General features: G+C 38.2%; 35 protein-coding genes, 7 long non-coding RNA genes and 3 other non-coding genes across 53 annotated transcripts; 27 read left to right on the top strand and 18 right to left on the bottom strand.

Moving 5' to 3' along the window:
- The first annotated feature begins 17,628 nt into the window (after window positions 1–17,628).
- On the top strand, window positions 17,629–212,699 carry LOC126372516 (GTP-binding protein REM 1). Its single transcript, XM_050018318.1, has 5 exons — window positions 17,629–18,051; window positions 167,652–167,864; window positions 203,678–203,763; window positions 204,408–204,597; window positions 211,923–212,699. The coding sequence occupies exons 1-5, from the start codon at window positions 17,685–17,687 to the stop codon at window positions 212,198–212,200; spliced, it is 1,134 nt and encodes a 377-aa protein (XP_049874275.1). The 5' UTR covers window positions 17,629–17,684; the 3' UTR covers window positions 212,201–212,699.
- LOC126372575 (uncharacterized) lies at window positions 65,074–73,874 on the bottom strand. The gene is made up of 5 exons (XM_050018403.1): window positions 73,429–73,874; window positions 70,774–70,907; window positions 70,441–70,563; window positions 69,862–70,053; window positions 65,074–69,217 (listed from the first exon to the last, which is right to left on the bottom strand). The coding sequence occupies exons 2-5, from the start codon at window positions 70,838–70,840 to the stop codon at window positions 69,168–69,170; spliced, it is 432 nt and encodes a 143-aa protein (XP_049874360.1). The 5' UTR covers window positions 70,841–70,907; window positions 73,429–73,874; the 3' UTR covers window positions 65,074–69,167.
- On the top strand, window positions 70,991–73,424 carry LOC126372595 (uncharacterized). The gene is made up of 3 exons (XR_007567186.1): window positions 70,991–71,369; window positions 72,002–72,041; window positions 72,210–73,424. It is a non-coding gene; the product is annotated as an uncharacterized LOC126372595 (long non-coding RNA).
- On the bottom strand, window positions 88,073–92,181 carry LOC126372588 (uncharacterized). Of its 2 annotated transcripts, none has more exons than XR_007567177.1 (3): window positions 89,754–92,181; window positions 89,398–89,611; window positions 88,073–89,325 (listed from the first exon to the last, which is right to left on the bottom strand). It is a non-coding gene; the product is annotated as an uncharacterized LOC126372588 (long non-coding RNA). The 2 variants fall into 2 exon arrangements; XR_007567178.1 differs by having other exon boundaries at window positions 88,073–89,397; window positions 89,470–89,611.
- A 27,608-nt stretch (window positions 212,700–240,307) lies between the features above and the next one.
- LOC126372605 (uncharacterized) lies at window positions 240,308–241,179 on the top strand. Its single transcript, XR_007567198.1, has 2 exons — window positions 240,308–240,518; window positions 240,756–241,179. It is a non-coding gene; the product is annotated as an uncharacterized LOC126372605 (long non-coding RNA).
- A 9,402-nt stretch (window positions 241,180–250,581) lies between these two features.
- On the top strand, window positions 250,582–263,879 carry LOC126372537 (elongation of very long chain fatty acids protein 4-like). Its single transcript, XM_050018354.1, has 5 exons — window positions 250,582–250,758; window positions 259,058–259,248; window positions 260,388–260,462; window positions 260,965–261,261; window positions 262,789–263,879. Exons 1-5 carry the CDS (start codon window positions 250,704–250,706, stop codon window positions 263,059–263,061), a joined length of 891 nt encoding a protein of 296 aa, XP_049874311.1. The 5' UTR covers window positions 250,582–250,703; the 3' UTR covers window positions 263,062–263,879.
- Window positions 263,880–271,563: 7,684 nt separating this feature from the next.
- LOC126372578 (39S ribosomal protein L52, mitochondrial) lies at window positions 271,564–272,928 on the bottom strand. The gene is made up of 3 exons (XM_050018408.1): window positions 272,746–272,928; window positions 272,514–272,662; window positions 271,564–271,805 (listed from the first exon to the last, which is right to left on the bottom strand). The coding sequence occupies exons 1-3, from the start codon at window positions 272,780–272,782 to the stop codon at window positions 271,623–271,625; spliced, it is 369 nt and encodes a 122-aa protein (XP_049874365.1). The 5' UTR covers window positions 272,783–272,928; the 3' UTR covers window positions 271,564–271,622.
- Window positions 272,929–273,182: 254 nt separating this feature from the next.
- On the top strand, window positions 273,183–297,541 carry LOC126372530 (protein lifeguard 1-like). 3 transcript variants are annotated; one of them, XM_050018339.1, is made up of 9 exons: window positions 273,183–273,321; window positions 274,686–274,699; window positions 274,829–274,874; window positions 285,711–285,898; window positions 290,086–290,187; window positions 290,667–290,776; window positions 291,849–292,008; window positions 294,785–294,914; window positions 296,160–297,541. In XM_050018339.1, exons 3-9 carry the CDS (start codon window positions 274,844–274,846, stop codon window positions 296,390–296,392), a joined length of 954 nt encoding a protein of 317 aa, XP_049874296.1. In that variant the 5' UTR covers window positions 273,183–273,321; window positions 274,686–274,699; window positions 274,829–274,843; the 3' UTR covers window positions 296,393–297,541. The 3 variants fall into 3 exon arrangements, with proteins under 3 accessions (XP_049874296.1, XP_049874298.1, XP_049874297.1); XM_050018341.1 differs by lacking the exon at window positions 274,829–274,874 and having other exon boundaries at window positions 274,686–274,775; XM_050018340.1 differs by lacking the exons at window positions 273,183–273,321; window positions 274,686–274,699; window positions 274,829–274,874 and adding an exon at window positions 282,631–282,700.
- On the bottom strand, window positions 277,731–277,802 carry Trnav-gac (transfer RNA valine (anticodon GAC)). Its single transcript has one exon. It is a non-coding gene; the product is annotated as a tRNA-Val (tRNA).
- Window positions 297,542–300,436: 2,895 nt separating the features above from the next.
- Window positions 300,437–510,433, top strand: LOC126372600 (uncharacterized). Its single transcript, XR_007567190.1, has 3 exons — window positions 300,437–301,193; window positions 509,024–509,063; window positions 509,232–510,433. It is a non-coding gene; the product is annotated as an uncharacterized LOC126372600 (long non-coding RNA).
- LOC126372597 (uncharacterized) lies at window positions 314,217–316,872 on the top strand. The gene is made up of 2 exons (XR_007567188.1): window positions 314,217–314,972; window positions 316,047–316,872. It is a non-coding gene; the product is annotated as an uncharacterized LOC126372597 (long non-coding RNA).
- On the top strand, window positions 325,716–328,001 carry LOC126372587 (protein lifeguard 1-like). The gene is made up of 4 exons (XM_050018416.1): window positions 325,716–325,818; window positions 326,205–326,364; window positions 326,892–327,021; window positions 327,564–328,001. The coding sequence occupies exons 1-4, from the start codon at window positions 325,727–325,729 to the stop codon at window positions 327,791–327,793; spliced, it is 612 nt and encodes a 203-aa protein (XP_049874373.1). The 5' UTR covers window positions 325,716–325,726; the 3' UTR covers window positions 327,794–328,001.
- Window positions 331,911–341,716, top strand: LOC126372504 (uncharacterized). Its single transcript, XM_050018301.1, has 9 exons — window positions 331,911–332,112; window positions 333,417–333,530; window positions 334,818–334,937; window positions 335,411–335,559; window positions 336,126–336,287; window positions 337,523–337,629; window positions 338,172–338,283; window positions 338,751–338,901; window positions 340,641–341,716. Exons 1-9 carry the CDS (start codon window positions 331,954–331,956, stop codon window positions 340,839–340,841), a joined length of 1,275 nt encoding a protein of 424 aa, XP_049874258.1. The 5' UTR covers window positions 331,911–331,953; the 3' UTR covers window positions 340,842–341,716.
- LOC126372472 (beta-alanine transporter-like) lies at window positions 344,725–349,750 on the top strand. Its single transcript, XM_050018253.1, has 7 exons — window positions 344,725–344,927; window positions 345,266–345,461; window positions 346,019–346,277; window positions 346,570–346,819; window positions 347,448–347,833; window positions 348,966–349,144; window positions 349,424–349,750. The coding sequence occupies exons 1-7, from the start codon at window positions 344,725–344,727 to the stop codon at window positions 349,748–349,750; spliced, it is 1,800 nt and encodes a 599-aa protein (XP_049874210.1).
- On the top strand, window positions 350,019–352,632 carry LOC126372450 (uncharacterized). The gene is made up of 2 exons (XM_050018218.1): window positions 350,019–350,193; window positions 350,480–352,632. The coding sequence occupies exons 1-2, from the start codon at window positions 350,102–350,104 to the stop codon at window positions 352,554–352,556; spliced, it is 2,169 nt and encodes a 722-aa protein (XP_049874175.1). The 5' UTR covers window positions 350,019–350,101; the 3' UTR covers window positions 352,557–352,632.
- LOC126372583 (dynein axonemal assembly factor 4-like) lies at window positions 353,937–357,110 on the bottom strand. The gene is made up of 3 exons (XM_050018413.1): window positions 356,258–357,110; window positions 355,145–355,344; window positions 353,937–354,245 (listed from the first exon to the last, which is right to left on the bottom strand). Exons 1-3 carry the CDS (start codon window positions 357,108–357,110, stop codon window positions 354,012–354,014), a joined length of 1,287 nt encoding a protein of 428 aa, XP_049874370.1. The 3' UTR covers window positions 353,937–354,011.
- On the bottom strand, window positions 355,741–355,903 carry LOC126372901 (U1 spliceosomal RNA). Its single transcript, XR_007567241.1, has one exon. It is a non-coding gene; the product is annotated as a U1 spliceosomal RNA (small nuclear RNA).
- LOC126372523 (phosphotriesterase-related protein) lies at window positions 357,624–363,905 on the top strand. The gene is made up of 7 exons (XM_050018330.1): window positions 357,624–357,805; window positions 358,222–358,473; window positions 358,870–359,124; window positions 359,890–359,936; window positions 360,428–360,545; window positions 361,343–361,560; window positions 363,704–363,905. The coding sequence occupies exons 1-7, from the start codon at window positions 357,784–357,786 to the stop codon at window positions 363,839–363,841; spliced, it is 1,050 nt and encodes a 349-aa protein (XP_049874287.1). The 5' UTR covers window positions 357,624–357,783; the 3' UTR covers window positions 363,842–363,905.
- LOC126372514 (zinc finger CCCH domain-containing protein 15 homolog) lies at window positions 367,006–380,195 on the bottom strand. Its single transcript, XM_050018314.1, has 7 exons — window positions 379,919–380,195; window positions 377,582–377,783; window positions 376,510–376,610; window positions 375,786–375,917; window positions 369,102–369,368; window positions 368,038–368,265; window positions 367,006–367,522 (listed from the first exon to the last, which is right to left on the bottom strand). The coding sequence occupies exons 1-7, from the start codon at window positions 379,997–379,999 to the stop codon at window positions 367,358–367,360; spliced, it is 1,176 nt and encodes a 391-aa protein (XP_049874271.1). The 5' UTR covers window positions 380,000–380,195; the 3' UTR covers window positions 367,006–367,357.
- On the top strand, window positions 381,239–420,127 carry LOC126372544 (transmembrane protein 64). The gene is made up of 4 exons (XM_050018364.1): window positions 381,239–381,933; window positions 400,271–400,426; window positions 411,745–411,931; window positions 413,773–420,127. The coding sequence occupies exons 1-3, from the start codon at window positions 381,394–381,396 to the stop codon at window positions 411,871–411,873; spliced, it is 825 nt and encodes a 274-aa protein (XP_049874321.1). The 5' UTR covers window positions 381,239–381,393; the 3' UTR covers window positions 411,874–411,931; window positions 413,773–420,127.
- LOC126372486 (uncharacterized) lies at window positions 433,286–440,588 on the bottom strand. Its single transcript, XM_050018283.1, has 7 exons — window positions 440,402–440,588; window positions 439,522–440,325; window positions 436,954–437,071; window positions 436,294–436,450; window positions 435,860–435,922; window positions 435,104–435,210; window positions 433,286–433,876 (listed from the first exon to the last, which is right to left on the bottom strand). The coding sequence occupies exons 1-7, from the start codon at window positions 440,580–440,582 to the stop codon at window positions 433,816–433,818; spliced, it is 1,491 nt and encodes a 496-aa protein (XP_049874240.1). The 5' UTR covers window positions 440,583–440,588; the 3' UTR covers window positions 433,286–433,815.
- LOC126372582 (putative 1-phosphatidylinositol 3-phosphate 5-kinase) lies at window positions 441,415–472,104 on the bottom strand. The gene is made up of 31 exons (XM_050018412.1): window positions 471,672–472,104; window positions 469,638–469,806; window positions 469,172–469,305; window positions 467,932–468,092; window positions 464,813–464,896; window positions 464,267–464,505; window positions 463,536–463,592; window positions 462,687–462,848; window positions 461,643–461,763; window positions 460,588–460,696; window positions 460,028–460,280; window positions 458,932–459,610; window positions 458,241–458,445; window positions 457,663–457,780; window positions 457,184–457,376; window positions 456,269–456,400; window positions 455,549–455,639; window positions 454,949–455,151; window positions 454,466–454,584; window positions 453,955–454,083; window positions 452,747–452,872; window positions 451,949–452,002; window positions 451,641–451,697; window positions 450,781–450,872; window positions 449,266–449,433; window positions 447,700–447,862; window positions 446,955–447,062; window positions 445,809–445,928; window positions 444,251–444,430; window positions 442,948–443,103; window positions 441,415–442,532 (listed from the first exon to the last, which is right to left on the bottom strand). Exons 1-31 carry the CDS (start codon window positions 471,981–471,983, stop codon window positions 442,336–442,338), a joined length of 5,091 nt encoding a protein of 1,696 aa, XP_049874369.1. The 5' UTR covers window positions 471,984–472,104; the 3' UTR covers window positions 441,415–442,335.
- LOC126372557 (ER membrane protein complex subunit 8/9 homolog) lies at window positions 472,871–475,971 on the top strand. Its single transcript, XM_050018381.1, has 4 exons — window positions 472,871–473,168; window positions 473,437–473,586; window positions 473,817–473,922; window positions 475,182–475,971. Exons 1-4 carry the CDS (start codon window positions 472,956–472,958, stop codon window positions 475,352–475,354), a joined length of 642 nt encoding a protein of 213 aa, XP_049874338.1. The 5' UTR covers window positions 472,871–472,955; the 3' UTR covers window positions 475,355–475,971.
- LOC126372505 (alanyl-tRNA editing protein Aarsd1) lies at window positions 476,040–480,748 on the bottom strand. The gene is made up of 8 exons (XM_050018302.1): window positions 480,602–480,748; window positions 480,385–480,513; window positions 480,005–480,164; window positions 479,297–479,511; window positions 478,769–478,875; window positions 477,820–477,960; window positions 476,674–476,988; window positions 476,040–476,592 (listed from the first exon to the last, which is right to left on the bottom strand). Exons 1-8 carry the CDS (start codon window positions 480,638–480,640, stop codon window positions 476,463–476,465), a joined length of 1,236 nt encoding a protein of 411 aa, XP_049874259.1. The 5' UTR covers window positions 480,641–480,748; the 3' UTR covers window positions 476,040–476,462.
- LOC126372489 (alanine--glyoxylate aminotransferase 2, mitochondrial) lies at window positions 486,905–491,482 on the bottom strand. 2 transcript variants are annotated; one of them, XM_050018286.1, is made up of 11 exons: window positions 491,412–491,456; window positions 491,054–491,142; window positions 490,712–490,861; window positions 490,420–490,604; window positions 490,069–490,192; window positions 489,614–489,802; window positions 488,974–489,102; window positions 488,690–488,842; window positions 488,341–488,562; window positions 487,416–487,661; window positions 486,905–487,069 (listed from the first exon to the last, which is right to left on the bottom strand). In XM_050018286.1, exons 3-11 carry the CDS (start codon window positions 490,823–490,825, stop codon window positions 486,962–486,964), a joined length of 1,470 nt encoding a protein of 489 aa, XP_049874243.1. In that variant the 5' UTR covers window positions 490,826–490,861; window positions 491,054–491,142; window positions 491,412–491,456; the 3' UTR covers window positions 486,905–486,961. The 2 variants fall into 2 exon arrangements, with proteins under 2 accessions (XP_049874243.1, XP_049874244.1); XM_050018287.1 differs by lacking the exon at window positions 490,712–490,861 and having other exon boundaries at window positions 491,412–491,482.
- LOC126372542 (translocon-associated protein subunit alpha) lies at window positions 492,463–496,654 on the top strand. The gene is made up of 5 exons (XM_050018363.1): window positions 492,463–492,648; window positions 494,020–494,208; window positions 494,630–494,907; window positions 495,541–495,781; window positions 496,076–496,654. The coding sequence occupies exons 1-5, from the start codon at window positions 492,588–492,590 to the stop codon at window positions 496,144–496,146; spliced, it is 840 nt and encodes a 279-aa protein (XP_049874320.1). The 5' UTR covers window positions 492,463–492,587; the 3' UTR covers window positions 496,147–496,654.
- Window positions 497,196–498,160, top strand: LOC126372581 (40S ribosomal protein S28). Its single transcript, XM_050018411.1, has 2 exons — window positions 497,196–497,473; window positions 498,034–498,160. The coding sequence occupies exon 1, from the start codon at window positions 497,273–497,275 to the stop codon at window positions 497,468–497,470; it is 198 nt and encodes a 65-aa protein (XP_049874368.1). The 5' UTR covers window positions 497,196–497,272; the 3' UTR covers window positions 497,471–497,473; window positions 498,034–498,160.
- On the bottom strand, window positions 499,481–500,277 carry LOC126372580 (bladder cancer-associated protein). The gene has a single exon (XM_050018410.1). It carries the CDS (start codon window positions 500,095–500,097, stop codon window positions 499,858–499,860), a length of 240 nt encoding a protein of 79 aa, XP_049874367.1. The 5' UTR covers window positions 500,098–500,277; the 3' UTR covers window positions 499,481–499,857.
- Window positions 510,434–517,114: 6,681 nt separating the features above from the next.
- LOC126372603 (uncharacterized) lies at window positions 517,115–518,178 on the top strand. Its single transcript, XR_007567196.1, has 3 exons — window positions 517,115–517,632; window positions 517,768–517,836; window positions 517,965–518,178. It is a non-coding gene; the product is annotated as an uncharacterized LOC126372603 (long non-coding RNA).
- A 2,671-nt stretch (window positions 518,179–520,849) lies between these two features.
- Window positions 520,850–583,790, top strand: LOC126372451 (sodium-dependent neutral amino acid transporter B(0)AT3). Its single transcript, XM_050018219.1, has 6 exons — window positions 520,850–521,539; window positions 576,584–577,255; window positions 579,106–579,467; window positions 581,661–581,816; window positions 582,781–582,888; window positions 583,604–583,790. The coding sequence occupies exons 1-6, from the start codon at window positions 520,850–520,852 to the stop codon at window positions 583,788–583,790; spliced, it is 2,175 nt and encodes a 724-aa protein (XP_049874176.1).
- A 6,132-nt stretch (window positions 583,791–589,922) lies between these two features.
- Window positions 589,923–594,384, bottom strand: LOC126372552 (sperm-associated antigen 7). Its single transcript, XM_050018373.1, has 3 exons — window positions 594,106–594,384; window positions 593,923–594,033; window positions 589,923–593,330 (listed from the first exon to the last, which is right to left on the bottom strand). The coding sequence occupies exon 3, from the start codon at window positions 592,924–592,926 to the stop codon at window positions 592,219–592,221; it is 708 nt and encodes a 235-aa protein (XP_049874330.1). The 5' UTR covers window positions 592,927–593,330; window positions 593,923–594,033; window positions 594,106–594,384; the 3' UTR covers window positions 589,923–592,218.
- Window positions 594,385–595,349: 965 nt separating this feature from the next.
- LOC126372485 (lysophosphatidylcholine acyltransferase) lies at window positions 595,350–634,056 on the top strand. Of its 2 annotated transcripts, none has more exons than XM_050018281.1 (11): window positions 595,350–595,640; window positions 599,273–599,418; window positions 620,176–620,387; window positions 626,260–626,372; window positions 627,349–627,503; window positions 629,401–629,538; window positions 630,330–630,455; window positions 631,587–631,734; window positions 632,041–632,142; window positions 632,607–632,748; window positions 633,311–634,056. In XM_050018281.1, the coding sequence occupies exons 1-11, from the start codon at window positions 595,524–595,526 to the stop codon at window positions 633,397–633,399; spliced, it is 1,488 nt and encodes a 495-aa protein (XP_049874238.1). In that variant the 5' UTR covers window positions 595,350–595,523; the 3' UTR covers window positions 633,400–634,056. The 2 variants fall into 2 exon arrangements, with proteins under 2 accessions (XP_049874238.1, XP_049874237.1); XM_050018280.1 differs by lacking the exon at window positions 620,176–620,387 and adding an exon at window positions 616,489–616,715.
- LOC126372900 (U1 spliceosomal RNA) lies at window positions 610,633–610,795 on the top strand. Its single transcript, XR_007567240.1, has one exon. It is a non-coding gene; the product is annotated as a U1 spliceosomal RNA (small nuclear RNA).
- Window positions 623,455–1,021,093, bottom strand: LOC126372447 (N-acetylneuraminate 9-O-acetyltransferase). Of its 2 annotated transcripts, XR_007567165.1 has the most exons (11): window positions 1,020,725–1,021,093; window positions 1,020,074–1,020,170; window positions 1,019,242–1,019,345; window positions 1,018,376–1,018,532; window positions 1,013,491–1,013,746; window positions 1,012,773–1,013,002; window positions 1,011,771–1,012,049; window positions 1,011,056–1,011,365; window positions 1,009,381–1,009,622; window positions 1,006,093–1,008,394; window positions 623,455–623,548 (listed from the first exon to the last, which is right to left on the bottom strand). XR_007567165.1 is itself a non-coding variant. In XM_050018213.1 (10 exons), the coding sequence occupies exons 1-10, from the start codon at window positions 1,020,855–1,020,857 to the stop codon at window positions 1,007,827–1,007,829; spliced, it is 2,376 nt and encodes a 791-aa protein (XP_049874170.1). In that variant the 5' UTR covers window positions 1,020,858–1,021,093; the 3' UTR covers window positions 1,003,975–1,007,826. The 2 variants fall into 2 exon arrangements, 1 of the variants encoding a protein (XP_049874170.1); XM_050018213.1 differs by lacking the exon at window positions 623,455–623,548 and having other exon boundaries at window positions 1,003,975–1,008,394.
- LOC126372604 (uncharacterized) lies at window positions 627,672–628,411 on the top strand. The gene is made up of 2 exons (XR_007567197.1): window positions 627,672–627,904; window positions 628,371–628,411. It is a non-coding gene; the product is annotated as an uncharacterized LOC126372604 (long non-coding RNA).
- Window positions 680,207–683,274, top strand: LOC126372507 (uncharacterized). Its single transcript, XM_050018306.1, has 2 exons — window positions 680,207–681,123; window positions 681,811–683,274. The coding sequence occupies exons 1-2, from the start codon at window positions 680,308–680,310 to the stop codon at window positions 682,222–682,224; spliced, it is 1,230 nt and encodes a 409-aa protein (XP_049874263.1). The 5' UTR covers window positions 680,207–680,307; the 3' UTR covers window positions 682,225–683,274.
- Window positions 687,630–689,242, top strand: LOC126372495 (uncharacterized). The gene is made up of 2 exons (XM_050018292.1): window positions 687,630–688,508; window positions 688,787–689,242. Exons 1-2 carry the CDS (start codon window positions 687,696–687,698, stop codon window positions 689,195–689,197), a joined length of 1,224 nt encoding a protein of 407 aa, XP_049874249.1. The 5' UTR covers window positions 687,630–687,695; the 3' UTR covers window positions 689,198–689,242.
- LOC126372511 (uncharacterized) lies at window positions 693,141–695,106 on the bottom strand. Its single transcript, XM_050018312.1, has 2 exons — window positions 694,243–695,106; window positions 693,141–694,116 (listed from the first exon to the last, which is right to left on the bottom strand). Exons 1-2 carry the CDS (start codon window positions 695,032–695,034, stop codon window positions 693,706–693,708), a joined length of 1,203 nt encoding a protein of 400 aa, XP_049874269.1. The 5' UTR covers window positions 695,035–695,106; the 3' UTR covers window positions 693,141–693,705.
- LOC126372647 (uncharacterized) lies at window positions 697,253–999,641 on the top strand. Its single transcript, XM_050018495.1, has 31 exons — window positions 697,253–697,709; window positions 804,531–804,726; window positions 804,859–805,065; window positions 830,147–830,214; window positions 861,120–861,996; window positions 863,685–863,785; window positions 889,988–890,173; window positions 931,659–931,854; window positions 960,651–960,753; window positions 964,461–964,683; window positions 974,607–974,701; window positions 978,951–979,190; window positions 980,216–980,357; window positions 981,136–981,287; window positions 983,058–983,164; window positions 983,765–983,925; window positions 984,299–984,565; window positions 984,659–984,879; window positions 985,189–985,372; window positions 985,909–986,049; window positions 986,300–986,543; window positions 986,809–986,999; window positions 988,215–988,361; window positions 989,512–990,067; window positions 990,417–990,657; window positions 990,920–991,240; window positions 991,976–993,103; window positions 995,080–995,256; window positions 996,243–996,299; window positions 997,994–998,091; window positions 998,318–999,641. The coding sequence occupies exons 1-31, from the start codon at window positions 697,253–697,255 to the stop codon at window positions 998,580–998,582; spliced, it is 7,749 nt and encodes a 2,582-aa protein (XP_049874452.1). The 3' UTR covers window positions 998,583–999,641.
- On the bottom strand, window positions 759,307–763,536 carry LOC126372563 (uncharacterized). Its single transcript, XM_050018388.1, has 3 exons — window positions 762,214–763,536; window positions 761,805–761,870; window positions 759,307–761,391 (listed from the first exon to the last, which is right to left on the bottom strand). Exons 1-3 carry the CDS (start codon window positions 762,423–762,425, stop codon window positions 761,058–761,060), a joined length of 612 nt encoding a protein of 203 aa, XP_049874345.1. The 5' UTR covers window positions 762,426–763,536; the 3' UTR covers window positions 759,307–761,057.
- A 169-nt stretch (window positions 1,021,094–1,021,262) lies between the features above and the next one.
- Window positions 1,021,263–1,041,856, top strand: LOC126372568 (ubiquitin-conjugating enzyme E2 W). 2 transcript variants are annotated; one of them, XM_050018396.1, is made up of 6 exons: window positions 1,021,263–1,021,359; window positions 1,021,696–1,021,787; window positions 1,030,028–1,030,130; window positions 1,035,805–1,035,960; window positions 1,038,714–1,038,789; window positions 1,039,925–1,041,856. In XM_050018396.1, exons 1-6 carry the CDS (start codon window positions 1,021,336–1,021,338, stop codon window positions 1,039,936–1,039,938), a joined length of 465 nt encoding a protein of 154 aa, XP_049874353.1. In that variant the 5' UTR covers window positions 1,021,263–1,021,335; the 3' UTR covers window positions 1,039,939–1,041,856. The 2 variants fall into 2 exon arrangements, with proteins under 2 accessions (XP_049874353.1, XP_049874352.1); XM_050018395.1 differs by having other exon boundaries at window positions 1,021,331–1,021,467.
- Window positions 1,041,857–1,041,916: 60 nt separating this feature from the next.
- LOC126372525 (putative inositol monophosphatase 3) lies at window positions 1,041,917–1,050,185 on the bottom strand. Its single transcript, XM_050018333.1, has 5 exons — window positions 1,050,030–1,050,185; window positions 1,049,470–1,049,997; window positions 1,047,659–1,047,807; window positions 1,046,064–1,046,192; window positions 1,041,917–1,045,382 (listed from the first exon to the last, which is right to left on the bottom strand). Exons 2-5 carry the CDS (start codon window positions 1,049,969–1,049,971, stop codon window positions 1,045,137–1,045,139), a joined length of 1,026 nt encoding a protein of 341 aa, XP_049874290.1. The 5' UTR covers window positions 1,049,972–1,049,997; window positions 1,050,030–1,050,185; the 3' UTR covers window positions 1,041,917–1,045,136.
- Window positions 1,050,186–1,050,415: 230 nt separating this feature from the next.
- LOC126372496 (serine palmitoyltransferase 1) lies at window positions 1,050,416–1,061,202 on the top strand. The gene is made up of 6 exons (XM_050018294.1): window positions 1,050,416–1,050,596; window positions 1,050,677–1,051,140; window positions 1,051,441–1,051,708; window positions 1,053,415–1,053,574; window positions 1,053,828–1,053,951; window positions 1,060,078–1,061,202. The coding sequence occupies exons 1-6, from the start codon at window positions 1,050,570–1,050,572 to the stop codon at window positions 1,060,394–1,060,396; spliced, it is 1,362 nt and encodes a 453-aa protein (XP_049874251.1). The 5' UTR covers window positions 1,050,416–1,050,569; the 3' UTR covers window positions 1,060,397–1,061,202.
- A 3,046-nt stretch (window positions 1,061,203–1,064,248) lies between these two features.
- On the bottom strand, window positions 1,064,249–1,068,446 carry LOC126372547 (tektin-B1-like). The gene is made up of 6 exons (XM_050018368.1): window positions 1,068,334–1,068,446; window positions 1,067,446–1,067,644; window positions 1,066,486–1,066,708; window positions 1,066,044–1,066,181; window positions 1,065,760–1,065,845; window positions 1,064,249–1,065,062 (listed from the first exon to the last, which is right to left on the bottom strand). The coding sequence occupies exons 2-6, from the start codon at window positions 1,067,607–1,067,609 to the stop codon at window positions 1,064,876–1,064,878; spliced, it is 798 nt and encodes a 265-aa protein (XP_049874325.1). The 5' UTR covers window positions 1,067,610–1,067,644; window positions 1,068,334–1,068,446; the 3' UTR covers window positions 1,064,249–1,064,875.
- Window positions 1,068,447–1,069,421: 975 nt separating this feature from the next.
- On the top strand, window positions 1,069,422–1,079,723 carry LOC126372456 (uncharacterized). Of its 2 annotated transcripts, none has more exons than XM_050018224.1 (10): window positions 1,069,422–1,069,605; window positions 1,069,682–1,070,384; window positions 1,071,647–1,071,794; window positions 1,072,454–1,072,572; window positions 1,072,675–1,072,911; window positions 1,073,188–1,073,344; window positions 1,075,999–1,076,138; window positions 1,077,528–1,077,627; window positions 1,078,090–1,078,212; window positions 1,079,001–1,079,174. In XM_050018224.1, coding segments are annotated over exons 1-10 (1,761 nt in total). In that variant the 5' UTR covers window positions 1,069,422–1,069,603; the 3' UTR covers window positions 1,079,033–1,079,174. The 2 variants fall into 2 exon arrangements, with proteins under 2 accessions (XP_049874181.1, XP_049874180.1); XM_050018223.1 differs by having other exon boundaries at window positions 1,069,423–1,069,605; window positions 1,079,014–1,079,723.
- Window positions 1,079,724–1,079,932: the final 209 nt, after the last annotated feature.

Here is a 1,079,932-nt window from a genome sequence, read left to right as displayed (position 1 = left end):
ATAATGAGTAAGTAAGTATTTTTTTCAATACACAACATCGCACAAAAGTAGCTACGTAATGATAACATTATACATTATACAGTCATGAGCATTATTATGTACCCACTTTAGAACCCTGTCGCACTATAATATTAGACATTTAATGAGACTTACCGTTTCATTTCCCAAAAAAGTTAATGAGACATGGTTTCAAAGTGTATACATATTAATACTCGTGACCGTACATACATAGGTACATAATAGCGCCCACCTAGTCGCCTGGGCGTACATACCGCGATCAGATTCAGGTTGTTTTTAAAAAAAGACAAGGCAAGAGTGCTCTAAACCGGCCAGCTTGCAGGTAGTCTGATCTTCTCTTCTTATCGTGTGGGTTGTGAGGTGAAATACCAGCCTCATCAACCCGGGCGTAGTCTGATGACAGTGGAAGAAGGGAAAATTGTGTGTCAAGATCGTAGTAAGTGGAATTCCGAGGTCTCTGCCTACCCCAACGGGAAACAGGCGTGATCTTATGTAATAATAGTTTTATTATTATCTGTTCTGATTATCAAAACAGAAGTCGTTATGGTCGACAATGGTGCTGATCCAGTAGACACCATCGAATTTTATTTTAAATCGAATTTTATCGGAAATCGACAGGCATAAAATTTATGGAAGACACGTCAATTTTAGTCAGAAATTTAAAAAATCCCTCTCAAAATTTTATATCGCTCAATAATTAAGTTGACAGCACTCGTCAAAGAGGTTGAAAACTCGTTCCTGGGCCCAGTTTAAGACTGGGACGAGATGTCCCTTAAGTCGAAATATAATCAGGCTCAGCATGATGCCTATTTTATTTAACCGGGTTATTCAAGTTTTTTTATTAAGTATTTATTATTATTTGACACATTATATATTATGTTGTTTTTTAAGACGTAAATAAGTATTATATCGTTCATTTGAAATATTTTTTTATTATAAAATAATAATAAATTAATTAACACTTGTTAATCATCCGTCCCTTTCCTTTTCGGCGAATAAGAAAATGACGGGTATAATTTAAAATAAAATTAGGAGGTGTCTGCATGAGTCGAGTTCAATGTGAAGTTTTAACTGAGTTGTAGTTGTCAATGTCTAGTAATAGTCACCTCTATGGTCTGTAGTATGACCGCAGGTTTTACCGGTCTTCGTAATATTTATATTTCAACGATACACACTAAAGAAGGTATTTACTTATTTTTCTTTGATAATTTTCCTTATGCGCACCTTTGATTTTTGGATTTATGTTTGTCAAAACATACTATCTCCTAGTGTCATATCCTAATTTTACATTTATGTGCCATGGTAGGCCAGTTAGTAGGACGCTTGCCTCTCACTTTGAGGTCGCATTCGAATCCAGCACAGACCGAAACCCCTCATGTTTGGATCATAAATGATAATCACGTGCTCAGCGGTGAAGACAAACCTACATTCCCGAGAAATGCATTTTCGGAGTTATATGACCTAACCTGTATTGCGCTGGTTTTCCCTTCGCGAGGTGGAAGGTCAGACAGGCAGTCGCTTCGGTAAAAAACTGGACCTGTCAAATCTTCAGGTTAGGTTAGGGGACCCTGTGAAAAAACGGGATTGTGCTAGGAGAGGGACTTTCCAAACTAAGTTCCCCAAAAATATGCGATGGACAATTCCACTTGATATCAACTCAGAATCATGGCCTGAATTATCCCTCAAAGTTTTCGTTATGATGTCACTAACAGCCTGTATATATGGCGTTGTACAGCTCTAACGTAATAATTACCTATTTTCTCATTACTCGGATACATACATACATAACATAAGCTGCCTATATACGTCCCACTGCTGGGCACAGGCCTCCCCTCAATCAACCGGAGGATTATAAAATACAATGTAATGGCAGAAGCATATAATATTTAAAAAGAATTGGGTCGTGTACCAGGTTCAAGATAAATTATGAAATTCTGATTACTAAATAAACACAAATGTGAAACTAACGAAAAGCATTTTCTTTATTTTATTTAACTTAGTTATGAATTTTAATCAAGAAAAACGTAATAATAAGTTCGACATTTTATTACGTTTTTCTATGACGTCACAGTGTGCGTTTTCATACAAATTCCATAGTAATTTCGTGTTTTGACGTTTAGTAAAAAGTAACTGATTTGACTAGTTGGAAACTAGCCTATTATTGCTTGATATTTGGAACACATTATATATTATATAGAATAATGTCGCTACCTATATTGCTTCACCTTATTATGATCAGAATAATAATGTGTGAAAGATGTAATTGTGCCTGGGTGTAATAAAAAGGGTCGTCATTTATACTGAAAAACAAAGACATAAGATGCATATGTCTGTTATCCATGAAATTAGAAGGTTACACGAAGGAAAATGTGTACAGCGCCATCTACATTGTTTTTGAGGAACGTAGCCTTGAAAGTCCTTCATTAATATTATATCTCAATATATTCATTAATATTATATCTCAACAATATATCTTTGAAAACTTAATATATGTAAAAAAACATATAGGATTATTTACAAAAAATAGCGATCGGCACATTGTTAATACCAATTGTATACCAATATTTTATGTTTATTTTTTTTTATTTTTTTTTTAAAGAACGTCTAGGGCCCTGTGCCGAGGTTTTTCTTGCAGCTTCTTTTCCCCGGCTATACAGGTTGTGAGAAGCTGCAGTAGTTTTAGGCGGATGAGACGTTCGTTATGTAAAAATTGACGATTCAAAGTGTAACTATGTTACCTACTGAATAAAGATATTTTTGAATTTGAATATTGACAAAAGATGATGGTATAAAGACGACATATCAGTCAACATCTGATAAACGTATCTGGGTATTAGTTTGGCTATGAGCAAGCCAGTCCAATAGGCTAGTTTCCAACTAGTCAAATCAGTTACTTTTTACTAAACGTCACAACACGAAATTACTATAGGATTTGCATGGTATAAGAAGACCAGGTATGCTCAAAACTGACAGCTAGCATTTCAAGGTTAGCCCAGCTGACGTCATCCGACCCTGCGTTGCCATTTCATAAAAAAATTAATTACCCACGTCCAAAGTTTTTAATTTAATCGCTCCACCAACTCGCAATGGAGCAGCGTGGTGGAGTATGCTCCATACTCCCTCCAGTTGATTGAGGGGAGGCCTGTGCCCAGCAGTGGGACGTATATAGGCTGTTTATGTGTATGTATGTATGAAATTTGGTACTTTTAGTAAAGGATTTACGTACACTTTTAATGATTTTTATACATGTGACAACATAACATAACATAACAAATACTTTATTGCACAAACAGGAAAAAACAAAATACAAAACAAAAGAGAAATAGAATTAGTACAATAGGCGGCCTTATTGCTAAGTAGCAATCTCTTCCAGGCAACCTTTAAGTATAGCAAATAATAGTAATTAAACACATTACTCAGTAATTCACTTAATTTCAATAATATTTACGTCCTTAGAATTTTGGAGATACCAATTGAATCAATCAATCAACACTTACTTCATCAATGGGCTAGCAATGGTTAGCAATGGCGGCTTGTCATAGGATTGAGCATACCACGGGAATTTGTATGAAAAAGCACACTGTGACGCCGTACAAACACATGATAAAATGTCAGGCATATTTACGTTTTTGTTGATTAAAATTCATAAATAATTGAAACAGAAAAAAGAAAATGTTTTTCGCTAGTTTTAGATCTGTCTTTATTTCTCTCTCTTTATTTAAGAGCTGCGCTCTTGTCGGTGGAGTACGAGTAATCGCCTCCATTTTCATTACTCCATAGAAAGGGCGTATAGAACGGTGGTTGCCCCAATCGCCTTCCGTTCCGCAGTACACCGACCAATTTCTCAATCGGTGATGTTCTATCTGGAGCCCTACCAGAATCCATTTCCTCGGCCTCTAACCTGATACCGCTGCTGCCCGGCATCAGGGGTGCGCTATTGAAGTAGCGGCGCCTACGTCACAAGATCGTCATAGAACCTAAGTAGCATTTTATAGGTTAGCCCGTTAGCGTGTCTTTATTTAGTAACCAGAATTTCATAATTAATCTTGAACCTAGTACATGGTCCAATTTCCCGCCCAATCGCCACCGAACCGGATATCCGGTCCTAATCCAGCGATATTAATGGCGTCACATACGTTAATACGACCCGTGACATTATTAACTATCTTGTTTACTATTTTAACAGTGTTAACTGAAAAAATATTTATTGGTGATAAAATGTGACTGAAGGGATTCTCTTAAAATGCATAAATGTTTTTGTCATAATGTTAATTATCATAATCCTTTTTGCATAAGGTTTTTTAGCATAATAGTACTTTCCCATAATAACATCTTCTTCTTGGACTAATATTTGTTGGCATAAATTTGATTCGCATATAAATAGCTTTCCATAATTCTTTTTTAGAATAATAGTGTTTTGTCATAATTTTTACAAGGGATAATAATAGTAGGTTAGGGTGCGGCGGAGGTGGCCCTTGGGCCACCCCTACGCCGCCAGCATGTTTATCTTACAAATCAAAAGTATACTGAATGATGACCAACAGCATGAAATAGTCTCAAAAAATATAAAAGTTACAATCATAAACCAAATGCAGCCAAGGATAAGTAAGTTTCGAAAATGTTCAAAGTTGTGCCAAAACTTTTCTTATTCGGAGTATAGTTTTATGATTATAATAATTATGCTTATTTATCATTATTGTCATTAATTATTATGCTTACAGTAGTTATGAGTTTCAAAATTATGATTAAAAGGTTATGACAAATTAATACTATGCGTAACTAATAATAGGACAAGTAACAGTATGCCAAGTTAAATTATTACATAAAATTTTATGAGTAAAAATAGAGAACCGTGACTGAACTATGTTATGTTATGTTTTAATCATTAACTGAAATGCAGACTATTACAGTGAACATCGTATGCAAAGCTATGCAGTGGTTATTATTGAGATTATCTGGGATGTATTGAAGCCTTCTGTCAAAAAGTGTTTCCAAATCGTTTCAGTAGTTCCAACATAAGCTGACTATATCCCAATTGGGGTAGGCAGACGTACATCCATCGCATGATGAACTAAGTACCCACACTTCACGAGTTTTCTGTTAGACCAACGTGATATGTGCTGAGCCGTAACGCTGTCTGTATTGGTCGCGCCAACTTTGTGAGTGAAAACATATTAACTGTGTCATCAAATCAAATTCCAAAAATTAAAAAGTTGTTACTTAAGGTAGGTTTTTTTCTTCTGGTGTTCGCATTTATTTTGTGGAAAAAATTACAGCTGGTAAAGATTTTTAAAATTGTATTAATGACCTACGTCAATACTGTAAATGAAAATATTTTTTTTTTACTCATGTAAAAAAACGGAAGGAGATCTTAGATCGAAAGGAGTGGAAGAAAGGAGAGAAGCCTTTGCCCTGCAGTGGTATGGTGTGCAAATTTGCTATTTTTAACGAACAAAAAGCATTCAATACTTTTAAAAATTAATACATTAATAAGATCTTGACTATTTTAAAAAAAAAAGTCAATGTGGGGAAGACCGTCTGGACTAAAAGACCGTCTAGTGCCAATAACTTCTGATTTTGAATAACTAGCGCCTTACGTCTCTGTCGGCAAAACAGTTACTAAAGAGTTAGTGCGAGCTAAAAACCGTAGATGGCGCTAGTATGATTGAGTTTGGACAAAATCGGTCGTGCAATAAATCCATTCATATTTTAGAACAGTATGCCGGTCTTCCCCACATTGACAAACAAAGTATTGTAACAATACCCATTGTGATTGCTCAAGTAAGTTGTAAAATATTAAATTAGGTAATCAAAATAATGTTATCATTATTATTGTTGTTGTAAACTTGAATAGTAATCATCATCATCTTCCTAGCGTCATCCCGTTTTTCACAGGGTTTGCTTACCTAACCTGAAGATTTGACAGATCCGGTTTTTTACAGAAGCAACGTTCCAATCCGCTGAGGGAAAACCAGCCTAATATCAGGTTAGGTCACGTACCTCTGAAATGCATTTTTCGGGAATGTGGGTTTCCTCAAGATGTTTTACTTCACCGGTGAGCACGTGATAATAATTTATGATCCAAACATGAATTCGAAAATCATTGGTTTAGGTTAGGTTAGGTTAGGTTAGGTTAGCCGCAGATAGGTCGCAGGTTCCAACCTGCGACCTCAAATTGAGAGTCAAGCGTGAATAGCAATCGTTAATAAAAATTGTATACTGTGTATCATCCGTAACCGAAATTATCCGAAACTAACGGATAATGTTTACTATCCACTGGTTGCCTGGAAGAAATTGCTGCTTAGCAATAAGGCCGCCAGATTGTACTGTATCTATCATCATCTGTGTTAATTTGTTTTGTATATTGTGTGCAATAAAGTATATTTGATTTGATTTGATTTGATAATCCGAAATAATTTATTATCCGTATCCGTAACCGTATTCGGTTTATTAATCATTTTTAATATTCATTTTGAATAAAGATATTTTTGAATTTAATTTATTATATATCTATGGTGTTTGGTTATGGTTTTCTGTCATTTGAGATGTCAATGGAATTGTGTTCTTTGTTTCTCAAAAAAAATAAATGCAAATGCTGTTTAATTGAATATATTATATTAAAGTAGTATCTAACAATATGCAATTTCAACATTAAACCCGACCCCATTTTGACGCTAATCTTTAGGGTAGGTGAGCGAAATGGGATAAATGCTTGTTGATTATGGCGATTTACATAATATTAGTAGGTAAGTATATTTATATGGATGAGATGAAAATACAATTTCAAAATTCATTTTTCATTCGTCTCTATGACGTTTTAATGATAGAGTATTGTTTGCAAAATTCGAATTAATTTCGAGTGGAATTGTAAAAGTGATCTGCGGTACAATAGCCTTCCCTTTTTAGCGACGTATACAATTTTTGGGAGCCATTTCGTTTTATTCTTCGTTGAAGTGAAAAATAATGTTCGATGGGGATTAAGTACTCGTATTTAATATAAACCCAATTTTACAGGTGGATTAAGAACAGATTAAAAACAGTAAAAAAAAGTAAAATTTTAAGTAAAAAATGTTGATATTTTAAAAATTATTTTTACATATTCAAATGGTTGCCAATTAATTCTTATTTGGTTTATAACCTTTAATAAAGTTTGAATGGGTAATACTTTATTTTGTAATTGTTCGATGTCACAAATACATAAACAGCCTATACGTCCCACTGCTGGGCACAGGCCTCCCCTCAATAAACCGGAGGGGGTATGGAGCATAATCCACCACGCTGCTCCATTGCGGGTTGGTGGAGGTGTTTTTACGGCTAATAGCCGGGACTAACGGCTATTAAGTAAGATGATTCCGTGCCCTCCGAAGCACGGAATCAAAGCAGGAAGTAAAAAAAACTCTGTGAGGTGTGAGTCCTTAGTTCATCTTGCGATAGATGTTGCTCTGACTACCCCAATCGGGATATAGTCGTGAGCTTATATTATGTTATGTATTTGTACCAGCTTCCGTGGTCTAGTGGTTAGAGCGTTAGGCTCACGACCTGGAGGTCCGGGTTCGATTCCCGATGGGGACATTGTCAGGCTTGAATCACCTGATTGTCCGAAAGTAAGATGATCCGTGCTTCGGAAGGCACGTTAAGCCGTTAGTCCCGGTTACTATTTACTGATGTAAATGAGTAATCGTTACATGAGCCATGTCAGGGGCCTTTAGCGGCTCAATCATAACCCTGACAGCAGGGTTGATGAGGTTGGTATTCCACCTCACAACCCACATGATAAGAAGAAGAAGAAGCATTATTCCGTTTTTCATAGGATCCGCTTACCTAACCTGAAGATTTGACAGGTCCGTTTCTTTAGTAGGCTAGTATTTACCGATGTAAGTAAGTAATTGTTACATGAGCCATGTCAGGGGCTTTGGCGCCTCAATAATAACCCTGACACCAGGGATGATGAGGTTGGTAATTCATCTCACAACCCACACGATAGAAGAAGAAGAGTTACTTACAATGGAATTGATGATGGTATTATTTTTATTTCTTTTAAATATGTGAGTAATCTTTTCTTATTGTGAAGTATTAAAATAAAAGATATGATTTGTTTCATATATGTAATGGTGACGATGAGAAATCATCACAATGATCAATGATGATTGTGTAATCGTAGAGTTCTACGATTATAATTATTCCATCATCGCCAACGTCATCAACTGATGACCTTATAGCAGGTATCTTATTTGTAAAATAAAAAATATTTCTGTTCTATCTCAGAGCAATGCAAAACCATTACCACTGTATCACCCTAAGTGACGGCTTCCGTGGTCCAGTGGTTCAGGTGTCGGGTTTGAATCCCGGTGGGATCATATCACAAAAATCACTTTGTGATCCTTAGTTTGGTTAGGACATTACAGGCTGGGATGAAATCGGGATTTGAACCTGGGACCTTGGGATCGTGAGCCCTACGCTCAACCACTGGACCACGGAAGCCGATAACGGCCCCGATTCCTTCTGACACCACCTAATTTTATTTTAAATTATACCCGTCATTTTCTTATCCACCGAAATGGACAGTGACGGATGATTGACAACTGTCAATTTAAAAATGAATGAGAGAATGAATGAATAACCCTGGCGAATCAAATAGGCATGTCACTGCATCTCAATGCAACCCGTTTGACGAGTGCTGTCGACTTAATTCTGTCGGGTTGTTGGCCAATATACCTCTACAATATTGGGAGGATTTTTTTATTTCTGCCTAAAGTTTGTGTGTTCCATAAGTTTTATGCTTGTCGGGGATAAGAAAATGACAGGTATAATTTAAAATAATCTGACATGGTTTGAACTGGGGGTTAAAAAAGAGCAATCCATCTAAAGAAGCAATATTGCTATTTGACGTTTGTTTGCATTGTGCACTTACTTTTATATGTGCAAATGTCAAGTTGCAATATTGCTGTTTTAGATGAATTGCTTCGATGTGGCGTTTTTTTTAATCGCGCCCAGCTGGGCACCCTCAGGCCTGTTGTCTTAAGCGCTCCCCATTTCTTCGGCCAAGTAGTTAATGCCATCTGCGGCAAATCTACAATAAGTCAAGTCTAGAATCAGAACCGGCTTTCGATCAAAAATGGTTTCCAATGACGTCATGTTCCAATACTTCCTCAAATATCTTTATTGTTATTACATATTGAGGCTGGTATTGATTAGGTCGTTATCTGATGTCAAATATGATTCTGTATGATGATAACCTAAATAATACAAGTGATTGAATAAAACATATTCTTGTACGCAAATTCACTATTGTAACAAGAAACAAGAAACATTTATTGAGAAGCTGTGTAGGTACATACATGCAGGTGTCAAACATTATAAAATTGTCTCAACAGCATGTCCATGTCGGACGTACAATATTACAAATAATGTCAGTATTGAGCATCAAGGAAATAAGTAAGTACCTAATAATTAGTCACATTATAAACATTTGTCAATTTTAAATATCATTGTTATGTTTTTAGCTGGCGAGGAGGAGTGTATACAGTCATGAGCAATATCATGTACCCACTTTAGAACCCTGTCACATTACTATATTTGCCATTTAATGGGAATTACGGTTTAATTTGCCAAAAAAGTTAATGTGACATGGTTTCAAAGTGTATACATATTAGTACTCGTCACCGTACTGTACACCTCTGCCTATCCCTTCAGGGATATAGGCGTGATACTATGCTATATTGTTATGTTATGTTTTTTACGCTTAGGTTTCGTTGCTCAAAGCTGGAAAGGAATATCATTCATGTCAAAGCTTTTAAGTACACAATACATCTTCATAATCTTAGCACATTTTAGTTCAAAATGCGTACAGTCTTTCTGCATATATTTTATTAAGATATGTGATACTACATAAGCACCAATCCGCATTGGAACAGCGTGGTGGAGTATGCTCCGACCTACAATATTTTTCCTCTCAGACCACGCCCTGAGCCGAGGTTCGCGCCCAAATGGGCACCCTCAGGCCTGTTGGCTTAAACTTTGTACCGGGTGAGAGCCTTAAACGCTCCCCATTTGTCCGGCCAAGTAGTTAATGCCATCTGCGGAAAATCTATAATAAGTCACGTCAAAAAAAAGGAGTATGCTCCATGCCCTCTCCGGTTGGTTGAGGGGAGGCCTGTGCCCAGCAATGGGACGTGTATAGGTGTATATAGGATACTACATAGGCGTTCACATTTTCTAGAATCTTTTGCCTTTTTGCAAATATCCGTTAATATACATTTAATTATAATATACAGGTATCTCGTACAGTGAATCAAAGAAACGTAGCGATAGCTGGAGGCATGACCAACTACAAGACCTCAATAAAAAAAAGACCATAGTTTTCGAGATATTTGGACTTTTGTAAAAAAAATTACATGACAGTATTTTTAATACGGTTTCTACAAATCGGGCCTAATTTTTGTTATGTTTTCAGTTGAAATCTCTTGAATAATTGCTTTATCTAATGCGAGGATTGTCTGTCTTGCTATCACCTACGCGTAAGGCGGCCCACGGTAAGAATGTTATTTTTGTATGAAGTGTCCTGTGTACACCCAGCCCAGCGGCACAGAATAAGTACTACGTATAGAGCGGCAACTCTCCGCTCGCCACCAGCGTCTGAGCTAGGTTTACCTTACTCCCCCTCGAACATAGTTTAGTCTTGAATCGTATGGCGTCAGACGTCACACACACAGATGCGCGTCTACGATAACGTCAATGTGTGGTGTCTGTGTAAAACGAGGTTGTTTGTATGAAGTGTCCAGGGTGTGCCAGTGGACAAGTAATTCAGAACATATTCTCTCTTTATTTAAGAGCTGCGCTCTTGTCGGTGGAGTAATCGCCTTCATTACTCCATAGATTAGGTGTTTAGAACGGTGGTTGCCCCAATCGCCTTCCGTTCCGCAGTACACCGACCAATTTAGAAGAAAGAAGAAGAAGATATTACGACCGAAAAATGGCTGTAAATAAAGGATTTTCATTTCGAGGCGTGGTAGCCCAGTTGGTAGAAGGCTTGCCTCTCACTTTGAGGTCGCAGGTTCGAATCCAGCCTAAACCAATGATTGTCGAATTTGTTTTCGAATTCATGTTTGGATGGTGAAGGAAAACACCGTGAGAAAACCCGCATTCCCGATGAATACATTTTCGGAGGTATGTGACCTAACCCGTATTGGGCTGGTTTTCCCTTCGCGGGTTGGAAGGTCAGACAGGTAGTCGCTTCTATAAAGAAACGGACCTGTCAAATCTTCAGGTTAGGTAAGCGGACTCTATAAAAAACGGGATAATGCTTCTTCTTCTTCTTATCATGTGGGTTGTGAGGTGGAATACCAACCTCATCAACCCTGCTGTCAGGGTTATGATTGAGCCGCTAAAGGCGCCTGAGATGGCTCATGTAACGATCATTTACATCAGTAAATAGTAACCGGGACCAACGGCTTAACGTGCCTTCCGAAGCATGGATCATCTTACTTTCGGACAATCAGGTGATCAGCCTGTAATTTCCTAACCAAACCAGGGATCACAAGGTGATTTTTGTGATGTGTCCCCACCGGGATTTGAACCCGGGACCTCGGGATCGTGAGTCCTCCGCTCAACCACTGGACCACAGGGGCCGTTAAAAATGCTAGGGAGATGATTTCTCGCTCCCTTGCATTCACATTATCCGGATAACGTTTACAATACAATACAATGTTTTGTTGGTTTATCCAGAATCATCATATCAAACTATAGCCCGGGAACAAACAGTGTGTGTTTATGTCGTTCCAAATTGAATGCAAACGATCCGTGCTTCTATCTATCCACATTAATACTACAATACATCATACATCCATTTTTTTACACCGTCGTGTTTGCTTCATATATAAAAAAGCACACACAGCGAGGTATTTGCCGTTCCCGGCAATATTCCCAAAGTAGGGAATGTTCAATACAATACAAATACACTTTATTGAACCGGGACCAACGGTTTAACGTCCCCTCTAAAGCACGTAACCATCTTACTTTTTCGGACAATCAGGTGATTCAAGCCTGCAAAGTCCTTACCAAACAAAGGGCAGTGTCGCAAAGTGATTTCGATAACATTCCCATCGGGAATCGAACCCGCACCTCCAGATTGTGAGCCCAACGCTCTAACCACTAGACCAGTGGCTGATTATTTATTTTATCCATCCATGAATCCTTGAAAGCATTAGGGATAAGTAAAAAATAACTTTGTAAGTACATTTTCTTATTTTTCTGCTACAGTGCGGTGACATAGTCAACCGAATGTAAACCCACAGTTTAGGGGAAACGATCCCTGGCAAATATTGACTTACTCCGTCAGAAAAAAGGGTGTTTTATACACTGTTGCCTTATGGAGAAAATCACATAGGCGCCATTTTGAAAAATTACATTCGCATGTGATTGAAAGACAAGCTAGTTTTAGTCCATTAGGGCTATTTTTTTATTATTTTTTATTTATTGCATGTCACATGGTATTACAGTTCTTATAAGTAAATAATGTACAAACATGTGACACCCTGTAAGGGCACCGCAAAAGCAACTCAACAATAACTTAAAACTAAATTATTTTTATAAACTCTAAACATTTTATATTAATTATAATTATGCAATGATACTCTTTATTCTTATAAAACTGTACTTCATTTAGAAATTATATACCTATACTACCTACCTAATTAAATCCGACTTTAGACATATTCAGGATCATAGATAATGGGGTAGTTTCCTAGGTCAAAGATAAATTAGGTTAAAGAAATTCTGATTACTAATTTAAGACAGATCTAAACGTGTCAAATAACAGTTTATTTTTTTATTTTAATTTAAGAATAAGCATAAAATTAATTTATTGCCATAATTTAAATTTTCAATTTAAATTATTTTCAATTTAAATTATTTAATATAAATTTTCAATTTAAATTATTTACTATAAATTTTCAATTTAAATTATTAAATTAAAATTATTTATATTTTTTAATAAGGAAAAATAAATTGTACCCAAATAAATTGCCCAAATTGTACTGTATTCATGTGTTATGTCTGATTGTTGAAATTCTAGTTCTGTGCAATAAAGTATATTTGATTTGATTTGATTTGATTTGAAAAATGTAATAATAAGTGCGATTTTTTTACACGTTTTCCTATCACGTCATAGGTTGTTTTTTCATACAATATCAACAGTAATTTCGTGATTACACATTTAGTGAAAAGTAACTAATTTGACTAGTTGGAAACTACCCTGTTCTACCAAAGAGAGCGACAAAGTTCATGACTAACTAGGTTCCACGGTAGGCACTGAAGGGAGGCTACATCGAGCTTACAAGCTTTGTAACCTAAGTTAGACACAAAGCAAGGTATCCCCTGGTTCGTATGATAGGTTTAGTGGGAACTGTTGAATACGGCTTAGGTAGTGACTTCAGAGAACAATGATAATTTTAGGTATGACGGACTTCCCAGGTCACGTTCCTCAAAATCAATATAGAGGGCGCTGTACAGACATTGAAGACTAAAGTAATACTGAGAGGGGGTGCGGTAAACCTAGCTCAGCCGCTGGTGGGGAGCGGAGAGTTCCCGTTCTATAAGTAGTAGTAGAGACAAATACTGAGAATTATTGAGGACAGAAGAGGCAAGATGATTGGACACCTAATAACACACGACGAATTCATTAAAAACATCATAGAAGGAAAGCTAGAAGGAAAGAGAGGAAGGGGAAGACCAAGAAGAGCTTACATGGAACAGATTAAAGAAAAGGTTAACGTCGTGTCTTATAGGGAAGTCAAGGAATTGGCCTTTGATAGACTGGAATGGAAAATGCTACACCGACAAGAGCGTGGCTCTTAAATTGATGATGATGAAGTAGTATAATTCCTTATTCTATTCCGATCTATTCCAACACTGCAGTTTCATATAACATAGATAGAAATCCATTGTCTCACAATTGGGACGTGTATTAGGTTCAAGATAAATTATGAAATTCTGATTACTAAATAAAGACAGATGTAAAACTAATGAAAATCTTTTCCTTTTTTTTCTATTTCAAGTAACTTATTTATGATTTTTTATCAAGTTTTATCATGTTTTTGCATGACGTCACAACGACAACGTTTTCATACAAATTACACAGTATTTTCGTGTTTTTAGTAAAAAGAAACTGATTGAATAGTAGGTAACTAGCCTAATTATTCTTGTTAAAAAGTTTATAAGTGTGATTTAATCATTTTGAGAGTTATCATTTCTCGCTATCCAGAAGACATCCATACATGTCACAACCATAAATTCTCCAGCAAAGAATCCACATACCTAATCATAAGTAAGGTAATTATAGCTAATCTCAGCTTTGAGACTGCCCTCAAGATCATGTCAGAGTGACAGTTCTTATATAAAAACATGGACTTGAGCATGATCTTGAGGGCAGTCAATCAGGCAGTATCAACCTCATCAACCCTGGTGTCAGGGTTACTATTGAGCCGCCAAAGGCCCCTGACATGACTCATGTAACGATTACTTACTTACATCGGTAAGTAGTAACCGGGACGACGACCATTAACGTGCCTTCCGAAGCACAGATCATCTTACTTTCGGAAAATCAGGTGATCAGCCTGTAATGACCTAACCAAACTAGGGATCACAAAGTATTTTTTGTGATATTTCACCACTGGGATTCGAACCACTGGGAAGTCTCAACTCATGTTTTGTCGAGTACCTGTTTCCTTCTCCTCAGAACTAATTATGATGAAGGAAGGAATTTATGCTGGCACTAAATCACGGCGCGTCACAAGTGATTTACGATTGTCTATGCAGAAAAATGTATGAGGTAAGATGGTCTATTTGCGGTAGTTTTTGGAAAGGTGATTTGTTTATTAGGTGTAGCTGGAAATTAGTTTTAGGGTTCCCGAGAAAATGTGCGAGAAATTTTGTGTTGGTCATAATAGCGTCAACTGCTGATTCCCGATTTCAAATTTCATAAACATACATACAGTCATGAGCAATATATTGTACCCACTTTAGGACTCTGTCGTACTAACATATTTGACATTCAGTGAGACTTACAGTTCAATTTGTCAAAACAGTTAATGTGACATGGTACCAAAGTGTATACATATTAATGCTCGTGACCGTACATAAAAGATGCATATTATTTTTGTTATTTATGAAATTAGAAGGTTAAACGAAGACAAAATTGTAGAGCGCCATCTACAGTTTTTTGGGGAACGTAGCTTGGATGTTCCCTCATTGTACTAACAAATAAATGGATATCTATTGTCTTTAAGAAGTAAATATTGTTGCGAACTCCTCGCAGAACATTATACAGCCTTTTTACATGTTTTTTATACTTCCTTTTCTTTCGACAACGCTTTGAATTTCGGGTTTGTTCTTATATTATATATATGTCTTGTGATTCATGTTGTATATTGGTGAAAGTTTCAAATTCAAAAATATCTTTATTCAGTAGGCAACATAGTTACACTTTGAATCGTCATTTTTTACATAACGAACGGCTCAACCGCCTAAAACTACTGCAGCCTCTCACAACCTGTATAGCCGGGGAAAAGAAGCTGCAAGAAAATCCTCGGCACAGGGCTCTAGACGTTCTTTTAAAAAAATAAAAATAAACATAAAATATTGGTATACAATTGAGTAATTTAGCTGCCTAATATCATTGCGGAAGCTAAGTATTTATTTATCGAATCCCGGTGGGGATTAATCACTTTGTGATCCCTAGTTTGGTAAGGACATTGCGGGCTGATCACCTGATTATCTAGAAGTGAGATGATCCATGCTTCGGCACGTTAAGCCGTTGGTCTCGATTACTACTTACTGGTATAAGTCCGTAGTCGTTACTTGAGTCACGTCAGGGGCTTTTGGTGGCTCAATAATAACCCTGATACTAGGGTTGACGTGGTTGGTAATTCACCTCACAACCCACACGATAGAGGAAGTATTTATTTATCATTTATCGTAATGTTTAATTCGTTTATAATATTAATGTTTAATTAATTTATATTTGTACGCCGACTGGCAGATCACAGTGCTCTAACCTATATATATGTATAACAACCTACTCTACCTGTGTTTCACAAATAAATCAATTTGTATTTGTATTTGTACAGTTTATATCTGGGCTCTTGTCGGTGTAGCATTCTCCATTCTTGTGTATCAAAGACCAATTCCTTCACTTCCTTAGAAGACACGACATTCGCTTTCTCTTTAATCTGTTCTTCTGTTTAATCTGCTCTATTCTGTTCTGCTCTGTTATACAAATATTATTATTATAATATCGGTATCACCCGAGTCCATTTTTTAAACGGCAGAAAGCTAGACTTTAAATGGAAATACTCATAATACTCAAGGCTCCTCTTAATCTTTATTATTTTTATTTATTCTTGGTTTTCTATTTTCATTATAGAATTCTATAGTCTCTGCTTACCCCGGTGTATGTATGTATTTTCATTGTGTATGATTTTAATTGTTATTGTAGTGCCCATGCAGGGTTCCTGCTTGTACTTCCCTCTACTTTTAAGACCTCTGTAAAAACATCAGGAATGCAATAAATATCATATCTTATCCCCGAAGCTCAACCTCTTCTTTCAATTCTGTCTTGGCAGCCGACCCGCGTAATCTCTAAAGTACACTTTTTATTCTTAAGTCCTTCTGAGAAAAACATTTCTGAAGACACTTCAAAGAAATACGGGTTTTTAAAGGATCTATGGAAAAGATGCGTAATTCCGTCGAAATTCCACTAGATACCTACTAGGCCACTTCTTTCAGCCGGGTCTGCATGACAACCGCGCCGCGCGCGACGCGAATTATATTGAGCCAATAAACGATACGAATGCTATCTACGTAGATGGACGTGAAACCGCTATTGGTCGAAGGCCTCGATATAATTCGCGGCGCGGTTACCGTGCAGAGCCTACAAGTAGTTTTTTTTATCCATTATGCGTCCCTCTGCTGGGCACAGGCATCCCTGTAATCTACAGGAGTTGGGGTATGGACTTATGGAGCGTGCTCCGCCACGCTACTCCACTGAGGTTTCATAGAGGTGTCATATTCATATTAATTTGTTGCAAAGTGTATTTTACATCTAGAAGTCTGACCCAATGCCAACTGCTTGACGTGCCTTCCGAAGCACTGATTCAATCAGCACAACATTTATAAAAAACATTCACACAAGTTGATATATCCAACTTATCGCACTACATTTAGATATTATCTATGGTATATTAGTTTATAATCATTGCAATTAAAGACATTCTAACATTTCAAATTATATAACATTCTAATGTTCCTCGATCATAATTCATAGTCGAACTCACTCGACGCCAAGTCTGATAACAAAAACAAATAAATCCAACTGAAAGTGAAATCAAAAACATAAGATAAGTTTCAGGCCGCCCGCCCTACAATTTGCCCGCCCAAATCGCCGCCCAAGTTTGTGATAACAACTTTCAGATTAATGACGTCATCGTTACGGTTCGAATTAGACGTTTAAAAAGAGCACTAATCCCGAAAGCCGGGATGCAACAAGTGCGGGGCGAGGGGAGGCGGGGAGGGGAGCGAAACGGCGAAATCCAGTCAGTATCGCCGCGACGATGGCAACGGACGGACGTACGAAGCGCTCGCAGTCGATATGCGCGCCGGCTTCCGCGAGCATGGAGGCGCTGGCCGCTCCTATGGAGACGACGCCGGCGCCACGCCGCCGCCCCGCCACGCGCTCGCAGTCCGCGCGCATCACCGGCGGCAGGTCCGTGCGCTACCGCCGGCAGCAGCAGCAGCAACAGCTGGATAAGGAGACCCGTGCGCGGTACAGCTCTGAACCGAGACTGGCAGAAGTCGAGACTCCTCCTCAAGTGAGGCGTCAGGCGTCCGCTCGTCGTAGGCCTCCCGCCGGCGCCTCGACTGCTCCACGCCGCTCCAACGCTTTCCTCGACGTCCCTCGTCCCACAGCGCACCAGCCCGAAGAGGAACCAGACGAGGACTCGTACCGACTCCGCACCTTCAACATCACACAGAAAGGAGGTCAGTGCTACGACGTGCGTTCACCTCAACTATATATAACCGAAGTTTGAGTGCTTTTTTTTAATTCGATTTGGGAACGAAAAAGTTGGCAAACAGCCGATTCCGGATTGTAAGTGTTGTATGTCTTCCCTGATTGGGTTCATGGACTTGTGTGAAGTGAAAGCGTTTTTGATAGTAGGTAATTTGAGTTTATAGCCCTCGGAATTGTGGCCGATATAAGACAGGTGGTATTCAAAATTATCTGAAATTGTTTTACTGCACGAAAAAGTACCTGCACTTCATCAAAACTCGACGCTATCAATATTTCGGCCGTTGTTATCAAACTGAAATTGTTTTTTGGCCGAGTATTTTCGTCTAACAGGCGACTGATCTAAAAAAAACTACGTAAACAAACAGTTTACAAAGAAGCTTATACACTAGTTTACAATTTCCATTCGGAAAATTTAGCAAACGTTCAGATGGACGCCGATTTGCAAAACCCAATATCGTGGTTCAGCTGTCGCGTCGCTTTAGATGAAAAAAAAAAAAAGAATGCAGTTTAATCATTTTTGCTGCTTCTAAAAGACAAAAGATTGTGCTCTACTAGTTACTCTGTTATTAAATAAGGAAATCCGATGAATGAAATACATAAAAAAGCTCTATCAAAATATTCTCATTATTGTCTACCTACGTAAACTCGTAAATAATAATTAAATGGTCACAGTACACTATATCGTTGCCTTATAGGTAGTCTTCTATCGTGTGGGTTGTGAGGTGAATTACCAACCTCATCAACCCTGGTGTCAGAGTTATTATAGAGCCGCCAAAGGCCCCTGACGTGGCTCATGTAACGACTACTTACTTAAATCAGTAAGTAGTAACCGGTACCAACGGCTCGTGCCTTTCGAAGCACGGATCATCTTACTTTTGGACATCAGGTTAGGACCAAACTAGGGATCACAAAGTGATTTTTGTGATATGTCCTCACCGGGATTCGAACCCGAGCCCTCCGGATTGTGAACCCAACGCTCAACCACTGGACCACGGAGGCCGATGATATCATTTATCTATAATCCAAACACGTATTCAAACTTACCAGGTCGAATTCACTAGTTTAGAGCCTGTGTCGGGATTTGAACCCAACTACGATGTAAGGTACATTTTGAAATGTAAAGACGAATTAAAGGGGGATGAAATACCGCATTTCGCCAGGACATTGTAATCCCTATTCACACACTCGAATTAGTAGTAGTGTCGATACATCAAAACAACCTTTGGCTGCTGGCAAACGCGCGAAATGTGCTGGTTCCTCAAGTATCCATACTTCATCATCATCAATTTAAGAGCCACGCTCTTGTCGGTGTAGCATTTTCCATTCCAGTCTATCAAAGGCCAATTCCTTGACTTCCCTATAAGACACGACGTTAACCTTTTCTTTAATCTGTTACATGTAAGCTCTTTTTGGTCTTCCCATTCCTCTCTTTCCGTCTAGCTTTCCTTCTATGATGTTTTTAATAAATTAGTCGACCCCACCATACTTACCCCACCTAAAGTCACCCTAAAGCCTGTCACCCATATATCGATCATCATGCTAGAAAGAACACAATATCTATACGTCATACCCGGGTTGATAAACAGCTGAACGCGTTGTACTTTCCTCCCATGCTAGCATAAAATGACCTCAATCAATTCAGTCATACTTCCTGGGTATTCCCGAAAACGCGACGTTGCCAGACCTCCCTCTCCAAACCCATTCCAGTATCTGGCTCGAGAACTCGGTTTTTGATTGGTCGTTAAAAGCTTACCGTGAATCATGCTCAACGTTTACGAGATGCGAATAAATCCGCATACAGTTTACTTTCGGAGTAAAAATAATTTGGACGCAAACGTGAACCGAAATTTGCGCCGACGCAAGGTTGTGGTTTCTGCTTGTAATGATCTAAACACGTTCGGGAAGTGGTGAGAATGTTGCGAAGCGATAACAGTTTAAAGCGGACCTTAGTATTAAGCTGGCAACATACGACAGAAATGATTGTTATCTATTTAAAAAGCGTTTACCTAATATTAATCTTTTCGCAAAAGAAGTGTGCCAGGATCGAAGCAAATGGAATTGCATTCCATTCTCTGCTTACCCCGGCGGGAAATAGGCGTGAGTTTATGTATGTATGTATTATAATCTTTTAGAGTATGTGGCAAAAAAAGACAGAGGGATTGTTCTTTTTAACATCTGATCACCTGTTACCATTACTACTACCAGATAGTCAGCTCTACTTGCTGCAATTAAACACATGGATGGCCCATATGCGTCTTCCTGATTCCAGTTCTTCAGTTCCTTTTTATGACGTCGTATCAAAAGTGGCTTCATGTTGTCTTCTGGTTACTCGTGGCTCTGCCCTCCATATTACGGATTGCGAGCGTATGTATTGGGGTTTTCTTTTCGTCTCTAACCTGCATTGATTACTTTAACATAATCTAAGCGAGGACATTAGCTTCAAGCGATAAAGCCACCATTTGCCATGTACCTTAAGTTAAGAATATTTTGTAAATATTTCCTTTTATTTTGGTGCAATAAAGTATATTTGTATTGTATTGTATTGGAGATATTGCTGATGAGTCTCACATGGTACGGTCACGAGCATTAATATGTATACACTTTGGTACCATGTCACATTAACTTTTTTGACAAATTGAACTGTAAGTCCCACTAAATGTCAAATATGTTAGTGCGACAGAGTCCTAAAGTGGGTACATTATATTGCTCATGACTGTACATACATTGAAGAAAGAATGCAAACTTCCACCATAAATAAACTCGCTGAAGCATGAATTATGAAGGAAAAGTTTCAGAATGTTCCGTAATGAAGTTTATGAAGAATATGTGAATGCTTTCAAATGAACGTCTTTACGAGTTACCAAATCGCAAAATAGGTATTCTTAACTTTGTAATCATCAAATCAAATCAAATATACTTCTTTGCACACAAAACACAAACATTTAGCAACAGTTGCTTTGAAGCAATTGTCAGCTTTCGTGGCGCGAACTAAGCACTTACACCTTTTTTTTAACTGGCAGTATTCGTTTATGAAAGTCACTATGGTCCTGTGGTATATCGGCTTGCTTCTCAAACGGGGAGCGTCGATTCGAACCCTGGTATCGGACTCTCACCAATGAGTAAAGTATTCACTAACACAAGTAACACACTCGACCATTATAGACAGCGATACGGCTCGCCACCTATCACATTGGTCTGACGGATAGCACAATGAGCTTAGTTCATCTTGCGATGGATGTACCTCTGACTACCCCAATTGGGATATATAATCTTGAATAAGGCGGTAATAGTTCGGTATTTTACTCTAAGTACTCTCAATTTTGCAGCTAAGTGTATTGATGGAGGAGCTCGGTCGCGCAGCGGTTAACGCGCTCGGTCTGCGATTGTTGAAGTTAAGCAACTTTCGCAAAGGCCGGTCATAGGATGGGTGACCACAAAAAAAAAGTTTTCATCTCGAGTTCCTCCGTGCTTCGGAAGGCACGTTAAGCCGTTGGTCCCGGCTACATTAGCAGTCGTTAATAACTACCAATCCGCACTGGGCCCGCGTGGTGGTTTAAGGCCCGATCTCCCTATCCATCCATAGGGAAGGCCCGCCCGAAATAACAGTATATTAAAGACTCAAAATATATCAAATGTTTTAGTAAAAGGAAAACTCAAACTTATTGATACAGTGTCGATTGAGGTACCTAGGTGTATGTAAACTTAGGCCTACATAATACGGTTTCTAAAAGCAGAAATCAGAATCATTTATTCAAAGTAATTATCATGGATAAACTTGTTGAAGGTAAAATCATTTTTGAATCTACGTCATTTCGCAAGGTGTTACGGCTGAGGAGAAATGACAAGAAACTCCAACAGCAACACAGCTTTTTAATCAATGTATGTGTTGTAATGTATACCACATTACAAGTTCTTTAATAACTAGAGGAACACATTTAATACCAGGCATTTTAATCATTTACATCTTCTTCTATCGTGTGGGTTGTGAGGTGGATTACCAACCCCATCATTTAGGTAATCATTAATCATAAGCTTTTTTACATAAAGTAAGCTTCACATGAGCTTTAAATTTATTTTCGAACAAAATAAAAATGTTATCTGGTATTTAATTGTAAAAATGTATACATAACCCCAAAAAAGATGAATTTAATTTATTTTATATAGAATTTTGAATACCGATTTCATTTTTATTCTTTGTATTGTAAATATTGTCAAAGTTCTATGTTTTTTTGTTCTCTGAATAGCAAAGGGCCAATTGTCACCCTATAACACAATACACGAGAAAGTGACATTGTTTTAACGAGTTTGTGATACAAAACCATTGGAATAATTGGTTTGGGGCGAAGTTGAAACATTTGTAGTAAATTTTCGGCAGAAAGTAACAGTCGTAATTATATTCGTATTAACCGTACGAGAACGTTTAGTTGTTTTTTTTATATTAGCGTTCGATTCCCGGTGGGGACAATATACAAAAAATACTTTGTGGTCCCTAGTTTGGTTAGGACATTACGGGCTGATCACCTGATTGTCCGAAAGTAAGATGATCCGTGCTTCGGAAGGCACGTTAAGCCGTTGGTCCCTGTTACTATTTACTGATGTAAGTATGTAGTCGTTACATGAGCCATGTCAGGGGTCTTTGGCGGCTCAATAGTAACCCTGACACCAGGGTTGATGAGGTTGGTACTCCATCTCACAAGCCACACGATAGAAGTGATAAAAAAACTTATACCTTTTCATTGCACGCAACATGACGTAATAGGATGTTTGTAACTATAGTTATGAACCTGGTTCATGGTCCATCTTCAGTCTAGCAATTGTCCTTTATCTAAGTCATCATCATCAGCCCATTAACGTCCCCACTGCTGGGGCACGGGCCTTCCCTATGGATGGATAGGGAGATCGGGCCTTAAACCATCACGCGGGCCCAGTGCGGATTGATCGTTATTAACGACTGCTAATGCAGCCGTGACCAACGTGCCTTCCGAAGCACGGAGGAGCTCGAGATGAAAACTTTTTTTTGTGGTCACCCATCCTATGACCGGCCTTTGCGAAAGTTGCTTAACTTCAACAATCGCAGACCGAGCGCGTTTGTCTAAGTGAAAAGCTCTTTATCAAAACAGCAGACGCGGTTCACGATGATACACAACTCTGCATAATGCATATTGAATGGCACCAACCGGTCTGTCTAGAACAATACGAGCTAGCGAATAGAATAGAGCCAAAGCCAGGAAACTGATGTTTGCTAGTTATCTGATTTTAGTGGCCTCCGTGGTCCAGTGGTTTGAGCGTTGGGCTCATGATCATCCGGGACGACTTAGGTTCGAATCCCGGTAGGGACACTTCATAAAAATCACTTTGACATCCCTAGTTTGTGGTTACGACATTACAGGCTTATGACCTGATTGTCCATAGGTAAAATGATCCGTGCTTAACAAGGCATGTTAAGCAGTTGGTCCCGGTTAGTACTTATTGTAGCAAATTTGAAAGCACCCTTGCCTTGAACAATATGTGTCAATATTAATCTTATTATAACCTCTGCTCTTCTAACCTCAATACTCTTGATTGATTATCAAGAGTATTGAGGTTATCCGGATGTCCCACGTTCAAATCCCAGTGGGGACATATCACAAAAATCACTTCGTGATCCCTAGTTTGGTTAGGACATTACAGGCTGATCACCTGATCACCATCGGGCCAATCATAGATTTTTTTTGTATAGAGTGTCTGTTGTGTGACAAAACCAGCTAGCTAAGAGATTGTCAATGTCAATGTACTGATGTTAGCGGTTATCATATTTTCAGTGCAAGGGTAGATACTGTACTACTGTTGATAAGAGATAGCGACACTCCGGTTTTGAAGTGGCACCGCGAAATGGTTCCAGTGTTGTTTCGAAAATTAAATTGTTCTTTTCTTAAAATAAAATTCCGCAGAATTCGACTTTTCTGACTTTGAATTAATATTTGTGATAATTGAGAGCCGTGGTATCCCAGTTGGTAGAACGCTTGCCTCTCACTTTGAAGTCGCAGGTTCAAATCCAGCACCGCCCTAACAAAATGATTGTCGAATTTGTTTTCGAATTCATGTTTGGATCATAAATGATTATCACGTGCTCAGCTGTGAAAGAAAACATCGTGAGGAAACCCACATTCTCCAGAATTGCATTTTTTGAGGTATGTGACCTAACCTGTATTGGGCTGGTTTTCCCTTCTCGGGTTGAATAGTCAGACAGGCAGTCGCTTCTGTAAAAAACCGGATCTGTCAAATCGTCAGGTTAGGTAAGCGGACCGTGTGAAAAACGGGAAAATGCTAGGGCTGTTAGCGACACCGTACCGAATACTGAGCGGGATGATTTAGGTCATAAATCTGAGTTAAACAAATGGAATTTTTCATCGCAAAATGTATGATTCTATATGTTTATTTTTATAATTTCAGTTCTATTCTTTTCTTTTTATCTCAGAATCATGATCTGTATGATCCTTCAAAGTTTTCGTTACGGGGTCACTAACACTTAACCTTGTGCCATACCATTTTTAAAGCCTATCCACTATTCCTGTAAGTATGTAGTCGTTACATGAGCCTTTGGTGGCTCAGTAATAACCCTGACACCAGGGTTGATGAGGTTGGTATTCCACCTTACAACCCACAACACACCACACAGCACAACACACGATAGAAGAGAAGTTTCCTGAAAAAAATTCTCGTCTTCCGTCATGTGCAAATCTATTTCCAGTAAACGAATCCCGGAACTCAAATTTGTCCCAGGGGCGAAAAAAAATTACCGAAATTGAGCGTCACTAATTCTCAGCAATGATTGTGTCCATTATCCTTTTTAATTGGTCCCTTCTACCGAATTCCAGGGTCTGAGGAAATCCAATTTGGACTTGAATTCGAAGTGAAATGACCAACTAAATAATCTTAACGGCTTGATATAAATTCTTCTATAATCACAATGATCTAACAGAAAACTCGTTAAGCCGTTGGTCCCGGTTACTACTTACTGATGTAAGTAAGTAGTCGTTACATGAGCCATACCAGGGGCCTTTGGCGCCTCAATAGTAACCCTGACACCAGGGTTGATGAGGTTGGTACTCCATCTCACAAGCCACACGATAGAAGAAAGAATGTGGTGCGGGTACTTAATTCATCTCACCTCTGACTACCCCAATTGGGATATATACCAAATCCTAATGAGGGATTTTGCAGGGCACGTTCCTCAAAATTAATATAGATGGCGCTGTACAGTTTTCACTCATGAAATTAGAAAGTCTGTACTGAAATCAACACCATTGTGTGGTATTTTATTGTAAAACTAACGTCCGCCCGCGACTTCGTCCGCGTGGATTTCGGTTTCCGCGGTAACAATTTCCGATGTTTTAAATTGTTAAAACCTGTGTGTTATTCTGATGTTTAAGCTACATTATTGTAAAGTTTCATTAAAATCCATTAAGTAGTTTTTACGTGAAAGAGTAACTAACATCCAAACATCCATACTCACAAACTTTCACATTTATAATGTTAGTAAGATAAGATATTAGTAAGATGTGGTTGCGCCTTTAGTTCATAGTGAAATAGAGCCCTTAGAACTTCTGCAGTAAGTGGTACACCTGAAATTTGTTTTCTGATAATGGAATTTAATAAAACTTGTAAATATAAATATCAGAGCGGTGGAGAAAAGTATTATTTTCTTTTAGAGCTTCGTTACCTTTTTCTTTTTATGTTTTCAAAAGCTTCTAGTTTTAATTAAGCTTTCACAACCTTTCTCTTACTGAAATGTTGTACCTCGCGGCTATGTTAAGATTAAGAAGAAGTAAGTAAGTACTGTAAAGTATACTTATTACGAACGATTAGCTCAGTTTGTAGTGCATCTACTCAGTACGGTCACGAGCATTAATATGTACACTTTGGTACCATGTCACATTAACTTTTTTGACAAATTGAACCTGTAAGTCTCACTAAATGTCAAATATGTTAGTGCGACAGAATTCTAAAGTGGGTACATTGTATTGCTCATGACTGTGCACTGCGGGTTTTTATATTTATAGAATACAATACAAAAACGCTTTATTGTACACATATAAACACAACGTTAAAACAATCACAAAACAAGACAAGTGAAGCACAATCGGCGGCCTTATTGCTGTAAAGCAATTTCTTTCAGGCAACCGTAGGATGATAAATAATTTTTACGATAAGCCAGTTTGTAGATTTATCAAAACAAAATATAAATAGTATCAGATATAATTAGCACGGCTAAAAATGTATGAATATGAATAAGAAATACCAAATACAAAACAGCTCAGAAAATCCGTAACATTAGACATTTCCGTTCGACAAAGACCATTTCAACTTGTTCGTAAACATGTGCAAATCTATTCTGAACTGTAACATTTGCCTATAAAGTTTGTTTGTGTGGCGCCGGAATACGCGACCAAATTATGTCTGCGTTTGCGCATTCAGAAATGAATTTATTAATAGAACTACTCGTATAAGAATATACACTACAATATTATTTACATAGAAATAAATAGCGGCCTCTGTAGTCCAGTGGTAGAACGTTGGGCTCATGATCATCCGGGACGACTTAGGTTCGAATCCCGGTAGGGACACTTCATAAAAAACACTTTGACATCCCTAGTTTGTGGTTACGACATTACAGGCTTATGACCTGATTGTCCATAGGTAAAATAATCCGTGCTTAACAAGGCATGTTAAGCAGTTGGTCCCGGTTAGTACTTATTGTAGCAAATTTGAAAGTACCCTTGCCTTGAACAATATGTGTCAATATTAATTTTATTATAACCTCTTCTCTTCTAACCTCAAAACTCTTGATTGATTATCGGTAATTATGCCTGCCATCAATCTAATAATCAGCAAGGCTGTGTATTGGCATCATATTGACAAAAATTTTATAAGCAAGATCAATCATTGTATTTATATAATTATGTTACGGCTAATACCCGAAGTGCGGCTACACCTAGTTTTAGCCGGTTAGAACTAGGTTGCGGCACGCTGAGAGGTGAGGGTATGGTATCCCGACGTGCCGGCAGAGTAGGGGAATGATTGGTGAAAAGGTAGAAGCAACAGCAAGCAGCAATATATATATAGTTTATTAAAAACACTTCACAAAACTTAGTAACATAGTCACAAAAATAATAGTTCACAATATACACATTTCAAAAAGATTCCAGACTAAGGATTTAGAGGGCACGGCCCTAAACGGTATAATACACTTGTTGTTTTTATGAAGGTCGGGGATTCAGTGAGTCAAAAAGTGAGTAAAATGAAAGGAAATGCGAATGGAATGGAATGAGAATTTCGTAATTTAAAATGATGATGGTCCGAACAAAAGGCCAGTATGTGCAGAGTTTGTACTCTGCTACAAGGTTAAACCACTTACTCTTGGTTAAACCTAGTATTAGCCGATTGTTTTCGGGTAAAACTAGGTCTAGCCTTCTTCATGCCGGCTACAACTAGGTCCAGCCATTCCCTGAAGAAATAGATAATCGGTTTGGATATATTTGGTTGAATATAATGAATAATATAAGGAGCGGGAAAATAAAACAGCGTCGTTCTTGCTACTCCATTTTGTTTCTATTGTTTTATGATAAAATATGTGGCCAGCTAGCTAAATTGTTACATCCCGTTTTCGCTAGATGGCGCTTGTCTGTGACATTCCCTGTTGGATAAAACTAGGTCTATCCGATATTATTCCGGCTAGAACTAGGTCCAGACAATACCTGTTGGATAAAACTTAGATGCGTGTCCCGCCAAGCCTTCCGCCCCACGTCACACTCTTGATTCACAGCATCTGCAGCAGCGGCGCGGGGTGGAGGGCATAGCAAGGCACGCGCCTCTGCAGGTTGTGGGCGCCAGGTGCTGCTGATCTACTGCAGGTCTACTAGCGAATGTGGCCCACAGCGTCTTTTCATTTTTTTGACAGTTATAACTTAAAATAAAATTAGATGGTGTTTACAGGAATTAGCACCAATGTGCATAGCTGTAAGTGATCCATTAAATAAATAAATAGCAATCCGAGCCGAACTTGAATTACTGACAGTGAGTGAAGACATACCTACTCGTCGGTAATTATCGTTTGTCTAGAGGGGCATTGAACATTTTACCATTTTAAGTTTGAACAAAAATGAAACGAAGCTAAAAACGTATTTGCAAGGAAGAGTTAAGTATTCGACGAAGCCGCACATATTTCGAGTTTAAATCTGTTCTCGTGAGAACGCTTGAGCACGCAAGAAAGATTTCGAATGCGCGCGAATTTCGAGTATTTCCCCGCAATTCGCGTCGTTTCTTCATTTCGCATTTGAGTGTTTTAACTGTAGGTATATTTTATACTTTATATTTCTACTCACGGACAAAGAAATCGATTTTAGTTTCGTCCGACTGCGCGACGCAAAAATTAGGGTTATGTGTTTGACCGTTATGTATGAATGTGTGTACAGTCATGAGCAATATAATGTACCCACTTTAGGACTCTGTCGTACTTACATATTTGACATTTAGTGAGACTTTCAGTTCAATTTGTCAAAAAAGTTGCTGTGACATGGTACCGAAGTGTATACATATTAATGCTCGTGACCGTACGTAAATCTCCTTCTGTTCCCACCTAAGTTCTACACCAGTGACATTTAGAAGACAGCTGTAGCCGAATGCCAATCTGCCCTATGAGTTTACTTACACCACTGTACGTACAATATTGAACTGCATGGATAAAATAACTTATACAACGAAGATAAAAATTCAATATCATGTAAATTATTTTTCGTTCGCTTCGATCGTATCTCGCCATATGTATTCTAAGCAAAATATACATATTGGTTACGATGTTTTAGTACAGGTAAACACGACCTATTCATTGTTATACCGATTGTTGGTGACATCGCAAAAGTATGAAACTGAAAACATAAAAAATTAAAAAACAAACTAAAATTTTCATTAATTTTCTGACAGGAAATTTCACTTTATATCAACGCAGAGTTACACAAGTGCGTATATTCGTGTATATATTTGTTTGTACGTACTTATACGGGGTGTAAGTGACATCGTAACGAATACTGAGCGAGATAATTCAGCTTATTATTATTAGTTGGTATCAAGTGGAAATTTCCGTCGCAAAAGTATAGAATTGAAAATAATTAAAAAACAAAAACAAAAAGTAAGTAATTTTGCGACGGAAATTTCCACTTGATATTAACTCAGAACCATGGTCTGAATCATCCCCCGCAGTATTCGTTATGGTACCGTTAAGACCTTAATACCACGCCTATATCCACGAAGGGGTAGGTAGAGGTTTATATGTATACACCCTGTTGTCTTCTGATTACTTGCGGCTCTGCCACATTGATGTTGGACTAACGACGTGAGGTTGTGAGTGAGCTCGTCTATACATAGATAGTGAGTTCGTCTGTATATACATAGTGAGTTCGTCTGTATTTACATAGTGAGTTCTTCTATACATAGTGAGTTTGTCTTATCCATTTATTAGGCAATATGATAATTATTCAAACTCAGTTTAAATCTCTCTAAGTATCTACTAGTTACATAAACAACGCTAAGACAGAGAATCCCTTGAAATTAATATAGCATTATAACTATGTTTGAGCCCGTGCTCGCATAAGAAATTTCCATGACACCATGGACTTGAAATATTTTGGGACATACTCTTGTCTTGTTTAGATTCAAGAGTTCGAATCAGAAGTAACCTAATAAACTGACATAACATAGCATCATGCTTGTATCCCCGAAAGGGTAGGCAGAGATGTATAGTATTATACGCACTCCTCGCCAGCTTTGTTAGAGTCATAGGATGTGAGCCTATTGCCATAAACGGCGCACAAATCCTAGAAACTACGTGTTATCAATTATTTATGAACTAAACAACAAAACACAAAGTCAAATTCCGTGGTTTAGTGTCCGAGCCGGCAGCGGCACTCGAACCCTAATATGGGAGATAATGTTCTTTCTTTACCCCCAGACCACGGGAAAATAACTTTTATTTTGTTTTTAATAATAATTGTGTAGATCAATGGAGCGCCCTATTAAAAAATGAGAATGTAGCCGTGTGCTCATATTTACAATATAATGCAATAAAAAAAGCGCTTTATTGCGCATATAAACACTACATTAAAAATAATTACAAAAATGACAAGAGACATTCCGCGGCTTTATTGCAAAAATGGAAATTCTTCCAGGCAACTTTAGCCTATAACCTTAACCTCTTTTATTTCTATAGAGCACAGAAAATCTCTAACTATTTTATTTTTATGCTGTACCATTCAAAGATTTGTCCTAAAAAGATTTGAAAGCGTGGAACCCCTACTTTTCACACGAACAACTTCCACCCTGCCTACGGGCATGTAAACAAGTTAATTTCATAACGGAAGACATAAGAACTCATCTCTTTGTGATTGCTGTTTATTCCAAATCTAATCAATTTTAATTAACTTATGGAAATTTCTATCTCCATAAGCTTTAGTGAGTCCGGGATAAAAATGTTTTCCTACTGTGTTTGGAGTACGGAATGCAATCCCGATTCGAGATCGCAAATTCGAAGTCCCGCGGGATTAGAAATACCAATACCGCGAGATCCCGAAATTTTCGGGATCGGGGATTGCATTCCTTAGTTTGGAGATGTTTTGACGAATATTCATTTATTTTTATGGTTCCGAACGTAAAAAGGAAAACGGCACCGGATCAGTTTCTTGTATGTCTGTCCGTCCTATCACCTTGTCAAGACCCTTTTTATTTTAATTTTAATGTTCTTCAAATATCAGCCAGAAATATTCCACACATTAAAAACTCCCCATTTTCCCCAAAACTATCCCGATAAGTTATTTTTTCCGTAAAAAACCCTATCCAGCAACCTTGGCTAACCGACGGAATGAAATTTCCTAAGCTAAAATATAATATTGAGAGAGAAAAAAAATACCTCCTAAGCCCCCGAGAAATTCAGTTACAAGCCTGTCCGCTATTAATTATCTTCTTTTAATTTACTTATATTTTTCTTTGGGAATTGGAGACTTTGAGAGTCCTTCCATTGCTTGGCTTTTAAACAGGCGGCTGGAGGAAAATAATATGTTTCTTTTTTTGCATGGCATCTATTTACAGCTTGATTTTTTACAGCTTCCTCGTTTCCACTGACGCGGAGATTTTATTTATTTATTTTATTTTATTGATGGTTGATTTTTTTTGATGGTCGGAGATGTGCGGATTTGACCACTCACAGCGTTCGAGAACTCGTTTGCTTTTTAGCAATAAGTCATGGGCGGCCTTATGTTTTTATTCGTATGTTTATGTCCTTTGTGCTGTAAAGTTCTGTTGTGCAATAAAGTATTATTGATTGATTGATTGATTGAGAGAGCGAAAAACGAAGACGCTCTGTCACTCTCTCCCTCACGGTGATTGGTCGATTCCTGCACATCTCCGCTCCTCTTCGCAAAGCCCCAAATCAATGGAAACGCAGCCTTAACATCATACTTATGTGAGTGGTTCGATGTTAATTTCAACAAGATAATTCTACGCGTTCCTGAGAAAGAGGGTTTTCACAGACACGGAGAAACGGACAACAAAGTGATCCTATAAGGGTTCCGTTTTCCCTTTTGAGGTTTGGAACCCTAAAATAGGCAAGCATCTACACAGCAAACATGATTCGTCAAGACCAGTTCCGAAAGAGTACAAAAACTTAGAATTACTTGAGTAGTTTAATACTGTTCGCTAATTTTCGGGCTTCTGGATGCGAAATTAGGGTTGAGGAAAGTTTTCGAAGTTAGTCACTTGCAAAAGGGCTTTATTAAGGAAGCTCCCTTAGGCTTCAAGTTACTTTGGCTGTTCTTTAGTTTATCAACTTGGTAAGATACACTTATAAGATACACTAAACAAGTAAGTCTTCCTCTTACATGTAGGTTACAAGGTCAATGGCCAGTCTCACCAACCCTGGTATCTGTTGTATCTAGTTATTGCAATCCCGAATCGAGATCACAAATTCGAGATTCCGCGGGATTGGAAATATCAATCCCGCGAGACCTCGATATTGTCGGGATCTCGTCTAGTACATAAAAAAAATAAAGTTAGGATGACTGAAAACGATGAAAATTGCTTGTGCGTGATGGTGAGGTAAATTAAAACAAAATATTTATTGAAAGATAATAAAAACATTCGTTCATTCTTCAATGTTACAAACTAAATAATTAAGTTTTCTTTGGAAAACAGCATAATCAAATAAAAAAAAAACTCAATAAGATTCGCCCAATCCCGTCAATCTCGAATGGGATCTCGTCATATTAGGCTTCGAGATTGATCCGAACAATTTAACGAGATCTCGTGAGATCGGAATCCCGCGAGTTCGGGATTGCATTCCCTAGTTGTATGGCGACTTAATGAATTTTTTTTACCTGATATTTAATTGGCTCACATTAATAACAGTTTTTATAAAAGTACGTAGTCGTAGAAGCCACTGGAAATATCGATCATGGACCTTAAACCCGCACGAAAGAAGAGGAAAACCGTAAACATCATTATAACCATATTTTTAAAATTAATTGAGCAGTTTATCAGCTTCCGTCAGGATCAGGTAATAATGTAATATGAGTACTTTGACCTTATCATCTTATCCTACGTTATATTTGCCGTAGCAAAAATAAAACAGTAGGTTCACTTGACGCAGCTGAACATACTTCGTCTAGCCAGACATTGAATTTGTAGTCATCATCTACCTGGCGTTATCTCGTTTTTTACACGTTCCGCTTACCTAACCTGAATATTTGACAGGTCCGGTTGTTTACAGAAGCGACTACCTGTCTGACCTTCCAACCCGCGAAGAGAAAACCATCCCAATACGGGTTTAGGTCACATACCTTCGAAACTTCTCAGGGTATCACCGCTGAGTACGTGATAATCTTTATGATCCAAACATGAATTTGAAAAACGAATTCGAAAAAAAATTACATTGAACTTGTATAATTGTCATCAAAAAAAATCTAGTGATCTGCATACGATCTTGACATACCACTTTCTGTTCATCCACCCTCCGACACCTATCCACATCTCAGGAATAGAAGGAAGAACTAACAGGAAGGGTGCCTTTCCACCAGAGATGTGCTATGCTATATATGATGTGCTATGTCTGATATCCACCAATCATATTCATTGGTGAACGTAGCATAGCACCGGTGGAAACGGATTCAACTAAGATATGTTTTTATATGGAAGGATGCGTACTTTAGATGTGTGCTATGGATTCGTGCTGTGGATGCGTACTTTAGCCATGTTCCGAGCAGAGTACCTACAGTATGCCCGCGTTTTTCGCTGAAAGTAGACATGCCATCGTGGAAACAAAAAGTTATTTTATATCTCGCAATGTGCGCCGATGTGTAAGAGAGGAAGGGGAAGACCAAGAAGAGCTTACATGGAACAGATTAAAGAAAAGGTTAACGTCGTGTCTTATAGGGAAGTCAAGGAATTGGCCTTTGATAGACTGGAATGGAAAATGCTACACCGACAAGAGAGTGGCTCTTAAATTGATGATGATGAATGTGCGCTGGTGCCCCCGTGTCTTCGCAGCGCATCTTCCTCGCACAGCACACACATCTTAGTATTGCTGGAAAGGGCCACATAGTTTCATAGCGCAGCTTATACATCTTCGCAGCATAGCTGCATAGCACATCTCTGGTGTAAAGGCACCCTATGGCACGGAATTCATGGTGTGAACGTAACATAACATAAGCTCACGACTATATCCCAATGGGGTAGTCAAAGGTACATCCATCGTAAGATGAACTAAGTATCCACACCTCACCGAGCTTTCTATTAGATCAACATGATTGGTGGTGAACTGTATCGCCGTCTGTAACGGACAAGCGTGTATGAAGGTACTGTTATTTTTTTACTATACTTTTACCTCCAGAAGCATTAATTTCGAGTTTTACGACCGAAATGTGCTTGGGAGGTTAGGTTAATGTTCAGTACAGGTTGTTTGGTCTAACAATATTCATTTAGACAAATACTTTGGCGCAATTTGGACTTATTAGGCACTTGGCAGGGTTCCTTTTACACTCAGCAGTGTACATAAATGTTTATTTGTATATAAACATACATATTGCGCAATGGGGTAGATCGAATTATTATTCAGTAGTCATAAAAAAAACATAGATTTATAAGCACAAATGGCGTCGTAGCTAACGCCGCGATTTCCTTTTATGATCGGGCCGTCAGTGGGTTGTTTTCTACTATTTACTGTAGTTAGTGTTTTATTTTAATTATGATTTATTTGTTTTCTTGGCGTGAGTGTTAATATTAGATTTAATTTTTATTTTTCTTTGCTGTGTAAATGTACTTACCTACCTGTCCATGTCTATAACGTCTGAAAATAATAAATCTCCCTTTCTTTCTTCAAAAAGCCTATATACGTCCCACTGCTGGCACAGGACTCCGCTTAGTAGGCTAGTTTCCAACTAGTCAAATCAGTTACTTTTACTAAACGTCAAAAGACTAAATTATTATGGAATTTGTATGAAGAAGCACACTGTGACGTCATAGAAAAACTTGATAAAATATCGGACTTATTATTACGCTTTTCTTGATTAAACTTCATAAATAAGTTAAATAGGGAAAATAAAATGTTTTTTTTTAGTTAGTAATAAAAATTTCATAATTTATCTTGAACCTTGTATTAATAAGACCCTTAAGTCCTTAAAACCATTAAAAATCACGCTTATACCATAAAAAGATATGCAACAAGTGACCTTAATGCCACGGCGGTAATTTCTTCCAGGCATCCTCTAGCCTGACATCCTTTCGTAGTAGAACTACATGAAAAACGCCTGAAACTATTGCAATCTCCGGTGTTCAACATTCAAATATCGATTTTCCACAGACGTCGGCACAATGTTGTTTGAAGATAATTATATCGTAATTTTAACAGCGTCTGTAGTCCAGTGGGTAACTGTTGAACTCACGATGGAAGTACCGGGTTCGAATCCCGGTGGGGACATATCACAAAAATCACTTTGTGATCCCTAGTTTGGTTAGGACACTGCAGGTTGATTACCTGATTGTCCGAAAGTAGGATGATCAGTGCTTCGGAGGGCACGTTAAGCAGTCGATCCCGGGTACCATTGACATTAAGAACACGTCTAATTTTTGGGGATCAATCCCAATTATGTTCCTTCCCGAATACCAGATAACAGACAAGACAAGACTCCATGCAAGATTTACGGGATTGGGCGAATCTCTCGAGTTATACTTTTTGTTTTGATTATGCTGATTTCCAAAGAAAACTTAACTATTTGGTTAGTAACATTGAAGAATACAGGGTATTGTTTTCTTTCAAAAAATATTTTGTTTTAATTAACCTCACTATCATAAACAAGCAGTTTTCATTGTTTTCAGCCATCCTAACTTTATATTTTTTTATGAACTAGACGAGATCCCTAAAATTTCGGGATCTCGCGGGATTGATATTTCCAATCCCGCGGGATCTCGAATTTGCGATCTCGAGTCGGAATTGCATTCCCTACTCCAGTGTTGATGAACCCACACGAGAGAATATCATGTTTGTAATATGCTACTTTTGAAATGTCAAAACCAAATTTTCTATAGAATTTTGTATTGAATTACTGGCGTAGTGACGTTATCAACAAACGCAGTCAAACGTCGTACATCTAACATTGTTACTTAATTGATAATTAAAATTAAACAGGAAAATAAAATACATCGAAAATTATTTTTTTCTTTGAGAGTTTCCCCACGCACGAGTAAGTGCTATAAAAACAAAAACCCTTCGACAATAAAAAAAAAGTAAATAAATCGAAAAATAAAATATTTACACTGTTTTTTGGTCTTTTTAGACTGGCGTCTATTTATAGCATACATACATAACATACATAAACTCCCGCCTATTCCCCACCGGGGTAAGCAGAGACTATGGAATTCCATTTGCTTCGATCCTGACACACTTCTCTTGCTTCCTCCACATTCATCAATCTTTTCATACACGCACGCCGGTTCACAGTAGATCGTACTGAACCTTTTCTAAGGACATCTCCAATTTGGTCAATATACGTCCTTCTAGGTATTCAATCAATCAATAATACTTTATTGCACGAAGACATATACAAAAGGAAATAAACATACAAATAAAAACATAAGCACAATAGGCGGCCTTATTGCTAAACAGCAATTTCTGCCAGGCAACCTTAGGGTGAAAGAAGTCCATAACATTACATAAGCTCACGACTACATCCCAATGGAGTAGTCAGAGGTACATGTATCGCAAGATGGTATAAGTAGGTACCCACACCTCACCGAGCTTTCTGTTAGACTGAAGTGACAGGTGTTGAGCCGTATCGCCGTCTATAATGGTCTCTTTTTATAGATAAGCATTTTATAATTTATCTTTGACCCATTAATTATCTCCTTTCAGTCATTAAGTTAAAAAAATACGAAATTCACTTAAAAAAGAATCAGATAAAGCAAACCGGAAACAGCAACCCGCTTCCGCATCGCGTGGCGATAAGGAAAAAAAATATGCTGCTAAGGAAATGACGTCACCATTGTTTGGATTTGGAGTGCTTAAAACACAAATTGAAATAGCAGCTTAGGCACCTATTTTACGTACCTACTAAGCCCCCGGCCCTTTTTTCCACTAGGTGCTATGAGGAAGTGCTCAGGGGCCCCGCGGTCGATAGGGCCCCCAAGCTTTTGAGAGGCTCGTTAGCCGATATTTTAACCGACTTCAACAAAGAAGGAGGTTACTATTATTTAGGCAATTGTGCTAACAGGTAAATCAGAGCTTTGTTACAAGACTATTTACAAGTCAAAATGAAATCAAACACCATTGGCAATGTTCCATCTTTTTCATGACATTGTAAGTATTCATTTTTTTTTACTCTTTTACTTTTTTTTTTTAATTTTACTCATACGTCCAGTCAAAGAGAAACAGTACATATCAAGGCAATTACAGAATAAATATAGTGTTAAGACCACAGAATAAGTAATAGTACTTACGCAAACGCTTACATTTCACGAGTGGAAAAATAAAAAACCTTTGTGAAATATATTATAATATATACCATATTTTCTCATTTGCCAACTCTCTAAATATGCAAAAATGAACAGACTTTATAATAAATTCACTGACGTCCGTTACTTAATCCTGTGCAAACATTAAATTCATGGTTACCTTAGCGCGGGTGTCCAGGCGAGACCGTAAATTTGGACGACGTTATTTACTTTTCTATTTACAACATTTACCTTTCTTTTTACATAAATAATTTAATAATAATAATATAATAATCTTTATTGAACATAGACTTACAATTATTAATTAATTCATTGAATATATAACACAGTCACAACTTAATAACATTTTAATAAAAAAATAAATCAATCAATCAATATATAAATAATTCAATAGTTTATAACATTTTTACCGCTTGAGATTTTAACAAATACCGCGTGTCGATTATTATATCAGGGGGGTTAAAATGGCCACATCGAAGCAATTCATCTAAGAAAGCAATATTACTATTTCACATTTGTTTGCATTGCGCACTTACTTTTATATGCGCAAATGACAAATTGCAATCGATGCGGTAATTTTGACCTCCCAGTTGGTTTCCAGAATTTAGGTAGGATTTTCTACTAACAGAAACATAGCCTCAAACTATTAATTTTGAGCTACATGCCAATTAATTAGTCAATTAATTTTATTCTACCAGACACCATACACCTCTGTCTGCCCCTACGTCGGATACAAGAATGATGCTATGTTGTGATGAAACATTTTCCCAGCTGCATCTTTTTTTTTGACGTCACTTATTGCAGATTTGCCGCAGATGGCATTAAGCAATTGGCTGGACAAATGGGGAGCGCTGAAGGCTCTCACCTTGGCCGGACAAATGGGGAGGCAGTGGTATCAAATAGGCTACTATTAATACTAACATTCCTTTTTTGGAATAAAAGCCCAACAATATCGCTATAAGATTCAATTGACGATGCACAAACTCTAAGGCAAGTAACAGTTTTAACCCGTACGAATTTATACAGTCATGAGCAATATACGTATAATATACCCACTTTAGGACTCTGTCGCACTAACATATTTGATATTTAGTGAGACTTACAGTTTAATTTGTCAAAAAAGTTAATGTGACATGGTACCAAAGTGTATACATATTAATGTTCGTGATCGTACGAAACTGCGTACGGGCGCGTACGAACACTGGTCTAAAGGACGTAAAACCCGCACCCTGTATGCGCGACCGGTTCCAACCGGCATGTATACGTAATGTCAAAATAAGATGCAGTTTTCTCTTGAATTTGGCACTCATCCGTTATTGGTGAAATAAATAGACATAAACGAGCAGACTTGGCTTGTATCTCACATTAAGACTCTGCAATACCTCAAGATGGCCTCATTTCACACAATAGGGCATTTTCTGTCAACATAATACTATTCAGTTTTATTTTAATGATAAAATAAACATTTGAATCCGTGCTAGGACTATGTCAGGAACTACTACGCCTAAACCAGTGATAGCCGAATTTGTTTTCGAGTTAATGTTTAGATCATAAATGATTATCACGTGCTCAGCGGTGACGGAAAACATCGTGAGGAAACCCACATTCCCGAGAAATGCATTTTCGGAGGTATGTGACCTAACCGGTATTGCGCTGTTTTTCCCTTCGCGGATTAGAAGGTCAGACAGGCAGTCGTTTCTGTATCAAAATTAGAATCATTTATTCAACGTAATTATCATGGATAAACTTGTTGAAGGTCAATGTAACATCTTTGAAATGAAGTCATTTCGCAAGGTGTTATGGCTGAGGAGAAGAAATGACAAGAAACTGCAACAGCAACACATCTTTTAAATCAATGAGGGTATACATTACAAGTTATTTAATAACTAGAGGAACACATTCAATACTTACCAGAAATTATTTACCAGACATAATCATTGATCTTATAATAAGCTTTTTTACATAAAGTAAGCTTCACATGAGCTTTAAATTTATTTCCTGACAAATTTAAAATATTATCTGGTATTTTATTGTAAAAACGTATACATAACCCAAAAAAGATTAATTTAATTTACTTAATCTAGAATTTTGAATAGCAATTTTATTTTTCTTCCTTGTATTGTAAGTATGCCTTTCACAGTTTCTCGGAAGGAGAGATAAATTTTTACGTACTTACATACATAATGTTTTCATAAATATATTGACTTGCGACCTTCAATATATTTATTTCTTTAAACAGCTCCCTTAAAGTGTCCCGACGACGCAGATTATAAATAGCGCGAACTGCTCTTTTGAATGGAAAAAGCCGGACCTATTAAAATCTTCAGGTTAGGTTAGGTTAGTACCCTGTGAGAAACGGGATAATGATAAAGGGAACTGTGAAAAAATCGTACATTTCATCACGGAGACGGTTAACCGCAATAAAATTCTATTACGCGAATATAGCACAAAATATATCGGCTTATCCGGGGAGATATATTTACATTGAAATCGAGTGAAGCGAGGAAACGGCAAAGCTTTCAATATAGAAAACGAGATAAAAAGTTCGCTTACCAGAGCAAAATGTATTTTATTGTGCGTCATACAAACTAACTACATTGATACAAGTTGGATATCGAGAGAGTCCGTAGCCCAATTGGAAGAGCGCTTGACACTGTCTGTGAGGTCGCAGGTTCTCTTCCCAGCAGGGGCCTAAAGCGTTTTTTTTTTCGATTGTGTTGGATTTTGTATCTGTGGGTACAAAATTATTCCATGTCGCGTGCGGCGTGAATTATATCAAAGACTTATGACCAATATAAGTAGCCGCGAATCTACTCTACGTAGATAAACGACATACAGCTACTAGTCGAAGCCCTCGATATAAATCATGTCGCGCGGCGAACCATGCAGCGGGCACTGTACTCTATAATGGTTATTCCATAATGTTATTATGATCTATTAATGTTATTTTTCTCAGTCCGGTAGAGAGACTTAATCAGAAAGAGTCTTAACTACGTTATATTTCAACCAGAATCGGTCGTAATTTTAATATATATTTTTATATGTAAGTATACAGAGTGTAAGTGACACTACAGCGGATGATTCAAACTTTGATTCTGAGTTAATATCAAGTGGAATTTTTCGTCGCAAAAGTCATGATTTTTTTTTGTTTTTTTAATTTATTTTCAAATCTATACTTTTCTGGATAGTTGATATCAAGTTCCTGTCGGAAAATTCATATTTCTTTTTGTGTTATTTTATATTATTTTCTGTTCCATACTTTTGCGACGGAAAATTCCATTTGATGTCCACTCAGAATTATGGTCTGAACCATCCCTCAGTTTTCGTTACGATGTCACTAACATCCATATGATACTGTATATGTACTTGTACGGGATGTAAGTGACAACCTAACGAACACTGTGAGGGATGATTCAGCTCGGTAAGGTACTTAGGTATTTAGTAGAACTTAGGAGCAATTTTAATTGTTATTATAATTGCGTATCTCCTAAGTTCTAAGCACCTAAGTACTTTTAGAATAAAAAAAACATAATTTGTTTGAAACTACGCTCTATATACAGCTATAGCAACGAAAGCAAAGTTGTCCGAACAATAAAAGCGGTCGAGCAATCGGTACGTGACCACATCCATACAATGCGATGGAAAACTGAAGACTTAGCGACTATCCTCACGGCACGATTCGATATCGCATTGATCTGCGATATTAGGGTAACACTATAAAACAGACGCAAGGAACATACAAAAAGGTTTAAAGGTTACACCGACAAAAAAGTGCGATTTGACTAGTTTTTGTTAATATCTTTAAAATATCTTACATAAACTGCCTATATACGTCCCACTGCTGGGCACAGGCCTCCCCTCAATCAACCGGAGGGGGTATATATAAAATATCTTACTTACATAAAAATATAATGCTGTCGCCTTACATTAAAAACCTTATACGCACATTTTTGATAGAACAATCACATTATTACGTGAAAAAAAATTAGTAAAGAATTGAGTATACAATTTTTTATTTCACCAGAATTCAAAACTAGGATGCTTATTGCGAGGTTTTGTTAACAAAACCACTCTCGAATTTCACTTTGAAAAAATGTTAATCAAGTTATCATATATTTTATGTCATAGCTAATTTTATTTCATACAATCTGTAGACAAATTGTCGTATCAACCGTCATCAAATTCTTGTTTCTATGACGATATCGCACCAATCTCGTCGCACCGTGAGGACGGTCACTTTCACTCCAAATGGACTCGTAAAAGTTTCCAAGTTTTTATAAGTGCTGTTGTAAAAGCTTCTGTAGAAGACGAAGCACTTATAACATAGATGAGATGAGTTCTGAATGGAGGTAATTTGCAGCAGTTTTATTTTTCCGAAACGTACCTACGCGTATTCAGAACTTTCTTTAAGAATCTTTGTTTAATAATAATAATAATCATTTATTTTCAGATTTACAATCCATAGTTGTTAGTAAAAAATGCAGTCTTAACCTATTGTTAGTAGAAGACACAAAATAAATTAACGATATTGATACATTATTTTAACGATTGCTAGATGTGTGCAATCGCATCCACCGCGCGAACATAGGCGCGTCCCACCTGCCGACCAGCACACCCAGGATACTGTTCGAACTCGTACACATTCGATTTAGGGTCGAGGCGCCTCTCTTCCTCATTATTGTATACAGGGTGTAACGGAAGGGGGGTATCAAGCCGAAAGGGGACAAAACTATACCTTATGTAGATCTTATCTGCAAAATTTCAATTAAAAAAAAACACTTTTGATATTTTTTTCAATTTCAGTTAAAAAAATATTTTAATATTTCCAGCATGTAAAAAACACGGCACAGCACTATTGAGGTCACTGTTCTTAATCCACTCAAATATTGGCACTACACAAATCTCCTAGCGCGTCCTGGTCGCCTGGTACTCGCGGCGCTCGCACGGCCGCGATAGGTACGAAATTCGAGCGGGCGGCGGCTTTGGCGGCAACGTCAAAAGGAGTCGGCGGCCGATTGGAACAATCCGAGTCGGCGGCACGTCGGCGACTGTAACAAACAAGAATGACACTAAAGCTTCTAATAATTGGAGTCATTTTGCTTTGACAACTATTCTCACATTATTTTATGACGTGTAAAATAAGTTAAAATTACCTACTTGTTTAGGTAAGGTAGTTAAGCGTCCAGACTGCCTGGAGAATGCGCCACGTTGCACATTCACCAAGATAAGCTCATGAAGCGTCTAGACTGCCTAGAGAATGCGCTACGTTGCATAAGATAAGCCATGATGAGATCAGACGCTTGGTCCCTTCCCATTAGTTTTTAAGGTAGTCTTAAGCTGAACTTCTTTTAGAGAATACGTGTGTCTTATTCTAAATAAATAGTTTTAAATTCAATTAAATTGTCTTTTTAAAAACAGTCCTCTCACCCCGGGTGATTTATCTGGCGCAGCCGGTAGGATATTTGCATTAAGGCTGCACCTGAGGACTAGAAAATCGGTCGTCGGGTCAAAAAGTCGCAGATATCCACGAACCAAATAAATAAGTTAAACACAAGTGAGTGAGCGGACAGAGTGAAAATCGTTTTCACATAATACGAGAGACACATAATTCTACGAAGTTCAGTGCAGCTTTATCGTGGAGGATATGGCAGTGAGCAGATTGTGAGTGACTAATTCGCATTCCACTTCTTATGCTTATCTATTCCTGTTAGTTGCGGGCTCAATTATTAATAAGTGAACTCTATAGCTCTATATAGTTTGTTTCGGTTAACTTCACTGAGATAAAGAATATCTGATTTTCACATATCGCACTAAAATAGGTGATAAGTGAACTTTTAAGTATTTTTATTACTTTTGTTTGTTACATTTATTTTATTTTGTGTGTGTTTCGTTATAAAACTATAAATATGGCTCAAGTAACGTTAGTTCCCAAAGAAATGCTGTGTTTGATACCGAAGTTTAGTGGTCAACCTGAACAGCTTAATTTATTCTTATCTAAAGCTCAATATGTACTAGATAGTTACACGATACAGGGTAACCTTGCTCAGAGCACATACCTTTTCCATTGTATAAGTAGTAGGCTTGTAGATAGAGCAGCTACCCTTATCAGTGAGAGACAAGACATAACGTCCTGGGATGCATTGAAATCTGTGTTACTTCAGCATTTCGGTGACCCACGCTCAGAGGAGTGCATTAGTATTGAACTCGAGAGCATGAAAATAAAGTCGGGGGAGTCCTACAATGAGTTCTGTAACCGCATTCAACATGTTCGCAGCGCCTTATTTGCTAAAGTAAACCGGTTGACCGACGAAGGCGTAAAAGCAGCCAAAATGATCATTTACAATAACAGCGCGCTCAATGTTTTTCTATATAACCTTCCGGAAAACCTAATACGTATTGTTCGCCTAAAAGGTTGCTCCACTCTCGAAAATGCGTTAGGCATCGTAACTGAAGAGGTGAATTTCCAGCACCAATATAACTCTAAACACAAACAGTTAACTTCAACACATAATGTACAACCACAAAATTCTCAAAATGTTCAACCCCAGAATTTTAAATTTAATATTCCACAAAATACACCTGTCTTTCGACCAAGTGCTTTACAACAGTTCCGGATGCCATTACCTGGAAATCCTCAATTTAAATTTGGGATTCCACAGCAGATGGGCTATAAGCCAAACCTGACCCAAAACCAAAATAATTTTAAACCAAACCCTCAATTTAAATTCGGTATTCCCCAACCTCAAGGTTTTAGACCCAACTTCAATCAAAACACACAGGGTTTCAAATTCGGGATTCCCAATCAGTATCGGTTCGGGATTCCACCCCAGCCTCAGGGATACAGACCCCCTGTAAACAACTCCAAACCATTGGACACTGATGTCTCTATGCGAACAGCAACAAGACAGTACATGTTAGATGAACCTGAAGGTAATAATAACCTTTTCTATAACTACGAACTTGCGGAAACTTACTGTCATCCAAATGAAGGAGATTATGAAGCATATTACGATCTGTATGAAGAGCCGACCAGCTCGGAAACAACCGAAACTACCCCGGATTTTCACGAGCCGGCCGCACCCAACAACCCGATATAGTAAATCTTAATTGTGATAGCTTATTAAAATTACCACACATTAACTTACCTGAGATAAATGCTCGTTTTATGATAGACACGGGAAGCACTCGATCGTTTATCAGCCCAAGGAAAGTTGACGAGTTCTTCGCCAACTATAAGTTCTTCGAACCCTTCGAGGTTGTAAGCACTCACGCTCGTAGCAGACACGACGAAGTCATCGTCATACCCCTTCTGAAAACTTTTAAGAGCATGTTACAACATAAGTTTTATGTTTATGACGTCGATAATCGCTACGATGGCTTGATCGGTTCCGACCTTCTAAAACAACTAGGCGCCACAATCGATATGCAGAATCAAGTTCTCCGAACGAAAAATGTAGAAATACCAATAATATATAACCCACCATACGAAGTGCAGCTTCAACCACGTACTGAAACACGCGTGACGATTCCTGCGGACCTGAAAGATGGAGAGGCGATTATTAATTTCGTAGATTTCGGTAAAGACGTGCGTATGCCGAGCGCAATAGTGACATACAAGAATGGCAAGCAAAATATCAACGCGGACGCGTTATCCCATATAAGGCTAAATGCTTTAGGTAAAGACGATACTGAATCCATGCAGGTGAATGTAGACGAATCTGAAAGACGATTACATTCTTACTTGGATGATGTGGTTTCTGAAATTGAAAGGTTAAGTAACGCGCAACCAAATCGGAAAGACGAAGTAATATCAATAAGCAGTGGAGAGAAAGAAGAAACAACAAAGCATGAGTTAGAAACTGAGTACCCTATATTATCGCCTTCTGAAAGCACCATTACAATACCAGAAGGAACGATGAGTAACATGTCTCTATCACAAACTGTTCATTCGGCACCAGACATGGACACAAATGGCATACCTATTCTAAACGAAGCCATAGACTCTAAACCTAATCAGATGTTAATTTATACATGGAACAGAAACGAAACGGCTGTAAAGAATATCTCTAGTAACAATCAAAAGATATTAGAAGCACATTTACCAACAAATAGGCCAGATTTGGTCACTCAATTCCTAAAAGAATATGTAAAACCGAAAACTAAGCATTTCATATATTTTGAAAATGAAATTCACCGTAAACAGTTTACACAAGCGGCTATAAAACTTTTTAGAAAAGGGACAGTCAAACTATTTGAATGCACTAAAAGAGTTATACATGTAGAGGACGAAGAAGAGCAACGACAAATTGTTTTAAAATACCACGAGAGTAAGACATGTCATCGAGGAATCAACGAAACTCTCATGAAGCTGAAACGCGTATACTACTGGAACAATATGAACATAACAGTCAGTAGCGTGATAAACGCGTGTGAAATTTGTAAAGCAATGAAGTACGACCGCAAACCATACAAACCTGAATTGCAGTTGACACAGACGCAGACAAAACCTTTCCAAGAATTGTTTATGGATTTGTTCTCAATAGAAGGGAAATACTTCCTGACCATCATTGATGCGTTTAGTAAACTAGGACAGGCTTTCGAAATTCCTAATCGCTCTACACCGGAAGTAGTAAGAGCTCTGATAAAATACTTTTCATTCTACGGTGTCCCTGAGAAGATAAGCGCTGATCCCGGATCAGAGTTCAATAATACATTAATGAAAGAAACGTTAAAATTTTATAAAATAAACTTACACATAGGGACACCTCATAACCCGAATTCTATGGGCATGATCGAAAGATTTCACTCTACCATCCTAGAAATTTATCGCCTTGCGAAATATGAGCAGAAAATTACGGACGCAACTTCGATCATGACATACGCAATAATGGCGTACAATCACACCATACATTCGACAACAGGACTTACACCTTTTGAAGTCGTATTTGGACATACCGACTGTACTAATGCTTTTAACGTCGAGTTTGACAAATATTACACGCAAAAACTGGTAGCCGAACACGCGAGACGAACCAAATATCTGTATAAATATATGACGGAGGAAATGCTAAAAAAAAAGGAAAAGGTTAAAGAAAGACGGGGAGGAGAGACAGGGTTTAATCTAGCAGAAGGAGACACGATATTTATAAAAGGGGTAAACACAAGACGCGGTAAAGATAAGCCCCGGTTTCAAAAAGCAGAAGTGGTTGGAGAGATAAGTAGGAATGTAGTACCTGTCGATGTTAGGAACCGTAATACCAATGTACCTATTAAGGACATTCGTCGTCCTCCACAGGGTCGTGCTCCTGCTGGTGGTCCAGTTGAGCCAGAGCCAGGAGGAGGCCAAGCTACAACGGATTGAACACAATCCCGGGATACTTCCTGTAAAAGAGGGAACTGCTATTATAAGTTACGATAAGTGGATAATAATTAAGAATCTAGATTTAAGTTTAGTATACGATGATATAGAGTTTAATTTCAACCGCTATGCGAACCTCAACAAACACGTCCTAAACCATTTTGGCAAGAATGTTTTTAATTTCGAACTCGCGAATGTCAAAAGTCAAACTGATCACCTAAAACACATAACTTTCACTAAACTCAGACAATTAAATCCATCAAAAAGAATAAAACGTGGACTACTAAACCCTTTAGGGTCACTTATAAAAGTAATAACTGGCAACTTGGACAATGAGGATGCTGTGAAGTATGATAAAATGTTAAATGAACTCAAAACTCGACAAATTTCAGAATTAAAGAAAATTAGTCTGGTCACTGAAATGTTGGGGACCTTTACGAATAACAGCAATGTAACAAAAAATAATTTCATCCAATTGGATAGGGAAATTTGGGACATTAGAAAAATACTGAATGAGTCAATGACAAATTTTACAAACAATAGATTAATTCATATTTACAATTTATTTTTACATAACTTCCAAATGTTGTATATCAGATTGGATGAAATAGAAACAGCAATAGCATTTAGCAAAATGGGAACTCTCCACCAGTCAATATTAGACACTGACGAATTTGTAACTGTTTTAGGAAAAATTGAACGTAAAGAGAGCCTTGCATATCCCGTAAATTATGTAAATTTAATTAAAATAGAGCAGTGTGTAGAGATTAAGGCATATATCAAAGAAAATCAGATAGTCTTTATCATCGAAGTTCCCTTGGTCAAAAAGGGAATATACGATTATTATCACGTCTTTCCTCTACCTATTACAAACAACCTAAATCAATCTGTCCTAATTATCCCAAAACAACCTTACCTTATTGCGAATGGTTCGAACACATTCTCACTCACCAAACGCTGCAAAGAGTTGGAGAGAGGCTTCTTTATTTGCTACGAAGAACACATTCCCCCAAGATCCATGGAGGATACCTGTGTGGCGGACTTAATGAAGTTTACTATGAATATTACCACCTGTTATCCTGTCCTGGTGGAAGTGAAGACAATTAAAGTAGAGCCCATACAACCTAATCGATGGATTCTCTACTCTAAAGCCAACATCCTTTTGAAGACACGCTGTGGAAGTGAGATGAGCAGAATCTACATCAGAGGTACTTACCTGGCTGTGATCGATGATAACTGCGAACTAAAAATCGATGACGTCACACTGAGGCATCATAGTTCCGAAGCATCTCCAATACTATATCCCAAGTTACCTCTTATAAATTTTCCGGAAATCCCAACTTCAGCAGCAGCATCGCCCTGGAAGCCTATCAACTTGGATGAGGTCGACCTGCGACATCTCCAAGTGTTGTCGTACGCCCTAAAAAAAGCTGACAGTGTTGTGCTAAGTGAAAGTGATGAAAGTGTAAGTGCGGTAAATATAAATAGCATTAGTATAGGAACTCTATTTTTATATATAATCTTAGTTTTAACAATTTTTATCGGTATCTTCATAACTTTAAGAAGACGTCGAAATTCTCAGTCTCAAAAATCATCCCCTGAGAATTTCGAAGTTATGGAGGGAGGAGTTAAGCGTCCAGACTGCCTGGAGAATGCGCCACGTTGCACATTCACCAAGATAAGCTCATGAAGCGTCTAGACTGCCTAGAGAATGCGCTACGTTGCATAAGATAAGCCATGATGAGATCAGACGCTTGGTCCCTTCCCATTAGTTTTTAAGGTAGTCTTAAGCTGAACTTCTTTTAGAGAATACGTGTGTCTTATTCTAAATAAATAGTTTTAAATTCAATTAAATTGTCTTTTTAAAAACAGTCCTCTCACCCCGGGTGATTTATCTAGGTATTTAATTTAATAGTAAATAGGAAAAAAAGTGTGAAAGTGTGGGTAAGTAGGTAGGTAATTAATAATTAGACTTACGTTTTACAAGAAAGGTTCGAAATGTCGTCATCCCCGTTCGATGCACAGACCTGCCGCTTCATCTGTCCACAACACTTTCGAAGCAAAGTCTGGTGAGCTTTCCACTTGAACTCGGTACCATTCTCAGAATGCCACACGAGGTAAATAATCAGCAGGAATTAGCTCGGGCGTACGTTGCATGTGGTAAGGTTCGCGTGGTAGTCCTTGGGTTGGCTGCACGGCTAGTACGGCTTCTTCAAACTCCGGATCACGGGTCGCCGAGCGGCCAGTCTCGGATGACGCGTGGAAAGAGCCCGTTAAATGCAGTAGGCGATTGACCATTTTCCTGAAGCAATGCAGTGAAGGCAGTTGCCTGGCTTCATCAGCTGGTCTACCTTCTATGAATCGCTGATACAAGTTCCGTGCTTCACTTAAGTTGCCATCGCCGGCACCCACACACATCATCATTTCATAATAACCTACATTACTCAAAGACACCTCGAACTATCACTGATCACAGTTATCACAACAAATCCAAATTTCGAACTTCACTCCACAGATAGTAAACAAGCACTGACAAATAATTTGACAGTTTACTTTCGTGTGCATGTTTCTATCTCTTTTGGAATGCTAGTATCCTGGTACTTAAGGGTGTGTTATTTCTTTGTGCGCAATAAAATATTTTTATGGTATTGTTTGAATGAATGAACGAATGTATTGTATTTTATGAAAGTAGGTACGTATTTTACTTTGAACCTAGAAAAGTAAAAAAGTCGTTTATCTAATAAGGATCACCCGCGCTCACACTCTGGCACTAACACAGAATTGCCACGTTTCTTCGCAAATATCCCGCGCAATAGCAGAAGGCGAAATTAATCTGTCAATAATAAGACATACTATCACTCTGCCCGTATCCCTAATGGGGTGGGCAGAGTCACAAGAACATCCCATTAGCGGTACGAGCATGATAATTATTTATGTACCTATGTTATGATTACTTGTGGCTCTGTCTGCCCCATAAGAGATAAAGGCGTGATATTATGTATGTATGTTTGGTACGGGCATGTAGCGATACGAGCGTGTAGTGGTAAGTGAAATTCCGCAGTCTCTGCCTACTCCAATGGGAAAAAGGCGTGATGTTATTGTTCACTGTTGGATAATACACGACTACAATTTAGGAAGGAAAAAAAATACAAAAAAAAAAAAAATATTTTTTATCATGGTTAATGATAACTTCCCCTTAACAGCACCGCCATTTTGAATTTCGGGTGCACTAGGGCTTGCCGATCAAAAAATGTCTATCGATAATCTATCCCGACCGAGAGTCGATCGATAGCAAGACTATTGATAACTCGGAAAGTGGGAACATTTTCGATTTTATTACCTAAGTGCAATACAATCGATAGTATCGTTGCGGATTAATAACAAACTATCGATAATTTTGCCCTCAGTCAGTAGTATTGCTACACTCCGATAGTATGGTTATTTTGAGTGGGCTGATTGTCTAAACTGAATTTCAATAACTCAAAAGTCCATGGATTTAGATTTTTTGAAAAGCTATTTTTTTATTCCACCAATCAAAATCGTAGTTGAAAATGATTATGATCGATAATCGATACTGAACTATCGATAGTTTGAAACACTAGCGTGCCTTTTTCTATTCGCGAGCCCTGGCATCCTGGTACAGGGTATAAATCCCATTAACTGTCCCAATGCAATTTGCAATTCCGTGCTTCGGAAGGCACGGTTGGTCCCGGTGACTACTTACTCATGTAAGAAAGTAGTTATTACATGAGTCATGTCAGGGGCCTCTGGCGGCTCAATAGTTACCCTGACACCAGGGTTGATGAGGTTGGTAATCCACCTCACAACCCACACGATAGAAAGATTTAAAAAAATACTGTTATGTGTTTTTAATTCCTTGTACGCAATAAAGTATTATTGTATTGTACGAAAGTACTTATTTTAAGATTACTTTTACCATGTCATAGTAAAAGTAAAGTTATGTTAGGTAGGTACTTTACTTGAGAAATTGATTTTGTCTTTACTATGTTGTAAACGTAACATTAATGTCTCGTTAATAAGATACACAATCACTTGCAGCTGCTCGTATCCCTAATGGGGTGGGCAGAGCCATAAGTAATCAGAACATACTAACATAATATCACGCCCGTATCACTAAGGGGTAGGCAGTCACAACGGTACTTGAGAAATTTATTTTGCTTTTACTATGTTGTAAATCCCCAAGGAATTCTAAGAAGCCTCTGACGTTGCCGGTCGCCTCAGGGAGGCACCCCGTCTGGCCAAGGTGCCGGACCCGGTAGTTGGCGGCTCCTTCACACTCCAGTAGCACATGGGCCGCTGTCTCGTCCATGCAGGTTCTGCACAGGGGCTTGTCGGTGACACCTAGTGTAAACAGATGTTTGTTGATATCACCGTGACCACACAGCTACACCTGCTACCTGCAGCTGTTACCTGTATTAGTGGAGACCTCTTCACATTTAGAATTCTTTTGGAGAGACAACTATTGATGTTGGGTAGTGCCAACTTAGCCTGCCTGCATTTATTTACGGTGGTTCATAGTCTGGTGTGTTTGTTCATTCCCAAATACCCTAATACCGAACTAGCTTTATTTGCGGATGATACAGCCATCTATTCTTCGTGCCGTGGTCGAGTTATGATGACCGGAATTCTCCAACGCGCCAATGCCTTGGGCAAGTAGTTTCGCAAATGGAGAATCAAGGTAAACCCGGAGAAAAGTGCAGCGGTGTACTTTTCAAAGGGCTATTATAATACGTCACGGTCACGCTGTCAACTTAAGTCATCAAGATGTCTGGCAAGCCGATCCCTTGGGAGGAGCAAGTCAAATATCTCGGCGTAGTCTTAGATAGACGTCTTACTTTCAAGGCCCATATCAAACGTGTGCGCGATCGCGCCACGTTTGTAATGGGCCGTGTTCATTGTCTCCTTAACAAGCGTAGTAAATTATCCCTTTGGAATCTACACGACTTGCATCCGTCCGATCATGACCTATGCAGGGGTAGTTTTCGCTCACGCGAGTCTCTCTCAAATCCACCGTCTACAGGAAATACAAAATCGTTCGTGGTTCCATCGCAATGAAAATCTGCACATTGACCTAAGTCTGCCAACCATTGCCCAATGGCTCAAATTAGTTTTTTTGATTCTGCTCCGCACCAACCAAATCCCCTGGTAGTTGCGGCTTCCGAATACATCCCGCTTAGGAACGGTACTGAATAGCATCGGCGTCCGAAGTATGTAATACGATCCCGACGACCCGATTACTCTAGCCATAGAATCAGCCAATCAGCTCGCGACAACAAACATTTCAGGACCCCGATACCGACACCGCCGGCGTGGTCGACGACTTCCCTCAATCAGCGCTTATCGCTATCTACTTACTAGGGTCGTTTAATTCTTTCAAATATTTTTCCTCTCAGACGACGCCCTGAGCCGAGGTTCGCGCCCAACTGGGCACCCTCAGGCCTGTTGTCTTAAACGTTGTACCGGGTGAGAGCCTTCAGCGCTCCCCATTTGTCCGGCCAAGTAGTTAATGTCATTTGCGGCAAAACTTCGATAAGTCACGTCAAAAAAAGGTGTGTTTGTTGGCTGCTCTCGTTCGTAGCAGCGAGCGGACCTGTCCGAATGAGATCGGCAATATCGGTTCCGGACCGATGGCTGTTACCTCCCGTTCCCCTTCTGGCCAACTCGTCCGCCGCGTCGTTACCTCTTGAATCACTGTGTCCTTTGATCCATTGTAAAGTGAGGTGTTAGTATTTGCACACCTTAGTCAGTGATTGGTGGTAACTGTGTATGAGTAGTAGTAGTTGTTTAGGGCCTGCAAAACTCTGAAAGTATTCTAATGAAACTGTCCCGTACCTAGCTAGCCATGAACGCATTCGCCGCTAGTGTGATGCCCATTTGACCTGGATGACGGTGTTAAGGGAGCCTGATATTACGTAATCATAAAATAAAGCATACTACACAAGGAGACGAGATGCATTGTAAAGTACATTTCTTTATCAACTATTAATGTAGGTAATCGACTACATTTTTGGACAAAACTTGTACAACAAAGTGACTCTGCCCATCTCAGTAGCGCAGTAAGTGTGATATTAGATATGTGTAATTACTTGTAGCTCTGTCTGGTCCATTAGGGATAAAGCCGTGATTTATGTATGTTCACATCTTGTTCTATCCTATTGGTTGTGAGGTGGATAACCAACCTCGTCAATCCTGGTGCGAGGGTTATTATTGAGCCGCCAAATGCCCCTGACATGGCTCATGTAACGACTACTTATTACATCAGTAAGCAGTAACCGGGACCAATGCCCATTGTTTTTTTAACTATTGTGTCTGGAAATCTTGGCCTCACAAGGATGAAACAAAACAATTTAAAAAATATTGATTAATATGGCCATCACTGGCACGTTTACCCTTTACTAGGGCAGGCATAAATAAAAGAGGTGGTAGCTGTTCACTCAAAAGTTAAATACCTTGAACAGCTGATTGCTACGTAGTGTTGTGCAAATTTGAATTTATTACATGAAGACCTGGAATTCAATTGCTCATAACTAATGCAAATATGAATTTAGGCGGCCAATACTCTCGCATGTGATTTGTAGATAGTGACAGAGTAGGCACACTTCGGGTTGATACCCCCGTTCCGTTACACCCTGTAGAAGCAAGAACAAACAAGATGGGTTTTTGTTTTGTTTATTTTGGACAATTTGGCGCGTAATGACAAACACCGCATACTTGGTGATAACCGATCTATTTTAAATATTTTTTTTTTCTTAGAGTGTGCGGCAGTGAGTAGATGTGTCTTGTCGGTGTAGTATTCTCTATGTTACTTTTTTAGAGAAAAATCGGGCAGTACTTTCCCTCTTGCTTTCTGCCCTGCAGTACTCTATCTGACACGAGTGGGGTAGCGCCCAGAGTAGTCTAGTCTTCTACTTCAACAAACAAAAATTTTTAAACGTTGAATCACTAAGCATCTAAATAAAAGAGAACGAAAATTCCTACCCAGATATCAACATCGTATCACGCACGCGTAACGTAGCCGCGCGTAGGTTTAGCGACTGTTTCGAGTTGTTCGACTTACATTGCGGCGCAGTAAAAACTCAAAATCATAATTAAACATTTGCGACAAGAAGAAGAAATTGACGTTCCATTTTTTTTTTCGTTACGATGTCACTAACACCCGGTATAGAAGAAGACTCACTCACTTGTTTTGTTCCAGGTAAACGAATCCACATCGTAAAAACTAAGCTTTATCCTCAAGCTATTGTACGTGGGTGAGTTTCAAACCAATTTGCTACGTGGTCGAACATAATGAAAGCTGAGGGGTACTACTGAAAGATCTCATTCCACCAGAGTGAGAAAATGTATTAAGAATAACAAAGTTTACAACTTAAAAAGTAACTTTTTCTTTTGACGTGTCTTATTGTAGGTTTGCCGCAAATGGCATTAACTATTTGGTCGGATAAATGCCTCTCATTTGGTACAACGTTTAAGACAACAGGCCTGAGGGTGCCCAGTTGGGCGCGAACTTCTTCTCAGGGCGTCGTCTGAGAGGAAAAATATTAAAAAGAATTAATCGACTCTAGGGCGTTGATAGCGATAAGCGCTGATTGAGGGAAGTCGTCGACCACGCCGGCGGGGTCGGTATCGGGGTCCTGAAGTGAGTTACCATGTAGTCCAAACACAATAATATTGTTGTGTGCAAACACCGCTATAGGTACAGATAGTTTGGAGTCTTTTATCCCGAGCAGAATTATCCCGTACTTCAGGTTACCAATTGTAAAACTACTGCACAATACTTTAAGTTGAGGTTGGAAAAACCGCGGGGAAGAAAGGAATGAATTCTTACAAGTATTTTGGGGGTTGGTTTTACGTAGCCTAGATAACAATTATAAACTAACTACTTACATGAAATACTATAATTGGGTAGTTTCCTAGTTCAAATATAAATTATGAAATTCTGATTACTAAATAAAGACAGATCTAAAGGTGACAATAAACGTTTTTTTTTTTATATAAAGAAAAATGTAACAATAAAGAAGTGCGACATTGATACCATTTGTGGCAAATCTAAACTACTTAAGCCACGTCAAAAAAATGTCATAAAAACTTGATCGCAAAAGGACTACAATGCGCCTTGATAAAATAAGTGAGATATGGTTTGATCCGGGTGACCTCATTCACAGTATGGCGACTCTTTTAAGCCCCATTTATATAGGTGATGGTTTGACTTTCCATGGTTGGTCCTACACCGGTGAACGAGTGCCCTCTGCACCATTTCCCAGGTGGTATAGCCGAGTTGCATTGTGTGACGGATGCAGCAGAGACTTGGTTAAGGGAGCTCAAGCTGGATATTTGATCCACGCAGGATATTTTATTTTTGTCTGCCATACGCAATAATAATAATAATAATTTATTATGAATGTAGCGTTTATTTATACAACTGCATATATTTTGTTGTAGATGTTCTAGGGAGTTAGGGCCCTTATTAAAAGAAGATAGGTGGTGAGCCCTAGCGCCGTCTATAATGGTCGATCCAACTGTCTTAGTGAAAATAACTTGACATAAGGCTGGTAATGGGCATCGAACCGGCTGTCCCCGTTTGAGAAGCAAGCCGATGACAGGACCACTTGTGTGACTTCACAGTGTGGATACTTAAGTCATGTTCTGATGAAGGTACGTCTGACTAGCTCGATTGTTTTATTCTCGTCCCCCGTTTTCCGCCATTTTCATGCCCGCGTCAGGTTTAACTCAACTGCTTAGCTTCACTACAGAGTTTATAACTAAACAACTTCAGAATGAGCGCTCTAGCTTCAGCGGTAACTTTGTGTTGTATTGATGTTGCTTCTCTACTTTGTATCCCTCTTTGTTAAAGCAAGATGTTTGGAATTAGGATTTTCATTTTATGCTAGAATTGGAAACATTAAAAAATAATGTTTTGTTGATTCTTTTAAGATTGTGTGGTGTATTATTGTATTATAATGAGTATTATTTAAAAAGTATACGGCCTCCGTGGTCTAGTGGTTGAGCGATCGAGGTCCTGGGTTCGAATCCCGGTGGGGACATATCACAAAAATCACTTTGTGATCCCTAGTTTGGTTAGAACAGTACAGGCTGATCACCTGATTGTTCGAAAGTAAAAGGAACTGTGCTTCGGAAGGCACGTTAAGCCGTTGTTCCCGGTTACTACTTACTGATGTAAGTGCGTAGTCGTTACATGAGTCATGTCAGCGGCCTTTGGCGGCTCAATAGTAACCTTGACATCAAGGTTGATGAGGTTGATAATCCTCCTCACAACCCACACGATAGAAGGAGATTTAAAAAGTTTTTTCCAATTAGTACTTACTTATTAATTAAAACTTAATTTGTGATAATAATTTTATTATTTGCATTTAATTTAGGTATAGTAATTTAAAAATAAATTTATTGTTTAATGTTTTAAAATTGCGAAACGGCTCTGGCTGTTTTTTTTTTTAATTTATTTTTAGGTTTAAATAATTTCGCCCGGATGAAACATTGAGAAGACAAGAAACTTAACACCCCAACAAAAGACAGTCTTCTTCGATATAAAACTAGCGCTTAAGGGTTGAACCACCTCTGGCAGCACCTCATAGATCTAAATGTATAAAAAACGGGACTACTAAGACTCCGTCTGTCCGTCCGTCTGTCACCAGGGGCCTGTTTTATAAAACTTACAATTTTTTTTTAATATGTTTATTACTCTCACATCAACACGATAATTGGTAATTAACAATAAAACAAGATTATGATACAGTTGTTGGTGAGAGAGACTGGGGTCTGTGAGAAGCGTTAGCTTGTAGTACAGAACCCCAGGCTCCCCCCTCGGATGATTAGTGTCTATAGCTACTTATTTTATGTTTATATAACACAAATTAGCAGAGATGAGATTTGATGATACATAAGACAAAAATTTTAAAATTGTTTGTGAGCGTGTGCGTGTGTGTGTGTGTGTGTGTGTGTGAGAGTGTGTGTGTGTATGTGTGTGTGTGTGTCTGTGCGCGCGTGCGTGTGTGTAATTTTAAATTACAATGACAATTTGGTGTTCATTACGTAGCTAATATGAAACTGCAAAATATTCGTGATCACACACTCCGCAATGTACATCAAATTGTCATTGTAATTTACAATTGTAAGTTTTATTAAATAGGCCCCAGGCCGTATCTCAAGAACCGTGATAGTCAGATGGTTAAAATCTTCACAAATGATGTATTTCTATGTGGTTACCCGGATCAAACCTTATCTCACATAGTGAAAGCGTGCCCTCTACACCGGTTCCCAGGTGGCATAGCCGAGTTGCATTGTGTGACGGATGCGGCAGAGACTTGGCTAGGGGATCTTAAGCTGGATATGATCCACGCAGGATATTTTATTTTTGTCTGCCATACGCAATACTGATAATGTATTTCTTATCATCATCATCAATTTAAGAGCCACGCTCTTGTCGGTGCAGTATTTTCCATTCCAGTCTATCAAAGGCCAATTCCTTGACTTCCCTATAAGACACGACGTTTTTTCTTTAATCTGTTCTATGTACGCTCTTCTTGGTCTTCCCCTTCCTCTCTTTCCTTCTAGCTTTCCTTCTATAACGTTTTTAATAAATTCGTCGTGTCTTATTAGGTGTCCAATCATCTTGCCTCTTCTGTCCTCAATAATTCTCAGTATTTGTCTTTTTCCCTTACTACTAATAGCACTAGCTAACTAATGTATTTCTATTGCCGCTACAACAAATACTTAAAAATATATAAACTGAGCACCCTCAGGCCTGTTGTTTTAAATTTTATACCGGGTGAGAGCCCTCAGCGCTCCCCATTTGTCCGGCCAGGTAGTTAATGTCATCTGCGGCAAATCTATAAAAAAGTCACGTCAAAAAAAAAACATGCGGTTGCTTCCTCTCGCTTTAGTAAATGATGTTTCTGAATGACAGAATAGATGTGGTGCAACCCTAAAGGGCTCAAGAAGTTGTCTCCCTACGCTCGTTTCAAACCAGGCTCGTTATACATGAACACTTGAAGCAGTAAAGCGGAAAGTTTCAAGCCTTCACAGGCTTTTACTGTCTCCCGAAGGAGTTTTTAAGCTGGGAAGTAAAACATATAGGCCATAACTTGGCCAATTACTGCGGTTTGCCAATCTTGGATATGGATGGGCTACTGGTTGTTTAGTTTTTTTCAGCTTTGGGGTAAAATTGACACATACTCACGCCCGTAATCCCAAATGGGATGGGCGGAGCCACAACTAATAAAAAGAACTTGCAGACACTGTTATAAAGAGAGAAAGAATGGTCTGAATCATCCCCGTCAGTATTTGTTACGGTTTTACTAACACTGTATTTTTAAAAAAATACGAGTTTCTGTGCAGCTATAAGATCATCGTGGCTTCCTTCATTGCGTTCTCTTTACATTATTGCTTTTATTCAATGTTTAAAACAGACCACGTTTCGGCGGCAACCAATAACGAGCCGCGTTCCTTTCCCTACGTGCGAAGCATGGTGATGACGCGCTTTAAAACGCCCTTTAACGCGGAAGATAGATATGAAGATAGGCAGGAGACGGAAGATAAAAAGTGTATTTCGTGCATTAATATATAAGTGCCGTCGATAAACCGCGACGTACAAAATTACGCTAACTTTCAGAGCCACGCTCTTGTCGGTGTAGCTTTCGCATTTTTTTTCTATCAAAGACCAATTCCTTCACTACCTTATAAGACACGACGTTCACCTTCTCTTTAAGCTCTTCTAACTAGCTAGCTTGTATAGCTAACTATATTTAATTGTATAGTATAATTCAAGTTCTAGAACTAACCTAGGCCTACATAATCTGGTTTCTAGAATATTCTCGAAATTCCACGAATTGTTGTTTAAGAATGATGTGGACATCCACCACGATTCATTTATTTAATTCCAAAAGTAAAATGCTGAAACTTATCTCACAGCACTAATAATTTTATGTACCTATCTATTGCTAAGTTTTTTTTACAATAGTTTTAGTTTTCGTTTTTTTTTTCTTTTTTTTCATACCATTCAAATATTAAAGCACATAATAACGGGTTCTTACCAACACACAACAGTGTCGAAATATCTGGAGTCTCATATCCCCATTTATACGCGGTAAGAACCCGTTATTATGTGCTTTAATTATGATAATAACCGCGTAAACATTCAAATATTATTTAAAAAAAGTTTACACGATTAATGTTTTTAAAATTTATTTTCAATCATTGTTTTATTTAATTTGTTAACTTTAGTTTCTACTTTTTATGATTATTTTAGTCAGTGTTGTGTGCGTTTATAGGTAACTGACATGCATACCGGAACTTTTCCAATGTGTATATTATTTTGTGTGTATGTAATATACATTCATACGCCGGTATATACAGGATGTTAGGGACATCGTAACGAAGACTTTGAGGGACGATTCAGGCCATGATTCTGAGTTGATATCAAGTAGATTTTTCCGTTGCAATAGTATGGAACTGAAAATAATTTTAAAAAAATCATGAATTTTCCGATGTGAAATTCCACTTGATATTAACTCAGAATCATGGTCAGAATCATCCTCCTTAGTATTCGTTACGATGTCATTAACACCATGTATAGATGTCGGGGCCTTCGCTCATCTATATCGTATTCTTTAAAAAAAATACGATAGGCGTTATGTCACCGGCATTAATTTGTATTCTATACGCTTTAGTATCTACCTTGTCACATTATCCAATTTTCACAAAATTTCAAACATATAATGCGGGTTCTAAAGTGGATGAGGCTAGTATTCCACCTCACAACCCACACGATAAGAAGAGAGTGGATATATAATATTGTACTTGACTGTACGCTTGTGTGTGCGCCTGTACATGCTCTAAAAAGGTCGAAGGACCCAGAAGTCGGGGCCAAGATTTTTGTAACTATATATCGAAGGTCCGCAAAGGGTTTTTACCCAAAACTTTATGACCCATGACGCGAGATATTGAGGTCATTGTCGGGGTCACGGCACTTGATTTTTGGAGTGACCTATCAAATGAAAGTAAAAAGCATCCCTTTTTTTAGGGCTCTTCATCCTCTTCCCCTTCCGTGTAGGAACTACAGTCACTTATGTTGGATACGAATTTATAACATAAACAGCCTATATACGTCCCACTGCTGGGCACAGGCCTCCCCTCAATCAAGCGGAGGGGGTATGGAGCATTCTCAACCACGCTGCTCCACTGCAGGTTAGTGGAGGTGTTTTTACGGCTAATAGCCGGGACCAACGGCTAACAACCTCCGTGGTCTAGTAGTTAGAGCGTTATGCTCACGAATTTATAAATATATAATATATTATTTCCGCGTCAGTTGTCACAAAAAAATACAATACCAAATAATTAATCGCAGTAGTCACGAACACAGTTGGCTCGATCATTATAGTCGGCGAAACGGCTTACCACCAATCATGTTGGTCTAACGGAAAGCTCGGTGAGGTGTGGGTCCTGCCTGAGTTCATCTTTCGATAGATGCATTTCTGAACACTCCAATTGTGATATAGTCGTGAGCTTAATGTTTTGTGTTACAATACAATACATCAACTCTATCAAATGAGGAGCTCGGTGGCGCAGCGGTAAACGCGCTCGGTCTACGATTGTTGAAGTTAAGGTGGGTGACCACAAAAAAAAAAAACAGTTATCATCTCGAGCTCCTCCATGCTTTGGAAGGCACGTTGAGCCGTTGGTCCCGGCTGCATTAGCAGTCGTTAATAACCATCAATCCGCGCTGGGCCCGCGTGGTTTAAGGCCCGATCTCCCTATCCATCCATAGGGAAGGCCCGTGCCCCAGCAGTGGGGACGTTAATAAGCTGATGATGATGACAATACATCAATACGTGTTATAATGAGTGTTCTTTTGCTTAGATAGCAATCTCTTGCAGGCTAATCTAATCCAATCTAGCCTACTTCCTCTTTCCAATTTTCGCGGTCCTGTGTGTACTCCGGCCAGTCCGTCCGGCAAGCGTCCAAGTCGTCACGCCATCTCTTGAGGTCTACCACGACGCCTGTACCCGTCATGAGGCACCCAACGCGAGCAATCTCTTGCAGGCAACCTTCTACAAATAAAATATAAACGCGTTGTTGTTCCACGCGAAAGGGTATTTTACCAATATAATGAAAATGCCATGCGCTCGGGAGTAAACCTCGAAAACGTCGCATATTGCTTATTAGCTGCAACAAATTGGCTGCCTTTTCGGCTGAAATTGGCAATGATACACAGACATGCATCCAGGGCTTAGCTAAAATGAAAACTATTACGAAACACTACCTTAATAGTGATACGATATTGTAATGAGATTTAGACACTCACACTCAAGTCACCTTATGCCATTCATCTTCTTCTATCGTGTGGGTTGTGAGGTCTCCACCTCATCAACCCTGGTGTCAGGGTTACTATTCAGCCGCCAAAGGCCCCTGACATGGCTCATGTAACGATTACTTACTTACATCAGTAATTAGTAACCGGGACCAACGGCTTAACGTGCTTTCTGAAGCACGGATCATCTTATTTTCGGACAATCAAACCAAACTAGGGACCTTAAAGTAATTTTGCGATATGTCCCCACCGGGAATCGAACCCGGGACCCGGGGATTCATATAATACACACATTAAAATCACGCTTACTTTCCTTTTTTACCCGACTGCGAGGCAAAAAGGAGGGTTATGTGTTTGAGCGCTATGTATGTATGTATGCACGTATGTTCCCACCTAACTTACTAACCACTTGTCAGAATTTAATAAATGAGGTGTCACTAGAAGCGTCTTGATTGTCCGGTGGTTATAGGCTATGTGGCGTCACGCTAGATTTAATGTGCCGCCCTCTAAAGGACATAAAATAAGGACAAAAATAAAAAATCTTCCAATGATACTGTGTTGGGTATCAAATGAAAGGGCTTAATTTGCAAGTTGCAGTATATGCATGTATATATTACAGGCTTAATAAAAACACATAATAACGGGTTCTTACCGCGTTTAAATGGGGATATGAGACTCCCGATATTTCAACACTGTTGCAAGTGCCATGATTACAAGCTTTTACTTACGGGTTTGCTTGTGTTTAGTTTTAACATAATTCCGGGGGCTACATCTTCAAATCTTGCATAAATATATAATGAAAGCGTGTTATCTTAATAAACATGACCCCAACGTAATATAAATAAAAATATAAGTTTAAAAACTTATACCCGACTACGGAAAAATAGTCCTTTGCATCTTATCCCTACATCCGTCTCTGGTCCATCAAATTTTCAGCTCACGTTCAAAACCGACGCCGAGGCAATAATCAGTGGTGATAGTGACAAAGTGACTCCGTAATTTGGTTGCATAATGGTTTTGATGATTCGCCGTGTTTCATATTATAATAACAAGGGGGGTTGAAATGGCCACATCAAAGTAATTCATCTAAGAAAGCAATGTTGCAATTTGACATTTGCGCTTATAAACGTAAATGCAAACAAATGTCAAATAGCAATATTGCTTTCTTAGATGAATTGCTTCGATGTGGCCATTTTAACTCTGGTCGTAACACAATCCCTATCGGGATAGGTAGCCGTGTGAAACATAACATAAGCTCATGATTACATTCCAATTGGCTACTTAACACTTTCACGGACAGAGACCATGGCTCATTGATGGTTCATAATAGGTAGTATGACACCTTGGAATCGGAACGTCCGTGGACGTTCTGTCCTTGAAAGTGTTAACAGTTTTCGGATAAGTATTTAAAAAAATAAAATTGCAAATACAAATACAAATCTTTATTGGTAACGTAAGCTACATGTCATTGGTAAGTACATTAATTAAGTGTATACATTACTCACATTGCTCATTTTCTACCTCTTAAAATATTTTATTTTCTCGAAAAAGCTCTATATAAAAAAAAAAAACACATTTTTCTTCAATTATTTTAAATTTCGAAACGGTTGGTCACATGACATTTTGCCCAGTGACGTCAAATAAACTATCAAACAGTATCACTTGAAACCTGACAGATAGTTTTTGTTTATTTTGTCAAATGTGACGTTACACGAAGCTCAACCATGGCCGCTCGTGTTTCGGGTTTTGTAATACTTACACAGATAAAAAAACGCATTCTTATTATGTAAAAATAAAATATTTAAAAATGATCTTAATAAAAAAGGATTATTGGATAATTATCGTTAAATGATAAACTACCACATCCGACATAATTCATATTTTATTGTTACAACTGTCATGTAGCCAAATAGGTGTAGTCGAAGGTACATCCATCGCAAGATGAACTAAAGCAAACAGAGAAAAGAAATACTATGACTCGATCTTTAATGAGTACTCGTGTTTAATAGAATGTTATCCAATTCCCAAAATAAACTGTATTTAAGTGTAATTTATAGCAAATAGTATAACAATAGACACGACAATATGTGGAGATATGATTCAAGAGACGCACGTGGTGCGTGTCAGTGTGCGCTATTTTCGCTCGTGACGTGCGCGGGTATATATACGGGGATATATATACATAGTGCTGCAACTAAACACCTCATCAACTCCCTAGCATTGTCCTGTTTTTACAATATTCGCTTATCTAAATTCACAATTAATTATTTATTTGCTCATCAAACGTGGTCCAATAAAAATATTAAACCTTTTCACTGCCCATAGTATACCTATATAAGTATCTGAGTAAGTAAATAACCTTTAGGTAAATCAGAAGTGGACTGGTGTTTACAGAAGTGGTTACCAATCGGATCTTCCACCAACCCGAAGGGAATATCGACCCAATAATTAGGGACCGGTCTTCTTCTACCGTGTGGGATGTGAGGTGGAGTACCAACCTCATCAACCCTGGTGTCAGGGTTACTATTGAGCCGCCAGAGGCCCCTGACATGGCTCATGTAACAACTACTTACTTACATCAGTAAGTAGTAACCGGGACCAACGGCTTAACGTGCCTTCCGAAGCACGGATCATCTTACTTTTTGGACAATCAGGTGATCAGCCTGTAATGTCCTAACCAAACTAGGGATCACAAAGTGATTTTTGTGATATGTCCCCACCGGGATTCGAACCCGGGACCTCCGGATCGTGAGCCCAACGCTCAACCACTGGACCACGGAGGCCGTTAAGACCGGTTAAGACACATTATGTCCGAAAACACACTTCTCTGTGTGAAAACTTATAGTCAGTGTGGTCTTATGGTACACAGGCTTGCTTCTCAAGCAGGGAACGCCGGTTCGAACCCCGGTACCGGACTTTTCAGTAACACGGATACGGCTCACCAAGTCACCACCTATCACGTTGGTCTAACAAAAAGCTCGGTGACGTGTGGATACTTAGTTTATCTTGCGATGGATGTACCTCTGACTACCCTATTTGAGATACAGTCGTGAGCTTATGTTATGTACAACTAATCAGCTCGATAATTAACCAAATTAAAATTGCGTTTTACTTTTAAGTTACGGAACCCTAAAAAGTAAAGCTGCGTCATCTTTGATATATAATAAATAACAATACTATGTATAGAAAGGACATTCTCCGCCCCGCGCCGATATAAGCTTGATTTACCTCACCCCCTCGATGGGAGCTACTTTAGTATATTTTAAGATCTAAGCTATGAAGGAGTAAGAGAACGTATGCGGGCTGTCTGTCTCGTCGCACGCAAGGATAAAGCGCCACACAGCGTCCGGGCTGTATCTTCGCATTTACTAACCGCATTTGTAGATTATCTGTATACTGGTGCTAATTCCTGTAAACACCATCTAATTTTACTTTAAGTTATATCTGTAATTTTCTTATCCGCCGAAAGGGAAAGAGACGGGTAATCGATAAGCATAAAATTTATGGAACACACGTCAATTTTAAGCACAAATCTAAAACAACCGTCTAAAAATTTCACATTGGCCAATAAACAGACTGAATTATGTTGACAGCATACGTCAAACGTGGCATACCAGCGAGATACCTTTTTGATTCGCCCGGGTTATTCATTCATTTGCACATTCTTCCTAAAGTTAAGAGCTGTCAATCATCCGTCCCTTTCATTTTCCGTGGATAAGAAAATTACAGGTATAACTTAAAGTAAAATTAGGAGGAGTCTGCGGGAATCGGGGCCACTGTTTCTGTAGAGCTGTCATACCGCTTATATATCCAATCTGTTGTCGGTTAGCGGAACTCGGCACGTTTTTGGGTCACGCGATTTTGTTAGAATTTTAGCATCGTATGGTGAAATTCTACGTCTGTTCGCTTTTCTCATAGAGATTCCACTATCTTAATACCTATTACATAGCCCCCTTATTGTATAAGCCAAATCCTTAACGACATCATAGGCAAACATTCTGCGGCTGTCCATTTTTCTCATAGAGATTACATACATACATACATAAACAGCCTATATACGTCCTACTGCTGGGCACAGGCCTCCCTCAATCAATCGGAGGAGGTATGGAGCATACTCCACCACACACACATAGAGATTACACCATCTAAATACTTATTACATAGCCCCCTTATTGTTTTCAGCCAAGTGCTTAACGACTGTTAAAATGTGTGTGGACTGATTATTTCACCACTCGCAAACTGTATTAGAGGAAACGCTGATTGTTTTGCCACTTCGTATATAATTCGGTTTAAGTAGAAATTATAAAGGTTACAAACACGTCCGACAATAAGAGAAGTTCGATGAATACAATATTAATTTTAAAAATAGTAAAGAATGAATATTTTTTATAACCTTTTTTTTAAAAAGGTATTTTTATGTTGCAATTGTCAACATGCTGCGCCTCGAGAAGTAAAGTTATCAAAACTTAAACTTATACAATTTCTATACATCAACCTAAACTGGATGAAGGCACATGAACTTTAAACATATACAACAGACTCCCAATATGAAATATTGTACGAAAGCATGTCAACTTTAACAAAAATTACTGTAACAGTGTCAAAAATCTAAACATGAAAGTTAATGTATAAAATTTATCACAAAATGAAAGAAAGTGCATCAACTTTTAAACATTATACAATTCATAATACAACACTAATGAAAGCTTACAATTGAGAGTGCACATAAGAAACTTATCTCAAATAATTTTACTTATGAGTTTTTATAAATGAATTAAAAAAATGAATTTAAACATTAAGTTTACATACTCCACTTAAAAAAAGATAGGTATAACTTTAACCTTAGAAAAAAAGTAAAAATAAAATAATATTAATCGCTAATAGGCAATATACACACCTTATTAATAGCACGGGTATGTTTTTTCCCATTTGAGGTAGTTACTTCTACAGTTCTAATTTTATTGTCCTTTCCAGGAAAGACATTAGTAACTCTGGCCATAGGCCATGTGGCAGAGGGGGTATTGTCCTCTTTCAGTATGACTAGAGTACCGACTTTAATGTCAGACTGCTCAATGCGCCACTTAGGGCGGTTCTGGAGAACATTTAAATACTGTTTATGCCACAATTTCCAGAATGATTGTTTTATCTGTATACATTGTTGCCAAAACTTTAATCTATTAATTGGAATGTTATTAATGTCTTTTTCAGGATACATAGTAAGAGCATTTCCAATTAGAAAGTGACCAGGTGTCAAATAGGTGTAATCATTTACATCTGAAGTTGACAATGGCATTAGAGGCCTAGAATTAAGTATACATTCAATCTCAGTAAGAACAGTGTTAAGCTGTTCATAAGTTAATACATTATTTTGAAGTACCTTTTTTAAATGGTACTTGGTACTCTTCACCGCAGCCTCCCAAAGACCACCAAAGGTAGGCGAATACGCAGGAATGAAATGGAAATCTATGGCCCTTTGGGCAGCAAATTCATATACCTGAGCCTGGTGTCTTTGTGATGACTGCAGATTATAGAGCTCAACTAACTGGTTCCTCGCACACCTGAAAGTGGCAGCATTGTCAGAGTAGATTTCTTTGGGTAATCCTCTTCTAGAAACCAATCGTTTCAAGCACGCGAGATAGGTTTCTGTGGTTAGATCTGATGCTAACTCGAGGTGTATAGCCTTCGTAGTGAAGCATACAAAAACGCAGATATAACCTTTACCTATAACGGATCGTCTCACGCGTGAAAGTTTTATGTTTATTGGCCCAGCGTAATCTACTCCGACCCTCTCGAAGGCACGTGAGGTTGCTGTCACTCTCCCAGTAGGCAAGGACCCCATCAGCTGTTGCGACGCGGTAGCCTTCTGTCTAAAACAAATCATACATTTTTGTGTTATTTTCTTAACTTCTACAAGCCCATTCACAATCCAATATCTCTGATGGAGATTAGCTAACAATAGTTTAGGACCAGCATGTAAAAGCCTTTCATGCTCACTTCTTATAATCAAACTAGTGACTTGAGAGGATTTGGGTAAGATTATAGGATGTTTTTGCGAGTAAGATATGTCTGCATTGTGCAGCCTACCGCCTACTCGTAAGACCCCCTCGCTATCAATATAAGGATGCAAGCTCTGTAAAGAACCTTTTACCATACATTTTTTATGCAAACACTCTATTTCGTGTTTGAAATGAGTTTGTTGATCATTTTTTATAATCAACATTAAAGCGTTACTCAATTCAGCGCTTGATAAATATTTATATACAATGCTAGTTTTACTAGAATTAACATTATTGCAAAACCGTAAGACATATGCAAGTATTCGCGTCATTTTGTGGATGCTAGAATATTTTAGTAAATGCTCAAAAATACTACCTTGGGTAGATGATACCTGGTTGCTGGAAAATGCTGCGGGCGGTATGGAGTCGGGCAAGACTGCTGGTAAGTCTACATTGTAATGAAAATCGTACTTACTATCATGCAGACATTCAGGCCCATGCCACCACATTGCACAACAGCCGAGCTCTTCAGGACTTACTCCTCTGCTGATGTAATCAGCGGGGTTATCCTTAGTATTTATGTATAGCCATTTATGAGCAGCAGTATGCTGACGTATTACCTTTACTCTGTTCGCAACATATGCTTGGAGCTGTGTGAGCTCGGTATTAAGCCAAGCAAGGACAATCTGCGAGTCCGAGAATAAATACACTTGTTTTACTTTCAGCTTCAATGTAAGCGTGTCGTAGACTTTCCTTATTAATTTAGAAAGCAGCAAGGCAGCGTTAAGTTCCAAGCGCGGCACTGTCATGTTAGTATCACGAAGTGGATTTATTCTGGACTTTGAACAGAGTAAATGCAATCTCACATTACCTGAAGCGTTAGTGACTCGTAAGTACACGCAGCAACCATATGCTGTCAAGCTGGACGCGTCTGAGAAACCGATGAGCTCGATGGTATCTGACTCTGTTATATATAAGTTTCTATCTATCAATATTGGCTCCATGGCCGCCAGACTCGAAACAAACTCTAACCAATCCCTCTTAATGTCATCGGGGACTGTAGCATCCCAGTCAGTATTGACTGCCCATAGTCTTTGCATTATTACTTTAGCCTGTACGATGATGGGGCTGACGAAACCCATGGGATCGTAAAACTTTCCTATATAGCTTAGAATCTTCCTTTTTGTCACCTTGCTCTGATCGAACGGCTCGGGGCATGAAATTTTAAATTGATCGCTTTTCATGACTAAACAAAGACCTAAAGCCTTCAAACTACAATCGTCTTCCTGCAATTCTAAGTCGTCAAAGTGCTGATCAGAGGTGGGAATATCAGTTAATATCCGCGTATCGTTGGAAGACCATTTGTGAGTTTGAAAACTTCCATGGTTAAGAAGGTCGCGCAGTTGCGATTTTGCTTCGATAATATTTTCTAAGTCGTTATCAGAGTATAATACGTCATCGACATATGTACAATTTTTTAATATGAACGATGCCAATGGCAGATCGCGTTCATGAAGCCTCGCAAGCTCATCGAGACAGCGAGTAGCTAGATAGCTCGAGCTTTTTAAGCCATACGTAACTGTATCTAACCTAATGCACCTGACACTATCATTAGGATCGTCTCTCCATAAAATATTTTGAAGAGAAGTGTATTCAGGGCTCACCTTTATATTTCTAAACATGCGCTTTATATCAGTCGTAATAGTATAATTACCAAGACGAAATAATAATAAAATATCGAACAAGTCCCTCTGAACAATTGGTCCATTCATTAACAAGTCATTAAGCGAAACTTTCTTATTAGTTTTCATTGAACCATCGAAAACTGTTCGCAATTTTGTTGTTTTGTTACCTTCTTTAATTACTGCATGATGGGGTAAAAAGTACACCGCATCTTTATTCAAGTCATACTGCTCAATGTCTACATAATGGCCATGGTTTAGAGATATATATTCATCAATGAACTTTTTATACTCGGAGAAAAGATTGGGATTATTATGTAATTTTTTCTCCAAATTCAAAAATCGTTTTAAAGCAAAATGAAAGGATTCACCTAAAGTATCATTAATATCGCCGATAGGCAGCTTCAAAGGCAAGGCCACTTCAAATTGTTTATCCTTTAACTGCACAGTATTTTGAAAAATATGTTCAGTCAGTTCTTGTTCTGAATTTGTTTCATTAAATATTTGTGGGACACTTTCAGTCTTCCAAAATTGAGTTAATGTGTTATCAACATCAGCTTCACAAGTAATACATTTTAAAGATACCTTGTTACAGACTTTGTTGATACTCCTTTGTGGCAAACTCCCTGCAATAATATACCCGAACTTAGTGTTGATGAGACTGGGTTGCCTCGCGCTATGCGGCGTCGCTCGACTGCTGCTGGGTAACTCCGTCGGCAGCAGGATCTGAAAAAATATGTCAGCGCCCATTAGGAGGTGTATGTCACCGGGCACATTAAATTGGTCGTCTGCCAGTTTAATGTTCTCTGGAATTGTGAAACCTGTCATATCCCACTCAATCTGAGGCAGCTTGCAAGTAATTGCATCAACAACGTGGCATGTTGCAATAGTTTTAAAAGGTAAATTCATTGAATGTATATCTAAAGGCAGGCAGAATTTGAGATTGCTTTTAGCATTAGTAATGCCTATAACATTAGTATCGACTTGGGCTGGCTTAAATCCAAGCAGTTGTACAGCTTCACTGGTGATGAATGATAGCTGTGAGCCACTGTCCAACAGGGCTCTAAGATGGACCTCAGTACCATCTTGGGCAATGACTTTTACTTTTGCTGTGGGAAGAAGAACATCATTATTATAATTGCCTGTCATCAAAGTAACAGGAGATGCGGCGGATATAGGCTTCTCGTCACAGTGTAGCAGAGTATTATGTGACTTCTTGCACACTGAACAGCGAAAGTGATACCTACATTTTCCTGCATGCGCACCCAGACATAAGTTGCACAGCTTTTTGTCATTAATAAATTTCAGTCTTTCATTGACTGGAAGTAAATTGAATTTTTTGCAAGTAAATAACTTGTGGTTATACTCACAGTATACACAGGCTTGCTCCTCCTTGGTAACATGTGTTACCACCTTTGCATTCGGTGACCGGTACTGAGCATTCCCTGGCTCAGCATTTTCCAGCGCCAGAGCTCTTTGATCGAGGAAGCTCAGGAAGTCATTCAGCGTTGGCTCCTTCTCCATGTCTCTATCGAGCTGGTAAGCCCGAGCAGTATATGTATCTAATTTTCGAGACAGAATACACAATATTATAGCATCCCAGTATTTTACATTAGGATCAAGATTTGAAATGGCCGCTATGTGTTGTCTGACAACAGCCACAAACTCTCTCAAGCAGCTAGCTGTAGACTTAACCACTGATTTGATATCCAAGATGGTGTGGATGTGATCATTCAAAATTTTAAACTTATTGTTAAAACGCTTATCTAACAAATTTAAGGCTTTTTCATAACTGTCAGAGGTCAAAGGCAAGTTCTTAATCATTTCAAATGGCTCATTTTTTACATATGATCTTAAATAGTACAACTTTTGTACACAATCCAGAGATGGGTTATTGTGTATTAATGACATATACAAGTTTATGAAGGGCACATAATCAGTAAACTTACCACTGAAGGTGGGAAGCTCTATTGGTGGCAAATTAATTTTGCTCAGTGGAGTGGCTGGAGAAGTCATTGTAGTGGTCGGAGGCGGGTTTTCTATGCGGGGTTCACGACGCCTTATTTCACGATCTAGTGTGCATATACAGTAATAGAATTTATTATCCGTATCAGTATAATCCTCGTTGTCATCAGGATTAAGAGCCAGGATGCACTTATTGAGAGATTCATACTCTTTAAACGTGGAAGTTAAACGTTCACGTTTCGAAACGAGAATTTCAATGTCTGTATTAAGCACATCATCTTTTTTGATACAAAATTGATATAACCTAGTGAGCGTACCTTTTAAGTAACCTCGCGAGGCCACTGCCTCCTTTAAACCCTTGGTAGAATGAGATTTCTCCGCCATTTCACTGCACAATTACACTATTTGAACTTTTTACAAGTAAAGTTTACAAGATAACAAGTGATAACACCTCAGAACAATAACTAAAGCATAGAAGGAAGGCTAAAATAAGAATTCAGAAACTATAAACCGGCTCTCTTCTAGCTTACGACACAAACTATGAGTGAGAAAAGGACAAATGATTCGCTCTTTGCTTCATTTTTTCCGAGGTTGTCACAACATGAAATGTCATTTGGACCTATTGGACTCATTTTAACTCGGCCAAATACATAGTAACATACATAAGAAGATTTTACTTATATTTACCGAACTATTTGACACGGTCGCGTCAACTGTGTTTACGAGTGTCTTGTGTTCAGATTGTTTTAAGTGATAATTTAACAATATTTTTCCAAATAAATGGAAAGAAACTTTTATTTATATCAAATAATTGAGTGTCTCGACTGTGTGACATTATGTCTTGTATGGTATGGGGCTGCAGCTCACATTCAGGAAGAAAAGAAAATAGCCAACAACTTCTGTCGTTTCATCGGTAAGTTTTTTGTAATTTTCTAGTGAAATGTGAACTGCTGAACAATTTTAGGAAAGTAATATGTTTTGCTGAATAGATTTGTAGCATAAAATATTTGAGATATCCATTATATTATACGTTTCATCGATGAATACGGAATTGATTTGAGGTTATGTTGATTGTCCATAGTGATGTACTAAAATTATCGATACTTTTAATTTTTAGATTTCCTGTAGACGATAACAAAGAGAAAGAATGGATAATTCGCATTAATAGACGAAATTGGATTCCAAATAAGTACAGCCGTATTTGCTCGAAACATTTTACTGCGGATTCATTTATGTGTGTTCCTAATTCAAAGTGGAGGCGTCTTCGAGACGATGCTATTCCTACATTGAACATTATAGATCAGACAGATGAAATGGTGTTTAAATTTAAATTTCAGCCTAGCCTGCATCATCTCACTGCTGGATAGATAGATAAGATATTTGTATCATGTTATCACAACACGTTTATACTATCTATCATTCAACTACATATTATTATGTACTTAATAAACTTAGTATATACTAAGTCTGTAGTTGTTTTATGTCTAAACAATTATGAGTTGTACACGTTTTATATAAGTAAATTATTATTATCTTTGATTTCAGATATTAAATCCAAAAGTGTCGACTGGATTTACATGAAAAGGTATATCAAATAATTTTCTTTTTTTATATTTTTAATATGATATACATATATAGAGTGTATAATTCAACCAGCTGCACAATGCACTTAAATCAGATATATTTTACTTTTATTTTTATAGATTATTTTGTACATATACTATTTTAACATTATTATTAAACTTTATTTCAGTCAGTTCAAGAAGACGAGATGAAAAATTTAAAAGAAAAGCTGAACAAGTCCCGCCTCAAGATCAAACGACTTAATGAAAAAAAAAAAACAATGTGACAGGGTGTCACAAAGACAGTTTCTAAGCAAATTGACACTGTTTAGAAATTAATAAATTTGTATTTATTGTAAATATAATGTACATAATTAATAACGTGTGAAATAAATACTTGCTAATGAAAATGAACAGATTTACGATCTAATTTATATTTCATTTTACCTCCTGTTCTTATTTACTCCTACTCCAACACTCCAGGTTGATACGAACTGCGCCCAATAAAGAATGTAATGAATGTTATAGATTTGTGTAAGCGACTTAGATAAATCTTGACTAAACCTTCCTTTACAAATACAAATATACTTTATTGCACACAACATACAATACTTACAAGTTTTACACGAAAGATACAGTACACCACCTACCTACCTTTTACTTTCCCTTTCTGTTCTCTTATGAATACTTGTATGCCGTATTTTTTAAAGTATAATGCTATATCTAGTAGGTACGAGTATGGTAATCCTAGTATTGAAACAGCTTGTAGCCCTAGTAAAGACCGCCATTTTATGTTTACAGAGTGGCACGTTTTTTCTGTAGGTATTTCCAGTCCATACTCTTTTCTATGTCTATGGCGTGACCCCATCGGGCCTCTTACCGTCTGTGCGGCTTAGACCCGGCGGCGGCGGTTCCAATTTGCACGGCACGTCGATCGACACCAGTGCACGGCGGATGACATCATAAATAAATTCGAATATTACAAAATACTTACCGATGAAACGATAACAGTTGGCTATTTTCTTTCCTTCCTGAATGTGAGCTGCAGCTCCAAACTAATATAAACCAGACAATATAATCCAAAAATGGTTAGATACTTACCTATCAGAGACAGAGTCTCCTTTCATCAAGAAGAAGATAATTGCATCCTACAAAAAGAAATCTTGTAAAAAAAATTTATCGACATTAATTGTAAGTAAATTTAATTTTATCGACATATTACTAAAGTGAAACCCAACACTAGGCAATGAAAAACTTGTGACAACCTACGAAATTACGAAACAATTTTTGTATATGCGTCTTTGTCTAACATTACGCCGGTTCCGTAAGATAAAGTAGAGCAGAATTATAGAGTTCTGTTGCTATTTTAGCCTTCCTTCTATGCTTTAGTTATTGTTCTGAGGATAACACGCATCAACGTCCGTCAAACAAAACGCGCATGCGTCATGAATGAAACCACAGACAAATAAAAAAGTAAAAAATATAAAAAAAGGACGATCGCGCGCGAAGTCGTGCTTTTGGCGCGGTTTCTAGGTTCGTGAAGTATATTTGTCAAACCGTTTTGTTCCGTTCCGTGTGACGTATGCCGATCTTCGTTTGTTTCTTGAAGCGAAAACGGCGCGAAATCTTGAAAATATTTTTGCTGTCTTGAATGAAAATCTTGAATAAAATGATGCGACGATGTTCTTGACCGGAGTAATATAAATTGTTGACTCACGGTTATGTTGCAAAAACAATATGTAGCGTCGAAATATATTATAATGCTGAAATAAAATTGCTGAAATAAAAGTCTTGATTGTCTTGTATGAGAATCTTCTTGATACGTTGTTGACCGGCCCGATATACTGAACAGCACGGTAGGTATCGCAATCCTCTTGATGGTATACAAATAATGTCGTCGTCTCTCTTAGATCGTTGTCGGTGATCGTCGTGTGATGGTAAAATTCTTGAACACGAAGTGATCCGGCTCGAAGGACCATGTTAAAATGTGTGTGGACTGATTATTTCACCACTCGCAAACTGTATTAAAGGAAACGCTGATTGTTTTGCCACTTCGTATATAATTCGGTTTAAGTAGAAATTATAAAGGTTACAAACACGTCCGACAATAAGAGAAGTTCGATGAATACAATATTAATTTTAAAAATAGTAAAGAATGAATATTTTTTATAACCTTTTTTTTAAAAAGGTATTTTTATGTTGCAATTGTCAACAACGACATCATAGACAAACCTGTAATTAACTCACATAAAATATCAAACTAATATCGAAATTGTTTTCGAATTCATGTATGGATCACTAAATTTTATCACGTGCTCAGCGGTGAAGAAAGTCCTTCAGAAACCCCCCAGATTTATGACAAAAGTGAATGTGACCTAACCTGTATTGGGCTGGTTTTCCCTTCGGGGTTGGAAAGTCAGACACGTAGTTGCTTTTGTTAAAAACCGGACCTAATAAATCTTCAGGTTAGGTAAGCGGACCGTGAAAACAGGATAATGCTGATATGATTATACCGCTTTTATTGATGACGTCACAGGACGGTATTTTCATACAAACTCCAAAGAAAACTTTCGTTTTGACGATTGTACAAAGTATCTCATTTGACTAGGTTGCCAAGTAACCTATTGTAAATACGTAGTGAGTTTTTTATTAAGTCTTTATTCTTATGACACCGCCCCGAATACTGAGGGTCACCACCCTCAGTATTCTTGAATCACCATTCAGCTTTTTTTTATTTTATTTTTTTGACGTGACTTATTGTAGATTTGCCGCAGATGGCATTAACTACTTGGCCGGACAAATGGGGAGCGCTGAAGGCTCTCACCCGGTACAACGTTTAAGACAACAGGCCTGAGGTTGCCGAGTGATTGAGGGTGCACGGTGATTCAGCTCGTGGTTCTGAGTTAATATCAAGTGCAATCATAAATCGTCTGAAACAGACGTATAAGGCCAATGGTGATGATGATGATGTAGGTACTTACGCAAAAGTATAGACTTGAAAATAATTAAAAATCACAAAATAATAAACATGAATTTTGTGTCGGAAAATTTTACTTGATATGAACTCAGAATCATGGTCTGAATCGTCCCTGAAAGTTTTCGTTACAAGTATGTATTCTCTTCGATTCATTTAATCCGGCCAAGTACTGTTGAGGACAGGTCGACATGGCAATCGGGGCATGAGGTGAGCCGCGGAGGCGGGGTCGCCCCGCACACCCGCACAGTCTCCGCGGCGTCTTAGTCTTAGTGTCGCACGAGTCCGTATCGACCGCGTTTATCGATTATAATCTCGCTCACATAATTTATTGAATTAGAAATTAACATTAACACAAAAGAAAAACAATAGATTTAAAAGAAATCTAATCTAAATATTTATGGTCAATCAAAATTATAAATAGTTTATTGAAAACTAAGAATAATATTTTAGAAATAAAATTAACGTTAGATGATTCAGATGAATAAATATTAACTTAAATGAAAACGTGCTATTATTTTATTCACATTTTGTTACATACATAATAACAATATATCGATATTGAAAACGTCACGTCACTAGAAAATTGCCATGTCGACCTGTCGTACGCCATTTGCGGCAAATCTACAATAAGTTACGTCAAAAAAAAATCAGTCAGAATGGTCGGTTACTCGGCATATTTAAAGTTGAAATATGCTCGATCATTGCTTCCCTGTTAGTGCCGTTTTAATGTAAGTCGGATTCACTTGTTAATATTATGAAAAAGGGTAGGGAAGCGAAAATTACTTCACATTTTTCGCTCCAATTTTTGCAAATGGCACACACCGTTTTAATGAACTCACTTGACGAATGTTTTAAATGAACAAGGTTTTCCAGTATAAAATGAAATAATTAAAATAAAAACAGCAACGAAAAAATACAGCAAACGTGAACGTTTTATGAGCGTTCGTAAATAGGCATTTCCTTTTATTTTCTTAATAAAATTCCTACACCCAAGCCCCTAACAATAATAATAAAAATTAAATTTGAAACCAGAGTCCATATTTACATTAAAACCACCAAAAGAATGAATTTCGAATATAAGAAGTTACGAAATATTCACTTCTTGACCAAACAAATGGGGGTTCTTCGGGCTCTGGGGGTTCTCACCGCGTCAACCACGTCATTGGCGTAACAGCGTTCGTGATCCAGTGGTTGAGTGTTGGGCTCTCGATCCGGAAGTCCCGGGTACAAATCCCGGTAGGGACATATAACAAAAAGTCACTTTTAAACTAGGGATCTAGTTTAATTAGGACATTACGGGCTGATCACCTGATTGTCCGAAAGTAAGATGATTCGTGCTTCGGAAGGCACGTTAAGCTTTGGTCCCGGGTTACTACTTACTGATGTAAGTACGTAGCCTTAGGTCACAATAGATCTGTCAAGGCCGCAGTGATCTCACGGGCTGTATTCAGTCCAGCCCTCACAACTCTCAAATAATAAAGTACGTAGCCGTTACATGAGCCATATCAGGGGCCTAAAGCGGCTCAACAGTAACCCTGACACCAGAGTTGATAAGGTTGGTAACTTGGTAACCCATCTCTCGACCCACACGATAGAAGAAGAAAACCACTTGTTGATCACTCTAATTATTTTTTTCGTCTGACTTTATTAAAAGAGGTGCATTTTACATTTATGTAATATACAGAGTGTTAGTGATAACAGCCTCCGTGGTCTAGTGGTTAGAGCGTTAGGCTCAAGATCTGGAGGTCCGGGTTCGATTCCCGATGGGGACATTGTCGAAATCACTTTGTGAGACTGTCCTTTGTTTGGTAAGGACTTTTCAGGCTTGAATCACCTGATTGTCCGAAAAAGTAAGATGATTCCGTGCTTCGGAAGGCACGTTAAGACGTTGGTCCCGGCTATTAGCCGTAAAAACACCTCCACCAACCCGCAGTGGAGCAGCGTGGTGGAGTATGCTCCATACCCCCTCCGGTTGATTGAGGGGAGGCCTGTGCCCAGCAGTGGGACATATATAGGCAGTTTATGTAGTGACATCGTAACGAAAACTTTGAGGGTGATCCAGACCATGATTCCGAGTTGACATCAAGTGGTATATTCCGTCGGAAAAGTATGGAACTGAAAATGATTTTTCCGACAGGAATTTTCACTGGTCTGAATCATCCCCGTCAGTATTGGTTCCGATGCCACTTACAACCAGTATAGGTACGTTTATAAGTACACCATAGCAGTTTAAAATATTAACAAGAATGCATGAATCAAACTAAACTATTTAAATAACACTGTATTTATACAAATCGAAGTAAACTGCCATTCGCTTTTGAATATTTATTTTAACGAACGAACATATTCAACGTTACAAAACAAAATTTTAAAACCCGTTCGACAATGAAAACTTTGAATAAAATATTTTCTTTTTTGCACAGTAGTAATAATTAATTATGAATATTGTGGCATGAATATTGAATTACTTTTGTATATACCTACTGACGGATTTAAATTTATTCAGTGCCTTAGGCTGTTATTCCAACATGGAAGACTCGAACTCGTAACGACCTCCGTGGTCCAGTGGTTGAGCGTTGGGCTTACGATCCGAAGGTCCCGAGTTCGAGTCCCGGTGGGGACATACCACAAAAATCACTTTGTGATCCCTAGTTTGGTTAGGACATTACAGGCTGATCACCTGATTGTCCGAAAGTAAGATGATTCGTGCTTCGGAAGGCACGTTAAGTCGTTGGTCCCGGTTACTACTTACTGATGTAAGTAAGTAGTCGTTACATGAGCCATGTCAGGGGCCTTTGGCGGCTCAATAATAACCCTGACACCGGTTGATGAGGTTGGTAATTCACCTCACAACCCACACAATAGAAGAGAAGATGTAAGACTATACCTATGGGCATGTATCGCTGTAGTGATACCGAATGTGAATCCTCAGCGCTCCCCATTTGTCCGGCCAAGTAGTTAATGCTAATGTATAATAAGTCACGTCAAAATAACGGAATCTTTTCATAGTGATAAAATGAATCTTTTAAAACTTTCAAGAACGTGTATTTATAAAATAGACTTCTAATTTTTAATAGATTAAGAAAGCAGTATGTAAATCGAAGGTTGGTAGTAGGGCTGGCAGAGGAAGACCTAGAAGGACGTACATTGACCAAATTGGAGATGAACCGGCGTGGGTGTATGAAACGATTGATGAATGCGGAGGCATGAAGGAAGCCAGAGAAGTATGTCAGGATTAAAGCAAATGAACTCCATAGTCTCTGCTTACAACGGTGGGAAATAGGCGTGAGTTTATGTATGTATTGTATGTATTTTTAATAGTTTGGCAGCGAGGATGTGCTGCCGCCAAAGTACGTGTTTTGGGGTACTGAACAGAGCATAGTACCCGCTAGCCACAAGTTGGTAGTGTGACTAGGAATCGACGATCCAACGGTGTTATGTTGGAAGTTGTATATATGCGTCTCGCTGTGTAAACTTCGATATCGCGTTTCAGGACTGCATTATTGAATGTGGCGCCATCTGTTACACGTAGGCGGAACTAGCTAGCCAACTAGTTGGGTCCGCCACAATAGATTAGATGCTGTATATTATAGAAATGGAATTCCGGCAACCACTACACCTGCGGTCGATCATTTTTGTTTAATGGCTCCGATGAAACGTTATGGTTGGTGTCTGTTAGACAGACAGACAGATCGATAGATTAATAGACATTAGACAGGTTGAACGTGGAGTGTCTGGCGGACGTTGCTTTTTTCGTCAAGGCCGCCATTCTGACTTTTATGTTTAATGTTTTATGTGTGTTTTTATTTGATAAAAAGATCAACAGTATTCATCAAACAAAAAAAACATATTAAGTTCTAGTATGTCACGGGAAGCCGCTGTATGCGGGCAGCGCAGGACCGATCGTCGTGGAGATCCTTGGCCTATGCCCAGCAGTGGGCGTCGTACGGCTGATGATGATGATGATGATGTCAATGGGAAGAAGCGAAACTGATGTGTTAGGATCATAGTAACTGGGATTTCGTAGTCAATGCCGTGTGTTTTTCACACAAATTCCGCTAAGCTGTTTGTGTGGTTCCCTCATTCAGCGCTTATCGCTATCGACCCACTAGGGTCGATTAATTCTTTCAAATATTTTTCCTCTCAGACGACGCCCTGAGCCGAGGTTCGCGCCCAACTGGGCACCCTCAGGCCTGTTGTCTTAAACGTTGTACCGGGTGAGAGCCTTCAGCGCTCCCCATTTGTCCGGCCAAGTAGTTAATGCCATCTGCGGCAAATCTACAATAAGTCACGTCAAAAAAAAAAAAAAAAATGTTTGTGTGGTGTATAAATAAAATGAGGGACACACATTATATAGAAAAGTCACACAACATACACACAACATTTGCAGTGTAACATAACACAACGTAATCGTTTAGGTAGATAACTAAATTATACAAATACAATTATACAGATAATAAAAAAAATATTATAAAAAGAGTAAAATAAATTATGCTTTAGGAAATAAATATGTATTTTATCCATATATTGTTATCTTATTGAAATATATTCATTAATTGTACTGAACTGGTCATTCTGTTTAATAATACCTAGATGTTTTATGACTAACGTGTAGTTGGTTTTACAAATATCGCTGACAGCATTACCGAGATAGAAGATAAGACGGACACTTCGTGAATTTTTATTAAATCGTCGGGGATCCTTTTTAACTTACAAAAGGGCTAGAGAGGTGCCAACTACTGTTTTGGCCGACTGACTGACTGGCCGAATAGTCGGGATAAAAACTAAAAGCTCAAATGTATACGGCAGCACTGTTGAGTGTTCCTAAATTTTCACAGTTCTTCATACTGTCCAGCTGAAAATTACGAAAAAGAAAAGCAGCCAACTGAGAAATGGCAGTTTTGGGTAAATATATTTTTTTCGAAGTTTACTTGTTTCCGATCTTTAGGGAATAAATATAACACTATGATTTTGCAGTTAAACACTGTGCAAAGCGTTATAGTGTAAAATATAACCAAAACCTGTTTGTATGGGGAAACGTCAAAATTTGAAAATATTCAACAGTAGCGACACCTGATGGGAGAAATAGGCAGTTTTCGATATTATCCTCAATATTGTCTAGGTATCACTTTGAAGGAAAATACTTTTTCTGAAGTTTGAAATGTACACGACACTATGAAGAACGCACATAACAAGATTTTAGAATGATATTCGTAATACACCGCAATGTCTATTTGATGCGAAATGGATATATTTCTTATTCTTTCGTGTATATCTGGTTGTTGTAAATATTACTCAAATTGGCCTTGACTGAGTTTATTTCAAGTATTTTCTGCTTCCATACCGAATAGTCGGCAGTTTTGCCGCCGACTATTTGGCTTTCCCGACTAGGCGGAACATCACTAGACCAGATTAATATTTTGCAGCATCGCGGATTGTGGGTAAAATATCCCAATAACCCTCCATCAGCAGCCTTTTACCTTTCTTCCTTCAATAAGGTCTCAGAAAACCAAAGGGGTTGGAAAGAATGTTCTGTGAATGCATAAGTAATATTTCACCTTAACCCGTGTTCGGGGTAATCCCAAGAGGGTTCTTTCTACCTGAAATGGGTTTCTCGCCTTAGCAATAGTAAATGTTTTTTTTAATTACTTGGATAATTATTTGCTTCTATGGTGTTAGCATAGATTTACTACTACCGTAGATTGAACATCGTTTGAGGAGCTCGGTGGCGCAGCGGTAAACGCGCTTGGTCTGCGATTGTTGAAGTCAAGCAACTTTCGCAAAGGATGGGTGACCACAAAAAAAAAAGTTTTCATCTCGAGCTCCTCCGTGCTTCGGAAGGCACGTTAAGCCGTTGGTCCCGGCTGCATTAGCAGTCGTTAATGTTAGTCGATCTCCCTATCCATCCATAGGTAAGGCCCGTGCCCCAGCAGTGGGGACGTTAATGGGCTGGTGATGATGATGATGAGATTGAACATCAGCGCTCAAAAAGTGGAACGCAAAGTTTATTATTTTTTTTATTTATTTGGTCAACCAACGGCAAGTACACTGATACATGGTTACAGTTTGCAGTTAATACATATAAAAAAACTAAGCGCCTCGCCACTTACAGGTGGACACAACATGCATTAATACTTAATTACAAAATTAAATTAGAGCTAGAAAAAGTAACAACTTCAATGATTAAAAAGTATTTGTTATAGATAAAACAGTCTTTTTGATTCGAGGAACAGATGTGAAGAAGATATTTATTTTATCTGCATACAATTCGTTAGTAGTAAACAACCGAACCAACGAATAGTGTTTGAGATTGGTGCGTCATCTAGGAAGCGAGAACAACTTTTTTTTTTTAAGATACTGTTATATAGCGACGTTGCGCTAGTGTAGTCGTAGTCGTGTAGTAGTGTAGTCACTAACGCCCTCTATATTGAAAAACAGCGCCAATCATGGCCTCAGTACGAATACTGAGAGGGTTGAATCAGACCATGATTCTGAAACAAGTGTAATTTTCCGTTGCAAAAATCATGTTTCTATTGTTTTTTTTTAATTATTTTCCATTGCATACTTTTGCGACGGAATCATTGTCTGACTCATCCTTTAAAGTTTTCGTTACGATGTCAGTAACACCCTGTATTTTTACGATTCTATTGTTGCTAAAAGAAATCAATAAACCAAAAGAAATCCCTAACAAGTTAAGTAAGTGTTGATGAAAAAACTTGACACCCTATAATAGGCTTACTTATATATAACTTGCAACAAGTTGGAACGGGCGAACTTGTAATGAGATTACAACACCCCCATTAACCTACACACAATAAACCTTCACCACCTCGCAAGATTATGTTCCGTTTTCCCTCATTCAGCGCTTATCGCTATCGACCCACTAGGGTCCATTAATTCTTTCAAATATTTTTCCTCTCAGACGACGCCCTGAGCCGAGGTTCGCGCCCAACTGGGCACCATCAGGCCTGTTGTCTTAAACGTTGTACCGGGTGAGAGCCTTCAGCGCTCCCCATTTGTCCGGCCAAGTAGTTAATGCCATCTGCGGCAAATCTACAATAAGTCACGTCAAAAAAAAAATGGTTTCGTAAGGATTATCGAAAATTTAAACGAGTATTAGAATTAAAAAAAAAGACATTTTATAAAAGTCACATCATCATCATCATCTCCCTAGCATTATCCTGTTTTTCACAGGGTCCGCTTACCTAACGTGAAGATTTGACAGGTCCGGTTTTTACAGAAGCGACTGCCTGTCTGACCTTCCAACCGGCAAAGGGACAACCAGCCCAATACAGGTTAGGCCACATACCTGAATGTGGGTTTCCTCACGATGTTCATCACGAATTCGAAAACAAATTCGACAACCATTGTGCTGGAATCGAACATGCGACCGCAAAATGAGAAGCAAGCGTTCTACCAACTGGGGTATCACGGCTACAATTTTAGAAAAGTCACTGCGGTCCTGTATTTCATCTGCTTGCTTCTCAAACGGCTTTGTGATAAACGTTTATCACGTCGAGAAACCGATGTAGCCATTTTGTAAAAAAATAAATGTTTTTCTATTCGGCAACATGCATATTTTTCGAGTTGAATCTTTTGTAAAATTCACGTAAATCTGTAATTCAAGCAACTTTTTCTCATTAAAAGATATAAGTGACAGTACATATTACGTAGATGAGCCAAAAGTCTTTTTTGGTTTGCCATGTTAGCACCAATCGACAAAACGACATATATCGTCATAACCTACAAAATAATTTTATGATCCCTAGTTTGGTTAGGACATTACAGGCTGATCACCTGATTGTCCGAAAGAAAGACGATCCGTGTTTCGGAAGCCACGTTAAGCCGTTGGTCCCGGTTACTACTTACTGATGTAAGTTAGTAGTCGGTACATGAGCCATGTCAGGGGCCTGTGGCGGCTCAATAGTAACTCTGACACCAGGGTTGATGGGGTTGGTAATCAACTTCACAACCCACACGATAGAAGAACAAACTTTTATCACGTCGCGCATGTTTGCTGGTTGGCTGGATGATACATTTGCAGGTAAATACTTATAAATAACTTTACAATGTTTCGCTTGGTTGACACACTTGATACTCATAGTAACCAATGAATTATATTCTCTTTGATAGTAACTTACACTGACACAATAACAGGCAGCACCACAATACCATATTGTGCGACTCTCAACAATGTTGAATCGCTCTTAGGGTTGATACATCTGAGCCAGGGATGTTATTGGATACGGATATAAGAATGATTATTACACCGGATACGGTTACGGATACGGATAATAAATTATTTCGGATTATCCATTACTTTCGGATACTTACGGATATATTTTTTAATAGATTTAAAAAATACAAATAGTCCATCTAATAAAGTGGTTTTATTTAGAACGACAAAAGTTATAACGACATGTTTATGTTATTACGACAAAAGAAGAAAAAACAAACAATGCGCGCAGCTTGTGTGTCGGCACTGGCAGCGGCTAGCCGATCAAAACGTGTCTCAGTTCAAAAATTCAAAATACAAAAATATTTATTTTTCTAAATTGGCTTACAAAGTTAGCGCGTTTTGAACGTCAAATCATTGAACCTCAATTAGGCTCAGCCTCTATCCGATATTATCCGAAACTTTTATTTCAGATTCGGTTACGATTACGGATGATTTTTATATTGAATATTCGGAGCTACCTAACATCCCTGACTGGGCGCACCGCACCGCATCGTACTTTCCTATGTTTTATCATTTTCTGTCATTCACGGAATCAACGAGGCGCTCGGCAACACGAAAAAAATGCGATAGCAAATATCATCGCGCTCGCTCTAAGGGTGCCTTTCCACCAGAGATGTGCTATGCTACGATGCTACGGATGCGTCTGATATCCACCAATCATATTCATTGGTAGCATAGCACCGGTGGAAACGGGTTCAACTAAGATATGTTTTTTTTTTATAGAAGGATGCGTGCTATAGATGTGTGCTATGGATGCGTGCTATGGATGCGGACTTTAGCTATGTTCCGAGCAGAGTACCTACAGTATGGCCCACACAGCTACTTTGCGGAGGCGCGTCTTCACAGCGCGTCTTCCTCGCACAGCTACCTACATAGCTTAGTATTGGTGGAAAGGGTCACATAGTTTCGTAGCGCAGCTTATACATCTTCGCAGCATAGCTGCTTAACACATCTCTGGTGGAAAGGCAACCTAAGCGTGTTGTGTTGCGCGAAGCGAAGAGTGTCCCTTCTACGCGTAGTACTTATGCTTACCACGATAACCAAAGTCCATGCGGACGAAAAAATAGTACGTAAGTATAGAAGAAATAGTAAATATAGAAAGTAGTAGTACTTATACCTAGTTAATGGCCCTGATTCTTGCAGACCTTCTAATTTTTTTTTAAGTTACACCTGTCACTTTCTTATCTTTCGAAAAGGAAAGGGACGGTTGATTGACAACTGTTAATTAAAAATGAATGTAATCCGTTTGACGTGTGCTGTCAACTTAACTCTGTAGGGTTAAAATTTAGGGTTTTAAAAAAATATATTAACATGTGTTCCATAAATTTTATGCCTGTCGATTACGCGTCCCTTTCCTTTTTGACGGTTAAGAAAATGACAGATATAACTTAAAATAAAATTAGATGATGCGTACCGGAATCGACATAATTACCTAGATAATTCCGTCATAGACCGTGAACCGTCCCTATTTAGAATTCCGTTTCGGGCTGTAAACCACTGAATTCGACTTTATGAGTTTGAATTTATGTTTGGATCATAGATAAATTGAGATCAAGTGGTTTCCATGCTTTGTGTCCGGTGACTTAAGAATAGTTGGCGAGGAGAGGGTGTAATATACCTACTAATCCACCTCTGCCTACCCCTTTAGGGATACTGGCGTGATGCTATATCATCATGTTTTATAGAACACAGTTGATCATATTCAAATATAATAAACAGGTAATACTTTCTTAAATATTTCGTGCGTTACTATAAGTACTATATTCTATGTATTTCGTTTACTCCGAGTCTAATAGAGGAGTAAACTCCCAAGAAACAAGAAAAAACTCCCTTTCCATTAAAAATAACTTAGCAAAGTTAATGAAGGACCAAAGTTACTCCCAGGCGACAAGTTTTGACCTTAACGTGAAGACTCAATTACCGTAACGAGACCTGATAAGTTGGATTTCAAAGTTTTTATACAACTCTTGAAAATAATGGAGCCGAGGTCTGCACGAGTTATGCTATCGGGCGCGTCGCGGTAAAAAAGTTGGCTTCGAAAAATTCTACTTATGTGATTTTCTAAGAGCACCTTCCGCTCTTTTCAAAGATCGCCTATCTTATAAATTATGCCTATCCCCTAGCCTGTGATATATGTCAGCTCCATACAGTAGCCCCATGAACAATCAACGAAATCTTATCCACTTATGTAAAAATACTCAACTCTTAAGGCCTTTTAAAATCCAAACCCCATCGTTTATGTCTTGTGTCTGAAAACCAAGACCTTACGATGTTAAAAGAATGACACCCCGGTTGAAACCCGCGATATATGTCGCGTCTCGCACGATGCGCTACCCACGCCCCAAGGGCTACTTTGACTTTGAATGGTAATTGAAAAGTTTTTGTTGAATAATAAATTGCAATGTTTTGGTAGACATGAGAATCTTTGAAAAGCGCGTTGTTAATACTTGTTTGAAGGAATTGAATAAGTACGAATTATGTTTGGGTTTGATCTCATTATTGAGGGGAGAAGGTTGTTTGTTTTTAAATCAAAAACAGAATCCATTTTTTTACGACAAGTTTTATTTAAGTGACTTATTGTAGATTTGCCGTAAATGACATTAACTACTTGGCCGGACAAATGGGGAGCGCTGAGGGCTCTCACCCGATACAAAATTTAAGACAACAGGCCTGAGGGTGCCCAGTTGGACGCGAACCTCGGCTCAGGGCGTCGTCTGTGAGGAAAAATATTTGAATAAAAGGCGTGAGTTTATGTATGTATGTATAATTGTAAGCTTGTATTATGTTGTTGCTCCAATGTAGTGTTCCAGTTGCACAGAGAATCAAATGTAAATGTGAGACAAGAGACCAAATAACCCGCTTAATCGCTTTGTCCCTGAGAAACGTCTCCTTCTATTTTGGTCGTAATAAGCCCTTTAGGTAGGGTAGACTATTAGCTCAGTCGACTAAACCGGTGGGACCGGTGTTTTGTTTACGGATATTTTAGGGTCCATGTATTCGGAAATACAAAGGACGAAAATCTCACGAAATAACTCGAGTCGACTTGTTCAATTTTGTCGATTTTTTATTATTTTATGATTAAAATTAAAACACATAATAACGGGTTCTTACCACGTTTATCAGGGATATGAGACTCCCGATATAGGGATATGATGATATCCGCATAAACCTAAAACAATTTATACTACTATCCTGGTCTCAGGGTTACTATTGAGCCGCCAAAAGCCCCTGACAGGACTCATGTAACGACTACTTACTTACATCAGTAAGTAGTAACCGGGGCCAACGGCTTAACGTGCCTTCCGAAGCACGGATCATCTTACTTTCGGACAATCTGGTGATCAACCAGTAATGTCCTAACCAAACTAGAGACCACAAAGTAATTTTTGTGATATGTCCACACCGGGAATCGAACCCATGACGTGAGCCAAACGCTCAACCACTGGACCACGGAGGTCGTTACAATTTATGATTATTATTTATTTATTTATTTACATTTCACGATTTCACAGCGCAGAAGCGAATTATATATTATAAAGGTGGCTACAGTGGAGATGAATCAAACATTACGATATGCATGAATACTATATTAAAAGTTCCTCAAAGGATTTTCCTACCCCCCCTCGCACAACTATTGTACCTTGTACATGCACTAATTTTGAAATCGTGACATGCGGACAAGCCAAGCACGTCCTAATTATACAAACTATAAGTTCACAAACTCTACACGTTAAGCAAAATATGTGGCATGGCCGTTTCGCTACCATCATATTATGAACTTAAGGTGAAAAAACTATTTCGCTATCGCCACCATAGATAACTTTATTGACTGTTCTAACTTAATTTTAAAGCGTCGTTTAAGACGTCAGATGTCACTCACACACACACACACACACACACAGATGCGCCTATACGGTAACGTGAATGTGTAGTGTCCGTGTCAAACCAGGTGTTGTGAAAGAAATGTCCGGGGCGTGATAGAGTTATAGAACTCGGTGTTTCTTCTATTCATACAGGGTGTTAGTGATGCAGTAAAAAAAGAATAGGACATCTTCTTGGTTGCACTAAAAACGATGGTACGTGTTTTTCTTGTCGGATATGTTTAAATTAAGATGTTTTGTTGCACCGCAAAATGTCTTTTTATCATATTGTATTTTTTGAAAGTGTTCTATGCTGTTCAAAGTACAATATTGGTCGGAAAATAATAAAAAAAAACACTAAAATTTTCAGGTGAGATTGTGTTTTTTTTTTTTGACGTGACTTATTGTAGATTTGCCGCAGATGGCATTAACTACTTGGCCGGAGAGATTGTGGTCAAATACGAGTCTATATTATAAAAAAAAAGCGATTGGTTAATGTCAGAGACTTCATCATCGATAATATATCAAAAGTCACTGTGGACCTGTGGCTGACCGGCTTGCTTCTCAAACGGAGAGCACCGGTTCCAACCCCGGTACCGGATTTACACCAATAAGTTACTAATTTATCTTAAGTGCAGTTTTCATTAGCACAGTTGGCTTGGCCATTATAGACGGCGATACGGCTCACCACCTATCACGTTGGTCTAACTTATCACTTAGTTCATCTTGCGATGGATGGACTCTTGCTTACCCCGATTGGGATATGATATAGAGCTTATGTTCATTTATTTATTCATTTACTTACATCTAACAGTACAAACACATCACCATTACAGGCGAACCTAATTCGATGACGGAAAAACAAGGTTCCTTTGAGAAACCGAATAAACATTAATATGTCGTAGCAGTGGGTCGGTGTCGGTCGTAACATCATCATCATAATGGAGGGTGGGCGTTAGAAGACAATAATGGCCGTCATCAGTATCACAATCATTTTATTTACTTCCACATAGTTTTTGTATCACGATTAAATAAAGTCACAGCATAAGGTACACACTCACGGCAACGTCACGGTATTCGTAACGGTTACACAGTCTCTCGTTATCTAGCGCGCATAAGGACGTTAGCGCGAAGGGGCTACTCGCCCTCTACTTGCCCTCCACCACCCATGGTTCCTATATTCGGACCGAATCATCGGGACATGTGAACGTACTTGCTAGGTACTCTTTTCCGATCACACTTTCTTGACGTCCCTACAAGTTATAGGTGAGCGACTATAGCACTCCTCGTAATTATTCGACACGTCCGCTCATGACGATGGTTCGCGGTAGACTGCCCGACTAGAACGGCAGTGCACGTCCGCTCGACACGACGACTCTGTAGTGACTCCCTCGACTTCACCCCGCTCTGCTCGTACGCCACCTGACGTCAGAGCGTTGCAACTTCATGATGGAAGTGTTGCAACTTCATTGTATTTTCCGATTTGATCAATTTCTCTTCTTAATTCATAACTAACTCCGACACGGCCATCCTGCGTGACACACGTCCTCGTGTGTTAATCTGAAACAATATACCACAGCACAGTATCCAAGTTCGCTCGGTCATTCCTGACCAACATGAGACTCTACTTGTGACTCTACACGAGCTCTACTTGTGACTCTACAAGAGCTCTACTTGTGACTCTACACGAGCTCTACTTGTGACTCTACACGAGCTCTACTTGTGACTCTACACGAGCTCTACTTGTGACTCTACACGAGCTCTACTTGTGACTCTACACGAGCTCTACTTGTGACTCTACACGAGCTCTACTTGTGACTCTACACGAGCTCTACTTGTGACTCTACACGAGCTCTACTTGTGACTCTACACGAGCTCTACTTGTGACTCTACACGAGCTCTACTTGTGACTCTACACGAGCTCTACTTGTGACTCTACACGAGCTCTACTTGTGACTCTACACGAGCTCATATTACATCATGATAAATCATCAACTAACAATACACGGACCATTGACCAGTATTCACACACTATAAACAACCAAACTTGAAAATCCAATTACTCTTTACACATCGGTCGTTACTATCACCTAAACGAGCGATAGTAACTCATGCCACTCTACTGAGCGACGATATCTCAAAACCAGGCGTCACTACCACCTAAATCGAGCGGTAGCAACTCATGCCACTCTACTGAGTGACGATATCTCACAACCAGGCGTCACTACCACCTAAATCGAGCGGTAGCAACTCATGCCACTTACACCAAGTGACGATATCTCACAACCAGGCGTCACTACTACCTAAATCGAGCGGTAGCAACTCATGCCACTTACACCAAGTGACGATATCTCACAACCAGGCGTCACTACCACCTAAATCGAGCGGTAGCAACTCATGCCACTTACACCAAGTGACGATATCTCAACACAGTCGTTGCTGCCACCTAAACCGAGCGACAGCAACTCATGCCACTTACACCAAGTGACGATATCTCAACACAGTCGTTGCTGCCACCTAAATCGAGCGACAGCAACTCATGCCACTTACACCAAGTGACGATATCCCAACACAGTCGTTACTGCCACCTAAATCGAGCGACAGCAACTCATGCCACTTACACCAAGTGACGATATCTCAACACAGTCGTCACTGCCACCTAAATCGAGCGACAGCAACTCATGCCACTTGCACCAAGTGACGATATCTCAACACAGCTAGCACACAAACTTTACATTTTAGTTGGTAGAATAGTGGTCCATGGGTTACAAATTTCTTCTACATCACTAATTTCTAATTCGTGTAGTTTGACTAATTCTACCGGAAGTCAACTTGACTTAGATTCAGGTACAATGTCATGACCAAATACAAAGTCAACATGACATCCAGGCCTCGACCGCATACCTGTAGTTTCTAAGACGAGCAGCACAAAAGTGGCTGCAGCCCCGAACACTACAAGTGCGCAGCTTCCTATCAGAGTTGCTCCGAAACAGGTCAATCATAGCTGTCATTGCTCAATTAAATCAATTAACATTATTACACATCTACTGCAAAGCACAACAGACTGTAATATTCCTCCCCAAACTGTGGTTACGCTACAAAACAGTCATAAGTCACAACATCCCCTCCCGGGATGGCCACCATGGTCCACGACCACAAAACGACAGAGCACCCTGCTCTCACACACACAAGTCATAAAGTCACAGTGTAGCGACCAACACCTCGAGGAAACATTACCGCATTTAAACAATTACCAATTCGGTATTATCATTATTTAGAATGTTTTGCTCCAATTTTCTCACTAATGATTTACTGTTTCGGGCATTTTTTAAGCCTATTTCATTTAATCATAATCCAAATCATTTTACTTCGCAATGTTTACTTCACTTCATTACGATTTCCAATTTAATTAAAGTTAACAAAAGAGAACTTTCTGCACTATATTCGTTTGAAACCTAATAAAAATTCCATTATTCAAATCAGGTAAAACAGATACGACTCACCAGGACTTATAAGAATTTCCAATAAAAGATCAACCACTGGTCTTGTGACATGGTTTAGGTCTTCACCAGCGCAGCAAGTCCGGCTGGTATACAACGCGCTGCCATGATGTCGTCACTTTACATGGCTACAGCTCAGGCCGCACCACTTACATCGCCGCTAGCAATCCACCAGTTGCCGAACCACGTGGCAAGTTATGACATGAAACAAAAGAATTCACTGTATTATCGTATTCACATGACTTTCTTTCAATCGGTTTAAAAAGATTACAAATAAAGAATATTGAATATTGAAACATTTGATGAATGACGGTAGATTACAAAACACGTTATATAACGAGACTCAATTATCATGTCATGATTAATTTCTTTTTGCTTGGAGTGAGAAAATACAACTTTAACCACGCAGGTCAAGCGTGTCTACACCAATTCGAAATATTTTTAGACCAAAATACAAAGATTTGCCGATGATGAAAACAGATTGGAAAACGCGGTTATGATTGACACGGGTTGACACAATATATCTCGTCAATTTTCTTTTTAAACAAAGGGAAATAGTAATTTCCAAGTTAATTTTAAATCAATTTCCTCATTATTAGAAACGGAAATTCACATAGCAATAAAGTCAACAACAATAAGGTTCCAGTATGAAAACGACTCACCGTAATAACAGTTTTCAAGTTGAGGTACCATAATCTTCAAACACGACTGCACACAGTATGGAAATATTGTGATGTTCACGCCATCATATCTTATGGCGTGTAGTGATGCCGATCATTAACAAGGTCCAGGTCACTTCAAATTCAGATCCATCTCCAAATTCAGGCATGGCATTTTCATCACGTGGTCACACGAATGTGATAATCATCATAATCTTCTTCCGATTGTGATAATCGAAACTTGCATTGTCTTGTTGTGAACGTTGCATCACGTTGTCTTCATCCAAGTCCACTAATCCCGCTTCTGATGTCGTAACAGTGGGTGGGTGTCGGTCGTAACATCATCATCATAATGGAGGGTGGGCGTTAGAAGACAATAATGGCCGTCATCAGTATCACAATCATTTTATTTACTTCCACATAGTTTTTGTATCACGATTAAATAAAGTCACAGCATAAGGTACACACTCACGGCAACGTCACGGTATTCGTAACGGTTACACAGTCTCTCGTTATCTAGCGCGCATAAGGACGTTAGCGCGAAGGGGCTACTCGCCCTCTACTTGCCCTCCACCACCCATGGTTCCTATATTCGGACCGAATCATCGGGACATGTGAACGTACTTGCTAGGTACTCTTTTCCGATCACACTTTCTTGACGTCCCTACAAGTTATAGGTGAGCGACTATAGCACTCCTCGTAATTATTCGACACGTCCGCTCATGACGATGGTTCGCGGTAGACTGCCCGACTAGAACGGCAGTGCACGTCCGCTCGACACGACGACTCTGTAGTGACTCCCTCGACTTCACCCCGCTCTGCTCGTACGCCACCTGACGTCAGAGCGTTGCAACTTCATGATGGAAGTGTTGCAACTTCATTGTATTTTCCGATTTGATCAATTTCTCTTCTTAATTCATAACTAACTCCGACAAATATAAAATTTACAAAACATAAAAACATAAACATAAACTGCCTATATACGTCCCACTGCTGGGCACAGGCCTCCCCTCAATCAACCGGACCACGCTGCTCCACTGCGGGTTGGTGGAGGTGTTAACAAAAATGAATAAAAAATATATGACAGAAATTAACAGCTTTACAAACAATATTAATAAAAAAAACATACAATTAACGATTATTTAAAATATCTATGTTATTACAACATTTTCGCGCAAGATCGTAGAAAAAATACTGCCTTTCACATCTCTATCCTTAGATATACGATCTATCTTTATATATGGTAGGTAAATAGGGCATTGACGTAAAAAAATAAATAAAAAATAATGCAGGCCGTAGCTTTTACGGACAGATAACAGATCTCTCGCATTATTATTTGAACTTTTCAATCCAAATTACGTTTCGCGCTAAAAGCGTATCTTATTGAATACCGACCACGCTGGAGGCATAAAAATTTAATTCTCTTGTCTGTTAGAGCGGACAATGGAAGCTGTAAAAGAAGTCCGTATACTTTATAATTCCGCAGGAGATGAGAGATTACATTATGGTTAGGTATATTTTTAGTAAATATGTATTATATTATATTGAGTATTTATTAATAAAATGCACGTAAAGAGTATTTATAAAACTTTAATTTCACTTTTAGGTATTTATTTTTGGTTGCACCATGCCGCATCCAAGTTGTAAATGTTTGTTTCCTTTTGGTGGTGGCCTGGAAGAAATTGCTCTAGGACAATAAGGCCGCCCAAATTGTACTGTATTCATTCTGATTGTTGAAATTTAGTTCTGTGCAATCAATCAATCAAATATACTTTATTGCACACAACATACAGTCATGAGCAATATAATGTACCCACTTTAGGACTCTGTCGCGTTAACATATTTGACATTTAGTGAGACTTACAGTTCAATTTGACAAAAAAGTTAATGTGACACGGTACCAAAGTGTATACATAATTATTAATGCTCGTGACCGTACAAAACAACACAAATGATAGATACAGTAACAGTAGATGATAGATGCAATAAAGTATATTTGATTTGATTTGATTTGAGATGAGAGAGCTAATAATGAGGGACTGTACAGGCTACGTTCCTCAAAAACAAAATAGATGTCGCTGTTAAAATTTAACATGATAATTACCTATTTTCTCATTCTCCTTATCGTGTCGGTTGTGAGGTGGAATACCGGGCTCATCAACCCTGGTATCAGGGTTACTATTGAGCCGCCAAAGGCCCCTGACATGGCTCGTGTAACGATTACTCACTTACATAAGTAAATAGTAACCGGGACCAACGGCTTGACGTGTCTTCCGAAACACGGATCATTTACTTCCGGACAGTCAGGTGATCAGCTTGCAATGTCCTAACCAAACTAGGGACCACAAAGTAATTTTTGTGATATGTCCACACCGGGAATCGAACCCAGTACCTTCGGATCGTGAGCCAAACGCTCAACAGTTTCAGTGACAATTACAACCTCATCAACCCTGGTGTCAAGGTTATTATTGAGCCGCCAAAGGCCCCTGACATGGCCCATGTATCAACTACGTTGTACTTACATCAGTAAGTAGTAACCGGGACTAACAGCTTAACGTGCTTTCCGAGGCACCAATCATCTTACTTTTTGGACAATCAGGTGATCAGCCTGTAATGTCCTAACCAAACTAGGGATCACAAAGTGATTTTTGTGATATGTCCCCACCGGGATTCGAATTAATCATAAGATTAATGATTACCGAAATGATAAAAATGCCTGGTATTAAATGTGTTCCTCTAGTTATTAAAGAACTTGTAATGTATACAAACATTGAATTAAAAGATGTGTTGCTGTTGCAGTTTCTTGTCATTTCGCCTCAGCCTTGTGAAGTGACGTAGATTCTAAAATGTTAAATTGACCTTCAACAAGTTTATCTATGATATTACGTTGAATAAAAATGATTATGATTTCTGATTTCCTCATATACTTTTCTGCTGCCCTCAAATTCTTTTTCTGGAATATCAATTTTAATTTGCTCGCTTCTACCAGTTGCACTTGAGCAGAAAAATCTCTCGGATTTTTTTTATTTTCTATTCGTTTTTTTTTTTCGCCTTCTCTAATGGAGATTATGGCCTTAAGTTTAGGAATATATGTAGAGCAAAAAACGCTGACTGTAAAAGCAATTCGCATTTATCTGCGGTTACCAACAGGTGGCTGATTTATTCAGCTGTCAGCAGTCCGCACCAGTGATATTTTACATTCTTAATAATGTAAAGATAAGAGTCTCAATTTATGATGACAAAATGTTCCATTCTCGTGCATTGAGCTGACTGTTTCTTTAATAAATTAAATTCATCTTTTTGAGGATATTTCATTTTATTGCAGTACGAATGTTTGTGGTTGATTTCATTATAAATAATTGATTTTGATATTAGCTCAGAATAATGAGCTGAATCATCCCCCTTAGTATTCGTTACGATGTCAGTAACACCCTGTATAGTCCAAATCCGTAGGTACGCCTCGAGTTTGTGGTTTCCATTCAGGTACATTCTCCAGCGGTTATTGGTTATGCGACGGACGTTACCGGAGCATTCTAGTTAGGATCGATATATCCAATTACACTAACTAAGAACTCTGTGACAATAACAATAGGTACTTGGCTGAACAACCATTATAGATATAAACTTAAGCCCATACTCCATAATGGGATGAGCATAGCCACGAGTAATCAAAGACAATCGGGCCACTTGGGTCCAATGCTTTCAAATATAAAGCTCCCAGTCGACGCCCTGATCCGAGGTTCGTGCTCAAATTTTGTACCGGGTGAGAACCCTCAGCGCTCCCCATTTGTCACGTCAAAAAAATGGTGATACGAAATCCTAAGATGGATATGCTGAACCTTAGGGATAAACAAATATGTAGTGGGCTTATGCCGACGTGTGCGTGTAATGAGTAATGCAGCTCGTTTCATTTAAATACCTCAAAATGCACGAAGCATCCAAAGTCATTTTAAACCGACTTCAAAAAAAGGAGGTAACTTTTTTTTGGTCGTGGTAGCCCAGTTGGTAGAACGCTTCCCTCTCACTTTGATTCGCAGGTTCGAATCCAGCACAGGCCTAAACCAATAATTGTCGAATTTGTTTTCGAATTCATGTTTGGATCAAAGTTATTTACGCCCGGGTAATAGCAACAGGCTCGCCCCTTATTATATACATACATACATACATAAACTCACGCCCGTAATCCCAAATGGGGTGGGCAGAGCCACAAGTAATCAAAGACAACTTGCAGCCACTGTTGATACGAAGTCCCTTATTATATAGTATTTTAGATATAGTTCGCGACAAGTGACTATATTACTATAATACTTCTCTGTCTGCAGTGATACAGCCATGCTGTTGTATCATGTTATGGTACGTAACAAAACCGAAGCGGGGAAAGGATTGTTCCGTCCATCCCTTAGTTACCATTGGACACAAATGAACAGTGAACACTAGTAAACAGTGAATGAACAGTGTACAATTGTTCACTGAACACAATGCGAGTACGGGCGAATGGAAAACGGTTTTAAAGGCGAATGTAAACGCTGCGACGCGTGGGCCTCACACGACGCATGCCTTGCTTCAAGCGTTATTCGAGCCAATACATGACATGACTCATGTAACGACTACATACTTACATCAGTAAGTAGTAACCGGGACCAACGGCTTAACGTGCCTTCCGAAGCACGGATCATCTTACTTATATGATATGAGTCATGTCAGGGACCTTTGGCGGCTCAATAATAAACCTGACTCGGTATTCCACCTCAATCCACACGATAAGAAGAAGTAGAAGCCGATAAAAAAACGCTTTATTGCACATTTACGCAACATAGAGAAAAACAATTACAAAGAGACAATAGAAACACAATCAGCTCATTGCTGAATAGCAATTTCTTCTAAGCAACTTTAGGGTGGGGTGCGCGTGGAAGGCAAAAGGGAGCGGCCCAAAGTGACCTGGCTACGCTCGGTTGACCGGGAATTGAAAACTCTCGTCATGCTACAGGAACAAGCTACAGAGACTGCAAAAGATCCCGAGGACAGGAAATCGGTTATTCGAGCCCTAGATTCTAACAGGATTAGAAGAAAAGGAAGAAGAACCTTATGGTGAAAAGAACTTGGTAAATATTGGAGTCGGGGACGGTGTAATACAATAATTCTCTATTTTTACGCATATTTTTTTATGTAATAATTTACCATGGCATAATGTTACTTGTCCTATTATTAGTTACGCATAGTATTAATTTGTCATAACTTTTTAAGCATAATTTTGAAACTCATAACTACCATAAGCATAATAATTAATGACAATTAAAAAAATGACATATAAGCATAAAAACTATATTCCGAATAAGAAAAGTTTTGGCACAACTTTGAACATTTCCGAAACTTACTTTTTCCTTGGCTGAATTTGGTTCATGATTGTGACTTTTTATATTTTTTGACTCTATAACATGCTGTTGGTGATCATTCAGTATACTTTTCGTGTGTAAGATAAACGTGCTGGCGGCGTAGGGGTGGCCCAAGGGCCACCCCCGCCGCACCCTAACCCTACTGTTATGCCTTGTAAAAATTATGACAAAACACTATTATTCTAAAAAATAATTATGGATACCTATTTATATGCGAATCAAATTTATACCAACAAATATAAGTCCAAAAATAAGTTATACCTAACAAACCAGTATTCTTAGATGTTATTATGGGAAGGTACTATTATGCTTAAAAACGTTATGCGAAAAAGATTATGATAATTAAAATTATGACAAAACCATTTATGCATTTTAAAATAATCCCTAATACAATAGATAAGTAGGACGGATAAGTGAATAACGTATAGGATAAATTAACACAAATTTGTCTACAAATCAAATCAAAATCAAATCAAATCTGTATGAGTTAGTACGTAGCACAAGCCTCAAGCTGCGCAATGTTTGTGAACCTTAAAATACAGTCGGTATAAAGTCGGCAAAAATATCTTTATTCAGTAGTTAACGGAGGTATACTTTGAATCGTCATTTTTTACATAACGAACGTCTCATCCGCCTAAAACTACTGCAGCTTCTCACAACCTTTTGACCGACTAAGCCGATCACAATTTTGAATCATCATCATCATCATTGGCTTTATACGTCATTTTGCATTACCACTACGTTTTCCGATCTCATAATATAAAGTACTTACCTATACTATATGTTTATGTGTGTGTCTATATGTATGATTGATTATTGAAATGTCATCATCATCATCATCAGCCCATTAACGTCCCCACTGCTGGGGCACGGGCCTTCCCTTTGGATGGATAGGGAGATACGGCCTTAAACCATCACGCGGGCCCAGTGCGGATTGATGGTTATTAACGACTGCTAATGCAGCCGGCCTTTGCGAAAGTTGCTTAACTTCAACAATCGCAGACCGAGCGCGTTTTCCGCTGCGCCACCGAGCTCCTTTTATTAAAATGTATTAAAGGTTAATTCTGTTTTTGTACTTAGGAGTATAATACCTGAACATTTTTGGAATTTTCATACATTGTATTTTTAACCGAAACTATAATATTATGTGGTATACTAACAATATTTGTTTTTGTTTCAGGTACAGTTAAACAGTAAGCTATATTGGGCTGGTTTTCCTTTCGCGGGTTGGAAGGCCAGACAGGCAGTCGCTTCTGTAAAAAACCGGACCTGTCAAATCTTCAGTTAAGTAACCTGCCCCTTGAAAAACGATAACGCTAATAGAATGGACAATTGGACACTTTCCACTCTTAATCTGAGCTTCCCTCATCTCCTCACGGTTATTGTTTCGACTCGACTTTACCCATCTCACTCGCACGCACGAGGTAACCCATAAGTAGCGCGAACAAAACATAATAGTATGTGTAAGAATGATAATTTCGTATGGAGTAATGACGACTTCAGTAGTCCAGTGGTTGAGCGTTGGACTCACGATCCGGTGGTCCCGGGTACGAATCCCGGTGGGGACATGTCATAAAAAACACTTTGTGATCCCTAGTTTGGTTAGGACAGTACAGGCTGATCACCTGATTGTCCGAAAGTAAAAGGAACTGTGCTTCGGAAGGCACGTTAAGCTGTTGGTTCCGATTACTACTTACTGATGTAATTACGTAGTCGTTACATGAACCATGTCAGGGGCCTTTGGCGGCTCAATAATAACCCTGACTGGGTTGATGAGGTTGGTAATTGCTAATGAAACCGTTTTTATAGAACATAGCTTTGAGAACTAACACCATGGCAGATTCAAAGTTCATTTTCCCAGACCGTGTTTTAAATAAAACGATACAAAACTCTTTTGTCCATAACGCCTGCAGCAAGAGACTCTAAACCTTACCGTCCGATTTTTTCTGTCCATTGAAACGTGAGTTGGTCCTCGTTAATTTTTTATTGCTTTGTTCTGAAATACAGTGTCGGAAATTTTCAATAAGGTTTCAGTAATTTATTTGAAACAATTATTTACCAACATAATTTACACGCACAATTGGGTCGATCGTTATAGACGGCGATACGGCTTACCATGTTCTTCTATCGTGTGGGTTGTGAGGTGGAGTATCAACCTAATCCACCCTGGTTTACCTACTTATATTGCTAATGACTGTACTTGATTAAGATGACGAGTAGCGTGTTTGGCAAATATCATAACTTGTCGAAAATAGGACTTGACGAATTACCAATTTGACATAATATATGACAGACTTGACCATAGTCGTGAAATTCCGTATATCCATTCTTCAATGTTCGGGATGACTTTTTATCATATCTTTTTAGAGCCACAACAGACAAGACGCCAAGGTCGCGCCGCTAAACAATTTATATTGAAATGGCTTCATTGCCAAAGCATCGCCAAGTGAGTTACCTGCCATACATTTCAATCTGGACTATTTGGCCACCGCACACGTGGTCATGCTAGTCCCAATAAAGCAGAAACATCTATTCATATTTCAGTTCACATTGTTAAATTAATCAAGTTATAACATAAGCTCACGACTATCTCCCGATTGGGGTAGTCAGACAGAGGTACATCCATAGCAAGATGAACTAAATACCGCTTCACCGCGCTTTCTGTTAAAGCAACATGGTGAACCGTTAGTCCCGGTTACTACTTACTGATAAGTAGTCGTCACATGAACCTTGTCAGGGGCCTTTGGCAGCTCAATAATACCCCTAACACTAGGGTTGATGAGGTTGATAATCCATCTCATAACCCACACCATAAGAAGAATAAGATCGCACTAACAATGTGATATAAATGAACTACTTACCTAAGTTCTGAAACTAAGATAATTACTCCGAACCACAGAACCACTTCACAGAACTTCCGAATGATAGGCAGATGCTGAACAATTACAACAAACTCGAATAACAAGTAGTTTCTGTTAGATATTACGAGTAGTTTGGTGTTATCTGTGGTTTTACTGATAACTGATAAGTAGTTGCTAAAATATAAACTACCTAGATCTAGGCCGAGCACACTTTTAGACGCGTTTTCATACTAATTTGAATCGTAATTCTAAAAAAACATAACTTACATCCTTCACAATATGAACAAGTACCCACACTTACATACAAAAAAATTTCATACATATTTATTTATTTACTAGCTTTTTCCCGCGACTTCGTCCGCGTGGCGTGTTATAAAAGAGAGATCTTTGTGTGTGTGGGAGTGCATATCAAATATCATCTAACTTATGCAGTTTAGATTTTTTTTCCCGCTAACTCCCATTTTTCAAAATACAGCCATACCTAAACTTTATATTTATTAAGGTATGCATGCATGCTAGATTGAAAACATCTATCTTACACGGTTTCGATATATTATACAAATGTTTTTTCCCGCTAACCCTCGGTACACACGGTACCTGCATGCCAAATTTCAAGCGTCTAACTTAAGTGGTTTAGGTTTTTCATACAAAAGGATTTTCCCGCTAATTCCCGTTCCCGTGGGAAATCCGGGAATTCCTTTCTTAGTGCACCTCTACGGTACCTAAGCTACGTCCCTTCCAAATTTCAAGTGCCTACGTTAAGCCGTTTAGGCTGTGCGTTGATATGTCAGTCAGTCAGTTTCTCCTTTTATATATAATATTATTTAGATTAACATAAATAGCCACTCGGAAAATACTGGGCTGAAAAAATCTGAATGCCATAAAAACGACAAGAAGAAGAACATAAATAGCCTATCTGTATACGTCCGACTGCGGTGCACAGGCCACCTCTCAATCATCCAGAGGGGGTATGGAGCATACTCTACCACGCTGCTCCAATGCGGGTTAGTGGAGGTGTTTTTACGGCTAATCGCCGGGACCAAAAGCTTAACGTGCCCTCCGAAGACGGGTCATCTTACTTTCAAACTATCGAGTGATCAGCCTGCGATATCCTAACGAAGCAAGGAATCGTAGTGAATTCTGTGGTAAGTCTCCGCCGGGATTTGAACCCTGGACTTCCGGATCGTGAGCCCAGCACTCATTTTTATTCCTAGTTTATATTGTTTAAGGTATTACCTACATTGGTAGGTATTGTTGAAACAATAACACATTGTTTGTCCTGCATTCGACCGCAATGCTGGGGTACACTCAACCCGTAATTGGGACGTGGTATATTAAATAATTAGTTATCGGCATTGTACTCGTATGTTATTGCATTGGGTAGTTTCCTAGGCCTTCCCTTTAACCTGTTCCATGTAAGCTCTTCTTGGTCTTCCCCTTCCTCTTTTCTTGTAGCGTCGTGTCTTAAAAAAGTGAAGGAATTGGTCTTTGATAGACAAGAATGGAGAATGCTACACTGACAAGAGCATGGCTCTTAAATTAGTGATAAAGTTTCCTAGGTCAAAGATAAATTAATAAAGAAAAAATATAACAAAAAGTGCGACATTATGTCACGTTTTTCTATGACGTCAGAGGTTGCTTTTTCATGCAAATTCCATAGTAATTTCGTGTTTTGACGTTTAGTAAATTACTGGGTGAGAGCCCTCAGCGCTTCCCATTTGTCCGGCCAAGAAGTTAATGTCATCTGCGGCAACTCTACAATAAGTCACGTCAAAAATAAACGTTTAGTAAAAACTAACTGATTTGACTAGCTGGAAACTATTTATCGTAGGGCTGGACGGGTGCGTAACCGTTGGTACAATCATAGTATTATAGTATCATCTTGTAATTGACTATACTTCTTCAATACTAAGTAATAAGCAATAGTTAAAACTTATTATCTATTGAATTTATACATTTCATTACATTTCTTTATTTCTTGTATTAATTAATTATTGTAATAGTGTGACGTCTCCATTTATTAATAATTACATAAACTGCCTATATACGTCCCACTGCTGGGCACAGGCCTCCCCTCAATCAACCGGAGGGGGTATGGAGCATACTCCACCACGCTGCTCCACTGCGGGTTGGTGGAGGTGTTTTTACGGCTAATAGCCGGGACCGACGGCTTAACGTGCCCTCCGAAGACGGGTCATTATTAATTAATTATTATTATTAATTGTTGTGTGTTTGTAGCAAATGGAATTCTATAGTCTCTGCTTACCCCGGTGGGAAATAGGCGTGAGTTTATGTATGTATGTAATAGTGTGAGGTTCGATCTGCTTCCTCTTTACTTATTTAGTAAAATGCGGTCAACGCCCCTGGTGGTACAATTACCAAGACATATATTGAAATATTAATTAAATTAAACCATATCGTATCATTGTTGGTTGATCCAAATAAATTAAAAAAAAAAACTACCTTATTCTGTATAATGGAGATGTCATTAGAAAATATTAAGTACGATCTACTCTGAACCAGCGTGCGTGTATGAAACGATTGATGAATGTGGAGGAAGCAAGAGAAATAGGTAGGTGTATTAGGACCGACGCAAATGGAATTCCACAGTTTCTGCTTATCTCAATGGGAAATATGTGTGAGTTAATTTATGTATCTATGTATGAATACTGCATGAACGCAGTGTGGTAATCATTGATTTACAACCCATAAACTCAAATAAAAGAACTTATTTCTTATCTTATAGTCACTGTAGTCCTGCGGTACATCGGCTTGCTTCTCAAACAGGAAGCGCGGGTTCGAATCCCGGTACCAAACATGCACCAATGAGCTATTTATTTACCTTAAGTACAGTTTTCACTAAGAGCCATGGTAGCCCAGTTGGTAGAACGGTTGCCTATCACTTTGAGGTCGCAAGTTCGAATCCAACACAGGCCTAAACCAATGATTGACGACTATTTTTTTTGGAATCAATGTTTGGATCACAAATGATAATCACGTGCTCAGCGGTGAAGAAAAACATGATGATGAAACCACTGAGAAATTCATTTTCGGACGTATGTGACCTAACAGGCAGTCACTTCTGTAAAAAAACCAGACCTGTCAAATCTTCAGGTTAGGTTAGCGGAGCCTGTGAATAACATAATAATGGTAGGGTGATGATGACAGTTTTTACTAAAACAGTTGGCTCGCCCATTATAGACGGCGATACGGCTCACTACCCATCACGTTGGCCTAACAGAAAGCTCGGTGACCTGTGGGTACTTAGTTCATCTTGCGATGGAATTACTTCTGACTACCTCATTTTGGCAGATAAGCAGTCCCCGACCAAACAGCGACAGGATTAGCAGAACGTAGTGGATACCTCACTGGGACGTGCCAACCTATAAAATGCTACTTAGGTTCTATGACGATCTTGTGACGTAGCGAGTAGGCGCCGCTGCTTCAAAAGCGCACCCCTGATGCCGGGCAGCAGCGGTATCAGTACTGGTTGGAGGCTGAGGAAATGGGTTCTGGTAGGGCTCTAGCTAGAACATCACCGACTGAGAAATTGGTCGGTGTACTGCGGAACGGAAGGCGATTGGGGCAATCACCGTTCTACACGCCCTATCTATGGAGTAATGGGGATTACTCCACCGACAAGAGCGCAGCTGTTAAATAAAGAGAGAGACCTCATTTTGGGGCGTATTCATGAACGTGAGCAGTATTAGGTTCGAACCAGCTCTCCCCAATAAGAAGCAAGCAAGTACCACTAGGGCCACAGTGACTACAGTACTCCAATGACTTAGAAAAAATATATTTTTCTCTTATATTTAGGCATTTTTTCCCTATAACATTGTGAAACCGTTTATCCTTGTCAGAATTGTTTTTCCCTGTTTACCCGAATAATCACTAGCGTTATTTATTGTACAAACAGAAAGTCGATTAACTTTTACTCACCTTATATCAATATAACACTTATTGCCGATGCGTATTCATCTACTTATCGCTGTGTTATAGTGAAAACCACATAAGCGATTTTTGCTAACAAAACCTTACAATAGACAAGCATATATCAATCCGGTTAATAAAATGTTTTCTGAATTTTTACCCGGATTCTTCTTCTATCGTATGGGTTGTGAGGTGGATTACCAACCCCATCAACCCTGGTGTCAGCTGTGTTACTATAGTGTATTAACGGCCTCCGTGGTCCAGTGGTTGAGCGTTGTGCTCACGATCCGGAGGCCCCGGGTTCGAATCCCGGTGGGGACAAATCACAAAAATCACATTGTGATCCCTAGTTTGGTTAAGATATTACAGGCTGATCACCTGATTGTCCAAAAGTAAGATGATCCGTGCTTCGGAAGGCACGTTAAGCCGTTGGTCCCGGTTATTATTTACTGTTGTAAGTACGTAGTCTTTACATGAGCCATGTCAGGGGCCTTTGGCGGCTCAATAGTAACCCTAACACCAGGGTTGATAGGGTTGATAATCCATCTCATAACCCACACGATAGAAAAAGAAGAAGATAGTGTATTAGGTATAAATTTACCTCATTCAGCGCTTATCGCTATGGACCCACAAACATCGATTAATTCGTTTAAATATTATCCTCTCAGACGACGCCCTGAGCCGAGGTTCGCGCCCAATTAAGCACCCTTAGGCCTGTTGTCTTAAATTTTGTACTGGGTGAGAGACCTCAGCGGTCCCCATTTGTCCGAAGTAAGTCACAAAAAAGCTAGCTTATGTTTTCCTCAAGTAATATCACTTCAAAGTTGACACGGACCCTCGTATAAAGCGCCAGGGGACAGCATCATTTGTAAGATGACACGGAGTCACGAAGGACAGTTTTGTTGGGACCACCCCCAAATTACTTTGGCTTACGTGTCTTCTCAAACGTGACTGACCCGTCAGACACATATTATATATTATATATTATTAACATTGCAGTTTACGAACCGTTATAAGTATAAATAATAATTTTCATTGCCTAAACTTACAACGACAATAGTTACCTAGTCAATAAAAACAAGTGCAATTACAAAAATACAGATAATAACAATGGGTAATTAAACAGGGGTCCCCAAACTAGGCTAAGCCTGTGTCTTGGGGAACCAATTAAATAGGTATTACAATTTATCCTTAATTTAGGCAACCTTTTTAATAAGACTTTTATGTACTATATTCCAATTGGGCTAGACAGAGCTAGCTGGGGTACAAGATGAACTTAATACCCACATCCCATCGAGCCTTCTGTTAGACCAAAGTGATAGACCAAAGTGATAGATGGTGAGCCGTATCGCCGTTTATAATGGTCGAGCCAAGTGTGTTATTGAAAACTGCAATCGAACCGGCCCAGGACTTCAATTGTACTATTGAGATGAAGTTGGGTGGTGTGAAAAACTGTAGTAACATAACTGTAAAAACACATAATTACTTGACGCAATTTATAAATAACAGGTCCAATAGAAACATACATTAGTGCAGAAACAAGAAAGAAATGATACAGAAGCAAAGAGCAATACATATTGCATAAGAAACATCATAGAAGACAAGGTAGATTCCTTAGCTCTATATAGAATGCACCAAAAAGTTTAATTTTATCTTATAATGAACTTTAATTAAAGCACATAATAACGGGTTCTTACCGCGTTTAAATGGGGATATGAGACTCCCGATATTTCGACACTGTTGCAAGTGCCATGATCACGGGATGACTGATGAGTGTCGAAATATCGGGAGTCTCATATCCCCATTTAAACGCGGTAAGAACCCGTTATTATGTGCTTTAATTATGATAATGACCGCGTAAACTTAAAACAATGTATAATGAACTTTTACGCTTGTTCAACACGACAGACTAATCCAAAGCTCTACCTGTGAGTACATTTGCCCACGCAGCCTCTGAGCGAAAATAAATACAGGGTGTAATTGACACCGTAACGAATACTAAGAGTTTCCATCGCGAAAAAAAGTGTGGGATTGAAAATAATTTAAAAATCACATCACCATCATCATCATCAGCCGTACGACGCCCACTGCTGGGCATAGGCCTCCCCCAAGGATCTCCACGACGATCGGTCCTGCGCTGCCCGCATCCAGCGGCTTCCCGCGACCTTCACCAGATCGTCGGTCCACCTTGTAGCGGGCCTACCCACTGAGCGTCGTCCGACACGCGGCCACAAAACAACAAAAAAAATAAAAAAATCACTAACAACATGAAATTTGGGAAAGGAAATTCCAGGGTGTTAGTGACATCGTAAATAAAACTTTGAGGAATGATTCAGACCATGATTCTGAGTTGATATCAAGTGGAATTTTCCATGGCGATAGGATTAAAAAATAATTTAAAAACACTAAAAAATATATGAATTTTGCTACATGAAATTCCACTTGATATTAACTCAGAATTATGAGCGGAATCATCCCCCTCAGTATTCAGTACGGTGTTACGAATAACCTGTATACTTATTTCCGCGCGACTTAGTGAGAGAATGTCACTAATTAATGAGAATAAACTGAACCCTTGACCCGTGAGGGTAGCAGGTCAAGTGGAAATGTGATGAAGAATAAAAAGGGAAGTTACTACTCATAACAACATAACATAAATAGCCTATATACGTCCCACTGCTGGGCACAGGCCTCCTCTCAATCAACCGGAGAGGGTATGGAGCATACTCCACCACGCTGCTCCACTGCGGGTTGGTGGAGGTGTTTTTACGGCTAATAGCCGGGACCAACGGCTTAACGTGCCCTCCGAAGCACGAAATCAACTTACTTTTTCGGACAATCAGGTGATTCAAGCCTGAAAAGTCTTTACCAAACAAAGGACAGTCTCACAAAGTGATTTCGACAATGACTACTCATACGACATAATACTTATTTTCGTTTTGAAATCATTCTTTTATATAAAAAATAACAAAATGATTCGGTCACCTAAAGAAACAAGAAACAAGAAACAAGAAACATTTATTGAGAAGCTGTGTAGGTACATACATGCAGGTGTCAAACATTATAAAATTGTCTCAACAGCATGTCCATGTCGGACGTACAATATTACAAATAATGTCAGTATTGAGCATCAAGGAATTAAGTAAGTACCTAATAATTTGTCACATTATAAACATTTGTCAATTTTAAATATCATTGTTGTTGAAAATGCCGTTGCCGTTGCCGTTGGTCCCGGCTATTAGCCGTAAAAACACCTCCACCAACCCGCACTGGAGCAGCGTGGTGGAGTATGCTCCATACCCCCTCCGGTTGATTGAGGGGAGGCCTGTGCCCAGCAGTGGGACGTATATAGGCAGTTTATGTTATGTTATGTTGTTGAAAATATTCATTCAAGTCATAAAATTCCATATCAACTAGCCAATTTTTTAGACGTTTTTTAAATGTCTTACCCTCTAACAATTTTATTTCGGTGGGTAAGTGATTGAAAATTCGGACGGCTGATACAAATACACTTTTATATAATACTGAACCGTTTGATGATGGAAGATAAAAGTTATATAAATATACCACCTGAGACGTTTCATCTTTCAAAAAATAAGGGACCTTATTCAAATATAAATATTTCCTATCAACCAACAGTAGAAAGTGTTTAAAAGTTATTTATTTATTTAACAAGAATTTAGTTGTTCTTCTTCCATCTGGGTTGTGAGGTAGATTACCAACCCCATCAACCCTGGTGTCAGGGTTACTATTGAGCCGCCAAAGAACCCTGACATGGCTCATGTAACGACTACTAACTTACATCAGTAAGTAACCAACCACCGGGACCAACGGCTTAACGTGCCTTCCGAAGCACGGATCATCTTACTTTCGGACAATCAGGTGATCAGTTGGTCTCAGTTACTACTTACTGATGTAAGTATCTAGTCGTTACGTGAGTCATGTCAGGGGCCTTTGGCGGGTCAATAATAACACTGACACCTGAGTTGATAAGGCTGGCGTTCCACCTCACAATCCACACGATAAGAAAAGATCAAGCCTTCATGCATGCTAGCCGGTTTAGAGTACCCACAAATACATCTTTTAAATACTCAAAAATTAAATATTTATACCACATTTTATGACCGTAATGGCATTTAAAAACAGAAGGCAACCCACAAGGCAACCTGACCTTATTGGAATAAAAATACCCCACGTAGCCATGACGTAGCTACGTAACGAGCGTAGCATTAATCTACGACGTAACGCTACGTCATTGGTTGTGTTAAGGCTTGACGTTATACAAACAGTGACGTCATCGTTGTATTGTTCTAGGATGAAAGCTCTCTTGATTCACTTCTGGGTTTATTTTCATCCTTAGCATTATTGACCAGAAGTTTGTGCCCTTAAGTGTCTGGGCCGGGAATATTTTGGGAATAATAAGCTTTCCCAAAATAACTTCAATTGAGCTGTGGTAGCCCAGTTGGTAGAACGCTTGCCTCTCACTTTGAGGTCGCAGGATCGAATCCAGCACAGGCACAAACCAATGTATATCGTATTTGTTTTCGAATTCATGTTTGGATTATAAATGTTTATCACGTGTTCAGCGGTGAAGGAAAACATCGTGAGGAAACCGACATTCCCGAGAATTGCATTTTCGGAGGTGTGTGACCTAATCTGTATTGGGCTAGTTTTCCTTCGAGGGTTGGAAGGTCAGACAGGCAGTCGCTTTTGTAAACAAATCAGACCTGCCAAATTTTCAGGTTAGGTAATCTGACCCTGTGAAAAACGGGATAATGTTAGGGGGATGCTATGTTATGTTGTTAATATTTGAATTCATAGTTAACATATTGTTATTACGAATTTCCTTTACAAAAGTTTCTTCCATGTGACATTAATCTTTATTAAGAAAGTACGACTAAAATTAAGTTTATAGGCCTGTTGGGAATAGTGAAGACATTTTGAGCTTAAAATTAACTTTTGGTACACATTGGTGCCAATTCTTATACACATTATCTAATTTTGTTTTTTAATTGTCTTGGTTTCTTTTGTTATTTTTTTTTTCTTTTTTTGTGCTTCTTTTTTGTTTGTTTTAATTTTCTTATCTTCTGGAAAAGAAAGGCTTTTCGGATTGTGTTTTTATTACCATAGTGTGTCTATGTACGTTAAGGTGCAAAAGGCCAATCAGTTTTTTGCAAAATAAGGAATTAACTGGTTGCACTTAAGACCTCCTAGTTACATGTCGTTTCTGTAATAGACCAAAAACACCTATAAAAACAAAAAAATTATAATTACATAACATAACATAAACAGTCTAAATACGTCCCACTGCTGGGCACAGGCCTGCCCTCAAACAACCGGAGAGGGTATGGAGCATACTCCACCACGCTGCTCCACTGCGGGTTGGTGGAGGTATTTGGACTAATAGCCTGAGGTCAACGGCTTAGCGTGCCTAAGTACATTTTATAATTATGACAACTAATGGTTCATAATTTCACCACTGTTTGCAAATTATTCGCTGGGCTCAGTGACTGCACTTTCGTTCTTTGTTTGTACATAGATTCCAATGTGTTTATCGAAAAATAAAATTGCACGTGACGGGTCGATATCTAATTATCAGTTACACAATGAACGTGTTAAACACTTATTTTGACGTGTTTTGTATCAAAAATGATGGCGTGTCACATAGACTTCACCGTTCAAAGGAGTTACTATTATCGAACACGACGAAGAGACCGTTAACGTAAAAAATGTTCTAATATCAGAAATGGCGTGATCATTAATTTAAAAGCCACGCTCTTGTCGGTAGTGTTCACCATTCTTGTCTATAAAAGGCCAATTTTTTGACTTCCTCAAAGAATTTCTTCAACATTTCCTTTTCTCTTAGATTTTTTTCTTTATCAGAAATGAAAAAAAGGTAAAATGTGTTTTCACTCTTTTACAAAGTGAAGGAAAAAACTTATGTCGTAAATAAAAGTAATAAAGTTAGAGCGTGAGAGAAGTGAAGGCAGTGAACTGGGTAAGAGAGTGTCGGTTGTAATAAAACAGGTTCCGTATTATTTATTGTACACGAAATAAGAAACAATAAAAAAAAACATAAATAAAAATATGTAATACAAAAGCCGATATAAAATAAGAGACGATGAGAGAGAGATGATATATTTATCGTCATGAATAATGAAAAGTAATGTGAATGTAATGTGAGTTTATATATAGGTCTTTTCCTTCGTTTTTCTTTTTTTTATATCATCATCGTCATCATCAGCTCATTAACGTCCCCACTGCTGGGGCACGAGCCTTCCCTATGGATGGATAGGGAGATCGGGCCTTAAACCAGTGCGGATTGATGGTTATAAACGACTGCTAATGCAGCCGGGACCGACGGCTTAACGTGCCTTCCAAAGCACGGAGGAGCTCGCGATGAAAACTTTTTTTTTGTGGTCACCCATCCTATAACCGGCCTTTGCGAAAGTTGCTTAACTTCAACAATCGCAGACCGAGCGCGTTTACCGCTGCGCTACCGAGCTCTTCAACTTTTTTTATATAGATAAGTATTTTTGTAATACGTTTCAGTACTTTATGTAAGTAGTTATTATTGTATATCACAACATGACTAAATGTGCTGAGCGCTATAAGCTTCACTTCCATTGATATACTTACCACATTAATTTATGACAATTTTCATTTAATTTCATTTTATGTCTTTTGCAATATAAAGGACAATGTCATCTCTCTAGCGCTATCCCGTTTTCACAGAGTCCGCTTACCTAACCTGCCTAACCCTTTTTACCAAAGCGGCTGCCTGCCAAACCTCCCAACCAGCCAAAACCTCACATACCTCAGAAACGTGAGTTTTTGTTCACAGTTTTTTTTTCACTGCTGAGCACGTGATAATAATTTATGATCTAAATATAGATTTAGAATCGTTCTAGGATTCGACCCTGCGACCTCACAGTGAAACTCAAGTGTTCTTTCAACAGCCCGGCTTGCAACGCACGATGATAACTTTTTATACCATTATACCAAATTGCTGATTATATTCTTATGAGAGTGTGTTAACAGCCTCCGTGGTCTAGTGGTAAGAGCGTTAGGCTCACGATCTGGAGGTCCGGGTTCGATTCCCGATGGGGACATTGTCGAAATCACTTTGTGAGACTGTCCTTTGTTTGGTAAGGACTTTTCAGGCTTGAAGACTTGCTTCGTAGGGCACGTTAAACCGTTGGTCCCGGCTATTAGCCGTAAAAACACCTCCACCAACCCGCAGTGGAGCAGCGTAGTGGAGTATGCTCCATACCCTTTGCCCAGCAGTGGGACGTATATAGGCTATTTATGTTATGTTATGTTATGTATGAGAGTGTGTTATATATACAAACAAGTATGTATACGTGGATTCAAACTCTATGGAACCCTAAAAAAAGAAAAGTTGCTTCATTTACACGTTCGCAGAATTCACACCTTAAATATTAGCCGAGCACGCGTTACGAGATATGTAAAATAACTCCTCATTTCGTCTGCGTCTAGGTAGAATACTTTGCGTAATACAAAATTTGTAAGTAAGTAAATAATTTAATTTGCATTTGCATTAATAAAGGAGTCTGCTCTATTTTCTGTCTCCATCATATTCTCCATTATCCCGTTTTTCCCAGGGTCCGCTTACCTAACCTGAAGATTTAACAGGTCCGGTTTTTTACAGAAGCGACTGTCTGCCTGACCTTCCAAGCGAAGGGAAAACCAGCCCAATAAAAGTTAAGTCACTTACCTCCCAAAAAAAAATCTCGGGAATGTGGGTTTCCTTCACCGCTGAGCACGTGATCATTTATGCTCCAAATATGAATGATTTCTGTCACCATACGATTCAAAATGATAAACCGCGGGAAGTTATAAAATATACCTCTGGTATTCTTACGATAATAATGGTGTAAAAAAAAACATTTATTTTCAGACCGATTCCATCCGGTCCGCTGAGGTCCGTGATGATCTATGGACTCCATAGACATGTCATAAGGTGATATATGATAATTATGTAAAATGTCATAAGGTGACATGTCAAATCCATTATAATGAGGGGCTTTTTGGCGGGAAACCGGAACGGGACAGTTGCTTTCTTCATTGAATAATCTAAATAATTAATACGAAGTGGTGTTTTGTGGTTAATGATCGCATTAAGTTAGTCGGAAGATATAATTCGCGAGTGTTATTATATCGGAGTATTCAATAAACAAAGTGTATCTGCCTATTTTCGCTTCGTGCCAGGAAGCCGCTTCATAACTCGAAAGTTTATGCGGACTATTGAGTTAATTCGTTTGGGGTTCGGAGTAGGAGTCTACTCCGAGGGTGGGGGCTTAGGTTTCATCATCATCACCTTTCATCATTTCATTAATCATCAAGAAAAAAATACGTAAGACATGGCTGTATGGGCATAGTTCCCTTTGCCTTACCCTTCGGGGAAAACAAAAAAAAAAACAAGATTATTATGAGGGATTTTACAGGCTACGTTCTTCAAAATCAATATAGATGGCTCTGTATAGATTTCCCTTCGTTTAACTTTCTAACTTCATGGATAACAGACATATGCAAGTTATATCTTTCTTTTTAGGTATAAATGATGGACCTTTTAATTACACCCAGGCACAATTACATCTTCCACCCATTATTATTCTGATTAAAATAAAGAGAAGCAATATAGGTAGCAACATAATTCTATTCATAACATGATTCAAATATCAATCAACAATAATTTCTATATATGCTTCTGCTATTACATTGTATTTTTTAATAATTACATACATACATAAACTCACGCCCGTAATACCTAATGGGGTGGGCAGAGCCACAAGTAATCAAAGACAACTTGCAGCCACTGTTGATACGAAGTCCAAAGATGGATATGATGAACCTTATGGTGATAAGGGATCAGCCTATCGCCCATAACATTAGTCCATCATGTTAGAGGACACAATCCCTCTGACGGTTTCTACGACACCCATCAATCAGTTTACTCCCAAGTCAATCTCAAACTAAATCTATTCTAAACAATCACACGCAAAGCCTCCATTACCATACACTTTAGAATCAGAATAAATATTTTTTTAATTATAATAAACATTAATAAACAGAATAAATATTTTATGAATATTTTTTAATAATTATATATTCGAGTAATGAGAAAATAGGTTATTATCAAACAAATAAATAAAAATAAGATAAAATAAAACTACCTTTAGTCTTCGATTTCTATATCTATTTGATTGTAACGTGGATGACTTCAAGTGAGAACTATTCAAATTCAAAAATATCTTTATTCAGTTGGTAACATAGTTACACTTTGAATCGTCAATTTTTACATAACGAACGTCTCATCCGCCTAAAACTACTGCAGCTTCTCACAACCTGTATAGCCGGGTAAAAGAAGCTGCAAGAAAAACCTCGGCACAGGGCCCTAGACGTTCTTTAAAAAAAATAAAAATAAACATAAAAGATTAAGCTTTCGAAGTAATTTCAACTCTAATTCTGTTTCTAAAGTGTATGGTAATGGAGGCTTTGCGTGTGATTGTTTAGAATACATTTAGTTTGAGATTGACTTGGGAGTAAACTGATTGAGGGGTGCTAGTCCTTTTCACAGTGACGCGAGACCTTAAAAAAAAATACTATTCAATGAAGATGTAAACGACGCACGAACATTTTCATATAGATTTTACACTTTTTATAAATTATATACAATCTCCTTAGTTTATAATTTATGTTTTATTATTTTTTAAGGTATGATTGTTTTTTGTTTCTTTTCTTAAATTTTCGCTGTCACCAAGATCGTTGAGTTTTTAAGTTATTTTATTTTTGCTTTCCTTTCATGTATTTTCTTTTTCCTTGTATATATTTTGAGTAAAAGACTTTAGTTTTTTTTTCCGCGCACCCGCTGCCGAACATTTACAGAAGCTAGTGTTTTTTTTTGACGTGTATTGTTGTAATGGCAGTAACTACTAAACCGGACAAATGGGGAGCACTGAGGACTCTCATCAGGTACAAAATTTAAGACAACAGGCCTGAGGGTGCCCAGTTGGGCGCGAACGTTGGCTATGGGCATCGTCTGAGAGGAAAATATTTTAAATAATTAATCGACCCATATATTTAGCCATACCACAAAGTCTTTTTTTTAGGTTATCCACCTCACAACCCACACGATAGAAGGAGTAGAAGAGCGATTTTAGTGATTATTTCCACACCCGTATTCGAACTTCGAACTTCCGATAGTCCTATGGTCAACCGGTACATCACAGACGCTGTTACATAAGAATCAGGAAATAAAATCAAATGTAAATACCACCACACTTAGTTACACCTGCTGCCTAATGTAGTATTAAGGGATGAATTATGTATAGTTAGATTTAGGGGATGAATAATGTATAGTTGGGGTTTGATTAATTCATGTAATCGGTACATATCTATCAGGATTGCGGTGGTGTAAACCGATGATTTCCCGCTTTAATCCAAAAGGAGTTGGTTATTATGAATAACTATGACTCTAATTCTATTTAAATAATTTTGTATCGTATAATCTATGTATGTACACTATTTACGCATATTTATGGACCACGTTGTTCATGCCTCACCCAACAGGGTCCACATAATACCAGCATCGTGGTTCGCGCCGCGACTTGTGTTGAGTGAGGCCCTTTTTTTGCTTGTTTTTTTGTGTAATTGTTTTATCAAAATTTTAAATGATATTATTGTGTGTCGCGTCCTTTTATAATAAACTATTTCTATTCTATAATATATTCCCTATGCATTGCATTAGATGCCGACCCCACCGGCGTGGTCGACGATTTCCCTCATTCAGCGCTTATCGCTATTGGCACACCAGGGTCCGACACCTTGACTTGAGACTCGCGCCCGCGCTGATGGTGCCCAGTTGGGCGCGAAGGTCAGCTCAGGGCGTCGCGCGTCGTCTGAGCGGATCATATTTGAATGAACAAGTCGATCACGCCGGCGGGATCGGTATCGGGGTCCTGAAGTGTTTGTTGCCGCGAGCTGATTGGCCGCCTCTATAGCTAGAGTAATCTGGTCGTCAGGGTCGTAAATAACGTCCTTTGAAATAGTAGCCAACAGCTACGGACGACGGCTGTATACAGGGTGTTAGGGACACCGCAACGAGTAGTTTAGGAGATGATACTTAATTCAACATTTCCGACAAGAAAAACACCAACCATCGATTTTAACACAGTCAAGTACACGACCAAATTTTTTTTCCGTTACGGTGTAACTGAAACCCTGTATAAATGTAGGATAATAAATACTCAGAAGGGCGCAGAATGTATTATTAAAACGTGGGCCCTGATCAAAGGAATTCGTCAACAACAACCTTCGCCGTTTTGAAGCAAGGAAATGACGTTATTTTTGCAAAGATTTCAAATCCTCTAGGCACTTTGTTACTTTAACCTTGTTAGAATGATCCCTTTTGTAATGTTATTTCAAGAGAAATAAGCGATACAAAATGTTGGCATTAAAATAGCTTTTTATAAGCCGTGGTAGCCCAGTTGATGGAATGCTTGCCTCTCACTTTGAAGTCGCAGGTTCGATCCAGCACAGGCCTAAACCAATGACTGTCGAATTTGTTTTCGAATTCACGTGTGGATTATAAATGATTATCACGTGCTCAGCGGTGAAGGAAAACATCGTGAGGAAACCCACATTCCCGAGAAATGCATTTTCTTAAGTATGTGACCTAACCTGTATTGGGCTTCGCGGGTTGGAAGGTCAGACCGGCCAAAACCGGACCTGTCAAATCTTCAGGTTAGTTAAGCGGACGCTGTGAAAAACGGGATAGGGAGATGATGATAAATAGATTTATTTATTTATTTATTTATTTATTTATTTATTTATTTATTTATTTATTTATTTATTTATTTATTTATTTATTTATTTATTTATTTATTTATTTATTTATTTATTTATTTATTTATTTATTTATTTATTTATTTATTTATTTATTTATTTATTTATTTATTTATTTATTTAAGATACACCATCGGTATATACATAAAAATTACATGAATGAAATTCAACGGACAATGACCGTATGTTATACCATTACAGGCGTATACAACATTCAAGTTAGTTTTAAACAAATAATAAAACAACACGCACACGTGTTTGAGTTAACTTAAAGCTAGAAGATAGAGAAAAAAAAAATTGGATAAAAAGTATATAAAGTAAAATTATAGGAAATTGAGTGAATTTAAACAATATTTGTAATTTTATATTTAAAGTTGGTGAGGGTTTCGTGGAAGATGTGGACGAAGATGTTAAAACCTCTTTTGAAACGGGAGTAAGAACTTTATTACCTGTGTCCTGTTTATCAAAACTTACAAGCCCTGTATTACAAGAAATTTTCTTGTATTTTTTTTTATTATTACAAGAATATGTTTATCAAAACTACACATTTAAATTACATGCTACAAGTTTCAATATTTATTTCACAAGTATATTTTATAATCCCTCTACTTTTTTTGATAAACGTAAATTACACGTACTTGTAACTTGTAGCTTGTGAACGTGTAGACTTGTAAGTTTTGATAAACACGGCCCTGGTATTACAGTACTATCGTTCTTTTATCATATGGGTTGTGAGGTGTGGATTACCGGTAGGTAATCCTTCACCATCATCATCATCAACCCTGGTGTCAGTATTACTACTGAACCACCAAAGGCCCCTGACATGGCTGATGTAACGACTACTAACTTGCATCAGTAAGTAGTAACTGGGACCAACGGCTTAATGTGCCTTTCGAATCATGGACTGTCTTACTTTCGGACAATCAGGTGATCAGCCTGTAATGTCCTAACCAAACTAGGGATTACAAAGTGATTTTCGTGATATGCCATTTCAACCCGGGACCTCCGGATCGTGAGCCGTACGTTCAAACCACTGGACTACGGACGCCGTCTTAGTCTAAGTGCTTGATACTATAAATGCCCCCTTTACAAAGCAGACTCGTCAACAAATACCTTGACATTAAAGGCTTCTAAATCAAGTCGGCGTAGGTAACCCACACCTTACACTCGGTTCAATGAACCGTAACGTCTCAGTCACGGCCTACCTACGCCGAACGCGAATGAAATAAGGCAGAAAATTCGTCAGAACTTTGAATACACTGCAATAATTCAATCTTAAATTAGGTTGCGATGGATTTTCGTGAAGCACTTTGATCTGATGTAATTTGATCTTGTCGGCTCATTAGAGAAACTCGCGTAACCGTTTTAAACAATGGATTTTGGTATAATAGATACTTTCGCCTGAAGCCACATGTTTTTAGAAGATCTTTTGTTGATATTTAACTGTATCAACCGAGGAGGTATGGGGCATACTCTAATCCGTTGCTCCATGGGCTGGTATAGGGTCGATTAATTCTTTCAAATATTTTTCCTCTCAGACGTCGCCCTGAGCGCCCAACTGGGCACCCTCAGGCCTGTTGTCTTAAATTTTGTACCGGGTGAGAGCCTTCAGCGCTCCTCATTTGTCCGGCTAAGTAGTTAATGCCATCTGCGGCAAATATACAGTAAGTCACGTCAAAAAAAAATGTGCAAGTATTTTACAGAAAACAAAGGAAACACACGAGAAATACAAACAAGTAACGAAATGTAACAAGAATTTGTCTTGAACCGTTTTGCTTTATTCTCCGATTCTCAGTCTATTGTAGATAAGAAAATGCCGGCAGATGTTACATTTCTCACACGAATGCCGTGTCTGAGAGAATTCTAACCGAATGTTCATTTGTTATGGCGTTGAATCCTGAATTTCCTGTGTTATTACAAAACGTCTATTGTAATGAAACTTACTGACAGCCTGACAGGGGGGTTAAAGAGGCCACATCGAAGCAATTCATCTAAAAAGCAATATTGCAATTTGACATTCGCGCATGTAAAAGTGAGTGCGCAAATAGCAATATTGCTTTCTTAGATGAATTGCTTCGATGTGGCTATTTTAACCCAGGTCATAATAATTCTATGCAGCATCTGCAACTGCACCTCCGCGGCCGCGCGACTTCTTTCGTCACATGACCATAGAATAAGGCTCGTTTAGAACGGCAACTCCGCAATCCCAACCACCGCCTGAGGTAGGTTTACCTCGAACATCGAATCGAATAGATTTGAATCGTGAAGGCAGCGCGCGGACCGTTGTTTTTATTTTTTATCAGTTGAGTTTCGTTTCGTCGAATTTTGAAATTGGAAGCCGACGTTCTTTCGTCTGATTCAAATATTTGATCTCAAAGTAATTGCCCTCTAAGTTCATTACGCGTAAGCTTAGTTAGACTCTAAGGTCATTACGCGTGCAGTTATTGACTATGTAAGCCAATCTAACTCCTTCCAGAAGTTCCGAAGCCTCCTGGCGTTTCTACAGGCTTCACGGAGCGACTTCATTCCTTTGAGGATTGTATCTCTTTATAAGTACTTTTATAAAATCCCTTTTCCCTGCTCTAGCAATCGAAGTCAAGTTGTGATTTGAATCGGCAATCCCTTTCTATCAATATTTTCTTTTTGTATTTTTGTGTTCTCGCAAATAAATTGATTTGATTTTTTTTATAATGGATTGCTCCAATTAACTTGAGAATGTTCGCCTCGACTGAACCTTTGACGAATTCTATTTAAAAAAAATGGAAAGGCGTTTATTTGTAAACATAAAAGAAGCTTCCGGCTAAATTCCCAATTGGGGTAGTCAGAGGTACATTCTTCGCAAGATGAACTAAGTACGCACGCTTCACCAAGCTTTCTTACACGAACGTGATAGATGGTGAGCTGTATCGCCGTCTATATACAGGATGTTAGTGACATCGTAACGAATACAAAGGGGGATGATTCAGACCATGATTCTGAGTTAATATCAAGTAGAATTTTTCGTCGCAAAATTCATGAAAAATTTACTGTTTTTCAATAACTTATTTTCAATTCCATACTTTTGCGACGAAAAGTTTCACTTGATTCTTCACTCGACTCAGAATAATGGTCTGAGTCATTCCTCAAAGTTTTTGTTACGATGACACTTACAAGTACAAGTACCTACATACAAGTAGCCAGTACATACAAGTAGGTAGATAGGGTGTTATTGACATCGTAACAAATACTGAGGGGTGAATTCAGACCATGATTTTGAGTTGATATCAAGTGGATTTTCCTGTCGGAAAATTCATGAAAATTTTAGGGTTTTTTTTTAAATTATTATCAGTTCCATACGTTTGCGACGCGAAACAATAGAATTGGAAAAAAAAGTCGTGAATTATGCGACGGAAAATTCCATTTGATATTAACTCAGAATCATGGTCTGAATCATCCCCCTTAGTTTTCGTTACGATGTCACTAACACTTTGTATTGTCAAGTTATGACAGATAACAAAAAAAGTATTTATCAATGTGTCGCATAGTCAGTTTTATTAAACAGGGCTCAGATCGGTATCCCAACGGTCTAACCACTAGACTTTAGAGTTCAAATCATTGCCAGTCCACTGGTATTGAATCAGAATCTCGACCCAATCATGTTTGACAATTTAATTAGTAGCTGTAGATATTGCCAGTTTTACTACCGTTTAAATACAGATTGATTAGTCCTATATTTGTTTCATTGTCCATAAAACTGGAGGAAAATTTGGGTTTCTTTATTGATTCAGTGTGTTGGAATAGTTTGTTTTTAACAAAGATATATAGGCGTATAAAACGAATGATGAATGTAGACGAAGCAAGAGAAGTGTGTCAAGATCGAAGTAAATAGAATTCCGTAGTCTCTGCTTCATCATCAATTTTAGGGCCACGCTCTTGTCGGTGTAGCATTTTCCATTCCAATCTATCAAAGGCCAATTCCTTGACTTCCCTATAAGACACGACGTTAACCTTTTCTTTAATCTGTTCCATGTAAGCTCTTCTTGGTCTTCCCCTTCCTCTCTTTCCGTCTAGCTTTCCTTCTATGATGTTTTTAATAAATTCGTCGTGTCTTATAGGTGTCCAATCATCTTGCCTCTTCTGTCCTCAATAATTTTCAGTATTCTTTTCCCTTACTCTTACTAGCACTTCCTCATTTGTAACCCTTTCTGTCCAACTTATTCTTTCCATCCTCCTCCAACACCAAATTTCAAAGGCCTCGAGTTACTCTCTGTTCTTCTGGGTCAGTGAACAAGAAAACTAATCTTCTTTATTTGTTTCAGGTAATTAAATAACAAGCTTTAAAAATAGAATTCATTCAGACTGCAACATCTACAAAACCAAGTAAGTGCCTAGTAAAGGGGCAAATAGTTTTTAATCATTAGTTAAGCTATAGTTTTATTCTTAAGGAAATATAAAATTATATATTTAATGGTCGAGCCAACAATGTAAGTGGAAATAGCACTTAAGATAAATTCAATTTAAATATCTTTATTCAGTAGGTTACATAGTTACACTTTGAATCGTCAATTATTACATAGGTAACCTACACCTCATCCGCCTAAAACTACTGCAGCTTCTTACAACCTGATAGCCAAGGAAAAGAAGCTGCAAGAAAAACATTAGCACAGAACCCTAGACTTTCTTAAGATAAACATAAAATATAGTTACCTATTAATTTGGCTGCCTAATATTACAAAGTTTTGTGTTTAATTACCTACTGTCTTAAAACTGTACAAAGGTGAATTCTGAATGGCAATATTGTAAAAAATATAAATTTAAAAATTAAAACCCCATAACGCAAAACAAGTATGAAACAAAAAAATATTCCTCAGAAACTGTTTGATGTTTAGGAGATAGCCGTGGTCGTATGCCGTGATAAGCAAACTCTTAGGTCAGATTGGGATTCCACCACGGCTAAAATTGATATTTGAAAAGTGCAAATTAAATTCAAATAAATTAAAATTCATTCGATACCCAACACAATACATTTAAAAATAATATCGTCTTCAGTTTATGTCCTCTAGTGTCGCCCATATTGAATTTAGCATGACGCCACATAGCCTATAACTACCGGACAATCAAAACGCGTCTAGTGGCACCTCATTTATCTGTCATCCTCATTCATTAATCTGTCACGTTGTTTGTAAGTTACGTGGGAACAGACGTGCATTCGAGTACACACATACATAGCGGTCAAACACACAATCCTCTTGTTATTACATTAACTAGCGACCCGCCCCGGCTTCGCTCGGGTTCAATGCTGAGGAAAAAATGAAATTATTTACGACATCACATTAAAATCCTCAAAAATAACAGTATTTCTCCACTATTTAATGGATTTTATTATACATATATTATAAACCTTCCTCTTGAATCACTCTATCTATTTAAAAAACCGCATCAAAATCCGTTGCGTAGTTTCAAAGATTTAAGCGTACATAGGGATATAGGGATAGAAAAAGCGACTTTGTTTTATACTATGTAGTGATATAACTCATTGGTCCAAGCCACTGCAAGTTTCGTGCCGGCGGTCCTTTGCATAACAGCTACTAATACCAGTGAAAATACTAGCTCCATATTATTGTGGAACGTTTCTGGCCCAGTGGTTCGGGAACGCGCCTCTCGGCCAAATGGAGTGTGAACACGCCCGGGTTTGTATCGTTACACATTTTTGTCCCAAAGCAAAGTTCCATGACACACTTTGCAAAGTTATTGACCTTCCCCACACAGCATTTTGATTTCAATACCCCCTTTTCCCAGTAGTCTTGCCAGTTGAACAACTGGGAATTTCCTTCCCAATAGACTTACTGAATAGTCTTCTATCGTGTAGGTTGTGAGGTGAATTACCAACTTTATCAACCCTGGTGTCAAGGTAATTATTGAGCCGCCAAAGGCCTGACATGGCTCATGTAACGACTACTTACTTACATCAGTAAGTAGTAACCGGGACCAACGGCTTAACGTGTCTTCCAAAGCACGGATTATCACACTTTTTGGACAATCAGGTGATCAGCCTGTAATGTCCTAACCAAACTAAGGATCACAAAGTGATTTTTGTGATGTGTCCCCACCGGAATTGAATTCGGGACCTCCGGCTCAAACCACTGGTCCACGTAGGCCGTTAGGACGTCTTATAACATCTACATACATAATTAAAACACATAATAACGGGTTCTTACCGCGTTTAAATGGAGATATGAGACTCCCGATATTTCGACACTGTTGCAAGTGCCATGATCACGGGATGACTGATGAGAACCTGTAAGAACCCAAGAACCCGTTATTATGTGTTTTAATTATGATAATAACCGCGTAAACTTAAAACAATGTATCTACATATATGTCAAATAAATGTATGGACAATCGCGAATGTGTCCTAAATGAATTCGAGCGGTATGACAGTATCCCTAATCTGCTCGATGGCCGCTAACGTGGCCAAGATTAGGTACGTAACCTCACGACTATATCCCAATTGGGGTAGTCAAAGGTACATCCATCGCAAGATGAAGTAAGTATGCACACATAAACAGCCTATATACGTCCCACTGCTAGGCACAGGCTTCCCCTCAATCAACCGGAGGGGCATGAAGCATACTCCACCACGCTGCTCCACTGTGGGTTGGTGGAGGTGTTTCTTTTTACGGTTAATAGCCGGGACCAACGGCTTAACGTGCCCTCCGAAACACGGAATCATCTTACTTTTTCGGAAAATCAGGTGATTCAAGCCTGAAAAGTCCTTACCAAACAAAGGACAGTCTCACAAAGTGATTTCGACAATGTCCCCATCGGCAATCGAACGCGGACGTCCAGATCGTGAGCCTAACGCTCTAATCACTAGACCACGGAGGCGGATGCACACATCTCAGAGCTTTCTATTAGACCAACGTGATAGTTGGTGGAGGTGGTTGCAAATTTAACGAAAGTACTCATATCGCGTCGAGCTATGTGAACATTCACTTCTATTTCTTCAACATCGCACAAATCGCTCCGCATTGTGAGGAGAGTCGCTTACCTACGTGTCGAAAAGATATTAGAAATTTGATGGAAATTCGGGAATTATGTGTATTTAGTTTGACATAGCTAGTATAGCGAGTTTATTGTCATTCTGAAATGGCGTGATTAGTCCAAATTGCGAAGTATACAGGGTGTCCCACTTGATATCCACTCAGAATCATAAACTGAATTACCATGTCACTTACACTCCGTACAGTTATGAGTGATATCATATACCCACTTAAGAACCCTGTCGCACAATCATATTTGATATTTCATTAAGACTTACGGATTTATTTGTCAAAAAAGATAATGTGACATGGTATCAATGTGTACATATATTAGTACTGACCGTACAAGTAAGTACAGGTAGCTACATAAAAGTAGATATGGGTGTTAGTGACACCGTAACGAATGATGAAGGGGATGATTCAGACCATGATACTGAGTTGATATCAAGTGGAATTTCCTGTCGGAAAATTCATGATAATTTCTTTAATTATTTTCAGTTCCATACTTCTGCGAGGGAAAATTCCACTTGATATCAATGAGGAATCATAGTCCGAATTATACCTCAAAGTTTTCGTTACGATGTCACTAATACCCTGTACGGTCACGAGCATTAATATGTATATACTTTGGAACCATATCACATTACTTTTTCGACAATTTGAACTGTAAGTCTCACTAAATGTCAAATATGTTAGTGCGACAGAGTCCTAAAGTGGGTACATTATATTGCTCATGACTGTACCATAAGTGTCCCTTTTTGTCTTTATTATATTTTATCGTGAACGAAGAAATCTCTGTTTCGTATTTAATAATTTTATTAGTTTTTTTCCTCGTGGCTTTATAGGTACCTAACTAATTATATTTTTTTACAACAAAGTATTACCTGAAGCTTGAAGACTTATTAAATCGAATCTCTGGATAATTAATATTATAAGACACGCGTTTCCTGCTCGTCTCTACTTTCATTTTTAATTATAATCTCTACCTTACTAATTATTTCGCAGTATACGTACTTTAGATAAATGTAAAATATCTGAATATTTCCTATTTAAAATGTATTCTAACTAAAAACAAATTAAAATCTGCGTCTATTTTAATTACTTCCGTATTTTCTTCTCTTTTATTTACTTTATTATTATTATTTTTTTTAAACTATAGTTTATCTCCTCTTTCGGAGGGTATTTACCAGAGACACGGGTCACAGACCAAGTACCACTGGAAGGAGGGTATAATAATTAAGTATCCGTGCGTTCAGTCATGATGTCAATGTCGGAGGATAGGAATTTGCGTACTATCCGACAGGTGTTAAGGATGGTTGCTTTCATGATGACATACGTGTTGGCAGGGAGACCTAGCATTTTCAGACTGTCGTGGAGGTGCTTATTATTATTATTTTTATTTCTAGATTTTTAATTTTTATAAGAATATTATAATTATGCATTTTGATATAATAATGTAACCCGTAGAATATAGTATCTTATAAGGAAGTCAAACAATGTGTGATTTTTTTTTGGGATTTTCTTTTTCTATATTGTTTTTCCTCAAAAACAATATAGATGGCGCTGAAAAGACTTTTCTTCGTTTTACCTTCTAATTTCTTGGATAACAGACATATGTATCTGTAATCTTTGTTTTCGGGTATAAATGATGGTCATCATTGCTTGATATTTGAAGCACATTATATTGCTTATCCTTATTTTGATCAAAATAATTATGGATGGAAAATGTAATTATACCTTGGTGTAAGTGATAAAAAGGGTCACAATTCTGAACGGTTCATCTGTCACAAATCACTTTGTGATCCCTAGTTTGGTTAGGATATTACAGGCCGATCACCTGATTGTCCGAAAGTAAGACGATCCGTGCTTCGGAAGGCACGTTAAGCCGTTGGTCCCGGTTACTATTTACTGATGTGAGTGAGTAAACGTTACATGAGGCATGTCAGGGGCCTTTGGCGGCTCAATAATAACCCTGACACCAGGGTTGAAGAGGCAGGTATTTCACCTCACAACCCACACGATAAGAAGATCGATATCCTTTATAATATTTTTATATTCAGGCACAGTAATGTATTTCAACATTTCTTTTAGTACGGCCATAAAATATTTCTGAGTCGCGCTCGCGCTACATAAAGCATAAACAACATTTGTTTCACATCAAAGGCGTACGAAATCGCCTTCCAAATATAAAAGACGGGCGAAAATAACCGAACGCGTCCGAAACGCGTCGGAGACAGCCGAAAGCGCCCGAAACCGAGCGAAAATAGCCGAAAGCGCCCGAATGGCGCCGAAAATAGTGGTCGCACGCGCTGCCTACGTAATTCTTGACCCTATTTCAGAAATGTCTACGCGCTATAGTTAGGTCGTAACATTGCCACATTTAGAATACGCTCGGTTTTATAAAAATACTTTTGGCTCTTGTGAGAAATTCTATAGTCGATAGAGGTAATCGATATGTTTTTGAGAAGAAAGTCCATAAATATTGAGAAGTTTTAAGGAGTCCAATTATTTACCGAATATTTTGAAGAGGCTTCCACGCGCCCCAATTTACCCAGTCGAGTGCAACCGTCATTTGAGATAAGTCAAATAATATTATAGTAACCGATTTTTCTAATAATTTTCCAACCTTTTCTTTCTTTCCAGTCTAAATGGGTCATGGCGTGATAGTTTTATCGAAAATTCAAAAGATAACGCTTGATAGCGAAAGAAAATGCCAAAAGGCAACTAAAAAAATATGTACCCTCATTTCAATAACTGATATTGCAAGAAGCATTTATACTTTTAAAAACAAGACTATTCAAAGTCCATTCGATAAAGGAACTTAAAAAAATAAAAATATTGTGTTTATTTTGCTCCTTTTATACAGATTGCTGTTTCATATTCAGGTCAATTTACTCGTATACAGAGGCGAAAGTGCAACGATAGACGGAAGTGCAACGGGCTGGCAAGCGGAGATTTATATGAATCGACGCTGTTGAGTTTCTATGTGCATAGATTCCTATGGGAATTCCATAGTAAATTCCGTGGTCTCTGCCTAGGAGACTTTTTGGCAGGAACGGAAACGGGACGGTTGAATAATCTAAATAATTAATACGAAGTGGTGTTGTGTTTAATGATCGCATTAAGTTAGTCGGAAAACATTCGCGATAGTGTTATTATATCGGAATATTCAATAAACAAAGTGTACCTATCTATTTTCGCTTCGTGCCAACAAGCCGCTTCATAACACAAAAGTTTATGCGAACTTTTGTAAGTAAGTAGTAACTCGGGACCTCTGGCTTTACTACTTACTTATATACAGGTTTTTTGACAGAAATCGACTTTATCGTTCTGTAAGTGCAGTTGTTTCTTTCTATTGTTTTTACTGACACTTTGTGAACAGTACAGCTGAACGTTTATTGAAGGGCCGATGGGTATTTTGTCATTTTGTCACGATCAAACAGATGCGTTGAGTTATAAAGAAAAAAATATAGTCGACAAACTTGCTCAATGCTTGTAGAACATATTTTTGTATACTCTTCTTCTATCGTATGGGTTGCAAGGCGCATTATCAATCTCACTCAGGGTTATTATTGAACCGCCCAAGGCCCCTGACATGGCACATGTTACTACTTACTTACATAAGCCCGAGGTCCCGAGTTACTGCTTACTTACATAAGTAAGTTCCTTCTTTACTTACATAAGTAAGTAGTAATTCAGGACCTATAGCTTAGCATGCCTTCCGAAGTGATTTGAACCTGGGACCTCCGAATCATGAGCCCAACGGCTCTACCACCGGCCCATAGAGGCCGTTACTCATACCTAGGTTAGACACAATCATGAGAAGCCTTTATTTTAATAGGTGGCAGGCTTTATAGGATGTTGTATTATCATAATAATACTTTAAAATGTTGATCTCCTTTCCCTCTAAAAAGTTGGAAGATAATTATTATGAGATTAGATTTCAGTTCAAGTTTTAAAAGGGTTACTTTCCGGATGGCCGAGTTTTCTTTTATGAGATGAAGATTTGGGTTAAAATATATAATTTTAAATTTCGAACTTTAAAGGTTAACAAGGATGGTGAAAAACAAAAGGTAACGGTCTACTATAAAAAATAAATTAAAAATTTAAAAAAACCCCGTCCAAAAAGAAAGTACTCAATTATTATGACAAAAGGTTAAAAATGCTAAACCCTATAAAAAGCAATAAATAACTTATCCCACATATGCTTGCAAGCAAACTGAGCGTGTAACATTCCTATCACACTTAACAAACGACCTTGAAAACCTGAACCGATTTCCACCAAACATAGCTAAGAACACTCTCGACTGATACACCTTTCAAACAAAAAAAAACACATTAAAATCGGATCATCCGTTTGGGACCTACGATGCCACAGACACAGTCAGCTGCCCGCAGACTGTGACTTGTTTAGAACTACCTACCTATTAGCTTAGATTACATTATAATACTACATACTAGTGTTTTTAGTGTTGGTTATTGTGTTAGACAGAGTACCTATCTATAGGTATAGCTTGTAATTTCTATTAAATATAAGACAACCATTGTGACGTGGGTTGCAGGTTTACCGATGTCTGTATTCCAATGTTTGTAACATTGTTTTTATAAGAAAATAAATAAATAAAAAAAGACAGACACATACACATTTACATACACACACAGACACGCCAAACTTATAACAATTGGTGAACGTGTGTTGAAGTATTTGACTAGCAAAATTGATCCATGTATCAAATAATTCGATTGACCCAGAAAAAAAAGTAGAAACATTGGTTTAGGCCCGTGCTCGAACCTGCGACCTCAAAGTGAGAGTTAAGCGTTCTTGTAACTGGGCTACCACGACTACGTAAAATTATTATTAATTAATAATATACAGCATGTTAATGACATCGTAACGAAAACTTTGAGTAAGTTAATATCAAGTGGAATTTTCCGTCGCAAAAGTATGGAACTGAAAGTAATTGCAAAAAAGAACACAAATATTTACATGAACTTTCCGACAAGAAATTCCATTTGATGTCAACTCAGTATCATGGTCTGAGTCTCAACGTTTTCGTTACGATGTCACTAACACCCATACGTAGTCGTATGGCTATCTGTACGTCTATACTTACATGTAAGTAACAACGCAACGAATCGAAGATACCTCTACTTTGGCTCATTATTCTGAGTTAATATGAAGGGGTATTTTCCAACGCAAAACTAAAGAATTGAAAATAATATTTGATATTAACTCATAATCATTAGCTGTACGAGTATTATCCCCCTGAGAATTCGTTACTATGTCACTAACACTCTGTTTTATTAAAAAATAAAGTACTTATCTTTGAAAGAAGCTGAAAGAAAAACCTCGACACACGGACCTAGACTTTCTTTAAAAAAAACAATTAAATATTGCTATAACGTTTTAGTAATTTGGCCGCTTAATATCAGTTCCCAGACGGTTAATCCCATGCATGTGGGATTAGGCATGAAGGAAACGATTATATTTGTTACCTTTGTTCATTTAAAAAGTTTTATAATTTTGTACGTTTTCTCCTTTAAAAACAACCGTCCGCCATTTCCCATCATTCTGCATTCCTCTATTCTCTCTCGCTCACTCCTCGCTCTCTCTTTCACACACATTTACGTTACGTTTCATTCAGCCTACCATTCCTACGTGTATTCATATCTTTACAATAAACACTAGCCTTAATAATAACCTTTTTTACAAAGTTTCTGTTTATTTACTGACTTGACTGAAAACTATTCAATGGTAAACTCTGAATGTCAATATCGCGTCCGGTTTTCTGAAAAATACGTAGAGTCGCCTATTACACGACGATGAATCGACCGTAGCATCGTAGAAAATATTAATAATGTTCTCTGTCCATTTTTTTGACACATACTTAATTTAAAAATGAGTAGCTCGTAGCTAATACTGCGTAGGAGATCATAAATCATAACAATTTATAGCTAAGATGAAATATGTTACAAATGTTTTAAAATTACGAAATAAGTCAGACTGGGTCTCCAATTGTAATAAATTGTAAAGATTATTCAACAAGCCAGTTTTACAAATTAGCCGCCAGTCGTATCTCAGTCTGTGAAAAAATCGCGACACTTCAAATAAGCCAACTTGATTGGCTATTCAAATTCAAATTCAAAAATATATTATTCAGTAGGTAACATAGTTACACTTTGAATCGTATTTTTTTACATAACGAACGTTTCATCCGTCTAAAACTACTGCTGCTTCTCACAACCTGTATAATCGGGAAAAACAAGCTGCAAGAAAAACATCGGCAAAGAGTCTTAGTGGTTCTTTTTTTTTTTAAATACCTACTACTATACTTACTTATACAATTTAGTAATTTAGCTGGCTAATATAATTTCCAAGAAGCTAATCCCATGCTTTTATATCTTCTAGATAATCACTAATCTTATAATAACTTTTCTACAAAGTTTCTGTCTAATTACTGTCTTAAAACTGTTCAAAGGTAAATTCTGAATGTCAATGGGAATCTTTTGTAAAAACGTATACATTGCCTCAGTAACTAGTACTTAAGTAATAACCGGGACCAACGGCTTAATGTGCCATCCGAAACACGGATCATCTTAACATATATTATTTAAGTTAATTTTATATAAGTACACATACACATGCTATGACTACATAATGCTTGCTTCATATCTTTACTATAAAAATTCAACGTTCTGCGTTATAACTGACGTTTTATTTCGTCGAGATAAGACGATGTTCCTCGTTACGTAGACTTTCGACGTCTATAAACGTTGCTTACGTGAACGTGTTAAGCAGGCTTCCTCATGCCACGATCGGATATCGCATGTGCGATTTTAGGGTAAGGTTGCCAATGTTAGACCATATGGAACATAAAGTTTATTATTTCACACACACACTCACACACACACACACACACACACACAGTAGTAATTAGATAAGATAAAAATACACTTTGTAAATAAAATGTAAACTCAGATTATTAGATATAACTGGGAGTGAAGAGCGATGCCTCCTAACACAGACTTTGTAGTCTAAAAGGAGTCATCATCATGTAAAATAATATAGTAACTCTGTTTTAATTAATAAAGACATTTCATTTCATTTTTCATTTTTTTTTTCACAACTTATTGACGACTTAACATAGGCTCACGTCCTAACTGGGGTAGTCATGTAGTCATAGGTACATTCATCGCAAGATGAACTAAGTACAGTCATGAGCAATATAATGTACCCACTTTAGGACTCTGTCGCACTAACATATTTGACATTTAGTGAGACTTACAGTTCAATTTGTCAAAAAAGTTAATGTGACATGGTACCAAAGTGTATACATATTAATGCTCGTGACCATACCTACACCTCACCGAGCTTTACATAGCAGCGTGGTAGGTGGTGAGCCGTATCGCCGTATATAATGGTTGAGCCAACTGTGTTAGTGAAAACTGCATTTGAGATAAATTAATAACTCATTCGTGCAAGTCAGTACCGGGGTTAGAACCGGCGCTCCCCGTCAGTGACTACATATTGACGACCTCTTTACGACTACTCATTACACGTTTTGACAATTTGTAAAATGTGATCAATCAATGTTGACTGTCACTTGTTTCGATATCGCGCGAATCGGGTAAGTATGAAACTTCAAAAAAATAAATTGCGAAATTAATGTTAATTTCTAAATTCCTACAAGTCTAAAAGTAATAATTTCAATTTAGTTTATTTATTAATTTTAATTAAGGAAAAAGTGGTGCCTCCCGACATAGGTTTTTAAAAAACTTAAAGGGAGGCATCGAAAACCTGTCAAATGTAGAACCATATAAATGAAAATAAACATTTTTTTTTTAAAAAAACCAACAATAAATTCGATATTTTATCACAATTTTCTATGACGTCACAATGAACGTTTTATACAAAATCCATAGGAACTACGTGTTCTGACGTTTACTAAAAAGTACCTAACTGATTTAACTAAATGGAAACTAGGTACTCAATCAGGAATGATGGAATCTAGGCACCAGTTGGTAGAACGCTTGCCTCTCACTTTGAGGTCGCGGGTTAGAATCCAACTCAGGCCTAAACCAATGATTGTCGAATACATGTTTGGATCATATATGATTATCACGTTCTCAGCGGTAAAAGAAAACATCGTGAGGAAACCCACATTCCCGAGAAATGCATTTTCGAAGGTATGTGATCTAACCTATTTGTTTTCATTTACGGTGAATGCTGTGTACGCATGTGTAATTGGCAAGCATATATACCAAGTTTTTTTTTCTATTTATAATGCTGCCTGTAAAAGTTTAATATGTATTGCTGTATATGTACCTAAATAAATAAATAACCTGTTTTGGGCTGGTTTTCGGGTTGGAAAGTCAAACAGGCAGTCGCTACTGTAAAAAACCAGACCTGCCAAATCTTCAGGTTAGGTAAGCGGACCCTGTGAAAAATAGGTTAATGCTAGGGGGCTGAAATAAGGTACCCGTGAGGTGAGCTCGCAGAGGGGGGAGTTATTTGAGGGGGACGTTTATAAAGCAAGATCTTACGAAGGTGGTTCATTAAAATTTTACGAGCGCACGTGCGTAATATTTGGATGCGGTGTTTGCGGTATGACGTAATAAAATGTGAGATTTGATTTGATTTTCAGATGTCAAATACTGCCTTTGGTCTTTGTGTATTTACGGCGTCATTTAGACACATCGTTATAGAGACACGCGAGGCGCGGGTTGCCGGAAAAACAAACATATATGATAATGTACTGAGCGTTCACGGAGAAGCGTTTTTGCGAATTGTAGCACATATGTTAGAACACGAGTAAGGAACTCTAACTTCCAAGGCACGGTAACGGCCTCCGTGGTCCAGTGGTTTGAGCGTTGGGCTCACGATCAGGAGGTCCCGGGTTCCAATCCCGGTGGGTACACATCACAAAACTCACTTTGTGATCCCTAGTTTGGATAGGATATCACAGGCTGATCACCTGATTGTCCGAAAGCAAGATGATCCGTGCTTCGAAAGGCACGTTAAGCCGTTGATCCCGGTTACTACTTACTGATGTAAGTTAGTAGTCGTTACATAAGCCATGTCAGAGGCCTTTAGCGGCTCAATAGTAACCCTGACATCAGGGTTGATGGGGATGGTAACACACGACAGAAGAAGAAGATTCCAAGGTAACAGGGACCTATGTGGAGGACGCATAGCGCCAGACTGACCACCCCATTGTCCAAAAGTAAGAGGATCCGTGCTTCGGAGTGCATGCTAAACAGTCGCTCCTGGCTACTATTTACGCCTCAATAGTAACCATGACACTGGGGCTAATGAGTTCGGTCATAGATCTCACAACCCACAACCCAACCCAAAAGGCCACATTGAAGCAATTCATCTAAAAAAAGCAATATTGCTATTTGACATTTGCGCATATAAAGTGAGCATGCGCAATGCCAACAAATATCAAATAGCATTATTCCAGCGCATCGCTCTTTGTTTAAACGACCCTTATAAAACTGGGAATCGATTTACATGCACTCGTATTTACTAGCATTTTGGTTCTGTGCAGTGGAAATCTAGTATTTACTATGTGGAGTGTTTAGTACGTATTTACTTTAAATCCCTTTAGAGGGAGAGTGCTTCGGTCGGTGTTTGCGGAACGAGTTCATCCTCTATTTGCGAGTGAACCCTAATGTTTGCAATACTGCTGTTTTACGGCCAATGAGTACTTTATAAATTATTTGTTTTTTTTTATAGTCTATCTAGCTCTGTGGTTCACCAGCTTGCTTCCCAAACGAGGAACGCCGGTTCGAACCCCGGTACCAGACTTGCACCGATGAGTTATTAATTTATCTTATGTACAGTTTTCACTACGATGATGATGATGATGGGCTGGAGGCATCATTATTAAGGGATTATTGACTTTAACTGGCTACGATACAGTGACTAAAAGTGGTATTAATAAACTAATATCAGTTGAGACTGCCCTCAAGATCATGCTCAAGTCCCTATTTTTATATAAGAACTGTCACTTTGACATGATCTTCAGGGCAGTCTCGAAGCTGAGGTTAGTTTCTTAATACCACCCTAAGATTGAGAAGGGAATGTTAGGTTGGTTTGAACACGTAGAGCGGATGAAGGATAATAGAATTGCGAAAGCGGTATACGAGTATAAAGCGAAAGTTGACGTAGAGCCGGCAGAGGAAGACGTAGAAGGGCTTACATTAACCAAATTGGAGATGTCCTTAGAAAAGGTTTAGTACGATCTACTCTGAACCGGCGTGCGTGTATGAAGCGATTGATGAATGTGGAGGAAGCAAGAGAAGTGTGTCAGGATCTGCTTACCCCGGTGGGAAATAGGCGTGATGTATGTATGTACAGTTTTCACTAACACAGTTGGCTCGACCATTAGGTATAGACGGCGACACGAGTCACCACTTATCACGTTGGTGTAAAAGAAAGCTCGGTGAGGCGTGGGTACTTAGTTCATCTTGCGATGGATGTAGGTACCTCTGACTACTCCAATCGGAACGTAAGCTTTTTTATTTATTTATTAAATCTTAATACTAAATATACAACTTGTCAATGCCCTGAAGAACTGTTTAAACAGTTTGTCTGCAGGAAAGAGTCTCTACTAATAATATGAACTTATATCTAATAGTAATTTGTAAGTAGGAGCCAACGAATGTATCACATTATTTAAAAAAATAACATAAATTTGTTAGGACACTAGTCTAAAAGGGTATTGTTTAGGTTTTTTTTATATTTACTTTTATTTGGTTCTAGACGGATGTTCTCAGGCAAACTATTCCGTAAGTAGGAAAGTCTCTTTTTTAGAGTTCTATCGCCATAATAATTATTGACTCTAGGTACTTTATGTTGTTGTTAAATTTAGGTTTCGAGTTTGTGTTACACTTGTGTGTGTATTAAAACTCTATACAAAATGCATTACGTTACTCTAAGCCAGTTAAAGTCAATAATCCCTTAATAATGAAGCCTCCAACCCATGTTTCTGGTATACGGTGCGGTGGAGGCGCTAACTTCACCGGGTTACTTCTAAAAGTAAACGGACCCACGTCTAATTTTAAAACGAACGTGTTGACGTGACGAAGGTAATTTTACAAAGATACATACATAAACTTGAGGAGCTCGGTGGCGCAGCGGTAAACGCGCTCGGTCTGCGATTGTTGAAGTTAAGCAACTTTCGCAAAGGTCATTCATAGGATGGGAGACCACAAAAAAAAAGTTTTCATCTCGAGCTCCTCCGTGCTTCGGAAGGCACGTTAAGCCGTTGGTCCCGGCTGCATTAGCAGTCGTTTATAACCATCAATCCGCACTGGGCCCGCGTGATGGTTTAAGGCCCGATCTCCCTATCCGTCCATAGGGAAGGCCCGTGCCCCAACAGTGGGGACGTTAATGGGCTGATGATGATGATACATAAACTCACGCCTATTTCCCATCAGGGTAACCGGATACTATGGACTGACATACTTCTCTTGCTTCCTCCACGTTCATCAATCGTTTCATACACGCACGCCGGTTCAGAGTAGATCGTACTGAACCTTTTCTAAGGACATCTCCTTGTTGGTCAATGTACGTCCTTCTAGGTCTTCCTCAATAATAGCGGCTCAATAATAACTCTGACACCATCATAACCACACTTTTAAAAGAAGAATCAATACATAACATAACATAGGGATTAATAGCTCAAAAACAAATCGTTACAGCATCAAGAACAAAAATGTTAAAAAATATTTAAGAATTTAACACAAATGTATTACCAATAAAAATATTTATTTTTGACATCTCAAAAACAACACAGAAAACAGACTAACATTAAACACACTATCACATTTTACCCATCATCATCACAATTTTAAGAGCCACGCTCTTGTCGGTGTAGCATTCTCCATGCTACTTTATTAGGGAAAAACAGGGCAGTGGTTTCCCTCTTGCCTTCCGCGCCGCAGTGCTCTGTCTGACGCGAGTGTGATGGCGCCCAGATTAGTAGTACGAGTATATTTCAAAGCCATACTAGGACTCCTGTCCTCCGCCTCTGAATAGTACTGACAGTTAATGCTCTATCAGGTAGCAGGTCTTTCGTCCTGCATTACCGTACTGCTTCCATCTCCGCCTCTGCAACCATTGATTGAGGTCTTCACCCGTATCCCTGAGCAAGGATTCTAAGGTGCTTATTACAATTTAAATGAATACTACATTACCTATAATGAATACTGCTACGAATATTATCATTTAAATGAAATGATTCGATTTTTGAATAAGTACTACCTAAACATTTTAATCAAATAATTTATTTGCTAGCTTATCTACTCAAATGAATTCCTTTTTTACAATAATAGTAATGACATTTACTGCTGCCCTCTATCGACTTCCAGGTTACAGTCCTTGCGATATACCCCTTCCATCCAGCATTTTTTTTTAATTTTACGTTTATTAATTATAAAATCATGAATCTCAATCTCAAGACTTCCCACAGCAGATATAAACAAGCAATTTTGATCAATTTTTACCAGTGCATCATCTATTTTAAAGCATAAAAGATTTCAAAGTTCCTTTCCTTAGCTTCCTTCTTTTTTCTAGCCTTCATGACCTAGAATAAAACGGAAAGACAAGAAATAAAGTCAGAGAGCCAATAGAATAAAGATTAAATCCCCTGAGGAAATTGTAAAACGTTTCAAGAATGTCCTTTGATACGGATAATAGAAGTAACTTTAACTCTGAGACAGAGACTTGAAACTGTTATAGTATTATGTCTGGGGACATGAAGAAATCGCTTTTATTTTAAAATGAAACCATCTTTCTCGCAAAGGTGAAATATAAAATTTATCTAACTTACTTAGAATGACGGCGAGTTACGTAACAATGTTTTTTATCCGACTACAACGAAGCAAAAACGAGGTTTGTGTATGACCACTATGTATATGTCGTGGCCAGATCTTAGAATTGATCATTTCATGATGTGTTCGACCATTTCATGACATGGTCTTATTTCATGAAATAGAAAGAAAGAAACATTTATTACTCCCGGACATCACAGTACATTGCATTCAACATAGGAAAGAAACCACATGGAAATCACAAAAAAAAAACCAACCCAACCAACGACATATATGGATATATAACGATATATATGTACGGTCACGAGCATTAATATGTATACACTTTGGTACCATGTCACATTAACTTTTTTGACAAATTGAACTGTAAGTCTCACTAAATGTCAAATATGTTAGTGCGACAGAGTCCTAAAGTGGGTACATTATATTGCTCATGACTGTATGTTCCCTCCTAACTTCCATACTACTAAACAGAATTGTCTATGATCCAAACATGAATTCAAACTCATAAAGTCGAATTCAGTGGTTTATAGCCCGAGCCGGGATTCGAACCTGTGACACTACTATTGTAAGTCACGCGGTCTCCGAACAGGACTATCAGTGATTTTTCTTATCTTAGTAACTCTATTGTTTTTTTTATATTGTCAAGACAACGAGGTCCTATATAGACCTTATATTTACCTGAGAATATAAAAACAACACACGTAACGACTGCATATTTAAACCTCTCTTCATATACTATGTAAGAACACTAATATCTTTCGAATATTGATGGAGTTAAACTTTTATTTTTCATATTTATTTTGTAACTGAACAATTTTATCGCATACCTACGCAATTTTACACCTTCGCGTCAAGATAAAAGTGGAGTGCCATGCATTGGCTTAACTTGTTCATACTATTGATAAGAATAAATCATATTTACAGCGCATACAGTTTCTTTCCAAACGAAAACCATGAAAAGGTGGAGCGTTGCCAAAAAATGCAGTCAACGCAGAAATGGATAACTCAAGAAGCAGCAAACTTTGACAAGAGTCACAAGAAACTGTACCAAATGAGATACTACGAAAGCGCGACGTCTTTCAAACCCAACGGTCCCATTATTGTGTACATTGAAACTGAACACAGGACAGGAGCGTGTCTATACACGTTTATCCAGCAGTTAGTCAGAGAGACCAGCGGAATCCTTATTATGCCGGAGCACCGATATTACGGACAAAGCATGCCCACGCTTAATGATTACAAATTCTTGACGGCTCGCGAAACCATCACAGATATAGTAGCGGTGATCAAGATGTTGAAACTGAAGACACAGCTTTTGAGGTCGAAGGTGCTGGCGATAGGACACAACTTGGGAGGGAATCTGGTCGCATGGGCAAGAATGCTGCACCCCAAAGTAATCGACGCAGCCCTCGCAAGCAGCGCTCCTCTTGAATCCAGGGTCGAGTACACAGACTATCTAGAACTAGTCACTGAAAACTATAGAACTTATGGCTCTAGCCTTTGCGTCTATAACATCGAACATAAGTTCAAACGGTTCACTGAACTCTTCAAATCAAAAGAAGGTAGAGAACTATTAAGGGCCGAGGAAAATATATGTAAGAACGTCGATTTGTCGAAGAGATTGAATCAACAGCATTTTATTTGGGGCATGCTCTATACTAAGTACGCTTTGTATCCGACTTACGGGAGTCCAGACTCGATTAGAAGTTTTTGTAATGAAGTTAATCGGGAGACTACGCAGCCTAAAAATAATACCGAATGTCTTGACAGTGACTTCGAGAATCATATCAAAACTATAAAAATGTACCGTCACGCGATGGCCGACAGTTACAAATACTGCAACGAACACGGACATTTTTGGATCCCAACTGATAAGCAAATATTTGGGAAAATCCTCGATCTCCAATACTATATAGCAGTTTGCCAAGAGCTATTTGGTTCAGAATTCAATGAGAAAAGAATAAGGAATAGTATAGCTGAAACGAATAGATACTTTGGGGGTAAAAACCTAAAAGTAAGTAGAGTGGTTTTCACGAATGGTGCTATAGATCCATATCGAAATCTTGGAGTCCTGAGCAATATAACTCTTTTTAATGAAGTGTGTCCAGCTGTGATAATATCAGAGACCACGAACCACCAGGACCTCATGAACTATTTGGACCCTCCGCCAAGACATTTGGAGCGAGCAAGATCGTATTTAAAAACTTTGTTAAAGAAATGGATATCTTAATGGTGTGAAGAGGCATACGAGTTTTACAAATTATATATTTATACATTTCTGAATAAACTGCTACACAGACGGATGTTTTCCCCCGATACCGACCCCGTCGGCGTGGTCGACGATCAGTACTTATCGCTATCTTCCCTCTAGAATCGATTCATTCTTTTAAATATAATCCAGTCCAATCCCAAAGTTCAAGGTGGGGTTTTACAGAATTGTACAGCAGAACATTTTGTCTCTTAGCGGCTGCTCATCTTGAGTTATTCAATTGCCTTCCTGTTTGATGCCACTGACAACAAAGTGAATTGCTCAAGGAAACTTGCGTCAAGTAAGACGAAGTTAAAGCCACGGTTAGCCGAAGCATTACAGCACAATTTAAACTTTTACTAACTTGTAAAACCAGTTTAAAAGGCCATACGGTTCGTCATATCCATCTTTAGACTTCGTACCAAAATTGACTACAAGTTCTTCTTCTGATTACTTTGGAATGGAGAAAAAGAGAGAGATAATTAAACTAGATAACAATACAAAACATTTTATTAACTCAGAATCATGAGCTAAATCATCCCCCTCAGTAGTCATTGCGATGTCATTTACACCCCGTACAAGTTCATACTGTGGGGAATGATTCAGACCATGATTCTGAGTTGATATCACGTGGAATTTCGTGTCGGAAAATTAATGAATATTTTAGCGTTTTTCTTATTACAGTTACATACTTTTGCGACAGAAATTCCACCAGATATCAACTCAGAATCATGGTTGGAATCATCCCTCATAGTTTTCGTTACAATGTCACTAACACCCTGTATAAGAACTGACACATAGACATGATCTTGAGGACAGTCTCGAAGCTGGGATTAGTTTACTAAATACCACCCTTAGAGAGATAAGTAGAAAATATATGTCGGTTAGTTGAAATAAAATATTTAATAGTAGGAAGTAGTCTCCTTGAGAACTAAATAAACTCAGAACGAGTGCCTCGTTTGCACGGAATGTACGGCGTTTCAGGTTCCGCCCAAGTTTATTGAAATATTTCAGACGCTTATAAAAGTACGTACTAGGAAAAATACCTCTGCTTCTCGAACTAGGGACACAATATAAATAAATCATCTCCGTTATTGCGATTTCACAGGGTCCGCTTACCTAACCTGAAGATTTGACAGGTCCGGTTTTTTACAGAAGCGACTGCCTGTCTGACTTTCTAACCTGCGAAGGTAAAACCAGCCCAATACAGGTTAGGTCACGTACCTGGTCACTCCCGACACGAGCATAATAAATTACTTACTGGGAGGTCCACAATTTCGATATTGTAAAATACTGGAGAAAAATACAATTATTTTTATTTATTTTATTTTTTCTCTCTGAAACGCATTTCTCGGCTATGTGGGTTTCCTCAAAATGTTTTCCTTTACCGCTGAGCACGTAATAATCATTTATGATCCAAACATGAATTCGTATTCCCAAGTGTTACGAGTTGCTAAATGATTTATTTGACCATCAGTAGATGACCAGATAATTTCATCTGATTCCATCTTTCTTGGACATAAAACAGACAAAATCTCTCAAAAGGGCCCGCCATACAAGCTTATCTGTACACCCTCTTTCCTGATAAATAGGTTAGATAAGAATCCTTAACGGCAGTCAATTTGTCTGGTCTTGTGATGAATGCTCACAAGGGAGGAATACTTTCCTTTTACAGTACGATTTTATCTTATTTGATTATTTGTTTTATACATACATACATACATAAACTCACGCCTATTTCCCACCGGGGTAAGCAGAGACTATAGAATTCCATTTGCTTCGATCCTGACACACTTATGATTATTTGTTTTATACTTCCCAATTTTCGAACGAATTTGTTTTCGAATTAATGTTTGGGTCGTAAATGATTAATCACGTGCTCAGTAGTGAAGGAAAACATTGCGAGGAAACCCTCATGCCCGAGAAATACATTTTCGGAGGTATGTGACCTAACTTGTAAGGTTTTTTTCTCTTCGCGGGTTGGAAGGTCAGACAGGCAGAGATGATGATGATTAAAGAACGTTTAGAGCCGAGGTTTTTCTTGCAGCTTCTTTCCCACGACTATACAGATCGTGAGAAGCTGCAGTAGTTTTAAGCGGATGATACCTCTGGTATGTAAAAAATAATGTAACTATGTTACCCACTGAATAAAGATATTTTTAAATTTGGGCTTGTTTTCTTTTGGCGGGTTGGAAGAGCGCAACGGGGAGCGCTGAAGGCTCTCACCCGGTACAACGTTTAAGACAACAGCCCTGAGGGTGCCCAGGTGGTCGATAGCGATAAGCGCTGATTGAGGGAAATCGTCGCCCACGCCGGCGCGGTCGGTATCGGGGTCCTGAAGTGTTTGGTGTCGCGAGCTGATTGGCTGCCTCTATGGCTAGAGTGATCGGGTCGTCGGGATCGTATATTACGTCCTTCGAGTGTCTGTGTAAAACGAGGTTTTTTGTATGTCCGGGTGTGTTATTAGGTCGAGATAATTATAGAATAAATACATCAGTGGTACCATGAATCATGTGTTTACAGTAACGGATCTCTTACAGCAATAGGCAACATGGTAATTGTACAACAACGTCTATTACCAACGCTAAGTATTATTTTGGTACCACCGCGTGCGCAGTCATACATTTAGCGTAATTTACAGATTAAAAGCGATCATCATCACCCTATAGCGTCATCGCGTTTTTTCACAAAGTCCGCTTACCTAACCTGAACGACAGGTCCGCTTCTTTATAAATTATGAAATTCTGGAGGGTTAAAATGGCCACACCAAAGCAATTCATCTAAGAAAGAAATATTGCTATTTGATATTGTTTGCATTGCGCACTTACTTTTATATGCGCAAATGTCAAATTGCAATATTGCTTTCTTAGATGAATTGCTTCGATGTGACCATTTTAACCTCCTGATTACTAAATAAAGACAGATTTAAAGGTGACAAAAAACGTTTCTTTTTTCTATTATTTAATGTATGTTTGTTTTTTAATGTAGTTCTGTGCAATAAAGTATATTTGATTTGATTTGATTTTGATTTGATTATTTATGAATTTCAGTAAAGAAAAATTTAATAATAAGCACGACATTTTGTCACGTTTTCAATGACGTCACAGGTAGCTTTTTCATACAAATTCCATAGAAATGTCGTGTTTTGACATTTAAAAAAAGTAACTCATTTGACTATAGTGAGTGCATAGAATCCATCGATATCGCAAATAACAAAAAGCACAAACTAATACATGCTGAATCTAGAACTGAATTTATTGACAAGACTTGACAGTACGGAAAAAAAGTCATATCAAAAATAATAATATGCCAATGAACCCGTCAACACTGCGGACTGCCTGTCTGACCTTCCAACTCGCGTAATGGAAACCAGTCGAATACAGGTTTGGTCACAAACCACTGAAACACACTGCACTGACTACATTTACAGAATTAAAAGTGATGTGGCATATAAATGTTAATAATTATACCATTAAAGAAAGACAAACGAAAGTAAGACAATCCGTGCTTCGGAAGGCACATCAAGCCGTTGGTCTCTGTTACTACTTACTGATGTAAGTAAGTAGGTAGTCGTTACATGAGCCGTGTCAGGGGCCTTTGGCGGCTCATTAATAACCCTGACACCAGGGATGATGAGGTTGGTAAAATTCACCTCACAAACCCACACGATAGAAGAAGAAGATCATACCATTTATTATAGTCCATTGAATAAATACCTTAACCTAAGAGTACATGTCATATATTTTTAGGTATGACTTTTTATCCACTATCAAAATTAAATATTTTTTCGCGGTCGCGTGTAACTTGGATACTTAGAATATCTGCGGTGTGGCTGCCAACCAGCGATTTTTGCAAGGCCGCGGTTAATGTTCGCCTTGTTTATGCTAAGAGCTCTCCGATTGATTGGATTGAAAAACTAAAGGAAGTGGCGTACTTGCTTTAATACTGTAACTACCTTCATAATCATCATCATCATCGTCATCATCATATACAGGGAGATAGTGACATCGTAACAAATACCGAGAGTCATGATTCAGACCATGATTCTGAGTTTTCCGTCGCAATTTTTTTTTTTTTTTAAATTGTTTTCAATTCTATATTTTTGCGATAGAGAATTCCACTTGATAGTAACTCAGAATAATCAGCTGAATCATCCCACTCAGTATTCGTTACGATGTTACTTACGCACCATACAAGTACATACAGGTAGCCATACGAGTAGGTATGGGTGTTAGTGACACCGTAACGAATACTGAGCGGGATGATTCAGACCATGATTCTGAGTTGATATCAAGTGGAATTTACTGACGGAAAATTCATGAAAATTTTTGTGTTTTTTTGAAATATTATCTGTTCCTTACTTTTGCGACGGAAAATTCCCCTTGATATCATCATGGTCTAAATCATCCCTCGAAGTTTTCGTTACGATGTCACTAACATCCTGTATAAATATTATAAGGATTTATAATCCGCACTGGGCCCGCGTGATGGTTTAAGGCCCGATTTCCCTATCCATCCATAGGGAAGGCCCGTGCCCCAGCAGTGGGGAGGTTAATGGGCTGATGATGATGATAATATTTTTTATTATTTATAGGTTTTCGAGACCTTTAAGTAGTGGCAAAAAGGTGTAGAGCTCATTTAGTTTACTTTATCTATGGCAAAACACTTACTACACTTACGTCATCTATTGTTGCTGAGCGAGGGTCCCAACACCCTTAACGTTACCGATTGTCATAAAGGGCATTCCATAGCTACATAAAGGCCTCCGTGGTCCAGTGATTGAGCGTTGGGCTCACGATCCGGAGGTCCTGGGTTCAAATACCGGTGGGGACATATCACAAAAATCACTTTGTTATCCCTAGTTTGGTTAGGACATTACAGGCTGATCGCACATGATTGTCCGAAAGTGAGACGATTCGTGCTTCGGATGGCACGTTAAGCCGTTGGTCCCGGTTACTACTTACTGATGTATGACGGCCTTTGACGGCTCAATAGTAACCCTGACACCAGGGTTGATGAGGTTGGTAATCCACCTCACAACCCACAAGATAGAAGAAGATATCTACATAACATGGATATGAAGCCACGTCTATACAAATGGTCCATGGTCCCACATTCATCATGCTAATATCACCCTAATATTTCTTCATGTAACAGTACCTTTTCCGGTTACCGTGTTACTTGTTGCTTACGTACCGTATTTATGAGATTATATATCACACGAAAAAGTTTCACGGCTTTTTTTAATATAAGCATAGGTAAGTAGATGCTCTGTAAAGTCTGCAAGTTTGGGTTTCAGGAGAACACAATGAAACACTTCCGTTCGATACGACATATATATTCGAAGAGAACAAGTTGAAACTACCCTCATAACAATCATAATAATGAACAACAGAAAGATATCCACATACATAACAACCCGGTGCCACAAGGTGGCTACAGACGTCGCGGCTGACCCCGTAAAAGATGGTGTGACCTTTGTTAACTAACTCTATAATAAAACGCAAATATTAGTTCCATACCCAGTTATAATCAGTTAATATTACCATAAATGTCTCTCTTACTACAAATACCAATTATTATTACTACGAATTGTAATAAGTAATATTAATAAAATCCAATACAGAAACTAGTTTTTCAGTTACGCTTCTGACAACGACTCAATCTGTCACTTGTTTTTTTTCTTCGAAGTCCCAGACGGAAACCCGCCAAAACGCATCTTTTCTTAAAAAGTGACGTGACGTTCCTTTTTTAAAATTGCCAACACCTTAACGTTTATCGGAGAGATTGGATGGAGATTAAAGAGTCGAGAAGAATGGAGGAATCACCCCTTCGTCCACCTTGGTAACGAGAGTTACCTAACCAGCTACGAGAGAATTTTCTTTCACGGTTCTGTAATTATTGTGAATTATATTTCTATATTTGTAGTTTATATAGATCTACTATCTAAAATAATTATGCATCCCCAACTAGTTACAAAAAAGTGAAAGAAAAAACCTCTCGTAACTGGTTAGGTTATTCTAGTTACCAACGTGGACGAAGGGGATCGAGAAGGCTAGATAAATTAGATAAGAAGATAAATTATAGAATAATACTGCGTATAGAAAGGTCATGCTCCGCCCCGCACCAACTCGTATTGGGCGCCGAGCTTGGTTTACCTCACCCCCTCTGAGTCTGACTTTAGTCTAAATGGCCGTAAGCCACTGAGGAATAGGGGGGGAGGCAGACTTTCTGTCTCACTCGCATGTACACAATGTGTCGCATGGAACACGATTGGAATGTGATTTTTGTATGAAGTTCCAGGGTGTCGTAATGCTAGGGCATTATTAGATTTTTTTAAAGTGATTTATTGTAGATTTGCCGCAGATGGCACTAACTACTCGGCCGTACAAATGGCGAGCGCTGAAGGCCACCCTATACAAAATTTAAGACAATAAGCCTGCTGTTGCCCAGTTGGGCGCGAACCTCGGCTCAGGGTATCATCTGAGAGCATTATATTATGAGAAAGATTTCATCAACCATACTCCAAATTAAGAGAATTGGCCTGGCGGTCCATGATTCGAATCCTATTTCTAATATTAGAAACTTCAAATAATATACAGAAATAGCACAAACTTCAATACAAACTTGTGTAATTTCTCACAAAATTGTACGTTTTGGCTAACGTCCAGCTACATTGAATGCAGCGGCGGTTTCTAATGTCAATTATATTTCCCTAATGTTGATTTTAAATAACATACGTAAACAGAATTGGGTCTCTAGTTTTAGTAGTATTTGATGGGCATTATGTATACACTGTAAAAGCATCATACATAGGTAAATAAGTACAGTCATGAGCAATATCATAACGGCCTCCGTGGTCCAGTGGTTGTGCGTTGGGCTCACGATCCGGAGGTCGTGGGTTCGATTCCCGGTAGGGACATATCACAAAAATTACTTTATGGGCCCTAGTTTGGTAAGAACATTACAGGCTGATCACCTGACTGTCCGAAAGTAAAACGATCCGTGCATCGGAAGGCACGTTAAGCCGTTGGTCCCGGTTACTACTTACTGGTATAAGTACGTAGTCGTTATATGACATGTCATGTCATGTCAGGGGCCTTTGGTGGCTCAGTAGTAACCCTGACACCAAGGTTGATTAGGTTCGTAATTCACTTCAGAACCCACACGACAGAAGAAGACGAAGCAATATCATGTACTTACCCATTTTAGAACCCTTCTTCTTCTTCTTATCGTGTGCGTTGTGAGGTGGAATACCAGCCTCATCAACCTTGGTGTCAGGGTTATGATTGAGCCGCCAAAGGCCCCTGACATGGCTCATGTAACGATTACTCACTTACATCAGTAAATAGTAACCGGGACCAACTGCTTAACGTGCCTTCCGTCCGAAGCACGGATCATCTTACTTTCAGACAATCAGGTGATCACTCTGTAATGTCCTAACCAAACTAGGGATCACAAAGTGATTTTTGTGATATCTCCCCACCGGGATTCGAACCCGGGACCTCCGAATCGTGAGTCCAACGCTCAACCACTGGACCACAGAGGCCGTTAGAACCCTGTCGCAATATCATCTTTGACATTTAATGAGACTTAGTTTTGTATTTTAATCGAGAAAAACGTAATAATAAGTCCGATGTGTTATCACGTTCTATGGCGTTATAGGTTGCTTTTTCATACAAATTCCATAATAAGTTCGTGTTTTGACGTTTAGAAATAATTAACTGTTTTGACTAGTTGGAAACTAGCCTATTGGAACTGTTGAGTTTGAAGTCACGCGAGGAATTTGAATTCATGTACTTAAGTCATGTTACTTAAGTACATAACATAAACAGCCTATACCTCTACGTAAAACACCTCCACCAACCCGCATTGGAGCAGCGTGGTGGAGTATGCTCCATACCCTCTCCGGTTGATCGAGGGGAGGCCTGTGCCCAGCAGTGGGACGTATATAGGCTGTTTATGTATGTTTATGTTATGTACCTCTACGTACCACTAGACACATGCCTCCCGTCAATCAACTGGTGAGGGTATGAAGCATACTCTAGAGCTATTTGGGTTAGTAGCCCGGGACCAACGGCGTGCCTTCCGAAGCACGGAATCACTTACGGATTCAAGCCTGCAATGTCCTTACAACAATGACAATGACTTTCGACAATGTCTCCACCGGGAATCGAACCCGGGCCTCCAGATGGTGAGCCCAACGCTCTAACCACTAGACCACGTAGGCTGTTATTTGTAGAGACATGAAAATCAGCTGCAAACAAGTTTAGGTAATAAAGCCTTTTCCTTCTAACGAGGCTGCAATATTAACAATACCCTTCACGATAGCTATCTCTCTATCCACAGTAGAAAGGCGCAGACTACAAAGGCGCCGATACGTTTGATCCGCCGACAACTGATAACCGACAAGCACGGTTCATTACCCGCTCATCCATACCCGAGATGTATACCTTGATAACTTTATAACCATATTTTTTACCTAGTACAACATAAAAAAAATATATACATAATATAAGTTATACCCGTCATTTTCTTATCCGCCGAAATAGAAAGGGACGGCTAATCGACATGTATACAATTTGTGAAACACACGTCAATTTTAAGCAGGAATTTAAACAACCCTCTCAATAATACATTGGCCAATAATCCGAGAAAATAAAGTTGACAGTCAAACGGGTAGCATCCGCAAGATGCGTGATGGCTATTTGATTCGTCCAGGTTATTCATTCCTTTTAAAATTAACAGCTGTCAATCATCCGTCTCTTTCTCTTTCGGAAGATAAAAAAATGACAGGTATAACGTAAAATAAATTTGGGTGTCTGAGAGGAGCTCGGTAGCGCAGCGGTAAACGCGCTCGGTCTGCGATTGTTGAAGTTAATCAACTTTCGCAAAGGCCGGTCATAGGATGGGTGACCACAAGAAAAATGTTCATCTCGATCTCCTCCGTGCTTCGGAAGGCACGTTAAGCCGTTGGTCCCGTCTGCATTAGCAGTCGTTAATAACCATCAATCCGCACTGGGCGCGCGTGATGGTTTAAGGCCCGATCTCCCTATCCATCCATAGGGAAGGCCCGTGTCCCAGCAGTGGGGACTGTCTGCAGGAATCAGTGCCAGATTGACATTTATATCAAGTAACATAACGTTGCCAACATCAGAAACTGACACTCTATACTCTTGATCAAAACATCGCTAATGTAATTTGCTTTGCTAATTCGTGTTAAATATAATCAGAGTGTGAATAGACTCATCTGAGTGGCGTAATGCGGGCGGACATGGCGGCGCTCCAGGCAGTCACAACTATTTAGTGTTATACTATATAAACTGATACTGAAAGTAATTTTATTTCTAAGCCTTGGTAGCCCAGTTGGTAGAAAGCTTGCCTCTCACTTTGAGGTCGCAGATTCGAATCCAGCACAGACCTAAACCAATGATTGTCGAATTTGTTTTCGAATTCATGTTTGGATCATAAATGATTATCACGTGCTCAGCGGTGAAGGAAAACATCTTGAGGAAACCCACATAGCCAAGAAATACGTTTCAGAGGTATGTGACCTAACCTGTATTGGGCCGGTTTTCCCTTCGCGGGATGGATGGTCAGACAGGTAGTCGCTTCTGTAGAAAAACCATTCAGCTTCTGTCAAATCTTCAGGTTAGGTAAGCGGACCCTGTGAAAAATGGGATAATGCTAGGGAGATGTCTGACTTGTTATTACGTTTTTCTTGATTAAAATTCATAAATAAGTTAAATAGAAAAAAAGAAAATATTTTTCGTTAGGTTTACATCTGTCTTTATTTAGTAGTAATTAGAATTTTATAATTTATAATGAACATAGTACGAAAATAGATGCACGGCTTGTGTTTCTGTCTATAAGAAGTCAGAGTGAGGGTTCATCTTTGTGTAAATAGATAGATAGATAGAATCTTTATTTAGGTTACAATAAGGTGCAAAAGTCCAATCAGTTTCTTAACTGGTTGCACTTAATTCCTCCTGGTTACACGTCGTTTCTGTAATAGACCAAAAACACCTACAAAAACATACATTATTATAATAATGACAACTAATGGTTCATAACTTCACCACTGTTTACAAATAATTCGCTGGACACAGTTACTGCACTTTTGCTCTTTAATTGTACCTATGCATATCCAATTATTCATATAGTCACTTTTCCCAACGCTACATTCTCTGATTAAAATTCTTGTTTGAAATAAATTCGCAATTTTCATGCATAAAAACCTTTCATAACTTCGCATGCATGCAACGAGCATAACTTTAATCGAAAATTGTTGCGAAGCGTTTACAAGTATTTTAACAGGCGTTTCCCATCACGCTATTAAGCATGCGCAGAATTAGATTGCTTCCAGTATTAACGTTTCTATACTAACGAGGATCAAGCGATCGCAGACTCTTAAGACAAATAGGCTAGTTTCCTAAAAGTCAAATCAGTTACTTTTTACTAAACGTCAAAACACGAAATTACTATGGAATTTGTATGCAAAAGCACACTGTGACGTCACAGAAAAACGTGGTAAAATGTCGGACTTATCATTGCGTTTTGTCTTGATTAGAATCCATAAATAAGTTAAATAGAAAAAAAAGAAAATGTTTTTGTTAGTTTAAGATCTGACTTTATTTAGTAATCAGAATTTCATAATTTATCTTAAACCTAGTACATGACCCAATTGACATACGACCACGGCTATCTCCTAAACATTACTAGTGGGAAGATTTTCAGAGAAATATTTTTATGTTTTATACTTTTATATCGTGATTTTTCCGTAGTTGGGTATTCATATTTATATTATTATTTATTTATTATTTTGGATTCTTATTAATTAAAAAATAACGTGCTTTCATTGTATGTTCGATGCAAGATGTGGATATAACACCTATCCGGGAGATGTGAGCAGTAATGTTATTAATTCAACGTAATTATCGAGTAAATACAGGCCAACCCGCATGTAAATCCCCCCGTATGTAACGTTGTCTGTATTTCCGAATGCATAAAACCCGAGTGCTTTCAAGGCCAGAGTGAACAGGCACCTTCTGGGCGAGCTCGCTCCATCTTAGGCCTCGTCAATGCCTTCGGGCAAGTCTAGGGCCAAGAGCAAACCCATCAAAGGTAAAAAAGTAGTCAAAAAAAAGGATTCGAACCCGGGACCTCCCGATCCTGAGGCTAACGCTCAACAACTGGACCGCAGAGCCCGTTATACTTACTCAAAATGCGACCTAACAAAACTTTTTCACTCAACACAAAGTATCCGCCATAACATATAGATATTACGCCATTATTTTTGTCACGAGTTCCTATCTCATATAAAATGTTTAACAAGTCATAATTCGGCTAAAACTGCTGAAAGTTAGTCGACGAGGTTTCAGCAAAGTTTAAATTAAAATATTAAGCCGTGTTGTTGGTGGCTTATTGAAAAGCTTCATAATACATATAATACATATTCGTCGCTGGAAATTTCAATTGACGTAAGGGACAAATGACAGGTTTTCAGGAGGAACAAAAAACATTTCTTGATACTTAAAGTCTCATAACTTTTGTCATTCTAAACGTATTGAAAGATGTTAGATACCAAAATTCTTAGAATTTTCTTGTCTACCACTTAAAAATAGAATTACTTTAATAACTAGCAAAATAAGAAAGTTACTAACCCTTACGCCCTTGTGTTATTTAAAAAAACTTCCCTTACAACCATTAGGTAAACATTTTTTTTTGCATTTTTGGGTTATAAAGGTCAGATTTTTTAATATTTTGTGTATTTTTGGGTTGTAAAGGTCAGTTTTTTAAATATTTTGGTAAAATATTGAAGTAAAGGTCTGTAAAAATTCACAACAATTGGTTAAAATCACTTATATTTATTGAAATTATAGTTGAATTTTACTTTGAGACATCTAAACACCATGTGCTTGAATATATTTGCCGATTTTTAATAATAGGCAAATTAAAAAACACACACCTATTAAATATTTGTGTCATTTTAAACTTAATGTATCTAGTTTTGTTGAAATGTAGGTAAATTACCTATAGTCTTAGGTTATCAGATTGAGAACAACATACAACAGAATTGACAGAATCGCACTTCACAGACACATTTTTCTTTTTAGCTTTCGGCATCGTTAAAAAGTATCGCCCTTCGATTTGAATTCTAAAGAAAACGTGTCCTACTCTGATGGCGCTTGAATGCAACCACTGTGAACGCAACTGAGGAGCCGAGCCGTTACCGTGCGCCGCGAACCCGCGAGCGGGTACGGGTAGGGAGGGCCACAAGGCTCCGTCCTCTCCCCTTTACTATTTTCATGGTATACTAGTGACATTCCCAAATCCCCTAACACCGAACTAGCCTTATTTTCGGATGACACAGCCATCTATTCTTCGTGCCGTGGTCGAGTTATGATGACCGGAATTCTCCAACGCGCGGTCTTGGGCAAGTGGTTTCGCAAATGGAGAATCGAGGTAAACCCGGAGAAAAGTGCAGCGGTGTACTTTTCAAAGGGCTATTATAACACGCCACGGTCACGCCGTCAACTTAAAGTCATCAAGATGTTTGGCAAGCCGATCCCTTGGGAGGAGCAAGTCAAATATCTCGGCGTAGTCTTAGATAGACGTCTTACTTTCAAGGCACATATCAAACGTGTGCGCGATCGCGCCGCGTGTGTAATGGGCCGTCTTCATTGTCTCCTTAACAAGCGTAGTAAATTGTCCCTTAGGAATAAGGTGAAAATCTACACGACTTGCATCCGTCCGATCATGACCTATGCAGGGGTAGTTTTCGCTCACGCGAGTCCGTCTCAAATCCACCGTCTACAGGTAATACAAAATCGTTTCATGCGGAAACCCACGGGATCTCCGTGGTTCCTTCGAAATGAAACTCTGCACATTGACCTAGGTCTGCCAACCATTGCCGAATGGCTCAAATTAGCTTCAAAACTTTTTTCGATTCTGCTCCGCACCACCCAAATCCCTTGGTAGTTGCGGCTTCTGAATACATCCAGCTTAGGGACGGTACTGAAAAGTATCGGCGTCCGAAGGACGTAATATACGATCCCGACGACCCGATTACTCTAGCCATAGAGGCAGCCAATCAGCTCGCGACACCAAACACTTCAGGACCCCGATACCCACCCCACCGGCGTGGTCGACGACTTCCCTCAATCAGCGCTTAATCGCTATCGACCCACTAGAGTCGATTAATTCCTTCAAATATTTTTCCTCTCAGACGACGCCCTGAGCCGAGGTTCGCGCCCAACTGGGCACCCTCAGACCTGTTCTCTTAAACGTAGTACCGGGTGAGAGCCTTCAGCGCTCCCCATTTTTCCGGCCAAGTAGTTAATGCCATCTGCGGCAAATCAACATAAGTCACGTCAAAAAAAAGGGTGTGGAGGGGATTCGGTGCACGTACACGCGGGCGTAGGCATAAAATGTACGGCGAAAGAGTTGAGTAGTGTAATAAGGTCTTAAGCGAAGTTCTATCTAAAGAATACTAATTAGTATACCAGTTTAGGTTGTATGGTAAATATAAAACTACAAGATTTTTAAGACAGCGGACTCATTGCTAGTTACGTCGTGTTAATACGTGTAGACATAAATGACAAAATAAATAACCATAGTTACTTACGTCCCTATATCAATATTGTTTGTTATAATTTCATGTCAGCTTTAGTGTCGTAAAAGACATTGTCATATTTTAATTTTTTTTTTTATGAAACAAGACCCTTACATCACTTAAGTAAAACAAAAATGTGGTATACGTCATACTTTCAAAATCTTGGGTCCTTTACGCCATTTTATTCAAAAATATCAGAAAATTTAATCGTTAATAAAATAAAAAATATGAGGGCTATTGGTATTTCAAATGTATCAATCGATGGAGAAAATCAAGCTCTATCGAATGATGCAATAAAAAAAATGGCCAAATGTCCCTTACAGCAATTGAAATTTCCAGCGACGAATTATTATCTACTTACTTACAAAAAATAAGCGATAGTGTTTTTCACAGAAGAGCCTACTGCCTACCCCTACTTTATAAATTCAATTGAAATTTTAATACAATGAAAAATGATTGGATCTCTCTACCAATTTCAAATTTTTTAAGGAGTATTTTTGTGGCTTTATAGGGGCAAACCCACTGGGCACCCTCAGGCCTGTTGTCTTAAACTTGTACCGGGTGAGAGCCATCAGAACTCCCCACTCCCCAAACCAGAGTCACGACGTGTTCCCAAAATGACACGAATGTTCCCAAAATGGGAACATCCCAAAAAAAGAGCTTAGAAATTTTGTAAAAATTGATTACAAGAAAGAACAATTTGAAAAAAAAAAAACAACCAGTATCCTTATTATTAAAGAACTTTTACAACAAGAACATTCCTATTCGAGCACGTTCTCCGAAACGGCACACCACTGGTTTGAACTAACTAAACTAGAACTAAACCAGTCTAGTTCCTAACTGAACTGAAACAACTGGTTTATCGAAATTAAAATCAACTGGCCAAACGCAGATGTTTCGAATAACCCGCTAACTTTGTTGGTTTTATTAATACTTGCTACGCATAAAACCTTTTCTATGTGGCAAGTCTTCAATGAGTCACGTTGTCCAGCCAAGTAGTTAATGCCATCTGCGGCAAATCTACAATAAGTCACGTCAAAAAAAAATAAAAAAAAAAAATGAGTCACGCAAAAAAGAACACATTAAAAAGTATAAAAATAATCACCAGTTATTACTTGTAATTTTTCGCTAGTTCTCTTTATAAGCGTACCCACAAATCTTAATACGCTAGTTTCCAACTAGTCAAATCAGTTACTTTTTACTAAACGTCAAAACACGAAATTTTCAATCATTTTTTTTTTTCATTTTTCCTCACCTTATGGTTGTCTGGAAGAAATCGCTTTAAGCGATAAGGCCGCCATTTGCCATGCACTTAGTTAGGAGACTTTTTGTAATTATTTCTTTTCATTTTGGTGCAATAAAGTGTATTTGTATTGTATTGTATTGAAATGACTATGGAATTTGTATGAATAAGCACCCTGTGACGTCATACAAAAATGTGTCAAAATTTCGTACTTATCATTACGTTTTTTGATTAAAATTCAAAAATAAGTTAAAAAGAAAAAAAAAGGAAATGATTTTCGTTTATTTTAGATGTGTCTTTAGGGTTAAAAACTGAAGTCCGACAAACTGTTATCCGACAAGATTTTACTTCGGCAATATGAAAATCCGACACTTCTTTATTCCGACAATACATAATTACGACATTCTTAACTTCGATACTACTCGACTCCGACAAAACGTTTATTCGACATGACTTTACTAAGAAACGATGCGAATACGATGACATTCTACCTCGACAGTAATGCTACATTGTTTTTTTTTTCGACTTATTGTAGATTTGCCGCAAATAGCATTAACTACTTGGCCGGACAAATGGGGAGCGCTGAAGGCTGTCACCCGGTAGAACGTTTAAGACAACAGGCCTGAGGGTGCCCAGTTGGACGCGAACCTCGGCTCAGGGCGTCGTCTGAGAGAAAAAATATTTGAAAGAATTAATCGACCCTAGTGGGTCGATAGTCGATAGCGATAAGCGCTGAATGAGGTAACTACATTGTCGGATTTTCATATTGCCGAAGTAAAATCTTGTCGGATAACAGTTTGTCGGACTTCAGTTTTTAACCATAAAGACACATCTAATGTAAACGAAAATATTTTCCTTTTCTCTTTTTAACTCCTTTTGTCTTTATTTAGTAATCAGAATTTCATAATTTGTCTTGAACGTAGTACACGACTCAATTGACCCCGGGAAGAAATTGCTTTAGAGCAATTTTGGTGTATTTTTAAATTATTTTCGGGTCCATACTTTTGCGACTAAAAATTCCACTTGATATCAACTCATGAATCATGGTTAGAATCATCCCTCAAAGTTTTCGTTACGATGTCGCTAACACCCTGTACATTAGGTGTATATAAGTATACACATCTAAAAGGGAAATTTCGCCAGGAAAGTATATTTAAAATTGGATGGATATTAACACAGTCACCTGGCAGAAGATTGAAAAAATGTTGGCTGTCCCAATTGATAAAATATTTAATATTGAAAACGAAGGCTGGTGAAGTGGAAAATTTAATCCGTCAAATTGGTCACGTCGTCTCCGAATCAAAATTTGATATTTTGTATTAATATTCTTCAGGCTCTAAATTGCGAAATTAAAGCAAGGTTATTCTTTGGAGGTGATTTATCATTTATATTACAGGATTGATTGGAATTTCAATAGATTGGCGTCAAAGTCATTTACATTATAATTAAATAGAATACTCTTCTCACCGAAACACAAAAGTACTTACATAAACACATGTCTTATTTATTATTTATTCAGTACTACTACATCATATTACACACATTTACTAAAATTAAGACTCATATAGGTATATGACAATTACAGTGTACATAGAATCTACAAATTAATAATTAAGTTAACAAAACAGTCTCTATGTGTTTTCTCGGGAAGACCGGAGTCTCCTGATACAGGCGCTACGCTTAAAAGGAGGCTCCAATCACCTATAATAGTGTATTGGTTTTCTACAAATAAATTATTTTGTATTTTTTGAGTAAGTAATTGGGAATTACGAAACAAATTAAAGAGAGACTAGAATTCGACATAATTAATACATTGGAAATTAGTAGACTTACGAAAAAGATTTATGATGCGGGTGTTATTGGAATAGGAAAGCTTAGGCATACGTACCGCATAAAGAAATCCTAGATCAACATTCTAAACTGACGATGTATAAAGTCTTTGATGAGAGTGGAAGAAGCGAAAGTGGTTTGTCAGGTTTGTACCTCTAGTAAGAGGAATTTTGTGGTCTCTGCTTACCCAAACGGAAAATAGGCGTGATGATTTTGTATGTATGATACCAAATACTCTACTCATCAAAACAGCAACGCCCTGCGTGGTCCAGTGGTTGAGCGTTGGGCTCACGATCCGGACGTCCCGGGTTCGATTCCCGGTGGGGATATATCACAAAAATTACTTTGTGGTCCCTAGTTTGGTTAGGACACTACTGGATGATCACCAGATTGTCCGAAAGTAAGATGTTCCTTCGGAAGGCACGTTAAGCCGTTGGTCCCGGTTACTACTTACTGATGTAAATAAGTAGTCGTTACATGAGCCATGTCAGGGGCCTTTGGCGGCTCAATAGTAACCCTGACACCAGGGGTGATGGGGTTGGTACTCCACCTCACAACCCACACGATAGAAGAAGAAGACTCATCAAAAAATCGCAACACTTCGCAAGTTTTTTAAGGATTAGACGCCAGTAAAATGTTAAACGAGTAATTAGAAATAAAAAGTAAATGACATTTTACAGTGGGTATTATTAATTTAATGTTAATATTCCAAATTCAAATTTAAAATTCAATTCCAAATAATTGAAAAGTTATTAATTGAGTTCGATTTCAATCATATTCTGATTTTGAATTATATATTGATAAGTAAAACACAAATGTTGATAATAATTGGTTTTGTATTTATTAAAACTTTTTGGAGACTGTGACAACGTTCCGTGGATTATTTCGAACAAAATAAATAACATAGTAACACAGTTGTCTCGACCATTATAGACGGAGATACGGCTCACTTATCACGTTGGTGTAACAGAAAGCTCAGTGAAGTGTGGTTACTTAGATCATCTTGTGATGGATATACATCTGACTACCCCAAATTGGGAGTCAAGCCTGAGAAGTTGTATGAGTGAAAACTGCACTTAAAATTAATTAATTGTACAAGTCTATTGCCGGGGTTCGAACAGTTTTCATTAGAAAGAAAGAAAATCATTTATTTTAGAAATAAGTAGGTGGTACACAGAATAGAATAGTGAACAAAATAATTAATTAAACCTTATCTCTAAAAAGGGACGTCAGCTCAGCAAGATGTTGTGACACTCCGACATTGAGGGAGTGCCACAACGCTGATTTTCAGCTGATTAGACACAAAATAATACACATACGAATAGATATTAGATACATAAATGCAAAAGGCAATTATTCAGGGTCATTGAAACTCTCATAAAGTATATTATAGTTTTATAAAGGTCTTATTCGAGCAATCTCGACTCTATTCAGACGGAGTAAGTGGCAATAAACAAGATTTCTCCAATGTCCTCACGAGGTTTTATTCCCCTGGGTTTACAGCTGATTGCCTGAACAGATGTGCTTTTATGTCCCCAGTGTCTGTTCTGTTTTATATTCTATGATAAATGTTTGGACTCGTTATCTTACTCATAATAAGTACTGCACGTTTGTTTGAAAGGAACGTGCTAAGCGGTGAAGAAATACATTTTGAGGAGATCCATACATACCCGAGAAATGTGTTTGGGAGGTATATGACCTAACCTGTATTAGGCTGGTTTTCCCTTCGCGGGTCGGAAGGTCAGACAGGCAGTTGTTTCTGTAAAAATCCGGACTTGGTCAAATCTTCAGGTTAAGTAAGCGGAACCCGTGAAAACGGGATAACGCTGGGGAGATGATGTTTGAGGGGAACGGTAACTCCTTTTTTTACGGGACTTATTGTATTTGCCGCAGATGGCATTAACTACTTGGCCGGACAAATGGGGAGCGCTGAAGGCTCTCACCTCACCCGGTACGGTAACTCCGCCGCGCACTAATTTGTATCGACCTCACCCCCTCGGGCGCGTTCCCATTATGTCGTAACGATTAATTTATCGTTGGACGACTGTCGTCTTTAGCTGTTTCCATTATTGTGGGACATAGAAATAACACGGGATATTTTAAATATCTTTACTCCTTATATTTTAACAAAATCCTCTAACCCGACCGACATCGACTCGCCTTTCTTACTTTTTAATACTGCCTTACGTCCCATTCATTAACCATCCTCCTTTCATACCATAAACAATCAAATTCCCAATCATTATCCTTCCATAGTCTCATGATTGTGTATCGTATGTAGTTGTTCCCATTGGATAGATTTGATAGATTTGCGGTCACGAATTACTCGTAATTATTTTATCGTATTACGATATTACGACTGTCGTGCCGTTCCCACTGTCATGACAATTATCTTGCCACTGTAAAATATGTCGTAGACGACAGTAAATCGTGTCGTTCATAAGCCACGCCACTTAAAAATTATGAATTTTCCGACAGGAAATGCCACTTGATATTAACTCAGAATCATGGTCAGAATCATCCCCCTCAGTATTCGTTACGATGTCACTAACACCCTGTATACTATACACGACACAATACATTAACTCTTCGCCCACTATGTTTAAGTCCCATGTAATAAGGGGCGAGCCTATTGCCATGAACCGAACACAAATCTCGGATTGTAATAAAAGTATTATTTGTAGTTAAACAAGTATGACTACAGAATTATCCCGACGATCCGATTACTCTAGCCATACAACTTTTAAAAATAGTTCTTAATGTAATGTGTGGCTGGCGAAATATTTATACTAAATTCATTCTTGTAAGTATTGTTAGACTGTGTCTGTAATACTGTAATTTATTAATGTGTAATAAAGACTTTTGAAATCAATCAAATCACTCTAGCCAAAGCGGCGGCCAATCAGCTCGCGACAACATACACTTCAGGGCCCTGTTACCACCGCGCCGACGTGGTCGTGGACTATCGACATGCTAGGTCGATTAATTCTTTCAAATATGATCCCCTCAGGCGTCGGCCTGAGCCGAAATTCACGCCCAACTGGCCAGTTGTCTCAAATTTTGTACCGGGTGAGAGCCCTCAACGCTCCCCATTTTTACCGACTTCAAAAAAGGAGGAGGTTCTCAATTCGACCGTATATTTTTTTTTTTTTTTTTTTTTTTTTTTTTTTATGTTTGTTCGGGCATATCTTCGTCGTATATGAACCGATTTTGATAATTCTTTTTTTGTTTGAAAGAAGATGTACCCAAGGGGGTCCCATGTCAAGGAAGTCAGGATCTGATGATGGAAGACCAGAGAAATCGAGGGGAATTTTCAAAAATCGTAGGAGCGACTAGTGCGTTTGTAAAGTCATATTGATCGGATCGCTCTTTAGGCTTCGGGAAAACTTCCCGACCTTCGAAAACTGGTCAGCATCAGGGAGACACCCTATGGCCTGGCAAAACTATACAACCTGGAGCAATTTTTCTTTCACGAAACGTATTTAAATCTTGATCAAATCCAAACGCCGGTGCAAAAAAACAAAATGGCGGAAAAAAAAGATGGCCGCCATACAAAATTTTGTCGATTTTAGAAGAAGCCCCTTTGGGTAAAAATAATGTATGGGGCGCTTACTCAAAACGTCATGTAGAGTACGGAAATACTTTCTGGTCACCAAAAACTGCTCCGCATCAGAGAGATACTCTACGGCCTGGCAAAACTATCGCACGTGAACCAATATTTCTTTCAGAGCACTTATTTAAATCTTGGTCAAATTCTATAGCGCGTGAAAAAAAAACAAAATGGCGGAAAAACAAGATGGCCGCCATAGACAATTTAGTTTTTTCAGAAAATGTCTCGGGGTATAAAATATATATCGGGGTTGTGATCGGATCGTCATGTTAAGTATGGAAATACTTCCCGATTTTCGAAAACTGCTCCGCATCAGGGTGACACCCTACGGCCTGGCGAAACTATCGCACCTGAACCAATTTTTCTTTCACGAAACCTATTTAAATCTTGGTCGAATTTAATGGCCGGTGAAAAAAATACAAAATGGCGAAAAAACAAGATGGCCGCCATACAAAATTTTGTTTTTCCAGAAAATGTCTTGGGGTTAAAAATGATGTATAGGGGTGTGATCGGAACGTCATCTTTGAAAACTGCTCCCAATCAGGGAGACATCCTACGGCCTGGCAAACCTATTGCACCTGGATTTTGTTTGTTTCCACGACACCCATTTAAATCTTGGTCAAATTCTGTCGCCGGTGAAAAAAAACAAAATGGCGGAAAAACAAGATGGCCGCCATACGAAGAGGGACAGTTTCGAATAAACAGGACACGCGAGCTGCTTTAGCAGCGAGCGAACCACGCGAAATCTACTGTATCTATATGTGTGCGTGAGTGTGTATGATAGCAGCTTCCACTGACAACCACATGTGTGTATGTGTGTATGTGTGTGTGTGTGTGCGCGTGTGTGTGTGTGTGTGTGTCTGTTTGTGTGCGTGTGTCTGTGTGTGTGCGTGTGTCTGTGTGTGTGCGTGTGTCTGTGTGTGTGCGTGTGTCTGTGTGTGTGCGTGTGTACGTGCGCGTGTGCTCGTGTGCGTGTGCGCGTGTGTGAGTGTGTGTGTGTGTGTGTAAACATGTTCATCAATAATAATTGTGATCACTACTAATCATATATTATTATATATCAATATAAATCAGAAAATCTGTCTGTCTGCATCCTTGCTCAGTCTAACCATCACTTAAAATCGTAAAATAAAATAAAATTTTTAACAAAAAAAAAACCGACTTCAAACGCAAAACTAAAAAGCAATAAATAAATTTACTTCGCACAAAGTAATTAGTACGTATTTTCAATTAGTTAATTAATTTTATAAATCTGAAGTCGGTGCCAAGTAAATGCTACAACAACCCTACTACAATATCAAATTACTATGTACACACAATATTGTTTAATACCTATATCAAAGCAATTACAAAACAATGTCAAACAAAAAATTACAAAACAATCAGTATTGAAAAATATAAGAATCGGTACTTCGTTGTAGCATTTCCTTGGCACCGGCTTCAGATTTATAAAATTAATTAACTAATTGAAAATACGTACTAATTACTTTGTGCGAAGTAAATTTATTTATTGCTTTTTAGTTTTGCGTTTGAAGTCGGTTTTTTTTTTGTTATTATCCGGCCAAATAGTTAATGCCTTTTGCCTCAAAACGATAAGTCACGTCAACAAAAAAAACTAACATCACTCTATTGTAGATTTGCCTCGAATGGCGTTCACTACTTGTCCGAACATGTCTATCGTACGCCTGTCTAGTACTGTCAAAGTTAGTGGCACCCTCAGGCATTTTGCGAACTTGAGTTAGCCCGTTAGTTGTGTGTGAAGCAAACGTGGGTTAAGGCTTTGAATCAAACATCGTGTCGGAGTTTACGTTCGCTATTGCTGTAGAATTTGAACGCAATATTTTTCTTCTACTGCTTCCGTGTGGGTTTTGCGGCCAATGACCGACTTCATTTACACTGGTCAACCGCCAAAAGCCCCTAAGAATAGTCATTAAATGAGCCCGGCGAGAATCTGCCTTTAGCGGCTCAGTAATAACCCTGACACCAGAGTTGATGATCTTAACGACGGAAAATTCCACTTGACAGCAACTCAAAATCATGGCCTGAATCATCCCTCAAAAGTTTTCGTTACGAAATCACTAGCACCTTGTACACCCCTCCCTACCCCTTCGGGGATGCAGGCGTGATTCTATGTCATGTGTTGTTATGTTATAAAGTTGTAATAGAGTTGTACAATCATAGCATCTTAACACGTTGGAAGATATGACAAGATGTTTATAAATAACTGGCGTATGGACTAGATTTCATAGCTAACATCTGTACGCTTGTCTGTGGCCACGAGACATACATAAACTCATACCCGTAATCCCTAATGGGGTGGGCAGAGCCTCAAGTATTCAAAGACAACTTGCAGCCACTGTTGATACGATGACGTAAGCTGGATTTATAGTGATAAGGGATCCCTTGATAGGCTGATTAGCCTATCGGCCATCTTCTCTTCTATCGTGTGGGTTGTGAGGTGGTGTACCAACCTCATCAACCCTGGTTTCAGGGTTACTATTGAGCCGCCAAAGGCCCCTGACATGGCTCATGTAACGACTACTTACTTACATCAGTAAGTAGTAACCGGGATCAACGGCTTAACGTGCCTTCCGAAGCGTGGATCGTCTTACTTTTTGGACAATCAGGTGATCAGCCTGTAATGTCGTAACCAAACTAGGGATTTTAAAGTGATTTTTGTGATATGTGCCCGCCGGGATTCGAACCCGGGACTTCCAGATCGTGAGCCTAAAGCTGTATATTGTCTTGTCGTTGTTAAGTATTTATAATGAAGAAGAATGGAACAGTCGCCGCAACAGCGAAAGGGTATCACGACGTCTAGCAGTCTATTAACTCTATGGTAAACAGCCTCCTACGACTACGTACACGTACAAAGTGTACACGTACTAAGGTGTATACTACAATAGGCTCTCACAAAGGCTATCGCAAACAGTTTGATGTCAACAAACACCAGGTCGGTCTAAGGTAGCCTAAACATCTAACACTTGACATTTAGTCATATTATTATGTATATGTCGTGGCCAGATCTTAGAATTGATCATTTCATGATGTGCTCGATCATTTCATGAATTGGTCATATTTCATGAAATAGCCAACTTAAGTTGACCATATCGTTGAACGTCAACGTTTAATGTTAATTATTGTGAACCCTAGTTTGTTCAAGACTTTACAGACTGATCATCCGATTGTCCGAAAGTACGTCCCGTGGTTCGGAAGACACGTTAAGCCGTTGCGTTGGTCCCGGTTACTACTTATTGACATAAGTAAGTAGTCGTTACATCCGCATGAGCCATGTCAGGGGCTATAAAACAGCCTATATAAGTCCCACTGCTGACTGAGCACAGGAGGGGGTAAAGAGCATACTCCACCACGCTGCTCCATTGCGGGTTGGTGGAGGTGTCTTCTAATAGCCCGGACCAACGCATTAACGTGCCCTTCGAAGCATGGAATCATCTTACTTTTTCAGACAAACAGATGATTCAAGACTGTAAATTCCTTACCAAGCAAAGGACAGTCTCACAAAGTGATTTCGACGGATTCCCCATCGGGAATCGAACCCGGACCTCCAGATCGTGAGCCTGACGCTCTAACCGCTAGACCACGGAGGCTCTGGCCTATGGCGGCTCAATATTAACCCTGACAACATTGTTGATGATCATCCTCAAAACCAACACGATGTGATATGTCCCCACCGGGATTCGAACCCGGGACCTCCGGATCGTGAGCCCAACGCTCTAATACTGGCCCACTGCAGCGCTTTAGCAACGCGACTAATTTAAAGGCGCCCTTACATTAAGGCAACTTCCTAACGCGCAAGCGCACCGTGTGACGTCAATCGTGTGTGTTTACACAACAACCGGCCCTTAGCAGTTTATTACCCGCTAAATCTGTAGCGGCGGTGGTGTACTGAGATGTGTGAGGTTGTATGTATTTTCGTTTTTACGTTCGCTATTTTAAGCCGGAGGAGCTCGGTGGCGCAGCGGTATACGCGCTCGGTCTGCGATTGTTGAAGTCAAGCAACTATCGCAAAGGCCGGTCATAGGATGGGTGACCACAAAAAAAAGTTTTCATCTTGAGCTCCTCCGTGCTTCGGATGGCACGTTAAGCCGTTGGTCCCGGCTGCATTGGCAGTCGTTAATAACCATCAATCCGCACTGGGCCCACGTGATGGTTTAAGGCCCGATCGCCCTTTACATCCATAGGGAAGGCCGTGCAGTGGGGACGTTAATGGGATTTTTTTACAGCAGCGACTGCCTGTCTAACCTTCCAAACCGCGAAGGGAAAACCAGCCCAATACAGGTTATGTCACATACCTCCGAATATGCATTTCTCGGCAATGTGGGTTTCCTCACGATGTTTTCCTGCAGTGCTGAGTACGTGATAATTATGATCCAAATATGAATTCGAACACAATTTCGACAATCATTGGTTTAGGCCTGCTCTGGATTCGAACTTGCGACCTCAAAGTGAGAGGCAAGCGTTCTACCAACTGGGCTACCACGGTTCACGGCTAGTTATTAAATGAATGTGGATTATACTTATACGCGTGTGTGTTTGTAAGGTACACTATTAAAAGCTCCATTCCCGATGTTTACAACGTCCGTAGTATTAAATAGCCCTTCCGCTGTGTAGGTTATGCTTCGTTATTTCTATAGGAAAACCTTGTGGCGTCTATGTAGTCGTAATCTTGTTTGTATCATTAGAAACAATTTCAACGGAACATTAGTCGAACACGAAAACAAGGTGAAGGAAATGTTTGTGTTGCTCTACCTTGAAAGTAGAGTAACTTTTTCATCGATAGGAAACGGTGAAACTATTTTTAGATTGTTATTACGTACGCACTATTAAAACAGAACAACCAGTTCAGCACAATTAGTCATTATAGTTCAATAAAAACATCCATAAAAACGTTCATTAAAAACTAAAACCCGACTGCGGAAAATTCACGCTCTAAAAAGTATGACACAAGAAAATAGGTATATTTCTCTGAAATTCTTCCGAATTCGTTTGATATAAGACTTACTTATTATATTATTATTAATAATAATAGCCCTCAATGTCTCACTGCAGGGCAATGGCATCTCTTCCCTTCTTCCACTCCCCCCTATCCCCAGCTTGTTCATGCCACCGTTTCAATAAGCGGTCTAACTCGTCGCGCCATCTTTTTCGTGGCCTTCGCCGACGTCTGACAGCATTTGCAGGAACCTACTCTTTAGCTTTTTTGGTCCAGAGGTCATCGGGCGTTCGGGCAACATGTCCAGCCCAGTCTCATTTCAAGCAAGCAGCCTTTTTCGCTACATCTGCTATTTGAATAAGACCTCTTCGCGTCTGCGTTTGGTTTGAAGACTTACTCACCTATTTAAAATTATTTAAGACATTGGTATGAAAAGTACAGCAATTTATCAAGCCCAGGTGTTTCAGCGCGATATTACCAGTCGTTAATTTGGTTACGAATGAAAAAACGTTTTGTGAATGGCCCTTTCACAGTGAAATATTTAGAAATAGAAACGAATCTATAGGGTGTTAGTGTCATCGTAAAGAATACTGAGGGGGATGATTCAAACCTTGATTCTGAATTAATATCAAACTGAATTTTCCGAAAATTTTACTTGATATCAATTCAGAATCATGGTCTAAATCAACTCTCAAAGTTTCGTTACGATATCACTAACACCCTGTGTAACAAATTTTACCTCTAGTAATATGATACAAATGAGCTCACGCTTTTCAAACGACGTTTTTTAACACAATTGCGAGGAAAAATCCAATGCAATTTCCAAAACACAACTGCAAATGTTTGAAATATTTGTTATAAAAGACGATTTATTTATAATTAAAACACATAATAACGGGTTCTTACCGCGTTTAAAACGCGGTTATTATATGTTTTAATTTTGATAATAACCGCGTAAACTTAAAACAATGATTTATTTATTAAGGTACATACTGATAATGGCGGACAAATTTCTTATTTAAATAATATAAATAAAAACTGAATACAATTACATAACATAACAAAAGCTCACGACTATATCCCAAATGGGGCAGTCAGAGGTATAACCATTGCAAGATGAACTAAATAACCACGCTTCACCGAGGTTTCTGATAGACCAATGTGATAAGTGGTGAGCCCCATCGAAATCAGAATCATTGAAATCACATCATGAAATACGAAATCAGAATCATTTATTTAACGTAATTTTCATAGATAAACTTGTGAAGGTCAGTTTAATATTTTTAAATCTACAGCATGTGTTCTTCTTCTTTGCGAGTCGATGGCGATCGATACTAAATTTTTGCTGACCAATAATAATTGGCCACGCCTACGGCATTGTCAGTGGCTTCGTAAAGGTATTTAAAAGTGCAGGTGTTAGGGCACTTCGGACAGCACAAAAGGTGAGCTGTGTCGTATAATGTAAATTAATGTTAATGTGTCAACAAAACTACGTATTTTCAAGAATTTAAATGTTAAGAAAAAAACTGAATCGCCTAACTTGTCAAGCCAGGCAGTGACAATTACCTCATCGGACGCTTAGGTATCCTGTCTATATTTTCTAATTCTAATCCGACAGAGAAGTAAGATTTTGCCTTGTGGTGGCTTTTTGCCAGAGCCTTTTAAACTTTACACCCAGAAGCGTGCTTTGGCTCTCATTTTCTACGTACCTAAACTAATTTACGGGTTCGACACTAATCCATTTCAAAATTAACTCTTTGACGTCATAAACCCCGTTTGTTTAGTAAAGAAACTACCTAGATCTAGGCCGAGCACACTTTAGACGCGTTTTCATAATAATTTGAATCGTACTTCTAAAAAAAACATAAGTTACGCTCGCGAACATCCCAATTGGAATAGACAGATACATCCTTCGCAAGATGAAAAAGTACTTCGTAAGATAAATAGCCTATATACGTCCCACTGCTGGGCGCACGCGTCCCCTCAATCTACCGCGTGGGTATGGAGCATACTCCACCACGCTGCTTCACGGTAGATTGGTGGAGGTGTTTGGGCTAGAAGCCCGGAACCAAAAAATATACGAGTAAGTCAATTTAATATTAAAAAAGTCTTATCTGTACCGTCGCTTTTCACTTTTTTTCTTTTAAAAGAAAATCCTGCCAATAATTCGGGCTCAAACCGAAAGTTCAGTAAACATTTTGGCTAAATTTTTTACAGTTTTAATCCACCTCCGTGGCGCATTGCGGATTATTTACTCTTGTTGAAGATTTATACGTTTCAGCGGGCCAATTTTTCAGATTGAAGGGTGCTGTTATGTTTTTTTTTTCTCTTTTTGAAGTAACATACTTACGTAAATTATTATATATGAGTTTACGCGCCTTTTGATCCTTAATAAGCACCAAAAATCAGACGCTTACTTGCAGCTACTTTTGATATAAAGTCCTAAGATGATTGTTTGAAAGTAAGATGATCCGTGCTTCGGAGGGCACATGAGCAGTCAGTCCCGGCTACTATTTACTTTAAGTACCTAATTATGTGCAAGCTGAGTGTCACAATCGTAGTATGTGGAATTCAGTTGTCCTTGCCTACCCCAACGGGATATAGGCGTGGTGTTATGTATGTAGTAATTATATCACACCTCGGACACTTCATACAAACAATCTCGTTTTATACAGACACTACACATTGACATTATCGCGCATCTGTGACGTCTGACTCCATACAATTCAAGTTTAAACCTAGCTCAGACGCTGGTGGGGAGCGGAGAGTTGCCTTTCTATACGTATTATTCCTTATTCTATGGTTATATGAGCCATGTCAGGGGCCTGTAACTGCTCAATAGCAAAACTAACACCAAGGTTGATGAGGTCGTTTGATCTCACAACTCAGAGACCCCCACACTAGCGCCTCCTTCCCATGTTTCCTTTTTCGTTTACGTAATTTTTGGATCAGTAATATCAACAGCAGTGTTTCTTTGTCGGAATCCATTTTCACACTGATTGTACGCGACAGGAGCCGGGGTTACGCGACGCCAGGGTCGCATGCTCGGCATTCGGCAGCCGGCCAGCGCTGGAGTCGCGTCGCTGCCGCGTCGACGTCGCGTAGACTTTGCGCGGACGCTGCTGGCACAACGACGACGCTCGAAACACGCTAGTGTGCCCCCACACTAGTCTCTAACTCAAAATATCACGACCAACATCGTTTTTCGTTTTACACAGTTATTTTCACACAATATATTTCGACTGAGCAAAGTTCGTGTCATGAAATAATTATGTTAATTAATCTGGTAATCTGAGCTATGGTACTCACGTAGTCCCAGGGAAAGTTGATGATGGCTAATGTTCGTGTATCATGCTGATTATTTCGGTGCCACATAACACGTAAATAACTTATGGTGGGCTACTGCCCAATATAACGATGAATTATGATATAATTTTGAAGAGTTTATTTGAAGAACGCCTCACATACTGTGACGGTCATTTTATCGATTCTGACGATGTCATTGTGTCGATTTGTGCTAATGTATGAACCCACAAGTCATGTCGTTCTGTCAAAATAAGAACAGAATCACGTGTTACGCATGTTAGGGAAAAAACAAACTTATCGATTTCGACAAAATTTCTTGAATCGGTTGATAATTTTATCACTTTGCGCATGTTAGCCCTGCTGGTTAAGCTACTCTACTTCTAGGTTAAGCTTTAGGTTACTAACATAATCTGGACTAGTTTCCGAAATAAATATTTTGAATTGTAATTTTTGAATAACCATAGACCATAGAATAAGAATTAAACCAGGTTACAATATAATAAACATACGCGTCGAATCGATAACCTACTTTTTTAAGTTAGTTAAACAGTTACTTTACTTTATGTAGAAAAGCTTATTATAAGATTAATGACTACCTAAATGATAAAAATGTCTGGTATTTAATGTGTTCCCCTAGTTATTAAAGAACTTGTAATGTATACCTTCATTGATTTAAAAGATGTGTTGCTGTTGCAGTTTCTTGTCATTTCTTGGGAGGTTTTCTGGCCACGTCTTTCCCTCAGCGTTACAGATTCCGATGTGGTAGTAGTTTTACAGCTAGTTACATAATATGTCATTTAAATTTTTGACGTTCAAAAAGCGCTACCTTTGTAAGATAATTTTGAAAAATAAATATTTTTGAATTTTTGAATTCTTCTCCTCAGCCATAACACCTTGCGAAATGGGTTCTCTATTTTTACTCATAAAATTTTATGTAATAATGCACCATGGCATACTATTACTTGTCCTATTATAAGTTACGCATAGTATTAATTTGTCATAACTTTTTAAGCATTATTTTGAAACTCATAACTACTATAAGCATAATAATTAATGACAATAATGATATATAAGCTTAAATATTATAAGCATAAAGACTATACTCCGAATAAGAAAAGTTTTGGCACAACTTTGAACATTTTCGAAACTTACTTTTCCTTGGCTGCATTTGGCTCACGATTGTGACTTTTTAAATTTTTTGACACTATTTCATGCTGTTGGTCATCATTCAGTATACTTTTCGTACGTAAGATAAACATGCTGGCGACGTAGGGGTGGCCCAAGGGCCACCCCCGCCGCACCCTAACCTACTGTTATGCCTTGTAAAAAATATGACAAAATACTATCTATTATTCTAAAAAAGAATTATGGATACTTATTTATATGCGAATCCAATTTATACCAACAAATATTAGTCCAAAAATAAGTTATACCTAAGAAACCAGTATTCCTAGATGTTATTATGTGAAAGTACTATTATGCTAAAAAACGTTATGCAAAAAGGATTATGATAATTCAAATTATGACAAAAACATTTATGCATTTTAAGAGAATCCCTGCGAAATGACGTAAATTCAAAAATTTTACATTGATCTTCAACAAGTTTATCCATGATAATTACGTTGAATATATGATTCTGATTTCTGAGTCCAGTAACCTTCCATTTCTTTCGCAGGCATAGTAAACCGGGGTGACTCGTTCCGCCGCCGGCGCTCTCGCTCAGGCAGCCTGGCCCCCTCATCGCCAGCGTCGGCCCCTGAGACTCAGGAGCGGCGGCCGGTGGCCTGCCATCGGGTGGCCATGGTGGGCGCGCCCGGAGTCGGCAAGACCGCGCTCATCAGCCAGTTCCAGACAAGCGAGTGCATCAATGCTTATGACAGGCAGCGAGGTAAGTCTACATACTACTCGTAGCATGAGCGGAAACAGGGGGGGTATCATGGGGTCAATACCACATCATATACCATACCATACCATATCATATCTGTATAATCGTCCCCATTGACATTAAGAATTTACCTTTGAATAGTTTTAAGACAAGAAACTTTCTAAAAAAGGTTATTATAAGCGAGCGAAATCAGAGATGACCAACTCGAATCAGTATTAACGTATAATAAAGAGTAAACGATCACAAAATAATAATAATGTAAAAACATTACTTTGCACCCCCGTTGCTATGCGCCATATAATCAACAATACCTAGGCAACGGGGGCTGCCAGATCTGACGCCAACAGTTAGCGATTATTTAGATATGAATGCATGGGATTAACTGTCTGAGAACTGATATTAGGCAGCCAATTTACTAAATTGTACAACCATAGTTTATGTTTTTATTTAAAGAACGTCAAGGGCCCCGTGCCGAGGTTTTTCTTGCAGCTTCTTTTCTTCGGCTATACAGGTTGCGAGAAGCTGCAGTGGCGGATGAGACGTTCGTTATCTAAAATTATTATTATTTATGTGATAATACTACTGCTCTCAGGTGGGAAGGTGCTCGCCGTAATTAAACAATTCAGCAATTCTCTTGAATAATGTTATATTTTCATAAACAATGTTAACTCTCCAACTCTTCATAACAGATTACCGCACCCGAACAAAATTCCACGTCACCGCCTTTTAAAAAGGCGGGAAAACGTTCCCGTTCGAAAAAGAAGAAATCAAAATAAAAACAAATGAAATAATATGCCAGTTCCAAATTAAAAATAATAAAGTCGTGACACAGATTCACGACTTTATTCCGTCTGTTATTAAGTTATATAATCTAACAATAATTAAATAATAAAATAAATATTACGAACCCTAAAATTTATTCAAAGTAACAATAAACATTTTACAATCAAAACGGCGTCTCATAAACCTATCGACAGGTTTTTCTGTACACCGCAACTCATGACGACTCACAGTGTAACCTAAGATATTTTGAATTTGAATTCGAATCTGGAATAAAAATATGTTTAAGGACTGATGATGATTCTGATTCATTAAACTTTATTATACATAAAAGGAAATGACAGATATTTTAGGTTAGTTTTTCTGAGCTTTTCGACACATAAAAGATATTACACAAAATTACAGCGTGTCCTGATAATATTATGATTGGCGACTTAATGTGAGGGGGAAATAACGTGTTGACAAAAGACACGTGTGTTGCTTTTAATTGGACACGATACCACGAAAGTACAATGTTATTTTACTTGAACCATACCCAGAACTCTTCATACAGAACACCTCGTTTTACACAGACACTACACATTGACATTATCGTACCAGCGCAACTGTGTGTGTGACGTCTGATGCCGTACGATTGAAGACTAAATAAACCATGTCCTAGGGGGGTGAGGTAAACCTAATTCAGTCGCTGGTGGGGAGCGGATGGTTGCCTTTCTATACGTATTATTCGTTATTCTATTCTTGAACAAAATATGCGCGTTAAAAAAATGTATAATATGTTTCCAATTTTCTCTGGTATCAATAATCACACATCAAATCTGTTTAAGGTCTTGCGACTGATTAAAGATGTTTAATATAAAAAAAACTATCGTGTAGGTTATGAGGCGGATTACCAACCATTATCGAACCTCCAAAGGCCCTTGACATGGCTCTGTAACGGCTACTTACATCAGTAAGTAACCGGGACCAACGGTATAACGTGACTTCCGAAGCACGGATCATCTTACTTTCGGACAATCGGGTGATCAGTGTGTAATATCCTAAACTGAATTAGGGATCACAAAGTGATTTTCATGATATCTCTCCACCAGACTTCGAACCCGGGACCTTCCGATCGCAAGTCCAACGTCAACCACTGGACCATGGAGGCTTTTATAATGTATTTGTATAGTATAAGCGCATAATAGTCACGTAGGAGCTACTACACTTTAAATAATTATCCCCTTACAGTCCTTTCTAACCCCAAAAACTGTTCAACTGTTTAACTGTTCCCTCACCTAACTACCCCCAATGAAACATTTATCACTTCCTACGATCACTAACAGTTTGCGTTCAAACAAACAACATCAATTTAAATTAATTTGAACGTTCCCTTTCCAAGACAACTAGACGGTCATTCACCTTTTATGATACTAGCACTTAAGGCGCAAATTTAAAAAAAAATAAAAAAAAAATTGCAGAATTTTGTTATAAAAAGCTTACTTCTTATAACTTGAATACTTACTGATATATTACCAGAAATACATGATGATGAAGTTTTATTATGCCTAAGACACTGGTGAGATTAGATTACTTACCGAGTTTAGGCATCAGAAACTTCTAGTAAGTATACTTAAGTAGCTAATGGCCCCGATTCCCGCAGACACATGCTAATTTTATTTTAAGTTATACTTACCTGTCATTTTCACATCCACCGAAAAGGAAAGTGACGGATGATTGACAACTTCTTATTTTAAAATGAATGAGTGAATGACTGAATGAATACCCCGGGCGAATAAAATAATATCTTGCTGACGTGCAACCCGTTTCACGTGTGCTATCAACTTAATTCTGTCGGATTATTCGCCAATATAAAATCTTGGAATGTATTTTTAATTTTCTGTACAAAATTGACATGTTCCATAAATTGTTTGCCTGTCGATTACCCGTCTCTTTTCTTTTCAGCGGACAAGAAAACGACAGGTATAACTTAGATGGTGTGTATTGGCATCACCACCAATTTATTTATAAAAACTCATTGACTTTGGCGCTTGCGGCCTCTATGGCGTGTCTAGGTTCACCTTAAGAAAAACGTTTTATTAGTAAGAGTAAATAACATCCTCTATAAAAGATACAACATCTCTTTATACTGCACAAACATTGACCAAATTGGGGACGTGCTTAACACGTTAACTGTGTATGAACCACATATGAGGCAATAAATTTGAAACTCATACGGGCATGTCCCATATGTGGGGCACACTTTTCTTGTCACATTATGTCTATGTACATAAATTCCAATGTGTTTATCGAAAAATAACATTGCACGTCCTCGCGAAAATTTGATATCACCCGCTCGGTTGATATCAAATTTCCAGTCGCACAGTGAACGTGTTAAAACGTTTCGAACTGGCGCGTATGAAACCTTGTTATAGCATCCCTGTTGGAAGAATCGAGAAATCGGGATCGAATCAAAAGGAGATCGTATCTCTTTGAGAATTTATGTATAGATGATGACGGGACCACAATTTAAAGTATGTAGCTTTTGAATGAGAAAGGTACTTACTAGATATTAGTGTAGATACACCCCGGACACTTCAAACAAACAATTTCGTTTTACACAGACACTACACATTGACATTATCGTACACGCGCATCTTTGTGTGTGACGTCTGACACCGTACGATTCACGTCGACTATTTTCGAGGGGAGGTGAGGTAAACCTAGCTGAGACGCTGGTGGGGAGCGGAGAGTTGCCGTTCTTTACGTAGTATTATTCCCACAAATATCGATTACCATGCAAAATGATCTCTCCTTATCACAAGAAAGCTAAAAACCTGAATATGATCGGCCATTTACCAAAAAATACTTTTGTATGCAGTGTTTTATGAAATTTTTATTATTATTATTATTATTATTAGCCTATATGATCCCACTGCTGAGCAAAGGCCTCCCCCATATTCTTCCAAGTATCCCGGTTCTGTGCGAGCTCTATCCAGTCTTTTCGATAACCGTCGAGATCATCGCGCCATCGTTTCCGGGGTCTACCACGTCTACGGTGTCCGTCCTGTGGTACCCAGTGTGTGATGATCTTTGCCCATCGTTCTGGATGCATGCGGCACACGTGTCCAGCCCAGTCCCACTTTAGCCTGGCGGTCTTCCTGCCAACATCAGCTATACCGGTTTTTGAGCGCAGCACAGTGTTTTTAACTCGATCAATTCGTTTTACACCTAGTATGCTGCGCTCCATTGCTCTTTGACAAACCCCGACCTTGGCCTTTTGAGCCTCAGTAAGCGACCACGTTTGGGCACCGTAAGTAAGGATTGGCAGGATGCACACGTCGATAAGTTTGCGTTTCAGTGAAAGGGGAAGATCCCCTTTCAGGAGATGTTTCATCGACCAGAAGCTCTTCCAGGCATTATCTATACGGCGCTCGATTTCTCGTTCTTGCCTGCTCTGGAAGGAGACTATCTGGCCCAAGTAGATGTACTCATCAACGTATTCTATCTCCTGCCCATCGACCAATACCTTACGTTTTGTGCCGTTGGTCATTAGCTTGGTTTTGGCTCGGTTCATACTGAGTCCAATCTCAAGGCTTGCTGTGCTCAGGTCTTGGAGCATGCCCTCGAGCTTAGCTGCCGTGTCGGCAAAGAGGACTATGTCATCGGCAAAGCGGAGATTAGTTAATCTACCTTCGCCGATGACTACTCCTTCCGTCTGCCATGAGACGGCCAACTTTTTAAACACTTCCTCCAGGGCACATGTAAATAATTTAGGGGAGAGGGGATCACCCTGTTTCACGCCCTTTTCAATTTTAAACGTTGGTCCCTGGGAGTGGAGTTTAATAGAGGCCGTGCTGCTTCTGTAGACCAATTCTAAAAGCTTTACATATGTCTCTTCGGTATTCTGTCTCCGTAAGGCCGAGAATATCGATTCGTGTGTGAGACTGTCGAAAGCCTTTGAATAGTCCACAAACGCCAAATACAGCGGCTTATTGAACTCGTTGTGTTTTTCTATGGCCTGGTTTAGCGTGTGCAGGTGGTCGGTGGTTGAGAATGAGGGACGGAATCCAGCTTGCTCAGGCGGTTGGTGGGAATCTAATTTGCCTGCTATGCGGTTTTCAACCGTTTTGATGAAGGCTTTATAGAGGTGGGAGATCAGGCTTATGGGTCTGTATCTGTTATCTGTTTTATGAAATGTAATAATAAAATTGGTGCCTGTCACACAAAATACACATTGTCGGTAAAGTGACTATGGAATTTGAGAAGCAGTAGAGTTTTCGTAGTTATCTGTTTATAAATAGGAGTAGAAGTAAAAGAGAGCGGGGTTGAACCGGCGACAGCGGTTCTCATACAAAATGCGCGTTAGGGCCTTTCCAATCGAAGGAAGTAATATACGATCCCGACGACCCGATTACTCTAGCTATAGAGGCAGCCAATCAGCTCGCAACACCAAACACTTCAGGACCCCGATACCGACCCCGCCGGCGTGGTCGACGATTTCCCTCATTCAGCGCTTATCGCTATCGACCCCCTAGGGTCGATTAATTCTTTCAAATATTTTTCCTCTCAGAAGACGCCCTGAGCCGAGGTTCGCGCCCAACTGGGCACCCTTAGGCCTGTCTTAAACGTTGTACCGGGTGAGAGCCTTCAGCGCTCCCCATTTGTCCGGCCAAGTAGTTAATGCCATCTGCGGCAAATCTACAATAAGTCACGTCAAAAAAAAAGGCCTTTCCAACCTCTTTCTTTTATTCCGTGATTATTCCTTATTCTATGGTTTGGATACCAAATAGTTCTGAATGAGTGCTATCTCTCTCTCTCTCTCTCTCTCTCTCTGTCATTATTTAAGAGCTGCGCTCTTGTCGGTGGAGTAATCGCCGTTCCTCTCTTCTTCCCGCCAAATCCTTCACCTCCTGATATGATACGATCAATAATGAAGTCTATAGAGAACCGGAGAACCACCTGATATGACATGATTCATTTAAAACAAACATCATAGAAGGAAAAATTTAAGGGAAGAGAGGAAGGAGAAGGCCTAAAACATTTATAATAATAATAATAACGTTATTGCACAAAATAAAAGAAGTACAAATATGTTTACTTAATACTAAAAATGTGCTTATTTTCTAAATATTCTAAACAGGAGTTGTACAAGGGTCCCCAAACTAGGCAGTGCCTGAATCTTGGAAAACGAGTTAATTTTTTTAATTAAAAACTAGCCTTAATATTACTTACAATGTAAAGTTATAACATAAAAAGAAAAAAAAGAAAAAAGCATTACAAAATAAACTGTAGCACAGGTATAAATTGAGGAAGAGGTAAGTAGAAAAAATTTCCAAGGTCTTTAGTGGTGGAATAGTTCAGGGTGAGTAACCAGTCTGTTAACACGGACTTTACTACCGGAATAGAGCAGTCTATAATACAGCAGGACTCAGTTACTGCATTGCAAGAAAACACATCGAGGGTTAAAAGGCAAATAGGTTTAAGCGACATTTTGTGAACTTTACAGGAGAGCCATTTAAAGTTTTATTTTTTCGAAAAAAAATCATATAAAAAAAACTACTGAATCAAAAGTGTTCCAAATACTAAGAATGTTTTTAAATTAAACGTTGCACAATTCTGTATTTATATAGTCATAAAAGGTAAGATGTTATATCTAACAATATTGAATTTCAACATTAATCAATTGATCCAGCCACTTTGACGCTAAACACGATACGGCACGTGAAACACAAGAAAGTTGTCCATTAGTAAAAATAAAAAACATATCCAACACTGTGCCTGCCAAAGGCGATTCTGCTGTTCCCCCGCATAATTACAGGGCGTGGAGCAAGCTAATTACCCACAAACAAAGAATGAATAAGTCCTCTTTGCCTTGTATTTTTATTCGTACACAAGTAATACTGTATTCAGCGTTATTTCTACTAAAGTATTTCCTTCTACGTATATAACACCGTGGTCTAGCTCACGATCTGAAGGTCCAGGTTCGATTCCCGATGGGGACATTCTCGACATCACTTTGTGAGACTGTCCTTTGTTTGGTAATGACTTTTCAGGCTTGAATCCCCTGATTATCCGAAAATGTAAGATGATTCCGTGCTTCGGAGGGCACGTTAAGCCGTTGGTTCCGGCTATTAGCCGTAAAAACACTTCCACCAACCCGCATTAGAGCAGCGTGGTGGAGTATGCTCCATACCCCCTCCGGTTGATTGAGGGGAAGCCTGTGCCCAGCAGTGGGACGTATTTAGGCTGTTTAATTATTTTTTTAAAAAGGAGAGAAGGAAGTGGAGAGCCGTGGTAGATCAGTTGGTAGAACGCTTGCCTCACACTTTAAGATTGCATGTTCAAATCCAGCACATGCCTAAAATAAAGGGTGTCGAATTTGTTTTCAAATTCATGTTTGTGAACTAACTCTATAATAAAACGTAAATATTAGTAACATACCCATTTATAATTTGTTAATATTACCATAAATGTCACTCTCACTACGAATACCAATTATTATTACTTACTACGAATTATAATAAGTAATATTAATAAAATCCAATACAGAAACTAGTTTTTCAGTTTACGCTTCACACAACGACTCAATCTGTCTTCACTTGTTTTTTCTTCGAAGTCCCCGACGGAACACCCGCCAAAACGTTTCTTTTTTAAAAAGTGACGTGACGTTCCCTTTTTGAAATTGCCAACATGTTTGGATCGTAAATGATTATCACGTGCTCAGCGGTGAAGGAAAATGTCGTGAGGAAACCCACATTCCCGAGAAATGCTTTTTCGGGCGTATAACGTAACAAAAACTAACCTAACCTGTATTGGGCTGGATTTCCCTTCGCGGGTCGGAAGGTCAAGATAGGCAGTCGCTTCTGTAAAAACCGGATCTGCCAATCTGAAGGTTAGGTAAGAGGACTGTGTGAATAACGAGATAATGGCAAGGAGATGATGATGAAAACGCCTTATAAAAGGGACATTTAACAAAGTCCTTAACAAACCAACTTTAAGTACTCAAGATAGTGGTGTGAATCAGCCCCAACAGATTTCGTTACGGTGTCAGTAACACCCTGTATATACGAGTATATACCAAGTCCCCGAAATATTTTATGTTAGGGGGGAGAGGGGGTCACCAGGTCGCAAACAGCCTATCTCCGTAGAGAATTGGATGAAATTGCTGTGATGAGGACAATTGGGTGATCAGCTTGCAATGTGTTAACCATGCTAGGGATTACAAATAGATTTTCGTGACATGTCCCTACCGGGTTTCGAAGCTGGGATCTCCGGACATTAAGCCCGACGGTCAACCACTGGACCAAGGAGACCGATTGAAGCCATTCTACATAATTACAAGGAAGGAGCATCTTTTAAATCCCTCAGTAAAACGCTTTTCTACTGTTTTCGAACGAAATTAAATAAACTAATTAAGTAATTCTTAAGAAGTGGACTCTTAAATTGAGTTACCTTACAATGTCTCCTAATTAACATATTATTTAGCACATGGGCGGATCCGGGGGGATATGGGGGTCATGACGATACAATACAATCTAGCGGCCTTATTGCTAAGCAGCAATTTCTTCCAGGCAACCAGTGATAAAAAAGAAACATTTATTAAATTTATTAACAAAAAAAAATGTCTGGTATTGAATGTGTTCCTCTAATTATTAAATAACTGGTAATGTATATCCTCATTGGTTTTTAAAAGATATGTTGCTGTTGCAGTTTCTTGTCATTTCTTCTCCTCAGCCATAACACCATGCGAAATGACGTAAATTCAAAAATGTTACATTGACCTTCAACAAGTTTATCCATGATAATTACGTTGAATAAATGATTCTGATTTCTGATTTAGGTGAGGGACGGTGCAACATCTATTATAAAATAAATACTTTCAAAAAGTAAACAAATACCTACTAGCATAAAATATATAAATAAAAATAAAATAAAATTGATATACATAAACTCATACATACATACATGTATATTAATATGTACATATAGATATTCATATTAATATCCACACTGCGACTCGTAATGAGCGCGAAGCAGATTTTTAAAATTCTGAAGAGAATTAGCTCCTCTGATGGCGGGAGGTAAAGAGTTCCATAGTCGCACAGATTGCACCGTAAAATATTGCCCATAAAAATCCGTACGGTAATCAGGGCCTACTAACAGCATTCTGTTAAACCATAAAGGCAGTCGCACAAACTCACACCCCGATACATTACCGTGACGGTCTCTGTGGTCCACTGGTTGAGCGTTGGACTCACGATCCAGAGGCCCCGGGTTCGAATCTCTGTGGGGACATATTACAAAAATCACACTGTGTTCCCTAGTTTGGTTAGGAAATTACAGGCTGATCACCTGATTGTCCGAAAGTAAGATGATCCGTGCTTCGGAAAGCACGTTAAGCCGTTGGTCCCGGTTACTATTTACTGATATAAGTGAGTAATCGTTACATGAGCCGTGTCAGGGGCCTTTGGCGGCTAAATCATAACCCTGACACCAGGGTTGATGAGGCTGGTATTCCACCTCACAACCCACACGATAAGAATACATTTCCGTAAACAAAAAATGTAACTTAACTTCAGTACATAAATCCACTTCTTTCCAAGCACGTTCGCGCTTATCCCTTTTCCGTAGTTCCGTATTAACACCGGTGTCACAAAGTTTTTTCCGGGACCACGTTCCGTATTCCCGGGTAATGGCCGACACGAAAACTTGTTATCGGACATTTCGATTAAAACTATCCGGATCCAGATTTTTGTAGAATAACGTGGACTTTTTCAAAGGTCTTTTGGCTTTTAGGTTTTTTACGGCCTGAATTCAATTCAAGCTTTATTGTTTTAGTGGTTGGTACCCTAAATTGTCGGTTCTATCTACAGATATTTTGGACCGTTAATAGTCTATGTACGGTCCAAAAAATCTACTTTTACTTCCCAAGTGCTTGGTTAAATCCAGGAATCCAGTCCCCAAAAACCTTCTAAATGCAAAATAAGACCTTTAAAAATGTCCACGGATTTCTGCAAAAATCTTAAATTCGTATGTCTTAAAAAGACGACCTCCGTGTACATAATTGATATCACTATGAGCTCACCAACGAATGTCTCCGACAAAAACCTGCACAAAAGCAGTCGTGGCAAACCTAGGAGGACATACATACATACATACATAAACTCACGCCTATTTCCCACCGGGGTAAGCAGAGACTATAGAATTCCATTTGCTTCGATCCTGACACACTTCTCTTGCTTCCTCCACATTCATCAATCGCTTCATACACGCACGCCGGTTCAGAGTAGATCGTATTGAACCCTACCTACCTAGGAGGAGATGGTACATAATATACTTTCTGGCTGCGTAACTTCGGAACACAAAGAGACTCGAACAATGCTATCATACGCATGTGTCGGTTTTACAATAATGTCGCCTCCATGGATAAAAACTTGGATATTTTTAATAATTTTGGAACATTTAGAACACAAATTATCAAAAGTCTAAAATCAGTCAAAAACTGAAGTCGTTTTGTTTTTTTAATTGTAATCTTATTTTTTTTCTTTATCTCTTTTTAGTTGCTATATGATTTTGCATGCTGTCAACGCACCCTGTTTGGAATGTTGACTGACCATTTTTGTTTGTAACTGTATATTTTATCATGTATTGTCAATGTCCTGTTGTGTGTTGCAATAAATAAATAAATAAATATGTACACACCCACTCCTCGCCAGCTATGTTTAAGTCCCATATAATGGAGGGATACTCGTATAGTAGATACTTCCTTAAGTAACTCCATATAATATATACTTAAGTAACATGACTTAAGTACATAAATTTAAACTTCTTGCATGACTTCAAACTCAAAAGTTTCCATTCATGTTTAGATCATAGACAACTTATATCTCGTGGTTTCCAAGATTTGTGTCCGATTAATGGCAATCGAGCCTATTACCAAATGCATCAACTCTAGTATCAGAGTTTATTATTGAGCCGCCCTTTGCTAATGTAACGACTGCATACTTACTTGAGTAAATAGTAGCCTGAATGCTGAACTCTGACTGCTAAACGTACCCTCTGAAGCACACATCATTTTACTTTCGGACAATCGAATGATCAGCCTGCAACGTTCTCACCAATTCCCATTGCATTTTGGAGGTATGTGACCTAACATATAACGGGCTGGTTTTACCTTAGATGGTTGGGAGGTAAGACAGGCAGTCGCTTCTCAAAAAACCGAACCTGTCAAATCTTCAGGTTTGTATTTACTTCAGGTTAGTGTATATATCGTCATCCCGTGATCATGGCACTTGCAACAGTGTCGAAATATCGGGAGTCTCATATCCCCATTTAAACGCGGGAAGAACCCGTTATTATGTGTTTTAATTATACTTCAGGTTAGGTTTCTGTAAAACCCGGGACAACGCTAAGGAGATGATGATACCAGAGTTGTGTAAAATTCTATAACTACACATGAGTCGTTATGTACCTATTGGAGCGACATGTCAAACGATGTCAGAAGTGATTTTTCTACAGACGTTCCGTATCCAAGGTGTCTACTACCTATTATAAACCATCAATGACCCATGGTTTCTGTCCGTAAAAGGGTTAATAAAGTTAAAAAATTAAAGTTAAATACTAAACCAAATTATAAACAGATTCCAAAATGCCATATCACTGCTTTCTGTTGGCAGAGTAGATTGAGCAGAGGAAGGGCGCAGCACTTAATAGGGTGATGACAATAAAACTCAGCGGAATCTCAAGCCCAGCATCGCCATTGTATTTTCATAAAACACATGATGAAGATGAAATTGAAACATGTCACACAAAATTGTATGCCGAATAACATCCACGAAGGCAAACAGTCACACTTACAATGTCACGAATTAAATTAACGTTTGATTACTATAATACGTCCGGATTAAATTAAATATAATATTACAACGGTTACGTTATATCGATGTCGTCAAAAGGAGAACAAGAAGAGGCAAAGACAATACATAGAATCATATGAAGCATAGACAATAACTTTATGATAGATAAGAATGCATTCAATTTAAGACGCATAGGTCGTGTTCAATTTTTATCACTTCCCCTCATTCTTATCATCCATCAACATACCTATGTTTATCAACTATAACATATAGAATACAGGCATAAAAAAAATAGTTATTTCAAGTACTTATGCAATAATATAACATACACAATAAGCTAATTACACATCAAAATTTTTTAAATTCAATTCTTCAACAAAGTAATGATGCTTGTAATTACATAATGGTTTGGTAAGTACATCAGCTGTCATCTTATCAGTTGGTAAGTATTTAATAGTTACATTAAGGCGTGATACATACTCTTTCACAAAATGATAACGTATGTCTATGTGCTTGGTGCGCTTATGACTATATTCCTTAGCCAACAACAACTTATGTGCGCTCTGATTATCATTATAGATAACTGTGTCTATATGTTTATCAATAATTTCTAACAAGAAATTCTGAATAAAACATAACTCTTTCGCAACATCACTTATGGCTAAATATTCTGCCTCAGTGCTGGATAAGGCAACACACCGCTGCTTCCTAGCTTCCCAGCTAACTATACTGTTACCCAGTTTGATAACAAAGCCTGTATATGATTTCCTATCACTTTTATCATTTGCCCAGTCAGCATCTGCATATGAAATTAAGTTTATACAATTACTTTTATAAAAACAAAGCCCCAAATCAATGGTACCTGCCAAATATCGTAACACACGTTTAGCAGCCACCCAGTGACTTTTATTAAAATTGGTCAAATACTGACTCAGCTGACTACAACTAAAAGATATGTCAGGCCTTGTACAAACTGACAAATACATTAGACAGCCTATTAATTGCCTGAATTGATAAACATTGTCATCTAAAGATTCATTGTCTGCATCAGCTAAATTACAATTTGCTATCATAGGTGTGCTAATATGCTTACAGTCTAACATATGAAAACGTGTAAGTAATTTCTTTATATACTCTGATTGGTCTAGGATTAAAACATTATTCTTTCTAGTTACACGCATGCCTAAACAACTAGTAAGTGAACCAAGATGTTTAATACAAAATTGACTGTTCAATAAATCAAATAAATCTTTTGTATTACATGTCGAAAAAATATAAAAGTCGTCAACATAAAGAGCTATAATAGTGAGATCCCTTTCATTTCTCCTTGTATACACACATGGCTCACATTTACTTTGTATATAGCCATTTCTCAACAATAAATCATTTACCTTCTGGTTCCACATGCGACTAGCCTGTTTCAAACCATATAGACTTTTTAATAGCATACACACCTTACTTCCATCACAGACAAAACCTTGTGGTTGCTCCATATAAATTCTTTCATGAAGGTCACCATTCAGAAATGCAGTAGTCACATCTATGTGTTCAATAGACATATCTAACTGATTAGCTAATGAAAATAGAATACGCATTGTCGAATGACGTACCACAGGTGAGAATGTTTCAGAATAATCTATGCCTTCCTTCTGACTAAAGCCACGAGCAACCAAGCGAGCTTTAAACTTATCAAATTTACCCGAAGTGTCGTGTTTAACTTTGTATACCCATTTACACTTAATAATATTGGCATCTACAGGTCGATCTACAATCTCCCATACTTTATGATGAACAAGTGAATCATATTCCTCTTTCATCGCTTTTTGCCATTCTGATGAGCTCGACGATGCCATCGCCTCGTCGTATGTTTGAGGTTCATCAAATATAGAGCTGGCGTACATACCAATTTCGTAGTCGCCGTATCTTATAGGTCGTTTACTACGTGTGGAGCGCACAGGGCGGTCGCATACGGTCACAAGGTCCACTGGACGAGTAGCACCTTCCCCTGAAGCTACCGTTTCCTCGCAAGTTACCGGCTGCGCCTCCGGCTCCCTAGCTAAGGATTTGGGCTCAGCAGAGACTGGTGTAGTCCCGCTGCGCTCGACACACATGTCACCCGATTCTGCATCTGAAAATTCATATAAATTTTCTTCATTAATTGAGTTAAAATTATTACCAATTACATTAATATTTGATTCATTATTATTATATTCAGAAATAATAAAATTATAATTGTCATTGCAAATAAAATTTTTATTTATATCCTCCTTTAAATCTTTATAAAATCTATCTTCAATAAAATTTACATTCCGCGACAATATTACTCTCTTTGGATTAGATGGGTCAATAAGTCTATAGCCTTTTGTGGTTTCTGAATAACCAACAAATATGCACAACTTTGCCTTAGCGTTTAATTTACTTGTACGAGTCGGCTCAGGAATCAATGTATAGGCAATGCAACCAAAAACGCGTAGGTGTCCGAGACAAACAGAATGCCGGGACCAGACCTCCTCAGGTACTTGTCCTGTTAATGCAACAGTGGGGCTCCTATTCTTTAAATATATTGCCGTCATTACGGCCTCACCCCAGAAACGGTTACAAAGACCTGACTGAATTAACATGCATCTCGCCTTCTCCATAATAGTCCTATTCAGGCGTTCAGCCACGCCATTTTGTTGAGCACAATACGGTACAGTTAACTGGTGAGATATTCCTTCATTTTCAAGGAAATTTTTAAAACTGTCATTACAGTATTCACCCCCATTATCAGAACGCAGGCATTTTATATGCAAACCAGTCTGCTTTTCTACAAAATTCTTAAAGTGCTTAAAGCAAGTCAGAACATCTGACTTTTTCTTTAATAAATAACCAAAGCTCTTTCTAGAATAATCATCAGTAAGAGTTAATAAATACCTTGCATCACTCCAGCTGGTCTCCGTCATAGGGCCACAAACATCACTATGTATCAACTCCAAGGGCTGGCTGGCTCGATGAGAAGATCCCTTCGGAAAAACCTTGGCCACCGGCTTCCCCTCCAGGCAGGCGATACACTCACCTAAGTTATTCTCATCGTCCTGAAAAGATATATTACGTTCTGCACGTGCCCGAAGTGTACACATACCTGTGAGACTAAGATGCCCTAACCTTCTATGCCATAAATTAGCATCCCTACAATTAGATCCAGCAAACTTTGCGGTCTGTGCTTTCTGCACTTGATGTAGAACAGCCATCGAACGCTCCCTTGCAAAGGTACAGTTCATTCTATAAACACCCTTACATAGATCTGCAGACATAACAGGCTTTCCTTGTATATGACAACTCTCATAAATATGACACCCATCTTTATCAAAAATTACTATCATACCCCTCTCACATAATCTACTCACAGAAATTAAATTTTCAGACAAATGTGGAACATACATAACATCATTCAAAGTTTTATGAATACCATCAGAACTTACATGCATGTCTCCTATACTACAGCTCTCTAGTTTTGATCCTTTTTGAGCACAAGAAATAATTGTTTTATTTTTCTTAATATTATCCAGCAAATCTTGATTATTGCACATGTGAGAACTCGAACCGCTGTCCACAATAAAGTCTATATCAGCAGCTGTGTAATATGAAGAAGCAAATACAGTCTTTTCTTCATTCGCTTTTTCTTGTTTCTGCCGTTTCAACTTAAAACAACGAGACTTGATGTGTCCAGGTTTCTTGCAGTAGTTACATATAACCTTTTTCTTCACATATAATGCACTAGATGAATTATTCTGGCTCTTCTGATTATCAGTGTGCAGCTTGCGATATTCTTCTTGAATTAATCGAGCACGAACTACTTCTGAAGATAAATTGTTAGTAAGAGAAGCTGTCTCCAAGGCCGATACTAATGTGTCGAAGTCCTGAGGGAGCCCAGATAATAGAATCTCTGCTATTTCTTCATCTTCAATGATTTTTCCGATGTCCGCTAGCTGCTGCACCAGTGAGAATACTGTGTCAATATACTTGGTCATGCAATCATAGTTACTGTAGTCCACACGATGAAGTTGACGGAGTAAGTTAACTCGTCTAAACAAACCTTTGTCTTCATATTTGCCAGCTTTTCCCAAGCTTCTTTAGCTGTCTGAATTCCATGTAGTAGCTGATAAAGAGAGGGTTTTATGCTTAATGATATCCGTGCAAGTGCTTTTGCCACCTTCGATGCGTCCGTTTCAGTACCAAGGACTGCATTCCATAAGTTTTCCAATATTAAAGCGTGTTTAATGGCAAACTTCCATGCGACATAGTTAGAAACACCGTCTAATTTTTCAAAGCTGAAGCCTCCGCTGATCACATTGCAATTCTCCATGCGGTTTTGCGATTCGGCCATTGTTCAATAAATTCACCGCTTACCAATGTGTCTTTTTTTTTTTATTGTCGTCTTTTCTTCTTCCTGGGCAACTTAACCTGTTGGCAGAGTAGATTGAGCAGAGGAAGGGCGCAGCACTTAATAGGGTGATGACAATAAAACTCAGCGGAATCTCAAGCCCAGCATCGCCATTGTATTTTCATAAAACACATGATGAAGATGAAATTGAAACATATCACACAAAATTGTATGCCGAATAACATCCACGAAGGCAAACAGTCACACTTACAATGTCACGAATTAAATTAACGTTTGATTACTATAATACGTCCGGATTAAATTAAATATAATATTACAACGGTTACGTTATATCGATGTCGTCAAAAGGAGAACAAGAAGAGGCAAAGACAATACATAGAATCATATGAAGCATAGACAATAACTTTATGATAGATAAGAATGCATTCAATTTAAGACGCATAGGTCGTGTTCAATTTTTATCACTTTCCACATTCCATGTAGAATCCATTCAGTTGATTCTCATCAAATATGTAAGTCCAAATTATCGTGGCCCATTCAGCTTGATCGCTCGTCGTGTGGCCACTACTGCAGCGGAACGCGGGACGGGCGATAACAAATAGACCATTTCTTTTACCTTTTACATATTTCCTCACCTTACGGTTGTCTGGAAGAAATCGATTTAAGCCATTTGCTATGTACGCGCCCTTAAATAACAAAATAGTGTTCGTTCTAGTCCTAAAATAATCTCGTGTCGCTTTCTTGTATCGTCAAATATACATTTCACATAAACTCACGCCTATTTTCTCACCGGGGTAAACATACACGATGGAATTATTATTGTTTCGATCCTGGCATACCTGTCTTGCTTTCTGCATATTCGTCAATCGTTTTATACACACACGCCGGTTCAGAGTATATTATACTATAACTTTTTTAAGGACATCCCCATTTGGTCATTGTTCTTCAAAAATACGTTTCATCGCATGATTTCATCGCTCCGCTCTCGCCGCCGCTCCTGCTGCCCGCTGCTTTTAAGGCCTCGGTCTTATGGACTTTCATAACAGACAAGGGTTAGAAACATTTCAAATTCATACATACAGATTTGTGATATAGGTATACTTATTAGAAACATGAGCAAGAAACATCAAATTATATTTGTTAGTAGTGTGGTTGGATGAGCCGTGGTAGCCGAGTTCCAATCTCAGCACGGAACAATGATTTTCGAATTTGATTTCAATCACGATTACGATGTCGGCGGTGAAGGAAAACATCGTGAGGAAATCTACATTTCCGAAAAAAGCATTTCGGATATAATTGACCGTCTATTTGATCGAGACACGAAATAAAACCCAGCCCAATTAATACAGGTTAGAACCTGTAATTGAGCTGGGTTTTATTTCGTGGCTCGGTAGATCAAACAGACGGTCAATAGGCTAGTTTCCAACGAGTCAAATAAGTAACTTCTTACTAAACGGCAAAAACGATAGTAAGTACTGTGGAATTTGTATGAAAAAGCAATATGTGACGTCATAGAAAAATTGTGACAAAATTCCCCACTTATTATTACATTTTTCATTGTTAAAATTCACAAATAAGTTAAATAGAAAAAAGAAAACGTTTTTAGTCACCATTAGATCTCTCTTTATTTTATAATCAGAATTTCATAATTTATCTTTGACCTAGGAAACTACCCAATTCTATAAAAAACCCGGACCTCTCAAATATTCAGGTTAGAGGTAATAGGACCCCGCCAAAACAAGATAACACTATAAGCATAAGGAGATGAGTCGTGTGAATAATATTAGAAAACGTCAAGAATTATAATAACTTAGCGAGTAAGTAGTATTGAACAGAACTTCTTATTAAGTAAAAGTAGTGATTATGTTTCTACATAAGTACTTAGATAAAGTGTTAATGCGTGGTACGAGTTAGATCAGTCAAAAAACAAAAGCTAGTGTTGTGACGTTCATTGGCATAGTGATGCGGCCAATCGATCCTTGATTAACAGTAAGTAAGGTACATCCGGCAATCAATTGTAACGTAATCCCTGACTTAATCAGGGATGCGAAACCTTATCTCCGACATCTAGTTTTTAATTTCCTCCTGTCGACTAATTATATATTATATTTTTTTTTTGCGACGGAAAATGCTACTTTATATTAAATCAGAATCATGGTCTGAATCATCTCCCTCAGTATTCGTTACGATGTCACTAACACCCTGTATAGTCATGAGCTTATATTCTTCTTCTTCTATCGTGTGGATTGTGAGGTGAATTACCAACCCCATCAACCCTGGTGTCAGGGTTATTACTGTTATTATTTATTCAGTTTTTAAGAGGATTTGTCTCGCGTTCCAATGATTAAATGAAAATGCAAATTCGTTAAATGTGCTAATTTTACCCTACAGATTTGCCTTACCTTCCCCTTGTTGTTTTAATTAAGGCTGATGGATGTGTTGTTCAGTCATCTTCAAACGAAAATAAAGGTCGAATTACACTATTCGATACCGATGGATTGGCTAGCCTTACCTTGGACTGAACTTGCGACCTCACAGGGAGATGCACATTGACCTGGGTTGCACATTGACCTGGGTTGCACATTGACCTAAGTTGCACATTGACCTAGGTTGCACATTGCCCAATGGCTGAAATTAGCTACAAAACGTTTTTTCGATTCTGCATCGCGCCACTCAAATCCTCTGTTAGTTGCGGCTTCCAAATACGACGGTACAAAAGTATCGGCGTTCGAAGGACGTGATATACGATCCCTGCGACCCGATTACTCTAGCCATAGAGACAGCCAATCAGCTCGCAACACTAAACACTTCAGAACCTCAGCGATTTTCCTCATTCAGCGCTTATCGCTATCGACGCGCTAGGGTCGATTAATTATTTCAAATATTCTTCCTCTCAGACGACGCCCAGAGCCGAGTTTCGCACCCAACTGGCCTGTTGTCAGGTTTGTTGTCTTGAATTTTGTGCCGGATGAGAGCCCTCAGCGCTCCCCATTTGTACGTCCAAGTCCTTAATGCCATCTGCGGCAAATCTACAATAAGTCACGTTAAAAAATCTCATAGGGAGAGACGAGCGCTCTTCCATAGTCCAGTTGGAAATCCCCATAGTCCACGGATTATGGACTATTACTCGGTAAAAGAACAAATGAACACGATGAACAAATGATGTGACACGGTGGGTAGTTTTAAAAGGAACTTGAAGGATTATTATTTGAGTCTTGCTTGAGTTGCATTAGTCGTATTTGTATGCATTTATTTATTTATTTAGGTATATATATATATATATATATATTGTATATAGTGTGTATTTTTATAAACCAATATAGAAAGTATATAATATGTTTATATATTTATGAAATATATATTATATTATAATTTATTTAAATGTGGTTTGTAGGTTTAGGTTAATATTGTGTCTTATATTAGTATAAGTAATTTCTAAATAATTTGTACGCGTATGTATGTCTATCTATATAATATTATACGTTGAAAGTCTCTCTTGTCACGTAGGTCAGCTGGAAGAAATCTCTTTGTTTAGAGATAAGCTTGCCTGTACTATCTGTTTACTATCTGTTTTCTTTGTATGTTTCTTGTGTCTGTTTCATTGTGTACAAATAAATAAATAAATAAATAAATAAATAAATAAATGAATGAAATTGTATCTTAGTGATTGAGGCAGGGCTCATGCAGTTATGAGTAGCCAATGTATTTCACAGGTTACGAGAATTACTCTTATATTATTTCTTACCCTGGTGGGAAATAGGCGTGAGTTTATGTGTGCTATAGATACTATTTATCTTTTTCCTCTAAAATTAGAATCAATTTTGCATTGTATAGGTAATAATAGAAAGTAAAAAATTACAATGATTGAGTTACAGCATAGAATCGTTCCACAAATAGATCAGATATATTTAAGGGTCTTAATTATTATCATAATGTATTACACTCTAATAAGGCCGTGTTTCATCTTTTGAAGTATATAAAACACGTCCATTAAAGCGTAAAAGTGGAGGTTTCCGTAAATTAGACATGCCTCACATATTTCACAGAGTCCCGCCCCATGTTGTTCATTTAATTTAATTTATTGAATTTGACGAAAGGTTGTGCACATCTGGCGCGCGTTATTTACGCTTGTTTTACAAAAGTATATCGATCGCTGGCATATTAAACAGATATGGAAGCGGCGTAACCAATGTTCCTGTTGTAAAATCTCTTTGATAGTCAGGACATTGGCTTGCTTTTCTTTTTTAAATTACATTTTAAAGTACTTTGATCTTGTTTGCCTAAATGTTAGATAATAAAGCTCTTTTTTACATAACTTTTGCGCGTTTTAACCGCCGGGAACGTTTTTTTTTAATTTGGTTTGGCTCTTGACCGGCTTCTTCCACGAGGTAAAGAAGGGGTCGACGGTGGAGCGAGCTTACCCAGAAGATGCCTTAAAGAACCCCAGGTTACAAGACGCAGGAAACACCGACGCCGGCAGCTCATTCCATTCCTTGACTTTGCGCATTATGAAGGATGAAGCGAAGCGCTTGATGATGATGATCTCCGACCGATTTCGGCCATGGCGACCACTTCGACTCCTAGTCGGCATGACGCTGATGCGCGCGAAGATAGCTTATGTAGCCTATCTTTACAGTGAACTCCGGTGCACAGTGAGGGCACGTGAGCACACTGTTTTGGTGCGGATTAGTGGTATGTCAACCAAGTAGGGAACTATCCTTCCGTACGGATGTCCTCACACGGAATGGGCTTGGTGGAATGAGTTGATGGAGCAATCTGTAAAAAACTGACAAGGGTTGCGAAAGTTGGACCATTCTCGACACACTACTAAGAGTCTTTTAAAACACCTCGTGACAATGAGCTAGGTATACAGAATGTTAGTGACACCGTAACCAAAAAATAGAACGTCTGCTTGATAACTAAGAACTATGTTAGGTGTTTTCACATATATACATACATAAACTCACGTCTATTTCCCACCGGGGTAAGCAGAGACTACAGAATTCCATTTGCTTCGATCCTGACACACTTCTCTTGCTTCCTCCACATTCATCAATCGCTTCATACACGCACGCCGTACCGTGCCGTGCCATGTTAAGTGTTTTTCATGTCGGAAATGTTTAGTTAAGACATAGAACAAGGAATAATTTCAGCTCCCCCCCAGCGGTTGAGCTAGGTTTACCTCACCCCCTCTCGGACGTTTAGTCTTGAAATGTGAAGGCAGCACGCGGACCTTTTTTATTTTTTATCAGTTTAGTTTACATGTTCGAATTTTGAAATAGGACGCTCACCTTCTTTCGTCTGATTCGAATATTTGATCTCATCGTAATTGCCCGTGCCGACGCGCCTGGTTGGCGCCTATAAATATTTATTTTTTCATGGTGGTCGTTCATCAAAACATGCCAATAATTTACAATAAAATTGAACTTAGGCTTAAAGTAAAAATATTGTGAATGCAAATAAATAGTTCAGTGTTTTTTTTTTAAGACATGTGTAAATAAAGCCTATTCATTTACGTATATTGTTATCCATCATTGTTAATTTTTCTTTGTTTGTGATTTGTGTGGTAATAAAAAAAATATTAACTGATGATTATAAAACCTTCTTTCGTAAGTAGTACTACGTACCGAAATAAGTAACGACAGTGAAATTGGGTATTGTAATTGGCAATCCTCAAACGTGTAAATTTGTGCTGTGCTTGTGCTACGAATAAACTAAAATAATTTAAAAGATGTGAAATGAAGACTTGGCCCAAAGGACTTGATTCCAGGCCATAACCTTAATAAAAAATGTCATGACTTTGATTTTGATTTTTGAGAAGCATATATAAAACTAATCGTTGCTTGATATTTAGGTCACGTTATATATAGAATGATGTTGCTACCTAAATTGAAGAAAAAACTTAACATCTATCGAGTTTTTGGGCAACGCCGATGGGAAGGTGCCTTATTTGATTTTAGAGCAGCATCCAAGGCGGCGCGTAGTCATTCCATAAATAGATTTAATAGGTCAACGTCACATAGAGTGATAACGTATTATTTTTTGTATTATGTCGAAGATGGACTGTTAACGTTTTTTCCACTGATGTCGACAGGCAATATGCGGGCTCCCTCGGAGGTCGGGCTCTTAAACACGCGGGGAATTAATAGGTTTTGTGGCGTCATTTTTTTAATATTATATTTTTACTTTTTTGTTTGTTGTTCAACTATTTTGGCAAGCGAATTTAGTTCGAAAGGTTGTGCTGAGTGTAAGGTGTGTAACTTCAAAACCAAGCAATTAATTGTAATTAATTATAGAGTTCGTCTTATTCGAGTTCATCTTTAAACAGCTGGCGAGGAGTGGGTGCACACACTATACATCTCTGCCCACCCCTTTTGGGGATACAGGCGTGATGCTATGTTATGTTAAAATCTTTATTTCTGTTATAAGTCTGTAGGCGTGTGTGTCGCTGGCGTATTATTATTTGTTTGAATCATAAAATTGAAATCTTAAAAAAAATATTGAAAAAAACGAAAATATAATAAAATACACATATCGTTAGGCATGTTGTCTTAATCAAAACACATAATAACGGGTTCTTACCGCGTTTAAATGGGGAAGTCATCCCGTGATCATGGCACTTGCAACAGTGTCGAAATATCGGGAGTCTCATATCCCCATTTAAACGCGGTAAGAACCCGTTATTATGTGTTTTAATTATGATAATAACCGCGTAAACTTAAAACAATGTTGTCTTAAATTGTGAACCGGGTGAGAGTCCTCAGCGCTCCCTATTAGTCCGGCCATGTAGTTAATGTCATTTGCGGCAAACCTACAATAAGTTACGTCAAAAAAACTCACAACTCACGTTGAGTCGAATTTCAATTCAATATGAGATAAAAATCGTCTCCGCTGCTTGCGTGGCTCCACAACATTTTCGATGTGGGGGACAGCGTAAAATTCAATCAACGTCCCATCGCCGCGTCGATCACATCGTACAAGGAGATTAGTTTCCACTGTTCTCAGCAAAGCCGGAAGGTTGCTGGGAATCAGTTTTTTACATACTAAGAATGAACCCCTTCCATTTAAGTTACCTTCTAATTACTCTTATTACTCTGCCAACCCCTTTAGTGCGTGGCCTTTGAAAAAAAAACTGCCACCCTTTGAAATGCCAAATAATATCAAAAAAGAAAGAAAAACAAAACACAATTTGAAATTAAAAAGAAAACTATCGTAAATGAATTTGAGTTTGGAATACCACCGCTACCGAGCGTAGAAGACCAGTTACGCTTCGTAGCGCTACGGCTTCGCGTAGCACGTTTCGTAGCACAATAACTACAAAGCCTGCCCTTTACGGATGAAAAGCAATATTTAATAATAATGTCTAGAAAAATATTAGTAAAAAAGGTCAGAAGTCTATTGTTATTTTGGACGTTACTTTTAGCATAAAAATACGAGAAACATAACATAATGTAAATGTAAAAAGGTTCTTTGGTTCTCCTCTGTTGGACTGGAAGTGAAAAATTTCGTGCAAGCTCTGTTCAGAGAACTGACTTATAACGTAAGAGTTTTAGGATGGAAGAGGATCTATCTCCTAGTGGTCCACCCTGAGCAACGGCATCACCTGTCTCCCCAGTCAGTGATGACGGCTGAATGACCCCCCTGCAGAGTGGTAGGGCCCGTAAGGGACCGCCTGGCTTGCGACCACCCTCTCACTAAAGTCCGACGCCAGGTTTGCTGCGTTCCGTCGCGTGTGTAAGAGTGCAATGCCTTTCTGGGTAAGCTCGTTCCACCGTCGATCTCTTCTTCTCCTCGTGGAAGAATGAAGTCAAGAGCAAACCCATCTTAATTTAAAAAAAAAAGTAATGTCACGGGTTCGAATCCCGGCTCTGATGCTAAATCATTGAACTCTTCGTTTTGAGATTGAAATTGTGTTTGGATCATATTAGGCTTGATGTCACGTGACGCGTGGTTTCCAGAATTTGTGCTCGGCCTCCCGTTACATGGGACTTGAATATAGCTGGCATAGAGTGGGTGTCACTATACACCTTTGTCTAAATGTCAAATATCTTAGTGTGACACGGTTCTGAAGTAGATATCATCTCAGGCCTTTACATCTTTGTCAGATGATTCAAACAGCGTTTCTGTGGCAGCTTTTAAAATGGCTGTAAAGTCCGATGCGAGAGCGACAGTAGCGGCCGCACGACTGGCATTTTAGTTGAGGGTTATTAGATGGTACAGGTGGTAAATCGGCCCTCTCAATTCTGTGTCGCCTCTCGCGCTTGTCGGCTAGTATCTGGAACCAGGTTATATGACATAGGAAGTAGATATATGATATTGCTTATATATATGACTGTACATATCTGCAAGTTATCTGATGTCTATAAACTCTGCACGCGTTATGTTTATCGATTTTAATTCATACATTCGTACATTTCATTTCCCTACATTTTCATTCAAAGTAACTATAGTCTAACGAAACCTTTACCTTTTTCCACATTGCTTTGATGTTCTACGTTATTGGTAGATAAAATGATATTTCTTTCGAGACATAATAGGAATTAAACCTTAAAGGTCAAATTGTGTGGTATGCGGATAAAAATACAGACAAATAACTAGCGAACACGCAGCTTGATAAATGATCGGCATGACACAGGTATATGCGGTACTATTGGCTGATAAGTCACATAGTTCTCACTTCTAAGTCACATAGTTCTCACTTCTAAGTCACATAGTTCTCACTTCTAAGTCACATAGTTCTCACTTCTAAGTCATATAGTTCTCACTTCTAAGTCGCAACGACTCCACGCATAGGTTTGTATAAGCGCACTGTCATAACGCGTAACGCGATTCGTCCACTGTCGAAACAATTGACGATTAATTTTTTTTTACGTGACTTTTTGCAAATAAGCCTTAGCGTTACCTACTTGGCCGGAAATTTGTGTACAGATGAACTTAGACTTACCTTCTTTTTATGTAACTTCACAACGTCTAATGATCTTAGCCAATCACGCCTCTTCATTTTTCTGACAATTACTAATTTGTTCTCTCTCTATCTGCCATTGGAGTGCATATTTGTTAAAGTGTAACAGGTTAAGATAATAAGAAGTATTTTATTTTTATAGGGAATTTGTAGAGGACATAATTTATACAAACCAAGCGTGAACTCGAACAGAAAAAGAGTGAAATCAAGATGAATTTCCATGGTAGTGTTTCGTTACCAATCATGTTGCGATAACGTGAAAAAGTCATCATTGGTAATTACCCATAATGATGGCTGGTCCAACCGACCTAAAATGCTTTATCACGCTTTAACGATGGGAATTCGTGTAGCAGTTTCAGATAGGCGAATTCGCGTTGCTTCGCAAATTTTGGAAACTGACTTTATACGTCATTTCAGTGGCACTTTTTTATCCATAAATTGTGCAGATCTTGTGTAGAGTTTCTGTAGATAAGTGTGCGTAGGGAAGTGTATTCAATTCAAATAATTACCGACATTATTTATGCTATCAAAAATACACCCATGACTCTTAAATTTTGAACCAGATGAGAGCCCATCCCATCTCCATTTGTCCGGCCAAGTATTATATATGCCGCATATACAATAAATCACGTGAAAAATAACATTAATTAGTAAGCTCGGTGAGGTGTGGGGTACTTAGTTCATCTTGCACTATGCACTTATGACTACCCCAATTGGGATATAGTCGTGAGCTTATACATAACATAAACAGCCTATACACGTCCCACTGCTGGGCACAGGCCTCCCCTCAATCAACCGGAGGGGGTATGGAGCATATTCCACCACGCTGCTCCAATGCGGGTTGGTGGAGGTGTTTTTACGGCTAATAGCCGGGACCAACGGCTTAACGTGCCCTCCGAAGCACGGAATCATCTCGAGCTTATAAGTCATGTATAAAAAAACATATTGTGGGTTTCAGTAGTATCACGTTGTGAATCACGCGACGATCCCGTCAAAGGTAATGGCCAATTCGTCAGGTAAACGCCAGGTTGCGGTCCACTGCGGCTTTGTGGGTTTTCTGAAGCCCAGAAGGGAATTTTAGGGGAAATCCAATATTTTCTGTCGAACACTTAAATATCTCGCTGCCATTGTCAATACGTGGTCTGAATTCGGTATTGATGTGTTAATGTTTTTGGCAGACGTTTTGGTTTGCTCTTGAAAATAAATATATTTAAGTAATGCAGAAATGCTCAACTTGCGGCCCGGGGCCATAAAATTTATAAATAAAAAAAGAAATATTGTATGAATTTGGGTACATAATTTGGTCATAAAATTATTCTTATGGCTAAGTCCCACCAAACTCTATCTTTGCAGATGTAATTATACAAATCAATAACAATATTTAGCGTTAATCATTTAAAAAATCATTGAGATTATAATAACATTTATCTATTAACCAAATACAAATTATTTTTTAAATTCAATAATATTCATACCTTTTTTATCAGGCAATTTATAATATATTTTATCTAGCGACCTGCCCCGGCTTCGCTCGGGTGCAATGCTGAAAAAATCATCAAATTCAAAACCTCAAAAATAACATTATTTCTCCACTATTTAATAGATGTTATTATACATATAAACCTTCCTCTTGAATCACTCTGTCAAATAAAAAAGCCGTATCAAAATCCGTTGCGTAATTTTAAAGATTTAAGCGTACATAGGGATATAGGGACAGAAAAAGCGACTTTGTTTTATATTATGTAGTGATTTATTTATTTATTCAAGTAATAAGACTCATTGGGTAAGTATTTTATCAAAAGAGAAATAATTATAATAATAATATTAATATAATACAATTTGTCGCATAATCATAAACATACGTAACTTCGTCACGTCAACTAGGCGTTTTAACAGTTCTGAATCTGACCTGGTCCAAACGAACCCATTACACTAGCGGCATTGCCCCGTTGCACAGCTACTGACAGGCGTTGGACCAGGTAAGACTCTTGGTAAGTATATCTTACTCTATGTTAGGAAACAGTACAAAACAGAATTAGCAATATTGGGTACGTAACTCTCCCCTGCCCCACCCCATCGGATATGGCGCATCAAGCAGCGGCCCACATCGCTCATGGTACCGCCTCTGTGTGTCAAACTTCAAGTCAACGTACCCAAAGTATTCAAATTTCAACTCTCTTAACCCCTTCCGTGGAAAATCAAATTTGTCCAAGAGTTCATCCCTACTTGTAGATACTTGAAATAAGTTAGGACTGAAGGACGCGACAAACCCAACTATTTGAACTTAAAGACTTAAGAGATTAGGGTCAATAGCAACGCAAACTGAATTGTGCAACTTTTGATATGCATACATAAATTCACGCCCGTAATGGGGTGGACAGAACCACGAGTAAAGTACACACACAAGCATATTTTTTTATTATTTACGAGATTAGTCCGCACATATAATGCACGGTTCGGTGAGATTGATTTATTTACGGATAGTAAACATATTTTTTATGTAATATTAAATGTAAGTACAACAGTACAGTATGTGTGTGTAGTGTGTGCAGTGTAGTACTATGTTTAATTGAAGTGAATAATTGAATTAATTTTCTATTGAGTATCATATTGAATTTATCATTATAGTGATATGGACTGTTCTGTGGTATTGATGTACATAAATGTAGGAAAGTGAGAATACTATGGAAGGATGGGAATTTGATTATTTATGGTATGAAAGGAGGATGGTTAATGAATGGGACGTAAGGCAGTTTTTAAAAGTAAGAAAGGCGAGTCGATGGTGCGATGTCGGTCGGGTGAGAGGTTTTTGGTTTTAATATAAGGTGTGTGTAAAATTAAAGGAGTAAAATATATCCTGTGTTATTTCTTTATCCCACATAAACACACACACACCGTCTCTTCTTTTTTTTCCTTTGGCATACTCTTTATATTTGACTATGTAATATGTGGATAGCTGTAATTGGTCTTACATATTGTAAATGAAACCATACATTGTACAAATAGATACAAGACTGTTGTTGTCCCATATAAAATACAATAAAACAAGTTAAGTTCCTTATTTTCCCTAGTATGTCGTAAAATCTGGCAGGGAAATTGTGGGAATTATTCACTTAAGTACACATATTGTGTAATAATGGTGGAGCTCGGTGGCGCAGCGTTAAACGCGCTCGGTCTGCGATCGTTGAAGTTAAGCAACTTTCGCAAATGCCGGTCATAAGATGGGTGACCACAAAAAAACAGTTTTCAACTCGAGCTCCTCCGTGCTTCGGAAGGCACGTTAAGCCGTTGTTCCCGGCTGCATTAGCAGTCGTTAATAACCATCAATCCGCACTGGGCCCGCGTGATGGTTTAAGGCCCGATCTCCCTATCCATCCGTAGGGAAGGCCCATGCCCCAGTAGTGGGGACGTTAATGGGCTGATGATTATATTATAATAACTAACTGGTAGGTATGCGTAAATCGTAGTGATTGTATTCTCTTTGGGTATGCTGTTAAATATTCCACTCTATGAAGTCGACGCAGTGACATAGTTCTTCTGAAACTATGCAATATCGAACCCTGGTGCGCAAATTAACTGCTATTCACGCAACTGTTGGGCTAGAAGATACGTGGTTTTACTCAAAACAATTTTAAAGTGACTTATTGTTTTGCCGCAATTGACATTAACTACCTGGCCGGACAAATGGGGAGCGCTGAGAGCTCTTACCCGGTATAAAATTTAAGACAACAGGCCTGAGGGTGCCCAGTTTGCCGCGAAACTCTTCTCAGGGCGTCCTCTGGGATGATTGTAATTGAAAGAATTAATCGACCTAGTCAATTCGTCGACCACGCTGGCGGGTTTGTTATCGGGGTCCTGAAAAGTTTGATGTCTGATTGGCCGTCTGTATGGTCAACTGCATTATGCGCCTTCCGAATCGCAGATCATTTTAATTTTTCTATGTGTTCAGACTGCAATAATAAAATTAATCATAATATTTCTGAGCATTTGTCTATTTATTATTAAAAAATAAATTAGGAACGAAGTAGAAAGAACAGTACTCATACCAAAAATACAAACAGAACATGCATATACATAAACTCACGCCTATTTCCCACCGGGGTAAGCAGAGACTATGGAATTCCATTTGCTTCGATCCTGACACACAAAATAACATTAAACATAAAATCAATATATTCGTGCCCGATTATGGGACACTGGCTTATGAAGTACCAACCAGTGTCCAACAAACGGGCCAACTATACGATGCGATTCCACCAGTATCAGAATAATTTATTCAACGTAATTATCATGGATAAACTTGTGGAAGGTCAATTTAACATTTTTGAATCTACATAATTCCGCAAGGTGTTATAGCTGAGGAGAAGAAATGACAAGAAACTGCAACTTGTTTTATATCAATGTTGGTATACATTACAAGTTATTTAATAACTAGAAGAACACATTGAATACGAGGCATTTTTATCATTTAGGTACTCATTAATCTTATAATAAGCTTTTTTACTTATGTAGAAACTTAAATGTATGTATGTATGTTTATTTTACTTATGTAAAAAAGCTTATACTTTAAAATTATTAAAAGGTTTATACCAGGAGGCTTTTTTTACTTCCAAGGAGGCTTTGATTATTATTAGTTGTATATTATTTCTACAGGGTGTTAGTGGCATCGTAACGAATACTCGGCGGAATGATTCAAACCATGATTCTGAGTTAATATCAAGTTGAATTTTCAGTCGGAAAATTCATGCTTTTTTTGTTTTTTTTTTTTTTAATTATTTTCAGTTCCATACTTTTGCGACAAAAATTCCACTTGATATCAACTCAGAATCATGGTCTCAATCGTCTCTCAAAGTTTTCGTTACGATGTCACTAACACCCTGTATAAGTCCTGGACTTTTGGAAAGCGTGCGTGGGACCGAAGCCAACACGTAGAGGCCTTATGACAATTTAATCTAAATGTTTTGTTATTCTTATTTGACCAAGTACTTTCCAAAAATGTCTACAAGCTTCACAATCATTGCAAAACATCCTGCCTTAAACATCCAATTCGTATGAACCAATTATATCTTAATCGCATTTCCGTATTGGCCTCAAAAAGCCTACAAGCTTCCGGGAAATTCGAGTAAAATTGTTAATAAGCAATTGAACTTTCTGATCACGACCAAATCAGACTGTAGAGGCTCATTAAAATGGAGAAAGTTTCAGGAACAAGAAATAAATAAAAATAATAACTCAAATTTCTCAACTTCTATGCTGTCTTCTTTTTGTTCTTCTTCTATCGTGTGGGTGGTGAGGTGGAGTACCAACCTCATCAACCCTAGTGTCAGGGTTACTATTAAAGCTAACACCGCTCAAAAGTAGCACCGGGATTCGAACCCGGGACCTCCGGATCGTGAGCTCAATGCTCAACCACTGGACCACGGATGCCGTTCGTTCTATGCTATTTTGGGAGCGAATAAACACTTCACGATCAGCTTGTCGTAAAATAAAAGAGGGATCCCAATATGATCGAGGGAGGAAATGTACCCTTATTAATATGATAGACTAATGTTGTGGGCGACAGGCTGATCCCCTGTCAACATAAAGTCCATCAAGAACAAAGAATAATAATACTTCTTCTATCGTGTGGGTTTGTGAGGTGAATTATCAACCTCATCAACCCTGGTATCAGGATGACTATTGAGCCACCAAAGGCCCCTGACATGGCTCATGTAACGACTACTTACTTACATCAGAAAGTAGTAACCGGGACCAACGGCTTAACGTGCCTTCCGAAGCACGGATCATCTTACTTTTTGGACAGTCAGGTGATCGGCCAGTAATGTCCTAACCAAACTAGAGATCACAAAGTGATTTTTGTGATTTGTCCCCACCGGGGTTCGAATCTGGGACCTCCGGATCGTGAGCCCAACGCTCAAACCACTGGACCACGGAGGCCGTTAGAATAATAAGAATAATACTAAGACGCTACGAATACAGTCCTGCGGCCGCGACGCCAGATTCCAGGCTAAGTTATTACCCAAAAACAATAAAGAGGGCGCTGTGCAGATTTTCCTTAATTTAACCTTCTAATTTCATGAATAACAGATCTTTCAAATTTGTTTTCCGGTACTTATAAATATGACCCATTTTACTACACCCAGGCACAATTGCATAAGACATAATGTGACCCAAATATCAAGTAGGTACTTAACAATTAATTTTATACATGCTTCTGCCATTAGATTGTATTTTGGAATAATCGTGTACCCGAGTAATGTGAAAATAGGTAATTATTTATTTATTTATTTATTTAGATAGGTATACACATATTGTAAAGTTATAAAATGCAATTAAATAATTATCAATGCAATTAATTAATTATTAATAATTCAATAATTATTAATTATTATTAATAATTATTAAATTATTATTCAATTCAATAATTATTAATTATTATTAATAATGATTAAATTATTATTAATTATATATTATTATTATAATTAAGGTAATTATCAAGTTAAAGCTATACAACGCCATATACATTGTTTTGGTGAACGTAGCCTGGAAAGTCGCTCATTGTGAAAATCTGTTAAGCGGCACTAGTGTCGCAGATTTAAATAGAGTCTATAAAGCTTTGATGGGAGTCTAGGTAGACTCCCTGTATGTTGGGGTAGGTACCCCAACAGGAAATATATGCATGATCTTATGTGTATATTTCCGGCCTAATTACTCGACTGCGGTGAAGCAAACACGAGGGTTATGTATTTGACCACTATGTATGAATATTTTCTTGTTTCATATTTTTAGACAGTGATTGTCAAGGGGGGTTTCAATGGCCACATCGAAGCAATTCATCTAAGAAAACAATATTTCTATTTGACATTTGTTTGCATTGCGCACTTACTTTTATATGCGCAAATGTCAAATTGCAATATTGCTTTCTTAGATGAATTCATTCGGTGATGTTCTAACCACTACTGAGAAATTGGTCGGTGTACTGCGGAACGGAAGGCGATTGGGGCAACCACCGTTCTACACGCCTTATTTATGGAGTAATGAAGGCGATTACTCCACCGACAAGAGCGCAGCTCTTAAATAAAGAGAGAGAAAGAGAGAGATGAATTGTTTCGATGTGGCCATTTTAACCCCCCAAGTTTTAGTTATATTTTTTAGATAGATAGATAAATAGAATCTACAAAATCCAACAACCTACCAAAACCAATCCAATCTATCTATCTATTTAGATAGATTTTTTTCTTATCTTTTGTCTTCGTTTTGTAATAAATCGGCGAACAAATTTGGGGTGTGTCAAAGAAAAGCGAATCGCTTGTTGCAAAGCTCCATCGATGCAAAATGGGGCCATGTCAACCGTGTTGTGTCAGACATCTCGTTGTGTCAGGCCCCAATTGGTGGTAGCGAGGTGCCAGGCTGCTTGATATATTAGGTGATACTATATATTCTATATATAATCTATTGGCACCCTAATGTTCATCATATATATCTATCTTAGGAACTTGAATGTACGTTGTCTTTGATGAGTTTATATACGTGTATTGATGCGCAGTCTGTGATAGCCCAGCTGGAAGAACGCTTGCCTGTCACTTTGAGGTCGCATGTTCGAATCCAGCTCAGGCCTTGATTGACGAATTTGTTTCCGAATTCATGTTTGAATCATAAATGATTACTACGTGCTCAGCGGTGAAGGAAAACATCGTGAGGAAACCCACATTCCCGAGAAATGTATTTTTGGAGGTATGTTACCCAACCTGTATTGGGCTGGTGTTCCCTTCGCGGGTTGGAAGTTCCCAGTCAAATCTTCAGGTTAGGTTAGCGGACCCTGTGAAAATCAAGATAATGCTAAGGAGATGATGAACTTTATAGTGATAAGGGATCAGCCTAATGCCCGTAACAATTATCCATCAAAATTTTCATGAATTTTCCTATAGGAAATTCCACTTGATATCAACTCCGAATCATGGTCTGAATCATCCCCCCAGTATACGTTATGATGTCACTTACAAACCGTACAAGTACTTTCAGGTAGCCATACAAGTACGTTTTATATGACACAGTTCATAATTCTGAGATAATATCAAGTGGAACTTTCCATCGCAAAAGTATACAATTGAAAATAATTTTAAAAAATCTAAAAAAGCAAGAATTTTGCTACGGAAAATTACACTTGATATTAACTCTGAATCATGATCTGAACACTGAGGGGGCAGTCATTCCCCTCAGTATTCGTTACGGTGTAACGCCCTGTATAAAATGCTTCTACCATTACATTGTATTTTGGAATAATTATGTAATACCCGAGTAATGAGAAAATGGGTAATTATGACGTTAAAGCTGTAAATTCCATTGATATTGTTTTGGTGAACGTAGCCTGAAAAATGCCTAATTGCGAGAATCTGCAGAATACTTTAAAATATCGAGAATAGTTTGTCCGCGTATGTCGTTCCCTGCTGGATGGTGGACTTCTCGAGTGGTACCTACTTAATTTACTATTCCATCAACGGGGACCTCAGAAATAAATCCGCAATAAGCATTTGGCGTGTAATAATCCTTTCCTAACTCGGGCAAGCACTCAATTTGAATTCAACTCATTTGAATATCCAACTCTGCAGTTTCGTGAGCTCAAATCGAATTTAAAATTTTAAAGCGGAATATTTTGTTTCGTTTTGGCTTTTTATTTTTCCTTGAATAATAAACAGATTCGTTCAAGATTGACAAATATAATAAGCTGCATAATTTTATAACTGAGGTCGATTGTTGAAGAAATATTTTAAAGAAACGAAATCATAAAGACGTGTCTATGTTACAAAAGCTCTCCGCTCACAGAGATAATACATTATACAATGTCACACACGAACATAGCCGACCGGAGAAATTATAAGTAAGTAAATATATAAAAAGGCGCCATGCTGCGTCAAAATTTTGTATATTAATTCGAGCAAACAAACTAGAACATTCCAGAAGCGGCTCCGTGGTCCAGTGGTTTGAGTGTTGGGCTCACAATCCGGAGGTTCCGGGTTCAAATCCCGGTGGGGACGTATCACAAAAATCACTCCGTGATCCCTAGTTTGGTTAGTACATTACAGGCTGATCACCTGATTGTCCGAAAGTAAGATCCGTGCTTCGGAAGGCACGTTAAGCCGTTGGCCCCAGCTACTATTTACGTTACACGAGCCATGTCAGGGGCCTTTGGCGGGTCAATAATAACCCTGACACCAGGGTCGGTGGGGTTGGTAATCCACCTTACAACCCACACGATAGAAGAAGAATTCCAGAAGTTTTCCCGGGTTTGGAACCACAGACACTTCGTACAGAAGTGCTGTCTTAGGCTGCGTTTCTTTCCATTTAACTTCTTTAAGAATTTTAGTAATTCCTTAGTAATTTCGTGTTTTGACGTTTAGTAAAAAGTAACAGATTCGCCTACTTGGAAACTAGCCTATTGGCAGTACGGTTCCGCAGAAGTCTTCGATAACCGCATATATTGGTTGTGTTGGTATCACCCCTAAAGATAAGTTTTCACATAATAAATAAAAAAAAGTTCAGAGTTCTTCATCATCTTCTCAGCGTTATTTCTTTTTCAGAAGGTCTTCTTACCTAATCTGAACATTTGTCAGGTCCGGTTTTTTAGTAGTGACTGCCTGTCTGCCCTTCCAACCCGAAAATTAAACCAGCCCAATACAGATTAGATCACATACCTCCAGGGTTGCGGGTTAACCTGTCCAGGTAGGGTTTTCTCAACGGTTCGGACCTGAGCTGCGTGTGTGGTGTTACGCCACAGACTATGGCTCATCTTACATCTTGCCCCGCGTGCCCTGATACCTGTACGCGAGAGCAGCTGAAATCACACCATCACATATTTTGACACAAATAGTTGTTCTACATAATTCCCTATTGATTGATTAGTTTTTTAATTTTTATCCTTATTTCTTTTATTTTTGTAGTCGTTTGTTTCTTTCTAAGTTGTAATTATGGCTACCCATTAAGACTGCTGATCTGGAGGTGGAGGCCTGGAATCCTATAATATAGGGTATCCTAGTCTAGGTTCCAGCCTTTACACATGATCAACCGTTATGTATAACCCTATTGTCTAAGATTTATATGTACACTTTGTATCATGTTATGTTGTGGAGGAAATAAATATTTTTATTATTATTTATTATTATACCTCCGAGACGCATTTATCGGGAATGTGGGAAATTCAATCGGTCTATACAGTTACAAATTAATACTAAGCATGACGAAGACAAGTATGGCTATTTGCTCGTTTAACGTACTCATTCTTCTTCTTCTATCGTGTGGATTGTGAGGTGAATTACCAACCCCATCAACCCTGGTGTCGGGGTTATAACTGAGCCGCCCTAGGCCACTGACATGACTCATGTAACGACTACGTACCTACTTACATCAGTAAGTAATAACCGGGACTAACGGCTTAACGTGCCTGCATTTTTGTGATTTGTCCCCATCGGGTTTCGAACCCGGGACCTCCGGATCGTGAGCACAACGCTCAACCACTGGACCACGGAGGCTGTTGCTCATTAATTAATACGAAACTTGATGAAAGGTACAAACGTCAAAATCAGGGCGTAAATTCGACTTTATGTGTTTGAATTCGTATTTGGTGCGTAGATAGTTGATATCACGTGGTTTCCAGGTTTTATGTCCGGTTAATGGCAATAGGGTCGCCCCCTATTATATGCGACTTAAACATAGCTGATGAGGAATGGGTGTTAAAGGTGCTATGGGTACCTACCTACTAATTACACCTCTGCGTACCCCTTCGAGGATACAGGAGTGATGATATGTATTTTCTTGTTAGGTTATCTTACTAAACAGTCATTTCTCTTCTTTACAGACAGCGACAGTTCAGAACAGAAGGTGTCCATATTATTGAATGGGGAAGAGTCGGAACTATACTTCGTGAACTGCACAACCACAAAAGTAAGTAAGCAAATCCTAATACCCACACATACATACATACACACACGCACACACACACCCACACACACACACACACACGTGTTTGGTGTTTTACGCCGAACATAAGATAAGATAAGATATGATATTTATTGCATTCCTGATGTTTTCATATGCTATGTATGTTATAAACCCTGGAGTTATCCCTGGATGACAAAACTAAGGAACTGTTAACTAATTTTAAATAAATAAAAAAGAGGAATGTGTTAAGTTCGTATGTATATAAGATTACGTTAACTTCTTACAATATTCATATATATTAAAATTTAATTTATTCTTCATTATATTCTATATATCAATAGATCTTTATGTATATATATGTATGTAAGTATAAGTATATTTATATATGTATATATTTATTATATTTTATTTTAATATTATAACCCCAATAAGAATAAGAACGCTCATTATTTAGAGTTAGTTAAGTTTTTCTAGTAACTAAGAATTTACCTACTTTGTTCAAAATTTCATTGATACCATTTGGGAGAGGCCGCTGATTCTTAAGACACAGATTCGTCTAGTTTAAGAGTCAGAGACTTCAAAACATTTTTGTAAACTTTCTTTTTGAATAAAGATTATTATTATTATTATTAAACCATTGTTCACAGGAGGAAATAGAACGATCCGAGCCTCCGGACGCATTCGTGGTGATATACTCTGTGGTGGACAAGGCTTCGTTCCAGAAGGCTGAGCAGGAGCTCGCTCGGCTGCTGGACTGTGACATGCTGCGAGCGAGGCCCGCACTCCTGGTTGCCAATAAGATCGACCTGGCCCGAAGCAGAGCCGTTTCTACTCAAGGTACAAATACAATTATATTACTTCATTGCACCAAAATAAAAGAAAATAGCTACAAAAGAGACATGGCAAATGGCGGCCGTATCGCTTAAAGCGATTTCTTCTAGACTGTCACAGACAAGCGCCATCTAGCGCAAACCTATTACAATTTAGTTTAGCTAGCTGGCTACGTCCATATTTTATGATAGGAAAATTGTAAAGTAGTAACCAAAAGAACCAACAGATGGCGCTGGTAACCAACGCCAAATAAAAAGAGATACAAAAATAGAGTAACGACGAATGACGCATTTTATTTTCCCGCTCCCTAATAATTATTATATTCAACAAAGTCATACCAAATATACCAAATATACTATTTCTTCACAGACAACCATAAGTTAGTGCATTTCTTACTTCCCATACACCTCTGCCTACCCCTTCGGGGATTCAAGCGTGATGCTATGTCATTGTTGTATAATTGGAGGGAATGTGGGTTTCTTCACGATATTTTCTGTTCGCGAGCGTGAGAGCGTTACGGGATAATCATTTATAATCCAAACATGTATCTATCTACATAACATAAACAGCCTATATACGTCCCACTGCTGGGCACAGACCTCCCCTCAATCAACCGGAGGAGGTATGGAGCATACTCCACCACGCTGCTCCAATACCGGTTGGTGGAGGTGTTTTTACGGCTAATAGCCGGGACCAACGGCTTAACGTGCCCTCCGAAGCACGGAATCATCTTACTTTTTCGGACAATCAGGTGATTCAAGCCTGAAAAGTCCTTACCAAACAAAGGACAGTCTCACAAAATGATTTCGACAATGTCCCCATCGGGAATCGAACCCGGAGATCGTGAGCCTAACGCTCTAACCGCTAGACCATGGAGGCTGTTGATGTTGTTATCTTTCTATTGGCAATTCTGAGGTTTCTCGTCTCCTCTATTTATTTGTTTTGGGTTTTTCAACTGACGTTTTGCATTTTTTTATCTTCTAAATTCACTGACAAATGGTATCAAGCTTTAGGCCTGAAACGCGGATCATGCTGACCTGCTTAGCATAAGGTTTCGCTAGACTAAGGGAATATAAAATATATCTTCGAATCCATTTCTTTCGACTGTCTGAAAGCTTTTAACATATAGATCTCTGTGGATTTGAATAAGTTACATTATTACAATACTAGCAAGATGATCCGTGCTTCTGATGGCACGTTGAGCCGTTGGCTTTTTTTTTGACGTGACTTATTGTAAATTTGCCGCAGATGGCATTAACTACTTGGCCGGAAAAATGGGGAGCGCTGAAGGCTCTCTCCCGGTACAACGTTTAAGACAACAGGCCTGAGAGTGCCCAGTTGGACGCGAACCTCGGCTCGGGGCGACGTGTGAGAGCAAAAATATTTTAAAGAATTAATCACTCTAGTGGGTCGATAGCGATAAGCGCTGTTTGAAGTACCACTTATTCGCTAAAATATACCATTGTAATGTATAGGTACCTAAAAGTAATACTCCGGTTTTATACCTAAGTAACAATTTATTTTTCAAATGTCTTCAATTGATCTCTTAAAAAAAATACATAAGAAGGACTGCGAACGAATTTATTACTTATTATCTGCTATTATGGCCGTAAATTGATTTCCCTCGCGACCGGCTGGAATGAGTTCGACAATACCAGGGCTGGACTCTGGGGTGCATAAGCTTCCTGCTGAAGTCATTAGGTATTTAATGGAGGTACTTGGGGAGGAAATTACTTGTTTTTTTCGATTTTTTGTCGAAATCATTTTGTGAGACTGTCCTTTGTTTGGTAAGGACTTTTCAGGCTTGAATCACCTGATTGTCCAACTGGGCACCCTCAGGCATGTTGTCTTAAACGTTGTACCGGGTGAGAGCCTTCAGCGCTCCCCATTTGTCCGGCCAAGTAGTTAATGCCATCTGCGGCAAATCTACAATTATTCACGTCAAAAAAAATGTGAATAAAAATTACGAAATATGTCAAATACATATTCAAAAAATATCTTTATTCAGTAGGTGATAATTCCTTATTATATGCCAGTAGTGACTTAATCCACCTCTGTATTCGTAGCGCGAAATTCCTTGCCAGTTAGGCTAACTATTATATTCCCAATATATTTTTATTTCGTCACTAGCTTTTGCCCGCGACTTCGTCCGCGTGGCGTGTTATATAAGAGAGAGATCTTTGTGTGTGTGGGAGTGCATACTTATGCAGTTTAGATTTTTTCATAATTTTTTTTCCCAATAACTCCCATTTTTCAAAATACAGCCAAAAATAAACTTTATATTTACTAAGGTATGCATGCATGCTAGATTGAATCAATTGATTGAATTGATTTTTTTTTTAATTGATTGTTCATTGAGTTTTAATTTTAATACACATTTCCTCTCTTCCCTTCAACGTTGCTGTGCCCTACAGGGTCCATGTTTTAGTTCCTATGCCTATGTAACACCCCATTGTACTACATGGAATGCAATAAATAATTTAATTGAATTGAATTGAAAACATCTATCTTACGCGGTTTCGATTTTTTCATACAAATGTTTTTTTCCCGCTTACTCCCGTTTCCGTGGGAATTTTGCAATATCCTGTTGCAACTAAGCTTTAAGTTAACTAAGGTACCTGCATGCCAAATTTCAAGCGTCTAACTTAAGCGGTTTAGATTTTTCATACAAAAGGATTTTCCCGCAAATTTCCGTTTCCGTGGGAATTCCGGGAATTCCTTTCTTAGTGCACCTCTACGGTACCTAAGCTATGTCCCTTCCAAATTTCAAATGCCTACGTTTAGCCGTTCAGGCTATGCGTTGATATGTCAGTCACTGAGTCAGTCAGTTTCTCCTTTTATTTAGATTTGATTTTTTCATACAAATGTTTTTCCCGCTAACTACCGTTCCCGTGGGAATTTTGTAATATCCTGTTGCAACTAAGCTTTAAGTTTACTAAAGTACCTGCATGCCAAATTTCAAACGTCTAACTTGAGTGGTTTAGATTTTTCATACAAAAGGATTTTCCCGCTAATTCCCGTTCCCGTGGGAATTTCGGGAATTCCTTTCTTAGTGCACCTCTACGGTACTTATGGTACCTGCATGCCAAATTTCAAACGTCTAACTTGAGTGGTTTAGATTTTTCATACAAAAGGATTTTCCCGCTAATTCCCGTTTCCGTGGGAATTTGGGGAATTCCTTTCTTAGTACACCTCTACGGCATCTAAGGTACCTGCATGACAAATTTCAAACGTCTAACTTGAGTGGTTTAGATTTTTCATACAAAAGGATTTTCCCGCTTATTCCCGTTCTCTTGGGAATTTCGGGAATTCCTTTCTTAGTGCACCTCTACGGTACCTATGGTACCTGCATGCCAAATTTCAAACGTCTAACTTGAGTGGTTTAGATTTTTCATACAAAAGGATTTTCCCGCTAATTCCCGTTCCCGTGGGAATTTCGGAAATTCCTTTCTTAGTGTACCTCTACGGTATTTAAGGTACCTGCATGACAAATTTCAAACGTCTAACTTGAATGGTTTAGATTTTTCATACAAAAGGATTTTCCCGCTAATTCCCGTTCCCGTGGGAATTTCGGGAATTCCTTTCTTAGTGCACCTCTACGGTATCTAAGGTACCTGCGAGCCAAATTTCAAACATCTAACTTGAATGGTTTAGATTTTTCATACAAAAGGATTTTCCCGTTAATTCCCGTTCCCGTGAGAATTTTGGGAATTCCTTTCTTAGTGCACCTCTACGGTACCTATGGTACCTGCATGCCAAATTTCAAACGTCTAACTTGAGTGGTTTAGATTTTTCATACAAAAAGATTTTCCCGCTAATTGCCGTTCCCGTGGGAATTTCGGGAATTCCTTTCTTAGTACACCTCTACGGTATCTAAGGTACCTGCATGACAAATTTCAAACGTCTAACTTGAGTGGTTTAGATTTTTCATACAAAAGGATTTTCCCGCTAATTCCCGTTCTCGTGGGAATTTCGGGAATTCCTTTCTTAGTGCACCTCTACGGTATCTAAGGTATCTCCATGCCAAATTTCAAACGTCTAACTTGAGTGGTTTAGATTTTTCATACAAAAGGATTTTCTCGCTAATTCCCGTTCCCGTGGGAATTTCGGGAATTCCTTTCTTAGTGTACCTCTACGGTATCTAAGGTACCTGCATGCCAAATTTCAAACGTCTAACTTGAGTGGTTTAGATTTTTCATACAAAAGGATTTTCCCGCTAATTCCCGTTCCCGTAGGAATGTCGGGAATTCCTTTCTTAGTGCACCTCTACGGTATCTAAGGTACCTGCATGCCAAATTTCAAACGTCTAACTTGAGCGGTTTAGATTTTTCATACAAAAGGATTTCCCTTCACTACTCTGCTCCTATTGATTGTAGCGTGATGAAAAGTATACTATAACCTGTCCAGGAGTGTGAAGAATAATTGTACCAAGTTTCATTAAAATCCGTCCAGTAGTTTTTGTTTCTATAAGGAACATACAGACAGACAGACAGACAGACAGACAGACAAAAATTTTACTGATTGCATTTTTGGCATCAGTATCGACCACTTATCACCCCCTGATAGTTATTTTGAAAAAATATTTAATGTACAGAATTGACCTCTCTACAGATTTATTATAAGTATAGATAACCGTAATTTCTCAGGGACATCGAGGTCCGTACTATGGATAATAGCTACAGTTTGTAAGCAGGGACCACTTGGAAATAAGCTATAAGGGTTCTGTATGAAATAATGGAATATTTAAGGAAAATTATGGACTTTATTTTTCACTGAAATGCTGTTTTCTTTTCTCTAGCGTACGTTTCTTATAATGGTATCTTTTATTAGCTGAATTACTGCGTTATAGTGACATAACTCGCCAATCAAACAAGGAAAGAGAGAAAAGGGAAGACCAAAAATAGCTTACATGAAACAGATCAAACAGAAAGTGAACGTCATGTTTTATAAGGAAGTGCAGGAATTGGCCTTTGACGGGCAAGAATGGAGAATGCTACACCGACAGGAGCGTAGCTCTTATAATATTAATATAATAAAAAATAATATTAATTAGTGGTGATAAACTCACCATTGCCACGTCGCTTCGTTACCAAAGCGTCTCCAAGTTGCCAAAGCGTCGCCAATAAATGTTAGTTGTATGGCGACTGTTGCCGGCGACTTTAGCCGGGTATTTACAGAATAGTTACCTACCCATATTTATTCTTAAAGCCGCAGTTCTAATCTAATCTAGCCTACAAGATTCCACTGCTGGGCAAAGGCCTCCCTGTTGAGAGTGCATACATAAAATGTGAAATGATAATCGAGAAAGCAAAAACTATACGTGCTGATTTTTATATTGAACAAAACTGACAGACTTTTTTAAAAACAAGGGAACGTACTGCAGTAGTGGAGCAGCGTGGTGGAGTATGCTACATACCCTTTCCAGTTGATTGAGAGGAGGCCTGTGCCCAGCAGTGGGACGTATATATATATAGGCTATTTGTGTTATGTTATGTTATGGAACATACTGAAAATGAAAAGTATATAAAAAAAACTTAAGACAACCAAGAAGACCGTCGTTAACACTCGCCTTCCTCTTTCCATTTTCACGATCCTGTGTGTACTCCGGCCAGTCCCTTCGGCAAGCGTCCGTTCGTCACAATCTTTCACTCATTTCCACCTTTTTTCTTTCTTAAAGCCGCAGTTAAATGGCGAATAAAATAAATTGGTGCAGCGCCGCGTAGCCACTGTCGTATACCCGGGACCTTCGGATCGTGAGCACAACGCTCAACCACTGGACCACGGAGGCTCTTACTCCTTAACGCCTGACGGCCATTTAGACTAAAGAAAGACCCAGAGGGGGTGAAGTAACTTTTGCTTGGCGCCCGATACTAATCAGCGCGGGGCGGAGAATTACCGTTCTATACTTGTATTATTCTTTATTGCGGATCGGATCGGGAATTTGTATGAAAATGGTATGTTTGAGTGTACACAAACTTAAACACTAGGTACAAAGTATCCCAGTCCCGTGCCGCCTCTAAGTTTACCTAAGTCATGGCATACTCCGGACACTTAATACAAACAACCTCGTTTTACACAGACACCACACATCGACGTAATCGTACACGCGCATCTGTGTGTGTGACGTCTGACGCCATACGATTCAAGTCTAAACTATGTTCGAGGGAGGGTGAGGTAAACCTAGCTCAGACGCGGAGCGGAGAGTTGACGTTCTATCATCATCAGCCGTATGACGCCCACTGCTGGGCATAGGCCTCCCCCAAGGATCTCCACGACGATCGGTCCTGGAGTGGCGACCACATGTCGGACGACGCTCAGTGGGTAGGCCCGCTACAAGGTGGACCGACGATCTGGTGACGTTCTATACGAAGTATTATTCTTTATTGCGGATCGGATCGGTAAATTGTTTGAAAATGGTATGTTTGAGTGTACACAAACTTAAACACTAGGTACAAAGTATCTCAGTCCGGTGCCGCCTCTAAGTTTACCTAAGTCATGGCACACTCCGGACACTTCATACAAACAACCTCGTTTTACACAGACACCACACATGAACGTTATCGTACACGCGCATCTGTGTGTGTGACGTCTGACGCCATACGATTCAAGTCTAAACTATGTTCGAGGGGGGTGAGGTAAACCTAGCTCAGACGCGGAGCGGAGAGTTGACGTTCTATACGAAGTATTATTCTTTATTACGGATCGGATCGGGAATTTAACAGCCTCCGTGGTCTAGTGGTTAGAGCGTTAGGCTCATGATCTGGAGGTCCGGGTTCGATTCCCGATGGGGACATTGTCGAAATCACTTTGTGAGACTGTCCTTTGTTTGGTAAGGACTTTTCAGGCTTGAATCACCTGATTGTCCGAAAAAGTAAGATGATTCCGTGCTTCGGAGGGCACGTTAAGCCGTTGGTCCCGGCTATTAGCCGTAAAAACACCTCCATACACCCTCCGGTTGATTGAGAGGAGGCCAGTGCCCAGCAGTGGGACGTATGTAGGCTGTTTATGGATCGGGAATTTGTATAAAAATGGTATGTTTGAGTGTGTTACAAACTCAAATTTTAGGTACAAAGTATCTCAGTCCGGTGCCGCCTCTAAGTTTACCTAAGTCAAGGCACACCCCGGACACTTCATACAAATAGCTCAGACGCTGGTGGGGAGCGGAGAGTTGCCGTTCTATACGAAGTATTACTCCTTATTCTATGGTCATGGGTAAGAATAAAAAAAAACATTGATATTAGATCCCAACCGTAAGCACGTACTGAGAAGAGACTGTCCGCACCACATACAGAATATAAAAACACCAACTAATACTGTATTTTCCTCCACAGACGGCAAATGCCTCGCGTGCACGTACAAGGCGAAATTCATCGAAGTATCCGTCGGGATCAACCATAACGTCGACGAGCTCTTAGTCGGTATCCTTACCCAAATCCGGCTGAAGAAGCAGCAATACTCAGCTGAAGGGGGAAGGGAATCCTCCCCCGCGCATTGGTATAAGTCTAGAGGAGTGGTCAGAGCGAGCATGAAGGCGCGACAGATGCTGACTTGGATATTCGGCAAGGAAGATTCGAAATTCAAAAACTGTGAGAACTTAAATGTCCTGTGAAAGCAAAACGACGGGCCCGTGTTCGTGTAAGCGGAGCCGAAACCGAAAGACAATTGAAGTGTGTGTTCAGTGTTCGGGCGGTTTGTGGTAGTTGTAAGGAGAGTCAAGATGGCCGGTCACTAGGTGTATTCTCTTCTTATCGTGTAGGTTATGAGGTGGAATACCAGCCCCTTCAACCTTGGTGTCAGGGTTATGATTGAGCCGCCAAAGACCCCTGACATGGCTCATGTAACGATTACTCACTTACGAGTACATCAGTAAATAGTAACCGGGACCAACGGTTTAACGTGTCTTCCGAAGCACGGATCATCTTACTTTCGGACAATCAGGTGATCAGCCTGTAATGTCCTAACCAAACTAGGGTTCACAAAGTGATTTTTGTGATATATCCCTACCGGGTATCGAACTCGGGACCTCCGGATCGTGAGCCCAACGCTCAACCACTGGACCACGCAGGCCGTTACTAGGTGTATTTAAAGGTGATGAATCATTTATTTTTTAAATATTTTTTTATTTATATAATGTTCGGAGACACAACAGCTATAATTAACATAGTAGCATCTTATGGTAAATACAGAAAGCCTATAGTTCCTCGCGGATAGCAAATAAAAGTTTATTTTTCTCCCTTAGAACAGTTTACATTAACTTACATTATGTATGTATAGTCATGAGCAATATCATACCTACTTTAGAACCCTGTCGCACTATCATATTTGACATTTAATAAGACTTACGGCTTAATTTGTCAAAAAAGTTAATGTGACATGGTTTCTAAGTGTATACTAGTACTCGTGAACGTACATCATTGATTACATATTAGTGCCGCGTAGTGCCTATCACCAGATATTTGCGTCCAACGTATTTAAAAAATTAAATAACTTTTAAAGTCATCCTGTCCATGCGACTTTTTTTTCGATTTATATGACCATTATACCGCCATCTATCTGAAAAATCGATTACTAATGTTTCTTGGACACTAATATTTTGTCGATACCAATTTTTTTACCGGAACACTTATAGGCTGTGCGTGTTAAATAAGTTTGAGTGCAGTAACGGAGAAGAAATTTTGGCGCATAAATATTTCCGTTACTGCACATATCTTGGAATCAAAATTTAAATACATTGAGTGACCGGCCATTTCGACGCTTACGTTGTAAGTTGTGGAGTTGAGGCCGAAAGATGTCGCTTGCTGAAATGAGGGTATGATTTTAAGTACAATAATAGGCACCTCTGTATTATGTATTCCGACAAAGTTGTGTAAAGGTGTAACAAAGGCAGCAGTTTTTACGAAACAAAAATCATCGTTAAAATAAACGTCAAACCAACTTCTTTATGCTAAAAAAGCTTACAGTTTGATTCTAATTTACACCAACACCCTTACATTACGCGATCCTTGGGGCCGGATGCGTTGGATTTAGGCAGTGTAATGCGTCGGATGGTCGAAAGCACGATTTCGCCACACATTTTATAACTAGACTTACAACCGTCGCATGTTGCGACGTAAGTGTAGGTTTAAAATGTGTGGCGAAATCGAGGTAAGTAAATATTTACCAATCCAACCTGTCTGATGCGTCAAGGTCACGGGCTCGGCGAGCAGGATCTTATAGGCTAATAGCAAATTGGTAGGCGTAACCATGGTAACCACGATCTCAAGCGAGTCTAATAGCGTCGATACTCCCGATGCCAGTCTGAAGCCCGTGACGTAAACGCATCTTTCATGGCTTCTCTCCACACCTCTACACTGTAGTTATTGCCAAAAGAGTCTTGTATTTTAATCATTATGTGCCAATTTCGAGAGAATTTAATATGTAAGGTGTATTTTTAAATTATATAATAAGTAAATACAGTATTTTCCCCGTAACTTATCATTATGATAAGTATCAGCAATATTTATAATTAGTAACACTATAGGATACAATGGTACTGATTCCAGAACGCACCACCTAAATTTATTTTAAGCTATATCTGTCATTTTCTCATCCGCCGAAAAGGAAAGGGACGGGTAATCGAAAGTCATAAAAATGGAACACAGGCCAGTTTTAAACAGGAATTAAAAAGAAACTCTCCCAAAATTGTATATTGGACAATAACCCGAAAGAATAATGATGACAGGACTCGTCAAACGGGTTGCATATCAGCGAGATGCCTATTTTACTCGCCCGGGTTATTCGTGCATCACTCATTAATTTTATTTTAAAATTAACAGTTCTGTTGTCAATCGTCCGTCACTTTTGTTTTCGGCGGATAAGAAAGTGACGGGTATAACTTAAAATAAAATAAGAAGGTGTCTGCAGGAATCGGGACCAATATATCATGTACATATTTATTTATTTATAAATAAAAATAAATAAATAAATAAATAAATACATTTATTGTTCTTTGTACAGGGAATTGGCATTTTTTGGTAAATTGAAGCTATTGAGTGAACTAAATTGAGCATTGACAGTTCTTTTTATTTTATTACTTACGTACGTACATAAACTCAAGCCTATTTCCCAGTGGAGTAAGCACAGACTATGGAATTAAATTTGCTTCGATCCTGACACACTTCTCTTGCTTCCTCCACATTCATCGATCGTTTCATACACGCACGCCGGTTCAGAGTAGATTGTTCGATCGTTTATTTTATTATACATGAACATTATATTATAAAGAACGGAGACTTACATTCCTATCTGCTGCGTTAAGAATAAGTCATAATGTTCTAAGGACATAACTCTTAAACGGAAATAAACAGCATTGAAATATACATCCCACTATCACTGAGAGTAGGTACGGAGTCCACTGTGATGCTCCACCGTTTATTGGAGAAAGACTAAAATCCGAGTTAATTGAGAAGATAATTTTACAAAATTAACTCGATCGGGAATCGAACCTGGGTCCTCTCATATATTGATCAAGGTACTACAGAAATATGTCAAGTAATTACTTAAAAATATATTAGGTATGTAAGAAAAGTTCACTCATGTTAATTCGAGCCTGAATATCTACCAAATATTGCCAACAACCTTTATAAATATATACTATATAGTTATTGGACCACTCAATATTAAACGATAAAGTAGTAACATAATGACAACAAAACTTTAATATCGAAAATATAATTTACATATTTTACTATAAAACACAATATTCCGTAGCATTTTCAACTTTGTAAGCCTATAATAGTCCCAAAAGGTAAAGTTTTGGTGAATGGAAAAGTTAATATCGATTTATGAAAAAGATATATAAAGAAAAAAGATATTTTACTCAATATAGCTTGGTTTACATCTCTGAAACACCAGTAACCCTATGTCCAATGCCTAAATTATTACAAATTTTTGACTTGTATTGATTGATCGACGGTTCAATTCGCCGAAATTTTAGACGATAATTCTATGAATTTTCGAAGCTGATTTTTCACCGACCACTTCGGAGTTTTGATCGAAGTCCTTTGACAGCTTTATGTTCAGAATAATGTGATATATGCTTACGTTATTTGATTCATTGGTTCAAGCAATAAGTTATATGTCTAAATTGAATGTTGACCCATCAATACAACGCCAATGAAATGCTATATACATATTTACCTGCTTTTGTAATATATTATATATATCATATTAAATCAGGGTCCACTAAATTCCTTCCATCTATGCCAAATCACAATGTATGTGCACCTAAGTAGCAACAATATTAATATGCACTACATTAAATATTACACCTAAAGTAAATATCAGAACTTATTCCTGTTTTTAGAGTATACTTTTCCGCTGACACAAGTAATCACAATTTTCACAAAACTGCTATCTTTCTCTACATATTTGTCAAAGCCAAACATGAGCTGATCAGTTTACTTATTTCTGTAACCTGAAAAAAATCTATAAAATGCAATTAGTTTCAATTGAGCGAAATTTTGTTAAAATTGGCCTATTGTTTTTAATGGACTTCAATTTTGCAAGCATTATGCATTTTTTTTTAATATATTGTCTATGTTCTGAAATCAGAAATAAATTCAAGTCGTCGTGTTTGGCTTACACAATACATAATAAAATATAATGTTCTTTATTCATCACAATAGTATCAAATAATAATAAGAATTGACTGTACATATACATGCGAATGCACCAAGGGATTTGATGTCGTATTAAAATATATCATTATAGTAGGCAGTATACATAATATATAAGTATATAGAACTTGCTTAGTAATATAATATACAATAGTTTTAAAATATGTTACATTTACAATGGTGCCAATTCCAGTACTCACCATCTGAATTTATTTTAAGTTATACCTGTCATTCTTTTGTATTTTTGAGTAATCGACAGGTATAAAATTTATGAAACACACGTTAATTTTAGGCAGAATATTAAACAACCTTCTAAAAAATTTACATTGACCAATAACCCAACAGAATTAAGTTTACAGCACACCTCATACGGGTTGCATAACTTGCATATCAGTGATATGCCTATTTGATTCTCCCGAGTTATTCATTCATTTTAAAATTAACATTTGTCAAATATCTATCTCTTTCCTTTTCTGCGAATAAGAAAATGACGGGTATAACTTAAAATAAAATTAGAAGGTGTCTGCACGAATCAGGGCCATTACTTGTATAAAAATCTGTTAATAATGTTTATCTGATAAACTCTATAGTTTATTTAAATTATTTAAATAATATTTTCAAATTCAAACCAGAAGTCTAAGGTAAGCAAAGGATAATTATTACTTCAAAAATGTTTACCTACTATCTTTTTTTACTTTTACAACTGGTGGAAAAAATGCATAACCCAAAAAAGTAACAACTGAAAATCAGTACCTACTTACACAAAGTAACGTAGCATCGCGCCTGTATCCCCAAAGAGGTAGGAAAAGTATAGTACACCTCGCTAGCCTATGTTCGCCAGTTGAGTATGTTATATTGTTAGGTACTTATTTCGTTATCACGCAATAAAGTGATTAAAAGAAATTGTATCTAAATATTGTATTCGGTAATGGCCTTACATGATTAATACCTTTTATCATAGTTAACTGTTATCATATCCAGCTTACGACATCGTATCAACAGTGGCTGCAAGACGTCTTTGATTACTTGTGGCTCTGCCCACCCCATTAGGGATTACGGGCGTGAGTTTATGTATGTATGTATGTTTTATCATAGTTATGACTTTCGGAAAATTACCTTAGACTTCACAAAATAAATGTCTTTTATGTATATTGCGTAAAATATAATGAATTCATTATATAATTTATAAATTAATTTATATTGAATCCTGTCCTCCTTTAACCCTTTGAATTACGACACAGTGCCTTTTTATTGTTAAATCGTGTATCATAATACCTATTTGTATTTCGTTAGTTTATTGTCAATGTATAAGATTTATACTTATATCATAGTTATAATGATTTATATCCATTGTTGTAGAATATAACTTAAGTTTAAATCGGAACGATACGAAATAGAACGTGAATTCAAAACAGCCAATTAGGGCGCTTGATTGACCAATCAGAGTTTATCACTGATTGAGTATCACTGATTGGTTGAAATTTGTAGCGATTTACTTTTGTGTTTTTTTAAAGCTGTGACCATTTGCCTACTTACCAAATAATATATAAAATAAAAGAAAGTTGGTTAAAATATCTAAAAGTAAATATGATTTTGTATCCATATTTATGTACTTATCTATCGTTCGAAACGTCACAAAGTTCATATTTATTTTTAGATTTTTAAACTGATAAATGTATCCGAACTTCAAAGTTACCATGTTAATTATAAATAATTATTTTGTAGATAAAATATATTATCATTATAAAATATTTGTACTTAATTAGCGAAATATATGAGCTTGCTATGTATTATAGGATGCCTGTTCAGAGTACTAATCACATAATGAGAAAATATATTTTTTAAATGTACGAAATGTATATTCCAACTGAACAAAAAGAATAAAATACATTATCTGCTTTTTTTAAGGATATAAAACCGCCATGCGCTATATTTAATTCTACATAATGTATAAAAGTAAATTATCTATTTATCTCTAGCTTGTACGCTATTAAAAACAAAACACGTTCACCCTATTGTCTTCTCGCGTCGTGATATCTGACAGAAGAATTGTTTCCTTTCAAAATGATGGATAATTCTTATGGGCGATAGGCTGATCCCTTGCTAACATACGGTTCATCATATCCATCTTTGGACATCATATTACTATTGATTGACTGCTGTTGGCTAGATGTCTTTGAATACTTGTGGCTTTGCCTACCTGCCTACCCCATGAGGGATTACTGACGTGAGCTTTTGTATGTATTTACGTATGTTTAAATAATATCACATTTATAAGACTTTTCATTTCACAGAATACAATATCATTTCACAGAATATAATATACTACTAAAATGTTATAAGATGGTACAAAAATCTGAACAGGCAAATAATCATGTACAATATCGTAGGTAGTGTTTACTGTAAATAAACTAATTGACAATAAATTTGAATACTTTAAGTGGTTATAATATATTTCCTTTCCTATTCCCTTATAGACACCTCGATGCCCACCAGTGGGACTGACTAAAGCGGTTATAACATTACCCCGTCTACGGGGCTAGACGCGTCAAGGTCACATCGAGATTGAGAAAATCGACGCTATTACACTAGCTCGAGGTCGCGGTTACCATGGTTACGCCCCACCGATTTGCTATTAGACTATATGATCCTGACTGGCAAACCCGTGACTTTGAAGCATCTAGCCCGATGGACAGGGTAATAACCAATTGAGGTAAGCACAAGTGCTTCTTCACTCACTTCACATTTTTTGGATAAAAGTCATACAAACTTGCGGCTCTGCCTGGCCCGATAGGGATACGACAACAAAATGGACTAAGTACCTACACCTCACCGAGCTTTTTGTTAGACCAACAGAAATCAGAATCATTTATTCAAAATAATTAAAAAAAAAACTAAAAAAATCATGAATTTTGCGACGATAAATTCTTGATATTAACTAAGAATCATGGCCCCAATCATCCCCTTCAGTATTCGTTACGATGTCACTAACACCCTGTATACGTCCCGCTGCTGAGCACAGGCCTCTCAATCAACCGGAGTATACTCCACCTTGCTACTCCACTGCGTTTGTAAGTATTGTTTGTAAGTGTGTGTTTTGTTTGTTGTAAGGTATTTTTATGGCTAATAGCCGGGACCAACGGTTTAACGTACCCTCCGAAATACGAAAATCATCTTGCTTTTTCGGACAATCAAAAGATTTCGTCTGAAGACCGCATATGATAGATATAAGACAGTTCCAAATAAATTCTACCGTCAAATACTTAATTATTCAGGGGTGGTTTAGGGTCGTAATTCTCAGTCTTGAAACCCTACAAATGCTTTTTGCCTAAGGGCACCCGCCCACGTCAGACTTTTTGTAGGACAGATAATCGCGCCGATTTTTCCTCCGATTCATCTGCCAGACTTTGTGACCGACTCAATGCACCAACGTTCCGTTTTTCACCGATAATCTTTTTTTTGTGACTTATTGTAGATTTGCCGCAGATGGCATTAACTGCTTGGCCGGACAAATGAGGAGCGCTGAAGGCTCTCACCCGGTACAACGTTTAAGACAACAGGCCTGAGGGTGCCCATTTAGGCGCGAACCTCGACTCAGGGCGTCGTCTGAGAGGACAAATATTTGAAAGAATTAATCGACCCTGATTGAGGGAAATCGTCACCGGTCACCGATAATCGGATCGGTCGGGTTGCACCGATTTTATTTCTGATCGACTTTTTGTAGGACGTGGGCGTTGAACTATTACGAGCAGTACGTTCTATTTTTCTCCTACAAAAAGTCGGTCGCCGATTGTCTGACGTGTGTGGGCAGCCTTAAAGGGTACCTCAGGCATACTTAATGCCTGAAAAGGACCCCAAAATAATGTACTAAGTAAGAGAAATATGTTTTCTGGGAAATACTCTACTCAGCAGTAGATATAATACATAACATACATACACGTACATAAACTCGCGCCCGTAATCCCTAATGGGGTGGGCAGAGCCACAAGTAATCAAACACAACTTGCAGCCACTGTTGATACGATGTCGTAAGCTGGATATGGTGAACCTTAGGGTGATAAGGGATCAGCCTATCGCCCATAACATTAGTCCATCAATCAATACATAACATACAATAAAAAATATACGTGTTATTTTAGCTACATTTGTTTGACCAGTCTTAGTGTAGATCTACTTGGCCGGGCAAATGGGGAGCGCTAAGGGATCTCACTCGGTACAAGATTTAATATAACAGGGTGCCCTGTTGAGCGCAAACGTCGGCTCAGGGTGCTTTCTCAGAGAGAGGAAAATTTTAAAATAAGTTATCGACTCTAGTGGGTCGATAGCGATAAGCGCTGAATGATTTCACTTTCACATTCAGAAATAGTGAGATGATTTGAGGAAAATGCTGGGGGATTAAAAAGGCCACTTCGAAGCAATTTCATCATCATCATCAGGAGTTATCTGCGCGTGAGTGTATTATAGTGAACAAGTAGTTGCGCTGGTACAAGTCCACTCTCTCCTCCTCAACCTCCCGATGCCGATGGACCAATTTATGTGTGTGCGCAATGCAAACAAATGTCAAATTGCAATATTGCTTCTTTATATGAATTACTTCGATGTGGTCATGTTTCTTGTTTCTTGTTTCTTGTTTCTTGTTTATAATTGACCCCCCCACCCCCACCCCCTGTTATAATTTAGTGACGAACGTTGTGCTTTATTATTTTCCACCTCAAAGAGGTGAGATGACATCAGAGTGGACAGCCTTTGTAAATATTTGATTTTAATCTGTCCGGCTTTAATTTGCACTTGAGTGTACGGACGGACGAACGGAGGCGAGCTATATTTATTATAAAGTGAAATTAATTTGAGTACAGTTTCTACACTCGTGCGCTCTTAGTGTAAGAATAAAGAATACGCACTGGGTGTTAGTAACATCGTTACGAATACTTCTTCTCTTCTATCGTGTGGGTTGTGAGGTGACTTACCAACCCCATCAACCCTGGTGTCAGGGTTACTATTGAGCTGCCAAAGGCCCCTGACATGGCTCATGTAACGACTACTAACTAACGAACGAATACTGAAGGGGATGATTCTGACCATGATTCTGAGTTAATATCAAGTGGTATTTTCCGCCGCAAATTCATGACTTTTTGTGTTTTTTTTTATAATTTTTCAATTCTATACTTTTGCGATGAAAAATTCCACTTGATATTAACTTACACACACACATACAGGGTGTTAGTGCGTAACGAATACTCAGGGGGATGAAACAGACCATGATTCTGAGTTAATATCATGTGGAATGTTCCGTCGCAAAATGATGGTATTTTTTATTTTGTTTTTATTATTTTTAATTTTATACTTTTGCGGATGGAAAATTCCACTTGATATTTACTTAGAATTATGAGCTTAATCACCCCCTCAGTATTCGTTATGTTACTTAGTTCAGAATTTTACGCGGGAACAAACGTACATGCACACATATTACTATATAGTCAAACCATAACCCTCCTGTTTGCTTTACCGCAGTCGGGTAATGATAGGCACGTCAATTTGTGGCGGAGGTTGCACATCAATCAGACATTTGTGACATCGCTTCTGCATGAACGCTCTTATACATCGCCGTGTGTTTAAATTCACCGCACGACGCGAAACGTGTCGCGTCTCCAAAAATAATGCCTAAGATTTCCTATAACGTTTTTACGCAAAATAAACGCACGAGACGCTGTAATATTTTTCTGAATAGCCAATTTTACGACCCTCCACGCTACATTAGGAAAGGATTATTATGTATTTTATGACTTCTTTGAGTTTATATATTAGAATGTGGGCAACGAATGCCAGTTTTATGTATAATGAAGCGAGATAGAATTCTTACGTGCAAAATCGATATAATTACATTAGTAAACGTAAACAGCACACTTATAAACGTCTCGCGACGGGCACAGGCTTCCCCTTCATCAACCGGAAAGGGTATGGAGCATACGGCTTAACTTGCCCTCCGAAGCACGGAATCATCTTACTTTTTCGTACAATCACGCGCGTGATTCAATTATGCAATGTCCTAACCAAAGGACCATTACAAAGAGATTTCGACAGTCTCCATCAGGAATCGAACCCGGATACTGCAGATAATGAGCCCTACACTCTCGCGGAGGATTACTCGTCCCTTTCCTTTTCGGCGGATAAGAAAATGACCGGTATAACTAAAAATAAACTTTGATAGTGTCTACAGGAATCAACACCAGTGTGTAAGTAAATTGCCTTGCCATCACATTCGAGCTCCTTCATACTGCGATATAATCTATTGCCTATACACTAAGATGGCTGAAATTGGCAGCGAATCAATCTATAGCGACAGCAGGTGGTACTTATATGAAACAATGGCGCCCCATGTAGCTTATCGCTGATTGCTTTATGGACTATTGTTGGTAAAGTTCTATTAAAAATGAATTAAGATACCATTAGTACTGAGTACACCATTATATTACCACGAAATGCTATGTATGAGTACTTACAAGTGTATCGAATATTATTACCAAGATACATCTGTTAGATAAACAAATTAATCTAATGAATCTCGGATAGGAATCCTCAATTTCGGTCCTTTTTCGTTCCCTCCAAATTGTTACGCGGCATTCTGTTTTCTTTTCTTTTTTTAATAATGACTTTGACCTTAGCAAATTGAGCCAAAAATCTGTCAAATGAAAGGGGGCGACAACAATTTTGATGATCAATAATGTTTAGCTAAGTTCTATGTTTTTTTAACTACAAACCAAATGTGGATGCCTATGTCCAGGACGACACATAGAAGCGATTCATTTGAAAAAGCATTATTGCTATTTAACATTCGTTGTCATAGCGCATTTTGCTTTTATACGCGCAAATGTGAATTTGCGATATTGTTTATTTTGATGAATTTCGTTACATTCTTCATCATCTTCATTTCATTTCTTTCTTTTTTTGTGGCGTTTATGACATAGTCATAAGCTTATAATATGTTAAATAACATTCTTTTATAATACTTTACCGCAGCTTAACACTAGTTAAGTAAATATATTCTAAAGGCAACTCCAAAGTAAAGCCCTGAAGCCAAACTGAAAGTCTTAACACAAGTAGCCATCCTGAAGCGAAGCAGGTGTTCTAGACTAAACGAGATTATCAAGAAAATAGGGTTTGTTTTGTAAAAATATAAAGAGCTCAGCAACCTTCATTACCTGCAAATGCTCTACCATAGTTACTTTACGACAACGTGTGGAACACGCAGTTCGACTGTCTTTCTATTTGCGCCAACTTTAGAATTTATAAAAATATTTCTTACTTTTTATTAGACGCGTTTTGAAATTGGTTTACATTTTTATTTAGTTTTCTTTAAATAAGTATGTTAATAATGGTGCTGATTCCCGTAAACACCATCTAATTTAATTTTAAGTTATATCTGTCATTTTCTTATCCGCCGAAAAGGAGAGGGACGGGTAATCGACAAGCACAAAATTTATGGAACACACGTCAATTTCAAGCACAAATGTAAAACAACCCTATAAAAATTTGCATTGGCTAATAACCCGACAGAATTAAGTTGACAGCACACGTCAAACGGTTTGAATACCTTTTTGATTCGCCGGGTTATTCATTCATTTACTCAATCTTCCTAAAATTAACAGCTGTCAATCATCCATCCCTTTCCTTTTCGGCGAGTAGAAAATGACAGTTATAACTTAAAGTAAAATTAGGAGGTGTCTACAGGAATCGGGGCCATTGAATGCTTAAGTCAATTAAACAAGGTTGTACAATATAAAATGAAAAGCAAAATTCCCCCACGGTTTCTATTTTAACAATTCTTCGCGCGTGGAACTCAAGTCGACAAACCGACACAGACCGCTTTGTGGGAGATGTCGTTGTGAAGTCGCTATTCCGGTGTCTTGTAAACAAATGTCTACTCTGTGCAGCGCATAGAGCAGGGAGTTGTAGATGTACCATTAGTCATGATCACACGTATTTTAATAATAATGGTGCACTCCCATAGTGCATACAGGGATAATCGCCGGTTGGTGTCACACAACATTTAGATTAAATTGTCTTAAGGGGCCTCTACGTGTTGGCTTCAGCCCCACACACGCCTTCCAAAGTCCGGGACTCCATAGTCTCGAGATATGGAAATGACAAACATAATAACGATAATGTATATGTTTATTTTGGCAACTCAGGCCCAATTGTTTAGTAAATACCAAAAACACTTTACACTAAGGTTAGTAAATCTTAAACAAAAGTACATACATCTCATTTTAATGGGAAGCGATTAGCACCCTCATAAATTGCTTCCATATTGGCAGCTCCAATTTACAACGCCTTCAGAATGCCATTGGAACTGATCATAGCATAGAAATCATCGACTCTAAAAGAAGTTTAATTATCTGCAAGTAGATATCTCAATGTCTAACGTGAATATTAGTTAGATTAAAGTTAAAAGTTGCGAAACGATGGAATTTATATGGACTATTAGTTTACCTGCACTTTTATCATTTTAAAGTATTTTAATGATTTAAGATATTATTAAATAGAATTAATATAAATTGTTTATATTTGAAAATGTTAGACATCTCATTAATTAATTTAAAAAGTAAGTAAACAGAAAAGGCGGGAACGGAAGTGAGAATTACGCGGCGATCGAAACAAATGAAGACCGGGATTGGATTGGTTCCCAGACTTTTGCTAGGAGACGTTGGTTGTGAAAAGAATTACGATGGAAATTAATAAATAGTCGATAAAGTCACCCAATTACAGTGTTTTCTTGAAACATTATATTCAAGGAATGATTAATAGGTATTACAATTATTTTTTAATGCAAAAGTCCGAGATCACCCTGTTCAGAAAACGCAGGACTTACGGCGGTATCTCGGATCTTGGGTTATGTAATTGGGTCGTGTTCTAGGTTCAAGATAAATTATGAAATTCTAATTACAAAATAAAGAAAGATTAACATAAAACATTATCTTTTTTCTATTTCACTTATTTACGAATTTTAATCGTTTCCTTACTTTTAAGTCGTTTACTTACTTAATAATAAGTTCGTCATTTTATCACGTTTTCTATGACGTCACAGTGTGCTTTTTAGACAAATTTCATAGTAATTTCGTGTTTTAACGTTTAGTAAAAAGTAACTGATTTGACTAGTTGGAATCTAGCCTATCCCGGGTTGGGCTCTAAATAACTGAATTTGACTTTATGAATTTATACGCACGTTTGGATCACAATTATTGTTCCCAGCAATTGTACCCGATTAATTTCAATAGACTTGTCCTTTAATTATATGGGACGTATAGATAGCTGCTAACATATTTGGGACTTTGGGACCAACGGCCGAAGCACGGATCATCGGACTTTTGGACAAGGTGATCGGTTTTAATAAAAGTAACTAAGTAACTGTTCGGCTTCGATTCGGCTGCAATGTGCGCTTAGCTTTACTCGTAATAGTGTAACTGTTCGTCACTACTCTACGTCGCTCAGTCTCGCGGCCAACCATCCGAGCACATGTACTTTGAATTGAAAGCTCTCACATTGACAGGAGGCAAGTAAATACATCGAATATCCCGCCACTATATAAGGAACGAACGAGACATTGGAAATGTTGAAAACTTTCCGTAGATACCTATCCAGGGTTCGAAGTTTCTTTCAAAGGACTTAAGTCATCATCATCTCACTGAGCTTTCTAAAAAAATACCCACGATTGCCAGTAGTCTTACCAGTTGAACTACTGGAATTCAAATTTCGAATTGTGGCGTTGACAGCGACTCCCCGAATGGCGACTGCTTGACATCACGTCTGTCATTTATATGTACAGTTCAAAACACATTTTTAATCACGCTACATACAATATTTTTAAGAATATAGCAAAACAGTTTTTACCATAACTGTACTATAACGTCAAAACTCGCTCGACGCAGAGGGAAAATAAGGCCACTCGCCGTAAAGAGACTCGCCGTAGCGAGGGTCGCCGTTTGGAGAGTCGCTGTCACCGCTACAATTCGAAATTTGAAATATCCTTTCCAATAGACTTATTGAATAGTATATACATAAACAGCCTATATACTGCCGGGCACAAGCCTCCCCTCAATCAACCGGAGGGGGTATGGAGCATCCTCCACCACGCTGCTCCACTGCGGGTTGGTGGAGGTGTTTTTACGGCTAATAGCCGGAACCAACGGCTTAACATGCCCTCCGCAGCATGGAATCATCTTACTTTTTCGGACAATCGGGTGATTCAAGCCTGAAAAGTCCTTAATAAACACAGGACAGTCTCACAAAGTGATTTCGACAAAGTCCCCATCGGGAATCGAACCCGGACCTCCAGATCGTGAGCCTAACGCTCCAACCACTAGACCACGGAGACTGAATAGTAAGACTTACAAACAATTGAAATATTCAAAAATAACGAAGACGTGGTGTTACCATTCGCGGATTCGAGTGAGGCCATAATAGATACCACCCTCGTAATATACGTAATCAATTTGGTCCAATAAGAGTGAAGCCATAGCGGCGCGATTGGCGCCGAATTTCACACTTTCGACACATCGTGACCATGGTTTTTGGAAATATAGGACACATTAGCACGCAACTTACATACCCACATTCCAATACTTAGATGTAACCCATTCTTATTCAATTTTATATTTATATTTTAAGTTTCATGTGGTTATTATTATTGTTGGCAAATTTTGCGTCAATCTTACAAGACTTGTATCCCATTGTCCACGGATTCCCAAGATACAGGCTCTGCCTAGTTTGGGAAAACTTGTGCTCACGATCCGGTGGTCCCAAGGTCGAATCCCGGTGGGGATAAATCACAAAAATCACTTTGTGATCCCTAATTTGGTTAGGACATTACAGGCTGATCTCCTGATTGTCCAAAATGTAAGACGATCCGTGCTTCGGAAGCCACGTTAAGCCGTTGGTCCCGGTTATTACTTACTGATATAAGTTAGTAGTCGTTACATGAGTCATGTCAGAGGCCTATAACCCTGACACCAGGGTTGATGGGGTTGGTAATCCACGCCATAGAAGAAGATCAAGAAGTGCAAAAAAAACTGGGTTGCCTCGTCCTATCCCGGAGCGTCCCGCAGTCGGCCAAATAGAAAAAAAATTATCAGTAAACCGCCAATTTGACAACAATATTTCGGGATGACAAAATTTCGGGTTTACGGTACGTTACCCCATTTAAACCCTTTCGATACAAGATCAAATCCTTTTATCCGGAAAATAAATTAGTTTACTAGTTTTCCTTCCAAATATTCAATTTGTTCCGCATAAAGAGATTTGAATGAAGCTTTTGAAATATGGCAATATAATAATGTAAATATTAACATGACATACGAGTTAGTATCTAAATATATACGTAATTTTTTTTTGAAAATATCAGAAAGCAAATACTAAATTCCTCTGAATGTAGTAATTATGGAAAATATTAATTAAATAAATGAAATAGTGATTCCAAATGGACCCACATCTGTATTTTTTATTACTTTTTATTTATTTTTTATTTATTTGTTATTCAGGTATCCAACAGCTTAATGTGTATTCAATGATGTTGTTACAATCTTAATTCTAAACGCTAAGCAATTAACAGGTTACCCCATATTTTTTAAGTTACAAAGTGTTATCAAGTGTAACACTTTGTAACTAAGCGCATTATGCAATGATGTTCAAAGTAATACAATGCAAAACAAAACAGTCTAGAAAAAAGAAATTAAAAAAATAAAATAAAACAGTGACTTGTACATTACAACTAAGAAAATAATAATATTAATAAGAAGAAAGAAAGCTATGCATTTTATATTATACCTATTTAAATATAACATATAAGTACGTATATACACACATACATAAACATATACACAAATATGTTTATAACATACATAATATAAGTCAATTTCGCTCAGTGTCGCTTAATCCTTTTAAACCTCGATATAACACACAATATAATGTTGTAAATTATACACCATCATCTCCATAGCGTTATCCCGTTTTGCCTAGGTCCATTTACCTAACCAGATTTGACAGGTCCGGTTTTTTACAGAAGCGACGGCCTGTCTGAACTTCCAACCTGCGAAGGAAAAACCAGCCCAATACAGGTTGGTCACATACCTCCGAAGATGCATTTCTCGAGAATGTGGGTTTCCTCACGATGTTTTCCTACACTGAGCACGTAATAATCATTTATGTTCCAAACATGAATTCGAAAACAAATTCGACAATCATTGGTTTAGGCCTGTGCTGGATTCGAACCTGCGACATCAAAGGGAGAGGCAAGCTCTTATTCATCACTATAATTATGTTTGTAATGATGTCTGAGTTTGTTTGTACACAATATAGTAACTACTCTTTTTGTAGTTATATTTTGTACTGTATTCGTCATGGCCACCCTAAAACAATTTAATCAATATATCCACTAAAGAGAATTCGCGGGACTTCTCTGACGACGTCAGAGTAGCCTAAATAAATTAATTTAATTGTTCCTCCGGGCTGAGAAGACATTAATTTAATTTAATATTAAACATGAAATCATTTTGTTAAGTTTACCAGTGAACTGTAAATTAACCAATTAATATTTTTAGCTATAAGTCTTCTATCGTGTGGGTTGTGAGGTGGATGACCAACCTCACAACCCTGGTGTCAGGGTTATTATTGAGCCGCCAAAGGCCCCTGACGTGACTCATGTAACGACTACTAACTTACATCAGTACGTAATAACCGGGACCAACGACTTAACGTGCCTTCCGAACGGCTCAACTTCTGCAAAATCAGGTGATCAGCCTGCAATGTTCTAACCAAACCCCTAGTTTTGTCTCACAAAGAGATTTCTCCCCACCGGGATTCGAACCTGGGACCTCCGGATCGTGAGCAGAACGCTCAACCGCTGGACCACGGAGGCCGTTAGCTATAAGTAGGTACATAAAACATTTTTAAGCGAACTGTAAATTGTGCTTTTTATTTTTAGAACCTCACTTCAATTTTAATCTCCTAAGGCCTAGATTTCCAGGAACTAGGGTTTGGATTTTAAAAGGGACATTCGGTTTTCCGACTTTGAAAAAAGAACAACCGTGTCAATTAAACATAAAACAACAAGACGGACCCTAGGTCGCAATCGGTTAACCCATTTATGTAAGTACCCACTTTTTTCTAGAGTCAGAGGTTCAAGAGCACAGGGTATCATTTAAATGCTAATGAATGCATAAAACCCGTCTGTAAGCAATTTGCATTTAATTATTTCAGCTTCTTTTTAATTCAAATTAATAAGTGATTGTTATCTTTGCATAGGTACTTAAATACAGAATGTTAGTGACACCGTAACAAATACTGAGGGGGATAATTCAGCTCATTAGTTAATATCAAGTGGAATTTTCTGTTGCCTTAGGTAATGAGTGAAGGAAGTCAGATAGGCAGTCGCTTATGTAAAAAACCGTACCTGGTGTTAGTGACATCGTAACGAATACTGAGGGGGATGATTCAGACCATGATTCTGAGTTGATATCAAGTGAAAATTAAATTTCTTGTCGGAAAATTATTTTCAGTGCGATGTTTTTTTGGATTATTTTCAGTGCGACGGAAAATTTCATTTGATATCAACTCAGAATCATGCTTTGAATTATCCGTCAAGGTTTTCGTTACGATATCACTAACACCCTGTATTTTTCTATTTTTTGAGGATATATCGTTAAAGATGAGTATGCCAATGCTTAATCTTGTTTTCAGACATTATACGTTTCAAAATCTCGTTGCTTTGTTCCTTTAATAACGTCTACAATGTAATTAGCTACCGTTCAATAATAATCCAATATATGAATTCAATATGAAAGGCAAATTTTATCCCCTAAGGGGAAGGGTTAGATTACCACCCTCTGGGGTTGAACGCAAAGTTAAACAATTTGTAAATTTTTGGCATGAAGTTTCTTTATTAAAATCTTTATTAACTTTTACATTATTATTAATATTTTAACTTTTATTATTATTAGTCTTTCGTTTCCATATCTCGGGACTATTATTAGGTGTTTATTTATTTAAAAGATAACACAGATCCATAAAAGGAAAAGGCAAAGTAGTTTATTTATTTATTATTTATTTTATCGTTTATTGTAAACTTTACAGCATAAAACTACAGTATTAACAACTTAAGATTACATACTTATACAGCCAATTAAAAAGTTTGACAAATCAAAATACATATTATAAATGAATGAGAGCGGATATAATGTACATAATAACAATGACAAAATGAGGCAGACAAATTAGGTGGGTACTGTTGCACAAGGTGATGGGTGAGTAAGGGCCCCGATACCGACCCCGCCGGCGGGGTCGACGATTTCCCTCATTCAGCGCTTATCGCTATCGACCCACTAGGGTCGATTAATTCTTTCAAATATTTTTCCTCTCAGACGACGCCCTGAGCCGAGGTTCGCGCCCAACTGGGCACCCTCAGGCCTGTTGTCTTAAACGTTGTACCGGGTGAGAGCCTTCAGCGCTCCCCATAAAAGTAAGATTTGATGTGTTTGCGTTTGTCGGTAACTGAACTTTATACTTATTTCATAATTATGTTATATACATCTACTTGTCATATATAATTTATGAATCTCTCTCGTTATCTGTTTATCTGTGGCTTTTATTTTACACATCTGTTTATTTGTCGTATCTATTATGTATACTTTAACCCCTTGGCATACTATCTACCTTTGACTAATACTTTCATATTTTTCGTAACCCCTTAATTCATATATTTTCTTCATAATTAAATTTGCTTATTTTCTTATTTATTGTAATTAAATCCCGACACTTTTTGTTGGCACGATAGTTCAAAGTATTTATAAGCGTAACTTAGGTACTGGCAGAATATCAGTGTTGCTAAGAGTGGTATTTCTACTATCCTTCGCAACAACATGCTGAGTCAGTCCCTTTTCCCTGGCAGTGTATTTTTGATTTGTATACTTATCTTTATCTTCTCTACTATTGTACTGCACTGTTTTGGGAATAAAGTTATTCTATTCTATTCTATTCTATTCTAAAGTGGGTGCAGATTATGTATGGATTGTATAATATGGTGTGTGTTTGCATGTTGTCACAAATAAACAACAAAAACTATATAAGTAAACTATATTTATATTTGAAGAAACTTTTCACCAGCCACATTAATGTTCACACGCTCTTGTCAGTGGGTGAATATCAAAATGTGTCAAGTTTGGTGGCGAACTGTCATATAATTTTTTCGTGAAAATTGGGAATTGAAAAATTCCTTTTTCATGTCGGAACCGAGGATCCTTTTGGATCTTTTTCATGTCGGAACCCAATTTTTCACGAAAAAATAAGATGAAATTTCGCCACCAAACTTGAAATTTTGAGATTCACCCCAGTGTAGCATTCTCCATTCTTGTCTATCAAAGGCCAATTCTTTCACTTCTTTATAACCTCCCTCCTTCCCCCTACCCCTCACCCTCCCCTCCCCCTCCGCAGCCACCTCCGCCTCCCCCTCCCCCCCTTTTGCTTTCCCTTTTTTTCATTTTTTTTCCCTTTCCCTTCTTCCCTCTTCCTTTCCTTACACATAAACTGCCTATATACGTCCCACTGCTGGGCACAGGCCTCCCCTCAATCAACCGGAGGGGCTATGGAGCATACTCCACCACGCTGCTCCAATGCGGATTGGTGGAGGTGTTTTAACGGCTACTAGCCGGGACCAACGGCTTAACGTGCCCTCCGAAGCACGGAATCATCTTACTTTTTCGGACAATCAGGTGATTCAAGCCTGAAAAGTCCTTACCAAACAAAGGACAGTCTCACAAAGTGATTTCGACAATGTCCCCATCGGGAATCGAACCCGGACCTCCAGATCGTGAGCCTAACGCTCTAACCACTAGACCACGGAGGCTGTTGTTTCCTTACTTCTCTTTAATCTGCTCCATGTAAGCTCTTCTAGGTCTTCCCCATCCTCTCTTTCCATCTTCTTCTTGTTTTTTTCTTTCTTCCTTTCCTTCTTTGTTTATACAGTTGATGTTATTTGCGGTTAAATCTAACATAATAGGGTATTTTTGTCTGAGTCAAAGATAAATTATAAAATGGTAATCTAGAAATAGAATAGAATTGATTTGATTTGATTTAGAAGCCAGTCTAAGATTATCAAAAATCAATGTCTTTTTACTTTACGACTAATTTTCGAATTTTATTTATGAATTAAGTAACAATGAATACGACGTTTAACCGTTTTTATTGATTACGTCACATGACAGTATTTCAAAACAAACTCCGAAGAAAACTCCCGTTTTGACGTTTCGTTAAAAATACCTCATGTGACTAGATTGTCAAGTGGCCTATTGTCTCTGCCTACCCCGGTGGGAAATAGGCGTGTAATATGCCACTAGATAAAACACAATATTCATCGTGTATAGCACGATTGTATAGTAAATGGGTTAGAAGGACAAACAGTGAGAGGGTGCCATTTGATCCCATTTCGTATCCGAAGGGGGGAGAGTGGAGATATTAATCGACTGCAACATATTATGTACGTATATATGCAGGTATCTACCCTGCAAGAGTCAAGCGGTTTGCGTGTGACACACACACACACACGCACGCAAGCACGCACGCACGCACGCACGCACGCATCCACGCACGCACGCACGCACGCACGCACGCACACACACACACACACACACACACACACACACACACACTCGTTACATCACTGAAAATAAATAAACAGATAAATCATTTATTGGTCAATCATTTATACTCATTCCCCTCTGTCGAAGTACACGTATAGCACGTTGGGCTCACGATCTGGAGGTCCGGGTTCGATTCCCGAGGGGACATTGTCTAAATCACTTTGTGACACTGTACTTTGTTGTCCCAGGCTATTTAAACAACTCCACCAACCCGCAGTTCCATACTATCTGCTTACCCCAGTGGGAAATAGGCACGAGTTTATGTATGTATATTATGTTATTACCTGTACAAGCTGTTCATACAAATGTAAGTAAGTACTTATATACAGAGTGTTAGTGATATCATAACGAAAACTTTGAGGGATGATTCAGATTCTGAGTTGATATCAAGTGGAATTTTAAGTCGCAAAAGTATGGAACTGAAAATAATAAATAACAGTAACATTTTCAGGAATTTTCCGACAGGAAATTCTACTTGATATTAACTCAGAATCATGAGCTGAATCATCCCCCTTAGTATTCGTTAAGGTGTCACTAACACTCATACCTACTTGTATGGCTACCTGTACCTACTTTTACGGAATGTAAGTGACTAGTCTAGTTATTAAATAACTTGTAATGTACCCTCATTGATTTAAAGATGCGTTGCTGTTGCAGTTTCTTGTCATTTCTTCTCCTCAGCCATAACACCTTGCGAAATGACGTAAATTCAAAAATGTAACATTGACCTTCAACAAGTTTATCCATGATAATTACGTTGAATAAATGATTCTGATTTCTGATTTCATCGTAACGAATACTGAGGGGGATTATTCTGACCATGTTTCTGAGTTGACATCAAGTAGAATTTCCTTCCCGAAAATTCCACTTGATAATTAACATTATTAACTCAGAATCATGGCCAGAATCATCCCCTTTAGTATTCGTTACGATGTCACTAACATCCTGTATATATACGCCATTGTCTAGAGGTCCTTTGATCAAATCAAACGAAGCCCTCACAAACTGAGGGGTTCTGTATTGTCAACCTTCAAAAGCAAGACTCCATTGAAGCAACACCACTTGTTCAGGCCTATTTCGAAATCAAACGACCTGTCAAAATTACCCACCGGTTGGCCAATCATATTTGCCAATGTATACCTAAGTGTATTTTAACGTGCCTTCCGAAGCACGGAATCATCTTACTTTTTCGGATAGCCATGTGATTCAGCCTGCAGTCTCATTAACAAACAAAGGATCTATAGTCTTAAAGCGATTTCGACAGTGTCGGCATCGGGAATCGAACTTCCAGATCGTGAGCTCAATGCTCTAACCAACCAACCAAGAAGATCATGCGGACCCAAAACACCCGCACTGGAGCAGCGTGGAGTATTTTCCACACCCCCTCCGGTTGATTGCGGGGAGACCTGTGCTATTTATAATATTATGTAAGTAGCAGGACACAGGCCTCCCCTCAATAAACCAAAGGAGCTATGGAGCATACTCCACCACGCTGCCTGTGTGTCTAACGATGTTATAGTTCGTTTTGTTTTCCATTTCGTTTTTATTTCCTTTAACAAATGGAGTATAAACTGGAAACAAAGCGACAGTGTAATGGAACGTAATCGATTCGATGCCAGAGAGAGTAAAAAAGTGGACGATGTTGCAGTTTTGTTTACCTTAGTAACCCACTAGGTCCAATAGGGACCTGTAGGCTCTGCACGGTAACCGAATTATATCGAGACCTTCGACCAATAGCCGTTTGATGTCCATCTACGTAGATAGTATCGTTTATTGGTCGAAGCGCTCAATATAATTCGCGCCGCGCGCGACGCGGTTGTTATGCAGACCCGGCTGAGGTTTAAAAGGGAGTAGGTATCTACCTAAATAATGGGGACCTGCAAACTTAGCACGCTATGTAAGCGAGATAAAATTTCAAGTTTTCATATTAAATAACTTTTCGATCGACGTTCCCCAAACACACGATAGATGGCGGTATTGTTTTTGGTGAGCGTAGCCTGTTTGTTTGTTTTTTGACGTGACTTATTGTAGATTTGCCGCAGATGGCATTAACTACTTGGCCGGACAAATGGGGAGCGCTGAGGGCTCTCACCCGGTACAACGTTTAAGACAACAGGCCTGAGGGTGCCCAGTTAGGCGCGAACCTCGGCTCAGGGCGTCGTCTGAGAGGAAAAATATTTGAAAGAATTAATCGACCCTAGTGATAAAAGCGATAAGCGCTCATTGAGGGAAGTCGTCGACCACGCCGGCGGGGTCGGTATCGGGGTCCTGAAGTGTTTGGTGTCGCGAGCTGATTGGCTGCCTCTATGACTAGAGTAATCGGGTCGTCGGGATCGTATATTACTACGTCCTTCAAACGTAGCCTGGAAATTGCCTTATTATTTATTTTCATAATGACAATCGACACTCCCTAGAGTTATCCCATTTCTCAGGGGATCCGCGATACTGACAATTGCCATTTATTTTTGTTTTTTTTTTCACTTGACTTATTGTAGTTTTGCCGCAGATGGCATTAACTTGGCTGGACGAATGGGGAGCACTGAGGGCTCTCACCCGGTACAAGATGGGCCCAGTTGGGCGCGAATCTCGTCCCATGGCGTCATTTGAGAGGATTATGTTTGAAATAATAAATCCACCCTAGTGGGTCGATAGCGATAAGCGCTGAATGAGGGACACACAATCGACAGTATCTCCTTTGACTAGGTCGTCAAGTAACCTATTAAAAATGTCAAAAAATTACGTTGTGTCAATGTCTAATTTCATTTGTCCTTCCTTCGCTACTAACCCCTTCAATTTTGTCAACCAAATTTGTTTTCTCCTTATTGAAGATTCCGTATACTCTTATAGAAAAATGTAACTTCAGTGTACCAGCATAGAGTTTGAACTTGATGAGTAACACTCTTTCAGGCAGTCATGCAAGTGTCAGCGATTAGCGGAAATAATGGAGTTATTTTTGACGTGACTTATTGCGTGGTTAGCCTCAGATGGCATTTACTACTTGGCCGGGATAATGGGGATCTCTGAAGGGTCTCTTCCGGTGGCAATCTATCATCACAATACAACAACAACATCTATCAACAACATCATCACAACAACAATCAACAACAACACCATCACTACACAACAACAACATTAAACAACATCTATCAATCTGTCAACAACAACAACATCTGTCTGTTGTGGTGAACATCTATCTTATTTATTACCTGTAACATGTTAATTAATAATTTATAAATTAATAACTTCATAACTAGGTGTTTACTTTTACTTTTTTATCCTTCTCTGCTTTACCTTTGTTAACTGAGTACTAAAGAAGGACAGAACACTATTATTGGCTACAGTATTTTTTTTATCCGTTGGGAATAACCGCTGCATGCTGAGATACAGGTTTCCTAGTTTGGCTGCAGAGGCTTATGAAATTTAGTTAAAAATGCAATTTCGTCTCAGAAATTTTGTAATGCAAAGTACTAATTAATTGTGTAAATTAACGTTATTACTAATATTGTCTTATGCACCGAAAAGGAATGAATGAATGACGGCTCTCAGTTATAAAATGTGTGAGTGAATGAATGAATTACCCGGGCGAATCAAATAGGTATCTCGCTGGATGCAAACCCTTTGACGTGTGCTGTAAACTTCATTCTGTGCGGCTATTGGCGAATGCAAATTTTATGAGGTATGATTTATGTCTAAATTGGCGTGTGTTCCATAAGTTTTATGCCTGTCGATTATCAGTCCCTTTCCTTTTCGCCGGATTAGAAAAGATAGGTACTTACTTATAACTTAAAATAAAATTAAATGGCGCGTGTACCATCTTTAGTCACACATTCACTTGCTATCATGTGAGATTGCAGTCAAAAGCAAAACAATTTTAAATAAAAGCATACATACATACACATACATAAACTCACGCCTATTTCCCACCGGGGCAATTCCATTAAAATTTGCTTCGATCCTGACACACTTCTCTTGCTTCCTCCACATTCATCAATCACTTCATAAACGCACGCTGGTTCAGAGTAGATCGTACTAAACCTTTTCTAAGGACATCTCCAATTTGGTCAAAGTAAGTCCTTCTAGGTCTTCCTCTGCCAGCCCTATCATCAACTTTCGCTTTATAAACATCCAAACATGGCATAGCTTTATTTGTTTTTTTTTTAAATTAAATACATTACAAAACAGAAAAATGTAGTCTATCGCATTATCGCTCCCAGTCGCGCAGCCACCGCAACATCTTGGGGTAAATGGCACTAAGTCTGTCATCAATTTTGTGCGAAACGAAAACGTGCTCTAAAATGGTTAGGGTAAAGTAGAATTCCAATTGGCTGGTGGAAATTGCGTAAAATGGAAGTGAGGCTGTGGTGGGGTTAATATTGTGGCAATATTGTGTTTAGTGGATAGAAGCAATAATGGGGAATTAATTTGAGTAATCCAGCGTAATTTCAACAGCTTGTGGCCTTAACTGTTTATTGCTGTAAGTAAATGATAATATTTGGTGTATTAAGTGTGAGTTGTTATTGTAAATTATATTTTATTTGTTGAAATGACTCAATTAGTTATAATTAAAACACATAATAACGGGTTCTTACCGCGGTTTAAATCAGGGATATGAGACTCCCGATATTTCGACACGAGATGACTGATGAGATTGGAGTGGAGTAGGTAGATACATATTTTTTTACGGGCAGACATATCTGTCTACCCTCTTTCTTTCTTTCTACCTACTCCACTCCAATTTCATCAATCATCCCGTGATCATGGCACTTGCAACAGTGTCGAAATATCGGGAGTCTCATATCCCTGATTTAAACGCGGTAAGAACCCGTTATTATGTGTTTTAATTATGATAATAACCCCGTAAACTTAAACCAATGTAAAGAGTATGACAGGGTGTTAGTGACATCGTAACGAAAACTTTAAGGGATGATTCAGACCATGATTCTGAGTTGATATCAAGTGGAATTTTCCATCGCAAAAGTATTGAATTAAACATACTTAATTTAAATAAACCAAAAAAAAAATCATGGATATTAACTCAGAAACATGGTCTGAATCATCTCCCTCAGTATTCGTTACGATATCACGTACACCTTGTATAGGAATGGAGTGTGCTCCATACCCCCTCCAGTCGATTGAGGGGAGGCCTATGCTCAGCAGTGGGACGTATATAGGCTATTTATGTTATGTATAAAATTCTTCAACTGCAGGATGTCTTGACCTTTCCCAGCTACTTGATAAGCCAATTTTATAACCTTTCCCAGTTCTATTCTGATCAGAAACACTGCAATCACGCGACTGGTGGCTGATTAAATCCCGTCTGAAGAGCGGAGATAGTCTCGTTCAGTAGTGGATTGGCATAATGGTGTAGTTCATAAACGATATTCTTCTATCTAGGTGCATAACCTCAACCCTGGTGTCAGGGTTATTGCAATACAATATAATTGAGTATACAATATGTGGCGGACCCAACTAAGTTGGCCAGCTAGTTCCGCCCACATGCAACAGATGGCGCCACATTCAATAATGCAGTTTTCAAGCAGTCGTGAAACGCGATATCGAAGTTTACACTCGTGACTAGCGGGGTACTATGCTCTGTTCAGTATCCCGAAACCATCCTTTGGCGGCAGCACATCTTATTGCACACAACATCCAAAACAAGTTTTACACACATGAACGAAAGATACAGTACAATCTGGCGGCCTTATTGCTAAGCAGCAATTTCTTCCAGGCAACCAGTGGCAAGAAATCACAATTTGGTGTGGGACGGTGCAACATCTTGAATCGCCAAAGGCCAGGGGCCTTTGGCGAAGACTTAATAAAATAATGAACGGTGGTGACGATAAATGATGAAACCTAAGCCCTCACCCACCCTCGGAGCATACTTCTACTGCGAACCCCAAACGAATTAACTCAAAAGTCCGCATAAACTTGAATCGTATCACGACTACGTACTTACGTCAGGCATGTTAAGTCACCAACGGCTTAACGTGCCTTCCGAAGCACGGATCTTCCTACTTTCGGACAATCGGGTGATGAGCATGCAATGTGCTGAATTTGAATTTGAAACCAGGCCCATAAAGTAATTTTTGTGATATGTCCCAGCTGGCGAGTTGTGGTTGAGTTTACTGCCTACCCCTTATTCATTTATTAAGTAAGTACTACTATATCATATATGTAAAAACAACAACTAAGACAATTACTAAAATTAAGACTTATATATATGACAATTACAGTGTAAGTACATAGTACATCTTAGCTAAAATAAATTTAAGTTTGCCTGCCGGAATCGACACCAGTATCTACAAATTAGTAATTAAATTAACCCCTTCAAGGACACAGGCTTTTTACAACGTGACTTATTGTAGATTTTCCACAGATGGCATTAACTACTTGGCCGGTCAAATGGGGAGCGCTGAGGGCTCTCCCCGATACAATCTTTAAGACAACAGGTCTGAGGGTGCCCAGTAGCATAGAATAAGGAATAATACACATGTCCCGAAGCATTTGATGGTTGATAGGTAAGGCAGTTAAATACAACTTGGGATTTACGTCGGCACAGGTTCCTAATTGAATTGTCCGAATATGTAAATACATTGCAAACACACCGACAAGCTAAAACCCTTCCTGTGATTGCTACCAAACATGTACCAAAGTACATGTTACAGAATTTTGTACCGAGAGTGTAGGAATGGCCGAATGAAACGTACCTAACGTAAAAGTGTATGAAAGAAAGAGCGAGAAGCTTCTTCTATCGTGTGGATTGTGAGGTGGATTACCAACCCCATCAACCCTGATATCAGGGTCACTATTGAGCTGCCAAACGCCCCTGACATGGCTCATGTAACGATTACTTACTTACATCAGTAATTAGTAACCGGGACCAACAGCTTAACGTGCCTTCCGATGCACGGATCATCTTACTTTCGGACAATCAGGTGATCAGCCTGTAATGTCCTAACCAAACTAGGGATAACAAAGTGATTTTTGTGATATGTCCCCTCCGGGATTTGAACCCGGGACCTCCGGATCGTGCGCCCAACGCTCAAACCACTGGACCACGGAGGCCGTTAGCGAGGAGTGAGCGAGAAGGATTGCGGAATGACAGGGAAATGGCGGTCGATTGTTTTAAAATGGAAAATACCTACAGTAATAGTATAAAATCTTCAATTTAAGAGCCACGGTCTTGTCGGTGTAGGATTCTAAATTTTTGTCTATCAAAGGCCAATTCTTTGACTTTCGTTAAGAAACGACGTTCGCTTTCTGTTTAATTTGTTCCATTCCATGTAAGCTCTTCTTGGTCTTGGTAAATATGAAAAAAAAAATAGGAAGAAAAATAGTTATAAAATAAACATAAAAATCCCGTAACATAAACTTATAGGGGAAGGCTGGGCAAAGTGAATACCCCGGGCAAAGCGAATACTCCCCACTATTCCTAAAATATTAGATGTTAATTCAACACACCACTACTGTTACGTCGGGCCATCTTGGATTAATACGCGGCAAACATAGAAACGAGAGGCCGCGTCGTGTCCCTTCCGCGGAGTGGAGATTTGTGTTTTCGTAAATAAAAGATTGATTTTAAGCGGTAAGTACATTGATTAATTCTCCTATATTACTAGTTCTTGATTCTTAGGAATGTCTTAATTCAATAGCATACCAAAGTAGATTTTTATGGTATATTTAACAGAAAGTCAGAATCATTAGTTTTTGCATGAAATGTGTTAAGCTCAAAATTTACCTAGTGGGGCAAAGTGAGTAGGGCAAAGTGGATACCATATCCACTGATGACTTATTATCTAAAAAGGTGTTTTACTTGTTTCAGATGATGAATAAATATAAAAAAACTGTTTTCACCGATGATTAGGAAAATATATATAAAAGAAGACGGTAAACTAATTGAAAATTGGATTCGATGTAACATTTGTCAACAATGGTGTCACGAAGATTGTTAACTGCTTTTGATGGCACATAAGGGTATACCTGTGACAATTGTCAATCGTAATTTTATAATTTTATGGTCAATAAAAGTTATTTGTTTCAGTTAATCAAAGTTATTTCTATATTTTCAGAGTCTGATTATGGGTATTCACTTTGCCCAAGTGCTGTATCCGCTTTACCCGGGGTACCGGGCAAAGCGAATACAATCTTACTTTTTTTTATTTTAACTGCAGTTGATTATTGTTTAAATATTCTTGGTTACTGATGTTCGTATTTGTAAGAGCAATAAATAAAGATTGATTTGTGATAATTATTTTGTTTTTGTATTGTAAACCTTTTCTGCTATAACCTTAAATACCTTAAGGTATCCACTATGCCCGGCCTTCCCCTACACATTCCTCGGGAATGTCGGTTTCCGCTCGACGTTTTTCTTCCTCGCTGAGCACGTGGTAAACATTTTATGATCCAAACATGGTAGGTCAGCTGGAAGAAATCTCTTTCTTAGAGATAAGTTTACCTGTATTGTCGGTTTTCTTTGTATGTTTCTTTTGTTTGTTCTATTGTGAATAAATAAATGAGCAGGCTAATTTGTTACCTTATGGTAACAAAATAAATCCCTTGACGCCTCTCTCCTATAACTTGAAGCCAGCCTTATCCAGCCAGAGTCCTCGAGTGGACTTCCAACTGGTTGTATGATCAGAGAATAGCTTTGTTCACTTCCTCCCTACCTGTACATGTACTACATAATGGCCCCGATTCCTGCAGACAGCTCCTAATATTATTATAAGTTGTACCCGTCATTTTCTTATCCGCCGAAAAGAAAAGGGACGGGTTGACAACTGTTAATTTTAAAATGAATGTGCGAGTGAATGAATAACCCGGGCGAATTAAATAGACATAGTCTCGCTGATATGCAATCCGTTTCTTGGCCAATACATTTTTTTAGAAATTTCTGCCTAAAATTGACGTGTGTTCCTTATTTTATGTCTGTTTATTACCCGTCCCTTTCCTTTTTGGCGGATAAGAAAATGACAGGTATAACTTAGAATAAAAGTAGATGCTGTGTACTGGTACTTGGCCGTGTTGTTTCCAATCAACAACGACTTTATACGCATAAGCCATAAATCTAGCGATTAGAGCATTCGGCACAAGATCTGGAAATCCAGATTCACTTTCCGGTGGGGAGATTTTTCATTTTTGTGTAATCAAGTACTTAATGAGAATGTCCTGTTTGGTTAGGACTTACAGGCTGAAATATGTTTATGACCACTAAGAATAAATAGTTTTTTTTGTTCGTCAAAAAATTTCATGTGTTATTTTCTTGATGATGATTAATAAAATAATGAACGGTGGTGACGATAAATGATGAAACCTAAGCCCTCACCCACCCTCGGAGCATACTTCTACTGCGAACCCCAAACGAATTAACTCAAAAGTCCGCATAAACTTTCGATTCATGAAGCGGCTTCTTGGCACGAAGCGATAATAGATAGGTAAACTTTGTTCATCGAATATTCCGATATAATAATAACACGATCTCGAATGTTTTACGACTAACTTAATGCGATCACTAACCACAAAACAGCACGTCGTATTAATTATGTAGATTATTCAATGAAGAAAGCAACTGTCCCGTTCCCATTCCCGCCAAAAAGTCCCCATGTCATGTGAAAATGTATTGACATTTTCTACATCGTTCTGAAATCAAGATTGGCGTATAGATCCGCTTCCTTTCTGCCAAACGTTTGAGAATTTCAGAACGAAACCGACGAGCTAAGTGTACTAAATTCAAATTGCAGATAGGAACCCACGCTTTGAGGTAACTAACAAGTATGGAGTTCTATTTAGAACGATTGAGCGACAAGTACCAATGTAGATATAATTAAAACATATACTACCGTGTGATGAGTGATGTTAAAGTGATGAAGTGATGTTAAAGTCGAAATAACGTTGAAATAACATCCGGTATCATACCTACAGGGTGTTAGTGACATCATAACGAATACTGAGGATGATTCAACTCATGATTCTGAGTTACGAGTAATGTTAAGTGGAATTTTCCGTCGCATGTTATTTTATTGTGTTCAAGATTATAACCACGCGTACACACAGAAATTGGTAATAGCGAGCGGCACGTGCACGTACGGTCACGAGCATTAATATGTATACACTTTGGTACCATGTCACATTAACTTTTTTCACAAATTGAACTGTAAGTCTCACTAAATGTCAAACATGTTAGTGCGACAGAGTCTTAAAGTGGGTACATTATATTATGAGTGTATGAGTGTATGAGTATTTATTCGCATAACAATTACAAGAATTGTGTTCGAAATACTGAAATAGAATGGTACAAAATAAGTTTAACAAGCAATCAAAAAATAAATGAACTTAACATAATAAAAATTTAAAAGAATATAAGATAAAAATGCCACAGAATAAGTAGCCATAAGTAATTTTACAATTTTAGGTCACAATATTACCATCAAACGTGAAAGGAAAACAAAAGTAATAAAATAAAAAAAAATACCGTATAACATTGCAAGGGAGTCGTTAATCACGTTTTAGTCTACCACAATCTCTATCACCAATAAAATCATGAACTGAATAATAACATTTACTTAACAGGAAGGCTTTCAACCGTGACTTGAATATAGTGTTATTTGTTATCTCTTTAAAACAAACAGGCAGTTTGTTGTATAGGTAAACTTGTTGGTAAGCAACACTATGTATAACTACGTTTAGCCGGGGTACGATTTCGTGCACCACATCCTTCCGACGGGTACTCAATCGCGACGATCGCGCTTCTACTGTTTCCTCGAGACATAAATGTTTGTGAAAACTAGTCAAAATAACAAACATGTAAAGACACGGTGCAGTAAGTATACCTAAGTTCTTAAAGTGCTCTCTACAAGAATCTGTTTGCTTTATTCTCGTGATGTTCCGTATGGCTCTTTTCCGCAGAATAAACGCTCTTCTTATATTGTATAAGTAACCATTTTCCCAAAATTTGATGCTATATCTCAATTTAGATTCGATAAGGGCAAAGTATACACCCCTCAACTGATCAGTACTTAGTTCATCCCTAAGGGTACGGATGGCATAACAAGCAGAACTTAAACTGCATTCAATAGATTCAAGCTCCTGCTTCCAATTCAAAAGGCCGTCTATATGGACTCCTAAGAATTTAACAGTATCAACTACTGGTATCGCTTTATCATTGAGCTTTGCACTAATTAATCCACTATAACGACACGTGCTTTTAAATTGAATAATAGCTGTCTTACAAGGGTTTAGTAGGAGGCCGTTCCTTTTAAACCATGCATCAAAAGAGACTAATATATTGTTGACACTTTCCTGTAGTCCATCAATTGTATCAGCAGTTACAACTGCATTTGTGTCGTCAGCAAAGACTGTTAGTCCTACATCGGCATTCAGGGAACTCATGCTTCTAATTAGATCATTTGTAAATATTATACAAGATCTATCGAGTTACAAACAAATAATACAATAAAATAATAAAAAAAATAAAGAATAATAAAACAAAAATAACAAAATTGCTTTAAAAATTGTTCTTGTAATTTCATAAGATTTGTACGCGTATGTAGGTATGTCTATCTGTAGTATTATACACTGCATGTATCCTTATCGTAGTAGGTCAGCTGGAAGAAATCTCTTTTTTAGAGATAAGCTTACCTGTACTGTCTGATTTCTTTGTGTGTTTCTTTCTGTGTTCTATTGTGTACAAATAAATAAATAAAATAAAATATAAATATTCTAAAATAAAACAATCCTTAATAAATAAGTAAGATCCTTAGTTGCAGTTCCTTGATAAGAACATTATACATACGTATTTATAACAATCTGCAATAACATTTTGTGATAAAATTAAACTAAAAAACAATATTGCGCTTTTACTTTCATATGCGCAAATAATTTCAAATAGAAACTTTTCATTTTTGGACGACTCGTGTCAAACTGGTCTTTCTAGGCCCCTTGTGACTAAATGTAGGCCCCATTCGCCCGATGTGCGACTCAAACGTTCGTTTTAATTTTCCAACTGCACGAAATCGGCATTGAAATGGATTTGTATGCCAGTAGTCAATTACCCTTCAGTCGTCAGGTTGGCGCACCGCATCGCAGTGGTTTAGGTAGGTACTTATAAAAGTACTTTAAATCAGGACTAAGTACCGTTTTTCAGTAAGGACTCGATTGTACAGAAGTTCACTTTAAATACCTTTAATTTTTTTACTTATTTTTTGTGAGATGGTGGCCGAGTTCGAGTAGGGACTAGGGACCTCGGTTACGGGATATAACCATAGATGTACTACTACCGTAGATTGAACATCAGCGCTCTAAAAGAGGGACGCAAAGTTACTGTTAATATAGCGACGTTGAAAGTACTTTGTCTCATTGCACCTTACGGAACACCACGCGCTTATATACGTAATAAGATAATGCGTACTTTCTTAATTTGACACGATTTTATTGAATGTATATATCGATGTGTACGAATGCATAGCTAAACAAGCGCCAAGTTCTGTACCGTCAGTGAAAAGTAATACAACTCGAGTTGTATCACTTTTGAGTTATTAGCACACACTTAATGTTAAAAAATCTCTTTCTTTCTGTCTAATTCTCTTAAGTTTTTGCCGCATTATTGTATCAAACGCTGTATCTGCGGTAGTGGTAATTGTACCGGGTGAGAGCCTTCAGCGCTCCCCATTTGTCCGGCCAAGTAGTTAATGCCATCTGCGGTAAATCTACCATACCTAAGTCACGTCAAAAAAAAAGATAGTGGTAAATCAAATATTGCCCCTCTGAATTGCCAGACTTATTCTTTGACAAAAATAACTATCAGCCCTTATAAGCCCCAATAAGGCGCATTGAAAGATCCTTAACAAATGTGAATTGTGATTTTTGTTAACATAACCTCGTAATAGATAAACTAGTTTCAATCCAGGTAAAAACTAGTAATCTCTTTTATAACCCGGATTGAAATTATTTGGCCTAACAGATAGCTCGATGAGGTGTGAACACGATGTACGGTTACGAGCATTAATGTGTATACACTTTGGTACCATGTCACATTAACTTTTTTGACAAATTGAACTGTAAGTCTCACTAAATGTCAAATATGTTAGTGCGACAGAGTCCTAAAGTGGGTACATTATATTGCTCGTGACTGTACCTCTGATTACCCTAATTGGCTAGTTTTCAACTAGTCAAATCAGTTACTTTTTACTAAACGTCAAAACTCGAAATTACTATGGAATTTCTTATGAAAAAGCACACTGTGACGTCATAGAAAAACGTGATAAAATGTCGGACTTATTATTACGTTTTTCTTGATTGAAATTCATAAATAAGTTAAATAGAAAAAGAAAATATTTTTCGTTAGTTTTAGATCTGTCTTTATTTAGTAATCAGAGTTTCATAATTTATCTTGAACCCAATTGAGATATAGTCGTGACCTTATGTCATATGAAATTCATTGAAATAAGTTTTTTTTTTTAAATTCAGATCAGAATGTGAGTTTTCAAAAAGGCGGTAAGAGTAAGATATTATGTGGCGGACCCAACTAATTGGCCAGCTAGTTCCGCCCACATGCAACAGATGGCGCCACATTCAATAATGCAGTCTTAAAGCAGTCGTGAAACGCGATATTGAAGTTTACACAGCAAGACGCATATATACAACTTCCAACATGACACCGTTGGATCGTCGATCCCTAGTCACACTACCAACTTGTAGCTAGCGGAGTAGTATATAATGCTCTGTTCGGTACCCCGTAAACATCCTTTGGCGACAGCACATATCGGCCTCTGTGGTCCAGTGGTTTGAGCGTTGGGCTTCACGATCCAGAGGTCCCGAGTTCGAATCCCTGTCGGGACATATCACAAAAATCACTTTGTGATCCCTAATTTGGTTAGGACATTACAGGCGGATCACCTGATTGTGCAAATAGTAAGATGATCCGTGCTTCGGAAGACACGTTAAACCGTTGGTCCCGGTTACTACTTACTGATGTAAGTAGTAGTCGTTACATGAGCCATGTCAGGGGGCCTTTGGCGGCTCAGTAATAACCCTGACACCAGGGTTGATGAGGTTGGTAACCTCACAACCCACACGATATAGAAGAAGAAAGAAATACATCCTCGCGGCCAAAGATTATACACTTACGAGGTTTTCACTAGAAGGCGTCATGTCCATTCAATTATGGTAAATTGTCGTATTTCCAGAACGTTCATCGTGGGCGTTTACGTCGCTAGAGTTATGGCCCGCTATCAGTCCATCCGTTTTTTTATGGACTATTTCCTTGAGTAGACACAGGGAAATCACTTCCAGTTACTCTCGCCACATCCTTGTCGGCGCTATAGTCAATATCTACTTGGCCACGAGAGCTATTGATAGCGGGGATTGCTATACTCTATTTAAGTAATAATAAATACTTTCTTTCTTTCTTTCTTATTTATTTATTGCCATCTGTATAGTGCCTAACATATCATCATCATCATCATCATAAACAGCCTATATACGTCCCACTGCTGGGCACAGGCCTCCCCTCAATCAACCGGAGGGTGTATGGAGCATACTCCACCACGCTGCTCCACTGCGGGTTGGTGGAGGTGTTTTTACGGCTAATAGCCGGGACCAACGGCTTGCCCTCCGAAGCACGGAATCATCTTACTTTTTCGGACAATCAGGTGATTCAAGCCTGAAAAGTCCTTACCAAACAAAGGACAGTCTCACAAAGTGATTTCGACAATGTCCCCATCGGGAATCGAACCCGGACCTCCAGATCATGAGCCTAACGCTCTAACCACTAGACCACGGAGGCTGTTCATATATATATATATATATATTAACGCTGAACCACCATCTAATTTTAATTTTATTTATACCTGTCACTCTGTTATGCAGATATTCTTATACTACCTCTGGGTTGGCTGGAAGAGATCTCTCTTAGGTATAAGTCCTCCCTTGTAAGCGTCCATTTCATTTTTGTGATGTAACTAGTTGTTAAGTGCAATAAAGTATATTAATTTTCTTATCCGCCGAAATAGAAAGAGACGGCAGAAATTTAAACAACCCTCTCAAAACATTCCATTGGCGAATAACCCGACAGAATTAAACTGACAGCACACGTCAAATGGATTGCATATCACCAAAATGACTATTTGATTCACCCAGGTTCTTCATTATAAAAAAAAATCATATTTAAAAATGTCTTTTCGAATCGGCGTACCTAACCTGAAGATTTCACAGGTCCGATTTTCTACAGAAGCGACTGCCTGTCTGACCTTCCATCCCGCGAAGGGAAAATCAACCCAATACTGGTTAGGTCACATACGTCCGAAACGCATTTCTCGGCTATGTGGGTTTCCTCACGATGTTTTCCTTCACATTATATATGTCATTTATATTTATGATCCAAACATGAATTTGAATAAAAAATCGACAATCATTGGTTTATGCCTGTGCTGGATTCGAACCTGCGACCTCAAAGTGAGAGGCAAGCGTTCTACCAACTGAGCTACCACGCCTCTCCCAACCTAACTTCTAAACCACCTGTCAGAATTTAACAAATGAGGTGTCACTAGAAGCGTCTTGATTGTCCGGTGGTTATAGGCTATGTGTCGTTAAGTAATACAATTTGGCGCGCGAAAACATAACTATTCAGAAGAATTTCAGAGAAATAAACCTATTGTCTTGTTTCATACCTTTTAGTGCGTGATTTTTCAGCAGTCGGGTTTTACTTTTTAAACTTAAGTATATTTTTATTCCTTGCAGCGGAACCCTAAAAAGCACTGCAAAAATAAATGCCCATGGCCTTAAAATGACTATTTTAGCGGAATTTATATTAATACAGTTAGTTGTAGGTAAAGAAAGACCACGCTTGGATTTGTATTTGTCGTGGCCAGATCTTAGAATTGATCATTTCGTGATGTGCTCGAACATTTCATGAAATGTTCATATTTCATAATAAACATAAACAGCCTATATACGTCCCACTGCTGGGCACAGGCCTCCCCTCAATCAACCGGAGTTGGTATGGAGCATACTCCACCACGCTGCTCCACTGCGGGTAGGTGGAGGTGTTTTTACGGCTAATAGCCGGGACCAACGGCTTAACGTGCCCTCCGAAGCACGGAATCATCTAACCTTTTCGAACAATCAGGAGATTCAAGCCTGAAAAGTCCTTACCAAACAAAGGACAGTCTCACAAAGTGATTTTGACAATGTCCCCATCGGGAATCGAACCCGGACCTCCAGATCGTGAGCCTAACGCTCTAACCGCTAGACCACGGAGGCTGTTAATATAACATAATATAGAATATCATTCGTTGGCCACATCATGATGTAGTTTGGCCAGATCAATTAACACATAACGTTTAACGATATGAGCAACTAAATGCATGATTACTTCATGATATGGCCAAACGTTGGCAATCATATCGTAAAATTAGTAACATTATCCACCGGTAGTGGCGCTGGTAACGATTATATTTAAAACTTCATTGCTATTATAATCGATGTAATTGTACAATTTTCCATATCGATTAGGTAAATAATTTTGAACCTAAGGAATATTCGACTATTTGCATTTTTATTACACCACATAACATGGAAACCGCCTGCGTTAACGATATGGCCAAACGTGGATTGAAATATCATTAAACGTTGACGTTTGCTGTTTCATGAATGACCATTTCATGAAATGATCAATTCTAAGATCTGGCCACGACATATATATACTTTTTTTGTTTTTAGTCTGATTAAATAATATTCACATGCGTAAATTCCTCAATAATTTATACCGTTTAGTTTAATTCTGCGAGAAGAACATTGAACCTATGACTATGACTGTGTAATAATAATAATTAGACATAGGTCGAAAATTCAATATATATATTATTTATATATTGAATTTTCGACCTATGTCTAATAACCAAAACTTAAATGTAATCTGTCTTTTCTTCTATCGTGTGGGTTGTGAGGTGGATTACCAACCTCATTAATCCTGGTGTCAGGGTTACTATTGAACCGCCAAACGCCCCTGACATGACTCATGTAACGACTACGTACTTACGTCAGTAAGTAGTAACTGGGACCAACGGCTTAACGTGCCTTCCGAAGCACAGATCGTCTTACTTTCGGACAATCAGGTGATGAACCTGTAATGTCCTAACCAAACTAAGGATCACAAGGTGATTTTTGTAATTTGTCCCCACTGGGATTCGAGCCCGGGACCTCCGGATCGTGAGCACATCGCTCAACCACTGAACCACATAGGTCGTCGCTGCAAAGAAGCTGCAAGCTGCATTATATCTGTCATTTTCTTATCCACCGAAAAGGAAAGGGACGGGTAATTGACAAGCATAAAATTTATGGAACACACGTCAATTTTAAGCAGAAATCTAAAACAACCGCCTAAAATTTTACATCCACCAATAACCCGGCAGAGTTATATAGACATCACGTCAAACGGATTGCTCACTACTCATTATTCCTAAAATTAAGAGCTGTCAATCATCCGTCCTTTTCCTTTTCGGATAAGAAAATGACGGGTATAACTTAAAATAAAATTAGGAGGTATGTGCAGGAATCGGGCCAAATATTATAATAAAGTCCCGTCTGAAATAGTCGTGAAGCCATGTGCTACTTGCATTGCAAATAAACCTTTATTTATTCAAAATCAAAGTTCATTATCGACACTGCTGCCGTGATAGGCGGTGGTGTCCATTAAAAATAAATTCAAAATTACAAAAAATAAATTAAATTAATAAAAAAATTAAAATTCTTGAAAGTGATAAAAAATAAGTTGAAAATGGTAGCGGATTTGGATAAAATTGCGGCGAACCGTTCGTTTTGGGCGGGACAGGGTGAGTTAAAATAAATTCTTTTTTTTAAGTTTATTTTACACCTACGTTGGACTGGAAGCTGCTTTTTTCCGAAGATATTGTTAAAACCGGCTAAGGACCACCAGCCACATTGAAGCAATTTGATTAAAAAAGCAATATTGCAATTTGAGATTATTTGTTTAGGTACATTAACACTGACCTTTATATGTGCGCAAATGTCAAATAGAAATATTGCTTTTTAGATTAAGTGCTTCAATGTGGTCTTTTAGACTTCCTGCTGGAGCATTATAATAGATCTAATCATCTGTCATCATGTGGTTCATAATAATATTCATAATCCATCCTAGGGCTTCCTATCATTGATATACTACTCATCATCACTTATTTAAGAGCCACGCTCTTGTCGGTGTAGCATTCTCCATGCTACTTTTTAGGGAAAAGTAAGGCAGTGATTTCCGTCTTGCCTTCCGCCCCACAGTACTCTGTCTGACGCAAGTGGGATGGCACCCAGAGTAGTTTATTTCAAAGCCGTATTAGGACTCCTGTCCTCCGCTTCTGAAATACTACTACCTATCAATAAAATGTATTATTGTTTTTTAAGAAATCAGAATCATTTATTCAACGTAATTATCATGAATAAACTTGTTGAAGGTCAATGTAACATTTTTGAATTAACGTCATAAGTACGATTAACATAAATTACAATTATACACCCAATTGAGGTAGCCAGAGCCATATACATCGCAAGATGAAGGAAGTACTCACGATTCACCGAGCTTTTTTAGACCAATATACGAGTAGATGATGAGCTGTGTCGCCGCCTGTTAATGGTCGCGCCAACTGAACTGTTTATTTTATGAAATTGCAAATAATGCTTGTGCGATAAAGGTATTAAATAAAACATAACTGTGGCTTGTCTCTGCTTGCGTAGTTTTGCTCGGCCGTTTGCCTGTTTGAATACAAACATAGGTAACTACTAAGTTACCTATGTTTACAATTACAAGGCGTTTTATATTAGACTTTGTTCCCAAGAAACAATTGTAATAGTTAATAGCCCCGTAAGGCCCCCACCGTAAATTGTGGATACCCCCTGCCCCCATATATATATATACGGTCACGAGCATTAAAATGTATACACTTTGGTACCATGTCACATTAACTTTATTGACAAATTGAACTGTAAGTCTCACTAAATGTCAAATATGTTAGTGCGACAGAGTCCTAAAGTGGGTACATTATATTGCTCATGACTGTACATACATATTGGTCAAAATAAAGAGGAGCAATATAGGCAGCAAAACATAATTCTATACATAATCTGATACAAGTATCAAGTAATAATAATTTTTATGTACTTATATGTGCTTCTGCCATTACTTACATTATATTTTTGAATAATATGTGTAAGGTCGATTCCAATCGAGTAAAATCTCACGAGTAAAATGTTTACGTGAGATTGCAACACTGGCCGGAATTAGAAATACGGTTAAAAAGTAAAATGTTGGTAGACGGGGAATTGTTTTTGGGTTTGTCATGGATGTTTATAAAATTGGATAAGAAGCCTAAGAGTATTATGTTTAAAGAAGAGGAATGAATAAATATATGTTGATAAATATAGAAGGTGAGTTTTATTATATTTCAGAAGTGGGATAGGTAAGCTCACTAGCTATTAAAACCGCTTGATATACATTTTACTGGTGGAATTCTAACGAGTGCATGAACTGTTACAACGATTACTTATTGTTTTGTTTATAAATAAGAGAAAAGGCGCTACAAGAGCACATTTTTAAAGATATATGATATATAGTTTTAAGACGTGATACATACCTTTGTATTTCGAGTACCAGATCATGCCACACGATGTTGAGATGTTTGGGCCACGACGTTTGGTTACGCCAGAAAAAAGTGATCAGCGACGCAGCCATGACCTGGACCGGCGAAGCCGTAGTATTACCAGGCGGGAAGGCAAAGAAATTCGCAGTCGAAGCCGCTCGCGAGGTTCTATTCGTGAGCAAACTCATAGTTTACTGTTTCGTGATCGCGAAAGGGAGCTCGAACGTGTACGGGATAGGCTTCGAGTTTTAGAAGGACATTTTCGAACAGAACGCAGCGCACTGAGAACCAGTAGCTATCGCACTGTTGACGAGGTTCGGCAGAGTCGCAGTTCAAGTCGTCGCGAAAATAGAGGAATAATACGTAGTAGGAGCCGACTACGTAGTACTGATCGTGAACGTGCTCCTGAATTAGTTCTTTTGGACCAAGAATGGAAGCTTCATCGCGAGAAGGAAAGGGTGCGGATTCGTGAAGACGAGCTACGGAGGGAGTGCAGCCGATTGAGGACGAGCGACTTGTATTCTCCGCGGCAGCAGTCGTCACGGGAGGAAGGTGTGCATCAGCAAGGTGACAGGAGCAGTAGCAATGGACGCAACTACACATCTCGTAGGCGTAAAGACGAAATATTAACCAAGGATCTCAAGACAACGACCCCACTGGATAACAATAGGTCAGAAAGTCCAATGTTTACTTCTAGTGATGTAGCAAAACTTATTAACTCACTCAATTATATAAAACCTCAGCCGTCAACATCAGGCACTCTCGTTCACTCTACTCAAAATATAAATAATAAGAATATTTTGCCCGAGTTCGATCCCTCGACAAGAAATCAGAAGATAGATATATGGTTGAAGAAGGTGAATGAGTGTGCCACCGTTTACGGTTGGGACGATAAAACAACTGTATATTTTGCGACGCAAAAACTACAGGGGTTGGCCAAAACTTGGTTTGAGAATTTGAATACTATATTATTTACTTGGCCGGAATGGCAAGATAAATTGTTAAGCGCATTCCCTTATGAGCAAAATTATGGTCAATCCCTGGAGGAAATGCTGAATAGGAAAAGTAGGTACAACGAACCTCTCGAAAGATATTATTATGAGAAGTTGGCCCTGTTAAACCAATGTGACATTGACGGAAAACGTGCGGTCGATTGCATAATTCATGGACTAAGTGATAAAACTATGAGATCAAGCGCAAATGCGTTACGGTGTACACATCCGGACCAATTACTACAATTTCTAATGAGCGTTAAGGAGGCCTGCTGATGTCATGTTTGGGTTCACAGGTAGGATATTTTAATAATAGGGAACTTGCGAGAATGGATGGGTTCGCAAGTAATAATTCTAGTTGTAAGAATGGATTGGTTTATAACTAGAATCTATTGTACAATGGTCTATGAGAATGGATGGGTTCATAGCCATTAAAAAGGAGGATTTATTTTATTTTAAGGATATTTTAATAATAGGGAACTTGCGAGAATGGATGGGTTCGCAAGTAACAATTCTAGTTGTAAGAATGGATTGGTTTATAACTAGAATATGTTGTACAATGGGCTATGAGAATTGATGGGTTCATAGCCATTAAAAAGGAGGATTTATTTTATTTTAGAGGATTGTTATATTTAATAAGTATTTAATGTTGAGCATGTTTTCTTTTTCAATTTTATTGTAACTATTTAGTTGAATTTATCCACCGACCGAGTGTAAGGTCATTTAAATTTAGATATAGTGCATGAGGACATGCACTGTGTCAGGATGGACGAGTGTAAGGTCGATTCCAATCGAGTAAAATCTCACGAGTAAAATGTTTACGTGAGATTGCAACACTGGCCGGAATTAGAAATACGGTTAAAAAGTAAAATGTTGGTAGACGGGGAATTGTTTTTGGGTTTGTCATGGATGTTTATAAAATTGGATAAGAAGCCTAAGAGTATTATGTTTAAAGAAGAGGAATGAATAAATATATGTTGATAAATATAGAAGGTGAGTTTTATTATATTTCAGAAGTGGGATAGGTAAGCTCACTAGCTATTAAAACCGCTTGATATACATTTTACTGGTGGAATTCTAACGAGTGCATGAACTGTTACAACGATTACTTATTGTTTTGTTTATAAATAAGAGAAAAGGCGCTACAAGAGCACATTTTTAAAGATATATGATATATAGTTTTAAGACGTGATACATACCTTTGTATTTCGAGTACCAGATCATGCCACACGATGTTGAGATGTTTGGGCCACGACGTTTGGTTACGCCAGAAAAAAGTGATCAGCGACGCAGCCATGACCTGGACCGGCGAAGCCGTAGTATTACCAGGCGGGAAGGCAAAGAAATTCGCAGTCGAAGCCGCTCGCGAGGTTCTATTCGTGAGCAAACTCATAGTTTACTGTTTCGTGATCGCGAAAGGGAGCTCGAACGTGTACGGGATAGGCTTCGAGTTTTAGAAGGACATTTTCGAACAGAACGCAGCGCACTGAGAACCAGTAGCTATCGCACTGTTGACGAGGTTCGGCAGAGTCGCAGTTCAAGTCGTCGCGAAAATAGAGGAATAATACGTAGTAGGAGCCGACTACGTAGTACTGATCGTGAACGTGCTCCTGAATTAGTTCTTTTGGACCAAGAATGGAAGCTTCATCGCGAGAAGGAAAGGGTGCGGATTCGTGAAGACGAGCTACGGAGGGAGTGCAGCCGATTGAGGACGAGCGACTTGTATTCTCCGCGGCAGCAGTCGTCACGGGAGGAAGGTGTGCATCAGCAAGGTGACAGGAGCAGTAGCAATGGACGCAACTACACATCTCGTAGGCGTAAAGACGAAATATTAACCAAGGATCTCAAGACAACGACCCCACTGGATAACAATAGGTCAGAAAGTCCAATGTTTACTTCTAGTGATGTAGCAAAACTTATTAACTCACTCAATTATATAAAACCTCAGCCGTCAACATCAGGCACTCTCGTTCACTCTACTCAAAATATAAATAATAAGAATATTTTGCCCGAGTTCGATCCCTCGACAAGAAATCAGAAGATAGATATATGGTTGAAGAAGGTGAATGAGTGTGCCACCGTTTACGGTTGGGACGATAAAACAACTGTATATTTTGCGACGCAAAAACTACAGGGGTTGGCCAAAACTTGGTTTGAGAATTTGAATACTATATTATTTACTTGGCCGGAATGGCAAGATAAATTGTTAAGCGCATTCCCTTATGAGCAAAATTATGGTCAATCCCTGGAGGAAATGCTGAATAGGAAAAGTAGGTACAACGAACCTCTCGAAAGATATTATTATGAGAAGTTGGCCCTGTTAAACCAATGTGACATTGACGGAAAACGTGCGGTCGATTGCATAATTCATGGACTAAGTGATAAAACTATGAGATCAAGCGCAAATGCGTTACGGTGTACACATCCGGACCAATTACTACAATTTCTAATGAGCGTTAAGGAGGCCTGCTGATGTCATGTTTGGGTTCACAGGTAGGATATTTTAATAATAGGGAACTTGCGAGAATGGATGGGTTCGCAAGTAATAATTCTAGTTGTAAGAATGGATTGGTTTATAACTAGAATCTATTGTACAATGGTCTATGAGAATGGATGGGTTCATAGCCATTAAAAAGGAGGATTTATTTTATTTTAAGGATATTTTAATAATAGGGAACTTGCGAGAATGGATGGGTTCGCAAGTAACAATTCTAGTTGTAAGAATGGATTGGTTTATAACTAGAATATGTTGTACAATGGGCTATGAGAATTGATGGGTTCATAGCCATTAAAAAGGAGGATTTATTTTATTTTAGAGGATTGTTATATTTAATAAGTATTTAATGTTGAGCATGTTTTCTTTTTCAATTTTATTGTAACTATTTAGTTGAATTTATCCACCGACCGAGTGTAAGGTCATTTAAATTTAGATATAGTGCATGAGGACATGCACTGTGTCAGGATGGACGAGTGTAAGGTCGATTCCAATCGAGTAAAATCTCACGAGTAAAATGTTTACGTGAGATTGCAACACTGGCCGGAATTAGAAATACGGTTAAAAAGTAAAATGTTGGTAGACGGGGAATTGTTTTTGGGTTTGTCATGGATGTTTATAAAATTGGATAAGAAGCCTAAGAGTATTATGTTTAAAGAAGAGGAATGAATAAATATATGTTGATAAATATAGAAGGTGAGTTTTATTATATATGTAACCGAGTAATGAGAAATTAGGTAATTATCACGTTTAATCTGGACAAAGCCATATTATGTATTTTTCGTGAAACGTTGCCTGGGAAGTGGAGTCATTGACACTTAAAATAACAATAACCTCTACTGATCTCTACCATTTACAAACATGCGTCATCGTGGGCTTTGATATTTACAAAAAACATTACAAAATGTCAACCTAAGATAATCGTTGCTTAATATTTGGATCAGACACGTACAGAATTATGTTGCTACTATGGAATGCAATCCCGACTTGAGATCGCGAATTCGAGATCCCGCGGGATTGGAAATATCAATCCCGCGATATCCCGTACAATTCGGGATCTCGTCTAGTTCATAAATAATGTAAAGTGAGGATGGCTGAAAACGATGAAAACTGCTTGTTTGTGATAATGAAGTTAATTAAAACAAAATATTTTTGAAAGAAAACTAATTTCTTTATTCTTCAATATTATTACTAGCGTAGCGTAGCGGTCTGCGATTGTTGAAGTTAAGCAACTTTCGCAAAGGCCGGTCATAGGATGGGTGACCACAAAAAATAGTTTTCATCTTGAGCTCCTCCATGCTTCGGAAGGCACGTTAAGCCGTTGGTCCCGGCTGCGTTAGCGGTCGTTAATAACCATCAATCCGCACTGGGCCCGCGTGATGGTTTAAGGCCCGATCTCCCTATCCATCCATAGGGAAGGCCCGTGCCCCAGCAGTGGGGACGTTAATGGGCTAATGATGATGATGATGAATAATGGGCGGAAGATGTGTTGTACCTGGGTGATATTCATAACAAATAATAATAAGGATGATCATTCACACCCAAAAACAAAAATATTAGATGCATATGACAGTTATCCATGAAATTAGAAGGTTAAGGGAAGAACAAAACTGTACAGCGCAATTTACTGTTTTTTTGGAGAAAGTAGCTCGGAAAGTCCTATATTGAAATAAGGAATTCGTTATTTTGTAAAGTCACTGTTTGTTTGAAAAAATACTTAATCTGATTATACATTATAATGGCGACTCGAACGAATAAATCCAATTCTATTGTAACCAAATGAGCCGGCATTTAACGGTTTTGAAGAAGTCATGTTTACATAATACGCAGTCATATTATTGTAAAAAAGTAACTCTGTCTGCCCGTTACCTTGTATGTAGTCAAAGAAATATCCTAACATTGCTTAAAAAAATAACTGTCACCAAAAACTCACTGCAACTCACGCTGATCACCTAATTGTCCGAATTTTTTATCCCGAAAGTAATCCCCTAAAGGGATAAAAAAAGCCGCGCGCGATAACCGAAGTACATGCGGACGAAATCGCGGGCGTAAAGTTAGTATCACACATACTACACATACTACATGCATAAATACACTTCTATTTCTCCTAACCAAACTAGGGATCACAAAGTGATTTTTGGGATATGTATTCACCGGGATTCGAACCTGGAACCTGGGACCCGTCCGATCATGACCTATGCAGGGGTACTTTTCGTTCACGCGAGTCCCTCTCAAATTTACCGTCTACAGGTAATACTAAATCGTTTCATGCGGAAAGCCACGGGAGCTCCGTGGTTCCTTCGCAATGAAAATCTGCACATTAACCTAGGTCTGCCAAACATTGCCCAATGGCTCAATTTAGCTTTAAAACGTTTTTTAGATTCTGCTCCGCACCACCCAAATCGCCTGGTAGTTGCGGCTTCCGAATACATCCCGCTTAGGGACAGTACTGTAAAGTATCGGCGTCCGAAGGACGTAATATACGATCCCGACGACCTGATTACTCTAGCCATAGAGGCAGCCAATCAGCTCGCGACACCAAACACTTCAGGACCGCGATACCGACCCCGCCGGCGTGGTCGACGACTTCCCTCAATCAGCGCTTATCGCTATCGACCCACTAGGGTCGATTAAATTTTTCAAATATTTTTCCTCTCAGACGACGCCCTGAGCCGAGGTTCGCACCCAACTGGGCACCCTCAGGCCTGTTGTCTTAAACGTTGTACCGGGTGAAAGCGTTCAGAACTCCCCATTTGTCCGGCCAGGTAGTTAATGCCACCTGCGGCAAATCTACAATATGTCACGACAAAAAAAATAGGAACCCGGGACCTCCGGAATGCTTAACCACTGGCCCACGGAGACCGTTCATTTAACAGTTGTCAATCGAAATCATCCGAGCCTTTCCTTTTCAGCAGAAGAAAATGACGGGTATAACTTAAAATGAGGAGGTGTCTTGCAGGAATCGGGGCTTATGTTCATTTTATTCTGTTTATTTTTTCAGTGGATTACGTGGATGAATGGACGTTGATGCCAACACCGTATCCAATCGTCACCATCCTGGTAGCATATCTACTGTTCGTGTTGAAGCTGGGTCCTCAGTTCATGAAGAACCGGGAACCGTTCAAACTGAACAACATTCTCCTTTTCTATAACGCTTTCCAAGTCGCTTTCTCCTGCTATCTCTGCAGCATTGTAAGTAAATGACACACACCGGACACTTCATACAAAAATCTCGTTTTACACAGACACTACACTTTGACGATATCGTACACGCGCGCGCATCTGTGTGTGTAACGTCTGACGCCCATACAATTGAAGACTAAAGTAAGACCGAGGGGAAGTGAGAGAAACCTAGCTCGAGCGAAACGTTGCCGTTCTAAATATTACTAAAGAAATAAATATACTGACGGACGCAAGTCAATATATTTATGAAAACATTATGTATGTACGTAAAAATGTATCTCTCCTTCCGAGAAACTGTGAAAGGCATACTTACAATACAAGGAATAAAAATAAAATTGTTGTTCAAAATTCTAGATTAAGTAAATTAAATTCATCTTTTTTGGGGTTATGTATACGTTTTTACAATAAAATACCAGATAATATTTTAAATTTGTCAGAGAATAAATTTAAAGCTCACGTGAAGCTTACTTTATGTAAAAAGCTTATTGTAAGATTAATGATTACTTACCTAAATGATAAAAATGTCTGGTATTGAATGTGTCCCTCTAGTTATTAAATAACTTGTAATGTACCCTCATTTATTTAAAAGATGTGTTGCTGTTGCAGTTTCTTGTCATTTCTTCTCAGCCATAACACCTTCCGAAATGTCGTAAATTCAAAAATGACCTTCGACAAGTTTATCCATGATAATTACGTTGAATAAATGATTCTGATTTCTGATTTCTGACTTATTCTATGATATACGATCTATCTGGGTATACGATCCTGACGACCCGATTAGTCCAGCCATAAAAGCGGCCAATCCGCTCGCGACAACAAACACTTCAGGACCTTGATACCGACCGGCCTGCGTGGTCGACCATTTGCCCCATTCAGCGTTTATCGCTATCAATATATCAGTGGTTCGCCCGTTACGTTCCCGTACGTAAAAAAGCGCAATTCTTGTATAAAAAGAGTTTTAATACTTACTTAAAATTTCGGCAGAACATTATACAGGGTGTTAGAGACATCGAGTTGATATCAAGTAGAATTTTCCGTTGCAAAATTCATGTTTTTTTAGTTATAAAAATAAGCCTTGTTAGAAACAAAATAATTAAAATTAAAAATGAATAAAATTTTCTTTTATTATTTCATAACTTATTTTTCAGGGTATCTCGGCCATCCTCGAGAAAGGATTGGTAGAGTCGTCGTGTTTCATGAATGAACCCGAAACAAGGAATAGGGTAAGTTAAAAATATATGTAATAACACTTTCGTTGATTCCCATCGCGCGAACTAGATGAGAAACGGGACAAACTAAAGAATAAACCGCCTTGCAATATATTTTATAGCTATGTCAACGGTTCCGCGTGTGCGCATTGCTCGCGGACATTTACCGCCAAAATAGGGTAAGTATATTAGTGACGTCAGAGTTCACCATCGAAGCTCAACTACGTAATGTAGCAGCAGTCATTACGTCACACGTCACATTAGTATTTTTTTGTTTTCCCCGAAGGGTAAGGCAAAGAGAACTATGCCCATACAGCCAAGTCTTACGTGTTTTTTCTTGATAATTAATGAAATGATGAAAGGTGATGACGATGAATGATGAAACCTAAGCCCCCACTCTCGGAGCAGACTCTTATTCCGAACCCAAACGAATTACATAATGTACAATACACCTCTGCCTGAGGTAGGCACAATGGCGTGATGCAATATTGTTACAATATGACATTTCTTTTTCCAGATCGTAACAGGTCACTACTGGTACTTCGTTGCCAAACTGACTGAACTCTTGGACACTGTTTTCTTCGTGCTGAGGAAGAAGTGGAACCAACTATCCTTCCTCCACGTCTACCATCACACCATAATGTACTTTGCGGCGTGGACAGCATTAAAATACGAGCCTACGTTTAGTCTTGTGTTTCTCGGAACGTTGAATTCGTTTGTACACATCATCATGTATGGTTACTACGGACTTGCCGCGTTTCCTGGCTTGGAGAAGTATTTGTGGTGGAAGAAATACATTACTAAGATGCAGTTGGTAAGTTCTAGTTTCATAGTCTAAAATCAGTCAAAAACTGAAGTCGTTTTGTTTTTTGAATTGTAATCTTATTTTTTTTTCTTTACCTCTTTTTAGTTGCTATATGATTTTGCATGCTGTCAACGCACCCTGTTTGGGATGTTGACTGACCATTTTTGTTTGTAACTGTATATTTTGTCATGTATTGTCAATGTCCTGTTGTGTGTTGCAATAAATAAATAAATACAAACATGTCATCATTCCTGCAGTGATGGCCCTAGGGCGGTGCAAGCGGTGCGATCGCGTCGGGCGCCGTTTTTTTTTTTTTGAAGGAGGGGCAACAAAATCAGCCGACCCTGACAGGCAGCCCCAGATCTACAGGGGAACTGGATTGGGACTCTTAGCGGCCACATAAAACTTATACATTTAGGCCAGGCGCGCACTACGAGTTTTTCGCCGCGCGGCAGAAAAGAGCAGCGGCATAATGTCGCACTGTAATTCTGCGCCGCTGCGGTGGCTCTGCCGTCAAGTGCGCGCAATACAATTTAAAACTGTTTGGTACAGAATTACAGTGCGACATTATGCCGCTGTTTTTTTCTGCCGCGCGGCGAAAATCTCGTAGTGCGCGCCTGGCCTTAATGGGTAGCCGTAAATTATTTAATTAGGTATACCTATTTCGGTGGCCGTAAAATAATCGAACAAAAATGTATTTTGAGGGGCGCCCCTGTGAGGTCTTGCACTGCTTTAATTTGCTAGGGCTGCCACTATTCTCCTGCTCTTATCCCACTATAGATGGAATCGGCACAATATGTATTACTCCTCCATTCATTTGTGTCAGTCATCACAAATGAACGGCCTCCGTGGTTAGTAGTTTGAGCGTTAGGCTCACGATCCGGAGGTCCCGGGTTCAAATCCCGGTTGGGACATATCACAAAAATCACTTTGTGATCCCGTTTGGTTAGGATTTTACAGGCTGATTACCTGATTATCCGAAAGTAAGATGATCCGTGCGGTCGGCACGTTAAGCCGTTGGTCCCCGTTACTACTTAGTGATGTATGTAAGTAGTCGTTACATGAGCCATGTTAGGGGCATTTGGCGGCTCAATAATAACTCTGAGACCAGGGGTGATGGGGTTGGTAATCCGCGTCACAACCCACACGATAGAAGAAGATCCGTCACTGTCCGTGTCCGTCACATGCTCGTTTTTTTCGTTGGACTTATTGTAGATTTGCCGCAGATGGCATTAACTACTTGGCCGGAACACATGTTCAGTCATGAGCAATATGATGTACCCACTTTAGGACTCTGTCGCACTAACATATTTGACATTTAGTGAGACTTACAGTTCAATTTGTCAAAAAAGTTAATGTGACATGGTACCAAAGTGTACACATATTAATGCTCGTGACCGTTCGTCGGAAAACTTTGAGGGATGATTCAGACCGTGATTCTGAGTTGATATCAAGTAGAATTTTCCGTCAAAAACAAAATCAAAAGATGTTACAAAAATTGGGCTTACCTTGGGGTTTTAATTTCCCTTGTTCCAGATCCAATTCGCAGTCATCATGGTGCAGATCACGTGGAACTCCATAGTATCAGAGTGCCCGCTCTCCTATTTCCTGCTCACCCTGTGTTGGGCCCACGGATTCCTCTTCATCTACCTCTTCACAGACTTCTACGTCAAGAGTTATTTGCAGAAGAGAAGAGAAAGTAACGCCAAGATGAATTTACAGAACCATAAAGTAGAAGAGTTGAAGTCTAAACATGTTAGTGAAATAGATGAGGCAAACGGTAAAAAATCAGTTGATAAAGGTCGGTAGCAAGAGTTAATATTATCAACAACAATCATATTTAAAATTGACAAATGTTTATAATGTGACTAATTATTAGGTACTTACTTAATTCCTTGATGCTTAATACTGACATTATTTGTAATATTGTACGTCCGACATGGACATGCTGTTGAGACAATTTTATAATGTTTGACACCTGCGTGTATGTACCTACACAGCTTCTCAATAAATGTTCTTGTTTCTTGTTATGTGCATGTGTTAGTTCACTAGAATGTCATGCTTGTTATAATATTACTTATAATTTATTATAAATTTTGTTACTACATTAAACCGATTTTTATTAATTATGGAATGCTTCCCACTTTGAAAGAGGTATTAACATCTATCTCTCCCCTAATATTTCGTCAATCACGAGTTTTTATTCAAACAAAAATCGCCATTATTATTACTGTTATGTTTAAGTCCCATGTAATAAATAGCCTATTGTGTAACCGGACACAAAGGGAATGGACTTTGCCGTCTTCTGTATTTCCGAATGCATACCTATAACCCGGGTGCTTTCAAGGCCAGAGTGAACAGGCACCTTCTGGGTGAGCTCCATCTTAGGCCTCGTCAATGCTTTCGGACAAGTCTGGGGCCAAGAGCAAACCCATCAAAGGTAAAAAAACCCTGGAAATCATGCTATATCAGTGCGTATGCGTTCTACGTGCGTAGGAAGGTACCTATATCAAAAATAGGTAGGTACAGTAAGCTATAGTTTCTGTACTATGTGTCATCGAAATCACTTTATGCTGAATCGCTGAATGTAGAAGTGTGGCTGCCAATAAAATTGTCTTCTTACTTAATGGCTCTTTTTAATAATTATTATTATGATACGGCTCACAGGCACAGGTTTCCCCTGGAGCATGCTCCACCACGCTGCGCCACTTACAGCTCTTAATAACAAAATTGAAAACGTCAAAAGCAGTCAACATTTCGAATCGCCTCTTCAATGTCGCATATAACGAAACAACTCAACGAATTGGAACCTATCATTCCTCGTTCGATAGTTAATCCAATTCGATCAGCAGCATTCGATAGTCCATTGTGTCCGACTGCCTTTCATTGCGACGCCATTAAAATGAGATATTCATAAATTACAGGTCATTTTATTTCGGACTATAATAGGAGGCATAGGGCGGGTGCCATCCGGCGGGTGACACCCGGGGGGAGACACCCGGGAGGTGGCACCCGGGAGGAACCTAACCCATAAAAGAAGCTCACAACTAACTATATCCCTTTTCTGTATATACGTTGGTAATTGGGGTAGTCAGAGGTACATCTATCGTGTTCGTCACTCGCATTTTGTCGGAGTATTTTAAGTTGAAATGGTGCTCAATAATTGCTCCCCATTTAGTGCCGCCTAGTGCCTATCGTTAGACAATTACTTCCGTATTTTAGCAATAAAATAACATTGAAAGGTGACCGGCGGTGTAATTTAATATTGATACTGACTGATTCCTGTACAGTCATGAGCAATATAATGTACCCACTTTAGGACTCTGTCGCACTAACATATTTGACATTTAGTGAGACTTACAGTTCAATTTGTCAAAAAAATTAATGTGACATGGTACCAAAGTGTATACATATTAATGCTCGTGACTGTACACACCATCTAAGTAATTTTAAGTTATACCTGTCATTATCTTATCCGCTGACAAAGAAAGGGACGGGTAATCGACAGGCATAAAATTTATGGAACACACGCCAATTTTAGGCAGGAATTTTAAAAACCCTCCCAAATTCATATTGGCCAATAACCCGACAGAATTATGTTGTCAGCACACGCTCCTAGTTTATTCGCTCGGGTTATTCATTCAATTTAAAATTAAAAGTCAATCATCCGTCCCTTTCCCTTTCGGCGGATAAGAAAGTGACGGGTATAACTTAAAATAAATTTAGGAGGTGTCTGCAGGAATCAGGGCCATTGTCTCCCGCCCTAGATACTGCCCTGTGCCGCTCACGAGTAAGTTTTAAGTGCCATTATCGCTTGAAAACAGAGCATCGTTTTAATTGTCCCGTTGAGATGATAATCCAATTATTACAAATGCATGAATGCTTTCATAGCTCGATTATTGTCGTTGTTTTTCCCGATACATTTTACGCGAACCAAAATAATTAAACCACTACTTAGTTCTGCAAACAGAAAATCTGACAGACACATCATCATCACCAGCCCATTAACGTCCCCACTGCTGGGGCACGGGCCTTCCCTATGGATGGATAGGGAGATCGGGCCTTAAACCATCACGCGGGCCCAGTGCGGATTGATGGTTATTAACGACTGCTAATGCAGCCGGGACCAACGGCTTAACGTGCCTTCCGAAGCACGGAGGAGGTCGAGATGAAAACTTTTTTTTGTGGGCACCCATCCTATGACCGGCCTTTGCGAAAGTTGCTTAACTTCAACAATCGCAGACCGAGCGCGTTTACCGCTGCGCCACCGAGCTCCTCAACTATATATACTACTGGATACCCTAGTCAAATGAGTTACTTTTTACGTCAAAACTCAATAATTGGGTAGTTTCCTATATTACGAAATGCTGATTATTAAATAAAGACAGATGTAAAGGTGACAAAAACGTTTTATTTTTCCTATTTATAAACTTTTTTAAGAATTTTAATAAAGAAAAATGTAATGATAAGTGCGACAATTTGTCACTTTTTCTATGATGTCACAGGTTGCTTTTTCATACAAATTCCATAGTAATTTCGTGTTTTGACGTTTAGTAAAAAGTAACTGATTTGACTAGTCGGAAACTACCTTTTTTGTTCAAAATACAGGAAAAACAACATCTCAATCACAGCTATGCTGTAGTCGTTTCCGTCGAGCGGAAACGTTAATTTTCTCCAACTTTAATTAGAGCCGCCGACCTCCGAATTAGTTTCGACTAATGACTAGAAACAGAGAGAGAAACTCGAAGCAATTTTGGGACCTTAAACGTTAAAATGTAAGGGTTCTGTGAGATGGTAAATAGTCACGCGGTCGATGGTAGATCTTCGAAAACCCGTGGCATAAAATAAGGAATAATACTACGTACCTGTGGAGAACCTCATTACCTTTATTATATATTTTTTTGACGGTACTTATTGTAGATTTGCCGCAGATGGCATTAACTACTTGGCCGGACAAATGGGGAGCGCTGAAGGCTCTTACCCGGTACAACGTTTAAGACAACAGGCCTAAGGGTACCCAGTTAAGCGCGATGCCTGCTCGCCGGCGTCTTTTTATATTGACATTACGAAATAAAGTATATCTTACGACACAAGTTTTAATGCCTTAATTTGAATGACAAGTAAATTGCTGGGTTGGAGCCGTGCTGGAGCAGTGCCGTTATAGCGTAATATGGCCTTAAAACGTACCTAAAAGGCTACCGGTGCATTGAAAGTATATTAATTGGTTCCCCCGGCTTTGTCTGTCACTTAACCCTGTTCAGATTTAATTTAGTTCGCTCGCAGTTCGATTGAAGCTGAATGCCGTAGTAGAGTGCTTTTGAATACCGTTAAATTGTTTAAGCGGACTGTTTCTGAGAGTTTTTATAGAGCAGTCTACTGGAGTGTGTAATTTAATATTGGTGCTGATCCCTGTACACACCAACTATTTAAGTTATACCTGTCATTTTCTTATCTGCTGACAAAGAAATTGATTTGAAGACAAACAATTTGAAATTTGCGCATAAAAAGTAAGTGCGCAATGCAAAACTCTCAAATAGTAATATTGCTTTCTTAGATGAATTGCTTCACTGTGGCCATTTTAACCCCCCAGGTGGCAAATTAAGAGCGAATAGTATTTTATCTCTCGTCGGATCCAACTCGGATGGGCAGCGTTCGGGAAGCTGCGGAATATCTTCTCGTCCAGAATACCTCAGTGTCTCAAGACGAAAGTCTTTGACCAATACGTGTTGCCAGTGATGACCTACGGCAGTGAGACGTGGCCGCTTACTATGGGTCTCGTGAGGAGGCTCGGTGTCGCTCAGCGGGCAATGGAGAGAGCTATGCTCGGTATTTCCCTGCTGGATCGAATCAGAAATGAGGAGATCCGCAGGAGAACTAAAGTCACCGACATAGCTCGGAGAATTGCAAAGCTGAAGTGGCAGTGGGCAGGACACATAGCGAGGAGAACAGATGGCCGATGGGGCGGAAAGGTTCTGGAGTCGCGACCACGTGTCGGACGACGCTCAGTGGGTAGGCCCGCTACAAGGTGGACCGACGATCTGGTGAAGGTCGCGGGAAGCCGCTGGATGCGGGCAGCGCAGGACCGATCGTCGTGGAGATCCTTGGGGGAGGCCTATGCCCAGCAGTGGGCGTCATACGGCTGATGATGAGTATTTTATCGGCAATCGCATTTAGGATTCTGTTGGAGCTGCTGCGCACTCGTTCTAACAGTGAAGCAATTCGAGCTAATTCAAGTAATAAAGTTCTTCTTTATTCTTTAGAACTGTGACGTTATAGACCTTTCAAACAAACAGGTATCCCTTAAATTTTCGTCTTCATCGACCCTTGATCTTTCTCCAAGACGTTTGAAGATGTTCCACAAACTGACAATAATGCTTTGAGCCTGTAAAGTCCTTGTAGAAACTTAACCTGAATTCAGCCATTGTTAGACCTCCGATGTAAGCTTTTGAGACTTTTAACGTAAACTTGAAACGAAAGAAGGGAACATTGAATGGAAAGAATTTGCCCGAGCGGTGATATATTTTCCGCCATGTTTTCGGGAACGTCAATGACGTAGGGTAGGTACCTAATGACAAGAATACCTACAGGGTGTTAGTGACATCGTAACGAAAACTTTGAGGGATGATGAGACCATGATTTTGAGTTGATATAAAGTGGAATTTTTCGTCGCAAAAGTATGGAACTGAAAATAATTAAAAAAAGATATATATATTGTATATAGTGTGTATATTTATAAACCAATATAGGAAGTATCTAATATTATGTTTATATTATATTTATGAAATATATATTATATAATATATAATTTATTTAAATGTGGTTTGTAGGTTTAGGTTAATATTTTGTTTTATATTAGTATAAGTAATTAAGTAATTTCTAAATAATTTGTACGCGTATGTATGTCTATCAATATAATATTATACGTTGAAAGTCTCTCTTGTCACGTAAGTCAGCTGGAAGAAATCTCTTTGTTTAGAGATAAGCTTGCCTGTACTACGAGGGGAGGTCAAAAAGTTCGCGGAATGAAGGGGAAGGGGGTCGAAATTAAACACGAAACTATTTTTCCTTTTCAATATATTCTCCCTTAACCTTAACACATTTTCCGGATCTATCAAATAATTTGTTTATTCCATCATAAAAAAAAGATTTCTCTTTGCTGTCAAAATAGGCCGAAATTGCAGACTTGACTTCTTCATCATCGCCAAATTTTCGTCCACGCAGTTCCTTTTTCATTTTTGGGAACAAATAATAATCGCTGGGGGCCAAGTCTGGACTGTCAGGCGGGTGGTTTAATTTTTCGAACCCGCATCGGTGAATGGCAGCCGTCGCAACATGGCACGTGTGGACGGGTGCGTTGTCGTGCAAAAGGAGCACACCTCTTGACAGCTTTCCTCTTCTTTTTTCCTTGATAGCCTCTTTCAATCTATCCAGTAAAGAAGCGTAGTAATGTCCCGTTATAGTCACACCACGATCTTTATAATCAATCAGCAAAATACCTTCTGTATCCCAAAAAATAGTGGCCATGATCTTTCCGGCCGATTGTGACACCTTAAACTTCTTTGGAGGAGGTGTGCCTTTTTTATGCCACTGCATCGACTCTTGCTTCGACTCAGGTTCATAGTGGTGAATCCAGGTTTCATCTCCAGTAACAATCCGGGCCATAACTTCTTCCTTATTCTCTCCACAGAGCTCTAAAAACTGGCGAGAACACTCGACACGCTCGCTTTTTTGAAGTGGCGTGAGCATTCTTGGAACCCATCTTGCGCTGACCTTAGTCATACCAAGATGTTGATGTAGGATATTTAAAATACTTGTTTCGGATACACCGACCATTGCTGCAAGCTGCTTCTTCTTCAAGCGGGTATCTTCTAATACAAGTTTCTCTACTTTTTCGATGATTTCCGGTGTGGTGGCCTCAATGGGCCGTCCGGAGCGGGGGTCATCTTCAATCGACTCTCTTCCTTGCTTGAAAAGACTATGCCACTTGTAAACCATGGTTTTACCAGGGGCAGAGTCCGCGTAAACTGCTAACAGCTCTTGAAAAATCGTCTGAGCGGATTTTCCTTGCTTGGTGAGGAACTTAATGACGGCGCGGTGTTCAATTTTCTCCATATTCGCTGAGTTCTTCCCGATTCACTTGTTTGCTGGTCGATAGTTCAAACGTTAATGACCCGATTTGCTTCAAACTTGGTACATATACTGTTAATGAGGTGTGCAACTAGCGGCTACCTGTACGAGCAAACCAACCCCCTCCAACCCCTCCATTCCGCGAACTTTTTGACCTCCCCTCGTACCTATCTGTTTTCTTTGTATGTTTCTTGTGTCTGTTTTATTGTGTACAAATAAATAAATAAACCATTTTCATGTTTTTTCCGACTGAACCACTCCCTCAGTATTACTTACGGTGTCACTAACACCCACACCTACTTGTATGGCTACCTGTTTGTACTTGTACGGAGTACCTATTATTCCATCGCAAAAGTATAGAATTGAAAATAATAAAAAAAAAACTAAATAAAAATGTATGTGACGTAAAAGTGAATTTTGCGACGGAAAGCTCTACTTGATATCAACTCTGAGTCATGGTCTGAATCATCCCTCAAAGTTTTCGTTACGATGTCACTAACACCCTGTATTGTTTTTGGGGAAAATAGCCAGGAAAATCCTCATTACTTAATATTGATATAAGTATATAAGTTAATGTTTCATAACCCAAATAAAGAGAAAAAAAATAAAATAGTGTAAGTTTATGCCTCGTCATTCGAAATATGGAGCGTTTAAAGCATGGCCGTTAAATGACTTTAAAAGGTTTGTTCCACGCTAATGGACGCCAGGCACCGTGCGGCGGTTTACATTATTTTATTAATCGCTAATGAAGTGGATACACCGATATCGTCCGACATTTTGCGACCTTTTCAGGTCTATGCAAAATTTTAGTTAACAGCGGTCAGGTCAAAGTCACTCAACATAAGCTCACGACCATGTCACTTGATTGTCCGAAAGTATGATAAGCAGTCACTCCCCATTTGTCCGGGCAAGTAGTTAACGCCATTAGCGGCAAATCTACAATAAGTCACGTCATAAAAAATGAGTGTGTGTAAAAAAAGCTCCTCTACCTCAACCTAACCCTTCCGGGATATAGGCGTGATGGAATTATCTGTGCAATAAATGAGAATTGGATAAAAAAAATTCAATATAAGTCGGCACACAGCCAATGACAATGAATTATTGACTTTAGATAATTAATTGTACTTCTTCTATCGTGTGTTCCTCCCTGGATAATACGGTATTTTAGGGTCCAGAGGTTGAGCGTTGGACTCACGACTCGGAGGCCCCGGGGTCAAACCCCGGTGGTGAAATATCACAAAAATCACTTTGTGATCCCTAGTTTGGTTAGGACATTACAGGCTGATTACCTGATTGTCCGAAAGTAAGATGATCCGTGCTTCGGAAGACACGTTAAGCCGTTGGTCCCGGTTACTATTTACTGATGTGAGTAATCGTTTCATGAGCCATGTCAGGGGCCTTTGGCGGCTCAATAATTACCTTGACACCAGGGTTGATGAGGCTGGTACTCCACCTCACAACCCACACGATAAGAAGAGGAGGGTATGTTACTGGGTCAAAGATGAATTACAAAATGCTAATCTAGAAATAGAAGGTGGTCTAAGATGATCATAAATTAAATCCATATGACCTTTCGACTTATTTTCGAATTTTATTTATGAATTGAGTAACTATGAGTACGACGTTTGACCGCTTTTATTGATGACGTCACAGGACAGTATTGCCATACAAAATCCAAAAAAGCTTTCATTTTGACGTTTCGTAAAAAGTATCTTATTTGACTAGGTTGTCCCGATGTTAGCCCTGATTCCTGCAGACACCTAATTTTATTTTAAGCTATACCTATCATTTTCTTATCCGCCGAAAAGGAAAGGGACGGATATTTGACCGCTGTTCATTTATAAAAGAATGAGTAAATGAATAAATTACCCGGGTGAATCAAGTAGGTATCTCGCTGGTGTGCAAACCGTCAGTTGTATGCGCTAAACTGAATTCTATTGGCTAATATAAAGTTTTAGATTTGTGCATAGAACTGACGTATGTTCCATAAATTTTATGCGTACCGATTACCCGTCCCTTTCTTTTTCGGCGGATAAGAACATGACAGGTATAACTTAAAATAAAATTTGATGGTGTGTACTGGAATTTGCACCATTGTAGATATAAATATACCTGTAAGCAGATACCTAAATTGTTCTTAAATTAAGATGGGAAGCCACTGTCATAGCCAACTACAACAATAAATCAATATTTAAATAACATTTATTTACAACTAGAACCTACACAAACATTAATACAAAATTCTATTTATTATCAAAAGCATTTCCCTTGGCTTTGAGTCTGTTTCTGATGATGGAGGCTCTTTTCTCTTGTTCTTCTTTTATGATACCCTGGTGTCTTGTCTTCGCAAACTCTAGTTCGGAACATAGTTCTACTATTCTAGATGCATAGCCTTGCTGCTTCAACATCCTCTGTTTTTGTTTATGCTGAAATGAAAATTGAAATATGTAATATTAGTAAAAGTGAAGAAAGTCACAGAGACTGTAACCTAGAACTTGACAGAGGGCAGCAGTTACTGTCAGTACTATACAGGGGGAGGACAAGAGTCCATGTACAGCTTTGAAGTAAGACTACTCTGGTTGCTATCCCACTCGCGTCAGACAGACTATGCTACACCAACAAGAGCATGGGTCTTAAATTAGTGATGATGAATATAGTAAGATTTCTTACCAACAACAGGCATTTAACCTAAATTAATTTCCACATCTCCTCTTATGTAGTCTATTTAATCCCACCAAAACAAAACAAAACAGGTATCACTGATGTAGAGAAAAAGTCCGCCAAACTGAAGTGGGACGGAGCCAGATATGTTTCCCAGATGCATCCGGACCAATGGGCAGGAGTTGTCACTCACTAGACACCCCAAGGCGGCTATAGAAGTTGAGGCAGTGTAGAAAAATCAAGGTAGATCATAGAGTGGACGACGACATATCAGAAGTTGCTGGTCCAACAAGGTGTTAACAACAGCTCAAGATACAGAAGAAATGGAGATTGAATCGAAGTAAAAATAACTATCAGTGTCAAGTTTTGAATGAAAATAAGATAAAAATAACTTTGGATCAAGCCCAAGATTGATCGATTAATAAGACCAAACTGTCTCTTAATTGTATTTAATGAAATCTTATATATATTACCAATAAGGGCGTAGGACGTCCATCCAAAAAAGTATAGTCTGGACCATCAGTAAGAATGCCCTCAGCGTTCCTGTTGATCGGCAGACCTTTGGAGACTCGCCATTCCTTCGTACTTACTGCAGGAGAACAGCTAAATGCCCGAGTAGCCACTGAAATTAAAACAAGTTGAATGGGATCCATGTTAACAAAAATAACGTACAGAATACCATTTTTTACGTTTGGTTCTACATACATTTTAGTTGAAAACTGCCAAAACTAGGTTTCAACATGTTGTTAAGACTACAGTGATGTATTTTCGTAAAAAACAATGAACTTCACAAAAGCAAAAGTATTGTTTTCAGATTAATTTGAGGTTATATTTTTCTAGGGCAGCCATAAAGTTAACAGAAGTGACGTTTTCTTTTTTCACAGCTTTGGAAACTAGTAGCTGACTGAAATATTTTCCAGTGTTGCCAATTGAATATAAATGATGACAACATTTCATGGGCAGGCATATTTTTTCTTGTAACAGAAAACAAACTTCTAAAGCTATGTGATTGGTGAAAAATCCACTGTCAATATTTATCACCAATCATAATATTCAGTATGCTGATAGTTCACCAATAGTATTGTACCACTAATGTTAAATGGTAAATAAAATCGTGACATAGAAAACTGAGTAATTTATTTATGAAGAAAAACTCAAGTGAAGTCGGTCGACTATTGTAATTTTGCTGTGAAAAATTATTGGTATTTTCGTGCTATTTCGGGAACTGTTTATTTTGATTTGCGGTACACACTTCCCATTTGAAGCCAGTGCATAGAGAAGGTAAGTTACGCTTTAAATTTGAAATTTAAATGCGTATTTTGTAAACAGATCGATGAATTGTTGCGCCATTCGTCTAGTACTTTCTACAAGGTTCAATTTTATTCCATTTACGAATTTTGCAGACTGGTTTTGTAGGCCTATTTATCAATGTTTTATTGTATGTTGACCTACGTATTAATTTAAGGAATCCGGTTGTATTATTTTGAATCAATGAAATAAGCGTACTCCGAGCTCGGTCCAAAAACAAGTAGCTCTTAGGAAATTGCATCATAGTTATTATGAGTAAACGAGTACTAACATCTTTCGATCAATACTTACATGGTACATGTCTCGTATGTACATAGATTTTATTCTAAAATTTATTCGAATAAATTTTAAATATGAGGAAATAAATAATTCAAGTTAGTTCGTTATTTCCGCTGCTAACTCATATCCTATCAATGCGATTACACTGCCAAGTACCTATTTAGTTATCCTTAATACTCAGTTACATTATATTATTGTTGTCATGCTTACTTGAAAAAAAAAACCAATATGAAAAAGAAACTGGTTGCTTGCTTCCATTCTTTTTAAGACCTCTTAATGCTCTGCTCAGCATTGGGACTAATCATACTAAAGAAAAAGCAGTTGAATCACTCTAAAATATTTACAAATATACCTATTGCATAAGCCTCCTAACTCGAGATCGCAAATTAGAAATCTGGAATGAATGGGATCTCGTCATATTATTATTATTATGCTTATTAATCCTGAAAAATTACACGAGATCTCGGAATCAGGATTGCATTCCCTAGTCTTACCATAATAATGAGCTTCTGTTTTTAAGACCTTTTCCTGGACCAGATTAGAAAACCAACAATATGTTTTTCCCCCAGATTATTTAAACAATGCTTAAATTCCAGTTGCAATTGTTTTATTCCACAAACTGATAAAAACATTACGATACCAGCTTATTTTTATTAAAAAGTTTAGTTGCTATTTTACCTCTTGCTGTAAATGATGTGTTCAATTTAATAAGAAAATAATATTATTTTGTAGGTACGTATAATATTTATTACTCAAGTGCAGACTATAAAGCACTTTAAGACACTATAAGCTTTCTGAAGTATTTCACTTAAATGGAAAACAACTTCTGGTGCTGTCCAGTGGCAGCTCTGAGTACGCTTATTTCATTGATTCACTACACTACAGTTAGTGTAGTGAATAAGAAATTATTGAATAAGAAAATAAATTTCAGTATACAGTTTTACCTACACAGTAGCAGCTTGCCTATAGTTCTGATCTGAATCTTTCAGTCTATCAAGAATAAAATGACAATTACCTGAATGTCAGTGTCAATGTTTAAAACTTCTTTTTTGTTTCAGGCTAAAATCCCTTTGTAAGTCCAGAGAAATCATTAAAAACGGCTACCGAAAAGCTTAACCCCAAAGAGCAGCCGAATTACAACACAATGTGTATGTATACTTTTTTATCATAACTTTTTTAATAGTTATTCTTTTTCCTGCAGCCTATAACTGGAACCATGTGGCAGAACCCAGGAATTTATCCGGGAGGTCTCTATTTTGTTTTCTCAGTGTTGTTATACAAAAATTTGAATGATAAAAGACCTTATTTTGTAGTCTATGACAATCTCAATGCCAAGATTTCTTGCTCAATACACTACACATAAAAAAATATAACCCAGTTCATATGTACTGGGTGTTAGTGACATCGTAACGAATACTGAGGGGGTTGATTCAGACCATGATTCTGAGTTAAAATCAAGTGGAATTTCGTGTCAAAAATTCATGAAAATTTTTCTTTTCTTTTTAATTATTTTCCAATCCATACTTTTGCGACGGAAATTTCTACTTGATATCAACTCAGAATAATCAGATGAATCATCCCTTTCAGTATTCGTTACGATGACACTTACACCCCGTACAAGTACATACGGTAGCCATATAAGTAGGTATGGGTGTTAGTGACACCGTAACGAATACTGAGGGGGATGGTTCAGACCATGATTCTGAGTTGATATCAAGTGGAATTTCGTGTCAAAAAATTCATGAAAATTTTTCTTTTCTTTTTAATTATTTTCCAATCCATACTTTTGCGACGGAAATTTCTACTTGATATCAACTCAGAATCATGGCCTGAACCACCCCTCAAAGTTTTCGTTACGATGTCACTAACACCCTGTATATGGTCGTAAGGCCCAGATGCCTTTTAAAATCCAAATCCCATTGTTTAACTATTGTGTCTGGAAATCCGGGCGTTACTAGGATATGGTAAAACAATACCTAATAGCATAAATGAATAATATAATACTATTATTTCATGCTATGGCTCTGAAACTTATTTATATTTTAACTTTATAAAATGTTTAAAGAATTATTATTATTATTGTTATTTATTGTTCATTGTTTATTGTCTCTAGCTATTAGGTACAATAGTAATTAAAACCCTCAAGCCCTTGAACAACCTTCCATAGAAAAAGGAAGAGCTATATTTTTGTCTCTTTTTGTGAAGGTTGTCAAGGCAAGATTGACAATTACGGGTCTTTTATCATTCAAGCACTGCACCCAGCACTAATCTGTCTACTCACTGTCTAACCGCCTTAACAATAAAAAATAATCAAGTGGTAAACTTGTGTTGAAGTATTTGACAGCCAAGAAAAGTTCGGTTAAATTAGATTCGATTTATTTTTTATTCTCAAGGCGGTAAATGTCGTGTCCTGCTCCTGTATAAACTGCTTCTCTGTGTACAGTCAATATTTAAAATAACATAATACCTACAGCTAAAATCTCTAATTGATTTCCTATTAAAAACGAACAATACATAGCATTGTGTAAGTTTAAGCTATGCTATTTATGTTGTGGTATGTCAAAGTAATGTAAAACGTTGTTCACTTTCCCTTGTTTCTCTATTAATTTAAATAAATTAAAATTTAGTCTATGGTTTGAGGGAAATGCCGCTATGTACATTATCCTTAGTAACGCGAAAATGTGTAGAAATTACTTATCAATAACAACTACCTTTATTCCTAATCGAGCTAGTCAGAGGGACATCCATCGCAAGATGAACTAGGTACCCACGCCTCACCAAGTTTCCTGTAATTCTGTTAGACCAACCATTGACCTCATAAATAGACCAATCTCTGTAAAAAATATCCGCGGCACATCTTGTCACAAGAGACGGTAAGTAACGGCACTAAACAACCGAAATTGCACTTTATTTGAACAGCCATATAACGTGTTAATTTAGGGAACGAACTTTTTTTAGAAAGACTCCTTTGCGAAATCTATTTGTTTATGATAAGATTTTTTGGCGGGAACGGGAACGGGACAGTTGCTTTCTTCATTGAATAATCTAAATAATTAATACGAAGTGGTGTTTTGTGGTTAATGATCGTATTAAGTTAGTTGGAAAACATTCGCGACAGTGTTATTATATCGGAATATTCAATAAACAAAGTGTGTCTATCTATTTTCGCTTCGAGCCAACGAGCCTCTTCATAACTCGAAAGTTTATGTCGACCTTTGAGTTAATTCGTTTGGGGTTCGGAGTAGGAGTCTGCTCCGAGAGAAGGGGCTTAGGTTTCATCATTCATCGGCATCACCTTTCATTTCATTAATCATCAAGAAAAAAAAATACATAAGACATGGCTGTATGGGCACAGTTCCCTTGGCCTTGCCCTTCGGGAAAACCAAAGCAATAAAAATGTTTATGATAATGATGATATTTTGTTAAGATGATGATGACGATGGAGATTCTCCCAGACGTATCCGTCGACGGCGACACCCTTAGCTTGTGTTAGCCTGGGCTCTGGCATGGGCGCGAGCGTGACTAGCAAAACCAAATTTGGTTTTGAAAGTCCTGTTGCAAAAAGCACAGTAGAGAGTCCCGCTTGAGTAATAAGTGTAGTGGCTTGGGTCGACTTTTTCAGATCTGGCGTTTGGCGACAAGATCTTCAAGACGGGCTCGATTTGTTTATACGAGTACTACGTCAGTGACGCTAACAAACCAAATTGCTTTTTAATACTTTAACATATTAAATAGTTGGCCAGTTAAATAACTATTTACATTTTTCATTGCATTGTGTCAATCAATCAATAACTCGTTATTACACGTAGCACACAATAAGATGAAAGAATTACAGTCGATTGCAATATCGCTTCTTCTTCTATCGTGTGGGTTGTAAGGTGGATTATCAACCTCAGCAACCCTGGTATCAGAGTAATTATTGAGCCGCCAAAGGCCCCTGACATGGCTCATGTAACGATTACTCACTTCCATCAGTAAGTAGTAACCGAGACAAACGGCTTAACGTGCCTTCCGAAGCACGGATCATCTTACTTTCGGACAATCAGGTGATCAGCCTGTAATGTCCTAACCAAACTAGGGATCACAAAGTGATTTTTGTCATATGTCCCCACCGGGATTCGAACCCGGGACCTCCGGATCGTCAGCCCAACGCTCAACCACTGGACCACAGAGACCGCTATAAACAAACAGCGATTTCTTATGGTGACCTATATCGAAATTTACCCAATATTGCTTTAGATTTTTCGGTGTCACCCTGTATGTGACCCTGGAATAGTATCACGCCTATTTACCCAAAGAGGTAGGCAGAGCTGTATAGTATAAATACCCACTCCTCGCCAGCTGTGTTAATTCCCATGTAAAAGGAATAATGGTTCTAAATAAAACAGTCAAGGAAATAGTAATTGAGCGCATTACCCAAGTCACCTTACCTAGTTTACCTAGATGGGTTTATAAGCGGTTGTAATCTCATTAAATGCTGTTGTGGATACGAAACTCACGTATTCCTAGATCCAACATAACGTAATTTCACGACTATATTCCAAATGGGGTAGTCAGAAGCACAACCGTCGGTTTTCACGGAAAACACAGCACTGTTTTGCTAGAAAACGTAGACTTATGATATTAAAAAAAAATCAAATAAGAGCACCTTTAGGGTGGTATTATTAACCTAATCTCAGATGAGACTGTTCTCAAGATCATTCTCAAATCACTTCACTTCACTTCTTGTTGTTTATGGCTGCATCGTTACCGAACGATGATTCTGCCAATGTCAAACTTCCGAAGAAAACTGTTTATAAACGTAAATAAACGGTTTTGTGTAAGATAGATTCTTCGAAGAGAATGCTCGGTGGGTAGTCTCTGTTTTTATATAAGAACTGTCACATTGACAGTTTTCGTTACGATGTCATAGCTGTATAATATAATTTTATTTTAAGTTACAGCTGTCATCCGACGTGATAGCCCTATTTGCAAAACGCGTGACTTACATCGTAGTGACATGGATTCGAACCCCGGCTCGGGCTGTAAACCACTAAACCACTAAATTCAACTTTGAGTTTTAATTCATGTTTGGATCATAGATAGTTGATATCACGTGGTTTCCAGGATTTGTGCCCGGTTAATGGCGAACAGCCTCCGTGGTCTAGTGGTTAGAGCGTTAGGCTCACGATCTGGAGGTCCGGGTTCGATTCCCGATGGGGACATTGTCGAAATCACTTTGTGAGACTGTCCTTTGTTTGGTAAGGACTTTTCAGGCTTGAATCACCTGATTGTTCGAAAAAGTAAGATGATTCCGTGCTTCGGAGGGCACGTTAAATCGTTGGTCCCGGCTATTAGCCGTAAAAACACCTCCACCAACCCGCATTGGAGCAGCGTGGTGGAGTATGCTCCGTTCCCCCTCCGGTTGATTGAGGGGAGGCCTGTGCCCAGCAGTGGGACGTATATAGGCAGTTTATGTTATTTATGTAATGGCGATAGGCTGGCGCCCTACAAGGGACTTAAACTATAGAATAAGGAATACGTACGGATAGAGCAACTCTCCGCTCCCCACCAGCGTCTGAGCTAGGTTTACCTCCCCTTATCAATACGATGCAGATCTTTCACACTTGCACTTTTGGCTTTCCCACTACATTAAATTCGTAACTCTTAAACACTCACATCCTATAAACAAATAAACTCACTTTCGCTAAGGAGTTATTTTCCAAAAAAGCATTCGGACCGTATTGTAAATACCTATATGTTACAGGAAATGTATGAAATCAAGGAATTGTATACAAATCCTAGAAAATGTGTACAATTCCGATACTACATATTTAGGAAATGTATAAAGTAAATGCTTTCTGTAATAAAACACGTTGTTAATAATATATATTTTTTTTATTATAGCACTTATTGAGACAATCGGGTAACAGTCATACCGTAAAATAATAATAATATGTTTATATTATCTTACTAATTAAAACTTCTAAAATCAACTATCTATTAACTTTTAACGTATCACAAAATCAACTTATATTTATTCTTATAAAATCAATTTTTCATTTTGCAAGTAATCAGTCTGATAATTAAGTAATTATAAATTCGTCCCCGCGTACACACCAATATCTTAAATGTTTTTTTACATTTCCGATTGCTATTTAGGAAATGTATAGATTTCCTATGAAATGTGTAAGTATACCTATAATTTATTTCACACATTGCCGTGTGATTTTAGGTATTACATACATTTCCTAGGATTTGTATACAATGACGGATTATATACATTTCCGTTAACATATACATTAAGTTATGTAGATAGTATAAGTTCGTTTTCTCAAATTATCTATATAAAATATCGGTTGTACAGTGTCGTTAGTCGTTACACGCCGTCGCTAGTGACAAGATCCGCTGCGGACACTTTTATAGAGATTGATTGTCTATTTGTACTAGGTCTATGTTCCAAAAGCAAACAGTATACACGATTCAAACATTAAATTGAACAAAGTTGCTTCAATATTGGACTAGGAGTGAATGAAAGACAATTCAGTTGCTTGTCTCCCCGGGCATTTCGTAAAATCCGACTGAGGAATTGTGTCCTAACTTGATGAACAATTCTTATGGACGATAGGCCTTACGGAACTCGCGGTATATACTCCTAGGCCTTCCACCCCCAACTAGCTATATTGACATGGGAACAATGTTTAAAAAAAAGCTACGAAAACTTTGCCACTTTAGGAATCGCCGTGTTAATGACGTTACTATTGCCAGTTATTGATTTCCCTCAGCTGATGTAACACACAGACGCCGCGAGGTCTGGTACTCAGTCACCGATGAGTCACGCGGCTAGTAAATAAACAACTGTTATGAATAACTAGTAGATATATCATACTTGTGTAACAGCTACTGTTTACGGTGTGTGTGGTGATAGAATGGTACGTCATGTACGGTCACGAGCATTAATAATGTATACACTTTGGTACCACGTCACATTAGCTTTTTTGACAAATTGAACTGTAGCAATATAATGTACCCACTTTGTGCCATATGTTAGTGCGATAGAGCACTAACATATGAGGTGAGACTTACAGTTCAATTTGTCAAAAAAGTCAATGTGACATGGTCCTAAAGTGGGTACATTATATTGCTCATGACTGTACTACTAGCGTCTCAAACCCGGCTTGGAAGAGATACTAATAATGATAAGATACACTTTTGACTGTATAGTCTTCTTGGGCGGAAGGCAAGAGGGAAACCACTACTAGGGCATGCCGCGTCCCTTTGGCCCTTCCAACATCTTTCTTCTATTCCACGATTATCGCCGAACCCATGAAAATCTAGTGCTGTATTGTCGCGTTCATAAACATAATGAAATGGTCGGTTTATTAGTACATTTTTTTTGGCGTGACTTATTGTAGATTTGCCGCAGATGGCATTAACTACTTGGCCGGACAAAAATTATGTACCCGAGCAATGAGAAATTAGGTAATTATCACAACTAGCCTGGATGGTCGCTCATTGGATTCAATTTTGCTTGGCTGTCGAATGATAAAATTGCGTCACACATGCACTTCTTGTTTACTTTTTATTGTAATCTTTTTTACCGCAAAACATTCCAACTTTGTATTCTCATGAAAGCTATGACACACCAAACTACGTCATAGACTTGTGAAACTTGTTGACACATTCTGACGTCACATAATAGTATTCTCGTAAACTGTACTTACCTATTCTTTTTGACTGGGTGACTTTGACTGGAAGGTATTATAGACAACATATTTTGACGGCGCCCGCCAATGTGAGCACGCAAGATATTGTTACTGCTCTCAGACTTCGCTCTGCATATTTAACTCTTTCGCTGTCCTTATGAATGTGAAACTGAACTTGAAATAAAATAACAAAAACATAAGTAACGTGTAGCTTAATCTAAAACATAAATGTTTCATATTCCTAGCAGACGTTTCAAAAAGAATGAATTTTCATAATGGCGGTTGAGATGACTTCTGAAAAGATTGCAGCGCCAATGACATACGAATACCTTCACACGGCCAGTACTAATCTTAATTAGCATTCTTCGAGCATCTAGGTACTATATCATAACACAAATTCATCGATTTTGCACCTTATATCTGTGAAATAACAGCTGCGGGCGCTTAATACATCTTGATCGTGGGTTAGTCTGGTCTGATAAGCAAATTTATTTTAGCCTCGTAGGTTTTGACACCTGAGATTAATGACAAATGTATCCTCCGGAGAATGTTGACTAAACAAAACCTCATCATATCACTAATTAAAGAGCCACGTCGGTGTAGCATTCTCCGTGCTACTTTTTTAGGGAGAAATGAATAGTGTTCGATCAATAATTATGTCATGAAAATTTCAAAACAAAATCGTCATTTTGCTTGAAATAGGTATCAAGCAAAATGACGATTTAAGCACATACGTAGTTTGGCACTATATATATATATATATTTTTTTTCTGTAGCCTAATCAATGTCCCACTGCTGGGCAAAGGCCTCCCTCTTCTCTTTCCAACTCTCCCTGTCTTGCGCATAGTTCCGCCAGGTGTGCCGGAAGGCGTCCAGCTCGTCCCTCCATCGTCGTCGTGGTCTAAAATACATTAAGAAAAACGTTCGATCGAAATACTGTCAGTATAAATAGCACACAAGAGGATTCTTTAAAAAAAAATAAAGATTATCATGTCTAAAGAATAGTGTCCATTCTGATATACACAAACTTAACCTTTTTCTTCTATACCCACCTCCAACCTCTTCCCAGCTTGGATGTGGGGCTCGAATAACAGATCTTTTGCAGTCTCTGTAGTTCGCTCCCATGACATGCCGAGTTTTTAATTCTCGGCAAACTAAGTTCATCTAAATTTTGCACCAAACACTCGTACGCACGTCATCAGGCACCACCTTCCTTCTCTTTCCAACAAAGGTTACAAAGGTCGTACATCTCGTTCCCCACTGCGAAAATTAACATGCCTAATCATAAAACAACCGGCGTTCAGTTTTAAAATGAGTATTCCCTCCGTGCAAATCATTCGATGTCTGACTACCGCGCAGAGTGCAGGGCGCAATGTCTTCTGACAAAGGTGTGTGTGTTTTGTTATGCAGTGATTATAATTGTTTATCGTGTTTAAATGAGGTTATCGTGTGTTTATTTATGCTGGAATTTAAAAAAAATGTGTTAATTGTTTTATACGTATGGTAAAAAAAATACATAAACAGCCTATATACGTACCACTGCTGGGCACAGGCCTCCCGTCTGTCAACCGGAGGGGGTATGGAGCATACTCCACGACGCTGCTCCACTGCGGGTTGAAGTGCTTTTTTACGGGACCAACTCGCGAGTCCGCCTGCAATGTCGTAACCAAACTAGGGATTATAAAGTGATTTTTGTGTATATGTCCCCACCGGGATTCGAACCCGGGACTTGCATGACTTGAAGCACGATTTAAAAACTAGTAGTAGGTGTACAGTGATTCTAATTAATCTTATATCCAGTGTGGCATGCAAGTTATTTTCTTCAATTTGTGTCTCGTATCTAACCCGGTAGGAATCACGGGCGTGAGTTTAAACTCAGTATAGACATTCTTAAAAAGACAAAAAAATATTTTGGAGTCATCGTTTCATTTAAAATGTGATGTGATCACCTGCGGTCTATGGGCTGCCACGGGCTATTCGCAATAAGGTGTAAATTATTGTGTCCCAGATGATAATTAGGAGAAGTATTTTGTCCATGTATACAAATTATACAAAAAAATGCCTACCCATACTTCCATACTAATATTATAAATGGGAAAGTGTATGTGTGTCTGTCTGTTTGTTTGTCCGCCTTTCACGGCAAAATGAAACGACGAATGGACGTGATTTTTTAAGTGGAAGTAGTTGAAGGGATGTAGAGTGATATAGGCTACTTTTTGTCTCTTTCATGAATTTTCCGAGAGGAAATTCCACTTGATATCAACTCAGAATCATGGTCTAATCGTCCCCCTCAGAATTCGTTACGATGTCACTAACACTATGCCGAAAGTAAAGAAAGTTATAAAGGGGAAATCCCTTTTTTTAATACCAATCTACATTTTCATGCGTAAGTATTATGTACAGAACTCGCCTTTTAGTGTAATACTACACCCGTATGTGCCGTATGCCGTATATGACCGGCCTCCGTGGTCCAGTGGTTGAGCGTTGGGCTCGCGATCCGGAGGTCCCGGGTCCGAAACGCGGTGGGGACATACCACAAAAAATATTTTGTGATCCCTAGTTTGGTTAGGACATTACAGACTGATCACCTGATTGTCCGAAAGAAAGATGATCCGTGATGATATGATGATTCTGAGTTGATATCAAGTGGAATTTTCCGTCGCAAAAGTATGCAATTGAAAATGATTTTTAAAAAAATATATTTTTTATGACTTTTCTGACAAAAGATTACAATTGATATCAACTCAGACTCATGGTCTGAATCATCCCCCTCAGTATTCGTTACCATGTCACTAAACCGTGTATAGGTAACTTACCATGTCATATTCACTTTTGTGACAAATTGAACTGTCTCACTAAATGTCAATGTCAAATATGTTAGTACGACAGCGTTTTAAAGTTGGTACATGATATTGGTCATGACTGTACATAGTTGGACACACGCAACGAAGCACTTAATTATAAAATATTTTATTTATTTAAATGTACACCATAGGACAAACTAAAACACCCATCTTAGTTCACCTTTATTCACTAAAAAGTTTTAACAGTACAATAACACGGTCGATTCAACATATTTCACAAGCACCTGAACGCCACAGACTGCACAAAATTAGTACTTTTACCAATGCCCTCGATTCCTGCAGACACATCCTGATTTAATTTTAAGTTATACCTGTCATTTTCTTATCCGCCGAAAAGGAAAGGGACATAATTGACAGATGTTAATTTTAAAATGAATGAGTGAATCAATGAATAACCCGGGCGAATTAAAAAGGCATCTCGATATGCACCCTGTTTAAGGTCCCTTTCCTTTTCGGCGGATAAGAAAATGACAGGTATAACTTGAAATAGAATTAGACGGTGTGTACTGGAATCAGTACCACTGGGTATTTAAAAAGAAATCCGTGATAGTCCAGTTCGGATAACGCATGACTCACATTGTAGTGTCACGGGTTCAAACCTCGGCTCGGGCTCTAAACCACTGTTTTAATGTTTCTGCCTAAAATTCGCATGTGTTCCTTAAATGTTTACGCATCCCTTTCCTTTTCGAGGGATATGTAAAAGACAACATAACATAACATAAACAGCTTATATACGTCCCACTCCCATTAACCGGAGAGGGTATGGAGCATACTCCACCACGCTGCTCCAATGCGGGTTGGTGGAGGTGTTTTTACGGCTAATAGCCGGGACCAACGGCTTAACGTGCCCTGCTTGTAAAAGACAAATATAACTTAAAATCAGGAGATGTTTGCAGGCACCTGCACCATTATTTTTTTACAGTTTTTTATCTGCTAAGATCGTTGTAAATAATCCCACTTTTCTGGAATTATATTCGTCATTTTTATGTTGTTTGTGACCCGTTTCTGATGCTTTTGGTGTCCTTACTATTTTGCATGTAATTTAATGGTACTGGCGACAACTATAAAAAAATCATAACATAAAAACATATATAACATAAACAGCCTATATACGTCCCATTGCTGGGCTCAGGCCTCCCCTCAATCAACTGGAGGGGGTATGGAGCATACTCCACCACGCTGCTCCACTGCGGGTTGGTGGAGGTTTTGGCCTAGTAGCCCGGGACCAACGGCTTAGCGTGCCTAATAACATCAGAAAATATATTTATTAATAAATAAATAAAAAGAAAATTGTATATTTTTTCATTTATAATATGGGAGTTCCATTTAATAATTAAAAATAATCAGCGAAAAGAATGTGTGGCTAATTAATTGCTCATATTTGAAGTTTCCTTAACTTCATAGTTATAAGGTTTACTTTACTGGCTCCCGTTTATTACAAATCTTAATCTAAACTGGCCCTACTTTAGCAATTTATTTCGCTTATCTTCCCAAATCTATAATACACATTTTAAATACCAATTTTTAAACACAGATCAACAAGGCGGCTACCCACAGCAGGGTGGATACCCGCAAGGGGGGTACCCTGGTGGGTACCCTCAACAGGGGGGGTACCCACCACCACCGGGTGCTTACCCCCCAGGTGGGTACCCTCAAGGTGGTTACCCACCGCCTACGCAACCTGGGTTCCAACAACCAGCGTACGGCGCAGGATATGGCGAGGTAAGGGTGAGATACTAATTAGTTTTACCGCTAGCACTTTTATAAATGGTTAAGTCGCAGGCCTAAACCAATGATTGTCGAATTTGTTTTCGAATTCATGTTTGGATCATAAATGATTATCACGTGCTCTACGGTAAAGGAAAACATCGTGAGTAATCCCAAATTTCCGTGAAAAGAAATGCATTATCGGAGGTATGTGATCTAACCAGTATTGTAAGGTTAGACTGGCAGTCGCTTGTGGAAAAAACTGGGCCTGTCAAATCTTCAGGTTAGGTAACCGGACTCTGTGAAAAATAGGATAATGCTAGGGAAATGATGACTTTTATAAATAGCTAAGTGATAAAACTCAAATATATATCTACGGTTAATTAATATAACGGCCTCTGTGGTATGTTGTTGAGCGTTGGCCTCGAGATCCAGAGGCCCCGGGTTCGAATCCCGATGGGGACATATTACAATAAAAACTTTGTAATCCCTAATTTGGTTAGGTCGTTACAGGGTGATCATCCTGATTGTCCGAAAGTAAGACGATCATAAGTTAGTAGTCGTTACTTGAGCCATGTCAGGCGGCTCAATAGTAACCCTGACACCAGGGTTGATGAGGTTAGTAATCTACCTCACAACCCATACGATGGAAGAAGATAAATAATAATAGGTTTTACCGCAATTTGTCGACATAATTCGCCGTATGATGTCATTAGCGTAGGTTCGTATTGTATGGTACAAGGTCACAATTAATTGGATTTCATCGATTATTTATTTATGTCTTTAATATTTAAACTTATGTCTTTATTAAGTCTAGTATAAGATACGTTATTTTAGTTGTACATTTTTTCAAATAGATAACCTAGACAGCCTATACAGGGTGTTAGTGACATCGTAACGAAAACTTCTACATATTATGATTCAGACCATGATATCTAATAGAATTTCGCAAAAATATGAAACTGAAAATAATTTAAAAAGACACTAAAATTTCCATGAATTTTCCGACAGGAAATTCCTCTTGATGTTAACTCAGAATAATGAGCTGAATCATCCCCCTCCATATTCGTTACGATGTCACTAACACCTTGTATACAGCTGATTTCTGGGCACAGGTCTCCCCTCAATCAACCGGAGTGACTATGGAGCATACTCCTCCACGCTGGTCTACTGCGGGCTAGCGGAGTTCTTTTCCGAGCTCTTATGTGAAACTGTATACTGTAGGGACACACCTTACCTAGAATATTTCGCTTCCTTAATTGACCCCACATAACATAAATAGCCTATATACGTCCCACTGCTGGGCACAGGCCTCACCTCAATCAACCGGAGAGGAGGGTAATTGACCCTACCGGAAATCAAGTCCGGAACACCGGTTTAGTCGTAGGTGGCCATTACACCACAGGGGGCGACATTTCCAGACCGATAATGCTGCCAATTCTTCATCATCATCAGCCCATTAACGTCCCCACTGCTGGGGCACGAGCTTTCCCTGTGGATAGATAGGGAGATCGGGCCTTAAACCATCACGCGGGCCCAGTGCGGATTGATGGTTATTAACGACTGCTAATGCAGCCGGGACCAACGACTTAACGTGCCTTCCGAAGCACGGATGAGCTCGAGATGAAAACTTTTTTGGTGGTCACCCATCTTATGACCGGCCTTTGCGAAAGTTACTGAACTTCAACAATCGCAGACCGAGCGCGTTTACCGCTGCGCCATCGAGCTCCTCAATTCTTCACATACACTTAATTTTCAGTGTGTAAGGTCTAATGTTAGCTCTGTCCTTTTCTTTCACATGTCGTAAGTGAAGGACGGCACTAGTTTTGGAGCTGTCAAAATAAAATAGATTAAGGGTGTCGGGACCCTTGGTATTTAATTTTCGGCGACAATATATGGCGTAAGTGTAGCCACACCATTCGGTGATCGAAATATGTTTTTTAACAGAGGTAAACCAAGCTAAATTAGCTCTACACCTCTTTGCCACTACTTGAAAGTCTAGATAACCTACAAACAATAAAAAAATATTACAAACCCCTTCCTTCTTCCATTTTCTTCAGGTTTACTCTGGGTCTGAAGCTATTGATAACTTCCTATTTAAAATTAACTTTAGAAACTACATGTAAAAAAAGTTTTGTAAAAAATTATTTACGATTTACGTTAAGATAATTATTGCATTCCTGATGTTTTTACAGAGGTCTTAAAAGTAGAGGAAAGTACAAACAGGAACCCTGTAAGGGCACTACAACAACAACTAAAAGTATACACAATGATAACAGAAAACCAAGAATAAAAATAATAAAGATTAAGTAAAAGATTAAAAAATATAAAAAAAAATGCCTATCCTACTTTATTTACGTTTTACACTGAATCCGCTACACGTATGCCATCTAGGTAACGGATAGAAACTAGTTCCTAGTCTAGACTAGGGTACTAACCTACACCCTTAAGTTTGTTCCAAGTCAACGGTTAATCTAGTAAGCCACGATCTAAAGGGGAAAATGCGTGTCAATTTCTTGTTTGTAAACAACATAATTATTTATTTAATATTACTAGTAAGGTTTCGTACAAAAGTATGTTTGGATATATTGGCCAGATGTGGCGAGCGGTATGTTTAGTTCTCAACTTTATTTCAAACACTATGTGAATTGTTGAATAAACGTATGGGAACTTACAACAGTGGATGTATTGAGGCTAAGGAGCTCAAGCCAAGGACATATCTCAAATTACACTTGAAATTAGCAGAGCAGCATTATACCTGTCTTTTTCTTATGCATCGAACAAGAAAGAGACGGATAATCGACCAGAAAAAAATTAAGGAACATGCGACAAAAAAACTGCCTGCTTCTCCCATTAGGTGTCGCTACAGTTGAGTGTTCTTAAATGTTGACAGTTCCCCATACTATTTGAGTAAACAAAAATATTGTTTTGGTTACATTTGTATAGTATACTCTGCGCAGCGTTTAACTGCAACATCATAATTGTTATATTTATACCCTAAAGATGGTAGAGAAGAAAAACTTAGAAAAATGTATTTTTAAATGTAGTTTATTATGTATGATAGTGCTTGGTTATTCCCCAGCTCCCTTACAGAATTGCTGGATGGTTAATAAAGCTAAATGTTTCTCGAGAACTACATAAGGCGCAATGCACTTTGAAAGCGGAAGAGTAGGTTCACATTACTCCATAAATAGCCGGTGTTTGGTGTGGATCGCCTTTAAGGCGCTGCGCAATGTTTGCCGGACTATTTAAGAATAAGATTCATTTATTAAAACACCCACTGGAGCAGCGTGGTGGAGTATGCTCCATACCCCCTCGGATTGATTGATGGGAGGCCTGTACCCAGCAGCGGTATGTAAAGGCTGTTTATGTGCGTGTGTATTATTAAAAGACGCCACACACATAGCAATGGTAGTGGTTAGAGCGCCAGGCTCACGATCTGGAGGTCCGAGTTCGATTCCCGATGGGGACATTGTCGAAATCACTTTGTGAGACTCTCCTTTGTTCAGCTAGGACATTGCAAGCTGAATCACCTGATGGTTCCGTGCTTTGTAAGGCACTTTAAGCTGTTGATCCCGGCCGGTTGATTGGGGAGAGGCCTGTGCCCAGCAGTGGGACGTATACAGTCATGAGCAATATCATGTACGCTCAACCACTGGACCACAGAGGCCGTTAAGAATGCTTACCGTATTATATGTATAGTAGACGACAGGTCGACATGGCAATTCTCTAGTGACGTGACGTTTTCAATATCGATATATTTTTATTATGTATGTAACAAAATGTGAATAAAATAATACCACGTTTTCATTTAAGTTAATATTTATTCATCTGAATCATCTAACGTTAATTTTATTTCTAAAATATTATTCTTAGTTTTCAATAGTTTATAATTTATTTATTTATTTATAATTTTGATTGACCATAAATATTTAGATTAGATTTCTTTTAAATCTATTGTTTTTCTTTTGTGTTAATGTTAATTTCTAATTCAATAAATTATGTGAGCGAGGTTATAATCGATAAACGCGGTCGATACGGACTCGTGCGACACTAAGACTAAAACGCCGCGGGGACTGTGCGGGTGGGTGTGCGGGGCGACCCAGCCTCCGCGGCTCACCTCATGCCCCGATTGCCATGTCGACCTGTCGTCAACAGTAGATTAATAAGTAACAACGCATATTTTATGTATAATGTTTCAGCCGGGATATGCGGGCCCGGGGGTGGGCGATCTGGGCGAGGACGGGGAGGTGAAAGGCTTCGACTTCACGGAGCAATCCATCAGAAAGTCCTTCATCCGAAAGGTGAGTCGCAGCTTCAAAGCATAATTCATAATTTATCCGTCAGACAAACTAAAACCACTGAATTGGACTTTATGAATTTGAATGATGACGTTTCCTGTACTTGTGGATACAAGCATAATGGCAATAGGCCGCCCCCTGGCATTGGACTTAAACAAAGCTGGCGAAGAGTGTATTCAGGGTGTTAGTGACACCGTAACGAATACTGAACGGGGATGATTCAGACCATGATTCTGAGTTAATATCAAGTGGAATTTTCCGTCACAAAATTCATGTACTTTTTGTGTTTTTTAAATATTTTCAATTCTGTACTTTTATAACGGAAAATTCCACTTGATATCAACTCAGAATCATGGTCTAAATCATCCCTCAAAGTTTTCGTTACAATGTCATTAACACCTCTATACTATACACCTCTGCCTACCCCTCCAGAGATACAGGCGTGATGCGAGGTCTGATGTGTTTAATCGCAATTTTTCCAGGTATACTCCATCCTGATGCTCCAACTACTGGTAACGATGAGTTTCATAGCACTGTTTCTGTTCCACCAACCCACCAAAATGTGGGTGCGATCGCATGGGATGCCTATTTTGTAAGTAGTAATTTGCAATTTAAATGTATGCAAGCGTTACAAATTATATAAGGAATAAAAAGTATGAAACAAAAAATAATTAAAAAGAACACCAGAATTTTCCTGAATTTTCCGACAGGAAATTCCACTTGATATCAACTCTGAACCTCTGAGCCATCCCGCTCAGTATTCGTTACGGTGTCACTAACACCCATACCTACTTGTATCTACTTGGGGTGTAAGCGATATCGTAACGAATACTGAGAGGTATGATTGAGCTGATTATTCCGAGTTAATATCAAGTGGAGTTTTCCATCGCAAAAGTATAGAATTGAAAATAATTTAAATAAACCAAAAATATCATGAATTTTGCGACGGAAAATTTCACTTGATATTAACTCAGAATCATGGTCTGAATCATCCCCTCAGTATCCGTTACGATGTCACTAACACCCATGTATAGATAAGTAACTTTACAGTACTGATGTAAGTAAGTAGTCGTTACATGAGCCATGTCAGGGGCCTATGGCGCCTCAATAGTAACCCTGACACCAGGGTTGATGAGGTTGGTAATCCACCTCCACAATCCATACGATGGAAGGAGATAAATAATAATATGTATTTCGTATTGTACGGTACAAGGTCACAACATGAATCGGATTTCATCGTTTTGTTCGGGTTGATGAGGTTGGTAATCCACCTCTCAACCCACACGAGAGGAGTGTAATAGAAATCAGAATCATTTATTCAACGTAATTATCATGGATAAACTTGTTGAAGGTCAATGTAACATTTTTGAATTTACGTCATTTCGCAAGGTGTTATGGCTGAGGAGAAGAAATGTCAAGAAACTGCAACAGCAACACATCTTTTAAAAACCAATGAGGATATATATACATTACAAGTTATTTAATAACTAAAGGAACACATTTAATACCAGACATTTTTATCATTTAGGTAGTCATTAATCTTATAATAAGCTTTTTTACATAAAGTAAGCTTCACATGAGCTTTAAATTTATTTTCTACATTTTTTATTTTGATTTTTTTTTACATAACCCCAAAAAAGATGAAATATCTTTTTGTATTCCAGCTGGATAGCGTTCGCGATAGTCTTCGTGTGTCTGATATCGATGGCGTGTTGCGAGAACGTTCGCCGCACGTCGCCAACCAACTTCATATTCCTCGGGATATTTACAGTGGCTGAGAGCTTCCTGCTCGGGGTCACCACCAGCATGTATGATGTTAGCGCTGTGAGTATAATGTAATCCATCTATCGCACACAGATGTTGATGTGCTCTGCCTGGTGCGTAGAGTAGAGAATGGTAAAGAAATATGGATAATAAAAAAAAAATATATAAATATAATAAATATGAATATGGATTGAGAATATAAATATGAATTGAGAAAGACGCAAATCATCTCACGCCGTGCAATCCGCAGTATTTTTATAAACTTTAATGTTGGCAGCGATGGTGCAATGGTGCCAATTGTAACCTAATTTTAGTTAAAAACTTTTAACTAGTGTTGTCCATCACTTACAAGTAACTTCTCTAAGTGCAAGAAAGAGCTAGTTTCAGTCCTGTCAAATTAAGTTGGTGGTTGCACGAATCAGCACCATTGAAGTATAGAACGATGGAAAATCTATTCAAATGTCGAGCAGTATTTAAATGCTCTAAAAAAGAAACTGCTGATTTGATATTGTGTCCGTGGTCATCGATAAAATGTTACGGATCTGTTTCATCTCAGCGTAGACAAACAATAATAGCATGGTATAAGAAAACCAGCGGGCTTAGCAATGTAAGCATGCGACCCTTTCTCGCCGCGACAGAGATCGTCTGTCTCTTTCTGAGCAGTACTGTGTGTGAGTGACGGGTGACGTATGTCGAGGCGAGAAAGAGTCGCACGCTTACGGTGCTAAGCCCGCTGGTATACTCAAAACTGGCAGTTAGCATTTCAAGGTTAGCCCAGCTGACGTCATCCGACCCTGCAAGGCCATTTCGAGAAAAATAAATTACCCCCGTCCAATGTTTTTAATTTACTTGGCAAGGAAATTTTGTACTTTTAGTAAAAGATTTACGTACAGTTTTAATGATTTTTGTATATGTGACAAATAATAGTAATTAAATACATTAGTCAGTAATTCAGTTAATTTTCAATAATAAAACTTACGTGCTTGGAATGTTGGAGATACCAATTGAATGGTATCTGTTGTTAAAGAAGAGTGGAGTCTTAATACAGGCATTGGTGCTAATTCCTGCAGACGCCATCTAATTTTATTTTTAAGTTATAGCTGTCATTTTCTTATCCGTTGAAAAAGAAAGGGACGGGTAATCGACAGGCATAAAATTTATGGAATACACGTCAATTTTAAGCAGAAATCTAAAACAACCGTCTTAAAAAATTTACATCGGCCAATAATCCGACAGAATTAAGTAGATAGCACGTCAAACGCATTGTATACCAGCGAGATGCCTATTTTATTCGCACGGGTTATTCATTCATTTTAAAATTAACTTTTTGACAATCATCTGTCCCTTTCCTTTTTGGCGGATAAGAAAATGACGGGTATAACTTAAAATAAAATTAGATGGTGTTTACAGGAATTGGCACCATTGTACGTAGTCGATCCCAAAGTTCTGTCACAGGCACATTATTTTAAAATTTCGAACATGCTTTTAGAAAAATTTTATGGCGTTCCATTTTTGAATGTTTGACAATTATTTTAAAACAAAAAATGATCATTTGCCGTGATTTATTACGATGGAGTGGACCTTGAAAGAAAACCGAATCGCAATTTTAGCGTTGCATCGCTGTGGGCACTCGCCGAGTACCATTTTCAAGTTGCTCAAAAATTTGAAAATAACACTTAGGTTTGTGTATCGTACCATAAATAGGTATAATGAAGTCTCAAGTGTTGAGGACAAGAAAAGAACTGGCCGGCCTCGCTCCGCAAGAACACCAGCAGTGATCAAAGCGATAAAGGCGCGCATACGAAGAAATCTTGTCCGAAAACAGAAACTGATGGCTTTGCAGATGGGGGTCAGTAGAAAAACAGTCAAAAAGGTTTTAAACGAAGACCTTAAGTTGCGAGCATACAAGAAAAAGAGTGGACACTTACTTAATGCCCGCCTGAAAGCAATTAGACTCAAAAGATCCCGGTTGTTATTAAAACGGTACGCGAGAAACCGACACCGTGACATACTTTTTACAGACGAAAAAATTTTTTATATAGAAGAAAAGTACAATAAGCAAAACGATAGAGTGTACGCAGAGAACTCTGAAGAAGCAGGAAAAAAAGTTCCGCGGGTTCAACATGGGCATCATCCATCTTCAGTGATGGTCTGGTTAGGTGTCTCTTACTATGGGCCAACGGAGGTTCATTTCTGCGAAAAAGGTGTCAAAACCAGTGCAAAAGTGTACCAAGAGACGGTTTTGAATCGGCTTGTCAAAGATCTGCCCAACACGCTATTTTCAGGACATCATTTCGTGTTCCAGCAGGATTCTGCGCCTGCACACAAAGCCAAAACTACTCAAGCCTGGTTCGACCATCAAAAAATTGACTTTATTAGACACGAAGATTGGCCTTCCTCCAGTCCGGACCTTAATCCTCTGGATTATAAAATTTGGCAGGTCTTAGAGAACAAGGTCTGGGCTAAACCCCACAAAAATTTGGCGAGCCTGAAGTCAGCCATAATTAAAGCCGTCGCTGAAATAGACATGAATATGGTGCGTGCTGCGATAGATGACTGGCCGCGGCGTTTGAGGGAAGTTATTAAAAACAAGGGAGGTCATTTCGAATAATTTTAAGTTATTTTCATTTCTTAATAAATATACTTTAAATTGATATATAATTTTTTATAAACTTATTGGTACTTTTTATTTTATCACTATTTTCATATATGACAGAACTTTGGGACCGACTACGTATGCTTAAAATAGGGCCGCAATCACGAAAATGTAAAAATTGTGTGTTAAACAAATTAACATTTTTATTATTTATTTAATTTTTTATTATTATATTTGCAGGTGATGATGGCAGTGGGTATAACAGCGGCTGTGTGCCTCGCACTGACACTGTTCGCTCTACAGACCAAATGGGACTTCACAGTGATGGGCGGGGTACTACTTGTTTGCACCGTTGTACTCCTCTTATTTGGTAAGTACACTTGTGTTATTATTTCGCGGAATAGAAAGAGGTTGGAAAGGCTTTTTTTGACGTCACTTTTTGTAGATTTGCCACAGATGGCAAATCTACAATTAACTACTTGGCCAGACAAATGGGTGCGCTGAAGCTCTCTCCCGGTACAAAATTTAAGACAACAGGCCTGTTGGGCGCGAACCTCGGCTCAGGGCGTCGTCTGAGAGGAAGAATCTTTGAAAGAATTAATCGACCCTAGTGAGTCGATAGCGATAAGCTCTGATTGGGGGAAATCGTCGACCACGCCGCTGTCGCCGGTGCAACATTTGTAAACGAAATTAGGTCATTATAATATCATGATCATGATTATTATTGTTGGTTATTATTTTTTATTATTAGTCGATATAATTGTAGAATTTTCAACATGATACTATCGATAGGCATATCGATATTTAGATTATTTAAGGGCTTAGAAAATAATCGATATTCAGTCGATTATTGCGCGACACTATTACCAATCTAACGGCCTCCGTGGTCCAGTGGTTCGAGCGTTCGGCTCACGATCCGGAGGTCCCGGGATCAAATCCCGGTGGGGATATCACGAAAATCACTTTGTTATCCCTAGTTTAGATAGGACATTACAGGCTGATCACCTGATTGTCCGAAAGTAAGATGATCCGTGCTTCGGAAGGCACGTCAAGCCGTTGTTCCCGGTTACTACTTACTGATGCAAGTTAGTAGTAGTTACATGAGCCATGTCAGGAGCCTTTGGCGGTTCAACTCTGACACCAGGGTTGACGGGGTTGGTTACCAATCAATCAGCATCACGATAGCATAGCTGACAAAGGGCCTATCAATACGCCCCCAGATGCGAAGGCCAGAGATCTAACCTCACTGCTTTTAACCCCCTTACAACTTGAAAAATGTTTAAAGTTGTAAGACCGAATGTTCTTTTAAAATTCAAATCCCATTGTTTAACTATTGTGTCTGGAAATCTCGGCCTTAGGAGGTTGAAGTTTATAAAAATAATTTAGTTTTAAGTTACTGGTACTAATTCCTGCAGACGCCATCAAATTTTATTTTAAGTTATTCCTGTCATTTTCTTCATCACTAATTTAAGAGTCACGCTCTTATCGGTGTAGCATGATTCAGCATGATTCGTCATTTTCTTATCCGTTGAAAAATAAAATTAGATGGTGTTTACAGGAATTGGCACCAATAAAAATCTTCATCTTTTTTATTTTTAAACTCCTTTAATTTCAGGTATAATCGCGATCTTCATTCCGAAAAACAACGTGGTGACTCTGGTATACGCGTCACTCGGCGCACTCCTATTCTCCTTCTACCTGATCTACGACACGCAGCTGATGATGGGAGGCAAACACAAGTACAGCATTTCACCCGAAGAATACATCTTTGCTGCCCTGAACTTATACCTGGACATTATCAACATCTTCATCTACATTTTGACCATCATCGGGGCTTCGAGAGATTAGGATAGAAATTAGAGCGACGGTCGCGAAAGGAATGTCTGATGGTTTTTTTTTTCTACTTGCTAAATGCGTCCGTATTTTAAGGTTTGGTCGGGACCCCCGTGCGAGTTTGAGAATAACATAACATAAGCTCACGACTATATCCCAAAGGGGTAGTTAGAGGTACATACATTATATCGCAAGATGAACTAAGTACCCACGCCTCACCAAGCTTTCTCTTAGACCAACGTGATAGGTGGTGAGCCGTATCGCCGTCTATAATTAAAAGTAAAGGTTTGAGAATCACTGAGAATAATAGTAGACTGGGGTTACATTTGATGGCTGAAAACTTATTGTTTTTAAATATGGAATTGGAGGCTTCTAGAATCGCATATTTCTGAGCAAATAATCGATTCTATTCTTTCGATCAATTTTATAACTCCATTTAATCGATACCGGACGAATCGCGATATGTTAGCTTTTTTTTTTTAATTTCAGTTTATTTAGAATTTGTGCCCTATTGCAATAAGACTCGGCCCCTATTTCATGAGATTTAAACATAGCTGGGAGAAATGGATGTATTTACTATATACCTCTGCCTATCCCTTCGGGGATATTAGCGTGATGCTATATTATATTGTGTAGTTGTTATTCTGGGGCTTTTTAAGTGAGTGTTCTTTCTCGACTATTTATTTCTTAACGACTATTTTTTTCCTACTTTCATGCGGTGGTTTTAAGTTTGCCTTAACCTCCTAAAATAACTACTTTAAAGTCGTAAGACCGAATGTCCCTTTAAAATCCAAACCCCATTGTTTTACTATTGTGTCTGGAAATCTCGGCCTTACGAGGTTAATTTCATGGAACATTCCCGAAAATTTGCCGATTTACCGAAATATAGTATTAATTATAAAATGTATCTTATTCGACAGAAGAAACTAGTTTCTAAAACTTAGCTCGGGAGTACTCGAATAAAGGTGTATACAGATATCGCGAATGTACGGTGCGAAAGGTTTGCGCACACCCTAATTTTTTTAGCTTTAAAAAGTACATAAATTGTATGAATATGAATTGAAAAAGACGCACATCATCTCACGCCGTGCAATCCGAAGTATTTTTATAAACTTTAATGTTGGCAGCGATGGTGCAATGGTGCCAATTATAACCTCATTTTAGTTTAACAACTCTTAAACTAGTGCTGTTCTTCACTTACAAGTAACTTCTCTTAAAAGTGCAAGAAAGAGTTAGCAGTCCTGTCAAATTAAGTTGGTGGTTGCACGAATCAGCACCATTGCAGTATAGAACGATGGATAATCTATTCAAATGTCGAGCAGTATTTAAAAGTTCTATTTAAAAAAGAAACCACTGATTTGATATTGTGTCCGAGGTCGTCGATAAAATGTTACGGGGCTGTTTCACCACAGCGTAGTCAATAATACCATGGTATAAGAAAACCAGCGGGCTTAGCACCGTAAGCACGCGACTCTTTCTCGCCGCGACAGAGATCATCTGTCTCTTTCGGAGCAGTACTGTGTGTGAGTGACGGGTGATGTATGTCGAGGCGAGGAAGAGTCGCGAACTTACGGTGCTAAGCCCGCTGGTATGCTCAAAGTGACAGCCAGCATTTCAAGGTTAGCCCAGCTGACGTCATCCCGCCCTTCGTTGCCATTTTGTAAAAAATAAATTGCCCACGACTAATGTTTTTATATTTTGCAAGGAAATTTGAAATTTTAGTGAAAGAGTTTTAATGATTTTTATATATGTGACAAAGAATAGTGATTAAATACATTAGTCAGTAATTCGCTTAATTTTCAATAGGTAATAAAATTTACGTCGTTGGAATGTTGGAGTTACCAATTTAACGGTAACACAGTGGTATGACTTACGTCATCAAAAGGCTAGCAATGGCGGCTTGTCATAGGATTGAGCATACCTGGTCTTCTTATACCATGGTAAAGACTACAGCGGCTTTGAATTGACCACGTTATAATTTTGATTATATAAGAAGACCAGATATGCTCAATCCTATGACAAGCCGCCATTGCTAGCGTCAATGTATTTATACTTTAGTCAGTAATTCGCTTAATTTTCAATAGGTAATAAAATTTACGTTGTTGGAACGTTGGAGATACCAATTTAATGGTAACACAGTGGTACAACTTACGTCATCATAAGGCTAGCAATGGCGGCTTGTTATAGGATTGAGCATACCTGGTTTTCTTATTCCATGAATAAATACTACGTTAAGAAGTAAGAGAATCGCGCGGACTGTTTGTTACACCCTTATTGCTTAGCGGCTTACGGCCATTTTAGCTGATTCATATTTCATTTATTTGCAATAAAATTGGCACAGTTTGCAGTTGGTCAGAATTTAACATTTGGTCTTCATATTTAGTTATTTCAATTATAAAGTGCAAATAATAATAAAAATAAATTAAAATGTTTATTATTGATTTGTTTTGAAATAATAGCATTTGCAAGGAGGAAGGTTTAGTCGTTGCATTTATTGAAGATGGACTGACGACCGCTCGCTCGTAAAATTTAGGCTCGGGTCAGTATACCACTGTGTTGAATTAACATGACATAAGCAGCCTATATACGTCTCAACCGGACGGGGTATGGAGCATACTCCACCACGCTGCTCACTGCGGGTTGGTGGAGGTGTTTGGGCTAGTAGCCCGGGACCAACGGCTTGCGTGCCTTCCGAAGCACGGAATCATCTGACTTCTTCGGACAATCAGGTGATTCAAGTCTGCAATGTCCTTACCAAACAAAGGACAGTCTCAGAAAGTGATTTCGACAATGTCCCCATCGGGAATCGAACCCGGACCTCCAGATCGTGAGCCCAACGGTCTAACCACTAGACCGTGGAGGCTGTTTGGCTGTGTGTTAAATTATATAAACGTTTATAAATTTCGTACATAAGTATATACATTTGCTTTAAAAGCTATATTCTAATTGGCAATAGACTTTATTTGCTATATAAATGTTGTATATAGCCTTTTCGCTTCGGCATATACACAGTAGTAATAATTAAAAGTTACTAGATAGATAGTTCTAGATAGTCCCTCAATGGTGCTAATTCCTGTACGACACCACCTAATTTTATTTTAAATTATATCTGTCATTTTCTTATCCGCCGAAAACGAAAGGGACGGGTAATCGACAAGCATAAAATTTATGGAACACGTCAATTTTAGGCAGAAATCTAAAACAACCCTCTAAACATTTGACATCGGCCAATAACCCGATAGAATTTAGTTGATAACACAAACGGGTTGCATACCAGCGAGATACCTTTCTGATTCGCCCAGGTTATTCATTCATTTACTCATTCTTCCTAAAATTGAGAGCTGTCAATCATCCGTCCCTTTCCTTTTCGGCGGATAAGAAAATGACAGGTATAAATTAAAATTAGGAGATGTCTGCAGGAATCGGGGCCATTGTGTATTTAACCCAGTAGGTATACTGACCGTCCCAAAAATTCTCAATAACATTAAAAGTATTTACTGTTAACTTAATGTAACCACGAGTTAGTCCTACAATTTACCTCTTATCCAAATAATATAATTATTGCACTAAACGATTAAAATTACCTATAATAGTATTTTATGCAACAGTTGTATAAGAAGGGTCAAAAAATGCGAGTGGCGTGAGTTGCGATGTGAGCCTTGGCGAACATCGCAATAAGAGACGCCACGAGCATTTTTTGACCTAGTTATACAACGTTGCATACAATACTTTTTCTACGACGACGTAATTTTAAATGAAACAAAAATTTTCCAATTTATTTTCCAACGCGCGGGAAAATGGCGGCAAATGTATACTTTTTTTTTATAGTATATCTATGGCACCAAACAAAGTAAAGGTGCCAGTTTCCAGGTCAAAAAAAAAACAAAACAACAACAATGCTTTTTTGGCGACATTATAGTACAGTTACACTTTGTAAACAATGCTTTTATAGGCCATAGAGCGTACACTTTTTCAAAGAGTTTAATTATGTATGTACTTATATTAGACTTTTTGGTTATTTAAATGCCAGATTAAAGTAGAGGAGTAGAAAAAATATTATAATATACGAAAGTAGTGTTAGAACGTACGTTGCGTATTTTAGTGCATTTCAGTAACCGTTAGAGATGCGCCGAGTAACACTTTGGCCGAGTAACGAGTACCGAGTTTTACTCGGCTCAATTTTTATTCAACCGAGTACTCGGCCGAGTAACTCGGTTCAATCAAATTCGCATTTCGCGCGCGTAAACAAGTACAAACAGGTTTGCGCCGGTCAAGACGTCGGCTTGCGTTGATACACCCCTCACCCCGGACCCCGCCCACGCCTTTCAACTACTAGTCACTTGATTGTTTGCAACTCAGAACAATAACTAAAGCATAGAAGGAAGGCTAAAATAAGAATTCAGAAACTATAAACCGGCTCTCTTCTAGCTTACGACACAAACTATGAGTGAGAAAAGGACAAATGATTCGCTCTTTGCTTCATTTTTTCCGAGGTTGTCACAACATGAAATGTCATTTGGACCTATTGGACTCATTTTAACTCGGCCAAATACATAGTAACATACATAAGAAGATTTTACTTATATTTACCGAACTATTTGACACGGTCGCGTGAACTTTGTTTACGAGTGTCTTGTGTTCAGATTGTTTTAAGTGATAATTTAACAATATTTTTCCAAATAAATGGAAAGAAACTTTTATTTATATCAAATAATTGAGTGTCTCGACTCTGTGACATTATGTCTTGTGTGGTATGGGGCTGCAGCTCACATTCAGTAAGAAAAGAAAATAGCCAACAACTTCTGTCGTTTCATCGGTAAGTTTTTTGTAATTTTCTAGTGAAATGTGAACTGCTGAACAATTTTAGGAAAGTAATATGTTTTGCTGAATAGATTTGTAGCATAAAATATTTGAGATATCCATTATATTATACGTTCCATCGATGAATACGGAATTGATTTGAGGTTATGTTGATTGTCCATAGTGATGTACTAAAATTATCGATACTTTTAATTTTTAGATTTCCTGTAGACGATAACAAAGAGAAAGAATGGATAATTCACATTAATAGACGAAATTGGATTCCAAATAAGTACAGCCGTATTTGCTCGAAACATTTTACTGCGGATACATTTATGTGTGTTCCTAATTCGAAGTGGAGACGTCTTCGAGACGATGCTATTCCTACATTGAACATTATAGATCAGACAGATGAAATGGTAATACGGCCGAGCACCACACACCCGAAGTCTCGACGGCAAAAGGGACAAAATTGTGGGTCCGCGTTAAATTCCCATATTTCGCCAGTTTTTGGCTAGCGGCCCACTCGGCAGCCGGCCCTGCGGTTCGAGTAGTACGGGGCAGGTGCGTTGCTGCAAACCTGCAAGCGCAGGTCGCATCCCACAATAAAGCACGCTCCCTCTCCTAGGGTATGAGCGTGAGCCCATCGGGCCTCTTACCGTCTGTGCGGCCTAGACCCGGCGGTTCCAATTTGCACGGCACGTCGATCAACACCAGTGCACGGCGGATGACATCATAAATAAATTCGAATATTACAAAATACATACCGATGAAACGATAACAGTTAGCTATTTTCTTTCCTTCCTGAATGTGAGCTGCAGCTCCAAACTAATATAAACCAGACAACGGTGCTAATTCCTGTAAATACCATCTAATTTTATTTTAAGTTATATCTGTCATTTTCTTATCCGCCGAAAAGGAAAAGGACGGGTAATCGACAAGCATAAAATTTATGGAACACACGTCAATTTTAAGGACAAATCTAAAACAACCGTCTAAAAATTTTACAACAGTCAATAACCCGACACAGGTAAGTAGACAGCACGGCAAACGGATTGCATACCAGCGACATACCTTTTTGATTCGCCCGGGTTATTCATTCATTTACTCATTCTTCCTAAAATTAAGAGCTGTGAATCATCCGTCCCTTTCCTTTTCGACGGATATGAAAATGACGGATATAACTTAAAATAAAATTAGGCGGTGTCTGCAGGAATCGGGGCCAATATAATCCAAAAATGGTTAGATACTTACCTATCAGAGACTTTCATCAAGAAGAAGATAATTGCGTCCTACAAAAAGAAATCTTGTAAAAAAAAATTATCGACATTAATTGTAAGTAAATTTAATTTTATCGACATATTACTAAAGTGAAACCCAACACTAGGCATTGAAAAACTTGTGACAACCTACGAAATTACGAAACAATTTTTGTATATGCGTCTTTGTCTAACATTACGCCGGTTCCGTAAGATAAAGTAGAGCAGAATTATAGAGTTCTGTTGCTATTTTAGCCTTCCTTCTATGCTTTAGTTATTGTTCTGAGGTTTGCAAACAAACACGTCACGTGCGTCATAGTAGATAAATAATTGAAAAAGTTTGTTATTTACCAATGGCTGTATACTCGTTATCAAATAACCGAGTTATTCGGCCGAGTACGAGTATCAAAAAACCCGCCGAGTACGCAGAGTACCGAGTATCAAACGAGTACTCGGCCCATCTCTAGTAACCGTTAGTGTCGATTTAAATGTAGTTTTAGTACTGAACTAAATTTTAATTTAGTTCCGAAACTAGCGCTATCTCGTTCGGGCAGTAAGCGCGAGTGAAGGATAGCACTTGTTTTAGAGCTGAACTAAATTTTAATTTAGTTTTAGACGCTGGAATCGATAACGTTATAAATATTTATGAAGATGTTTTTGTGATAATTATTAGAACTGAAATGTTGGCCGCTGTATATAGCTTTATGAGGGTAAGCCCACTTTTAGTAAGTGGTGGCAAAGTATTTAGTTCTAGTACAAATTTGTACAATAATTATGTATTAAATATTAGTTTCATTTAAGCGCGATTTAGTGAGCTGAATCACGATATGACATGGCAATAATCCTTAAACAATTGGATATTCATTAGGTGTAATTAATTTGTCAACGAATTAAATAACTTTGCCTTCACTTTCTGTCGAGGCTTACCCTAAACGTCTTTTTTGTGTCAAGTTATGATATACGAAATTAATTATATGTGCTCCAAATATGGTCAACGTGTATTAAGACCACAAAATATTGCTTCGAATGTCCATTTACACCTCGAATAAAGTATTGTACACAAATTCCTCATACGTGATTCTCAAAATGTCTCATTAATTGATATTAAAACGAATGTTGGTGCAACTAGAAACTGCGAAACCGATAAATCTCCATTTTATTCCATTAACAGTGTCTCAGCCAATCACAAAGTTTATGACGTGATAAAGTTGACTCGTGGTTGGCTGAATTGTCGACATAGAATGGAGACTCATACGCTCCGAATTTTTTTTAAGCGGAGAAGTCATAAGGAATAAATAGCGGAGATTTTAAGGTATATATTATGTGGATTCGACTTTAAAGTAAATTAAATAAATGTCAAATTTACATAGCAAGAGGTGGCTGTGTTATAGACCGATAAGGATCTTTCGGTGCGTGGATGACATTGTCAGGAGGGCGCTGGACTGCACTGTCTTCCATTTACAATAACTGTCAAAAATGGCGTTTAGAGTACGCGCCACGAAATAAGTCCCGCGGATTTCAGTGGAATCATTGAATCCTAATAAGGCCGTCTACCCACTAGGCTCACAGTCAGTGACTGACACTGATTTACTCAGAGCTGCGGCGTCTCAATTAAGTGAGCATCGAACTGTATCGTATTAGAAGCCGACCGCGAGCATCGTTCACTGCGACTCAGCCGTTTCAGTCGCTCAGTCGCCAACCAAAACGCAGCAAACTGCGTACAGTACGCGCTTTATGGACACTCCACTTCAGAACTCCCATACCGACCCCGCCGGCGTGGTCGACGATTTCCCTCATTCAGCGCTTATCGCTATCGCCCACTAGGGTCGATTAATTATTTCAAATATTCTTCCTCTGAGACGACTGGGCACCCTCAGGCCTGTTATCTTAAATTTTGTACCAGGTAAGAGCCCCCATTTGTCCGGCCAAGTAGTTAATGCCATCTGCGGCAAATCTACAATAAGTCAAAAAAGGACACATTTAAAATATAATTATAGGAAGTCGGTAACTCTGTGAGCCTAATGTGGACACGGCCTAATTCGCATGGTTGATACTGCGACGCTAGCGCCGCGGCTACGAGAGTTCTTTCATATCGCGAACTCTAGTTCCCATTTTGACCACGCGCCAAAACATCATTGTCGTTCTAAGTATATTTGAATGTGTAAAATTTAGTTTTAAAATGTGTGCTTGGGACGAGCACGGTGTCTTATAAGTAGTTGTGTTAAGTTTATGTTCCGTTTATTAATTTTATTAAAACATCATAACAAATATATGCTTTTTATTTTTTCGCGTTGCGGTGGTTTATTTTACTGCACGACTGATTTTTTTTTTGATTTGCCGATTCTGACATAATTATTTAAGGCAAAAAAAAAATTACAAGAACTTTTTCATATTTAGTTATAAATTAGAATGCAAATAAATCTTTCTGCTAATTTATTTAAAGAATATAATAATTCGAATTCGGCTATTTTGACCGAACTTGTACCTCCACAAATAAAGTTAAGCTATACAAGTTAAATCGAATAATCAAAAAATAGTTAAAAACACAAATTGCCTTACATTACAATATATTTACATAATTTAAGTACCTATTTAGAAATATTTAATAGATTAGCAGTATAGAACCAGTATTGTATGAATACAATAAGGAGGATAAAAACTAGAAGTTCAAATGTAGGTGGCAGCACTGTTGAGTGTTCCTAAATTTTGACAGTTCTTCATACTGTCCAGTTAAAATTCTTGATATTGCCATAAAATGTGGACCAACGTAGATTGTATCCCGTCTGAAGGATGAATTTCAAAAAAGAAAAGTTGCCAGTTGGAGTTTGGACAAAGGCTGTTTTGATTGAAAATAAGTTTTCTTCTTTCCGATCTTTAGGAAATAAATATAACACTATGATTTTGCAGTTAAACGCTGTGCAAAGGGTTATAGTATAAAAATATAAGCAAACAATTATGTTTGTTTACTAAAATAGTATGGGGAACTGTCAAAATTTAAGAACACTCAACAGTAGCGACACCTGGTGGGAGAAAAAAGCAGCTTGTATCGTCATCATTCATTATTCTATGGTCGCAACGAGACAGTGTTACCGACTAGTCTAGTAATAAATATGTCATGCATTATTTATCAACATTTGTTCACTGCTAATGCCATTTGAACTGCATACGCCTTCCCCATTCATCATCTCTCTTGATAATATCCTGTATATGTTAGTGACATCGTAACGAATATTGAGAAGGATGATTCAGACCATGATTATGAGTTAATATCAAATGATTTTGTTTAGTTTTTTTTTAATTATTTTTAATTCTATACTTTTGCTATGGAAAATTCCACTTGATATTAACTCAGAATAATGAGATGAATCATCCTTCTCAGTATTCGTTACGATGTCACTTACACCCCATACAACTACATATGAGTGCTAGTGACACCGTAACGAATACTGAGGGGGATGAGTCGGACCATGATTCCGAGTTGATATCAAGTGCAATTGTCCGTCGCAAAATTCATGTTTTTTTTTAGATTTTTTAAATTATTTTCAATTCTATACTTTTATGACGGAAAATTCCACTTGATATCAACTCAGAATCATGGCCTGTATCATCCTTAAAAATTTTCGTTACGATGTCACTAACACCATGTATTTTTCCTCATTATCGATAAAGTAACATTAATAAAAATTAACGATATAATTACTAATGTATTGTTCAGATTAAGGCTTTGATACAATAACTATTTATATGTACTAACGTTATTTCAAATAGTCTGTAATAAATAACTAAAAATGCTTAGAGAAAATATAAAAAATCGGATATTTCATAAATGAAAAACAAATTCCATGTAACTTTGATGTAAATGCATAGCCGAAATGTACCGATTTCGGCAGACACAAACTTAATTTTATTTTAAAATTCAATTAGTGCCATCCCTTACTCACTATAAGTACAAGAAAGAGATAAAGCTAGTTTTAAAACAAAGTAAAATAAAATTATTTTTTGTCTGCTGAAGTCTCATCCATCCTACCCGTGGAAAAATTTATAAAAACCCTATAATACTATTTGTAATCTTATTAGGTTCATGTATAAGTATAGTCACGTGTGTAGATTATAAAAATATGGCAGGAAGGGAGCTATTAATATCTTACTTGTGAGGAAAGGTGGATTGGAAAGATGATTGTAAAAAGCTGGCTGGCATGTTTATGGCGAATGTTCTAAAAATAAACTAATCACATTCTTTTAATTAAAAAAAATAAAAGGATTTCGTAGCATGTTATGTAACAATAAAATATTATGATTTTGATTTATAGTGCATAACGAAACTAATCAATAGACAAGGTATTTTTCTTTCACCATTTTAATAAACATCTACTAAATGACACGATTTAACCCTGAAATTGAAGAAAAACTACTTTGCTTTTCTATAAAGACGATCAATGAATAGACAATTACTTTCGACGGAAAATTCCACTTGATATTAACTTAGAACCATGGTCTGAATCATCCCCCTCAGTATTCGTTACGATATGTCACTAACACCCTGTTTATAAGAGCGTGGAAGAGAATGGTCTAAGTTACTTTTACAACATTTACGATCTAGTTTCGTCCTAATCACATATAATAGGACGCGTCCTGTAATAAAGGATTAGGACAACTAGATAACGGCCTCCGTTGACCAGTGGTTTGAGCGTTGGGCTCACGAGCCGGAGGTCCCGGGTTCAAATCCCGGTGAGGACATATCACAAAAATCACTTTGTGATCCCTACAATTCCTAGTTTGTTTAGGACTTTACAGGCTGATCGCCTGATTGTCCGGAAAGTAAGATGATCCGTGCTTCTTAAAGCACGTTAAGCTGTCGGTACCGGTTACTTCTTACTGATGTAAGTAAGTAGTCGTTACATGAGCCATGTCATGGGCCTTTGGCGGCTCAATAGTAACCCTAACACTAGGGTTGATGGGGTTGGTAATCCAACTGACAACCCACACGATAGAAGAAGAAGGACCTCTGTATGAACATTCGCTCTTAACTTGTCAGCTTTGAATGGAAGTTGTGATGATTTGACTCGATAGGACTGAATAACAGAGTATGGAGTATTATCTATTTGTATTTATTGACATTTATTATGTAGATTTATTATACTTTAATATAGATTAGAATTGGAAATATTTTTTGAAATTATTTCCGATGTTATTTTGAGCCCATTTAATGCATTTGTCCCGTAATATTTGCATACTTCTGATCAGAAATGCTTGATTGGAAACTGTTTACGATATAATTGGACTTGATGCAATAAGGGACTTTCCAATCGACGTTCCCCAAACACACGATAGATGGCGGTGTTCACTTTTAATGTGATAATTACCTATTTTCTCGTCCCTGGGGTACATAATTATTCAAAAATGAAATGTAATGGCAGAAGCATAAAATATAAAAGTAATTGTTGCTTGATATTTGGATCACATTGTGTATAGAATGATGTGGCTACCTATATTGCTTCTCTTTATTTTGATCAGAATAATAATGGGTGGAAGTTGTAATTGCACTTTGGTGTAATAAAAAGGGTCATCATTTATACTTACCCAAAAACTGTAATCCATGAAATTAGAAGTTCAAACGAGGAAAAAATTTAACAACGCCATCTATCGTGTTTTTAGGGAACGCCAATTGGAAATTCCCTCATTAAATAACAATAAAATGCTTGCTCTCCGATCATAACTTTCCATTGTCTATAAGCTGACTATATGTATAATTGAGGAGCTCGGTGGCGCAGCGGTAAACGCGCTCGGTCTGCGATTGTTGAAGTTAAGCAACTTTCGCAAAGGCCGGTCATAGGATGGGTGACCACAAAAAAAAGTTTTCATCTTGAGCTCCTCCGTGCTTCGGAAGGCACGTTAAGCCGTTGGTCCCGGCTGCATTAGCAGTCGTTAATAACCATCAATCCGCACTGGGCCCGCGTGATGGTTTAAGGCTCGATCTCCCTATCCATCCATAAGGAAGGCCCGTGCTCCAGCAGTGGGGACGGTAATGGGCTGATGATGATGATGTATAATTTAACATAACATAAACAGCATAACATAAATAAGTATTTATAAAACAGATGCCCCTCATCCCTCCCCAATAAACCGTATGAAATATGAAGCGTATATATTCCATTGCCACCCGAAGGCTTAACGACTTATTTTCACGTGTCAAGATCCAGGACCGACGAATTTACGTCCCCTCCGAAGCACGATAAAAGTTTACCGGAAATAAATGAATGAATGAATGTGGTCACCCGGACCAAACCATATCTCACATAGTGAACGAGTGCCCTCTGCACCGGTTCCCAGGTGGTATAGCCGAGCTGCATTGTGTGACGGATGCAGCATAGACTTGGTTAAGGGAGCTTAAGCTGGATATTTGATCCAAGCAGGATATTTGTCTGCCATACGCAACAACAACAACCGGAAATAATTTCAGAAAAAAAAACATTGTAACAAGCTTATTGTGTGAAGTTAACTGAAAATAAAATTCTCACAGAAATATCCGTTTTTTCTCGTCGAATACCCTTTACTGATGTCGCGTTTACTAAATAAGTATTCCTCATTTCTTGTTGTGCCCTACGCCACAGAATAAGGAATTCTACGTAATTATAGAACGGTAACATCCCGCTCCGCACCAACTCGTGTCGGATGCCGACCTCTCGGCTCCCTATTTTATTGCAAAAAATTTTATGTCATAAATTTGCATGGCATAATTATATTTACTATACCTAATAATAGTTACGCATAAAAGGCATTAGGCATAACTATTTACACATAATATAATAAAGCATAAACACTTAAAACATAAATTCATACCTATTTAAATAAACATGTTGGCGGCCTAGGGGTGGCCCTTGGGCCGCCGCACCCTAACCTACTATTACACTATAGTATCCAAGTTAAATGTAATAAACCTACAAGAATAGGGCAAACATCATTAGGCTTAGCATTATGCAAAGTAAAACAGTATGACAGGTAACCATTATGCCAAAAGACTAAAAAAAAATATGCCCTCTGAGTTTTATTTTAGTCTTAAATGGCCGGAGGAAGAAGAAGAAGAATGGCCGGAGGATCTAAAGAGTAAGTGGGAACACTCGGCCTGTCGATCTCGCTCACACTAGGCGGCACAAACGGTAAGAATGAGACGGGTCGCATACGATCGAGATGCCTATTTTATTCGCACGGGTTATTCATTCATTTTAAAATCAACAGTTGTCAATGACCCGTCCCTTTCCTTTTCGCCGGATATGAAAATGACAGATATAACTTAAAATAAAATTAGGATGTGCTGTAGGAATTTTATATTAATTAGTCAATAACCTGACAGAATTAAGCGAGCGAGATGTCTATTTTATTCGCCCGGGTTATTCATTTTAAAATTAATCTCAATCATCCGTCCCTTTCCGAAAAAAAAAGTTAAAAAGTAAAAAAAAGTTTTCATCTCGAGCTCCTCCGTGCTTCAGAAGCCACATTAAGCCGTTGGTCCCGGCTGCATTAGCAGTCGTTAATAACCACCAATCCGCACTGGGCCCGCGTGGTGGTTTAAGGCCCGATCTCCCTATCCAATCAGGGAAGGCCCGTGCCCCAGCAGTGGGGACGTTAATGGGCTGGTGATGATGATCCGTCCCTTTCCTTTTCGGCGGATAAGAAAATGACGGCTATATCTTAAAATAAAATAAGGTGTCTCCACTAATCGGGGCCAGTGTGTTACACGTTACTAGATATCTATTATCTAAGTATACTTATGAACTATCTAATCTTGTTATCGTACGGTTCATGGAACCCATCGGACTTATCTTCCTATTTATAGAGATGTACCCACTTTTAGTCGTTATTTTTTATCTTTAAAGAAAGAAACAAAATTATTATTTTCGGACACCACGTACACAAACAGGTAGACATTACATTTAACACAGGACAGAAATTACACGGAGACAAAAACCTTAAAATAAAAAATTAATACTATTTTATAGAAGAAAAAGAAAACAAACCAAAATCATGTAAGCTAGTCTACAAGATCCCACTGCTGGGCAAAGGCCTCCCCTTTTCTCTTCCCATTTTTTGTGGTCCTGTGCGTACCCTGGCCAGTCTCTTCGGCAAGCGTCGCAAATCGTCACGCCATCTCTTTCGAGGTCTACCACGACGCCTGTACCCGTCATGAGGCACCCAATGATCAATCCAGACCCGTAATTCTCATAGGTTCTGTTTAGTCACAAATATTTTAAGGATGTTTGCTTCTTCTAATTGCTTCCATTGGATGCGGTTTTATGTAGCCAGGATGGAGTAACCAGCCCAATAATACCTCCGAAACTAATTTCTCGGGAATGTGGGTCTCCTCACGATGTTTTCGGTCACCTGATCACCGCACGTGATAATTATATAAGATCCAAACATGAATTCAAAAATCTTTTTTTTTAATATTATTATATTTAGGCTCGCGTTTGACCACAATCTCACATGACGGCATGAGCTCTCAGGTCTAGGCAAGGTCTTTAAACCTAGCACGGCCTAGGATTGCAATCGAACCAGCGACCTAACAGTGCGAGTCGAGCATTCTTCCAAATGGGCTTCTGTGTATACAGGCGTGTAAATGATATCGTAACGAATACTGAGGGGGATGATTCAGACCATGATTCTGAGTCGATATCAAGTGGAATTTCCTGACGAAAAATTCACGTAACTTTTTGTGTTTTTCTGAATTATTTTCAGTTCCGCTCAGCTTAGAATATTTTTTATATTCAAGTTGCAGTAAACATTAAACATTCGACGTGATTAACCATCAATTTACGACTGATTAGCTACACCATTTTCCAGCGTTAATGGCAAAAAATTGTAGGTTTGGTAGACTAGTCGCTCGCTTATTAGTCGACTGAGGTCGTGGTCGTACGTAGTGCAACTCTACCGCAAAGGAAACATCGCGTCGTCTTGCAGGGAAAACGGTAAGCGCCATTTTGTAAATTTACATTTTGATGTGACTGAGAGGAAAGTTGTGAGTAATGAATGTGGACCACAGATTTACTAGTAAGTACCGTAGATTTGGGACCCAAAGTTCCTGTTAATATAGCGACATTGATGGACAGTACTTTACCTCAGTACGCGATTAGGCGCCGAACTGGCAACACGGGGAAGTGCGTGGTAAAAACTTGCCAAAACAGAAGCTCAAAGCGAAAACCGAAGGATGGAACATCATATTTCTAATAAGTAAAGACATTGTGCATGTTATCATAGTATAAACATTTTGATTTTCGCAGTAAAACCTACCAAAATTATTATTTTAGTTTAAAATACACTAAAACAAATACTCCCGGTCAATCCTAGTCGCAGTATAACCCGACTGCGTTATGAAGTACCACGCGCTAACATATGTAATAAGACGATGCGTACTTTCTTAATTTGACACGATTTTATTGAATGTATATACCGTTGTGTACGAATGTATAGCTAAACAAGCGCTAAGTTTTCGCCGCAATCCGCATTTTTACTGAGCCGCTAAAGGCCCCCGTCATGGCTCATGTAATGACTATATACTTACATCAGTAGTAGTAACCGGGGCCAACGGCTTGACGTGCCTTCCGAAGCACGGATCATCTTACTTTCGGACAATCATGTGATCAGCCTGTAATGTCCTACCCAAACTAGGGATCACAAAGTGATTTTTGTGATATGTCCCCACCGGGATTCGAACCTGGAGCCTCCGGATCGTGAGCCCCACGCTCAACCACTGGACAGAGGCCCTTATATATGGCCTATAATGTTTGATTTAATTTCAGTAAGTTTCGTAAGAAGGTGGGTGGGTTAATTGTTCTTGCAGTTAATTAAGGTTCAATATTTTAGGTAATTACCTATCTATCATAAAGGCTATAGTTACAGTAGTCAAGATTATAACTTTTGAAGAACCTTTTTACAAGCTCTACACTAAGTCACCAAAATATTTTAATGAATAACTTGTAACGCCTAGGTCAACTTGTATATAGAAATCGTAGATATATGATTTGTTTTGTGATTCACACGTAAATTTCCTTGAACAACCAGACTCATTTAGACGTAACTACACCTACGTAGTGCGGGGCTTGTTTAGTAAGGAAAATAGAGTTACTGCATTATTTTACCTGGTTTGAGTACATGTCTGCCTACTATGAAGGTATGTATGATAGATAACTTCATTCACTCTTTAGAGAGTAATCGACCTGATTATTGTTGAAGAAAGGAAAACATGAAACAGTAGGCGTAGGGCCCTGTGATGGGATGTTTTCAGCGATACAGCTTCCGATGTGGTAGTAGTTTTACAGCTAGTTACATAATGGTGCTAATTCCTGTAAATACCATCTAATTTTATTTTAAGTTATATCTGTCACTTTCTTATCCGCCGAAAAGGAAAGGGACGGGTAATCGACAAGCATAAAATTTATGGAACACACGTCAATTTTAAGCACAAATCTAAACCAACCGTCTAAAAATTTTACATCAGTCAATAACCCGACACAGTTAAGTAGACAGCACGTCAAACGGATTGCATACCAGGGACGTACCTTTTGATTCGCCCGGGTTATTCATTAATTTACTCATTCTTCCTAAAATTAAGAGCTGTGAATCATCCGTCCCTTTCCTTTTCGACGGATATGAAAATGACGGATATAACTTAAAATAAAATTAGGCGGTGTCTGCAGGAATCGGGGCCATTATGTAATTTAATTTTTGACGTTCTAAAAGCGCTACCTATGTACGTAAGCCAATTTTTGAATTTTGTTTATTCTGGATTGATTACTGGTTATTTTGTCCCACTACTGGGCACAGGCATCCCCTCAACATCGGATCATTATCATCATCTGTCCCTTTCCTTTTTGTTCGATAAGAAAATGACGGATATACTTAACTTAGAATAAATTTAGATGGTGTGTACAGGAATTACCACATATCAATCAAAATCCAATTAAGTAACATACCATAAACATCCTATTTAAGTACCCATGTCCCACTGCTGGGCACAGGCCTCCCCGCAATCCACTGGAGAGGGTTTGGATATAGACGGATCATACTCAAAAAAAAAATAGAAATGATTTGATTTGTTTTTTTTTCACCGCGCTGTTTCACCTACTTATTTGTAGACCGTTATCAAGCATCTGTTACAAACCTTATTCCACTCGATTTTTATATAAATACCTAAGTACTAGGTACGGTCATGTCATGAGTACTAATATGTACACTTTGCAACACTTTGCAACCATGTCACATTAACTTTTTTGACAAATTAAACCGCAAGTCTCATTAAGTGTCAAATATGATAGTGCGACAGGGTTCTAAAGTGGGTACATGATATTGCTCATGACTGTAACTTTAGCCCAGTTGGAAAATCGCTTCACTCTCACTGTGGGGTCGCAGGTTAGAATCCTAAACAAATTATTTTCGAATTTGTTTTCGAATTCATGTTTAGATATAAACATGAATTCGAAAACAAATCACATGTTTATCACGTGTGTTCAGCGGTGAAGAAAAACATCGTGAGGAGACCAACATACCGACCTGACAATACCTACGTGTTTTCGGAAGTATGTAACCTATCCTAACCTGTAATTGGCCTGGTTCGCTCCCTTTGAGTTGGAAAGCAGTCGCTTCTGTAAAACCTAACCTAACAGCTGTCAATCATCCGTCCCATTCCTTTTCGGCGGATAAGAAAATGATAGGTACTTATAACTTAAAATTAGATGGAGTGTGCTGGTATCAGCACTATTACCTATATGAATATTGCACAAAATATAAAGGGCTATGAACCTTTCTGGCATATCTCAGTGGCGCCACCTAGCGGATTTTTTAAAACTGCGGCGCACGATGAAACCTGTGCAAATCGATAGGGGACACTTGTCTGAACAAAAAAGCTTTAATGGACCTATGCTCTAAAGTGTCACGTTTTCAAGATATCTAGCTTGAAAGTTACGAAAAGTGTCGTATGGATAAATCGATTTTACTATTTATCTATATACAATCGTAATATAGTGACAAAGTGATTGATTATACATGAAACATTATTTAATATACAACATATTTATCTTATTGAAAAAATGAAATTAATAAATACTTGCAACAACATTAATGGTTTTTGTCTTTGCTACATTATATAGGAAGTACATAGGTACTTAACTGTGCACACCTTATCTAAGGTTACTAATTGCAAACTGAGTTTATCAGTTTGTGTTATGTATGATATAGGCGTCATTTACTCCTTAACTTGATTTTACTTGACACAACGATAGGATCTAATGAAATATAAAATAAAGTTTACATTTTTATAAACGCAATGCGTTTAGTGCGGCATCATTAGTACTCGTTAAAAAGCAGAATTCTCGAAGTTTAAGAAATCTGTGTAAGAGAAACAAAATGGTGTACTTATTAACTGCCATTTTGCTTTCTCGTTTAATTCCAGGAACTACGAAAATGGAGGTCCTTTGTTTAAAGTTGCACGAATTTCTATTATTTCGGCGGAATCAACAAGGATAGCGAATAGCCATACAATAAGTGTGAGTGAGACAACATCATACAATAAATACAATAGGACGATTGGCAGCCGGGTGAACTTTCAGTCAGTTTGCCACTTTCATCTTCAACGTGCGCACGCGCTTTTCTCTGTTCTGAGACTCTATCCTGTTCATTCTGTTGTATTTGTTACCACTGTTGAGTTTGTTAATATTGCTCTTGAGTTTGTTAGTATTTTTGTTGACTTTGTTAGTGTTATTGTTGAATTTGTTGTTGTTGTCTTGGCAAGATGTCCAGTCATGTTGGTGCCAAGCAATGTTTTTTGTTGTGGTGTAAGCACTGTTCGTGGCCCGCGCCGAAGATCTTGGCGTCCTATATAGTCTTACTTGACAACTGAAGATTATATTGCTAGGCACCCCAACATCCTGAATTATGCTCGCCACTTATTTGACGATCGAGAGCTAAGTAATCTTATTTGAACATTGCAAAAATTAAAAATCTCAGTATGCAGTGTATCTGGTATCTATATTATAGTCCCTGGTCAGTATAATACATAAAATGACAATGTATAATTCGGCTCGTTTCTCAATCGTGCTTTTCATAATCGAAATGTCATATGAAAAAAAATTCGTGTATGAAAATAATATATATCCTACTTTATCGAAGCTCTCATTATGTAGCGTCTTAGACGGAGTGTAATCAACGCAAAACATTTTTAACAGAAAGTCGTCAACTTATCTCTATTATAATTAGCCAGAGATAGCTCTTACGCCAAGCGTATCACTTGTGTACCAGACTTACGCTTTCAATAGATTTTATAGCCAACTATTACCACTTAATTATGTATAATAAATGATATTTGCATTTTTTGTAACAGTAGAGAGTAATCAGTTCATATTAATGCAAGCACAACGGTAAGGTTGTTTTTTCATCTGACATGTGCTACGTTGCTAGGTTTAATATCCACCAATCAGATAATTGGGTCTGATTCTGATCGGCACAATGAACCCGATTGTAGGGTATGCAACGTAGCATCTAGCATGTTACTGGTGGAAACGCAGTCTAAATGTGACGTACTTACTTCATTATTGATGGAACAGTATTCTTATCGTTTCCAGCTAACTACGCAATACCGAATATGCCACATTTAAAAGAGGAAGTGAGGATTGCTTGCGCCCTAATAAATGCCTTCGGAAAACGGGTGACAGATCACCCACTCGTAAATGAAATAAGCAACGATATATACCTTAAGCACGACGCCCCAAACTATCTGTGCGAGTTTGTAATACAAAACAATTTAAATCAACGCAGAGCCGCTTTACAAGCTATGAACTCAAGTGAAGGCTTTCAACAGTTTCCCATCTTATCATATGAGGATCTGTTGATAATGTCTCTGGGGCCGTATCAAGTGACGCAGGCAAGAAGCTACTATGGCGAACACCTAAAAGAAAACGGAACGTTTTTCATTGAAGTGTATGAAGATTTTGAAGTTGACTATAATTTAAATCAATACAACTTAGTAGTTTGTGATCCTTGGCTGACAAGAGCTAAAATACTCTCGAGGCACCAGAGCAACAGAATTTATTTTGTATATATCTTGCTAAATAATAGTTTGAAAAACAGAAATAAACTTGTCGGTCACTATTGCAGCTGTATAGTTGGAAAACGGACACTCGGGTGCTATGCTCATGTCATGTGCATAGTTTGGTATATGGGATGGGCTCGGCACCAAGAAATTCAACCCCCTGCTGCCTTTTTAGATCAAGTTATTATTTCTGATGAAGAAGAAGATTGATTATTCAAGAAGACTGATATTCATTATCCTAATAGGTACGAATTTGTATAAAAAAAGCCTATTTGTTATAAGTATATACACTGTATGTATTCAATAACAATTAGTATTGATTTCATTTTAAGCAAAATATAAATAACTATATGACTACTTTTACGATGTTTTATTTCATACTTATAAAAACACAACTAAGAAAATCGATGAATAATTGAACAATGTGTTCATGTAATATGATTGTTATGAACTAAACAGCTTAAGGTCCCGTTGCATTGAAGGCACACACCCCGTTGGTGTGTCTATACGAACTAGGTATGTTCCATACACTGCTGTAAAGTAAAGTAGTCCTAAAAGCGAATTTTCACACCCCACCTGCTTTCACTGTGATTAGACATTTAAGCTGCCTTTCATTGAATAAACATAAAAACTCAAAAAGTGTGAAATTGTTAGACAATCATAGCAAATAACTTTGAGCGTGATTACCACGAGAATAAGTCATGAGCTGTACATCTCACGACGTGTTTCTGGATTTCTTTTATGTTACACATAAAAGTAAGTTATAGATATTTATTTTACCTATTTTCTATTTATTTATTTTTCAATAAAGTAAATATGTGGTATATTAAACACTAATATTCCATGCATAATCACTTAGTCACTATATTCCAATTGCATATAAAAGTAAAATCGATTTGTTCATACAACACTTTTCGGAACTTTCAAGCTAAATATCTTGAAAACGTGACGCTTTAGAGCATAGGTTCATTAAAGCTTTTTTGTTCAAAAAAGTGCCCCCTATCGATATGCACAGGTTTCATCGTGCGCCGCAGTTTTAAAAAATCCGCTAGGTGGCGCCACCAGGCTATGCCAGCCTCCATAGTGAAATGTTCAATGCCCTTTTCTTATAGATTCGTTTCTTTATTTTTCAGCATCACCGACACTTCTCGAAGGTGATTCAGTGTTCGTACATAAAAATTATCGATTCCATCCAAATTCGTTGGTATCAGTGCAAATAGCGATAAAGTCCGTTTTCACTGATTACAATAGTGAACAGTCATTCGGTGTATTATGGCCGCTCCAGCTGTAAGTATTTACCTGCGATTTTTTTAAATAATAAGTTGCTTTTTTGCCGTTCAGTGTCAGTGTACGATTATTTCGTGTTTTCGGTTTCCGGAGGTATGTTACCATACCTTTAACGAAGAACTTTCCAGGCTAATTTCCCCAAAAATAATTTTCTTATCATGTGGGTTGTGAGATGGAATACCAACCTCATCAACCCTAGTGTCAGGGTTATTACTGAGCCAGCAAAGGCCCCTGACATGGCTCATGTAACGACTACATACTTGTCATCAGTAAGTAGTAACCGAGACCAACGGCATAACGTGCTATCCGAAGCAGGAACATCTTAAAAAATATATTGTAGCTTGATATTTTATTAACGTTGTACCGGGTGAGAGCCTTCAGCGCTCCCCATTTGTCCGGCCAAGTAGTTAATGCTATCTGCGGCAAATCTACAATAAGTCACGTCAAAAAAAAATCATACAAACAACCTCGTTTTACACAGACACCACACATTGACATTATCGTACACGCGCATCTGTGTGTGTGACGTCTGACACCATACGAAGAAGTCTAAACTATGTCCGAGGGGGGGTGAGGCAAACCTAGCTCAGCCGCTGGTGCGGAGCGGAGAGTTGCCGTTTTATACTGACTATTATTCCTTATTCTATGACCCTGTGTAAAACCGGATAACGCTGAAGAAATGATTATGTGTGTGTATGTACGTGTGTGCACATATAACACACACAAATAATAATTTCTCTTGCGTGTGTGTGGGTGTGTGTTGTATCAACAGAGTTACCTTTAAGCTAGATGTACAAAGAGCCGGGAAAGCGTTTTATAATGTGGTTGCATAGGTACTGTCATGAACACTAATATGTACTTACATACTCACTTTAGAACCCTGTCGCATTTACATAAGTATTTGACAATTAGTAAAGACATTAACTGCCCTACGTCCCACTGCTGGGCACAGGCCTCCCCACAATCATGTATATCAATATACCTGTATTGGGCTGGTTTTCCCTTCGCGGGTTGGTTGGAAGGTCAGTCAGGCAGTCGCATTTGTAAAAAATCGGACCTATCAAATCGTCAGGTTAAGCATGGATAAATATCCGAAATAAAATATTTCATTTCAAACTCTTTCATTTCATTTCATAAGTAAACGAACCCTGTGAAAAACGGAATAATGCTAAGGTGGCGATGAGATACCAAATCAAATCAAATATATTTACTATATTGCATAGAACTAAATTTCAACAATCAAACAAATCACATGAATACAGTACAATTACCCAAGTGTATTGTTACATTGAATTCTCATACGCAGTCCCGCTTTCCACGCTCTGTGTGCAGCAAGCATTAGGTAGGTAAGACTGTAAGTGGCGGGTCATAATTACGTAGATAGGGAAACTCTCGATTTTCATTGCTTTGAATTTGTGCAGTATGTGTTTTGCGTTGCCTCTGAATGGAAGTGTAGTGCTGTATTTTATTGGAACTGTTTCAAGTGATACTGATTTAGAGAGAGTGAAATAATAAAGTGTTTTTACTTGTTTGTTGAAGTGTACTTGATTTTTGTGAGTAAATAATACAGAATGCATTTTTTGACTCGTGATTCGACGTCTCATCGTGACATTTACCGTATTAAATATCTGTCTATCTATCTCTGAGGAGCTCGGTGGCGCAGCGGTAAACACGCTCGGTCTGCGATTGTTGAAGTTAAGCAACTTTCGCAAAGGCCGGTCATAGGATGGGTGACCACAAAAAGAAAAGTTTTCATCTCGAACTCCTCCGTGCTTCGGAAGGCACGTTAAGCCGTTGGTCCCGGCTGCATTAGCAGTCGTTAATAACCACCAATGCGCACTGGGCCCGCGTGGTGGTTTAAAGCCCGATCTCCCTATCCATCCATAGGGAAGGCCCGTGCCCCAGTAGTGGGGACGTTAATGGGCTGGTGATGATCTATCTATCTACTCAGTCTGTGTCCACCCACTGCTGGGTATAGGCCTCCTCTCTTTCACGCCATCCTTCCCGGTCCTGTGCAAGTCTCATACACTGTTTTCCGGCGTACCTGACAATGTCATCAGACCACCGGGATAGTGGTCTGCCTCGATATCGCATACAATCCCTTGGTCACGATTCAGTTGTTACTGAATCGAATCGAAGGGATTGTATGCGATATCCATATGCGATGGACTAAGGCTGTTGCCTTAGTCCATCTGTTGTTTCCGTCTTTCCAAATATCCTGCCCATCTAAACTTAAGCCTAGCGATTCGTATACCTACATCTTCGACTTTAGTGCGTTGCCGAATTTCGACGTTTGGTATACGATAAACCAGGTGGATGCCTAACATGGCGCGCTCCATAGCCCGTTGTGTTGTGCCACTCTAATTTTATCAGTGTGTTCTTTCGTGAGTGGCCATGTTTCGGCGCTACTTATAAGTGAGTATGGGCAGCACACATTGGTTAAATACCTAGGGATAGGGATTTAGAAAGAGTTAAATAGTAAAGTGTTTTATTTGCTAAACTGAAACTTTATTTTGTGAGTAAATAAACAAACAGAAACAGATTGCTTGTTTGGACACTCATCGTCAGATTTACCGTATTAACCACTTGACCGGATCATTATCATCATCATTGGCCTTATACGTCCGTTTCAAACGATTTTATGACGTCTTTGCCTCTTTTTTTGACGTGACTTATTATAGATTTGCCGCAGATGGCATTATCTATTTGGCCGGACAAATGGGGAGCACTGAAGGCTCTCACCCGGTACAACGTTTAAGTCAACAGGCCTGGGGGTGCCCAGTTGGGCGCGAACCTCTGCTCAGAGCGTCGTCTAAGAGGAAAAATATTTGAAAATATTAATCGACCCTAGGGGGTCAATAGCGATAAACGCTGATTGAGGGAAATCGTCGACAACGCCGGCGGGGTCGGTATCGGGGTCCTGAATACGTCATTGCCTCGACGAAATGAACTTTATTTCATAGCTATGCAAGCCAATAATTGACCGGATAGAATGATATAAAAAATATAGAATGCGTTTGTTTCTTTACGGTTCTGCCTAGCCCGATAAGTTTTTCGAGCGTGAGCCGTATCGTGACAGGCGACTGTACCCACGTCTAAAATAAACATGATAAATTTGATAATAAATCTTGATTGTATGCTGATACAATGATAACATTTTGTACGAGAAGTGATCGACTTAACTTCGTAGTTAAAAAATAAATAAATATAAATAAAATATGTTTATTTTCTTTAAAAGGTTTCATAATATTTGACAGGACACCGATGTCTCCCATTAAACATATAATAGCTTGTGTTGGGAGGAACCGCTCTTCCTTGAAGACTAGTTTTAAATGTAATAAAAAGTAAACAGAAATTAAAACTCAGAATTAACAAAAACAGCGCAATAAAATACTGTAGTGCATTATTAGTTAAACTATATACTTAATATTATGAGTGAGTTTGGTACCACAGAATTGAATAGATTGTTTATTTTTTTGAAAATTACACACTTATCTCTTTTCTTTAAGTTCACAAAGACTGCCTATCTTCCTGTGCATGTCGTAAAAGGCAACAAAGGGACAGCGTCCTGTCGAACATGATGGATGATCTGTAAGACCGATAGGCTGATCCCCTATCATCATACGGTTTATCATTATCCACCTTAGGACTATGTATCAAAAGTGGCTGCAAATAGTTTCTTAATTATTTATAGTTCTGCCCACCCCTTCGGGGAATACGGGCGTGATTGTGTATATATATGTTAGTGTTTATGTATGTATGTATGTTCATAAAGAGAAAATTTGAAAAAAATTTTTCATAAGGACCAAATATTAAAATACTTAAATAAAACAACTTTATAATATCAAATACAAACTGTGTTTAATGAAAGTAACGAACCGGGTGAGAGACCTTAGCGCTTCCCATTTGTCCGGCCAAGTAGTTAATGCCATAAAAAAGTAACGAAAAAGGTTACTTACGTCGTTTTTCATGTTTGATTTATAATTATGTGATTCCCCAGCCTAGTTTTACACGACACTGTCATTATATAGTATTACTTTTCTCAATATATTTATTATTCTGAGAGTGCTATGAATCATATATGACGTATCCATTCCGATAAAACAGCTGCTCAAATTACAATAAGTATTTTATTAATTGTAAGATATTTGATTAGATAATAAAGGGGTAATAAGCACAGCTGAGCAGCTATAAGATAGAAAAAGAGCTGTTTCGGACATTTAATGATAAAACAGCTGCTCAAATTACAATAAGTATTTTATTAATTACAAGATATTTGATTAGATAATAAAGGGGTAATAACCACAGCTGAGCAGCTATAAGATAGAAAAAGAGCTGTTTCGGACATTTAATGATAAAACAGCTGCTCAAATTACAATAAGTATTTTATTAATTACAAGATATTTGATTAGATAATAAAGGGGTAATAACCACAGCTAAGCAGCTATAAGATAGAAAAAGAGCTGTTTCGGACATTTAATGATAAAACAGCTGCTCAAATTACAATAAGTATTTTATTAATTACAAGATATTTGATTAGATAATAAAGGGGTAATAACCACAGCTGAGCAGCTATAAGATAGAAAAAGAGCTGTTTCGGACATTTAATGATAAAACAGCTGCTCAAATTACAATAAGTATTTTATTAATTACAAGATATTTGATTAGATAATAAAGGGGTAATAACCACAGCTGAGCAGCTATAAGATAGAAAAAGAGCTGTTTCGGACATTTAATGATAAAACAGCTGCTCAAATTACAATAAGTATTTTATTAATTGTAAGATATTTGATTAGATAATAAAGGGGTAATAACCACAGCTGAGCAGCTATAAGATAGAAAAAGAGCTGTTTCGGACATTTAATGATAAAACAGCTGCTCAAATTACAATAAGTATTTTATTAATTACAAGATATTTGATTAGATAATAAAGGGGTAATAACCACAGCTGAGCAGCTATAAGATAGAAAAAGAGCTGTTTCGGACATTTAATGATAAAACAGCTGCTCAAATTACAATAAGTATTTTATTAATTACAAGATATTTGATTAGATAATAAAGGGGTAATAACCACAGCTGAGCAGCTATAAGATAGAAAAAGAGCTGTTTCGGACATTTAATGATAAAACAGCTGCTCAAATTACAATAAGTATTTATTAATTACAAGATATTTGATTAGATAATAAAGGGGTAATAACCACAGCAGCTACAAGATAGAAAAAAAGAACTGTTTCAGACATTTAATGTGATGTGTAATGTGTAGTTTTATGTTCTGTATTTGTACAATTTTAATCAAGAAAAACGCAACAATACGTCCGACATTTTATCACATATTTCTATGACATCACAGTGTACTTACACATAAAAATTCCATAGTCATTTCATGTTTTGACGTTTAGTAAAAAGTAACTGATTTGACTAGTTGGAAACTATCTATTCAATTTGAGTGTTTTTTAAACATACATACATATATAAACTCACGCCCGTAATCCCTAGTGGGGTGGGCAGAGCCACAAGTAATCAAAGACAACTTGTAGCCACTGTTGATACGATGTCGTAAGCTGGATATGATGAACCTTATGGTGATAAGGGATCAGCCTATCGCCCATAACATTAGTCCATCATATTAGAGGACACAATCCCTCTGTCGGTTTTTACGACATGCCCGGGAAGACAAGCAGCTAAACGTTTTCTATGTTTTTTATTTGCTCCCAGAACAGCATAGAAGCAAAGTGTTTTTGAAAAGTGAGCAGAAGAAGTGGTACGTAATGTAAGTCGAGATTCATACAAACACCAAATCTACAAGCATATAGTTACAGGGGGGTTAAAATGGCCACATCGAAGCAATTCATCTAAGAAAGCAATATTACAATTTGTTGCGCATATAAAAGTAAGTGCGCAATGCTTCGATGTGGCCATTTTAACCCCCCAGTAACAATTCAGTGTTCAGTAACATACGCATACCTAAGAAAGTTGTTGCGTATAGGAATCCCACATCAACCCACGTAGCACCTTTACCTCACTGTGAGTATTATGCCTGTGATACCAATACAGACAGAGGTGTGGATACTTAATTAATCTGATAAATGATCTAATACATACTCGTAGAATCAGATTTTAATGGTTATTTCTAGCCATAGAGGCAGCCAATCAGCTCGCGACACCAAACACTTCAGGACCACGATACCGACCCCGCCGTCGTTGTCGACGATTTCCCTCAATCAGTGCTTATCGCTATTGACCCACTAGGGTCGATTAATTCTTTCAAATATTTTTCCTCTCAGACCACGCCCTGAGCCGAGGTTCGCGCCCAACTGGGCACCCTCAGGCCTGTTGTCTTAAACGTTGTGCCGGGTGAGAGCCTTCAGCGCTCCCCATTTGTCCGACCAAGTAGTTAAAGCCATCTGCGGCAAATGTACAATAAGTCACGTCAAAAAAAATGGTTATTAAATGGCCCCGATTTCTGCAGACACCTCCTAAGCATCTCGCTGGTATACAATCCGTTTGACGTGCTGTCTGTTAACTCTGTCGGGTTATTGGCCGATGTAAAATTTTAAGACGGCTGTTTTATATTTCTGCTTAAATTTGACGTGTGTTCCATAAATTTTATGCCTGTCGATTACCCGTCCCTTTCTTTTTCAACTGATAAGAAAATGACAGCTATAACTTAAAAATAAAATTAGATGGCGTCTGTAGGAACTAGCACCAATATATATTCAAATTCAAATATGGTTACTCGGACAAAATAATATCAATATTCAATATTCTTTATTTGCATACTATGATGGTGTACAAGTTTGTACTTATGAGTTTCACATCATAGACCCTTTGGGGCACAACAAAATAGAAGTAAAAGAGAGAAGGAAGCTTTTCAAATCAGTATCATTAAAGTATTCACTAGTAGTAACATTTATTAATTAGAAGTTCTTTTATTTTAGATCCATAGGGTTAGTGACAAAAACTTAAATACTTACTAAGTTACTTATTATGTAATTCAGACGTACGCGCCACCACCAGAACAAATGAACAACTACGGGGACGCGGAAAATGGCAACACCACCGCCTTCGACTTTGACGATCAGTCCATCAGGCGGGGCTTCATCAGAAAGGTATGAATGCTCTATTGATTAAACTTGTATCGGGCAAGAGCCCTCGGCACTCCCCATTTGTCCGACTAAGTTTTCACGGTCAGTAGGTATGTAGAACGCGAGCTTGGCTTCGTAAAAACTGACTATAGAAGGCTTGTATCATTTCTATCATCCATGATGAAGAAGAATGAAGAACTTCTTCTATCGTGTGGGCTGTGAGGTGGATAACCAACCCCATTAACCCTGGTATCAGGGTTATTATTGAGCCGCCATAGGCCCCTGACATAACTCATCTAACGACTACGTACTTACATCAGTAAGTAGTAACCAGGACCAACGGCTTAACGGGCCACGAAGGCCGTTGACACATGATGGAATGATAAAAAAGAAAAGAATACGGGTCGTCATATCCATCTCAGGATTTCGTTTCAAAATTAGCTGTAAGTTGTCTTCTGATTACGGCGTCACGCTAACAGTTCACCCATCTTTGGTGCTTACGTAAACTTGAATTATCATCATCACCAACAGCCTACGCTCGTTTACTGCTGGAAATAGGCCTCTCCTGTGGCACGCCACTGAGTTAGGGCCTCGGATTTCCTCCTTCAGGTGCTGCCAGCCCCCGTACGATCTTCGTCAGTTCACCTAGCCTAAGGACGCCCTTCACTACGTTTTCCAAGACTCGGTCTTGACTCGTGAGCCCGACTTCCCAAAAGGTTGTCGGTTCTTCGGCAAATGTGACCAACCCATTGCCACTTCAGCTTGCTAATCCTCTCAGCTATGTTGGTAACTTGAATTACCCTGTTTATACCAAAAAACTCCACAGGTGTACGGTATCCTGATGTGCCAGCTGTTAATAACGATGGGTTTCATCTCTCTGTTCATCTTCCACGGGCCGACACAGCGATGGGCTCACGCTAATCCTTGGCTTTTGTAAGTGTTACCTAATTATATTATATAATATAATAACAATATACAGGGCGTTACTGACACCGTAAGGTGAATTTTGAGAATGATTATTCTGAGTTCAAATCATGTGGAATTTCCTGACGGAAAATAATGGAAACGTTAAGCTACATACAACCCAAATTTTAAATAAATGACCTATTACTAAAAATCATCAATGTACAACAATATTGCACGTAGGTAGGTACGTAGGTAGCGTGTTCGCGTTGTTTAATTCAATCCGGGACCTCCGGATCTTGAGCCCAAAGCTCTAACATTGGACCACAGAGGCCGTTAAGATAAATGAATAACTCATTGGTGCAAGTCCGGTACCAGGGTTCGAACCACCGCAACTTATATATTCTATTTTTCAGCTGGGTAGCGTTTGCAATGACGTTTGTGCTGCTGATCGCGATGGCGTGCTGCCCCAACGTGCGCCGGACCACGCCCATGAACTTCATCTTCCTCGCAATCTTCACCATCGCCGAGAGCTTCCTGCTTGGCGTCGTCTCCAGCATCTATAATGTTAATGAGGTCAGTGAGGAAGGACATTCTACACTTGTCACTTGCAAGATCAGTGACCGTCAGCAAACCCCTGGCATGGCTCATGTAACGACGTAAGTAGCATCCGAGACCAAGGGATTTACGAGTCTCATGAAGCCAGGAGCGTGTATTTATCACTCAAATGGAATCATCTTACTTTTCGCCCATAGCTCAACAAAGGATAATCTTACAAAGCGAAATAGACAGCGTCTAAATCTGGAATCGAACCCGGACCCCCAGGCTAGATACTAGACTCTAGTGGTTAAAGATTCCGGCTAAGTTTGCTGACTATGGAGTTTATTTTAAATAAGCGTATTACATGAATCAAACTTGTAATCAGTAAGTATTCTTTGATTTTATGACGCCAACATTTTTTGGGTGAAAATTTTAAAGTGGTTCCAAAGTGAGATTCTGCACTGCACTAAAAAGCTTACTATCTTGATAAGTTGGAAGCCTACGGCCGAATTTGTTTACATTTTGTACCTGCCTTAGAGCATACCAATTTATTTCATTTCCAGGTGATGATGGCAGTGGGTATAACAGCAGCCGTGTGTCTTGCACTGACACTGTTCGCGTTCCAGACCAAATGGGACTTTACTACTATGGGCGGCATATTAGTAGCTGCGTCTGTTGTGCTGCTTGTCTTCGGTCAGTATACCTACAATCATGTTGTTTATCAGCTAGGGCCGTCTTAGGATCTTAATCCCCACAAAAGCATCTGGGACCCCCAATCTCATATTAAACAAAATCTCATTTTCATCTTAAATATTGATAACTTTTGATGATTTAAAATATGTTGGAGGATCTAACATTGCTTTGGCAAACCCATTATCGAAAAAGGCCAAAGCACTTTATAAATTGGTCAATATAGGTGTAAACTTAAGATAAGTAATATACTTAATTTGTTTTTAGTACTCATTTTTGTTGCCTTATAGAGAGACATAGTTTCTGTTTGTGACTAAGCTCTTTAATAAAGATTAAAAAAAATGTTGAACAAAACGAAGGTCTGAATGAGATGGGTTGTTATGCTTGAAAATGGAACACACGTCGATTTTAGGCAGATTTTAACTATTTTGAAGACTTAGGGCCTGTTGTGCATAATCAGCAAGAGATGAAATAGGTCTTTACATTTTCCAATCAACAAACTATATAAGACACTGTGTAGACTTACCCAAATACTTCCATTGCAGGTCTCATCACAATCTTCATACCGCGGAATAACATTGTGACGCTAGTCTACGCTTCACTAGGAGCGCTCCTCTTCTCCTTCTACCTCGTCTATGACACACAGCTCATGATGGGAGGCAAACACAAGTACAGCCTCTCCCCTGAAGAATATATCTTCGCTGCACTCAACCTGTACCTCGATATAGTCAACATCTTCCTTTACATTCTCACTATCATCGGCGCAAGCAGATAAAGCGCCATCTCTTGATTTTTTGTTACTAAACCTGCCCAGTTTTGACAGTTGATTTTTTATCTCTTTCTACTTTAAGGTAGAAGGAAAGAGACAAAAAGTTTGATAAAGACTGTTTCTCTTAGTGTAAGTACTCTAAGTAGTATTTTACTTGTAAACACAACAAAAGTCGCTTCCTCAGCCTTCAATGACAATGGTTCCCAATTAGTGGTACGCGAGTTTGCTTGAAGGGGTACGCACCTACGTTTCAAATGCACGAAAAACCGCACTCTTTAATTTTATAAAATAAGTACGCATGTTCGAACTATCTTTGAATGGTACGCAGTAAAAACGAATTGAGAACCATTGACCTTTGAAAGTAAGCATTGGAAATAAAAAGGTTATAAGAATGAACAAAACTAAAAATAAAAGTTGTAGCAAGACGCTTTCATGTAAGAAATAATGAAATAGGATTAAATTTAATTTATTTGAACATCTATTTATAAACTTGCTAAATGATTTTTCTTTTCAGACTATGCTATTGCAAAATGAGTTATGAAAAGAGGAAATTGTATGAACAAAGTTCACCATTGTGCCTAATCATTTAATTTACTTAACTGCCTTCTACTTTAGGAGTACTACCACTGAATAATAACTACCAGTGAATAATTATAATAGAACATTACGATACATTCAGTACACAGTGAATTCATGATTTCCAGTGTTAACCAGTGGTCGCAAGTACCCCAGGGGTACGTGAGATTACTTTTAGGGGTACGTGGAAATTCAAATGCCCCAACCAGTAGGGCTAACATGCGCAACGTGATAAAATTTTGTCACGGTCATTTTATCGATTCTGACGATACAATTATGCCGTTTTGTCGATTGGTGCTTATATGTGAACCGAAATAAGTCATGTGGTTCTGTCTTTTTTTTTTGACGTGACTTATTGTAGATTTGCCGCAGATGGCATTAACTACTTGGTCAGACAAATGGGGAGCGCTGAAGGCTCTCACCCGGTACAACGTTTAAGACAACAGGGCTGAGGGTGCCCAGTTGGGCGCGAACCTAAGCTCAGGGCGTCGTCTGAGAGGAAAAATATTTGAAAGAATTAATCGACTCTAGTTGGTCGATAGCGATAAACGCTGATTGAGAGAAATCGTCGACCACGCCGGCGGGGTCGGTATCGGGGAGTGGTTCTGTCAAAATACGAACAAAATCACGTGTCACGCCATGTCAAATTCAAATTCAAATTCAAAAATATCTTTATTCAGTAGGTAACATAGTTACACTTTGAATCGTCAATTTTTACATAACGAACGTCTCATCCGCCTAAAACTACTGCAGCTTCTCACAACCTGTATAGCCGGGGAAAAGAAGCTGCAAGAAAAACCTCGGCACAGGGCCCTAGACGTTCTTTAAAAAAAATAAAAATAAACATAAAATATTGATATACAATTGAGTAATTTAGCTGCCTAATATCTGTTCTCAGACAGTTAATCCCATGCATTCATATCTTCTAAATAATTAAGAGGCATGTTAGAGGGAAAAACAAAATTATCGAATCGATCGATAATTTTATCACATTGCACATGTTAGCCCTGCTGAGGAAGCTACGGAAGTGGACGTCCCCACTCTTATTCTTATGTCTTAATCATTTTGGCTTTAAAAGGCTTTTTAGCCATAGAGGCAGCTAAGCTCGCGACACCAAACACTTCAGAACCCCGATACCGACCCCGCCGGGTTGGTCGACGACTTCCCTCAATCAGCGCTTATCGATATCGACCCACTAGGGTTGATTAATTCTTTCAAATATTTTTCCTGTCAGACGATGCCTTGAGCCGAGGTTCGCGCCCAACTGGGCACCCTCAGGCCTGTTGTCTTAAACGTTGTACCGGGTGAGAGCCTTCAGCGCTCCCCATTTGTCCGGCCAAGTAGTTAATGCCATCTGCGGCAAATCTACAATAAGTCACGTCAAAAAAAAAGGCTTTAAAAGGAACGCGAGTTTGAAATACTTCGTGCAAAAGATAAAAAAGGATTTATTGAGAACCACAGAATCAAAACAGTCGAAAGATACTCCTATGAATCATGGATATCACGGTGTAACTCTTAATAATATACGACTGGACAATAATGTCGACTGCAAAATTGTTGTAATAATGTAATTTATATTAGGTAAGTATATAAGAGGAACTGAGTAAGTAGTCAACTTTTTCTAATAAACTGTGTTGAAAGTAGACGAGTAGTTTCTTTAACAATACAAAACATACAAATAAATATTGGTGCTAATTGCTGTTAATACCATCTAATTTTCTTTTAAATTATATTTTTATATTTTTTATCCGCCGAAAAGGAAAGGGACGGGTAATCGACAAGCACAAAATTTATGGAACACACTTCAATTTTAAGCACAAATCTAAAAGAACCGTCTAAAAATTTTACATTGGCCAATAACCCGACAGAATTATGTTGACAGCACACGTCAAATGGTTTGCATACCAGCGAGATACCTTTTTGATTCGCCCGAGTTATTCATTCATTTACTCATTCTTCCTAAAATTAAGAGCTGTCAATCATCCGTCCCTTTCCTTTTCAGCGGATAAGAAAATGACAGGTATAACTTAAAGTAAATTTAGGAGGTGTCTGCAGGAATCGGGGCCATTAACTCACTCCCGTAAGGCTGTGCAGGAATCGACCAATCACCGTGAGGGAGAGAGTGACAGAGCGTCTTCGTTTTTCGCTCTCTCGAACGCTGTGATTGGTCAAATCCGCACATCTCTGCTCTTCTCCGCCCATCTCCGCGTCAGTGGAAGCCCGGCCTAAGTATGGGGCAAGCAGATCTACAAGTGCCTAATCTTCTATCGTGTGGGTTGTGAGGTGGATTACCAACCTCATCAACCCTGGTGTCAGGGTTATTACTGAGCCGCCAAAGGCCCCTGACATGGCTCGTGTAACGACTACATACTTACATCAGCAAGTAATAACCGGGACCAGCGGCTTAACGTGCCTTCCGAAGCACGGATCATCTTACTTCTGGACAATCAGGTGATCAGCCTTCAATATCCTAACCAAACTAGGGATCACAAAGTGATTTGTCCCCACCGGGATTCGAACCCGAGACCCCCGGGTCGTGAGCAGAAGGGTCAACCACTGGACCACGGAGGCCGTTACTGGTTCACCCTGTCCGCAAACTAAAACTTCATCGGGTTAGATTGCGGCCACATAAAACTCATACCGGGTGGCTGTAAACAACATTTTTAAATGATTTAAATAGGTAATTTTCGGTGGCCGAAATGAATCGAAAATTTAGTATTTTAACGGGCTGAGGGGTGCCACTTTGAGGACTCCCACCACCTAAATATTTTGCTAGGGCCGCCACTGTCTTATGTAATATAATTTGTCACCCTGGCTGACAACTAAGACTTCATCGGGATAGATTTCGGCCACAAAAAACTCATACCGGGTGGCCGTAAACAACATTTTTAAATGATTTAAATTGGTATATTTCGGTGGCCGTAAATGAATCGAAAAATTTTGTATTTTGAGGGGCTGAGGGGTGCCACTTTGAGGTCTTGCACCACCTAAATATTTTGCTAGGGTCTCCACTGTCTTATGTAATAAAATTTGCCCAGTCTCGAAAATGTCAAGATCGCTTATATAGATACCTTACTGATTTATTACATAACATAAACAGCCTATATACGTCCCACTGTTGGGCACAGGCCTCCGTTCAATCAACCGGAGGAGGTATGGAGCATACTCCACCACGCTGCTCCACTGCGGGTTGGTGCAGGTGTTTTTACGGCTAATAGCCGGGACCAACGGCTTAACGTGCCCTCCGAAGCACGGAGACATCTTACTTTTTTCGGACAATCAGGTGATTCAAAAAAAACCCTTACCAAACAAAGGACAGTCTCACAAAGTGATTTCGACTATGTCCCCATCGGGAATCGAACACGGACCTCCAGATCGTGAGCCTAACGCTCTTACTACTAGACCACGGAGACTGTTGTGTGTGTGTTATTGATTTATTAGTTATCTATATTTCACCGAAACCTTTAATTATTGACTAGACTCGGCAGCAATCAGCTTTATCACCAATATTCGTGTTTTTATCGTTCTAAATATCTATTTATACTTTTATATCGCTGATATATCAGTTGGCACTCAGATTCGTTGTCGCCATGTCCTGTGCAATCTACTTCATCGGGTTCGTCATCATCTTGGTGATATATGCGGTGAAGAAAAAAGACCCTGAGCCAATCTTTGGTATTTATTCAGTGCCCGGAAAATGGTACTATTTGAAGTATTGCCTGTTTGCCTGTCTGTATTACTTTAGAAAGGTAAGTTGTATATTTAGGGTGGTATTAATAAACTCCAGGTATTAATAGCCTCCGTGGTCTAGTGGTTAGAGCGTTAGGCTCACGATCTGGAGGTCCGGGTTCGATTCCCGATGGGGACATTGTCGAAATCACTTTGTGAGACTGTCCTTTTTTTGGTAAGGTTTTTTCAGGCTTGAATCACCTGATTGTCCGAAAAAGGAAGATGATTCCGTGCTTCGGAGGGCACGTTAAGCCGTTGGTCCCGGCTACTACCCGTAAAAACACCTCCACTAACCCGCATTGGAGCAGCGTGGTGGAGTATGCTCCATACCCTCTCCGGTTGATTGAGGGGAGGCCTGTGCCCAGCAGTGGGACGGATATAGGCAGTTTATGTTATTGACTAAAACTAATCTCAGCTGAGACTCCCCTCAAGATCATGCTCAAGTCCCTGTTTTATATAAGAACTGTCATATTGACATGATCTTGAGGGCAGTCTCGAAGCTGAGATTAGTTTATTAATACCACCCTTAGTCTTCTTCTTCTATAGTGTGGGTTGTGAGGTGGATTACCAACCCCATCAACCCTGGTGTCAGGGTTATTATTGACACGACAAAGACTCCTGACATGGCTTATGTAACGACTACTTACAGCAGTAAGTGTTAACCGGGAGCAACGCCTTAACGCGCCTGTCGAAGCGCCGATCATCTTACTTTCGGACATTCGGATGATCAGCCTGTAATGTCCTAACCAAACCAGGGATCACGGAGAGATTTTGTTTCATTTCACTGTTCTATTTTATGTACTTCCTCCTATATTTCCCGAACACTGACCTGTAATGTCCTAACCAAATTAGGGATCACAAAGTGATATGACATGTCCCCACCGGGGTTCGATCCTGGGACCTCCGGAGCAACGCTCAACCACTGGACCACAGAGGCCTTGCCTCTACGGCAATGACGTTATGCTTATATAAACTGCCTATATACGTCTGACTGCTGGGCACAGGCCTCCCCTCAATCAACCGGAGGGGGTATGGAGCATACTCCACCACGCTGCTCCAATGCGGGTTGGTGGAGGTGTTTTTACGGCTAATAGCCGGGACCAACGGCTTAACGTGCCCTCCGAAGCACGGAATCATCTTACTTTTTCGGACAATCAGGTGATTCAAGCCTGAAAAGTCCTTACCAAACAAAGGACAGTCTCAGAGTGATTTCGACAATGTCCCCATCGGGAATCGAACCCGGACCTCCAGATCGTGAGCCTAACGCTCTAACCACTAGACCACGGAGGCTGTTAAGCCACTAAAATAATGTCTTATTCTTCAGTATGGCAACAAGACGCGTGAAGCGGGTCTGGACGGAAGTGCGGGGCAGGGTGTGAAGGCCATCTCGCGACCTGCCGAAATGGAAAAAGCTCAGGTGTTGAGTGACCATGAAAAGGTGACAGAAAAGAACATCATTAGTTACTTCTTTCATACATAAAGCCACGCTCGTAATGGAGTGGACACCATCATCAGACGCAGAAGTAATCAGGGGGATAAAAAGTCCAAATCAAAGCAATTCACCTAAAATGCAATATTGCTATTTGAAGGTTCGAAGGTTGATGGTAAGGCTGGCAGGACCAAAAAGGACGTACATTGACCAAAAGGAGATGTCCGTAGAAAAGGTTTAGTACGATCTACTCTGAACCGGCGTGTATGAAACGATTGATGAATGTGGACGAAGCAAGAGAAGTGTGTCAGGATCGAAGCAAATGGAATTCCATAGTCTCTGCTTACTCAGGTTGGAAATAGGCGTGAGTTTATGTATGTATGCAATTTGTAATTTCTCAACTTACTTTTGCGCGCATGTCAAATTCCTATATTGCTTTTTACATGCATTTCTTATGTGTGGTCTTAACCCCTCAGAACTCAACTTGCAGCCGCTTTTGACACGAAGTCCTGATATGCAAGAATTTTGTACGTTTATTTGCCATATGTTACACTTTCAGCTGCTTATCTTCCAGGGTATGTCGTAAAAACCGACAGAAAGGTTGTGCCCTTAAGGGTAGTTTCCAACTAGTGAAATCAGTTACTTTTTATTAAACGTCAAAACACGATATTATTACAGAATTTGTACGAAAAAGCAACCCGTGACGTCATAAAAAAGTGTCAAAATGGCGCACTTATTATTGAATTTTTATTAAAATTAATAAATAAGTTAATAAATAAAAAAAAGAGAATGTTTTAGTAACCTTTAGATCTGTCTTTATTTAAGTAGTAATCAGAAATTCATAATTTATCCTGAACCTAGTACACCCAACCTAGTACAACAACACCCAATTAGTGCGTCTTGCCTTGAAAAACCCCAAATTATACATATCGGAAAACAATGACTCAGAAAAGAATTGCATTCTTAAGCGGTTCGCATAATGAAGGAGCAAGCGAATCTAGTGGTTCGAAGAGAAGGAATGTCGACCACATTCGATGAAATCCCTCTCCGCGCCGCGCCGTGTTAGTTTCCCCTATTCCCAGTAGTCTTACCAAGTATTCTTACCGACTAGCCTTACCGAGTAGTTTTACCGAGTAGTCTTACCGAGTAGTCTTACCGAGTAGTCTTACCGAGTAGTCTTACCGAGTAGTCTTACCGAGTAGTCTTACCGAGTAGTCTTACCAAGTAGTCTTACCAGTTGAACTACTCTGTACCTATTTATCAAATGAACTTGGTAAATAAATCGATCATTTTCAGGCATTTGACGCAGTATTCTTCATATCAGCGACGAAGAGTGAAGATGATAAGGGTATTTACGTGATAGCCGGCTGTGAGAGACGGCCTATGGGCATGTGCAATGGACTGTTTTATATTGGGGTGAGTACCTTCTCTGTGGTGAGTGACACCATAATACAGGTGAATTTAACTCCTAATCGAGTAAAGTTATGAAGGTTTGTTTTTCTAAATTCTTCTCCTCAGCCATAACACCTTGCGAAATAACGTAGATTCAAAAATGTTAAATTGGCCTTCAACAAGTTTATCCCTTTTGGACTTTCCAGTCTACATTAATATACAGGGTGTTAGTGACATCGTAACGAATACTAAGGGGGATGATTTAGACCATGATTCTGAGTTAATGTCAAGTGGAATTTTCCGTCACAAAATTCACTTTTTTTAGTTTTATTATTATTTTTTTCACTTGATATTAACTCAGATTAATGAGCTGAATCATCCCCCTTAGTTTTCGTTGACGATGTCACTTACCTGTAATTAGGTACTTCGAGAAAAATAAATCGCCTATTTTAATAGCTCTTCTGTACATTCGTGTTAACATCACCCTTTTCCTCCAGCTGCCTGGCAAAGGCCTCCTTTGCAGCAAGAAGCTGCCAGACACGGTACTTTTTGGGGCTGACGTGTTCTCGTTCGGAGCCGAGGGTCTGATCATCACGCCACGAGAACCCATGGAGCGGTGGACCGTGGCATACAAGGGGGAGATGTGGTAAGGAGGTTTTTTTTTTTTCATGACTACTTAAAAATTTCTTTCTTAGAAATAATAGAATAATAGGGTAGGATTATTTCAAGCACATAGACGAATTGGTATTAGGAAGCCCAATTACTAAACTGTATAACAATATTGTCCGTTTTTTTTAAGGACGTCTACGACCCCGTGCCGAGGTTTTTCTTGCAGCTTCTTTTCCCCGGCTATACAGGTTGTGAGAAGCTGCAGTAGTTTTACGCGGACGAGACGTTCGTTATGTAAAAAAATACGATTCAAAATGTAACTACTTATGTTACCTCTTAAATAAAACAATTATTAAATTTTTGAATAAAAATAAAATCAAAACTCATAATCAGAAACATACGTAACTTCGTCATGTCAACTAGGCGTTTAAGTGTTCTGAATCTGACCTGGTCCAAACGAACCCATTACACTAGCGACATTGCCCCGTCGCACAGCCACTGACAGGCGTTGGACAAGGTAAGGCGCAGATCTAGGGTCACCCCCTTGCAATTTTGGATTGGATTTTACTAATTCCTAATCCTGTAACCTGTTCTTCTCTATAGGTATCAGAATGATCCTGAGAAAGTAGTCCAGGTGGAGTTCAGTGGAGAATGGACCGCCACCACCGACTACTTCGACTACGACACGGATCTCCACCCGCCCACCGTCATCCGCTCCATCGCCCGGGAGAAGTGGAGCAGGAAGTATTTCCAGGACCTTAAGAAGTGAGCACTCAACACTTAAGTTTTCTTCAAAACATACTAAACAGCCTCTTTAGTGAGACGGCATATTCTGTGGTCCAGTGGTTGAGCGTTGGGCTCACGATCCGGAGGTCCCGGGTTCGAAACCCGGGGACATAATCACTTTGTGATGCCTAGTTTGGTTAGAACATTGCAGGCTGGTCACCTGATTGCCGAATGTAAGATGATCCGTGCTTCGAAAGGCACGGTTAACAGTTACTGCTGTAAATAATTGTCGTTACATGAGCCATGAGGAGTCTTTCGCGTCAATAATAACCCTGAGCCCCAGCTATTATTTACTTATGTAGGTATGTATATAGTCGTTACATGAGTAACATCAGGGGCCTTTAGCGGCTCAATAGTAACCCTGACACCAGGGCTGATGAGATCGGTCATTGATCTCACAACCAACACGAGAGAAGAAGGGTTGAGCTACAAATTGGGATAAGTGCAGAAGGATGTTTCTTTTTTGAAGACACTTACTGACCCCGATTCCTGCAGACACCTCCCAAATTTACTTTAAGTTATACCTGTCATTTTCTTATCCGCCGAAAAGGAAAGGGATGGATGGTTGACAGCTTTTAACTTTAGGAAGAATGAGTAAATTAATGAATAACCCGGGCGAATCAAAAAGGTATCTCGCTGGTATGCAAACCGTTTGACGTGTGCTGTCAACTGAATTCTGTCGGGTAAGCGGACCCCGTGAACATGGGATAACGCTAGGGAGATAATTATATCAAGTATTTATTATTTACTTTATTATTTATTTATAGGTACTTAAGTACCTATATAAATATATAAATAATAAATACATAAAAAGATCTTTTTATTTATTCTTCACAAAGTACAGTACAGTTGTGCATTATTTTATGTGGGTTACATAAAATAATGCACAATTAGAGGGTATGTACGAGGGGAGACTGGCGCCCGAGATAAGCCAGAGCCTGTGTTTCGGGATCACGGATGTCTTAACATTAATTATATGTAAGTATACGTGTTTAAGTTAAAGCTAAGAAATATAATTGGAGATGGAGGGTGTGTGTGCGTGCGTGCGTGCGTGCGTGCGTGTGTGTGTGTGTGTGTGTGTGCGTGCGTGCGTGCGTGTGTGCGTGCGTGCGTGTGTGTGTGTGTTTGTGCGAGGGTGAGTGTGCGAGAGAGAGTGGGTGTTTTTTGGAGAAATTGGGGAAGTAGTTAAATATAACTTTTGTTTAAATCCACAGTGCTCACCAGTCCCATTACGAACAATTCGGTGTGCTGAAGTGTGAGTTCAATATCGAAGGAGAGACATTTGAATACACGCTACCTTCGTTCCGGGATCATAGCTACGGTGAGTATATAGTAAAAAATACCCAAAGGCGGCCTGGAAGAAATTGCTCTTTAGCAATAAGGCCGGAACCAAATTGTCACTTCTATCCTCCTTGCACACCCCGGACATTCCATTGGATATGATTAATCTTAATGTGTGCCGGCCTCATCTCCTAAGTGCTTCTTCTTCTATCGTGTGGGTTGTGAGGTGAATTACCAACCTCATCAACCCTGGTGTCAGGGTTATTATTGAGCCGCCAAAGGCCCCTGACATGGCTCGACTACTTACATCAGTAAGTAGTAACCAGGACCAACGGCTTAGCGTGCTTTCCGAAGCACGGATCATCCTACTTTTTGGACAATCGGGTGATCAACCTGTAATGTCCTAACCAAACTAGGGATCACAAAGTGATTTTCGTGATATGTCCCCACCCGGATTCGAACCCAGATCGTGAGCACAACGCTCAATCACTAGACCACGGAGGCGGTTGGTCATCCACCTCACAACCCACACGATAGAAGAAGAGTTATGAATTAACCTAAGCAAGGTGTTGTCTCATGCAGGTGACAGACGCGACTGGAGCCTGATGCACCGGTACGCTTTCCACCACATCTTCCTGCAGAACGGCAGCAGCATGAGCGTTGGCGTCATCTGCCAACCTTGCACAGCCTCCGTGTAAGTCACTGCCAAATGACACATTTATACTATACTTAGAACGACCTCCGTGGTCCAGTGGTTGGGCGTTGGGCTCACGATCCGGAGGTCCCATCATCATGATCAGCCCATTAACGTCCCCACTGCTGGGGCACGGGCCTTCCCTATGGATGGATAGGGAGATCGGGCCTTAAACCATCACGCGGGCCCAGTGCGGATTGATGGTTATTAACGACTGCTAATGCAGCCGGGACCAACGGCTTAACGTGCCTTCCGAAGCACGGAGGAGCAACTTTTTTTTGTGGTCACCCATCCTATGACCGGCCTTTGCGAAAGTTGCTTAGCTTCAACAATCGCAGACCGTTACTTATTAATTAATATAGCAGAAATTAACATATACAAAGGCAAGCAAGCTTATAAGTAAGACTATAGTATAGACTTTCCATCGCTGTAGTCGAAATTTTACACATATACTAACATCTTCCCAGGTTCGAAGCGGGTGAGATAGCCCTGGCTAACGGCAAGATCTTGCCTATCAAATGGGTGGACTTGAAGCTGCATCAGCACGGAGAAGAGGGCACGGCACCAAGAGACTATGCCTTCAGTTTCCAGGCTGGGGACGAGGTTTATACCGTGCAGGTAAGACAGCGAGCTGGGAGTTTTGCATCTCATAACTTTTATCATGTCTAACAGAAAGTGCCGTGCCGAAAGATGGGGCACGTCGGTTGAAATCTCGATACCTTACTTGCACCAATGAGTTATTATTTTTTCTCTAACACAGTTGGCTCCCCTTTTTTTGACGTGACTTATTGTAGATTTGCCGCAGGTGGCATTAACTACTTGGCCGGACAAATGGGGAGCGCTGAAGGCTCTCACCCGGTACAACGTTTTAAGACAACAGGCCTGAGGGCGCGAACCTTGGCTCAGGGCGTCGTCTGAGAAGAAAAATATTTGAATGTTGGCTCACCACCTATCACGTTGGTGTAACAGAAAGCTCGGTGAAGCGTGCTTACTTAAGTTTCTCTAGCGACGAATGTTCCTCTTACTGCCGCAATTGTTGTTTTTTTTTGACGTGACTTATTGTAGATTTGCCGCAGATGGCATTGACTACTTGGCCGGAGAAATGGGGAGCGCTGAGGGGTCTATAAAAAGCTTAAAGCTTAGCTTTTTACATCGGTCAATTTGTGTTGCTAGCACAGAAAATAAATAATGAGGGATTTAGTAGGTTAGGTTATAATAGGGGTGTCAGTCATATAAAAAAGAGGTGCACGATATTTAAGTATAAAAACAACCGACGTTTTTAGAGGAGCTCGGTGGCGCAGCGGTTAACGCGCTCGGTCTGCGATTGTCGAAGTAAAGCAACTTTCGCAAAGGCCGGTCATTGGATGGGTGACCACAAAAAAAAAGTTTTCATCTCGAGCTCCTCCGTACTTCGGAAGGCACGTTAAGCCGTTGGTCCCGGCTGCATTAGCAGTCGTTAATAACCATAAATCCGCACTGGGCCCGCGTGATGGTTTAAGGCCCGATCTCCCGTCCCATCCATAGGGAAGGCCCGTGCCCCAGCAGTGGGGACGTTAATGGGCTGATGATGATGACGAAAACAACCGATTTAAAACGTTTTAAACAAAATGTCGCCTTTTTAAACCCCAAAAAAATCGTTTTAATCTGTTGAAAACTCCAACAATAAAAAAAATTGTGTTTTAAACTTCTTTATAAGCAATTTTTGGTCACCTGACTTCATACATACATACATAAACTCACGCCCGTAATCCCTAATGGGGTGGGCAGAGCCACAAGTAATCAAAGACAACTTGCAGCCACTGTTGATACGATGTCTTAAGCTGGATATGATGAACCTTATGGTGATAAGGGATCAGCCTATCGCCCATAACATTAGTCCATCATGTTAGAGGACACAATCCCTCTGTCGGTCACCTGACTTCATGTTTCGTTTTAATTAGTAGTATATCAATAGAAAGTACTCACGACGGACCAACTAGAATTAAACACGCTAAATTATTAGTATCAATAACAGTAAGTATAGGTATTACACATTCAAAAATTCTCTTTTAGGTAGGTACTCCGTTATATCCCTACCTCGATAAAATCAAGAAAATGTATTTATACTTAATCAAGAAAAACATAATCATCAACAGCGGCCATTTTAAACCGAAATAAATGGTTGATTTCGGTTTTAAACGGATTGGTTTAAATGGTTTTAAACCGGCCTTACATAATATACACGACAAACTAAAAAAAAGTCTTCATAAAAGCGACAGGTTGTGACTATGTTTCTTTCTTACGTTTTAAATCGGTTGTTTTATATATACTTAAATATCGTGCACCTCTTATTTTAAACAACTCAAATGCCCTCACAGGTTCTAGTGGAGTATGAAGCAGTCCACTACGTGTCGAAGGACTGGGAGGCTCGCATGGTGGAAAGGTTCTGCAAGTTCGTGGTGAACGGCGTGCCCGGACGAGGAGTATCAGAGTTCCACTACAACAACAAGGAGGGACGGTCAGAGAATTACGCCAAGAGTGACCCTACGTGGTACCGGAAGATTTGCCACGAGATTTAGATTTTAATACTCCAAGCTTAGATGGGTAGATCTACAAAAATGCGGCGAAAACTTGGCGTCACATAAATGAATACTTAATAAGTTATGTCATTCAAAAATTTTAATAACTGGTTTTTGAATGTATTATATTCTAGGATATTTTTGAGTCCACGGTAATGTAAAGATATAGAATTCCGATATTATTCGAAAAACTACCCATGTTCTTGTAGGTATGACAAAATTTGACAATTTGTGATAACATAGAGCAACACGGACCTCCACACGGAGCTCTATGTGTGATAATGACAAAACATTTTAATTTAAAACTTAAGAAAATCAAACAATAATAAGTGTGCATTGTTTTAAGTTTACGCGGTTATTATCATAATTAAAACACATAATAACGGGTATTTCGACACTGTTGCAAGTGCCGAAAGACGAGAGTGACGAGAGAAGAGTCATCCCGTGATCATGGCACTTGCAACAGTGTCGAAATATCGGGAGTCTCATATCCCCATTTAAACGCGGTAAGAACCCGTTATTATGTGTTTTAATTATAATAATAATTGTATTTTTTTTATCAGCTGATTTATTAAATGTTTATATCTCCTAACGATAAGCTATATAGATAATATATACCTAGGCGGACACCTGTGAGTTCTGTGCCTATTGATTTCCGATTATAATTCTAATTAATAAATGTTACTACAGCATTAGTGAATACCTAAATGATACTGATGTTACAATTTGAAAAACTTCCTTCTCTTTTTGGAACTTGTATTTTGTTGTGCCCGAAAGGGTCTATGATGTGAAACTCATATTTTATGTAACTTACCAACTTGTTCACCATCATAGTACGCTACCTATGCAAATAAAGAATATTGAAAACTTATTAATTTTAATGTTACTTGATTGTACTCTTTCCATTTCTTGGTTGTTTTGTATTTCTGTATTATCTGTGTGTTCCGTGCTTCGGAGGGCACGTTAAGCCGTTGGTCCCGGCTATTAGCCGTAAAAACACCTCCACCAACCCGCATTGGAGCAGCGTGGTGGAGTATGCTCCGTACCCCCTCCGGTTGATTGAGGGGAAGCCTGTGCCCAGCAGTGGGACGTATATAGGCAGTTTATGTATGTATGTATTATCTGTGTGTGCAATAAAATATTTTGCTATGTTATAAAAATGTCTTTGCTATGTATATTTCGCTTGCCGCAGGGACTGGCCGGAGTACGCACAGGACCGCGAAAAATGGTAAGAGGAAAGGCACAGGAAAAAAAGAGATTTCTGCTTTTCACGCAGTAGTCTTTTTTCTACGTCAAACGTCTTCACAGCCCTCTAAACCAATGTACTTATGTCGAATTTGTTTTCGAATTCATGTTTAGAACATAAATAATTATCACGTGCTCAGCGGTGAAGGAAAACATCGCGAGGAAACCCACATTTCCGAGAAATGTTCGGCGGTGTATTGGGCTGGGTTTCCCTTCGCGGGTTGGAAGGTCAGACAGGCAGCCGCTTCTGTAAAAAAACCGGACCTTGTGAAAAACGAGATAATGCTAGGGGGATGATTTAAAAAACGTCTTCGAAGTAGGCTGAATGACGTTTATGCCTTTGTTATGTAGAAAGAAGCAGTAGTGTACGGTCACGAGTACTAATATGTATACTTACACTTTGAAACCATGTCACATTAACTTTTTTGAAAAATTTAACCAGTAGGTATCATTAAATGTCAAATTTGATAGTGCGACAGGGTTCTAACGTGGGTACATGATATTTCTCACGACTGTACAGGCAGGAACCGCATGGGATTCCCAGCTGTGACCTTGTCTGTAGCACGGAGCGTCCTTTCGCCCGCCAATCACGCTAATCGAATTGATTGACTGCGCAACTGTAATGGAATAATTGCCCACGCGCATCCTATTTGCATACAGCAAGTTCAACTTTTTTATTTCGCTGTGAAGGTAATAGTTTTTGAAGGCATGCGTAAGATCATAAGGCACTTAATGTATGTTGTAATTTGTAGCATTCCAGTACTAATATAGTTTTTAAGTCGAAACTATTTGGATCCATTGTTGTCCGTAAATAAAGAAAATTATTAAGTAAGTAAGTATTATTATAAGATATTTCTGAGTATTTGTGGCTCTACCCACCCCGTTAGGGATTATAACAGCTGAACACGTCATGTAATTACGTAAAATGAACTTTCCTCAATTGGCCACAAATCACGTCGACGGAAAGTTCGGTGAGGTGTGGGTATTTTGTTCATCTTGCGATGCACTTCTCGCTACCCCAATTGGGGTATAGTCGTGAGCTTGTGTTTATGTAAATTGGCTTGAGTCAGGTGTTTCTCCACCAGTGATGTGCCTTTCCCGGGAATTTTCCCAAAGTGGGAATATTCCTGTTGTAAAAACTCTTTAATAGTAAGGATCATCATCATCGTCACCAGCCCATTAACGTCCCCACTGCTGGGGCACGGGCCTTCCCTATGGATGGATAGGGAGATCGGGCCTTAAACCGCCACGCGGGCCCAGTGCGGATTGGTGGCTATTAACGACTGCTAATGCAGCCGGGACCAACGACTTAACGTGCCTTCCGAAGCACGGAGGAGCTCGAGATGAAAACTTTTTTTTTCTGTGGTCACCCATCCTATGACCGGCCTTTGCGAAAGTCGCTTAACTTCAACAATCGCAGACCGAGCGCGTTAACCGCTGCGCCACCGAGCTCCTCATAATAGTAAGGATACTGGCCGCTTTTTCGTATATTTTTTTTTTCACCTTTTATCTGCCGTGAATGTTACCAAAGTGGGAATATCCCCGGAAACGGCACATCACTCTTCTCCACCAACCCGAAATAGAGCAACATGGTGGAGTATGCTTCATACTTTATACCCATACTAGCATCGCCTACGTTGTCGACGTTTTCCCTCATTCAATGCTTACCACAAATATAATCCTCTCAAAACGACGTCCTGAGCCGAGATTCGCACCCAACTGGGTACTGGGTGAGAGCCCTCAGCGCTCTCCATTTGTCCGGCCAAGAAGTTAAGACCATTTGTGGCAAATGTACAATGTCATGTCAAAACCAAAAGAAAAGTCCTTTCTCCACTTTTTTTTATTTTAGACCTCATCATGTATCCTGCCCATCGCCATTTGAGGAATAAGGAATAATACGAAATAGAACAGCAACTATCCGCTCCCCACCAGTGGCTAGATTTAGCCACACAGTTTGGTTTTAGTCTTCAACCGTATGAGCGCTTGTACGATAACGTCAATGTGTAATGTCTGTGTAAAGTACGACTCAAAGGGGGTAAAGTCGATACGCACTGGTGCCGGGCAGAGAGTTACCGTGGTATTCTTTATTCTTTACCCTAATCTGTAAAAAAATATCACCCTCTATACTCACCGGTAGCAGTAAGGGGTCCCGTGAAGAGCTTCGGGTCTCCGAGACAGTCGGCCAGTCTGCCCTGGACAGACGGGATATCCATTCATGTGCACAAGTGATTTAGAATTCATTGTGACTTAATAAGGTGAGGTCGTTTATTTATATAATTTTGTGGGTAGCTATCTAGGTCTTAGTATAGTTACAGCCGAAGGCATAGAATAATTAATAAGAGTGTACTTATATAGAACGGTAACTCTATACTGATTCGCACAGAATTTTCTTCCATTTTTTCGTTGCAAGAAATGCCGTTTATGGTGTAGATACTAGAAACCACTTCCACCAAACAAAAAGTTCCGGAGTTGATTCCCGGTCAGATCAGTTCAGAAAAACGTTTCGTTTTTCTTTCTCCGCAAACGTTATTCAGGTAAGTAGAGTATACCGTAGGTGCCTGTTCCTTTCAAAGATCTAGGCCAACTTTTAAATCAATATCTTCTCACTCCTTTGTCACCACAAGACCCCCAAAATACGATGGACTTCGACGCGATCCTGGAAGACGTGGGCACCTTCGGGCGCTACCAGAAGCTGGTGGTGTATTTCATCCTGCTACCAGCCGTGCTGCCGTGCGGGTTCCATGCGTACGCGCAGCTGTTCATGGCCGCAGACGCAAGGCACTGGTGCCGCGTGCCCGAGTTGGAACACCTCCAGGATATTGGACTCGTTAAGAATCTCAGGTAGGTTTTTAGGTTTTTTACCAGATAGACCTCAAGCTGCTTCCTAAAGTCATTGAATAAGGAATAATACTACGTGTGCACCCCACCAGCGGCTGTACTAGGTTTACCTCAACCCCCTCGGTCTTACTTTAGTCTTTAATCGTATGGCGTCAGACGTCACACACGCGGATGCGCTTGTTCGATAGTGTCAATGTGTAGTGTCTTTGTAAAAAACACCTGTGTGATGGAGTATGCTCCATACCCTCTCTGGTTGATTGAGAGGAAGCCTGTGCCCAGCAGTGGGACGTATATAGGCTGGTTATGTTATGCATGTTATACCTAATTCTTCCTTCTTCCAGCATACCCCTAGAGCTAAAGAACGAAGCGTTGGAATACTCTGAATGCAGCATGTACAACCTGAACTACAGTGACCTGGTGAAGAACTACCCCAACTTGGAAGACGCCCTGATGAGGGAAGCTCCAGCAGAGATCGTCCCTTGTGCCCATGGCTGGATATATGAGAAGACCATCCATCCTAATACTGTAGTTACTGAGGTGAGTAGAACAGACATACAGATTAAAATTAGTCCGTAGTTCGTTTCGCCGACGCGATGGTATAGTCAAAATGGCTGAGACCCAGGAAGATCTAATCACAATGGTAGCTGACGTTAGTAGTCTCCAAACAAATGAGCCTTAATATGAACATGGACAAGATGAACCGACTGCACTCGAAGTTGTCGACGACTATACCTAGAACAAATAGTCCGGTTAGGTAAGTCCAACTTCGATAAAGAGACCAATCGACAAATCCAACTCAGCTGGACAGAGTTCTGAAAGCTTAGGCATTCTTCTCGTCCCAAATACCGCAGTCTTAAGACGCAAGGTCTTTGACCAGTGTGTGTTGCCAGTGATGACTACGGTACAGAGACATAGTCCTTGACCATGGACCTCATAAGAATGTTCAAGATCACTCAACGGGCGATGGAAAGGGCTGCACATTCTCTGCGTGATGGACTCCGGAACGAGGAGATCCGTAGAAGAACTAAAGTTACCGACATAGTCCAAACAATTGTTAAACAGAAGTGAAGTGATATGCTATCTTCCTCTTTCAGTGGAACCTGGTGTGCGACAAAGACTTCTACCCGACCCTTGGACTGGTTCTGTTAGCAGCCGGAGGCATCGTGGGCAACTACATCTTCGGCTACCTCCAAGACACCCTCGGAAGAAAACCTTCCTTCTTCATCTACCTGCTCATCGAATGTGTCTTCGGAGTTGCGACGGCGTTTGCGCAGAACTATGTCGTTTGGGCTATCTATAGAATCGGAGTTGGGTTTACTGTGCCTGCTATTATGGCCACGCCTTATGTTTTGGGTAAGAGTTTTCTTTTTGGAATTAAATTATCCGACTATTATTAATATGAACAGTTTACAAAACACGACTAAAACATCCTTTTTAGTTAAATCTAGTTGTAATTGAACTTAGCATGAATTTACTTCCTCACATAAAATACATATCTCAAGTGTTACAGTATGTTTCTGGAACAAGTTACCTCGAAACTACCTCTACAAATAAAATCGAGTGAACTTACCTACAGCCAGATCAAAAGGTTCTTAACAGCGAACTATGTAGCAGCTGACCTTTGATTGTGCCTCTTCAATTTCAGCAATAGAGCTGGTCGGTCCTCGCTGTCGAACGCTCTGCACGATTCTCTCCAACATCGCTTATTCTCTGGGCCTCATCCTCCTCGCTGGAGTAGTCTACCTGGTGCGAGACTGGCGACAGTTGGCGCTGGCTACCACGCTGCCGTTCCTCTGCTTCTTCTTCTACCTGTGGCTCATGCCTGAAAGCCCCAGGTGGCTGCTTGCTAGAGGACAGTTCGAAAAAGCTGAAGTAATTTTGAAGAATATGGCCAGGTAAATGATTATTTGGCGACGTCGCGTCGTGTCTTTAGAAGTGAAAGAATTAGCTATGGAAAGACAGGATCTAAAATGCTACACTGACAATAGCGTGGTTTTTAAGTTAAAGTCAGAGATTCCTTTATTTAATAATACGATACAACTATAGAATATTCAGAGCGCGACTTTCAAATTTAATATTCGATGAATGTTATATTCTCGTAAGTACCAAAAACTTTTTAATTTACTGACTGAAATACCTAGCTGAGAAATAATTTTTAACCACTTGTGTAAAGTAAATGGATGGAAGGCTTTTTTATCTCGCAGCGTTCTTTGTCGAGATATTGAATCATATGAGTGCCTACCTAGATCCTACAATGGCTACATTTACTGCAACTTCAGATACTTACAACTAAAGGTATAATTAGAAAAACTTTATATACTTACCTACACCATAAACAAAACAGTTAAGTACAGAAAAAAAATCAAACAAAACAAAAATTAAATTAAATAAAACTAAAACAAAACTCAAAATAAAATAAATTAAGTACTTATGTACAATTTTTTGTGTACTAAAGTTATTATTAATATTATTTCCTAATGACTTTCCCTATTTTGCTACTATAAAATGTTATTTGCTCTGCAGGATAAACGGCAAATCGTTGCCAGCTAACTACATGGTCCATCTCCGTCGCAAATACGAATCGGACAAGCTAAAACAAGATCTTGAGAAGGAGAAGTCCAGAAAATATGGCATCATGGACCTTTTCAGGACGCCAAATTTGAGAAAGAAGACCATAATCATTACTTTCATATGGTTCACGAACACCAGTGTATATGTCGGTCTGTCGTACTATGCTCCAGTTCTCGGTGGGAATGAGTTTTTGAACTTCTTCCTGGCTGGTGTGGTGGAGCTGCCGACTTATTTGTTCCTCTGGCCTTCCATGGAGAGGCTTGGGAGACGGTGGACGCTCTGCATGAGCATGGTGGTCGGTGGAGTCGCTTGTTTGACCACCTTTCTGGTTCAGCACGGTAAGTAGAAGAAACTAGGATTATGACTTAAACGAGTAGGTAATAGTTTTTTTTTTACATAACACAAGCTCACTACTATATCCCAATTGTGGTTTTGTGGTAGTCAGAGGTCTCAGCGTGCTTTTCTGTTAGACCAATGTGACAGGTGGTGAGCCGTATTGCCGTCTATAATGGTCGAACCAACTATGTTAGTGAAAAGTGCACTTCAGATAAATTCGTTTTCCATGTTTCTATATAGAAAATATTTCGTGTGTGCGTTGACTTCTGATGTGATGTCATTATAATGTCATATATATATATATATATATATATATATATATATATATATATATATATATATATATATATATATATATATATATATATGTAATCCGTGTCTGTGGTGTCCTAAATAATAAATGTTTCTTTCTTTCTTTCTATAAGTAAATTAATAACTCATTGGTGCAAGTCCGGTACCGGAGTTCGAACCGGGGTTTATAATTTTATAAAGGTAAGTACAATATTTTGGGATACGCACCTTTATAAACATCGTGGACACAAACATAGGACTCGAACATAGCTGGCGAGAAATGAGTGTACTTATAGGTATACTAACCGACCGAGCTAGATTCGGGGTGCAGCGTGCGCGGTAGATAGGTATAACACAAACAGACTACACAATACACATTCATGGAATTCGTATTTGTTTATACTTATTACTACTTACATTTATTTACTAGTTATACCTACATTAATATCTTCCTTTGTGATAATATTTGTTTATGTACACTCTAATTCTATTCTAATTCTAAGAACACGATGTTCGTGCGTCACCCTTTTATCTCAGGACGTCCACCACCACCTTATGATCATTTCGACAAACATCCGTCTTGCTTTTTTGTAATTGTTTAAGTAGTGGAAATTTGATATGATGTTGTTGCCTTTTTTTGTTTATGGCGCCCTTTTATAATAAAATATTTATATTCTATTCTACTATACACCTCTGCCTACCCCCTTTGGCGTGATGATATGTTACGTTTTGTATAACAGCTTCGTTAAACGTCACGAATACGTGAAAATATTTACAGATAGTGTTGATTTATTTTTCGGTAGTAATTTTTAGAAAGTCTTAGAAATAAACATTTTTTTACAGAAACTTACGTCACCCTAGCATTATACTGTGTGGGCAAGATGGGCATATCGTCATCGTTCGTGGTACTGCCGCTGATGGCGTCAGAATTGTACCCCACAGTGGTGAGAGGCCTCGGGATGAGTCTCAGTTCAGTTCTCGGCATGCTCGGGCCGATATTCATACCGCTTGTCAATTATCTGGTAAGATCTTTGAAGATCTTTGGAGTTAATGAGAATTAAATTAAATCAATAGAAAGATCTAATAAAGGAAACCATAGTCTAAAGAGTTATCGATCCGGCTCGAAGGACGAACAAACACTATATACTACTCGTTTTACTACTAATTAATCGTTTGTGGAATAGTAATTTCATACCTTCACTGTACAAAAACTTTTACTAGAAGACAAATTATTATAATAATATCCATATAATAATAAAAAGCAATAATAATAAAAGTATTTTAACAATTTTCTTCTACAGGGTTCAGATATAATGGTATTACCTCTAATCATCATGGGAGCACTCTTAGTAGCTGGTGGGATAGCAAGCCTTCTCCTACCGGAAACTTTAAATCAACATCTACCACAAACTTTGGAAGACGGAGAGAAAATGGGCCTTGACACAGATTTCTGCTGCAATCCACCCGTTAAGGAAACAAGGGCAAAAAAAGACAATGATGTAAAATTAGAACACCAATCTTGTACCGCTCTCTGCACTTGTCAAATGGTAAATGTGAATTTAGAAAACGATGCCTCTGTTGCTGGGAAAGAACACGAAAAAGTTGACTTTATTGTTGCTATTAAATGACAATAAAATGTAATTGATCTGATATTATTCTTAAGTTTAGAGTTAAAATTATATTTATTTGTACATTAAATAAATGTATTAATGTTTTGAATTTCACTTTAAACAATGTATAAAATACTCAAAATCCAAGGAATATTACTTAACTTTTTTTATTTTGTCTTCATTCGTATGTATCCAAAGCTATTTTTTGACATCAATGTAACAAAAAAACAACATCTTGTCTGTGATTTGATTTTTTTATCTGTCAGTCAAATCAGTCAATCAATTGTCAAGATCATATGTGCGGTTTATATTTCGGATTATGAAATAAATTTATTACTATAAAATATACAAGTTTTATCCGAAATAAATATGGCTATATCGTTTTTTCGCACTAGTGTAATAACGCGACATGTGAAAAGACAGTTGTACCAGAGCAAACGTAATTCTGGATACGTAGTTTTGTAAGTATCATTGATTTTCCGATTCTTGTTCCTATCTTGATTAAAATATAAACTTTTCATTACTGTAACTTGTGTTGTAATCCCTATAATAATCACAGGTTATTTTATTAACGATTTGCTGATGAATCGCTCAATGTTTTGATGTACTTGCTTATATACAATTAATATAATCTACTAACCTATTCGTATTATATATCAATTTGCACACATTTGAGACGCAAAAAGTTATAAGAGAAAAGATTAACCATTACAATATAAAAGTATAATATATACTTTTCGTTTTCAGGATCCCAGAAATAGGCGAAGATGGAGACGCCAATTTACTCCTATCAGACAATGGTTTGCCAGAATTCAATGATCTTACAATTGAAAAATGCATTGCTGCTATTAGCAAACAAAGCTTGGAGTATGAAAATGGGGTGAGGCAAGTTGAACAGTCGGCTGCAAAATGCAAAAATGCATTTAATGAAGTCTTTCAGCCCTTAGAGAAACTTGACACCCAATTAGAATTAACATGGGGCATGGCAAAAACATTGTACCTTGGCAACAGCTCACTGATGCCAACCAAAAATTACATACAAATTCACGAAAGAGCTCACAAGGCCCGATCAGCTAAATTTAACAGCATCCCTATCTTCCAAGCTGCTGTAGATGAAAAGAATCGCCTGAAAAAACTCACCGATGAAGAGCAGAGGCTTTTAGACAAATATATTCTGGAAGGCAAGTTAAACGGCCTGGATGTTAAAGGAATTAAAAAAGAGAGACTGGGTCTCACTTTAGCCAAATTGCAAAAAGAAAGGCAAGTCTTCCGTGAAAAGGTAAATGTTGCAACTAAAGTTTTCAGCAGCACAATAGATAATAGCAGATTTATGGAAGAATTCCCAGAGAGCCTAGCAAAGGCCATGTCTGTAAACAATGATGCCACCAAGGGCCCCTGGAAGGTCACCTTACAGCCTCATATATATGAACCATTCTTAGAATATTGTCCAGATAGAAATCTACGCTGGAATGTCTGGCAAGCATACATGCAGAGATGTTCAGGATATGGCAACAAAGACTTTGAAACAAGCACACATTTGGAAAAGATTCGCACATTGAGACAGGACCAAGCTAAAGCTCTAGGTTTTGACACATTTGTTGATATGAGCATGGAGACAAAAATGGCAGGGTCGATGGAGAATGTAACTAACATCCTTGATAGCTTACTTGAAAGTGCCAGACCCATGCAAGATGTTGAAATAGATGTCCTACAAGAATTTGCTGCAGAAAGAGGCTTTGATACAAAACTAGAACACTGGGACGTCCCTTACTGGCAAAGGAAGCAAAAATGGTCATTGTACAATTTTGACGAAAACAAAATTCGTGAATACTTCCCCCTGCCCAAGGTAATAAACAGTCTTTTCAACTTGTGTAGTTCTCTATTTAAAGTACAAATAGTTGAAAGAAGTAATGTTCATACATGGCACAAAGATGTGAAGTTTTATGACGTATTTGACGACTCGAGTAACAGACCATTGGCTGGATTCTACCTGGACCCTTACGCGCGACAAGACGAGAAGATACGGGTGTATGATGATGCCGGCTGGCATATATCAATTAGAAACAAATGCACTTCAACAGCAGTTCAGCCCTTGTCTGCATTAATCTTCAACTTCCAACCTCCAGTTGATGGAGTCAACTCTTTGCTGACATTCACTGAAGTCAGAAACCTGTTCAATAGATTTGGACATTCACTCCGCCATTTGTTAACCAAAGCTAATTATTCTGAAGTGGCCGGTCTGTCCAATGTTGAGTGGGATGCGGCAGAAGTTTGTGGACATGTCATGGTACATTGGCTCCACGATCCTCATACAATACGGGCAATCAGTGGCCATTACAAGACAGATGAATCTCTGCCAGATGATATCATGAACAACTTGAAGAATGTCAGACAGCACATGGCTGGCTATAATTTATGCAAAGAACTGTATCTCTCTCGACTGGATTTCGAACTGCACTCGAAAAAGACCTTTTGGCGGGACATAGTGCGCGACATGTGGCCGAAATACCACACCCTGCCGTTTTACAAATTTGATTCACATCCATTGTCATTTACTAAAATCTTCTCTGAAGAGTGGGCGGCGGCATATTATTGTCACTTGTGGTCGAAAATGATTGCAGCTGACATCTACAGTGCGTTTGAGGAAGCAAGAGAGGGAGACCAAGACATTCTAGCTGTTGGCAAGAGGTACAAAGACACCTTTTTAGCTTATGGAGGAGCGTGCCACCCGAGTGAAGTCTTCAGAAGGTTCCGCGGACGAGATCCTTCACCCCAGGCCCTGTTGAACAATCTTGGCCTCTCCAAAAAACTTCTAGAAGAATAAAACAACATTGGTTTAATTATTAGAAATGTATTATAATTTTATTCCTATTACGATTATAAATGTTTCTGTTACACAATGTTTGAAATATCTTACTACAAAACAACCTAAATTAAAAACGAACTGTGCATGACTCAGGTTATCCCTTTGATAAATGTTTCTGAAATATTTTTAAAACCTATTAGAAATTAGCTTATGTCCGTATACACAACAGGACCCTTCGTCTGATTCGATCGACAACCAGAGTTTCACTTTCGTAATATTTAGTACCTTCCGAGTAGTGTAAGAAAAATAATAGTACCTTTACAGTTAAACAAAAAACTTGAATTAATTTCCAGCAGGACCCTCCGTGGTTTGAAGGTCTTCAGACCATTGGTGTATATCCCTGTATAGCGGTGCATTAGTACCTTCAGATTATCTTCGTTTTCTTTTAAAACAAATATTAGTTTATAAGAAATAAATCTACAAAATTTTTATACTGCCAGCAGGACCCTTTTTTGTTTTGGTGCTTTCAGTCCAGACATTCATATTTCCTAGCAGCAGTATATTAGTACTTTTCAAAAAAATATCGCTTAATTAAAAAAAAATGTATTAAAAAGTAATAAGACTGATTCTTTATCAGAGAAAATATTCTAACACTTTTATTTATGTGATGCAACCAATGATCTACTATGATCTTTATTAACCCACGCTGAACAACGTTTGATTGATAATTTCTATTGGTAATTGTAATTTTGATTGGTAATTGTAATTTTGATTGATAATTCCTAATGTAAATTTTTGTAAATATAATTTATTTTTTGTTATAATTTTCATTGTGTTTTCCTTTTTGACGATATTAAACTACGTACCTACCTAATATAACATGAAAACTGATTTTTATTTCATTGGTTGCATCACATAAATAAAAGTGTTAGAATATTTTCTCTGATAAAGAATCAGTCTTATTACTTTTTAATACATTTTTTTTTAATTAAGCGATATTTTTTTGAAAAGTACTAATATACTGCTGCTAGGAAATATGAATGTCTGGACTGAAAGCACCAAAACAAAAAAGGGTCCTGCTGGCAGTATAAAAATTTTGTAGATTTATTTCTTATAAACTAATATTTGTTTTAAAAGAAAACGAAGATAATCTGAAGGTACTAATGCACCGCTATACAGGGATATACACCAATGGTCTGAAGACGTTCAAACCACGGAGGGTCCTGCTGGAAATTAATTCAAGTTTTTTGTTTAACTGTAAAGGTACTATTATTTTTCTTACACTACTCGGAAGGTACTAAATATTACGAAAGTGAAACTCTGGTTGTCGATCCAATCAGACGAAGGGTCCTGTTGTGTATACGGACATCTTATACTGGTAATAATTACTGTGCCCAGAGCAGTGCGCCTTCTCCGAATTCGGTAGGTACTTTTATATTTTCAGCACTAATATTGTACTATACCACCTGTAGATCAATGATCATCCGGGTTTTGTTCCCAAGCCCTCTCCATGTCGTAGATATCCTTCTTGATAGACTCGTCGTCGGGTAGAAGTTTGGCTGCAGCCTTCATCTCATCAATGGCTTTGTAGAGGTACCCTAGACGGGCGAGGGCGGCTGCGCGTCTTGCGATGCACTTCGCTCGGCTTCGCCGGTTACCTTCGCACACCGGCTTCATCAGATCGATAGCAGAGGAGGTGTCTTGTACCTGATATTGAATTTGGAAGAAGCGTAAAGGGACGCCACTTTGCATTCTATGGGATGGCAGTAATTATCATACGTACATAATTTAGATGGTACTTAAAACCAATTCCTGCATTAAAACACATAACGGGTTCTTACCGCGTTTAAAGCAGGGATATGAGACTCCCGATATTTCGACACTGTTGCAAGTGCCATGACCACAATCCTAGCAGCTATGGCTGCATGTCATCCCGTGATCTTGGCACTTGCAACAGTGTCGAAATATCGGGAGTCTCATATGCCTGCTTTAAACGCGGTAAGAACACGTTATTATGTGTTTTAATTATGATAATAACCGCGGAAACTTAAAACAATTCCTGTATTACCCATACTTTATTGACTACTACTAAGATATCATAAGTATAAACTAATATACTTCTTCAAAGTCGTGTTGATACTTGATGATAGTCGCATCAGTCTTCTATCGTGTAGGTTGTGAGGTGGATGACCAACCCTGATGTCAGGGCCGCCAAAGGCCCCTGACATGGCTCATGTAATGAATGACTACGTGCTTACATCAGTAAGTAGGAACCGGGACCGCGCTTTACGTGCCTTCCGCATCCTCTTACTTAATGGTTCGCCTTACTTTCGGACAATCTGGTGATCAGCCTGTAATGGTCCTAACCAAACCAGGGATCACGAAGTGATTTTTGTGATATTCCCCACCGGGATTCGAACCCGGGACCTCCGGATCGTGAGCTCAACGCTCGACCACTGGATCACGGATACCGTCGCATCAGTTGCATTTATAGATAGCCTTTTAAATTTTATTAACCATTACCACGCAAATCTGCGTGTGTAGGATATTCTAAATAGATTTACACCTTAAAATTAAGTTCTAGGTAATACAAAACCCATACTTACACACTTATTAAAGTTACCAAGTGCAAAGTGCGTAGCGGCTCTGTTAGCATACAAACTTGGTAATTTATCTGACAACGAGATGCCATGAGAATAAGCACTGATAGCACCCAGGAAGTTACCGTTGCGAAAGAACTCGTCACCTTTGTTCTTGCACCATTCAGGGTCTTGCTCTTCTGGACGCAGGTCCTCGGAGACAAAGCCTGAAAAGACGATGTAATTTGCATTGTATTTTACAAAATTTATTATTTTTATAAATTTAAAATGTATTTTACATTAAAGTAGGCTACTACTACCGATCATAATACTACACACTATCTAATCGTATCTGTTACGTAAAGACGACGGTGAAATCCGGCAAATTGCTTATTTGATTCATTCTTTAATTCCTGAGTGGATCTTTTTTTTTATACTTCCTAATTTCCTACTCCTAGAAGATAATAATATACAACATAAGCTCACGATATTCCAAACGGGCAGTCATTTATAGGTACATCACAATACACATTCATTTCATCGCAAGATGAACTTGTACCTACCTATACCTCAACGAGCTATACCTAAAGCCTAGGATCCCAAGGAAAACAATACAATTAATGAAGGGGACGGCGCGTACGCAGTCCCCACTACCAAAAATAACGCACCCGAGTTATCCACATTAGGGATAATCGCAGGGGTCAACCCGTCCGCAGTGCAATGGACAGGCCTCGCCCTGGGGGAACCGCCTTCTTGATCACGGTGTCCCCTGTGCCAGGTAAGTATGCTTTTCGGAGCTCAACTCAAACTATTTATGCGTTAGCCGGCGAATCTTAACACCGCGATGTAGAAAATGTAGTGAACGGAACAGCGACATCCAGCGGATTCTTGAGGAACTAATAAACAATAATTTTGTAGATAGCTGTGATACAATTAAAAGAATTATTACCTATCATCTTTGTATTAATTGTGATTATTTTCTGTTTGATATATTTAACTTTCGTAAAACGCATTTATTATTTGTCTGCTGTTAAGAGTGACGCACTTGACGTAAGTTTTTGACTAGTTCTGATGTACCGCCTGGGTAATGCGTAGATTAGCTACTCGTTTCATAACATACCTACCTAGTTAAAATTTTACCTGTAGCTCTTCTGGCTAAAGTAATATTCTTTAGCCAAGCTTGTTCCTCATCAGCCACAGACTCCCGACTAGGAGTAGGGAAAGTCCTAGGAGTATGTTTAATTTCCAAAACCCCTTGCTGTCTTAGCCGCGGCAACACTCTTTTCGCGGCTTCTTCTTTCTTTTTCTCTACATAATCCGACCTCACTGGGGTTTTAACGGGTATCGACGGCTTTTTTGGAGTCGGAGGTCGTCTAATTGGTGGTTTTTTGTCGCTTTCGTCCTCCGATGAAGATAGCTCAGTTATAGTTACTCCTGAGCGTAGTCTCTCTTCAATCTGCGGTACCGCACTAGGTATTACAGCTAGTTTAACGCGTTCTTGTTTTTGTTTCCACTGTTCTAAATCTTCCATGGCTTTGTTTCTTTCAGCATCGCGTCTGGCATCCATTAACGCGTGTTGGTCAGCATCTATAGCCATCGCTCTTTGGACAGAGAACCTCTCCAAGTGTGATTTTTTTATCTTTTTATCCTCCGACTTCTGTTTTGCTTCCTCTTGGCACTTCTCAAGGATTTCCTGTTTGAGTTTCATCTTTTCCGGTTTAGTCAAATCTTTTTCCAAGGTCTCCCATTGACAAATCTCTCGTTTTACTAAATCCATTACGATAATATCTTCTTTCACTATGCATTTGCTTTTCTCACTATCTATGTCGTGTAAAGGATACAATTCAAATATAAAAGGACTGAAATGTACCTTAATGTAAGAGTCGGAAGTAAATATATCCGGTTTTTCATGATGGACAGGATTCAACGGAATTTTTATATTTAATATTTTATCGGTTTGTATCCACGTATAATCTTTCACTAAAATAGGCATTTTTGAAAGGTTTATCGATAAAAATATAGGCGAAAATGTTATTATAACTCTTACAAAGAAATACGCAATACCCCTGCAGCTTTTAGTATTTATTTGTCGCCATGGTAAAGTAGATTTTTTTAAACTTTGGCGCCAATAAGCTTTTATTTCACGCAAATGAGTAAAAAATAAATTGAAATGTTTTGGAAAACTCTAAACTAAAAGATGCAAATAGATACAAATAAGTAAAAGTGGCCCACAAAACTCTTTATTATGTTCATCTTGTGTTCATCACTGTACAAGTACTTACTTACCTAATCAATTTATTTTATTTTATGACAATTACGACGTGTGCGTGAAACGGAACAATGCGGTGTACTTTTTTCCCATTGTTCTGACGCTTTTCCAATCATAAACAAATACCAATAGGAATATTCTGGTTTGCTTCTTTGTCTTCATCTCTATTTATCACAAAATTAAGAAATAAAGTGCTTTAGAAAAAACTTTGATAAGTCTTATCATTTATTTCATGACCCAGTGTAGGTACAAGTTGTTTATTCGCGGCTTAGTAATTATTATTTGTATTTCCATTACATACTATAAGATAATTGAGATCAAGCATTTAGATACTGTGATCTAAGCAAAGTAGTGTTTTACGTGGTATTTTTATTACGAGACATTGATTATCCTGAAAATGATCGACAAAGTTCAGACAGGTAGGTAAATAAGTTTATTATTCAATTTATATATTTATTAATTTATTAATATACTCATGTAATATTTAGAATAAATTGGCTGTGGGTTTACTCAATGAAAATTATGTCCCACTTTAAAAAACACTTTTTGTCTCTTAAAATATTATATTGGTAATTAATAAAGAGGAAGTACCTAATGTTTAATTTAACAATGTGAAAGAGTACAAGAGGTGTGGTGCAGGTAGGGTAAAATTTGACAATGGAATTTTCCTTAATGCCTAAGGGCAGCACAAGCTCTGGCTTACTTGCTTATATATTTAATTATTTCTTTTATTGATTTATTTATGTTATTTTATACATATATACTTAGAATCATGCCTATTCCCCATTGGGGTAGTCAGAGACCACAGAAGTATATTTTATTGTTTTTTTTTCAGTATTGGGCCCGGTTAACCCATCAGAACTAGGCCGCACGTTGACCCACGAGCATCTAGCGATGGAATTCACCCACTTCTACAATACCCCACCAACAATCATCGCAGACAAGTTCCAAAGTGGATTCTCTTTAGACAAAGTGGGTTACCTAAGGCAGTACCCATATAGTTCTCAGTTCAACTTGCTACTCAATGATGACAGTGCCAAGACAGCTGTTTTGAATGATGTGAAAGAGTACAAGAGATGTGGTGGAGGTATGTCAACCAGACGATTCAAAATTTTAAAATGCGTAAGGGCAGCTCAAGCTCAATATTGGCTTGCTTGATTGTAATTGAATACATAAATAGTCTTTCTGCCTAAAGTAATTAAAGTATGTTATGTTCAATTTCTTTTTTAGTTATCAATATCATTTTTTATACTTCATAGTTTTGATATACTAACCCAATGAGTCTTGTTACTTGAATAAATAAATAAATTAATTATAGTATAAAAAAATATAATATCATTTTATTTTTTATTCTATGAAGTATAAGAAATGATATATTGTTCTGAGCTTCTATTTTTATATATTTTTTAATATATTGGTAATTAGTTTAAATTTGAATTAAATTCCATAATGCTAAACTTATTCCTATAATAAATCATTTTAGGTACAATAGTAGAAAATTCGACAGAAGGTCTGAAAAGGGATGTTAACTTCTACAGACAGGTATCTGAAGCTACAGGGGTCCATATAGTGGCTGGTACTGGCTACTATATTGAGGATGTTCAAGGGAATGCATCGAAAAGCTCAGGGGAGCAGATGTATAACCACATGCTGAAGGAATTGACCGAAGGATGTGTTGATAATAAGGAGATTAAAGCTGGCTTTATGGGCGAGATTGCCAGTGTCTGGCCGCTTAAAGGCAAGTATTTTTAACCGACTTCAAAAAAGAAGGAGGTTATCAATTTGATCCGTATGTATGTAAATGCGATGGGTATGTCAATGCATTTCTCAGAAACTACAAATTGTTTTGCAATTATTCTTTTTTTATTGCAAATCTTTTTTTGATATTTCTTCTAACGTAGGGTAGAGTGCAAATGTTAAAATTAAGGTCGTAAAACCTACGAATCGTAAAACAGTTAAAAATGAAGACGTAAATCTGATATTATTAGGTCTCCTTTTGGGTTGACTAGTTAGCAGGGATTGTTCTTAGGAGAGTTTTATGTCATAATACCTAGTTAGAGATTACGGGATTTCTTGAGTCGTGTTGCCTGTCCTGTAGAATAAAAAATAAAGCCCAGCAGTATTTTATTATTATAATATTGCTATTAGATTAAAGTATCGATCGATTCAATAATTTTTATCGAAATCGATAAGTTTGTTTTTTCCCTAACATGCCTGCTTGGCACACGATTGTGTTCGTATTTTGACAGAACGACGTGATTTATATTTGGGTTCACATATTAGCACTAACCGACAAAACGACATAATTATATCGTCAGAATCGATAAAATGACCGTGACGAAATTTTATCACGTAGCTAACATGAGCCCTACACAACTCACACTCCTAACTCCTATCGGGGTCGGCAGAGCGACGAGCGTATCACAAAATCGCGTCAGTTTTATTTGATCGTTCGTCAGCATAAAGTATTTTATTTAAAACAATTCAATGTATTATCCTGCAGAATTCGAACGTCGAGCAATCAAGGCGGTGGGCGAGCTTCAACCGCAAGTATTAAAATTTATTCTTTATTTTAGAAATGATTAGGAGTACTACATGGAATGCAATAAATATTTGAATTTTGAATTTGAATTGTTAGGGCATGCCGTGGCTTTATTTGGCAAACAAATTATTTTATATACTTAACAGACTTCTCATCAAAAACATTAAAAATTAAACATCTCGCAATTTATGTTTCGAAAGAATTATTTTATTAGTTATTATTTTTTTAGAAAAATACAATTTAAAGAATAAAAAAATAAACATAATTTTATAGTGGATATATTAAGTTTTTATTTCAAATTCAATTCAATTGTGTTTTGTTGAAAATTGGGAAGTGTTTAGATTGTTTTTTGATGAGAAGTATAATGTAGGTATATTTTTTAGGCACACCACACTGTTTGTTTCATGTGTTTCGTATTTGTTGACTTGTTTTATTATTTATTGCTTTTGTATATTTTTTTGTTGTTGTAATTTTATTCAGTATTTCTATGATCTTGCAGGTAGGGTGTGGTGTGAGCTTCCACCCGCACCGGGTGATGGAGGCTCCCTTCGAGATCATCCGGTTGTATCTGGAAGCTGGCGGGAAAGCTGACAAAGCTGTCATGTCGCATTTGGACCGTGAGTTACATAATTAATACAGTATTTACATAGAGTAATTACATAGAGTGCAGGAACGGAACGACATCAGCATGACGTATGAGCGTGAGCGAGACAGTAAGAGGATAAAAGCGTGAAGTATGAAAGGGACAGAAGATATAAGAGGATATAGATTTTAAGATGGCGCTAAGACGTTAACGATGTAAAGGTGTTTTCCTAGTGTTTTCCCATGAGGTTAGGCCTCCCCTCAATCAACGGGAGGGGGTATGGAACATACTCCACAAGATATCGAGCCGATTACGACCCCACATACAGCAAATCACGCCTATTTCCCTAGGCTTCTTCTAACGACCTCCGTGGTCCAGTGGATGAGCGTTGGGCTCACGATCCGGAGGTCCCGGGTTCGAATCCCGGTGGGGACATACCACAAAAATTACTTTGTGATCCCTGATTATCCGAAAGTAAGATGATCCGTGCTTCGGAAGGCACGTTAACCCGTTGGTCCCGGTTACTACTTAGTGATGTAAGTATGTAGTAGTCACATGGGCCATTTCAGGGGACTTTGACGGCTCAATAATAACCCTGACACAAGGGTTTATGGGGTTGGTAATCCACCTCACAACCCACACGATAGAAGATCCATTCTCTGCTTTATCAACAAAAATCCTGGGAGCGAATGAAAAACAGAACGCGTTTCACTTATCTTTCTGAATGTGTCGTCAAAACCGACAGACCTACATGCTGGGTGACGGGCAGAACGTTTGGCTCTGACCAACCCATTATATAACAACAAAAATTCTTATGTTTTTCGTTCCCAGGCACAATATTCGAGGACGACAAATTCCTAGAGTTCTCAGACCTAGGTACTTACTGCCAACTCGACCTGTTTGGAATAGAGGTGTCGTATTATCAGCTGCACGTAACTACCAACATGCCATCTGACGCTCAGAGGCTCGACAAGGTTGAACTGATGATCAGAGAAGGAAAGGCGGATCAATTATTGATGTCGCATGATATACACACTAAGCATAGACTGGTGAGTGTAGTCTGCATAGCATAAACGACCTCTGTGGTCCAGTGGTTGACCGCTGGGCTCAGGATCCCGGGTTCGATTCCCGGTGGGGACATATCACAAAAATTACTTCGTGGTCCCTAGTTTGGTTAGGACATTACTGGCTGATCACTAGATTGTCGGAAAATAAGATGATCCGTGCTTCGGAAGGCACGTTATACCCAAAAAGAAAGATAAAAGATGCATATGAGCGTTTTCAAAATTAAGTGTACTACGTCTGAATTTTAGCTATAATTAAAAATATGACATTGTTGGAGATATTTTGATTTAGATATTATTAAGTTACGCGATAGTTTATGAAATTATGTGAAGTTATTAACAGATTAATCTATTTTACGAAAAATTATTAAATTATAGGGCGACGGGCGAAAAAAATGTCAGTTTTGCGACTATCTTAAAAAATAATTGGTCTGTAACTATAAGAAAGATATAAATATGATTTTAGTTGTGTTATGAAGATTACCAAAGATATTTTATGAAAAAAATATATACATAGTCATAAAATCTATAAAACACGAAATATGCTAGTTTTTCGTTCGGTTTTGTCACAGCTGATACCAAGGCAACCATTATATTTACGATTTAATTTCGAATATTAGTTTAATAAACAAAGTAATTATTGTGATACCGAATATTAAAATCATTTTAATAAATAATATAAATTATTAGCAACTCTCCATATTGAAAATTAGAAAAATCTAAGAATTTCTTCGTCGCAAAATGAGGGACTGTCGCAAAACTGACATACGAATTTTTCTAAGGGTGGGCTCACACAGGAGAAAACCGAACCCAAAAATGTAAGTGAATAAAATAAAAGATATACTTACACAAATTTTAAGTTTTTAACCAAATAATTATCAATTCTGAATGGGAACAGTCTTTTTGAAAATCAAGATTACTTAGTTTAACAAATAACAAACTTGTCTTCTTTTTTCAGCTTCTTCTTCATTCATTTCAGATATTTTTTTCTTCTTCGATTTTATTCTTTGTAAATTTTTTAACCTTTGGGCGTTTAATTTCTCGGGATTTTCTTTTTTAAATTTTTCTCTATATCTCCGAGACCGTTCTGCACTAGTTAGTGGCATTGTTAAGCCTAAAAAATTTAAAACCTTTTCAGTATGTAGTCTCAGCTTTATAGTGTCGGTTTTGCGACTTTACTAGTCAGCCTGTAGGTCACAGGGAAAAATGTCGCAAAACTGACGTGACGCTCTGTTCCCATTTTGTATTCAAACCGATATTTAAAAGGAAAAAAAATACCTAGTCTTGTCACCAAATGTAAATAATTTTGCATTATAATATAGTTCATCTTCTGAATAAATTAATAAAATAAAACTCACCTGAATCTGATTTTATATCGTTTCAAACCCGACAGATAAAATTTTGACGGCCGTGGAATACCAGAAAACACGTCTCGCGTCACAAAATATATTTTGTCACTAGTCTTTTTTTAAATGGCGACCGGTAAATTAAGGATAATTTTGCCATTATAAAACGAAAATAGCTACCGTAAATAATTTCAATAGGCAGTTTTAGTCGTGACAAACCCGACATGTCCGGTCGGTACACTTTTTAAGACTTTTGAAAAAATTTAACTATATTTAAATAAGCACGAGATTTAAATTATAAACTACTGGAAATGAGAGAACCTTTAGAAAACTTCAACCAATACCAAACATCAAATGATACCCTAGTACAAAAAGTTTTAAGAATCTCTTCAAACATTTATCAGTTTGAGTGGGGGACACGGCAAAATCTAGTACTTAGTGATAAAAAATTACATTTTATTTAAATAATTCCTCATAACCATGAAAATTTTGTTAGAATTTAATTAGTTTAGAATATATTTAATGTATCTCAATAATTAAAATAATTAGCTAGAAGTAAATTTTACTAGTTATTAGACTTCAAACACAAGGGACAACGTGAAAATGGGAGGTACACTTATTTTTGAAAATGCTCATATGTCTGTTACCCATGAAATTAAAAAGGAGAAACCATAGAGCAACACAAACGTCCGCGACGAAAAGAAAGAAAATAAAACATAAAAATTAACATTAAAAAAAGTTGTATTTAATTAGAATTACATTTGTATTGTATTATTTTACAGATCGACTTCGGTGGCCATGGGTACTGCCATATTATAAACAATGTGCTACCTAGAATGAGGGCAAGAGGAATCTCTCAGGAAATTATTGACAAGATCACCATTGAAAACCCAGCTAAATGGCTCAGTGTTAAAGTTTGAATGTACTTTTTACCAAGTAAGGTATTTTATAGTACATATTTGGACAAGATTATAAAATATCGAAGGATGCATTTTAAAACACACTGATAAGTTATATTAAAAAAGAGGTATTTTTAATCAATATTCTTATACAAAATGTTGTATCTAAAATGGTTGTTAAATAAAAAAATATATAAAATAGTTTTTTTTTTATTTATTTACACGTACAGTTAGGAACATAAGTTATCCCAACAGATTAAACATTTTTGTTGATTCTAATAACTTGTGCTGATGGCTGTTTGTTGCAAAACTCAAGAAATTATTACAGTTAGAGAATGTGTAAAATTTATAACTACTTTAGAGAGTTATATGTAGTGGTCCTACTGAATTTTTATTATGAATATTTTACGCTGTGACTTTCAACATGCATACTTGATTCATGCAATGATATCAACCTAACTGCCTAAGGCCCTGCGCAGACGACAGACTATCCGTGACGCACTTTTTAGTCTGCAATTATATGCAGTAACGCGCCGGACTTTTTGCGCGTCGTGTACGTTACTGCATATAATTGCATAGGTTATATTTTCACAGACTAAAAAGTGCGTCACGGATAGTCTGTCGTCTGCGCAGGGCCTAAATATAATTTAGCCATTAGATTACAGAATAATATATTTTACTGAAGTCACAGTGAAAACTATTACTAAATAATGGACTAAGACTTGCGCAGTAAAAATATGTCGTACAATATTTAATATCTATTACCTTTTATTTTACGTACACATATCGTCTTTTGAATTTTACAAACTGTTTTTAATCTACATTTACTTTAGTGTCGATATAAAATTATTATACATTATAATGGACATGAAAACAACAATATTATAGACATTATTACACCGTTGATTTTAAGTGATTGATAAACTTTTTTTGACCACAGAATAAAGAAATAATAGTATCAGAATAAATTATGTATTTTAATTCTACTACCATTCTAGCGGATATTATTTCACTACTAGTTTTTAATAATACCATGCTTCAAAAGCAAACACTGAAACCCTTATAGGATTACTTTTCAAAAGTAGATAATTGAATACAATAATTGTACCATTAACATATTACCACACCCTGGACAGTCCTTACAAAAATCTCATTTGTACCGTGTACCGCCTAACTCGTAAGTGCGAGCGAGACAACAGTCTGCTCTCTCTCCCTTACTCCTTAGCGGCTTACGGCCATTTAAGACTAAAGTACCCAGGGGGGGTGAGGTCAGCGCCCGATTCGTAATGGTGCGGGGCGGAGTTACCTTTCTACACGTAGTATTATTCTTTATTCTATGACATTTAACCAAAAAGGAGTTGACAAACCTGAAATTCTCGTAAGAGCTTCTCAACCACTTCAAATCTTGGGGCACAATTCACAGTCACTTAGAGAAGTCCTTTCACTATCACTAATGTCATACACGCACTTAACACACACACGGTTAACTGGGGCTTTATGTAGTAAACTTGGCGGTTGCGTGGTATAAGACCAGGTATGCTCAATCCTGGGCCCGCGTGATGGTTTAAGGCCCGATCTCCCTATCCATCCATAGGGAAGGCCCGTGCCCCAGCAGTGGGGACGTTAATGGGCTGATGATGATGATGCTCAATCCTGGAGGAGCTCGGTGGCGCAGCGGTAAACGCGCTCGGTCTGCGATTGTTGAAGTTAAGCAACTTTCGCAAAGGCCGGTCATAGGATGGGTGACCACAAAAAAAAAAGTTTTCATCTCGAGCTCCTCCGTGCTTCGAAAGGCACGTTAAGCCGTTGGTCCCGGCTGCATTAGCAGTCGTTAATAACCACCAATCCGCACTGGGCCCGCGTGGTGGTTTAAGGCCCGATCTCCCTATCCATCCATAGGGGAGGCCCGTGCCACAGCAGTGGGGACGTTAATGGGCTGGTGATGATGATGCTCAATCCTATGACAAGCCGCCATCGCTAGCTCATTGATGACATAGGTGTTACCATTCAATTGGTATCTCCAACATTCCGAGAACGCGAATTTTATAATTGAAAATTAAGTGAATTACTGACTAATGTATTTAATTACTAATAGAGATCCTTGGGGGAGGCCTATGCCCAGCAGTGGGCGTCATACGGCTGATGATGATGATGACGTAAATCTTTTATTAAAAGTACAAAATTTCCTTGCAAAGTAAATTAAAAACATTGGACGTGGGTAATTTATTTTTTTGCGAAATGGCAACGCAGGGTTGGATGACGTCAGCTGGGCTAACCTTGGAACATTCTAGCTGTCAGTTTTGAGCATACCTGGTCTTCCTATACCGTGGGCGGTTGTTGCACTACTTAGTTACATGGTGCCTGTACGGTCACGAGCACTAATATGTATACATTTTGGTACCATGTTACATTAACTTTTTTGACAAATTGAATTAAAGTCTCACTAAATGTCATTGACATTCAGAATTTGCCTTTCAACTGTTTTAAGACAGTGTAGTTAAACAAAAACTTTACAAAAAAGGTTATTATAAAGTTAGTGATTATTTAGAAGATATGAATGCATGGGGTTAACTGTCTGAGAACTGATATTAGGCAGCTAAATTACTCAATTGTATACCAATATTTTTTGTTTTTTTTTTTTTAAAGAGCGTCTAGGGCCCTGTGCCGAGGTTTTTCTTGCAGCTTCTTTTCCCCGGCTATACAGGTTGTAAGAAGCTGCAGTAGTTTTAGGTGGATGAGACGTTCGTTATGTAAAAATTGACGATTCAAAATTTAACTATTTTACCTACTGAATAAAGATATTTTTGAATTTGAATTTGTCAAATATGTTAGTGCGACAGAGTTCTAAAGTGGGTACATTATATTGCTCACGACTGTACTACGGGCGCTCACAAACTTAAACAAATGCCGTCTTTCACTTACAATAAATGCATGAAAGAGATAGAGCTAGTTTTAACCCTGCCAAATTAAGTCGGTGTTTGCCCGAATCGGCACCATTATCCTGTCTACAAATACGACGCAAAGTAATAAGTTTATGGTACTGTTTTAACGACTATATCCCAATTGGGGTAGTCAGAAGTACAGCAAGATGTTAGACCCCTTAGGCTCTTCTAGTTCGTACCTTCCATGCATTTAAAGTTGAGGAGCTCGATGGCGCAGCGGTAAACGCGCTCGAAGTTAAGCAACTTTCGCAAAGGCCGGTCATAGGATGGGTGACCACAAAAAAAAGTTTTCATCTCGAGCTCCTCCGTGCTTCGGAAGGCACGTTAAGCCGTTGGTCCCGGCTGCATTAGCAGTCGTTAATAACCATCAATCCGCACTGGGCCCGCGTGATGGTTTAAGGCCCGATCTCCCAAGGCCCTAGTAGTGGGGACGTTAATGGGCTGATGATGATGATGATGAAAAGTCAGATATGCATCTATCATTCAGCTAGTTAAAAGCCCACGCAGTGCCCACGCTTAAGGAAACCCCCGCCCAAAACCAGAATGTTACGCTTATCGCCGTGTAACCGTCCGTGATCAGTTGCCACACAGTGTACTAGTCCTCGAGGTCCAGGTTCTGCAGCTCCTCGTCTAGGTCCTCGTCGAGGAAGAGGTTCTCGTTGATGGGCACCTCTGCCTCGGCCTCGGCCGCGCCGTTCTCGAGGCCCTTGTTGAGCTGGGACAGTCGGTCGTCTGTTGCCTTTGTGCCCGTGTCGTCCACCTGGAAACAGAAAGGTCACTTAAAATGTGTAATATGTGTGCGAGGGTGTGTATGTGTGAGGGTGTGTGAGTATGTGTAAGAGACAAGAGTAAGTGTGTGTTGTTGTGTGTTTGAGGGTGTGTGAGCGTGAGTATGTGTGTGTGCGTAGGTGCGTGTGAGTGGCTCAAAGTTACCGTTCTATACATACCTATTATTCTTTATTCTATCTACAAATTCCCTATATATTTTTGTTTCGATTTTCGAAAAAGTATCTAATTTGATTAGAGTTGTCAAGTAGCCTTTTTAAAGGCCAAAAGGGGAGCACCAACTACTTAAAAATTACAAAAGCAATTATTTATCGGAATATACGTGAAGCTATAAAATTTAAAACTAAGGACGTTACCTGAAGTGTGAAGACTGAAGACAACATTTTCTGGATGCTTCTCCAAAAAAGATTAAGATGACCAAAGACTAGGCTGTATGGGCTAAGTTCCCTTTGCCTGCCCGAATGGGCGAAAAAAAAGGGGAGCACTAACCTCTGACATCTCGGTGCCAATGAGGTCGAGCTCTATCTCGCGGTACTCGGTGGTGTCGACGTCGTCGTCCGCGTCGTAGGCGCTGTAGTCCACGGCCTCGTCGCCGTCTTCGCCGTCGTCGGCCGCCAGCGCGGGGTCGAACGAGAACATCTCGCGGCCCGACAGCCCGACGGCGCGGCCCGCCTTGAAGTCGCTGCGACGCTGCTCTTCCGCCTTCGCCATGTTGTCCTGAAAAGGGACAAGTTTATATCAGCCACGGAGAATTTTGAAAAAAAAAAGGGTTTCAAACAGGAGGTAGAAGGAGATTTCGACGGTACACAATAATTTAAGACAACAGGCATGAAGGCCTGGAATCATATTTTGAAAGAATCAATCTACCAATCCATCAGGTCCATGTTGATACTATACTTACTTCTGTATTTTTATAACACCACAATTTGTACGAACACATGGTCGCAATAAAACATTTCTATTTATATTACCTGTCTGACCTTCCAACCCGCGAAGGGAAAAAACCAGCCCAATACTGGTTAAGTCTTTTACCTCCGAAACGCATTTCTCGATAATGTGGATTTTCTCACGGTATTTTTCTTCACCGCTAAGCGCGTAATTTGTAATGCAAACATTTCAAAAACAAATTCGAAAATCATTGGTATGGGCCCTCGCTGGAATTTCGAACCTGCGACTTCGTGAGAATCAAGCGTTCTTCCATATCAGAGCCACAAATTCCACAAGACATCTTCCGGCAAATTGACAATATGGGACAGTTCTAAATTCAAAAACCAAAGTCTTTAAGCTGATGCATACCAATAGCGGTTCGATGTCTATCTACGTAGATAGCATTCGCTGCGTTTATTGGCCGACACCTTTGATATAATGCGGTTGCCTGCTTTAAAAAGGCCGCACTGACGCAATTTACATAAAAAGCCATATTGCTCACTTACTTTTATAAACGAAAATGTCAAATTACAATATTGCTTTTTAGATGAATTGCTTTCATCTGGTCTTTTCATCGACTGTCATCAAAAACACTAATCTCAGACTTCACTATACCAAAATCTTACCTGTTTCTCCTTGATTTTCTTCTTTTTCCACGCCAAAAATGTTTCTAGTGTAATCTTAGTCTGGTTGGGTCCTAGAGCCGCTCTTTCTCTCTCTATCAGGTCCACTAAGGAGATCTCATTCTTCTTTTCCTCCATCTTCTTCTTGTCCCGTTTGAGCACGAAGCCTGGGGGCAACGCGTGCCTGTATATGCATTTAGTTCCGCTAGGACACTCCCAGAACCAACCATATTTGGATTTTTCTACGGCTTCCAAGAAATGCTTGCATATCTGAAAAATGAGTGATGTTCAGTTTAGTATTGGCTAGTGGTGCAAAGATGTCGCTGACTAAAACAAAAGAGAGTTTTTTTTTTTTTTGACGTGACTTATTGTAGATTTGCCGCAGATGGCATTAACTACTTGGCCGGACAAATGGGGAAGGCCGGACAAATGGGGATGGCCGGACAAATGGGGATCAAAAGAGAGAGTTTATTTGTTTTTTGTACCAACTAGTGCAATAATCTAAACCGCGTAAGATACGAGTAGATGTTTTCAATCTAGCATGCATGCATACCTTAGTAAATATAAAGTTTAATTATGGCTGTATTTTGAAAAATGGGAGTTAGCGGGAAAAAAATGTATCAATAAAATCTAAAACTGCATAAGTTAGATGCTTGAAATTTGACATGCACTCCCACACACACAAAGATCTGTATTTTATAACACGCGACGCGGACGAAGTCGCGGGCAAAAGCTACTATGATATATTACTGTTATTTATAGTGAGATTTTAGCTGCTGAGAAGTTACTCTCCACAAACTAAGTAGATTTTGTTATTTACGATGAATGTTGTGTTTACTTAAGTAACTAAGTAAGTAAAATGTTTATTTTTCATAAAAATACAGACAATATTGGTACAATAAAACCCCACAAAACCAATTTCTCGGTTTGTCTGTGGTTTGTGTTAATGTGTCTATGGTCTCCCAACTAATAATTGTACTGTGAATGGAAGGCCTTATATTATTTAATGTTTTTTGACACTGGCAATGCCTTCGGGGACTAGAGACGAATTGTCTGCCCTCCACTTCTTCCCTCTCTCTGCTCGACCACCGTCCATGACGGTTCGCTTTATCGTTCTGTTTTTTCCTAATACTTTTGTGACCACTTTTTAATACTTAGTGACTGACATTATCGTGTGTGACAAGTGTAATAATTCTTGAGGAATTAAATATACATTTGGTGTGAATAAGCTGTTTTCAATTTACCGCATTGCTAATGGTGCTAATCACAGCCACTGCCGATCTACGTCCTCCATCAGGTTTTGGGCACAGCGTGGGAATAATCTTCTTGCATCCTGTGATTATAGCGCTATTGCATCAAGTAAGATATTGCTGAGTACGCATTGGCCATGTCGCAAGCGGACGGCGGTAATATTTCTGCAATGGAGACGGCCACGCCGACCACGTCGACTATGTTGCTCAGCGGCTCAAACGGCGGTATCGAAAAGCTGGAAGGAGCTGCCAATTATCACAGCTGGAAATTCGCACTAAAGATGGTTTTGAAACTCGAGGGCCTATGGGACCTGATTGAAGGAAATGAGGACATTGCTGTCACGGGCTTAGACGCCGTGCGCGACCAACGTGCGCTGGCTCGCTTGTGTTTGAGCGTAAAACCGGGACTATACCAATATGTACGTGAGGCTAAAACCGCAAGACAGGCTTGGAAGAAGCTGTCTGATGTCTTCGAGGACCGTGGCTTATATCGCCGTGTATTGCTCCTCAGACAATTACATCGCATCGATTTTTCACATTTCAACAACATGTCTGAATACATAGAAAAGGTTATGTCTATTGTACACCAACTAGCAGACATAAATAAAGTAATTGATGACGAAGAAATTGCGGAAATCCTCTTGAGCGGTTTACCACAGGAATATGATCCATTGGTGTCAAACCTTGAAACTTTATGTATTTCTTCGAGTCTTCAGAGTGAGTTGGTGCGTACCAGATTGCTGCAAGAATACCAAAGAAAAGGTGAAAATGGTAATGGTACTTCTACTTCTGCATTTGTATCAAGACGGCAAACACCACCAATCTGCAAACATTGTGGCAAAGTTGGTCATATTAAGCCGAAATGTTATAAGTTGAAGAAAGAAAAATTCATGAAGAAGAAGGAAATTCAGCAGCAGCCTACTGCATTCTTCGCTCAGAATAGTACTGAAGTTTACATTGATAGTGGATCATCTAATCACATGTGTAACAATAAGGACTTATTATTCAACACAAGAGAAACACATGTGCAACATATTTCTGTGGCTAATAGCCAGCAGATGATAAGTACGTGCATTGGTGACATGAACATTATTATAAACAAACAGGTAAAAACCTTTAAAGATGTTATGTTTGTCCCTAATTTGTCTGCAAATCTCTTATCAGTCTCTAAATTATGTCAGTATGGTTACAAAGTACAATTTAATAATGAAGGTTGTTTTTTATATGATAATGGTTGTAAAACTTTTGGCAATAATTATTTGGTTAAATTAGCTTGCACTAATGGCATTTATAAATTGGAAGGTTGTGTATGTGATGGTAACTTACTCAATAGGAAGCACTCTTTGCTCCTGCAAAATAGGCAAGACTCACAGAGTGCTGTAGTTGCTGCCAGTGCCTTATCCAATGCGGATATTTGGCATCAACGGCTTGGCCACTTAAACATGACAGGTATGTGTAGGTTAAGATTGCATGTGTGTGGTGTCGTATTTCAGGAAGAAGCACACCAGTGTGAAGCATGCCTGAAGGGGAAGCTCACGGCCGAACCTTTCCCTTTGGCAAGCTCAAGCAAGACTACAGGACCACTACAGCTCATACACAGTGACGTGTGTGGACCGATGCCGGAGGCTAGCTGGGGTGGAGCTAGATACCTAGTCACATTCACTGATGACTTCACGAGGAAAAGCTTCGGATACCTAATGAAGAATAAGAATCAGGTATTTGATTGTTTTGTTATTTTTAAAGCCTTAGTTGAAAAACAGCTTAATTTGCCTATTAAATGCCTGCGAACTGACAATGGTGGTGAATATTGTAATGAAAAATTCTCTCAATTTTTGCAACGAGAGGGTATTATTCACCAGACTACTGTTCCTTATTCACCTGCTCAAAATGGCATCTCTGAGCGTCTTAATAGAACACTCTTTGAGAAAGTCCGTTGCATGTTACAGCATTGTGGTCTCGGAAAGCGTTTTTGGGGAGAAGCTGTCATGACAGCTTTGTATTTAAAAAATAGGTCTCCCACAGCTGCTTTGTCCGGACAAATACCAGAGGAAATTTGGTCTGGATTGAAAATAGATCTCAGCCACCTCAGGGTTTTTGGCTGTACTGCTTTTTCGCTCGTACCTGAGCATAAACGTGACAAGCTAGACGCTAAGGGGAAGGAATATATATTTGTGGGATATAGCAATACTTCTAAAGGTTATCGTCTAGCTGATCCCTTATGTCCTACTAAAGTCATCATTTCGCGTAACGTGGCATTTATTGAAAATAAGTTTTATAAAACCAATTTGAAACCTTCTGAAACGAACGAACGAGAGGAAATTAATTTTTATAATTTTGACTGTGATATGAAACAGTACTGTGATACAAATATGAATGAATCTAATAATATAATAAATGGATTAAATAATAATGAATTGAAGATGAATAATAATGAAAATATAATTAATAGTGGTTCCATATCAATTTCAGACGGAGAATACTGTACGGGGAGTGAGGATGAGTCCTGTTCCACTGAATCGTCTGCAGGCGACATGGGCTTCGAGCCTTTGAGTCAGCCGCGCGAGACTTCTAATGTGGAGGTAGCCGCGACTAGTCCAGTGACCGTCGCTTCGCACTCTGGACGTCCTACTCGCTCTACTCGGAATGTACACCCTATTAGATACCATGACTATGATATGAGTCTTTTAGTTAGAGGGAATCCTCTTATCGACGAACCACTTTCATATGAAGAGGCTATAAGCTCTTCTTGCAGTGCAGAGTGGAAGAACGCCATGAAATGTGAGTACGACGCCCTTGTTAATAACAATGTATGGGAATTGGTAGATAGACCTATTAATAAAAATGTTGTTAAGTGCAAGTGGGTTTATAAAGTAAAATTCGATGCTTCAGGTAAATTTGATCGTTTTAAAGCACGTCTTGTTGCCAAGGGTTTTACACAACGTGAAGGAATAGATTATAATGAAACTTTTTCACCTGTTGTACGTCACTCCACTATGCGAATACTGTTTTCTATCGCTAATCAATATGATTTAAACATAGATCATTTGGATGTTGCTACAGCATTCTTAAATGGCGATCTAAATGAAGTAATTTACATGGAACAACCAGTAGGTTTTTGTGATAAATATCCTAACAAGGTTTGTTTACTAAAGAAAAGTATTTATGGCCTTAAACAGGCAAGCAGAATGTGGAATTGTAAAATACACAATCTACTTTGTAAACATGATTTTATTCAGTCAAAGTGTGAACCTTGTGTTTATTTTAAATGTACTGATAATGATCTGGTTATCATAGCTTTATATGTGGATGACTTTTATGTATTTTACAGTTCTAACAGCTCTAATAAAAATAAGTTGGTTTTTGTTCTTGAAAAAGAATTTAATGTAAAGAATTTAGGAACACTTCAGAGCTGTCTAGGTATGAATATCACTAGGGATAAAGTTAAGGGCATTTTAAAACTTGACCAAAGTGAATATATTCGTAAATTGCTTGCACGATTTGGTATGGTAAATTGTAAGGCCGTGTCTACACCCATGGAGGTTAACTGTAAGCTGTTAAAGTCTGAAAAAGATATCAGTTTACAGGATGACATTTATAACTATCGTCAGCTACTTGGCTGCCTGATGTATCTGTCCGTATGTACACGTCCAGATATATCATTTGCGTGTAGCCAGCTGAGCCAGTTTAATAACTGTTTCGATAGAACTCATTGGTTAGCAGCTAAGCGTATACTGCGTTACTTGGCAGGTACAATTCATTACTCTTTATGTTTCCATAAAAGTAGGGATTGGTTTTTAAATGCCTTTACTGATGCAGACTGGGCCAATGATGTAATCGACAGAAAGTCTTATACTGGTTTTGTCATTATGTTAGGCAATAATACGGTCAATTGGGAATCACGTAAACAGAAATGTGTAGCGTTGTCGTCTACTGAAGCCGAATATGTTGCCATAAGTGATGTATGTAAAGATATTTCTTTTATTCAAAATTTGCTTTCAGAAATTGTACCTAGTTACTGTAAAGAAATGAAATATACTGTTTACAATGATAACCAGAGTGCGCAAAAGTTATTACAAGTTAAAGAATATTGTCATAAGCGCACAAAACACATTGACTTGAGATACCATTATGTTAAGGACCTTATTAGTAAGAATTCTATTTGTGTAAAATACTTACCTACTGATAAAATGATTGCAGATGTTTTGACGAAACCATTAAGTAAAGTTAAACATGAATCTTTTGTAAATGCCATGAATGTGTGTAGCAGTATGTAATAATTTGACTTTGTATTGTGTAAATGATACTTTTAATTGTTAATTAATTGTTGCATATAAATGTAGAGTCACATTTTTTTTTTGTAAAATGTAGAGTCTCTTTAATCTAAATGTAGAGTCACGTTTTAGAAAATGTAGAGTCTCTTTGATTAAAATGTAGAGTCATGACATCCAATGTAGAGTTATTTTTTTTTGATGTTTCATATTGTTTGTTATGTTATATTTATGACATTGTGAGCCATAAGGGGAAGTGTTAATGTGTCTATGGTCTCCCAACTAATAATTGTACTGTGAATGGAAGGCCTTATATTATTTAATGTTTTTTGACACTGGCAATGCCTTCGGGGACTAGAGACGAATTGTCTGCCCTCCACTTCTTCCCTCTCTCTGCTCGACCACCGTCCATGACGGTTCGCTTTATCGTTCTGTTTTTTCCTAATACTTTTGTGACCACTTTTTAATACTTAGTGACTGACATTATCGTGTGTGACAAGTGTAATAATTCTTGAGGAATTAAATATACATTTGGTGTGAATAAGCTGTTTTCAATTTACCGCATTGCTAATGGTGCTAATCACAGCCACTGCCGATCTACGTCCTCCATCAGTTTGTAATTGGATTACACATTAGTATTGTTCAGAATTGCACTATATTTCGCCTGGCAACATTATAAACATAATTTTGAATAAAACTTTTTTGAGAATTTTAGTTTTGGAACGTCGCGTCGCTCTCTTGCTTTCGTGTCGTTATAGAGGTCAGACGTGTGACCCTCGAATATTTTTTGAGTCTTTCGAATCATTATGATATAATAGTCTTTCTCTTTTAAAGGCATGTTTTCGTCTATTGTCGTATTTTTGTATGTTGCACTCTCGTATCAATTTTATACCCAAACTTAGTATTCTCGCAATTTTCCTATACAGTCCACTTTTAATATTCAAGTATTGTTTTACTTTGTTTAATTATATTTTAACTAAATGTTATAATGAGCATAGCTGTAAGTAATTCATTAAATAACATACATAAACTCACGCCCGTAATCCCTAATGGAGTGGGCAGAGCCACAAGTAATCAAAGACAACTTGCAGCCACTGTTGATACGATGTCGTAAGCTGGATATAAAAAAAAATATATATATATATATGTATATAACGAGGTGCACTCACAATATCAGTAGTGGGTCGCAGTTTGTCGCCCTCCCCATGCTTCTTCTCCACCACCTCCTTGAGCTTATCCTCGTCCCAGTTATCCATCGTGTCGTCATCCCGCATGTCCACGTATAAGGACCTCTTCTCAGCCTAAAAAAAACGACATTGTTGTTAATCTTCACCCCAAAAATGCAGGCCGAACACATCACAACATTGTTATTTGAATAATTTTACCACCTTTTTGTATTCTATGTGTTCTCGCAAATAAATTGATTTGATTGTGATCTTCTTCTATCGTGTGGGTAATTCACCTAGTTCAGTTAATGGATGTCAGTGATAAATGAATTAATTGAATTTTAAGATAGTAGCCACTGCTGTTAGTTATCTTCCGACATTGATAGATGTTAGAGAAATTGGTTTAGTAGCAACATTTCACACTGACAAACATGAAATGCATTTGCACCAACCTCATCAACCCTTGTGTCAGGGTTATTATTGAGCCGCCAAAGGCGCCTGACATGGCTCATGTAACAACTACTTACTTCCATCAGTAAGTTGTCAATAATAAATCTTTTCTGTTACATAACATAAGCTCATAGAATATAATGTATAGTAATGAATATAAGTATAAACTTGCAATCAGTCCTTGGATTTTCAGCAGTTCTTTTGTACAGTAATAGATGTCGAGTGAGGCTTGTCCGTGCATTGTTGGACAGAGTGGTGGAATAACAAAAACTCTTACCTTTCTTTCAATGGTCAAATCGTGAGAGAACTTGCACTTGTCACCCTTCGTACACTGGCCTTGCTTGAAGAACGCACACACCACTGACTTGGGGTCCGTGCCTGGAAACACATTGCATTTACATATTAGTCCTATATACATTGGTGGACTAAAAATCAACTCAAGTTTGTTGCTGAAATACGAGTATTTAAAGGTTGAACAGAAAACAGTTGAACCACATTTGTCAGCACCACTTTTCTATGCTTCTATCTTTTTCTGTGGCTCAGAACCGTCATTTGCCAGAGTGAAAAAGCATGCATATAGCATGCTTGTGTGTTTGGTTCGCTCTATTTCACGTTAATTGAACCTTGGATCATTGGCACTCTGTATTGTTCTCTGACGAGTCTGTTCGAGTGACGTTTATGACTAATACATTGGCGTAGTCTTGGACTTGTGTTATGTTAGCTTGGTACTTTTAATATCAAGTGTTGGTACACTGATTGGCCGTCTCTATGGCTAGAGATCTGAATACTCTAAATGGCCAATCAGCTTGCGACAACAGACATTTCAGAACCCCGATACCGACGATTTCCCTCATTAAGCGCTCATCGCTATCGACCCACTAGGGTCGATTAATTCTTTCAAATATTATTCTCTCAGACGACGCCCTGAGCCGAGGTTCGCGTTCTACTGGACACTCTCAGGCCAGTTGTCTTAAATGTTGTACTGGATACTTAGCTCTCCCCATTTGTCCGAGTAGTTATTGCCATTTGTGGCAAATCTACAATAAGTCACATAAAAAATATATATTTCAACTGTGTGACTTCAGATATCTTTTCTTCTTTTAATACCTTTTATCCAGATTTTTACTCTTCTCCATTGATTGCAGCCTCTGTAGCTTGGTCCCAATAATAATTTATAATTATTATTATTATTTTTTTTTTCACTTTTGTGCCCAAGCATGCGATCGGTCGACTGACCATAAGCAGTTTTGATGGTTTGGTTTTATTAACATGCAGGACAGGCCCCCTCATTAGAAGGCTGCCTTCATTATGGTGCTACTGTATGTATAATTATTAATATTATTTATTACCTTTCTCAACCTTCTGTGTCTGTACCGGCTTGAAAAGCATAGCCAGTTCCTTCTGCTCTTTCAATTTGTTTTCCTTCTCCTTCTTCTTGTCATCCATAGGCTTGGCGGGGTGGATACCACCACTCTTCACTTGTTTCTCCACCTGCTGGATGAACTTCTGCTGCTTCGCCCCCTTCTTGTTCTTCAGACCGAAGGTTTTATCCTGAAAACAAGACGATTATTGTGATGAATAATACGTAAATTAATATGGAATAAGATTAGCTACTAACAACACTTAAGATCATCCCTGATCTGATGTTAGGGAGCTCCGTAATCGTACCAAAAGTATCGGATGTCCGATACAAAAAAACATCCGTAACCGTAACCAAATCCGAAATAAAAGTTTCGTATAATATTGGATAAGGCCTAATTGAGACTTTCTGCACATTGTTTGTGCTTTTTTTCTTTTGTCGATATAAATACCTATTTGTATTTTACTATGAAATTGCTTAATAAATAATATCCGTAACCAAAATTATCCGAAACGAATGGATAATCCAAAATAATTTATTATACGTATTTGTAACCGTATCTGGTTTGATAGATATTAATCATTCTAAATCTGTATCCAATCCATATTCCAAATTTTATATCCATAACATCCCTGCCTAAAATCTTGAATTGTCTATTTGACATAATTTATATTTTATATTTTGAAAGGTCACATTGGGATGTGATTTTTGTTAACAAAACCTCAGAATAGATAAGCTAGTTGAAACTACCTGGAAAGCAATAAAGTTTTTGATTTGACTAGTCAACCAGGTAAAAATCACACCAATCAATCAACCAACCCCAATTCCATTTTGGTCTCAATTTTTACCTGAATGGGGGACTTTCCAGGCTAGGGCCCCCAAAAATGACACAGATGGTGTTGTACTTTAATGTGAATATTATCTATTTTCTCATTACTCGGGTACATAATCATTCCAAAATGCAGTGTAAATTTATTTATTTATTAGGCACATCAACAGTACAAACACACAACAATTAATAAAACTTTCTTAAGGCTAGTACTAGTGTTTGCACCAATTACAGATGTGCACAACTTATGTAATTAACATGTATGTAGAATTTGTTTAAAAAAAAAAAAAAAAAAATTAACGGAATAACAAAAGGTATGAATAGTTACAGCCAGGCAACACTACAACAACAACAAAAAAAGAAGAATAGGTACAAGAAAAAAAAAAACTGTGAAACTAACAGTCATGACTAGATGATTGCACAATAAGTTTCTTGAATTTAGGCAAACTGTTATGAAATATGTCAAGATCATACTCCTTCCAACATTGGTTATACGTTCTGAGCAGTCTTGGGAGACTTCAACAATGGCTGAAGCGTATAAAAATAATTGTTGCTTGATATTTGGATCCATTATGTATAGAATTATGTTGCTACCTATATCGCTTCTCTTCATTTTGATCAGAATAATAATGCATGCCTTGGTGTAAAAACGTTTTTGAGGAACTTAGCCTGGAAAGTGTCTTATTAGGTGTCCAATCATCTTGCCTCTTCTGTCCTCAATAATTCTCAGTATTTGTCTCTTTTCCCTTACTCTTACTAGCACTTCCTCATTTGTAACCCTTTCTATCCAACTTATTTATTCCATCCTTCTCCAACACCACATTTCAAAGGCCTCGAGTCTCTCTCTGTCCTTCTGTGTCAGTGTCCAAGTTTCACATCCATAGAGGGCTATACTCCATACGAAGATTTGACACATATTAAAGCTAGAAGGAAAGAGGGGAAAGGGAAGACCAAGAAGAGCTTACATGGAACAGATTAAAGAACAGGTTAACGTTGTGTCTTATAGTCAAGTAATTGGCCTTTGATAGACTGGAAAATGCTACACCGACAAGAGCGTGGCTCTTAAATTGATGATGATGAGCCTGGACAGTCCCTCATTGAAATTAATTTAAAAAATCAAGGTTTTGATGAACAAAAGTCACATGACAATGTGAACGAGGTTTTCACTGTAGGGCAATGATATTGACTGCTAACAGTGTGTATACAGGTGGTTTTGAGCAGATTGCTCTATATATTTTCGACAACAATAAGACATGCAATAATGGTCACCCTACCAGCAATAGTCACCATAAATTATTGTTATCTATTAAAAACAGTTTATTATAGTATTTAATTTAGATTCTAGAACTCGAGTATTTAAATTAACATTTTAAATCAGCTGAAGAGGTAGTACTTACACATGGCATTATAATAATAGCTCATTGAAAAGACAATTGATATAGGTTACAATTTAAAGACTTTGTACTTATGGTATATGTAAGAAATTGAATTATTTACCTCAATTACTTTCTCCTTCTTCTTCTGTTCTGTCTTCTTACTGGCCCCGCCACCTCCTGAACTCTGTTTCTTTGGCGGCATGGTTATGTTATATCTCGAACCTTCCGAAACGAAGATTTACACCACAAGGGTTATCTCATCAAAAGAGTATTATGAGACTAGAATTATGTGAAGATTCCAAGCGAATATCTATCACAACAACATTTATTTTCATTAATAAAGAATTGTTCCATCCACCACATCAAATCGTCGTGGAATCGAAAAAAAGTTTGTCACTTTTGACATTTTGCTTTTTAAAATTGTAGGTTTGGCTTTGGCTTCTTGACTTTTAAGCTTGCTTGGCAATAACATTTTTAATTAGGTGTTGCTGCTGTAATAATTTTGAGTATCTTAATCGATATTCTTCTATGTTGTCTATGGGAAACTGTCAAGTGTGTCAAACAAATGTCAATTTTGCCACTTGTCAGGGCTTTCGGCGGGAAACGGGAACGGGACAGTTGCTTTCTTCATTGAGTAATCTAAATAATTAATACGAAGTGGTGTTTTGTGGTTAATGATCGCATTAAGTTAGTCGGAAGACATTCGCGAGTGTTATTATATTGGAGTATTCAATAAACAAAGTGTATCTGCCTATTTTCGCTTCGTGCCGGGAAGCCGCTTCATAACTCAAAAGTTTATGCGGACTTTTGAGTTAATTCGTTTGGGGTTCGGAGTAGGAGTCTACTCCGAGGGTGGGGGCTTAGGTTTCATCATCATCACCTTTCATCATTTCATTAATCATCAAGAAAAAAAAATACGTAAGACATGGCTGTATGGGCATAGTTCCCTTTGCCTTACCCTTCGGGGAAAAACAAAACAAAAAAAAAAAAAAATTGCCACTTGTCAAATTGAATTGATGACGGGGGCTTTTCGGCGGGAAACGGGAACGGGACAGTTGCTTTCTTCATTGAGTAATCTAAATAATTAATACGAAGTGGTGTTTTGTGGTTAATGATCGCATTAAGTTAGTCAGGAGACATTCGCGAGTGTTATTATATTGGAGTATTCAATGAACAAAGTGTATCTGCCTATTTTCGCTTCGTGCTGGGAAGCCGCTTCATAGCTCAAAAGTTTATGCGGACTTTTGAGTTAATTCGTTTGGGGTTCGGAGTAGGAGTCTACTCCGAGGGTGGGGGCTTAGGTTTCATCATCATCATTCATCACCTTTCATCATTTCATTAATCATCAAGAAAAAAAAAATACGTAAGACATGGCTGTATGGGCATAGTTCCCTTTGCCTTACCCTTCGGGGAAAACCAAAACAAACAAAACAAAGAATTGATGACGGGTGATCACGGTCAATTTCTTAAATTTTTGTCCCGTGCGCGAAATAAACAGTCGCTGAAAGTAGGCCATGGCGAGCGATATCCTGTCTAAATACACCCCGCGCGTTACAACATAGACATTGTTTAATTTTTCGTAACAGTTTCAAGACAATGGAAATTGTGGACATCGAAGAGTGCCAGCCTGACCCCGGGGCGGTCACAAGAAAGAAAAGTTTATGGGCTAAAATTAACAATAGAACGACGTACAGCTATTTATTCAACATCATAATTTCGATTTTATTGCTCACATGTTTGGTGTTGGTGTTGTACTTCTTCAAGGAGTATTTAAAGACGATTTTGTTTTGGGTGGACGCTCAGGACCCTAGAGTGATATTTTTGTTGTTTATGGGGTTGTTCTTGGTAGTGAGCTTTCCGGTCACCATTGGATACCTAGTGTTAATTATTACTAGTGGATATTTGTTCGGAATTGTGAAGGGTTTGGGTACTGTGGTAGTGAGTGCGAATTTTGGTGTGGCGGTGGCTCATTTCACGCTGAAAGCGTTACGGAACTATCTGCCGTTGGATCGGTTGTTGAAGAACGAGACGGCGCGTGCGCTGCTCAAAGTGATCTCGGGCCCTCAGGCCTTCAAAATAGTTTTTTTCGCAAGACTGACTCCAATACCCTTTGGGCTGCAGAACACGATATTTGCCGTAAGTTTTTATTTCTTATTTAATTCAAAAACAAGTTTAATTAATATATGATTATAAAAAAATATGGTCCTTAGTTCAAATCAATTATTTTCTGAGATATGAAGCTATTAGGTATTTACATTATTAAAATAATATCAGCAAGGAATCCCTGTTGATATCAGCCATAATATGTCTGTTGAATGGATAAGATAGCATATCTGTGACAATGCCGAAATAGTAATTGTATTAGAACTGATTCTAAATATTAATCAGTTATCAAACTGCGATATATTCATGTATTTTTAAATACTTCTTTTCCATAAATTTATTATCATACACAGTCAACCAGTCTGGCTATTAAGCTCAATACCATAGGTAATTAGAACTTGTTTAAAACTATCAAAATATAAATCATGGTTTATAAATGATATACCTAGATTCCAAAATGTAAATTGACCTTTAACAAGTTTTATTCATGATATTTACATTGAATAAATGATTTTGATTTTTGTTCGCATGAAATCAGTTTGAGAAAGAGTCAGCTCTTTCACCATAACAGGTTATTATTAACAGCAATAATGAATTGATTTGAATTATATTATTATGATAATACTAATTAGCTAGACTATTACAAATGCCTTATCTGTTAATGGTAATATAAAGGTCAATATACTATAAATAATAAAGGGACGATTAGTTTATTTTAGTAATTAGATTCACAAATGTATTTTATTTCTTAAAACAATTTACAACAGGAAAATCGAAAGTGTACACAGCATGTACAAATGGAAGATTTAAATAAAACAATATGTAGGTACCTATTTACAAATTTATTTTTTGTATGATGTATGTATTATTATGTTTTATCCCTAATAGGGTGGGCAGAGCCCCAAGTACTCCAAGGTAACTTGCAGCCACTGTTGACATGAAGAATTAGGATGGATATCATGCAGATGAACCTTTTGGTGATGGCCCTGTGACATTCTAGTTTTAAATGTAGACTTGGTGTGCCGGTATTTTAATTAAACAACCACATAAAGTAACATTTGAAATATTCATTGTTTCTCACACATTTTACACTCTTATTGTTATTATTTATGTTTTATAAATCACTGGGTTTTTTTTAAATTATTTATTTTAATATAAAAGGATATTAATTATGCGTCCATTTTGGATGCTAATAAGGAAGTCTCTCTCTTTGTCTATGACAATACCTTTTTTAAAGTGACCAAAACCATAGACATTTTTACATTTTTTTTGTGATCCAAACAGGTGCCACCCATCACCCATTACATTAGCCCATCATTTTAAAAACGACATAACATACCTACACACACACACTGACACTAAAATAACAGTTATTTTTTCTTAAACTTCTTAAGTTCTCCATATTCATTCACCACTTTTGTGACATTACCAAGCTACAGTAATCATCATATAAAAGGGTCATAATAAATAAATCCATCCAATTTCCAAACCCTCTAGACTGAACTTAAATGTCAAGGTCCAACCCACCCATTGCCCCTTTTAATAATTCTTACTTCTAGAACATTTCCCAAGTGGATTTCTGTTGACATAATCTTGAAGGGCAATTGAAATTTTTCGTGTGTAACCTTCTCTGTGGGAGTGGGACATGAACTATGGTATTATAATTATTATAATGATCATTTTGTTTAGCAGTTTCTTGCCTTTGCTTCGTCTCACCAATGTAACACATTTCCTAGCTTTAAGTATCGTAGAATAGAATTAGACAAGGAACAAACTGGTATATGCACTTTTTTTTTATTCTTATTTTTAACGAGGCTTTGAACACCCTGAGTGATCATGCCAGCCTCATAGGTGCTTTCATGTACCTATCCCTTAGGCAAGGGATTGGCCAACCAGATAGTATAAACTAAAAGCGTTACTTGATAGTGGCTGTGCCAACCAGCAATTGACTTCTCCGTTGCCAAGAGAAGTCACACCCTGAGAGCGAAAAACCTTTCTTCTCACGTCTATTTGCACTTGGCAATAGAACCGTCGACCTCCCACCATCTACTACACCTCCAGTTCACACAACATGAGCTGAACATGGTCCATCGAGTGAAGAACTTCTAGCTGCGCGTTTTCCGTTTCTGCGTCAAGTATTGTATCGAATTGCCGCGTATTATCAGGAAATACCTAATACCAACTTCAACATCCAGACATTTTTATTCATTTCTACGAATCACGCGTGGAGCGGGAACGATTGGATATCTGACAACGTATTCAAATGAGATACACATACATACATAAACTCACGCCTATTTCCCACCGGGGTAAGCAGAGACTATAGAAATGAGATACTCTTCACGAAACGTCAAAACGGAAGTTTTCTTTGGAGTTTGCGTGGAAATACCAACCTGGGACGTCATCAATAAAACCGCTCAAACGTCGTACTCATTGTTACTTAATTCGTTATCAAAATTCAAAAATAAGTCATAAAGTATAATTAGATTGATTTTTGAACATCATAGACTGGCTTCTATTTCTAGGTTGGCATTTTATAATTTATCTTTGACCCAGTCATATACCCAATTGAAGTCAAGAAGGCTCTGCACGGCAACCGCGCTAAGCGCGGCGCGATTACATCGAAGCTTTCGACCAATAGCCGTTTTACGTCCATCTACGACACGTAGATAGAATTTAATTCGCGCCACGCGCGGTGCGGTTATCATGCAGACCCGGCAGTAGTGCCAACAACTTCGTCAGATTTTTATGAGAGTGGAAGAAATGGTGTGTCAGGATCGTAATAAGTGGTATTCCGTGGTATCTGCCTACCCGAACGGGAGATAGAATTTGATCTTACATATTCGTACGTTCGTAAATAATTCCGTGCTTCGGAGGGCACGTTAAGCCGTTGGTCCCGGCTATTAGCCGTAAAAACACCTCAACCAACCCGCATTGGAGCATCGTGGTGGAGTATGCTCCATACCCCCTCCGGTTGATTGAGGGGACGCCTGTGCCCAAGCAGTGGGACGTATATAGGCTGTTTATGTTTTATATTCGTACAGAAAGCTTTGTGAAGCGTGGGTACTCAGTTCATCCACTGTCTAGCCCAATTGGGAATTCAGTTGTGAACTTACGTTACGTTATATTTGTCTTTTGTTAATTGTAGGACCGTAAAAAACAATAAGTATCAGTATTAGTAAATAACTATTTCAATCATATAATATAACATTAATCAACATTATCTAAACTCCTCCGTACTTTGTCTGACGCGAGTGCGATGGTGTCCAGAATAGTCTATTTCAATGCCGTATTAGGATTAGGACTCCTGTCCTCCGCCTCTGAGTAGTCAGAGTACTGCTCGGCGGCAGGCAAGAGAAAAACCACTGCCCTATTTGTCCCTAAAAATTAGCATAGAGAATGCTACACCGACAAGAGCGTGGCTCTTAAATTAGTAATGATGATCTAAACTCCTAAAATAACAACTCAATCGTCACACAATTTTCACATTACATCCAAAAAAAGAACTTAATCAATGTCATTATGGACATGAATGAACTCGTTGTAATCATGTAACCATGAAAAGTGTCATAATCAAGTGTAATTACGATGAATACCAGTTATTGTTAACGGGTACTGGCTCAGCGCAGTCATTTATCATTTGACCACAGATAAAAGAAATTAGGGTTTCACCCAACTGTGACGATACAATATTAGATAACTGTATTTACGTCCATTTGGATAAATGATATGTTTATTTTTTCATTTAGTTGGCTCTTAACATTATCCCGCAATTATTAATTTTAAATGCCTATACCAACCCTCAGTGGAGTAGCGTGGTGGAGTGGTGTGGTGGACTCGCGTGGTGGAGTATACTCCATTCCCCCTCCGGTCATAAAACACTGTTTCTGTGATAAAGTTACATAAACTCTTTATTTTTCACTTTCCTTCCACCGACTGTAATTGGAATACCATTGTATTTAAGTTTATAAATTTAATTACGTAATACATACTGGTTTTAAAAAGAAAGAAAGGAAAACATGAAACAGTAGGACTAGGGCCCTGTGCTGGGAGGTTTTCTGGTCACGTCTTTCCCTCAGCGGTGCAGATTCCGATGTGGTAGTAGTTTCACAGCTAGTTACATAACATGTAATTTAATTTTTGACGTTCAAAAAGCGGTAACTTTGTAAGCCAATTTTGAAAAATAATTATTTTTGAATTTTTGGTTGATTTTAGCGTGATTCTTATGATAACAACTTAATTTCGTCAAAGATCTAGAAACAGTGGCAACCCTAGCTCTAATTCCACTTACACTCATTAATTAATCATAATAGTTCATTTAATTCGTGTAATATTACAGTCCTGTATATACACACGGTTTGCCAACTTCATATTAAAGCCTTGGTAAACTGTTGTTTGATGCTGTTGTTCATTGATTTGTTGATTGAGTGATAAAACATTTCTGTACTTTTGATGTTTTTGTCAGTAACAACAACAAAAACTCTTTATTGCGCTTAAATTACATTTAGGTTTAACGCTTAAAATACATTAGGTATTATAATTACATTGGTAGTACAACATGCGGCCTTATTGCTAAAGTAGCAATCTCTTCCAGGCAACCTTTAGGTATAGGAAATGAATTTAATGAAAAGTGTAGCTGGATAGACAGTGCAAAATAAAAAGTAACTTATGATCATTCAGGTTTCAGTGTTATGACATTATTTTACTTACCACACTGCCTATTATATCTATTCGTGGCAAACGTGGTGTCAATTTCCCACATCATATGGGTGATTCAATATTACGACAAGTTTTGTATATTTTTATTCATATGGGTGGTTATATGAAAATGAAATGTATTATTTATTTTATTTTTGAATATGCTATTTATTGGCCCCGATTCCTGAGGACACCTAATTTTATTTTAAGTTATACCCGTCATTTTCTTAACCGCCGAAAAGGAAAGGGACGGATGATTGTCAACAAGTTAATTTTAAAATGAAAGAATAACCCGTGCGAATAAAATAGGCATCTCGCTGGTATGCAATCCGTTTGACGTGCTGTCTACTTAATTCTGTCGGGTTATTGGCCGATGTGAAATTTTTAGACGGTTGTTTTAGATGTCTGCTCTTCTTCTATCGTGTGGGTTGTGAGGTGGATTACCAACCCCATTAACCCTGGTGACAAGGTTACTATTGAGCCGCCAAAGGCCCCTGACATGGCTCATGTAACGACTACATACTTACATCAGTAAGTAGTAACCGGGACCAACAGCTTAACGTGCCATCCGAAGCACGTATCATCTTACTTTCGGACAATCAGGTGATCAGCCTGTAGTGTCCTAACCAACCTAGGGATCACAAAGTGATTTTTGTGATGTATCACCACAGGGATGTGAACCAGGGACCTCCGGATCGTGAGCTCAACACTCAAACCACTGGACCACGGAGGCCTTTTAAACATTGATTAATAATTCCAATCTGACACTGATTTTCAGTTAGCCAATGGGCAAAGAAAGCAAAATGATTTTCGTGGGCGACTTTATTGCAGAGTGACTAATACTATAATCTCGGCTATTATTAGAAAAAAATATGGCAAAAGTGAAATCATTTAGCGATAGAGGTTCCGCTTACGTATTTAATAAACCAGACACCTCTGGACTTGCAGAACTTGAGAAAAGAACAAACATGGTAATGCTAAATTATTTTTAACACGTCCATACATACATACATAAACTCACGCCCGTAATCCCTAATGGGGTGGGCAGAGCCACAAGTATTCAAAGACAACTTTGCAGCCACTGTTGATACGAAGTCCTAAGATGGATTATGATGAACCTTATGGTGATAAGGGATCAGCCTATCGCCCATAACATTAGCTCGTCATTTAGAGGACACAATCCCTCTGTCGGATTTTACGACATGCCCGGGAAGACAAGCAGCTGAACGTGTCCATGCGTGATTAAATATTAAATAAGGTGAAAAACAATACACAAAGCCACTACTAAATATTAATGTAATGTGTATATTTTAATGTTGTAAATATATATGTGTGTCGTAGATTTTACCAAATTAACTTTTTTATTATTTTTTTATTATTACCTACATTATAAATTTACTTTCTTCTCTTATTTCTAGCCGTTAAATATAGTTTCCTATGTAGAAAGTGCGTGAAACTTTAAAAGTTACCATGATAAAGCCATGTAAATACTATACGAAAGAAAGAAACGGTTACAGAGGTAAACTATATTTATCTAATACTTACAATGTAACTGACATTAAACTATCTATAATATACATAGTTTATATGAATCCCGGAAGCCTTAGGCATTTACCTCATGTCTTCTGCCACATATGCGTTGATGGACTATCTAATGGGCGATATGTTACTTCATATTGACTGATGTAGACTAAAATGGATTTTAACGGCCTCCGTGGTCCAGTGGTTGAGCGTTGGGCTCACGATCCGGAGGTCCTGGGTTCGATTCCCGGTGGGGACATATCACAAAAATTACTTTGTGGTCCCTAGTTTGGTTAGGATATTACAGGCTGATCACCTGATTGTCTGAAAGTAACACGATCCGTGCTTCGGAAGGCACGTTAAGCCGTTAGTCCCGGTTACTTACTGATGTAAGTACGTGGTCGTTATATGAGTCATGTCAGGGGCCTTTGGCGGCTCAATAGTAACTCTGTCACCAGGGTTGATGAGGTTGGTAAATCACCTCACAACCCACACGATAGAAAAGAAGATGGAGCATGCTTCCCAAGAAAACCTTATCTAAATCACTGGGGTCCTAGAATAGGCAGGAAAACGGAACCCTATTTTTTATGGCACGTGGTGTTCGTGCCAGTGCCATGCGCAACATTATAGACGCGTTAAAAAATAATGAGCCATAACAATCCGCCTCATTCTGAATCAATCGCACGATTTTATATCTAGCTACTGCGATTGCAATAGTTGATTGGGAATACCTGTGTGTTTTTAATTACTTCATTATCTGGCGAATGTCTGTCCTATTCACGTTTAAACTGCTGTACCGATTTCGATGAAATTTGGTATCCGCAGCGGAACTTTATATCCTCTCTGGTTGATTGAGAGGAGGCCTGTGCCCAGCACTGGGACTTTACTGGCTGTTTATGTTTGAAGATTATGACCTTAATTATATTAGCATCACACATAGGTAAGCACACGACTATATCCCAATTGGGGTAGACACAGATACATCGAACGCGAGGTGAACTAAGTACCAAAAACTTGTGAAGTACCAAAAGTGATAGGTGGTGGATGAAAGGATAGTTTTTATGCCGGAAATCACCCCTAAAGGGATAAAAGGGGATGGAGAAAATTTATTTATTTATTTTATCGTTTATTGCAAACTTTACAGCATAAAACTACAATATTAACAACTTAAGAATACATACTTATACAGCCAATTAAAAAGTTTGACAAATCAAAATATATATTATAAAATAATGAGAGCGGATATAATGTACAAAAAAATAATGAGAGCGGATATAATGTACATAATAACAATGACAAAATGAGGCAGACAAATTAGGTGGGTACTGTTGCACAAGGTGATGGGTGAGTAAGATTTGGTGTAAAATAAATAGAATATTTCGAAGACCATGTGGATAAAGTCGCGGGTAGAAAGCTAGTACCGACTAAAGCCACTAAGAGCCAATAAGATTCGATGAGAATATCAGAGTATCGAAATAGAAATCGATTTGCCCACGTTTGTTTGTGTTAAGTAAGAGCATGTGCCTCGTAGTGATGATGTTTTCCTCCTATGTTGACGTTTCACTCAGCGCCGAGTAATCGATTTCAACGACTTGATCACGAGTTTCAATCGGGGAAATACGTTACTATTTATGCGATTATAGGCGGGGTTTGGCTTGGAAAAAGAGGTAGAAATATGAGATTCAAGGATCTCCGTTGAAAATAATCGATTTTTAATTTTGTTTTTTTTTTTATTTGTTTATCCCCTTGAGAACAGGCAAAGACCAAGCCGTGCAGGCAGCCTTACGACTCTTAATAATTTTTCAGGCTTCGTTCCTCAAAAACAAAATAGATGGCTCTGTACAGATTTTTGTACAGACATATGCATCTTTTATCTTTCTTTTTGGGTATAAATGATGACCCTTTTTTACGAGTATTAAACACAGGCACAATTACATCTTCCACCCATTATTACTCTGATCAAAAGAAAGTGAAGCAATATAGGTAGCAACGTAATTGGGTAGTTTCCTAGGTCATAGATAAATTATAAAATTCTAATTACTAAATTAAGACAGATCTAAAGGTGACAAAAAGCTTTTTCATTTTTTTTTATTTAACTTATGAATTTTATTAAAAAAAAATGTAATAATAAGTGTGACATTTTGTTTTTCTATGACGTTGAGGTTGGAAAGGCCCTAATGCGCATTCTGTATGAGAACCGCTGTCGCTGGTGCCACCCCACTCTCTTTCACGATTACTCCTGCAAACAGAAAACAAATTCGGAAACCATTGGTTTCGGTCCGTGCTGGGATTTGAACCTGCAACCTCACAGTGAGAGTCACACGTTCTTCCAACTAGGTTACCATGGCTCTTGACGTTTTACGAGGGTATATTTACAAGTACAGTCATGAGCAATATGATGTACGCACTTTAGAACTCTGTCGCACTAACATATTTGACATTTTGTGAGACTTACAGTTCAATTTGTCAAAAAAGTTAATGTGACATGGTACCAAAGTGTATACATAATGCTCGTGACCGTACGTTTCTTCTCAGTATCATTATTCCTACAGTAATCTTTACAGGTCCATTGTTTCCATATCTACTAGTGCTAACTTTCACTGAGATAAAACTAGAAATTGTGTGTCTTGGGAACTAGACAGAGCTACTAACGTGTAGAAGTTTTTTTTTATAATTAACAAGACATTACTCATAACATAGCATCATCTGAGCGGAGATTCGCCCCAACCGGGCACCCTCAGGCCTGTTGTCTTAAATTTAGTACCGGGTGAGAGCTCTCAGCGCTCCCCATTTGGCCGGCCAAGTAGTTAAAGCCATCTGTGTCAAATCTACAATATGTCACATTAAATACAATAATGTAATCTTCTTCTTATCGTGTGGGTTATGAAGTGGAATACCAGCTTCATCAACCCTGGTGTCAGGGTTATGATTGAGCCTCCAAAGGCCCCTGACATGGCTCATGTAACGATTACTCACTTACATCAGTAAATAGTAACCGGGACCAACAGTCTAACATGCCTTCCCAAGTACGAATCATCTTACTTTCGGTCAATCAGTTGATCAGCCTGTAATATCCTAACCAAACTAGGGACCACAAAGTAATTTTCGTGATATGTCCCCACTGGGAATCGAACCCACCGGGAAGCAAGGAAGCAAGAAAAGTATGTCAGGATCGAAGCAAATGGAATTCCATAGTCTCTGCTTACCCCGGTGCGAAATAGGCATGAGTTTTTCTATGTATTCATTTACCTTTAAGGACACTTAGGTTGTACAACCTTGGTCGAGTTTCACGTTACTAATCCGAGGAAGTTTCTTTCAAAATTCATGTTTATCGCCAAGGTCTTTCCTTACATACACTGGCAACACTGATATTAATATGTATGACACAACTCCCCTCATGTGTTTATTCACTTTGCGGGGTTTCCCTTCAAATGTCTCGCTGAATTTACTGTTATGACTTATTCAATAGAGACTAGATCGAGTTGCGGACTCTACCTTTATTAAAGATGTGTATTAATGTATTGTATGGTATTAAAAACAGTTCTAAATTGACTACAGTTAGATTCAAATTTGTCTATTCGATTGGCTATGGGTTACAGGCCGGACACTCCATATAAAAATCTAGAAAGAAATAACGGGGGAGGGGGTTAAAAAGTCAACATTGAAGGAATTCATCTAAAAAGTAATAATGCTATTTGATATTAGTTGACACTGCGCACTTACTTTTATATGCGCAAATGTCAATAGATGAATTGATGTGGCTTTTTTAGACGTCTAAGTCATAGTTTTCTTTTTTGCAAAAATATTTCTCTGGTGTACGCGATACTGTGTAAACTTTATGCGATAAACAAGTTGGATATATTTAGACGCGTTTCATGTGCGTTGCGCGCGCGCAGAAAAGCAAACATTTTATTAGTAAACTATGAACGAAGTAACAGTTTGGCATGACTGAACGACATGACATGTTCTGTATAAACATTTACTTTTTTTTATAACACCTACTGCTAAATATATTTATTTTTAAACATTTATCGCCTTATTCTGGTAATTTCAATCCGCTGTCATAAGCTGAAATTATTATTTATCAGACATTGGACAATGAATTATAGACAGACGCTTAATTGGGAGCGAATAAAAAACAGAAGCATGTCGTAAAAACCGACATCACCAGACGGTTAATCACATCTTAGATACTCTGATAACTTTTGGCTCTGATCACCCCATTAAGGACTACAGGCGTCAATTTATATATGTGTCGTATTCTTCTTCTTTTCTCATGCGGGTTCTGAGGTCTATGACACACACATACACGAACGCATGCATGCACGAACGCACGCATGCACGAACGCACGCATGCACGAACGCACGCACACACACATACACATATTTACTTTGTATTATATCATTTTATTCTCACTTATTCGAGTCTGAGCCGAAGCTTACATTCGTCACATGGCCTTCATGAGTTAATCGACTAATTTGTTGAATCATAAACTGTATCGAATCAGACAGGGTAAACCCTACGCGGTAAATCCAACGGTTACAGGGAAAATGCAATACAATGTACAGTCAATGAGCAAAAGTTCAGTCACTGAGGCCAGCGAATTATTTTGATAAACATAATTATCTTGATAATTTCGAACCCTGGATACGTCATGTGTTGATGCTTGCTACGAGCGCCTTATTTCCCTGCACTGACAGCACGAACGCTCGCTGTGTAACACGCCTCGTAACATCAGTGAGTACCCACCTTTACACAAGTCTAACAACACACACTAAACACTTACTAATAGCATCTTCATACATCCAAAGTCGTTGTCAAGGATTATTGCACAACTATTACGATCGCTTCCAATTGACGAGCGCTACTAAATTAAACTATTGTACCCGTCCTATGACAGATATAAACCGACCCAATTCATCGACGTCTGCGCATCTCGCGGCGAATGTTATTCTGTTTAACTTTATTTTATGTTATGGTTGGCCTATGTGAGTACCGAGATGACGACTGACTGACCGACTGAATGACTGAACGAACGACTGAACGACTGACTGAAATGAATGGAAGAGGAATACATGTTGTGCCGACTCCACCTAGAGTGGGATAAGGACAGGCTGATCAACCGTTAGCATGTAAGATACAGGGTGTTAGTGACATCGTAACTAAATCTTTAAGGGATGATGCAGACCATGATTCTGAGTTGATATCAAGTGGAATTTTCCGTCGCAACGAAAAATAATTAAAAAAAAAACACAAAATTTCATGAATTTTCCTACAGGAAATTCCACTTGATATCAACTCAGAATCATGGTCTGATCCATCCCGCTCAGTATTCGTTACTGTGTCACTAATACCCATACCTACTTGTATGGGGTGTAAGTGACATCGTAACCAATACTAAGAGGGATGATTCAGCTCATTATTCTGATTTAATATCAAGTTGAATTTTTCATCGCAAAAATATGGAATTGAAAATAATTTAAAAAAACTGAAAAATTATCATGAATTTTGCGACGGAAAATTCCACTTGATATTAACTCAGAATCACGGTCTGAATCATCCCCTCAGTTATTCGTTATATGTTCTTTACTGTATCTTAAAATATCGACATACCGAATTTCATTTAAATCAGTTCAGCGGTTTAGGCGTGAAAAGGCAGCAGACAGACTTATTTTCGAATTTGTAACAAGTATTCAAATTAGTATGGATTTGTATACCGCATGCGTACATGACCTTTTAAAGTCGTTACACTTTTACTATGCTGCATTGTTAGTGTTTCGATTTCTTTCGCTTGTTAAAATACAAGGACGATGTCACAAAAGAGAGGAGTCTATGCCATAAAGTAGGCGAAATAAAGCTTCTATTGATAGTGTATATGTGCAATACATCGTGCATAACAAAAAAGAATGGAGTGAAATGGGGAAGGCATTTGCCCGAAGGCACACAGATTGGTTATTGTAGATTGGTTATTGAATGTTACTATAATTTGAAGGAATATTTTGAACATAAAAATAATTAAATTTTGTCTATTTTTAATAATAAGTATATTTTCAATAATTTTCTTTCAATGTACCATTTCTTTATTTTTTTTTATATTTTTATGTATATTTGTACGCCTGCATGCAGGCCGAACACATCACAACATTGTTATTTAAATTATTTTACCACCTTTTTTGTATTCTATGTGTTCTCGCAAATAAATTGATTGATTTGATTTGATTTTGATTTGATTTGATCGCAGATTAAGGAAAAACTTTAAAATGTATCTTCTATGTCTGATAAAAGTCTATAAATAAATAAATGTGCAATACATAAGCTAGCTATCTATAGTTGCAGCATACATACATAAACAGCCTATATACGTCCCACTGCTGGGCAAAGGCCTCCCCTCAATCAACCGGAGGGGGTAGAACAGAGAATAATACGTAGGTACAGAAAGGACACGGAGTGCGCGCGGATTGTCTGTCTCACTCGCACTTACGCGATAAGGCACCAAAGTGACATAGGTTAGAAGACAACTTGTAGCCACTTTTGATACGAATTCCTAGTCAGAGGCAACTCCCGTCTATAATTATACAGGGTGTTAGTGACATCGTAACGAATACTCGGGGGGATGATTCAGACTATGATTCTGAGTTAATATCAAGTGGAATTTTTCGTCGCAAAATTCATGATCTGTTTTTAATTTTTATGAATTTTTTTCCAATTCTATACTTTTGCGATGGAAAATTCCACTTGACATCAACTCAGAATCTTGGCCTCAATCGCCCCTCAAAGTTTTCGTTACGGTGTCACTAACACCCTGTATAATTTTGCTTCTAAAAGTAATATATTCAATGGGGGACTTTCCAATCGTCGTTCCCCAAAAACACGATAGATGGCGTTGTTCACTTTTAATATGATAATTATTAATTACCTATTTTCTCACTGCTAATTCTCCGTTTCTACAAAATAAAAGCCATTCAATTGTGTTCGCGATTTGTACCACCGTTCTTTTACAAAGTACCCGTGCGTGACTGCCGTTTAAAGGGCAAGTGGGTTCTTAAAAATAACTGCTCACAGGCTAACTGCGATCTTGACAAATGTTAATTAGCCTCCGTACCAGTTTCGTGTTTGAAAGCTTATTAAAGTGGAAATTCTGCTTAGGTAGGGTTTATGTTTTTATAAATATGGAATATAATGAAACCCTGTGGTTCTGTGGTCGACCGGCTTGCTTCTCAAACGGGGTGCGCCGGTTCGAACACCAGTACCGGATTTGCACCAATGATTTATTAATTTAAGTGCAGTTTTCACTAACACGGTCGGCTCGACCACTTTTATACATATTATTTATTTAAATCAGATTACAAGTGCCGCAAATTTGTTAGTAACAGACTTATCCTGTGTTGTTATGTAGACGGCGATACGGCTCACCACCTGTCCCGTTAGTCTAACAGAAAGCTCGTTGAGGTGTGGGTACCTACTGAGTTCATCTTGGATGCGAAGGATGTACTGACTACCCCAATTGGTATATAGTCGTGAGTTTATGTTATGTTATAAAACTATAAATGTGTTTTTATACGAGTGTGATACAAAACCACTGAAACTACCCTTGGCTGCGACCTTGACCTTCAACTTGTAGATTCCGAAATGTATTACGCTGGTCGGAAGTAAAATTTCCACCAAATAACAATTAAATGGTGTGATGGAGTATTACTACTTAAAGCATAGAATAAGGAACAGAACGGCAACTCTTCGCTCCACACCAGCGGCTGATCTAGGTTTACCTCCCCCCCCCCCCCTCGGTCTTACTTTAGTCATAGAATAAGGAATAATACTACGTTTAAAATACTACTGATAATAAATAGAAATAAAATAATAATACTATCAAACAAAATAGAATAATACTACTTATAGCATAGAATAAGGAACAGAACGGCAACTCTCCGCTCCCCACCATCGTCTGGGCTAGGTTCACCTCACCCCCCTCGAACGTAGTTTAGATTTGAATCGTATGGAGGCAGACGTCACACACACAGATGCGCGTGTACGAAACGTCAGTGTGTGTTGTCTGTAACGTGGTTGTTTGTATGAAGTGTCCGGGGTGGGCCTTAGTCTTCAAACGTATGGGCATCAGACGTCCCACACACAGATGCGCGTGTACGATAGCGTCAATGTGTAGTGTCTGTGTAAAACAAGATGTTTTGTACGAAATGTCCGGGGTGTGTTTTAGTGTAAATGTAAAGGTGGGTACTGACCGGTGTTACGAGGCGTATTGTACCATTCGCAGCGAGCATGATATGTTACGTCATGTGCTTAAAATAAGTGTTGATGCTGGCTACGAGCGCCTTATTTCCCTATACTGATAGCACGAACCCTCGCTGTATAACACTTTACATTACGCCTCCTAACACCAGTCAGTACCCACCTTCTGCCGTCACTTTCTGTCTCGCTCACACTTACGCGTTACGCGGCACACGGTAAGAAAAATATTTCGACAGCCTCCGTGGTCTAGTGGTTAGAGCGTTAGGCTCACGATCTGGAGGTCCGGTTTCGATTCCCGATGGGGACATTGTCGAAATCGCTTTGTGAGACTGTCCTTTGTTTGGTAAGGAGTTTTCAGGCTTGAATCACCTGATTGTCCGAAAAAGTAAGATGATTCCGTGCTTCGGAGGGCAAGTTAAGCCGTTGGTCCCGGCTATTAGCCGTAAAAACACCTCCACCAACCCGCAGTGGAGCAGCGAGGTGGAGTATGCTCCATACCCCCTCCGGTTGATTGAGGGGAGGCCTGTGCCCAGCAGTGGGACGTATATAGGCTGTTTATGTATGTATGTCCGGGATCACCACCTACGTTGATCTAACAGAAAGCTCGGTGAGGTGTGGGTAATTAGTTCATATTACGATAGATGTGTCTGACTACCCCGCTAGGGATATAGTCGCGAGTTTATTATGTTATGTCCGAATTGTGCCGTAGCCAAGATATTTGTTGATCGAACCCAGGATCAACCACCTCACGGCCGGTCATAAAATCGGTGTACGCTTATACTTGTTTGAAGGGCATGCAAATATACCGGTCTCTGGTAATGACACGACCTTGGGACTGGATTTGCAACTTGAATACTACGACTGGTGTGGGTTAGTCGCGCCAGCCAGCCAGGCGCCTTTACCAGACGTATAAAATATACTCTAGGTACTTTCTACTAGATAGATTAAATACTTTATTGAGCAGAATGTACACAAGATACAGAAATAACGACAACAGATACAGAAAGGCACAACAGGTGGCGTTATTGCTCATGCAGCGATTTCTTCCGGGAAACCTTTGGGTACAGGAAAATTTTGTAGAAACATATTAATAGTAGTAGCGTGTTAGTGCATTCTAATGTATAGTGTGGGTCTTTATAGTCTACGTCCCATAAAACAATATAGATGGCGCTGTTCAGATTTAACGTGATAATTACTTATTATCTCGTTACTCAAGGTACATAATTATTTAAAAAGTACCTAATCTAATGGCAGAGGCAAAAAAAAATAATTCTCGTTTGATATTTAGTGAGGGGGAGGAGCTCGGTGGCACAGCGGTAAACGCGCTCGATCTGCGATTGTTGAAGTTAAGCAACTTTCGCAAAGGCCGGTCATAGGATGGGTGACCACAAAAAAAATAAAAAGTTTTCATCTCGAGCTCCTCCGTGCTTCGGAAGGCACGTTAAGCCGTTGGTCCCGGCTGCATTAGCAGTCGTTAATAACCACCAATCAGCACTGGACCCGCGTGGTGGTTTAAAACCCGTTCTCCCTATCCATCCATAGGGAAGGCCCGTGCCCCAGCAGAATGGGCTGGTGATGATGATGATTTAGTGAGGGTGAGATAAACCTAGCTCAGCTGCTGGTGGGGAGAGGAGAGTGTCCGTTCTGTGCATAGTATTATTCCTTATTCTATGACTAAAGTGAGACCCAGCGAGGGGGTGAGGCAATCTATATCGGCGCCCGATACCTATTAATGCGGGGGCGGAGAGGAGAGTGTCCGTTCTATACGCGTAATATGGTACTACAAAACTAGAATATGACATGATTCAACATAGCATCACGCCTCTATCCCCGAAGTGGTAGGCAAAGGAGTATATTTAGTGTAATACAACCATCCCTTACATTTTCCTCCAAAAAAATTTACCTTTGGGAACAGTGGTTCCCAAAAAAACTTGGCAACCCTAAAGTTTTTTTTTTTAAATCTAATCAAATTAGTTTAGATCCACTGATTTAAATTAATCCTCAGAATAGTTAGGGTTGCGGAGTTTTTTTTTTCGTTTTTAATTTAAATACTAGCTACATTTCGCAACGGTTCGTACCTAATCATCTAACCGTATCTGAACCTGGCCTTCACACTTCACATCGCTTCCGTAACAACAGATAACAGATTTAGCTCCATCTTTACTTTGCGCAGGATTATATAAGTAATCTTTACCACATTTGTTTCTATGCAAAAAATGGTTGAAGGATATTTTTTTATAGAAAGTTTACAATACAATACAAATACACTTTATTGCACCAAAATAAAAATAAATAATTACAAAAAGACTCTTAACTAAGTAAATGGCTAATGGCGGTCTTATCGCTTAAAGCGATTTCTTCCAGACAACCATAAGGTGAGGAAATGAAAAAAAAAATGTAAAAGTTTTTGTACAGCTTAAGTATAGGTAGTGTAATAATAACTCTTGTTGGTAACGATTTAAGGCAAATAACTGTCCTGATTTCTGCAGACACCTAATTATATTTTAAGTTTTAGCTGTCATTTTCTAAAGCCGTGGTAGCCCTGGAAGAACGGTTGACTCGCACTGTGACGTCACAGTTCGAATCTCAGCATTTTAAATTATCTTAAATACAGTTTTCACACAGTTACAGTTTTGTACGGGGCTCCAAATGACACCTTTCGGAGCCCAAGCCAACCTCGCCTGCACGCGGTATATTCTGCTGTTCAACGAAAGAGGCTCTGGCGACCCACCAACACGCACTGGACCAGCGCGGTGGGCTTATGGTCCAAACCCCCCCTTTGGGGGAGGCCTATGCCCAGTAGTGGTCGCGCTTCGTACGGCTGATGATGACAGTTTTCACTAACTTAGTTGGCTCGACCACAATAGACGGCTTACCTATCACGTTGGTCTAACAGATAGGTCGGTAAAGCGTGGGTACTTATTCCAAAGAGAAAATTAAATCGGAAAAATATCTGACTCGGACGGGACTTGAACCCGTAGTTCTTGTCAAGCCGGGACGAGCGTGTTAACCACTACACCGGGTCCTCCTCCTGTCCATGCGGAATCCTTTCTGACTCATCATCATCATCAGCCCATTAACGTCCCCACTGCTGGGGCACGGGCCTTCCCTATGGATGGGTAGGGAGATCGGGCCTTAAACCATCACGCGGGCCCAGTGCGGATTGATGGTTATTAACGACTGCTAATGCAGCCGGGACCAACGGCTTAACGTGCCTTCCGAAGCACGGAGGAGCTCGAGATGAAAACTTTATTTTGAGGTCACCCATCCAATGACCGGCCTTTGCGAAAGTTGCTTTACTTCTACAATCGCAGACCGAGCGCGTTAACCGCTGCGCCACCGAGCTCTTTCGATCTATGTATCGTCATTAAGCTGACGCCGGGAAAGAATTTCGCACGAATGAGTGCTATAAAAACAAGAAACCTTTATTCCATTTTGCGATGGATGTACCTCAGGCTACCCATTTGGTAACCCAAGCTTATATTGTTATGTTTCATTACAAGTCAAGTTGCAAGTCTCATCCATCAGTGTAGTTTCAAAGTCAAAGTATTTATTGCACACCATATGGTAAACAGTTGTTATACATATTATAGTACCACGTATGGAACCGGTAGGGTATAGCAAAAACGAAAAATGAACAAAAAACTAAATTAAGCCAGAAATAAAAAAAAATAAGTACTTAACATTAAACAAAATTAATCAAAAAATAACTATGAAAATCTGAAAAAGTATTTATAACAAAACCTACAACACTTAGTATATTTATCGTATAAGAAAAACTCTTGCAGTGTGTGAAAACTTTTCTCAATTAGGAATTTTCTTAAAATAATTTTAAACTTTTTTTTGTTTATGTTTTATGTTTAAATCTTTCTCACATTATGCTTTATGTTTTCTTTTATTTCTCAGGTGAGCGACGTCCGCGGCTGCGGGTACCACCTGGCGACGCTGCTGGGGCTGCTGCCGGCGCAGCTCATCAACGTGTACCTTGGCTCCACGCTGCGGTCCATGCACGACGTGCTGCACGAGTCCCATGTCACAGGGTACATCGTATTCGCCTTTCAGGTAAGCGCCCGCATTGTGAGGTCACGCCCCGGACAAAAAACCTCGTTTTACACAGACACTACACAACGATATCGTACACGCGTATCTGTGTGTGTGACGTCTGACGCCCATACGATTAAAGACTAAAGTAAGACCCAGGGGGGGGGGGGGGGTGAGATAAACCTAGCTCAGCCTCTGGTGGGGAGCGGAGAGTTGCCGTTCTATACGTAGTATTATTCCTTATTCTGTGGTGACGCGACGTCTCTCCAGTTGTCATGGCTCGAATCGGCATCAAAAACTACAAGTCGATTTTACGTCCGGCATTGAAGGGAAGAGAGGAAGGGGTAGACCTAGGATAACATTTATGAAACAAATAAAAGAGAAGGTGCAGGTCGTGTCGTATCGGGAGGTGAAGGTTTTGGCGGGAAGAAGAGAGGAATGGCGGTTACTCCACCGACAAGAGCGCAGCTCTTAAATAGAGAGAGAGATTGTATGTAATATTTTATTGTACAAAAATGTTATTAGGTACATAATATCGCAGGACATAAGTTCTTTCAGAAACAAAATCAACGATTAAAAATAGGATGACATTTCGAACTTCGTTCCTTCGTTCGTAAGACGTCAGAACAGTTCACATAATAAACCAGTAGGTATGGGTAGGTAAGTAGGTGTAGGTGTAGGTAACCTAAACTTTTTATCCTTGTTCATTTACGTCATATTCTTACATAAATCGTGGCTGATTTTACAAACTGACGTATCTGCATTTTTTTGCTAAAATAACTTGTCTTATTGACAATAGCAAAAGGTGCAAAGCGGTTTCGCCAAAAATTTCAGATAACAACAATAACAATATCACCAAATATATATCGCGAATTCGAGCCAGCCCCAACAGTATCCAGAAGACGTTATGTGATAGGTGGGACTCCCCCTTCTAAAAAGGTGGATGGAGCTTCACACTTTATAAGTTTGTATTTATGATCGGCCGAATAATGTCTTACTAACACTAGTTTATAAGTCGTTTGTATACTAACATTCTATGGACTTTGTCCGAAATAAACTATGTTTATTTTATTTTTTAATATCAGCGACGAAATATCACAATAGGGTTAGGTACTTTGATGGGACAGACAGTGTGTTTTTTTCAGTTTGTTGTGTTTCTGTAGCAGGTTAGGTACCTTCTGGAATTCCAAAATTTCCAGGAATAAGACGCAATCTGCGATAGACATCAGCATGTACCGTGCAGACGGCGAGACGCCATTGTTACACAAGCACCGAATATAAACGTCAATACCTACAAACAGTTTGTCTGCTCTGCTCTCTGAAACAATTTAAAAAATATTTTAGATTTAAAATTTGAAAATAGAATGGCCCTGATTCCTGAAAATACCTCCTAATTTTATTTTAAGTTATACCCGTCATTTTCATATCCGCGCGAAAAGTAAAGGGACGGATGATTCCCTCCCCAATCCCCTCCCTCCAATATTGGGATGTCATTCCTGTCAAGAACTAAATTTAATTAAATTAACGTTGGCAGTAAAAAGTGAAATAGAAAACAGTGAAAATAAAAAGAAAATATTAAAAGAGTATGCGGATATTTTTGAAGGTGTAGGTTGTTTGCCAGGTGAATATAAGATTGGACTTGACGAAACAGTTCGTCCTGTAGTACATGCGCCACGAAAATTACCATTGGCTATTAAAGACAGCTTAAACAAAAAGTTACAAGATATGGAGAAGCAGGGGATTATTTCGAAAGTGGAAGGGCCGAGCGACTGGGTGAATAGCATGACGGTGGTACGAAAGCCAAATGGGGATCTAAGAATTTGTTTAGATCCGAAAGATCTAAACAAAGCTATAAAGCGAGAACATTTTCATTTGCCAACAATAGATGAAATTACTGCTAATCTGGCAGGATCCAAATATTTTAGTACATTGGATGCAAAAAATGGTTTCTGGCAACTAAAATTACACACCGACAGCACTAACTTGTGTACTTTCAACACTGCGTTTGGAAGGTATAAATTTTTACGTTTGCCATATGGTATAAAATCAGCCTCAGAAGTGTTTCATAAAAAAATGTATGAGCATTTCGATGATTTGGAAGGAGTATGTTTGTTTGTAGATGACTTGTTGGTGTATGGGAAAACAAAACAGGAACATGATTACAGACTAAAAAAAGTTTTGGACCGATGTAGAACAAAAAATTTGAAATTAAATAAAGAAAAATGCAAGTTTGCATTGAAAGAAATTAAGTACCTTGGTCATAAAATTACACAGAATGGGATTTATCCAGATGAGTCACACACATCAGCTATAAAAAATATGAAGGTTCCAGAATCCAACAAAGAATTAGAAAGATTCCTAGGTCTTGTTAATTATGTTGGTAGGTTTGTGCCTAATTTAGCAGAGAAAACGCACACATTAAGAGACTTAATAAAAAAGGACGTAGAATGGCATTGGACAGCAGACCATCAGAAATCATTCGAAAATTTACAAAAATGTCTTACAACAGTACCAGTATTACAATATTATGTTGTAGAAAAACCGGTAGTACTGTCGGTCGATGCCAGTAAAAATGGATTGGGTGCATGTTTACTGCAGGATAATTTACCCGTCAGCTACGCGTCAAGGTCACTGACAAATGCAGAACAAAACTACGCGCAAATAGAAAAGGAGTTATTGGCCTGTGTATTCGCATGCGAAAAGTTTTATTCTTACATTTATGGCAAATCAGATGTCATCATAGAAACAGATCATAAACCACTAATAAATATTATTAGTAAACCTATAGCCTGTGCACCAGCTAGATTACAAAGGATGCTATTACGATTACAGCTTTACTCATTTAAATTAGTATACAAGCCGGGCAAGTATTTGTTTATTGCGGACGCGCTATCAAGGGCCCCGGAACCGGTTTGTTATCGCGATCCCGAGACGCGTGATCACTTCGATGCGCTGGCGCAAGTGTGTGCTGTTACTACGTGCAATCCTCTCACTGATACACACTTTGTACATTTACAAAAGTGTACGCAGAATGATAATCAACTTCAGATGGTTATAACATACATAGATAAGGGATGGCCCGAACATAAAAATTTATTACCAGATGAGGTGACTGCCTATTGGTCATATAAAGATGAGCTAACTAAATCATATGGCTTAGTATGGAGAGGCAGTCGAGTTGTTATTCCAAAAGCAATGCGTTCTGAAATGCTGAAGAAAGTACATGTAGGACATTTGGGTTTAGAAAAGTGTAAGTTACGAGTGAGAGAATGCATGTTTTGGCCAAATATTAATAGTCAATTAGAAGATTACATAAGTAAGTGCCAAGCGTGCATAACTTTTAAAAATGCGAACGCAAAGGAGAAAATGATTCCACATGATATACCAAACAGAGCATGGTCGAAGGTTGGTACAGATACTTTTCATTACAAAGGCGAAAAGTATTTAATAGTAATAGACTACTACAGCAAATTTATCGAAGTTGTAAAACTGCATTCTTTACGTAGTGAAGACGTCATTGATCAGATGAAAGTCATATTTTCAAGACAAGGCATTCCAGACATAGTAATGTCAGATAACGGCCCGGAATATTGTTCTGAACATTTTAAACAATTCTCAAAACAGTGGAACTTTATGCATGTTACGTCATCACCGCGATACGCGCAATCAAACGGACAAGTTGAGAGGGCGATTCAAACTATTAAAAATATAATGAAAAAGACACAACATGATAATACTGACTTCAGACTAGCGTTGCTGTTATACGAAAATACACCTATCAGCAGGGATATACCTTCTCCTGCAGAGTTGTTGAATAATAGAAAAATGAGAACTATAATACCTTGTAATCCAAAAATGTTAAAACCTAAAATTCACAAAAATATAAGATTACATTTAGATAATCGCCAGCAAAAACAGAAGAAATATTATGATAAAGGAGCAATGGATATGCTGCCTCTAAGTATAGGTCAACAAGTGCGAGTCAGAGTAAATAAGCAGTGGGTAAGGGCGATAGTAAATGGACTGGTCGGAAAACGTTCATATTTGGTGAAGCTAGTGGACGGTGGAACACTAGTTCGAAATCGTAGACATCTTAATATTGATAGGGGACAATATATAAATAAACAAAATTGTACAGAAAGAGATAATGTATTGCCATACGATGATATCACTGTCCCGGATGAGGAACCAACATACAGTACCGGTGGTCGTTTACAATCTCCATCCGGTAGTAATAATAATAATATACCATTGTCAAGTGTATCTCAACCTCAATTTTCACGTTCTGGCAGGACACTGAGACAACCTGATCGGTGGGGCTATTCGGCGTTTTGAGTCTGCAAAAGAAAACAATGTTATTAGTAGAAACATGAAATAAATTAAGGTGTAAGTAACAAATAGTAAAAATATATATATATATTTACAAAATAAATGGAACAAATTAAAATGATATATATTATACATATAAAATAAGAATTACGTAGGTACTTACCTTTAAGATGTACACTAAAGTTGAAGTTGATTTGTTGTTTTTTTTAAATATAGGAAATTAATTTAAAATGTATTTTGTTCAAAGAGTAATTATTTATTAGCCATCTACAGAACAGATAAAAAATAAAACTATAATCACTTAATTAGCAGTGGATAAAAAAGTAGATTATGTATCCTACATGAAATTTACATATACTATGTAGATGTAGTATGTATTGTTTAAATATAACAAATATGAATCATAAAAAAAAACAACATACCGATAGTATCATTGAATGATTACTATTTGATTAACTAGATATAAGTTTAACACTTTAATTATAAAAGTATCTTAACAATACTTTTTCAGTATCAGTAAAGAATAAATTCATAACCAGATTCATGCAATATTATAAAATATAATACATGTACCTCCTTATAAAATGTATAAGGTTTCAGGTACCTATCGGTCTAATAATATATTGATTTTGTGATGATTTATTGAAATTAAACTTTAAAATTATATAAAGGAAAGTCAACAATAAAAAAAAAAGCATGTTATACATTAAGCTCTGTTAATTTAATTTTAATTTATAAAGGGGGTTGTGGGTATTTGTAAATAATATGATTGTCGGTAGTTACTTGTGTGGAATAAATCAGTCGTCATCCTAGCACTGGTGTTTTAATACATACCTACATACTCGACAGACTGCTGTTAATTTTAAAATGAACGAATAACCCGGGCGATTTAGGCAATCTTCTGATTTTCAATCTGTCTGTCGAGCGCTGTCAACTTAATTCTGTCGGGTTATTGGCGCGCGCGCGCGCGCGCGTGTGTGTGTGTGTGTGTGTGTGTGTGTTCTGTACCATGTAAGCTCTTCTTGGTCTTCCCCTTCCTCTCTTTCCTTGTAACTTCCATTCTATGATGTTTTTAATAAATTCTGTCCTCAATAACTCTCAGTATTTGCCTCTTTTTCCCTTAGTTTTAGTATACATAAAGGTCAGATTATAATTTATTTAATTCTAGTTTTCATATAGTAGAACCTGTAGAGAACAGTGTTTCTATTGGAATTAATTTTCCTTAAGTGCATATGTATACTTGGACTTGAAATACATATTCATAAATATAATGTACTCTTGACAATGCTATGACACAAGGCAATTACTTAATTCTACACGTGTTTCACTAGCATTTAATTTGAATGTATCGACCGTAAATTAATCACATTAGTACGTAAAGGACCACGTCATATGCAACGTCTCATAATTATTGCTTGCTTATTAGCGCTGGTAGACCAATTCCGCTTAGGGACGGTACTGAAAAGTATCGGCGTCCGAAGGACGTAATATACGATCCCGACGACCCGATTACTCTAGCCATAGAGGCAGCCAATCAGTTCGCGACACCAAACACTTCAGGACCCCGATACCGACCCCGCCGGCGTGGTCGACGATTTCCCTCATTCAGCGCTTATCGTTATCGATCCACTAGGGTCGATTAATAAATTCTTTCAAATATTTTTCCTCTCAGACGACGCCCTGAGCCGAGGTTCGCGCCCAACTGGGCACCCTCAGGCCTGTTGTCTTAAACGTTGTACCGGGTGAGAGCCTTCAGCGCTCCCCATTTGTCCGGCCAACTAGTTAATGCCATCTGCGGCAAATCTGCAATAAGTCACGTCAAAAAAAATAACCTGGTAGACCCGTTGGTAGAACGTTTGACTCTCATTCTATTTCACTTTTGTTTTGTTTTTTGTATTTCCCTGCTTGTGCAATAAAGTATTTAATACATTATGTTATCACCCCCTAAGGGGATGGAAAAAACACGAGTAATTACGGATTCACTAAAAATTCTAGTTTTATAACACAGTACAAAAAGTATACCTAAGAGTCATGGGCACATGTTTTCATCATCTATTCCAATACAAATTATTCTAATTGTTTCCATACTATCTTTAGGCAGTTATATTGTCTTGCTACAATACATGCTAAGAATAGTTATTTTGTTGTTGTCTATAAGTACCTCACGACCTACATGACATGAGCATTTTACAGATAAACAGATTATAATTGTGAAGCAACGGACGATAAACTCCAAGATAATGCGCAGTTCTAATAAGGCGCGTAGTAATTTCAAAATAAATATTCATACACAACATAAACAGCCTATATACGTCCCACTACTGGGCACAGGCCTCCCCTCAATCCACCAGAGGGCATGGAGCATACTCCACGCTGCTCCAGTGCGGTTCGGTAGGAGTGTTTTTATGAGCAATAGCCGGGACCAACAGCTTAAGATGTCCTTCGAAGCATGATTTTTTCTTTTTTTGGACAATCAGGTGCTTCAAACCTGCAACCTTACCAAACAAAGGACAGTCTTACAGAGTGATTTTCGATATTCCCATCCCATGTTATATAAAGTCACAAAAAAAGCCACGCTCTTCTCAGTGTAGCATTCTCAAACAAACCTCTGGCCACCCCTTCGGGGATACAAGCGCGATGCTATGTTGTCACCACCGGGAATTGCACCCGGGACCTCCGGTTCGTGATCGCTCGACGTAAAATGAGTTGGGTATTCTCAGTTTAAAGTTGTCACTCTGTATAAACGCAAAGGTACCGTAAACACCGGTTACAACCAGAGTTCGACAGTCGTTCCACTTACGAGTATGTTCCCAGCCAGCCAGACTTTATCGTGACGTAACTTGACGTGACGGATGTAACAATTGACAGTCGAGACCGAACTCGTTCTCATCTCGAAAACTCGTCATGGAAAACGCGAATGTCTCTTGTGTCATGAAATATGACCATTTCATGAAATGGTCGAACACATCATGAAATGATCAATTCTACGATCTGGCCACGACATAATATGCATTCATGTGTTACATACATGTGTTACTATAGTAACACAAGTGAGTCAGTGAGTGACCTTTCGCTTTCATATTAGATGTAAAGGGTTACCTTTTACAAATACAATACAAATCCCTATATCGTCGTTCACCCTACTTAAACCACTGTTCTTTGATAGAACAAATTGCATGCAATGTAGCATTCAATCACCAAATTGTCTTCATTTCCTATAAAATTAAAATTTTGAAGTTTCATAACCGCTACTTAACAACACCCTACGTTTGTAAGATATTGAACAAATAAGTATTTTTTCTTTGACGATTTGAAGCATTTAAAAGTGAGTAGCGCATTCAAAATTTATCAAATCAAATCTAAATATCGCACATCTAGTTCTTAAGTCATAAATGTCAAAAAATCTGAAATTGAGTTAACTTAGTAATTAACGTAGATATGGCAAAACAAAAATCGTTAAAGCGATCTACTGTAAAATTTAAAAAAATACATTTATGTCTTTAAAGAACTAGATGTGCGATATGTGTGTGTACACGAAACATTCAGACATGATCATCCTTCATCCTTTCTCAAACTTCTAAAGTAGAAATGCCACTTTAGAAAATTCCAAAAGAAAAAAAAGGAAGGAAAATATAGGATAAGAAAGGAAAGGACTCATATTTGGATATTGTTGCGAACCTCTTATGGAAGATTTTATAGCTTTGAATTTTTGGTTTTGTTTTTTATATACGTCTTATGATCCATGTTGTATTTAGGTGAAAGTAGAATAAAACTCTCTTGGAAGCTAAGTATCTGGGGGCACGGGAGTGCCCCGGCCAACACCAGCAAAGCGAACCTACCTTTCTCGAAACGTCGATTTTTTTAACGAGCATGCCTCATATGTATGTATATTGCGTAACATAGAGTTTATAAACTTAGGGTTTGTATAGTTAGAAGCTCTCTACATGAGATCTGACAACTTTCTGACGTTGCGATCGATTTGATCTCGTCTTGGTGACATTTTACATGAAAATGTTCTTGTTGGGTTTTTATTTATCGTTTATCGTAATACAGTTCATATATCAGCTATCACCATAGCTCGCAGATATCATCATCTCCCTAGCGTTACCCCGCTTTTCATAGGGTTCGCTTGCCTAACCTGAAGATTCGACAGGTCCGGTTTTTTACAGAAGCCCAATCCGGTCCCAAACAGGTCCGGTTTTTAGCAGCCCAACAAGTTAAGTCACCTACCTCTTACCTACTTTAAGGAAAAATCGATATTTTATTGTCATACTGGTGCTAATTCCTGTCAAACACAATCTAATTTTATTTTAAGTTATATCTGTCATTTTCTTATAGTATAAAAGGAAAGGGACGGGTAATCAACAAGCATAAAATTTATGGAACACACGTCAATTTTAAGCACAAATCTAAAACAACCGTCTAAAAAATTTGCAATAATAATAACCCGACAGAATTATGTTGCATACCAGCGAGATACCTTTTGATTCGCCCGGGTTATTCATTCATTTACTCATTCTACCTAAAATTAAGAGTTGCCAATCATCCGTCCCTTTCCTTGTCGGCGTATAAGAAAATGACAGGTATGACTTAAAGTAAAATTAGGTGTCTGCAGGAATCGGGGCCATTGTGTTGCTTGTAAAAAGGATAGAGCGAACGCTGTTCTTATGTAAGTAGGTATTACTCTTAACAGATACAATCTGAACTTGGACAAAGGTGAGCGAGTATTCAAGTCTGTGTACAAGATTACTGGAACCTTGAACGTTATCTAGCACAATACGTAATGCAATCTTTCGTACTGTCTTGATAAGTAACGCTCACCTACAATCATGGCCGAACTATAAGTATTAGAGGAATGTCAATTGCCATACTGCGACGCGTAACCCGGAAAAATACTAAACTCCATATTAACTCTAAACTGAAAATTATCTTTATTCAGTTGGTAACATAGTTACACTTTGATTCGTCAGTTTTAACATACATACATAACATAAACAGCCTATATACGTCCCACTTCTGGGCACAGGTACCCCTCAATCAACCAGAGATGTATGAAGCATACTCCACCTCGCTACTCCACTGCATCTAACTTTTTTTATAAAACTACTAACTAACAAAATCTTTCACAATTTCCAATGAATCACCAGCAGGCTTCTTTCATGGCAAGGACTATATTTAAACCTGGTATTATCTTTAGTCTCCGTTTTGTGATAAGGCGGAGTGCTACTTGAATCATCACTATTGTAACAGAGGTGTGTTATCTTGTATAAACATCGTATCTTGCAGGTTTAGCTATCATGCTTATAATATAGTACTAAATGAGTCGCCTAAGTTGTTATTCTAAATATTATTCCTAATATTAATCTCGCACATAAACCGATATAGAGTGGTAGCTCAGTTGCAGGTTCAAATCCAGCACAGGCGTAAACCAATGGTTGTCGAATTTGTTTTTGAATTCATGTTTGGATCATAAATGATTATTGAGTCACGTACTCAGAGGTGAAAAAAATCATCGTGGGGAACCCACATCCCGAGAAATGAATTTTCGGAGGTATGTGTTTTCCCTTCGCGGGTTGGACGGTCAGACAGGCAGTCGCTTATGAAAAAAAACCGGACCTATCAAATCTTCAAGTTAGGTTAGGTTAGGTTAGATTCTGTGTAAAACGGGATAGTGCTAGGGAGATGACATAAACCGATTAAGCAAAGGACGATAACACAGACACAGGGTTTACAGTGACATGCACTCGTTGCACGTGTTTCGCGCCGCGCGCGACTCGTCACTGGGCCCAGTTTAAGACTGGGACGAGATGTCCCCTAAGCCGACCAGAGTCGTACGATGGTTTCGACCAATAGACGTACGGCGTTTATCCACGTCGATAGTATTCGCAGTGTCTATTGACCAAAGCCCTCGCTATAATTCGCGGATCCCGTGCCGCCCGTGCATAAGTAATTGACTCAGCAACCTTGCCCGCAGACTAATTACGTTAACCTTAACGAGGTAACCAATTATTGTAGACAGACCATTATGCCAGTGAGACAGACATATAGACACAACACACGCCAGTAGTCCCTAACTACGGTGGGCAGAGGTAGAGCCTATAGTCACCAAAAAACCTGCAGTCAGTTTTGTTGATACGAAGCCTTAACAATCCATAAATGATAAACCATATCCTAGATTGACGAATAACCAGAATGCGCGTTAGCATCAGATAAGTCGCCATTGTACGACTACGAAGGTTACTTAAAGCAAAAACAAGAAAAAATAACAAGAAACTGAATTAAGCCAGAAATACAAAAAAAAGATATCACAACAAAACACAAACAAAATTAATCAATAAAATTAATGAAAATTTTAAAAACTATGTAACAAAAACAACACTTACAGTCTATTTATCATATAAGAAAAACTCTTGCAATGTGTAAAAACTTTTCCCAATTAAGAACTTTCTTGAGTTAATTATAAACTTTTTTATATTTAAATCTTCTTCGGAATCCTATGGAAGATTTTAACTGTCATGACAACAAGAATTTAATATACGTATGTATATTAGCTCAACTGGTAAGAATACTGGGAATGAGGGAATCATTCGCCTTCTCATTTGATATTCTACTTAGATAATATTTACGACCCTCCGGTTGATTTAGGGGAGGCCTGTGCCCAGCAGTGGGACGTATATAGGCTGTTTATGTAAGTACTTAACTAGAAATTCCCTTCGGTCGCCATGGAAACTGTTTTTTAAAAACCGTTAAAACTAATAAATTAAAAAAAAAAAAAACATTTATTTCGGGTGTTTTCCCATAGCAATTGTTAGTAACAAAGTCTTATATCTATCTATGTTAGTAAAAAATTACAATTAATCAGTTAAATAATTATATAATTTCGTGTCTTTGGCAAGTTGGATGCGGGTCCAGTGCTGCATAATAGCACCGTCCACGTCCAGCCTTGCCGCGACAGTCTGCAGGAAATAATAGACATGTCTGGAGGTAATATAGGCTCAATTCCTTTGCAGATCCTGATCGGCATAACACTCATGGTATGGGTGGTGCAGAAGGCTCGGAAGGAGCTGACGATCGCAATAATGGCGGCTGAGCTCGGCCGCGAGACGATATCCACCTCGAGCGGCTCCAGCATCAGCTAGCCGACGGCGCGCGCGTCCACCGACGTGGACAGTGTCTCCGACGACCGCTCCAGCTAGGGTACGTCATCATCATTAATTTAAGAGCCACGTTCTTGCCGGTATAACATTCTCCATACATACATACAGTCATGAGCATGAGCAATATCATGTACCCACTTTAGAACCCTGTCGCACTATGATATTAATTGACATTTAATGAGGCTTACGGTTTAAATTGTCAAAAAAGTTAATGTGATATGGTTGCAAAGTGTATACATATTAGTACTCGTGACCATACATACATAAACAGCCTATATACGTCCCACTGCTGGGCACAGGCCTCCCCTCAATCAACCGGAGGGGGTATGGAGGATATTCCACCACGCTGCTCCAATGCGGGTTGGTGGAGTGTTCCCTCTTGCCTTTCACCCACAGTACTCTGTCTTACGCGAGTGGGATGGCGCTCAGACTAGTCTATTTCAAAGCCGTTCTAGGACTCCTGTCCTCCGTCTCTGAATAGTACTGACAGTCACTGCTGCCCTCTGTCAGGCTCCAGGTTATAGTCCATGTGACTAGGGTACGTACTGCAATACAAATAGCTGATGATCTCAATAATTACGGCTGAGCTGGGCCGTGACACGGTATCCACCTCGTGCAGCTCCAACTGCACAGCATAACACCACACCTCGGACACTTCATACAAACAACCTCGTTTCACATGGACGACATTACAACAACACATGAACAGAACAGACATTACACATGGACGTTATCGTACACGCGCATCTGTGTGTACGTCTGCCGCCCATACGATTGAAGACTAAAGTAAGACCCAGGGGGTGAGGTAAACCTAGCTAAGCCGCTGGTGGGGAGCGGAGAGTTGCCGTAGTATTCCTTATCATTAGCCTGTATGATCCCACTGCTGAGCAAAGGCCTCCCCCACGTCTTTCCAAATATCCCGGTTCTGTGCGAGCTCTATCCAGTCTTTTCAGTTTCAGTTGTGGGTACCACAGGACGGACACCGTAGACATGGTAGACCCTGGAAACGATGGCGCGATGATCTCGACGGTTATCGAAAAGACTGGATAGAGCTCGTAGTATTCCTTATTCTATGTTAATACTTAAATATACAAACCACAGCGTTTTCAATTCAAATAGATAGCAATCGAAAACGCACATTTAATAGGAGTATCTAGTGATCGCAATCGCAAAGCGAACGTTCCCAATCAATCAATGATACAATACAAATATGCGAATTTTGTCTATTTTGATGATTTGCACGCATGGGGAGCATGGTAACTCGACGACGGTGCACGCCGTGTTTAAACATGCGACAACTGTATAAATATTGTCAATTAATTTCAATAGCATCACTGTAGTTAATATTCCTATTATTATAATTTTGAGTGTTATTTTTTCTTCTGTTCTTCTTTCGGGGTCTACACACGGTAATAAAGAGCTACTGGGGGGTTAATATTGGCACATCGAAGCGATTCATCTAAGAAAGCAATTTGACATGACATTTGCGCATATTAAAGTAAGTGCGCATTGCAAACAAATGTCAAAAAGCAATATTGCTTTCTTAGATGAATTTCTTCGATGTGGCCATTTTAACCCCGCTGCATTACTGTATTATTTCCACGACAGTTAGTAACACACCTAATATTTTGGAGCAGGAGTGGATCCAGGTTTTAAGTCGTTGGGTCATCAGGTACCAGACGACCTATCTCCGTAGAGAATTAGGTTATATTGCAGTGGCTACCCATGACCCAACCTGTCGCCCAGGGTCCACCCATGTTTTGGAATCTTTTATTCGATCCCATGTAAGGTGTATGCAAGGTTTTCTTCGGAACGTTGGCACTTATGTTGAATTTTGAATTCATATTTGTTGTTGTTAATTTTCTTTTTTTTCCCTTCCAGGTCTGGCCTTGGACGGGTGGTTGGGCCCGCCCGCCCAAGATGAAACCTACGTGTGAGGAACCCAGTGATATTAACTTATGCCGTCGTACCTCTTAGAGGCGCAGGCCGCGCGACAAGGCCCTTCGTGGCCCCTGATGTGACCCTTTGAGGCCACAGATGAGGACCTTTGTGGCCCCAAATGAGGCCCTTGGCGGCCCCAGATATGACCCTTTGAGGCCCCAAATGAGGATCTTTGTGGCCCCAAATGTGACCCTTTGAGGCCCCAGTTGAGGACCTTTGTTGCCCAAATGTGGCCCCATGCGGCCCGCTAGGTATAGTAACTTGTGATGGTAGCTTAGTCCGCTAGAGCGTGTTGCAAATGATTCACTGAAGGCGAGATAAAATAGTAATTGCATATAATTTATCATGTGTTATATGAACTTTATCAGATAATGTGAACTGTTTATCATGTCTATTGTGTTGGATCACGCGAGTTTGGTATTTTGTATGCCATTATTAAAAAAAATGAGTAAAATGTGAAATAGGCTATTGACAAAAATAAATATCTATTTAACGCAAATATAAAATTTGGCACGTGAAAACGCAGTTCCATTTCGAAAACAATCGTCTGAGTAATTATTGTTAAAATACAATACTATTGAAGCAGTATACATTTTTATTATTAAACATGTTTCTTTTTGGGAATATTTTGTTTAGACTAACCACGTTTAGATTAAATTGTCATAAGGAGCCTCAATTCTACGGGCTTTGGCCCTAGCCCCACGCAAGCCTTCCAAAAGTCCGATTCAGTCAGGATTGTAATTATTATGCAAATCTTTTACATATCCATACATAAACTCACGCCCGTAATCCCTAATGGGGTGGGCAGAGCCACAAGCAATCAAATCATTTCTTAGTCATTATGTATAAGACTGACAGTGATTATTTTATAATGCATTTTTAAATGTGTTCATCAATAGTGTAAAAATATATTTTCCCGTAGCAAAAAAATAGCCATAAGTATTTTTCAAAAGCAAAAAATATTTTACTATTTTTATCATAACATAAGCTCATGATTATATCCACAAGATGGATTAAGTACCCACGCCTCACCGAGCTTTCTGATAGACCAACGTGTTTTCCAATTTTTCTTGGCAAAAATCGTTGTCTTTTGGGAAAACCAAAGACGTGCGTGTACGGCGTCTATTTTGGGTTTGGATAACCCAAAAATGTTAAATCTAGATTAACCAAAACTATACGTTTGTTTACATTGGACTTTCCGTCTGCATCGGAATTTGCAAACGGTCTTTATTTACAAACATCACACGAGAAAACGGCGAAGAAATTCGAAAACACTCTTATTCTCATTCTGTCGCGTTACAAATCGCAAATGAAAGAATGCGACAATAGTATATTATATCTCTGACCTCTGTTTAAGAGTAATTCTACTGATTTATGCTCTTGGAGAGAATCCAACTTTTTTCGCCCAAGATATAAGGTTACTTTATGAAATGGAACGGCGGGTTTTTACTGCGACGTAATTGAAATAAATGACAGTCGCGCACGCATTTCACAGTAACTAACTATAGATACCTACATAAAAACATACGCTGTCTTATACGTCCCACTGCTGGGCACAGGCCTCCCTTCGCAGCTCCAACGCGAGTTAGGAGAGGCGTTTTGGGCGAGTAGCCTGATAATAAAGGCGTGCCTTCCCAAACACAAAATCGTCTTACTTTTTCAGACAATTAGTGACTATATTTTTTTTCCCCCTCCACAGCTCCGGTTGATTGAGGGGAGGCCTGTGCCCAGCAGTGGGACGTATATAGGCAGTTTATGATATATTTTATATCGATTTTTTTTTTAAATTAAGTATTCAAGATAATTTCCGGTTTGATCAAAATCTCATTTGATAGTACGGCCTAAGATGGCACAAGTTTTTCTAATTTTTGGTTTTAAGTGCTTATAATCACTCTATCTACTCCACAGAGGGAAGTAGGTAGAAAAGGTATTGGCTCAATATTCAAAAGTACTAACAGAACCTTCTAAAATATATTTTTATATATTTTTAAAACAGTTCATCTAGTATTACAGGATTATAATAATATATTTTTCCGAAATCCGATTGATAAATGATATGCAATTTCCCGGAATATAGCGCCAGATAAGCTATCTGATGGCAAAAATATACGGCGCCAAAGTCGAACACGTGTGAAATGTATGATTGAACCAAATAGTCTTACGACGGATTTGCACACAAACTGAATCTTATAGTCACTAACATAGAATCTAATTTTTAAGAAGTATGCAATGCTAATGGGATTAAAAGTGTGTCTGTTATGATTATGATCTTGTTTAATATGCTAAGAAAAAATTAAAAGTTAATAATTAAATAATTCCTTTCGCATTGCATATTTTTCCTTCCCACACACTCAAAAGTGTATTTATTACAACTTTATATAAGAATATTTTCGTAGTTATGACATATTATTGAATGTAAATAAAAAAGTAGTTTTTTCATGACACAGGTGTAGAAAAAATATTTTTCAAAGATTTTCCGCGTATAAAAATGTAGTACTTTTCGTATTCTTGTATGTAATAAGTACTAAAATGTTAGTATTAAATGTTGCCAAAATAATGCAGTTGGGTTCAAAAGAGTTTGTAAGTATATAAATGTAAAAAATATGTAGTTAGTGTTACAACTTTGTTACTTTTAAATATTAATTTATTTAAACAAATTATGATATTTGAATGGTCATATTTACAATAATATGTTATTGTAACAGTATCAAAACGCAGGCCGATAAAAAAATAAAATATGAAAGCACTTTTGGCCTCGACTGTCTGTACGCATTCTTTTGATGCCAGTGCATGTTTGTGTCGATCATAAAAATACAACAAAATATTTGGCATTTATTCTTATGATTAGTGAGACTAAAGCACCGAAATTACGATTATAAATTAAAAAGTATAATTAGAAACAAGCCCTCAAAACCTATTATGACGGAAATATTTTACAAAGATTGCTTGTTCACAATTCAAAACATAATATAAAATAACAGCTCTATTCAATGAATATTTTATTTAATTTCCGAAATAATAAGCAAAGGGCTAGAAATAAATATTTAATGGCTTTGTTTATTCTAGGCCGCAATAAAATTGTTGTTCTTTTGTTTGTTGATTATTTTTAATTTTAAAATACATTATTCGAAATTCAGATTCCTAAAACTATATAATTTATATGAATTACTGTATTTTTTCCTTTTTGGCATAAGTATTTTAATTTTAAAAAAATTAGAGAGAAACCACAGATAACATAACTTACTTATCGCTGCCATTGGCGCCAAAATTATATTTTATGAAACCCCAAGCGGTGAACTGTCATTGTGTTATTTTAAATTATTATTCTGAACAGACGAGAACTTAAATGTTATACTGCATTGTCTGAAGTCAATGAGAAAGTTGATTTGTCCTAGATATTTTTCTGCCTATTCCAATGGCAAATAAGCGTGTTCTTATGACTCTGCTTTTATCTGTGGGTTTTATGTCCTATTGTATTAGGAGAAAAGTGCGATTTCATTTGGTTTTGTAATTAAAATTGTAAAATTCTATTGCAAGACCATTTTCTATGTGAGTCGGGATAATATGGTAATTATTTATTATGAATTATGTTCAACTGTTAAATATTATGAGATTTTGATCTCTGTTTCTGTCAACATAATGAATGTACTGGTCTTAGCATTGGTTGTTATTTTATTATTTATTTTAAAATTTGATTTAAAATTGTTCTTCCTTTGTAATATCCTTAAGACTGATTTTCGTTTTGTTCGCGGGTCTAATTTCTTCCGAATTTAGAATGCTTTTTTGACCTTAATCTTTAGTCTCAAATATGTTGCGTAGATTAGTCCCCAAGTCCCGATAATGTCCTGATATCTTGAATAGTTTCGATCTTGCACATACTAATGGTGTTACTAATAATTATGACACAATGTGGCTAAAAACTTCACTTTTATCCCGTCAGGTGTCGCTACTTTGTTGAGTGTCAGTAAATAACCGTTGCGCATACTGTTTGATTGAACAAACATATAGTGTTGGATATGTTTTTATATTATGCTTCTGTGCGCAGGGTTAAACTGCAAAAATACATATTTTCTAAATATCGGGAAAAAAAACTTTGAAAAACGTCAAGTTATACAAGACTTTCTAGTCCGCCTAAAAAGGACGAATGATTGGTTGACAGCTGTTAATTTTAAATTCAACTCGGTTGAATTATCGAACGCCATTTAACGAGTACTTCAGTAAGTACCAAATTTTAAAGAACTTAACTAACACTATACACTGTGCAAGATTTACCAAAAGTTCCAAGATGCCTCTTTACTAATAATTTATAGAAATTATTATTTGGTTTTGACCAAAAAAAATGGGACTGAGTTATATTTGATATTGTTTGACGTCAATCACTGCCTTAAAATTATTATTTTAGTTAGAAATAGTTCGATGATTACGTTATAAATGTCAAATTAAGCATTTTCTGTTCCCATTTTACTCAGGTGCACGTAGTATCTTTGTTATTGTTACAAAGTATATTATTTAAAAAAACAGTAAAATAAAATCTTTTTTCATAGTACCCCCCTTGTAATTCGTTAACACGTTGAAGTTCTATCGTTATTAAAAAAGTTTTCGAGGCACTTAAAAAATTACAAAATGTGAAAATCAGTGAAAACGAGCAATGATCAAATAGCTGGGAATATTATTAAGAAAACCAAGTTATTAAATATTTTTAAAAGCATGTGTGTAGGTTTTGCAAGTGTGTTTTGTACAAATTAAACAATGTCTTCTAACAAATTTCTATTAAAAATACTATTCTATCTTACAACCCTATACCTACAGTTCTGTATTATTGTATAAATAAATACTTACTCAATTTTGAAATTACCTAATATAATCTTTGACATTATATTCTAGTTTATTTCTTTATAATAAATATAAAAAAAACATGACGTATATTTCGAAGAGATAAAAATAAAGTTCACCTCACTTAACAACCTCTGCCAACCCCATTAGGGATACAAGCGTGAAGCTATATATTAGAAAAGTAAATTACGAGAGGGCATTATATTTATTTTTTATAACATGTACTTTTTTCTGATCCCGCTGAAAAGTATTCGTATTTATAAATTGGCCTAAAATCTTTTATATATTATTATTTTAAATATTATTGTATAATATTTGTAGAAATCTGTATAAAGTTATATTGCAACCGATACCTATTCAATCTAAGTAATAGGTGATTGTAATAATTGTCCATACAAACAGCTTAATCAAAATTATTGAATGTGTTAAAAGGTAATTACTTATTGTAAAAGCTCAATATTGGTGCTAATTCCTGTAAATACCATCTAATTTTATTTTAAGTTATATCTGTCATTTTCTTATCCGTCGAAAAGGAAAGGGACGGGTAATCGAGAAGCATAAAATTTATGGTACACACGTCAAATTTAGGCAGAAATAAAAAAACCCAAAATTCTATATTGGCTAGTAACCCGACAGAATTAAGTTGACAGCACACATCAAACGGGTTGATATGAGCGAGATGTCTATTTTATTCGCCCGGGTTATTCGTTCATTTTAAAATTGTCAATCATCCCTTTCCTTTTCGGCGGATAAAAATGACAGGTATAACTTAAAATAGGATGTGTCTACAGGAATCGGGGCCAATTTAATATTATAATATCGCCGTGATATATATTTTTTAATATCTGTCTAAATACAAATCTTGGCAAATAATTAGCAAAAAATAAATAAAAACCGGCTATTTAAATAAAACATCTTTAGTATTACACATTGTTATGAGTTTTATTTTTTATTGGTTGCAATTAAAAATCAGTGCCAAATTATTTTTATAATCTATATAAAAAAAAGTTTTCAATCCTGTTCCATTTTATTGCTACAATGTAGTTAATCATTTACTTACAATTTGTATTGGGAATGTTTCTAATGAAATTAACTTCAATAATAACTTAGTATAGTTCACATCTATTTTAAGTGTACAGGGTGTAGGTTGCTTTGAATGAAAAACTTGGATCCAAAAATATAAAAGCCTTGTCATAGCGTAATATAAATCCTAAATCCCGATTTTGAGGATATACGGAATGTTAGTGCAAAAATATGGAACTGAAAATAATTAAATTTGAATTTTCCGACAGAAAATCAATTACACTTGATATCCAGTCAGAATCATGGTCTGAATCATACCTGTCAGGATTCGTTACGGTGTCACTAACACCTTGTTATTACTTTATTTAAAAAAAAAACGTATTTTCTTGAGCTATATGACACGGTTTCCTTATATTTTGATTCGAGTTCTTACGTCAAAAAGACTCACAACACCTACGGAAATTACTAAAATAATTGATAATTTAGACCCAAATGTTAGTGCTGGTTTGGATGGAATCACCACAAAATCACTAAAGTGTGTGAAAAACCTAATATCTGAAGAGTTTAGTCGGTGCGTAAATAATTGTTTAGAGCAAGGTGTATTTCCGGACAGCCTCAAAATTGCTAAGATAACGCCTATTTATAAATCTGGTAGTCGTTCAGATCCAGGTAACTACCGCCCCATCTCAGTGCTACCTGTTGTTTCTAAGATATATGAAAAGATTATTTACAGCCGTCTAGAAGAACACCTAGATAGAATCAATTTTCTCTATGAAAGGCAATATGGCTTTAGGAGTAAATCAAACACCTTATCTGCGACGGTAGACCTTGTAACCGAAATCAAGAACAGTATAGACCAAAGAAAAATTGCTTTGGGAATTTTTATTGACCTTAAGAAGGCCTTTGACACCGTGAGCCATGAGATTTTGTTAAATAAGCTAAATGACATTGCTATTACTGGTACTGCTCATAATATTCTTAAATCCTATCTTTACAATCGCCAACAAGTTGTTAAGATTGCAGAATCAAAAAGTAGCCCAAAACCAATTATATTCGGTGTCCCACAAGGGTCGATTTTGGGACCTTTACTGTTCTTGATTTACATAAATAACATCTGCAAACTTGACCTGAAAGGAAAATTGTCACTATATGCCGACGACACCAGTTTATTCTACTTTGGACACAAAATTGATTCTATAATTACAGATGCCCAAGGAGACTTGGATGTTCTTAATATCTGGTTCCAGTGTAATCTTCTCACTGTAAATGCAGCTAAAACACATTACGTAATTTTTCGAGCCAAAAATAAAAAAATACCTGACTTTCTACCTTTAAAACTTAACAATATAGTAATTGCTAGAACAGACAGTGAAAAGTACTTAGGTCTAACGCTAGATGATCGCTTAACATGGAAATCACATATTAAAAATGTAAAATCCAAATTAACATCACTCACTGGAGCACTTCGTGGCATTATTAGATGTCTACCATTAAATGTACGATACACGATCTACAACTCACTTGTTAAACCACACATAGATTACTTGATTGAATTATGGGGATCAGCTGCCAAAACAAACATTAGAGCTATACAAATTGCACAAAATAAATTGATAAAAGTGTTGTTCAACTACGACTATCTGACTTCCACTGACATTCTATACAAAAAAACAAAACTAATGAATATTGCACAGACATTTCGATACTATACCTGTATATTAATAAGAAAAATTTTAATGAAAGATATACATACTACAATAACTTTCACGAAAAAAAGTCAAATACAAACCAGGCATCAGTTAAGATCGGCAGACAACTTAATGTTGCCGCGCCCACGGACTAATTACGGAATAAATAACATAACCTATCAAAGTGTAGACCTATATAATAAATTGCCTAAAGATATTAAAGGAGCCAAAAGCATGCTTACATTTAAACGATTACTGAAATATCACCTGACTAACTTGGGTAGTTGTGTGGGTCACAGATAGACTATGAAATGCTGCTTTTTAAATAAAGATAGGTCTTAAACTATTAAACCATTTTCTTGTCCTAGGGAGCATCGGAGCATCGGCTTATTCTCCAAATGCAAAAACCAGCTTTAGTAAGGTATATACTATATTTTTCACATAGTTGTTAAGACGACATAGTTTTGTGATTCCATACAAATTCCATAGCAATTTTTAGTTTTGACGTTTTGTAAGACTAGCTAATTTGACTATAACTAACTTTGTGATCCCTGTTTTGGTTAGGACATTGCACACTCATCACCTGATTTTCCAAAAGTAAGATGATCCGTGCTTCGGAAGGCACGTAAAGTAAGTAAGTAGTCGTTGCATGAGGTTGGTAATCATACCTACTAATAAAGTAAATGGCAAATTAAAGTAAAGCTAAAATTATATACACACATATATACATATAAATTAACTAACCATACTTGTAACTAATAAAATATATTTTTATCTATCTATTCCATCTCCGACGCAACTACGCTCGGCACTTCCAGTTCGCACTAGATCCGTGTGCTTTGCTCGTTGAATGAGTAGTGCCTATAACGCTTCGCACAATAACACCTCATGCAACTTATTCGTCAACTACCTACCTCGTTTTATTTTTTATAGTAGAAAATAGAAATATTGTAATTCGTACGCTTGTCTCAAACATATATTACTTATATTAAAATATTTTTAAGTTTCTCATGTAAGTGAATTGTAAAATTCTTATGAGAATAAATTTTCTTAAACCTGAAATAAAATGAGATGAAATAAAATCAAATAAGATGATCGATCTAAAAAAAAAATTCTACATCCCTGTACCGATGACTTATTCAATTTGTATTCTACCAAAGGTGTGATGCTTCAAACAACACCTATGCTCAGAATATTTGAATTATTACACTATATTTTTATATTAAGTAGCAAAAAAATAAATAGTATAAAGAGATTGCATTTATTGTTAACGAATTTATTTTGTGTTATTTTGTATAACGCCACTGTTACGAGTATAAGTTTGGAATTGTTGTAATGAGGAGTTTTCCATTAGGTATTTGTAATTTTAGTTCTTTAAAGAAACAAGAGATGGCGCTGACATCACTTTTGGAAATTTATTCAAGCAAATAAACGAAAAAAAGAATTATCAAAATCGGTTCATACACGACGAAGTTATCCCCGAACAAACATAAAAAAATAACGGTCGAATTGAGAACCTCCTCCTTTTTTGAAGTTGGTAAAAACAAAATGAAACAGTCCATTTATTTGCATCATTCGGTATAATTGATGTTATTTTTTAATAAGAAAAAAATACTACTTATATATAATTTTGTAGGTAGTTTAAAATTGTTATTATGGCCTCTTGCGGTCCAGATTTCCAGACACAATTTATCGGATTACTTCCCTTGAATATGGGAACGTTAAGGGTGTTGGGACCCTCGCTCAGCAACAATAGATGGCGTAAGTGTAGCGGTGGTTAAAATTATTATTTTTGCCATAGATAAACTAAGATAAATGAGCTCTACGCCTTTTTGCCACTACTTGAAGGTCTAGAGAACCTACGAACAATAAAAAATATAATAAATCCTTTCTATTTTGTTCAGGTTTACTCTGGGTTTATCCATATCATCGAATGGCATGGCTACACTTACGCCATCTATTGTCTATCTATGCAAAGTTTTTTGAAGTGATATCAACGCCATCTCTGTATAATGATGGAACTAACTGGAAAACTCCCCATTTAGTCACTGTCTGGCGAAATTGTTCACAATAACGACACCTTAAAAGGAGCCTTATAAATAGACTAGATGTCGCGTGGTTCGCTCGCAGCAAGCTGCTCGCGTATTTTGTTTTCCCGCCATTTTTTTTACCGCGATAGAATTTGACCAAGACTTAAATAGGTCTCGTGAAATCAAAAAAGTTCTAGGTGCTATAGTTTTTCCAGGCCGTAGGGTGTCTCCCTGATGCGGAGCAGTTTTCCAAGATGACGTTCCGATAACACCCCTTTACATCGTTTTTACACCCGAGACATTTTCTGGACAAACAAAAATTTGTATGGCGGCCATCTTGTTTTTCGGCCATTTTGTTTTTTTTTTCACCGGCGATAAAATTTGACCAAGATTTTATTAGGTTTGGTGAAAAAAGAATCGTTCCAGGAGCGATAGTTTTCCCAGGCCGTAAGGTGCCGCCCTGATGCGGAGCAGTTTTTGAAGGTCGGGAAGTATTTCCATACTCAATATGACGTTTTGATCTCATCCCTCTTACATCATATTCACCCCGAGGCATTTTCGAGAAAAACGATAATTTTGTATGGCGGCCATCATGTTTATCCGCCATTTTGTTTTTTTTTCACCGGCAATAAAATTTGACCAGGATTTAAATAGGTATCGTGAAAACAAAAAAGTCCTAGGTGCGATAGTTTCGCCAGGCTGTAGGGTGTCTCCCTGATGCGGAGCAGCTTTCGAAGATCGAAAAGTATTTCCATACTCAACATGATGTTTCGATCACATTCATCATACATCATTTTTACCCCCGAGGCATTTTCGGGAAAAACCAAAATTTTGTATGGCGGCCATCTTGTTTTTCCGCCATTTTGGTTTTTTTTCACCGGGGATTGGATTTGACCAAGATTTAAATATGTTTCGCGAAAAAGAAATTGCTCTAGGTTTTATAGTTTTGCCAGGCCGTAGGGTGTCTCCCTGATGCGGAGCAGTTTTTCAAGATCGAGCAGTATTGAAATACTCAACATGACGATCCGATCACATCCCTATACATCATTTTTACCCTCGAGGCATTTTCAGGAAAAACTAAAATTTTGTATGGCGGCCATCTTGTTTTTCCGCCATTTTGGTTTTTTTTCACCGGTGATTGGATTTGACCAAGATTTAAATAGGTTTCGTGAAAACAGAAAAGTTCCAGATGCGATAGTTTTGCCAGGCCGTAGGGGGTCTCCCTGATGCGGAGCAGATTTTCAAGATCGAGAAAAATTTCCATACTCAACTGGACGTTCCAATTACAATTCCATACACAGATTTTACCCCCGAGACATTTTCTGGAAAAACGAAATTTTGTATGGCGGCCATCTTGTTTTTCCGCCATTTTGATTTTTTTTCACCGACAGTAGAATTTGACCAAGATTTAAATAGGTTTTGCGAAAAAAAATTTGATCCAGGTATAATAGTTGCGCCAGGCCGTAGGGTGTCTCCCTGATGCGGAGCAGTTTTCCAAGATCTGGAAGTTTTCCCATACTCACCGGGAGGTCCCGATCACACCCCCCATACATCATTTTCACCCCCCGACCCTCCTTCTGGGAGAACAATTATGTCAGTGAGTGAGTGAGTCAGTCAGTCAGTGGGTTTGTAGCTATATATAATATAACTAGATTTCGCGTGGTTCGCTCGCAGCAAGCTGCTCGCGTGTCTTTACCGCGATAGAATTTGACCAAGACTTAAATAGGTTTTGTGAAATCAAAAAAGTTCTAGGTGCTATAGTTTTGCCAGGCCGTAGGGTGTCTCCCTGATGCGGAGCAGTTTTCCAAGATGACGTTCCGATCACGCCCCTATACATCAATTTTAGCTCTGAGACATTTTCTGGAAAAACAAAAATTTGTATGGCGGCCATCTTGTTTTTCGGCCATTTTGTTTTTTTTTTTCACCGGCGATAAAATTTGATCAAGATTTAAATAGATTTCGTGAAAACAAAAAAGTTCCAGGTGCGATAGTTTTGCCAGGCCGTAGGGTGTCTCCCTGATGCGGAGCAGCTATCGAAAACCCAGACGTATTTTCATACTTGACATGACGTTCCGATCACATTCCTATACATCATTTTTACCCCCGAGGCATTTTCAGGAAAGACGAAAAATTTGTATGGCGGCCATCTTGATTTTCCGCCATTTTGATTTTTTTTCACCGACAACAGAATTTGACTAAGATTTTAATAGGTTTGGTGGAAAAAAAAATGTTCCAGGTGGCATAGTTTTGCCAGGCCGTAGGGTGTCTCCCTGATGCGGAGCAGATTTTCAAGATCGAGCAGTATTTCCATACTCAACTTGAGGTTTTGATCACACCTCCCATACATCATTTTTACCCCCGAGGCATTTTCTGGAAAAACGAAAATTTTGTATGGCGGCCATCTTGTTTTTCCGCCATTTTATTTTTTTTTCACCGGGGATTGGATTTGACCAAGATTTAAATATGTAATGCGAAAAAAAAATTGCTCCAGGTTTTATACTTTTGCCAGGCTGTAGGGTGCCGCCCTGATGCGGAGCACTTTTCAAAGATCGAGAAGTATTTTCATACTCATCAAGACGTTCCGATTACAACCCCATACACAGTTTTTACCCCCGAGACATTTTCTGGAAAAACAAAATTTTGTATGGTGGCCATCTTGTTTTTCCGCCATTTTGTTTTTTTTTCACCGACAATAGAATTTGACCAAGATTTAAATAGGTTTTGCGAAAAAAAATTGCACCAGGTATAATAGTTGCGCCAGACTGTAGGGTGTCTCCCTGATGCGGAGCAGTTTTCCAAGATCTGGGATTTTTCCCATACTCACCGGGAGGTCCCAATCACACCCCCCATACATCATTTTCACCCCCCGACGCTCCTTCTGGGAGAACAACCCTGTCAGTGAGTCAGTCAGTGAGTCAGTCAGTCAGTCAGTGGGTTTGTAGCTATATATAGTATAATAATAATAATTACATGTAATAAAGATTTTCTCTATTTAATGTGCTGTTTACTATACTTACCCTTAAAATAGGTTATTTGATTTGGTTATCGTGACTCTTATGTCATCTTACTCTTAATAATACTACTATATATCTGGGGAGTTTTATAAAGGCTACACTGAAGAAATGTATCTAAAAAGCAATAGGTACGGTCACGAGCATTAATATGTATACACTTTGGTACCATGTCACATTAACTTTTTTGACAAATTGTACTGTAAGTCTCACTAAATGTCAAATATGTTAGTGCGACAGAGTCCTAAAGTGGATACATTATATTGCTCATGACTGTACTGCAATTTGACATTTGTGCATATAAAAGTAACTGCGCGATGTCAAGAAATGTCATAACAAAATTGCTTTTTTAGATAATTGCTTCAATGTGGCCAGTTCTGTAACAGCAAGAAAACAAGAGTTTAAAATCAATCGTTTATTTTATCAGGCTCTCATAAGTTACATTTCGAGTTTCATTTTAGACTATAAACATAATATAGTAACTACCTTCTTTTGAAACAAACTTTAAATTTATGATCGTTTCCGGACGTCGCCTGAGTAGGGTGGGCAGGGGTTGATCGTACTTATAATTAATGAGTTGAGATTAGAAGGAGACAAAACATCAGTAAGACAATGGAAAGACAGAGATACTTCAGAATTAGTTAAATTGACGCATACCGAATTTGGAACGTGAATACTTATAATATATGGTTATGTCTGTCTGAGGGGGGGAGCGATTGTGGCGGACCCAACTAGTTGGCCAGCTAGTTCCGCCCACATGCAACAGATGGCGCCACCATTCAATAATATAGTCCTGAAACGCGCAAGCTAAGTTTACACAGCGCAACGCATATATACAACTAATTGTCGATCCCTAATCACACTACCAACTTATGGCTAGCGGGGTACTAACCTAAAAGTATAGTATGATATATACGAAAAGATTGACTGATTTGTGAGAATTGATACATAAATATAAACATGCAAACTTACAAACTTGAATATAAAAATATCGCCTCCTTCACTCCCCCACTTCAGGCATATTCACCATCAAATGGCTAGTCAATGATTCTTTGCAATACAATCTATACAATTCGCTCTGAAATACCGTAACGTAGACAAAAATAATATTATATGCGAAAATAACGTTATTTACAAACAAAATATTCCCTTGTTCTTGGTTTGTAAACCGAAAATTACATTTGGCAAAAAAAGAGTAGATTTTCTCTTAATTGGCAATACTGAACCTATCATGACAATACTCTTTGTTGACCAATAAAATGACTAAAGTTAATGTTAGTTTCTACTATGACCAGAAACAGCTTCTGTGGGCCAATGGTTAAGTGGTTGATTAGTTTTACACAATCCAGAAGTTCCGGGTTCGAATCCCGGTGGGGATATATCACAAAAAGGTTTGGGTTTGCTTAGGACATTACAGGTTGATCATCCGATTGTCTGGAAATAAGATAGCTTCGGAAGGTACGTCACGGTTTCTACTTACTGATGTAAGTACGTAGTCGTTACATGAACCATGTCAGGGGCCTTTGGTCGCTCAATAATAACCCTGACACCAGGATTGATGAAGTTGGTAATCCACCTCATAACCTACACGATAGAAGAAGACTATGATCACAGACTTCCCTTACCGGGTGAGAGCCCTCAGCGCTCCCCGTTTGTCCGGCCAAGTAGTTAATGCCATTTGAGGAAAATCTACAATAAGTCACGTTAAAAAAAAGTCTTCTCTTTTTTGCCAATGTATATGTATACATGTTATATCAATTGTCTATTTAAAATGGGTAGAGACGCAAAGAACACATGATTGGTTTGTCAAACTACATCTCGGCCGCACCCCGGACACTTCAAACAAAACACTTCGTTTTATGCAGACACTACAAATTGACGTTATCGTACACGCGCATATGTGTGTGACGACTGACGACCATACGACTCGAGACTATCGTAAGACCGAGGGGGGGGTGAGGTAAACCTAGCTCAGCCGCTGGAGAGCGGAGAGTTGCCGTTCTATACGTAGTATTATTCCTTATTCTATGCCTCGGATCTAGTAGCCTACACATTCATAACGAATATTATACTAATTATTATTTCCTTCTGCGACTGCGTATAATAATATAAATACTGAAACTGAACACAACTCCCATTTTACAATCATTTTTACAAAATTACATCATGTTGAACTCCGTGGCCTCTGCCAAAGGGAAATAGGCGTGATAATGGTGCTATTTCCTGTAAACACCATCTGATTTTATTTTAAGTTACATCTGTCATTTTCTTATCCGCCGAAAAGGAAAGGGACGGGTAATCGACAAGCATAAAATTTATGGAACACACGTCAATTTTAAGCACAAATCTAAAACAACCGTCTAAAAATTTTACACTGGCCAATAACCCGACAGAATTATGTTGACAGCACACGTCAAACGGTTTGCATACCGAGATACCTTTTTGATTCGCCCGGGTTATCCATTCATTTACTCATTCTTCTTAAAATTAAGAGCTGTCAATCATCCGTCCCTTTCCTTTTCGGTGGATAAGAAAATGACAGGTATAACTTAAAGTAAAATTAGGAGGTGTCTGTAGGAAACGGGGCCATTATGTACCTATGTATGTACATTATGTTCACAATTATTGCAATTTTTTCTGCTCGAAAATGCCTAATAATTTCGTGAAATGGACTGTTGTATTTAGGGTTCACATTTAAAAATAATCTGAGACAAACAGACTCAAGACCTTCAATTTTATAATACTTTCCCTCTTGGAGCAACTACACGTTAAAACCCCTCTCCAGTTTGTTTTTGTCATATATTACACGTCATATTTATTATAATGTAACTTACTTGTAGCTTCACAGCATTATCTTGATCGACACTTAAATTTATTTTAACCTTTTCAAGGTTATATAATATTTTCTCACAATTGGCGTCCATATCATTTATTGTTCTATAGAAAAGTCGCTCAAAAATATTTGCACATGTGCTGGCTTCACTATTATGCTTATTGTAATTAATAATTATAAAATAAATCAATATTGTTTTTTATCATTTTCAAACATTTAAAGATGGGAAGTCTGCCAGGTATTTTAGGAAAATTCCCAAATACAGCACACCACCACACCACCCTTACAGATAAAGCGAGTTGATAAAAATCATGCATCGTACGAGGCTACATATAGGTTATAATAGTAATTGTATGTAAATATTTTTGAGCGTACTCCTTGAAAAAGTGTTAAACTACACGTTCATTTCTACAGCTCATATTTTAAACATATTTTACGACGTTTACACTAGCAACACTGATAAGTGACGCTTTGTGATTCGATGTTGCCAGCTTAAATTCGTAAAAATATACCAATATAATAAATCTTAAGAAATAGGCTCCAAATAATTGGAAGGATTTTAAGTGCCAGGGTAAATACAAAACTAGTTTATATTAACTGGATTTTAAGAAAAATAGATTAAAAATGGAAGAGCAAGATTTTTCTTTCCTTTTAGCATATTTTCTGCTCATAGATATAGCATTTAACAATTATGTTTAAATAAATGAGACGGCAATTTAAAATTATAGTAAACAAAAACTATTTTCCTAAATCCAGTTGTTATATTTTTTAATAACAACACTCCTTGAAGAAAATTGGCAATATACACGCGTTTCAGACTTGTTATATTAGAGAAGAAACGGTCCCGTTATTCTGATTCCGGGACCATCATCCGGTATTTACGGGATCACTTAATATACAGGCTATATTACAAAATCCCGAAATGAGACCTTATTTGTGCAACTCTAGTTTCAAAAAACCTAAGAGTGGATTCGTTAAAAAGTAAACTCCTGACAATTTACTAGCGACCCGCCCCGGCTTCGCTCGGGAGCAATGCTGAGAAAAAAAATATTTACGACATCACATTAAAAACCTCAAAAATAACAGTATTTCTCCACTATTTAATAGCTGTTATTATACATATAAACCTTCCTCTTGAATCACTATCTATTAAAAAAGCCGCATCAAAATCCGTTGCGTAGTTTTAAAGATTTAAGCGTACATAGGAATATAGGGACAGAAAAAGCGACTTTGTTTTATACTATGTAGTGATTACTAGGGTTGAACTACGTCTAGCCGCACTGCATCGCACTTTCTCATGCTTCTATCCTTTTCTGTCACTCAGAACCGTTATTTGCTAAAGCGAGATAAAGAACGGGAGTGCGATCGCACTTCACCGCTTGGCATTATCTCGCTCTAGCAAATGACAATAAAAGCAAAGGAGAATTTTATTAATTCAATATTTATCGTCATAATTATATCCTTTGAATATGTATAACTAAATAAGATACGTTACTGTTTAACAATTTTTTTTTGTACTTTAGAACCCTGTCGCATTAACATATTTGACATTTAGTGAGACTTACAGTTGAAATTGTCAAAAAAGATAATGTGACAACAGGGAAGACGGGTTCAAATTATCGACCATGTGGAATCCAGTAGTAGGTGTTGTAAAAAGCTAGAAACGGCCTAATGTGGTGAAAAAACGTGAGGACACAGTGAGTGCGGTTTGTCGTAGTGAGTTTGGTGCGAGTTCAGATGGTTCCGAACATTCCGATATCAAAAACATAAACAAGCGGCAAAGAAAGAGGGTAGACAGATATGTCTGCCCGTAGAAAATTATGGATCTACCTACTCCACTCCAATCTCATCAGTCATCCCGTGATCATGGCACTTGCAACAGTGTCGAAATATCGGGAGTCTCATATCCCCATTTAAACGCGGTAAGAACCCGTTATTATGTGTTTTAATTAAGATAATGTGACACGGTGCTAAAGCGTATTATAATGCTCATGAAGGTACGTAGCAATGTACCGTACGATTTTATGTGCGGATTTATTTATGGGTATAAAAATGCCTGAACGTAGCCTAGAAAGTCCCTCATCGTAGTAATAAAACGAATATCCAATTAAAGAATAATTTCACAGCAATTTATTCCTTCTATAATGATACATTTAGTGTAAAGCCATATAGGCTTTACACTAAAAATAGCCACGGTATAAAAAGACCAGATATGCTCAATCCTACGACAAGCCGCCATTGCTAGCCCTTTGATGACGTAAGTGTTACCAGTGTTACCATTAAATTCTTCACTTTTATTATTGAAAATTAAGCGAATTAATGACTAATGTATTTAATTACTATTACTTGTCACTTATATAAAAATCATTAATACTGTAAGTAAATCTTTTACTAAAAGTTCAAAATTTCCTTGCAAAGTATACATAAAAACATTGGCCGTAGGTAATTTATTTTTTACGAAATGGCTACGCAGGGTGGGATGACGTCAGCTGGGCCTTGAAATGTTAGCTGTCACTTTTTAGCACACCTGGTTTTGTTATACCATGTACGGCCGCGAGCATTAATATATATACACTTTGGTACCATGTCACATTAACTTTTTTGACAAATTGAACTGTAAGTCTCACTAAATGTCAAATATGTTAGTGCGACAGAGTCCTAAAGTGGGTACACTATATTACTCATGACTGTACATAGCGATTGTCACATACGAAAATATGATAATTTCTTTCCCTAATTAACATTACATTTGGTGATATACAGTGACACAATTATAATTTAAAAATACTATATTAAGAAGATTTACGATTTTCGTGGAGGCGAATGTACAATCGCGAATATAAGTCACTTCGAGATCCTTCTAGAAATCTCATCTCTCGCTCTTACTTATAACAAAATGTTCAAGTGCGAGAGAGATAGAGCACGGAAGCAAACTTACGCTCAGACACTACTCGACTCGTCTTTATCACATTTGCCAAATCAGCATGACAGGGGGCGTGGCCTCGTAGTTGAGAACCATATCGCATTAACATATTAAAATTTCACATTTAGTGAGACTTGCAGTTCAATTTGTGAAATAAGTAAATGTGACAAGGTACCAAAACGTACACATACCTATTAATGCTCGTATGCGCAAGCGTGCACGCACGCTCTCGTACGTAATTTGTCACAATTTGTATACATATCTAGGTTGAGGTTTTGTGTACCTACTTTCCAAGTTATCCCTCTCAAACGTGTATTGCTTATCTATAATGATAATTTATTTACAAAGCAACATACCTAGTCAGCTATCGCCTCTAGCAGCCGAGCGTAATTTGATTCCATGCTCTGTAGAAAATGTATAAACTAGCTTCTATTAAGTCTCACTTCTATTTTACAACATCAAGAAAACATACAATTTTATATGAGTTTCAAACATTTATTAACAAAACCGTTAGCCAGGTTATTAAAATATAAGACACATCCAAGAAGAATATACACGATTAAGATTCACACATTGTTCTGTCTCTGTCTAACACATAAAGAAAGAGAGAGAATGATTAACATTGTCAGTTATGTACGGTCACGAGTACTAATATGTATACACTTTACAACCGTGTCACATTAACTTTACTGACAAATTAAACCATAAGCCTCATTAAATGTCAAATATGATAGTGCGACAGGGTTCTAAGGTGGGTACATGATATTGCTCATGACTGTACTCATGAGTATAGGTCGGAAGTTTGGTGGCATATTTACCTAAACTTGATGGTAGTACTTATACAGAGTTATATGGACTGGCGTCGAGTTTCGGCAAATATTCTACAGAATCCAACCTCATGAGTGAGTAGGACAGCGAACGTTAGAATATTTGCTTTTCATGTTAGAAGGTTTTGCAGTGTTGCCATTTGAACATTCCTAAAACCCGTCGTTATTTCGTAGAAACTTCTCAAACGCTTTTATTAAAAAAATATGATTTAAATTAATTTTTGACTCCTTTTTGACTCCCGAAACCAAAGTCGGGAGTCAAAAAGATAATATTAATAAATTATCTTTTTGACTCCCGACTTTGGTTTCGGGACTGGCAACACTTATGGTCGTTGTGACATAACACCACAGCCAGGACACTTAATACAAAAAACCTCGTTTTACAGACATTGACGTTATCGTACACGCGCATCTGTGCCTGACGTCTGACGCCCATATCAAGACTAAAGTAAGACTGAGAGGGTGAGGTAAACTTAGCTCAACCGCTGGTGGAGAGTTGCCGTTCTATACGTAGTATTATTCCTTATTCTATGGTGATGGACTGGAATTGTCCGAATGTCCGACCACGGAATAGAATAAAATACGTGAAGTATGCTCCATACCCCCTCCGGTTGATTATGGAGAGGCTTTGTACCCAGAAGGACGTATATGGGTGGTATATTATTAGTTAAGAGTCTGGTAAAAAAAAATATCTCTGACCATAGAAAAAACATAAAATGTTCTACATAGAATGAAACGACAAGGTATTTAGGTAGAGGGCAATGCCTTGTAGAGTTGTGTATAATATACTTGCTTGTATATAGTGCGGGGGTCTATCATGTGGGGTCTAGAGTGGAGCTGAGAGACCGCAGTCGCTCTAGGCCGGCCAAGAGGTCTCTGGAATGGAAAAAATGAGATAAATTATACATTGGTAACAATTTCATAATAAATAAACCAATTCATTTGATTCCCAAATGGGTCGTGTACTAGGTTCAAGATAAATTATGAAATTATGATTACTAGATCTAGAACTAACAAAAACATTTCCTTTTTTCTATTTAACTTATTTATGAATTTTAATTAAAAAAAAAACGTTATAATAAATACGACTTTTTGAAACTTTTTCTATGTCGTCAGAGTGTGCTTTTTCAAACAAATTCTATGGTAAATTTGTGGTTTGACGTTTAGCAAATAGTAACTGATTTGACTAGTTGGAAACTAGCCTAATAACCTCAGGACTTTTTTAAAATCAAATTCAAAAATATCTTCATTCAGTAGGTAACATAGTTACACTTTGAATTCGTCATATTTTACATAACGAACGTCTCATCCGCCTAAAACTACTGCAGCTTCTCACAACCCATATAGCTGGGGTGAAGAATACGAATACTCTAAACCACGGAGTCATCTTACTTTTTCGGAGAATCTAGTGATTCAAGCCTGCATAGTACTTACCAAACAAAGGACAGTCTCACAAAGTGATTTTGACAATGTCCCCGTCGGGAATCGAACCCGGACCTTCAGATCGTGAGCCTAACGCTCTAACCACTAGACCACGGAGGCTGTCATACCTTTGACTTAATCTAACAGAAAGCTCGGTGTGATGTGGGTACTTAGTTCATCTTGCGATGAATGTACTTCTGACTACCCCAATTGGAAAGGAGTCTTACGCTTCTGTTATGTTACTGTGGCAGAACTGAACCAAAGTAGAGAACTTTAAAGGTTAATCGAATGCAGCTGGTAACCGCTCTAACCACGAAAGTGAAGTGAAGTAGGGCCCTATTGCGGGCAGAATAGAGAATAGATGATAGACCCATAGGATATGTATGTAGCATTAATAAGCACCCTGCCTATCTTGTGTGGCACTAGAAAAAAAAAGCGCTCTAACCGCTAGACCACAGTCACAGTCAGTCACAGACCAGCGCCATCTAGCGAAAACGGGGTGTAACAATTTAGCTAGCTGGCTACATATTTTGTCATAAAACAATAGAAACAAAATGGAGTAGAAAGAACGACGCCGTTTTATTTTCCCGCTCCTTATATTCATTATATTCAGCCAAATATATCCAAAGCGAGTACCTATTTCTTCAACCACGGAGGCTGTTAATAATAATAAGGGCGTACCTGAGCGAGGTCTCGGCGACGGACGTGGCGTGCCTCAGGTCGGTGGCCGCGTTGGTCTGCAGCCCGCGCAGGGAACGGACCTCCGCCTGCGACGCCGCCAGCTCCTCCTGCCAATACATACAATTTGAAATAACATCATTAACTGAAATTAAAACACATAATGAGACTCCAAATATCGGGAGTCTCATATCCCTGCTTTAAACGCGGTAAGAACCCGTTATTATGTGTTTTAATTATGATAATAACCGCGTAAACTTAAAACATCATTAACTGTGTTTCATACATCATTTTCTGTTAATTATAATTTGTATACATTTATTTATTTTATTTGGGTAACTTACAGTGATATACTTAAATAACAGAATTATACATTGTTTTGTTTTTTTAGTTGTTTTTTTTTTTGTTTTTTGTTTGTTGTATGTGCTTTAATTATAATAACAGAATTACTTAAAAATAGAACAGCCTTTGCAAGTTACCACAGACTACTTATTTATATTTGTTAGGTTATACTCTGAAGCTAAAGCGCGTTACCTAATTATAAGCCATACTATGTCTGTAACCTGTTGTGTATACTGTATACTTAATAAAAAAAGAATAAATAAATCAAGTCATATTAGAGTGTTAGAGTCATAGACAAAATACATCTCCATAATGTTATCCCGTTTTCACAGGGTCCGCTTACCATGCTTGAAGATTTGAAAGGTCCGCATAATAAGGTTTTCTATAGAAATAAAAATATTAAAAAATATGACGCACCTTTAATTTTTTGATTTCTTTTTTAAGTTTTGCCACAGTCGAATCCGTGTCTGTCGCTGTGGCCTGAAAAGATACACCGAATTGTTAATATCAACATAATACATAAACAGCCTATATATGTTCCACTGCTGGACACAGGTCTGCCTTCAATCAACCGAAGGGGGTACGGAGCATATTTTTTATTGCAATATATTTTTCTCTGGCAATACGACTTACTTACACCATGGACTTTGCCGAGGAGGCAAAGATCTTTAACTCATGTAAATAATTTCCTAGTTTGTCCAATACAGTCCCCTTTAACACCATCTCGAAGGGGTTTTATTTATCGGAGCCAACATCGCCTCCAACGTGGGTCCTCCTAATGTCTCGCTCAATGCCCCGTGAGGGCCCTTATTACCCCAGCAAGAGTATGGTCCGATCTGTGTATTACTCACGCTATCGGGCGCCGCGTCGTCGTCCCGGCGCGGGCGGCGGCGGCCGGCCTCCAGGCGCGCGGCCGCCGCCGCCCGCAGCGAGGACTCCGCGCTGCGCAGCGTCGACACCTCGTCCTCCAGCCGCGAGCGCCGGCTGCGCTCCGAGAACAGCTCCGACCTGACACGAGAATGCACCTCAGATAATTGAACTACTACACTATGGTGAAACAAATAAAAAACATACATACACAAACAGCCTATATATACGTCCCACTGCTGGGCATAGGCCTCCCCTCAATCAACCGGAAGGGGTATGGAGCATACTCCACCACGCTGCTCCAATGCGGGTTGGTGGAGGTGTTTTTACGGCTAATAGCCGGGACCAACGGCTTAACATGCCCTCCGAATCATGTTACTTTTTCGGACAATCAGGTGATTCAAGCCTGAAAAGTCCTTAAAAAGAACGAAATTATCTGGGCATGTCATTTCATCATATTATATCCATCTTAGGGATCTCCTACAACGAGTGGCTGCAAGCTGTCTTCTATTACTGTGCCCACCTCATTTGCGACTATGGCCGTTTAGTTTAAGTATTTGGACCCCCCTTGTCACGCCTTTTACCTTTCATGGTATATTTTTATCGAGGCTTGAGCAGCTCTTAAAATACAGCCTATGAGTTACCTAGTCCGTTCAAGCTCAGCCATGATGAGATGTAACTGCTGGTCGGGGTGGTCGGGCTCCGGCGACGTGCGGCCCGGGTGCACCGGCAGGAAGTCAGGCAGCCGCATCGCCTCTGCACCTGCAACCATTACACTCATAACAATTGGGCTGTGTACTACATAACATACATATACGTCCCACTGCTGGGCACAGGCCTCCCCTCAATCAACCCGAGGGGGGTAAGGAGCATACTCCACCACGCTGCTCCAATGCGGGTTGGTGGAGGTGTTTTTACGGCTAATAGCCGGGACCAACGGCTTAACGTGCCCTCCGAAGCACGGAATCATCTTACTTTTTCGGACAATCAGGTAATTCAAGCCTGAAAAGTCCTTACCAAACAAAGGACTGTCTCACAAAGTGATTTCGACAATGTCCCCGTCGGGAATCGAACCCGGACCTCCAGATCGTGAGCCTAACGCTCTTACCACTAGACGACAGAGGCTGTCAAGTTCAAGAAAATTATGAAATTCTGATTACTTATAAAGACCGTATCTTTATTTATAAAGACAGATCTGGGTGGTAAAAATGGCCACATTGAAGCAATTCATCTAAGAAAGCAATATTGCTATTTGAAATTTGCGCATATAAAAGTAAGTGTGCAATGAAAACAAATGTCAAATAGCAATATTGCTTTCTTGCTGAATTGCTTCGATGTGGCCATTTTAACCCCCTGAAACTAACGAAAAACATTGATTTTTCTTCTATTCAATTTATTTATGATTTTTACTTAAGAAAAATAATCCTACATTTTCAATATAGTATAGATTCTATACTCTAAGTATTCTATACAATAGAATATTGTGGAGGCTGATATCCGGAAACGGAAATGGCGATGGATTAATCATGTCCTTAGAAGACCTATGAAACACCCGTCCCGACGAGCTCTGACCTGGTGAGCGCGTGAAAAAGGGCGCGGCTTAAAGAGACCTGGCGACGCTCGGTTGGCCGCGAATTTAAAACTCTCGGCATGTCATGGGAGCAAGCTACAGGCTACAAAAGATCGCAAAGATTGGCAATCCGGAGGGTTAAAATGGCCACATCGCAACAATTCATCTAAGCAATTTGACATTTGCGCATATAAAAGTAAGTGCGCAATGCAAACAAATGTCAAATAGCAATATTGCTTTCTTAGATGAATTGCTTCAATGTGGCCATTTCTGTTGTTCGAACCCTACATCCCAGCAGGGGATAATAGGATTAGAAGAAGACAGGCATAGAATAAAGAGTTATATTACGTCACACTCGCACATGCGCGTTAAGCGGCAAATAGTAAGGCCGGGTTTCCACTGACGCGGAGATGGGCGGAGAAGAGCGGAGATGTCCGCATTTGACCAATCACAGCGTTCGAGGGAGCGAAAAACGAAGACGCTCTTCCTGCACATCTCCGCACAGCTCCGCGTCAATGGAAACGCAACCTAAGAATGACATTTATGTATAGAGTGTGATATACATGGTTTGTGTTAGATAACTATGTTATCTGTTCATGGCATTGTGGGTCAAAGTTGGCTATTCTGTAGCAAATGCCTGTTGACTCAAAGCCTTAAAAAAGAGAAAATTACACTTTGCACATACAAAATCACGCCTTTTCGCCAGGAAGATATGGCACTAAATTCATCCCCTCATCAGTTATCCATCATACATGTATTATAGCATTGATTAATTGATTGAGCATGCAGCTTATCAATATGAATACAGGTAAGCATGGTATAGGCCATGGATGTTATGGATATCAAATTTCGATTTAAGAATGATTATTAAAAATTCAATGAGAATTTTAATACATAAGTGAAGAAACATTTCATTCACAAAAGAATTTAACACTTAGTATTTTTAGTTACCAATGAATGAATCAATTATGAGTTTAAACACCTTTTGACCCAGTTTAAGAAATGGTGCAGTAAATCCATTGTTTTTTTATTTTTAAACTGCCTACTCATCAGGGTCCTGGCCTGATGCATTATTAAAGTTTTAAAAAGTAAAAGAATGAGCACATCAGCTGAATACATTAGTTTATAAATGTACTCCAAAACTCTATTTATATAACAATGAGTGATTTGCATCTGCATATTGCATATCTTGCTTTTCAGCTGGACTGGGAGGAAATGGAAAATGATAGAATGCATACACAGAAGATAACACAGGGTGTTAGTGACTTGATAACAAAAACTGAGGGGGATAATTCACACTTGATTCTGAGTTATCAGGTGGAATTTTCCATCAAAACTCATGCTTTTTTTGTGTTTTTTTAAATTATTTAAATTTTATAATTTTGCGATGGAAAATTCCACTTGACATAACTCAGAATAATGAGCTGAATCATCCCCCTCAGTATTTATTACAATGTCACTAACACCAAGTATAATAAACAAGCACATACTGATGATGCTTGTAATCCTTGTCTTATGTTCCCTTGTCCATTATTTTTAATAGTATGTGCATTTCAGCATTCTTGGCTGTAAAAGGTAATGCTGAAAAATCAAAACTCAGTCTACCAATTAAAAAAATAATTACTATAGGATAAAATCTCACCTGCATTTGTAGGCAGATCCAACGGGAAGTTATTTCTGGGAGACATGTTCCTCCGGTCTGCGGGGTTCACAGACTCTGTGAGGTCGAGGCTGAGGTGTGCCGGAGGGTCCATGGATGGGCCCGCGGCCTCCGCGCCCGCCGGCAGGTCCAGCGGGATGTTCCGCTCCTCTCCCGCGAAACCACTCGACGATGACGCCGCACCCATGTACGCTTCATAGTCATATCCTCTATTGCCTCCATATCTATCACTATTATTACGCCTCCCCACCGAACACGATCCCACATTATAATTAGTATTAAAGGTAAAGTCCGGCAAATTGTCCAAATCAACTGATATAGGTCCATTAGAGTTCAAATATGCCTGCTCCACTAGAATATGGTCCTGAACGAAATCTGGGAGAGACGGCATGCCGAGCGGCTCCGATGCCAAGTTTGGCCTATGATAAAACGGCACATCAGAACTGTCCGCATACAGATTATGCTTAGACTCGCTATTGTCCACTACACTAAACGGTATCTCTACTGAACTACTCGAAGACGTGTTATCACTTATACGGTGGCTGCTGCCCTCGTTACTTTTTTCTTTGGCTTGAGACTCGCCCGAGACGCCGGCGCGGGCTCGCTCCCGCCTCGACTCCGTGTGAATGTCTAGTTTCGTGGGCGAATGTTGAACTGTGTTCGCGTAAACTTTGGGCCGAGCCCCCGTGTTTTCGTACGTTGAGTTGCCAGGTAACGACAGGTCCCGCTTCAAGAAATGCCGGAACGAAAACGGGTTCTCATCCTTCCGCGTGGCGCCAGTTGATTCTGAAACAAAAAGACGCCGGTCCCCAGGAATGTCTTTATATTTAGCGGACAAAAAACAACTTCGTAAAACACTCACTGGACGTTGAACATTTTGGCTCGCTAGGCGACGTGTCGCCGTTTTCGTTGCTATTATACTTTGCCTCTTCGATGCCTAGGTCTGGTTTCGTCGTATTCTGCTCATTGTCTTGCGAGGGACCTTCATTATTTGAATTTTGAGACGATTTTTTATTCGAAACACCATCTTCGTCCTCCGCCATGATAATGAAAAATGACAGTTCAGTGTCGCGTTCAGAAATCAGTGCGAATTCGTTTAGAAATTATTAATATTATAGCAAAACAAAATATAACAACAATCTTTGTTTAGAACATTAGGTTTAGAAGCAGCAGCGATGATAGTTATTGAAATCCATTGACGTATAATATGTTATTAGTTATTAGAATGAAAAATTAATCAGATTAAAAAAATCTTTCACCGTTAACCGTAAGGAGCCAGCCATATCTACGAAACGATATTACCGCCATCAAAGACCGCCATCTATTAACCTCGTTCACCAACCGATTACAATATAATTGAATTAAATGTTATCTAATTTTCTAATATTTCACAAATTTCACTTAATAGTTATGTTACGTACTATTTTTATAATTATTAGGTTATCACAACAAAGTAGGATGGTCGAACTCCCATCACAGTTCAAATCACCAGAAGAAGCTTTTCCTAGGTGGTGTAGGCGCACTTTCCTATATGGTCAATACTCTACTAAACTTATTACAGTGTAGGCGTGTCTAGTACGGTAAACTGCAATCTCGTTATTAGAGTTTTAACATAGTATCAAAATCCGAAATCCTCGAACAAGTAGGCAGATATAGGTGTATAGTATATTCACCAACTCCTACTCGTTATAGTTCATATCACGTGGTTTCCAAGATGTGCCCGTTTAATGAATGTATAGCTGAGGGGGAGCAGGTGTGCAGTTCTCAAATTAAGCTCAAATCAAAAACAACTATAAGATATTTAAGGATCTATTCCTAATTAATCTGGAAAAGGGGTATTAAAATAAAACAGTTTTGTAGATAACCACAGTTTATTGCAATAATTTACTTACGACTCTATTACAGTAAAAATAACGAGATAATAAACTTAAAAGTGAACAAATATAATTTGTTTACCTATGAAATAAGGAATGTATATCTATGTATAATAATACTATAAAAGTCAGATCCTAATATTTCGCGTTTGAATATCATCACTCGAAAGGCAACATTATGTGAGCGCCAATAGGCCACAAAAAGACGTACGAAGTAACTTTTTATCCCTTTATCGAATTTGATGATCATGATTGCAAAGCATGGAATTGAAAATTTGTCACATCCCCCGATATAATTCGCGTCGCGTTGTCGTGTAGCGAGGGCAGTGACGATATCTAATCGATCATACAATTTAAAAATTATAAATTGCCCTGTATTACTTTTTAAAATAATATAGTCTGGCGTTTGACCACAATCCCACCAGGGGCCTGTTTAATAAAACTTACAATTGTAAATTACAATTACAATTTGATGTACATTGCGGAGTGTGTGATTACGAATATTTTGCAGTTTCATATTAGCTACGTAATGAACACCAAATTGTAGTTGTAATTTACAATTGTAAGTTTTATTAAACAGGCCCCTGGTAAGTGACGACGTGTAGATAACATTTGATTTAAATATAGTTTATTGTAAGATAGTTCTTTGGATGTTCAGTACAACTCTTTTAGGGTTGAACTAAATCTGGTCGCACCGCATCGCACTTTGCTATGCTTCTTTCTATCCTTTTGTGTCAACCAAAATTGACATTTGCTAGAATCATTTTAAACACATACATAAACTCACGCCTATTTCCCACCGGGGTAAGCAGATACTATGGAATTCCATTTGCTTCGATTCTGATACACTTCTCCACATTCATCAATCGCTTTATACATGTGTATGACACGATTGTGCGCACGATCGCGATACGATGTCTCGTCACTCGTGGTCGGGCCCCGTGTCGTGTGAGTAGAGGTGGTCCCAGTGTGCGACGCACTGCAGGAAGTACTTGTGTGCGGCTGCGCTGAACCGGCGCTTGTACTCGGCCGGGGACACCACGGTGGGCTGCCCCGAGCCCAGGTTCTTCTTCACCAGGTGCTCCAGCTTCTTGTCCCATGTGAAGGTTCGGATATAATCTGGATTTGGGAGAGTTTAATTAATGCGACAGTTTTACTTTCTCACACCAACCCGCAGTAGAGTCGAGTGGAGTATTTTCATACCGATTTAAAAAAGAGGAGGTTCTAAATTTTTCAGGATCTTTCTTTATTGTAAATTCCACTTGATACTAACTCAGAGTCATGCGCTGAATCACCCCCCTCCGTATTCGTTAGGGTGTCACGAACCCCTCATAACGAAAACGGAGGGGGATGATTCAGACTATGATTGTGAGTTAATTTGTTTTCTTATCATACTTTTTAATCGACTTCAAAAAAAAAGATAAATTCTCAATTCTTCGGGATCTTTTTCTATTTTGTGACGGTAAATTTCACTTGATATTAACTCAATCATCCCTTCAGTATTCGTTACGATGTCACGAACCCCCTCACTCACCTATGACCCCCAGCACGAGCGTGTGCCCGTCTATGCCGAGCAGCAGGGAGTAGTCCATGACGCAGTGCGCGGCGAGGAAGTCGGTGTCCCGCTCGATGCAGCGCCACAGCACGCTGCCCGTGTGGGACTGCACGTACAGGGGGGTCTCCCACCGCACTGGGGGGACAAACGTGGATTACTACTGTAGCAGAGTACAAACTCTGCACATACTGGCCTTTTGTTCGGACCATCATCATTTTAAATTACGAAATTCTCATTCCATTCCATTCGCATTTCCTTTCATTTTACTCACTTTTGACTCACTGCATCCCCGACCTTCATTAAAACAACAAGTATATTATACTGTTTAGGGCCGTGCCCTCTAATTCCTAAGTCTTGATTCTTTTGTGAAGTGTGTAATATTGTGAACCATGTATATTCCTATCCTGTTTGTGAAGTGTTTTTAATAAACTATATTTTTTCGTTACGATGTCACTAACACCCTGTATATATTCCTGCTTGCTGTTGCTTCTAATTTATCATCGTCATCACCAATCATTCCCCTACTCTGCCGGCACGTCGGGATACCATATCCTCACCTCTCAGCGTGCCGCACTACCATCATCACTAATTACCCACCTCCGTGGTCCAGTGGTTGAGCGTTGGGCTCACGATCCCGAGGACCCGGGTTCGATTCCGTTTGTGGTCCCTACGTCAGCAATGGCGGCTTGTCATAGGATTGAGCATACCTGGTCTTCTTATACCACGTGCGGTATAAACCGACAGAATTGAGTTGATAGTACACGCCAAACAGGTGGCATACCAGCGAGATACCTATTTGTTTCATCCGGGTTATTGTTTCATTCAGTCAGTCACATTCATTCAGCGAACATGCAATGAAAGGCAGAATGTTACGATTCACGAATCTGCTAGCATCATTAAGAAGCCTCTTCTCTTCTTCTATCGTGTGGGTTGTGAGGTGGATTACCAACCCCATCAACCCTGGTGTCAGGGTTACTATTGAGCCGCAAAAGGCACCTGACATGGCTTATGTAACGATTACTCACTTACATCAGTAAGTAGTAACCGGGACCAATGGCTTAACGTGCCTTCCGAAGCACGGATCATCTTACTTTCGGACAATCAGGTGATCAGCCTGTAATGTTCTAACCAAGCTAAGGATCACAAAGTGATTTTTGTGATATGCCCCCACCGGGATTCGAACCCGGAACCCGCGGATCGTGAGCCCTACGCTCAACCACTGGACCACAGAGGCAGAAGGTTGGTCATCAACCTTATATCCCATTTAAGAGGTATTGCTCACATTGCAGCAGGTTTTCATCCATGAGCACAGCCAGCGGCTGCGTGTCGGCGGTGAGGCGGTGCCTGCTGGAGCCCTTGAGGTCGAACCGCTTCACCGAGCTGTCGCAGCCGTACCAGATGTTCTCCATCACCAGCACGCCGTTGCCCGCGCCGCCTACGCTGTACACGCCGAGGATCCGAGCTGCAACAGGCGAGAGGACATTGAGATCTTTTTTACGAAACGTATTTTATTTTTGACGTGACTGTAACGGACTTATTGCTCGGCGGCTCGTATATACGGCTTGAGTAAAACGAAATATTTAATAAGAGAAAAGCCAAAATATAATGTAAAATATAACAAACAGCAAGGGGGCACCGCTGATGAGTGTAGTTAAGTTTAGTAAGTTAAGACAAGTGTGTGTAGTATAAGTCAATTTATAGTATTTTAGTGGGTGGAGGGTAGTTGTTGTAAATGCTGGTCATCATCACCAGCCCATTAACGTCCCCACTGCAGGGGCACGGGCCTTCCCTATGGATGGATAGGGAGATCGGGCCTTAAACCACCACGCGGGCCCAGTGCGGATTGATGGTTATTAACGACTGCTAATGCAACCGGGACCAACGGCTTAACGTGCCTTCCGAAGCACGGAGGAGCTCGAGATGGAAACTTTTTTTTTTGTGGTCACCCATCCTATGACCGGCCTTTGCGAAAGTTGCTTAACTTCAACAATCGCAGACCGAGCGCATTTACCGCTGCGCCACCGAGCTCCTCAAAATGCTGGTACTTAAACAAAATTAAGGAATGAGCGCGACGCCAACAAACTACGGTTGTAGTTTGGCGATAGTATTAAAGTGTATGTATGTAGTCTTGTTTATAAATAAATTAAAAAAAAGGAAGTCAACAAGAACAAAAAACGTGCCAAAAAATAAAACAAAAATGTCAGTCCATAACAGGCCGGAGACCAGCCAGGCGCTGTCCAACTAAAGAGTTCGCGACAGTGACCTATTTTAGATTTGCTGCAAATAGCATTCATTTCTTGGCCGAACAAATGGGGAACGCTGAGGGCTTACCCGGGACAAAATTCAAGACAACAGGCCTGAGGGTGCCCAGTTGGCGCGAACCTCGGCTCAGGGCGTCGTCTCAGAGGATTTCCGTGGTAGCCCAGTTGGTAGAACGCTTGCCTCTCACTTTGGCAGGTTAGAATCCAGCACAGGCCTAAACCAATGATTGTCGAATTTGTTTTCGAATTCATATTTGGATCATAAATGATTATCACGTGCTCAGCGGTGAAGGAAGACATCGTGGGAAGCCCACGTTCCCGAGAAATGCATTTTCGGAGCTGTGTGACCAAACCTGTATTGGGCCGGTTTTCCGTTCGCGGGTTGGAAGATCAGACAGGCAGTCGCTTCTGTAAAAAACCGGACCTGTCAAATCTTCAGGTTAGGTATGCGGACCCTGTGAAAACCGGGATAATGCTAGGGGGATGATGATAACCGACCCTAGTGGGTTGATAGCGATAAGCGCTGAATGGGGGAAGTCGTTAGAAATTTTGAGGTTCGTAAGTGACGTTACCACTTACCCAGTAAACTAGGTTGTTTGTTCTGGTGACAAGTGGTGACGTAGTTGAAGTAATGCGGCGCGAACTCCAGGAACTGCTGCCACTCAGGCTTCGTCATCTCTTTCAGCACGTATCTATCATCTGTCATAAATCAAATCAAATCAATTTATTTGCGAGAACACATAAAATACAAAAAAAAAATTCAAATAACAATGTTGTGATGTGTTCGGCCTGCATGCATGCCGTACAAATACATAAATTAAAAAAAAATAAATAAAGAAATAATTGGAGAAACTTTATTTATTGTGACAAATAAAATACTTAAACCTAGATTTCACTGACATATTATAATCAAACCTATAAAGTAAAAACGTACGTCGCATTGGATTTGCTGCCGCCAAAGGATGTTTTTGGTTTTGATGGGCGGGGTTTGGGTTGCTCTTAACATAGTTTATGTATACTTATATTATTTATTTTATTTTGCACTGTCTATACCGCGGTTGCCTGGAAGAGATTGCTACCAGGCCGCCCTATTGTACTATCTAACTGATTACAATTACAAAATACTTTATTTTAGATATTTACAATTGTTTATTGTTAATATTTATTTTAAGTGCAATAAAGAGTTTTTGTATTGTATTGTATTGTACCGAACAGAGCATAGTACCCCGCTAGCCACAAGTTGATGGTGTGACTAGGGATCGACGATAGATAAAATCTTTATGTAGGTATAGGACGTTACATTAACTAAAAAGGGTACTAGCTCGGCTGATGTCGTATCGACCCACATGGAGGCAATACGACGCCGATTGTCAGCCAGACCCTTAAAAAAATAATCTCTCTCTCTCTTTATTTAAGAGCTGCGCTCTTGTCAGTGAAGTAATCGCAATTCCTCTCTTCTTCCCGCCAAAACCTTCACCTCCTGATACGACACGATCTTCTCTTTTATTTGTTTCATAAATGTTCTCCTAGGTCTACCCCTTTCTCTCTTCCCTTCAATTTTTCCTTCTATGATGTTTGTCATAAATGAATCGTGTCGTATCAGGTGGCCAATCATATTTCCTTTATTTTAAAAAAATAATACAAAAAACTTAAACTAATAAAAACTAAACATTTTCTTTATGTTTTATTGCCTTCTTTCTAGTCTAGCTGTGCCGTAATTGTTACCTTTAGTTTTACAAAAGGTGGAGCCGGACTTCCCTCCCTTGGCGGCCCACGGGACGCAATACGCCAGCGATCTGATGAAGCCTTCTTCCACGTCGCACAGAGTTTTACCTGGAAGAAACATAATATAGCATCACGCCTGTCCTTGAAGGGGTAGCCGTGTATAGTATACTATACAGGGTGTTAGTGACATCGTAGCGAATACTGATAAATATACAATATTCCAAGAGAATCTAAAAGTAATATTAGTACTCAATATTATAGATGGCGATAGAATTTCGCATGGACAGGAGGAGGACGCGGCGGTGTAAAGGTTAATACGCTCGTCCCTTGACAAAAGCTGCGGGTTCAAATCCCGTCCGAGTCAGATTTTTCCGATTTAAATTTTCTCTTTCCAAGAGAAAGCTGTCCATACATAAATAGCCTATATATGTCCCACTGCTGGGCACAGGCCTCCCCTCAATCAACCGCAGGGGGTATGGAGCATACTCCACCACGCTGGCCCAATGCGGGTTGGTGGAGTATGCTCGGGACCAACAGCTTAACGTGCCCTCCGAAGCACGGAATCATCTTTCTTTTTCGGACGATCAGGTGATACAAGCCTGAAAAGTCCTTACCAAACAAAGGACAGTCTCACAAAGTGATTTCGACAATGTCCCCATCGGGAATCGAACCCGGACCTCCAGATCGTGAGGCTAACGCTATAACCACTAGACTACGGAGGATGTTAAGAAAGCTGTCCACTCACCGTCTTTCTCTCGGTCGTCGCAGCAGCACTTGTCCCCGGCGCCGCCCGTAGCGCGACTCGCGAACTCGTCGGTGATATGCGGGTTGCCGTCCAGGGGCGCTATCAGCATGTGCCGCAGCTTCTGGAACTGCGCCGCGTAGTATACTCGGCAGACCAGGCCGTCCTGGAGAAGACAATCCATAAATTCTACTCGTTTATTTATTCCTTAGGTTACATTTACATATTCTCTAAACTAATTAAATCTTATTATACAGTGTTAGTAGCAGTGCTAGTAGCTTATTAGCATGTAGCCTCCACCAACCCGTATTAGAGCAGCGTGGTGGAGTATGCTCCATATCCCCTCCGGTTGATTGAGGCAGTGGGACGTATGTAGGTATAGGCTGTTTATGTATACAGTGTTAGTGACATCTTAACGAAAATTTTAAGCGCTGATTCAGACCATAATTCTGAGTGCATATCAATTCCATCGCAAGTATGGAACTGAAAATACAAAATTGAAAAAACACAAAAATTTTCATGAGTTTTCCGACAGGAAGTTCCATTTGATATCAGATATGATGCTGCATGGTCTGAATCTTCCCTCTCAGTATTCGTTACGATGTCAATTACACCCTGTACAAGTATGTACAGGTAGCTATACAAGTACGTACGGTCACGAACATTAATATGTATACACTTTGGTAGCATGTCACATTAACTTTCGTCTTTTTAACTTTATTAACGTCCTAAAGTGGGTACATTATACTTTTATATACATTATACTTTTGAAAACTTAATATATGTAAAAAAACATATAGGATTATTTGCAAAAAATAGCGATCGGCACATTGTTAATACCAGGAATAAAAATAAACTTGCTTTACAAGTCAGTCGTTTACATAAGATTACTAAATCTTTTAAGGGGCAATGTATACGTTTTTACAATAAGATTCCCATTGACATTCAGAATTTGCCTTTCAACTGTTTTAAGACAGTAGTTAAACAAAAACTTTACAAAAAAGGTTATTATAAAGTTAGTGATTATTTAGAAGATATGAATGCATGGGATTAACTGTCTGAGAACTGATATTAGGCAGCTAAATTACTCAATTGTATACCAATATTTTATGTTTACTTTTATTTTTTTAAAGAACGTCTAGGGCCCTGTGCCGAGGTTTTTCTTGCAGCTTCTTTTCCCCAGCTATACAGGTTGTGAGAAGCTGCAGTAGTTTTAGGCGGATGAGACGTTCGTTATGTAAAATTGACGATTCAAAGTGTAACTATGTTACCTACTGAATAAAGATATTTTTGAATTATATTGCTCATGACTGTACGTACGGATGTTAGTTAGACATACAGGATACCACAATATAGTTCTGATGTAAAAAAAAAACACAGGATAATTTATAATCATCTCCCTAGCATTATTCTGTTTTTCACAGGGTCCGCTTTTCTAACCTGAAGATTTGACAGGTCTGGTTTGTGACAGAAGCGACTACCTGTCCCTTCCAACCAGCAAGGTAAAGCCAGCCCAATACAGGTTAGATCCCATACCAGATTATCATTTTTGTATGTCCCCCCCCTCACCTTGAGCAGCAGCTCGATGTGCGTCTGCTTGTGCCTGTCGTCGTCGGCGTCGTGGCGGCGCTGCGCCCGCGTGTACGTGACGGAAGCCAGCGTGGCCGCGATCACCGACCCGATCTCGCCCGCCAGCACCAGCACCGGGAGTAGCCCCGACGAGATTATCATGCCGCTCTGGAACGAACATAAACTCACAACTATATCCCAATTTAGGTAGTCAGAGGTACAGTCATGAGCAATAACATGTACCCACCTTTAGACATTTATTTAGACTTACGCTTTAAGGGGCTCGGAGGAGGAGCTCGGTGGCGCAGCGGTAAACGCGCTCGGTCTGCGATTGTTGAAGTTAAGCAACTGTCACAAAGGCCGGTCATAGGATGGGTGACCACAAAAAAAAATAGTTTTCACCTCGAGCTCCTCCGTGCTTCGGAAGGCACGTTAAGCCGTTGGTCCCGGCTGCATTAGCAGTTAATAACCATCAATCCGCACTGGGCCCGCGTGATGGTTTAAGGCCCAATCTCCCTATCCATCCATAGGGAAGGCCCGTGCCCCAGCAGTGGGGACGTTACTGGGCTAATGATGACTCGTGACCGTACATCCAAGATGAACATTAAGTACCCACACCTCACCGAGCCCTATTAGACCAACGAAGGAAGGAAACAAGTATTTGCCTTGATCACATCATCACTAATTCCAGAACCACGGTATCGGTGTAGGATTCTCCATGCTACTTTTTAAGGAAAAATAGGGCAGTGGTTTCTCTCTTGCTTTTTCGATATAGTTCAGAAATTTCGCATGGATAGGATGAGGATCCGGTGGTTTAACGGTTAACAAGCTCGTCCCGGCTTAACAAGACCTGCGGGTTGAAGTCCCGTCCGACTCAGATGTTTTCTATGAAATTTTCTCTTTCTGAGTTTCCCTAAGCATGGGTGAATGCTATACAACAGAAATCATTAACAAGTATTTGGTTGAGATTGTAAAGTGTCTACAGATGTCAGATGACGCGATTTCTCACGCATTCCGAACAGCAGCGATGGCCATCATACTCATAAAGTCAAAACTTTCTTCTTCTTCTTCTTCTATCTTGTGACTTGTGAAGTACCAACCTTATCAACTCTGGTGTCAGGGTTACTATTGCGCCGCCAAAGGCCCCTGACATGGTTCATGTAACGACTACTTACATACATCACTAAGTAGTAACCGGGACCAACGGCGTAACTTGACTTCCGAAGCAAGGATCATCTTACTTTCGGACAATCAGGTGATCAGCCTGTAATGTTCTAACCAAACTAGGCATCACAAAGTAATTTTTGTGATATATCCCCACCGGGAATCGAACCCAGGACTTCCGGATCGTGAGCCCAACGCTCAACCACTGGACCACGGAGATTGTTAATAAAGTCAAATTCGTCGCTCATAAAGTCAAATTCTGTAGTTTAGATCCCGAACCGCGATTCGAAGCTGTTGCACTTCGATGTAAGTCATGCGCTCTCCAAACAGCGCTATCATAGACCTAGTTACCTGGTTAGAGTTGGCCGAGTTGTTGGACAGCAACTGTGACAATATTTGTCTGACTGTCTTCTTGTCTCCTTTTTCCTCATCTTCTTCTGTTCCTGTCGCATAAATTATATTAATTAAAATTACCTGATTCAAAGGGTTCAAAGAGGGAAACAGAAGAAGATTAAAAAAAAATACAGAACAGAAGAAACTGTAAGCTTCGAAGAAGAATATATAAGAAGAATAGAAGGGAATGTAGAACAGGAAACTGAAATTTTGGAATAACAGTATGATTTTTGTCATAGATTATAAAATATCATGAAAGTTTATCAAAAAATAAGCATCAATAAGTTGTGTTCTCATAATATCATAGAGCAGCATTGTGTGACGGATGCGGCAGACTTGGTTAGGGGAGCTTAATCTTTCGAACGCCGGAACGCGGATCTCGACCAGACACAATGTAAAATCTATTGTGTCTGGTATCTCGGCATATGAGAGGTTAAGCTGGATATATGATCCACCCAGGATATTTTATTTTTGTCTGCCATATTCAAAAATAATAATGTCATCGACGTAGTGATGTCCTCTCCAGAACTCTTCGAGATATTAATCAAGAGGAGTCAATCTCCTGTCCTTATCCCACTCTAAGTCGGCACTACATGTATTCCTCTTCCATCCATTTCTGTCACACACATAAAATATCATTCTTCACACAATCCAACCACACTTTCTTGGGTCACCCCCTACCTAAATCCGTCTACATTCATACCTTTTATCATATATACCTTTCATTACCATAACTTGTTGCTCCTCAACTTTTCAGTGATAGGCGCTACTTATTAACAAAAATAAGTGAATATACAATAAATATGATCTGCCCTTACCCCCATGGTCTTTGTCACATTCCTTAGAGGTGTTGTCTGCGAAAACATAAGTGGTGCCTGTAATGACATTGTGTGATTAGGGTGAAATCGCCCTACAGATTTGAATCCGTGAATGATGAATAGTAGAAATATTGTTAGAGGATGTAGTGCGCAAGCTGCCATACAGATAGTTCTACAACCACTTCGGATCCCTCATTCACGAACTCCGATCGGATTTGGATTAGATGTAGTACTAAACACCATTGGATTAGACGGCGAATGAATTAACTGATTTACAAACAATGAACACAAATTGTTTGATTTTTTACCTGATTCGTTGTTAGCAGCGTCGCCCGAATCTTCTATATCGGACTTCTCTTCAACTGTAAGAGAAAAAGGGGAATTATTGCTGTGAAGTTAATTTCTGATTCATGAGAAAACTCAAAATTCGCAGTCAAAGGAAATAAACAACCAAGGCGACATAAAATAGAAAATTATATACTCTGACAATATTTCATCATCTCCGCATTATCCCGTTTCTCAACTTGAAGATCTGACAGGGCCGGTTTTTTACAGAAGCGACTGCCTGTCTGACCTTCCAACCCGCGAAGGGAAAACCAGCCCATTACAGGTTAGGTCACATACCTCCGAAAATACATTTCTCGGGAATGTGGATTTCCTCACGATGACAATATTTACATAATATAAATTATTGCTGACTTCGATGTTATGACAAGAACTTTATCAATAGTCGTTCAGTCAAATCGAGGAGCCTTGATTGATATGTGTAATTTGGTTCACGGAGTGAATTGATGAAAAGAAAAAAGCAGTCAACTTTAACAAACCTTATTCTACGATTAATTACGTCAATAAAGTTATCAACGCTTTCCAATAAGATTAAGCTCAAAGAGATTTGATGAGGTACATACAGGGGGGGGGGGGATGTTAAAATGGCCACATCAAAGCAATTCATCTAAAAAAGCAATAATTGACATTTGTTTGCATTGCGCACTTGCTTTTATATGCGCCAATGTCAAATTACAATTTTGCTCTTGGCCCCAAGTTGGTTGGTTTGGCTTTGATTTGCCCTTTTTAATCCCCAGGTTTTCAAAACACGGCAATCTTACCGTTATTTTCTGGCTGTGTCTTTGCAGGTTTGGCAGGAGGGCTGGACCACTTGTCTTGAGCGTCTCTGAGCATCTTCTCTCCATTTATAATCTGATCTGACACGCTCCATAAACTACGTACCACAGCTGCAAACAGAGGACAATGATCATAATAAAAGTATATTATGATACACGTGAGCTATGTTGGTCATTATAGTCGAGGCTGGATTTCAACCCGAGTATAGAATAAGGGATAATCCTACGTATAGAACGGAAACTCTCCGCTCCCCACCAGCGCAGCGTCTGATGTAGGTTTACATCACCCCCCATCGAACATAGTTTAGACTTGAATCCTGAAGGCTGCGCGCGGACCGTAAGTCGTAAGTGTAAAGCCTATTTATTTATATTGTGAACGCTTATTGTTCAAAATGTATTGTTTGTGATTTGTGTGGTAAATAAATAAATAATTATTAACTGATTATTATAAAAACATCTTTCGTAAGTAGTACTACCTACCTAGATAAGTAACGACGGTTAAATTGTCCATGCGCACACACGCGTTCACGCGTTTCATACGGTGTTTTTCAACACACTCGTGAGAAAAAAAATTAAAACAAAACTGTAAATATTTGTGAAAAAAGGCGGCAATGGTGCGCGAATTTTGCGCCTGTATCTCTGTTGCGCGCGCAAGTAGAAAGAAGAAGAAGTGATGTTGGCACTGTCGCCAAGCGCTAAACAGCCTAACATTAAAAAATATACGAAACTGAATATAGTTATTTATTTATAATGTAAATTATATATGATGGTTTCTGTATCAAAAAGCGATGCCACTTTACGAGCACGTGTATTGAAAAGACCATCTACAATAAACCAGACTAATTGTTGTTAATTATTGTAAGTTTGTTATTTTTTGTTTTTTTTTGTGTTCTATTTAGTCATATATTTAAGCAAAAAAAAGCAGCATTAAATCCACCACAGGCTTCGTCAAAAAAAAACTAAAAACAAGAATAAACCATAAATCCCCAAAAGTTTCGTTATTTTTTTAAGTTAGTTAAGTAGATTTATATTAATCAATTAAGTAACTTTCCTCCTAAATGATCGCATGCTGATATCTAGCGGATCATGTGATACTTAGAACATAAACCATATCAACTGTTGACAAAACCATGAATCCTATGCGAATAAATGATTTGATTTGAAAAAATGTCTTTATGAATGAAGGAACTGACCAGCGAGTGAGGTCTGCTCCTGCAGATGCGAGGAGGTGAGCTGCAGGTGTATCTGGTCCATATGCTGCTTAAAGGCCTGGTACTCCTTGTCGGCATCCGCCTCAGTCACGCCGCCGAACGTCTCGTGACCTGCCACAAATAATAGGCCAGTTTCTACCTAGACAAATCTGTTAGTTTCTACTGAAGCCGTGTCCCTATTAGGCTCACAGTTAGCGGCCGAGTGTTTGCCTCTTGTTCGTCTACCTATATATTTTAAATGGAGTGTCCATACAGCGCGCAGGGCTGGCAGAGGAAGACCTAAAAGGACGTACATTGACCAAATTGGAGATGTCCTTAGAAAATGTTCACTCTTACTCTGTGCGTGTATGAAACGATAAGAGAAGTGTGTCAGGATCGAGGCACCGGCGTGAGTCAGCGGCTTTTGGTGGCATAATAACTCTAACACCAGGTTGGCGAGGTCGGTTATCGAACTTAGAAAACGACAACACACAATGGTGAAGAATATGCTTACCTTTATGCATGAGTTCGTTGAGTTGTGATATCAACGCGTCTCGCATTTGCTTCGTGTCATATTTGGTGTGGATCGTCTCAGGAGGAAGCTTGATGTCGAACGTCTGGATCTTACTGAACCTGCAAAAGCATTTTGAGATTATTCTACGACGTTCGGATGTTTCGCAAAATATTTATAACATAACATGAATAGCCTATATATATCCCACTGCTGGCCACAACCTTCCCTTACTCAACCGGAGGGGGTATAGATAATATTCCACCGCGCTGCTCCAGAAAAGAAATGGGCGAAAAATTATACAAACTTTTTTTAAAGAATAATTCTACGCAAAAAAGCTACAGAGTGGGTTCCTGAAAATACTCTCGTTAGGATCGATTATTTTTTATTTAGATTATACACAGATACTATGATTGAGCGTTGGATTCATAATCCGAAGATGCTTGCTCCGAATCGCGGAGAGGACATATCCCAATGCCACCCTACCTGAAGCAAGCAGTAGTAAGGCGACAAACGAACGCGTGTGCGTGCGCGTGCAGCGGGTGCGGGCACGTACGCGCCCGCACGTAGCGCGGCGCCAGGCAGCGCAGGCGGATGTACTGTGCGAGCGAGAGGCACAGCGCGGCGCGCGACAGCCGGGCCGCGCGGCCCACCGCGCCGCACGACTCGCAGCGGGACCAGAACATTACCTGCACGAGGGGGGGATGTTTATTTGTTGAGCTTTTATTGCTGTAAAACAGGATGTTAATGACACCGTACCGAATACTCAAGTACTACAGGTAGGTAGGAATATTAGGTTTAGTACGATCTTCTCTGAACCGGCGTGCGTGTATGACGAATATGAAACGATTGATGAAAGGACGGAAGCAAGTGGAATTACATAGTCTCTGCTTACCCCGGTGGGAAATAGACGTGAGTTTATGAATGTATGAACCGAATACTGACGGAGGAAGGAATTTAAATGTATATTTCATTATTTTTTTAAATAATTCTTGAAAAGGGATGAAATAGGGCGTGTAAGTTTGTATGGAAAATAGCTTTGCGAAACGGGACGGGTCGTTGCAGCTATAACATAGGTATAGGTACCTGTTTACTCTGCTCCTCTTTAATCTTATCGACGTTGCTGTGTCCCACTGTGTTGCAAGTGATCGTGATACACACATCGCCATGCACAAATCTGCAAACGATATATAATAGTTACTTAATTGATCGTGGATTTCTTTGCTGGATTCGGCGTCTGGGAGCAACGAAAGTATCGGCGCCCGAAGGACGTAATTTTCGATCCCGACGACCCGATTAATCCCGACCCGGCTAATCAGCTCGCGACAACAAACACTTTGGAACCCCGATACCGACTTTCGATCCGCTAGGGTCGATTAAATCTTTCAAGCACCCTCAGGTCTGTTGTCTTTAATTTTGCACCGGGAGAGCCCCCCATTTCTCCGGCCAAATAGTTAATGTCATTTGCGACAAATCTACAATAAGTCAAGTCAAAAAAGCAAAGAAAAAAGAATGCGTTCAGCTGATTGCAAAATTCGATTGAAGGATTATGTCCTCACCGATATATCATACCTCCGAAACGCATTTCTCGGGTATGTGGGTTTCCTCACGATGTTTTCCTTCACCGCTGAGCACGTGATAATCAATTATGATCCAAACATGAATTCACAAATGGTTTCGAAAATCGTAGGTTTAGGCTCGCGCTGGATTCGCAACCTTACAGTGAGAGTAAAGCGTTCTTCCATTCCGTTTGTTCATTATTATCTACTTATCCTTGGGGGGTAAAGGCGTGCGTTATATGTGTACCTTCTAACATGCTGGTTCATGGGCACCTGGCAAGTGCTGGAGGAGCACTTGAACTCTGCGTTGAAGCAGTACTTTTCAAGGAACGCGCCCAGAGATATGTCGCGCTGACCGTACATCTCCATTGTCACTATCCTGAAACGAAAGAGTGAAAAGGTTCAATACCTTAGGTATCTGAATGGAAAGGTATTGTTTATTTTGAGGAGATAATGTATTACATCACTCGAGCTTATCTGCTCCTTTGCAAAGATTGTATTCTACAGTACGATAAATACGGCTTGATTTTGACAACAGTGAGAAACGAAGTCTCAAATAAAGAAACTCTTCGATAACAACTTGATTTAATTCCCAAATAATAAAGCCCATACCGGTAGACGTGGATATACGTGGATCTTGAGCCACGGTTTACGAAGACATGTCGAGTGAAAACTGAACAATATGGATGCATTTGTATAGCTAGCAATATATTTATTGTTTTCTTTTTTTGATAGAATTGATTTGGCATGTCATCAAATACTCCAACCAACGCGGAGGTTAATAGGGGAGTGACGGGAAACACAAAATTCGAAGTGTGGGAATTTTAAACGCGTGTCTGGGGATGTTGTTAACAGGACAAACAGCCAAGACGAAGTCAGTGACCAGCAACGATGCCAATACACATACACGTGAACCATATCAGGGGCTTTTGGGACCCAATAATAAACCAGGGTTGATGACGTTGGTAATCTACCTCATTACCCACACCATAGAAGAGGAAGACCATTCCAGTCGAGACGTTGAAGAAGAAGTCGGTCACGTTGGCAGACTTATTGCTGAAGCTATACAGCAGCACGCTCAACCGCTGGTGTTTCTCCTTCTCTCTTTTCTTCTGACACAACTCCACTCTTAAGAAATTACTCATCGTGTGATATGACTCACCAAGGGTTGACGCAGAAGTCGGGCACGTTGGCGGACTTATTGCTGAAGCTGTACAGCAGCACGCTCAGACGCTGGTGGTTCTCCGGGGCGAGCGGCTCCAGCGGCTCCTTTTCAATCTCCTTCTGACTGGATTCTACTTCTGGTACTTTAGGGGTCTTCTTTATTACTGATGGTTTGTATTGAGGGCAGCCGGCTGGAAGAAGTTGGCAGATGATCGTTATGTGTATGTGTTGGAAATGTGGGTATTAAATCTATAAAAAAACCGCAAAGAGGGTTTTAGAAAGCTTTAACTTTGCCGTTGAAAAACAGTTGCCTCCATACCTCAACATAGATCGGGATTAGTTTACCAACTGAAAATAAGTTTGTAATTGCAAAAAAAGAATGTTTCGAGCGTAGAGTGATGGTTTTATACTATTCACAAAGGAAAACCTAACATTATTCTCTGTTGCTTTAGTTAGAAAACTTGTGGAATAACTTACGCATATGATTGTTGTTAACCAGTCGACAGCCGGTGGCGCGGTAGTGCGCGAGAGACGCTCGCAGCGCCGGGTCGTCCGCTGGCGCTGTTATTGGGTTGGCTATGAATGGGTGCACCTCCTGAAAACATTAGGCAATCCATCATGATAATCACGCGATCTTGCACCAGACATCCACCCTAATGTGGAAGTACCTGTCTGTTTGTGACCTTTCGATTTATATGAAATTGGGTGTGGAGATAGTTTGAGACCTAAGATAGTTTTTTATCTGAAAATCACCCCCAAAGGCAATGAAAAGGGAATGGAAAATTGTGTCGCGCGCAATAACAAAAGTTCACTATCATGGAGGGAAGAATTGAAGTACGGGACATTTGCATGGTATTGGCATAAAGAATAAAGCAATAAAGTATTCAATTCTTGATTAAGGTTTTTCGTGTGATCACAATTCTGCCAGTATTACGTAATGAAGAAAATGCACAATGGGGCAGGATGTAGCGAGACGAAAGACATTTGTCATGTCCTGTAGATTGAGCGAGACTCCTCAAGCAGCTGTCATCTGTGGGCATGGTAAGGCGGTGCACCTTGAGCAGCACGTGCGGCGGGTGCGGGCGGCTGCGGCGGCGCGGCGCGGCGCGCGGCGTGTGCGGGGCGCGGCGCGGGGCGCGCAGCGGCGGCCGCGGGCAGTAGCGCCGCAGCGGGCACTTGCGGCCCGCCTCCGTCTCCAGGTACGGCGCCGGGATCACCACGTTGGGGGACATCGACAGCACCGCGTCGTCTGTCGACCATCTTTTGGTGGAAACAACACGACATGGCATAAGCTCACGACTCCCAATTCCCTCCGATTCATTTAATTATTTGTCACATATATAAAAATTATTACAAGTATAAGTCAATCCATTCCTCATCATCATCAATTTAAGAGCCACGCTCTTTTCGGTGCAGCATTCTCCATGCTATTTTTTTAGGGAAAAATAGGACAGTAAAAAAATAGGGTTTTAAAAGTTCAAAATTGCCTTGCAAAGTAAATATAAAAACGTTGATCGTGGGTAATTTATTTTTTACGAAATGGCAACGCAGGGTGGGATAACGTCAGCTGGGCTAACCTTGAAATGTTAGCTGTCACTTTTGAGCATACCTGGTTTTCTTATAACCTGGTTTTGCTATCATTTTAATCTTCTTACTCACTGGCATTGTATTACGTATAGAGCGGACGCTCTCTGCCCCGCACCAATTCGTATTGGTGCCAGATTTATGTCTTATGTTTAAACTTACCTATCGCTATGAGTGTCATCAGCTTTCAGCATCCCTTCCTGCTTCGGTAGGAACACGTCATCATCGACCGACAACGTGGCGCGCAATGGATCACTAAAGTCTCTAATAGGCACACCACAACTCAAAGTCTTATCACTGTCCGTTTTGCGACTAAATGTCTTTGCTTTTTGCAAAGGATCATCTAACTCTTGGGATTTAGAATCCGTTATACTAGATTTTGATTCTTTAACAGATTTTTCATTGCCATTTGTAGCATCATTTAAATCACTTTTCATATCAGTTTTAACAGTATAATTAACATTATCACTAGATTTTTCAATTGGACTATTAGGATTTCTTTCCTTATCTTCTATATCAGCTTTGACTTCATTAAAATCATTGCTGTTTCCATCAAAATCATTGCTTTTAGCATCATCATTTCCTTTGGTCATTTCGGATTTGAATACGTCATTTTCGTCGTTGTTGTCATCATCGAATGTCATTCCCGCTTCTGGGAGTGAAGCTTCGATATCACCAAGGAATGCCTTTTCTAGCTTCCAGTTGTAACACGCTAGAAGCATGAATTTGACGACTTTCTTGACTCTAACCAACTCCTGTTGGGATGCTCCTCTTAGCAGTATGCAGCAACCAAACTGTGGTTCCGCACAGCCTTCTAGTACCATTAGGGTTTTGCTTGAATCTGAAAATTTAAAATTCAGTTCAAGTTAAACAAATTACAACACTCATTATACACAAAGTATTGAATCTAGTAAAGGTTTAGTACGGTTTACTCTGGTAAGGTGGAATACCCGCCTGATCCCTGGTGTAAGAGTTATTATTGAACCTCAAAGGCCGGCCCAACGCTCAACCACAGGACCACAGAGGCCGTTATGTTGTGATGTGTTTAATTAAGGATCTTGCTGAGGCTGGTATTCCACCTCACAACCTGGTGTCAGAGTTATTATTGAACCACCAAAGGCCTCTGACATGACTCATGTAACAATTACTCACTTACATCAGTAAGTAGTAACCGGGACCAACGGCTTAACGTGCCTTCCGAAGCACGGATCATCTTACTTTCGGACAATCAGGCCTAAACACACTAAACAGTACTCACAGTTCTTAACATAGAAATTTCGACATGTTCCAAGTTTCGGCGTCCCGATCCTGGCATCGATGGAGGTGACTATTTCAGCGCGAGTGCCCCGCGCGACCCTCTTGAGCGCACGTTCGCGCACCCCCGCCGCCAGGGCTACGCCCTCCGTGCGCAGGGCATCCTGCACTCCACGCGCCACGGACCCCTTCACCAGCACCACTTGCGGCCGCAGCGCTGTTATACGCGCTGCGCAGCGGACTAAGTATTCTTGCTCCTGTCGTTATAATAAAAAAATCATCTACGTACTAAAAACTATCGATCGTGTTCGTGTCGTCTAATAGCAAATTGGTATGCGTAACCATGGTAACCACGATCTCGAGCGAGTCTAATAGCGTCGATTTTCTCGATTTCAATGCGCGAGGTTTCTTCCAGGCAACGAAATACGCTGGAGATAGGCAACGCGTCATTTAAACCCTTCGCATCCTGTTGTTACCAGCCCCATTTTCCTGAGAATTCTCAACCCCCCCGTTAGTCACAAGAATCGTCTGACGAAAATGTGAAGGCTTTATATAATTTCTCACCTGCATCAAGACCGGCTCAAGCGATGTGAGCTTTCCTTCTACTCTCTGGTACGCGATAGAGCAGTCGAGTAGCAGTACTGTGGGGTTGGATATCTGTTGTGGCATTCCTCTGAAAATATATCAGTATCAGACGGTGATAAAAATGTATGGGATTGACATAAGGTGACATGTCAACGCGTCAAAATAGACCGTGACGATGATAAACATGTATGGGATTGACATGTCATCTTATGTCAGCCTCATACATTTTTATCTCTGACGATTGTCATGATCGTTTGCAACTTGGCTAGCCCCCCGTGTACTGTAAAGAATTTAAAATAGAGTCACTGGCAGTTAGGGTTGTAAAATTAAGCGACTCATTGCCATAACCTAAAAAACCGCCTCCGTAGCACAGTGGTTGAGCGTTGGGCTTACGATCCGGAGGCCCCGGGTTCGAATCCCGGTGGCGATATGCCACAAAAATTACTTTGTGATCCCTAGTTTGGTTAAGACATTACAGGCTGATCACCTGATTGTCCGAAAGTAAGATGATCCATGCTTAGGAAGGCACGTTAAGCCGTTAGTCCAGGTTACTACTTACTGATGTATGTAGTCGTTACATGAGCCATGTCAGGAGCTTTTGGCGGCTCAATAATAACTCTTCTTCTTCTATCGTGTGGGTTGTGAGGTTGGAGTACCAAGCTCACAAACCCTGGTGTCAGGGTTACTATTGAGCCGCCAAAGGCCCCTGACATGGCTCATGTAACGACTACTTACTTACATCAGTAAGTAGTAACCGGGACCAACGGCTTAACGTGCCTTCCGAAGCACGGACCATCTTACTTCTGGGCAATCTGGTGATCAGCCAGTAATGTCCTAACTAAACTAGGGACCACAAAGTAATTTTTGTGATATGTCCCCACCGGGAATCGAACCCGGGACCTCCAGATCGTGAACCCAATGCTCAACCACTGGACCACGGAGGTGTAGAATAATAACTCTGATACCAGGGTTGATGAGGTTGGTATTCCACCTCACAACCCACACGATAAGAAGACCTAAAAAGGTGAGCTGACCTGTGAGCAACATTCTTAGTCATGACGACTCCTTGCACCACGGTGCTGTCTCGCGGAGCACCACCGGGGACCTTCTTAACTTGCACGTAGTTACGGACGTCTATGTCGTTGCTGTATATGTCTGGAAGACCATAGAGAAACATTTAAAACATCCGGAGAAACGCATAATCGGAATCTTAGAAGTCCTTGAACTTGTTCATGAAATAGTACCTCTATTTTATAAAAAACAATCTTACGCAGTTTATATTAGTAAGCCGTTTCGTTTGTAAAAACACCTCCACCAACTCGCAGTGCGTGCTGGAGTGCGCTACTTACCTCATACAGTTGATTGAGGGAAGGCCTGTGCCCAGCAGTGGGATGTTTATATGCTGTTTGTTATGTTCCTATAAGTAGCTACGTGTTACTCGTATCCTTTGTTGCGGCGATCAATTATACATTTAAATGGTGTGCTCATATGCCCGCTATGTGCGAAGATCTTTTCCAATAAGATTGGCTACATAAGCCAGCCTCCGTGGTGTAGTGGTTTGAGAGCTAGTGTCACGGTCTGAAGGTCCGGGTTCGATTCCCGATGGGGACATTGTCGAAATCATTTTGTGAGACAGTCCTTTGTTTGGTAAGGACTTTTCAGGCTTGAATCATCTGATTGTCAGAAAAAGTAATATGATTCCGTGCTTCCGAGGGTACGTTAAGCCGTTGGTCCCGGCTATTTATTACCCGTAAAATCACCTCCACCAACCCGCAGTGGAGCAGCGTGGTGGAGTATGCTCCATACCCCCTCCGGTTGTTTGAGGGGAGCCCTGTGCCCAGCAGTGGGACGTATACAGGCTGTTTATGATTTATGATTATGACGCAGTATGTGTGAGGACGTACAACTTATTTTTTTAATTTTAATTATTTTTTTAATAGTAAAATGTTAGTGATTTAAGTAGTCGTTACATGAGCCATGTCAGGGGCCTTCGGCGTCTTAATAATAACCCTGACACCAGGGTTGATGAGGTTGGTAATTCACCTCACAACCCACACGATAGAAGAAGTATAGATTACCCGGCATGACAATGTCGGCGGCCTGGTGGCACAGTGGGTAGAGCACTTGTAGCCAGGAGGCGGCCAGCGCTTCCCGGGCCAGGCACTGTCGCATTAGCAGCAGAAGGTGGTCTTCCCCGGACTCCACTATCGCTTTGCAGATGTTCTTGTTTTCTGGGTGACCTACACAAATCATACAATCAAGGTCCAAATTAGCAAAGATGCAGATAACAGGGTAGTTTCCAACTAGCCAAATAAGTTACTTTTTACTAAACGTCAAAACATGAAATTACTATATTATGGAATTTGTATGCAAAAGCACACTGTGACGTCATAGAAAGGAAAAGGGACAAAATGTCGCGCTTATTATTACATTTTTCTTTATAAAAAATAATAAATTAGGTAAATAGAAAAAATAAAATCATTTTCGTCACCTTTAGATATGTGTTTATTTAGAACCCCGTGGGCCTGTGGCGCCCTGAGGCGAAATTATTTTTGAGTGACATTTCGGCGCGTCTCATTGAGGCAACTGGCGATCCGAGAGCTGGCAGTTATTTTGCGCAGAGAATAGGCCTGGCAGTTCAGAGGGGACATGCTGCCAGCGTTTTGGGCCTCTGCCTCAGTGCGGCGCGCTGGAGGGGGTTTTCTATTTATAATTAGCTCGTGTTGTAGTTTTCGTTATTTTTAGATTATTTTATTTGATAATTATGTTGAAAAAAACCCCCCCAAATTTTGTTTATTTAGTAATTTGAAAATTCATAATTTGTCTTTGACCTAGGAAACTACCCAATTACCTTGCATTAGATAGGACTCTTTTACCTCTTTTTTTCTTTGTGCATTATAGGTTTCTTTTTACAAAGGTAACATTACCTTCACTATGCTCTAAAACTGGGTTCTCTTCTTCGCTGGACGGCGTAGATTTTTGTTCTGAAACAAACAAAGTCTGGTTGGAGACGAGTAGGCACTTAACTATTTAATTCATCCTGCGATAAATGTACCTCTGACTACCTCAAAAACGACCTCCGTGGTCCAGTGGTTTAGCTTTGGGCACACGATCCGGAGGCCCTGGGTTCGAATCCCGGTGGGGACATATCACAAAAATCATCTTGTGATTCCCTAGTTTGATTAGGACATTACAATCTGATCACCTGATTGTCCAGAAGACGATCCGTGCTTCGGAAGGCACGTTAAGCCGTTGATCCCGGTCACTATTTACTGATGCATCTACGTGGTTACATGAGATGTCAGGGGCCTTTGACGGCTCAATAGTAACCCTGACCCTGGTTGATGAGGCTGGTATTCTACCTCACAACCCAGAAGAGAATGCACACATATATTATTTCGAATAGCAATATTGCTTTTTTAGATGGATTGCTTCGATGTGGCTTTTTAACCTCCCTGAAATAGACAGTGAAGACTAATGATGGTGATGTGCCGTGTTTGTAGAAGGTCTAGGGGTGGTATTAATAAACTAATCTCAGCTTCAAGACTGACCTCAAGATCATGTCATTGTGACAGTTCTCATATAAAAACAGAGACTTGAGCATGATCTTGAGGGCAGTCTCAGCTGAGATTCGTTTATTAATACCACCGTAGGTCACCTGTGCGCGTGGCCTTGACGAGGCGCGCGCAGCGGTGCGGCAGGTTGAGGTCGAGGCAGTACGACGACACGCTCTCCACGAGGCGCGGGCTCTCCGGCGGCGACGGCGACTGCTGCGCACGCGCCGCCACCGCGCCCGACGGCTTGTACAGGCCGTAGTCGCAGAACTGAGGGAGCTCTGTCATGGACTCCATGTAGCCGGAGGTCAGGAGGTTCTGGCATATGAGGGTCGCTTGGGCTCTGGAAGCGAGAAATAATACTACGTATAGAACGGCAACTCTTCGCTCCCAACAAGCGGCTGAGCTTGGTTTACTTCATCCCCCCCCCCCCCCCCTTTTAAGCTTTCTTTAGTCTTCAGTCGTATGGACATCAGACGTCACAGATGCACGTGTACGATAACGTCAATGTATAGTGTCTGTGTAAAACGATGCTCTATCTTTTTGTGCTCTGATATCACTCATTTACCCGGCTGCGACGAAGGAAAAAGGAGGCTTATAACTCAATATAAGATAAAGATGTAAAGAATTTGAATATCATGAACAGTTACCTTGTCTTGTTATTAGTGTTATCCATCACCCACTGCAATATATCGCATCCTCGCCACACTCCGTTGTACCGGACCAAGCGGTACCTGAAATAATAAGCATTTGGTTCTAATTCCTGTAAACACAATCTAATTTTATTTTATGTTATACCTGTCATTTTCTTACACGCCGAAATGGAAAGGGACGGGTAATCGACAGGCATAAAATTTATGGATCACACGTCAATTTTAGGCACGAATCTAAAACAACTGCCTAAACATTTTACATTGATCAATAACCCGAACTAATTAAGTTGACAGCACACATCAAAGGGTTTGCATACCAATAAGATATCTCTTTGATTCGTTCGGATTATTCATTCATTCATTTTCAAATTACCTGTTGTTAATCATTCGTCCCTTTTCTTTTCGGCGGATAAGAAAATGACGGGTATAACTTAAAATAAAATTAGGAGGTGTCTGCAGGAATCGGGGCCACTATAAAAGTTAGATATACTTACTTTAAATAACACAAATAAATAATACTATACGGTTAGGATGATCGAGCTATTTACAATTGTGTCTACCGAAATATTTATGAAATGACATTTAGCAATATACAGATTTAACAAAATACCATAATCTAAATGTAAGTTTTCCAGAATAATGAGCTGAATCATTCCCTTCAGTATTTAATACGATGTCACTAACACCCTGTATAAGCCAATGCGAGAGCGGCAAGGTCTACCACAAGTTTTGCAGATTATCATTATCACAATAAAAGTATGCTTACAAAAAAAATAACTCTTCTCTTTGTACGTTTCCCTAAGCACGAATCTCTCAAATACACTTACTCTAAATTAAAAACATTAATTTTACAACAAATAGAGTTCGTATTGGAGAAAAATCTTCATTTAAATTATAATTTGTATAATGGATGCGCATTGGAGCAGCGTGGTGGAATATGCTCCATACCCCCTCCGGTTGATTGAGGGGAGGCCTGTGCCCAGCAGTGGGACGTATATAGGCAGTTTATGTTAATGTATAATGGATGCGAGCTTAAATAAGCCATGTACATAACTTGCTGTGAGTATACTGAGACTTAAACATGCCGTGCGTTGTAATGATGGGCGAGGGAGACAGACAGTCCGCGCTCTCGCTTACTCCTAGCGGCTTACGATCATTTACTGTTTACAGACTAAAGTAACACCGACAGGGCTAACATAGATCGATTCAATAAATTTTGTCGAAATCGATAAGTTTGTTTTTCCCTCACACGCGTGGCACGTGATTTTCGTGACATAATCACATAATCGACATTATGTATAGAATTATGTTGCGACCTATATTGCTTCTCTTTATTTTGATCGGAATAATAATGGGTGGAAGGTCTAATTGTGCCTGGGTGTAACAAAACGGTCATCATTTATACCTAAAAACAAAGATAAAAGATGCATATGTCTGGTATCCATTAAATTTAGAAGGTTAAACTAAGAAAAAGGAGCTCGGTGGCGCAGCAGTAAACGCGCTCGGTCTGCGATTGTTGAAGTAAAGCAACTTTCGCAATGGCCGGTCATAGGATGGGTGACCACAAAAAAAGTTTTCATCTCGAGCTCCTCCGTGCTTCAGAAGGCACGTTAAGCCGTTGGTCCCGGCTGCATTAGCAGTCGTTAATAACCATCAATCCGCACTGGGCCCGCGTGATGGTTTAAGGCCCGATCTCCTTATCCATCCATAGGGAAGGCCCGTGCCCCAGCAGTGGGGTCGTTAATGGGCTGATGACGATGATGACTAAGAAAAAAATGTACCATCTATGTATATTGTTTTTTGAGAAACGTAGGCTAGAAAGTCCCTCATTGGGATATAATCGTGAGGTTATATTATGTTGGCAAGGTACTAAGGTGTATACATATATACATAATTAATTGTCGTGACCGTAAATACAGGGTGTTAGTGACATGGTACTCGTATGGTTATCTGTATGTACTTGTCCAGGGTGTAAGTGCCAGCGTAACGAATACTGAGAGGGATGATTCAGCCCATTATTCTGAGTTAATATCAAGTGTAATTTTCCATCGCAAAAAGAATTGAAACTAATTTAAATCATTAATTTTGCGACTGAAAAATCCACTTGATATTAAATCAGAATCACGGTCTGAATCATCCCCTTCGTTACGATGTCACTAACACCCTTTATTATATTGCAATATCCTAAAAGGATAAACAAAATGTAGGTACGGTCACGAGTACCAATATGTATACACTTTGAAACCATATCACATTAACTTTTTTGACAAATTAAACCGTAAGTCTCGTTAAATGCCCCGTTTCCGTCTACTCCTACTGGGCGCTCCTACTCCTATCGTGATGTTTTTTTTTTCTTTTGGAATAAGTACAATAAGCTTAACAATATAATTTACTGAAATCAAAATTTAACAAATTCATCGGAGCATTTCCAAAAAAGTACCAACATTAATATCGTCATGTAAAAGAGACATTTGTGTATTCATAATCAATGTATCGGTGACGAGATCCTCTCGACGCTGTGCTGTCGGAACATCTATATTAAATATGATAGTGCGAAAGGGTTCTAAAGTGGGTACATGATATTGCTCATGACTGTACATGAGACAACGATAGCTGACACCAAGACACTCACGACATTTTGGTCCAAATTTTCTTGAGTGATCTGCAATAGTCGGAAATAAAGAGTTAGGACCTGGGGGGTTAAAATGGCCACATCGAAGCAATTCATCTAAGAAAGCAATATTGCTATTTGACATTTGTGTGCATTGCGCAGTTGCTTTTATATGCGCAAATGTCGAATTGCTTCAAAGTGGCCATTTTAACCCCCCTGTTCGGAGAACGAGTGAGTGAAAGTAGTGTTATTGGTTCCAATCCCTGCTCTGGCTCTACACTATTGAATTAGACTTTATAAGTTCGAAGTCATGTGGGCTTTTCGGCGGGAAACGGGAACGGGACGGTTTGAAGGAGTAGTAGTAGGAGTGGGGTTGACCCGGCGACAGCGGTTCTCATACAAAATGCGCGTTAGGGCCTTTGCATCCTCTTTCTTCGTGCATTCAACTCGTCACGCCATCTTTTTCGCTGTTTAAGTAAATAAATAAAATAAATGAAGTTCCCACCTGTGTTGCTGCGTGGGCAGCGTGAAGGATAGTTGTCTGAAGATATCTTGCAGCGCTTCCTTGGGCGACGGGCGCGTCTCACAGCGCTCTTCCTGCTCGCGCGCAAACATGAAGTTGTCGCGGTTCTTCGCTTGTGAAGATTTGTGCTCGGGGAATTTAACCTGATAGGAAAAAGTATACTGTCACTGTGGTCCTGCGCTGCTAGGTTGGAATTCCATAGAATTGTATTGTTTTGACGTTTCGTAAAAAGATTCCGATAATTCATTGCGTTTAATCCAATTCCGGACACACGCAACTTAGGATCAAACCAAACTACATTTGTCAGCACCTCATCGCAATTTCCCAAACTTCTATCCTTTTCTGTTACTTCTTCTTTTTATCGTCGTCGTTCTTCTTTCCGGTGTCAGGGTTACTATTGAGCCGCCAAAGGCCCCTGACGTGGCTCATATAACGACTACATACTTACATCAGTAAGTAGTAACCAAGGCCAACGGCTTAAAGTGCCTTCCGAAGCACGGATTATCTTACTTTCGGACAATCAGGTGATCAGCCTGTAATGTCCTAACCAAACTAGGGATCACAAGTCATAAGGTGATTTTTGTGATATGTCCCCACCGGGATTCGAACCCGGGGTCTCCGGATCGTGAGTCCAACGCTCAACCACTGGACCACGGAGGTCGTAATTCTGTTACTCAGAACCGTCATTTGGTAGAGCGAGAGAGAATGACATGCGGCAGATACAACGGCGGCTGAAGCACGCTGTCTCGCATGATTTGACCCTTACGACAATTATGATCTTTTGCATTGGCGGTTAAGACCTATTTTAGAATCGATATATTTAGTAAATGCCCTAACACCTGCACTATTAAACACCTTCACGAAGCCACTGACAATGCCGTAAGCGTGGCCAATTACTGGTTAGCAAAAATTTAATATCGATCGCTATCGACTCACAAAGAAGATCAAACTACAATTATGTACGTCCTTAGAAGACCTGTGGAGCACCCGTCCCGACGAGCTCTGACCTGGTGTGCGCGTGGAAAACGCAAAAGGAGGCGGCTCAAAGAGACCTGGCGACGTTCGGTTGACCGAGAGTTAAAAACGCTCGACATATCATGGGAGCCAGCTACAGGGGCTGCAAAAGATCGCGAGGAGTGGAAATCTGTTATTCGAGCCCTACATCCCAACAGGGGATAAAAGGATTAGAAGAAGAAGAAGAAGAAGATAATTATGTAGTTACCTGCAGATTCTCTTGCAGAGTTCTAAGGTCAGTGGACATCTCTCCATTAGCATCATTCTCCTTCAAGTAACTGAGCACCACATTGCAGCAATAGTTACAAACGCGAAGACCTCCCGCGCATCCGAATATTTGACCTGTAACCATACATACATACATAAAAACTCACGCCTATTGAATATGCCCAACGCCTTAACGTGCATTCTGAAGCACGGATCATCTTACTTTGGGACAATCAGGTGATCAGCCTGTAATGTCCTAATTAAACTAGGGATCACAAAGTGATTTTCATGATATGTCCCTACCGGGGTTCGAACCCTGGACCTCCGGATCGTGAGCCCAACGCTCAAACCACTGGACCACGGAGGCTGTTTTTCATTTTTGTGTGTGATGTACCTCTGACTGCCCCATTTGGGATATAGTTGTGAGCTTATGTTATGTTAGAAAACAAAACTAGTCGAGTTCTGACCTGGTACACGCTGGCTACAGCACCGGGAACAGAATATCTGCCCGCAGACGCGGCAGTGGTGTCGCCGGCGCAGCGCGTTGAACCGCGTCGCACACTCGTAGCACTCTCGCGAGATGTCGTCGGGCATCCAATAGCGAGCTAGCTCGGTGTCCGCGTATCTTATGCCGCCCTGGAACGTTAATTAAATCTTATCATAATAATAAAATCGCTTTTATCTCCCCAGTACGAGAGGAGATGGATGGAAAGAATAAGTTGGACAGAAAGGGTTACAAATGAGGAAGTGCTAGTAAGAGTAAGGGAAAAGAGACAAACACTGAGAATTATTGAGGACAGAAGAGGCAAGATGATTGGACACCTAATAAGACATGACGAATTTATTAAAAACATCATAGAAGGAAAGCTAGAAGGAAAGAGAGGGAGGGGAAGACCAAGAACTTAGGTTAACGTCGTGTCTTATAGGGAAGTCAAGGAATTGTCCTTTGATAGACTGGAATGGAAAATGGTACACCGACAAGAGCGTGGCTCTTAAATTGATAATGATGACGAGAGGAGATAAAAGCGATGACCGCAACCTACAAAGACAGGATCGAACATCACCAAAACCAACTTGCTCAAGTCTTAAGTGAGCCACTACAAACAAGATGTCTGAAGAGATCCTACACTTGGGATAACTTGTAGCAATCTGCAATAATCTACATGCAGGCATCCCAACAATTGGCGCATGCCTTACACGCCAGTACTGCTTAGCAAAAAACTGCTAATGGTTGGAAGACCAATCGCAAGTTAGAGGGGAAAACAAAAAATAATAAAATAATATTTATTAGTTACAAGACTCATATCAAATCAAATATACTTTATTGCACAGAACTAGATTTCACCAATCAGACATAACACATGAATACAGTACAATTTGGGCGGCCTTATTGCTCCAGAGCAATTTCTTCCAGGCAACCACCAAAAGGAAACAAACATTTACAACCAACTTGGATGCAGGATGGTGCAACAAAAAACAAATACCTAAAAGTAAAACTAAAGTTAATATAATAAATATTCATTTCATATATTGTGCCTGGAATTTGACGTGAAAAGAAGTGTTTTTTGCTTAGTTCTCATGGTGTAATTTTCCTTGGCAATAGAGAAACCCATGTTTCAGGCTTCAGACAAACCGAGGAATTGGATTTGTGAGGTTTTTATTGTTATTTATTTATTATTATTAAAGCCTTAAATAACTTGGTCTAAATGCAATGTCCAACAAAATTTCATAAGCAATTTGACTGCAGGATCGGAGTCCCACTAAGACATGGTTAAATTACAAAAATTAAGAAATAGGTCCCTCCTAAATTAAATCTAATATATATTTTTTTAACTTATTTTCAAACATTTTTGGCTCATTTTTAATGTTCTCAGGCAAACTGTTGATGAGATAAGGTATCCGCTTACTTAGGGTCGTATTCCCATAATAATTGTACACTCTCAGAACAACCAGTTTGCCTGAGGCCATTGATCTAGTATTATACTTATTATTATCTATTTTATTTACTATTACAGATGCATTTGGTTTACTGTGGTTATATCAATATATGTTGTTGTATCAATATTTTTTGTATCCTTGTGAAAAATAAATATTTCACTTACTTATTTTCTTAGTTTATATTATCTAGTAGACTAATCCTTTGCCTAAGGGACAAACACCTATGAGGCAAACATCTGGCATGATCACTCAGGGTCACACGGTCTTCAATGCCTCATCAAAAATTTAAAAAGAGACATTTCTGTCAGTAACAATGGTACTAATTCCTGTAGATACCATCTAATTTTATTTTAAGTTATACCTGTCATTTTCTTATCCACCGAAAAGGAAAGCCTAATTGGGATATAGTCATGAACTTACGTTATGTTATAACAAAATCTATTATATTTTAAAGATATCTTTTATAAGTAACATATATATATTTTTAATTACTTAAGTACTCTTTTCAAAAACAATTATATTCTGACTTTAATAAGCGATTAGTCATGTTATTCTAAACTTACCCCTGACCCCAAAGCAACAAGGCTGCTTATCCTCTTCAACACATTAGGCAAACTACGCCCCTCAAACTCTACCGCATAAGCTCCAGGATCCGGCTTGATATCCTCGTAATCCTGTTTATTCGGCTCCTCGGGAGTGGGAGCATTCTGTTTCTCATCCCCTGAAGCTTTGGTCTGCAAATTCTCCGAGGTCTCACTTGGTGAAAATATAGGAAACTTCCACAATTTGTTGAAGAAGGTCGACACGCCACTTTGCGTAGATTCCGGCTCGAAACGAGGGAACTCCGTCAGTTGAGACGTGTCATACTTATCCATCTTGTTATTTAATGAATATTATTGGAATACATCAAAGAAATCCCTAGGAATTTTGCTTTTCAGAACAATATTTACTGTTTCCTATCAGCTGTCAACAGAAATATAATGACTGACTGCATTATCATTTGATTATCTTGTCAAAATGACGGCTTTTTGGCGGGAGGCGGGAACGGGACAGTTGCTTTCTTCATTGAATAATCTAAATAATTAATACGAAGTGGTGTTTTGTGGTTAATGATCGCATTAAGTTAGTCGGAAGACATTCGCGAGTGTTATTATATTGGAGTATTCAATAAACAAAGTGTATCTGCCTATTTTCGCTTCGTGTCAGGAAGCCGCTTCATAACTCAAAAGTTTATGCGGACTTTTGAGTTAATTCGTTTGGGGTTCGGAGTAGGAGTCTACTCCGAGGGTGGGGGCTTAGGTTTCATCATCATCACCTTTCATCATTTCATTAATCATCAAGAAAAAAAATACGTCAGACATGGCTGTATGGGCATAGTTCCCTTTGCCTTACCCTTCGGGGAAAACCAAACCAAAAAAAAAAAAAATTGTCAAAATGACATAATGCGGATCTTCGTCTTATTGTCAATTAATTCACGGATATAACAAAGAAAAACAGATGAAGTGAAACATTAAATAGGATTTCAATCGAAATAAATATAACAAGTTTTTATCCAATTACAAAATTAAGGAATTACAAATCGATAAGTTAACATTATAAATAAAACGAATAGACACAAACGTGTTCCACGAGTTATAATCAAATCTATTTTATTTTTATCTATGTATCTCTTTTTCCCTAGAGTAAAAAGTAACGTACTGTCTCTTTCTTTTATTTATCTCCGAAAATCATAAAAAAGCCAAATAAACACAATTTTCTCATGTCAAGTTAGCTGATGTCTGCTGATGGTATAGATTCCAATTAATTTCGATTTCTCACGGCAATTTATTGAAACATACGCAAGAAATATGGGAGAAGTGTCGTTAGAAACATCGGCTTACGCTAAAATAATATTACATGCCGCTAAGTATCCTCACTGTGCTGTTAACGGGGTTTTGTTGGCTGATGGATCGAAGATCAGAGATGGAGCGAAAAACCAAGACTTGGATATTGTAGACACTATCCCGCTGTTCCACCATAGCCACAATCTGTCTCCCATGGCGGAAGTAGCGCTTACTCAAGTAATTTTATTTCATTTATCACATGTTAGGTTAGGAATCGTAAAAATCTTATTCGTATACTTGAGGTGGTTAATTTAGAACAGAATGTGAGTAGCTGTTTATTGAGAATAATGGAAAGCACTTTGGATCCTCTGAATATTTTGTTTCTTTCATAAAATCGACATTTGCTTAGTCATGTTCATTATAGGTGTGTTATATGCAAATTCAAACTACTGGATTTAAATGTAAGTTCTGCAACTAATCTTCCAATAATTTCCCTAAATTCCAGATAGAAGCAGTAGCGCAGGCAGACAACCGTGTCATAGCGGGCTACTATGCAGCATGTGAGAACTTTAAGGACAACACGGTAGAGAAGTGCCCCAGTCAGAAGATAGCTGAGAAGATTGTTGAGCAGTTCCCTTCCGCTGTGTTCATTGTGGTACGATCTATTGACATAAGCTCACAACTGTATCCTAATTGGGGTAGTCAGAGGTACATCCATCTCAAGGTGAACTAAGTACCCACATCTCACTGAGCTTTCTGTTAGATCATTGTGATAGATAGGTGGTGAGCCATATCAACATTTATAATGGTCGAGCCAACTATGTTAGTGAAAACTGCAAAATAAGATAAATTAATAAATCTTTATAACGCAGTCTATGGTTGTAGGTGGACAACAAACGGATGGTGCAACACCTGGGCACTCCAGCAATCAAGATCCATAAGTACAGCGAAGGCAAATGGAAGCCCAAGGATGCTAATAAGGTTTTGTTCCGTGAGTATACATTCATCAAATCAATAACTCAGTATCAGGACTTCACAAATCTTATCTTATTTAGCCTATTCAATCCCACTGCTGGGCAAAGGCCTCAAGGCACAAATATTAATCATTAATTCCATGTAATCATCCTGGACTAACATGTTGAATGTCAATTTTACATTCTTTGAATCTACGTCATTTCGCAAGCTGTTATGGCTGAGGAGAAGAAATTATAAGAAACGGCAAAAACAACATACATAACCATAAGCAGCCTATATATGTACCAATGCTGGGCACAGCTCCCATCTATCAACCTGGTCCCCCGATCTCTGGTTGATTAATTTTATGTTGTTTGGTTCATACAATAGGCATATCCATAGATTAGTAGTTTTCATTTTACATAAAAATAATCCTACAATTGGGATAACAATGTTACGATTAACCTATTAAGGAACATTAGCAAGACAAAGCTTTTATAAATTGGAACAAAAAAGAATTACAGGAAATACCTAATATAATTGCCCAACTACCAGAGAATGTCCATCAAAATGTCACTTAGGGTTGAACTATATCTGTCAGCACGCTACAGCATGCTTGCGCGCGCTATCGCCGCTATATACAATATAAGGTTCAGCCGCGTGCAGTCGCTCACTCTCTCGCTTTAGCAAATGACAGTTGAAAAGTAACAGAAAAGGATGGCACCGTATGAAAGCGTGATGAGTTGCTTACCGATGTGGTTGAAACATAGACGATAGACTCTGTAAAAAAGTGACCGTGGCGCATCTTGTCACAAGCATCGGCGTGTAACGAAACTGTCCAACCGATATTGCATTTTATTTGTACAGCCATTACATCTTAATTTACCATGTTTGAATCTCTGTAAATTTGGGCGGGACACGTCTGCCGTATGCATCCGGAAAAGTGGGCCAAAATTACATCAGAATGGTCCCCACAAAGTCGTCGACGTCAAGGCACACCACGACGATGATGACGACGAGCTTGACGCCGTCTGAAACACCTGGCAGAACGATGCCCAAGACAGAGAGTTGGAAAGAGAAGGGGGAGGCCTTTGCGCAGCAGTGGGACATCGATTAAGCTACAGAAAAAGAACATTTTAATTTGAGGGAACGAACTTCGTTACTATCTACGTAACTTAATGTATACGTATTAACAACTCGCTTTGGACGCTGTAGTAAAACTCCTTAGCAAATGTGAGTCTATTTCGTTATAGTATGTCAGTAGGTTCGACCCTCAAAATTGTCCTGTCCTTCCAGAAACGCCGTACGTCCTCGAAACAGTATCCCATTTGCTCCAACGTGGAGTCCAGAAAGACCTTGTCGACTTTGACAATTATTTGGACGACCTCACCCAGGACTGGACCAACTTGGGCATAGAGAAGCTGATAGCAAGCATCAACGCATCAAATAATATTGACTGTAAAGCATAAATAGTTGTAATATGGCGTGCTTGCGTGTGGTGACGGTATGTCGAATATGACACGATATTTTGGACGTAATTGTAATTTTTTCAGGAAACTTTTTGGCTATGATTAGAGAATGCAACCCCAACTCGAGATACCGCGGGTTTGGAAATATCAGTCCCGCGAGATCCTGATATTTACGGATTCGTCTAGTTCATAAAAAAATGTAACGTTAGGATGGCTGAAAACTGCTTGTTTGTGATAAGTAGTGAGGTTAATTAAAAAAAAAACAAAAACCTTTATTCTTTAATATTACTTACGAAATAATTCGCCTAATCCCGTCAATCTCAAATGAGATCTCGTCATGTTATTCTTCTGGATTGATCCCGAAAAATAAGACTAGATTTCGCGATACCGGATTATGTAAGATATTATAATTACGCCTAGATTACGTGTCATATTGAACAATTATGTGTACTACCATTTTAGAAAAATATTAGTTAAGTATCCATAGCTTTTGTAAGATAAACATGAATTGATTGAATGTGAATATTACTTGGAAATTTAATTTACACGATAAGTAATTAAATAACAGTGCAATATATGGGGGTCTTAATCGGTGGGAAATAAAGACCATTTTGCTATTGCTGTTTTACTTCATTTTCATTCCTTTGAAATTCGAATTGATGCACTTCCAAACGGCATTTACGTATTTTTTTTTAATATAACTCTGCTTTATTGTAGAAATGCCTTATAAACTTTGGGTAAATTGTAGAAGTGAAATTCTCACTAGTTCGACGATCGAACTAATGAATCGAACTAGTGAGAACAAAGGAAGAATGTAACCCATTTTTTTTATTTCGAAATACGGAGGTTTCTGTCTACCTTTCCCTATAGAGTACTTTGTATGGTATTTAAAAATATTATGTATAATCCGCGGCGTTTAAGTTGAAAAATATGCAATGCCAAATAGGGTCTCAATTGCAGTACGAAATGGGGGGGGGGGGGGGTGTTAGCCTACAGCGCGTAACCATGGCAACGAAACGCGACCTGCGCGGACGACCACCATTATTGTTCAACTCATACGCCGCGAATTATAATCAATAGAAAGCGTTTATTTACTGCAACTGTTTATTTATGTGTTAATGTTATTAAAATAATCTTCGATTAACTTCTTGCATTTATTTACACCGCCGAGATCGCCCGCCTTCCCTTGGAATTTTCCGTTTTTGAAAGCGCCTTTGCCTTTTAGAAGGTCTGTTATTCTGTGAACGAAAGAAAATTAATCATTTGAATATGCTATAATAGTGGTCGCGAGTGAGCGCAATAGTTTATATAATACTTACTGTTGCCCTAAAGCAGTACAATGTTCTTCGGGTCCTTGTATAATAATCTGTCCTTCTTTCGGCTTATCAGGCTCTTCGGAGGCCAAGAATACGAACAACCCTTCTCCCTCCAACCCCTTACATATAGCGCGGTTAAATTCGGGAGTCGCCTCCTTTTTGAACATAAACACGAACTTCGGTTTGATCGGACTACTTTTTATTTTATCCACCTCGCACTGTGCTAGTTCTAAGAGGACATTTTGCAAGTTTTTGTTAATGACCTTAAAGTTCTTTTGCAGTTTTTGGACGAGTTCCTCGTGTTTGTTGGGTTCATTTCTGAAAAAATTATAAAACTACATACATCAATTATAACATAACAAGCTCACGACTAGAAGGAGCCATGGTAGCTCGGATGGTAGAACGCCTGCCTCTCACTTGAGGTCGCGGGTTCGAATCCAACACAGGCCTAAACCAATGATTGTCGAATTTGTTTTCGAATTCCTGTTTGGATCATAAATGACTATTACGTGCTCAGCAGTAAAGGAAAACAGCCAAGGTTTATCTTGCAGCTTCTTTTCCCCGGCTGTACAAGTTCTGAAAAACTGCAGTAGTTTTAGATGGATGAGACGTTCCTTATGTAAAAAATGACGATTCGAAGTGTAACTAAGTATGATACTTATTGAAAGGGAATATTTGGAAAGTTATATATGAATCTTATGGATTGGCTACATTGATTTACCACTACCGTAGATACAGCGCTTGATACAAAAATGCGGCGAAAACTTGGCGCTTGTTTAGCTATACATTTTTACACAACGGTATATACATTCAATAAAATTGTGTCAAATTAAGAAAGTGTTTGTTTTAGTGCATTTTAAACAGTGAATTGGGTTTTACTGCGAAAATTAAAATGTTCATACTATGATAACATGCACAATGTCATTACTTATAAGAAATATGATGTTCCATCCTTCTTTTTTCGCTTTGAATTTTTACCACACACTTTCCCGTGTTGCCAGTTCGGCGCCTAATCGCGCACTGAGGTAAAGTACTGTCAACGTCGCTGTATTAACTGTAACTTTGCGTCCCACTTTTTGAGCGCTGATGTTCAATCTACGGTAGTAGTAAATCTACGATGGGCTAGTATAATGACCGCTTATAACTTACTTGAGTAATCCAGTCAATGCCTTTTCTCTATCCAGCATGCGTTGAAATGTTTTGGTAACGCGATTCCCGACTAGAAACTTCAGGTTTGTCTTGCCCTTCTTTCCTGGTTCTACGCCAGTTAGCTTAATCATCTGAAGTTGGCTGCAAAAGAATATTTAACTTATAACGGAACATTCTCTCTAAACTTGTCTATTACTTCTTTAACAACTTTAGAGAGAATGTTCCGTTACTTGACAACCTAGTCAAATGAGATACTTAAGAAATGTCAAAACGAAAGTTTTCTTAGGTGTTTGTATCGAAATACTGTCCTGTGACGTCATCAATAAAAGCGGTCAAACGTCGTGCTCATTGTTACTTAATTAATAAATAAAATTCGAAAATAATTCGAAAAGTAAAATTAGTTTGATTATTGATCATCTTACACAGGTTTCTATTTCTAGATTGGCATTTTTTAATTTTCCTTTGATCCAGTCAAGTACCCTATTTAGTTTACATGTGCTTTGTGCATTTACATGGTGAAATAAAAGGTTTATTGCCACAGTATGGATCTTTTTATCGTTACGTATAGCTGTAAATTATGAGCCTGGCATAACTACCAAAAGTGGCACAAGCCTCTATAGAATCAGATAAAAAAAACACTAATATACATTCATACAAGTGTAAGTAAAGACTATGGAATTCCATTTGCTTCGATCCTGACACACTTCCCACTGATTTCACCTTTCACTTTTTTGTTTCTTCTAAGACTATTATAAATGCGAAAATAACTGTCGATCTGTCTGTTACCTTTTCACGCTTAAACCGCTTAGTATATAGTTTGAGACCTAGGGAAGAACATAGGATAGTTTTTATCCCGAAAATCACCTCCTAAGGGGGTGGAAAAAATGTGAGTATTTACGGAATTTTCACGAAAAATTCTAGTTTTATAACACGGTACAAAAAAGTATACCTAAGGTTAGCGACATGGGTACCACAGCACATGTTTTCATCAACTTTTCCAATACAAATTATTCTAATTGTTTCCATACAATCTTTAGGCAGTCCTCTTGTGTGTGCCTGAAACAAAATACCCCTTGATAATTAAGATAAGTCAATTTTAACATACAGATTACATAAAACAGGTTTCTGAGAAAAAAATCATAACATTCTACAAAGACATTCTATGCTAATTTGTCACTTTGTCATCAATTTAAGAGCCAACTTAATAATGTATATTTTATTAATGTAATTTATTAATAATGTAATTATTAATATTATTATTAATGTAATTATCTTCATGCTACTTTTTTTAGGGAAAAATAAGTGCATTTGTCACTTAAAATAGCATAAAAATATTTTAAAATTATTATTTTTGTTTTTTTAGATACAGAGTACAGTACGTACTTTGCTTTATTATATTACTTTTATTAGTACTGAAAGGGGTGGAAGAGCAGGACGGAAGCCTTTGCCTAGTAGTGGGGCACAGGAAAAAAATTACCTCATCCAAATCTGGGTCATCAATCTTACAGAACTTGACAACCACAGGGATAGCTTCACGAATTAGCTGGTTGCACCTCTCCTCGACCGTCGAGACCACATCATCAGGTACCTTAGTGGAATCCAACTCCACATAGCTCTCATCGGCACCTAACCACCAAGAGGTTGTTGGTAGATTATGCTCCTTCTCTAGGATTGCTGACAGAAGATGCTGACCTGAAGGGGAATATTTTTATTTTTTTATATAACATACTTATAATATTATACAAGTAACTATAAAAATTAAAATAACCAAAACACTCATAAAATAAAAAAAAATAAGTAGGAAATAAATTTCACCACAAAATTCATCACATCCATCTTCTTTGGAATGAGGACTTGATGAGGACTTACTATCAACAGTGGCTGCAAGTTATATTTGATTACCTGTGGCTCTGCATACTGCCATAAAATAAGGAATAATACTACGTATAAAATGGCAACTCTCCTCTCCCCACTAGCGTCTGAGCTAGGTTTACCTCACCCCCTCTTGAACATAGATTAGACTTGAATCTTATGGTGTCAGACTTCATACACACAAATACGCATGTACAATAATGTCAATGTGTAGTGTCTGTGTAAAACGAGGTTGTTTGTATGAAGTGTCTAGGGTGTGCTACCGCATTAGGAGTTAAAGGCGTGAGTTCATGTATGTACATAATAATCCCACCTGAATGCTGCTGCATATGGTCAAACCTCCTCTCCCAGTTGATCTTCTGAGCCACAACGGTGCCTACTTCTAGAGGCTCTTTGGTAAAGTGTAATGCTTCATCTCCTTTACGAAGAACTTGAAGGACTTCCACATTATTCAGCCAGCCTAAGTCATGTGGCTGTTTGGAGTAATAACGGGCTATTAAAAAATATATATATTTACATTGTACTTTTTTTATGAAGATTTGACATCATAATTGTCGTAACATTATTATTTTTCTTTACCTACCTATAACAATTTATTTTAATGCCAAATATGTGTCATAAGTATATACAATAAATCAATAATACTTTCAAGGAATGTTATTTATTTGTTTATTTTATTATTATTAATATTACCTGACCGCCCCCGGCAGGGAATAGGATAGTGTTTTCAAGAGAAACTTGATATCCTTCGAATTTTGATGTTTTTCCATATTCAATTATTGGCTCCTTTGTCGGCTCGCATTTTAGAACTTTTGATGAAAACTAAAAATGTTATAAAACATATAAATTAATTGTTATCTTGTTTTCTCAAATTAGAAATATATTTTATTGAATTATTTTATGTACTTACCTCTTTCAGAAAACTATCTTCTTGGCATTTAAAAACCATTATAGAATTAATATAAAATAACCAATTCTCTGTAGACTTATGCTGATTTTACTCCTATTTTCTTAATACTAAATTCAATTATTTGTTTAATAAAAGACTAGGTAGTAGTAGGAAATAAAGGTTATTTTCAAATATCTATTATTATATTTACGCAAATTGCAATATCCACGAAATAAAATGAAACAAACATATGCAAGAAAAGAAGAAAATTATCTTATGACTCAGTTTTGCGTAGTAATAAATCCAGCTTTGCGTGAAATAAACGGAACTGTCATTGTGATTTTTCATTCATTCCCATTTCCGGTACAATTTTTATTCAATGTAGTAGAATTTTAAAGCTAATTTTAATTCAATGAGGGACTTTCCAGAATAGGTTTTCCGAAAAATATAAAAATTTTACCTTCCAATAAAATTTGTATTATGTTTCCTCCGACGTCCGAAGTCCATTTATGAGAGAGTGCCTCGTCCTCATACCGCATCGCGCCGCTAGATGTCGCTTCCCGTCTAGGAAAACCCTTGCCAAGCGCCCCCTGGTGGCTAAACGGGGTACTATCCCCCCCGCCCGAGCCATACAAGCCGCCATATTCTTACCTCATTGTTCGGCTCATAATGATGTTGAGGTCCACCAGGAAGACCTAACATGGACTTCGGACGTCGGAGGAAACATAATACAAATTTTATTGGAAGGTAAAATTTTTATATTATGTGTTCCGTTAGACGTCCGAAGTCCATTTATGAGAGACGTGTTTGTTATCTCCTGGTGGCTTGTGTGGAAAATAATAAAATGAAATACGCAACAATGTGATTACATGAAGTGTATATTGTATGTATACAAACAATAGGAAAACATTTCTGATAAGTGAATCAGCTTAATTTGATTAATTCAATTAATTAACACATCTACGAGGGCATAGAAAAATATTGGGATAAAGATTTCTCAGACACGCTATTATCTGTTTTAGATATAGGTTTCTTATAGAACTTCCTAAAGGTATATTCATGCCGCCAGTTGGCTTTCGCTAGAATTTCATTAACAGGGTAATTTTCTATCCAGTTTAACGACGATACTGCTGCTCTACAACTACCAGGGGACGCATGTATGCCAGCATCCTTCAGCAGGGTCCTAACCCAACCTCCTATGATGGCCGGTGAAGCTGGCTGATGAGGAGCTCTAGTTGTTAAAAATAAATTTGTGAAAGGACCTCTAATATTTTTTGTTATTTCTACTAACGCTTTCAGCCAGTAAACTGGGCTGATGTTTTTATCAGGAGCGTGTAATAACGTCCACTTTGATTGTTGGTACGACGTTGAATCGGTTTTTGAGCCAAATGAGGGACACAGAGTAATAGAATCAGCATCGACTATAAAATGGTCTTGATCGCAATGTAACAATGACAGGTCATGTACTCTGCGTCCGGATGCTAGCAATAAGATCGTAGCTGTTCGTCTTGAAATATCAAACAGACTGTTATGTGGGTTTGTAGATCTTAAATGTCTAATAACTAGTCTTGCATCCCAAATGGGAACCTTGGGAGGTACAGGTCTGGCTAGAGAAATTGCTTTCAGAATATGCTTTACAATATTGCTACTAGAAATCTGTACATTGGAAACAGTCTCGCAGACAGATGCTATAGCTGACTTGTGAACAAGGATTGTACGGTATGCTAGATTTCCAGACAGAAATAGATGTGCCAAATATCTAGCCACTTGTGGTGGTTTTGGTAAGTGTGGAGTAACATTATTCTCACGACACCAGCTTGACCACCTAGCCCAAATTGGCGCATACGTTTTAAATGTCGAAGGTCTCCAACACGATAAAAGAAGGTTCTTTTCTTCCTGAGACCAGTTCTCGGTTAACGTATCCCACCCGAAATGAGCCAGGCTTCTAGTTCCAGGCTGTTGACTTGAGCTGGAGGATGGCCCGTTTTCGTATCTATCAGCGTGTCTTGAAGATTCTGTATTTTCATCGGCCGTGTCAACGCTCGGAGCTTCAGGTCGGGTCGCCAAAACGGTTTCGTCCATTTCGGGGTTATCATTATGAAGTGTCCCGACGCCGCGTTGAGATGTTGAAGAACACGTGGGATTAGCCCCGGTGGAGGGAACAGCCAAGCAAGACTGTAATGCCAGGATTTGCTGAACGCGTTGTGATAGCAGGCGTTCGAGTCTGACAAGTCGCGCGTAACATAATTCGGAACGACGTGTGCTGTTCTTGAGGCAAATAAGTCGACGTCTGGAGTGCCCCAGCGATGGAATATTTTTGATGTCGCCTCCACTTGTAGGTGCCATTCGGAGCCTGCGCGATTGCGCGAGAGGTGGTCGGCTTCCGTGTTGTACAGCCCCGGAAGGTGGTGAGGGACCAGTACAACATTGAGGCTGTCCGCCAGAGCCAGTAGTTCCTTGGTCAATCTCAGCAACAGAGGGGACTTGGTTCCTCCCTCGTTCTTGATGTACGAGATCACCGTCCGGTTGTCGCTTTGTAGAATCACAGTCGAGTCTTCGAGAACTGCTGCTTTTTTCGAGAGGGCTGCGATCACTGCGTACATCTCTTTGGCGTTGCAGTGCCAAGTCTTTTGATGATTGTTCCAGGAGCCCTGAATCTCTTCGTTGTTGACTACAGCTCCCCATTTTATGTCTGAAGCATCTGTGGTCACGTAGTTTGTTGGAAATGCGTTTTGGTGTATCACTGTACTTTGACTGACATTCTCTAGCCACCACTCGAGTTCGTCTCGCACTTCGTCTAGATATGGAACTGCCTTCCGCGGTGTCTGGCGAAGTAGTCTGCTGTGGCGTTGCAGCGTACGGCAATGCAACCTTCCCCGGAGGGTGATGAAGGTCGCAAAGTTGAGAAGCCCTAAGAGGCGTTGCGCCTGCTTGAGGGTCCAACTGCCGGCTGCGAGTCGAGTCATCAGGCTCTGGCGGATCTTGGTGATCTTGTCTGGGGGCAGGGACTTCGCATTTGTTCGTGTGTCCCAGTTGATGCCAAGGTACTCCATCTTTTGTACTGGATTCAGTATGGATTTGTCCAGATTGACGCACCAACCCAGCCTGGTGAGAAAATTCACTGCGAAATGTGCTTGTGATCGCAGTACGTTCTGGTCTTGATGAGCAATGCAGTAGTCGTCCAGATATACTACCACCCGGATGCCTTTGCCACGTAGTATTTCGGCTGTCCAATTCGTTACCGATGCAAACATTTTCGGTGCCGTCGCCAAGCCAAACGGTAAGCACGTCATCTGTAGCAGGCGGCCGTTGTAACTGACACGCAGAAACCGCCGGTGTTGTGGTCTTATTGGTATGTGATAGTAGGCCTGACTGATGTCTAATTTCACCATCCAATCGCCTGGTTGGAGGAAATTCGGCATTTGACGATGATGGAAAAGATAAAAGTGTTTGGTGTTCATGTATTGATTTAAACTTTTTAAGTTGAAGATCACACGGTTTTTTCCGTTGCTCTTTGATATTAGAAACAGTGGAGATATGAAGGATGGGGTTAATGGTGCGGGTTCTAAAACGCAATCCTGAATCATAATTTGAATCTCGGTTGACATCTCTTGAGAAACTGGGGTCTGAAATTGTGATATCACGTCTAAAGTTGGAAAAATTAAAGGCGGTGTCTGGTTGAATGGGATTCGAGCCCCGGTTATAATTTTGAGGATGGCTTTGGGTGGATTGTAGAGGACCCAGGCTTTCCGATAATGTTGTAGACAACCGCCTGAAAAGGTCACCGAGTCATTTTTGCTTTTTACCCGTTCTACGGGATCCCTTTGAATTCCGCCCCCCCTTTTTCTTTTCCTCGTCATGATATTTTCTGTTGTGGGAATTGCTTTTGTTATCAATTTGCTTTCGTTTAGCTGGTCGACCGTGAAATGTCTTTTCTTGATTAGATGTTGTAGGTACAGGAGATTTTGCGCGGGTAGGTTGAGATTTCGGCTTCTCTTTTTGTATTTTTTCTATACCTCCAATTTTTTGTATATAAGTCGTTAAGGACTGCGGATTAAACATATACTCAGAAGACGGCGGTATTTTTTCAATATCTTCACGCAAATATTTGTCCTTTAATGGTTTTAACAATGACCGACGGCGCAGTTCTAATATCTCAGCACGTTTTCCACAAATCATTTGAAGAATATCACGAGACCTGGTTTTATAACTAGAATCGTTGCCAAACAATTCGGTCAATTTGTCATAAAGGACAGCGGGAGTCAATATTAAATCAGGAGTGGCAGACCAATCAATAAGCGCTTGTAAGTTTGAGCTTACGGACTCATTTTGTCCCAAAAAGGCGTTAGACAGCGCAGCGAAGCTGCGTTCCATCTGATGCCAGCGAATAGGGGCAAAAGGGTCTTCTAATCGACGTAATTCTTCATTTACTTTTAATTCAGTAAAAGCAGGGTAAGCCACGTATTTCTTTTGAATATCAGTATAACGGACAGCATTCCAGTCGGGAGAATCGAATCTTTGCAAAACAGATATTTTTTGTACGCGCTCCGGTATAGCCTTAGCCACGACTGGGTCTTTGATAGAAACGCTTAGATCGGTAATGGCATCTACCTTGAAAGACGGTACAGGCGGAGCGGGGGGTCGTAAGAAAGGCTCATGTACTATGTCGTGCGGTATCGTAGTCGAAACGGATGTCGCAGGTAAATTTGGTAAAGGTACGTGCGGTACCGTAGTCGAAACGGATGTCGCAGGTAAATTTGGTAAAGGTACCGTGCTATTAGAGGCTTGTATAAAAGTAGCGTGTGCATGAATCATATTATCGAATTGACTCACCAACCGTTGTGACAATTTGTCAAACCTTCGTTCCAAATCCCGCGAAGAAAATCGCTTCCGCTTTGCTGGTGGCGCCGACGCGTCGCGACACGTGGTCAGCGTCGACGGTGCGATCGGTGGATCAGGGGCCTGCCCGGCCCCATCGGATTTTGGCACCGAATCCGATTCCGATGTCCCGTCCGACGAGCTTTCACTATCACTGCTGCTACTACTACGCGGAGAGTCAGAAGATCCGGATCTTTTTCTTGGTGGCAATGAGGGTAGCATTTTCGTAAAAACACAAATTTTTTACGACTTCTAGACGGAAAACTAATAATTTCACTAGAATTTAACACTAGGATTTAAATTTTCTACTTTAATCTTGAAAATTTTGTAAAAAGTTACACTAATTTGCACAAAGAAAATTTTGATCGAAAATTTTGTATCTATTGGCGTGCGGTCGGTATGAAAAACGACGCAACAATGAGGTAAGAATATGGCGGCTTGTATGGCTCGGGCGGGGGGGATAGTACCCCGTTTAGCCACCAGGGGGCGCTTGGCAAGGGTTTTCCTAGACGGGAAGCGACATCTAGCGGCGCGATGCGGTATGAGGACGAGGCACTCTCTCATAAATGGACTTCGGACGTCTAACGGAACACATAATATATTATAGATGGCGCTGTCAAGATTTAACGTGATAATTACCATTTTCTTATTACTCGGGTACATAATTATTCCAAAATACAATGAAATGGCAGAAGCATATGTAAAAAAAATAATTGTTACAACTGATATTTGGATCACATTATGTATAGAATTATGTTGCTCCCAATATTGCTTCTTTTTATTTGGATGAGAATAACTAGGAGCTCGGTGGCGTAGCGGTTAATGCGCTCGGTCTGCGATTGTTGAAGATAAGCAATTTCGGTAAAGGCCGGTCATAGGATGGGTGACGCCAAAAAAAAAAAAAGTTTTCATCTCGAGCTCTTCCGTGCTTCGGAAGGCACGTTAAGCCGTTGCTCCCGGCTGCATTAGTAGTCGTTAATAACCACCAATCCGCACTGGGCCCGCGTGATGGTTTAAGGCCCGATCTCCCTATCCATCCATAGGGAAGGCCCGTGCCCCAGCAGTGGGGACGTTAATAGGCTGATGATGATGATGATGAGAATAACTAAAGGTGGAAGATGTAATTGTACCTGGTCATTTGTATACTAAAAAGGATCATCTTTTATGCCCAAAAACAATTATTCACTAATTATTTATTTTAAATAGTTCAGTTTAGTGATTATTATAATCATTATTAACTGACGAATTTTGTAAATTTATAATGCATGCACGTTCAGCTGCTTGTCGTCCAAGTAAATTCGGACTTAAGTCCTTTCTAAAATGATGGTCCGATTCTTTGTCACCAAGGTCATCATAACTCAACCTGGAGTTAATATAAACGTTACCTTATTACTTGTGACTTTGCCACTACATAATTAATTGTTCATAGGAATTTTACGAAAGATAAAGCTTATCAAAGTATTTTATAACATTTTCTTAAATATCTAGTAACTATCGTAATATCTAATATTGACAAATATTTTCAAATTGTTTGAATGATTGATCTAAAGCGGAAATAGTAAAATCAACATCTTCTTTATTGATGCACATTGGCGGTTTTATTCTCAAAACCTGTAAGCAGAAAATTGTAATGTAGTTTCATTACATTATAAAAATCACGTTAATAATCACCAGGGGGTTAGGTTAGGCTAAGGTAAAGGCCACATCGAAGCAATTCATCTAAAACTGCTATATCGCTATTTGACATTTGTTTGCATTGAACACTTGTTTTCATATTGCTTTTTTAGATGCATTGCTTCAATGTAGCCTTTTTAATAATTATTATTAACCCCCAGTACAAAAAATTCGATGAACGTTTATATATATGTAATACATTCCACGAAATAGGCTACGCTATTTGGCTTATATTGTATTGTACTTTTTATTTTTTATTTACTACATACTTAAAAATACTTACATTGCCCCATCGTCCTCCACGTCCGATTAAAATTCCCAAGTCTTTAATAATCTCCATTATTTCGGCTGTTTCAGTAATTTCTAAAGGATCCTTAGTGCCTGGTTTCACTAATTCTAAACCTAGCATGAGTCCTTTGCCGCGCACATCGCCGATCATCGCATGTTCTTTTTGTAACTGCATTAATTGTTCAATGAAATACTTTCCAGTGACCTTACAGTTCTCTTGGAGATTCTCCTCCTCTAGCACCTACAAAGAACAACATAGTAAATTAACATGGATATAAGCAACGATGCCACGCGATCGTATAATCTACGCTGTGTGAACAGACATATTGTTATAGAATAATAGGTAATTAATTATGTAACTTAATTAGGCATGTTCATAGTTGTGAATGGAAAATAAAGAATGTTAGAATTTGTTAATATTCGTTATAAAAATATCACAAACAGAAACATACATCCTGAGACACCCTTTGACACTTTTTCATTGACGTGATTTGTGGTATAGTTTTGTACTTTTGTCTTAGAATGGCACGAACTACTCAGCCGAAGAAACGTGGAGCGCTGAGAGCTATTTTCAGGTAATAATAAAAAAAAGTGCTTATTTATTGCCATTAAGGCGGAACAAAGTTCGCCGGGTCAGCTAGTTCGTTATAAAAAAATCACAAACAAAAACATACATCCTGAGCACCCTTTGACATTTTTTCATTGACGTGATTTGTGGTATAGTTTTGTACTTTTGTCTCAGAATGGCACGAACTACTCAGCCGAACAAAAGTGGAGCGCTGAGAGCTATTTTCAGGTACATAATAGAAGAAGGCTGCTAATCTGGAGGCAAAAAGCCGAATGCCATGAGAGGTACACGCCATTTTTAATAGACGAAAATTATATTATGCGATAAAGGCATAAGCAAGATCTATATTTACCTCTAACACAGCTTTTCCAACTGCAGCAGCGAGTGGATTACCTCCAAAAGTATTGAAATACGTAGCTCTAGTGTGAGCTTCAGCTATTGCCTTAGTGGTGACGACAGCCGCTAACGGGAACCCGTTACCTATGCCTTTAGCCATGGTTACTATATCTGGCACCACTCCATGAGTCTCGAAGCCCCAGAAGAAGTCCCCAGTACGACCAAAGCCTGTTTGTACCTAAATAAAAATTGCACAATGATAAGTTAGTCAAGGGAGACCTTAATACTTCTTAAAACATAATATTGCCGTTTTATATTTTTATAAGTCAAACATCAGAACACATATTTCAAAATAGAACCCATACCTCATCCGAAACAAGCAGACCACCATGTTTTTTCACAGCTTCGTGAGCTTTTCTGAGATACCCTTTAGGAAATTGCACAGTTCCATTAACACCTTGTATTGACTCGGCAAATAAAGCTGCTATTCTGCCAGCCGGTACCGAATTACCTAAAAGCTGTAAGTGCAAATGATGTTAAATTTACTGTTTGAGTTCGAAGAGAAGAAGAAAAAACAAAATTAAATTAACTGTTACGCGATGGATGGTTACTTAGTGGTTACGTATAAGTTATAACCATAAAATCATACCTCTTCCAACTGATGGACGTATTTATCGGAAGTAACACAGTCGCCTGGACAGTGACAAGATCCAGGGACTTGTGATAAAGAATCTCTGCAGCCACCCCAAATACCACGATAAGGGTCCGGTAGCATTGCCTGTAAAAAAATTATTAATTATTTAATTACAAGTGCTATTTTATAATGGAATCTAGACATACATTGTTTTAAATTTACGCGGTTATTATCATAATTAAAGCACAATCTCATCAGTCATCCCGTGATCATGGCACTTGCAACAGTGTCGAAATATCGGGAGTCTCATATCCCCATTTAAACGCGGTAAGAACCCGTTATTATGTGCTGGAATCTAGACATTACTTATTCAAAGACTTTATTTGGATCTATTGAGTATTGAGCTCACGTGAAGCTTGGGTTACCAGTTGCTGTAGATGTATCTTTGACTTAACCAATTGGAAATAATAATATAGTCGTGAGTCATGAGCTTATGTTATTTTATTTATTTATTTTATTTTATTCGGGTAACTTACAGCCTCTTTTACAAAGTAGATATTTATATGTGTAAACAAACGCCAATTACAAAGCTATTACAGGTGAAGTTATGTCATGTTATTCACTAGGTCACGTCAAAAAAAAACTAGGTACTTACGTGGTGGAAGCCGGCCGGCACTGGCATGGGCATGCGATACGACTGTGATGCTGTCAAACCCATGATCGCACTCGAATAGCCGTGGTAACTGCTCTGTAGTGATATGATGTCCTGATTACCTGTATAAGCCCGCGCCAGAAGAGTAGCTAGATCATTTGCTTCCGTACCACTGTTTACAAGGTACACTACCTAAAAGGTAAAGCAATGTTTAAATTATCTTCTTCTATCGCGTGGATTGTGAGTATGATTACCAACCCCATCAACCCTGGTGTCAGGGTTATTACTGACATGACTTATGTAACGACTACGTACTTATATCAGTAAGTAAGAACCGGGACCGACGGCTTAACGTGCATTTCGAAGCAGGGATCATCTCACTTAAATTAAATTAAGTGTTTAAATTATGCTCAGATCACAGGTTTGCTTGACATTTTCTTATATTTAGTTTAACTTACCTTTAAGTCTCCAGGCATTTTAGACGCCAAGTGCTCAACATATTCGTAAATTCTTGGTTGACGGTAGATTGTAGTGGTATGCCAAAGGTTGTGAATTTGATCTTGTAGTGCTGAGACAACTTTTCTGAAAATTCCATTATCAGTTTATTCTTTTTTTAATTTAAGAACGGTGGAGTAACAACAACAACATTTAATGAGAATAGGCTCACCCGCTATTACATGGAACTTAAACATAGCTGGCGAGTAGGTACCTCTGTCTACAACTTAAGGGATACAAGCTTGATGCTATGTTGTTGTTGTTGTGAATAATAACAAACCAGAAAATAACTGTATTACATACTACACACTTACGGATGACAATGGCCAACTGAGACTGTGACAATTCCACCAAATAAATCCAAGAATCTTCTGCCCTCATGATCAAAGAGGTATTGCATATGACCTTGGTGGAGCAGAAGCGGCTTTTTGTAAATATTGTACAGAGCTGGCGGTATATTCTCCGATTTTATCTTATCAGTTTGCTGAAGACTTGGCCCCTAAAGTAAATAGAATATTATGTAAATAAAAGAAACTGATGTTTTTTTGCACGGTTCTTTTCATAACATAAGATAAGCTATTGATAGTATGCGCATATCAAAAAGACCTTGATGGCTTGATGGGTCATCTCATCACTGTCGTCAGTTATCTTGGTATAGTAATCACTTTGTTTGTATGCAAGATTTTCTTTAGTACCAACTATATTGAAATGATTAAGCATGGTAGCTAGTATTTATCCAAATAGCCCCAATGATACCTGCGATGTGATATAAAAATTAGGGATAATTTTGTAACAAATACACTTTAGGAATTGAACTACCGACCGCCGCTTAACACTGTTTAATCACAATAAATAATGAACATGGTGAATAAGTAAATAATTATCACAAATATAACTTTACGACACGCACTTTTACACTGACGATTAATTTTTTTTAAGTTAACTTACTTTATACTGCCTAGGTGTGAAGTCTGTTTGCTTTAATTTCGGCACACTAGAATGCCGCCTGATATTTGTACTGCTAAAACGTCTAAAAACTGCAAAAAAGGTAAATAAGATATACTAGTTAAACTTCTACTTATTAAAATTAATTTTAGGTATATCAACATTAGATATTTTAATTCATTAATTATTCGCCACATGCTTCGTCAAATAAAAGAAATATATAAATAATGTATCTACGAAACTCATATGACTTATTTATTTAGTTGTTCAGTGCTGTATCAATCAAAAATAATGTGAATACCATGCAAAAATATGAATTAAACAATTTATAAAATTTATCTTTTCTATGATTGTACGTTACCCTTATCCATAATGGTACGTTAAAAAAACAATATTCCACTTCGACGACCGAAATAAAACTGAATCGAATTATGCGCCGAACTATAATTTAAATTTTAAAGCAGAAGGTTACTGATCATGGAATAGATTTACAATTATAAGAAGCTTATAATGCTTGCTTAATGAATATTGCAGTATTTTATGCGATCGTTCAAAGGTGAATAGACTTGTGTTTGGATTTCCATACCATTGTTACAGTTTTCGTAACAAAACAACAGCTTGCTATGTTATTCAATGTAGGATTGGAAGGAAGCATTCCCGGGTCTGTCGTGAATTGTATTTCTAACACAAGGGACCATTATAATGGGCCGTGGGCTGGTCATTTTTATCTGTTGTGTACTGGTTAGGTAAATATTTATGGCTCTGCCAACCCTATTACGGATATGACGCGTAAGTGTTTTGTATTACACGTTGTTATATCGACTATGCCTCGCAGATACAATGCTTGCACAGTTGAAATAAGTGTATATGCGAGTTGTACTCGGCTCGGAAAGCCTTAAATTTCTTAGGGCCAATTATCCTTCAACCGTTTTTGTGTTAGTTCTTTATACGCCCCAGTAGTACTACTGGAGAATTCTACCAGGCGAAAACAAATTTGTTATTAGACGATATTTTGTTCTTATTTAAAATTATAAGCAGGTCGTCAAAATATATTACTCTAAACCTAAACCTTTTCGTACTTTGAATATTTAATTTTATTTCACTAATGCTAACTTTTAAAAACTACTATTCTTTCATTCATTCGACTCATTCATTTGTTAAACGGTGGCAATACCGGAAATCCATAGGGCAGCACCTGATCACTATTTTTTACCTTTTTTTTGTAGATTATAATTTAATTAATACAAAATTATTCTTTATTTATTTATAATAGGTTTCAGAAAAATTCAAATACAGTACATAACGTCTTACTCTCTTATTATTTGCTCTTGCTTTACAAAAATTTGCTTTTGTTTGTATATTACCGTTTTTTTTATTGGACTACACTAGTGACAAAACGTTCCACGTCAATCGAGTTGGACAAAATTGGCGTTTTGCCTGGAGTTTTTCGTGCGGCGTTGGGCAGTGTAGTAGAAGTGAATGGCCCCCTGTTCTCTTTAGATAGCTGACGTAAAGTGTAGTGATAATATTATTCAAAATGAAACTAATATATTTGACTTTGTTGGTCCTCCCAGCGGCACTCCTTTGCTTCCAAAGCGGTGAGTATTTTTGTGAAAAAGAACTTCGGCTAATTTCGGCAAATTCTCCAGTTTTAGTACGTGGCACCGTAAATCTAAGAATTTTGAGTGAAAGTTGTCCTATTTTTTTAATTTCATCTTCCTTTTACTTCAGTTTCATCCTATTTATCCAGCCTAATTCTATCTGCTTAGTGCATTATGTAAAAACTAGATTTTCTTGATGTAACCTCAATTTCATTTACATTCCAATGTTATAACTTGCATAGCGGGTACTTCTTTTAAGTAACAGTTAAGTAATTTCAACTCTTGAGGAATTAGTATAATAGTAGTTATAATGGTATGGGAATCTTTAGAAACAGAGTTAGAAATTCCTTAAATGATTTAGCTATTCTTTACTGGTGAGACATTGCCAACACATAACTTCTATATTTGTATATTGTGAGCTACAGAAATAACCTTATGCCCTTTGCACTGCACATTAACATCTTAAATTGATGCACTCCTTATGAATTACGTACAATTTAAGAGATTTCATTTAATTACCAGATAAATAAGTTATGTACCTAGTTACCATATTGTACCTACTTACCTATCTAAATATCAATTGCACCTGCATCTTCTATTATATACTTTCTATTAGTATGGATTATAATTCAATAGGTAAACGCTCCACCTATAATTTATCAAGCTTTAATAAATGTATAGGAATTAGGTACGTTTTTCTCAGAATTGCTATCATAATTAACTTCTTAACTTGATCAACTATGTCACATATATGTCACATAGATGTGACATATACACATACAAACAAGTCAAATATACATTCATATACATATGTATTCTTTGAAATAATTTTCGAGGATGCAATGGCTTTGTTGACTATGTGCAATTGTCAACAGTAAACATTTTTTTTCTCTCTTTTTCAATTTTGTGTCCAAACATACTATTGGACAAACCATAAGCAGTTAATATGAAATGTAAAATCTTATCTTTATGAAAGGATTCACCTGTTTAAGTGAGATGTTTTCACTTATTGTCCTACATTTACAATTTATCTGCTATAAAAACACACTAAAGTGTATAAAAACACACTAAAGTGTATAAAAACACACTAAAATGTACAAAGACACACTAAAAATTTATAGCTTAGACATGAGTGCTGATTCCTGCACACTAACTTAATTTGAGTATAGTTTTACAGTGCTAAAACTAGCTTTGTCTCTGTCTTGCATTTGTCGTAAGTGAAGGGCAGCACTTACAGCAAATTTACTTTTGTCTGCCAAAGGCTCCATTTATTAGTAAATTTGAATAATGCCACTTTTAATTTCTTCCTTAATTATGATCTTTATTTATGTAAAGTGATGATTGATTTTCTTTAATTTGAATTTTCAGCAAACACAGTATTTGCAGCTGCAGAAGAAGACGAGTTAGATGACGTTGTAGACATCGAGGGAGAGGACAACCAGGTTGTTGGGGAGGATGTTGGAGAGGAAGATGACGCCGTAGTGAAGTCTGCACAAGATGTTGATACCACCATACTGTTCACGAAGCCTATACCTAACTACGGAGACAATGCTTTTGGTGAGATATTTGTCATTTAAAACACAAAGAACAAATGTTGATTGTAAAAATGTGCAATGAGATCTAAGCACCAACATCTCATCACTTTATGTTTATGCTCACCACTGACACTTCATATAAAACACCTTGTTTTACACAGACACTACACATTGACGTTATCTATCGTACAGCATCTGTATTTGTGATGTCTGATGTTGCCATTCTTTACATAGTATTATTTCTTACACTATAATTTATGTTGTAACTAAATTACTAGTTAACAATGTTTAAAAAATCTATGTTATAAGTAAAAAATAAAAATTCACTTTGCTTATGGTTTGTAATGCCCTATGTCCTTTTTAAATTGAATTTCTATTTAATTTTATTCTTTTATGAAAAAGCTGTCGGACTTACGTTTGACCTCAATTTGAAATATTTGCAGACCTTCAAGCTGGTTATCCTGTTGAATTCCTCGTTGGTTTCGTCAACAAGGGAGTTGAGGACTACGTTGTTGAATCCATGGAGGCGTCGTTCCGTTACCCGATGGACTACACCTACTTCATCCAGAACTTTACCGCTTTGCCTTACAACAAGGAGGTGAAACCCAAGCAAGAGGCTACTTTCGCGTACTCGTTCATCCCTAGCGAAGCGTATGCTGGAAGACCATTCGGCCTCAACATCCAGCTTAACTACAGAGATGCCAGCGGAAACTACTACCAGGTAAAATAGCTTTAATATTACGGTACTTATTGTTTAAATGTTTTTAAAGCCATTTTCTATAAACATAATCACGAAATTCATTTTTTTTATATACAGGGGCATTTTTATATACATTTATTGGGGATAATAATAATAGTATAATTTAAAAGACATTTCCAAACTGAGATAATAATAGGCTACTTGATAACCTACTCAAATGAGATACTTTTTATGAAACGTCAAAACGAAAGTTTTCTTTTGAGTTTGTATGGCAATACTGTCCTGTGATGTCATCAATAAAAGTGAGCAAATGTCGTACTTATTGTTATTTAATTCATAAATAAAATTCGAAAATAAGTCGAAAAGTAAAATGATAATAGAATATTGATTGTAATTTCTAGACTAGCATATTATAATTTATATTTCACCCAGTCAAATAGCCTATTTAATTACGATAGGTACTCATTTTGAAGAACACAACTTTGAATTATTGGCTTAGATTACTTAAATTCTAATTTGTTACATATCATAATGTCCAATTTGCATTAACAGTTTACTGATGTAGAATAACAAATAGTAAAACAATACATATTATACTTATGTATTGATTGATAATCTTTACAGTATTCTAAAGCCACCTTTATTTACAAACAGGAAGCCGTCTACAACCAGACAGTGAATGTTGTGGAGGTCTCGGAAGGTCTTGATGGAGAGACATTCTTCCTCTACGTGTTCCTCGGAGCAGCGTGCGTGTTAGCTCTCGTGCTGGGCCAGCAAGCTCTGTCGTCTCTCGCGAGGCGCCGCTCCCCGCGCTCGGCCCCTAAGCCCCTCGAAACTGGCACTGCCAACGATGTTGACTACGACTGGCTGCCTAAGGAAGTTGTTAACCAGCTGAGTGAGTACAGTTCTGTATATAGGATTCCAATTTTAAAAGTTAAGAATAAAAGGCCTGTTAATTATGTTGATTATTTGGGAACAATTCAACAAACTTTATTTGAATTTGTTTATATTTTTTTTATATTATATTTTATATTATTTCTGAATATTTAGTTTTTTACCTTTTATTTTTTTTTGTAAAAAACTGGTAATCTATTTAAATTTTCAATATCAGATTCTTTTCAATTTTGATCACCTGACCACGATTTTTTTTTATAATGCCAAATTCTAATACTTTTTCCTTTTATTACAGAGAAATCTCCTAAGACGCCCAAACAGTCACCACGCCTGAGGAAGGCGAAGAGATCTGCCGGCGATGACTAATCGCCCTGTTGGCCGGCGCTTGCCGTTCGTAGACGACTAAAATAAGAATGGGTCTACATTTCCACCAGTGGCCCAACATTGGGCCAACATTTACTATTGGCCCCACATTGGGGCAATATTTACAATTGACCCCAGAAGAATAATTGCAAGTGGACCCTTATAAACCAGTGCCTCAAAATGACGAAACGTATGGACTTCATCGCGAAAAAAGCGCTCCCAAACCAAATTTTGAGATTGGTTCCATGTATTCAAATGTCGCTTCGTGCATTCGATCCAGGGGATATCTCAGTTTGGTTGGAAGAGAAAAAACAGAATTAAGAAGATCCCATCACAAGGAATATGAAGTCTTCCCGACATGTTCTTATTTTAGTCGTGGACATGGTGTACTGACTGAGTGGTAGTTGCTAAGTGTGTTGTGAGAGTAAATAAATTATGGAACAAACAGTGCGAGCTTCGTAACAACGTGAGCGATAATAAGACATTATTTAATAAAATGTTACATTTTTAATCTGCTGGTTTTAATTTGTAATTTGGTATGAAATATTAATTTGTGTCGCTGTGACCTGAAATAAACACTTTGTATTTATTTTTTATCATATTTCGTATGGATATCCTTTCAAACTAAATTCAGGTAACGTTAAAGTATCCTCGTTACAATGTAGCAAATATATACGTTTGATGTAAAAAATAACGGTTCATTCCACACGTTAAAAAGGATATAAATGACAATATTATTTGTAGGTGAAATAAGGTCATGAATTTGTAATTTGTAGTAAAGTAAATTCTACCAGATTTCAAAAATATTTTTGTGTAGCAACATTTATTCTTCATAGGTCAACTTTCATTTGAACGTTTATTATTTTAAATTACCGGTTTTTGAAAAATGCAAGAAATAACTATTATCTAAAAAGAAATACTCATAATGGTCAAATGTAAAATTAAAATTAATCATAAGCTTTGTCTAACAGAAACTTTACAGAGCAGACTACTCAACAATCAACTTTTTATTATCCATTTACCGATTCGCGCCGATAAGCCCAACCCTACTATCTGTCAAATTCTTTTTCACACACGCCAGCTTTGGTGCACGTGTATTTCTATCGTTTAGCTCGATAAATCCGCTAAAATGGATAAGCCCAACGTTCTCGCTCGCGTGGTGAAGGTCCTGGGCCGCACTGGATCGCAGGGGCAGTGTACCCAGGTGAAGGTAGAGTTCATCGGAGAGACTAGCCGTCAGATCATCAGGAACGTGAAGGGACCCGTTCGCGACGGAGACATCCTCACCCTTCTCGAGTCTGAGCGTGAAGCCAGGAGACTAAGATAAACAGTAAGTAGTGATTTTTCTAGAAATATTTGGTAATAATCGGATAAAATAACATTAGAATTTCGAAGAAAACTTTTGAGGTTATGCCAGCGTCAACTGGAGATATTCGGCTCGCATATAAGTGGTAGATCTACAAACTATTTCTTATTAGTAATGTAATTAGTCTCTTAATAGGATTTTCATTAGTTTTCTAGTGAATTCTCTCAGGTTAATGTCCTGCAGATGCAAATGACTTCTAGAAAATGTTCTTTGAGTAGAACATTCTAACTACAATTTACTGACTGGACTGATGTATTATTGATAGTGTTCACTTCGCTTCAGTTGAGATTTCCACTTGGGAAAAGCCAAAGATCAATTAGTATTGCATTGTAAATAACTTTGTGTTACAATTGGCAACATTATAATTTAATAGACTTTCCCGTTATGGTCAGTGTAAATGTATATTATCTAAATTATTTTCTTCAAGCAAACAGGGCCATGTAACTTAGCTTTATCACAATCCAATAAAAAATTAAAACTCTTCTTATTAATACTTTTTGCTAATGTTTTTTTTTTTGTTCCAGGCTCGTGGTGTAATTTCATTAGGTTAAGGCGCAATATGTAACATCTATCCAAATATGTAACATCAAGAAACCGTCAAAGATGACCATCTAACTGTAACCAGCTCGTAATAAACTATTGTAACTTTAACTTCCTCTTGTTTTATTTGTACTCACCTTTTACCTATATTATTTTTTCTACTTTTTTCTTTTGCCCATTTAAGGGACAGGCTAAGATTGTAAGACCATGCTGCCTCATTTTTATTCTACTTTTGTTTTTCTTTTATTTTACTTTTCTGTTTTTAGATGTGGACATAATCTCTTCAGGCTTATTTTTTGTAAACAACTTGAATGGTGTATAAATGTTTTATACCATTTAGGTTTAATTAAAAAATGGAAAAAGATCTTACCATATTTTTTTTTAATTTTTGCTATTTATTATCTGCAATTAGTAGGTATCTTCTTTGCTATGAGCACATTTGTAGAAATAATAATACAATAAAGTAAATCATTTACCTACACCATTATACTTTTTACAAATGTATAAAATACATTACAAAACTCTTGTAAGAGAACACAGAAAGCATCTAACCTATAGTTGTACAGCCCAATGCCCTTTAGATGTTGTACTATAGGTATATGGCTACACCACATTGCACTTCTGTACTTTTATGTCAGACTCAATGGTGCACAAACCCAAAGATGTGACGTCCGTATTTCTTATTGGAAAAGGTGACTGCCTAAGAAGTCATTACAAGTTGAACTGTTTTATACATTGCATATTAGATAGAAGCAAAACTTGAATTAGTACACAAGTTACTTTTCTCTTTTATGACCAGACTTACTGATTTTCAGCCTAAGGCAAAAAATATATTATTTATCATGAGTTAATTGAATTGTTATTGTTCTTATGAAGAGAAGGCGAATGTCGTGTCTTATAAGGAAGTTAAATTTACCCTTGATAGACAAGAATGGAGAATACTACACCAACAAGAGTGTGGCTCTTGAATTGATGATGATGAAGTGAATTGTACTAACAGATAAATGGATTTGTGTTGTTTTTAATAAATAAATATTATTCTTGGCCAGACAAAACAACTGCCAGAAGTATGTGTCTATTCTATACCTAATAGGAACAGCTAATAAGCTTATCAGTACTAATAATAAATACAGGTTGAATGTATCCTACACATGTAGATGATAAGCATTATCACTATGATATGTTAATTGCTCGCTGTAGGATTAAATAGGTGCTTAGCGAATTGAATATAATACTTTACAGTTCATTGTCTGTCTTTTGACAATGGAATTTACAAGACAATAAGTTCATTACTATTAGCCCTTTGTTCTTGAAATATGGTGGGTGTCCTTTATATAAGTACCTACTTACTACAAAAAAAAAACAAACATAATTTACTAGTACTTTCACATTTGCCAATAAGAATTATCAATAAGAGAAATAAAACAGAACTCTATTCCCAAATTATATTTCACATGATTATTTCAATCAATAATTGCTAACAATAACTGTACATACAATACAATATCATCACATTTTCATAAATAAACATAACAATCGAGATACATAAGTACAGATCGGCACATTACTTCCCTTTGGACACTGTTTTAATATATCACACAACAGTAAGACATGTAAATTAAAAAATATTAAGATTTATTTACAAAACTATACAAAAACTTTCACAGATATATTTTTCGTTAGATTGCGTGGTGAAAGGCAACGGTCATTCAGCCTATAGCGCGCGGCGATATCCGCATCCACGGGTGCAGGAACACTTTGTTGCACTTGAGCACTTGGGTAGGTAACTCTGGAAGATGAGCGGGCGACTACGTATCGTACTTTTCTCCTTCGCACTGGCTCGCCCAAAAGAGGCAGTTACCGATGCCGCTATAACAGATGAGGATGACAGCGGCGAGGAAGACGACACTGCACACTGTACACGGTTTCCGTTCGAGGAAGAATCCTATGAGGTAAAGCACCATGAACATTACGTGTGTGTTCACCAGGGCCGGGTTCACTGGCTTTGGAATCAACAACACGGGGATCAGCCATTGCAAACAATACATTTCGCCGGCACGCGCGCAGAGAAGACTATCGTATGACAACTGCAACAATCACTTCAGGTGTCGCAATCGACATGTTTTGGACGATATCTTCATTATCTTATTATACAAATAATAACGAATAAAAACTCGATGTGATTGCGATTTGCGATTTAACTTTGACAGGTACTGGGTTGCTATGTGAACATTCCAACTTCCCAACTTCCAATAAAAAGTAAGAAATCTTTTGCGTCAGATATTAAAAAAAAACCATTTTATATAGAAAGTGTTGGAAGTAAGATTTACACGACACCCAACATTTTATATGATTTACTCTATTGAAATTAAGTAGTTTAATATTTTACATAACACAAGGTTTGCATACTTTTAAGATTCAAATATGGGCATGTACTTTTCCAACAGATGTGGGAAAGCGTCTTTTGATGGCAATCCTTGTATAATATTTTTTAAGGGTGCGTTCTGAATATACATTATACAGTCGTTGTTTCGTTTCAACAATCGGCTAGAAAGAATTAGCTAATTGATTTATCCCTTAGAGTGAGAAGAACACTATACTGATGACGTTTATAATATCGTGTACAATATTCTACGCAGCATTAATACACACATACATAAACTTAACGCCCATAATGGGGTGGGCAGAGCCACGAGTAGTCAAATACAACTGTGTGTATGACGTCTGACGCCATATTATGATTGAAGACTAAAGTAAGACCGAGGGGGGTGAGGTAAATAAACCTACCTTGACCTAGCAGAGCCGCTGGCGGGGAATGGAGAGTTGTTGTACCTACTCCACTCCAAATTTCATCAGTCGTTCCGTGATCATGGATCAACACTTGCAACAGTGTTGAAATATCGGGAGTTTCATATCCCTGACAACCACGCGGTAAGAACCCGGTATTATGTATGTTGTATTATGAATTATGATAATAACCGCGTAAACCTCAAACGTATGTATAGTATATGTTGCTACCTATACTTCTCTTTATTTTGATCAGAATAATAATGGATGGAAGATATAATTGTGCCTGATAAATAAGTTCAATAGAAAACGTTTCTTGTCACCATTAGTTCTGCATTTATTTAGTAGTAATCAGAATTTCATAATTTATCTTTGAAGAAACTACCTAATTGTATTAATTTGCCCTCTAAGCTCAAACTTGTTTGTTAACAAGCATTTCCTTTAAGGGAGGGTCCGGGAGGGACAATACCTCCCTCTGGTGGCAAAGTTAGGTGAAACTACTCCCTGTTCTGCAATATAAAAAAGTGTGTAAGTATTGCTGTAGGTATATTGTATTGAGGAGCTCGGTGGCGCAGCGGTAAACGCGCTCGGTCTGCGATTGTTGAAGTTAAGCAACTTTCGCAAAGGCCGGTCATAGGATGGGTGACCACAAAAAAAAGTTATCATCTCGAGCTCCTCCGTGCTTCGGAAGGCACGTTAAGTCGTTAATAACCATCAATCTGCACTGGGCCCGCGTGGTGGTTTAAGGCCCGATCTCCCTATCCATCCCCAAGGCCCGTGCCCCAGCAATGGGGACTTTAATGGGCTAGTAGACGTATATGTGTAGGTGTACCTAGGTAGGTTAAGCAAGTCTGCTCATATCAGAAGGAATTAATTGAAAGTCAATAATCACTGCCATAACTTGTATTTACCAATCGCGTTACATTAATTATTATAATTAGTTACATGGCCACTCAGGACGGATCTGATGGAGGACGTAGATCGGCAGTGGCTGTGATTAGCACCATTAGCAATGCGGTAGATAATTGGAAACAGCTGATTCACACCAAATGTATATTTTATTCCTCAAGAATATCAGTACACTTGTCACTATAATGTCAGTATTTAAGACAATTAATTTAGTCACAAAATATAAAGTATAAAGAAACAGAACGATGTAGCTAACCGTCATGGACGGTGGTCGAGCAGAGAGAGGAAGGACATACTTGGTCTTTGGGAAGGACAGACAACTCAGAACAATAACTAAAGCATAGAAGGAAGGCTAAAATAGCAACAGAACTCTATAATTCTGCTCTACTTTATCTTACGGAACCGGCGTAATGTTAGACAAAGACGCATATACAAAAATTGTTTCGTAATTTCGTAGGTTGTCACAAGTTTTTCATTGCCTAGTGTTGGGTTTCACTTTAGTAATATGTCGATAAAATTAAATTTACTTACAATTAATGTCGATAATTTTTTTTTACAAGATTTCTTTTTGTAGGATGCAATTATCTTCTTCTTGATGAAAGGAGACTCTGTCTCTGATAGGTAAGTATCTAACCATTTTTGGATTATATTGTCTGGTTTATATTAGTTTAGAGCTGCAGCTCACATTCAGGAAGGAAAGAAAATAGCCAACTGTTATCGTTTCATCGGTAAGTATTTTGTAATATTCGAATTTATTTATGATGTCATCCGCCGTGCACTGGTGTCGATCGACGTGCCGTGCAAATTGGAACCGCCGCCGCCGGGTCTAAGCCGCACAGACGGTAAGAGGCCCGATGGGGTCACGCCATAGACATAGAAAAGAGTATGGACTGGAAATACCTACAGAAAAAACGTGCCACTCTGTAAACATAAAATGGCGGTCTTTACTAGGGCTACAAGCTGTTTCAATACTAGGATTACCATACTCGTACCTACTAGATATAGCATTATACTTAAAAAAATACGGCATACAAGTATTCATAAGAGAACAGAAAGGGAAAGTAAAAGGTAGGTAGGTGGTGTACTGTATCTTTCGTGCAAAACTTGTAAGTATTGTATGTTGTGTGCAATAAAGTATATTTGTAAAGGAAGGTTTAGTCAAGATTTATCTAAGTCGCTTACACAAATCTATAACATTCATTACATTCTTTATTGGGCGCAGTTCGTATCAACCTGGAGTGTTGGAGTAGGAGTAAATAAGAAAAGGAGGTAAAATGAAATATAAATTAGATCGTAAATCTGTTCATTAGCAAGTATTTATTTCACACGTTATTAATTATGTACATTATATTTACAATAAATACAAATTTATTAATTTCTAAACAGTGTCAATTTGCTTAGAAACTGTCTTTTTTTTTTTTATGGCACTAGTGTTGCTTTGTGCCAATGTCAAGTATTAAAAGATTGGGAAACGAAAAGGAAGGAAATAACATTCGGGAACGGAAATTTACACAAAAATAGGATCAGGTAAATGGGATAAAAAATAAATATGAGAGTCTAATAAAGTATAAATGAATTAAATAGAAACTGTCTTTGTGACACCCTGTCACATTGTTTTTTTTTTTTTTTTCATTAAGTCGTTTGATCTTGAGGCGGGACTTGTTCAGCTTTTCTTTTAAATTTTTCATCTCGTCTTCTTGAACTGACTGAAATAAAGTTTAATAATAACGTTAAAATAGTATATGTACAAAATAATCTATAAAAATAAAAGTAAAATATATCTGATTTAAGTGCATTGTGCAGCTGGTTGAATTATACACTCTATATATGTATATCATGTTAAAAATATAAAAAAAGAAAATTATTTGATATACCTTTTCATGTAAATCCAGTCGACACTTTTGGATTTAATATCTGAAATCAAAGATAATAATAATTTACTTATATAAAACGTGTACAACTCATAATTGTTTAGACATAAAACAACTACAGACTTAGTATATATACTAAGTTTATTAAGTACATAATAATATGTAGTTGAATGATAGATAGTATAAACGTGTTGTGATAACATGATACAAATATCTTATCTATCTATCCAGCAGTGAGATGATGCAGGCTAGGCTGAAATTTAAATTTAAACACCATTTCATCTGTCTGATCTATAATGTTCAATGTAGGAATAGCATCGTCTCGAAGACGCCTCCACTTTGAATTAGGAACACACATAAATGAATCCGCAGTAAAATGTTTCGAGCAAATACGGCTGTACTTATTTGGAATCCAATTTCGTCTATTAATGCGAATTATCCATTCTTTCTCTTTGTTATCGTCTACAGGAAATCTAAAAATTAAAAGTATCGATAATTTTAGTACATCACTATGGACAATCAACATAACCTCAAATCAATTCCGTATTCATCGATGAAACGTATAATATAATGGATATCTCAAATATTTTATGCTACAAATCTATTCAGCAAAACATATTACTTTCCTAAAATTGTTCAGCAGTTCACATTTCACTAGAAAATTACAAAAAACTTACCGATGAAACGACAGAAGTTGTTGGCTATTTTCTTTTCTTCCTGAATGTGAGCTGCAGCCCCATACCACACAAGACATAATGTCACACAGTCGAGACACTCAATTATTTGATATAAATAAAAGTTTCTTTCCATTTATTTGGAAAAATATTGTTAAATTATCACTTAAAACAATCTGAACACAAGACACTCGTAAACACAGTTGACGCGACCGTGTCAAATAGTTCGGTAAATATAAGTAAAATCTTCTTATGTATGTTACTATGTATTTGGCCGAGTTAAAATGAGTCCAATAGGTCCAAATGACATTTCATGTTGTGACAACCTCGGAAAAAATGAAGCAAAGAGCGAATCATTTGTCCTTTTCTCACTCATAGTTTGTGTCGTAAGCTAGAAGAGAGCCGGTTTATAGTTTCTGAATTCTTATTTTAGCCTTCCTTCTATGCTTTAGTTATTGTTCTGAGACAGACAATTCGTTTCGTCTCTGGTCCCCAAAGGCATTGCCAGTGTCAAAAAATCATTATTAAATAATATAAAGCCTTCCATACACAGTACAACTATCATAGTGAGACCATAGACACATTAACAGGATCACGGGGAACAACTGCCGGCGTTGATGCGTTAGACACTTTGGTTAGACAGCTTACATCGGCAGGAACGCAAGTAATAAGTAAGGGGCCGTCCATTAATCATGTGATGTTTTTTTTGGCATTTTTAACCCCCCTCTTCCCCTTGGTGATACATGGTGAGGTTCAACACTACCCCCCATCCTATATCACATGTATTTTTAGTACCTACCAAAATAATTGCACGGAACGCCGCTTTTCGGTTCAGTATCGCGCGTTTGCCGAAAAAAAATACAAAAAAAAAATACTCGTGATATTTTACTACACCCCCCACCCTCCTTATGATATTTCGTGATTTTTTCATGGGCCCCTGCCCCCCTCTCGAGCCTCGCATGATTAATGGACAGCCCCTAAGCTGTAATAAGTAAGCATCATAGTAAGCAACATTGTAATAAGTGTCCCTACAAAAGTTTATGGACTAAAGCGTTTGTTTACCACCCGAATAGTATTAAACAAGACACGAAATTGCAAAGCGATTTCATGACTAGGGTGTGAAGCTGCAAAATAAACTTCATCAACGTGTCATATCTTTTGGAGTTTGGTCATAGAATAAATAATCATCATCATCATCAGCCCATTAACGTCCCCACTGCTGGGGCACGTGCCTTCCCTATGGATGGATAGGGAGATCGGGCCTTAAACCACCACGCGGGCCCAGTGCGGATTGATGGTTATTAACGACTGCTAATGCAGCCGGGACCAACGGCTTAACGTGCCTTCCGAAGCACGGAGGAGCTCGAGATGAAAACTTTTTTTTGTGGTCACCCATCCTATGACCGGCCTTTGCGAAAGTTGCTTAACTTGAACAATCGCAGACCGAGCGCGTTAACCGCTGCGCCACAGAGCTCCTCTAAAAACATAAAGAATAAATAATACTACCTACGTATAGAAGACACACTTCACGCATCTCTTATGCGATAGGTATATAGGTGTTTGTGACACCCTACAGACTACTGAGGGGGATGATTCAGCTCATGATTCCGAGTTAATATCAAGTGGATTTTCCGTCGCTATGGAACTGAAAATAATTTTAAAAAATACTAACATTTTATTGAGTATTACAAGAAACAAGAAACAAGAAACAAGAAACATTTATTGAGAAGCTGTGTAGGTACATACATGCAGGTGTCAAACATTATAAAATTGTCTCAACAGCATGTCCATGTCGGACGTACAATATTACAAATAATGTCAGTATTGAGCATCAAGGAATTAAGTAAGTACCTAATAATTAGTCACATTATAAACATTTGTCAATTTTAAATATCATTGTTGTTGAAAATATTCATTCAAGTCATAAAATTCCATATCAACTAGCCAATTTTTTAGACGTTTTTTAAATGTCTTACCCTCTAACAATTTTATTTCGGTGGGTAAGTGATTGAAAATTCGAACGGCTGATACAAATATACTTTTATATAATACTGAACCGTTTGATGATGGAAGATAAAAGTTATATAAATATTTGGAACGTAAGTTTTCCCTAACTGAACATTTCTCTATAAAATATTCCTTATGATTTTTTACAAATGTACAAATTTCCAAAATGCAAATACATGTCAAGGTTAGTAAGTTGTTAGTTTTAAATACATTTCTGAGTGATTCAATTTGGTACTTTCTATAAATTATCCGTATACATCGCTTCTGCAAAATAAATATTGATTTGACGTTTACAGAATTGCCCCAAAAAATTATTCCGTATGACAGTATGGGATAAACAGTGCCATAGTAAGCACTTATTGTGACCGCAGTTGAAGCCACATTTGCTAAAATGGACAGTGCATAACATTGGCTAGATAGTCGCTTGTTAATTGTGCTAATATGGGCTTTCCAGTTTAGGTTCGTATCTATAGTTATGCCTAGAAACTTTGTGTCAGATACTTCTTCAATTTTTTGTCCTTCATTTATAATGGTTATTTTTTTTGTATGTTTATTATAATTTTTAAATGCTACAATTTTAGTCTTTTCAATATTTACTTTTAGGTTTATGCTTCTTAACCATATTTTTACTTTATCAAGAGTATTGTTAATTTCGTTATTTGGTACGGTGTCACCTAACGTACTCGTATACAAGATTTAGGGGTGATCGAGACGTCAGTGCGCTGCATTTATTAATAATGTTATTAAAAAAATAATATAAATCTTTATTTTCCCTTCACAAAGGTAACACAAATTGAATATTATTATTTATGTTTTATTATAATTTTGGTTTGCTTTTTCTTTTTCTGATAATTTTTAATCTTAGTGTTCTTTTTCCCAAAAAAAATATTTACTTATTAAATATTTTAAGTGTGGTTTCTGTCCTGTGTTAAATGTAATGTACTTACCTATCAGTCTGTGTATGTGGTGTCCGAAAATAATAAATGTTTCTTTCCTTCTTAAAATTCCATTTGATATTAGTAACTCAGAATGATGCATCGAATCATTCCCCTCAGTATTCCGTACGGTGTCACTAAAACCTTGTATGCTCCAGGTATGCCCGATGAAGAAATATTACTTAAGTACGTAGAAAAAACGTTTAGTTTTGTTATTTTTTTGGAATCTTTATTTATTTTAGGGGTTTTTATCTATGTAGACATGCCAACCCCATTGTAACTAAAATTATTAAAATAGCAAATTTTAATACAACTAGACCTTATTGCTAGGTAATTATTATACACTCACTCTGAAAGGGGTCTTTGTTATTTTAAGATTGTATTAAAATGTTAAATGTAGATTTAATTCATATCATATCAAAATTATCTCGATAACGGTTAATAATCCCATTGATATCACGATTTTGCTGTAAATATCAGAAAGACATGCTAAAAATAGTAGGTTTTACGTTTTATTATCGCAAAATACAAAAACAGAACATAATTCGATCCACGTAACTAAAAATACGTCCACTCAAAACTCGTTACAAAAGAAAGTTTTTAAAAGAACAAAAATGTTTTCCGACCGCCGGAGGCTGGCAGCGGGGTTTATAATTCTAGACACGTCGTTGGAAAACGAAACTTCAGATAGCCTCTCAGAACAATAACTAAAGCATAGAAGGAAGGCTAAAATAAGAATTCAGAAACTATAAACCGGCTCTCTTCTAGCTTACGACACAAACTATGAGTGAGAAAAGGACAAATGATTCGCTCTTTGCTTCATTTTTTCCGAGGTTGTCACAACATGAAATGTCATTTGGACCTATTGGACTCATTTTAACTCGGCCAAATACATAGTAACATACATAAGAAGATTTTACTTATATTTACCGAACTATTTGACACGGTCGCGTCAACTGTGTTTACGAGTGTCTTGTGTTCCTGATTGTTTTAAGTGATAATTTAACAATATTTTTCCAAATAAATGGAAAGAAACTTTTATTTATATCAAATAATTGAGTGTCTCGACTGTATGACATTATGTCTTGTGTGGTATGGGGCTGCAGCTCACATTCAGGAAGAAAAGAAAATAGCCAACAACTTCTGTCGTTTCATCGGTAAGTTTTTTGTAATTTTCTAGTGAAATGTGAACTGCTGAACAATTTTAGGAAAGTAATATGTTTTGCTGAATAGATTTGTAGCATAAAATATTTGAGATATCCATTATATTATACGTTTCATCGATGAATACGGAATTGATTTGAGGTTATGTTGATTGTCCATAGTGATGTACTAAAATTATCGATACTTTTAATTTTTAGATTTCCTGTAGACGATAACAAAGAGAAAGAATGGATAATTCGCATTAATAGACGAAATTGGATTCCAAATAAGTACAGCCGTATTTGCTCGAAACATTTTACTGCGGATTCATTTATGTGTGTTCCTAATTCAAAGTGGAGGCGTCTTCGAGACGATGCTATTCCTACATTGAACATTATAGATCAGACAGATGAAATGGTGTTTAAATTTAAATTTCAGCCTAGCCTGCATCATCTCACTGCTGGATAGATAGATAAGATATTTGTATCATGTTATCACAACACGTTTATACTATCTATCATTCAACTACATATTATTATGTACTTAATAAACTTAGTATATATACTAAGTCTGTAGTTGTTTTATGTCTAAACAATTATGAGTTGTACACGTTTTATATAAGTAAATTATTATTATCTTTGATTTCAGATATTAAATCCAAAAGTGTCGACTGGATTTACATGAAAAGGTATATCAAATAATTTTCTTTTTTTATATTTTTAACATGATATACATATATAGAGTGTATAATTCAACCAGCTGCACAATGCACTTAAATCAGATATATTTTACTTTTATTTTTATAGATTATTTTGTACATATACTATTTTAACATTATTATTAAACTTTATTTCAGTCAGTTCAAGAAGACGAGATGAAAAATTTAAAAGAAAAGCTGAACAAGTCCCGCCTCAAGATCAAACGACTTAATGAAAAAAAAAAAAAACAATGTGACAGGGTGTCACAAAGACAGTTTCTAAGCAAATTGACACTGTTTAGAAATTAATAAATTTGTATTTATTGTAAATATAATGTACATAATTAATAACGTGTGAAATAAATACTTGCTAATGAACAGATTTACGATCTAATTTATATTTCATTTTACCTCCTTTTCTTATTTACTTCTACTCCAACACTCCAGGTTGATACGAACTGCGCCCAATAAAGAATGTAATGAATGTTATAGATTTGTGTAAGCGACTTAGATAAATCTTGACTAAACCTTCCTTTACAAATACAAATATACTTTATTGCACACAACATACAATACTTACAAGTTTTGCACGAAAGATACAGTACACCACCTACCTACCTTTTACTTTCCCTTTCTGTTCTCTTATGAATACTTGTATGCCGTATTTTTTTAAGTATAATGCTATATCTAGTAGGTACGAGTATGGTAATCCTAGTATTGAAACAGCTTGTAGCCCTAGTAAAGACCGCCATTTTATGTTTACAGAGTGGCACGTTTTTTCTGTAGGTATTTCCAGTCCATACTCTTTTCTATGTCTATGGCGTGACCCCATCGGGTCTCTTACCGTCTGTGCGGCTTAGACCCGGCGGCGGCGGTTCCAATTTGCACGGCACGTCGATCGACACCAGTGCACGGCGGATGACATCATAAATAAATTCGAATATTACAAAATACTTACCGATGAAACGATAACAGTTGGCTATTTTCTTTCCTTCCTGAATGTGAGCTGCAGCTCCAAACTAATATAAACCAGACAATATAATCCAAAAATGGTTAGATACTTACCTATCAGAGACAGAGTCTCCTTTCATCAAGAAGAAGATAATTGCATCCTACAAAAAGAAATCTTGTAAAAAAATTTTATCGACATTAATTGTAAGTAAATTTAATTTTATCGACATATTACTAAAGTGAAACCCAACACTAGGCAATGAAAAACTTGTGACAACCTACGAAATTACGAAACAATTTTTGTATATGCGTCTTTGTCTAACATTACGCCGGTTCCGTAAGATAAAGTAGAGCAGAATTATAGAGTTCTGTTGCTATTTTAGCCTTCCTTCTATGCTTTAGTTATTGTTCTGAGGATAGCCTATACTGGGTTTGGTTTGGTCTAGTGGTTAGAGCGTTAGGCACACGATCTGGAGGTCCGGTTTCGATTTACTTTGAGAGTGTCCTTTGTTTGGTAAGGACTTTGGAGGGCAAATTTCCATCAAAAGTATAGAATTGAAAACAATTTAAAAGAAAATCACGAATTTTGCGATGGGAAATTCCACTTTATATTAACTCAAAAAAATGGTCTGAATCATCTCCCTGAGTATTCGTTACGATGTCACTAACACCGTAGCTAACACCTGTATATTTGACTTTGACTTCAGCTATGTTTAAGTTTAAATCCCGTATATTAGGAGGCGTAGAAAGACAGGATGTCTATACAATACTGAGCAGTGGGTGGAAACAAAAAAAAATACTTCGGCCAATAACCCGATAGAATTAAGTAGGCAACACGTCAAACGGATTGTATACCAGCGAGATGCATATTTTAGTCGCCTGGGTTATTCATTCGTTTTAAAATTTACACTTGTTGACTATCATCCGTCCCTTTCCTTTTATATAAGGCGAATAAGAAAATGACAGGTATAACTTAAAATAAAATTAGGAGGTGCCTGCAGGAATCGGGGCTTGCATCTACGGAAGGAATTCATAAAATTCATAAGCTAGCCGAAGTTATACTTATGTATACATGTATGTATTTGTATACGTGTATATATACATGTATGTATACATGTATGTATACATGTATGTGGTCGGCATAATAAAGAGCTACCACCAAAAGGGTGATAAAAAGAAACAGATCAGAGTGCACTGACTGCACTATTAACACGGCTAGTAGGGAGTCCTCTAATAAAATTATAAATGAGACAAGATTCATTGTTTTAAGTTTACGCGGTTATTATCATAATTAAAGCACATAATAACGTGTTCTTACCGCGTTTAAATGGGGATATGAGACTCCCTAACGCGGTAAGAACCCTTTATTATGTGCTTTAATTGAGACAAGATACATTCATAATTGTTAGATACATAATAATAAGTAATAAGTAATATCTTGTAAATGTTTTAAAAATTTGTGTGCAATAAAGTGTTTTTATTATTACTATTAATACCTCATCGCCCCCTGGTGAATGTTTGATCGCTTTTATTGATGACGTCACAAGACAGCATTCCCATACACACTTCAATGAAAACTTTCGTTTTGGCGTTTCGTAAAAGTATCTATACTCATTTGGCTAGGTTGTCAAGTAGCCTAATGTGTCATATATTATTGAGTTATTCACAATCACAAATAGTTTAATAGATAAACCAAATTATCCTATATACTTACTAATATGTATGTGTGTCTGTCTGTTTGTTTGTCCATCTTTAACGGAGGAGGCTGTGTGTTGGTGCCGTTCTATACGTAGTATTTTTCCTTATTCTATGCCGTGGGTCAAAGCTAGTTGTACGGTCTCGAACCGCACAGAGTTTACCTACGTCACGCACAACCTACTTTCAGGCTGCGTGACTATTTCACTTAAGTACTTAGTAATAATCTTTAATGTAATAACTAATCTTCACGTAAGCGATACTCTACCTTAATTCTATCTTGTAAACTGCGAACTCCGATACCGACCCCGCCGGCGTGATCGACGATTTCCCTCATTCAGCGCTTATCGCTATCGACCCACTAGGGTCGGTTAATCTTTTCAAATATTCTTCCTCTCAGACGACGCCCTGAGCTGAGGTTCGCGCCCAACTGGGCACCCTCAGGCCTGTTATCTTAAACGTTGTACCGGGTGAGAGCCTTCAGCGCTCCCCATTTGTCCGGCCAAGTAGTTAATGCCATCTGCGGCAAACCTACAATAAGACACGTCAAAAAAAGAGTTGTAAACTAAATAACTGAATAATTATCGTCTTATATTGCACTCGCATCTTTTCAACTATATTAAGAGAAGTGGGTGTTCAGACTTAAACTAAAAACGGGCTCTTACACTAGTCATTCATCATCACCAGCCCATAAACGTCCCCACTGCTGGGGCACGGGCCTTCTCTATGGATGGATAGGGAGATCGGGCCTTAAACCACCACGCGGGCCCAGTGCGGATTGATGGTTATTAACGACTGCTAATGCAGCCGGGACCAACGGCTTAATGTGCCTTCCGAAGCACGGAGGAGCTCGAGATGAGCGTATTTTATTTTTTTGTGGTCACCTATCCTATGACCGGCCTTTGCGAAAGTTGCTTAACTTCAACAATCGCAGACCGAGCGCGTTAACCGCTGCGCCACCGAGCTCCTCATAAACTGAAACTGGTCATTCATAAACCACAAATATACCGCCTACATGGTCACTGTTGCATAAAAGGGGGACTTGGGATGTCTGACTCCCCCTTGTGGGGGTTAGGGGGAGTGAGGGGTCTTAGGGGCGTCGGGGGATGTTCTGGAAATAGCCGCTATCTGGCTTCGGGCCAACTGCAACAACTTTCATTGTCAAGGTTTGAATGGAGCAGCGATTAAACTTTTATGTTTTTACACCTGATATAACTTTTATTTCGGAATTGGAAACCCTATATCTTATTTGAATAAGGGACTTTCCAGGCTACGTTTAAAACAATATAGATGGCGTAGTATGATAATTATCTATTTTCTCATTACTCGGGTACATAATATATATATACCAAAATACAATGTAATGACAGAATTTTTTTTATGAAAATGATAAAATATCGGCGCGGCGGAAGCAAGAACGAAACCACTGCCCTATTTTTTCCTAAAAAGTAACATGGAGAGGAATGCTACGCTGACAAGAGAATATCAGCGTCGTGGTTCACGTCGCGACTTGTGCTGAATGAGGCCCTTTTATCTCAGGACGTCCACCGCCACCTTATGATCATTTCGACAAACATCCGTCTTGCTTTTTTGTAATTGTTTTAGTGGAAATTTGATATGATGTTGTTGTCTTTTTTTGTGTGTGGCGTCCTTTTGTAATAACCTATTTCTATTCTATTCTAATTTTACGATAATAATACAGGTTATGATTTTACGTTATACGCCGTAGGTCTGGGTCCCTATCCGAACTCAGTCACCATCTCAATCCGGCCTACTGAAGTAAGAAGCACCCACCCCCGCGGCAAGGACGCGCCGAACAGGAATTGCCTCAGTGGAGGGCAGAAGATGACTCTGTCCCCCCTCGGCTACCTCGGCCATTTCTATTCTATTCTACAAGAGCGTGGCTCTACTGATGATGGGTCAGTTAGTTAGTTTTGCACTTAGAGCGTTTTATATAGCGGTCAAGACACCAAGAACGCTTAGCCCCGTAACCTTCTGCTCAAAAAAGCTTACTTATAGTTACCCATACCAGCTACTATAATCACATTATTCTAGTTACGTAATCTAACGGGATTTCGTTGGATTTTGTACGTTATGAAGAAAAAAGCGTATGTAACGTAAACGTGTGCGTTTACGTGCGAGAGTTGTAGTTAGTTTCAGTAACCGACCCCTGTCAGTAGTAGTCAAATCAAAGTTGGGGTGGCTTGAAAACTTTGACGGCTAAGTTATCTGCTACCTCAAGTTTCTAGCTATTCGCAATAAGCGAGTGGATTAGAGAATTAGATGTCATATTTCGCAATTCCGTCTTTAAGGGCTCTTGTCTTGCTTATAATACTCAGTTTGGTATCATCATCATCAGCCCATTAACGTCCCCACTGCTGGGGCACGGGCCTTCCCTATGGATGAATAGGGAGATCGGGCCTTAAACCATCACGCGGGCCCAGTGCGGATTGATGGTTATTAACGACTGCTAATGCACCCGGGACCAACGGCTTAACGTGCCTTCCGAAGCACGGAGGAGCTCGAAATGAAAACTTTTTTTTTGTGGTCACCCATCCTATGACCGGCCTTTGCGAAAGTTGCTTAACTTCAACAATCGCGGACCGAGCGGGGTAACCGCTGCGCCACCGAGATCCTCAGTTTGGTATATATTTATTTATTTATAAAGCCGTGGTAACCCAGCTAGAAGAACGCTTTACTCTCACTGTCTTCTTCTATCGTGTGGGTTGTGAGGTGGATGACCAACCCCATCAACCCTGGTGTCAGGTTTATTATTGAGCCGCCAAAGGCCCCTGACGTGACTCAAGTAACGACTACGTATACATCAGTAAGTAGTAACCGGGACCAACGGCTTAACGTGCCTTCCGGATCATCTTACTTCTCACTGTAAGGTCGCTGGTTCGAGTCCAGCACGGGCCCAAACCTATTTTCGAAATCACTTTTCGAATTCGTGTTTGGATCATAAATGATTATCACGTGCTCAGCGGTGAAGAAAAACATCGTGAGGTAACCCATACACCCGAGATGCGTTTCGGAGGTATGTGACCTAACCTGTAATGGGCTGGTTTTCCCTTCGCGGGTTGGAAGGTCAGACAGGCAGTCGCTTCTGGCGAAAAAAACCGGCCCTGTCTAATATTCAGGTTAGGTAAGCGGACTCTGTTGAAAATTGGATAACGCTAGGGACATGATGGTTCATCATTATCCATTTTCTATCAGGGTTATTATTGAGCCGCCAAAGGCCCCGACATGACTCATTTAACGACGACGTACTTAAATTGGTATGTAGCAACCGGGACTTACGGTTTTCGTGGGTGTATTTTATTCTTTTATTTTTTTGATGGATGATCAGCCTGTAATGTCCTAACCAAACCAGGGCACACATGGTGATTTTTATGATGTGTCCCCACCGGGATTCGAACCCGGGATCTCCGGATCGTGATCACCCAGCAATAGTCCACCCTTTTTTAATGGGGTTGATTTATGAACACAGACAGACATACTATAGTGTTGTATAGAAACAATTGGTGTCGGGGAATAGCGACCAGGGGGGTTAAAATGGCCACATCACAAGTTTTTTTTATTTTTTTTTATTAAAATGGGTTTGCTCTTGACTTCGTTCTTCCACGAGGAGAAGAAGAGATCGACGTTGGAACGAGCTTACCCAGAAAATGCCAATTCACCCGTGATTTAAAGGACCCCATTTAAAAATCAATATTGCAATTTGACATTTGCGCATATAAAAGTAAGTGCGCAATGCAATCAAATGTCAAATAGCAATATTGCTTTCTGAGATGAATTGCTTCGATGTGGCATTATTAACCCCCCAGCTCCCCGAAAACTTACTGTTTCTACACAGATCACCCGATAGTTCACCATCATAAGCAAAGTCATATTCGTAAATGGAAAAGTTCGAAACAACGCGTGTGTGCCCGAGTAGCCCGTTTGACATTGATTTATGGACCCAAAGGTCCGAAGCTAAGTCCCCCGAGGTCACATTAAATTCAAACAACGCGATTTAAGTCTCGTTTTATACCACAGAGTAAGTTTATTCGGCTATGGAATCCTACACGCTTGAAGAAGGGCATCCGAGTTCGTATTATATTTAAGCCTTCTGTGGTATGAGGTTCTACGGAATCGCGTTATTTGAACACAGCCTAAGGGTTTTAGACTTAAGCCCGTCTTTCGCACAGTCGTAAGTTATTGATCGTTTGTTCTCGATACTGACCCCGCAGGCGTGGTCGACGATTTCCCTCATTCAGCGCTTATCGCTATCGACCCACTAGAGTTGAATAATTCTTTCAAATATTCTTCCTCTCACATGACGCCCTGAGCCGAGGTTCGCGGCCAACTAGACACCCTCAGGCCTGTTGTCTTAAAGTTTCTACCGGGTGAGAGCCATACGGTAGCCACACAATACCGATAGGTGTAGGTGTTAGTGACACCGTAACGAATACTGAGGGGGATGATTCAGACCATCATTCTGAGTTGATATTAAGGGGAATTTCCTGTCGGAAAAATCATTAAAAAAATATGTTTTTTTTTATTCTTTTCCGTTCCATATTTTTGCGACGGAAAATTCCACTTGATATCAACTCAGAATCATGGTCTGAATCATCCCTCAAAGTTTTCGTTACGATTTCACTAACACCCTGTATATACGTAATCTCGAGCCTTGGTAGCTCAGTACTGTTGTATCTTGGGTTGGTATTTGGTATGCATCATTACATTCAGAGGGTAAGTAAACCTGTCAGACTCAAATGCCAGTTATTGAAGGACGGTAGAAGTTTGTTTAGTTCATTTTGTGTTATTTACTACACTTCTCACAAAAAATTCGAAACACCTCGAAAGTTTATTATTACTTAAACAAAATATTATTAGTAAGGATTAAGTATCAGAAAAATATTAAAGTATTAGCCACTTCATACAAATTATTTAGTCAAGTTGCGTATTAAGCATGAAAAATATTTTGTAGCAACTATGCTGTTAAAAATATTCTTAGTTGGCAACTGGTTGCGTATTAAGAGAAAACATTCTTCATTCACAACTAGTTGCCAACAAAGGAGTAAAATTCTTCCTTCGCAACTGATTGCGAAACGTGGTTGCGATGGCGGCCGAAGGGAAAATACCTTTTTACACAGACACTATACATTGACGTTATCGTAGACGCGCATCTGTGTGTGGGACGTCTGACGTCCAACTGACGCCCAAACGATTGAAGACTAAAGTAAGACCCGGGGGGGGGGGGGGGTGATTGGGGGGGTAAAGCTATACGGGGGTACGGTCACGAGCATTAATATGTATACACTTCGGTACCATGTCACATTAACTTTTTTGACAAATTGAACTGTAAGTCTCACTAAATGTCAAATATGTTAGTGTGACAGAGTCCTAGGCCCGTATTAATAGATCGATCTCAAACGTCATCTTAAGTGCGTCTCAGCTGAGATTGACTTGAGACGTGAGCAACGTCTTAAGTCTGTCACTAATTAATAAACATGACTTAAGCTCAACTCAGCTGAGATTGATCTCAAGTAGCAGTTGGAGACAAACTCATGTTTCTTTTTTATTTCTTGGCTTAGTTACCAAACTTTCAAGTCCATTTCAATGAGTTGCGCGTGAATAGATGGCTTTTTTGTTATTATTTTTAACCAACAAAACGCAGATGTAAGTTACCTACTGACACTAAACGCAACTGTCAGTATTTGACAGGCCAGACCGATTTGTTTGAATATTTGAATTTTGCAAAATGGATAAAGAAATTTACTTTTTCCTGTGCCGAAAAACAATTACTTATTAAAAAACAGCCATATTATAGAAAATAAGCCGACGGACGGGGCCACACTTCGCATAACAAAATGAGTCGTAGAACTCAGTAACCCGGGAATTCAATGCGAGCCCGCTTACTACGCAAAACGTAAGTTCCCAATTTATTTTGGTCATGAACACAGCTATATATAATCTAGTAAATGATTGCAATCGAAAGCTTTATCAATTTTAAATATACAAGGAATTTTCAATATATATGTTAATTTTTAATTAATACTTTTAGGTGAAGAATCAGCACCTCCGCAAGCTGTGGCAAAACCTCAAGCAGCGTCAAAGGGATGACCAAAGAAAGGTATAATAATAAATAAACTTGTCCCTTTTTGCAATATTTATATTATATACTGTAATATTGATTCCATTCTTTTGAAAAAGTAGTGATATAATTAATATTTAAATAAATATAAACTTTATTATTTACAGAGTATACAACACCGCTTGATTCTACGGATTCCGACCCAGACAAGACCCAGACCCAGACGACTATAATCCGACCACCGATCCAGCCTTGATTTAAAAAATGTGTTGCTGTTGCAGTTTCTTGTCATTTCTTCTCCTCAACCGTAACAACACCTTGCGAAATGACGTAGATTTAAAAAATTCGTAATTGTAAATAAGAATTAAAGTATACATTTCTCAATAACTATCTTTTATTTATAAGTCTACCATTATAACATTTACTAATAGTGGACACTATCTTTATATGGGTGCAATCGAGAGCGCCATCTATTCCCGGTAGACCACGCCAGCGCCCATGTCTCCCCATTTCTTGAGATAGTTCCCTGTTTGCCATAGCTTCAGCTCCTTGCGGAAACTTGACATATTGCCGGATGAGTTTGGCCAGGAGTTCAAATACAATAATTACAATAAATAACGATTCTTGTTGAAACCTGTATTTTTTATTAAAATCACGGTCTTCGTATGGATCACTAGCATCTCTGATATACCGCTTAGGCAAACGATTCCCCTCGGCCAAAATATATCGTCACAATATTGGATATCAACAATAACTTCGTATATCGACATGCTTACTTTCGCTCGACGCACTGTTTGTTGCGTTGAAACTGCTACTCAAGTCGTGCTCGAGCCGCACTTGACTTTGACAGCTCAAAATACGTACTTGAGCTTCGTCTTGAGTGCCGAGTTTGGTTTATTAATATGAACGTTTTTGACAACTCTCAGCTGAGAGCGAGTGTGACATTAGTGAGTCAAGTCCAATTTATTAATAAGAACAGACACTTGAGATCAATCTTGAGTTGACACTCGGAACTTGAGATTGGTTTATTAATACGGGCCCTAAAGTGGGTACATTATATTGCTCATGACTGTACAACAAAACAAGGTATGCTCAATCCTACGAAAAGCCGCCACTGCTAGCCGTTTGATGATCTAAGTGTTACATGAGTTGGTACCATTAATTTGGTATCTTCAACATTCCAAGGGCTGAAATAATATTAAAAATTAAGCGAATTACTGTTTCACGTATTTAATTACTATAAGTTCAAAATTGCCTTGCTAAGTAAATTAAAAACATATACATACAAATTTTAAGGGTATGGTAAGGGTAATTTATTTTCGTCAGCGGGGCTAACTTTGAAATGTTAGCTGTCACTTTTGAGCACACCTTGTTTTGTTGTACCATGGGTAAGCCTAGCTCAGCCGCTGGGAGTGAAGAGCTGCTATTCTGTACGTAGTATTATGTCATTTTAGTGGGTATCTACTATAAGGTTTTTAATATTTAATATATAATTTAATGAAACTCGTGTTTTGTTGAACAAAAATTGGGCAGTGCTACGATTTTTTTGATGAAAAGTATATACTTATTAGCTTGGTGCTGTTTGTAAGTGTCGCAGTGTTCATTATCATCATGAAGCTATTTTTATTATAGTAGATTTGCCGCAGACGGCTTCAACTACTTGGCCGGACAAATGTGGAGAGCTGAGGCCCCTCATCCGCTTAAGTAAGCTAAAGTGAATATGAATTTACTAGACTAGCATGTTCCATATTAAGCCATAGTTTTCTTTAGCGTATCGTAGAGATTGTAGAGTATTATTTGTAAAAAGAAAAATAATAATGTTTCTCGGTCATTATTCTCAATACGTCACGACTACGTCCCAATTTGGGTAGCGTGAAGTACATCCCTTTATTTAAGAGCTGCGCTCTTGTCGATGGAGTAATCGCCAAGAAAAAAAAAACAAAAAAAGAGAAAAAAAGTAAAGAGAGAGAGAGAGACAAGTACATCCATCGCAAGATGAACTAAGTACCTACGCCTCACCGAGCCGCATCGCCGAAAATAGAAATTAAATAGGTACAATTTCATTTTCATTACAAGGGGTATACGTATACTTAATATAACAGGTATGCCTACGGTATGCCAAGGAATAAGCAAATCGAAAACGCTTGTGAACCAAATGGCACCCAGCCAATTCTGCCCATAGAGTAACACGGGTCTCTGTCATATATTAGTATTAAATAACATAAAATATTAAAATTCTCATTAAACCATTAGTTTTTACCTTCTTCTCTATGTATGTATTATAAGTACATATTGTGATATTTTGTATGATTTATGTGGGATGGAAATAAAACATAGCGAATTGAAACTAGTTTGTCTAATGGCAGGTTTTGTTTAGCGCCAGATATGCGCAGTTAGCGTAAAGAATCACATAACATGCTCTATTGTTTGGAGATTCCATTCAAAACACTCTGTGCCATTTTAATAAGAGGAAATAGGTCACAGCGACTTTGAAGGGTTCGTTTATTGAATTAAAAACGTTTATTAAGACAAGGTCTCGTGAAATTCTTGAGAGAAATAGAACCCTTTCGTGGTAGGTACGCATTTCCCATTCTTACAAGAGGTCTATTTGTGCTGATAAGCTCACGTTAGAAATCTACAGGGGACGTAAGCGCGCATGTGCGTACAAGATGGCGTCCCCTCCCCCATTTCCCAGTTTCCCGCCAGTGACGTCCGGCGGCGGGTCGCTCGCCATTCGTCCCCACCCGCGCTTAAAATTTCAAAAGAAGAACAAAAATATGTTACCTAACCAGTGACAAAACATCGATTCACCCATTGAAGTGCTTTTCGATTTAGTGATTATTATAAAAATGTTCAAATTTAAATCGATAGAAATGCCATTAACCCTAATGCTCAACGTTAAAAAGGTCTTAAATATCACATGGTATTTATTGCTTTTCATTATGTGTCACGATAGCGAGCACGAATCGTTTTAGTTACTAGTCTAGTTACGATGACAATAAAATAACGACAATAAATTTAGATTACTACTAGACAATAATTGTTGAGAAAGATGGCGAACACGGCACATTTGATGCGGCGACAGAGCTCGAAGGATTTGTACGCTCATCGGTCGCTGGATCGGATGGAAATGAAGGAGTTGAGAGGGAGGCTGGTTACTATGGAGAATGGGCACCCGTCCCATCGCGCCCATGTGATGTACGGCGCTACAAACGAGGCTTTTGAGGATACCAGTCCAAACAGACGTTCATCTGAAACGCCTACGAGCAAAGCGAGCTCCGTAGAAGAGCGGGGTGGCGTAAAGCCCCAAGGGGGCGAGGGCGAAAGGGAGTCTTGGGACAGCAAGCTGACATTCCTGTTAGCAACAGTCGGTTACGCCGTAGGCCTGGGCAACGTCTGGAGATTCCCATACTTAGCGCAGAAGAACGGTGGAGGCGCGTTTCTGATACCGTACTTTGTGATGTTGGCTATCGAGGGCATTCCGATATTCTACCTGGAGTTGGCGATCGGGCAGCGTTTGCGGAAGGGTGCGATTGGTGTGTGGCACCAGGTGTCGCCTTATCTCGGTGGGATAGGGATCAGTTCTGCAGTGGTGTCGTTCAATGTGGCGTTGTACTATAACTCTATCATCGCGTGGTGCCTGTTCTACTTCGCCCAGAGCTTCCAGGCCGAGCTTCCCTGGTCTGAATGCCCGAAGAAATACTTCCCCAACGGATCCTACACCACTGAGCCGGAATGCGCTGTGAGTTTAACTTTGTTATTTTTTATTTTTTACTTACCAGCACTGGAGCAGCGTGGTGGAGTATGCTCCTAAAGCCTCTGGTTGATTGAGGGGAGGCCTGTGCCCAGCAGCAGGATACATATAGGCTGTTTAGGTTATGTATGTATGAAACTGTTATGTTCACGTTTGCCACAATCTGAATCTAGAACATTATATACTTAATGATTTCATTTAGTATTGGAAATTCCAAGATCATAACGTCCTTCCACTTATAAAAATCAGAATACTCTTAGCTTATTTGAATGCAATGAAGTACTTACCTATATTTGTATTTACAAGCTCACGATTTCCAACATATTAAATATACCTACTTAACTTTTTAATTTAATCATCGTATTTTTTATCTCATTTTTCTAGTTTCATTATGTCCTTATTAAATTTTAAGTAAACCTACTTGTGTTGACTGTTGTAGTGCCCTTACAGTGCTCTTGTTTGTATTTTCCTCTACTTTTAAGACCTCCGTAAAAATATCAGAATGCAATAAATATCTTAACACGACTATATCCCAATTGGGGTAGTTAGAGACGCATCTAACTAACTAGTTATATTTGTATTTGTAGAGCCATATCAACAGTGGCTGCAAGTTGTCTTTGATTACTTGTGGCTCTGCCCACCCCATTAGGGATTACGGGCGTGAGTTTATGTATGTATGTTGTAGAGCCAATTCTCTCTCTCTTTATTTAAGAGCTGCGCTCTTGTCGGTGGTGTAATCGCCATTACTCTATAGATAGGGCGTGTAGAACGGTGGTTGCCCCAATCGCCTTCCGTTCCGCAGTACACCGACCAATTTCTCAATCGGTGATGTTCTAGCTAGAGCCCTACCAGAATCTATTTCCTCGGCCTCCAACCAGTACTGATACCGCTGCTGCCCGGCATCAGGGGTGCGCTTTAGAAAGAGCGGCGCCTACTCGCTACGTCACAAGATCGTCACGTTCTGCTAATCCTGTCGCTGTTTGGTCGGGAACTGCTTATTTTATATTCGCAGCCAACCATCATATCTGATGGCTGTTCCACTATCCGCCACCCTTGGACCCCGTAGATGCCCTATAGCTCAGCCTACTACATAATATATAGAGCCAATTATAGAGGCCATTTATTTGTGTTTCAATAAAGCCTTATTATACGAGTCTTAGGTATTTTTATAAAAATAAGATTATATTACTGTTTAATTGTAATCGTGGAAAAGTAAAACATGAAAAAACATTAGGGCGAATTTTGAGAGTTAACCGGACAATTGATAAATAAAGTCTTTAGAAAGAAGATAAAACACGAATCTTTCAATAAAATTTTCGTGCTTATTTGAGACATAAAAGTAACATTTAGGTATTTTACGTATTTAGGGATGACATGGGTTCGGCGTATGTACACAAATGCTTTCTTTGTTGTATTATTTCACTTAAAAAGGATCTTTATGTTCAATACAGGGTATCATAAATAGTTTATGCTTCATCTATACTTATAATAAATCTGTAGAGAGGTCAATTCTATACATTAAATATTTTTTCAAAATAACTATCAGGGGGTGATAAGTGATCGATACTGATGCCAAAAATGCAATCAGTAAAATTTTTGTCTATCTGTCTGTCTGTCTGTCTATCTGTCTATCTGTCTGTCTGTCTGTCTGTCTGTATGTTCCTTATAGAAACAAAAACTACTGGACGGATTTTAATGAAACTTGGTACAATTATTCTTCACACTCCTGGACAGGTCATAGTATACTTTTCATCACGCTACAATCAATAGGAGCAGAGTAGTGAAGGGAAATCCTTTTGTATGAAAAACCTAAACCACTCAAGTTAGACGTTTGAAATTTGGCATGAAGGTACCTTAGATACCGTAGAGGTGCACTAAGAAAGGAATTCCCAAAATTCTCACGGGAACGGGAATTAGCGGGAAATACCTTTTGTATGAAAAATCTAAACCACTCAAGTTAGACATTTGAAATTTAGCATGCAGATACCTTAGGTACCGTGGAGGTGCACTAAGAAAGGAATTCCCGAAATTCTCACGAGAACGGGAATTAGCGGGAAAATCCTTTTGTATGAAAAATCTAAACCATTCAAGTTAGACGTTTGAAATTTGTCATGCAAGTACCTTAGGTACCGTGGAGGTGCACTAAGAAAGGAATTCCCGAAATTCCCACGGGAACGGGAATTAACGGGAAAATCCTTTTGTATGAAAAATCTAAACCATTCAAGTAAGATGTTTAAAATTTGGCACGCAGGTACCTTAGACACCGTAGAGGTGTACTAAGAAAGGAATTCCCGAAATTCCCACGGGAACGGGAATTAGCGGGAAAATCCTTTTGTATGAAAAATCTAAACCACTCAAGTTAGACGTTTGAAATTTGGCATGCAGGTACTTTAGTAAACTTAAAGCTTAGTTGCAACAGGATATTACAAAATTCCCACGGGAACGGTAGTTAGCGGGAAAAAACATTTGTATGAAAAAATCAAATCTAAATAAAAGGAGAAACTGACTGACTCAGTGACTGACATATCAACGCATAGCCTGAACGGCTAAATGTAGGCATTTGAAATTTGGAAGGGACATAGCTTAGGTACCGTAGAGGTGCACTAAGAAAGGAATTCCCGGAATTCCCACGGGAACGGAAATTAGCGGGAAAATCCTTTTGTATGAAAAATCTAAACCGCTTAAGTTAGACGCTTGAAATTTGGCATGCAGGTACCTTAGTTAACTTAAACCTTAGTTGCAACAGGATATTGCAAAATTCCCACGGAAACGGGAGTTAGCGGGAAAAAAACATTTGTATGAAAAAATCGAAACCGCGTAAGATAGATGTTTTCAATTCAATTCAATTAAATTATTTATTGCATTCCATGTAGTACAATGGGGTGTTACATAGGCATAGGAACTAAAACATGGACCCTGTAGGGCACAGCAACGTTGAAGGGAAGAGAGGAAGTGTGTATTAAAATTAAAACTCAATGAACAATCAATTAAAAAAAAAATCAATTCAATCAATTGATTCAATCTAGCATGCATGCATACCTTAGTAAATATAAAGTTTATTTTTGGCTGTATTTTGAAAAATGGGAGTTATTGGGAAAAAAATTGTATGAAAAAATCTAAACTGCATAAGTTAGATGCTTGAAATTTGATATGCACTCCCACACACACAAAGATCTCTCTCTTATATAACACGCCACGCGGACGAAGTCGCGGGCAAAAGCTAGTCCTTTATAAATTGCTTTGCCCTAAGGCGGTTATCACACGATGCGGTCGACCGCGCGGCCGTCCGCGTGGTGAGGCCGTGCTCGTGTCTTTAGAATCGATTCAATCAAGTCCATTGTTGTTGTTGTTTAAATTCGCCTTATATAAGGCAGGCAAAGATCTGAGGACCATACAGCCTTGACTTTAGTAATTTAAAATTCGAAAATCACGATCAAAATAGGCCTAAGCCTTGTCTTCAGTTTTCAACATACAAGTCGATACAGTGAACGCGTTAAGGAGATTTTTATTTTTTAAATTATTTAGTTCTTTTTGGCAAGCAAAGACTCACGAGCAATACAGCCGTGGCTGAAGTCTATATTTTTTTTGGACGTGACATATTGCATATTTGCTAGAAATGGCATTAACTCCTTGGCCGGATAAATGGGGAGCACTGAGGGTTCTCACCCGGTACAATATTGAAGACAACAGGCCTGAGGGTGTCCTTGTTGGACGCGAACCTCGGCTTAAGGCGGCGTCTGAGAGGGTCATAGTGGGTTGATAGCAATAAGCGCTGGAGGAGTGAAATCGTCGACCACGCCAGTTCGGTATCAGGGTCGTGTGATAATCGCCTAAATATATACAGCGATCACAATGTTAGCATAAAATACAGTCTTATTCGTACTTTAATGAAAATATAAAATGAAACCATTTTCAATACGAAGTCCTCGCATGAATATGGGGTTAAATTAAAAAGGCCACATCAAAGCAATTCATCTAAAAAGTAACATTGCAATTTGACATTTGCGCTTATTAGAACGTTAGAAACTGCAGCCCTTTTAGGCGGACGAGGCTGTCATTATGAAAAATTTTTTGATTTTTTTTTGAATTTTGAATTTTTGAATTTGAATAGTAAGTGCATAATGTCGACAAATGTCAAATAGCAATATTGCTTTTTAGATGAATTGGATAGTGTACTAGGTTCAAGATAAATTATGAAATTCTGATTAGGTATGTACTAAATAAAGACAGATCTAAAACTAAACCAAAGAAAACAACATTTTCTTTTTTTCTATTTAACTTATTTATGAATTTTAATCAAGAAAAGTCCGACTTTTTATCACGTTTTGTTATAACGTCACAGTGTGTTTTCATACAAATTCCATAAAAATTTCGTATTTTGGCGATTAGTAAAAGTAACTGATTTCACTAGTTGGAAACTAGTCTTGGCTTCTTATATTGGAGTGAACACAACATAATATTACGCCAGTATCACCGATGGGGTGAGCAGAAGAGTATGTACACCCACCTCTCGCCAGCTGAGTTTAAGTCCCATGTAAAAGGGGGCTAGCTTATTGCCACTTACCGGGTACAAATACTGGAAACCGCGTGATATCAAAGATCCAAACATGAATTATAAAAAAAAATAAAAGAAAAAAAATGTTTATTTATAAAATGAATTCAAACCAATAAATCCGTATTCAGTAGTTTACTGTTCGAGCCGGGATTCGAACCCATGACATTATGATGCAAGTTACGCGTACTCCGAACAGGGCCAACACCATACCGTAATATCAAAAATAATTAATTCAAATCCATAAATCTTTAATAACGATTTCGACGTACTTAGTTTTTCTTTCATCTTTAACTCTCTCTTTTCTTTCTTTTTAGGGTTCCGTACCAAAATGGTAAAAACGGGACCCTATTACTGAGACTTCGCTGTCTGTCTAACCGTCTGTTTGTCACCTGGTTGTATCTCAGGAATCGCATAGCCAGACAGTTGAAATTGACAAAAATATGTATTTTTGTTGCCGCTCTAATAACAAATACTAAAAATAAAATAAAATTTATATTTAACCCCCCCACCCTCCGATTGATTGAAAGGAGGCTTGTGTCCAGCAGTGGGACGTATATAGGCTATTTATGTATGTTATATTTAATAGGCTCCTAAACGACAAAGGCTATTTATTTGCCGTTTTTTGCTCGATATTTTGATACGCGATTGTTTGACCTTCTATTGTTTACCTAGTCAATTGCACAGAACCCTTCGCGCGAGTCCGACTCACACTTAGCCGGTTTTTTCTTTTGCTCGACCACTTGCGTTTCTTTGAAAGAATTTCTTTCGAGACGAAAATTACAGTAATTATTTCCAACTGTACCAGGGACGGATTAAGGGGGTGGGCTAAGGGATTCGGTGATGGAAAGGGTCGTATTCGTAATCTATTAAACTACAGCCATGAAGGGTTGACCCACAAAAACGTTTAGTCGTAATGGGCAGGTGGGATTACCAAAAATAGTCGTGTAGTGGTAATATTATATTACTGTAGAATAGAATGGAAAAAAAGCTTTTTTTTTGACGTGATTTATTGTAGATTTGTCGCAGATGGCATTAACTACTAGGATGGGCAAATGGGGAGCGTTGAGGGCTCTCACTCGGTACAAAATTTAAGACACCCAGTGCCCAGTTGGACACGAACCTCGGGTCAGGGCGTCTGAGAGGAAGAATATTTGAAAGAATTAATCGACCTTCAATCAATCAATCTTTTCCTGACCGTATTTGGCCACAGCGACTCGACAACTAATGAGAGCGTCGTTCGTGTGTTCTCAAGTGACTGACATATCCGATCTTAGCATTAAATGTACGATCGAATTCAATGCACGTCTAAATAATTATAATTTATGGCAGCAGGTGGTGGCGCCCTGAGCTCGTCTCGTTTTGTATCGAGCTTCTGAAGTCTCTCCTTCTCGAAGTCAAACACCTTGGTGTTCACTGCACGCCTTTATAACGACCGTTCAGCTGCCTTCGCCTCCCATTGCAACGGGTCTACGTCACATTGTTTCATCGACCCTAGTGGGTCGATAGCGATAAGCTCTGAATGAGGGAAATCGTCGTCCACGCTGCCCCGGCGGGGTCGGTATCGGGGTACTAGAAAAAAAGCATTTCAACACACTTGCTCGTAAAGTAGCTCATATTGCACCGCTTTAAGGTACATGTGTAATCTGTAATGTAACAGTACCGCACTAATAACGGGCTCTGTGGTCCAGTGGTTGAGCGTTGGGCTCGCGATCCGGAGGTCCCGGGTTCGAATCCCGGTGAGGACATATCACAAAAATCACTTTGTGATCCCTATTTTGGTTAGGACATTACAGGCTCATCACCTGATTGTCCAAAAAGTAAGATGATCGGTGCTTCGGAAGGCACGTTAAGCCGTTGGTCCCGGTTACTACTTACTGATGTAAGTAAGTGTATTACTCGTGGCTCTGCCTACCCCTATAGGTAATAAGGGCGAGTCTGTCTTTTCGACTTGTTCTCATGATAAATTGACATTATACAAATCTAATTGAGATTTTGAGAGCGTAAGCATTTCTTTTATGAATAAAAGAAGGCCAAATTACACTTTTTTTCTTTCAGAGAAAGGGTGACGTACAATATTGACTGTGTAATACATCTTCGTCAGACATTACGTCCATTATTCGTCGCAAAATAAACGATATTGCTCCGTCATCTAATAATACAGTAACGACATCGGTTTTTCCGTTTCTGTCATCGTCAAATTGTTCGTGACGTTAAATTATTGACGTCATTCTCATCATGAGTTTGATTTTGTGATAGTGCTTCGATTTGGTAGACGCAATGTTGTTCTATTTTTAAATTTTGTAAGCGTCATTAAAAGGTAATATGTAAAGAACCTAACATGGATTTATTTTCATAGTTATCTCAGTTAGTTGAGGTTTAAATTAGACTAAACCTTACAACACTTTAGAACTTTTTCGGAATAGGTACTTGGAGTACTACATCAAAATTGACTCGAGGAAGATATTTTCTTTTTTTTTGCATGGAACTATGCATGTACCAATATATATGATCGAAAGAAGTAAGCGACCTTCCTCAAGGGCGATCAGATATCGCTTGGATGCGCAATTGTAGGGTAAGCCTTCCAGTATTATACCACATGTAACTGGCGGACCCAACTAGCACCAGCACCACCGCCAGCTAGTTACCATCCAGCTAGTTCCGCCCACATGCAACAGATGGCGCCACCATTCAATAATGCAGTCCTGAAACGCGCTATCAAAGTTTATACAGCGTGACGCATATATACAACTTTCAACATAACGCCGTTGGATTGTCGATCCTTGGTTACACTATCAACTTGTGGCTAGCGGGGTACTATGCTCTGTTCGGTATCCCGAAAACATTCTTCAGCGGCAGCACACCGCCGCACACTTTATGAGACATAAAATAATATATTAAGTAGGTATATATAGTTTTATGACATGTTTAACGTTAATCATAACTAGCCATACAAAAACTTAAGATTCCATAACGACTATGAGCTCTGCCTAACCCAATGAGTATTGTAAGCAGTGTTTATTATGCTGTTATAACTGCGTAAAACCCAGATTTCCAATAACTAAACAATATACATTGTTTTTTAATTTATATTGAGCCTTATGATCTTGAACATAGAGTTTATTTTCATACAAGCATGTACATAGCAACAACCAACCTAGTCGCCTAATTAATTCATTAGCTTTGTTTGATGTTACTTCGCGTACAAACTGATTGCTACGCCGTAGCAGCGTCGGCGGATCGTAGCGATTGACTACGCGGCGTAGGCTCAATTCTTGATAGTTACGGATAATTTGCATGCTATACGTACGTACCTATTATAATATACTTACACCTGCTTTAACTTTACAAGTATGTAAGTACTTACCTCAAACAAAGAAACTTGGTAAGTTTTAAAAGCCTCGACGTATCTCGAGGCGATGTTTGAAAAGTCTACACGATGTGAAAATACTTATAAACTTTTATGATTATAGCAACTGAAGGTTTGCCGACTAGTATAATAGAGATATTACCATATGTACCATATTTATTAAAAATAAATAAATGAATTAAGACATATCACCAGATCATCATCTCGCTAGCATTATCCCGTTTTTCACAGGGTCCGCTTACCAAACCTGAAGATTTGACAGGTCCGGTTATGTACAGAAGCGACTGCCTGTCTGACCTTCTAACCTGCGAAGGGAAAACCAGCCCAATAAAAGTTATGTCATATACCTCTGAAAATGCATTTCTCGAGAATGTGGGTTTCTTCACGAAGTTTTCCTTCCGCGCTAAGCACGTGATAATCATTTAACATTTACTATTTATGGCGAGTGGGGAGGGAAATCTAAGTATGTTTTACTAAGCAGAGAGCCTCAAAGTGTATTGATTTTATTCGTATTCCGTTTATTAATTACTCCGTCGCTAATGGATCACTTAAGCTCTGCAATCCAAACAAACCATCATGGTTCTCATTAATGTTCGGGCATGTGATAAAGGGCATATGCAATAAAGGGCATGTTCGCTGGCGCGCGAGTGCCTGACTTCTACTCCATTCTAAGAGCTAGAACTGCCTCCTTCTGGGACCGGCTCCGTAACAGCCAGAACGGTATCCTGATGACTATCAGTGAAGACTTCGCAAACCCTTTTGCGAAACATTGGACGTCCCTACATCGGCCTGGGAAAACATAAGAATAATAACATAATATTGTATTACCTATTTTATTTCATATTTTATATCATTTTATTGTATAATTTTATTTTATTTTAATTTTATTTTATTGTATCTTTTATTTTTGTATATGGGTTTTTTATGCCTGAAATAAATGACTTATTATTATTATTATTAATCAGATTCCGAATGGAGGCTACAATAATAGCTATAATTAATTACATCGTTTCTTAAACTAAGCTCATTCTTAGATTAAGTTCATCATCACTAATTTCATGGTATAACAAGACCAGGTATGCTCAATCCCATGACGTGGTATCCCGTTTTTCACAGGGTCCGCTTACCTAACCTGAAGATTTGACAGGTCCGGTTTTTTACAGAAGCGACAGCCTGTCTGACCTTCCAACCCGCGAAGGGATAACCAGCCCAATACAGGTTAGGTCACATACCTCCGAAAATGGATTTCTCGGGAATGCGGGCTACCTCACGATGTTTTCCTTGACCGCTGAGCACGTGATAATCATTTATGATCCAAAAATGAATTCGGAAACAAATTCGACAATCATTGGTTTAGGCCTGTGCTGGATTCGAACCTGCGACCTCAAAGTGAGAGGCAAGCGTTCTAAATACAAGTTGGTAAACAAAAATAAACCAACTCCCAAAACCTCCAGTAAGCCTCCACAAAACAAACAGAAAGTGAAACGCTTTCGCAGCCTGTTTCAGTGCTGAAAACCTAAAAAGTTATTAACGATACAACTTTGTGCAATTTAAGTGAATCCGACCGAACTTTTTGTTGCGGAGTTTTGAAAGATAAATCAATTTTATCGCAATTTCATGCTTTATTATTTCTTTAGGGGAGTCAGGAATAAGGCGGTTATCACGCGACACGATGCACCGATGCGGTTTACTGTTTTCACAAACACAGTATAGTCGGCGATACGGCTCACCACCTATCATGTTGGTCTAACAGAAAGCTCGATGAGGTGCGGGTACTTAGTACATCTTGCGATCACTGACTATCCCAATTGGGTAGTTTCCTAGGTTAAAGATAAATTATGAAATGCTGATTACTAAATAAAGACTAAAGGTGACAAAAAGTTTTCCTTTTCTTTTCAACTTAAGTATTTACGAATTTAAATAAAGAAAAACGTAACAAAATGCGGGCAGCGCAGGACCGATCGTCGTGGAGATCCTTGGGGGAGGCCTATGCCCACCACTCGGTACAAAATTTAAGACAACAGATATGAGGGTGCCCAGTTTTTACTGTTACCTAAGCCAGTCTTCTGCCTCGCGTCCGCCTACTGCGCCTGCGTCGAATGAGAATCGCCTAAGACTACGTATACTTTGTCGGACGCATGAAATACCAACAAAATCTCCAAGCCAAAACTAAGACGGCAACAGCAAACTTGTTACAACCGCAAGCACAACTTAAGTTGTCAGAAGTTTGTACTTAATAATAAATCAGTTATCGACGCGTGCTTACAAAGTTCAAATTATCACGTTAACATGTGCGATAGATGCATCGCTCACTACCACAATCAGGATTAGCTTTTTTTTTAGTTTGACGTGACTTATTTTAGATTTGCCGCAGATGGCATTAACTACTTGGCCGGACAAATGGGGAGCGCTGAAGGCTCTCATCCGGTACAACGTTTAAGGCAACACGCCTGAGGGTGCCCAGTTGGGCGCGAACCTCGGCTCAGGGCGTCGTCTTAGAGGAAAAATATTTGAAAGAATTAATAGACACCAGTGGGTCGATAGCGATAAGCGCTGATTGAGGGAAATCGTTGAGCACGCCGGCGGGGTTGGTATCGGGTTCCTGAAGTGATTGGTGTCGCGAGCTGATTGGCTGCCTCTCATCATCTCAGGCCTTTACATCTTTATCAGATGATTCAAACAATGGCTAGAGTAATCGGGTCGTCGGGATCGTATACTACGTCCTTCGGACGCCGACACTTTTGTATCATCCCCAAGCGGGATGCTATTTGCATTAGCTTATGTGATAAGTTAAAATAAATTAGGAGCGGTCTGCAGAAATCAGGACTATTAATGGTGTAGGGACCCTAGTTTAGTTCCTGTACAAAATACAAAATACTTTATTTGTAGAAAACCAATACACTATTAAAGGTGATTGGGGCCTCCTTTTAAGCGTAGCGCCTGTATCAGGAGACTCCGCTCTTCCCGAGAAAACACTTTGTACTACAAACTACAAATAAGTAAAATGATCCTATCCGTTACCTAGATGGCGTACGGTCACGAGTATTAATATGTATACACTTTGAAACCATGTCACATTAACTTTTTTGACAAATTAAACTGTAAGTATCATTAAATGTCAAATATGATAGTGCGACAGGGTCCTAAAGTGGGTACATGATATTGCTCATGACTGTACGTATAGCGGATTTAGTGTAAAACGTAAATAAATTAGTATTTTTCTTTTTTATCATTATTTCTCATTTTATTCTTCTGGCTTCATTTTATTTGTGCCACAAGAGGTAAAATAATATAGTATTTAAAGCTACATTTACAGCATCTATTGACACCGAAAATTATATAAAGAGGTTCTTATTTTTGCAGAGATTTAAAGCCGGAACTCCGAATATAGATGTGTAATCCGTGTCTGTGGTGTCCTAAATAATAAATGTTTCTTTCTTTCTTTCTAATATGGATAGACAATGATATTTTTTACTCTAAGAAGATATGAAACAATAGAATGATGGACTGAGGCATCTTATGGTATTGAGCATAATTATACGTTCCGGGTGGCAAAATGTAGCAAAAAGCCGCCATTAGGCCGCCTCTCATTAACGCTCCGTTTTGTTCCATACTGCGGTTACGTAACTAATTGTGTCTACTTTTAGCCGCGAAAATTCTCTTAACAGTGTCTTGAATTTCAGTATTTTTTGACGTAACTTATTGTAGATTCACCGCTATAGCTATAATTACTTGGCCGGACCAATGTGGAGCGCAGAGGGAAATTTTAGAATATTTTTTGTCACCTACTTACATACTTAATACTTCTAAAATTAAACATAACATGATTCAAATTCAAATTCATAAATATCTTTATTCATTAGGTAACATAGTTACACTTTGAATCGTCAATTTTTACATAACGAACGTCTCATCCGCCTAAAACTACTGCAGCTTCTCACAACCTGTATAGCCGCTCTCAATGAGCTCTCAATTATATCCATTGGTCTAGTCAGCGGTAAGTACATCCATCGTAAGATAAACAATACAATACAATACAGAAACGCTTTATTGCACATATAAACACAACACTAAAAACAATTTCAATCATAAACAAAACCACCTAACCAAACCAAATAAACTAAAACCAAACTGTGAAAACAAAAATACAAACTATGATAAACTATGTACCTACGCTTTACCGAGCTTCACTTTAACACAGTTTAAAAAAGTACCTTCGAGTCTGCTGTTCTATTGAAAATATCTTACTGTTTCCGATAGGAAGGTATCTTACGGGAAATATTGAAGAAATTAAGTATATGAAGCTTTCCAAGCAAAAATAAAAGAAACTTCTTTTGTTTTTTAATATTGTGTAAGTTTTACATTGTATATATTTTTATGTTGGCAGTAACTGTCAGTACTATTCAGAGGCGGAGGACAGGAGTCCTAGTACGGCTTTGAAGTAGACTACTCTGGGCGTCATCCCACTCGCGTCAGACAGAGTACCGCGGGGCGGAAGGCAAGAGGGAACCCCCTGCCATATTTTTTTTATAAAAAGTAGCATGGAGAGGAATGCTACAACGACAAGAACGTGGCTCTTAAATTAGTGATGAAGAAGTTATTATAATGTAGCTGTGGCGTCCTCTATTAAACGACTAAATTATTTGTCAACAAACATATTGTGAATTTCTAGTGAACTATCGTATTCCACCTCACAACCCACACGATAACAAGAATAGTGAACTATTGTATTGGAGACTCCCAATACGTCCTGTAAAGACAGTTCTAGAACATTGACAAATAAATAAATAAGACCAAAATCTTTGTATCGAAATTGGGTCACGCTCTGGCTCGTTCCTGGTCCAAAGGCTGGACATTGCCATTTAGCGCGGTAATGCGGCTAGTGTTGTGGGCACCTTTGCTCCGGGAACAGTGAGGGGCGGGTTATTTAATAATTAGTTTTTATGTTTATTTTCCAAGAATAAATAAGTAAATAAAATGTTCAAGAATGGAATGAGCAAAAATTAAAAACAGATCCTCTTGTGTGCGTCAAGCTAGCGGCCTCAAAAAAAAAATGGGCACGAAAAAATAATTTGACCATACCAAAAAATAGTACTCTTATTGAAAAAAATAGTACCTGTTGTAAAAAAAATAGTACCATCACGGTTCTGGATTTATAGCCATGCTTTATTGCACTTGCTAGCTTGACGGTGAGCGAAATTTGGCGAGAGTTAACGACAAGGTCTTTCGCTTTGATTTAAACGCCAAAAAATAGTACCGAAATAGTACTCACCCCCTGCAAAATACCGAAAGTAGTACTTCAACGGTTCCAAAGTTATAAAGGCAGTTCTTTGATCCCGCTAGCTTGACGTTTTGAAAATACCTATTATCTGGGGAACGCTTGCATACTTCAGTATGTAACTAATGTCAATAAACTCGTATGAAATAGTACTCCCTACCATCATAATTTTGATCCGATTCTCTTTGTAGAAATGTTAAAAAATCATCATAACCTATGCCATACATTTGTTGTTGATACAGTCACGTAGACAATTACATAACCTCACAATTTATTCGTAAGTATTGCCATTTTGGAGGTCTACCCTACCATTTCTTTGCACTTCAGAGTGCTGCTATTACAAAAAATTCCTATTGCATACACCCATATGCACTAATTTTAATAGAAAATGGCTGCATGGATCTAGTTCTTATTGAAAACAATCTGTGATTTTAATACATCATAATACATTTTTAATCTGCTGTTTTATTTTATAATTTATACCTTCATGTTCAATTTGTTACGGATCGAAGTGTTTGTTAATAAACAATTTGCAGTATTTGTAGAATAACTCAAAGAGTTTCAACAATGATATTACTTTCATCTGACAACCCTGGCACTTCACCAATTTTTACCCAAAAATGGGGAAAAATACTAAAATCGGGGAACATTCTTGACCATGTGTAATAATTTTGTTCGCGACTGTACTTGTCTTGATAAATGTATGACATAGGTTATAATGACTTTTTGACATATTTCTACAAAGAGAATCAGGTCCAAATTATGATGGTAGGGAGTACTATTTCATACGAGTTTATTGACATTAGTTACAAACTGAAGTATGCAAGCATTCCCCAGATAATAGGTATTTTCAAAACGTCAAGCTAGCGGGATCAAAGAACTGCCTTTATAACTTTGAAACCGTTGAAGTACTACTTTCGGTATTTTGCAGGGGGTGAGTACTATTTCGGTACTATTTTTTGGCGTTTAAATCAAAGCGAAAGACCTTGTCGTTAACTCTCGCCAAATTTCGCTCACCGTCAAGCTAGCAAGTGCAATAAAGCATGGCTATAAATCCAGAACCGTGATGGTACTAATTTTTTTACAACAGGTACTATTTTTTTCAATAAGAGTACTATTTTTTGGTATGGTCAAATTATTTTTTCGTGCCCATTTTTTTTTTGAGGCCGCTAGCTTGACGCACACATCCTCTTTGCCATATTGACAGAGATTATTTCAAATACCTAACAGAAGACCTTTGTCATTGTTGAGAGAAGAAAATCAAACGAAAATTGTAAAAGCGAGCGCAGAGGAAAAACAAAGGATATTTTTTATTTTTTCCGTTAAACAAATACATTTTTCCATTGCTCCTTTCAAGCGCTTTGGCGCGCTGCCTCCCCAATAGGTATTCGTCTAAATGTTAGCGAGTATCGAGGGGAGTAACGACTTTCTAGTTTTTAGTTACTTAATGACTTCTGCTGGCAATACCTAAATAAAAATACTGAATACGTCCGTCCCGTATGTACACGGTCACGAGTACTAATACGATTTGAAACCATGTCACATTAACTTCTTTTGACAATTTAAGTCGTAAGTTTCATTAAATGTCAAATATCTTACTGCGACAAAGTTCTAAAGTCTTTTTCTATCGTGTGGGTTGTGAGGTGGATTAGCAACTCCATCAACCCTGGTGTCAGGGTCATTATTGAGGCGCCATAGGCCCCTGACATGACTCATGTACCGACTACGTACTTACATCAGTAAGTAGTAACCGGGACCAACGGCTTAACGTGCCTTCCGAAGCACGGATCATCTTACTTTTGGACAACCAGGTGATCAGCCTGTAATGTCCTAATCAAACTGGGGATCACAAGGTGATTTTTGTGATTTGTCCCCACCGGGATTCGAACCCGGGGCCACCAGATCGTGAGCAAAACGCTTAACCACTGAACCACGAAGGCCGTGATCCACCCTAGACATCGTCACTTACGCGAGCTTATATTACAAAAAAAAGTATATTTGTAGATGGGACTAAAACATAGCTGGTGACCAGTGGGTGTACGGTCACGAGTATTAATATGTATACACTTAGAAACTATGTCACATTAACTTTCTTGACAAATTAAACCGTAAGTCTCGTTAAATGTCAAATATGATAGTGCGACAGGGTTCTAAAGGGTACATGATAATGCTCATGACTGTACTATACTTCTTTGCCTACTCCTGTTGTTGTTATAAAACTGAGAATTCTGACAGTGGCCCCGATTCCGACAGACACCGCCTAATTTTATTTTAAGTTATATCCGTCATTTTTATATCCGTCGAAAAGGAAAGGGACGAATAATTCACAGCTCTTAATTTTAGGAAGAATGAGTAAATGAATGAATAACCCGGGCGAATCAAAAAGGTACGTCGCTGGTATGCAATCCGTTTGACGTGCTGTCTACTTAACTGTGTCGGGTTATTGACTGATGTAAAATTTTTAGACGGTTGGTTTAGATTTGTGCTTAAAATTGACGTGTTCCATAAATTTTATGCTTGTCGATTACCCGTCCCTTTCCTTTTCGGCGGACAAGAAAATGACAGATATAACTTAAAATAAAATAAGATGGTAATTACAGGAATTAGCACCAGTGTGTAGATACGACGCGGAAGAATGTTTGTTGAACTGGAATTGAGTTTTTAATGGAATTTGCTGCTTACGGCTTTAACATCAACTGTGTCGTTACAACGTCTCGGTACGCAATTCATTGTATGAGAAAATCAATTTTCCGCGTCTCGCGTTAGCGCGATTATTGGTACATACCTCTACGTAGGAGGGAATGTGTTCGATGCCACATAAAATAAGAGAAAACGAAAGTAACAAGGCAAGGAGGGTTAAAATGCCATATTGTTTTTTGACGTGACTTATTACAGACTAGCGACCCGCCCCGGCTTCGCTCGGGTGCAATGCTGAGGAAAAAATGAAATTATTTACGACATCACATTAAAAACCTCATAAGTAACAGTATTTCTCCATTATTTAATGGATGTTATTATACATATAAACCTTCCTCTTTAATTACTCTATCTAATAAGAAAACCGCATCAAAATCCGTTGCATAGTTTTAAAGATTTAAGCGTACATAAGGATATAGGGACAGAAAAAGCGACTTTGTTTTATACTATGTAGTCTAAGGTATGCATGCATGTTAGATTGAAAACATCTATCTTACGCGGTTTAGATGTTTTCATACAAATGTTTTTTCCCGCTAACTCCCGTTCCCGTGGGAATTTTGCAATATCCTGTTGCAACTAAGCTTTAAGTTTACTAAGGTATCCAAATTTCAAGCGTCTAACTTGAACGGTTTAGATTTTTCATACAAAAGGATTTTCCCGCTAATTCCCGTTCCCGCGGGAATTTCGGGAATTCCTTTCTTAGCGCACCTCTACGGTACCTAAGCTACGTCCCTTCCAAATTTCAAGTGCCTATGTTTCGCCGTTTAGGCTGTGCGTTGATATGTCAGTCATTCAGTCAGTCAGTTTCTCCTTTTATATATTTAGATAGATTTGCCGCAGATGGCATTAACTACTTGGCCGGAAAATGCCACATCGAATCAATGTGGGATATAGAATTAAAAGGGATATTTTATTTTTCTTCACTTCTTTTATTACCAATTCATGATTTTTTTTTAGTTTTTTTAAATTATTTTCAATTCTATACTTTTGCGATGGAAAATTCCACTTGATATTAACTCAGAATAATCCGACGAATCATCCCTCTCAGTATTCGTTACGATGACACTTACACCCCGTACAAGTACATACGGTAGCCATATAAGTAGATATGGGTGTTAGTGACACCGTAACGAATACTGAGGGGGATGGTTCAGACCATGATTCTGAGTTGATATCAAGTGAAATTTCGTGTCAAAAAATTCATGAAAATTTTTCTTTTCTTTTTAATTATTTTCCAATCCATACTTTTGCGACGGAAATTTCTACTTGATATCAACTCAGAATCATGGCCTGAACCACCCCTCAAAGTTTTCGTTACGATGTCACTAACACCCTGTATAAATATATGCTTACACCCACACAAACAGTAGATCTTCAATATAAAATGTATGTGGTAGATAAGATGACCGATACACACTCGAAGTTATTTTTATAGAGGGGAAAATGAGGTTACATTTTGGTAGGATATTTTCATCTTCGCAATCAGTGTTATTCAGGTTGTGTCTGGGCTGAAAGTTAGTACTTTATTTTAAGTTACTAATTAAACTAGCGCCTATGTTGGGCTGGTTTTCCCTTCGGATTGGAAGGTCAGACAGCCAGTCGCTTCTGTGTGCTTTATAAAGCGAGGCATAGCTAGGGAGATGATTCTAAAAATAAAAATATTTTTAGGGTTCCGTAGCCAAATGGCAAAAACAGACCCCTTATGGATTCGTCATGTCTGTCTGTCCGTCCGTATGTCACAGCCACGTTTTTCCTTAACTATAAGAGCTATACTGTTGAAACATGGTAAGTAGATGTACTCTGTGAACCGCATTAATATTTTCACATAAAAATAGAAAAAAAAGCAATAAATTTTGGGGGTTGCCCATACTTAGAACTAAAACTCAAAAAACATTTTTTCATCATACCCATACGTGTGGGTTATCTATGAATAAGTCTTCAAAAAAGATGTTGAGGTTTCTAATATCTTTTTTTTTAACTGAATAGTTTGCGCGAGAGATTCTTCCAAAGTGGAAAAATGTGCCCCCCCACCCTGTAACTTATAAAATAAGAGAATTATAAAACTAAAAAAACTATATGATATACATTACCATGCAAACTTCCACCCAAAATTGGTTTGAACGAGACGTGGTCATGAATCTTAAACCGCAATTTACATTAAAACATCGATCAAAGCTACAACGAACTACAAGAACTATTATATTATGTTACTTGCTGCTACAGAACCCTTCATGGGCGAGGCCGACTCGCACTTGGCCGCTTTTATTATACAAACTTAGCTTAATTATACTTTCTTATACATTTCACATTACTTAGGTACAAAATAATACTGTAACTAATTTATATTTAAAAATAATTAACTGAAAAGTCATAATAATAAAAAAAAGAAAGAAATAAGAAAGAAAGAAGTGAAAGTGGTGTGTCAGGATAGTAGTAAGTAAAAGTCCGTGGTCTCTGCCTACTATCATCTCCCTAGCATTGTTCCGTTTTCGCAGAGTCCGCTTATCTAACCTGAAGATTTGACAGGTCCGGTTTATTACATTACCCCGCCGCCGCCTATTTCCCCGTGCTCTCTACCTACCCCAACGGGGAAATAGGCGTGATTATGTGGCAGTTGGTGCCACCTCTCATATTTATATTCCCTTGCAGAGCGTCACATTTGCAATAAATGAATATGAATATCCACCCTAATACGTAGGCGGCTACGAAACTACTACAACCTACGTAGCATGTAGCAGCGTAGGCGGACCGCTACGGATCATTAAGTTTTGTTAGAGGATCTTTCGATTATTCTGTAATGTGCTGTGATTACATTACTAAACGTACGTAATTAGGTAGATTAATCATTAAGCGGAACTCTGCGCGGTGGAGCGGTAATGGGCAAACGACGAACCGCCTTACTGCGCGGATTACTGTGATGTGAACTACCAAAATCCCGCTTCACCGCGTCACGGGTCGCGTGAGAATCGCTTTGTGTCGCTTTAGATAAATTATAGACGGGAGTTGCAAAGCGCACGCGTTCGTTTCGGTTCGTGGTTTGTTAATTCTAGTCTAATCTAGCCTACACGATCCCACTGGGCAAAGGCCTCTTTCTATTTTTCACGGTTCTGTGCGTACTCCGGCCAGTCCCTCCGGCAAGCGTCCAAGTCGTCACGCCATCTCTTTCGAGGTCTACCACGACGCCTGTACTCGTCATGAGGCACACAATGCCGATCCGTGCCCACCGTTCAGGGTGCATACGGCGAGGTGGGTGATTTTCTTACTTATGTGACGATTTTAATGATGCGTTTAAGAGATTGATTTTTTTCTTATGAGTGTACGGTATTGAGGAGATGTGTGCTGTACGGCTGTACTCATCGTACTCACCCAAAAAGTGGCAGAAAAAGAGTAGTGTGAAGCCAGCTCAAATACAACTCCCGTGTTGCGAAATCCGCGCGGAACATTTTATAGCTTTTTTACATGTTTTTATGTTTCCTTTTTTTGCCAACGCTTTGAATTTTGGTTTTGTATTTTATATAGGTAAGTACTTCTTGTTATCTATGTTGGTGAAAGTAAAATAAAACTCTCGGAAGCTAAGTATTTATTTATCATTTGTACACACACTTTTATACACAGTTGCTCTTTTATTATACAGTTTATATTTCAGCTATCACCGTAGCTCAGGTGATCAGCCTGTAATGTCCTAACCAAACTAGGGACCACAAAGTATTTTTTTGTGATATCTCCCCACCGGGAATCGAACCCAGGACCTCCGGATCGTGAGCCCAACGCTCAACCACTGGACCACGGAGGCCATTGTCCGAAAGTAAGACGATCCGTGCTTCGGAAGGCACGTTAGGCCGTTGGTCCCGGTTATTACTTACTGATGTAAGTACGTAGTCGTTATATGAGTCATGTCAGGGGCCTTTGGCGGCTCAATAGTAACCCTGTCACCAGGGTTGATGAGGTTGGTAATTCACCTCACAACCCACACGATAGAAGAAGGCCGTAGCTCACATCCCATCCGTAATGATTCTGAGCACACAGACTTTTGCTTGCCTACTAGGGAAATCGCCACACAGAGTTAGCTTCACTAACACAGTTGGCTCAACCATTATAGACGGCGATACGGCTCATCATCTATCACGTAGGTCTAACAGAAAGCTCGGTGAGGTGTGGTCACTTAGTTCTTCTTGCGATGGTACCTCTGACTACCCCGATTGGGATATAGTCTTGAGCTTTTGTTATGTTACTTTTTTATTGAACCAGGCACTTCATTAACCGAATCAGGTCCATTTCATGTTTGTGATGTAACTAGTTGTTAAGTGAAATAAAAGTATATTTTACTTCAATAACTTACTTCCAGTAAAATTATAAATATATTAAAGAAAAGACAAAGAAATGCTCTTGTATTGGCTACGGTTTCAAGTACCGTCAGAGTCAGAATGTTTTGATCTTAATTTTCTATTTTTCTAAAAAATAATCCAATAAAATAAAAATAAGTACTGTTTTCTTTTTTGTTTTTGCCTCTCAGCTACTGAAAACGGGAATAAAAACTTCACGCAGAAGAAACACCCCACTCCTAGGCAATGAACTCCTTTTAACGAACAGTTTGATGTGGGTAGCGTTCCTTGGGAAAAAGGAAAAGAACTTGGATTTATTTTTTAATAAAATATTGTACACAGAATAACACAGAAGGAAGTCTCCAAATGTAAACAACAAGAATATTGGATTTTGATTTGAAATGTCTCTATGTATAACTGATTAAATCCCAACCAACAACATATTTGCATTTGAACAATGAAAAAAAAAAACAAACATACTTGTATCCCTGAAGGGGTTGGCAGAGATGTAAAGTATTCTAAGACGCAGAAGTGGGTAAACATAAAAAAAGAATAACCGACACAACAATTTAATAAATCGGTACGTACACTCATGTCTGTAATTCCTAATGGGGTGAGCAGAGCCAGAAGTAATAAGAAGATAACTTGTAGACACCCTTGATACGAAGTCTGATGCTATGATCAGTTCCTTGGCTAGTTAATCCATCAACCCCGGGTGAGAGCCTTCAGCCAGGTGAGAGCTTTTAGCGCTCACCATTTGTCCGGCCAAGTAGTTAATCCCATCTGCGGCAAATCTACAATAAGTCACGTCAAAAAAAAAAAAAACAATAAAAAATCCATCTACCAACATGCCCAGGAAAAGGCAGCTAACCGCGTTATATAAACAGATAGAAGGAACAAAGAATCCCACAAGTATCGCAAACTATTTCTCCCTGGAAATCGTACCCAGGACTTTCAAATCAAGAGCCGAACGCTCTAACCACTACACCACGGAAGCTAATTAAAAACACACGAATCATTGGAAGCTTTTTTGTAAGTCTCAGATTACGGGACTCTGTAACAAATAGCTATAGAAACGCGGCGTTGCCAGCTGAACATCCAACTGTAACAAACAGTCGAGCTGGCAACATCTGCCATTCATTATGAAGTCGTATTATTTAAACTCGGCACCATTTCACAGCTGTTATACTCACAGGATTATTGTTCATTTATATGCCCTCTTTATTGTTTTTGTTATGACTCAAAGGTTATTTTTTGCTTTAAGTAAGTATTTATTTTTAGAAAATAGCTACTCATTTACCTATACAGGGTGTTAGTGACATCGTAACGAAAACTTTGAGGGATGATTTTGACCATGATTCTGAGTTGATATCAAGTGGAATTTTTCGTCGCAAAAGTATAGAACTGACAATCATTTTAAAAAATATTAATCATGACTTTTCCGATAGGAAATTCTACTTCATATCGACTCAGAATCATGGTCTGAATCATCCCCTTGAGTACTATTCGTTACGGTGTCACTAACACCCATACGTACTTGTAACCTGTATGTACTTGTGTATGGGGTGTAACTTGTAAGTGACATTGTAACAAATACGGAGAGGTGTGATTCAGCTGATTATTCTGAGTTAATTGAAAATAATTTTAAAAATATAAAAAAAAATCGTGAATTTTGCGACGGAAAATTAGACTAGATATTAACTCAGAATCATGGTCTTTTTTTTAACGTCACATTGTAGATTTGCCGCAGATTACGCTATTATTATGTTGGACGTAATCCTTACATAAACGATGAGAGCTTTCGGCTCATAGCAGTTAAACTCACTTGGCGACTTGGGGACGCTTTGACGATAAATCCAAATTATTTGCAACGTCGACAGCGACGTGGGTTTGGCGTCTCGGTGGGATGTGAAGTGACCCTTACAAAAAATATAACAAGTTCCCTAATTGACTTCGAAACGGTTGATTAAATTAAGTGGGTACCGGGTGTTAGTGACCCCGTGCCGAAAACTAAGAGGGAATTCAGCTAATGATTCTGAGTCAATATCAAGTGGAATTTTCCGTATTTTGCTTAAAAGCTTTTTTGTTTTTTTTTTATTTTCCGCCGCAAAAATATGGAATTGTAAATAATTTTGTGATAAAACATTCCACTTGATATTAACTCAGAGTCATGAGGTGAATCATCCCCCTCAGTATTCGGTAGGGCGTCTTACCGTTTAACTAGATTATACCCTATATAATCCAGTTAAGCGGTTAACACACGTTGCGGTCGCGGTCGCAGTCGGCGTTGAAGTGGTCGTCAAGGTAGTATCGACTTGTATGTAAATCGATTCTAAGATACGAGCACCGCCTCACCACGCGGACGACCGCGCGGTCGACTGCATACACACACACATACACATACACGTTATTTTAGATTTCTTTTTAACATTGACGTGTGTTCCATAAATTTTATGCCTGTCGATTATTTGTCCCTTTCTTTTTCAGCGGATAAGAAAATGACAGATATAACTCATAATAAAATTGGTATCTACAGGAATTAGCACCAATGAGTACTTTTCAGACTCTCTCTCTCTATTTAAGAGCTGCGCTCATGTCGGTGGAGTAACCGCCATTCCTCTCTTCTTCCCGCCAAAACCTTCACCTCCCGATACGACACGACCTGCACCTTCTCTTTTATTTGTTTCATAAATGTTATCCTAGGTCTACCCCTTCCTCTCTTCCCTTCAATTTTTCCTTTTATAATGTTTGTTATAAATGAATCGTGTCGTATCAGGTGGCCAATCATATTTCCTCTCCGGTTCTCTATAGTCTTCAATATGGTTCTCTTTTCTTCAACTCTTTCCAGCACTTCATTTGACACCATTTCAGTCCAGCTTATATCCTCCATCCTTCGCCAACACCACATCTCAAACGCTTCCAACCTCTCTCTGTCTCTCTGTATCATAGTCCACGTTTCACTTCCATAGAGTGCAATGCTCCAAATATATGATTTAATAAACCGTTTCCTTATTTTTAATGATATGTTTTTGGTTTTCAAAATGTATTTTTTCCTGTTAAATGCTTGTTTGGCTATTGCAATTCTGGCTATTATGTCTTGTGTGCATCTAGAGTCACTATTTATTATACTTCCAAGATATTTGAAACTATCAACTCTTTCTAATATGTTGTCATTCAGTTTAATAGGTCTGTACTTTTCAGACTATGGTCTGTACTTTTCAGACAGGTCTGTACAGACAGAGAAAAATAATATAGATGGCGCTATCAAGATTTAATTGCGACTTGTTCGCAGGGTATACTTTGTTGTTTGTGAGATGAATGTAAGAAGACATTTGAAGGTATGTATCCTGCGAGTACGATCCATGTGAATATGCCTATTGCTTTTAATTCTTCTGTTTGTTTTATTACTTTATAACCAAATTTAAGGTATATTTAATGAAAACAGAAATAAGAATCATTTATTCAACGTAATTTTCATATCGCACCCTTCGTGGAAAAACGCAGTAAGTTGATTTTATCAACTTTTCAGGAGCTACAAAAAACTGTCCTACTAATTAGTTATAAGTCCTGGAAATAACCTTCAAAGAGAAAATAATAGCAAAAAGTAGCCCGGATTGACCCACATTTATTAATTTTTAATTAATTGTGTATATTTGAAAAAAAATTAAAAAAACACGGTTGCGTAGATATTCCACGAAACTATAATCAAACGTTCCGTTGTAAGTACAGATACTGCTTTATTATTACGTAGTGCAAACAACATTGACAGTTGTAACTTTACCTACAACGTTGTTCACCTTCCGATTTCATCTTACTCGGATGTTGTAAGTATTAGTTACTTCGTTCTTACACGAAAAATTTTAACAACATGTTTTGCGTAAGTTGAGAAACCTATTTGTTCCACGTGAAAGTAAATGATCTTTGATAGTGTAACTATAGAAATTGCTTTTTTAATAAGGAAATATCTCAAAATAATTGTATGTATCTTTAAATACTTGTTTGTTGCAGGGGTTAGTCTAGAATGTAGAAGTATGTATGCTCATACATTATACAGGGTAGCCCAGAACTTCAAGTTCAAAATGAAAAATTAGATAGAGTGGCTCATTAGCTACTAGAAACACCCCCATGTATGTTCAGCCATTATTTATAGTTTAGGAGATATGACCTATTTTGTACCTTTTTCTAGATTTTCTACCTTACTTCAGAAATAATCATTTTGTCGCTATCCCGTTCTTAATAATTATTTTATTTTACTTCACAACTATGTCTAAAGATATATACCGCTAGGTAAAAAAATAAAAACAGTCAAATCAAAGACAAAAAAAAAGTTATTGGAAGTCAAAGTGAGAATTGGACCAAAATTGTCACAGTTGTGTTAGGGTTCGTAATGTTTATTTAATTAATTAATTATTATTAGATTATATAACTTAATAACAGACGGAATAAAGTCGTGAATCTGTGTCACGACTTTATTATTTTTAATTTGGAACTGGCATATTATTTCATTTGTTTTTATTTTGATTTCTTCTTTTTCGAACGGGAACGCTTTCCCGCTTTTTTGAAAAGGCGGTGACGTGGAATTTTGTTCGGTTGCGGTAATCTGTTATGAAGAGTTGAAGAGTTAACATTGTTTATGAAAATATAACATTATTCAAGAGAATTGCTGAATTGTTTGATTACGACGAGCACCTCCCCACCTGAGAGCAGTAGTGTTATCACAGTTGTTAAAACTTCGCCGAAGAATAATTAACACATGAGATTGGCATGGACGCTGAAAGTAGGTATCTCTAAAAAACTGCTCCATTTAATAGCCTTTTAGACACATCAAAAAAAGTACCTTTAATAGAAGCAATAAACTAAATAATTAGACCTCAAAGATTGCAAGATAGACAGATTTGAAGGAAAAATTTACATTCTCATACACTGTAGGTAGCTGCTTCTTTCTAACGTTGTTCTTTAACAACCTTTAACTACCTTTGTGGTCAAAGACACATTTTTAATAAAAAAAATCACGCTCATAATCGCTAACAGGGTAGACATAGCAACAGTCTGAAGACAAAACTTGCAGTCACTTTTGGTATTCATATTGTAATGAAGGAAAAAGTTATCCCCAAACACTGTTGGTGATTCATACTATAAGATGCTAAAATAAAATCTGTCTGTCTTGCAATCTTTGAGGGCTAATTACTTAGTTTTATGCCCCTATTAAGGGTACTTTTTTGGATGTGTCTAAAAGCCTATTAAACGGAGCAGTTTTTAAAAACACTTTCAGGGTTCATGAAAATCTCATGTGTTTATTATTCTTCGGCGAAGACTTACAACTGTAACAATTTTAGACGACTTTGACTTCCAATGACTTTTTTATCTTTCATTCGATTGTTTTTATTTTTTCAACTAGCGATACACATACTTAGGCATAGTTATGAAGCAAAATAATTAGAAATTAGAAAGAAAAAATTAGAATTATTAAGAAAGGGATAGCGACAAAATGATGATTTCTGAAGTAAGATAGAAAATCAAGAAAAAGGTGTAAAATGGGTCATATCTCCTAAACCGTAAATAATCGCTGAACATACACGGGGGTATTTCTGGTAGCTAATGAGCCCCTCCATCAAATTTTTCATTTTGAACGTGAACTTTTGGGCCACCCTGTATATTGAAACAAATAAAATCAGTGTTAAATTAAGTGTTTATTCTAATTTGTATTAAAAAAAATATATTTATTTACTAGCTGTGCCGAAAGCCGTTTGACCCGCATGGGTTTTTAGTTTTCAGGGAGTTATTTCTATTTGTAATTAAAATCCAACTTTTAATTTTAAAACGTTTATTAATTAATACATGCATAATCACAAAATATATTAATACGGTATGGCACTTGCCTTTATTAGAAAAACCTTCATTTTCAGTTATTACAGTTAGTCATTAAGTGTTTTCTTGAACATTTTGCTCCTTTCCGATCCCTCTTTGCTTTTCGGGAGAACCTGCAAATGACAAAATATAAAAAACTATTAAGTATGATAATAAATTACTAAAAAGAAAAACAACCATTAATACCTATTATAGTAAGCTTAGAGATGAGCCAATTTTCCAACGTATCCGAAAAGCGACAGTGTCAGTGATAAAAATGTATGTGATTGACATAAGGTCTGTCACTGTCGTTTTACGTACTTAATCGTTTGCAACTTGGCTAAAACCCCATAAAAGCCAGTTGGTTTGCATAGGAGATAACTCTAGAAAAAACTACATTAAGCAAATCAAAAATATATCTGTGGTTGTTATGATAAGAGGAAAATGACAGAATAATTATACCATAAATACACAGGCAGTCAGGCACTGACTATTTCAGAGAAACTTTACCACGCGCCGCTTCCAGGTTAATAGGTAAATACCTATATCAATCTAGAATACAAATACTGAAAGGATATTTCGGCATACAAAACATGGAACGTTTTCAGCTGCTTAGCTTCCCGGCCAAGTCGTAAATCAGAAATGGTACTAATATTATTTTTTTTGCCCAAAAGTAAGATGACCTGTGCGTCGGAGGGCACGTTAGGCAGTCGGTTGCGGCTTAATTAAGTATGCAGGTATGTCGTCGTTACATGAGGCATGTCATGGACCTATAGCGGCTCAGTAGTAACCCTGATACCAGGGTTGATGAGTTCAGTCAATTATTGTCTCAACCCACACGAGAGAAGAACTTTAGTAGGATACGGATAGGTACATACGAACCTTCAAGAGAATGTGTCTCATGTCGACTACGACGAGAAGATATCCCATAGTTTCTTGAAATATTTTTGCATTTCTGGTCATTAATCCACTGGGTTGTACTGGATTGGGTTGCAGTATTAGTGGAATCTGTTAATTGTAACATAATGGTTTAAATACATTGTTTGTAGGTAGGTACACAATAGACGTTAAGCAATAAAAAGGACCCATTACCAAATCACCCTAAAAATTAGACACAAACCTAGATATTTTATCGTTATTTAGGTATTAAATAGAAGGTTAGTACCAATGCGTTAATAATAAAATGTATATCAAACTCAAGCGCACAAATAACAACAAAATCAAGGGTGTTTTTGCAAAAGTTAACTTATATACCTAGGTAGATAATTCACAACCAAGCCGAAATACTACAGTTGATCACGTAACAGTTTTTTGTTCAAATATCTTTATTTTATTCATATACCAGGTGCTATGCCAGGTGATAGCGAATGTACAAAAACGGCACACCCCAATTTAAATAGGTAGTTAGTTTATAGATTAAAAGCACCGAATAGGCACATAGGCATGCTTAGTTTACTTTAATAATTAGTACAGAGCAGTGCAATCATCATCACGCATTAACCAAACCAACTTACGTCCAGTAGGTCGTCAGGTAGGTAGGTAGGTAGGGTAGGTAGGTATGTAGGATCTGCTTCTGTGTAAACCTTACAAAACAAAATATTTATAATATTAATAGTCTAATAAATAGTAATATACTAAGTAGGTAAGGTAATAGGTACCTAAAATCTAGCTAGTCTATTTATAAGTAAATAACTCACCATCTTCGATTTTGTCCAAGTTGAGCATACGTATAATCCTTGGGTTTTTTACTTCCACACAAAGATATGCACGCTTCGAGTAGCCACCATGAACAAATTAAATAGAGAGATAATTATTACATCTATCCAACATTCGTCAATAATGACTTTTTATTCTAACAAAAATCGACCTTATTATTACTACAATGCGATCGTTATTTGTAGGGCCGTATGCTGACTGACGGAATACCGTGGTAAAACTACGATCACAAATAGACAATCAGCTTTCACTCTACAAATAACGATCACAGAGCAATAATAATAAGGTCGTTTTTTATAAACTTCGTCGGCAATAATTTTGTCTATAGGTGATCTTGGTTTTACCGTGGTAAAACCACAATCAGCATACGACCCTACAAATAACGATCACAGTACAGTAATAATAGGGTCGATTTTTGGTTGAATAAAAAGTCGAGATTGACGAAAAATTGGTGGATAGATGTAATACCTCTCTAATATCTTTCTAATACCTCTCTTTGAGTGTGCAGCCCGCCGCCGCTGGCACGGCGTAAGTACAGTAACCAAATAAAACATAGGGATTTACGCTAGTGATAAGTAAGTATATTTACTTAGGACATTAATAAGTAGTCTATATTTGCAGGTAATTAGAATAACACGACAAATGATTCAAATTATTGTCTTTAAAAGAGTTGTATTCATATTTACGAAGAGTATAGTGTAAAATATATCATCGAAAAATGAAGATAAATGAAATAACGTAATAGTAATATCAAACCTTGCTTGGAAAAAACTACGTGATTATATTTACACCAAACCGTTACACTAAAAGATTCGCAGAATAGGCAAGTAGCTGGAGTTACAACAAATAGTAACGCTAAAACATTCGTGGAATAACGAAGTAACTAGACGTACAACCACTGTCGTGTCGTATAATGTCGTGAAACATGTCAGTACGTTTACTTACGACTCGACCATCCTAAAAAACTTTCGTGTAAAATCGAAGTAAGTGTTATTATGACTTTACTATATGGGAAAATACCAAAAAAAAATCACGTATTTATACTTACTTTCTTATTATGGGGGAAAAATATTTTTATCAATGTTGCACAATTTCATTGTTTTTGTAATAATTTCTTCATTTTTACTGATATCTTAATGAAAACTTGTGAGAAGGTGTATTCGTGTACGCTGAATTGAATGGTGCAATAAAAAAAAAATGTCGCTAGTCCACTTACTGCGTTTTTCCACGGGGGGTGCGATATATAAACTTGTTGAAAGTCAATTTAACATTTTTGAATCTACGTCGCAAGGTGTTATGGCTGAGTGGAAGAAATGACAAGAAACTGCAACAGTAACACATCTTGTAAGTAAATCAATGTAGGAATACATTAAATACCAAGCATTTTTATTTTATATAAGTAAGGTGAACATTAATCTTATAATAAGCTTTTATAATTTATACAATTTGTCGCTTAAAATTACGAATAATTAAAACATTTAAAATTATAACACAAACTATGACTAGTGAGTCAGTCTAAAATACCGCCCCCTCTCGTACCCGGTTCAAAGGTGCCCATTATACTGGCCGCGTTACCGCGCACTATTGCCAAGGAAACCTGTTGAACCAGGAACGAGCTGGCGCGGGGGTCACTACCGCGGTCCCTCAAGCGCCTCCCCAAAACACGAATAAAATCCTTGGCCGCCGAGCACCACACACCCGAAGTCTCGACGGCAAAAGGGACAAAATCGTGGGTCCGCGTTAAGTCCCCGTATTTCGCCAGCTTTTGGCTAGCAGCCCACTCGGCAGCTGCCCCTGCGGTTCGAGTAGTACGAGGCAGGTGCGTTGCTGCAAACGTGCAAGCACAGGTGGCGTCCCACAATAAAGCGCGCCCCCTCTCCCAGGGTATGAGCGTGAGCCCATCAGGCCTCTTACCGTCTGTACGGCTTAGACCCGGCGGTTCCAACTTGCACGGCACGTCGATCGACGCCAGTGCACGGCGGATGACATCATTCAGCGCATGATGCCGGGGGTGTCTTCCCGCGCACTTTAGGCAAGCGAGGCCGTGCCGCCCATCAGAGCCAACCGGCTTACCACAGCGGCATGTATGTGGCTCACACATTCTACACCCCAGCCGAAGGGCAACTCCTATCCTCAGGGTGTTATCGTCCAAGAGCGTGCCCACGTGCGGCGAAGGCAGGGCGTGAAGCCAAGCTCCGGACTCGGGACAGAGGGCCGCACGCAATCTGGCCAAGTCCGCCCCTGACGACAACTCCATAAGGTCCGCAACAGCTGATTTGGCCCAAAGGTCGTCCCAGTTCCTCTGATACTGAGGCTTTTCGGGGGACGTGGTATTAGGGCAAAGCGCATTCCATGCTGATTGGGCTTCGTCCGCAAACGGGATCCTGAAACTGTCACCCTCGAAAAAGATAATATTAGTGACAAGTTCCAGTGAGCCGTTTGCTGAAGCTAAGAAAGCAGACACCCCGATATCCTGCACTCGCCTCACCCCTAAACCTCCATGACGAACCGGAAGACCAGCCTGCCTCCACTCCCGTTCCCCCAGGCTAATGTTAATAATATCTTCCAGAGAGCACCTGAGAACTTCGTCTATGTCGGCAACCTCTTGAGGAAATAACCAAGTAGGACTGGTTCTTATTAAGTAGGTGAGCTTTGGAAGAGAGAGGCTACCCCTGAGAAGAACCAGGGCAACGTGAGCTGACAGGCGCTTTAGCTCCGCGTGTCCCCTGAGCAGCAATTCTTTTTTTTCTCGGAGCGCGGCGGAAACCGCGTCGGGGAAGATTGGCGCTCCTAAAAGCATAAAATTGTCTTTAGTGACGACCCTTAGGCCAGGAATCAGGTCTTTAAAAGTTGCCAAACCAGCCATCGCCTCGGGCCCGCACGGGAAAATCTCGCATTTTGCGGTATTAACCTTGAGACCCATCTCCCCAAGAGCCGGAAACAGGCGATGAATGTCCCGCGCGACTACATCTTGCGGGCCGCCGATAGTACCATCGTCCAAATACCAAATGTTTAAAGGCGACTTCAGGGATTCAACAGCCTTATGAATCGCTAGGCTAAAAATAAGAGGTCCCAACGGGTCACCCTGCTGGGCACCAACCTGCGATTCGATGGAAGAGTCGTCGAAAAAAAGTTTGGACGCCTTTGCATAGCACTGGTACACAAACGGGTACACCGACGGGATCAGGTCTTTCACCTGTGCGAGAACGGTATCCCTCTCAACGCTGTTAAAGGCATTGCAAACATCTAACTTAACAATGACCTTTCCGGAGTTACCCACGTTCATCGCAAAGGCCCGAGTGGCGTGAATAGCCGCCTCACACCCCAGTGCTGTCCCGAAGCCCAATTGATGGGGCCGGAGGAGAGCAGCCATCCGGTCCTTCACTGCACGACAACCGAGTTTGGCTACTAAACGTCTAAAAGTGTTTCCCACAGCTATAGGTCGGATCCCACCATCCTTCTTAGCGAGTGCAAAGAGCGAAGCCCCATAAATATACGGGCACACCTCCGGGTTCACCGCGCCCCGCAACATAAAATTACAAAGGCATGTGATCGACTCCAGGAGACGAAACCCATTGTCGCCGGCTGACGGCGAGATCAACTCCTTTAAGTGCTGCGGCCGCAACCCATCCAAACCGGAAGCGGAACTATTATAAAAAGATCCGATGGCATCCGCAACATCCTCAACAGACACTGTAAGAGCATTGTCCCCCCCGTCCGGCCCATCCGGTATCGACAATGGTCTAGATGGAGAGGGATGCTTTTCCTGGAGCGCCCTTAACGTGTCCTCCCCAAAAGGAGCGAGGCCGCCGTCGGAAACAAGAAGGCGCATCGCACCTCTCAAATCCCCATCGTGAACCTTGGCCTCAATGCGTCTGTAATGCGAAATCGGCCGCAAGACATCCTCGACTGGGAGGCAGGGAGACAGGTTTTCCACGTTTTCTTTCACCTTAGCCGTCAATGACCTACCGCTCACCCGCTCCGGAACCTTTAATCCAAAGAAAGAAAAAGACAAGAGCGAGAACCAAGACGATTTGCTATTGGACCGTAGGCAATTGTCGATGAGACCCCTTAATCTCTCAGCAGCGGCATATCTTGCTCCCTTAGGTATATGTTTAAGAACCCTCACCTTGGCTCTCAAACGGGAAAGAGTTTCCAGGTCCGAACATCCGTTCCCTGGCAAAGGAGACACGGGGTTAGGCTGACCGTTGGTGAGGGGGGCGCTCGCAGCCTCCAGTGCAACCTGCACATCCTTGTGTTTAGCCCGGATGTGTCGCTTAAGGCCACCACTTGTAAATAAATAAGGATTTGTCGTTGTCGGGCAGTGGGGGCATGGCACTCTTGGGCGGCCGCTCATTATTTCAAATAAATCGATTAAGTACAATAAATAATTACTTATAGAAAAAAAAAACCCCCTACTTAATATAAAATAAAACAAAAGAAAAAAAAAACATAAGAGGTATAAAGCCAAATAGTCACCTTCTAGATTAATAAAAAAAAAACTCAATGTAAAAATAAATAAATAATAAGAACAATTAAAAATAAGATTAATAAAACCTACAATTGATTGATAAATTAATTAATTAATAAAACGGCGATAAACAATAAAAAAAAAATCTATAAATATGAAAATGAGCTACCTAAATATTACTAGTGCTAATTAACAACACAGTAGAAAATGAATTAATTGAGATCCAGTCAGAGTTTGCTTCAGAATTCTATCACGCCGGGCGTCGTCGTCCACGCAGGTAGGTATACGCAGTCGTCGCCGCTGTGATAGATTTGAGCGGTCCTCCACATAATGGCCAATATCTGCGAGCCGACGACACGAAAAGGAACGAGTTGTTGTTCCGACCGGGCCCGATGAGACGTAAACGACGACGTTTGCCGGTGAAGCCGCCGAACTATATCCGTCTTTCTCGAAAATCCCCCGAGAGGAGCACCTTGCGGTCCCAAGTCGTAAGTGCAAGCAGAAAGGCGCGACCCCCAGGCACAAAAAGTGGCAGGCACACATAAAAACCAGTCGTGCGAGACACGGGCGCCTGTGGTGAATGCCGTAAGACGGAGGTCAACTACACTGGTCACTTAATTTAGCACCGACCAAAGCACAAGACACTGTTCAACCGTGTATTAGACACTCGCGCGAAGGTCAAAGTAATTTGGTACTGCGCCGGAGTTCGGCGTCGACACGTCTGTTTAGTTCAACGGCCAGCCGCCGTTTTTTTTCTATATATTATAAGCTTTTTTACATAAAGTAAGCTTCACGTGAACGTTAAATTTATTTTCTGACAAATTCAAAATACTGTCCAAAAAATATTTATTTAGTTTACTTAGTCTTGAAATTGGGATAGAAATTTTATTCGTATTCCTTTTGTGATTAATTGTATATTTATAACGTCATTGGAAACTGTCAATAAAAAAATGACGATAAACATAATTAATAGATACGATACGATATCTTTCTTATTTGTATATACGAAAACGTTATCCTTTTAACCCTTAAACGGACAAAAGCTTCATAACAAAACTCCTACAAAAAGCCATTAGATTTTTTTTATAGTTCATTCAATAAGCTATGAAAGTTGTGATAACTTTACCCGGTTCCACATCGATTTATGCCTCCGTTGACCGGGTTTGAGTGAGACGTCCCATTTCCCTGTGTCTTTTATTGCCCATCCGGGTATGACGTCATCAATCTACCCGGGAAATGGTTTACCATGCCTTTTTTATTCATAAATCAAAGAGCTTGTTCTTTATTTGAACGAAATTTAAATATATTTTTAATTACGAGACGTATTTTTTTAATAATAATGATAAATGATACTTCTATCGTGTGGGTTGTGAGGTGAATTACCAACCTCATCAACCCTAGTGTCAGGGTTATCATTGAGCCGCCAAAGGCCCCTGATATGGCCCATGTAACAACTATTTACTTAACCGGGTACCCGGTAACCGGGACCAACGGCTTAACAACAACAACAACGAAAACGGCTTATGATAAATGATAGATAATATTTATTTGCGAAGAAAATGGTGGTCAAACAGGTGTTAATGTATTTTTATGTTGCCCAAATGCCCGAAGACCTCTGGACCAAAAAAAAGCTACAGAGTGGGTCCCTGCAAATTCTGCCAGACGTCGGGGAAGGCCACGAAAAAGATGGCGCGACGAGTTAGACCGCTTTTTGAAAGGGTGGTACGACCAAGCTGGGGACAGGGAAGAGTGGAAGAAGGGAAGAGAGGCCTTTGCCCTGGAGTGGGACCTTAATGTAAAGAACTATTAATAATAATAATAACTTACAGCATTTTCAGTCACTCATTGTAACAGATTTTACAGAAGCGACTGCCTGTCTGTCTTTCCAACCCGCAAAGGGAAACCCAGTCAAATATAGGTTAAGTCACATACCTCCGAAATGCATTTCTCGGGAATGTGGGTTTCCTCTGGGCTGAGCACGTGATTTATGATTCAAATAGGAATTCGAAAACAAATTCAAAAATCATTGGTTTAAACCTATGTTAGGTTTCGAACCTGCGACCTCAAAGTGAGAGTCAAGCTTTCTACGAACTGGGCTACCACGGCTCTTAGGTTAGTTGTTTATCTAGATCTAAACTAATAATCTAATTATAAAGTATGCATCATATTTAAATAGAGGCTTTAGGGAACAACTGGGTAAGCGCAAATATACTCCCGATTGGTCAAAGTGTGTTTACATAGTGAATCCGGAAATAATTTCAAAAATCATTAATTAGGAATCGAACCTGCGATCTCAAAGTGAGAGTCAAGCGTCGGTTCATCCAACTAGGCTACCACTTCTCCTGATTCTCGTAACACAATCGAAAATAAGCTTCTTACCGATTTGACTTAAATAGGCTAATGATAAAGTCCCTTTTAATCTCCAATCCATTATGCGTAATGAGACAACGAGTTGGATTAGCCGATAATATCGCGGGCTTTGAGTTCTAATTCTACCTACTAATAACTACATAAATAGAAGAAGTAAGGCGGTTATAAAATCTTTATTTCGTTTACAAAAATACTTCGTAATACCTGATATTTGTAGAGGTTGAAGCCTAAACTAGGATACCCTGTGTTTTAGGACTCCAGGCATGGTCAAGAGAAAATAACAAAATAGAAAAAAGTTAAAAGAAATAGTTGAATTAAATATAGTATTATCCAGGGTTTCCCAAACTATGGGTCCTGCCTGTAGAACGACACACCGACCGACCGAGCCAACGGACTGTAACAAAATTTTCTATTTGAAAAGTTGATTTAGGCGCATTAGGGCTAATTCTCATTATGGCAACCGACTCGCAAATGGACTACTTCTCATTTTGGCTACTTCTGATTAGTGCTACTTCTCACTTGGGCTTCTTCTCACTAGGGCTACTCCTCATTAGGACTCTTCTTTATTCATATTGGTAACGGTAAAATTTCCTAAAAGTGGGTCCCCAGTTTATACACTTGTATTAGATGGGTCGTAGTCCATATCTGAGAACTGATATTAGGCAGCTAAATTACTCAATTGTATAACAATATTTTATGTTTTTTTCTAAAGAACGTCTATGGCCCTGTGCCGAGGTTTTTCTTGCAGCTTCTTTTCCCCGGCTATACTGGTTGTGAGAAGCTGCAGTAGTTTTAGGCGGATGAGACGTTCTTTATGTAAACATTGACGGTTCAACTATGCTACCTACTGAATAAAGATATTTTTGAATTTGAATTGAATTTATAACTTTGGAAACCACTTGTCTAATCATAAAAACATTTCTTAAAAACAAATATGAAATCTATTAATGCATGTATGTATGTGTGTGTGTGTGTGTGTGTGTGTGTGTGTGTGTGTGTGTGTGTGTGTGTGTGTGTGTAATAACCGTCTAAAAATGTTACCTCGGTCAATAACCCGACAGAGTTAAGCAGACAGCACACGTCAAACGGTTTGCATATGAGCGTGATATCTTTTTGATTCGCCCGGGTTATTCATTCATTTACTCATTCTTCCTAAAATTAGGAGGTGTCTGCAGGAATCGGGGCCATACCGGGTGATAGTGACAGTGTAACGAAAACTTTGAGGGATGATTCAGACCATGATTCTGAGATGATATCAAGTGGAATTGTTAAACGAACAACACAACACATTTACGATGTTACTAACACCTTATTTTATTTTTTAAAGGAATTTTTGTTCGTTCTTTCAAAAAAAATGGTTCTAAGTAATGGTGATTTTTTTATATCAATATTTCCTTGTATTACACACATCTGATTATCATAATTATGTAGGTATATCTAACCAAATAAACCTTTAAAATACCAAAGCAAAATTATTTTTGTCATTTCACTGAACTAATTTAGGGATTTGTTCAATTCACTAGATTTGTTTAGGAAAAAGATAAAATCGTGTTGTTAACATCCTCCGTGATTTGATCAAATCCCTTAGGGAATTGATCAATTGATTGATCCCCGTTTTTATCATATCCCTGCGACATATACACTAACAAACATACAATAATGCCTTTATCATCGTCAATTTGAGAGCCACGCTCTTGTCGGTGTAGCATTTTCCATTCCAGTCTATCAAAGGCCAATTCCTTGACTTCACAATGCCTAAAAATTCAAAAATTAAATTCTGAGTGCCTTTATATCCATTCTAAAATTATGATTGATAAAGTAAAGTGCTGTTTGTTACACCGAAGTCGAAGTTATTTGATAATATTGGTTCGCGTTTCCCAATTTTGTTCCATGACATTGCCTTTTAAATTCCGGAATTCGGTTAACAAAGGAAGAAAAAGAGCTGTCGTTTGGATACATCCGGTTTATATTCCGGTCTTGCTTACGGGTGCATGGGAAACTTATGTGGGAAATGATTTAAGGGAAATGGCGAATCAACCATTTCCTTTGTCGATTCTAATCAAAACTAGTGTCCACTCCGAACCATTCTCTAATTTTTCTTTGAAGAAGTATGGACTTCTTCATTCGTGTGGGTTGTGAGGTGGATTACCAAGCTTATCAACCGTGGTGTCAGGGTTACTATTGAGCCGCCAAAGGCCCCTGACACGACTACGTACTTACATTAGTAAGTAGTAACCGGAACTAACGGCTTAACGTGCCTTCCGAATCACGGATCGTCTTACTTTCGAACAATCAGCTGATTAGCCTGTAATGTCCTTACCAAACTAGGGATCACAAAGTGATTTTTCCCTCCGGGATTCGAACCCGGAACCTCCGGATCGTGAGCCCAACCCAACAACCCTGGGGTTGATGAGGTTGGTAATCCATTTCACAACCCACACGATAACCTGAAGATTTGACAGGTCCGGTTTTTTTACAGAAGCGACTGTCTGTCTGACATTCTAACACGCGAAGGGAAAACCAGTCAGATACACGTCATGTCAAATACTTCCGAAATGCCAGTGCTTTCAAGGCCAGAGTGAACAAGCACCTTCCGGGCTCTATCTTAGGCCTCGTCAACGCCTTTAGGTAAGTCTGGGGCCAAGGCAAACCCATCAAAGTTAAAAAAACGCATTTCTCGGGAATGTGGTCATGATGTTTTTCTTGAACCGAAACGAGATCCAGATCATTACAGCGAATTCATTACGTGAGCGATCTCATTATGTCGGGGCTTTTTGTCGGCTCTATTGTGATGTAAATTATTGTTTCAGCATCAATCTACTTAGTTTACGCAACTTGTATATTGTGGATTTCATTGATTGCTTATGCTTTGATTTCTGACGATGTTTTTAACCTGATTTTTATAGTCCTTTTGAATTAGCAGATAATAAACATCTTGTTAGACTTTTAGGTTTATATTTGATTTTCTTTCTTTAATTTATAACACTGGTTTTAAAATTAGAATTATATTCGATTATTATTATAAGATTTGTCACAAATGGCGGTAAAATTTTGAATGCTTTAATTAGAGTATCAATTTTTAAATAAAATAACAATGAGTTATTAATTGAGTTGAGTTGAGACTTGCGCTAATGAGTTTCTAATTTATCTTAAATGCAGTTTTCACTAACACAAGTTGTCTCGACCATTATAGACGGCGATACGGCTCATCACTTATCACGTTGGTCTAACAGAAAGCTCGGTGAGGTGCGGGTACTTAGTTCATCTTGCGATGGATGTACCTCCTACTATCCCAATTGTGATACAGTCGCGAGCTTATGTGCATAAGTATAATTATGTACTTAACCATATTTATAGTAACTACATTAGTTATTTAAACTGCATGTTTGTGCTCACTGTGAGGCGAGGGAATTGATCAGGGAGATCGGCCGGAGACTCAAAGTCAGAGGGGGTGACCCTAGATCTGCGTCTTACCTTGTCCAACGCCTGTCAGTGGCTGTGCAACGGGGCAATGCCGCTAGTGTAATGGGTTCGTTTGGACCAGGTCAGATTCAAAGCACTTAAACGCCTAGTTGACGTGACGAAGTTACGTATGTTTCTGATTATGAGTTTTTGATATTTTAATAGGTTATTGTGAAAAGAAAAACAACCAAATCTACCTACAACTCGTCTGATTTTCAAACCGTACGCTATCTCAGGTGATGCGGATAATGTGGTTTGTACATATTATGTACTTATGTGAAAATATCCTACACCTATTGTTAACATGTCATGTTTGCATAATTGTTTATTATCTCATGAAAATAAATAAATAAATAAAAGATGCGGGCAAAGAATAATCTGATACGGCCTCCGGAACCGGAAACGGGAGCCGGACGGAATAAATCTACCTCGTTAGAAGAGCCACGGATATAATTTATAGCAACACCGACGTCTGTTTGCCATTCAGTCTGAGAGCTTTTATAGCAAATCTGCTTTCACTTTGCGATGCGGTAATTTATTGAATACCTACTACTAAACTACGCAATCAATTAGTAGGTACACCATTCTGATATAAGTAGTCATTACATGAGCCATGTCAGGGGCCTTTGGCGGTTCAATAGTAATCCTGACAGCAGGGTTGATGAGGTTGGTACTCCACCTCGCATCCTACACGATAGAAGAAGAGAAGAATAAGTAGGTAATTTTTTATTGCTCACTGCTGTTATGCCAAATAATGAATGCTGACTTAGTACTTCTTGTAGATCCAAAATCTATTCTAGAAGTAGGTACTAAGTTGCAATATTGCTATTTGACATTTATTTGCATTGCAACATTGCTTTCTTAGATGAATTGTTTTGATGTGGCCATTTAACTCCCCCTGTTACTAAAGCCACACGCACTCAGAAACTGAAAATTCTGACTTGGTCCCTCAATGGTGAACACTTATGGATTCGATGGGATCATGGGGAAAGTTAAGGGCTTTCTCGGTAAGGACCCTTTTTAATTCTAAATCAAAAAGGCTGTTCTTATCGTCAATCTTAATTAAAAGATGTTTGTATTGTTAGATAGAATATAATCGATCGACCTAATATCGACTGATACGTCACTTTGCTAATGAACGTCACAACACCAGCTTTTTATTATTATTACGTACTTCGACTGATCTACCGCGCATTAAGGCTTATCTTATTGAAATATAACCGCTAATTGCCTCTTTATTATTAAAATGTATAGAATATTTTAAGATTTAAGATTTTAACAGGTATTTCTTACGTCCTGTAATGTAATGAGGAGGGAAGAATGAAAGGTATATTACGATTAAAGTGAAGAATCCATCCACATTCATTCTACCCTCATGGCATAGAATAACGTACACGCCCACAAAAAAATACTACGCAACCCCCCCCCCCCCCCCAAAGGATATGACGAAATCTAATATTTTTATTTATACTTCGAATGTTCTTCTTTGCGAGTCGATGGCGATCGAAACTAAATTTTTGCTGACCAATAATGGCCACGCTTACGGCATTGTCAGTGGCTTCGTAAAGGTCTTTAATAGTGCAGGTGTTAGGGCACTTAGGACAGCACAAAAGGTGAGCCATAGTTTGTGGTGATACTCCACACTCGCAATCATCGCAACCGTCAACCAACTTCGAATGTTAAACAATTTGTTTGTATGGTTGTATACGTGAGTGACCTCGGAAGTAGTCGTGACATAAATACGGTAAGAACTGGGCCATGTAATAGGTTCAAGATAAATTATAAAACTCTGATTACTAAATAAAGACAGATCTAAAACTAACGAAAAACATATTTTTTTTCCTATTTTATTTATGAATGTTAATCAAACAAAACGTAATAATAACTCCGGCATTTTATCACGTTTTTCTATGACGTCACAGTGGGCTTTTTCACACAAATTCCATAGTGATTTCGTGTTTTGACGTTTAGTAAAAAGTAACTGATATGACTAGTTGGAGACCAGCGTACTCCTCAGTATATTCCTCCTTTGCAAAAGAAATCAATACTTTGAAAGACGATCGGCAGAAAGTCTCGCCAGCAGTAAACCTTTATTCCAGTAATCACAACTTATTGCTTGCCTTTACAATTTAACGGATTGAAATGTATTTATCCCTTACAAATAAGAATATGAAAGAAATTTATTAAAGCTTTTTTTATTACTAGGCTCTCAAACGGGGAGCGCCAGTTCAAACCCCGGTGCCGGACTTTGCACCAATGAGTTATTCTTCTTCTTCTTATCGTGTGGGTTGTGAGGTGGAATGCCAACCCCACTAACCCTGGTGTCAGGGTTATTATTGAGCCGCCAAAGGCCCCTGACATGGCTCATGTAACGATTACTCACTTACATCAGTAAGTTGTAACCGGGACCGGTGCCTGCCGAAGCACGGATCATCTTACTTTTTTAGTTATTTATTTATCTTAAGTGCAGTGTTCACTAACACAGTTGGCTAGACCAATATAGATGGCGATACAGCTACCTATCACGGTGGTCCAACAGATCAGAAAGCTCGGTGAGGTGTGGGTACTTAGTTCTTCTTGCGATGGGTGTACCTCTGACTAATCCAATTGGAATGTACCTAGTAGTATTTTGTGTCCATTGTGCTCAATAAAGTATTTTATCTATCTATCTATCTAGTAGTTGTGAGGTTATGTTATTTTATGTTTTTTGTTCAGTATAGGTATAGGCTTTATTAAGAAAGAAAGAAAGAAACGTTTATTATAAAGGGACACCACAGTAACAAATACAAAACAAATATATAATACACTACGTGATGCATCGGGGGTAGGTATAAAATGTACGGCGAAATCGTAACTCCGCGCATCCGACGAGCTGTTACACTGCCCGATCCCGCCTCGAGCCCGAATGCCCGATAGATTGGCTAGTATAATAAGGCCTTGAGTTATTTATTGTTGGCAGTTGCCACAAAGTAGGTATATTATGTAATAGCTTAGAATTAGGTACTTTAGAACGGCAAATCTCCGCCCTGACACAAGTTGATGGGGTTGGTAATCCACATCACAATCCACACGATAGAAGTAGGTACTTTAGTCCGCCTAAAAACGACTTGTCAAATCTTCATGTTAGGAAAACTGTCCCAGTGAAAAATGGGGTAACGATGATTTTTGATGACTTTTCATTAACTATTTGGCCGGACAAGTGGGGAGCGCTAAGGGCTCGCACGCGGTCAGAGAGAAGATGATTCATTAATACCTCAACAAGGTTCACTCTAGAGTGAATAGGCACATGCTAGGTAAGCGGGATCCACCCTAGACTACATTGTGGTCTAACGCGAGCCTATACAGGGTTTAGTGACATCGTACCGAATACTGAGAGGGATGATTCAGACCATGATTCCGAGATGATATCAAGTGGAATTTTCCGTCGCAAAATTCATAAAAGTTTTTGTTTTTTTTTTGTAATAATTTTCAGTTCCATACTTTTGCGACGGAAAATTCCACTTGATATCATTTCAAAATCATGGTCTAAATCATCCCTCAAGGTTTCCGTTACGATGTCACTAACAGCGTGTACTGTTTTAAAAAAGAAACGAACAAATATAAATATTTGAACAGTAATAAATTGCAAGAACAGTTCCGTGCCCACCCTCTAGGTATTGTTGGTTGTAAAGCCAAACAAAACTATTGGGTTTCTGCAAGCCAAGTTTTCTTGTTTGGAACTTAATCAACGCCGGCGCGGTCCCAGAGGGTAACGCTAGCTAAAAGGTACCTATTATACTCCTGTTAGCTGTTAAGTTAGTAAATCAACGGAGCTGATTCCAGTCCACACCATCTAATTTTATTTTAAGTTATCATCATCATCATCATCAGTCCATTAACGTCCCCACTGCTGGGGCACGGGCCTTCCCTATGGATAAATAGGGAGATCGGGCCTTAAACCATCACGCGGGCCCAGTGCGGATTGATGGTTATTAACGACTGCTAATGCAGCCGGAACCAACGGCTTAACGTGCCTTCCGAAGCACGGAGGAGCTTGAGATGAAAACTTTTTTTGTGGTCACCCATCCTATGACCGGCCTTTGCGAAAGTTGCTTAACTTCAACAATCGCAGACCGAGCGCGTTTACCGCTGCGCCACCGAGCTCCTCAATTTTAAGTTATATTAACTTTTATTTTCTAATCCCCCGAAAAGGAAAAGGACGGGTAATCGATAGGCATGAAAATGGAACACAAATAAATGTGAGAATCTCATGTTTTGCCGCAATTTGGCATGAAAAAATTATATACCAAGCGTAAGATGAAATAAAAAAAGCGGCCAAGTGCGAGTCGGACTTGCCCATGAAGGGTTCCGTAACATCAAGTAACATTTACGATTTATGATGTATTAAAAAATAAACTACTTACTAAATCTGGTTCAAACCAATTTTGTTGGTAGTTTGCATGCTAATCTACATCATATATTTTTTTTAGTTTTTGAGTTTCAGTTCTATTTATGGGGACCCCCAAAATTTATTGTTTTTTTTCTATCATTGCGTAAAAATCTTAATGCGGTTCACAGAATACACATATTTATCAAGTTTCAACAGTATAGCTATTATAGTTTCGGAGAAAAGTGGCTGTGACATACGGACGGACGGACGGACAGACATGAAGAATCTATAAGGGTTCCGTTTTTTGCCATTAGGCTACGGAACCCTAAAAATGATTTCATGCCGTCATATTGCCGCGTTGCCATTCCGTTAAATAAGTACCTAGTTCTTGTAGTAACGAAACGGACAAGCCTCATACATCACCTAACATGTAGAGTTTGTAAACTTAGAGTTTGTATAGTTAGGATATGTAGAGTTAGAAGCTTGGCTCTACATCATCCTAACCTTATATATAATTTTATCAAAACTAATATTACAGATTGTTATAAAAAAGCAGAATATTCATGTACAGTCGGGTGCTCTAAGCGTAGTGTGGAACCTTGGGTCAATAAAGAGGTAATAAAATCTTGCAAAAATAGAGATAAGTTGTTTTTAAAATGGAAAAAAGACTTGAATAATATGGTATTACAATCAGAATATAAGAAGCAAAGAAATAAAACTTATAAATTAGTAAATAAAAATAGAAATGAGTATTATAAAAATGAAATTAATAATTGTAAATCTGATCCAAAGAAACTATGGAAACTGTTAAATAAAATCTCGGGTAAAATTGCGAATTCCATCGATAGCGTTATTTTGAAGGCCTTTCAAAATTGTGGCAATGAGAAACATATAGCCGATAACTTTGCGACTGAATTTCAAAATAATGTTAAAAATATTATTCCCAACTGCGACAGCAAACTGTTAGATGAATCGTTGTATAGAAAGCCAGCAGACAAATCTATGCTTTGTAAAAGGGCTACGCATCATCAAGTGCAAAAAATCATTCAGTCAATGAATTGCAATAAAGCTCCAGGGATAGATGGTATTCGACCCAGAGACATAAAAATGATAGCAGATAAAATAACAACCGCTATAACGGACTTGATAAATACAAGCTTGATGACTGGACAATATCCAAATGATCTAAAAGTGGGAATGGTTAGACCTATCTTTAAAGCAGGTGATCACAAAGATTACTCTAAATATCGCCCAATAACCATGCTTCCAGCCATAGATAAAATCGTAGAAAAGTATTTTTGTAATCAAATACACCAATATTACAGATCACACGAAATCCTGTCAGCGAAGCAATATGGATTCCAACCCAAAAAGAGTACCACGTTGTTATTATCTCGCTTCTCTGATGAAATTAATAACCACCTTAATAACAAAAGACACATATTACTTATATTTATAGATTACAGTAAAGCGTTCGATACATTGAGACACGATACACTTCTAGATAAATTAGAGGACAGTGGAGTTAGAGGCCAACTATTGGAGTGGTGCAAAAGTTATCTTGCAAACAGATCTTATAAGGTTAAGATAGGTGACTCGATCAGCGATGCCGTCAATGTTACAGAGGGTACAGCCCAGGGCTCGGTGCTAGGACCGTTGCACTATCTGGCATATGTCAATGACATAAATAATATTGTACATAGCTGCGGAGTTTACCAATATGCAGACGATACATGTATGGTATCAGCTGATTCAAATCTCAATGTTGCAATGCATAAATTACAAGAAGACTTCCCAAGTAGCAAACAAGAATTGTGATTAAGTCATATATGTCTAAACTTTAGCTAAAGTGAGATTTATCCAAATCAAATAGGACTTATTAGGACTTCATAAATTCTTTTCCTTCTTTAATACTATATAGTTTTCAACAAATCCTACTTTAGATAATTTAGAATACACAAAACCAAGTTAAGTATTCTCAAAACTATTTAGTCTTATCTCAGCCTACTGTTAAGTCTAAAAGTATATTTTTACTTTACTCAGATTATTTGAAGGCTCACTTAATACTAAATTGATTTACTGAAGTATCAGTTTAGTCTTGTAAAGTAAAAAATGAATTGCCTAGATATACTTAAGGCAATTTTAATACTAAGCTTTGAGATTAGATTAGTTAAGATTATTTGTTGCTCTTATACAAGACTGTTTTATTCGTTTTTGACTACAATAAGTAAAACATAAGAAAAGTCTATTCACTGGACGATAAAATCGAAATAGAAGCAAGCAGAAAGATGGACGAAGTTCAAAAAATAAAAAGATCTGGTGGTTTTCGAATGCAGAAAATTAAATACAGAAAATTAACCTGTGATAATGCACATCCGACTGTTTTTGTTAGCGATGCGATATCTTCTTCATTGCTATCAATTTTTTCTATCGATTAGTATAACACAATCATTCAATTTTGTCAAAAAAATCGTAAGTTCCTGTTTTTCAATTCCGAACCAGCGTGTGGCGGCCCAGGTACCTACGTCTCGCACAAATCTTCTCAAAAATGATTAAACTAGTCTAACCTAGTCTAAGCGCACGGCAACACTACACCATGAAAAATCGAGTTTTATATTAAAAACCTGCTAAGTTCAAATTTAAAAGTAGGTACCTATTAGTCTAATAATAAATAAATACTTTTCTTTCTTCTTTCATTCTTTCTTTTAATAATTTTAAAAATGTACCTATTTTTAACAAAGTTTCATTGACAATCATAAACATATCTATTTTAAGTTTTGTATATGGTAAAATGCATTTAAAGTGGGCATTAGATTCGCTTCCAATATTTTTTTAGCTTGATAAAGTCATCGGGAACTTGGTCGCCATTTTTAACAATAATGTTTTTGGTGGAATTAGAAACTACCGTGCACACGCACGTCGTTAATCAAATTGCAAGGGTTCTTCGTGTATACAATATTCAACGGATACTCGTTAATTTTTACAAAAATCACATTGTATCCGTTGGCAATTAGAAGCGCGGTGATCGTACCAACTTTGCGTCAGCGAACCATGTACCTATGAGAATGTATGCGCGGTGACTCGTTAGCAAATTGAGTTTGTTTGTAACTAAAAAAACTTTGCTAACGATAATATTGAACTTGGCTCTCATTTCACATTTATGTTTTTGATTGGATATCATTACTTTTTGTAGGTAAGTACATATCCTCGTAACGCGTGGGTCCTTTTAAAAGGACAAATTCAAAACTAAAAGTCGACTTTATAAAAATAAAACATTTGAATACCTATTAAACTTGTTTAAGATTCACGTTAAGTTAAAAAAAATATATGCCAGTAAAATGGATGAGAGTTGTGTTGTATCATGGGCGAAAAGCTGACAACCTATCACCACTAAACACATGTTTACTTTTTGACTTTACTTTTCTAAACTGATTCTTACGAAATCAATTGTTTCTAAAGTCTTACTTCATTTAGAAAAATATTACTTAACGCCATTTTGCACTTACGGGACGAAAACAAGTAATTTTTTTTGACAATATTATCGTCAAAAACTGAAGTAAATTAATATAATATTTCTGTTGTAGTAACAATTACTGCGTTCAGCTGTCACATATTAATAGAAAATGAACTTATCTGTACCATATGTCACCATTTTTTTTATTTGCTGAATAATCAATACAAATTTTATTATTATTTTTCTGGTATATTCAAGGCCCTTCTGTTTTTTAACACTTTCTATCGATTTTACACGAGAAACAATCATGCGTTTATAATTTCCTGTATGTGAAACGGCGGAATAACCTTTTGTTAAAATAACAACTAGTATTTTAGTCGCCATTTTCTTACAGACTTCATTTCTTGTGTTAATGTAAATGTTCGCCATTATATTCTAAAATAAAGACGCGTGAAGTAAAAATCGTTTTAAGTATGACCTGAAGTTTTACTTCGTTAAGTTACAATTGACTCAGTGCAATTCAATCCTATAGTCTTAACTAAGTATTGTAGATATCTTCAAGTATACATTCTTGGTATTAAGTGATACTACAAGAATTCTAAGTTTAGAATACGCAAGAACATTGTCTAAAGTAGGGTTTAAGTCTGACTTAGCGTTGTCTTAAGTCTGTCTTGTATAAGAGTTAAAGTATGTGCCCACTTTTACTAAACTGTGTCTTCAAGATATCTTGAGGGATATCTTGGAGACATATAAGACTTATCCAAGACAAGGGCTTGATTTAGTCTACTTGCCTTCAAGATATCTACAATTCTCTTTTAAGACAATCGGTTGCTACTTGGGAATAATCCCCCTTAGTATTCGTTACGGTGTCACTATCACCCATACCGTACGGGGTGTAAGATGATATCAAGTGGAATGTGCTGTCGGAAAATTCATGAAAATTTTAGTGAATTATTTTAATTATTTTAATTTATGCTTTTGCGACGGAAAAATCCATTTCTAATACATCCCTCAAAGTTTTCATTACGATGTCACTAACCTTCCTGTCCTTTATATACCACGTTAGACCTACACTACGTAGTAAGGCGGTGTTAGTAGGCTAGTTAATGTTATTAATATGTAAATTATTATTATTGTTAATTTAGTCGTGTCATTTTGTACCTTTTACTATTCGCGTAAGTTAATGATACTAACATAGAATAAGTCATATTACTAACAACTATGGAATTTATATTTTCTGAAATAAATTTGAATTACTTATATTATCTGTGCCTACTCTGCCAGATGTATCATCTAATTAGGTTAGATGTCAGCTCCCAAAAGAGGCTGTCACAGTGGGCACAGAAGGTAATTCTGTGGCAGGCCTTACATTAATCATTGTCCACCGTTTAGGCAGCTGGAGGATGGTGGAATAAACAATTAACTATATCTAGTAAGTAGAGGAACCCGACAAAAACATTTTCAAGTAAAATATTGCCTAGACGAGTTCATATCGATCGTAATGTCAAAAATATATCAGGGGGGTTAAAATGGCCATATCGAAGCAATTCATCTAAGAAAGCAATATTGCAATTTGACATTTCCGCATATATAAAGTTAAGTCCGCAATCAAATGCCAAACAAATGTCAAATAGCAATATTGCTTCCTTAGATAAATTGGTTTATAGCAGGGGTGGTCAACTTGATTGGACCCAAGATCTCTTGTTCAATAACGAGACCCTGCGCGATCTACCAATTACATACCTACTTCTAGAATCTTAAATGAAACAGCATAGTTGAGTACACAATCATGTAGCATTTTTTATTTTATTAAGAGAAAAAACATAAGTAAGTGTGAAAATTACAATTATGAGGCGTGCCTAATAGAAAGTCTAATCGTGATTTACATCGACAATCGTTGAAACGTCGTAACCCCGGTAGTCTCTGTCGTCAACTGCCAGTCAACTGACTGACTGAAGCCCTCCCGTCCCTCCCCCGCGTCCCACACGCTTCCTGCTTATTGGTCATCGCGAGCCGAAAACAAAAGACTATGCTGCGTAAAATAGAGGATAAATACCGTGACGGTTGAAAAATTATACAAGATGATGCGTCCAGCAGTAGGTGATTACGTGGGACAGTCTGGTTTACGTATTTATATTTTTTGTCTTGCCACAATCGACTGGTCTAACAGTCGCGATCGACCGGTCGATCGCGATCGACCTGTTGGCCACCCCTGGTTTATAGCAGATACAATTTGTCACTTAAAATTACGAATAATTAAAACATTTCAAATTATTACACAAATACTGGTCAGTCTAAAATACCGCCCCCTCTCGTACTCGGTTCAAAGGTGCCCATTATACTGGCCGCGTTACCGCGCACTATTGCCAAGGAAACCTGTTGAACCAGGAACGAGCTGGCGCGGGGGTCACTACCGCGGTCCCTCAAGCGCCTCCCCAAAACACATGTAAAATCCTTGGCCGCCGAGCACCACACACCCGAAGTCTCGATGGCAAAAGGGACAAAATCGTGGGTCCGCGTCATAAGTAATGTAGTGCAACTTTATTTGTAAAATTAGTTTTTTTTTATTATTATTTTCTAATTTTTTAGGTTGTTCTAGTGATTAGGCTTCCACTGTAAGATGCGTGTGTATTTCTTTTTTCTTGGTTTTATATATATTTTTTTTTTATATTTTTGTCTCACCTATTACTTCTATGCTATCAACTATTTGTGGGGATCTATAATTGGCTTTGTGTTACTAATTTAAGGATTAGACTGTAAGTGAATGCTGTTGATCTCCCTAATAATAAATAAAATAAATAAATAAAAATTAATTGCTTCGATGTGGCCTTTTAACCCCCCAGATCTCATGTTTTTTTTTTTTTATTTATTTTATTTATTTCAAAAATTAAGTACAGACAGTGATTAAACTAACTAGCATCGTTAAACCATGGTTTGTGTCGATGCTAGGTATCTACGATGTCCGTCTTACATTATACATAGATAAGTAGGTAACAAAAACTTGTGGGTAAGCAAAAGGTAAACAAACATTTTGTGCAGTTCGTGTCTCGGCTACGCATCGCAGAGCGCAAGCAAGTGATATGATAACTACAGTTACGAGGGGAGGTCAAAAAGTTCGCGGAATGGAGGGGTTGGAGGGGGTTGGTTTGCTCGTACAGGTAGCCGCTAGTTGCACACCTCATTAACAGTATATGTACCAAGTTTGAAGCAAATCGGGTCATTAACGTTTGAACTATCGACCAGCAAACAAGTGAATCGGGAAGAACTCAGCGAATATGGAGAAAATTGAACACCGCGCCGTCATTAAGTTCCTCACCAAGCAAGGAAAATCCGCTCAGACGATTTTTCAAGAGCTGTTAGCAGTTTACGCGGACTCTGCCCCTGGTAAAACCATGGTTTACAAGTGGCATAGTCTTTTCAAGCAAGGAAGAGAGTCGATTGAAGATGACCCCCGCTCCGGACGGCCCATTGAGGCCACCACACCGGAAATCATCGAAAAAGTAGAGAAACTTGTATTAGAAGATACCCGCTTGAAGAAGAAGCAGCTTGCAGCAATGGTCGGTGTATCCGAAACAAGTATTTTAAATATCCTACATCAACATCTTGGGATGACTAAGGTCAGCGCAAGATGGGTTCCAAGAATGCTCACGCCACTTCAAAAAAGCGAGCGTGTCGAGTGTTCTCGCCAGTTTTTAGAGCTCTGTGGAGAGAATAAGGAAGAAGTTATGGCCCGGATTGTTACTGGAGATGAAACCTGGGTTCACCACTATGAACCTGAGTCGAAGCAAGAGTCGATGCAGTGGCATAAAAAAGGCACACCTCCTCCAAAGAAGTTTAAGGTGTCACAATCGGCCGGAAAGATCATGGCCACTATTTTTTGGGATACAGAAGGTATTTTGCTGATTGATTATAAAGATCGTGGTGTGACTATAACGGGACATTACTACGCTTCTTTACTGGATAGATTGAAAGAGGCTATCAAGGAAAAAAGAAGAGGAAAGCTGTCAAGAGGTGTGCTCCTTTTGCACGACAACGCACCCGTCCACACGTGCCATGTTGCGACGGCTGCCATTCACCGATGCGGGTTCGAAAAATTAAACCACCCGCCTTACAGTCCAGACTTGGCCCCCAGCGATTATTATTTGTTCCCAAAAATGAAAAAGGAACTGCGTGGACGAAAATTTGGCGATGATGAAGAAGTCAAGTCTGCAATTTCGGCCTATTTTGACAGCAAAGAGAAATCTTTTTTTTATGATGGAATAAACAAATTATTTGATAGATCCGGAAAATGTGTTAAGGTTAAGGGAGAATATATTGAAAAGGAAAAATAGTTTCGTGTTTAATTTAGACCCCCTTCCCCCTCATTCCGCGAACTTTTTGACCTCCCCTCGTATAATTTTACCTATAAAACTTATGCCTACTGGCCGATGTGCATAGCAACACGGCAGTGGTGATGGTTGCGCTCACTGCTAAGCCGGACCCTCCCGCCTTCACCTTCGCCGCGTACTCAGAACCGATATACAGGGAGGCACAGATAATGTTAACTAGATATGTACCTACTTATTTTAAATTATGTGGATATTTTAATTTTATTATTAATTATTTATTATTATTTAAACTGAAAAAACTATATTTTTATTTATTCTAGTAATATTGTTTACATTTTGTAGCAATTATGTAATTTATTTATTTATCTTTTTGTATTTTGTTGGTATAATATGTATTATTTATATAAGTTATTGTTTTGATACTCTAGTTGTTTTAACAGTTCATTTTTTAATGTATTAGATAAGTTGTTTTTGTTTATTTTTAATTTAGCATGATTAGGTAGTTTATTTATTAGGTCTGGTAAGATATATTCGGATGTTCTTCTGCCATAATAATTGTTATAACGGGGCTTAGTTAGTATTTTATTTGTGACTTGTCTTGTTATCCAGACCATGATTCTGAGTTAATATCAAGTAGAATTTTCCATCGATTTTTTTTCAGATTATTCAGACCATGAGTTGATATAAAATGGAATTTTCCGTTTACTATTGTGAACTTTCATTGTTCAATTTCTTGGTTGTGATTTTTGTGATAAATAAAAAAAAACTGATTATTATATTATCACCTTTCGTAAGTGGTATTACATACCTAGGTAAGTAATAATTGTTAAATTAAGGTCACACACACACTTACGCGTGTTGATAATGTCAATGTGTAGTGTCTGTGTAAAACGAGGTTGTTTGTATGAATTGTCTGGGGTGTCTTCTTTCGTGTGGCTTGTGAGGTAGATGACCAACTCATCAACCCTGGTGTCAGGGTTATTGAGCCGCCAAAGGCCCCTGACGTGACTCAAGTAACGACTACATGCAATCAGTAAGTAATAACTGGGACCAACGGCTTAACGTGCCTTCCGAAGACGTATCAAGTGACCCACTAGGGTCGATTAATTCTTTCAAATATTTTTCCTCTCAGACGACGCCCTAAGCTAAGGATTGCGCCCAACTGGGCACCCTCAGGCCTGTTGTTTCAAACGTTGTACTGGGTGAGAGCCTTCAGCGCTCCCCATTTGTCCGGCCAAGTAGTTAAAACCATCTGCGGCAAATCGACAATAAGTCACGTCAAAAAAAAACTGGACCACGGAGGCCGTCACTCTTGAATGTGATAACTTCACAAGGCTGTTCTACTGAGCATTGGGGGAGGTGATTAACGACTCCGGAATCCGGGAATCCGGCAACGGCTTCACGTGTCTTGCGAAACACAGAATACTACCTAATGAATACCTCCTACTTAATTAATTACTTCTTTTGCTTTAAAAAATTATCCTGTAGTCACAAAAACAAATAATCACAAAAAAAATCGTGTTTAAAAAACCCTTTCTTTTAGAAAACGTCGGCATCTCCGAAAAACCCGGGGAGAGTTATAAAAATGACGTGAATTACGAAGGTTGAGTTGCCCTTTTTCCTTGACCCTCGCATAAGGTAAATTCTACGGCCTTACAAATAAAAATTCCATCCTTATTTTAAGATTATACTAGGAATAGTTAAACCTGGTGTAAGCCGATAATAGGGAGATAATTTAAAAAATCCGAGAAGATACCAACAAATTCGGGCAGCAGCGGTACGACGTGCAAAAAGTCCGGCGCGTTACTGCATATAATTGCATAGGTTATATTTTCACAGACTAAAAAGTGCGTCACGGATAGTCTGTCGTCTGCGCAGGGCCTTATTGTTGCAAGTACCAGGGTTCGTACCGGCAATCCCCGTTTGGGAAGCAAGCTAGTGAACCACAGGACCACATAGGCACTTATCGTAATAATGTAAGAACACATTATTGCGTGATCACTATGACTCTGTTAATTATATTTCCCTAAGTAAAAAATACCATCTGTTGCCGCTAAGCACTGCAACTTCTATTGGCTATTAATATGCGGTTTCCAACGCCTATTTCTCTTCCATCTGCTTCTAGTAATTATCGTCAAAATTCTTTCTTGTGGCGAGCGGGTAGCAGATTAAATAAGTTATCAAAAGAGTTGGATGTTGATTTATTCAACACTACTCCACTGTCACTAAGACGTCAGCTGAGTAACAACTTTTTTATTTAAAATCTGTATTTGTCTACCGTCATAATTATTTTATGTTCTTGTCATTTTGTGTCTACTGTGTTTGGAAACGTGATGCGTGACGATTTGAGCGAGCGTAATGATGACAAATCTTTTGTCAGCCACCAGCGGCTGACTTTACCTATTACTTATGTTTTTTTTGGTGAAAACCTGTAATTGGCTATTTGTTTGTATTTTTGAATCTAAATTGTATTGTCTTGTAAGCTGTTGGTTTTCCAAGAAATAAATAAATAAATAAACACAAGTCGGGGAGACATGTAGAAAATGTTTATTTCATAACGTTGTTTAATCTGTTTGGTATGAAGACGAGAATTTAAATTTTGTAGATATCTTAAACATTTACACTTATTTGTGTGCTTATCGCAATATCTTTCGCTCGTGCGCTCAAATCCTAAGCGCCTTTTTGAATAATTACATTCGGATGTGATATGTGTGATAAAGCCGTGGTAGAACAGTTAGTAGATTGCTTGCCTCTCATTTTGAAGTCGCATGTTCGAATCCAGCACAGGCCTAAACCAATGATTGTCGAATTTGTTTTCGAATTCATGATTGGATCATGGCGGTATCAGTACTGGTTGGAGGCCGAGGAAATGGATTCTGGCAGGGCTCTAGCTAGAACATCACCGATTGAGAAATTGGTCGGTGTACTGCGGAACGGAAGGCGATTGGGGCAACCACCGTTCTACACGCCCTATCTATGGAGTAATGGCGATTACTCCACCGACAAGAGCGCAGCTCTTAAATGAAGAGAGAGAGAGATTGGATCATAAATGATTATCACGCGTTCAGCGCCGGTGAAGGAAAAATGCATTCCGAGAAATGCATTTTCGGAGGTATATGACTAAACCTGTATTGGGCTGGTTTTCCTTTCGCGGGTTGGAAGGTCAAAGAAGTGGCTTCTGTAAAAATCCGGACCTGTCAAATCTTCAGGTTAGGTAAGCGGACTCTGTGAAAAACCGTATAACGCTTGGGTTTGATTTATTTAAATGAATTTTAACTTATTTCATCGTTTCGTTACCATCCTTATATTACAGCCTTTCAGTTCACAGTTGAATAGGGCCTTTTAATGATTTTAGCATTAATAACGGTCGTAATTAAAATCTCAGCGTATCTTTGAATTCATAATTCATTTTGATGGCAAAATTGTGTTAAAACATTATTGGTAATGTAGGTTACTTAATTAATATTTCATATTTTACGGCAGGAGAGCAAAAGTAATTTCGTGTTATTTTGTATTTAATATTTTTATTTTCTGTATTAACATTACTACATAGTTAAAACAAAGTTGGTTTTTCTGTCCCTATATCCCTATGTACTTACGCTTAAATCTTTGAAACTACGCGACGGATTTTGATGCGGTATGTTTTAATAGATAATAACATCCATTAAATAGTGGAGAAATACTGTTATTTTTGAGATTTTTAATGTGATGTCGTAAATAATTTCATTTTTTCCTCAGCATTGCACCCGAGCGAAGCCGGGGCGGGTCGCTAGTTATAAATAAGTTTTGCATCAATGTTGTCGTAATAAATATTATTATTTCTAATGTTTTTGGGACTTTAATTATAATCCTCAACCGTCAACTTTATGATAGGTAGTTATCTTGTATGCTTATGAACATTTTGACAGTAGCAATTCTATCTTCCGACGCACTAACACAGTTGGCTCGACCATTGTAGACGGCGATACGGCTTACCACCTGCCACGTTGGTCTAACAGAAAGCTCGGTGAGGTGTGGGTACTTAATTCATCTTGCGATTGATATAACTCTGCCTACCCCAGTAAGCTTATTCGCCCCAATAAGTCTATCCTAAGGATGATACAAACAGGACGTCAGCGTTTCAGGCCAACTTATAAGTAGTACTTATAGAGTACACAGAAAATAAATTTAAAGTTCATGTGAAGCTTGCTTTATAGAAAAAAAACTTATTATGAGGTTAATGATTACCTAAATGATAAAATGTATTAAATGTGTTTTTCTAGTTATTTAGTAACTTTTAATGTGTGTTGCTGTTGCAGTTTCTTGTCATTTCTTCCCCTCGGCCATAACACCTTGCGAAATGACGTATATTCCAAAATTAACCTTGAACAAGTTTATCTATGATAATTACGTTGAGTAAATGATTCTATTTGTTTCTCCAGACAACACAGCCTCCGTGGTCTAGTGGTTAGAGCGTTAGGCTTACGATCTTGAGGTCCGGGTTCGATTCCCGATGGGGACATTGTCGAAATCACTTTGTGAGACTGTCCTTTGTTTGGTAAGGACTTTTCAGGCTTGAATCACCTGATTGTCCGAAAAAGTAAGATGATTCCGTGCTTCGGAGGGCACGTTAAGCCGTTGGTCCCGGCTATTAGCCGTAAAAACAGCTCCACCAACCCGCAGTGGAGCAGCGTGGTGGAGTATGCTCCATACCCCCTCCGGTTGATTGAGGGGAGGCCTGTGCCCAGCAGTGGGACGTATATAGGCTGTTTATGTATGTTTCTCCATGCTAAAATGCTCCTTTCTCTTTGTCGCAGGCCAGCAGTCCCACACAGTACTTCTGGTACCGAACAACGCTGCAAATATCCGAAGACATCAACTACCCAGAGTCGTTCAACTACAAGATCGCTTTAGCTCTAGTCATTGCCTGGATCCTTGTCTACATGTGCATGATCAAAGGCATTGCCTCCTCGGGCAAAGTTGTCTACGTCACAGCAACTTTCCCGTACATAGTCCTAGTGATATTCTTCTTTAGAGGCATAACTCTGAAAGGAATGGGCGACGGGCTGATACATTTATTCACACCAAAATGGCACACGATTCTGGACCCAGTTGTCTGGCTTGAAGCAGGCACACAGATCTTCTTTTCTCTTGGCCTTGCCTTCGGTGGTCTCATAGCATTTTCTTCTTACAACCCTGTGGATAACAACTGCTATAGAGACGCAATAATGGTCTCTATGACCAACTGTCTGACTTCAATGTTTGCTGGAATCGTAGTGTTTTCAATCATCGGATTTAAAGCCACGATGGTGTATGAGAAGTGTTTGGAAGTGAGGAATGAGACTCTGCTGGATTTTTTTGGACCAGTGTACAAGTCCATGGTGCTACCAGATGCTGGGGAAACTGTCACGGTGGATTTGAATGGGAATCTGACTAAACTGGTGATGCCTCATCTACCGGAATGCGATCTGCAGAAGGAACTTGATAATGTAAGTTTTATTTTATTTTCTATATATCTATACCTCAAGCGTGCAATGTCCTTACCAACAAAGGAAAGTTAGTCGTAAAACACCTTCACCAGCAGCAGTGGTGGAGTATGCTCCATACTCCACGAAAGGTCATTTATTCAAATATATTTAAAAAAATGCTAAGAAAGAGGAGAAAAGTAAGGGTCACGCTTGTCCCAAACGCTTTACTTATAAAGTAAACTGAAAGAAAGTTGTTTATGTAGGCGATGGAAACTGAAATGTTTTTCGTCCTTATGGACCTTTCTCAGAGTGCGATATCTCATAGACGTACGATTTTAGGGTAAGGTTAGGTTAGGTTATACTAGTTGCCAGTATTACGAGTAAGCCACATGTAAGAAAAAGTTCAACGTCATGACCATTTTATTGACGTTATAAAATGTCAGAGTGGTCCTGTGGTCACTGGCTGGTATGGCACACCCCGATACCGACCCCGCCGGCGTGGTCGACGATTTCCCTCATTCAGCGCTTATCGCTGTCGATCCACTAGGGTCGATTAAATCTTTCAAATATTTTCCTCTCAGGCGACGCTTTGAGCCGAGGTTCACGCCCAACTGGGCACCCTCAGGCCTGTTGTCTTAAATTTTGTACTGGGTGTTTTTGTAAGGAGTATCTGGGATGTGTAAAAAAAGTCTTCAAGTTTATCGATTCTTTGTTGACGTTGACACTAAAATAAAAATAATGAAGTCAAAAGGGCGAATACAATGATTATTAATGAACCGAGTGAATTCAAGTCTATTATCAGGAAACCATTAATCATTTTCAGCCAGTAACTTCCGTCGTTAATATCGACAGTCGAAGGATGATAGTTTCGAGATGCTTGTGATAGAAGACGAATGGCTTTGGTAATATAACATAAGTATCACATACTCGTCGTCTATAGTGAAAACCGCGTAACCGCCATTTTGAAAAATTACATTCTAATGGAATTTTCTTCAACAAACCCTCAAATTCTTTAAAATAAACATTTAGGCCACATTTTTTTACCTGGATTATAATTACCTTGTCTATTGTGAGGTTTTGATAGCAAAAATCACACCCAACGTGACTGTTCAAATACGCTCTTATGTGGTTATCACAATAACGTGATGGATGATATACAAAAGCGAAAGGTCACTGACTGACTCACTCATCACGAAATCTCTGAAACTACAAGTGACACAAAGGCCCCGATTTCAGACACCTCCTAATTTTAAGTTATATTCGGCATTTTCTTATCCGACGAAAAGGAAACGGACGAATGATTGACAACTGTTAATTTTAAAATGAATGAGTAACCCCGGCGAAAAAAAAAGGCATCTCGCTCATTATGTAATCCGTTTGACGCGTAATGTCAACTTAATTCTGTCGAGTTATTGGCCAATATAAAATATTGGAAGGGATTTTTAATTTCTTGCCTAAAATTGACATATTTTCCATAAATTTTATGCTTGTCGATTACCGGTCTCTTTCCTTTTCGGCGGATGAGAAATTGACGGGTATAACTTAAAATAAACTTTATAGGAATCAGCATCATTCTTAATCTAAGTTTAGTTTGACAGCGTTTGCCGTCCTTTACTTACCATACGTGCAAGAAAGAGATAGCTTGTTTTAGTTCTGTCAAATTAAGTTTTAAACTAAGGGTGGTATTAATAAACTAATCTCAGCTGAGACTGCCCTCAAGATCATTCTCAAGTCCCTGTTTTTATATGAGTACTGTCACATTGACATGATCTTGAGGACAGTCTCGAAGCTGAGATTAGTTTATTAATACCACCCTAAGATTGGTTGGCCGAATCGACACCATTACCTCACATGTTTTTTTTTCTTTCCAGACGGCGTCCGGCACAGGTCTAGCATTCATAATCTTCACGGAAGCAATCAACCAATTCCCAGGCGCACAATTCTGGTCCGTCCTGTTCTTCCTGATGCTCTTCACCTTGGGAATCGATTCTCAATTCGGCACATTAGAAGGAGTTGTAACATCTATAGTCGACATGAAGCTCTTCCCGAATCTTCGAAAGGAGTATCTGACCGGAGGATTGTGCTTGATATGCTGTCTTCTGTCCATGGGGTTTGCCCATGGTGCTGGCAGCTATATATTCCTGCTGTTTGACATGTACAGTGGGAACTTCCCGTTGCTGATAATTGCGTTTTGCGAGTGCGTCGGTATTTCCTACGTCTATGGAGTGAAGAGGTGAGTTTTTTTTATTATTACCTTTATCCATAGACTATACAAAAATATAGTTGGCGCTATAGATTTAACGTGATAATTACCTAAATAATTAATCAAAATATAATGTAATGGCAGAAGCATAATATTTACTGTTTACTGCTTTACTGCGCCGCAATGTAAATCGAACAACGCGAAACAGTCGCTAAACCTACCTACCTACGCGCGGCTACATTACGCGTGCGTGATACGATGTTGATACCTAGGTAGGAGTTTTTTTCGTTTTCTTTTATTTACATGCTTACTTGCTTAGTGGTTCAACGTTTAAAAATTGTTGAGTTTGTTGTAGTACCTAACCTAACCTAACCTAACCTAACCTAACCTAACTTATTAAAAATCCTACTCTTACCTTAATTGTTATTCCTTCGGATGAAGTGCCTAGGTAAGTATATTAATGATTTGCGTCAGAAGGTATTCACTACATGGCCGAGCACAGTTAATCCACATATATTATGGAACTCTTATTAAGCCAAATAGTGATGTGACCAGCAAATTAATTGGATATCTTCAGAAATGGGTCAAACACTGATTATACCTTAGAACCAGGTCTTTACATAAGTTTCGATTGCACATTGCGTAGTACATTGAGATAGCTTTCGTAAGAAAAAGATAATTATTTATTCGTTATTTGCATTGATATAATATACATAATCTGGACAAGTTGTATGAGACGTAATTAAATGTATTTAATTAATCCACCCTGCACGGTGTTAGTGACATCGTAACGAATACTGAGGGGGATGATTAAGACCATGATTCTGAGTTAATATCAAGTGGAATTTTCCGTCGCAAAATACATGTAAGTATTGTTTGGTTTTTAAATTATTTTAAATTCAATACTTTTGCAATGGAAAATTCCACTTGATATTAACTCAGAATAATGAGCTGAATCATCCCCCTCAGTATTTGTACGATGTCACTAACACCCTATCTACTTGTATGTACTTATACAGGGTGTAAGTGACATCGTAACAAATACTGAGGGGGATGATTCAGACCATGATTCTGTGCTGATATCAAGTGGATTTTCCTGTCGGAAAATTCATGAAAATTTGTTTTTTTAATATTTTCCTTTCCATACTTTTGCGACGGAAAATTATACTTGATCTTGAAATTCTATTGAATCATGGCCTGAAACAGTCCTCAAAGTTTTCGTTACGATGTCACTAACACCTGAGCATAGAAATAGGTTTCCAAGGTACCCGAATGTGTTTATTGAATAGGCTTTTTGTGCAATCAGCCGTATAGAGGTGTTAAGGCAAAGGTATACTTCAAAGAGGGTTGTTTTTTTAGGGTTTTGTGCCGAAAGGGTCGCAACTTAATCTAAATCAAGCAATTTAATGATATTTCGGGTATAATTGACATCGACCTATTCTGTACAAGCACATCAACTGTAAGAAAACATATGACACAGCATTACTTTGTTGACTAGTTGGTTCCTAACTATTGCAACTATACCGGTTTAAACCACCGAATAAGTGCATCCGTTTTATTATTATTTAAGTTTGTGGCATAAGCAAAAACTGTTTAATTTACATACAATTAATATTAATTAACTGTGGAGATTTTTTGTTAGCACATAGTTAAGCAATCATTTTTATTCACTAATGTTATTTGTCTGTAAATCTTCCTAAAAATAAATAAATAAATAAATAAACTTTGTCGCACGATAAATTGCATTTTTGGGTTCTCCGGTTTGATGGTTAAGGTAGTGCTTATTATTTATTCTATGTGTAGTGTGTGTACCCGTTACACTACACTACACACACTGGATACAGAGCATAACATTACAGGGGGGTTAAAACGGCCACATTAAAACAATTAGCGCACTTACTTTTATAATATGTGCAAATGTCAAATTGCAATATTGCTTTCATAGATTAATAATAATTAAGGGGTGATTAAGGGGTGTGACCAGAGCGTGAAAAATATCTTTATTTAATAAGTAACATAGTTACACTTTGAATCGTCATTTTTTACACCCTCAGGCCTCTTGTCTTAAATTTTGTATTGGGTGAGAGCCCTCAGCGCTGCCCATTTGTCCGGCCAAGTAGTTAATGCCATCTGCGGCAAATCTAATGATAAAGTCACATCAAAAAAGACAAGCCTAAAACTACTACCTAACCACTTTTTACGCGTCGTTCTACCACGTTCCAGGTTCGCGGACGACATAGAGCTGATGACGGGCACTCGTCCCGGCATCTACTGGCTGATCTGCTGGAAGTACCTCTCTCCGCTGGCCATGCTGCTTATTTTGATATCTTCCTTCGTGGAGCTCGCCACTGAGGGCTCAGGATACGATGCTTGGATCAGGTATGGTCTTTTAGTTGTCAAAACGATCCTAAAATGAAGCAGAGCTTAGGGCTCTCTTTGCTAGGAAGGTCACTTTGTCCCTAGTTTCGCCAGGACATTGCTGGCGGAAATCACCTGATTGTCCGATAAATGACAAGATTCCGTGCATTCTATGATGATCTGCACTAAAAGTGTTTACTGATGATGATAATAATGATAAACTCACCACTTGAAATGAAACTTGGTGATGACAATCTATTGATACTACTCGATTGATCTGCACTACAAGTGTTAATTGATGATGATGATAATGATAAACCATTTGAATTGTAAGTGATCAGCAATTGAGACTATTCGATGTCGTAAACCTTATATAACTGCAACCACCATCGCCCCATTGATAGTACCATAGAGAAAAGAAATGTGTAGAAAGTAGAAAAGGACCGAAAATGTGACCCTTGCGACACACGTATTTGTATTGCCTTCTGAACTATCAAGCAGTTTCGGGCTCTCCTTGCTAGGAGAGTCAGTTTGTCCCTAGTTTGGCCAGGACATTGCAGGCACCACCTGATTGTCCGATAAATCATCAGCCGTATGACGCCCACTGCTGGGCATAGGCCTCCCCTAAGGATCTCCTCGACGATTGGTCCTGCGCTGCCCGCATCCAGCGGCTTCCCGCGACCTTCACCAAATAACAAGTCACTTTCATATCCTGTAAGTAATGACCTCAGTTCAGTGGTTGAGCTTTGGGCGATCTGGAGGGCACAAAAAACTGTTCGGCTAGGACATTACAGGCTGATCACGTTAAGGACCTTCGGAAGGCACGTTAAGCTGTTGGTCCCGATTAAGCACGTAGTCTTTACATTAGCCATGTAACGGGCGTATGGCGGCTCAATAATAACCCTGAAACCAGGGTTGCTAAAGTTGGTCGACCACCTAGCAACCCACACGATAGAAGAAATATCTACCTATTATAACGTTTCAGGTCTGAAGGAGACACGGTGAGAAAGCCGTGGCCGATGTGGGCGTTGCTGCTAGTTCTGGTGTTGGTGCTGGCTTCTGTGCTCTGGATACCGGCACTCGCCATTCTCAGGTGAGCTACAGAAGGTTAAGTCCTTCCTTGAAAGAGCTTTTGCCACTTAAATGGTTCTGCCTAAGCAGCTATAATATCCAGGTCAAAATTTCGGCCGGTTCGAACACCGGTACCGGACTTCCACCAATGAGTTTTAATGTATCTGAAGTGCAGTTTTCACTAAGACAGTTGGCTCGATCATTAGTGGTGGCGCTACGGCTCACCACCTACCACGCACTTATTGGCACGCATTGGGTCTATGGAGGACTATGTCGCCTGCTCGACTACTTAGTTACCTATTATTAATGATACTATTCAAGTTATGTACCTTTAATAATATAATCAATCAACAGCCTCCGTGATCTAGTAGAGAGCGAGAGCGTTAGGCTCACGATCTGGAGGTCCGGGTTCGATTCCCGATGGAGGCATCGTCGAAATCACTTTGTGAGACTGTCCTTTGTTTGGTAAGGACGTTACAGGCTTGAATCACCTGATTGTCTGAAAAAAAAAATAAGTTGATTCCGTGCTTCGGAGGGCACGTTAAGTCGTGGGTCCCGGCTATTAGCCGCAAAACTACATCTACCAACCCGCAGTGAAGCAGCGTGGTGGAGTACGCTCCATAGCCCCCCCCCCCCCACCGGTTGATTGAGGGGAGGCCTGTGTCCAGCAGTGGGACGTATATAGGCTATTTATGTATATGTTATGTAATAATATAATATATATTACCCCATTCCAGATACTTTGGCATCCCCGTGATAGACGACGATGAACGCGCATGGTTCCCCGCCGAAGACCTGAGGGACTTCCACGGCATCGAACCACGAGCCGTCTCCGCGGTGGAAACCCTACTGTTCTGCACCAGACCTGATGGAAGCGAGGGGTTGTGCTGGCCTGGGTGCTGCGAAACTGATGATGATGAGTAGACGGATTAGATGGATGGGTAAAAACTGATGAAATTGTGCGGAAAGTCTAAAATGGGTATGGGTTTTTAGTTTAGTTTTAGTATGGTTAAAAGGTCCTAGGTTGCCTTGCCTATCTTTATTCGACCGTGCAAAATGTCTCACCAGAACCTTAAAATATATCGCCATTTGTAGCTAAAGTAAAAAAAATCGGGACAGATTAAATATGCAAACAGGGGGGTTAAAATGGCCACATCGAAGCAATTCATCTAAGAAAGCAATATTGCAATTTGACATTTGCGCATATAAAAGTAAGTGCGCAATGGAAACAAATGTCAATATTGCTTTCTTAGATGAATTGCTTCGATGTGGCCATTTTAACCCCCCAGCTCCTTTACTGTTTTTTTATATTTTACTGATGGTAGTGGGGTTGTTGGCCTAGGTGCTGCGAAATGATGAGTGGAAATTGTAGATGAAATGAGTTTTTCAGCTTAATATTAGCTTGGTAAAAAGGACTAAGGTTACCTATGTTACCGATTCTGCTAGACAAAGTTAAGATAAAGAGTAACGCGGGGATATAATTAAGTATTTATGGAAAGATTTTCTCCTGCCATCATAAATCATTCGCATTCATTTTTCTAGTTTCAAAGGATTTTTGTATTTAATATCTATGAACTTGTGAATATTTTTTTAAGTTATAAAAATGAAAATTGGTTTTATGATTTATCTAGACAAAACTCTTTTAGACATATTTGGCTATTTTTGGTCCTATTTAATGTGGATATCGTTCTTAGTTTGAGATTTTTTTCAAATACTTATCTTAATTTCGAAGGTTTATACCTAACCTAAGGCACCCCTAACCTGCCTCTGTAACTTCCGAGCAAACGCGTGTAAGAAAATAACCTAAAATGTGTAATAAAACTTAAAACGAAGAAATTATCGAGATATAACGATTTGATGGAGAGACCGTCCGGCGCAAATACGAATACTTAGTTCGTTGTATGTCTTAAAGTAAGTATAAAAAATGTAACCTCTTATGAAGTCGGATAAAAAAAGGAATGAATGGATACGTGAAGAAGGTACGTCTTAAATATATAGAAAATAAATAATTGTTATTCAACTGCAACATTTTAATACCAATGATATTAACTTTTGATTTTTTTTTTCACATTTTCAACGAAGTTATCCCAGTAGTTTCTGAGAGATAAATTTATTTATGTCTCATATCAATTTAGTTATAATAACATATCCTAATACCATATCTCTATAACGAGGAAAAAGAACAAAGTGTTCAAAAACGACTCAAATGTCTGGCTTTTATGGAATTTTTAATAAGTACAATTAGAAACTAGCAAATGAAATGTAATAATATTTATTTTAACGCTTAAAAATAGTTCAAAACATATCCCAGTCCCGAATCAGTAAATGTTCTTAAGGATTTTAAATCGTTTCTCGTAGTCCATTTAAAAATAATAATGTTGAGGTATTATTATATCCTGCCGATCATTATTACTATTATATTCATATTGCATATCCATTTTAATATAATAATGTAAGATGTAATATAGTTTAAAAGATTTATAAGTGTATAAAATTATTATACACACTCCAAATAACGTATAAATGATAATATTGTCATAATACGAAATTACGTATACAATATTATTTACTTATCTATTTTTAACTTGTGCACAAGTGTATTATATTATTTATGTAATTTATTTTCCAATCTGTGATAGTTATTTCATTAATAAATCATGTTTTCCAATTTACAACTAGGCTATTTGACAACCTAGTCAAATCAGATACTTTTTACGAAACGGCAAAACGAAAGTTTTCTTTGGACGTTGTGTGGAAATACTGTCCTGTGACGTCATCAATAAACGCGATCAAACGTCGTACTCATTGTTACTTAATTCACAAATAAAATCTGAAAATAAGCCAAAAAGTAAAATGAGATTGATTTTTGTTCATCGTTTTAAGGTTTCTATTTCTAGATTAGCATTTTACAATTTATCTTTGACCCAGTCAAATATCCTATTGTTAAAATAATAATTTAATTATTGGGTATGTCAGAACAATAAAAATAATGACAATAAACTTTCGGCAGCTATCTGCTTTACTTTTTAGTGAATATATTTTTGAGCTGTTGTTATTTATAATAGTATATTTTAAATCATAGGTTCGGAGACGTAGTTACTTAAAAATAAAAATAGAATTCGAAAGCTCCAAATTCTGATACAGCATTATACAATTGTTAATCATTTTTGGAAAAATATATTTAATAACTTTTAGGTGCGACAACTTATAGGTAGATTTTTAAATGGAAATGAAATAACCCGTGACAATAAAGTAAAGCTAAATAAAGCCAAAGTAAAGGCAATAACAATAAAAAAGATAATAAAAAAATATTAATTGTTTCAGTATTTCATTTGTTTAAAATGGTTGTAGGTGCTTCAATATTTTTTACTTCTTGTCTTTAAAATATTTAAAGTGTAGTTTATAGACTCATTTAATAATTTTAAATATAAATAGCTTGTATAATATTAAATGACTGCGACAATATTCGAATAAGCTTCGATGTGATAACATTGTATTTATATCGTTGTCTCTCTTTTAGCAAGTACAACAAAACATACATGCTTTTATTTAAATACTAGTTATGTAAAGATGCCTAAAGTAGAGCGAAAACTGTTATTATTTTGAAAAGTATTTTAGCAGAGCTCTTCTATAAAACTACTCGGAAAATTATATTTATATTTACCAAAGTTATTCTCCTTGACAATAATAAAATAAAAAATATTATTAATAATAATTTTATAATAATTCTTATGTTATTATGAAAGAGCATTTGAAACGGTAATTATTTTATTAAAATAATTATTCAGAATAATGAGAATACTTATGACTACATATAGTTAAATATGGACGTCCAAAAGATAATGTATTGTAAGGAAAGCTGAAAAAACAACAATAAATGTTTGATGTTTAGGCATTGGATATGTGCAACGGAAGTAGGAACAAAGTTGTAGGATGATTGTAAAATCTGACGTCAATTAAATTTTATAAAATTCAAATATTAAAGAGTTGAGCAAAAAAGAGTAGAAACAATTAAATATCATAACAGACATTTTTGCGCTATACTTAAATATTTTATTTTTTAAACAAACATCTTTTTATTTTTCTTCTATTGGACCGGCAAAAGTCTGTGTCCATCCATGACAAATTGACAATAGGGTAGTTTCCAACTAGTCAAATCAGTTACTTTGTACGCAAAGGCAAAACACGAAATTACTATGAAGTTTGTATGAAAATGAAAAAGCAACCTGTGACGTCATAAGAAACGTGACATAAAAATACATTTATTTTTAATTTTTTTAAGTACATTTTTCTTTATTAAAATTCATAATTTAAATAGGAAAAAAGAAAACTTTTTGTATTATTTATTTAGTAATCAGAATTTCATAATTCATCTTTGACCTAGGAAACAAAAACTTTAGTGAAATACTTTTGATATCAAATCAAATACTTTTTTATCAATTTTAAATGAAATGCACTTTATTGCACACAAAAAGAACATACAAACATTTTTTTTATTTCGAGTAGGTTTTTGTGTTTTTGGGACAAGTTTTAAATTAAAAACTGGGTCGTCAGACACGATTTGAGTTCCACCTACTCTTTTTTGCAAAACCGTATTTAAACTATTTACTACTTACTGCAATATTGAATTGTGAAAATTTTGTGAAAACTGTCTTGTTGTACCGTTGATTAGCGTAGGTATAGGAATTATTATAAGTAATATTTATAATAATAAAACTTAGCATTAATATGAAAATTTCTTATGTGTCTCGCACAAAAAAATGTAGAACCATCAATTGTTGGTATATTGTCTAATATAATAAACATTGTAATCACATATCTGTTTGCACGTAAGTCTACATATCTTATAAATTAGATAACTTTTTTCTGAATTTAATTTTCCATCTGGATCAGCCGTGACGTATTACAAAATTTTCCAAGACAAAACACTGCTACACTGATATTTTCGTATGACGATGAAGAATCATCGTCTCCTTAGCGTTATCCCGTTTTTCACAGAGTCCGCTTACCTAACTTGAACATTTGACAGGTCCGGTTTTTTACAGAAGCGACTGCCTGTCGGACCTGTAGGGCTAACTTGCGCAACGTGAAAAATTTTGTCACGGTCATTTTATATATTCTGACGATATTATAATTACGCGGTTTTGGCGATTGATGTGAACCCAAATGAGTCATGTCGTTCTGTCAAAATACGAACAAAATCACATGTTAGGGTAAAAACAAACTTATCGATTTCGACAAATAATATCGAATCGATCTATAATTTTATCACGCTGCACGTGTTAACCCCGCTGAAGGAAACTAACCTAGGTTACCAATATAGGTTAGCTCTAATACCTTTGAATACACATATCTTTAACCCTTCAACAACCCTTTGGACTTTAATATAGCTGTGATGAAACCAGCAGAATTTGCACGATGTTTTCTTTCGCCTCTGAGCACATGATAATCCAAACCTACATACATAAATAGCCTATAAACGTACCACTGCTGGGCACAGGCCTCCCTTGAATCAATCGGAGAGTATAGTGCTTACTCCACCACGCTGCTCCAGAGCAAAGGTTAGTAGCCCACACGCTTTGCAATGGGTTTACTCGCGTAGCACACACCTTTACGTATTTCCTGCTGTTACTGTCACAGGATTATTTTTACATTTTAACAACACGTCTGTATCCCCGAAGGGGTAGGCAGACGTGTATAGTATCGTCAGCTACAGGATATTTTTTGGTCGATTTTACATAATATCTCAAGAGGTACATTGCGGCTGTATTGTTCTATATAATATATATAATGTTAACATGTTGACAGTCCTTGTACAAAATGTTTTGACTCCCTTGTAAGTCCCGCATATCTGATGTAATTTCAGTTTATTGAAAAAGTAAAGCTGAATAAACAGATATTTTTGATTAGAATATTTTTACTAAAGCTTCAATCACTTCAGCCTTCAAAAAGGTGGCAAACCTTTGCTAAGTTACCTGGGATCCGAGTGGAGCACCCGCCCTTAGTTGCGTACCTGGTCGTTTTTTAATGACCCATGGGTCACGGACGTATGGAGCTAGTCCGTTATGACCCGCAAATGGTTCACTGGACTGTCAACGTGTTAAAATTTTAATTCGATTTTGGAACACCAATAGCTTTTAACTTCGTTTTAAAATAAAAATCAGCTTAATTTTTAATAAGTTTTGCCGTTTTTCTAGTGCTACACTTATAATAATAATATAGTATACATATTAAGCGCAATACTGTTTATAAATGTAGGTACTTTTAGCAATCGATGCGTTCCTTAAATTCGCATCGACGTTGTTTCTGTATATTATATACCTAAATGTTAAAAGTGTTGATGGTATAATAAAAGTTCTGAAAACTAAATGTGTTTTTACTAAGTACATCTTGTGTTGCCGGCTGAGAGCCCTCAGCGCTCCCCATTTGTCCAGCCAAAAAAAAAATAAGCACATCAAAAAAAAAATAAACACATCAAAAAAAAAAATAAGCACATCTTGGGGGTTTTTAAAAGGCCACATCGAAGCAATTCATCTAAAAAAGCAATATTGCTATTTGACATTTGCGCATATAAAAGTAAGTGCGCAATGCACACAAATTTTAATGTCAAATAGCAATATCGCTTTTTAGATGAATTGCTTCGATGTGGCATTTTTAACCCCCCTTGTATGTACTTATTTGTTAGATTGGAAGCAAAGACAAAATATTATAAATTATATAGATACGTTTACCTGATTATTGGTGCCACTTCCTGTAGACACCTAATTTTATTTTAAGTATATCTGTCATTGCCAAATCGGAGATGTCCTTAGAAAAGGTTCAGTACGATCTACTCCGAACCAGCGTGCGTGTATGAAACGACTGATGAATGTGGAGGAAGCAAGAGAAGTGAAGAGATCGAAGCAAATGGAATTCCATAATTTCTGCCTACCCCAACGGGAAATAGGCGTGATCTAATGTATGTATATTAATTAAATTAAGTACGTTTGATGGATCATAGCTACTATTGCGAAGTGAGTAATAAATAGATAGGTATAAGGAAGGAAAGTCAATAAATAGGTATTTATAAAGTTTATTTTTTGTACCAAACAATACGTATTGACAATCAAACATTTTGATATAGGTACTAGCGATCTGTTCAATAGGAATTACATTTAATATTGAAATAATTATTTCTACATTCGTTGTTTTTGGAGACTCCCAAATTAAAACGGGTTTTATCATTTGGGAAAAGGGCTGCATTTTGGCATCACATTGGCCAAGAAAGCGGGCGCGAGGTGCCTATTCCAATAGTTTAGAAACAGTTTTCGTGGTGGCGTACAGTCATGAGCAATAACATGTACCCACTTTAGAACCCTGTCGCACTATGATATTTAACATTTAATGAGACTTATGGTTTAATTTGTCAAAAAAGTTAATGTGACATGGTATCGAAGTGTATACATATTAGTACTCGTGACCGTACAATATAAAGAATAATACGTTAGAGCGGTCACACTCCGCCCCGTACCAACTCGGGAGCCGACTTCACCCCCTCTGGGTTTTACTTTAGTATGAATGGCCGTTAAACGTTAAGGAAAATTGGAGCCCGAGCGGCCTGTCGGTTTCGGAATGAGATTTTTGTATCGGGATATGGTTATGGGTTATTTTGCCATAAAAAAGAATACATGTTGTGTGTGCCTACTCCACGAGATAAGGGCAGGAAGGATAATGGATAACTATGTAATAAGTCATCCCGTTTTTCACAGCGTCTCCTTACCCAACCTGAAGATTTGACAGGTCCAGATTTTTACGGAACACGACTGCCTGTCTGACCTTCCAACACGATGGGAATTCCAGCCCAATACAGGTTAGGTTACATACTGCGGAGTTTGCTCACGATGTTTTCCTTCACCGCTGCGCACGTAATCATTTAAGATCCAAACATGAATTCGAAAATAACTTCGAAATTCGAATTGCAACGCCCGCGCCCTGAACAGGACAAATGATTCCCATTTGTTTCTTATTTTAGATTTGTCATATTTGATAATCGCCTTCAACAAAATGCCTATTAACATTGTTAACATGAAATAAACAGAAACTTCATTATAAGATAAACATAATTTTCTTAGGTTTATAAAGAACCAGTCTTACTTATAGGGAACACAATATTTAATAACTAAATTAAGTAAATGATAAACTTATTTATACTTAAAATTGGTTAAATGGGCTTCACTCTTGTATTTTCACTTATTCGGTACATAAATAATTTCACACCATAAAATAGAATAAATAAGGTACTACATACAGCTCGGAGCTTGAGGAGCTCGGTGGCGCAGCGGTAAACGCGCTCGGTCTGCGATTGTCGAAGTTAAGCAACTTTCGCAAAGGCCGGTCATAGGATGGGTGACCACAAAAAAGTTTTCATCTCGAGCTCCTCCGTGCTTCGGAAGGCACGTTAAGCCGTTGGTCCCGGCTGCATTAGCAGTCGTTAATAACCATCAATCCGCACTGGGCCCGCGTGATGGTTTAAGGCCCGATCTCCCTATCCATCCATAGGGAAGGCCCGTGCCCCAGCAGTGGGGACGTTAATGGGCTAATGATGATGATGACTACATACAGAACGGTAACTTTCCCCCCGCACTAATTCGTATTGGGCCCCAACCTCACCCCCTCTGGGTTTTACTAGTCTTAAATAGCCGTAAACCATTAAGAAGTAAGGAAGTAGAACGCGCGTTAACTCACTCGCACTGTAGGCGGCATATAGTAATCAGATTTTTGTATGCAGAGCTAGGGATAAGATCGGGTTTCCACTGACGCGGAGATGGGCGGAGAAGAGCGGAGATAGAGAGCGAAAAACGAAGACGCTCTGTCACTCTCACCCTAACGGTGATTGGTCGATTCCTGCACATCTCCGCTTATCTCTGCATAGCTCCGCGTTAATGGAAATGCAACCTAAGATACTATCAACTTCCAATTGGCGTGGTGGCTTAAAAACAATGGCAAATGGACTAGATAGTCCACAGCTCAAACAACTCCACCAATCTGCAGTAGAGTAGCGTGGCAATCAGCTGGACGAGGGCTTCGACCAATAAACACAGCAAATGCTATCGACGTAGATAGACGTCGACCGGCTATTGGTCGAAGTCCTCGATATAATTCGCCATTCACTCACTTCGGAGGTTGTAATAGTGTGAAAACATTATGTAGATAAATACAGTGTAATACCAGAATCAAACTCACTCACCACTCTACCTATGTAAGGTAGTCAACATCTTCAACTCGTAATTAATCAAACTCCGGTGCTAACCGGCACAAAGTCCTTTAATTACACTACATAAGCTGAATATTAATTAGCTATCTACACTAAACACTAGGTCTGGACGTCCTCAGGGTTCCCTTTGTCAGTCTCCGCTTTTTTCATTTTCTTCGCTTTGATGTCTGCCATTGTCTGTTCTATGGAACGCTGGTCCTTTTTATTTGCGCTTGGTACCTCTCCATAGCTCTTGTTCATATTGGTTTTCTGTGCCGCATCTATTGCTGCCTCTTGACCTATCAAATGTGCATATTTTTGTTTGTAGAATGTACCACTAAGCTCTTCTTTACCACGCTTCCTTTTCCTGTTTTTGTCTTCTTCACTTTCTAAAGCAGCTTGCTTTGCCTTTTCAACTTTATTTTCAGCCATTTCGGCTGCTTTCGCGTCGTTCCAAGCGCATCCAGCTCTGCGCACTGTTAACTCATCTTCTGAAGGCCCTTTATCTTTAAGATAAACTATTGAATATCGGTCAATACCATCTTGACCGAATGAAAACACTTGAACACCAGCAGTTTCCGCTACATCCCTTATTATGGAACGGTACATTTGGTCCATAGGTTCAAATTGCAAGTAAGGTGTATTGCCATCTTTGATAAAATTGCTAATTTTCTCTTCAACGCGCTTTCTGAACTTGTTTATCATGTCCCTTTCTTGTTTCTGTTTACGTTCTAGAGCCTCCTTTTGTTTTTTCATGGCATTTTTCTGGGCCTCGCTGGCTGAAGGCGGTCCTTGCATTGAGTTAAGGATTGAATCTAGGAAATCCATTGTGTTTTGAGTATTTAGACTACAAGAAGGAAGAGTGTGACAGAAGCGTAACAAAATAAAGTTTATGTATTCACTATATTTGATTCTCCGCACAGAAAGATGTGTATGCAAGAATTTCAGGTATTTTTCTCTGCCAAGATTGTGAAACTCTGAAATTATCGAACTGTGAGTCTGCTTCCAAACCTTTGAAGCTTAAAACATTAAGTGATGTATCTATTTGGGCATAAACCTCACATCCAAACGTGACAGTGTCATCTACGAATTCTAAAAGTTGTTTTAAAGGAGGCTGAAGAGGAGTGCCCTTTACAAGCGGAGTTTGAACCTCAAAATCAATCTCCCGGCAGCTTTCTTGCAATGTTCTACTCTTGATGCAGAGTTTATTGAACAGTTCTTCTAGTTTAGATCTGCAAAGTTGAAGGAAAACAATTTTAGTTTCAGCAATCAATATTTTTTTATTTTTTTTGTTTACTTTTTTTTAATGCAATCTATCATCAAGGACATTCAGCAATATTTTTGATTCTCCATACTATCAGGCTTCCAAGGCATGGAACCATTGTCCCATCCTAAATGGTTACTTGATTAAATCTTGTGGTAAGCAGTTTTTAACCAAACCAAAGTTTATTAAATTAAGAAATCACCATGCCTGTCATTTCATAAAATAATTGAGTAAGTTACAAGACTTGGTTAGTCAATTATAATAAAACTATGTTTGATTTTGAATGGATGCCAACATTGATTAAGTGTCCATTAAATAATTTATTTAATACACTGTATACTAAAAAGAATCAATTTACAAAACACTATACTAAGGTGTTGAGTCTTAAAAACATGAAGGCATACTGGAAGTTATGGCTCTCTGACATAGATAAGTTTTATGACATTTTGCAAGCAATAAAACACCATTTTTCTCTGACTTATGGCATACAATAGAATGACTACTCTTACAAATGTCTAATCAAATAACAGGTGACAAAATTTTACAAGTAAAATACTTACAATTCGTTTTTAATTTCAATGATTTCTTGAGATATAAGGTTATGTAGAGATGTCGTTAATTTACTCTGTATTCCGTTGAATTCTTCTAAAGGCGTGCCCGTTAATTCAGCTCTGGAACATTTACGACCATTTTAGGAACATTCAAAACAAAAAAAAAACAGCATTCAAATGTTTTCTACTCACTCCTTTATCTTCCTACAACGTACAATCAGCTTATTAATAGCTACTGCGCAGTTTTGGCAATTTTTCAAACACGTTTTCGATGAGTTATGGAATTCTTCAAAGAATGAAAAGTAGTCAATGATTTGCTTCTGTATTTTGGCCTCCATTATACACGTTTAAACCCATCACGGAAAAATAATTTTGAAATAATTATAAGACAAAATTATCATACCGCCGATCACGAGAAGCTTGCAATTTGACATTATAATTTGTGTTTACGAAGAAAGTTATTCAAAGTTATGGTACATATTATCAAAGTACAAGAATCTTTTGGCTTTTCGGCGGGAGACGGGAACGGGACAGTTGCTTTCTTCATTGAGTAATCTAAATAATTAATACGAAGTGGTGTTTTGTGGTTAATGATCGCATTAAGTTAGTCGGAAGACATTCGCGAGTGTTATTATATTGGAGTATTCAATAAACAAAGTGTATCTGCCTATTTTCGCTTCGTGCCGGGAAGCCGCTTCATAACTCAAAAGTTTATGCGGACTTTTGAGTTAATTCGTTTGGGGTTCGGAGTAGGAGTCTACTCCGAGGGTGGGGGCTTAGGTTTCATCATCATCACCTTTCATCATTTCATTAATCATCAAGAAAAAAAATACGTCAGACATGGCTGTATGGGCATAGTTCCCTTTGCCTTACCCTTCGGGGAAAACCAAAACAAAAAAAAAAAAAAACAAGAATCTTTTTTTTTTCTGAATTATTTACAAAGTTTAACTTTTTTATATAAAATTTATAAAAGATTTGTAAATAATTTATATTATGTATGTGTATAACTATGCTTATGAAGGGTAATCTTTTATAAAGGACAAAAGTTGTAAGTTGTAAATATGTTGTAGCTATCTTTATGAATACAAATCCAAAGAAAATTAACAGTTTATAGAGTACGCCGTAACGTACAAAAACCGGTATTATGTGTAAAGCTTTTCATGTATTGTTTTTAATAAATAACAAGCATATTTATTAACTTATAAATAAAACGAAATGGTTATATTTTAAGTATGAAGTGATATCAGATTATTTTTATTCTGTTCAAACTATAGTTTAAACTCTAGACGCAAAACAAATTCTTCGTAATTTTTCGTGAGAGTTCGGTGAGATTCGGGCGCCGGTCGATCGCAATCGGGAACCTGTCACCTGCTGCACCAATGGGTAGCCACGCTGAGTGCCCTCAAAAACAGCCAGTCTCCATTTGATGTCCGCAATGGGTGTATGTTAAAATTCGCCGCGAAATATTTCGATCAAAATACGCTGCAAACTGAATATATTAAAGCTCTTCTAGGGAATAATTTTGTTTGTCTCGAGTGACGAAAGATGAGTGAAATAAGTGTTATTTAATTTAATAGTATTGTGGAAATTGTGTCAATCTTTTGGTGAAAATGAATGGCAAAATGCACAGTGAAACCGGCGCTTTCTCATCTGACGGCATGCGCGCCGAAATATTGAACCCTTTCGTCCACAAATTGGAATTAGATAATACATACGACAAAATAAAGGTATGAACATGTAACAAGCGTGGTAACAAGAAAAGAAAGCTTTCCGTCTATTTGAGTGAAAATGCTAGTGGCATTATGACATTATGAGCTGTACTTTGCGCAGACTCGAGCTAATATAGACTTCCACGGATTATTTAATTTTAACCGTAGAAGAATTTTGCTTAAAGCATTTTTCATAGGTTCTTCACCACAATATAAACATAATTAATTACATGCTAAAAAAAAATCCATGAAATAAAGAAATTCAAACAGCTAAATTACTTAAAATGTCAAGCAACAACAGCAAACTAACAAGAATGTCATGATTAAAATGTTATCACCATAATTGATAGGAAAATAGCTTAGAGAATAGTATAGATAAATACTTACAGTTAAACGTTGCACCTACCTATAATTTTTTAGCTATGTAGTCACAGTAAGAAAAGAGGTAAATGTCACACAAAGAAAATAAGAATAGAAAATAAACAAAAAGTTTGATCAATAAATGACAGGTTCAGTTGTAAAGTCAATATTTGAACGAAGAAGGGGACATAACTGATAAAGATAAACAAGTAAAATAGTTTAAAGCAGCTTGTTGTCCAAGACTGGTTTTTCTTATGCTGTTTTATAGAACAATATTCTTTTAGTAAAAATAGAGTGTTGAGTGTAGTCTCACATGTCGGCACATTCGTTATTAAAGTAGGTTGACCACATAAATTGCAGGAAACTAGGTGTAGTATAAACTTCCAATAGGTACGTACTTACTTGTAATGAAAGGCCTGTTCTAAACAAGAGCCACTTAATACCATGAAGTTCAATTCAGTTTACTTACTTCAATAATTTTCGATGTTTTACAATTCGATTCAATATTAAGAAAATCCATGTGATGACGTTTATTCGTATTGAAATATAGGTAAAGTGGTCAAGCACTAATAACAGAAGCAATTTTGAAAAAAATATTAATGACAGTAACTAGATGGTTCTATTGCAGATATGCGATTGATATTAAATAAACAATACAAATCAACTACAAGTAGGTTAGATGTGGCCAATATGATTCTAAACATCGAATAATGCTCATGTTAGACATAATTTTCTTACGCATTCATAAAAACCCTACGATGTCAGGAGAAGGCCCAATAAGAAAAATAAAAAGAAATAAAAAAATACTCAAAACTAAAATTAGTTCGGATTTTCGGATAAGGGCAAATTGTACAATGTACTAGAGATGTAACAATAATTCAAGTAATCATAGCTATTTAAATTCTCACAAGAAAGTTAAGTACCTACCTACGCGAGGGAAAGTAAAAGGCTTGGTACACATACATTTTGATTTACCATGGCGCACACGCACTGTTACATAAAATGTTTCGTCTTGACTCTTATCGAAAGTTTAAGAAATTCGCTAAGTAATTAGGAAGGTACTCAAGCATTAGCAATGCTAAGAATACATTTTGAATTTCGAAAAAAGGAAATCAATATACGCTAAACTATAGCGAAACAGTTTTGTGTTCTAAAAAGAAACGTGTTAGATAAAACACAACACGATGGTCGCACTAATTCCGGCAAGAAAAATCTGTTTGTTTAGAAATATGTCAACATAAACGAGATATCTGAATAAAGAGGCAAGTGTTCCATCGGCTTCTGTGAAAGACGAAGAAAGGCGATGACGTAACAATGAGGTTATAGCCTCTTGTCTCCACGCTCAGGTAGAGCTGTTTGCTTCTCATTTGTTCCTTCCATAAACATTTTTCCTGTCGTGACTTATTGTAGATTTTCCTTTTGCATTTACTACTTGGCTGAATATATGGGGAGCAATGCAGTCACCGGTTACAAAATTTAAGACAACATTGAAATGCTTAGATGGGCGCGACCTCGTGTTAGGGCGTCGTCTAAAAGTCTGTCTTGATAAAATACATGAAGCATTACTGTTAACAACAATATAATGCAATTTATATTTATCAGCATTATTAGCATCACACCATCCCACTAGATGTCTTTTACAGCCAAGTATTTGATGGCAATGACCTTGCCTATTATCTAAACCGATGTATTTTTAGTATTTTGTCAGTCAAGTGCTAATACATGTCACATTGAAAAAAGTACATCGTAAGATTTGATTCATAAGATAATAAACTATGTCACTAATATAATTGACTACAAAAGCCTGACAATATGCTAGACAACAAAGTAATTATTTTTTTGACGTATAAAGCATCTGCCGACGACATTACTTGACTGGAAACAAAAAATAATTCAAACATTGTGATTTTCATGTCATTAAAAATCATAATGTAGCTAAAAAAACTCGAAGTATCGTACAACAATAGAGCAACACGGACCTCCGCCGTAAAACATGTATATTAATAAAGAATCATGAAGTCTCAATAAAGATGAAAACGGGTGATTATCAACGTCTTCAGATTCCTTCGAGGAACATAAAAGAGAAAATTCTATAAAGTTAGAAAGGTTTAATTAACGCCAATATAAAACGATTAAGTCAGATAAAATACGTAGGTACCTACTTTTAGAGACATTGTGTTTATAAGACACCCTACTATTTACTATTTTCTTTGAAAAGTTTCAAGAATAACGCATATTTAATCTTTGTAGGTAAGAGTGTGAAAAAATGCAGATAAAAGTAAACGTCTAATTGTTTATAATACCAGGTTTTCAGTTCAAAGTCCAGAATAAAAAAGGTGGATTCTGGAACCTTAAATAAAGATCTTGGATATTGGGTACTTCCTTAGTTAGAACAGTATTTTTCTTAAAGTATAAGAATGCGACAGAGTAAGTTCGAAGTTGTCCGAACCATTCTTGGTCAGTGGAACAGATCAAACAATTTAAAAACCGGTAATTTGTTTGAACCTCACGTAGATGTGAAAAAGTTTGTAACGTACATTTTATTAGTTTTCCAATAAAGAAAATAAACTTTTTACAACAAGAAACATTTTTACCTTTTAATTTTAATAGACCTTTAACTTAAATATTTATACTAAAATGAGTATAACATTCATCACATCAGTTATAAAGAACGTCTAAGGCCCTGTTCCGAGATTTTTCTTGCAGCTACTTGTACTCGGCTATACAAGTATACAGGTTAAGAAGTTGCAATAGTTTTAGGCAAAAAATTTTTATATAAAAAAATACAATTCTAAGTGTTATGTACATTGTTACAGGTAATAACCTGTTAAATAAAGATATTTTGAATTTAAAGATATTTTTTTTTACTCTGATATTCGTTAGGTCTAAATAAAGTGGGTGATAGATAAGTAGATTTATTTTATCTTTGATCCAAAATGTTTTTGGATTTCTGTGTAACTCAGTATCTAGATATTATGCGGGACAGTATATGGCTAAAAAGATATTTTATTTTCATTAAATAATCACCAATGAATTACGAAATAGCCATTAGATGTAACCAGTAATTAGAAACAAGTATAATGTAATCAATATGTTACGCTAGTTAATCGCTGTGCAAACACTACTATTTAAACCTGTATGTGAAAGTTCTATATTATTAAAGGTTTAAATTTATTAAAACAATTATACTTATTTGATATATAGTTCAAAACAAATAAATGATTGATTAAGTACCTTAGTGGCAAGAATCCCTACCTAGCTTTCCCTTAAAAAGAAAAATTTTGTTTCAGACGGCGATATTCACAGTTATACTGCTGCCGTTTCGAGTGATTGTCATTTGTTACTTAATAGTGACAGCATGGCTAATAGCGTGTATTGGCCTATATGGGCTGAGTGAAGAGGATCTACGGCGGAAACCTATGACTGGTTGGAGAAGGTTTGTATTCTGTGAAAAAATATGTCTAAAATATTATTTTAGGTTACTGAGTACTGTTAGGTTAAACAGCTGTTTTGCTATGATGCCAATGAAAGGCAGTACTCGTAAACTAAAACCTGATTGTTCTTTTGCTTTGAATGAAATTTTATTGCTTTGCTGTTCAAATTGAACGGCATCTCTTTGCTGATTTGACGGTCTAAAAAGACCACATTAAAGCAATTTATCTAAAAAGACAATAATGTAACATGACAGTTGCGCATAGAAGCAGCTTGTAATTTTGCAAAAGGCGTGCACAAAATGGTGCTGAAACTTTATTTTATTTAGCTTTGACAGTTTTAAAACTACTAGCTCTTTTATCTCACTTATCGTAAGTGAAAGACACTATTTTTAAATCCGTCACACTAAAATAAAGTGTAGTGCGTGGGATTCGGCACAATTATGTACCGGAGCTTAAAATATAGCCTTTAAAAAGAAGGTCTACTCCTTAAACGAGGTAATTTGTCGTGACATTAAGGACACTTCTCTAATACTTAACACAAATATAGATCATGGAAAACAGGATATCAACATTATCAAGCATGAGCCTTTCAATAACTAAAAAATGTACACGTTTATTTACTGTAAAGGAACCGACATAAATATTGTACGAATGAATGTAAACTTGTCATAACCGTCGTATTCAGAAAAAAAAAAAAACAATTTCTCGTGAGATATTTTCGGGTAACCTTTACATAATTTTGGTGGCCTTTATTGGTGTAACTTAAGGTCGTGTTTTGAAACTTGAAAAGTAGTCAACGTGTATTATATAAAACATAAATAAATCAGCTAAAGCGTTAAATGTTATATACCTGCACGAGTTATCATTGACATAGAAAAATCCTTAACTTATGCTAATGACAACAATCGCAGTCGGAAGTGTACAAGTTTTCTTCCTGTTTGACAGAAATATTTCCCTTGGTCTATGGGCTTGTTTTTTTCGGAAGTAAAGGTCGTCTTTACATACTTCCTACATTAAGAATCTTTAAAAATCTTATTGCTTCGGTAAGCAAATTTGCATCTAGCCTTTGAAAGCGATCTCATATTGATCTTATCTGTTTTGTTCTTTGATTTAGGTGAGCAGTGAATATAATTTAACGGTAATTTGGATTTCACTTTTATTGTTTAATTTTCTCTTGTTTCGTTAGACGGTGATGTTTTCGAAATGTTTAAGAGTAGACACGTTTATCATGAATATGAATTAAGTTTTGTTAAATCAAATCAACATTGAATTTAAACACTAAAAAATGTGTGATTTGAATTCACGTCTGTTGAAGTTTAACAACAAAAAGCGAACTATACAAATAAATAATTGAATGACGCTATAAAGTATAAAAAAACCTCACTGAGTCGTTTTTGCATGAGATTGGTATTTCCATTTACTGGAAGCAATTGGCTCATAGATCTCTTATACTTATTAACATTTTCGTAATTGAAAAAAAAAATGTTTAATTGAAAGAAAAACGCCGGAGAAAGACTTCACGAGTAAAATATAATTAATTGTCTTATGTTTAGGATTGAATTTTAGGACAGGCAAAGTCTGAATTGTGATGATTACTTTGCATTTACCTTATATTATTATAATGCATGTTCCGCTATAAACTATGTCTAAGTAAAACTCTTGAATTTTTGATTTTGGGGTTAAAAGGCCACTATGAAGCAACATAATTAAAAAAGCAATATTACTTGCTATTTGACATTTCTATCTTATTGTGCATTTACTTTTACATGCGCAGATGTCAAATTGCAATATATTTTTTAGATGAATTGCTTTGATTTGGCATTTTTAAACACCCTGATGCTCTACTTTACGCTCTGATGCACTGTACAAAAAGCCCATTCGGAGAATTTGCAAAGCGAATTCAGTCAACTTCTTTCAAATGTATTTATAATTCAGCGCTTTCAATTTTAAGGAGTTCAAGGTACATCTTGAACAATAGTCAGGCACGAAATTTGCAATACCTCTTTTCATTATGCTGTGGAAAATTAATTTTACCGTATTTCCACATTTTTAGTAAGGAATTATTTTAAAAAGTAATTCGAAGACCTCGACGGACGGTTTTTTTGTTATTCCTCGTAACTGGAATTCTTGCTAGACTAGTAATTAAGTGCATATTGAAATATACCGCCAGATAAAACGAGTGTAGATAATATCAGTCTCCTAATCCTAGTCCTAGAACTCCTAAAAGGACGTACATTGACTAAATTGGAGACGTCCTTAGAAAAGGTTCAGTACTATCTAGTCTGAACCGGCGCGGCGTGCGTATATGAAACGATAAATGAATGTGGAGGAAGCAAGAGAAGTATGTCAGGATGGAAGCAAAAGGAATTCCAAAGTCTCTGCTTATCCCGGTGGGAAGTAGGCGTGAATTTATGTATGTATGTAAGTAGTTGAAACATGACTGTGTTAAAGCAGACAAGTTTTGGTGCATTACAATACATGTAACTACGCGTTTGAAGGTTCTCCCCGTCACAATGTACTGTTTACTTATCCGTAGGTATTTGAAAACTTTTACAAGTATTGTGAGTAAAAATTAATCAAATTATAAAGTTAAGTCCCATTGGCCATGCATTACAACTCCAGACATTATTCGTAGCAACGGTAAAACGGTTTTATAGCGGTTATTTTTGGGTTGCGGTGAACATGACCTCAAACAGCTTATTACACTGATATAAGGCTACGCAAGTACGTCAATATTCAAATTAGATTTACTAATATGACAACCGATTCTTTGGCTAACATTGACATTGCAGTCGAAATACTTATTTGTCAATCAATAAGGATGTTGAATTTTATTTGTCTATGCTTATAACATACTAAGTAGTATATAGTGTAATCAATCATCTTTTTAAAATGATAGATGATGATAGATTTTTTCTTTTTACTTCGCAGTGGATGAGGAATAGCGTTTTTTATTTTTGTTATATGTTTTGATATTATCTTTATTTAGCAAGTACAGTTGCGAAAAACGATGTAGATATGTAGAAAATTTGCATAATAATACTAACATAAATTCGTCAAAACTTAAACACCCCTCAATACAAAATAAATGCTCTTAATTGCACACAAAATAGGACAGAAGTATCATTGGCGTCCTTATTGCAAAATAGCAATATCTGCCAGGCAACCCTAGGGAGAAAGAAGAATAAGTATAACAAACCCGTGCAAATAATACTTGGTAAGAAGCCTCAGTCACATTTCAAATATGGATTAACGTGGAATCCATAACCTACTTACACTTAAATCGGTCAACAGTCCCATTGTCCGGCGGCGCCTAGAAAGGCGTTTCTTGCGCACATCTCATGGCCTTGATGACATAAAAACAGCGATATCAAGGCCACGTGGTGAAGCCTCATCTTGAACGTTGATTGGTATTTGTTTATTCGAAGAAGCCGCAAGAAATTAAACGTTTACTGATGGACTGGTTCGTTTTAAATACAGTAAACAATTCACGCATACTGGGTCAAAATCACAACTTGTAGCGAGTATTGTATTTATGAGGAATATGATACACTCTTCAGCGATATTTAAGAACGTCTAGTGCCCTGTTTTTATTGCAACTTCTTTTCCTCGGCTATACAGGTTGTGAGAAGCTGCGGCAGTTTTAGGCGAATTAAACCTTCGATATAAAATATATTTAAGTAAAATTTGACGATTCAGTGTGTAACTATGTTATGTAATGAAAATTAAAGACGATATTTTTGAGTTTGAATATTTACTAGGGTAGCCAGTACTACAGGAATTCGCGGTAATATTTATTTAATAGTTTACCGTACATGGAATTACACATAAAAGAGATGATATTACCATTACAAAAAAAAAAAAAAACAGAAAATGGGAACGTCCCATAGGTTCTTCCGACAGATGTAAGACTGGGTAATATGTCTGTCATACTAACGAGATGACCCCTTATTCTTACTGACCTTTACGTTGATGATACGAAGTTTTCTCATTTCTTTCCTTAAGGGCTTATTACACTGCCTAATCTATTGGACCCGATGCTCATCTGTGGGCGGGACCACGATACCATACATACATAAATTTTGTACCTATAACTACACCCGATGGCCGATGAAAAATTGGATAGTGTAATGAACCTTTTAGATATATCTGACATAAATCTTAATTTTATGGTACTCTAGCAATTTCGCTCGCGTGGACTACCTATATTAAAATCACCCGGTAGTTATCAGTCCAATATTTCATAAGTCAATTCTATATATTGGTATAAAGTTTCTTACCTAATGAGTACCTAGTTGAGGGAGTTTATAGATTATAGCTCACAAATACCTCTTTATAATATTATCGTAAATACGACTCAGTTGAGATTACTTGCCGAAGGCAGTGACGTATTACGAATGGCGAGAGTGTAACCGACACCTTCCACAATCGATCCGTCCTAGATTGCTAGAGTGCGAACAATATTCAGAGCAAATGCAGATGCACGTAGGTGAACTTTGTTTAACATAATGATAGGTAACAGCTAATAATATTGCAATATTTATTGAATACTAGATACTAACTCCGACGTAAATAATATGCGATAACCATATCAAACCATAGTTTACAGTATAGGCAAGTAATGTAAACAACGAAATATTTCTGTTACATCTTGTTAAACAGAGAAATGTTAGTACAACTTAATATAGTTAGTGTAAAGATTAACCTTTAAGCGTAATAATACATTCTAAATGTTTAAGAGTAAATTTAAGTATCTATTGCTTTTCCATCCAGTTTATGTGTTAATATACATTTAGAGTAAATTGTCTTAAGGGGCCTCTACGTGTTGGCTTCGGCCCCACACACGCCATCCAAAAGTCCGGGACTCCATAGGCCCGAGATACGGAAACGAAATAATAATAAGAATAAAAATGTATTATCACAAAAAGCCATTTTACATCAATTTTGAAGTTACAAAATCAGTGAGGTGTAGTTTTCATGCAATACATCAAATCAAATCAAATATACTTTATTGCACAGAACTAAATTTCAACAATCAGACATAACCCCCACAATACAGTACGGTCACGAGCATTAATATGTATACACTTTGGTACCATGTCACATTAACTTTTTTGACAAATTGAACTGTAAGTCTCACTAAATGTCAAATATGTTAGTGCGACACAGTCCTAAAGTGGGTACATTATATTGCTCATGACTGTACATGTATGATTGGGTTCAAAAAAGAAAGTAGGTACCTACTTATGGTTAAAATCTTAAACGTATCACATAGTACTTTACGTAACAGTAGGTTTTGTACATAAGCCTCACATCGTCTGAGTAGAGGCAACAGTGGCACTGGGTTTCTTTTATTTGCACGTGATATTGTTTGCTTTATATGGCATTTACTCAACCGGACTCTTACCTTTTCGTTCCACTGAAAGTTGGTTGCAAAAACCAGACGTAAGACTACTTGGAAAGGTCACTTTATGATTGGATCCCGGACATTGTTTAACAGATCTACTCAGGGTGTTATTTCATAACCTTATAACAGCCTACATACTCATATACTTTTGAAATTATATGACTACAACTGCTATATATTTATGCGTTACTAAGCCCAGGCTAAGAAGTATATTTTTTGCCTGCTCATAGTATCGACAATTATATTACCTTCAACGTGAGAAGCGTTTATAGGCACTTACGTGTTAAATTATAACTGCGAACTGAGCGTGAATAGTCTTAAAATGGACATCTATTGTATAACGAATGCGTGTATCGGAGACATATACGTACGAAATATAGCAAACAAACATAAATAGAAAATATAGCATACTTATAAAAAAAACAAACTAATTCAAATTCAAAAATATCTTTATTCAGTAGGTAACATAGTTACACTTTGAATCGTCAATTTTTACATAACGAACGTCTCATCCGCCTAAAGCTACTGCAGCTTTAAACAAGGTATATAATTATCCAAACTTTACTTTGACGAAGCATGTGGTTAATAGGCATTATGCACATTTGACACTTGGGTAGGTATTAAATGGGGAATTTCTTTTTCCAAAAATATTGTCATACATTTTTATAAACAAAGCTGGTGTTAGGTGGGTGCATTTTATATACTATACACCTCTGCCTACCCCTTCGGAGATACAGGTGTGATGCTATGTTACATGTTATTAATTTAAAACATTTGGAAAAGCTTTTTTTTTCAATTCAGATATACTATACCAAAACTATAAAATATGCCTGTAATTTACGATTAGCAAAACACATTATATTTTTTATTTTAAATTATAACTATTTGTTATAGAAATTATTGTGAATTTGTTAGTTAAAATATGTACCAATACTTTGTCTGAAGATGATTGTTTGAAAATAATTATAAGTACTTAATGTTTTTTCTGAATAAATTATTATTATTATTATTATTTATTATTATTGTGAACGAATTGCATAATTATAAAGTTGACCTTGATTAAAACAGAAACTTTTATAAATAGCTCTTTGCGCTCGTGTATATTATTGTCACGCGACTGCAGTGTGTTTGCGCGCCAATTATTTGTCGGTAAACATCGGTTTTTTGATAATTAAACTAGCACTTCTTTGTATTGATCTCTTTTGTGCAATAATTGCGGAATTGTAGGGTTCCGTTATTCTGTAAGCTCCCGACAACGACCTTGTATAATAATATATAGTTACCTACTTCTATGCTTAAATATAGATACCTATTTTGGGAACGTTGTTTTTAATAATTAATTAATTACCTATTCTTATTTTTTGTAAACTTACTGTTTTTTATTATTTTTCTACCTACTTACCTAACAAAATTATTCATAAATAGATGATTATTCGAAACAAATGTTATTATTTTGGCACGAGCTTTATAATAATATCCAGAGTATGTTTTATTCATAGGTGTATTTATTTTTTGATGTAACAATAGAAATATAAATAATGTAATTATAAGAAATCATTATTTTGTATTATGCTAAATAAGTGTAGACTCGTAACAACAACTCATAACAAATATAAGTAGGTATAAGTGCCCTTTAAAATGACAATACTAATTCTATTTACTGGGTAATTGCTATTAAAATCTAGCAGGCGTTACGCAATCAGTTCATACTATGAACTATGTATGAACATAGGGAATTTACTGCCTTTCAGAAACCCACATGGTATACATTAAGTATTTGCTTATCTTAAAATTATAAAGGGTCTGATGTAGATCACAGTAACGGCGTACATAGCTCTATCAATAAGTTTAAGTGTTAAACTTTGTAACAATCAAGAATATGAAAAATGCATATTTATAATTCAAACATAAATGTTCCAACATCTTTTTCTTAAAATTAACATAATTAAAGCGAAATCAATCTAAATCTAATATATTATTTGAAAGAGAGTTGTATTCCGAACAAATCCCAATCAAAGGAGTTTATTCAAATCTATTTCGAAATTCAAACTCGCTCGCTGACTTTCAGACACAGCCGAGAGGGCAATCTAGTCAAATGAGATACTTTTTACGATATGTCAAAACGATACATTTCTACGGAATTTGTGAAGAAACACACACGTATGTCGTCAATAAACGTGGTCATACTTAGTTATATTTTATGTATTATTCTCAATAATAGGCTACTTGACAATTTAGTCAAATAAGATAGTTTTTATGAAACGTCAAAACGAAAGTTTTCTTTGGAGTTTGTATAGAAATACTGTCCTGTGACGTCATCAATAAAAGCGGTCAAACGTCGTACTCATTGTTACTTAATTCATAAATAAAATTCGAAAATAAGTCGAAAAGTAAAATGAGATTGATTTTTGATCATCTTAAACTGGCTTCTATTTCTAGAACAGCATGTTATAATTTATCTTTGACCCAGTCAAATAACCTATTCGTAAAGTCAAAAAGAAAATGACATGGATTTAAATCAAGATTGGCTTCTATTTCTAGATTAGCATTTCATAATTCATCTTTGACCCAGTAGCTACATATCATTCAAAGCACAATAATATAATATACGTACATACAGTCATGAGCAATATAATGTACTCACTTTAGGACTCTGTCGCACTAACATATTTGACATTTAGTGAGACTTACAGTTCAATTAGTCAAAAAAGTTAATGTGACATAGTACCAAAGTGTATATAATATATTAATGCTCGTGACCGTAAATAAATGTCGCCTATTTCCCATTGGGGTAGGTATCCCAGAGATTTTGATGAAAGTTAAAAAAGCGAAACAGGTGTGTCAATTCAACTTTCATCAAAATCTTCGTGCCTACATGTTCACCGGTTTGGAGGACCATTTAAAACATCCTCAGTTTGATCGCGGTACGTTTGCTAATGGTTGCTAGCTAAAGTTAACTTTCCCGCGAACTTTCGCGTTCGTAATCAAGCCGATGACGAGTGATGACGTCAAATCGCAGTGTTTTTTTTAATTCTCAATAGGCAGCCAGACAGTAGCACGTGTTTGGCAGAACATTAGCGCAGATAATTTCAAGGCTCTAGAGCGGCAATACACGTCAGATTTGTTCATACGTTTCCGTGATCAGCCTGATAATAGCCTCTCTAGTCAAGTGGTTAGAGCGGTAGGCTAACGATCTGCATGTCCAAGTTCGATTCCCGATGGGGATATTGTCGAAATCTCTTTATGAGGCTGTCCTTTGTTTGGCAAAGACATTGCAGGCATGAATCATCTGATTGTCCGAAAAAGTAAGATGATTCCGTGCTTCGGAGGGCATGTTAAGCCGTCGGTCTAAGTATTAGCTGTAAAAAAGCACTTTCAGCACACCGCAGTGAAATACCACCTGCATTTGAATAGTGGGACAATGATTATTACCTTAATTTTGAACAATCCTGAGCTCTGAAATAAAAACATTTAAATTTAATAACTGGTTATGTTTTCTAGCTGATCTGAAAGTAGAATTGTGCATATTTAAGCGAGGTTTCGATTTTACTTCGGTCTAGAATTCTAGATTATGATCCTTTCACTTGTTGTCTGGTTCTGTCATTGCTTTCACGGGTATGTGACAAAATATACATATTTGCCGGCCGGTTAAGAAACATTTAGTACAGCGCAGTACACCTAAGTTAATTATTATTTTATTTTATTTTATTCATTTAGTTCATTTAGTTAATTCATTTAGTTATTATAAAAATAACTAAATGAATTAATGGTGCTAATTCCTGTAAATACCATCTAATTTTATTTTAAGTTATATCTGTCATTTTCTTATCCGCCGAAAAGGAAAGGGACGGGTAATCGACAAGCATAAAATTTATGGAACACACGTCAATTTTAAGCACAAATCTAAACCAACCGTCTAAACATTTTACATCAGTCAATAACCCGACACAGTTAAGTAGACAGCACGTCAAACGGATTGCATACCAGCGACGTACCTTTTGATTCGCCCGGGTTATTCATTCATTTACTCATTCTTCCTAAAATTAAGAGCTGTGAATCATCCGTCCCTTTCCTTTTCGACGGATACGAAAATGACGGATATAGGTAACCTAAAATAAAATTAGGCGGTGTCTGCAGGAATCGGGGCCAATAAATATATTAGTTAATTAAATAAAATAAATAATAATTATTAATATGTATGCCGGCTCAGGAGCCGTGGTAGCCCAATTGGTAGAACGCTTGCATCTCACTTCGAATCCAGCACATGCTGGATTCATGCGATTGTCGAGTTTGTTTTCGGATTATTCGGATTATGAATGATTATCACGTGCTCAGCGGTGAAGGAAAACATCGTGAGTAAAACCCACATTCCCGAGAAATGCATTTTAGGAGGTATGTGACCTAACTTGTATTGGGCTGGTTTTCCCTTCGCGGGTTGGAAGGTCAGACAGACAGTCGTTTCCGTAAAAAACCGGACCTGTCAAATCTTCAGGTTAGGTAAGCGGACCTTGTGAAAAACGGGATAATGGTAGGGAGACGATGAAGTTCTTTCACCCTGAGGTTGCCTGGCAGATATTGCTGTTTAGCAATAAGGCTGCCTATTTTATTCTTAAATTTCTCAGTTGTTTCTGTAAAAAACCAGACCTGTCAAATCTTCAGGTTAGGTAAGCGGACCCTGTGAGAAACGGGACCATGCTGGAGATGATGATGAAGAGGGTCAAAACTAAGTAAGCATACTTAGTAACCCGACTTGCGTACTCAAGACAGTTTTATAAATAAACCGGTTTTTATTTTATGACCGCTGCAATGCTTCCGAATCACTCTCGAATATGTGTGTCATCTCGACCCGTCCGTCTTTTTTTTCCTCTTGTTGTATGTACAGTCATGAGCAATATAATGTACCCACTTTAGGACTCTGTCGCACTAACATATTTGTCATTTATTGAGACTTACAGTTCAATTTGTCAAAAAAGTTAATGTGACATGGTACCAAAGTGTATACATATTAATGCTCGTGACCGTAGTAATAATAATAATATGTTTTTTTGGTTCTGTCTATTCAATGATGGACTTACCACGCCAGGTACCAAAAAAAAAAAAAATTGATGGCGCTGTCGAGATTTAACGTGATAATTACCTATTTTCTCATTACTCGGGTACATAACTATTCAAAAATATAATGTAAGAAGCTTATATAAAAATAATTGTTGCTTGATATTTGGATCACATTATATGTATATAGAATTATGTTGCTACATATATATTGCTTCTCTTTATATTGATCAGAATAATAATGGGTGGAAGATGTCATTGTGCCTGGGTGTAATAAAAAGGGTCATCATTTATACCTAAAAACAAAGATAAAAGATGCACTATGTCTGTTATTATAAATTAGAAAATTAAACGAAGGAAAATGTTTACAGCGCCATCTATATTGTTAACGTAGTAACGTAGCCTGGAAAGTTCCTCATAAGAGATTTTTTTAATCATTTACATTTAAAGTAGGTATCATTAAAACTAGAAACACACATTCTCACGATCGCGTAAAAATGTTTTCCTTATTGAGGTGGATAAGTTCCTAAAACTAAAGAAAATACTCTTTTACAAATACAGGGTAATAATATTATATTTATTAAATATTTTTTATGTGTAAAAACCATCAAAATAGAAAAAAAACTTTACCAATAATTGCAAAATTAGTTCCTCAAGAATCCGCTGGATGTCGCTGTTCCGTTCACTACATTTCTACATCGCGGTGTTAAGATTCGCCGGCTAACGCGTAAATAGTTTGAGTTGAGCTCCGAAAAGCATACTTACCTGGCACAGGGGACACCGTGATCAAGAAGGCGGTTCCCCCAGGGCGAGGCCTGTCCATTGCACTGCGGACGGGTTGACCCCTGCGATTATCCCTAATGTGGATAACTCGGGTGCGTTATTTTTGGTAGTGGGGACTGCGTACGCGCCGTCCCCTCCATTAAACTGTCTATCAAAAGAAAAAAAGCAATTACTGCAGGAAGTCATTGCTTTTACTTTCTAAAATAACAAAAATATAAATTGTTGTTATGCCTAAAGTATTACTTATTTTGCAAAAAAATAAATATTATAAGGCTGATTTTATTCTTAAAATGTAGGTATTTAATATTAAATAATTATTATCATGAAAATCTACATCAATTTAGATAAAAAAGCATTTGAATGAAAAAATACTTTTTTATCCCACATTTAATTTAATTAATTTGTCAAATCGTGGAAAATTTATGATCCCGTTGATGTCTATTGCATGTTTTTCCCAGTTCAATAAGTGTCGTGAATATATGCAGTGCGCGTACATTTTTTTACCATATTTGATAAAGGAATGTTGCCTGCCAGTAATAATAACTTTTTATTTTTTTTCTTCACACTCCCCGGCCATCCCATACAAAAATCTCATTCCTAACGTGTGTGTGAGCGACAGATAGTCTGCGCACGCTTCTATTAAGGAGAGCGGCTAAGGAGCCGCTTACGGCCATTTGCTACTAAAGCATAGGATAAGGAATAATACTAGGTATAGAATGCAACTTTCCGCTCCCCACCGTCTGAGTTAGGTTTACCTCACCCCCCCTCAAACATAGTTGAGACTTGAATCGTATGACGTCCGACGTCACACACACAGATGCGATACGATAATGTCAATGTGTAGTGTCTGTGTACAACGAGGTTGTTTGTATGTAACCAGTGTCCGGGGTGTGACTAAAGTAAAACACAGAGAAGGTGAGGTCACGTCCGGGGCAAATTCGCGCGGGGCGGAGAGTTACCGTTATACGTAGTATTATTCTTTATTCTATGTTCTTGGTAACAGCCTCTGTGGTCTAATGGTTAGAGCGTTAGGCTCACACTCTGGAGGTCCGGGTTCGATTTCCGATAGGGACATTGTCGAAATCACTTTGTGAGACTGTCCTTTGTTTGGTAAGGAATTTTCAGGCTTGAATCACCTGATTGTCCGAAAAAGTAAGATTTCTTTTCTCGTCATACAGCGCATTGGATTACACTGTAATGTTGTATGTACCTTTATAAATAAATAAATAAATGATTCCGTGCTTCGGAGGGCACGTTAAGCCGTTGGTCCCGGGTATTAGCCGTAAAAATCACCTCCACTAACCCGCAGTGGAGCAGCGTGGTGGAGTATGCTCCATACCCCCTCCGGTTGATTGAGGGGAGACCTGTGCCCAGCAGTGGGACGTAGGCTGTTTATGTATGTACAGTCATGAGCAATATAATGTACGCACTTTAGGACTCTGTCGCACTAACATATTTGACATTTAGTGAGACTTACAGATCAATTTGTCAAAAAAGTTAATGTGACATGGTACCAAAGTGTATACATATTAATGCTCGTGACCGTATGTCTATGTTATGTTCTTGGTAAATGTTCGCTTGTCGCTACACAGCCAGCAACATTACTTTACCAAGTAAAAGTAAAAGTAGAAATTACTCGGGTTGTTAAACCATCAAGTAGTGACGTGTGGACATACGAACGGTACTCATTCTCTCAATCGGAAGTGCGATAGTGATAGAGGTGCGATAAAACGCGGTAGATAAAATTATAACCCGTGATATACAGGCTTGTTAGACGTAACGAATACTGAAGGGGATGATTCAGACCATGATTCTGAGTTAATATCAAGTGGAGTTTTCCGTCGCAAAATTCATGACTGTTTTTGTGTTTATTTAAATTATTTTCAATTGTATAAAATGACCTCTGTGGTTCACTGATTGAGCGTTGGGCTTACGATCCGGAGGTCCCCGGTTCGAATCCCGGTGGGGACATATCACAATAATCACTTTGTGATCCCTAGTTTGGTTAGGACATTACAGGCTGATCACCTGATTGTCTGAAAGTAAGAAGATTCGTGCTTCGGAAGGCACGTTAAGCCGTTGGTCCCGGTTACTACTTACTAATGGTAAGTAAATGGTCGTTATATGAGCCATTGGCTGCTCAGTAATAACCCTGACACCAGGGTTGATGAGGTTGGTAATTCACCTCACAACCCACACGATAGAAGATAAATTGTATACTCTTGTGATGGAAAATTCCACTTGTATTCAGTACGTACAAGTAGCCATACAAGTACGGTCACGAGTACTAATATGTATACACTTTGAAACTATGTCACATTAACTTTTTTGACAAATGAAACCGTAAATCTCATTAAATGTCAAATATGATAGTGCGACAGGGTTGTAAAGTGGGTACATGATAATGCTCATGATTACGTATGCGAATGGGTGTTAGTGTTACGAATACTGAGCGGGATGATTCAGACCATGATTCTGACTTGATATCAAGTGGAATTTCGAATCTGTTTAGAGTGTTTAATTTAACATTCAATGTTCACATGGCCCATTTTATTATGGACTTATTAAAGAAAGCAGTGAAGCCAGCGCTAAACCTACCTAAATTCGGATAAAGTTAACCATTTGTATAGGTATGAATAATACTGGTTCTCTATTTTTACTCATATTTTTTTTGTAATAATTTACCATGGCATACTGTTACTTATCCTATTATTAGTTACGCATAGTATTAATTTATCATAACTTTTCAAGCATAATTTTGAAACTCTTAACTACTTTAAGCATAATAATTAATGAGAATAATGATATATAAGCATAATTATTATAAGCATAAAAACTATACTCCGAATAAGAAAAGTTTTGGCACAACTTTGAACATTTTCGAAACTTACTTTTTCCTTGGCTGCAACGCTGCATTTGGTTCATGATTGTGACTTTTTATATTTTTTGACACTATTTCATGCTATTGGTCATCATTCAGTATACTTTTCGTGTGTAAGCTAAACATGCTGGCGGCGTAGGGGTGGCCCAAGGGCCACCCCCGCCGCACCCTAACCTACTGTTATGCCTTGTAAAAATTACGACAAAACACTATTAATCTAAAAAAGAATTATGGATACTTACCTATTTATATGCGAATCAAATTTATACCAACAAATATTATTCCAAAAATAAGTTACACCTAACAAACCAGTATTCCTAGATGTTATTATGGGAAAGTACTATTATGATAAAAAACGTTATGCAAAAAGGATTATGATAGTTTAAATTATGACAAAAACATTTATGCGTTTTAAGAGAATCCCATGAATACTTGGTAGAGAGTGTCCCTTCCGGGTTTGGATAATATAGATAACATATTCGTAGGCACAAAGATTTACGTGATATCGCATTGATAAAGCAATTTATTATTAGGAAATACTAGTGACAGTAAAGCCGTGTAGAACGCTTGCCTCTCACTTTGAGGTCGCAAGTTCGAATCCAGCACAGGCCTAAATCAATGATTGTCGGATTTGTTTTCGAATTCATGTTTGGATCATAAATGATCATCACATGCTCAGAGGTGAAGAAAAACATCATGAGGAAACCCACATTCCCGAGAAATGCATTTTCGGAGGTATGTGACCTAACCTGTATTGGGCTGGTTTTTCTTTCGCGGGTTGGAAGGTGAGACAGGTTCAATCAATTTTGGTTTGCGAAGGTAATTATTTAGTGGAGTGCTTTCTATTAGGATAGTTTACCGCTCGAGGTAGTATCGAGATAAATCGCTTCTGGGCCCCGAGAAGTGTTTACGGCGATTAGCGTTAAGTCTAGTACCCCATTCAGAATCAGAATCGTTTATTCATCGTAATGAGGTACTTTCCAATCCACGTTCCCCAAACACACGATAGATGGCGTTGTTCACTTCTAACGTGATAATTACTTATTTTCTCATTGCTGGGGTACATAATTATTCAAAAATGTAATGTAATGGCAGACGCATACATAAAACTAATTGGATCACATTATGAATTATGTTGCTACCTATATTGCTTCTCTTTTTTGATCAGAATAATAATGGGTGGAAGTTGTAATTGTACCTTGGTGTAATAAAAAGGGTCATCATTTATACTGAAAAACAAATATAAAGGATGAATATGTCTGTTATCCATGAAATTAGAAGGTTAAACGAAAAAACTTAAAAACGCCATCTATCGTGTTTTTGGCGAACGCCGATTGGAAACTCCCTCATTATCATAGATAAACTTGTTAAAGGTCAATTTGTCATTTTTGAATCTACGACATTTCGCAAGATGTTCTCGAGAAGAAATGCCAAGAAACTGCAACAGCAACACATGTTTTAAATCTATATATTAGGTATAAATTACACGTTTTTTATCATTTAGGTAATCATTAATCTTACAATAAGCTTGTTTACTAATGAGGATAGAAGAGACAAGAGGATTTGACACTTAATAAGACACGACGAATTTATTAAAAACATCATAGAAGGGAAGCTACAAGGACAGAGAGGAAGGGGAAGGAAGAGCAAGAAGGGCTTACATAGAACAGATTATAGAGAAGGCGAACGTTGTGTCTTGTAAGGAAGTGAAGGAATTGGTCTTCGATAGACAGGAATGGAGAATGCTACACCGACAAGAGAGTGGCTCTTAAATTAGTGATATGATGAAGCTTTTTTATATAGAATATGCTCATGTAAATGAGCTATTTATTTTTTCTGTCAATTCTTTCGTACATAACCCCAAAAAAGTTGTATGATAATTATTTTATTATTAAAATGTGTTTTATTCTAATTTGAGGCTCTGTTCGCTAATTTCCTAGCTACAGCTTAAGAGTAAATGATTTATTAGTAACTAAGTCTGGGAAAATAATAACTTAGCAGTAAATAACTTGACTGTGAGTGACCTTAGCAATAAACTATATGTTTTACTAAGACTTATGTAATATGAAAGAAAATTATTTGAGAAAATCAAATTCAGATATGGGTATAGGTTCTTGGGTGTTTTGTTTCGCGTTTTAAGATACTTTTCTGTTCCGCGTGTATTAAGAGGCTACTGAATACCATAGATCTGTTACGGTAGAATATACAGTACTTTATAAGTAAATTTTATCATTGAGGCGCTATAGGTAGGCATCTACATACATACTGCCAAAAGCTTCACGTGCCTTCTGAAGTGCGGAATCATCTATTTTTCAGGAAATCAGGTGATTACTCGTAAAACTGCTGTTGGATATCTATGAGTAAAATAAAGTAAAATGATAATCTCTTAACCGAACTAGAGGTAGTGACGTGAATTATTTAAAGGTGGAATCAAACCCGCAGTACCTACGCGTATGATGTGTCAGAGCCAGCCTTTATTGCGTTTATTTTGACTAGTTAGAAACTAGCTGGCTTTCGTGTGTCTGTGGTTTCTTTAATTTCTATGAAGCATTCAGGTATAATATGTTACTACAGAGATATTAGTCGATTGACCTCGATAGAGTATCTCATTACTGTATTAATGTGTGTAATCCACTGACATAGTATAAACAAATAGACTGACAGTCGCTAAAGATTTTCTAAAAACAACGACCGAACTGTGTTTTAAATACGTATATATTAAGTTATATAGATAGTACAAATTCGTTCGCTTAAATTAAGATGTTATGGCTGTTAAAATTAAGAGCAATATCGGTTGTACAGTGTCGTCATTACGACCATAGCGACTAAATTCAACCTTGACACGTCGTTGTTTAGTGACAAGATGCGCCGCGCACGTTTTTTTACAAAGTATTGTAGTCTATTTGTTTATATACGAGGTCAATGGTAATCATAATTCCTTTATTGTAGCAAACTCCGGTTCTCGATCCTGTCCCTGATGCGGCTGGTGGTGGTGGCGGCGGGTTTCCACCGAGTCAGGATCCTGGGCCACCATCACAAGCCAGCGCACCCGCGAGACGCGCCGGTCGTGGTGATGGCGCCACACTCCTCATTCTTCGATGCTATTGCCATCGTGGTGCTCGGGGCTCCAAGTGTGGTGGCGAAGGCTGATACAGCGCGACTCCCCTTCATTGGACGTAGGTGTAGTGATTGTTGGTTAAGAGTCAGTGGTTGTCAAAACTAAGGTGGAAAAAAAAAACAAAATATAATATCTTCAATCTGGTTGCTAATTCAAAATTCTTTCTTCGCAATTAATTGAGTTTTAAATTGATTATAAAGTCGCATTTAGCCTATTTGGCTTGAAATCTATAGCATGCAAAAAAGAACAATTGTAATTCTAAATAAATATTACATTGGCCCTGATTCCTGCATAGACTACTACTTTTATTTATCCTGTCGTTTTCTTATTCGCAAATTATATCGAGGGTCTCGACCGTACGATGTTTATCCACGTAGATAGCTTTAGCGGCATGGTTGAAGCCTTCGATATAATTCGCGTCGCGCGCGTCACGGTTGCTGTGCCGCGGGTGACCATGCATATCATTTCGGGCACGTCCACCCCATGAATTAAGAAATCATATTTAGATATCGCTGACTCTTAACCGGATGAACTTAGTCTATTTTCTGTCGTTCAAGTGTTTGTTAGAATATAACAGCTTAATTACAAAACGAAGACTAAAAGATAAACTAGGTTTTAAATATAGTCCGTGTCACAAAAGAAGTCCCGTGGCCGCGGCGGCGCTACTGTCGCAGTTTTGCATAGAATTATTATGATTTGTCAATTAGTTCCATTAAAATCCGTCGACTTCTTTCGTGGCACGCGTTATTATTTGAAACCTAGTGTATCTTTCACCTTCGTTTTGTAATAACATATTTTTTGTCTCAGCTACGATTTTGGTTGATTTTTCTTTTGCATTTAGTCGTTTTGCAGTTTAGCTTTCTTTTCGTTTGTCTTTTGGCGTTTCGTCAGCTGTTTTTGGATGCTTTCTTTTATTTTTGTGGACTGTTTTGTGCTTTTGTATGAATGCTATGTGTTTAATGTGTTTGTAGTTAGATTTTTTTTTAGAGGAAGCTCGGCGGGGTTTGTTTATTTAGTTTATCATGCGATGGTACCTCTGACTACCCCAATTAGGAACACAGTTATGTCTTATGTTTTTTTTTCATAGGTAGTTAATAAAATGTGTTCAGGTAATATCGATAGAGGTGATGAAGAATATTTGTTTACATTCTGGATAAATTGAGATAGAAATATTTTTACAATGAATTTATCCTTTTTTGACATGACTTATCTAACTAAAATTAATTTATCTACTTACCTACTTTATTCATAACGCGAGTATCAATAGACATCTTATAAACCAGCCATTGCCTACCAAACAAGAAAATAAAATGCTACTTTTTTACAGAATATTGCTGAATGAAATCTCAAAGAATAGGGTCGAAACGTTTGAATCCTCAGAATGTTTTGATATTTCTTCTCTTTGAAAGAAGACGTTATGAATACCGCGATGGATGTTTTTATCACAAAGCGTTCACTGGTTTGAAAATACATCATCACAATGTCATTGTATTGCATACGCGGACATTGTGAGGTATGAAAGGCATTCAATATTTATTATACTTATCTGTAACTCAAGAGAAATGTATAATTTTTAAAACATTATATTAAAATTCCGGAGAATGTTATTTGAGTAGAATTAAATAATATTGTCTCAACATTTCTCCCTCATTTACAATAAATACGGGGTTTAATGTAAAGCTTAGAAATATTTTTTCTTATTGTCTTGTGACTGCAATTAAAAAGTTTGGGAACAGCTGATCTAAGTTCAACAGTAGCAAACCACCGCATTGCCGTATTTGTAATAATGTATGTTATAAGGAATAACATGCTTTGCTGTATAAAAGAAAAGAAAAGTAAATATATTTTTTAACATAATAAATAATATTTTTTTCTAATCGTTTTTTTCATTATTTTAATTAAAAAACTATTTTTTATTATTTATTTATTTTAAATAACTGTCACAAAAGAAATATACAATAGAAGAGGTAGTAATGGAGATAAAAAAAAAACCGATTCTCTGACCCCAAAAGTAGGAAGAACTCGTATCTTAAGGATCAGTGAGTCTGGCAAAGACTTAGAATTATTATACAGAGTTACAGACCTTTATATTTTTCTCACAGATGACATTAACTATTTGGCCGGACAAATAGTGAGCGCTGAATACAAAATTTAAAACAACAGGTCTAAGCCGCCTGAGGGTTCCCAGTTGGGCGCGAACCTCGGCGCAGGGCATCAATGTTACCTTGCTACATTCGTTAACAACAACAAACAGCTAATTTCGTTAAAACGTTCGAAGTTGGAAAGTTCGATCGAACGTACTTACATTTATTTTCTTAATTTCCCTCGACAATCATAGTTTTTCCGAATACAAATGAATGCAAATTTACATGTTCTTCAATTATTAGATTTACCGTGTATCAGTATTTGAATTCAGAATGAATTACTTTATTGTTGTCTCCACGAGGGAAAAACAAAACAACAATAAAGTACTTAATTCAAATTCTGTCAAAATAATAGATTAATTCTAAAAGTAACGACCCTCCTTTACATGTATTATTTTATTGACTACTTTCAATAATAAAACACCCAATCCAATGCCACAAAAGACACCATAAAAGACTTTAGAAGCCGTATATTTATTCAGTGCAATCACATTATATAAATTACGATAAAATATAATTATTATCTGATTCAAAACATTTACAAAAAAACAACTACAAAATAAGCATAAAATTATTTTTTATCATCCAACCTTGGATTTCACGTTCCAGTTTTTTTAAACTAAAATTTCAGGTCATGGTCCTTAGAGTTTGGATTTAATTTTTTAATTAATTATTTTTTAAAAGGGTATGAAGGTTGAAGGCATCAGTAGTTTTAGCGATTTCATGGTTAATACTTGGTAAAAATAAATACTTAATAATTAAAATAAGTATTCAACTACTTATTTTCCTTGACTCGATAGAAGGTTTACGTCCTTTTAACATGACAATAAAATTAGCTGAAAACATTCCAAAGCGGTGATCCGGCTCGGTTTCTATTTTGAGAGATGTTACCACAACATTTGAAGTGTCAATATTTATTTCACAAGTATATTTACAATCGCTCTACTGTTTCTGATAAATGTAATTTACACGTACTTGAGAGTAACTTGTAACTTGAGAACGTCTACCTAGGCTTGTTAGTTTTGATAAACACGGCAGAGGGGGATTAAAAAGGCCCCATCGTAACAAGTCACCTGAAAAAGAAATATTGTAATTTGACATTTGCGCATATAAAAGTAAGTGAGCAATGCAAACAAATGTAAAATTACAATATTGCGTTTTTAGATGAATTGCTTCGATGTGACCCGTTTCATCATCATCAGCCGTACGACGCGCACTGCTGGGCATAGGCCTTCCGATCTCCACGACGATTGGTACTGCGCTGCCCGCATCCAGCGGCCCGGTGAGCCGTTTATCCTCCCAAGATTCATAAGCGAATCCGTTCGGTTCATAATATGTATTTTTTCATTTTATTTTCATTTCGTTTTTCCTTAGGGCCCTGAAGCCGCTAATATGTTTCATCGGCAAGCTGTCATACCTAGCTGGAGGCATGGCGATAACGATCAGGGGGCGCCAAGCGAGCAGGCAGGAGGCGCCAATCTTGGTCGTAGCGCCCCACTCCTCGTTTCTGGATAGCTGTATAGTCTACGCCACCAAGATGTCTTCAGTCATCGTGAGGAAAGAAAGCATGGATAATTACGTTGGAAGTAGGTGATAGTCTTGGGTTTAAGGGATTTCCATGGTAGGTTTCGGTGGCGGGTTTGGTGGTGGCTTCTCGATGGTTGATTTTACAAAATTTTGGGTTTAATGTTACTTGGGGATAAAGTTTTCAATGCTGGAATACTAAGGTGGTATAATTCTAACGCTATCCGGTATTTTGTTTGAGTCATTGTTTAAGTTTTTAAACTGGTTTATGTTCTTCTTCTATCGTGGGGGTTGTGAGGTTAATTACCAACCCCATCAACCCTGGTGTCAGGGTTATTATTGAGCCGCCAAAGGCCCCTCACATGGCTCATGTAACGACTACTTACTTACATCAGTAAGTAGTAACCGGGACCAACGGCTTAACGTGCCTTCCGAAGCACGGATCATCTTAATTTTTGGACAATCAGATGATCAGCCTGTAATGTCCTAACCAAACTAGGGGTCACAAGGTGATTTTTGTGATATGTCCCCACCGGGATTCGAACCCTGGACCACGGAGGTCGTCGGTTTATGTTCATTTGTGGGTTTTATTTTAAGCAACAGCTTTGATAAGTGCAGCCTAACATGCCAATTGATCTATGGCTTATAATAAGACACCATTCATATTACTCACACGAGGTACACGTTTTTGACAACGATCACAACACAGTGCCATAGCTAAAATAATGTATTCACTTTGTTTCGAACCTGGGACCTCCGCGAGCCCAAAGCTCAACCACTGGCCTTCGGAGGCATCAATGTTTGCTAATGATAACTCAATTCCACTGTGGTTGTGGTTAGTTGAGAAATTCCATGTTAAGAGGTGCGTGGGTACTAAAGTGGTGTCTGTTGTAACTAACATTACCGTCTATGTAAAATAATTGCATTACCAATGTACTAATCAAATTATTTTTACACAAGTTTTATCATAATTTGAATGGCGATAGGGCTATGATAGTACTATAGGATATGATTTGCTAGCCAGAAAAAATGCAGTTTGGATGCAGCTTTTGTGCTATTGTTACTGTATAGAAACTGTTTTATTTTACGTGACTTATAGTAGATTTGCTCCAAATAGTATTATCTACTTGGCTGGACAAGGAGCGCTGAGTGTTCTGGCCTGGTACAACATTTAAGACAACAGGCCCAGGGTGTCCAGTTGGGCGCGAACCTCGGTTCAGGGCGTCGCCTGAGGGGATTATATTGGGAATGCCGGTAATATAAATCATAAATGACTTATGATTGCAGCGAATGTACCTACTCTTCTTCATCATTGGAAGAAGTAATATATCATTTACTATCATCAACTTGAACAGAATGATTGTATACTTTGTATAGTCAAGCATTGATTCACAAGATCATTACGAAACCTCCACACACGGGTACTTTCACTACGCATTTTCTTATACTACATTTTGACTCTACAATGAGGAACTTTCTATGATATATTTCTATTCTGATAATATAAGGGATAATTCGGATCATGGTTCTGATTTAATATCAAGTGGGATTTTCCGTGTTTTAGAAAATGTTTTCAATTCTATACTTTTGCAGAGAAAAAAGTAAGGAATTGAAAATAATTCAATAATACACAAAAAAACTCGTGAATTTTGCGACGGAAAGTACCATTTGATATTAACTCAGAATCAAGGTCTGAATTATGCCTTAAAGTTTTCGTTACAGTGTCACTAACACTCTGTATAATGTAATGTTTATGTAAATGCGTTTTTTTTTATAGTAAGTGAAATAGTAATGATCCATCGTATTGTATAGAACAAAATCAGTGCTGTTTTTTTTAAAGCTCAGAATCAGAATCATTTATTCAACGTAATTATCATAGATCAATTTAACACAACTGAGCACCCTCAGGCCCGTTGTCTTAAACGTTGTACCGGGTGAGAGCCTTCAGCGATCCCCATTTGTCCAGTTAAGTAGTTAATGCCATCTGCGGCAAATCAACAATGAGTCACGTCAAAAAAAAGGCAATTTAACATTTTTGAATCTACTTACGTCATTTCGCAAGGTATTATAGCTGAGGAGAAGTGACAAGAAACTGCAACAGTAAAACATGTTTTAAATCAATGTAGTACATTATGCATTACTAGTTATTTAATAACTCATCATCATCATCATCAGCCGTACGACGCCCACTGCTGGGCATAGGCCTCCCCCAAGGATCTCCACGTCGATCGGTCCTGCGCTTTAATAACTAGAGAAACACAATTAATACCAGGTTGGCTGAGCTTTATTCCAAGCTTCATTATCTCAAAGCACGTGTGGACAGGAATATAAATCCGTCTTTAAAAAGCCATTGCTTCATACAAAGAAGCACCGTAGACCATGACTTTACAACTTCAGAGAGGCTTATGCCGGTTACATACCTCGAGCTATAAGCTAAGATTAGCTCGCATAGTTGACTCAATTAAAAAGACAGATTTTTATTTTATTTTCGGACACCACAGACACCATGGGTCAAAACCTATGATTTTCGAATAAATGAAATGTATTCGGAATAGAAGAAATCTATTCCGTGGTATCCTCCTTGTGGCTAAAAAGGGTTAAAGTTTTATAACTCGATTGTTGCATCAGTAAAATAGAGCCGTGGTAGCCCAGTTGGTAGAACGCTTGCCTCTCACTTTGAGGTCGCAGGTTCGAATCCAGCACAGGCCTAAACCGATGATTGTCGAATTTGTTTTCGAATTCATATTTGGATCATAAATGATTATCACGTGCTCAGCTCCATATTCCCGAGAAATGCATTTTCGGAGGTATGTGTCCTAACCTGTATCGGGCTGGTTTTCCCTTCGCAGATTGGAAGGTCAGACTGGCAGTCGCTTCTGTAATAAACCGGACCTGTCATCTTCAGGTTAGGTAAGCGGGCCCTGTGAAAAACGGAATAATGCTAGGAAGGAGATGGTGTGTACATTAATCAGCACCAATAGTTTAGCTTGCGGTGCGCGACCGGCAGTAAACATCTGCATACCATTCAAAGTCGAAACGAATACATTTTTCACGGTTTACTATTGTGATTGTTACGTACGGTCACGAGTACTAATATGTATACATTTTGAAACCTTGTCACATTAACTTTTTTGACAAATTAAACTGTAAGTCTCATTAAATGTCAAATATGATAGTGCGACAGGGTTCTAAAGTGGGTACATGATATTGCTTATGACTGTACCTTTTGTTCTATTGTATGTGATCTGGAGCATTGCTTTTAAAGGTGTCAATAGCAACTAAAGTAGGACATTAGTGCTTGAATAACTGTTTGTTATTTATTTCTCTTTTTACACTTCGGATTATGAAAGGTTTTATGGACATTTTGAATGCAATAAGGGCCCTATCTCAGTAGGCCACCACGGTTGAGCCACCAACAAAACGTACATGCAATTGTATAGACGGCCTCCGTGGTCTAGTGGTTTGAGCGTTGGGCTCACGATCCGGAGGTCCCGGGTTCAAATCCCGGTGGGGACATATCAGGTTAGGACATTACAGGCTGATCACCTGATTGACCGAGAGTAAGATGATCCGAGCTTCGGAAGGTCCCAGTTACTACTGATGTAAGTAAGTAGTCGTTACATGAGCCATGTCAGGGGCCTTTGGCGGCTCAATAGTAACCCGGACACCAGGGTTGATGAGGTTGGTAATCCACCTCACAACCCACACGATAATATAGTGTCAATGAAACCTTTCATAATCCGAAAAAATGTTCTTATCATGTAAATCGTATTAAAGATTACAGGTTAAAAATAACAAGCAACCTAGGTTTAGACCTAACAGAATTTCCTAGGTTCACGTGAGACGTGCAATCGTAGGGTTTCAGTACCTGGGTTCTAGTGTTAAGCCGCGAGTCTAGATTCAAGGTCTGGCGCGACATTTTGACCTTTTCACTTTACCACTTGAGCATTCCTGACAAGGTCAAAAACTATTCTTGATTAATTACATTAAATCATTTTATTTTCTTTGCATAGTTAAGAACGCAAAGAAACGTGGTAGAACTGTAAGGGTACGTTCACACGGCACTATATTTCCCGTATGACTGTATGACGTAACTACTTATACGAGATATATTATTATCTAATTATTAAGTAAGTAGTAGGTTTTGGGATACTTACCATATTCGAATTTTACATACACGCACGTAATGACGAAAGAGTACTTTATTCACAAGATGTTTAGAATAGGCGTGAAGAAATATTTGTTTATGTTCTACTTTATTGCTTTCTAACCTTGGCCACTTTTACATATTACATTTACTTTTCTAGATATTATGTTCGTAAAAACCGGATAGAAATTTGGAGAAGAGTTTGAAGAGTTGGTGTACATTAAATATCTATTTTTAGCAAGGATTCGTAAGATTATGTGTAAATTAATTTGCAATAATATCTTCTAAAGCTATAAAAGATATTATTTTTAGAATATTGTGTAATTTAATTTACAAAACTTCCTATATATTTGTAAGCAAGTAGCTATAATTCTATTTTTAGAAAAGGTTCGCAAGTTTGAGTAAATTATTTTTGCAATAGAAACGAAATATTGGTTGCCAAATAAGTTATATTATCTGGTTCACAGGGTGCTTACTTCATTTCGTATAATGTGTTATTTAGTTTCCGTAATGGATGGTTCAGACATGCCCGAGATGATAAAGAGAAATAATATTATTTGTTAAATTGTATAAGTGACAAATTGTATTATTATACAAATAAAGAAATAATATTATATTTTTATCATAATGCCATCTTTATATGCACCCAAGTGTGTTTTATATTTATTTATTTTATACAGTAATGGTATTTGCGACTCATTACATACATGGTGGTTTAGTGTTAACAGTAGCTATTGCATGCTTTGGTAAGTCTCACAATGTTGTTGCATGAAATTAATATAACATGTTTACTGGCATGGCATGGTATTAATAAATGGTAATTCCAGTGCGTGATATTTCACTGTAAGAATTCGTCACGAAAGCTTATGTACGCGGAAACTTCTCAAAATTGCTTTTAGGTTAGGTCAGGTCACATTTCTTTAAAGAGATTTGCTTAACTAATGAAAATATCGTCAGAAGAAGGAGATACGTACCATATTTTATATGAATGTACCCAGAATGCCCCACAAAGGCAGTGTTTATATAAACAATTAAAAGTTAGGACTCGGAGTAGCGATATAGGTATCTTGGAGGTCCTTTCATCAGAGCCTATGAGCAGAGAATCATATTTGATTTATGCTTTCATTCACAACATCATCACATCGTAGGCTGTTGTGGGTGGGGGCATGAACTAAATAATGATTTTTTATCGGTTTTAGAAGCAGTAGTAAGTGCTAATAAGACTAAGGGAAAAGAGGCAAGTATTGAGAGTTACTGAGAATAGAAGAGGCAAGATGATTGGACACTTAATAAGACACGACGAATTTATTAAAAAACATCATGGAAGGAAAGATAGGAAGGGGAAGACCAAGAAGAGCTAACATGGAACAAATTAAAGAGAAGGCGAACGTCGTGTCTTATAAGAAAGTAAAGGAATTGGTCTTTGATAGACAAGAATAGAGAATGCTACACCGACAAGAGCGTGGCTCTTAAATTAGTGATGGTGATCGGTTTTAGACAGTTTAGATCGATAAGTCTGACTGTTATAACAAGCTATGTTAAAAGCCCCTAAATAAAAAAATAAAAAAGGTTTAGATGAAAGAATATGGAGTAGTTTCCGAAATAAATATTTTGAATTTGAATTTAGAATAAAGAATAATGGAAAGTATTTAAGGAAGGAAGGGATTTAATCGATGTTTCATATCATGTATGCATCGACGTATTACTGTCAACCCTTCTAATATTACAATAGGGTAGCTTCCAACTAGTCATATCAGTTACTTTTTACTAAACATTAATGATTCCAGAGCTGATCAACTACACTCAACCAGTATACGTGTGGAGAGATGACCCCAACTCTCGACAGAATACCATCAAGGAGATCATAGAGCGAGCCACGTCTAAGGAAGACTGGCCTCAGGTTCGTTGCTTCTATATTCAAATTCAAATTAGTCAAAACATACACAGCAATATAAGGGTTTACCACATTATTAAGTAAGTACCGTAGATAAGTAGGTAGAGGAGCTCGGTGACGCGGCGGTAAACGCGCTCGGTCTGCGATTGTTGAAGTTAAGCAACTTTCACAAAGGCCAGTCATAGGATGGGTGACCACAAAAAAAAAGTTTTCATCTCGAGCTCCTCCGTGCTTCGGAAGGCACGTTAAGCCGTTGGTCCCGGCTGCATTAGCAGTCGTTAATAACCGTCAATCCGCACTGGGCCCGCGTGGTGGTTTAAGGCCCGATCTCCCTATCCATCCATAGGGAAGGCCCGTGCCCCAGCAGTTAATGGGCTGATGATGACGATGATACCGTAGATAAAGATAAAGCGCGTTATGTAAAAATACGACGACAAGTGGACACTAACTTGGCTATAAGTACATTTATTCTCAATGGGAAGGCCAAGCTCTAAACCGTCCTGAGAAGAGACGTCTGGTTCAACAGAAAGTGGCTGATTTTGAAGAGGTGAGGAGGAAGCAAGAGAAGTGTGTCAGGATCGAAGCAAATGGACTTCCATAGTCTCTGTTTACCCCGACTCTCTCTCTCTTTGATGTCCCTAGCATGATGATGTGTGATGTCTGTTTCTGATGTCTGGTGTCCCTTTATAATAAACGTTTCTTTCTTTTTTTTTTTCTATGTATGTATGTGAGGAGGTCCGAAATTGATATAAGGCGCATTCATGTTCAATCTACGGTACTTATATATCAATGCTTTTCAGCAACTAAGTATCATCATCATCAGCCGTACGACGCCCACTGCTGGGCATAGGCCTCCCCCAAGGATCTCCACGACGATCGGTCCTGCGCTGCCCGCATCCAGCGGCTTCCCGCGACCTTTCTTGCAAATAAGTATCGACACTTATTATTATTGTAACTAGATCCACGTCCCTTATGATTCCAGGTCCTCATCTTCCCAGAAGGCACGTGCACCAACCGGTCATGCCTCATCACGTTCAAGCCCGGCGGCTTCTACCCTGGGGTGCCAGTGCAGCCGGTCACCATCCGCTACCCTAACGCCAGGGACACTGTCACTTGGACCTGGGAGGGACCTGGAGCGTAAGAACAGAGTTATTATTGTAGAAACATGCACAAAAGGAAATGTTTTACTGATGCAACATCATCTCCCTAGCATAACATAACATAACATAGTATTTTATGCAACAGTTGTATAAGAAGGGTCAAAAAATGCGAGTGGCGTGAGTTGCGATGTGAGCCTTGGCGAACATCGCAATAAGAGACGCCACGAGCATTTTTTGACCTAGTTATACAACGTTGCATACAATACTTTTTCTACGACGACGTCATTTTTCCTTTTTATTTTATACTTTTTAGTGTTTTGAAACGAAACACAAAAATTTTCCAATTTATTTTCCAACGCGCGGGAAAATGGCGGCAAATGTATACTTTTTTTATAGTATATCTATGGCACCAAACAAAGTAAAGGTGCCAGTTTCCAGGTCAAAAAAAAAAAAAAAAACAACAACAATGCTTTTTTGGCGACATTATAGTACAGTTACACTTTGTAAACAATGCTTTTATAGACCATAGAGCGTACACTTTTTCAAAGAGTTTAATTATGTATGTACTTATATTAGACTTTTTGGTTATTTAAATGCCAGATTAAAGTAGAGGAGTAGAAAATAGTATTTTATGCAACAGTTGTATAAGAAGGGTCAAAAAATGCGAGTGGCGTGAGTTGCGATGTGAGCCTTGGCGAACATCGCAATAAGAGACGCCACGAGCATTTTTTGACCTAGTTATACAACGTTGCATACAATACTTTTTCTACGACGACGTAATTTTAAACGAAACACAAAAATTTTCCAATTTATTTTCCAACGCGCGGGAAAATGGCGGCAAATGTATACTTTTTTTTTATAGTATATCTATGGCACCAAACAAAGTAAAGGTGCCAGTTTCCAGGTCAAAAAAAAAAAAACAACAACAATGCTTTTTTGGCGACATTATAGTACAGTTACACTTTGTAAACAATGCTTTTATAGGCCATAGAGCGTACACTTTTTCAAAGAGTTTAATTATGTATGTACTTATATTAGACTTTTTGGTTATTTAAATGCCAGATTAAAGTAGAGGAGTAGAAAAAATACTTTATTGCACAAACAGGAAAAAAAACAAAATACAAAACAAAAGAGAAATAGAATTAGTACAATAGGCGGCCTAGCATCTTCTTCTTCTTATCGTGTGGGTTGTGAGTTAGAATACCAACCTCGTCAACCCTGGTGTCAGGGTTATAATTGAGCCGCCAAAGGCCCCTGACATGGCTCATGTAACGATTACTCACTTACATCAGTAAATAGTAATCGGAACCAACGGCTTAACGTGCCTTCCGAAGCACGGATCATCTGACTTTCAGACAATCAGGTGATCAGCCTGTAACGTCCTAACCAAACTAGGGATCACAAAGTGATTTTTGTGATATGCCCCACCGGGATTCGAACCCGGGACCTCCGGATCGTGAGTCCAACGCTCAACCACTGGACCACAGAGGCCGTTCTCCCTAGCATTATCCCGGTTTTCACAGAGTCCGCTTACCTAACCTGAATATAAGTCCGGTTTTTTACAGAAACAACTGACCTGTCTGACCATCCAACCCGCAAAGGGAAAACCAAACCAACTACACTATAACTAGTTAGCACTATAATTGGTAAGATAAGTACTATAAGCAGCAAAAGTCCAATCAGTTTCTTGCAAAGTAATAAAGGTTGCACTTATGATCTCCTGGTTACATGTCCTTTCTGTAATAGATCAGAAACACCTACAAAAACGCAAATTTTATAATTGTGACAACTAATGTTTCATAATTTCACCGTTGAAGCAGTCGCCGTAGTCGAATTCGGCTGGATCATACTGTTTACAAATAATTCGCTGGGCTCCGTGACTGAACTTTTGCTCTATGATTTTACCTTTTATAACCAATGTATATCTCTTCCAGACTGAAGCTCCTGTGGTTGACTCTGACGCAGATCCACAGTTCGTGTGAGATAGAGTTCCTGCCTGTATACTACCCGAGTGAGGAGGAGAAACGTGACCCAAAACTGTACGCCAGGAATGTCAGGGATGTTATGGCTAAGTAAGTATATATTTAGCTGAAACCCTATATAGAGGCATTTGGTATATATTATAATGTATATTTTTGAATTGAATTTATATACATTTATATTTTATATACACCATTAACACATGTTTATGGAATACGATGTTCGTGCGTCACCCAACAGGGTCCACATAATATCAACGTCTTGGTTCACGCCGCGACTTGTGCTGAGTGAGGCCCTTTTATCTCAGGACGTCCACCACCACCTTATGGTCATTTCGACAAACATCCGTCTTGCTTTTTTTTATATTGTTTTAGTGGAAATTTGATATGATGTTGTTGTCTTTTTTTTGTGTGTGGCGTCCTTTTATAATAAACTTTTTCTATTCTATTCTATTCTAGAGTATTAGTGATATCGTAACGAAAACTGTGATGAGTGATTCAGACCATGATTCTGAGATGATATCAAGTGGAATTTTGACCGGTCGACCTCTGCAAGGGACACAAAGACCAGTATTAATATGTTACATTGAAGTATACTCAATCTGTGAGTAAGCCAATCGCGGAGAGCAAAGCTACAAAACATCAGAAGATTACCAAAGTTGCCAAACGTACCTCAGTATTCGGTACGATGTCACTAACTTTTTGTATAATGCGGGTCCGTCACATTTCTTTCTAAAATACGTTGGACAGCAATTATTGAGCACCATTTCAATTTAAAATACGCCGACAGAATACGAGTGACTGGCGATTCTAACGGAGACGTAGTTAAGGCTTTATTGTTTAAGAAAATTTTTCATTTTCATTATTTTTTTCATATTTTCCAGAGCCCTCGGCGTCCCAGTTCTGGACTACACGTATGATGACTGTCGTCTGATCGCGCGAGCCAAACAACTGGGCATCCCCGCCGCCCCCTCCGTCAGGGAAGTCAGCGAGCTGAGGACGCATCTTGGGTGAGGACTCTTTAACATACATGTAAGGATGGTAGACTGAATGAAACGTGACGTAAAAGTGTATGAAAGAGAGAGCGAGGAGTGAGCGAGAGAAGAGAGAGGATTGCGGAATGACAGGAAAATGGCGGTAGGTTGTTTGAAAAAGGGAAAACGTACAAAATTATAAAACGTTTTAAATAAAAAAAGGTAAACAAACATAATCGTTTCCTTCATGCCCCATTCCACATACATGCATATGCACGCACAACAGAACAGACGCAAACAGAAAACAACAAAAGCTCCCTCCTGCACTATTCCGCTGAAGTGAACCCACAACTTGCTGAGGTTTTCCTTGCAGCTTCTTTTCCCCTGCTGCAGTAGTTTTAGGCGGATGTACCGTTCGTTATGTAAAAAATGACGATTCAAAGTATAACTATGTTATCTACTGAATAAACATATTTTTGAATGGAATTTGAATTGAATTGATTTAACCTTATCATGTGCAGCAGGCCTGAAGATCGTGAGAGAAATAAAAAAACTTCATCTTGAGATATGAGACTCGTTTCATTAATGCATTAAAGTAGATAAATTCTGCATTAAAGTGGTTTTATTACTGTAGAAACTGTATAATTATGTAATCATGAACTGCGGGGTTAAAATGGCCACATCAAAGCAAGTCATCTAAGAAAGCAATATTGCCATTTGACATTTGTTTGCATTGCGCACTTACTTTTATATGCGTAAATGTCAAATTGTAATATTGCTTTCTTATATAAATTGTTCGATGTGGCCATTTTATCCCCCTGATATAGCTGGAGATGGTACCGGGTACCTAGCCGCATCGATAATAACATAAACAGCCTATGTTCGTGCACAGGCCTCGCTTCAATCAATCGGAGGGGATATTATCTCAGAGTCATGGTCTGAATCATTCCCCTCAGTATTCGTTACGATGTCACTAACACCCTACATAATTGTAATAAGGTGGTCTTTCCTTTCCGGGGATAAGGAAATGACAGGAATAACTTATAAAATAACATAATTATAAAATAATTACGTGGTGTCTACACGAATTAGCACCAATGTCAATAATTTAGCTGCCGAATATTGGTTCCTCTTGATCTTCTAAAACAAATCCACCTAACGTTACAGCCTGGAGCGTTCCCAGTTGGAGCTTCACGTGGCGGCGCAGGGTATGTCCGGTCGTCCACGGTGGGTGACCAGCGCAGAGTTCTTCGCGCGGCTGGGAATATCCGCTGCCGACCCTCACGCTCAGAGGCTGTTTGACATCTTCGTTCAGGTGATCTGATGCTACTTATCTTTAGAAAATACACAATGACTGACAATTGTTAATTTGAAAATGAATGAACAACCCGGGCGCATAAAATAGGCATCTCGCTGGTATGCAACCCGTTAGACGTGTGCTGTCAACTTATTTCTGTCAGGTTATTGGCCAATATATAAAATATTTAATCGCTCTTTTGGTACAATGTCGCGTTGGGTATACTGTACAAATTATACAATAATACACGAATTACACAAAATTAAACATATTAACATTGTTCTGTGTCATTGTTTCTAATATCTGTGGTGTCATCCCTTGCAGAGGTCGACCGGTCTGGCGTCTTTCCCGGACTACCTGCTGTGTGCCGCGTTTCTGTCGTTGCAACACGCGCCGCTGTCGCAATTGCTGTCTTATGCTTTCAAGGTAACTATCATTGATAACCTTGACACGAGGATTGACGAGGTTGGTAACCACCTCATAACCCCGACGATAGAAGAAGCAGAAGGTAACTAACCCAATCCTAATTCTCTAAACTATCAGTAATAAATATGCTTAGAGTCAAATATTGTGTATTTTTTTTTGCCCGACCACGGTAAAGAAAAAATAAGGGTTATGTAGTTTACCGCTATATAAGCACGTCTGTTAATTCAATTCTCAATTATTTATTGCATTCCATGTAGTACAATGGGGTGTTACATAGGCATAGGAACTATGACAGGGACATGAACCCTGTAGGGCACAGAAAAGTTGAAGGGAAGGGAGGAAGTGTGTATTAAAATTAAAACTTATCATTTAAAAAATCGTCTACAGTATATTAGCTCTTTTTAATTAGCACAAGAGAGACCTGGAATCGGGTTTTAGTTTTAAAAAATCTTTTCTTATTCCAGCTATACGACAGCACGGGCACAGGTCGTTTAACAGCGACTCACTTCGAGGAGGTGGCGACGCGGTGTCTCGGGCTGTGTCAGGAAGATGCGCAGAACACCTTCCGCCAGGCTGACCTCGATGAGAAGGGGTACTTGACTTATGGTAAGAATGTACCTACCAAATAGTTTAATGCCATATGCGGCAAATCTACAATAAGACACGTCAAATATAAAAAGCAAATAGGCCAGGATAGCCTCTGTGGTCCAGTAGTTTAGCCATGGGCTCATGATCCGATTACGGGTTCGAATTCCGGGATTCTTTTGCTAGGACCCTTGTTTGGTTAGGATATTACAGGTTGATTACCAGATTGTTCTATACTAACATGGTGCATGGAAGTCGTTGGTTTCGGTTACTACTTCCTGATGTAAGTACATAGTCATTACATGAGACATGTCCGGGGCCTTTGGCGGCTCAATAATAACCCTGACAACAGGGTTGCTGAGGTAGGTAGTCTACATCACAACTCACACGAAAAAAGAAGATTAGACCAGGGTTTCTCAACTCTTACCCTATGCGCCTCACTTAGGTGATTCTCACACGCCGCCGCTTTTTTGGGTTGCTGAAGTTGGTAACCTCCTCAAAAACCGCACGATAGAAGTTGTCCTTTGAAAATTTGATATGCAACATAGAACTCATCTTAAAATGTCCTTTCTTTATATTACAGATGAATTTATCTCGTACGCGCAAAAGAAGGCAGAGTTTTGTCACATTTTCGCGACTGATGCGGCTCATCAGAAGCCCAAAACTCAGTGAGGGTCGCAGGATCACATCCCAACTGTCTGCAGTCAGGTCGCTTGAGGTACGAAGTAAGCCGAACTTTGTTGGCAAAAAACAAGATTATGTTGGAAAAAATAAAAAAATTGTTGTCAAATATCATAATTTTGTTGAAGTTGAAAATTTTGGAAAAAAAAACTAACTGCATATGGGATTATAAATAGGCGAAAATGAACATGAATGAAGTTTGTTGGTCACATCGAAAAATTATTGGAACCAAGGAGAAAGTATAAAGACTTATGTGGATACAAGGAATAACGTATTTTGTACAAAACCGTGATGGAATTGTAATCTTGACATAATGTGTGACGTCATACCACTGGTAGGAACGTAAGAAATAATGTGATGTCGAAGTCAAATCATAACTCATAATTCGAATCATAATTTTCTAAATGAGGATAAAAAGTGAAGCTCTAAGAATGCAGGCGGCCGATCTGTTGAGTGTTCCTAAATTTTGACAGTTCTCCATACTGTCCAGGTAAAATACGTCATAATTTGCCATAAAAAATATATACTTACGGTTGAATTGAGAACCTCCTTTTTTGAAGTCGGTAAAAATGTCGAGCAACGTGGACCGTCTGAAGGATGAGTTACTTACGTATAAGAAAAGTAGGTAGTTGGAAAAAAGCAGTTTTCTTCTTTCCGATCTTTAGGGAATAAAATATAGCACTATGATTTTATAGTTAAACGCTGCACAAAGGGCTATAGTGTAAAAATATAACCAAAACAATAAGTTAGTTATTCAAATAATATGGGGAACTGTCAAAAGTTAAGAACACTCAACAGTAGCGACACCTGATGGGAGAAATAGGCAGTTTTTATAGTGATTTAAAAGTATTCAGCTTAATTTAAATCTGGGCTTGCATTAGAATCTACACTTATTGTCCATGTAATAGTGTAGTTAATTAATTATTCAATAATGTAAAATACTTCCGTGTAATTAATTAATTTCAGTAAGAGGGGTTAAAAAGGACACATCGAAGCAATTCATTGCAATTTGACATTGGCGCATATAAACGTAAATGCGTATATGCAAACTTATGTCAAATGCTTAGCGATATTGCTTTTTTGATGCATTGCTTTGATGTGGACTTTCAACTTTTTTTTGTTAACCCCTCAGGTCAATTTTTTTTAAACCACATAAAGACCTTAAAAATAGCTATTGGTGCTGATTTCAGTCAATTAAATTTATTTTAAGGTTACCTAACCTGTTATTTTTTTATCACACGTAAAGGGAAGGGACGGATGATTGACTGACTGCTGTCTGCTGCCGCTTTTAAAATTAATGAGTGAATCAATTCAAATACACAAAAAAATATTCATACATAAGTAATACTTTTTAGATGTCTTAATTGTGTAAATAGGCTTCTCGCTGGTAGGTATGTAACCCGTTTGAAATGTGCTGTCAACTTAATTCTATCGAGTTAAAATGTAGAAAAGGTTGTTTAAGATGTGTTTCCATACATTTTTAGCCTGTGGATTAACCGTCCCTTTCCTTTTCAGTGGATCAGAAAATAACACGAATAACTTTAAATAAAATTAGGGACGTCTGTTGAAATCAGCGCCACCATCTGACCTAATTCTGCCGTACAAAACGAAGAAGTTAATAAAAAAAACCTATACGTTCTATAGGTCATGTTAACTAAGGCTTTATAAAAGATATGAAATTAATTTAAACATCACTGTAAACATTTTGCTTCCAAAGCTAACGAAAAAAAATTTGACTGCGGATGTGGGAATGTGACAAAAGTATTTTATAGCACGTAATTTTATTAGTTAGTAGTATAAATTGGCGTCTTTAGTCTGATTTTGTATGACTGAGGTTGTTTTAAATGATTGATAGATACGTAGGGTTAGGCTAAAGATTCAAGGCAGAAAGGAATCGGTAACATTGGAAAGACAACACCAGTTTGTATCATTATAAATAAGGGCAGCAATATGTGACAGGTTTTTAAATCAGTTTCCATGACAAGGGTGAGAGGCATGCGCTAAAGTAAAATGAACGTTATTAATTGGATTCAATTTAGCTTGGCTGTCAAATGTTTCATAAGTTCAACGCTTGTTTATTTTTTATTGGTAAGGCGGTAAATATAATTCGAAAGTTTCCTTGGCCAAAAATAAATTATGTAGTTCTGTCTAAGTACTAAATAAAGACAGATCTAAAGGTTACAGAAACGTTTTATATTTTCTATTTAACTTATTTATGAATTGTAATAAAGAAAAATGTAATAATAAGTGCGACATTTTGTCGCGTTTTTCTATGACGTCACAAGTTGCTTTTTCATACAAATTCCATAGTAATTTCGTGTTTTTCCGGGTGAGAGCTTTCAGCGCTCCCCATTTGTCCGGCCAAGTAGTTAATGCCATCTACGGCAAATCTACAATAAGTCACGTCAAAAAAAAAAAAAAAATTCGTGTTTTGACCTTTAGTAAAAAGTAACTGATTTGACAGACATATATAGATGTTACCGTTGCCGAAACATAGTGTCACTTCAATGTGGTCGGACCTTTACTCTGCCAGTTTATTATCATGGTATAAGAAAACCAGGTATGCTCAGAAGTGACAGTTAACATTTCAAGGTTAGCCCAGCTGAAATCATCCCACCCTGCGTTGCCATTTCGAAAAAATAAATTACCCACAACCACGAAATTTTGAACTTTTAGTAAAAGATTTACTTAAGTACAGTTTTAATGATTTTTATATATATGACAAGTAATAGTAATTAAATACATTAGTCAGTAGTTTACATCATTTTCATAATAATATTTACGTCGTTGGAATGTTGGAGATACCAATTTAATGGTAACACTTACGTCATCATGGGCTAGCAATGGCGGCTTGTCATAGGATTGAGCATACCTGGTCTTCTTATATCATGTTTATGACGATAGTTGTAGGTATTTATTGTTGTGAAGTTGTGAATAGCTGACGTGTGTACGCCTTAATTTGTAACTTAGGTACTTACTGCTTAGATCGCCATTTTTAATTGTGATAATTTTAAGGGTTTTTAGAAAGTACTGGGTATTTTTATGAGGCTTTTGAATTAGGACATTTGCTTAAGGGCCCAGTCTCCGGTTGCAGAATCCAGAATATTTTCACCCCTCTCGGGGAGCACCCCCGTTGACGTCACAGTTGCTCTACTTTACTATTGCAAACATTCGGTAAAGAAAGAAGCAACGACTCAATTTTGCGGAGACTGCAGCCTTAATTGGTGAATTGATGATAAGTAATTTATTAGACATTTGAACCTCCACTAGGCGACATTTGTCGAGCTACATGTGTCTGTGACGTCTAAAGGTACGAGTTGGCAGCGGACGACATGAGGCAGCAGCGGACGACGTGTCGCAGCGACACAACTGGTTTCTATGTATTTCTATAGCGGCGACATGTCGTTGGCAATGAAAGATATTTCATAGAAATACATAGAAACGTGACGCATAGACGTGTCTCTGCGACACGTCGTCCGCTGCCAACTCGTACCTTAATTGTCATGGTTGCAGCGGGCGAAGTCGCCGTTGCTGTGTCGGTGTAAACGAGAGACTTTTCAGGCTGCGTTCGCCAAAAACAATAAAGATGGCGTTGTACAGCTTTAACGTGATAACTACCTGTTTTCTCACTGTTCCACTATTCTAAAATACAATGTAATGACAGAAGCGTACTTATATAAAAATAATTGCTCGATATTTGGACCACAGTATGTATAGTATGTTGCTACCTAAATTGCTTCTCTTTATTTTGATCAGAATAATAATCGGTGGAAGATGTAATTGTTCCTGGGTATAATAAAAAGAGTTATCATTTATACCTGAAAACAAAGATAAAAGATGCATATGACTGTTATCCATGAACTTAGAAGGTTAAACGAAGGAAAATATCTACAGCGCCATCTATCGTGTTTTAATAATTTTTATTTGTAAGGTCCTTCACTGGACTTAAACGTTCCGACATTTAGGTAATGTTACTATCACAAATATATTTAGTAATAACAACTTTTTTAAAAGAACAAATCAGTCATCACACATAATTCAGTCAAAATTATCAACTTGTGGTTTAATAAGTTTTCAGTTATAAGTTGAACGAATTTACAACATTTTGATAATCGAAGTAACTTACGCACCACATATGATAATGTCAAATTATTGAAATTAATTTTGTATTATTAGTTGTAATATTAATATTTTTTTTATTAATGTAATTTTTAAATATGTATAAAGAACCTTGTAATATTTAGCTCAAGTGAAAAAAAAAAAACTTAGGTATTCATAATATATCGAGTCTTTTCCATGCGAATACTTTTTAAGTGATGTAGTTATAATTACTTAAGTATTTTTCCATTTTATTCCCAATAAGGAATTAGGCAGATCTTCCATTTAGTTTATCAAAGTATTTTGTGTAGGATTTATTTTTTCTTTTTTTGACTCACTCAATTATATAGATTTTTTTTTATCTATTCGAGTATAGGCTGTTATGAAACCCTGTTTAGTGCAAAAAAGGTAAAATAAATAATAAGCTAAAATTCACTGTTACTAGAGGCAGAAATTTCCATTAAGTGTATTATATACACATATATATGTATACACATATGTTATGTGTGTATATTTACACATATATTTGTATATATACACAAATGTGTATATGTATACACAAAGCCCATATTCTCTGCTTATCCCGATGGAAAATAGCCGTGAGTTTATGTGTATACATACGTTAATACCAATGATGTGCCGTTCATGGGAATGTTTCCACTTTGGCAGCGATCCCGGCAGTAAAAAGGTGCAAAACGTAATTAAAGAGAGTTTTATTACCTAACAATACAATACAACAATACAACTTAATTGCACCAAACCTAACCTTACCTAACTTTTAGGCAGAAAAGACCAAAGTACAAGAAAGGTACAATTTGTAAAAGAAAAGGAGCAAGTGTCTTTACCATTAAAGAGTCTTTACAACGGGAACATACTTTGGAAACATTCCTGGTTCACAGAGACATTTTCATCAAGTTTGAAACATGTCCCGCAGAAATGTTTGTAACGCGCGGCGCTAATCCAGTCGCTCACAATCTCTCGCTTCCCTTTAGATGACATTAGTTGACAGTTCCAATACCTGTTACCCCGCTCACGGACAGAGACCATGGATCATTGATGGTTCATAATAGGTAGTATGACACTTTGGAATCGGAACGTTCGTAGACGTTCTGTACTTGAAAGTGTTAAGTATATAATTTAGCCTGTGTTATATACGCGGTTTGTGTAGATATAGACGCATACTTAGATTTTTACGACAAATATTATTTTATTCGTCTAAGTATATTTTTCTTCCATCGCCGAAAAAGAAGCTGATATTAATTGCCTTGTAACCTAAGTATTAAGTGTATTTTTATTGATTTTCTATTTGTACAAAATAAATCTGTTAACTTTATTATAAGTAATTAAATAGAAACTGCATTTGGCAACAAAGAAGTTTAAAACGTGATTCACACAGAGGTGAAACCGCGGCGGTGCGGCGTTCCAGGCCGACAACGGCCCTGATTCCTGCAGACACCCTCTAATTTGATTTTAAATCATACCACTGGGCTTAGCGCTGTAAGCGCGCGTCACTCTCTCACAGTACTGCACAGAAAGAGACAGATGATCTCTGTCGCGGCGAGAAAGAGTCGCGTGCTTACGCTGTTATATTCTTATCCACTGAAAAGGAAAGGGACGGATGATTGACATTAATTTTAAAATAATAAAGAAACTGAATGAATCAAATAGGCGTCTCGCTGGTATACAACCCGTTTGACATTTGCCTTCACCACCTTAATTCTGTCGGAATATTGGCCAACGTTAAATTGTTAACAGGGTTGTTTATATTTCTGTCTAAAATTTACGTTTGTCTAATAAATTTTAATGCCTGTCGATAACCCGTACCCTTTAAGCTTAAATGGAATTAGCACTAATATTTAGTAAAGCCTTCATACAAAAATTTACGGGGCTTTTAACGCGTTTCCGCCTCTGTGTATAGATAGCTGTGTAAACAAAGTCTGCCCATCAATGTTTCTCTGTAAAGATTTTATTTCATTAATTAAGCATTTGAAATGTACAATAAAATAAAGCTCTATCACCAATCTTTGGCTTAACTGTTGCTATTTTATTTCGTCAAAATCTTTTATGCCAGAATTTGAATAAAAATAAAATAAATATTTTTCACAAGCTCATTTAGTAGGTATGTGATAAAGTCGAATTAAAATAAAACCATTTAAATATTATATTAGGTACATGTTTTATTTACTAACGTGATTTTTAATTTGTTATTATTGTTGTAGTTTATTAATTTGTTTTGTTTATTTATTCTATTAAAACCACTTATTAAATTATAAAAACATAATATGTTATTTTAAGCATGATAATAAATTATTTTATGGTTTTATTAAACTTTGTTTTTCTTTACTGGGTCCGTTTATTTTATTTTTTATTTTTAGAGACAGAATAATAATTTTATATTTTTTTAATGCTGGTCCGAAAAAAAATTCATGTTTGAATGACAGATAATTCATATCACGTGGTTTCCAGTAGGTACTGTTAGTTAGTGGCAGTAGGCTTGTCCCCTATTACATGGAACTTAAACATAGCTGGTGTAAGGTGCAAGGTGTAAGAGGTGCCTGACAGGACCGCAGTGACATTTTTTTTGGAAAGGATTTTTTTGCAGATTACCCCCCGGGTGTGGTAGACTGCTGCTTTTGCATTTCAGGATCAGTCAAAAGGAAGTGCATCATATGAGCTTCGAAGTACTTATGTATCACGAATATCTCCTTGACGTAGAACGTCATATCTGTGTGCATAGCCAACATTTTCTCGTACACAATTAGATACCATAGAAATTTGTTCCTATAAAATTGCGCCCTTGGATGATTTGGAATGTACTTATGGAATCTATTGCAAGTTGTGTGAAGCTCTCGCATCTTTTTTAAAGTTTCCACCACAGACCCGTACAGGACGGCAATTTGGAAGCTGTGGTTGATTCTATACCTGTGCCTGAACACTTTAGTCCGTAGCAAGTTGAACCTGGTCTGGTAGATCGACTGCAGCATCAGCACCCTCAGATATTCTTTATAGTTCCTGTCATTGTACCAGTAAAGAATCTCGATGTATTCTCCCATACGTCTAGATCGCGTGATTGTTTTTTTTAAATTCTCCTTTACTTCTTTAGTGTCTAAGTCCTTTCCTGTTAACTCCTTTCCCGTTATCAATAGGAGTTCTTTTGCATATGTGTGTACGTTTAAGCTGCTGGGATCCATTTCTGTGGCTTTTTTATCTTTTACTTTGGCAAGTTTGACCATTTTCTTTATGGTATTCGGATCTAGAACGGTAATGTTAGCGAGACGTTTGTCTAGGACAGGATTTCCTCCCCGAAGGAAGTTTACAACGGAGGATCCGTCTATGACGTCTGGTCTATTGAAGAGGTATTTGGTGAGCAGTCTGTGGATCTGTTGCGAGCGTGGAACTGGTTTGCCTGGTTTCAGTTCGATATTATCCTCATAAAGTGGTAAATTGACGGACAATCTTGTAGATTGGCTTCGGCCACTATTGACTAGTTGTCTGGGCCCTTTAGCAGCATTAATACGCACATCTGAAATCCACATATTTGTGTCAATATTCACGTAATATAACACAGTATCACGCCTGTATCCCCAAAGGGGTAGGCAGAGGTGACACCCACTCGGCGGTCGCAGCTATGATTGAATCCCATATAATGGAATCATACGAGTAGCTGGCGAGAAGGGGACGAGCGTATTTCCATTTACCGGGCACAAATCCTGGAAACCACATTATATCAATTATTTATAATCCAAATAGGGAAGAGAGGAAGGGGTAGACCTAGGAGAACATTCATGAAACAAAAAAAAATAAAAGAGAAGGTGCAGGTGTCGTATCAGGAGGTGGAGGATTTGGCGGGAAAAGAGAGGAATGGCGATTACTCCACCGACAAGAGCGCAGCTCTTAAATAAAGAGAGAGAGACCCAAAGGGTAAAAAACCGAACCTTATTACTAAGACTGCTGTTGTTGGTGTGTGTTGTTTGTCGGTCCGTTTGTGACCAGGCTATATATCATAAGCCATGATAGTCAGATAGTTGAAATTTTCACAGATGCTATATTTCTGTTGTAGCTTTAACAACAAACTAGATTTTGCGTGGTATTTGTTCGAAACTGACGCTGAGGTCTAACGGTTGAGCAAATACAGGGTTAAAATACATACTTAGTATACATAAACAAGCGGCAAAGAAAGAGGGTAGACAGATCACAATCTCATCAGTCATCCCGTGATCATGGCACTTGCAACAGTGTCGAAATATCGGGAGTCTCATATCCCCACTTTAAACGCTGTAAGAACCCGTTATTATGTGATTTTAATTATGAAAATAACCGCGTAAGTACCTAAACTTAAAACAATGTATAATAATAATAATACATATAATAAATACTCTTTATATGGCGGCCATTTTCTTTTTCCGTCATTTAAATTTTTCCGCACAACGCATTTGGCCGGTTTATCGATTCAATACACAAGAAAATATACAGCTCAAGCGGCATAATAAGTTAATGAGTGTATTTTTACTTACAAAAAGTAACGAAAATCGTCACTAACACAAACTTATAGTTCATTGTACTATATCCCAGAATGTTTTATAACTGAGTAAGTAATAAATTGAATTCTTCATTTCCTCCACAAATTGCAAAAATTATTTTTATGAAAATTATAAGGACTGGTAATAATGGTGTACATGCTGGAATGATGTGAAAAGCGATAAAATTAGGTAGGTACTCAATTTTAATTATAATTGCTTAATAGGTACTTATTTTCACAGGCTCAGGTGCGATTTGTTGGTGTCATAACGATTGTACCAGGACAGTCTGTAGTCAACCTGGGAGTAATGGTTGACTACAGACTGTCCTGGTATCCTCGCCTTGAACACCTGATTACTAGAGTAAGAAAACTATCTTGGTTATTTAAATCCTTACGACACGTTGTGCCCAGAAGATCATGCTTAAAAAATACCAATACCTCCTATAACCTTCTAAACTATATTTATATATCTCTTGTACAGTCTGTAATAGTCTATTGCATTCCAGTATGGGGAGGTGCAGTCAAGTCTCGTCTTCTTGACCTAGAGAGAGCACAGAGGTCGCTAATTAAAGTCATGTATTTTAAGCAAAAGAGATTTTCTACAGAATCTTTATATAAGGAATGTAACCTTCTTACTATTCGGCAGTTGTACATTTTGCATTGCATTTTGAAAAAACATAATAGTGTAACTTACAACCCTTTAATACAAAATAAACGTAGAAAAGACGTTATCGTTAATGTTCCAAGAGTTAAAACTTGTTTTGCGCGGAGACAATTTTATGTCAGATCGGCATACCTGTATAATAAAATTAATAAAGAAGTGTATATATATGATAAAATATATTATGAATGTAAAATCATTATTTCTAAATGGCTTAAATCTAAAAATTACGAACAGATAGAGGCTTTCTTAAAAATAATAGAATAAAAGGGTAGGATTATTTCAAGCATACACACACACAAACACACACACACACACACAATCACCTATAATTTTTTCACGCATTTGTTACCTATAGTATGTAAGTTACATTTGGTTGTTTATTTTACTTATTTGTAGTACCTACAATGTGTTTTCTCGGGAAGAGCGGTGTCTCCTGATACAGGCGCTACGCTTAAAAGGAGGCTCCAATCACCTATAATAGTGTATTGGTTTTCTACAAATAAAGTATTTTGTATTTTTTGTATTTGTACCTAATTAGATTTAGCAATATGTAGCATGCGCAGTTCAAAACTCACGGGTAAGCCGTGGTAGTCCAGTTCGTAGAATGCTTGCCTCACACTTTCAGGTCGCCGCGCGCCGGTTCGAATCCAGCACAGGCCTAAACCAATGTTTGTCGAATTTGTTTTCGAATTCATGTTTGGATCATAAATGATTATCACGTACTCTGCACTGAAGGAAAACATCGTGAGAAAATCGACTTTTTAAGTTTTTTATTATTGTTATTAAAATAAGCTTGCGGCGTTGGCCAAGTTATAACGAGTTTAGTTAATAAATTAATTTAATTAATAATACCGACTTCTTTATATTATGATGATGATGAAATACTTATTACGAATAAACGAATATGAATATGATAATATACGTACACACTTATTTTCTGTCCTATTTTTCCCTAAAAAAGTAGCATGGAAAATGCTGCACCGACAAGAGTGTGGCTCTTAAATTGATGATGATGACTTATTTTCTTGACAGTGGTTTTCAATGAGTTTGTTTTTTATGGCACTCACCCGTGGTTAGGGAGACCCCAATTCAAATTCAAATGTATTTATTGCATTGCTACAGAGAGAATATTAAACTTTTCTTTTTTTTTAACTCGGTCGGAACTTGATACCGCAGCTCTTGTCAACTTGGTACCATATTCGTCTTTGAATAATATACACTACACTGGTATACTGGTGTAGTGTGCCCCCGTGGTCCAGTGGTTGAGCGTTGGGCTCACGATCCGGAGGTCCCGGGTTCGAATCCCGGTGGGGACATATCACAAAAGTCACTTCGTGATCCCTAGTTTGGTTAGGACATTACATGCTGATCACCTGATTGTCCAAAATGTAAGATGATCCGTGATTCGGAAGGCATGTTAAGCCGTTGGTCCCCGTTACTACTTACTGATGTAAGTAAGTAGTCGTTACATGAGCCATGTCAGCGGCCTTTGGCGGCTCAATAATAACATTGATACTAGGGTTGATGAGGTTGGTAACTCACCTCACAACCCACACGATAGAAAAAGAAGAACTATAGGAACATAATATTCTTCAATGCTACACCCCAACACCCTCTTCTTTGAACCAGTTGTGTAGGTCATCATCTGTTCTTGAAGTCAGGAGCGTTCTTACGGCAATTCTGTCATTCTCTTCTAACAAATCAATGAGTAAGTCGATCTCCATCATGTGATTGAGTACTCTCTCTTCAGCCTCTATTGCATCATTTAGATCTCTTCTGACATGTCTTCCTGATTGTCTGAGCTTACTGCAGTATTTAGCTGCCTTGTACGCTACTGAAGCCAGCAGTTTACATTGATGATCGATTTTGGCGAATAGGAATCCCATTTTGTATAGCGAATCGCCTTTCATCCGTTCTCGTAGCAATTGCATGATAACCATTTTGTCTCTCGATTGGTAAACGACTTGCTTCATCAGCTCGTATAGTCTTGGTTTGTTCTCGTAAATGTCTCGCGCCCGGTTCGGCTGGCCTATCTTCCCTTTCGGCTGCCATTCTCTTCTGGAGTTCTTCAGCAGCAACACAGGATTAGCTATAGGCACTTCATCAATGTTCAAACTGATCAGTTCATCTGTCGGGTCTATTTCGTTTACGAACCGTCGCAGTTCTTGTAGACCGATATTTTTGCGATTCTTTTTTTGAAATTTATTCTCCCAAACTGCTACGCCGGTGTATTTTTTTATATAGTCTTTGAACATCGTTTGCTTCTGGTGTGTGTCAAAAAGTTGGGGAGTTATGTTTTGTTGACCGTTAAGGGGGTAGACCATGATGCAGGATATTAGAAGAGGAAATTCTGAAATTGAAAATAAATAAAGAACCTTTATGTTTCGACATTGTCGGAATCACTTTGTGAGACTGTCCTTTGTTTGTTTGGTAAGGACTTTTCAGGCTTGAATCACCTGATTGTCCGAAAAAGTAAGATGATTCCGTGCTTTGGAGGGTACGTTAAGCCGTTGGTCCCGGCTATTAGCTGTAAAAACACCTCCACCAACCCGCATTGGAGCAGCGTGGTGGAGTATGCTGCATATCCCCTCCGGTTGATTGAGGGGAGGCCTGTGCCCAGCAGTGGGACGTATATAGGCTGTATATGTTATGTTATGTTCGACTAGGGGGAATCAAAAACATATAACACGTTCAGCTGTTTGACTTCCGGGATGGGACATGACGGACTGGACCGATAGAGGGAATATTTATAACATTCAAGACTTTTTTTGCAGATAAACTAAATACTTAAATGCTTCGATATTTCTATTTTAATAAGTTTTTTTTTAGATTTTTATTAAGTTTTTAGGTTTTTTAATTTTGTTATTAAATTTTACACGTGTGGTATTCTAAACAGCTGTATTTCATAATTTTATACCTAATCTTCTTCTTATCGTGTGGGTTGTGAGGTAGAATACCAACCTCATCAACCCTGGTGCCAGGGTTATAATTGAGCCGTCAAAGGCCCCCGACATGGCTCATGTAACGACTACTTACATACATCAGTAAGTAGTAACCGGAACCAACTGCTTAACGTGCTTTCCGAAGCACGGATCATCTTACTTTCGGACAATCAGGTGGTCAGGCTGTAATGTCTTAACCAAACTAGTGACCACGAAGTAATTTTTGTGATATGTCCCCATCGGGAATCGAACCCGGGACCTCCGGATCGTGAGCCCAACTATTAACCACTGGACCACGGAGGTCGTTATGCCGTCTATAATGCTCGAGTCAACTGTGGTGGTGAAATGAATTACTCATTGGTCCTTTCTATCATTATGGGCTGATCATTAATCACTATAATTTATCACATCTATCAATATAAGATTCATCATAATCCATCCTAGGGTTGCGTATCAACAAATCTATGGCGGCAGAAGTGTTCTCCCAACCCTTTTATCGCCCCATCGGAAAGCCTGGACGCCGCCTGGAAGCAACCTAGCGTGGTCGACACGGAAGTCCTTGAACAGGCTCCGGACACAGGTTGGCCGCTGCAAGGATAATCTCTGCAGGTGGAGATACCTGGTTGATGGTTGCGATGAGTGCGAGTGTGGAGTATCACCACAAACTATGGCTCACCTTTTATGCTGTCCTAAAGTTTCAAGTTTCAAGTTCCTAAATGCCCTAACACCTGCACTATTAAAGACCTTCACGAAGCCACTGACAATGCCGTAAGCGTGGCCAATTACTGGTCAGCAAAAATTTAATATCGATCGCCATCGACTCGCAAAGAAGAAGTATCAACAGTGGGTTTCAAGTTGTCTTGGATTCTATGTGGCTTTGCCTACCCCGTTATGGATTACGGGCGTGTAAAAAGGAACATAGTCAAACTGAATAGAAGTTCTTCAAACACTTACCAATTTTTATGTACATTGCCTTTTTTGTACTTTGATTGTTACAGAGAAGTAGAGCCGCGATTTGTTAAATATTCAATGTTAATTTTCTTTTTTAAAGGAAAGAAACAAGATAGAAAAAAAGATAGAAAAATGTTTTGTTTCTATTAAGGGCGCCACGACACATTAAACAAAAAATACATTCAACAATACGCTTATAAAAATAATTACAATTCAATTATTTATAATATTTTTACGATTTTGAATTTATTGTTATTGAAATTGCTGTTACGATTAATAAATTATTAATGTTCATTTATAATATGTCTGCACTAAATACGTAATTGTGAAAATACTTATGAAATATGACGTCGGGAAATTCAATTTTATTTTATTTCATTAGTTTTATGCAATAGCCATTATGTTTTTATGCAGGTAATTAAAACTCGTGTTTTCGTATTTGATTGTGGTAGGTGTATGACATAGCTCGGAGAATTGCAAAGCTGAAGTGGCAGTGGGCAGGACACATAGCGAGGAGAACCGATGGCCGCTGGGGCGGAAGGGTTCTGGAATGGCGACCACGTGTCGGACGACGCTCAGTGGGTAGGCCCGCTACAAGGTGGACCGACGATCTGGTGAAGGTCGCGGGAAGCCGCTGGATGCGGGAAGCCGCTGGATGCGGGCAGCGCAGGACCGATCGTCGTGGAGATCCTTGGGGGAGGCCTATGCCCAGCAGTGGGCGTCATACGGCTGATGATGATGATGAGGTGTATGAGGATAAAAACTGCGTCATTCTCCTATCAGGGGCCTGTTTAATAAAACTTACAATTGTAAATTACAATGACAATTTGATGTCCATTATGGAGTGTGTGATCACGAATATTTTGCAGTTTCATATTAGCTACGTAATGAACACCAAATTGTCGTTGTAATTTACAATTGTAAGTTTTATGAAACAGGCCCCAGGTGTCGCTACTGCTTAGTGTTCTTAACTTTTGACATTTTTTACACTTAAAGTTCTTAATTTTTTACACTATAACCCTTTGCGCAGCGTTTAACTGCAAAATAATAGTGTTATATTTATTCCCTAAAGATCCGAAAGAAGATAGGTAACTTAGAAATACTTATTTTCAATCAAAACTACCTTTTGCAACTCCACGTCTAGTTTCCTACTAGTCAAATCAGTTACATTTTACTAAACGTCAAAACGCGAAATTACTATGGAATTTGTATGAGAAAAGCACCCTGGGACGTCATAGAAAAACGTGATAAACTGTTGGACTTATTACGTTTTTCTTGATGAAAATTCATAAAAAAATACATATATAGAAAAAATATTTAATTTTCGTCAAGTCTTAAATCTGTCATTATTTAGTAATCAGAACTTTATTATTTATCTTTGACCTACGAAACTACCCAATTTACAGTATGGATAAACTGACACAATTTAGGAACACTCGACAGTGCTGCTTCCTACATTTAAACTCAGTCCAAAAAGCCCTTAATATGTGTTCACCACAGAGTTTTTATATCAGAGAAATGCCACGGGAGCATAGCCGGTGGGATTTAAATATGCACAAAACGAAATGTTTTACTGAAGCAACGATCTACGTATTTAAAACATTCCACGTCATTCATTGCTTCTTTGGTATCGCGCAAACACAACTATCGCTTGTGTTACTACGCAATGAACGGCGGGTAAATCGATATGGTCAAGCGACAAACGTCTTGGTGTTGCCGCTTCACACGCCGACGTGAGTTAACAGGCGACATGCGGACTCGGGAATTAACAGCCTCCGAGGATCTAACAACTTCGTTAATTCATTATGTAAGTTTCTTTTTCCATAATAAAAAAATATAAGTTTATTTTTTATTTGTTTAAGCAGCTGAACGTGTTCAACAGCGTTGCTTTATTGTGAAAACCACGAAAGTGCTTTAAAAATCTCTTTCGCACATGATTTTTGATAACAAAACCTCGAAATAGACTTACTAGTTCAATCCGATTAATTGTGTTAAATTTTTACCCGAATTTAAATAGAGAGAACATTAAATCGAAATTTGATTCTTTTGAGTTTCCTTAAGAACTTTTTTTTTTTTTTTGACGTGACTTATTTAAGATCTGCCGCAGATGGCATTAACTACTTGGCCGGACAAATGGGGAGCGCTGAAGGCTCTCACCCGGTACAACGTTTAAGACAACAGGCCTGAGGGTGCCCAGTTGGGCGCGAACCTCGGCTCAGGGCGTCGTCTAAGAGGAAAAATATTTGAAAGAATTAATCAACCCTAGTGGGTCGATAGCGATAAGCGCTGAATGAGGGAAATCGTCGACCACGCCGGCGGGGTCGGTATCGGGGACCTGAAGTGTTTGGTGTCGCGAGCTAATTGGCTGCCTCTATGGCTAGAGTAATCGGGTCGTCGGGATCGTATATTACGTCCTTCGGACGCCGATACTTTTCAGTACCGTCCCGAAGCGGTCCTTAAGCACTGTTAATTGAAGAAAATCGAAGTTTACTTCAAGAAAACCACATCAGGATGTGATTTTTCAAAAAATTGTTTAATGATCTTTCATATAAGGTGACGTTATGGTTTTTACTCTTTTCCCAGTCCAGAATAGAATATACCACGTTGGGGTTGGTGGAATTCCACTTACTACGACCCTGACACACCTCTTTCGCATCTTCCACAATTATAAAAATTCGTAGAAGACTTACTGTTGTCGAATTGGTGCCCTCGATTAGGTAGGTAGATATTAAAAAGTTTTTTAATAAGTAAGGTAAGAAACTTGAAGACACGACCTCGTCAAAAGTTGATAAGAAAACTCTTTCCTGGTCGATAGGTAGATACGTAATTGTTGAATAATTCGCCGTCCGCCCAGACTAAGCTAGGGACCTCATATTTTATTTGAACAGAAAGAAAAGTTGGCTCGACTGCCCGCGTTCGTCGATACATGCCGTCCTTTCTAACAAAGCACATTTCATAATCTGCTATCTCTCTCTTACACTCCCTGAAAAGTGCCAAAGAGTATACTGGTTTGTGACGGCAGGGATTATACCTGCATGCTGCATAAAGTAACTTTATTTGCTTAAAAATATAAGCGATTATACATAAATAACATTAAATACTTTAAAACTGAGGCGCGTTATGAAAAGTATATAATATATATTATGATCGTGACAAAACTTACTGCCAATTTATTTTAACCTACTTCAAAACAGCAGGTTATTATGTTTATTATGTATAATCACATGTTGATATTGTAATTGTAAGATCATTTATTTAGAGTTTGTTGGTCTCCCAAACATTCAATAACATCTAGTAACTAAGCGTAAAAATACAAAAATATTTAAACCTAGGTACGTATTAAAATTTATGTTTTTAAACTGAATATTTTGTGTTTGTTTATATTATTGAAAATAATATTATGTTAATAAAGATTTTCATAGTGACAGGTTACGAAGTAATAGATAATAGGTAAGTTTTTATTTACTTTTTAAACCCTTTGAAAACATAAATAAAAAGGAAAATTATAAATTGTTTAGGATGGTAAGTACCATGTTACAGAAACTTATTAGTATCAGGATAGGACTGTCGCGTCTACGTTAGTCTACTCTATGAGCCATAGTATCGAGGCGTAGGGGTTTCCTACCCCTTAGAGGCAGTAAAGCAAGGTGCGTTGCCACGTCGAACCGCGTCGCGTCCTCCGCATCAAAAAAAATAAACACGAAAAAAATGTAGTCGAAAATTTTACGTAAAGTAATCACGCAACGGTTATGAACGCACGCGATAATTCCAAAATCGAAATTTGAAAGTGCTTATGTGGGCTAACGTCTATTTCTGCAATTTCTTTGAAAGTTTCGGTTTTTAGTGCTGTGGTGTGTGCTGTGGATATTTTACTGTTTTGTGTGAATTGTGTAATTAGCTACAGGTGAGTGAGTCGGACTAGAATTGCGGTCGGGTGGTAATAATCGCTCTATGTAGATATGCTTACTTAATGATAGTTTTTATAAAACATTTTTTGTCTCGGGAAAGTTTTAAAATTGGAACAATTAGGGGTTTTTCTTCTTTTATTCTCTAATGTTCTATTGGCTGGAAAGGGATTTAAAAAAATAATTAAGTTCTTTTTTCAAATCGCTTTGTTTTATTTCATTCCATTTCAAATTATATGCCACAATATGTTGTATTATGGCTTATTATTATTTTTGGTAACACCGTACTCGTATGGGTACTTTCATTATTTTAGAATTAAACTTAGATAGAACATACAATAACAGCTTCCGTGGTCTAGTGCCTAGAGCGTTAGGCTCACGATCTGGAGGTCCAGGTTCGATTCCCGATGGGGACATTGTCGAAATCATTTTGTAAGACTGTTCTTTGTTTGATAAGGACTTTTCAGGCTTGAATCACCTGATTGTCCGAAAAAGTAAGTCGCACTATCATATTTGACATTTAATGAGAGTTACGGTTTAATTTGTCAAAAAAGTTAATGTGACATGGTTTCAAAGTGTATACATATTGGTACTCGTAACCGTTCACGACCCAATGGTTTGATTATTTCGTTTCATTTGCACACAGAAGAAAGAGTGTGAGAACTGCCACCGCTTACCGCTTTCAACCCCTCCGCAAGACCCCGATACCGACCGCGTGGTCGGTATCGTGTCGACCACGTAGTCGGCGTGGTCGACGACTTACCTCATCCAGCACTTATCGCTATCGAGCCACTAGGGTCGATTAATTCTTTCAAATATAATCCTTTCAGACGATACCCTGATCCGAGTTATTTCTCTCCTTCGTTCGCGCCTTCGGCCCTCTCCATCTGTCCGGCCAAGTAGTTTTTTTTTTATAACACTTCATAAATTACAATCGCTAAACCTAAACTAGTTTCTCCCGATGCCTTCTTCTTCGGCATTCGCCACGCTTTCTCATTATTACATTTAAAGTACTTACATAAAACAAATCTTTACCATTCCCCTAATAATATAGTTAATACTATCTGTGGCAAATCTACAATAATAAGTCATGGAAAAAATTAAGCAAATTTAAAAATTTTGGAAAAACCCACGACGGTAAAAATATCATCGAAAAAGAATAAAATAACTCAAAACCCCCGACTTAACCTTATTATGTACCGAAATATTATAATAGACTTAAAAATACTTTCTAAAAAAGTTGATATCTCAAGAAATCGGTAATAGATATACTTAAGTACTTACCTAAACAATGAATATGGATGTTTACAATTTTTTTCTAACGTGTCTGTTTCTCAAAGATATACTTAAATGTAGCGATAATAATTTTACCATAATACATAACCGAGGAATATCCGTCGGGGGCTGAACTCATCAAACACAAACCCGTTATTGAAAACCGCATCAAAATCAGATCATTAGTTTAGAAGATAGGTGGGAACTTTACTTTGCACAAACGCACACACAAACATCACTCACCTTAAACGCATATACCTGCTCCGTTCCGTCGTGGGTAAAAAGGAAAGGTTCAACTTCACTCTCTTTTACTATTATTCCTGCAAATGGATAACTACGACGTATGGCTTTCCATCCTAGAGCTATCAGAAACAAATGCACGATTAGTATGTTAAAAAAATTAGAGATCTCATAGACTCGCTGGAATCCCAGCGTCCTACGATCTCCGCGAAGAAGATACAGCTGGATCTCCCCTCTCGAGCCTGGATGGGGCGGATGAATTTGGGGTCGAAGCCGCGGTTTCGCAGCTGGTTCAACCCCACTCTCTTCTCTCTCTCTATTTAAGAGCTGCGCTCTTGTCGGTGGAGTAACCGCCATTCCTCTCTTCTTCCCGCCAAAATCTTCACCTCCCGATACGAACCGACGTGCACCTTCTCTTTTATTTGTTTCATAAATGTTATCCTAGGTCTACCCCTTCCTCTCTTCCCTTCAATTTTTCCTTCTATAATGTTTGTTATAAATGAATCGTGCCGTATCAGGTGGCCAATCATATTTCCTCTCCGGTTCTCTATAGTCTTCAATATGGTTCTCTTTTCTTCAACTCTTTTCAGCACTTTTTCATTTGACACTCACTTACTACTACTCCTGCAATCAGATTACTACGATAGCTGTGCTTCTCAAATTCCACAGCCACTTTACCGGCATTGCGACATTAGGTTCCTTACACTCGAGGGTTGCGAACAGATGCCCTCGTGAGAAACTGCTGTAAGATTGATTGATGAGGGCCAGCCTGCACTCAAAGGAATTTATATCACATCAAAGGTGCCATTAAAGACGTGTAGACACGCACCAAGCTCGATGCCCGATCACGTCCATCAATGATGGAAACGATAGCAATGGAAGAGAAAATAAAGCTGATAGGTAATAAAAAATAAAATAAAAATAATTATTATATTTAGGTATTTATACAGGACGTTACTTACAATACAAGGAATAAAAATAAAATTGTTGTTCAAAATTCTAGATTAAGTAAATTAAATTCATCTTTTTTGGGGTTATGTACACGTTTTTATAATAAAAAACCAGATAATATTTTAAATTTGTCAGATAATAAATTTAAAGATCACGTGAAGCTTACTTTATGTAAAAAAGTTTGTTATAAGATTAATGATTACCTAAATGATAAAAATGTCTGGTATTGAATGTGTTCCTCTAGTTATTAAATAACTTGTAATGTACCCTCATTGATTTAAAAGATGTGTTGCTGTTACAGTGTCTTGTCATTTCTTCTCCTCAGCCATAACACCTTGCGAAATGACGTAAATTCAAAAATGTTACATTGACCTTCAACAAGTTTATCCATGATAATTACGTTGAATAAATGATTCTGATTCTGAGTGACATTATAAGACTATAAAAACATTAAAAAATACAATTATAAAATAAATAACCCTGGCACAAGGGTTGATGAAGTTGGTAATTCACCTCTTAACCCACACGATAGAAGAAGGAACGTAGTAAACACCCTGCCTACCCAAAGACGGATTAACGGATGATGGACGTGAGTTTACGCACGTACACACAACACAAGTCAGTATATTGGGTAGATATTTACCCTAACTGAACAAATAAAGGCAAATGTCAAATGTCATGCGGACCCGTGCCGATTCATGGTGTGCCCATGCCGTAGTGAAAGGCGTCCATTACATTTTGCGTCGGCCATTATGCCGTCGGATGTATTCCGGACACCCTGTATTTTAATGTCTATGATGATGGCTAATCTCTTTGGTTGAGCGTTGTGCTCACGATCCGGAGATCCCGGGTTCGAATCGCGGTGGGGACAAATCACAAAAATCACTTTGTGATCCCTAGTTTGTTAAGGACATTACAGGTCGATCACCTGATTGTCCAAACAGTGAGATGATCCGCGCTTTGGATGGTACGTCAAGCCGTTGAACCCGGGCTACTAACCCAAACTCCTCCACCAACAAATTTCCGCCCCCCATTTTAGGTAAGTGGGGGTGTTAGAAAGAGACAAAAGATAGCCTATGTCACTTTCCATTCCTTTGACCTATCTTCACTTAAAAAATCACGTCAATTCTGTACCGTCGGTGAAAAGTAATACAACTCGAGTTGTATCACTTTTGAGTTATTAGCACACACTTCATGTTCGAAAAATTCTCTTTCTTTCTGTCTAATTCTCGTAACTGTAGCTATTATAAATACGGAGATAATTTTTGTGTAAAGTGATATAAGTACTGTTTGTGAAGGATTCATGCTGTTATAACACGTGTAACATAATTCATCTTAACTTGCATCAAAGTGAAATGAAGATTTTCATTAAATATTTTGGTGTAAGTAAATGCAACTCAAGATATATTAAAATACACGCCATGCTTGAATTCTCACGGTCCGTGTTTAATGATATAATTTTAGTTGTAACATCAAACACCAAATTTATTTTTTCGTGAAAAGTAATATAAATTAATATATATCAAAATATTTCAGAAAATACGATCTTGGATATCAATAACATATCGTGTATAATGATACATACAAGTTCGATTCTATGCGCCACCAGTGTGTATCTTAGGGTAACCTCCGCATAAACCTGTCTATGGGAAGCCATTTTGTCTAGAGCCACAGCAAACCATATCTGATCCGCATTGCGAATGGGTATAGGTTACGTTAGTACTTCAGACCAAACCGTGTTTTTTCTCTTTCTGTTATAACCGCCTTGTAGTACTTAATAATAGTACCTCAATAAGTTGTGAGTCCTGATCATGGCGTCGATATCACCATGGCAGGGTTAGTCAAGAGGTATTTGAGATTTGTCATAACTGTCATTAGTCTCCTTCCCTTAGCTCGAAGCATAGCTGTTTTACATAGTTTTCTTGATAACATGCAGGTTAAGCGGTGGCAGATTGAACGCTGCTTTCATTGCTAAGGAGGTTGTAGACGTGAAATAATAGCTCCAAATATTATCAAGCGCCAATTAATATGCAAGCCATTCAATACACGCTGGTTAGATCTTTGATGCAAGCGCCGGTAGTGGTATTTTTGAACCTACACAGCTGTAGATGATCGTACATACTTTTGGGTTTAAGGTCCCACTGGGATCCAGCTTGGCATCGGCAGCATCGGGATCTGCCACATCTTCTCAAGAGAAGATTATCAGTTTCTCAAACGCGTTGAATGGTGTAAATAATTGGTCGAGCTTTCTCGTCTTTATAAAGGGAACAACTACTCTGAACTCTGTGCACCACCGTTAAATTGTTTTTTCTGTATTTTGATTATATAAGAGAGAATTACGCACAGGACCGTGAAAAATGGAAAGAGGAAGGCCTTTGCCCAGCAGTGGGATCTTGTAGGATAAATTAGATTAGAATAAATAATTGGCAACACCACGGGCACAACCCCTTAATTAAACCAGGTCACAAAGTTTGTAGAAATCCCAGGAGGTATTTGAGCTTCTGAAAGGAGCTGGTTGGCTTACATAGTCAACAAAAGCACGCATAATGGACCACTTGCGTTTATGCGGAAAACTGAGCCCATTAAAGTAAAGTAACATTAGATATGGGACATTTGTCCATACATGTTGTGCCGACCCCAACTAGAGTGGGATAAAGGCAGGAGGATGATGATGATATAGTGGGAAGTTGCCCACTTCACAATAGTGGTCCATACGCGAGGATACGCGGAACGTGTGCTTACGTCTAAAGTTTTGTGGAAACGAACTCATTTAGCTTAACCATAACAGACCATGGTAAAGGTGATAAGACCTACCCTGAGGATAGCCCTGTGTAACCTATAGGTTTGAAGGTGAATCAATGATCTTCATTTTCTCTACCTATTCTTATCGTCAACATTGATTCGACTCCGTTTATGGTTCTGTCAATGTTGCGGTTGCCATTAGACCGGGAATTTTGATAATTCGAAGTATTGAATTATCAAAACCTCTGTGGAAATGCGCCCTTCGATCGCCGGGCAAGCTTTGCTCATTTTCTTCGTGATACATGTATACTTTAGGGGATTTTGATTGTGGAATGAGTTGTAATCTTTTAAATAGTTTCAGCAGGAATGAAGTAACACTAACCAGTTTGTGTGATTTTGGTTTAAAAGTACGTAGGTACATCACTTTTATCTCCAGGCCGTGCTGCCAGGCTAGCCCAAAACATTCCTTATGACCAGTCTTAATATGATTCCTCTTACCTTTATTTGTTAGGGGTGGAAATATTATCATAATTGAATTTGTAAGATGAACCAACAATGGTTTTGATTAGGGGCGTAGTGTGGTGGACAAAATGTGTTTGTAGCGGGCAGCAGTGGTGGTTTTGACCGGTTATTTATGAGTTTTGAGAGTAAAATCATAACAAAATATTTTATTATCGCCACCTTACACTATATATACGTGTACCATCTTTATATGTATTTATTACTAGAAATTCGTAAAAACATGTATCATTTTACACAATAAAACCGAAAAAATAAATCAAGTTATACCACTTGACACAAATTCGTTATAGTTTATCGTTTGTGTCAATTGATATAAGTTACGTTTCTTTACTTTTTAAAGAAAATAAATAGAATTTTGCCTTTCTACAACTTCATAAAATAAACTTTCTTCCAAGACATTTTGTTTTATGTACAATAAGACTGTAAAATTATTAATTGAAAATATGATATATCAACGATGACTTTTGTATAGTTATGTGTGTAAAAAGGTATATGTAGACTTGTATCAATTTACACAGTATAAAAGTTGGTGTCAACTGATACATGTAATTTATTTTGATCCTCTACCATTTCTGTTTAGGTTCTAAATATAACTAAATATTAGAAAAGAAACCTTCTATCATCACCTATCGACACATGTAACTTCTGTTCCATTATTCCTTATAAGTCACGAGCTAGAATATTTTTAACTTTAAACTCGATTTTCTCAAAACTTCAATTTTGGACTTGTATTACTTTTCACCGACGGTACAGAATTAGTTGCTCCGTTTTGCCGGGAAAGAACGACAAACAAACATACACACATACACAGTTTCCCATTTATAATATAGGTATGAATTTATGTTAATGTTATGTCACGATTTCATATTATACCTCTAGTTTGTGTGTACAACTTAAATGAGACAAGTGTCAGATATGGGGTGAGAACACGGAAATCCATTAAGGAGAAGCTCTCCGCCTGATTATCTGTAGTACCCTCACGTCTGCCTTTTATATATCCATTTAAAGGGATCACGCGTTTCATTATGGAACTCTCAACTGCTTGAAAAGTTCGCCTGCAGTTACTATCACAGTTGTTTTTTTTTGACGTGACTTATTTTTTTTTATTGATTTTCCGCAAATTACATTAACTATCGGATATGATCACGTAACAATTTAAAAGTAAATTACTAACAATTCACGCAAAAAATCAAATTATGAATTTGATAGATTAAAAGTAAATACCTAACAGTATTAAGTACAATAGGATAGTTTCCAACTAGTCAAATCAGTTACTTTTTACTAAATGTCAAAACAGGAATTTGTATTATTGTATACCAATATTTTATGTTTTATGTTTATTTTTATTTTTTTAAAGAACGTCTAGGGCCCTGTGCCGAGGTTTTTCTTGCAGCTTCTTTTCCCCGGCTATACAGGTTGTGAGAAGCTGCAGTAGTTTTAGGCGGATGAGACGTTCGTTATGTAAAATTGACGATTCAAAGTGTAACTATGTTACCTACTGAATAAAGATATTTTTGAATTTGAATTTGTATGAAATAGCACACTGTGACGTCATAGGAAAACGTAATAAAAAGTCGGACTTATTATTACGTTTTTCTCGTCTTCGTACGTAAGTACATACATAAACCACATTTGCTTCGATCCTGATACACTTCTCTTGCTTCCTCCACATTCATCAGTCGTTTCATACACGCACGCCGGTTCAGAGAAAATTAAATAATTTTGGCTGTGGCTGCAAGTTGTCTTCGATTATTTGTGGCTCTGTCTATCCCATTGTATGTAACCTGCAATATAAGTATAGTACACAAACTTACGCCTGTTATCCCTAATGGGCTGAGCACATAATATACAAACCTATATAACACAATAACTCATAGGAAAATCAAAGTAACCTCAATTTATTAATACTAAACGTTATTTATTATTTATTATTATTCCATTGCCAAACAAAAGCCTGCATAACACACCTACCGTGAGACGTAATCCCATATCTGTCACTTTGACAGCCGCTGTCATTTGAGTTGACGTATTCTGACGCGAGATGTTAAGGCGGCGTTGGAGAGGCTTTATCTTCACGCCTCCTGTTATATAATTGTGTTCTCCTATTTCAAACAACATAATAGTTAGCCCCGGAATTACTTTGGATACACTTATCAGACATTCTCTGTGGACACGTGTCTTTTCTGTACTTATTTTTTTGTTTGTTTTTGTTTTCCCCGAAACGCAAGGCAAAGGGAACTATGCCCATACAGCCATTTGTTATGTATTACTTCTTGATGATGATTAATGAAATGATGAAAGGTGATAACGATGAATGATGAAACCGAAGGCCCCTACAACAGACTCCAACTCCGAACCCCAAACGAATTAACTCATAAGTCCGCATAAACTTTCGAGTTATGAAGCGGCTTCTTGGCACGAAGCGAAAATAGATACATACACTTTGTTTATTAAATATTTCGATATAACAACAGTATCGGGAAAATTTTCCGACTAACTTAATGCGATCATTAACCACAAAACACCACTTCGTATTAATTAGATTATTCAATAAAGAAAGCAACTGTCCCGTTCCCGTTCCCGTAAAAAAGCCGGTTGCCATAAACCATAAAGTTAAAGTTGGAAGTTACCATATCGCTGCCTTATATTGAAAACAGTTATATTCTGAGTAAAAATTGAGACCACAATTTTTACGTCAGCCTATACCCTATACTTCATCCATATTAGTACTTGCAGTAGCCAGTAGCCTTGTACCAGCCAATATTGGGAGATAACCAAAATACAATATATCGATTACGCCGATATTAGCTGCGAGTTTCACAGGAGCGGATCTAGGCTGAAATGAAAACATGCTACTTTTAGATAGAGATTCGGTTGATCTAATCTCGACTGATAAGTATTAATGTAAATCACAAAACTGGCTTCTGTATTATGTCAGATCTAACTTTTACCGCGCATTGCAGTTATTGTTTTTTTTTTATATTATTATGCAGTTATTCCGCACTGGGCTCGCGTGGTGGTTTAAGGCCCGATCTCTCTATCAATCCATAGGGAAGGCCCGTGCCCCAGCAGTGGGGACGTTAAGGGGCTGATGATGATGATGCAGTTATTGTAAAATGTCATATACGTATATGTACAGGGTGTTAGTGACATCGTAACGATAACTTTGAGGGATGATTCAGACCATGATTCTGATTTGATATCAAGTGCAATTTTCCGTCGCAAATGTATGGAATTGTAAATAATTTAAAAAAAATACACTAAAAGGTTAATGAATTATCCGACAAGAAATTCCAGTTTGAATCATCCCCCTCAGTATTTGTTATGGTGTCACTAACACCTATGTACTCGTATGGCTAACTATGTATGTACGGGGTGTAAGTGATAGGGTCCTTACAGTCACTCTTTATACGAAGTCCTAAATATGGACTTACGGTTTGAAGGGATAAACTTAGACCGCCTGACCCCAACACGGACATAGTGATTTTCGAGTTTGTTTTCGAATTCATGTTTGGATCATAAATGATTATCCTACATTCCCGAGAAATGCGTTTTGGACGTGTGACTTAATCTGTATTGATCTGGTCTTTTCTTCGTGAGTTGGAAAATGAGACAGGCTGTCACGTCTGTAAAAAATCGGACTTGTCAAATTGTCAGTGAAGGCCAGCGGACCCTGTGAAGACGGGATACTAGGAAGACGATGATGAGTCAGACCGCCAGAATCCGCAGTCATTAATACTGGATTTATGATCTAAACTATAGTAAATTACAAGTCCGATCCTAGATAAAGGCGTGACATATTTGCGAGGTCGTAACACTATCGATTGCTATTATTTTAGGATGCTAACCGCATTCGAGGGTGAAACCTGGTCTATTTAAAGGTGGTCTGATCTGTACAGTCATGAGCAATATAATGTACCCACTTTAGGACTCTGTCGCACTAACATATTTGACATTTAGTGAGACTTACAGTTGAATTTGTCAAAAAAGTTAATGTGACATGGTACCAAAGTGTATACATATTAATGCTCGTGACCGTACGTGGGATTATAGAATTAAAGGGGATATTTTATTTAACTTCACTCCTTTTATTTTAAGTATATCCTTTTTTAAAAAAAAACAAATGCACCTCTACAGTCGGAACCAAAAAATCATAGACAACAAGTCCCATTCCAACCATTCTATATTCATACCATAAACATTTTTTTTTGTTAAATTTGCCCCGAGAAGGAGCAGGCAAAGGGACATAGCCATACAGCCTGGTCAGATGAAGTTTTTCTTCGTGTATTATTTCTTGAATTTGTTTTCTTTGTCTTCAATAAATTGTTTCCGAAGGCCGGAGCCATTTCTTTTGTTTAATTATTTGTCTTCGTCCAATTATCATTTTGTCAAATATCATCATACCATAAACAACCAAACCCCATTAATTATCCTTCTATAGTCTTTTACTTTCTTATCAATCTTAAGTTGCTGCAGTTGTTAAGAAACCGGGCGTGACTTTTGTCTGTCTGCATTTTATTCAGTGACACCAGGGGGTTAAAAAGGCCACATTAAAGCAATTCATCTAAAAAAAGCAATATTGCTATTTGACATGTGTTTGCGTTTATATGCGCAAATGTCAAATTGCGATACTGCTTTTTTAGATGAATTGCTTCAAAGTTGCCTTTTTAACCCTCCAGTTTAGCATATAATCCGTTGAAACAGATTGCTTTTTGATTCGTTTATTATTCAAGCGCAAATGCATGGATTTAAACGCAATTTTCGCCTTTGCATAAAATATATCAGAATTGGGCTATTATCATAATATTTGATATGCGAATGATATCGTTGGCTTATCGTTAGCTTTGTGTGTATATCATTGTGTTAGAATAGTCAAATCAGTTACAGTTACTTTTACTAAACGTCGAAACACAAAATTACGGAATTTGTATGAAAAAGCAACCTGTGACGTCATAGAAAAACGTGAAAAAATGTCGCACTTACTCGTATTATTAAATTTTTCTGTATTAATAGTTTAAATAGAAAAAGGGAAACGTTTTTTGACACCTTTAGGTCTGTCTTTATTTGTCTGTTTTTTTTTTTGTCTTTTTTTGATCGGGCCGTCAGTGCGTTGCATTTAGGATAAGTACTTACTTACTTTTATTATTATTTTTATGATTTGATTTGATTTTCTTTTTTTAATTAAAGATTTTTAATCTTGTTTTTCTTTTTGTTATGTTTTTTTTCTTTTTTCTGTGTATTGATTTCCGTGTGGTTTCTGTCCTGTGTTGAATGTTGTACCTGTCTGTCTGTGTCTGTGGTGTCCGGGATTAATAAATGTTTCTTTCTTTCTTTCTTTATTTAGTAATCAGAATTTCATAATTTATCTTTGACCTAGGACACTAAGTACCTTTCTCTCGCTAAAGCACCACATTTCATGCCGCATCGATCGCACACAAAATGTGAATCTGAAGATGGTGATTATGTTCTTCAGCCAGCCATCGTCAGCTTTGATGTCTCATTTTTAATATCGTGTCGCAATTCAGGTGTAATTTTGGTGCGGTTTTCCCTTTTTTTTTGTTTCTCCCTACTGTCGATCTGAATACTGAACTTTTCATTTCCCGCCGTTCATATCCCACCGTTGATGTTTCGTTGCTTCTTTATAATAATTCTTCTTTATTAATAGTCATTAAAGTAGGTAGGCATCAAACAGCCTCCGTGGTCTAGTGGTTAGAGCGTTAGGCTCACGATCTGGAGGTCCGGGTTCGATTCCCGATGGGGACATTGTCGAAATCACTTTGTGAGACTGTCCTTTGTTTGGTAAGGACTTTTCAGGCTTGAATCACCTGATTGTCCGAAAAAGTAAGATGATTCCGTGCTTCGGAGGGCACGTTAAGCCGTTGGTCCCGGCTATTAGCCGTAAAAACACCTCCACCAACCCGCAGTGGAGCAGCGTGGTGGAGTATGCTCCATACCCCCTCCGGTTGATTGAGGGGAGGCCTGTGCCCAGCAGTGGGACGTATATAGGCAGTTTATGTAAAGTAGGTGTGCCGCGGTAGCCCAGTTGGTAGAACGCTTGCCTCTCACTTTGAGGACGCAAGTTCGAATCCAGCACAGGCCTAAAATGATTGTCAAATTTGTTATCGAATTCATGTTTGGATCATAACTGAATATTACGTGCTCGATGGTAAGGAAAACATCGTGAGGAAACCCACATTCCCGAGTAATGCATTTTCGGAGGTATGTGACCTAATCTGTATTGGGCTGGTTTTCCCTTCGCGGGTTGGAAGGTCAGACAGGCAGTCGCTTCTGTGAAAAAACCGGACCTGTCAAATTTTCAGGTTAGTTAAGCGGACCCTGTGAAAAACGGGATAATGCTAGGGGTGTGATGAGTCATTAAAGTAGGAATAAACTCGTGATAATCTAAATATATAAAAGGAGAAACTGACTGACTGACTTATCAACGCACAGCCTAAGCGGCTAAACGTAGGCACTTGAAATTTGGAAGGGACGTAGCTTAGTTACAGTAGAGGTGCACTAAGAAAGGAATTCCCGAAATTCCCACGGGAACGGGAATTAGCGGGAACATCCTTTTGTATGAAAAATCTAAACCGCTTAAGTTAGACGCTTGAAATTTGGCATGCAGGTACCTAAGTAAACTTAAAGTTTAGTTGCAACAGGATATTGCCAAATTCTTACGGGAACGGGAGTTAGCGGGAAAAAACATTTGTATGAAAAAATCTAAACCGCGTAAGATTTTGCACGCGGACGAAGTCGCGGGCAAAAGCTAGTTGGATATAATAAAACGCGCTCGGTCTGCAATTGTTGAAGTTAAGCAACTTTCGCAAAGGCCCTTCATAGGATGGGTGACCACAAAAAAAAAGTTTTAATCTCGAGCTCCTCCGTGCTTCGGAAGGCACGTTAAGCCGTTGATCCCGGCTGCATTAGCAGTCGTTAATACCCATCAATCCGCACTGGGCCCGCGTGATGGTTTAAGGCCCGATCTCCCTATCCATCCATAGGGAAGGCCCGTGCTCCAGCAGTGGGGACAATGGGCTGATGATGATGATGACGTCGATGTAGTGGTCCAGCCAGAAATTAATGACTTGGTGCCGCTTCGCAAGGGGATTTGCGGTCTTGTGTAATGAGGGAGTTTTGTTTTTATTTTTTTCCTAGCTGCTGGATAGATGGCGCTGACCTTGATAGGTTAGTAAGGAAAGGTTAATTATTTCTTCTGTCTTCGATTAAAAATTTGAAAACAAAATACATACATATATACATACATGAACTCACGCTTATCTCCCACCGGGGTAAGCAGAGACTATAGAATTCCATTTGCTTCGATCCTGACACACTTCTCTTGCTTCCTCCACATTCATCAATCGCTTCATACACGCACGCCGGTTCAGAGTAGATCGTATTAAACCTTTTCTAAGGACAGCAAAACAAAACGCACATGTCACAATAATTATGCCCCTACCCTAACGTTTGCCTGGAAGAAATTTCTATTTAGCAATAAGGTCGCCGATTGTGCTTCTCTTGTCACTTATGTAATTGTTTTTAGTGTAGTGTTTATACGTGCAATAAAGCGTTTTTGTATTTATTTATTACATTTCGCGACTTGACAGTGCAGAAGCGCCAATGCGCCGTGAAACTTTAAATATAAACAGTATAATAAAAAACATATGAAACTTAAGTTTAAACAATATAAAAACATATTTAATTTTCACACATCATTCATCATCTCGCAGAACCTCAGACAGTCGCGTCACACATACGTCCACTCACTCACAAACAGATCACAATCTGGTGCTGATGCAAGGAGTGCATTAAGCATGTGCACGGCACGGAGGAGTGGCGAGTGTGTATTGTATTGTTATTATGTTCTGAAAATAATGGAACAAGAAATCAATCTTTTATTAGTTCGTGGCATCTTGGCAATGGCCCAGTAACATAGTTGGTCCATCTAACGAGTTACTAAAAACTTATTATTATTTTTAATTCTAAAAAAGATAATTTACTATTCAGTGAAGGAATATCTCCCTTGTTTCTATGATCTGTGGGTACGCCAAAGTTTTCTCCATTTGGAACATATCGCAGACAGACAGTCAATAATAAGCGTGAGGATATAATGAAACTTTTTTGGGGTCAGCCTTCATCTAGTCTGTAGTCTAGAGTTATTGGGGCATCTTATTTTCTCCTATAGGGACCAGAAGTTTCCTCGGCAGATTGTGGTTGGACCTAACTTTTCCAATCTCATGGAAATATGTAGATCATAGCGGACTTGTAATCTTAGGTATTCTAATTAAAGAATCCTAGAAGAAAATAAATCTTATCTAACGTTAATGTTGTATTATTTTTTGTGTCGAATTCATGTTTGGATCATAAATGATTATCACGTGCTCAGCGGTGAAGGAAAAAAATCGTGAAGAAACCCACATTCCCGAGAAATGCATTTTCGGAGCAATGTAACCTAACCTATTGGGCTGGTTTTCCCTTCGCGGGCTGGAATGTCAGAAAGGCAGTCGCTTCTGTTAAAAACCGGACCTGTCAAATATTCAGGTGAGGTCAAGCGGACCCTGTGAAAAACGGGATAATGCGGGGGATGATCGAAGAACGTTGTTAATACTCTACTAACCCACAAATGTATTTAAGCCATAAGCCGAGGTCGGCGCCTAACTGGGCTCAGGCTTGTTGTCTTATATTTTGTGCCCCTCAGCGCTCCCGGCAAATGCCCGGCCAAGTATTTAATGCAATTTCCAGCAAATCTACAATAAGTCACGTCACTGTCTGGTGACAAAATAGTAACAAGTTAAACGAGTCCTGTTTTTTTTTAATTCAAACTCAACAGGAAAAGTTTAAAGAAAATATACTTTACAACCAAGATATAAAAGATTCTTTTACCAAACTTTGTAAGGCGTCATTTCCAGATCAATAAGTCTCCAATCAAATAATCATAAATATTAAAAACGAAATTTTTAGCAAATTCTTACAAAGTACCACAAAATTGTTAACCTTTCTTCTTTTATTATTATTATAGAAATACTTCGGGAAGTTACGACATGCTTCAGACAGGGATGCACTTAGGTAATCAGAAGTCCAAGCGCGGTCAAGGATCCCTGTGACCATATCTAACTTTACTTAAATTCAAAAATATATTTATTCAGTAGACAACATAGTTACAGTTTGAATCGACAATGTTTACATAACGAGCATCTCATGCGCCTAAAACTACTGCAGCTGCAGCTGCACACAACCTGAATAGCAAGAAAAACCTCCGCATAGGACCCAAGACTGGTTAAAAAATAAAATTGAAGTCCTAAAAGAGAAATACGATCGATAAATCTGGATAAAACTACATATACAAATTCAAAAGTATCTTAACTTTATTCAGTACATAATATAGACAGTTTTATTTAACGCCTAAAACTACTGCAGCTGCATACGACCTGTATACCCGGGGAAAAAAAGCTGCAAGAAAAACCTCGGCAAAGTAATAACCTGAATTGGGCTAGTTTTCCCTTCGCGGGTTGGAAGGAAGGTGAAACTGGCGACTGGTGAAAAAACCGGACCTGTCAAATCTTCAGGTTAGGTAAGCGGACCCAACAGGACAGCAACAGGATAATGCTTGGGGGATGATTTTAGTATTTTTTTAATTTCTGGGAACCCTCTTCTATGCCTGGTTACCTCCCTGCCGCCAAGTTGTTTTGAAACGGTTGAGCTCATGTCAGGACGGGACAAGTTTGGAACTTTGACGATCATCTTTTGTTCTTGTGCAGTTATATTCTGCTTGATGTGGCGGTAATTTGACGATATTGACGTTTTTATTGAGCCGTGGTCGATTTGTGTGATATTATTATGTTGAGGGAAGCGACATGTATTCATCATGACTAATTTATTATAAAAATATCCGAAGGGAAGATAACAGGAAAGAGAGGAAGGGGAAGACCAAGAAGAGCTTACATGGAACAGATTAAAGAGAAGGCGAACGTCGTGTCTTATAAGGAAGTGAAGGAATTGGTCTTTGATAGACAAGAGTGGAGAATGCTACACCGCAGAGCGTGGCTCTTTAAGTTATTGATGAGGATTGGTGATTTCCAATTCGAAACTTAGGATTCCTTTGACGTTAATTTATAACGTTTATTTAAATAAGGTAATTGTTTTTACCTTATTATAAATAATGTGAATCTTTAAAAGTGAGTAGGGCTATCACTCGCTTTTTTGTTTTGGTTTTCCCCGAAGGGCAAGGCAAAGGGAACTATGCCCATACAGCCAAGTCTTATGTATTTTTTTTCTTGATAATGATTGAAGCGGTCAGGTACGCAGGATATATTAAGGTGCGCAGACGTTCGCGCTAAACGCAGGCGCACACACTCGTCTTACCCCTCCTTGCTTCAGTGGAACGGAAAACCGTTTTGCAGCCCAATGCAGATAATGATTAATGAAATGATGAAAGGTGATGAAGCGGAAAGATGAAACCTAAGCCCCACCTTCGGAGTGAACTTCTACTCCGAACCCCAAACGAAATAACTCAAAAGTCCGCATAAAGCTTCGAGTTATAAAGCGGCTTGTTGGTTCTAGTTATGAAGCGAAAATAGATAAGTACACCTAGTTTATTGAATATTCCGATATTACACAATCGCGAATGTTAACCACAAAACACCACTTCGTATTCATTATTTAGATTATTCAGTAAAGAAAACAGCCATGTCGTCCACGTTCCCGCCAAAAAGATTACTCTATTTATATTGCGACGGATTGACAGTGTCACATCATATAAACAAACTCCGCAACCAGAGACTTCTTGAATGTCATAGTAACATCTTCCTCTCTCTTGTTCTTTTAGCGGCATCCTTTTCTGGCGCATAGCAGCGTCCTTGTCTTTCTTTGCCGGAATAGTCAAAGAGGTTCCACCTGAGATTATTCGAGAACGGAGTAGACAATGAGGGACATTCCAATCGGCGTACCCCAAAAACACGATAGATGGCGTTGTTAAGTTTTTTCTTCGTTTAAACTGGTAATTTCATCGATAACAGATATATGCATCTTTTATCTATGTTTTAGGTATAAATAATGACCCTTTTTATTACACCAAGGTTTTACAACTTCCACCCATTATTATTCTGATCAAAATAAAGACAAGCAATATAGGTAGCAACATCATACTATACATAATGTGATCCAAATATCAAGCAAGAATGAGCTTTATATATCCATCTGCCATAACATTAAATTTTTGAATAATTAAGTAGGTACCTCAGCAATGAGAAAATAGGTAATTATCACGTTAAAAGTGAACAACGCCATCTATCGTGTGTTTGGGGAGCGTCGATTGGAAGGGTCCTCATTAGACTATAGGGTATGTAAGGAGTGGGAAAAGCAAGGGGATCCAGTTCATTTTTTAAAGTGATCGAATCAGGAAGAAGAAGTGGAAAAGTGAAATTGAAGAAATAGTGTTTATAGCAGTGTTTAGTGCAAGTGTTAGTGCGGTGTTTCGTGCAGTGTTCAAGTGACGCGTAAAGTGCGAAATTAAGTGAAGTGACGTTGACGTAGTATAGCTCTGTGCGAGTGCTGTACTACGTGCGTAGAGAATAAATTCGTTTTCCTTTGGACTTAGTGAGTTTTCTTCCAATCCCGAAACTCACTTCCGTAACAAAATTACACTAGTTTCCAACTAGTCAAATCAGTTACTTTTTACTTAACGTCAAAACACGAAATTACCATTGAATTTGCATGCACACTGTGACGTCATAGAAAAATGTGATAAAATGTCGGACTTATTATAGCGTTTTTCTTGATTAAAATTAATAATTTACTTAAATAGGAAAAAGAAAATGTTTTTCGTTAGTTTTAGATCTGTCTTTATTTAGTAATCAGAATTTCATAATTTATCTTGAACACGACCCATTTACCGCCCCAAAAGCGACGCTCCAATGAAACTCGTAAGATATCGTGCCTAGAAGTCATTTACATTGGTATCAGGTAGTTACGAAGCTGCCGCTTCCTTGGCTTCCTTCTGATTACATCCTAGTTAAATTATGTCTGTGATTGCTATAAGTACCTACCTAACTAAAGTGTAATCTTCCACCAGCTTGATTGGAGTTTAAACTATACTTAAGCTGATTTTGAAACTTCTTTGCTAGACTGGAAACGGATAACCACATACGAATCACTTCAGGACCCCGATATTGACCCCGCCGGCGTTGTCGATGATTTCTCCTCATTTAGCGCTTAACCCTATCGGCCTATTACGGGCGATTAATTCTTTCAAATATTATCCTCTCAGACGACGCCCTCAGCCGAGGTTCGCGCCTAACTGGGCACCTTCAGGCCTGTTGTGTACAAGGGCTCACAGCGCTCCCCATTTGTCCGACCAAGTGGTTAATACCATTTTCGACTAATTTTCATTATCAAAATAGCCCTTAGACGAGTTCACTCCTTTTAGACATAAACTTTTTGGTATAATATTGTTTCTCATACATTTGGTCAAAGTTTTGGCATAATACTATTTACGTATTACTCATTTGCCCCTATTCCCAGTAAGTAGACTTACCAGTTGAACTACTGGGAATTTCCTTCCCAATAGACTTATTGGTAAGACCACTGGGAATTTTGTACCCATCTAGACTTACCAGTAAAACAAAATTCTCAATAGTCCTACTCTTATGTAGACCTAGGTAATTGACAAAGTAAAACTAATGGGAAAAGCGAAGTCTTACTATTTAGTAAAGTATAGTTACGTCCGTTGGGAAGGAAATTCCCAGTAGTTCAACTGGTAAGACAACTCGGTAAGACTACTGGGAATAGGGGCTCATTTGGCATATCTTCGAGACTGAGTATGATGGACGATAGGTTGATCACCCGTCACCAAAAGAAAGAACGTCCACTTTTTTTAAAAACGATGGTAGGTATTTTTTGTTGGATATGTTTCATTGTGGCTCTGCCCACCTCAGTGGGAATGAGGGCGTGATTCTACGTTTGTAGGTAAATGGGAAACATTAAAACATCCTGTATTCGCTGCGTAAGACCGGTTTATTGACTGACGGCTGCAAGCGGCGGCGAATGCCTACTGCCAGTTGATGTGTGATTTCTGTTTGCTACCTGTTTCTATTATAACTAAGTGAGTACCAAAGTGGTAAAGATTTGTGTTGTGTGCTTTGAATGTGATAATGAGAAAGCATGCTATTAAAGTGACCTATGCCGAAGAAGAAGGCATCGAGACAAATCTGTTTAGGTTTAGCGATGTTAGTAAACCTATGTATGTGTAATTTATCTCTCTCTCTCTTTATTTAAGAGCTGCGCTCTTGTCGGTGGAGTAATCGCCTCCATTTTCATTACTCCTTAGATAGGGCGTGTAGAACGGTGGTTGCCCCAATCGCCTTCCATTATAAATAAATAAAATAAAATTTAATAAAAATCGAACAACGCGAGCAACTAGTTGATGGTTTTTGATAATTCATTTCTATATTTTAAATTTGGGTTCTGTGGAGCTTAATGCACAACTTTAGACTGAAAATATTAAAAAAAAACTATTTTTTTATGACTTTTCTGTTTACAACACAAAAATCCATGATAGTACACGATGGTCTAAATCATCCCCCAAAGTTTTCGTTACGGTGTCACTAACATTCTGTATAAAAGGCGTCACCAAATTGGCCTCTTCACCTATATTATATCATTGCGTCACACGCTCAGCGTAAATTAGATCTCGCGTGCCATATGACATTAGGAAACTGATGGATGCCCTTTAAAACAGCTGTTCCAATAACAGCGTAAAAGCGATAGTCCATACAAAAAGAAAGAAAAGAAGAAAGAAAGAAAGTATTATTAGAGGACACCACAGTAACAATACAAACACAGCAATTTGACAAAAGCAAAAGCAATTTGACATTGCGTATATAAAAGTGAGGAGCTCGGTGGCGCAGCGGTAAACGCGGTCGGTCTGCGATTGTTGAAGTTAAGCAACTTTCGCAAAGGCCGGTCATAGGATGGGTGACCACAAAAAAATGTTTTCATCTCGAGCTCCTCCGTGCCTCGGAAGACACGTTAAGCCGTTGGTTCCGGCTGCATTAGCAGTCGTTAATAACCATCAATCCGCATTGGGCCCGCGTGATGGTTTAAGGCCCGATCTCCCTATCCATTCATAGGGATGGCCCGTGCCCCAGCAATGGGGACGTTAATGGGCTGATGATGATGATATAAATGTAAGTGTGCAATGTCAGTAAATGCCATCATCGCTAATTTAAAGGTGGGTACTGACTGGTGTTACGAGGAGTCGTGTAACGCGTTACACAGCGAGGGTTCGTACAGTCAGTACGGGGAATCAAGGTGCTTGGACCGATCAACAAAACTGATTTTAACAGAAATCAGAATCATTTATTCAACGTAATTATCATGGATAAACTTATTGAAGGTCAATGTAACATTTTTGAATTTACTTCATTTCGCAAGGTGTTATGGCTGAGGAGAAGAAATGACAAGAAACTGCAACAGTAACACATCTTTTAAAAACCAATGAGGGTATACATTACAAGTTATTTAATAACTAGAGGAACACATTCAATACCAGACATTTTTATCATTTAGGTAGTCATTAATCTTATAATAAGATTTTTTACATAAAGTAAGCTTCACATGAGCTATCATGCTCGCTGCGAATGTTATATTACGCCACGTAACATCAGTCAGGACCCACCTTAAGAGCTACGCTCTTGTCGGTGTAGCATTCTCCATGCTATTTTTTAGGGAAAACATTAGCAGTGGATTCCTTCTTGCCTTGTGCCCTATTGCACATTAACCGGGCACAAATCCTGGAAACTACATGATGTCAAAAAGATGCGAACATATATGACAGTTGTGTTCAGAAGCTCCATCTAAAAGCGATCTTCCTAAAAATGAACCGACACTGGATTCAATATTTGTAGTACGAGGCACCACGTGTGAATCGCTTCAATCTAATTAAATCGAAAATTGATTCGAGTGGCTTGGAGAGTTGGTTTCATACTTTTTACCCGAAAAATTATTAATTGAATGCTCTTTGGATAGAGGAAATTGGGAAAGGCTCTTCAACTTTCGAACTGAACTCGTATTTATGCTGTTTCAAGTTCTGAATTCAATGGAAAATAGTAAAATAACGGCCTCCGAGGTCCTGTGGTTGAGCGTTGGGCTCACGATCTGGAGGTCCCGGGTTCGAATCTCGGTGGGGACATATCACAAAAATCACTTTGTGATCCCTAGTTTGGTTAGGACATTACAGGCTGATCACCTGATTATCCGAAAGAAAGATGATCCGTGCTTCGGAAGGCACGTTAAGCCGTTGGTCACGGTTACTACTTACTGATGTACGTAAGTAGTCGTTAGATGAGCCATGTCAGCGGCCTTTGGCGGCTCAATAGTAACCCTGACACCAGGGTTGATGAGGTTGGTACTCCACCTCACAACCCTCACGATAGAAGAAGAGATAGTAAAATGGCTACCTGGAGTTTGCCTACGCTTATGTGAAAAAGGCCTTTCCTCACGGATTTTTTTGGAGCCTACCTATTGACAAGTCACCTAAATTAAGCGACTTAGAATTTAATTTCTAAGTACTTAGATGGAATATAGTCTAAGCGGACGAAATTGCGGACGGAAACATAGCATTAAAAGTGTAAACCAGTTTACGCAGTGACATAGAATAAATATTAATTCAGAGAATAAAGAATATACATATAGAATGGTGAAGGAAAACATCGTGAGGAAACCCACATTCCCGAGAAATGCCTGTATTGGGCTATCTGGTTACCAAAGGTCAGTTACGAACGTGGATTAAAGGTACAAAATAATTTTATGACTGAAGCCTAACAACTTTGATAGTTAACTGACTCAGTGGCTCCGATTCCTACCTCCTAATTTTATTTTAAATTATACCTGTCATTTTCTTTTCCACCGAAAAGGAAAGGGACGGATTACTGACAACTGTTAATTAAATGAACGAATAACCCGGGAGAATAAAATATGCATCTCGCTTGTATGCAACCCATTTGACATGTGCTGTCAACTTAATTCTGTCAAGTTATCGGCCAATATAAAATATTGCGAAGTTTTTTAAATTTCTGCCTAAAGCTGATGTGTGTTCTATAACTTTTATGCCTGTCGATTATCCGTCCAGTTCCCTTTCGGGAATTCTCGAGGAATGCGTTTTAGACGTGTGACCTAACCTGTATTAGGCTGGCTTTTCCTCCGCGGGTTGTTCTTATTTTGGTTCCATACAAAATGTTTTGACTTCCTTGTAAGTCCCGCGTATTACCTTATTTATTATACGTCCTGTTAATAAATAAATTAAAAAAAATATAATAATAAGTAAATGTATTCTAAACACTTCACAATACCTATTGAGTGCAATAGGAAGTAAACCATATCTCTTACTATCATGAAAAAATTAGAACTTTCAAAGGTCGCACTCAGGGCTCTGAACAAGTATTGGTCACGGACTTATGGAGCTAGTCCGTCATGAGTCATGACCCATATATGGATCACTGGACTGTCAACGTGTTAATTCTGTCGTACTGTGTACTTAAGAAAATGACGGGTATAAAAAAATTAGATGGTGTCGACAGGAATCAGCACAATAGATAGATAGATAGCTAAAATACTTTATTGAGCACAATGGACACAAAATACAGAGATAAGGACAACATAATATACAGAAAAGCACAACAGGCGGCCTTATTTTATTTTGCCTCGCGCCCGACCGCGCGATTAGTTTATTTTGCCTACTTCCACAGTCTAATGAATGTCGTACGGCATCTTGCTGTGGGGTCATACTGCAGATATGAACAGCATTTTTGTTCTGCAAAAGCGAGCCATTCGGGCGATTTACAAATTGGGACCCAAGATGTCACTTAGAAATAAATTTAAAGAAATTAATATTTTAACTTTGGCATCACAATATATCTTTGAAAACTTAATATATGTAAAAAAACATATAGGATTATTTGCAAAAAATAGCGATCGGCACATTGTTAATACCAGGAATAAAAATAAACTTGCTTTACAAGTCAGTCGATTACATAAGATTACTAAATCTTTTAAGGGGCAATGTATACGTTTTTACAATAAGATTCCCATTGACATTCAGAATTTGCCTTTCAACTGTTTTAAGACAGTAGTTAAACAAAAACTTTACAAAAAAGCTTATTATAAAGTTAGTGATTATTTAGAAGATATGAATGCATGGGATTAACTGTCTGAGAACTGATATTAGGCAGCTAAATTACTCAATTGTATACCAATATTTTATGTTTTATGTTTATTTTTATTTTTTTAAAGAACGTCTAGGGCCCTGTGCCGAGGTTTTTCTTGCAGCTTCTTTTCCCCGGCTATACAGGTTGTGAGAAGCTGCAGTAGTTTTAGGCGGATGAGACGTTCGTTATGTAAAATTGACGATTCAAAGTGTAACTATGTTACCTACTGAATAAAGATATTTTTGAATTTGAATTTGAATTGCTCATGCAGCAATTTCTTCCAGGTAACCTTTGGGTACAAGAAAATTTTGTACAAGTATAATAATAGCGGGTTAGTGCATTCTAACAAAATAAATAATTAAAAGAACAATCTACATAAAATTAATAAGTACATTTAACTACACACATCACCAGCCCATTAACGTCCCCACTGCTGGGGCACGGGCCTTCCCTATGGATGGATAGGGAGATCGGGCCTTAAACCACCACGCGGGCCCACTGCGCACATTTAACTACATATTAAAATATTATAATGTCGATATTATTATTATAATGCCGATAGCCTTGTATTTTTTTTTATTAATATTCCAGAACTGAAATTTTAAACTGCGCCCCGCCTCCAACGTTACATCACCTCCAATAAAAACGAGGCCTTCCAATTAATTAATTACGTAGGTAGCTTAATTAAACGATTCAATCGATAAAGGGGCCATTAAAAGTACAATAACTTGTACCCTTGCCCGAACTTTCGCCGAACACTCCATACAACAATTTTGTTCTTATCGTATTCAGCCTTACCGCATAAGTGCGAGCGAGTCAGACTTACTCCTCAGATAGTTACAGGCCATCTAGTCTAAAGTAAAACTCAAAGTAGGTAAGGTAATGTAACTCTTCGCCCGATAGAAATTGCTGCGGGGTAGACAGTCACCGTTCCATCATCCCCCTAGCATCATCCCGCTTTTCACAGGGTCCGCTTACCTAACCTGAAGATTTGACAGGTCCGGTTTTTTACAGAAGCGACTGCCTGTCTGACCTTACAACCCGCGAAAGGAAAACCAGCCCAATACAAGCATTTCTCGGGAATGTGGGTTTCCTCACGATGTTTTCCTTCACCGCTAAGCACGTGATAATTTATGATCCAAACATGAATTTTGAAAGCAAATTCGACAATCATTGGTTTAGTCCTGTGTTGGATTCGAACCTGCGACCTCAAAGTGAGAAGCAAGCGTTCTACTGACTGGGCTACCACGGCTCAATGTTTTAATGTGTAGTTGGAGTCCAAATAATGAGCGTAGGCAGGTAATATGGGGCGGGGTTGGGAACACGTGAGTTATGACCTTGGATCGAGCTGTACAAACATTATGGCTTTGCCCTATTGTCTGATGCGAAGGTTACCCTATTTAAAGAGGCCACATAATACTTGGCATGTGCTTGCCCATTCAGTTCTTCTATCGTGTGGGTTGTGAGGTGAACCCCATCAACCCTGGTATCAGGTTACTATTAAGCCGCCAAAGGCCCCTGATATTGCTCATGTAGCGATTACTTATTTACATCAGTTTTTTTTTTTTGACGTGACTTATTGTAGATTTGCCGCAGATGGCATTAACTACTTGGCCGGACAAATCTTACATCAGTAAGTAGCAACCGAGCCAATGGCTTAACGTGCTTTCCGAAGCACGGATCATCTTACTTTTTGGACAATCAGGTGATCAGCCTGTAATGTCCCAACCACTTAGGGATCACAAAGTGATTTTTGTGATATGTCCCCATCGGGATTCGAACCCGGGACCTCCGGATCGTGAGCCCAACGCTCAACCACTGGACCACGGAGGCCGTATTCAGTTCTGATATGATCCGTATAAGAGGTTTGATGTTCTGAGTGCATTAGGTGGCTAAGTAGTTATATTCTGACAACAAGCACCTTCCCCACTGCGTCACCGCGCGAACACAGACATATATGCGATATTAGGGTAAGGTTGCCAGTAATAGACTAGGGGTGGTATTAATAAACTAATCTCAACTGAGACTGCCCTCAAGATCATGCTCAAGTAACTGTTTTCTCTCGAGATTATTTTATTAATATCACCCTACAAGTACAAATAAATATACTTTATTGCACCAAAATAAAAGGAAATATTTACAACCTACTCCCCACACCTACCACCTATAATTATCATTTTATTATTAATAATATTAGTTGTTGTCACCTATAATTAGGGTAACAATTACTATGCCATGTTATGAAGATCTTTACTGTTAACTTTTTGTTAACTCTGTTGGTGACCTTTAATAAATAAATAATGAAAAGACTTTTAACTAAATACATGGTAAATGGCGGCCTTATCGTTTATTCCAGACAACCATAAGGCGAGGAAATATGTAAAATTAAAAGATTGCGGGTGCAAATTAACATGTAACAAAGAGTTCCTTGTATGACAATTATTTTGATTATAAACAAAATAAATGAGATTTTTATTAGAAAGGTCAGTTACAGTTCCATTTACCCCAATCGCGACATAAAACTTAATTATATGTGGGTATAATCTATCACTCTTTGCGCGAGAAAGGCGCATTTAAATTATGAGGCTCAGCGGATAAAACATTAAAACGATATAAGCTACCGAGCCTTTATGAAACACGTCACTTTTCATAAAAGATATTAGGGCACGGGAGTTTATCATGTCGCAGTAATCTTTCCATTGTTATTCTATTCTGCGTGCAATAAAGAATACTGTTCGGTATTGTATATTGTACTGTATTGTGCTTGGTATATTGTATTGTACTTATCTTTTATATTCCTATCGAAATACTTCAATTTGGGCTAGACTTTTAAGTAATTAAAGTGTTGGATTATTGCGCTAAAAATATTATTTGCCATTATTTAAAATTTACAAGCCTTTTATTACAAGAAATTTATTTGTAAAATTTTTCATTATGACAAGATTATGAGATTATTTGTGTTTATCAAAACTACACATGTTACATGTTACAAGCGTCAATATTTATTTCACAAGTATATTTTAAAATCCCTCTACATTTTTTGATAAACGTAATTTACACATACTTGTGAGTAACTTGTACCTTGTCAACGTGTAGACTTGTAAGTTTTGATAAACAGGGCACAGCAAGTTTGGGAATATATTATTATTAAAAAAAATCTTCCATCTTCTTCTATTGTGTGGGTTGTGAGGTGAATTACCAACTTCATCAACCCTGGTGTCAGGTTTACTATTGAGCTGCCAAAGGCCCCTGACATGACTCATATAACGACAACGTACAACATCAATCAGGTGATCAGCCTGTAATGTCCCAACCACTTAGGGATCACAAAGTAATTTTTGTGATATGTCCCCACCGGGAATCGAACCCAGGACCTCCGGATCGTGAGTCCAACGCTCAACCACTGGACCACAGAGGCCGTTCGTAATCTTCCTACTACGACTGTTCTATTTTAAATAAATAAATTCAATAATTCGACGAAAAATTCCACTTGATAGTAACTCGGAATCATTTTTTTTTTGACGTGACATATTGTAGATTTGCCGCAGATGGCATTAACTACTTGGCCGGACAAATGGGGAGCGCTGAAGGCTCTCACCCGGTACAACGTTTAAGACAACAGGCCTGAGGGTGCCCAGTTGGGCGCGAACCTCGGCTCAGGGCGTCGTCTGAGAGGAAAAATATTTGAAAGAATTAATCAACCCTAGTGGGTCGATAGCGATAAGCGCTGAATGAGGGAACTCACAATCACGAGCTGAATCATTCTCCTCAATATTCCGTACGGTGAACGGTGTCACTAACACCCTGAATAGTAATTACAGCTGTAAAACGATATAGTTCTCTACTGACTATAAAAGTCAAGGTAACTTCCGCGCTGGCACCATTATCTTTGATGTCACCTATGGGATAGCAGAAATAGAATTCATTTGAACAAAAGAACTGTTTCAGTTAATTAATTTGCTTATCGAACGTTTTATCTTTACTCGCTTTAAAGGAAAACTTAATATTATTTAAAAATAGATTAACACTGGCGACGATTCCTGCAGACCCCTCTTAATTTTATTTCAAGTTATACCCGTCATTTTCTTATCCGCTGACAGGGAATGGGACGGATGATTGACAAGTGTAATTATAAAATGAATTATTAACCCGGGCGAATAGAATAGGCATATCGCTGATATGCAACCCGTGTGCTGTCAACTTAATTCTGTCAAGTTATCGGTCAATATAAAATATTGCGAAGTTTTTTAAATTTCTGCCTAAAGCTGATGTGTGTTCTATAACTTTTATGCCTGTCCATTACCCGTCCATTTCCCTTTCGGGAATTCTCGAGGAATGTGTTTTAGACGTGTGACCTAACCTGTATTAGGCTGGCTTTTCCTCCGCGGGTTGGAAGGATCAAACAGGCAACTTCTGGAAAAAACCGGGCCTTACAAATCGTCAGGTTAGGTAAGCGGGCCATGTGAAGACGGGATAACGCTAGGAAGATGATTATGTAATTGTATAACATAAAATATGATAAAATATGATAAAATAAAATATTCTTATACAAACATTTAATAACGTCAAGGGCCATGTGCAGAGGTTTTTCTTGCAGCTTCTTTTCCCCCGTCTATACAGGTTGTGAGAAGTTGCAGTAGTTTTAGGCGGATGAGATGTTTGTTATATAAAAATGACGATTCAAAGTGTAACTATGTTACCTACTGAGAAAAGATATTTTTGAATTTGAATTTGATACCTCAGATCGCCTGAATCCGCAGCCATTAATAGTGAATTTATGATCTAAACTATAGTAAATTACAAATCCGATCCTAGATAAAGGCGTGACATATTTGCGAGGTCGTAACACTATCGATTGCTATTATTTTAGGATGCTAACCGCATTCGAGGGTGAAACCTGTTCTATTTAAAGGTGTTTTGATTTTTTTTTTGACGTGACTTGTTAGTTAATGCCATCTGCGGCAAATCTACAACTACTTGGCCGGACAAATGGGGAGCGCTGAAGGCCCTCACCATGTACAACGTTTAAGACAACAGACCTGAGGGTGCCCAGTTGGGCGCAAACCACGGCTCAGGACGTCGAAAACAACTTCGACAATCATTGGGTTAGACCTGTGCTGGATTCGAACTTTCGACTTCAAAGTGAGAAAGCATTCTACTAACTGAGCTACCACGGTTTGATAATAATGTGTATTTATCAATAGATAGCAATTATAATGAATTATGAATAAACAAACCTATGAAGACATGACAAGAAGAACTGTTTTTTGATCAAAACCCTATTGTTACAAATACAATAGGAAACTATGGCTTATCTGTTAAATAAATGATGCTTGTGCAATGACATGTTCCTTGGTGACATTGCATTTTGCAAATAACCTACTACACTGAGTAAAGAGTTATTCAGAATGAACATATGGCAAGTTCCTATTTAATAAAACTAATTGTACACTACTCTGAGCGCCATTAAACGTTGTACCGGGTGAGAGCCTTCAGCGCTCCCCATATGTCCGGCCAAGTAGTTAATGCCATCTGCGGCAAATCTGCAATAAGTCACGTAAAAAAAAAACTGGACGCCATCCCACTCGCGTCAGACAGAGTACTGCGGGGCGGAAGACAAGAGAGAAACCACTGTCTTATTTTCCCTAAAAAGTAGCATGGAGAATTCTATACCGACAAAAGTGTGGCTCATAAATTAGTGGTGGTGGCGAATAGTATAGGTATATTTCACGACACATCGTAGTCTAGTAGTTAGAGCGTTAGGCTCACGATCTGGAGGTCAGGGTTCTATTTCATCCTTATGCTATAGATATAAGTACCACCAATGCTGAAACTACCGATAGTTTTACATTTTTTTAAAACGGAATAGGAAAAATCACGATTATGCCTTCACAAATCTCTCTGAAGAAACTATGTCTGTCTTACCTTGTTGCGCTTAAACTGCTGAACCAATAGATGACATTTGGTATGGAGACAATTTAAGACCTAGGGAAAAACATAGGATAGATTTTATCCCAGAAATCACCCCCTTATGGGACGGAAAAAACGTGACATGCGCTATAACTGAAGTCCACGCGGACAAAATGAATAAATTAATAAATAAAAAACACATTCAGATTAAACTGTCTTAAGGGGCCTCTACGTGTTGGCTTCGGCCCCACGCACGCCTTCCAAAAGTCCGGGACTCCATAGTCCCGAGATACGGAAATGACGAACATAATAATAATAATTTAATAAAATTAAATTAAAATATTAATTATTTTTTTATTACTTTGAATAAATAATAAAAACAGTAATAAATAAATAAAGCAAATGCATCCGCATTTGTCCGCGTGGACTAAACCACTAAAGCTTTCGTCTCTTCCTTTTTGATGCGAACAGCGAAGGATCGGAACTGTCTGCCGTCGTTTGCTTATCCAACTCGTTATAATCTGGGAGTCTTCAAGGCTAGAGTGAATAGGCATTTGCTAGGTAAGGGAGATCCAACCTAGACCACATCGTCATTTACCATCAGGTGAGATAGTGGTCAAACGCGACCCTATGTTATTAAAAAAAAAACATACGTAGTGTATTTATTTCCCATTCAAATATAACTTAAAACCCAATGGTTTAGAACCCGCGCCGGGATTCGAATCCGTGAGATTACGATGTAAGTCACGTGTACTCCAAACAGAGCCCTCACGGGTTTCTGTGTGTATCACAGCGTAGGTTTATTAAGGCAATATTTGATTGAAGCATACACAAATATGAAACGATCTTTACATAAACACAAGTTGCATACAAATAGAACGAAGCAGTAATGATCGAAACAAGAACACATTAGTGTCTATGCAACGGCAAACGTGTCGTTGCATAAATTTCCCTAATAATATCCACGAAGAAAATTAAAATGCAGAAGAAAAATGATAATGAAGATAACTTTACTGAACAAAATGGTGTGAGCGTTCATAAAGACATGTTACCGCCCATACTAACAAAATCTATTGATAATATAATCAAGAAAGAAGGTTACATAACGTGTAACTTTAACAACAAAATTATATCAACCAATGGAGGCAGCTATTTGGGAACATTGTACGAAGTCAAGCTCAAGGGGAAGACAGCAAAAGGTAACAAGGAAACAAATATATTTATAAAACACATCATACCACAAAAACAAGAAGACATATTTTCAGTAACAGAAGCATATTTCAAAGAATCGTTTTTTTATAAAGAAATTACTAAAGTTTTCATGAAATTGCAAGATGAAGCTGAAGTGCCAAATGAAGACAGATTGAAAATGGTAAAAAGTTTTGACGATACCAATACTGAATTGATATGCCTTGAAAATATGGCCGTCGATGGTTATAAGACATTAAACAGAATGGATGTTCTTCCACTTAAATTTGCAGAGCTGTCAATCAAACAACTTGCTAGTTTCCACGGCTTATCTTTAGTTCTAAAAATCAAACAGCCAGAGTATTTTGATAAAAATTTGAAAGTTTTTAAGCAGTTCTTTTCTTGCAATGACGATTGGAGAGCATTTGTTAAGAATATGGTTGAGCAGTCCTGTCAAAATTTAAATGAAGAATGTAAGAAAAAGGTGATGGATTTTTTACCAAGTTATTGGGCCAAGTTTCCTCTCTATATGGAAGACTCTTCGATGCCTGGATGCACGATTTGTCATGGTGACTACAGACAGAATAACGTCCTCATGAGGGAAGTTGTGAGTACTTTAAATTGTAATTTATTTATTTTTGAGTTTAAATATTATCATCATCAATTTAAAGTGGCATTCTACATTCTTGTCTATCAAACGCCAATTCTTTGGCTTCTTTATAAGACACGACGTTCGCCTTCTATTTAATTACAATATCATACAACTATAATTCGATTCATATCTGAATTTGACTTCACCAACCCTCAGCAGAGCATGGTGGAGTATGTTTCGTATCCATTCTAAACAATGAAAAGGACCTGTATTCTACAGTGGGACGTAGATTGTCTGTCATCATCATCAATTTAAGAGCCACGCTCTTGTCGGTGCAGCATTTTCCATGCTACTTTTTAGGGAAAAATAGGGCAGTGGTTTCCCTCTTGTCTTCCGCCCCGCAGTACTCTGTCTGACGCAAGTGGGATGGCGCCCAAAGTAGTCTATTTCAAAGCCATACTAGGACTCCTGCCCTCCGCCTCTGAATAGTACTGACAGTTACTGCTGCCCTCTGTCAAAATGTCTGTACAGTATTTAAATTATTTCTTTTTTTTCTTCCAATCCACTTGTAAAATAACATAACCTCACGACTATATCCCAATTGAGGTAATCAGAGGTAGATCCAACACACGAGAGAAGAAGGCGGCGTTATCATTAAATGTGTATATTGGACATTATATTGAATGAACACTTTATTTCCAGAATGGTGAAATCACAGAAGTAGTACCAGTGGATTATCAACTCCTATACTACGGAAATCCTATCAACGATTTCCTCTACTTCATTTTCACAGCGTCTGACAGAGAATTCAGAAAAAACCATCTCGAAAACCTAAAGAATCTTTACTACATTTCTTTGGAGAAATTTTTGAAATATTTCAACTTGGATTTGCAAAGTTTTTACCCGAGGAACGAGTTTGAGAGGCAATATAAGGAGAGGTTTGATTATGGGCTGATGATGGCTTTATTTTCAGCGCCATTTTGTTTTACGGTGGAAGACCAGGTGCCTATGATAGGGGAACAAAAGATGAAGGCGGTGACATTTGTCTTAGACCGGCGGATTGATGAGAGGATTCAGGGTGTTGTTGATGATTATATACAATGGGGGTACTTATAACAACATTAACATATACACCCCACTGCTGGGCACGGGCCTCCTCTCCCTTCCGAGTGTCGAGGGGACGGGGGAGGGGATTAATTTAATATAAGAACTATCAAAATTGAGATACGACTTTTGTTGTATACTCTGGACACTTACACAATAAATACATAATAGCTCCTTCTTCTTCTTCTTCTTTTTATCGTGTCGATGGCAAACTAAATTGTATCGGCCCAAAACTTGGCAACAAGTATGGCGCTATCTGCAGCGCTCATCAGATCGATTCCTGCAGACACATCCTAAGCGAGATGCCTATTTTATTCGCCCAGGTTATTCATTCTAGTTAAAATTAACAGTTGTCAATCGTTCGTCCCTGTCCTTTTCGGCAGATAAAAAAATGACAGGTATAACTTAAAATAAGTAGACGGTGTGTACTGCAATCAGCACCAATATAAATTATATTTTACATTATAATTAAATAAATAATTATACAACGAACGACGATTACTACAACGACCAACCAACGATTAACCGACCAACTATTATTTTATTATTTTTTATTAATTATATTTTTTATTATTATTATTAAGTATTAATAATTTTAGATAGCGGAATTACTTAGAGTAACGAAATAAAATATCTTTAACATTACTGTAATCATAATTAAAACACATAATAACGGGTTCTTACCGCGTTTAAATGGGGATATGAGACTCCCGATATTTCGACACTGTTGCAAGTGCCATGATCACGGGATGACTGATGAGATTGGAGTGGAGTAGGTAGATCCATAATTTTCTACCTGTGTTTTAATTATGATAATAACCGCGTAAACTTAAAACAATGTATTACTGTAATCGTTTTAATAACAAACATACATACACTCACGCCTATTTCCTACCGGGAAAAGGAGTGTCTGTGGAATCCATTTGCTTCGATCCTGACACACTTCTCTTGCTTTCTCCATATTCATTTAAAGTTTTTTGTGATTGTATATATTTATTTATCAATGTTCTAGAACTATACAGTAATGTATACCTACGTTGATATAAAAGATGTGTTGCTGTAGCAGTTTCTTATCATTTCTTCCCCTCAGCCATAACACCTTGTGAAATGGTGTAGATTGAAAAATGTTAAATTGACCTTCAACAAGTTTATCTATGATAATTACGTTGAATAGATGATTTATGATTTCATACACTCACGCTGGTTTAGATTAGATCGTACTATAAACCTTTTTAAGGGCAATCCCAATTTGGTCACTGTACATCCTTCTAGGTAGGTTTAATAATATAAGGTCCACATCATAAGGTCTACATTGGCAATTGGGTCATCCTCCGGTCCTTAGCCCACTCTTAAATAGGGTCGGCACAAAATGTATTCCTTTTTCACACTTAATCTCTGTCAGTCGACGTCTCATTTTACACACATATCCCTATTTACACAGTCCATCCACACTTTCTTCGGTTGTCCCCAATGGTCTTATCCCTATATCCAAAAATGTATAATAAATCGAAAATCGTAATCATACCGTAATAGTACATATATTGTAATAGGTACATCTGTGTAATCCCTTACATTACTTACATATTGTGTTAGTGACATCATAACGAATACTGAGGGGGATGATTCAGACCATGATTCAGAGTTGATATCAAGTGGAATTTTCCGTCCCAAAATTCATGATTATTTTGTGTTTATTATAATTTTTTTAAAAATTCAAATTTTAATTTGATATTAACTCAGGATAATGAGCTGAATCATCTTCCTCAGTGAAATACTAAGGAAAAGTGTAAAATTCGTGAAAATTTTGGTGTATTTTTTAATTATTTTCATTTCCATACTTTTGTGACGGAGAATTCCATTTCATACCAGGGGGTTAAAATGTCCGTATCGAAGCAATTCATCTAAGAAAGCAATGTTGCAATTTGACATTTGCGCATATAAGCAAATGTTAAAAGTAAGTGCGCAATGCAAACAAATGTTAAATAGCAATATTGCTTTCTTAGATGAATTGCTTCGATGTGGCCATTTTAACCCTTCAGCTCAGAAACATGGAAAAGTTTTCGTTACGATGTCACTAACCCTCTAGTTGTGACTTCACAAAAAAGGTAAAGAAACATAAAGATGTATGTATACGCAACATATACTTATTAAAATGCAAATCGCCCCCGTCCCCATTTAGGCGTATACTTCAGCGCATTGATGTATAATATGTTTATATAGTAACATCAGCGCCTCCGTGTCGTTATTTGGCAGGTGAACTGACCTTGTAGAAGCGGTCGATCGCTGAACAGTGGTGGAAGCCTGTGCAAAGTCACGAAGACCATCTACGTCATCAAATTAGCCATGCCATTTTATAATTCAGTTTGTAATGTCTTCGGCAATCAACGGTCTCCGTGGTCCAGTGATTGAGCGTTAGCATTGCGTTCACAATCCGGAAGACCCGGGTTCAAATCCCGGCGGGGACAAATCACAAAAACCACTTTGTGATCCCTAGTTTGGTTAGAACATTACAGGCTATCATCTGATCGTTCAAAAAATAAAATGATCCGTGCTTCGGAACTCGAAAGGCACGTTAAGCCGTTGGTCCCGGTTTTTACTTACTGATGTAAGTACGTAGTCGTTATATGAGTCATGTCAGGGGCGTATGGCGGCTCAGCAATAACCCTGACACTAGGGTTGATGGGGTTGGTAATCCACCTCACAATCCACATGATAGAAGATGTCCTCGGAATAACACTACGTACAGAACGGCAATTCTCTGTTTCTCACCAGTGTTTGAGCTAAGTAATGACGGTTTATTTTATTTTATTTTTATTTTATTTTATTTATGAAAAAGGTACACCAACAGCTTATATAATAAAACATTAAATAAAATAAAAGTTACATCAGGAATTAGACTGTTACATAAGCCAATTATAGGTGCACACAACATTTGCAAAGTAGGACAACGTAATCGTTTAGTAGATAACTAAATAATAAAATTTAAAAAACAGATAATTAAAAAAATACATAAAAAAGTAAAGTAGTAAATAAAAAAAGACGGTTAAATTAGGTATTGTAATTGGCAGCCCTCGGACGTCACACACACAGTTGCACGTGTTGATAATGTCAAGGTAACGGCCTCCGTGGTCCAGTGATACACAAATCACTTTGACAAATCACAAAAATCACTTTGTGATTTCTAGTCTGGTTAGAACATTACTTTTACATTTACAACATTACATTAAAAAGTAAGATGATCCGTGCTTCGGAAGGCACGTTAAGCCGCCAACGGCTTAACCAACCAACCCCGACCAATCCCAACCACCAACCAATCCCGGTTATTACTTACTGATGTAAGTACGTAGTCGTTATATGAGTCAATAAATTGTGTCGAAATCGATAAGTTTGTCATTTTCCCTAACACCTTCGCCAAAATTACTGTCACGATAAACGTTTATGACGTCCAGAATCCGATGTAGCCATTATGTAAAAAAAGAAACTGGCAACATGCATACTTGTCGTGTAATCCTTTGTCAATTCCACGTGAATTTAAGCTGGAAAATTGTAATCCAAGTTGTTTTTTTTTTTCATAATAATATGAAAAAGTGACAGTTTGGACATATCCCGTATTTATGTAGATGTGGGAAAAGTCCACAGAGTCATTCACTAACGCGGCATTAATAATAAGGATTGCACCATTCTCAAATGCATAAAATACTCATGATTGCATATTACAACATATTTGTAATTGATGTGTATTTGTAAAAAAAATACTGATTAGATAAGAGGCAAGGGATCTCCTTACAACTGATTATACGTAGTAAGGAGATAACTTGTTATAGAACTTGTTATATTTTTTTATATTCATCTCGTAAAATATTAGCAGGCCTATCACGCTGCGTAAGCGCGACGCGAGACGACGCCTTTGTCATTGCTATTTCACATTTGTTTGCATTGCGCACTTACTTTTATATGCGCAAATGTCAAATTGCAATATTGCTTTTTTAGATGAATTGCTTCGATGTGGCCATTTTAACCCCCAAGTTCACGCGATTTCCGGGACATCCTAGATATTTTCAAGATGTCGCACTCAAAAAGGAAATATTTCATTTATTGCTTATAAATAAGGCCTATCACGCTAACTGCGCGAATATAGTGAGTAAATGTCAAAGCGCGACTTGTCAAATACGTTCACGCATCGACGTGCTCGCGGCTTGAACGTAAATGTAACGTAATTGGTCACACAAATGATGTATGACAGGCTTAAAAGGCTACTAGGCCAGAGCCGATTAACACTTTCAAAAAAAAAAATATCGATTTTCTCATTTCTTATGAAAATAGGCATCTGTTTTACTTTCTTGCCAATCAGTCAATCGTCGGCGGCCATTTTATAATAATAGTCATCATCATCATCATCATCAGCCCATTAACGTCCCCACTGCTGGGGGACGGGCCTTCCCTATGGATGGAAAGGGAGAGCGGGCCTTAAACCATCATGCGGGCCCAGTTATTAACGACTGCTAATGCAGCCGGGACCAACGGCTTAACGTGCCTTCCGAAGCACGGAGGAGCTCGAGATGAAAACTTTTTTTTTGTGGTCACCCGTCCTATGACCTGCCTCTGCGAAAGTTGCTTTACTTCAACAATCGCAGACCGAGCGCGTTAACCGCTGCGCCACCGAGCTCCTACTAGAATAATAGTTACGAGGCATAATTTTAATTGCAGTTATTTTGCTACGGTAATGTAATAGCGCATTATTATGTGACATTATGAAATTACGTTTAAGTTACAAACAAATACTATTTTGCTATGTCATTCAGCAAACTAGCGATATATTGTATCTGATAATCTCAGGAAAAACGTTTAAAAAACAATAAGAATCTTTACAGTATATGTTTAAGATTGCGCAATTATAACAGTAAGACACAGGTTACACTCACACTATTAATTCTTTCGTATTAATAATATTTGTTATTACTATTAGAATTGTGCATGTCTCTTTTTTTTTAGCGTGACCTATTGTAGATTTGCCGCAGATGGCATTAACTACTTAGCCGGATCAAGTCTCATCCATTGCTATATATAGAAATATAAATGTGGTAGCGGGTTTTACCGGGTGAGAGCCTTCAGCGCTCCCCATTTGTCCGGCCAAGTAGTTAGTGCCATCTGCGGCAATCTACAATAAGTCACGTCATAAAAATTGCGGGTTAGTGCATTCTAACATATAAGTACTTAAACGAACTACCTATATGGGATACGTACATTACACTATCTATAATGACATAACAATTATTTATTATAATAATTTCGCAATGTTTTCTTGATGAATGTTATCAAATAGCGTCGGTTTTATCTATAATGAACTGAGATGGCTTATCAAGTGTGAACAGTTCTTTATAGCGTCCTCAGAACGTTTAAATAGTGCCATCAGCTTTATTTACGTCTTACTTATCGTTCATCAGTGTAACAGTGCAAGGCAAAGTCTAGCCAAAATAATAGAGATGGAGATTGAAAATAGTTGCTGTAAAATTTATAATCAAAAAGATGTAAATTCACCTGAATCAGAACTCCCGAAATTCCTTCAAAGCTGTATAGACAGCATTATAATTAAAGAAGGTTTCCTAAATCCCAATATTAAAATTAATAAGATTCCTATAGACGGAGGGAATTATTTGGCTTGTCTGTACGCTGTAGATATTTGCGGAAAAACTAAGTGCGGTGAAAAAGAAATTAATATTTTTATTAAAAACTCGATACCTGTTGACGAGTCGTACGCAGATTTGTTTTTGTTGTCAGAATTGTACTGCAATGAGTGTTTCGTTTACAAGGACCTATCAAAAATCTTCAAAAAACTTGAAGACGAAGCAAACGTCCCGTTGGAAGAAAGATATAGAATCGCCAAATGCTATGATGAGTCGTCATCAGAGGCTATCATACTTGAAAACCTGGCAAAGAAAGGATTTAGAACATGCGACAGAAAAGAGATAGTCCCTTTGAAATACACTGAGTTGGCTGTTCAACAACTTGCAAAATTTAACAGCTTCGGTTTCATCATTCAAAAAATGATGCCTGGTTATTTTGAAAAAAAGATTTCTTGCCTCCCAGATTCCATGGACTTCGGTGACGGTTGGAGGAATATTATGAAGAAAACTGCAAAATTTTCAATTAAAAATATGAGCAGTGATGCTAAAAAGAAAGCTGAAGTGATAATTGAAAATGTTGATGTTTATACAGAATATATGATAGATAAATCTTCTGTACTAACTTTATGTCATGGAGATTATAGGGCTAATAACGTGATGATGAGGGAAAAAGTAAGTTTTATATTGATATTGTCAAGTTTGTGTGCGTTTTATACATATTATATTAAGTATTTGTTACAAAATAACATAGACTTGTATATTTTTTATTTCTTGCCTATCGAGCAGAAGTGCCTTCTCGATTATATCTTTTTAATCCCTGTAATACTTTGCTTGTTATAAACTAGTATATTTTCTTCTTATCTACATCTTCTTCCTTGTTTGTAAATCTCGTCTGGCGAGAAACGACATTTTGTTTATAATTATTTTTGTTAATTTTGCCTTTTTTTCAGGAAGGCGAAGTAGTAGATGTGATGCCAGTAGATTACCAAATAATAAGGTACGGTTGTCCTGCCAACGACTTGCTGTATTTCATATACGGGTGCACTGATCCTCAGTTCCGGAGACGACACATGAAACATCTTATAGACATGTATTATGAAACTATGACTAACTATTTGAAATATTTCAACATCGATATTACTGAAGTGTACCCGAGGAAGGAATTTGACTCTTCGTTGAGAAACAGACAACATTTTGGAGTTTTGGTTGCTTTATGTTTTTACGCCTTTTACTATGCCCCGAAAGATAATCCACCGGATTTAACAAAAGGCAGTGATTGCTTGGACATTGATGTAGACTTAGATATCGTGAAACGGATTGAAGATACGATAGAGGAAATAGATCACCAATGTTTTTTGTAAATAATAAATAAGACATTGGCCTCGATTCCTGCTGACACCTCCTAATTTTATTTTAAGTTATACCCGTCATTTTCTTACCCGCCGAAAAGGAAAGGGACGGATGATTGTCAACAAGTTAATTTTAAAGTGAATGAATAACCCGTGCAAATAAAATAGGTATCTCTCTGGTACGCAATCCGTTTGACGTGCTGTCTACTTAAGTCTGTAGGGTTATTGGTCGATGTAAAATTTTTAGACGGTTGTTTTAGATTTCTGCTTAAAATTGACGTGTATTTCATAAATTTTAAGCCTGTTGATTACCCCTTCCATTCTTTTTCAACGGATAAGAAAATGACAGGTATAACTTAAAATAAAATTAGATTGCGTCTGCAGGGATTAGCACCAATACCATCTTAGCGAGTAAGCTTGTAAACCCTGGAACCTCATCAACCTTGGTGTACCCTGACACCAGGGTTGATGAGGTTAGTAATTCGCCTCAAAACCCACACGATAGAAGAAGAAGAAGCTTGTAAAAACTATTGTTATATTAACTTATAAGAATATTTTTAATATAATTGTAAATGTAACTATGTATAAGATCTACGATCTATCTACCAAATGATATATGCACGTGTTCTAACGTTTATGTAAAAAGCAATGTAATTAGATGTAATGAATTTGTAATCATAAGAATAAATTAATGATTAATGATTATCATCCAAATGGTTGTTCATTATATTCAAATTCAAAAATATCTTTATTCAGTAGGTAACATAGTTACACTTTGAATCGTCAATTTTTACATAACGAACGTCTCATCCGCCTAAAACTACTGCAGCTTCTCACAACCTGTATAGCCGGGGAAAAGAAGCTGCAAGAAAAACTTCGGCACAGGGCCGTAGACGTTCTTTAAAAAAAATAAAAATAAACATAAAATATTGATATACAATTGAGTAATTTAGCTGCCTAATATCAGTTCTCAGACAGTTAATCCCATGCATTCATATCTTCTAAATAATCACTAACTTTATAATAACCTTTTTTGTAAAGTTTTTGTAAATAGTTATTTGTGATATAAATTATGAGTTTGAATTTTAGTTTGGATATTAGATAAAAGATATCACGTGGTTTCCAGAATTTGTGCCCGGTTAGTGGCAATAGGCTTGCCCCCTATTTCTTCTTTTTTATCGACAATGATCTGTCCTTCGCTCTGCTATGTTATATGTTTTAGAATTTTATTTAATCTTTCCACTGTCCAAAAATATAGTTCTCTTATTATTCTTAAAATACTAGCGAAATACTAATCGGTTCCTCGATTAGTGATTAACGTAGCTTGGTTGTTTTTCACAAAATTCTGTGACAGAGTGGTAAATCGAAATGCTGTCTCCGATGAAAAGGGCCACTCTGTCACAATATATTTTGCAATGCGCCTGCAAGGAACAGTATATTACCAAGATAAAGAGAGACACTAAATACTCCTCTACAGACACATCTCTATATGATGTTTTTTAAATATTTATTGCCGTTATAATGAAAGATGTTAAATCCGATATAACGAGAAAATGACTTCTTATTGTCGATAAAAAAGAAGAATGACCCATATACTATAACTGATACCTCCCGCATTGGAGCGTGGTGGAGTATGCTCCATACCCCCTCCGGTTGATTGAGGGGAGGCCTGTGCCCAGCAGTGGGACGTATATAGGCTGTTTATGTATAACCGATACGTGTTAAATACTAACTTTTGGCCGCGACTTCGCTCGCGTTAAATTGGTAACACGGTTCCTTTTTATTTACCAATTTTTAACTTCCTGCCTTAAAAAATGAGAAAAGTTCCATAATTAACAATTAGCTTAGTTAGTCTGTTAGTTTAGTCAGAAATAGTGTGTTCCATGCAAACTGCCACTCCCTATTTTAGGGAAAAATAGACCCATGTCACTCTCTTCAACTATCTCCCTTCAAAAACATCCAAGCCAAGCCTAAATTTAACATATAACATAGCATCACCCTTGTATCCCACTTAACGATAAAAAAAAATATCAATTTAAACAAAAAAACATATATAAACTGATGCCTTTTGCCCACCGGGGTAAGCAGATAATGAAATTCTATTTGCTTCGATCTTGACACACTTCTCTCGCTTCCTCCACATTCATCAATCGTATCACACACGCCGCAGCCGGTTCAGAGTAGATCGTACTAAACCTTTTCTAAGGACATCTCCAATTTGGACCATGTACGTCTTTCTAGATTTTCCTCTGCCAGCTCTACCACAAATCGCTTTTATTACATTGCTTTCGTAATTCTATTATCCTTCATTAAACAAAGAAAAAATAGTCTATTAAATTATTAGATAGTTACTTTTAACATTCAACCACCTGGGAGGGAGTTAATTAAATTAGAAGAACGGGAAACTTCACAGTTAATTCTATAAACGGTCACGAACAATCTACTCGTCTGGCCCTTGAGGGGATACTTCTGTGCTTTGAACAGAATTAAACACACCTTTAAATATTCATAACTAGAATATAATATAAAGTATTTATTCTCAGTAATTAAAATAATAGTTCACCGGCTTGATTCTGAATCGGGGAGCCGGTTCGAATCCCGGCTTCATTATAGACCTCTGACTGATTGGGATAATAAATAAATAAAATAAAATAAAAAATAGCTCGTAAATAAATAAAAAAAAAGCTCGGTAGCGCAGCGGTAAACGCGCTCGGTCTGCGATTGTTGAAGTTAAGCAACTTTCGCAAAGGCCGGTCATAGGATGGGTGACCACAAAAGAAAGTTTTCATCTCGAGCTCCTCCGTGCTTCGGAAGGCACGTCAAGCCGTTGGTCCCGGCTGCATTAGCAGTCGTTAATAACCATCAATCCGCACTGGGCCCGCGTGATGGTTTAAGGCCCGATCTCCCATCCATCTATAGGGAAGGCCCGTGCCCCAGCAGTGGGGACGTTAACGATGATGAAAATAAAAAAGTGTTTATTTCTTGTTTTAAACAACATATAGTTATGAGGCAAACCCAGCAAGCAAGGTTAATGCTTGGGTTGGGGATGTCTCGCTCTTACCCTAGTTGTTAACATTAAATAGTTGACATGCAAAGCAAAAGGGATATCGTCGTGAGTAGTTAGTTATGTATGTAGGGTGGTGGAGGTAAAATTGAAACAAAAACACTTTAAGGTTTCTTATATTTTTCACTTCCTTTCTAATCTTATACAGCGCACCCGCGCTTTGAAATCTACCCGTCGCCATCTTCCTTCCCCTTCCTCTCTCCCCTCTCACTCCCCCTCAGGACACGTTCATAAACTTCACCTCACACACATCACGTTCATAATAAACTTTCATTCCCACATGTATGTGAAGTATTCTCAGTCAAAATGGTCAAGATAGATAAAAGACGGTGTTGACCTTAACATATTAATTTTCGGTATTATTTTCTGGACCTTAGCTAAGTGCTGCTTATTAATATCTGCCCCCAAACGTACATTTGAGTTAAACCAGTTGTGGACAACCCAAACGTTGATCTGGGGGGTCAAAAAGGCCACATCAAAGCAATTCGACCTCTGTGGTCCAGTGGTTGAGCGATGTGCTCACGATCCAGAGGTCCCGGGTTCTATTCCGGGTGGGGACAAATCACAAAAATCACTTTGTGATCCCTAGTTTGGTTAGGACATTACGGGCTGATCACCTGGTTGTCGAAAAAGTAAGATGTTCCAGAAAGCACGTTAAGCCGTTGGTCCCGGTTACTACTTACTTACTGACGTAAGTACGTAGTCGTTACATGAGTCATGTCAGTGGCCTATGGCGGCTTAATAATAACCCTGACACCAGGGTTGATGGGGTTGGTAATCCACTTATTTTATTTAAATTGTCCAGCAATATATTAAATGATGAGTGAAATTGTGCAAGACGTACAACGTTAAAAATCATATCTGTTTCTTATACTTTATTCGGACGTCAAAATATAACAATAAAAATCATTAAACAGGAAATTCATAAAAATGTACAAAACATGTACTTAACAATAAAGTGACAGAACAATTATATACTCGTGATTGTATCGATAATTAATCAGATGTACAGGGTGTTAGTGACATCGTAATGAAAACTTTGAGGGATGATTCAGACCATGATTCTGAGTTGATATCAAGTAAAAAAGTTCCGTCGCAAAAGTATGAAACTCAAAATATGAAAAAAAAAAAAACCACTAAAATTTTCATTAATTTACCGATAGGAAATTTCACTCAGTATTCTTTACGATGTCAATAACACCCCATATAATTGGGCCACAGATTAAAATAGACAGATCTACAAATAATACGAAAGGATTGGCAGCTAGGTTCCTAATGGTATGTGACATTCTAACACGTGACGTAATAAAGTTGGTTTCACACGGTGTAACATTTGGATGTGGCCATAATACACTACCTCAATCACATACGCCGATACAATACGCAAGTCGTACTTATGTGGTTTCAGCTTTATAAGAAAAGGAACTCCATAGCCACAGTAATAGTAATAAATAAGTCACAATAGGCCCGCTTCTTCAAATTCTTCAATGATTTCTTCGACCTTCTTCATAATTTCACTATCTAACTTATAATGTTTAGTTGTAAAATCCTCTGTTATTTCTGGGACATCATCATCAGGGGCAAAGAAGAGGGGGTAGAAATAAAGAGCCATCATTAGACCAAACTCTGATCTCCTTTCAATCGCTGCATCAAATTCTTTCCTTGGGTAAACGTCTTTGACGTCGATTTCAAAATATTTTAGAAATCTTGACAAAGTGTCATAGTATAAGTTGATTAAGCGTTTATGATGTTGTTTTCGGAGATTAAGGTCTGTGCTTCCATACAATAAATACAGTACATCTGTTGCAGGGCATCCATAGTATATTATTTGGTAGTCAATTGGAATAACTTCTGTTACTTCACCATTCTGAAAAGAATAAAAAACGGTTTAGAATTTGAAGATTTTAGTAAGTAGATATTAACGAATGAAAATCTATCTTATAAATCATGCATAATATTTTATTAATATGAGCTAAAAATAAGGATAGCTTACAATTTCTTTCATCAGTAAGTTCATGACTCTGAAATCTCCGTGACAAAGAGTGCGTATCAAAGATTTCTCTTTATAGTACTCTTCTAATTTGCTTAAAATCTTTGGAACAAACCCTTCAGCTTTCTTCCTCGGCACTGGGTTTAGATTCTTTAACGTTATATTTATTGCAGATCTTGCTATCTTTTTCCATTCTTCATTAAATATCATAGGAAATTCTTTAATAGCTATATTGTCATTAAAATATTCTGGCATTTCTTCATGAATTACGAAACCTAAGCCGTGAATTTTCGCAAGTTGCTCCAATGCTAGTTCTATGAATTTCAAAGGGGCGACGACTTCCATTCTGTTGAGAGTTTTGTAACCTTTTTTTGTTGCATTATCCATAATGATAGCTTCTGTAGTAGATTCTTCATAGCCTTTAACCATATTAAGTTTATCTCCTTTAGGCACTTTACCTTCTTGTAACTGGCTGAAAATCTTCGAAAGCTCTTTATAAAAATAGCATTCTCGATTATATGCTTCTTTAATAGAAAAGAAACCACCAAACGTATCATTTGCAATGATATTCTTCACAAATAAGTTGACCTCCTTTTCTCCGTCGGCAGTTGCTCCTTTTATATCAATTTCGTAAGGAGTTGCTAGATATCCATCTCCTTTTTTTGTTATTTTAGCTACCGTTATATCATATTTAACAAATTTTTCACGTTTTGCAATACATTCTGCGTAGTTTTTTAAGATTTTATCGTTGTTTGGTTCCGTATCTTTAAGGCAAAGTCTCGTGTCATCTTTCATTTTGCACAAATTATGAATGTATTATTTTCGACAAATAAATAGACACCGACTTACTTGGTTGTACAATTGCGACTGAAATAAACTTCTTTACATTATACAATATTATTATTTAACAAGATTACAGTATTTATAAAGATTTGTTTTGTATTTGCTGTGGTGTTAAATTTCAACAAACATTATCCAGAAGTGGAGTAATTATAAATTTGTGTAAATTTGTAATTAAATATTTTTCATTATTTCACAAGTAACGTAACTTGTTATAATCACAGTCTTGACAAACTCATAATTACATATCCGTCAACGTACGATAAAGACAGTTTAAGTATTTAAAGCATAAAATAAAGAATAACTACGCAAGGGCATAGATTTTATTATATTTGTACCACTATCTATAATAATAAACACACAATGTTTGATGTGGCTGAGATCCAGAATGAATAAATAAGAAACAATATCAAAAAAGAAAACAAATGAAATCTTCAATGATGTCTTCCATTTTAAATTTTGTAGTTGTGAATTCTCAGTAATCTCTGGTGCGGTGGATCATCCTCACAAGCAAAGAAGTGACATTAGTCAAAAATATTATCGCTTTTTAGCTGCATCGATTTCTTGTCTTGCTTTTATACTATGTTTAAGATTTTAAAAATTTACATGGTAAGTATAAGCTGATTTTCCGTTTCAAAAGATGTTTCATCATGTTCTGGTGTCTGTGAAAATAGGTGTTGGTATAGTGTAACTCATTTTAAGAAACGATTCTTCAGTTTTAGTTTTTTACACGGGCACGGAGCAGATTTCATTTCTAAGAATATCGCAATAAATGGTAGTAACAATACCCTCAATCCCTGCAGACACCCACTAATTTTATTTTCAGTTATTATTGTATCCGCCGAAAAGGGACAGATGATTGACATTTGTTAAATGAATGAGTGAATAAATGAATAGCCCAGGCGAATAAAATAGGCATCTCGCTGATATGCAACCTGTTGACGCGTGCTGTCAACTGAATTCTGTCGGGTTATAGACCAATTTACAATTTTGGAAGGCTTTTTTGAATTTCTGCCTGCACGTGTTTCATAAAGTCTATGCCTGCCTATCACCCGTCCGAAAAGGAAAGCCTTTTTGGCGGATAAGAAAATGACAGATATAATTTGAAATAAAATTAGATGGTGTGTACTAAAATCAGCACCAATGTATGTCTATGTTAGATAAGATAAAATTATATTATGTATTACGTTTTCTATTTGCATTAGTTATGGAACGTTAATTGTGTAGTGTTAACAGTGTCACACACAAGATACGAATAATATTTACTTTAGTCCAATTGAATGATAATCATGACTTTGCAAAAGTTGAGACCTAAGAACTTAAATCTTTTTCTTATCTAAGTATATCATTCTTCACTCCGCAAAGGTTGTGTTAGATCTGCGGAAGCATACAGCGATCGACTAATCACAGCAAGCAAAAGAGCGACAGAGCGGCTTTTCTATCGCTTTCTGCAGTTGCCTTAATTCTGTTAATCTGCACTCTTCCCTGCATCGCTTCAACAGGAACGTACCCTAAACAGGCGTATTCACACACAGCCGTCCAAAGCAATCTATTAGTTCTGCCCGAAAATATTCTTTCCCGTCCCTTGAAAACATGTTTGCGAAAACAATCATGATTGATGCTGCTATTTGAAGATCAGATTAAAGTGGATCTGAGGGGGGCGGATAATTAGCTGATTCGTTCTGAACGTGTTTTCCTCTTCTTTAACACTATTTTTGTTGTAACTAATTGATGATGTCAACTTTGGGCCGTTTGCCAGTTCGTTTGTAGATATTTTTTACTGATAAATTATTTCTTTATTGAATGTGAAGTTAGTGGCAAAGGAAAATGTTTCTAGGTAGCAAGAAATGTGTCATATACAGTATAGTCAATTTTATACTTACAAAGTAACTAAGATCTACTTAATTAAAGATTTTTATCTATTTCATTTCGGAACTGTCAAATCTTCAGTTTTAGGTAAGCGGACCCTGTATTAAACGGGATATTGCTAGGGAGATGATGATCTATCTATCTCATTATTTGCATATCTGATACGTTCTGATTGAGCTATATCTATGTTGACGCCAAATCTAACCTCATGCTAACCATTTGCTCATTGTTCCAGATACGCAAATCGTGAAATCACCATGAACAGTATCAAATCAAAACCTACAATGACGTACATCATGTAAAGATGCCACCAACCACAATAATGCACCGCCGTTTGAAGCAGTGGCAGACAAAACGGCACAACCCGACCAAATTCAAGATGAAGCGACATTCGTTGAACCTGTTGACGATGCTGTTCATTCTTGCCTTATTGCCTTATAGCTCGACGTCGAGTTTACCGAGTGGTGACCCCGCCCCGGGCCGGTCTCCGGGGCCACCCGAAGAAGCGAATATTACGAAATCTGATGAAATAGAAGTAGAAGTGACCAGTGAACCAGAATCGTATGATGAAACGACGACTGAAGATACAGAGGTGACTACTGTTAGTGAAGTGGAACTTGGTGACGCGTGTGCCTTCGCTAGAACTCCGAGTGTTAGTGAAGATATCGTGACGGTTAGTGAGTTGGATAGTGATGTTAACCTGACGGTCAGTCACCCTGTGTTCGATACTGAAGAGCTGGTGAGAGGAGTTGTCTATGACGGTAAGTGGTAGCAGGTTTAAATATTTATAATTGTTTGTATTCAGGTTATTTTGCTACTTGGAGAAGAAGAGTCTAATTCTATACTAAACATTTTGACAATTTGCTTCTAAGTCCGCACGGAATTCGAGGTATTCGGATTTGTTTTGTTATTCGAGTTGATGTTTATAAATGGTTTGGAAACTTGAAACTCGATTTTATTGATTTCAGATTTGATTTCCCTGAAATCAGAATTCTGGGTATTTCTAATACTCAAGTCATCAATTTAATTGATGTTACTGAACACCTATTAAAATATCGTCATTTCAAAATAATCATACTCACTTCCGAAAACTAAAGTTAGTTGCGAGTTCGAGTACTTTTGGAAAAGGCAGCGAAAACCTTTGTTGATAGGGTATATTTTGATACTACGAACAAATTAATGTCTTGAAGAATAATTAATTTATAAATTTTCATATTTAATTTTCTACTTTGACTTACAATTTACCGGCGTTTGATAGGGTAATAGACGATAATAAGATGGACAGAGAAAAGGTATCTGCTTATCAGTAATTAATTGCGGTGCAGTGTTATGTATCATCATCCGAAAAAGAGATGATGCCTCATAAAACCAAACTATGTTCATTAGATCCATTATTGTACACACAAACATGGCAAAAATAGATATAACAAAAGGTGGGCATCTGTAAAGAAAGATTTCTTTGCCACGCATTTTAATGAAACCCCGTAGGACAAATCCGGCCAAGACAGATCAAACCATCCAAAGCAAACCTACAAGAAACCACATCAAAAAGGTAAGACAAAAATAGATTGCTTCCATAGACTCAATTTATGGATTTTTGGGATGCATTTCACAGCTTGTGCACTGGCGCAAGGCCTTAATAGCTGCATTCGATTAACCTTTCAAGTTCTCTACTTTGGTTCAGTTCTGCCACAGTAAGAATACAAGCTCACGACTACTTTCCAATTGGGATAGTCAGAGGTAGGTACATTCATTGCAAGATGAACTAAGTACCCACATCACACCGAGTTTTCTGTTAGATTAAGTCAAAGGTGGTGAGCCGAATCGTGGTCTATAATGGTTGGGCCAACTGTGGTAATGAAAACTGCACATTTCCGCTACCGTGGTTGAACACAAAAGCGATCTTATCTCATAATGTGATGCAATTTAAGACAACTCTCCGGTTCTTTGGCTTCCTGGCTACTCAAGCTAACTTAAGCCGCACAAGGGGATATCGTTTTACTTAACAAGTCGTGTTGACTGAAGTTACTATAAGTATCGTAAGGTAAAGCAGTTTCTCTACAATTAACTTCAAAGTAAGTCTGACAAAGACACCGTTACTATCAATTCTGATCTCGTCAATTTCACACTAGAAGTATTTTCGAGTCCTTTATTTGGGTTTGAACAGATTACACAAATAAAATGAACAATTTTTTTTACTACAATATGTTCCTCTACTATTTTTCTATTTCACTTGGGGTCTGGGAGATTTTCCAAACCACAGTTGGGTAGCGTAGTTGGGGATGAAATTTATAAAATTAATTATTCTTCGTATATGATCCTGACAACCCGACTACTTTAGTCATAGAGGCGGCCACTCAGCTCGCGACAACAAAAGTCGACGCTTTCCTTCTATCAGTAGTTATCGCTATCGGTTGACTAATTCTTTCAAACATAATATTCAGACGACGCCCTGACTAAGAGGTTTGCGCCCCACTGGGCACCTTCAGGACTGTTATGTATTTTTTTTGAAAATTCTCCGCGCTCCTTATTAGCCCGGCCATGCCTACATACAATAAGTTACGTCAAAAAAGAAAACAAAAACAGTACTTGGAGTATACTCCAAGCTATGCTCAAACAGCACACTTGTCTAGCATTGGGGACATGAATATGGCCATAGACTGTTGTGTTGTTTGTATAATAATATTAAACGTTCAAGTACCAAATGAGTTCCGTTAGTAACACCTCCAGGGAAAATTAAACACGCACCCACTTTGGCAGTAACTTGAGATATTGTTCTTAAAGTTACGTTAGTTTTCCGAGGTCATTAATTACCTAACAGGCTACTAAACTAGCTAGGCTACTAAACAAGATGAAACAGACTGAAACAGCTCCTGTCGCGTTCGAACAGGTCTCGACATGGACACATTGTTAATTAAATTTTGAAATTTTAATTAAAAAGTTTCGTTCTTGCGCTCTGTTTCGCGGGTACCACTGACAGTGACATACTTTGAAATGAGTAAGCTTGTTACATTGTTATACTTAAGTTTATCCGCAAATACTGAATTTCCATGTCTGTTTTTTTCCTCAACCATAACGCCTTGCGAAGTAGAAACAAAAACAAGACGATGCATAGATCGAAATAATTTCCCACGGATAGGAGGAGGACCCGGTGGTGTAATTGTTAACAAGCTCGTCCCGCCTTGACAAGAGCTGCAGGTTCAAGTCCCGTTCAGTTAGATTTTTTTTTCGATTTAATTTTCTCTTTGTGAGTTTCCTAAGCACGTCGAGGACTATTAAAAAAAAAAAGAAAAACTGTAACAAAAATAGGGTTCGTTATTTTTCATTATTGAACTTCGCATCTAAAAATGGCTGCAAGTTGCAATCTGACTGCTTGTGCCCACCCTATAAGGGATCACGAGCATAAGTTTATGTACAGTGGTTTTATTTTCTTAATATCTATCGGCAATAATCGCATTTCTGAATACGTATTAATACTGCTAATATTTGACCAAATTAGGGATGTCCTTAGAAAAGGTGTAGTACGTACGACCTAGTCTAAACCGGCGTGCGTATATGAAACGATTGATGAATGTGGAGGAAACAAGAGAAGTGTGTTAGGATCGAAGCAAATGGAATTCCATAGCCTCTGTTTACTCCGATGGGAAATACGCGTGAGGGACATTTTGTATCACTCCGGTCTCCGGTAACAGTTGAATCACCCCGGCCACCGGTAACAGTTGAATCACCCCGGCCACCGGTAATAGTTGTATCACTCCGGTCTCCGGTAACAGTTGAATCACCCCGGCCACCGGTAATAGTTGTATCACTCCGGTCTCCGGTAACAGTTGAATCACCCCGGTCTATGGGGGTGGGGGGAGTGCAATGGCCACTTATGTAAGAAAAAAACACCTCAAATGTACCTAGAGAAGGCTTATACGTTATAAGATAGCCCGAGAAATATCTCTATTAGAAAATAGAACCATGTTTTTTAGGCTCATATAAAAATATATTTCACGATATAATCTTCCTAAGTAAGTATACATTTGTAAGCCCACCTGTTTTCGTAGTAAACGAGCGTACAAAATTGTCATTCATTATGTATGAAGAAATATGCCCAAGTAAGTCAGTCATGATCAAATATTCATGAGTCAAATTGGCTGTGAAGTTGTAAACGTGGCGTTGGCGATTTTCTGGCCTCTGGCCTTTGTGAAATTAGTTAGGTATGTTTAAGTTATTTAAAAAAGAAAAACGAGAGGAAAATTAAATATAAAATGTTTATTTTTTTTTTACAATAAAGTCTTAACTACTGGTGGATTGGGGTCTCCACCGCCGTCATACCGTGTCGGTTTATATTATTTTTTTTCTATTTATTTTTAAGAAACTGTAAGCGGATTATAGTGCCAAGACAAACCCGTGAGGGGTTTAGCGGTGTTATTTTAATTGTTTTGTCAATTTTTCGTTGTATTCAATAATAATAAAAAAAAGCGGCACAGCCTGTGTTTGTAGGTCCCGCTCTCCCATTGAAACAAATAAATTGTCAGAAAACAAAACTGTCATCACCTCCCTAACGATATCCTTTTTTTTCCACGGCGTCCGCTTACCTAACCTGAAGATTTGACAGGTCCGGTTTTTTACATAAGCGACTACCTGTTTGACCTTGTAACCCGCGAAGGGAAAACCAGCCCAATGTAGGTTAGGACACATACCTTCGAAATGCATTTCTCGGGAGTGTGGATTTCCTCACGATGTTTTATGATCTAAATATGAATTCTTAAACAAATTCGAAAATCATTGGTTTAGGCCTGTGCTTGGATTCGAACCTGTCACTTCAAATTGAGAGTCAAGCGTTCTACCAACTGGGCTATCACGGCTCACGGGTCAGAAAACAAAACAGTAAGGTAGGTACATTATACAGAAAATGTAGATATCTCAGTCCTACCATGTAGATATCTTGGGATCAGTAATTATTTACTAGGAAATACCTGGGCTATACTACTGGGTGTGCGGAGTAAAACTGAGTAAGAGGTTTGTTTTGAAATCAAGGAAGTGGCCTTTGATAGACAAGGGTGGAGAATGCTACACCGACAAGAGCGTGGCTCTTAAATTAACGATGTTGAAGTTGTTTAAGAAGCCTTCAGTCTCCGTGGTCTAGTTCTTTAAACACTGTACTACGGAGGCTGTTAAAACAGCTAAAGTATCAAATATTGCCTTTTTTTGACGTGACTTATTGTAGTTTTTCCGCAGACGGCATTAACTACCCGGTACAACGTTTAAGACAACAGGCCTGAGGGTGCCCAGTTGGGCGCGAACCTCGGCTCAGGGCGTCGTCTGTGAGGAAAAATATTTGAAGAATTAATCGACCCTAAAGGTCGATAGCGATAAGCACTGATTGAGGGAAATCTTTGACGCCGGCGGGGTTGGTATCGGGGCCCTGAAGTGTTTGGTGTCGCCGATTTGATTAGCAGGAAACTAGCCTATTGGAATTATTAGAGTTTCAGTATGCACAATCATGAACAATATAATACCCACTTTAGGACTCTGTCGCATTAATATATTTGACATTTAGTGAAACTTACAGTTCAATTTGTTAAAAAAGTTAATGTGACATGGTACCAAAGTGTATACATATTAATGCTCGTGACCGTACTATGTAAATGGTGGTGACTTCAAAGATTACAGTCGCTTTAATGCGTACTAAATTACTGTTTTGCAATTCTAAACTGCTGAAATAGCTAATAATGACACCTGCTGACAAATAAAATAGAGTTGGAATTAACTGCTCATTGGTAGAGTCACCAATTTTATAGAGTGGTATTCTTACTATAATTGGCAATTAGGTAATGTGGAGTTAGTGGCTGAGAGCTCTTAGGGATCCCCATTACGTCGATTTATCGTGAAAACCACATTAAGCGCCTTTCTGAGAAAACGTTCGGATGTGATTTTTGTTCATAAAACATCGCATTAGACACGCTAGTTTCAATCCTGGGGGATTAAAATGGCCACATCGAAGCAATTCATCTAAGAAAGCAATATTGCAATTTGACATTTGCGCATATACCTAAAAGTAAGTGTGCAATGCAAAAAACTGTCTAAACTGTCTGACTGTCTGTGTAAAGGAAAGCCCTATTTATGTAGGTGGTTTTAACTATTTTCTCATTATTCAGGATTATAATTATTCAAAAATACAATGTTATGGCCGAAGCATAGCTACCTATATTGCTTATCTTTATTTTGATCAGAATAATAATGGGTTGAAGAAGTAATTGTGCTTGGGTGTATTTTTTTTTGACGTGACTTACTTATTGTAGATTTGCCGCAGATGGCATTAACTACTTGGCCGAACAAATGGGGAGCGCTGAAGGCTCTCACCCGGTACAACGTTTAAGACAACAGGCCTGAGGGTGCCCAGTTGGGCCTGGGTGTAATAAAAGGGGTCATAATTTATACCCAAAATCAAGGATAAAAGATGCATAATATGTCTTTTATCCATAAAATTAGAAAGTTAACGAAGGTAAATCTTTACAGCGCCATTTCTATTTATTGTAGGGAACGAGACTTGGAAAGTCCTCATTACGTAGCACTTACGGTCACGAGCATTAATATGTATACACTTTGGTACCATGTCACATAAACTTTTTTGACATATTGAACCGTAAGTCTCACTAAATGTCAAATATGTTAGTGCGACAGAGCCCTAAAGTGGGTACATAATATTGCTCATGACTGTACATAAAAGGAGAAAGAAATATATTTCCATTCCACTCTGCGTTTCAAGTATAGCACAGTGTTGCGTCCTGAATCGCCTCAAAGCATAATTCGGGCATTTGGCATTCCCGCTTACTCTTGTTTCATTTGCGGTCCTTAAAGACTTTTGTACCTACACACTTGTTGTAAATATACCTATGTAGGTTAGGTATTTCATCTGTGACGTCGCTTCTGAAGGTGAAGTGTTCTTTGAAAATAATGGCTGGAATTAGACGAATGATTTTTTGTTTCTTTTTATTTCAAATACGCATTTGACGATTTATTAGAATCTCAACTCAATCTTTTTTGTGATTTAAAGGTTTTGACGTTTAGTAAAAAAGTACCTGATTTGACTAGTTGGAAACCCCCCGCTGCCCCGCCGCCGTTGGCCTCTTTTGTAATTCTATTTCGCTTTTGTTATGTATTTTGTTTTTTCCTGTTTGTGCAATATTTAAAGTATTTGTTATGTTATGTTATGAAACTACCTTCTTGTAAGTACAACATCGATTCATCCTAATAAGTGCAAATTCGAATCCCATTCTCCAGTTTTTTCTTAAAATTACTCGGTACCGGTGGGGATTGATCTAATGAAAATGTTATCCCTTAAGGACAGGGACGATTGATTGATTAAAGTAGGGAAGAAATTAGGTAGTAGATTGATTGCGGTGTTTAACTGACCAATAGCTACTAAAGTTTATACAGGGTGTTAGTGACATCGTAATGAAAACTTTTTAGGGATGATTCAGACCATGATTCTGAGTTGATATCAAGTGGAATTTTCCGTTGCAAAAGTATTGAATTGAAAATAATGACTTAAAAACACACAAAAAAAACATGAATTTTCCGACGGGAAATTCCAGTTAGTCCTCGGTCAGTATTCGTTACGGTGTCACTAACACCCATATCTACTTGTACCTACCTTCATGGAGTGTGCATTGCTAATAAAAGCAGGGCGCTAAATATGTTTAAAATATGTTTGTCCTGTTAAAGATAGTACACATTTCCTATACTAGGAACTTCTACATAAAATGTCTTGAGCCAAATTTAATATTCCATATGATTTATGGCTTTGGGAGCCTGGTCAGCGAGTATGAGAGAGAACACGGCCATATGGAGCTTATAACATTCCCTTGAGAATGTAACATACTTGTTCATTAATTACTGCACACCGCGGCCTCCGTGGTCCAGTAGCTGGGCGTTGTGCTCACGATCCGGAGGTCCCGGGTTCGAATCCCGGTGGGGACAAACCACAAAAATCATTTTGTGATCCCTTTGATTAGGATATTACAGGCTAATCACCTGATTGTCTAAAAGTAAGATGATTCGTGCTTCGGAAGGCACATTAAGCCGTTGGTCCCGATTACTACTTACTGATGTAAGTAAGTAGTCGTTCCATGAGTCTTGTCAGGGGCCTATGGCGGCTCAATAATAACCCTGACACCAGGGTTGATGGGGTTGGTAATCCACCTGACGACCCACACGATAAAAGAAGATTAATTACTGCATACACGGCCGAAATAGAACGTACGAGACTCGTTCACGTGTATCAGAGCGTGGGTAAGAGCCCGCTCTCCCCATTTGTCCGGCCAAGTAGTTAATGCCATCTGCGACAAATCAACAATAAAAAAAGAGCACTAGATTTGTTATTATAGAGAGATCCCGCGAGAGCATAGCCAGTGGAATTGAAATATGCACAAAACAGACATATTATTATGAGGCCGTGGCAACAGCCGTGGTAGTCCAGCTGGAAGAACTCTTGACTTTCATTGTGAGGACGCAGGTTCAAATCCCAGCACATGCCTAAACCAATGACTTTCGAATTCATGTTTGGATCATAACACCAATTTTATGTACCTATGTTCAATGCAAATAAAGAATCTGAATCTGAATAAGTTACGCGCTCAGCGGTGAAGGAAAACGTCGTAAGGAAACCCACATTCCCGAAATGCTTTTCGGAGATATGAGATCTAACTTGTATTGGGCTGGTTTTCCCTTCCCTAACCTGTCAAATCTTCAGGTTAGGTACGCGGATCCCGTGAGAAACGGGATAGTGCTAGTGATATGATAATGATGAATAGGTAATATAGTTACACTTTGTATCGTATTTTTTTAAATAACGAACGTCTCATCCGCCTAAAACTACTGCAGCTTGTAACAACCTGTATAGCCGGGGAAAAGAAGCTGCCAGAAAAACCTCGGCACAGGGCCCTAGAAGTATTTTTTTTAATATACAATATTGTTTTTATGTAGTTGTGAACGACTGATGGGTGGGATTCCAGCCTACTTCTAGTTACCCGTTGCATGGTTTAAAGCCTAAAACTACTGCAGCTTCTCACAACCTGTATAGCCGGAGAAAAGAAGCTGCCAGAAAAACCTCGGCACAGGGCCCTAGAAGTTATTTTTTTTAAATATACAATATTGTTTTTAATGTAAGTAGTTGTGAACGACAGAGGGGTGGGATCCCAGCCCGCTTAGTTACCCGTTGCATGGTTTCAAGCATACGTGACTTTTACGGTATAAATACTCGTATTCATCACTTTCTAAAGCTAATTTCCTTCGTGGAGCACCAGGAAATCCGGCCAGCACTGGCCGCCGGCTGAACAAGCACAATGGAATCAATCGCCCCCACCCTGCTATTGTCTGAGCGTGATGAAGTGCTACGGCCACAACCTTGGCATTCTCGCGCGTTAGTTACGCAAAACTGGTACTAGAGTGATCGGGTCATCGGGATCGTATATCACCTCCTTCGGACGCCGATACTTTTCAGTAACGTCCGTGAGCGGGACGTATTTGGAATCTGCAACTATCAGGGGACTTGCATGGTACGGAGCAGAATCGAAAAAAAAAAAACGTTTTGAAGCTAATTTGAGCTAAAGGTTTAGTATCACTCGGGAGAAAGTACGATTCTCAACTCGTGTGTCTTCCGTGGTCCTGTGGTCGAGCGTTGGGCTTACGATACGGAGGTCCCGCGTTCGATTCCCGACGAGGACATATAACATCAAAATTACTTTGTGGACCCTAGTTTGGTTAGGTCATTACAGGCTGACCACCTGATTGTCCGAAAGTAAGATGATCCGTGATCCGGAAGGCACGTGAAGCCGTTGGTCCCGGTTATTACTTACTGATGTAAGTACGTAGTCGTTACATGAGCCATGTCAGGGGCCTTTGGCGGCTCAATAATAACCCTGACACCAGGGTTGATGAGGTTTGGTACTCCACCTCACAACCCACACGATAGAATAACTCGTGTGTATGAAGGCCCTCGGCTGTCCTCGTTGGTAATTGGTCACTTTCTCCCCTTGGTTTACAAATGTATTAAGCCAGGCGCGCACTACGAGTTTTTCGCCGCGCGGCAGAAAAGAGCAGCGGCATTATGTCGCACTGTAATAATACTGCGCCGCTGCGGTGGCTCTACCGTCAAGTCCGAGAAACACAATTTAAAACTGTTTGGTACAGTATTACAGTGCGACATTATGCCGCTGCTTTTTTCTGCCGCGCGGCGAAAAACTCGTACTGGCCTTATACGCTCACAGTCCGGCGTAGAAGCACCATAAAAGCAAAATAAAAGAGATATAAATTGAAATATAAATTAATTTATTAACAAGAAATTAACTTTCAAGTGCAGTGAGCTGTAGTGGCGGGGCGATTATAGTGAAGTGCTCAGTAAATTGATTCTTTTGTGAGAGGCTTGTGGCTAGTGGTGTGCATATGTCACTGTTTAATTAACAGTGAAATAAGCGGTCTTTATTTTTAAATACAGTAATATTTTTTAAGTTACGATTTAAAAAACGAATCTTCGCTGGTTCACTGAACATGCCAATACCGTATGTGGTTGAAAAATAAATACAAATAGTTGTTCAAGATCTGTGCAAACTATTTTTAATTTTGAAAATCTGTGTGTGTGCGATTGATGAATGTGGAGGAAGAAAGAAAAGTGCGTATACATTTCACACGTATATATTGCGTACTTTACGTATATACTTTGGATACGTTTATTATTAATAATTGTCAGCTCATTATATCTTTGTTATTAACATTGGTCGAGCAGGCGCCATAGTCCTCCATAGCTGTTAAAGTCCAGTGACTTGGGTTGACTATTGGGTAGGGGGTTAGTGGACCGGGATACTGTGGCAATGGACTAGTACAGATTATGGGAACAAACAGATTATAATCTTTACTAGTCCTATTCCACTTGATATCAACTCAGAATTATGGTCTAAATCATCCCTCAAGGTCAATGTAATATTTTTGAATTTACGTCATTTCGCAAGGTGTTACGGCTGAGGGGAAGAAATGACAAGAAACTGCAACAGCAACATAATATATATTTTGAATCAATGACGGTGTACGTTACAAGTTATTTAATATCTAGAGGAACACATTTAATACCAGACATTTTTATCATTTAGGTTAAGTATAGCATAAAGTAAGCTTCACATGAGCTTTAAATATATTTTCATCCTCCCTCAGAATTAGTTACGATGTTATTAATCCAGGTACAAGTACAGTCATGAGCAATATAATGTACCCACTTTAGGACTCTGTCGCACTAACATATTTGACATATAGTGAGACTTACAGTTCAATTTGCCAAAAACGTTAGTGTGACATGGTACCAAAGTGTATACATATTATTGCTCGTGACCGTACGTACTACGTATTATTGATACCCTAACGATTACTATGCAACAAAAGATAGCAACGTCTGGTTTATATACACCACAATATTCATGATCAAGGTAATAATATATTATCACAAAATAAATTACGTTTCTTTTCACCGTGTAAAAGGAAAGTGGCGTGAAAGCGAGCTGCCAAAACAATACTTCGGTGAGAATACTGGTGATTGATTGACACCCATCGATATTGAAGGGGATCGGAGACATTTGGGGAGTGAGACCGTGAAGATAATTGTATGAAGATTAGGCTTTAAGGGCAACTTTGGAAATCCAGAATATTACATTTAGAACGAAAAATACATTTTAAGCAATAAGGCTGAACAGTGCTTTTATGTACTTGTTCCATCTTGTGTTTTTTGTGCTCAATAAACCTTTTTTTTCATTTCATGTACAGGGTGCTAGTGACGTCGTAACGAAAACTTAAAGAATGATTCAGGCCATGATTCTGAGTTCACATCAAGTGAAATTTTGCGTCGCAAAGAATTAAAAAATAAGTACAGTAAAATTTTCATGAATTTTCCGACAGTAAAATCTATTTGATATCAACTCAGAATCATAGTCTCAAAGTTTTCGTTACGATGTCACTAACACCCTATATATAGCAAATTATTAAAAATAAGAACTATTAAAAGTAAGTAGTGTGACAGAATCAAAGCAAATGGAATTCCGTAGTCTCTGCTTACCCCGGTGGGAAATAGGCGTGAGTTTACGTATGTATGTATGTTTAATATTTAATTTTATTTTAAGTGTAATAAAGAGTTTTTGTATTGTATTGGAGTCATACGTTCGACTATCATTTACCGCTAACTTTTGAACTTAATTTAAGGCAATTTCGATGCGGTATTGGCAGGCGCGCTTGATAGCACTTTTTGTTCTTTAAGGTCGAAAAGTTTCCTCATCGATCCGTTCAAAGGTCACCTGGAAAATGGTAACTGCCGAATCTTCTTCAATCGTGTGGGTTGTGAGGTGAAGGGTTACTATTGAACCACCACTATTGAACCGTAATTCGTAGCCGTATCGTTAAGCCGTTAGTCCCGGTTATTACTTACTAATGTAAGTACGTAGTCGTTACATGAGTCATGTCAGGGGCCTATGGCGGCTCAGTAATAACCCTGACACCAGGGTTGATGGGGTTGGTAATCCACCTCACAATCCACACGATAGAAGAAGAAGCCAGTAATGTCCTAACCAAGCTAGGGATCACAAAGTGATTTTTGTGATATGTCCCCACCGGGATTCGAACTCGGGCCCTCCGGCTCGTGAGCCGAAACGCTCAAGCACCGATCGTGAGCCCATAGCTATTGTTAGCCCATGGGTACTGCAAATTCGAACCTGCGACCTGACAGTGAGAGTCAAACGTTCTTCCACCTAAGCTTTAATTTAATTTTTTGACGTTCAAAAAGCAATAACTTTGTAAGCCAATTTTGAAAAATGAATATTTCGAATTTTTTTTTTAGCTACCACGTCTGCCCAGGAATCGGCAGGATCAGGATCGTAAAAGAAGCTTAAATTATTATTCCGAGAATATTTATGAAAATGACCTAAATATCGCCTTAAACACTTCTAGAGACACGAATAATACGCCACGATAAAAGATTTATTGGCGAATAAACGCAAGAAATATAAATCCATTTGTTTGTAATGGATTAAGAAAAGCCCATTTGGTTTACTGAAAAATAGGCCAACAGTAAACAAAGCGATTTACATTAAGTATTATATTCCACTTTCCATTATTAATAAAATAGATTCCATAAAACGTTCGCTTTAAAGACACATTAAGCTAAACAAGTTTTACTTAATTCGATATTAAACTCAGACAAAAATCAACTCAAATACTTAGGTACTTACTATCATTATAGCTGCCAAGTATAATGAGATCGTTTCGTTGTAGACTAAAAGACTAGTTCAGTACAATTAGTGATTATCATATCATCACTACATAGTATAAAATAAAGCCGCTTTTTCTATCCCTATACCCATATGTACAGTCATGAGCAATATAATGTACCCCCTTTAGGACTCTGTCGCACTAACATATTTGACATTTAGTGAGACTTACAGTTCAATTTATCAAAAAAGGTAATTTGACATGGTACCAAAGTGTATACATATTAATGCTCGTAACCGTACGCCTAAATCTTTAAAACTACGTAACGGATTTTGATGCGGTTTTTTTAATAGATAGAGTAATTCAAGAGGAATGTTTATATATTATAATAACATCCATTAAACAGTGTAAAAATACTATTATTTTTGAGGATTTTAATGTGATGTAGTAAATAATTTCATTTTTTCCTCAGCATTGCACCCGAGCGAAGCCGGGGCGGGTCGCTAGTATTTCAATATAATATAGATAATATGTATTCCTGCGCAGATGACTGCTTCCGAAGATAGGCCTGCGAGTTTTAAATAGTGTGCTCACATGCCCGTTATGCGCGAGGATTTTTCCAATAAGATAATGTGGCTATAAAAGCCACATGCGAGCACATGAACGTCGGAGTTGAAGCAGTCGCCGTAGCCGAAATAGGCTGGAGCACATCATATTATAGATAATATTTTATAATAGCTTTAATGCGCGGTATGAACTAGATCTATCGAGGTACGGAAGCCAATGTACAAAAAAAAAGTTTTCATCTCGAGCTCCTCCGTGCTTTGGAAGGCACGTTAAGCCGTTGGTCCCGGCTGTATTAGCAGTCGTTAATAACCATCAATCCGCACTGGGCCCGCGTGATGGTTTAAGGCCCGATCTCCCTATCCATCCATGGGGAAGGCCCATGCCCCAGCAGTGGGGACGTTAATGGGCTAATGATGATGAAGTCGATCGATTCTTTTCTCTCTAACAGTAATTTTAAAGTTATAAGTCGATTTAGATAAAAATATAAGGCTGTTTGCCCCTCCAGATAATGTCTTGATGCCAAGCGACGAAATTCTTAAGAAACTGTTCTGGCGTGATTTTTGGGAATACTGTTATGGGAGAGAGGTCTGACCAGTTAGTGACTGATTGCCGAACCCACTATTGGGACGACTTCGTTGAACCTCGCTTTACTTTTTATAATGACGAAGTATGTTGGCTCGACTATGCCTAGTGGTAAGCATAGATAACTCTACTACTACAACTTCTTTCTCTACCTAATCAATCTTCCGAATACATTCCGCTTAGGGACGGTACTGGAAAGTATCGGCGTGCGAAGGACGTAAGTCGACGACCCGATTACTCTAGCCATAGAGGCGGCCAATCAGCTCGCGACACTAAACACTTCAGGACTCCGATACCGACCCCGCCGGCGTGGTCGGCGATTTCCCTCATTCAGCGCTTATCGCTATCGACCAACTAGGGTCGATTAATTCTTTCAAATATTTTTCCTCTCAGACGACGCCCTGAGCCGAGGTTCGCGCCCAACTGGGCACCCTCAGGCCTGTTGTCTTAAACGTTGTACCGGGTGAGAGCCTTCAGCGCTCCAAATTTGTCCGGCCAATTTAAGTAGTTAATGCGAACTGCGGCAAATCTACAATATCACGTCAAAAAAAATCTACCTAATCAATCTTCTTCAAAAGTGGATCACAAAGGCCATTAACTAAAAATCAATTCAGCACAATACAAGCACAAGCACTTCACTGTACTGCACAAGTGATCACTGTATTGCACTTACCTTTTTATTTCTCCATGATAACGTTTCATTTGTGCTTGGCTTCGTTTTCGATTTTTCCGTTGGCCAGAAGTGGTTTAAGTAGTCTTTGCGACTAGTTTTCGTATAAAACTATAAATAAAGCTTATGTTAAGCTCACGACGATATCCTAATGGGGTTGTCAGAGGTACATCCATCGCAAGGTGAACTAAGTACCTACACCCCACGGAGCTTTCTGTTAGACCAACGTGATTGGTGATCCGTATCGCCATCTATGATGGTCGAGCCAACTGTGATGTGTTAGTGAAAACTACACTTAAGACCAAAAATGGCTACTAGAACTTAATTGACTCTTTTCCAATGCCATAAGTTTTCAGACGATCTAAAGGCAATCGATCCAAACTTTTTATAAAAACCTTTTTACTTTCAACGTAACCTAACATTATCTAATAATGAATCGAAATTACTTTAAATTTTATTCAGAAGTGAATTCTTTCATCGACCTTGACCCTATCGCTTAATAACGCGGTGTTGGAAATTTTATATACTTGTTTAAGTGTGAAAGTTTTCTGAAGTAAATATGACGGAATTGTTCAATCCACACGCGATTTGGGGATCAATCTCTAAGGCTGCTTTTCCACCAGAGCTGTGCGAGTAAAATGCGTCGTGAGGATGTGTAGCTGTGCTGTGGAAATGTGTTAAATTAATTAACATCAAATATATAATAAATAGCATTAGGCTCACGATCTGGAGGTCCGGGTTCGATTCCTGTTGGGGACATATCGAAATCACTTTGTGAGACTGTCCTTTGTTTGGTAAGGACTTTCAGGCTTGAATCACCTGATTGTCCGAAAAAGTAAGATGATTCCGTGTTTCGGAGGGCACGTTAAGCCGTTGGTCCCGGCTATTAGCCGTAAAAACACCTCCACCAACCCGCAGTGGAGCAGCGTGGTGGAGTGTGCTCCATACCCCCTCCGGTTGATTGAGGGGAGGCCAACAGTAGGACGTATATAGGCTGTGTATAAATTATAATATATAATGTATAAAATTCATTTTATAAATAATAAGATTTAAATTCATTCATTTCATATAATCTGCATAATTATAAGTAAAAAAATAACAAAACGTTTTTATGTTAATGGTAACACTATAACCTAAGTTTTTGTATGTTGCCTGTATTTTTTTCTTCTTCTCCTCAACTTTCTGCATAATGGCGGTAATTTGTTTAACTTAACTTTAAAATACAGTCCATTTATAATTTACACCTTTTTATTTCTACAAAATGTGTAGGGGTTTCCACCAGAGCTGTGTGAGGTAAATGTCTCGTATGATGAAGTGTAGCGGAGCTGTCAAAATGCGCAAATTTGTGGTGCGAGGATGCGTTGCGCAGCTGTGAAATCGTCGCAAACCTCGCAACATATTCCTCGGAGCACAGTCCTCGCAACACATCCGTCGCATCACATCCTTCGCACACATTTCTCGCTTGTTTTGAATGTAGAATGACGTCGCTTCGCTAAACTGTTTTCCACTAGAGCTGAGCTAAGCGAGGCTTGGAAAATGAAGTGATTCTATTGGCGGTTTTTTTCCTCGCACACCGCTTAGCTACCTCGCACAGCTCTGGTGGAAAGTGGAAAGACGGATCGTCTTACATTTGAACAATCAGGTGATCAGCCTGTAATGTCCTAAACAAACTAGGGATGACAAAGTCATTTAATTTTGTCTTTACCGGAATATGTTCAATTCAAGTACATAAATGGAATATTAATTCACTGAACATTTCATTTTGTGCTTGCATTATAACATTCGCAAACATGTTATTAAATACGATTCCGAGTATACCTCTAAATTATATACATCTCGAAATAATGACGTTCAAAACACAAGATACTCGTAACATCGACTTTATGTCTTGTGAAGGAAAGTCTAATGTGGCTTGCATTTGAAAATGTGTTACAGGTCAACCGGCGTAAGTTGAGCTCTATTACATTTACAATAAGATATTATGTTGTTTGCAATTTCGGTGATCAAAAAAGGATGTTAATATATATCCTCGGAGGAATATAGCATGTACAGTCAATGTACCCACTTTAGGACTCCATCGCACTAACATATTTGACATTTAGTGAGAATTACAGTTCAATTTGTCGAAAAAGTTAATGTGACATGGTACCAAAGTGTATACATATTAATGCTCGTGACCGTACACTCCCTCCTCGCCAGCTGTGTTTCAGTCCCATGTAATAGGGGGCGAGCCTCAGCACATATCCTAGAGGCCATGTGATATCAAATTTAAATTCGAAATTCAAATTATTTATTTCATATTAAGTAATATCCATAATTATAAGTACTTACATTATATTAGATAAATTAAAATTAAATTAAATTATATAAAATCAAATAAAATTAAAATTATCAATGTCCTAATAAATAAAATAAAATTAATATCCATTGTTTATGATCCAAACATGAATTCAAAGTTATACCGCCTTTTTAGAAAACATAGACTAAAAATAAAATAGCAGGTTTAAAATACAGGGTGTTAGTGACATCAGAACGAATACTTAGGGGAATAATTCAGACCATGATTCTGAGTTAATATCAAGTGGAATTTTCCGTCGCGTGCGTTTTCCGTGCGATGGAAAATTCCAGTGATTTTTTGATATGTCCCCACCGGGATGCGAACCCGGGACCTCCGGATCGTGAGCCCAACTAGATCAATAGAATTATGTCTATAAATAGCTTCTCCGAAATCACAACAAAGTTGGAATACAAAGACGTTTCCCGTGACCGGCATCTCAGAGTTTATCGAAATAATTCCATTTCCCAACCCTTTGCCGATGCCGACCGGCTCAACTTAATCCCGTTTTTCTGTTTTCTTCAAAGCAAATGGTTGTCAAAGTGTTAGATAACTTATGGTATAAACTTCTTCTTCTTTGCGAGTCGATGGCGATCGAAGCAAAATTTTTGCTGACCAATAATTGGCCACGCTTACGGCATTGTCAGTGGCTTCGTACAGGTCTTTAATAGTGCAGGTGTTAGGGCACTTAGGACAGCACAAAAGGTGAGCCATAGTTTGTGGTGATACTCCACACTCGCAATCATCGCAACCATCAACCAAGTGTTCTCCCACCCCTTTTATCGCGCCATCGGAGGGTCTCCCGCCTGGAAGTAATCTAGCGTGGCCCACATGGAAGTCTTTAAATAGGCTCCGGACACAGGTTGCCCGCTGCAAGGATAATCTCTGCAGGTGGGGATACCTGGTTGATGGTATGAACTTATGCTGCAAACGCCATTGTTACGATTCTCATTCTGCATTCAAACTCATTCTCAAAAATATCTTCAAATTGAAATTCATTATTTTTATTCGCATAGTTCTTTATTAATTAATTAACATAATTAATTACACTTTGTATGCTCAATTTTAATCATTACTCGTCTTACTGTTACATAATACTTCCTTTTACAAATTTTAATTTATTGAATGAAGAGCTGAAAGAATTTAATTGCTCACAACTAATTTAGACGTGAATTAAGACGGCCAATACTCTCCATGTGATTCGTAGATAGTGTCAGAGTTGGCTCACTTCGGGTTGACACCCCCGTTCCATTTCACCCCGTGTACATACATACACATAAGTAGAGACTATGAAATTCCATTTACTTTGAACCTAACATACTTCTTATGCTCCACATTAATCAATGCTTTCTACCGGTTCAGAGTAGATCGTTTTAAACGATTTCTAAGGACATCCCCAATTTGGTCAATGCACGTTCTTCTAGGTCTTCCTCTACCTGCCAATAACCTTCGCTTATTACTTATATTTCCGTACTTTTATTTTTAATTATCTGTTACACGCGTGTGCCTACGATTAAAACTATAGAAGTTCCATACAAACTTTGCCACCCCTTTTTAGCCCCTTAGGGTTTGAATTTCGCAAAATCCCGTTTTAGTTTATTTATTAAGTACTCATAATCATCAGCCCATTAACGTCCCCACTGCTGGGGCACGGGCCTTCCCTATGGATGGATAGAGAGATCGGGCTTTAAACCATCACGCGGGCCCAGTGCGGATTGATGGTTATTAACGACTGCTAATGCAGCTGCGACCAATGACTTAACGTGCCTTCCGAAGCACGGAGGAGCTCGAGATGAAAACTTTTTTTTTTGTGGTCACCCATCTTATGACCGGCCTTTGCAAAAGTTGCTTTACTTCAACAATCGCAGACCGAGCGCGTTAACCGCTGCGCCACCGAGCTCCTTCTATTAAGTACTACTTAGATATTAAAATATAAACAACTAAGATAATATTACCAAGTTGTATGTACATAGTTGTGTGTAAGCCTGCTTTATGAACTAAATTACTAATTAATATACAAATTAATGTATATATATTAATTATACATACATACATATATATATACATACACATATAATATATATACATTAATTTGTAATTAGTAATTTAGTTCATAAAGCAGGCTTTATTTACCCTTAACTGGAAAATATGAAACAATATGGAATAAAATTTAAAATTATATATATTTTTTTATATAGTTATGAATTTGCTTATTACTACGTAATAGTTTAGGATTAGAACTTATGTATTTCATTATTTTTTTTTATTTATATTCTTTTTAAGACGACGATATTTGATAACAAAGATTTATTTTACGCAATTCTCCGTCAAATATTATTTTTATCTACGTGGATTTGTTCGCTTCGTTTACTGAAGTTTGAGCACCTACTTTGGGAGAGTTATACCCTCAGCTATCCATTCCGGAGTTATGTCACGTCCACGACCTTTCAGCATTAAAACGTTTCTCTCATTATTTTGTTACTTATCCTTGATTCGTCCAGCAGGTATTTCTTTGGAAACATTAATAGTGAAAATTTCTTTGGAAATCTTATAGTGAAAGAGCTGCAACATCTGGAACTCCGGGTTCGATTCCCAATAGGTACATTGTCGAAGCTTTGTGATACTGTCCTTTGTTTGTTTGGAAGCTTGAATTACATTATTGTCTGAAAAATAAGATGATTCTGTGCTTCAGAGGGCACGTTGACCTGTTGGTCCCGGCTATTAGCCATGGGCCTGTATATAGGCTGTTTATGTTGTGTATGTTTATATAGTGAATAAAAGATGGTAAGTATAAGCGTCTGATTTTCTTTGTTTACTTAGCCTAGTACAATAAGGAATAATATAATAATAGGATATAATAGATCAAATCCAGGATGTCTAAAAGAAAGGCCAGGTCAAAAGAACTCTATACCAGCGAATACACATTATGAGAAGTAGTCCATTTGCGAGTCGGTTGCCATAATGAGAATAAGCTCTAATGCGCCTAATTCATGAAACGAAAACTGATGGGAGTGTAAAACAGAAAATGGTGTATCAGAATCTTTGAAGTGGGAACTTACGAAGATTGTTACAGTCGCTTCGGTGGCAGAGACCACAAGATTCCTCAACTCCTCCTCCTCTCCTCCTCCGACTTAAGGGACATCTCGTCCCAGTCTTAAACTGGGCCCAGGGGCGAGTTTGCCCTTTTCTAATTTGATAATGGGTAACTGGGCCCACTATGATTCAGTTGCTGGGACGATTACACTATTGATTATTTTCTAGGAGTTTCTTTGGTCTTACGTGATGCTGCCTATAATAATGGGAAATAAGACACAAGTGTAGGTAGGTACATTCATTAATTAAATGAATTAATTCATATAAATAATCGCCACTTATCCCGTCATTCGTCTTCTGCCTACCCCAACGGGGAATAGGCGTGATATTATGTATGCATGTGTATGTGGGTATCGAAAACCACATGGTCATCAAGATATATAATCATATCCCTTACCATATTATTAGGAGTATAGACAAACCTACACTCTTTCACAGTAATTTAAAAAAGTTCCTTGTAGGCAAATGTTATTATAGCATTCAAGATTTTTCTGCAGATAAACTAAATACTTAAATGCTTTGATGTCTCTTTTTTCTTAAGTTGTTTTTTTTTCTTTTTCTAATCTTGTTATTAAGTTTTACACGTGTGGTGCGGTACACACACTAAACAACTGTATGATAATAATTGTACCTACCTAATTACTTAATAATAATATTTAGTTAGTTGTTATAATATTATTATAATAAGGCACCTAGTGTCGCCTCTTTTATATTGCCGTGCCCTTGCAGGGCGTCACATGTACCTTTTTACTATGTTCCACCTTAATTTATGTTTGTGACATGCAATAAATGAATATGAATATGAAACCTATGCCCCGGATGAGATTTGAACCGGCAGCAGATGTCAAGCCAGGTACAGCTTTTTATGCCATACACGGTTAAGACTTTGTCCTTGTCCTGTCCAAGCGAGTAATGCCCAAGCACAGGTTAAGGGCTACAAAAAAACTTGTAAGTTGGCGCTGAAAATTAAATAACGTAATACAGCATCACGCCTGTGTCATTTAAGGAGTAGGCAGAGGTAAGGAGATAAGGTGAGATTTTGCTAACAAAAAACACATCGAAATAATCCTGATGTGATTTTTCAATAACACGTTTTGCAGATTTCACTATAGCATCATCATCATCATCAGCCCATTAACGTCCCCACTGCTGGGGTACGGGCCTTCCCTATGGATGGATAGGGAGATCGGGCCTTAAACCATCACGCGGGCCCAGTGCAGATTGATGGTTATTAAAGACTGCTAATGCAGCCGGGACCAACGGCTTAACGTGCCTTCCGAAGCACGGAGGAGTTCGAGATGAAAACTTTTTTTCTCTCTCTAGCATTATGACATTTTTCACGGGTTCCGCTTACCTAACCTGAAGATTTGACAGGTCCAGTTTTTTACAGAAGCGACTGCCTGTCTGACCTTCCAACCCGCGAATGGAAAACCAGCCCAATACAGGTTACGTCACATACCTCCGAAAATGCATTTCTCAAGAATGTTTCCTCGCAATGTTTTTCTTCGCCGCTGAGCATGTGATAATCATTTATGATCCAAACGTGAATTCGAAAACAAATTCGACAATCATTGGTTTCACTACTTATAGGTAAAGCGACAATTTGAGCAGGTATTATGTTGAGTAACTAAGTATTTCTAATATGCAGAAACTGTCACCCTCTATCTGAACCGAACTTAGTCCGCAAATTAACTGTTCTGGCGTCCAGACCGGTTTTATGGTCCAGACATTTTAATTAGCGACTTTTTGTGAAAGGAAAAATAATTATATTCGTTACTCTTACAGATACACGTTTGTGGTGGAGAGAAAGGGACGGAATTATGTTTTTTTGACGTGTGTTATTGTAGGTTTGCTCAGATGGCATTATCTACTTGGTCGGATAAATGGCGAGCGCTGAGAGCTTTGATACGGCACAAAATTTAAGACAAAAGGCCGGAGGGTGCCGTTTGAGAGGAATTATACAGGGCTGTTAGTGAATGTTAGTGACATGATTCTGTGTTGATATAAAGTGGAATTTTCCGTCGCAAAAGTAATTTTAAAAGCACTAAAATTGATTTTTTCGACAGGAAATTCCACTTGATATCAATTCAGAAACATGCTTTGACCCATTCCCCTGAGTGCACCTTGTATTTGAACGAATTACTTAATCAACCTTAGTGGGCTGATAACGATAAGCATCGACTGAGGGAAATCGTCGACTACGCCGACGGGGTCGCTGTTGGGGTGCGCAAGACAAGTTCCATGTTTTATGTTTGCTGCCAGTCTTCCTAGAACAACATTTCAAATTTTTTATATTATTATATTGTACGTACGAGGGTCTAAAAAAGGCCACATTGAAGCAATTTATTAAAAAAAAACTTTAATGTTGTTTGACATTTGCGCACGTAATTTAAAAGTAAGTGCGCAATGCAATCGAAAATGACAAATAGCAATATTGCTTTTATCAAATTAATTACCTCAATGTGGCCGCTTCAAACCTGAATACTATTAAAATCGCATATCGATATTAAAACTTGGACCGTATACTAATTCCGTTTCGACCCGCTTTCTATTATTCCATGTCCCTTTATATGTTATATTCATTAGATTTCATTTAGATCATTAGCTAATTCAAGTGTAATTACCCCGAGGGGAGTTATCAAGGGCTGAAAGGCTCAGTAATGGTCCGATGAATTAGGGCATAGGGCTGATAACATACAAGAGCGGGTTGTAATGTTAACCTACTTTGTAGACAATCTGACAATCGTTAGATGACCACCAAAGGGTGAGGAAAAGAGACTACTACACTTCATCCGCCACATCAACCGCGTAGACTTTAGTTATAGCTGTAGTCTTCCAATTTTAAATATATCTACTATTCTCATCAAAAAAATCGATTTAGTTTTTAACAAAACACGGTTTTGAATTGGAATTTGGAACATTAATGTTGAGGTTATGGTTGTGAATATAGTTATAAAGTTGTTAATAAAACTTTGTTAAAAGTATTTTTCTATAATTATTTGTATTAGATTATAGTACCTAAAAATAAGCTTGTTTGTTTATTTCTATTTTTCTTTTGTCTGTCCATTTGCTTATAAATAAATCAATAAATAAAGTTTTATTCACAATCACAACCATCTTCTTCTATCGTGTGGGTTGTGAGATAGATTACCAACCCCATCAACCCCGGTGTCAGGGTTATTATTGAGCCGCCAAAGGCCCCTGACGTGGCTTATGTAACGACTACATACTTAAATCGGTAAATAGTAGCCGGGACCAACGGCTTAACGTGCCTTCCGAAGCACGAATCATGTTACTTTCGAACAATCGGGTGATCAGCCTGTAATGTCCTAACTAAACTAGGGATCACAAAGTGATTTTTGTGATATGTCCCCACCGGGATTTGAACCCGGGACCTCCGGATCGTGAGCCGAACGCTCAAGCCACAGGACTACGGAGGCTGTAATCACAACCACAACCTCAATGTTAATATTTAATATTTATATTAATTGTCATGTTTTGTTGAATAAAAACAATCCGTATTATTTGGATTTTTTGATGAAGTAGGTTCATTTACTATTATAGGATGCTATAGCGTCAATACAATGAGATGTATGGGCCTACTTATATTTTTCGTTCAACCTTTCACATTCTTTATCACTTACATATTCCACTAAACGTACACCAATTTTCACTAGCTCCACCGCAAGCCGACATGGATGGGGCATAAACAAACGATATTACAAGCAATTCCCAAGCAATACGATACAAAATACTCTGGTCTTGGGGAATATGTTCATTATACTTGTATAACACTATGAATTATACATGACGATCCTAACTTTATTTTATTATTAGACAGCGGAATGTATGAGGTCTGAGATTCTAATGTATGCTACGAGTTTTCTAGACTAATATAATACAGGGTGTTAGTGACATCGTAACAAATACTGAGGGGGATGATTCAGACCATGATTCTAAGTTAATATCAAGGTTTTTTTTTAATCCAGGTCATGTGCTCCCAGTTCTTACCAAGAATTAAATGAAAGAACCTAATCAACTTTGGTGTCGGGATTATTATTGACCCGCCCAAGGCTCATGTAACGACTACTATACTTACATCAGTAAATAGAAACCGGGACGGCTTAAAGTGCCTTCCAAAGCACAAATCATTATATTTTCGGACCATCATGTGATCAGTCTGTAATGTCCTAACCAAACTTGGTTCTGCGTGGCACCCGCGCCACGCGCGGCGCGATATAATCTAAGGTTTAGACCAATAGACGGAGCGATGCTATCTACGTAGATAGACGTCGTACGGCTATTGGTCGAAGACCTCGATATAATTTGCGGTTATATTTAGTTAGATATTTTTTGTGATTTATTTATTTATTTAAGGTACATTCAACATCACAGTCTAATCTAATGCGATGTTTGACGAGAAATAATATAAAACTAATATACAAAATAAACTATGAATGAGAAAAGAAACAAAAAGAAAAATAAGACAATAAATAACATGAAAAACAAAAGAAAGAATAGAAATAGTTTATTATAAAACACAAAAAATGCAATTATAAAATTAAAAGGTAAACTGTCACACAAAAAAAAAATAGGAAAGAACAGTAAATTATCAGTAAATCTTCTCGCCAAAAGCCAAGCACTCTCTCCATACTCCACTATCTGGTCTCTGCATACACTCCACCATTTATGATATATCTCCACCGGGATTTGAACCCGGGACCTCCGGATCGTGAGCCCAACTCCTAACTACTGGACCACGGAGGCACTAGTCTACTGACTAGTACAAGTTTGTTGATAACATAGCTCAAGTTCTCACTACCCACTCCAATATAATAAAAAGCAATTTTCTGTCTGTCTGTCTACATAAAAAAGAAAAACAAAAAATGTAATTTTAAACCGTGTCTCAATGTCTTAACAATGTCTCGTTGTCTTAACAAGTTGAAAGAACAATCCCTAGGCGGTTATATATACGTCGCGACAAACTGCTTGCAAGCTTGCTTATACAATTGTATTTCAAGATATATTTCTCTTGTTGTTATGGGTATGTCAGAGAAAACATGAAAGTAGGATTAATGCTGTAGAAATGAGGTTGTTGCGTAGCATCTGCGGTGTTAATTTGAGTGATAGAATGATAAAGGCAATATATTATAGTGACTAAGATTGAGAAGGGAATGTTAAATTGGCTAAAGCGAAGGTTGCTGGTAGAGCTGGCAGAGGAAGACCTAAAAGGACGTATATTGACCAAATTGGAGATGTAATTAGAAAAGCTTCAGTGTGATATACTCTGAACCGGAGTGCATGTATGAAACGATTGATGAATGTGAAGGACGCAAGAGAAGTGTAACAAATGGGATTCCATAGTCTCGGCATACCCCATTGGGAAATAGGCGTGAGTTTATGTGTGTATTTCTCTTGTTAAGGTATCTATATAAAATAATATTACGTATAGACAACAAAATAGCTGGTCTCCTCCTATTAGAAGGTTGTTTGCAGTGTATTAATGACACCGTTACATAAAAAAATAATACCAGCCATATAATAGGGTCCACATTATACCAGCGTCGTGGTTCATGTCGCGACTTGTGCTGAGTGAGGCCCTTTTATCTCAGGACGTCCACCACGACCCTATGATCATTCTAATGAACATCCTCTATGCTTTTTGTAATTGTTTTGTGTGTGGCGTCCTTTTATAATAAACAATTTGTATTCTATTCTTGATTGTATCAACAGGATGGTAGGTGTTTTTCTTATCGAAAAAGTTTAACTAATATTTTGCGTATTTGCTACATCGCAACGTAAAATGTAAATTGAACAACCCTAACGACTATTTATACCTATCGCACACCCAACCCTAAAATCTGAGAATAACTTTCTAAAGGCTGCTAATAGCCACTTGTACCTTCTCCACTCTATTCATTGGCTAAAGGTCGCTCCACCACAAAAATGTCTAATCTGATTTATTGATGTGACTTCAAGCAAGATATTTCCTTCTATTTACGACGCTCTAAAACCGACAATGTTTGAAAAACGAATGTGAATTTAAAACCGCTCGCGGCGTGAACGCCCTAATACTTTTCCATGTGCTTGAAACCATCGCGCGATTCGTAACGCATTAAGTTGTCACAAACGACGTCTGATAGTTTTATTCAGATTCTGTGGCTCTTGAGTTGCTTATTATTAGGTATTTTGTGTGTACTATTTATATAATTTATATAAGTAGGTATATATACATATAGGTATATATATGTATATCTGTATGTATGTTATAATTATATTTATTTCCATGTATTTATTGGTAAGTTGTACTTATAGTTTGAACCCGCAATTTTTACATTTTTCCTCACCTCATGGTTGTCTGGAAGAAATCGCTTTAAGCGATAAGGGCGCTATTTGCCATGTTCTTAGTTAAGAATCATTTTGTAATTATTTTTTCTATTTTGTTGCAATAAAGTATAGTAGTCAGTAATTCACTTATGTTCCAATAATAAAATTTACGCCCTTGGAATGTTGGAGGTAACCCTTACGTCATCAAGGGTTAGCAATGGCGGCTTATGATAGGATTGAGCACACCTGGTCTTCTTATACCATGGTTTTAACAGCCACAATTCCCGAGCATAGTGTGTGAGCCTCTCAACCTCAATGGTCATTAATCAATATGAGGGTTATCTGCTCCAAGTCCGCTTCACTCGCCCTTAGCCACCAGACGATCCATGAATTAAATAACTTACTCGATTACGTGGCAAAAGTCAATATGTGGGGTAAAAACGTATTGAAGTAAGAACAAGACCACTTAGAAGACAATACGCGACTTACTATACCAGGCTTTCTTGTCGTGCCTATATTTATATAAAAAAAAATGTTTATAACGTGTCATGATTTTTAACAATTTATCTGAAAATTTAAAGGAATTATAAAAAAGCAAAAACTCAAGTGCAGTGACGTACACGCATCAGCTTATGCCGCTAGTGTACTTAATAAATAATAATAATTAAACTGTCGTAGAGGCCCCCTAAGTGTTTGCTTCGGCCCCACGCACGCCTTCCAAAAGTCCGGGACTCCGTAGGCCCGAGATATGGAAACGATATACAAATAATAATAATAATAATTTAATATATGAGAATTAAAGCATGATTTAACTAAATGATAATTAAATTACATATGTATTTTTATAGTGTCAACGAATTCTCTAACTATAGGGATAAGTCTATTAATAATAATATAATTATATAAATGACAGCCTTCTTGACTTGACAGCCTCCGTGGTCTAGTGGTTAGAGCGTTAGGCTCACGATCTGGAGGTCCGGGTTCGATTCCCGATGGGGACATTGTCGAAATCACTTTGTGAGACTGTCCTTTGTTTGGTAAGGACTTTTCAGGCTTGAATCACCTGATTGTCCGAAAAAGTAAGATGATTCCATGCTTCGGAGGGCACGTTAAGCCGTTGGTCCCGGCTATTAGCCGTAAAAACACCTCCACCAACCCGCATTGGAGCAGCGTGGTGGAGGATGCTCCTTACCCCCTCCGGTTGATTGAGGGGAGGCCTGTGCCCAGCAGTGGCACGTATATAGGCTGTTTATGTATGTATGTATGTAATTATATAAATATTTGCACACCTGCTTGCAGGTTGAATACATGCACTGTTTTACTTAGAATAAGATCTTTATTTTTGTGTTCTTGGAAATAAATTATTGCTTATGAATAAAGTGTTAACGCTACGGTAGCTGTATCTATTCAGACATATATAAACAAACGCCTATTTCCCACAGGAGTAAGCAGAGACTATGGAAATCCATTTGCATCGATCCTGACAAACTTCTCTTGCTTCGTCCACATTCATTAACCGTTTCATACACGACGGTTCGTAGTAGATCGCACGAACCTTTTCTAAGGACATCCCCACTTTGGTTAATGTACGTCCTGTAGCTAATAATATCATCATCATCTCCCTAGCATTATCCCGTTTTTCACAGGGTCCGCTTATCTAACCTGAAGATTTGACAGGTCCGGTTTTTTACAGCGACTGCCTGTCTGACCTTCCAACCCGCGAAGGGAAAACTAGTCCAATAAAGGTTAGGTCACATACCTCCGAAAATGCATTTCTCGGAAAAGAAGGTTTTCTCACGGTGTTTTCCTTCACCGCTGAGCACGTGACAATCATTTATGATCCAAACATGAATTTGAAAATAAATTCGACAATCATTGGTTTAGGCCTGTGCTGGATTCGAACCTGCGACCTCAAAATGAGAGGCAAGCGAGCGACTGGGTTACCACGGGTAATTATTATATAATAATTTTAAATTACAAGCCATTGTGGTCCAGTGGTTAGACCGTTGGGTTTATGATCTGGATTTGGTTTTTCCGATGGGTGCATTGTCGAGATCACTTTGTGAGACTGCCCGTTGGTCCCTGCTACTATCCGCAAAACGGCTCCACCAACCCGTACTGAAGGAAAACATCGTGAGGAAAACCACATATCGAAAATTGTGTTTTTCAAAAGTACACAGACAGGCAGCCGCTTCTGTAAGGCCGGGTTTCCGCTGACGCGGAGATGGGCGGAGAAGAGCGGAGATGTGCGGATTTGACCAATCACAGCGGTCGGGAGAGCGAAAAACGAAGACGCTCTGTCACTCTCTCCCTTACAGTGATTGGTCGATTCCTGCCCATCTTCGCTCATCTCCGCGCAGCTCCGCGTCAATGGAAAATCCTGAAAAATCGGACCTGTTATACAGGTTTGGTACTAAACGGACCGCGTGAAAAACATGATATCACTAGGGCGATAGAATGTCCGAATCGATTGCGGTCATTTTTGTTTATGTATGGGTATGTAACCCGGAACTGTTCGATGTATCCCTTTATTAGAAAAACAAAGGCAAAGGGTCTAAGGGTACCTACGCAGGACCCCTTGTAAATGTGCCACGGAATTGATCATTTCTTATGCATGAGATGAGCTAATGTTGTGGTGGGCAAGTCGGAAACATTATACGCACCCTTGTTAATTACTAATACTACCTGCGGGCTTAGCACCGTAAGCGCGCGACTCTTTCTCGCCTCGACATACGCCACCCGTCACTCTCTCACAGTACTGTATAGAAAGAGACAGACGATCTCTGTCGCGGCGAGAAGAGTCGCGTGCTTACGGAGCTAGGCCCGCTGGATCCACTTTGTATGAAACAGTAATGACGTACGTTTTGTAGGTTTGTTTTTTACAAAACCACAATGAAGCCGGTTTTGGAAGACACTAACTTAATATTTGCTGACGGGTTAGAAAGGCCACATTAAAAACAAAACCGTAATCAAATGGTTATCCGTTCGAGAGCTACGATGGCGCGGATAGTCATAAAGACGAGGGGATGAAACTTATAACACCTCTCCGCGTAGCGTCAGGGTTTAAAAAGGCAATATTGCTATTTATACATTGTTTGAAGTTTACGCGGTTGTTATCATAATTTAAACAAACAATACCAGGTTCTTACCGCGTTAAAATCAAGGATATGAGGTGGTCTCAGGGATATGGGTCTCGGTAAGAACTCGGTATTATGTGTTTTCGACATTCAGCACTTACTTTTATATGCGCAAATGTCAAATTACAATAACGACCTCCATGGTCGAGTGGTTGATCGCTGGGCTCACGATCCAGAGGTCCTGGGATCGATTGCCAGTGGGGACATATCACAAAAATTACTTTGCGCTCCCTAGTTTGGTTAGGATATTACTGGCTGTTTTTTTTTCAAATGATATAGGCGAATTATAACGTTGACAGCGACTCCCCGAACGGCGATTCCCGCTACGGCGCGTCTCTTAAAAATTGTGTTTTAAACTGTAAGTACAAGCAAATGACAGACGCGAGGTCAAGCCACTCGCTGAAAAGAAACTCGCCGTAGCGAAGTGTGTCCTATTAAAAACCGATAGACAAGCTAACTTCTGCGTTCTAGAATTTGGAGTCGCGTCTTTACTAACGAGTCATTGTATTGCATTTCCGATAAATTGTTCTTGGAGGCAATCCATACAATGCGCGAACCTCGGCTCCGGGCGTCGTCTGAAAGGAAAAATATTTGAAAGAATTAATCGACCCTAGTGGGTCGATAGCGATAAGCTGATTGAGGGAAATCGTCGACCACGCCGGCGGGATCGGTATCGGGGTCCCAGTTCGAACACCGGCTCGGGCTCTAAACCACTGAATTCTTCTTCATGAGTTTGAATTTAAGAATAAGAATAAAATAAGTAGATTTATTGCCAGTAACAATTTACATTTGCTATATAAACTAAGTAATTATGAATATTGCGAATACGGGCAAAAGGAAATGGCCCAGCTTGTGCTGCCATGGAGCCATGTTATGGCGCCATCCAGCGCTGGTTTAATTTAGAATAGAATAGAAATAGTTTATTATGAAAGGACGCCACACACAAAAAGAAAGACAACAATATCATATCTTATTTCCACTAAAACAATTACAAAAAAGCAAGAAGGATGTTAGTCGAAATGATCATAAGGTGGTGGTGGACGTCCTGAGATAAAAGGGCCTCACTCAGCACAAGTCGCGGCGCGAACCACGACGCTGATATTATGTGGACCCTATTGGGTGACGCACGAACATCGCGTTCCATAAACATGTGTTATATGTTTGGATCATAGATAGTTAACGGCATTTCCTATCATTGAGACTTAAACATAGCTAGCTAGGAGTGGGTATACATTTTCTTCCAATAAAGCAGGAAAACATTTTATTATTTGGTAACTTATGTTTATTCCCTACTGGCGTCTGTTTTCCTTAACAAATAACAATCTTTTTCTCTGCAAGGTTTAAGTGAAATGGATATTTTTCAAACACGACCCTTGAAAGCATCGTCATTTCTCATCCGGCCAGACGGCCGAAACGGCAACGAACGGTAACGGCCTCTATGGTCCAGTGGTTGAGCGTTAGGCTCACGATCCGGAGGTCCCAGGTTCGAATCCCGGTGGGGACATATCACATAATTTAAACCCATAATACCAGGTTCTTACCGCGTTAAAATCAGGGATATGGGTCTTGGTAAGAACTCGGTATTATGTGATTTCGACATTCAGCACTTACTTTTATATGCGCAAATGTCAAATTACAATAACGACCTCCGTGGTCCAGTGGTTGAGCGCTGGCCTCACGATCCGGAGGTCCTGGGTTCGATTCCCGGTGGGTCCCTAGTTTGGTTAGGACATTACAGGCTGATCACCTGATTGTCCGAAAGTAAGACGACCCATGCTTCGGAAGGCACGTTAAGCCGTTGGTCCCGGTTACTGCTTACTGATGTAAGTGAGTAATCGTTACATGAGCCATGTCAGAGGCCGTTGGCGGCTCAATAATAAACCTGACACCAGGGTTGCTGAGGTTGGTAATCCACCTCACAACCCACACAATAGAACAAGATCCGGCCAGACTCTAGCTAGAGGTTGAATCTATTTGAGTAAATACAATATTGGTGCTGATTCCTGCAAACACCTTCAAATTTTATTTTATACTATGCCTGCCATTTTCATATCCACCGAAAAGGGAAAAGACGGGTAATAAACAGGCTAATAACCCTAATTTTGGCTTCGCCGCAGTTGGATATCAAATGGAACACACGTTAAAAAGCAAAAATGAGATGCCTTTTTGATTAGTCCGGGTTATTCATTCATGTACTCGTTCATTTTAAACTTAACAGCTGTCAATCATCCGTTCCTTTCCTTTTCGGCGGATAAGAAAATTACAGGTTAAGTTACTTAAATTAGTGTCTGCAGACAGCAGCAAACTACTGGGGGCCACATCGAAGCAATTCATCTAAAAAAGCAACATTACTATTTGACGTTTGTTTGCATTGCGCACTTAATTTTATGTGCGCAAATGTCAAATTGCAACATTGCTTTCTTAATTAAAACATATAATAACGGGTTTTTACCGCGTTTAAAGCAGGGATATGGGATATAAGGCAGGGATATGGGGGGGGGGGTCTCATATCCCTGCTTTAAATTTATTTATTTATTTATTTATTTATTTATTTATTTATTTATTTTTAGGAAGATTTACAGACAAATAACATTAGTGAATAAAAACGATTGCTTAACTATGTGCTAACAAAAAATCTCCACAGTTAATTAATATTAATTGTATGTAAATTAAACAGTTTTTGCTTATGCCACAAACTTAAATAATTATAAAACGAATGCACCTATTCGGTGGTTTAAACCGGTATAGGTGCAATAGTTAGGAACCAACTAGTCAACAAAGTAATGCTGTGTCATATGTTTTCTTACAGTTGATGTGCTTGTACAGAATAGGTCGATGTCAATTATACCCGAAATATCATTAAATTGCTTGATGGTGCGTAACAAGAAAGAGTTTCGCCTATAATTAGTTATAGCCATGGGTATACGTAGGATTGGCCGTTTCCTATATTTTAGTAGATCCGTACGAAGACTAAGCTTGGAGAGCAATTCAGGGCTATCAATTTTATTATTAGCAATGTTCATGAGATAGCAAATATCACTTACCTCTCGGCGTATATATAACGGTAAAAAGTGATAGCGCTTGCAGCGATGCTCATAGTTCAGGGATGTCTGATGGGTCCTAAAATCCAAGAATCGCAGAAACCTCTTTTGAATCTTCTCAATTCGGGAACTGTAAACTTGATACTGCGGATTCCATATTTGACTTGCATATTCCAGATGACTCCGGACAAAAGCGCAGTACAGTATCTTGAGACATTTAATATCGTTGAAATTGGCTGACGTCCTTATTATAAAACCTAGAGCTCTGAACGATTTACTCAAAATATTATCAATTTGCTTGTCAAATAGTAGCTTATCGTCATGTACGACACCTAAGTCCTTTATTTCCCTAACTTTAGCGATTTTATTGTTGAGAATCGTATACCCAGATCCAGTAATAGATAGTTTACGCGTAAAGGACATATAAAAGCACTTAGAAACATTAAGATCAAGTTTATTGTTAAAACAGTATGCCTCAAATCTATCCAGATCGGCTTGTAGACCCTCTACATCAGATGTGCTCTCAACTGTTTTTAGAATTTTCATATCATCAGCAAATAGAAGAATTTTAGAATTTAGAAAACATGTGTTAATATCCATAATAAATATAATAAATAATAGAGGTCCCAATATACTGCCCTGCGGAACGCCAGAGGGAATTAGCATCCACTCAGAGGTATAACCCTGAAGAACAACCGCTTGAGAACGGTTTTCAATATAAGATACAAACCAACGAAATAGATCGCCATGAATCCCTGCTAAAGCCAGTTTATCCAGGAGTATAGAGTGGTCTATCCGATCGAAGCATTTACTATAGTCGGTATACACAACGTCTACTTGTTCGCGACGGTCCATAGCTTCAGTAATAAAATCGTTAGCTAGAATCAGATTTGACACAGTAGAGCGATTCCTAAGAAACCCGTGTTGCTCATCACCAAATGAGGATTTTAGTGCCGCGTAGACTCCAGTATACACCATTCTTTCAAAGATTTTCGCAAATAGACACAGCTTTGATATTGGGCGATAATTTTCAATATTAGATTTATCTCCTTTTTTATGGACTGGGGTAATGAAGGCTGATTTCCACAACGCTGGAACAATACCTTCCGTAAGAGACCGCTCAAACAGTATACACAGGGGCATCACCAAACTTTCAGCACACTCGATAATAAATTTTGGTGGTATAGAATCAGGGCCACCTGACTTTGAGAGATCAAGAGACTTTAATAGTCTTAGTACTTCTTTGGGGCTAACCTCAATTCCACCTATACTGGAACAGTAGTTGCATTCCCCGACCTCACCCGACGTTATATAATCGGTTGAACTCGTACTAGTCTCAAGGAATGTGGAATGGAAGTAAGAAGCAAACAAGTTACTGATGCCTTCACCAGTATCCGCCGACACATCCTTGTACCGCATGATATTAGGAAATGTTCCCGCCATTTTCTTGCTCTTAACGTATGACCAGAATTTTTTTGGGTTTTTTACTATGGAGGATTGTATATCAGCCATGTATTTTTGGAAACAGCTCTTTTCTAGCTCTGATGCTCTCGATCGCAAAATAGAAAAAGACAAGTAATCGTAATTGTTTTTATATATTCTATACTTATTATGATACTTAAATTTCTCCTTTAGGATTTTAATTAGGGCCGAGTTGTACCATGGCGGGTATGTATTTTTTCTAATAGGTTTTAGTGGTATGTATTTGTCTCGACATTCGTACAGTTTATCATAGAATATACCGACCGCAGAATCTAAAGAATTAGAGCGCAAACAGTCGTTCCAAGTGATGTTATTAAGGGTAGTATTTATAGCCTCGTAGTCACCCTTACTATAAATAAACTTCCTCTTAGGGACATCATGTAGTGTGTATATTTGTACAAATTCAGCCATAAGGTACAATGACTTATGGTGTTTATCCTCGGGTACTAAGGGCCTATCACATGCTTTAGTAATAACAAGACTATTAGATAATACTAAATCTAAGATACGTTGGTTAACATTACTTTCACCATTGTATTGGGACAAGTTACATGCCGCCAAGGTATCCAAGAAGTCAACAACGTGATCATCCGCGATATCCGAGGGTACCATTTCTGCACCGTCACTAGACCTAGTCCAAGTTACACGATCGTGTAGGTTAAAATCACCCATTATGTGGTAAGAACCCGTTATTATGTGTTTTAATTATGATAATAACCGCGTAAACTTAAAGCAATGTATTGCTTTCTCAGATTAATTGCTTCGGTGTGGCCATTTTATTCCCCTGGTTAGAAATGATAATATTTTTGACATTATGGACATGATAGCCTGTTTCTTTTATGGACTTCTTGAGATGTTTATTAATACGAGCATCTAGTTCTTTTTTTTTTTGAAGTGACTCATTGTAGATTTGAATGGAGAGCGCTGAGGGCTCTCACCCGGTATTAAATTTAAGACAACGTATTGAAGGTGCCCAGTTCAGCAACTCATAATAATTCTCTAAGAAATAGCGTCAAGGCGCTATTCGTATTTACAGCTTTGCTAAGGTCCGTGTTCAGAAAATAATAAGATTTCTAATCAAACACAATTTGTCAAATACGTCAACGAGACAAGGGCCTAAATTATATGTTAGTTTGTATTGATTTAGTAGTGGTTGTCACATAGTACCGTAATTATACATCAATTTTCCGTTGGTACTGAGTTCACCTTGCGATGAACCTCTGTCTATACCAATTGGGTAGTTTCGTAGGTCAAAGATAAATCATGAAATTCATCACCTACCCAGCATTATCCCGTTTTTCCCAGAGTTCGGTTACCTAACCTGAAGATTTGACAGGTCCGGTTTTTTTACAGAAGTGACTGCTTGTTTGACTCCAACCCGCGCACCTGCGAACCCGCGAACCCGCGAAACCAGCGCAATACAGGTTAGGTCACATACCTCCGAAATACACTTCTCGGGAATGTGGGTTTCCTCACGATGATTTTCTACACCGCTGAGCACGTGATAATCATTTATGATCCAAACATGAAATCGAAAAAAAATTCGACAATCATTGGTCCTGGGTGGTATTATGCTGGATTCGAATCTGCGACCTCAAAATGAGAAGCAAGCGTTCTACCAACTGGGCTATCACGGCTCTTCCTAAATTACATACATAACATAATAATATCTAGGACTTAGGTCTCTGAGAACTGATATTAGGCAGCTAAATTACTCAATTGTACAACAATATTTTATGTTTATTTTTTTTAAAAGAACGTCTAGGGCCCTGTGCCGAGGTTTTTCTTGCAGCTTCTTTTCTCCGGCTGCGATACAGGTTGCCAGAAGCTGCAGTAGTTTTAGGCGGATGAGACGTTCGTTATGTAAAAATTGACGATTCAAAGTGTAACTCTGTTACCTACTGAATAAAAATATTTTTGAATTTGAATTTGAACTTTACTTGTCTGTGTGTTTGTTGTCACCAGGCAGCTAGTAAGATTTTGGGAACGCGGTAGAGCGTTTTTAAAAAAATACAAAATTGAAGTTTGAATTTTATATTATTAAAAATGGAGCTGTGCTCTACATTCGAGTTACTAGACAAGACTAAAAACTAAACTAAAACTATCATGCATATCTCGCTGGGCCGGATGCATCCCACACCTCGCTTCCAGTAATAATAATGGACGAAAGCTTACGCGGCAATTCGCGGTGGCCATGGCGCGACTCGAGTCAGCGGCGGCCACCCGTACTGATAACAATTCTAGGAGGTGTAGGCTGCATAACTAGCTTGCCTACTGCCACATTCTCGCCTTTAAGACCACTTTAACACAGTACATCTGAGTCACATAACGCCGACTCAGATAGTATCCCTTCGGATCACCAAACTGCTATCAACTCAGAATGCCTCTAACCTTGAGACTGCTGGCTCATATCCAACGGTATTGATTGCTTACATAAGAAGCCATCTTTTGGTTATGTAATGTCGGGTACCATTGTTAGGTTCCTCGTTGTAGCATTGAAACATTTAGAGCTTGTCCAGAAAGTGCGAATTCGCCGCGATTCTCTCGCGCGTTTTACGCGCGACTGTTGCGTCCACAAGGTACGTGCCAACGCGCGAGTATTTGGGGAGGAATTCAATTCCGTGTCAAAATTTTGGCGCTCCATTGCCCTCGATACTTGCACTCGCTCTAAAGTTCGCGCGTTAACTGGACGCAACAAGGCGTCCCTAGTATCTCAACTCGAGCGCAATACGCGCGAATCAAGCGCGAGTCGAGAGTCGAGCGTAGTGCACGCGATTTACGCGCGTATTTTGAATTCGCGCGATGCTTGTGGACGCGATGTATTGCTGTCTAGTATCTCACTAACGCGCGAATCATTTCGCGCGAATCGTTTCGCGGCGAATTCGCCCTTTGTGGACAAGCTCTTAGGTCTGGAGTTACTCTGCGGTCGAATTGCCATGACCTTGTATTGAGGTCATGTCAATATTTAGAGATCCCGTTACATACATCAAATTATGTTCTCAAATTGATGATTATCACGTGCTCAGCGGTATAAAAAATCATCGTGAGGAAACCCACATTCCAAAAATGCGTTTTTGAGGTGTGTGATCTAACATGTATTGGGCTGGTTTTCTCTTCCGCGGGTTGGAAGGTCAGACAGGCAGTTGCTTCTGTAAAAAACCGGACTTGCCAAATCTTCAGGTTAGGTAAGCGGGCCCTGTGAAACGGGATATTAGTAAGAGGATGATGATGATATTTGCATGCTAATAATAATTAGCAGGATAGAAATTCTGTAACACTGACTTAATACTATACTGTGACCTACCTATCGTAAGCGAATAAATGACTTATGATTTCTGATTAAATTCCTTATGTTTTGAATTTTATTTTTCCGTTTACCATTCTTTCCATAATATAAGTTATATTTTTCTGATCTTGCGGAAGATCTTATGATAATATTTTCTTCCCATTATTCTTTAATGGAATAAGTGTAATTTGGCTTCAGGGAAAAGATTTTCTCTCCGAAAATGCCGATTTGGCGGTCGTTTATTTTCATTTACCTTATCCGTAAGTGTATTAACATAGTATAATAAGTAGAAGGTTAATGTACGTGTTTATTTTACGGAATAGTCAGAAAGTAAGTCCTTATAATTACCAGTACCATTCATCATCATCAATTTAAGAGCCACGCACTTGTCGGTGCAGCAATTTCCATGCTACTTTTTACGGAAAAATAGGGCAGTGGTTTCTCTCTTGCCTTGGGTTAGCGCCCAGAGTAGTCTATTTCAAAGCCGTACTAGGACTCTTGTCCTCCGCCTCTGAATAGTACTGACGGTTACAGCTGCCCTCTGTCTGCAGCCCTATCGAACAAGACTGTCTAAAGCTGATAAAAAGTCATATGTAGGTAATTCAGGCTACCACCCGAACAACCTATGATGTTAAGCTGTCGTAACGTAATAGACTACTCAATCTCCTAATCAAATGAGATACTTTTTTACGACACGTGAAACAAAAGTTTTCTTTGGAGTTTGTATGGAAATACTCTCCTGTGACGTCATCAATAAAAGCGGTCAAACGTCGTACGGTCACGAGCATTAATATGTATACACTTTGGTACCATGTCACATTAACCTTTTTGTCAAATTGAACTGTAAGTCTCACTAAATGTCAAATGTGTTAGTGCGACAGAGTCCTAAAGTGGGTACATTATATTGCTCATGACTGTACTCATTGTTGCTTAATTCACAAATAAAATTTGAATATAAGTCGTAAGTAAAATGAGATTGATTTTTGATTATAATATACTGCTTCTATTTCTAAATTAGCATTTATAATTTACGTATATTTTATAATTTTTTTATTTGTTTATTTATTAAATCTTAATACTAAATATACAATTTGTTAATGCCCTGCAAAACTGTTTAAACAGTTTGTCTGCAGGAAAGAGTCTCTACTAATAATATGAACTTATATCTAATAGTCAATTGTAAGTAGGAGCACAGTGAATTTAACAATTAATAACATAAATTAGCTAAGAATGACGTCGTATTTTATAAGGAAGTGAAAGAATTGGCCTTTGATAGACAAGAATGGAGAATGCTACACCGACAAGAGCGTGGCTTTTAAATTAATGATGTTTACACTGGGTATTTGTTCTTTTTGTTATTACTTAATAAATAAATTTTATAAACAAAAAAACAAGCTATGAGGCGACGTTATAGTTTCAAGAAGCGGGGTAGTTTTTTTTCTATAAAATTAGATACATACTACTTACCGTGAAAATGGCAGGTTTTATAAATGCAGTTGTCGACATGACCGGGTCAGGAGAGGGTATTAACCTCTCCATCGATACGGGGGCGATGACCTCGGTGGAGCTAGATAGTTAAGGTTGGATTTTAGCGAAGAACTGGGTTAGACGCCCGCAGTCCTTGCTAATAGTAGGAACGTCTGTGATACTTATTAAACCCTGAGGGGTGTTCGTGTACGGTCACGAGCTTTAATATGTATGTATACACTTTGGTAGCATGTCACTTTAACTTTTTTGACTAATTGAACTGTAAGTCTCACTAAATGTCAAATATGTTAGTGCGACAGAGTCCTACAGTGGGTACATTATATTGCTCATGACTGTAGGTGCAGATGTCGTGGCCAGATCTTAGAATTGATCATTTCATGATGTGCTCGATCATTTTATGATGTAGTTTGGCCAGATCAATGAACACAAAACGTTTAACGATATGAGCAACCAAATGCATGATTACTTCATGATACATAACATAGAAAACATAAACAGCCTATATACGTCCCACTGCTGGGCACAGGCCTCCCTTCAATCAACCGGAGGGGGCATGGAGCATACTCCACCACGCTGCTCACTACTACATGATACTACTTACTGATATGATGATGTTACTTCATGATATGGCCAACAAAAATCAATAATATTAAAATTAGTAATATTAACCACCGGTACTAGCGCTGGAGTCAATTATATTTGAAACTTGATTGATATTATAATCGATGAATCAATGTAATTGTCCAATTTTCCATATGGAATTTTTGTGGAATTACGTTTGACCCGACTGCGGTGAAGCAAAAATATGGATTGACGTAACTTATTGTAGACTAGCGGCCGCCCGCGACTTCGCCAGCGATTTCGGTTTCCGCGGTAAGTATTTCCGATATTTTAAATGATAAAATTTTGGGTATAGACTTTAAATTTAATAAAAAAACATAATCAGCCTATATACATCCCACTGCTGGGCACAGGCCTCCCCTCAATCAACCGGAGGGGGTATGAAGCATACTTCAACACGCTGCTCAAAAATTAATAAATAAAAATAATTAATTAATTAATTAATTTAGAAAAAATCGTATATAAGTAGATCAATCACTACACAGCCTAATCATAGACCTGGCTTTTTTGTAGAACCATTTAAGATTAACATTCTTTCCATCATTGTAACGGTTTTGTCAGCGCACGGCAGAATTGCTCGCAGATGTTACATTTTTTCCTACATCTTGACACTTACCGACATATTTTTGAAAATTCACACAATATTTTTATAATTGTAGCCTATGTGTTCTTCTGATGTATAAGCTACATTATTGTAAAGTTTTATTAAAATCCATTCAGTAGTTTTTGCGTGAAAGAGTTACTAAGATCCATACTCACAAACTTTCACATTTATAATATTAGTAAGATAGTAAGATATGTCGTAAATGGTATTAACTATTAGACTGGAATAGAATAGAATAGAATATGTTTATTTATCAAAAAACTTAAACATACATTACTGGCGGCCCCGCACTAGAGAAACCCTGTATCGCGGAGGTCCTGAACATTTGTTATTACCAAACAATTTTGAATACACCGGCGAGCTCGCCTTTCATAGAAGAAAAATTATAATTATTACATAAGCTATGAGGAGCTCGGTGGCGCAGCGGTAAACGCGCTCGGTCTGCGATTGTTGATAATATAAACTAGAATAAAGCACAAACATTTTCCAAGTGACTCTGCAACAATCTGGACAACAATTGATGTGCCTTACAACATTGTTCGGGCCATTAGGACGAGTAAACGTTTAGTACATCTCTAGTGTGCCTCGAGACGAAACGAGCGGCTTAACAGTTGGCCTTATTACTGCTATTGTTAGACTTAGGCACATCCCGGACAAAAACCTAGTTTTACAAAGACACTACACTCTGACGTTATCGTACACGCGCAACTGTGTGTGTGATGTCTGACGCCCGTGCGATGGAAGACTAAAGTAAGACCGAGGGGGGTGAGGTAAACATAGCTCAGCCGCTGGCGGGGAGCGGAGAGTTGCCGTTCTATAACTAGTATTATTCTTATTCTACGCTACGACGTAAGTACGTAAGTCATGCGTTCTTCGAACAAGGCTTTCAGGGATATCGACGATATTACCTACATCACTGGTGTGATGTTTTAGGGTTGCCAACTACAATACTTATTTAAATCGACATTACTTAGATACACCACTACTTACGCAGGGATCTTGTAAAGTCATCAGCCAATATCACAAATCCATTTTTTTATTATAAATATAGAACTTAAGTAACTACTACGTACTGACACTACTACTAATAATTCTTATTTACGGATGTAAAAAGGTACTCCACCTCACAACCCACATGATAGGAGGGAGAGAGAGAGACAGGACAGAGTAACTAAATATTCGAATCAGACGAAAGTTTAAATCACGGGTAAATAGGCATTTTCTGGGTAAGCTCGTTCCACCGTCGATCTCTTCTTCTCCTCGTGGAAGAACGAAGTCAAGAGCAAACCCATCTTATTTAAAAAAAATTCTTTTTTTTTTTTTATAGCGTCCAATTTCAAAATTAGAACATTTATATGAAATAATACTACTGTTATGAATTAAAACAATGGTCCGTGCGTGTTATCACGATTGAATGTCTAGGCTGTAGTTTTAGTCTAGCCTAAAAATGTAAAAAAAATATACATTTCTGTAAGCCGTTAAAGAGAAAGAGAGCGCGCGGACTGAGTGTCTCACTCTCACTATGTGTAGTGTCTGGGGTGAGTTTTTGTGTAAGCATATTATATTGATTTATTTATTTAACGTCAATGTGTAGTGTCTGTATAAAACTAGGTTTTTGTCCGGGATGTGCCTAAGTCTAACAATAGCAGTAATAAGGCCAACTGTTAAGCCGCTCGTTTCGTCTCGATCACTTACAACTATGCACATTATAACATTTAGTTAAGACATAATTAAACAAAGTAAACGAACTCCATGGTCCAGTGGTTGAGCGTTGGGCTCACGATCCGGAGGTTCCGGATTGATTCTCGGTGGAGACATATCATGATCATCACCCCATTAACGTCCCCACTGCTGGGGCACGGGCCTTCCCTATGGATGGATAGGGAGATCGGGCCGTAAACCATCACGCGGGCCCAATGCGGATTGATGGTTATTAACGACTGTTAATGCAGCCGGGACCAACGGCTTAACGTGCCTTCCGAAGCGCGGAGGAGCTCGAGATGAAAACTTTTTTTTTGTGGTCACCCATCCTATGACCAGGCTTTGCGAAAGTTGCTTAACTTCAACAATCGCAGACCGAGCGCGTTAACCGCTGCGCCACCGAGCTCCTCAAACAATATTTTGTGGTCCCTAGTTTTGTTAAGACATTACTGGCTAATCACCTGATTGTCCGAAAGTTAGATGATCCGTGGTCCGTGGTTGTTCCCGATTAGTACTTACTGATGTAAGTAAGTAGTCGTTACATGAGCCATGTCAGGGTCCTTTGGCGAAATAGTAATCCTGACACCAGGGTTGATCAGGTTGGTACTCCACCTCACAACCCACACGATAGAAGAAGAACAAAGTAAAACAGTAAGTACTGAGTAAGCCAATTACAAGTGAACACAACATTCATCATAAAAAAACATCTAGTCTGTTGAGACTCAGAACTTCTCAGCATTATTGTTGTGTTTGTCTGTTGTTTCGCGAAGTATCTATGTTTAGTATTGTCTATGACAAAACCATTCTTTTATTCAAATAAACTAGTTTGGTCTTATCCATTGGATTCCACTTGATCTTGTCTTTTATCCGCAAATGGATTTATTCGGTCGCGGCGTTGAGTATAGATAGGTACGTGAGCGAGCACCCTTCGAGAATCTTCTAAATATTCAGACAGAAAATACGTTTTTATTTTTACCGACTTCAAAAAACGAGGAGGTTCTCAATTCGACCGTTTTTTTTTCTTTTCGTATCGGCAGTAACCACCTGACGTTAATGGAATGTAGAAAGTAAGGGGCTATTACATACGAAATGCGTTTGAACTGCAAGCTAGTTGCAAAATTTGGTAGTTTCCTAGGTCAAAAATAAATTATGCAACTCTCATTACTAAATAAAGACAGATCTAAAGGCGACAAAAACCGTTTTCTTTTTTCTATTTCATCATCATCAGCCGTACGACGCCCACTGATGGGCATAAGCGTCCCCCAAGGATCTCCACGACGATCGGTCCTGCGCTGCCCGCATCCAGCGGCTTCCCGCGACCTTCACCAGATCGTCGGTCCACCTTGTAGCTGGCCTACCCAATGCGCGTCGTCCGACACGTGGTCGCCATTCTAGAACCTTTCCGCCCCAGCGGCCATCGGTTCCCCTCGCTATGTTTCTATTTAAGTAACTTAGTTTTGAATTTTAATAAAGAAAAATGTACTTATAATAAATGCGATATTACGTCACGGTTTTCTATGACGTCACAAGTTACTTTTTCATACAAATTCCACAGTGATTTACTATCGTATTTTATCTCAATCGGTGTGAGAACTAGTAGATACAGAGCACTTAGCCCCGTGGCACGACTGTGATATATGGCGGAGGCAATTGAGATGGATGTTGCACTGAAACTGTACACTTACAATGACGAGAAACAATTTAAACTTAGTAAATGGAGATATTCAATTAGTTCACAGTTGGTATCTCTGTTTTTGTTCACTAAAGTAATTGTTGCTTGATATTTGCCTCTTCTACTATCGTGTGGGTTGGAGGATTACAAACCCCATCAACCCTGGTGTCAGGGTTATTATTGAGCCGCCAAAGGCCCCTGACAAAACTCAGTTTTTTTTTGGAGTGTGTTGTGTAAGGAAATGTCTGTCTTGTGACGTCATTAATAAAAGCGGTCAGACGTCGTACAAATTGTTACTAAATTCAAAAATAAAATTCGAAAAGAAAAATGAGATTGATTTTTGGTTAACCTAGATTGGGTTTTATTTCTAGATTAACATTTTATAATTTATCTTTGACCAAGACTCAGACATAAAAAGCCAACACAACCTAAAAATAGACACAGATTAGACACTCTCATTCTGCACGTAAAAACCCGCTTTTAAAGCTAAAAATAGTCTGTTTCAGTCCAGTTTTGGGGTCGCTAAAACCTTAAAGAGCTGCGCTAGACCGTCGGAAGCTATTCACTGCATAACGGGGTCTTGACGGGGTCTCTGGAGAGGTGAACGTCACAGTAATATCATGTGACGCCGGCGGAATGCATTCGTTGCACTGAAAATGTTTAGTACGCTTGCAGTTTTTTGTTTCGGGTTTTGTCCCATCAATGAGGGTAAAAACTGCTTATTTCTACCATCAGGTGTCGCTGTTCAGTGTTCTTAAATTTTAACAGTTCCCCATACTATTTCAGTAAACAAACGTATATTATTGTTTGGTTACATTTTTACACTATAACCCTTTGCGCAACGTTCTTCAGGCGTATTCATACCTCGATGGTCTGCCATCGAATTAAAAAATAAATAATAATGCTACGTATACATACAGGGTATTAGTGACATCGTAACGACAACTTTGAGGGATGATTCAGACCATGATCCTGAGTTGACATCAAGTGGAATTTTCCGTCGCAAAAGTATGGAACAGAAAATAATTTAAAAAAACAAATATTTTCGTGAATTTTCCGATAGGAAATTCCACTTGATGTCAATCAACTCAGAATCATGGTCTGAACCATCCCGCTCAGTATTCGTTACGGTCACTAACAGCCATACCTACTTGTTGTTGATATCAAGTGGAATTTTCCATCGCAAAAGTATAGAATTGAAAATAATTTAAAAAACCTAAAAATAAACATAAATTTTGCGACGGAAAATTCCACTTGATATCAACTCAGAATCATGGTCTGAATCATCCCTCAAAGTTTTCGTTACGATGTCACTAACACCCTGTATAGAATACGTAGATCATGAAAATGTTCAGCACGTGTAGTTATTGAGTATAGAACGGTAATTCGTTTCGGGTGCCGACCTCACTCCCTCTGGGTCTTACTCTTACTTTAGTCTGGCATAGCGGTATGGAGTAATTGGAGAATACGCAGACTCCACCAACCCGCATTGGAGCAGCGTGGTGGAGTATGCTCCATACCCCCTCCGGTTGATTGAGGGGAGGCCTGTGCCCAGCAGTGGGACGGATATAGGCTGTTTATGTACGCAGACTGTGTCTGTGTAAAAAAAGGTTATTATAAAGGTTAAAAAAATACTTTGTGGTCTAGTTTGGTCAGGACATTACTGGCTGATCACCAGATTGTCCGAAAGTAAGACGAGCTTCGGAAGGCACGTTAAGCCGTTTGTCCCGGTTACTACTTACTGATGTAAGTAAGTAGCCGTTGCGTGAGCCATGTCAGGGGCCTTTGGCGGCTCAATAGTAACCCCAGGGTTGATGAGGTTGGTAATCCACCTCACAACCCACGCGATAGAAGAGGAATAAAGTTAGTGATTATTTAGAAGATATTAATGCATGGGATTAACTGTCTGAGAACTGATATTAGGCAGCTAAATTACTCAATTGTATAACAATATTTTATGTATTTTTTTTTTAAAGAACGTCTAGGGCCTTGTGCCGAGGCTTTTCTTGTAGCTTCTTTTCCACGGCTATACAGGTTGTGAGAAGCTGTAGTAGTTTTAGGCGGATGAGACGTTACTTATGTAAAAATTGACGATTCAAAGTGTAACTATGTTACCTACTGAATACAGATGTTTTTGAATTTGAATTTGTGTCTTGCTCGCTCGAGTTTTGTATGTAGTGTCAGGGGCGGGATCTGCTAAGTGGATACTGGAAATGTACACTCTAAACAGACGGTTCACAATCTATCCTATTATCTTTCGCCTTTCTTATTCTGTCGCTGTCTCGTCTTCTTAGAAATTTTCCTCCTTATCCAAGTTGAACGCTTTATTTACGAGCGTACACGTAGAAGAACCCTAATACAATCTCTATAGAAACTGAATGCATGAAAAGGTCATGTCACAATGCAAGTTGCAGAGACCGGAGTCATGTGACGTTAGAATGTCATTCACCCCAGTGCGGTGTCATTCTCACAATACATACATAAACATAAATAGCCTATACACGTTACACTGCTGGGCAGAGGCGTCCCTTCAATCTACCGGCGGGGGTGTGGACGCTTCTCCAGTGCGAGTTGGTGGAGGCGTTTGGGCTATTGGCCCGGGATCGGGCTGAACGTGCCTTCCGAAGCACCAAATTACTGAATCATCTTACTTTTTCGGACAACCAGGGTTTGCGACAGTGTCCCCAGTATAATACTATACCTGGTAAGGTGTAAGGTTGCAGAGGCGGAGATGAAAGTCAAAGGAACTGTAACTTGGAACCTGACAGAGGGTAGCAGTAACTGTCGGTACTATTCAGAGGCGAAGGACAGGGGTCCTAGTACGGCCTTGAAATAGACTACTCTGGGCGCCATCCCACTCGCGTCAGACAGAGTACTGCGGGGCGGAAAGCAAGAGGGCAACCACTGTCCTATTTTTTCCTAAAAAGTAGCATGGAGAATGCTACATCGACAAGAGCGTGGGTCTTAAATTTGTGTTCGCCTGCATACCCCATTAAGTTATACGGCTTTGAGTTTATTTAAGGTTTTGTTTGAATTATTTTCTCATAGTGAACAGACACAACAAAAACAAGGATTTTGTGTAATCCTTGTTTTTGTTGTGTCACTTCACTACAAATGTGCAACATTACACAAACGCGATCCGATGACAAAGTTGTGGAGTATACACACACGCCAGCGCGTACGTAAATTGTTGTTTAAGCTCTCACAGAGGTGTTGGTGTGGTGAAGAATTTACACGACAATTCTGGGAAGCGGGGGCTATTTAAACTTGCTGGTTTTGGAATGAAAGACTTTTATAGATAATGTTACTGACATCGTAACGAAAACTTTGAAGGATGATTCAGACCATGATTCTGGGTTGATATCAAGTGGAATTTTCCATCGGAAAAGTATGGAACTGAAAAAAAAAATGTTTTATGAATTTTCCGACAGAAAATTCCATTCCATTCTTGATATCAACTCAGAATCATGGTCTGAATCATCCTTCAAAGTTTTCTTCACGAGCCTGTATATAAACCGAAAAAATATATTTCAAAATTTAAATTATTTCAGACTAAGATTGTCCATAAGATGTTAGTAGTTATACACACTTAGTATCTATGTTAGTTAGTAAATAAGCAATAAACAAGTTTACAAGTTTAGGCCCCTTTACCGATTTACTCGCTTATGAACGTGTAAGTCGGTAAAGCGCCGTAGAACAGCCGAGTCCATCCTCTCGGCAATCATCCTCAGGACTCCGTTATCGCTCCCCCACATTCGCAACAACACCGAGGCAGTCTTTTTTGCGCATAAACATATACAACATAATAATAATACGGTAAGTATTATCCCTCCGGTTGATTGAGGGGAGGCCTGTGCCCAGCAGTGGGACGTATATAGGCAGTTTATGTTAATAATAATACTTACCAACTTAAATAGTACAAATATTTTCACATTGATTGAATTTATGTTAACGTTTTGCTTCGTTTATTTATCTTGTGTCTCTCTCTCATTAACCTTGGTGTTAGAATTACGTTAGAGTACGATGTGGTAGCCAGCTGGATACCAAACCTGGTGTTAGTTTTCTTGTTGTTTTGGGACGTTATTTTAACTTTTTATATAAAAAAGTCTGTGAAATAGTTATTCATTATGAACCATGGCTTGCGTAGCCATTGGTTGTGGGAGTAGAATGGGTGTTACAATGAAGAGCGATCAAATAATATCCCTACGTAGGTAAGTTATCGACCATATTAGTTCATATTTGCATTAAGCGAGTTAAGCGGCTAAGAGCCACGGATATCATGACTGGAAACTTATATAAGCAAATAGTAGCCTGGAACGACTGATTAACATGCCCGCCAAAGCACGGACCATCTTACTTTCCGATAATCAGGTGATCAACATGCAGCCTGTCCTAATCAAACCAGGATCACAAAGTAATTTTGTGATATTTCCCCACCGCAATTCGAACCGCATAAACTGAAATCAGGTTTCATGAAAATACTGCACAGTGTAATATTTAAAGTTTTGGTTCAGATTTATCTGTAAAGAAATTCTTTTGTTACCTTTGTACGAAACGTTTCGCCTTGTTCGTTTTCTGTGGTTGGTTCAATTACCGACTAGTGCTGGCAGAATGTACTAGGTGTTATTTCCATTTAATGTTTATAAAAAGTTTTTATATGTCCCACTGCTGGGCACAGGCCTCCCCTCACTTAACCTTAAAACGTAACATAAGATAAGATCACGACTATATCCCAATAGGGGTTGTCAGAGATGACATTCATCACAAGAAACTAAGTATCCACACCTCACCGAGCTTTCTGTTAGACTTTACGTCACACCCCAGACACTTCATACAAACAACCTCGTTTTACACAGACACTACACATTGACATTATCGTACACGCGCATCTGTGTGTGTGACGTCTGACATCATACGATTCAACTTGATTCAAGTCTAAACTATGGTCTCGGGGGGTGAGGTAAACCTAGCTCAGACCCTGGTGGGGAGCGGAGAGTTGCCGTTCTATACGTAGTATTATTCCTTATTCTTTGCCTGCGTGTAAGTGAAAACGGCACTTATGATAAATTAACAACTCCCTGGTACAAGATCAGTATCTACCGGGGTTCGATCCGGCGATCTCCGTTTGAGAAGCAATCATATTTGCACAATAACAGCTACTGTCACCCCTATACCTACTCTCTAGTGATGAAACGGTACAATCCAATTCTTTGAATACGCAAAATTCCTATTGTAACTTTCCGTCACTTTTATTGTTATCGCTATTTTGTCATTTATAATTCTGTTTCATGTTTCTTTTTCTTTTTTCGGACCTGTGATAGTTTCAGTCGAGGCTGAACGTGACGGGAGATTTAGAAATAAATATCTGAACCGAGAATATTATATTCGTTGTAGTGTTGTCAAATAATCGATTATCGATTAATTGACTATTTACCTCTAAATAATCTTAACCTAGCTCAGCCGGTGGCCCTATCTAATCCCTTATTCTATGACTCCACTCCAAATCCAACAGGACTGTCGTATGAACTTGAGCATTATGTATGCATGTATGTTTACATAAAACTATTCGATCTCTGCAAACGGATATATAATACTTATTCTTCGGACATTTCTTCATCGTATGTCGCTTTCAATCAGGATTGATGACGGTCGGATGTGAATTTATTCTTAGACTTTTTGTTGTACATGTACTTATACAAAAATATAACAATTGTTGAGTTAAGCTCGCTTTTGTATCTACTTTTATATTTGTATTTTGTTTTGTTAGCGTACAATAAAAACTAAGTAAGTACTTACAGTAACAAAATGTCTAAAACATACTAAAGAAAAAAGATGAAAAATTGGTAGATTTTGAAATAAAAGCCGTGTTTTGTCGTTCACTCCCAACTCTTTATTGGCGTCATTTATTAGCGACATAATATATTTATTATGTTCGATTTTTACGAAGCAAACTAATTGGTTCCTAAAATATGCACTAGATGGCGCTTGTCCGTGACATGCTGCCATACTTATCTGCAACTTTTTAAAGGAAGACCCACTTGCGCTATGGCAAACTTGCCAAATGACTTGTTTTAATTACTAAAAACAATAATCTATTACCATTATACATATACCTATTAAGGAATCAAATTATAGGATAGTAACTACACTCGCCTGCACAACACGAGCACACTCCTCCTGTCTAGTGGCTTCAAAACCGACCCCAAGACTTTCGTCGTAGGGCTAGACAGGAGGAATCTACCCTCATTGCCCGAGCACGCGCACACTTACACACACGTACACACACGCACGCACACACACACGCACGCACACACACACAGACACACACACATTATACAAAAATTCTTTAACTGCTTATTTGTAAAACGTAAAGGTAACAAAATTTTCTTACCTATTTACTACTGTTATAGAAGAGCGGGGTCTCCTGGTACAGGCATATTTTGCTTAAAAGGAGGCTCCAGTAATTAGTTTAAGAAAAACATGTAAGAAAAGAAAATAAATACTTTTTGGTTTTTTTTTAAACCTGGTAATTTTCTTAGCGGTTCATCTAGGTATATTGGACATACAGGAGCTAAATTCATTAACACAAATGCCTCCAATTGGGATATAGTCGCGAGCTTATGTTATACAAAGTATCCAGGCCATGATTCCAAGTTGATATCAAGTGGAATTTTCCGTCGCAAAAGTATGGAACGGAAAATAATTTAAAAAAGTTTCATGAATTTTTCGACAGGAAATTCCACTTGATATCAACTCAGAATCACGGTCTGAACTGAATCATCCCCTTCATTATTCGTTACGGTGTCACTAACACCCATAGCTACATGCATTGTTACCTGTATTTACTGGTACGTGGTGTAAGTGACATCGTAACGAATACTGAGGGGGCTGATTTAGCTCATTATTCTGAGTTAATATCAAGTGGAATTTTCGATCGCAAAAGTATATAGAGTTGAAAATAATTAATTTTGCGACGGAAAATTCCACTTGATTGAGGAGCTCGGTGGCGCAGCGGTAAACGCGCTCGGTCTGCGATTGTTGAAGTTAAGCAACTTTCGCAAAGGCCGGTCGGGGGCCGGCCGGTGACCACAAAAAAGAAAAGTTTTCATATCGAGATCCTCCGTGCTTCGGAAGGCACGTTAAGCCGTTGGTCCCGGCTGCATTAGCAGTCGTTAATAACCATCAATCCGCATTGGGCCCGCGTGATGGTTTAAGGCCTGATCTCCCTATCCATCCATAGGGAAGGCCCGTGCCCCAGCAGTGGGGACGTTAATGGGCTGATGATGATGATGATTAACTCAGAATCATGGTCTGAATCACCCCCCTCAGTATTCGTTACGATGTCACTTCCACCCTACCCTGTGTAGAGCTAAATTGCGTGCCTGTCTAGTATGCCTGTATTTTTGTGATATTGCACTGATTATACCTATTTTCAGCGCAAGATATTTTCATCCACTCTGTAATTGATAGCGGAGCCAACAGCCAACCGAAAGCACCCATATCTTATTTCTACTCACTAATGGATACATTTTTCTACCAGGCGCACATAAACTTAGATAGTGTTTTAACGTATTGGACAAAAAATATCCCAGAGACCTATTTTTTAGACTGGTTCTCAGCCTAATGGGGTCTCCCGAAGGTCTCACAAATCTAAGATCTTGTGGAATAGAGACGTAAAACTAAGAGATAAGTATGTAATAAAAATTATGATATTGTTTGGACTACAAACCACAACAATACAACTTTCTATGACTTCTATTTTTATCATGAGACTTATAGGCCGGACAAATGGTAATATTTCACAGACCGCGTGTTTCGGCTCAGGCGTCGCCTGAGAGGTTTAAAGATTTGAGAGTCGTTTGCGATAAGCGCTGAAAGAGGGAAAATGCCGACTACGCCAGCGGGATCGGTATCCGAGCCACTTGTAATAAAACCTCCTCACATTACCATTCTGCAAAATAGAAGAATCCTTCGTACGGTCACGAGCATTAATATGTATACAGTTTGGTACCATGACACATTAACTTTTTTGAAAAATTTAACTGTAAGTCTCACTAAATGTCAAATATGTTAGTGCGACAGAGTCCTAAAGTGGGAACATTATATTGCTCATGACTGTACATAATTTGTCGAAAACCAAAATGCGAATCACGTAATATTCCTGGCAGGCGAGAACGAAGAAAATTAAATGTCTAAATGATTGTCTTTTGTCTCATAATTGGAAATTAAAATTCTTTTTATCGCGAGTCCGTTGGAGAGGGTCCAAGAGGACTGGAGAGTCGCGTCCTCACAACACGACGAGAGCAATTAGTCGCGCTCAATAAATCCAACATAACTAGTACGGTTGTTTGTCAAGTAGTAGTTATTTGTGTATAAAAGTTGTTATTAAATGTAATATCAGAATGTGTCAATCTGAGGACAGACTGAGAGCAGGAAGGCCGAGTGTAGGAATGGTAGGTTGAATGAAACGTAACGCAAAGTGTGTGAAAGAGAGCGACGAGTGAGCGAGAGAGAAGAGAGGATTGCAGAATGACAGAAATGGCGGACGATTGAATAACGGAAAAGTACAAACTTATACAACGTTATAAAATAAACAAAGTTAATTAGAAATAGTAATCGTTTTCTCATGCCCCATCCCACAATTTTAGAATATTACATATAACATTACACACATCACTTACTGAAATCACTGTGGACCTGTGGTTCACCAGGTTGTTTCTCAATCGGGGATTTGGCTCGAACCCCGGTACCCGGTACATTCTTAAGTGCAACTCGACCCTTATAGACGGCGATGCGGCTCACCTCCTATCCCGTTTTTAGGTTAATAATCAGTCTAAATACGTTCCACTGTTAGACTCAGGACTCTGTTCAACCAACCGGAGGGGGTATGGTGCATACTCTCTACCACGCTGCGATGGAAAATTCCATTTGATATTAACTCAGAATAATGAACCGACTCAGTATTCGTTAACATGTCACTTACACCCCGTACAAGTACATACAGGTAACCATAGGAGTTTGTGGGTGTTAGTGACACCAAAACGAATACTGAGGGCAATGATTCAGACCATGATTCTGAGTTGATATCAAGTGGAATTTCCTGTTGGAAAATTCATTAAAAATTAAATGTTTTTTTTTTATTATTTTCAGTTACATACCATACCTTTGTGACGGAAAATTCCACTTGATATCAAATCAGAATCATGGTCCGAATCATCCCTCAAATTTTTCGTTACTATGTCACTAACATCCTGTATATACTATACACCTCTGCGTACCCTTTTGGAGATACAGGCGTGATGCTATTATGTTGTAATTATAACCACCGTGGTTTATGTTAAATTCCTATATCTTATAAGGCGTGAACCTGCCATTCTGAAGGTATATATTTCCGCTATCTCTTAAGTGTTAAGAATCCATTCAGAAGCTTTGCGGGCTTTAAAACTAAATGACCGAATTGGAATCAGGTTTCATATCCATTTTAAGGATCGTTTTATTGCCAAAATGTAAAAGTTGGCAGTAGTTTTCAACTGAGCTAAGAGCACAGATAAAATATAGGACAGGCGGTCATCATCTCCTTAGCATTATCCCGTTTTTTCACAGGGTCCTCTTACCTAACCTGAAGTTTTGACAGGTCCGGTTTTACGACAGACGGTAAATAATGTAAATGTCCCGAGTTCGAATCCCGGTGGGAACATATGATAAAAATCACTTTGTGATCCCTGGTTTGATTCGGACATTACAGGTTGATCACCTGATTGTCCGAAAGTAAGATGATCCGTGCTTCGGAAGGCACGTTAAGCCGTTGGTCCCGGTTACTACTTACTGATGTAAGTATGTACTCGTTACATGAGTCATGTGAGAGGCCTTTGGCAGCTTAATAATGACCCTGACACCAGGGTTGTTGAGACTGGTATTCCACCTCGAAATCCACACGATAAGGAGAAGAGACTTCGGTAAGCCTGATTTGGTTAGTACATTGCAAGCTGATCACCCGATTGTCCGAAAGTAAGATTATGTGGTTCGGAAGGCACGTTAAATATCCGTGTGTCGTCTGAGAGGAAAAATATTTGAAAGAATTAATCGACCCTGGCGGGTCGATAGCGATAAGCGCAGATTAAGGGAAATCGTCGACCACGCCGGCGTTACCCAATTGCTGGCAGCTTAATCTTTGACGAGAAGACTATCCCTTTCATTAACATATCCACCCGAATGTGAAGCTCTGGTTCTATAGCGTAGCAACTGACGCGAGCTGTTAATGAGCCCGGCTCCCTTTGCGAGCCCCTGATTACGGACACGGCGTAATTACAACCGTGTGCGCACCCCGACGCCAGGAACCGGCTATATGTCAAAGGGGCCTTTTAATGTCGACCTGCGAAACTTAAGTTGTATCTCTGCTGGGCTAAGAGTGAAAAAAACCAGAATGCGGTCAGCTGTATAACTTTGCTTACGTCTATGTTCAAAGAGTAGATTAGACCAGAATTTAGAGCCAAGAAATGATAAATATGTTTTAAAGGTTTAATTCTTACTTTGAAATAACAATCAACAAAAAGAGAAAAAAAATGTGTGTAATTTATTTCGGAATGGAATTTAAATAGAAAACAATAACACAATCACAATTATTGTGCATTCGACTTACATGAGGTACCGTGAAATTTCATGATTACTTTTAATCTCACGAATTTGCTTCTCATTTCCTAACTAGCTACGCTATGGGTCGTATAAATTGCGTCGTCGTTATAGTTTTCAGTTTCTGTTGTAATAGTGAACTTAAAGTTATAAGGATAAATAATTTGAGTTTCCCATCAAATGGGGCGCCTGTTCATGTTCCATTTTCAAACACATCCGAAGATACAACGTCCGTTACAGATTCTGCTGTGATACAAAATAATGAGGTTGATTCCAAGGAGACAGTAACAGTAAGTAATGTGTCAGCAGCAGTTGAAAAGAATGAACACATCGACGTACGCGACGCATCACCAACAAGAAGACTCAGTGTCAAAGAAAACGATGAAGAAGAAAAGGAAGAAAAAATAGATTTGGTGAGTTACAGTTTTCCAGAGCCAGTAAAAGAGTCAAAAACAGTGAAAAAAGATAAAGCAGAAGAACTTTCGAAAGAAAAGGAGGATATCATTGCGGCAGAAATTAGCAAAATGAGTGAAGTAGATATCAAAAATGAAATCTTGAAAATTCGAGAACAGCAATTACATTTACAAGAAAACTCATTAAAAAAAGACGATTTTTTCAGCGCAGACTCAGAAAAAGATCTATTTTCAGTAAAAGGAATAGAAGATAGAGAGGAACCTAAACAACGTCTGTCTCCTAACAGTATCACTGATACAGAAAAGGTACCGTCAACATACAGAGTTCTTGCTAGTCTCGCTAATGAGGTTGAAGATTCATCTGATGATAAATTATTGTTGAGTATAGCGAAGAATTTGAAGAAAAGAATAAAGGATGTTTTAAGAACCTATGAAAGTCCAGGATTGTACGTACCTATTAATGAAGATATACAGAACCCACAACACTTGCCTCAAGAAAAGCCGTACAATTTACTGAGAGACGGCTTGCATCTTATTAATTTAGGAATTTAATCTTAGTCGTATATTCGTAGGCATTTAATTTATTACATGTACCTTTGTTCATTACGTGAATATATTGTTGGTTTCATTATGTTTGTTTCTGTGTTCCTCAAGGCAATTTGAGTGACAAGAGTAATTTAAGCTACGCTGAAAAAGATGGGTGAATAATTTATTAAGAATAAGACGATGCGTTCGATTGCACGACATTACACGGGGTGTGAGATTGAAGGCGAAAATAGGTAATCTTGTTTTCTTTTTTCTGAAGTTTAACATTTTGATACTTTTTTTTAGATTTCTATCATTCAGATCAATAATAAGGCTAAAAATACAAAGTAACTTGGTCATTGCAAAATAACTTTTGACTTTACCATTTTCAAACTCTTTATACATTAATCTTGGATCATGTATCTTGATTCGCCACATACTTTAGAAACCTGACACGCCAATATTTACCCGTCCATCGGCCATTACGTTACGCAAGTCCATATAAACCCAGAGCATGTTGGATGCATTCCAATTGCAACCTGAAATGACTGAATGTAGTCAGTCGTTTTGTTAAACGTGAGCCAAAACGGAGCGGTCGCAGTAAGAGCTGGGATTTGGCTGGAATTGTGATCGCTTCTTTTGGACGTCGACCAGAAATTTCTAGATTGACGTGTGCTATCTACAGTATGTAGGATGTTACAATAATTTGTTGTGTTTTTTTTTTTATTAGGTTTACCAACAGTTACAACATTATTACTACGCTTATTCAACAAACATAGGTGTTATTCTAAATGCGTAACCAATTAAAGGTAAATACAGCTAACAATTTGTATAAACTTATCAAGCTAAAAGTAACGTGTGTGTGTGTGTGTTTAAGTGTGTTTGCATGTATATGCGTGTTTACGTGTGCTACAATAAGTATATATATGTATATAGTATATGAACATAGATACATACGATATAATATACATAAATATCAGCCGCCTTAAAATCTGAACAATATTGATCCTGCATTAAATGATTGGAATACCTGCGACTTTAGCCCAAATTTACTTTGTTACGTCTATTCCATAGAACAAGAAGTATTACTACGTACAGAACGGCAACTCGCCGACTAGAATCGTGAAGGCAGCGCGCGGGCCGTTGTTTTTTTTTATTTCATCAGTTTAGTTTATACGTTCGAATTTTGAAACTGGCGCCGACGTTCTTCTGATTCAAATTTTTGTTCTCAAAGTAATTGCCCGCGCTGGCTCGCTTGCGCGGCGCCTATAAATATTTATTTTTCATGGTGCTTGTTCATCAAAACATGCTAATAATCCAGTGATTTTTTAAGTGAAGTGTAATGCTTATTGCTTATATTGAGAACCTTTATTGCTCAAAATAAATAAATATTAACTGATTATTACAAAAGCATCTTTTGTAAGTACCTACCGAAGTAAGTAATGACGGTTAAATTAGGTATTGCAATTGGCAGACCTCAGACGTCACATACACAGATGCGCGTATTGATAATGTTAATGTGTAGTGTCTGTGTATAACGAGGTTGTTTGTATGAAGTGTCCGGGGTGTGACTGCTGAGCGCATCGGTTAATCTGTTTCATCCAGGTTATGTCTTACATAGGAATGAGCAATTGTTCTAAAATATTTCAATAAGTAGGTATACCATTTATGGAATCATTCGAAGAGTTCGTTCCATCGAAAATTCGAATACCCGAATGACATTTAGAATTAATCATTCGTATTCGCTTTTAATAATTTCTTTTAAGGACGTAGGTAGGTATGTGTATTTCTGGGATTAATAAAAAGGACATTATGAAATGGTCTTCTGGTAATTTGGCGTTCTAAAATGCCTTTACATTATCATTAACCTCGATATAAACTACGTGTATGTCTGTGTTGAGAATTGAATCTCAAACCAGGCTATCAAATAACCAGATAAGTAAAGTAGTTCTTCTTATCGTGTGGGTTGTGAGGTGGAATACCAACCTCATCAACCCTGGTGTCAGGGTTATGATTGAGCTGCCAAAGGCTTACATGGCTCATGTAATGATTACTCACTTACATATGTAAATAGTAACCGGGACCAACGGCTTAACGTACCTTCCGAAGCACGGATCATCTTACTTTAGGACACTCAGGTGATCAGCCTGTTATGTCCTAACCAAACTAGGGATCTCAAAGTGATTTTTGTGATATGTCCCCACCGGGATTCGAACCCGGGGCGTCCGGATCGTGAGTCCAACGCTCAACCACTGGACCACAGAGGTTGTTTGGAGGCCGGTACGAGTAAAGTAGTAATAATAGTTAACAAGTTTTGCATCCACTAACAAAACCGATCTCGTGTTCCCAACTTTCGAGAGTCTTCTAGTTTAGTCAAGTTTAGTTTGAACGAAGCACCTAGTCGATATGCAGATTGTGGACGATGAGCCAAGTTGGAGAATAGACGCAGTAGTTAGTTTAGTTAGCCCAGGTTTAGACGGAGAAAAGTTTCTATTGGATAAGATGCACATAGTATCGTGCCTACTATTGCAGTATTTGAGCATGATGCACAGTAGCCGTGTAAAGGTGAAAGCAGACTAAAAATCATCCGAATCTTTTACGCTGTCAAACAGTTTTATACGGAATTCATCATCATCACCAGCCCATTAACGTCCCCACTGCTGAGGCACGGGCCTTCCCTACGGATGGATAGGGAGATCGGGCCTTAAACCACCACGCGGGCCCGGTGCGGATTGGTGGTTATTAACGACTGCTAATGCAGCCGGGACCAACGACTTAACGTGCCTTCCGAAGCACGGAGGAGCTCGAGATGAATACTTTTTTTTTCTGTGGTCACCCATCTTATGACCGGCCTTTGCGAAAGTCGCTTAACTTCAACAATCGCAGACCGAGCGCGTTAACCGCTGCGCCACCGAGCTCCTCACGAGCTATACGGAATTATTATAATTAAAATACAGAGTGTTAGTGACATACGTTATACGTTACGAATACTAAGGGGGATAATTCAGACCATGATTCTGAGTTGATATCAAGTGGAATTTTCCGTCGCAAAATTCATGTTTTTTTTTAGTTTTTCCAAATTATTTTCAATATTACATTTGCGATGGAAAATTTCTTTGCTCTTAACTCAGAATAATGAGCTAAAGAAATAAACAGATAGTAAAGTAGTTCTTCTATCGTGTGGGTTGTGTGGTGAATTACCAACCTCATCAACCCTGATGTCAGGGTTATTATTGCACCGCCAAAGGCTCAATAATAAGTCTGAGATGAAGGTTGATGTAACGGCTACATATTTACATCAGCAAGTAGTAACCGGGACCAACGTCTTAACGTGCCTTCCGAAGCACGGATCTTGTTACTTTCGGACAATCAGGAGTAGTATGTTATTGGGCATTCTAGACCATCGAAGTGAAGGGATTCGCGAAAATGTTCTTGGGCATTCTAGACCATCTTCGTTCAGTCGGATCGCTCGAGCGCCAACGCGCTATCGCGCGCGCTCTCGCGGATCCCTTCACTTCGATGGTCTAGAATGCCCAAGAACATTTTCGCGAATCCCTTCACTTCGATGGTCTAGAAATACCCAATAACATCGAGTGTGGTTCTTAATATTACGATCAATCGGTTAGCAACTACAACACTCACCAGTATAGCACGAGTCGATTTCATATCACATTTTTTTGAGTCTAGATTTTTGTCCTGGCTTTCTAGACCACTTTATCGTTAAAACACAAAACTTCACTTCGTTCGCTTGCGTTCACTCCGTTCCGTGTGGGATTTTTAACAACCGCGTTGCCCCGCACATATGCGCCTTCTGATGTTACCGCACGTGCACACTCAAGAATCCCTTCACTTCGATGGTCTAGAAATACCCAATAACATCGAGTGTGGTTCTTAATATTACGATCAATCGGTTAGCAACTACAACACTCACCAGTATAGCACGAGTCGATTTCATATCACAATTTTTTGAGTCTAGATTTTTGTCCTGGCTTTCTAGACCACTTTATCGTTAAAACACAAAACTTCACTTCGTTCGCTTGCGCTCACTCCGTTCCGTGTGGGGTTTTAACAACCGCGTTGCCCCGCACATATGCGCCTTCTGATGTTACCGCACGTGCACACTCAAAATCGCTTAGGTTTTCATTGTCGCGTTGTATTTCACGTTAACAAGTTTAAACATGAAAAATGGAGACTAGCGATTATAATTAAAGGAAGTATTTATCTAAGTACTTATTTCATCACACTAATGTTATAAATGCGAAACCCCTAAAGAGCTGAACGGATGAAATTTGGTAGTTAGATATATCACATAGCTACCGCATTAACGCATAGGCTACTTTTTATCCTATAAATTTTGAATCTAGGGTGATTAATTTCAATGATTGTGCAAGACAATATAGTATACTTAGGTATCCAACATGTCGGTACTCGTTGAAACAGTAAGACCTTCGCCACACTTGGCGGAAATTCCGACGCCGAACTTCCGTTGCGGTAAATAACCTGCCTGTGTGTGCCTGCTATTTGTAATTTTTATAAGTACAAATATTTGTATCGGCGTTCCGTTGCGGAAGATCCACGACTTAATTTCCATCAAGTGTGACGAAGGCCTAAGTTACCTGTCTGGTGGTTTGGTAGGTATGAATAAATGAAACTATTATGTATATCATATTCTTATTTATTTTCTCCACTGCTGCTAACTTTTTATATAACAATCGTCATTATCTTGTATTATATTTTTATCTTTATAGGTACCTACTTACAACATAAAGTACACTAACCTAAGTATTTACAAACAAAGAGTTTTACGGATGATTCTTTCAGGGGTAATTGTTACATAGGTATTTTTACTTTTCTCTCTTAAAAACGAGCTTGCAATCTTCGAATAGATTATGAATCTGCTACATAAACGACTGCAATTCCTCCCACTGCGAAGAACAATTGACCTTGAAAGAATCACCTTAAGCAGTACAGCCAAAAATTGATTTATGACCCCAAGCAAGGGTAGTCACTTTGTCAGATTCTAACAATCGCTTATCATCGTTGCTAGAAAGAGCTATTTTATTTACTTTTTGAGTGAAAATTTCATGTTTAATTGATTTAAATAGAACATTTTTTTTGTAAACAACATCACCATTGTATAACACATGTTTATAGTCTGATACGCTCAAACCATTAATTACATTTTTTTTGGTACCCTTCGCCTTTTTTATTGTTTTGTTTAAGGTTTTAATACAGTAAAGCTTTGACCTTAATCCTACAAACTCTCTAATTATTTGTCCACCCATTTCGTCCTTGAATAAACCAGGAATCTTTTTATTAACAATAGGTAAACCAAATTCATTTTTTGGGTTGTAATTGCTTGTGTCAAAATATTTTAAGAAGTTAGTCTTCAAATCTTGGTAAATGTCATCTGTATGCACATTATATACGAAGCTATCAGTATCGGTATAGCACAACTTAATGCGGTTTCCATAAAATGGTTTTATTTTTGAGTAATGGAAATCGTACATATGACTTTTTGAGAGTTCAAGTACAGCAAAACCAATATAAATTGGTTTGTCAAGCACAATCTGTGAATGTTTCATCTGTATAGCTACCAAATTCTCAGAGAAAATTGAAGCACTATGGAAATTGGGACTTGCTATTAAGGTCTCTGCGCCAGTATATTTTTTAGTTAAATTATTTTTGTCTGACCACTTATTAACCAATCGTACATCTACTCGTTGTTCTGTGTTCTCCAAAGTTTTTCCAAATATGCTGTTGTTTAATAATTTAAAAAAATCTTGTTCAAAAGTAGACTGTGCTTTCTGGCGAAGTTGGGTGTTGAGATCTATGTATTTTTTTAATAAGTTACTTTGATTAAATGTTATAGCTCTATGAATCTTTTTCAACACCAAGCCATGTTCTAAGCATTTTTTTAGATGTACGTAATGAATAACATAATTGTATTTATCATACAAATTAGGTATTAATTTTTTCGATTTTCCTCTGGGTGAAATAATTTTTTCAGGACAAAATGGAAAATCATTATGTTCATCATGTAAATGTGAAGGGTACGATAAGTCCACCTCAAGAATAAAACCATTTTCAGAGTCATCCATAATATTTAAAATATTCGACTCTAAAGTTTTTAATTCAGAATCGTTCACAAATCTGAAGTTTGAATGTGGTAATGTTTGGCACATACTGTATCCATATAAATTGTTACAGTCAAAGTAAACAATATATGAACTTGGGTGAGATGGATCAAATGTTTCCAGATATTTATGATTTGCTTTAACATGTCGTTTAGAACACATGCAAACGCCACCGCGTATACCTTGCTGTATCATACGGTAAATTTCTAAATCAGTTACAAGTTCTAAACGAACGCCTGTTTTAAGGAGCATTGCATCAAATGATAGACTCGGAGCCGTAAGATAGAATGCAGGATCGAGTTGGTAATATTGTTTACATGTAAGTCGAAAATTTTCATAGATATCTGTCAACAAAAGTACATCTGTTATCAAGTACAAATCAGTATATTCACCCATATTGGTTAATGAAAATTTTAACCACACTGATTGAGCGTGCTCATAATCCTCATCTGAGATCGGTTCATTGGTAAGAGAATTGTAAAAACAGTCTTTGGGAGGCAAACACTTTTCTTTATATCGTTCCCAGTTACACATATAATCGTAAGGGTATACGCCCTTTCGAGTAAGCAAATTAAAGTGTTTTTCATCGGGATAGTAAGATTTTAAGTATCTAAATTCATCGTTTTTTAAAGTCGGGGTTAGTTTTTCTAAGCTAGTTCCCAAAAACTTAAAGGAATCTACAAATCGTATCTGAAAGCTATCGGTATCGGATATAGACACAAATTTCGTGAAAGAAATATAATTTTCTTTGGTTTTAGGTATGACCTTGATGGGTCCAGGAACTTTAGCAAGCTCCTTAATAAAAAGATGACAGTCATAACCTGAAAGATTATGAAAGAAAACAGGTAAGAATTTGGGCACTTGAAAGTTCAAATTACATTGACTGTGAGCCGCACCGCGGTATTTACCAGTTATGTGACAATGGTCTCTAACTTTATCCATAACCAATAAACGCTCGCATATGTGACAAGTTTCGGCATTTTCAAAGTTTAACGCATCACTTTCTGTAAAAACTATAGGTACACTATTACTTAATACTGCGCTTATCCTTTTTGCATCGTTGCAAATTGAATCAACAAATTTGTCAACACAATCTTGTCCTCGGTACGATGTAATGTGATTATATCGTTCATCTACAGTACAAACAAGATGATAAGCAAAAGCTACGGGCACGTGCTGCTGATGAGTCACTGTGCTTGACTTGATAGGATCATTTTCACAAGTCTCGTAGGGTACGAGCATTGACTCAAAATCTGCATAAACAACAAAAGGAACATTTTGTTTTCTGTTATAATTTTTGAACTCTATAAATGACCCTTTTGGGGGTAATTTAGTAGCTACACCTCCACAACTATGAGAACTTAACTGATCGGTCGAGTTGAAAAATAACAAACAATGTTCGCAAAAATACAATTTACCATGATGTTTAGAAATTTGACTTCTAACTAGTCGCGGTAAATCCTTGATTAAACAGTAATGTGACATATTACCTTCCTGTAGGTACAGTAGATGAATTACTTTTTTATTTAATGGTTCAGATTTGTAAAGAGGGCCGATAACTGTATTATTATCTTTTAAACCGTAAACAAAAATACATATTTGAGGGTTGTTAATTTCAAATTTAGCTATGTCTGAAAAAGTAACTGGAAACGATATATCCTCTACATTTAAAACGTCTTTGAAATTAGGATATGACGATACTCTATCAGGATGAGATTTAACTGGGTATAAAGCAGCTGTAACTGACCACAAAAAGTAAAAACTGTCTTCGTTTTTTATGTTTACACACGCTTTTCTGGCTTTGATTGGTGCAGGCAAATCAATGTGACCTGACCCTCTTAATGGTTGATATTTATTAATATTCAATTCTAAATGGGAATTATGTAAGAAGGTCCAACCACTATCACGTTCTTGAAATTCTCATTTTTTTCTCATCAAACTAATTTTCACTTTGTTCATTAAACTATCAAAGTCATAATTTTTATAGAGAGTATAATTTTTAGTTCCAAAAGACTTTATTTCCTGAGAATCATTTTTTACTAAAAGAAAAACAGCAAAATGTTCAAAATTGAGTTTTATACAGTCATTTTCCTTGAGAGACAAATCAATTAATGTTTTGATTTTATTTTTTATATCATCAAGAAACCGATCTAAAGAATTATGACCATCCAAATCTGGTGATAATATTCTGTATGAAGCTATTCGGTTGCGAAATGCGGACTCAATTAATTCAATCCCGTCGCTAAAAGGAGAAATATTTTTATTTTTATGGTTAGTGCTTCGTAAATGCCCCACCCAATGAACACGATCTACAGAGACTTTACAAACTGTACAAAACACCATTTTTGATAAGTATACTTTAAATATACAAAGAAAATGCCTCGCCTTTCATACGCTAACGACATAAAATTGCAATATACACAATGAATGTATGATTTACAATTATAATTTCATAGGTATTTGGTTGAAAATGCAGTGGAAAGTATCTTAAAGTGAAGTTATATCAATGAACAGCAGCAGTAAGAGAAAAGGTTGTAATAAGTACCTGAGTAGTAGGTACTTATTACTATTCGCTTATGAAGACGGGCTCACAATCTTCAAATAAATTATGAATCCGCTGCATAAACGATTGCATTTTCTCCCACTGCGGAGTCCCCCGATCTAACTTTACTTTAAGAGTAACTTCAGCCTCTTTCCACCGCTGATCTGGTTTAGAGGCAACAGCTTTCTCGGTGTTATACACCCGGAACTCTATATAGTACTCGCCAGACTGGTTGACGAGCTCCCGGCGCACTCGACCGTTGGGGACGCGGCTGGTCAAATAAGTCTGCAGCACTGCAGACTTCGACGTCCCCGAAGTTGCTCCCGTCTCAAACCCGAAGAGTCCTCCTGGGCTAGTACTGGAAACCGAAAAATACGAATAAGTAATAATTTATATAGGTTTAAAGGAACAAAGGAATAGCTGCACAAACGTCTTCGTCACCTTATTTTGAACTATGTTCATCATAATAATATTGTTCGTAATGTGTATAATGAATTATGGAGTGTAATAAAGATATCTACACAATTATTGAACCAGCTGTCCGCCCCAGCGTCGCACGGGTGCTCGGGTGGACAAAATACATAGGTATACGAGTAGCCTATGTTCATCAGAAATAATGTAAGATTCTAATGGTGAAAGAATTTTTCAAATCGATCCAGTAAGTTTCGGAGTCTATTCGATCCAAATACACAATTTGACAATCAAATCTTTCCTATTTATAAAATTAATAATGTAGACAAAATATGTAGAAAATTAGGTTTTGTTACATACCTCGATGAATACGTTGCGGTCGCGCCTGCCTCGTCGTTGGCGCTCGACCGCGACTTCTTTTTAGAACTGTAACAATAATGTTTATATTGAAACGATGCAAGTGTTACCGCCGTGCGCTACGATTTCCAATTAGAACGCTCATTATACCCATTACATTATTTTATATTACTTTTGTTACTATTAATCAAGATACATAACATAACATATAATTCTGCATGTATCTCAAAAGGGTAGAGATAGGGGATATGTAAGTTGTATTTGCAAATAGCGTAAAATTATCTCGAATAAAATAAAAGTAAAGTGATAGATATTAAAGTACCTATTTAATGTTCCACTGATGGGCACGACTGTCTCACTATTAACTTCTCTCAAAAGCACACAAGATTAAAGATAATCATGTTAATCTTACCTAGTAGGCGTTGGGGTCGACTCCGCCGGCTTCCTCTTGCTCGCAGGCTTCTTTTTCAACACTTTCGGCGCAGGCGTAGGCGCCAGCGGCAGTTGGGAGTCCGAACCGGATGAATATTCGTAGTTAGACCTGAAAATTAAGAAATCGGTTAGGTATATGGTATTTAAAATGTTGTGTAAATTTATTATGTAAAAAACTCCAACACAATACATGAACTAAAAGTAAATGTAAATACTTACTAACATTTTAACAAACTTTCTTGAAGAAAAGCACTGAAGATGAAAATAACACGGATGAGGATACCACAATTGTGGACAATTGGGAATCGATCAAAGGAATGAGTAAAGTTTAATGATTTTTCCTATTTTATAGAAAAACAATACAAATCCGTGCAAAACTGAATTATGCAAAATAAAACCTTAAATGCAAGACAATAACGGATTATGCATTGCATATTTCAAATTTTAGCATTTTGGACGCGTAGTCATCGCTAAAATGCTTAGTTGCTATTCTCACGAACAAACGAGTTAGTCGCAACACTTTGTAAAATGATACACCGCATATTCATATTAATTAGGTATTTATTACACAGACGTAAACTTACACCTATTTCCGATGACACAGTACGACGATGGCTCAGTGGTTAAGAGTTTGATGTTCAATGTAGGTATATGTTACAAGTTCGATTCTCTACATACATTTTTTTTTCTGACTACATTATGTACATTGAATATAAACGATAATCTTACGAAGAGGAATATCATGAATATACCTGCATATTGGTTGTGATGATTATGTAATCACGATCTAGTTGTACATTAGGTAGGTACCTAAGTTGTACTGAACAAGGAGTGCAACGTTTCAATACTGATATTTTAAATAATATTAACCTTATTTCAACCTGCTTTGAATCGAACAGTAAGTCGAACGTTATAATCACCATCATCATTACAGTTGAACAAAAACATAACAATATTTGAGTAAACGCAAAGCATTGATTCTGCATGATGAATCAAAAGTGAAAACTTGTTCACCTTCTTCATAATGTACGTATTGTAGGTAAACCTGTACCCTGCAATAAAAATAATTTATCAAGCGAAGTCAGTAACTGAAACTAGTTGTTTATAAAAAAGTTTCCCACGAGTCAGAGGATACCTGATTGATATAATATATGGTATAGTATAGCCCACATTCCTCAATGCATACGAGGCACAATCTGCGCAATGTGTAATGTAATTCAGTATAGATTCTTGCCGTGACCGGGCATGACAAGTGAGCTAGAGAGTGATTTTGATTATTTTATAAATAGTTAAATTAATTGATCACACTATTAGGAAAAAGCTTCCGCTATGGGAATTATATCATGTAAGTCAAATTCATTATGTTATTACAATTTGCTGTCCTTGAATCTAATTACGACTCACGCCAATTTGGACAGAATTTCTGACACCCATGTGGTAATTTTTGGGTCACACATTGTATCATCACTTTTATGTCTAATTCTAGAGATCGTTGAGCCAATCTGGCATTGAATGACAGAATCGAAGCTGTTCTTGAATTTAATGACGACTCGCGCCAATCTGGATAGAATTTCTAACACCCATGTGGTAATTTTTGGGTCACACATTGTATCGTCATTTTTATATCTAATTCTAGAGATCGTTGAGCCAATATGGCATTGAATGACAGGACCGAAGCTGTTCTTGAATTCAATGACGACTCGCGCCAATCTGGATAGAATTTCTGACATCCTTGTGGTAATTTTTGGGTCGTACATTGTATCGTCACTTTATATCATAATTCTAGAGATCGTTGAGCCAATCTGGTATTGAATGACAGGACCGAAGCTGTTCTTGAATTCAATGACGACTCGCGCCAATCTGGATAGAATTTCTGATATTTTCGTATGGTACTTTGTGGGTCTCAAATTATATTATCACTTTATATCATAATTCTAGAGATCGTTGAGCCAATCTGGTATTGAATGACAGGACCGAAGCTGTTCCTGAATTCAATGACGACTCGCGCCAATCTGGATAGAATTTCTGATATTTTCGTATGGCACTTTGTGAGCCTCAATTATATTATCACTTTATGTCATAATTCTAGAGATCGTTGAGCCAATCTGGTATTAAATGATAGGACCGAAGCTGTTCTTGAATTCAATGACGACTCGCGCCAATCTGGATAGAATTTCTGATATTTTCGTATGGTACTTTGTGAGTCTCAAATTATATTATCACTTTATGTCATAATTCTGGAGATCGTTGAGCCAATCTGGTATTGGATGACAGGACAGCAAATTGTATAGAGACATGAAGCAATCTGCTAATGAATTTGACTTACAGGAAAAAACTTGATTCGAACACGGACAGACCAAAATAAGTGAGAAGTATATACGGCGCGTATGATAAAGAAGATCGAGTGCTGGCATCCGCGCTGTACTCGTGTTACCTGATGTCAAAGGAGCTGGGTGAACAAGTTGAAACTTGTAGCGTAAATAAGTATGAACAGGTAATATTCGTTTATTGTGTTATTGTGTGCATAAACTACCTATTACTTTATTTTATATGTGTTGAGGGGTATAGTCTAATCTGTCATTGTATTTTCAGTTACTCGTGGAGAAAGACGTAGACACCGTTGACGGTTAAAAATCATCATCATAATTTCGAAGGTGTAGCACTAAAAGCGATGCCTGCTAAGTACTTTGGTAAGTACTGTGGTTTATTTTATAAATAAAATCAAATGTTTGTATTTTTATTTTATACATAAATTAATGTGATACGTTTTATTGTTTCAGAACATGTCGAATAATTTAACAAACGTTAACGAAGATGATTTATTCTACCCTTACGCGCAAGATCCGCTTGCTGACTTCGATGAAAGGTATCCTGTTCAAGCGACTACCACAAAATCGACGGCGCCTCATGATAACAAGAGTCAAAAGCTGAAAAGTGATAAGAAGAGGAAGATAATTAAATCTAAAGTTAAATGCGGAAAATGGAAGCAGTCATCTTCATTTGTGCAAAATCGGAACGCGGAGAAAGCCACCAAGTTAATTAAAATCAGCATAGTGGATTTAGGTGCTTCAAATACAAGTGAAAATCAAGAAAAAAGTGATGTTTTAGTGAAAGCCCAATATGTGGTAAAAGATAGTTATGATGATATATTGGGACAGACTGAAAAATTAATTAACAATATTTCAAAGACATTGTGTAATTACAGTACTTGTATTTATATGTAACATGCGATTATTTCATAAATATGTTGGAATCGCATTTTCGTGTATTCACAACACAGTAAATTCCATCGCAAATAAAGTCTCTGACTAATGTCAGAGTACTACAAGCTATGGAAACATTTAATGTATATAGTAGAAATAGTTAATATGGTAACTGTTATTTCAAAATATTTTTTTTTTATCTATTGTACTTTAAACAGTTTTATGAACTTAATAAATAAAATGTGTTTTTCAAATTTCGTTGTTTTACTAGAAAACCGTTAAATGAAACAAAATCATAAATCAATAACGCTATCATACTTGAGATAGACAACATAATTTTCAGTTTAGTCAAAAACTATAAATGTATCAAACATCTTCCTGTACCCCCTTCATTTTTTCCACAATCTTTATTTATAACTACATAATTATAGTTGTTACTCCATACCTTTGAACACAATTCTCTAAATTGTGCCCACGACATGTCTGTGCCTACATGTTCATCGTATACATGTTTTAGATTGATATCGTCCTGTTTAAATAATACTATCAAATTTGAATTATCTCTAACAAGTTGTTTAGGAATCTTAGTATGTTAGTAGGTCTGATTTAAATAAAAGCTATCTATATTTCTATGTCTCCCCATAGCAAAATAATCCCGCATGTTGCTTTGATTTTCACAGGCCACGTCGTCGAATATAATTATAGAATTCGAACGAGCCTCCTGCGGGCTTAGAACTTCATCTTTTTCATGAAATTTATAAAATGATACACCCGGTACCATTTTAACACATTTTCTAAATATTCATACTTTGGTTGACAAAGAGACTTGGAATATACATATAAATTTCTATAACGAAGACCATTTTTATGCAATAAAAGTCCAATCATTAAATTAGTTTTGCCGCAATTAGATGGCCCACAAATAATGCACCTTATTGTATTCGGCAATAGTTTTCCATGACGTCGAGTGTCGGAGCTCGATATAGGACAGATTTCAGGTAGTTTCAAAGCATGTTTCTGTTTCACAAATTTCATTATAAGTATAAAAGGGATGACAATTTGTCTATTGCGTGTTATAGCTTTTACAGCAATGAAATGTATTTCTCGACGCAATGTTATTTAAACTTAAATATTGATGTGATATGCCGTCCCGTAGGTTATGAGCATTCTAATTCGAAATTGTGACAACCACAAACGGTGGTAATACAAGGATTAATAAATACTGTTTTGCGTTGTTGATTAGATAATTATTTTAAAACAGTTTATTGTTGTGTAAATATACCTGGTCTACTTTCAATTTGTAAATTGAACATTCTAGACGAGTTTATTGTTAAAACCCCACACGGAACGGAGTGAGCGCAAGCGAACGAAGTGAAGTTTTGTGTTTTAACGATAAAGTGGTCTAGAAAGCCAGGACAAAAATCTAGACTCAAAAAATTGTGATATGAAATCGACTCGTGCTATACTGGTGAGTGTTGTAGTTGCTAACCGATTGATCGTAATATTAAGAACCACACTCGATGTTATTGGGTATTTCTAGACCATCGAAGTGAAGGGATTCTTGAGTGTGCACGTGCGGTAACATCAGAAGGCGCATATGTGCGGGGCAACGCGGTTGTTAAAAATCCCACACGGAACGGAGTGAACGCAAGCGAACGAAGTGAAGTTTTGTGTTTTAACGATAAAGTGGTCTAGAAAGCCAGGACAAAAATCTAGACTCAAAAAAATGTGATATGAAATCGACTCGTGCTATACTGGTGAGTGTTGTAGTTGCTAACCGATTGATCGTAATATTAAGAACCACACTCGATGTTATTGGGTATTTCTAGACCATCGAAGTGAAGGGATTCGCGAAAATGTTCTTGGGCATTCTAGACCATCGAAGTGAGCGATGACAATTTGTCTATTGCGTGTTATAGCTTTTACAGCAATGAAATGTATTTCTTGACGCAATGTTATTTAAACTTAAATATTGATGTGATATGCTGTCCCGTAGGTTATGAGCATTCTAATTCGAAATTGTGACAACCACAAACGGTGGTAATACTGTTTTACGTTGTCGATTAGATAATTATTTTAAAACAGTTTATTGTTGTGTGAATATACCTACTTTCAATTTGTGAATTGAACATTCTAGACGAGTTTATTGTTAAAACCCCACACGGAACGGAGTGAACGCAAGCGAACGAAGTGAAGTTTTGTGTTTTAACGATAAAAACGACTAGAAAGCCAGGACAAAAATCTAGACTCAAAAAAATGTGATATGAAATCGACTCGTGCTATACTGGTGAGTGTTGTAGTTGCTAACCGATTGATCGTAATATTAAGAACCACACTCGATGTTATTGGGTATTTCTAGACCATCGAAGTGAAGGGATTCGCGAAAATGTTCTTGGGCATTCTAGACCATCGAAGTGAAGGGATCCGCGAGAGCGCGCGCGATAGCGCGTTGGCGCTCGAGCGATCCGACTGAACGAAGATGGTCTAGAATGCCCAAGAACATTTTCGCGAATCCCTTCACTTCGATGGTCTAGAATGCCCAATAACATACTACTATCAGGTGATCAGCCTGTAACGTCCCTAACCAAACTTAAACTGAAGGCAATGCAGGAAGGAAGAGGTAAGTTACAGGGACTGTAACCTGGAGCCTAACAGAGTGCAGTAGTAACTGTCAGTACTATTCAAAGGTACAGTCTTTGCTTTGGAATAGACTACTCTGAGCGCCATTATACTTACTCGCGTCAGACAGAGTATTGCGAGGCGGAAGGCACGAGGGAATCCACTGCCCTATTTTTCCCTCAAAAGAATCATGGAGAATGCTACACTGATAAGAGCGTGGCTCTTAAATTAATGATGACGATAAAACTGAAAGCGAAAGATAGTTCTCCCGCATCGTATGCGCTGGAAGTCTCTTCAGTTTTATATGAAACTGAAAAATCCTAGTCGTGATGTAACACTAATCTTTACAAATTAAGTATTTCAGAGGGGTTAAAATGCAAATGTCTTGTTTAGATAGACGTGGCTTTTCGTGGTAGATCGCTTGCTTTTTTGAGGTCGCAGGTTCAAATCCAACACAAGTCTAAACCAATGATTGTCGAAATTGTTTTCGAATTCTTGTTTGGATCATATATGATTATTACGTGCTCAGCAGTGAAGGAAAACATCGTGAGGAAACTCGAGTAATCCCGAGTAATGCATTTTCGGAGGTATGTGACCTAACATGTATTGTGCTGGTTTTCCCTTCGCGGGATGGAAGGTGAGACAGGCAGTCGCTTCTGTAAAAACCGGACCTGTCAAATCTACAGGTCAGGTAAGTGGACCCTGTGAAAAATAGGATAATGCTAGGGATATGATGAGTCCGGTAAATCCGTGATAACCCTGTTCGGAGGACACTTGTCTTACATCGCATGGTCTCGGGTTCGAATCTCGACTCGTGAATTCATGTTTGGGTCAGAGATAACTAATATCATAAAAGAATAATGCTAGGGAGATGATGATGCTTCGGTGTGTCTTTTTAATCCCCCCAGGCCTAACTCTTACGCTACTTTCAATAAAAATTATGTCCGCTCCATGAAAAACCGCCCAAACCTAAAATGTTGCGAAAGTACTCTGAACACTCCTTATTCGTACTTAATTAAGGGTAAACGCACTTAGCGCGTGAACTTCACTAATGGTGGGCGCAATTAGGATCTGTTACACCTCGCTTTTTATTTAGAGATGGCCGCATTATTCAGTCGAACTGTATCAGGGGAGCCACCACAAAATCGCTCACGATTTGAAGAGCTTAAAAGATAACATAACATAATTTACCTGTTGACTTGTTTGTGGCATTATACAGGGTGTTAGGGACATCGTAACGAAAAAAAAAATGGAACGCCTATTTGATTGTACTAAAAACGATGGTGGGTGTTTTTCTTGTCGCAAATGTTTAATTAAGATTTTGAATTTTTACTGTGCCGCAATGTAAGTCGAACAACGCGGCACACAGACGTTAAACCTACGCACGGCTACGTTACGCGTGCGTGCGTGATACGATGTTGTATCTAGGTAGGAGTTTTCATTCTCTTGTATTTAGATGCTTAGTGGTGCAACGTTTAAAAATGTTGAGTTTGTTGAAGTAGAACACCTACTGCCACGATTTTTCACGCACGGTACCTACCTACCAGTTATTAAAACGTTCCTAACTTATTAACAATAAAAACCCTACTCTTGCCTTACCTTAATTGTTATTCCTTCTGATGAAGTACCTAGGTAGGTACCCTAGAACATGTCACGTCACGTAGGTATGCAACATCGCGTTTCCTCCGCGGTAGGTAGGTATCACACGCACTCACAAACACAACACCTTGCTCTTTAATAAACATCAACAATCTTCCATACTTTTGTGCAGTAAATGGTCTATGATCTATCATCATAGTCGACACTACTCATTTACAGAATAAAACAAACACAAAACACTCACAAACACGAAAAAAATATCCTCGAAAAACATCACGCGATTCGGGTCAAGCTTAGTATTCGACTGAGCGGAAGCGCGCGGCGGCGTTAGCGCAAAGCATCAAAGGCGCGCCGACGACGCGCCGGCCGCGGCCGAGTCGAGCCGACGACTAGACAGAGAGAGAGAAGTATGTTTATGGTGCAAGTGACAGAGAAAGAAATAGTATCTGTTCGTATGCCTACTTTATTGGCGAGCGTTGCCCTTGACCCGTGCGCCGGCTATTCACCTGCGCATAGCTGAAGTTGTAGATACGTTATTATTATTATTGATGACATTGATAAAATTTAACAATTAGTAATTTTTATTATTTGTTTATTTTAAATGTGCGTTCTATGCAGCTTAAAACACAATATGGGACTGAAAAAAATCTAATTTTTTTATGAATTTTGCGACAGGAAACTTCACTTGATACCTATCAACTCAAAGAAATACCTAGTATCTGTTCGTAATGCCTACTTTATTGGCGCGCGTTGCCCTTGATCCGTGAGGCTATTCACGTCCGACTATCCATCAAGACATATCAAACAAGCCCTAACTCGGAGGTCTTGCGTCCCAGGATCCTTTAATTATGTCTTAGAACCTTCTTGGCCTATGTGGTCCAGTGGTTGAGCGATGGGATGCGGAGGGTCCGGGTTCGTATTCCGGTGGGGACATATCACAAAAATCTGTTTATAAGGCCTTTGGTTGGGACGTTACAGGCTGATCACCTGATTGTCCGAAAGTAAAATGATCCGTGCTTCGGAAGGTACGTTAAGTCGTTGCTCCCGTCTACTAGGTACTTATGTAAGCACGTAGCCGTTACATGAATATTGTACACACAGAACAGGATAGGTTTAATTAGTTCTTTACTGATGATTTAACAATGAGATTTAAAACACGAATAACTTAGTATGTACTTAGTACCTCGGTACCAACATGTAACAAGAAAAATAAGATCACTCCTCTCGGACAATTTTTTTCTTTGAACATGCCGACATTGCCTACGCGACGGAGTTGCCGAACTATCGATTGGTAGATTATCAATTGTTGAACTTGAAAATTGTCTAAACTATCGAAAGTAGTGATAGTACATTTAGATCGATACTTGCGATAGTACCGATAGGTCTTGCTTTGTAACAATAATGGGTATTGATCTAAAAGATCTATCGATAGGTACCTACTATTGGTTTTTTTTTAACTAGGTATCGATAGAATATCGATAGGCAACACTCTGGCGGAGTGTCCGCCCAATTCTAGACGCGATCTCGCTCGATTTTTGTGTAGCGAGGTTTTGCGTAGGTACTTACATACTAAGTTGGTGGATGGTTGACATAGTAGGTAACTAATTATCTAATCTGTGGTGGTTGTGTTAGTTGGTTATTAGTTATTCTAATGACAACAAAGAATACAATTATTTACTGTTTCAACTGTTTTAGGTAGATAATGGCCCCGATTCCTATGAGTAAATGAATGAATAACCCGGTCGAATCAAAAAGGTATCTCGCTGGTATGCAAACCGTTTGACGTGTGCTGTCAACTTAATTCTGTCGGTTGTTTTAGATTTCTGCTTAAAATTGACGTGTATTCCATAAATTTTATGCCTGTTGATTATCCGTCCATTTAAGAATAAGAATAAAATAAATTTATAATTTACGATAGACAGAGAAAGAAATAGGATCGGTTCGTAGTGCCTACTTTGTAGGCCGCGCCGCCGCCGCGCCGCCGCCGCCGCCGGCGTGCGGCGCGGGGCGCGCGGAGCGGAGCGTGCGGAGCGGGGCGCGCGGCGCGGTGCGTGTGGCCGTTGACCCGTTCGAGCAGCTGTTGTCTCCATTACATCGAAAATTTTCGATAATTTGTCATTATTGTTTTTTTTATTGAAATTTGAGTTCTATGCAGCTAAAAGCACAATATGGAATTGAAAATAATTAAAAACAAAACTCAAAATTTCATGAATTTTGCGACGGAAAATTCCACTAGATATTAACTCAGAATCATGGTCTGAATCATCCCTCTCAGTATTCGTTACGATGTCACTAACACCCAGTATAATGCCAATAATTGTATTACTTGCTATGATAACCGTCTGACATTTAATTTAATTATAATGTTCTTTTTACATTGGATTGGGGAGTCATATCATATAACGAAACATTTTTTTGCATGCTACGAAATGTGTGAAACTATAATATTTATTTATGTACCACATTTTTTTTGCAATAAACGAATTTGAATTTGAATTATTATTAAGCTCACGACTAAGACTTACTACTACTTACTTACTTACTTTAACTTTTGTGTAAGTATTTTTTTACCTACTGTGTTTGTATTGTTACTGTGGCGTCCTCTAATAATAAATACTTTCTTTCTTTCTTATTAATTCCCAATTGAGGTAGGCAGAGGTACAACCATCGCAAGATGAACTAGTACTCACACCGAGCTTTATGTTACCACCATGATAGTCTATAATGCTCGAAATGATATTCTAAAATGCTCGTTAGTGAAAACTGCACTTAAAATACATTACAACTAAAGGTTGTTATAAAAAATAAAACAACGATGCGCGCGCAGCCTTCACGATTCAAGTTTAAACTGTGTTCGAGGTAAACATAGCTCAGACGCTGGTGGAGAGTTGCCGTTCTACACGTAGTATTATTCTTTATTCTATGGTAACACATTTAAAATATTTGCGTTACTTTAAACAATTGCCTAAAAGACTAAAAGACCAGGGTAATAATATTAAAAAAAAAATATAAAAAAGATATATATAAAAATATATATATTTTTTATAAATAAATAAATAAATTTTTCATCTTAGGTCTTCGTATCAAAAGTGGATGCAAGTTGTCAACTATCACAAGTGTGAGTCGTATCGCCTAAAAAGATACTTACTTAAATAAAAAAATATGGCTCAGGTGAAGCGTGTCTCTATCGCTTTACCATAATAAGGTCAAAATTCGTGGACTACATTTTAAATCTTTCTTTCTTTAATTATCTTTTTTTCTTCTTTTATTAACTTTTTTATTTTTCCGTTGCTTTTCTTGTCTTTGTTTTTACCGACTTCAAAAAAGGAGGAGGTTCTCAATTCGACCGTATATATATTTTTTTTTAATAAGGAGAGTGAGTGTCATGTCATGAGTTTATGTTAAAAAAATAAAGGTGTATTTTTTATTTTTTAGCACACATTTCAAAGTGTTCGAGTCTCTCGCTGTCCTTGTAATCATAATCATACGTCTGTCAACCGACAAATGAGCGAATCAATCATTATGAGTCGACTCGCGATCTCCACTTTATTTGTTACAGCCACGCCGAAAGGGATGGTTTAATGTCATTCATTAACACAAAGTTGGCCTCAAAGCCTACTTTTTACACATTAATCATACTCATAATTAGAAAAGTTTTCATTGCACACCCAGCCGGGATTTGACGGGCGTGAAGATTAGGGGGTTTAAAAAGGCCATATCAAAGCAATTCATCTAAAAAAGGAATATTGCAATTTGACATTTGCGCATATAAAAGTAAGTGCACAATGAAAGCAAATGTCAAATAGCAATATAGCATTTTTAGATGAATTGTTTCGATGTGGCCTTTTAAACCCCCCAGAAAGTTGAAGATTTCCGTGTGTAAATTTATTTGGATGCGATGCAAACTTGCTGACGTGTGTTATTTTATAGGTGTAAAATAAATAAAAAGAAATAAAAATCAAACATACCTAATAAGAGCATATTTTCACAATATTTTCAGTACTAGGGGGTTAAAATCTTGATATCGACTCAGAATCATGGCCACATCGAAGCAATTTATCTAAGAAAGCAATATTGCTATTTGATATTTGTTTCCATTGCGTTTTATATGCGCAAATGTCAAATTGCAATATAGCTTTCTTAGACGGATTGCCTCGATATGGCCATGATTCTGAGTTGATATCAAGAGGATTTTTTTGTCGGAAAAGTCATATTCTTTTTTTGTATTTTTTAAATTATTATCAGTTCTATTCTTTTGCGACGGAAAATTCTACTTGATATCAACTCAGAAACATGGTCTGACTCATCCCTCAAAGTTTTCGTTACGATGTCACTAACTCCATATATAGTATACATAAGGTCACGCCTATTTCCCGTTGGGGTAGGCAGAGACCATCGAATTCCACTTACTGATCCTGACACACCACTTTCGCTTCTTCCACTCTCATCAAAGACTTCATGCATGGTCGCCAGTTAAAGTACTTCTAACCTGACCTTTCTTTAAAACATTCTGGATTTATCACGGAATGTACGCCTTTCTCTTCCAACCCTACCACTCTCTCTCTCTCTTTATTTAAGAGCTGCGCTCTTCGGTGGAGTAATCGCCATTCTTTTCTTCTTCCCGCCAAATCCTTCACCTCCCGATACGACACGACCTGCACCTTCTCTTTTATTTGTTTCATAAATGTTCTCGTAGATCTACCCTTCCTCTCTTCCCTTCAATTTTTCCTTCTATAATGTTTGTTATAAATGAATCGTGTCGTATCGGGTGGCCAATCATATTTACTCTCCGGTTCTCTATAGTTTTCATTATGGTTCTACCACACATGTATCTAAATCTACCTAATTTATTTTTTGTTTCGTAATAAGTACCTCATTTGACTAAGTTACCAACAACTCAATTATAAATGTAAATACAACTTTGGGAGCATCAAGAGGCTAACTTAAGTGCAACTTGGTCTAAGTTAAAAGCTAATTTGAGACACTATGACACGCTCTATCTAACGTTGTCGTCTAGCCAGCTGGAAACACGCCAAGCCATTCTAGCCCTAATGACCCTACTATTTAAGTTGGATATGGTAATTAAGTTGCGATAACATTCTTGTTAGGATTACTGTGCTGTTTTGTTATTAGGTTGGTACTCTTGGGGACGAAAATAGACTTTTATCTTATCTTATTTAGCTTATTCGATCCCACTGCTGGGCAAATGCCTCTTCTTGATATTTTAGTCCTGGTGTCAGGGTTATTATTGAGCCGCCAAAGGCCCCTGACATGACTCATGCGACGACTACATACTTCAGTCAGTAAGTATTAACCGGGACCAACGGCTTAACGTGTCTTCCGAAGCACGGATCATCTTACTTTAGGACACTCAGGTGATCAGCCCGTAATGTCCTAATCAAACTAGGGATCACAAAGTGATTTTTATGATATGCCCCCACCGGGATTCGGACCCGGGGCTTCCGGATCGCTCAACCACTGGACCACGGAGGCCATTATCTGGAAAAATTATAAAAATATTTACTTATAAAAAAAAGAAAAAGATATATTTACTTTTACGTACTTATTTATTTGTAATGTAAACTGAAATGGACTCTGTTATAATAGCACTCATAAATTCAACATAATAACCCGACTCTTAAATTCATAAAGCATAATATTCCGCCTTGCATTTCATAAAATGAGTAATAAAATAAATCGTTGGAAATGTTTCAGCAATTTATTCGAAATCTCCAATGAACACAAAGAATTTATTGTTTTTTTGATTTGTTCAATCACAGAGCGAAAGCCTGAAATATTTCAATATGGCCGGCAAATCCATTTCGATGCCTTCACGGCGATCGGTTTATAAATATGCGCGTCGGTTGAGCGGAATCAGAGCGTATGGAGCGGAAGAAAATCTTGCTTTGTATTGATTGCAATATAAAACAGCGTCCACTATCAGCAAATCGTTGTCGATCTCCGCTTTGCTGCGTACGCTCCGCTCCGCTTCGGACACCGCTCCGCTCAAATACAAATCCCAGTGGAGATACATAACGAAAATCACCTTGTGATCCCTAGTTTGGTTATAGGACATTAGAGGTGGATGACCAGGCTGGTGTCAGAATTATTATTGAGCCACCAAAGGCCCCTGACGTGACTCAAGTAACGACTACGTACTTACATCAGTAGGTAGTAACCGGGACCAACGGCTTAACGTACCTTCCGAAAAACGGAATCATATTACTTCTGGACAATCAGGTGATCAGCTTGTAATGTCCTAACTAAACTAGGGATCCCAAAGAGATTTTTGTGATTTGCCCCACCGGGACAACGCCCAACCACTGGACCACGGCGGCCAAATGAATAATAGGATATTGTCACGATTTTTTCTTTTGTTGATTAGGTAATTTTCACTTTTAAGCTGTACAACGCCATCTATATTGTTTTTGGTGAACGTAGCCTAGAAAGTCCTTCATTATAAACGTAGGTATATCATCCAGGCAAATAACAAAAGAGAAATGGCGAATAATAAGTGTACTGTAGTGTAACCAAACGCAACGTATAGGAAAACCGAAACGCAAATGGTACAGACGGCCATGTTGACAGTTGTCATTGAATAATAAAGATATACCTAAAAATGGTTTTCCTATACGTTGCGTTTGGTTACACTACAGTACAATAAGAGTATAGGTAACTCTTAGGAATGTCGTTACAAAATCCTAATGCCGTATCCTAACAGCCACACAAACAGCGCACAAAGCAAAAACAAGAAACAGAGGTTTATGTATATTTTCCCTTTACATTCAAGGGACTGGAAACGTTTTAATATAAATTCAAATAGCCAGAACATAACGACCTGTTTTCTTTAAAGGACCCTTATAATTACGATAATAAACATTATAAAGGTACGTTTTGAATTATGCAAATAAATGAAGCGACGGTTCTAAAAGGTTATCAATGTATTCCCCTACCATCTTAATTTATAAATTATTAGAGCTTGTCAGATACAAGATGACTAACTAACTAACTAGATTGACAATAAAATGTTAATAGTACTCAAAGTAGTCAAAGTAGTTCGGGTGTCGTGGTTTTCACATTCTCATTATCGTAATTTCGGAATGTTCCGGAAGAATATTTGGCCAAGAATATTTTTAGGAGTGTGTGAATTTTACAGTAAAGAAAAGAATAGTTATTGCGAGTGAATACTATTTTTAAATCATTAAAATACTTTTAAATTACATGCCCATTTGCTTGGACGATAAAAGTGCAGGTAAATTAATAGTCCATATAAATTCCATCGTTTCGCAACTTTTCATATGCCTACGCGTATAGGCTATTTACCTTGAGTCCGTGATAGCCCTGTCCTGTGTACGGTCACGAGCATTAATAATATGTATACACTTTGGTACCATGTCACATTAACTGTTTTGACAAATTGAACTGTAAGTCTCACTAAATGTCAAATATGTTAGTGCGACAGAGTCCTAAAGTGGGTGCATTATATTGCTCATGACTGTACATCGCAGAGTCATGGGTTCGAAACCATTGAATTCGAACCATTTTATTGAATTCGTTTTTTTTGTTTTCGCGGTAAAAACCCTTTATTATGTGTTTTAATTATCATTGAATTCGACTTTATGAATTCGTATCCATGTTTGGATCATCATAGATAATTGAAAACACGTGTTTTCCAGGATAATATAGGCAATTGGCTTACTATTAACGGGATAATTTCGTTTAGTAAAAAGTAACTAATTCGACTAGTTGGAAACTACACTATTCCAACTTCTTCCTATCCTGTGGATTGTGAGGTGGAATACCAGCCTCATCAACCGGGTTATTATTGAGCCGCTTAAGGCCCCTGACATGACTCATGTAACGACTACATACATCAGTAAGTAGTAACCGCGACCAACAGCTTCGAGTGCCTTCCGAAACACGGATCACCTTACTTTCGGACCATCAGGTGATCAGCCTGTAATGTCCTAACCAAACCAGGGTTCACAAAGCACTTTTTGTGATATGTCCCTACCGGGATTCGAACCCGGGGGGCCTCTGGATCATAAGCCGCTCAACTACTGGACCACGGCGGTCGACCTATTCCAACAATATTAAATAACATACGGGCCAAATTGGCAACATCCTTCTTTGAAGTCGATTAAAAAAAACTCGTGTATTTGTCCGTGCATGGCCAAAAAGTGACCGAAATAAAGATAAACGCAGGCTACTCGGAGCGCCATTTAATTTAATTCCACCATTAGCGGGCTGAATTATTCCGTCGTTTGTGTTATTAGTCCCATGAGCTTACGAAACAAGTCCCTTACCAAGGACTTTCATATTTGCTTGGCGGATATCTTTTATGGGAAGCTGTTTGGGATTATTATCCAACGTCCTCCCTTTCAGGTGAAAACCTTTTTTGGGTAAAAATGTATTTTACTTATCATCCTTTATTATTTTTTAATTAAAGTGTTTCTGTAGGCGACCGGCATGTATGAAGCGATTGATGAATGTGGAGAAAGCAAGAGAAGTAATTATGTCAGGATCGAAACAAATGGAATTCATAGTCTCTGCTTACTTCGGCCGGAAATAGATATTTCCATAGGGAAATAATGACTTTATGTAGGCATGTTTGTAACATCGCGAGGAAACCTACATTCCCGAGAAATGTATTTGGAAGGTATGTGACCTTAGCTGTTTTGGTCTAGTTTTCCCTTCGCGGGTTGGAAGGTCAGACAGGTAGTCGCTTCTGTTAAAAACCGGACGTCGCAGGTTCGAATCCAGCACAGGCCTAAACTAATGATTGTCGAATTTGTTTTCGAATTCATGTTTGGATCATAATTGATTATCACGTGCTCAGCGATGAAGGAAAACATCGTGAGGAAACCCACATTCCCGAAAAATGCTTTTTGGGAGGCATGTGATCTAACCTGTATTGGGCTGATTTTACCTTGGCGGGTTGGAAGGTCAGACAGGCAGTCGCTTCTGTTAAAAACCGGACCGGTGTAATGATTGTACTACGACAAATTTCACGACAAGTTTTACAAATAATAATAATATAAATATAGAATCCCCCTCTCAAAACTGCCCCCTGTACAAAGTGGAAGGACTCTCCAACATTCTCTCTTATCCTTTGCCCAATATCACGTCATCATCCCTAACATTATCCCGTTTTTCACAGGGTCCGCTTACCTAACCTGAAGATTTCACAGGTCCGGTTTTTTACAAAAGCGACTGCCTGTCTGACCTTCCAACCCGCTAAGGGAAAATCAGCCCAATACAGGTTAGATCACATGCCTCCGAAAATGCATTTTTCGGGAATGTGGGTTTCCTCACGATGTTTTCCTTCATCGCTGAGCATGTGATAATCAATTATGATCCAAACATGAATTCGAAAACAAATTCGACAATCATTGGTTTAGGCCTGTGCTGGGTTAGAAGCTGCGACCTCAAAGTGAGAGGCAAGCGTTCTACCAACTGGGCTACCACGGCTCTATCGCCCAATATCACGCGCGAAACTAAAATTACTGTCGTAGGTTTCCAGAAGAAGTTTTCATTAAACTGTCTGGGTCTATATTGCGTGCTATAGAAAATAAGCGTCAAGGTATTTCAGGCGTTGAAATAAAGTAGAAAAAGGACAATGGAGGCAGCCAGGCAGCTTCTCAATAGTTGTCGTGTTATGGATTCTTTGCTTTTAATACCAGTCAACTAGTCGATATCATAAATAGAGACTGTGATGTGTTTTACTGGCCGTGTGTAAATTTATGGTCGGCTTATTTGTTTTTTCTTGTTAATGCCCTTTTATTCTTGCAGCTTCTTTTCCCCGGCTATACAGGTTGTGAGAAGCTGCAGTAATTTTAGGCGGATGAGACGTTCGTTATGTAAAAATTGACGATTCAAAGTGTAACTATGTACCTACTGAATAAAGATATTTTTGAATTTATATTTGCCAAAATATCTTGTCGTATTTAAAGAGGTATCTAAAGTTTTAAAAGCTAACGTCAAATCACCTAAGATTAAAATACCTAAACTCTAAATACCCTTTATACATAATACAGCATCTACCCCCACGATAAGAAGAACTTTGTATAAGTTGGTTAGGTATATGTACATTTAAACAATCGGTAATAGATAAAATCTAAATTTTAGGTATTTTAAACGTAGGTAATTTAACGTTAAGTTTTTAATCATCTTCTTATCGTGTGGGTTGTGAGGTGCAATACCAGAGTCATCAACCCTGGTGCCAGGGTTATTATTGACGTGGCTCATGTAACGATTACTCACTTACATCAGTAAATAGCAACCGTGACCAACGGCTTAACGTGCCTTCCGAAGCATGGATCATCTTACTTTCGGACAATTAGATAATCAGCATGTAATGTCCTAACCAAACTAGGGATCTCAAAGTGATTTTTGTTATGTCCCCACCGGGATTCGAACCCGAGGCCTCCCGATCGTGAGTCCTAATTTCCGTGGTTTTTAATTTTAGACATTTAAATACGTAACCGTCCTGAGAGTTTGCTTACCACTTTTCAGAAGAAGAATTTCAGAGAAATATTTTCTTAATGATTTTTGTTTTTTATAGCACTAAAATAATTAAATTAATTTAATTAATTACCAATTCATTAGTAATCATTTATAAGTTTTTTAATTTTCTCATCGTAAATATTTTCTTGTTTCATACTTTTTGGAGAGTGATTTTTCCGTAAATAGTTGGGTTTTAGTTTTTAAACTTATATTTTTTTTTATACGAACCTTAATATAAAAAAAAAAAAAATCTTTATTACGGACATTAATCCATATATTGTTAGTACAGTGACTTACAAACTAGGTTAGTAAAATTAATTTAAGTAAGGATTGAACATAATGAATGAAAATTAATTCATATATGACCTACCCTTGTTCCCTGAACAGCACACATGCGTCTGGACCCAGTGTTTTGTAAACGGGCTGTCAGGCATCAGGTCGGGGGGGGGGGGGGGGGGGGGGTTAGGTGTCGGGGGTCAGGTATTTTGAGGCTTTTGGTGCTTACTGCCCCTGACCCGTTAAAAAAGTTTTGTTATTTAGGTAGGTAATTCCTGTTTGTCATTGTCACCTTGGTACTTGATTGACGGGCACTCCATCTAGCTGGTGTTGTTAAGGGGACACTCCACAACAGGTGGAAATGCCAAGGCCGAGCGTGGGCGGACGTTTGTTTAGGCCTAATAGAATACGAAGGCACACAAAATGGAGTCAGTAGCTATTGCTTGTAGTAAAACAGGTACGTTTTATTCAAAATAATTTTTTTTGACGTGACTTATTTTAGATTTTATGGAATTAACTACTTGGCCGGACAAATGGGGAGCGCTAAAGGCTCTCACCCGGTACAACGTTTAAGACAACAGGCCTGAGGGTGCCCAGTTGGGTATTCAAAATCAAACCGAACATTCTTTATTGTACACTTTAAAACATACACAAGGAAGATTAAAGCACAATTCAACGTGGTTTAGATGATTAGTTTCACATCTATGACGTATGTACTATACATATATAAACTCATGCTTGTAATTCCTAACAGGGTGGGCACACCCACAAGTGATCAAAGACAACTTGTAACCACTTTTGATGCGAAGTCTTAAGATGGATATTATGAACCTTATGGTGATAACAATTATTCACCATGTGTTAGAAAGGACACAATCCTTGAGTCGGATTTTACGACACGCCCGGGAAGACAATCAGCTGAATGCGTTCTATATTTAAATAAAAAACTCCATGAAAACTCCATTTTTAAGTTATAACTTAAAAAATAAGATTGTTCAATGTTTTGCGGTAGGAGTTTTTTTTTATTTAGATTCAAACGACCTCTGTCTTGCAAAAGGATAGATATTGATCGATATAGATTTACCGGGTTCGATTTTACATACAGCATAACAGGGATACGACCCACTCAATGATGTTAAATACAATGCTATTGAAGGTCTTCTTTTTCTGTTCGTGACGTGGCTTATTGTAGATCCATACCGGCCAAGTAAATAACACTATTTGTGGCAGTGCCCAACCCGAAACTTTCATACAAAACACCTCGTTGTACATAGACACTACAACGGTCTCTGGTCCAGTGGTTGAGCGTTGGACTCACGATCCGGAGGTCCCGGGTTCGAATCCCGGTGGGGGCATATCACAAGAATCACTTTGTGATCCCTAGTTTGGTTAGGACATTACAGGCTGATCACCTGATTGTCCGAAAGTAAGATGATTTGTGCTTCGGAAGGCACGTTAAGCCGTTGCGTTGGTCTCGGTTACTACTTACTGGTGTAAGTATGTAGTCGTTACCATGAGCCATGTCAAGGGCCTTTGGCGGCTCAGTAATAACACTGATACCAGGGTTGATGAGGTTGGAATTCCACCTCGCAACCCACACGATAAGAAAAGACACTACACATTGACGCGCACACACCCATCTGTGTGTGTGTGACGTCTAACTGTCCTTTAATAACATAATATTTTCTTCCTTTCCAGGTAAGCATCGATTTCAACATATCAGCAGTTATAGTAAACGCACGGAGTAGAAGAAAAAGGTTCGAAAGGCCAAGTGACCGCGAAACGCGCGCCATACAAATATGAGCAAACAGTTCCACTTTAGCTTTGCACTCACTCTAATGTCACTGAGTACTACAAATAAGATTCCCATAGAATATAAGAGAGAGGTTGAAAGAGGTTGAAAGGACCCAGTGAGCGCGAAACGATAACTTTTTTTTTGTGGCCACCCATCCTATGACCGGCCTTTGTAAAAGTTGCTTTACTTCAACAATCGCAGACCGAGCGCGTTAACCGCTGCGCCACCGAGCTCCTCAGCTAGGTCTATTCAAAAATAAATCACAAAGTCTAGTCTATGCTTGAATATTTTATCATTTTGAATAAGTTAGCGATACTATTTAAAACTCAAACCCTACGATCTTGCACAATATAGCTTCAATATAGTAAGTAAGTATATAAATATCGTAGCCAGATCTTAAAATTGATAATTTTAAATTGTGTTCGACCATTTCTTGAAATTAAATTCATTTGATGAAATTAATAATTCTGGGCTGGTCTTGTTTTCAACAATTTGTCAAATCGCGGTGCTATTTTTGGAACATTAATAATCAATTCATTTTCTAATTAATTTACAGCCTCCGTGGTCCAGTGGTTGAGCGTTAGGCTCACGATCCAGAGGTCCCGGCTTCTAATCCCGGTAGGGACATGTCACAAAAATCACCTTGTGATTAGGCTATAAAGTCCTAACCAAACTAGGGATAGTTTGGTTAGGACTTTATAGCGTTAAGCTGTTGGTCCCGGTTACTACTTAGTGATGTAAGTAACTAGTCGTTACATGAGCCATGTCAGGGGCCTTTGACGGCTCAATAGTAATCCTGACACCAGGGCTGATGGGGTTGGTAATCCACCTCACAAGTCAGAACTCAAGAAGAAGATTTTAGAATTGAAATCTATTTCTAAGAGGTAATTAAGTAAGTAAAGATTTATAACATGAAAATCATTAGGAATAAGAATAAAATTAAGTACGTTATTTGTAGAGGAAATCATCTCATAATCATAAACAGTCTATACATGTCTCACTGCTGGGCACAGGCCTCCCCTCAATCAACCGGAGGGGGTATGGAGCATACTCCACCACCCTGCTCCACTGCGATTTGGTAGAGGTGTTTGGGCTAGTAGCCCGGGACCAACAGCTTCGCGTGCCTTCCGAAGCACGGAATCAAGAACAGTCTCACAAAGTGATTTCGACGATGTCCCCATCGGAAATCGAACCCGGACCTCCAGATCGTGAGCAAAACGCTCTAACCACTAGACCACGGAGGCTGTTGTAGAGGAAATAAATTTAGGTAAATTAAGGTCGCTCCTAGATCGTATAGTCAATTTAGTCAAATTAAGCAGAAACTGTTAACAATATAAGTCGTAAAACAAATGCTATGGAACTATGGTAGGCAGTCGAAGCGGTTATGCGTTCGTGTTGAATCGATTTCACAGTCACACTGTATATCGATTTAGTACACAACGGTGAAGGCTGGGCAGTCATTGTAATATGGAATAGGGATGTACACGGAATAAAGTTGGAAAGACCCTAACGCGCATTTTGTAGAGAGCTGCTATCGCCAGTTCAACTCCATTCTCTTTTACTACTACTCCTGCAAACAGATATCTATGGCAGCTCAAATTCAATTCAAATTCAAATTCAAAAATATCTTTATTCAGTAGGTAACATAGTTACACTTTGAATCGTCAATTTTACATAACGAACGTCTCATCCGCCTAAAACTACTGCAGCTTCTCACAACCTGTATAGCCGGGGAAAAGAAGCTGCAAGAAAAACCTCGGCACAGGGCCCTAGACGTTCTTTAAAAAATAAAAATAAACATAAAATATTGATATACAATTGAGTAATTTAGCTGCCTAATATCAGTTCTCAGACAGTTAATCCCATGCATTCATATCTTCTAAATAATCACTAACTTTATAATAACCTTTTTTGGAAAGTTTTTGTTTAACTACTGTCTTAAAACAGTTGAAAGGCAAATTCTGAATGTCAATTGAAAAAAATTGGAATCTTATTGTAAAAAAAAGCTCTACTGCTTTTCAAATTCTATAGCCACTTTATGGGCAATGTATATTTTATGTGATACGCTGCAATTTTATCATTATTTTTCTTAAGATACTGCATATTTGAGTTTTTGCCCTGCAGGTTATAATGACCTTTTAATCAACTTACTTTTTCGGACAATCAGGTGATTCAAGCGTGAAAAGTCCTTACCAAACAAAGGACAGTCTCACAAAGTGATTTCGACAATGTCCCCATCGGGAATCGAACCCGGACCTCCAGATCGTGAGCCTAACGCTCTTACCACTAGACCACAGAGGCTGTTGGTAAGTTGATTCCGTGCTTCGGAGGGCACGTTAAGCCGTTGGTCCCGGCTATTAGCCGTAAAAACACCTCCACCAACACGCAGTGGAGCAGCGTGGTGGAGTATGCTCCATACCCTCTCCGGTTGATTGAGAGGAGGCCTGTGCCCAGCAGTGGGACGTATATAGGCTATTTATGTTATGTTTATGTTATGACCTTTTAATATACTATCGTGGAGGTCCATGCGTCGTTAAGTTTGCGGACGAGTGAAGTGCGAAGTGGAACTATGAACTTTTTGCTCATAAGTACTTGTATCTTTCTTCTATTCTATGGGTATCAGATTTGTGATACTTAGTGACATTATATTCAGAAATTTGCCGAGAGTTGTCATAATCGTTTGCAACTTGGCCAAGACATAGACACCCAACGGGTAAACAAACTTTTTTAACCTTTTATATTGAAACCGGCCTTGCTAGCCCGCTTGAAAGAATGCTCACTGTAAGATCGCAGGCTTAAATCCCAGCACAGACCTAAATCGATAATTTACGAATACATGTTTGGATCACAAATTATTATCACGTACTCAGTGGTAAAGGAAAACATCGTGAAGAAACCTACAATCCCGAGAAATGCGTTTCGAAGGTATGTGGCCTAACCTACATTGGGCTGGTTTTCCCTTCGCGGGTTGGAAGGTCAGACAGGGAGTCGTTTCTGTGAAAAACCGGACCTGTTAAATCTTCGGATTAGGTAAGCGGAAACTGTGAAAACAGAATAACGCTATGGAAATGCTGATATTGAAATACTAGTACCGTAAATCGATTTCCCGGAGTCAGCAGTGACGTCATTGATTCGGTACACAAGCCGCCATTGTTACCGGCTGTTGCTATGTTTACTTCAGCGGCCTACCTGACATGCCCATTTTGCACGTTTTTATTTTTGAACATCTATTCAGTCTTTTCATACCTGTTCTTTTTACACTATGTATCCAAGATATACCCGTAGAATAAGGAAACAGTAGTTCAAAAATACCCTGCGTGGATCATATATCCAGCTTAACCCTTTCACGGACAGAGATCATGGGTCATTGATGGTTCATAATAGGTAGTATGGGATCGGAACGTCCGCAGACGTTCTGTCCTTGAAAGTGTTAAGCTATCCTAACCAAGTCTCTGCCGCATCCGTCACACAATGCAGCTCGGCTATGCCACCTGGGAACCGGCGCAGAGGGCACTCGTTCACTATGTGAGATATGGTTTGATCCGGGTGACCACATTCACAGTATGGCGACTCTTTTAAGCCTCATTTATGTAGGTGATGGTTTGACTTTCCATGGTTGGTCCTACACCGGTTCAGTCGGGTTCAGATTTTTTGTTTGGAGTCAAAGCCAGGGACCCTCCGCGAGGACACTAAGACACTAAGACAGGGACACTAAAATATAAGTCACGCGTTCTCAGAACAGCTATTTGACATTTACTTGCATTGCGCACTTACTTTTATATGCGCAAATGTCAAATTGCAATATAGCTTTCTTAGATGAATTGCTTCGATGTGGCCATTTTAACCCCCCAGGGATATCACGGCTTTTTACAGACTCTCCAGATTGCAGTGTACTCATGTCTCCTTAACAAAATGGCCGTCTTAACCGGGTTAAGTGTCATCGAACGAATAACCCTCACATCTAAGAGCGTCCGATATAAGCCTAATACCGTTCAAAGATGAATAAAAACATAGAAAGTGCTTTTGAACATAAAACACGCAAACATAAAAACATAGAACACGCAAACATAAAAACATAGAACACGCAAACATAAAAACATAGAACATGTTTTTGAACATAGAACACGCAAACATAAAAACATAGAACATGCTTTTGAACATAGAACACGCAAACATAAAAACATAGAACATGCTTTTGAACATAGAACACGCAAACATAAAAACATAGAACATGTTTTTGAACGTAGAACTCACATGGGTGGCCCGAGCATTTTTCGACTGAAAATTCCACTTGATATCAACTCAGAATCATGGTCTGAATCATCCCCCTCAGTATTCATTATGATGTCACTATCACCCATACCTACTTGTGTATAACTACCGTATGTACTTGTGCGGGGTGTAAGTGACATCGTAAAGAATACTAAGGGGGATGATTCAGCTGATTATTCCGAGTCAATATCAAGTGATTTTTTTTTATCGCAAAATTATAGAATAGAAAATTATTTTAAAAGACTAAAAAAAAACATGAATTTTGCGACGGAAAATTCCATTTGATATTATGTAACTCTGAATCATGGTCTGAATCATGCCCCTGAGTATTCGTTACGATGTCACTAACAACCTGTATACATACATGGCGATCAAACACATAACCCGCCTTTTGCTTTGCCGCAGTTGGGTAAAAATAACTTTTAGCTTGTAACACGCTAGGTCATCCTAGGTTTATTGAATGGGGTAAGTATTAAGGCTGATAAATATTCAATATCCTGCTACGCTTAGTGCTGCTGTAATTTTAATTAATTTTTCAAGGAAATTACACGCGGAGAGTGCTGGTCGATAATAGGTCTGAATAGGTTAAAACACCAGTAAGTAGTAACCGGTACCAACAGCTTAACGTGCTTTCCAAACCCCGGACCATCTCACTTTCGGACAATCAGGTGATTAGCTTGTAATGTCCTAACCAAACTAGGGATCACAGAGTGATTTTTGTGATGTCACCACGGGGATTTGAACCCGGGCCTCCGGATCGTGAGCCCAACGCTCAAACCTGGACCACGGAGGCATTTGCGAAACCTAATAATCTCTAAGGAATATTTCTCCGTGGCCACGTGTGCGGTGTCAGACGTGGTCTGACTTTAGTTATGCTGCTCACGGTTGCAGTTCGACTTGTTCCAGACTAGAATCGTCTTGTAAGTATGGAGTTAAATAAGACATCAGGTTAGATAGTGCTGTTTGCTCTTTGGAGTGCATTTTTGACCCCTCACCTTTTCTGAAAAAAAAGAAAGGAAAAAAAACTGTGAATTAAAACTATCTAACAATAGATACATAAAATCGTGGGTGGAAAATAACGCTTTGAGGAATAAGCCTGTCTTTGGACCACTTTTAGGTCTTCCATGTACCTATTTTCTAAAAAAAAAAATATCTGGAATAAATAGTACCTAACAATACATAAAATCGTGTCCGAAAAAGATCGCTTATAGGAATGATCCTGTCTTTGGATCACTTTTAGGTTTCCCATGTACCTGTTTTCTAAAAAAAAAGAATACTGAGAATATTATAGTACCTTTCAATACTTAAAATCGTGTCCGAAAAAGATCGCTTTTAGGAATAATCCTGTCTTTGGGTCACTTTTAGGTTTCCCATGTATCTGTTTTCTAAAATAAAATAAAAAATCTGGGAATAAATAGTACCTAACAATACATAAAATCGTGTCTGAGAAAGATCGCTTTGAGGAATAAGCCTGTCTTTGGGTCACTTTTAGGTTTTCCAAATAAAAAAAGAATACCTCGTGTCTGGAAGAGATCTACACACAGGCTTATGTCTATCTTTGGATTACTTTTAGGCTTTCCAAATAAAAAAAGAATACCTCGTGTCTGGAAGAGATCTACACACAGGCTAATGCCTGTCTTTGGATTACTTTTAGGTTTTCCAAATAAAAAAAGAATACCTCGTGTCTGGAAGAGATCTACACACAGGCCGTCAGTGCGTTGCATTTAGAATACTTAGTTTTATTATTATTGTTTTTATGATTTTGGTTTGTTTTTCTTTTTGTTTTAGTATATTTTTTTTGTCTATGTACTTATTGATTTCCGTGTGGTTTCTGTCCTGTGTTAAATGTAATGTACCTGTCTGTCTGTGTCTGTGGTGTCCGGAAGTAATAAATGTTTCTTTCTTTCTTTCTTTCTTTCTTATGCCTGTCTTTGGACCACTTTTAGGTTTCCCATAAACCACTGGATCACGGAGGCCATTGGTCCTGTAGTATACCGTCTTGCTTCTCAATCGGTTTAAGCCCTGGTACCGGACTTGCGCCAATGAATTATTAATTTATCTTAAGTGCAGTTTTCACTAACACAGTTGGCTCGACCATTATAGATGACGATACGGCTCACCATCTATAACGTTGGTCTAATTCAAATTCAAAAATATCTTTATTCAGCAGGTAACGTAGTTACACTTTGAATCGTCATTTTTTTACATAACGAACGTCTGATCCGCCTAAAACTACTGCAGCTTCTCACAACCTGTATAGCCAGGGAAAAGAAGCTGCAAGGAAAACCTCGGCACTAAAGAAAGCTCGGTTAGGTGCGGGTACTTAGTTCATCTTGCGATGTCTGTATCTCTGACTACCCCAATTGGTACATAGTCGTCAGCTTATGTAAGTATGTAAGTAAATCACTTGAACTTGAGAAATATTATGATAATGATTTAATGTCGAAAGTTGAAATTTAACTTAAATTATTCTTCAATTTCCATTTAGAGTTGCAAAAGCAATAAATTGCAACTTTGTTGGACGCCATTTCAACTTTATTCCATTTCGAAAGTCGTCGACATGTGAAATATGTTTAATGCATCGCAGAGAGAGGACTTTATAATGAATTCATCAATACTCATACAAAAACTCACCGTCAATCCCTAATCGGGTGGGTAGAGCCAAAAGTAATCAATCAATCAATCAAATCATTTATTGCACAAATATGGTAGTTTAGGTGGTAACAATAAATAATATTTAAATCGTTAATAATCGTTAGATAATTATGAATGTGTAAAATGTGTATAAGTATGCATCTCTCTTTATTTAAGAGCTGCGTCCTTGTCGGTGGAGTAGTCGCCATTACTCTCTATCTATGGATAGGGCGTGTAGAACGGTGGTTGCCCCAATCGCCTTCCGTTCCGCAGTACACCGAGCATTTTCTCAATCGGTGATATTCTAGCTAGAGCCCTAACAGAATCCATTTCCTCGGCCTCCAACCAGTACTGATACCGCTGCTGCCAGCATCAGGGGTGTGTATATGCATGCAAAGGAAAAATTTAGTGAGACATAGTTTGCAACTATAACTGCAATTATTATTTATAACTGTACCTAACTTTATGCACAATAAAAATCTTTATATTTAAATGATTTTAAAGGTTTTTTGATTGTTGGTGTGGATCTGCCCACCTCATTAGTGATAAAGGGCGTGAGATTATGCAGGAAAAGGCGCAACCCCTATTAAATGGGTCTTAAAATTGGGTCGTGTAATAGGTTCAAGATAAATTATGTAATTCTGTTTACTAAATAAAGACAGATCTAGAACTAACGAAAAACAGTTTCTTTTTTTCTATTTAATTTATTTATGAAATTTAATCAAGAAAACCGTAATAATATGTGCGACATTTTATCACGTTTTTCTATGACGTCACAGTGTGCTTTTTCATACAAATTCCATAGTAATTTCGCGTTTTGACGTTTAGTAAAAAGTAACTGATTTGACTAGTTGGAAGCTAGCCTATTAGCTGGCGAGGAGTGGGTGTATCTATTATACATCTTTACCTACTCGTTTGAGGATACAGGCGTGGAGTTATTTTGTTATAATTATGTATATGTCGTGGCTAGGGGGGTTAAAATGGCCACATCGAAGCAATTCATCTAAAAAGCAATATTTAATGCTATTTGAAATTTGTTTGCATTGCGCACATAGTTTTATAATAATATGCGCAAATGTCAAATTGCAATATTGCTTATTTAAATAGATGTGGCCTTTTTAACCCCTAAGATCTTAGAATTTATCATTTCATGAAATACGTCATATTTCATGAAATAGAATATCACTCGTTGGCCACATCATGATAATTATAATATTGGCCAAATCAATGAACACAAAACATTTAACGAGATGAGCAACTAAATGCATGATTACATCATGTATGGCCATACCTTGGCAATCATTATAATGAAATTAGTAACATTATCCACCGGTAGTGGCGCTGGTGTCGATTACATTTAAAACTTGATTAATATTATAATCGATAAATCAATGTAATCGTACAATTTTCCATATCGATAGATAAATAATTTTGAACCTAAAAAAATAATAGACTATTCGCATTTTTATTAATAGACCACATAGCATGGACGCGCCCACATTAATGATATGGCCTAACGTTGATTGAAATACCATTAAACGTTGACGTTTCAACGAGTAGGTCAACTTAAGTGAGCTGTTTCATGAAATATGACCATTTCATAAAATTGACGAACACATCATTTATAAAAGAAGTAAAAAGTGAAGTATTGAAGTACTGAGTGAAGTTAAGTATTGAGTGAAGTATTTGTTATGTTATGTTATGTTATCATGAAATGATGAATTTTAAGATCTAGCTACGACGTACGGTCACGAGCATTAATATGTATACACTTTGGTACCATGTCACATTAACTTTTTTGACAAATTGAACTGTAAATCTCACTAAATGTCAAATATGTTAGTGCGACAGAGTCCTAAAGTGGGTAAGTACATTATATTGCTCATGACTGTATCTTAGGGCAAAAAAAGGTGTTGAAAAATCGTTGATATATCCCATGTGAAAAAAAAATATAAATACGCATTCGTCTTGTATTACGTTTGTAATAATATCATCAGTACTCCTATTCGTAATGGGATAATCCCGAAAACCAGCATAAAATTAAAGAGGCACTAGAAATGGTTTTAACAATGTTTAATTAAAAACGACATGGCATGAGAGAGATTCACAGTGCAGTGGTTCCGTAGGTACGCAACAAAGCATTTCAAACTCAAACACAAAAAATAACTTTTGTTCATTAGGCAACATAGGTACGCTTTGAATCGTCAAAAATATATTTTTACCTGACTGCGGCCAGGCAAAAAGCAGAGTTATGTGTTTGACAGCTATGTATTTGTGTATGTACGATAAGCTGCATGAGTCCAATCAGTTTCATGCAAAGTAATAAATTAACTGGTTGCACTTAAGACCTCCTGGGTTACATGTCGTTTCTGTAATAGACCAAATACACCAACAACGTACATACATAAACTAACGCCTATTTCCCACGGGGGTGAGCAGAGACTATAGAATTCCATTTGCTTCGATCCTGATACACTTCACTTGCTTCCTCCACATTCATCAATCGCACACGCACGCCGGTTCAGAGTAGATCGTATTAAACCTTTTCTAAGGACATTTCCAATTTGGTCATCGTAAGTCCTTCTTGGTCTTCCTCTGCCAGCCCTACCATCAACTTTCGCTTTATTACTTACCGCTTTTGCAATACACCAACAAAAAAAAATTGTTACTGGCAATAAATTTATTTTATTCTTCTTCTTCTTTAAAAACGTAAATTTTATAATTATGACAACTAATGGTTCATAATTTCTCCATTGTTTACAAATAATTCGCTGGGCTCAGTGACTGAACTTTGGCTCTTTGATTGTACGTGTATATGCAAGTCTGTTCCAACCTTCACCTTCACTTCTAAACCTTCTGTGAGAATTTAATAAATGCAGTTCTACCGTATGATGATGATGATGATGTGATCCAGCCAATTTCGGCTATAGCGACTGCTTCAACTCCGACGTTCATGTGCTCGCATGTAGCTTATATAGCCAATCTCTCTTCTGTCTTGTGCTTGCTTCATTCCCACACGAATCATATTACATTAACAAATTATAAAACAAATTAATATGTATATTTGCCTGAAGTTCTGCCGTATTGTGAGTGATGTCGTCCGTGGTAAGTTAAGGTAAACTCTTAGGGCAGATGGGCTATCTTTTAAACATCACTATACGGAAGAACTTTGGACAAATATACCTATGAATATTGTTTTAAGTTTACGCGGTTATTATCATAATTAAAACACTAATAACGGGTTCTTACCGCGTTTAAAAGTAGAACCCGTTATTATGTGTTTTTATTACCTATGAATATGTTTTATAATTTGTTCATGTGATTTTTGTTGATGTGATTCGTTTGTTTGATGTGAGAATCGTTCGTTTTGGCTACTCTTTAGTAGTCAGTACTAAACTTCCTTAAGGACCTTAATTTGGTCAGATGTTTTTACGTTTCTTAGTCTTCCTTTCTCAACGAAATAAAACCAACAAAAAACTAACTGAATATTTTACTGAGAGAACCCTATAAGCTCAAGTATCCAGTGTTGCCAGGGTTGGCGCGTTGCCAGCGTACGGCTCTGAATAAATGAACATGGATAAAAAACATTTGTTGCTGAGTCGTTGCTGTTTGTTTTTTCCGGTACTAGACCTTTGTTGTCGCGAATACAGGCGTTTTTGTCCTATAGCTGTTTGTACATTTTTTTTTATATTCATCAGGTTAATAGCTACCGCCTGTGCTTTGGAGATCGCGATAATTTTAATAACCTGTCTATTAAGTTGATAGTCCGGTAAATCCGTGGTAGCCTAGTTGGTAGAACGCTTGCCTCTCATTTTATGGTCGTAGGTTCGAATCCAGCACAGGCCTAAACCAATGATTGTCGAAATTGTTTTTGAATTCGTGTTTGGATCATAAATGATTATAACTGCTAAATATATATAATAACTTCTATTTCATTGTAACAGTTATTTTCTGGAAATAAATTTATTTATTTATTTAACATGCGGTGAAAGAAAACATCGTGAGATTCCCGAAACCGAAATCCACATTATATTGGCGCTTCTGTAAAACATCGGACCTGTCAAAGGTTAGGTAAGCGGACCCTGTGAAAAATGACCTGCCAACCCACTAAGGGAAAACCAGCTCATTACAGGTTAGGTCACATACCTCCGAAAATGTATTTTTCGAGAATGTGGATTTCCTCACTAGGTTTTCCTTCACCGCAAAGCACGTGATAATCATTTATGATCCAAACATGAATTCGAAAACAAATTCATAAATGGATAAAAATTAAGCCCAGAATCCATACCTACCTACCTAGATACCTAGACCTACCTACTTACCTACCTTCCCTAGTAAAATAAATTGAAATTAGCGTGTCTATTGCGATTTGCGAGGTATTATTAACAAAAATAATTCCAAATGTAGTTTTTCAAAATAGAGCCTTGTATTTTTCACTTTAAGCGACGATTTATTTCGTAGTTCAAACGTCGGCCGTAATTTAATAAAAATGTTACCAAAGCAGTACAAACAATAATTCATGCTCTAATTACTCTGGGGACCAGTATGTTATGTTTATACTCGTTGTGACTTCTTTGCCATTTTTTTTGTTAGACTTATTTCTAGTACAGTGCTTCTATCGTGTGGGTTGTGAGGTGAATTACCAACCTCATCAACCTTGGTGTCAGGGTTATTATTGAGCCGCCAAAGGCCCCTGACATCAGTACCCGATACCTGTCATGTATCGAATTCTTAAAAAAAATCAAAAAAGTTCAAAATTATTTATATATTTTTTATATAATTATTTTACTTACATTAGTAAGTAGTAACCGGAACAACGGCTTAACGTGCCTTCCGAAGCACGGATCATTTTACTTTTTGGACAATCCGGTGATCAGCCTGTAATGTCCTAACCAAACTAGGGATCACAAAGTGATTTTTGTGATATGTCCCCACCGGGATTCGAATCCGGGACCTACGGATCGTGAGCCCAACGCTCTACCACTGGACCACGGAGATCATCACGTACGTCACGTCTAGTACAGTGTTACCCACAGAGTCATCTTCTCTGCCCTCCACTGGGGTAATTCTGTTCGGCGCATCCAGGGGTGGGCCTCTTACTTTTGTAGGCCGGAGTGAGATGGTGGCTGAGTTCGGGTAGAGACCCAGATCTACGGGGTATAACGTAGAACCCTTGCCCAGGGATATGGTTGAAGACCTCAATGGTTGCAAAGGCGGAGATGGAAGCCATCGGTACGGCACTGCGGGACGGAAAGGGCAAGTCACAGGGACTGTAACCTGGAATCTAACAGAAGGCAGCAGTAACTTTCAGTACCATTCAGAGGCGGGGACAGCAGTCCTAGTACGACTTTGATATAGACTACACTGGGTGACATCCTACTCGCGTTAGACAGACCAATACAGGTTATGTCACATACCTCCGAAAATACATTTCTTGGGGATGTGGGTTTTCCTTCACCGCAATACGATTAATATAATTAATATCTGTAGTTCAACCATGACCAATCCTCTTCGTTCCCGATCGTCAACTGTTTTCTTCTTAAAAATGTCCGCCATTATGTTTCTGTTTAAAGGATTGGACCATAGAGTTTTGGCCAAAGGAGTCTTTACATCGTTCGGCGACGACAGAGCTGTTTTAAGCCCGTTTGCCCTTAATTGTTACGCATCATTATGTAAAGTTCCCCCGCCAATCAGTCAAATTGTTTCAAAAACAATTGAAAAGCAGACTTTCGAAATTTAAGACATCAATCATCAAGTCATTATAACTGAATCCCATTTACGAAATTGTTTTTGAATTTAATTTAAGAATTGACGTTCTCTTCTGTATTGTAATTATTTAGATGCAGCAGCTTCCATGGTCTAGTGGTTAGAGCGCTACGCTCACGATCGGGAGGTCTGGGTTCGATTCCTGATGGGAATATTGTCGAAATCACTTTGTGAAACTTTTCTTTGTTTAGTAAGGTCATTGCAGGTTTGAACCATCTGATTGTCCAAAAAATTAAGATGATTCCGTGCTTCGGAGGGCACGTTAAGCAGTCAGTCCCAGCTATTAGTCGTAAAAGCACCTCCACCAACCTGCAGTAGAGCAGCGTGGTGGAGTATGCTCCATACCCCTTTCGGCTGATTGAAGGGAGGCCTGTGCCCAGCACTGGGACGTATATATAAGCTGTTTATGTTATGTCATTTTAATAGAATCACTTATTTCACAGCTATTAGGTAATATTTCCTGCCGGCTTAGCACCGTAAGCGCGCTTTTTCTCGCCTCGACATACGTCACCCGTCACTCTCTCACAGTACTGCACAGAAGTGACAGACGATCTCTGTCGCAGCGAGAATGAGTCGCGTGCTTACGGTGCTAGGCCACCTGGTATATCTGTTTTAACGTATAACTTGTCTGTTAATCTGCTATGTTCACAAATTAATCATACATAAACATACATTAGATCATGATTATGATTTATATTAGAAATATTACTTTTTTCTTATCGTGTCGATGGCAAACTAAATAGTATTGGCCCAAAACTTGGCAACAAGTATGGCGCTATCTGCAGCGCTCATCAGATCCTTCTAGCCCAATACAAGTTAGGATAATATATACCCTTCCAGCCGTATTCGGCCATGGCGACAAGTCTCCAATCTAGGAACGCCTAAGATGTGCTCTCATATGGCTGACGTAACCGATCTTAGCAGTGAATGTACTTACGGCCACATTCACTGCACGTCAGCGCACCTTCGATATAGTTTAAGATATGGCTGCAGATGGTCGGGCCTTCAGCTCGTCGCGTTTTGAATCAAGCTCTTCCCGACGTTTCTGTTCAAAGCCATACACCTTGGTGTTCACAGTATGCCTCCATTGTGGCCGATCCTGGGCCAGTATCTCCCACCGCGATGGGGCCAAGTCACATCATTTCATGTGACGTTTAAGCACATCTTTGTCAAGTTAGGATACCTACATCCAAAACGCATTTCTCGGGAAGGTGGGGTTCCTCACGATATTTTCTTTCACCGCTGAGCTTTGATAATCATTTATAATGAAAATATGAATTCTAAAACAAATTCTCAAAGTCGTTAGTTAAGGCCCGTGTTGGGATTCGAACCTGCGACCTCATAATGAGAGTCAAGCGTTCTTCGAACTGGACTAACACAGCTCTTTATTCCTATCTCTCTATCTAAATATATACTTTGTAACTTTGACTTGTAAATGACGGAGTTAATTAGTTCATCTAGAAATAGAAGCCTGTCTAAGAAGATAATTTCTTTAAAACATTTTCTTCTAACCTTGATTTAATTAGGAATTACGTAATAATGAGTTACAGTGATTCTATTTTTAAAAGAATGCTAATTTGCATGTTCATCAATTAATAGATTTATCGTGCATCAGAATTTGAATTTAGAACCTTAAGTAGTTTATTGCGGTTTTTTTTATTCGTGCAAGAACAAAAACTCAGACTCAAAAATATATTTTACTCAGTACGTAACGTAGATACGCTTTGATTCGTCAACTTTTACATAAAAAAAATATTTCATAGTTTTTTTTTGACGTGACTTTTTGTAGATTTGCCGCAGATGGCATTAACTACTTGCGCTGAAGGCTCTCACCCGGTACAACGTTTAAGACAACAGGCCTGAGGGTGCCCAGTTGAGTGAGCGCGAACCTCGGCTCGGCGTCGTCTGAGAGGAAGAATATTTGAAAGGATTAATCGACCCTAGTGTGTCGGTAGCGATAAGTGCTGGATAAGGGAAATCGTAGAGCACGCCGGCGGGTCGGTATCGGGGTTCTGAAGTGTTTGGTGTCGCGAGCTGATTGGCCGCCTCTATGGCTAGAGTAATCGGGTCGTCGAGACAATTTTTCACAGTTGACTCGACCATTACAGACGGCGATATGGCAGAGAGTTATCTTTCTATACGTGAGGGGTGAGGTCGCGGCGCCTGATGCAATTTGGTGCGGGGAGAGCTACCATTCCATACGTAATTATTATTTATTCTGTGGCATAAGAAAAATATGTAATGACTGTCATTTATTTGAAAAACGAGGACAGAATTAAAATTAATAATGAGCGCCATGAAAATGTGACAAGGGTATTAAAGTGACAGAAATGCTGACGTGAAAGTACGAGCGTCATTTGTCATTGTGACATTGTTGCTTGGGCGGCGTGGAAATGTGGCATCTGGTTGGACTCTACTTGTCTAGAAGCAAAGAGAACACCATGTTATGTACACATTATGTATGCCGTCTTCACCATAAGGGCACACGGGGCCCGTGCCCAGGGCCCCCATTCTCGGGGGGCCACGAAGGATCCACAATTTCCCTTACACATTTATTCTCAAAACATTTTTGTCGGGCACATTACACTTTTTTCACAAACCAGGAATCTTATCAGAAGGTTAGATTTAAGGCATATCATATACTTACGACACCATTATATTATCGATGACTGCGACTTTTCCCAGACAAATACAGCATAGGTTTTTTTGTTTTTTGGAAAAGTCGCGGTCACTCGGGTACATTTTTACATTTAAAAATTAACATTTAAATAAACATAACATTAACATTGAATTTTTTTCTTTGTAAGTGTTTTTCTTTTTTACTTTCCAATTCGCTTTCTTTACTTTCAAAAAGGGCCCCAAATTCTTGTGTGCCCGAGGGCCCCAGCCTAGTTGAAGACGGCGGTGTGTACATATACATACACACATATCTAAACTCACGCCTGACTAAATTAAACGCATGCCTGCGTCCCAACGGGGTAAGCAGAGACTACATTTTCAAAGCTCGTACCATCCAAGCATGTTTTTTTGGTTATTTAAAAGCTAGTACGGTATAAAATTATTAAAATCAAATTACAAGCTTATAGAGGCATCATTTTGAGTAACTTTAGAGATTTTTGAAAAAAAAAAAAAAAGGAATGGTCTCTTTTACAAACAGTTCAGTTAAATGTCATGATAGCTATTTTTATTTTTTTTTATTAATATTATTTTTAATTCACCATGATCGACCTAAAACGTTAGAAGAAATCGAGGTTTTAGTCAAAATTAAATATAAAAACTTTAATTGCCTATAGGCGTGAATATTCCGACCAGTATTTTTTTTAACTTTTTTGTCGATTTTTCGTCTAATTCCACCTTTATTCAGATCTCCACTTTATCCTGCATAGCTACAACAATTATGGCTAGTCGCGCGCGAGTTCGTATTTTTTTTTTTCATTTATTGTTCTATTTTTTATTTCTTTTCAGTCACGCTACGTCGCCGCCACCCTCTAGTAACAACAATTTTTCTTTTGACATGGTTGTCAAAAAATTAAGAGCATCATAAGCGGGCATCATGGACTTTCATACACTTTTCTCTCTCGCTTACTGCCTGTACTAATTGCTGCCTTTTTCTTTTTTTCCGTTGATGGGTTTGCTCTTGGCCCCAGACTTCCCCGAAGGCATTGACGAGGCCTAAGATGAAGCGAGCTCGCCCAGAAGGTGCCTCTTCACTCTGGCTTTAAAAGCACAGGGTTACAAATTCACAAACGAGGAAGAAGCTCTGGGGAAAAGGCACTTTCCAATTAGCTGTTACATAGATAAATACTGCTTGTTGTAATAATAATGTCCTAATAACATTCTTCCTATAAACCAATTTCATCCTTTACGTAAAAACCAATCTCATAAATGCTACACAATTTCGACTTGAAATGTTAAGGTACAATTTGTCTGTTTGCACAGTAAACACGGGAACTCTAAGGTCGAAAATTGTAATCTTCAGCTTAAACCTTCTGCTTGGCAGGCGGAATATCCTGAGGTTTATTTTATAATGTAAATATAGCTTAAACCCTCAGAGTTTAAGCGATAAAACAAGTGATTAGTTACTTCGAGATGAAATTGATGATTATTCTTGTGGAAATTTCATCTTCTGTAATGATTATTTACACAAATTGAAGAAAACCACAATCAAAAGTATTTATTAACACGTGTTTTGCCTCACGATTCGAAAATGCTTCGTCGGAAGGTAAAACACGTGTAAATTAGATAGCTTATTTAATTTATAACAATTTATCGGTTGGAAATACAGACAATTGATAAGAGAATTCATGCTATCGTTACAAAAAGCTTTCTGTGTTGCACCCACCACGGGATAGAAGAAAGAGTTTGGTTTTGATACAAGTATGGAGCAAATAGTTCATTCTTCAACACACATCACTAATTTAACACTTTCAAGGGCAGAACGTCTAATGAAGTTCCGATTCCAAGGTGTCATATTACCTGTTATGAACCATCAATGGCCCATGATCTCTGTCCGTGAAAGGGTTAAGAGCCACGCTCTTGTCGGTGTAGCATTATCCATTCTTGTCTATCAAAGAACAATTCCTTCATCTCCTTAGAAGACACGACGTTCGCCTTCTCTTTAATCTGTTCCATGTAAGCTCTTCCTGTTCTTCCTCTTCCTCTCTTTCTTTGTAGCTTCCCTTCTATATTGTTCTATGATAGTATATTAACCCTTTCACGGGCAGAGACCATGGGTCGTTGATGGTTCATACATAATAGATAGTATGACACCTTAGAATCGAAACGTCATTAGACGTTCTGTCCTTGAAAGTGTTAAGGGTTCTTTCATTTCTGGTGGACAATACCGTCGCGTATTATCAGTCGCGTAACGCGAAAGCATTGCTGCTTTTGATTGCTCTAGAGCAATAAGGCCGCCCAAATTGTACTGTATTCATGTGTTATGTCTGATTGTTGAAATTTTAGTTCTGTGCAATAAAGTATATTTGATTTGAAAGCAGATAAATGAATAAAAAAGCACTCGACCGTTCACAGACAACCGATGATACGTTAGTGCAACGGATGATACCTTCGATGCATTTTCCGTTTGATAAGAACAGACCATAGGTTTTTTTGTGCATTATAACTTGCAGGGCAAAAATCGACTATCATGCAAGGATATTTCTCCTTATCGCAGAAAAGTTGAAAACCTAAGTATTTATTTACTAATTTTACTATGTTATATATTTTATTAACATTGTAACTATTATACCTCTAATGTTAATAAAGACAGATTTATTTATTTATTCAGATATCCAACAGTGTGTGTGTGTGTTTGCTTATACATGTACAAATTTATTCGCCAATGACAGGATGTCGTAGCATGCAAATTTAAATGAACCGTGTGTATGATCGGCTATTTATCAGTAAATACTTTTGTATGTAGTGTCTTACGAAAAGTAATTTTAAAATTGCAGCCAATCACATAAAATGTACATTTCCGGTAAAGTGGCTATAGAATTCGAATAGCAGTAGAGCTATCGCATAGGTGTAGTAGTGAAAGAGAGTGGGGTTGAACCGACGACAGCGGTTCTCATACAGAATGCGCGTTAGGGCCTTTCCAAACTCTTTCTTCTATTCTGCGGCAAGTACTATGCAAACTATCGATAGTTTAACATGTGACTATAAAAAAGATCGATACTTCCTTGCAATAGTCACACTAACGATAGTATTTCAATACTATTTTATTTATATTACTATTTCGATAGTATATTCGTATCGATAGCACATAAAACCCTTGTCCTTTATAAAACTGCATAATTTTTAGTGGTGGCGCAACCGTAGTGCCGTCACAATGGTGTCCCAGTGAGGTGTTCTACTTGTATAAATTGCTGAAGAGCTCTGCACCACATTAATTTATGAATAACAATTGTTTCAACATACATACATACATAAACTCAAGCAAATTTCGCACCGGGTTCAGCAAAGATTATGTAATTCCATTTGCTTCGATCCTGACACACTTCTCTTGCTTCCTCCACATTCATCAGTCGTTTCATACACATTGTTTACAATTGCATGGTTTTAAAGTGCTTAAATATTAAAATATATTTAACAACCATCAGTGACTTCAGTGGTTGAGCGTTGTGCTCCTCCGGATGGAGGTCCCGGGTTCGAATCCCGGTGAGAACAAATCACAAAAATCACTTTATGATCCCTAGTTTGGTTAGGACATTACAGGCTGATCACCTGATTGTCCAAAAAGTAAAAAGATCCGTGCTTCGGAAGGCACGTTAAGCCGTTGGTCCCGGTTATTACTTACTGATGTAAGTACGTAGTCGTTACATGAGTCATGTCAGGGGCCTATGACGGCTCAGTAATAACCCTGACACCAGGGTTGATGGGGTTGGTAAACATGAAATTTTCAGAATTTAATTATTTGAATTCGAATTTAGAATTAACAGAATCTCGTGTTTCACGTTAAAAAGACTGCTTTTATTAATTAATACCAATTTTTGGAATAAATGTTCCCATTGCGATAGCATAAACTTCCCTTTGTCCCTTCTGATTACGTTATTTGATAATTTAATGGTGTTGTATTCTGCCAGTGCTTAAATTAGAGAGCGTAATTACTTTTGAAGATTCACTCCCTTTATAGATAGTAAATTATTTTTAAAGGGAAAGCTAAAATATTTGTTTATTTACCTTATTAAACACGTGTCGACCTGTTAAAAATAGTTTTCCAGGTGTTATGAGGAACATCCCACCACCTTTGTCACCTTCTATGCTGTTCTGGGAGCAAATAAAAAACATAGAACACGTTCAGCTGCTTGTCTTCCCCGGCATGTCGTAAAAACCGACAGAGGGATTGTGTCCTCTAACGTTATGGTATGGGCTATCGTAATGTTATGGGCGATAGGCTGATCCCTTATCACCATAAGGTTCATCATATCCATCTTAGGACTTCGTATCAACAGTGGCTGCAAGTTGTCTTTGATTACTTGTGGCTCTGCCCACCCCATTTGGGATTACGGGCGTGAGTTTATGTATGTATGTATGTATGTATGAGGAACATTCCAGGCTACGTTGTCCAAAAAGAATATAGATGGTTCTGTCCAGATTATAACCTATTTTCTCATTACTCGGATACATAATAATTCAATCAATCAATAAACTTCATCATCATCAGCCGTATGACGCCCACTGCTGGGCATAGGCCTCCCGCAAGGATCTCCACGACGATCGGTCCTGCGCTGCCCGCATCCAGCGGCAATCAATAAACTTAATAGTACTTTATTGCACAACGACATATACAAGGGACATAAACATACGAATAAAAACATAAGCACAATAGGCGGCCTTATTGCTAAACAGAAATTTCTGCCAGGCAACCAGGCAAAAATAATAATTGTTCTTTATTCTTCTTTTCAGCATATTTAAGCCAGATTTTTAAAAATCTTTTATTTATTAAATTATTTGGTACACGAATATAGACCTTGCCGCCCTCGTAATAAGACAGTTCAGAGCAACCACATGCTCGTAAGGCATAACACATATCTATTCTATTTTACTTCCTGTATTATTATCATAAATCAGGACTAGAAATCGGGACAAATTGAACATTTGGGTCACGGGAACGACAGCTCATCACTAGTCATTTCTATTCTGAGGAAATCGGGACATGTTCCAACATCGGTTTGTCATCATTGTCACCCTCGCTGGCGTTGCGTTTTTAACGGGTGGTTTCAGTAGTCATGGTACGGGAAAAATTTGGACAAATAAGTATGTTGGGTTCTCTGTTGTACTCATAAAATTATATTTAATAATTTCACATGGCATACTGTTACTTGTTCTATTATTAGTTACGCATAGTATTTAATTTGTCATGACTTTTTAAGCATAATTTTGAAAACCACAACTACTATAAGCATGATAATTAATGATCATAATTATATATAAGTATAATTATTATAAATATAAAAACTATACTCCGAATAAGAAAAGTTTTGGCACAACTTTGAACATTTTGGATACTTTTTCCCTGGCTGCATTTGGTTCATGATTGTGATTTTTTATATTTTTTGCCACTATTTCATGCTGTTGGTCATCGTTCAGTATACTTTTCGTGTGTAAGATAAACATGCTGGCGGTCTAGGGGTGGCCCAAGGGCCACCCCCGCCGCACCCTGACTTACTGTTACATTATGCCTTCTGATCTTTATGCCTAATATCAATTAGACGATGCGCTTATTTATTTATTATATTATACATTTCACGACTTTACAGTGCAGAAGCGCCATTGCGCCGTCAATATAAACAATAATATAATGAGACATATGAAACTTAGGTGTAAACAATATAAAAATATATTTAATTTATTTATTAATTAATAGAATATCCGCCCAGTACCAGTACCGCCTAGTACTAGTATCAGTAGTCGGCCTCCGTGGTGCAGTGGTTTGAGCGTTGAGCGTTGGAGGTCCCGGGTTCAAATCTCGGTGGGGACACTTCACGAAAATCACTTTGTGATCCCTAGTTTGATTATATGCCATTACAGGCTTATCACCTGATTGTCCGAAAGAAAGATGATCCATGCTTCGTAAGGCACGTTAAGCCGTGGGTCCCGGCTGCTAATTACTGATGTAAGTTAGTAGTCGTTACATGAGCCATGTCATGGCTTTAGCGGCTCAATAGTAACCCTGACACCAGGGTTGATGGGGTTGGTAATCCATCTCACAACCCACAGGATAGAAGAAGATCTGGAGGGTTAAAATGGCCACGTCGAAGCAATTCATCTGAAAAAGCAATATTGCAATTTGACATTTGCGCATATAAAAGTAAGTGCGCAATGCAGACAAATGTCAAATAGCTAAATTGCTCTCTTAGATGAATTGCTTCGATGTGGCCATTTTAACTCCTCAGTACCTACTAACCTTCGATATTCGCCCCCCATTCCGCATACGGCCCTGCCCACAGCCTTCAACATCGACCCAGAAAACCTCATGACATTGACAAATCACGAGTCCTGTCCTTGAAGTTGCATTGTCACCGTACATCGAGGAAATTGGTCTTTTCGCTGGACATTTTTAGAGACACACTTTCCGGTACGGTTGTGTATAGAATAGCGAGGAATTGTGACATATTTGTGGTTAGAACCCATTTTGACGTATTGCTGGGTTGTTTGTTGATTGTGTACATTTTATTTGGGTTATCTCTTACTAACCGGATTGGGAGTAAAAGAGATACCTATACAGGGTGTTTGTGACATCGTAACGAAAACTTTGACGGATGATTCAGACCATGATTCTGAGTTGATATCAAGTGGAATTTCCCGTCGAAAAAATAATTCGAGAGATCGAGAAAATAATTAAAAAAAATAGAGAAAATTCCATAAATATCTACTTGAGCTCAGAAACATGGCCTGAATCATCCCCTTCAGTATTCGTTGCGATGTCCCTAACACTTGTAATATGGGAACTTAACGCGGACCCAAGGTGTTGTCTCTTTTGCCGTCGAGGCTTTGGGTGTGTGGTGCTCGGCGGCCAAGGATTTTGACCGCCGTAGTGACCAATACTAATCATTAATACTTAATAATTAAATATAATACTTTTACCTTATGAATACTAACATAACACTTTTTCTTCCTTTACAGTTCACCTGCAGTTCGACGATCCAACACTGAGGGACTACGTGCTATACTCAGTCATAGGAACGTTCATTCGCGGCAACTTCACACCAACCAGTTACGCCGAACGCCCCTGCAGAGACGAGCAAACTGTACCTTACTTCATACCAAAGCACAACGCAGAACGCTCGAAGCATTTAAAAAAACACAAACAAGAATCCAAATTCGAAACTGACAGCTACAACAGCCAATCAGAAGCGTTTGACAGCTACACAAACGAAGATTCGAATTTCGAAAGTGATTTTCGAACGTTAGTAAACGGTTACAGGACAAAGAGTGTAGATAGTTATGAGGGATTTTACTTTAGGCCGAAGTATCGTAGTTATAATAGGGGAGAGAGATCAGTGTATAGACGTATTGCGAAGAGTTTGAGGTATAGGCGACGGTTTTCGCCATCGCGGATCGTGAGTGGCCCCCTGGAGGGTAGACGGACAGTTGTGATGCAGTGGTCTATCACGGATGCAGTGCACTTAGAGAGTGAGGAAGCTAGTGTTGTTTTTAGGTAAGTTTTAGCGTTTTTTTTTTTAGACTTTTATTTACAAGGGCTTTTAAAAACTTTGTTATGCCAGCCCCATCGATCAAGACTGACTAAAACTGATAAAAATCATATTTAATTCGTGCTCCCACACACAACAGCCTAAGATGTGATGCTGTTGTGAATGAAAGCATAAATCAAGTATGATTCTCTGCTCGTAGGCAAGTTTTAGTGTTAATTAAAATAAATGCTCTAAGTTATATCGACAGTGGCATTCTTTGCCTTAATTTAAGTACCTAAGTAAACGCTGACTTAGGTTCTAAGTACACAACTATAGATGCAAGCGTTGCGCTAATATGACCATTTACGTCTGCCAACACCAGAAAGAAAAAAGAAAGAAAATCATTTATTTTCATATTGGACGCCACATTCAACACTAATTCAAGAGCCACGCTCTTGTCGGTGTAGCATTCTCCAAACTACTTACGACGCCACATTAACAAACTTAAGTTTACTTATAAAACAATAAGACAAACATAATTAAAAATATATCAATCACCTAAACATACACATTGTGGAGGGTGTCCAAAATAAAAAAAAAAGATCTCCCTCAGCATAATGCAGTGACACATGCTTAGCACGGGCCGCGGCGCTGGTGTTATGGGAGACCTATCGTGAGCCACATACCAAACTCAACTACGTACATACTTGCAATAATGAAAACATCCTTACTTAATATATCATACGTATATTATACATAAACAGCCTATATACGTCCCACTGGGCACAGGCCTCCCCTCAATCAACCGGAGGGGGTACGGTCACGATCATTAATATGTATACACTTTGGTCGCATGTCACATTAACTTTTTTGACAAATTGTACTGTAAGTCTCACTAAATATCAAATTTGTTAGTGCGACAGAGTCCTAAAGTGGGTACATTATATTGCTCATGACTGTACGTAGAATAAAATGATATTATAACTTACATATTATACATATATACAGGGTGTTAGTGACGAATACTGAGAGGGAAATTATTTTCAATTCTATACTTTTGCGATGGAAAAGTCCACTTGATATGTACTCAGAATTATGAGCTGAATCATCCCTGTCATCGTTATAACGTCACTTACACCCCGTCTAAGTACATACAGGTATCCATACAAGTTCCTGTCGGAAAAATTATCAAAATCAAATTATTTATTTAATATATGTATTATATGTTAGTGTCTTTTCTTAAATTATTTTCACTACCATACTTTTTCCACGGAAAATTCCACTTGATATCAACTCAGAATCATGGCCTGAATCATCCCTCAAAGTTTTCATTATTAACACCCTGTATACCTATCTACCAAACAAAACAGAATATTTTATAATAAATTAAGGAGACGTATAACTGTTTAGTGTGGGTGTGTTTTTCCAAACGTTACTGTGTATGTAGGTAAATCACATACTTCAGAGTATTTTAAGCAAGTTGCTTCCATATATTTTATATAAAATGATAATGGAATAGCAAGTAGCAATTTCTGTGTATTTTACACATTAGACTTATCTTTAATCTTCATTCTACACCCACACAACACACACAACCCACACGCAACATAATCTAAAATATCTTCTTTCCTTGCTTACCTTTTATCTGGATTATTTCGGAGTTCGCTCACCTCACCTGACGAATTGTCAAACACTACCTTATTACAAAAGGAAGACAAAATATAATAAGGAAATACCAGGTTTAAAATCCGTGCCGAATTAAATTTACGTATACTTATTTATTAATCATATTATTATTTATTATAAATTATTTATTAAATAAACAATAAATAATGATTAATTAATTAATCATAATTATAATTATTAATAAATTAGTATTTATTAATTAATTTATCATATTATTAATGAGGGACTTTCCAGGCTACGTTATCCAAAAAGAAATATAGATGGCATTGTTCAGATTTATTTATAAGTACCTCATTGCTTGGGGTACATCATTATTCAAAAATATAATCTAATAGCCGAGGCATAATTTATAAAAATAATTGTTGCTTGGTATTTGGATCAGATACGTATACGATTACGTTTCTACGTATATCCCTTCTCTTTATTTTGATCCGAATAATAAAATGGTTGGAAGATATGTTGTGCTTGGGTGTAATCTCATTAAAAGTCAATATTTATACCCGAAAACAAAGATCTCTGAACCGGCGTGAGTGTATGAAGCGATTGATGAATGTGGAGGAAGCAAGAGAAGTGTGTCCCGGTGGGAAATAGGCGTGAGTTTATGTATGTATGTATATAAAAACAAAAAGAAAGTGGAAAGAGAGGAAGGGGAAGACCAAGAAGAGCTTACATGGAACAGATTAAAGAAAAGGTTAACGTCGTGTCTTATAGGGAAGTCAAGGAATTGGCCTTTGATAGACTGGAATGGAAAATGCTACACCGACAAGAGCGTGGCTCTTAAATTGATGATGATGTATATAAAAACAAAGATAAAAGATACGTCTGTTATCCATGAAATTAAAACGTTAAACGATGGCAAATCAGACAGTGCCATCTGTTATTTTTTTCGAGAATGTTCCGCATTAAAATTCTAAAGTACAGGAAACAGCTACGATCGCGACTGAATCGATACTTACATATGTATCTTAAGGGGCCTTAATGAATTATAAGGGACATTTGGTGGCTCAATAGAAACCCTGACACCACGGTTGATGAGGTTGGTAATCCACCTCACAACCCACACGATAGAAGAAGAATATTTCTTAATAGCTGGTTTAGTAAAGCTGTTGCGCAGCTATCTAACGTGTGCCTGCCGTCGTTGCAAAAAGAAGCAGCATGTAAAAGCCATTTTTACACTGCCACCCAAACTAAAAGCTACACCTTTTAATGAAATCAAAAAAGCGGATTGGTAATATTTCACCTCGACTCTTAGCACCATTTGGGATCGGAAAATTCGGATACAAACGTAATATATCAAAGGAATTCGTTTAAAATCTAAATGCCCGGCTTTACAAACTTCGCGAGTTCGCAGCCGAGCAATATGTCATACTACGAAGTCGTTAGTGTTATCCAAAGTTGGATTTTGTGTGCCATTTGTCACTTGGATTGCCGCGAACTATGTCGCAGAATCTTAAACTGGTGATAGTTTACACTATCTATATCGTAAAAGATTTACGACTATATACTATATCTAGTCATAAAGACGTATCTGGTCATAAAGCCTTTGCTTTAGTTTACGGGGTATTTTTTTATCAGTCCACAAAAAAGATCCAGATTATGAGTAAAATACTTTGGAACTTTTTTGAAATATTTTTTCAAGTTCGAGTGTTCGTGCATGTCCGTAGTGAACATTTTTGAGACAACTTTGTAACACTGTTTCTAGATTTTTTGTTCTAAGTCACATGGAAAAAAAAACAACGTGGCTATAATTTTTGCCAAAGATTCACATGTTTCATTTTGTAAAGTGGCCAGAAATTCACCCGGTATAATTATATACTACTAAAGCTGAAAGCACATCAGGATTCTTCGGAATCGTACGCGCTGTCAGAGGTTCTCTATTTTTACTCATAAAATTGTATGTAATAATTTACCATGGCATACTGTTACTTGTCCTATTATTAGTTTCGCATAGTATTAATTTGTCATAACTTTTTAAGCATAATTTTGAAAGTCATAACTACTATAAGCATAATAACTAATGGCAATAATGATATATAAGCATAATTATTATAAGCATAAAAACTATACTCTGAATAAGAAAAGTTTTGACGCAACTTTGAACATTTTCGATACTTACTTTTTCCTTGGCTGCATTTGATTCATGATTGTGATTTTTTATATTTTTTGCCACTATTTCATGCTGTTGGTCATCATTCGGTATACTTTTCGTGTGTAAGATAAACATGCTGGCGGCTTAGGGGTGGCTCAAGGGCCACCCCCGCCGCACCCTAACCTAATGTTATGCCTTGTAAAAATTATGACAAAACACTATTTATTATTCTCAAAAAGAATTCATCATCATCAATTTAAGAGCCACGCTCTTGTCGGTGTAGCATTTTCCATTCCAGTCTATCAAAGGCCAATTCCTTGACTTCCCTATAAGACACGACGTTAACCTTTTCTTTAATCTGTTCCATGTAAGCTCTTCTTGGTCTTCCCCTTCCTCTCTTTCCTTCTAGCTTTCCTTCTATGATGTTTTTAATGAATTCGTCGTGTCTTATTAGGTGTCCAATCATCTTGCCTCTTCTGTCCTCAATAATTCTCAGTATTTGTCTCTTTTCCCTTACTCTTACTAGCACTTCCTCATTTGTAACCCTTTCTGTCCAACTTATTCTTTCCATCCTCCTCCAACACCACATTTCAAAGGCCTCGAGTCTCTCTCTGTCCTTCTGTGTCAGTGTCCAAGAAAAAAAAAAGAAAAAAGAATTATGGATACCTATTTATATGCGAATCAAATTTATACCAACAAATATTAGTCCAAAAATAAGTTATACCTAACAAAACAGTATTCCTAGATGTTATTATGGGAAAGTACAAAACGTTAAAAAACGTTATGCAAAAAGGATTATGATAATTAAAATTATGACAAAACCATTTATGCATTTTAAGAGAATCCCGCTGTCAGAATACGATTTTCAGTTTTGTATGAAGTTATAATCAGATTTATGTTATTTGTTGCAGAACAAATAAGGTTGATTTTCAATTCGTTTATTGTGAAGAAACACGGAATCTTCTTACCTATTCGGAGAATCAGGTGATTCAATCATATTCAATCTGTGATTTCTTACCCAAACAAAAGTGTCATAAAAAATGTCTATAGACGATGCCTCCATCGAGAATCGAACCCGGACCTCCAGATCGTGATTGCGGTGATCGTGGTAATTATGGTTAGCTGAAAACATATTCGGATAAATTTTAACAACCAATTATTATTATTAATATTAATTACAATTCAGCAAGAAATATCATAAATTGAGCCCATTTAATGTATATTAGAGTCAAATTTAATACCCAAAATATTATTATCTGTTATTTAAAATATAAAAACATATTCGGAACTTCGTAAAAATTGAACAATAGGATATTCTCGTGTGCACAAGTTCACACTTTGTAGCAAACTGCTACGCCGTAGCGGGAACTACGCCGTAGTGCTACGAGTGTTTTAGTACAAGTACTTTCAAAACTAGTACGCAATTACTGTACTCAAAGTACGTTGAAATACAATGCAAATGTTGCGTTTGTACAGTAAGCGTTGTTTTAGAGTATTAAGAGCAAAACTAACAATATTAAACAATTTTAGTTTGTTTGCCGAATAGTCGTGCATCCGGTGTTTTGTGAAATAGTTGAAGTGTTCAATTACAGACCTTTACAACTTTTTATTAATTTATTAGGTTTTTAAGTATAAAAAAAATAACACAAACAGCTATATATGTTACAGGCCTCCACTCAATCAACCGGAGGGGGTATGGAGCATACTCCACCACACACACATTCATTTTTTTTAAATATAAATTAAAAAAGCTCACAAAAATTGCAAATTATTAAATTCATTTATTAAATTCATGTAGAGTAGTTGAAAGATAAACTACAAAAAACGAGTACAAACCGTCATAGATAAATAATAGCCGAGACCGACTGTTTAACGTGCATTCCGAAGCTCGGATCATCTTACTTTTGGACATTCGGGTAATCAGCGGGTAATATACTAACCAAACTACGGATCACAAAGTATCTTTTTTGATTATATACTCACCGGGATTCAAACCACTGGACCACATTCACTGATTATGACAATCAACAGTGACAGTGATAAAAATGTGTGGAATTGTCATAAGGTGAAATGTCAGTGGCGAGAGCTCTCTGTACTCCCCATTTGTCCGGCCAAGTAGTTAATGCGGCTAATCTGCAATAAGTCACGTCAAAAATAAATATCGATTGTCATTCAAATTCAAAAATATCTTTATTCAGTAGGTATAATAGTTACACTTTGAATCCTCAATTTTTACATAACATCCGCCTAAAACTACTGCAGCTTCTCACAACCCGTATAGCCGGGGAAAAGAAGCTGCAAGAAAAACCTCGGCACAGGGCCCTAGACGTTCTTTAAAAAAAGGCATTTTCGTTTGCAACTTGATTCCCCCTCTCCCCGGTCACCCCACCCTGAGCGTATAACCCTGGTCCCATCGAAAAAGCCACAAAATACAGGAAATACGCCCCCGGGAACCAAAGACATGTAAATAATAAAACAAACTATAGATATCCACTTTTTCATCTGTTTCAATTCCCAAGCGGAAAATTAATACAGTTATCAACACAAATATGTACACTGAAGCACGTGATTCTATACAAAATTCAATTCTGCCGCAAAATTTTGAAGTGCTACTGTGTGGTGCGTTGTATCTGTTGTAGAGTGCGGTCTCGCCGAAAATTTATCGGACAACAACTCAAATGAAAATGGCCACAAACGCAGTGTAAATAGAGGTTTTTGGGCGAATGAAATGGTTAATCGTAATGGAATGGAATTGCAAAGGTGTCGCTATGTAAAAATACATGAATTCCGCGAAATGTATATTTTAATTTTAAACAAAGTTTGAGAGTAGTAGTGTAATTGTATGAAACAAAAATTATTCAATTTAAAAAAATATATATAGATGTTTAAGCTAATGTCAAAGAATAGAACAGAATAATAATTTATTTTACAGCCTCCGTGGCCTAGTGGTTAGAGCGTTAGGCTCACGATCTGGAGGTCCCAGTTCGGTTCCCGATGGAAACATTGTCGAAATCACTTTGTGAGACTGTCCTTTGTTTGGTTAGGACTTTTCAGGCTTGAATCGCTTGAATGCTTCGGAAGGCACGTTAAGCTGTTGGTCCTGGCTATTAGCCGTAAAAACACCTCCACCAACCCGCATTGGAGCAGCGTGGTGGAGTATGCTCCATACCTCCGGTTGATTGAGGGGAGGCCTGTGCCCAGCAGTGGGACGTATATAATCTGTTTATGTTATGTATGTTAATCATTTATTGCTTAAGATGTGGTTCTTACATAAATAATAGACAATATAATACATACATACCTATTTATAGTTTCACACTCACCTTAAATTATAAATGACTTTCAAAGCTAACTAGCACAATGTGTAAATGAATCAAATTTCAGAGGGTTATTATTTATTCAAAATGATCAAATCAAGTCAAATCGAATATTCTTTATTACACGCAAACAAAACATACAAACATTTAGTAACAGTAGAAATGGGCGGCCTCATCATCATTTATTTATTTTTATGTACCTATGTTCAATGCAAATAAAGAATCTGAATCTGAATATTTATTATCACATTATTCTATCATGCCAGTGTGATTTTTCATACAAATTCCATAGTAATTTCGTGTTTTGACGTTTAGTAAATAGTAACTGATTTGACTAGTACGAAACTGGTCCTAATTCCTGTAAATACCAACTAATTTTAGTTTAAGTTATATCTGTCATTTTCTTATCCGCCGAAAAGGAAAGGGACGGGTAATCGACAAGCATAAAATTTATGGAACACACGTCAATTTTAAGCACAAATCTAAACCAACCGTCTAAAAGTTTTACATCCGTCAATAACCCGACACAGTTAAGTAGACAGCACGTCAAACGGTTTGCATACCAGCGACGTACCTTTTGATTCGCCGGGGTTATCCATTAATTTACTCATTCTTCCTAAAATTAAGAGCTGTGAATCATCCGTCCCTTTCCTTTTCGACGGATATGAAAATGACGGATATAACTTAAAATAAAATTAGGCGGTGTCTGCAGGAGGCCACTAGCCTATTATAATAATATCATATATCTCCAACTCGGCTAGCAGTGACTACTACTACCCAAAAGAATAAAATAAACAAAAAACAATCAGTGACGTAGTATTGTTGAAGTCACAGACCGCACGGAAGCCAAATCGATCGATTGTTTTGGCTTCCATTCGTTCTATGTTCAAAATTGTTCGGCTCAAATTAAGCTCGCTTTATCTGCGGTTTGCTTGATACACACTGCTAGGGAGAATGGTGAACGAAGTAGTTTTATGTATTTTTATTACGATAAAATACGTTTTGGACATGACAGCCTCCGTGGTTAGAGCACTGGGCTCACGATCTGGAGGTCCGGGTTCGATCCCCGATGGGGAAATTGTGGAAATCACTTTTTAAGACTGTCCTTTGTTTGATGTCCGAAAAAATAAGATGATTCCGTGCTTCCGAGAGCACATCCTGGCTTTTCCCAGAACACACGTTCAAAAATTCCCGCACCCTTCGAATTTGGCGTTTCTTTAAAAATCTCCGAGTTCTTTGAAGTATGGACATGCCAAATTTCATAAATATAGTCAATTAAGTTCAATTCAAGCTTATATTGTTAGTCAGCGACTTTGCGTGGACCCCGATATCGACCTCACCGGCGGCGTGGTCGATGATTTCCCTCAATCAGCGCTTATCGCTATTGACCCACTAGGGCCGATTAAATTTTTCAAATGTTTTTGCTCTCAGACGAGTTTCGCGCCCAAATGGGCACCCTCAGGCCTGTTGTCTTAAACGTTGTACAGGGTGAGAGCCTTCAGCGCTCCCCATTTGTCCGGCTAAGTAGTTAATGCCATCTGCGGCAAATCTAAAATAAGCCACATCAAGAAAAAACGACTTTGCGTCGGCACCTCATAAAAGTATTATGATAAAATCTTTCCCTCTCTCTCACACACACCAACATTATCAAGTTGTTCAAACGTCAATCCCTGTGTGTATGCGACTGATTACGTGTCGATCATTTGTCTTCGTCAAAGAGTTAGCATTGAGCGAGTAAATGGCGCATTCAGTGATATTGTTGTACATTCCGATTCACCTATACGTTATAGGTAAGCCCTGGCTGTTTATTATACTGATCGAGTTTGCAATTAGTCAATGTGGTTCTGTGGTTCACCGGCTTGCTACTCAATCGGGGAGCGCCGGGGCGAATCCTGGTACCTTACTTGCCCGAGTTATTAATTTACCTTAACTGCACTTTTCTTTAATACAGTTGGCTGGACTATTGGGCGTGGGGTAGATATCAAGGGTGAACCGGCGAGTATGTAGTTTGTCAGGATCGTAACCTCCTCTGACAGTTTTTTTTTAATTTTTGAACGAGGCGTGAATTTATGAACTACATGGGGACATTCAACAATGTTCTCGATATGAAATATCCCAATCACATTTCGTCATTTGTTTATTTATTTTTCAAGTCACATGGTATTTATTACAGTTGTTATAATTTATTTATTTATATAGACATTTGCAACATTACAGTATAAACCATAATATAAGTACATAGCAAAGAACTTTGCACCATATTTAAATTAAAGACTTAAAAAATGGCTTATCGAGCAGGCATTCTATAATTTTGACGACCTGGGGGGCTAAAATGGCCACTTTAGCAATTCATCTAAAACCAAATCATTTCCTGAATTCCGAGCATTACTCAAAAAATTCTGGTATATTTGGTAAAATGGTCGCATTTTTTAGAGGATCTGCAACAATTCAATTCATAATTGATAATATATTTTAATGTAATTGAATTTTGTAATATCTGTGACGTGTAATTATTATTATCAATAAATGACTATGACTATTAATTACTACAAGCCTAATATGACACCCAGTAAGGGCACCGCAATAGAAGAAATGTAAAGGTGGGTACTGGCTAGTGTTACGACGCGTAATGTAAAATGTTACACAGCGAGCATTCGTGCTGTCAGTACAGGGAAATAAGGCGCTCATAGCGAGCACCAACACTGATTTTAAGCACATGACGTAACATATCATGCTCGCTGCGAATGGTACAATACGCCTCGTAACACCGGTCAGTACTCACCTTAAGGGAGCGCCATATAATATTAACTGAAAACTAAAGTGCTAATTTTTTATAAATTCATTTTATCCGCCCATGTGTGACCGTGTATTTATTATTTCGCTACTAATTTTAATGTTAAAATTATTGTAGGACCATTATTTCGTTGCTTCATCATAATTATTGGTGTACCATGATATGGTAATTATGTTTTTAATACTGGTACATAGATTCACTCGTTGTACGGCTGATGTTAAAATAACGCTTTTCAAAGCATTTTGTCAGAGTTTCTACACGAGTGGTTTATGGGCCAGTTTTACACAAAAATCGTACAACGCTCTGCGAATACAGTATAATAACATGTTTAGGGTTCTGTTGAGGCTTCCACGTTTTTGCAGCGCATCAGGTATGTTTGCCAACGCAAATGTCGATTGTTTTTATACAATTATGCGCAAAAAGACCACATCGGTGTTGCAGCGAATGCGGGGCAGCACCAATGGAATCCTAAATATGATAGAGGCGAGAATGGACTCTGATGTTTTTGGCCGGTTCCTGGATCTGCACGTTAAACGGGTAGACCGAGGGATGGGCTAATTATTATTATAAAATTCCCACGCTACATCATTGTTGTGTACTAACATAGTTTGTAAGTTACATTGTTACTAACAAAAAAATGGGCACTATTAGTCTGAAATAAAAGATTTTTATTTTTATTTTTATTTTTTATTTATTTTTTTAATGGATTTGGTTGCGGTTAACTATATCTGTTTAATATTGATGGCATTCCATATGAATCATGAACTACTTAATTAAAATAAATTAATGTTATCGATATGTAATCATGATCTCCCTATCCGCTATCCCTTTGTCACAGGATCTGGTTATTTACAGAAACGACTGCCTTAGAAGAATTCCATCATTCACACAATCAAATCATCATTATCTTTGACATACGTAGTTTTTTTTTTTTTCACCTGACTTATTGTACATTTGCCGTTACCCAATTAATAAGAGAAAATTTAAATCGGAAACTATCTGATTCGGGCAGGACTTAAATCCGCAGCTCTCCTCAAGCCAGGACGAGTGTGGTAACCATTACGCCACCGGGTCCTCCTCCTAGCCAAGAAGCAAGACAACAGCAGCGGATTCCAGTCCCGTCCAAGTCAGAATTTTCTCTTTGTGAGTCTCTCCAAGCACGGGTAATAGCTCTCTCTCTCTCATTATTGGAGAGCTGCGCTCTTGTCGGTGGAGTAATCGCCATTCCTCTCTTCTTCCCGCCAAATCATTCACCTCCTGATACGACACGACCTGCACCTTCTCTTCTATTTGTTTCATAAATGTTCCTCTTCCCTTCAATTTTTCCTTCTATGATTTTTGTCATAAATGAATCGTGTCGTAATTAAAGCACATAATAACGGGTTCTTACCGCGTTTAAATGGGGATATGAGACTCCCGATATTAAACGCGGTAAGAACCCGTTATTATGTGCTTTAATTATGATAATAACCGCGTAAACTTAAAACAACGAATCGTGTCGTATCAGGTGGCCAATCATATTTCCTCTCCGGTTCCTGTTGCTGTTGCTATATCGGTAAAAACATATTTCCGACATCAATATTGCCTGACTCCACTTTTCAACAATTCATCTAAGTACTTATAGAAGATACCTAACTGAAGTCAGCAAAGGCCTCTCGATATATCAAGTTATTGAAACCGTCAAGTGCCCGGTAAATATTTGATGTACTTATCGACGTACTCATATTGGGCGTATTGACGTATTTTGAAGACGTCACGGCGTCCTGTTCATCTTATTGTAACTTTTGTTAGACATTTTGGGAAAATTCCGCAGTTTGCAGTTATTGTAGGCGGAAACTTGGAACTGGAAGAAAGGATAGGATACATTTTGTAGGTTACTCTAAAGTAAATGTATGATGAAATATGGCCCTTAAACGCCTATTTACCCTCCCGAATTGTATATTTGTCGAGAGTATTGTATTTATTGTAGGGTTGCCTCCACTTTTAAACCTTCTTCACGTTCTTTGACATATAGGTAATACCGTTGTAAATACGTTAGACTCGTCCATTCTTCGCCTGCAGTAGTGTTGCCGAGTAATCGATTATCAATTAATCGATTATGAAGCTTAAAAATCGAAATATTGATACTGAAAATTTTTCAATTTTCGTTAATGGATTCTTAACACACACAACCCAACACAACACATACATAAACTCACGCTTATTTCCCATCGGGGTAAGCAGAGATTATGGAATTCCATTTGCTTCGATCTCTTGCTTTTCTTATTCTTAACCAATACGTCGATAAAATCGATTTAATTGATAATATTACAATTATGTTTACTATTAATAGTAGGTATCAATTATATCTAAAAAAAAATGTTTTTTTTATAATTACAACATACATTTTATAATTGACAAAAATTGATATAATACCACAATTATATCGATTTTAAATATCGATAGGCATGTCAAAATTTAGATTATTTATGGGGTTAGAATATAAGCAGCGGTACCAGTACTGGTTGGAGGCCGAGGAAATGGATTCGGATAGGGCTCTAGCTAGAACATCACCGATTGTGAAATTGGTCGGTGTACTTTGGAACGGAAGGCGATTGGGGCAACCACCGTTCTACACGCCCTATCTATAGAGTATTGAAGGCGATTACTCCACCGACAAGAGCGCAGCTCTTAAATAAAGAGAGAGAGAGAGAGAGAGAGAGAGAGAAATAATATAATCGACTATTAATCGATATACAGCCAGTTATAGAGCAACACTAGCCTGCAGTGTACAGTTTATTCTATCCACGTATCTGCCTCTCCCGTCGACTCTGTCTGAGCATGTGAGAAATTTCTCCCGTTACAAATTGCCAACCGAGATCTGTGAACTAATAACATAATACGACTTCTCCTGGTCTTTATTTTTGAATCGCTCGCTTTCAACTCGCATGCGAAATATATAATAAAAAACAAATTTGTTTCAAATATCAAAAGACACTCACATACCGAACAGAACCTCCATTATTTAAATACAGACATTTAAATAAAATAGCCCCAATATTTTATGCAAAGCATTATTTTCCTTATAAGACCCTTCAAGAACAAAAAGGGTCTTCTTTTATTTAACTGACTTTGCCCCCAGTGACACTGATAAGATAATTTAACCAAAGGTCACGAATTCACGAATAAACTTCAAAGAATTACCACAGAGCGGACACTCCATACAAAATTCATTCTTACCGTTTGCTACCTTACCCGTGCGTGCGAGGAAGACAAACGGTCCGCGCGTACTCCCTTACTCATATTAAAAAAAAAAACGTCTAGGGCCCTGTGCCGAGGCTTTTTTTTTGCAGCTTCTTTTCCACGGCTATACAGGTTGTGAGAAGCTGCAGTAGTTTTAGGCGGATGAGACATTCATTATTAAAAAACTGACGATTCAAACTGTAACTATGTTATCTACTGAATAAAGATATTTTAAAATTTGAATTACATCGTTACATGAGCCATGTCAAGGGCCTTTGGCGGCTCAATAATCACCCTGACACCAGGGTTGATGAGGTTGGTATTCCACCTCACAATCCACATGATAATAAGAAGAAGAATTTGAATTGGGTCGTGTACTAGGTTCAAGATAAATTATGAAATTCTGATTACGAAATAAATACAGGGGGGTTAAAATGGCCACATCGAAGCAATTCATCTAAGAAAGCAATATTGCTATTTGACATTTGTTTGCATTGCGCACTTACTTTTATATGCGCAAATGTCAAATTGCAATATTGCTTTCTTAGATGAATTGCTTCGATCTGGCCATTTTAACCCCCCTAATCTAAAAGTAACGAAAAACATTTTCTTTTTCTATTTAACTTATTTATGAATTTAAATCAAGAAAATCGTAATAATTAGTCCCACATTTTATCACGTTTCACACTTCACAATGTGGTCTTTCATACAAATTCCACAGTAATTTCGTGTTTTGAAGTTTAGTAAAAAGTAACTTATTTGACTAGTTGGAAACTAGCCCATTTGTGATCTCAATTTTTACTTGTAAGAAATCGAGATTTTGTTAAATAGAGTAACATTATAAAGGGGAATACGTGGTGTTTACTGTATGATGTCGCTATGTCCCCGCACCCAAATGAGCACCAATGTATTTTATTTCATGTACTTATTTTATCTTTTTTAATAATATTAATTTTATTTTATTTATTAAGAAATTGATAATTTTATTTTATTTGAATTTATATAATTTAATTTTAATTTTAAATATGGAATCTCATCTAATGTACTTATAATTATGGATATTAATCTGAAATCAATAATTTGAATTTTAATGAATTTTAATTTTAATACGTAGGTTATTTATGTATAATAAACAAAACCATAATAGCCATAGTAACCAAAGGACCTGCAATCAACGGGATTTCTTTTTTCTATATAGCCTAATTGATGTCTTACTGCTAGGCAAAGGCCTTTCTCTTTCCAACATCCCTATCTTGGGCATCCTTCTACCAGGTGTTCTGGAAGGCGTCTAGGTCGTCCTTCCACCGTCATCCCCAATCAGATGTATTTTACATATGGAAGACATGTCCCCCCATTCCCACTTCAGTATATCGGAAATGGGAAATATATAAAAAATACCTCATACATCAATATCCATCAAGCCGGAAGCCACAAAGAAATATACATACATAAACAGCTTATATACGTCCCACTGCCGGACACGCCTCCCCTCAATCAACCGGAAGGGGTATGGAGCATACTCCACCACGCTGCTCCAATGCGGGTGGTTGGAGGTGTTTTAACGGCTAATAGCCGGGACCAACGAAGCACGGAATCATCTTTCGTTTTCGTCATCATCAGGTGATTCAAGCCTGAAAAGTGCTTACTAAACAAAGGAAAGTCTCACAAAGTGATTTCGACAATGTCCTCATCGGGAATCGAACCCGGACATGCATACACATGAAAAACATTACCCTCCTTGATTGTCGGTCGGGTAAAAATCAAAGTAAAACCACTTTAGTCTGGCGGTGTCGTAATTACTCAACAAACTAAGCGGTGGGTTGGCGTGTGATTTATGATCTCAAGTTTCAGCTTAGAGGTTAAGTAAACTGTAGATTACCGGAGTCATCAACGCTCCCTACTTGTCTGGCCATGTAGGGTATTTTAGTAAAATAGATAAACAGCTCATCATCTGCCCTTATAGGGTACCACTCGCACCCGGTACAAAATTTAAGACAACAGGCCTGAGGGTGCCCAGTTGAGCGCGAGCCTCGGCTCAGGGCGTCGTCTGAGAGGAAAATCTACCACGCGGGCGGGATTGGTAGTTCCTAACGACTGCTAATGCAGCCAGGACCAATGGCTTAACGTGCCTTCCGAAGCACGGAGGAGCTCGAGGTCAAAACTTTTTTTGTGATAATCCATCCTATAACCGGCCTTTGCGAAAGTTGCTTAACTTCAAATCGCAGACCGTGCGCGTTTACCGCTGCGCCACCGAGCTCCTCAACCAAAATGCTATTAATAAGTGACAATTTATTGCACTGCCCACACTGAAACAGACCATGGACGTCACGTCAGAGACATACGTAGGTTAAACCCCCACGTTCTCTGCCCATCCCACAAGGGACATAGTAAGATAAGATAGATAGACTTAGTTTGTAACAAAGTTAGGTGTGTAACAGTGACTTTGTTACAAGTTGGTGCGACCAACAAGATAACAATGGCGGAATACCACAGAGCACGGAACATTTCCACTCCCACAGACAAACCGACGAATTAGTTTTGTGGGGTTTTTTATTGTACTTACCAATATTTTCTGTATTTTTTTATGAAAAACAAACATTTCACTTACTTACTTTTTACTCTAGAGGTTAACTTTATCAAAATCTCAAAAATCTAAATAAATATACTGGCTTAACAACAAACAGCGTCCATGGTCTAGTGGTTAGAGCGTTAGGCTCACGATCTGGAGGTCCGGGTTCGATTCCCGATAGGGACATTGTCGAAATCACTTAGTGAGACTGTCCTTTGTTTGGTAAGGACTTTTCAGGCTTGAATCACCTGACTGTCCGAAAAAAATTGGTGCTTCGGAGGGTTTATACTTTTTGTAAGTACTTAGCAAAAGTGCAGTCACTGAGCCCAGCGAATTATTTGTAAACAGTGGTGAAATTATTAACCATTAGTTGTCATAATTATAAAATTTATGTTTTTTTATGTGTTTTGGTCTATTACAGAAACGACATGTAACCAAAAGGTCTTAAGTGCAACCAGTTAATTTATTACTTTGCAAGAAACTGATTGGACTTTACCACCTTATCGTACATTTCTTTTGTGCATTTTTGATACATAACATATCATCACTAATTTAAGAGACACGCTCTTGCCGATGTGGCATTCTTCATGCTACTTTTCTAGGGAAAAATAGGGCAGTGGTTTCCCTCTTGCCTTTCGCCCATAACACTATCCCCGAAAATATTTTGACTTCATCATTGTATGTCCTTTAAAGAATGCCACGAGAGAGAGAACAATCGAGACTGTTCTAGTAACACTAATTTTACTAAATTTTGATATGTGGTTACTAAACCACCCAACATGACTAAGTGTAAAGTTAAGAACACTCACAAGAGCGGACTTAAAAACCCGCACGAACTCGCTGGAGTGGCGATTACTCAAACAAGGTCCAGCTTTTAGCTCGGCTGATTTATGCGCTGGCGTTTAAATGAGTTCGCGACGTGATTCTTTAGGTATCATTTTCTACATTGTTAACACGGTCAAAGACAGTGCGTTCAGATAACGACTATTCCCGTCATTCAGTGCATAACGCTATCGGCCCACTAGAGTAGATTTATTCTTTCAAATACAGGGTGTTAGTGACATCGTAACGAAAACTTTGTGGGATGATTCAGACCATAATTATTGTGATTTAATATCAAGTGGAATTTTTCGTCGCATACTAATTCATGATTGATTTTGTGTGTTTTTTTTTTAATTATTTTCAATTCTTTACTTTTGCGATGGAAATATAATCCTCTCAGATGACGCTAAGTCGAGGTCCGCGCCCAACTGGGCCTTGAAATCTTTACCGGGTTAGAGCCTTCAGCGCAGTCCATTTGTTCGGCAACGTAGTAAGTGTCAAAAATAAAAACAAAAGCGTCGAGAGAGGAGCATAAAATTCACATTTGATGTGACTTATGTCACGCCAGTATCCCTAAAGGGGTAGGCAGAGGTGTATAGTACAGCTTGCCAGCTATGTTTAAGTTCCATGCAATAGGGGGCGAGCATACATAAACAGCCTATATACGTCCCACTGCTGGACACAGGCCTCCCCTCAATCAACCGGAGGGGATATGGAGCATACTCCACCACGCTGCTCCAATGCGGGTTGGTGGAGATGTTTTTACGGCTAATAGCCGGGACCAACGGCTTAACGTGCCCTCCGAAACACGGAATCATCTTACTTTTTCGGACAATCAGGTGATTCAAGCCTGAAAAGTCCTTACCAAACAAAGGACAGTCTCACAAAGTGATTTCGACAATGTCCCCATCGGGAATCGAACCCGGACCTCCAGATCGTGAGCCTAACGCTCTTAACCACTAGACCACGGAGGCTGTTAGACCACGGAGGCGAGCATACTGGGTTCAAATCTTGGAAACCACGTGATATCAATTATCTATGATCTAAACGAATTCAAACTCATGAAATCGAATTCAGTGCAGTTTTAACTAACACAGTTGACTCGACCATTATAGACGAACACGGCTCACCACCTATCACGTTGGTCTAACAGAAACCTCGGTGAGGATGGATGTGCAATCAAAGAGCTAAAGTTCAGTCACTGAGCCCAGCGAATTATTTGTAAACAGTGGTGAAATTATGAACCATTAGTTGTCACAATTATAACCCAGAATCCTAGACCATTCAATCTGTGCGTGTATCGTAATAATACCTCCTTTTACAACCCTATCACCCGTATGTATCGTCAGTACAATGACCTTGTCGTTAATGACAAGGATATTGATATTTTTAATAATAATTTTCCGGCCTTCATTCGTTTTCTTATTAGAAACATAATGCTCACCTGAAGATTTGGCCGTTGATCCATGAATCGTAGTTCAAAAATAAATTCAAATTCAAAAATATCTTTATTCAGTAGGTAACATAGTTACACTTTGAATCGTCAATTTTTACATAACGAACGTCTCATCCGCCTAAAACTACTGCAGCTTCTCACAACCTGTATAGCCGGGGAAAAGAAGCTGCAAGAAAAACCTCGGCACAGGGCCCTAGACGTTCTTTAAAAAAAATAAAAATAAACATAAAATATTGATATACAATTGAGTAATTTAGCTGCCTAATATCAGTTCTCAGTATACAATATACTTAGTATATTTTATTGTAATATCTTTTAATTTGCGTCGTGTTTTCCCACCATAGTATTGTATAACGCATACGTTTAGTTGGGCTACAGTCTGAACCTCAAAAAGTGTATTATTTCATAAGATTTGTGTCTGTAACCTGTTACGTGTGTTTATTAAATAAATAAATAAATAAATAAAATTTATGTTTTTGTAGGTGTTTTTGGTCTATAACAGAAACGACATTTAAATGCAACCAGTTAATTTATTATTTTACAAGAAACTGATTGGACTTTTGCAGCTTATCGTACCTATGACTAACCCAATTGTGATATAGTATGTTATAGTATGTGTTGTTTGAAGTCACCTATATCCTTGTTTTGATATTAATGTCCTCACTATCATTAAGGAAACGAAAATCGCCCCCCATTGTGTTATGCTATATAATTTACGTGCTAATGCCACTACGCACGACTGCACGAATCAATAATAACAATTGACGTGCAGTCATTTGTGCTGTGTTTAGATGTTCAAGTGTCAAGTGGGGATTGATAGTCAAGTTACTTAACGTGAGTCGGCTTATAGTGAAAAGCTCAGGGCGTTGTCTGTGAGGAAAAATATTTGAAAGAATTAACCGAGTGGGTCGATAGCGATAAGCGTTGAATGAGAGAAATCGTCGTCCACGCCGGCGGGATCGGTATAGGGGTTCTGAAGTGTTTGGTGTCGTGAGCTGATTGACCAGAGTAATAGTATGGCTAGAGTAATCGGGTCGTCGGAATCATATAACCTTCGAACGATAAAAGATAAAAGCAGATTTCATTAATATCTTTCCAGCGTTCTTGTTCCGACGTGTACATTTTCCTTCGAATAGGTATTCTTACGGTTTCATAACAGATTTCCCATAAGACTTGGGGCAGTGCTTTATATTTTATGTTACAGAGCTATCCACAGCTCTGATTATAATGCATTTGTTTTTTTACCGACTTCAAAAGGAAGGTTTTCAGTTTATTTTGTTGACCCGTATTATAAGTAAGAACGTCTCTCTCTTTATTTAAGAGCTGCGCTTTTGTCGGTGGAGTAATCGCCATTCCTCTCTTCTTCCCGCCAAATTTTTCACCTCCTGATACGACACGAAATGCACCTTCTCTTTTATTTGTTTCATAAATGTTCTCCTAGGTCTACCCCTTCCTCTCTTCCCTTCAATTTTTCCTTCTATGATGTTTGTCATAAATGAATCGTGTCGTATCAGGTGGCTAATCATATTTCCTCTCCGATTCTCAATAGTCTTCATTATGGTTCTCTTTTCTGCTCCGCACCACCCAAATCCCCTGGTAGTTGCGGCTTCCGAGTACATTCCGCTTAGGGACGGTACTGCAAAGTATCGGCGTCCGAAGAACGTAATATACGATCCCGACGACGCGATTACTCTAGCCATAGAGACAGCCAATCAGCTCGCGACACCAAACACTTCAGGTCCCCGATACCGACCCCGCCGGCGTGGTCGACGATTTCCCTCATTCAGCGCTTATCGCTATCGACCCACTAGGGTCGATTAATTCTTTCAAATATTTTTCCTCTCAGATGACGCCCTGAGCCGAGGCTCGCGCCCAACTGGGCACCCTCAGGCCTGTTGTCTTATACGTTGTACCGGGTGAGAGCCTTCAGCGCTCCCCATTTGTCCGGCCAAGTAGTTAATGCCATCTGCGGCAAATCTACAATAAGTCACGTCAAAAAAAAAACAAAAAAAAAAATATCTTCAACTCTTTCCAGCACTTTTTCATTTGACACCATTTCAGTCCAGCTTATACCCTCCATCCTTCGCCAACACCACATCTCAAACGTTTCCAACCTCTCTCTGTCTCTCTGTGTCACAGTCCACGTTTCACTTCCATAGAGTGCAATGCTCCAAATGTATGATTTAAACCGTTTCCTTATTTTTAATGATATGTTTTTGGTTTTCAAAATGTATTTTTCCTGTTAAATGCTTGTTAAGTAAGTACGTAATATTGTTTAAAATTGCACAGTATTCCTAGATAAGTGTTAGTCTAAAAAGTTGTAAAAAACGAAAGGTTATAAATCAACGCAGTCCAAAGATACGGTCCTTTTTGGCTTTATTTTTCTACATTTTGGCTCCCTGCCAAAACCCATACCTATCAAAACCCATAGACCTGGAATCATCCCACCGGGATAAGCAGAGACTATGGAATTCCATTGGCTTCGATCCTGATACAATTCTCTTTCTTCCTCTACATTCATCCATCGTTTTATACTAGCACGGAAATAGGCGTGAGTTTATGTATGTATGAGTTATTAAAGATAAACAACTCAATTAATGTATAATACAGAATAAAAGTACATAAAATTATAATAATAGAAAAAAAAAAACTTCACACTCCCGTTGCTATGCGCCATAATATAATCAACAAACCTAGGCAACGGGGTTTGCCAGATCTGTCGCCAACAGTATGTATGTAGGTATGCATGTGTATATGTATATATATGTATATGTATATATATATATATATATATATATATATATATATATATATATATATATATATATATATATATATTGGCCAGGTATGTTGGCTCAACTATGCCTGATGGTAAACATAGAGAAGCCCTAATTGCAGTAGCAACTATAAAGCAACGCAATGAGTCAGTTTAGAATTATTTGCGACTACCATACTGGCCTACTAGGTGTTAGGTGGTGGTGTTGTATGCCTGGAATCATGATTAAATAAACTATATAGATAGAATTTTATTTAATTAGATCTGTATTTACGTCTCTGGATGAATAAATATATTACATTTTATTTCATTTCATGTGCTTAATCAACCGTAAGTATGTAAGGCAAGTCACTTGTCTAAACTAAGCCATAAAGGTCACGCCATCATACATTATTCCAGCTAATGACACGGTGAGAAACAACAGAAGTACACACTTAGGGCCCTATCACACTACGACACCAACAAATGTATACAGTTGTATACTTGATGCTTACAACGCATACAGATTTTTAAGAATCGCATGCGCTGTCTGTACTCTCAGTATAACATGGAATAGGCTAGCTTCCAACTAGTCGAATTAGTTACATTTTACTATAATAATAATAATAAAGGCATGGAGATGTGACGACCCTATCGTGTCAAACACTGCAGTCAGTCTCCGCAGGCCAGCTTGTGGCGAGCAGTTGGTGAGTGACGACACCACAGAGCTGAGATCCCCCGAGAGTCGGTCAGGCCCTCCGTCTCCGGCTTGCCTTCACTGGCCGGCCGGAGTGGACCCCAGCGCGGGCCGCAAGACTCTCACTTCTGGCTTTATTATTATTTTTTTTTATTTATTTGCCATTGGCTTGCCTTTATTGGCCGGCCAGAGTGGGGCGTTAGAGGTATACGCTCGCAGGGTGGAAGTGAAAGATGTGAAGTCGCGAGTTGGTGACGCGGGTCAACCGCCTCGCAGAAAGCGGTGTACATCTCTCGACACCCTGAGCTGCTCACGACCATGTTGCTGCCTTGCCGTCCAGTCGCGTCGGCTAGATAGGTGGCCCATCCAGTAAGTGGCGAGTCACCGCCTGCTCATTGTATCCATGTTACCAACATTGGTCGGACTTACTATTACGTTTTTCTTGATTAAAATTCTTAAATAAGTTAAAGAGAAAAAAGAAAATGCTTTTTGTTAGTTTTAGATATGTCTTTATAATTTATCTTGAACCTAGTTAGTACACGACCCAATTATAATCACTATCACAGTAGAAATAAAGTCGATCTTTTTGTATTGTTAATTTGGAAAAATCTGATGACGTCAGCAGAATAATTCGCCGCGTAATTTCACTAGATTGTTTCAACTTAACAATACAACTGTAATATAGTGACTATAATTCCACACAAAATTTAAGTAATAAAAATGGAATTAATATTAATTTAAAAAAATGAAAATGGAATTTCGTATTCTCTGCTTACCCCGGTGGAACAGCAGTCCGATGCGGAAGGATTTTAGTAAGCATTATCCTTATGATTAATCTTCTGCTTCTATCGTGTGGGTTGTGAGGTGGATGACCAACCTCAACCGTTTGAGCCGCCAAAGGCCCCTGACATGGCTCATGTAACGACTACGTACTTACATCAGTAAGTAACAACCGGAACCAACGGCTTAACGTGCCTTCCGAAGCACGGATCATCTTACTTCAGGATAATCAGGTAATCAGCATGCAACAAACTAACCAAACTATGGATTACAAAGTGATTTTTAAGATTTGTGCACCGGGATTCAAACTCGGGACCTCCGGATCGTGAGTACAACGCTAAACCACTGGACTACGGAGGCCGTTTAACAGTTTCAAGGACAGAACGTCTAATGACGTTCCGATTCCAAGGTGTCATATTACCTATTATGAACCACCAATGACCCATGATCTCTGTCCGTGAAAGGGTTAAGAATCATTTATTTGAAACTGTTTAAATTACAAGATTTGTAGAAGAATCCTCTTTGTGCATATCGGACGTATAAAATTTATTTGTGTGCTGGTCATGCCACCACTGTGTCCTGGTGAAATAGGGCCCTAAAGCTTAACCTATTTAAATTAATAGTTAGCCCTTGAAGCAATAATCTTTACTTACTTATTTCATTGTCATCGCTTCTTTGCGATAAATGAAGTTAAATATTAAATACTTACTGGCTACAATCTTCATGATGATAGGACCTTGGCATTGGTAATCGTGTTTAATTCATATTAAGTATAATGCTTACTTCGATTGTCTGGTCTAGACTTTCTTATTAGTCAGCGAAGAAAGTGACCTACTTAATAATAAAACATACATGTAGGAAAGTGCTACGTAAGTACAGTGTAGTAGTAGTAGTGTTTGGCAAGTGTAGTGTACTATTCAGCGGAGGACAGGAGTCCTAGTATGGCTTTGTAATAGACTACTCTGGGCGCCATCCCACTTGCGTCAGACAGAGTACTGCGCGACGGAAGACGGGAAACCACTGCCCTATTTATCCCTAAAAATAGCATGGAAAATGCTGCACCGACAAGAGCGTGGCTCTTAAATTGATGATGATGTAGGAAGGTGACTAGAACGGAACGTAAGATTGATAGAAAGTAAGAGAGAATGCTATGCAATGGCGATTGGATTGTATGAGTTATAATGGTTGATATATGGTCCCATACAAAGAATGAAAGGTATTTTTTTAAATAAGATAGACAGATAAAACACTTTATTGAGCACAATGGACACAAAATACAGAGAGAGAACGTCGACGTAGAGACATACGTAGACATTGTCTATATGTGGACATTCTCTTAACACGTTGACAGTCCTTGTACAAAATTTGACTCCCTTGTAAGTCCCGCATATCTGATGTAATTTCAGTTTTATTGGTAAAAGTAAAGCTGAATAAACAGATATTTTTGATTAGAAAATATTCTAAACCTTCAATCACTTGAGCCTTCAAAAAGGTGGCAAACCTTTGCTAAGTTACCTGGGACCCACTCTTAGTGCGAACCGGGTTGTTTCTTAGTGACCCATGTATGGGTCACGGACGTATGGAGCTAGTCCGTCATGAGCCACATATGGATCACTGGACTGCCTACGTGTTAAATAATAAATGTTTCTTTCTTTTTCCTTCTTTCTCTTTGGTAGGAACGGTGTCAAAAAAGTCGGATTGTATATTTATTTTTCTTCTCTCGTGTGGGTTGAGAGGTGGATTACCAACCTTATCAACCCTAGTGTCAAGGTTACTACTGAGCCGCTAAAGGATCTGACATGGCTCATGTAATGATTACTTACTTACATCAGTAAGTAGTAACCGGGACCAACGGCTTAATGTGCCTTCCGAAGCACGGATCATCTTACTATCGGACAATCAGGTGATCAGCCTGTAATGTCTGGGGAACACAAATTGATTTTTGCGGTATGTTACCACCGGTATTCGAACCTGGGGCCTCCGGATCGTGAGACCAACGCTCAACCACTGAACTACAGGGGCCGTTATCTTGTAACCTCCTTTAAGTCATGGGTGAGCTCGCTCTCCGTGGACCCCTTCTTTGCCTCGTGGAAGAATGGGGTGAGAGCAAAACCCATCTTAATTTAAAGAGAAAACGTTTACGAATTAAATAGACTTATGGTTATAAGGCCGCCATTTGCCTTGTACTTAGTTAAGAGTCATTTTGTAATTATTTCTTTTTATTTTGGTGCAATAAAGTGTATTTGTATTGTATTGTATTGTAGACTTAGATGTCGTACGGTTCATCATATCCATTTTGGGCGATATTATATTCGTACAGGGCAACACTAAACACAAACTACTGGCGCAAGTAGCTGACCCGGTGTGAACAACCAAGGTCGAGCCGTCATCTATCACTCGGCCAGTAATCACACTGCTAGGGGTTTGGTTTGGTAATCAACTTGGATTACTACATGTGAAGCTTCCTTATGTCTAAGGGCGATATCACAGGACACCACAGTCGCGTCATCAGAAAAATAACCTCGTTGGTTTAACAGATCAATTATATGACGATCAATGTCAAGTAAGTAGAAAAAAATCTACCATATGCGAGCAATTCTGGCGTGCGCTGAAAAAACCGTTACACATATTTATGATGATGGAAATGTTTATCTTAAATGGTCATAAATGAATAAGTAGTACAACTCAAATAGATATCTATATGCGGTTACTTATAATGGCTATCAGTTTATATTCAGTTACTGTTTAATAATATATCCGAAGAAAATAAAATAAATAATACTCAAAACACAACAGCCATCTCCGCAATTACACATTATTTCGTGTGTCTCGAACACAAAAGCTCATTGTTCCCGGCAGTATAAGTATTGTATTTGTGTTATATTGTTAATGTCTACATGTCTTCTTTCCTTTGTTTCAGGTTACGTTATAGGAAGACAACAAGTGCCACCATATACCAAGTGTTCTTTACTAAGATATTAAGATTAGGTAAGTAACTAAGTTACTACATTACACGTTGGAGGAGCTCGGTGGCGCAGCGGTTAACGCGCTCGGTCTGCGATTGTTGAAGTAAAGCAACTTTCGCAAAGGCTGGTCATTGGATGGGTGACCACAAAAAAAAAATGTTTTCATCTCGAGCTCCTCCGTGCTTCGGAAGGCACGTTAAGCCGTTGGTCCCGGCTGCATTAGCAGTCGTTAATAACTATCAATCTGCACTGGGCCCGCGTGATGGTTTACGGCCCGATCTCCCTACCCATCCATAGGGAAGGCCCGTGCCCCAGCAGTGGGGACGTTAATGGGCTGATGATGATGATTATAATGTATGTACATCATTAACACATGTTTATGGAACACGATGTTCGTGCGTCACCCAACAGGGTCCACATAATATCAGCGTCGTGGTTCACGCCGCGACTTGTGCTGAGTGAGGCCCTTTTATCTCAGGACGTCCACTACCACCTTATGATCATTTCGACAAACATCCGTCTTGCTTTTTTGTAATTGTTTTAGTGGAAATTTGATATGATGTTGTTGTCTTTTTTTTGTGTGACGCTCTTTTATAATAAACTTATTCTATTCTATTCTATTAAATCAATCAGTATTCGGTAAATAATATTATTTAATACGATACGATCATACTAAAGTTTCGCTTTCCTGTGATAAGGAGGGAGGGAGCATGATAGTCAATTCGATATTAGATTTTTTCACAAAACCTTTTACGTATAATATCACGGGGCACCGTAGGTCGTAAAAAAATGTACGGACGAGTAAAAAAAAGTAAAAAGTATTTATTTACCAAATAAAGTAAATTTAACACAAGTTAATAGCGGGCCCTGCACTAGGGTTTCCCCTGTATCGCAGTAGCCCTATGATAAAACTTTTTTTCGTAAAGATTAAAAATACGAAATCCGGTGGAGACTCAAAGTTGAAGTATGAACTTGCTCATATCTGTATGGCGCGCGTTTCCCGCTAAAATAGCCCTTCCAATCTTTTTCCTCTATTTAAAATGAAATTACGAATATTCGAAATTAGCGCCAGAGAGCCGTTAGCCCAAAGTACTTAAGATATGAAACTAAAACTAATTTATTTATAAAAAATCTAAAAACAATGCTAATTAAAAAGAGCTATTATACTGTAGACGAATTTTTAAATGATAAGTTTTAATTTTAATACACACTTCCTCTCTTCCCTTCAACGTTGCTGTCCCTACACCCTACAGGGTCCATGTTTTAGTTCCAATGCCTATGTAACACCCCATTGTACTACATGGAATGCAATAAATAATTGAGAATTGAATTGAGCCTTCGGAACGGTCGTTGGTTACATCGGTAAAGTTCACCATTTGCGATTTGCGATCGAACTGTCCGTGAAAGATATGCAGTCATTTAATTGATTGGGAATCGGTAATTGTGGCGGTCGGTTTTAGTGCAGTTGGAATGTCTACAGCGAATGGGCGAAACCACATCTGCCGGGTCTGCATGACAACCGCGCCGCGAATTATATTGAGCGCTTCGACCAATAAACGATACGAATGCTATCTACGTAGATGGACGTCAAACGGCTATTGGTTGAAAGCCTCGATATAATTCGCGCCGCGTGCGGCGCTGTTGCCATGCAGAGCCTACTGATGTCTGTGGTTCTCTCTCATTATTCACACACACACATTCTCATACCATACCCTTTATAAGTTATTTACCTTTTTATAATATCGGAAAGTATTTGAATATAATATTTTTTTAAATATATTTGTATTTATATAGTGGAACACACATCATACATTTTCACTTTTAGCCCATTTTCAATATCAAACGAATATTTTGTAACACGTAAAATAAAAAAACGTAGTCGAAAATTCACCAAAACAAAGGAAATTAATCTCAATGTGACATAAAATGAAATAGAACTTCGGTCCCTTGTCTCCAATAAATGTCGTTGCTGGTTTCGGATCAAAACTAGTGATAAATTTTACCCATATCGCAATGTTACCCATATCTTAGCGTTACCCATATCTCAACGTTACCCATATCTTAAAATCCATACCAATATTATAAATGGAAAAGTATGTTTCTGTCTGTTTGTTTGTCCGTCTTTCACGGCAAAACGGAGCGACGAATTGACGTGATTTTTTAAGTGGAGATAGTTGAAGTGATGGAGAGTGACATAGGCTACTTTTTGTCTTTTTCTAACCGCCCACTTCCCTAAAATGAGGGGTGGAAGTTTGTATGGAGCATCCCGTAATCAAGGTAGAAAGCTAAAAATTGGTATGCCGACTATTTGTGACTAACCAAAATATTGTGCATCATTTTTTTTTAATTCTGCCTCCAACCCCTTTAAAGAGGGAGTGAAATTTTATATGGAACTTCGCAATTTTCAAGATAGGAAGCTAAAATTGGTGCATTAGGAAAGGAGCACCGTGTTACCCCAATTTTTTATTTATTTATACTTTTATTGGTACAAACTAATGTTATGGGCGATAGGCTGATCCCTTATCACCATAAGGTTCATCATATCCAGCTTACGACATCGTATCAACAGTGGCTGCAAGTTGTCTTTGATTACTTGTGGCTCTGCCCACCCCATTAGGGATTACGGGCGTGAGTTTATGTATGTATTTGTGTTATTGGTACAAAACATTGTTACAAACATTATTCATATGACGTCGTTAAACCCCAAGAGGGTTTCCCCCGACAACATAACACCATAACGTGCCCACAACACGTATTAACATTGTATTTTGACATACAACGAAAGGACCCGATATATGGACCGTCTGGTTGTATAAGACGGTTCCAAGAAGTTAGAACAAAGCGCAAACGCGAGTGAAGCCGCGAGCAAAAGTTATTTACACATAATTTTACCCCAGGTTACCCTAGACCGCGTCGTTTTTCGAATGTTTCCAGTCCAAGTCATAAATCCCGATAAGAGATTGCCGTCCTAAGGGTTGGTTCAGACAGACCGCTGGCGTGCCAAACGATGCGCAATGTGACGTGACATTAGGGTCCTTTAGATACTTATTGGTTTTTGTTTTTATAGCGCGAACAACCTATGTGGTCTAGTGGTTAGAGTTCGATCTATCCAATCTGAATCCGAATCCAAGATGTCACTTAGAAATAAATTTAAAGAAATTAATATTTTAACTTTGCCATCACAATATATCAGGAATAAAAATAAACTTGCTTTACAAGTCAGTCGATTACATAAGATTACTAAATCTTTTAAGGGGCAATGTATACGTTTTTACAATAAGATTCCCATTGACATTCAGAATTTGCCTTTCAACTGTTTTAAGACAGTAGTTAAACAAAAACTTTACAAAAAAGGTTATTATAAAGTTAGTGATTATTTAGAAGATATGAATGCATGGAATTAACTGTTTGAGAACTGATATTAGGCAGCTATATTACTCAATTGTATACCAATATTTCATGTTTATTTTTATTTTTTAAAGAACGTCTAGGGCCCTGTGCCGAGGTTTTTCTTGCAGCTTCTTTTCCCCGGCTATACAGGTTGTGAGAAGCTGCAGTAGTTTTAGGCGGATGAGACGTTCATTATGTAAAAATTGACGATTCAAAGTGTAAGTGTAATAAAGATATTTTTGAATTTGAATTTGATCTATCTATTATATCTCTCGGACCCCACCATCAGCGGGCCTAGCACCGTAAGCACGCGACTCTTTCTCGCTGCGACAAAGATCGTCTGTCTCTTTCTGTGCAGTACTGTGAGAGAGTGATGGGTGACGTATGTCGAGGCGAGAAAGAGTCGCGCACTTACGATACTAATGGGAATAATAAATACCAAGGAGAGAAAGAGATGATCACAAAAAAACACTTTTGGTTTGGACATAAAACACTTTATTACACAGAAGGAACATAAAGTACAGTCATGAGCAATATTATATACCCACTTTAGAACCCTATCGCACTATCATATTTGACATTTAGTGAGACTTAGGGTTTTATTTGTCAAAAAAGTTAATGTGACATGGTTTCAAAGTGTATATAATACATATTAGTACTCGTGACCGTACATACAACACAAATAACATATTACGAAAACTTATTGCTCTTCTAATACAACTTTAGTAACAAATAAAGAACATGACTTTTTATACTAATGGATTATCACTTATTTATTTAACATATTTACACGAAATATAAGTCTTCTTTTCTATCGTGTGGGTTGTGAGGTGGATTACCAACCTCAATAACCCTGGTGTCAGGGTTACTATTGAGCCGCCAAAGGCCCCTGACATGACTCATGTAACGACTACGTACTTCCATCAGTAAGAAAGTAGTAACCGGGACCAACGGCACATTAAGATGTGATTTTCAGACAATCAGGTGATCAGGCTGTAATGTCCTAATCAAACTAGGAATCACAAAGTTATTTTTGTTATATTTCCCCACCGCAATTTGAACCCGGGACCTCCGGATCGTGAGCCGAACGCTCAAACCACTGGACCACTGAGGCCATTACGAAATAATTATACGTAATAAGGTTTTTACTGCTCTATAGCAAATCTTGAACAAGCCCTAAAACCTTACATTATGGCTTGTAATAAGCTCGGAAGTTCCCAACATAAACAGGAAAAATCGCTCCCTGCTATAAAATTTGGCAGTGACGTGCCGCAAACAACTCGTTGACAAAAAAGTTTGATAGAAAAAATCAAGAAAATATCACGTTATGTAAGATTCTTGTCTAACAAACATCTATAAAAAAAAACTAGGCTAATGTCTTTGGGGTCAGGCGTGGCAGTGGTAAATAATAATCAAATCAAATCAAATCAAATCAAATATACTTTATTGCACACAACATACAAAACAGATTCACACAGATGAAGATAGATACAGTAATAATAAGTTTTGAAAGTCATCATTGTCATCATAAACAGCCTATATACGCCCCACTGCTGGGCACAGGCCTTCCCATTCAAACGGAGGGGGTATGGAGCATACTCCACCACGCTGCTTTTTACGGCTAATAGCCGGCACCCGCGGCGCAACGTGCCCTGCGCAGCACGGAATCATCTTACTTTTACAAACTTGGACTCACGATCCGGAGGTCCCGGGTTCGAATCCTGGTGGGGACATATCCTAAAAATCACTTTGTGAGCCCTGGATTAGTTAGGAAATTGCGGGCTTGTCATCCGATTGCCCGAAAGTAAGATGATCCGTGCTTCTGCAGTCACGTTAAGCCGTTGGTTTCGGTCACTACTTACTGATGTAAGTACGTAGAAGTAATATGAGTCATGTCAGGGGCCTTTGGCGGCTCAATAATGACCCTGGCACCAGGATTGATGAGTTTGGTAATGCACCTCACGACCCAGACGATAGGAGAAGACTAATTACTAAGTTTAGACTATAACTGAACCACCAAGAAAGCTATTTATAGCGTCTTCACCAAGCTTTTTCTGTTTTATATACCGATTCTCTGACCCACTTTACAATTTTATTGCATCATTACGAAGATCCCCCAATAAAATATATTTAATGGAGATCGAACTCGTAAAAGAAATCCTCAACATGATGTTATACTTAATATTACCGCGAAATGTTTCAATGTATGTATTGTTTGAAAGGCCCTTAAGACTATTTAATCTAATGTTTAATGTAAATTTGACATTTGCAAAAAGTAAGTGCGCAATGCAAACAAATGTCAAACAGCAATTTTTTTTTTTTGTTTTGGTTTTCCCCGAAGGGTAACGCAAAGGGAACTATGCCCATACAGCCATGTCTTACGTATTTTTTTCTTGATGATTAATGAAATGATGAAAGGTGATGATGATAAAACCTAAGTCCCCACCCTCGGAGTAGACTCCTACTCCGAACCCCAAACGAATTAACTCAAAAGTCCGCATAAACTTTCGAGTTATGAAGCGGCTTCTTGGCACGAAGCGAAAATAGGCAGATACTCTTTGTTTATTGAATACTCCGATATAATAACACTCGCGAATGTCTTCCGACTAACTTAATGCGATCATTAACCACAAAACACCACTTCGTATTAATTATTTAGATTATTCAATGAAGAAAGCAACTGTCCCGTTCCCGTTTCCCGCCAAAAAGCCATATATTGCTTCAAATGAGATACTTTTTACGAAACGTCAAAATGAAAGTTTTCCTTGGAGTTTGTATGCAAATACTGTCGTGTGACGTCATCAATAAAAGCGGTCAAACGTCGTACTCATTGTTACTTAATTTGTAATTAAAATTCGAAAATAAGTCAAAAAGTAAAATGAGTTTGGTTTTTGAACAACATAGACTGGCTTCTATTTCTAGATTGGCATTTCATATTTTATCTTTGACCCAGTCAAATACCCAATTGCTTCGATGTGGCATTTTTAACCCCCCTGATGTGGACTTCTTAATTTGACAGTTTCAAAACTAGTTGTATCTCCGTGTTACACTTATTGTAAGTGAAGGACAGCACAATGTTTATTGTTTTTGTCTGCATTGTTAGGTTGCACCAACAAAAAATATTTTAATAGGCCACTTCACAACCTAGTCAACTGAGATACTTTTTACGAAACGTCAAAATGAAAGTTTTCTTTGGAGTTTGTATGCAAATACTGTCGTGTGACGTCATCAATAAAAGCGGTCAAACGTCGTACCCATTGTTACTTAATTCGTAATTAAAATTCGAAAATAAGTCGAGAAGAAAAATGAGATTCTTCTTTGCGAGTCGATGGCAATCGATATTAAATTTTTGCTGACCGTTTTCGTTCATCTTTGACTAGCTTCTATTTCTGTATTAGCATTTTATAATTTATCTTTGACCCAGTCAAATACCTAATTAACATTTGCTCTACAAACTAAATCAACATAGTGTTTACATTTTCTTGCAGAGTGGAGTAAATATTTGCACCTATTTACATCTCACTGGTAAAATATTTGTTTGTGTAATAAGTAATTGTACATTAATATACAGTGAATGCACGTGTAAAGGGATGGATTAAAGTTGTAAATAATAAAGACCTTTTTTTTGACGTGACTTATTGTAGATTTGCCGCAGATGGCATTATCTACTTGCCGGACAAATGGGGAGCGCTGAAGGCTCTCACCCGGTACAAAATTTAAGACAACAGGCCTGAGGGTGCCCAGTTGGGCGCGAACCTCGGCTCAAGGTGTCGTCTAAGAGAAAGAATATTTGAAAGAATTCATCCACCCTAGTGGGTCGATAGCGATGAGCACTGAATAAGGGTAAATCGTCCACCATGCCGGCGGGGTCGGTATCGGGGTTCTGAAGTGTTTGGTGTCGCGAGCTGATTGGCCGCCTCTATAGCTAGAGTAATCGGGTCGTCGGGATCGTATATTACGTCCACTGGACGCCGATACGATTCAGTGCCGTCCCTGAGCGGAATGTTTTCGGAAGAATCGAAAAAAAAAAAAACGTTTTGAGGCTAATTTGAGCCATTGGGCAGTTGGCAGACCTAGGTCAATGGGCAGATTTTCATTTCCTTCAGACCGAATGTCCTCTACACCGGATCCCAGGTGGCATAGCTGAGCTGCATTGTGTGACGGATGCGGAGACTTGGTTAGGGGAGTTTAAGCTGGATATAATATGATCCACGCAGGATATTTTATTTTTGTCTGCCATACCTACGCAATAATAATAATTGCCTTAAGTCCTTTTAAATCCAAATCCGATTGTTTGACTATTGTGTCTAGAAATCTCGGCCGCAATAGGTTATAAGCAGCGCGAATCGGTCGGCTGTGTGGCTTTATCATATTGTTATTCTTCACCTACATAAATGGGGGCTTAAAGGAGTCGCCATACTGTGAATGTGTTCACCCGGAAACTATATCTAACATAGTGAACGAGTGCCCTCTGCACCGGTTCCCAGGTGGCATAGCCGGGCTGCATTGTGTGACGGATGCGACAGAGACTTGGTTAGGAGAGCTTCAGCTGGATATTTTATTTTTGTCTGCCATACGCAATAATAATAATTCTTTATTGTTTTTGAGGATTTTTTCTAAGGAGAATATAAGTCACCCTATATACGTATGTATCACGCTCATAAAATACTGATAACGCGACCATTGTGCGGCTGCCGCGTGATTAATTTGAAAGACCTTATTCATGATAGCATCACCATTTCCTTGGCGTTATCTCGTTTCTCACGGGGTCCCTTATCCGAGATACTTAATGCCTTGAGACTTAATGTCGTATTACTTATTTCGCGACTTTGCGTACGTAAGTAATGATGATGATCTCCGATTGATATCGGCCATGGCGACCACTTCGACTACTAGTCGGCACGACGCTGATGCGCCCGAAGATGACTTATGTAGCTTTGACTTATGACTTAAGTATGTAACTTTCATAATAAACTATTTCTATTCTATTCTATTCTATTGTAGCCTATCTTCACAGTGAACTCCCGCGCACAGTGAGGGCACGTGAGTACACCTTTTCAGTAATTATAATGAATAGCGGCAGGGGGACGGGCCTTCAACTCGTCACGTTTAGCGTCGAGGTCTATCGTACGCTGTGCAGTCATGAGCAATATAATCTACCCACTTTAGGACTCTGTCGCACTAACATATTTGAGATTTAGTGAGACTTACAGTTCAATTTGTCAAAAAAGTTAATGTGACATGGTACCAAAGTGATATTAATGCTTGTGACCGTACACCGCAACTCATCGTCTGTTTTTGCATTTTCTAGGTAGATACAATAAAGATATACTAAATGGATGATATTTTTTTTTTTGTTTTGGTTTTCCCCAAAGGGTAAGGCAAAGGGAACTATGCCCATACAGCCATGTCTTACGTATTTTTTTTTCTTGATGATTGATGAAATGATGAAGGGTGATGATGATGAAACCTAAGCCCCCACCCTCGGAGACTCCTACTCCGAACCCCAAACGAATTAACTCAAAAGTCCGCATAAACTTTCGAGTTATGAAGCGGCTTCTTGACACGAAGCAAAAATAGGCAGATACACTTTGTTTATTGAATACTCCGATATAACAACACTCGCGAATGTCTTCCGACTAACTTAATGCGATCATTAACCACAAAACAGCACTTCGTATTAATTATTTAGATTATTCAATGAAGAAAGCAACTGTCCCGTTCCCGTTTCCCGCCAAAAAGCCCTAAATGGATGAGTACACACGGTAGTGAAGAAGTAGGTAATTCGCTCGTTACCGCTTGCTAAACAAGTTGAACCTCACACGACATAACTATAAATAAATACTTACGATTATACTCGCGCATTGAGTGACTGACAGTGGGTACCTGCCTTGGATTTCAACTGTTTCTGTTTTTGCACCTCATAAGTAGACCCTTTAGGTAAGTGTGAAGTTTCATAAAAATCTGTACAGTAGTTTTTGCGTGGACGAGCAACAAATATCCACATGCATCTTCACCAACCTACGCGTTTATAAATATTAGATAATCCAACCTTTTACCTCATCATCATCAATTTAAGAGCCACGCTCTTGTCGGTGTAGCATTTTCCATTCCAGTCTATCAAAGGCCAATTCCTTGACTTCCCTATAAGACACGACGTTAACCTTTTCTTTAATCTGTTCCATGTAAGCTCTTCTTGGTCTTCCCCTTCCTCTCTTTCCTTCTAGCTTTCCTTCTATGATGTTTTTAATGAATTCGTTGAACCTTTTACCTACACGACAGAAAAAGTGAATCACTTTACTCTTCTTGTAGCTAAGAAATTGAATGAAATTTCATTCTTATCGATCATAATATTAAGATGCTTCCACACTAAGCCGAAATAGAGCGTGGAATTGGGCCAAGGAGCGGATGATTTATCCTCTTCAAAGCACCCTATAAAGATAAGGGAGCGCGCCAACAGCATATACATCGCGGCATCGCTTCCGTCAGCGGTTAGGCAGGGAAGTACATTATTGTTTTCGGTCGGATTTTAACGCCGGAGATAGATTTACATATCGATAATATTACATACAGATTGAAATTGATTGAAAAGATCGAGGTTTTAATGAAGAGAAATTACTAAAAAAATAAATAATAATAAATTAAATAATAATTATTAATAATAATTATTATTAATTTACTAATTTAATTGAATTTAATTATTATTGGGCTTTTCTTTTCTTTTAATTTTTTTCTTAGCTTCTTAGCCAATCTATCCAGATTGGCGCTGAACTTGGTTATTAATTTGGACTTTCTCCGATATAATTTTGAATTCACGTAACAAAATGTACATGTCATAATGATTACATAACATAAACAGACTAAATACATCCGGGGATATGTTATATGCAAAATAAAAAACTCACTCACGGACAGGCTGACGAATAAATGAAATTACAAATGTAGAACATAAATGAATGAATGCGGGTCCAATATAATAACGCCTTTAGGATGCTGCTGGGGCTGCCGCGCTACTGCAGTGCCTCAGGCATGTTCGCGGATGAGCGTGTGGACGGTTTCCCGGCGATCCTGCGCAAGCGATGTGCGTCCTTGTTGAGGCGCGTGCGCGCCAGTGGCAGCAGCATCCTGCAGGTGGTCGCCCACAGTCCAGACTGTCCGCTTGTGTGGCATCTCGTGCGCGTGGCAATAGGCGCATTATGAATCCTATTTGTTTTGTGTTTAGTTTAATTTTACTAACCTACTTTAAGTGCTACTAACACCAATGGAACTCTTTGTTTTCCGAACTAAATAAATAAATATATATAAATATATATATATAAAGTAACACTCACTGATACACACATACTAAATACTCTTATATCTACTTTTGTACACACTACATCCCACTGCTGGATACAGGCCTCCCCTCAATTAACCAAAACAATGATTATGTTCTAAAAATAAACAAATAACAAGGAAAAAAATATATTAATCTCGTGTTAGTTTTTGGCAAGCAAAAGTTGATGGTAGGGCTGGCAGAGAAAGACCGAGAAGGACTTACGATGACCAAATTGAAGATGTCCTTAGAAAAGGTTTAATACGATCTACTCTGAACCGGCGTGCGTGTATGAAGCGATTGATGAATGTGGAGGAAGCAAGAGAAGTGTGTCAGGATCGAAGCAAATGAAATTCTATAGTCTCTGCTTACCCCGGTGGGAAATAGGCGAGAGTTTATGTATGTATGTAGTTTTTGGCATATTGGTAATGGCTCAGTAACGTAGATGTTTAAGCTCCATCTAAAGAGATCATGGGAACTACTTTTATGTTCTAATTCTAAATAAAATAAATGTCCCATTATAATCATAGTGTGTTTTTTAATATAAGGCGAGGATATACTAGACACCTCCACTACTATACTATACACCGACAAATTCTATTCAGAGAGTCTAAAACGCGGTATCCACTCTGCCCATTACACTCAAATGTCCCTATTGTTATGTTAGGTTAGGTTAGAAGATAATAGAAGAATAATACTCGAAAAGGACGGGTCTAAGTTATGTTGATATGAAATAAATGTAACTCTACAAACAACAGGATATTTCCTGTTCACATTTTGTTAAATTTCCCCTGTTGATTTAAAACATAACACAAAACTTAGATATTATTCTTATTATTAAACTTAGAATCACCCCGGAAGAGGTAAGCAGAGGTGTATAGTACGAGTATTGGTGGCACCATAACGAATACTGAGAGGTTTTATTCAGACCATGATTCTGAGTTGATATCAAGTGGATTTTCCGGAAAAATTCAAGAAATATTTAGAGATTTTTTCAAATTCTTTTCAGTTCCACACTTTTGCGACCGAAAATTCCACTTGATATTAACTCAGAATCATCCCCCTCAGTATTGGTTACTGTGCCACTAACACCCTGTATTTTTTTATTGATATCACATAAAATAGGGTTTTACAAGAGATGTTAACTATAAAGCCGCATTTAGCATGTTTAGCTTATAATCTATATAGCATGCAAAAATAATCTATCTAAAAAATCTTATAAACAATTTTAATACCAATACATTTGCATTAATTATACTTACAATTATTATTTATAAAGTTCTTTCCACATCCCGGGACTATAGAGTCCCGGAACTTAAGTATTATTAAATTAATCTCATGAACTCATTGAACTCTTAATACTCACTAGATTGATATTATATTCTTTATCTCAAAAGCTGTTCATTTCTCTTAACTGTACAGAAAAGAAATGAGGTAAACAAGAAAAAGTCGTTAATAGGGTAACAAAAGAAAAGTTAGGTGAAGATTTGTGAAGATAACTTGCTTTATCTCAAGTTGGAGACTTGTTGGAGGCTTTGTGGAAACTATACACATGTTTGTGGATGAGAATTGGATACAGAGACTGGAGTAGTGTTGCCTATTGATAGGCCACTATAGATAGTATATCGATAGTTTTAAAAACAACAATAGTATCGATACTATTAGTAGCGCTGTCGATAGTATACGTATAGGTAACTGATTTCCAACGCCAATTCAATCTTTTGAAGGTTCTACTATTAAAAAATGTAATTGAATCAGTATTTGCGTTGTCTACGACAGTACCAACTGTAGTTTATATTACTAGTTTAAGAGCCACGCTCTTGTCGGTGTAGCATTCTCCACGCTACTTTTTTAGGGAAAAATACGGCAGTGGCCCTCTTGCCTTCCGCCCCGCAGTATTCCGTCTGACGCGAGTGGGATGGCGCCCAGAGTAGTCTATTTTAAAGCCGTACTAGGACTTTTCTCCTCTAACTCTGAATAGTACTGACAGTTACTGCTGCCCTCTGTCAGGTTCCAGTCCCTGTGACTCGCCTCTTCCTTCCCGCATTGCCGTACAGACGGCTTCCATCTCCGCCTCTGCAACCGTTGACGTCTTCACCCGAATCCCTAGGCAAAGGTTCTACGTTACCCCGTAATTCTGGGTCCCTAACCAAACTCAGCCAAGAACCAACTCTATTTTTTTACATATAATTGCGTGATGTACATAGTATTCCCCTGACAGATTCAATGCATGCTTATGTAAAAGTTCAATGTGTGTGCAAGTCACACCGTAACGAAAACTTTGTTGGTGATGCAGAACATGATTCTGAGTTGACATCAAGTGGAATTTTCCATTGCAAAATCCATGTTTCTTTTGTTTGTTTTTTAAATTATTTCCAATTCCATGGGGTGTTCGTGACATCGTAACGAAAACTTTGAGGGATGAAGAACATGATTCTGAGTTAATATCAATTTTAATTTTCCATCGTAAAAGTATTGAAATTGAAAATAAATAAAAAAATATGATTCTATAAATATTAAAAAAAAAACATGAATTTTGCGACGGAAAATTCGACTTGATATTAACTCAGTATCATAGTCTGAAACACCATCCTCAGTATTCGTTAGGATGTCACAGTCTGTAAACTTTTTTTTTTTCATTACGGTGTCACCAACGCCTTATACGAGTACGTAGTTCATTGACGTACAAACAGCATGAAACTAAACATATATATTGCAGACGTTGCTTAACTAGTTCTAGGAACATTTCAACATGGGTGGGTTATAGGACTGTTTCTATGAATCGTTGGATTACTCATTGTATAACCATATTCTTGGGAATTAATTCAGGTCAATACTTTATTACGTACGTCAGTTTGATTTCCTATTCCCAGTCTAGTAATGAAGCATATAATGTACCTAGAATGCGTTCAGATGTTTATCTAAATCAGTCCTAAGTGAGATAAAAAAAATATGTTTATTAAGTACTCTCTCATCAATACGATAATTCGTAATAAACAATAAAATAAGATTAAAATATAGTTGTTGGTGAGACTGGGGTCTGTGAGAAGCGTTAGCTTGTAGTACAGAACTCCAGGCTCCCCCCAGGATAGTAGATAGTAAGACTATAGGCCGGAAATTCGGACATTTAATGACATTGCGCACTTATTTTTATATGCGCAAATGTCAAATTGCAATATTGCTTTTTTAGTTGAGTTGCTTCTATGTGGCTTTTTTAATCCCCCAGGTGTCTTGTTGGTTCAAAAGTTGTGGGATGGGAATAAAACTTGACTATTTTTTTTTTAACTACACCACTTACAATCCTTTCACCATTCCGGGAAAAAGGTAAAAGTCTTTTTTTGTTTTGGTTTTCCCCGAAGGGCAAGGCAAAGGGAACTATGCCCATACAGCCAATTCTTATGTATTTTTTTCTTGATGATGATTAATGAAATGATGAAAGGTGATGACGATGAATGATGAAACTTAAGCCCTCACCCTCGGAGCAGACTCCTAATTCGAATCCCGAGCGAATTAACTCAAAAGTCCGCATACACTTTCGAGTTATAAAGCGGCTTGTTGGCACGAAGCGAAAATAGATAGGTACACTTTGTTTATTGAATATTCCGATATAATAACACTATCGCGAATGTTTTCCGACTAACATAATGCGATCATTAACCACAAAAGACCACTTCGTTTTGATTATTTAGATTATTCAATGAAGAATGCAACCGTCCCGTTTCCGTTCCCGCCAAAAAAAGCCGTCATCGACAAAACAAAATTGATCATAGACTTCTTTGTTCAAGTACACATTCGTTTAATGGAATTTTATAACCTACAGCTCGGCGCATTCGCAATCTTGTCAGTTCCTATATTCAAATTATTTACATTATTTCTGTAGCTATTAAAATATTCAAAGAAAATTACTTGAGTGATAAATTACTGTGCAAACTTGCATATTAAATATATACGTAACGAGGAATAAAGTGCCGAGGTTGTTTATATAACACGCAATGGATCGGAATAGAGGTCGTTGGAAATTAGAGGTTTTTTTTGACGAGCCGATATGACCTTATAGCAATTATTATAATACCTATATGAACATACCTATTTTTTATAATAATATGTATACTGGGTGTTAGTGATATCATAACAAATAATAAGGGGGATGATTCAGACCATGATTCCGAGTTAAAAGTGGAAATTTCCGTCGCAAATTTAATGTTTTTTTTTGTGTTTTTTTTTAATTAGTATCAATTCATGGAAAATCCCACTTGATATTAACTCAGAATAATGAGCTGAATCATCCCTCGCAGTATTCGTCACGATGTCACATACACCCAGTACAAATTCTCGTACACGTAGCCATACAAGTTAGTGACACCGTAACGAATACTGAGGGCGATTTAGACCTTGATTCTGGGCTGATATCAAGTAGAATTTACTGTCGCAAATTCATAAAAAATTTAGTATTTTTTTGAAGAATTTTCCGTTCCATACTTTTTCGACGGAGTTCCACTTGATATCAACTCAGAATCATGACCTAAATCACCCCTAAAGTTTTCGTTACGATGTCACCAACACCCTGTATAAATAATATAGGGTTATGTATGTGTTCATGTATTTGTTGTACCGCTCTAATTATTATTATATTTATTACAGCTTCTTTCACCCTAAGGTTGCCTGGATGCAATTTCAATTAGCAAGTAGACCGCCTATTGTACTTCTTTAATCATCATCATCACCAGCCCATTAACCTCCCCACTGCTGGGGCACGGGCCTTCCCTATGGATAGATAGGGAGATCGGGTCTTAAACCATCACGCGGGTGACCACAAAAACTTTTTCTTTTTTGTGGTCACCCATCCTATGACCGGCCTTTGCGAAAGTTGCGTAACTTCAACAATCGCAGACCGAGCGCGTTTACCGCTGCGCCACCGAGCTCCTCTTTCTCTTCTTCAGTATTAACTTTAATTGTTATTTATCTTGTGTTTGTGCGATTTAGAAATTGTGTATTGTATTTTTTGAGTATTAAAGTCTCTTTTTCCTTTACAAGACTCCTCGGCGTGTTTTATGAGTATCGTCAAACTAAAGGAAGGAAGCTGAACAGCAATAAATCATTTTGAAAGTGGACCAGCTAACATTTACCAGTATATTTCAATGTCACTCCGCCGCGGAGTTTCGGGTATCGACTTAAATGTATATAAATTATGACTAAAGGCTTGCGCCCACTACACCGTATCATAATAGGACCGTGTTAGGACCGCGTTAGGACGGTGTTAGGCACGGACTGGCACGTGCTGGACGCTACTATGCCCACTGCAACGGGGCAACCCCGTTCTTAACGACCTCCGTACTCCAGTGGTTGAGCGTTGGGCTCACGATCCGGAGGTCCTAGGTTCGATTCCCGGTGGGACATATTACAAAAATTACTTTGTGTTCCCTAGTTTGGTTAGCACATTGCAGGCTGATCACCTGATTGTCCGAAAGATGATCCGTGCTTCGGATGGCACGTTAAGCCGTTGGTCCCGGTTACTACTTACTGATGTATGTAAGTGGTCGTTACGTGAGCCGTGTCAGGGGCCTTTGGTGGCTGAATAATAACCCTGACGCCAGGGTTGATGAGGTTGCTACTCCATCTCACAACTCACACGATAGAAGATCCCGTTCTATCCCCGTATGTATCGGGAATTCTGGGCGGTCCGTGCATGGCACGTTACGGTGTTGGTGCCTGAATGGTTTAGAGGGTGTTGCGCCATAGAAATTCCTACAAAGAATATTTTTTTGCCTGAACTGGGATACGGTCCTGGTATGATACGGTATAGTGAGCACGAACCTTTAAACTGAGCAACCATATTTCTTAGAAGACGGCCGAAGTAAGAAATTCTCAAGTTACATTCAAGCAATATATTTTTTTATAAGATGTAATTAAGTATTTTGATAAACTTTTGGTTCTCCTATAGTCAAACAGGGTACAAAGTAGCGATAGATAGATAGATATGTGGATAGATAAAATACTTGAGCACAATGGAAAGGCACAAAAGTCGGACTCTCATGTAGCAATTTCTTCCAGGCAACCTTTGGGTACAGGAAAATTTTGTACAAATAAGTATAATTTTAGTAGCGGGTTAGTGCATTCTAACATAAAAAAAATATAAATATTGGAATACCTATAATATATCACCATCTTCAGCCCATTGCAGTCCACTGCTGGACATAGGCCTCTCCTAAGGCGCGCCACAAAACCCTTTTATATAATGTAACATAAAAAAGAATATAATATATGTAATAATGTGTAATGTATGTATATATACTGTAACCTGGAACCTGACAGAGGGCAGCAGCAACTGTCAGTACTATTCAGAGGCGGAGGACAGGAGTCCTAGTATGGCTTTGTAATAGACTACTCTGGGGCGGAAGGCAAGAGGGAAACCACTGCCCTATTTTTCCCTAAAAAAGTAGCATGGAAAATGCTGCACCGACAAGAGCGTGGCTCTTAAATTGATGATGATGATGTAATATACATTAACATGTCGCTCATCCCTTTTCTTTTCGATAGGTATAACTCAAAATAAAATAAGCATGGAGTATGCTCCATACCCCCTCCGGTTGATTGCAGGGAAGCCTGTGCCCTGCAGAGAAATCTTAATAGGCTTTTCAAGTTGTGATATTAGTATTTTTAAGAAAACAAAGTAAAATTGGAACATGCCAGAAAATCTCTTACCAATTCCTTACACTACATTTAACTTCATTTTGTTTCTTCCTTAAGAAAATTCATTTTGCGCTTGAAAAACATAAAAACATTAAGACCGTTCATAAATTCAACAAATCATCAAAACAGTGGACCATTAAAGCACATAAAAGCCTGATGCAGAGCCTCTATCCATTTCCCATTGTGTACGAAAATAAGTAATTTTCGCGCTGAATTATTTTGAAAGCTTTGTGGTGTTTTTCGTCGGATTAAGAGAGGTGCTGACGTTGCTGCACAGTCAGGATGGAAAAATCGTTTATATCATAACACAGCATCGCACTCGTGTTCCCAAAGGGGTAGGCAGAGGTGTACAATAGACACACATACTCATCGCCAGACTTATACCACGCAGAGCACCATAGCTTAGATCACCAATTCTTGGATCACCAAAACTATTCCACGCAGAGCACCAACGGACAAGTAGCTACTAGTGTTGTAGCTAGGGGTGTATTTTATTAAATGAAAGATATCGATAAAATCATTAGAACGTTTATTATGATAATAGGATTTATGTTTTTAAATAATATTGCGAAGTCAACCTTAAATTATTTCAGTCACAGAACTTTTTTGTCTAGGCGACGTTTAAAAAAAAATTGGACATCAACTTGTCTGATTTGTGCTAGTATTAAAATGATGCTTATGATTAATTAATAAACTCTCTAGTGATTTTATCGATATATTTCATTTAATCAAGTACCCAACACTAGTAGCCACTGATCCGTTGGTGCTCTATGTGGAATAGGTTTGGAGATCTAAGAATTGGTGATCTAAACTTTGGTGCTCTGCGTGGAATACGTCCATCGCCAGTATGTGGGTTGTTAACACATGTTAACACGTCATAATTTATGATACCAAAATGAATTCGAATTTGAAAATCATTGGTTTAGACCCGTGCTGGGATTCGATCCTGCGAGCTCTCAGTGAGAGTCAAGCGTTCTTTCAACTGAGCTACCATTATTATCTCTCTACAAAAAATATAGGTATTGCGACATTTCTTACAAACATTTCACCATCACTAATTTAAGAGCCACGCTCTTGTCGATGTAGCATTCTCCATTCTTATACATTGTTTTAAGTTTACGCGGTTATTATCATAATAATGATCATGGCACTTGCAACAGTGTCGAAATATCGGGAGTCTCATATCCCTGCTTTAAACGCGTTAAGAACCCGTTATCATGTGTTTTAATTATTCTCCATTCTTGTCTATTAAAGGCCAATTCTTTCTATTCCTTATAAGACACGGCGGAGAGGGTTTCTCTTGAATCTGTTCCATGTACTTAAGCTCTTCTTGGTCTTTCTATTTCCTTGTAGCTATGATGTTTTTACTTGCCTCTTCCGTCCTCAATAACTCTCAATATTTGCCTCTTTACCAAACATTTGCTTTCCAATATTTGGCTGGACAATTTGTCAAGTGTTTAGGGTTCTCACTAAGTAACAATAGCATGTGAAATGGTCCATTATCCTTAGTTATTGTAACATATTACACGATTGTAGTAACAATAGACTACGATACGAATTTTTCATGAGTGTAGTTTGGACTACTTCCAAATAGTACTTTTGTCCAAAATGTAGGTTACAAGGTTATGTCAACTTTTACGAAAGTCTATCATCTCTCTATCATTATTCCGTTATTCACAGGGTCCGCTTACCTAACCTGAAGATTTACGGGTACGTTTTTTTGCAAAAGCGACTGCCTGTCTGATCTTTCAACCCGCGAAGGGAAAACCAGCCCAATACAGGTTACGTCACATACCTCCGAAGATCTATTTCTCGGGAATGTGGGTTTCCTCACGATGTTTCCCTTCACCGCTTCTACCGCGGCGCGAATTATATTAAAAGCGTCGACCAATAAACGACACGAATGCTATCTACGTAGATGAACGTCAAACGGCTATTGGTCGAAGGTCTCGATATAATTCGCGTCGCGCGCGGTTCGGTTTCCGTGCAGAGCCTACTGACCCCTCTACAATATGATGGATGATGAACAGAGCACTAATATCGGCGGAACCCCTACCATTCCTTATTGTTTGTAGCCATTCCCACTACCCCGTCAATATTGACAAATTATCGTGTATGTTGTATCATATTGGAGTATGCTATATGCTATGCTAGTATATATTTACTGGCCTTGTAACCTAATTTTTTTTTTGTTCAAAACACTTTACAAATTATTTATTTACACAGTATAAGACGCTTATCTAAAAGCCTGAATAAGGCTTATGCGAGAAGCGAATGAAAATTGCTCGCTCGTTACAATAATATCATAACATTACGTTACATCTTTAGAACCCAAGTATAAATTCTTTAAAGTACGTTTACATGTTTTTATGTTAGTAAGTATGTCCGTTTGTTTATTATTTCGTGCCAAAATTTGAGGAGTGTAGGTTCACTCTCGATACCAATATTTAGGTAACAGTTAGGGTAGGCAGAGATCATGGAATTCCACTTATTACTACAATCCAGTCACACCACTACTATTTAGTAGGGCTAACACACGCAACGTGATAAAATTTGTACACGGTCATTTTATCGATTCTGATGATATAATTATGTTTTTCTACTCCTCTACTTTAATCTGGCATTTAAATAACCAAAAAGTCTAATATAAGTACATACATAATTAAACTCTTTGAAAAAGTGTACGCTCTATGGCCTATAAAAGCATTGTTTACAAAGTGTAACTGTACTATAATGTCGCCAAAAAAGCATTGTTGTTGTTTTTTTTTTTTGACCTGGAAACTGGCACCTTTACTTTGTTTGGTGCCATAGATATACTATAAAAAAAAAGTATACATTTGCCGCCATTTTCCCGCGCGTTGGAAAATAAATTGGAAAATTTTTGTGTTTCGTTTAAAATTACGTCGTCGTAGAAAAAGTATTGTATGCAACGTTGTATAACTAGGTCAAAAAATGCTCGTGGCGTCTCTTATTGCGATGTTCGCCAAGGCTCACGTCGCAACTCACGCCACTCGCATTTTTTGACCCTTCTTATACAACTGTTGCATAAAATACTATTTTCTACTCCTCTACTTTAATCTGGCATTTAAATAACCAAAAAGTCTAATATAAGTACATACATAATTAAACTCTTTGAAAAACTGTACGCTCTATGGCCTATAAAAGCATTGTTTACAAAGTGTAACTGTACTATAATGTCGCCAAAAAAGCATTGTTGTTGTTTTTTTTTTTTTGACCTGGAAACTGGCACCTTTACTTTGTTTGGTGCCATAGATATACTATAAAAAAAAAGTATACATTTGCCGCCATTTTCCCGCGCGTTGGAAAATAAATTGGAAATTTTTTGTGTTTCGTTTGTTTCATTTAAAATTACGTCGTCGTAGAAAAAGTATTGTATGCAACGTTGTATAACTAGGTCAAAAAATGCTCGTGGCGTCTCTTATTGCGATGTTCGCCAAGGCTCACATCGCAACTCACGCCACTCGCATTTTTTGACCCTTCTTATACAACTGTTGCATAAAATACTATTATTATATTATTGTTTTGTCGATTGGTGCTAATAAAAAAAAAATATTTCAGACAGATGCCCATATTTGTTAGTAGTGACAAAACAAAACAAAACAAAATTTAATTTAAATATTTGCCAGGCCCGCCTGATGCACTAGGCACATGCATATGTGCATCAGGCGTATCATAAGCGGACAATCTGACTTATCGCTAATTAATATGTGAACCCCAATAAGTCATGTCGTTCTGTCAAAATGCGAACAAAATTACGTGACACGCATGAAAAAAAATATTGAATCGATCGATAATTTTATGGCGTTACGCATGCTAGCCCTGCGGGTAACCTAACACAATTTATTCAAATTAAAATGACATTAAAAACCTATACCTTCCACTGCTGAGGACAGGCTTTTCCTCAAACAACCGGACGGGTTATGAATCATACTCTACCGCGCTGCTCCAATGTTGATTGTCGCATTTAAATTAGCATTCCAACAAAATACGTTAGAAGTTACTCACAATTAGGTTAACAATATTACGTAGGAGTAACAAAAAGCATCGTATTATGAATTCCTTGTGTGTTATGAGCTTATGAGATGACTAAGATGAATTATTCATGTGAGCTATGGATAAAAGCGACAGAATTACTTCACTGAATAACAATATTTAATCTACAAAACCGTTTCACGTTAAATTTCGAAGGTGAGCATTCAGGGTGTTAGTGACATCGTAACGAAAACTTTGAGAGTTGATTCAGGCCGTGATTTTAAGTTGATATCAAGTGGAATTTTCTATCGCAAAAGTAGAGAATTTAAAATAATTTAAATAACATACTTACATACATAAACACACGCCTATTTCCCACCGGGATAAGCAGAGACTATGGAATTCCATTAATTTAAATAAACTAAAAAAAAACATGAATTTTCGACGGAAAATTCCACTTGATATTAACTCAGAATCATGGTCTGAATCGTCCCCCTCAGTATTCGTTACGATGTCACTAACACCTTGTGTATTTTAGTACTCCGTATAGTTATGTTTTGCTCAGCACATTACTGCTAATAACCCTACCTGCTTCTTTCCGCTGCTACAGCTTCTCACAAGCCGAGAAAAAGTAGCTGCAAGAAAAAGTCCGGCACAGGGCCCTAGACGTTCTTAAAAAAACATAATCAAAAAATCAGGGACACAAAGGAGATCATCGGATTTCGGCCCAGAAGTCAAAGTGCCGGCCAAAAAATAATTTTGCTATATTCCGTTAGATCTTATCCATCTCAGCATTTATTACTATGGCACCAAAGCTGTAGGGTCAATATCTTCGGTTTTATTCGAATTAGAAAAACTGTATTTTTCATATATTTTTGGTCAAAATGTAAAGTGCCGGCCAAGTAACAATAATGGTATATATCCTTAGAACTTATCCGTCTGAGCATTTATTACTATGGCACCAAAGCTGTAGGGTCAATATTTTCGGTTTTATTCGAATTAAAAAAACATGAATTTTCATACATTTTTGGTGAAAATATGAAGTGCCGGCCAAGAAACAATATTGGTATACTCCGTTATAACTTATCCGTTTGACCATTTATTATTAGGGCACCAAACGTCTATGACCATTATTTTGACTTTTGTTGGACTTTACGTTATAGTTTCTGTGTGAAAAGTGCCGGTCAGCAAAAAACACATGTCAAACCTATCGAGAAGATACATGTAAACATTATTCACTATGACAAAAACGTGTATGACCATTAGCTTGGCTTTTGTTGGATTTAAAAAAAATCTTGATTTTTAATTCATTTTGTAAAAAAATAAAACATAACAGGCGCGTTATTTAAATGGAATTAAACGTCTATGACCACTATTTTGAACTTAATTCGATTTTTCTAAAATCTGGTGTTTTCATAGATACCTACACTTTGGCGACAAAAACTTTTATCTGGTGATAATGGAACTATCTTGCTAAAGGCGTAATATAGTCGTCTTTTTGACACATTTTTACAAATTAAAAATAGGTTTGCGTTTACGCTTTAGAAGCTACTTTTTTTTTAAGAAAAGTGTGTATACAAGGAAAATACAGTGGGGTGATAGAGGTACTACGTTATTGGCCGAGTAGCACCAGGACATTGTGATCGGCATACATGAAAAATACAACTGCCCGACTCCTGTCTTCCCTAACAGCTACTTCAGACGTCATACCAAAATACGAGTTTCGTCACTAGATGGCAAGCTTATCTTTGGAGGGTGGTAACCATCTACGGTCATAATAATTCAATCTAAACTTAGGCCGTAACGTTGAATGGAATGCAAAAACTACAGCCAACGTCATATCTAAGATTAGATAGTATTAATATAGAAGTTCACCTAACAACACACAAAACAAAAACACAAAGTATTTATCTGACTAATAACTAGTCATTGGGAAAGCTTTGCTTGTTGCATTGTTAAAATGTATAAAAAAATAAAGATTTTTAAAAAGTCCAATAAAAGCCAAAGTCAAAATAATGGTCAAAAATGTTTTACGCCAGATTAATAAATGTTCAAAGTTGTATTAAAGGTCCTTTGTAATCCGCCGTATCGCAATTTTTGCCCAAAGCACTTTATTTTTAAACAAAATAAATAAGAAATCAAGATTTTTAAACTAAAATAAAAGCCAAACTAATGATCGTACACGTTTGGTGCTATAGAAAAAAATGTTAATAGGCATCTACTCGATACTCTCTATATGGTATTTTTGCTGGTCGGCACTTTTCACATTTGAACTAAAACGTAAATTCCAATAAAAGTCAAAATAATGGTCATAGATGTTTGGTGTCTTATTAAAAATATTGAGAAGCAACTATTAGACAGATTCGACGTATTCTTTTCGATTGTCGGCATTTTAACATATTAATCAAAACGGAAAGTCCAATAAACGTCAAAATAATGGTCATAGAAGTTTGGCGCCATACTAATAAATGTTCTAACGGTCCTTTGTAATACGCCTGTATTCCTTTTTTTCCAAACGGCCATAATATTTTTTTTTACAAAATGTATGAAAAATCGTGATTTTTAAAATCCAATTAAAGCCAAACTAATGGTCATACACGTTTGGTGTCATAGTAAAAAATGTTCAGAGCAATCTACTCGAAAGGTTCGACACATTTTTTTTCTCTGGCCGGCACTTTCAAATTTGGGCCGGCCAAAGTATGGAGAGCCGATGATCTCCTTTGTCGTCAGATGTACGGTCACGAGTACTAATATGTATACACTTTGAAACCATGTCACATTAACTTTTTTGACAAATTAAACCGTAAGTCTAATTAAATGTCAAATATGATAGTGCGACAGGGTCCTAAAGTGGGTACATGATTTTGCTCATGACTGTACTATGTCTTCAAAGCCAATGATTATGAACCCATGGTATTGAAGAAAAGGAAAATATTTGTGTTCAATTTCTATTTCATTTCGAAAAGACTTAGTTCATAAGTGCACAATACAAACCAATACTCTTTATTGTCTACAAAAGAAATCAGAATAAACACTAGAAAGTCTAGAAATGAGTACAATAGCTTTGTTGGCTGCAGTGTTTGTTGAGGGTTCATGTCACCTTTACAGACGAATAGGGGATTTTTTTTTATCAGTAGTGTTGATTGTAACGAATTGAACTTGTTTTTAGTTTGATTCTTCTTCTATCGTGTGGGTTGTAAGGTGGATGAAGGAAAAAGCCGTGGTAGCCCAGTTGGTAGAACGCTTGGCTCTCACTTTGAGGTCGCAAGTTCGAATCCAGCACAGGCCTAAACCAATGATTGTCGAATTTGTTTTCGAATTCATGTTTGGATCATAAATTTATCACGTGTTCAGCGATGAAGGAAAACATCTTAAGGAAACCCACATTTTCGGAGGTATGTGACGTGACCTGTATTGGGCTGGTTTTGCTTCGCGGGTTGGATGGTCAGACAGGCAGTCGCTTCTGTAAAAAAACCGGACCTGTCAAATCTTCATGATGATGATAAATGAAGGAGATTGACAGATAATGACAGACCTTTCTTCGTTATTTGCCTTTCATAACTCCTCATGTAACCCCATACTATGCCAACCTGTTACGTTATATACTTAAGTACTCATAATGTATCACAAACAAAAAAATGGAAAAATGTAATGGTCCCTTTGAATTTTGCTTCAACAAGAAGACTTCAACTTCAGCCTCAAGATAATTGCAATTAACCTATTAAGAAAGGTAATTTTCCCCTCCAGCGATTCTTAGCGGTTATGTCCCGTCGTTTGTACGAACTATTAGGTCACCATATAAGCCTGGCTCTGTTGGGTATTCTTTAATTTTTAAACTATTACTATTCCTCTTTCATTCGTGCTTCCGAAGGCATGTTTTTTAAGCCGCTGGTCCCAGTTACTATCAATCAATCATTTATTCGTAGAGGATTCACTGTTTCGTCAATCAGTTCATAAGTTTTATATTCTCAGAATCGCATGGTCCGGTAGAAACAAGCTTAAAAAATTTGCTTTTTATATTACCCACGACGGAACGGAGCAGGTATATGCGTTTAGGGTGAGAGATGTTTGTGTGTGCGTTTGTGCAAAGTAATGTTACCACTTATCTTCTAAACTAATGATCCGATTTTGATGCGGTTTTCAATGACGGGTTTGTGTTTGATGAGTTCATGTTATTAGACAGGTGTCATGTCTGTAACTCACTTGAGAAAAAGAACACTTCAGCTTGAGAAAATTTGCTTTTTACTTAATCACTACGTTAGTAACCCTACGTAATATAAATCTGAAAAAATAACAAATAACAAAGTTTTATAATTTAATAAATTCTTGCTGATGTAAGTACAGTCTTGAGCAATTTCATGTACCCACTTTAGAACCCTGTCGCACTATCATATTTGACATTTAATGAGACTTACGGTTTAATATGTGAGAAAAGTTAATATGACATGGTTTCAAAGTGAATACATATTAGTACTCGTGACCGCACGTAGTCGTTACATAAGTCAGATCAGAGAGTTACTACCTCCTTTTTTATTTTTGAACCCTCGAAATGTGAGTTCAAACTTCGGCTCGGGGTACCTATTGTCTGATAGAATAAGTTGAAGAGTAGTGCCGAGTGCTGAAAGCTAGGCACCCGCTGGGGAATTTTAATTTTCATGATGTCGAGAGTCCATACAGTGAAAAATATCAAGAAAGCCAAAACATTGTAAGCTGATCTATTAGAACCAAAAAAACTGACATTTAAAAACAAGAGAACTTGAGGAATATGACAATATATTTAAAAAAGAACAAAAGTTGGGACGACCAAGGAGGCCGTCGTTAACACAGGAATTGATTTACATAGTTTGGGTAAAAGATTCCTTAAAAGACGACCGGCACCGAACACGACACCCGGGAAGGCACAGCAGCATAACGGGTTCCGTTTTACTTATACTAATCCAATATAAATTCTTGTCTAATATCGCGTTGTAAGCCTCTCTTTATTCCCCACCATTGTCTGAGGGAAACCTCTAAAGCGCTACGACGGGGCATAAGCGCAACAAAGTGCAACTGAGCGCAGTGGAGCGCAAAATTGCCCGCTCACAGCACCTCCATTGCAATTATACATTTATGTCTTCATGTTACGTCGTTCTCAGGCATCCTGATAATGTAATGAAGTCGTGAACAAGCGATATTGATGACTTGTCTAGGTAGATAGAGTAGATATAGTGCTGGGGGTTAAAAGGGCCACATCGAAGCAATTCACCTATTTTAGTGGCTATTTGCATTTGTTAGCATTGCGCACTTACTTTTATATACGCAATGTCAAATTGCAATATTTTTAGATGAATTGTGACTTTTTTAACCCCCCAGGTATGCTCAAAAATGACAGCTAACATTTCAAGGCTAGCCCAGCTGTCGTCATTCCACACTGAGTTGCCATTTCGTAAAAAATAAATTACCCACGACCGATGTTTTTATATTGACTTTGCAAGGAAATTTTGAACTTTTAGAAAAAGATTTACTTACAGTTTTAATGATTTTTATATATGTGACCAGTAATAGTAATTAAATACATTATTCAGTATTTCACACGTCTTTGGAATGTTGGAGATACCAATTTAATGGTAACACTTACGTCATCAATGGGTTAGCAATGGCGGCTTGTCATAGGATTGAGCAACCTTTCTCAAGCCATGACTTATTGTAGATTTTTCGCAAATGTCAATGCCAGTAAAAGCGGTCAGCAACGTAGTATTGATTTCTACGTAAACTGTTGATTCCTAAGCCAACCGACCGACCACTAAATAAACTACGTAACCGCGACCGCGACCTCGTAATTTCATGGGTTCAAGTCCCAATTCGTGCTTGATCATAGACTTATGATACCACGTGGTGTCAAAGATTTCTGTCCGGTTAATGGGTCGTTTGCTGTTACATGGGACTTAAACATAGCTGGCGAAGAGTGGGTGTACATAAATGTACTATGCACCTCTGCCTACCCCTTCGGAGATATAGGCATGATGCTTTGTTATGTTAGTATGTTATTTGGGACTTAGTGTATGAAGTTGCTTTGTGTTTTCTTTTGTATACGTACTTGCAGCCCAGACCATTAGGGATTACGACCGTGAGTTTATGTAGATACGTACATTGATGTCAAAAGTATCTTTTAATTAGAGATTGCAATCCCGACCTCGTAAATTTTTTCGGGATCAATCCCGAAGAATAATATGACGAGATCCCGTTCGAGATTGACGGGATTGGGCGAATCTCCCTGAGTTATACTTTTTGTTTTGATTATGCTGATTTCCAAAGATAACTTAATTACTTAGTTAGTAATATTGGAGAATAAAGGCTTTTGATTTCTTTCAAAAAATATTTTGTTTTAACTAACCTCATTATCACAAACAAGCAGTTTTCATCAGTTTCAGGCATCCTAACTTTACATTTTTTATGAACTAAACGAGATCCCTAAAATTTTGGTATCTCGCGGGATTGATATTTCGAATCCCGCGGGATCTCGAATTTACGAATTTAGATTGCATTCCCTACTTTTGAATCAAAATACTACCTGTGAAATCCACCGAAAACGATAAGGACGGGGATATCAGAATATTTCCTTTCTGCAGATTCAATTCAATTCAAGAAATATTTAAATCCATACCGATATCAAAGCCCGGGTACTAAGCTAACTCAAATTCAAGCAAACCTGGAATTTCCACGTTTCTTTTACTAAGAAACGTTCATAATTCTTAGAACCAAGAAGGGCGAAGTATCGACTACTGTCGTCGACCTTTCAGCAAATATTTGTATGAATAATGTTCTCCACCCAACTAAAAAAAGCCCAAATAAAATAAGGAATAATATTAACGTATTGAACGACAACTCTCCGACCCCACCAGCGGCTGAGCTAGGTTTACCTCACCCCCCCCCCCCCCCCCCCCCCCGCAGTATTACTTTAGTCTTCAATCGTACGGGCGTCAGGCGTTACACACACAGATGCGCGTACGATAACGTCAATGTGTAGTGCCTGTGTAAAACGAGGATTTTTGTATGAAGTGTCTGGGGTGTGCTTTGGAATGGGTTTTTTTTTATTTTATTACCGTGACTTATTGTAGATTTGCTGCATATGGCATTCACTACATGACCGGACAAATCGGGAGCGCTAAGGGCTCTCATCCGGTGCAAAATATTCGGTGCAACAGGCCTGAGGGTGCCCAGTTGGACGCAAACCTCGGCTCAGGGCGTAGTCTTCTTCCTCTTATCATGTGGGTTATGAGGTGGATTAGGATAGGGTTATTATTGAGCCGCTAAAGGCCCCTGGCATGATTCATGTAACGTCTATATAGCCTTTGGCGGCTCAATAATAGCCTTGGCGGCGCAACCTCCGTTCATCCAACAATCTGTCTCTAAATATTCCTTCCCATTCCTCAACTTTCTACTCCAAGTCTTTCACGGTGCAAGCTGTCCGTTTGTGGAATTCTCTGCCTGAAAGCATTAGGAGAGCTTCGTCATTGGAGTCCTTTAAACGGCAAGTCAAGGCGCATTTCCTTACCTCTATTTCCTCTTCATCTTCATAATCTATCTACTCCTTTTCTTCCATAGTATATGTAGTAGTTTAAGTAGTGATATTTATTTATTATAACAATTATAATTATGTGTATTATTATTATGTAGTTTATGTAGTCGAAAGTGTATTTAATTTTATATGTGTCACCGTAAAATTGTAAATAACGTTAAATTATAATCTATCGCGAGATTGTGAACTGTCGAATAATTATGAATCGTATCATATTGCTTACAATTTAACGTATTATTTTTCGGTAGATTATAATTTATCGAAGTGAAACCGTCAAATTGTGATACGAAACGCACCTCGCGTGCTATACCATAGAGTTACAAAACTATTAGAGTGAGCATAATGTTAATTTGGGATTCTCTTAAAATGCATAAATGTTTTTGTCATAATTTTAATTATCATAATCCTTTTTGCATAACGCTTTTTAGCATAAAAGTTTTACTTTCCCATAATAACATCTAGGAATACTGGTTTGTTAGGTATAACTTATTTTTGGGATTAATAAATAGATATCCATAATTCTTTTTTAAAATAATAGTGTTTTGTCATAATTTTTATAAGGCATAACAGTAGGTTAGGGTGCGGCGGGGGTGGCCCTTGGGCCACCCCTATGCCGCCAGCATGTTTATCTTACACACGAAAAGTATACTGAATGATACGTTTCAGATTTTTTAATTTTGATACATTTTGTTCTTACCATGTGATGTCAGAATTATTGATTACTTACTAAATAATTCATAAATACGTACTTGATTTCACAATCTTGAGGAGCATTTATTTTATTTGACTGACACTTGTGTTTTATTCCTAACTCTATGGACACAGAACGGTCTACTGTAAGGCCGACCAATCAGGGACAGCCGTCGGACAGTTGACAATTTGACAATTGTAAGATTGTGATTTAACAGTTTTACTTCGATAGATTATAATCTGACGAATAATAATACGTTAAATTGTAAGCAGTATATTACGTTTCACAATTTTTCGACAGTTCACAATCTCGCGAGATAGATTATAATCTAACGTTATTTACAATTTTACGGTGACATGTGCACAAGTATTCCCATGCTGCACTATCCCGCTATATTCCTTAATATTCAATATCTCCTATACTTAAAGGTTGCCTGGAAGAGATTGCTACTTAGCAATAAGGCCGCCTATTGTACTAATTCTATTTCTCTTTTGTTTTGTATTTTGTTTTTTCCTGTTTGTGCAATAAAGTATTTGTTATGTTATGTTATGTTAATAATCCTATAAATTGTTGACGGGGTTGGTAATTCACCTCATTGATTGAAGACAAAAGTAAGATCGAGGGGGGTGAGGTAAACCTAGCTCAGCTGCTGGTGGGGAGCGGAGAATTGCTTTATTCTGCTGGAATCAACAAGTGTGACTTTTCGCTCAGCCAACCCCGTATGTATCTCAAGCGGGATTTTATATGGGATAAAGTAGCTAAAATAAGATAATTTTATGAATACAAATTGTACAGAAATTAATCAAGAACCTCAGTCAAAGCGACTGAATAATCAGACCCAACTATCAAATATACATAGAGAGTGAAACTCAAAGTAATACAGACCTCAAAGCACAGTGATTGAGGTTGAGGTTAGCTAATTACTTATACCACAGACGTTCAAGCTAAATATTAGTGATGCCATGGAGTAAGTAATAAAACAGATGCACAGATGGAGCGCATCTTCTAAAACAACGACAAAAGAGTGTTCTTACGGAAATAACTTCTTTTTTCAGAGTACGTGGGAAATAACCTTGAATCGTAGACGAAAATTAATGGTTGTTTGTTCAAAAATGTAAAATCGATAAAACAAATCCAGAGGAATTCCTTATTCGAAATACAGATTTCGAAAAATCGTGAGAAATAGTTCCATTTCGGTAGAAGCGGTCCCATATCGGAAGAAATACCAAAACAATAAATAGTTTCGACACCACTGATGGAGCGATTAAAATTCATTTATTTTTGTTGCAGAATGTGCAATAAAACTCCGAGCGGCGCGAGCGGGCCGCGTCCACTCGGGGCACGTCCCCCACCACGGGTGTCGCCTGCTGCTACCACCACTGTCACCCAAAAATGCCCTCCTCGTCGACCTTCACAAGCTAAACGTCCCCTGCGCGTCTGGCTTCATCAGGTTCGCCCCCAATACCCCCACCCTTTGCGGGAAGCTGGAACAAGTACCCTTACCAAATAGGAAGTTCCTTTATCAGTTTGGAATGAAGAATCCTACGATAGAACTCCATGGCCGGCCCACGTTCGCCGCGACTTACCGCCTAGTAGACCATTGCCACCATGTCTTACTGGCGGAGAGGAACGGCTCGTTCGAAGTCGGACCAACGGTCAAACTCACCTGCTCTTACGAAATCCACCTGCCTTATGGCAACCGCGTCGCGTTGCGCCTCCAGATGGGCACGGGACCAATGATAGCGAAGGAAAACGACATATCCAACGTATTGCTGGAAGACGACAACGTCTTATGCAAGGGAATGGAATTGACGCTGCAGGATGGAGATTCGAATTGGAGACACTGTTCCCAACCTGGTGATCCTTTGAGAAGTGTCCAGATAATTTCTGACAAAAATTCTGTGAGGTTGAATATAAGTTTAAACGCGAAGAAGAATGCTTCAGCTATGTGGTTGAAGGCGTGGTGGATGGATAAGCAAATTGACGATTTGGTAGGGCATTGTGACTATGGATGGGTGTCTTCGGGGGATTTTTGCATATCAGCGTTCAGGGAGGCTAAGAAACCGTGGAGGCAGGCGGAGGCTGAATGCGTCAGGCTTGGAGGACACCTTGCGAGTATCCTGAATGAGAGACAACAACAGACTGTGGATCAGCTACTTTTACACGCGTGAGTAATTTTTTTATCACTTTTAGTATCCATACCTATAAGTGGAGTCGGCGCCACAAAAGAAATCCCCTGGCCACCACGCGGCGCTAGCATCGCAGTATCTGCATAGAATTATTATGACTTGTCAAAGCCGCGGGTTTTCTTTCTTGATGTGCACTCTCCGAGTACTAATGTTATAACTGCGAAAGTTATTCTTGTCGGTCTGTTATTTTTCAAACTTAGATTAATTAGCTGATTTGCCTCCGTGGTCTAATGGTTATCGCGTTGGGCTTACGATCTGAAGGTCCGGGTTCAATTCCCGATGTGGACACTGTCGAAATTACTTTGTGATACTGTACGATGTTTTGACTAGGACATTGTAGGTTGAATTACCAGATTGTCTAGGGCTACTAGCCCAAAAACACTTTTCAAAACCAACTTTCAGGATCATTGAGGGGAGGCCTAGGCCCAGCAGTGGTAGGTTTATACAGGGTGTTAGTGACACCGTGACGAATACTCAGAAGGATGATTCAGACCATGATTCTCAGTTAATATCAAGTGAAACTTTCCGTCGCAAAATTCATGATATTTTTTGATTTTTTTTTTGCGATGGAAATTCTACTTGATATCAACTCAGAATCATGGTTTGAACCATCTCTCAAAATTTTCGTTACGATATCACTAACACCCTGCATAGACCAGGGGTATGAGGTATTATCTATCAAGATATTTTCAGAAATAATGAAGCATTGTTTTAATTAAAGTTAAACATAATGGCACAGGAAATACTTATATAGAGACGGTCTGCCTATTAAATATTAAAATTAATCAAATTCATATTAAACATTGTGGTGTTGTCCAAATATTAGCACTACAATATTATAATTTTAATTAAGTATCAGTCTGTTTTAATCTTTGACATTGTGAATACAACATCTTGAATTGAATGTACACAGAATTGCTAATATGGAATGTCTTAAGAATTAATTATCTTGGAATTTCCTTGATGGTAATAATTGCTTCGGAATTGTTTAAATTCCATTTCAATAACCTAATAATTAAATATTTACTGTAAAATTAAACATTCAAAACATTATAGTTACTTACATACTTCTTCTTCTTCTTTCGTGTGGGTTGTGAGGTGAAGTACCAACCTCATCAACCCTGGTGTCAGGGTTACTATTGAGCCGCCCCTGACATGGCTCATGTAACGACTACTTACTTACATCAGTAAGTAGTAACCGGGACCAACGGCTTAACGTGCCTTCCGAAGCACGGATCATCTTACATGCACTTACTTACTTCTTAGTAACATACTTAGGGTGGCTTGCGTTAGGGTCCTTTAAAGACATGTGAAGTGGGCTACTAAACATGTTTAAAGACCCTTACGCAAGCCACCCTTAATCTTTACTTTTAATTTTCTACCTTTTATTTTTCTGTTCTTCCGACGTTCAGCCAGATTGAATAGGCTAGTTTCCAACTAGTCAAATTAGTTACTTTTTATTTAACGTCAAAACACAGTTCCCGTGGGAATTTCGGGAATTCCTTTCTTAGTGCACCTCTACGGGATTTTAGCTACGTCCTTCCAAATTTCAAGTGCCTACGTTTAGCCGTTTAGGCTGTGCGTTGATATGTCAGTCAGTGAGTCAGTCAGTTTCTCCTTTTATATATTTAGATACTGAGCCCACTAACATAATGTTTTGTTGCAGTCCTGGTGCTGGTGTGGACGACGTGTACTGGATCGGAGCCACCGACGCGGTCCACGAGGGAGAGTTCCGGTGGTCTGATGGTCTACCCTTCTCCTATGCGCGTGAGTGTTTTAGTCCAGTCGACTACTTGCCTTTTTTTTCTTTTATTTAGGGGCTTTTAACGAAGATTGTTATGCCAGCCCGATCGAACAAGACTGTCTAGAGCTGATAAAAAAATATACAGGGTGTTAGTGACATCGTAACGAAAACTATGAGGGATGATTCAGACCATGATTCTGAGTTGATATCAAGTGGAATTTTCCATCCCAAAAGTATGGAATTAAAAACAATTTAAAAAAAATATCATGAATTTTGCGACGGAAAATTCCACTTGTTATTAACTCAGAATCATGGTCTGAATCATCCCCCTTAGTATTCGTTACGATGTCACTAACACCCTGTATTTAGGTAATTCACACTTCGGTTCCACTAGCAAAACAAAACGAATTCCGACTCACCTCGTGATCGTTTTATGAAGGACTGTTCAACTAAAAGAAAAAACATTATTTTAATACAAAAGCCATGACTCATCTCCCTAGCGTTATCCTGATTTTACAAGGCCCGCTTACCTAACCTGAAAATTTGATAAGAATTAAGAACGAAGAAAGAACTCTAAGATTAAAAATTATTAGAAAAAAAAAACAATATAAAAAATAATAATAACAAGTATTTAAAAATAAAGAGATCGACCGTCGTATCGACAACGCCTGGAAGAGCTACTGGTCACTAAAGCATCTAATGAAGGGGATCTCCCCCTTTCATTGAAACGTAAGCTCGTCGACATATGTATCCTGCCTATCCTAACCTACGGTGCCCAAATATGGTTACTGACAGCATCTCAAAAGTCCAAGCTCAAGGTCTGCCAAAGAGCAATGGAACGCAGTGTCCTAGGCGTCAAACGAATCGACCGTGTGCGAAACACTACACTGCGCCCCAAAACGGGTATCACTGATGTAGGGAAAAAGTCCGCCGAACTGAAGTGGGACTGGGCCAGACACGTTTGTCGGATGCATCCGGAGCGATGGGCACGGGTCGTTACTCACTGGATACCTCAGGGCGGGCATAGAAGTCGAGGAAGACCGCGTAAAAGATGGTGTGACGACCTCAATGCTTATCGGAAGAATTGGCCGGAGATCGCGCAAAGTCGAGAGGAGTGGAAAAATCAAGGAGAGGCCTTTGCCCAGCAGTGGGATCGAACAGGCTAAATAAGATAACATAAAATTTAAAAATGCAACTGATGACCCGATCGTCTGCGGAGCTGTCTATAAAAGTTGTCCAAAACTGGTAAAAGCGTCTCAATTCGAATAGAATCAGGCCAAGTTGCGAGCAAACCCATTGTGATTGATGGATACATCTGTCCAATATGTCCGCAGATAAAGATGTAACAAATTGGATTAGATTCCACAGATGTATCCGAGAAATACTGACTCAGATCATTCATTTCTTTCAGTGTTAATGACAGTTATTGTAAAACTTGTATTTTATTGTAACATGTGTTTGTGTGTATTGAGGAGCTCGGTGGCGCAGCGGTTAACGCGCTCGGTCTGCGATTGTTGAAGTTAAGCAACTTTCGCAAAGGCCGGTCGTAGGATGGGTGAGCACAAAAAAACGTTTTTATCTCGAGCTCCTCCGTGCTTCGGAAGGCACGTTAAGCCGTTGGTCCCGGCTGCATTAGCAGTCGTTAATAACCACCAATCCGCACTGGGCCCGCGTGGTGGTTTAAGGCCCGATCTCCCTATCCATCCATAGGGAAGGCCCGCGCCCCAGCAGTGGGGACGTTAATGGGCTGGTGATGTGGATGATGATTGTAAAACTATTCTAGGAGCAAGAAAGAAATATAGAATAAATTGTGTCGTGTACTAGGTGTACAAGAGAAATTACGAAATTCTAATTATTAAATAAAGACAAATCTAAAACTAACGAAAAACATCATCATATCCTTTTTTCTGTTTAACTTACTTACTTATGAATGTTAGTCAAGTAAAGCATACTTAATAAGAAGTCTAACATTTTAACACGTTTTTCTATGACGTCACAGTGTGCTTTTTAATTTCGTGTTTGGACGTTTTGTAAAAAGTAACTGATTTGGCTAGTTGGAAATTAGCCTATTGACGCGTGACGTAAAAACTCGATGCGGGATTATGTTGCGGTTTTTCAATGCGTCCGAAATGTTCGCAACGGCTCGTACAAACGATTTTTCGCAATTGTGAAAAATTCACTCTTAAAATAAGCTTTTTTATTTCTGAACTATTTACTTAATTGTTGTCAAAACAATTAACATAACATGACAAATACTTTATTTGTAGAAACAGGAAATACAAAATTCAAAACAAAAGAGAAATAGAAATAGGCAATACCTAATAGGTCTTATTGCTAAGTAGCAGTTTCTTCCAGGCAAACTATTAAAGTACTTAAGTATTTTCTAAATTCAAATTCCGCTACACGATAAACCTTATAATTGATGAACATGAAAATTAGCTAGCACTTATCGCTATCGACCCACTAGGGCCGATTAATTCTTTCAAATATTTTTCCTCTCAGACGACGCTCTGAGCCGGGGTTCGCGCCCAAGTGGGCACCCTCAGTCCTGTTGCCTTAAACGTTGTAACGGGTGAGAGCCTTAGAACGGCTTAGCGTTCCCCATTTGTCCGGCCGAGTAGTTAATGCCATCTGCGACAAATGTACAATAATTCACGCCAAAAAAAAAAGCTATTACATAATCTTACTTAAGTATATTTCAATTTGTATCTCCATCCAAATTACGCAGCTTAACTTAGACAATCTCAATTTCTCAAACAAATAAATCTTTATAAAACTCTTTGCATGCCTAACAATCCATCACGTTTATCCTAAGAATGTTTGCTTTTTTTTTAAAACCTTTCAATGTCAGATGAAGGCGCACTTACATACCCCTATTAGGTACCCGTGACATTGAAGGCGAATAGCGGAATGGATAAGTACAAGGTATAAGAAGACCAGGTATGCTCAATCCTATGACAAGCCGCCATTGCTAGCCCATTGATGACGTACAAAAAAATACAAAAATATTTATTCAAAAGACACGGTATAGCAATGCTTATTACACTGCGATTCTCACACTAGGCATGCCTGTGTCGTGGGTATCACTTCAGAAAAACTGTTTACTAGGACTATGGCCCCGATTCCTGCAGACACCGCCTAATTTTATTTTAGGTTATATCCGTCATTTTCGTATCCGTCGAAAAGGAAAGGGACGGATGATTCACAGCTCGTAATTTTAGGAAGAATGAGTAAATTAATGTGTCGGGTTATTGACTGACGTAAAATTTTTAGACGGTTGGTTTAGATTTGTGCTTAAAATTGACGTGTGTTCCATAAATTTTATGCTTGTCGATTACCCGTCCCTTTCCTTTTCGGCGGATAAGAAAAGGACAGATATAACATAAAATAAAATTAGATGGTATTTACAGGAATTAGCACCTATACCTGTCACAGAACTAAACGTAAGTGTTACCATTTATTTATTTATTAAGGTACATACAACATTACAGTATGGCCCAATGCGCTGTATGACGAGAAAACAATATACAAACTCATAATAAACTGCCTATATACGTCCCACTGCTGGGCACAGGCCTCCCCTCAATCAACCAGAGGGGGTATGGAGCATACTCCACCACGCTGCTCCACTGCGGGTTGGTGGAGGTGTTTTTACGGCTAATAACCGGGACCAACGGCTTAACGTGCCCTCCGAAACACGGAATCATCTTACTTTTTCGGACAATCAGGTGATTCAAGCCTGAAAAGTCCTTACCAAACAAAGGACAGTCCCACAAAGTGATTTCGAAAATGTCCCCATCGGGAATCGAACCCGGACCTCCAGATCGTGAGCCTAACGCTCTAACCACTTGACCACGGAGGCTGTTATATATACAAACTAATACAAGAAAAATAAACATTGAATGAAAAAAAAAAGAAACAAAAAGAAAAATAAAACTATAAATAATATGAAAAACACTGAAGGAAATTACAATTTCAAAATTAAAAAGTAAACTCACCTATACCATTAAACTGGTATCTCTAACAGTCCAAGAACGTATATCATTAAAAATTAAGCGAATTACTGACTAATGAATAAATGATTATAACAATCAACAGTGACAGTGATCTTCTTCTATCGTGTGGGTTGTGAGGTGGAGTACCAACCTCATCAACCCTGGTGTCAGGGTTACTATAGAGCCGCCAGAGGCCCCTAACATGGCTCATGTAACGACTACTTACTTACATCAGTAAGTAGTAACCGGGACCAACGGCTTAACGTGCCTTCCGAAGCACGGAAGTGACAGTGATAAAAATATATGGTATTGACATGTCACCTTATTTATGTCAGTTGAGTAGTTTCCTTTGTCAAAGATAAATTCATCATCATCGGCCCATTAACGTCCCCACTGCTGGGGCACGGGCCTTCCCTATGGATGGATAGGGAGATCGGGCCTTAAACCATCACGCGGGCCCAGTGCGGATTGATGGCTATTAACGACTGCTAATGCAGCCGGGACCAACGTCTTAACGTGCCTTCCGAAGCACGGAGGAGCTCGAGGTGAAAACTTTTTTTTGTGGTCACCCATCCGGCTGAAAGTTTCTTTACTTCAACAATCGCAGACCGAGCGCGTTTACCGCTGCGCCAGGAGTCATATATTTTGTTAGTGACGTGACTATGGTGGCTCCACCATGGTGTCGTGGTGCCCTAAACAAGAGAAATAGCTTGTTACCCCTCGCTAACACTGGCACCAGCGTCTAAGTGGCCACTGGCATTCGCACTCACGCCTCGCCACCCGTCTAGACTCCACGGCGTCCTGGTAATGGTTTGATTTATGTCACCCCTGGCTAACCAGGGGCTAACCCCATCAGCTTCATTGTTATTTAATTTAAAGCTTACACACAACCCGTTAGTGCATCTTGAAGCTCTATTGTGACTTTGTTTTTTTAGTGTCAAGCTTCAAAGTTCTTTTAAAATTTGAACTCCATTGTTTAAGTATTCGTATTGTCTCTGGAAATCTGAGCCTCGACCGGAAGGTTAGGTCAGATTATTATTATTATTGCGTATGGCAGACAAATATCCTGCTTGGATCAAATATCCAGCTTAAGCTCCCTTAACCAAGTCTCTGCTGCATCCGTCACACGTCATGCAGCTCGGCTTGCTAGGTCAGATGGAAACAAGATTGAAGATTTTCTTAAATACTTAAACTTCGTTTAAAACTACAATATCTTCTTCTTCTTCTTCCATCGTGTGGGTTGTGCGGTGGATTACCAACCTTATCAACCCTGGCGTCAGAGTTACTACTGAGCCGCCCAAGGCCCCTGACATGGCTCATGTAACGACTACGTACTTACATCAGTAAGTAGTAACCGGTGCCTTCCGAAGCACGCATCGTCTTACTTTCGGACAATCAGGTGATCAGCCTGTAATGTCCTAACCGAACTAGGGATCACAAAGTTATTTTTGTGATATGTTCCCACTGGGATTCGAAACCGGGACCTCCGGATCGTGAGCCCAACGTTCAATCACTGGACCACGGAGGCCGTTAGTGGTTGCCTGGAAGAAATTGCTTCAGAGCAATAAGGCCGTCCATTTGTGCTGTTTGTTTCTAAATGTTTGTATGTCTTGTTTGTGTGCAATAAAGTATGTTTGATTTGATTTGACTTTATTCATGACGCTACTATTATTATAGAATCTAAATGCACAACAGATATAGGTAGCAGATTGCAATCGCTCGGACGCCATTATTGTAAGAATTGAACTCGGCTTGTGTTACGCCACTAGTGCCGATGTATCTGCTGAGTAAGGGTGCTTCGTTTCGGCTCGGAAGAACGCTGCCAGCGGGTTGTTAAGCTTTATTTTTACGTGACTTATTGTAGATTTGCCGCAGATGACATTAACTACTTGGCCGGTTAAATGGGGAGCGCGGAAGGCTCTCACCCGGTACAATGTTTAAGACAACAGGCCTAAGGATGCCCAGTTGGGCGCGAACCTCGGCTCAGGGCGTCGTCTGAGGGGAAAAATATTTGAAAGAATTAATCGACCCTAGTGGGACGATAGCGATAAGCGTTGATTGAGGGAAATCGTCGATCACGCCGGCGGGGTCGGTATCGAGGTCCTGAAGTGTTTGGTGTCGCGAGCTGATTGGCCGCCTCTATGGCTACTGTAAATTGGTTCATCTGTATGAACACGTGTATGCATTTACATACAGGTTGTTAATGACATCGTAACGAAAACTTTGAGGGATGTTTCCATGATTCTGAGTTGATATCAAGTGGAATTTATCGTCGCAAAAATATGGAACTGAAAATAATTAAAAAAAAAAACACTTCAACACTTCTTTACTGAATCATCTCCATCACTAAAACTCTGTATTTCCCTCTGCTTCCCCAAGGAAGCGGAGAAGAGCGGAGAGCGGGGAGTAAAAAACAGTCACAGCCGACTGTTCTTTACTCCCCGCTCTCCGCTCTCTTCCCGGGCCGACACTTGGTCAATCCTAGGTTAATCTCAGTGGAGAACAAGAGCTATGTGGGGTGTCCGCGCGATTTATAGCGCCTCCGTTTATGGGACGTCTGGCAATGTTCTAATGGAGGCTTCGACTGTAATAGACTCGACAAGATATAGTTTTCGATTGACTATTTTTCTACGAGTTCTTTTTTGATAAGGCCTCCGTTCTATCTCTCTACATATTTTTTCAAAACACCTCAATAGCTACAATTAAAAGAAAAATATTGTTTTTTGTTTTGTAAACCAAACTAAAATTTTGCTATTTTTGTAATTTATTTATACAAAATGATATTACAAATGAATGCTCTATTATGGAAGTTGGTTTAACATAATATGTTCCGTAGATACGACCGATCACAATAGTTAATTTAAATTTTACAAATAGACGATTGATTTTATTTGGAAAGTGTCCAATTATGAAGAACGTTAGTCGTTGACTGGTATACTTACTTATATATACTGCTATGTAACTTATGAGATATCATAATATGTATCCAATTAAGAACCCTGTCGCATTAACTTCTTCTTCTTTGCGAGTCGATGGCGATCGAAGCTAAATTTTTGCTGACCAATAATTGGCCACGCTTACGGCATTGTCAGTGGCTTCGTACAGGTCTTCAATAGTGCATTAACTTATTTGATATTTTAGTGAGCCATCAGTTCAATTTTCTATAAAAGTTAATGTGACATGGTACCAAAGTGCTCGTGACTGTACCTACCTGCAAAATGTAAATGAACCCAACACCTGTTGAAAGATCTCGTAATGAAAACAGACGCGTATACTTACGGAACCACTTACAGAAAACTTTTTACCTTTTTGTTAAGTTATCCTTTCAAAGTTGGTGTCAACTGGATTCCGTGATATAATAGATAAAGACGCGAGTTTCAAACTTGGCCACGACTTGGCTAACAGTTGGCCAAGAGTTTGCCAAGTTTGACTTGGCAAGTTAAAAGTTATCTCGGACAGCAAACCTGGTTCGTGCAAACAAAATTATCTGTTAAAAGAAAATATCTTACTCTTAAATTGTAGAAGGCTCACCACCTATCGCGTTGGTCTAACAGAAAACTCAGTAAGGTGTGGGTACTTAGTTCATCTTGCGACGGATATAGCTCTGACTAACCCAATTGGGATGTAGTCGTTATGTTATGTTATCTTACTTTACTGAGAGAGAGAGAGAGAAGCCAATGGTTAAAGAGATAGCTTTTTGATAATCATATCATTTTACATTGTTATTGAATATCACACACACACACACATCTTATCTCATAAGTATTTATCTTTATTTAAACGTTGATTATTTTTGTTAAAAGAAATAAATAGATATATGTACTATCAAAGTTGTAATACCGATTAGGAAGAGCGGGGCTTCCTGACACAGGTCTTTAAATGAGGCTTACTAGGAAGTCCCAATAACGAGGTTATATATTGATGTACTTACTATTTAAAGCAAATAAACTATTTTGATTTTGATTGAAGAATATTATACTATTAATACAATTCCTAAGATGGAGATGATGTACCGTTCAGAGGTGATCAGCCATCGCCTTAATATGATTACAAGGGTATGTTGATTTTTACAATACATTTAATAAAAAATACAGAACTCATAATCAGAAAACTTCAGTTCGCAATTGTTTTAAGTTTACGCGGTTATTATCATAATTAAAGCACATAATAACGGGTTCTTACCGCGTTTAAATGGGGATATGAGACTCGGGATGATATCCCGTGATCATGGCACTTGCAACAGTGTCGAAATATCGGGAGTCTCATATCCCCATTTAAACGCGGTAAGAACCCGTTATTATGTGCTTTAATTTAGTTCGCAAGTTAATTAAAAAGAAAATTATTATTCATAAAATTATTTTGTATTTCAATGGGTAAGTAGGACAACGGTTGGATTCTATAGAATTGTAATGGAGTAAATTAATCGATAAAGTTTCATGAAAATGTGGTTGTAGGTTTTATTTTCTTATATTGTCTAGTGGTTGAACATTGAGGCTGCATTCCGGAGTTCCGGGTTCGCTTCCCTTAAAAAAAGAAAACTCCCAGAAAACTTGCTTTAAATACCTAGTTTGATTACGACATTGCAGGCTGACCACACAATTGTCGGAAAGTAAGATGAACGTGTCCAAAGAACGGATCATTTTACATTTTACTTTTTAATTCTCTCTGCCTCCGTCATCTGTCATTATATCGGCCTCTGTGGTCCGGTGGTTGAGCGTTGGGCTCACGATCCGGAGGTCTCAGGTTCGAAACCCAGTTGGGACATACCATAAAAATCACTTTATGAGCCCTGGTTTGGTTAGGACATTATAGGCTGATCACCTGATTGTCCGAAAGTCCGAAAGTAAGCGAGTGTGCGTAAGCGTGTGTGTAAATGAAGTATCCACACTTCACCGAGCTTTCTGTTAGACGGCTTCTGCTATAGTTTACGCTCATAAGATAAATACAATTCTTGTAAATTTAGACCGTCTACAACGTCTGACAATCGACCGGTTTAATTAGCACACTACCCTAGTTTCAGAGTGTAATTTAGGAAACATTAATCTTAGTAAGGTATTACGAAACGCTAATTTCTAATTAATCGTTACGGCAAACGACACCACGGCCTCCGTGGTCCAGTGGTTGAGCGTTGAGCTCACGATCCGCAGATCCTGGGTTCGAATCCCGGTGGGGACACATCACCAAAATTACTTTGTGATCCTTAGTTTGGTTACGACATTACAGGCTGATCACCTGATTGTCCGAAAGTAAGACGATCCGTGCTTCGGAAGGTTAAGCCGTTGGTCCCGGTTACTACTTACTGGGAGGTTGGTAATCCACCTCACAACCCACACGATATAAGAAGAAGAGCGACACTACCATATCGTCGGATTACAGGTAGGTAAAATAACGTCTTTTTGAAAAATCGCATTCTTATGTGACTTTCTGTGTGTGGGTTGTACCAATACACCTCGTACAAAACAAGCCACCTCAAATATATAAACAAGCGGCAAAGAAAGAGGGTAGACAGATATCACTGCCCGTAGAAAATTATGGATCTACCTACTCCACACTAATCTCATCAGTCATCCCGTGATCATGGCACTTGCAACAGTGTCGAAATATCGGGAGTCTCATATCCCTGCTTTGAACACGATAAGAACCCGTTATTACGTGTTTTAATTACATCTCCTCCTGTCCGTGCGATATTAAGTAAGTAAGTAAATAAAATCTTTATTTCCTCTACAAAAATACATGGTAATATTTGTGGAGCCTAAACTAGGATACCATGTGTTTTAGAAAAGAAAAAAAGAAAGACAAGAAAGAAAAGAAAGAAACGAAAGAAAAGTAAGAACCAGAAAGAGAGCCTAGAAAGTCATGAGTGAATGGTGATATTATTTCGTATAGCCCCATATAACTTATTTAACTACGCAAACACCATCAAACGTTTCATGAAACTCTACCGCATAGAGGTAACTTAATATTTCACTTTATTCGAGTAAACAACAAGGTGAACACGTATAACTCAAAATTCATTTAGTTACGCGCCAGTTGCTTAAGCTCATGTAAATAAGTTTGTCAAGTTGGAAAGTTACGCACGTGATTTAGGATAAATTTCATTTGCCAACATTGTTGTGTCGTTTGTGTTATGAAATTTAACAGCCTCCGTGGTCTAGTGGTAAGAGCATTAGGCTCACGATCTGGAGGCCCGGGTTCGATTCCCGATGGGGACATTGTCGAAATCACTTTGTGATACTGTCCTTTGTTTGGTAAGGACTTTTCAGGCTTGAATCACCTGATTGTCCGAAAGAATAAGATGATTCTGTGCTTCGGAGGGCACGTTAAGCCGTTGGTCCCGGCCATTAGCCGTAAAAACACCTCCACCAACCCGCATTGGAGCAGCGGGGTGAAGTATGCTCCATACCCCCTCCGGTTGATTGAGGGGAGGCCTGTGCCCAGCAGCGGGACGTATATAGGCTGTTTATGTATGTTATATGAAATTTAACACGAACACACGTTATTATTTTTATTTTTATTTTTTATTTTATTTTCTAAGGAAGATTAACAGTCAAATAATAACTATAGATCTAGACAATAGATGTAGACAATGCTAATGAGAAATCTCCACAAATAGATAAAGAGTTACGCGCTGATAAAGAGGCAGGTATAGGTATGTCACATTAATCTAACATTAAATGAGAAGAAGAATGAGTGAAAAAAAAGGGTTTGGCAAGCATTCGTTTGACAGTTGTAATGCTGGTACAGAACAAATCTAAATCACATTGCAATTCACTGAAATCACGACAGGCACGAATAAAAAATGAATTTCTGCGATAATTTACCCTAGCAAATGGTACTCGAAGAACAGAGCGCTGTCTGAGCCCAAGTAAATTAGTTCGCAGGTAGATCTTTGACAGTAGTTCCGGACAGTCAACACGCCCGTTGGCTAATTTGAACAGATAACAAATATCTGAAATAGTACGCCTGGATTGAAGAGGCAGAAAATGGTAACGTTTACATCTATGATAATAGCCTAATGATCTTTGTCTTGTTTTAAAATCCAAATACCGAAGAAATCTCCTCTGAACACTCTCAATACGAGACTTGTATGTCTCATATTGCGGGTTCCAGACTTGGGATGCATATTCTAAGTGGCTACGTACATAGGCTGTGTAAAGTATTTTTAAGGCTTTTACACTACGAAAGCCAGCCGATGTTCTCATAATAAAACCTAATGCTTTAGAGGCTTTAGTAACTATATTATCAATGTGCTTATCAAATAGTAGCTGGCTATCGAAAACAACCCCTAAATCCCTCATTGAATTTACCCTAGAAACTTCTTGAGAATGCAATACATAGGTATAATCAATAATGATTTTTTTCCGTGAAAATGTCATACAATAGCATTTGGATATATTGAGGTCGAGTTTATTAAATGAGCAATAATCTTGGAACCGAATCAGATCCTCTTGAAGATCCTTTGCATCAGAGAGATTGTTAATCAATTTTAAAATTTTTTTTTCATATCGTCTGCAAATAATAGTATTTTAGAATGATGAAAGCATTTAATAACATCATTAATAAATATAACAAATAACAGAGGTCCCAGCAAAGATCCCTGAGGTACCCCTTCGTTATACATAGAAGTCACTGAAGTATTTTGTGACACAGGCTTGCTTCTCAAACGGAGAGCACCAGTTCGATCCCCGATACCGAACTTGCACCAACGTGTTACTAATTTATATAGGTAAACTAAACATTGGCCCATTGTAATTTAGGAGGTGAAGGAATTAGTCTATAATCACGCAGCACGCAGCCACCAGCTGTTGGCTGTGCCGCGTGCGCGCACTGTGTCTCACGCGAATTCACCTCTCATGCGTGCTTTGCGTCTCCTCTCCGCAATGTTGGAATGGACACCACATTGTGATGTGTTCGCTGACAGATGGTGGAGTGTATGGAGAGAGTGTTTGGCTTTTTGCGAGAAGATTTGTTAATGATTTACTGTTTTGTTTTTTTTTTACATTATTATTTTAATATATTTTTTTGTGTGATAGTTTACCTTTTAATTTTGAAATTGTATTTTTTTATTTTTTATTGTTTTTCATGTTCATAGTTTTATTTCGGAAACTAGTCCATATTTAGTTAGTAACAAAAAGCTTAACCTAGTATTAGTAACAGATTCTAAAGACGAACAACATAAAAATAAAACACATGAGACGAGAGCGTGCAATCGCACCCAGCGGTTCAGCAGCGGCGAGTCGTACCGGTCCACCAAAGAAAAAAGTAAGAAAAGAAAAAAAAAGAAAGAAAAGTAGTAGTAGTAAGTAGTAGTAGTTTAAGTTATACCTGTCATTTTCTTATCCACCGAAAAGGAAAGGGACGGATGGATGTCAGCAAGTTAATTTTAAAACGAATGAATCGAATGAATCTCGCTAGTATGTAATCCGTTTGACGGGCTGTCTATTTAACTCTGTCGGGTTATTGGCTGATGTAAATTTTTTGCCTGTAATGTCCTAACGAAACTAGGGATCACAAAGTAATTTTTGCGATATGTCTTCACCGGGATTCGAACCCGGGACCTCCGGATCGTGAGCCCAACGCTCAACCACTGGACCACGGAGGCCGTCATCTATTCTTGTGTAACACGGTTTCCTTGGCGCGAATTATATCGAGAGCTTTGACTAATACACGCAATGAGTCTTATTTACGGTGGTGGTATCTGTTATTAAACATCATTCCAAAAATAGCAAGCCCATTCTGTCGCGTTATATAAAAAATGACAACGCAACAATTGAACCGTTTACGATTCTGAAATATTCCACCCCACATTACCTTCATGTTCGTGCACAGATAACCCCAATAGATACTATTTCAAGACTGGAGTTACTCGTATTTTTATATCCTTTTTGTGACATAACTTATTGTAGGTTTGAATGACATTCAATACTTTGCCGCAGATTTCACAATTGGGGTAGTCAGCGGTACCTCCGTCGCAAGATGAACTAAGTATCCACACCTCACCGAGTTTTCTGTTAGGCCAACGTGATAAAGGGTCAGCTTCTTCTACCGTGTGGTTTGTGAGGTGGATTACCACCCTCATCAACCCTGTTGTCAGGGTTGCTATTGAGCCGCCAAAGGCCCCTGACATAACTCATGTAACGACTACGTATTTACATCAATAAGTAGTAACCGCGAGCAACGGCTTACTTTCGGACAATCAAGTGATCAGCCTGTAATGTCCTAACCAAACTAGGGATCACAAAGTGATTTTTGTGATATGTCCCCACCGGGATTCGAACCCGGGACCTCCGGATCGTGAACCTAACGCTCAACCACTGGGGCCTGGAGGCCGTTAGGAGGAGTGGTCAGCTGTATCGCTGTCTATAATGGTCGAGTCAACTGTGTAAGTTAAGCTGTGTAAAATAAATTAATAACACATAGGTGCAAGTGCTGTATCACACAAATTCAGTTCAATTTCGTTACACAAATTTAATAATCGTGCTAGGTAAATTCTTCTTATAACATTTCATTCCTTGTGTTAAGGTTACTATTGAACCGCCAAGAGAACGTATGACTACGACTCAAGCAATAGCTTTTGTATTTACTCAAGTAAGTAGACAATGGTGCTAATTCCTGTAAATACCATCTAATTTTATTTTAAGTTATATCTGTCCTTTTCTTATCCGCCGAAAAGGAAAGGGACGGGTAATCGACAAGCATAAAATTTATGGAACACACGTCAATTTTAAGCACAAATCTAAACCAACCGTCTAAAAATTTTACGTCAGTCAATAACCCGACACATTAATTTACTCATTCTTTCTAAAATTAAGAGCTGTGAATCATCCGTCCCTTTCCTTTTCGACGGATACGAAAATGACGGATATAACCTAAAATAAAATTAGGCGGTGTCTGCAGGAATCGGGGCTATTTACTGGGTAAACGTGTACCAACTTAAGCCATTTGGTCACTTAATCCCCAGCCAAGTAATCAATGCCATTTACGGCAAATGTACAACAATTAATTAAAAATATTTGTATTAAATGTGTTCCTCGAGTTAAGCAATAACTTGTAATATACCTACATCGATTTAAAAGATGTGTTGCTGTTGCAGTTTCTTGTCATTTCTTCTCCGCAACCATAACACCTTGAGAAATGACGTAGATTCAAAAAATGATAAATTAACCTTTAACAAGCTTATCCACAATTTGTGTTAAGTCACCCCAAAAAAGACGTGTTAAGTTTAAAGCGAAATTTGATAGTAGGGCTGGCAGAGGAAGAATTGGAGATGGAGATGTCCTTAAAAAAGGTTTAGTACGATTACTCTGAACCGGCGTGCGTGTATGAAACGATTGATGAATGTGGAGGAAGCAAGAGAAGTGTGTCAGGATCGAAGCAAATGGAATTCCATAGTCTCTGCTTACCCCAGTGGGAAATAGGCGTGAGTTTATGTATGTATGTAAGTTTAACGGTGTCTGTTACACGTAATCTGTGCCTTCATGAATGGCATACGTTAAATATGTAAATAAATATAAGCGGGACATGTCATGCATGTAAATTGGGCTCATACATGGATGGAAATTCAAATATGGAGCTTATGCTTTAATCTGAACATTTGAATTTATTTTTTATGGGGATCACCTTTCGCCGAAAACACTTCTTTGAGACGCATTTTTATCATTATGATTCAATTTCCTGGAGGAAGTTTTTTTATAATTACATTACAAAGAGACTTTTGCAAGTGACAGAAACATTATATTTTTTCGTACGGATTTTAATGTGACTATTCTTCTTCAAGCCAATCAGCTCGCGACACCAAACACTTCAGGTCCCCGATACCGACCCCGCCGGCGTGGTCGACGATTTCCCTCATTCAGCGCTTATCGCTATCGATCCACTAGGGTCGATTAATTCTTTCAAATATTTTTCCTCTCAGACGACGCCCTGAGCCGAGGTTCGCGCCCAACTGGGCACCCTCAGGCCTGTTGTCTTAAACGTTGTACCGGGTGAGAGCCTTCAGCGCTCCCCATTTGTCCGGCCAAGTAGTTAATGCCATCTGCGGCAAATCTACAATAAGTCACGTCAAAAAAAAAAAAACTTCTTCATCTATCGTGTGGGTTGTAGGGTGGATAACCAACCTCAACAACCCTAATGTCAGGGTTATTATTGAACCGCCAAAGGTTCCTGACATATTTTTCGTGCGGATTTTAATGTAACTATTCTTCTTCATCTATCGTGTGTTACTATCTGGTGTTAGGGTTAATATTGAGCTGCCAAAGGCCTCAATTACATACATACTTACATCTGTAAATTAAAATGAAACTGCCTGCTCCAGTTAAATTCAAATTCAAAATTACCCTTTTTCAGTACGTAACATAGTAACAGTGGCTGCAAGTTGTCTTTGATTACTTGTGGCTCTGCCCACCCCATTAGGGATTACGGGCGTGAGTTTATGTATGTATGTATGTATGTAACATAGTTACACTTTGAATCGTCAATTTTTACACAATGAACGTCTCATCCGCCTAAAACTACTGCAGCTTCTCACAACCTGTATAGCCGGGGAAAAGAAGCTGCAAGAAAAACCTCAGCACAGGGCTCTAGACGTTCTTCAAAAATTCTCCAAAAAATTTTCGGCCCGGGTTATTCTTTCGTTTTAAAATTAAATTGTTGACAATCATCCGTCCCTTTCCTTTTCGGTGGATAAGAAAAAGACGGGTATAACTTAAAATAAAATTAAGAGGTGTCTGCAGGAATCGGGGCCTACGTTTACCTATATGTTTACCTATATGTTTACCTATATGTTTACCTATATGTTAAAAGAACAACCTACATAAAATAAGTACATTTAACTACATATTTATGAAAATGACGGGTATAACTTAAAATACAATTAAGAGGTGTCTGCAGGAATCGGGGCCTACGTTTACCTATATGTTTACCTACGTATATGTTTACCTACAAAAATAAAAAGGGACTGCGGTATCGGACAGAAGTATATTCACTCGGTAACATATTTCGAAGGGTGGTGAATGGATTACGTCCGAAGTCACGAGGGCAGTGATTAATTGATAAGAATGCCTTGACCCACTTAGGGGGGTTGCATAGATTATAATACAAACAAAGAATAACGCCAATAGCCTCCATGGTTTAGTGGTTAGAGGTTTCGAGGTCCGCATTCGATTCCCGGTGGGGACAATGTCGAAATCACTTTGTGAGACTGTCCTTTGTTTGGCTAAGAGATTGGTTGATTCAGGTAATTGTCCGAAAAATAAAGATGATTCCGTGCTAAGGCACATTAAGCCGTTGGCGCCGACCGGGACCGGGTGGATAATATACATACGTTATTGCACACTAACAGAACGTACACTTTATACAATGTATAACTTCAGTACAGACTGACTATAGTAAGATCCAGAAGCGAGGTCTTCGCCTGATACGAATTTGTACGGGGCGGAAAGTTTGTTCAGAGAGACCCTTCTACATGTAGTATTATTTTTATTCTATGCCAATGTTCCGAAAGAATGAAACAGAAAGTTCGGTGAGTTTTTGGTACATAATTAACCTTGCGATAGATGTACCTCAGACAACCCCAAATGTTCGTGCGTCACCCAAAAGAGTCCACATCGTCACTGGAAAGGCAAAATTACATAAGCGCCAAATATCCTAAAATAGCAGTACCTGTTATAATATGTATTGCTAAATATAGAGAATGAAAAACAATGTAAACTTACGTTGACGTCATATTAATTGGATAAACGGGTAAAAAGTTATGATAAAAAAACGCAAAAATACTTTAAACCGCTTTTTCTTGAAATTGCATTTTGGCGCTTACGTAATTTTGCCTTTTCAGTGACGACATAATATCAGCGTCGTGGTTCACGCCGCGACTTGTGCTGAGTGAGGCCCTTTTATCTCAGGACGTCCACTAACACCTTACGATCATTTCGACAAACATCCGCCTTGCTTTTTTTTGGAATTGTTTACTGGAAATTTTATATAACGTTATTGTCTTTTTTATGTGTGTGGCGCGCTTTTATAAAAAACTATTTCTCATCATCATCATCACCAGCCCATTAACGTCCCCACTGCTGGGGCACGGGCCTTCCCTATGAATGGATAGGGAGATCGGGCCTTAAACCACCACGCGGGCCCAGTGCGGATTAGTGGTTATTAACGACTGCTAATGCAGCCGGGACCAATGGCTAACGTGCCTTCCGAAGCACGGAGGAGCTCGAGATGATTTTTTTTTTGTGGTCACCCATCCTATGACCGGCCTTTGCGAAAGTTGCTTAACTTCAACAATCGCAGACCGAGCGCGTTTACTGCTGCGCCACTGAGCTCCTCAAACTATTTCTATTCTATTCTATTATATTCTATAATTGGGATATAGTCGTGGTCTGAATAGGTCGACGTTTCTCCTAAACCTATGGCGGTCGTTGAGTAAATATTGAATTGAAACGGACTTTATACTGTCGACTGTACCGTTTACGTTTAATTTGCTTCAGCCTGAGGCTTCGGGTGGTTGAAAAACACTGAAAACTCGTTAATACCTGAATGTTGGCTGTGAGTGAAAATTATTTATGTTGGTAGGTAACCTTTGTGTAAAATATAGGTACTTACGCATTTCGTTTCTCTATTTAAAAAGCGTATTATGTGCTCCAGAAGTAATCTCTTTTGTTAACCATTATAAAATATAATTAAAAAAGAGTAACGTATAAAACATATTTTTAAAATTTACGTACAATAATTTCAGCATGATTCTCTACTTTTTTAAGAACGTGAATATTAAAACAAACCAAAGAGTTTATACCGCCCGTAATAAGGCTTACTTATACATTTATTTTTGATGTGGTACGACTAATAGATGAGCCGTGGTAGCCTAGTTGAAAGAACGCCTGATTCTCACTGTAAGGTCGCAGGTTCGAATCCAGCATGGGCCTAAACCAATGATTTTCGAAATCGTGTTTTGAATTCATGTTTCGGTCATAAATGATTATCACGTGCTCAGCAGTGAAGGAAAACATCGTGAGGAGACCCACCCGTGAAATGCGAATTTGGAGATATCTGACCTAACCTGTATTGGGCTGGTTTTCCCTTCGTGAGTTGGAAGGTCAGGCAGTCGCTTCTGTAAAAAACCGGACCTGTCAAATCTTCAGGTTAAGTAAGCGATAATGCTAGCGAGATGATGATGTTTGACTGATAGATGGCTGGACAAATGTGAAGGTTCGCGCCCAACTGGGCACCTTCAGGACTGTTGTCTTAAATTTTGTACCGGGTGAGAGCCCTCGACGCTCCCCATTTGTCCAACCAAGTAATTTCTGCCATTTGTGGAAAATCTACAATAAGTTACATCTAAAAATCATACTTAAATAAAAATCTGTCTTGATAGGTGATCAGCTCACTCACTATATGAAAGTCCTTCTTGTTAGGTTTGCATGAATTCCTACAATATAAATAAAATGTTATTATTATTATCTTACATTCTTGACATATCTAATAATTTTGTTTGCCTTGTGTAATTGTCTTGTTATTCTATATTTTTGACATGTCCTATAATTTTTGTTTGTTTTGTGTAATTGTCCAAAATTGCATAATTTGTGTATTGCCGAAGAAATCTGTGACATACTCAGTTTATTTATGACCTAATGGCGAAAATTGTGACAAATATGTTGATATTTATTATTTAAGTTCCATGTAATGTGTATTTTAAAACTTGTGTATGCCTGCAAAGGTAGTATTTAGAGGACGATTTAATAATGTAAATAACAACTGCAAATGTAAATGACCTAAATATCTAGCACAATAAAGACATTGATTGATTGATTGATTGATTAGAAAGGACACCATCCCTCTGTCGGGTTTTACGACATGCCCGGGAAGATGAGCAACTGGAAAATAAACGTGGCGGTAAATAATGCATACGTAAGATGTGACACGTTTACACGTGTTACGAAACACAACGGCACGAACACGAAGTACTGCAGAGCTGTACTGTATTGTAACCTGTTTAAATTCGAACCACAGAGCAGGGAATCTTTCGCTTGGCAGCTACTAGACATGTCCGCTTAGAAATAGAGTATCAAGCGTTTTACCATGGCGCTTGCTATATTTTGGGTTAAAATATAATGTTATATTATTAATCTATTATGAATTTGAATTGATGTTCATTGAGGATCATAAGTAATTGATATCACGTGGTTTACAGGATTTGTGCCGAGTTAATGGCAATAGACTCGCTCCCTATTACATGGAACATAAACATAGCTGGCGCAGAGTGGTTGCGTATATTATACACCTCTGCCTACCCCTTTTGGGATACGTGAAACTCTGTTATATTATATTATATAATTAACCCTTTCACGGACTGATACTATGGGTCATTGGTGGTTCATAATAGGTAGTATGACACCTTGGAATCGGAACGTCCGTAGACGTTCTGTCCGTGAAAGTGTTAACATACCTTCACCTGGCAATAAATTTATTTTATTCTTATTCTATTCTTCTTCTTCACACAAATTAATTCATTTTAAGGCCATTGCCTATCAGCCAATCACAAAGACCTCCGCCTCTAGTAGCAACCGCCTGGAATTTGCTTCCGTAGTCTGTGGTCGCAACTCGTGTTGCATAATAATTAATATTTGTTTCTCAAGCGTATAATCTATCACTCTGCAACTTATTTCTGAAGCTTACAAAGTTTGAAACCCACTTATCTTGTTCTTTAGAAATTGCTGCTGTTACCTGTAATAGGAAATCGTTATTCAGTCGATATTACCGAGCTTTCTGGTAGACCAACGTAATTGATGGCCGTATTGCCGTCTATAATGGTCGCGCCAAGTGGGTTAGTGAAAACTGCACTTAAGATGAATTAATAACTCATTGGTGCACTTCCTACGCCGGGGTATAGAATAAGGGTTAATATACTGCGTATAGAACGGCAACTCTCCGCTCCCCACCGGCTTTTGAGCTAGGTTTACCTCACCCCCCTCGAACATAGTTTAGACTAGAATCGTAGAGAGTCAATCGTCACACACACAGATGCGCATGTACGATAATGTCAATGTGCAGTGTCTGTGTAAAACGAGGTTGTTTGTATGAAGTGTCCGGGACTAAAGTAGTATTCGCTGCGGGCTGTCCGGTTGTGGAACTCTCTGCCTGAGTCTGTCAGGAGGGCTCCTTCTCTGGACTGTTTCAGGGCAAGAGTGAAGGCGCTTTTCCTGCAGGCATAACTTGAAAGTGGTTTTCTTTTTCTCCTTATATGTATTATATTGTATAGGCTATTTGTATGTATGTTTATGTATGCGTGTATATATGTGTGTATGTTTATATATATATTGTATTTTTTATATTATTTCTTTAGATAAGTATATATTATTTATTATTCATATATTTTTTTTTTGTTATGTATCATTATATGTTTATTGCACCAGCCCGTGCTCCAATGAATAATCTTCTTTCACCCTAAGGTTGCCTGGCAGAAATTGCTGTTTAGCAATAAGGCCGCCTAGTGTGCTTATGTTTTATTCTTATGTTTATGTCCTTTGTATATGTTGTTGTGCAATAAAGTATTATTGATTGATTGATTATTATTTTTTTTATTCTTTGCCAATGTTCCGAAAGAATGGTCGAAGAGAAAGATCGGTGAGGTGTTGGTACTTAATTAACCTTGCGATAAATGTACCTCTGACAATCCCAATTGGGATATAGTAATAATTATTATTAATAGCCATGTTCCACTGCAGGGCAAAGGCCTCTCTTCCCTTCTTCCACTCCTCCCTGTCCCCTGCTTGTTCGTGCCACTGTTTCGAAAAGCGGTCTAACTCGTCGCGCCATCTTTTTCGTGGCCTTCCCCGACGTCTGACAGCATTTGCAGGAACCCACTCTGTAGCTTTTTTGACCCAGAGGTCATCGGGCATTCGGGCAACATGGTCTGAATCATCCCCCTCAGTATTCGTTACGATGTTACTAACACCCAGTATATATTTAAAATTCAAATATGTGTTAAACCACAGACCACAAAAAGTCACCAACACCAAAGTTCCGTCGTGTCCATAAGAAGCATAACAAAAGAACTATTTATTGTACTTTTCTCCATGTAGCGTATTATTATTATAAATTGTCCGAAAACTTTCGAGAACCCAAGTTCCAAGTATGCGCAGCGTATTTGGGACGTTACTCTGGGGACAAACAGGGGGAATGAAAGGGGGAGGATGTGGTAAAAGGGGACGGGGATGACCACAGACTTGTTGAGTGTAGTTACTGCGAAGTTCCCACTCTTGGTCAATTTGCTGAATATTGTGTGCATTATAATTGTTCAACAGTTGACTGCAACTGTACATGAGGGCAATTCTTTTTAGTTTACAAATCAAACCTGGTGTCAGGGATACTATTGAGCCGCCAAAGGCCCCTGACACATGTAACGACTACTTCAGCGTCAGTAAGTTGTAACCGGGACCAGTGGCTTAAGTGCTCCCCCAGGTTTTCTGAAGCACGGATTATCTTACTTTCGGACAATCAGGTGATCAGTCTGTAATTTTCTAATAAAATAAGGGATCACAATCTATTTTGATTACAGAGTTGATGAGGTTGGTAATCCACCCTCAGAACCCACACGATAGAAGAAGAGATTTAAAAATTAAAACGAATATGTAGTTTTCCACGAGTACGACCCTACAACATACATACATACATAAACTCACGCCTATTTCCCACCGGGGTAAGCAGAGACTATAGAATACCCGACCCACGACCCTAAATAAAAAACAAATAAATAAGTAAAACTCATCAAAGGTAAAAAAAAATGTTTTATTACTTTTTAGGGCGCGATTTTCAGTCAGGTTTTAGTTTTTTAAACAATTTTTCTTGCTTTTTCTTTTTTATATATATATAATTATGATTTTGTAGATCAACTCCTCACAGTAGTACCTTGCGCACGGCACGCGGCGCGAATTATATCAAGCTCTTCTGGCATCTATCCACATCGTTTGTCTTTCGAATTCTCAATTCGAATTTGAAACCGACGTTCGAAATACTGTGTTGCCATGCTCTGCGACAAATACAAATAAGTTTAAACATTCTAGCCAAGCATACAAAGTGTTGCTGACAGTATTCACATGTAAAAGACTAAACAACACAAGTTACCCTGTTTCTCACAACTTTACACATTCTTAACTGACTTTATGCTAACAAACTGCTGACTAAATCTTTTAAGTTGTCTCTAAAACTACGTTTATACTAAAATTTCCGTACAATTCGCTGGAATAGTTTCCACCATAATTTTACGAGATTTAGGTACTATTTACAATGCATTTGCGGAAGCGAGAGCGATTTTTGACAGCTTGTTGGATTAGCGATAAACAATCATAAAATATGTACGATATAATTAAAGCGTTCGTGAAAGCGATAAAAGGTTTTTTTTGACGTAACTTATTGTAGATTTGCCGCAGATGGCATTAACTACTTGGTCGGACAAATGGGGAGCGCTCAAGGCTCTTACCCGGTATAACGTTTAAAATAACAAGCCTGAGGGTGCCCAGTTGGGCGCGAACCTCGGCTCAGGGCGTCGTCTGGGAGGAAAAATATTTGAAAGAATTAGTCGACCCCAGCGGGTCGTTAGCGATAAACGCTGATTGAGGGAAATCGTCGACCACGCCGACGGGGTTGGTATCGGGGTATCGATAGAAGACATGTTTACGCAATTTCATACTAACCGTTTTTTTTCCGCTCCCGCGCAGCGCGTCTTATAATTAAGCTACATCTCGTAGCTACCCACTACGGCGTAGTCGAATCGTAGCGCGTAGCAGTGCTATAATAATGGAATGACGTCGTATTTCTTTATAATGGCGCAAATGCCTATTATTTCTACGTATCTTAAGATATTTAGGACAACTGTGAGCCGTAAACGCAAGGCATTGGTAACAAAATGAATTAAGCATTATAATTCCATAATTAATCAATTTTATTAACACTGCATCTTTCAAGGATTGTGTCAATGTTGCTACCGGTTACCCAAGAAGCCATGTTTTTCTTTCTTAGTAGATTTCTTAGGAGACGAACCTTGGTCTTAAACGTGTAAAACGAGGTTGCCCAGGGGGAACAGAGTCATCTTCTGCCCTCCACTGAGGCAACTCCTGTTCGGCGCGTCATTGCCTCGGGGGTGGGCGCCTCTTACTTCAGAAGGCCGGTGTGAGATGGTCGCTGAGTTCGGATAGGGACCCAAACATACGGAGTAAAACGTAAAATTATAACATATGTATATCGTAAAATTAAAATGACAAATAGAATAGAAATAATAAAAAAACTCTCATATTTGGAAATAGCGTTTAATAAAACTGCCAATTCAACAGACAATTTTGAAGTTTGAAAAATCTTTTTTTCTTTTTTTTTTATTTCAATAAAAAAAAATATTATTATTGGATTATTTGACGATTACACACGTAAGGTCTTGAATTGTTAATTTCTAATTGTATTAATGTTTAATTTGTAATTTTGTAGAGGTAGTCTTAGATTTTTTTTTTCAATAAAGTATTTGCTATATTAATAATATACTTACCCATTTACCGAGAAAAAGACAAAACAGTAAAAAAAGAATCGCCGCCGATTAAATAAAATAATTACTCAGCTCTGTCGGGTGATTTCTCTTCAATAGACGCTCTGATATTAATTTTATAACCGTAATTAATACCGGAGGCAAGAATTAAATAAAAGTGGAGATTTTCCTTAATGAAAACCGTCTCGAATGGAAACGGACAGACCGTAAAATCGTGCTTAGTAATTAAAACGCTGCAAAAAATATTGCATTTTCCTTCTCTACTTGACTAAGTTACCCCGGACTCTGCATACGATATTCTTACTCTTTGCCGGATAACGCTGTAAGTGTGAGCGAGACACAGTTTGCGTGCTTTCCTTCTTACTCCTTTAATTCTCAGGTTTGCTGAGGTTGACCATCTACCTCTGCATTGGAGACTTGAGCCCTATCACTTTAAAACGATCTAGATAGATCGATATGAATTTAGGCTGATATAGATATCTCTCTTTATTTAAGAGCTGCGCTCTTGTCGGTGGTGTAATCGCCTTCAATACTCCATAGATAGGGCGTGTAGAATGGTGGTTGCCCCAATCGCTTTCCGTTCCGCAGTACAATTACTCAATCTCCATAATCCATTTCCTCAACCTCTAACCAGTACTGATACCGCACGAGAGGGAGATATATCCTAAATTCATATCCAATTTTGGACGTAGGCCTCTTCCATGTTTTTCCACTTCCGACGATGTATACTACATCTTGATGTATACTACTGTTCGTATACTACATTTTACTGTTTCTAGCATGTGAATCTATTCTATAACAAACAAGTTACAGGGGCTTCTCTAAAAGTTTTTATTTATTTATAAGAAAATAATCAAAATATCTCAAAATGAAGAACTAATTATGGAAACGACATACAAATAATAATAAGCAGCCATCCTTAACACCTGTCGGATGGTACGCAAATTCCTGTCCTCCGACATTGACATGATTGAACGCACAGATACATAATTATTATACCCTCCTTCCAGTGGCACTTGGTCTGTGACCCGTGTCTCTGGTAAATGCCCTCCGAAAGAGGAGATAAACTGTAGTTTAAAAAAATAATAATAAAGAGGAGATAAACTATAGTTTAAAAAATAATAATAATAATCTTTATTGAACATAGTATTACAATTTTACATTAATAAAAATACAGACAACTATAATAATAATGACTAATTACTGTAGATATGCGGCGGTCCCTGCACTAAGCTCAGCTTGTATCGCAGGGGCCAGAGTACGATTTCCTATGTTAGGATTTACAAAATGGACACACGGACAGAATGCAGAGCACTATGAACACTTGTGATGGGAATGCCTCGCTCTTCCAACGCAATCAGTCAATTAGATTTACACTATACTGTCTAGGATTCTAACAGCCTCCGTGGTCTAGTGGTTAGAGCGTTAGGCTCATGATCTGGAGGTCCGGGTTCGATTCCCGATGGGGACATTGTCGAAATCACTTTGTGAGACTGTCCTTTGTTTGGTAAGGACTTTTCAGGCTTGAATCACCTGATTGTCCGAAAAAGTAAGATGATTCCGTGCTTCGGAGGGCACGTTAAGCCGTTGGTCCCGGCTATTAGCCGTAAAAACACCTCCACCAACCCGCAGTGGAGCAGCGTGGTGGAGTATGCTCCATACACCCTCCAGTTGATTGAGGGGAGGCCTGTGCCCAGCAGTGGGACGTATATAGGCTGTTTATGATGATGATGTCTAGGATTATCCAAAACTTAGGTAAATTAAACATATACGTGTGTGTGAGTCCGTGTGCGTGTGTGTGTAACCTTGAGTAACAAGTGTGTCCTTTGCTAATACATCATCAACTTCAGTGGCGGTCATACGTCAGTGCGAACGGTGCGACCGCACCGGGCCCCAAAACAGAGGGGGCGCCAAAATCAACCGAACTTGGTCCACCCTGGCCGCAAACTAACTTTATCCAGTTACATTGCAGCCATATAAACATTTTTAAAAGATTTAAGTAGATACATTTCTAGGAGTCTTCAAGGCTAGAATGAATAGGCATTTGCTTAATAAGCGTGATACACCCCAGACCACATCGTCACTTATCATCAGGGGCTTGTTTAATAAAACTTACAATTGTAAAATACAACGACAATTTGGTGTTCATTACGTAGCTAATATGAAACTGCAAAATATTCGTGATCACACACTCCGCAATGTACATCAAATTGTCATTGTAATTTACAATTGTATGTTTTATTAAACAGGCACCAGGTGAAATTGTGGTCAAAGGCGAGCCTATAAAAAAAGAAATCTTTATTTAACAAAATTTTAGTTACATAGTGGCCGAGACTTCCCATTGAGTAATCCTAGAATACTTGTGGCGGGAATGTCTCGCAATTCCCAAGGGGTAGGTACAGTTTGTGAGTATATTATTTAAAAAATAAATGTTTGCTGACAGATTGGGTCCTTGGTCTGCGTAAACACATCAAATCAAATCAATTTATTTGCGAGAACACATGAAATACTTGTGCGTGTACTTGTGTTTTGTGCTTATGTTTTATTCGTATGTTTATGTCCTTTGTATTATGTTGTTGTGCAATAAAGTATTATTGATTGATTGATTGATTGATTGATTAATTGATTGATTGATTGATTGATTGAAATACAAAAAGGTGGTAAAATAATCACATCACTGAAAAAAAAATGTTTGCCGACAGACTGGTTCCCTGGTTGGCGTAAACACAGCAGTCAACCCAACGACGATGGTACGTCAGGCCAGGACTGCGTGGAGGCGCGGCGTGAGTTCCCCCCGCGCCCGCCCCCCACCGACCCTACCTTCATGTGGAACGATAGAGGGTGCCGCGAGCATAACTACTTCGTGTGCGAACGGCCTTCTGTTGACGGTGAGTTTTCTTTTTTATTTTTTTAAAGTAGCAGATTATTATAAAGCACATTTTGTCAATAGACAATACAATACAAATACACTTTATTGCACCAAAATAAAAATAAATGAAGGAGGTGAGGAGGTTATTTTTTTAAGAAAAATTGTACCTTTTTTGGAATAAATAAATAAAAAAAAAGGTGAAGTGAGGATAGACCTCGGGGTCTAAAAAGGCCGTAATTTAGCCCGTGCGAATTTTAAATATTGTAACCAATATTGTACACAGATCGGATTATAAACACAATTAGACCACGCAAGACATGTTACATGTGCAATGAAGAATTATAAGACGCTAATCTAGAAATAGACGCCAGTCTAAGATGATCCAAAAACAATCTCATTTTATCGAAATACGTCGAAATTAGCACAACATCGTGGGTAAACCATACATATCGGTTTATAAACACAATAAGACCACGCAAGACATGTTACATGTGCAATGAAGAATTATAAGACGCTAATCTAGAAATAGAAGGCAGTCTAAGATGATCCAAAAACAATATAATTTTATGGAAATACGTCGAAATTAGCAAAACATCGTGGGTAAACCATATAAAGGTGGCAAGTTACGGTAAAATTAGCACAGGATCGTGGGTAGACCGACCATATACTATAGATTTGGCAAGGTTATGATGAAATTAGAACAGAATCGTTGTGGATAGCGTAATAAAGAAGAGGGAAAATAATACAAAGATGTTTTGATCAGTGCGCATCTTCACAAAAGACAACACAACCTCTGAGATTAAAAAGGAAATTACAACGGACCCATTTCAACGGTATTCATGTCTTTGTTTTGATTTGTCAGAAAGTAATGTTGTATTAATTTATTTATAAAGTACAGCCACATTAAAACATTTTTACATTTAGAAGGTTACGGTATTGTACGACTGATATATATGACAATTACGGCGTATAACTTATACAATTAAGGGTAAATATTTAAAAATAAAGTAGAATTAAAATTATATACATAAACGGCCTATATACGTCCCACTGCTGGGCACAGGCCTCTCCTCAATCAACCGGAGGGGGTACGGAGCATACTCCACCACGCTGCTCCAATGCGGGTTGGTGGAGGTGTTTTTACGGCTAATAGCCGGGACCAACGGCTTAACGTGCCCTCCGAAGCACGGAATCATCTTACTTTTTCGGACAATCAGGTGATTCAAGCCTGAAAAGTCCTTACCAAACAAAGGACAGTCTCACAAAGTGATTTCGACAATGTCCCCATCGGGAATCGAACCCATACTTTACCCATACTTTAATGAGCACAATGGACACAAGATACAGAAATAAAAGAAAGAAATAAAAAATCGACTCAACCTAGTTCCCCATAGGCTGGAAAAAGTCACGCGTAACATTCACGCTATGGGTCCTTACGTATATAATAGACTACCAAAGGACATCACAGATGCTAATAATATTAAACTTTTTACATTTTAATTAATATTAAAGCGTTGTAAAATATAGTGGAGTCAATAAAGCCGGTACTTCCTAACTAACTTCTTATTTGCCAGGGACAAGTCCGATTTTGAGGATTTTTCTTTTGTAGGAGTAGTTTTTTTTATATTATTTAAACTCAGAAACATCTTGAGCGGTAAATATTTCGGTCCTATAAAAAAAATGTTTGAATTTTTATTCCAACGAAAAACTGATTTTAAGTAATAAAACCCCTAAACCGTTTTTGCGTCTGTCCGTTTATCAAAGATCCTTAGAGGATCTCAAAGTGTGAAATGACATAAAAAACTACCCCGACAAAAGAAAAAAACATCCGTCCTTTTCCTTTTCGGCGGATAAGAAAATGACAGGTATAACTTTAAAAAAAATTGGATGGTGTCTGCAGGAATTAGCGCCACATACATACTTCAAGCATTAAACTGGTCTTGCTTTCATGACCAGTTTAATACCAAAGCTAAGGCGAGTAAAGTCTGCGAGTACGTTTTGATGTATGGTACATGTCCCTGCTTAGTGTAGAGCCGTCGTAAAACGTTATAATGTTAAAGTTATAGTCGTGGTTGAACTGAGTCTGGTTTTAGCGCGTGTGCAATGTGGAAGGTGTCAGAGTTCTCTAAGCTAACACACTGGTTGCGGCTTACATTAAATCGTGCGACAGACATATACATTATTCAATAATATTTTAATATATATATTCTCGTATACTATATACTTTACTTTATACTATATATAAGCTCACGACTATGCCATTTGACAAAATAGTTACTGCAACGTCGCTGTTATAGTGTAAATGAATAATAAATTTTAATTATTATCGGATTTTTATCAAAAAAAATACTTTTGTTTGCTAGTTTCTTACGAAAAGAAATGATAAAATTGCAGCATATCACATAAAATATATATTGCCGGTAAAGTGGCTATCGAATTTGGGAAGCAGTAGTTCTGTCGTAGTTATCTGTTAGCAGGAGTAGTAAAAGAGAGCGGGGTTGAAACGGCGACAGCGGTTCTCATGTAAAATGCGCGTTAGGGCCTTTCCATCCTTTTTCTTCTATATCCTATTCCATATCTTTCCTTGGGTACATTAATCACAAGATTAGCTAGCTTATGGGTCGTGAACTTATGTCATGTGTGTTATGCATTTCAACATTGTAGCGTCAAAGAACGTACTCTAATAAGTTTTTTTATCGTGACTTATTGTAGATTTGTCGCGCATTAACTACTTGGCCGGACAAATGGGGAGCGCTGAAGGCTCTTACCCGGTACAACATTTAAGACAACAGGCCTGAGAGTACCCAGTTGGGCGCGAACTTCGGCTCACGGCGTCGTTGAGAGGAAAAATATTTTAAAGAATTACGATTAATTCTTCCCTCAATCAGCGCTTATCAGCGCTTAGGGTCGATACCCTAGCGGATCGATAGCGATAAGCGCTGATTGAGGGAAATCGTCGACCACGCCGGCGGGGTCGATATCGGGGTCCTGAAGTGTTTGGTGTCGCGAGCTGATTGGCTGCCGCTTTGGCTAGACTAAGTAAGTTCTCTAATAAGTATGTCAGTAAAAGAGGCATACAAAACCCATATTGACGCGTCCCCGTATTCCGTACTTTACATTTTTCCGCATTATACCCATCTCACTCGTACATCACTAACGGTAATGTGAGAGTCATTTGGCCGATGACAACCCCCCTCTACACCCCTCATATACCTCGAGTGCCTTTCGTTTGTGATACATCTGGGTCAAAGTAGAGTTACAGGGTTACAGGGGGAAGGGGGTTTTGGTTACCTTTGTTATATTTATTCTACGCATAACAAGGAAACAAAAATAAAATAAAAACATATAACGTAAGCTGGGGTTATCTCTAAAAGAGATCTCTCCCTGCCAAACCTGCGTGATGGGAAATATCATGGGGTTTAGGTTAGGTTAGGCTTTGGCTCATGTAACGACTTACTTACATCGGTAAGTAGTAGCCGGGGCCAACGGCTTAACGTGCCGTGCGTGCTTAGTGTACCTTAAACAAGAAAGAAAAAAACTCAAAATGTAATAGTTATGTAAAGGAACATACTACCCATGAAAATGTTAGAGTTTTTTAAAATTTCAGTCCTATACGTTTGCAAGGGAAACCACTGCCCCATTTTTCCCTAAAACGTAGCATGGAGAATGCTACACCGACAAGAGCGTGGCTCTTATATCGAGAGATGATGATGATGACGTTTGCGACGGAAAATTCCACACGAGCTGAATCATCGCCCTCAGTATTCAGCACAGTGTCAATCATACCCTGAATATTATTTAAATAAAACACTGTCATAGAAAACCGACAATAACTTAATCATTTTATTACAAATTAAAGGTCAAAGGCGAATAAAACTTCTTTTCTGCCATCTTTTATTAATGTTGTTAACATAATTCTGTCTCTAATTATAGTTAAAGCAAAATTCTTAAAAGTTCTCTCATAAATCACGGTTCAAATCATCGTCTTCCGTTATAATAATTACCATAAAGTTGGGAATTTTATCATCGAAGTTGAATCTTTTTATGGAGTGAAGAACCTTTTTATTAGGCAGCCAAATTACTAAATTGTATAACAATGTTTTATGTTTTTTTTTTCTAAGAACATCTACGATCCTGTGTCGAGGTTTTTCTTGCAGCTTATTTTAGCTTGGCTTTACAGGTTGTGAGAAACTGCAGTAGTTTAAGCGGATGAGACGTTCGTTATTTAAAAAGTGACGATTCAAAATGTTACCTACTGAATAAAGATATTTTTGAATTTGAATATAAATTAGTGTCTCTCTCTCTCTCTATTTAAGAGCTGCGCTCTTGTCGGTGGAGTAACCGCCATTCCTCTCTTCTTCCCGCCAAAACCTTCACCTCCCGATACGACACGACCTGCACCTTCTCTTTTATTTGTTTCATAAATGTTATCCTAGGTCTACCCCTTCCTCAAAATTAAAAAAAAGCAAAATTAGTGTCATGCATAAAATATTCTAAATATGTAAGGGTGGTATTGGTAAACTAATCTCAGCTTCGAGACTGCTCTCAAGATCATGTCAATGTGACAGTTCTTATATAAAAACAGGGACTTGAGCATGATCTTGAGGGCAGTCTCAGCTGAGATTAGTTTATTAATACCACCCTTAGAGTGTTATGTTACGAACATAGCCGTGCTACATTGGGATGTTACTAAGTAGGCAAATCAATTACTTTTTACATAACAAAACCTCACGAGTAAATAGTTGGCGTAGTCAGAGATACATCCATCACAAGTTGAACTAAGTACCCACACTTCACCGCGCTTTCTGTGCCTCCTCTATACGTTAGCAGATGCATCTGTAGACGTCGGTCGGATCTGGCCAAGCAGTTAATGCCATCTACGGCAAATCTACAATAAGTCACGTCAAAAAAAAATTTAGACATAGAAGGGAAAACTTGCGCGTCTGCCGTAGGTATTAGGGTCTGCCGATGAGTCCGCCGCGAAAACGTATGTTTTTGGATTTTGAGGCACATATCAAAGGGGGTTTGATGCAAACGTCTACCGTCTGCCCACAGGACAGGCGACAACAATCGAGCTGATTCCAGTAGAAGTTTATTTTAAGTTATAAGTACCTGTCATTTTCCTCTGCGCCGAATAAGAAAGAGACGGTAAAAAGAGAAAGTAAAATTTATGGAACACACGTCAAATTTAGGCAGATATTCAAAAAATCTCCCAAAATTTTATATTGGCCAATAACCCGACAGAATTAAGTTGACAGCACGCTTCAAACGAGTTGCATAATATCAGCGAGATGCCTGTTTTTTTTAATAAATTAACAAGGGACGGATGATTGACAACTTCAACTTCTTTTCCGGCAGAAAAGAAAATGACGAATATAATTTAAAATAAAATTAACAGGTGTCTGCAGGAATCGGGGCCAATAACCTGTTAAAAAAAACAGTATCAGTCACTATATCTTCGCACAAGTCACAAAATCTTTTAAGAACCGTACACTTTTACCGATGTTCTTACGAACCCGTAAAATATATTTTATATCGTGTTAAAAATAAAAATAGCCATGTTTGTGCTTATAAATAGCATACGCAACAACTTTATAGTCCTGGGGGTAAAAGGGTGAATCTAACAGTCATTTTCCATATCTTTTTACGACGATGTTTCTTTTTATCATCTTACTTTTTTATTTATTCGGATAATAATTCGTAAAGTTTCAGTTCGTTTGCAAATTCCCAAACCTAATTTTGTTTATTACACATTTATTAAATAGTTTTTCTACTCCTCTACTTTAATCTGGCATTTAAATAACCAAAAAGTCTAATATAAGTACATACATAATTAAACTCTTTGAAAAAGTGTACGCTCTATGGCCTATAAAAGCATTGTTTACAAAGTGTAACTGTACTATAATGTCGCCAAAAAAGCATTGTTGTTGTTTTTTTTTTTTGACCTGGAAACTGGCACCTTTACTTTGTTTGGTGCCATAGATATACTATAAAAAAAAAGTATACATTTGCCGCCATTTTCCCGCGCGTTGGAAAATAATTTTTATAAATAAAATTTTTCTTTGTATAATTTTTGTTTCATTTAAAATTACGTCGTCGTAGAAAAAGTATTGTATGCAACGTTGTATAACTAGGTCAAAAAATGCTCGTGGCGTCTCTTATTGCGATGTTCGCCAAGGCTCACATCGCAACTCACGCCACTCGCATTTTTTGACCCTTCTTATACAACTGTTGCATAAAATACTATTATTGTACACAGGCCAGCGCATAAAAATAAATTCATTTTAAATGAGACAGAGAAAAATGCACTTAAAGATAATAACCACAGTGTTCTATAGAGAGATGCCGTGGGAGCATAGCCAGTGATACTGAAATATGCACACAAAACGATCATATCGAGACAACGATCGTATTATATATACTTTCTTAAACCGCGTTTAAACTTTGGTATCGCGCGACCACAACTACCGCTTGTGTTACTAACTTACAAAAGGCGGCCTAATTGCTAATTTAGCAATGTCTTCCAGGCAACCTTTGGTTGATATAATAATTATAATTAATTAAATAAGAATAATGGAGTGGACAGCGCAAAATAGGCAAATCAAAGTAATGTACTTCAACTACTTTATACTAAACAGATAAAGGAACATAAAGAATATCAAAAATAAATAATAAAAAAAATTATAAGTAACCACATAACCACAGAATACGAACATACTGTTAGACAGAAAAGAATCGATCAACCTAATCTCGACTGATACATCACTATGCTAATGAATCTCACAACACTAGCTTACATACATTGACAGATCTAATTCTTACCGCGCATTGGAGCTATTGTAAAATGTTATCTTTATTGAAATATAATCGGTAATTAATTGTTCCGAACTGAGTCATCAAAAGGCCACAAAGAAGCAATTCTAAAAAGCAATATTGCAATTTCACATTCGCTCATATAAAAGTAATAGCGTGATGACATTTATAAAATGTCAAATAGCAATTATTGCTTTTTTATTTGAATAGGCTAGTTTCCAACTAGTCAAATCAGTCAATTATGGTATGGAATTTGTATGAAAAAGCACACTGTGACGCCATAGAAAAACGTGATAAAATGTCGGACTTATTATTACTACTTACCTACGTTTTTCTTGATTAAAATTAATAAATAAGTTTAATAGAAAAAAGAAAATATTTTCCGTCAGTTTTAGATTTTTCTTTAGTAATCAGAATTTCATAATTTATCTTGAACTTAGTACATGATCCAATTGATTTGATGTGGCATTTTTAACCCTCTGGGTCGTTCTGTTTAGTAATACCTGTATTGTTGTGGAATCAGGGAGGAGAACAGTGTGACACTTATACGAAAAGTTATAAGGAAGAGGATAAAAAAATTATAAGAAGGGGAAAGTTAGTTAAGGAAGCGCTTCCTGAGTTTTACCACCCCCGGACTGGACACTGCATACAAAAAACCTCGTTTTACGCAGACACTACACAAAGACGTTATCGTCCACGCGCACCGGTGTATTTGACGTCTGCCGCCCATACGATTGAAGACTAAAGTAAGACCGAGGGGGTGAGGTAAACCTAGCTCAGCCGCTGGTGGGCAGCGGAGAGTTACCGTTCTATACGTAGTATGATTCTTTCAATGCTTTAGTCGACGTAGCATTCACCATGCTACTTTTTTAGGGAAAATGAGGGCAGTGGTTTCCCTCTTGCCTTCCGCCCTGCAGCACCCTATCTGAAACCATTCTGATGATTATTTCTTTATCTATAGCTTATTTTATGGTTGGTTGGTTTCCTTATTTTATGGTTTATATTGAGAAGGGAATGTTAGGTTGGGGGACACGTAGAGCGGATGAAGGATAATATGATTACGAAAGCGGTATATAACGCGAAGGTTGGGGGTAGGACTGGCAGAGGAAGACCTAGAAGGACGTACATTGACCAAATTGGAATTCCTTAGAAAAGGTTTAGTGCGATGTACTCTGAACCGGCGTGCGTGTATGAAATGATTGATGAATGTGAAGGAAGCAAGAGAAGTGTGTCAGGTTCGAAGCAGCTTACCCCGGTGGGAATTACGCGTGAGTTTCTGTATGTATGTATGTCTATGGTTTTACTTTAAATGAGTCTAATGATGGTACCCTTCTTACTGATTCAGGCAAAGAATTACCATCTCTCGGTAACAAAATCCCGATGCGGGTTAAGCCAATTGTCGACAAAAACCATTGAGCTGCCTAGAGTGCCGAGTCAAATCGCGTAAAGTCAGCTTAACACTACATTCCCGTACGTCGTAGAGACACGTATCTAAGGCTCAACGCAGACAAACATTACCGGGGCGGGAGTTTTTGTAATGCTCAAGTTGTTATGCTTTCGCTTTCAAATTCAAATTCAATATCTTTATTCAGTAGGTAACATAGTTACAATTTAAATCGTATTTTTTTACGTAACGAACGTCTCATCCGCCTAAAACTACTGCAGCTTCTCACAACCTGTATAGCCGGGAAAAAGAAGCTGCAAGAAAAACCTCGGCACAGGGCACTAGACGGTTTTTTAAAATATTGTTATATATTTTAGTAATTTGGCTGCTTATATCAGTTCCCACATAGTTAATCCCATGCATTCATGTCTTCTAGATAATCACCTTTTTTACAAAAAATCTGTTTAATTTAATTCATGTCTTAAAACTATTCAAAGGCAAATACTGAATGTCAGTGAGAATCCCATAACACTCCCTTAACACGTTGACAGTCCTTGTACAAAATGTTTTGACTCCCTTGTAAGTCCCGCATATCTGATGTAATTTCAGTTTTATTGGTAAAAGTAAAGCTGAATAAACAGATATTTTTGATTACAATATTTTTACTAAACCTTCAATTACTTGAGCCTTCCAAAAGGTGGCAAACCTTTGCTAAGTTACCTGGGATCCAAGTGGAGCGCCCACTCTTAGTGCGAACCGGGTTGTTTCTTAGTGACCCATGTATGGGTCACGGACGTATGGAGCTAGTCCGTCATGAGCCGCATATGGATCACTGGACTGCCAACGTGTTAACCACTTTAGCGCAGTCTGCATGACAACCGCACTGCGCGCGGCGCGATTTATATCGACGGCGGTTGCTGTGCAGATAAAGAGGTTACGGACCACGGGAGCTGTATGCATAGAACATAAAATTCTTCTAGATATAGTGACACAAAGAAAAGTTTTACTAGTCTAGTACCCATATGAGTATGTAGTAAACAGTAACATTAGGTACTGTTTACGCAAAAAGTAAATAACGAGCTGACGCTCAGTGGGTAGGCCCGTTACAAGGTGGACCGACGATCTGGTGAAGGTCGCGGGAAGCCGCTGGATGCGGGTAGTGCAGGACCGATCGTCGTGGAGATCCTTGGGGGAGGCCTATGCCCAGCAGTGGGCGTCGTACGGCTGATGATGATGAAATAACGAGCTGTATATTTACTTTTACATTTTTTTTTTTTTTTGTACTAAGTTACCAAAGAGTTTTGCCAGTTATAATATTTTATTGTCGATGTATGATTATTATATTGTGTTAAAATTTGCTTCCATTTCAAATAGCACTACTATTTCGTCAGAATTGTGGCGGGAATTTGTGTTATTCGAATTCATAGACACACCCTCAAACACACACATTCACATAGATTTCGTTGCACTTTCGCCTCCGGAACGCTCCCGGCACCGGCTCTGTGTGCATTGTAGCGACATGTCATATATCTAAACCCCTTTGTTCTTTTGTTTTGCTTTCTCATTCGTCCGGACATTTTTAGTGATTGTGCACTGTGGTTCGTAGATTTAGAAGTACAGCCTTTGTACGTAGATAATAGGTATATACACTGTTTTAAGTTTACGCGGTTATTATCATAATTAAAACACATAATAACGGGTTCCTACCGCGTGTAAATCAGGGAAATATGAGACTCCCGATATTTCGACACTATTTATTATTGATATTTCCCTGATTTAAACGCGGTAAGGACTCGGTATTATGTGTTTTAATAGGTATATAGGTCGCGTTTCGGTAATGGGTATGACTTGCATGATAAATGTTACAGACATGAAAATACTATTTTTAACGCGTCTATACGTGTGGATGAACTCACGCCAGCAAGATAACGAAAGAAAGAAGTCATCAAGTTGGTCTAACAGAAATCTCGGTGAAGCGTTTAGTTTGTTCACTGTCGAGTAAAAAAAAACAATTTACAGAAAGCAAATACGTCATTAAGTATCAAAAAACTGTAAACACACACACACACGTAAATCTTCTATCGTGTGGGTTGTGAGGTGAAGTACCAACCTCATTAACCCTGGTGTCAGGGTTTCTATTGAGCCGCCAAAGGCCCCTAACCTGGCTCATGTAACGACTACTTGCTTACATCAGTAAGTAGTACCGGGACCAACGGCTTAACGTGCCTTACGAAGCACGGATCATCTTACTTTCAGACAATCTGGTGATCGGCCAGTAATGTCCTACCCAAACTAGGGACCACAAAGTCATTTTTAGTGATATGTCCCCGTCGGGAATCGAACCCGGGTCCTCCGGATCGTGAGCCCAACGCTCAATCACTGGACCACGGAGGTCGTAAATCAAATCTGCAAAGTCTATTCTGTATTAATAAAGCATAAAATGTATGAAAACAAATCCGTCATAATACATTTTACATTAAATTTTGAAATTAAATCCTAACGCCTAAAAACACAGATCCATAACGTAATCGTATTAACTCATTGATCAAACTAACAAAACGAAAATTAATAAAACATGAAAAGTTAAATTCCATTTTCAAATCAAATATGTAAACGAATTTACTTCTCTTTAATTTGATTTGAAAATTTCACAGGTTAAAAAGAAATCGTAACCAATAAAGAAGTTATATTCTAAAATAATAAAAATAAATCGATCCAAAATCAATAAACAACACAATTCTAAAAAAAATAAACTTTTTAAATAACCGGCAATATTCAACCGGGCACAGGTAACAAAAAGTAATAAAGAAAGAAAATAAGTTCGAAATTTAAGCAGCAAGGATAAAAATAGAAATAGTTAATCCATGTGAAACGTAAAAGGGTGTATTAGGGGCGAGTCGGGTGTTGGCGCGACCTACTTCTCAGTGCATCGAACGAGCCGAGACCCGGCGCCCGGGCCGCTGCGGTTACTTCGGTTCTACTACCTACACAAAACAACTCATAAATACTCCTATCAAAGCTGGGGGAATAACATTTGAATAAAATCAGTATATTTTATGGGGGTGACATACTTAGAAACATCCCTCTAAAAAATAAAGATTAAAAAAAATACCGTCATGCTTCTGAATAAAAATTGGCACCAAAAATAATTGGAACCCATGGAGTATAATATTCTCTATATTACACTCCCCGATACCGACCCCGCCGGCTTGGTCAACGATTTCCCTCAATCAGCGCTCATCGATATCGACCCATTAGGGTCGATAATTTTTTGACGCCCTGAGGCGAGGTTCGCGCCCAACTGGGCACCCTCAGGCCTGTTGTCTCAAACGTTGTACCGGCTGAGAGCCTTCAGCGCTCCCCATTTATCCAGCCAAGTTGTTAATGCCATCTGCGGCAAATCTACAATAGGTCACGTCAAAGAAAAGGCTTATCATACTGACCACGATAATCACCGGGCACGCTTAGACTAGTATTTTGTACCAGGTGATAAATCCTGAAAAATTACCGCTTTAGCTTCTGTGATATTGGTATAGTTTTTAGTATAACAACGGGTCCGGTTCCTGCAGACACCTTCTGATTTTTATTTTAAGTTATACCCATCATTTCCTTATCGACAGGCATAAAATTTATGGAACACAAGTCAATTTTAGGCAGAAGTTCAACCAATGTTTAATGACTTTGCTGAATGTTTATTTCTGTAGACAAGAGGCAAACTTTACTACTGCAGATTTTACAAGACTTAAAGGTGCAGATTTTACAAAACTTAAATAAAAATAAACTTGCTTTACAAGTCAGTCGATTACATAAGATTACTAAATCTTTTAAGGGGCAATGTATACGTTTTTACAATAAGATTCCCATTGACATTCAGAATTTGCCTTTCAACTGTTTTAAGACAGTAGTTAAACAAAAACTTTACAAAAAAGCTTATTATAAAGTTAGTGATTATTTAGAAGATATGAATGCATGGGATTAACTGTCTGAGAACTGATATTAGGCAGCTAAATTACTCAATTGTATACCAATATTTAATGTTTTATGTTTATTTTTATTTTTTTAAAGAACGTCTAGGGCCCTGTGCCGAGGTTTTTCTTGCAGCTTCTTTTCCCCGGCTATACAGGTTGTGAGAAGCTGCAGTAGTTTTAGGCGGATGAGACGTTCGTTATGTAAAATTGACGATTCAAAGTGTAACTATGTTACCTACTGAATAAAGATATTTTTGAATTTGAATTTGAAAAGGTAAAATAAAAAAAATATAAGTTTATCTGCAAAGTGCCTTTTGGTGATTTGTGACATCCATCAATCCCATGAACTGTCTTTGTCAGTATTAATTGATCGATAGAAAATCGTTACGAACTGACTTTGTGGTAAATTAATTATGTACTTAATCATAAATTAATAAAATAATAATATCATAGGTAAATTAGTTATGTCAGTTTATAGTCTCTGCTTACCCCGGTGGGAAATAGGCGTGAGTTTATGTATGTATGTAATTATGTAAGTAATACAAACTGGATTTTTTTAAAATAAAGGAAAACATGAAACAATAGGACTAGGGCCCTGGGAGGTTTTCTGGCCACGATTTTCCCTCAGCGTTACAGATTCCGATGTGATAGTAGTTTTACAGCTAGTTACATAATATGTAATTAAATTTTTGACGTTCAACAAGCGCTAACTTTGTAAGCTGATTTTGAAAAATAAATATTTTTTGAATTTTGTTTTTTTTTTGGGTAGGATATTCAATCTTGTTTTAAAATATAAAACAATAAAAACTTTAGCTGAAACCTGAGCGTGCCGAAGTTATGACGAGTATACCCGTCGAAGTGCCAAATTCCGAGTGCGATGATCACGCGACCATTACGCCGGCTTACTGCTAGGTGGAAATTACACACTTTTTATAGGGTGAACGAGGAATAGAAAACAGAAGGCTGTCGTAATGCACTGTCGAATATATTAACGGTCTATGCGGTTGAACGTTGGGCTCATGATCCGGAGGTCCCCGATTCGAAACCTGGTAGGGACATATCACAAAAATCACTTTGTGAGCCCTGGATTAGTACATTGCAGACTAAAGTAAGACCGAGGAGGGGGGGGAGAGTTAAAACTAGCTCAGCCGCTGGTGGGCAGCGGAGAGTTACCGTTCTATACGTAGTATGATTCCTTCTATGCTCTAGTCGGCGTATTCTCCATGCTACTTTTTTAGAGAAAATTCCTCCGCGGCCTCTGTGGTCCAGTAGTTGAGCTTTAGGCTCACGAGCCGGAGGTCCCGGGTTCGAATCCCTGTGGGTAAATATCACAAAAAATACTATGTGATCCCTAGTTTGGTTAGAATATTACAGGCTGATCACCCGATTGTTCAAAAGTAAGATGATCCGAGCTTTGGAAGGGATGTTAAGCCGTTGGTCCTGGTTATTACTTAATGTACTGATGTAAGTACGTAGTCGTTACATGAGTCATGTTAGGGGCCTTTAGCGGCTCACTACCCGGACACCAGGGTTGATGAAGTAACTAAGTCCAAAAGAAGTCGCCGGAAACGTTTTAGAAATAGGTAATGTAGCAGAGTACAAACTCTGCACATACTGCTGGCCTTTTGTTCGGACCGTCATCATTTTAAATTACGAAATTCTCATTCCATTCCATTCGCATTTCCTTTCATTTTACTCACTTTTGACTGACTGCATTCCCGACCTTCGTTAGAACAACAAGTATATCTTACTGTTTAGGGCCGTGCCCTCTAAATCCTTAGTCCTGATTCTTTTGTGAAATGTGTATATTGTGAACTATTATTTTTGACCTATTTCCTAAGATGCATACAACTATGGTATGCCTAATAAAATAAGGTATGGTCAATTCTATGAAAAGCCGCCATTGCTAACCGTTTGATGACGTAAAAATGTTACATGAGTTTTAACCATTAAATCGCTATCTCCAATATTCCTATGACTTATTTTATTTATTTATTTATTTTATTTATTTATTTAGGTACACATACAGCAATACATATTAAACTTTTACAGACAACATTATAAATAGAAAGAAAGACTTGGTATATATGCTTGCCAATTACATGCGTACACAGCATTCACCGTAAATGAAAACAAACAAACTATATTAATACTAAACTATATAAATTATAAACTATATATATATTAACACATTTTTTAACAAAATATTAATGTAAGTACTGTTTAACGCTTATTGCGACAACCAAAGTGATTTAGCACTTTACTTTTGTAGCATCGAGGGGAATCATTAAAAATATCGATGTCTGGCAATTTGTCATTAACTTCGTTGAACGTCGCACACATCCTGGCAATTGGATAGTGTTAAATTTTATTATTGAAAATTAAGCGATGTACTTACTTAGACTTGACACATACAAGGTGTTAGTGGCATCGTAACGAACACCATGAAAGATAATTAAAGCACATAATAACGGGTTCTTACCGCGTTTAAATGGGGATTATTATGTGTTTTAATTATGATAATAACCGCGTAAACTTAAAACTATGAAAGATGATTCAGACCATGACTCTGAGTTGATATATCAAGTGGAATTTTTCGTCGCAAAAGTACAAAACTAAGAATAATTTAAAAAAAAAACACTAAATTCTTTATGAATTTTTACAATATTTTACTTAAAGTTCAAAATTGCCTTGCGGAGTAAATTAAAAACATTCGTTGTGCGTAATTTATTTTTTACAAAATGGCAACGGAGGGTGAGATGACGTCAGCGCGGGTAACCTTGAAATGTTAGCTGTCACTTTTAAGCTTACCTTGTTTTATTATAAGTACCATGCACACGATCCGTATAATGCCTGACTACCACAGTTAATCGCCTATAATCCAACACGTAAAATCCGAAGTGGTGCTAGATAATAGGATTTGAGATCTTAGGATTAAATTAAATAAGAATCGATTTTCAATAATGTTTTCTGATAATCGATTCTACATTTCTCTCGTGCGAGTTGTGAGGCCATCAACCCTAGGGTCAGGGTTGCTAAACCTGGCTCAAGTAGCTACTACATATAACATTCCACATACATTAATTCCACATTTAAAATAAAAGATTTTCATTTGTTTTAAATATAATTTTGGCTTTAATGCATTTTCGAAGGTATGTGACCTAACCTAAATTGGGCTGGTTTTCCCTTCGAGTTGGAAGGTCAGATAGGCAGTCGCTTCTGTGAAAAACCGGACCTGTCAAATCTTCAGATTAGGTAAGCGGACCCCGTGTAAAACGGGATAATGCAAGGGAGATGATGATGATGATGATAATTATGGCTTTCATCAGATTTTAGGTCAAACTGGGATGATAAGTCATATTTATTTATTTTTTCTACTCCTCTACTTTAATCTGGCATTTAAATAACCAAAAAGTCTAATATACGAGTAAGTACATACATAATTAAACTCTTTGAAAAAGTGTACGCTCTATGGCCTATAAAAGCATTGTTTACAAAGTGTAACTGTACTATAATGTCGCCAAAAAAGCATTGTTGTTGTTTTTTTTTTTTGACCTGGAAACTGGCACCTTTACTTTGTTTGGTGCCATAGATATACTATAAAAAAAAAGTATACATTTGCCGCCATTTTCCCGTGCGTTGGAAAATAATTTTTATAAATAAAATTTTTCTTTGTATAATTTTTGTTTCATTTAAAATTACGTCGTCGTAGAAAAAGTATTGTATGCAACGTTGTATAACTAGGTCAAAAATGCTCGTGGCGTCTCTTATTGCGATGTTCGCCAAGGCTCACATCGCAACTCACGCCACTCGCATTTTTTGACCCTTCTTATACAACTGTTGCATAAAATACTATAATAGATCACTTACAACTATTCATATTATAACATTTAGTTTAGACATAATTAAACAAAGTGAAACATTATTATTGTGTAACCCAATTACAAGCGAACACAACATTTATCATAACAAACAACATCTAGTCTAATGAGACTAATTTCTCAGCAGCTAAAATCTTACTATTAATCACAGTATTTTATATCATAATATATAATTATTATTGCACAAGTTAGTACAAAAAACAGTGAAACAATATAATATAACAATGTTTTAATGGAGATAGTGATAGTGTTTTGTAAGTTCGCTCTTGAGAGCCCGCTGCGAATCGAAAAATATATCTAGTTAAAGAGATTTCCTGTTGAAATCATTATAGGATGCATTCTTAATGTACCTATAATAATATGTATTATGAACCAAAAAAGTATATTATATTTGATTTGATTAAAGTTCTACTTCGTTGCTACGCGTGGAACATCTCCTTTAACAAATTTTGTCCATCGATTTAAATAAAATAGGCCAAAAGCCTAATAGGCCCGGTAAATGGGTCGTTTTGTTTCAAAAGTAAATCTGATATCGTGTTTGCTTGAAATAAAATGCAGGTAGTTCTTTTTTATATAAAACATCGCTCCATTTTGTGAAGCCCGTTCCGAAACGACCCCTGACCTGATTTGCCTCAGAACAAAGCATTCGAAATCCGAAACAATTTTAACAGTGGTTTGGTTTTAAACGGTTTTCAAAATGGCGAGGTTCTATTTGTAGACTGCCAGATGAAAAAGTCATCAATTCAGTTCATTACTGTCTGTTTAAGGTTCACCTACGATAAGTACTACAGGGGGGTTAAAATGACCACATCGAAGCAATTCATCTAAGAAAGCAATATTGCAATTTGACATTTGCGCATATAAAAGTAAGTGCGCAATGCAAACAAATGTCAAATAGCAATATTGCTTTCTTAAATGAATTGCTTCGATGTGGCCATTTTAAACCCCAAGTTTATTATTGATCTCGATTGACGTCTAGTTATATTTGAGTTTTATGTAAATTTTACTATTCATTATGACCCTTGAGCGAAAAATACATTGTAGCCGTAGCTTTATCGCCTGCAGGTCGACTCTTGTCTTTGAGTTAGGCATAAAGTTCCTCTTTACGGCTGGTTTACGTGCTCGGTTACCGCACAAAGTGTAGTCCAGACAATGTATGGCTACTTCCCGAGTTAAGAGAAGGTTTTTTGATAAATTGCCAGATATTTTACAACCACGTTCACATGGGCTCTTTAAGTAAACTTGTCAAAACAAAATTATTTAATTAAAACACATAATAACGGGTTCTTACCGCGTTAAAATCAGAGCAATATGACACTCCCCGGGAAAGAACCCGTTATTATGTGTTTTAATTATGATAATAACCGCGTAAACTTAAAACAATGTAAAAAAAATATTTAAGTGTTGTTGTATCGGCCTCTTTGGTCCAATGGTTGAGCGTTGGGCTCACGATCCGGAGGCCCCGGGTTCTCGGTAGGGACGCACCGTTTTTGGGTACTTATTGGGCAAAATACCCAAATATGGGAGCTTCTCCAAAACTCTGGCTCGCCTCCTAGTTGTCTCTGATGGGACTCTTAGTATGTTAACTCCTAAACGCTTTGAACGCAGGACCGATCGTCGTGGAGATCCTTGGCGGAGGCCTATGCCCAGCAGTGGGCGTCGTACGGCTGACAATGATGAAACACTTTGAACACATTTCTGAACGAATCGATTAGGTCCTGTACGGTCCCTTTTATTGACCGAACTATATACACACGTTTATCGCTTGATTTTTTTTGTATGGTAAATGTATAACTATACCCAGACGAAGCCGGATGAAGTCGGTAGTAAAGTTTAAGTAAAACCATTTCCCATCAACAATGTTGTACGAAGCAGAAAACATTATTTTGAAAATGCTGCGGGAAAAGCTAAATCGACCTAGCTCCATGGTTCCAGACATAATGGGTGGTTAAAATTTAAGTTCTTTTGTAAAGAAAGTTATGGGCTATGTAATACAGGCCGCGACCTCGGGAATTCATAACCTTTTAAAGGTTGCGCGGAATAATCTGCGTTGTTGAACAAACAGCTATATAAATTTTGATATTTTATTTGTGAGGAGCTCGGTGGCGCAGCGGTTAACACGCTCGGTCTGCGATTGTTGAAGTAAAGCAACTTTCGCAAAGGCCGGTCATAGGATGGGTAACCACAAAAAAAATAGTTTTCATCTCGAGCTCCTCCGTGCTTCGGAAGGCACGTTAAGCCGTTGATCCAGGCTGCATTAGCAGTCGTTAATAACCATCAATCCGCACTGGGCCCGCGTGATGGTTTAAGGCCCGATCTCCCTATCCATCCATAGGGAAGGCCCGTGCCCCAGCAGTGGGGACGTTAATGGGCTGGTGATGATGATGATGATTGTATTTGTTTAATAAAGAGTTTGTAAGTTAAAAACACGGAATAGAACGAAGTGGATGGAAAGGCCCTAACGCGTATTTTGTATGAGAACCGCTGTCACCGGTTCAACCCCACTTTCTTTTACTACTACTCCTGCAAACAGATAACTACGATAGCTCTGCTGCTTCTCAAATTCCACAGCCACTTTACTGGCAATGTATATTTTATTTGATAGGCTGGAATTTTAACATTACTTTTCGCAAGATCATCATCACCAGCCCATTAACGTCCCCACTGCTGGGGCACGGGCCTTTCCTATGGATGGATAGGGAGATCGGGCCTTAAACCACCACGCGGGCCCAGTGTCGATTGGTGGTTATTAACGACTGCTAATGCAGCCGGGACCAACGACTTAACGTGCCTTCCGAAGCACGGAGGAGCTCGAGATGAAAACTTTTTTTTTTCTGTGGTCACCCATCCTATGACCGGCCTTTGTGAAAGTAGCTTTACTTCAACAATCGCAGACCGAGCGCGTTAACCGCTGCGCCACCGAGCTCCTCGCAAGATACTGCATACAAACGTAATTTTTTGATAAATAACCGGTCATACTTAGTTTATTAGCTTTCCAGCGATGAGGAGGGATCTCCTTGCATGATAGTCGATATTTTTGATGCAAAAGCTTGAATGCAAAGATGACTTTTTTATATACAATCGCGGCACCTCGTGAGTCGTAAATATTGCGGACGAGTGGCGGCTCAATAGTAACCCTGACATAATAAAACTCACCTTCTATAATTTTATAACATTATTTTCCTCTACTTTTGACAATCAAATACTTTTAAGCATATAATACAATTTTATAACAATCCAAATTTGCATCTACGTCTCTCCATATTCCAACCCCAATAAACAATCTCCCGCCAACAAACAATTTTCTTTTTCCCTATTTTTAATTCCCGCCAGTGTTGCAATCTCTCGTAAACATTTTACTTGTGAGATTTTACTCGATTAGAATTGACCTTACACTCGTCCATCCTGACACAGTGCATGTCCTCATGCACTATAATCTAAATTTAAATGACCTTACACTCGGTCGGTGGATAAATTCAACTAAATAATTACAATAAAATTGAAAAAGACATGCTTAACATTAAATACTTATTAAATATAACAATCCTCTAAAATAAAATAAATCCTCCTTTTTAGTGGCTATGAACACATCCATTCTCGCAAGTTCCCTATTATTAAAATATCCTTCCTGTGGGCTGGTCGTCCATACCACATCCACACACGATGGAAGGCCATAAGGCGACGATATCATTAAGAGCACTGCACCATACTATACCTCTAAAATATACCATAGTAATTACTTTGTAAAAGTATACCATAAAATATACCATAGTAATTACTTTTTTCCTTTTACGGTTTCATTACTATATTGTTCAAACTTTTGTCAGCAAATTAAAGTTAAAAAACAATTTGTTTTGATTGTTTCAGTCATGTTTCAGCTTTCAAGTTTCAGTCTAGACTTTCGGCAGTTTTTACTTGTTCAGTAAAAGTTAACAGCCTAAGTATAATACATTATGATAAACTTTATTATTTATGATACTTACTGAAGTCTTTGATCTTGGGAGGTGAATGTACCTTTTAGAATAGAATAGAATAGAATAGAATAACTTTATTCCCAAAACAGTGCAGTACAATAGTAGAGAAGATAAAGATAAGTATACAAATCAAAAAGGTTCCTTAAAAAGGTACATGACTGGTAAATGACATGCAAAATGAAACAATGAAAAAAGAACCAATATCAGGCGGCCTAGTTACTGAAAATGTATTCAATATTTTTCATTTCATTTTTAAGAACGTCCCTATGCTGTGGTTTTCTTAGCAGCTACATCGCACACATCTCGCCTTCCATTCCCTATCGAAACTAAGATGAAAATGTCGTTTCCTTTCAGAATATAAATAAATTATACAAAGCCAAATCCTTCCCAGCACCAATAAACTGAACAGACTAAGCCTGATTAATTCGAGCTTGAAATTGAATTTACGAGACGCCCGTTATCTTACAAATATAGACACACAATTTGTATTGCTGCATTATTCATCATGTTACGATGAATGTAAAAATAAAAACGTGTTAGGTAAAAATGTCTCTTTACGTAGAAGTTTTTAGAGAAGTTTCTGTTTCATGCATAAGTATGTACTTACGCCGTTGTTGTGGTCTACATCAGCCCCTTTTATAATTTTAAGATTAAGATTTTTGCGTCGAGACAAACCCATGGCGGGTTTTTTAGTAAGTAAGTAAGTAAAATGTTTATTTTTCATAAAAAATACAAAAAAATTTTTTACAATAAAATGCTTAACAATGCTTCATAGCGTTTAAGGTATTATGTTCATGTTTTCTTCTTCAATATGAAAAAAGATAAGTAAATGCTTAATGTATACCATGTGGCAGTATTTTATTTAAATAAATAAATTCACAATAAATAAATAAAGAGTGAGAAGAAAAGATAAAAAAATTGTTTGAATAGATAAATCATAGCCGTATTGCTCAGCCATTTGCGGCAAATCTGCAATAAGTCACGTCAAAAAAATCCGAGAAATTATAAATAAAACACGTGTGGGGTTACTCCACTAAGGTTTTGGTAACTTGTATTAAGAGTTCCCGCTTTAACCGCTAGATTCGCTTTCTCCATTATGCGAACTGCTAAAGAATGAAATTCTCTTCCTGTGTCATTGTTCCCCGATACATAATATATAATTTGGGAATGTTCAAGGCAAGAAGGCACTATTTGAGTTTGTGTGTTCCACCTTAGACCACATCACTGATTAAGACCAGCCGGGTCTGCATGACAACCACGCCGCGCGGCGCCAATCATATTGAGCGCTTCGACCAATAAACTTTTAGTGATGGGCAGGGAAAGAAAAAATTGGGTGGGAAAGAAAAAATATCGGGAAAATATGGGAAAATAAAATAAACACCCGAAAAATTCCCGAATCATGGGAAAATATTATTTATTTAATTATTTTTAATCTTATTATTATTTGTATGTCGTTTCCATGTCTCGGGTCGGGTCTGTCATGGAGTCCCGGACTTTTGGAAGGCGTGCGTGGGGCCGAAGCCAACACGTAGAGGCCCCTTAAGACAATTTACTCTAAATGTGTTGTGACACCAACCGGCGATTATCCCTGTATGCACTATGGGAGTGCACCCAAAGACAATCCCTGGTTCGTGTAGGACTATTGCAGATTATGGGAACAAAAGGAACTGGGCTATTGGGTTGGGGGTTAGTGAACCTATATACTGGGGCTATGGGGGACTATGGCGCCTGCTCGACTAATGTTAATAACAGAGATACATTGGGCAGGCGGTGACTCGTCACTCACTGGTTGGGCCACCTATCTAGCCGACGCGACTGGACGGCAAGGCAGCAACATGGTTGTGAGCATCTCAGGGTGTCAAGAGGTGTACACCGCTTCCTGCGAGGCGGTTTACCCGCCTTACCAACTCGCGACTTATGCATCTTTCACTTCCACCCTGCGAGCGTATAGCTCTAACGCCCCACTCTGGCTGGCCAATGAAGGCAAGCCAGAGGTGAGAGTCCTGCGGCCCCCGCTAAGGTCCACTCCAGCCAGCCAGTACTGTCACCATCTTTGTTGCTCTTCTTTGGACTCTCTCTAGTAGTGCAATGTCCTTCCGATAGTAAAGTCTCCATATTTGAAACCCATGTTCTAACAGCGGTCTGACGTAAGTAAGTTTTTTAAAGCCTAAGAAACAATTCCGTATCTATATGATAAAAAGCTTTTCTAATTATGTATAAAAGGGAGTTATCCTTCTTAGTGATTCCAATAATGTGTTCGTCCCACTTTAGATTATGTGTTATCGTTATGCCAAGGTCCTTTTGTTTTTTAACACACTCGAGAGGTTTTGAGTCAATGGTGTAACTCAACGTGGGGTGGTTACTGCCAACATGCAACACAGTGCATTTGTCTACGTTTAATGTGATTAGCCAATCTCGGGTCCTAGCAATTACTCTATCAAGATCATCTTGGATTATATTATGGCTAATAAGTGGATTCCCCGTTATTTTCGTGTCATCTGCAAAGAGTGATATATCAGACATGATACCATGTTTAAGATATGTAAGGTAGATACTGAATAAAATAGGTCCTAACACCGATCCCTGCGGCACACCGCTGAGGACTTTTCTGGGAACAGAGTATGATTCTCCGATGCGCACAGAGAATGTGCGATTTGACAGGAAGTCTTCAATCCACTTCACGACATTGCCTCTGATTCCAAAGGGCTCTAATTTAGCAATCAATGGTGTGACAGGAACTCGATCAAAAGCTTTTTCATAGTCCAAGTAAATAATATCTGTAGGTATTCGTGCCTCCCAATTTCTTGCACAAAACCATGTTGCTCCTCGATGATGACATTCTCTCGTGCCAAAAGCATCCTATATATCCTATAATATGTAGATATCTTTGCATGGAATTATTAAAATCGAACATTCCATTCAAAATATATTACAAAGGAGATCATCGGCTTTCCATACTTTGGCCGGCCCAAATTTGAAAGTGCCGGTCAGAGAAAAAAAATGTGTCAAACCTTTCGAGTAGATTGTTCTGAACATTTTTTACTATGACACCAGACGTGTATGACCATTAGTTTGGCTTTAATTGGATTTTAAAAATCTCGACTTTTCATACATTTTGTAAAAAATAATATTATGTCCGTTGGGAAAAAAAGGTATACAGGCGTATTACAAAGGACCGTTAGAACATTTATTAGTATGGCGCCAAACTTCTATGACCATTATTTGGACTTTCAGTTTTGGTTAATGGCCATCGAAAAAAATACGTCGAATCTGTCTAATAGTTGCTTCTCAATATTTTTTAATAACACCAAACATCTATGACCATTATTTTGACATTATTTTTGGAATTTACGTTTTAGTTTAAATATGAAAAATGCCGACCAGCAAAAATATCATGTTGAGAGTATCGAGTAGATGTCTGTTAACATTTTTTTCTATAGTTTGGCTTTTAGTGTATTTTAAAAATTTTGTTTCTTATTTATTTTGTATGAAAATAAAGTGCTTTGGGTAAAAAATGCGGTACGGCGGATTACAAAGGACCTTTAGAACATTTAATAATCTGGCGCAAAACATTTTTGACCGTTATTTTGACTTTTTATTCGTCTCTCTTTCCGTTTTGGTTCAAATGGGAAAATGTCAGCCAGCGAAACAAAATAAGTCAAATCTTTTGGTAAACGACTTGAACGACGTATTTTTACTATACTACCAAATGTCGACTTTGGCTTTTATTGGACTTTTTAAAAACACTTTTTTTTATACATTTTAAACATGACAACAAGCAGAGCTTTCCCAATGGCTAGTTATTAGTCAGATAAATACTTTGTGTTTTTGTTTTGTGTGTTGTTAGGTGAACTTCTATATTAATACTATCTGATTTTAGATATGACGTTAGCTGTAGTTTTTGCATTCGACTCAACGTTACGGCCTAAGTTAAGGTTGAATTATGGTATTGATTCACCTTGACCGTAAATGGTTACCACCCTCCAAAGATAAGCTTGCCATCTAGTGACGAAACTCGTATATTGGCATGACGTCTGAAGTATCTGTTAGGGAAAACAGGAGTCGGGTAGTTGTACTTTGCAAGTATGCCTATCACAATATCCTGGTGCTACTCGGCCGATAACATAGTAGGTACCTCTATCACCCCACTGTTTATTCCTTGTATACACTTTTCTTTAAAAAAAGTAGTTTCTTAAGCGTGTATCACCATCAGGTAAGGTAGTGGTCAAACGCAAACCTATTTTTCAAAAGACGACCACCATATTACGCCTTTAGCAAGATAGTTCCATTATCACTAGATAAAACTTTTTTTGATTTTTGGAAAATCGAATTAAGTTCAAAATATTGGTCATAGTCGTTTAATGCCATAGTAATAAACATTCTGACGATCCTTTAAATAATGCGCCTATTATATTTTATTTTTATACAAAATGAATCAAAAATCAAGTTTTTTTAAAATCCAACAAAAGCCAAACTAATTAATGGTCATACACGTTTTTGTTATAGTGAATAATGTTTACAGGTATCTTCTCGATAGCTTTGACATGTGTTTTTTGCTGACCGGCACTTTTCACACAGAAACTATAACGTAAAGTCCAACAAAAGTCAAAATAATGGTCATAGACGTTTGGTGCCCTAATAATAAATGGTCAAATGGATAAGTTCTAACGGGATATACAAATATTGTTTCATGGCCGGCACTTTACATTTTCACCAAAAATGTATGAAAAATACAGTTTTTTAAAATCGAATAAAACCGAAGATATTGACCCTACAGCTTTGGTGCCATAGAAATAAATGCTCATATGGATAAGATCTAACGGAATATAGCAAAATTATTTTTTGGCCGGCACTTTGACTTCTGGGCCGAAATCCGATGATCTCTTTTAAGTTTTTTAAGAATTCATACGACACTACGACAGAAGATAAATTGGGCATAAGTAGGCATACATTATATTTAAATGGTCTTTGTTGGAAATCCTTACTTTTAATACAAATATATGCGATAAAAAATATTTTCCCTTGAAATGGGAATTTTTCGGGTTTTTTCCCTCAGAATTGGGAAAATTCCCAAATCGCGGGAATTTTCCGGGTAAGAACCCAACACTAGATACGAATGCTATCAACGTAGATGGACGTCGAACGGCTATTGGTCGAAGGCCTCGTTATAATTCGCGCTGCACGCGGCGCGGTTACCATGCAGAGCCTACAGGCGTCGTCAAACGCCAAACGTCCTTGTCTTTGTGTACCTACTGGAATGGTAATGAGGTTGGTAGTCCACCTTACAACCCACACGATAGAAGAGCCGAGGAAAAGTAGCTGCAAGAAATATAATTTCCTTCTCCAAACATCTTTTAATTCCGTTTAATATAATATTCCACCAAGTGATACTGTACCCAATAAACAATCGTCCGCCTATAATTACAAACTGTGAACAAATTAAATTAATAATTACTTGTATAATCGTAACATCTGTTCATTTGCAAATAGCTACGTCTCGCGTCTCCGTGATAAAAATGGAGCCACGAAAACAGCGTCAAACATAAGAAAATTTATAACATATTGGAGAAGTGAGAAATACACCAGTGCACAGTAAACTAATAAGTATGTACAAAAAGCAAAAGTTCAGTCACTGAGCCCAGCGAATTATTTGTAAACAGTGGTGAAATTATGAACCATTAGTTGTCCTATTAATTATAAAATTTATGTTTTTGTAAGTGTTTTTGGTCTATTACAGAAACGACGTGTAACCAGAAGGTCTTAAGTGGAAGCAGTTAATAATAAATAATCTCTTCTTCTTATCGTGTGGGTTGTGAGGTGGAATACCAAACTCATCAACCGTGGTGTCAGGGTTATTATTGAGCCGCCAAAGGCCCCTGATATGGCTCGTGTAACGACTACTCACTTACATCAGTAAGTAGTAACCGGGACCAACGGCTTAACGTGCCTTCCGAAGCACGGATCATCTTACTTTCGGACAATCTGGTGATCAGCCAGTAATGTCCTAACCAAACTAGGGATCACAAAGTAATTTTTGTGATATGTCCCCACCGGGAATCGAACCCGATAAAATAATAATAATAAAAAGTCAATTTAGGTAAAACCTACGACACACATATACATTTACAACATTAAAATATACACATAAACATAAAACATAAACTGCCTATATACGTCCCACTGCTGGGCACAGGCCTCCCCTCAATCAACCGGAGGGGGTATGGAGCATACTCCACCACGCTGCTCCACTGCGGGTTGGTGGAGGTGTTTTTACGGCTAATAGCCGGGACCAACGGCTTAACGTGCCCTCCGAAGCACGGAATCATCTTACTTTTTCGGACAATCAGGTGATTCAAGCCTGAAAAGTCCTTACCAAACAAAGGACAGTCTCACAAAGTGATTTCGACAATGTCCCCTTCGGGAATTGAACCCGGACCTCCAGATCGTGAGCCTAACGCTCTAACCACTAGACCACGGAGGCTGTCAAATATACACACATTAATATTTAATAATAATAATAAATAAGTTAATTACAGTTAATTTATTTTCTCGACCATTGTCCATATCGCTATCCAGGTTAATTAATTGTTTCAAATACTCGTATAATCGTCTCAACAAACGACACCCTGACCCGAGGTTCGCGCCATGGCCTGGGCACCCTCAGGCCTGTTCTGTTGTCTTAAATTTTGTCCCGGGTGAGAGTCTACAACGCTCCCCATTTATCCGGCCAAGTAGTTAATGCCAAATCGTTAGTCTCGTTAAAAAAAAAGAAATAAACACTCCGCTTTCCGTTTACTTTGAAGCCTCAGTTCAAAAAGCTTTAATCAAATTAAGTCCATGAACACCAAAAGTTGTTTCGTTTGGTGTTTTATAGTAACGAAAATCATTTTTTATTTTCTTTCATAAATTCATAATACTTTAAAAAATAAATTATTACTTGTAATTATAAATGCTTTGGTGTTTATCCTTTCTAGCCTATCGCCTAATTGAATTTTAAAAGTTAGACAATTTGCGGATCTGACAGACACCCAACTCAGTAAAGGTGACAGGTACCGCGCCGCGACAGATTTGTGAACATATGCATACTTAACACGTTCACTGTGTATGAACCACATATGAGTCACAAATTTAAAACTCAAACGCGCATGTCCCATATGTGGGCCACATTTTTATACGTGTCTATGTACATAAAATTCAATGTGTTTGTGTCATCTCTGTGTGTGTGTGTGTGTGTGCATGCATGCATGGTGCGTGCGTGTGTGCGTGCGTGCGTGCGTGCGTGCATGCGTGCGTGCGTGCGTGTGTGTGTGTGTGTGTGTGTGTGTGTGAAAACACCCCTAAACAAATACTACACTTTATAGACAAAGTAGTGCAAAGTAGTAGACAAAAAGTGAACTGTAGCATAAGGCGGCGATCACAATAGATCTTACATGTCAAAGTGATACCATAGAATAAGGTATAGTACTACGTACAGAACGGCAACTTACCTCACCCCCTCGTAATTTGGACTTGAATCATATGGCGTCAGACGTCACACACACAGATGCGCGTGTACGACAACGTCAATGTATGGTGTCTGTGTAAAACGAGGTTGTTTGTATGAAGTGTTCGGGGTGAGGAGATACATCATCATCAATTTAAGAGCCACGCTCTTGTCGGTGCAGCATTTTCCATGCTACTTTTTTAGGGAAAAATAGGGCAGTGGTTTTCCTCTTGCCTTCCGCCCCGCAATACTCTGACTGAGGAGATACAATGCATGAAATAAGTATAAATGACCTTAAAAAATAGTATACGTAATACCTAATCATAATTCTATTCCTGTAACTAGGGTAACGAAGAATTTATTTTATATCGTTAGATTTATATTTCCATAAATATGACACTGTCAGAACTAGTATGAACTTATGAATGTAAAGTATAATGTGCCATTTCAATGCGATAAAGCGTTTAAAAGTACGTACAATGCGGCAAGCTGAGGCGATCCAAAATTTATTCGGAAATATAATAGGTACCTATTAAAAAATACAGAATTTTGAAAATAACACAAAAATTAAAGTATATTCGTTTTTATCCCAAAATTAACGCGTAATAATGCATTTTAGTTTTTGCCAAATAGTATGATGTATCCCTTCTGCAAAATATTTGCGTAGGATCCTTGACTAGACTGAACGGGCTTCGTATTTTTGAATCGCTCATACCTAACTCACGTACGAAAATATATACGGGTCATTCTTCTTTTTTATCGACAATAAGAAGTCATTTTCTCGTTATATCGGATTTAACATCTTTCATTATAACGGCAATAAATATTTAAAAAACATCATATAGATGTGTCATAGAGATGTGTCTGTAGAGGAGTATTTAGTGTCTCTCTTTATCTTGGTAATATACTGTTCCTTGCAGGCGCATTGCAAAATATATTGTGACAGAGTGGCCCTTTTCATCGGAGACAGCATTTCGATTTACCACTCTGTCACAGAATTTTGTGAAAAACAACCAAGCTACGTTAATCACTAATCGAGGAACCGATTACTATTTCGCTAGTATTTTAAGTATAATAAGATAACTATATTTTTGGACAGTGGAGAGATTAAATAAAATTCTAAAACATATAACATAGCAGAGCGAAGGACGGATCATTGTCGATAAAAAAGAAGAACGACCCATATTCGTTTTTATCCCAAAATTAACGCGTAATAATGCATTTTAGTTTTTGCCAAATAGTATGATGTATCCCTTCTGCAAAATATTTGCGTAGGATCCTTGACTAGACTGAACGGGCTTCGTATTTTTGAATCGCTCATACCTAACTCACGTACGAAAATATATACCTGTTTCATCTTGCAAATGATAAGTTCTGACGTGCAACATGAAATGGGTAAGTATATACTTCCGCACGCGAAGCATTCCATTTGCTTCGATTTTGTACTTCCCGTGCATCCACTATAATTATTATTCATACAAGCGTTCAGAGTAGATCGTACTAAACTTTTTATAAGAACAACCCTAATTTGGTCAATGTATCTCCTTCTGCCTTCGCTTTATATAACGTTTTCCCAATCTTATTATTCTTTATTCGTTCTAAGTTACGTCAAAACTTCGTGAAATTACCAAAAAAACCCCAGGAGTTTTGGATAGGTATTTAATTTATTTACGATTCTTCAGCAAACACGCGATCGCTTGTCGCTTGCGTCGCGGTTTTCTGAATAAAAATCCGACAAAGTGAATATTTGGAACTTACAGCCATTTTGGAACAAGTTTTCTAAATGTTAAATATTCGAACACTGACCGCGTAATAGCACTTTATGCCATTTGAAATGCGGGACACTAAAATACATTACATAATGGTGGAATGAGGGACTTTCTAGGCTTCACCAAAAACAATACAGATGGAGTTGTACAGGTTTAACGTGACTGATAATTACCTATTTTCTCATAACTAGGGTTCATAGTATTTATTATAAATTATTCCAAAACCAATTTTACGTCTTGAGTTCACTGCTTTATAAAAAACTTAATAAAATTCTAAACATCAGTAACTGCTGTCGGTATGAGCTTAAGTTTAAAATTCAAAAGTGGCTATTGGAAATGGACTACGAAAAAACGGAAGACCTAATAAAGTTTATTGCCTGATGTTTCCATACACACTCACACCACACACCCCACAAACACACACACTCACACACACAAACACACACACACACATACACTCTAACAAATATGAACACTAATATTAAGTATGTATTTTAAATCCGAACAAGCTGTTATAACACTGGTACTGTACTGTTATCTCGCATGCACCGATCACTGCTCCTTAAGATATAGGCTAACCTAGTTTAAAGAGCAGGGTTCATGATTTGAAGCTTATGTTTTTAGTTTTTAATCTATTGTCCTAAGTTTGTTGTTCTTATGGTCAAATAAATATTTTTATTTATTTATTTATTTTACAATGTAAAAGCAGAAGCATATATATAAAACACACATTATGTATAGAATTTATGTTGCTACCTATATTGCTTCTCTTCATTTTGATCAGAATAATAATGGATGGAAGATGTAATTGTGACTGGGTGTAATAAAAAGGGTCATCATTTATACCCAAAAAACAAAGACAAAAGATGCATATGTCTGTTATCCATGAAATTAGAAGGTTAAAACGAAGGAAAATGTGTACAGCGCCACCTATATTGTTTTTAAGGAACGTAGCCTTGAAAGTCCCTCTCGTAATAGAGATATTTTATCATAAAAGTCTCATGATATTTAAGTTTCCATTTATCTTTTGTATTCAAGAGGTGAATAAGTAAAAGGATTCTACCCCACTTCTACTTGCGGACGTTAATATTAGGTATGTCGTTTTAAATGCTTGAGAATCATATTATGTAGATTTTATTTTAAGTTAAGTACAACAGCATGTTGCATGCAGCATGTTGGATGTGAAACATCGTGCAGCGTTCTAAGACTCAAATTGCGGACCTGGTCCACGCAAGCGCCAAGTTGAAGTGGGATTGGGCAGGTCACGTCTGTCGGATGCCTAACGACCTGTGGGCTAAGATCACCACAGAATGGTCTCCGAATAGAGACAGACGCAGACGCGGTAGAGCGAGGCGGAGATGGCGCGACGACTTGGATGCTTTCCTGGAAGGCTGGCCGGAGGAAGCACTGGAGAGAGAGTCCTGGAAGAAATGGAGGGAGGCCTTTGCCCAGCAGTGGGACACTTTAGGCTAGATAAGATAAGATAAGATAAAACAATAATAACCCTGACACCAGGGTTGATGAGGTTGGTAATCCACCTCACAAACCACACGATAGAAGTGACCATCATTATCTTTTATCTTCGTTTTCCCCATATTTTCCCTAACGTGTAGAGTTTGTGATCTTAGTGTTTTTATAGTTAGGGCATGTAGAGTTAGAAGCTTAGCTCTACATGAGATCAGCAGGGCTTACATGCGCAATGTGATAAAATTATCGATCGATTCAATAAATTATGACGAAATCGATAAGTTTATTCTTTTCCCTAACATGCGTGGCATGTGATTTTATTCGTATTACCGACATGACTTTTCTGGGTACAGATAATTATGTCGTCAGAATCGACAAAATAACCGTGACAAAATTTTATCACGTTGCACTAACATAGCCCGGTGTAGCAGTCTCCATTTTTGCATATCAAAGGCCAATCCTTACTAAGGTTAATTGTTCCTTTATTTTTTATTTATTTAAGAGTTCTTACAAATAAATATTTTTTTTTTACTATTTTTAAGCAATGATTACCTAAATGATAAAAATGTCTGGTATTAAATGTGTTCCTCTAGTCATTAAATAACTTGTAATGTATACCCTCGTTGATTTAAAAGATGTGTTGCTGTTGCAGTTTCTTGTCATTTCTTCTCCTCAGCCATAACACCTTGCGAAATGACGTAAATTCAAAAATGTTACATTGACTTTCAACAAGTTTATCCATGATGATTACTTTGAAAAAATGATTCTGATTTCTGATTTTCAAATATAGAATGCCGTGCAGTCTACAATACGTCACGTAAAAAAAGAAAAAAAAGTATAATATCATCGCCTCCATATTGTATTCGGAGCATGTCACCAATACAGTATACCGATGAGTGAGTTGTATTGAGCAGATTTGAGGCAGATCCGTCGATATGCGGTGAAACACACCGGATCTGAATGTTACCGGTGACATAGGGTTGCCATTTTACGGAAACTATATTCACTTTTTTCTCTAATTGTGGATTGTGACGAATTAGAATCAGAATCATTTATTCAATGTAATTATCATGGATAAACTTGTTGAATGACAATGTAACAAATTTTGAATTTACGTCATTTCGCATGGTGTTATGGCTGAGGAGAAGAAATGACAAGTAGACTAGACAACAACGCATCTTTTAAATCAATGAGGGTACATTACAAGTTATTTAATAACTAGAGGAACACATTCAATACCAGACATTTTTATCCATTAGTTAATCATTAATCTTATAATAAGCTTTTTACATAAAGTAAGCTTCACGTGAGCTTTAATTTTTTTTTCTGACAAATTTAATTTATTATTTGGTATTTTATTCTAAAAACGTATACGTAACCCCAAAAAAGACGAACCTCATCAACTGGTGTCAGGGTTACTATTGCGTCGCGAAATATCTCTGACATGGCACATATAACGCCTACGCACTTCTTCTTCTAATCCTTTTATCCCCTGTTGGGATATAGGGCTCGAATAACAGATTTCCATTCCCCGCGATCTTACTACCACTACCACCCCACCCACCTACCCTATCTACCCACCTACCCTGTCTACCCACCTACCCTGTCTACCCACCTACCCTGTCTACCTCCTACCCTGTCTACCGACCTACCCTGTCTACCCACCTACCCTGTCTACCCACCTACCCTGTCTACCTCCTACCCTGTCTACCGACCTACCCTGTCTACCCACCTACCCTGTCTAACTCCTACCCTGTCTACCGACCTACCCTGTCTACCCACCTACCCTGTCTACCTCCTACCATGTCTACCCACCTACCCTGTCTACCTCCTACCCTGTCTACCTCCTACCCTGTCTACCTCCTACCCTGTCTACCCACCTACCCTGTCTACCTCCTACCCTGTCTACCGACCTACCCTGTCTACCCACCTACCCTGTCTACCTCCTACCCTGTCTACCCACCCTACGCCGGGACCGACTTCTAGGCTTCTTCACCAGGTAACATACACAGTCAACTATGTATCTACGATTACAGATGTTTTTTTTTATAAGTTACTTATAGTAGATTTACCTCAGATAGCATTAACTACTTGACCGGGCAAATGAGGAACGCTGACGGCTGTCAAACGGTGCATATATTTAAAAGAACAGGGGTTTTAAAAAGGCCACATCGAAGCAATTCATCTAAAAAAGCAATATTGCTATTTGACATTTGTTTGTATTGCGCACTTACTTTTATATGAGCAAATGTCAAATAGCAATTTTTTCTTTTTAGATGAATTGCTTTGCTGTGGCTTTTTTAACCCTCCAGGACAAAGGGTGAGCACTCGGGCGCGAACCTCGGCCGCATAAATAAATCATTATCCATTAAATAACACACAAAATGTAATTTCGGTTATAATAGTTATTATATCCGTACTTAATAACTTTCATTAATACCCGGATATGTGCAAACATTTGCCTGCAATGTGCTTTACCACCGTCCAAATTGCAATTAACTTGTTAATCAAATGGAATTCCGAGCATGCATAGAACTCGATCAATTGTACAATATAATTAACAGCAAAGCGTTATTGATGTTACTATTTGAAGTGAAAACCTGTTTGAAAAATCACATTCGAATTCGGTTGAATAAACTTCTTTTTATTTATTTATTTTATAAGGCGACGATAGACATATTACTCAAACACGTACGTAACTATATTTATTCAGTGGGTTCTTTACATTTTGAATCGCATATATATTTTTATACAGGTGTTAGTGACATCGTAACGAATACTTTGAGAGATGATTCAGACTGATTCTGAGTTGATATCAAGTGGAATTTTCCGTCGTATACTGGTATATAATTGAAAATAATTTAAAAAAACCTAAAAAAGGTATTTTCGATATGATGTTTTATGATGATAAAATTTCGAATCATTCATTTCGAACTGTTAAGTATTTTTACACGAGCACGGCGTACGGTGGCCTCTGTGATCCTCCTCTGTGATGTATTTGAGCTCTGGACTCACAATCTGGAGGTACTAGGTTCGATTCCCAGAAGGGAGACGCGTGACAAAAATCGCTTTGTGGGACAGCCCTTTGTAAGGATATTAAAATCCGTCCGTCGCGCACCGGCTAGCGAGCACCGTGCACAGAAAGCGGAAATTCCAATAGGCTATTTTCCAACTAGTCAAATCAGTTACGTTTTACTAAACGCCAAAACACGAAACAGTGACGCAGAAAGAGAATTCCATTCTTTAGCTCGCATAATGAAGGAGGAAGCGAATTCAGCGGTGTGATTTACACATATTGTACAAGTACGATATGATGAATTGGCCATCAATGCCCATCATATTGGAAAGGTCACATTAGATTCCTATGTGAGAGTATACCTCACTCGCGTATTTCTCTCAAACACAAAGTTACAGAATACATTACAATATCTTCGCAATACAATATTATGATCCGCAACCCTACTCCAATATTGTATTTGGAACAAGTTGGAGCCCTGTCATAGAATAAAGTATATTAATGCTACGTATAGAACGGACACTCTCAGCCCCGCAGCAATTCGTATCGGGCGCCGAACTAGGTATACCTCACTCCCTCTGGATCTTACAATTTTACTAATATTATAAATGTAAAAGGCTGTGAGTATGGATGTTTGTTACTCTTTCACGCAAAAACTACTGAATGAATTTTAATGAAACTTTACAATAATACAGGGTGTTAGTGACATCGTAACGAAAACTTTGAGGGATGATTGAGACCATGATTCTGAGTTGATATAAAGTGGAATTTTCCGTCGCAAAAGTATGGAACAGAAAATAACTTAAAAAAAAAACAAAAATTTTCATGAATTTTCCGACTGAAAATTCCACTTGATTTCAACTCAGAATCATGGTCTGAATCATCCCCCTCAGTATTCGTTACGGTGTCACTAACACCCATACCTACTTGTATGGCTACAGTATGTACTTGCGCGGGGTGTAAGTGACATCGTAACGAATACTGAGGGGTATGATTCAGCTGATTATTCTGAGTTAATATCAAGTGGAATTTTTCATCGCAAAAGTATAGAATTGAAAATAATTTTAAAAAACTAAAAAAAAATCATGAATTTTGCGACGGAAAATTCCACTTGATATGAACTCAGAATCATGGTCTGAATTATCCCCCTCAGTATTCGTTACGAAATCACTAACACCCTGTATAGCTTATACACACATAGGTTACAATTTATAAAGATAATGTGTGAATTGACAAAAATGTGACGATATAAGTGTCAAGAAAGTAGGCAAAAATCTAACATCTGCGAGCAATTCTGGCGTGCGCTGACAAAACCGTACACATCATGTTATGTATAATATGATGGAACTGTTTATCATAAATGGTCCTACAAAAAAGCCCGGCCTATGATTAGGGTTGTGTTGTGATTGATTTATATACGTTTTTTTTAATTCTTAAATTTAGAGTCTATACCCTAAATTCAATCATTTAAAATATCGGAAATACTTACCGCGGAAACCGATTCCAAGCGGACGAAGTCGCGGGCGGCCGCTAGTTAAGCAATACATCAATGGTATTAAGTCCAAATGGCTGTAAGTAAGAGGGAGAGCGTACTGTCTATCTCGCTCACACTTGCGTATTAAGCGGCAGACGGTAAGAATGAGATTTTTGTACGGAGTCTTCGGTGCATGCCCCGGCTATTCCGGGATAAACCACAATTTTCCTAACGTTTTTTGTTTTAGAGGAAACATCCAATTTGTGTCTCGTAGTGCCGCTTTCCATGTTATGAATATCAAACGATATACTACGAAGTTTCGAGTAAACTATGTGCATTGCAAAGTTTTTTCCAGTAAAGGTATTGTTCTAGTTCGAGCGATATTGAGTGGTAGCTTGTTAACTTCGTTAACGATTCCCGGTTGGAAAAATCAAACCCAAGCGGCTGACAGGAAGAGAAAAATATCATCATCTCCCTAGCATTATTCCGTTTTTCACGTGGTCCGCTTACCTAACCTTAAGATTTGACAAGTCCGGTTTTTCACAGAAGCGACTGCCTGTCTGACCTTCCAACCCGCGAAGGGAAAACCAGCCCAATACAGGTTAGGTCACATACGTCCGTGTGTGTGTTCACGATGTTTTCCTTCACCGCTGAGCAAATCCAAATATGCATTCGAAAACAAATTTGACAATAATTGGTTTAGACCTGTTCTGGATTCGAGCCTTAAAGTGAGACGCACGCGTCTACCAACTGGGCTACCACGGCTCTCAAGAAGAGAAAAATATATTGATAACAAAATACGTCATCAAAACGTAACATAAATTTTGACAGCGCGGGCGATGTGGAAGAATTTGGTGTATTTTCAGATTTAAGACGTTGAAAGTCGTGGCAAATGGCAGCTCAATATATAATAATATAATATCCTTCCAGATGTATTCGACCATGGCGACACGTCTCCAAACTAGGTGCGCCTAACATTCGTTATTTCTTATATGGCTGACGTAACCGATCTTAGCAGTAAATGTACGACGGTATATAATTATAAGTTATGGCCGCAGATGGTCGGACCTTCAGCCTGTCGCGTTTTGAGTCGAGCTCTTCTCGACGCTTCTGTCCATAGTATGTTGGTGTTCACAGTATGCCTCCATTGCGGCCGATCCTGGTCCAGTACCTCCCATCGCGATATGGCCACGTGACATCTTTTCATATGACGTTTAAGCACATCTTTGTACTTACTGCAAAAGTTGGCCCAACACTCAGAGCAAGAGTCATCGACCTTGCAACGCATAAACAAAAGAACATCGCGACTCGCTCGCAATTGGACTTAACTTTTACATACATTATTTCATGTGTATCTTTGTCCTTTGTTTTAGCAAAGAAACCTGGCGTCATGCCATTTCTAGTTTTACTGCCAAAGTTGCGTTACAAATTGTGTTGCTATATTGTAATTTAGACTTTGTAGTTTTAAAACCTTGTTGCTATTTGCTTGTTTTACCTCAACATTTTCTACTTCTAAATATTAGATCCAAAAAATACTTGGACGGGACTTGAAACCCTAGTTCTTGTAACGCTGGGAAACCATTACATTGACAGGAAGAGGCCAATAGTGGCTTGACAAGTCCGAATCAGATTTGTTCGATCGAGATCCTTAAGCATGTACTAATGAGTACCATAAAAGCAAAAAAAACTTTATTTCATTCGTTCTATGGGTAGCTTTCGTATTTTGCAATGTCAATTTTCTTTGCGAATTAAAATCTCTAGGTTGTAGGCGAGCTTCCCCTTACGCCTCAGCAGCTAACAGCCACTTAGGACCAAAGTAAGACCCAGAGAGGGTGAGGTTGGCACTCGATACGAATTTGTGCGGGGCGGAGAATTACCGTTTTATACGTAGTATTCTTTAACCTGTTCCATGTAAACTCTTCTTGGTCTTCCCCTTCCTCTCTTTCCTTCTAGCTTTCCTAAAAGGTTAACGGCGTGTCTTATAGGGAAGTCAAGGAATTGGCCTTTGATAGACTGGAATGGAAAATGCTACACCGACAAGAACGTGGCTCTTAAATTGATGATGATGATGACGTAGTATTATTCAATTTATGACTACGAGTTGAAAAACACATAACTAAGTATTTTTTGACGTGACTTATTGAAGATTTGCTGCAAATGGTATTAACTACATGGCTGGACAAATGGTGAGCGGTGAGGACTCTCACCCGGTACAAACTTTAAGACAACAGGCCTAAGGGTGCCCAGTAGGGCGCTAACCTCACTTCAGGACGTCGTCTGAGAGAATAATATTTGAAAGCATTAGTCGACCCTAGTTGGTCGGCAGCGATAAGCATTGAAAGCGTATCGTGTTTCCGAAGTGTTTGTTGTCGCGAGCTGATTGGCTGCCTCTATTCTTCTATCGTGTGGACTGTCAGGTGGATTACTAACCCCATCAACCCTGGTGTCAGGATTATTACTGAGCCGCCATAGGCCCCTGACATGACTAATGTAACGACTACGCACTTACATCAGTAAGTAATAACCGGTACCAACGGCTTAACGTTCCTTTCTAAGCACGGATCATCTTACGTTTGGACAGTCAGGTAATCAGCCTGTAGTGTCCTAACCAAACTAGGGATCTGCCTGCCTCTATGGCTAGAGTAATCGGGTCGTAGGGAACATAACTAAGTAGATATACGACGCCTTCGGAGATTCATTGTGACAAGGCAACAAGGCAAAGTAATTATATTATTAAACAGTGTTCTGGCTTCGTTTGTAAATTGGTTTATCCCATTCCGTTCTAACATAGGGCTTATCTAAGTCAAACTAAATTCGCTCGTGCCCGTCGGTGTTTTAGGCTAAAATAGCAAGGAGCTTTCCACAGCTACTTTTGTTATTACTCTAAACATTGTAAATGCGGAATACTTAACAAGCATCCTATCTCACAGCCGATCCTATGTCGCGCCAGTAACAAAATGTATGCAGTTAAGACTCTCCGTGGTCAAGTGGTTAGGACGTAGAGCTTACCATCTAGAGGTCCGGGTTCGATACCCGGTAGGGGGGATTCTCTTAAAATGCATAAATGGTTTTGTCATAATTTTAATTATCATAATCCTTTTCGCATAACGTTTTTAAGCATAATAGTACTTTCCCATAATAACATCTAAGAATACTGGTTTGTTAGGTATAACTTATTTTTGGACTAATATTTGTTGGTATAAATTTGATTCGCATATAAATAGGTATCCATAATTCTTTTTTAGAATAATAGTGTTTTGTCATAATTTTTACAAGGCATAACAGTAGGTTAGGGTCCGGCGGGGGTGGCCCGTGGGCCACCTCTACGCCGCCAGCATGTTTATCTTACACACGAAAAGTATGCTGAATGATGACCAACAGCATTACGTATAATAATTATGCTTATATATCATTATTGTCATTAATTATTATGCTTATAGTAGTTATGAGTTTCAAAATTATGCTTAAAAAATTATGACAAATTAATACTATGCGTAACTAATAATAGGACAAGTAACATTATGCCATGGTAAATTATTACTTACATAAAAAATTATGCGTAAAAATAGAGAACCCCGGTAGGGACTTGGTTGAAATCATTTTGTAAGACTGTCCTTTGTTTGGTAAGGACATTGCGGGCTTGAATCACGATTGTCTGAAAAAAGTAACATGATTCCTAGCTTCGTTACGCCGTTGAAACACCTTCACCAACCCACAGTGGAGCAGCGTGGAGTATGCTCCGTACCCCTTTCGATTAATTGAGGGGAGGCCTGTGCTTAACAGTGGGACGTATATAGGCTATTTATGTATAAATAAAAAAAATCAAAAGTCACTTGTGGGTATCAAGAGTCGTATTTCGGTTCTATTCATATCAAAGTAGCAGTTACTATGTACGTAGTTGACATTGCACCGTAAATAATGCACAAAGCGTATGAGGGCAAAGCGAGATATACAGGGTGCTAGTAACACCGTAACGAAAACTTAGGGGGAAAATTCGGACCACGACTTCTAATAGGAAATTCCTCAGAACTCAGTATCATGGTCACATACCTCCGAAACTACATAATGAATACATTTTCGCAGTCGCGTGTAAAAACCGGACATGTCAAATCTTCAGGTTAGGTAAGCGGACCCTGTGAAAAACAGGATAATACTAGAGGGATGATGATTGTGCTTTGTAGCTACATAGAACCCATTAAGATAAAAAAAATAAACTGACCAATTATTAAAAACCATCATTATAAATCGAACAGATTTCCCAAGTGTTCCATGATCCTGAGTTTTTGCTGCGCAGCATTAGTAAACATTTCCGACAAGAAAAACACCTATCGTTTTTAGTACGATCAAGTAGACGTTCTATTTTTTTTTTTTCGGTACGGTGTCAATAACACCCTGTATACTACAGTCGACTCGTTCAAAACTTTGTATTTTTAAAACTGTTCTGACATTTACATACCTACAACTAGGTACGTAACTGTGTGCTGTTTGTAGCTGAAAGCACACGAGATTTCTTCCGCATCGTAGCCGCTGTTAGAATGTGGGTGAGAGTCCTCAGCGCTTCCCAAAAAAAAAGCTGTCCGAATTACAATACAAAACGCTAAGTTTATTTATCATCATTATCGGCTGATAATGATGATACGGCGTACGGCTGTACGACGGAAGGAAAAACATCATGAAGAAACCCACATTCCCAAGAAAAGCATTTTCGGAGGTAGGACCTAACCTGTGTTGTGCTGATTTTTCCTTCGCGGGTGGGAACGTCAGACAGGCAGTCGCTTCTGTAAACCGGATCTGTCAAATATTCATGTTAGGTAAGCGGACCCTGTGAAAAACGGGATAATGCTAGGGAGATAAGAATATTTTGATGTTATTGTGTGATGCTCTGTCACGGGGCCACCACCTCCAATTCTGTTGAAGATTTTATTATAGCGTCCTCGTCCCGCTCAGCGTCCTCTAATAATAAATATTTTCTTTCTTTCTTTTGGATTCCGTGGTCTACCTGCCCCAACGGTAAATAGGCATGATCTATGTATATTGGAGAGATGGATAAGACTGCATGCCAGCTCATCACCTTTCTTGCAATGAAAATGTTATCATTGGTGACAGTTCGAGCAACCACCGAACTAATTTTGACTTGGTTTGACAGGACTAAAATTAGCTCTATCCCTTTCTTGCACTTATTGTAAGTGCAGGACGGCACTCATTTGGGAGCTGTCGAACTGAATTTGGGTTGGGTTTGTGTGCACCCGAATGGGCACCAATGTATTTTATTTTATTTCGTGTAATTTCATTTTTATTAATAATATTAATTTTATTTGATTTTATATATAATTTAATTTTTAATTTATCTAATCTAATCTGATGTACTTATACTTATAATTATGGATATTCATCTGAAATAAATAATTTGAATTTGAATTGAATATCTTAGGCCGCTGTCAGGAACGCGCACTGGGACAAGCGTCGCGGCGCAAGGTGCCGGACAAATAAACGTATGAAAATGTACTGAGCATTCATGGAGAAGCGTTTTTGCAAGCGTTTGTTTGATTTGTACCATAAAGATATATTATTTACAAACAAAAACAAATAACAAACGATAAACAACACAAAGCGCTTAAACAATTACAAAGTGTCAAGGAAATCACAATTCGAATCCGAAGTTTTCGTTTTATACAGAACTTTCCAAGTTCAGAATGTAATTTGGAAAAATCCGATGCCATCCAGTATCGTATCGCGCCGAATTCTTCTGATGACGTCATCGGATCAGAACAAAAGTCGACCTTATCTGTTTGGTAATAGTGATAATAAGTATAGGTATGTTTTTTATATTTAGTAAGTACAGAGTATTTAAAATACATAATCTTTATTTCGTAATTTTGCACTATCCGCGCAGTTATTGTTATTTTATTAATTACTATTGTTATGTTTTTTGTTTAGTTATTTGTTATATTCTATCACCCACAGGTTGTCTGGAAGTAATTACTGTAAACCAAATTAAAAAACACCTCGTTAATAATGTTTATTATTATTATCTATGGATCACATTTCCCTCATTGCCTAGAAATGTATTTTCGGACGTATGTGACCTAACCTGTATTGGGCTCGTTTTCCCTTCGCCGGTCGGAAGGTCAGACAGGCAGTCGCTTCTGTAAACCGGACCTGTCAAATCTTCAGGTTAAGTAAGCGGAACCTGTGTAAAACGGGATAATGATGATTATCTATGGATCAAATTGTTAGAAATACGAACATATTAAAACAAAACTCGTTTGTTCCAGACCCATACACCGCAACGAAGATCCAGTGCAACGAGACGATAGTGCTATCCCACTCGCACCCGCACAGCGTAGTGTCTTCTCCCGGCTTCCCGCGCTCGTACCCCGACGACGCGCACTGCGTGAGCCAGGTGCGCGCGCCGCGTGGGCACACGCTGCGCCTGCACATAGAGGAGCTGCACACTGAACATGAGCCGCAGTGAGTACAAGGAGTTTTTTACCTGACTTACTGAACTGACTGTTTACCATATGGTGTGCAATAAATACTTTGACTTTGACTGAACACTTACACACACACACACACACACACTTACACGAACTTTTTTTTTAACTTACATACATAATAATAATAAAAGTTTATTTAGGTAAAATCTACGACACACATATACATTTAGATACATAAACTCACGCCCGTATTCCCCGAAGGGGTGGGCAGAACTACAAATAATCAAGAAACTATTGGCAGCCACTTTTGATACATAGTCCTAAGGTGCATAATGATAAACCGTATGATGATAGGGGATCAGCCTATTGCTCTTAAAGATGATCCATCATGTTCGACAGGACGCTGTCCCTTTGTCGGCTTTTACGACATGCCCGGGAAGATAGGCAGTCTAGCAGAGGAGTTTTTTTTTTTTTAACTTAATCTTTATTATTTTTATTCTTGGTTTTCTGTTATCATTGTGTATACTTTTAGTTGTTGTTGTAGTGCCTTTACAGGGTTCCTGTTTGTACTTTCCTCTTCTTTTAAGACCTCTGTAAAAACATCAGGAATGCAATAAATATCTTCATCATCATCATCAGCCCATTAACGTCCCCACTGCTGGGGCACGGGCCATCCCTATGGATGGATAGGGAGAACGGGCCTTAAACCATCACGCGGGCCCAGTGCGGATTGAAGGTTATTAACGACTGCTAATGTAGAAGGGACCAACGGCTTAACGTGCCTTCAGAAGCACGGAGGAGCTCGAGATGAAAACTTTTTTTTGTGGTCACCCATCCTATGACCGGCATTTGCGAAAGTTGCTTAACTTCAACAATCGCAGACCGAGCGCGTTTACCGCTGCGCCACCGAGCTCCTCGATAATATAATATAATGCAATAAATATCTTATCTTAACAGCATTGATTGCTGGCACACCCCGGATACTTCATACTAAGAAACCTCGTTTTACACAGACACTACACATTGACGTTATCGTACACGCGCAACTGTGTGTGTGACGTCTGACGCCATAGGACTGAAGACAAAAGTAAGACGCTGGAGCGGAGAGTCGCCGTTCTGTACGTTGTATTATTTCTTATTCTATGCTACTAGACTAGACAAATGGAGTGCGGTACTAAAGTAGTTCTTGCCAGTAAAAAGCGTTTCTCTTTACTTACATAGTGACCGGGTGAGAGCCCTCGCGCCGACCCTTTTTGTCCGACCAAGTAGTTAATGCCATCTGCGGCAAATCTACAATAAGACACGTCAAAAAAAAATTATACATAAGCCAAATACATACTATTTGGAGATCCCCACCAGCGGATGGAGGGTCCGGCACTTCAACAAGCTTCCCGTCAGCAATTGACGAATTAAGTATATCTGCAGAAATCAGGGCCATTATCCGTCCCTTTCATTTACGACGGATAATAAAATGACAGGTATAAATTAAAATTCGATGGTGTATACTGAAATCAGCGCCAATGCTGATGTTCATTGTGGCAACACCCACGTTAAACAGTCTTGTCAATTTTCAAACTTGATCTAAACTTGAACTAATAATCTTGCATAAACTCATTTAATTTGAGGTTTGTACCAACTCACTATAGGTACCGATTTAATAACTACTCCAGCAAACTTTAGTGAGTCAAGGTGAGTCGCTATAGAGCTTCTCTATGTTACTTTCTTAATGTCATTCGACAGTCATCGTTTTTCCAAATACTTACAAACGAACGCTAATTTCCATGTTCACCAATTATTAGATTTTTATCGTACATCAGAATTTGAATTCAGAACACAATAAAATTAAAGTATGTAAGTTCTTTATTCTGAATTTAAATTAATTAAATGAATAAAGTAATGGGTCGAGTAATGGGTGGGGATGGGAGTAAGTAAGTACTGGGTCGAAAATCACTACATAAAACAAAGTATAAAACAAAGTCGCTTGTACGCTTAAATCTTTGAAACTACGCAACGGGTTTTGATGCGGTTTTTTTAATAGATAGAGTGATTAAAGAGGAAGGTTTATATGTGTAATAACATCCATTAAATAGTGGAGAAATACTGTTATTTTTGAGGTTTTTAATGTGATGTCGTAAATAATTTAATTTTTTGCTCAGCATTGCACCCGAGCGAAACTGGGGCGGGTCGCTTAAATTATAAAATGAAAAAAAGCCAGTCTAAAATTATCAAAAATCAATCTCATTTTACTTTACGACTTATTTTCGAATTTTATTTATGAATTTAGTAAAAATGAGCACGACATTTGACCGCCTTCATTGATGACGTCACAGGACAGTATTTCCATACAAACTCCAAATATAACTTTAGTTTTGACATTTCGTAAAAAGTATCTCATTTGACTAAGTTGTCAAGTAGCCTATTTTATTTATTTTTTATTTTAATTTATTCAGGTTAACAATCATTTACAATACAATATTATTAATGTTATAAGCTAGTGAAGCTAATTACAGTTAACCACGTATTTAATTTTATGTTGTTATGTTGTTCACGCGGGAATCAAAACAAAACAACAATAAAGTACTAAGTTCTAAATTCAAATGTTGCACCACAGTCGCGCCACCAAGAAAAATACAGTTGTATAAACACTGCCTCTTGGTGTACCACCAAGGCACTGGTACGAGGTACACCACGTTTCAAAGGTGGTGCCACCATGGTGTCCTAGTGAGATATGGTCTGGAACACAAGTTAAGACAACTCCAAGCGAAATTTTGGGTTGTAAACAATATGGTACAATACAGAGTGGTACAGTTTCACTTCGTGTGTTTCACATATCTCTGTACGTGTGTGTTTCGCCTTTGAAACTAACATTAACGCCTACACATGACTCGAACTCCTACGCACCAAACTTGTCTATTAGCAAAATGCTATTATTGACTTTTGAACCCATAATGTTCAGATTTGTAATTGTTAATCTAACTTCGCAGTTGATTATGAAGCATAAGTTTATATAGATACTGAAAGGCGGTTATTGCGACCTTTTATATATGGTATTAGAGACGCGATATAGAACTACGCTGCGACGGATTTTGGTGCGAAAGCAGCCAAACTAATAACTTGCACCTCAGATTACTTATTAATTGATGCCGCGGGAGCATAGCAAGTGGGACTGAAATATGCACAAAACGAACATGTTATCTTCTTCTTCTATCGTGTGGGTTGTGTGGTGAATTACCAGCCCCATCATCCCTGGTGTCAGGGTTATTACTGAGCCGCCATAGGCCCCTGACATGACTCATATAACGACTACGTACTTACATCAGTAAGTAATAACCGGGACCAACGGCTTAACATGCCTTCCAGAGCATCGGATATGTTTTGATGTGACCGCTTTACTCGCCGACGCGAGTTAACACGCGAAATGCGGACTCTTGTAATTTAGTGCTCAGGGCATATCTCCCTTGTTTCTATGATCTGGGCAACATGCAAAGACGTCACAAATCTGCTTACTGGTAACAATATCCAAAACCGTGGAATATCCAACTGAATATCCACTTGGTATTGGATACATTCTTCGCGTTCGAATATCGTGTGGATTCGTGTGTAAATATCCAACGGGCATCTAAAGTCTGGAATAAAACCGAAATCGTATTTTGGCTAGTCGAATGAACAGTATGGCTGCGTCGGCTTATTTGACTATTTTGAGAAAACTGCATTATACCTACAATTGAACGCAGAAAAAAAACCGCATCAAAATCCGTTGCGTAATTTTAAAGATTTACGCATAGGTACGCATAGGGATATAGAGACAGAAAAAGCGACTTTGTTTTATACTATGTAGTGATAAAACAATTGAAATATATTTACACTTTGTTATTCTATATTTAATTCTATATTTTTGTAGCATTTAAGTATTACAGACCAACAGAATTTGAACAGCAGCTGCAAAATTGCAGTTTAGATGCAGATTGACGTAATAACTGCATAGAGACTACCTAATTTGAGTTTGTAAAACATGCAGAAGCATTATCAGGAATACAATTTCGTTCATACTAACGTTTCTTTGAAGTCCCGACGACCCAATTACTCTAGCCATAGAGGCAGCCAATCAGCTCGCGACACCAAACACTTCAGGACCCCCATACCGACCCCGCCAGGGTGGTCGACGACTTCCCTCAATCAGCGCTTATCGCTATTGACCCACTAGGGTCGATTAATTCTTTCAAATATTTTTCCTCTCAGACGACGCCCTGAGCCGAGATTCGCGCCCAACTGGGCACCCTCAGGCCTGTTGTCTTAAACGTTGTACCGGGTGAGTGCCTTCAGCGCTCCCCATTTGTCCGGCCAAGTAGTTAATGCCATCTGCGACAAATCTACAATAAGTCACGTCAAAAAAAAGTTTCTTTGAAGGGCTAAAACATAAGAAGAATATTAGCCTGTATCTTCAAAGGGGTAGGCAGCGGTGTATACTATGTAGTGGGGGTACAAATCCTGGAAACAACGTGATAGCAATTGTTATGAACTTGAACTCAAACTCAAGCCGATTTCAACGGTTTAAACCCCAAGTCGGGATTCGAAACCGTAACACTATGATGTCTGTCACGCAAGAATGGAATATTCTAGATTGTAAGTGTAGACATGTATTGTTCTATGTACCTTTTATAGTTAGGCGAAAATGACTGATTGCTGAACGCAATCGGAGCGCTACGGAGCGCTCTTTCTTTCATAATAATACGTCTTCCTTTATCATTGACCTAAATAATATAAATATTTATTGCTTTACCGTGTACAATCCACATTCTCAATTATTATCTGTACTATTAATGTATCAATTCATCGAATGTAGGAAAATAATACCAAGTTTTACCGTAAGTGGGCCTAATAATTAATTCAAGATGACTTATTGTAGATTTGCCGCAAATTATATTAACTACTTGGCCGAAATGACACGGCACGTGTAACTTGATTCCGTAAAATAGGTAGCCACAAAGACTGTAACCTAGAACTTGACAGATGGCAGCAGTAACTGTCAGTACTGGTATCATATTCAGAGGCGGAGGACAGGAGTCCTAGTACGACTTTGAAATAGACTCTGGGCGCCATCCCACTCGCGTCAGACAGAGTACTGCGGGGCGGAAGGCAAGAGGGAAACCACTGCCCTATTTTTGCCTAAAAAAGTAGCATGGAGAATGCTACACCGACAAGAGCATGAGCGCAAGATAGGTAATATAGAAAGAAAGAAAGAAACGTTTATTATAAAGGGACATAGGTAGGTAGAGACCACAGAATTCCACTTACCACGATCCTGACACTCCACTTTCACTTCTTCCACTCTCAGCAAAGACTAACACATCCCTTAACATCATGTTATCTTAACAACATTCGAAAATCGTATTTATAATATTTCTATTCTCATCAACAATCAAATATACTTTAATTATAAATTGTAATTATACGTTAAAAAAATACTTAATTGAAAAAGCATTCTATACGCTGCTGATTATTGTATTGTAAATGTATGTATTTTTTATTTTTTTTTTAAACTTAAAATCTTTATTATTTTTATTCTTGGTTTTCTATTTTCATTGTTTATAATTTTAAGTTGTTGTTGGGCTTTCAACAGTGTTCCTGTTTGTACTTTCCTCTACTTTTAAGACCTTTGTAAAAACATCAAGAATGCAATATCTTATCTTTATTGCACAAAACTTAACACATGAATACAGTACAATTGAAAGAAAGACAAAGAAAGTATTTATTATTAGGGGACGCCACAATAACAATATAAAAACAACTGGAGATAAAAACTTACACGAATTTACATATTAACGGAAACGTAAAAGAAACAGAATATTCATAACTACGAGTACTTACAAATTATATTTTATATAGTCTAATCGGTACTTAAAATATACCCGAGAAATACGTTTCGGAGGTATACGACATACCCTACGTATATATTGGGTTGGTTTTCCCTTCGGGTTGAAAGGTCAGACAGGCAGTCGCTTCCGTAAAAACCGGACCTATGAAATCCTCAGGTTAGCGAACCCTGTGAAAACGGAATAACGATAATATTGTAAACTCTTAACATTAACAAAACAGCTATACAAAAGAAAATAAATACAATGAACAACATAACATTACAGAACTCCTTTGACATTTCAAACTTGCAAGAATTGCAAGACATGCAAGTCTGTTCACTAACGATTTGTCATCCGACACACAGCAACGTCGCAACTTGGCAAGATAGATAGTGCAGACGGTAATAGGTCGACGATTTTACAGAACTAGTGACGTTCTGTTACTTGGTTTGTGAGGGACTTGAATTGCTTTTCTAGACATACAATATAAATTCACGCCTATAGAATAGAAATTCATCATTATCACTAATTTAAGAGCCACCCTCTTGTCGGTGTAGCAATCCTCTCCATGCTACTTTTTAGGGAAAAATAGGGCAGTGGTTTCCCTCTTGCCTCCGCCCCGCAGTACTCTGTCTGACGCTCTGTCTGTCTGTGTGTGTGAGATGGCGGCCTCTGAATAGTACTGTCAGAAAATAGAAAAAAAAATCTCTCAATAGAAAACTCTCCCCCTTTCCCTCCTTCCCTTTCTTTTTTATTTTTTCCTGTTTTTTCTTTCTTTCCTTTCTCTACTAAACTAAACCTTAATCCGTGTATTGTGTTTTGTTTTTCACTCTAATCTATTTAACCCGTAAGTCGTTGAAGCGGAAGGGAGCGCGCGCGAACTATCTATCTCGCTCGCAAGAACAAGATTTTAGTGTCCAGACTCTGCTCAAACGTAAACTATATTTTTTCTTATCTCTCAAAAAAAATAGAAACAGATTAAGGAAAAGATGGCAGAGGAAAAATGCGTTGTTCAGAATTTCTGATTTAATTTATTTATTATTGAGGAAAAGAAAAATGCAGCTTATTAATTACTTTGAATCTTTTCCTGTTTTTTATTATGTCCTCGAAATTTCTCTGCGACTTCCTCGACATTAAATAATTTATTGTGACATAAACCAACATTGTCGCTGTAATTTTTATTGAAGACAAGTTTAGGTAAATATGCGACAGAATTTCCGGTCTGCAGGGACCGCACGACAACCGCGCCGTTAATGCTATCTACGTAGATAGACGTCGTATGGCTATTGGTCGATGCCCTCGATATATTTCATGCCGCGCGCGGCGTGATTGCCATGCCGCGCGGGCTGTAGTTGTTCATTAATCAATCAATCAATAATTCTTTATTGCACAAAAACATAAAATCAGGAATAAAATAAAATAAGCACAATGAACGGTCTTATTGCTAAACAGCAATTAATCTTCTTTTCTTTTTTTAAATAACCATAGCAATCCTGACCATAGAGACGCATACATACATACGCAGACGCATACACTGGCCATGCTCAACAAGTTCTCTATGGTCTGGATTGCTATGGTTATTTAAAAAAAGAAAAGAAGATTAATTGCTGTTTAGCAATAAGGCCGCCCATTGTGCTTATTTCATTTTTTTCCTGATTTTAAGTTTTTCTGCAATAAAGAATTATTGATTGCAGTGTATGCGGACGATGTCGACGGGCAGGTACGTTGTACCAGGAGTTGCCAACTACTTCGGTGACAGAACACTCCGTAAGCGAGTACCGTATCTGTACAACGGTTCTCTATTTTTACGCATAATTTTTTATGTAATAATTTACCATGGCATAATGTTACTTGTCCTATTATTAGTTACGCATAGTATTAATTTGTCATAACTTTTTAAGCATAATTTTGAAACTCATAACTACTATAAGCATAATAATTAATGACAATAATGATAATATATAAGCATAATTATTATAAGCATAAAAACTATACTCCGAATAAGAAAAGTTTTGGCACAACTTTGAACATTTCCGAAACTTACTTTTTCCTTGGCTGCATTTGGTTCATGATTGTGACTTTTTTATATTTTTTGACTCTAATTCATGCTGTTGGTCATCATTCAGCATACTTTTCGTGTGTAAGATAAGATAAACATGTTGGCGGCGTAGGGGTGGCCTAAGGGCCACCCCTACGCCGTTATGCCTGCCTACGCTGCTATGCCTTGTAAAAATTATGACAAAACACTATTATTCTAAAAAAGAATTATGGATACCTATTTCTATGCGAATCAAATTTATACCAACAAATATTAGTCCAAAAATAAGTTATACCTAACAAACCAGTATTCTTAGATGTTATTATGGGAAAGTACTAATTATGCTTCAAAACGTTATGCGAAAAGGATTATGATAATTAAAATTATGACAAAACCATTTATGCATTTTAAGAGAATCCCCTGTACAACTTGCTGCCTGTCGACATACGTCAGGAGTGCAATATAAATAAATTCAGTAAATCTTTATTCAAACATCTTATGCAAAAGATCTCTTAGCTATAAGTTAACTGTAAGTATTTTAAAACATAATAACTTTAAGCGAACTCCACTCCCGCAGACAAATCGAGGAATTGGTTTTGTGGGGTTTTTAATGTACCAATATTTTTGGTATTTTTTAAGAAAAATAAGCATTTTGCTTAGTACTTACTTACTACAATGAAACAATCATTATCACTAATTTAAATTAAAATTAAACTTTCCCAGTATATATCTACATTGCATGCAGGCTAGTCACCTGATTGTCTAAAAAGTAAGGTGCCGGGTACGAATCCCGGTGGGGACATATCACAAAAATCACTTTGTGATCCCTAGTTTGGTTAGGACATTACAGGCTGATCACCTGATTGTCGGAGATGATCCGTGCTTCAGAAAGCACGTTAAGCCGTTGGTCCTGGTTTCTACTTACTGATGCAAGTAAGCAGTCGTTACATGAACCATGTGAGGGGCCTTTGGCGGCTCAATAATAACAATGACACCGGAGTTGATGAGGTTGGTAATTTACCTCACAACCCACACGATTAAAAGAAGTGGTTTAGCGCCTGAGTCGGAATTCAAACCTATGACACTACGAAGTACCTTACTAGATGTAAATTAAATTAGTTTCCGAAACACAAACTGTTAATGCCGAGAATAACAACAGCTGGAGCTAATGAGTTCTGCAAATCCCTTTCAAGAGGACCTGGCTAGACAGATTTACAATTAAAAACTTTTGACGCGAAACCATTAATCCAGAGAAGTTTTTAGTAATGTAAACTAAAATAACTGAGAAATGGATTTCCAGTAAACCGTATTGAAAACTGCGAGTAATTTTCTGAAACTTTTTATTTACTTACAACAACTTCAGGGTATTAGTAACATCGTAAAGAATACTGAGAGGGATGATGATTCACCTCATAATTTTGAGTTAATGTCAAGTGGAATAGTGTCAAGTGAATTAATTGCTGTATAGTTGGCTTTGAGATTGTTTTGAATTTAGATGAACAGTAAATAAAAGATTAAAAAAAATTAAAAGACATAATAACGGGTTCTTACCGCGTTTAAATGGGGATATGAGACTCCCGATATTTCGACACTGTTGCAAGTGCCATGATCACGGGATGACTGATGAGATTGGAGTGGAGTAGGTAGATCCATAATTTTCTACGGGCAGACATATCTGTCTACCCTCTTTCTTTGCCGCTTGTTTATGTTTTTGATATCGGAATGTTCGGAACCATTTGAACTCGCACCAAAACCGCTCGCCATCCCGTGATCATGGCACTTGCAACAGTGTCGAAATATCGGGAGTCTCATATCCCCATTTAAACGCGGTGAGAACCCGTTATTATGTATTTTAATTATGATAATAACCGCGTAAACTTAAAACAATGTAGATTAAAAATAGTAATAATAATGTAGTGTCTTACCATGATAATGGGTACCCTTGGCTATGGGACTATGGATCTTCTTCTTCTATCACACAATAGAAGGGTTATGAGGTGAATTACCAACCTCACCAACCCTGGTGTATTATTGAGCCGCCAAAGGCCCCTGACATGCCTCATGTGACGATTACTCACTTACATAGGTAAGTAGTAACCGGGACCAACCGCTTAACGTGCCCGAAGCACAGATCATCTATGACAATTAGGTGACCACGGACAATTGACAACATTTCAAATTTTTAAGCCGTGGTTTTTTTGTGCTATTTCGAAAGTACTTGTTTAAATAGAAGACACGTATTTTTTCTTTTCAAGATTTTTCCACTAGAAGTTACAAAAAAATTTTTTTGAAAATTGGATTCTGCCATTGATAGAATGAAGGCAGTATAATGTAATGTACCTTTGCATGCGTATTTAAAACAAGTCGCAAACAAAGTGTCATGTTATGTATGACATTTACTTTTTTTATAATTTTTATGTAAAGGTCTGAACTTATTATGCCTCCCTCTTCTGACCTCGTGGATTTTTCAATATATTTCTATTATTACTGAATTAAAAAATCTGAAAAAATGTGTTTTGTGTAAATCATAGAAATATCTCGAAATGGTTTTCGATTTAAGGCACCTTAGTAAAAATGAAATGTTGTCAATTAAGTGATCAGCCTGTAATGTCCTAACCAAACTAGGGACTACAAAGTCATTTTTATAATATGTTCCCACCGGGATTCGAACCCGGGACCACCGGATTCAAACACTGCACCACAGAGGCCGGTTGCTACTTACTGACGTTAGTACGCAGTCGTTGCACGAGTCATGTCAGGAGCCTTTGGCGACTCAATAATAACCCTGGCACCAGGGTTTATGAGGTTGGTACTCTACCTCATAGCTCACACGATAGAAGAAGAAGAAGTACCATAGTCATGGTAAGACACCATAATGTGTTCATCTAAATTCGAAAGCATCCCAAATCCAACCGTCCAGCAGTTAATTAAAACTCACTTCATCATGCACAATCAAACTGCAGACAATACGTACAAAGGCAGGACAAATCTCAAGATACCACTCCAAGTTATCTGCTGTGTCAATCGAGGCGGTAATCCCACGGTATTGAACCGTCAATTGGACCACAGAGTAAAGAAAACAGTACATGTAGAATACTAAAAGTAGTGGAATGAAAATGACTCCAAAGTCTAACAAGGACATCAGTCGTCATCATAACATTTAGAATAGAATAGAAATTATTTATTGTAAAAGGACGCCACACACGAAGACAAGACAATAACACCACTTAAAAATTTTCACAACACAATTACAAAAAGCATAGGAGGATGTTCATTACAATGATCTTAAGGTGGTGGTGGACGTCCTGAGATAAAAAGGCCTCACTCAGCACAAGTCGCGGCGTGAACCACGACGCTGGTATTATGTGGATCCGTTTACGTAATATTACGTACATACATAAACTCACGCCTATTTCCCACCGGGGTAAGCAGAGACTATAGAATTCCATTTGCTTCATCCTGACACTCTTCTCTTGCTTCCTCCACATTCATCAATCGCTTCATATACGCACGCCGGTTCAGAGTAGATTGTATTAAACCTTTTCTAAGCACATCTCCAATACGTAATATTCTACTGTGTTTATGCGGTATCATACCGGGTGAGAGCCTTCAGCGCTCCCCATTTGTCCGGCCAAGTAGTTAATGCCATCTACGGCAAATCTACATTAAGTCTGGGATATTATTCTACAAGGTAAACCTTCTATACCAAACGTAAGGAGGATAAGGGTAAAATCGCCCTTAAATTGGATTGTTAATTGTTAGGTTATGATGCCACGGGGTGAAATTTTAGGTGAAGTAAGTAAAAGTAACCGCCTCCGTGAAGAGTGTTTATTGCACTGGTCTAATATATATATATATATATATATATATATATATATATATATATATATATATATATATATATATATATATCCAATAGCGTAAACTTATAAATATATTGTTGATTATTTGTTATATCAGGTGTTAGGGGCTCTAACCGGGCGTCTTGTACAAATTCATACTCATGGTAATTGTACTACTGTACGGTCACCGCAACACAAGCTGTGCTTAGTGCGGCGACCACTGGTTTTCTACCCACATTAAATATGTTACAAAATGTATTTGCCTAGATTATTATCAACTTTAATGTTTTTGTTTTGCATGTTTGGTAAAATAAAGAATTTATAAAATGCATTTCTCGGGGATGTTGAGTTTCTTCACGATGTTTTCCTAAACTAATGTAAACTTTTTCCAATACGGTGGGATATATTTCCGTTGTTACGTTAAGATACTGATCTCCCTAGACTATGTCCGGGCGGCATCGGCCGGCACAGTCCTGTCCGAGAGTCGGATACGATTTATTACCGGAGCTCATCCGGTATTCATCAGATCGTCGACAAACCGGACCAAACGATCGTTTAAACAGAGCTTAGTCACTCCGATACGTTAGGAACTCCCACGGAACTGGGGACAGATGGGATTTTAATAGTGAGGCTGACATATTTATTGCTTTGTTATTCCGAGTTCGTTTTTTAGGTATTGATATTTTAAGTGCATAAAAGCCCTCGTGCGCGACGCGAATAAACTTTTTTTGACGTGACTTATAATATAGGGTGTTAGTGACATCGTAACGAAAACTTTGACGGATGATTCAGACCATGATTCTGAGTTGATATCAAGTGGAATTTTCCGGCGCAAAAGTATGGAACTGAAAATAATTAAAAAAAAAAAACAAAATTTTCCGACAGGAAATTCCACTTCATATCAACTCAGAATCATGGTCTGAACCATTTCCCTCAGTATACGTTACGGTGTCACTAACACCCATACCTACTTGTATGGCAACCTGTATGTACTCGTACTTGTACGTAGTGAAAGTGACATCGTAACGAATACTGTAAGGGATGATTCAGCTGATTATTCTGAGTTAACATCAAGTGGAATTTTCCAGTAGGGCAGTATAGGTCGGCATAGCTACTTCTTCTTCTATCGTGTGGGTTGTGAGGTGGATTACCAACCCCATCAACCCTGGTGTCAGGGTTACTACTGAGCCGCCAAAGGCATGACATGACTCATGTAACGTCTACGTACTTACATCAGAAAGACCATATCACATCTACTTAGATAAGTATGTACATAACCGTATTTAAACTCGGAACTCCGCTGTTGGCTGTCCCGTTCGAAAAACAGTTTAGAGTGGCAAAATTGTATTTAGGGGGCAGTTTAATTGAAACAAAGTTTACCTTTAATTAAGGCGAGGTACACTGATCGATAGGACAAACATACCGGGGGTTGTCCTTGATCACATCTGTTGGTTTGGTCCAAGATTTAAGAGGATTTTGAGTGAGACTACAGAAAATACGGGCAATTTTTTTTTAAAACGAAAACATTTTTTTTCCGTTGATATCTCAAATTGGCGTGTCGTAGGTACCTATATTTCGATGTACAAGAACACAATTTAAGGGTACCTATATCGGAGGCAGTGTATAACATCTTCTATCGTGTGGGTTGTGAGGTGGATTACCAGCCTCATCAATCCTGGTGTCAGGGTTACTATTGAACCGCCAAAGCCCCCTGACATGACTCATGTAACGACTACGTACTTGCATCAGTAAGTAGTAACCGGAACCAAGGGTGCATTCCGAAGCACGGTTCGTCTTACTTTCGGACAATCAGATGATCAGCCTGTAATATGCTAACCAAACTAGGGATCACAAAGTGATTTTTGTGATTTGTCCCCACCGGGATAGTACCGGGACAGTAAAGTAGTAAAAATAAAATAAATAATTAATAAATAAATAAATAACAGAGAGAGAGAGAGAGAGATGTTGTGTAAAAGACGATATAGTGACTAAGACTGAGAAGGGAATGTTAAGTTAGTTTGGACACAAATTGGAGATGTCCTTAGAAAAGATTCAGTACGATCTACTCTAAACCGGCGTGTATGAAACGATTGATGAATGTGGAGGAAGCAAGAGAAGTATATCAGGATCGAAGCAAATGATATTCCACAGTCTCTCCTTACCCCGTCTGTACGTTTCCGGGATCTCGGGATTGTGAGTATTTGTGAGCCCAACGCTCAACCACTGGACCACTGAGGCCGTTCTTTCCGTTGATATCTCAAATTGGCGTGTACCTATATCGAAGCCAGTGTCACATAACATAGCATCACGCCTCTATCCTGAAGGGGTAGGTAGTGGTGTATAGTATATCGATATGGAAAGAACATTGATTATAAGTAGTAATTATATTTTATTTTAGTTTTTTCGTGTTAAAGTGGTTGAAAGTTCTGATTACTTGTGGCTCTGTCTCCCCACTTGGAGTTGCAAGCGTGAGTTGTATTTGTATGTTCTATTCCACACACCACTAATTTAAGAGCAACGCTCTTATCGGTGTAGCATTCTCCATGCTACTTTTTAAGGGAAAATTAGGGCAGTGGTTTCCCTCTTACCTTCCGCCCCGCAGTACTCTGTCTGACGCGATTGGGATGGCGCCCAGAGTAGTCTGTAGTAGTGTGTAGTATTTCAAAGCTGTACTAGGACTCCTGTCCTCCACCTCTGAATAGTACAAACAGTTACTACTCTGTATGTTCTGTTCTCTCTCTCTCTATTTAAGAGCTGCGCTCTTGTCGGTGGAGTAACCGCCATTCCTCTCTTCTTCCCGCCAAAACCTTCACCTCCCGATACGACACGACCTGCACCTTCTCTTTTATTTGTTTCATAAATGTTATCCTAGGTCTACCCCTTCCTCTCTTCCCTTCAATATTTCCTTGTATAATGTTTGTTATAAATGAATCGTGTCGTATCAGGTGGCCAATCATATTTCCTCTCCGGTTCTCTATAGTCTTCAATATGGTTCTCTTTTCTTCAACTCTTTCCAGCACTTTTTCAATTGACACCATTTCAGTCCAGCTTATACCCTACATCCTTCGCCAACACCACATCTCAAACGCTTCCAACCTCTCTCTGTCTCTCGTATGTTCTGTTACTATTCACAAAATAGTAGTCGTAACAATGCTTTCGGGCAGTATAACCTACCGCAGTTATATATTACATGTAACCGCACCGTTATAGTGAACGAGCTTATCTCCGTTATTTATACGACACTAACGATGTCTGTTTTTATTTATTTTTTACATTTTAACAACTGGCAGATGTCGCCAACAAGAAAAAAAATAAAGTCACTGCTGTATTCTAATTGGATTAGTCAGAGGTACATCAATCACAAGGCGAACTATGTACGGTCAGGAGCATTAATATGTATACACTTTGGTACCATGTCACATTAACTTTTTTGACAAATTGAACTGTAAGTCTCACTAAATGTCAAATATGTTAGTGCGACAGAGTCCTAAAGTAGGTACATTATATTGCTCATGTCATGACTGTACGCCTCACCGAGCGTTTCTGTTAGACCAACGTGATAGGCGGTGAGCCACCGAGCCAACTATGATAGCGAAAAGTGCACTTAAGATAAAGCCAAATCTGGGCCTTAAGAGGCCGTCATTACGCCAAAGTGATACGTGGTATGTCGTATCGTGGTCTTTAATGGCCGAGCCAACTGTGTTAGTGAAAAGTTTACGTACTACTTTTTTTTTGGTCTTTTATTTACTTAAGGGCTTTTAACAAAATTTGTTATGCCAGCCCCATCAATGAAGACTGACTAAAACTGATAAAAAATCATATTTAATTCATGCCCCCACACACAACAGCCTAAGATGTGATGCTGTTGTGAATGAAAGCATAAATCAAACATGATTATCTGCTCGTAGGTTCTGATAAAAAGGCCTCCAAGATACCTATATCACTATTCCGACTCCTAATTTTTAGTTGTACTACTTATTTATTACAATATTATTATTATAAACTTAATGTATCCGGGACTACGCCCTTCGTCTATCTATAAATGTTATTAACTCTCACTTCCTATAGGCAACTTTGGAAACAAACCCTTCCTTAAAAAGTTCCCAAACCACAGTAATTTTATAAAGAATTTTTCTCAAAGTATTTCTGGACTTCGAAGCAAAACTTTTTCTTTTTAAACGTTCTTAATTTAAACTGTTGCTGTCTTAGTGTTTTTCCTTATTTTACTTTCATCCTGAAGAGAAAATGCGAAGCAGGTTTATTCACGTTTTATTTTAATCCTATTGCATAAGAATCCTTGTTACAGGATAAAATAGGAGTGTTTTATTTAAATACTCATTAACATTTTTATTATTAAAAGAATTGTTAGACTTTGACGATTAGTAAGTTAGAGCTTAGTAATGCTTGTTGATCAATGTTTGTTTCACATAGAGCTGGGAAACGGGACAAGTGGTGCTGTGCAAGATAGCATATCTTTTTATAGTTTTTTATTCTATTATTGTTTTTGATAACGATTTTGTCTTTTGTTCTTCTTGTAAAATATATTTCTTGCACGAGAACCGTTTTTATTATTGGTAGTTCGCCAATAGGTGCTTTATGCAATCACAAACAAATTAAATTAAATATACCAACGTCTCTTCTTCTACATTGTTTTAAGTTTACGCGGTTATTATCATAATTAAAGCACATAATAACGGGTTCTTACCGCGTTTCATTTTCGAACATTCCGATATGAAAAACATAAACAAGCGGCAAAGAGAGAGGGTTTATATATATATATATATATTCATATTCATTTATTCCTTATAACAACTTTACATTGTGTTGGAAATAAAAATAAAAACAAGCTCAAACACATTACAATTACAATCTAAAACAACAGTGGGACTATTACTTACTTACAATATACCTAACAAACTATTACAACAAACACATTCAATCGCTCGGGCTATAAACCACTGAATTCGACTGTATTGAGTTTAGTTCGTGTTTAGATCATAGATAATTAGAATCACGTGTTTTTCCACGTGGTTTCATACGTATTAAAATCACGGGTCGGACGTTTTTTTAGAAAAACCCCTTAGCGAGTGTGAGTCCACTTGTTTATAGGATGTCAGTGGAAAAATGTAAATTCACCTATGTTCTCATTTCGTACAATTTAATAAACTAACAAACCTAAATGTAATTAGTGTTCACACCGCGCACTAAAAAACTAAAAGCCTGAAATTCAATTTAACTTTTATTTGTTCTGGAACTAAGCGGAGACAAAGTTTTCTGTTTAATATTTAAAGATGTCTGCAAGCAGGTGACGCAGGTACATCTAGAGACAATAAATTTATAACTTGCTATAAGATTAATGTTTTTTTTTTTACCTTAGATGGGTTTGCTCTTGGCCCCAGACTTGCCCGAAGGCATTGACGAGGCCTAAGATGGAGTTCGCCCAGGTGCCTGTTCACTCTGGCCTTGAAAGCACCCGGGTTATATGCATACGGAAATACATAAGACGGCAAAGAATTCCACTCCCTAGCAGTGCGCATAATGAAGGACGATGCGAAGCGCTTTGTGCGAATTATATATACGTATTTGTGTTATATAAAATTATGAGGTGAGATTGTATGTTATGGATGACCTAGAAGGACGTACATTGACCGAATCGGACATGTCCTTAGAAAAGGTTTAGTTTCTACTCTGACCGGTGCGTGTATAAAACGATTGATGAATATGAAGGAAGCAAGAGAAGTGTGTCAGGATCGAAGCAAATGGAATTCTATAATCTCTGCTTACCTAGGTAGGATAGGCGTAACCTTATTTATAAATATTTATTAGACAGAACTTAAGATTACTTAATGGCATAGGTTGCATTTGTCTGTCTTCAACAAGCTGACGACTATATCCCAATTGGGGTAGTCGGAGGTACATCCATCGCAAGATGAACTAAGTACCCACACCTCACCGAACTTTCTGTTAGACCAACATGATGACGTTGTGAGCCGTATCACTGTCTATGCGTAATTGTCGAGTCAACTATGTTTAGAACGGCAACTCTCCGCTCCCCACCAGCGGCTGAGCTATGTTACCTCACCCTCCTCGGTCTTACTTTAGTCTTCAATCGTATTCAATCGTATCGGCGTCAGACGTCACTCACACAGATGTAAGTGTACGATAACGTCAATGTGTCACATATAATTTTAATATAACACACACATATGCAGAGATAAATACACAACCACACGCACAACCCTCAACATCCCTTACACACAGACATACACCTACATACCTACCACACCTTTACACATACATAAATACATACACACAATCACATACGAACAAGCACAGAAACAGACATTCAAGGTTAATAAGTTAGGGTTTTCAGACATTGGTTGGTAGTTTTGTTATTGGCTTTTAGACATGTTATCATTAATTTTAATTGATACCTTTTTTCTTTTTGATTTTTTTTTCTTTTATTTTTGCTTTGCATGTCAACTATTTAGTGTTAACAACTAGGGTAAGAGCGAGACATCGCGAGAAGCGAGAATCCAACTGAAGCATTAACCTTGCTTCCTGGGGTTGACTCATAACTTTATGCTGTTTAAAACAAGATATAAACACTTTTTTTCTTTTTTTGCTTGTCTTCCCGGGCATGTCGTAAAAACCGACAGAGGGATTGTGTCCTCTAACATGGTGGACTAATGTTATGGGCGATAGGCTGATCCCTTATCACCATAAGGTTCATCATACCCATCTTTGGACTTCGTATCAACAGTGGCTGCAAGTTGTCTTTGATTACTTGTGGCTCTGCCCACCCCATTAGGGATTACGGGCGTGAGTTTATGTATGTATGTATAAACACTTTTTTTACACTTTTTTATATCTGTATATAACAAGATGTTTTGTATGAAGTGTGTGCTACCAGTTTTTCCCTTTTCATTAAAATGATTTCGTCCGGTTCACCGCCTATGTAGTGAGGGTATAATTTGAATCCGACTCTGGTGTTGGCAGTTCCATTTGCAATATTGATACGACCCCACCTTTCATATTTGCAGTAGGTACCATGTGAATCGTGAAATGATATCTTTTGGAATATTTTGGACGGTTTCGTTTTAGGTTTTAGGTTAATAGCCTCCGGTTTAGTAGTTATTTGGAGGTCCAAGTTTGATCCCCGAGACAATGTAGAAATCACTTTGTGAGCCTCTCCTTTGTTTGATAAGGACATTGCAGGCTTCAATCACGCGATTTTCCGAAAAAGTGAGATCATTCCGTGCTTCGGAGGGCACACTATTAGCCGTTAAACACGTCCACCAACCTGCAGGGGAGCAGCGTGGTAGAGTATGCTCCATACCCCCTCCGGTTGATAGAGAGGAGGCCTGAGCCCAGCAGTGGGACGTATATAGGCTGTTTATGTTATATTTATACCGTTTAGGTATAGTACTAAGTAGTGCAGGGTTCTCCAGGTTATTTGTGATGGTAAAAGAAGTCCATACCTTTTTCCATAATTATGGTCATTAAGATACAAACTATTAGACATAACCACTATGGTATTTATATTGTAATAAAGATAAGGTTTTAATATAGCTACAATACACGGTACGATTTTTTCTGTTTTGGTTTTCCTCGAAGGGCAAGGCAAAAGAAACTAATCCCATACAGCCATGTCTTATGTATTTTTTTTCTTGATGATTAAATTAATGAAATGCTGAATGGTGATGACGATGAATGATGAAACCTAAACCCCCACCCTCGGAGCAGACTCCTACTCCGAACCCTCAAACTAATTCACTCAAAAGTCCGCATAAACTTTCGAGTTATGCAGCGGCTTGTTAGCACGAAGCGAGAATAGATACGGTACGTAGATACACTTTATTTATTGAATATTCCGATATAATAACATACACAGTATTGCAAATGTTTTCCGGCTAACTTAATGCGATCATTAACCACAAAACACTACTTCGTATTAATTATTTAGATTATTCAATGAAGAAAGCAACCATGTCCTTCACGTTCCCGCCAAAAAGCCTCACAGTAGCTACAATGCGCGGTACGGATTAGATCTGTCAAAATGCGGAAGCCAACCGTGTGACGTTTATTAGGCTTTTCGGCGGGAAACGGGAACGGGACAGTTGCTTTCTTCATTGAGTAATCTAAATAATTAATACGAAGTGGTGTTTTGTGGTTAATGATCGCATTAAGTTAGTCGGAAGACATTCGCGAGTGTTATTATATTGGAGTATTCAATAAACAAAGCCGGGAAGCCGCTTCATAACTCAAAAGTTTATGCGGACTTTTGAGTTAATTCGTTTGGGGTTCGGAGTAGGAGTCTACTCCGAGGGTGGGGGCTTAGGTTTCATCATCATCACCTTTCATCATTTCATTAATCATCAAGAAAAAAAAATACGTCAGACATGGCTGTATGGGCATAGTTAGTTCCCTTTGCCTTACCCTTCGGGGAAAACCAAAACAAAAAAAAAAGTGACGTTTATTAGCATAGTGATGGATCAGTCGAGATTAGGTCAGTCGATCCTTTTCTATCTGACATATACGTATGTTTGTCCAGCTAAGTAATTAATGGTGCTAATTCCTGTAGACACCATCTAATTTTATTTTAAGTTATATCTGTCATTTTCTTATCCGCCGAAAAGGAAAGAATACCAACCTCATCAACCCTGGGGTCAGGGTTTTAACTGACCCGCCAAAGGCCCCTGACATGGCTCATATAACGACTACATACTTACATCAGTAAGTAGTAACCGGGACCAATTCGGTTTTATGAGTTTGAATTCTAGAGGAGCTCGGTGGCGCAACGGTTAACGCGCTCGGTCAGCGATTGTTGAAGTAAAGCAACTTTCGCAAAGGCCACTCATAGGATGGGTGACCACAAAAAAAAAGTTTTCATCTAGAGCTCCTCCGTGCTTCGGAAGGCACGTTAAGCCGTTGGTCCCGGCTGCATTAGCAGTCGTTAATAACCACCAATCCGCACTGGGCCCGCGTGATGGTTTAAGGCCCGATCTCCTTATCCATCCATAGGGAAGGCCCGTTATATATTTCGCCGGCTTCATTTAAGTCCGATGTAATAGGGGGCAAGCCTATTGCCATTAACCGGGCACAAATCCTGAAAACCACGTGATATCAATTATCAGTAATCAATCAAGTGCTCGAGCCGGGGTTCGAAATTCGAACCCGTGTCACTGAAATGTAAGTCACACTTTCTCCGAACGTTAATTAGAATTCATCATCAACGATTTAAGAGCCACGCTCTTGTCGGTGTAGCATTTTCCATTCCAGTCTATCAAAGGCCAATTCCTTGACTTCCCTATAAGACACGACGTTAACCTTTTCTTTAATCTGTCCCATATAAGCTCTTCTTGGTCTTCCCCTTCGTCTCTTTCCTTCTAGCTTTCCTTCTATGATGTTTTAATAAATTCGTCGTTTCTTATTAGGTATCCAATCATCTTGCCTCTTCTGTTCTCAATAATTCTCAGTATTTGTCTTTTTTTCCCTTACTCTTACGAGCACTTCCTCATTTGTAACCCTTTAATTAGAATTAACCCGACAAAAATCAAAATCCCTGTTAGTAATACCTGCCTACCGTATAGAGTGGCTGAATACCCTAGAGTATCAGCCATGACTATTCGGCTGTGAAGAGGCGGTACTCGACGCATTTGCTAATGGAACTGCAGACTGTATTGGGATTTTAGCTCGTTTCCACATCTGCTAATATACTCATGATGTACTTGTTGGAACAAAGGATGATGTGATCCAGCCGATTTCGGCTACGGCGACTGCTTCAATTCCGACGTTAATGTGCTCGCATGTGGCTTATATATACGTACATAATACATAAACAGCCTATATACGTCCCACTGCTGGGCACAGGCCTCCCCTCAATCAACCGGAGGGGGTATGGAGCATACTCCACGACGCTGCTCCACTGCGGGTTGGTGGAGGTGTTTTACGGCTAATAGCCGGGACCAACGGCTTAACGTGCCCTCCGAAGCACGGAATCATCTTACTTTTTCGGACAATCAGGTGATTGAAGCCTGAAAAGTCCTTACCGAACAAAGGACAGTCTCACAAAGTGATTTCGACAATATCCCCGTCGGGAATCGAACTCGGACCTCCAGATCGTGAGCCTAACGCTCTAACCACTAGACCATGGAGGCTGGCTTATATGTATAGCCAATCTTATTGGAAAAGATCCTCGCACATAGCGGGCATGTGAGTACACCATTTAAATATGTATAATTGATCGCCGCAATAAAGTATGAGTAACACGTAGCTACTTATAGAAACATAACATAAACAGCCTATATACATCCCACTGCTGGGCACAGACCTTCCCTCAATCAACTGTATAAGGTAAATAGCGTACTCCAGCATGCAGTGCGAGTTGGTAGAGGTGTTTTTACAATCGAAACGGCTAATAAAATTACCTACTAATAGGAAACGTACAGACGGGGTAAGGAGAGACTGTGGAATATCATTTGCTTCGATCCTGACATACTTCTCTTGCTTCCTCCACATTCATCAATCGTTTCATACACGCACGCCGGTTCAGAGTAGATCGTACTGAATCTTTTCTAAGGACATCTCCAATTTGGTCAATGTACGTCCTTCTTCGCTTTACATATCGCTTTCGTAATCCTATTATCCTTCATCCGTTCTACGTTACCAAACCAACTTAATATTCTTCTCAGTCTTAGTCACTACATCGTCTTTTACACCACATCTCTCTCTCTCTCTCTCTCTCTCTCTCTCTCTCTCTCTGTGTGTGTGTGTGTGTTATTTATTTATTTATTAATTATTTATTTTATTTTTACTACTTTACTGACTTAACACTCACTACTCAACGTCTCTTACGTCTTTTTTACTTCACATCGCTAATTTAAGAGCCACACTCTTGTCAGTGTAGCATTCTCATTCCTTTTTTACTTACTTATAGGAAATGGGAATGAATATAATTAACAACAACATAAGCTCACGTCTAATATATACCCATTGGGCCAATCAGAGGCGCCTACATCCATCGCAAGATTTTAAAACAGTTTAAAAGTCCAGTCTTCAGTATCTCCGCGCCTTCCATTGTTAAACATTTGCAATCCAATTTCAACTATAAACCTCCCTAAAACCTTGTGATCAAAAACGTTATTGCACTTCATTTGATATAACCAGATATAACACAGGACTAAATACCTATAAATGCTGAAAAGCCGTATAATCGGATTTATTGCTAACCAGAAATGTCGAATTTAGAGTATTTTCTCTAACAATGTAATGTAGTGTGTATGTGTATGTTTGTGTATTATTGAATGAATTTCGATTTGGAATGAACCTTTGGGGGGCGCGCCAGCCTCTGTCGATAATTGTGATAATTACCACGGTTTCTGCCTGATATTGATAAGGTGGATTTTGTAACGTCAATGAAACGCGGAAGCCAGCGATAGACTGATTTATTAAAATAATAACAACCCAACCTCCTGCTCCTCCTCTCTATCTGGGATTTGACTTACCTCGCATATTTAGGATAGCATTTGAAATAGAGGGCTGCGTGAGTTCCTCATTCAAGATACCTTAATACAATCATACACATACGGCCTCTGTGGTCTAGTGGTTGAGCGTTGGGCTCACGATCCGGAGGTCCCGGTGGGGACAAACCACAAAAATCACTTTGTGATCCCCAGATTGGTTAGGACATTACAGGCTGATCACTTGATTGTCCAAAAAGTAAAAAGATCCGTGCTTCGGAAGGCACGTTAAGCCGTTGGTCCCGGTTATTACTTACTGATGTAAGTAGTCGTTACATGAGTCATGTCAGGGGCCTATGGCGGCTCAGTAATAACCCTGACACCAGAGTTGATGGGGTTGATAATTCACCTCACAATCCACACGATAGAAAAAGAGAAGAAGATAGAATAGAATATGTTTATTTATCAAAAAACTTAAACATGTATACATTACTGGCGGACCCCGCACTAGGGAAACCCTGTATCGCGGAGGTCCTGAACATTTGTTATTACCAACACTTTTAAATAAACCGGCGAGTTAGCCTTTCATAACAATACTATTATAACATATTAATGTACAATTTAGAATAAACAAAAGTAAGTAATAGAAAACATTAATAAAGTTACATTTTATATGGCACATTTGACGACAAAGAAGAAGATACATACTACAGTAGTGGAGTGACGTAGTTTAAATGCTCCAGTAGATAAACATACAAACGAGCGGAAAACGTAATTAGCAAATTATGATAAGCACTGGCCACTTATCTAGGCATTTCGAAAGCCCTCGGACATATAATGCACTTAAATCAGGATTACCTATGCAGTCACGACGATTCCCAGTTAATCTGCTAATCTGATTGAACATGGTTTGAATTCGAACCTTTGAAAAAGTCATCGACGGTACTACCAAGTAGACACCTAATATTAGAATTTACCTTCACGTCGTCGCCGTACTCTTAAAGCTCGAAGTGAATATAACCAAAGGAAAAGAAAAATACCCGTCTTGTATTTTTTTATTTGTAGAGAATGTTTATCATATATTTATAATTCAATAAAGTCGTAATTGTGTTCACAAGCAATTAATTCTCGAGTTTCTTTTTCGAAGTCATAGATAGCACTTCGAGTAATTATTTTCTTTTTTTAATAAAGCATTTATTTCAGGCGATGACCATAAAAAGTAAAGCACACACTCTTTGTTTGTTTGTTTTTAACTCCCTGTTGAATTTATTCTACAGCTCCCAGGGATTTGAAACCATACTAAATAGCATATAAAAAAATGTTTTTTTATTTGCGAGGTTTTGTAAGTACGCCGATTATTCCTTACTTAAATTAAATTACTTACTAACTTAGTTTTCACTGTACTAAAAATATATGGTTTAATGTCCGAAATAACTTTTTTTTTAAGTAGAATTTTTTAATTCTATCCACTAGCTGAGGTAATGGGTGATGTGGGAAGCGAGACGTTATATTCTTGGGTGGTTAAAAAGGCCAAATTGAAGCAATTCATCTGAAAAAGCAATTAGAAATAAAAATTTGACATTTGTTGACACACTTAACTTTAAATTGCAATATTGTTTTTTGAATTTTTAGACAAATTTTTGGACCCCCTGATTGGCTCACTCAAGATCCTCAACCAGTTGGAAGGTCACGGAAGAATTGGGAGGACGTAGAACGCGGGATCTTAATATCAGATATATTAGTCAGACGTGTTCACAGACAGTTCGACCGTTATTAAGAGTCTAGAGGTTGTAATGCCGATGATTCCCAGTTAATCTGCTTATCGAATTGAACATGGATCGAATTCGAACCTTTAAAATAGTGAATGAACGCGCGAAAGTTAGATGAGGTGGAAGTAATCTCCAGATTCCATTGAGATAAGTAGGATCGAAGTGTGAGAAACAGTCGTCGATATTTTTAATCGTTGTTCGAAATTCGAATGTTCATGGAATCACTTAGAAACTTTTTGGCTTTTAGCCAAACTAAGCAGAAGACGAAGAAAAACGTTTACCTTTTTAATACCAGCGGGTAATTCTTTCAAACGTAATCCCCTCAGACGCCCTTAGCCTCTTCTTCTATCGTGTGGGTTGTGAGGTGGACTACCAACCTCATCAACCCTGGTGTCAGGGCTATTATTGAGCCACCAAAGGCCCCTGACATGGCTCATGTAACGACTACGTACTTACATCAGTAAGTAGTAACCGGGACCAACGGCTTAACGTGCCTTCCGAAGCACGGATCATCTTACTTTTAAGTGTTTTTTGTGATATGTCCCCACCGGGATTCGAACCCGGGACCTCTGGATCGTGAGCCCAACACTCCCAAACAAAGGAAAGACAATCTCACAAAGTGATTTCGAGAATGTCCCGGATGAACTCGGACCTCCGGCTCGTGAACTTAACGCTCTAACCACTAGACCACAGAGGCAGTCCTACACTATAGTAAAATATTATACATCAATTTTCCTACAGTCCTTCTGTCTTTTGTTTGGTAAGGACTTTTCAGTCTTGAATCACCTGATTGTCCGAAAAAGTAAGATGATTCCGTGCTTCGGAGGGCACGTTAAGCCGTTGGTCCCGGTTATTAGCCGTAAAACACCTCCACCAACCCGCATTGGAGCAGCGTGGTGGAGTATGCTCCATACCCCCTCCGGTTGATTGAATGGAGGCCTGTGCCCAGCAGTGGGACGTATATGTATAGGCTGTTTATGTTATGTATGTATGTTTCTACTAGTAATGTTCCGAATATCCGTATCCGAGATAAAAGAAAAATCCGTATCCGTATCCGTGTCCGTTACTTTTCACGCGGATCTTTTACGGATCTTTTTCAGGTGATTAAGTAGAATTATTAAATAAAAAACTATAAAATTCCACAGTGTCACACTAAACCATAACCAAAACAAAAGTACTACCCGCGCAATGCAAGTTAAAACGTGTCCTGCCTGACGTTGCGGCGAGCGAAGACGTCAACAGACTATCGTTTCAAGGTCGCGGGCGCCGACACCAATCGAATAATATCGAATAAGAAAATAAAGATCCGTATCCGCGGATCTTTACACTAAATATCCTTATTCAGATCCGTATACGCGGATATAAATTTTGAACGATCCGGCACATCACTAGTTCCTACATATAGACACGTATCGACACGGAACATGTGACGGGTGAATGACATTACCAGGAGGGTATTACACGCTAGTGTGCATAGAGAATAGATAAAGATATATTCTCCATTTATAACAACTGTCAAAAATGGCGTTTTGATACGATGCGTTATTGTTTGTTGACGAGTTTGGCCACGCGCCAAACTTCCTTGTCGGGGTAGGTCTGTAGTACCAGACGGATTAATCCGTCGTTGGCGGTTTTTTTTTTCACGTGATTTATTGTAGATTTTCCGCGTATGGCATTAATTTGGCCGGACAAATGGGGAGCGCTGAGGGCTCTCACCCAGTACAAGATTTAAGACAACAAGCCTGAGGGTGCCCAGTTGAGCGCGAACCTCGACTCAGGGCCTCCGTGGTTTAGTGGTTGAGCGTTGGGCTCACGTTCCGGAGGTCCCGGGTTCGAATCCCAGTGGGGACGTATCACGAAAAATGCTTTGTGAACCCTAGTTTGGTTAGGTTAGGTTAGGTTAGGTTGATCACCTGATTGTCCGACAGTAAGATGATCCGTGCTTCGGAAGGCACATTAAGCTGTTGGTCCCGGTTACTACTAACGTATGTAGTCGTTACATGAGCTATGTCAGGGGCCTTTGGCGGCTCAATAATAACCCTGACGCCAGGGTTGATGGGGTTGGTAGTCCATCTCATAACCCATACGATAAGATCTCCAAAATCTGTCAAACTCAATATTATATACGTATAACACAATTTCCCACTCAAATTCAATACCAAAACTTAACTCCATTCCTAACTCAAAAGCAATACACTTAACTCAATTCCCTCGGTATCCTAAATCTGTGCAGTTTACTAATTTCGTTAATCACATTATGAACCAATCAATACTTCAAACAGCACATTCAAACTAAGTTAAACTGTATTCACATCCACACTTGAATATGCTCTGATTAACATCAACATAAAGGTCTTTTCATACTATAAAGAGGCAAGCAACGAGTAGCAACTGCTAGCAACGCGCACTGAATACCAACTTTTTTTATCTCGGGCCTGGTTGCCTTAACGATGCTTTCAAGTAGGCTCGCTTGGTGTTTGATTTGAATGAGTAAAGTATTACTGGATTTTTTTTTAAAAAGAAAGGAAAACATTAAACTGTAGGACTAGGGCCTTGTGCTGGGAGGTTTTCTGGCCACGTGTTTCCTTAGTGTTACAGATTCCGATGTGGTACTAGTTTTACAGCTAGTTACATAATATGTAATTTAATTTTTGACGTTCAAAAAGCGCTAACTTTGTAAGGCAATTTTGAAAAATAAATATTTTTGAATTTGAAAATTAGTCTAGATGGAAAAATGAAATTATTTTCTGTGGTACTTAATTGTCGTTGGCAGCCTGGGTCCCCGATACCGACCCCGTCGGCGTGGTCGACGATTTACCTCATTCAGCGCTTATCGCTATCGACCCACTAGGGTCGATTAATTCTTTCAAATATTTTTCCTCTCAGACGACGCCCTGAGCCGAGGTTCGCGCCCAACTGGGCACCCTCAGGCCTGTTGTCTTAAACGTTGTACCGGGTGAGAGCCTTCAGCGCTCCCCATTTGTCCGGCCAAGTAGTTAATGTCATCTGCGGCAAATCTACAATAAGACACGTCAAAAAAAAAAAGTTGGCAGCCTACAGGCTATCTTTGTTGCCAATGAACGAATTTTACCACATATATGCATATTAAAGAGCCAAATTATTTACAAAGAGAAAATAAAATCGAAAAGGAGTGCTATAAAAACAAAAATCCTAAAAATTATTTATTTGTCTTAATATTTTGTATATACAGGTTGTTAGTGACTTTGAAAGAGGAGTAAGTAGTTGAAAGAGGAATTTTCCGTCGCCTCATCATTTATGTTCCTTTATTTTTTATGTCTCCAATCATACGTACCCATAACACTACAATGTGAACAGGCCTTAACTACTGTCAGCAAGTAATCACTAATGTAAGGACACTAATCACTCACCAAGTCAATCCAAGTCAACGCTGAATTGCCAGAGAACACACGTTGCCTAGAAAATTTACCAATTTTAGTTAATCATACGGCCTCCGTGGTCTAGTGGTTAGAACGCTGGGCTCACGATCTGGAGGTCCGGGTTCGATTCCCGATGGTGACATCGAAATCACTTTGTGAGACTGTCCTGAGTCCTGTGTTTGTAAAGACATTGCAGGTTTGAATCATCTGATTGTCCGAAAAAGTAAGATGATTCCGTGCTTCGGAAGGAACGCTAAGCCGTTGGTCCCGGGCTACTAGCCCAAACGCCTCCACCAACCCACAGTGGAGCAACGTGGTGGAGGTCTGTGCCCAGCAGTGGGACGTGTATAGGGGTACATTAATATTCAAAATTATCTCATACTTTCTTATTAATCTTACGTTCCGTTTTACTGGTTCTACGCACTTTCCTTCATAAAAAGCGCTAACGACTACTTATTGTCTACAGTTGCAGCTACGACTACCTGGAGATCACAGAGCTGGGTTTGGAGAACATCACAGACGATGACTGGTTACAGGAACACCACGACACATACGCCTCCGAGAACGAGGTAAATTCAAATTCAAAAGTAACTTTATTCAGTACGTAACACATTTAGAAACAAATAAAGAAACATTTATTACTTCCGGACACCACAGACACAGACAGACAGGTACATTACATTTAACACAGGACAGAAACCACACGGAAAACAATACACAGAAAAAAAAATCAGAAACAAAAATTTACACTTTCAATCGTCGTTTTTTACATAACGAACGTCTCATCCACCTAAAACTACTGCAGCTTCTCACTTGTATATCCGGGGAAAAGAAGCTGCAAGAATAATCTCAGCACAGAGCCCTAGACGTTCTTTTAAAATAATCATACAATATTGTTATACAATTTAGTAAGTTTGTTGCCTAACATCTCCTATGCATTCATATCTTCTAGTAAGGAGCAACCTTCGTTGGAACGGTCTAGTAGTTAGAGCGTTGTGCTCTCAATTCTAAGGTCCTGGACCCGATTTTCTGTAGGTGCATGGCTAACATAAAAATAACACTCAGACTATCTCTAACTGTGGGTCTAGTAGATTGGTCGTTTAGTTGGTTTTATTTCGCGTTATTATTGTCTCTCGCGGTAAACGCGCTCGGTCTGCGATTGTTTAAGTTAAGCAACTTTCGCAAAGGCCGGTCATAGGATGGGTGATCACAAAAAAAAGTTTTCATCTCGAGCTCTTCCGTGCTTCGGAAGGCACGTTAAGCCATTGGTCCCGGCTGCATTAGCAGTCGTTAATAACCATCAATCCGCACTGGGCCCGCGTGATGGTTTAAGGCCCGATCTCCCTATCCATCCATAGGGAAGGCCCGTGCCCCAGCAGTGGGCTGATGATGATGATGATGATTGTCTCGACAGCTACCAAATGAATCAAGCCATTTTAATGGACTAATTAATCATTGCCGTAACTACCTAAGAAGACAACAAAAGAGAAATCAAATTATGCACAGTAATATTGAATCCAAAATGGCAATGGCTGATGACACAAAGCAATGGATTTGTTGTTTTACAATACCCGATACCAAAAATACAATAACAATTCGATATCAAAACATATCTTATTCAATTTTCTTTTTATCGGTAAATGTTTGAAACCCGTATGAAAAACAAGGGGATATTTAACGTCAGTCATAACCAGTAATTGATTTTGGAGGTTCAATATCGCTGATATTCTGACGCCCGCAACATGCGTTCGCCTCACTTCTAGCGGAGAGCGATAAGCGATGACTCAGTCATTGGTACAGTTCTCTATTTCAAACAGGGACCCATCAAAAAAAAAAAACAAAAATGTAGAAGGCATATGATTGAGGTGGGGTATAATATAAGTTTTACAAAGTGAACAGAGGTTCCTAAACTAGGTGGAGCCTGTATCTTGGGAAGCCGTGGACAATGGGATACAAGTCTTGTAAGATTGACGCAAAATTTTCCAACCCAAAATATACACTTAAAATATAAATAAAAAAATTAATAAGAATAGGTTATATCTAAGAACTGGGGTGTGGGTATGTTAGTTGATATTATTATACAAGTAACGATTTGAGTACACGGTGGAAACATCAAAAATGGAGATACGTCTAACTTTTTGTTACAAACTTGTGGTCTAATGTAGAGGAAGCTTGGTTGACATACCACTAATCCACACCAAGCGCTTCGCTTTATCCTTCATAACGCGCACAGCCAAGGAATGGAATGGGCTGCCGGCGTCGGTGTTTCCTGAATCTTATAACCTGGGGTCCTTTAAATCACGGGTAAATAGGCATTTTCTGGGTAAGCTCGTTCCAACGTCGATCTCTTCGTCTCCTCGTAGAAGAACGAAGTCAAGAGCAAACCCATTTTAATTAAAAAAAAGCAAGAGAAGTACAGGATCGAAGCAAATGGAATTCCATAATGTGTGCTTACCCTCGTGAGAAACAAGCGTTAGTTTGTGTATGCAAGCATGTATATCTGTAAAAAAGGAAAAAAAAGTAATTACAAAAGAAAACTATCAAAGGACACCATCGACCAGAAGATTTAGATTTGCGCCGCACGGCACGAAGGCCTCTGTAATCTTTTTTTTTTTTTTTTTGACGTGACTTATTGTAGATTTGCCGCAGATGGCATTAACTACTTGGCCGGACAAATGGGGAGCGCTGAAGGCTCTCACCCGGTACAACGTTTAAGACAACAGGCCTGAGGGTGCCCAGTTGGGCGCGAACCTCGGCTCAGGGCGTCGTCTGAGAGGAAAAATATTTGAAAGAATTAATCGACCCTAGTAGGTCGATAGCGATAAGCGCTGAATGAGGGAAATCGTCGACCACGCCGGCGGGGTCGGTATCGGGGTCCTGAAGTGTTTGGTGTCGCGAGCTGATTGGCTGCCTCTATGGCTAGAGTAATCGGGTCGTCGGGATCGTATATTACGTCCTTCCCTCTGTAATCGACACGCTGACAAAGGCGTTAGTTCAGTATTTTTACATTTCCAATAGACATCTACGTCTAAAATTCGGTACTTTTATATTTGGATAGACATCCATGTCTAAAGTTAAATAGTTTTACATTTACATAAGACATCCTCTTATAAAGTTTAATACTTTTACAGTTTCATAGACATCCACGGTTAAAGTTCAGTAGTTACTTTTACATTTGCATGAGACATCCACGTGTAAAATTCAGTACTTTTACATTTGGATAGACGCCCAGGTCTAAAGTTCAGTATTTTTACATTTACATAGACATCCTCTTCTAAAGTTTAGTACTGTTACTGTTTCATAGACATCCACGTTTAAAGTTCAATAGTTAATAATACATTTACAAAGACATCCTCTTCTAAAGTTCAGTACTTAGTACTTTTACTGTAGCATAGACATCCGTTTTTGAAATTTCGCTTCACGCCTGCAATGGGGCCACACTATCAGCTGTCACTCCAATGACGACGAACAATTTCATGGGCCATCGATGAACTTAAACAATAAGTCTTTTGTACGTCATAGGGACAATTTATAATGTTCACGGCCGTATGGGCACCCTCAGGTCTGCTGTCTTCAATTTTTCACCGGGTGAGCCTTCAGCGCTCCCCATTTGTCCAAGTTACTACTTACTGATGTAAGTAAGTAGTCGTTACCTGAGCCATGTCAGGGGCCTTTGGCGGCTCAATAGTAACCCTGACACCAGGGTTGATGAGGTTGGTACTCCATCTCACAACCCACAGAATAGAAGACCCCGTTCTATCCCCGTATGTACCGGGAATTCTGGCCGGTTCGTGCATGGCACGCTACGGTGTTGATGACGGGCGGTATAGTGGGTGTTGCGCCATAGAAATTCATACAAAGAAGTTTTTTTTTGCCTGTACCCAAATACGGTCCTGGTATCCTACGGTGTAGTAGACACGGACCTTAATTGTACTGAACTAGACGTTATATTTAACACTAGTAACCTAAAACGAAAATAGAAAATAAATTTAAAGCTCATGTGAAGCTTACTGTATGTAAAAGGCTGATTATAAGATTAATGATTACCTAAACGATAAAATGTCTGGTATTAAATGTGTTCTCTTGTTATTAAATAGCTTGAAATGTATACCCTAATTGATTTTAAAGATGTGTTGCTGTTGCAGTTTCTTGTCATTTCTTCTCCTCGACCATAACACCTTGCGAAATGACGTAGATTCAAAAATGTTACATTGACCTTCAACAAGTTTATCCATGATAATTACGTTGAATATATGATTCTAATTCTTGTCACCAGGTCTGGGAGGAAACAGAAACCCTGCTCCCGGAATCAGACGCAGTCAGTTCTGGCTGGATCCGCGAGGGTCACTCCACGCACACGCGGCGGCTCTGCGGCGACTGGACTGGCAAGCTGAAGCTACTGCGCTACCAGTCCAGGAGTAACTGGCTGCGGCTGCGGTTCCGGTCTGACCACTCGAAGCACTTCCAGGGGTACCGCGCTAAAGTCACTGTTGCTGATGGTGAGTACTTCAGAAGAATACAATACAAATATAACATAACATAGCAGCACGCCTCATGCACCCACTTCTCGCTATGTTCAAGTCCCATGTTATAGTGGGCGAGCCCAAATCCTGAAACATAACATAACATGACGACTATACCCCAATTCGGGTAGTCAGAGGTACACCCATCGCAAGATGAACTAAGTACGCAAACCTCATCGAGCACCTTTTCATTCTTTTCAAGATTATTATAGGTTCGCCCCTATTCATCATCATCAATTTAAGAGCCACGCTCTTATCGGTGTAGCATTTAAAATACTCTACATGCTACTTTTTTAGGGAAAAATAGGGCCCCTATTACTTGGAACTTAAACGTAGCTGGCGAGGTGTGTATATATGTTACTGTAACAACATTACATTTACCAACTCATGTCGGTAAGTCCTAAGACTTACACTTAAATATTAAGATTTACCGTAGTTCGAGCTTTTACAGTAACATAATATACTAATAAAAACACATAATAACGGGTTCTTACCGCGTTTAAAGCAGGGATATGAGACTCCCGATATTTCGACACTGTTGCAAGTGCCATAATCACGGGATGACTAGTCTCATATCCCTGTTTTAAACGCGGTAAGAACCTATTATTATGTGTTTTAATTATGATAAAAACCGCGTAAACTTAAAACAACATATTACTATAAACTTCTGTCTACAGATACAGGATATTATTCTTATCAGGTTCCAGGCTAATCTCCACCGCTATCTACCATCGTTCAATCACCATCATCTCTCTAGCGTTATCCCGTTTTCACGGGTCCCGCTTGCCTAACCTGAAAATTTGACAGGTCAGGTTTATATACACAGAAGCGATTGCCTGTCTGACCTTCAAATTCAAATATATCTTTATTCAGCAGGTAACATAGTTAGTTACACATTGGATCCTCTTTTTTTACATAACAAACTTCTCATCCGCCTAAAACTACTGCAGCTCCTCACAACCTGTATAGCCGGGGAAAAGAAGCTGCAAGAAAAACCTCGGCACAGGGCCCTAAACGTTGTTTTAAAAATTAACATAAAATATTGTTAAACCATTTAGTAGTAATTTGGCTGCCTTATGAACTTCCAACCCGTGAAGGAAAAACAGCCCAAAACGCATTTCTCGGGAATGTGGGTTTCCTCACAAGTAAGATGATTCCGTGCTTCGGAGGGCACGTTAAGCCGTTGGTTCCGGCCATTAGCCGTAAAAAAAAACACCTCTACCAACCCGCATTGGAGCAGCGTGGTGGAGTATGCTCCTTACCCCCTCCGATTGAGGGGAGGCCTGTGCCCAGCAGTAGGACGTATATAGGCTGTTTATGTTATGTTATGTGGGTTTCCTCACGATAATAAAAAAAAATCCAAACCACAAAAAATAAATTACAAAGAAACTTAACTTGATGTTTTCCTTCACCGTCACTCAACATGACAATTAAACTATAAAAGATATTATAGCGTGTACGGTCTACAATACGAATCCGTGAACACAGTTTTGAGGTTAACTAAAATGAAAATATTGCATTGCGTCTGTATAAACACGACATGCAAGAATTTCATTCGTCGAAGTCCGACCGCGGGCGATTGTTTCATCTATTTTCCAGTGAGCTTCCATTCGTTTGGTTGTCAATGAAACGCATAGCAATTGAAAACATTCTTCACAAAACCCATATTCTACTGTTCGCAGTTCCAATATTTACCTGAGCAAACATGAAATAACTGCATCTGATGGATTTCAATATTGAAACAAAATATAGCGAAAGGTGATTTAATTTTTTAACGTCCTACTTTTTATTTTTTTAATTGACCATTTCCAAAATGATAAATGCAGCACAAACCAATGAATTTTAAACTTATTTTCGAATTCACGTTTGGATCATAAATTATTATCATGTACTCAGTGGTAGCTGGTTTTTCCTTCGGGTTGGAAAGTTAGACAGGCAATCGCTTCTGTAAAAAACCGGACTTGTCGAATTTTCAGGTCAGGTAATCGGACCATGTGATTTCTTTTTTTTGTCGTGAATTATTGTAGATTTGCCGCTGAAGGCTCTCACCCGGTGCAACGTTTAAGAAAACAGGCCTGAGGGTGCCCAGTTGGGCGCGAACCTCGGCACAGGGCGTCATCTGAGAGGAAAAATGTTTGAAAGAATTAGTGGACCCCAGTGGGTCGATAGCGATAAGTGCTGATTGAGGGAAATCGTTGACCACGCCGGCGGGGTCGGTATCGGGTAGGACCATGTGATAAATGTGTATAATACAGGAAATAATATGATTCCGTGTCTATGAAGACACGTCTAGCTGATGGTTTCAGCTGCGAAATAGATGTCTTTAAAATATAAATTAAAATTACACAATAACCAGTTTTAAACAGACTTCGATCTCTTAAAAAGCAACTTATTGCACGAACAGAGTTTTAAACCAAACTTTTGAACGGAGCGGATGTTTCTCTGTCCGGTGGGACAGTGTGGACAACTTGCACAAACCATTGTTCTCAACTCTCCACCACCATTGAAACTAGAGGAACGATTGTTCGCTGAATTATTTATTTGAAAAAGATTTATTAGAAGGAAATAAATCAACAACAGCACCCATAGTCTAGTGGTTAGAGCGTTAGGCTCGCGATCTTGAGGTCTGGGTTCGATTCCCGATAGGGACATTATCGAAATCACTTTGTGAGACTGTGCTTACCAGGAACGAAGTGGATGTAAAAATTCCGCCAGTAAAAAGACGCAAACGTTTTCTAAAAAGAGCTCTATTACTTTAGGCAATTAGGATCAGTGTACAAGAAAAAGAATAAAAGAAGGGAAAAGAGGCAAATATTGATGACAGAAGAGACAAGATGATTGGACACATAATAAGACACGACGAATTTATTAAAAACATCATAGAATGGAAGCTGCAAGGACAGAGAGGAAGGGGAAGACTAAAAAGAGCTTACATGGAACAGATTAAAGAGAAGGCGAACGTCATGTCTTATATGGAAGTGAAGAAACTGGTCTTTGATAGACAAGAATGGAGAATGCTACACCGAAAGCGTGGCTTTTAAATTAGTGATGATGTCCAAGAAAAAGCGAGCGGAAAAAGAAAGCAGCCAGTGTCCTTACTATTAAAGAGTCTGCAATAGGGAATGGAGGATGGAGGGTATAAGCTGGACTGAAATGGTGTCAAATGAAAAAGTGCTGGAAAGAGTTGAAGAAAAGAGAACCATATTGAAGACTATAGAGAACCGGAGAGGAAATATGATTATCCACCTGATACAACACGATTCATTTACTTATAACAAACATTATAGAAGGAAAAATTGAAGGGAAGAGAGGAAGGGGTAGACCTAGGATAACATTTATGAAACAAATAAAAGAGAAGGTGCAGGTCGTGTCGTATCGGGAGGTGAAGGTTTTGGCGGGAAGAAGAGAGGAATGGCGGTTACTCCACCGACAAGAGCGCAGCTCTTAAATAGAGAGAGAGAGAATAGGGAATGACCACATTGGGATTATTCCCGGGAAGGGCACATCACTGGGTACAGGCGTATGGAAGCTCATGACTTCTTCTTATCGTGTGGGTTGCGAGGTGGAATTCCAACCTCATCAACCCTGGTATCAGTGTTATTACTGAGCCGCCAAAGGCCCCTGACATGGCTCACGGTAACGACTACATACTTACATCAGTAAGTAGTAACCGAGACCAACGCAACGGCTTACCGTGCCTTCTGAAGCACAAATCATCTTACTTTCGGACAATCAGATGATCAGCCTGTAATATCCTAACCAAACTAGGGATCACAAAGTGATTTTTGTGATATGTCCCCACCGGTATTCGAACCCGGTGTCTCCGAATCGTGAGCCCAACACTCAACCACTAGACCACGGAGGCCGTTAGGTTAGCTCATGACTGCTAAGAGCACACTCCAATTACGTAATAAGACCTACTCAGCTTCAAATGAGCCTTGTCTAATATGCAATTAAGATGTTATCACCTTCATTACCATTATGCGTTCATTATCATTAAGGGAAATGGGGATACTCATCTGCACTGGGAGTTTCGAAAAAACATAGAAAACCTTCATTGTAAACGCATGCTGCAAGTTGTTAAAGCCATTTGCAGCAAATCTACAATAAGTCACATCAAAAAAATATACAGGATGTTAGTGACATCGTAACGAATACTAAGAGGGATGATTCAGACCATGATTCTGAGTTAATATCAAGTGTAATTTTCTGTCGCAAAATTCATATTTTTTTTTAGATTTTTTAAATTATTTTCGATACCAAACTTTTGCGATGAAAAATTCCACTTGATATTAACTTAGAATAATGAGCCGAGTCACCCCCCTCAATATTCGTTACAATGTCACTAACACCCTGTATATATCTTCTCTCGTGGGTAGCCGCTAAGGAGTACACAAACGACACACGGCACACGGCCGGGGCTGATTTCATAATGGCGGGCCATTAAGACGGCCAATCAGCTTGCAACACCAAACACTTCAGGACCCCGATACCGTCAGTCATCAATCAGGAGATTCAACCCTGCAATATCCTTACCAAACAAAGGACAGTCTCACAAAGTGATTTCGACAATGTCCCCATCGGGAATGGAACCCGGACTTCCACATCGTGAGCCTTACGCTCTAACCACTAGACCACGGAGGCCAATGTTTTAATAAAGAAATTAGGTATTGTGTTTGAATTTGATTTGATTGAAATAAAATAATACACCAGACCACAGAGCCCACAGCCGCCGCTATCTGTTAATTAAAACTAGTCCAAGTTGGTGCTTACTAAGAACTTGTTCGGTATAGTCTCAGGCTTGCTACTCGTACAGACAGTGTCAATAAACTGGGGAAAGGTCACGCGGATGCAAACTTAAATTGCAGTTCTTTTTGTAAACAGCTTCGACGACAGCAGAAGGTGAAAGGTTCCGTAAAGGTCAATTTATTTCTTTTATATAGAAAAATATTATACTTAATTGTTCATGATGAATTTGATAGCCATTAATGCGTAAAAGGTAGGTTCTCTTCTCTATAGTGTGGGTTGTGAGGTGGATTACGAACCTCATCAAACCTGGTGTCAGGGTTACTATTGAGCCGCCAAAGGCCCCTGACATGAGTCATGTAACGACTACGTCTTACTTTCGGACAATTAGGTGATTAGCTTTTAATGTCCTAACTAAACAGATAGATACATTAGATTATTTTTTTTATATTATTATTCTTTTTAGTATAGATTTGTAGGTAAAATATATTTATATTTTGTTACTAGTGACCCGACTGTCTTCGCAAGGTTAGCCAGAGTACATACCGACATTATTATTTGGAAGCGTTTTGTCAACGCTTCAGCCTTCTCTGGACTTTCACGAATATTTCAAGACTAAAATTAGCCAAATCGGTTCAGCCGTTCTGGAGTACTAGCGAAACTAACGAACGGCAATTAATTTTCATAATATAGATTTTAGTATAGGTTAATAGGTTAAGTTATATAATCATCATCTCCCTAGCATTATCCCGTTTCTCACAGGGTCCGCTTACCTAACCTGAAGATTTGACAGGTCCGGTTTTTCACAGAAGCGACTGCCTGTCTTGACTTTCCAACCCGCGAAGGGAAAACCAGCCCAATACAGGTTAGGTCTCATGTCTCCGAAAAATGCATTTCTCGGGAATGTGGGTTTCCTCACGATGTTTTTCTTCACCGCTGAGCACTTGATAATATTTAATTTAAAACAAATTCGACAATCATTGGTTTAGGCCTGTGCTAGATTCGAACCTGCGACCTCAAAGTATGAGGCAAGCGTTCTACCAACTAGACCACGGCAGCTTCGACCGACGATGTAGTACACAATTAAACCGTCAAAATACCAAATAAGGAACACAAACAAATACATACACAAATACACGTATTGAAAAATAACGGATACACGTTATAAATAAAATAAGGAAAAGGGAAAGTAAATTTCTTTATTTTTATTTTGAACGGTGCTCACAATTGTATGCTAGGGATGTTTGAATTCCGCTCACTCGCGAACGAATGAATGAATGAATGCAACGGTTAACGACTAAACGTAGCCTGGAGGCGTTTTGGAATTTGCAAAAGAGCTAATGACAACGTAAATGGCGATACACGTACCTTTGTTAGCGTTCTGCATAGAGCTGACGCTTTATTTCTTTTTCTTTTTTTAACTTCTGATCTCGGTTCATTGCTCGTTACTTTTTGTTTTGGCTATGAGCCAATTTGCGTTTGCAAAGGTTGTTGATTCTGGTAAAAGATGCAGGTTGCTGTTTAGTTTAAAAAAGTGTAATGATATTTTATACGTGTCCGTTAAATACATACAGTTATTGGTGCTAATTCCTGTAAACACCACCTAATTTTATTTTATGTTATATCTGTAATTTTCTTATTCGTCAAAAAGGAAAGGGACGGGTAATCGACAAGCATAAAATTTATGGAACACACGTCAATTTTAAGCACAAATCTAAAACAACTCTATAAAAAAATTGCATTGGCTAATAACCCGACAGAATTAAGTTGACAGCATACGTCAAACGGTTTGCATACCAGCGAGATACCTTTTTGATTCGCCCGGGTTATTCATTCATTTACTCATTCTTCCTAAAATTAAGAGCTGTCAATCATCCGTCCCTTTGCTTTTCGGCGGATAAGAAAATGACAGGTGTAACTTAAAGTAAAATTAGGAGGTCTCTGCAGGAATCGGGGCAATTATCTTATTTTCCTTCATTTTATTTACTTTATCGGCAAAAAACGTCCCTCGATCCACCCCTGTCTAAAAATTCTCCCCTAATATCCCGAAAGACATCACCGGAGACATACAAGTTAATAAATATTGCATTCACCCGCACACTACAAAGACCCGTGTTTTTAACTTATTGAACGAATTTTTCATGTTACCTTGACATCAATGTTTCAGGTATCGTATTTCTTTTTCATATTTAATAAGAAATGACTCGTAAAAAGAATATCATAGAGCAGAGAGAGTACTTTTGAAAGGTTAATGAGAGACTTTCCAGGCTACATTCCCCAAAAACAGTATAGATGGCGCTGTACAGACTTTCCTTCGTTTAACCTTGTAATTTCATGGATAACAGACATATGCATCTGGTATTTACCATGTACACCTACATAAAAAAATATAGTTATATTTATAAGTAGTTCTACAATATGAATGCCGTAAACTGTAAATGATTATGGTATTAACTAATTACGAAAGTCGTTCAATGATAGAATGATTCAACTAAACAATAACGATAAACAGTCTGTAATGAGACAAGGGGGGTTCAAAAGGCCACATCAAAGCATTTCATCTAAAATATACATAAAATAAAAAGCAATATTGCAATTAGTAGTAGTAGTAGTAAGTGCGCAATGCAAACTAATGTCAAATAGCCATATTGCTTTTTTAGATGAATTGCTTCGTTGTGGCCTTTTTAACCCCACAGGTATGTATGACAGTTCGCCAACGAGAAATTAATCGTCACGGTAGTTTTTTTTTTTGACTTGTTGTAGATATGCCGCAGGGGGCATTAACTACTTGGCCGGACAAATGGGGAGCGCTGAAGGCTCTCACCCGCTACGACGTTTAAGACAACAGGCCTGAGGGTGCCCAGTTGGGCGCGAACCTCGGTTCAGAGCGTCGTCTGAGAGGAAAAATATTTGAAAGAGTTAATCGACCCTAGTGGGTCGATAGCGATAAGCGCTTGAGGGAAGTCGTCGACCACGCCGGCGGGGTCGGTATCGGGGTCCTGAAGTGTTTGGTGTCGCAAGCTGATTGGCTGCCTCTATGGCTAGAGTAATCGGGCCGTTGGGATCGTATATTAGGAAAAGTAAAAACATTCAGTTGGGTTTGAACCGTGACGACTGGTGGCGACTGAAAGGCTAGCTCGCCGGTTTATTTAAAAGTGTTTGGTAATAACAAATGTTCAGGACCTCCGCGATACCCTTTGTTCTCATAATATTATATTCTCAAAATATTACATTCGCAAAACATTACGTTCGCAAAATATTATATTCTCAAAATATTACCTGTTCAATGAAACAGAAAATATGTAAAAATAATCATTCTCTAGTAACGAAAAAAAAATCAATTAACTTTCTATAGCGATCTGCGGCTTGAGAAGACTGATGCGGGTTTGTGAGAAGTATGCAGGTGGCCACGATTTAACATGGAAAAACCAGTTTAAGTATCTGGGGCACATAGTTACTACCGGTGAGAAGGTATTAATATAAATATAATAATTAAAAAAAAATGTATGTACCTATTTTGTGATCACGGTTTTATATTATAATTGATTTAATGTTATTATGTAAATTATGGATCATAGTAATCTGAAATAAAGCAATTTTATTTTTTTAATTGTCGTGCAATATGTAAAGTAATAATGTTTATCTACTTTTTTATGAATAATACTTTTGTACTTCATTATACAAAAGATAATATATTGAGAATATAATATTTTGCGAATGTAATATTTTGAGAATATAATATTATGAGAACAAAGGCGCGATACAGGGTTTCCCTCGTACGGGGTCCGCCAGTAATATATACATGTTTAAGTTTTTTGATAAATAAACATATTCTATTCTATTCTATACTGCTTTACCAAATGCGCCACTTGGTTGTCACGGTATAGTGGAAACACAGCCTAGCTATAGGTAATTACCTATAGTCACAAAAGAAACTCCAACCAGGTTTATGAACTTAAATCGATTGCCCTACTTTCATACCTTAATATCTTCAAAGTTGAGAGCCCATTATAAATGCACCTTATTGAGGTCTCGTAGAGAAAGTTTAATGTTTTCCTCCCAGGTTTTTACAATACGCCAAGCTTTGAAGGAAGGACGGAAGGAATGAATAGAGAAAGACATTTTCCGAGAACATTTTATTGTGAAAAACAAAAAATATACTTACAGGTATTTGTTCTTTGAATACCGAATACCTACGATCCTTATAAAAAAAATATTGTGACATTACCTAGTTATTTGTAATAATTGATCATTTAGGACTTCAAAGAGAGTCATGTTTGACCTAGTTAGGAAAATATTATATTTATTGCAATAAAGACGGGAATTGTATTGTATTCTTTCACAAACACACACACACACATTATCCCCTTACACATACATACACATATTACTTACTACTTACCTAATACTTATATTGTTTACACTACACTTATAACTCAAGTGGGACTCTCTACTGTGCTTCTTGCAACGGGACTTTCAAAGCCAGGTTTTGCTAGTCACGCTCGCGCCCATGCAAGAGCCCAGGCTAACACTAGCTAAGGGTGTCGCCGTCGACGGATACGTCTGAGGATCCCCATCGTCATCATCATCATGACTTATATTGTTACATGTCCTTTTTATAACTTAAAATTTTATTGTATTTTTATATTGATCTCAATATATTTTAAGATTGTTCTAAATGTTTTGGATTCTAATATTTATTATGTTCTAATTTTCTTAATATAATTTTTGATTGCAAGGAATTTTAGTAGGAAGGTAACTTTCCACCGGACTTGATGTATAATTTTATTAATTTTAAGCGAAAATTGTTTCTTATTCAAATTCAAAAATATCTTTATTCAGTAGGTAACATAGTTACACTTTGAATCGTCAATTTTTACATAACGAACGCCTAAAACTACTGCAGCTTCTCACAACCTGTATAGCCGGGGAAAAAGAAGCTGTAAGAAAATCCTCGGCACAGAGCCCTAGACGTTCTTTAAAAAAAAAACATAAAATATTATTATACAATTGAGTAATTATTTTGATCCACTGCGATACAGGGTGTTCCTGTTAACAGTTTAAATTGTACTTTGTTCATTATTAAGTGTTTTTTTCGCAAATTGTATCGTTATTTTCGCAAAAATCATTCATTTCCATACGTTTGTTCACAGCTCAATCGTGTATGGACGTGAAGCAAGTTCTTTTCAGCGGGCATTGCTACCTATTCGCCGGGTACCCGAAGGCTTCATGGGCTACTGCTAAACAGGTAAACTATTAATTATAATTAATAATGTTTTTCTTCATCATCACCAGCCCGTTAACGTCCCCACTGCTGGAGCACGGGCCTTCTCTATGGATGGATAGGGAGATCGGACCTTAAACCACCACGCGGGCCCAGTGCGGATTGATGGTTATTAACGACTGCTAATGCAGCCGGGACCAACGGCTTAACGTGCCTTCCGAAGCACGGAGGAGCTCGAGATGAAAACTTTTTTTTTGTGGTGACCCATCCTATGACCGGCCGAAAGTTGCTTAACTTCAACAATCGCAGACCGAGCGCGTTTACCGCTGCGCCACCGAGCTCCTCCTTGTTTTTCTTATTTCATAATATTTATTAATCTTATTATTAATTTTGTTACGGTTCAGTTCACGCACTTCCGTCCGATCATGACCTATGCAGGGGTCGTTTTTGCTAGGCGAGTCCCTGATATCCATCACTTACATGTGATAAAAAATCGTTATATCGTCGTTGCCAATTTAAAAGCTCTTATGTGTTGCCCTCACCAAATTTATTTTTTGTCAGGATCGAATAGTTTTTTGCTCCTAAAACATTCAGTACAAACTCTTATGTACGTAAATATCAATTATCTTTTAATATTTTTAACACACAGTCATACAAAAAAATTTTAGGCGGAAGTTTCTTTTTTATTTTCTGGAAAATTAACCCAATTGCACATGATAGATTTTAAATTGGCAACGACGATATGCGAAAAGCCCCGTGGTTCCATCGTAACGAAAATCTGCACATTGACCTAAGTCTCCCAACCATAGCCCAATGGCTTAAATAAGCTTCAAAACGTTTTTTCGATTCTGCTCCGCACCACGCAAATCCCCTGGTAGACGCGGCTTCCGAATACATGTTTACGCACTTAGATTTCATTCGAAATGATTAAGATAACTGTGTCACTCGCGAATGATTCGTCTCCATAGAGCAACACGGACCTCCGCGTTCGTCTTCTATCGATTTGCAGGGTGACTTTTCATCTGAGGATGATATTATAACAAAATAAAAAAAAGACAAAACAAATATATAAAACAATTTTTGGGACAAAATTAAATAAATTATTCGAAATCCTTTATAAATAGATAGCAGAATCGGTCAATCAATCGGTCTAATCTCGACTGATACTGTGCTAATGAACGTCACAACACTGGCTTCTGTACTTTGACGAATCTAACTCTTCTTCTTCTTTGATGTAAGTAGTCGTTACATGAGCCATGTCAGGAGCCTTTGGCGGCTCAATAATAACCCTGACACCAGGGTTGATGAGGTTAGTAATTCACCTCACAACCCACACGATAGAAGACCCCGTTCTATCCCCGTATGTACCGGGAATTCTGGTCGGTCCGTGCATGGCACACTACGGTGTTGGTGACGGAACGGTCTAATGGGCGTTGCACCATATAAATTCATACAAAGAATTATTTTTTCCTGTGACGGGATACGGTCCTGGTATGATACGGGTGTAGTGCCACGGACTATAATTGTAGGCGAATCTAACTAGTACCGCGCATTGAAGCTATTGTAAATTATCTATTGGAACTAGACGTTCTGTTTTACAGAAGCTATTTAAGAATACTGAATTGCAACTCACAGAATGTAAGCTTATTATAAAATAAAAATACAGACTATATCGTGAAAACAAACGATAATAAATGTTTCTTTCTTTAAAACAGCAAGATCATTAGTCAATTATTTCTGTTCGTATTTAACGTTGAGAAATTTGCTAACAAGCACAGAAGAGTTGCTCTCAAACAAAGTTTTTTTTTTTGCTTCCTCGTTAAAACCGTTATCGAATGTTTTATGCAAAACAAAGCCTTTGAAAAAGAATAAAAATGTTCGCGAAACTTACGTACTTATTGAATTTGCCTGCACTTAACTTGAAAATAATTGCTTATGACTCCAGGCGCTTTGTGCAAACGAAAACTAAGTACTTAACCAGGTTTTACAAAAGCTTGTTTAAAAAAGGCTTTTTGTGTTCTGTCTCCTTTATGGTTCAAGGTGGAAAATTTGTTACATGAGCCATGTCAGAGGCCTTTGGCGGCTCAATCATAACCCTAACACCAGGGTTGATGACGCTGGTATTCCACCTCACAACCCACACGATAAGAAGAAGAAGAAGGTGGAAAATATTCACTAAAACGGCAAAATTAAGTTTGATAGTGAAAAGGAAATGTCCTTTTCACTATCAAACTTAATTTTGCCGCGGGAATAGAATATCGGCTTGGTATCTATGCAGCACAGCCTCCGTGGTCTAGTGGTTAGAGCGTTAGGCTCACGATCTGGAGGTCCGGGTTCGATTCCCGATGGGGACATTGTCGAAATCACTTTGTGAGACTGTCCTTTGTTTGGTAAGGACTTTTCAGGCTTGAATCACCTGATTGTCCGAAAAAGTAAAATGATTCCGTGCTTCGGAGGGCACGTTAAGCTGTTGGTCCCGGCTATTAGCCGTAAAAACACCTCCACCAACCCGCATTGGAGCAGCGTGGTGGAGTATGCTCCATACCCCCTCCGGTTGATTGAGGGGAGGCCTCTGCCCAGCAGTGGGACGTATATAGGCTGTTTACGTTACGTACATCTATGCAGCTGCTATGAAACAATTAATGAAATTTCATAGTCTCTGCTTACCTCTGCTTAGTAAGGACTACAAGTTGAGAGTCTCATATTTTGCATGGAAGTTCCTTTTAGGACGTATGTGCTCACTGAGACGAGATTTTACGAAATTCAACGTCGAAGGGGTTAAAAATGGGATGAGAGTTTGTATGAAACTTGTCATTTTTAAAGCTAGAATCGTGAAAGGACCATGACCGTAACTGTATGAGACCCGTCCTCCCTTTCAACAGGTAATTAATAGGATTTTTAAAAAGGTTACCAATTAGTTCTAACTTCAAATTCCATGTGGTTTAGCAATAAAATATAATTTAAATTTCCTTTCGCGGACTTTCGTTCGCGGACGGACACCTAGTATTACTATATAGCAACCCTCTTGTCACGTCACCCAAACAAAATAACCTTTAAAAAACTTTATAATACTATTAAAAGTAAATGGCTGCCTAAGAATGACGCATCCTAATTTGAAAAGCAGTCATTAATGCAATTAAGTTCATACATGTGCCGTGACGTGGCTTAACGCCATGCTTTCATAAAAGGACCATGTTTGAACATCCAACAACTTCCAACTATTAGTGAAGTCTTCTTTGTGTGTCTGCCAGTAATTTATCATCCTAAGTGTCAGCTTGATAGAGCTTATGTTCAGACATTGTGTTTTGGAGATGATAACATAACATAACAGCATAACAAATCCTTTATTGCACAAACAGGAAAATACAAAACAAAAGAGAAATAGAATAATAATAATAATAGATTCAGATTCCAGATAATTAATGATAATTCCAGGCCTATGTTTAGTTAGGATTAATTTTGGGCTATTGCAGACGGCAAGCTATCTGCAAAGCATGCTGTTTGACATCTGTTTGACAAACAATTTTGATATTTGTTCGACAACAGCCTCTGTGGTCTAGTGGAAGAGCGTTATTCTCACGATCTGGAGGTCCGCGTTCGATTCCCGATGGGGTCATTGTCGAAATCACTTTGTGAGACTGTCCTTTGTTTGGTAAGGACTTTTCAGGCTTGAATCACCTGATTGTCCGAAAAAATAAAATGATTCCGTGCTTCGGAAGGCACGTTAAGCTGTCGGTCCCGGCCATTAGCCGTAAAAAAACACCTCCACCAACCCGCATTAGAGCAGCGTGGCGGAGTATGCTCCATACCCCCTCCGGTTGATTGAGGGGAGAGGCCTGTGCCCCGCAGTGGGACGTATATAGGCTGTTAATGTTATGTTTATGTTCGACAAACAAGTTTGACATTAAAATTTGTTACTTATAAGCGCAAATGTCAAATTTCAATGTTGCTTTTTAGATGAATAAGTTCAATGTGGTGTTTTTAACCCATGAGGTAGTCAGAGGTACATCCATCGCAAGATGAACTGAGTACCCTCACCTCACGAGTTTTACGAGTATGTTAGATCGACATGATAGGTGGTGAGCCGCATTGCCGTCTATAATGGTCGAGACAACTGTCTCAATGAAAACTGCAATTTAGATAATTAAAAACTCATTCGTGAAAGTCCGGTGCCGGAGGTTCGAACCAGCGCCGGTTGAAGAGCAAGCTGGTGTATCAATGCCGGTGATAATAATGAATAAAGAAATATCAACAGTTTCCTTTTTCTCAACAGATGTGCGAAGGCCTCAACATGCACCTATCATCCGTCCATTCTGCCGACGAGGAACGATTCATAGTCTCCGGCATACGACAGAGTAACGACTATAGTGCTGGATCAGTCTACTGGCTTGGAGCTCAACTAGTTAAGGGAGGAGACAACATGACCTGGGTTGATGGAAGTGATCTGGAATACCAAGGCTGGCCACCCTATAACGACACTGAGCGGTTTGATGACGCATGTTTGGGTATCCAGGTACGTTCAATATTGACCACGATTGAGATTCTTAACCATAGATTTACTACCGTAGATTGAACATCAGCGCTCAAAAAGTGGGACGCAATTGTTAATATAGCGACGTTGGCAGCACTTTACCTCAGTGCGCGATTATTTTAGTTTAAAACATATTAAAACAAGTACTCCCGGTCAATCCGAGTCGCAGTATAACCCGACCGCGTTACGAAGCACCACGCGCTAATATACGTAGTAAAACGATGCGTACTTTCTTAATTTGATACGATTTTATTGAATGTATATACCGCTGTGTACAAGTGTATAGCTAAACAAGCGCCAAGTTTTCGCCGCATTTTTGTATCAAGCGCTGTATCTACGGTAGTGGTAAATCGATGTTCTTAACTATCAAACGTGAAGCTTTTAGCATTTGGACGAACTATAATACTAGAGAGGACTGCCAATCGACATAGTGCGATGCGTAACCCGGAAAGATTTCTTTTAGCTATAATCCCTGCTTAGGCATCAAACCACTGAATTCGACTACTTATATGAGTTTGAATTAATAATTGGATCAGATAATATTTTGAATTTGTCAGAAAATAAATTTAAAACTCATGTGAAGCTTACTTTATGTAAAAAAAAACATTACTTACAATATTAATGATTAATACCTAAATGATAAAAATGTCTGGTATTAAATGTGTTCCTCTAGTTATTAAATAACTTATAATGCATACCCTCATTGATTGCACATGTAGCAGAAGAAGGTGGAAAAAGAAGCTGTAGCAGTTTCTTGTCATTTCTTCTCCTCAGCTATGAACCTTGCGAAATGACGTAAAAACAAAATTCAAAAATGTTACATTGACCTTCAACAAGTTTATCCATGATAATTTCGTTGAATAAATGATTCTGATTTCTGATTTGTAATCTCTTCATTATTATAATTAAAACGCATAATCACGGGTTCTTACCGCGTTTAAAGCAGGCATATGAGACTCCCGATATTTCGACACTGTTGCAAGTGCCATGATCATTATTATTTCCAGTGGAAGACTTCCCCAGTGCCGTCACAGCCGAGCGGCCTCTACTGGTCTCTCCACAAGTGCGCCATGACCGGAGGTTACGTGTGCAAGCGCAGGCTGAACTCGGAGCATGGCGTCACGAATATCACAGTTGAGGGTAGTTCAGGTAATCATCAGTAGCTTAAGAGCCACGCTCTTGTCGGTATAGCGTTCTCCATTCAGGACTTTCACATTGCTGTTCATCTTCTGGCATGTGGGTTGTGAAGTGGATGATCAACCTCATCAACACTGGTGTCAGGGTTATAGTTGAGCCGCCAAAGGCCCCTATGGTGATCTTTATGGTAATAAGGGATTAGCCTAACTAACGAGCAGCTGAATCAGCGTCCCTAGCAAAATATTTAGGTGATACGAGATCATGCTCAAAATACAGTTTCCTTCGATTAGTTTAAGGCCACCGAAATATACCTAATTAAACATTGTTTTAAGTTTACGCGGTTATTATCGTAATTAAAGCACATAATAACGGGTTCTTACCGCGTTTGAATGGGGAATATCGGGAGTCTCATATCCCCATTTAAACGCGGTAAGAACCCGTTATTATGTGCTTTAATTATACCTAATTAAATCTTTTAAAAATGTTGTTTACGGCCACCCATGTGTTTTATGTGGCTAAGAGGTCTAATTCACATGGCAGGTGTGCCCCCTGTGGATCCGGGACTGCTAGCCAGGGTGCAGCTCCCATCTTGGCTGATTTGCGAAAAGAAAAAAACGGCGCCCGGTGCTAGCTCGCACCGCCCTAGGACCGCCGCCGAGCTGAACGTGTTCTATGTTATTTGCTCCTAGAATAGAAAAAATAAAATCGCCGTGAACCACGAAAACCACATCCATACATTTTCAGCATTGTCCTTTCGATTGAAAATGAATCATTGTTTTACGCATTTCAGGCGAGCTAACAAGTCCAAACCACCCGCGCATGTACGACAACGATCTGGACTACTGGGTGCACGTCACCGGCCCACCTGACACCAGGCTGGTGTTCGTCTTCCAGTCCATCGACCTTGAGGAACAAGACGACTGTCTTTACGATTATGTTGAGGTTAGTTGATTTATTTTATGCATATTGTACTTAAAGAGAGCTGGTTATTATTCGGGTTAAACTTCTGGTTTTAGCCGTAACATATTATTATATTGCTTTCTTTTTTCTTTTTTTTTCCTGTAAGTACACTTTGTACCTTCCCACTTTCATTGACTCTCACACCAGAAATAATATAATGAGTTTATACAGGGTGAAAAATTCCACCTGATATTAACTCAGAATCATGGTCTGAATCATCCCCCTGAGTATTCGTTACGATGTCACTAACCCTGTTAGCAAAAAATCAATCAATCAATCAACACTACGTACTGGAATGGAGATGGGTGGATAACCACATTATAATAGATAGTGTATCTGAATTTATTTTGGATATCGGTTACGGCTATATCTCACTTGCCCTAGTTTGGTTAGGACATTACAGGCTGATCACCTGATTGTCCGAAAGTAAGATTATCCGTGCTTCGGAAGGCACGTTAAGCCGTTGGTCCCGGTTACTATTTACTGATGTAAGTACGTAATCGTTACATGAGCCATGTCAGGTGTCTTTGACGGCTCAGTCATAACCCTCCAGGGTTGACGAGGCTGGTATGCCACCTCACAACCCACATGATAAGAAGAAGATAACTCACTAAGATACCATAGTGTCGCGACTCCTGATATCCTGGTAGATTAAGTAGGCAAAATTTATGAGATTTTGTGGGTTTTTTTTAATAGTTTTCAATTCTATACTTTTGCAATGGAAAATTCCACTTGATAATAACTCAGAATAATGAGCTGAATCACCTTCGTGAGTATTCGTTACGATATCACTTATACCCCGTACAAGTACGTATAGTTAGCCATACTAGTGCTTATGAGTGTTAGTGAGACCGTAACGAATACTGATGGGGATGATTCAGACCATGGTTCTAAGTAGATAGCAAGTAGAATTTCCTGTCAGAAAATTTAGGAAAGTTTTAGTGTCTTTTTTAATTATTTTCAGTTCCATACTTAAAAGTATGGAACGAAAAGAAAAGGAGTAGTAAACTACTCTTTTTTTTTTACTTTTACTACTACTTTTTTTAAGCTAGAAGGACAGAGAGGAAGGGGAAGACCAAGAAGAGCTTACATGGAACAGATTAAAGAAAAGGTTAACGTTGTGTCTTATAGGGATGTCAAGGAATTGGCCTTTGATAGACAGGAATGGAAATGCTACACCGACAAGAGCGTGGCTCTGAAATTGATGATGATGACTTTTACTACGGCAAATTCCACTATACTACGATATCAAGTCAGAATCATGGTCTGAATCATCCCTCAAAGTTTTCCTTACGATGTCACTCTTTTGATACATTAGAGACCTTAGCGTAAACAATTAAAAAATGAGCAAAGCGATAAAGATGTACAAATTATATTTTTTATTAATATTAACGTAACATAAGCTCACGCCTCCACCAACCCGCATTGGAGCAGCGTGGTGGAGTATGCTCCATACCCCCTCCGATTGATTGAGGGGAGGCCTGTGCCCAGCAGTGGGACGTATATAGGCAGTTTGTGTAAGCTCACGCCTATATTCCCATTCGGGGTAGCCAGAGGTACATCCATCGCAAGATAAACCAAGTACTCACGCTTCGTCGAATTTTCTATTAAATCAACGTGATAGGTGGTGAGTCGTATCGCCGTCTATAATGGCCGAGCCGACTGTGTTAGTAAAAATTGCACTTAATATAATTTATGAGATATTTTTATTTAAGAATGTATAATGATAAATAATTATGATGGTAATTACAGCTTCGAGACTGGTTGACTATGAAGTCTTCACACTACTGTGGCCGCGATCTGCCGAGATGGGTCGCATCGAGCAACAAGGCTGTATTGCACTTCCATTCGGATTACAAGTGAGTTACCAGAAACCGAAATACTCTAGTAATAGAAAAACCTAGATGGATCTAGTTGTTCGTTAATAAAATATATTTTTTTTTTTATTTAGTAATATTATCAATATCAGTTATCTATAAAAAAAGGGTTAAAAAGTCTACATCGAAGCAATTCACCTAGAAAAGCGTGGCGCCGCAGTTACGTTCTAGCAAGGAACGAAATTAGTTTAGTTAATTACGCATTTCCGTTTGTCTTCGATGAAATTTTGAGAACATAAAACAAAACGTACTTGTATGTAATGAATTGTGTTCTGGAAATAAACATATAAAAAACAAGGGAAAAAAATCAATCTCTTATTAATTTGTGGCATCTTGGCAATTGGCCAGTAACGTAGTTGTTTAAGAGCCATCTAACGGGTTATTGAGAACTGTTTTTATTTTTTAATTCCAAAACAGAAAAACTCATTATTATTGTTGTTGAGTTTTGTTGTTGCGTTTAGTTGTTGCGTTTTATTGTTGCGTTTATTTGTTGCGTTTTGTTGTTGAGTTTTGTTGTTGCGTTTTGTTGTTGCTATGTTGTATTCTATTTAACTAATTAGATCCGGTATTATTATGTTTCAGTACACAAGGCCAGGGGTTTTCTCTAACTTGGAGTGCGGTGGATTTGACTGGATGTCCCTCACAGACGTTTACATCCAAAGAAGGGGTGATACGAAGCCCGAACTACCCTAACTTCCTCCTTCCTAATTTGGACTGTACTATAGATATACTGGCTCCAACAGGTTTGTTGATGTTTAAAACTTTTAATTAGTGATATTTATTTTATCACAAGATATTATTTCGTGCATACCAAAAGTGTGAGTGGGTCAGAAAGAAAGCATTGATTGATTCATTCATCGAGGCCTGTGCCCAGCAGTGGGACGTATACAGGCTTTTTAATGTTCTTCTTCTTTTTTGCGAGTCGATACTAAATTTTTGCTGACCAATAATGTTTATGTAATTTTGTTTTTGTTTCTCGTATACATAAGTATACGTAGTCATGAAAAGAAAAAAGTGAAAAAAGACACTGTGTAAATCATCTGGAAAAGATGTATGAGGCCTGATGATGATAAAATTTTATTAAATAAAATGATCAACCTAAAAATTGCATTGCAGGTAAAAGAATCTTCCTCAATATAAGTTCCTTCGATTTCGGGTATGGATCCTTCGAGAACAGCGTCCCTGTCAACGTGTCCAGCTCAGCATCAGACGACAACTTCCTAGAAGTGCAGATCGACCAGCAAATCTCTCCAGTCCGTCCCTTTGTAAATGCTAATATCCTCACTAACGGTCTATTCGTTTCAAGTTCAGAACTTCTAAGACTAAGGCTGAGAACAGGAGACAAAGTTTCCGGAAAGGGATTTCTCGCGCATTTTAAAACTGGTGAGTAGATTAAATCTAATAAAATCTATCTTTTAATCTTCGTTTAAAATAAAGACTTTAATATTAATAATAAAAAAATCTTATTTTTGTCAGTAAACTTCCTGAACGCGACTCACGTGATTGAGCTACGAGACGTCCGCTCCGGGCGACTGTCCGCGCCGAACTGGCCCGGCCCGGCGCCCGCGCGGTCTACGCTGCGCACGCGGTTGTTGGCCCCGCACGCACACACCCTCACTGCTGCGTTCGCGCAGACCAGGCTAGTAGCGCCACCTGATGAAACATTTCCATGCGGAGAAGGCAATGGATGGATCGAAGTAAGTGGATTATGTCTTAGCACTCTGGCTAAGAAATGTTTATACCTACTGGTATACTGTAGCATTCAGGTAAAAGCTCGAATATCACGTACATTGAGCTGGTTTTCCCTTTGCGAGTTGGAAGGTCAGAGAAGCAGTCGCTTTTGTAAAAAGCCGGACCAGTCACATCTTCAAGTTAGATAAGCTGACCCGTGTAAATAACGCTAGAGAGTTGACTTACTGGTTTCTAGAATAAAGCCAAGACAAATCCAAAATCTTTTGATAATGACTAACTTCATAGATGGATGGTTTTGATAATCTGTTTTCCAGGTAAGAGACAGCTATACTGATAACAATGGCACCCAATGGACTCTCTGTGAGATTGAGAGAGCCAAACGTAAAGGAGAACCGAGCACTCCCCTGGTCATCCACTCTTACCTTCACTCTCTTACCATCACGCAATTTGCTGGTGATAAAGGGATCAATATGGATGTATCTCTATCGGTCAATAAAGGTGAGTTTTCTTCGTTATCTTCTTATAATGTTTATATCGGCTACTGCTATTTTTTATCTGATTATGTCGTATACAGTTTAAGAATACTACACTCCGGACCCTTCTTAGAAATAACCTCGTTTTACACAGATACTACACATTGACATTATCGTACACGCGCATCAAATCACGCATCAAGACACAAACACTTACAAACAACTCTGTGCGCATCTGTGTGTGTGACATCTGACACCATGCGATTCAAGTCTAAACTATGTTCGAGGGGGTGAGGTAAACCCAGCTCAGCCGCTGGTGGGGGAGCGATGAGTTGCACTTAGTATTATTCCTTATTGTATGAGAATACCAAAATTAACATAGGGATAGGTAGGGAGTGCGAAAGTGGGCAGAGGAAGTAGATTCTTTCATAAGGGGATAATCACTGATGGTTATCATTTAATTTTATTCGTAAAGAGTATGAAACTTGACCTTGCCTAAGCGTCTCTCCAGAGCAAACCAATTAACTAGGAAAAGAGAAGACAAATAAATGTTTCTTCCAGACCCGGACTATCACAGTAAGCTGTTGCTCCTGCCAGATGAAACGAACTTAGAATCGTGCTACCCAAACCCTTGTCTACACGGAGGACGATGTGCATCCGATGACATCAAGAACTTTTGCCAATGTGCTGGATATTATACTGGTAATCAAATGATAATCAAGTCTTTTTGTGAATAGATTTGATACTTATTTAACTAAGTAAATCGTTTCAATTAATTTGATCCCAAGTATTTCCGAGATGTTTATTCAATAGGAGTTGATCTATTTTTTTGATTTCGAGATTTGGGCTACCATTTTCTGGTACAAAGTGAATCCACCATCAAAATCCAATGTCTCATTGCATACTTTATGTGTACTATAGTGTCGAAGTAAATTTTCTCTAACTTCTCCAGGAGTATTCTGCCTTTTGACTGCCTGCGAGCGATCTCCTTGCGTTTTTGGGAATTGCACCCTCTCCATCCAAGAGGATTCGGAAGGTGAAGCTTACAGCTGTATATGCGCCCGAGGGTGGCGCGGGCGCCGATGTGCTGAACGCGTTAGACCTTGCACTTCAAGGCCATGCAACAACAGAGGAGCTTGTATCGAACGAGATGGAGGATTCCTGTGCCAATGTAACCCTTCCTGGAAAGGAAAAAGGTGGGTCTTAGCCACGGTTACGTTCGAGACTTTATATCTCGTCAAAAGTCTATAATTTTATGTATATCAAGTTACATTAGAACTGAAGAAGAAGAAGAATTACTTTAAATACCTATTGTTTTAGTAAGAAGTTATAGCTGGCAATAAAAAGGGCTTTTACTTCTTTTTTCTAGTGCAGTCGAGTCTATAGATAGATCTAGTTCATAATACATTGCTGTTTTTTTTCACGTACTTATTTACCAAATGATTTTCATTTTCCTGACAGATGTGAAGTACCAAATCCAAGCCCAAAAATCGTTAGTCTCGGTGCCAGAATGATTCAGGAGCCTTTCTGGCTTGGCCTCATCGCCGTGTTCGTAGTTCTGGGTATCATCGGCCTCGTCTGGTGCGCCAAGAGGCACTTTCCAGAAAAGATCGAGAAACTCCTCGCCGAAGAAGCCGACAGATGTGCCAGACGTAAGTTCTCCCGCTTTGCCAACACACGCCTTGGAGGACAAATCTTTAGGCCCATTCGAAAGTCAATTTTTAAAAATTGTTCTACCCGTATAATTTTTTATTGAGCACACTTTCGATCTACAGCTTGCCACTGATTTCTAATCAACACGGACTTTACAATTCAGCTTTTGAAAAATGTCTGTAGGTAGCAGATTTGAATCACTGTAGGTTATACAAATATATTACGCTTTACCGTCGGATTGTTTCTGCCATACTCATTATGTTTTCTCAAACGCACTGTCTTTGGGATGGTAAGGACACGTTCTTCGTAATCATTTTCTCCTTTGAACATTACTTTATCTATGTTAATGATTTGTTCACGATTTCAGAAACTGTCTTTATTTTTGTTGTTTTGTAAATAAATATATTCTTATTTTATATTTACTTACTTAAGTATATATTATTTATATTGTGTGTTGTAAGTTTCTGAACTCCTGGGAAGCACGATTATTTTGACTTTTCTGAAAAATTACCCCCAAAATTGTCATGAGTAACTAAATGCTAAACTTTAGTCTGAACAGAATATCCCGAGGTTGAAATAATTGTGCTAATAAAGATGAAAAAGGACTATCAGAGGTTCAACTTGGCTGGGGCATTATCTTGGAGTGTTTGAGTAAACAATGTCCCGGCAAATGAGCAATCTGGCATTCCTGTGTGTGTGGGGCTAGCGACGCGGGCAGGGCGGCAGCGGTACGCGGCCGTGCCCCAGGCGGAGCGCTGACCAGCGGCCGACACGCGGCGTTCTGAACGCGGCGTGCCTCCCGCGCCGACCGGTATGTCCGGTAGCATCACGGACTAGACGCGCTCTCCGAATGCTAAGCAGCATTCCCTGACAGCTTCTTAGATAGTGTTCATCCTCACGTAGGTAGTTTGAGGGCTCCATTTCATAAAACTTCCCCCATTTTCATATCGCGCGACGCTTTTGTATGGTGGTAGTACTCTACTTTCCGTCTGTGATAACGAGTCGTTGGACACTCGTCAGGGTTTTCAATAGAGAATTGAAAAGATATCTTTACAGAAATACCCAAAGATGGTTTAAATAATGCGATGACGCCAAAATTTTATGAAAGGGGCCTTCAAATCCGCGTGGACTTGGAGTTAGAACGCTTAACATTCGGAAAGTTGGAGGAAGAGCGGAAGGCGTAGACCGCGGGTTGACGCGGCATTTGTCCACAGCGATACTGCGCGAGCCGGCGCCGGCGCCGCACCGCACGCTGCTGACGCGGCTTGGCATTCGCAAGCCGTCGGTGTCCGGTCTGAGCGCGCATCCGAGGGCCGCGCGCACCTTTAGCTTGGACGATCTCTTAAAGCCGCCGCCCGGACGTAAGGAGTGGAGCGAACCCAGCGACGCCGCCGCGCCCTCCGCAATGCCACCCATCTCATGTTAGAACCGACGATGCCCATAGAACTAGGACATACGATAGCTATAGAACATAGAGAATAGATGAGCCATGATCTGTGGTAGCGTAACCAGTAGGCTGGTTAGATCTAGACCCCCGACCCGATTTCTTTTCCCATCCAGTTTCTAGAAAGCTTATTAGGCATAGTCACGACACCAATGGTATTGTGTTTGGTGAAGACACCAATAGTCAAACAGGAGCACTTAGTATTTTTGGAAACTGTATGGTAGATGGCGACATCAGATTACGCTTTAGGAGGATCAGTTTTTATTTGCGAAGTTCGAGAACATTCCGATTGCGGAGCGCGTGGTGGTTTGCTCTTAGATTTCCCTGGCCTGTCGATGTGGAATGCTGTAGACCCGTGCCCGGTCTATTGGGACTACTTCAATCGATGTGTGCACCGTGACAATGCACAGACACAGCATATTGTAGCCGCTCCTTCCTACGTTAGCACCTTTTTAGATCGTCCAACTATCTGTCTCGCTAGTGTGCTGTCAATATTAAACAAAAACTGAGTGAACCTTTATTTATTTGTTCCTGTTAGTTATATATAATTATTGACAGTACAAAGGCACATCGCTTGAGCATGCTCTTATTGTACCTATTCTATTAGCATTTATTCGTTTCTTTAACTACTTTACTACAATATTCATTCAAATCACAATTCATTGTGACGCCATAACTTACTATAATATAATATTATCTATCTACTTAGGTACCTCTTCTCTTAGTCGTAATACCTTTCTTACACCTGTGTTCGTTTTTTCTACATCTTCTAGACCATTCATATTTTTGAAGAAACACAATGAAACAGAAAACAAAAAACACAAGTTTCTATTGGCTTCAATTCCAAATTTTTAAACCTTTTGACCTGATAGCACCCTAAAGAATTGGCTTCCATTAGTTGCACTAAGTTATTTTTAAATTTAAAGGCATGAATGGATTGGGCCTAACAATGATTGTTTTAAAATCTCAATATTGTGTAGTTTTGTCATGAACGTTGATGTCGTCAAAATGCTTGAGTAGATTTAGACTCTTTATGACATTCTCTTCATCAAAATGTTTCTGATCAGGTACACCGTCTCCGCGGAAGAAGAGAAACAATTCTACCCCAACAAAGAAAAATGCTGCTGAAAAGAAGCAAATTTTGCAACAACTCATTAGTCCCGCGACAGCAAATGATCATTCGAAGAAGATAACAATGGGAGAGTTGATTCAGATGTCTGAGAAACGAACTCTTAGCACGGTTGAAAGTGCACCGGCTTTCATGGAGTATGGAGGTGACAATCGAGAGACCTCATTTGCTAGTGAAGCGTCTACTCCATCTACTTCCCCCTCAATGAGACACATATCAGATCCAAAGCTGGAAAAGAAAGTAACTTTCGCTAGACTTATGAACAAGGTCTCGGCAGAAATGAGCTCTAGTTCTGAAGTGGATATGGTGAATACTATTGCTATTCCAATGGCCGTGATAGCTAATAGAGGAGTAAAAGCAAAAGCGTCCAGCACGCCCCCTTCCCCGGGAGTCGAAGTGAGGTCTCCGCACAGTACTTCAAGCAACCAAGGAAGTGATTCTATGTCCAGTCTGGATTTGACTTTAGCACATGCTGCCTTAAAAAAGTATTCAAGGTAAATTATTGAATTGTAGGAAAAGTTTAGTGTACTTAAATTTACGTTACTGAACCTAGATAAACATAGAAGAGTTTTGTTTTATTTTTGCGCGCAATTTAAAAACATAAAACTAAAATAATCCCAGTTGAATTATAATAATGAAATGCTACTGATAACGCTCACATTTTTCAAGCTTTTGATGTCAAACAAACCTGCTCGTTATGTGTACACGATATTAATGCACCAACCCTCTTATCTTAATCTTAGCGTCTTATAAATGCTCCTTATGTATCGTGGCTTGGCACTAGCACAATAGCTGTAGCAATGCACAAACTTTCTTTAATTACAGAACGCCTCCCATTTCCAGAACACCGAAGATATCTAGCGCAGATTCTATACTGGCTATGTTCCGGAATTTCTCTTCATCATCAGCGCCTATGGTCTCTAGAGCATCATCAGGGGGAGTTTCAATATCTAGCACTCCTTCCGCGTCATCTCCTCAGGATGACACAGTTGATGCTGATGATATATCAATAGCCTCGTCTCATATACCATCACTTGCGCCTGATTCACCTGTTTCAAGGCCGCATAACACTATAGAGATTCAGGTAATCATTATATTTGTTATGCTACTCATTCAACTTTGATCCGGGTGAGAGCCCTTAGCGCTCCCCATATTTTCGGCCAAGTAGATAATACTATTTGCGGCAAATCTACAAAAAAGATGCAATTTTAGCAACTTTATCGACCAGCGTATTTTGGGTAAAATATAATATTCGTGTACTGACTTATCGGGGTGATCTTTTTTATTTAGGAACACCCTGTATATATTTTGAGTAGGTAATATTAATTTGAATATCTGTTTCACAGGTTCTAGACCCACTCAGCGCGCACAAATCGTCATCCTCTGGCAGCAACCTCCTTCATCCGCCATCCATCCTGCTCGAAGTTCCGAGCGGAATTAACAAATGTCTCTCCCCTATCCGAGAGCTCCCCACTCCTTTACCAACACCCCTCCCGACACCTCTGCCGACCCCTTTACCTTCCCCTCGGATGCCCAGAGCCTGTAAGATTGAACCAGATACGAAAAGTGATTCGACAGCAACTTGTATTTCACCAAGTGAAGATGAGTTGGACGAAATCAGAAGTGAATCAAAACCTGAGAGGCCTACTTCTGGATTGAGATTGAAAGTAAGATTTTCATAGATTGACATACATACATAAACTCACGCCTATTTCCCACCGGTGTAAGCAGAGACTATGGAATTCCATTTGCTTCGATCCCGACACACTTCTCTTGCTTCCTCCACATTCATCAATCGTTTCATACACGCACGCCGGTTCAGAGTAGATTGTACTAAACCTTTTCTAAATACACCTCCAATTTGATCATTTTTGGTTTGGTTTTCCATAGATTTAGGGACAAAAAAGTACCATATAAAAAGAAATGAAACGTCTTAAACCAAACAATCCAGAAAGAAAATCTTGGCGATTTGGCGCTATGTTTATCCTGATGGTCTTTTAAGAAATACTATAAGTAGTTTACTAAATGGAGATACTTACCTATTTTTTGGTCTTCTAGTTTAAATAATTATCAGAAAATACATACATAAGAGCCTATATACGTCCCACTGCTGGACACAGGCCTCCTCCCTCTCAATAAACCGGATGGAGCATACTCCACCACGCTGCTCCACTGCGGGTTGGTAGAGGTGTTTTACAGCTAATAGCCGGGACCAACGACTTAACTTGCCCTCCGAAGCACGGATTCATATTACTTTTTCGGACAATCAGGTAATTCAAGTCTGCAATGTCCTTACCAACGAACTCTAACAAAGTGATTTCCAACCCAACACTCTAACCATTAGACCACGGAGGCTGTCAGCAGAAATTCTTAATTAAACTACTCATTTCACGTTTTTTCAGCTACGCCAACCAGGACCAAGCACGGATACGCCAACACCATCGACCCACGTTACGGACTCTCCAAGTCCAAGCTTCACGCACAGTCAGGATTCCGAACGAGAAATGTCTTCACCATCACCAAACCCACCGGCCTTGCGGGTTCCTATTCTGACTATCGAAAGACCCTCCCCAGGATCCCCGCCTCCCAGGCGAACCCCACCACATTTAGAACTCCAACCGCCACCTCTGATAACAGTAACTTATAATGCAAGTGAAGAATCAGACGAACCTATGTCCCCCAGGCCTCCACCGCCGTCAGGCAATATGTGCTACTTAAGCCCTTTTTCCATGTCTGCCCGCGGTGAACGAGCTCCATCCGAGTCCAACCTTTCTTCATCCGGATACAGCTCTATGGCCAGTCCTGGTCCTTCAAGATGCGGATCAAGCAACCCACTATGCCCTTCCGAAATGGAAGACCCAGGCTCCGGAGGCGGACCCTCTTGTTTTCAAAGGAGACGACCGTTGATGAAAACCAATTCAAGTCCAGCAACATCTAATGATGATACAAATGAAAGAAGGCGTGGTAGGTCCGATTCAGAAACATTGTCTGATGACCCTTTATTAGAATCGAATGATGAAGGGATTGGAACTGACGAGAGAGTAGATGATGTGCCGTCCAGTGCTAAAGAGATGGAAACTTTAGTCGTTTTAAAGGAGACATTAGACGTCCCTATATTGTGCTCGCCGAGCGGAGTAACAAAATGTTCCATAGTAAAGTGCATTAGTGTGGAAAGAGGGCTAGATGAAAAGGCTAGTCTGAGGCCTCCAACGCTGCTGTCGGATTGCAGTAGACCTCTGAGCCCAGTAAGTTCCAGAAGCGAAAGCCCTTTAAGCGATAAAACTGGTTTGGGAAGGTTTTCACCGCAATTTTACGGTCGCCAATTGCCTTTCACTGATTCGGACGGACTGTATGACTTTCCCAGTTCAGAATGTGTTAAAGGGGGCAGCTGTAAGGGGGGAAGCAGCTCTCAGAGGAAAGCAGGGCGGAGAAGAGACAGGAGAACGATAAGGACGTCATCACATGAAGTGACCGGGACGGCGAAGTCGACACTGCCGCATATGCCTCACTCGATGCATAATTTATTAGAGGTAAGTTTGTGGAATAAATATACATATAAAGTGTTCCGAAGAATATGAAAAGTTCTATGAACATCACTAAACAGGCGCACTCAATAGATGCTCCTTTTATGAGTGAAAGAAAGGTTCACTGGGCATTTTTTTTTTCAGTAAGTACCGTCTAAGGACTTCTATGCCAAGTCCTTTCTACCTCGATCTTGTTTTGTAAACTATTATTGCCTAAACAACAACAACAGGACAGACAACAAGAGAGGAAAGTTAGATAGTTCTTCGCTCGGTGATCAATAATAATCAAAATAAGTAACACACAATTCAAATTCAAAAATACTCAGTAGGTAACATAGTTACACTTTGAATCGTCAATTTTTACATAACGAACGTCTCATCCGCCTAAAACTACTGCAGCTTCTCACAACCTGTTTAGCCGGGGAAAAGAAGCTGCAAGAAAAACCTCGGCACAGGTGTGCGTCAAGCTAGCGGCCTCAAAAAAAAATGGGCACGAAAAAATAATTTGACCATACCAAAAAATAGTACTCTTATTGAAAAAAATAGTACCTGTTGTAAAAAAATTAGTACCATCACGGTTCTGGATTTATAGCCATGTTTTATTGCACTTGCTAGCTTGACGGTGAGCGAAATTTGGCGAGAGTTAACGACAAGGTCTTTCGCTTTGATTTAAACGCCAAAAAATAGTACCGAAATAGTACTCACCCCCTGCAAAATACCGAAAGTAGTACTTTAACGGTTCCAAAGTTATAAAGGCAGTTCTTTGACCCCGCTAGCTTGACGTTTTGAAAATACCTATTATCTGGGGAACGCTTGCATACTTCAGTATGTAACTAATGTCAATAAACTCGTATGAAATAGTACTCCCTACCATCATAATTTGGACCTGATTCTCTTTGTAGAAATGTTAAAAAATCATCATAACCTATGCCATACATTTGTTGTTGATACAGTCACGTAGACAATTACATAACCTCACAATTTATTCGTAAGTATTGCCATTTTGGAGGTCTACCCTACCATTTCTTTGCACTTCAGAGTGCTGCTATTACAAAAAATTCCTATTGCATACACCCATATGCACTAATTTTAATAGAAAATGGCTGCATGGGTCTAGTTCTTATCGAAAACAATCTGTGATTTTAATACATCATAATACATTTTTAATCTGCTGTTTTATTTTATAATTTATACCTTCATGTTGAATTTGTTACGGATCGAAGTGTTTGTTAATAAACAATTTGCAGTATTTGTAGAATAACTCAAAGAGTTTCAACAATGATATTACTTTCATCTGACAACCCTGGCACTTCACCAATTTTTACCCAAAAATGGGGAAAAATACTAAAATCTGACAACATTCTTGACCATGTGTAATAATTTTGTTCGCGACTGTACTTGTCTTGATAAATGTATGACATAGGTTATAATGACTTTTTGACATATTTCTACAAAGAGAATCAGGTCCAAATTATGATGGTAGGGAGTACTATTTCATACGAGTTTATTGACATTAGTTACAAACTGAAGTATGCAAGCATTCCCCAGATAATAGGTATTTTCAAAACGTCAAGCTAGCGGGATCAAAGAACTGCCTTTATAACTTTGGAACCGTTGAAGTACTACTTTCGGTATTTTGCAGGGGGTGAGTACTATTTCGGTACTATTTTTTGGCGTTTAAATCAAAGCGAAAGACCTTGTCGTTAACTCTCGCCAAATTTCGCTCACCGTCAAGCTAGCAAGTGCAATAAAACATGGCTATAAATCCAGAACCGTGATGGTACTAATTTTTTTACAACAGGTACTATTTTTTTCAATAAGAGTACTATTTTTTGGTATGGTCAAATTATTTTTTCGTGCCCATTTTTTTTTTGAGGCCGCTAGCTTGACGCACACCGGCACAGGGCCCTAGACGTTGTATAAAAAAATAATACATCAATGGGTGATCCTTACTATTGTCACCGTTATTGACCAATCCCCAGGTACCAGGTTGTCGGGACTCAAGCACGCGCGGGCGCAAGTCTGGCCGTCGGCGGTCGCGCTCGCAAGCGCCGGCGCCGCCCTCATCGTCATCCTCTGAAGACTCCGTCTCTAATGCGTCAGTCGCCTCTGTCGCGTCTGCCAGAGAACTGAGAGTTGCTACTGACTTGGAGATGCAGGTAAAAGTTTGTTATTGTTTTCGAGATTCGTTTAGAGTCTAATTAATACAATAATTACTATTAATTAAATAAAATTAAATTGTATTTATTGGCCCCGATTCCTGCAGACGTCTTCTAATTTCATTTTAAGTTATAACTGTCACTTCTTTATTCGCCAAACTGTTAATGTTATCCAATGAACGAGTGAATCAATGAATAACTCGGACGTATCAAATAGGTAACTCGTTGATATGCAAAGCATTTGATATGTGCTGTCAACTTAATTATGTCGGGTCAATGGCCAATGTAAAATTTTGGAAGGGTTTATTTTAATTTCTGACAAAAACTGACGTGTGTTCCATAAATTTTATGCCTGTCGATTACCCGTCGCTTTCCTTTTCAGCGGATAAGAAATTGACAGGTATAACTTAAAATAAAATGGCGTACACTGGAATCAGCTATTAACGAAATAAAATTAAATTGTATTTATTGCCTACATAAATCTGCAAGCAGATACCTCCAACTCCATGACTCTTTTGCTGTTAAAGTCTTATGGCAACTCAGTACCTACTGGGGCAAATTAAAAAATATATTAAAAGATATTTAAAATAGCTTTTGCCTTGGTTATGCTATTTTCTAGCAGTTTATTATTATTTTATTTATAAATAATAATCCAACGATAAATAGATAGTAACTGTAAATGAATGAATGGAAATTGTTATTAACTTAATTTATGTAAATATTTCGCACATTTCTTTAACATTGTTCGTACATACCTACTTATATTGATTATCCAAATGACTTGAGGTCTTTGCACATTTACTTTTTCGTTTTCCTAAAAAGCAAAAATTATTAAGTATTTATAAGTCGCTTCACAAATCACAACACAAGAACTCGAGCTTGTTTTAATAACCAATAGTTTGCCTTTCTTTCCTTACAAACAATAATTTTGCTTTTCAATCATTTTTTATAATTTGTCTGGCTATTTGGTTTCTGATTATTTGCAGCCTGAGCCGACGCGATTACGGAAACCGCTACGGAGACAAAAGTGTCGTAGCTCTGAAGTGATTGTACGTGACAATGACAATTACATCTACTGAATGCCTGTCAACCTTTTATCTCATTCGTTTAGACTATAGTTCCAGTTTTCCGTTCGACAGAATGTATCTGACAATTTTACGCAGGTGGGTTTTCATTCGATGCCATCTACTTACAATAGTAATCCCTTTATCGGTGGGCAGCACGGGTTACCAGAAAACAACTTAGCATTGAAGTTCTAAGACATAGGTACCTGTTATGATGTGATTTAAACAGCCAACCCCGCGGCACAGCAACCGCGCCGCGGTTCTCGAGTTATGTCGAGAGCTTCGACCAATAAATGTATCGAATGATATCTACGCAGATATACGTCCCATGGCTATTGGTCGAAGCATTAAAAGAATTAACATGCAGACGACAGATACGTTCTATCAAATGATAAGCTGATCTATAAATGCATTTAATCAATAGAATATGTAATGCGAAAGTAGAGCTAAACATCATGACGATAGGAAAGAGATGGAATTCGTCATCAGGAGATGGAAGAAAATGAATTGCGGCCTATAGCGAGGCTTTCGTTCATCATAATATTATTTTTTAGACGTGACTTAGGTATTGTATATTTGCTGCAAATGGCATTTACTTGGCCAAAGTCCGCAATAAAAGATATAATAAAAAAAACATCTCTTTTCTAAGTAGATTCTAGAGCATAGTTATATAAATAAGTATAATGTAGGTTAGGTACTACCATTAGACAGAACTGCCTTTGAGTTGATTTTGGATCATTATATCACTCGAGTAGACTATAGATGCGATATCATCACCTTTATAGTGAAAACCACGAAAGCGCCTTCTGAAAAATTACATTCGGACGTGATTTTTGTTAACAATACACATTGATTTACGACTACCGTAGATTGGATATCAGCGCTCAAATAGTGGGACGCAAAGTTACTGTTAATATAGCGACGTTGACAGTACTTTACCTCAGTGCGCGATTAGGCGCCGAATTGGCAACACGGGGAAGTGCCTGGTAAAAACTTGCAAAAATAGACGCCCAAAGCGAAAGAAGAAAGATGGAACATTATATTTCTAATAAGTAATGAAATTGTACATGTTATCATAGTATAAACATTTTAAATTTCGCAGTAAAATCCACTAAAATTATTATTTTAGTTTAAAATATACTAAAACAAGTACTCCCGGTCAATCCGAGTAGCAGTATAGCCCGACCGCGTTACGAAGCAGCACGCGCTAATATATGTAATAAGATGATGCGTACTTTCTTAATTTGACACGATTTTATTGAATGTATATACCGCTGTGTACGAATGTATAGCTAAACAAGCAACAAGTTTTCGCCGCATTTTTGTATCAAGCGCTGTATCTACGGTAGTGATAAATCAATGACTAGACACGCTAGTTTTAATCCAGGTAAAGATTTTTACTAGAATTCAAATTAATAGAGAGAAATCGAGATTTTGTTGAAGGAAATTCCGACGTGGATTTGTCTGTAAAGCGAGGATATGTTAGTAAGTCGTCATACTTCTATACTATAGACATAACCTTAACAATTAAACAAATAGGCATCAAAATGTTGCCTACATCATTCATTATATTAGATAGATTATTGAATTACGAAAGGCATGATGTTGAACTGTTAAAGGTGTTAGAACTGAATATAACATACAAAAGGTAGTAAATATGTCTTGCCTTCTAGGACACCACATCCAAAATATCTTCGAGTTTGGACCTCACGGAAGACCAACGAAAACCAGCCAAGGTCAGCAAATTAAGGACGATCAGCAATCAAATAAGGTAAAACTAGTTTTTATTTATATTAGATTAAGATAATTAGGTAAGTATCTATATTAATTTGATGGTCCTACGTCTCGTCGGAGTAGATAAAACGGACTAAATAAAAGAATTTTCCATCGCAAAACTTATAGAATTGAAAATATAAAAAAATATTGAATTTTGCGCCCTTAGTATTCGTTACGATGTCACTAACACTCTGTATAACACAATTTTCGTGATTTCACAGATTCCTTCGCCGCCTAGAAAGAAGTTTGAAAATGAAGGAATCATACCCAGCACTTTCTGACGACGAGGGTGACGAATCATCCAGTGTGACATCACCCTTACTTCAAGGACGAAAGGACGTCGGTAGACTACCAGCCCATGCGATATCCGCACCTCTACTCGGCGCTGCAAGGCCCAAAATCACGAGGCAAAGACGTTACGACAAGTCCCTAATTAGTGAAGATACGAGGACGTTGAACACAGCGGGGCAAGACAACTCCGACTAAACTTTTGACGACAATTTCTAGAAAGAAATTGTAAATATTATAAAAGAAAAGCGAAGTTGATATAAAGAAAGATAATGAACAAATAACGTCAAAAAAATATTTGACGATTGCTAAGATATAAGTGGATTTTTGTTTACAAACGAAAATTCGGAGTGAACGGTTAATGGCTGTCGCAGTCAAATTAATAATCCGAGTATACTCAAAAAGTCCACATTTTGACACATGTCATACTGGAAAGTATACAACATTCTAATCTAATGTGATATATTATTATGTAAGAAACATGAAACATTAGACATTTGTTAATGAGTAGCTGTAAATGATATTATTGAACGCATAAAACGATATTTATTTCCTTCAGTTCTCTTTTGGTGTTTAAAAAATATATTTACTGTGAGTGCTTGAAGCTGTAAATAATTTACATATAGCAATAAATAATTTATAGAGTGGAATATGTAGATTAATGTAGTACCTATAAACTGTAGAAGTAGGGTTCAAAGTTCGAATGACGTCACTTTGTTTCGATCTCAATTGTTAGTTAGAGTAATTCATTGTTTTAGCCATTTCGCTATTTACTTTTTCGTACTTACTGTGGTTATCAACTGACTCTGTAAAAAGCTTTTGTAAATATATTTAAACGTATTGCTCAAATGCATATTTTGTGAAATCGTTTTTTGCGCACTTTTGCTGTTATGTAAATAGGTAAATGTAAATACCGGACTCGAGAGAAAAATCTTTTTCGTGTTTATTGCAAAAAATATTGTAAATCTTTAGATTTTAAGTCCAAAAACAAATGAAAGGCCCAAAAAAATCGGTATACCAATTGCACAATTACTATATACAGTCGTATATATGAATATATGCACGCAAATTGTATTTAAGGTATAATCTATATATAAAACATTGATTAAACCAAATAAAAAATATTAATTGACGCACCAATAGAATAGTTATTGCAACGTCATTTAGGTACCTACTCATTAAATCGTATATCCTTAACTTTAAATACCTTTAGATGAACTGTAGCTGATTCTTAATTTGACCTGTTACTAAATACTTATTCACACCCTTCCTACCTATGGTAATATTTATAATTTATATTATATAATTTATATTTTTTTTTTTATATTACTCTTTATAGTCATATTTTATCAACCTATTATGTTTTCTTTATTACTTTTAAATAGAAAATCTGTCCAAACATCGAGAGGAATTTGTCATTTATAGAAATCGATAATAAAATTTAGAGAAGATTGAATCATAGTGAACTGCGGCTATTATTAACAATCTATAGCCTTTTGCGTAGAATCTTGGTAACAGCTAGCGAACTAAAGTTTTGATAAACTTGTAATGTACTTATCTAATATTAGAACAATGTCAGAACCAGTAAAAGAAAATGACGTGACACACAAAAGATAGTATATTAAGTTTACTTGCTATGCGAAATGATACGATATGTTCAAGACCTCAGACATATTTGAATGCGCCTTTGCACACAAAAAATAGTCATGGGAGAAGGCCTCCTAGAGCGAGTTATTGACTTTTCTGTCATTTTACTTGTACACAATTAAAGCTACCACGTTTTCGGCAAAACAATCTGATATGAAACACGTATGTTGTTTCTTAAGGTAATTTTCAACAAAGGCCGACCCTTTAGTGATACCTGTACCTCGTAGCTAGTTAGTTACCGATCCAGCAATAATTTTATGTGATTCGACTGCTCAAAGACTGACGTTTTCTCTGTGTACAAGAACCAACGTAGCTTCTGTGTTTAGTTTCGGTGTACTATCGTTCGTAATTCGTGTAATTTATAAATAATATGTATTGTATAGCGGTTAAATGGAGCATTTCAGGATTGGAATCAGACTGCCAAAAAGTCTCGTCAGTTTTTGTCATCAACAAAAAGAAACGCATTTTCATCTTGAAAAAAATATCTTCATTGATCCATCATAATGCACGAACCGGTTGTGTCGCACAGTTTAATATATTACAGAAATTTGGCCCTTGTATTCCGGAATGCTTCACTCATTTTAATAATCACTATAAATTGCACTTATAAACATTTTCAAGTTTACAAAAAGCCCAAATATAACACACAGGAAAAAAGTTACACGAAGTACCTTATTTTAAGTAATACTTTGTCGTGTCATTGCTTAAATACGCGTCGTATTTGTAAAATAGTGTAACTTAATAAAATTATTGAAAAATGATGGCCTGTTCGTTGAGACTGATTTTCTAAAACTTAACTCTTAAATCGTTGCTTAATTCCTTTTTCGCTCGGTCGGTGTGTGGTGTGTGTTGTAATGTTTCAACCGCGGGGTGTCTATTTACTATTTAATACTATTTTATTTTAACATCTCTTCTTTTCATGATTGGAAGAAAAAATCTGCTTTAATTGACATAGTCTTTTATGTAAGTATTTACGATAAATTAGATATAATACAACAATTAGATACATCGTGCGAGCACACAATTATTGTAAGCAATAATTACATATTGTAGAACAGTACTTCGTAATACGTCGTCATTGTAACGTTATACAAATTACTTAATAAATTTAATTTTAAAATACTGTGATTGGTAGTGTGTGGCTCAAATATTTACTTAAAATGATAAATTTTGTGTATTCAAATTCAACTGTAATTTTCTTCGTCTTCGTTTGATTGATAGTATAATACAATATTAGTTATTTTATTTGAAACAGTGCGTTCGTTAAGCCGTTTTATAGATCTCTATCATTTTCAAATCATGTTCTGTGAGTCTTCTAAAATTAAAATTACTCAGAAAGTCGTTTCATAAATAGGACCATCGATGTAGTTTAATATACTTAGTTCACGTACAATATAAGTGCACCCTTATTATAGATGTAAAGTCGTTTCATGGTGAAACTTCAAAGGAATGAATGGAATAGCTCTATACTTTTTGTTCCAAAAAACTTTAATCACTAAAAAATAACTATATCAAATGAACTTGGTTTAGTAATCAATTCATTTATGTTGCAGTAAAAAATAATGAGTTTTAAAAAATATCTACACTTTAGACAGCCTGTCAAAAACTGGCCAACTCTCGTAATTCCCGATTTTTCATATTGACTGCAACATTATTTCCAAACTATGTTTGTGAATTTACTAATTATTTGAATAAAATGTTCGAAAATGAGATAAGAGTTAAGAATGTGTAAATATGTTTTACACTACACATAAATTATCTGTTAAGATGTATATTCATGATTATATGACATCTTATTCACGAAATGTAAAGAATAAAAGTAAATAAAATTTTGCTTGTTATGTTTCTCTTTTATTATTGCCACATAAGTACCTATTAATAGAATAATTGACTGAGATGGAGGAGCTCGTTCAAGTTAAGCAACTTTCGCAAAGGCCGGTCATAGGATGGGTGACCAAAAAAAAAAAAGTTTTCATCTCGAGCTCCTCCGTGCTTCGGAAGGCACGTTAAGCCGTTGGTCCCGGCTGCATTAGCAGTCGTTAATAACCATCAATCCGCACTGGGCCCGCGTGATGGTTTAAGGCCCGATCTCCCTATCTATCCATAGTGAAGGCCCGTGCCCCAGCAGTGGGGACGTTAATGGGCTGATGATGATGATTGATAGAATAATTATTGCAATACGATTTGTAGTTTTTGAGAAATGCTTGAATACACACATTCATACATTATACCTGTGTGGCATATGCGTCTAGGGCGTTTAGTGACATCGTAAAGGAAACTTTGAGGGATGATTCAGACTATGGGTGGTATTAATAAACTAATCTCAACTTTGAGACTGCCCTCAAGGTAATGTCATTGTGACAGTTCTCATATAAAAACAGAGACTTGAGCATGATCTTGAGGGTAGCCTCAGCTGAGATTCGTTTATTAATACCACCCTATGATTCATTCCGTCGCAAAACTATGGAACTGAATATAATAAAAAAACACTAAAATTTTCATGAATTTTCCGACCGGAAATTTCTCTTGATATCAGCAAATCAACCACTGAACCACTGTGTTGAATCATCGTCTGACTCTCAATATTCTTTACAGAGTCCCTAACACCCATACTGACTCGTGTAAGGGTGTAAGTGACAATGTAACGAATACTGAGGGAGGTGATTCAGCTCATTATTCTGAGTTAATATAGAGTGTAATTTTCCCTTGCTAAAGTATCGAGTAGGAAATAATTTCAAAAAACATGAAGTTAGCTACGTTAAATTCTACTTGATATTTAATTCAGACTCATGGTGTGAATCATCCCCCTCAGTATTCGTTACGATGTCACTAACAATGTTATAGATACGGGTCAAATTGATAACTTCTTTTTTTTAAGTCGGTTAATATTTGCTAAGCCATTTCCTTTCCGTTACGCAACGGCGTACTCGTTTGCTACGCAGCGTAGTATTTAGCTACGTAATTTATAGCGATACTACGCAGAGACGTAACTCTGTAGACACTGAGAATAATTGTACCAGTTAGCGTAGCTCTATGGTTACCTACAACAATATCAAAAAAGTGAGGGTAGTTTCACCCAAAAAAGTTCGCATAGTAAAAACACTTACGTCGCCAGAATTTTTTGCTAAAACAATTCTATTCAGTGATCAGTGATACCCATAATAGCTGCAACATAAATTAATGAGGTAATTTACGTCATAGCAACCTGTTTGTTCGTACTGATAGTTTGTCAAGTGGTTCATTCACCAATGACGGCTTGAGGTCGTGGTTGAGCATTGGTGTCACGATCCGGACGTCCCGGATTCGAATCCTGGTGGGACATATCACCAAAAATTACTTGTGATCCCTAGTTAGGCTATTGCTGATCACCTTATTATTAAGAGCCACGCTCTTGTCGGTGTAGCATTCTCCATTCTACTTTTTAGGGAAAAATAGGTCGTGGCTGATCACCTATTTGTCCCAAAGTAAGATGATCTGTGCCTCGGAATACACTTTAAGCCGTTAGTCCCAGTTACTACTTGCTGATGTAAGTAATTAGTCGTTACATGAGCCATGTCAGGGGACTTTGGCGGCTGAATAGCAACCCTGATACCGGGTTGATGAGGTCGGTAACCCACCTCACAATCCACACGATAGTAGAAGTGGTTCATCATAACAAATATAGTTATATTTTCCTTAGGTATAAACAGCAAATGAAGGCGGTTCTACGAGCAGGAAATCTATGATAACAGGTAAGTGTGAAAAAAATAACTTAAGTAGAAATTGAAGAAAAGAGAGGAAGGGGTAGACCTAGGATAACATTTACGAAACAAATAAAAGAGAAGGTGCAGGTCGTGTCGTATCAAGGTGAAGGATTTGGCGGGAAGAAGTGAGATGGCGATTACTCCACAGACAAGAGCGCAGCTCTTAAATAAAGAGAGAGTAGAAATTAAACAAATGTGTATACAATGAAAATTGCATTTATTTGTAAATCTTTGTACATAATTACAAGTACTTAACTAGGACTATAATAATTATGTAGCGAATATGTACAGACTGGAAATAAAATGTTCACAGAATATAAATAGCCAATCATAGCCCTTTTAGGACTGCAATCCCAACTTGTTTTCTGGTATTTATAAGGGAGAAAGTTCTACCACATCTGACAGCACGCTCGCTCTCACTCTAGCGAATGACGGTTCTCAGAAACAGAAAAGGATAGAAGCATAGGAAAGCGTGATAAGGTGGTGACAGATATGGTTCAACCCATGGTATAAGAAAACCAGGTCTAACGGCCTCCGTGGTCCAGTGGTTGAGCGTTGGGCTCACGATCCGGAGGTCCCGGGTTCACTTTGTGATCCCCAGTTTGGTTAGGACATTACAGGTTGCTCACCTGATCTTCCGAAGGTAAGATGATCCGTGCTTCGGAAGGCACGTTAAGCCGTTGGTCCCGGTTACTACTTACTGATGTAAGTAAGTAATCGTTACATGAGCCATGTCAGGGTTGATGAGGCTGGTATTCCAACCTCGTTGGTAATCAGTCACTTTCTTCTCTTGGTGAACAATGTACCATTTTCAATTGTTTTAAATTCAGTCAGTTTAAAAAAAAACTATAATAAAATGGCACTCAGCGTATTATGCGATTAAGTATTAAAGAGATCAATATAACTAATATTTGCCGTTCTAGCATTGTGTCATAATAAAGTAAAAACCTATTGAATACCAGGCAAACTAGTTTTCCCTATTTAACGTAGCATGACAAGGACAGAGGTATAGTACATCGCCTAGTGCGAAAGAGACGAGTGATATCTCTCTCTCGCGCTGAAAGTATACAGCTACGAAAGAGACAGAGATATTTCACTCTATTTTTGACGACTTATTGTTGATTTGCCGCAGATGGCATTAACTACTTTGCCAGAGAAAAATATTTCACTCAAATCATATACGTTAAATCAACTATTCTCAGTAGTTCCTTTAGCAGTTCCTCTGAAGGAACTACTGAGCATTTTTTGTCCTTGTAGTTCCCTCAAAGGAACTAAAGGAACTACTGAGACTACCAAGTTCCTTTATTTCTGTATCAAGTGTCAGGAAAGAGATTATATGCGGTTTATGCACACAAACTCATTAGAAAGGTTATCATCTTTTGCTTGTCATTAGCTCTGCACGCTTTGAGCGATGATGCATATTTAGCCAATTTTAGGAGCGATCAATTAAGAAAATTTAAAATTAATATAACGAAGCGTCGTCAAATTGATTTAGACAAAGATGAATTCATTCAGTTCTCGCAATTACAATTGACTTCCGGTGAATTGCCTATTCCACATTTTTTAGAAACGATCGCATTGTACTGCAGATGTTGAGTTGGTCCCCAAATTATTGTGGTGTATCTGATAATTTAATAGTGGTAATCTGATAACTTTCTTTTTAATTTTGACAATTAAAGGTGTATGTTTTAACATAAAGATGATTTTATTCAGTATAACATGCAGTTTCAGTTGGCAGGAACTGCTAAAGTGACTACTGAAAAACAGAGGCAATACGGGTCGACTTACTACTAAGAGCAGATAGTCGACTTGAGAACAAGGAACTACAAGGACAAAAAATGCTCAGTAGTTCCTTTTTTTCGTCGGTTAAAAAAAACGTTACCTACTTTATGGTTTGGTAGTCTTAGTAGTTCCTTTAGCTCCTTTGAAGGAACTACAAGGACAAAAAATGCTCAGTAGTTCCTTCAGAGGAACTGCTAAAGGAACTACTGAGAATAGTTGCGTTAAATAGGGTATAAGGATATGCGCCGTTCCCGTGAATAGTCCCAAAGCGGGAAAGTTCCTGTTGTAAAAACATTCCATTATTAAAACACATAATAACGGGTTCTTACCGCGTTTAAAGTAGGGATATGAGACTCCCAAACAATGTATGCAATGCAATGTATGCAATGTACGGTCACGAGTACTAATATGTATACACTTTGGAACCATGTCACATTAACTTTTTTGACAAATTAAACCGTAAGTCTCATTAAATGTGAAATGTGATAGTGGGCCAGGGTTCTAAAGTGGGTACATGATATTGCTCATGACTGTACGTATTGATGAGAGATGTCTTTAACTAGATTAAAGGGACTAACTAAACGCCGAAATACTGAATAAATAAATAAATATAATATACATAATATTCATAGTATCACATCTTCATGTACATTTATTTGAGTTTATCAACCTTTGATCATATGCAGGGTGTTAGTGACATCGTAACGAATACTCAGGGGGATGATTCAGACCATGATTCTGAGTTAATATGAAGTGGAATTTTCTGTCGCAAAATTCATGACTTTTTTTAATATTAGAAGAATAATAATAGATTTAATATAATAATAATAGAGGATCTAATTTACGTGGTTGCACATTCTTTTTTTTATTAAGTAATGGGGAAACGGGAATTTAATAATTTAACCTAAAATGCTAAAACAGACGAATGACAATGACATTCGAAATCCCCACAGACAATATCAAACAGCTATTGTTTTAAATACGCATGCAAAGGTACATTACATTATACTGCCTTCATTCTATCAATGGCAGAATCCAATTTTCAAAAAATATTTTTTGTAACTTCTGGTGGAAAAATCTTGAAAAGAAAAAATACGTGTCTTCTATTTAAACAAGTACTTTCGAAATAGCACAAAAAAACCACGGCTTAAAAATTTGAAATGTTGTCAATTCTATAACTTTTACGATGGAAAATTCTTTGGTTTTATCTACTCCGATGGAGGTGTACGTAGGACCATCAAAATAATATACCTAATTATCTTTATCGAACTATTTTTTTTAGTTCATTATTTTATAGTTTATTATTTTCTTTCAGAAAAATTCCACTTAATATTAACTCAGAATAATCAGCTGAATTATCCCTCTCAGTATTAGTTACGATGTCACTTACACCCCGTACAAGTACATACGGTAGCCATACAACCATTTATGTTTTAAATTCAATAAAAATAAGTCAGTAAATGTATGTCTTTTTGCTATTACCAACTCTTATCTAGTTGACGTCTCTTTATTATTGTTACGTTTCTTACTTTGTCTTTTTATCTCACTTCGTGTTCGTAGTGATATAAATAAATAATAAATTAAAAACTATTGGTTTATTCCACTGCTTACTGGCAAACTAATTGCCTATCTGTCGGATGACTACTACTGGAGAAACGATCACGAGCATTAATATGTATACACTTTGGTACCATGTCACATTAAATTCTTTGACAGATTGAACTGTAAGTCTCACTAAATGTCAAATATGTTAGTGCGACAGAGTCCTAAAGTGGGTACATTATATTGCGGTATACGGTTGGCGACATGTAGTTGCTCTATGGTGAAATACAATAAAAATATACTAAGGTCCCTATCCAATTTAAAAAAGAGCACTGGTGGCGTGTGTCAGTACTAAATTTAAAATGTATGGTAGAGCTCCTATCTAACAGATAAGTTCTGGATAGCCTATCAGAGCAAGCAATGGAACAAACCTTAGTTCTTGAAACGCATTATAAATTGTACACATACATAAAATCACGCCCATTTCCCGTTGGGGTAGGCAGAATCCACGGGATTCCACTTACTACGATCCTTCCACTCTCATCGAAGACTTCATGGTTTTGGATTACAAATTGTTCATGTACATAAATAAAATCAGCATTGCCAAAACACTAACATTGCCTTGTAGTTTTTTAAGTTTAAATTAAAATCACATATCACGCGTTATCATATCACAAATATTTACATTTCAATAATACTTTCACACAGCCATTATTCAATTGACTCGTTCAAAACATACCATCATGTATGCCTATAGGTACAAGTACTGCTAGGAAAATTGCGAAATTTCTCAATACTAACTTCCAATCATCTGGCACTGCATATGGTAATATAATACCAGTCAACTTGTGAATCTCGTGTGCTGTGCAAATGAAGATATACGAAGTTAATATTAGGTTTAATATGGGAGCGCTTGGTATAAGTACTAGGACTCCATGAGTGTCGGCGGCCAGCCAAATGTGGCTTTGACTGGCGAACAGTTCTAAAGTGATCGTGCCAAACCACGCGAACATACTGGAATGTCGCATTCTTAACGCACCTGATACGTTCCTTAGGATTATATAGCTTACAATGGGGAGGAAAGCAACGTAGGAATGTATCTCGTTGCAGTCAAAGGTGTTCGTGCAGAAAAAGGTGAATGTTATGTAGCTCCCTAAGCCTATAAAGGCGAGTAGTGTCGCGGTGAGGGAGACTCCTGGTGTGAACAGGTTGCTATGGTTGTTGTCGTCTAGAAGGTTGTATCGTTGCGCCAGGAGGTACGCCGTCGCGAAAATTATGCCGTAGGCCATGGAGTATCTGGAACAGATTGCTTTATGTAATTTTTTTTAAAGAACGTCTCGGGCCCTCTGCCGAGGTTTTTCTTGCATCTTCTTTTCCCCGTCTATACAGGTTGTGAGAAGCTGCAGTAGTTTTAGGCGGATGAGACGTTCGTTATGTAAAAACTGACGATTCAAAGTGTAACTATGTTACCTACTGAATAAAGATATTTTTGAATTTGAATTTGATTTTTATTCGTTTACGTATCCGATTATGTTAGGTTGACGAACATATTTTTTAAACACGACGACTTTTATCGAAGACTTCGATGAATAACATAATATAAACACCCTGTATATACGTCCCACTGCTGCGCATGCCTACTCTCGATCAACCGGAAGGGGTGGAGCATACTCCACCACGCTTCGAAGAATGGATCAAAAATATTAACGCCCTTTTATGAGGGTGTTATGATTGGTATAAAATGAAGGGTTGAGTCTGGAATTGTAGAAAAATATATTAATATAATCGTATGGGCGTCAGACGTCACACACACTGATACGCGTACGATAATGTCAATGTCTGTCTGTGTAAAACGAGGAGTCAATGCCTTCGGGCAAGCCTGGGGCCAAATGCAAACCCATCGAAGGTAAAAAAAAATGTCACAGTTTTAACTACAGTTATAGAAAGAAATATAGAGAAGCTCGGTGGCGCAGCGGTAAACGCGCTCGGTCTGCGATTGTTGAAGTTAAGCAACTTTCGCAAAGGCCGGCCATAGGATGGGTGACCACAAAAAAAAAAGTTTTCACCTTGAGCTCCTCCGTGCTTCGGAAGGCACGTTAAGCCGTTGGTCCCGGCTGCATTAGCAGTCGTTAATAACCACCAATCCGCACTGGGCCCGCGTGGTGGTTTAAGGCCCGATCTCCCTATCCATCCATAGGGAAGGCCCGTGCCCCAGCAGTGGGGATGTTAATGGGCTGGTGATGATGATAGAAAGAAAGAAAGAAAGAATGGCGAGGACTCACCGATCTTGCTTCCACTGCAGCCACCACTGGTGTATATCATCGTCGGCGTTCACAAACAATGCCTTCCAGGGCCTCGTGACGAATATCTTCTGGAAGAACACCTCGCTCATATATAGGACCGTCACTATAGTCAACAGACCGATCACTTTGATGGCTATGTACAGATATTGGTAGGGTTTCGACTCGACTGTGTGCGACGTCGCCTTTGTGATGTGCGGTGGTAGCGCGAAGATCACGAAGAACTGGAATGGTATGGAATAGATCAGTTGAGTTTTTTTATAATTTGGAAAAATGTGACAGTGATGCTAATTCCTGTAAACACCATCTAATTTTATTTTAAGTAGTATCTGTCATTTTCTTATCCGTATAAAAGGAAAGGGACGGGTAATCAACAAGCATAACATTTATGGAACACACGTCAATTTTAAACACAAATCTAAAACAACCGTCTAAAAATTTTGCATTGGCCAATAATCCAACAAAATTATGTTGACAGCACACGTCAAACGGTTTGCATACCAGCGAGATACCTTTTGATTCGCCCGGGTTATTCATTTATTTACTCATTCTTCCTAAAATTAAGAGCTGTCAATCATCCGTCCCTTTCCTTTTCGGCGCATAAGAAAATGACAGGTATAACTTAAAGTAAAATTAGAAGGTGTCTGCAGGAGTGTGTTCTTAAGGCCCAGATTTCAATTATACATTTTTTTTTTCTTGGTTTAAACTACAATCAGTCCTCTAGACTATAAGCAGTTTCGTTAAGTGGATAGATGACGTGTCAGGAGCCACAACCAATGTCACAGCCTCCCACTTTATACGACATGGCTTCTCTTCAGTCGTTTTATCACATTTACGAGGTCTATAAGCTCTGATGCGAGGGGATTCGGATGATCGGCTAGCCGCTCTAGATGTTTCTTTTGGTAATTTTTGATCTCTTCAGCGACGGTTGGAATGTTAAGGTATTCGTGTATTTCTTCATTCTTGCTGAACCATGGTGCGTTCGCAATTGAACGTAGGATGGCATTCTGCACTCGTTGCAAACAGAGTAAATTACTTTTACTGGCAACCCCCCAGAGTGGAATGCCGTAGGTCCAGATCGGTTTAAGTATAGCGTTGTAAATTATTAATTTGTTGTCTACTGAAAGCGAAGAGTTTCTCCCTATTAACCAGTTAAGGTTTTTGCACTTGAAGTTGATTTCATCCCTTTTTCGCTTGATGTGTGTTTTCCACGTTAAGCGTCTGTCCAAATGGAACCCAAGGTATTTGACACAATCGTTGTGTTATATTATACATTGATTCGGCTTTGCCTTAAGTGCAATTTTCCCTAACACAGTTGGCTCGACCATCATAGACGGCGATACGGCTCACTACCTATCTCGTTGGTCTAATAGAAAGCTCGGTGAGCTGTGGGTACTAAATTCATCTTGCGATGGATGTTCCTCAGACTACCCCATTGGAGTACAGTCGTGAGCTTCTGTTATGTTGTTACGTTACTTCTTCTTCTTTTCCACTTCGCTCTATCAGACGTGTCGTTCTCGGAGACATTGCATATGCACAGGTCCTTTTTGACCACATCCGCCCATCTTGTTTTTGGTCATCCTCTTGGTCTAAGCCTGGCTGTGGTTGTGTTGATTATCTTTTTTTGTCGGGTGTTTTAAAAGCGTATGCGACTCACCAGAGTGTACCAGAAGGAGACGAGTGGTATGAAGCTGTAGAACTGGTAGGGTCTGTTCATGGCGAGACACAGGACCACGGTAAGGAAATTCAAGCGGAACATGACGCGGAAGTATCTGACCAGCCCTGCGTCCCCCGTCTGCCACAGATGGTACAGGTGCCCGTAACCAGTGAGGAACAAGTATGATGATATCAAGGCCCGCACGAGCATGTATATCGGGAGGACTTTGCTGGCGCCTGTGACTTGGTACACCAGGATGACCAGCTGCATCCAGCCCTTCCATTCGTTCGTTTGCTCGCGGTGGAGGACTCTGAAAGGACATTTTTGAAAATCATAGTGTATGAGGGCATATACAGGTTAGTGACACCGTAACAAAAACTTTGGGGGATGATTGAGACCACGATTCTGAGTGGAATTTTTCGTCGCAATGTTTTTTTTTTGTGTTTTTTAAATTATTTTCAAATCCACACTTGTGTGAAGTGTCACGTGTCACTAACATCCTGTATAAAAAATGGAAAATACAAAGTTTTGATATGATAAAGAACATTATAGATAGATTATAAAGTGAATGACGATCTCACTATACAAATTTTCACACAACTTCCATACAATTTTTTTAGTTTTACCATAAAAAAAATCATCTCACATATTTCAGTTAAGGAAATTCTGATTCAATAATATCTAAATACATAAAAATCTTTAAAAAAAAACTCACCTACTAGACCTGGAATCATCTGTGAAAAACAGTCCCAACGCGAACACATAGCCTACTGGTAACCAGAAGCTCCACTCGGAATAATACTTGTTCTCCTTCATGAAGAAGTTAGTTCTGTCACAGAGGTAGAAATATGCCATGATCATGCCAAGTTTGGCTAGAGCGGCGAGAGGGGAGGGTGGGGGGTCGGGCGCCGGGGACATTAGGGAGTACCCCCCAAGACGCTGTTGTAGGGTCTGTGTCCATTGCCACAGCTTCTTTATTACTGATATCACTGCGCTGGAAAGAGGGAAAGACGATATTCAAGTTAGTTTACTTTTACTACTACTACTACTACTTACACTAATACTACTTACTACTTGTACTTTTTAGCATTTAACTGCAACTAACCTCACGTTACAAAATTTCCTAACCATGCCGTGTATACACGTTTTGGGTTTCAATCTAGTTATTACCCACATCTGTAACCATTTATTTTCGCATGTCATGATTGTTACCTGTTGTGTGTACCTTATAAATAAATAAATAAATAAGTAAGTAAATGGCTTTTATGCTGTTCTGGGAGCAAATAAAAAACATAGCTGATATATAGATATTCAGCTGCTTGTCTTCCCAGGCATGTCGTAAAAACCGACAGAGGGATTGTGTCCTCTAACATGATGGACTAATGTTATGGGCGATAGGCTGATCCCTTATATCCAGCTTACGACATCGTATCAACAGTAGCTGCAAGTTGTCTTTGATTACTTGTGCCTCTGCCCATCCCATTAGGGATTACGGGCGTGAGTTTATGTATGTATGTATGTATGTGTAAGTAAATGGCCCTGATTTCTACAGACATACTAATTTTATTTCAAGTTATAGCTGTCATTTTCTCCGCCATTTTCTTTTTTTTTGTCATTTAACCTGGAAAGTCCGTCATTCAATTCAAAACAATTATTTTTTATTGCTAAGCAATTGCGAATGATGAAAGGAGCCTGTGGTTATGCTAGTGTTACTCACCATAGCGCGAACAGAATTTGCGTAAGCAGCTGTAGTTTGGAAGTCGGCTCAGGCGCAGCACAACACGAGCCGTCGTTAAAGTTCATGTGGTCATTGCAGAACATGTTGAGCAGGATTTGAGCGCAGTGGCGGAGCACCGTGTCGCTCAGGCGGAGCCCTGAGCCTGACGCCGCGCCCTGCGCCACCAGCCGCGGCGAGTTCCAGATCTTGACAGAACTGTGGGTTAGGATCTGGAGGAATTAAAGTTATTAGTAATTAGGCTCTGCTTTAGGCCATAATTCGTTAAAAACTCCCAACTATTCAATAACTTTATCGCCATTCCACAATGTAGAAAACTCAACAACAACTTATCAAACAACTCTCAAACTCAAGCCTGATTCAAATAATCTAAAAAATGGTAAACTGGTCACAAAGGTAACAAAGTAAAGAATGTGTTGCGGACGCCGCGTCAAAGTGAGACGACGCCGCTAGAGTGAGACAGAAAGAGGCAGCGCTACTAGAACAGGACAGCACTACAATCGGAAGAGTACAGCAAGATAAATTAATGGACGCACATCCCGCTAGTTGCGGATACGAAAATTGTACCTAAGGTGGTTGATTGTGCCAATAAAGGTAGTCAGTGGTCAGTTGAGCAGTTGATTTTCGATACGAATTGGTTTCATTCCGATCCTGATCCCAAACGCTACACACACAGTCCACAACAGAATGTTAACCTTACCTCAATAGCAGCTCGATTATACGCATCAATGTCAGTATTGCTGATCTTCTGGCTCTTCTGTTTGCTACTGTCCACGGGTTCCAGAAGCTTCCAGAGTATTCTAGTGTCTCTAACCGCTAGAGCGTCGATGGGCTGAACCAATCGTGTTAGGTTCCTCTTGTATTCGTCGATGACTTGGTCGGTTGTATTGCGAGTCGCTAGCAACTGTAGGCCTGTGCTTGCTATTATAACTGACGGCGGTTTGTCGGATTGTTGCCTGGAAGATATTATGTCGTCTGCATTATACACACATATCTCACCCTTGGGATCGAAATGTGCCCTCAGACGTATTTAGGCTGTTTATGTTATGTTTTTTATTATTGTGGTTGTGTTTTTTTTATTATCGTTACGTAAGCCATGTCAGGGGCCTTTGGCGGCTCAATCATAACCCTGACACCAAGGTTGATGAAGCTGGTATTCCACATCACAACCCACACGATAAGAAGATTATTGTGTTATATCTATGTTGTTTGCTTATGGTTTTATGTCATGTCAGATATGATTGAAAAAATGCAAATGCCGTTTTATTGTATACTATATTACAAATTGGCGACGAGGAGTAGAAAAGTGAGAGTACTGGGGCCGGTGCACTATCTGGTGAGAACGGATGACGGCGAATCAGAATCATTTATTCAACGTAATTATCATGGATAAACTTGAAGGTCAGTGTAACATTTTTGAATTTACGTCATTTCGCAAGGCGCTATGGCTGAGGAGAAGAAATGACAAGAAACTGCAACAGCAACACATCTTTTAAATCAATGAGGGTACATTACAAGTTATTTAATAACTAGAGGAACACATTCAATACCAGACATTTTTATCATTTAGGTAATCATGAATCTTATAATAAGCTTTTTTACATAAAGTAAGCTTCACGTGAGCTTTAAATTAATTTTCTGACAAATGTAAAATATTATCTGTATCTGGTTATTGTAAAAACGTATACATAACCCCAAAAAAGATGAATTTAATTTACTTAATCTAGAATTTTGAATAGCAATTTTATTTTTATTCCTTGTATTGTAAGTATGGCTTAGCGAGACCTGCAAGAGGCACGTCGACCAGATGCTGAAGACCTCAGTAACAAGAGACCAATTATAGCTATTACAAGATTTAAGGGGAGACCTGTGGTATATCTATGTTGTTTGCTTATGGTTTTATGCCATGTCAGATATGATTGAAAAAATGCAAATGCCGTTTTATTAAATATGTCGGAGTTAGTTATGAATAAAGAAGAGAAATTGATCAAATCGGAAAATACAATGAAGTTGCAACACTTCCATCATGAAGTTGCAACGCTCCGACGTCAGGTGGCGTACGAGCAGAGCGGGGTGAAGTCGAGGGAGTCACTACAGAGTCGTCGTGTCGAGCGGACGTGTACTGCCGTTCTAGTCGGGCAGTCTACCGCGAACCTTCGTCGTGAACGGACGTGTCGAATAATTACGATCGGAACGTGGAGTGCTATAGTCGCTCACCTATAACTTGTAGGGACGTCAAGAAAGTGTGATCGGAAAAGAGCACGTGTCCCGATGATTCGGTCCGAATATAGGAACCATGGGTGGTGGAGGGCAAGTAGAGGGCGAGTAGCCCCTTCGCGCTAACGTCCTTATGCGCGCTAGATAACGAAAGACTGTGTAACCGTTACGAATACCGTGACGTTGCCGTGAGTGTGTACCTTATGCTGTGACTTTATTTAATCGTGATACAAAAACTATGTGGAAGTAAATAAAATGATTGTGATACTGATGACGGCCATTATTGTCTTCTAACGCCCACCCTCCATTATGATGATGTTACGACACCGACCCACTGATACGACATCAGAAGCGGGATTAGTGGACTTGGATGAAGACAACGTGATGCGACGTTCACAGCAAGACAATGCAAGTTTCGATTATCACAATCAGAAGAAGATTATGATGATTATCACATTCGTGTGACCACGTGATGAAGATGTAGTGTCATGCCTGAATTTGGAGATGGACCTGACTTTGAAGTGACCTGGACCTTGTTAATGATCGGCATCACTACATGCCGTGAGATATAATGGCGTGAACAGCACAATATTTCCATACTGTGTGCAGTCGTGTTTGGAAATTATGGTACCTCAACTTGGAAACTGTTATTACGGTGAGTCGTTTTCATACTGGAACCTTATTGTTATTGACTTTATTGCTGGGTGAATTTCCGTTTCAAATAATGAGAAAATTGCTTTTTTTAAAACCAAATTGCCGAGACATATTGTGTCAATCCGTGTCAATCATACCGCGTTTTCCAATCTGTTTTCATCATCGTCAAATCTTTGTATTTTGGTCTAAAAATATTTCGAATCAGTTTAGACACGCTTAACCTGCGTGGTTAAAGTTGTATTTTCTCACTCCAAGCAAAAAGAAATTAATCATGACATGATAATTAAGTCTCGTTAAATAACGTGTTTTGTAATCTACCGTCGTTCATCAAATGTTTCAAAATTCAACATTCTTTATTGAAATCTTTTTAAACCGATTAAAAGAAAGTCTTGTGAATACGATAATACAGTGAATTCTTTTGTTTCATGTTATAACTTGGTTCGGCAATTGGTGGATTGCAAGCGGGGATGAAAATGGCGCGGGCTGAGCCGTAGCCGTGTAAAGTGACGACATCATGGCAGCGCGTTGTATACCAGCCGGACTTGCTGCGCTGGTGTTGTTGAAGACCTAAACCATGTCACAAGACCAGTGGTTGATCTTTTATTGGAAATTATTATAAGTCCTGGTGAGTCGTATCTGTTTTACCTGATTTGAAATATGGGAAGTTTTAATAGGATACAAACGAATATAGTGGTCGGGGTGTCGCAAAAAGGGTCCCATACAAAATTAGGACTTAGAAAATTGAAAAGAAAGTTGTCTTTTGTTAAATTTAGTTAAATTGGAAATCGTAATGAAGTGAAGTGAACATTGCGAAGTAAAATGATTTGGATTATGATTAAATGAAATAGGCTTAGAAAAAGCCCGAAACAGAGTAAATCATTAGTGAGAAAATTGGAGCAAAACATTCCAAATGATGATCATACCGAATCGGTAATTGTGTAAGTGCCGTAATATTTCCTCGAGGTGTCGGTCGCTACATTGTGACTTTATGACTTGTGTGTGTGTGAGAGCAGGGTGCTCTGTCGTTTTGTGGTCGTGGACCATGGTGGCCATCCCGGGAGGGGATGTTGTGACTCATGACTGTTTTGTAGCGTAACCGCAGTTTGGGGAGGAATATTACAGTCTGTTGTGCTTTGCAGTAGATGTGTAATAATGATTGACCTGTTTCGGAGCAACTCTGATAGGAAGCTGCGCACTTGTAGTGTTCGGGGCTGCAGCCACTTTTGTGCTGCTCGTCTTAGAAACTACAGGTATGCGGTCGAGGCCTGGATGTCATGTTGACTTTGTATTTGGTCATGACATTGTACCTGAATCTAAGTCAAGTTGACCTCCGGTAGAATTAGTCGAACTGCACAAATTAGAAATTAGTGATATAAAAGAAATTGTGTAACGCATTGACCACTATTCTACCAACTAAAATGTAAAGTTTGTGTGCTAGCTGTGTTGAGATATCGTCACTTGGTGTAAGTGGCATGAGTTGCTGTCGCTCGATTTAGGTGGCCGTGACGACTGTGTTGAGATATCGTCACTTGGTGTAAGTGGCATGAGTTGCTGTCGCTCGATTTAGGTGGCAGTGACGACTGTGTTGAGATATCGTCACTTGGTGTAAGTGGCATGAGTTGCTACCGCTCGATTTAGGTGGTAGTGGCGCCTGGTTGTGAGATATCGTTACTCAGCTGATTTTAGTGTAAAGAGTAATTGGATTTTCAAGTTTGGTTGTTTATAGTGTGTGAATACTGGTCAATGGTCCGTGTATTGTTAGTTGATGATTTATCATGATGTAATGTGAGCTGATGAAGAGTCACAAGTAGAGCTCATGTAGAGTCACAAGTAGAGCTCATGTAGAGTCACAAGTAGAGCTCGTGTAGAGTCTCAAGTAGAGCTCATGTAGAGTCCTTTATAGAGTCTCATGTTAGGTCAGGAATGACCGAGCGAACTTGGATGCTGTGCTGTGGTATATTGTTTCAGATTAACACACGAGGACGTGTGTCACGCAGGATGGCCGTGTCGGAGTTAGTTATGAATAAAGAAGAGAAATTGATCAAATCGGAAAATACAATGAAGTTGCAACACTTCCATCATGAAGTTGCAACGCTCCGACGTCAGGTGGCGTACGAGCAGAGCGGGGTGAAGTCGAGGGAGTCACTACAGAGTCGTCGTGTCGAGCGGACGTGTACTGCCGTTCTAGTCGGGCAGTCTACCGCGAACCTTCGTCGTGAACGGACGTGTCGAATAATTACGATCGGAACGTGGAGTGCTATAGTCGCTCACCTATAACTTGTAGGGACGTCAAGAAAGTGTGATCGGAAAAGAGCACGTGTCCCGATGATTCGGTCCGAATATAGGAACCATGGGTGGTGGAGGGCAAGTAGAGGGCGAGTAGCCCCTTCGCGCTAACGTCCTTATGCGCGCTAGATAACGAAAGACTGTGTAACCGTTACGAATACCGTGACGTTGCCGTGAGTGTGTACCTTATGCTGTGACTTTATTTAATCGTGATACAAAAACTATGTGGAAGTAAATAAAATGATTGTGATACTGATGACGGCCATTATTGTCTTCTAACGCCCACCCTCCATTATGATGATGTTACGACCGACGACCCCCACTGCTACGACAAATATATATTACAATTGAATATATTAATCTTGACTACACCTCTCAGACACTTTGACGTGTTCATAACGAATTATATTGACGAATCAGTAACTTACCAAGTACGGAATTGCTCAACCATTTTCCTCGACACGTCGTTACTCCATATAAATGTAACGGAGAGTCTAAGTTTGTTGTCCACATATGTATAGTTAGGAGAATGGTGATCTATAGTGGAGTATGAAGAATCCATGTCTAGCCGAGTTTTCAACACACCTGGAATAGTAAATAGAAAATAAATAGTGTACAGAAATAGTAAAATAGTGTACGGAAATAGTAAAATAGTGTACGGAAATAAAAAAAGTGTAAAGAAATAGTAAAATAGTGTACGGAAATAAAATAGTGTACAGAAATAGTAAAATAGTGTACGGAAATAAAATAGTACGTACAGCAATAGTAAAATAGTGTACGGAAATAAAATAGTGTACAGAAATAGTAAAATAGTGTACGGAAATAAAATAGTGTAAAGAAATAGTAAAATAGAGTACAGTTGCACAATTCCTTGCGTAGAAACAGGCAGATGGCGTCGGGATTTGTTGCTTTGTATTTATTTATACTTTCACTGACAAGTCATAGCAATTCGTACCTCATTGACGCCATCGCTATGGCCCGTTCGCTCCAATTTCGTTCAAATGGACGCACAGCTTAAGTCCATTCATTCATTACGTAAAGGACAATTTTAACCATTTTTAACGGGTCGAGAACTCTCACACTGGTGTCGATCATTGAGCTTACAATACAACCCACAAAACATTAATGTAGGTACCTATAAGACCCTTGACACCATTATTACTGTTACTGCTCATCTATTGCAGCTCCTGCTGCTAGGCAAAAGGCTTCCTTATTTCAACCTCTCACAGTCTTCTTTGAAGTTTACCATTCCAATGCCATGATATCAAGCCAAAAATAATTTAAAAATAAATACCTATGAAATATTCATAGAGCTGTTCAACCCGCGAATCTCCAATAAAAGCGAAGCTGTTGTATTTCCCCCAAAACGCCAGGTACCGGAGGCAACGGCGTGCATCACTAAAAAAAACAAAAAATTAAAAAAACACTAAATCATTCAACAATAAAAAGGAATGGTTTCATATAGACTTAGCTATCAAGCGGGATATAAATCGAGACACACCATTAGTCACTTTTAGGCAAATAACAACACACGCGCGGAATCCTATAAGGGTGGACAGAATGACACTTTAGGGAACAGGGAGCAGAAGACATGTAGCATCTATCGTTTTGGAGACAATGTACATACTAGAGTTTTATGGCAGGCCAGAGATGATAAACAGCACCTTTTTTAAAAACATGAATCCACCTACCTTCCATACAACATATAGATAGATACATGACACATAGGTTATCAAACATTACCATATCTAGATAAAATATATAAGTTGTGGGCCACTTATTACTCACATTAATACAATACTTGTGAGTCAACATGTTAGTAATGGCAATAAACAGTTATTCCATACCATAATTCAATTTATAAAGAAATAAAAAAGCACAATAGAAAACAAAAACCTGTCGTGTTATAAAAGGCATGTATTATGCATGTTAAAAATATGTGCTAAGTTTTCAATTTCAAGCAAATAATAGTAGTAGAAATGGTACTAAAAATATTATTTTTATTGATCAACACAAAGGCAAAGGGCATATTGCAATTCAATTCAATGCAATTGCTTTCTGTTTAATCTATCTCAATATAACTTTACCTTTTGAAAAAAAAATATATTATTTTAAAAATATCTTACGTTTTTGAGTATCTATGCAGCATACAGCCATAAGGCTGCCATTCATGGTCGCCCTTATACCTCCCTGAAGTCAGTAACCATGTACAGGAATCAGGACCTGCAAGTTAAAAAAAAATTATCCAATCAACTGTCCCTCTCCTTTTCGGCGGATAAGAAAATGACAGGTATAACTCAAAGTTAAATTTAGAGGTCTGCTGAGATCAGCACCAATATGTCTTCAAAGTCAAACTTTTTTATTAAGTGTACTTATTTCTTCTTCTTGCAATAATAATAAAATAAATAAATATAATTTATATTCTACTTATTTAGCTAAATTGTTGAGGGATGGATTTCAAGCTTACTAAACTTTACTTATTCTTACTGATTATTAATTTCAAAATAATTTCATCTGAGGTATTTATTATATTACATACTATCAAATTTAAAATTAATGTAATATAACTCTTCAGGAGTCATAAAGTATTGATGCGACTTTCGTAAATAGATAACTAAGTCAACAAACCCACAATAGACTACATATAAAAATAATAAACAAAACATTATAAGTTATAAAGATATTATTATAACTTGCCCTTGAATTTAGACAAAGCTGGCTTTTATCAATAATTTAATCCATAAAAGGCGCGAAAGGTCACGCAACAGGAAACTTACCATACCGAAGGTGTAGTATCCCGTGGTAACCAATAAAGCCAATAACAAGCACAAACGCCGCTAATTTTGCATTTTCAACGTTCAATTGGTCTATAAACCACTCTGCCGAAGATTTCTTAGAATAATTACCCATGCCGACACTTTATTTCCCGAGTTTTTCTAGAGAGAACCTCCGAACTAATTACGCTAAGGTAAACAATCAATTATGTCTAATTATAAGTTCACAGGATATAGGTATTACACTCATCATAACCCACAGAATACAACAGTAAATTCTTCGCAATTCTTTTAGCAAAATTGTCTAAATACATTGTAATTCTGTTGGAATTTTTACATTCCACAAAAGAATTTACAAAAAAATGTACTGAATGAATGACAGTATCATGTATGACAGTTAATTTGAGTTGTATATGAAATGTATGAAAGAGAAAAAATACCTTGTACAAAGGGCATGTTGCATATTTGTTACATATATCACTAACAATTGAAATATGCCAGAAAAAGCACGCCAAATAAAGCATCCCATTCACCGACCAATTTAAAGTACTAAAAAGTAAATTATTTTTTAATTTTTTGTAGTGGCAACACCATACGTCTAAATTGGATTGCAAATGGCCGCTATGTCCCCGTCTGAGGTTCGTAAAAATATTCAATAAAATAGTTTCTCTTTAACTCTTCAACCCAATTTACGCGTTATCAACATGTCTCAAATTTTAGATACGAAAAACAATGTTACTTCCATGGTACGACCACAGATTTCCATATATTTATTGCTTCGATATTGTGACAGTTTTATAATGAAAGATTTAGTCATATTTTCTATTGTTGTGTTGTCCAAATACTTGGCTTTTGTCGATAATATATAACATTGTTTCACGGCCTAGCCGTATACTTTTATAGCTTCCGCGTTGTAGCTTATGTATTCTTTGTTTTCATTTTGAATATGTGACAATAGTATTGGTGATTTTTAGCGGAGACTGCAGAAAGAACTTATGTCCCTGATGAAAGAGCCTCCACCAGGAGTCACCGTGGACGGAGATCAGGCCAGCCAAAATCTAACACTGTGAGTTTCTGCTTATCTGTATGAATTTTAACAAGTACATGTTCAGACCGAAGGAAAATTACCCTTGTGCCAAATTACGTATGCTACACACTGTTTAGCAATGTAAAGTACTAAAAGAAACATGAAAAATCTAAACATACTTGCGCTACTTAAAATAATTATTAATTAGAACAATTTGGAGAAAATTACTAGAAGAAGAATTACTAAGTTTACTATTTATCACTACTTATGTACTACAAATTTATACATAAGGAAGGAAAAATTCTATTGACTTCTTTATGTAGCTGACACACTGAATTATTTTTATTGTAAAATCAGCTGTTATTGTGTAGAGACAGAAGACAGTTCTTACTGCATTTTTAAATGGCAGGTGACATTACTCAATTAAATTACCTTGATTCCCTACACTAGGCTAGGCCTTTTTTTGTTTTTTTTTTTTGTGCCACTTAAATCTTCTTATAATGTGGGTTGTGAGGTGGAATACCAACATCATCAACCCTGGTGTCAGGGTTATTATTGAGCTGCCAAAGACCCCTGACATGGCTCATGCTACGTAGATAATTGTCATTTAAAAATAATTCAAAACAATATACATACTTTCCACTTTCTACTATGATAAGAGTTTTAAAATAGGTTATTGCCTGATTAGATGTAACTTTTGAATACATATGACACACTTTGTAGATAAAAACATTGTCTACTTTACCAGCTAATTGGTATCACTGACTGGTATTTTAGTTTTGTCATGAAAATATGGGGCACCAAATGGCAAATAGGTATGTTATTATAAATTGTGCTTACACTTTCAAAGGTAATCAAACACTATAAATTGCATTTCTTTTTTCATACACGACTTTGTAGGTTTGACTCACAAGGCGTTAACTTCTTGGCTGAAAGACTATAAATTGCATATTATACCTTTTCTATAGAAAAATATCCATGTAGACTACAAACATGAACTGTCGAATGTAGGTACCCACTTAGTTTTTAGTTCTATTTTGATGCTTTGTAATTTAATTATGTTAATCTATAACATTGTATGTACATAGAAAATTCCAGTAAGTACCTATGTGACTGCCTGGCAATAGCACAATAGGCTGGGAAAAGGCGTAAAAACAGTTCTTTTTACCTCTCCTATCTTTATCTACACAAACAACAGACAGAATAGATGGAGGTGGACAGAGCCATGAGAGCTGAGAGAATATTATTTATAGAATAGAATAGAAATTGTTTATTATAAAAGGACGCCAGACACGAAAGACAAGACAATAACATCACTTAAAAATTTTCACAAAACTATTACAAAATTAACAAAACGGATGTTCGTCGAAATGATCATAAGTTGGTAGTGGACATCACTCAAAACTAGTCGCGGCGACTTCGTATAAACAGTGGCTGTAAGTTGTCTTTGATTACTTGTGGCTCTGCCCACCCCATTAGGGATTACCGGAGTAAATTTATGTATGTATGTAATTGCTTATAACCTTAAAATCATGGTTGATAAAGTCGGTTTTAAACCTTTCAACCCACACGAAAAGTTTTAGGTACATCTGCAAAAGTAGGTTTCCTCAACATAAATTACCTTAAATAATTAAATTGATTTTCAATAATGATATTATTAATAATGCTTGTGGTTTTCCCTATAGATAGCCTTCTAGTACATGCATGGTTAGGTTAGAGTTCAAAATTGGATTTAACATTATGATTCATCAATAATCACGAAAATATAGACATATGATGAGAGTGGAAGCGAAAGTGGTGTAACAGAATCGCAGTATGTAGTAGTCCGTCTTGACGCCAAACGCCAGATCCGAAAAACACGACCCAAGCCCTGCTACCACAACACTTATAACTCAAGTGGGACTCTCTATTGTGCTTCTTGCAACAGGACTTTCAAAACCAAATTTGGTTTTGCTAGTCACGCCCGCGCCCATGCAAGAGCTCAGGATAACACTAGCTAAGGGTGTCGCCGTCGACGGATACGTCTGGGAGGACATCATCATCATATAGTAAGAGGAAGCCGTGGTAGCCCAGTTGGTAGAACCCTTGCCTCTCACTTTGAGGTCGCAAGTTCGAATCCAGCACAAGCCTAAACCAATGTATGTCGAATTTGTTTTCGAATTCATGTTTGGATCATAAATGATTATCACGCGCTCAGCGGTGAAGGAAACATCGTGACGAAACCCACATTTCCGAGAAATGCATTTAGGAGGTATGTGACGTAACCTATATTGGGCTGGTTTTCCCTTCGCGGGTTGGAAGGTCAGATAGGCAGTCGTTTCTGTAAAAAACCGGGAAGGGAAGAGGGAAACCACTGCTCTATTTTTCCCTAAAAAGTAGCATGGAGAATGCTACACCGACAAGACGTGGCTTTTAAATTAGTGATGTGATTAAAAACATAATTCAATTAAGTATTCATTTCAAGTCTTCATCAAATGTTTTATGAAGACCTTGGGCTCTATATTGTAAAACGATGACACCAATGTTTTAATCAAATTAATAGCTAGACATTGCATTCCATCCTTTAAGGATTATGTAGTTTATGTAGTCGAAAGTGTATTTATTTTTATATGCACAAGTATTCCCATGCTGCACTATCCCGCTATATTACTTAATATTCAATATCTCCTATACTTAAAGGTTGCCTGGAAGAGATTGCTACTTAGCAATAAGGCCGCCTATTGTACTAATTCTATTTCTCTTTTGTTTTGTATTTTGTTTTTTCCTGTTTGTGCAATAAAGTATTTGTTATGTTGTTATGTTATGATTCTACATTATATGAGCAATGGACTGGTGGCGTCCTTTTATAATAAACTATTTCTTAAAGTCCTAAAATGGATATGATGAATCTTTTGGTGATAAGGGATCAGCCTATCGCCCATAACATTATTCCATCATGTTAGAAAGGACAGGATCTTTCTCTCAGATTTTACGACATGCCCGGGAAGGCAAGCAGTTGAACGTGTTATAAGTTTTTTTTTATTCTTTCCCGGTTGAGCACAGAAGTATTTAATCCCCTCGTATGGCACATAATAGGTATAATGACTACCTACGTAATTACGTATTTACTTTAAGTAACCTAAAGTGCCTCCCGAAGTACGGAATCATGTTATTTTCGGACTATCAGGCGATTTCAGCCTCAGATAAATATACTAGATAAAAAATAAGATGCTCTAATCTCTTACTGCTATACTGGCCCGATTCCTGCAGTCATCTCCAAATGTTATTTAAGTTATACCCGTCATTTTCTTTCTCCAAAAGGAAAGGGACGGATGATTGACAACTGTTAATTTTAAAATGAATGAATAACCCGGGCGAATAAAATAGGCATCTCGCTCATATGCAAGCCGTTAGACGTGTGCTGTCGACTTAATTATGTCGGGTTGTTGGCCGATATAAAATTTTGGAAGGGATTTTTAAATTTCTGCCTAAAATAGACGCGTGTTTCATAAATGTTATGCCTGTCGATTACTCGTCCCTTTCCTTTTCGGCGGATAAGAAAATGACAGGTATAACTTAAAATAAAATTAGGCGTTGTCTGCACGAATCGGGGCCAATGTTTTACTATTATAATTCATAATATAGCAACACTACTTCTACGATCGCGCGCCCATTACGCGTGTATTATGACTGTGGTCAACCTTAAATATACGGTGGTCAACCTTAAATTCGACGTACCTATCTCATCATTACACAAGCCATGGTATAAGAAAGCCAGGTATGCTCAAAAGTGACAGCTGGCATTTCAAGGTTAGCCCAGCTGACGTCATCCCACTCTACGTTGCCATTTCGTAAAAAAAAATACCCACGCCCAATGTTGTTAATTAATTTGCGAGGAAATTTTGAACTTTTAGTAAAGCTTTACTTACAGTTTTAATGATTTTAATATTATGTGACAAATAATAGTAATTATATAGGTACATTAATAAGTAATAAAATTTACGCCCTTGGAATGTTGGAGATACGAATTTAATGGTAACACCTACGTCAATATGGGCTAGCAATGGCGGCTTGTTATAGGATTGAGCATACCTGGTTTTCTTATACCATGACACGAGCCAACATATATTTGCGTGCGACACTCGTACATAGTCGTGAAGGTCGGTAGACCAGCTGACCAGATTCATTCGTTCGCAAATATTACTCGTTTTTGCGTGTTATATGCTTAAAATATATAAATAAAGATTCTATTAACAAGAGTTTTGGCATCCACTTCATATATATACGTTTTAAATTGCTATTCTAAATCGGACGTAGCGCAGTTGGAAATGTGCTCGGTACTCGGTTCACGTGTTTGATCCTTGCTAATTAATTAACAACATAAGAGATGCACTAGACGCGGACTAGTCGAGAAAGAAAGTCGACTAGTCGGCGACAAACACTTGAAATAAAAACTCTGTTATTTAAAAAATAATCAGCATTAACATGCACAGTTGGCTCGATTATAGACGGTGATACGGCTTACCGCCTATTACGTTGGTCTGAAAACTCGGTGATGTGTAGGTGCTTAATTCATCTTGCGATGGATGTACGATAGGGTGCAAAAGTCCAATCAATTTCTTGCAAAGTAATTAAATAACAGCCTCCGTGGTCTAGTGATTAGAGCGTTAGGCACACGATCTGGAGGTCCGGGTTCGATTCCCGATGGGGACATTGTCGAAATCACTTTGTGAGACTGTCCTTTGTTTGATAAGGACTTCAGGCTTGAATCACCTGATTGTCCGAAAAAGTAAGATGATTCCGTGCTTCGGAGGGCACGTTTAGCCGTTGTTCCCGGCTATTAGCCGTAAAAACACTTCCACCAACCCGCAGTGGAGCAGCGTGGTGGAGTATGCTCCATACCCCCTCCGGTTGATTGAAGGGAGGCCTGTGCCCATCAGTATATAGGCAGTTTATGTTTAATTAACTGGTTGCACTTAAAACCTCCTGGTTACATGTCGTTTCTGTAATAGACCAAAAAACATAAATTTTGTAATCATGACAGCTAATGGTTCATAATTTCACCACTGTTTACAAATAGCGATCTACACGAGCTCATTCCACCATCCCTTTTATCTTCGGACTTCCAGACGTACGGCTGGGTTCCATCCCTATTTGGTGGATATCCTATTCGCACAAAGGGCTTTGCATCGTCCTTCATTGTGCGCACTGCTAGGGAGTGGAATTCTTTGTCGTCTTCTGTATTTCCGAATGCATATAACCCGGGTGCTTTCAAGGCCAGAGTGAACAGGCACCTTCTGGGCGAGCTCGCTCCATCTTAGGCCTCATCAATGCCTTCGAGCAAGTCTGGCGCATCAAAGATAAAATAATAATAATCCTCCAGGCTCACTGACTGCACTTTTGCTCTTTGATTGTACCTACGAGTAAAAAAGAACAATTTTAACGAAAGAATAGGAAATATATCTATTCCCACACTGTTCTGAGTGTATTCCGTTTACTCCTCATGTAATATTTATTGCCAAGAGTTACGAACACCAGTAAAAACATATTATGGCATTACATTATATTTTTATTACCTAGTATTTTTTTATTATTTTCTTTATGTTCACTTCGTTAGTTAGTTTTATGTTGATTCTAGGTGTGTCTATACACACACACACACATATTAACAGCCTCCGTGATCTAGTGGTTAGAGCGTTAGGCTCACGATCTGGAGGACCGGGTTCGATTCTCGATGGGGACATTGTCGAAATCACTTTGTGAGACTGTCCTTTGTTTGGTAACGACTTTTCAGGCTTGAATCACCTGATTGTCCGTAAAAGTAAGATGATTCCGTGCTTCGGAGGGCACGTTAAGCCGTTGGTCCCGGATATTAGCCGTAAAAACACCTCCACCAACCCGCATTGGAGCAGCGTGGTGGAGTATGCTCCATACCCCCTCCGGTTGATTGAGGGGAGGCCTGTGCCCAGCAGTGGGACGTATATAGGTTGTTTATGTATGTATGTCTATGTGTGTCTATACATAATAATTGTATTGTACTGTTTATGTCCGGGACTTTGGTTTTGGTTTCATACAAGACCTTTAACCCGGCCCCCAGGGGGGCAGTCACCTTCTCTGCCCTCCGCTGGGGCAATTCCTGTTCGGCGCGTTCTTGCTGCGGGTGTGGGCGCCTCTTCTTTAGTAGGCCGGAGTGAGATGGTGGCTGAGTTCGGATAGGGCGCGTCACAGGACTGTAACCTGGAACCTGTCAGAGGGCAGCAGTAACTGTCAGTGCTATTCAGAGGCGGAGGACAGGATTCCTAGTTCGGCTTTGGAATATACTACTCTGGGCACCTCGGATGCACCCGAATACACCTCTACCGCGTCGGGGATGCAGGCGTGATGCTAAGTGTTTATTTTTCTCTCTGATCATACCTACATAGACACGAGGAAGAGTGCCCAGCAGTATGAAGTACAGGTATAGACTTTAATTTTAATGTGATAGAATTGAATTGTTATTGCTAATATTAGAAAATATTGTAATTATTGACAAAATTTAATTTAAAAAGGAAAAAGGAATCATTTATTATTTTAGGACACCACATAAACAGTCATCACTAATTTAAGAGCCACGCTCTTGTCGGTGCAGCATTTTCCATGCTACTTTTTAGGGAAAAATAGGGCAGTGGTTTCCCTCTTGCCTTCCGCCCCGCAGTACTCTGTCTGACGCAAGTGGGACGGCGCCCTGAATCATCCCCCTCAGTATTCGTTACGGTGTCACTAAAACCCTGTATAATATTAGACTGAGTTATTTTATCAAATCAAATCAAATATACTTTATTGCACACAACATACAAAACAAATTCACACAGATGATGATAGATACAGTACAATCTGGCGGCCTTATTGCTAAGCAGCAATTTCTTCCAGGCAACCAGTGGATAGGAAACATTATTACAATAACATAAACACACAACATTAACATTATTATTATTATTTTTATCTGTTTATTTATTCGCTTGTAACAAAATGATACGACTTCCAAAAATCACTCTGTGATCCCTACTTTGCTTAGGACATTACAGGCTGATCACCTGATTGTCCAAAAAGTAACTCCGATCCGTGCTTCGGAAGGCACGTTTAACCGTTGGTCCCGGTCACTACTTACTGATGTAAGTAAGTAGTCGTTACATGAGCCATGTCAGGGGCCTTTGGCGGCTCAATAATAAACCTGACACCAGAGTTGATGAGGTTGGTAATTCACCTCACAACCCACACGATAGAAGAAGAATATAATGATGACTCACCAAAGAGGGTTGGCCTTCTAACACAAAGTAAATGACCATAATGGTCAGTGCTGACCTGAACAGTTTATTACAATCCAATCTAAATCCGTGTTAGGACTTCAATCCCAAGTGTCTTCAGAAGACTTGTATCTCTGCCCACACCAATAGCTATTGAGGGCGTGAGGTATGTTAGTAAAGTTTACTACTTTCACACACAATGTATGTTACCGCAAACCAAATAATCACTTCACGTAATACGCAAACAATAGTGCTAGTATTGCATTGTTGTTAGATTGTTACTACAACAATTAAGTTGTAAACACTGGATAATAGTAAGTAACGGATAGCGATAGGTCATCTCTATACGATTCTAACCAACTTTTTCTATCGTGTCGGTTACGAGGTGGATTACCAATACCAACCCTGGTGTCAGGGTTACTGTTAGAATATTAAACGAGGGAGTGGAATTCTCTGCCGTCTTCTGTATTTCCGAATGCATATAACCCGGGTGCTTCGAAGCCAGAGTGAACAGGCATTTTCTGGGCGAGCGAGCTCCATCTTGGGCCTCGTCAATGCATTCGGGCAAGTCTGGGGCCAAGAGCAAACCCTTCAAAAGTAAAAAAAAAGATCTTTAAAGCACATTCGTGATATCTGTACAACTGCTGACATGACTTGACACTATGTCAGCTTCTTCTGTCGTGTGGGTTAGGAGGAGGATTATCAGCCTCATCAACTCTGGTGTCAAGGTTATTATCAAACCGCCAAAGGCCCCTGACATGGCTCATTTAACGACTACGTACTGCATCAGTAATTGGTAACCGGGACCGACGGCTGAACGTGCCTTCCAAAGCACGGATCATCTTACTTTCGGACAACCGAGTGATCAGCTTGCAATGTCCTAACGAAACTAGGGCTCACAACGCGATTTTTGTGATATCCCCACCGGGATTCGAACCCGGGACCTCAGGATCATGAGCCCTCAGCCACTGAACCAGAAAGCCCGTAAATTTATTGTTTTATTATTATTGTTAACAGGTGGACAGTACACATGGAAGGAGTTCCCGGCACATTGTATGAAGGCGAAAAATTTGTATTGCAGTTCAAATTCACAAACAAGTATCCGTTCGACTCCCCTGAGGTGAGTGTCTTATACTCTGAGCTTAAACACTAGTGACTGTGGTCCTGTGATACACTGGACTTGCACCAATGTGTTATTAATTTATCTTAAGTGCAGATTCACTAACACAGTTGGCTCGACCATTATAGACGGCGATACGGCTCACCACTTATCACGTTAGTCTAACAGAAAGGTTAGCTAAGGCTAACGATGAATGTACCTCTGACTACGCCATTGGGATATAGCCGTGAGCTCATATTATGTTTGAGCTTAGGCGCCATTTGCAATGAAAGTGAAAGCGCTGTAAAGCGGCTCATTGGCGCTTATTTGTTAATTAAATCGCGCGCGACAACGCTTCTGCGTGAACGCTCTCATACGACACCATGTGTTTGAATTCACCGCGCGATTCGTCGCTCTTCGCTCCGTGCTTCCGTAAATAAAAACTAACGTATTCTATGTTTTTTATTCACTCCGAGGACAGCTTAGTTAAATTCAAAAATATCTTTATTCAGTTACACTTTGAATCGTCATTATTTACATAACGAACGTCTCGTCCGCCTAAAACTACTGCAGCTTCTCACAACCTGTATAGCCTGGGAAAAGAAGCTGCAGGAAAAACCTCGGCTAACAAAAACAAAAAAAAAAAACAAAAATACTGTTATACAATTTAGTAATCTGGCTGTCTATTATGAGTACCCAGACAGTTTCTTCTTCTATCCACCCAGACAGTTAATCCCATGCATTCATATCTTCTAGATAATCACTAATCTAATCTAATCATAGAAACAAAACAAGTTATTAACTAATATAACAATATTATCGTATCCTTAATAGAAACACTCTTCATTGCCCAAATTACAAGGCGCCACATAGGTACTGCAATTGAAAAACTCATGTGTTATCGAAAATCAATATTGCGTCCTTTATCTAAAATTACTTGATATCTTGTAGATAAGAATATGCAGATGGTATGTGATTATGACAAAATAAACAGTGAGTCATCGTGCATTATATGACTACAAAATACATACTTAATTGAGCAATATAACATATATAATAGTAACATGGCATAGCATAGCTTTTCCTTGTACCTGTTCTGTGTTTGTGTGTGAACAAAGCATTTTTCATTCATTCATTCGTTCATCGCATCACACCCGAAGGGAAAGTCAGAGGTGTATAGTAAACAGGGTGTTAGTGACATCGTAACCAAAGTTTTAAGGGATGATTGAGACCATAATTCCGAAAAAATTCACTTGATATCAACTCAGAATCATGCACAGGATTGAGCATACCAAGTTTTCTTATACCATAGCTGTACCAAATACGTCATAATGAACTGTACAATTGTAATTATTTTGTCCTATTTATTTATAATTGTTATATTTTATATTATATGCAATAAAGAGTATTTTGCATTGCAATAGCATTGTATTACAGGCAAAGCGAAAATAATTTCAAGTGCATGAAAAAATGAAGAACAATTGTACCACCTACTTATTCTTATACAGTTTCTACATCTGTGTAAACTTCATTTATAGACACTGTTAACAATTTATACGAGTGCAAATATATTTGCAGTAATTACAAAGGCTTTCTTTGCCCCTAAACCATTTGAACTTTTTTCCACCACTCGTGATTTTCTTTCTTTGTATGAGTCATAGATTTACTACTACCGTAGATTGGACATCAGCGCTCAAAAAGTGGGACGCAAAGTTACTGTTAATATAACGACGTTGACAGTACTTTACCTCAGTGCGCGATTAGGCGCCGAACTGGCAACACGGGGAAGTGCGTGGTAAAAACTTTCAAAAATACAAACTCAAAGCGAAAAAAGAAGGATGGAACATCATATTTCTAATAAGTAATGACATTGTACATGTTATCACAGTATAAGTATTTTAATTTTCGCAGTAAAACCAACCAAAATTATTATTTTAGTTTCAAATAATGTTACTAGATAGATAGATTAAATACTTTATTGAGCACAATGGACACAAAATACAGATATAAGCACTAGCATTTATTTTGTAACAAAAATTTTAGCTTGCATTTAAAAAGTTTATCAGTTGCCTCAGATGTGATATTCTCAACGCTGTTATACGCCGTTTTTTTAATCTACAATATTAAAATATCAAAAATCATTATACCTCTATATTAACCTTTATCACAAGGACAGTAAAGAGGAAGGCGCGTACACAGGACAATTTAAGACTAGTGACGGAATGTATAATTAATGTTGAATCGAATTTTGATGACGTAGGTTGGTGCGTTGATTACATAGACTATTCAAGCTATAAAAAGAACGATATAAAAAAATAATCAATAATTGATACTAGATGGGCACATCATACAAGATAACATAATCTCACGACTATTCCAATTTGTGTAATCAGAAATACCATCGCAAGATGAACTAAATGCCCACACTTCACCGAGCTTTCTGTTAGACCAACGTGAAAGGTTGCTACGTCGCTGTCTATAATGGTCTCGATTGTGTTAATGAATAACTCATTGATCAACCCTGGTGTCAGGGTTACTATTGAGCCGCCAAAGACCCCTGACAAAAGGGTAACGACTACTTACTTACGGTAAGTAGTAACCGGGACCAACGACTTAACGTGCCTTCCGAAGTACGGATCATCTTATTTTTGGCCAATCAGGTGATCAGCCTGTAATGTCCTAGCCAAACTAGGGACCACAAAGTAATTTTTGTGATATGTCCCCACCGGGAATCGAACCCGGGACTTCCGGATCGTGAGCCCAACGGTCAACCACTGGACCACGGAGGTCCCGGACTTTAGAGAGTCACTGACTTAGATGAAATTCGATATAGAGTTTCAGACCATAAGATAGTTTTCACTCTTAAAGTTGCATGGAAGGGGATGAAAAGGGAGTGGAAAAAAAATACGTGTCTCGCTGACGGAATCGTGGGAGAAAGCTAGTAATATTCCCTCTCTCTCTCTCTCTCTCTCTCTATTTAAGAGCTGCGCTCTTGTCGGTGGAGTAATCGCCATTCCTCTCTTCTTCCCGCCAAAACCTTCACCTCCCGATACGACACGACCTGCACCTTCTCTTTTATTTGTTTCATAAATGTTATCCTAGGTCTACCCCTTCCTCTCTTCCCTTCAATTTTTCCTTCTATAATGTTTGTTATAAATGAATCGTGTCGTATCAGGTGGCCAATCATATTTCCTCTCCGGTTCTCTATAGTCTTCAATATGGTTCTCTTTTCTTCAACTCTTTCCAGCACTTTTTCATTTGACACCATTTCAGTCCAGCTAGTAATATTATATGGTTCATTATTACCATACGTTTTGTTCCACTACGGGTATATTTACGAACCCATATTGATTGAATGCATTATTATTTAATGTCACTTACTGTATTTACGACCGCATTAAAATTATAGCAGAACAATTCTTATCATGAAGGACTTTCCAATCGGCGTTCCCCAAACACACGATAGATGGCGCTGTTTACTTCTAACGTGATAATTACCTATTTTCTCATTGCTGGGGTACATAATTATTCAAAAATGTAATGTAATGGCAGAAGCATATATAAAACTAATTGTTGCTTGATATTTGGATCACATAATTAAAACACATAATAACGGGTTCTTACCGCGTTTAAAGTAGGGATATGAGACTTCCGATATTTCGACACTGTTGCAAGTGCCATGATCACGGGATGACTGATGAGATTGGAGTGGAGTAGGTAGATCCATAATTTATTTATTTTTTATTTTTTTCTACGGGCAGACATATTGGAAAGGCCCTCATTATAATAACGTTGCTTTCGTAAACTACGGAAAAATCTATTCCCTTCTGTAGTTATTTCACTGGTAACATTTTTTTTATGAAGTGAAGTTCCTTCTAAAGGTGAACGCGTACCTAGACGCACCGCAGGAATAAAATAGTAAAAGAGCGTAGTGAATACCGACTCAATATAAAATGACCAGAATACCACCCCAAATACACCCTCACACCCTCTGACACACTGATCCTCAAACTTTTCTAGGTAGTGTTAGATAGAAAAGAATCTATTGACCTAATATCGACTGATACATGTGCTAATGGACGTCACAACACTAGCTTGCGCACTTTGAGAGGTCTAATTGTTAGCGCGCATTATAGACGCTTGTAAAATGAATGATATTTTATTGAAATTTAATCAATATTGTACTTAACTCGTCGTTCTGTTTAATAGTAGGTATCAAAATAAAAAAGTCGTTCATATTGAAAAATATAGGATTATCAAAAAACCGCGCTGCATGAGCCGCTCGCGCCGAAGTCATCGCATTTTATAAATCTTTGTATGAAATCGTATGCAACGTCGTGCACCTTCTGGCCAAGTAGTTAATGCCATCTGCGGCAAATCTACAATAAGTCAATTTAAAAAAAAATGTGCATTTTGCCGCGAAAAGCGATGTCATCGGCGCGTGCGGCTCCCGCGGCGCGTCTACGTACGCGATCACCTTAACACGTATTCTTTGGTGTGTGATTTGTCTATTAACGCGGCATAAAATGATCTCACATTGCCGATTCAAGGGCAAACAACTAATGTATTTTTGTGACTTTGACATTGAATGACGATAAATATGTACGCATAGATATGTCCATATCATTTACGCCTGTAATCCCTATACATTGTAACCCTATTTATGTACCTATTTATTTACATTTCACGACTTTACAGTGCAGAAGCGCCAATGCGCCGTGAAACTTTCAATATAAACAATAATATAATTAAACATATATAACTTAGGTGTAAATAATATACAAAAAAAAAACATATTTAATTTTCACACATCATTCTTCATCTCGCAGAACCTCAGACACTCGCGACATACTTACGTCCACTCACTCACAAACAGATCACACTCTGGTGCTGATGCAAGGAGTAATAATAATATCATAGTTTGTATCGATACATGATAATATAATAAAGTTAGTTAATATAAATGTGAATGATACTATCATCATCATCAGCCCATTAACGTCCCCACTGCTGAGGCACGGGCCTTCCCTATGGATGGATATGGGGATCGGGCCTTAAACCATCACGCGGGCCGAGTGCGGATTAATAGTTATTGACGACTGCTAATGCAGCCGGGACCAACGGCTTAACGTGCCTTCCGAAGCACGGAGGAGCTCGAGATGAAAACTTTGTTGTGGTCACCCATCCTATGCCCGGCCTTTGCGAAAGCTGCTTAACTTCAACAATCGCAGAGCGAGCGCGTTTACCGCTGCGCCACCGAGCTCCTCATCCCTATACATTGTAATATAAATGTGAATGATACTACGTTAACAATAAAAACAATCACAGTAACAGCCTCCGTGGTCTAGTGGTTAGAGCGTTAGGCTCACGATCTGGAGGCCCGGGTTCGATTCCCGGTGGGGACTTTGTCGAAATCACTTTGTGAGACTGTCCTTTGTTTGGGAAGGACTTTTCAGGCTTGAATCACCTGATTGTCCGAAAAAGTAAGATGATTCCGTGCTTCGGAGGGCACGTTAAGCCGTTGGTCCCGGCTATTAGCCGTAAAAACACCTCCACCAACCCGCAGTGGAGCAGCGTGGTGGAGTATGCTCCATACCCCCTCCGGTTGATTGAGGGCAGGCCTGTGCCCAGCAGTGGGACGTATATAGGCTATTTATGTATGTATGATACTACGTTATGTAATATTTGTCGGCAGGTGACATTCATAGGCAACAACATCCCGGTGCACCCGCACGTGTACTCCAACGGGCACATCTGCCTGTCCATACTGACGGACGACTGGTCGCCGGCGCTGTCCGTGCAGTCGGTCTGCCTCTCCATCGTCTCCATGCTCAGTAGCTGTAAAGAGAAGGTAACACACACTAGCACTAGCGCACTAGCGGGCACATTCAGCGCACAGACAACACTCATATTCATTTATTAATTGCAAAGTCACAAGTAGTTAGGTGTTCTATACATGGTATTAGGTACATTAATGCCTACTTCCACAGCCTAATGTCGTACGGCATCTTGCTGTGGAGTCATGCTGCAGATGTCAACAGCATTTTTGTTTTGCAAAAGCGAACCATTCGGGCGATATACAAATTAGGACCCAAGATGTAACTAAAAAATAAATTTAAAGAAATCAGTATTTTATAACTTTGGCATCACAATATATCATTGGAAACTTAATATATGGAAAAAAAAAACATGCGAAAAATAGCGATCGGCACATCGGCAATAAAAATAAACTTGCTTTACAAGTCAGTCGATTACATAAGTACGCTAAATCTTTTAATCGTAACGAAAGCTTTGAGGGATGATTCAGAGACGATGTCGAGAGGAATTTTCCGTCGCAAAAGTATGGAACGGAAAATAATTAAAAAAATATATACTATAATCATAAATTTTCCGACAGGATAATGCACTTGATATCAACTCATATCATGGTCTGAATCATCCCCCTCAGTATTCGTTACGATGTCACTAACACTGTATATACCTGTCTCATCTAGCAAATGACAAGTTCTGATGTGCTGCGTGAAATGGGTACATATTTTCTAAAGTGACTTGAAGGCGACCGATTCAAAAATCATCCCCTGTCTTTCTAGAATGTTCCATTTGTTATAAAGAGATACAAAAGTCATCAATCAAGACAGAAATGCAACATACTTTATACAAATAAAATTTATTACAATATAATTTATATAAAATGCTCCTTCTATCGCGTGGATTGTGAGAGAAGACCACAGTAACAAATATAAAATCAAACACGGAATAACACATAACTTACAATCAAAACACGCAATAAAAACAACTTCCACTATAGAGTACAAATAAATAGGCAATAGACATTAAGACAAATTGTAATTTGGTGTACCTATGGACTGGTCAATAATGGAGGTTTCTTTCGGGATCCTTTATAAAAGGGCCTCACTCAGCATAAACCGCGACGCGAGGCACGACGTGTGCGTCAAGCTAGCGGCCTCAAAAAAAAAATGGGCACGAAAAAATAATTTGACCATACCAAAAAATAGTACTCTTATTGAAAAAAATAGTACCTGTTGTAAAAAAAATAGTACCATCACGGTTCTGGATTTATAGCCATGTTTTATTGCACTTGCTAGCTTGACGGTGAGCGAAATTTGGCGAGAGTTAACGACAAGGTCTTTCGCTTTGATTGAAACGCCAAAAAATAGTATCGAAATAGTACTCACCCCCTGCAAAATACCGAAAGTAGTACTTCAACGGTTCCAAAGTTATAAAGGCAGTTCTTTGATCCCGCTAGCTTGACGTTTTGAAAATACCTATTATCTGGGGAACGCTTGCATACTTCAGTATGTAACTAATGTCAATAAACTCGTATGAAATAGTACTCCCTACCATCATAATTTTGATCCGATTCTCTTTGTAGAAATGCTAAAAAATCATCATAACCTATGCCATACATTTGTTGTTGATACAGTCACGTAGACAATTACATAACCTCACAATTTATTCGTAAGTATTGCCATTTTGGAGGTCTACCCTACCATTTCTTTGCACTTCAGAGTGCTGCTATTACAAAAAAATCCTATTGCATACACCCATATGCACTAATTTTAATAGAAAATGGCTGCATGGGTCTAGTTCTTATCGAAAACAATCTGTGATTTTAATACATCATAATACATTTTTAATCTGCTGTTTTATTTTATAATTTATACCTTCATGTTGAATTTGTTACGGATCGAAGTGTTTGTTAATAAACAATTTGCAGTATTTGTAGAATAACTCAAAGAGTTTCAACAATGATATTACTTTCATCTGACAACCCTGGCACTTCACCAATTTTTACCCAAAAATGGGGAAAAATACTAAAATCTGACAACATTCTTGACCATGTGTAATAATTTTGTTCGCGACTGTACTTGTCTTGATAAATGTATGACATAGGTTATAATGACTTTTTGACATATTTCTACAAAGAGAATCAGGTCCAAATTATGATGGTAGGGAGTACTATTTCATACGAGTTTATTGACATTAGTTACAAACTGAAGTATGCAAGCATTCCCCAGATAATAGGTATTTTCAAAACGTCAAGCTAGCGGGATCAAAGAACTGCCTTTATAACTTTGGAACCGTTGAAGTACTACTTTCGGTATTTTGCAGGGGGTGAGTACTATTTCGGTACTATTTTTTGACGTTTAAATCAAAGCGAAAGACCTTGTCGTTAACTCTCGCCAAATTTCGCTCACCGTCAAGCTAGCAAGTGCAATAAAGCATGGCTATAAATCCAGAACCGTGATGGTACTAATTTTTTTACAACAGGTACTATTTTTTTCAATAAGAGTACTATTTTTTGGTATGGTCAAATTATTTTTTCGTGCCCATTTTTTTTTTGAGGCCGCTAGCTTGACGCACACGGCACGACGCTGGTATTCTGAGGCCCCTACTAAGTGAGGCACGGAAAACTATTGTCTCCCATGTAGGACGATACGGCTTAACGTGCCTTCCGAAGGATCATCTTATTTTCGGACAACCAGGTGATCAACCTGTAATGTCCTAACCAAACTTATATATATTGTACAAAACATATTACATAGGTAATCACTCCTTTATGATTATTTCTGTTTATTTCAGAAACGACCACCGGACAATTCGTTTTACGTAAAGACCTGCAACAAAAATCCCAAGAAAACAAAATGGTGGTATCACGGTACGTGTTTTTTCTTATTACTTTTTTTTTTACTAGAAGCCGTGATAGCCCAGTTGGTAGAACGCTTGCCTCTTTGAGGTCGCAGGTTCGAATCTAGCACAGGCCTAAACCGATGATTGTCGAATTTGTTTTCGAATCCATGTTTGGTTAATGATTATCACGTGCTCGGCGGTGAAGGAAAACATCGTGAGGAAAATTCTTGAGAAATGCATTTTCGGAGGTATGTGACCTAACCTGTATTGGGCTGGTTTACCGTTCGCGGGTTGGAAGGTCAGACAGGCAGTCGCTTCTGTAGAATACCGGACCTGTCAAATCTTCAGTCCACGCGCCTATTTATTAACGCGGCACAAATCCTCGAAACCACGTGATATCCTTTATTTACGATCCAAACATGAATTCAAACTCATAAAGTAGAATTCAGTGCTAATAAGCTTATAAAAATAACTTTAATAATTAAGTATTCATTGTTCTTGATTTTTTCTATGGGTAAAATTATGCTATGAGGAAATTGGGAAATGATTTTCCTTGTAAAACTAGATTTACTTACAAATAAAATACAGATTATGTCATCTCTAATCATATCTCATGCTGCAGAAAACAAATTGTGAATTTTCCTACACCTCTCTCTTTCTCTCTTTCTGCTGAACTGGAGTAATAAAAACGTTTATTTCGGACAAACTAGTGAAAACCTCGTAAGCCCCTTTTAGATATTTTTTTTGTTAACGAAATATAGCCATATACAAGTTAGTATCAAATCCGGTGAAAATTTATGGTCTCTTAATTTTTAACTTGTATAACAATATTTTATGTTTAATTTTTTTTTAAAAGAACGTCTAGGGCCCTGTGCCGAGGATTTTCTTGCAGCTTCTTTTCCCCGGCTATACAGGTAGTGAGAAGCTGCAGTAGTTTTAGGCGGACGAGACGTTCGTTATGTAAAAATTGACGATTCAAAGTGTAACTATGTTACCTACTGAATAAAGATATTTTTGAATTTGAATTTACCCAGAATGAAATTAATTGATAGAAATCCGGGTTTTGTCTACTTTTTGATGTATTTATTTATAAAATTTCACTTACACTCACTGATATGATAAAGCGTTTTTTCATATATTAACAGTTTCGAATATAATTTCAGATGATTCCGTCTAACACCACGTCGCGGCGCTATATCGAGCATGGACGATAAAATCTCAGTATGTGATAAGTGTTATGTCGATATGTCATATTGTAATGTACATAGCGCGAGTGAGTGACGAGCAGTGACTGTGCGGACCGACCGGCGGCTTTGCGCAATGCGTGTTGCCTGCGTTCGAGCGAGAAAATTGCGTGCGAGTGAGTCGCGTGCGGGGTAACCACGTGCAGCTTGGGTTATAAAGCCTAACGCCTGACTTTGAGAAGGTTAAATGCGTGTCTCAGTCTACTTTATTACACGCATTTTGAAAGATGCGTGCGTATAAGTCAGAACGCGTGCTTTTAAACAACACAAGTGACACGCTTTGGCAGAGCCCGAGCGTCTAAATTGAAGAGTTTTAGACGTCGTGTGGTTATGTTACTGTAATTTTGTTATAAAGTTCATAATTTTATTTTTAGGCAGGAATTAAGCTTAACCAAGTGTAATCATCATTAGCTGGCTCTAATACGTAATAATTTATACAAAAAAAGTTCTGCATTAATTTTCGTTTTAGCATGGCCACACAGACAAACAACACGGATGGACCTTGTCAGTGCTAAATTATAAATATTGTAAGTAGAATAATAGGTTATGAAATCAAAATACTGCTTATGTGCTGTTTGTTTGAAATTTCAGTCATATCCATTTATTTAGTTGTATATAATTTTTATTTTTTATTATCAATTGTAATTTATCAAACTGACTGTAACAGCGGGTTTATTTTAATTCATTTTCGAGGCTCTGTTCAAACTGATAATTACTTTTTGGGTTTTCCAGAGTAATAAATAAATTAGCAAAGGATTTAAGGTTTTAAACGTTTGCACATAGTGTTATTTCTGAAGATTGGTTTGAATCGAGCCTAAAAGCATTTCAATATAAATTCTAGTTCTTCGTCGCGTATTTTTGTTAGAATTTTTTATTTTTTGTGATTATAACAGCTGCAATACTTGTTTATATAATATTTACTGTGGGAAGAGTTTGGTCGAAACACAAAGCTATATCCCTTAAAAGTATATATTTCATTCGATTCATCAGTATTCTGTACTCAAATTAGAAGTTTTATCAGACTGAGCAAAATAAGTGCTTTTGACATCAAGTGTGTTCATAATCAATGTATTAAAAATAGTGTAATCATCCCTGAGAATCATACCAATCTTCCTGCGAAAACTATAATCGTTAAATGTGATAAAAACATACCTTTTAACATTAAATTCTAGCCATATTAGCCACCAAGGGGTACTATTTTTGAAGCGATATTAAAAGTATTATCAATCGTTTTCAAATGCTTGTGGAATTGTTATTTTTGTAGTTTCACGAATGGTATCCCAGAGCAAATGTCGTGCTGATGGCAACACCATACGCCAATGTGTCGTTAACCCGTCTATGTGGGATAGTCCGGCAAAAAAGCACTTAAATTATTTTAAACTATTTTTCCATCACTTAAAAGATTTATTTTCCAAAGACAAATGTTTCCTATTTTCTGTGTTATGGGTGCTAAATACTCTGCTTCATATATGTTCCATAATTTCACGTAAAAAGCCACTATTTTCATGAAAATTGTATCACTTTAGGCTAGCAACACATTCCTGGGGTGCATGTTAAGTTTTTGTGATTATTTTTCTAATCAGGCAACAAAAAATAAACCGTTTGTTAAAACGACAACAAAATGTTCAATATTCGAACATTTTGAAGCCACCATTTTATGGCAATAACAGCTTTTAATTTTATTTTTAGACGAGGGAAAAAATCACAAAACCCACATGGATATCCCCATATTATATTGGTAAATTGTTGATTGTAACGAATGTTATTTTACAGATGCAACACTACAATTATTGTGTATTATTGAAAAGAAACCTGCTTAATTTATTGAAATAAAAATATAGTTAAAAACAATTTTCTTTGTTTTATTAACAGTTACTGCTCTCCATGAATAAAAAGCCATGTTTTAAACAGTCTCTTTATTTAACAAAATATATACAATAAATTATTTACAGTCGATTTTGATTTCACACACAAATTAATCAGAAAAGACAGAATTATATAAGAAAATGTACAAAAATATTTAACAAACACAATTTAAATTATAAATTAAGTAAAAAAATTAGGGGTAAGTCATAGCAAGACTGTCTGTCCACAACCTTTGGATGTTATTAATACAAAATAAATAGTTAATAAAAACGAAATACTATAGATTTACGACGATTAAGATTTAGGCCGGGAATTTATTAATTAAATAACCTCATTTCAATAACCCAACACATGATTAACAGGTATTTCATTTCCTAGATTTTACATTTTTTGAATTTGTTATGAACTTACATTTATAACTATACTTATAAACACATACTAATTTAGCTAGCAAAACGACTGAAAATTCAGGGCCTTTGCTAGCTAAACCTTTTTTTAAAAATCTGCTATCAAGGAAAATCATATTTTCAAAATTTCACAGCCCTAATTCATGAATTTAAAATGTATCGCGTTTACGTATTATTTTAATTAAATTTTAATAAATTTAATAATTGATATTATTAAATGCCTACTTAGCGTTGTATGAAAATTCAAATGACTATTCCAACAGTCATGTTATGGCAACCGTATAAAGCGCGCGACGCCATATTTGAACCAATTGAATTCATATAGAGGTGTTAGTGACATCGTAAGGAAAACTTTGAGGGATGATTAAGACCATGATTCTGAGTTGATTACAAGTGGAATTTTCCGTCGCAACAGTATGGAACTGAAAATAATTTAAAAACAAAAATTTTCATGATGTTTCCGACATGAAATTCCGCTTGATATCAACTAAGAGTCATGGTCTGAATAAACCCCCTCAGTATTCATTAGGCTGATCACCTGATTGCCCGAAAGTAGGATGGTCCGTGCATCGGAAGGCACGTTAAGCCGTCGTTCACGGTTACCACTTACTGATGTAAGAATGTAGTCGTTACATGAGTCATGTCAGGGGCCTTTGGCCGATCAATAGTAACCCTGTAACCAGGGTTGATGAGGCTGGTAATCCACCTCACAACCCACACGATAAGAAGTAAATCCACGATGTTTGAATGTGTAATCCAGCATGTACATAGTAAGTAACCATACAAACTCATACATTAATATTCGAGTTCATAATTTGTGATACAAAAAAAAACATTATGCAAATCATTATGAGGAACTTTCCAGGCTACGTTCACCAAAAACAATATAGATGGCGCTGTTCAGAATTAACGTGATAATTACCCTATTTTCTTATTACTCGGGTACATTATTTATCAAATATATGTATAATGTAATGGCGCAGACAAAAAAATAATTGTTAATTGATATTTGAATCAAATACGTATAGAATTGTGTTGCTGCCTATATTGCTTCTCTTCATTTTGATCAGAATAATAATGGATGGAGAATGTTGTATACCTAGGTGTAGTGACAAGGGTCATCATTTACATACAGAGTGTTAGTGACATCGTAACGAAAACTTTGAGGGATGAGTCAGACCGTGATTCTGAGTCGATATCAAGTGGATTTTTCCGTCGCAAAAATCATGTATTTTTTTTAGTTTTTTAAAATTATTTTCAATTCTATACTTTTGCGACGGAAAATTCCACTTGATATTAACTCAGAATAATCAGGTGAATCATCCCTCTCAGTATTCGTTACGATGTCACTTACACCCCGCACAAGTACATACGGTAGCCATACAAGTAGGTATGGGTGTTAGTGACACCGTAACGAATATTGAGGGGGATGATTCAGACCATGATTCTGAGTTGATATCAAGTGGAATTTCCTGTCAAAAAATTCATGAATTTTTTTGTGTTTTTTTTTTTCAATTATTTTCCTATCCATACTTTTGCGACGGAAAATTCCACTTGATATCAACTCAGAATCATGGTCTGAATCATCCCTCAAAATTTTCGTTACGATGTCACTAACACCCTGTATACCCAAAAACAAAGATAAAAGATGCATATGTCTGTTATCCATGAAATTAGAAGGATAAACGAAGGCAAATCTGTACAGTGCTAACTATGTACTTTTTGAGGAACATAGCCTGGAAAATTCCTCATTTACTTACGTCATTATTTTTAAAAAGATCTAACATTCGTAACAAGTTGATAAACTATTAATTTTCAAGATATAACCATAATATGGGGTTGGTATCTTATGGAGGCGGTCTCTAGGGGTGGTATTAATAAACTAATCTCAGCCGAGACTGCCCTCTAGACCATACTCAAGTCCCTGTTTTTATATAAGAACTGTCACATTGACGCGATCTTGACAACAGTCTCGGGCCTATTTGGAAGGCGTGTGTGGGGCCGAAGCCTACACGTAGAGGCCCCTTAAGACAATTTACTCTAAATGTTGTGTGACACCAACCGGTGATTATCCCTGTATGCACTATGGGAGTGCATCTCCGACAATCCCCGGTTCGTGTAGGACTATTGCAGATTATTATTATTTGAGTTTGAGAGGACTCGAACTGATGCAGCCCGAATGGCCACTGCGACCTAGCAAGTTCTATTGTGACCAAATACGTACATTTAAAACTTCTCCTCTAGACCAATCCGTTCGATTAGATCGAGCGTCTTTTTGGGAGGAAGCTAAATGACCTCCTGGAGATCCATCATGTGGCCCCCCAGTGCTCAGCTTCTACTGTCCTCCTTTAAACACAATCTGCATAAAGGGACTTGGTCAGCTCCATTCTATGTAGGTGCTTGTTGAGTCTGCAATGCCCCGTGAGGGCTTATAACCACGGTTACCATGGTTACGCCCACCAATTTGCTATTAGACCACACGATCCCGATCGCCGAGCCCGTGACCTTGACGCATCGGGCGCGATGGATTGGGTAGTATGACAACCGTTAAAAGCAGAATAGAGACCGAATTAACTAATAGCAGTGAGCGAGAAAGCGACAGAGTCATTCTCACTCGCTCGCTATGATTACTCCGCTCCGTCTGACATAGAATAAACAACACAATACTGCTTATACAAGGGAAACTTTCCGCCCCGCACAGATGCGAGCTTGTGTGGCCGTGGTAGCCCTATTGTACAAATGAGCTATTCCATTTTGACCTGCACGTCCCATAGGTTTTATATATCCACGTCACACAGCGTCATAGTCAACCTGATTCTTAATTTTTATCACATCACAATAAGTCCATTGGCACAATCTTAAGGCGTAGCGGACAGAATATTGGGCAATTTGCTCAGGTAATAAGCGTGGTCGAACCTCGTCACTAGAAGGCCTTCCGTCACCTTGACTGGGCTATCTGCTGAGTAGTCTATGAGATCTCCTTTAGCTGTGGTCATTTTGCCATCTACGGATTTGATGATCGCGTCGCCAGCGCAAAGGTCCCATTTCTTTATCGCCGTCTCGTGGAGGTACACGTCGTACGTACCATTGACAACACCCATCACCTGCAAATTTATAAATTGTGTTTTTTTAACTAAGTGAGTACCTTCTTTTTTCGTGTAGATATATTCCTCCTGATATGAGAGCTGTGGTAGCCCATTTGGTAGAACGCTCGCCTCTCATTCTGATGTCGCAATTTCGAACCACAGGCCTAAACCAATGTATCATAAATGATTATCACGTGCTAAGCGGTGAAGGAAAACAACGTGAGAAAACCCACATTCCCGAGAAATGCATTTTCGGAGGTATGTGACCTAACCTGTATTGCGCTGGTTTTCCCTTCGCGGGTTGGAAGATCAGACAGGCAGTCGCTTCTGTAAAAAACCGGACCCGTCAAATCTTCAGGTTAGGTAAGCGGACCCCGTGAAACCGGGACAATGCTAGGCAGATGATGATATTCCTCATGATATGAAATCTATTAGAAAATATGGTGAGTGAGTTAACGTGACCTGATATGATCATGTCCAATTCACCGATGACATAAAATAAAATTACGGCTTCTACACTGCACGATCTTCCTAAACATCCACGCAATATGACGAATCCTTTCACCTATTGTCATGTCAAAGTCATGTGTGTGTCATGAATGGTTCGGAATCCGCTCCGCATGCGCTGGTCAGTGATGGATACCATAACTGTGTACCCTGCACGACACTGACAACCGCAATAAAACTATACTCGTATACCTTATAACCTGCGCCGGCAGCCTTGTCAAACGTAGTCTTTGGTCCAAAAGCCTCTTTAGCGATGTGTTCCACTCTGCCAGGATGCGACCGTGACACAACTACCCGGGGCTTCTCTTTATTTTCTTCTTTCTGAAAAAAAAAAACCGTTATTTAGTGAAGACGTAGAACCCTTGCCCAGGGTTACGGGTGAAGACCCCAACGGTTGCAGAGGCGGAGATGGGAGCCGTCGTTACGGCAATGCAGGACGGAAGAGGCGAGTCACAGGGACTGTAACTTGGAACCTGACGGAGGGCAGCAGTAACTGTCAGTACTATTCAGAAGCGGAGCACAGGAGGACTAGTACGGCTTTGAAATAGACTACTCTGGGCGCCATCACACTCGCGTCAGACAGAGTACAGCGGGGCGGAAGGCAAGAGGTAAACCACTGTCCTATTTTTCCCTAAAAAGTAGCATGGGCTACACTGACAAGATCGTGGCTCTTAAATTAGCGATGTCAATGAAGGTTTTACAATGGGAAATGAAATCTTTAGTACATCCAAATGGGAAAAGAGTGACACCAGCGTGAGTAAACTTACATACATAAACTCACGCCGATTTCCCACCGGGGTCAGCAGAGACCATGGAATTCCATTTGCTTCGATCCTGACACACTTCTCTTGTTTCCTCTACATTCATTAATCATTTCATACAACCACAATGGTTCAGAGCAGATCGCACTGAACCTTTCCTAAGGATATCGACGATTTGGCCAATGTATGTTCTTCTAGGCCTTCCTCTACCAGCGCACAAAAAAAGTAGTAGTGGGACAAAAAATTGGAAATATCCGACTTATTACTATAGAATAAGGAACGATACTACATACAGCTATTTATGTTATGTTATAGTACGGTAACTCTCCAACCCACACCAATTCGTATCGGGCCCACATTAGATTTAGGGTTCCATGACCGCTACACCGCGCGGTGAAAACGTCGCTCTGATATTTCTCTCTCTTTTGCAGAAATTAGAATCATTTATTCAACATAATTATCATGGATAAACTTGTTGAAAGTCAATTTAACATTTTTAAATCTACGTCATTTCGCAAGATGCTTTAAATGACAAGAAACAAGAAAAGCAACAGCGACACATCTTTTAAATAAAGGAATACATTACAAGTTATTTCATAACTGGAGTAATTTTTGCATCACTAAAACTTGTGCTTTCAGTTACTGATCTTATTAACAGATTGAAGACACATTCTTCTTCTTCTATCGTGTGGGTTGTGAAGTGAATTACCAACGTCATCAATACTGGTGTCAGGGGTATTATTGAGCCGCCAAAGGCCCCTGACATGGCTCATGTAACGACTACTTACTTACATCAGTAAGTAATAACCGGGACCAACGGCTTAACGTGCCTTCCGAAACACGGATCATCTTACTTGCCTCCATGGTCCAGTGGTTGAGCGTTGGGCTCACGATCTCCGGTCGCGGGTTCGAATCCCGGTGGGGACATATCACAAAAATCACTTTGTGATCCCTAGTTTGGTTAGGACGTTACAGGCTGATCACCTGATTGTCCGAAAAGTAAGATGAAGACACATTAATACTTACATATAACACTTTGGCAATGTTACTTGATGTTTGCTTGGTCATCCACCCCCAGTAAGTCTGAGGAGGGAATGGGTAGTGTATTACTCCAATAACAGGTACTCCCTTTACGGCAACACAGACCATAGTTGTCACATACTTGTACAGGGCCTCTGAAAACAAAAACTTTTATAACCACTTGACTTTTTATTGTTCATGGCTGCATTTAGGGACAATGATTCTACCAACACCAATGTATCTACTGAAGAAAAAAACTTAATAAATTCCTCAAAAAAGATACCGCCCCGTTCCGTTCCGGAAGTACACTAACATCAGTAGTAGAAGTTATTTCATGTGTCTATTAGAAAAAAAAACAATAACAATAATTAATTGTTACCTAACAGGTTCAACTATATCCCTTTTAACGTAGCATGATTATACCTAGATGCGCCACAGGAGCCGCTCGCGAGGAAGTCATCGCATTTTATAAATCTTTGTAAGAAATCGTATACATCGTCGTGCACCGATCCGCGCCGCACGACCCGCATTTTGCCGCAAAATGCGATGACTTCGGCGCGTGCGGCTCCCGCGGCGCGTCTAGATGCGCGTTCACCTTTACCTTAAGCTGTATATTATTAGCACGAAAGTGACATAAAACGTCTCTTTCGCTCTAGGCGCTATACTATATCTTTATCCTGCTTTCATTCAAATCATGCTAAGTTACAACGGATATAGTAACTCTACTAGGTATATCCTGTTTAACACTCTAATGTAAAATAACTAAAAATATTTTACATTATAATATCTGTACATAAAGTCACACTGTATCCCTATCGTCCCTTAGCTTACAACACCGCTTAAGTCATTTTTACCAACTTTACAGGAGACGAAAAAAAATGTCTTATTTAAAATATCTGTAGATTTTTTTATTGCTACTTAATACATACTCTAGTTAGCGGTTAATAAATAATTATTTATAAGTACTTATTTTGACGATTTACTTTATTTTAACCTTTATTTTCTTCTTCATCCAATGAAATGTAAAAACCGCCAATTTTCGACTTGAGCGGTGTTGTAAGCTAAGGGACGCTATGGAGGTGGGCAGAGCCACAGTCATTACATTCCTGATATTCATCCCAAGATGTATAGTATGATGAACATTTATAATTATGAATTTTGAAATCCCAATCCACAACAAATTGATTATTTATATAGTGAAAATGCCCATGTATATAAAGCGAAGGTTGGTGCTAGGGCTGGCAGAGGAAGACCTAGAAGGATGTACATGTACCAAAGTGGAGATGTCCTTAAAAAAGGTTCAGTACAATCTACTCTGAATAGAAGTGAGTCAGAATCGAAGTAAATGGAATTCCATAGTCTGTACCACTCTGGTGGGACAAACGTGTGAGTTTTTATGTATGTATGAAAATGCCCGAAATAAGTTTATTATCACACTTCAACTATGTTTAATTAAATCATGAAGAGAGATAAGGACGCTAGTTTTCATGATTATTGCCGCACCAGCAATTTATTTATAGCCTGATAATGTTTTATGATGTATGAAAATGTTCAGTTTTTAAATGGCCACGTTTATTTACAAGTTTACTTGTACAATACTGGGAGAAGTATGACTGCATATATCTGCTCTTACATTGCACCACTCCTGTACCCCCAAAGGGGTAGGCAGAGGTATATAGTGCCTATTAGACCCACTAATCGACATCTATGTTTAAGGCCCATGTATTAGGGGCAAGCCAAAACCAAGCACAAATCCTATGTGATATTGACACATATCTGACCAGTTTTATAATGGGAAACAATGAGAAGGCTTTTACCTGTATACTCCTGAGTGGCATCTAAAGGATCAATCCATATTGTCACATCTTTAGCCATAACATGTTCATCAAGCAAGTTTTCTATAGACTTCTGTGACAGCATCATAGCCTCTACGTCCATAGGCTCCTGTTTTTCACAATCAGGGTCTCCTTTCGAGTGCTCTTCGGAAACCACAGTTACTTTTGGAAACGCCTTCTTCAAACTATAATACATTGCACAATGAGATGCATAGTCCGCGTCCGTTACTGGGTCATTCGCCCCCTCCTGAGTCTTCCCTTTACTCTTTACATTCAGCTCATGGTTTTTACCGTCGGTTACTTTCAGTCCACCCCTCTCGGCTGCATGTATAGCGCCTTTAAGCAAGTATTTCAAATTGACAAAATCACTCGTGTCTGTTGGGTAACTGTTGCTTCCGGACCGCCAGTATATAATAACAAATAGTATAAAAATCACGGTAAAACAAGCAAACTTATTTATCCTCAATGTGCCGCCGAAATTCATCGTGAATGTTATGTATTATGGTATTACTATCACGTTATAAAGATTTATAAATAATCACCGTGTTTATATGCACGTTAATTAAAATTGCTAATTTGGAAATACTTAATTGATACTGTTACTGTAAGCAATAAACATTGTAGACACAGTTCAAAATAATAATAATAAAACCAATAAAATATAATTTGTTGAGGTGGATGATATGATTTTCGATACAATACAATACAAATTACAAATGTCATAAATTCAAAATAGTGATAGTCCACTTTTCGTTCAAAAACATTTTTTTTTAATTTTGGCCTGGTTTCATTGAATTTCAGTTTAGGTCATGATTGTCTCACTCACTTTTTGAACTTCTTTCAGCTATGAATCACTTCCGGTATTATACATTGGCAACAATACTAAATTTCACTTTTGTCTATGGATTTTTGACATTGACGTTTCTAATTATTCTGCCAGTCTCAGCTTTTGCCTGCATGTGTTTCGTTTGCTCGTCGGCTTTGCAAGAGCACACTTTTTCGTGTTTTTACTAATAATATAGCTCCGACTACAAACTCAGTCGTGTCCGTACTATATATAACGATACCAAAACTGCCCCAAAATGATTTTAGTGGATATTTATGATATGGTGATTAATGTGATCATTTTATCGATATTTTATTGCTTTTAAGCAGAATTCGATGTTTTATACTTGAAACTATATTTCAGGCCGGATGGTGGACATTAGTCATCGCTCTGCAAGTAGTTTTTATATCAACTTATTACTACTTGTACGCGAAGAGGAAGTCGAAAAAGCGTTACCAGGAGAACCAGTGTAAGGAAAAGTCTGTGGAGTGGAAACCATTGCCGTTGATCGAGCATGACGTTGTTGTTGAAGAACCCCCTTTAATGGGTAGGATTGACGACAAAGTGTTGAATGTTGGTGCTACCAGTTTCTTAAACCTGGACAAAGAAGAAAGCATAATGGATAGTGCACTGAAATCTCTGAGTAAATATGGTGTAGGGTCCTGTGGTCCCAGAGGGTTCTATGGGACCATAGATGTCCATTTAGAACTAGAAGAGAGACTGGCCAAGTTCATGGAGGTGGAGGAAACCTGTGTATATTCCTATGGCTTCTCTACCATAGCTAGTGCCATTCCATCTTATGCTAAAAAGAACGATATAATTTTTGTGTAAGTATTTATAATAATAATATTCCTTTTTAAATTCTCCCAGCTTCTGGGAAATTTATTTAATAAAACACCTTTGGAATGTTAAATTTCGGACATTATTTTTGTTGATTGATGCTGGATTTTTCTTAGTGTTACTAATTCCATTTACTATTTACTAGAATCTCTTATAAGTGGCATTTTTAACCTCCCTGATTTTCTAAACTAAAGAACAATTCAGAGTTCAGACTAGCTTAAAATCCCTTTTTCTAATTAATATATTTACTACACAATATACAATTACAATGTTCTTCTTTACTGCAGGGATGAAAAAGTCTGGTTCGCCATCCAAAAAGGCTTAGATGCTGCCCGAAGCACGATCCGATACTTCCGTCACAATGATGCAGACCACCTTGAGGAATTACTCTCTGAAGCAGCTAAAAAAAAAGAACTGAACCCCAAAAGGAGAGCATTCCTCGTCACCGAAGCTATCTTTTTTAACACCGGTGAAATGTGCCCATTGAAAAGAATGGTGAAGTTGGCACGGCAATACAAACTACGAATAATTTTGGATGAGAGCCTGACTATTGGGGTGAGCTCAATTTTTGTTTATAACCCCAATTGGGGTAGTCAGAGGTACATCCATCACAAGATGATCTTACCGGCCCGCACCTCTCCAAGTATCCTGTTAGATCAAGGTGATAGGTTATTTTTTATTTCTAAAGATTTACCATTTCTTATAATATTTATTAGACACACAAAAAGATACATAGTCAATTACATTTCATTTTAGTTCAAATAACTTTATTTTCAGACCATAATAATATCCACAGCAAAATAATAAATACAGAAATGTTTAATATAAAAATTACTAAAATATTAAAAATTATACACTAGAAATTAAAATTAAATTAGATTAATGAAAATGAAAATTAGGATTAAAATCAAGAATTAAAATGAACTAATTAAAGGATTTTAGTATGTATCAAGTTATCTTGACTGCTGGCTCTGACCACCCCCATAGCAATTAGGGGTGTGCTGTGTCTAATCTGTCCGTAATTAGTGTGGTAAGATGACTAAATGGATGTGTATGGCTTTCATACATAAATGTATGATTAACAATATTATGAAATGGCAACCCCATTTTTTTGTTTTTTTTTTTATAATTATCTATATGATTTTTTAATGATCATGTTTGTCCAGCCAAATAGTTAATGCCATCTGAGGGCAAGTAAAAAAAAATCAACAATATTTTTTTTATTTATTTATATAATTAAAGTATTACATTGTTAAATAAACCACTGATACATGAAATCCCATTGTATGAATGAAACTAAACATAAGTGACAACTTATCAATTAAAAAACTAACATGGGTACCATACTAAACAAATAAAATTTAGATCGGCTAGTAAATTGCATCTGCAAACATAAAAAATTACCACATACTTATTACAATTATTGGTTGGCCCAGTTACTGAATACCAGCCATTTGGATTCAATTAGTGTATGTGTGAATTTGGTTACTTTGTTTGCCTTTATCTAACATTCTTTCGAGGTTTTCAACAGCCCGGGCACTCAATACAAAAATCTCTATTCTACTCTTTATTTTTTTTTTTTATTCTTGGTTTTCTGTTTTCATTCTGTATAATGTTAAGTTGTTGTTGTAGTGCCTTTACAGGGTTCCTGTTTGTACCTTCCTCTACTTTTAAGACCTCTGTAAAAACATCAGGAATGCAATAAATATCTTATCTCGCTTAAGTGTGAGCAGGACAGACATTCTTCGCGCTTTCCCTTACTCCTTAATGGTTGAGATCCGTTTAGACTAAGTAGAGCTAGAGTGCTTGGCAGTATACGAACTAGTGCGCGGAGGAGTGCCCGTTCTTCTTCTTCTTTGTCGCTCCCTCACTGCTGAGGATCGCGACCACAGGTTATGGTTTTCCACTCGGTACTATATACGGCATATAGCCATGCTGCGTGGACCGCCCTCTGTATGCTGTCGCCCACCGTCTTCTTCAGGATGTCAGACCACCTCGTAGGTGCCCTTCCTCGCGCACGTTTGCCATCCATTTGCCCAACGATGATCTGCTTCGCCAGACTGCTTCGGAGACCACATAATGTACCTGTTCTACTCATCACAAATTTAAAAGCCACGCTCTTGTCGGAGTGGCATTCTCCATCCTACTTTTTTATTGAATAATAGGGCCACGTCTGACGCCAGTGTTGTGGCGCCCATAGTAGTCTATTTCAAAGTCACACTAGGAAATACGATTTTGTAATAAATGTATGTTCCAACCAGGTCATAGGCAAGCACGGGCGCGGCATCACGGAGTATCTGGACATTCCTCGCGACGAGATCGACCTGATAGTGGGCTCGCTGGAGCACTCGTTCGCGACCATCGGAGGCTTCTGCGCCGGCACGCACTTCATCGTCGAGCACCAACGATTGTCCGGGCTGGGTATGTATTTCCTAAGGCTTTATATTTAACTAGCTATTGCCCGCGGCTTCCCTCGCGTTTTCAACAATTTCACCCCCTCTTTGAATGGGTTGGGGTCAAAAAAATGAGGTACGATGTTGTTGTTACTCACAAATAGTCTAACCAATTTTTAGCTTTCTACCTTGAAAATTACGGAATGCTCGCTACCATGTCGCTAACACCCTGTATCATAGTAGCAAAATATAACTTCTAACTTACTATGTTATCTATCCAGGCTACTGCTTCAGTGCGTCTCTGCCGCCGATGTTGACGCAGGCAGCGATATCGGCTCTCGATATCATAGAGGAAAAACCGGAAATCATCGACGAACTGGACGAAATCTCTAGGAAATTGAACAAGTGAGTATATTCTGTTTCTTTTTATGTATTTTCAGTTCACGTGAGATTGAAACAGGTTTTTCTACGGGGTAAATGTAAGCATGGAAGTGTGTCAGGATTATAAGACATCCCTAGCATTATCCCGCTTTTCACAGGGTCCGCTTAACTAAACTGAAGATTTGACATTTCCGGTTTTATCAGAAGCGACTGCCTGCCTGACCTTCCAACCCGCGAAGGGAGAACCAGCCCAATATAGGTTAGGTCACATACCTCCGAAAATGCATTTCTCGGCAATGTGGATTTCCTCACGATGTTTTCCTTCACCGCTGAGCTCGTGATAATCATTTATGATCCAAACATGAATTCGAAAACAAATTCGACAATCATTGGTTTAGGCCTGTGCGTGCTGGATTCGAACCTGCGACCTCAAAGTGAGAGGCAAGCGTTCTACCAACTGGGCTACCACGGCTGGTCAGGATTATGACTCCTATCATAAAAAATAGGAGGATGTTTTCAACAATTCAGAGTCTGTGTAGAATCAAATATACTGGGAATTCCAGTACGGGACATTGTATTGTACTTAATGCATCGATATTTTCCTTTGTATTCGTGTTTCTTGAAGGAAACTGCTAGGAATCCTTGTAAGCGGTTGTATCGTTGATACTTACACCATATTGTGGCGTCTAAAAACATCCTGTTAAAGCTGGAAATTTGACGTTTAAATCTTGGAGATTAGGATTGTGATAGACGTTGGAGCATACTTCGGACACTCCATACAAAAATTACATTCTTACCGTAAGTGCGAGCGAGACAGACAATCCGCATGCGCTACTCCTTACTCATTAGCGGTTAACGGCCATTTAAACTAAACTAAGGCCCAGAGGGGGTGAAGTCGCCGCCCGATACAAATTAGCGCGGGACGGAGAGTTAACATTCCATCATCATCATCATCAACCCATTAACGTCTCCACTGCTGGGGCTCGGGCCTTCCCTATGGATGGATAGGGAGATCGGGCCTTAAGGTGATTCGTTTTCCATACAAAAGTTGATGCAATGCTACAGGAAACCACCGTCTACAGGTAATACAAAATCGTTTCATGCGGAAAGCCACGGGAGCTCCGTGGTTCCTTCGCAATGAAAATCTGCACATTGACCTAGGTCTGCCAACCATTGCCCAATGGCTCAAATTAGCTTCCAAACGTTTTTTCGATTCTGCTCCGCACCACCCAAATCCCCTGGTAGTTGCGGCTTCCGAATACATCCCGCTTAGGGACGGTACTGAAAAGTATCGGCGTCCGAAGGACGTAATATACGATCCCGACGACCCGATTACTCTAGCCATAGAGGCAGCCAATCAGCTCGCGACACCAAACACTTCAGGACCCCGATACCGACCCCGCCGGCGTGGTCGACGATTTCCCTCATTCAGCGCTTATCGCTATCGACCCACTAGGGTCGATTAATTCTTTCAAATATTTTTCCTCTCAGACGACGCCCTGAGCCGAGGTTCGCGCCCAACTGGGCACCCTCAGGCCTGTTGTCTTAAACGTTGTACCGGGTGAGAGCCTTCAGCGCTCCCCATTTGTCCGGCCAAGTAGTTAATGCCATCTGCGGCAAATCTACAATAAGTCACGTCAAAAAAAAAAAAAAAAAAAAAAAAAAAAAAAAAAAAAAAAAAAAAAAAAGCTACAGGAAAGCGGATAGAGGAATATTGTTTTAAAACCAATAAATAGTAATATTTTGGTGTATTATTTTCGCTAATTAACAAAAATTTAGGGTCCGAATACGAGAAGTACCATATTTCAGATCCTCAATTTTGATCAATTCTACATTTGTAGTGGTGCAGATTACAGTGTATTTGCTGTGCGTGTAGAGGTGTCAATGTTAGTTTGTGTGCGTGATAGTTTTTTTTTCTCTAAAGGCTTTGACTGCTTGACAAGTTATAGAATGTCAGTGACAATTTATAAAGAGATTTTGTATGAAGAGAATAAATATAAATAATAAACTAAAAATACTACAATCTGAGAAAAGGAATATTGGAAAAATATTTTTGTTTAAACGCATATTATTTAAACATTTTATATAATGGATAAGTACCGTGTTTTAAAAGAGGACATATATTATAATAAAAAGTCAATACATAAAAAGAAATGGCTGTATGGGCATAGTTCCCTTTGCCTTGCACTTCGGGGAAATCAAACAAATAAAAAACGTTGTTGCATTTGCCGGCCAAAATAGTGGTCAGGTCATTATAATTAATTGTTTTTCCATCCAAAACGTAGAGATTTATTTATATTCTCTTTGCCGCGGGCTTTTTGGTGGGAACGGGAACGGGAAGGTTGCTTTCTTCATTGAATAATCTAAATAATTAATATGAAGTGATGTTTTGTGGTTAATGATCGCATTAAGTTAGTCGGAAAACATTCGCGATAGTGTTATTATATCGGAATATTCAATAAACAAAGTGTACCTATCTATTTTCGCTTCGCACCAACAAGCCGCTTACTTCGTTTGGGGTTCGGAGTAGGAGTCTGCTCCGAGGGTGGGGGCTTAGGTTTCATCATTTATCGTCATCACCATTCATCATTTCATTAATCATCATCAAGAAAAAAACACAAGACATGGCTGTATGGGCATAGTTCCCTTTTGCCTTGCCCTTTGGGGAAAACTAAAACAATTAAAAATAAGATAAATTTTGAAATTCTTATATAGGTGTAAACAATACTAAATGACAGATCTAAACTAACGAAAATCTTTTTCTTTTTTCTATTTGACTTATTTATGAGTTTTAATCAGTTCAGGTCCGCGAAACAGCCCATTTCAGGCCGCGTGTATATCAAAATACTACTGTACTTCAAAACGTCCCAGCCTAACGTCCTCGTTAAAAAAAGACGTCCTAACCTGAACTAACTAACATAACAATAAACACCACGCGTAAATATACACAACATAGAATTCGATTAGCTGCTAAGTGTCCCGCATGCTATCACCAGCTGTCACTGACAAACGTATCCAAGGATTTCGATGAGTCCGGTCCGCGTATGAAGTCCCGCGGATTTTATTGGAACTAAATGACAAGCCATAATAATTATATGCGGATACTGCGACATCAGCGCCGTGCTTGCGGGACTTCCTGAAGCGCTATTACATCTTTCAAACGCGATGCGACAAAGTTTGAACCGACGCAATTTAGAAAAAATCTACCTTATTATTACTGTACTGTGATCGTTATTTGTAAGGTCATACAATACAAATATTTACACAATTCTTTATACATAATATCATTAATATGACATATTATGCTGTTTATATTGTGGAAATATTGACGGACAGACTTAGTGCCGTAATAATAAGGTCGATCTTTGTTTGAATCTGATTGAAAGATGTCGTCTCACGGACTCTAATCAAAGTTATAGTAAGTGATCCTCAAAAGATAGACATAATATGCTATTGTGGACTTTTCGGTAGACCTACAGGGGTATCGTGGGTCCGAAATGCAAAAGAGGAAAAATTCAACCATACATACACGAATTTATACAAAAAGATACTTGTATATTTTATATATCCTAAAGCACCCCCATGAATCACTCTACTCATTGGTGAAAACCATATGAAAATCCGTTCAGTAGTTTTCGAGTTAGCTGCATGTTCCCTGATGCGGCTAATGCCTGTTAGAATATTACAAAATAAAAAATACGATAAAGACGGAAGGTACTTTATTGCAAAGTACATTATTGTAGAATTATAATAAATATTATTGGTAAAAGTGATACTTTTTGAAAATTCCGTAACAAATAGACGGGTTCGCCAAATTCAATTGTAAAAAAAATACAAAAAGTAAAAACAAGCAATTGGGTTTGAACCGTGAAACTTAAGAACGGTGGCGACTGCTTTACCAAATGCGCCATACATACCTATAGACGGTAGAAGCAGACTTCAAATTATGCATCTCTTTTAATAGCTAACCTAGTTCACATGTGTGTGTGACAGCTTCGTGTTTGTACACAAATTGAAATGACACCAACTTTTGATGCAATGTTTCAATATGATATCTGCAGTAAATACTTTAAAATTGTAGCTTAAGTTAAAGATAATGTATGTGAGATTTCGCCAACTAACATTTTACCGGGTCAGAAATCAACACTAAACGAATAAATGGAAAAAAATGCGAAAACTGCAGAAGTAACGCCATCTGCTGACGCAGCGTTACCTAGCTGACTGAAACGCATCACCTTAAACCATCACGCGGGCCCAGTGCGGATTGATGGTTATTAACGACTGCTAATGCAGCCGGGACCAACGGCTTAACGTGCCTTCCGAAACACGGAGGAGCTCGAGATGAAACTTTTTTTTGTGGTCACCCATCCTATGACCGGCCTTTGCGAAAGTTGCTTAACTTCAACAATCGCAGACCGAGCGCGTTTACCGCTGCGCCACCGAGCTCCTCACCGTTCTATACGTAGTATTATTCTATATTATATGTCGCTAAGTTATACTTTGTTCGTTTCTTATCTTTTTGCCAAATACCTATAGGTCAGTTTTTGAATGTTATCAGTAATATTTCCACGGTATTTCGTTACGTAAACGAATACTTACATTGAGACTGGTGATTCATAGCCATGTGATGCAGACGAGGAAAGCAAAATGGACATTGTGCACCTAAAGGGAAAAACACGTTATGAGGATATTATTACGTTACACGTTATTTATTTACTTCAGTTCACTGCTAATAATAAGGATATTTCGCAGTTTTTAGTACTCTTGGCGATCTATCGATAGTAAGAATCGGTCTTTCTTTTTGATCGGTCTTTTTAACTAGTCCTAACTGTTAAGGCCGACATGTAACCCTACCGGCATGGTCGACGAATTTCCCTCATTCAGCGCTTATCGCTATCGACCCCCTAGGGTCGATTAATTCTTTCAAATATTCTTCCTCTCAGACGACGCCCTGAGCCGAGATTCGCGGCCCAACTGGGCACCCTCAGGCCTGTTGTTAAAAATCGTCTTCTATCGTGTGGGTTGTGAGGTGGATTACCAACCTCATCAACCACCAGGGTTGATCAGGGTTACTATTGAGCCGCCAAAGGCCCCTGACATGACTCAATGTAACGACTGCATACTTACATCAGTAAGTAGTAACCGGGACCAACGGCTTAACGTGCCTTCCGACGCACGGATCGTCTTACTTTCGGACAATCGAGTGATCAGCATGTAATGTCCTAACCAAACTAGGGACACAAAGTGATTTTTCTCATGTGTCCCCACGAGGAATCGATCCCGGGAACTCCGGATCGTAAGACCAACGCTCAAATCACTAGGCTACAGAGCCGTATAGAGGATAATAAGAAACTACATTATTAATAAAATAACGATGAGTAGAGTCTAACTGATATGGAATTCCCTGCGAGCATAATTTTTTCCTTGTGCTTGGCAAAATCAGAATAAGTTTCTCATTTATGTATAGTGAAAAATCATTAATTCAAAAATTGCTCACTCATCACGAAATCTCAGAAACTACAAGTGTGCTAGACTCAAATTTTGCATGGGGCTTCCTTTTAGGCTGTAGGTGCTCGCTAGGACGGGATTTTGCGAAATTCAACCCCTAAAGGGGTAAAAGAGGATGGAACAGTTTGTAGGAAACTTTAAAAAATAAAAAATTACTTCAAAAACATATTATTTAAATAAATGTATAAATTATTTCATGGGGTGAAATAAGTGGTGTAATTTCGTATGGAAATTAATATATTTTTGAAGTTATTGACTCAAAACTCACATAATACGAAGCCGGAGCGGGTCGCTAATTTTGTTATTCTTATTATTTTTTGGGTTTGATTCCCAGTGGGGACATTGTCAAAATCATTTTGTGAGACTGTCCTTTGTTTGTTGCGGACTTTTCAGGTTTGAATCACCTGATTGTCCGGAAAAGTAAGATGATTCCGTGCTTTAGTGGGCACGAAGCCATTGGTCCCGGCTATTAGCCGTAAGACAACAACCAACCCGCAGTGAAGCAGCGTGGTGGAGTATGCTCCATACCCCCTCCGGTTGATTGAAGGGAGGCCTGTGCCCAACAGTGCGACGTATTTATAGGGTGTTTATGTAATATAATATATGCATTATTTTTTATCATATTCTCCTTCCAATTTTCAGGGCGCTCTCCCAACTGAAATACTACACATTCCGAGGCAACGAAATTTCCCCGATCAAGCACATTTACTTAAAGAAGGAAGAATTGACTGATCGTTTGAAGCATAGTTATTTGAAGAACGTCACCCAATATTGCTTAGAAAAGGGCGTTGCTATGACGGTAGCTGCTTACCTCAGGGACGTCGAACACGATTGTCCCGAGCCGTCGATTCGTTTAGCGTCGAATAGGAAACTGAATGATGATAATATTGACCTAATATGTTCGTTGTTGGACGAAGCTTATGAAAAGGTAGGTCCGAAACCCGATTTGCAACCTGTTTGATTTGTTGGATGTTATTTAAGGTTTGTATTGAACTTTGTACAATGATTGGAGTGGAAAGATATTGTGTATTAGTAAACGCTAGGTGGTTTATATATGTAGAGCAGTGATGGCGAACCAATGGTACGGGTGCCACTGATGGCACACATCAAAATAATTTGGGCACGGCGAATCAATTACATGCGTGCCACTGATGGCACGAAACAAAATAATTTGGGCACGGCGAACCAATGCACGGCATTAATTTAGGAGTAAGTTGTTTATAAACTTAACCAGATGCTCAGAGACATTTGAGTATCACTTATAATTATTTTCTCTTTTAAATTGTACGAAAACTTGTGCCTGATAAACGATAATGTCTTTAAAGTACAGTGGTGGCACGTCGTGCCTACATTGAATATTTATTTGGGAGAAACGGCAAGTAAGTGTATAAAGGTTCACCACCCCTGACATAAAACAACTCGGCCCTCTGGTGACTGAGTTTTCAAATACAAGACAAGGATACAAGTTTTGTTTTTTTTTTGAAACAGTTAATATTTAGGAATTATTTCTCATACAATTGACAGCTAGCCGTCGCTTTAAATTTTCTCGAATTGGTTTTTAAATTTTATTATTTGACTTCAAATGCAAGGGTGCCAATATATTTGTGTGTGTGTGTAGATTTGTCGTATATGGAATTAAAAACTTGGCCGGAACGGTATACGCTATAAATAAATGGAATTATTTAAATCCTTGTACAAAGTTCACACATAAACCATTATGATTAAGTACATATTTCATTAAGGAATACATTTTATTTATTTTGTGTACATTTAAAGTATTTTCGGTTAGGAATATGTATTTTTCATGCATTTTATTTCAAAGTGACTAATGTTTCTGTTCTATGATGTCTTTTTGTTCTGAGAATCTGTTCTAAAGAGCGGTTTCTGTGTAAGTCTTAACCTTTAATAGCGTTTTTGCACTACGATCCTTAAAATAACGGACCCGAAATGGTAGTAGAACTATTTAGGTAAGTGGTAGCTTTCGGACTACATCCGATATCCGTCATACGATATCTCTTAGTAATTTTCTACCATCCGCCATTCTCGGGCTTTGATCAGAGGTAATGCGAAAACGCCCTATACCCTATTTAACGTAGCATGATTGAAATTACATATAGCGGGGGGGGGGGTAAGAAAAGACCGGGGGGGGGGGGGGTGTAAAAAGGCCACAATTCATGTAAAAAAGCAATATTGCTATTTGTTCACATTGCGCACTTACATTTATATGTGCATCATGTGGCCTTTATAACCCCCTAGTCTTTTTCTTACTAAGCTGCATACTTTTAGTGCCAAAGGGACGTATCTCCCGTTTCTTTTGCACTAGGCGATAAGCATATCGCCAACAGCAACATCAGCAGCAATGTCGTAAACAGCAGGACAGAGATATAGCAATGTCTATCTATCTGTTATTCTAATCATACTACATTATATAGAGAATGTTGTGTTCTTTCCGTGTCAAATGAAAACAAATTTAAAAGGAATAAATATTATGGATATTATGGAATAATTACTGAATATTTAAAGTTTATTTAATTCCGTTGTATTGTAACTTGAAGTTACCAAGGAATGTTGTAACGTTATTTCTTGAAGTAACATAATCCGTCAATAGTATTAATGTAATGTTGCATTTATTAAAATGTTCACAGAAATGTGTACATTACCTACCTACTTGTTGCCTTGGTAAAATGGCATATACAGGGTATAAGTGACATCGTTACGAATACTGAGGGGGATGGTCCACACCATGATTCTGAGTTGAATGAATTTCCAATCGGAACATTCATGTAAATTTCAGTGTTTTTTTTTTAATTATTTTCAGTTCCATAATTTTGCGACGGAAAATTCCACTTGATATCAACTCAGAATCATGGTCTGAATCACCCCTCAATGTTTTCGTTACGTTGTCACTAACACCCTGTACACTTAGTATACCAACTCCACTACTGGGTAAAGGCTTCAGTTGGCCGATAAGTTTTAATAAAAAATAATAAATCTCTACCGGATTTAATGGCGAATAGATTATATTACTTATTAAAAAAAATTGCCACGCCGTTTAAGCCAATCAGTAAGCCAAAATATCGAAGCTATTATGTTCTAGGTACATTAAGTCCCGTAGATCGTTTAATAATTTATAAGTATTAAGTCGCAAATAAAACAGTGATGCCGATTCTAGCAGTCTTAATTTTATTTTACACCCGTCCTTTTCTTATCCGTCGAAAAAGGAAAAGGATGGATGATCGATAACTGTTAATTTTAAAATTAATGAGTGAATGAAGCAATAACCCGGACGAATCAAATAAATATCTCGCTAGTGTGCAACTCGTTTGACGTTTGCTGTCAACTTAATCCGTTAAGATTTTTGCCTAACATTGACGTGTGTTCGATAATTTGTTAGCCTGTCGATTACCTGTTCTTTTCCATTTCAGTAGGTAAGAAAAAGACAGGTACAACTTAAAATAAAATTGGGTATCTGCTACAATCAGCATTCTAATTTGTTTAAATATATATGCATTTAGGGATAAAATTCTGACCTCAATATATTGCACTACATACTTTTTCATAATCACTTACCTCGTTAGTTTTAAGAATCAAGATCATAAGTCTAACTATTTCCATATCATTAGATTGGTATACCTATTGTCAGAAACTTCCTTTAAATTCTACAGAATTTTGATTATGAAATCGATTCCTCTTAAAATTCACAAACTCTTAAACTTGAATAGTATATCGAATATCGACAATATTGATACAAAATAGGTGCTAAATGGAATAGGAAACTTCAGTATTTTTACAAAATTTAGGGCCAAATACTACAGCCACTTTTTGAACGTATTACTTGAAGTTAATATAGCGCAAAGGCAAACTGAAAGATGTTATAATTAATGCATTTTAAATTAAAAGTCTCAAATTGTTATTTAGTATTAAATTAGTACTTTAAATTTTACATGTATGGATATATTAATTGAAACGACAATGCACAGTGCTTGTTTTTTATTTCAATAAAGTTACAAATTTTTAGTAAGTGTTTTTATACTGAACCACATTACAAGACATAAGAATCTAGATTTTATATTTAACGTACAACCATAGAGTAAAGAATGATAATTGCTACTAAAATACACGCAAGTGGGGCGACCTAATTACTAAGAGAATATCTTTTATATAACGGGTGTAAGTGACATCGTAACGAAAACTTTGAGGGACGATTCAGGCCATGATTCCGGGTGGATATCAAGTGGAATTTTCCGTGGCAAAAATATGGAACGGAAAACAAAAAAAATCATGAAGTTTCCGACAAATTCCACTTAATATCACCTCGGAATCATGGTCTGAATCATTCCCTCAGTATTCGTTACGGTGTCACTAACACCCATACCTACTTGTATGGCTACATGTATGTACTGGTACGGAGTGTAAGTGACACCGTAACGAATACTGAGGTGGATGATGCAGCTCATTATTCTGAGTTAATATCAAGTGGAATTTTCGGTCGCAAAAGTATAAAATTGAAAATAAATTAAAAAAGAAATCATGAATTTTCCGACGGAAAATTCCACTTGATATTAACTCAGAATCACTCCCTTAGTATTCGTTACGATGTCACTAACACCCTGTATACTATATTCTTTATTTACCAATCTTTAATTTTAATATAATGAACACAATAATACTGGTGGAAACAAACATACCAAATAGCGGCAATTTCGACATCCAGGTGAGTTTTATTTCATGACACCTTCGTGGTTACTTACCCATTTCACACTTATTAGCTTACTTTTATATAACTAGCGACCTGGCTGCGCACAGGTACGCCTATATTATTTTTTAGCTCGCAACAGCAAACAAATCAAGCTCCCTTGGGCCTGATATGTTAAATTGTGTACCGGATGGTAGGTTCTCTGCGCTCCCTATTCGTGGGGCCAAGTAGTGAATGCTATCCGAGGCAAATCTACATTAAATCCCGTATGTAATACGAAATGAAGTCTCGTCTACAAATTGTTCTTATGTCTACCTTTAAAACAATAGTTTACTTATTATTTAAACTTGGTCATCTCCCTAAGAACCTAAGATAAGATTTAACAGCAAATGCCAACTGAGTCTGTTGTTATAAGAATAGAAAACTCGGTGCAATGTGGTTACTTAGGTCTTGGGATGAATCCTGTCTGACCCGTGGTGGGTCAAACGTACCTCACTGCAACTACCCAAATTGGGAATATATGTGGAGAGCTTATGTTATTGCAAGAACCACTTAAAATCTGGTACCTAAGTACTTGACTAAAAACCTCTAAGAAACCTGCTGGTTATATAGCCATTAATATCAAACATTCAAACACCATTGCGACCAAAAGTCATATCATCCAGGCTTACCTAAATGGTACCAACATAACCTATCCTGCGGCGTGCACATAAGCTTTCATCCATCAGTTATTAATCCCATACTTTAGTCGGTCACTAATTCATCAGCCATGTGACAGTAACCAACATTCCTCTTGAAGTCCGACTCTGATGAGTTATGTAGAGGCTTGCGTATCTCAATCAGGCGGCGATCCGTCTCCAACGCCTGGTTCTTGTGCTGCAAGTCCCTTGTCACCCTCTGGTGGTGATTGTACATGCCGTGGTAGGTCGTCCTGTGATATGTTTAGTTTATCAGTGTTAAAGGTTTTATTGAGATTTTTTTTTTTTGAGCATAAACATGACCCTATATAGTCAGTAGTATATTATGCGTATAATGAAAATGAATGTAGGGAAAACTAAAAGTTGGTGTCAAGATCATATACATGGAAATTCGTGATCTCTCTATGGGAAATTAAACGTGATCTTATATTTACCGCGTTAGTTATTTATTAATATGCCTACGTCTGGAGGAGGATAAATAAGGCACAAGATACTGTAAACACCCTTGGAATAAAATCATCATCATCATCAGCCAATTAACGTCCCCACTGCTGGGGCACGGGCCTTCCCTATGGATGGATAGGGAGATCGGGCCTTAAACCACCACGCGGGCCCAGTGCGGATTGGTGGTTATTAACGACCGCCAATGCAGCAGGAATAAAATAGGAATTATGAATAATTAATTGTAAAAGACCAAATATTGCTCCCTGTGGTACTGATTTCTAAAGTTGCAATTTTCTGATATATTTTGCTACTCAGAATCTACTTTTGGCTTTAATTTAATATTAGGATAAAACTGAATAATTGTAAGAAAAATCTGATTTTTAAACATTTCAATATTATTCTTAGCTACATATGATGTATATCAAAAGCTTATTAAAATACCAAATTAGATATTGTGCAGAAATGTATAGATAATTAGGTACTCACAAAGCTTCCTCTAACTTTTTCTCCAGCTTATAGTAGCTCATATGGACTCTTTCATATTCTTCCATCAAACCTCTCATTGGTTTATCCTAAAAAACATCAATTTATAAGAAAAGACTAACTAAACTTTAGAATTGGATGCGTGCTAGCTACTCCGCCTATCCCTTACGAGATGCACTAATAGAGCCCTGTTAAGGTAAATGGTTATTAACCCTACACATAGTAATTAACATCTGTGCTGACTATTTATAGATAGAGTGCGTATCTATAGACAATATAAATATTACCTGAACCCTTTCAAGCACAGGTCTTCTAGTCCTCGTTTCAAGTCTTGTTTCGACTAGCTTAGTCGGATTTATTTTATCAGCAACTGCTGCACGCAACGACTCAATTTCCGCATCTAGCTTCCGTAGATTTTGTTCCAACTGCAAAATGTAATTAACGATATTATTAAGTAAGTACCTATTACTATTTTTTTTGTGTTGTATATTGTGAACTATTAGAACCAGCAAAACAAAAAGTCTTATCTTTGCTCTAGTGTTAATGTTAAGTCCGTTTACTAGGGCCTTTGACTGATGTGTAGTAACCCTGACACCAGGGTTATGTCGGTCATTGATCTCACAACCCCGATACGAAGAAATACGTGTAGACCTTTACCATCAACGAATGAAAAGTGGATCGTAAATCGCAAAATTTTAACGCAACAACCAATATTTGTTCCATACTTACCTTGTATTTCTGCCATTCCATCTCATTCCTCGCGCGCTGGATGTCAAACACTCGCCTCCTCATTGTCAGTTCCACTGTCTGGCACTGAACATACATCTGGTTACGAGCATTCTCCCGAGCCTTGAACATGGTCTCGCGAAGGGTTTTGGACTCTGCCATCAACTGCTCGGCTATTTTGATAGTGTTTTCTATACAGTTTACGTAGCTTTCTTCGGACATTGACCTGCATTTATAGAATGTAAGTATGTCAAGACTGATTGATGAGTATGAAACTAAGGTGTGGGTTGTTATTTGGCTGTTATCAAGGACCAAATATGTTATATTTAACAGCCTAGAATCGACTTCACATTTATTTTTGACGTGACTTATTGTAGATTTTCCGCAGATGGCATTAACTACTTGGCCGGACAAATAGGGAGCGCTGAAGGCTCTCACCCGGTACAACGTTTAAGACAACAGGCCTGAGGGTGCCCAGTTGGGCGCGAACCTCGGCTCAGGGCGTCGTCTGAGAGGAAAAGTATTTGAAAGAATTAAGACCCTAGTGGGTAGATAGCAATAAGCGCTGATTGAGGGAAATCGACTTCACAAAAACCAAAACATTAAGTACTCTAAATGGGTACGTCCGTGTGAAGTCTAGATGTTGTCTGACATCACTCATCCATCACCAATCTTTTAATTAATTTTCAGCAGACAATTATTTACTTAGGTGTTTGTTTTTTTAGTGGAAAGCAAATAGTCGTAGCACATAAATTGCACATCAATGGTGGAACGCGTCTACTTACCAGACGTAAACCTCTTCTCATCTACCTAACAGTACACTGAGCCACTGAGCCAATGTTTGTAAGTATAGTTGTATAGGTACCTATACGCTGGACTGTTACTTATTATTTCGTTTTTGTCAAGAGTTTAAACTCTGTCAACAGTGCATGTAATGTGATCAAGCCTCCATCTAGAACTTACTCGGCAGGAATCCTCGTCGGGTCTAGCTTATACGATATCCCAGTGCTGTCTCTATCCAGATCTTTGACGTGGTACTCCAACATCAATGTCTCATCCTTGTTGCGTATCTCTCGCTCCAGACGACAGTACACGTTGGTCAGCTCCTTAATCTTCTCCCAGCCCATGTGGCAAACGTCCGTGAGAACGCGTTTGCTGTTCTCTATAATGTGGAGTTCCTGGTGGAATTCGTAGCCAGCATTACGTGGGATGCGTGGTATGCGTGCTGGATGCGGTTACAGACATTTAGGTGGCAATTTAAGCACGAAAAATTCTAAGTAAGTAAGTATATGGTGGCAACGATATAGTAAGATTGTCAAATTACTAACACCTATGGATTGTGAAGTCTGATAATAAATCTTTATTATTATTCCTTCCTCTCCCTTCCTAATATTAGAGGTTCCCTTTTCCTAATAATGTAGGTAATTTACATAACCAAACCATCACTCAATGTTGCCTTTTCACACTTAACCTGCTGAACCTATTTACCTACTTAAATTAAAAATGATATTAAGATTTGTAGATAGGGAATACATTTTGATGTTATGGCCGAAAAGTAACACGAGATAAAATATTTCATTATCTACCTACATTCATTATTTGAAAGGATCTTTGTTTTTATAGCATTCACCCGTACTTGGAAAACTCACAAAGAACACGCTAGTCCCGGCTCGACAAAAGCTACGGGTTCAAGTCCCGTCCGAGTCGACATTATTTCGATTTTTCTCTTTATGTAAGTATTCATTATTTTATTCGAATTTAAGTCCAATAATCCTTTAATAATTTATCAATGCAAATCGCGAGTTTACTACAATATTCGGTATTTAGATTATATTTATCTAAGGGACCCACCTTATTTAGTTCTTCTCCGAGTTGATCCCTAGTCAACTCCGGAGGTACTCTTTGGTCCCGATTGGAGAGACATTGATTGGATACCATGAGAGGGACTTGTAGGGACTCCAAATGTAGCTCGGTTGCGTTCTTTTCTTCTTTCAGAGCCCTGATCTCGTCCCTCACTTGCTCTCTTGTGAATCGCTGCTTTTCCCGCCACGATTGCACTTCGAATATTCTAAGGACAATAAAAAATTCTCGAGTCTCAACTTCGGTATGTAGTTTATTGACTCAATGCGAAATTATTGACTTTTTTAGAATACAACAGCGTTTTATTTATTAATGTTATAATAATCTTAGTATAATAGGTATACAATACAATTTATTACTTACTTACCGATCTCTTAACAGTTCATTGTTAACATAGTTGTCCCATCGTGTAGTAACTGACGCCTCGTTCCTAAGTTGATTCGCCCGTTGCCGGAGCTCATACGACTCGAAACGACGATGCCTAGCCTCATTTTGCAGTTGTTGGATGTTCCTTGTCCAGTCTAAAACACTCAAGCGACGATGAGGCTTTTCGAAAACTGGGATGGATGTCATGGATCCGTCCATTTTGCTGCGAGACCGGATATATATTGACCTACTTTGTGAAAATAATGATCACTTTGGAGAGTTTGATCAATATTATTCTATCGATTTGTTGTCATTTGCTGTATTCATTTTATTACAAAAATACAAGTTTAAATTGCAGTTTTATACAACTATATATTAATACTATAATATTAATAATAAATAAAAAGTAGTAACTTCGCGTCAAAACTTCGAAAGTTAATTTGGTTTCCCGCCTTGCAAGCATAAACGAACGGCCAAATATTGTCAAAAGAAACTAGCTCATTCAACCACATGGCAAACAGAACAGATAAATCTAAAATATTCTAAAGTAAAATTAAGTATAGACTTAATAAAAAATAAAGAATTTTAAGAGAAAACATTTATTACTTTAGATTTAGAAGAAATAACAAAGACAGAGCAGAACAAGTAAGTGAAACTTGGCTTGGTTTAATCCAGTTTGATCAACGACCGCTGTTTTGACGTGACATAAAAAAAGAAAATAAAATAAATTCAAAATGGCGTCTGTCTAACTTTAGTTAGCTGAAGTAATTGAAGTGGAAGTATTTGCGGTTTTCTTGTGGTTAAAGTGAAGATTTATAGGAATATTTAGTACTAATTCGTTATTTAGACTATATAAAATAGTTGTATTAGTCAAGTGAAAGTTCTCAAGGAAAAAATGTAAGTTATTCACTTACGCTGTGCCAACTAATTTGGTCGGCTTTGTTTCGTATTCTAAGTGGAATTTATTGTTCAGGTACGACGATAAGCGTGGGGGTCGGGGTGGAGGTCGTGGAGGTGGTCGTGGCGGTCGGGGAGGCGATAGGGGCGGCAGAGGGGGATCCCGCGGGGGTCGCTCTAGCGACAGATCGCAGGAAAGGGGAAGCCGCTTTGGTAGCGGTGGCAGCCGCGGACGCGATGGCGGCGGCCGCGGGCGAGATGGCGGGCGCGGCGGCGGCCGGGGCTTCGGTGACCGAGGTCGCGACGATTTCCGCAGCTTCAAAAATGACCAGCCTGGGGGCAACCTGCGAAAAATACGCTGGGACACCGTTACACTTACGCCTTTCCAAAAGAATTTCTACGTCCCACATCCTAACGTGTCGCAGCGAACTCCCCACGAAATCGAGGAGTATCGCAGTCAGAATCAAATCACTGTGAAGGGGAGAGATGTCCCTGCTCCTAGCATTTACTTTGAAGAGGGTGGCTTCCCTGACTATGCTATGAAAGAGATTTTGAAGCAGGGTTTCCCTCATCCGACTCCCATTCAGGCTCAGGGGTGGCCTATAGCTCTGTCAGGGCGTGATATGGTCGGTATTGCTCAGACAGGGTCTGGCAAGACATTGGCCTACATTTTACCGGCAATTGTCCATATTATCAACCAACCAAGGTTGTTAAGAGATGACGGACCCATTGTGCTGGTATTGGCTCCAACTAGGGAGCTTGCTCAGCAGATTCAACAGGTAATTTTATTAAAAATGTTACCCTACCAATTTTCTTAAGATATAATTAGGCATGATATTGGAAATGGATCTGCCTGACTATCCTGTACTAACTAATCATTATCACTTTCATGATGAAACCATCATGCTTAAAGCAGCTAGAAAAGAGGCCTGAGATTAGGTGTGGTTGGTTCCTGAAGGAAACTTTATTTAAAAATATCTTAAACTTGTGGTACTTTTTTTTTAAACAAAATACAAGATGAGCATTTGTTTTTCATTGCATCCGCACCAGACATTGGTTGCGATGAACGGGATCGCAGCGGAGATGTTGGACGATCCCAATGAACCGGACGGGCCACGGATTGTAAATTGAAATTTCAATATTAATATGTAGAACTTAGCTTATTACAGGCAGGCTATGTTCGAAAACCTAAAAAACACTTTCGGATTTGTCAAAAGTTGCAAAATTAGTTGTCAAAATTTTCTTTCTAGGTTCAGGTTTCTGAACGTAACCTTAGTTTTAGTTTCTATTAGCACTGACTATTATTTTTTGTATTATTTCTTTTCTTTTAGTGGTTAGACTCATTTCTTTGGCTTCTTCTACTGCGCTTCTTCTTTTCTCTGTGATAATGTACAAAAACTGATAACAACCTTCATCAAAACATCTGGCTGACAAATTCAAAATTATTATTATATAAAATCCCATTACAAAACAGTATGGACCATAATTGTACTATTTTTTAATTTCATAAAATGTTGCATTATGTAAGTTATGCTGCCTCTTATCTACCAAAATTTAATCTTTTATATAATATTCAATATTTCTTTTATATAATATTTATTTGATATTCAAAATTTAATATTTAATCTTTTATATGAAGATGCACAATTTAATTAAAATTATCTTGAAGCAGTGGTTCCCATTTAATTTTTCTGTGTATGTGTATCAGTCGGAAAGAGTTCGTACCAATTATAAATAAGATTATGAACGAGTGGCGACTGGTGATGTTATTTGCGCTTAATAGATATTTAGGTCTAAGAAATTCCGCGTCCCTCTTATCCAATAATCCCACAATCCTCACATACTTGTTGAGAACCACTGTCTTAAAGCACTGAATTAAATTGCCACATATAAATGTTTTTCATCTACAATCTGCAATAATCACTCAAAATATAGAGGTAGTATAACCACATACATCTGGTATTACTATTAATCAGTTCACAATTTATGTTTTCATACTTACATCACAAAACTTTGCTAATAAAAATACTTTTTTTTGTAGGTGGCCACAGATTTCGGCCAGAGTGTCCAAGTACGGAACACTTGCATCTTCGGAGGTGCCCCTAAAGGACCCCAGGGACGGTGCTTGGAGAGAGGAGTGGAAATCATCATTGCCACACCTGGAAGACTGATTGATTTCTTGGAAAGGGGTATGTAGACAATTATATTTATGTTTTGTATGCATTTATTTATTTAATACACCCCACACCCCATTTGGGATATATTAATAATTTTGAATGTTAATTGTATTAATTTAATTTATCGGATATGGATATGTTAATATAAATTAGAATCATAAACATAAAATAAGCTCACGGCTATATCCCTATTGGGGTAGTGTACAGGTACATGTACCATACCATCGCAAGATGAACTAAGTCCTACACCTTGATGAGCCATATCGCCGTCTCTAATGGTCGAGCAGTTTTCATTAGAAGCAGGCCGGTGTACCACAGGGTCATAGTGACTGTCAGAATAAAATAAAATTGAATCAGGTACTTATACTTCTTCTTTATGATTTGAGATTCGCGATCACGATTGATTTCTTTCCATTGCAAGCGTTTCTCAGTTTTATTACAACAAACGCTAAAAATTCATGCGTCGCGTCATATTAAACGATAGGTTTGCGTTTCTCATCAATCTTGTCTGGTAGAAAGTGACTACTATGCAGAAAGATAACGTACGCATTAAAGGCTTTCCGGAGCGGTGAAGCGACTAAATGTTTATGTAGAGATTCTATGCAGACTATACTTATCTTTAAAAGTATAATCAATGTGATGAATTTGTTTTAATGTGAAACTCTTTACAGGTACTACCAACTTGAAACGCTGCACATACCTGGTACTAGATGAGGCTGATAGGATGTTGGATATGGGCTTCGAGCCGCAAATTAGGAAGATTATTGAACAGATCAGGCCTGATAGGCAGGTGAGTGCGCTTAGTGACCACGCGTGTTTTGGCAAACAAAAAATGGTAAGCAACATCATGTCCCGTAAACAATATTTGACGCTTTAAATTTGTCTGCTGTAGGTCCTTATGTGGTCAGCAACTTGGCCAAAAGAAGTGCAGAATCTAGCCGAAGAGTTCCTCCATGATTACATTCAGATCAACATTGGTTCTCTCTCGTTATCTGCAAACCACAACATCCTGCAAATTGTGGACATCTGTGAAGAATGGGAGAAGGCGGATAAGCTGTTAACGCTTCTGCAGGAAATTTCTTCAGAGGAGGAGACGAAGACTATCATATTTGCCGAGACTAAACGCAAGGTAAGTTTGGTATAGTTATGAATGTGATGAAAGATGTAGAATCTTAAGATTCCATGTGTATGGATCCCGTCTGTAGACATCTGTAGTTATCCCTGTCCCAGTAAGGCAAACTAAGTGTGTAAACGGGAGCCTTCAGCGCTCTTCATTTGTTGAGTGTCGAGACGAGACTACAAATACAAAGCGATAAATGCCACCCGAGGCATATACAAGAATTTGCGTTAAAAAAGAAACTATTACGAACATGAGTTCATGTATGCAATTTCAACCAAACCCAAGGTGGACGAGATAACGAAGTCGATAAATCGCGCCGGCTGGCGCGCGCTGTCTATCCACGGCGACAAGAATCAGCAAGATCGCGACTACGTACTCGGACAGTTCCGACAGTCTCGAGGCGCCATACTAGTGGCTACCGACGTCGCCGCGCGAGGACTTGGTAAGAATTGGTCATATAGGTGATAAAGGACGAAAAATGGAAAGAATTGATCGTGGCAAGTGGGGTAGACGAGTTCATAGATAGTTTTCTCTCGTGTGGGTTGTAAGTTGGATGACCAACTTCAGCAACATTGATGTCAAGGCATAGATAACACTGATGATAATAATGATATTGATAATACCGCGACTTGAAGTGTTGCATTATTTTTTGTAGTTATTGATTACGTCACTACTTATGTCTATGATACATTCAACCGATTAAAGTAAAGATGCTAATGAAACCGACGATGTTAAAGTTGAAAGTTGATCAGACAAGATTAAGAATTTGAATAAATAAGAGACCGTAATACTTGATAAATGTTTGTTGCAAATAGAGAAGGTATAATATATAATAGAGGGTTGGGTGAGGTTCTTTCTATACTTGGGAAAGTACACCACATAGCAGAGTCCATCAAAGTAGGGTACGTAGTAAATGTCACTGTAAGTTGCCCAGAAGTTGAACTATCTTATGTTTGTGCCACGCATTCTTATAACGATAAAGAAAACGTTAAAAAACACGTTGAGAAAGGTGGTGACATCACTCCCGCCTATGTTGAAAAACCTAATAACCCAAAAGGCATCAAACAGAAGATTTTATACTACAGTTGCGAGGTCTTTTAATATTGACCTATCGATATCGAATGTATCACCTCGCACTGTTACACCGGGGTGTTTTAAAGGTCTAAGAGATGTGTCAGGAGCGTAAGGGAGGTGATTGATGCCATTGCTAACAAATTTCACGGTTGTATGAAGCGCAGCCCTAAAGTTCCAGTATTCACACATTTCACCATTGCGTTTTACATCAAAGCTGATTAGGTACTGATTGATAAATTCCAAAGAAAACTTCAAAAAGTAGCCAAATTCTTACATAAAACAAGAAATATCTTAACCGTAAAAGCGTCATGGATTTCAAGAACATGATTACAATTTCTATGTTGTATTCATAATTGTAATTTCTCGGTAGGAATTTGTGTCATGAAAGCAATATTAGCAATCCAATCTTTATAGATGACTATATTTTTACGCACATAAAGTAACAATTTAGGTTTAGATCTTACGAAGACTTTGAAATACTTCATTAGTCTACTGGAGTTACACAATAGACCAGTAACATGTGGAAGTTAAAGAACAGTACAATTATAGTAATAATCCATGCCGTAAAGTTTCTGTAAAATATAAGAGTGAATATTGGAACAAAACATTGATGCAGCAATGGTGCTTTAGAATCTAGCCTTACATTTAGACCTGACATCCCACAGAATCTTGCGATGAGCATTAGAAATTTGTAACGTATCTTTCTACAACGCACGAACACTGACATTAGATCTCAATAAATTGTGACTATAAACACATTGTTGCAAAGAAATTCTAACTTGTTCCAACTTTAATGTGTTCGTGCGCTGCTAAGAAATGGCTCAATTAAACTCGGTCAATCACAAGATGTGGGGGTCGGTCGATAAATTATAAATTTCCATGACTGGCTCGGCATTATTCTCTACTGTTTCTATTTCAGAGGCGCATGCGTGCAGAGATAAGGGGTAGACCGGTGTGTGGCTGACTTCGAATTAAACAGTGATTGATTATCAATCAATAGACGATTCTATGATATTCTATGGAATCATTGATGACAGCATCACCTAACTGTCAGCTCACACTGTTCGAAAGAGCATGCTGCCTCTAGTATAGGGGGGAGTAAATATATAAAGTGATGGTCTTACGAGTTGTGGGATAGTTTAGTTTGCACAAAAATTTACATTCTTTTGGGGTAAAAATTAAACAAATTTTGCATTGATATTTAGAGTAACAACCAGGATGTTAAAATTGCTTTATCTTCGGTTGTAACTGGACAGAATATTGATAACGTATCTCGAAATCTAGTAAACAATAACGTATCTTCGAATTTAAAAAAGGACAATCCGATGTGAAGTAAGACCATCAAACAAGAGCAATACATGCTTGGTTACTTGTCATGAGAGATTTAAAAGGGCCTGCCCTACGCCACCTGACAAATTTCCACGATACATACCAACGTATGTAAGGGCACATAGATGCAAAGTCAGCACACCGTTCCACTCTTGGCCTACAACACTCCGGCACCACTGAAGGGCATAATACAGTTATTTCCAGCTCCCGACACCGACCTGAGAATGTGAAGGTAATTATTGGTCTTGTTTCCGCTTGAGGGAATAGTTCTTCTGTTAATAGTGTAAAATAAATAACACACTTCAATTGAGTCCGCGAAATTAAAGTCTTAGATCATGTTGACTTGGCTAAGGCGTTTGACTGCCTTGACGTACAAAAAATGGCGAAACAAATTGTCAAGAACGCGAAGTGTCCCAAACTGAGCGAATTTTAATAATTTAAAATTAAACCTTGCTGCATATTATTGCATTACTTAATGTTTTATTCGTTTTAAGAAAGTAAGTGTGCCACAAGGGCTTATATCAGATCCGTTATGTTAATAATGCTACAAGAATTCTTCCCTCAATCATTCTTATATGTTAGTATTTTTAATAACTAATTATAACATTATTACAATTAATAAAAAGGCTTATTTATATAACCTTTTTGATTAAAATTGTGCCGCTTGTGTTGACCGGTGTATATGTTATGCAGATGTGGAAGATGTGAAGTTTGTGATAAACTATGATTATCCGAATAACTCTGAAGACTATGTGCATCGCATCGGGCGCACGGGGCGCTCGCAGAACACCGGCACTGCGTATACGCTGTTCACGCCCAATAACTCTGCTAAGGTACGATTTACTATATATAATTTATCTTACAAACTTATAGTGTTATTACAAAATGAAGATTAAAGGCAAACTTGGTTTAAAACATAGTCCGTGTCATGAAAGAAATACCATGGGCGCGGCGCTACATAGAATTGGGTTCTGCATAGAATTGGGTCGTATACTAGGTTCAAGATAAATTATGATCTGATTACTCGTGAGGAAACCCACATTCCCGAGAAATGCATTTTCAGAGGTATGTGACCTAACCTGTGTTGGGCTGGCTTTCCCTTCGCGGGTTGGAAGGTCGACAGGCAGTCGCTTCTGTAAAAACCGGTCCTGCCAAATCTGCAGGTTAGGTAAGCGGACTCTGTGAATACACTTCTCTTGCTTCCTCTATATTCATCAATTATTTCATACAAGCACTTCTTTCGTAGTGTGGACTATTATTTTAAACCTAGTTTTTATGTAGACTTGGTTTTGTAATAACATAGTTAATGTTTTTTCACTTGATACTTCAGTTTAGGTGACCCGAGTACAATATTGTTAAGGGGGTTAGAACGCCACATCGAAACAATAAAAAAGCTTTGTTTTAAGTTTACGCGGTTATTATCATAATTAAAACACATAATAACGGGTTCTTACCGCGAATCCAGTAGTAGGTGTTGTAAAAAGCTTGAAACGGCCTAATGTGGTGAAAAAACGTGAGGACACAGTGAGTGCGGTTTGTCGTAGTGAGTTTGGTGCGAGTTCAGATGGTTCCGAACATTCCGATATCAAAAACATAAACAAGCGGCAAAGAAAGAGGGTAGACAGATATGTCTGCCCGTAGAATATTATGGATCTACCTGCTCCACTCCAATCTCATCAGTCATCCCGTGATCATGGCACTTGCAACAGTGTCGAAATATCGGGAGTCTCATATCCCCATTTAAACGCGGTAAGAACCCGTTATTATGTGTTTTAATTATAATAAAAAAGCTATATTGCAAGTTGACATTTGCGCATATTACTTTATCAAGTGGAATTTTCCATTGCAAAAGTATAGAGTTAAAAATGTTTTAAACTAAACTTAACTCAGAATCATGGTCTGAATCATCCCTCAAAATTTTCGTTACGGTGTCACTAACACCGTGTATTTTTTTATTTATTTATTAGATTCACTTCACCAACATTTATACATCAATATTTAAATATTATAACAAGCTAAGCATGAATTATTTATTATGATGTTTTTTTTATGATGTTTTTTCTACCACCTACACTACTAACATTACCTTTTAAGTTTTATTCATGTTACTAACCAATTGGATCTATGTTATCTTAAAATTAAATAAATAATAATAATAATAAGTCGAGTAGTAGTAAGGGAGGATAGTTAATAGACAAACTTTAGTATTATTTATTTTTCAGGCCAGAGATCTCATGGCCGTTCTACAAGAGGCCAACCAAGTAGTGAATCCCAAGCTGTTAGAGCTGGCTCAATGCGGCATGGGATTCAAGGGTAAATATGGTAAGTTTTTAAGAATTGCTAGTGCATTTACAACTTTAATTCCCACTTCATCTCTTGTTGGTTGACTTGACCATCTTCTTCTATCGTGTGGGTTGTGAGGTGAATCACCAACCTTATCTACCCTGGTGTCAGGGTTATTATTGAACCGCCAAAGGCCCCTGACATGGCTCATGTAACGACTACATACATCACTAAGTAGTAACCGGGACCAACGGCTTAACGTGCCCTCCGAAGCACGGATCATCTTACTTTCGGACAATCAGGTGATTCAAGCCTGAAAAGTCCTTACCAAACAAAGGACAGCATACCATATGGGATACCATAATCTATACCATATATGATATTTTTTTGTCCTCGTAAGGTCGAGATTTCCAGAGACAAAAGTTAACAATGCGGTTCGGATTTTAAATGGATACGACTTTAAATATGGAAAAAATAAATCTTATTAATGAACTTCACCAGGTCGTGGGCGCTACCGAGACCGCGACGACGACCGCTCGGACCGAGGGGGCCGCGGGCGCGGGCGCGGGGGGCCCCGCGACAGCCGCAGCGGGGGGCGCGGGGGGCGCTTCGGCGGCGAAAGAAGTGAGTACTACTGAGCGCCGTCCTACCAACTTAACAAGTTAGACAGCTCTCAAAATTAGGCAAATTTCCAACTAGTCAAATCAGTTACTTTTTACTAAACGTCAAAACACGAAATTACTATGGAATTTGTATGAAAAAGCAAGTGTGCTTTGTGCAATTGTGTGCTTTGTGCTGTTGCAATTGTGCGACACGTGTCCAAATGTCGCAATTATTATTACGTTTTTCTGTATAAAAATTTATAAATAGGTTAAATAGAAAAAGAAAATATTTTGTCATTTTTAGATCTGTCTTTATTTAGTAATCGAGATTTCATAATTTAACTTTGACCTAGAAAACTACCCAATTGTCACCCCAGGCACAAGTGAAGTCAAGCCTAAAACCAAGCCAAGCCTCGTTAGCCAAGTGGCAAACGTTTAGATTTGTCAGAAAATAAATTTAAAGCTCATGTGAAGCTTACTTTATGTGAAAATGCTTATTATAAATACGATTAGAATAGAATAGAATAACTTTATTCCCAAAACAGTTACAGATTAATGATTATCTAAACGATAAAAATGCCTGGTATTCAATGTTTTCTTTACTCTTTTTAAAAAAATCCCTATCGTCAATAAAATGTAACAAAACCATTTAACATTTTTCTACTTCTGGTTCTGGGTCAGATGAAAGTTCTACCTAACTTATATAATACCTATAAACTGTTAATGTTTCTCTTATACTTATTCCTCTGCCTATCTTCCTTTTGATTCCACTACTTGTAGTTTAGCAACGACATTAAACAATGTTGAAAGGTTTCCCTTCCAGGTTCCAGATGGGACAATAGCTCTTCCAACGGCTTCAACCAGAGCCAAGACTCTGGGTTCAACAGCCGACCGAGTTTCGGCAGCCGAGAGGGGTTCAATAGAGACAGTTCCAGTTCCGGAGGGTTCAGAGGGCGGGGCGGTCGCGGCGGCAGAGGCGGCAGCAGTTTCAACCAGACACAAAGTGCACCAAGTTTCGGTCAAACCCCAAGCTTCGGCCAAAACCAAGCGCCCAGTTTCAACCAAGCAGGACAAAATTTCGGCCAAGGATTCAACATGCCTCCCCCTACTAACTATTACAACATGTATGCTCAACCACCTCCGCCCCCAACACAAAAATTCGCCGCTAGTAAATAACTTCAGTTATTTAAACTAAACATCAATGTCCCATATCTAGTGCAATGCTAAAATATATTTTTGTGTCTAGTTAGGAAAGTACATGTATAAGGTACATAGTGTTATGTGGTTTCTTAGTATGTGAACAGTGGTTTCTCTTTTATTGTGGTCTGATTAGATTATGGATATTTTTTGTTTAAATGTTTTGAACTATTAGAAAATGTATAACATTCCGTGCTTATGTTGGACTATCAGTTCAGTTTAATAGAGTACATAAATAAATTATATCTTTCATGCAGATTGTCATGACAGTGCACACTTGCTAGCAGATTGTGGAAATATTGCAGTTCACCAAATAAATATAATTATTATAAGTAATTTGGTGTGTATTATTTTTCCATGGTTCTTTGACATAACAAAAACAAACTAAACACCTTATCTAGTTCATCTTGCTGTGGATGTACTTGTGACCCTTTGACTACCTATTGGTATACTTATGGTATGTCCCCCCCACACGCGGACTATGTGGCCTTCCCCCAATCAAGCAGAGGCCTGTGTTGCCTGTCGTAAACTTAATTCACCTGAGC

Source organism: Pectinophora gossypiella, chromosome 14, assembly GCF_024362695.1.
Source record: "Pectinophora gossypiella chromosome 14, ilPecGoss1.1, whole genome shotgun sequence".
In the NCBI taxonomy this organism is placed as follows: Eukaryota; Metazoa; Arthropoda; class Insecta; order Lepidoptera; family Gelechiidae; genus Pectinophora; species Pectinophora gossypiella.
The sequence above is the reverse complement of the archived record's forward strand: the minus strand, read 5'-3'. Positions and strand labels throughout refer to the sequence as shown.

Coding starts and splice junctions, on each gene's coding strand:
- LOC126372456 (XM_050018223.1), top strand. Junction 1,073,345..1,075,998: donor CGTCGCCGCGCGAGGACTTG/GTAAGAATTGGT, acceptor TATGTTATGCAG/ATGTGGAAGATGTGAAGTTT. Junction 1,078,213..1,079,013: donor GCGCTTCGGCGGCGAAAGAA/GTGAGTACTACT, acceptor TTTCCCTTCCAG/GTTCCAGATGGGACAATAGC.
- LOC126372504 (XM_050018301.1), top strand. CDS start 331,954: ATGTCCTGTGCAATCTACTTCATCGGGTTCGTCATCATCTTGGTGATA. Junction 332,113..333,416: donor GTCTGTATTACTTTAGAAAG/GTAAGTTGTATA, acceptor CTTATTCTTCAG/TATGGCAACAAGACGCGTGA. Junction 338,284..338,750: donor CAACCTTGCACAGCCTCCGT/GTAAGTCACTGC, acceptor ACATCTTCCCAG/GTTCGAAGCGGGTGAGATAG.
- LOC126372547 (XM_050018368.1), bottom strand. CDS start 1,067,609: ATGGGCTGGGAGAAGATTAAGGAGCTGACCAACGTGTACTGTCGTCTG. Junction 1,066,182..1,066,485: donor TGGAATGGCAGAAATACAAG/GTAAGTATGGAA, acceptor TACATTTTGCAG/TTGGAACAAAATCTACGGAA. Junction 1,065,846..1,066,043: donor CTGTGCTTGAAAGGGTTCAG/GTAATATTTATA, acceptor GATGTTTTTTAG/GATAAACCAATGAGAGGTTT.
- LOC126372516 (XM_050018318.1), top strand. CDS start 17,685: ATGGAGGCGCTGGCCGCTCCTATGGAGACGACGCCGGCGCCACGCCGC. Junction 18,052..167,651: donor CAACATCACACAGAAAGGAG/GTCAGTGCTACG, acceptor TTTCTTTCGCAG/GCATAGTAAACCGGGGTGAC. Junction 203,764..204,407: donor TGAACTGCACAACCACAAAA/GTAAGTAAGCAA, acceptor CATTGTTCACAG/GAGGAAATAGAACGATCCGA.
- LOC126372486 (XM_050018283.1), bottom strand. CDS start 440,582: ATGGCGGAGGACGAAGATGGTGTTTCGAATAAAAAATCGTCTCAAAAT. Junction 436,451..436,953: donor GCTGAGCTTGAACGGACTAG/GTAACTCATAGG, acceptor TTCTCGTGTCAG/GTCGGAGCTGTTCTCGGAGC. Junction 433,877..435,103: donor GTCGCCGAGACCTCGCTCAG/GTACGCCCTTAT, acceptor TTTCCATTCCAG/AGACCTCTTGGCCGGCCTAG.
- LOC126372563 (XM_050018388.1), bottom strand. CDS start 762,425: ATGTATTGTGTTGGAGTTTTTTACATAATAAATTTACACAACATTTTA. Junction 761,871..762,213: donor TCGACCCCAACGCCTACTAG/GTAAGATTAACA, acceptor TTATTGTTACAG/TTCTAAAAAGAAGTCGCGGT. Junction 761,392..761,804: donor ACCGCAACGTATTCATCGAG/GTATGTAACAAA, acceptor TTCGGTTTCCAG/TACTAGCCCAGGAGGACTCT.
- LOC126372472 (XM_050018253.1), top strand. CDS start 344,725: ATGGACTTCGACGCGATCCTGGAAGACGTGGGCACCTTCGGGCGCTAC. Junction 344,928..345,265: donor GGACTCGTTAAGAATCTCAG/GTAGGTTTTTAG, acceptor TCCTTCTTCCAG/CATACCCCTAGAGCTAAAGA. Junction 349,145..349,423: donor TACCGCTTGTCAATTATCTG/GTAAGATCTTTG, acceptor TTTCTTCTACAG/GGTTCAGATATAATGGTATT.
- LOC126372557 (XM_050018381.1), top strand. CDS start 472,956: ATGGGAGAAGTGTCGTTAGAAACATCGGCTTACGCTAAAATAATATTA. Junction 473,169..473,436: donor CGGAAGTAGCGCTTACTCAA/GTAATTTTATTT, acceptor CCTAAATTCCAG/ATAGAAGCAGTAGCGCAGGC. Junction 473,923..475,181: donor TGCTAATAAGGTTTTGTTCC/GTGAGTATACAT, acceptor CTGTCCTTCCAG/AAACGCCGTACGTCCTCGAA.
- LOC126372587 (XM_050018416.1), top strand. CDS start 325,727: ATGTGCCAGCTGTTAATAACGATGGGTTTCATCTCTCTGTTCATCTTC. Junction 326,365..326,891: donor GCATCTATAATGTTAATGAG/GTCAGTGAGGAA, acceptor TTTCATTTCCAG/GTGATGATGGCAGTGGGTAT. Junction 327,022..327,563: donor TGTTGTGCTGCTTGTCTTCG/GTCAGTATACCT, acceptor CTTCCATTGCAG/GTCTCATCACAATCTTCATA.
- LOC126372514 (XM_050018314.1), bottom strand. CDS start 379,999: ATGCCGCCAAAGAAACAGAGTTCAGGAGGTGGCGGGGCCAGTAAGAAG. Junction 377,784..379,918: donor AGAAGGAGAAAGTAATTGAG/GTAAATAATTCA, acceptor TCTTGTTTTCAG/GATAAAACCTTCGGTCTGAA. Junction 375,918..376,509: donor ATTTGACCATTGAAAGAAAG/GTAAGAGTTTTT, acceptor CGTTTTTTTTAG/GCTGAGAAGAGGTCCTTATA.
- LOC126372525 (XM_050018333.1), bottom strand. CDS start 1,049,971: ATGAATTTCGGCGGCACATTGAGGATAAATAAGTTTGCTTGTTTTACC. Junction 1,047,808..1,049,469: donor TGCCACTCAGGAGTATACAG/GTAAAAGCCTTC, acceptor TTTTGTTTTCAG/AGGCCCTGTACAAGTATGTG. Junction 1,045,383..1,046,063: donor CTGCCGGCGCAGGTTATAAG/GTATACGAGTAT, acceptor ATAAATTTGCAG/GTGATGGGTGTTGTCAATGG.
- LOC126372523 (XM_050018330.1), top strand. CDS start 357,784: ATGATCGACAAAGTTCAGACAG. Junction 359,125..359,889: donor CAGTGTCTGGCCGCTTAAAG/GCAAGTATTTTT, acceptor ATTATCCTGCAG/AATTCGAACGTCGAGCAATC. Junction 359,937..360,427: donor TGGGCGAGCTTCAACCGCAA/GTATTAAAATTT, acceptor ATGATCTTGCAG/GTAGGGTGTGGTGTGAGCTT.
- LOC126372647 (XM_050018495.1), top strand. CDS start 697,253: ATGCCACCAACCACAATAATGCACCGCCGTTTGAAGCAGTGGCAGACA. Junction 986,050..986,299: donor ATGTGCTGGATATTATACTG/GTAATCAAATGA, acceptor TAACTTCTCCAG/GAGTATTCTGCCTTTTGACT. Junction 986,544..986,808: donor CCTTCCTGGAAAGGAAAAAG/GTGGGTCTTAGC, acceptor TTTTCCTGACAG/ATGTGAAGTACCAAATCCAA.
- LOC126372575 (XM_050018403.1), bottom strand. CDS start 70,840: ATGGCGGAGAAATCTCATTCTACCAAGGGTTTAAAGGAGGCAGTGGCC. Junction 70,054..70,440: donor AGAGCTTCCCACCTTCAGTG/GTAAGTTTACTG, acceptor CTCGAAAATTAG/ATACATATACTGCTCGGGCT. Junction 69,218..69,861: donor GGAGCAAGCCTGTGTATACT/GTGAGTATAACC, acceptor ATATTTTTTCAG/ATCCTGCTGCCGACGGAGTT.
- LOC126372505 (XM_050018302.1), bottom strand. CDS start 480,640: ATGGTTTTTAAATGCCAAGAAGATAGTTTTCTGAAAGAG. Junction 480,514..480,601: donor AAGATAGTTTTCTGAAAGAG/GTAAGTACATAA, acceptor TAACATTTTTAG/TTTTCATCAAAAGTTCTAAA. Junction 479,512..480,004: donor CCATATGCAGCAGCATTCAG/GTGGGATTATTA, acceptor ATTCCCCTTCAG/GTCAGCATCTTCTGTCAGCA.
- LOC126372530 (XM_050018339.1), top strand. CDS start 274,844: ATGTGGCAGAACCCAGGAATTTATCCGGGAG. Junction 290,188..290,666: donor GAAAGTCCTTCATCCGAAAG/GTGAGTCGCAGC, acceptor CAATTTTTCCAG/GTATACTCCATCCTGATGCT. Junction 294,915..296,159: donor CGTTGTACTCCTCTTATTTG/GTAAGTACACTT, acceptor CTTTAATTTCAG/GTATAATCGCGATCTTCATT.
- LOC126372580 (XM_050018410.1), bottom strand. CDS start 500,097: ATGTATTGTTTGCAATGGCTGATCCCCGTGTTGTTGATTCCAAAGCCA.
- LOC126372485 (XM_050018280.1), top strand. CDS start 595,524: ATGAATGGCAAAATGCACAGTGAAACCGGCGCTTTCTCATCTGACGGC. Junction 629,539..630,329: donor GTCAGGGATGTTATGGCTAA/GTAAGTATATAT, acceptor CATATTTTCCAG/AGCCCTCGGCGTCCCAGTTC. Junction 632,143..632,606: donor TGCTGTCTTATGCTTTCAAG/GTAACTATCATT, acceptor TTCTTATTCCAG/CTATACGACAGCACGGGCAC.
- LOC126372537 (XM_050018354.1), top strand. CDS start 250,704: ATGGTAGCGGATTTGGATAAAATTGCGGCGAACCGTTCGTTTTGGGCG. Junction 250,759..259,057: donor TTCGTTTTGGGCGGGACAGG/GTGAGTTAAAAT, acceptor TTATTTTTTCAG/TGGATTACGTGGATGAATGG. Junction 260,463..260,964: donor AACCCGAAACAAGGAATAGG/GTAAGTTAAAAA, acceptor TTCTTTTTCCAG/ATCGTAACAGGTCACTACTG.
- LOC126372495 (XM_050018292.1), top strand. CDS start 687,696: ATGGAGATTGAAAATAGTTGCTGTAAAATTTATAATCAAAAAGATGTA. Junction 688,509..688,786: donor ACGTGATGATGAGGGAAAAA/GTAAGTTTTATA, acceptor CCTTTTTTTCAG/GAAGGCGAAGTAGTAGATGT.
- LOC126372447 (XM_050018213.1), bottom strand. CDS start 1,020,857: ATGGGTAATTATTCTAAGAAATCTTCGGCAGAGTGGTTTATAGACCAA. Junction 1,019,346..1,020,073: donor CTGCATAGATACTCAAAAAC/GTAAGATATTTT, acceptor TGTTTTTTTTAG/TGATGCACGCCGTTGCCTCC. Junction 1,013,747..1,018,375: donor GTTGAGCAATTCCGTACTTG/GTAAGTTACTGA, acceptor AATATCTTCCAG/GCAACAATCCGACAAACCGC.
- LOC126372583 (XM_050018413.1), bottom strand. CDS start 357,110: ATGCCTATTTTAGTGAAAGATTATACGTGGATACAAACCGATAAAATA. Junction 355,345..356,257: donor TTTAGCCAGAAGAGCTACAG/GTAAAATTTTAA, acceptor TCGTCTTTTCAG/GCTTTGTCTCCGAGGACCTG. Junction 354,246..355,144: donor TTGGTAACTTTAATAAGTGT/GTAAGTATGGGT, acceptor ATTCAATATCAG/GTACAAGACACCTCCTCTGC.
- LOC126372544 (XM_050018364.1), top strand. CDS start 381,394: ATGGAAATTGTGGACATCGAAGAGTGCCAGCCTGACCCCGGGGCGGTC. Junction 381,934..400,270: donor TGCAGAACACGATATTTGCC/GTAAGTTTTTAT, acceptor TTTATTTCTCAG/GTGAGCGACGTCCGCGGCTG. Junction 400,427..411,744: donor ACATCGTATTCGCCTTTCAG/GTAAGCGCCCGC, acceptor ATTCCTTTGCAG/ATCCTGATCGGCATAACACT.
- LOC126372489 (XM_050018286.1), bottom strand. CDS start 490,825: ATGCTTAATCATTTCAATATAGTTGGTACTAAAGAAAATCTTGCATAC. Junction 490,605..490,711: donor TGACCCATCAAGCCATCAAG/GTCTTTTTGATA, acceptor TATTTACTTTAG/GGGCCAAGTCTTCAGCAAAC. Junction 488,843..488,973: donor ACGTCCATCAGTTGGAAGAG/GTATGATTTTAT, acceptor TTGCACTTACAG/CTTTTAGGTAATTCGGTACC.
- LOC126372542 (XM_050018363.1), top strand. CDS start 492,588: ATGAAACTAATATATTTGACTTTGTTGGTCCTCCCAGCGGCACTCCTT. Junction 492,649..494,019: donor ACTCCTTTGCTTCCAAAGCG/GTGAGTATTTTT, acceptor TTGAATTTTCAG/CAAACACAGTATTTGCAGCT. Junction 495,782..496,075: donor GGAAGTTGTTAACCAGCTGA/GTGAGTACAGTT, acceptor CTTTTATTACAG/AGAAATCTCCTAAGACGCCC.
- LOC126372507 (XM_050018306.1), top strand. CDS start 680,308: ATGCAGAAGAAAAATGATAATGAAGATAACTTTACTGAACAAAATGGT. Junction 681,124..681,810: donor ACGTCCTCATGAGGGAAGTT/GTGAGTACTTTA, acceptor CTTTATTTCCAG/AATGGTGAAATCACAGAAGT.
- LOC126372582 (XM_050018412.1), bottom strand. CDS start 471,983: ATGGATAAGTATGACACGTCTCAACTGACGGAGTTCCCTCGTTTCGAG. Junction 464,897..467,931: donor CTGCCCACGCAGCAACACAG/GTGGGAACTTCA, acceptor TTATTATTTCAG/GTACCGCTTGGTCCGGTACA. Junction 457,377..457,662: donor GGTTAACAACAATCATATGC/GTAAGTTATTCC, acceptor AACTTCTTCCAG/CCGGCTGCCCTCAATACAAA.
- LOC126372552 (XM_050018373.1), bottom strand. CDS start 592,926: ATGGATTTCCTAGATTCAATCCTTAACTCAATGCAAGGACCGCCTTCA.
- LOC126372581 (XM_050018411.1), top strand. CDS start 497,273: ATGGATAAGCCCAACGTTCTCGCTCGCGTGGTGAAGGTCCTGGGCCGC.
- LOC126372578 (XM_050018408.1), bottom strand. CDS start 272,782: ATGTTGAAACCTAGTTTTGGCAGTTTTCAACTAAAAT. Junction 272,663..272,745: donor TGGCAGTTTTCAACTAAAAT/GTATGTAGAACC, acceptor TTTTAATTTCAG/TGGCTACTCGGGCATTTAGC. Junction 271,806..272,513: donor GACGTCCTACGCCCTTATTG/GTAATATATATA, acceptor TTTTCATTTCAG/CATAAACAAAAACAGAGGAT.
- LOC126372568 (XM_050018395.1), top strand. CDS start 1,021,426: ATGTCTCAAATTTTAGATACGAAAAACAATGTTACTTCCATG. Junction 1,021,468..1,021,695: donor AAAACAATGTTACTTCCATG/GTACGACCACAG, acceptor GGTGATTTTTAG/CGGAGACTGCAGAAAGAACT. Junction 1,030,131..1,035,804: donor ATCCGTTCGACTCCCCTGAG/GTGAGTGTCTTA, acceptor ATTTGTCGGCAG/GTGACATTCATAGGCAACAA.
- LOC126372511 (XM_050018312.1), bottom strand. CDS start 695,034: ATGAAAGATGACACGAGACTTTGCCTTAAAGATACGGAACCAAACAAC. Junction 694,117..694,242: donor ACTTACTGATGAAAGAAATT/GTAAGCTATCCT, acceptor TATTCTTTTCAG/AATGGTGAAGTAACAGAAGT.
- LOC126372496 (XM_050018294.1), top strand. CDS start 1,050,570: ATGATTTTAGTGGATATTTATGATATG. Junction 1,051,141..1,051,440: donor AAGAACGATATAATTTTTGT/GTAAGTATTTAT, acceptor TCTTTACTGCAG/GGATGAAAAAGTCTGGTTCG. Junction 1,053,952..1,060,077: donor ATCTCTAGGAAATTGAACAA/GTGAGTATATTC, acceptor TCCAATTTTCAG/GGCGCTCTCCCAACTGAAAT.
- LOC126372451 (XM_050018219.1), top strand. CDS start 520,850: ATGGCGAACACGGCACATTTGATGCGGCGACAGAGCTCGAAGGATTTG. Junction 581,817..582,780: donor GGATACGATGCTTGGATCAG/GTATGGTCTTTT, acceptor ATAACGTTTCAG/GTCTGAAGGAGACACGGTGA. Junction 582,889..583,603: donor CCGGCACTCGCCATTCTCAG/GTGAGCTACAGA, acceptor ACCCCATTCCAG/ATACTTTGGCATCCCCGTGA.
- LOC126372450 (XM_050018218.1), top strand. CDS start 350,102: ATGGCTATATCGTTTTTTCGCACTAGTGTAATAACGCGACATGTGAAA. Junction 350,194..350,479: donor AATTCTGGATACGTAGTTTT/GTAAGTATCATT, acceptor TTTCGTTTTCAG/GATCCCAGAAATAGGCGAAG.